Below are 810,888 nucleotides of genomic sequence, written 5' to 3'. Positions count from 1 at the left end.
AAATATCTACATGCTTTGATGTTTGCTTTTGGTTTTCTTATCATAGAAAAATCAGAGCTCCCCTTGACCTCTTCACTAACCAGGATGTGGGGATAGCTGTCTCTGCAGCCACAGCTCCTGCCAACAGGTCTCATCCTATCTGGCAGCTGGGCACACTGGGTGTGTGATGTGGGGATGTGAGGTTTGCAGGAAGGAGGTGGGAAGGAGTGTGTATGGGTGTGGCGGGGATGTGGGGTGTGTGGGTGGGTGTGGGGGGATGTGTGGCATGTAGGTGGATGTGGGTGAGTGTGGGGGGTGTGGGTAGGTATGGCGGGGATGTGGGTTTGTGGGGGCTTGAGGGGGTCCCACCACACACCTTCCCTTTGCCCCCCCCCCCGGTGCAGCACACAGCCCCTGATGCTGGCAGCAGCAGCAGCCAGCCAGGCTATCAGGGCAATCATGGTCTGCTGTAGGCACAGTCCCATGGCCACACATCACTGTCTGACCCTCATGGAGAACAGGCCAGCTTGATCCAACCTAACCCACCCTGCCCCCACTAGTGCTCGCCTTTGAACAGGAGTTGTGGGTGCTGGCAGGAGTTGTCCTGGTCCTGTCCAAAGGCGTGTTAGTGGGGTGGGCCAGGTTGGGGTGGGCCAGGTTGGGGTGGGGTGGGCCCGTTCTCCATGCACAGACCGTGGGACAATGTGAAATCTTATTGGATGCTTTTAGCAAAAATGATAAATGTTATAATATTATACATTTAATTTTATTGTTCATTTTATTATATTCATCTAGCGAAAGGTGTAAAGAAATTACTACTATCACTACTACTGGATCATGTTATGTCCTCAAATACAATATTTTTTAAAGGCAAAATCCTGGCTCCATTTATGTAAAAATTTTCCTTGACTTTGGTAAGGCCGGGATTATCCTGTCCCTAGTAGACTGGAATCCTGGTAAACAGGTTGATGTAAAAAGGCCAGACTGTACTTTAAATTTTTATGCCAAAGATTAACATCATCCAGGAATTCTGCCTAAATGCAGTAGTAATATATGGTCTAAAATAGTATATATTTACTTGTAAATGAATATTTGCACTCAAATCCTATTTCGTAACAGTTAAAGTAAAAAAAACCCCACCCAACAACAAACCCCCTTAAAACTTCCTAGGTAACAGAACAAACACTCAAACCCCAGGGCCCAACCCCAGTTTTTGTAAACCGCAACAGATCTCTGTGTCAGCATATTATAACCAAATCCAGACAATCATTTTTATTGTATAACTAGATTTTAAAAGTTTATTCCAAAATAAAAACAAAGTTCTTCTCAGCAAGATATGTTCCTCTGCAGCAGACATTATTATATTCATAACCTTGAGGAGCTCGCTCGAGGGTGGCAGGTTAACGCTACTTCAGAGACACTGGAACAGCAGCTGAACATCAAAACAGCACCGGTCAGGAAAAAAACACAAAGCAAAGTGCTGAAGGCAGCACTCTGTATATGCATTAAAGATTTCAGTTCCCTTAGCTAATCTACTGTTTTTACACAGTCATCATGTTAGATGTCTATTTACAATCCGCTATATTATTAAAGCAATGACATAGTATAGTACTTAATGAGTATGCTGAAGTGCTTCTGCCTGGGATTGCCTTCAATTTAGCAAAGTTGTCCAAGAGAATCCAAAAGTATAACTTAAAACAAATTACACTTGCAGATGTGTTCTATATGACTTACTGGATTTATACATCCCTAATGTTTTATAAAAATTGTGTTGTACAACTTTTACTTGTTTCACAACTGTTCATTACCACATGCTTTATAATTATTATTATCCATTAATTATTCTCCAGCTAATTGCATTCCAAATAGCTTTTTCTTTACCATCGTTAATCACTGGACAGTTATTGGACAGGCCTACAGGCCACTGACATTGATCCTTTAAGACATAAGGAAATCTGGTTAAGTAAAAAATTAAAGCATGTTGGCTCGATCTTCAATGACATCTCACTTGCTCATTTACGGAGCTCTCCTTTTTGAAGCTGGTGATTACGAATTTCCTTTGGGAAATATTCAACTGTAGTGTCTTCATCCTTCACTTTTATTCTTTGAGGTACTGTATTAGCAAATCACATAATAAAACAGCGACCTTTCTTACACATCAAATTCCTCAGTACTGGAGCTGCTAGAGCTTTAATCAGGACAGTAAACAGAGGCAGTTAGGAAAGTTTATAACAGCCTCTTTCTTCCCAGGAAAAAGGGATAAATAAAATAATTGACTTTGGTACAGTAAATGGGTAAGAAATCCTTCTGGAGAAGTTCTCAAAGTGCTACATCAAAACATATAGGCTTTCCTTGACTTTTAGGAGGTTTGCTATAAAACAGTCCTCCTAAAAATAGTCTTTTTTTTTCCTTTTCTTGACAGGGAGACACTCTTGCAAAATGCTATCTCTTTGCCTCCTGCTGTCCAGAGTAATGTTTCAGTGCCTAATTCAGTGCAGCAATTCGGATTCTGTCAGTGGATGATCCCTGAATACCCCAAGCAAAGAAGATAAAGCTGTATTCGTGCAAGCCAAGGAAAATTTTTTCTCCAAAAACACAACACACAGGGCTAACATCATCCCTGATGTAATTCAACTGATGTCAGTGGAGTTTTGTAAGTGACAGCAGAATCTGACTCATGATCTTCTGTCTTCAGGGACAACCATTATGTCTCCTCTGTTCAACCAAGAAGGGATACTCAGCAATAGTGCAGTCAGCATTCCTTCTTAAACATCTGTGGAAGGAAGAAAGGACTTTCCTTGGATGTAAGGGATATTAATGCCAGTAATATGTGTACAGTAGAGTAAATGTACAGTACTATTCAAATACCCAGTCAAGAACTTTTGAAAAACATTTCCTATTCTCTTGAAATCTTATCTCATCTCTTAAAACATTTTTTCAATTTCTTAGGACCTAATTTCCATTTTCTCTAATTACCTTAAGGTAGATTTCAGAAGCATTGAGATGAGAGTTTTATTAGTACTGTTATCCTTTCTGATCACGATATTATCTCATTTCAGGGTCTTGCAGGATAAATTGATGGTGGATTCAAGTGGTTTTTTTATTCAGTCTTGTTTGCTTCCAATTAATGTACAGTTCTGCTTTTCTGAACAACAGGAAGAATCAAACATCACAATTCCAAGACTCTTACAGCCAGGACTCTTCCAAAAATAATCTTCATACTTATTTTAGGGCCCTGTATTCTGATGATCACCTTGGTTTATTGCTGCTTCTCTGCCTGCTTTTCTCTCAGAGGCAGCACACCTCCACCAAAAATATCAGTAAAACTCCGCTGTTAACATGGTTGAATTCTGCAGCATGCTAGTGTAGCAGATTGGAAATAATTTTAATTGACATTTAAAACAGAGTTTTTTAATTAAATATGAACAAAGTAATATTATCATCAGAGAATCCCATTAGTTGCTCATTTTATAATGCTTCCACATATCTGTATAGTGTAGCATATAGATATTGTACTGTTTTTTTACTGAAAGTTCATAACTCCAGTATAGAAGGTATGAAGGGGAAAGCTGATGGTTTTGACAGCTGGCTGGCTAAGAGTCATTTGGGGCTTTGTAACCTGAGAAGCCATGAGAGTGGTATTATAAGGTTAAGACATTAGCTGAATGTTTCTACTCACATCATCAGTAGCTATAAGTGGTACTATTGACATTTAAACTATCATTTTTGAGCTTCACAGACAACTTGTTACAAGAAATTTGACAGTTCATATCTTTCAAGATCTTTGTTTGAGATTCATCCCAGACTCATTCTGCTCAAATTTTCAAGGCTTCCTTCATAATATGAAGGGATGGAACTATCCCTTTTAAATGAAAGATTAGTTTTGTTCCTCAGTTTTGTGACAAGGGTTAGTTTCCATGGTAAATTCTTTGTTCAGTGCCCTGAATAAAGTCACCAACAAACAATTATCATCATTTCGCTGAAGTCAAACTAGGAGAGAGATTGATTTCATCTGCCTTGACTTGACAAGCCTCAATGGTTAATTTCTAAATGGATGTTATTTATAACCTACATAAGATGGATGGATACAATGCTATTTAACATACTCCTAAGCAACCATGGTAAGCAATAGTACTGTCCTTGTGGTGCTTTTCTTTGTATGAAATTCCTAATCGAGTACATATAGCAGATTTTGGTTTACAAGAGAATCCTTTACATAGGCATACATTTTTAAACTGAACCTGCTTTTTCCCCTAATACAAGGAGCTAAAATCTAAAACAGAGGACCAGAAATAGAAATTCCTATCATACTTATTAAATAGTTTTAATAAGTTCAGAGGACAGCTTACTACTTCCTATTTGATTTCAGTTCTATCATTGTACCATGATTGCAACACTTCAAGGTTTAGCATAATCACATGTTTTGAACAGGGTCATCAATTGCCCTTGATAGCCTGTTTATGCTGGTAGGCCTACCATTTATATTATGTTATGTATTTATTTTATTCTACAATATTTTTCCCAAATCAGGTATGAAAAATGAAACCAGAATACTTTCTCAGAACTTCCCACTAGTTATACATTTATTCCAAGTCTCACAACTATGCCATGTGATAGTCCCTCATTTTAGTTTTTCAGCAGGAATATTTCTTTTTCTGCATTCTTGGCTTTCTACTAATCTCACCATTTTTACCTCCTCTCTTGTTTTTGGATTAGTTTGAGCCCAATAGGCAATTTGTAGTATAATTATAAATATAATTTCACCATAAGGGATTTGTTAATAGCCTCTAAACTCCAAAAATTTTATAAGCTGTTCTTTAATATATTACAATGGTTACAGAAGTACCAGAATGAACCCAAAAAACCCCTACTTAGCATTTACATCCAATTTTATCTCCATATATTCATAGCCCTAGTCATTTACTGAGAACTGAATGGATAGACCCTCTTCCCCACATAAAGCCTCGCTAATATCTAAAGAAGTCTGCATGAATAAAGAGATACATTTATACAGTTTTCAATACAGGAGGGCAGGGCCTACATGCTTTACAAACAGGGCTAGGAATTATCCCCAATTTTACAGACAAGGATACTGAGAAATAGGACCTGAAACAAAGCCCAACTAAATAAATGGAAAAATCTCCCATTTGTTCAGTGTCTTTCGATCAGTCCTCTGGGGCAGAAGTCAACAACCCTTTACAATCAGCAGGCCACCTTTTAAAAGCAGGCCACCATTGCAGGCTGCTGAAAAGCTGGTTCTGCTGTCAATCTCTTGCTGCTCCAATCCCCTCCCTGGTCTGCTCCCCTTCCACTGATTGCGTGCTGCCCAAAGCTATGAAGAACACTAACAGGAAATGCCAAACTTGGCAGCATAGGCACAGAGCAGGAATCTTTAAGTGGCCATTTTAATATGCCTTTTTATCACTACGTTAACATGGCTCCTTTAAATTAGCATTCCCCCACCCCCCACTCACTCAGACCAAGATGATTTGGCCTGCAGGGTGTAAGTTGCTGACACCGGCTCTAGAGGTCCAGATCCAAATCATTCTTGTAGTCACCTAAGTAAGATTTACATGGATTTTAGGGGTTAAAGTCCCAAAGAGTGATCCAGATCACCTCTGCTACAGTAGCTGCTAAATTGCTTAGATGCCTCCATTTTGGCTTGGAAAAATATCTAGGTGTTTCAGCTTTGTCTTGTGCACGTGGTCAGGAGGCATCCACATAAAGCATTGAAGCACCTAATTCCCACCTATGCAATGCTGCAATCCAGAACCATGTTGGGAAGTGCTTAAATTGTTAGGTATTTGCAAAGCATGCCCAACATCTGATTGACAGTGACAATACTGAGTTCAAGACAAAGCATAGCACTCCACATTCCCTCCGAATACAGTTAGTGCAGTGCTTGTGGGTACCCCCATCCCCGCTGTTGTAGCTGGGTCACTGGGCAGCCAAGAGTCCTGGAGTCAGAAAACGCCTGTCTCTGTAGCTCAGTGAGGAAAGTACTCAGCTGGGAGCGGGGAGAACCTGGATTCTGGTTATTCTGGCAAGATTGTTTGTTTTAATATAAAATATATAAACAGGCCTTGGAGTAGCAAACAGGACATGCCTGACCCAGGGGAATGACCTCCTCACTGAGTTGTGCTTCATATTGCTCATTTCCCTTCAGGCCTTACGACTCCGAACTGTCCGATGGTTAGGGCACCATCCTGGGAAGTGGGAGATGTGTGAGTCTGGATGGCCTTAGGACTAGCTATTCTGGAAAATGTGGGTGGTGGCAATGCTGGCACTAGCGCCATCCAAGGAAGATTTTTGTTTTAGATTCGTATCTTCAGCTTTTAAAATTACATTTTGGAATATCTCATAATCTGGTAGAGGGCTACAGGTAAAACTGCACTTAAAACACTCCATTCTACAATGTGTAGAATTCCTCTAATTCTACGATTAAACATATTATTTTGAAGAACAGACCCACCTTGCCAACAGCCCGAAGAAAAAAAAAGAAAAGTAAGTAATTTGTTTTCAGGTCACCAGCTCTGTATTTCCCTCAGGATCCGTTTTTGAATTGCCTTTCTGTTCTTTTAAACGCTCCCAGCCCCTTTCGTGAATGATGTGGGCTAGAATCTATTCCCTGCTTTGCTCCCCTCATTTCAGGTTCATTTAATTATTCTCTGCTTAGTCACACAATCTGGCTACTAATGTAATAGCTGAGCTCCTTTTAAGCTCTTTCTGTCCAGAAACACTTCTTGTAATTTCTCCTTTCTATTGATATCTTTCTCCTTGGTCTATTTCCTTTAATCACTCTTGTCTACTGCTATTATCTCATGTTATTTAACAATATAGATTAATTATCTAACTCTGTAAAGTATCTTGGGATACAGTATGTCTGGAAGACATTAAAAACAAAGTTATATAGCACTGTATTATATTAATGAGCCATTTATAATTTTATTTTAAAAAAGAACTTATCTCTTTAAACTAAAACCTCTAAAGAAACCACAGACATCTCCCAAATTGAAAATAGTTTGGAATGAGTGGGACACTCTTTGAAAGAGACAGTTAAGCCTTTTTGAGATGAATAATTATGTAGGGCAGAAATTCTGAAAGTAAGATTTTTAGAGTTTACCTTGTTGTTACACTGTGTTAATATTTATTCATACTTTTCAACTAATAATTGGGAATTTCTTAATTACCCCAAAAGACTCAGTTAAAATGTAGCAACTGTTTTCCAATGACATTTGTAGTTTAATTCTTTCATTTACTTAATATCCCAGCTGTGTGGAATGAAGCATGAGACCAAATTCATCCCCAGAGTAACTCCATTGTAATCAATTAAGTTGCACCAAGGATGTAGTTGACCCAATGAACTCAATAAATTGCCCAAGGTCATACAGTATGTGGGTAGCTCAGACAGGATTAAATTAGATCCTCCTGATTCCCATTTCAAATTAGTTTATTTTGATATCATTAAATTGCAAAAAGTAGTTTGGGGAAAGGATATACTGTATTCATCTAAATATTTACGAACAGTCTTCTTCATAATTGCCCATTTATAATACATTTTCAGACTGCAGGAAGTCACTATTTTTTCTGCCTTTTGATTTAGTAACATACTGTTTCATATGCTTAATATTATAGGGACGAGTTGTACCATTGATTTCTAAGGTAAAATTCTGACCCAATGAAGTTTATGTTAACATTTCCATTGTCTTAAGTGGAACCAAGATTTCACCCCTGTGTAGAACCTCAGTCATGTGGAGGAGCTGACAAAATGGCTCTAGGTTGTTATAATGCTTGGCCCGGGAGAAAGGACCAGTCACGATTTCTGAGGGGTTTTTTTTCTTTCTTCTTCTTCTTATTTTTTAACAATAACTAGATGTCTAAACTTGTTCATACAATAACAGTTTGCAGAAGGGAAGAGAGAGAGAGAGAGTATTGCAATTGCTTTGACACACAGGGTGTCCGCTGGGTCATGAGGTTCAGGTTAACTCCCTTGCTTTCAAAACTACTTGGTAGCAGTCTTGGGGCGGCTGAGTTAAACCCTAGTCCCAGACCTGGTCAGGGGCTCATTTTTGGGATTGGTACATACAACAGATATATAACAGATATAACGCTCTCAACGATAATTAATACAAAAATTACAAAGCTTAAACTGATTACAAACTTAATACATTACCAGACAAAACCACACAGTCGATATTTCCGATGGATTTTATGCGAAGGCCTTAAGGACATCTTCTGCAGGAGAAGGGGAGAGCGGCTGCTTGGGAGATCAGGCCGGCTGCCGTTGCTGCGCTTTGTTGCTCAGTTCCGTGTTTTTCTACCTCTCCAACACAGCTTTTCCTGCGTTGGTGTTATATACTACGCTCTGGCTAATCACATCTCGACACCGCGTTCACCCCTAATATGGTTGTCTGTGTGCTTCTCTCTATTTCCGCGCATGCCTGTGAATGCCTGCTTTTCACTCCTGGCTCCCTAGGGGCGCTAGCCGGCTCAGGACCTGCCATGTGCTCTGCACATGGTGCACGATCGGCCAGCTCTGCATAGGCATGCCGAAGCGGCCTGGCCATTCATCCGGGTTCTCGGATGCGACATCCCCCGCGTGGCCATGGCCACGAAGGTGACCTTAAAGCTCATGGCAAGGTGTAGAATCAAGGAGATGAACGTTTTCAAGATCACCATGGGGAATTTTAGCTGCCAGAGCACTGAATCGATTGCTAGAGTACTTCAGGACTCCACTAGATAAGCAGAGTAAAAGGCCAAATGCTAGGACTGTTAAACACAGAAACCAGAAGAGGTCTTTCCATGCGCCTAATTTAAACAATGAGGGCAAACCGTTCCATCTGTCATCCCAGGCTTTCCCCGCTTCTCCTGCTTCTCAAGCTGCATCGGCAATGTCGACTAATCATGAGGATAAATTGCTAGATACATGCAATAAATGAATACAACATTTTCCTGAGAACAATGGATAATGGTCCCCCAACCAAGAGCAGAACCCCCCATCTTTTACTAACAGATAGTCCAGTGCCAGGCAGTTCTGTAGGAGAAACTCAACAACGGCGTCGTGTTCTTTCCCCAGTAAATGGAGTGCTGCCTCTGTGGCATTACCGAGTTTTTTCACAGCTGTTCCGAGCTGAATGATTTGTTCTTGCATGATGCCTGTACTGATGGGGTTGAACACGATAAACCCAAGGGTGATGCGTTTTACCCAACTGCTAAACTTGTCCCAGAACCCTTGCTTGTCGCAGGTGCTGCTGGCTCGCCAAGTAGCTCCCATCTGTATTTGGGGTGCAATCTGTATCATTATAAACTTCGACAAGGTTAGGAGATAAACTAAACTTATTACACAGGTCCCCACAGGATTAGGGGGAAGTTTGGCAAATGCTTTGTTGCCACAGAGCCAAAAATGATTAGGTGCTAGATGGCTGAGTGACTTGTGGGGAGAACAAAGGGTGCCGTTAACACCACACCTTAATAGGTGTAGGTTATGTTTAACTAGTTTGGCGATGTCGGAATACTGCGTTTATGACAGTAGGGCTGTGTGGTCCTCGGCAACCCAAATTTGTCCTGCCAGAGTAAAAGGGTATGGTAAGGAAGGCAGGCTAGTGAGCTCAGCTCTACTTGCGTAGGCTTCTCTAAGGGTCTTGGAAAAATTATAAATTGTGATCAGCTCTCTACTTATCGTTTGGTTACAGAATTGGTGAGGGAAATGGCCGACAAAGTTGGCTTTTCCCGTCTGGTTTTGAGCATTAAAGCTAAAACAGACTATATTGGTTTTGAGACTGGGTTGTTTGACTGTGACAGAAAGGGTATGCAGGGAGCTTGGCCGTTCAAAAGAAAGCTTTACAAATTGTGAATAGTTTACGAACGCAAGTGGGGAAGGTAGGGTCGTTAGGTTGGGGAAAGGTATGGCAACTGCCTCGAACTGGAATTGAGCGGCACCATCAACCTGGGGAAATGATCAGCCACAGATTATACAGTTGGTGGTCTCAGTTGTTTCTGCGTAGGTGGCGAGTAGATCGAGGCACGTATTACATGTAGGTAGAGTAGTTGCTGTCACGCAGGTCGTGGCGGTCGTTAATACCTGAAAGAAAACAGAATTGTGGCTCAGGACTAATTTTGTTCCTGTCTCGTAGTTAGTGTGTGTTTGCTTAACCAATTATGGTGTGCCAACACCGGGGTAGAGTCTTCAGCAGTCGGGGCGACCCTATACGTGTTGGGATAAATAGCACTTGAGAGAATGACTGCCATGACTGGGTCTTTTTCTTTGCCGTCTTTTTTGGGGATGAGCAACCAGGCAGGTATATCATTCTGGAGCGTGGGCTTCCATGGGGAGCAGCTTTGGGGCAGCTCTGTTCTCCAGCGGGAGCAAGCAGCATTAGTATTTGTAATCGCTAGATGGAGGTGATTGTGCCACCCTTTATAATCAGGTCCGTTACCTGAGGTTCTTAACATTTCCTTTAGGGTGCCAATTTTTCGCTAGACAACACTGTTACTTTGCGGGTGGTATTGAAGATGCTTATGATGTTGGATGGCATTTTTTGCTAAGAATTTTTCAATGGCCATAGACTGAAAAGGTGGGCCGTTGTCTGTTTGGAGTTCCGCAGGGATACCCCAGGCTGTGAAAGCTTCCTGTAACGTGCTTATGAGCGCATTGGCTGTTGTGGTGTGAACTGCTTTGCACCACAGCTGGCGTGTCCCAAGGTCGACGATGACTATGCCCTTGGGGAATAGTTTTGCGCCTGTGAGGGAGTCGATTAGGTCGAGCTGCCAGCTTTGCCCAGCTTTGAAATATTTTTGATCGAAGGCACCATGTGAATAGGTAAGCTTATTGGTGCGCTTGTGTTTCTGACAGCTATAACAGCGCCGGACAGCTTGATGCCATTCCCGAGTGGGTATATCAGCTTTGGGGTTGGGGTATTGCTGCCTGTACCTGTATAGCTTACTGCCAGACAGGTGACCCCATTCGTTGTGTAACCACTGTACTAGTGGGCCGACGTTTTGTTCGGAGGTGGCAGGCTCAGCAACTAACAGTTGGGAGGTGGGGTTGTTGTTCGGGTGTATTTGTTGTAAGTGGTTGTCTAGCAATTCGTATGCCCAATATGTGTGGGGGACGTGAGACGGGATATGGACAATGAAGGGACTATTAAGGCTAGATTCAACTATATCAAAAATTTCAGCCCATAACGTGGCATGTTGGTGTGGGCTGGCGGAACCGATTGCGGTGCTCAGTACGTATCTGGAATCAACACCTATGATTAAGTTTTCGTACTTGCTGTGAACGGTGGTTGCATGGGTGACCCCTAGTTTGAATCCCTCCACCTCGGCTTGTTGAGCTGAATGAAGTGGATGCGAGTAATTTTTCGACTAGCATTTTTTGGCAAATGACAGTACATTCCTGCTTTGGGGCAATGTTTTGTCGAGCTGTCAGTCACTATCCAGGGCTCACCGTGGATGGGTGTAAACGTGGCATTTGTGTGACTGGGGTGTGTTAGGGGGACAGTAGATTGGAGCTGCCACAAGCTCCAGTCATACTGTGCCTGTAATAATAATTTTAACCAGGTGCTATTTGTGCCTTTGAAAGTTGTTGGTGGTTCTTGTTTTAGTGAGGGCAGGGCTGAGACTGCTGGACCTTCCAAAGTGCCATTATGTGAGGCCCAGGGTCTCATATCATTCAAAGCTAGTAATAAGGTTCCTAGTGGGCCGTACCTGTGTTCGCACCCCGAAAGTCAGCAGTGTGAGAAGTGAACTAGCTTGTTATCTTGGAAAACTTGGCCAAATACGTCATGGTCAGTCCAGGCGATTATGACGACTATGGGAGTGTTTGGATCGTAATGGTAAAGGGGTTGGGGTTTACACATCGAGTTGTGGAGCCAGAGAAGAGCCTGTTGCTGTTCTCCTCCCCAGATGAAAGGGCGTCCCTTTTTATTAAGTTTTTGGATCATGCTGAGGGCTGGCAAATCGGGTGGGCTAAGAAAGGCTCTTTGGTAATTAACCTGATCTAACAGGGTTTGTATGTCACGTTTGTTCCTCGGAGGTTTCTCTAACCAAGTATCAAGGTTGAGGGCTCGTTCTGAATTGGGTTTGAGTGAGTCGGGTGACCTCAATGCCCAAAAATTTAAAATGGGTTGTTGCGCTGGTGGCCAATTTGTTGTTATTGACGGTCCAGCCGTTGGTGGTCAGGGTGTGTTTTATGACACTTAAGGCGTCGGAGGTGGATCCTTTATCTTTTCCTATGTCTAGAATGTCATCAACGTAATAGAGAATAGTGCTGTTTTCAGGGAGAGTGTCTTTCATTAAACTATGCTGTAAAAGCGGTCCGGCTAGAGCTGGGGAATTTTTATAGCCTTGCGGTGTGACCTGCCAGTGGAAAATCTCGTCACCGAAGGAGAAATTTAACAGTCCACTCGTGTCACATATGGGGACCCTATAAAACATGTCCTTCAAGTCAATTGCTGCCCCCCAGGTGTATGATTTGTCTTTTAACTGGTATAGGATATCTGGCAGGGTGGCGGCTGATGTAAACTGCACTGAGTGGATTCATTCATTAGCGTGGTGATAGTCAATAACTAGCCGATAGTCACTAGGTTTTTGTGGTTTAGGGATACCCCACCCTGAGGACAGGTATCGACTATAGTCCACCTTTTCTAATTTCCATTCTTCTAAGAGCCTCGCTAACAGTTTTGTAATGACTGGGATTCCATCTCTTTTGGTGGGGTTAGGGACCACTCTCCATGGCTGAGTGCCTGCGACCAGCTCTGGGATATGTGCAGATTTAATGGGGGAGACAATACTAACGGGAAGCGCTGCGCATACATATTCTTTTAAATTGAGCGTGTGCATGGTGGGGATGCTGAGGAGATCAATGTCTCCCAGGAGAGTGGATGTTTTTAGAGTCCGCTGATCGTGTGTAATAGAGATCTTAACAATGGGTGTGGTTTTTGTTGAATGGACCTCTTAGAGGTGGACTTGGAGGTTATTTTAATGTGGGGGACAGATGGGTGGATGATATTGACCTGGGCCCCTGTGTCTCAGAGGAATTTAATGGGCGTATTGTTGACGAGTAAGGTTAGATAGGGTCGTGGTTCTGTATCATGGGCCGCCGCTAGGGCAGCCTTTAATCATTTTTTGAATGGAGATCTTCTGGGGTTCCTTGTAACCCTTTCGCTTTTGCAAAGAGGTACTGCTCTTCACTTAATAATTTTCTGGCTTCTTCTTTCGTTAGCCCCCCCTGATTAATTAGGTGTCCATCATTTGAACGGGGTTCTTTCTGGGTAATTTTTGTTTGGCACTTCTGTGCTGCATTCCCAGTGACTTGTAGCTGGGTAAGTCTCGACTACATATGCGCTCTGAGGCTTAGGGGGGTTTTTTGATCTAGGGAGTCAGGGATTTGGGAGACGATATTTAAGAGGTTTGCAATAGGCTGCGCCTCTATGGTTTTGACCCACACGGATAGGCCTGGTCTTTTTTGTGGAGGGTGTCGAGGACCCCTTTAACTGACAAGGGGTCAATAGGGAGGACCGTAGGGTCTGCAAGGAATTTTTGAGGGTATGGGGTATGTTGCTGGGCGGGAGTCAGACCCGCATTGCCTGTTGGCCCGCGTGGAGTCCATAAGGCGAAGGAGAACCCTGCTATGCCGTGAACAAGGTGCCTGAGGACACAGGCCCAATCGGAGTTAGTTAATGCGGCGGACCAATGTTTGTCGCCATCGTGGAGGTAGATGTAGCCCTCAGCAATATCTGTTGCCTGGCGTGACATTGCTCTGTGGTAATTTAGATGATGGTAAAGGTCGTCAGAATTTGTGACTGGTGGTCTATCGTCCCAGGGGCACGGGCATCCTGTTCATGACGCCATGTGGAGGAGCTGACAAAATGGCTCCTAGGTTCTTATAATGCTTGGCCTGGGACCAGTCACGATTTCTGAGGGGTTTTTTTTCTTTCTTCTTCTTATTTTTTAACAATAACTAGATGTCTAAACTTGTTCATACAATAACAGTTTGCAAAGGAGAAGAGAGAGAGAGGGACAGAGAGAGAGAGAGAGAGAGAGAGTTTTGCAATTGCTTTGACACACAGGGTGTCTGCTGGGTCACGAGGTTCAGGTTAACTCCCTTGCTTTCAAAACTACTTGGTAGCAGTCTTGGGGCGGCTGAGTTAAACCCTAGTCCCAGACCTGGTCAGGGGCTCATTTTTGGGATTGGTACATACAACATATATAACAGATATATAACAGATATAATGCTCTCAACGATAATTAATACAAAAATTACAAAGCTTAAACTGATTACAAACTTAATACATTACCAGACAAAACCACACAGTCGACATTTCCGATGGATTTTACGCAAAGGCCTTAAGGACGTCTTCTGCAGGAGAAGGGGAGAGCGGCTGCTTGGGAGATCAGGCCGGCTGCCATTGCTGCGCTTTGTTGCTCAGTTCCGTGTTTTTCTACTTCTCCAACACGGCTTTCCCGCATTGGTGTTATATACTATGCTCTGGCTAATCACATCTCGACACCGCGTTCGCCTCTAATATGGTCATCTGTGTGCTTCTCTCTGTTTCTGCGCATGCCTGCGAATGCCTGCTTTTCACTCCTGGCTCCCCAGGGGCGCTAGCCGGCTCAGGACCTGCCATGTGCTCTGCACGTGGTGCACGATCGGCCAGCTCTGCATAGGCATGCCGGAGCAGCCTGGCCATTCATCCGGGTTCTTGGATGCAACAAGTCAATCTAATAACCACACAAAAGCATATCCTAAAGTGTTTGCAGAATTGGGACATACGGTCATATCTGTAATAAATTCTGCTTTTGGCATAGTTTCCTGCATCTCTAGGCAACCCCACTGAGTTAGAGGAGCTGGGGCCTAAATAATTAATGATAAGGCAAGAATTAATGATACTGTAGATTGCAGGGTCAGAGCACCTGGTGAGGATGAAGCTCCATAGATAATGGTAAGAGTACAAAAATGGAATAGGGAGACTGAACTACCCTATCAGAAATAAAGGACGTCCCTTCAGGTTAAAGGGAAATCCTTTCTGGTGGGATGCAGTCTGTGACAAGTATTCTGTAAAGAAGGGACTTGGACTGTCTCTAGTGCTGTATCCCATTGCTTTTTCCTTCAATTATATTAATAGAAAATGTTTGTTCATTTTCAATATTCTTTTTAATTGGAAGCCACTACCATTAGGGAAAGCATTCAGGTTATTAACATCTGACCTTTCAGTTTTAAAGATGTGTTCTTTGTTTAGTCAGGTATTCTACATCGCTAGCCAAATGCCCATCAGGAAGGACGGGGGAGGGAGCATGCGGGGACAGAGTCCCATGCCCCCCACTGTCTGGACCCGCTCCCCCTTTACCTCCTGCTGCTTGGGGTGGGGGCCCGCTCCCCTCCTGCCCACTGCAGCGGCGGGGGGGAGGAGTAGGACCAAGCCCAAGGCAGGGGAGGACCGGGCCTGAGGGTGGGAAAAGGGCTGGGCATTGCTTCCCTTGTGCTGCCTCCAGATTGGTGGGTGGGCTGCACCAGTCAGACAGCAGACCCTTGAGCCTGGGACTCAACCCAAGCCCCGAAAAAGTAAGCCTGCTGCACATGCGCACACACACACCCAGAACCAGACACACATGCACACATAAACACGCACAAAACCAGACACACACATGCTGACAGGGACACACAGAACCAGACACACAGATGCACATGTACAACCACAGACACACACGCGCATGTAGCCGGGCTGCTGTGCCACAGGGGAAAGACCGACCTGATAATGCCCTGGGCCCACTTCAGCCCTTGTGCTTCCTTGGGGAGCCAGACCCTGGGTTACAGTGCAGCCCACAGAGGCCCCAGGCCAGAGCCTCCCCAGCAGCCAGGGGGCTTTGGCCTCTGATGTGTCTCATGGTCCAGCTGTGTTACAAGCATGGAGCGAATGGGGACAAGCACCAAAATGCCCCAAAGGGAAAGAATTGGAAAGCCACCAGGGAAGCAGGACCTGATCTGCTCTAGGGCCTGGCCTGGAGGGGAAGGGGAGTGAGTGCCCTGGGATGCCAGTGGTCTTTGAAATGCTGCATCCATGGCAACAGCATCAAAAGAAGAGTTCCTACCCATTCTCCCCTGACAGTCTGCTCTCATCATTTCCAAAGCAGAAATGAGGCCTCCTTTCCCACGTGGCTATGACAACCATCACTAATTGCTAGGATGCCCCCGCCCCCGCCCCTTAGCTGCCTCTCTGAACTCAGAGGAAGACAAATGTGCCAAGCCCTGAGTTAGCCTCATGACCGCAGCTCTCTCAGGTCCCCCCACTTCAGCACAATCTCCTCTCACTTGCCAAAATATCCCACCTCTTGCTTCTTCTTTGGTGGCCTTTCTCAGACCCACCCAAATTCCCCTATCCTTCTTCTTTGCCATCCCTCAGGCTTCCCCCAGTGTTCCCTATACAAGCCCAAGTCCCTCTCTCCCTCTGTAATGCAAGTCTCATCCCTACCATCACCACCCTCACTACCCTGGGAGACTTAAAAGAGAATTTGTGGCTCTTGCCTCCTTCTACCATGGCTGAGAAACCCCCAGACTCCCAGAAGTCCCTCCTGCCAAGTCTCAGAGACACCCACTTCAGACTCTTCATACTGAATTGACCCCACCAAGGGCTATGAGCCAAGTGCTCCACACTGCTGCCCCAGACACAGCCCCAGCTTCCTCTCACCTCCATCATTGCTCCTGAACAGACCCCGGAATGGTCTGTGTGTGTACACGCATGTCCATGGAGACCACAGTCCATTGTGACCTCATGGGAGGGTAGTCCCGTGGATGATGAGGTGGGGGGAGCAGTGCTTGCAGTGGAGGGAGCTGAGCACCATCTGATGGGATTAGATATTCTATGGGAAGCCAGTGTAGGGAAGGAAGGGATGGGGCCTGGTTGGAGTCTGGGCTGCCTCTTTGGGAGCCCTGCTCTGAGATGCACAGGGCTTGCAGCTTCTGGCCATGGGGAGGCAGGTGCTGGCTGCAGAGCCTCCAAGATCTCTTTGAAAATGAGGTGGCAAAGCAAAGTTCACAGTCCTGGCTCTAAGCACTGCACACACTAAAATCACTGCAGAAGACACAGTGGGGCATGACCTTGTACATTAACTTGCTCAGTGGCATGACCTCGCATCAGAGGCTATCTGACCAAGGAGGCAGTACCCTAGGCAAGCTCCTGCTAAGTTGCCTCAGTGGCACATAAGCAGTTTTATGATGTGTCCCATTCATGAAATACCATTCTACTTTGCCCTGTGTTGTAGCCTGGATCCTACTAAGATGTCGGTTCTTTGTGTCCAGTGGAGATCAACAAAAAAGATTAAAGGTTTAAAAAATGTGACTTACAAGGAAAGGATGGAAGTACTGAGGTAATTTAGTTTGGAGCAGAAAAGACTGGACAGGGATTTGAAAACTCTCCAAATAAAGAGAATTGTAATACATGGCTCTCTGTGGCTACAGGGGACAGGGTAAGAATGAATGTTCTTAAATTGCAACCAGGGATGTTTTAGTTAAGATATTAGGAAGAATTTTAAAACTTGAGAGAGGTCAAGTAATGCAACAGATAACCTGGAGAAGCTGTGGAGTCTCTATCACTAGAACTTCTTAACCGCAAGTTAGGCAAACCTGTCTCTGGGATAGTTAAAACAGAGAATATGGTCCTGCAGGTTGTTGGACTAGCTGACTTCTGGAGGTTCCTTCCATCCCCATTTTCCTGCAGCTGTGCCTCTGAGGGAAGCTTAAAAACACCCTGACACATGTAGGCATTGCTACACCTAGACCATCCCTGAGCCGTGTCCAACCTCTTCTTCAATACCTCCAGTCTTCTGTCCTTGCCCTGAGTGAGATGGTGGAGCACCTGCAGCTCACTTGGAAGTGGTGAACAAGATGGACCTTGTGGTCTTAGGAGGCCAGTGGTGCAAGCTATGCTTTGTGGCTGAGCTGGTCTGGCCTGAGGGCCTTTCCTGGCTGCAGGTTGATTTCCTGGAGAGCTCAGGGCAGGGGGCTGGCAAGCTTCTGGTGGCGGAGGACCAGGGCGTGGTAGGAAACTATCCAGCTCTGGGGTTGGGAGGGGAGGGCAGGGCAGGGCCAGATGTGGGCCAGCTTTGGTGCTGGGAGTTCAGGGCACAGGCTGGCCAGCTCACTGCTGAGCTCAGGGCTCCAAAGCTGTTGGTGCCTCAAAGCAGCCTCATGGTGAGATGGTAGCAGCTGCCACCTAGAGCAAGCCTGGAGCTAGTTGCCACGCAACGGGGCAGCTGCCAGGGTTGTGGATTGGCAGGGGCTCCACTCCAGGACCTCTTCACTTCTACACCAGACCCTCCCCATCCATCCAGCCAGAGGTACTGCTGAGTAAATCAATCACTGAAGAAGACATGCCTGGCACGGGTGCAGCCCACTGATGCTTAATGCTCAGCTGGGCTCTCAGCACAGCTCAGCAAGCAGAGCAGCAGGTGTCCCAAGGAGAAGTAATAATCAGGTGACCAGAGACAGTGCTGCTGGAGCTGCTTTGTCACACCCAACCACAACTGGAGACACCAGGCTTGGGCTGTGCCCAGCACACCAAGTAGGAGCTTTGGCCCATCTGGGGCCCAGTTGGCAGTGTGGACTGGGAGCTCAGGCAGCCCCTGCTCTCATGGCCAGCCCATCACTCTGCAGGGCTGGCAGGGGTTGAAGGACATAGCTTGATGGTGCCGTCCTGGGTGGTACGTGGCAAAGGGATGGGGCTCTGGAGCTAGGACTGTGCCCTCTGGGGCTTTTCCTTGGGGGAGCATCTTCAGCTCTCTGTACATCCAGGCGGTGATAGGGGAGAGGCCCGAAGCCGCTCCATGAAGCTCAGAATAGTGGAATTTGTGCTGCTGCCTTGGGTCTGGCCACGGGGGCCTGGCTTCCTGTGTGGGGTGAAGGGCTTCACTCATGGCTGCAGCAGGGCTCCTGTGTCTTACTGTGGGATTGGCAGGGGGACCAGCCAGCAGGCAGCTACACTGGGCACTTGGCTGTGGGACCCCTGCGGGCCCCAGTTCTGCAGGATAGGACAGGACGGCCCTGGGCAGAGATCTGCACCTGGGTCTCCTGTCCAGCAGTATCCTGTCACCCTTTGCACAGCTGCCCAAGTTAGTCTCTGTCTGTCCTACCAAGTATGGCTGTGGTCTGTCCCTCTGCCAGCCCGCACGGTGCTCATGCAGATCAATTTGAGGAGCCAGGAGGTGCTGCATCTTGCCAAGGGGAGCTGTACCAACCTGGGCTACCCCTACACCCTCAAGGCCAATGGCCCCGCTGGCCAAGGCAACAAGTGGATCCAATTTATGCCAGACCCGGCATGCCCAAACAGCATGGTGAGTGCCAGTTTACCCTTCCCATCAGCAAGCCCAGCACACACCCCAACCTGCATCCTCTCTGCAGCCAGATTTGGGTTTCTGGGTTCCTTCCCCACCTCAGCAACTGCTTCCCAGGGAGATACAGACCCAGCCTGTGCCCCTCCTCAGTGCTGACCCCTCACTGCCAGCCGGGCACAGCCCACCGAGGAGCTTGCTCAGACTCCCTGCCTGGAGGACTCTGCCCCCCACTTCTCCCTTCTTGCCCTGGCTGTGCATATCACACCCCATTCCTCCTCACACCCTGCTGGCCTCCACTGTGCCTAGTCAGCCCCTCCGCGGAGCAGGAGGACCCAAGCCAGCACAGCACCTCCATCCATCTGGCAAACATGCAAGTGTCAAACACAGCCATCTACCAGTGCCAGGTGAGGAAGAAGACGCTATCTATACGTAATGTCGCCATCACTGCACGGACTGGCACAAGGGCTCAGTCCGGCAAAGCCAGTGCCTCACCTTTGTTTGGGCACACAGCAGCTCCTCAAACCAGCCCACTAGCTGACCTGTCCCCACCACATCCCACCCCAGCCAACTCCCTGCACCCTGGGTGCAGACCCAGCCCCACATGAGCGTCAGTAGACCCTACCACCCCAATCCCTGCTGGACAACTGAGGGAAGTTTTCCCCGCAGTGCATGCTTTGCCTATCTGTCTGCAAAGCTGGGTCTGTCTGTCTCTGAGCAAAGCTGGACTCCCTTGGCTGATGTGGTCCTGTTTCTGGCCTGCGCAGAAGCCGGCTACCCAACAGTGCTGCACAGAGTGGGAGAGGGTGAGGGCAGTGGCATCATCCTGAAATGCTACTGCTGGGGGGCTCCACTCCCCTCTCCTACCAGAGCGGAGGAGGACTGTGCTGTGGTGGGGGCCTCTGGGCACAGAGCAGGGTGAGAAGTGCAGGACCCAAGAGCCGAGTGCTCCTGGCTGATCACTTGGGGAGCTGACAGCTAGAGGCCATGAGTGCTGGAGGCAGGAGTGCTCCCTGTGCTGAGCTGGGAGCCTTCCCTTGGCTGTACCAGGCACACAAGCTCCAGGCTGGGCAGAGGAGCCGGCTCTGAGTGCAGCAACATGTAAATTGGGTGTGGGGCTGGCAGTACCAGGGGCCCCTCCAGGGGCTCGCTCAGGGGTTTCCCAGGGGACAAGGAAACTGCAGCCGTAGGCATGAGAGATGCTGGGAGCCACACTCAGGCCACGTCTCTCTTGGGTAGGGCACACCTTCGCAAACCTGTACATTCAGACCAGTCACAGCAGCAAGCCAGGACCTACCGATGCCGCATGGCCAACAGGGTGCGCTATTCCCAGTGCCATGTGCCCATATCCATTGGTTCAGATAAGGGGTGTGGGTGCCGGGGTTGGGGGGCTGTGCTGGGGCTGTGAGACAGGACAGGACTACCCTGGCACCTGTGCAAAGCGTCTGGTGGGAGCCCCTTGCATGACAGCTGATTCCAGACTGGACTAGAAGCAGGAGGGCCCCGGTGCCACTGAGCCCTGAGGGTATGTGATAACCCAGTAGCACCTGAGCAAGGCACAGAGGGGCCGGACCCTGAGCTCAGAACAGCATTTCTCACTGAGGACAAGGAAGATGCTTCCACCCTGCCACCCCCACGTGGGGCCTGAGTCCCATGATCAGCTGTTACAAAGTCCACATGCCTCCAGCCGCAGACAGTCCCGGGCTCCCTGCATGCTCTGTCCTGTGCTTGAAGGCCATGACCGCAGCTAGTGCCAGGCTTACTCCAGAGGGGTTGGGTCCATGGGGTGCCCAGGAAGAACAGCTCCACCTGGGGCTCTGGGTTGGGTGATTTGAGTCCTGCCCCGTGCCAAGGTGTATATGGACTCAGCAGATGGGGCGATCCAGGGCACCTGGGGAGCAGCCACGTGCTCCCTACATGACCTGTGGGAGGAGGTGACACGTGTGCTCCTTGCCTGCAGGTGCAGCATGGGAGGGAGTCGTCATGGGCTCCATCCTGGGGGCCCTGCTCTTCCTGATCCTGCTCATTGTGTCCATCTGGGACTTGCTGCGGGGTGACTGACAGAGTCCAGCTGGTGCAGCAGGTAATGCCCATGTGGTGGGAGGGTGCAGGGATGGCAGGGGAGGGGTGGTACTGGCGCCCCACGTGGGAGCTGCCCCCAGGATGGCATGGCAGTCTGCTACCAAGCCACACCAGGAAGAAGACTTGGGACTGTGGAAAGCCTTACAGCAGGTTCAGGCTGAGACCTGTCCCCCGCTTGGTTTTTAAAGGAAATGAAATCCTGAGATAATCTCTGGATGCATTTCTCTTGGCTGGATCTTGGTGAGGCCCATACCCGCTAGATCCCAGAAAAGGGGAAATCCGTCAGCCTGCCGAAGGTCGAAAAGAGCTGGGTGGTGTCAGCAACAGGGAGAGGAGCAGCCATCCCCACTGGTGACAAGGAGCAGGGCCAGCAGCAGCCCCAGTGGAGCAGCGCCCCTGAGCTGTGGTGAGGAGTGGCAGTAGGGAGAGCTGAGCAGTGTCCTCTGTCAGACTTCCAGTTACACTAAGCAGAGAGGAGGGGGGAAAGGTTGGAGGGAGCAGCTCCCTTGTCCCCACTAGCTACCAAGAGCTTTCTGCATCAAACTAGGAGAGAAATCTGGTCCTGCCAACTGGGATACGTGTGGTCACGTCTAAAGGAGACGCTGACTGTGCATTAGCTCGTTACTACTGCACAGTAGAGTCCCATGGCAGGAAGCGTGATGTGATGCTACTGTGCAGTGATCGTGAGCTACCGCACAGTAGGAATCATGAAAAAGCCATGTGGCGATGCTCCTGAACAGTAACTCCACTGCTGATTGCTTCTGAGTTCCCCCTTTACAAGACCTCGTTCCAGTTTGCTATTGCTTGCAAGCAGGAAGTGCGTTCACATGGGAACCACCAGACAGCATTTGTTTTCCCAGGTTTCTGTGTGGGGATGTGGGCTAAGATGACAATGTGTGTTAAACATTTAAGTTCAAGCTTGGCCCGTGCTGCTGTTCAGTGCCTGGCAGAGGGTTACACTGGCAGGCCAAAGACCTCTCACTACTTAGCTGTTCTCTGAAAGGGCACTTCATTTGCAGCAGTAAACATGATGCCCTTTGGCTATGTCACCAAAGAAGCCGTACCATATCTTTCTCCATCTCAGTGGTCCAAGGCTTTTACAGGTTTTTTTATTTCTATTTCCAGAGCCACTGGCCTCCCTGAGAAATTCTGTGTACAGGTGGAACAGAAGACCTTCGCAATGCCAACTCTGAGGCTCTCCACATACTGCCCAGGCTGCCCCAAATTTCCACGGGAGGGGTGGCATGTGACCCAGCATCCCCCAGCCTAGATTGTCTGTTTTGTTAGTTCAGAGAGTTTATGAAGAGACCAATTTTTGGAGCTGGCTGGGTCCATTGCTGTTACTCATGCAAGCCTGCCTTTTCAGCCTTTTTGCTACAATAACAAACCACTACAGACTCTCCCACACACCCCAATTGGTTCTCAGTGACAAATAAGCTGCTAGCCAGCTTCACCATCCTTTAAACTCCTCATATTCTGAATCAGGTTAGCACACAACGAATCCACACTTTCTGGAGCCTCCCAGTGGATGCACCACTTTTCCCACAAGAGACAAGTCATTTCTCCCCAACCTGCTTCAGTTCCTGGGACACTGGACAGATTAGTTACCCTTCTGCCATCAAAACCCAGGGCTCATCCAGCCCTGCTCATCCACACTCTCTGGAGTTTACCACTTCCCAACATGGGGCCACCAGCCACCACCATTTCCCTATCCAGCATGCTCATGAAGGTCCCATTGACCCTCCCCAACCCACATGCATTTAGAAAAATCCCCTCGTTTAGTGCAAGGAGGCAGCTCATGTCCTGCAGGTGGATCCAACTTAGGAAAAGTGCTCAGCAAAACTGGAACTTGCTTCATGGGAGAGAGAGGAGAGGGCACTTTGTATCAACGGGATGGGGAAGCTGCTCCACCAATGGCCCTGGGTACCAAAAGGCTGCTCTGCCCTTCCCTTGCCCTGCAATCAGCTAGTGCCCCTGCCTCAGGCAGATCATTGCTGGTGCCCTCTAGAAGGGAAAGGCCCCTGCCCTATTCCCCACCCTCTGAACCAGCCACAACAGTCTTCTTATGATGTTACCAGCAAAGAAGGGGTTGGCCAGCAACAAGCTTTAACTGGCACAGAGCTCAAGAACTCTCTGACCATTGCATTCATACGTCCAGCGCCATGCCCACCCAGAATCCCAGGCCAGATCTCAGAATTGGACCCAACTCTTGCACAGGAGTCTCCAAGTACTAGGATGGGTTCCTTCCCTGCAATCCCGCTGATCAGGTCTTCCAGCTGTTGATAGAAGCTGTTCTTCTCATCACTACCCTGCCGACTGGGAGCATAGACACTGACAAGGTTGATGAATCGCTTCTGTGGTATGCTGCGAAATGTCTTGGTACATACGGACACTGAAATCGATGTATGAACACTTCACATGATAACATAAGTTCTTTTATGATACCAAGCCTACACCATGCTCTCCCCTTACTCCTTCGGGTTTGCCGTGCCACAGTGCTGCCGGGTCACGTGCCCATGTCCTCTGCTGGCTGTGCAGGCTTTTATGACAGGCTCTAAGACAGACCAGGTGAGAGGGGACAGTCACTGCACCACCTGTGCCCTGGCCTGGACACAAAGGGTCTGAGCCCGTCATGCCCCTGGACCCCGCTGGGGCAGGGAGCCAGTCCCTCAATACGGGCCACTCTAGCCCCAGGTGCATGGCCGGCTGGCAGACTTACCATTCCTTTGATGGACATATTAGGGGTTGTTCTTGGCCTTGCCCTCTTGAGGATGAAATCCTGTTGCAGGGAAGGATGAGGGGGTCAATAGTGGGGACATGGACCCACATGCCTGCACACACAGGGTAGCCATCAGAATAGGCTTGCAGGCACAGATACACATGTACATGCACTGCTGTGCCCCACACAGACATGCACAGCACGTGAGCTGCCCCGGCGCATGGGGGTACAGGCCACCAGAAGGTTGTTGGGGCTGGGGCGGCAAGTATTACTTGGGGCAGAAGGGGCTTCAGCCCAGGACGTGGCCAGTCCCTTGGTCTTCCCAGGCCTTGCTTAGGTGGGCAGGGTGCTGTGTCCCTCTGTGCCACAGCTCTCTTTGGTGGAGCCTCCACCTCGAGCCCGTTCGCTGGGCTGCTGTTGAAGCCCTAGGAGAGACGGAGAGTGGACAGTCACTATACCATCAGTGCCCCCCATAGACCCTGAGGGTCTGAGACCCTCACATGTGTCATCCTGTAAGAGAAGGAGCCCATCAGGGCATCCCCGGTCCCTGAATACAGTTCACCCCAGCCCCAGGGGCATGGCCAGCTGGCGGACCTACCATTCCCCTCACGGACATATTAGCGGTTATTCTTGGCTCTGCCCTCTCGAGGATGGGATCCTGTTGGGGGGAAGGATGAGGCAGTCAATACAGGGGACATGGGCCAACATGCCTGCATGCACTTGATAGTCCTCAGCACAGGCTCAGTGGCACATATATACATGTAGAGGCACTGCTGTCCTCCACACGAACATGCACAGCACACACACTGCCCCAGCACATGGGCACCAGAAATTTATCAGGGGCTGGGAAAGTAAGTATTACTTGGGGCTCAAAGGGCTTCAGTCCAGGACGTGGCCAGTCTCTTGATCTTCCTAGGCCTTGCTGGGGTGTGCAGCGTGCTGGCTCCCTCTGGGCCACGGCTCTTTTCCGTGGAGACTCCCCCTTGACGCCGCCCTGAGGACTTCTGTCAAGGCCCTAGGAGAGAAGGAGACGGGACAGTCACCGTCCCAGCAGTGCCCTCCCCTGGACGCTGAGGGTCTGAGCCCCTCACCTCTGTGGGACCCCTAAGGGAGGGAGCTTGGCAGGGGCCCCACCTGGCACCCAGGCCGCCGGATTCGGCCCACCCCCTGTCCTGGGGCACTGTGGGTTGGGGGACCTACCGCTCCCTGCACTGCCAGCCTGGGCAGCTTCTGCCTGTGCCGGAGGGTCTCAGAGTGGAGCGGCTGTAGAAGGGAAGAATGGGGGAGTCGGTTCAGGGAGCAGTGGGTATGTACTAGGGACACAGCCTCACACGCGTGCACACACACAGGCCATCCACCAGAATGAGCTCACACATAGATGTACACGCTCCACCCCACTAGACACACACACCCCACCTGATGGACACGTTGGCACTGCTAAAGGCCTCCCCAGGGCACGTGGGCATGCCTATGCTACTGCCTCCCACGCATACACATCTGTACAAACCTGGATCCTGTGGGCAAAGCCCTCTATAGTCCATCTATCAGTTTCCCCTTCTCTATCTGACAGATACCAGAGGTCCTAGTGCTCAGAGATGCTCAGAGGCAGGAGCCGGAGGAGTCCCAGCCTGGCGTCTCAGAGCACGTGGGGATGCAGGGCACTTTGGGGAGAAGATTTCAGACCGCTCAGCCAGAGCAGGGCACAGGGAAGGCTGGGCTGGGCCTGGAATTGGTCCCCATGGCCAGGGCAGGTGCCCATACGTGGCAGGGCACAGGGCGCTGTCCCCTCCCAGAACTTTAGGCCGAGCCTCTGGCTGGGGGGGCGTGCCGGGTCAGGGGGCAGGAGGGAACAGGCAGGGGCAGGGAGGGCCCAGCAAGATATCACTGCCCTGTGCGAGGCACAGGACATGGCTCTGCCGGCACCTCACAGCCACTCACCTGACTCTTGCCCTTGGTCCTGACGTCTTCCTCCTCTTCCTGTTGGCACAGCGGGTGCAGCAGGAGTGGGGGTCGCACCCAGACTGGTCTGTTGGCCAGCACTGGTCTGCCAGGAGGAGGCTGTGGGGCCAGCTGCATCCCAGATCCTGCCTGTATCTGCAGCTGGGGCAGCTGGAGGAGGAGAACAGCTGCTCAGCAGAAGCCCCCTTGGCACCCTTCACCTCAGCAGCCTGCACCCACGGGAAACCTTTCAGGCCCTTCCAAGTCTGTGCTGACCCAGTGCTCGGCTCCCAGAGCTCCCACCCTGCCCTTCACCAAGAGACAGCCCCAGCAGACCTGGCAAGAGCCAACAGCATCACTGCTACCAGGACAGCTCTGCTCAGCCCATGCCTGGGCACACAGAGGGCCCCAGTGAGGACTCTGGCAGCTCAAGCCGCAACCATAGACCACAACCGTGGTCGCAGAGCTCAGGAGGCCTCATGTCCCTGCTAGTTCCTGCCCAAATGGCGTCGAGGCCGCTCAGCTGGGCCAGAGGGCTTGGGCCTAAGAGCTAAGAGCGCAGGTAGGGGGGAAAGAGCGGCTCCAGCCAGCAGTACAAGCAAAGGGTACCCCCATGGCAGCAGGAGGCTGGAGCACCAGGAACTCCCTTGCTGGCCTCACACCTCCTTGCAAAACTCCCAGGTGTTGCTGGCCCCTTACCTGCACTGGGCAGTCTCTCGGCCGTCTCTCCCTGCCGCTCTTGCCAGAACAGCTGGTTGGTAACGGGAGAGAGATGGGAGCCAGCTGCCAAGTGCTGAGACCACGAGGCCCTGGGGGCCCAAGCTCTTCCTTACCTATCATCACTAAAATCTACTTATTCTATCTATCTTACTCCTCTATCTCTCCAAGGTTTATTTTCTTCCTTCTGCTTTTCTATCTACTCTCTACTCTAGTATTTCTGTCTCTAATCTATCTAATTTAATCTACCTAATCTAATTTGATCTAACCTCCTAACTCTAACTCTTTCGAACAAGGAAAACAAACTCCCTATGCCTTAGCTGAGCCTTTTGGCTTGCGCTGAGACTGACCAGCAAGGACCGGGGGCTAGGATTTATCCCCTGCCCATCCCTAGTCTCCGTGGCGATGGAGTGACACGGGAGCTACGTCACAAAGCAGCTTGTGTCAGGCCCTGTATATAGCAGCTGGGACCCTGGGCCACATCCTGCCTCCCCTCCCACCCCCACAAACACAAAAGGCCTCTCACTGGGCCTCAGGTGTCCAAGCGCAATCTGATTCTGCTCCCAAACCATCAACACCAATTGGGGCCTTCTCCTTCCCACAGCCGGAGCCTAGCTGAAGGCTTGGATGGGCACAAGGAGTCACGGGCACAGTTTCCGGGTCTGCAGCAGGCTGGGGCAGGACCCCATGCAGATTGGAGAGTCCTAGCAGAGCTGGGCTGGCAGGGCCCTCAGGAGGGCTCATCTAGTCTAGCCCCTGCTCAGGGCCGGATCAGTCCTGTCTGAACCCCCCTAGACAAGGATCTGGAGGAGCCGGTTTCAACGTGATCAGCACCCCCGGCAGATAGCAGACGGATCCCCCACAGCAAAGAACCCCCCCACGCTGATCTGACCGGGGGGGTGCGGGCTGGCCCGTTCAGCACACTCCAGAGCTCCCCATAGTTGCTGGGCTCATGAATTGTGAGGACTTGGCCAGAACAGAGATTTGTGGGACTAGGAGAGAATGGGCGTCGTGGGTTGCAAGGCCTGAAACGCAGCCATGATACAAGCCGTCTGCAGGAAGGGCAGTCTGAGCTCCTGCCCTGGACAGTGTGGCAGGGGCCAGCCTGTTGTGGGGCCTCTTAAGCCCATCCTGCCAGCTCTTCTGGGCAGAGGTAGGATTTTTAAAATGGGCTGCAGATGGTGAGGGGCATCGTCACATGTAGCATAACACATTTTTCTTCAGATAAAAACAAAAGAAGCTTTCCTAATATGGCAGGCACCTGGGGCTGTATTGTTCTGTTTAAGAGTCAGGCAAAAACAGATATAACTTGATTGTGACAAGAATTAACGTGCTATGTTGTATATTACATACGACAAACAAGACAAACTAGGCAAAAAACAATCAAAAGCAGTTGTTTCATTAGTTAGGTAGTCATTGAAACGTACACCTCTCCTTCAGGTTCATAAAACAGAATCAAGCCTTCTTGGCAGTTCATCCAATGCCTCACTTAAACTTATATCCACACCTTAGTGAATGTTCACCTGAGCTAATGTTTCCAACCCGAGATAAAGTTTTTAGTTAGAATTAAAAATGGTCTTCAGGACTGCAAAATAGGGGTTACATTATGAGGAGCAGCTAACAGCAGAATGGCAGAACAAGGCTAGCTTGATGAATAAAACACAACTAACAAGGAGAGAGGCTGGTTAACACTTGTGGAATAAAGAGTTTAGAAGGAATCAGGTAGGTTATAATGAGCTATGAAGTCAACTGAATCCTTCTCTGTTGCCAGACTAGAGATGCTGCTGTCACTGTCAGGCACTTATGACTTACCTGCCTCTGTAGCGGGGAGGGCGAGCTGCTGGCGAGCAGAGCGGTCCCCGGGCTGCGGGAGTGCGGGGGGCTGGTGCTTCTCTCTGTGGCAGTGGCCGCCCGCAGGCCCCTGGCTCGGGCGGTCCCGGGGGGCACTGCAGCTGCAGAGGGAAACACCACCTCCCGTGCAGCTCAGGCAAGCAGGCAGGCAATCTCCGGGGGTGGGGGAGGAGCCTGCTTTCCCGGGCTGCTGTCAGGCTGCCTGTAGGGCTTCCTGCAGAGCCATGGAGCTGCACAGACCCTGGTGCTTCGCTGTAGGACCAGCAAACTAAACTCTTCAAAGGAGTTTAGTGAGCAGCGTGGTCTGGGGGCCTGAGCTCTTCCTTACCTATCATCACTAAAATCTACTTATTCTATCTACTCTGTCCCACTGTCTCTAGCTATCTACGGTTTATCTTCTTCTATCTGTTCTCCTGTCTACCCTAGTATCTGTAGTATCCTTGGAGGAGTTTTAGTTTGCTGCATCCGAAGTCATTTAAGGCATATTAAGCCACCTAATTTCCTACAGCGGCTGGAACTAATGTCTAATATGTCGCTGAGGCATGCACCATTAAGGCGGTGCAAAAGCATTTAGCCTGCTTTAAAGTGTCAGGCACACACTCCTCTCATTTTGTCTACATACGGCCTGTTTGCACCAGTGGCTGGTAGACAGTGTTTAGGGATTGTTAAAACACAATTAGCCCTTAAATGGAACGTGACATATGAACACAGACAACTCAGTGTCCTAAAATTAAAGTTTAACTTTATTAGTACAACAAGTATTATTTTAGCTGTTTTTATATTCAGAGAGAGAAAAACACTTAGTACAATCATTTCACCCGATCTGAGATGTTACTTTGCTTCACAGAAAAGATGGCCGCTCAGTTCCTGAAGCAAAGGTTGCATCATTGGCTGGGATGATCTAGACAGGCGTTGGAAGCTGGCTTATGATGTAAATGATGATGATGATGACACACTTAACTGTTTTGCTTCCCCCTTTTATGCTTTTTGTTAACTTGACTCCTTGCTTTTTGGTCGTTTTTTCTGCAGTCAGCATATTGTTCATATTTTATCCTGTCAGCATTTTCCTTTGGTCAACAGCCCTATTACAAGCACACCTCTTAATCTGGCCTTTTTTGGGTGTCTTATTTTAAGTATTCTCCACTGGTCTCCTTTATTGCTTTTCATTAACATGTTCAATCATTTAATCCCTTGGATTCAGCTGGTTAGTGCTAAATTCAGTTAATTTGAGCTAGTAACAAAACTATTACTATGTTGTGTTAGAAAAACTTCTTAGAGTGATAGAAAAAGGAAAGAAACATTATGCGAGCAAACTCAAGGCTATAAGCTGCTTGCAAGAAACAAGGCCAGGTGACATTGCAAATACCAGCAAAATGAAAAGTTCAGATAACAACAAGGCTATACAGAACTTTAGGCTGAATTTAAAAGAAAACGTTAAACAATGCTATAATTCACTACTCTATAAATAGGTTCAACTTTAAAGCATAAAATATGACAAGCTACCCTAACACAGCCCACCACTTCAATTTAGGGCCTCCATTTTGTTTACACACGCCCATACATTGTAAACTAATTGTGGCGGAGCACCTTTGGGGTGCTCGCCACATGGTAGGGGCTGCAGTAGGCTGGGGCCGAGCCCAGCCGGGAAGGCAGCCAGGTGAAGCCAGATCTCATTCGAAGGTGGAAGGTGTGTGGCAGAGCACCTTTTGGGGTGCTTGCCACTTGAGAGTGTGTGGGGCGCGCGCCGGGTTGCAACTGTAGCCCCGGTGGGTTCTATCCCCTGATGTTAAGTTGCGAGAGGGAGAGGTAGACTCCTAACGGTTCCAGAAAAAAACTTTATTGGATTTCTTACTTACGCACCGCCGGTGTGGATGTGGCGGCGCAGGCGGTTACACTTGGGTTTTTCCCGGTTCAGGTGAGGGATGAACGAACAGAAAACTGAGCGCTGAGTCCAAAACCGAAAACAACGATGAACGAGTGGTTGATGCTCGAGTGCACAAACAATTGCCGAAGAGTCCGGAGGCAGGAGAAACCGTGGGAAGCTGGCCAGGCCTACCCACTGAGCAGTGAACGCTCTGGCTTCTTTTCTGGCTTCTCTCTGGGCCGAGGCTCAACCCTAGCTTTTATAGGCCAGATGACAAACATAATTTCAAGCCCCGATTGGTCACATTTCCACGCTAAAATGTTCGCGGGGATTTTCCACAGGGGACGGGGTTTTCCCGAGCATATGGCCAGGGCCATGCAGCAATTCAAATGGGGGCTTTCCGGATTGTGTGGAGAGTGCTGACGGCACCTGTTGCTGGGCAAAGCCGGCAGAGTCCAGCTGGAGCGTGACATGCCCCCTTGCCGTCAAGCACTCGACTACAACACGTCGTTGTCCTCGTCTTCGATTTCGGTAGCGTTCTGGGGTAACTGTGTATATACAAAGGCAGACGGGTTCATCACTTTCTTTTTTAACCAATTGAACAAAGCACAAAACAAACACAAACTAATGCTTATTCCAACGACAAACAATACAATCCCTATGAGCGCTTGTTTCAGCCTGCCAAGGCCTAGCCAATTCAGCCATGACATTCCCCAATCATGCCAGGACTGTTCTTTGAGCTTGGATTTTTCTATCAGAGACTTTGCATCCTTGATGCCCTGGATGATGTGATCAAGGGAAAAAGAAGACAGACTGAATTTTGAGCAGCAGTGCGTATTGTTCCCAAGGGCAGAACACAGCCCGCCCTCCCTCGCCAGGAGGTAGTCCAAGCCAAGACGATTATAATATACTGCGGCTTGGGTCTCTTTTATTGCCTTTTGGGTTTCCTCGAAACCAAGCTGGGTCACGTTAGCCAGCTTCTCTACCGCCTCCATCAAAAGGACGATGCGGCTCATGGTGTCCATGGAGCCGAAATAAGGGAAATACACTGCAACTCTGTCTCGATGCGTCATGAGGGTCCAAGCTCCGTCCTTATCAGGATCCGACATAAGGGAATGCTTAACCCGGGGGGAGCGAGTGTAATTGCTCAAGGTGAAGTCAGGGTTGTTCCATATATAGGCCGAAACCAAAACATAGGATGTGTTCGTTTCCTGAGGGGGCGAACACAACACAGTAGACTGATTTAAATTTAACCAAAGCCAGCCTGGTGGCAACAAGGATGTTGCCTCCGACTTGGGAGTCTCAGGACACACTAAGGGGGAAGTTGTTAGACCTCCATAATTTATCCCGTACCCACGGACAAGGTTGTGCACAGAGAGGGCCAGATCGATGTTAGCCGCTGGCTTATAACCCATCTGAGAAAGGCAGGCACGATTACATGTAGCTGAGCCCGCGCCATGACAACATATGGAGTTAATCCTTAACATGGGTTTAATAGCACCCATAGATATCCCGAACGTGGTGGCACATCGGTCCTGCGTCTGATTACAAAATACCCGTAGGCCCCATAAGGCCGACAGCAGGGCTCTAGTTCCCAAAGGATAAGCGTGCTGGAAAATAGGATTGGGGCTCTGTGCCCACTCCCCCCTTCCCTCCTGCGCCAAGTACTGAGCTGCTGTTATGAGGTCCCTGAGTAGATCGCTATTATTCAGAGGTTTTAGATCAAAATTAAAGGCCGTTAGCATGGCACTTAAGCTAGTGTGGCAAGTTATGTGATTGGGCGGGGCTAGCTGTGGGGAACCTGTCCAGATATATGGCCAGTCTCGTTTGGTGTCCACCGAAGTCAGGGTAGTTATTTCCTGTGGTTGTTCCAAGATGCTAGGTCTCGAGACGGCGCAAGTGCTGCGATCAAAAAGATGCTTACAGTTCTGCACGGAACAGTTGGGATGAGTGACCGAAAGCATCAAACGCAACCCATTACTGCCAACAGGTTCCAGAAAACTCAGCCGGTACTTGGTACTGTTGACCCTGGTACCGTCGCCCTCTTGCTTGAGACATTCGGCAGCCAGTAGGCTCATCACATCTAGGAAGGTATTTCCGGTTGTCAGGATCGACGGGGGTCGCACGTCAGTTGGCATGACAAAAGTGAGGCTACACATGATTAGCAGATTAACTGGAAACATCATCGTACGGATAAGTACCTATAAGAGACAAGCAAAAACCATTAACATAGAAGATTCAAATATCAAACAGTGATTAGGTAGATCTCGATCGTCTGGTCAGCCAGTTGTGGTGGGCCAGGTAGGTCTTCATGTCGGCTCGGACGTAGTACGTGTTTGGGTACTGTCCGGTGCGACACACTGTCGCCTCGAGTGGATCCGGGTGAGTCGCTCTTTCTGTCGGTAGGGTAAGCCACACGGGCTCGTTGGGGGCGAATTTCGGCGTCCACAGCAGTCGAGGAGTGGGCGCGCATTCCTGCCACAGGTCTTTATCAGCGTTCATATTGAGTAGGCATAGTTTTAGATGTCGTTCCCACCCTTTAAATTTCCCATCGTTGGCCAGCCGTAGTTTCTCCTTCAGGAGGCCAATGGTGTGTTCGACAACCCCGTTGGATTGGGGGTGGTAGGGCAGGTGCAGGTGCCAATCGATGTTGTGTTCACGCGCGAATGCTTGAAGCTTCTCACTACCAAATGGCGGACCTCCGTCTCTCTGAATGCTTGTAGGCAGCTGCCAGTAGGAACCTATTGCAAGTAGCACACTGATAATGTCTGTCGCCCGGGCGCGACTGAGCGGTTGACAGGCTACCTGGCGTGTGCCGAGATCGACGATAACAAGACCTTTCGGATGACTTTTTGCCTCGGGGAGGGGTCCCATCAAATCCAGTTGCCACATCTTTCCTGGGGCGAAGAAGGTAGGGTTGAATGCCTCCTTCTCGTGGCTGACTGGGTGAGCTTTTTCCTTTTCACAAATATGGCATTGGCGTGCAGCGTCCTCCCAATGCCACTTCCTAATGGCATCTGGCTCTCCCCTCTCCGGATGCCATCGCTCACGGGCTCTCTTTGGCCCTGGGTGTCCCCAGTGCTCATGCAGCCAGTGGGTGAATGGTGACACCTGAAGCGTGGCGTCAACGAGTATGCTTCACACGAGGGATCCGCAAGTATACGGTCGATTTTTGCATGCACAGGATCGGTGTCCGATCGGTGGGACTGAGTGTGCTTGACTAACGGACGCTCTTCGAACTCGGTGAGGAGTTCTTCTATGCCATTCCAAAGTGCTAGGTGCTCTGTAGGGGTGGTCTGTCCGATCAAGATGTCATAAATGAACTTTGAGTCGACCGCTAGCACTGGAAGTGGTTTCGATCCATTATATGCAGTGGCACTGTGTTTAAGCATCAAGGTGAATCCAAGTAGTTCACATTTCTGAGGTGAGCAGTCAGGGTCTGGATAGGCACCTTCGATTTCGTGCATTTTACAGGCATCACAAAAGACTCCAAATCGTCCTTTGTCTCATGACGATCCATCAAAGGCCATCCATGCCAGAAGGGTCATGCCATACAGGTTCAATCGCGAGTTCTCTAGTGAAGGTGGGGGACTTCCATCCCGATGGTTCCAGGAACTCCAGTGATGCCTGTAATTAAGGATGAGGCTACGCCATGTCTCAGGGTTGCCTTCGAAAGATGGGTCAGGTCGGTTTGGCTCGAGGTGTGGCGCCTGGGGCAGTGATGGTGCCTCTTCGAAGATTAAGTGTGGCTACCATCTTTAGCCCAAGTAAGACCTTTCCGCATGTGTCATAACGATGTTGGTTACATTGCAAGGAGCGGTGCAACAGGAATGCTATGTTGCTGGCTTCGGTCTTTCCCGTGGCAAAGAGATGAGTCTCCGTGAACCCAATGGTGACTGAGAGGGTCTGATCTGGAGTGAAACTAACAAGTTTCGTTTTGGCTATCTTCTCGAACAGATCATTTAAACGGGTGGAGTCCGAAGTGGTCCAGGGCGCGTGACGGCGACTCTTTTTCCATATCTGTTACTGAAGAAGGCTAACAACTCCAAGGTCGGCCGGCTCAATGCAAGTTTGGAGCCACGCAAGCTTTCCTAAGACGCTCTTGAGGTCCCGGGCCATACTTGGATGTTGTTTGCTGGGCTCGAGCTTGGGGGCCTTCCCCCAGTGTGTGTCCATGTCGAAAACAGTCCCAAGAAAGGTGAATTGTCTTTGTGGCGCGGTGGAAGATTTAGTTTCACTGGGGCTAAATCCAGCAGGGGGCTGGACTCGATGATCTCCCGAGGTCCCTTCCAGCCCTAATGTCTATGAAATCTATGAAAATCTATGACAGTCCAACCATTTGCACGGAGGTGCAGAGTCAAGCACTGTAAGGTGTCTTGTGCGTCGTCGCGCGATGATACTATGATCGCCAGTCATCGACATACGACCAGACTCGAGTGTCGCCGGTCGGCCAAAAGCTGCTTAACATGATATCATGTTCATGGCAGCGGTGGCAAGCGCGGGTCCCTTGGGGGCAGACATTCCATTTGAAGATTTGGCTGTCAACACACATATTCAGGAGTCCGCTAACATCATCAAGTGGAATGGAGAAAAACATATCCTTGAGGTCAATGGTTGTGCCCCACCACGTCTTGGTAGCTTGGGAGTGGATTATCTCACTCATGATGTCGGGCAGCGTTTTGGTGCATGATAACGCGAGTGAGAGGCACCGCTTGTTCGCCTCGCGATAGTCCACGACCAGGCGAACTGATTGACTGCTACTTGCCTTGGCTATGCCCCATCCTGCTGAGAGATATACACTATGCGAGATGGGCACAATTTTCCCCTTGCCCTGTAGGTGAGTCAAGAGATCTTTCAACAGGCTTTGTAGCTCGACTCTCGTAGGGATCGGACAATACCGCTACTTGTCGTGTCCTGGTTTTATCTCTGGTTTGTGTGCAGGTAAATGTACGGTGAGAGGCAGGGCCTCCAACACGGCTCCCTTGAGATGTAAATCACGGATGCCAGGGATTCCAAGCAGATTGACATTGCCCAAAACAGCTTGGAGGGCCGTCATGACACCCTCGGCATAGAATTTAAGGACTCGCGTAGTGGATGATGAGTGCAAGCCTTGGACATGTAACACGGTGTTGGTTCTCTCGTGTGGGCAGTCTTCGTGAATCACATTAACTTGTGTGCCGGTGTCCAATAAAAATCTTATCGACTGCCTTTTTGTTCGTGGTGGGATTTCTTACACTGATGTTAGTGTATGGGTGCATATCGCCAGGTGGACCGCCGGTTGCCCTGGCGGCCGCTACTTGTTTTTTTGCTTGTTGTAATCATCAAAGCCTAGGTTGGTAGCCAAAGTCTTCTGGCCTTCGTCCCCTAATCTGCGCAGTTGTTCTTTCGTCAACCCAGTATGACTCAAAAGGAACCCAAACGTAGCCCATTCATGAGGGGAACGATCATGTGGTGGTGGTCAAGCTTGGGGTGTACCACCATGGCCTCTCGGAGCTTTGCGAATCGCGCTTCCGAGGCAGACACATGGTGGATGATCCTTGGGTTCAACGACGATGTTGACTGCTGTTCCTTCACTCACTGAGACCTTCTGAATGCGCGACAATTGCGCTAACAATTGTGTGACTGGTGCACCAATTGTCGGTAATAACAAGAGGCGTAGCGTGACTGCCTGCTCGTTGCCATATAGCTCGGTCGCGCTCTCTATTGCCTTGGCCGTACAGGGAACTGATCCTGAGAGCCGCAAAAATCGGTGCAGCCATGGACCCTGAGCCTGGGCAGCGGTTAGGCTGAGGGCTCCTGCCCTAGGATCCCAAGAACAATAGGATGCTCCAACCGCCGCATGGATCAGTGCCAGTGGTTTCGGACGAGTCAGGTGTCCTTCGTGCCAGACGTGGGCTCAATGTGCAAGTGCATTGGCAACAAGCGCCGGCAATGGGATGAGCCATGCTTGGTTATAAGCGAGGCCTTGCAGGTCAGACACATGGCCTCTGCTCCATCCCCCGTTCTGCACCAGGAATACACCTTCTTCCCCATTGAGAAGCTCCAAAGATGCTTCCATAACTAGTCGGCTGAGCCAGCAAATGGTGCTCTCGTCAGGCCGGATTGCTGTTTCTTTCATTAGACCTTGAAGCTCAGTGCGAGTGCAGCTCTGGAAAGTCGTGGTGGTTTGACTGCTGCCTTGATGGTCGATGGTGGTTTTCTGAATAGCGATGGGTAAGGCTTCCGCAAGGGACGGGTATAGTTCCTCTTGTTCCCGCTTTTCCTCGCTGATGCTAGCAGCCGGGGGCGGAGTCGACGTGCTCACTGACGTAGGTTGCGGCTGATCATAAGGAGGCAGGGCCGACAGACTGGGCTCCGCTCCGCTCTCAGCGCCATGTTTTCCCACGGCCTGCAGCAGGCCGGGCTCTTGGTCTCTCTGTCTTCAGCACCATTTTTGGCCGCCGCTTGTCCCTTCGCGGCCTGGGCAAGGGTCTCTAGGTAGATGGTCAAATCTCGGTGTTTCCACAATTGATTGACCATCATACGAAATAAAACATTAGCCATCTTCCCTTTATCCCATTTGGGACCGGCCCATTTTGTCGGGGTTCGGCTGTCCTTTTCTAATGACTCACGGCATTGTGTCAGCATTTCATGGCCGCGGGTCCCTTCACGCAGGTGGGGACAGTTGAACTTGTCAGCTGGGGTGGGCTGTCCCCCTTCACGCACACACCGAATACACCGTGCAAATTCCTGCACTGGAGTGGGGTTAGCGGTCTTACTTGGCTTGATCCCGGCGAGAGACAGGGCGCTCTCTTCTCCCCTTGGTCGGAATATGACCATAGGGCTCCTCATCACGCTGCTGAACGCGGTGGGGGTGAGCGAAAAGGCCCATTCCTTCCCTCCGGTTGTCAGGGAAAGGTACCCTGACACTTTCGTGTCCTGCAAGCCATCCGCTTGGTGAAAGATTATGTGGGCCCAAAGATTGTCTGGGGTTGTCACTGATCGGTAGCCACCACCCCATGGGCAGTGGGCATTCAAGCCCGCTTGTATTTCGTCTCCCTCCGCTGAGGATCCCAACCTCATCACCATGTGTGGGGCGCGTGCCGGGTTGCGACTGTAGCCCCGGTGGGTTCTATCCCCTGATGTTAAGTTGTGAGAGGGAGAGGTAGCCTCCTAACGGTTCCAGAAAAAAACTTTATTGGATTTCTTACTTACGCACCACCGGTGTGGATGTGGCTGCACAGGCAGTTACACTTGGGTTTTTCCCGGTTCAGGTGAGGGATGAACGAACAGAAAACTGAGCGCTGAGTCCAAAACCGAAAACAACGATGAACGAGCGGTTGATGCTCGAGTGCACAAACGATTGCCGAAGAGTCCGGAGGCAGGAGAAACCGTGGGAAGCTGGCCAGGCCTACCCACTGAGCAGTGAACACTCTGGCTTCTTTTCTGGCTTCTCTCTGGGTGGAAGCTCAACCCTAGCTTTTATAGACCAGATGACAAACATAATTTCAAGCCCCGATTGGTCACATTTCCACACTAAAATGTTCGCGGGGATTTTCCACAGGGGACGGGGTTTCCCAAGCACGTGGCCAGGGCCATGCAGCAATTCAAATGGGGGCTTTCCGGATTGTGTGGAGAGTGCTGACGGCACCTGTTGCTGGGCAAAGCTGGTAGAGTCCAGCTGGAGCGTGACAGAGGGCTCTCACAGGCTCCAAGGAGAGCCTGCTTTGAAGCAGCAGCTGGGCAAACCTTCCCCTGGTACCATTTAAAGGGGAATATGTGGGGCAGGGCACTGTAGGTGCCTGCCACTTTAAGACCAGAGCCAAGCAGCCAGCAGGTGTTTGATTGAGGCAGCCATTTTAGATCCCTGGCTGCCTAGATAAACAGCTCAGTTCCCTGTTGGCTGGTGGCAGCATTGTGTGGCTGTGAGGATCCATAACCTCCTGGAGGTAAAGCCAGGAACTGTAGGGGATAGTTTGGAGGCTCCTGCTCCTGGTCTTGAGCATGACCTAAAACTGCCCCCTGCTGGGAGTGGGTGGTCTGGTGGGGCTCTCAGTGGTGCAGGGGCCCCAGGAAATACCAGGCCAGTTACCACCCCAGAAAGGCAGGTTGGGATGCCTTAACCCCAGCACCTACCTTTGGGTGGGTTGAGTAATACCAGAGGTAGTTGGGGGCCAGGCATAGCTGTGGGGTCCAAGACCCTAAGAGACCCTGAGGAGGGAGAGTGGGGGCAATGTACCAGTATGGCCACCTGAACCTTGTGCGGGGTGCAAGACCCTGAGAGGGAGGGTGGGGCTAGGTCTGGCTACAGCCACCTGAGCCCACTGGGCAGCAAAGCCCTGTGGCCTCAAGTGAAGGGGGTGGTGTGGAGCCCCAAGTGAGGGGGTAGAAATGAGCACCCCCAGTGAGGGGGTAGGCTTGGGTGAGGGCATGGAGATCTGGAGCCTCAGGTGATGGGGGCAGAGAGGAATAGCCCTAAATGAAGGGGGCAGAGATGGGGAGCCCCAGTGAAGTGGGGAGGAGAACCAGAGGGTCCACACAGTCTTGTGCCAGAAGGGGCCTGAGCAAGCTTAGACCCAGTCGGGTAATTGGGTGGCCACTACCCTGGTGAGGGTTGTGGAAGAGGCCCAAAAGATGGTATATCTGCCACCCAAGGGATGGACTAGCGAAGCCTCTGGCCTAAGGGGCCTGATCCAAGAGGGAGCAAGGCACAATAAGTTGTCGACGGATGAAAGAGACCCTGTTAGAGAGGGTGGAGTGAGTGAGCAAGCGTGTGTGTCCAGAGGCCTGACAGCATGGCCTAAGCTTGCCCTGGCTGTAGACTGGAAGCACTATAACATCTGGATCCTTTACATATTTAAATACGCATCTTATACACTGAAAGTAGTGTTGTTGTTGTTATTTGATATTCATATCACATTAGCAACCACCCCTATGTGCTAAGCACTTCTCAGGAAAAATAGACCTATCCTTGTTCCAAAATGCTTACAAACTAGGCCAAATAATTCCTTGGAAACGGAGGTAGTACAAATATTACCTCCTATTTCTCTGGCCCATAGCATATTGACCGCTATTTTCTGGCCGGCGCACAAGCCGGCCACCCAACAGTGCTGCACAGAGTGGGAGAGGGTGAGGGCAGTGGCATCATCCTGAAATGCTATTGCTGGGGGGCTCCACTCCCCTCTCCTACCAGAGCGGAGGAGGACTGTGCTGTGGTGGGGGCCTCTGGGCACAGAGCAGGGTGAGAAGTGCAGGACCCAAGAGCCGAGTGCTCCTGGCTGATCACTTGGGGAGCTGACAGCTAGAGGCCATGAGTGCTGGAGGCTCAAGCTTGGCCCGTGCTGCTGTTCAGTGCCTGGCAGAGGGTTACACTGGCAGGCCAAAGACCTCTCACTACTTAGCTGTTCTCTGAAAGGGCACTTCATTTGCAGCAGTAAACATGATGCCCTTTGGCTATGTCACCAAAGAAGCCGTACCATATCTTTCTCCATCTCAGTGGTCCAAGGCTTTTACAGGTTTTTTTATTTCTATTTCCAGAGCCACTGGCCTCCCTGAGAAATTCTGTGTACAGGTGGAACAGAAGACCTTCGCAATGCCAACTCTGAGGCTCTCCACATACTGCCCAGGCTGCCCCAAATTTCCACGGGAGGGGTGGCATGTGACCCAGCATCCCCCAGCCTAGATTGTCTGTTTTGTTAGTTCAGAGAGTTTATGAAGAGACCAATTTTTGGAGCTGGCTGGGTCCATTGCTGTTACTCATGCAAGCCTGCCTTTTCAGCCTTTTTGCTACAATAACAAACCACTACAGACTCTCCCACACACCCCAATTGGTTCTCAGTGACAAATAAGCTGCTAGCCAGCTTCACCATCCTTTAAACTCCTCATATTCTGAATCAGGTTAGCACACAATGAATCCACACTCTCTGGAGTTTACCACTTCCCAACATGGGGCCACCAGCCACCACCATTTCCCTATCCAGCATGCTCATGAAGGTCCCATTGACCCTCCCCAACCCACATGCATTTAGAAAAATCCCCTCGTTTAGTGCAAGGAGGCAGCTCATGTCCTGCAGGTGGATCCAACTTAGGAAAAGTGCTCAGCAAAACTGGAACTTGCTTCATGGGAGAGAGAGGAGAGGGCACTTTGTATCAACGGGATGGGGAAGCTGCTCCACCAATGGCCCTGGGTACCAAAAGGCTGCTCTGCCCTTCCCTTGCCCTGCAATCAGCTAGTGCCCCTGCCTCAGGCAGATCATTGCTGGTGCCCTCTAGAAGGGAAAGGCCCCTGCCCTATTCCCCACCCTCTGAACCAGCCACAACAGTCTTCTTATGATGTTACCAGCAAAGAAGGGGTTGGCCAGCAACAAGCTTTAACTGGCACAGAGCTCAAGAACTCTCTGACCATTGCATTCATACGTCCAGCGCCATGCCCACCCAGAATCCCAGGCCAGATCTCAGAATTGGACCCAACTCTTGCACAGGAGTCTCCAAGTACTAGGATGGGTTCCTTCCCTGCAATCCCGCTGATCAGGTCTTCCAGCTGTTGATAGAAGCTGTTCTTCTCATCACTACCCTGCCGACTGGGAGCATAGACACTGACAAGGTTGATGAATCGCTTCTGTGGTATGCTGCGAAATGTCTTGGTACATACGGACACTGAAATCGATGTATGAACACTTCACATGATAACATAAGTTCTTTTATGATACCAAGCCTACACCATGCTCTCCCCTTACTCCTTCGGGTTTGCCGTGCCACAGTGCTGCCGGGTCACGTGCCCATGTCCTCTGCTGGCTGTGCAGGCTTTTATGACAGGCTCTAAGACAGACCAGGTGAGAGGGGACAGTCACTGCACCACCTGTGCCCTGGCCTGGACACAAAGGGTCTGAGCCCGTCATGCCCCTGGACCCCGCTGGGGCAGGGAGCCAGTCCCTCAATACGGGCCACTCTAGCCCCAGGTGCATGGCCGGCTGGCAGACTTACCATTCCTTTGATGGACATATTAGGGGTTGTTCTTGGCCTTGCCCTCTTGAGGATGAAATCCTGTTGCAGGGAAGGATGAGGGGGTCAATAGTGGGGACATGGACCCACATGCCTGCACACACAGGGTAGCCATCAGAATAGGCTTGCAGGCACAGATACACATGTACATGCACTGCTGTGCCCCACACAGACATGCACAGCACGTGAGCTGCCCCGGCGCATGGGGGTACAGGCCACCAGAAGGTTGTTGGGGCTGGGGCGGCAAGTATTACTTGGGGCAGAAGGGGCTTCAGCCCAGGACGTGGCCAGTCCCTTGGTCTTCCCAGGCCTTGCTTAGGTGGGCAGGGTGCTGTGTCCCTCTGTGCCACAGCTCTCTTTGGTGGAGCCTCCACCTCGAGCCCGTTCGCTGGGCTGCTGTTGAAGCCCTAGGAGAGACGGAGAGTGGACAGTCACTATACCATCAGTGCCCCCCATAGACCCTGAGGGTCTGAGACCCTCACATGTGTCATCCTGTAAGAGAAGGAGCCCATCAGGGCATCCCCGGTCCCTGAATACAGTTCACCCCAGCCCCAGGGGCATGGCCAGCTGGCGGACCTACCATTCCCCTCACGGACATATTAGCGGTTATTCTTGGCTCTGCCCTCTCGAGGATGGGATCCTGTTGGGGGGAAGGATGAGGCAGTCAATACAGGGGACATGGGCCAACATGCCTGCATGCACTTGATAGTCCTCAGCACAGGCTCAGTGGCACATATATACATGTAGAGGCACTGCTGTCCTCCACACGAACATGCACAGCACACACACTGCCCCAGCACATGGGCACCAGAAATTTATCAGGGGCTGGGAAAGTAAGTATTACTTGGGGCTCAAAGGGCTTCAGTCCAGGACGTGGCCAGTCTCTTGATCTTCCTAGGCCTTGCTGGGGTGTGCAGCGTGCTGGCTCCCTCTGGGCCACGGCTCTTTTCCGTGGAGACTCCCCCTTGACGCCGCCCTGAGGACTTCTGTCAAGGCCCTAGGAGAGAAGGAGACGGGACAGTCACCGTCCCAGCAGTGCCCTCCCCTGGACGCTGAGGGTCTGAGCCCCTCACCTCTGTGGGACCCCTAAGGGAGGGAGCTTGGCAGGGGCCCCACCTGGCACCCAGGCCGCCGGATTCGGCCCACCCCCTGTCCTGGGGCACTGTGGGTTGGGGGACCTACCGCTCCCTGCACTGCCAGCCTGGGCAGCTTCTGCCTGTGCCGGAGGGTCTCAGAGTGGAGCGGCTGTAGAAGGGAAGAATGGGGGAGTCGGTTCAGGGAGCAGTGGGTATGTACTAGGGACACGGCCTCACACGCGTGCACACACACAGGCCATCCACCAGAATGAGCTCACACATAGATGTACACGCTCCACCCCACTAGACACACACACCCCACCTGATGGACACGTTGGCACTGCTAAAGGCCTCCCCAGGGCACGTGGGCATGCCTATGCTACTGCCTCCCACGCATACACATCTGTACAAACCTGGATCCTGTGGGCAAAGCCCTCTATAGTCCATCTATCAGTTTCCCCTTCTCTATCTGACAGATACCAGAGGTCCTAGTGCTCAGAGATGCTCAGAGGCAGGAGCTGGAGGAGTCCCAGCCTGGCGTCTCAGAGCACGTGGGGATGCAGGGCACTTTGGGGAGAAGATTTCAGACCGCTCAGCCAGAGCAGGGCACAGGGAAGGCTGGGCTGGGCCTGGAATTGGTCCCCATGGCCAGGGCAGGTGCCCATACGTGGCAGGGCACAGGGCGCTGTCCCCTCCCAGAACTTTAGGCCGAGCCTCTGGCTGGGGGGGCGTGCCGGGTCAGGGGGCAGGAGGGAACAGGCAGGGGCAGGGAGGGCCCAGCAAGATATCACTGCCCTGTGCGAGGCACAGGACATGGCTCTGCCGGCACCTCACAGCCACTCACCTGACTCTTGCCCTTGGTCCTGACGTCTTCCTCCTCTTCCTGTTGGCACAGCGGGTGCAGCAGGAGTGGGGGTCGCACCCAGACTGGTCTGTTGGCCAGCACTGGTCTGCCAGGAGGAGGCTGTGGGGCCAGCTGCATCCCAGATCCTGCCTGTATCTGCAGCTGGGGCAGCTGGAGGAGGAGAACAGCTGCTCAGCAGAAGCCCCCTTGGCACCCTTCACCTCAGCAGCCTGCACCCACGGGAAACCTTTCAGGCCCTTCCAAGTCTGTGCTGACCCAGTGCTCGGCTCCCAGAGCTCCCACCCTGCCCTTCACCAAGAGACAGCCCCAGCAGACCTGGCAAGAGCCAACAGCATCACTGCTACCAGGACAGCTCTGCTCAGCCCATGCCTGGGCACACAGAGGGCCCCAGTGAGGACTCTGGCAGCTCAAGCCGCAACCATAGACCACAACCGTGGTCGCAGAGCTCAGGAGGCCTCATGTCCCTGCTAGTTCCTGCCCAAATGGCGTCGAGGCCGCTCAGCTGGGCCAGAGGGCTTGGGCCTAAGAGCTAAGAGCGCAGGTAGGGGGGAAAGAGCGGCTCCAGCCAGCAGTACAAGCAAAGGGTACCCCCATGGCAGCAGGAGGCTGGAGCACCAGGAACTCCCTTGCTGGCCTCACACCTCCTTGCAAAACTCCCAGGTGTTGCTGGCCCCTTACCTGCACTGGGCAGTCTCTCGGCCGTCTCTCCCTGCCGCTCTTGCCAGAACAGCTGGTTGGTAACGGGAGAGAGATGGGAGCCAGCTGCCAAGTGCTGAGACCACGAGGCCCTGGGGGCCCAAGCTCTTCCTTACCTATCATCACTAAAATCTACTTATTCTATCTATCTTACTCCTCTATCTCTCCAAGGTTTATTTTCTTCCTTCTGCTTTTCTATCTACTCTCTACTCTAGTATTTCTGTCTCTAATCTATCTAATTTAATCTACCTAATCTAATTTGATCTAACCTCCTAACTCTAACTCTTTCGAACAAGGAAAACAAACTCCCTATGCCTTAGCTGAGCCTTTTGGCTTGCGCTGAGACTGACCAGCAAGGACCGGGGGCTAGGATTTATCCCCTGCCCATCCCTAGTCTCCGTGGCGATGGAGTGACACGGGAGCTACGTCACAAAGCAGCTTGTGTCAGGCCCTGTATATAGCAGCTGGGACCCTGGGCCACATCCTGCCTCCCCTCCCACCCCCACAAACACAAAAGGCCTCTCACTGGGCCTCAGGTGTCCAAGCGCAATCTGATTCTGCTCCCAAACCATCAACACCAATTGGGGCCTTCTCCTTCCCACAGCCGGAGCCTAGCTGAAGGCTTGGATGGGCACAAGGAGTCACGGGCACAGTTTCCGGGTCTGCAGCAGGCTGGGGCAGGACCCCATGCAGATTGGAGAGTCCTAGCAGAGCTGGGCTGGCAGGGCCCTCAGGAGGGCTCATCTAGTCTAGCCCCTGCTCAGGGCCGGATCAGTCCTGTCTGAACCCCCCTAGACAAGGATCTGGAGGAGCCGGTTTCAACGTGATCAGCACCCCCGGCAGATAGCAGACGGATCCCCCACAGCAAAGAACCCCCCCACGCTGATCTGACCGGGGGGGTGCGGGCTGGCCCGTTCAGCACACTCCAGAGCTCCCCATAGTTGCTGGGCTCATGAATTGTGAGGACTTGGCCAGAACAGAGATTTGTGGGACTAGGAGAGAATGGGCGTCGTGGGTTGCAAGGCCTGAAACGCAGCCATGATACAAGCCGTCTGCAGGAAGGGCAGTCTGAGCTCCTGCCCTGGACAGTGTGGCAGGGGCCAGCCTGTTGTGGGGCCTCTTAAGCCCATCCTGCCAGCTCTTCTGGGCAGAGGTAGGATTTTTAAAATGGGCTGCAGATGGTGAGGGGCATCGTCACATGTAGCATAACACATTTTTCTTCAGATAAAAACAAAAGAAGCTTTCCTAATATGGCAGGCACCTGGGGCTGTATTGTTCTGTTTAAGAGTCAGGCAAAAACAGATATAACTTGATTGTGACAAGAATTAACGTGCTATGTTGTATATTACATACGACAAACAAGACAAACTAGGCAAAAAACAATCAAAAGCAGTTGTTTCATTAGTTAGGTAGTCATTGAAACGTACACCTCTCCTTCAGGTTCATAAAACAGAATCAAGCCTTCTTGGCAGTTCATCCAATGCCTCACTTAAACTTATATCCACACCTTAGTGAATGTTCACCTGAGCTAATGTTTCCAACCCGAGATAAAGTTTTTAGTTAGAATTAAAAATGGTCTTCAGGACTGCAAAATAGGGGTTACATTATGAGGAGCAGCTAACAGCAGAATGGCAGAACAAGGCTAGCTTGATGAATAAAACACAACTAACAAGGAGAGAGGCTGGTTAACACTTGTGGAATAAAGAGTTTAGAAGGAATCAGGTAGGTTATAATGAGCTATGAAGTCAACTGAATCCTTCTCTGTTGCCAGACTAGAGATGCTGCTGTCACTGTCAGGCACTTATGACTTACCTGCCTCTGTAGCGGGGAGGGCGAGCTGCTGGCGAGCAGAGCGGTCCCCGGGCTGCGGGAGTGCGGGGGGCTGGTGCTTCTCTCTGTGGCAGTGGCCGCCCGCAGGCCCCTGGCTCGGGCGGTCCCGGGGGGCACTGCAGCTGCAGAGGGAAACACCACCTCCCGTGCAGCTCAGGCAAGCAGGCAGGCAATCTCCGGGGGTGGGGGAGGAGCCTGCTTTCCCGGGCTGCTGTCAGGCTGCCTGTAGGGCTTCCTGCAGAGCCATGGAGCTGCACAGACCCTGGTGCTTCGCTGTAGGACCAGCAAACTAAACTCTTCAAAGGAGTTTAGTGAGCAGCGTGGTCTGGGGGCCTGAGCTCTTCCTTACCTATCTTAAATATAGATAAGAAAATCTGCTTAAATTCAGACACCATCTTATCATAGAGAAGTAGGGATGGAGGGGATTTTACCAGTCATCTATTCCACCCCCATGCCTGAGGCAGAATCATCCCTATCCAAACCATAATCTCAGCTCTACATGAGACTGTCATGAACCCTGACAGAACACAAACCTAATACCCTAACCTGCAACAGGTAAAACAGGAGAACCATGGTAGCCAACATCCTGCTTCTATGAAATATTGTCAATATATACTCAAGATCTTGGGTAGAGGGCCACGCACGGGTGACATGTAGGAGGTACATGGGGTTGTGCACATGCACCCCCTGAGAGTGCCAGTACACCCCCTGCCTGGCTGTACTCCATGTGTAGCTGGGGGGCAGGCAGGAGCACCAGCGCCCCCCCTGTGAGCACTGGCCAGGGAGTGGGACCGTGAGCAAAAGTGGGTGCACCACTTACGGAAGTGGCTGCAGAGCTCCGGAAGCATTGCGGCTACTTCTATGGTGAGTGAGATTGGTGCCCCTGCAGCCAGCGGGATCGGCCACTGGGGGACCCTACCCCCCCAGACAGTGGGATTGGCTGCGGTGGGGGATCCCCCCTGGCCAACAGGATCAACCCCCCGCACTGGTTGCTGACTGGTGTTGGGGGGGCACGAGGTTTCCTAATATCCAACCTAAATGTCCATTGCCGCAACTTGAGACCATTTTTCCTTCTTCTGTCATCTGCCACTACTGAGAACAGTCTAGCTTAATTTTCTTTGTAACCACTCTTCAGGTAGTCAAAGGCTGCTATCAAATCCCTCCTCAGTCTTTTCTTCTGCAAACTAAGTAACCGTAGTTCCTTCAGCCTGTCCTCATAAATCATGTGCTAAACATTTTCATTGCTCTCTGCCTCCGCTGGATTCTTTCCAACTTGTCCACTTCCTTTCTATAGTGCAGGGGGCAGGGAGACCCCAAACTGGACACAGTACTCCAGATGTGGCCTCACTAGTGCAGAATAGAGGGGAATCGGTCTGACCCTTGTCACACGCACACCATAATGGTGGCATCGATGCGCGAGGCACCAAGATGGCAAGCCCTGCCCTTCTTCCCTGCAACCATCACAAAAGGGTAAAACAAACGCTGCCATACCATTACTTCCATTATCAGAGCATCACCAACATAGGTGAGGTCAGCTATTCTGCAATGCCAAATAAGGCCGGGACACAGAACCCTGAGAGGTGAGAGGTGAAAACAGCCAGCTCACCGTTAAGCGCGTCACCTGAGTGATATAAGGGAGCGCACAGTCGCACCCAGGCGAGGTCATTCATCACCCGCTTCCATTATCACAAGGGACGCTAGCCTGATCACCTAGCTTCCTCCTCCCGTTCATGATTAGAAACCACTAAACACCGCTTCATTGCCGGCCCCGACATGATTAGCAGTGTACTTCTCTGCATCTCGTTTCTCTCCTCAGCGCTCACTGTGAGTAAATAAACCTCTACCTTCAACTACTCTCTGTCTCCGTGACTATCACCTCACCTCCAGTCTCTTCGGGCAACATGAGCCGGACTCGCGTTAACCATCCCATAGAGAGCTAATCGGCCCTTCTAACCCCTCTGTTCTGGTCCCCTGCACTGCGATCAGACAGCAGCGTGACAACCCTAAGTGGAGGGGCAACACCCTCTACCCAATAACCTCCAGCTTTGGTCCCAGTGGAAGCATTGGCACACCCCAATCAAAGTCTCCAGCCTTAGCTGTAGCTAACACCCAAGGCCTCTGAGGAAGGCTTAAAAACACCTTGACACATATAGCAGAAAAGGGGTGGGGGCAACCAGGAAAGCCCCAAAGCATGGGGAATATCTACAGTAGAACATAAGCATAGCTACACGTAGATCAGGGCTTCCTAACCTTTTCCTCAGCATGACCCCACTTAAACATTGGAAATGATGCAGACAAGATCCACAAGTCATAAATGTGGTTTTATAATGTTTTCATCATAATCAGTTAACATCATCGAGCAGATTTGCAATCCCATACTTTATTGTTGTGACCCCAAATGGAGTCATGACCCCAGGATTGGGAGTCATTGGCCTAGATCAGCCCTGACGACTGGCTGTCCAACCTCTTCGTGAACACCTCCAGTGATGCAGAGTCCACAACTTCCTTAGGCAGGCTATTCCACTGTCTCACTATTCTAATACTGAACAAGTTTTCCCAGATACCCAATCTAAAGTAATTTGCTTCAACTTGAAGCCATTGGTTCATATCCTCCCCTCTGCAGCAAGAGACATGGTGTCTTCCCTCTTTTTATGGCAGTCCTTAAAGTATTTGAAGAGTGCTATCATGTCCCTTCTTAAGCACCTTTCCTGGAAGCTGAACACATCTTAGTCCTTCAGCTTCTCTTCACATGACCTGCTCTCCAAGCCCCTTTATCATCTTTGTTGCCCAGCTCTGGACTGTCTCTAACTTCTCTATATTCTTTTTAAAATGTGGAGCTCAGAACTGCACACAGTACTTCAGATGAAGCCTAACCAGTGCCAAGTAGAAAGGCACTATCACTTCCCATGTCTTACAACTAATGCTCCTATTGATGCATCCAAAAACAGCATTCACCTTTTGTGCGGCTGCATCACACTGCAGACTCACATCGAGTCTATGATCTACCAAGACTCTCAAGTCCTTTTCCATCGAGCCAGGTGTCACCCATTTTATATTTGTATTTTTGATTATTCCTTCCAAAGTGTAGCACCTTGCATTTGTCCACATTGAATTTCATCCTGTTGGCTGTAGCCCAACTTTCCAATCTGTTGAGATCATGGGCAACTGGTTCCTCCAGGGCCTGGGGGGGCACCAGTGGCCGATTGCTGACCCGGGAGGGGCAGGAGCCCATTGCGGCGTCAGCCGCAAAACTGGAAGTGCCACCAGCACTTCTCTCAGTGCTGCCGGCACTTCTCAGTGTTGGCTGGTGCTAATCTCAGGGGGGCATCGACTGGCATTTCACTTGGTGCCCCCACTCCCTAGCCAGCAAGGGGCTATGTCGGGGGGGCACGTGGCCCCCCATTCTTCCCCCTATGCGTTGGCTATGGTTAAGATCCTCCAATGTGTTTGCAATCCTTCCCAGTTTTGTGTCATCTACAAACTTGCTCAAGAAGCTTTCTATTTTAGTACCTACATTGTTAATAAACACATTGAACAGCACCAGGCCCAGGCTTGACCCCTATCATGAAGAAGGAGATCAAGTTTGTTTGATACAATTTGCTTTTCATAAATCCATGCTGGATGCTTGTGATCAGCCTTTCCATTTCCAGATCCTTCTTTAACAAAGCAGTAATGCCAACTCTCATAAAACAATCATGAGACTCCTGATTTCCAAATTAAATTAACTCTAACTCATGATCTCAGGAAACAACTCTCAAATCTTGGGAATTTTATTTCTGGCACAAGTAGAGAGCACCTAGCTGGTAAATCTGTGCAGGGGAAGGGGCTGGGGGGAAAGGGAAGGGGTGGGTGGGTGTGCATATCAAGGCCCCCCTGGTGCAGGAGGGAGCAGGCCAGGAGCTGGGGTTGAGTGGGGCCCTGGGGCTGAGGCAGGTTGTGTAACAGAGCCATAGGCAGCTTGTCCAGAGTATGGGGGAAGGGGGTGCAGCTCCCTGCCACAGCACCCCCCCAGAGGAGGCATGGGGGGCATGTGCCCTCCAGGTCTGTGTGTGGGGCAGAGGCAGGCTGCCCATGTTGTGGGTTGGGCTTCTGTGCCCTGCTGCCTTTGCTCCAGGAGCTGAGTGGGTCTCCTGCCACCTGCTGGGCAGGCAAAGGATGTGCCTGCCGTATGGCCAGTGTGCGGTTCCAAGGGGCAGAGGTAGGGGCTGGGGTGAATGGGGCTCTCTGTACCTTGTGGGTAGCTCATCCAGAGGTGCGGCAGGGCAAGGGCATGGCTCCCTGCCACAGCATGCACCCCCAGGGGAGGCATGGGGGACACGAGTCCCCTGGATTTGTGCACGGGGCAGAGGTGGGCTGCCCACTTCCGGCTGGGGTTCTTTGCACCCTGCTGTCTTTCCTCAGGAGCCGTGCAATGCCAGTGTGCCTCCCGCCGCCCACTGGGTGGCCCCAGGAGCCACGCACTGGCTGTGCTGCATGTCCTCTGCCTGTTCATAGGGCAGCAGGAGGCACACTAGTACTGCACAGCTCCCAGGGCAAAGGCAGCACTAAGTAGGGCACAGAGAGCCCCATCCCACAGCAGTCAGTCCCCATCCCCACCTCTTCTGTCTTCACTGCCCCTTCCCCTCCACTTACCTGCTGGATGGTGTCTGCATCTGCATCTGCGTGTGTGTGTCTGCCCTTCACTCCCAAGCCACAGACACCCCCAGCCCTGCTGCTGCCTCTCACTCCTGACCCACAGTACCCTGCATCCTGCCAGGGTGTGCAGGGACCTCCCCCTCCTTGGGCTCCAACCCCTTCCCCCTGCACTCCCCCCGCCCCACTTGAAAACTAGCATCTCATGATTTACATTCCAAAATCTCTTGATTTTTAAGAGTTTGTTTCATGATTTTTGATAGGGTGGGTTGACAATACTGAGAAAGTAACTACTTGGGTGGATGAAGGGAATGCTGTGGATTGCTTCTTGGCCTCTTGAAGGCTCAGATCAAGTGTAGTAAGCTGCACATCAGAGCCTGGCAGCTCCGCCACAATGCTGTCCAGGACCACCTGGTGAGGGCCATCCCAGCCGCGGTGGGGGAGATCTCCGTGAACCGCACCGTCCCAGGCTGCGAGAGCCAGCTGCGACCCGACATCGTCATCACCAACCAAGAGGCCAAGAAGATTGTGATTGTGGATGTCACCATCCCCTTCGAGAACTGGCACCAAGCCTTCACCGACGCCTGGGCTCACAAGCAGGAGAAGTACACCCCTCTGGCCAACACCCTGAGAGGCCACGGCTACGATGTGATGGTGAATGCGCTTATCGTGGGAAGGTTCGGAGCCCGGGACCCCAGCAACGAGAGCGTCCTCCGTGCCTGCCACGACTCCCGCCGCTACGCCAAGCTGATACCTCATGGTATCCGACACCATCCGTTGGTCCCACAACATCTACGTGGAGCACATCACGGGCCACCGCCAGTACACCGACCCCACCAGACGAGCCACCGCCAGACCGGACCCGGAGGTCACTGCCTGAACTGCCCCCGCCCGCTTTGCTTCACTTCGAGAGGATTCTTCCACCATGGATGACCCTTCTCCACCCAAAGAGGACCCCCGTGATTGGACTTTATGAACTGAGACGCTTCCTCCGAGCCACTTCCTCTGCCATTGTGGACCATTGTAACGGGTTTGTGAGCATCTATCTCCTTTCTCTCTCAGCGTCGCGAACCCCCTCCCTCCCCTTCCGCCTTCCCACATCCCCCCACCCCCGGGCTTAGTTGGCTAACATTATATCACCTGTAACCTAGTCGCGTTCCCCTCCTCTCCCCCATCCCTCCATTGTTAGTCCCTTGCTCAGGCGCTTTGTATTTCCGCATCAGCTTTGTCATCTTTTTTCTGGATTCCCAATACTAAACATCTACTAATAGAAGTCAATTTAGACTTCAGCAAGACTTTTAACAAAGTCCCACGTGACCGTCTCACAAGTAGAAACATAGGCTGGACAAAACTACTACAAGATGGATAAGTAACTGACTCAATAGCTGCATGCAAAAAGTTGTTATTAATGGGCCCATGTCAGAATGACAGGAGGTTTCAAGTGGAGTCCCACAGCGGTCTATCATAAAATTGTGAACAAGAATAGTCCATTCTCTGAAGAGAGCATTTATTGAACGTAGCAATTTGCAACTTCAGGCACACGAAAAAGAACAACAGAAAAACTTCACATATGCTAAGATGCAGCCCAGTAACACATAGTGACAGCAAACAGCTTAGTCTAACTTAAAATGGAATATAGTAAACCAAAAAATACAACAGAAAGCCTTGCATAAGTCTTACATAATCCAGAGGGCAGGGTGTCTCCTTACAGCCAGGTATTCAGAAAGTCTTTCTGCAGGAATTCACAGGGGGTCTCAGGCGCTGGAGTGGAGATCCCACAGGACTCATCTCTGCTTGGGTTTTTAGAGGTGAAGCTGAAACCTCCTTTTCCCCATCAGGTGCTTGAACATAGCATGTTTTTTCAGGTACCTCACATACAGATACCCCTCATGTATAGCACAACTCTCAGAGCTGGGGAATGAGAGTGGCCATGGTCACTAGACCATTCTCTCCTCCCTCTCCCCAGGTAAAGCATCATTTAACCCTTGCAAATCCTTCTTTGGCAAGCAAGGGATGGCAAACAAAGAGTTTTACCCCAGCAATCATTTTCAGTAGACATGCCCTCCTCGCCACCAATGCATCCTCCTTGTATTGCTACGATTCTCCATGACACTTCCAATCTAGCTTTTAATTCCCTTATCTTCTGGCATCATTGATTATGATCAGACTCAAGACTATTTTGAGAATCTTTTAAAACTGCCTGTACTGTACTTTGAGCATCCAATGCTTTCTGTTTCCACAATGCCCCTTTTTTTATTTGCTTCCTCCACTTGGTCTTGTAAATTTTCCACCTGTTTTTCTAATTTCATAATTTCTACCTTATAGATGTCCCATGTAATGCTTTTATTTGTTTCTGCCAGAGAATTGTTTTTTGCTTTGCTGTCTTTAACAGCTGCTTCTTTTGTTGTATCTCTTTAGTCAAAGCTTTGCATGTCAATAGCAACCCTTCCAGAGTGATTAGTGTCTTTGTCTTTTTATTCACCTAGGGTTTATGTCCAGAGGTGATGTGAGAAAACCGGTAGTCACAAAATTGTACAAATCCAGGCAGTCCACAGAATGCCTTTCTCCCAAAACCTGGTGCTGTTTTCCTTACTACCTATTTTTTCCAATTCCAGTAGCTCTTTTCTCACCAAGTCTGCCATATCAAGTCAATCCAAAAAGGAGGGAAAGCTCCTGAATTCCAGCTTAATCTGTTCTCCTTCATTGCAAAACCAGTTTGGCAAGTTTAAGTGACTGAGCATCCATTCCAGACCCTGGAACAGATTTCACAAACCTTGACAGCTCTATGTCCAAGCAGCCTCCAATTTCTAAGTTTGGCATTCAACAAAATTTCCAAGTGCTATGCACAATAAAATTTCTTAGTCCAAGTAAATTCAGTAGGTCCACTCGGGGACACCAGAATCTGTCACCAGATTGTTGGCAAAGACCTGGCACAATCATTACATGTGTGTGCTGGAGACAGACTTAAGGGAGCAGGAGATAGTCCAAGATTGCTTGGGTTGGTGTGACCAAAAAGAACTACATCAGAGAACTACATTTTTATATTTCAAAGCAGAACCTGTAAGAGGTAAGTGACTGGAATACCAGAGAAGAGACAAAGACACTGCATGCGTGAAAGACATGCTGTATAAGAATGGACTATTCTTGTTCAAACTTTTATGAATTCAGTGCCACTACCTAAAATCTAATATTAAGCCTGGTAAAAACTCCAGAGTGTTTGGATAGTTTTGTCACTTGCTTGAAAAGTGCCTCCTCTACCTCCTCTTCCTGACTTGGTGGCTTGTAATATATCCCCATCATTATACTGGTGATGTATTTTTCATCTTTCATCTTCACCTAGGGTTACTGTATTTCCAGGTCCAAAAAAGAGGACACCTGTAACAGGCAGGGGGAGCAGGGGGAATATGCTGGTGGGGGCGGAAATGATATGCTGGTGGCCTGCCCCTGCCCATTCTGTTGCCCCTCACTGACAAGCCACCCCTGCTCCAGCCCCGCTGCTGCCCCTCACTCCAGACCCACTGATGCCAGCACTGCCAGTGCTCCTCACTCCCAAACATCAGTACCTTGCCCAGGAATGGTGCATGCCCCTGGCAGCTGGTGGGGCACGGCTGTGCTAGCGGCGGTGGGAGCACAGCGACAGTGAGCGGGGAGCTCCCGCAGACACTGCTAGCACTGAGGGCAGGGAGGTGGTGAACATGCCACAGGCACCACCAGCAGCATCGTCAGTGGCCAGTGGGGATTGCTGACTGCCTGCAGATGCCACCAGCAGTGCTGATGGTGGGGTGGTGAGCAGCAACTGCCCACAGGTGCCTTTTTGCAGGGGGTGCACCTCCACACTTAGGGGGTACACATGCACCTGTGTGCACACCCTATGCATCTTCCCTGCCCCCACTCCTCCCTCTGGTGCCCCTCACTCCCAACCCACAGTCATCCATCCCATCTCCTGTGTCCCTTACTCCTGATCCACAGCCCCTGTCCCCCTGCCAGCACTACTGGTTCCCCTCACTCTCAACCTGCAGCCCCTTGGCACTGCCAGCGTGCCACACACCCAACCCACAGCCAGCCTTTGAATCCCCCTTGCTCCTGATCTGAAGCCTCCTGCCCCCCTCCCAGTCCTGGTGGTGCCCCTACTCCTGACCTGCAGCTCCTGCTCCCCAGCCCTGCTGGTGACTCACAGACCCCTGCCCCCTTGCCCTACTGCCCAAGCAGCTCCCGCATTGTGCACACAGACTCAGACACACGCTCTCTCTCTTTCTCTCCTCAGAGCTGGCCAGAGCCCTCATGGAATCACATGACCCCCGAAAGCCAATCACATTGCCCGCTGCTCCCAGGCCCAGGCAGTCAACTTGGGAGAGCAGAAAACCTAGACATTTGCTCTTATTTTAAAAACCTTCCTGGATGCAGCACAGTGGTCCAAAAAAGCGGACATGTCTGGGAAAACCTAAACATATGATAACTCTATCTTCACCAAAATGCATTTTCCTTTGCTGTCTTCCTCCTGAACCAGGGAACGCGTGTATGTATTTATGATGAGGAATAAATTATTCCAAGCTGATGGATTTCTTTTCTACATTATCGTTCTTAATTAAAGGCTACCAGGAGCCAAGATGTCTCTGGAAACCAATGCATGTCTTCATTTTCCTACTAAAGTTTACTAATATCCTTTCCCATGACTTCAGATATGTCTTGCAGAATTTAGTAGTATTGCATCAGGCCTGTTACATAAGGTTTGACTTGTACAGGCAAGCAGTGGGTTTAAAGCCAATCACATATATCAACTTTGTTATTCAGGATGTTTGAAGATATAATTTAAATAGAAGCAGGCTCTTCATGATAACTTTTCCATTTCTAGTTCTCTCTTTTTTTGGTTAGTTTTTACTTCTTTTTATCCCTGGGGCCTAGGAAATATTTGGTGATAATCTTCTTAAGCCTAAATTAATGGGGGCGATGACATTTCAGAGCAATCAGTTCAAACAGTAGCTGCATGATCCTTTTCATAAAACAGGCTCTCTAAAAATGTAGTTATAAAATCATAGGATCATTGAAAATTAGGGTTGGAAGGGACTTTAGGAGGCCATCTACTCCAACCTCCTGCTCAAAGCAGGACCATTCCCAACTATATCATTCCAGCCAGGGCTTTGTCAAGCCAGGCCTTAAAAACCAAGAATGGAAATTCCACCACCTCTCAGTTACTTGTTCCAGTGTTTCACCATCCTCCTAGTGAGAAGGTTTTTCTTAATATCCAACCTAAACCTCCCTTGCTGCAACTTGAGACCATTGCTACATGGCTGTCCTTTTACCATGTCAATACTTCTCTTATATTATGTGCAAATATGATCTTAACAATGCCTTTCTTCAAAATTAAAATCTGATTTAGGGGAACAGATTTTATGTGAACCTTTCTGAGTGAATACATAGGAAGATAGGACCTAATACCTTTAAACATTTGTTAGCTAAGTGTGATCAGATGTTGATTCCCTATAAAGTTAACTTCAACTGGTTAACAATGTGCAGAAGTGTATTTTCTCCTGTCTACCCTAGGTGCTAAATAACCTTTATGTACTTCTGTTTCCCCTCCCCAAAGCAGTACTTTCATGGTACTGTTCTCTCCACAGTTATTCTTGAAAGGCCAATGACAAGCTTTTTGTCTTTGTCTAAATTAGGGCCACATTTACACTAGAAACTTTTTGCCCTTATTGCAATGTTGGTTAGGAGTGTAATTTTTAAAAACTTGTTGTACTGATAAAAATGTACTGTAGATACAGTTATACTAGTATGTATTTGCCAGTGTATCTAGTTTACTCAAAGAATCAGTATAAACCACACTAATAGATTTATTTGCTGGTATAAGCTGCATCTGTGTTGAGAGAGTTTGTCAGTATGTCTATACCAACATATCTTTTTTAGTATATGCTAGCTCTAAGCTAAGTCAGTATCTGAGGTTATAACTTGACTGCCTAAAACTGAGCTACTGGTGATTAGATTTTCTACATATCCTTCTCTATATTAGTGTCAAGAAAGTTTTATTAATAAAACTCAGGTAGTTGATTGAACTAACTTGATCACAAAAAGCAGCTCTCTCCTAGAGCTTTTTGTTTTCAGTACAACCCCCTGACACAGCCTAGGCTAAACCACTCAGTTATGCAGTATAAACAAGATGTTAATGAGTTAGTATGCAGGTCTAAGCAAAAGGCTGTGTGAATTGCTGCTGTACAAACAACCGGTCCTTAATTTAGGGAAGGAGGAGGTTAAATCTGTATTCTGGTTTACTCATTGCATTCTATATTATATCTAATGGCAATATATCCACTATCACTAAGGAAGATATATCATTACACAATATGACATTATCACTGAGACACTGATTTTGCAAATATAATAGAGATACAGGTTGTTAGACGCAGGCTTGCTGAGTTAAATACTATATGGATGAGAATATAGGGCAAATTTGCCTGTAGGGAAAATTTTCCCAAACCTTTTATAGTTAATAAAATGATGAGCCAAACAATCAACTCTTTAAGAAAAAAATGGATAAATGATAGGGAACTCCAAAATATATTTTTTGAAAGAAAGGAAAATTAAGTTTAGGATGTTTTAACACTAAAATTAGAGTCCAGTGTGAGAAAAATAAAATAAATACAATGCCCTAAGAAAAACCTATGAGAAATCTGCACGAAATCTAACAGAAAACTATTGTTCCTCAGTCCTACTTTAGTGACTATCTATAGGATAAGGGAACTCCCAAATCTTTTTGTCACCTCTGGCAGGCCATTCTAGAGTCATCTCATGTAGTAACATTATCAGGAAAGTAGGTCACTGAAGCCCATTTTCTCAAAGCCAGTCAACCTTATGTCCCACTGTGATCCCTGGGTGCTTGTACATGTGATGAAAATTGCTCTTTTGTGTGGCTTAATGGCATCACACTTTACATGTATGCAAGTTTTTGGCAATTTAAATGAATTAGCATTGTCATAAACTAATCCCCATCCCAATGTAGCTTAGTTTGCAACAAACCAATGCAGCTCCTCCCAGCTCTTGATATCAGCATCCTTTTTATTGACGTATGGCTTCAATATTTCCTTGTAGCACTTCCTCTGGCCACCATGAGATCTTAGGCTGTTACTAAGCTGAGAACAGAGCACTTGATGTGGAGAATTTTCCAGATGGATCATTGGTGATACCTCACCAGGCTCTTAAGACATGGGTTACCTACCAGCATCATTTCACATCTGTAGAGAAGCGTGGGGATGATAAGTATATTGTACACCTGGATCTTGGTGTCTTTCTGGAGATCAGAATTAATAAAAACATGCTGAAGCAATTCCCAAAAGAGACACTTCTGCACTGGATCCTGTGCTAAATTTCCTCATCAGCGTTGACTCTCTGAGAGGTAGCTATTGAGGTAGGGGAACTGCTCAACCACCTCCATAGCTTTTCCCTCAATGATAATTTTGAGAGGGGAGTTATATTCATGGCCTGGAGCAGGGTGATGGAGCAGTATAGTTTTCTATATGTTGAAAAAGTGGCCCAAAGTTCAGTAGGCTTTTTCAAAAAGATCCAGCATGGTCTGGAGGCCTTCCTACACTGTACACAAGAATGGTGTAGCTGTAGGCATGTTGAGGGTTGTTTTGAGTACTTTGGTCTTCAACTAAAAACATCTCGGGTTGAAGAGCCCTCCATCTGTTTGGTATTCTATGTCAATTCCAGAAGGATGGTGGTTCTTAACGAGAATCAAGATGACTGTCAAGAACAGAATTGGGGCAATGACGCATCCTTACTTGACTCCAGTTCAGATGACAAATGGATCTGTCTCGGACCCACTAAACAGAATGGTTACAGTCATCCAGTCATGAAGAAACCTAAGGACCTTGATGTACTTTTTAGGACATCCAAATGTGGCCAATACTTTTGACAAGGCTTTGCAACTGATGGACTCAAAAGGCTTAATTAGGTCAGTGAAAGCCATATCCAAGTCCTGATGTTGTTCCTAACACTTTTCTTGGACCCGGCTGGCAACAAAGATCATGTCAGTTGTCCCATGGCATGGTGTGAGACCACACTGGACTTCCTCAGCAAGAGGCAGATGACAGACATTTCAGGAGGATATGGGTGAAAGGAGGGTGATCTTATCTCCTTTGTTGAGGATAGGCACAACTTTGGCATTCCTCAGGTCCCCAGGAACCTCTTCATTGTTCCAAATGCATGGGATAAATTTGTGGAGTCTTGGTACCAGTTGCTTGGTACCAGCCTTGTAGATTTTAGCAGGTATGCCATCCGGTCCATGAACCTTGCTGTTCTTGGTTTCCTTGATGGCATGCCAGACTTCTTCTAGGATAGGAGGATTGTAGAGGGATCCCTTTTCAGGGTGTTGGGGGATGGACTCAATGTTGTTATCCACTGCAGTCAACTCGCGGCTCAGGAGTGTGTCAAGATGCTCTTTCCATCTAGCTTGGATAGATTCATTGTCTTTGAGCATTGAACCATCCTGTATTTGCAGAAGAGTACGACTGTAGGCAGATGGGCTGTAGATGTTTTTTGTTCCCTGGAGAAAGCTTTAGCATATCATGTTTGTCAGCATAGAGCTGTGTCTCTTTGGTTGTATCTTGTCACCACTGATTTTTGATTTCCTGGATCCTCCTTTTGAACTTCAGCTTTTAGGAGCTGATACATCTCCTCCTCCTGCTGAGCTGAGGTGTCATCTTGCCAAGCAGAATGAGCCCTTCTCGTTTGGCTGAGGAGGGCTTGAATCTTGGCATTGCTGTCATCCAGCCAGTCTTGGTGTATAGCCAAAATATTCAGCACAGTCATATGAATGGTGGTTTTAAACTGCTACCAGAGTTCCTCAATGTTGCCTTCATTTGTGGACAGGGCAGAAAGCTTTCCATGGAGACACTGTTGGAAATCCTTACAGATCTTGAAGAGATTTGGCATTAAGAATCCTTTGCATTGCTTTTGGCTGCTGTTGGTATTTCAGAGTAATCGAGATTATTATAATGGATCTGACAAGATGGTGATCTGTCCAGTAGTCATTGTTTTCTATCATGCAAACCATGCAATGGACATTCTCATTTAATGACAGGCTCTAATGAGAAGTTAACATAGTTGAAAAAGTGTCAGTGCGTGGAGCGAGGGTATCTCTGTGTGTTCTTGTATTTGCACTCTGTCTGAAGATGGTGTTCACACTGACAAAATCATGCTCTGCACATTTTACTCAGGAGAACGAAGCTATTGGAGTCGCCTTTCCCTACTCCTTCCTTCCTAATGGTATCACTTCAGAGTTCCAGGTCACATCCAACTCTGGTGTTGAAGTCACTGAGGAGAGTGATCTTGTCTTCCTTGTGAGTGTTAGTCAGAATGGGGTAAAGGCTGGAGTAGAACTGGTCTTTGACATCATCATTGGCATCAAGCATTGGGGCATATGTGCTGACAATGGTGACATACTGACTGTTGCTGAGCTTAAGACAGAGTCAGAAGACATTTGTTAACATCCACAAAGAGCTCTGTAAGTTGACTGACAAGCTGGTTCTTGATAGCAAAGTCAATGCCGTGATCATGCCTACCGTGAGCTGGTTTCCCCTTCCATTAGGTGTAGCCTCAATCCCCTTCCCTAGCTGACCCTTATCCAGTAATCTTGTCTCACTCAGAGCTGCAGTATTGATGTTGTAGCTCACTAGTTCCCTGGTGACAATGGCAGTTCTTTCTGGTAGTTTGTTGTCTTGGTTATCATGAAGGTGTGAATGTTCCATGTTGTGAAAATCATTGTTTTATGTTTTTGACCTCAGAATGACTCCATTAGATGAGGTTATCCAGCCGGGAATGCATAACACAGTTCAGTTTTATGGTACCTTTTCTAGCTCCTTCCCCATGTGGGATCCTGAATAGGACTGCTCAGTCATGATAGGGGTGCAATTTGGCAGCTGCTGTCTCAACCCAGGTGAAAGGTGACCACCATGTGTTTGCAGTCTACTGCTGCCTGCATGCAGATTTGTGGCTGGAGGCTGCTGGATTTACTAGTCCCATCTCCATCACCATCAGTCCATTGCTGCAGGGCATTTTGGAGGTTGCTACAGGACAGCATGTTGTTTCCTTTGGTAGAAGCCTGTGTATGATTGTTTTCCATGGTGCACAGAAACAGCAACCACCCAATCTTGACAAGGTCCAGCAGCAAGGGAGAAAACTAGGTAACAGGAGACCTCTATCTTGCTGCACCCTTCTTCCATCTTTACAGCTGTTGAGATCCTTTTTTTACCTGATCCACCGCGGTGGACTTAGGATTGGACTGTGCTGTCTGGAACCTCCCCTCAAGTCCTGCTCTCCATGGGTGACCCTGCCAGGAGTGTGAGACTGGACAACGTGGCTCTGAGGGTCATTGGAAAGCACACGCCCTCCCCCCCACTGCAAGATCTCAGTCCATGGAGAAATGTAGATGTATTAATATGAGCATAATTTTCAAGATTAAAGCCTAGCAAAGCAGCAGAGTGGGGTTAAGATCTTATTTACTTATCTAGCCATATCTGAACATTGAAATGGAGAACTCACACCCTTCAGAAAACTTCAGTTTGTTAAAGTGCTGACTCTATTAGGGGGTTCCTGTAAACTAGAGGAGCCTCTGATGCTACAAGGGCCGAGTGCTTGGTAGATACAGGTGTTGGATCCAGATTTCTGTCAATAAATTACTCCAACCACCAAATGCCCATAATCCAAAAACCTTCTTCCTTATGTTACACCATAAGAGATGTTTTCCGTTGCAATTCTTTGGAAATTAAAAACAGCAAGCTATAGAGATGGCAGCAGTCTTTATTTATAGCTTTGAAATACTGGCATCCTTATTTTGGTATGGACTGCGAGGGTTTTGCCTTCTTCTGTAGTGGGTGGCGTAGCCTACTTCCTTGGATCTCTCCAGCACATTTTAACTTTTGCAGCACCAGGTCACTGGCTGCCAAGGTCCCCCTGCTTTACTTGTGTCAAGTTAGGATGACATGTCTTTTGATTGTGCCAGGGCTGACCCTGCAGTTTTGCTAGTAAGTTAAACCATGAATTTGTGCAGGACGGTTTGGATAGGTGTGGTCCCACTTTAGGCAGGGGGTTGGACTAAATGACCACTGGAGATCCCTTGCAGCCCTCTTATTTTATGATCTCTATGATTTTGGGGGGGGATGCTACCCTTCCACAGCAAAAGGGATAGTTCAGACCAACGGTGCTCAAACTTTTTGCTCAGCCCTCCAACCAAACGGTGCAGGCCTTGCCCACCCTGCTGCACCCTGTCGCCTGGCCCGCACATGAGGCTGGGGGGGGCACTGTGGGCAGCGTCGGTAAGTGGGAAGTGCCTGCAGGCGCCGTCGGTGGTGGGGGTAGCGAGTGCAGACCGGCAGTCGGCAACCACCTGCAGATGCCGGCAGTGTTGGCAGTAAGGGGGAGTGGTGAGCGGCCACCTTTCCACAGGGGGCGCACGTGCACCCGCGCGCACCCCCTACGTGGGCCCCCGCGCGCCGGGGTGGCCCGGGCGGTGCTACTCTCCCCCTGCTGCCCCCGAGGCCAAACGATGGGGCGTGGGGGGCTGAGCGCCCCTGGCTCGGACAGCTGGGTGCCGGCGGCAACGTGTGCTGGGCCCAGGGATCCTCCGTCATCCCGGCGCTCAGCGGTCGCGGGCCTCCTTCCTCCGGCTCGGGACGACGCTGCCGCGGGCGCGCTGCGCACGGCCCTGCGGGCGGCGCAAGCTCCGAGCCCAGCAGCCACCGCGGGGCCTCCCGGGGCGCAGGGGGCGGGCACGCTGTGGAGCCGGAGCTGCTCTAGGCAGCCCCTCGCCGGCGAGCAGCGGCGGCGGCGGCCGCATGGAGGCGGCGGGGGACGAGGCCCCGCAGGCCGGGAGGTGAGCGCGGCCGCTCGTGTCGCATCGCCCTGCAGGTGCGGAGCCCCCAGCGCCTCAGGGTCCCGACCCAGGACCCCCCTCCCGCCTCGGCCCAGTTTTTCCCAGGGCAAAATAAAGCGCCTCCACAGATGCCCGTGGCAACCGCACTGCAATCGCCTGGGAGGCCGGCGGCTGGCGCGGCGGAGGGGAGGGGAGGCGGACATTGTCCGTGTGGTAAGGAGGGAACCGGCCCCGGCACCTGCCGCCCGGGTGAGGCGGCTCCCTGCCCCTCGTGAAAGGCGCGAGCACACGCCGTACGTGCCCAGGGCAGCGCCGCCTTTGCTGCCACCTCAGTGTTTTTGCAGCGGTGCCCTGCCAGGATCCGCATTTGCCAGCCTCGCCCCTGTTCGCGGGGCTGTCGCCGGCGACATCTTCGAGGAGTAGCTGACAAAAGTCAGCGGACTGGTTTTATAGACCAGGTGAGACTTCGGTTGAAAAGTCTTGGAGCAGAAAGGAGCCCACGGCAGGGTATCGGACGCTTGAGAAATGTGCCTGGCCTTGGCTGAAATTCGAGCAACCGATATGAAAAAGATTGGTGTTGGTGTCTGGAAATGAAACGCTCCGTTCGGCTTTCCCTGAAACGTTGTCTCGGCGTGCTGAAGCCCTGGTGGTACGAAGTGATAGGGAGGTGCTGGCAAGTATGGATAAGGGATAAGAAGTGAAACTGCAGAGGGTAGTCATGATAAACTGTAGCATGGGGGAAAAGCAAGGGTTTTGTTTTGTTTTTTTTTAAATTGAAACAGACAGACAAACTTTGTAAACCCTAATACCTATTTTTGAGACTTGCATATACTTGTGGGAACAGCTGAGAAAGAAATCTGGTTCTGTCACATCTCCATCCATAATAATCTTGGTGACTGAAAAAAAAAAAGCCATTGATTTCTTTCTCCATCTCGGTATCATTTTCAAATTCTTTCTGCTTGGTTGGGAATAGGAAAGCAGCAGGTGTTGATATAACAATTAGAGCCTTTGCGCATAACAGCTGCTCTAAAGTTTGTTTTCTGTTTTCTGGTCATCTATAAAATCATTCATTGCCTTGTCTTTTGTGTTTTGTTAATGAATATGAAAGGGCAGGCTTGTAGTATGCTGGTTAGACTACCACTGGGATCCAGTTCTAATCCCCAACTCACAGTATGGTTTTAGAAAATCTCTGGGCCATCTTGCATCCAAGTGCCGCTAGAGTGGAAAGAAGGATTTGACTGTAAGCCATATGCTGCATTGTATCGGAGTTTTCTTTGTGGAAATGTTGACTCTTCATGTGTGTCTTTTTTTTTATTTACTGAATTATAGATGCACACAAAATGTGCAAGTTCTTCAAATGTATGGGAAGGTGTGGCCTTGGTTCCCAGTAGCATACCATTAAATATGTACAAAGCTACATAATAGGTGCTGACACCACTGAATGAAGCTAAAACATGTAGACAAATCAAAAGGGAATATAATGAAGGGAAAGAGTAGTAGGACAGCATACCATCATATGCAGTAGAGATTAGGCTGGTAAGGTTCAATATGTTTTAGAGTTAAATGATGTATTTTAATAATATTAGGATGTTGGCATGTCTGAGGAGATTTATGGTCATATTTTTTCATGCTGGAGATCTGCCCCAGGCTGACTTTTTTGAATGTATCAGCTAAATTTTATTATGGTTAGGGTATAGTATGCTTTTTTGGTTGGGGATTTTTAAAATATGTTTAAAAATGTAACCGCTTTATTGAGAAGCCTGAACATTAAGCATAGTTCCTTCTGAGAAGTTGAATTTTTTGGGGGTGGCATTTTGCAAAAGAATGCCTATCTGATTTAAAAAAAAAAAAACCATGGGGGAGGGAAAAATTGTTCTTTGTTTTTTGGTGTTTTTTTTTTTTTAAAGCTTATAACCACAAGATAGAGATGGCAGCTGAGCCCAGATTGCAGAACTGAAGGTCCAGGTGTCAAGCATAAATGACCTGCTGCTGATCTTGTGCTGGTGTGTAACTGTGCTTACAGATTGAGACTACAACAATATTCCCAGATACTGTTTCTACAAACATGCTGTCTCTACACATTAGCAAGAAAAAATATGATGCGATAGCAAGCAAATAGCTCATCTGAAATATTATTTTATTTAATTTAAAATATTATACATCTGGTAATAGAAACTAAAGTATCTTCAGAGCATGGTATACATTCACAATATTTTTTCTATTAATTCTGACTTTTAGTTAATGAAAGAACACTTTTGATGCCCTAAAATCAAATAATAAAAGTTCCCCTCCCAAGTAAGCAGATAATGTGCATACAACTGCAAAATAGTCCCAAATTAATATACCTTCAGAGTTTGACAATTAAAAGTAACAAAGAACCTCAGTCCTTTGTAGATGTATGTATATGCTTTAACTGTGTTCCTGTGAGTAGCCCCCCTTGGAGGCAGTGACACTGTTTGCATGTGTAAGTATTTATAGGACTCCTACCTGAGTCAGAAAATAATAAAATAAAAATGTGGGCTAGACCCTGCAGCTGGATCCATACAGGCAAAATTTCTTTTCTTATACAGAACCTTTTGACTTGACTGGAACTGTCTGTAGGAGCAGGGCCCATCAGCCTTGGACATCCAGTTGCAGGGCTGCATCTGGTCCTGAGATCCTGACAGTATAGCTAGCTTAGCTGTCCTGTGCTGTGCATAGGTGGTGTTTTCTATTCTTGTTTCTTCTGGTTACATTTTTACATTCTTTTTAAAAAACAAAACAAAACAGTTTCATCTTACTCTGTTTACACTGGAACCATAGTAGCAGACTAGGGAAAATGCAACACAAAGACAATGCCTTCAAGTTAACATAGCTACCTGAATTCTGAATTTCCTTTTTGTAACTTTAAATGTTCCCTTAGAATTCATTAATATTTAATTATTTTAATTTTCCAATTAGACTTTAATATTCCAACCTTTGAAATCCAGAATCATGTAACTTATTATTCCATGTGTGTAATAAGAAAGAGAAAGGAGTATATAAATAGTAGTTCCTGATTATTTTGTTCTTTGGTGGCCACTTATTTTGACAATATGCTCTCAACAATTTATTTTATTCATATTACTGAAATCAGCGTGGATATCAATAATATGTAGTACAGGAGACCCTCGCTATTTGTGAGGGACACGTACCGGAGATCCCTGTGAATGGTGAAATTTGTGAATACTGTCAGGGCTCCCCATCAGGCCCCACAGCCAACCCTGCTCCCCCATAGCACCTGGGAACTGACCCCTTCCCCCCAAGTGGCTGTTCCCAGCGCTGCTGCGGCTGCCTCCGGCGGCAGTGGTAGAGAAGATGCTGCTGCTGCCACTGCCTCCCTCCCCATCCCTGGGGCTCCCCCACAGTGCCTGGGGACCAACCCCTTCCCCTGAGTGCCATTGCGGCTGCCTCCAGGAGGGAGATGATGCTGCCGCCACTGCCTCCCTCCACATCCTTGGCGCTCGCTTTCTGTCCGGCTCTTGGCTCTGCCCTACCCAGCGAATTTGAATCCGCGAACCCAGAGCTCGTGAACAGCAAGGGTTTCCTGTACCTTCTTTTGCATACCCAAGAGAGATGCATATACTACTTAAATATGTTTTCTAATAAGTTAATGTGTTCTAGTATCTACTCAGTGATTTGTAACTTATTAGCAGTACATTCAGTTATTGCAAAGGTATAGGTATCGTTTCCAATCTATGCTGGATTGAGCTGTAAAATAGGTGTTTTTAATATGGCAAAAGATTGGGCTTGGATCATGCCCATCTATGATTGGGCATATAGTGACGATCCTAAAAATCCTATATTTGTACACTTTGTCCCTCCCTTTGCGGTTTTGTAATGGAAAAATACAACACTTAAAAAGAATCCTGTGAAGGCCATTAGTTCAACAGCTTTGAGGCATCCTCTGTGAAATCTGAGGCCAGAAGTGTTTAGGTATTCTGCCATTCTGATTGCTTTGAGCAGTCTTGAATGCTTTATGATAAACATATAGCTGCATTCATAAGCTTCTAGTCTCAAACTATCCATTAGCCACTAAGCAATTTCAGTGCTGGGAACAATAAAAAAAAAAATCAAACTAGCAGCAACTTTGTAGTTAAGACTGCAGGTGTTTTTTTGCGTTTGTTTTTTTTCCCCCCAAGTTCATGTTTTAAACCCCCTACTATTTGCAAATAAATTCCTTTTCTGCCTGAAACGTCATGTCCAGTTTACCATAAGCATAAGTATACCTATCTATTAAACGTATTACATTTTTGTGGGTTGCATGCACTTTATCTTTGTATACAATCTCAGCCATAATGTTACATTAACATATGATTTCACAATTAATGAAAAAAAATCTAAGACGGTGAATTCTGCTTAGGTAACTGGAAAGTATTTTTTCAGAGAAAAATGACCTATCTTAACTAGTGTGATTAGTGCTCCAGCTACTTTAAGAGAAGGCAAGGGGAGCAGAAGACTGCAGGTGCTTCACAGAGCAATTTAGAGAGTCACTTGACCAGAAGGGGGCTGGACTAGCAGGATATAAGCCCAGGGCCTGAGCTGGTCTAGCAGTCTAGCTCTGAGAGCTACAGAGAAAGGAGCTCCTGGTTAACACCTGAGCTGGGGTAAGCAATTCTGGAGGACTGAAGAAAGGACTAAGTGGAGGAAGAGGTCCCAACAGGCCTGGGAGTCAAGAGTCTGAGAATACAGAATAGAGGGCCTGGAGCGCAGAGGGAGAGAGCTTGAGTCCAGGAGGGGCTAAGTAGGCAGGGCCAGGAGTCTGTAGTCTGGCAGAGACAGAGTTGGAAGTGTTGACAGCAAAAGGGCCCAAGTCTTATGAGGGGCTGAGAATGTAGGTCTGACCTGGGGGTGCCCAGTTGCTGGGCCAGAGGCCAGAGCCCAGGAAGGGCGAAAATAAGCAGGACCAAAGAGCCTGGAGGTCTGTAGCCCAGGAGGGCTGAGTGTAAATGGGGCCAAGGAGCCTGAAGGCCTCATGGGCCCAGGAGCGGAGCCAGGGCCCAGGGATAGGAGGGCCACTACTGGAGACTGTCAGGGCCATGGGAGCCCATGAGTCTCAACTGGCCTAAAAGTGGATCCAGGGCCCAGAGAGAGGGGCCAAAGACTGGGGATCACAGCCAGAGATTGTGGGGTTCAGGCAAGGAGCCCGTAGCTCAGGAAAGGTAAGGATTGGGGTTGGGAGCTCATAGCCCAGTAGGGATATGTATCAGCAGGGCCAGAGGGCCCATATCTTGACAGAGGTGTTAGGAACATCAGAGAGAGAGAGGAAAGGAATGAGTAACGCCCGTGAGGCATGGATGTGGATATTGGGGAGGATGAAGCCCATGTAGTTAGCCCTTAAGGTGATAAGCAGCAACACCAGTGCTTGTAAGGAGATCTGACTTGGAAAACTCTGGGGCAGCTTCTGTTTTCCGAAAGTATCTTTTCATCAAGGCATGGCGGGTGAGGAGGAGAGGAGATTGCCCAAAGAGAGCCAGGTTGACAAGGGCTGAGGGGGCTCCTGGGGCATCACGGCCACCCGTGGAGCTGAACACAGAACATCCCTGATGCTGTTATACCTAACTTTGGCCCAAAGGTGTTTTCTTTTGTACTTTATGGAAAGCTTGAAGTAAGGTTCTGGAGTTGCATACGTTCTGTATAGAGCTACCGGCATTCCTTTAGTGTGGTGTTCCACTGCAATATAGCATTAAGGTAGACCAGAAGTTGGGCCTCTTCCTGGCTATTGTGCACTACATCTATATGCTGTTCTAGTTGGTTACATCACAGTTGCTAAATCTTTTCAAATCTAGGAGTTGTTTTGTTTAGAAAGGGCCAAGAGTCCTTCTGTAGGTACCTGGCCAGGTTTTGTTACGAGTCGAAGTTGAAGCATGTTGGATTTTTCAGAATGGTTCTTTTTACCTTTTCATTAAAAGGAAAAAAAATGATTTGATCTTTCTGTCTCCTATCTGCAGTATCAACAGTACTGCACAGAGAAAAATAGTCCACTTCAGAAACTCAGAAGGACAGTTTCAAGGAGTATACAGTTCACAAAATAAATACGACCATGATATTTAGTCTATCCAAATATCTGATTCATGTGCCATCTTCCCCCAAAAATGGTTCCAAGCAACTTACAGTGAAACCAAGAGAAATTATAAAAACTGATAGAATATTAAAATGAAATAGTAAATAATAAAATACCTCCCTGAGCAGCAGCCCCAATCTTAACGTATCCATGAAAAATGGTTTAAATTATTCAGTCATGTGTGAATGAAGACTTTTCTCCCTTCAAATGCTCTTAAGGGTGCTAATGAAAGTCAGGTACGTGCCTATGTAGAAAATATGTTGGCAGGTGGACATATGCAACTCCTTTGTGCTTTTGCACAACTTTTGTTTTGTTAGAATGGCCATTGATTTGTTTCTGTTTGTTTTGATCCATTATTAAAAGATAGGGCCAGATCAAATTTGCAAGCACAAACTTTAAGAAAAAGTAGAATTGACTGTTTGAAAGATGAATGTCATAGATAAGTGATCCAGGTTGTAGCCCTGTTGAGAGGCAAAAAGGAATCAGGACTCATGGTAGAGGTGATATTTTTTTATTAGACCAACTAGATTTTTTGCAAAAAAAAAAAGTTTTTAATTGCAAGCTTTTGGGCACAAAACACCCTTCTTCAGGCATAAGAGAAAGTCCTATGCCTGAAGAAAGGTGTTTTGTGCCTGAAAGTTTTCAATTAAAGAGTTGGGTTTTTTTTTTTGGTGGGGGGGTGGTCAAAATTTAATTGGTCTAATAAAAGATATCACCTCTACCACAAGTACAGATAAGTGAAACACTTAAAAATGCCTTGGCCACTTTGCTCCTTGAATGCTTTCCATAATGTAATGCCCAACCTCAGAATTGGAATTCAGTGTTCTATAGTGATTGCATATACAGATGAGTTTGCTGGAATACGTGATTTGTGGCAAATATGTAAATTGGCTGGTCTCTAAAACTACAAGGAAGCTAAATGGGGGGGAACCCCCCTTTAATACAGCAGTATTGTGGCTGAACGTTTACGTGCTGGAAAGTCAGTACCATAACCCGGCTCTGTTGAACATTGGTAGACACTTCTGTTGCTGCCTGGGGCCAGTTTTAATGCATTAATATCTTGTGTCTGTGCAGGCTGGCAGAATAATGGTCAATGTGGGAAGCAACTGCACATGTCTTCATTTCATCAGTTTTGCCATTGTGACATCACTGATAAGCCAGTCTCACTACTTAGCAAGTGGTGGTTCCTATAGCAGCAACAGAGGACTCTGTTGCAGCCCCACCAATGTACTGAATTTTTGTGGGTTACACACACTTCTGTCTTTGTATATAATCTCAGCCATAATGTTACATTAACATATGATTTCACAGTTAATTAAAAAAAATCTAAGACAGTGAATTCTGCTTAGGTAATTTGAAAGTATTTTTTTCAAAGAAAAATGACGCATCTTAACTATGTGAGGAAATTTTAAAGAGCAGCCTTTCTTTTTTTTAAGAACCTGTAAGTTAGTGACTTTATTTAAAACCATGCTTTGCAAGTGCTCCTAGGCGCACACCACTTGGGAACCACTGGATTAATGTACATTGTTTTTCTTATGGATACCTGAGTTCAAGCTTGATTAGCCTCCAAGTGAGTGGGAAAAAATATCTATTTATCTTAAAACGCAGGATGGATGAGTTTGTGATCACATTTTGGCAGCTGTGGAACTGTGAAGGGAATCTGGAATGCTGAATGGTGGTACCTCACTGGTTATTCTTCTAACTCATGCCATCAATCTTAATTTATAAACACTGAAATTTCCACTGTTTTGTTTTAAAGTATCTAATAATAACATAACTCATAGAAGAACATTTCCATAAGCAGTGGGAACCAAAAGAAATGCTGTTCCAAGCATCATATTTCTGGCATGCTTATCTGTTTAAACAGTGTGCCACTGATGCTTTAATAGTGTACCGTGTTAAATACACAGCTCTGGTCATCTGTGGCGTTTAATTTTGTGGAGTTCTCAAATGTCTATTATTCTTATGCTTTAGACAAACAAATGTTTTCTTTAACTCTAGTAGACGATTTGCAGTTTCTTTCCAAAATCAGTGTGCATGCCAAGTTTCCTGAACTGAAGCCATTAAACAGTCACTTACACCTGAGGTGTCGTCCCTGCCCTGTATCGTGGAGTCCTGTTGGGCTTGGATTGTTGCATCAAAATTCCTAAATTGTAGAAGATGCCTATACAATATGCACCCTAATGATGTAATTGAAACGTGTTAGGAGCTTGGCATCTGTATGCTAATTCAGAGTTGTCCAACAGGCAGCTTGTAGACTGCCAGCAGTGCTCTCCTACTGTTATGTGGGTATGGGGGAGAGGAGGGCTGTGACGGGTGGGGGCATGCAATAAGGGGGTGAGGGGTTGCATGCTACTGGTAGAGCCGTGGGGCAGGGGGCCACTAGTGCTTCTTGCATGGCAGGGTGTGGAGCACCATGGAGTGCCAGTGCTGCCTGTGTGGCAGGGGGTGAGAGTCATGTGCTCCTGGCACTACCTATGTGGTAGGGGAGATCGTTCAACGGGGCTGTCCCTACAGTGTGCATCTTAGGGGCCATACACCAGTGCCACATGTGACCCTTGGCCATGCTGAAGTTGGACAGTCCTGCTCTAATATGTGCTACGAAACAGCTTTGAACTGGGACCTGTGATTATATCAATTTGCTTTTCTGTTTATCTGCTTACCAAATAAATTTACTACAGTAGTGTAGAAATTTAGGTACTTCTAGTAGAACAGTTTGGAGATACAAAATATGAAATTTTATGTGTTATAGATTCCATTTGCAAACTATTCAATAAGTCTCAAAATCTGCAGCTCTCAAACTAGTCGGCTCAAGGCTACAGAAATGGGATTAAATGATCTTCAGACAAATTGACTTTATTTTAATGGAACTGGGTAGACTTAATTGCCTTTTTATCTCTTTTGGACAAAATAAGTATGCCAAATGCTTCCTGTGGTCTTTGCATCTCTATAAAATATGAAGAAATGTATTACAGTACTTATTGATATACCTTGCAAACAGAAGTATCATCATTAATGTTATGTAACACTGCATCTCTTAATTACGGAAGAAAGGTGCATATAGTCAGGTCACAAAATAATGAATGCATAGCTGAAATATCTCAAGGATAGGCTTGCAGGATCAAATTACACCAGGTAATGTCAACAGCTTCTGGGAGGAGTTTGGTACACTTCTAAAATGTGATGTTAAGGAGCTTCCTTTTGCATACTTGGTATATAATAGGGCTGGGCTCTGAAGTTATGCATACTAGAGAAAAAATTCTGTCTGAACTACAAAGGAATCTTGTACATACTTACTAAGACATGTTTTAAGCCTTTTGTGTAATAGCAGCTTTCTTTTAAAGCGTGTTCAGACAAAGTAAGTTAAATTGCAAATTGAAAAGGCATCTTTATGGTGGTAGAGAAAACTTTTGCTTTGGTGAATATTGATCTTAATCGAAGAAAAGAGATGTTAATTTAAAATAAATATATTTTAGCTCTTTACCAAAAGATATGGATGAGAAAACAGATGAAGAACAACCTTTGACTGCATGTAACCAGTACCCGAAAGAGGCAGTAAGGAAACGCCAGAATTCTAGTCGAAGCTCCAGAGGTAGCGATTCCTCCAGGACGTCCAGGAAAAGCTTCAGGCTGGATTACAGGCTAGAAGAAGATGTAACTAAATCAAAGAGAGGCAAAGATGGGAAGTTTGTCAACCCGTGGCCAACATGGAAAGCACCATCCCTGCCGAATATTTTGAAGTGGGCCCTCATGGAAAAAAATAACAGCAATATCCCATGTTCCAAACCGGTAAATTTTTGCATGTTTACTTTTCTGGGGGGTAGGACTCAATCCTGTGAAGCACTGAGAGCTTTCAACAGGCTTCTTTTAAATAGGAAATTTTCAGATGCTTGTTAGGCCCCTTCTGGAGACTTTCACCAGTGTTATTTTTTCCCCCCTGACTCTGAGTAATGCTTCTTATGCCTTTAAAAAATCAAGTTTAACCATTTCTACCTCTTAATGTGAAGTCTTTGACTCCTTGTCCATCTGTAATTTAGAATATATTAAGCTAGTCCATTCTGTGTACAACTGGACTTCTAATGGAAACTCTAAGAAGTGATGTATGTATTCAATTTGTGCTTGAATTCACATGATTATGCTATATAAAAATATAATAAAAGACATCCCGATCAAAAAGGAGTGGCTGAGTCAGAAGATAAGTCTTTTCAGCATCTCAGACAAGCATGACAGTTTATACTTCAGAGTTTGAAGTGGAAGCAGAGACTCTTATCTAATCAGTGTAGGAATTCATTATGATTTTTTTTGAAGTGTGAATGCAACTACTTGACAAGAAAATAAGCCTAAACATCGCTCTTTAGTGATGCTGGCTGAGGGAATTGTTAGATCAGTTTAAGGCAATAAGACTTGCTGCCTATTTAAGGAAATAGAAAGTTTCTGTGCAGTTGGCTTGTAACAACTTTTTGAGCTTCTTTTCCTAGGATCAAATAACCTACTTACCTGTTTGCCATTAACAGAATATCTCATGTATGTATCCAGGGTGCACTTCAGATATGCTGGTTCTGCTTTTGGATACCACGTCTGTGCCTTGCAGTAGCAGCAGCTACATCTTGTGCCTTAGATTGTTTGTTTGCAAGCCCTTTGCCTTCTGGTTACATGGTGATTTGGGTTCTTCACAGGCTGGATCCATCCTGGGCCATGAGAGCTACCACAGTGGCAGTGGCTGCACCCTGAGAAGGATCTGTAACAGGGAGCCAGGGGCTCCTGTTATTTGCAGAGAGAAGCTTCAGGAGAGATGTCCTGAGATAGGGGTAAAACAGCCAATTTTGGGCTAGCTGCAGGGAAATAGGTAGCCAGGGCCCATAGGCTACAAGTTCCCATTGAAGGGCTAGCTGCTTAGTAATAGGGCAGTGCCCTGGTTAGGCAGTGAGGCTACTGTAGCAGTGTCCAGAGGAATAGCAACAAGTTGCCTGGGAGACTGGGGGGGGGTACACCTGCAGTGGGTCAAGGGAGCACCTGATAAGGGGAGGAGCCAGGGGATATAAGCATGGGCCCCTGAGGTAGATTGGCTGTGCAGCCCCGACATCAGAAGGGAAAGGAGATCTTGCCAGCTCAGTCATGCCAGCTAGGCCCAGGACTGAGAGCCAGAGTGGGGAGGTGGCTGGGCAGCAATATGATGTCCCAGAGGGAGAGACTTTGATTTTGCAGTAGCTGCTTGTATTTTTTTTGTTCTGCTTTGTATTGGAGGACCAAATGTGGCTGATGGGGTAGATTGGAAGCCACAGGGGTACTGCAGAGGCATCCAGCATAGAGCTCTTCCATGGTCTGGGATCCAGTAGGCTATCTGGGGTAGAAGCCCAAAACACTCTAGAGGGCTGAGCCAAACTGAGGACGGCCTTGCTCTGGGTCAGGAACACCAGGGGGCCTGGGACAAAGCACAGAATAAGGCTGAGGACCCAGAGACACAGAGAGGGTTGAGGCTGAGAGCTGTGTCCAGCCAGCGGGGCAGTGCTTGAAGGCCTGCAGCCAGGGGGAGGGGGTGGGGGCTAAAGCATATTCAAGCACAAATTGAATACATACATCACTTCCTACAGTTTCTTTTAAAAGTTATACACAGAATGGACTAAGTTAATATATTCTAAATTACAGATGGACATGGAGTCAAAGACTTCACATTAGGAGGTAGAAATGGTTAACTTGATTTTTTTTGAAAGGCATAGGAAGCATTACTTAAAATCAGAGGGGAAAATGACACCTGAAAGTCTCCAGAATTAGGGCCTGAGAAAACAAATAGAGTGAGAACAAACCCCTAGGCTCGTTAACTTCCAAGGGTGGCCTCTTCATTACCTTTTGACATTAAGGCAGGATAGGCAAAGCAGCAAGGTAACTCCCTGGAAGGCTGGAGCAGGAACTGGGCAGGATCACAGCAGCCACTAGAGGGCATAGCGGCAGCCGTCTGGCACCATCCTGTTACAGGATCTCATAGTATTGCAGAGTGCTGTAGCACCCTTGCTAAAAGTCACTGGTCTACAACGTGATGAGAGAAATCTTAGTTCGTATAAAATTCAAGTTGATGATTCCATTCTTTCTTTGGTGCTGCTTAGTTCTAGCCCAGTGTGTCTCAACCTGAAGGTCCTCCAGGAGATGTGAGGAGATGCATGAGGTGTAAAGAGATAAGCATATAAGCTAAGTAGGTAAATGTAGATCAGCCTGGAGAATCCTGCACTTCCACTGTCCAGGCCTTCTACAAGGGATAAGTATATAAATTAGTTTTTGAAACTGGGTGCCACTCAATTTACAAAAGTTATGGAGGGATACTTCAAATCCAGTGAAGGGTGCCTCAAGTCCAAAAAAGTTGAGAACCACTGTTCTAGCCTGTCTTTAATATAGACTACAGCATCCTCTACTGTTCACTTTAACTCCCTAATTTAAGGACCTGCCCAGTGAATGATATTCTTAACTGGTCTGTCGTATCTATTCAGTCAGTGTTTTGCATGTGGAACTACATGACACGGACTACATTTTTTAACAATGCAGTGTATTGTTAGATCTTTTTAAGATCTAAGCAGTATTTATCCTTAACTAGGCATATAGAATGTAGGCTTTCTGCATTACTTCCTGGTGTTAATTTTTCTAAATGGCACGAAGATGATTGCCATGCTATAGTAGTAGTAACAATAATAACATGAAGAGTTTGCTCTTCTATGTTGAGCTAGCAGTTCATTTCCTCCATCTTCCAAATGCAGAATGAAAGGCAAATGGGATTTCATACTGGTTCAGCAAGATGCATATTGTCTTTCTTTAGGTGTCTAGATCCAGAGCTCATTTGCCTTTAGTTTCATATTTTGGACATCTGCCACTGCTCTTGCCTGACGGTTATGGTTATGACAAGTATGACAACATAGAACAAGTCTGATAATACTAAAGTAAGATAAGGGTACTATAAGATTATTTTATCCATCACACTGTTTACCCTATTGTGCTCTTTTGAAGGGTTTTATGCAGAATATATTACAAGCAGAAGTTGTACAATGTTTCTGAGACTTTTTCCACAGGAAGATTTATGGATCTAGAATAGAATATCTGGCCCAAAGAGAGACCGAGGATAGCTCCATCAGTGGGACACCTAGCAGTATAATGTTTCTTATAAGTATTTCAGCTTATTCCTGCTAACATGTGGGAAAGGTTTCATTTAGATCCGTAAGTTATTGCTCTAAGATTTAACCCAATGACCAAAGTCCAGTAGATGTTAGTAATAGTACCTATATTCTATTCCAAAGAAGTAGGGGCAAGGTGTGAGAATTTTTGTTAAGAATTTTGTTTTTCATGAAAGAGTACTATTCAAAATTTTCAATACAAGTCTGTATATCTTTGAATTGTTACAGGTTCCTTTTTTTCACCGATAAATCCTCAAGTCCATTTCTCTTGCTCTCTCAAACATGCCCAGGGTACCTGCTTGTGCTTCCACTCTGGTTTCCTAGAAACGTAAACTAAATGCAAGCCCTGAGTTTTGCGAGTAGCATGTTGGGGAGAGTTTTGTTCCATATCTCAGTGCACTTTGCTTTCTGACTCTGTGTTGTTCTTCTCTTAGGAACTTGATAAAGAGCTTCCAGTGTTAAAACCTTACTTTGTTCAAAACCCTGAACAAGTTGGGAAGACTGGAACAGGCATGCGAGTCACATGGTTGGGACATGCCTCAGTTATGGTGGAGATGGATGAACTTGTATTTCTTACCGACCCAATCTTCAGCCAGCGGGCTTCCCCGACGCAGTTTGTGGGTCCAAAGCGTTTCCGAGGACCTCCATGTACAGTAGATCAGCTACCCAAAATAGATGCAGTGATGATCAGCCATACCCACTATGACCATTTGGACTACAATACTGTAGTGAGCTTAAATGAGCGCTTTGGCAGTGAACTGCGATGGTTTGTGCCCCTTGGTCTTTTAGACTGGATGCAGAAATGTGGCTGTGAGAATGTGATTGAGCTGGACTGGTGGGAAGAGAACTGTGTCCCTGGTCATGATGCAGTTACCTTTGTTTTTACCCCTTCGCAACACTGGTGCAAGAGGACAGCAACAGATGACAACAAGACTCTTTGGGGCAGCTGGTCTGTCTTGGGGCCCTGGAATAGGTTTTTCTTTGCAGGAGATACTGGTTACTGTGTAGCTTTTGAACAGGTAGGAAAACGGTTCGGACCCTTTGATCTTGCTGCCATTCCCATTGGAGCCTATGAGCCAAGGTATGTGCATTTCATGTTGCTTGATTTGCATAGTCTGTATATACTGATTTTTGGAACCACTTTTGTCCTGTAAATGGTTTGTTTTTTTTAATAACTTTACAAAGTACAGAAAATTTAGATAAGTGCATCTATAGTTTATGGGATGATATAAGGAACAAGAGGACTTTAAGGATTGAGGAAGCATTGTGGGGGGGGCACAAGGCAAAAAAGATGGGGTCTTCTTAAATTTATCTTAAAGTTTCTTACATTTAGCAGATTTTACTCTTATAACTCTACAGTTGGGAGCTATTTTCTGAGATAAGAAAGTAGGGCCAGAAAAGATGACTAGCACCATCTAGGCTAAAATCCCTTTTCATACATGTACCCAGTTTTTCAGAATGGCAAGCATAATTTTACTTACCAATTTATTTTTTCCTGCTGCAGTCTCCACATGATTTTGCAATATCATTTAAAGTGAGAGATGAATCCTTGATGCTTGAAAGTTCTGTTTATCTAGGCATCATGCTTATGGCATGGTATCTAAGCTTTGGGATTGTCTTGGCAGCTCTTGAAAGAGATGTTTAAAATATCAGAAGTGAATCGCATGCAAGCTGGGGAAGCAAGAGCAGAATCAGTATGATGTGATAAAGGTTTGGTATTTCTTATGAACTAACAGATTAAGAAATTCTAGCTAAGGTTCCCACTGACACATGACATGTATATGTCTATCTTCCACTTTCTTTTTCCCTTCCTTGGGTAACTTTAATTCTCACTCACCCCTAGGCTAGTAGTAATTTTGATATGTCTCAGGAATAATAGCAGCAAATTGTAAACATCTGACTAATGTAGCTTTGCCTCCTCTGAAGGTCATATCTCACTTGAAAGATTACATCTGGAGCATGAATATGCTGAGTTAATTCAGCTTCAACTCTGAAGGAACAGTGCTGTTTACCGAAGCATGCTTCTTTTGGTGTATTTGTGTTGGCAGTGGTTGTGCTACTGTGAACTTACTTCGTAACATGGCCCACAAATGCTTATGGTCAAGATAGTGGCAAAACTTTTTTCTCCTGTATCAAGAATACTAATCAGGAGAAAAATCCCTTTCAAAAAGCCAAATGAGGGGAGTAAATATGTGTGTGTGTGTGACTTCTAGGTTGGGGATGGGCAACTATGTTGGCTGAAGGGCCACTTAAGTTTCAATGAGCTGTTGGACCACACACAGTATTTCAGAAGATATAATTTTAGCAAATGATAGATAAACAAATCCTATACTAAAAATCAAACACTTGCTAGAACATATTTTAATTGCATTTAAAAAAATATTTTTTGCCCTGATTTGTTTGAGTAGCAGATACAGGGGCTATTGCATAATAGCTCAAAACAAAGTCTTACTTTGGTATATTGGGCATGTGGGAGGAGGTGTAGAAGAGGTTGCTCAGAATGTAATATGCCGTTTTTGAGCAAGTGAGGATATCTTAAGACCTCTTACCAGTTACAAAGAAGAGATACTGCATTTAATAGGCTATGCAAAAAACTTGCTTTATTTTGCTAGGTGGTTTATGAAATATCAGCATGTGGATCCCGAAGAAGCGGTAAGGATACATATTGATGTTCAAGCAAAGAAGTCTGTAGCAATTCATTGGGGAACATTTGCTTTAGCAAATGAGGTGAGTTTGGGACAATGGAAGATGGAATGCAAATAAGTTCCAGTTTCCTGGGCACAAAAACAATAAAAGAGCTTAATGAGTAGAGGTGCACCAATAACTATTTTTTGGGCCGATACTGATGGCCACTTACTAACTACAAGTATCAGCCAATACCAGTCCGATTGCCGATATGCAGCCTGCCATCTTGGAGAGCAGCATCCAGCTGGTAAGTCTGGGGCGAAGGGGCAGGGTGGCACAGATTGAGGCCACCGCGGTGAGGGAGGGAGTGGGGTTGGGGCAGGGGCAGGTGCTACCCAGCCAGAGCAGGGCACAGGACAGAGCTGCAGCTCGTCCAGGAGGGTGGCTTCCACCAGTGAATGCACCCCCGGGGGAGGCATGGGGGACACGTTTCCCCCCTCAGATCTGTGTGCAGGGCAAGGGTAGGCTGCTGTGGTGTGCGCAGGGCTGGGGCTGCAGTGAGCCTTTTCTGGCAGGGGGGCTGGGCCAGGGCTGAGTTCGGGGGGGGGGGGGAGGGGGGGGGGGGCAGCAGCAGTGCTGGGTGGTGGGTTATGCCAAATTTTGGGATGCCTGGAGCTTCCCTCCCCACCCCGGTCCCCTAAGCACAGGCCCATTTAAGCCCCTCTGCTGGAAAGAGCCTGGCGCAGCAGCAGCCCACCCTCACTCTGCCCACAGATCTGGGAGGCATGTATCATCCATGCCTCCCCCAGGGTTGCATGCAGTGGTGGAAGCCCCTCATCACACTCCCTAGATGAGCCGTGGCTCTGTGCTGCACCCTGTCCTGCCCTGACTGTGCAGTGCCTGCTCCTACCCCGCTCCCTCCCTCACTATGGGGGGGCCTCAAACTGGCCCTATCCCACATATTTACCTAGCAGACACTGCACTCCTGGCTGTGTACATATACACTGCACTTATCAGCAACATTGTAGCCCATATCAGCCAAAAAAGGCCGATTGCCAAGAATGTCAATTTTCCTTTTATCAGTCCTGATACGATATAAACCTTTGTATCGGTACACCTCTATTTCATGGACAATAAAAAGCATATCTGTAAGTGTTTTAACTCTTAAGATTTTTTTTAACTATGAATGTGTAATATTATAGCTCAGAAGTACATCTTAGTTTGGCTTTGTCTTGTCATACATAAACTAAATGTCATGTATTTTGCTTTAACACTAAATTCTGCACTTTGGAATATCGATTCCTTTCTTCCCTCCTCCCCAGCATTTTATGACTTAGACTAAAATTATGTTCTTGAAGTTGTTTCTTTTAGCTGGTACGCTTCAGGATAAGAGGTAGTGGGAGTATGTCATTGTATTGGGAACATCTTGTTTTAAGCAACAGATTTGGAATTTCTGTTTTTATTAGCCTTGTGAAAATGGCACACACAATCCTTCTGATCAGTAGAAAATCAATGTTGCATGTTGAAAAAAAAAGTTCTTGTTACATCTATGGAGTAGTATTGGTGCCTGCTTGGCAGCCCTTTATGTAGGAACTGACTAGAGGCTGATCATATTGGTATATAAGTCTCATTAGAGCTGAGCTGCTAGAAGTAAGAGCAGAAAGAGAAAATTAGACATCTAGTCCAAGCTCTCACATTCTGCAGCCATACTTTGAATCAGTAGCCTTTTGGGCCATACCCAGCTTGACAAAGGAGAACTCCCAAAAAATTTAGAGCAGAATTGACACAGGCCAGGAATTCATAGAATCATAGAAAGTTAGGGTTGGAAGGGACCTCTGGAGGTCATCTAGTCCAACCCCCTGCTCAAAGCAGGACCAACCCCAACTATATCATCCCAGCCAAAGCTTTGTCTAGCTGGGTTTTGAAAACCTCCAAGGATGGAGCTTCCATCATCTCTCTGGGTAACCTGTTCTGGTATTTTACTACCCTCCTAGTGAGAAAATTCTTCCTAATATCTAACCTAAACTTCCCTTGCTGGAACTTGAGACCATTGCTCCTTGTTGGGTCATCTGCCACCACTGAGAATAGTCTAGCTCCATCTTCTTTCAAACCTCACTGCAGGTAGTTGAAGACTGCTATTAAGTCTCCTCTTCTGTAGACTAAATAAGCCCAGATCCCCCGGGCTTTCCTTGTAAGTTATGTCCCCCAGCCCCCTCAACATTTGTCGTCCTCCACTGGACTCTCCAAATGGTCCACATCCTTTTTTGTAGTGGGGTCCCCAAAACTGAACACAGTACTCCAAATGTGACTTAACCATTGCTGAATAGAGGGGAATTGTCACTTCCCTTGACCTACTGGCAATACTGCTACCCATGCAGCCCAGGATGCTGTTAACCTTCTTGGCAACTAGGACACACTGCTGGTTCATTCAGCTTATTGTTCACCGTAACCCCCAGGTCCTTCAGTGCAGAGCTGCTGCCCAGCCAGTCGACCCCCAGCCTGTACCAGTGCATGGGATTGTTCCATCCTAAGTGCAGGACTTTGCACTTGTCCATGTTGAACCTCATGAGATTCCTTTTGGCCCAGTCCTCCAATTTGTCTAGGTCACTCTGAATCCTAGCTGTACCCTCCAGTGTATCTACTACTCCCCCCAGCTTGGTATCATCTGCAAACTTGCTGAGGGTGCATTCTATGCCATCTTCCAGGTTGTTCATGAAGATATAGAACAAAACCGGACCTAGGGCCGACCCCTGGAGCACTCGACTTGATACCAGCTGCCAACTAGGCATTGAGCCATTGATTATTACTCTCTGAGCCCAATGATCCAGGCAGTTTTCTGTCCACCTTACAGTCCATTCATCCAGCCCATATTTCCTCAGCTTGCCTGCGAGAATATTGCGGGAGACCATATCAAATGCTAAAATCAAGGTATACCACCTTCACTGGTCTCCCTGTGTCCTAGTCACCTCATCATAAAATGCAGTCAGGTTGGTCAGGCATGACTTGGTAAATCCATGCTGACTGTTCCTAATCACCCTTTTCTTCTCCAAGTGCTTAGAAATGGATTCCTTGAGGATCTGCTCCATGATTTTTCCACAGACTGAGGTGAGGCTGACTAGCCTGTAGTTCTCTGGATCATCCTTTTTCTGTTTTTTAAATATGGGCACTATGTTTGCTTTTTTCCAGTCATCTAGGACCTCCCCCATCCTTCACTCTCAGTAAGGCTTCTTTAAAGTACAGCCAGCTCTCCTGGACTCCTCTCCCCTTCAGTCTGGCTTCCCAGAGGATCCTACCCATGAGTTCCCTGGGCAAGTCAAAGTCTGCTTTTATGAAGTCTGGGGTCCTTACTTTGCTGCTCTCCAGCCTTCCTTTCCTCAGGATCCTGAACTCAAGTATCTCGTGGTCACTGCTGCCCAAGTTGCCATCCACTACTATGTTCCTCACCAATTCTTCTGTTTGTCAGTAGCAGGTCAAGAATAGCATGGCCCCTAGTTGGCTGCTCCAACACTTGCACCAGGAGTTGTCCCTGGTAACCTCCAAAAATTTACAGCAGTGCACAGGAAATCCAGGATTGCCCTCTCAGCAGATCTCAGGGTGATTTGAAGTCCGCCATGAGAACCGGGGCCTGTGATCAGGAAACTTCTGTTAGCTGTTTCAAGAAAACTTCATTTACCACTTCCTCCTGGCCTGGTGGTCTATAGCAGGCCCCCACCATGACATTCTACATAATTCTACAAGTTTTGTTGGGTTTTTTTTTATGAGTTTCCTAAATTGGGAAGAAACCGTTTCCTTAGCACATCACTATTTGAGAAATATACTAAATATACATTTTTAGATTGAATTATCAGTGTGAGAGTGACTGTTGAAATAGCCCTCTAAACTGAAAGCTAGAGAGATCCTGTAATAGGGAGATGGTGAGAATTTAGAGTGTCTTACGTATACACAGTATTATACTAACCATGTAAAAGGTATGATTAGCTCACTTAATTCTTTATAAAGACCTTTAATAGTTGGCTAATTTTTTATACATCATTTAATCATAATTAAGTTTCATGATGCTATCCTATGTTTCTAAAGTTTTATAAACTAGTTAGTAATATATTATCTTGGCACTAACTAATGTAATAAAGAGAGAACTTGTAACAACACATAGATGTATTTTATCTTGAAACTAGTGGTCTGGTTGCTGAGTCACTGAAGATGTAACATATAGTGCAAGCAGGGCACCTTGGACACAACGCTGCCTTGAATAGGCCATGTCACTAATAGCTAAGATACTTTTTCCATTATCCTGGATTCATGATAAATATTCTCTTAAGCCACTTCTTTATATAAGCTGAGGGAGGTTTTGTTTGTGCTGAAAACTAACATTGCCTAGAAGAGTAGTGTACATAAAGCTTATATGATGCAGCAACTTCAGAGGAGACAGGACTGAGACCACATTGCTTGTTGGAACAGTTGAAATCGACAACACAAAACGTGGGCAGGGAAGAATGTTGTGTTTATAATGCCATGACAAGGAACGTATCTTACTGATGCATCTACTGAGTGCTGACATCATGTCTTGTATATCCCATCTTTGTGCCAGGCTAGGAGCAAGTAATGACCAGGTCCTGCTTTCTTCAGGGGGTGTAATGCAATAAGTTGAGGGAGCATGGATTTTACTAGATGCACATAGATTTACATAGCTAACTAGATGCACCTAGATCCCTAGTTAACTAGGGAAAGTTTTTGGTCAGACTTAACATCTGCTAGTGTAGTTTTAAGGGAGTATCTAAAAAAAAAAATACCCCAACAAAAAACACTAAACTTTATTGTTCACTTAAATTCTGACAAAACGTAGTTTGGGTATGTTGTCAGTTATATCTAATAATGTGAACTAGTTGATGTAGAGCTGGAAAGCCATCTGTGAAACTGCTATTATCTAACAATGGAATTGTATCTTTTTTTTTTTTCCCTTTACCCTACCTCTCCAGTATTATTTGGATCCGCCAGTTAAACTGAGTGAAGCCCTTGAAAGGTATGGCTTGAAAACAGAAGATTTCTTTGTCTTGAACCATGGAGAGTCACGAGACTTGAATACAAATGATGATGGATTTGAATAATAAAAAACTGGCAATTCCTTGTGGGCCTTGCTTGATTTGAACTAGGAACTCAGTTAAGATTGGTGGATTGCAAAGTGTTTGTGTTTTGTTTTGGATTTTTTTTGGGGGGGTGGGGGTGTTTAATTTGGACTGAATTTTTAGATTCCTGGTTTGTGTCAATTTCACAGGTAAAAACTTGCATACCAGCTTGATTTTATATGATTGCTAGTTAATTGTTTATGAACTGAATGGAACACTAATGAGTGATTTCAACACTAATTAATATAAAAGGTAGTTCTTGAAATGCCTTGTAATTTCAGCTCCTAGGAAATCAGTTGCAATGATGAATACATTGTTTCTATTTTAATCCTTTCATTATCAGCTTATATATACCAGCAATAACAACCTCAGTACAGGACATTTTCTTTGGAAGTTATGACTGACTTAACGATCTCCAGAGAACTGTCTCCTCCTATTCAGTCATTTAATCCTCAGGACGTGCTGTGAGCTTCATTGCTTAAATACATGGGTGTTAAGGGGTGGTGTCTTCCAACACAACTGTGTTGCTAAAGCACATATAAAGGAAAACACTGATTTACAGAATGCCTGTATGTATTTATTGTGAACCTCTGCAAATTGAGTTTTGAACTGATATAAAGAAATGTGCCTTTGTAAAGAGAGAGATTACTTAAGTTTGCATCATTAATGCATACAGCTATAACTGCTGGCCAGAATATCTGTACATTTTCATTGTTTTGTCAGTATTTTTTAAGATCTTATCATGGGCTTAAATACTTCTGTTGTTCTGAGACTTGCTTGTAAAATGCAGTACATAAAACTGTAAAAAGCCTTACATTTTGTTCCCTGTAAATATCTTGATTCATGCTTTTCTTTGCATATTTTAAGAGGTGTGAGCTCTTAAGCACAGGGGTTTAGAAACTTTTTTTTTTTTTTTTTTTACTTTTATATGGTTTTTGAAGCCTGATGTGGGATTACAAAATTGTTCAGTATTATACAACCTGGTTAACCCTGCCCATTTCAGATTGCCATGCTAATTTCCAAAATAAAGCCTGTTGTTGCCAAATAAGTTATTGTTTCCCTGTCAATTCACTATGAAGAATCCTGATACTTGGACAACTTTATTCTCATTTAACTGAAGAGTAAGTCAGACTACTGAGCACAGACTTTACATTTTTGGAGTATATCACACTTCAAATGCACATACCTTGAAGATATTTATCTAAAAGCTATAACGTAACTATCTTCTTGTCTGTAATTTGCAGCCACAGCCTTGGCAGTGCATTAAAACCAGTTGGATGTTTCATAGTAGGAACAAGCTGAAGGAGTTTCTGAACCACTGGCAGTTATCATCTTTTTTTTTTTTTTTAATTGTGATGGGTGGGGTGCTTCAAGAGAATTTGTTGAAGGAAGGACCTGCCTTTAAAAAAGGGTGGGAAGGAGGACCTGGAAATTCTAGACAAGTTAGCCTAATTATGATCCTCGGAAAGTTTTTGGAACAAATTATTAACTTATGCTGGAGGTTGAAGCTAGGATTCAGAGAGACCTCAACATATCACAGGATTGGACCAAAAGAAATTGCATGAGGTTCAGTCAGGACAATCCCATGCACTGGTACAGGCTGGGGACTGACTGGCTAAGCAGCAACTCAGCAGAAAATTACTTGGAGGTTGTAGTGGACAAGAAGCTGAATATGAGCCAACAGTGTGTCTGTGTGAAGAAGACTAACAGCACACTGGGCTGTATTAGTAGGAGTGTTGCCAGCACATTGAGGAAGTGATTATTTCCCCTCTTCAGCATGAGTGGGGCCACATCTGGAGAACTGTGTCCAGTTTTGGGCCCCCCACTACAGAAAGGATGTGGACACATTAGAGTCCAGCAGAGGGCAACTAAATGGTTTGGGGACTGGGGCACATGACTTGGGGAGAGGCTGAGGGAACTGGTTTTATTTAATCTGGAGAAGACTGAGAAGGGATTTAATAGGAACCTTCAACTACCTGAAGAGTGGTTCCAAATAGGGATGTAAATAATTATTTAAAAGATCTTTAACCTCTGATTGGTAAACAATTAACCAATAACACAGCAGCTCTGACACAGCTGCAACTGAGAGCCAGTCCCAGCTCCTGAAGCCCTTTGACTGGAGGAGGGAAGGGAGGAGCCAAGCCCACCCAGACAACACAGCCCAGATGAAACCTAGTGCTAGGGGGAAGGGAGCACCTGTGATTGAGCAGCTAGTTGCTTAATTGATGAGTAATTAGGTTGCACTTTGTTTTCCTCTTAGGCCATGAGTATTAGTCCCTTCTGCCCCTCCCTCATTCTTTTCTGGCTGGCTTCTGATTCTTGCTGGGGCACCTTGGGGCTTCCCTTCCCTTCTCCCACTTCCTTGCCAGGCTGCCCTGGTGGGAGCTAAAGGATAACTGGTAAGCTAACCAGTTCTTACTGCGCTTGTCAGTTAAATGATTAATTGTTTGACCTTTCACATTCCTGGTTTCAAAGAGGATGGAGCTAGAGTGTTTTTGTGGTGAGGGAGAAAGAGCCCAGGGAAAATCCCAGGTGGGGGAAGACTGCAAGGGAGAAGCTGCAGGAGAGCTGGCCCAGGGACTATTAGGTTAGGGACAGAAGTTACACATCAACCAGTTTAAGTCATCAGAAACTGGTTTAAACCTGTAACCAAATAGAAGTCCAGGACACACAAACCAGTTTCAAAATGGCTGAAACTGGTTTAAGATAAACCTGGTTGAATGTAGTATCAGAATAACTGATTTAGGTCAAACCAGCTTATGTCCCAGACCCCTTCCTGGCTCAAATTAAATTAGAGTTCCCCAGCATTTTGCAGCAGCCCTGGGCTGGGCTGTCTGCACCAGAGAACAGGGCTGGCCCTGCCCCTCCGCTCCCTAGCTGGAGTAGAGGGCTGGCTCACTGCCCTCCCAGGCAAATCCTGCTGGGGTCCGGGGCAAGGAAGCGGGGGTTAAACTTCCTTTCTGCCAAGTATGGAGCTGCCTTGCTCTGCTTACTTAATGTTGGCTGCAACTATGGACTACAATCCTAAAGGTGCCTGGAAGCAGGAAGAGAAAGTAATGAGCAACCCTGCAGGGGCCTGCTGTTGTGAGTCTGGACTGCAAATCCCAGAGACCTCAGGGGCAGCAGGAAGAAGTGAACACATAGCCCATGCTGGCTACATGCCACAGAACTGTGCTCTAGTGCCCCCCAGGTTCTGGCTTGAGCCACTGCAGGCATGTGGTGGCATTCCCTTATTGGTTCAATCTCTACAGTTTCGGCTAACCTGCAAAGACTGAATCAATTCAGCCTTGGGCTTTTTGACCCTCTGTATTTAGTCTGGGTGTTTACTGCAGAGTTAGGCAGACAAGGTTCTTTCGGTAAATGTGATATCTTTTATTAGATGAGCTAAATAGTTGGAAAAAGTGTTCTTTGCAAGCTTTTGGGTACAAACACCCTTCTTTAGGCACAGGGAGAGTTTGTTGTGACTGAAGAAGGGTGTTTGTACACTGGTGGTTTGGGTTGGGGAAGGCGGAGGTCCCAGTAGTACCTGGGGGCATAGGAGTGTCTTGAGCTCTGCTAGAGATGTTTCTCCAGTGGGCTGCCTCTCACCTTGCCAAGCTGCTTTCTTTGGCCTTGTTAACTAGGGAAGACATTGTCACTTGTTTCTTGCTCTGGCTTTCAGCCTTTGCAGCAGCCTTCTGCTTCACATGTGCCTTGCAGTCTAAATGATGATCCATGCTGGTTTTTCACAACACATCCAAAGTTACATTATAGGAGGTACAGAAGAGTCTGCCTCCATCTATGTGCAAGGTCCCTGCAGGACACTGTCTTATATGGTCCAGCGCTGAAATATATTTGGCTGTCTTGGAGGATTTCTTAGCATTTGTCTCTGCACTTCCTTAAGCAGGACTATGTGTGCTGCAGCAGCATGCCCGTGGGCATTTTAAAAGCTGGTACCAAAACCCACCTGCTTCCCTGGCTGGCCCCGGACTTGCTCCTGGACTAAGCCTACGTCAGGGGCTCAGCCTCTTATTTGCTTCCTCCCATGCTTCAGGATACCAGGCCTTCCTGCCCTCTTCTGTTCTTGCAGCTCATTTTTGCTTACCTCCTTCCCCCCACTTCTCCCCAGCAAACCCATGCTTTTCACAGAGCCTGCCTGAAAATGTGGTTTCTATGAATTGTGCCATCACAATTTCAGCACATCCCTAGTCATAGTAGACCACAAACTGAATATAAATCAACAGTGTGATGTTGCAAAAAAAATAATAAAAAATTGTATTTAAGACTTAGGAGGCAATTATTCCACTCCCCTCAATGCTGGTGAGGCCTTAACTGATATAATGTGTAGTTTTTGGCATGCTGGAAAATGCCAGCAAACTAAAGAGAGCAATAAGAATAAAAACATGACTGATGAGAGAAGCTTGAAGGAATTGGGCTTGTTTAGAGAAGACTGAGAGGAACATACAAATATCTTCAAATATTTAAAAGGCTGTAAATCAGCTGCTCTCAATCACTCTGGGACTGGGACAAAAAGTAATCAACTTAATTTGTGCAAAGATGATTAGTTTGCATACTAGAAAAAACTTCTGAACTGTGGTGAAATGCTAGAACAAGCTACAAAAGCATTATGAAATCTCCTTTATTGCTGGTTTTAAAATCAGATTAGACATCTGTTAAGTCCGTTTTAGCTTTACATTTCTAAGACCATATTTTAAGTGTAAAAAATACAGCTCTGTGTGTTAGGCTGAAGTTAGATAGCAGGCAGGGCAGAATGACCCCTTAAGGACCTAACTGATTCAGAGAGGCATGAGCTTTCATATGCATGTGGGGAATGTACACTATTTATAGAGAGGGGCAGGGTTGCTCTAGCGTCAAAACAGCTTGGTAGGATAGCAGCAGTTTTGCTTGAAATAATATTAACCGCTAGCTCTGCTTCAACTTTGTCATTATTAATCAGTCACACCTCTATGCTTACAGGGAAAAACAAATAACATTTTCAACCTACTGCTATTCATAAGGAGGTGGAGAGAATTTCTCAAAGTGAACTACTTACTATGAGATCCTATCTTTTCTTGCAGACTAAAGGGTGCTGTTAGCATGTTACATTACAAAAGTTAATACGTGTGCACAACAATCCTGAAAAACTAGAAGGGACTGGGGGAAGACCAGTACAGTACTTGGTTACCAGTTGATATAGATCATGTATCTAAAAGATTTATTAAAAAGATTAGGCAAAATATTTTTGTTTTGTTTTTTTAATATGAATATTGTTAGAAACCAACAAAGCCTCACTCACTTCAATCTGCTATTTTATTCTCTGTTCAGTTCACTTAAGACAATTTAGCAGCCTTGTTTCAGTGGAAGATGTTTATTTTCACTACCTCATCTATCTCAGGCCTGTCCAACTTAGCTGCAGCTGGGGCTGCAGGCAGTGCCAATATGTGGCCCTTAGGCCATGCATGGCAGGGGCAGCCCTTCCCAGGACTCCTCCCCACTGCTCCCCATACTGCCCAGGCTGCATGGCAGCATGAAGACCCCTGAACTCCACTGGCAGCATAGGCTCTGCATGTGGCATGCAGACCCTGGGTCCTCCCCTGACATGTGGCAGGAAAGGTAGCTTCCAGGGCCCATGGGCTGTGTGCAGATCATGTTCTGTACTTTAAAAGCTACTAAAAGAAGGATGGAGTTCAACCAGTCACTGAATTAATGGGTTTGCTTTGTGTTTCTAAACATTTTGTTGTTTAAATGCATCTTATTTCTTCTCAAAGTAACGCTGCATAGTTCATTAGAAAATACTGAGGAACAAATTCAATGGAAGCACTCATTCTGCCCCCCAACGCAGCACAAGTATAGACACCCTCACATAAAGTGTTTTAGCAGATTGGTCTTTATCTGTATCACACCACCTCTATAAAACTATTTTTAATGCAGTCACATCAGCATAAAAAAAAAAAAAAATCGGTGTAATGGGTTGCGTTCACATGAGCGTGGACGTTTGTTCCCCCAGGGACAAGAAGCAGTGGCAAATCCTGTGCTGCTGCTGCTACTTGTCCCCAGGGAACACCTGTGCTATTTGCCCTCTGGCACATGGCAGGTTACCCTTGGATGGGGTGGGGTAGGGGAGGCTGGGGCCAGCACTGGGCTGGCCCCAGCAGCCTTATGTGGGGATGTCCTCGGGCTGCAGCAGTGGCGATCCTGCTGCTCAGAGCCTGGCTGGCATTTGAAGTGTGGCTCCAACCTGCCAGGCTCCTGTTCTGGGTGGTGCACGCTGTCCCCACGTATACTGCTTCACCCTTTTTTAGGTTTTTTTTTTTTGACCCTGGGATATCCCAGGGTCAACCCTCCCCGCCCCCGTTACCTTGCAGCACAGAGAACAGTTGAATGTGCAGTAAGTGGTGCTGCACACACTGTACAGCTACGCTCATTTGGACATAGACACTGAGTGGAGAATCTGACCCAGTATTTTAATTCATAAGACTACATTTACCTTGCGTTGTAGCATGGATCTTCATTAATTCCAATGGCTACCTCAGACGAGGCAGACAAATACACACTCTTACGACAGAGGTAAAAGATAACAAAATACAATTTTAATTGGTTAAAAAAATAACAAAATACTATTGTTGTGGTAAAGATGTTGGCAAAAAACTTCATACACCTCTAGTTAATCTTCAGTATAAAGCCAATCAAAATAAATATCTTTTAACATTAAAAAACAAACAAACATATAAATACTTTTTCCATTTGAATTGCTGTTTTGCTTTTTATTAACCTTTAAAGCCTGTTTTCTTGTTTTGGCTGCACTGTAGTTTAATTGAAATGGGATACAGCAAAGTGCTTGTATGTGCTTTGTTTTGTATTAACTAATTTCACTCAAAAACTAAGAGGGGGAACAATGCTTATAAGCTACTTGTTTTGTTTTTGTTGTTTTAGAAATTTTCCTTAAGTTTTACATCATATGAATTGATTTTAAATTATGCTTCCATTCAAATTATAGTTTGGCCACTAATTTTACTTGGATGCTCCAAAAAAGATTCCTGCATATGTATATTGAAGTTAATATAATAACATAAAACATTAATTATTTTTTAAAGGATTAGTTTAGACATTTAAACTCCAGGCTGAGAAACTTTAATAGATTACACCTAGAATTAATTTTTAAATAATAATAATAATAGATCATAAATCTCTGTATGGGAAAGTTATGAAAAAATCTGCTTTCAACATTAGGAGATAATACTAAGTTTTCTTTAAAAATCTGAGCTTAGTGTTTCAGAACTCCAGTTTCCATTCCCCAAGAGGCCTTTCCTCCATCATATTTACATACCAATTTTTATGTGGTGCTTTGCCAGTGCTGAACAAATCATCATTTTAGAGCACTCCAATAACAAATCTAACGCATGATGTATTATTGCATTGAGATTCTTTGAGGTCAACTGCCATGCTTACAGTAATATAATAGTGCTCAGTAAAATAAGATCTGTAGGTTATACTTCATTCTTTCATGAAAGAACATTCATCTTAAAACTGAATATAAACATTAACTTTTGATCAGATTAGTCACTTTAACATTTCACTGTTGTGTTATTATTTTAACAACTTGTTCTTTCACTTCTGTATCCGGATGATGCAATAAAGAGGCCAATTTTTGAGCATACTGGGTAGAATCTCCAAAGAGCACAGAAAAAATCGAATCTTCATTGTACTGATCCTGGATAATGGCTCCCCTGGCATTTTTCATGTTCTTGTTCAAATTTGTGACAAACACCAAGGCTCGAAGCAGAACATCTTTGTTTATGCAGTTGTCAAAAAGGGAAAGCAACGATGGTGCCTAGAACATCAAGTACACAATAGTCAGGCTTATTCAATCAATTGTATACAAGTATGGGAAGGACTCCTGATATGAAAAAACAATGATTTTTAAAATAATTATTAAATGAGTTAACTGCAAGTAACCTGACTAAAGCAAAAAAACTTAATAGAAAATGTTGCAGCTGTGATGAGCTATGAAATCATGCCAGGCTACACATTTTTCTCTTTAAAAGAAGATTGGTTTGTGTGTTGCAGGCTGACAGACACTTTGTACTCTGAATCTCTGGAACGTGGTTGGGACTTTCCCCAGCATTTTCCTTGTAAGAGCTGGAGTATTTCTTCCGCCCAGCACCATGGTTTAAAACCCTCGTACTTGACAAAATATTTAAGCTGCAGGCTGAATAAAAATACTTTTATGGTATGTTGAAGATTGGAGTACTTGGCTACTCAAATCTTGTTTCAGTTAAAATTAGGCAGACCAAATAGTTTAAAAAATCTTAAACCTAAGCCAGGCATCATATATTCAATCCATGGTTCTTATTTTGGTCTGACCTTAAACAGGTGCTGGATTGAGAACGTGTGTTTGTACACCCCACCAGCCCCTTCAAACAAACAAACAGCGTAACAGTGGCAGTCCAGTCTTTCCCAATATGCTGGAAGTGTTTGCAGGATCTTGCAAAGTCCTAGAATCTCTGTGACAATGCTGCCCATTGGTGTTAATCTGTGATAACTGAGATAATTAAATTCTTTTCACATACAACATCCTTAAGTACTTGAGTCCACATTCATCTTAAAGACTATATAAAAATATTTGCCTATGCTACTAAGCATGCTTGGGATTAAGAAAACTGTTTGAAAAGTCAAGCTTGCTTTTCACTTATTTATCCTCTCATCTTGGAAAAGAATAGTCAGTTTTGCTCTAACATTCTTACCTGCTGGCCATGTGATGGACCGTTTGGGAGACAAACCCCGAATACAAATATTTGTTTGGATGGGTGGGGGTAGAAACATTGGTTAGGTAATGGAACCACTTCTACAGAAGCTATTTTTACTTATGTTCCATATTGTCTCATGTTTCACCCAAAAGTGTTCCTTGGGAAAACAAAAAACCCCAACCTACAATCAAAGAGTAAAATGATATGGAATTTATCAAGAGTATGCAACCATTTATTGTAATCTGACTTACTACTTTTTATTTTATTTTTATAATCAATTGTGGTAGGACACTTGATTAGCTTTGTTTGTGCCAGAGACTCCCATAAATGGGTTTTAAAACTGAAGCGTTGACACTACACAAAGCATGTTGGATACTCTGAATGTTTTGAGAAGCTAATTTGAGAGTAAAGGGCAGTACTGCTTAAAGCCAACTTGAAGGGATGTTGATTTCATACATTATTGTATTCATTCTAGCTTGTGGCTACAGGGTCTTGCACTTCTGCTCAGAGCCAAACCAAACACCAATTTTGAAGGCAAACAGGATTTTTCACCCCAGGTCAGACTGGCAAGGACGGGGGTTGGGGGGAGGGTTCCTCTTTCCTCAGCAGCATGGGGCCTGGTCCTTCCTAGGATTATGTTAATAAATAACTTTTCTGCCATTGCAGTGGCAGGGCATAGGCATTGTCCTCCTCTCTTGCTTTAACTCTTGATAAGTTGTAGCTGTTCAATGACTTTGTGCCTTCTACTTTCATGATTGGACTTGTGATTTTTCTTTAAAAAAAAGAAGCCTTGGGCAAGTTGCTACCAGCAAATGAAGGAACTGAAGCAGGTCAGGAAAAGAGGAGCACTAGAAAAATAACTTTCTACCAGGTTCTGTAATGCTTATTTATATTTGGGAGGTTCTTTCCAGCAGCTGGGGTTTGGGGAAAAAGTACATGTGTACATAAGCCAGGGGCGGGCAATTATTTTGGGCAGAGAGCTGCTGAGTTTTGGCAAGCCATTGAGGGCCACATGCCAGGCAGCCAGGGGCAGATAAATATTAATTTTCTAAAGTTTTTTAGGGGCCCCACAGGCTGGATAGAATGGCCTGGCAGGCCACATTTTGCCCATCCCTGACATAAGCAAATATGGTAATTATTCATTTGCTTCACAATAATTATTTACATCAAGTAATTACTATGCAGGTTGCTTTTTCATTCATTTTTTTCTTTACCTCCCTAGAATACCCTGAAATATCTATGACTTGTCTGTAGTTTCACTGCATATGAGTCTTAAATTAGACTTACTGCATTTGTCTATTACCTTAGTTTTGTGATCTAAGGTCATGTGCCCACTACTGACTTACATCAAGTCTGTATAAAACTACTACTGGCCAGCCATATTATTTCCCTAGTTGCATTGTAACAGAGCATAAGCTATTAATACTCAAATTTGAGAGTACAATACTGAGTTAAAAGCAGGATACGAGTGGGAACCTACTATATTAGTTTGTGTGTCCACTCTGTTTCACAGTAAGGGAAAACTGAAAATGGTTCTTTACTTTTCAGTGAAACAGCTCCTAAAACTACTGAGATTTAGCTGGCACAAAATAGAGAGTGGACACACAAAACGGTTACTTCAGAGCAGTGAACATTCAGCAAGTTCCCCCTCGTCTCCTGCTTTTGGACATGAACAGTTACTGTAGATAAGCTTAGTATGTAGCAGATTCTTTCCTCCCCACTACCATCTCTTTTAACACTTTCATCTGTCCGCAACCAGAGACACTAAGGACGAGTGCCAGCTCTACTCTGGTACCTAGGAGCTGCACTGGGAAGGGTAACAATGCCAGACGACAACCTTATGCAAGTATCTGTGGAGAGAGATGTACTTGCATACAAGATCCTTCTAATTTTCTCAGCTGAAGTGATTTTTTTTTTTTTTTGAGACAAGGAAAAATGAAACACTGAAGGATACATCTGAAGGAATCTGCAGCGCACCCCTTTTTTAGATGGCCATAGGTAGAAAAACCAACTAAGTACATTATCTGTCTACACAGGTTAACATATCCACTAGGAGTGTACTAATAAAGATTTTTTTGGCTGATGCCGATAGCCAATTATTCACCAGGCATATTGGCCAATACAGATCTGAAAACCAATTTACAAGAATGCAGCTGGGCAGTGGGGAGAGCAGTGCCCTGCAGGTAAGTCTGTGAAGGGGAAGGGGCAGGGCAGTGGGCAGATCGAAGCCCCCATGGTGAGGGAGGGAGTGGGGCAGGGGCAGGGTGCACTTCCCAGCCAGGGTGGGGAGTGGGACAGAGCTGCAGGCAGCTCATCTAGGGGATCAGCATCCCAGTACTTAAAAATGGCAGCGGGAGCGCTTGAACTAAAGTTTGTCAAATAAGCTTTAGTTCAAGTACTACTGTCACAATTTTTAAGCATGGGGATGCTTCTAACCAGAGCTGAGCAGGGTGGGGGCAGATGCAGGCTGCCTGCTGTGGGCTCAGGATGCTCCATCTTGCTGCCTTTGCCCTGGGAGCTGCATGCTGGCCACATGTCTCCTGCCCATCCAGCAGCAGGAGACAACTCACCGCCACCACCACTGCTGGACTGGCAGGGGATGTGCAGCCAGTACGCAGCTCCTGGGGCAAAGGCAACAGGGTGGAGAGCCCTGAGCCTGCATCCACTCTCACCCTGTGCATAAACTGGGGGGAGGGGGGAACCCTTGGCCCCCATGCCTCCCCTGGGGGTGTGTGCAGCAGTGGGGAGCTGCCCTCACTCTTCTCTCCCCCTCCCCCCACCCCAGTGCCCCCCTGGATGAGCCACCCAGGGCTTCATCCTGTTCCCCACCCCCCCCGTTCGCTGCTTTGGCAAGGCAGTGCCCCAACCTCTGCCCCACTCTCTCCCTCACAATGGGGGCCTCATTCTGCAACCCCACCTCCATGCCCCTTCCCCTTCCCCTTCAGACTTACCTGCAGGGTGCTGTTCTCCATCCTGCCTGCTACATTCCTGGCCACATGCATGCTGCAGCTGCACACACACATGCAGTGTCCAGGGCCCTGGCCAATGGGTACATTATATTTATTGGTATGTTACTGGCTACGCTGGCCATAAAAACCCAATAATGTTAATTTTCTTTTATTGGTGCCGATCTGATATGGCACAGATATATCAGTGCACCTCTAATGCACATAAAATGAGGCTACTGCTCTGTGTCATCTTACAGAAAACACTTCATTTTGGGCATCTGGCAGACATGATGCCACATACTTTATGTGATACTTCTGCTATAGAATAATCTGGAGGAGGATTAGCATATAGAGACATGCTTTATTCTGTTTTTCATTTTAGCTTCATTAGAGTAAAACTTTTATCATAAAATACTAAGCTGCCCATACTATATGATTTTTGAAGCACAGATTTAAGAGGAGTATTTCCATGAAGTTTTGTGCTAAAATATTTCAAACAAACTCCTCAAAATAGTAGAAATCTTACCTGAGAACCAAGAAGATGTCTTGTCATGGCTGGGTTTGCAGATAAGTTCACAAGTACTTTCAGGACTTGAATCTGAAATGAGGAACATAATATTTCATGTATCAAACAGAAGAACTATACTTGACACCACTTTGTTCTCTTCCTCCATTCCTGTGCCTTTCTTTACTCTAACCATGCTTTGCCAATTCACCACCCACTACCTTCTCATAACAATTTATTTCTTCAGTAGAAGAGAGACAGCTCCCCCCATTCCCAACACCTTTGTGCTTCTTGCTGTCCTGCTTTTGGCTTATCTTTAAGACTTCAAGATCTTTGAAATAGATACTTTCTATGTGCTGATGCTATACAGAAAAAAGACTATTCATCCTTATTTTCAAATAAATAATGCTAAGACAAAGCGAAGATGTTGTAGCAGTAAATTTTGCTCCTGTTGTTTATAATGTCAATCTGTGGCAACTCCAGTAGTTACTCATCCACTCTCTTTTTATAATGGTAATGTAACAAAGACCGACAGCAGCTAAGTTCTCTAAGGGTCTGGTCTCTCATCCACTGACTTAATGTCTAAAGCTACTAGGCCAACTAAATGAATCGCCCAACTGCTTACTGAACTAACCTTCTAACAAATGTTAGATACAAGACTAGGGATGTTTTAATGAATTAATGATTATTACCATATTTTCAATTCTGATAGAAGTAGGTCTGTACTCTGCCTTTCCTTTCTCAGAGCCTAATGTTCATATAATGCCACCTTGTGGCATGGACATGATACTTTAGTCAAAACCAAAGAATGGGATGAGGGAAAATGCAGATTCGACTTACATAAATCATCCTGATAAATGCACTGGAACTCGGGGAATAAGAGTGAACAGGATTTAGCTGGCATGAATGTACTGAATTTGCCCCTAATGAAAAGAGGAAGTAAGATTCCCAATATTTTTTGCTTGTAGTTTGAAAGTATATGTATTCCTTTTGAAAAACAACATTAAGAAAGAAGGTATCCTGTAGAAATACACACAGGTCACTGCAACTATGACAGATCCAGATGAGAGTAAACCACTACTAGTTAAGGTCTAATATGTACTGCAGAAGGAAAGTCAAAGGGCAAATTTCTGCTCTCACCTATACATGATAGATATTGATTGCAATCTATTCTCTAAATATACTTGGAGCTCCCAGGAGAACCAAATGTGTAAGACAGGGGTAGGCAACCCCCAGCACGTCACAGCATGCCACGTGAAGGCATTTTGCTTGGCACATGTGCCTTGGGGCGGATGGTGGGAGAGCCACAAGGGGTCTGATCTTTGTGGCACTGAAGCCCTGGCCCCTTTCCCATCGTCCGCTGAGGTGCACATGCATCTGCTGGTAACAGTGAGCTGGGCCAGGGCTCTGCAGACCCCAGTGCAGCTGCCTGCTGAAAGCAGCTTGGGCTCATGGCAGGCAGCACAGGTCTGCCCAGAGCCCGATCCGACTGTGGCAGGCAGCTAGGAGGCTGCAAACAGCTGCACTCGGGTCTGTGGAGCTCCAGTCTGGCTCTCTGCTGGCACTAGGTACAAGTGCGCCACTGGACAAACAGCAAGGAAGGAGCCGGGGCTGCACTGCCACAAGGATTGGGCCCTTCATGGCTCCCCCGCTGTCCACCCCTAGCACACCAACATCTTACAGTTGAGGTTGTGGATGTTTCTGGCACTCAGCCCAAAAATGTTGCTGACTCCTAGTATAAGATAAGAATTCCAGAGTTAAAGTTCACTTTAAATCAGAGAGAACCCTTATTCTCAGTACAGTCCCCCACAGAGACTTACAATTATTGATGTTCTGCATAGGCATCTCCCTTACCCAATGCAGAAGCATACTGATGGTAATCTAATACTGCCATAGCACTCCCCTCCTGGCTAACCTGCACAGCACTCCATGGAATTGGGTCACTGTAGGCCACATGTGGGCAGGTTAAAGTCAGACTCATTTTCACACCACAGGGGTTAGTTGGGAAGGATAGTATAGCTGTAATTGTTAGTGGTATTACTTTGTCCATACTGCACTCCATGCAGAGGAAATCCCTATACACAGGGTGAGCAAAACTTCTGGGGACAGTCAACACCACAAGAACCCCTAGTAGCATTTCATTTTTCCTAGAGGCAATGCAAAGGCAGTATTGCTGTGTAGCTAGTTCTGGTCTTTTAGAGATCATAGGATAGTGGTTCTCAACCTCCAGAGTCAGGGCACATGTCCACTATTTTTTTCTGAATGTGGCAGCACCCCAGCTAAGAACCACTGCTGTGCTCTACTTACCCTCAGTGGTTCTCAACCACATACTGCTGCCAGCAGGTAACACTGTGCAGCGTACCCAGTGCACAGCCAGACTGGGAAAGGCTGTGGCATTCTGCATTACGGTTCTTTGGCCCTAAAGCAGTTAGGAGAGTTGGTTCATGCTGCAGCCCTTCTTGGTCTGACCCTGCATGGCATCTCCTGGAAACAGAGGCATGTGGGACAAGTGGAACTGGCTGTATTCATTTCCAGGAAGAGAAGGAAGGAAAAAAGAGGGGCCTGCCTTCCAGGAAGGACTGTAGCATAAGCTGCCTTTTCTGTCTGCTCTAGGGTTTCTCCTGAATGCAGGAGGAGAGCATGTGGTCTGCAGCCCTATATGTGGGACAATTTTATCTGCCTGGCTGCTATTGCTCCACTACAGTGCCTGCCACTGCACCCCTGTTAAGAACCGCTGTTTTAGGAAATGGAGTACTGTGTCCAGTTCTGGGCACCGCACTTCAGAAGGGACGTGGACAACATGGAGAGGGTCCAGAGGAGGCCACTCACAAGATCAGGGGGCAGCAGTGCAGGCCCTATGAGGAGAGGCGACAGGACCTGAACCTGTTCAGCCTCCACAAGAAATAGCTGAGGGGGGATCTAGTGGCTATTTACAAACTAGTCAGGGGGGATCAGCAGGCACTGGGGGAGTCCCTGTTCCTGTAAGTGCCACCAGGAGTGACAAGAAATAACGGTCACAAGCTGGCAGAGGGTAGATTCAGGCTAGACATCAGGAGGCACTACTTCACGGGCCGGGTGGCTAGGATCTGGAACCAGCTTCCAAGAGAAGTGGTGCTGGCTCTGGGGGTCTTTAAAAGGAGGCTGGATGAACACCTTGCCAGTGTCATTTGACCCTAGTACTCTTTCCTGCCATGGCAGGGGGTCGGACTTGATGATCTGCTCAGGTCCCTTCCAACCATAACAACTATGAATTTAGGGCAGAAAAACCTTCTTTTACAGGGAGTTTTGCAGGGGGAAGGTGGTCAGAGGGAATACCCTGGCCTGGGAATGGTTTTGGGAAGGGATTATACAGGAAGATGCTTGCAAAGTACTCCTCCCTCTGTGAGTAATTCTATGCCAGAGGGCAATATGGACTAATAATCTTGAGCCCTTTATAATTACTGAATGTGAATATTTTTCAGTTTCTTTTTAAGAAAGACCTAAAGTAATTTAGAAACCAATGATCAAAAAATGAATTAAATCTAAAAATAGAAAAATAATTTCAGGTAAATTAAACAGCTTGGTTACTGACTTGTTACACTAATGAAAGCACAGTACCTGCGTCCTTTCATTTCCTTCTGAAAGCAAATGAAAAAAATATGGAATCAAATGCGTCAACATAGGATGGTAGCTATTGGTAACAGACATATTTGTTAACAATCTGAGTCCAGCTAGTTGCAGTTCAGAGTCCAAGGGCGATGACTCAATCTCTCTACAGACATGTACAATGTATTCCTTGAAGAAAAGAAAAAAAGGGATCAAATATACAATTTGCTGACCTGCTCAGAAAAAACATTTGCCATGTCAGTAGTCATAATTAGAACAGCCTGTCAAACCAAATTTCTATTTTGTGATTATTTTCAAGTTCATAGCAAATTATTTAACATGAATCAGAATTAAAAAAACCAAAACTCGAAGCTTTTAATGAAAATGATATCCCACATTTCATTTGGTAAACACCAAAACATAGTATTTTGAAAACAAATTTGTTCCCATCTCCACTGGCCAAGGGCCAATTGACATCAGCATGATTCTTGTCCCTTTCACTGTTGCCCAACACTACATAGCATCACCAGAAACAACAAGATTCATATCAGTTTCATCCAACTTCCGTCAGGGCAACCAAGGTCTTTGGCTCCATGGCAGGCTGCCTAACTCCTAGGGTAGGGCATCTGTCAATCTAGGCCAGTGGGTCTCCAACCTTTTTATGGTGAAGATTACTTTTTAGTAGTAAAAGGCACCCCAGGATCTACCGTCCTCCCCACACCCCTGGACCACTGAGTGTCCCAGACCCAACTGGACCAGGGCCCGATCTCAAATTCTGTGCTGCAGCTGTGCCGAGCTCTGCCCGCCTAGCGGCCAGATAAATGTGGCATTGGGCCCCGGCCCAGCCGGGTCTGGGACTCTCTGCAGTTCAAGGGTGTGTGGCGGGGGGGGGCTCCCACCTCTGGGTGCAGCCTAGCAGAGATCCCAGGGGCCTGTGCCCCTGCCCCTTTCACTTTGGGAGGACCTGCACTCCGCTGCTGCTGGCTGCCCGTTGCACCTGAAGCACAGGTGGGGGGGGCACAGGCCCACTGGGCTGCACCCAGTGGCAGGGGCCCTTCCCCCCCACACGCCCCTGAACTACAGAGATTTCCAGACCTGGCTGGGCCAGGGCCCACCGCCACGATTGTCTAGCCACTTGGGTGGGTGCAACTCAGCGCAGCCATGGCACAGAAGTCAGACTGTGCAGTCCAGGGGCCCGTTGGGGGGGGGGGGGCGGGAAACAGACACGACTCTTCCATTGCTGGGTGCAACCTGGTGAGGCCCTGGGATCCATTCCCTGCTCCCTCCTGTGCTCTGGGAGCAGCAAGCAGCCTGCAGCAGCAGCCACCTCTTCTCAAGCACAGATGGGGGGGCATGAGCCCCAGGACCTCTGCCAGGCTGTGCCCAACAGCGGGAGCACCCCCACCATGCAGCTGTGGGCTGCAGAGAGTCCCAGACCTGGCCAGGCTGGGGCCCAATTCCATGCTCGTCTGGCTGCTGGGCAGGCACAACACAGAAGTGAATCGGGCCCCAGCCAGGGCTGGGAAGATGTGGTCATCCAGGGGCATGCAAGAGAGGCTCTGGGGGCCTGTGCCCCTCCCTGTGCTCGAGATGAGGTGGCTGCTGCTGCAGGCTGCCCGCTGTGCCTGGAGCACAGGTGGGGGGCCACTCCTGGGTTGCGACCAGCGGCGGAAGCCCCCCCCCCCAATGCCCCTGGATGACCACATCTTCCCGGACCTGTCTAGGCCCCCCAGCCCAACCCAAAGAGGCTCTGGGATCTACCTGTTAATCGGGATCCCGGGTTGGTGACCAGTGATCTAGGCTATGGAAGTCAGGCAGCCAGGGAAGTCTGCTGGCCCAGGATTCTGGAAGCCATAAGGTCCCCAGGTCTGAAGCAGCCTGCCTTAACTCCACAGCTATCCTCAGATCGGCACTCCCAGAGCCACATACCCGGGACATTTGCTTGACCAGCTTTTTCAGGAAATTTCCATTCAACCTCTTATATAGTAGTATTTGGTGATAAACAGTGTTAGAAATGTTGCTGATAGGTCAAGCAGGTAGTAAAAACAGGAGTGAGCCACATAAAGAGCAAGTTATAGTCTTAACCTCAGGTCTGAATGAGATACAGGTCACTGTCGGCTGACAAGTGGCTTTGGAGCTTTTATTTTAGCAAGCTAAAAAAATGGCAGGAAAAGAGACCAAGAGAGATAGTGTTGCAAGGTCTCTAGCACTAATCAAGCAGTTTGTTAAAAAGGTTTCTCTGTGCATGCATTAACACAGATCATAGATATGAAGGAACAAGTTAGTTTTTGCTCCTAGGTATGTCCTGGTCTTACCAGGCAGGAAGTTGTGGAGTCAGTTACAGGTGCTGGCTTCAGTTGCCACCAATGTTTCTGACTCCTACTGGTGTGAGTGGGCTAAACTGTTAGAAGAAAAAAATTCATGCCCAGTTTTTATTTCCCTGTTTGTTCTGCTTGGGAGGCCACCTGACTGGAAGCAATTTACCTGAAAAATCTTTGCTAGCCAAAGGTGCAGCATTCTGGGAATGACTGGAGGCTGTCTTAGATTACTTTTCTATATGCGAAGCATGATTTCATTGTCTTCACGGCAGAGGTGACAAATCTCTGCTTTCTTCATGCCAGCAAAATATGTCTGTAAAAATGCCTTGTTTTAGAGCATCTGATAAACCGTGTCTCGAAGACCAATATTTATTGGTCTTCTGCTTTTACCTGCTCTTTTGGTTACCAACTGAATCATGATTATGGTTCACCATGAATATGGTTAAAAGAGAAATTTTCTTTTGATTAATGATGCATCTACAGCAGTCATAAGGGAAGGACTGAATTGCTTTATTAGTTCTTATATTACCTGGCCGCTTAGGTATAACATTTTGTTTTTTCAAAAGGTAGGCCATAACAATGCTTTCCTTTTGTGTTGTGAAAGGAAAACGTATTTTTTAAGGACATGGTCTAAATGGGATATAAGGAAAGTTTTTCTATGTCTTACTGCTCTACTTTGCCCAAGGATTCAGTCTAAGGGTATGGATGGTGGTGGTGGTGGTTGCGGGGGGGGTGTACACATCAGGAACTGCATTCTCATACCCACCTCACCACAAACTTGCAAAAAGGAGAATTCCTGGAGCACTTTCTGAGAGATTTTATAAATTAATTTGAAGCTAATGTTAGAACAATTATCTGGATACCATCTTAAAATAAATTTTCTTTCCAATATTGATATCAAATTGATTTTTTTCCCCTATCCCTCAGAAACACGCCTGGAACTAAAAAAATCATTAGGCCCAAATCCTAGTCTACCTTTAAGACTCCTAAATGCCTCTTAAGCAACTTTTAGGCATCTAAGGGCATGTCTACACATGCAATTAACATGGAATAATAAACTCCAGCACTTATAGTACCAGAGTTTATTGCTCCCAGGCATGCTGTTACAATGTGTGCCCAGGACCACAGCATGTTGAGCTGGGTCAGACCAGCCCTGGCTGGCAAAAGCTTCCTGGGGGTCAGCCTGGTAGCGTGGGGTTGCTCCAATCCAGCTCAATGTGCTGCAGAGGACCTGGATGGGGCATGAGGGTGCTCCAGGGCAGGGCTAGCCAGCAGCAGCTCCTGCACTGAAGCACCCTTGTGCCCTTGCCAGCCACATCAGCGTCTACCTGTGCGGTGCTGCAGAGTAAAAAACTTCCACAGCAGTTACTATTTGTAGTTACATGTAGTTTATTAGTTTACTTCAGCCTAACAGCTCTGCACATGTAGATGCAAAGACATTTACTGCAGAGCTAATTACTCAACTCCACAGTAAATGTCTCATATAGATGCACCCTAAGTCTCCAAGTTTGAGACTCAACACTTGAATCCCTCAGAAAAACCATTAAATGTGCTTTCATCTCAGCTTTAAGTACCTAGGTCACAAGAGAGACACATAGGATCAATGTCCTTTCTGCCCAGTAGCCCAGTGCTTTAGATCATTTTCAGCCTGAGTGGATTTAGAGAGACAGTGGGCCGCCATGTACCTCCCTAGGTGAAACAGGATCACTCGCCTGAGACAAGACGTTTTTGGCTGAGTACTTATGTAGATTTAGATAACTGGTAAATGGAACAGGATCTGGACTTTTAGAACTATTAGTGATTTAATACACTTGGCCATTCCTCTTGGCCTCATCATCCATCTGAATTTGCTGGTTTGTATATACCACTGGTTTCCAAACACTCCTGCATCTTCCTCTTTAATAATTATTCTCTATACCATTTTATGTTAAAAGGCAAAATATATTAACAAAATTAAGGACTTACCTTTAACTCTTCCTGATTTTTAACATTCATACTCAAGTTATTGAGTGCATTCAGTGCTTTTTCTTTAACTTTAGGGATGCTATCTGAGACCATTTTTCCAATAACAGAAAGGCCATCCAAGTTTCGAATTATATCCTAAAAGGCAAAGAGATAAATTAAATTAGATTACTCCTAATCCTAAAAAAGAAATCCTGAAATCTTCTATAAAAAAAAAAGGAAAAAATGGGGGGAAAATGCCATTTACTATAAATGGGTAAATTAAAGGGAAAAAAGGGGACTTCAGGATTTGCTTCTATTTAAGCAAAAAATATTGACACACTTTTCTACATAGTAGATTAAAATATTATTCTCTTTGAAATTTTGGTGCCGATTTATAGTAACTGGTTAGATATAATCACCTTATTTTCAGATGTAATTTTTCAATAGACAAAGTACACACACACATTTTTCTGGAATATATAGTACATAAGTCTTGCAAAATTGTCCAAATTAAGAAAGCTTGTAAAATGGTAAAAAAATCAGGGTTGAACAACTACTTTTACTTTAGCAAATTAAAATATGTAATTAATTGGACACATTTTGGCTTTACACATGCTACTTTCCATTGAAGCAACGATAGCTCTGTTTAAGCCAGAATACAGCCCCATGTATGAAAAGAGGAAAACATCTCTACTTACAAGGTAAAAAAAAACACTAGCAAATTAGCAATATTTGCTAAGCATTTCAGACAAAGGCAATAAATGTACACTTGCTTTAAAGAACAATCTATTCAATGCTGCCAGGCCTTTGCAAATGCCTCTGAATTCAATAGTATGTTATGCTATGAAAGTTTATAGAGTCAGGTTCAGTATTACTTATTTATTAGATTTATATGCCTCCTCACCCAAAAAAGGCTTAGGGTAGCTTACAATAAAAAGGCAGAACATCTTATATAAACGGATTAAATATTACAGTGGGATAGTACATAGCAAAACAAACTCCCATAACTCCAAGTGCTTCCCTCAGCAATAACTTCTCGATGGTATCTGGAAACTTGCCATTGCCACTCCTGGTTGCTATTATTATTATTATTATTATTATTAACAACAGGTCTAAAATTTAGCTTCTTTTTACCTGGGCTATGAAATGTTCCAAGTAAAAAAAAATCTGTCTCTTTCTATGCTCCAGAAAGAGCCATCACGTGTTTTAATAAGATTCAAAATAAAGTCTCATATTCTTCACATTCCCATCATCCTACTGAGATACTGAGTGTAGCTGAGACAATACTGTTACAATTATGAGAAGCATCTAAAGAAAAAAAAAGTATAGGAGTTTGCAGTTTAAGTTGTTACAGATTCCACAAAAAATATACATCTCCCAAAGAAATTTCTCAAATTCGCAACCAAATGGAATAGTAGATTCACTGGTAGGCACTGATTTGTGATTGTACATGGTGCAAATATCAGAACATTATGAAGACAAATAGAGATTAGATTGTTAAAGCAAGTTTCAGGTCCAGTTCTGGAAACTGCAGAAACTCAGCATCTCTCAGATAATGTTATAAACCCATCAGATAATGTTATATAAAATTTAGTGGTAATACACACATATGGCGCTTTGAAAATATGAAACTATACAAAAGCGTTGGATCACAATAGCCATATTAAGTACAGTAGGTTCTTGCTTATGTCAACCCCATTTATGTGACCACTCAGATTACATGACCTCCCAGCTTAGTCACCATAAATGCAGAACCAGCAACTTGTGCATCCACAGGGCTTTTTCTTGGTACAAGAATCCATAATATTGTAAAAAACCCCTCCTAGACTGCTATGTATGAGTTTTGCTTTTTATATTCCTCTTTCTTTTTGCTGCTATTTTATATTACAGATCTCCCACATACACGTAAAACACTGAAATGTATAAATGGGAAACAGTCCCACAGGGGTTAGAAAAGCAAGGCCCTACTGTGGTAAATTATACTCACTGTATGGATGGAGAACTAAGGCAAGATTAAGCAACCTGCACATGGTCACAGTTTTTAAACCAAGATTATCATGAAGCTCTAGTCCCATGCTTACACATTTACAAATGAGGGTTCTCATCTTCCACATGGGCTAGTTTTGAAATGCAATTGTTTCTTCAGAACAATACTTACTTGATTTTCAGAGAAGGCAGCACTGTTGCTCAGAGTCACCAATATTTGCTCTTGAATCAATGGATCATCTGTAGACTCTAGCAGTTGAATAAGTTTCTGTAGATGGTTTGCATCCAGGCTATCGGTTGATTTTGGAAGATCACCATCTGTTAATATTTGAAAGTTGGAAAAGTAATTATTTCAAAACTGGTTTGAGAGGTTTTACTGAGCCCCAGTACACGGTATCTTTTACAGGGCTGTTACAGCTAGGATCTACAGATAACATGTCAGTTGTAAGGTTTGCCGCACAATTCTGGGATTTATTTTATTCAGCTACCATACCATGGTAAACCTTAGTAATGCCAGAGATAAGTCTGGATTCTGTTTTGCCCTTAAAATAAGATTTCAACTTCTTGCTATATGAAAATCAAAGCATGCTTGTCCCAAATTTTCAGCACATAGCTGGACATGGAAGATAGAAACCTATTTAGACATTACAGAAGAGGACTTACTATACCGGTATTCTTCCTGGAATTCTATACTAACACAGTGCAGGAAGATTTTGCTCTTCCTGGGGCACATGAATTGCACTGAAAGGCTTTGTTGCCGGCACAAGGTGCCCGAGGGAGGCAACAATTGGGTTTGTTGTTCAGTGTGCATCGCGCCAAATAAACACACTGGGGGGAGAAGTAGACAGAGTTTATTTGAGCTCAAGTAAAAGGCGCAGGGAGACTGTATGGTCTCAAATCTTGCGCCCCTAGCCCTGCAACAGTGTATATTTATACTTTGGTCATTTCTACAGAAGTTTTTTACTAGCTGGCCCCCCCTCATCTCTCTTTTTTTCTTCTCTCTCTGAGCGATGCTTTTGCATTTTACAGATAACAGTTTTAGCTTGCTTGTTTTTCAGAAGGACAGAAGATTACAGGAGCTAAAGAAAGGGTTACAAAGGTTGGGCAAGGGGGGGGGGGCCCTGGCTCGCCTGGGCCTAGAGCAGAGGGGCTTCATCGATACTCGTGGTTTTCTATTTTTTTGAGTTACTTAGGGTTATGCTCAGTGACACTAACAACTCTCTTCTTTGAGAATACTCAACAAAGTTTTGGCTGAGTTTTCTCATATTTTGATAAAGCAACAGCCTTTGCGTGAAAGATTCTCTTTGTTGTGAAGTCACTTAGCCAGCCAAGTCACTTAGCCTGCTACCCTTGGATCACCAGAACTACTTCAGAGTACCTGGTCTCAAAAAAACCCTAACAAACAAAACCAAACCCTCTCCCAAAAACTCCCTATTCCACCCCCCTCCCCCAATACTTCAGGAGCTACTTTCATGAGGTTTTGTTAAACTAACCAGCTCCTGTAATTCCTTCTTTCACAATTCACTATTTTTTGACCCAAACCCAAAGCTAGTATCTTGATAACCAACAGCTACCATGGGCATGGGAAAGGGGGAGAGGGAACCCCACCGCTTACTCCATCCATTTCCAGGTTCATTCCAAGTACCCCCCCATTTTATTTTTTTAAACATAAATACATAAGAGAATAGGGGCCGAGCAAGATCCAAGACAAGGCACCCTGAGCACGTGACAGGGTTAGAAAGGAATCTAGTTACTTTCAAAAAGAAGTATATTAAAGTCCATTGCCAAAGGTCCTAAAAAAACCAGTGGGTTACAGGACAGATGTATGGCAGTATGCAGATGCCTCGAGGCAAACGGCACATCCGTCTCTCTGCTTGGAGACAGACAAATCGGAGCGACTCCGGATTCAGACGCTGCCCAGTTGCCTGCGCTCCGGGATCGTCCCGGCAGCGAAGAGGCGCGGAGCCTCCGTGCACCAAACGCCGCGGGCCCGGAACCGGAGCCGGGCTGCGGGCAAAGCCTGGAGCCAGCGCGGGGCTCACCCTCCCCGCCGGGCCTCACCCGAGCGCCGCTCGCACGGGCCGCCCCGGCCGCAGGCGCCCCTGGGGGCCGCGGCCGCCCCGCCGCTCCCGGCCAGCCGGGCCAGGCCATAGCAGGCGCCGGCTCCGAGCACGAGCGCCGCCAGCCCCGCACGCCAGCCCAGCGCGCCGCTCTCCCCCATGCGCGGCCGCAGGAGCCGATCGGGCCCGGCCCCGACCCCGGGCCACGTGCGGCGCCGCCGGAAACGGAGCCCGGGCGCCGCCGGAAACGGAGCCCGGGCGCCGCCTCCCCGGCCCGTGCGGGAGGGCTCTGCTGTTCCGGGGGCCTTGAGCGGCCCCGAGGAGCTGTGTTAAAGCGACCGCTGCCGAGTTAAGGATCCCGCGTGCTGGGCAGCGCCCCCTGCCGGCCGCCCTGGGATCTGACGTGCTGCCGAGAGCACCCGGGGTCTCCGCCAGAGGTAGCTGAACACCGCCGCCGCGGAGCGGGCTCGTGAAGACCAGCTGCGTCCCAGCAAGGAGCAGTGATCTCAAGTTCCTCAAGGGACGCTGAAGCTAGATATTAGGAGAGACTTTCTCGCTAGGAGGGTAGTAAGACACTGGGTAGTGAACGCTGTTAGTAAAACACTGGGACAGGTTACCCAGGCAAGTTGGCCACTCTCCTTCCTTGGCGGTTTTTAAGACCTGGGTAAACAAAGCCTTGGCTGGGATGATGTAGCTGGGGCTGCTCCTGCTTGGAGCCGGGGGCTGGAGTAGATGTGACCTCCTGAGGTCCCTTCCAACGCTCATTTTTTATGATTCTGTGATGCAAAATAATGGCTATTTTGATAAAGAGATTTTGTGAAAGTAACCAGCTCCTGTCATTCTTTATGCCAGTTCCCTGCCCCTGCTTATCCCTGACATCTGTCAGCAGAGGGAGGTCCTCGCCTGCGCTTACCTTGCATGCACCAGGCTGCAGCCCCTCCACCACCTCCTCAGGACACTCCTGAGGTTCTAGCTGCACGTCTCCCCACACCGCTCTTCATGCGCTCCCCATCCAGGGCCTGGGGCCTTCTGGCCAATCTTCTGGCTCCTTTCTGGGCTGGTAGATGGCCAAACTTGCCATCTACCAGCCCAGGAGGAGATTCTGGCCAGGAGGAATCCAAGCACTGTGGGGCCATTTTCCTGTCGCTCTGCACATGTCTCTGGGCAGAGTTGCACTGACTGGCATCCACAGTCTCCTTGGAATCGTTCAGGGGGCAATGGACACTGGCAGGAGTTCTTTGCTTGGTGTCTCCACTCAATTCCCTTCGTATGAAGCTGTGACCATCCCAGTCCCACCTGTTTTCTTTTTTGTTGTTCCAAGTACTCAAGTGTTATGTATCTAGTGGCCTCCCCAACCGAGGCATGCTCATAGCTCTTTTAGCGGGCCTAGGTCCACTGTTCTCCATGTACATAAAAATAGGCCGCTACCTCTGCTTAGCACTAATGCTTCACTATTTTCTGTAGACAAGCTTCTTTGGGCAAAGGTGATATCTTTTATTAGATGAACTAAACCATTGGAAAAATTGTTCTTTACAAGCTTTTGGGGCCAAATACTCTTCTTTAGGCATAAGGGAGAGTTTGCTGTTTGTGTGCTCTCCTGGGTGGAAAGGAAGCTTGAGCCAATATGCAGGTCTGTGAAAATGCAAATCTGTGGTAGCGGAGATCAGAGGGGATGCCAGTTCATAGGTGTGAGACAGGTTTTGTGGGGGGTGGCGGGGTGGAAAGGAGGAATGTTAACTTGGGGACAGAATGTAGCTGACAAAATGTAGAGAGGTTACCTGGGATTATTGGATGGCAAGCAGGTTATAATGTGCCATAACTCAGTGTGTGATTTTTTTGTATCCAGTAGATTTATGAAGTGAAATTCGTAGGCTCATCTACAAAAGGTGTTTTGCAAATTCCCTTTGAGGATTAGAACTGAGAGTAGTTGGAAAGCGAGTGGTTGTCTTCTGAGAAATGTGCCCCCACAGGTAATTGGGTATTTCCGTCTTTGATAGATTTTCGGTGTGCATTCATTCTGGTACACGGTTGTTGTTTGGTTTCTTGTATGTATTTTCATCAGGACAGTCAGTGCATTGGATGAGAGGTATTATTTTTCTGAACGTGCAGGGGTAAGATCCAGGAACGGTGATAGTTCTGTTGTGGAGTATAGTTTATTGTGCGAGGGGTGGAGATGCATTGGCAGGTTTTACATTTCTTGTCTAGGCATGGTCTGGATCCATTTGGTGTGCTTTGGGCCATAGGTGTTTGCTTCAGGTGATGAGGTTGATGAGGTTCGATGTCTGTTTAAAAGCTAGGATGGGTGGTTCTGGAAATATCTTTTTAAGAGTTGGGTCTTCTTCTAGTATGGGTTGCAATTGTTCAAGGATTTTTCATATCCCCATGCAGGGAAGGATGGTATGCAGAGGCAATGCGTAGGGGGTGCGTGGCGGTGCACCCCCAAGTGGTCCATGATCACCCCTGGCCACTGTCAATACTGCCAGTGGCACCTGCAGGTGGTCACCAACCCATGGTTGGTGCTTGCCACCCCCCCACCGCCGGCAGCGCTGGTGGCATCAGTGGGAGCTCCCCACTCACCACTGCTCCACTCCTGTCTCTGCCAGTGCAGCTGTGCCCCCCCAGCCGCTGGGGGCACATGCTGCTTATGATGGTATGTCAAAACTAATGGTGTGTGGCTATATGCAGCTATAACCAACACCCCTGAAACATGGAAGGTATCACTATTTTTTGACACAAAACCCATGACATCCAACAACTAACAGGGAACAAGAAGAGGGAGGAGGTAAACAACCTGTTTATTTTACCGATTTCCCCCTTTCCCCCCTTTATTTAATTTTATTTAATTTAATTACATAAATACCTAACAAAACAGTGGGCAAGAAAGATACAGGAGAAGAGACTTTTAATAAGTGAACTGGCTAGATGAATGCTTTTAAAGGAATCTAGTCCTTTTGGAAAATACGTATATAAACACACATTGTCAAGGGACTTTAAAAAATCTGTTAAGGACAGATTTACAATATGCTAAAGATACAGATAATAAATCTTTCTCTTAATTTATAGTCAAAGTGACGTATTCAAGTACTCTGATTTTTTTCAGGTGTGTTTTACTGATGACATTTTTAAAAGTGTTGGAGAAAGTGGCATGATTCACATCTGTGAACTCTTCATGTGCAGTCCAACCGTTTCCTCATTAGGTTGTAAACACTTTGGGACCATCTTTTTGTGTTGCATTTGTACACTGCCCAGCATACAGGTTCTGGTCAGTCAGCAGGACTCCTAGATAGCAAAAAAAAAAAAAAAAAATTACAATGAAATCAATATTATATTAATTTCTCAAAGTAGGGCTTATTAATAACAACATCTACTTCCATACTGTAACAGGGCAGGCAAGAGTTTGTCACAAGCATATTGCAATCAAATCAAAAAAATTCCACTAAGCAGCTGCTTGTTTGTTTGTTTTGTACTTGTCCATTTTGTAAAAAATAAGGAAAATAAATAATTTAAAAAAGTATATAGCATATGAACAAATCAGATCCTACCCCTTTGCATTATGGATGGTGCTTTGCGACTATTAGTGAAGCCTCCCTATATCCCTATTAGCTTGACAGTGCATCTCCATTTTACAGATGGGAAAACAAGAGACATTAAACTTAATGGCCAGAGCCTGAGAAGGTCAACAAATCCTTCCATGAGTAAAGGTCGCCCAAGGTCACGGGAGTCCAGGTCAGAGCCCTGAGGAGACTCCCGCTTTCTTTCCTCAGCGTTTGTGAAAGGCTGCAGCATCCACAGCCCGCGGCAGCGCTCCCCACGTCTCTGGCCGCCCACGGCCCCGCCCGCTCCTGCGGGAGGTCATCCCTTCTGCCCAGGGGCGACCAAAGATGGGAGGTTTGCCACGCGACTCTGCTGTGGCGGCGGGACAATCCCTGCCCGGCTTCTCCTCGCTCAGGGGCGCTGGATGTGAAGGGAGGCGGCGGCGGGCGGCGGGCGGTGGGCCCCGGTCCGGTGGGCTGCGGCGGCGGGGCCGTGTGCTGAGCTCCGGGGGGCGGGGCCCGAGGGGCGGGGGCTGCAGCGTGCGATTGGGGCGCGTTGCCGGGCAACGGGTGGCAGCGCTGAGGGCCCTGCCCGGCCCGGCCATGTCGTCCTTGCGCGGCGCCGACCCCGCGCTCCGCAGATACTTCCAGCGCCACGGGCTGCCCGACGTCTACGAGGTACGGCCCGACGGGAGGGCCCCGCTCCAGGGCGGGGGAGGCCCCGGCCCGGCCCCTGTCTCCGGATCAGCGAGTCCAGAGGCCTCTGCCCCGGCCGGGAGTCCTGCCCTGCTCACACACAAGCGCTGCCGTGGCCTGGGGCGGCGGAGGCCGACCCACAAGCATCCCCGCCGGGCCCGGGGTGTCACGCTCACCTGTCTGCACGGGGGGCGGGAGCAGGAGTCGCCACCTCTCGTAGAGTCGCAGCCACGTATTTAGTAGATGTCGCAGACGTTAGGGCCAGAAGGGACCTCGCGACATCGTCGGGCCCAGCTCCCCGCCTAAAGGGCGGGAAGTCAGCTGGCGTCACCCCTCTGCCAAATTTCTGGTGAGCAGGCTGACAGAACTCCACCAGCCCGCGCCGCAGACACCCCTGCACTAAGCCCCCTTGGTAGTCAAGCTGTACCCGCAGGTGAGCAGCGCTGGCCCCTATACAATCCTGAATCAAAACTCGCTATAAAGCTGCCGTCAACCCGGACAAAAGACCTTGCAACCTACCTTGCCTCAAGTAAAGCAGGGGGACCAGGCTGAGTACAGACTTCTGTGACGGTTAAATGGGGTTCAACATGGCCACCCGATTTAAACTGAGCTTGTCCTGGTGCCGACTTGGTGACTGGCAATCAGTCTGAACCTGGAACTGTACAGAAGTTTCATGCACCCAAACCAATCTAACAACTGCAGAGCCTGGTTTACGATAAGCCTGGATCTATGTAGTATCAAACTTGTTCGATTTAAGTCAAACCAGTGCATGGAACTTGTGTACGCTTTCCCTGCATGGCCCGGGCCTGCGGGCCCCCTGCCCTGGTGCTGCTCTTTTCACACCCCTCCCCCCACACTTGTGCTGGGCTATTTTTTGCCCTCCTGGCCCCTTGTTTCTCACCCCACCCACCAGCCATCCGTCTCAACCCCCATCCCACAACTGCTCCAGGTATAGCTGCTTTTACCAGTGTTTGCTGCTATCAGAGCCAAGCAAGTAAGTAAGGTGGGGGAAGGGGCTGGAGGGCTGGAGGTGTAGGTTAGCTGGGGGAATCAGGGGACTAAAAGCCCGATCCCCCTATGGACCTTGGCATACGAAACGCTTAGGGAGGGCATGGGGTGGGCAGTGAGGAGTACTGAGATCAGCTGTCGCCGGTGTCTGCAGGCAGTCGCTGCTCACCAACTGTTCCCCACTGCTGCCGGCTTCTGTGACCAGTCCTGCTCATCAGTCGCCCCCCCTCACCACCACTGCTGCCAGCAGCGTATGCAACTGGTCCCCGCTCGATGTTTGCCATCCCCCCCTCCACCGACACTGCTGCTGGCGTCTGCGGCACTCCCCGCTCGCTACTTGCTGCCGACCACAAATGGTGCCCCCCCAGTCTCAAGAGGTACCAGTCGTTCATGGACCTCCCTGATCTCTTCAGACACTTGTGGACCCCAGCAAAACCCTATGGATTGTGCCTGACCCCTCCCTACCCATGGGTCAAGCCCTGGCCTCTCACCCCTTGAGGGTTGCTCCTGCCCCTTCCACCTCACCCGCAGCTTGTGCCTGTCCCCTCCACCTCTCATGAGTTGCACCTCCCCGCCATTCCCCAGTGGATTCCTGATCCTCCTGAGTCTGTTGGAGCCCCAACCTGCTGTTGGCCTCCCATCTTGACTTACCCAATATCAGGTAGTCATTTTGAAATGATTTAACTTCCCCGAATGTCTGTACTTAGCCTAAAAGATTGTTACTGGACATTCAAAAGATTCCAGGAAGAGGCCTCACCTCCCCTGCCGCCGCCAGAGGAAGGTAAAACTTCCCACAGTTGGTACCAAGGTGTCTATGGCTTAAAATTCCTTCCTGACCCCAGTTATGGTGATTAACCTGACCCTGAGCACAAAACAGAGAAGATTGCAGCCTCCTTTGTCTTAAATGGTAGAAAAGTTGTTTTTTGAAACTTCAGGTAGAAGACTATAGCGTGCAGGGTAGCAGAGCACTGTCCTCAAGTTGCAGTACCGCATGTTGTAATTGTCACACAGCCAATAATTACATCAAATAATTATAATATTAATAATTATATCAGAGATGACTATGGCAAATTTTAATTTGCTAGGCCATATGTTGGTCAACCACAGTGTCAAAAGGGGTTTCAAGATTTGTTAAACTGCTGAGCTAGTGAGTAGAATTGCATGCCATGGTGCTAAGGAGCATAGGGGAGACATGGCTTACTTGAAGTCACAAGTGCTCCAGGGATAATAAAATAAATACACACTTTTGGCTTTTGGATTGTTATCTGATCCTCCCATCCCTTCTCTTCCCTCAGCCAGTTTTTGCCTTTTGAAGTTCAGTTGAAACTATGCAGAAGTCATATATCAGTTTCCTTAATAGTAACAAATTAGGACACTGTGTACAAATAAACTGCCAAAAATAGACCCAACTTGTAGCCAGTTATTGCATCCTGAATTTCCAACATTAATAAAGAGGTTTTAAACCAGTAAAAATAGCTGTAGAGCAGCACCTCCCCCAACAGTGGTAAAGTATCAGGGGTGCACATACATCCCCTCAGAGCACTGATGCACCCCTGACCAGCTGCGCTCCCCGCTTAGGCAATGGGCAGGGGGGTGGGTATTTATTAGACCCCTTCCTCCGGTCGCTGACTGGTCACTGGTGGGGCACGTGCCCCCCATGACTAGGGTGGCACTAATCGCCCATGTCCCCCAGTCCTTCTACGCTTTACTTGGTGATATGCTTGATTCCTTAAACTCAGAAAAAAAATAAGCTGAATCTTGATAAGATGATACTCTTGAATAAATACTTTAAAAATAGTTCAAACCACATTTAATGTTAAAACTTCCAAACAAATTTTATAAATAGTCTTAAAATAACAGTTATTACATACAATTTAATTAGCAAACTAAAAAAATAAATAGGTTTGAGTTCAGTTTCAAAGGAAATAGTTTACTGCTATTTCTTATTCTTTTTTTTGTTATATTCTATTATTGCTTATGGCATATTTACAAAGTAACAAAATTGTGCTTGGCACCCCACAAACAAGATGGTATTAATTCTACCCCAAGGAATTTACAATATAAGCCCCATGCTGCAAATACTTATGCAGGTGCTCAACTATGAGCTAACAAACTACTCACGGTTGTAAAGTAACCCGCTACATAAGCGTTTGCAAAATAAGGATTCTACAAGTCAAAACATGCTCAGAGTGATTAGGTCCAAATGATACATTTTATGTTTAAGGCACCATCCAAGATCTGATCTAGGGAGACACTGCCCTCTACTTCAAATCTCTTGAGACTCACTCTTGTGCTGTGCTCGTAAGAAAACCCTGATTATGCAACACTTACCCTCATTGAAAAGGGTAGTCCTATTTACTCATAGTATTAATATTAGGCATATGCATATTTGCTTATGGGATTGTGCCCTTTGAGTGTAAGACTTTCGTGCAAAGACTGGGCCAGAATAAAAAAAGGACTAGGTGCCTAAAACAGGATGTAGGCTCTTAAGTCCACAATTGCAATCCACAGAAGTCCCTACTTTGCAGCCACTTATTCCTAAAGGTGTTTAGACGTCCTAGACACTTCAGTGCTTGGTCTGAAAAATCTCTACCTCTCTAGATATCAGCTTCAGTACTTAGCCAGAACTGCCCTAGTCTGGATAGCTAGGTACCTAGCTTCTGAATGAAGTGGGACCTAAGTCCTATGAAATAAAATTAAAATATACAGTAGATATTTTATTTTTAGTGTATGATTTGCTTTTTATCTATAATTTGTTAAAATTATATCTGCTAAAAGATTTTGTGTGTGTTGCCCTCAACAGCTCATCAAAACTCATTAAGTGGCCCTTCAGATGAAATAATTGCCCACCCCTGCACTATAGCCTGCTGATACACTCCAAAGTCAGAAAAGTTTGGTTGTGGGGATGCTTCAGACTCACTCCCAATGCCTCTTCTCAAATACTAAGTCTCTGCTGGATCTCAAAGTAGCCTTAGGGAATGAGACCAGAGCAGCCTCACAGGCAAACTTCTGGTTCTAGAGCAGTGGTTTTCAACCTTTTTTCATTTGCTGACTCCTAAAAATTTTGGAATGGAGGTGCAGACCCCTTTGGAAATTTCAAAAGAAGGTGTAGACCCCTTTGAATTGTATGTGTGGGCATTCACTAGGGCTGTATGAAAAGCCTGCATTTCGTTTTGGTTTCAGATTCAGCATATCTTGCTGGGATCCTATGACCCCAGCTGACTTCCTGCCCGTTGGGCAGGGGGCTGGACTCGATGATCTCCCGAGGTCCCTTCCAGCCCTAATGTCTATGAAATTTAGGAGGGACAGTGTTTCGTTTCTGTGTTTCGTAGGGCTGTCCAAAATGGCTGTGTTTTGTTTTGTTTCGGATTTAGCGTTTTGGAGGGATAGTGATTCGTTTCGGTGTTTCATATCACTGTCCCATTTCATTTTGGCCCAAACTTGTTTCAGAGCTGTTTCGGAATTTCTACGGTGTTTTAGTGTTTTGGCTATAGGCTATAATGGGGAATCACAAAACTACCTAAAACTTCGTAATTTTTTGCCTGATTCAGATGAAACTTGCAGGAATGCTAGCCGCTTCTGCGGCCATGAAGCCTGCAGCCGATCAAGGAGATAGGTGCAGGGGTTTCTGGGAAACTGCACCTCAAACTGTTGAAAGCAAAACTCATGATGTGTGAGTGTGAAGGCAGAGCAGGATGAAAACTTCAGGGATAGTAGCCCCTGCTGAGGCCATGATGCGTGCCAGGTTTCAAGGAGATAGGTGCAGGGGTTTCTGGGAAACTGTACCACAAACTGTTCAAAGTAAAACTAGTATCACTTGATGGCAGTGGCAGCATGCTGTCATCCCATGCACAGATCCGGGGGCCCGTTCCCCCCGGGAGGAGTCTGGCACAACCCCGCAGACCTCCCAGTGGGTGCAGGCCCCCGGATCTGCAAGCGGGATGACAGCATGTTGCTGCTGCCAACTGGGGCCTGCGGCCAGTGCCAGCACTGGGTTCTTCCTGGTACTTGGTGCGGGCTGCTCCAGGCAGACTTGGGTGCTGGCGCTGGCCCCAGGCAGCAGCAGCAACATGCTGTCATCCACATGCTTCACAGCTGGTGACTGCAGAGCTTTAAAAAAAAAATGCCCCTCATTCATTGGCTCTTGGAACCTCTGAGGGCTCATGGCAGAGTACCTCGGTACAGCTCAGGCCAATGGGGATTGCATCCCCCCACCTGGCACCCGCACCATCATGCTGGTACAGTGTAGCTTGGCAGGGCGCTGTGCGCTGTCCCAGAGCTGGGGCTGATCCACCTGTCAGCTGGAGCTCCTGGTTTGATTCCCCAGCTCTCTGATCATTCCCCCAGCTCTTCCCAGGGGGTGTGGTCCCCAGATCTATACAGGATTTCAGCAGCTTGCTGCTGCCAGCTGGGGAAATAACTCAGAGCTGCTGCTATCACCAGCTGGCAGTGGCAGTCTGCTGCCATACTGCGTCATCTGGGGGCCCGCACCCCTCAGGAAAGAGCTGGGGAAATTGAACCAGGAACTGGGGGGAATGCTCAGGGTCCTGAATATTCCCTTAGCTCCAGGTTTGATTCCACAGCTCCCAGTTCAATTCTCCAGCACTGGGATTGGAAGGGATGTCAAGGAAAAATTGTTGTCATTGGCCAGCTACAGATGTCAATATCAGACCAGTCCTCCCCCTCCCTCTTTCCCTGCAAGCCCGCCTCTGAAACAGCTCCGAAAATTTCCAAAACGTTTCAGAGCCCTGTGTTTTGTTTTGGATTCAGTGTTTTGACCGTTGAAATGCCCCATTCCAAAACTAAATGAAACAGACGCAAACATTTTGCACAGCACTGGTATTCACATACTTTTGATTGAGTATGGTCATCTTCTTCAGACTCCTTAGACACAGTCACAAAGGCACATGGACAACAGGTTGGAAACCTCTGCTCTAGAGCAGGGGTTGTCAACTGTGGGTATGCATATGCCTGGGAGTACTTGAGAAGGCCCTCGGGGGTATGCAGGTGGGGACAGAGCACCACCAAGCACTATCCTACGCTGCCGCACAGGTGCCACCCACCCAGCTGGATGCAGGGGGTGGGAGAAGCTCGCACATAGCAGCTGCCTTCATTCCACATCTGGCTGCGTACCACACCCCTCCCCACTCGTGTCCGGCCACGAACCACTCCCCACCCCCCCCGCTTGGCGGCTGGGGGTACACTGCTCCATGTCTGGCCATTGGGGTGGAGGGTGGCACAGTGATTCTGAAGGTTGAAAACCCCTGCTCTGGAGCAATTGTTCTTAACTTTTTTTGTACCAGGACCCATTTGTAAACATCAATGGCCAGTCCTGACCCAGTGCCCCTCACTCCTAACCTGCTGCCCCCTGCCCACCAGAGTGTGGGGTGGGGAGGGCGCCCTGGAACTCTGTCAGCCTGCAAGGGAAAATGTGGTTTCCCACATTTTTCTCTTTTAACGGAGAATCTATTTCTAAAATTTGTTTGTGACCCTTTTATATATTTTTGCAACCTACTTTTGGGTCACAACCCATGGGATGAGAAACGCTGAATATGCTCAGTACCATCCTTCACAGACCCACTTCTGACCTGGTATAAATGAGCTCCAAGATGCCTGAGTCAGGATTATGGTGTATACTTCCAGGATTACTTATCCTTTTATTCAATTACATTTTTTATGTAAAATGTATAAAGCAATCTTGGGATTAGAGACTAAAGCCTCACAGATTCCTCCTTTTAGAGGAATACCCTAACCATCAGCTCACAGTCATGCTCCTTTTGTGCTTCCCTTCTAATCCAATGAATCTTGCATTCCTTTTTGAACAGTTGTATAGCCTCAACAGAAGAGCTGGAAGGTAAACCCAACTTGCCTGTAGTCTGCTGGTTAGGGTGCTGTCTTGGTAGGAAGTGTCTGTGGATTTGATTCCACTTGAGCTGAGTAGGATATTGAACTCAAATATCCTACTTCCTGTTTAAGTGCACTAACTGCTAAGATAGTATGTCAAGGTATGTGTATTGCTGCTGTTGTTTTAAAAGAAGGCAAGGTAGATATGCATCTTTATAAACTAACTAAATAATAGAGGTGCACCGACACATCGATCCATATCATATCGGCACCAATAAAAGGAAAATTGGCATTATCGACAATCAGCTTTTGTTGGTTGATGTGACCAGTAATGTCACTGATAAATGCCACGTGTATGTGTGCAGCCGCAGCATGCATGAGGCCAGCCCAGCAGCTTGGAGAACAGAGTCTGGCTGGTAAGTCTGTGTGGGGGACGGGGCAGGGAGAGGACAAGGTTACAGGGGTGAAGATTGAGGCTTCTGTGGTGAGGGAGGGAGTGGGGCTGGGGCAGACACTGCCTAGCCAGTGGGGTGGGGCAGCAGACAGAGCCGTGATTGGCTTGTCTGGGGGAGGGATGGGAAGAGGGGACAGCTCTTGCCTTTGCACGGACCCCTGGGGGAGGCATGGAGGGTGTGTGCCCCCTGGATCTGTGTGTGGCGTGAGGGCGGGCTGCTGCTGTGCACTCAGGGCCAGGGCTGGTGCCAGACTCTTCCCAGCACAGGGCGGGGCAGGGCTGGGGCTGCGCTTGGAGTGGGTGGCAGTGGTGCTGGGAGGAGAGGGCTGCATACCACTGCCACTCACTTCAAGCATAGCCCCAGCCCAGCCCCGTGCACTGGGAAAAGCCCAGCAGTTCGCCTTTGCCCCATACACAGATCTGGCGGTACATGCCCCCGAGTTTCCCCCCAGGGTTGTGTGCAGCAGCAGGAGCTGCTCCCTCTCCTCTCCTCCCCACCCCTCTGGATGAGCTGCTCATGTCTCAGTCTGGTTCCCACCCCCCCCAGGCTGGGCAGCGCCTGCCCCAGCCCACTCTCTCCCTCATCACAGGAGCCTTGATCTGCCCAAACCACATGAGAAGCCCTCAGAATGTAAACTATCTTAGAGTCCTGTTTTTCTCTCAGATACATTGGGGAAGTCTCCATCAAAGTTCTTTTTTTTTTGATTTAGTGAAACAAGTACAGATAGAAATCTTGAAGAATGAGCAATTTCGCAATACTTATTCCATTTTCACAGTTGTGGCTAAACTCCAGGGCTAAGTACAGACAGTCAAAATGCTCAAATCTGAATTGATTCAGTTTTTTTCAGGTTAGTTTAAGCTGCAAAGACTGAACCAATAAGCAAATACATGGATTCATCTTTGATTCAGAAAAGGCAGCCACATGCCTGCAGTGGCTCAAGCCAGAAGCTGGGGGGTGCTAGAGCATGGCTCTCTGGCATGTAGCCAGCATGGGGTGTGTGTTCACTTCCTCTTCCTGCTGCCCCCAGGGTCTCTGGGATTTGCAATCCAGATTGAGAGCAGCAGGATTCTGCAGGGTTGCTTATCACTTATTCCTGCTTTCAGATGCCTCTGGGATTTGTAGTCCACAGTTGCAGCCAGCACTAAGCAGGGCAATGCAGTGCAGCTTAGCTCTGTACTTGGGGGAAGGGAAGTTTAACCCCTATCCATGGCCCCAGACACCAGCAGGGGTTTCCCTGGGGGGGCCAGTGAGCTGCCCAGTGAGCCAGCCCTCACTGCTCCAGCTAGGGAGCAGAGGGGCAGGCCAACCCAGGTCTCTGGAGCGGACATCCCAGCCCAGCCCAGTGCTGCGAAATGCTGGGATGCTAGGGGACTTTGATTTAACTTGAACTAGAAATAGGTTTGGGACAGAATTTTCATAAACCAGTTTGATCTAAATCAATTAAGTCTAATACTACATTCAACCAGGTTTCTCGTAAACCAGTTTCAGCCATTTTGAAACTTGTTTATTTGCACAGAACTTCTATTCTGTTATAGGTTTAAACCAGTTTCTGATTACTTAAACCAGTTTATGTGTAACTTCTGTCCCTAGCCCAAAGGGGCAGTCTTGTAGGCTGTAGTCTGCAGGTGTGGGGAATTGCCAGCCAGCAGCATGGGGAGAGGAACCTGGCTTGGTGACCCCATAGATAATGGTTAAAATTTCAGTGATTTTCAGAGGCACAAGTGACAGTTAGGCTCTGCAACTCCTACTGAAAGTAAATAGGAATTAGGCACCTTTCATTTATGCCTTACAAAATATCCCTCAGCATCAGCAAAACAGTCACTGGTTATTTATCTTTCTGAGCTATTAACCTTCCTAAGGATCTGAAAGAATGTCATAGGTCAAGAATTTGTAAGCAACTCAATGATTGTAAGTATATAATCTTTTTTTTTATAGGTTCAGATGATGACCTGCCTAATTCATATTAACACTCTAAATGTAAAGGAACAAATAAATGTGCATACAATTTTTGATCAGTAAGTGAACATATGCTGGAGTGGGTGGTGGTGCAGGGTTACACTTGGGTGACAATATGGGCCTGGGTGGCTGCCATTGTTGTCCATGTCCATTAGGATTCAGCAACCCTGAATTCTGTGGCAGACCATGTCCTGTAACTTCCAGTAGCCTGTTAGACAACCAGTGGGTCAGATGAAATGATTCTGCAAGCCAAATAGATAATGTTTGCATAAGAATTAGCCTATTTCTGTATTAACTTGATTTTAATTTGACATTTTTGTTGTATTTATAATTTTGAATTGTTTAATATCTGATTAGCCAAGGGAATGTTAAGCTTAATAAGAGGTAATTATTTTGTTTGTGACTTTTTATTTAATTTTAGTTGTTTAGTATTATTAGGGATAATGCATTTCCCAGGTTATAACCTTATTGATCTCTAGTCAATTTCCTATAACAGGGTTCCACCATGTTGCTGAGAATCTTGAGGAGGTTACCAGAACTAATCAAGCTGTGTACCATTTAGACTGAATTGTTCTTATTTGAGTCTTGGGTTCCATCATCATCCAGGACTGTTCACCTAAGTGATGTTAAGAATTTGGCCTAACAGCCTAGTCCGTATACAGCTTTTTGTTTTTTGTTTAAATAAAGAAATTCCAAAATAAACTAAATTTATGCTAGGCTGAGTTCACTGTTTGGTTGCATATTTTGAATTTCCTCTGGTCAGTTTTTTGCACGTGTAGTACCCATTTGCTATTAAAATCCCATTGGAAAAAGGTGTGCATATTCGGGAAGTAGGAGAGTGGGAAATAGAGCATGAAACTATGAAAATTAGAATTTTTTTAGCAGAACATATGGGCTCAGTCCAACAGAGGGAGTATTTGAACAGCCTGGAAGTCCTGTTGAGGAAAGATTAATTTGAAAATTCATGTGGAGAAATTCATTATATTCTCTGCTTATTTAGCTGTTGCTTAAAAGGACATTATTTATGTTATAGTTGCGATGGATTTATTCCTTGTTTATGATGTTTAGTTTACCCAGTTATTGTCATCTGGATGAATTTTGGAGGCTGCAGTTTTTCTAGTGAGGTGAAATAGACACTAAAGTTAGAATAATTTTGTCCATTGTTTTACCATATATTATTCAAGCTGTATAAATTGGAGTAATTCATGGTTGTTTATTTTTATTGATTAAAGAGAGATTATAATGCATAGTGATTTTTTATTCAATCCTATTTGCACTGGTACAGCTTATTTCAGTTTGGACAGGTTAATAAATTGTGTACTTGTGAAATATTTAATGGCTACAAATCAATATACAACTGCCATGATTATTTCTGCTTTAAGCATTATTGTTTTATAATGATATAGACCAGGGTGCTCAACCTCTGGCCCATGGGCCAAATGTGGCCTGCAGAGCCATGGCATCTGGTCCATGGGGCTCCCACATGGTTGGATTGGGGCCAGGCCAACCACCTCTCCCCGTGCTGCTGGATCAGGGCCAGGCCAAGCCTACTTCCCTTCCTGTGGGGCCAGATCTGGTCCATGGATGCTCTGCGCTCTGTCAGTCCAACCCAAAGGAGGAAAATCTTGGACACCACTGATATAGAAAGGTCAGAATCAAAGTGCTGTTGTGTTGGGTGCGGGCAGATGAAGACACAGTTCCTGATCTACAAGGTTGAGAGTTTAGCAGACAAATTGTTTGGGAGCGGGAATGGTGATGATTATTACCTTTTGTTACTTACATAGTTTGTTTGTTTCTTTATTATTCAGGGTAGGATGCTCAACCCCTGGCCCATGGGCTACATCTGGCCCACAGAGCTGTGTCATCTGGTCTGTTGGGCTCCCCACAGGTCTGCAAATTTGGTGGTGGGGAAACAGTGGCAGAGTTAATTGCCACTCTCCTGCTGCCAAATTTCCAGATTTCAATGGCCCTGTGCACCAGATCTGGTGTATGGTCCTGGGGTGGTATGGAGCCCAATTTGGGCCCACATGGTGTTGGACCCAACCTCATGTGCTGACCCCCTGAGAGATCCAGCCTGAAGATCAGTCTCATGGCACTGTTCTGGCTTGCATAGCCAAAAGGTCGAGCACCACCAATTAGGAGAATAACAAAGAAAAATGAAAGTGAAGAGGAACTGCTCATCACCTGCCTAGTTCTGTTCAGCTGGCTGCATTTTGTGACAATAGCAAGTCTTAAGGAATGGTGAAAGAAGATAAGTAAGCATCTATCCCCCCCCCCATGAATAATTGGTAATCTAGAAGAAACATTTTAGCAGAATCTTTGATTGTGAACCTGATTACTGGGTAGGATAGACACTCCGACGAAAGGTGGTCAATGACATGGTAACTTTCTGCAGTAACTAGGTGAGATGGGCCTTGAAAATAAAAACAAGAAATGTTTTTGATATGTTGATGGTAAAGATAAAGCTAGAAAGGCATAGGAGGGGGGTTGATGCAATTAAGTAACAATCCAGGAAGATAATATCAACAGTAGCATTTTTAGTGTATTAAAACAAGGACATAAAACTCTCCTTGGACCTCAGTCTGGATCTGGACCACAGGGCCTTCTACAGGTTAGATTCATAGGGATTGCAGCAACTGTGTTGGGTCCAGGATCAGGTGGCAGCACATTTCTGGGGGTGGTAGCACAGGTCCAGGGGTTTGTGGTGGTGCGGGTCTTCTTTTGGTGGCAGTGCAGGTCCATGGGGCTGCCACCAATGGCCATGTCCATCGGGGTCTGGGGGCCCTGAATTCTGTGGTAGGCCATGCCCCACAACTTCCAGTAACCCATTGGACAGCATGGTTCTGTGAACTGAATGTTTGACATCCCTGAACTGGAAAGTATCAGGATTGCAGTAGTAAAGACAGAAGTTTGCAATAACCAGGCTGCAACTTGATGAGGGCCTCAGTGAAGTTTTTGGTGGTGTGCTCATGGAACATAGGGCAGGCCTGAGAAATGTTATGTAGGAAATAGTATCAAAGTTTAGATGAGAATAGCAGGTTTAATCAAAGGTGGCAGTCAAGTTACAACCTTGTATGATATGAAGAATAGTGGCATTACCTGCATTGGGAAAAGGGGGAAGGGATTAGAAAAAAACAATTAACCAAAGTGTTTCCTACATTTAAAATTAGATATCTCAGATACTCCTGTGTGATATTGCTGACAAATGGTATCTTCTTAATGACAAGCACTATATTTCTCACTGTGAGACAGGGGAAGTATTAACAGCAGACTACCTTAGGGTATGTGCAGAAGGGTAATCTGTCTCCAGTTTTGAGGGAGCTATTTAATGAGAACGTTTGATGTTCCTTTCTTTTATAGGGTTTTCTAGCATATTCCAGTGTGCATGCAGTGGCAAGAATTTGACCTTATTTGTGTACTACGGCTTGTTCACAAAGTTTGGTGTAATCTTTGAAAAGTTAGTCTAAACAAGCAGTTTCTTGTCATACAGATAAGCACAGGATTCCTTATGAGTCTCTCATTTGCCTGTGTTATTAAGGGAAAACTTGTTGAATATAATATTTGTTCAAGGTGAGAGGCCTAATTCCATATCAACTTTACCTCACAGGGTTATTTGTGATAATTTAATAATGCTTTTAAAAATGTGTGATATCTCTGGAAGTAAGGTCCTAAGAAATGCATATGTTTTGTTTTCTTCTATTGGTAAAGGTTTTCCATGTATAGATATGTATGAATCAATGGAAATATATTGATACATATATAATGGCATTCAAAATACAAATGGAATAAAAGTAACAAAAGCATAAAGGAACAAAGAAGGAAAGTATATGTTGTTTGTTAGTTAAAGCTATTTTTTTCTAGTATTATTAATGACTAGTTTTACACATGGAAAAGTTATTAACTTACTCTTTTTTGCAGGCTCTGCTATGTGGTATATTTATTATGTGTCCAGAAGATCCACTTAAATTTTTAGAAGAAAAGATCAGAGAAATAATGGAAAAAGGATTAGATGGTATTTTATGGTACGTATCAAATATTCTGAATATGTTATTTAGTTCAAAAGATTGAAATTAGTGTAAATGGTAATGCTCCACCTGCTGATACATAGCTTGCAAAACAAATATCTCCCATCCACAACTATAAATGGTGCACATATTATAAATAGGTTGGGATTAATACTAACATTTTATATTGAAACATACAGTATATTTTTCTTTTTGTCTCTATGAAATGTCTGCAGAATGTAATTTATACCTAATACATTTCTGTGCAGCATATATTTATTAAACTCTTAATTTTGAGATGAACAATTTGAGTCATATCCTCAGCTTCATTGAAGTCAATGAAATTATATAGTTTTACACCGGCTGAGGTACCTGTGTTGAATTATAGCCTTACTTTCAATGTCTTTCTAAATATAGACAGGACAGTAAGGAAAAACAGTCTTAGGTTTTAATTTCATTCACATCAGTATCAAAGGGTGGACTGGTCCTGACTATGTAAATATAAAAATAATTATATTTAAAACTTGTCACAATAGTGTATAAGTGCCCTGCAAGTACTTAAAAACAATAAAAATCATAATAGAGGTTTGTGTGAGTGTCTTTCCCACTTACTCTCTTACTTCTGTGCTAGTGTGTAGGAGAAATAGCTTGATTGGTTTATAGTTTGTGAGTCTGTGTGCGAGTGAAAGAAAATGTATGCATCTGAATAGCTTAATATGAGGCAGCCACAATGAGTTTTACATCCAGTTTTATATATATAATAAGGCCTTATGGCTTACCTTTTTGGTGGATTAATTCAGTCATATAAGTTCAGCGTCTGTGGTAATTCTTTCTCTTCATTCATGAGCCTTAGGTGAATATTTTCATTATTCCATTGTCATTCATATGAGATCATATTCATGAGAAAATGATTTCTGAACATCCCAAAGAGAGTCTCTATAGAGGGCTTTGAATTTCAGAGCAGAAATCTTGAGTTCAGGGGAACCAGTGCAGACAGTTGAGTAGTAAGTTGATACGCTCATAGTTACCTGTATTGTTAACTAGATGGGCTGTTGTGTTTTATAGAAGTTGGAACTTTTCCAGATCTACAGATCCATTCATGTATGTAGTAGTCAAGCCTGTGGCACAACATTGTAGGAAAACATCAAGAACCAGAATCCTTTCTCAGCCTGGTGGAGTAGAGAAAGACAGGAAGTGGGGTAAAGGGAGAAAATGGCTATTTTTATTCATCAGGATCACCATAATACAGGGGTGGGTAATTATTTTGGGCAGAGGGCCGCTTACTGAGTTTTGGCAAGTCATCGAGGGCCACATGACAGGCAGCCCAGGACAGATAAATATTAATTCTTTACATTTTTTAGGGGCCTTATGAGCCAGATAGAATGGCCTGGCAGGCCGCATCTGGCCCTCGGGCCGCATTTTGCCCACTCCTGCCATAATGCATATTTTATGTTAGGGGCAAGCAAAATATGGACTCCATGCCAGATCTGGCCTGCCAACTGATTGAAACCAGCTTGTTGGCAGACACCCACCAATTGATTAAAACCAGCCCATGGCTGCCCCCATGGTACTCTGCCTGGGACTGAGCCCCACCCACTTCTGCCTAGGACAGCCTGCCACACCATGCTCCCACCTGTGCTTGCTGGATGGTCTGCTAGGATGGCTGCATCTGCCTGAGTTCTGCTTAGCTTCCCCCACCTCCAGCTGGAGGTGGACGCGGGGATAGCTGAGCAGTACCTGGGTGACTGCAGCCACAACAGAAGCAGCCCTGCTAGGAAGCTATGTGCTCTGGCCATGGCAGGTGTGATCAGGAACATGGTGCTGTCGCGCCCCATACGCCAGTGCACCCTTGACCTGCGAGCCTGGGTCGGCATGACCGGCTTGGCGCGAGGAGGGGGATTTATGACCGGGCAGGTGGATGATAACAGTGAACAGGAGTCAGGATGATTTAAACACAGCATGATGGTTTCACAAAAGATTTATTTTACTTACGCTTTTGATGGCAAGAGCGCAGGCAGTGGAGTTGATTTATTTATTCAGTTACAGCATGCAGATATCATGTTACCCAGCATTTACAGGGTGGGTAAGACAGTTGCTTCCGAGCGATTCATATAAGCTTTTGCAGTTTGCAGATTACCGGGAACTCTTGATAAGAAAGATAACACCAGAGATAGAGAGATAAACGGGGATACGCCAAAAAGATAACGTAGGCGGAGAGAAATATTCGTACACGATCTGTTTTTCTCGAGTGTATATGCAGTTCTCCGTTCTCTGCTTTGGGCGGAAGTTCTTTCAAAGTTTTATCTGACACAGGTGACCAATTACTATACGCCAATTATAAATAATTAATGAGCTGGCACTTGTGCTTTCTTTGTTTGCTCCGTTTTCATAAAAAAGGGGGGTTATTTTTACTTGGGTGATACTGGTTCTGTTTGGTCACAGGATGGCGCGCATAGCATATTTAATTTTACAACTTCATTAAAGTAGTTTCAATTTTTATCTGGTCACCATGGGTACCGATATCTCTCGTGCTTTGTCAAGGTCAGTTTTTTTCTTTTGTATGAGAATTCAAGTAATTTGAAATGAGGCACAGATAGGGGTGTGTATATGCAGCACTGTTACAAACTAAAGAATAATAGTGTGAGACTACAATTACAGAGGTTGTTGTGTTAGTCTCTGACCTTTTGCCATTAGCATCTGAAATCAAAGACTTTAATCTTTGACATGCCCCCTTGCCGATGGCAACTTTTGGTGACATCGTTTAGAATTGGTTATCTTTCTCATCGAGCTCGTAAACAATTGGCAAGCGTGTGTATACAAAAGCAGAAAGTGTGGTTATTCGTTTCTTGATTACATGAAAAAGGCAAGAAAAAATGCATAACACGACTAAGATAACAATAAAAATACTCAAAATAGGTACAAGTATGGGGAACAACCATTTGGAGACGTCAAAGCCAAACCAATTGAAAAGGTTATCTAGCCAACTTTTCTTTTTTGTGGTCATTTCACGAAGTTGGGTGGAAAGTGTTTCTAGACTGCTTAGGACTTGAGTTAAATTACCCCCATTTTGAGGAGTAAATTTTAGGCAACTGTGTGAGTCATTGTTAAATAAGGTACATAAACCGCCTTGTTCAAGTAAAAGGTAGTCTAAGCCTAATTGATTGTAATATACCGCTGCTTGTACTTTTCTAATTGACTCGTCAATGTTTTGAAACCCTTCAGTGACTAGGTTAGTAAGGTTGGCAACAGTTTCAGTTAAAAGAACAATTTTAAGCGTATTAGCTTGTGCACCATACATAGGAAAGCGGAAGCCGATTTTGTCCCAGATATCCATCAGAGTCCAGGCATAGTCCCCTTGTTCCCTCGTAAGGGAAGCACGTTTTGCACGGGAAAGATCAGATTTTTTTTGTGTAGCGGTGTGGTTTTTTCTTCGACTTATTTGAAGTCCTTTCAAACTCCATAATGAGGTTACAGGGGTGAGAGTTTCACCTGGGGTAAGAATGGGATAGATACTGGTAGCGTTTGTTTTGAGATTGAACCAAACCCAACCAGGGGGTAAGCGTCCGTTTGGGACAGGGTTATGGCATCGAGTTGGGTTGATTTTGAACGATTTAGTAAAGTTATTGGAGTTTTCAAAGTGACTCCAAAGACAAGGAATGGCTAAATTTGTATAAAGGACTTCCGGCTTCGGATTTGGGAGGGAAAGTGAACAAGGACTTTTGCTCGTACAGGAGATTAATCGATGTCGAGGTATGGAATTAATGTTCTCATTTGGGCTGAGCAACGGAGATTCTGGTACGAACCAGAGGGGTTTAGAACCATTAACATTACGACAGTTCTGATGGTTTCTTTTATTGGGAGAGAGTGGATCATAGGTTAGGCACTGAAGCCATAAAGCATGAAGAATACTACACAATATGCGCACATTGTGTTGCATTTTTGGCTCTATAAGGGAGTAATTTCGAATGGTAGTGAGATTAACTCGGAGAACATAGATACAGTGTGTAATCTGAGAAAGAGAGTCATTGGTTGGGATTATGTTAAGTGTTTCGAACAGTGTTACGATAGGGGTAGGACAGTTAATGGTGTTGGCAGGACAAGATGGCCCGACACAAACATGGTGCAGGCTGCTGCAGGTAGGGCTCGGCTTCATGCAGTGTGCCTTGGGGGCAGCTGTGGGCCAGTTGGGTGTGTGCAGATTGCACCTGCACCACACTGCTTGGTTGAGCTCTGCTGCACATATGCCCTGTCCCCCGCCCTCCCCCACACTGCCTCCTACTTGATTCCAAGAAAAAAGGAGCTTTTTTCCCCATGTTAAATGGGGAAAACCTTGTCTTGGAATTGAATAAATATGGTACTACTTCATTGAGTCTTATAACACTGGTGCAGCCTGTTTACTATGGAACTCTTTCTGTGAATTGTTGAGCATCAGGGATACCAACCATATGTAAATTTACAGTCAGTAAAAAATCAGGCTTTTTGGCTCCTGATCCATTAAAAAAATCAGACTACTGTCCATAAAATCCCCCCCCAAAAAAATAATTAAAAAAATGGAGCCATCCATAAAAATACTAAGCAACTAAAGCTTGATTTAATTTCCATGGTCAAAAAGAAGATGGAGGCAAGCTGATAGACAGATAGAGCATAGCAACACCATCTGGTGTCTAAATGGGAGTGCTGCACCTTGCATGAATTTTTCCTGAAGGCTTTGTAGACCCCTCCCCTGTAGCCATACGCTGCTGCTGGGTCCCATAAGCTGCCTGTAATAATGCTGTGTTACAGGTAGGCTGCTTTGGGGGTCCGTGTTCAGACAGGGAGTCGGACTGGCAGGGGTAAGGTTGGGGTGAGCAGGTTGGAGAGGTACATACGATATGGGGTGCAGTTGGAGGCATCAGGGTCTAGGAACAAGTAGGGGAACCCTGGGGTGATAGCTGCACAGTGTGAAACCATTGCTGCAATCAAGCAGGGTTTCCAATATTTTTTTACTGAAGACCTTTTAATGAAAGCCAGACTTTTTTACTTCTTTGCAATGGTTGGTGTTTAGAAATTCCTAAATTTGAACCCAGCCCTTCTAACCGGGGCCTGGCAAAAGAGCTACATTTACACTATCTATGATGTATATCAGTAAAAATGTGTCAATAAAAAGCTTGCAGATTGTCAGTAAAAAGAAAAGGTGCAACAAGGAGGGAGAGACTCCTGTTACACAAAGAATGTACGCCTGCCCACATTGTGGCTGTCTGGATAAACAAATCACTAAGACAAAAGGGCTTGTAATCAGAATAAATAGAGCCCGGGGGGAGCTGTCACCTGGTGGAGAGAAAGTAGTCAATTAAGGAGCTGTGCGAAGGACTGACAGCTGGGACTGATGTGATTCCTAGTCAGGGGTAATGAGGACCCAGGGTAGAAACAGGAAGCTGCCACGGCGTTAAGCCAACAAGCTCGGTTAGGGAGAGCTGGCAGACAACCTTGGGGAAGTCACCTGACTGGAAGGGGCCAGGTTTGGGAGACATATTAAGCCAGGGATGGAAGTGGGGTAGGTGGTTGTTGGCCTTAAACGGAGCCAGGGAAGTAGCTCCAGACGGAGGAAAAGCTATACATGGAGTGAACTGGAATCCTACTGCAAGGGTGACTGTGGGTAAAGGGCTGAAGGCTTTCAAGGAACCAAGCCCCACAAGCCCCACAAGGAGGAATGTTTTGATTCAGTAGCCAGCTTGCTTAAAGTTTGTGTTATGGCTGTGGGCTTATCATTTTGTTGTGGTTTCCTGGAGGACTGGGTAGGGACTAACAAGAGGAGGTTTGGAGGTCCCAGAGTGCCAGAGCAGCACATTAGGCTGGAAGCTGTGGGGAGCAGGCGTCAGTTGCAAAGTTACCCAGAGGCGGGCAGTGCCTAGGGCTGGGGGCCCAACAAAAAGGACAGAGATAGGGTCAGGGACCCATAGCCTGGAGAGGCAGAGACCAGGGCCAGGGGCCCAGTGCCTGAAGAAAGGCAGAAATAGGGTCAGGGACCTGCAGTCCTAGAAGGGCAAAATCATAGCCCAAGGTATAGAGATAATGGGGACACTGCAGGAGTGGGCTAGGTATACTTTGAGAACAGCTACACTATTTCAATGGATGACACAGATTTACGCACTTTGTCTATATACCAGGCCACATCTTGAACTTCTTCCTGGGGCAGTGGGACTTTGCAGACTAGTAATTGCCCTGGTAGGTAATTGCTATAGTTTGTGGCATAAGAATTGTATCTGTTTTATTTAATTTGTATCATATGTAAAATTGTCCTAAAAAGTTGAACACCCTCCCCCCTTTTTCTTGGTTTTTGCCATTCTGGCAAGTACTTTTTTGAGGGTTCTTTTGTTTTTGTTTGTTTATTTCTGTGTTTCTCCTGTAAGCATTAGGCAACAGTGTTCAGCATTTTTTTTTGGTTTTGTTTTTTTAAATTTAGTTCTGGTCTTCTTTTAAAAAAATAATTTCATTCCCTGTACATGCCGACAGACTATTTATACAACAGCAGAAAACATTGCATAACGTTTTGAAAATCCCACATAAGATAAAGCTTTTAATACTTATTTCTTAAGAGTGAAAAAGAAAATGCTTATATCTTGAATATTTTCTAGCAGTTTATATAATTTTAGAAATGGATTCAATTCTGTCCCTACATAGCTCAATAATAACTGTTGCTAATTAACATTGAAATCATGGACTCTATCCTTGGAAAATTTCAGAAGTGGGTTAGACAGACACTTCATGAGGAAAGATCCTGCCTTGGGCAGGGGGCTGGACTAGATGACCATTTCCATCCCTACATTCCTATGATCCTATATTTGTTTCTCATATAATCCAACATCATTTAAAAACTGTGGTTGATTAACATAGCAGAAGAGAAAGCTGTTTAGGAGATGGGAATCCATACATTTAGTTTTGCTAATGTGATTTACTTGCTTAATGTTTTTCCCTCCCCAGGGATATGTGTATTGATCCATCCTTAAAGCTGGAATTAAAGAGGATTTCGGAAACTTATCTGCACATCATTTTTGGACTAAATGATAAACAGCTGGTAATAATACATATACATTGCAAACATTTTTTTAGTAAAAAAAGAGAAAATTCTGTCTTCAAGGTTGTGTTATGATTCTCCTATTTTTGTTTATGTGAAAGAATATAATATAATCCCTTGAATTTGTTTTTATGCACTAGTTTTATGTCCTTTCAAAATGTTCATGTTTAAAGAATAACATTTTCTCCACATGTGAAAATGATTACCAATAATTGTCATTTCTTCACAAAATGGAATCTGAGCTCAGTTTAAGCTTCATGGCTCTTCATTGTACTCTTGATTCCACTTAATAAAAGTGTAAAGATAATTGATAAAGGAAACAAAGGAGGGTTATTTAATGTTGTATGTACTGTATTTACTGAAATAGAAGATGAACCTGATCATAAGATGACCCCCCCAGTAATTAGATTCTATATATGGTAAATTTATAAATTTATTATAATTTTCCATATATAAAATCTAATTATCTAATTCTATGTATGATTTTGTTTCCCTCCCAATACTAAAGGAGGGAAAATAAATCGGGAGGGGTCAGGTAACCTCTTTGCCTTCTGATTCCCCTTAACTTTTTCCCTTAGCAGACCCTTCCCCCTCTTCTTATTGTTAGACCCTTCTTTCCCTGAGCCTATAGATGTGAGGAGCAAATCTGACAACAATAAACTTGGAATTAAACATGCCTATACCAGTTTGCTTATAGTACCCATACACTTAGTGTTGCAGAGCTCTCAGGTGTCCTGCAACTGAGAACAGAAATGGTTTGGGAGAGACCCCTACTGGCGGGAAGGGGGAAGCGCAGTTGCCAGTCACCAGGACTGCGCAGGTGCTGGTTGCCCTAGCAACCCGGGAAACCTAGAGCCAGGAAGGGGCGGAGCTTAGCCCTTCTTAAGCCCAGGCAGAAGGCCAGGAGGGCAGTTCCCCTCCGGCAGCCGATGGAGGAGGAACTCAGCCAGAACAAAGGGGAGAACTCTGACGGTCGGAACATCCCCTGGTTCTTGCTGGGGGTTGATGCGCTCTTTCTCTCTCTCTCTCTCTCTGGTAGGGAGAGATTCGTATTTTGACCAGAACGGTCTAGATTTATGTTGTAGCCTGGGGGCTTTGCGTTTTGTGTTTTCTGTTTTACCGGAGGACTGGGTGAGGCTATAAGGGGTTGGAGGAGGCCTCATAGGGGCTCCATGATAGCATGGGGTCTCCTGGCGCTGGAGCGGGCGCAGCTTTGTTTGGGGGCGCATTGGCCCAGCCCAAAGCTAAGGGGGCAGCGAGAAGCCCCAGAGCTAGGGGGCAGCGAAGAGCCCCAGAGCTAAAGGGGGCAGCGAGAAGCCCCGGAGCTAAGGGGCAGTGAGGAGCCTGAGAGTGAGGAGGGGCAGTAAGGAGCCTCTGAGCTAGGGGGCAGCAAGGAGCCCCAGAGCTAAAGGGGCCGGCGAGAAGCCCCGGAGCTAAAGGGGGTAGCGAGAAGCCCCGGAGCTAGGGGGCAGCGAGAAGCCCCGGAGCTAGGGGGCAGCGAGGAGCCCCGAGTAAGGGGGGCAGTGAGGAGCCTGAGAGTGAGGAGGGTCAGTGAGGAATCCTGAGTTAGGGGGCGACAAGGAGCCCTGAGAGTGAGGAGGGGAGACGAGGAGCCCCGAGAACAAACAAAGGGCCGAGACATAATAACATGGCCCAAGTTAGTTTATACCAGCACCATCTGCGAGGCTTGGGCTGTGGTGTAGGGGAGGAAAAGGAGCCGCAGACAGCGCCCCCTGTCATCGGGGCGCATAGAAATGGGCAGCCTCCTGCTGATTCCAATCATCTATTAATCACAAGTAAGATCAAGGCGTGGCAGGCGAGTAAGCAGGTGGTTGGCCCATTGCAGGAGGGTGGAGCCACATGTCCAGAGGGGCTCCGAAAGTAGGACTCCTGCTACACTTAGTTCATCCAGAATTGATGCATGTTGCCTTGTTTTTGAAGTGGCTGTAATGTTTTAGCACAGGTACGCTATAAACATGATTTCAAGAAGCACTTTTGTACCTACTTACACATAGTACAACCTTTTTTCCTTTAATGCAAATACATATATGTACACCTACACTTTTCCATCATGTCCCATGACCAACACACTTCACTTATGTGTAGTATAAACTTTACTTTTTATCCTTTTGAAGTTTTGTGTCTAAGGCCAAATCAGTTCCCAATTCTATTGACTGAGCAGAACACAATTGTTCAAGTCTGTGTGGCTCTACCACTGGCATGTATTCTACTTCCCAGACTCTTCAGCCTGGGGCTTCAGAAACTCTCAAATGCATGGCAGGTGTCCTTTGTGCAAACCCCAAGCCCAGAGGCCTTGGAATTCAGATGCCTCCTAGTCTCACTTGCCCCTAGCAAAAAGGCTGAAGGAGTAAGCTAGAAGGAAAGCCTGAGAGCAGTCCCGCATCGCTATAAATTGTGTAGCTGAAATCCTTGCATTTGGAGTAATTTTAGACTCTCTCAGGTGTCAGCCTGCTCAAAGTGCAAGGGACAGGCCTTCACCCAAGTCATTCAAAGCCAAGAAGAAGGGTATCTCCCCTGCCAGGTAAGCAAAACCACCTGGGCCAAAAACCACCTCAGTCTCTTTCCTGCCAAGTAAGTATAGATGATATTAGTTTAAAGTCAAAAGGCTTGTTTGGGATATACCACATAGTTCATTGGACTGGGCCCCACCAGAATCAAAAGCATTTCAAGCCATGGTGAACCCACAGTTCAGCACTGCTCAGTTTGTGTATACTCCAGATACCAGCCAGAAAGGATCCATGTGCTAATTAGCCCCCACTCGTGACTGGAACTGGATGTTCTTGCCATGAGTCCTGGGATGCCCCAAAATGTTATTTGCAGAGCAGCCAGTTACAGCAGTTGCGGGGTAGGGAGCGATGCAGTGTGGGATGCCTGCAAGACCTGTCAGACGTGTGTCTCGGAATGCTTGGAGTGTCTATGTAACATTGACTTAGTTTACAGTGAACTGGTTCAAAAGAGTACTTGATTTTCCAGGTACACTTTTGAACTATTGCAGGCAGGTTTAAACTAATTTAATAGGTGTGTACATCTGTCTGTTTTAGACTGGTCACGATCAAGCAAAATAGAGAACATCTGAACTCCAAGGCCTCTGGGCCTGGGGCTTGCACATAAGATGCCTCCCTGGCTTTGGGGAGTATCCAGAAGCCCCAGACCAATGGGTCTTGGAGTGAGGATGATTGTCTGGTGGTCATGCTACACAGACTTGGTGACTGAATTCTGCTCAGTCAAATTCTGGAACTTGACTACTGGGCTTTGTCCAATTGAATTTGGAATGGATATAGCCTTGATAAAGTAAAGGAAAAAAAAGGTTTGTGCTATATATAAGTGGCCAAAGCCCTGTGGTTAGTGGGGAAGCAGGGGGCCTGGAGAAAGCAGAAGCAGGAGGGTGCAATGGGGAGACCTTTTTGTTCTTCCTGAGAAAGTAGGGCAATTGGCTAGTTACCTTAGGTGTCTGTACACGAATGCACAGAGGCAGGGAAACAAACACGAAGAACTGGAAGTCCTCGCACAGTCATGGAACTACAATGTGATTGGAATAACAGAGACTTGGTGGGAGCTCGCATGACTGAAGCACTGTCATGGATGGGTATAAACTGTTTAGGAAAGACAAGCAGGGGAGAAGAGGAGGAGTTGCATTTTGTGTAGAAGAGCTGTATGATTGCTCAGCGCTCCAATATGAATCTGAAGGTAGACCTGTTGAAAGTCTCTGGGTCAGGGTCAGAGGGGAAAGCAACAAGTGTGATGTTGTTGTGCGTGCGTGCCTGCTATAAACCACCAGACCAGGAGGATGAGGTGGATGAGGCTTTCTTCAAACATCTAGCAGAAGTTTCCTGATCACAAGCTCTGGTTCTTATGGGGACTTCAATCACCCTGACATCTTCTGGGAGGACAATACAGCAGTGCACAGGCAATCCAGGAAGCTTTTGGAGAGTGTTGGGGACAACTTCCTAGTGCAAGTATTGGAGAGGCCAGTTAGGGGCCATGCTTTTCTTGACCTGCTGCTCACAAACAGGGAAGAATTGGTGGGGAACTCCAATCCTAAACGTGGATGGCAAGTTAGGCAGCAGCAATCATGAGATGATTGAGTTTAGGATCCTTAGGGAAGGAAGGAAGGAGAGCAGCAGAGTAAAGACCCTGAACTTCAGTAAAGTAGACTTTGACATGCTCAGGGAACTGATGCAGGATCCCCTGGGGGGCTGGAGTAAGGGGGAAAGGAGTTCAGGAGAGCTGATTGTACTTTAAAGAAACCTTACTGAGGGCGCAGGAACAAACCATTACAATGCACAGGAAAACCAGCAAGTATATCAGGCAACAAGCTTGGCTTAGGAGGCAACTCTTCAGCGAGTTAAAACATAAAAAGGAAGCTTACAAGAACTGGAAACTCGGATGAATGACTAGGGAGGAGAATAAGTATTTCTTCGGCATGCAGGGATGAAATCAGGACGGAGTTGCAGCAAGAGCTGTGAAGGGTAACAAGAAGAATTTCTACAAGGATGTCAGCAGCAAGAGAAAGATCTTGATATGGAAAAGGCTGAAGTACTCAATACCTTTTTTACCTCAGTCTTCACAGACAAGTTCAGTTCCCAGACTACTGCACTGGCTGCACAGTTTGGGGAGGAAGTAAGCGGCCCTCAGTAGTGAGAACAGGTTAGTGACTATTTATAAAAGCTGGATGCGTACAGGTCCATGGGGCTGGACACCATGTACCCAAGGGTGCTGAGGGAGTTGGCAGATGTGATTGCAGAACCATTGGCCTTTATCTTTGAAAACTTGTAGAGATCAGGAGAGATACTGGATGACTGGAAAAGGCCAAATCTATAGTTCCCATGTTTAAGAAAGGGAAGAAGGAGGATCTAGGGAACTACACATTAGCCAGCCTCACCTCAGTCCATGGAAAAATCATGGGAGTATGTCCTCAAGGAATCTATTTCTAAGCACTTGGAGGAGAAGGTGATTAGGAACAGTCAGCATTGATTCACCAAGGGCAAGTCATGCCTGACCAACCTGATTGCCTTCTATGATGAGATGACTAGCTCTGTGGAGATGGGGAGAACAGTGGACATGATATACCTTGACTTTAGCAAGGCTTTTGATATGGTCTCCCACACTACTCTTGCAAGCAAGCTAAGGAAATATGACTTGGATGCATGGACTATAAAGTGGATAAAAACTGGCTGGATTGTCAGGCTCAAAGGGTAGAATCAATGGCTTGATGTCTAGTTGGCAGCCAGTATCAAGTGGAGTGTCCCAGGGGCCGATTTTGTTCAACATTTTCATCAGTGACCTTGATGATGGGATGGAGCACATCCTTAGCAATTTTGTAGCTCACACCAAGCTGAGGGGAGTAGTAGATATGCTGGAGGGGTAGGGCTTAGGATTCAAAGAGACCTAGACAAAGTGGAGGATTGAACCAAAAGAAATGTCATGAGGTTCAATAAGGTTCAATAAGGACAAGTGCAAAGTCCTGCACTTAGGACAGAACAATCCCATTTACTGGTACAGGGTGTGCCTAAGCAGCAGCTCTGCAGAAAAGGAGCTGTGGGTCACAGTGGACAATAAGCTGAATATGGGCCAATAGTGTGCTCTTCTTGCAAAGAAGGCTAACAGCACATTGGGCTACCTGAGTAGGAGTGTTGCCAGCAGATTGAGGAAGTGATTCTTCTCTTCTGTTCAGCATTGGTGAGGCCACATCTGGAGTACTGGGTTCAGTTTTGGGCCCCCTGCTACAGAAGGCATGTGGATAAATTGGAGAGAGTCCAGTGGAGGGTGACAAAAATGGTTAGGGGGCTGAGGCACATGACTTGTGCAGAGAAGCTGAGGGAACTGGGCTTATTTAGTGTGGAGAAGGGAAGACTGAGGTGGTATTTAATAGCAGTCTTCAGCTACCTGAAGGGTAGTTCCAAAAGGAATGGAGCTAGACTGTTCTCACTGGTGGCAGATGGCAGAAGAAGGAGAAGTGGTCTCAAGTTGCAGCAAGGGAAGTTTAGGTTCTATATTAGGAAAAACTTTCTCTCTAGGAGGGTAGTAAAGTACTGGAGAAGGTTAACCTGAGTGGTTGTGGAATCTTTTGAGGTCTTTAAGACCTGGTGAGACAAAACCTTGGTTGGGTTGATCTAATTGGGGAAGGTCCTGCTTTGAGCAGGAGGTTGGACTAGATGACCTCCTGATGTCCCTTTCAACCATAATTTTCTATGATTCTATGATAGGTAGGTGCCAAAGTGATAGATAAAAGCGTGTTTATGGAGAACCTTTGATAAAACTTGCAGCAGTTTCTAAAAAGGTAAAATGCATCAGTTCTGGGTGAACTAAATCTATAGGTACTGTATGCAAATTTTTGCAGCTATGTTTTTTTCAAGGTCATTTTTTTCTAATTTGTTCCCCACTTCCATGTGCTCAGGGAGAACAGAGTCTGACAGGGCGGAGGGAAAAGGTCTGTTGGGGAAAGAAGTTGGGGACTGGGGGACAAAGGCCACCCAGATTCTTTTGCCCTGCTGTAATGGGGAAGGGGACAAATTCAAAACAGACCTCCAATAGTTAGATTCTATAGTGTAACTGCTGAGGTGGACTATGCTTAATGGGCACTACCGTATATCTTATTCAGATTGGCTGCACTAACCTATCCTTGTGGTAGGTTCCCATCATCAGGTTTGTCTAATATGGACCATACATTGTGTACTTATGCTCAGTGTTGTCTGCATTTAATCAACATCATAGCTGGTTTCCATTACTAATCACATGCAGCTTTTAGCAGCAGTTCAAGAATAGACAATGCATCTATGTAATTTAATGTGGTTTCCTTGTATGCAAATGTAAGACAAAGGGCTTTTTCCCCATGCTGACTGGGGGAGGGAGGGTGGAACACCTTGCCTTGCATTTGAGTAAATAAAGTATTTAAAGTATAAACAGGATTATATAAAAAAATATATAAATTAGTCATAAGCAAGTTGATTAAATTCTAATGCATATGAACTACAAGAGAATTTGAAATATAATAGGGCTATTTAATTGCTGGAAAGGTACTATCAGAAGAAATATTTCAGTTTTAGGAGGGATTTTATCTAAGTTAAATAGTTTAGTTCAGACATAGTATAGTTCTCTCTTTTTTCAGTGAATCTTTTTTTATCTGCAGTGTAATGACCAGATAAGGAGATGGAGAGAGATTCATATAAAATTTCATAATTGGAAAACTGAACATCCATTTCTTTAAAACATATTTTAATTTTCGGTGATCAACATGGAGAATAGAATTGTCAGGTTCTATATTTTGGTCTGATTTTAATTTTTAAATGTATGTATTAATTTCATATTTATATATTTAGATGAATGAAGAGTTATGTGGCAAGGCATGGAACTTCTACACCAGAAACTTAAAGAATATGTGCTTTCAGTAAGTGTGTATGCTATACTGAGTACATATACTATATATACAGAATAATTCAGTGAATTTTAAAGAAAAATCCTCTGTAGCTGAACTGTTTATATATTGTTAATGTAGCAAAAGAAAATTTTTACTGTAGTTTGAATGTTTAGATTATTTGGTTATGTCCTACTTCTGTAATGTTATTTTGAACTCAAATTATAGTGAATGTTAGGTGCCCACATATTCTAAATCCAATTCAAATTCTACTTTAATTCAGTAACAGTCTTCTGAATTCAGTGAGGTCTTTTGCCAGTGGATAAATAATCCCAGTAGAGAGCTGGTAATTACAGGACTGGGAATCAAAGATCTGAGTCCTCTTCACGGTGTTTACTTGATTTTTTCCCCCCTGAGTTTTAGCAATACATTAATTTTCCTTGTGATTCATTTTATCTTTAATTTGGGGAAAAGTCAAATAATAAGCAGGGATCCTGGTTTTCTATTTAAAAACTGCAAATTCTTTGATTAACCCCCTCCCCATACACACATTCTCTGATTTAAAAAACCCAAATCCGTGTTTTTCTGTGATTAAAATGAAACACTACTGTATGTAAGTATGTATCAGTATCAGTTGAACACAATGTTTTATTAATATATTTACAGTTTTAAAGTAATTTGGAAGCCAACAGTGCGTCAATCACTGTAATAAAATAAATTCTAAATAGTTACAAATTTTGGTGTTTGATTTTGGGTTTCTTACCATGGAAAATCAGAGCTCCCCCTGCCCCCTTTGCTCACCAGGACACGACTCCAGCTGCAGCTGTCCCTCCCCACAACACTGCTTTGTGGCACTGATAAGCCCTGCCCATGTTGTTGTCCCTCACTCCCCACCCACAGCCCCCCACCCCCACAGCCCTGCCAGAGAGGGCTCTCAGCTGCCAGAACTATTGGGCCAGGGACCCAGGTCTGGAACTCCCTGTTTCCCATCCTTCTCCTCAGCAGTGCCCGAGCCCTGGCTGCTGCCCTTGGGTGGGTGGGTGGGTGGGGGCAGGTGCAAGATGCCTGCTGTGGGTTTGGGCTCCCAGCCCTGCTGCCTTCCCCATGGAGCCTCTGTGGCTGAGCAGGCAGGACCTGGCTTAACAGGGCAAAATCAGGTGGGGACTGCTGGGAGCCCTGTGCTTCCATGGTGAGGTGCACGTTGCCTACCTGGCAGCAGCAAGGGTGCACAACTCTATGCTGCCATCCCTGCTGCTGCCAGGTGGGTACAGGGCACCTTGACAGGGTGGCGCAGTGATCCCAGCAGCAGCACGGGACTCCCCACCCCACCCTGCCCTGCTTCCCTCCCCTTGGGGCCTCCACAGCCCATGGGTAAAACCCAGCTCAGCAGGGCACAGCGGAGTGGGGAAGTTCATGCTGCTGTTGGGGAACTTGAGCCTTCAGTGGGCAGCCCACACTCACCCCGTGCACAAATCCAGGGGGCACATGCCCTCCATGACCCGTCTGGGAGTGTACCCAGCAGCAGGGAGCCAACCCCCTGCCACCCCCCACCCCAGACAAACCACTCACAGCTCTATCCCACTCTCTGCCCAGGCCCTACAGACACGTATGACTCCAGACGCCAAACCCCATGCACCACACTGACTGGCCAGCAGCTCCAGCTCTGCTCAGGTCCCTCCCTCCCTCAATTCCCACCCCATGGGTGTCTGGTGCCTCTTGAGCTGGGGGGCCATGTGCCCCCCTGACACCAGTCAGTGACTTGGGGGGAGGTCCCCCAGCGGCCAGTCCTGCTGACCAAGGGGAGGAGTCCCCTGGCGGCCGATCCTGCTGGCCAGGGGGACCGCTCTCAGTCACAATAAAAGTGGCTGCACTGCTTCTGGAAGCAGTGCGGTCGCTTTTACTGGCGGCCCTGCTCCCCGGCCAGCACTCACAGGGCGGGCACTGGTGCTCCTGTCTACCCCCCTGCCCACCAGCTACACAGGGTGCACCGGCGCTCTCAGGGTGTGCACGTGCACCCCTGTGTATTGCCTACACGTTGCCCTTGTCCCACCCCCCTGTGTTGTACTCACAGAGCGTACAGTGTGAATTAACAACAAGCAGGAATCTTATCAGGGGATAAGGCACAATGCATTTATTGTGGCATTAATGCCGCATTTATTGAAAACATAAGACACAAAATGAAAGAACAGCAGAGAGGTGGTGTTTCCTATTTCATACTTTCATACATACATACTTATACACTCTCACACACATACCCATTTATTCACACACATACACAAGGAGACAAACAGACAGTCCTGTAAATATCAAGATACTACCAGTCCTTAAGATACTTGGATTAGCTTGGTGGCCAGTCAAATTAACCATGAGGATTGAAGGCAGGTCTTGTTGGATGCGTACTGATATTGCTGCTCCTCTGTACAGGACAGACCCAAAGCCTCTTTGTTCTTGTCCATCTTTATAGTGATTGTTCCCCATACAAGTCTATGGGTCTTGCAGTGTCACTTCCCCTCAATGTCGAAATGATCCTCCTCTTCTGTTGTGATGTTATGATTGACAGACTCTTCTGGCGTTGTGGTCTGCAATTTCTTCCATCTGCTGTCAGCAGTTTCTTCAGCCATTGGAAGAAAACTTGGTCTTGTACTTTGTAATTCTTAACTGCTGATCTTGGACATTGTTGTAACCTTTGGCTGTTACAGTTATTTGAGCACACTAAAATGGATATTGGTTACCGACTAGAAGGATAGAAATACAATATCCTTTATTATAATTGGTTGCAAAATAATAATTGACAAATCAATGCAGGCAATATTAAGAGTATATAAAGGCAAATTAGCTTTTAGCACACCTGACTTACCTGCGGGGAGCTGCTCTCCAGGCTGCCTGAGAGCCATGTGCATGTGTACATGTACCATGCACATGGCACCCCTCTCACTCCTCCCACTCACCCCTCCCACTCCTCCCAGCCCATTGCAGGCTGGAACTCTGCCATTTCACACAAGGGGAATCTGCCATTTCACACATTTTTCTCCTTAAAAAGAGAAAACCCAGGTTTTTCTCCTTAAAAAGGGGAAAACTTGGGTTTACTATATTTTTCCATGGTGAACAGAAAACCCAGATTCCTGATAATAAGGTATTTGGACATTTGAATCATTCATAAAAATACTTAGTAATTTCTTTAGTATGGCCATGAGTTGTAAAAATCAAATACTTTTTCATTGTCATTAACTTTCATGGGAGATAAAGTTAGTTTCACAGAAGCCATCCTCTTTTGCGGGGTATACAGCAATAGCTACAGCTATAGCTGTTTGTTATTTTGGTATGCTAATCAAAGTGGTTTAAAATCTTGGTAATAAATCATAAAATTCCTCATTTAGTTTGGAATTAATTGTTCTCTTTATTTATAGTATGAGTTGGATTGAGACAATAAAAGGCCAGAAGGCCAGACTGAGACATTTTTAGTATGCAGAATATGTTCAGTTAAAATGTATTTTGTTTCCAAATAAGAAATACCTTGGCAAAGAAATGTTGTAGAGCCATTTTTATAGTTATCTTTCATACAGCTCAGACAAAGATAGATACTGTTGTGTATTAAATAAACAAGGTATGGTTCATTCAGACTATATTTCTCTCCCGGCTCTATTTCTGTCATACAAAGTAGAGCAAGAACAGTGGTTTTACTGAAGGATAAAATGATTCAGTTATACATATTGGTTTATGTTTTTTTATTTTGGTTTTGATTTATATTCCTGGAGAAACCTAAATAAATTGGTAGATCACAGTTCGGAAAGCGCTTAGGCAAGTTTTTAAATACAGTACTATTAAGGAAATCACTTGCTTAATTTTAAGCATGTCTTTTAAGTTCCATTGTTTTCAGTGGGACTTCCATACTTGATTCAACTAAGCAAATGCTCTTCTGTCTTTCTTGAATGTAAAACATTTATTGGACAAGGGCAGTAATAATACTGTATTAACTGAAATATGTAATGAATGGAACCAGTCAGGAATTTTATGAACTGTATTATTATCATATTAAGAGAAAGTATTATTAAAAAATATATGAACAGGAGGAATTATTTTTTTAAAATACCAGTTTTTGACTGTTTGGAGAAAAATAATATCAGTTTATTTTAATGAACTTGACATCTGTATCCTTCGTGTGAAGTTGCAGTTTTAGGTTTTTTATTTCATCCAGGTCAGGAACTACATTCATTATTTACTGTGTCTTAAAATTGCAGAGCATGGATGCAGTATTGTCTTTTGAAAAAAGAAGCAAGAAGAGATGCAGAGCAGAACATGGCTCTTGCAACAGTTCACTATAACTCCAGAATAATAAAAGTAATTGTACAGAAATGGAATGGTTGGGTTCGGTTTCACAGGGAACAAATGGCATGTAAGTCTTACAGGCTACTTTGCATAAACAGAAATAGGACTTGCGTACAGTAAAAACATAATATTTGGGTAACTGAGAAGCTATACAGTTTTTAGTTCTTTCATGGATGAAACTCAGTAGTATCTTAACAATACTCACTGGGTTCCATATTATTTTAAATATTCAAGTAATATTTTCAATGGACTGAATTTGGTGTTGCATATTTCACAGTAGTGAGGGTTTTTTGTGTAAAATATTTTTTCTTAGATTTCTAAGTTTAATGGAAGAGGCATGAGCTTGCTATTTCTTAGGGATATAATTCCAAGATTTAGTGGGAGCAATAGAAAAACTGCATTTAAAGAGTGACATCAAAAATCTGATTGTAAAGCTTGTTTAATTTATAATCAGCTAATTTCTATCTTTGTGACTTTTAAAAAGTCATTGAATTTTTTATAAACATTTAAAAAAAATCTTTCGGGCCTAACATCAGTTAAACAATTTTTAAGGGTCTTAAATTGTTCCATCTGTTGCTTTTAACACAGTTTTTAGTTTGTGTGTGTAAATCTGTTGATGTAAATTCAGCTGAATCATGTTTTAGAGTATACCTAAAGTACAAAAATTTACAATTGTAACCTTTTCTAGTGTGATTATGCTTTATCTATTGATTTCAGTGTGTTGACTTGACTTAACGTGACTAAGAGTATTTAGGTTTGGGAATGAAATGCCCAGTTTTGCTCCTAGCTAAAGTAAAATGTTAGTCATTAGTGATATAAACCAAAGATTAGAAGTTGGTTGTTGTATGTTTGTATGGTGCTTTCTGGAATGTAAGCGTAACAATGCTTTGAAATCCATTGCAAAATATATAGTAAATGGTGAGATAACAAGCTGTGTATAAACTAAGTGTAAGAGTTGTAAGAATCTTTGTTGAACATTAAGTGCTGTCTTTCAAGAAATACATTAATGTGTAATCATGATGAGACGCAGACAGAGTTTATCAGGGTACTGTTCCTGTAACTCATAGTTCGGTAAGTCTTTCCAAACGATTTCCATTTTAAAACTAGTTCAGGTTAATAAAACTGGCCTTTTTAAGGTAAAAGTTAAAATCAGGTATCCAGGACCAGGAACTGTGGCATGTGTATATGTATGTACACACATACATACATACTATACATATATAGGAAAAGAAAAACTCTGTTAATAGGAATTAAATTAAAGCCTACATTAAAAATATACTTTTAAGAACTGATTTCCCACCTTCCCCCCTCTCCACCAAACCTCCCCTTCTTTTGAGTCTGCATGGGAATCATTAAATTTGAGTGAGTGAGTTATGTTTTGTTCTGTTTCATGGAGCCAGGTGTTTCTTTTCTTTCACTTCAACAGTTTTTCAAACTTTCTGCTTCAAGGTTGGTAATTTACTGATTTTAGTAAACCTAATTTGCAGATTAATCAAGTCTTCTGCATAGTTATGTTAAAGAAAAGTATTTTGGTTGTGTTTTGACTGTTAACTTGGAATCTTATTGAATATTTTAAATGATCCAATACCACAGTGAGAATGATACAATTGATTTAAATTGTAAGAAATATATAGTTGAATCTGTAGAAATGAAATTCTATAGACAACCATTTGATAATGTATTTAACTGTAAGTTCTTTGCTTTCATAATTTTTATAAGCAACTATTTTTTTCTCCAGTGGCAGCCAGGAAAATACAATGGATCTTTAATGTTAAGTTGCTCAGAATTATCTTAAAGGCATGGCATGCAGAAGCGCAAAGTTCTGCAAAAACAAAAGCTTACTTTGAGGTATGTTATATAATATAATATGATATAATATAAATGTTGGATGATTAAAGAGTATCTCTATGAACTGAAGCTGCTGTGAGAAAGCAACCCTATGAATAAAATTTAAATGAGGTGTTTTATTCTGTTATTGGTTTTTAGTACTTATTTAACAGTGATTTGAAAATGCACTCTGTACCAGTGCTTACTCCTATTTAACCATGAAATCATAGTATTTAAAAACTTCCCTCTTAGACTTTCATGTCTCTAAAAATACATCCTGAGTTCCTTCCATTGTTTCAGTGATATAAACATACAATAAATGTTTCCATCAGGACTGTGCTTTTCAGTTGTAATTAGAAAGGAGAATTTAAGATTTTATTCAACTGTGTGGACTAGTTTAAGCTAACTGGAGTAGGGACATGTCAAGGGCACCTGTTTATGCCATAAAAAAATCCATTTTGCTTTACAAGCTGGCAGTGTTTCTGTTACTGCATTCTAGATGTTTGTTAGCATTACAGTACATTCCTTTAACATGATCTTTAGAAACTTTAGCCAACATGATGCTGACCAGGACTTAACAGTCATTGTAGTCTGCAAAAATCATGTTCGAGTGCTGTGTCAGCTAACAAAAATTAAATCATAACACAATGCTGACATTGGTTTGTCCCACTCTACATAGCAAACTTGTGGTCACCATCCTGTCAGCTAACATGACTCTTGACCATCTTATTTAAACATAAATAAACACTGTAATGTTGACACAGCAGGAGTCAAATGAGGACATCTTTAATTGTCCACTGAAGCCTTATTAGTGGGGAATTCATAGGGGGAATTGCTACATTAGATCAGTATTTTTTAACCTTTTTTTCATTTGTGGACCCATAAAAATTTCAAATGGAGGTGCAAACCCCTTTGGAAACTTCAGATGGAGGTGTGGTCCCCTTTGAATCGTAAGTGTGGATATTCACATACTTTTGATCATAGTAATCTTTCCTCTAGATGCCTGGGGGAAAGATTCCCCATCTTCCCCCTAGTTATCTTTCCCTAGGGGTCTGCAGACCACAGGTTGAAAACCACTACGTTAGATGATTTCCTAGGTGCCTTAGCCATAAGCCTTTTTCTGAGAGCACTTTTTAAGAGTATGGAGAATCCATGAAGCCTCTTTCTGTATTGGAGAGAGCAGTTGCCTTGAATTATATGCCCCTGACAGACATTAAAAAGAGGGTGCAGTGGGATCTAACGCACAATCCCAACAATTGTGCCTCCAAGCTGAGAGCTCCCCCTGCACTGGCAATCTTTGCTTCTGTGGCTGGGAGCCCAAGATCAAAACACTGACAGGGCTCCCAGCTGTAGGGATGTAGCATGTGTCCCCCATGACTGAGAACTCTGATCAGCTGATGGGGCTCCCAGCTAATGGGGCAAATGGTATTATGCTTATGTTTTTCATGACCTGATTTTTTTCCATTTTTTGTTGTTACAGATCACAATTGCCAGTCAGTCTTTTGCACTTTCAGTTGCACATTCTAGTCTAATGGACACAAGAAGTTCATAATGAATAACTTGCTCTTCTTTTTATTTATGACAGTCACATCCTGATCTGTTAGCATACGCTCTACCACCAGTAACAACTGAAAAATCCCATCATATTTTTATATGCATTCTCTATCCTTTTGTTTGGTCTGTAATGTCACTGCTTTTCTTGTATTTGTACTGCGCACTTGTTGCAAGGAGCCAAGTGTGCAATGCTACTACCATTGTTTTGCCATACTTTACAATTTCTGACCAACTTGGTACATGCATTTATAGGCTAAGTGCAGACAGTCAAACAGTCTGAATCAATTCAATTTTTGCCGGTTTCTCTAAACTGTGTAGATTGAACTGATAAGCAAGTGAACCGACGTTCACATTTCAAACAAGAAAGGCAGCCAGACCCCTGCAGTGGCCCATACCATTAGCTGGGGGGCAATAGAGTACACCTCCCAGCCTGCCGGCCACTGCAGTCACTGGGTGATTCTCCCAGCCTTGTCCCCTCCTCAGCCTCCAGGCCAACTGAGGCGGGGATAGAAGTCTACACAGACTTGGTTCTGCCCTGTGGAGCCAGAAGCCCCCCAGAGCCAGGAGCAGGGTTGGAGTCCCCCAGTCATGCCCCCTCAGCCTCTGGGCTGGCTGAGGGGAGGGAAGCCTGAACAGAGTCTTGGCTCCACCTCCGTCCCCCCTGCCCCCACCAGAGCTGGGAGCCAGGACTGAGGCTAGAGTCCCCCAGCCATGCCTGCCCCCCCACCCCCAGCTGGCCAACATGGCTAGGAGGACTCCAGCCTGTCTCCTGGCTTCTAGCCCCCACTGTGGGCTTCCCCCCACCAGCCAGCCTGGAGCCTGAGGAAGGGACATAGCTGGAGAACTCCAGCTTGGCTCCTGGCTCCCTGGGGTTGAGTCAAGCCCCCTTCCCCCCTCCTTGCCACACTGGGCTGCACTTGGCTGGGGGTCAATTGCCGGGCCAGAGGAGTGGGTTTACACCTCAACCCAGCTGGCCAGAAGAGTGATAGGGCTTCAGCTAGGGAGCAGAGGGATGGGTCAGACCCTGCTGTGCTGGAGCAGACGGAACAGCCCAGGGCTGCAAAGCATCCTGGGATGCTGGGGGTCTGTGAATTAACTTGAACCAGGAAGGGATCTGGGACAGAAATTCCATAGACCAGTTTGACCTTAATCAGTTAAGTCTGATACTACATCCAGCCAGGTTTATATTAAACCAGTTTCAGCCATTTTGAAAGCAGTTGAGGTGCACTGAACTTCCCTAGCCATGATCTCTTGATTTATCTGTTCTCTGATCCATCATTGTTTTAACATAGCTTGTGCTTAAAAGCTTGTCCTTCTGTGGCCCAAATTAAAGGAATAGTTTCCATTTTCAATCCTTCTTTCGAAGGAGCCAAAGGAAGATTGAATTTTCCATATTCTTTTAATGAGTATTTCTTTAAACAAAGCAACAAAACTTCTTGCAGCTCTTTTTTTCTCTACTTCTGTTTATACAGCTCTCATTTTCTGCCTAGTGACTTATAGTAAACATATTCTTTATGTACATTTAGAATGTTGTTTTTTGTCTCTCTTTTGCTACCTTACATGCTCATGTTCCATGTATCTTTCAAGGCCCTCTGCCCTTTTCTTCCGTTCTTCTTGTCAATATATAACTTTCTATATACGAATTACTTTTCATTACACTATGCAATGCTTGTTTCCTTCAAGTTTTCCTAGCCAACTTGCTTAGATCAGTCATTGTCCAATTTACTACTGCAGCTGACTACTGTACTGATAAGTTGAATAACTTACTCTTTTCTTTTATATTCCTTCCTTTTTCCATCAGAAACCTTTTCCTTTTAAAGAACTCCAAAATACTTATTACATTCAACGCTGTTGATATTTTTTAATTTCATAATGAGCTTTTATTCCCTATAACAATAGGACAGTTCCTTCTTAAGATACTCCCTCATATTTATCCTGAATCATCTTCCTATTTTTTCTTGGGCTTACCATGCCTGAATGCTCTTAGGTGCATGCATCATTCACTCTCTTCTTGCCAGCTGTGCAGCTCAAGCTTTAACCCTGTCATACCTGCTACTGAATTGGCTATTCAGCCAAAAACTTCTTCCAGTTCAGCATTGCTGTGAGTGGATTAAAACTTGAGCTGTGGAGTTTGCAAGGAGATAGTGAGTGACCTGACTTGAGTGAATGACTACCCCTCTTCCATGTGGCAGGGAAGGGAAGGCAGCACAGTGTCTACATGCCTTCATTCCAGTGCAGAAATCAGTTTCCTGGTTTAAAACATGCATCTTGATTTTGGATTGCTACTTTTGGGGAAAATGTGCATGTAGTCTGTGTTGCAGAGAACTTAGGTGCCCTGCTCCTTAGAGTGGGAACTGCTAGGGAGAGAGCCCTAGCAGTGAGTGGGGAGCCCCAGCTGCTGGTTACCAGGGCAACCAGAGGGAGCTAGTGGCCCACATCTGCCAGAGGTCAGCTAACCGGAAGGGGCAGGGCCTGGCCCACATATAAACCCCAGGGCTGAGACTATGAGGGCAGTTCCCTGCTAGCAGCCAAGGAGGAAGGAGCTTTCCCAGAGCAAGCCTGACTGCAGGTATTGCCTGTGACACCGGTGAGCGATGGAACACCCCTGGGGTGGCTTGAATGATGTTGTTATAGCCGGGTGGATTGAGTTTATGTTATAGCCCAGGGGCTTGTGTTTTGTTTGCTGTTTAAAATCGGTGGTTTGGGAGAGGCTATTCGGGGAAGGAGGAGGCCTCATAAGGGGTCCACAGCAGCGTGGGGACCCGGGCACCAGAGTGGATGCAGTATTGAGGGTGCGCCAACCTTGAATGCCAGAAAAGGCGCTGCATTGGGGGTGTGCTGACCCAAGTGCCAGGGAGGGTGCAGCATTGGGGTGCGCCGACCCCCAGCCCCAGAGAGCGGGCAGCGAGAAGCCCCAGAGAGGGCATGGAGTGAGACCAGGGCCACAGAGAGCCCGAGCACCAGAGAGGGTGCAGAGCAAGACAAGGGTTGCTGAGGGCCCAGGGAAGACAAGGGGGCCAAATTATAGCAAGGCCCAGATCGAACAACGTTGATTCCATCTGTGAGGCTTGGGGCGTGGTAAAGGGGTGGTTGGAGCCACACATAGCCCATAAGGCTAGAGTGCTCTGGAACACACATGGCAGAGTGGGACCCACAAGGGGTTCAGGAATCCACGGGGTCAGTGAGTACAGCAGAACCATGTCCAAGACAACGTAAAGGCAGCCTCCCTATTACCTTTACCATCAAAGATGTGGTGGGCAAGAATCAAGGGTGCTCCTTGGGCCAACTTGGCACGGGAAGGGGGCCTTGGGGAGATCACGCCTCTCCTGGAGGACCCTGTGCTGTGACAGTCTGCAAGTAAATATAGTAATGATCTCTGTAATCATTACATAGACTTTCCTTTTATGCCTCAGCATTGTTAACAGGGACATAATAAAGAAAGTAGGTGACCTTGGAAAGTCTCACACTGTATTCTTACTGTGTCTTATATTTTTTACCATTGTATTCCCAGTAGAATGCATATGTAAAGTATCCATTCTACCCACAGTGGATGTACTTCAGTAGTTTCAAGCACTCTGATAATTCAGTCAAGTGACACTGTATCAGATGGCTTGACATTATATATTCAACATATGCGCAGGTTTCTCAGATGCATTGGTGGTGATAATGATAAATTTGAAAAAGTCTTGTTTCAAATTAAATTAATATAAAAATACTACTAAAAATACTTTAAATTAGTATCTCAGAATTTAATAAATTTATACGACAGGTTGAAATTACAAATTGGATGAAGATAACTCTCCAGTGTAATAGATATGCCTGTCTTTTTTCCTTTTTTTATTTTTTAAAATTTTTTTGCAGCAATTGGAAAAGGAAGACCAGGAAGAATCTTTTGATTTACATCATTGTTTCTCTTCAGAACTAATCAAAGACAAAACATCAACCTCAAGAACAGTCAGCTATGAAAAGTCAATTTTACCAGAAAGAGCATTATTACAGGTTAGTAAAAAAATGTGTATAATTGGATCTTTATCTGAGGAAAAGTTGAAGAAAAAGGACTGGGTCATTGGTTTATACTAAGAAATAGACCCTCTGCTCAGTTATCCATAAGGGATCCTCTTGGGGGGAAAAATGATCTTTGCCCCTCATTTTACAAGTTCTAATCTGTCCTTGCTGTATACAATCCAAAAACATAAGTGGGTAGGAGCTTTTCCTTTACCCATTTTTGAGGTGAAAGTGACATTGCTGTACAAAGCTAAATTCTGTTCAGTTCTCTGAGCACTCCTACAGGATTGGGCTCTCTTGAGAGCTGTCTAGCTGCTCAAATTGGGCATTGTCACAGTCTAAAATGTAGATATTGAATGAAGTTAGGGGTATTGTGTGCTGGAATGGGGATATTCTGGGCACTTTTTGTGACTTGGTACACGCGTACCTCGTTTTATTGCGCTTCGCTTTATTGCGCTTCGCAGATATTGCGTTTTTTACAAATTGAAGTTTTGTGGCAACCCTGCGTCGAGCAAGTCTATTGGTGCCACTTTTCCAACAGCATTTGCTCACTTCGCATTTTTTAGCAATAAAGTATTTTTTAATTAAGGTATGTACATTGTTTTTTTAGACATAATGCTATTGCACACTTATATAGTATAGTGTAAACATAACTTTTATATGCACTGGGAAACCAAAACATTTGTGTGACTCGCTTTATTGCGATATTTGCTTTATTGCGGTGGTCTGGAACTGAACCCGCAATATCTCCGAGGTATGCCTGTAGTTAAATTCTATTTCAATCCCATTTTGGTACCTAGTTTATCAATCTAGATCGAGCCTTGTGTGGCTTTATCTGTACCTGGGAATAGTCTCACCGTAGTCAATGTGACTTCTTACCTTTTTAAGTCTTTTCTCAATCTAGGCTGTCCATCAAAAATACTTTTAGTTCTTTTGAAAAGCATTGTTCATGTGGAATCCTCTCTAGGTGCATGCTTGTAAGGCTATATCCTTTTGGCTAACAGTGTTCACTGGGGACATGTCAGCATCATTATAAATATCCATTTCTATCTTACTAAAGAAATGGGCAGCAAAATAAAACCTTCAAAGTGTCAACTTTCTTTGTACACTGTATTTGTGTAGTTGGTAGCTTTACTACTTTAGTTAGGTGGTTAAGTCTTGTAGGTTAAAAATTAAAATTAGAATTTTTGGGTTTTTTTAGATTATTTTCAGTTTAGGCTACACACTTACTCTTACACAGGGGTTCCAACAATGTCAGAAGTTAAATTACCATGATTCAAGGGCATTTTTATACGTGCCCCAACATGTTCTGATTAGAGTGCTTTGGTGTAGACTAGGGGTGTCCAACCTTTTTGAATGTGGGGCTGGATCATGAACTTTTTATCACCCAGTGGGCTGGTGAGCCATATTAAAAAAGGAGCCCGGCCAGGTCAGCACCGGCCAGCAGAAGCGGTGGCGGAGCCGGGTGCCACTCGGAACTGACTGGCACAGGTATGGGGAAAGCGCAGCTGAGCCCCGGCTGCTCCAGCGGGGCTCATCTTGTCCCGAGCGGCATGCAGCTACTCCTCTTTCCACACCACTGCATCAGCAATGTCAAGCTGACGCAGTGCATGTGGGACCCTTGTCCCTTCCCAAGCCCTTCAGCAGCCATTAGGAAGCTACTGCAGGGGTGGGAATGAAAATAAACCGTGTTTACTTTCGTTTTCTGTTGCAGCACCGTGGGCCTCAGAAAATGCCTTGGTGGGCCACATGGCGGCCCACGGGCCATATGTTGGACAAGCCTGGTGTAGACTACCGTTCTAATCAGACTGCTCTGGAGTGCTGCAGTGTCTCATGTATTTAGTGTCTCTGTGTTTCAAAATGGCAGTGGGGGCACTTTAACTAAAGCTTTCCAAACGTTAAATACATGAGATTCTGCAGCTGTTTTAATTAGAGTGGCACCTAAGACCTGCTCTAATTAAAATGCTCCTCTCCCCACCCTGGAGCACGTGTATAGGCACCCCAAGACTCGTTCCTCATGTGAAGCTTCAGTGCCAGCTGGGGGCATTTTTGGTGCTGAATCTGGCTAGGAAAGGAATGTATTTCTGAGCTGTGCCCCATACATCACACTTTCTAAGCAAACTTAAAACACTAGACAAAACTGCCTATAGTTTTTTCTTCCTGAGAACTCCATGCAAGCCACCTTAGACACCAAGTGGAAGGTCAAATTTAGGCTTCTGTCACTAGGTCTTCATTACTGCCCTGGTAAGTCAAGAACTCCAATCTGATTGTTTGGAAGAATCTCTAAACATCCACCATTATTTCAACATCAATAGCTGACTGGGGCAGAAGAGCACCACAACAGGAATAAATGAAGGTCTAAGTTACTTTATCTGGTGCCTGATTAGTCAGGACACAAGAAATATCAGACTTCTGACTTGTCTTGGGCTCAACCTCCTAAAGGCCAAAAGCCTGGTCCCATGATACCAATTAGTGTGAATATTAATAGTATCCTTCAAATTTATTAATCAAATCTTCCTTGGCATATACTCTTTGATGCCAATCTTGGCACTGGGTATAGCTTCATTAGTAAGTCACCTGGTCCCAGGCCCCCAGGTATTATGAATCATTTTGGAATCACATTCCTTGGTACCTAGTAACTCTCTAATGGTTATTTTGGTACTCAAAGCATTTATATCAATTGACTTCACTTGGGACCTGGAATTGAAGTCACCTCTTCTAGCAGGACTGAGTGGTAATATCCAAGCTACTGATTACTGAGCCATCAGTACAAGCTAAGCAAATATCTTTAGTACCAACATATCCCCCTTTGAGATGGGGCACTCTGTCACAACCCTTCTAGTGGAAAAAAATGTAAAAAACGAAGAGTGAATCTCTTACTTGTTTTAACTACTGCAGAAAAAAGAACAGTGTAGTGTGATCTTGTCATTCATCTCAGATGGGGCAACAAAGCCCCATTATGCCTACTTCTGTGAAGGGCTTGAACATATCCTGAGGCCACATTAAGACAATGGCTGTGACCCAAGATATACCATTATAAATAGTATATCACATAGGAACACCACATAAAACCCTGGACATTACACTTTTACACTTTTCTATATCCAGCAGGCTCAACATATCTGTAAATAAATAAGCATTGCAGCCTGCAGAAGACCTGCAGCATATTCCACCATTTACTCCAGCCACATCTGAATGATTTCATAGGAGATACCTGGTACCATCCAGGACTAGAATATTTTTTATTTCCTACTTATTTGCTTTTAGGGAAACAGTCTAAACAGTAGGGACCTTCAAAATTCACAACCAGAGAGAGGGTTTAGCTTCCGTAGTAATTAATACTTTGAGTAGTGTGCACTGATGCCCAGGAGAATGACCTGATATTTCAAGTATGAATACTTGAACTAGGATAAATTGTCTCAATCTATGAACAGCCTACCAAAAGAATTTGGAGGAATTGATGGTCATTGTAATAAGAGCAGGGGTTGTCAACCAGGGGTATGCATAGGCCCAGGTGTACTTGGAAAGGGGTTAGGTGCTGGGGGGTATGTATGGACAGGTGGGGACAGAGCACTGCCTCCCAGGAGCAGGGCCAGGGGGGATGAGAGCAGCAGCTCCCCTCTGCGGGCTACACAGGTGCTGCCCAGCCAGCCGGCTGTTGCGGGGAGGGGGAAAGAGCTTGCACATGGTGGCTTCTGCCACCATCTACCACACCGCACCACCACTGTGTGCAAGTCCCCCCTGCTGTGTGCCTGGGCGCCACCTCCCCCACTCTGCATCCAGGTGCTGCAACACCCCTGCTCTGCCAGAAGTGTACCCAAAAGGGGTACACTCCTTTAAAAAGGTTAAAAACCCCTGTAATAGAGGAACAAATGAAGAAGGCCTTTGGGGTCTTCAGTGAAGTCCAAACAATAATTGAGCACCTTCTCTTGGAGGACAATGATCTTTTTAATTCTAGGAAAGATGAAGCACTCTTTCCCTAGAGGATTCTATGGTAACTCTGTTCTTTGGCTCCTTGTGTTTTAACTCCAAAAAAAGGAAGCCAGGTTGTCACTGCTGCAAGCAGCATTCCTGTAATACTACTGTCTGGCTCAGAGGATCTCAGCTTTTAAGAAAAAGCAGATGTTCTACTGGAAGCAACAAAATCTTTGCCTTTTCTTTTGGAACATCCTTCAAGAGTTGATTTTCAGGGCAATATTGAAACTGCCCAAGGATTTTTTCATTTCAGCTCTGTAAGGGGAGCCATTTCTGGGAAGCCTGCTCTTGAATCTCCCCAGACCAATGAGTCCTGGAGAATGTAAACAAAGGTTATGTTGTTCAATTCCAGTCCCGTCCTGCCCGTTTCTTTTTTAGGGATTCTTCTTACAAGATAACAGTAAAGCAAGTAGAGGGTTCCCTTTTTCAATTTGGAGCAGTGGAAGAAGTTCCCTTAGAATTCAGGAGCATGAGATAATTCAAAGGTAGAATAATTCATTCCCATTATTTTCTCTTTCCAAACCAGAATAAGGTTGATGTCCCATTCTGAACTTTTGACATAACAACAAATTAATGTGTCATTTCAAATTGAGGATGGTGATTCTGGCCTCTACAATTTCATTTTTAGTTTATCAAGACTAGTGTGCAGCTGTTAACTTATAGCTGTGGATGCTTATTTCCCAAGAAAAGATCAACTTGAAGTCAACAAAGAAATTGACATTTGTTCTGGCTCAAAGCATAGAGGTCGTAGGAGCAGGTTCCATGTCAGTGAGAGTTTGCCTTCCATAAGAAATATTCTGGAAAATAGTAAACTTCATTTAACCAACTTCAGTCTTACCCTAGAACACTCAGATTTTCTGGATACAGAAATCAGATTTGTATGCCTTGGATTTCTTATATACAGAGCTTCTCGCTCATCTATGTGACAATTTGCCAGTTTACACTTTCTGTTAGGGCGGTTGAAATCAGTGTATCTGTACACCGGACACGCTGGTCCACAAGGAAGTTGTCTCATTTAAGTAGTGGAAGGCCCAGATACCCAGTGGCCTTCCACTGCTTTTCCAGATAACGTTTCTCTGCTCTTCTACCTGTTAAGATTGGTGACCCATTCCTCCACTCAGAAGTGGGCTTTTAGAAGCACATTCATTTCAAGGATTACAGTGTAATCAGGAAGCTTGTTCTTACATTAGTATTGCAGAGCTAGGAATAATCTGTTTGGCTTGCAAAGTATTCCTGGCACTGCTTTGGATGCAACAGTTCTATGGCTAATGGACAACACCACAACTGTGCATAATCCCAAGACAGAGCAAAAACTAATTTATTTTCTATCAGAAAGATATATCCACAAGTTAACTATCTCTAAAAATGCTACATTCCAAATGGAATAGTTCCAGTGGCTCTTCACCTTCCCAGTCTTTTAGGAGATCAATTCAGCAAATATATTGCTTGTGATTTGTCAGACAACCATAAAAGATTTGATCTGCAGAATATCTTTTACAACTAGGGATTTCCAGTAGACTTGTTTACCACAGACCAGTGGCTCCAGAAAGGCAACAGTCAGGCTATAGGCAAACAAGGTTCTTTGGGTAAATGTGGTATTTTTATTAGACCAACTAAATAGTTGGAAAATTGTTCTTTGCAAGCTTTTGGGCAAAACACCCTCCTTATCTTTAACTGTGAAGACTACATAAAAGAAGTCAACAGACAACTCTCTGATACCACCTACTATGAAAAACTAGAGGAAGGTTCACCTCCCCTTTTCACCTTAAAACTCAAAACCACCATCAAATCATTTGCATCTGAACTACAAAAATAACTACAGAACTTGATTTGACCCACTACCCAACCAAGGTACTTTTTACTTGGTTCCTAAAATCCACAAACAAGGGAACCCGGGCAGACCTATAATATCCAACCATGGAACCCTAACTGAGAAAATATCAGGTTTCATCGAATCTGTCCTAAAACCTTGTCACCCAAAAAACAAATTTTGTTCAAGACACAACAGACTTTTCTATGAAATCTTAAAAACACAGGCTACCTTCCCAGCAATACCCTTCTAGCCACCATGGATATTACCAGCTTATATACCAACATCCCACACCAGAATGGCATCCAAGCCTGCCTTACATAGCTACAAGAGAAAGATTACAACTCAGAGTACAGACCTAAAGATATTGCTGAACTTATATACTTCATCCTCACATGCCAATTTCAGTTTCAATAACAAACACTTCCTCTAGACCATGAGCACAGCTATGGGCACCAAAATGGCCCCATGATATGCCAGCCTTATTATGGATCACATGGAAGAAGAATTCCTCAAGAACTGCACCATCAAACTAATGCTATACTTAAGATATATAGATGACATCTTCATCATGTGGACCAAAAACCTGCAATCGCTGATTGATTTCCATCACAAATTCAATAATCATCACCCCTTCATCCGATGCTCTCTTGAATAATCCGGTGCCAATGTTTCCTTTGTAGACACTATGATCAATATACAGAATGGTAAAATACAATCCACCATATACAAGAAACCCACAGACCAATATACATATCTACACAGAACCAGCAATCACCCTAAACACACCAAGAAAGCTGTAATATACAGCTAAGCCCTCCGATATGACCAAATTTGCATTGAGAACACCCGTGATCGTCACCTCACAATTCTCAAAAGGACTTTCACTTAACAAGGACAGACCTCCAGAGAGATAGATCGTACTTTTGAAAGAGCCATCCAGATACCACATGAAAAATTGTTGCAGTACAAAAGGAAAATCCCCACAAATCACACACAGTTATGACATACCATCCTTCCCTGGAAACTATACAGAATATCCTCAAAAAATTGCAAGCCATACTAAAAGAAGCCCCAATTCTTAAAGAGATTTTTCCAGAACCACTTTTCCTAGCTTTTAAAAAAACACCGAATCTCGCCAATCTCATCACCAGAAGCAAACTTCCTATGGCCCAAAACACACTGAATGGATCCAGCCCGTGCTGGGACAAGAAATGTAGAACCTTCCAATATATCTCCAACACTCCCACAATAACTACACCCAACAAGAGAGCCATCACCATTCCTGGACCTTATACCTGCACCTCCAGAAAGGTAATACATCTCATCCAGTGCATTAAATGCCCTGATGGAAAATATGTAGGAGAACCAAACAACTGCACACCTGTTACCTGTGGGTGCAGTTCTCACAAGACAACCACTCTCTCTCCAATCTCTCCGTTCTAATCCTCAAAGAGAATTTAGAAAAACACCTTTTGTCGGCAAGCCTACAATCTTCACGTCATAAATATACTGGATACAAAAAATCATGGACTAAATATAGACATTGGATTTATGGTACATTATGTCTTGCCATTGGATAACCCCAGGTAACCTCTCTACATCTTACCAATTGCATTCTATCACCAGGTCAACATTCCCCCCTTTCTCCCCCACCTACCTGTCTCTCACCTGTTGTCTCACCCATGGCCTCTGAACCTCATTGCCACGTATTTGCATTTTCACAGACCTGAATTTTGCATATTGACTTCTATTCCATCCAGGAGAACACAAAACAACAGCAGACTCTCCCTATGCCTCAAGAAGGGTTTTGTGCCCAAAAGCTTGCAAAGAACAATTGTTCCAAGTATTTATTTGGTCTAATAAAAATATTGCATTTACCTGAAGAACCTTGTCTGCCTATGTCCTTAGGACAACACAGCTACAACCAACACCCCTGAAACTATTAGCCTGTAGAACCCTTTTCTCATCCTTTGGACACTTGAATGAATGTATGTTTTTTCTGCTGATCTAGCGATCCTGAGAGTTCAGAGGAAGCGGAGGCAAGACCCAGAATTGATCATTGTAATAGCAGTATCATGGGTCCAGCAGCTCTGGCTGTTAGATCTGCCAAACCTCTCAATGTATTCCCCTACCCTCCATTCAGTTTAAAGAATAATGATCAGGTCCTTTACATGGACCCAGCATTTTTATATCAGACAGCCTGAATGATACCTAGATAACTCAATCAAAGCAATCTCATCAGCTGATGATTAAACAGTTCTCCAAAACAGGAAAGCCTTAATTAGACTGACTTGCCCGGATCTAAAGTGAAGCCTCAGTTGTGTCTCTTGTAGACAGCTATGTGGCCAATATTGGACTGTTCACAAGTCTTGAAGTAGCTTGTGAAATAGGGGAAGCTAAACTTCATACTTGATGTAGTAATGGCACTCTTCTACACTGACAAGATAAAACCTTTCAGGAATATACGTAGATTATTTGTTTTATTTTTTGGCACAGAGAATTAGGAGTCCAGCTTACATACGCTTACATGCCCTCAGAATATATAAAATCATGGACACCTGAATGGGGTATTCCAGCTTTTCTGAAGAAAAAAAATGTTGTGACTACATGACACCTGTCCCTTGAACCAAAGTAACCCAACCTGGGGGAATTGTTTCTTCCTGGAGCACCTCTTCCTGGAATACTGCTTTATTTGCGTGCATGTGACCTAGGGCAGTTATCTCCAGGTTTCATTAGTTTAGCCCTGGGCTACATGTATCTCCAGCTGGACAGGGACTGATTTACAAATTAGCCACATTAGATCCACCTTGTCTTAGCAGTGCACATTCTACTAGAGCAGTTTATCTGAAGCCTGTCTCTGTTTTGAAAAAATTTAGGCCAGTGACAAAGAGCTTGGTCTACAACCTTATAATGCACTATTTTTAGTAGAGACTTTCAGCTAGGTTGTCTATTTTGGGAGGGCTTTGAAGTATCTATTACTAGCACCTCCAAGCAAAACAATAATTTATTCTTGGGTACCAAGACTGAACGAACAAAAGAAAGAACGAACAAACCTGGTAGAACCAGTTAGCCACATTGATTTTATGACTTGCCCTCTGCTGTTATTACAGTCTTCCTTTGCTACTGTTCTGTATTGATGAAGGAAATTAGGGTAGTTGGACCCATTCTACACTATTTTTACCCTGAGCAGATGAAGTGGGGAGGCCTTTAGGGCAAGGACATGACCTGAACAAACTCTGTTGGTCAAAAGAATCTGATCTTGCATGCACTGGGTGCTTATATGTCAAAGGCAGAATCCCTATGGACTATATAGCTGGACGAACCACGGTTACTGTAAGATAAGTGATTTAACTGTGGCTAAGAGCTCTCTGTACACGAGGCTTAAAAAGCCATTGAATATTTGCTTTTTTATTCAGTTTATGTATCAAATTATTTTTATAGCCTATTTAAATCAAAGGTAACTGCCAAGTACTACTTTAGTGGGTTAGCAGAAAACATTAATGCCTTTCATTCCTAGAGAAAGTCCAACTCTGAGGTCTGGAGTGGGGTTGTGAAGCAGTTTGCCAAATCTGAGACTGCTTATGTCACTCTCTGTCTGTGTGTGTGTGTGTGTGTGTGTGTGTGTGAAAATGTTGTTATAAAGAGCAAGGAGGATTCTACAGACTGAAGAATTTTTAAAAAATTAAAATCATAGTTATTCACACCACTTAAATGTTATTTTGCTCTAATTTAGTATATACGAATATATTTATATTTGTTATTGTCAGATACTAAAATCAGCTTTGTTTGATACTTTGAGCATAATTTTCAAACAAGATTTCTCTAAGATGTCCAAATCCCCAAAATCAGATTTAAAGGAATTTGTGTTCTAAAAGAAATTAAAAATGAGTCATTACCCACATCAAAAACAGAAGAAACTCTTAATAATAATATGGATATCTTATTAGATGTCAATAGTAGCACTGTAGTTAAGTTAAAAAATTGGATTTTTTCACTTAAGCAGTTCTTCCCAGGAAAGAATTCAACCTTGGTGTTTGATTTAGAGCACATAACCTATGAATATTTACATTTGGGTGCCTGTAGATGTGCCACAGCACTGTTGTGACATGCTGTAATAACAGCGTGTCGGAGCAGATTTGGTTAATAGAGTCTGCTGGAACGTGGTAATTACTGTGCTCCAGCCAGCCTCTGCATCTCATGTATTACCATCCCCTATTTCAAAATGGTGGCGGGGGCACCTGAACTAAAGCTTGGTGAACAAGCTTTAGTTCAGGCGCTCCTGCCGCCATTTTGAAGCATGGGGACGCTAATATATGAGATGCTGAAGCATTTTAATGAGAGTAGCTCTTGGAGCCTCTCTAATTAAAGCGCCCCTCCCATCCCCAGAGTGTATGTAAAGTGCCCCTTTTCTCCAAACTAAACATCCTCTAGAAAACTGAGATCTACTTGGTTCTCAGTAGACCACTGAGAACTGAACATCCATTCATATCTCAATGATCTACAGTATGTAACTTAAAATATAGCATCTTCTAAAGACTTGTTTTCCTGTGGCAGAGTTCTGTGGCTTTCTTTCCTTACACATGTGAAACTCATCTTGCACTCTGGGCTGGATCCAGACTGTGGGTCTCCTTGTGGGCCACATGTAGCCTAGGACACAAGGGAGCTAAGGCTCTGACCTGGGGCTTGTAGCAGTTCCAGCTTTGGTGGCAGTTTGAGATCCAGTATGGGGCATGAGGTGGGGACTGATGTCTTGGGATGTAGGGCTGGGGCACTGTGGACAGGTGAAGTGGCCAGAGGGCAACCAGGACTGTATCAGCCCTCACTCAGCTTTCTGCTGATGATCATCATGTCCCCCGTGGCCTGAGGGCCCTGGCTTCTGTGGCAGATCACTTCCCCTGGCCCTGCTGATAGTCCAGTGGGCTGAATAGGGCGGCTCTGTGGGCCATATGTTTGACATTCCTGCCGTACATTTTGCACTACAGAGGATGTTTGGCAGTGGATCCTCACAGAACCAGGGATCCATTTTAAGGCAGCATTTGTTTGAGTAAATGTGGTTAATTTATTTAGCGTTGTTTTCTAATTTGGCTTTTGTTGTTTTTTCTACTTCTATTTCCATGCACAAAAATGTGCACCAGTCTCCATTTGCTGCTGGGGTGAGATCTGCCCCTCCAGAGCACTTGCAAGTAGAACTGCTGACTAGGGTTTTCCCCTTCCTTTGTTGTGGTTCCTCTCTAAAAGGCTAAATGAAAACTTCACAATTATGGTACTGTTGGAAATGGCTGCTCTGCTTCTAGACCTCTAGATACAGAATTCTCTTCTAGGTTTAGTACTATCAGAAAAGTCTTTCCAACCATTTTGAAATTCAGAACTCAGAAGCTATTACATAACTGACTGATTTTTTTAAAAGGTATAGCGCCAATCTAAGTCCCTACCTTTGCTATTAAAGAGAACTAAAGGCCAGTCAAGGACACATTGGAATGAGCAATAACGAATGCTGCTTCTGCCTTCTCAATTTGTATTTAGTTGCCAAAGGAACTGATGCGCATCTTGAACCTACAATTTCTGAGTATGCTCAGGCACAATTTCTTTGTGACTTCTATCAAACACTTGAATGTTTAAGATAGATTGATACCTTTTAGGTATCTATCTTATATCAAACCAAAAATTTTACTTAGATCATATTTATTTAATTTTGACAAAACCCGCTTTAGATAATTCATCATGGGATGCCAATATCTGAAAATTTCAGGTCACATAAAGAATTTCTAATCCTGTGGGAATTGCACTTCCAAATTTCACAAGATCCTTATGTGCATCCTTACTCATGTAAGTAGCTTTAAACAAATTTGGCTGCAGACAACTCCATGAACCCCAGAATAGTAAAAAAAATGACTTTCTTCCTTTGTTTTTATTTCAGAGTTGATAGGCTATGTAAGGAAGCTTAAAAAGTCTACATTTTCCCTGTGATAAATCTAATTATGGATCACAGTGAAGTATACAGAATCATCCTTTCCCCTCAGATTGGTTGCACATAATGAATAGGTTGCAGAAACAATAATGTGTATCCACATTCTAGCCAGCAAAAGATCAAGACCCAGCTCCTAAATTAAATATGCCTTTATGAAGTATAACTTGCATTTAAGGAATATTTCCAGGTTTTCCTTTGTGAATATACTATGTATTAAATAGGAAATGCCAGAGAAATCAATCTGACCAACTCATTTGCTGAACATATTGATAAATTCAGAATTGCAGAAAAGCAGGTGCTGATTTAATCTTTGAATGCATTACTAGCTTCATGTTTTCAATTCTGGAATGTTTGCTTTGCAACATGTTGAGATTTATAAAATTTTGTAGTCTAATTTTTTCAAGAAAGATTATTAGAAACAGCAGTTTGGAGACAACTTGGTATCAGGCTTAACTTAATAGGAAAATACATTTAAATTGATAGTCTGTTCTCCTCCATTTTTAGATTCTTACATCAAAGTATTATTTAGGACATTCCAAGCAAAGCACTAAGAAGTTGGGCATTTTTTTAAAAAAGGATTTTAGATAAAATTGATGTAACTAAGTCCAAGACTCAGCTGCTTTGTAGCTGTGTTGATGCCTAAATTCGTAAGCTGCCTCACTGTTTTAATTTTAAGGCTTTCAAAATGCCTAGTGTCTTGCTTCTGTGTACTCCCAGTACTGCCCCCTTCTGAGCAACTTAGTGCCTAACTACCTCCTAAACATGACTGGGATCCACAACTGAATGAATGAATATCTCAGTGCCTTGGGGCTGGGGGTTGGAGTGGGGAACTAATTCAGGATGTGTCTTCAGACTACACCTAATACACATCAACAAAATTAGGCACCTCCCAGAATACAGTTGGAGCTTATTACAGTGGAGCCATATGAGGTGGTAATAGTGGTATGGCTCAGCTTTTATACAGTAACTCCCTATGGTTGGAGCACTGACTCAGCATATAGGAGGTCTGGATCCAAGTCCTCTTCAACTTGAGTTGGTACAAGTCTATCTCCCAGGACAGCGCTCTAACCACCATGTTATGGACTAGGTTTGGTTGGAATATTTTTTTCCCCGCCAGTTGAAGTTGTGCCACTGTAAAGAAAATAAATCCAATTAGGCAAGCAGGAAGGAAGATACATGACCCTGTAGTTAGAACATTTATCAAGGAGGGGGGATTCCTGGGTTGTAATCTCTGGCTGTCTATACATGTGCTTGGCGGTTTGGGTGGGGAGATACCATTTCAATTTGAGAGGTTCCCAGGCAGCTGTTCTAATTAAAATGCCTCACCATTAAGTGTATTAATCCTCTGCATGTTTCAAAATGGCTATAAAATGCTTTATCTAAACCTCATTTGATGAGATTTAGTTAAAGCACCCTGAAGCCATTTTAAAGCATCCAGGGGACTTAATACATGTAACTCTTAGATTAAGATGCTTTCAGGTCAGCAGGGTCAGATGGCACACATCCTAGAGTAGTAAAGGAATTTGTTGAGATCATCTGAGAGCTATTGGCTGTCATCTCTGAGAGCTTCTAAAGGTTGGGTGAGGTCCCAAGTGGTTGAAAAAGGGCAACTGTAAGAATAGGAAGAAGGAGGACCTGAGGAATAGAGACCAGTCAGTCTGACCTCAATACCTGGAAGGATTTTGAAGCAGGTCATCAAGGAATCTATTTTGAAGTACCTGAAAGAAAACAAGATAATCAGGAACAGGCATCATGAGCAAGAGCAAATCATGCCTGACCAAACTGATTTCCTTCTCTGATAAGGTGGCAGGCTCTGAGGATGGGGGGAGATGTAATACGTTAATTTTAGCAAGGGTTTTAGCCTATCTCCCCTGCTTTCTTGAGCACATGGATCATGCCAAGCCCCCCATACCAGTTCAGGTAGTCCAGCTCTCCCCCACTGTGTGTGTAGCACCACTCACTATTTCCTGGCTTCTGGGTCAGGAGCAACCAGGGGCAATGTGAAGGGAGTTGGGAAGGAGACCACAGGCTGTACAGTAAACTTTTGGGGACCAGATTTGGCTAGTGGGCTGCAAGTTGAACAGCTCTGAGCTAAGGAAGTACAAAATAGATTAAATTTTGCAAGGTGGATATACATATGGCATGAGGTGGTTGAGCATGATGTTCCAATGATTAATCATCAATGGTTTCATGTCTAGTTGGGGGGAAAGTATTGAGTGAGTTCCCCAGGGTTCTGTCCTATGTACAGTATTGTTTAAGAGCTTCCTTAATGATTTGGGCAATGGGATTGAACGCACATTTAGAAAATTTGCAGATGGTGCCCAGTTGGATGGAATGGCAAACATTCTGGAGGGTAGGGCTAGGATCCAGAATGACCTGGATAAACTTGAGAAATGGTCTGAAATGTATCAGATGAAATTCAGTAAGTGCAAAATCACTTGGGACAGAATAACGGCATGCACAAATTTAGACTGGGGAATGATTGGCTGGGCTGTACAGAAGGATCTGGGGATTACAGTGGACCATAAGATACATGTGAGCCAACAGCATACTCTTGTTGCAATAAAAAGCTACTGAGCAGAGGTCTGGACTGGGTGACCTCCTGAAGTCCCTTCCAGCTCTCCTTTCCTATGATTCTATAATACTCAATATGTATCTATACTTTGAAATGACACCTGGGGTGGGTACCCTGTTCGCCATCCTCTGTTCCCCACCAGTTACACTGAGTCCCTACTCATATGGGTAGTTCTCTTGAATGCAAACTGTCATTGGTTAAAATGCAGACAATCAAGTTTCCCCAGGATGGGGGGCAGGACAGAGCTGTAGGTAGCTTGTCCAGGGGGTGAGGGGGCAGCTTCCCGCTGTTGTGTGCACTCCTAGGGTGGGGGACATGGCGGGGGTGGGGGGATAATGTGGTTCTCAGCTTTCAAAGCGGGGCGGGGATGGATGTGGGCTGCTTGCTGTGGGTCGGGACTCCCTGCCCTTCTCCCCTCCCGTGGGACCTCTGCGCTAGCCACACTGCCATGATGAGTTGCCCCCTGCCCACCAGGCAGCAACAGAGGTGGTATGGAGTTGTGCCCCTGCTGCTGCCAGGTGGGCAGGGGGCATGTTGCCATGGTGGTGTGGCCAGGGTGGGACTCCCGGGGGGTGGGCAGCAGGGCAGGGAGCCCCTAGCCTGCAGTGGCCCACCCCCATCTCCCTATGGGTTCTGTTCAGCTCTGTCCCAGTTGTGCTGCTAGGGGACATCATCTTAGGCCACTCCTGTGGCAAAATTAAAAGTCAGCGCCTATTCATTGGTGGGTAAGCCCAGAAGTTACACATAACTTAGGAGTAAGGCAGCTTGGTGCCTGGGACAGTGGGATATATGGAGGCAGTGGCAACTTCTGGCTGCTGCTGTGCTGCCAGCATGATTGTGTGGCTGCAGCAGCAACAGTTATTTTATCACCCCCCAAGTTGGTGCTGGGGGCTTCTGCCCAAGTCATCCCACCATAGCTATTCTACTGGGTAAGACACTCTCATGTGAGGTGGGAGATATGGGCTTGAGTCCCCCTGACGCTCAGGAAGGCATAAAACTGGAGGCTTTTTTCTCACCTAGTGCTTTAACCAATAACCTGTTTATTAAATGGAGGCACCACCACTATTCCTGAAAATAAATTAAAATAGAAATAAAAAAGGACTTTGCTTGGTTCCCTGATAACATCTCTCTGGAGAGGATTCTAAGCTGTGACACTCCTGCTAAGACAATGTGGTGGGGACATGTCCTTCCTGCTGGCCAGCTTTAAGTATCTCCTTGCTCATTGAGTGTGGTGGTATTGTTATTTGATTTATTTGTGGGGGGAGGGGGATTGGTTGGTGGGGAGGCGGTGGTCACCCTTCTTAGGTGAACTATTCCTGCATATACAGTAAGTGCCTACCACAGTTCTGTCTTCTACTCTGGAATCCAGGTGCCCACAAAATTAGGCACTGTAGGACCTAACTTGTAGAGGCCAAAGTCTTTTACTGAATCCAGCCTAAAGCTGTTTGCAATATGTGGGATATCTGGCAGGGATCCTTAGTAACTTGAAAATATAGGTTTTGTTCCATGCAGTTTGGCAAGAAATGTAACAGAAAGAATCCTTGTATTGATGAGTTTGGCAAGCATGCTTCTTCTTATGAATAAAAATTTCAGCCCAGCTGTATTAAGAAGAAATAAAATTTAGTACCACAGAAGGTACATTGTTAGTCTTTGTCCTAATGGGACTCTACCCCTTCCTCCCTCCCCCACAAAAAAAACCCAACCCCCCCCCCCCCCAAAAAAAAAAAAAAAAGGTTAAATAATGTTAAATTTCCTGATGTGAAAAACTCTTTGGACTCATCATTAGTATTTCAGAGAATTGGGCCCAAACTCTCCCTGGGTTAATGCCAAACCTAATGAGATCATATCTTCAGCCATCTCTAGCATTGTTCTAATATAGCAGTGCCTAATAAAAAATGACACTGTAACATTTAGATGATTCATAAATATCATTGCCTTATGTTACTTCAGTATAGTTTTGTTAATGAGCCCTTCACATTTATCACTGTTAAAATTAATAAACTGTCACCCCAAAAGGCTTTGACTTTTAAATGCCTTATTTTATTCAGGAAGGAAAACATGAGAAAAGAAAAGTATTAAGCTTGTTTTTCATACATTTTTGTCAAGCTTTTGTATGTTCATGTTAAGCTTAAACTGGGAAGCACTTTGACTTGATACCACAGACGTGAGTAGCCCTTAACAGAGGTGTAGTGAGCTCCCCCAGTTCTCTGGTCAGAGTGTTGACCATTGGAGAGCTAGGGGGTGGAAAGGTACTTTACCTGCACTCTGGCAGAAGCTGCTACTGCAGTTAAGGAAGAAAATTTCCTGCACACCAGCTGCAGCAGCTGCACCACAATGCTCTTTGCCTCTGGGAGTTTTTGCTACAGCAGGCACAGCTCAGCCATAGAAGCCAGGTAGTCCTGTACCCAGTACCATATGAACAACAGGGGTTGAGCAAAATGGCACCTCTCCTTTCCCCCCCACCCATGGTATTTTTGCTTTGCTTTGCTATGCATGGTACAGTTTCTCTCCCAGTACCTTACTGGGGGAGGGGAGGGAAGCCGAGTGAACAAAGCTCCCCCCATAGCCACCCCTCCCAGCACCCCTGCTGCTGCTGCCCGCCCCACAGAGCTGATCCCACAAAGGTGCGGTACTCCTGGCAAGGGTGGTACCAGCCTCTTCCTAATGGGGAGAGGTAGGCTGGGGCTGGGCTTGGAGTGGGTGACAGTGGGGCAGGCTCAGGTGCACGGGTTGGGTGGGTGGTGACAGCTCTGGGAGGGGTGGAATCTTCTGCCTCAGCCAAGCCCAGACCTCACCAGCCCCTCCCCACCTGGAAGAGACTTGTGCTGCCCCTGCACCAGGGCCTCTATATCAGCTCTGTACCGCCAGCAGGTGCACACGTGCCTCAGAGCAGATAGCAGGGAGGGGCCTGAGGTAGCGCAACCCTGGCCCCACCCCACCATCTGCTCTGAGGTGTGCATGTACCTGCTGGCTGTATGGAGCTGATGCCAGGGCTACAGAGCCCAGTGCAGTTGTTTGCAGACTCCTGGCTACAGCTTGGCCTGTGGTAGCATGCTGAGCAAAATGGCCTTGCATGCCATGCTCTGGCACATATGCTGGGGATTGCTGACCCCTGCTGTGCACCTTTACAGCTTATCCCAAGGGTGGGTAAAGTCCAGCCTCTGGGCTGGATTGGGCCCATGACAGGCTCCATTTCCCAGCAGCCCCTGCCATGTCACTCTGGCTGGTTTCCATGGAGACCCCAGGAGCGGCGGGGCCATGACAGCATGGGGCCAGTGTCTCCATGAAGATTGGCCCAAGCAGAGGTTGCCCGGGGTGGGGATAAGTAGGAGAAGACACTAGCAGTGACAGACCACAGAGGAGCAGATGCAGGTGCTGCTGGTGTAGCAGGGTGCTGGAAAGAGAGCACTTACCTCCTCACATGGGGGAATCTCATGCCTCACTTCTGTTGCTCTCAGAGCACACTTGACACTCCTATTTGACTTCAGTAAGAACTGCCAAAGATGATGATCAGGCCCTTAGTAAGATAGGATTTGACTTCTGACATTTGATGCAGTTCTATAGATGTATATATTTAAAAATTGATACTGGCTAAATTTGAAGGCTTTTAAATTACATATATAAAAACAATCCATAAAGGTAATTTAAGATGGAAATCAAAATGTTAGCTTTAATTTTAAAGCCTGATGATCTGGCAGATTTCTTGTCTTCTCTTGAGCCCTGGACCCTAACAACAACAGTGACTTGAATAGCCATTCCCTCAATATATGAGAGGCAGTTTCTGGTACAGTGCTGTTTATGAGGCATTCCTCATTTTTCGTATTGTTTCCCACCTGGTCTACCAGAGCCTGGATTTCTGAACATTTTAGCTAAGTACGGACGGTTAAAAAGCCTGAGGCTAAATCAATTTAATCTTTGTAGGTTAGTCTAAATTGTGTAAATTGAACTGATAAGCAAGCAAACAGACATTCAGTTTTGATTCTGGAAATACAGCCACATGCCTGCAATGGCCCAGGCCAGAAGCCAGGGGGGGAGTGCTCTAGAGCATGCCTCCCTGCTTGGCTGGAGCAGACAGCTTGGGCCAAGGCTGGGCCACCTGCCCTGCAAAGGAGGATTTGCAGGGGAGATGCAAAGCATCCTGGGATGCTGGGGGACTGTGAGTTAACTGGAATCTGGAGGGGATCTGGGACAGAAGTTCAGTAAACTGATTTAACTTAAATGAGTTAAGTCTGATATTACATCTATCCAGATTTATTTTAAACCAGTTTTTGACCATTTTGAAAGTGGTTTATGTGTTCTGAACTATTGTGTTACAGATTTGGACTGGTTTCCAAGTAGGCACCATCTAGTACAAGGGAGGCTAGGGGACAGTGATCATGAAATGATCCAGTTTGCTATTCAGAGAAAGTTGGGGAGGGTAACTAGCACAGCGCAAATGCTTGACTTTAGGAAAGGGCAGTAGTTAGGGAGGCACTCGGAGCTAGTATGGGGGTCCAGGAAAGGTGGTCCTTCCTCAAGGAGGCTATCCTTGGGGAGCAGCAGGATGCAATTCCTCTGTGCAGGAAGGCGGGAAAAGGGTCCAAGAAACCTTCATGGCTGAGTGCCGATATCCAGGCTGGCCTGAGGGCAAAGAAAAAAGCATACTGGCGGTGGAAGCAGGGGGCAGAGAGAAAGGAGGACTACACCTCCCTGATCTGACCTTGCAGGGATTTGGTGAGGAAGGCTAAAGCAGCATTGGAGCTTAGATTAGCTTCTGGGATTAAGGATAACAAAAAGTCCTTCTTCAAGTATATAGGTAGCAAGAAGCCTCGGGGTAACATTGGACCCCTATAGGGCGGGGCAGGGCAGGGCAGTTGGTGACGGACGCGCGAGAGAAGGCAGAACTCTTCAACAAGTTCTTTGTCTCCATGTCCCTGTCTGCTGACAATGGGGTGCTCTCGGGTTACAGTGTAGAGAAGCCCGGGAAGGATGTGAGTCCCCCAACTATTAGTTCAGACCTAGTTAAGGATTACCTGGAGGGCTTAGATGTGTCCAGATCGGCCGGCCCGGATGACCTTCATCCGTGGGTGCTGAGCAGATTGGGTAGTGTCATTGCGGAGCCATTGGCACGGCTGTTCGAGGACTCCTGGTGCTCTGGCCAAGTCCCTGAGGACTGGAAAAGGGCCAATGTGGTCCCTATTTTCAAGAAGGGGAGGAAGGAAGAGCCTGGCAACTACAGGCCAGTCAGCCTCACTTCTATGCTGGGGAAGGTCTTTGAAAAAATTATCAAGGGCCACATATGTGAGAACCCTGCAGGGGAAGTGATGTTGAGGGGTAACCAGCATGGGTTTGTGCCAGGCCGATCCTGCCTGACTAACCTGGTCTCTTTCTATGACCAGGTAACAAAGAGCTTAGATGTGAAGGAAGAAGTCAGTGTCATCTTCTTGGACTTCCAGAAGGCCTTCGACACAGTGTCCCACCCAATTCTGGTGGGCAAGCTGAGGGACTGTGGCATTGATGAATGCACGGGCACATGGGTGGCAAACTGGCTCCAGGGGTGCACCCAGAGGGTGGTGGTGGACGGATCAATGTCGACCTGGGAGGGTGTGGGCAGCGGAGTCCCCAAGGGCTTGGGCCTTGGGCCGGTGCTGTTCAACATCTTCATTAGCCACCTGGACGAGGGTGTGGAGAGCACCCTGTTCAAGTTCGCTGATGACACCAAGCTGTGGGGTAAAGTGAATACACCGGCAGGCAGGGACCGCATCCAGGCAGACCTGGATAGGTTAGAGAAATGGGCGGATCTGAACAGGATGCGGTTCAACAAGGACAAGTGCAAAGTGCTGCAGCTGGGGAGAGGGAACCAGCATTACGGTTATAGGTTAGGGGCTGACCCTCTCAGCAGCACAGAGGCAGAGAAGGATCTTGGAGTCAGGATTGATTCCAGGATGAATATGAGTCGCCAATGCGATGAAGCAATAGGCAGAGCCAACCGCACCCTGTCCTGCATCAACAGGGGCATCACTAACAGGTCCAGAGAGGTCTTGCTCCCCCTCTATGCAGTGCTGGTCAGGCCGCAGCTGGAGTACTGTGTCCAGTTTTGGGCACCGCACTTCAAGGAGGACGTGGAGAACCTGGAGACGGTCCAGAGGAGGCCACTCATATGGTTGGGGGCCTCCGTGGCCAACCCTGAGAGGAGAGGCTGAGGGACCTGAATCTCTTCAGTCTCCACAAGAGGAGACTGAGGGGGGATCTTGTGGCTGCCTACAACTTTATCAGGGGTCACCAGCAGGGACTCGGGGAAAGTTTGTTCACCAGGGCCCCCCTTGGAGTCACCAGGAACAATGGCCACAAGCTGAGGGAGGATGGCTTAGGTTAGATATTAGGAAGAACTACTTCACTGTAAGGGCGGCCAGAGCCTGGAATAGGCTTCCCAGAGATCTTCAAGAGGATAGGCACCTGGCTGGGGTCTTAGGACCCCTGCCACCCCCAGTGCTCCTTCCTGCCCATGGCAGGGGGTTGGACTAGACGATCTGTCTAGGTCCCTTCCGACTCATTGATTCTATGATCTTTTATTTTTGCTAAGATGATGGCCCCCCTCAATGGCACAGCCAGAGCAGAGCTGAGTGGGTGGGGGGCAGGGGCAGATGCAGACCGCCCACTGGAGGCACCCTACTGCCACCCCTCTGGCAGTCATGCACCCCTGCTGTGGTGAGGCTTCCTCTGCCCTCCTGCAGTAGCGGAGGGCACAACTCTATCCCATTGCCTCCGCTGCTGCTGGGTTGGCAGGGGTTACCTCACCATGGCAGCGTGGCTAGTGTGGGGCTCCTGGGGGGAGGGCGGCAGGGTAGGGAGCCCTAGGCCTACAGTGGGCAGCCCACATCTGCCTCCACCCTGTGCATAAATCTGGGAGGCACACACCTCCCCATTCCCCCCCTCCCCAGGAGTGTGCACCATGGCAGGGAGCTGCCCCCCACCCCATGAATGAGCCTCCCATGGCTCTGTTCCACTCCACACTACCAGCCCTGGGCCCCATGCACCGACCTGGCTGGGCAGAGTCCCTACGCCCAGCCCCTGCCCCGTTACTTCCCTCACTGTGGGAGTCTCAATCTGCACCCTCTCTTAGACTTACCTGCAGGGTAAGTCTAGGGGAGCTGCTCTCCACTGCTGTTTGGGGCCGTATTCTTGGCCACATGCACATGTGCATGCACACACATGTACGTGGTACCCCCTGTGTCCCACTCCCCACAGCCCCTTGCAGTCTGTAGTTCTGCCAGCCTGCAAGGGGAAACCCACCATTTCTCACATTTTTCCATGGTGAACGGAAAACCCGGATCCCTGCACAATACTGGGAATCCAGGACAAATGCTGTCCTTGAGTCCTACAGCCCAGGACTGGGACTTGATATTTCCATTTCAAGACTTTCCTGCCCAAGTAAGGATGGGTAGTCACCCTACCCTCCTCCTGAGTGGGGCTAGGGCCCTTGGGTCCCCACATGCTCAGTGCCTATGTTTCTGATCACTTATATCAATTTATGTTTAACTTCTGGCTCTAGCCTTTAGGCAGTAGATGAACACCTGAATTTAAAAATGTTAGGAAATAACATTAAAATCCCAGTATCCATTGTTTTGAGAAATATGGTGAAAACACCTCATTGTTCATGGGTGATTTTCAAGTTCTTGGTGTTACTATACGTTATTTCATATTTTCACCAATATAGTATGAGAGGGCCAAAATTTGTAGTTTTTCTAATAACATCTCTTTTATGTTCCATCAGAATGACTAATTTCAGGCTATAATCTCTGGAAAGAGCCAATTCTGCCACTTCCAAAATTTTTATGAAGAAGCGCTTTTGGAAAGCAGTAATGCAAGAGGGATGTAGAATAGGAAATTCAGACTGGTATTTCTAGAGTATAGATTGTGACCAAAGGAAAATTACTCAGTGCCTACTAACACACTACCAGTCAAACAAATATTTTACCAATCTCTTAACAGAGATCAGTAAGATAATATCATAGCTGAACTTGCCCTTGCTGAATTAAGCTTGAGAAAGGGGCTGCAAGCTAAGACATTTTGGGTGTGTCTACACATGGCTGTACAGCACCTTTGGTACTGCATCGCCATTTAGTACTTCCTTTTGGAAGTACTAAAAGATGGTGCAGTAACAACCCATAATGCTGTATGCTGGCCATGCATGGTTATTTTTGGCTGCTACGTTGCCATAGCAATGCACCCTAGCGAGAGAGTGCATTGCTACGGTGACGTAGTGATGGCACCACGGTTTTTGCCATCGGTCACTATGGCGCTGTAGCATCTTGTGTAGGTGTGCCCTTTGTATCCTGCTTGTGTCTCCTTTAAAAATCTGCCTTATTTGACTAAATTGGGAAAATGGCATCCTTGACTGCTCTAATAAGCATTTGGTCATAATATGACTGCAGTGCCTTATAGAATTATAGGATTGGTAAGAACCTCTGGAGTCATCTAGTCCTACCCTCTGCGCAAGGCAGGACGCCCTATTTCTAGACCATTCCAGACAAAGTCTTGGAAGTCTCTAGTGAAGGAGATTCCTCAGTTTCCCTAGGCAGCTTGGTCCATTGTCCTTCTGTTCTTATAGTTAGAAAGTTTTTCTTGAGAATTTAAATCTTCTTTGTTACAATTTAAACCCATTGCATCCTATCTTACCCTGACATTATTACATGGCTCCAGAGGAGAAAATGACTCCTAGTTTGGTATACTGTATCTAGAGATGTGAAATTTGATGAGAAAAGAACTATAAGTTTACTATTTTGGACTGATGAATAAGTACTGGATGTTGATGTTTTATTGTTGGTTTGTTTGTTTGTTTGTTTTTCAGTCTAGTGGTCTTTCTTAAACAATATTTCTATTTTTTTCCCAACGTAGATTTTTCACTACACAGACTTAATTGATCTAGCAAGGTGTGCTCAGGTTAGCAGAACCTGGATGTCAATAACACAAAATAGTTCATTATGGAGTGATGTAAGTAAGCCAGTCTGAAACTGACATTGTACCAATTTTAATGTTTGATTTCAAGTTTCAGAGAGTAAGGATGAAATGATCAGGTTATGTTTAAAAATCCTAAGCACCCCAAAAACAAGCAATCGTCAGTAGTACCTTTTCTTTCTGTAAGATACTGTATAAGAATGTATAAGAATGTAGTATGTTTTAGTTTATTTCTCAGTACCAGAAACCCCAACAAGTTTTACAGGTCTCTTCTTCACATAAAAACAGTAAACAGTTCTGTAGAAATTGGAATGTTCCTGGTGATGTCACTGGAACAATTATTCCACTTTATTAAGAGACTAGTGTTTTGTGACTAAAAAGATAGCTGGACAGTAGACACCATAGCTATGACATTTTACTGGAAAAAAAGACTTTATGTTCATAATATTTCTAAGATAAAAAATTAATCGCAAAAAGCTTTAATGGTTTTACATTTTTATACATCATAAAGAAACAATGAATAAACAAGTGGTGGTGTGTGTGCCCTGGTTTGTTTCTTTTTAGGTTTTGTTTTGTTCAGATATCCTGCTCTCATATGCTCATAGTTGTGGACTAGTGAATGCCCCAGTTTGTAAATATAAGTTTTAGGCATTAGTTTCATAAATACTTTATTTATATGTGTGAATATTTTTAATGAACTCTGTGAGGCTACTCATATATGTAAAGATACAGATGTGCGTAGTGTTTGCAAGACCTGGATGTTGAGACTGCACAGCAGATTTTTAACATTTAGTTCTTTAAATAATTAAACGTATTTTGCATGTATGTCTATATTTTAGATACCTGTACGATATATAGATATCTGCATTGTTTAATTTTTTAGATTGATTTTTCTGCAGTAAAACACAAGATTCAAGACAAAACAGTAGTTAATATTTTGCAGAAGTGGCGTCCTTATGTGTTACGTTTGAATCTTCGCGGTTGTTCTTCTCTTCACTGGCCCAGCTTTAAAAGTATTGGTAAGTTTTTTCAATACTTTTTATTTCTACCTCCTATCTCACTTTCTTTACAGTGTCACTACCTTTTCTTTACTTTACAGCACATATAGTTCCCTATAATTTCAGTCACAGTGAATTAGTGAGAGTGTGGAATTAGTAGGTTAACATTACTTTAAGCAGCTTTTCCTTCCATCCACACTTCTAGGCCCCATCACAATTTTATAACTGAAAAGTAGTAAAGTCATGTAGAAAGGTTTTATGTCTGACGCACTGTGAATATAGTATAGTGCATGAGAATGCAAGCATCTGCTTAAATGTACATGCTTGAATCCAATGATACTGAGGTAATTATACCAGATTTCAGATGTACAGTACTATGATGTTGCAAGACAATTTAAAGTCAGTCACAGGGGTGTGCTGCAGGGGAGGGAAGCCCCAGACGTCTTCCCCTGCCAGTCAGGGAAGACAGCCAGCTCCAGAGCCTGAAGCTTCTCTCCGGTGCTGCGCAGCCCCAGCAGGGAAGGCACCTGGCTCCAGCATGTGGGGCTTCCCTCCCTGCTGTGTGAGTTCAGAGGCTGCGTGCGAGTGCCAGGGAGTGCTGGCAATACGGGCAGCCACGCGGAGACTGAGCCCCTCACTGTGATGCGCAGCACTGGCCGGAGCCGTGCCCCACTGGGTGCCTGTGCCCTGAGCGCCCCCGCCTACTGCTGCTGCCACTGCCTGGTGGGGCTGTGTACCACTCTCCCTTACATTCGAACGCTGCCCACCCCAGCTCCATGCTCTGTGCTTCCTCCCAGCTGCAGCCCTGCCCCGCACCACTTCCCTACCCACTGCCTGGAGTCGGCAGGAGACTGGGGAAGCAAGCAGGTCCCAGGGCCTATGGCAGAAGTAGCCATGCATGGAAGCTGCACACTAGCTGGCTGGACCCTTCAGTCCACAAGGGTGGGAGCAAAACAGTAGGGTACATTTTGGGTGCTGTGTGTACACGTGGGTGCCTCGCTCCCATCCTCATGGGTGGAAGGTCTGGGTGGGGCACAGTTTTTTGGGGGGTCCTATGGGCCAGATGAAAGTGCTTGGCAGGCTAGATCTGGCCTGTGCGGATCACTGGGGCCTGGGTACAGGTGCAGGGAGCAAAACAGCAAGGGCTGGCACTGCTCAGAGCCACAAAGCAGTGGGTGGAACAACCTGGCCCAGCCAAAGGGCATACGGCTTTCGTGTGCGGTGTTGGGGGCCCTGGGTAGCAGCAACAATGGTTCAGTCCTGCCCAAAGGCATGTGCCCTAGGCCTGGCCGAGCTGGCTTCACGTGGCACAGGTGGTCTGAGGCAGCTGGGGCTGCACCACACCACTGGAGGGGCTCTGTCAGTAGGAGGGCCTAAGTGCCCCGAGGGCCACTGCTGCTGCTGTTGGGGGAAAGGGAGACTGGTGGGGGGGGGGAGGGGGAGCAAGGGACCCACCCCTCCTGAGCAGTCCCCCCACATCCACACACACACACAATCCCACATCCCTACTTACCGGGGGGTAAGCCTTGTCCCATTCCTATTTGCTCCAACACACTGAGGCAGCATGCTGGGGCAGCAGGGGCACAGGGTGGACATAGAGACACTCTGGCCAGGTGCCAGAGCATCTCTTTGGAGGACCCAGCCTGCAGTTGCTTCAGGGCACACTCCAGTTGACTCTGGATCCAATCTGCGCAGCTTAAAGAAACCCACATAGTTTGGATTTATTCTGCCTCTGCTTTTTGAATGTGTGTACTTAGCCTAAATTTATAAGAGACATTTAAAGATTGCAAGGCTGCTCAGTTACCTGAACGCTTTGGTCCAAGGGGCTTTGTCTTGGTGCTGTTTGGGAAGAGATGTATTTGTGGATGGCTGAGAGATGACTCAAATGGCAAGAAGATGAGACAGCACATGGAAACAAAAGAGGAGGTTTCATCACACTCTGAACAGCGCTGTACCAAGTTGTAAATGGTACCTGCTCATTCTGACAGATAGATGCGTTGCTAGCTACATCACTTTAGTGTGTGTCACTGGCTACTGGAATGACGTGCCTTCGTCAGCAAGATTCAGATGGACCTTTTACTTTTGTTGTGGGTAGTACCATCTACAATTAAGTTTGCTTAACAACTTCCGTTCAAAGAAAATTTTTTTCAGTGGCATATGACTTTGGCAAACTTAAACAATTTCACTTAATTTCCATGCCAAATGTCAGCTTCAGGGTGAGTTTTTGTTTGTTTGTTTTTTTTAACATTCACCTAAAACAGTTCAGCTGTTTCAAAGAATGAAGCTAGGGGAAAGCACAGTGTTTTGCCCATGTTAACCACCACCCACCCCCAACTTTAAAACTTAATTAAGAAGCTCCAACATCAGCATGTTTTAGAGTATGTACTTGAAATTTAGCAGGGACTTTCTAACCAAGTTAACTTTATATGCCTTTGCCTTTCCCAAGGAATTTTATTCAGAGGTTAACTTCGGCTTAGTTATCATCTTTCAAAAGAAACTTCCATTCACACATGATTAGAAGATATTTGTTAGAGTTTGGTGGCTAAATTCTCTATACACATTTAATCTCTACCATGCATGCACCACCCCAGGATTTCAGGGGTTGAGTAAAATTTTTCTGCAATTGCTTTTTTTGGCCACCAGAGGTTGTGCTGGTGCAGGGTAGAGGGACTGAGAAGAGGCTTCTGCTTTTCCCCCAGCTGGAGCCTTGGATGTGATGATATGGGAGAAACTGCCTGACTAGAATGCAAAGGAGCCAGGCTGGGAGGAGGTAGAACAAGGAGAATCAGGGAAAGAATGGAAGAAGGAGGAGGCAGAACCATGGGATGGAAAGATATAGAGGAAGAGGAAGACAGGAGATAATAGTGAGAAAACATAAGGTGAGGCTGGAGCCAGGCTGGAACATAGGATATGAGTGGGTGCCATTGAATTCATTAGGAGCAGTGCATCCTGAGACCGGGCAATTTTGTAATGTTGGAAATAAACTATTTGAACAGTGTTTTCCTCACATGGGACATATGTCTTTGGCTTCACACTGATGAAATCTCAATAAGTATCTTTGATTTCTGGCTCAACTTTGCTTCAGTGTTTAGCTCTACCAACAAGAAAGCCTTCCTTTTTATCATTTGGTTTTCACAGTATCCTTTAACTAAAAAGAAATGTTTTCAAAAGAGAAGGAATAGATTCCATATTAATGAATGATATACTTTGAATTTAGCAAATAGAAAAATATATTGCAATGTTTTGGATGAGGTTAGAATGGCTTTAATATTTAATTAGATGATAAATTATTGAAATGGTCTGCTGGAACCAATAGCAACCATTCTCTTTATTTTCCTTTATGTTTAGAAACTAGTTGTTTTGTGCAATTATTGGTGAGAACAATTTGCTCTCTAGAGTGGTGATGGAAAAGAGTAATTGTCCAAGACTAATAGATGTATTTGGTGATGTTCTTGGCATTCAACCTAGAGAGAAAATAACATTCTCAATGGTAGTGGTATGCAAGCTATTTAGTAAAAAAAAAAAAATTTCATATCATATATGACTCTGGCAGACAAAACTATGGAAAGCCAAAGTGAATCATATGTGGGCATGGATGTGGTGTCTCCATTAGGTACTTAAAAGTGTAAGATCCTTTTGGGATTTTTCCATCCCTAATGTATTTGATGAAAAACATAACATATTGTATATACTGACTTATATGACCTACAGTCATATTATGGCCACTCTGATCCTTGCTTTCCAGATTTTCTGTTTTCCCAGAGATCCTTTCATTGGTCCTACATTCATTTGGATATAATGATCATGACTAAATTTGTAATTTCTGACTTGCCTTAGAAGGTGAGAAAAGTTGTTGTTGTTTTTGTTACTTGCATTAGGCCCTGGATACTAGTCCCCTATTTCATAATACAGATAATGAAGATGTAAATAGTTTGTGTATGTGGATGCACTGGATGAAATATTCTAAATAATGTTTGGATGTAATGATTTCTCCAGCTTGTATTTTACTGTATAATAAAGGCAGAGTACATAGACTTATTTTATCAAAATGCAGACTGGATACCTTTAGAAAATGTTAAATGTTAACAGTTAGTTGTTAGCTAGTAGGGCTGTGCGAAGCTTTGGTACCCGATTAGATTTGGAGGAGATTTGGCCTTATTCAGCGGATGAATCTCTGATCCTGAATTGAATCAGGAAACCCATTAAAAGCTCCAAACTGAATCAGAAACTGGGGCCAGCAGTGGCACCAGAGTGACTCTTCCTGGTGCTTGGCGCACCCGCCCTGGGCACCAGGAACAGCCTAGTGGTGCCACCAGCCTCAGCCTGCAGCAGCAGCAGCCTACTGTCATCCTGCATCCACATCTGGGGGGTGCTGGGCTGTTCCTGGCACTCAGTGCACCCGCCCTGAGCACTGGAAAGAATCAGCCTGGTGCTACCGCCAGCCCCAGCCTGCAGTGGCAGCCTGTTGTCATCCCACATCCAGATCCAGGGGCATGCACCCCCAGAAAGAGCCTGACAGCCCCCCAACCCTCCCAGGGGGTGCGGAGCAGCAAGAGGTGCACCCTACCTCCCCCCACCTCACCGACTGGCAGTTTTTGTTGCAGCTGGCACCAGTTGCTCCCAGGGCTGCTGCAGTGGGGGTTAGGGTGAGTGTGGACAAGCTGCGCCACATCCTGCACCACCCGGGGTTCTGCTTGCTGCCACTCCCTCCAACTCCTATTGCAGCGGCCCTGGGATTAGCTGACAACAGCTGCCTGCACCACAGCATTGGGAACCAATCCCTACTCGTCACATTATAAAGTGGGTTCGCTTTATATGAGGGAAACCTGTATAGCCTATTGCTGAATCTCTGAATTGGCCCTGAATCTCTCCAAATCGATTTGGACCTCTTAATGAGTCTCCAGATTTGATTCAGATTCGGAGATTCGGCTGTCAAATCAGGCCGAATATCCTCCAAATCGAATTGGCTACTAAAGCTTTGCACAGCCCTAATAAACACAGAGGACTGGCTGCTATTCTGGGGGAGCTGTGGTGTATGTGGATAGGTGGATGCAGGCAGAAACACCACAGAAGCAAATAGAAAATGCAGCAGAAAGCCATGGAAAAGCAGAAAAGGCCTTTAAGCATGACCTGGAAAGAAAAGTAAAAGACTGAGTTTTCTGATACATTAGCAACGAGAAAAAGTTATATGGAATACTGAGCATATAAAATATTCATAAATCAGATCGAGTATATAAGTTTTCTTAAGAAAAAAATTGTTTTTTGAATTGCTGAAAATACTGCACGCATGGCACTCTACAACCGTAATATGTTCTTTTAAACAGTCTAAAATTAAGATATGCCGGAATAATATGTGGTTAAGTAATTAAAGTCTGCATCAATGTATATTCACAGAGGGCTGGTATAGTTGAACAGATCTTAATTTTGGCATTTTCTAACTTTAGCGGATTTAACTTTGCAACCTTACTACCATTCTTTTTAATAGTATTTTTAGTATAATTCCCTAGCTTTAAAAAAAACAGCCCAAACAACACTACTTCTTTCCCTGCTCTCCCCCACCAAAAAATCCCCCTCTGTTGACACCCATAGGAGGAATCAGCAAGTTTGAAGCTTTAACTCATTACACAGACCTCTGCCCTTGAGCTGCTTGAAGTCACTGAAAGCAATAGTAGGTTGTCACTCATTGCCCAGCCAGTCTCAATCTCTCCATATAGTTTCTTATTCAGTGTCATGGATGTTCCCAGAACAATATGGGTGCAGAACACAGAGATTTCAACAAGCTGGGTTACAAGTAGTAATATAGTGTGGACTTCCATGCAGGCTGAGAAGCAGGGTAAATTATACTGTGTGGAATTTCCCACTACTCATCTTATTTAGTTTTAGGAGATAGCTAATATCTTTCCACTGTGTGGCAGTCTTTTCTGGCTGAGGGCCAGAATGACCTGTTGGGCCAGGTCAGAGACAGGTGAGTGGAAGGGCCCAACTACTGTCATTGTTTATTTCCAGCAGCATAGAGAGGGCACCTCTAGCCAGTGCTCACTCGCATGGTGGCATGGACGGAGTGCCTGCAACTAAAGCCCCCCGCCTCTGAATGTCACCAAAGCCCCACCTCCGGAGATTGCTGACTCCTCCTGTGCAGTATTGTGCAGTGTAGGCATACCTCCAAGTCTCTGGCCCCAGTGGCTCCCAGTTACTCTCTGTTTGTCCAGGTAGTCCCGATCTCTGCACTCAGTTTCCTGTCCCAGTTTCCTTGGCCAGTAAGTCCGTGTCTCCTTCACTAGCTTGTCCCACTATTCCCCTCAACTCCCAGTCCTTGAGTTCCTCTCCCTAGCCCTCTGGTTCCAGTCTTCTCTGAGATTCCTTCTCCCAATCTAATTCCCTTTACTTGCTTCCCAATCTGTCCCATATATATTCAGGTTGGTTGGCTTTTCCTTCAGGAAGCCCAAACCCAAAGGAATAGAAATATAATAGAAATGTTGAGAACACAGGGAAACAGTTCTCCAGCCTTTAATTTCTAATGCCTGACATCCTGTAGCAGCCCAGATCTTTAATTACAGGAAAAGTCTTGCTCTGCTCTGGGCTAGAATATGCCTCCTTTAGATGGATACAATGCTGAATTTATCTGGAGTAGGACAATGTAATTTTCACTGGTTTCATGGAAAATTTCTGTTTGAGAAGTTAAAGGTTGACAGTTATAAGCAACTGAAAATAGGATCTTATAATAAATAATGTTGGGCAACCTCAAATATAGGTGGTGCTATTAGACCCCCTATGGTTAACAGAAGAACAGTAATGACTTCTGTGTTTTGTGAGTCTTTATCTCTGCAGAACTTTTTATCCAAATTCACTAATTTTTGATAGTTTAAAAGTATTTGGTACTTAGCCATTGCTGCTTATGACATTAAAGTGCTTTATTCCAAAGCCAGCAAACTGCCCTCCTTGCTTATCCCCATCTAGTAAGATTATTTTCAACTAGTGTATATATAGTCCTTGTTTCCTCAATCAACATGACTTGTAAGTTTCAGTTTGTAAGGTTTAGATTGGATATCAGTAAAAACTTCTTCACTGTTAGAACCATGAGGCTGTGGAATAAACTGCCTAGGGAAAATGTAATCTCCATCACTGGAGGTGTTCAAGAAGAGATTGGATAAGGATTGGTCAGGGATGATTTAGGAGTAGCTGTCTGGAGTGCTTTCTAAAAAGCAACAGTTGGAAGCCTAGGAGCAACACCCTCCTTTTCCCCCACACACATGGACAGGTGGCTGGGAGATAACAGAAAGAGCGCTATAGCCTAGAACCGTGGTTCTCAACCTTTTTTGTACCAGGATCCATTTGTAAACATCAGTGGCTAGTCCTGACCCACTGCACCCCCACTCCAGGCCCCAGGCCTCCAGTATGTTTGGCGGGGATGGTGTATGGGGGGCCAAGGAACCCCTTGCAGGCTGGAGCTGTGCCAGCCTGCAAGGAAAAAGCCCCTGTTTCCCACATTTTCATTCTTTAAAAGAGAATCTATTTTTAAAGTTTGTTGATTCATTTTTAAAGTTTGTTTATGACCTTTTCATATATTCTTGTGACCCACTTCTGGGCTACAACCCACAGGTTGAGAAATGCTGCCCTAGAGCAGTGATTTTCAACCTTTTTTGTATCAGGATCCATTTGTAAACATTGATGGCCAGTCCTGACCCAGTGCCCTTCACTCCCAACCTGTTGCCCACCACCCCCAGGCCCTAACCCCTCAGTGTGTGGAGCAGGGGGGATCCCAGGCAGCTCCTTGCAGGCTGAAACTTTGACAGCCTGCAAGGGAAAAGCCACCGTTTCCCATGTTTTTTCCTTTAAAGGAGAATCCATTTTTAAAGTTTATTGATCCATTTTTAAAGTTTGTTCGTGACCCTTTGATATATTCTTGCAACCCACTTTTAGGCCATAGCCCAGAGGCTGAGAAACACTGGCCTAGAGCAGATGGATATTGAAGAGGACCATGCTCAGCAGCAGGAAAATGAATTAGAGCTCCAGAACTGGCTACGTTATGAAAGCCAATTAAAGCAGCTAGGATAAATTTATGGAGAGAATACAGAAAGGGGAGTTCTGGCTGTTCAATTAATTAGAGGGTGTGATGTGTGGAGTTATGCCTGCGGTTTAGGTTGCAGAGCAGAATGGAGTTTCTTTGGTTTTTTCTGTGCTTGTGGGCTTTGCTGGTTGTCATGTGAGGCTGTGAAGGAATTTTCCCTCTCTTGTTGCTACAGGTGCTCGGGGGTTTGTTTTTCACTTTCCTCAGAAGCATTGGGTTGTGGCTGCCTCCAAGGCTAGGGATTTTGACTAGGGTGTGCCAGTTTTCCTGCTGGGACTAAAACTCAGAGTTTCTAGGCTTGAGGGTCCTGTTTATCTGCTCAGGGTCAGACTGATCGCCCCATTTGGGATCAAGAGGGGTTTTTCCCTCATGGTCATATTGGTTTGCACTGTATGGGGTTTTGCTTTCCTTGGTAGCAGGGGTTGAGGGCATAGCTCTCTTCCTTAGATTACTTGAGTACTTTTAAACAACACTTGTAGCCCCGGTATAATGATAGTCTTTGTTCCTCTGCTTTAGATTGGCAGGTTAGAGTGCTTTTGGTGTGTTTGGGTAATATCCCTTGTAGATGTGCAACAGGGTTGATTGTGTAGTTTAAGGAATAGGTTAGAAAATGGATTTATATAGGATGGTTTGGACAGGAGTGATCTTGCCTCTGGTGGGAGGTTTGGACTGCATGGCCTCCTGAGGCTTCTTGCAGCCCTACTTTTTATGATCTGTGCTCTTCTATTTTTCTTAAACCTGTACAGCTAAGACAGTAAATTGTATCCAGCATGACTGGAACATCTATTTGCAAACTGCAAATTTTCCTGTGCTTGCCGATATTTTGTATCTTTTCCCAGCTCAAAATAAAAGATTATATCCATTTTCAACTGCTCACTTCTATTTGTTTTAAATTATTTGTGCTGGTACAGTAAGTGTGATTGTTTGCAAAGAATGTTCAAGATGTATATATCTGAAACAGTTTGTTCTAATGATTATGGATATCCAGAAATCTACTTTAAGAATGCAAAATGATTCAATCAGTGTTTTATTAATATTAAAATGAACAGCACAAATGTATTCCTTTAATATCCACAGATGTTGGGCATACAGGGTACCTGTTCCTGTCCCTTCTGAAAGCTTGATTGAGTTAGAAAGTAAAACATTTCTGTGATATGATGCTTTTATAATTGCTGTAAGCCCATTTTCCTCCCCTGCCATTTCCATATTGTTGAAAATTATACCACAGTCTACTCCTTAGCAGTTTTTCTTGCTAACAGTTTGGGCTGAATCATCTGCTCAAGTATAGCTTACAGATGTCATGAACCTTTCCACACTAACGTCCGTTATCCACAGTTCTGATCTCATCTTTTGAGATAAATCCAAAATTACACAGATTTACCATTTTATTGTTAATAGTAAAACAGCAGTGATGGCTGGCTTTAAAATCTTTCTGGCTGGCTAAATGGTTCAAAGTCACTATTGCAAATGATTCAGCAGCAAAATGATAGTTTTTAATTTTTTTGTTGTTGTGTGCATATAGCACCAGTTTGGCAAATGAGGTACATGCATTATATGTGTGTTATAGTAGTAATTGTTTCATTTCTTCCAACAAACATTTTAATACTATTCCAGTTCATACTAACTGACAAAGAGAGAGATTATTGTGCCAGTAAAATATAAAATGAGTATATTGGAGACATAAAATATAATTCAGCTGTTTGTGATATTACCTCACCCACTCAGGCATTTGGAACAGGGGAGTGATCTTAGGGAACTGCTTGGCTTCCTGGGGTTTATATTTTGCTGCTATTAGAATTCATAATGCAGGAACTAGAGGTTTGCTGTAGGACGCTAAAGATTTCTGAGTACTAATTTCTTTCCCTAGTACTGGCCACAGTATTGACAGACCTTTCCATTATTTTTTCTTACAATCCTTAGTAAAATACACTTAGAACCCACAGCAGAGAGTTAGGAGTATTGCTTCTGGGTAACATGGTAGATTGTTCCTCCTGGCATCACAAAAGCAATATAAAAAGCACACTAAACACCATACTAAGTATAAGGAACAGGAGGAAAGCTTCAGCTGTTTGTTGGAGATGGATGGAGAAAGAATGGGAAAAGAGAGAGGTAATAGGCAGAAAGAGATTGAAGAAGGGGTAGGAATTAGGTAAGTAGGCCCAGGGTTTTCTAATATGCTTTGGATGCAGAAATGTTTTTGGGGCATTTGTGATCATATGGTGCAGAATAAGAGGTTTTGAGAGGCAGTGTAGTCTGTGGTTGTGGTGTTTCAGTGGAGGACATATATGATGTATAGCAAATGACAGAAAGACTCTTAAAAAAAACAACAATCCCATTCCTTGTAATTCAAGTCATCTCTCTTTTTTAATATCTTCTTTCCATACATTTATTCTTCTCTCCTGCATTGTCTTATCCTGTTACGGCTTTGTTTTAATTCCTGTTCTTGGTTCATAGTTCTTACCCATGCAACAAACTTTCATTTCCCACATCATCCCCATAAGACTGTGACAGACACCTGGTTGCTGCCAGTTTTCCAGGAGCTAAGCCTTTTGAATTCTAGCATTTTCTGGGTTCCAAATAAACACTCATCTATTACACACTTATCTATTACATAAAGGGTCTTTAGTACCGTTGTCAAAATGAAGTAACAAAGTATCCCTAGGCATGAAGGATTACATCTGATCATAGTTAAAATTACACACATTTTAGTAACTACTTTAACCCCCAAGATGTAGTTCGGGAAAAAGAGCAAGAGTAATGATGCCATTAGAAGGTCTTCTATTGTACCATTATTTTAAGAGCAAAGAAGAGTATTTCTTTATTTTATATTTTTCTTAGATTCTCAAAAATCTTAACAGATACCACCTCCAGTTTTCTGGCTTTCTTTAGGTGTTATTGTAGGAGCCTGTCTTTATCTCCTTACATCTTAAAATGTCATTGGTTGAACCAGGTCCATGATGAAGACTTTGCCTGTAGGGCATTGTCACTCTTTGTAAGCCTTCAATTTCATGTTCTCTGTTAATAGAGATTCTTTCCTTTTCTTTAAATAATTCCTTTATAAAGGTTTTGAGCAATTGGAGACAGGTGATTGATTCAGCTGATGGTCCTTTTATGAAGTTTTGAAGCTTGAAGCTTTTGTAGAAGCAGTGTACTCTGATACGCTGATTCTGTTGCCTGCACACCATCATAACTCTTGTGGATGGCAGAGAGGAATTGTGTTTTGGAGTTTGCACTGGGAATGCCTGAGTTCTGATCATACTCCTGATCCACTTGCATAGGCTTGAGCTTCTTACCTATAAAATGGGGACTACCATGCTTGTCTTTAAAACCTGTTGTTTGTTAGTTAATCTGGAAGTTTGAAAAGAAGAAGCATTATATAAATGCCGAACGCTATCAGTCAATAAAATAATGTTTATAAAGGATGTTCTCTTTACTGAGAACATCCAACAAGAGTCGTTTCCCTGAGAGGTATTCACTACCTGTCTAGGGTACTTCTGAAGCCTCATTTCCATAGTATTGGAACACCTGATAACATTTAATATAATTGTTTTTATAACATCCTGTGAGGTAAGGAAGTACTGCCTATCTCTGTTTTGCAGATGGGGGAACTGAGACCTGGAGATACTAAGTGATTTGCCCATGGTCCGATAGGAAATGTGTACCAGAGCATATAACAGTACCCAAGTCTCTTGAGTCACAGGCTTATATCCTAATCACTAGGCATCTCTGTACCAGCACAGCATTCACTGAACCCTATTTCACTTTAGACTACAATTGGATTTTTTATGATACCACATACAAGAGAGCTGATATAAAAAAAAATTACAGAACATTGCCATGAAGTTCATGGAAGTGAAAGGTAAAGAAATGGCAATACATTCAGCAGAGAAGAGAGTTGGTCCCAATGCTGCAGTGAGTTCCATGCAGAAGCAGCATCTACTCAGGTAGATCAAATTGCAGGATCTTTGCCTTGGTTTATACAAAACAGCTCCTTTCCAACACAGATTTATAGCTATGTCTATCCATTTATTTTGTGCAGGTTCAAATTGATATCCAGACACTTGATGAGACTGATCCAAAACAAATTATCAGAAATAGTTTATAAAGGATGTTCTATGACTGATGCCATCATGTAGTTAGTAAGTGGAAAAAAGAAATCTTTGTAGGCAAATATTCCTTCATGGACAATCAACCCAATCAACAAAATGTAAACAATAGGATTTTTTTTCTGAAAATGTATCAAATACTTGTTGAATCGAGTAATAAAACAAATTCCCTAATTAACCAATTACAGTGACAATCACACCATGCTTCTTTATTGTTTGAACTGATTGTTCTTTGTGTCGTTCCCACTCCTCATCCTCTTTGTCTGTTTCTGGGTAAACTGGTAGTTTGTCTTTTGGACACTCCTCATAATAACTCCGAATGTATTTTCCAACAGACCACCCTTTGTATTCCTCAGGCATTTTGCATTCCAGGCCATTGTAGTGAACACTGTAGTGATGCCTTAACCAGTAAAAAAGGTAATGAATGTTGTAATCACATCTCCAAGGGTTCTCTCGAAGCCACAGTAATTTCAAAAAATACAGATCTTCTAATACTCCATATTCAAAATTTTGCAGGCTGTTGTTTGATAAATCTAGCTCCTCTAAATTAATGAGCCCTGAAAAGGCAGCTGATCAAGAGAAAAACAGTTATTGAAATTCATACATTAGTTAGAAAAGTATGTTTATCTGAAACAGGGAAAAAATCCCATATTTATATAAAAATAAACAATATTTTGTGTATTGTTTTTAAGTCTACAATAAAGATTTCTTTTGAACCTCAAAGAATGGATATACTGCAAATTTTTTAAAAGTTACAATCAATCTGGTCCCTATGGGTGCTGACAGATGGACAGCTTCCCACTGTAACTCATGACACTTCACAGAAGGCGCCATGAGTTACTGCACCCCCTGCCCCCGACCCAACAGATGTTGCTGTTTGGTGGAGGGTGAGGGAGTGAAGCGATCAAGTTCTACATTGAAGCCAATCCAGGGGAGAGAGGTGGGCTGCCTGTCTCTCTCTCCCCTAGCCCTACCCCCCTTCCAGCTCCGGTACTGTCTTCAGGATGGAAGAGAGGGGAGGATGCTCTGTCTGGAGTTTGCCCAACCTGTGCTGGAGGATGGGGTGGGTAGAGCCCTCCTCCTGGGGTGGAGGTTTCCAATCCACCCACCGCACCCTCCAGTGCAGGCTGGGCAAACCTCAGACGGTACTCCTTCCCCTTTTCCCCATTCCACCCTGAAGACATCCTGGGGGCAGGGCTGGGCTGATGCCCGCTCCCAGATATAGACAAACAGAAGTTAATGAAGGCTTTGCTTTGGAGCACCTTCATCTGAACCCTCACGAAATAAGGGTTAATTTATCCCGTGATTGGACACTTTTAAAGTGCTCTGCAGCCGTGCCCTTCTGTCATGGCACAGCTGTAGATTGCTTTCAAGGAGCTAACTGTGTGACAAACAACTTCTGTTTGCACCCCATGTGTATTCAGAATAACTCTTAATTTGCTGACAAATACATGTTTTCAATGCTTTTTACTTCTGTTAGCACTTCAGAGACCACATTGCAGGGCCATTGAACTGGAATCTGGTTCTTTTCTGTGAATCACCAACAGAATTTTTATCAAGTTCTTTTAATCACTTATATCTATTCCAAATCCATTGCTGCATTATGCTGTGAAGGTAAAACTAGTTTGTATGCAGATTTTGAAGTGGTAGAACTGCTTTAAGCAAGGGAATTTTTTTTGACTGAAATAACTATGGTGGTACAACCTCTCTAATTGTGGATGCATTTATATCAATATACAGGTGTCTTGTACCAGTAGAAAATATTTCTATGCCTACAGGATGAAAAATTACTGGTTTAAGGTGTTTTAATTGCATCTACCCTTAGGGGCATGTACCTCTTGTTAAAGTTATGCATGTTTTCTGTGAAGGCAAAGTCAAGGGTCTTCCCACACCTAATAACTCATTGTGCTGGTCTGATTAAGGCACACCAGTTTCTGCCAGTAGTTTACAACGGAGTAGTGTGACTAGGATCATGTCTGACTGTGTATGTCTGCAGACACATGTATATCTGGAACAGTTTCAAAGGGGGAGCTGCTAATCAGGTGTGCAGAAACTTGCATTCTAACAGCTATATCTGGCCAAGCTGTGAAGAAAATGAAAGTAGCAAAACAGCTCCATCTTTAATGCTGCTTCCATCCAAGGTTTTGCTATGTTTCTATGGTTCATAGCTTGTCCACACATAACTGTTAAAACGTAATAGCTGCTATGTGGGACACACCAAGCATCTCCCTTGTCCTTTTGAAATGGCTCCAAATGCATGTGTATTCATACACTTTGACTTCCCAGCCCAAATGACTAAGTACCTATTTATAGCTGAGTTAACTGTGGGCTGACATGGCTTGAGCTCAGAACAGGGCTTGCAGAGCCACAGTGAAAACATCTTAATCTCTCTGATACCATCCCCTATGCAGACAATACCCAAGTATAATTTGAAAATATCAAAACTGAATTGTGTCGATGAATGCCTGATTTGACCTACAGAACCTTTACTGCTGATGTTGCTGGTGAGAAGGAGAGAATATTTAACTGTTCTCAGGCTAAATAGGCAGGACTGGTAGTTTTTTTTTAACTTGTATTTTTTACTTGTGAAGTGAATACATTTGATTCAGTGGCAGTAAATTAGTGGCAGACAAAACATGCATCTTTACAAAGGCACTGCAGTGTATTTCACAGAGTAAGTCATATTTTAAATAAACCCACCCTGTGGCCCTTGCATAGTATAGGTTTTCATGTAAGGAATCTAGCAATAAATGATTTTAAACCTCTTAAATAGTATCTTATTTAGGTTACTGTTGTCCTATCTTCTTTAGGTTTCAGAATGCTATGGCAGGAAGCAGTGGGGTTTGTTTGTTTGTTTTAATCTTTGTTCTTTCAGTCTTTCTCTTTCATATTTTTGATTGCTTTCCCTGTTTAAAACCTGTTCTGAAGAAATGTCCTACAATGCATTAAATGCAGGGTAGAACTGCACCTTCATAGACTATTTAAGATACAAAGATCACAAACTTTCATGAGCCCAAGTTCACTTTATGAGATTCTGATGAACATTTTGTACAGCTGTTTTTAGCCCTAGTAAAGAAAACTATATCTCAGAACTAAAAATACCATTCTAATCCTATCAGTCTATAATGATATTAATTGTACTAATTAAATAGTATTAATTAAAAGCAGTTAGCATCATAAGCTAACTTTAGTCAGGTTTGTGATAATAGTGTTTAAAAAGGTAGTTTTTGTAGTGTTTTGACTGTTTAGTCTTATATTTGAATCTTGTACTGTTTTAAATATGAAACAAAGTATGCCAAAGTCCTTGCTTACTACATTGACTTAAGTGAACAAGATATGTCAGCCTAGAATTTGGCTTGCTGAATTCAATTAAACATATAGCAACATTTGTTAGTTTTCTGATTGTCTTGATTTTTCATGCTTAGACTATGGGGAGTGAAGACATTGCCAGAGCTAATAATCAGTAAAACAGATTACCATTGTTACAAATATGCAAATTATTCTTACCAGGATCTATATAAACTATTCCATTACCGCTGAGGTTTAGTATCTTCAATTCGCTAATATCTTCAAACTCCTTAGCTTGTAGTTGTTTGATCTTATTGTTGGACATATCAAGTTTAACAATATCTGGAGGTATGTTACCTGGAACTTTCTTTAACTCTTAAAAAAAATGAAAAAGACATATGTTAAGTCATCTTTAGTTTATCTCTACTACTTGTACTTTCAGCAACTAACTGTGATAAAAGATAATTGGTGTACTATGCCTTTAGCAATAAGGAGAGCTGTGGTTCTTGGGTTCTGAAAGTACTTGAACAATTTGGGGAAAATACAAAACTACTTCCTATATCTTGTAAAAGTTTCTTTTTTCCCGCCCTTCCTTTTGCTTATTGAACACTGGCCTATGTCTCGTGCCATCATTTCACAAGTTAGTGTGAACAGTTTTCCTTGTGTAACTCCTTTTGACTGAAACAGATTTATTTCAAGCCATGTGCAGGCATTGAATTTTTCTTTTTGCCATTCTCCTGGTAGAAATGACAAGTGTGCAAGAATTTGTTCAATTTCTTCTGAAGGAAACAAGCCTCTTCCAGGGAACATCTTCCAAGCAACAATCTGGAAGAGATCTCCTTTGTGAGAGAGCTTCTCTTACAAGAACAAATGCTTGTATTCTCCACTCTGGTCTCAGGTTTGTACTCTCCCCTCTGGTTTTATGAGCCTGGTGGAGGAGTGTATAGATATATAAGGAGACACTTTGAATAAAAACTGATATATAAATAGAGGGTTTGATAGTGGAGAGCTTAGTCACTTCATTAAATGAAACCTATGGAACTAACTGTATGAAAATGTTTCATCAGTATGAGAGAAGATTCCATAATCAGACCCTACGATGCTACCTTGTACCTTTCTGTTTCACACTATCAAAAGTAAAGTGTCCAGAGTATTAAAACAAGTGAAAATATGATGATTGTTACTATTAGAAGTAATGTTGAGTCATTTCAGCTAACCATTGGGATTGAGAAGGATTGCCCCCAAATCCTGCACACAGCCACCTCCTGCCTGATCTGTAGGATAGTGCTGGGGGCAGCTCTGAGTCTCAGTAGGATCTGAGGAACTTTATACCCTACTCCAAACATTGCATGTCCTGCTATTCACCATTATTTTAATGTCTGCCAGGGGCCTGAGAGAGTAAAACTCAGAGTCCCTCTTTGTAAGTCCTCTTAGTCATATGACTTCTGTTTTCTGTGATCCTTGGGAAAAGTAATGATCTGACCTGTCTGAGGGAAATTTATTTTTTAGAATAAAATAATATGCTGGTCCTATTAGTAGCCTAGGGAATGACATAGAATAGAGAACAATTTAGGGTTTATATTAGCATCCAGGCCTAGCTGAAAAATTTCTGGACCCTAGCCAGGTTAGTAGACAAGTAGACATCTGAAATGTATTGATATTGTGCAGGCACAGTTCTCTTGGGTACTGCTGGATAAGACATTAATCTGTTGATAAGCTACCTAAAAATGTGTCCTTTTAGTTGTCAGTAATTTGTTTATGCTGAAGACTGCAACAGGTTTGCTTTTTTTTTTGCTGGGAAGTGACCTATACTATATGCAATTTTAAAAAAAATTTTTAAAAATGTTTGAGAGTGAGGTTTCTAGACTAACAACTATTCAAAAATAAATACAAAAGCCCTAAGTTGTAGAGCAGGCAGATGAAAAAAGAATACCTTACAGTGGCTGCAGAGGTGGATGAAGGCTGCAGCAGGATAGAAAGCTCCAGTTGTCTAGGTTTTCCTTGTCTTTGGATTACAGTTTCCTTCCCACAATTACTAGAAACCTCTAGTTATGGACTTGCACAGAGGCAGTGATTGCATGATGGTTGTTTTGTACTTGGAATTGAGACAGTTGTGCAATTCAGCAGCTGCAATCATAACTGAGCAGATCTATTTAGGGTCTACTCTCTCAGTTCACCTAGCTGGAAAACCATGTCTAATGGGATCACTCTATCAGCAGTCCAAATCAAGTAATGAACTTTGCAGTCTGGCATGTCCACACTCTGATGGACAACCCTAGCAGTGACTGATAAGAGCAAAGGACAGCACTCATGGACAGAGAACTTTGCATGACTTGATATTAACATTGTTTCACTTTGCCAGGACAGACACACTGGCCAGGAGCAGTCACAGGCATGGTGGTTGCTAAACCTATATTTTTGGAAAGGAAAAGGCAGACACATCCACAGTGTTGGTTTTGCTATCAAAACCAAGATTGTTACTCAGATGCTGGAGTGTCTAGCTGGCATCAGTGAGTATCTCATCACCCTTTATCTTCCACTGACCAACAGACGACATAAAACAGTCATCAGTGCATATGCCCTGACCTTGATGCAGATGAAAAAACAAAAGAAGAATTGGATTCTAAACTTGACCCAAGTCCTGTCACTTGTTTCTAAAGAAGATAGGATAATTCTTTGCAATTTTAGTACTAGAGTAGGCAGAGACTCTGAGTTATGGAAAAAAACACCTAGAAAGGCATGGGTGGAAAAAGTCAAATTTAAATGGCATTGTTTTCTTGAACAAGTATTCAGAACATGTCTCATCATTACAAATTCCTTATTCTACCAAAGCAATAAATGGAAAACAACGTGAATGCGCCACTACTCAAAATACTGGCAACTGTTTAACTGTGTGATAGTGTGTGCTGGGACTCTCATGATGTCTGTATCACTGGAGCTATGAGCAGCGCAGACACGACTGCTGGGTGGATCATTGTTTGATACATTGTCATGTCCATTTGTATCACCCCAAAATGACATAAACAAAAGAAGCAATCAAGGAAGAGGTTCAATATCGAGTACTTAAAAGGCCTTACTAAAAGTGGCCATCTCCAGCAATGTCTCAGTGAGAAACTCTCTGACCTCCCTGATGACTATATATTGATCATGGGGAGAGCCTCAAGAAAGGTATCCATGAGGTGTGCAAAGAATCTCTTTGCTTCTCTGCAAAGAAAAATCAGGACTGTGTCAGTGAGAATGATAGGGAAAATCAAGCTCTTATTGACAGAAAATGGAGAGCCTTCAAAGCTTGGCAGAATGACATCAACTCCGGAAGACGCTTATCACCACATTAAATTTGAGACCCAGAGGAAAATTTAAGAAAAAAGTGCAAGTGTTGGGAAGACAAAGCAAGAGAGATTCAAAAGTTTAGTGACAGCCACAACATGCATAGTTTCTACAGCACAACAAGGAGTTGTCCCTTTGAGGTCCAAGGATGGAACAACCCTCTTTAAAGACAAGTCCACCATCGACGCACAGTGGAAGGAGCTCTTTGCATGAGCTTCTGAACCAAGATTCTAATGCCAGAGGCAGTACCTTCAAAGCCATTCCACAACACCCCATTAAGGACTACCTTGAAGATCCACTGACTTATCAAGATTCCTTGAAAGCTGTTAAGCAGATGAAGAACAACAAAATGTGGTCCTGATGGAATACCAACTGAAATTTATAAATTCCCAATGTTTTGAGAGATGCCAGAATTATTACCATATTAAAGAAAGGAGATTGATTGGACTGCAGGAATTCTCTGGGTATTGTATTCCTGTCCATAGTTGGGAAGATCTTTGCCCACAATCTCCTCAACAGTCTCACTATCTTTGCCAACGAGATTCTATGCAATGTGTTTTCAGACTACTCGGAGGCACAGTAGAGATTATCTTTGTTGGGAGACAGCTGCAGAATAACTGCCTCAAGTAACACTGAGATGTTTATTGACCTAACGCTTTTATTCCAGTCAACAGAGAGGCCCTATGGAAGATCCTGATGAGATCTGGATGTCCGCCAAAACTTGTTTCCATTATCAAACTTCTTTGATGGCATGACAGGACATGTCCTGAGCAATGGCTCAGAAACAGACTTCTTCACTATCAGAACTGGAATCAAGCAAGGATGTCGTTTGACTCCAGCATTCTTTCCTGCCATGGCAGGGGGTCGGACTTGATGATCTGCTGAGGTCCCTTCCGACTCTACCAATTATAAAACTGGCAACTATGTGTAGTTGTCTTAGTTCTCTTTTCTATCAGTATTGTATCTATTCTGCATCTCATTGCTGGTAGACTTCAATCTGGAGTCAGCATCCAGTATTGCATGGATGGGAATCTCTTTAACATCAACTGATCATATTCCAAATCCAAGATAACCAATGCCTCCATTACTGATCTTCTGTATGCTAATGATTGTGTTGCATGTGCCCACTAGATTGAAGCGTGCTGCAAGTCATTTTTGATTGCTTCTGTGAAGCACATGAAGTGCTTGGACTCACTGTCAACTTCATAAAAGCCAAGATACTATATCAAACTACCAGAAACCAACCAGCTGCTCTTCCACACATTGCAATTACAGGGCAATCCTTGGTAAAAGTTAAGGATTTCTCCTGCCTGGATAGCCATCTTCCTCAAAAAGCTAACATAGATGTTGATATTCAACACTAAGCAAAATCTGCCAGTGCTGCCTTTGGATATCTCCAAAACCATGTCTTCAATAATCATGATATCAGGACCCAAACCAAACTTCTTATCTACCCAGCTGTTGTTATCCCATCCATGTTATATGAATATGAAACATGGATGACATATTGGAAAACCTGAAAGCTTTGAAATAATACCATCAGCAATGTCTTCAGAAAATCCTCTGTCAGTTGGACAGACAGAAGAATGAATGCCAGCATTCTGGCTTAAGCAAGCACCCACCAGCATTGAAGCCATGTTTACATGGCACCAGCTCTGTTGGACAGAGCATATCATAAAGATGCCTGACAGCCAGCTACTGAAACAAGTCTTGTACTCCCAACTCACTGACAGTCACTACTTTAGAGGTGGACAAAAGAGATTCACCTTGAAAGCCAATCTGAAGAAATACAACATTGACATCCAATATCTGCAAGACTCAAGCACTAAATTGTCCTCAGTGGTGCCATAATGTGCATCCATTGTTTTGAGCATTTTTGCCTCACGATGGAAGCACATAGACAAGAGAGACAAAGGGAAAGAGCTATGATCCAACGTCACCAGGATCTATTCCTTCCTCATGGAACTATTTGCCACATCTGCTGTCAAACATGCAGATCTCAGATTGGCCTCCTTAGTCATGATGGACTCACCAGTGACTTTCCTATTTACTGGAAGACAGTCATCTTCATATTGAGGACTGCCAACGATGATATTAATGGGGGCAACCTAATACTTCAATAATGAACTAAAAACCTCATATTTATTTTACAGAAATTTAATACAAATCATATACTGCTATCATTGGGAAAAGGAATTTCAGTTTATCCTCTGAAGTACTGACAAATCTAGCATATCATTTATCTAGTAAGAGGTATTTGAGTAACTCCTGTTTCAAAAGGAAAAAAAAACCCTATATCTGTATGCATTTTTCATAAGGTTGTATCATAATCTTCCCCTTGCATTTCCCTATCAACACTGGTGTGAGATTTCATAGAGATTTCATAGACGTTAGGGCTGGAAGGCACCTCACAAGATCATCGGGTCTAGCCCCTGCCCAAGGGACAGGAAGTCATTTGGGGTCAAGTGATTCCAGCAAGATAGACATCCATGTGTTTCTTGAAAGTGTCCAAAGTAGGTGCTTGCACTACCAGTGGGGGAGTCTATTCCAAGCCTGAAAAAACTCAGACAGTAAAGAAGCTTTTCCTTATAAGTTTTTCCTTATATCCAGCTTAAAATGGTCTTCCAGGAGTTTGTGACCATTGTCTTCCCTTGGGGTGCTCTGGTGAACAGATGTTCTCTGAGTTCCTGATGTACACGCCTTATGTACTTATAGGTTGCCACCAAGTCACTACTGAGCATATGCTTTCCAGGCTGAAGAGTCCCATGGCTCTCAGCCTCTCCTCATAAGGCCTGCTCTTTTGTCCTCTAATCATGTGCATGGCTCTCCTCTGGACTTTTTCAAACTTCTCCACATCTTTTCTGAATTGTGAAGCCCAGGATTGGATAGACTAGTCCAGCTGTGGCCTCATCGAGGCTGAGTAATGCGGGGAGATGACTTCCTGGGTCTTGCTTGTGGTGCATTGGTAGATGCAAGCCAGAGTTTTGTTTGCTTTGCCAGCTGTGGCAAAGCATTGTATTGTTTGCTTACATTCATCTTGTGGTCAATCATGACTCCCAAGTTTCTTTCAGTCATGGTGCTGAGGACAGAGACTTGGCCACTTTCTAAATTGAACCAGTTATACCAGCAGTTTTCAACCTTTTTAAGGAGTTACCCCTTCTGGCGGAGTGGAGGGTGGAGGAGACTGGATGTGGAGCTGTGCGAGGGCTTGCACATGGCAGCAGCGGTGGCAGTGCTGGATGGTGGCGGTGGCAGCCCCATGCAAGCTCCCCCCACCCCGCAATACATCTGGCCAGCTGGGTGGTGCTGGTGTGGCCCACAGAGGGGAGCCGCTGCCCTCGCCCCCACCCCTGGCCATGCTCCTGGGAGGTAGCAGCACAGAGTGATGGATGGATGGTGGTGTTCCATCCCTGCCTGCCCGTGTGTACCCCCCCAGTGCCTTTCCAAGTACCCCCGGGGTTATGCGTATCCCCGGTTGACAACCCCTGAGTTATACCTTTGAGATGTGCATCATTTCTAACATTGTTAGTCAGATGATCAACCTGTTGTAAGGGACGCTGGCTATAGCTTCATGGCTGCCTCTTGCTGAGTATATAGAGGAGCTCTCTAGTGTATCTTTGAGGCCGCTACAATTTGGTTCTTTATTATTATTATTAATAATAGATTATTTTAAAAAGTGTGTTATTGTTTCTAAAGCCCATGAAACATTAACAAAAAGTTAATATTTATTGGTAAGCTTCTGTGAGTTTGGAAGGGAAGAAGCAGTGCCATATATTCTCTATTTTCCTCTTCCCAGAATTTTGAGTTCATTCAACTCATTTGGTTCCCTCTGTGGGAAAGATACATAGTGAATGATCTGCCCTTGGGTGTCAGTCTGTGATTTAGATTTAGGGCTGATTTCCTTAGATGTCTGTCTTTGCTCAGTGTTTGAGCTGTTGAGGGTAATGGTGGGATCCCGTTGTCTTAGATCACAGAAAGTAGAGGGATAGGTGATTTTGACATGATGTGGATTGGATACATTATGTTATCATAACCTGTAGCTTCTAATTTCTTCTAGTCAGAACCTGTTTCCTCTTACTAACTTCTCAATTTGTCTAGCCTTCCTCTGTCTGATACTGGTAGCTGGGTATAGACAGAGGCCCCCCCTGGAATTGGTTAGGGGATAGAAACACCATCAAAGTGGTTACCTACATTTGTAGTTACTCTTAAGGCAAATAGAAGAAAATATTAAGCAGTTTGACAAGCATACTACAAGATAAAAATAATTTGCAAGGGCTGGGCAAAATCCTCCCAAACTGGGCTACTCCCATGTCTTGGTACTTGTATTTATTTTTTGTTTGCATTTGCATTTTGCAAAGGGTGTTACCAGAGAACAGCCCACAGCTAAAATATCTTTGTTTTTTCTTTGGAAACATGAGACAAAATATGATAAATGTAAAACATAGACAGACTTGCACTTATGTATTCACATATCCCAGCTGGTTTACCCTTAGGGTTTAGTTATGATTCCTAAGAATCTGAGATGCATTAGGGTAGGGGCAGGAGCCCACTTCCTGTGTAGCAGCACTTGGAAGTGTTTTAACTTTAAAATGCCTCCCAGACACAGAGAAATACCCGTTGCTGTAACTTTTAAGAGAAGCAACTAGCACTACCCTCAATGGAAGTAGTCATGCACGGGGGGGCGGGAGGGGGTGTGTTTCACAACACCTTCCCATTCAGTAAGTTCATTTGTGGGGCCTCCAAGCACTGCTGGTAACTCCTATCTGGGTTCACAGCTCTCTGCTGTCAAATTCTGGCTTTGTTGTGCTTGTCACTGAAGGGAGAAAGAGCTTTCTCCAACAGTGCAGCCACTTTGGAACAACTGTGATCATATGTAGGCCTATAGAGGCAGCAGTAAAATTGCTAGAGTAAAATTGGAAAAAAACTGGGTTCTGATACTGTTATAATTTGAGCATGTGCTTAACTTTGCACCATGAGAAGTTTTGTTGATTTTAGTTGAGTTATACCTGCTTCTACACCTTAAGTACGTATTTTTACAGAGTTGGGGTTCCAGCATGGAGGTAAAATAACACGAGACTTGTTACTACGTTGTGTATAATCACAAGAATAAGAAATTGTCAGTATGAGTTAAAGCAAAAGCTTCCTCATACTATACCGATTTTTCTGTAATATAATTGATATGCAAACTCATGTAGCAGATGGGCAGGAATATTGAGCCAGTTAATTAAATATATGTGTACAAACCTTTTCTTTTGCAATCCAGTGTTTGTACAGGAAACACATAAATGTGGCAGAGAGAGGAATCAAATTCTGGTTTGGCAATTTTAGGCTTTTTTACTATACTTTTAGGGTGCAATCTTTCCTCCTCGCTGCACAGATGTTCAATTTTTATTTGCTTTAGTTTTTGATCTTTCAGTTCTGTTGGAAGTGCACACTTGGCATAATTTCCCAAATTCCTGTTTGCTGGAAGCTGCAGCATTGTAATAAGAGTTTCCAGGTCACAGGTGCAATGCCATGGATTATCATAAAGACGTAGGTAGCTTAGGAAGGGCATGTAAATAAAAACCTCCTCTGATAAAATCTTGATCTGGTTATGCTGAAGTAAAAGTGTGGTAAGTTTACTTAAGCCAAAAAAAGCCTCACTCTCAATTTTTCCTATTTCATTCTGTTGTAAATCCAGACTTTTCAATAGTTTATACTTGGAAAACATATTATTCTTCAATTTGCGAATTCTGTTTCTTGCTAGCAGCATGTGTTTTAAATCCTCAGGCCAACTAGGTGACACAAACATTAGTTTTCTTTCTTGGCAATCCAAGTATTTCTCATGAAGATAAGTATATATATCACAAGGCAGCCCTGGGGCATAGCGCTTAACTGTGCTAGATGCTTTCCTTAACCTGCTTGCCTTTCCGTTATTCGCTTTGTTTCTGAAGCTCCCATTTCTTGTCTTCCTCAAGTCAGCAGTTTTACACAGAAAAAGTAGTATTATAATAGTAACTACTCGCATCCTGACATGCAGCTGGCTCCAATTACTTTCTGTGGAACAGGCCAAGTATTCCTTTGAAATTTGAGGTTGGATAGTCTTAAAACCAGCGTTGTTTAAAATTGAGGAGGCACAGCTGGGGTATGTGGAGTCCCTGTGTTGGAAGAAAATAGAATGTAAGAAAGTTTAAGAGAGACAATTTCATAGAGACTAGCGCATAACATGAAGCATTACAAAATAGTCTAATTAGCACAGAATTTGAAACTTACTCAGGCAGAAATATTAAGGTCACATCTTACTCCTTAGTTGTTAAAGTTGTCTTTCTCACTCATTTTGATCAACATAGCAAATTGAGTCAAAATGTAGGCCTAGAGTCTGGCTAGGTTTTGATTGGCTGTTCACTTGGATTTATGAGAGGTCCTTGGTGAGTTTCTCATTGTGCCTGCCTGCAGAAGAGCCAAGCACAATCATAGGCATGGTATCAAGGGAAAGCAAGAACTGCATCTTCCCACTGCACTTGGGATGCAAACCATCCCAACAGAGCTGACCAGCAGGAGAGAGTGAACGTGTACTGCCCGTGTGTTCACCTTCAATAATATGGGGAAATCTTGACTTGCTAACTCATCTGAAAACCATAACTAAACCCCCCTTTTCTTCAATAAGATTCATTAGAATTTTATTGAACTCAACATTTTTTTAGTGAAGATATACACAAAATTACAGTATTTAAAATATAAGAATAAGCTGCCACCTAGGTATCACCAATATATTTGTAACATTTCCTTGTTTGCATCAGGAAGCCAAAGCAACCCTCATTCACTTTCACCTATATTGTGCACATGTAAAAGAAATAATATGACCTTGAGACTGGATTTTTTTTCTTAGTATTTAATTTTTTCAATGCTATATTAACATTTGTTTTTAAAGCTGTACAATCTATTTTTGTGGTAGATTTATCTGATGAAGTTAAAGTAACTTCTGGATTTCATTATAAAATAATATCAGTGTGGTACAAACAGGAGGACACGGGTAATTGTTTCTGTAAAGTTTAGTAATATAAAATGGAAAAATGTCTTTTAAAAAGTAGTGCAACTATTTCCATCTAAAATAAAAAATAAGAATGCTTCTGATTGTAATTATTTTGTTGGAAAAGCTTTTGTAAGATCACCATTTAATTTCTGTATCTACCAGCAGCAGTCTATATCAGCATTCTACTAATGCACGTAATTTTATGAAACTGCATCTTAATTAATGGTTTTGTCCATTACATATTATGAAAAATATAATTAATTTTATTTATTAATTTTTGGGAAACTGTTCAGGCAGGTTTTAATCGCATCCATCACAACTGGATTCTCTCTTATTCTGAACTGTCCTACCATTTTCATAGGTTTCTGATCCTGGGATTATGGCAGATCCCCCTGCCTAGGGGAAGTCCAAAATGAAGCAAAGAGGAACCTGGGGGAGGAAAGCTAATGTATGTGAATTATATAAGTTTATTTCCATCTCCTATAGCTGAATCTCATTGAGTTCTACCCACAAATTAAGCTTTGCTCAGTTTTGACAATAAAATTAAGAACAGAGGAACATGAGAAGTACTATACTGAGTCAGACTAGTGGTCCACCTAGTCCAATACCCTGTATCCAGCAGTGGAAGGGGTAGATGCTTTAGAGGGAGAGCATTAAACCAGATATCCCCTATCAATTACCCTTACTGGTATCCACGAATATTGGTTTAGAGATACCATTGGAAACATCTCTGACCATTCTTTTCAACAGCTCTTAATAGATCTATCATCCATGAATTTGGTTAGTCCCTTTTTAAACCTGGCTGTATTATCTGCCTCTATCACCTCCTGTGGCAGTGAATTCCATAATTTAACTATGTGTTTCATGAAAAAGTATTTTCTTTTGTTAATTTTTAACCTGTTACCTACTGATTTCAATGTGTTCCCCTTAGTTTTAGTATTCTGGGACTTGTTGGACAACAGTTAGCAATTCACTTCACGATTTACAGATTTCTATCATATCCCCCTTCAGCCTTCTCCTTTCTAAACTGACGAATCCAGGCTTTTTAGTCTCTCACAGTATGCCAACTGTTCCATGCCCCGATCATTTTGGTTGTCCTTCTCTGTACCTTTTCTAATTCTGCTACATCCGTTGGGGATATGGAGACTAGAATTGCACACCATATTCAAGACATGGGTACACTATGGATTTATTTAGTGGCATTTTGATGTTCTCTGTTTTGCTTTTAATTCCATTCTTATGATGCCTAACATTTTAGTGGATTTTTTGGTAGCCACTGCACATTGAACTGATGTTTTTAGAGAACTGTCTACAATGACTGCAAGGTTTATTTCCTGATTTATAACAGCTAGTTCAGAATGCAGAGGTAAGACTCTGAAAATACTGTGCTTATCTTCTTAATATGATTTATTTCCTTTCTTGTGGTATACACTCAAAGGTTGACATTTTAATTGTCATAGCAAGGCTTCAGCATTAGCATTCCGTTGAGATGAATGGGAGCACTTAACACTTCAGAAAGCTATTTCTTCATGCCCTCTGCAGATGCAAGATGTCAGTGCTTCTGTTTTCTTCTGATTTTCATTAAGGAGGCTGTTTTTGCATAAGGATTTTTTATGGATTTTGTTTAATATTTCTGAAGAAAGCATAGATTCTCTACCATATTAGGGTTAACGCTTATGAAGTTCTGATGCAACCTGGTCAATGTCCTGGTTTCCCCTTTGTGGAAAGACATGTTCATCTCTGTCTTGTTCAGGATTATAGAAGGGAGCATAGAGATGATATGATGTGTGGCCTATCAACAATGGAGGCAATTTTAACTGGTTAGAGTTGTCTGGGTTATCCTTCAATATTCAATAATGTTTCCCAAACTTCCTGGTTTGAAGGCAGGAGAAGATTCTTTTTTTTTTATATTTTATTTATTTATTTATTTATTTTATTTTTTAGCAAACTCCAAGAATTTCTACCATGGCTGCTTACAGACATTAAAATCCACCCCAAAATGGTGCTTTAATTAAAACTGGGCGTACTCCTGTGCCAAGACCAGCACATTCTCAGAAGGGGCATTGCGTTAATTGGACCCAGCTTGCCCAGCGTCTGTATAGATTGGGTGCTTCAGCAGGGCTTTTTGGCACTTTTATCTACAGCTGATTCTTTCAGTAAAATGTGTGGGTTTTTTTCCCCTCAACATGTGTCAGCACCCCATATTTCTAAGTAAGCATCTTTGTCCTTCTCTCCTGTTCACAGAATCTCTTAGGATAGAATATGGTGCTGGATGATTGGAAGATAGCCAACGTGGTCCCCATCTTTAAAAAAGGGAGGAGGGAGGACCCGGGCAACTATAGGTCCGTCAGTCTTACCTCAATCCTAGGGAAACTCTTCGAGAAGATCATCATGGAGCATATTTGTGATGGGCTGGCCTCAGAGATGATGCTCAAGGGCAACCAGCATGGTTTCATTAGGGGCAGGTCATGTCAGACCAACCTGATTGTCTTTTATGATCAGGTCACAAAAGCCTTGGATGAAGGTGTTGCCGTGGATATAGTCTTTCTGGACTTCAGCAAGGCCTTTGACACCGTCTCCCATCCCATCCTCATTAAAAAATTGGGCTACTGTGGCATTGATGCCTACACAGTCAGATGGATTGCAGATTGGCTGAAGGGTTGAACTCAGAGGGTGGTGGTGGATGGGTCATATTTGACCTGTGGAGGAGTGGGAAGCAGAGTCCCCAGGGCTTGGTCCTTGGGCCCGCACTGTTCTCTCTTTATCAGTGATTTGGATGACGGGGTGAAAAGCATCCTGTTTAAATTTGCTGATGATACCAAAATTTGGGGTGAGGTGAGCATGCTACTAGAGAAGGAAAGACTGCAGCAGGACTTGGATAGGTTACAGGGGTGGGCTAACAAAAACAGGATGCGCTTCAATACTGACAAGTGCAGGCTGCTGCACTTGGGCAGTAGTAACCAGTGGGACACTTATAAGATGGGAAACGCCCTTCTTAAGAGCACAGAGGCAGAAAGGGATCTTGGAGTCATTACTGACTCCAAGATGAACATGGACCGACAACGCAAGGTCACAGTTGGATGGGCTAACTGCACCTTGTCATGCATCCACAGGTGCATCTCTGGCAGGGACAAGGAGGTGATCCTCCCCCTCTCTGCAACACTGGTCAGACCACAGCTGGAGTACTGTGTCCAGTTCTGTGCGCCCCACTTTAGGAGGGATGTGGACAACATTGAGAGGGTCCAGAGGAGGGCCACCTGCATGATCTGGGGACAATAGGGCTGACCCTACAGTGAGAGACTGCGGGACCTGAACCTGTTCAGCCTTCACAAGAGAAGGCTGAGGGGGGACCTGGTGACTGTCTATGAACTCATGAGGGGGGACCAGAAGGGTTTGGGAGAGACCTTGTTTCCCCTAGCGCCCCCTGGCATAAGAAGGAATCATGGCCACAAGTTGTTGGAGAGTAGGTTTAGATTAGACATCCGCAAGAACTACTTCACAGTCAGGGCAGCTAGGAACTGGAACCAACTTCCAAGGGAAGTGGTGCTGGCTCCTACCCTGGGGGTCTTTAAGAGGAGGCTTGATGCCTACCTAGCTGGGATCACTTGAGCCCAGTTTTTTCTCCTGCCCAGGCAGGGGGTTGGACTTGAAGATCTACAAGGTCCCTTCCAACCCTACTTCTATGATTCTGTGATCAAAACTCTAGTTGAGATCATTGTTTCCATAGAGTGGGATATGCAAGTATATCATTGCATTAATGTTTGTTTACAGATAAAATCATACAGATGGCTGCCTCTTTTCCAAACTTGAAATGTTTTGAAAATCTTTTATTGTTTTTATCTGAACATTGTATATTGAATTTCTCATGTTTGGTATCTGCCTCAGTCTGATATTTTTGGGTTTTGCTTTTTAAATTTCATCTTAAGTGAATGAACTGTTTCTGAGAGTGGGGGAAGATTAAACATACTGTTTTACCCATATTAAATTCTTACTGTACTTATGATAAGAAGTTCTGACATCTCCATGCATTTGAGATTTGATAAGATTGCTTTTGTGTCAGAGACATTTGTTGTTCTAAAAAAATATCTAGGCTACTATTCCATGGCTACAGAGGCTGTACAGGGTTTTTTCTTTAAGTGCTTCTACTGGCTGCCAGGACCTGCCAAGGCCCTGGGCTAAGGAGGTGAGAAGGGAGACACTTACTCATGTGCTCTCTGTGACTGATGGAAACAATAAGGTAACCATTGACTGGTAAGGGATAGGAAACAACATTTACTGTAAAAAAAGGTATTCCATAATTTTGTTCTCTTTTGTTTCTTGCAACTTCTTCTAAGTCTAAATCATTCAATTATGGCAAGTCTCAGACAACAAGATGTTGGACTAGATGGACAAGGCAATTCCTATGTTACTTTGATTATCAGAGAATTTGCACATTTAAACTTTAACTGTAATATAAAAGTCTTTTTTTAATTTTAGGTGAATGTAAAAATTTGCAAGACATAAATCTCTCTGAATGCCGGGAATTAAACGTAAGTATTTACAGCTTTCTGTACAAAAAACTAAAATTATATGAGGATGGGGATGGGATTTTCAAAAGTGTTTATTGGGAATCTAAGTCTCATTGATTTTTTTCAGATTTTGAGAAAGTCAATGTAGAGTTGATTAGTATTCAATTTTTGTTTTATGATGTGTCAGAAAAAATGGCTTACTCAGCTTGGATTCTTTTTAACAAAATGAGCTTTGCAATTTTACCAGTTTCAGAGAAGGATCTTAGATACTATATATTTCCAAGTTAACAAGAAATTGCTAGTTTTGTTCTAACATCCACATATCTAATTATCATTATGTTTGCTCATAATCTGCCGTCTAATTAATTTGACAATATTTTGCAATTCATTTGGAAAATAATTGCAGTTAAGGGTCATGAATCTATAATATTTTGTGGTGTTTATGGGACGTCCTGCTGTTTTCCTGAATTTGTTTTACTGATATGGCATATTTAGTTTCTATGTATAGGTAGTGCTATATTTATCATTATTGTTATGTTTGCATGAATTGTGGTATTTAAGGTAAATGTAATTGCAATATATTTTTATATTTTAGCCAAGATTATTGTTCTGATAATTCCTTTCATTTGTTTATTCTTATATCTCTATCTGTATTGCAACATATGGTTACTAATCTCTTAGGTTTAGTCTTGTTTTCATAACAAGTCCTTTGGTTATCTTTTATAACATTTTACTGTCAGTGATGCATGTAATTTCACAATATTTGACCAGGCCTCTGCCAAGGAAGAGGGGGGCCTGCATGAACAGACAAGGGTGTGATACTTCTGGCTGGCAAAATCCTCTCTGCTAAGTGCTGGCAAGACCTAAGGGAGGCAGGTAAAGCTCAGGTCCCATTGCTCTGGGAGATGACCTTTAGAGCATTGGTTCTCAACCTTGTTTGTACTAGGACCCATTTGTAAACATTGATGGCCAGTCCTGACCCAGTAAATAGTTTAAGTAGAAAATGAACCCCCTGGCCCTGCTGGTGCCATTCACTCCCAACCACAGCCCCCTGGCCTTGCCAGTGCTCCTCACTCCCTCCAGCCCTGTTGCTGCCCCTCACTCCCAGTCTGTTGCCGGAGTCCCCCAGTGTGTGGGACATGGGGGACATGTGCCCCCCAGATCTGTTCACCCACATTGGGCACAGGGCTGCAGCTTGGCTGGACTGGCATGGGCAGGAGCCACCTCCATAGCCATCAAGTGGGTCCCAGCACAGGCAAGTGGAGTGGGGCAGCAAGACTTGTTGCTGCTGCTGCCACCACTGCTGCCATGAACCCCCTACCCGCTGCAGAGCCAGCAGCACGAGGAGTAATGGATGGGGGAGGGCCTATGCTACCCTCACCCCCTCCTGCTGCCAGTCACCTGTGCACTGGGCTATGGCTCTACCCTGCCGCCATGGCCTGGCTGCTACCACCACCACCACTCACCTTGAGTTGCCCATGCTGTCCACCATCCCACTTCCCCTCTATGGAGGTGTCATGGCCTGAGGGAACTACTGGCGGCAGCCAGGCCAAGGCGGTGGGGTAGAGCCATGGCTCGGCATGCAAGCAGTTGTCATTGGAAAGTGGTGAGGGAGGTGTGGGCCCTCCCCCATCCATTACTCCTTGTGTTGCTGGCGCTGCAGTTGGCATGGCGTTCATGGCTGCAGCAAAGACAGCAACAAGTCTTGCTGCCCTGCTGCACTCTCCCACACTGAGACCCACCTGCTGGGCCATGGAGGTGGCTCCTATCTATGCTGGTGCAGGCAGACTGTAGCCCTGTGCCCGTTGTGGGCTCACGAATCCGGGGAGGCACATGTTGCCCCCTACATATCACCTGTGGGCCTCCCCCACTCCCCCGATGCAATTTCTGTGTCCCCCCTCTGGCCCATAGACTTACCTGCAGGGAGCTGCAGAACTGCTCTCCACCCTGCCTGGCTGCCCCCTGCCTGATCACTCTCCTCCTGCTTCCCCCAGCCCCTTGCAGGCTGGAACTCTGCCAGCCTGTGGGGCAAAATCCATGCTTTTCTGCATTTTTCTATGATAGTCGCGACCCTTTCAAATATTCTTGCAACCCATGGGTTGAGAAACTCTGCTTTAGATCATCTCAGTTGGTCCTCAGTGATCATCTTGCAGAGAGAGTTTTGGGGCTTAAAGGGCACCCCTGAGTCACAGAATCCTTAGAAATTTCTTTCCTGTTAGGATGTTCCTCTGGCTAATGGTCCATTTCACACAGATGCCTTTGCTATTGTGCAGTTGTTTTTCCCATTACAAAGAGACAATAACTTGGGTGCCCATCCTACCAGTGGCCTTTTCTGTCTGTAATTTAGGAGTGGTGATTATCCTTGCCCTAATAACACAATGATCAGAAATAATTAGCAGTTATGCAAACTCTAGTGTTACAGTGAAGGAGCTGTGATGGTCCAGGAATTATGCAAGAGGCGAGGATTTTTTTCCATGATAATTCTTATTGAACAAACTGCATAGTTGGAATAAAGCTCAACAAGCTTTCAAATGCAAAGCACAAATAAAGAATGCTTTGCATTCCAAAAATCCTTGTCTTTAAGTAGGCATCCCTCAGTTCCTCTGATTAAACCATGACCAAAACCAGAAAACTATATAGAAACATTGTAATATAATGTATACAGTAATAAAAGCAGCATAAATGGATACAGCATAACATGGACTTTTCAGGGAGACCCCACATGCCATCAGTACAACAAATGCAAGGAAATCTGTGACATCTCATGAACCCCCCCAATATTCAGTGGGGTTCATAGTAATGAACTTCACATGAAAGTGGCATATCATTATATATAGACAAATGAAAGCAGCAGTCAGTGCTCCCAAGAAACTTCTGGGGAAAATTGGAAAGAGTCAATAAAGTTAAGAAGGGTAGCATTTCACATTACTCAGGGTGATTATTTTGTGTTACAAAAGATTCCCATATCTTTGTCAGATGCAACAAAAATGGCTTGAATCACTCAGACACTAGGCCTGTGTGAAGCGGCTAGTGTTCGCTTCTGATTGAGTCAATTCGAGGGACAGTGATTTGATTTGGTGATTCGAATCACTGTCCTGAATCTGATTTGGCTGAATCTGATTCAGACATTTGGCAGCTCGTTCAGAGCCCCCCATGCAGTATGGGGCAGTGGGGGGCAGCAGGGAGCGCCCCACTGCCTGGCAGCACCTGGTGAGCACTGGGGCTTTTTTTTTTAAACTCCGGGAGCTGGGGCGGGTGGGGCAGCCATAGGGGTGCTGGGAGGAGTGGGTGGGGGTTGGGGGGGACTGGGGGAAGGCAATGGGGACTGGCGGGGTCCCCCCATGGTCCCCTCCCCCAGCTCTCACTCCCCCGCCCCTACTTACCAGCTTGGAGTCTGCTGAAGCTCCGTGATGCAGCCACCAGAGACTGCCCAAATCATCAAAGCTTTCCGAATCTTTTCTGAAGATTTTCATGGATTTCTTAGACATTAGGGCTGGAAGGGACCTCGGAAGATCATCGAGTCCAGCCCCCCACCTGAAGGGCAGGAAGTCAGCTGGGGTCATAGGGTCCCAGCAAGATAAGCATCCAATATACTCTTGAAGGTGTTCAGTGTAGGTACTCGAACCACCTCTGATGACAGGCTGTTCCAGACCTTGGGGGCTTGGACAGTAAAGAAATTCTTCCTTATGTCCAGCCTGAAACGGTCTTGCAGGAGTTTATAACCATTCGACCTCATCATGCCTTGGGGTGCTCTGGTGAGCAAACATTCCCCCAGATCCTGGTGGTCACCCCTGATAAACTTATAGGTGGCCATCAGATCACCCCTGAGCCTGCGCTTTTCCAGGCTAAAGAGTCCCATGTCTCTCAGCCTATCATCGTAAGATCTGTTTTCCTGACCTCTGATCATGCGCGTGGCTCTCCTCTGGACTTTCTCAAGCTTCTCCACATCCTTTTTGAATTGTGGAGCCCAAAACTGGACGCAGTACTCCAGCTGCGGCCTCACCAAGGCCGAGTACAAGGGGAGAATGACGTCCCGGGATTTGCTCGAGAAGCATCTATGGATGCAAGCCAGCGTTTTGGTCACTTTACTAGCCGCAGCATCGCATTGCAGGCTCATGTTCATCTTGTGGTCAATGATGACCCCCAAGTCTCTTTCTTCTGTAGTGCTATCCAACGTAGCACTGCCGAGCCTATAAGGATGCTGCAGGTTTTTCCTCCCAAGGTGGAGAACCTTGCATTTTTCGGTGTTAAACACCATGAGATTCTCGTCCGCCCATTTGCTGAGCTTGTCCAGGTCAGCCTGGATCACCCGCCTATCTTCTGGCGTGGATGCTTTGCCCCAAAGTTTGGTGTCATCGGTGAACTTGGCCAGTCCACTCCTGACTCCAATGTCCACATCATTAATGAAGATGTTGAACAGTATGGGTCCAAGGACAGAGCCTTGGGGGACCCCACTGGTCACAGGGCACCATGATGAGTGACTGCCATCAATTACAACCCTCTGGGTCCGACCACGGAGCCAATTTCCCAGCCAGCGGATCGTGGTGGAGCCAAGGCCACAACTGGCCAGTCTGGCCAAGAGGTGATCGTGGGATACCAGATCAAAGGCTTTTTTGAAGTCAGGATATATGACATCAATCTCTTCTCCCTTGTCCAGGTGATAGGTCACCTGGTCATAGAAGGAAATGAGATTGGTCAAACAAGACCTACCCGCAACAAACCCGTGCTGGCTATCCCTTAGGATGTTGGCATCAGCCAGTCCATTAAGGATGGCCTCTTTAATAAACCCAGGATATTTATTGTCGCTTCCTTAAAGTGAAGGAAGCTTTTGCACATAACTTTGTAAAGTGAAGCACCTTTGCACATAATGGACCCCTGGCAGATGTTACAATTATTGCATGATTCATGGGTTGTAAGAGGCCATGTATTTATCACACCATAAAAATGGCTAACAAGCTACAAAGATTGTTATTTGATAAATGTACAACATTGGTGTAGCTGTTAGTGTTAGGATTCAGAGAGAACTAGACAAATTGGAGGGTTGGACCAAAAAGAAATCACATGAGGTTCAACAAGGACACATGCAAATCCTGGACTTAGGATGGAACAATCCCATGAACCGGTACAGGCTGGGGGCTGACTGGCTAAGCAGCTATACAGAAAAGGACCTGGGGGTTACAGTGAACAATAAGCAGAGCCAACAGTGTGCCCTCGTTGCCAAGAAGGCTAACGGTATCCTGGACTGCAGTGGTAGGAGTCTTGCCAGAAGTTCAAGGGAAAGCACTGGTAAGGCCACATCTGGAGTACTGTGTCTACTTTTGGGCCCCCCACTTGAGAAAGGATGTAGACAAATAGGAGAGAGGGCAGCAAAATGGTTAGGAGGATGGGGCCCATGATTTATGAGTAGAGACTGAGGGAAGTGAGCTTATTTAGTCTGGAGAAGAGAAGGCAGAGAGGAAATTAGATAGCAGCTTTCAACTAACTGAAGGGTGGCTTCAAAGAGGATGAAGCTAGACTGTTCTCAGTGGTAGCAGATGACAGAACAAGGAGAAATGGTCCCAAGTTGCAACAAGGGAAGCTTAGGTTAGATATCAAGAGAAACTTTTTCACTAGGAAGATAGTAAAGCACTGGAACATGTCACCCAAAGAGGTTGTGGAATCTCCATCCTTAGAGATTTTTAAGACCTGGGTAGACAAAGCCTTGGCTGGGATGATGTAGCTGTGGATGATCCTGCTTTGAGCAGGGCAGGGGGTTGAACTACATGACCTCCTGAGGTCCACAGAGCCAGTCACTTCATCATAGAAGGCAATCAGGTTGGTCAGGCCTGACTTGCCCCTGGTGAATCAATTCTGACTGTACCTAATCATCTTCTCCTCCAAGTGCTTAGAAATGGATTCCTTGAGGACATACTCCATGATTTTTCCAGGGACTGATGTGAGGCTGGCCAGTCTGTAGTTCCCTGGTTCCTCTTTTTTCTTTTCTTAAATATGGGCACTATATTTGCCCTTTTCCAGTCTTCCGGGATCTCTCCTGATCACCCTGATTTTCAAGGATGGTGACCAGTGACTCTGCAATGACATTGGCCACCTCTCTCAGGTGCATCCCATCCAGCCACATGAACTAGTATATGTCCAGCTTTTCTTAATAGTCCCTAACCTGTTCTTTTGCCATAGTTGGCTGCTTACCTCCTCCCCAAACTGTGCTGCCATGTTCAGTAATCTGGGAGCTGACCTTGCCTATGAAGACTGAGGTGAAAAAAGCATTGGTTACTCAGCTTTTTCTGCATTCTCTGTCACTAGGTTGCCTCCCTCGTTTACTAAGAGACCCACACTTTCCCTGATCCTCCTCTTGTTACTGACATACTTGTAGAAACTCTTCACATCCCTTGCTAGCTGCAACTCCAGTTGTGCTTTAGCCTTCCTGACTATCCTTCCATGCCCAAGCAACACTCTTAAACTCTTCCCAGTTGTTTGTCCAAGTTTCCACTTCTTATAAGCTTCCTTTTTGTGAAGTAGTTGACTGAAGAGTTTCCTACTAAGCCAAGCTGGTCTTCTGCCATACTTGGTAGTCTTCCTGAGCATCAGGATGGTTTGTACCTGCACTCTCAGTAAGGCTTCTTTAAAGTACAGCCACCTCTTCTGGACAGCTCTCCCCCTCAGTTTGGGTTCCCAGAGGATCCTGCCCATGCATTTCCTGAGTGAGTCAAAGTCTACTTTTCTGAAGTCCAGGGTCCTTACTTTGCTGCTCTATTGCTTACTCTTCCTTTGCTCAGGATCCTGAACTCAGTCATCTCGTGGTCACTGCTGCCCAGGTTGCCATCCACAGTGCCCCATGCAACATCCCTGCTGTCTTCTCCCACTACCAACAAACCCTCCTGCTGCCTTCATGCGTTGCCCCAGGGCCAAGCCAACCTGTTCCCAGGTGGCCCCCAGGGCATAAGAGTCTGCTGAAGGCAGAAGTGATGAGGGGCCTGATCTTTTTTTTTCTGTGGAGTTTTGCCTGCCTCTCCCATGGCTGGGGGGCAAGCTGACAGCTGCATTCTTGCAATTAGCAATGTAGTTCAGTTTGCAACAATGCAAACTTATTTAAAACCTCCAAAACTCTTGCACATGTACAGTGTGATGCCATTAAGCCACACAAAGTGACATTTTCATCACATGTGCATGAGAATGGAGTCATGCGTATGAATGCCCATATTGTTCTAGTTCTGTTGTTACAGTTTTAAATGTACGAAAAAGAAATTTGTATGGGATTATTTATCTCTGGCGAATCAGCATTTAGGGCCAGGTTCTATTCCACCTCTATGATGTCTAAATGGCACATGTGCAGCTTTTAGGTGTCTGCGTTATTAAAATGTAATTCTGTTCTACCCTGCACAGCAACCACAACTGCTAAGTCTCAATTCCTTATGTGCCCTTGTTTTGGTTTGGAAAGATTCCCCCAGTTTGGGGTACTGCACATGTTCAGAAACAATCCAGAATAGCCACATGGACATCTCAATGCACCTAAGCTCTGTCACAGTGCAATTCTAACTGGGAAGGTGCATAAACCAGTGATTCTCAACCAAGGTGGTGCAACACTGTGGTGTGCCTTAAGATGCCATGCAATCTTAGCACTCTTAGGTGTGCAAATATGATTTACAAAATGAACCAAACAAAGAATTATTTCTGAATTTTTGCAATAGAAACACTGGCATATTATTTTTCCAGAGTCAAACTATGACTGAAAACCAAGAGCTGACATTTTCCAAGGGGTGCCTAGAGCCTAAAAAGGTTGAGAACCACAGGCATAAACTGTGCAAGTAATGATTCTTAATGACCAGCTTCTCAATGCTGTTTATACATTTTATACAATGACTGTACAATTCAAAACAGCATTAGGAGCAGGGGCAAGAAACAGTAAGGGGGGACCCTGTTCACTGTACTGCAGAAGCAGGTGGTCTCTTTCTTGCTCTCCTTTTGGCCACATGACTCTTGCATTCATTTCCATTCAGTGGGCTAGCTTCAATGGGTGATGGAGGATGCCCTGTATAGTATATAGCCTAATGGAGAGAGAAATTTCCTGGAAAGTGGGGAATGCTGTTGAGGTGAGCTTAAAACCTAATTTTCCCATTTCTTAGGCAAGTGCTTTAACTAGTAGGATATCAGACTAAAGGACTGAAAGGACACCATCACCATCACTGTCTATGTTACTGTACACTGAAGTTAATGCTGTCAGATAGATGTCTTTCCTAAATCCCAACATGATGGAAGTTCCTTACTGAGAGACTAGGGCTAGGGACAGACATTCAAAAATGCTGAGCCTGAATTGATTCAATCTTTCAGGTTAGTCTAACTTGGCTAGGCTAAATCAGTTTGTAACCATGCAGGCATCCCCTCTGGACTGAAGAAATTCAGGCACCTGCCTGCAGTGGCTCAGACTAGAAGCCAGGGGTAGGGGGAGGCTAGAACAGCCCTCCCTTCCCTTCCACAATGCTGAGTAGAGGGGGACATGGTCAGGCCGCAGTAGGACTCTCTGATTAGGTAGGGGTTCCCCCCCATCCTTGGTAACAGAGCATTTATCAGCTTTGTTGTCAGCATTTAACTCCCCATCAGAAAACAAACTCCCTCTCATTAGTTCAAGCTCTTCTTAAACAACTTTTTTGCAAGGAAGGGAATACTCCAAGTGTTCATTAGCCATCTACCTGTTCATTAGCTCCAAAATGTTCTAAAGACACTGTCCTGTCTGCCTTACACAGACACCTCTCAGCATTAGCTAGCATAGCACATGCTGGCTAATGTCCATGCTGTGGGAGGGGGGAGGGAGGGATCCCTGCTTGAGCAGTGAGCAGCAAGGTGGGGTGGGGAGCAGGAGGAAGCCAGGCAGATGCTTTGTACCTGCAAGTCTCAGCTGGAGCTCCAGCAAGGGAGCAAAGGGGAGGGGGCAGCCCTGCTCTGGAGCAGAGAGCTCCGCCCGGACCAGAGAGCATGCCAGGATGCTGGGGGAGTCTGGTTTAACTTAAACCAGGAAGGGGTCAGGGACAGACATTGCATAAACTGATTTGATCCAAATCAAGTTAAGTCTGATATTACATTCAACCAGATTTACCTCAAACCGGTTTCAGCCATTTTCAAACTGGTTTATGTGCACTGAATGTCTGTTCTGTTACAGGTTTACACCAGTTTCTGATCACTTAAACTGGTTATGTGTAATGTCTGTCTGAAAGAAGTATGTATGTTTCTTTGGAATCAGATTTTTCTTGCATGGCAGTCACATAAGGCTTTTCATCTCCAGCGTGGGAAAGTTATGCATCTCTACAGGGTGAGAGAGGATCACTCTCCCAAGGCTAGATTCATACTTTTGGGGACCTATGATAGCCATGACTTAAGCATGATAGAGATTGAATGGGACCAGGGCCATAAAGTATAATTGTTGTTCTTAAAAAGGAAGTAGCTGATTAGTATATAAACATGTTTGTTTTGTATTCACTTGCCGATGTTTTCTCTCTAGAGATATTCTTTTACTGTGATTCCAGTAATTGTAATTGCTTGGGTCAAAAGCATCTGACAGTTCTGAACTATTATATAGTATTTGATATATGCTTATACTTTATTTAAAATCCTGATTCCCATGGAGCAACATTTCTAAAAAACTTGTGAAAGTACTCTTGAATCAAGGCATCCAAAGAATATTAGTGGTAAATCTATGAGATATTATACCTTTGTGGAACAATTACAATTTTATAGCCTCTTAGCAATTTAGAATTTAACCTTTTTTTAACTTCACATTTTTAGACAGGGGGTGCAGTGATACTTTCTTTGATCATCTAACTGTTTAATAGTGTTAAATAAAAAGAATTCTAATGAAGAATGAGTAAGTATCAGCTCCCAGATTACTGCACCTGGCAGAACAGTTTGGGGAGGAGGTGAGCAGCTGGAAGTGGTGAAAGAACAAGTTAGGGACTATTTAGAAAAGCTGGATGTGTACAAGTCCACAGGGATAAATCTGATGCACACAAGGGTGCTGAGGGAGTTGGCCACTGTGACTGCAGAGCTGCTGACTATTATCTTTGAAAACTTGAGGTGATCAGGAAAGGTCCCAGATGATTGAGAAAGTGAACTACAGACTGGTCAGCCTCATCTTAGTCCCTGGAAAAATCTTGGAGCAGGTCCTCAAGGAATCCATTTCTAAGTACTTAGAGGTGAAGAAGGTGATTAGGAACAATCAGCATGAACTCACCAAGGGTAAGTCATGCCTGACCAACCTGATTGCCTTCTATGATGAGATGACTGGCTCTGTGGATGCAGGGAAAGCAGTGAATGTGATATACCTTGACTTTAGCAAGGCTTTTGATATGATCTCCCATACCATTCTTGTAAGCAAGCTAAAGAAGTACAGGTTAGATGAATAGACGGTGAGGTAGATAGAAAACTACTCGGATCATTGGCTCAAAGGGTAGCCATGGATCAGTGGCTCTGTCTGGTTGGCAACAGGTATCAAGTGGAGTGTCTCAGGAGTTAGTCTTGGGGCCAGTTTTGTTCAATATCTTTATCAGTGGTACGGAAGATGGGATGGAGTGCACCCTCAGCAAGTTTGTGGATGACACCATGCTGGGGAGACTAGTAGATATTAGGGCTGTGCAAAGCTTTGGTCATTGATTCAATTCAGCGGAGATTTGGCCCGATTTGGCGGCTGAATCTCCAGATCTGAATTAAATCAGGAGACTGACTAGCCACAGTGCCAGTTTCCCCAGTTGCCTTTGGGCAGGCCACCCACCTGACTCACCTGTCACACCTTGTTGCTAATTAATTAGGATATTAATTAAGGTGGGAGTCTGCCCATTTTTGCCCCAATGCCAGGGGGTCCTATCTGCTGCTCCATTCCTCCCCTACACCGCAGCCCAAGCCTCACAGATGGCATCCAGATGACACAGTGCTCCTGGCCTACAGCCAGACCAAGCTTAGGCCTTGTCAGGCCTCAGACACAGTCACATTCATACCGCCCTCCTCTCACTAGGGCCTTTCACATTCCACCCTCTCTCACAGGTCTCTTTCATGCGTCAACAACTTATACTGCCTTGCTCCCTCTTGGAGCCCCTTAGGCCATAGGCTTTAGCTATCTTATACCTTGGGTGGCAGACATACCATGTTTTGGGTCTTTCCCATGACCCTCTCTGGGGTAGTGGCCAGCCAATTACCCAACCGGGTCCAAGCTTCTCCTGGCCCCTCCCAGGGCAGCTCTGTACACTCAAACATACTGGGCTCCCAGCCCTCTGGTTCTTCCCCCCCACCGGGTTCCCTCCTCTCTGCTCCCTTTCTAGGCCCGCGTCTTATCGGGCGTTCTTAACCCACACTACAAGTGGTGCTCCGGGTCTCATGGGGACTCTCACTCCCCGCTGGAACAGCAGGTCATTGTGCTCAACTATAGGTCTTACTTTTGACCCACACTCAGCCTCCCAGTGGTGGAGGGCTTACCAGGGTCAGGACTCACCCCTCTGTCTTGGACTGAGCCCTCTTACTTGGCCTCTGGCCCAAGCTACAGCCTCAGGCATCCAAAGACATACTTTGGCCTACTTCCGTCACCTGGGGCTGCCCCCTTCGCTGGAGCTCCTTATTGCCACCCCCTTCACTGGGGCCATGGGGCTTCCCTCTCCGGTGGGCTCAGGTGGCCATAGCCATGCCTGGCCCCAACTACCCTTCCTCGGGTTCCTACACCCCACAAGGCTCGGGTGGCCGAAGCCGTGCCTGGTCCCCACTCTCACTCCAACAGTGCCCTGCCACAAACCCTTTAATCTCTTGAAATCAAATCTGAACCCTCCAAATCAATTCTGAGAGATTGTCTGATTTGGACATAGTCACAGCTTTGTATGCTTTTTCTATATATCTCAAGGTACCAGGGAGCTTGTGAACTCTGAGATGGTGGGGTGGATAGAATGTCCCATGGGAGCATGGGGGGGGTCCCCAGCATGCTTGGGGGTGGACCTGGAAGTGGACCAGAAGCACTTCTGGTCCACTTCCAGGTCCACTGCAGAGCATGTGGGGGAGCACCCTCCCCTCCCCCCCGTGGCTCAGCGACCAGGGTTAGTCCCCCTGGGGCCAATTGTTGAGCCGGGGGGCGGAGGGGGCATGTTCCTGTGGGATGCTTCATCTGCCCCACCATTTCAGTGTTCATGAGCCATGCCTGGTACCTCGAGGTATGTAGAAAAAACTTTAAAAACTGTGTCTGTGGCCAAATTCCTGATTCCCTGATTCAGAATCGGATCTTCAGATTTGGATTTGGAGAAATTGAATTGGGACAGTGGTCCAAACCAGCAAATTGAATCACTGTCCCCTAAATTGGGCCAAATCCAAATCTGGCCCAAGGATTGAGGATTTAAGGATTGACTGGCTAAGTAGCAGCTCTGCAAAATGAGTTCTGGGGGTTAAAGTGAATAATAAGCTCAATATGAACCAACAATGTGCCATTGTTGTGAAGAAGAGTAAGAGCATACTGGGCTGCATTAGTAGAGTGTTGCCAGCAGATCCAGGGAAGTGATTATTCTCCTCTGTTCGGCATTGGTGAGGCCACATCTGGAGTACTGTCTGGTTTTGGGCCCCCCACTATAGAAAGGATGTGAAAAATTAGAGAGAGTCCACCGTAGGGCAATGATAATGTGGGGGTGGGAGAGGCACGGGTTATGAGGAGAGGCAGAGGGATTTGGGCGTATTTAGTCTGGAGAAGAAAAGACTGAGATGGGATTTAATAACAGCCTTCAACTACCTGATGGGTGGTTCCAAAGAGAATGGAACTAGACTGTTCTCAGTGCTGGCAGATGACAGAACTAGGAGCAATGGTTTCAAGTTAGCTTAGATATTAGGAAAAACTCTCTCACTGGAACAGGTTACCCAGACAAGTGGTGGAATCTTCATACTTGGAGGTTTTTAAGACCTCGCTAGACAAAGCCTTGGCTGGGATGACATAGTTGTAGATGCTTCTGCTTTGAGCAGGGAGTTGGATGAGTTGACCTCCTGAAGTCCCTTCCAGCCCTAATTTTCTATGATTTTATGATTCTTTAATTCTATACTCAGTACTTACGTGCTTTCTTGAATGGTTCATAACAATTGACATGTTTACAAAGAATAAAAATAATTTAATAAGCATTATAATGTAACATTTATATAAAGAATTCCAAAAGAAAATAATTTTGGTCTATATTTTTACTTCCAACGCATTAAAAAAATTCTCTTTTTTTGCCAAGGGACTTGCACTGAAACACAAAATCTTCATTTAACATACTTGTTATTTTTTTTTTATTCAGGATGAATCAATGAGACTTATCTCAGAAGGGTGTTCAGCTCTCCTATATTTAAATTTGTCATACACTGATATTACGAACGGGACACTAAGAGTTTTGTCAAGGTAAAATGTTCTTTGCCAACATTTAGATCAGTTTATAGTCGCAGTCATTTATACTGTATGCAGGTGTGAATTTTAGCTTCCCTACTGCAACAAACTTTGCATAAGACATATATAAGATATGCTCTGTTATCCAGCATCCCCTGGGAATGGGGGATGCTGGTTAATCAAATATTCTGGTTAATCAAATGTGCACCGTCTGGTACACTTCCTGGCATCAGTGTGCCAGGGGGACAGGGAGGGGGACCCCATGTAGGCTGCTTTTTCCCATGCAGGCTGCTTTGCCCTGGGCCATGGGCCATGGGCCGAAAAAGTGGCGAAGAAAAACTCAGTTCGCAGCGGCGAAATGGGAAGTCCCCCAGAATTGTATTTCCAGTTTTGCTTTTGCTGCATCGCTTGGATGGCGGTTAGCAGAGTTTTCTGACTAATAAAGTGCCGGTTAACACAGCTTTTACTGTATGTAGAAGTAGCTTGGAAGATTTTACAGGATTTCATTTGTTTTGTAAAAAATGAAAATATGCCTTGTATATTTTGCTTACCATTTTTTTGCTCTGATTCTCTTTCTAGTAAAATAAAATATTTAGACTTCATAGATCTTGTTATATTTACAGAAACTTTTGAAGGAGTTTGCTAGTCAGACAAAATTCCTTTGGCCATCCAAGTTGCTTATCATGGAACAACTGCAGATTGTCTTGCAAATTAGATATGTTTATGAAAATCACTTTTTGTAATACATTATTAGTTAAAAAGTAACAACTTCCTGGGATCTTAATCACAATAAGCATTATGTTTCTTCTGAAGGACAAAGGAAAAGAGCATACAGTGAATCTGCAACATTGATCTAAAACATTGACACCCCACCTTCTAGCCCCAAAGGCTAGATGAATGGCTCAGGGTCAGTCCAAAAGATGGATCCCACATGGGGTCAGTCCATGGATGTGACCTCACATGTTGGACCTAGCCACATGTTAGCTAAACTCCATGTGTATTGGGCTGAGTGTTGGCCTAACCCCACATGCCCACATCCAGCTGCACACTGGACCGATCCTGTGTGCCTTGATCTAGCATGCAGGGCTGTCTTCGGGCTCATCAGTTTCTCTACAGGTCTGGAAAATTGGCAACAGGGGAGTGGCAATTAATGCTGCTACCACTCCTGTGCTGCCAAATTCTAGACTCTTGTGGATTCCTGTAGGTCAGATATGGCTTGTGGGCCAGCAGGTGAGCATCTTGGTCTAAAATATGAAACTAGGCTGTGTATTTTAGGAACTGATAATATTGCAAATAGTGTATCGAAAAATAAATTGTCAGTACACATCCTAAGCCAAATATGAATGTATTAGAAGCATTCAGCTCCTGAAACCCCCCCCCACTCATATCCCTCACATATCACATCAGCAGGGATCCTGTTTTTTGTTTAAAAATTCAAAATTCTCTAATTAAACCCCCCAAAATCCATGTTTTTCCCCCAATTAAAATGAAACACCATTATATACATAGGTATCAGTTGAACACAATGTTTTATTGCTATATTTACAATTTTAAAGCAGTTTGGAAGTCTACCAGTGCCTCAGTCATTATAATAAAAATAAATTCTAAATACCTATATATTTTGGCATTTGATTTTAGTTTTTTAGCATAGAAAATCAGAGCTTTCCCTGCCTTCACTCACCAGGAAGAGGGTCCCATGCATCTGATCAGCCTCCTCCAGCTCTTCCAGCTATCCCCAGATCCAAATAGCCCCTTGCAGGCTGGATGCTGTGTTAAAGTGGGGCTCCCTGCCTAGCCATAGTGCTAGGTTCCCCACTTTCCTTTGGGCATGCCACCCACCTGACTCGCCTGCCACACCTTTTTCTTAATTAATTAATTACTTATCTTAATTAAGGTGGGAGGCTGCTCATTTTATGCCCCGAGTCCAGGGGCCACTATCTGTGGCTCCAGACCTCACCTACACTGCAAACCATGCCTCGCAGATGGCATGCAGATGTTTACAGTGCTCCCAGCCTGCAGCTGGAGCAAGCTTAGGCCACGCTGTCAGGCCTCAGTCACATGCACATTCATACCACCCACCTCTCACTCAGGTCTCTTACACTTTTTCATAGGGTTTCTTTCATCCATCACCAACTTATGCTGCCTTGCTCCCTCTTGAAGCAGGCACCTTAGGCCATAGGCTTAGCTAGTCCATCCCTTGGGTGGAAGATGTACCGTCTTTTGGGCCTCTCCCCCAAACCTCACCGGGGTAGTGGCCAGCCAATTACCTGACTGGATCTAAGCATACTCCAGCCCCTTCCAGGGTAGCACTATGCATACACACACACACACACACACAGAGCCCTCAGGCCTCTGGTTCTTCTCCTCCTTTACTGGGGCTCCCCATCTCCACCCCTCTCTGGGGTTCCACACCGCCCCATTCACTCAGGGCTACTCATCCCTACCCCCCTCACTCAGGGCCACGGGGCTTCTCTCCCTGGTGGGCTGAGGTGGGCGCAGCCATGCCTTGCCCGCATTCCCTCCTCAGCATCTTCCTTGGGGTCTTGTACCCCACAGGGCTTAGGTGGCCACAGCCATGCCTGGCTCCAGCTTTCCCTCTTGGGGCTTGCACCCTAACAGGGCTCAGGTGGCCGCAGCTGTGCCTGGCACCACACTCCCTTCTCGGGATCTTGCATCTCACAGGGCTCAGGTGGCTGTAGCCATGCCTGGCCCCAACTGCTTCCAGTGTTACCTAAACCCACCCAAGGGTGAGGGCTAGGGTTAAGGCACCCCTACCTGTCTTTCACTGGAGTGGTAACTGGCCTGGGGGTTCTTGCACCACCGAGAGCCCCACCAGCCCACCCATTCCCAGCAGGGTGAAGTTTTAGGTCATGCCCAGGACCAGGAGCCTCCAATCTATCCCCTACAGTTCCTGGCTTTACCTCCAGGATGCTATGGATCCTCACAGCCATGCAATGTTGCTATCTGCCAGCCAACAGGGAACTGAGGTGTTTATATAGGCAGCCAGGGATCTAAAATGGCTGCCTGAATCAAGCACCTGCTGGCTGCTTGGCTCTGGTCTTAAAGTGGCAGTCACCCACAGTGACCTGCCACCCATCTTCCCCCTTTAAGTGGTACCAGGGGAAGGTTTCCCCTGCTGCTTCTCCAAAACAGGCTCCCCTTTTAGCCTGTGAGAGCCCTCAAGTGGCGAGTACCTGCAAAGGTGCTCCGTCACGATACTCCCACATTTTTCTCCTTTAAAGGAGAAAAGCCATAATTTAAGTCTATATTGTGTCAGGAGCAAAGCCATGATTTTCTACTTTAGGTTAGGAACAGAAATTACACATAGACTGGTATAAGTGATCGGAAAGCAGTTCAAGTCTATAACATAACAGAAGTTCAGTCCACGTAAACTGCTTTCAAAGTGGCTGAAACTGATTTAAGATAAACTGGATATAGAATCAGATATAGTATTAGACTTAACTGATTTAAATTAAACCAGTTTATTGAACTTCTGTCCTAGATCCCTCAAGGAGAAAATCCACATTTTTCCATGGCAAATGGAAAACCCGGATCCCTGCACATTAGCGATACATTTGAATGACTTAATTGTTTTGAATGTTCTGGAGGCAGTCATGTCCACTCAGCAGTGATATAGAAACTTGACATAGTAGTTTTAGAATGGAATGATGACCTATTCTTAAAAAATGTGGCCCTTATTTCCTCAACACAGTCAATAAGGAAGGACTTCCCTTGTAGCTGTCCACTTTAAAGTTGTTAATAACATCCTTTAAAAAGTGTATTAGGAGGGGTTTTTTGACTTGTGACTTGAATCTAGCAAAAAGCTACTTAAAAAGCATGCAAAATTCCACTGATCTCTTCAACCAGTTCTGGGTCTAGTTTTTCTACAACAGTCATCTTGAGACATATGGAAATGATACTTTGAGGTGTGGCAAAATAAGAAATATGCAAATAGAAGAGTAGTGGGTAGACCTATCAACTAAGTCAAGTACTACTTGGAGGACTGCAAAAGAATGTGGCTGCCAAAGGGTTTCTTGAAAGATTAAATCACTAGAGGCAATAACTACACACTAACCAGTTAAAAAATATATTAAGGTTATAGGTAAATGGTCTTTCCTGTTGTGAATGATATGTATTCATCCACCAGGCTGGAGTTCACTTATAAAAAGAAGAAAAGAAACCAGAGATATTCTTGGAATAGGCCATCAGACATCACAGTTAACCTGTTTCTTTCCTCGGAGGCAGTTACATTCTATCTCTTTCTGGGCACTGACAGATATGCAGATTTACTGGTGTAAATCATGGCACTTTGCAGGAAGCACCATGAGTTTCAGCTGCCCCTGGGACCCAACAGACATTTGCCGTTGGGTCCCAGGGATTGGGAGTTGAGCTGGGCAGCCCCCAGAATGAGCTTGTTCCATTCCCTTCCCCACCTCTCATTCCAAAGACAGCGCAGGGAACAGCACTTGGCTGCATCAGCTGAGCCCTGCTCCCAGCCACACTGATAGACTGCCACCTGTTCAAGCATTTTTTAAGTGCCCTGCAGTTGTGCACTTCTGTCAGTGCGTAGCTGTAGAGTGCTTTCAGTGGCTGATCATGCGACAAACTGTCACGTCTGTCAACACTCTGTGCTTCTCTCTCTGCTTTGCAGTTGCTCCACAGATTCTTGGAGCCTGTTTTCCTTCATAGAATCATAGAATAGTAGGGCTAGAAATGACCTCCAGAAGCCGCCTAGCTCAACACCCTGCCTGACACAGGATCATCCCTATCCTATCCCATACAAACCATAATCTAAACTCTGTATAAGACTATTGTGAACCCTGAAACACCATGGACCTAATATCCTAACCTGCCACAGATAAAGCAGGGGAACGATGGCAGCCAATATCCTGCTTCTATGAAATGATGTCAATATATACTGAAATGATCCTGGGTAGGACCATGTCCCCCACTACAGAGGAAGGTAAAAACCCTCACAGTCCATACCAATCCAACTATGGTGTAAAATTATTTCCTGGCTCCAAATAAAGTGATCAGTCTGACTGTGAGTGGAGGGACAAGACCCTTTAACCAGAAACCTCCAGCTTTGGTTCCAGCAGGAACATTGGCACACTCCAGTCAAAGTCCCCCAGCTTTGGCTGTAGCCAACATCCAGTGCCTCTTAGGAAGGTTTTAACACCCCCTCTATCCCCCACCCCGACACACCCTTGGTGGTTTGTATCTTACCTTTTGGGCTTGTGGATTTGCTCTGCACCAGAATGATGCCCTAGTTGTACCAGTCCAGTGTCAGCTTCTCTTTTGCCAATAGAAGCTTTCCATCTGCAGATTCCCACCTTGACCTACTGCATCAGTATTCTTTCTGTGAGAGAATTCTGTGGTTTCTGCAAGTTGGCACATGTGTAGCCTTTTTTTGAGTTTTAGTTTCTTTGTGTTTAACTTTGGAATAGCTCTTTTAGAGTATCTGCCAGCCTTTATTAGTATGATTATTTTAGTTTCCTGTTGCCACTAAAAAAAATCAGAGTCAGCTGCTTCTGTTGATTTGTGGGTAGGACCTACCCAGGAGTGAGTACTCCAGTTTGGTAGATTACTCAAAGTTAAAATACCAGAGTTTCAATAATAGTTTACTCCCTATTTGCTTACAAGATTTTTTTTCATAAATGCTACCTGAATGAAACATGGCATCCAACAGTCTTTTTCCGATGATGTATGGGCACAAAAGTTACCATATTTTTTCCTGAGATTAGCAGGGAACTACCATATTGTGAGGCTTTTGATGATAAACCTAATTGGGAAGTATTTGTAGGCATATTAAAAAAGGCAGTTCACAACAGATACTATATTGTTCTCTGAGACAAAGTAATGAATACAAAAGCTGTGAGAGACAGCAGTATATGTACTTTGAAATGCTTTACATACATCTTGCTGCTCCTTATAAAGTTTCATTATTGGAATACCCATCCAAGGGAGCTGCAGTCTTGGTGAACTGAAAGCTGGTAGACCATTTCAGATGCTGGGTGGCAGGGCACTTGGGGTGCCTGCCACTTTAAGAGGTCAGGCAGCCTATGAAGCCACTGGCAGGTGGGGGCCAGGGCTAATTGGGAGTCATCTGACTCAGGAGGCAGGTTAGGCTTAACACAGGTATAAGCCCAGGCCCTGAGATAAGCCAGCAGTAACATGTTGGAGCCTGCTGCAAGAACACCACCTCAGCAGGATAGGTGCACCTCCAGAAGGTCAACATGGAGGGTTGGGAAGGAACATAAGGGGAGGAGGAGATTCCTATGGACCCAGAGAGAGGTCTGGAGCCCAGATTGAGGGGCTGAGAGTGTGGGACCAGTGAGGGTCCAGGAACCCCAGAAGAGGGACTAAGTGAAAGAGAACATCAAGGAGGATGCCATTTGTGAGGCATAGGGAATGGTGTAGGAAAAGAGTGGAGCCATGCAATAAGCCCATAAGGCAGGGACCACTGGCACCTGGTGGTCATTTGAGAGCAATTTGGGAAGCCCTGGGGTAGCCTGCCTCATATCAAAGTAAGACATCAAGGTGTAGTGAGTGGCTGAAGGGGTGATTGCTCTGAAAGAGAGGGCTGCAGGTGCCTTGCCACATGTTGTTCTTCCACTGCTTCATTACATAACAAAATTTCATTCTCTGTGGTATACAGTTAATATGAGTGAGTATGAATGAATATCCACTTGATAGTTTTTCTCCGATTAAGTTACAGTACCGTTTAGTAGCATACTTGAAGCCTGTCTATTAAGAATAACTATGAGAAGATAATTCTGTCATATTGCTTTAAAACATATATTCTTTAGGTTCTTGATGCCAAATAATGGAATATGAGTCACAAAAGCCAAGATTGTAGGATTTATGCCAGATTTAGCTATAAAAAAGAACAAGGATTTAAAGCTATCTGTCTGAAGCTTTAGATGTATGTGTGGTTTAATGTTTTCTTTTAAGAAAGCTGCTACTTTTAAAATAGCAAAAGACAATATATATAGAAACTCACAGATCATAAAAGTAGAGGTAGATGGAGAAAGTGCAGTAACTCAGGAAAGTTGGAGTACCTGCAAGAAGTGTTGATCTTGTAGTATAAGATATTGATTCACAGTCTGCATAAAAAATTGAAAAAGAAGCTTTCCCTTTGTTTTCAGAGAACTTTCAGTCCATTAAAACTGTAAGACTTCAAAAATTTCTCTTATTGCAATCTTATTTTTAGGAACTGTGCCCAGTGCATGCCCTATGAGAAATAGATAAATAGGGCTGAGCATATCTAGACTCTACTCATTATTGCAGACTACTCCAAAAAATGCAGAAAAACCTGGAACACCAAAAAGGGATTTGGCAATATCTACCTATTTCTATATTTAATATAGAAACACTTTCTTGTTTAAAAATCTCAGCATTTAATTTTCTTATATCTATTTTGGATTGCTTAATTTGCCTTCTTGTTTTAACCAAGAATTTAATTTTAGCATTAATTCAATATTTTTAAGCAATGATATTGCCCTTGTCTCTGCTACTCTTCAAACTTCCTATGTCTGTTCATTTGCTCAATTTGATTTAACACTGTGGGTCTCCAATGTAAGTTCAAATCATACAGACAATTCCCACAACATGTGCCAGTCCTTAAGTAGCCAGCTCCATAAGTGGGTGTTTCTGCCTCCCTTCAAAATGTCTAGTTTTTGCTGACTTGCAAAACTGGCCCCAAAATGTTCTTAGATCTAAATTTCTTACTGAGCAGTATGTTCTAATCCTAATTGCACGTTCTGATTTTCTGCAAGCTTTCATTTCTGGTAACTGTGGTATTGCAGTACTTTTATCTTAGTTGGAAATTTAGTTCAATAACATTAGTAGTCTTCAGTATTTCATATACCTAAATTTACATGCAAAAAAACTTAATATAAAATGTAGATTGTAACAATTTGGTTAAAATTTCCATTTAGCAGTTTGCCATTCTTCCTTTATCTAACATTGGGTGTAAATAATGAACTGTTTTCTAAATACAACTGATTTTAAACTTTATGCAAAAAAGGGTGAATGCTTTGATACATTTGCATCAATTTTGTATCTGTTTCCACTTTCAATTTGTCTAGCATGCTTTAAAACCTGTTAATGGAAACAATAACATGACCAGAGAAGGTTTAACAGTATGTTTTAATTCCTGTATGCTTCTAATAGAAGTCCTTTGATAGAAACCTGGTTTTCAGTTCCAACAGGCACAGTTTGTAAAATCAACAGCAGAGTAAGTTCAGCAAGTTTGCTTTTAAAAGTCTGTAGCTTCTAACACACACACACACATACAGTCTAAAAATGTATTCCTGTGTAATTAGGCTTCTGTAAACATATATTTATTTGCATATGATTAAAGATTATATACCTTAGTACCAGTCTCTCAATTTGCAGGGGGTTTTTTTCAGAGAAGTGCATCAGGAAACACTAGTCTCTTAAACTTCAAACAAGAAAAAAATGTCAGTTAAGACCCTGCAACACTTCTCTATGGTATTTTTATATAGATTTTAGCTATGGTATCTGCAATATAATATCTGATTGCAGTGATGTTTTATAACATGCTAATTAACAGTAGTTTTTTTCCTCCTTTTTTGTAAAGGAACTTCTCCAATTTACAGCATTTGAGTTTAGCTTACTGCAGAAAATTCACAGACAAAGGTTTACAGTACCTGGGCTCCGGGAAAGGATGTCACAAACTCATCTATTTGGACCTTTCAGGTTGCATTCAGGTTTGCATTTCATTTCTGTCTTTCATGCTGTGAGGAAGGGAATCCTTTAGATAACTGGCTGCACCCTGAAGTACTACAAGCGCTGCAGCAAACTTTCTAGAGGTTTTAAATTACATGACCACAGCTGCTTAGATTTTCCTGAGGAATAGCACTATATGCTGTTGGCTTGCTGCCAACAGCCTGTCAGATCTATAAACAACCAGTACTTATTGCATAAGGAGCCAGCATTACTTTTGTAGCCTTAAAATAGACTAATTTTTCTATTGTGTGTTTTTGTACGTAACTTCAAGTCCAGAGACTGGAAACTACGTTTTCTTCTAAGATATTAACAAATAAAAGCCTTTGTGGCAAAACTTGTATAGGATTTCCTGAAAAGGAAAACAACTCACCAGTGAACTTTCTAATACTACGTGAGAGTAGTTTCAAATGCAATCTAAAATATTGTGTAATACTACAATCTAAATTGGCCAATATTTGTATATTTTAGTTTTCCATTAAAATTCTTCTGAAAAATGAAATTTTAGCACCAAATATTGAGTATTTCAAAGACTTTCAACTATACGCTGAAGGATCTCTTTAAACGCCCCCCACCCAGCGTAAGTACTGGAATGTAGAGCATTCGTATGCTGCTAGTTGTTCGACAAAGAGCTTCCACATAAACTCCCACTTAAACTGTGATAAAAGTGCATGTGAAAAGACAAGGGGGTTGGGACTGGAGAAATCTACTGGAGTATTTTATCATGTAAACAAACCCTATCTCATGGTCAGGGATGAAGTCAACACAATTGGACAAAAGTATTAAGCTAGACTTTATTGTCAGTTTATACTTTGTCTTTGAGAATTATACTTAGTTATTGAAAGTGTACACGGACTTGATGTATAATTTGAAATTAGGGCTGCAAAGGAGGCAATGAAAACTTTACAAGAGTTGGAGAATATCCATCTCTGGACACTTATTGAAAATACCTTTCACCACGTCAGCGGTTCCCAGCCTCATTGGACTTGAAGCATCCCTCTATAACTTTTGTGAATTGAGTGGCACCTCATTTCAAAAACTAATTTATATATTACAGTGGTCAGCCCCTAGCAGAGGGGCCAGGCAATGAGGGTGGGGGATCAGGCAGGCATGGACAAGCCTGAGCCTGCACTTACCTGCTTACCTCCTCACAACTTGAGGCAACCTTCAAAATATCTGGAGGGACCTCAGGATGCTGTTTAAGAACCACTGCTAGGCATTGCAGAGTCAAGACGTTCTCATTCATTAGATGCATTGTTCCATCTCCAGAAGGCATGGTTTAATAGTATGGAGAGAAGGACAATTTCTATTCATAACAAGAAAATCACCCTATTCTTCCCTTCTAAGGTGAAAGAAGTGAGTAAATCAGAGATCTGAGATGCAGTGCTGCTCCCAGGGACACAACTTGGAACTTCATACTGACTCACCAATAGCTTGTACTTAGTTGGCATAAGTGAGCACTTAAGAAATGGTATAGAATATAAAGATGATCAAATATCAATGCTGATGTAATAAAAACCTCATTGGCCCCTCAGCTGACTCGGCAGGTGCTGCTGGCTGAGTCAAACTGCCTGACTCCTTTTCTTGAAATGGGTGGGTGCTCAGCTGACGTGGCAGGTGCTGCTGGCTGCCCACCTAGCTTAAGAAGAGGAGCTAGGCAGTTCAGCTCCCACAGTACTAATTCCTCTGATCCCCATGTTTCCTTCTTTAAAATGTGCACCCCAGTTTCCAGCAGCTGAATTTTGGGGGAAAGATGTATGTTGTATTTCTCTAAATATGGTACAGAAAAATGGTATTCAACCTTTTATTTCAGCAGGCCAAGTACTTGCAAATGAGCTGCACCTGGAGTCACCATGCCCCTCCAGTAGGGGAGGGGAGAAGGAAGAGGAGGAGGAGGGAAGTGGCTGCCAGTGATAGGTGGGAAGAAGACAGGCACTATTTACTGGAAATAAGCTGTCTAGTGTGGGGGGAAGGGGGGAAGAGAGGGAAAGAACAGAAAAGGCTGTGCAAAGGATCAGCCATATGGCACAGGACAGGAAAGGGGACACGCTAGGCTGAGCTGCTTGCTGCTGATCACTTATGTCAGGGGTTGGAGATCTGATCACTTCAGGGGCCAGATTTAGCCCATGGGACATAGGCTGAGCACCACTGATATAGAGTATTCTTTATTTCCTCTTTTTTTTCTCACTTGTCAGCATAAGGGACCTCCTGAGGGGATGTGGGCTTGCTACATGTGACATCAGCCCAAGTATTTTTTTGTTTGAGTTTGAGAAGAGAACTTTTTGAGTCAAGTTTTACATTGATACAAGTAGTATCACCTCGATAAGAACGCTTCGTATAATGGGATTTCAGAATTCTTTATGAACCCTGTTTTTGTTGAAAAAAATAAGTGTTGCAGCTGCAGAGCTCAGATATTTCAGGACTAGTGCTTCAGGAACCACCACAGATAATTTGCTGAATCTTTAGTTGCTGAATTTAGTTTGCTTGTCTGTAAGCAATATTCAAATTGTTTTATTTTATCATAAACTCATAGAATTATACAAGATTAAGGTTGGAAGGGACCTCAGGAGGTTATCTAGTCCAACCCCCTGCTTAAGGCAGGACAATCCCCAACCATATCATCCCAGCCAAGACTTGGTGTAAGTGGGTCTTAAAAACCTTCAAGGATGAAGATTTCACAACCTCTCTGGGTAACCTGTTCCAGTCATTTACTACCCTCCTACTGAGGGTTTTTCCTAATACCTAACCTAAACTTCCCTTGGTGCAACTTTGGACCACTGCTCCTTATTCTGTCATCTGTCACCACTGAGAACACTGAACCATCCTCTTTGTAATCATCTTTCAGGTAGTTGAAGGCTGTTATTAAATTCCCTCTCAGTCTTCTTCAGACTAAATAAGCCCAGTTTCTTCAGCCTCTCCTCATCAGTCATGTTCCCCATCCCCCTAACCATTTTTGTTGCCCTCTGCTGGCCTTTATTATTATTTTTCCACATACTTTCTGTAGTGAGGGGCCCAAAACTGGAGACAGTACTCCAGGTGTGGCCTCATTTGTGCCAAATAAAGGGGAATAATCACTTCCCTCAGTCATGGGAATTAACTAGTTAATTAACTAGTTAAAAAGTTAAAGAAATGGCTAACTTTTAACGTTATTTAGTTAAATTTTTCAGCTGTCAACTTTTAACTTTAGCTAGTTAAAGAAAAGGTTAACTTTAACTTTTTAAAGTATAAGTTAAAAGTTAAAAAAAATTGAAATCTGGCTTTCCTAGAGTTTTTCCTGACAGCCACTCTCTAGGACTTGCATGGAACGATATTTCTTTATTGAAACTCTAGGACTTCTTGTTTGAGAGACAGAGAGTAGTGTGCCTTCCTATGCGATATGGTCTCTTAAGAACTACAAGTCCCAGAGTTCCTTAGTTCATGCTAGCATTTTCTGTGCATTTCCAAAAGTCAACAGGGCAGCCAGTGGGCTGCGGGAGAGGGAACAAGGACAAGCAAGAGTAAGAGTGGGAGCAAGTAGTGAGAGTGAAGCAGATGATAACTTTTTAGATTTTAATGAAGATCCAAACCAGGGCCCAAGAAGTTGAGCCATGAATGGTGTGTGCTCACAGCACCTGGGGGGGGAGGAGCATGGCTGTGCCAGCATTGAGCGGGGACCTCCCAGCTGCAAGCACTGTTGGTGGTGGGGGAGGAGGGGGGGAAGGATGGCGAGCACTGACCAGGGGTCTGTGACCACCCACAAGCGCCGTTGGCAGTGCTGGCGATGGGGTGGTGATTGGTGACTGCCCACAGGTGCTGCCAGCAGTCTCAGCGGTGCCTTTTTGCAGGGGGTACACGTGCACCTGCGTGCACCCCCTACACATTGTCCCTGAGTTGAGCATTACTTCTCATCTGTGAGAAACTTATCTGAGATGTCACCTATTATGGAAAAACTATTAATCTGTTATAACACAAGCTTTCCCTCATCTGCCCGTGTAGAGCAATTGTTCAGTAGTGAGGGCTTAGTTTTGCAAGATAGAACACGACAATTGTCAGATGTAAATTTTGAAATGCAGCTTTTGCTGAAGTTCAATAAGCATGTTTAAACAGTTTCTGCTATGCAACTGAATGTTCTTTTTCTCATTTAAACTGATTTTCTCATTTCAGTCTAATTTTGATTTTCAGACACTTTTATTATTTCTAATTCAGATGTATTTCATACCCTTTTGTTACCTTTTGAGCATTTAAAATTGTAACAACAGAGGTTTTCTGTGGAAACAGCTTTCATTTGTCACCTGGCTATGAATATCTCCTTTCCGTTAGTCTGGTATACCTATATGGTGCACTGACTTTTACAAAGTACTTCACCTGGTGAGGGTGAGAAGGATCTAACATTACATAGGTATTGGTATATTGTTATTCTGAAAACTGTATGACAAGTATAGCATTGTTTATAGGTATAGCAGGGTGAGTTCCGAGCAAATGAGTGTGCTTTTGTGGGTTTATGGAAAGGAAACCTATTAATTGTATTTGAAAATGAAAAATTATGCTAAGAGGCAACCACCGTGTTTCATGTATTTCTTGCGAATCAGCTTAACTTTTAACTAGTTTTTTTCTTTTTAACTTACCTTTTAACTAGTTGAAAGTGGAAATATTTAACTTTTAACTCAAGTTAATTTTAAAGGCTGCTTACCTTTAACTTTAGCTAATTACATTTTTCTTAAACTTTTCCCATGACTGACTTCCCTCGATCTGTTGGCAATGCTCCTATCAATGCAGCCCAGTATGCTGTTAGCCTGCTTGGCAACAAGGGCACGCTGTTCACTTATATCCAATTTATTGTCTACTATAATCCCCTGGTCCTTTTCTGTAGAGCTGCTGCTTAGCCAGTCAGTCCCAGCCTGTACCAGTGCTTGGGATTGTTCCATCCTAAGTGCAGGATTTTGCACTCTCCTTATTGAACCTCATGAAATTTTTTTTTTTTCGGTCCAGTCCTTCAATTTGTTGAGGTCTCTCTGAATCCTAACCCTACCCTCCAGTGTATCTACTACTCCCCCCAGCTTGGTGTCACCTACAGAGTTGCTGAGGGCACTGTCCATCCCATCTTCCAGGAGGTTGATAAACATATTGAACAAGCAGACCCTAGAACCAACCTGCAGGGCACTCCACTTGATACCAGCTGCCACCTATTCATTGAGTCATTGATTGCTACCCTTTGAGCCAATGATCCAACCAGTTTTCCATTTACATTGCAGTTCATTCATTCAACCCTTAGTTCCTTAGCTTGCTTGCAAGAATATTGTGGGAGACCATATCAGAAGCCTTGCTAAAGTCAAGCCATCCACTGCTCTACCCATATCCACAGGGCCAGTTATCTCATCGTAGAAATCAGGTTGATCAAGCATGACTTGGCCTTGGTGGATCCATGCTGACTATTCCTAATCACCTTCTCCACACATGCTTAGAAATGGATTCCTTGAGGACCTGCTCCATGAATTTTCCAGGGACTGAAGTAAAGCTGGAAGGTCTGTAGTTCCCTGAATCCTCCTTCTTCCCTTTCTAAAAGATAGACAACTATATTGGCCCTTTTGTAATAATCTGGAACCACGAGTTTTCAAAATTAATGGCCAGTGCCTCTGCAATCACATAGGCCAACTACCTCAGCACCCACGGGTGTGTCACGTCTGTGCAGCTTTTCTAAATAGTCCCAAACTTGTTCTTCGGCCACTTCCAGCTTTTCACCTCCTCCCCAAACTGTGCTGCTACGTGATTTAGTTTGGGAGTTGACCTTGCTTGTGAAGACCGAGGTATAAAAAGGCATTGAGTATTTCAGCCTTTTCCACATCATCTGTCACTAGGTTGCCTCCCCCATTAAGTAAGGGACTTGCATCTTCCCTGATCTTCCTCTTCTAACTGACATACTTGTAGAAACTCTTCTTGTTACCTTTCACATCCCTTGCTGCAACTCAAAATGTGCTTTGGCCTTCCTGATTTCAACCTTGTATGGCTCACCAATACTCCTGTACTCCTATCTCGTCATTTATCCAAGTTTCCACTTCTTGTAAGCTTCATTTTTGTATTTTAGCTCACTGAAAAATTCCCCACCAAGCCAAGCTGGTCTTCTGCCATACTTATTAGTTTTCTTGTGCCTCAGGATGGTTCATTCCTGCACTCTTAGTAAGGTTTAATTGAAGTACAGTCAGCTCTCGTGGACTCTTTTCCCCCTCAAACTGGCCTTCCAGGGGATCCTGCCCATCAGTTTCCCTGAATGAGCTGAAGTATGCTTTCCTGAAGTCCAGGCTTCTTACTCTGCTGTTCTTCTTGCTTCCTTCCTTTCCTTAGGATCCTGAACTCAATCATCTTGTGGTTGCTGATTCTCAAGTTGCTATCCACTTCTGTATTCCCCACTAATTCTTCCCTGATTGTAAGCAGCAGGTGAAGAAGAGCACAACCCCAAGTTGGCCTCTCCAGCACTTGTACTAGGAAGTTGTCCCCAACACTCTCCAAAACTTCCTGGATTACCTGTGCACTGCTGTATTGTTTTCCCAGCAGATGAAGTGATTGAAGCCCCTGTAAGAACCAGAGCTTGTGATTGGGAAACTTTTGCTAGCTGTTTGAATAAAGCCTCATCCACCACATCTACCTGGTCAAGTGGTCTATAGCAAAGCCTCACCACAACATCACTCTTGTTGCTCTCCCCTGCGTTCAGCAGGCCTATCTCCAGGTTTATACTGGAGCTCTCAGGAATCATGTAGCTCTTTTACATAAAGAACAGCTCTTCCTCTTCTCCCATGCCCTTCCTTCCTGAACAGTTTATACCCATCCATGACAGTACTCCAGTCATGCAAGCTATCCCACCAAGTCTCTGTTATTCCAATCACATCTTAGTTCCATGACTGGGTCGATTTCCAAGTCTTTCTGTTTGTTTCCCAGGCTCCATGCATTCATTTACAGACACCTGAGGTAATGGCCAATTGCCCTACTTTCTCAGGAAGAATGAGAAAGCCTTCCCTGTTGCCTTCTCCTGCTTTTGCTTCCTTCAGGCCACCCACTTCCTCACTTACCTCTGGGCTTTGGTCTCTATCCCCCAGCAAACCCAGCTTAAAGCTTTCCTCACTAGGTTAGCAAGCCTGTCTGTGTGGTCAAAGAAGCCAAAGCTCTGCTGGTGATGCCATTTGCACAGCCATGCATTGATATGCAGGATGTGTCTATTCCTGCCAAGGCCCTTTGCCTTGACTAGAAGGATGGAGAACACCACCTGAGCTGCTGTCCCTTTTGCTCTTGCACCCAGACCTCTGTTGTCACTTTTGATTTGCTTAGGGTCCCTAAGATACCCACATGGATGAGCAGCATGGGGCAGTAGTCAAAGGAGCAGATGAGTCTCCATAATTCTTCCATGCCATCTTGGGTCCTGGCTCTGGGCAAGCAGTGGACCTCATGAGACAACAGGTCAAGCCAACAGATGGATGCCTCTGTCCCACACAGAAGGGAGTCTCCAACCACCAGCACCTGTTGCTTTCTCTTAGTGGCAGTGGTCTCAATCCTCCCAACCTTGGGGATGCCTGACCTGGCCTCCTCCACAAACAAATGTATTCCTCCTTCTCCTCTTCTGTAGCTAGGTGTCCATATCTGTTCTTCAGGCAAACCAAACCACTTTGGGTAGAAATAAATGTTTCTGCTTGCTGCCAGAGGTCACAAGCTTCCAGTTTCCACCTTCCTGGGAATGCATTTCCTCTTTTTTCTCTAGTGCTGACTCTGATAGTTCTTTCTTCACAGTCCTAGGGGTCTCCTCCAGCATTGAATCAGCACTGGCTTCATGGCAGATGATGCTTTGGAGCTTCACCACCACCTCCTGTAGCTCTTTTGCTTTTTCCCTGAGGAACACAAATAGCAAGCAGCCCCCCACCTGTTTGTCACTGGAAGGAACCTGCAAGCTGCAGTCTCCACAGCGCCAAACCAGGGCCAGGGTGGAAGCCTCGACAGTGAGCAGTCCTGCCTCAACAGACACCTCACAGATGCAAGCAGAGTAAGAGCTGGCATTAGCAGTGGCTCTGGCAGTACCACACCCTCCAAACGTTTCTCTAGGTCTCTTAATCCACCACCTACATCTTCTTGCCCCTCTCCCCAAGGAAATTCTTCTGTAAGGTGGCTACTGACTGCTCCTTGGTCCTAAAAAGCTATTTTCCCCCGATAACCTGCTTCCTCTCACCAAACTTACAGTGAAAGAAGGTGAGAGAGTTTCCAGGCAAACTCCCTAGCAAACTCCCCCTCACTCTGGACCCTAGTTAAACAAGGGGCTTAAGTATTGGTCTAATACTAGGGTCAGCAACCCCAGCATGCAATCCGGAGCACAGCATGTGAAAACATTTTGCTTGGTACATCAGCCCTTGGACCGGACGATGGGGGAGCCATGACAGGCCCAGTCTTTCTTGTGGCAGTGCAGCTCTGGCCCCTTCCCTGCTGTCTTCCCCGAGGTGCCTGTGCACCTGCCTCCAGCAATGAATCAGGCCATGGCTCCTAGTGCAGCTGCTTGAAGCCTCTGCACTGCCTTCTGGGAGCAGTCCAGGCTCCTTGGTGGGTGGTAGGGGCCTGCGCAGAGCCTAGGCCAGCTGTGGCAGGTAACCCAGAGGCTGCAAGTAGCTGCACTGAGGTTTGGAAAGTCCTAGCCCAGCTCATTGCACATATGCCTCAGGGCAGGCAGCAGGGAAGGGGCTGGGGCAGCACTGCCCCAGTAAGGATCAGGCCCCTCTTGGCTCCCCAGCCATCTGCCCCTGGCATGCCAACATCTTGTAAGTAGATGTTGTGGCGGGTTTTTAGCACTGACTGAAAATGTTGCTGACCCCTAGTCTAATTACTGAGTGTTAGCTACTTACAGTAAGTACACATAGGTTAATTACTCTTAATGAAAGAAAGAACTTACCTTAGCTGAGGTAAGAAAGAACTTGCCTTAGCTGAGGTCATTGCGGGACCCCTGGCACGGCTGTACAAGCACTCGTGGTGCTCTGGTGTGCTGCCAGAGGACTGGAAGAGGGCCAGCGTGGTTCCCATCTTCAAAAAAGGGAGGAAGGAGGACCCAAGAAACTGTAGGCCAGTTAGTCTTACCTCGATCCTGGGTAAGCTTTTTGAGAGAATTATCCTGGCATATGTCCATGAGGGGCCAAGCGGGGGAGCTTATGCTTAGGGGCAACCACCATGGGTTCATTAGAGACAGGTCCTGTCAGACCAACCTGGTGGCCTTCTAGGACCAGGTCACAAAATCCTTAGATGCAGGGGTAGCAGTGGATGTAGTCTTTCTGGAAGGCCTTCGACACTGTCTCTCACCCCATTCTCATTAAAAAACTAGGAGACTGTGATGCCAACACCTACACAGTCAAATGGGTCGCCAGCTGGCTGGAGGGCCGCACCCAGAGAGTGGTGGTGGACGGAGCATTTTCGACTTGGAGGGATGTGGGCAGTGGGGTCCCCCAGGGCTCAGTCCTCAGGCCCACACTGTTCAACATCTTCATCAGTGACTTGGATGAGGGGGTAAAAAGCACCAAAAAGTTCAAATTTGCTGATGACACTAAGATGTGGGGGGATGTGGGCATGCTAGATGGGAGGAATAGGCTGCAGTCGGACCTAGACAGGTTACAGAGGTGGGGAGATGAGAACAGGATGGGTTTCAACACTGACAAGTGCAAGGTACTGCACCTGGGGAGGAAGAACCAGCAACATACCTACAGGCTGGGGAACTCCCTTCTCGGCAGTGCAGAGGCAGAAAAGGATCTTGGAGTCATCATTGATGCCAAAATGAACATGGGCCGACAGTGTGGGGAAGCAGTCAGGAAGGCAAGCTGTACCTTGTCATGCATCCACAGATGCATCTCGAGTAGGTCCAAGGAGGTGATCCTCCCCCTCTATACGACACTGGTCAGGCCGCAGCTGGAGTACTGCATCCAGTTCTGGGCGCTCCACTTCAGGAGGGATGTGGACAACATGGAGAGGGTCCAGAGGAGGGCCACTCGCATGATCAGGGGTAGCAGGGCAGGCCCTATGAGGAGAGGCTCCAGGACCTGAACCTGTTCAGCTTCCACAAGAGAAGGCTGAGGCGGGATCTAGTGGCCTGTTACAAACTAGTCAGAGGGGACCAGCAGGCACTGTGGGAGTCCCAGTGTGTTCTCCCGAGCACTACCAGGAATGACTAGAAATAATGGTCACAAGCTGGCAGAGAGTAGATTCAGGCTAGACATCAGGAGGCACTACTTTGCTGTCAGGGCGGCTAGGATCTGGAACCAACTTCCAAGAGAAGTGGTGCTGGCTCCTACCCCGGGGGTCTTTAAAAGGGGGTTTAGACGAACACCTTGCTGGGATCGTTTGACCCCAGTACTTTTTCCTGCCAAGGCAGGGGGTCGGCTTTAATTTGCACATGTAGCAGGGTCCACTGCAGCTGGGAGCCCCCTCAGCTGATGGGGCTGGCAGCCACAGGGATGAACCATGACCAGTTGGGGCTGGGCGTCCTACAGCTGAGAGGACTCAGCCCTAGACCCAGAGTCCCACAGCTGTGGATGCTGGGTCCCTGCATCATGCCTCCTATTACCAGGACCCAGGTAGGTCCCAGCAGCTGCAGGGACCCAGCAGGTGATCTCCCAGTCCTAGGGGTGCATGGAGTCCCTGGGGCTGGGAGATGCAGCTGATGCTATCTCCTATGCTCAGGAGGTTGCTGGATGCAGATTGGTCACTCAGGGCCCCTCTACACATGTAAGTAAAGGTAAGATGGGATCTAATGTGTGAGCTACACATGTGTAATAGGAGGCATGGTCGTGGGATCGTGCATTAGATCCCACAGCGCCTTATTGCCGGTGCTACCATCTCCCAGCCTTGGGGGTCAGTGAAACCCCTAGGGCAGGGATATTGCTGGTGCTGTGATCTTCCAGCCATGAGGAGTACATGAAGTCCCCAGGGCTGGGAGATTGCCACATCAGCAATAAGGTGTGATGGGATCTAATGCGCATTCCCACCTCCTGGCATGCACATGTGGATCGCACGTTAGTTCCTATTGTGCTTTTACCTGCACATGTAGAGGGGCCCTGAGTGACCAACCTGCAATCAGTCATTTGTTGTTATAATTAAAACTTGTAATTTTGTCCCTTTTTTTGTGTTCCTTTTGAGACCACTCTCCTAATGTAAAGGTGTCTGTATATATAATTTGGAGAAATGATTTGAGAGGGGTGGGAGGGATGGGAAATAGTGCTCTATTGTTTAATGTTTAATATTGTTGTTTCTTAATAAAAAAATCCTGGAAATCAATTGGATAATGCAAAACAATAAAATATACAAACCAACTGTTCTACAGAATAAGTTTTCTTTCATTTTCAAAGTTTAAAGAGACAGGATAGAAACCAAAATACTGTCTGCAAGAAAGGCAAACAGTATTACTGATTATTACCAATAAGTGGAATGACATTCTTATAGATGTTAGGGCTGGGTGAGACCTTGCCAAATACATGTTAAAGCCATGCATGGCTCTGTTAACAGATTACCATTGCAACTTCTACAATCTTTAATTTTCTTAAATCAGGTAGTGTCCTCCAGCTAGCTGAGGGGAGTGAGCCATTTGGATTCTTTGTGTTGACTACAAGCTCTGAAGCAAGTTCTAAAGATTGGCAAGAGTCCAGCACAGAATGACAAAAATGATTAAGGACCTGAGAAGCAAGACTTATGAGGAAAGGCTAAAAGAACTAGGGTTATTTAGTCTGAAGAAGAGAAAAATGAAGGGGGATTTGACAACGAGGAGGTCTTGAGATGCCTAGAGACCAGTTATAGAGAGGATGGCCATAGGGGACAGGACTAGGAACAATGGTGATTAGGAAGAATTTTCTCACTGTGAGGGGAGTGGTCAAGCATTAGAACAGGCTACGTAGAGGAACTGTAGAATCACCATCCCTGGAAATTTTCAAAGCAACAGGTGGAACAGACACTTGGCTGAGATACTTTATTCAGGAATGATCCTGCCTGGAGTAGGGGGCTGGATTAGATGACCTTATGAGGTCCATTCTAGCCCTAGGATCCTAGGATCTTGTTTTAGAATCTATAGGAAATTATTTTGGGGGTGGAATAGCAAGTCAAATGGGTGTTGTTTTCAATAGTTATCTAAAAGTAATACAAAAGTCTTTCTTGGAAGATCTTAACACTTTCATAAACATTGTAGGGCAAATTCTTATTAAAGCAAAATACATTTCTTCTTAAATATCTCCTAATAGAGAGGTGGCAGAAAGTAACCTCAGTGGTGTCAGGCTTAGAGAAGCTATAAGAGGCTCCTTTCTCTGCTGATATGGAGAGGAAATCCATCCGTTAGCGATGCATCTCTTCTTGCAGTGTTTTGAAATGATGTTTTAGATACTGTGGATGACCAAAACTACTGTTGTTCCTCAAGCACATTTATAGATTCCACCTAGGCCAGTTGTCACAGATAGACTCATGCAAAAGATGGCAGATGATTCACTGAGTCTCAGACTAACCATTGCTAAGTTCTTTCCTGGTTGCCTGACTGATCTGTCGGGCTAGGATAACTGAGGCACAGTCACTCTGAAAACTTCCCTGTGGCTGACAGCTAAATTCTGGAATTTAGCCAAGCAAAAAAGAAGGGCTTCTTAGACTGAAGATTTCTATGCTCTGCTGCTTCCCCAAGCACAGCATAGAAATTTTTTGAGTGAAAAAGATTCTGCATGTAGCAGCGGAGAAATGAAAATTTACAAAAGATGTGAATGTCATCAATTGGCATATCTGATTATGTTACCTGGCCAACTAAAATTAAAGCAATTAAATAAGAGATAAAAAGAGTCTTAAGAAATCTGAAGTAGGTCTACTGTGCCAAAACCTACTTTGTGTGGGGGGAGGGAAGGTAGTATGTCAGGGAGGAGCAGGTTACAGCTCAGTGATTCTCAACTAAGCACAGAGCTTTCTTTAACTTACAATACTTGGCTGTGATTCTTACAGGAATGTATGCCAGCACAACCCTTTCCTCCTTCTACGTGTTTTATTCTAGGCTGCGATGAAGGCAAAATGGTTGGCATTGGAGCTGGTTCTATCATGCATGTTATCTTCACAACAGAGCTGATTAGCTTGGGCACAGTGTTGCACAAACACAGCTGTTCTGTTTCCGGTTCTTCCTTGCGCTGTATAAACATTTCTCCTGCTCCATCTTCACTGGGGGAATTCTCAGCTTTCCAACTGCAGCCAGATTCTGGTTTCTTTGCAAAACTGAGTAGCACTGACAGGCCAGAGTCTGGGGAGAAAGTCTGGCTCATGATCATTATGGAACAATGTCTTCTCATTATTTATACTCCTTTATTAGCAAATTTATGTAACTGGTAAATTCTGTTGTTGTTAGGGACATATGCAATGTATCTGTATGTTTAGAGATAGGTTTGATGGAAAAGAGCCTATGTATAAGCTTTTTAAAAATATTAAATGATGAAAGTAGTTGTTTAGGTAGAAATCAAGGTAACATGTTGAACATCTGTAAATGTGTTACAATTTGTTTTATTATTCTTGAAAAACCAGGAAAAAAGATGATGACTCCCTGTAAGTAATGAGAGTTTTTCTCACGTTTGAAAGTTGAATTTTAATTTTTTTTATATTCCAGATGTATTTTTCTACAATACTGTAATCAGAGATTAAGACTTTTAAGTTTCCTCCAGTCTTGCAAGATACTTTTTGCCATGCAAGGTGAATTCCACAAAATAAGACTGAATTTAGCAAAGAAGGAATGTTTAGAAGATAGAAGATGAGTCAGATATGCATAAATACTGTATAAATGGCCTTTTTATTAAGAAACTACCTCAATGAGATGTACTGAAAATGAATATTGACATTTTAGAATGATTTAGTGCATGGGTGTCCATGTCAAGTCTTTAGGCTCTTGGGGACATAACCTCAGCTATAGATTTGCTGAGTTTTTAACTAGATTTTTTTTCTTGACTTTTCAGTCCACTTATTGTGGCGAGGGGAGGGGAGAAACAGCCATTTATGCATTAGTTTGCAAACTCCTAGGCAAGAGAATACATCTTATATGCTTATATAGTGCTTATCAAAGAAGGTTCCGGGTAATGTGGGGCCCCTGCAGGACACGTTAGGAAATTTGGTCATCACACCAGACAACAAAGCCAACATGTTTAATGATTTCTTTGCCTCCATCTTCCTAAGCAGGGACCGGAACAGTCACCCCCCTGCTCTGCCCCCCTCAGGCCTGGGGAGGCACACCTAGGCCAAGGGTTAGTGAGGAACTAGTCAGAGAGCTTCTGGGGGGAATGGACATATTCAAGTCAGCCAGTCCAGACGATCTCCACCGTAGGTACTAAAGGAATTGGCTGAGGTCATTGCAGGGCCCCGGCACAGCTTTATGAGCACTTGTGGTGCTCTGGTGTGGTGCTGGATGACTGGAAGAGGGCCAATGTGGTTCTCATCTTCAAAAAGGGTAAGAAGGAGGACCTGGGAAACTACAGGCCAGTTAGTCTTACCTCGATCCTAGGCACGCTGTTTGAGAAAATTATTCTGGCACACATCCACAAGGGGCCAGCAGGGGATTTCATGCTTAGGGGCAACCAACACGGATTCATCAGTGGCAGGTCGTGTCAGACCAACCTGGTGGCCTTCTATGATCAGATCACCAAATCATTAGATGCAGGAGTAGCAGTGGACATAGTCTTCCTGGACTTTCAGAAGGCCTTCGACACTGTCTCTTACCCTGTTCTCATTAAGAAACTGGGGGATTGTGGTGTCGGAACCCACACAGTCAAGTGTGTCGCCAGCTGGCTGGAGGGCCACACCCAGAGAGTGGTGGTAGACGGGCCATTTTCAACCTGGAGGGATGTGGGCAGTGGGGTCCCACAGGGCTCAGTCCTCGGTCCCGCACTGTTCAACATCTTCATCAGTGACTTGGACAAGGGGATAAAAAGCACCCTGTTCAAATTTGCTGATGACACTAAGATGTGGGGGGATGTGGGCACGCTAGATGGGAGGAATAGGCTACAATTGGACCTAGACAGGTTACAAGGGTGGGTGGATGAGATTAGGATGGAATTCAACACTGACAAGTGCAAAGTGATGCACCTGGGAAGGAACAACCGGCACCATACCTACAGGCTGGTTAACTCCCTTCTTGTCAGTACAGAGGTGGAAAAGGATCTTGGAGTCATCATTCACTCCAAGATGAACATGGGCCGACAGTGTGGGGATGCAGTCAGGAAGACCGACCTTACCTTGTCACGCATCCACAGATGCATCTCGAGCAGGTCCAAGGAGGTGATCCTCCCCCTCACTGGTCAGGCTGCAGTTGGAGTACTACGTCCAGTTCTGGGCGACGCACTTCAAGAGGGATGTGGACAACATGGAGAGGGTCCAGAGGAGGGCCACTCGCATGATCAGGTGACAGGGCAGGCCCTACGAGGAGAGGCTACGGGACCTGAACCTGTTCAGCCTCCACAAGAGAAAGCTGAGGCGGGATCTAGTGGCCTGTTACAAACTAGTCAAGGGGGATCAGCAGGCACTGGGGAAGTCCCTGTTCCCCCGAGCACTGCCAAGAGTGACCAGGAATAACGGTCACAAACTGGCAAAGGATAGATTTAGGCTAGATATCAGGAGGCGCTACTCCACGGTCAAGGCAGCTAGGATCTGGAACCAGCTTCCAAGAGAAGTGGTGCTGGCTGCTACCCTGGGGGTCTTTAAGAGGAGGTTAGATGAACACCTTGCTGGGGTTGTTTGACCCCTGTAATCTTTCCTGCCATGGTAGGGAGTCGGACTAGATGATCTACTCTGGTCCCTTCCGACCCTAGAAACTATGAAACTATCAGAAAATTCTGTTCTGTAATGCATTTATAGCATCTGAGACTCAATGAATTCAGAACATCGTCAACCATAGTTGGTTTGAGGGTGGAAGATAAAACAATTAAATACGAGTTTGCATATTTGTTGTAAAGCAGGGATATCAAACATATGGCCTGTGGACTGCACCTGTCCCACAGAGCCACTGGATCCAGTGGGCCAGTGGGCCAGGGCCATTGGAAGTTGGGGGGCATGTTTGGGAAGGAGTGGTATGCCACAGAATCTGTGGCCCTTGGGCCCTGGTGGTTGTAGCAGTTGTTGCCAGGAGGGCAAGTGAGGGCTGAAAGACCAGGAGCCAGAGCTGCCTCATTGGCTTAAAATGCAGGGCAGTGGCAGCAGCTGCAACACCAACACATTGTGGGAGCAGGAGCCACCACCACCATTGGCACATGCACCAGATGGAAACTGGAGCTACTGCTGCTGGAGCCACCCCATGCACTGGGCAGGATCTGGCCCAGAAGGAGCCATGTGGTCCAGATCTGGCCTGGGGCAGGAGGTGAATTTGACACTCCTGCTACATATAAATGCAATATTTTAAGTTCCATAAAACCCCTTACATATCCTCAGGATCACTGAATGGTGAAGTTTCTGGATCTTGAGAAAACTCCAGAAGAAGAGATTTATTAAATAAATCAAAATTCCAAACAGATTGACTAGGGCAATTAGTTTGTGAATATTTGTCCAAAATTTTTTGCCAATAGGGATATGCCTCCCAAGAATGCTGACAAAATTTGAGAGTCTTCTATGATGAAGACTGGCCTTTCAATGAATAATCAGCAGATACAGTAAAAATAAAAAATAAAAGGTTTGGTGGATATATTTATTTCTGGGAATAAAGAAAAAGAAGGTATAAATGTAGGTAAAATTTCAGGAGGCCCTGAATGCTGTCTAATAGGCCTGTGAGAAGGGGCTAGTATTCACTTTGGATTCGGCCAGTTTGGGGGACAGTGATTTGATTTGGTGATTCGAATCACTCTCCTGAACCAGTTTGGCCGAATCACCCAGACCCCACCCCCCACCTGCTCTCCCAGCCTGACAGTGGCTGCCCTGGCTGCCCTAACTCCCGGCACTTGGAAAATAATCCCTGGACTCAGAGGGTGCTGGCAGGCAGGGGATGATCCCTGCTGCCTCTGACTGCCCCACACTGCATGGGGGGCTCTGCCATTAGCGCCCTGACCCCCCTCACTCCCTCAGCCCCCCCCTTTTGGCCCCAGTTCCGGCCCTTTAAGGAAAAAAAACCCTGAAAAAACCCTGGACTCACCATTTCTGCTGGTGAGGGGTGATCCCCACTGCCCCTCCAGCTTTTCTCTGTTTTTTTTCTTAAAGGGTCAGAGCTAGCCCAGGTGGGGCAGCTGTGGGGGGGGACTGGGATGGTAGGGGAGTTGGGGGGCTTGTGTAGAGCCCCCCATGCAGTGTGGGCCAGTGGGGGGAAGTGAGGATCACCCCTGGTGAGCACTGGGGCTTTTCTTTAAAATGCCAAGAGCTGGAGCAGGTAGGGCAGCCATGGGGGAGCTGGAGGAGCAGGTGGGGCTTATGGGGGCTGGGGAAGCAGACAGGGAATGGGGGCTGGCAGGTGTCCCCCCATGGTCCCCCTCCCCCACAGCACCCTCTCCCCTGCCCTACTTACCAGCTTGGAGTCGACTGCAGCTTCCTGCTGCAGCCACTGGGGACTGCCCAAATAATCAAAGCTCTCTGAATCTTTTTTGAAGATTTGGAGAGCTTTGAATTGATTTGGACCTTTTAATTGGTCCCCTGATTCGAGTTGGACTTGGAAATTCGGCCACCGAATCGGGCCAAATCTCCTCCAAATCGAATCACCACCTGAAGCTTCACACAGTCCTAGTATCTAACTCTTAGATTATTATAATGTCCTCTGAAAGGCAATTTCACAGCTGAACTTCCTTAACCTGGTGCCTTGGATTCATCATTCCAGAGTTAAAAACATACTTTCTCAGAGTCCAAACAACAAAAAATCTGGACAGTGATGTTATTGGCTTGCTCAATATAATTTTTTTTGGCTCTGCATCAAGTAATACACTGAACTGCTGCTATTTGTGGTATCAGCTTGCCCTTGTTCAGAAAATGTTGTTTTTCCAGAGAAAGAGAATTAGTAAATTAAACTGTAACTCAAAAGACTAAAATATTAATTGAACTCTGGAAACTTACATGCTTGTACACATCTGCACTGCTGGTTTTGAATGGGTTACGATGGCCTTTCCTAGTTCCTGTAGCCATTTTTGTGTCACTGCCAGCATAACTAACTGTCCTTTTCAATACAACATTTTCCACACCCCTCCATATCCTGTTCTGATTTACAATCCCTCCCAGCTGCTACCCGTAGTCCACCAGCCTACAAAGTATTGGACTTTATCTTTGAGTATAACACAAGTGATCAAATACTTCCTTGCTATAAAATAATCCTTATCAGTTTCCATTTTTTGTTTAGATTATTTGCACCCTGTAGTCATCATCAAAAACTGACAGCAAACCTCTTCTCCAACCTCTCCCTGACCCACCTCTCCCTGTACTGTGTCCCCTACTGTGTCTTCATTACCCAGCTGAATTTCCCAGCTGTCTGATGTCTTTCCCCTCCCTTTCTAATGGCAGATACCAGTCCAAGCAATCCTGGACATTGTGCCATACAAATGGAAGTTCAGCATGAAAAAGTCACTTTCACTACTTTTGAATTTGGTAGAAGAGGTATAACACCTGGAAAGGGCCTGTAAGTTAGAAGAGGGTAGGGAGGGGTGAAGAAGTTTGCACAGAAAAGCGTGTGGTGAAGATTCTTTTATCTTTTTTTGTGTTTTTTCCCTTCCATTGGCATTGTGTAAAAGTGCTGCTAAAGGGAACATTTTCTTCTTAACCTGCAGCATTGAAATGAAGCATGTATCCCAGTGTGCAGTACTTGAGTGTGACTCTTAACTTTGACAAAACTCCATTGCAAATTTCAAATGTGCATATACATTAAAGCAGTGAAAGGAGCTTTGGAACTCTTTGAATAGGAAATTCTTAAGCATTATACATATTTGCCTTCTATCTGAATTCATATTTCTCTTGACTTAAAGTTAAAAGTTAGAATATTTATACTTCATTTCATAAATTATTTATAGCTTGCCTTGCGGATAGTAGTCACATGTTTGCTAACAATTCCCTTTATTCATCAGCAAATTTATGGTAATAACACAAATAATTGTAAGGGTTATTTTTGTAGTTTGCTTTTTATAACTGTTTTAAATCATGTTATTTTAGTTGAGCTGCTTTGGGAATTTTTTCCGAGACCCTTTCAATTGTATTGATGTTTAAGAGTTCTTTTACTAACATTATACATAGTTATAGAGTAGGTTACGTCATTAAACCTGGTGAGTGTATCCTCCACCCTTCATTTCAGATAGCTACAAGAAATAAGTGCATGAAATAAAGGCATATGCAAGTCATCTCAGGAATTTGAACTCTTTAGATGGAGGGGCTTTAACAGATATTGTGTGCATGTGTGCACACACTTGAAGAAAGAGAGAACAAGGAAAAATGCACATAAGTGGACAGAGCATAAAGTCAGATGTAGATTGCATAAGCATGGCACGTGGCTGTAAGGTAAGTCCAGGGAAAGGGTAGTTTGGTCAGCATTCTGGGTGAAAGACTACTTCAGGCAGTGAACAAAGAAATTTCTTCTTGTTTTGGGTTCTTCCCATCTTCAGGGAAACAGAATTTTATACTGTCTGTACTTAAATAGGACTGCACCAAAGAGATAGCTAACTCCATCATCACTTTAGGAAAAAATAGCAAGGCCATGATTTTTTTTTTACAATTTACTCATGCCAGCAAGGATATAATAGTTTGTCTTCTTCCTTGTAATTCATGAAGTAACTTTTATATAAGGTATGTTTTAATCATAAGTTTAAGAAAATCAGGAGCTTAAAGTTAGACTCCTGGCTCCAGGTTCACCTAAAGGTCAAATTTTCAAAGTTATCTTGCCATCTGCTACCTACACAGGGGTCTGACTTTATGCTTTTACTTTGAAAATATTAGTCAGCATAAACATCTGAGTTAGTAGGCAAAGAATACAAATTATTTCAGTTTACTCCATTTGTGATTTTCTGTTCTATTTTATCATCAGTTAACACTGTGTCTGACCCAATTAAATTATTCTTTTAAAAATTGTTTGATCATGAAAGAAATGACCACTAAAGGATGTAACCTGTTTCATTAATAGTGTGTCATGAGGTGGCATGACAGTCATCAGTTACAGGCAAGCAAAGACAATACCTAATAATTTCTGTAATACTCTTTAAGGTATCATGCAGAAACATGGGATGGTTTCATGAATAATTATTGAAGTACGAATTTAAAACATCTCATTACAGAATGTTTCTCTGTCTAAACATTCATAAACATTTTTTTAAAATAACCCTCAGGGTAGGCATTTAACTGAGGGCTCTGTTCAAGTGCAAACTTCTTTCATGTGCAAGAGTCTGATAAATTCAGACTTTTACTATTTCTGTTGCAGTTGACTTGAGTCATCTGGGCTAGGGACAGAAGTTACACATAAACTGGCTGAAGTGATCAGAAACCAGTTTAAAACTGTAACAGAACTGAAGTTCAGTGCACATTAACCTGTTGTCAAAATGGCCAAAACTGATTTAAGAAACCTGGATCAAACTTAACTGATTTAGGTCATATGTGTTTATGGAACTTCTATCCCAGGCCACCTCCAGATTTCAAGTTAACTCACAGCCCCCCAGCATCCCAAGATGCTTTGCATCCCTGTGCTTTGCATCCCTGTCACAGAGCTGAGGCAGTAAAGCCTCTGCTCCCAGCCTGCTTCTTACCTGTCAGCCCAGAAGGACCGGGGGGGTGGGCAGAGGAACGGACCCCACCCAGGACTCCCCGAGTCCCACTCAGTAAAGCAAGGGGAGGAAAGGCCCTGGCCTGAGATTCCCCTCAGCCCTGCACCCTCCTCAGGTGGAGGCTGGGGGAGGGGTGAGCCTGGGAGAATCTCAACCTGGCTCCCAGCTGAGGGGGCAGGATGGAGTGAAAAGCTCTCCAGTGAGGATTTCCTCCCCATGTTGGGCAGACCCTGGTTAGAGGTTTGGTGCTGGTTCATTTTGTTATTGGTTCAGTTTATTCAACTTAGAAAAACCTGTGAAGATTGAATCAATTGTGCCTTGGGCTTTTTGAACCTTTATACTTTGTCCTAGAGAAGAACTGAGAACCTACTTTTGGATATCAGGGACTTTGTCTGAGCATGTTTAATGGTTCCTGTCCCATGGGGATGCAAGCAGTGGGCCTGAAGCCCTCTTCTGTGGTGGGACCCAAAGCAGGGCTGACTCACCTTGGGAAGAAAGAGAAAAGCCCTGAGGACAGGGCAAACTTAGGTTTTTCAGAAGAAGCAGAGCCGGATGAGTCACGCCAGAATGGAGTGCCCATGTGGTTCATCAGCCACTTTTATTTCTGGCTGGGGATGACGCGGATGGATGATGTCATCAAAAACACTGCCTGGATGATTTAAAAGCCAGTAGCAGGGAAATGGCCAGGGGAGCACCACCAGAGCCAGAAGGGAAGGCTGTTCTCTGAGCCATACATAGGGTGCATCAGCAGCCTGGAGGGAATCACAACCAGAACCTGACAGAGGAGTCCAGGGATCAGCTGACGGAGGCACCACATTGGACCATCAGGGCAACCAGGCCAGGGAGTATGGCACTGAGGGACCTTGGAACCCATGAGAGTGGGGCAGGCTGAGGCCCTGTACCCCAACCTTTCCTTTTGTGTTTTGATTTTGTTTTGAGTTATCCCGAGTCAGGGAGAGGGCTCATAAGCAACCCCACAAATCAAGAGGACCCAGGACAGCACAGCATACAGCAACACAGTGAGGGAAGACCCAACGCTTTGTCAGGGATGGTCTGACATCCTGTGGAGGAGGCCAGGAGACAAGCAAGGGGAAGAGAGGACAGGAGGAGACATCATAGGGCGAGCTGATGATCCATCATCTAGCTGTACTGAGGTCTGGCACATGGCTGGGATGTAGGGGAGGTGAAGCCCCAAAAAATGCCTACTAAGGTAGTACCTGGTCCACAAGGAGCTATGAAAAGGAGCCCCACCACTGAAAGGAAAGATCAAGTTGTAGCAGGTGAGTATCGGGGCCTTCTTTGGGGTGAACATCAAGGCCACAGGAACACACACTGCGGCTGGCATTGGGTGCACGCTCCAAAGCGGCAAGAGAGCACCTACATGAGGCCAGGCAGGTGCAGTTCCCATTTAAGCTATTTTCTATGGTAGTCAGGTGGGGGGGCGAGGGGAGGCGAGGAACTCCAGTTTAGGAAAGGAACGGTATAAAATACCTTCTTTGCCATTTACCAGTGACAGATTCTATGTGTTATTACTTAAAGATCTGTAGTTCATAATGGATGTTAGATGAACCAGTCTTCCAAAGCCAGCTTTTAAATTCAGAAGAACCTGACAGCATTTGTTTGTTATTCTGTGGTTTATATGTTTAAAACTATTTGTTTTAGTAAGGAGCTTGTATTCCGATCTGCATTCCATTTTCCCCAGGTATTAGATTTTTGGTTTGGTTTAAGTTCATTGTAGTGCTTGGAAAGGGCTCTGAAATTCAAATTCTGTAATGACCTCTCTTCTCAAGTTTATGCAGTTGTGTATTCAGAGTTTGGATTTGTTCTATATTTCTTCAGCAGAGCACACAAATGAAGGATATCTTGATTAAAGATGGATGTGTCTATACGTTGCCCTATGGCAACATAGTAATGTGCTGTGTTGTTATACAGCAAGCTACAGTGATGTAGCGATCATGTGGGTCTACACATGATCACCGGCTACGTCACTGTAGCGGCGCGCTCCAGCAGTATAGTGCACCACTATGGTGACGTAGAGGTGAAATCTAACCATGTGCTGTACACATGGTGTAGTAACCCACCCATAACTCCATGCTTTAGTACTAAAGGAAGTACTAAAGCATGGCGACATGTAGACGTGCCTGCTATGTCACCAGGGTTTTAGGCCAAAATGCTCAAATAGTGAGCATTCCTTAAATAAAGTGAACTGTTGTTTGATATGGCACTTAAAAAAATTAAACAACGTGTGTTAGTACTATTATAAGTGATACATTATGGTTTTTGTATTGTAATACTCTATATACATCCATCCCTTTGTTCTTTTAATAATTTGAAATAATAAAACGTGTATTTCAGTCAGTGTGAAGTTACAAGTTAGTTCAAAATACTAAACATACCTCTGGAAATATACTTCTGGCTGTTATTGTACTGTTCTTTGTAGTGTTTTCTATAAGGCATAAATATTTTTTATTTATTCAAACAGATCTCTTGTGATGGCTTCAGATATATCGCCAGTGGCTGCAATAAAATCCAGCACTTGATAATCAATGATATGCCAACTCTTACAGACAGATGCATTCAAGTAAGAAATTGAAAACTAATTCATATTCAGAGGAAACTCTTGGCTTTGGATTTGGGTGCTTTTCTCACGTTAATTTCAAAGACAATTTTAACATGCAGTTCAATAAGGGAAGTTTACTCTTATGTGACACTTTTTAAGGAAGCATTAATATGTAATTAAAATTGTTCTGCAACAAAATTTCAAATCCATTTAACTTTTGATTGTTCTCAGAAACTTCCAAAAATTTTTCTGTCTGTTCCTTTGTAAACACAATCTTTCAGATAGATGAGACTTACGTGGTTTTATTTTATATTAAATCACAGTTTAGTTGGCTATTAATATAGATATGAGGCTGTCCTGTCCCATTGATTTGATACACAACTTCAATAACAAGATCTTCATAAATGTCACATATAATGGCAAATGTTTTCCAGGCTTCTGCAAATGCAGTTGGTCTATTAGATCTCTACTCTTAGGATTCTGCTATACTTCTTGTCTCTATGTCACTGATTTCTGTTTGTTCAAGTGCTGATAAAAATATATACGATTTGAAATGAGCTATCTCTACCATTGTTCACAATTTAGTTTAGCTTTTTTATTTAAAATGGTACTACCGTAGTTACTTTAATCCAACGCAAGGACTTTTTCCCCATTTATGACTATGAGGCAGCGTGAGGGTAGGCAACTCTTCAGGCTCCGGGTCTGGCCACAGCCCCATCCCAGGGATGGGGCCAGAACTGTAGCTGCTGTGTGCACCCCTGCTGCTTCTGGCCAGGCCCCACAGATGTTACCAGGCTGGGCAGAGGTTGTGCTCTATGGCCCAGGCTGGAACAAGGCTAGAATTTCCTGGAGCAGAGCAAGGGTAAGCACAGGGAGGCAGAAGCAGAGACAGGAGAAGGGGGTCATGGGGCCCAAAGCTGTGAAGAGAGGATGAAGTGGGGAAGCCAAGGCTGCAAGGGGAAAAAGTGGGGTGACAGAGGTGGTGGGGAGGTAGGCATGTGGGGTCAAGTGTGAGGAGAGACAAGCAACATGGGGAAAGGAGAAGGGGCCAACCTGCTTGACCCACCCACCATCTGCCCCCCATGTCCTCTCCCACTACCTCGCCCATCACATGCTCCCCTAACTGCCTTCCCCACTGCCTGCCCATGCCTCCCCGCCCCCCCATATGCCCCCTGCTACTACTTCCTCTGCTGCAGCAGTGGAGGGGATGAATGTGTAAATTTTCCATGTATAGAATCTATTCAGTGTGGGGGAGTCATCTTAAATGCAGAGTCATCTTGGATTTAGGTAAATATGGTCCATCTTTTAAGGAAGAAATATGATGTTAATTATAACATTTTACAGATTATAATATCAGTTAACTTTTTGTTTTGTGACATCCCCTAAATGCAAATCTTTTGTTTATTTCTTTTTCTTTAAAGGCTTTGGTTGAAAAATGTCAACAGATTACATCTGTTGTCTTTCTTGACTCCCCTCATCTCTCTGACACAGCTTTTAAAGCCCTTGCTGAGTGTAAACTTGTCAAGGTCCGAATTGAAGGTCAGTAACAGTATAGTATTTCATAAAATTATTCACTTTGTACTTTTCGAGTCTGACCTGGCTCATTTTAAATTAATCAGTTGATTTCAGAGTTTGGTTGGATCAGGCCTGTATGCGTGGCTAATATGCAACTTGTACTGTTGTATATATTGACAGGGAATAATCGGATTACTGATTTAAGCTTCAAGTTGATGAGCAAATCCTGCCCGTACATCAAGCACATTTATATGGCTGATTGCCAGAAGATTACCGATGTTGGTCTTAAGACAATTTCATCATTGAAGTATATTCTTGTATTGAATTTAGCTGACTGTATAAGGTAGTAATTTACATCCATTTTTAACTACTTATTTTAATAAAATTCTGTCTATTCCTAACAAGGAAACAGATCAGTTACCAGCTTTTAAAGTTATACGTCTTTACAGTGTTAGTAATGTAAGCAAAGCAGAATATCCGTGGGACTGAACCATTGCAGTTTGACTGTCTTTAACTTCTAGAGATAATATATGTGAACTAGGAAGTACTAGGACATAAAGAAAGCTATCTTGTTTTTTGCAGTTATCAGCCCAAATGCAGTAAGTTGCATCACTGCAGAAAAACAGCTGTTATATAGAAACTGTTTTTGAATTAAAATTTTTAATGTAGAAATGAAACAAAATTATGAAGGATTCTAAAGACTTCAAATTTCCAGGTTTTGTGCATAAGGGTTAGGCTGGGGAACAAAGGAGGCAAAAAGCCCTATATTTAAAAAATATAGCTACAATTTATTAAATAATGATACAGTTAGGATTGCCACCTACCTGGAGATTTCTAGGATCATCTTCATTCTAGGGGTACTACATATGCAAATCGTTATATTACTTTTGGGATTCTTGAGCCTACCTCAGAAAATGCTAACATTTCTTGTAAATATTATTTTGCTGTGTTGAGATGCGCCAGTGTGATATCATAACAGCATGACGGTGCTTCCATTGTGATGGGGAAATAGCTGCCTTTATGCCTGATTTAACATTTAGAGGGTTGGATTTTCCAGTCTGTCTGCCAAATGGCTGCTTGGGGGGAAGAGGTGTATGTGTTTGGACCTGTGTCTTCCAACTTGGATATTAAAGGATTTCAAAATCCTTGAAGAAGTTTCGCAAAGCATGATAAAATGTATAAAATTCTGTAAGGTCATTTGTTATTTTTACATACATGTGCAAGTGGTCCCAGCAATAGCAATGTTAAGAATCATAACACGTTCTTTTTAAGCAATTTTGTCAATAAATGAAGCTAATATAGAGAGATTAGAAAAACAAAATTGACATTTATCTGATTTGGTTGGTAGTTCTTAAATACAAAAATCAGATTGTGCCTTAGATGTACGTAAGTAGCTCCCACTGAAATCAATGGAAGTTTTATACTGGACAGAATCTCCCCAGAAAAGTTCATTTTTTATTTTCTCTTAATATTGTTCATGCTTTGTAGACCTACTTTTGTCTGTTTTCTTGAAAATAACTGTAGTCCAAGAGCAAACAATGCTTAGGGACATGCAGAGAATTTTTAAAGACAAAGGATAAAACAAATGTAAACTGGTCAGTCATGCTGGGGAGGGCATGGCTCAGTTCCAACCCACTGCATGGGGCTTGGGATTTTGGCAGTGGGGAGGAGTGGCAATATTAACTGCCACGACTCCCTTGCTGCCAACTTTCCCAACCATTGAGGAGCCCCATGGGCCAGATTCCAAGGCTCTATGGACCACATTTGGCCTGTGGGCCAGAAGTTGAGCCCCCCTGCTCTTAAAGAACTTTTGCAGAAAGTTTTAGTTCTCCAGAGGCTTACAAGAAGCAATATCTTTCTTTGCCAATCCAAACATTCTTCCTATGCTAGTTATTCAATTTCCATTAAAAATAGTGATGAAAAACAGCTCATCTCTGTTTGTTTAATGTAGGTCACCAGATACAAATTGTCTATTGGATTATGAAAATGTGCAGAATTGACTGTTTGTTTTTATATTTTAGAATCAGTGATGCTGGTGTAAAACCATTTTTAGAAGGCTCCTCGGGCGCAAAGCTAAGAGAGTTGAACTTGACTAATTGCTTCCAAGTCACTGATGTCTCTGTTGTGAAAATAGCCCAAAGGTACAATACAGTGTTTGGCGGTTGCAATCAGCAATTAGGATTTTGAAATGGTGTATCTTGAAAATTAAATTTGGAAAGCTATAGCACTTAATACATGGGTAACTGGCTTGTATTAAGCTAGAGGTTATACAAGACAAGCAATTGCATGGTCCCTTCTAATCTTGTAGATCTATGAAAATTGTCACTCTATTTAACTGGGATTTTAAAGGAGTGGGATAGGTAGCAAGTTAGGTGTTAAGATCCTGTTGATATTGAATGGGAACTGGATGCCTAATGTCTTGGGAAACCTTGACAAGTCAAAGACATAATAAACATTTCTGGTTTTTTAATGTTTTCAATTTAGGTGCCATAATCTGAACTACCTGAATCTGCGATATTGTGAAAATGTGACTGATGTTGGCATTGAGGCTTTAGGAAATATGTTGTCATTGATATCCATTGATATTTCTGGAACCAACATCTCAGATATGGTAAAAATGTAATGAAAGAATAATTGATATGTTTATTATTAATATGTTTATTATCTATCATTAGAGAAAAAATCTTCCACGTTTTAAGAAGTACTGCACAGGTATTAAGTAATAAAGTATGCTATATTTAAAGTGTTTTGTAGAACAGTCTATAATATGAATTCAATAAATTAAAAAAATATAGTTGTAAAATTACAGTAATAGTTACATCAAATAGAAATTGGTCTTTGCAAAGGAGAGTGAGGAATTCAAAATCCTGATTTACAGGTAAGCTGTGAAGCTGCAATGTGGTTCCTCCAAAATTCATTATTCCATGCCCTGCCTCTGTAGTGATTATACAGGATTTCTAGGCTACTGGATCAATGCATAATTAACATTTGGAAAGTCACTGCCATAGGATGTGGCAGCCAGTGAAACTGCATCTCCCATGGTTCACCATAGTCCACCATAGTGATTGATGCACCGTGGTAGTTCGACCAGAGATACCCTGGTATAGCGGAATTTGGATTCTTTTCAAGGTTAGCTTCTGTAGCCCCCTGCAAAGATGAGACTTTGTGATCTTGTCAGGAGTATATATAGCCACAGCAAACAACTGCATGGGACTGCTGAGGTATAGCTTTTTGTTGTGGCTTTTATTTCAAAGGGTGCTGAACCTGTAAATTAGGAAGGTTGCAGGCCACACCAATATAAAAAATCTGGGTTCTACTCTACACTTAGGTAAAGTAATTGTGATAAGCAAGCGCAATCCAAACAGGAAAATGTGAGCCTGAGGCACTGAAACACCTTGAGACATGAAGCAATTCCAGCAGACAGATTAATTTCAAACTGACCCAAAATAAAACATTTTGATTTGGTTCAACAAACAAATGTTTTAAGTCAAGTCAATTAGACTTGATGGAAAATTGAAAAATTGTGGCATTTAAAATTTTATATTTATGAGGACTGTGTTTTCTTTACAAAACGATTTTCATGCAAAATTCCTGGCCAGTGTGCTCACATGAAAGGGCACTAGTTTACACTGGGTTCCAGGGCAAAATAGCTTGAAAGGTGTCAAGTTGCCAAGAAGCTGGAAACAGCTATTGCAGGGAGGAGGGGAGGGGAGGTTAAATACAGCAAGCCTCCATATAGATGTTTATGGCCCTTAGTAGATCTTCTAAGACTTGCAGGGCTTCTCGCTATTTCAAATGCTGCTCCTCTGCTGGAGAAGTCTGGAAGCAACTTTGTTAAGAAAACTCTGTGATATTTTCTGTACCCTGTCCCCCGCCCCGACTGACTATTGTGTGTTTTCATTGACTCATGGGGAGGGATGGGACCTCAAAGATCATCTGATCCAACTCCATGCCATGTGTTAGCATTGGTTTACATGATCTTCAGTGTTTTTTCAGTTCTTGTTCATGTGTAATGATGGCAAGAACTTAAGTATTTGGCTCCAAAGCAGAAAAACCAAGCATTTTTAATTCAGTGAAGTTATTTTAAAATATCGTAAAGTCACTGTCTGTATTTTTCAGTGTACTTATTTTGATGGCACTTCTGATTCTTGGAACTGTTACCCACACTATTTTATAATTCAAGAATTTTCTTTTGATTGTTCCCTTTCTGCTGGCCCCAGCCACCCCTTAAATATTGTATAGTGCTGCTTTTCTGTTTGCATACAGCAGAACTTTATGCTGTCGGCAATCATCCAGACTCTTTTGCTTACACTACATTTTTCAAACAGAGTTTTCCATTCTCTGATAGGGTGGAAGAATTAACCCTGAAACTGACCGTTTATCATCATTGTAATTTCTAAACTGACTTCTAGCACTGGCCATAAACCTGTCATTATTTTGCCATTTATTGTGTCTAGAGTATGTACCACTCACTTTTATGTAAATATATATTTAAATCTTAAGTCAGAATATGAAGAAAAGTGTTTAACAATTTGCTGTTTAATTTTTATATACTTTGAGTCTATCCACCTTATATTATTTCTTAAGTGTAGCTGGAATAAAATAGATATTTACACTTTTCAGTTTAAATATTGTAAATACTGTGCTAAAATTACTTTTGGACACTGCTGTAGTGGACATCAAGTTTCAAATCCAGCAAATCCAGCACCATTAAATTTGTATTACACAAGAGTAAGGAATTTTTTTGTGTGGATATCTGTTGCTTGTTCTGCCAGTGTGAGTTCAGTGGGTTTAAAACAGCAAGCCATACAACAAAATATTGATTTTGCTTTCATGAGGAAGATCGGAATTTGCCATATAGGTTTCCTTTGCCAACTGTGGGGGTTAGGTTCTGGAAAGTTCCTGTGGTTGGCAAAACTGTGGTTGGTAAAATGAAAGGCTTATGGGAAAAATGCGGTTAGGGCAAGGGTGGGCAAAATTATTTCAACAATGACAGGTTTATGGCCACTGCAAAGAATTATGACGTCATTGGGATAATGGAGACCTGGTGGGACTCCACCCATGACTGGACCATGGGTATAGAGGGCTATACCCTGTACAGGAGGGATCGTGTGGACAAAAGGGGCAGGGGTGTAGCTCTCTATGTGAAGGAAAGCTACATGTCCCTGCAAGCTGATGTTGGTGACCAGCATGGACAGCTAGAGACCCTCTGGGTAAAATTCGTGGGGAATATGGCACAGGGGACACAACGGTGAGAGTCTACTACAGACCTCCCACTCAAAGTCCTGAGCTTGACCAGGAGTTCTCCCGGGAACTGACTGAGGCCGCTTGCTCCAGGACCTTGGTTGTCATGGGTGACTTCAATTACCCGGACATCTCGTGGGAAGATCACTCAGCAAAACCCGAGCGGTCACAAAGCTTTAGATGATCTCTACCTGACTCAAGAAGTCTATGGGCCAACGAGAGGCAAAGTGCTGCTCGACCTGGTACTGGCTACGGGGGACGACCTAATCAGTGACCTAGTGATTGATGGGAAGTTGGGTGACAGCGACCACGAGCTGATCACCTTCACCATCCGCCGTAAAGCTGGCAAGTCAGTCAGCAACACAGAAGTCCTTGACTACAAAAAAGCCGACTTTGACAAGCTCAAGAGGCTTGTTGGTCAGGCCCTCAGGGACCATGACCCCAGGGAGAGGGGAGTTCAAGAAGAGTGGTTGCTTCTCAAGGAAGCGATCCTCAGTGCACAAGTTAAATCTATTCCAACACGGAGGAAAGGCAGCAAGAAGGCACAGCAGCCCTCCTGGCTCCCTAGGGACCTAGCGGACCTCCTGCAGCTAAAAAGGAAAGCCTACAAAGGATGGAGGACGGGATTCACCTCCAAGGAGAATTATTCTGCACTGGTCCGGTCCTGGAGGGAGTAAACCAGGAAAGCCAAGGCTGCAACTGAACTCCAACTAGCTTCAAGCATCAAGGACAACAAAAAGTCCTTTTTCAGATATGTGGGGAGCCAGAGGAAAAGCAAGGGCAATGTTGGACCCCTGCTAAACCAGATGGGACAACTGACAACTGACGCCCAGGAAAAAGCCAACCTATAAAATAGGTACTTTGCATCAGTCTTTCATCAGTCCCATGGGACGCCCGTGCCTGCTATGGGACAGGGAAATCTGGGTGATGGGGATCCCCTACCCTCCATAAATGCTGACCTCATGAAGGAACACCTTGAGAAGCTGGATACCTTCAAGTCAGCCGGCCCTGACAATCTGCACCCCAGGGTACTCAAGGAGCTGGCAAGCGTCATAGCCCAGCCCCTGGCACAGATCTTTGAAAACTCCTGGCGCTCTAGTGTAGTGCCTGAAGACTGGAAGAAGGCCAATGTGGTGCCGATCTTCAAGAAAGGGAGGAGAGTGGATCCGGCTAACTACAGGCCCATTAGCCTGACTTCTATCCTGGGGAAGATCTTAGAAAAGTTTATTAAGGAGGCCATCCTTGAGGGACTGGCCCAGGCTAACATTCTAAGGGATAGCCAGCACGGGTTTGTTGCGGGTAGGTCTTGTTTGACCAATCTCATTTCCTTCTATGACCAGGTGACCTATCACCTGGACAAGGGAGAAGAGATTGATGTCATATATCTTGACTTCAAAAAAGCCTTTGATCTGGTATCCCATGATCACCTCTTGGCCAGACTGGCCAGTTGTGGCCTTGGTCCACCACGATCCGCTGGCTGGGAAACTGGCTCCGCGGTCGGACCCAGAAGGTCAACAGCTGCACACCACCCCCCGCTGATTGCTGCACTGGGCAGTGTTTGCTGCTGCTGCCCACCCGGATCTCGTGCGCTGGGCAACCCAGAGGTGGTGGTGGTAGCCTCACCACAGCCTACTGTGGCACGAGCTCCGGGCAGGCAGCAGCAGCAAATACTGACTGGTGCAGCAAGTGGGGCTGCAGCTGCTGCTGTTGTGGCACAGCCCTGACAGGCGAGCCCAGAGCCGGCACAGGGCCCAGGCTGGCAGTGGGGGCAGGTTACAAGCTGGTGCTAAGTGCAGGAGAAAAGCGGACCCTCCCCTGCCCCGTGGCCAGTGCCCCACACTGCAGCTGCTTGCAGCCTGCATGGGGCTGCCTGTGCCTGCTCAGGACAGCCCCACATGGACTGTGAGTGACTGCAGCAATGAGTTCTGGCCATGGGGTGGGCAAGGGGCCCCTTTTCCCTGGTCTCCACACCAGCTCCTTCCCTGCCGGGGAGTAGGGGGTCGGGGCTGTGTGCTGCCCTCTGCCTGTACTGCGAGCCTCGGGGGCACTGGGAGTGAGCAGGCACAGGAGCATAGGGCCCGCACTGGTGTCCCAGGGCCAGTGCCAGCAGGGCGTAGAGCAGGGTGGCAGGAGTACAGGGTCCCAGCTGGCAGGGACTCTATGGAGCTGGGCCAGCTCCCCTCTTACCCTGCTGGTGCAGCCCTGCCCAACTCCACAGACCCTTGCCAGCATGCGCCCTGCTCTGGGCCCCACTGGTGTTGGCTCTGGGACATTGGTCCTAAGATATTGACCAGGAGGTGGGGGACCTGTCAAGGGGCAGGACTACCCGTTCGGTCTTTGACAGCTTGCCAAAACTGGGTAAGCGGCCTTCCATCCAAAATAATTGCCCGCCTTTGGGTTAGGGACTTGAATACTGTACACTATAGTGTATAAATTCATTTTCACTTACCTTTAATGCACGGGTGGTCATCCAGGCATAGGCATACCCCTTGGGGTACTTATTGATTTCATAGATTTCATAGACATTAGGGCTGGAAGGGACCTCGGGAGATCATCGAGTCCAGCCCCCTGCCCAAAGGGCAGGAAGTCAGCTGGGGTCATAGGATCCCAGCAAGATAAGCATCCAATATACTCTTGAAGGTGTTCAATGTAGGTGCTTGAACCACCTCCGCTGGCAGACTGTTCCAGACCTTGGGGGTTCGGACAGTAAAGAAATTCTTCCTTATGTCCAGCCTGAAACGGTCTTGCAGGAGTTTGTGACCGTTCAACCTCGTCATCCCTTGGGGTGCTCTGGTGAACAAACGTTCCCCCAGATCCTGGTGGTCACCCCTGATAAACTTATAGGTGGCCATCAGATCACCCCTGAGCCTACGCTTTTCCAGGCTAAAGAGTCCCATGGCTCTCAGCCTGTCATCGTAAGATCTGTTTTCCTGACCTCTGATCATGCGCGTGGCTCTCCTCTGGACTCTCTCAAGCTTCTCCACATCCTTTTTGAATTGTGGAGCCCAAAACTGGACTCAGTAGTCCAGCTGCGGCCTTACCAAGGCCGAGTACAAGGGGAGAATGACGTCCCGGGATTTGCTCGAGAAGCATCTATGGATGCAAGCCAGCGTTTTGGTCGCTTTACTAGCCGCAGCATCGCATTGCAGGCTCATGTTCATCTTGTGGTCAATGATGACCCCCAAGTCTCTTTCTTCTGTAGTGCTATCCAACGTAGCACCGCCGAGCCTGTAAGGATGCTGCAGGTTTTTCCTCCCAAGGTGGAGAACCTTGCATTTTTCGGTGTTAAACACCATCAGGTTCTCGTCCGCCCATTTGCTGAGCTTGTCCAGGTCAGCCTGGATCACCCGCCTATCTTCTGGCGTGGATGCTTTGCCCCAAAGTTTGGTGTCATCGGCGAACTTGGCCAGTCCACTCCTGACTCCAATGTCCACATCGTTAATGAAGATGTTGAACAGGATGGGTCCCAGGACAGAGCCTTGAGGGACCCCACTGGTCACAGGGCACCACGATGAGTGACTGCCATCGATTACAATCCTCTGGGTCCGACCATGGAGCCAGTTTCCCAGCCAGCAGATCGTGGTGGACCAAGGCCACAACTGGCCAGTCTGGCCAAGAGGTGATCATGGGATACCAGATCAAAGGCTTTTTTGAAGTCAAGATATATGACATCAATCTCTTCTCCCTTGTCCAGGTGATAGGTCACCTGGTCATAGAAGGAAATGAGATTGGTCAAACAAGACCTACCCGCAACAAACCTGCGCTGGCTATCCCTTAGAATGTTAGCCTGGGCCAGTCCCTCAAGGATGGCCTCCTTAATAAACTTTTCTAAGATCTTCCCCAGGATAGAAGTCAGGCTAATGGGCCTGTAGTTAGCCGGATCCACTCTCCTCCCTTTCTTGATGATTGGCACCACACTGGCCTTCTTCCAGTCTTCAGGCACTACACCAGAGCGCCAGGAGTTTTCAAAGATCCGTGCCAGGGGCTGGGCTATGACGCTCGCCAGCTCCTTGAGTACCCTGGGTTGCAGATTGTCAGGACCGGCTGACTTGAAGGTATCCAGCTTCTCAAGGTGTTCCTTCATGAGGTCAGCATTTATGGAGGGTAGGGGATCCCCATCACCCGGATCTCCCTGTCCCATAGCAGGCACGGGCGTCCCATGGGACTGATGAAAGACTGACGCAAAGTACCTATTTAATAGGTTGGCTTTTTCCTGGGCGTCAGTTGTCAGTTGCCCCATCTGGTTTAGCAGGGGTCCAACATTGCCCTTGCTTTTCCTCCGGCTCCCCACCTATCTGAAAAAGGAGTTTTTGTTGTCCTTGATGCTTGAAGCTTAGGTTATACGGGTTATGCACTGGTGGGTGGCGATGAAGCGTGCCCAGGTTGAGGTGGCAGCATCTCTTCCGGTGCATTGGCTTCTTACCCAGAGGACAGAGAGGGGGAAGGAAAGGGGAGAAGAGGGATGCACCAGCTGGCCCCACACAGCACACTGAACTGATCTCTGTCTCCACCCATCTGAATGGCAGGGTGGGGATGTTTTGTGCCTGCCTTTTGTGGTGTATGATTGGCTGGTGTCACAGGCCAGATGGGCACTGTAAGTGTATCAATTCTATTACAGGCCAACTGGGCACTGCAAGGGTATCTGCCACTGGGCTGTTTGGTTCAGTTTTGGATTGAGAAGGCAAAGTTGGGAGTGAAGTAAAGGCAAATTTATTATAGCTTACACACACAACAGTTAACAGAAAGATAAATGTGATAAGCAGATAATGCAGTATTAAAGAGCTAATAGTAAGTAATAAGAGATAATAACAACATATAGATGGATCAATTCTGTAGCAGGCCAACTGAGCACTGCGAGGGTATCAGACACTGGGCTATTCAAAACAACAGACAGACATGGGGTGGCAACTTACAGAGAGTCCCTCGATACCAGGTACACGTCAAGTGATTCCAGCAAAATCAGGCGTCCCTGATCAATGCTGTCGGAGGCTTACCGGGGAAGGTCCCTTGATCAGGATCCAATCCTCACTCACACGGGGGTCTGGAGTCCAGGTTTAGAACAGAAAATAACCGTTCTGTTCCCTCCTTCCTGCTGGTCACCTGATGCACGTGCTTTTTTATTTTAGTCTTATGCTAATCTGTTGGCTTTAGAGCCACTCACAATCTTGCCCTATAGCTGTTACCCTATGGGATTGAAAGGTGTTAAAAATTATCAGAAAAAGGTAAGACCCAGCTTTATCCAGTAAGCAAATTACAATGCAGCACCTTTAGGTTTGAAATTGACATTGCTCCGCCTAACCCTTTTAGGTTTTGCTGAATATGCTTTCTTGGGATGTGCTTTTCTGGAATGTGTCGGGTGTGCCAGGCAGTTAGATCCAGTTTTTATTGTCAAGGCTGAACCCTGAGCAAAAAAACCATTATGTCAGCTAATCTTGCAGCTACAGCTTTGCCTATGGGGCCCAGTCAGTTCCACGAACAGTTAATTTATCATTTTGTTTAAACTTATAACAGACAAGTTTCATTTGCGGGTTACAAACTTACAAGCTTTATATTAGCTAATATTACCTGTTTAGGCAAAATACCAAAAGCCTCTAAGAATTTATTGCTTATTAATCCCTCTGGTTCTGGCCGTCATAGCCGGTCAGCAGCCTGCAAATGGGGCCCTGGCTGGACTGAGCTGTGGGACAATCTGAGTCTGGCGGTAGCAGGAACCTCTCATCCGCACCCCGGACAAGTCGCCAGGCTCAGATTGTCCCATGACTTGGCCTGGCCAGGGCTCTATTCACCATGAATGGAGGTCTGCACACCACTGTGCAGGGCAGCAGGGCACAGTGGCAAGCGGGCCTGCTGTTCCTTGCTGCCCTGCTTTCGTCCCCCATGACCTGATGTGGCAGGGAGCAGAGAAGTCACATGGGGATCTCCTTACCCACCGCTGCTTGCCCTGTATTGCCCTGGCGATGTGCTTCCTGCATGCAGGGCTGCACTGAGGGCTGTGCCCCTCAAACCAGGAGCAGGCACAGGAGGCACCTCACCAGGATGAGTGGCGGCAGACAAAGAGATCCCTACCTGACTTCCTGCCGTGCCTGGTTGTGGGGGAGAGAAGCAGGGCAACAAGAAACAGTGGCAAGTGGACCTGCTGTTCCCTGCCACCTCAGGTAGGGCAGCTCCCTGCCACTGTGTTCACATCTGGCAGGGTTGGGGGCCACCTCCAGCTGGGGGAGCAGGGGCTGTGGGTGGGGGAGGAGAGACATGAACAGGGTTAGGGGGTTGGGGGGTTGGTGGGCTGATGCGCAGCCATGGAAAACTGTGGTTACTCAAAACTGTATACCATGGTAGCCAAAATAACATACAGAATATTAACTGTGGATACTCCAAACCGTGGTTGGCAAAACTGTAGTTGGTGAGGGAAATCTGTACTAGCAGTGCATCATGCTTACCTGAATTAGGATGCAAAGAAGACACAATGGAGGCATACACTCTTAGATAGTTGAGGTATAACTAGACCTGGTCAAAAAGTGGGTGAACTCTCTTTAATATTTTGATAGGACTACTAGGCCATTATTTCATTATGAATGAAATCTGAATGTCAGATTCCTAAGTCCATATTTAAGTACCTTCATGGCTTTCAAAATTGTTGGAAACCTAACAGTTTCTGTTGCCTTCTGTATCGTTTTAGCAGTTTAATTTTTAGGCTCCTGTTTCTGAAGAACATTAGTATCATATTAAGAAATAATACTGCATTTATTGCCCTTATGAAGAAACTTACAGGCATCTTAGAAGTATACCTAACAAGGCCCAGTTTACATAGAAACCCAGGTTGACAGCTAATGAAAAATGTAATGAAAAATCCTACTCTGTCTCTGCACAAGGTAAAAATTCTTACCTTGTGACATTGGAAGGGACTAAGAGGAAAATACAGATGAGTAAAACTAGGGGCACTTTAACATGTGCTTCTGGGATATGGCGGCAGTGCTTTAATTAGACTGGCTCTGAGACCCACTTTAATTAAAGTGCCACCATGTCTTGTATCAGAGTCCCCACGCTTAAAAATAGCAGTGAGGGAACTTGAACTAAAGCTCATTGAATGAGCTTTAGTTCAAGTTCCCACCACCGCTATTTTTAAGTGCAGGGATGCTGATACAAGAGATGTAGGAGGCTGCTGGAGTGCAGTAATTGCCATGCTCCAGCAGACTGTATTGGAATTCCAGTGCATCGGAGCAGCCCCTGCGCTCATGTATAGGTGCCCTAGGTGCCTAAACAGGACTTGGGTAGAATTCAGGTGCCTAAGTAGCAAAAAGCAAATGGCCACAAAGTCCATTAGACCCCTGAATCCATTCAGTGCCCACATTTTGGACTTGTGGGCTAAGTACAGAGAGTCAAAAAGCCCAAGGCTAAATTGATTCAATCTTTGCAGATTTCCCTAAGCTGCATAAGTTGAACCAATAATTAAGTGAACTGACATGCACTTTTGTATCCGGAAAGGCAGCCTACAGTCACCTAGACCAGAAGCTGGGGGGCACTAGAGCACGCCTCTCAGTCTGCCTGCCTGCCACTGCTGAGAGCACCTGAATGCAGCAAGTGGGGCCCATTTCTGATTGGCTGCCCAGCACATGCCCTGCCTCCAGTCCCCCGCTGTCTGCCCCCTGCGGGGAGGGAGGGGGCAGTCACTCCAGCCTTAGGCCCATGTGAGGGAGATACCTGCAACTCAGCAGGGGTTCCTTTCACCCTGGAGAGGTCCCCTGAGTGCTGGTTCAGAGGGGGGATTACACCCTTCCACCCGTTAGCGTGGTCCGGCACCAGCTTAGCCTCACCCCCACAGGTGTAGGGGGACCAGAGGTGCAATAAACCAGTTTAACCTAAATCAGTTAAGTTTGATGCTATGTTCATCCAGGCTAAAGGAGGCCTAGTATATAAATCTAAAATCAGATCTATCTGAAACCAGTGTAGGCTATTTTTAAACTGGCGCATGTGCACCAAACTTCTATTCTGTTACAGATTTAAAATGGTTTCTGATCACTTAACCCTGTTTGTGTGTGACATCTGCCCCTATAGGGCTTGTCTTTAATAGTGCAGTAGTGAGACCTAGTGAAAATGAGGATGAGCATGCTCCACCCGTGTCTGGCCTACTTGAGACATGTATGCTTGGGGGTTTGGGTAACCTCTGTGGAAGTGCAGCACTGTGGGGAATTCAACTCAGGTTCTCCATTGTCTACCATGGGTGCCCTGGGCAGCAAGCTATTGAATAAAAAGAACGTCACCCTCCCCACACATGTTTTTGTAAAGCCCAGTCTGTTTCATGTTCTTTGACATTGTCTCACAAAGGAATGTCTAATTTTGGATCCTGACAGAGGTAGGCACTGAACTACACAATACATTCAAGGCTAAATTGCTTGGTAGCAGAATTCTAGGCATTGGTGGAACTTTAATATTGTATAAATGTGATGCTTATGGACCTCCAGAGTTAGGCAGCATTTCAGTGGGATATTTTTTACTCTGAAGTATAAATTTAGTCACCAAACATGTCTATTAGCCTTCTTAAAACCCTTTGTGAATCTACCTCATAGTTTCTATTCATTTGAATAGAACCATAGACTTTAGGGAGAGGGTAAGTGCAGAAATAAAGGTTTGCAGAATTGATTTTCAAATTGGTAAGGAAAAAAAACTAAGTCGGTAGCAAAGGAAAGCCTTGAATGTATTCACCAGGAAGTTTAATACTATTTAAAGCTATTTCTATTTATCTATATCAATTTTCATATATTTTAAAAATATTTTTCTTTTATATTATTTAATTTTACTATGCCAGTAACAATAACATACCCGATCCACATATTTTTCTGTCATTTTTAATGTCCATTTCCTTTCTCCAGTATTTCTAAACCATGTCTGCTTTATTTAAAAAATGTAAATCCCTGCTTTCTTTCTCCTTCCCTTTCTTTCTTCTGTGGGAGGTGAAATCCAGTGGGATGTTTTCTACCCACACATAATTGAAACATAAGCTATATAGTATAATATTTTTGTTTTTAGGTTTCTCATTAAAAAGGATATAAGGTTGTTAGACCTGTCTAGCAACAAGCATGTTTCAGACATCTCAGCCATAGGATATTTAGGGCATAGTGTGCTGTAGATAGGATATGAACAAACATATAGCATATATACCGACTGTTTTTGTGAGGATTCTTTTCCCTTTCAACTTACATTTCAGAAAGTATTTCCATATTTATTGAAAATCAAAATGATTTTGATAAATAACACATGTAGTGCAAAGTTTCAAGCATGTTTTTATAACAAAGTTTTTTTTTCCTATCCTCCTTTCATATTCAGAAATGCTTTGGGGCAGCCACAAATCCAGAAAAAAAAAATCAACCTAAATTTTGGAAATTTAGAAAGATATAAAATTAAACAACAGAATACAGGAATTTAGGAGGTAAATAGTCATTCAACCTTAACTAAAGCAGTTGCCATTTCTTCTTTTAAAATTTAGATAAACACAATCATATTGCGAAGTATGTAGTTCTTGAAAAAGATGAACTTCATATCCTTCCTGAGGATCTTTTGAAGCTTTACACCACCAATTTTTCAGAAATGCCTTTGGGCTGGGGCCTTGTTTGTTAACATGTTTGCAGAGTATTGACAGCTCTGGTACCTTCGTCCCACACTACAAAAATGATCCAAAATAAGCCCACTCAAGCAACTGTAGAACATTGTTTGGTGCCTAAATGTATCCCAATCCATTTTGATCTGAAAGGTTCTCCAGGTGTTTATACCTAGGCTTCTTAGCATGCACAGAAGCCCCTCATCAGAGAAGCCAGATACCTAACCCCATTGTTTTCTAGGTGGCATGGTTTGCCTAAGTCCTTGGGAGTGGATCTGTTTTGAGTGCACACAGTAGCTCAAATCAGCAGCACTGAGTTCAGCATGAAGCATGGCATCCATGGCTAGTGTCACTCAAAAATGTGGTTGGAGGAGGAGGACATATTGTTGGCTGTAGTGCTGATGGTGCCTATTTTTTTTCATAATATTTTGGTGGTTAAACCACACGTATAGGAAGTGGAAGATTTATAACTAGCCGGAGGGAATTCAGTCCCATATTTTCCACTGCTGAGGGCAGGGGCCTGGTCACCGGCCATAGAATTGTCTAGGTAGGCAGGAGGGATTCATGTGGCCAGAACAAGGCAGATGGAGCCTGATTCTGAAGCCTAGGTTCTGATCCTTTCCCAGGATTGTTTCTGCTTGTTATCCAATTACTGACTAATGGGCAATCCATAAACAGTTCTGGGAGTAAAAACCAAGACCCAGAAATCTTCCCTCTCAGCAGGCTGCTGTGATCAGTGGCTTGCAAATCATGGTTTCTCTTGCTTGGTCTCCTTCTGGCCTGTGCATTCCTTTCTTCCAGCTTCAACAGGAGATGAGACACCTATGCGCTTTTGGAGGTGGGAGACGTGAGTATGTATCACCTCAGGTTGAGTGGGGCCTAGAATCCAGTCTAGCACTTCCTGCTTTAATAAGCTCTTATACAAGAAATGGGTGGTGACATCACCAGTGAATACATTGCCGAGAAAGATTGGAGTTCAAACATGCTCTTCTGTGTAGTGTTTCCTGTTGGCTGTCTCTAAATCCCTTCCTGCTTCCCTTCAGATACGTTAATGTGAATGATCTAGTACATGTAGTTTAGTGATGTAATGCAAAAACAGGTAAAGTATATGCAAAATTGGACCAAAAGGTTCTTAGTCAATTTTTAAAAATCAAAGATAAAAACAACAGAAAATAAGACTGTGTTTTCCCCATGGCAGTTTCAATATTTCCTTCCACGCCCAGCCTTAGGCATGGAACACTTCTGAACTAATTGATAAAAACCTCTCTGTTTACCTCCTTCACATCTTTACTCAAGAATCACCATTGGTTCAGCATTCAGGACTCATCCAGTCAGTAAAAAGTTATTTGCATGCCATTCAAGGATGTCCAATTTCAAAATACACAGAAATCATCAGGAACTGTGCTGCAGTTTACCCATGTTCTCTTACTATGTGTTTGAACATAGTAGCTTTGATAGGAGTAGGTCCTCACTGTTCTACTACAACATAAATATTTAATAATATTGTAACAGTAAGTTGCTAAACAGGTTCCAGTAAAAAGTACAGGCTAGATTCTGGTTAGACTTTCATAGGCATATATCCAGAGAAATTCCCTGGGCTTCAGGTGGTACTATTCCAGATTTACAAGGATTTGAAATCATCATCTGGCTCAATATTTTTAGTCTGTTAGAAAATTGATGAGAGAGAGGCTTGTAAGAGACAAGAGAGAATTTATTAACAAACCCCTGTAGATGTTACTAGCAACAGCTGGTTAATGAATTATATGCCTTGTGTTCTCAGAGGAAAGTGGGTGACAAATTATGCACCAACCACATTTCTAGTGAGGAGGAAGAAGAAATGTTAAAAGAAATTTAATGAACTCCAGATCCAGACGGTTTTACCTCAGAATGCTGAAGGAAACAGAGGTAGTGCAACTTGAGTACAAAGATCCAAAATATTTTAAGAAATAGGGAGTGAAATTAGCAAGTTTTCAATGTGCTGAATACCCACACTTTGAGCTAGAGTCATGGGGAGTTGCAGGGCCTCAGAAGTTTGAAAATCTGGCTGTTTTGTGCTTTGTTTTTTACACAATAAAAGTTGTGTTTGATTAGAAATTGTGCTACTTGAACTAGATATCAAATGTAAATATATTTTTCAAAAAGTCCTCAGGTCTATCCACAAACAATTGAGTATGGTATAGGTATTACTACATGAAATTCTATGGCATGTCTTGTGTGACAGGAAGGATATGTCTACACTGCAGTCAAAGTTATCACATCAGTTCACATAGACACATCCAAGTCAATTTTAACTAGCAACTCTGGGGCAGAGCTGTATTGCTACCCAGTGCGTCCACAGGTGGTGGATACTGGAATGACCTTCAGGGAATGTTTTCTGTGAAATAAGCAGGAGTAACTGATGAATAAGCAGTCGTGGACCAAGCAGCAGCGGCACCACCAGGATGTGGGGAGGACAGCAGTTGGCAGTGCTTTCCCTCCTGAAAAGCCAGGACATATATCCTTTGATGGTGTTGTGACATGGCGAGTACAGGTTGCCTCTATAATAAGCCTACCCAGCCTCCAGCCATGGTCTACAGGTCCTCAATGGCCGAGCAGGTGGAAGAAGATGTTAGAATCTCAACAGCTGCGAAGGCAGATGAAGGTTGCAGCAGAATGAGACCCCCAGTTGTCTTGGTCTCTTTGCCATTGGATCAAGGTCCTGTTCTGTCAAGAACAGTGTGGAAGCTGTTGTGCAACAGCTTCTCCACAATAAAAGAAGTCACACAGGCATCTTCCATGCCAGCACATTCCTCAAACCCCCTGGGGAACTGTTAATGGCAATAGGAACAGGATTGTGAGGTCTGGAAGCTCATAGTCATGAACCAGCATGAAGGCAGCAGATACAAGAAGGTCATCTAGCACTTGGATGAGACAGGAGTGTGACTGTGTGACTGAGCGGCCCTCTCCAGGATTTATTCTGCTCACCTAACATGGGGAGGGAACTAGAAAGGTGCCTGTCTAATACAGTGTTCTGTATTTCTTCCTGACTGGATAACTGCATCCAGTGGAATCACCTTTACTTTTTTTTTTAAAATACCAGTGAAGATGCGCCATTATTTTTGGGATCTGGAACATCAGGGCCCTCATGGACAACCCTAATAGTGAACACCCAGAGCAGCACACTGCAATCATGGCCTGAGAACTTAGGCATCACAACATCAGTAAAGCTGCACTGAGCAAGACCTGGCAAGTGGGAGATGGGCAGTTCAAAGAACATGGAGGTGGAGAACATGGAGCCATTAACCTTTGAGGTTAAAATAGGAGTTAAGCAAGTCTGTGCCATTGCCCCAACACTCTTCTCAATATTCTTTGTGACAATGTTACATCTGACTACCAACAAGCTTCCAGCCAGAGTGAATGTAAACTGAATGGATGGTAAGCTGTTTAGTTTCAGTCAACTCCAAGCCAAAACCAAGACCACCCCTACCGCAGTCATTGAGCTCCAGTATGCTGATGTTGCTGTAGTGTGCACTCCCTCAGAAGCAGACCTTCAGGCAATCGTCAACATCTTTACCAAGGCATACAAGAAAATGGGACTGATACTTAATATTCAGAAGACTAAAGTCTCCACTAACAAGCTCCTGATGAACAGTCCCCATCTCCAGTAATCCAGATTCATGGTGAGACTCTGGAGGACATTGAGTATTTCCTGTAACTCGGAAGCCATCTGTCACAGAAAGCTGACATTGACAAATCCAACATTGCCTCTAAAGTGCAAGTGCAGCCTTTGGATATCTGAAGAAATGGTTGTTCGAAGATCACAACATCAGTTCTGAAACCAAGCTCATGGTTTATCAAGCAGTCTTGATCCCCACCTTGCTGTATGGAGCTGAGAAATGGACAATGTACAGGAGACATTTGAAGTTGTTGGAGAAATATCATCAACACTGCCTGTGGAAGATCTGTCAAATGTAGTGGGAAGAGAGATGCACCCCTGTTAGCATCCTCCTGCAAGCAAACACTATGAGAATTGAGGGAATGATAATCTGAGATCAACTTTGTTGGGCCAGCCATGTCATTCAGATGCCTGACTCCAAACTCCCAAAGCAAGTTCTGTTCTCCCAGCTCAGCCGAGGCCTATGCTCAAGAGGAGGGCAGAGAGAGTGCTTCAGGGACATCCTCAAGGCCACTTAAAAAAATGCAACATTAATGGGAGACTGTCAACTAATGGGAGACTGTCACCCAGGACCACCCTAAATGGAGGAAGAGTCTGTTGCAGGGATGTCAGTACTTTGAAACCTCACAAGAACAACAGGAGATGGAAAAGCAGGAGCAACAGAAACAGCATTTTGTGACCCAAATCAAGAATCCAGCACCACCCGCCCCACGCAGAAACATGTGTCCAAGCTGCAATAGAGTTTGTCAATCCCAGATAGGCCTCATCACCCATCTCTGGACATGAAGATAAGACTATCATGGAAGCCAATTATCCTCAACTGCAAGAGATTCCTGAAGAAGAAGAGAAAACCAGCAAGTTAAGGTACTGTTAACAGTGTTTATTCAGTTTCTCAGGTGGGCTTTGCAGCCTGATGTAAGTTTTGGGCTGCCACAGCTACATTGTTCAAAGTGACCTGTGAGAGCTAAAACTTGTTTATGTGAGGTGTAGTGCTGGCATACCCTAAATGAGAACAACCCAGCTCCAGTCCAGTGCAGGCTGGGTGGCTTCAGTGTCATGTTAGTGGCAGGGGCACTTCCCCACACCCATGATGGGGCCAGGCAGCTGCAAGATGCACTTGTGCCACTGATACTGCTCCCAGTCCCCCCACTCAATGGCTGCAGTGTGAACACAGATGCCAGCTGGTGGGGAGTTGGGCCATAACCAGGTATTTGCAAACTGTCTGTACTGTCACCACTTCTCTCTACCCCCGCCCTTTCTTTCTCCCCCTACCTAAAGCTGTGGCATGGGCACAGCTGGAATCTGGGGGCAGGGAGAGGCAGCTGTATCACAGACACAGCTTGCAGATACCTGGGCTGCACCCACACTGTGGCTGGGAGAAGCAGCTGTCATGTGGGCACAGCTCCCAGCTGGCTGGTCCCAGTGTAGGTGCAGGCAAAGCCCGCTACTGCTGATACACCACTGAAATCACCTGGCTCCTGTCAAACCCACGTTTAGATAATTGATGAGATAAATAATAATGACTATTCAAATTCAAGATATGCTAATAAACTTATTTTCTGGAATATTATACAGATAGCAAAATAGAGACCATTTCTACACAGATTAATATTATTAATAGTGATTCTCTAATAGTGCTATTATCAGTAAGGTTAAGCAATGTAATTTATAGTATAAAACTTGCCTAATAATTGAAGACAAAATATTATAACTTTCTTCAGATTTCTTAAAGGCAAAACATCAAGCTGAAATTTTAAATTTAATTGTAATTAGTAGCCTGATTTTTAGAAATTTCTATTGATTTTGGCACTTCTTTCAAGTTTTGCCAGCTGTTGAAGACTCTGTTGTGCTGCAGGAGCTTGGACTGACAAACAGCTGGGCCAAACAGTTGTTTGTAAGTCCCACCCCACTATAACAGGGGTCAAGGAACCATGGTATTTGAAAAAGAAAAGTGCAGCAGGCAAGGTTTGCAGCCTGGTACAAGTAGCTAACCAAGGGCCAGCTGCAGAGAAGCAAGCAACCTGCGGGTAGATAAAGAAGAGTTATAGAGCTTCTGGCAGCTGTCTGTGGTAAGGTGCTCCTGCAATAATCTATAGGGTAGTACTCTAAGCAGGCAGGTAGCTAAAGGTGAGCTGGGCAAACCACAGCAGATCAGAATAGGCTGGGTAATGAGCTAAGCAGAAACTCCTGGATCAATTACAGACAGGGCAGGCTGGCCCCGACCTCTGCAAAGAGAGGACCTCCAGGGATATAAGGCTGTTGGAAATCAGCCCACAGGCATCCAAGGTACCCTAGAAAGCTAGAAGGAGATGGCTAAGAGGGGAAGCGGGGGTGGTTATGGGATAGGGACTCTGAGTGGGCTTTAAGTATTTCAGTGTGAAGTAGTTGGCTTGTGTTTCTGTTTCTGACCAGAAGTTTGAGTTTGCCTACAGGGGAGGTCAGAAGCCACATGAGGACCGTGCCTGGGAGGCACTCTATGACATTAGGGCTGAAGCCAGGATAGAGCCCTGCAAGAGACTTGGACTTGATCTTTACATTTTGGGACTGTCCCATCCAATTAAGGATGGATGGTCACACTATGGCAAGGTATTAGCAGAACTTGTACATAGAGTTCCCTAGGCCAATACAGTGTAGACCTACACTTCTTTTTGAATGGAGATGCAGGCAAATAGGAACTATTGCTTCTACTCTCTAGCAATAGTCTGGAGTGGCAAGTGTCACTTTTATTACATCTTTTATGTGAAACAATCAATGTAATTTTGGTTTTATGAAGTTCAAGATGGCTTTTTGCATGTGCTTAAGCCCTTGATTTTTCAATTGAACACTTAAAACATGCCTTAATTCTAAGCATAGATCTCACTTGGGACCTACGTATATGTTTATCTGCTTGTCTGAACTAAATGAAAATGGGAAACCTGAATCTCTTGCAAGTTTCTTGTAAGAGATGCCAATATATGTGTATCCACTGGAGAAAATTCCATTTTATATTTTCCAGAAGAAATTGGGATTTAGGATTTGATATTTTTTTTATTGGTACTTATATTCAGCTGCCTATATTTCCAAAACTGGCACATACATGTTATCCTCTTTCTCCCAACATTATCATTATACTGTCTACATCTGGCGTCCAGAGCATATTTACACATTGTTATTTCTGTCTCATGTTTCCCATTTGTTCAGCATGACTGTTGTGAAAGACAATGGATACTTTGCCAACCAAACTATTAACACAACATTCCTATGGAAGAAGATGACCAATTTGTTTTCAGGAGGCTTACTTTGTAGTTTGGTTAAGTTTTAGTGATGTGTAGATGCTGGTATTGGCAGCAGTGTAAATTAAAAAACAAAAATCTAATTATTTTGAGGGCTTGAAAGTTAGAGCTAGGTTGTGGCTGGTCCAGTTATCCACAATAAAAACAATAGAAAGCCCAAGGAATCTTCCAGGCTTCTTGTGCTCTTAACCAAAGGAATTGCCAAAGTTGCAGTCTTGTTATTATCTTTAACACAGGCTGTTTCCAGCTAGCATAATCCCTCCACTCCTTCCAGGATAGTGTGACTCGACACCACTTCCAACATGAGCTTGTGCCTAACAGCAGCTGTTTGGCTCTTAATTTTTGGCCTAATTAAAACAAGAACTTGAATGCAGATTTGTTTGTAAGTTGCTTTTTTAATTGGAATTTTGAATATGGATTCTTGAAGGAAATCTGTAGAACATTCTACTGGATGGAAATGCTGATTTGCTTGCTGGCAGAGAATATATTCATACAGCTCTGCTTCTTCCACTTTCTTTTCTCTCTTGTATGAATACGTTCATTGTTTACTTGTGTTAAACAAATTATTTCTACAAAGACCTCACAGCAGTTTTTATATAACTTGGCTGGAATGAAGAGATCTGTACAAAAAGTACACATTTTTTACTTTCCAAATCTGGCTGGTAGAGATAAGAAATATAGATCACATGAAGAAGGCTCCATAATGAACACTTGGAAATTTTAATGTAAAAAGTTGATGTATAATGAAAATTAGTTTGAGCTGTGTTGAAGACGAGAATACCAGCAATGTAATATTTACTTTATGCATGTGTGAGGATGGCTTTGTAAAGCAAATCATTTTCGTGAGGAGAGGAGAGACCAAAGGAAAGAGACTCGGGCTATGTTCTTCATCCTGTTATAAATTTTCTGTGCGACTTTGGGCAACTAATTTAGCTCAACCCCCCATATAACATTTTCTTTTGTAAAATGTAGGTAATAGTTCATAGAGTCTTATTTAAGTAAATTATTTAATGACTTCACAAGGAGTGGCAGTCCTCAGATGGGAGATATCATTTGCAATAAGGCCAGGATTCAGATTAGTTCAGCAGATGCATAAAGGGTATGTAGGTACATTAGTTGCCTGAGTAGCAAAGAGTGATATATGCCAACAGCTCCAAAACTTGTTAGATGCCTAAACATATTATGCACCTCCATTTTGGACTGCACGTGTCTGTAAGCAGTTAGATTCAGCCTTGTGTGCCTGCTCAGAACTGACCTGTAGTGTAGGCACTTTCAAGTCTCACTCCTGCCCCAGTTTCCTGATTATTCAAAGTTTGAGCATGGGAGGCACCCAAACTCTACTCAAGTGTCTAGACAGGCCCCAGCCATTTGGCAAGAAAACATACCTAATGCTTCGGAGCAGCCTCTGCAGTTCACCCAAGCTACCAACAGATAGAAAGGGATGCAAACAACCACCATAAAAGGCACGTGGAGCATCAGCTTAGTGTAAGGCAAATGTCAAGTGTTCTATGTGTAAGACACAGAGAAAGAGGCAACTGCAGGTGGAGGGGTGTCTTAGGAAGATTAGAAACTGTAGGGTGGACAAATAAGCTGCATAGCGATTGGGAGTAGATTAGTGGACCAGGATTTAAGAGGGGACTTTACAGAGCTGGAGGGTCAGGCTTAGGACCCAGGGGTTAGAGTGGGGAGGGAACTAGATAGCTTTTGAAGAGGCTTTTTGGAGTGTGTGTGGGTGGGGTGCCACAGGGCTAGGGATTGGGGAGGGAAATCATGGGTAAAAAGGGAAAAGGAAAGTCAGAGAGCAAGGTCCATGTCCAGTTTGCAACAAAGCCTTTGTGTTTCAACAACTACTGACCAAGGAGAACAAATATGAGTGATTAAGGAGCATGCATGGTGCTCACATCCTTATGGTGATTCATCCTGTGGAGCAGCATTTCTCAATCTGCGGGTCATGACTCAAAACTGGGTCACAAGAATATATGAAAGGGTTATGAACAAACTTTAAAAATGGATTCTCCTTCAAAGGAGAAAAAACATGGGTTTTCCCTTGCAGGCTGGTAGTTCCAGCCTGCGAGGGGCTGCTTGGGCCCCTGCCCGCCCCACACACTGGAGGGCTAGGGGCAATAAGTCAGGAGTGAGAGGCACCAGCAGGGCCAGGGGGCCATTTTCTACTTAAACTATTTACTGGGCTGGGACTGGCCATCGATGCTCATGAATGGGTCCTGGTACAAAAAAGGTTGAGAGCCACTGCTGTGGAAAATTATATGAGAATTCTTAGCTGAGATAATCTAGTTGGGGGATGGTCCTGCTTTGAGCAGGGGGTTGGACTAAATGACCTCCTGAGGTCCCTTTCAACCCTAATATTCTATGAATTCCATCATGTGGTACTGTTCCTGGAGGTTCGTTGGCTTAGTGGATAGCACCCTTGTGTATATAAAGAAGCCTAGAAGATAAGGCCCTGTGTACATTAGCCAACAGTAAACATTATGGTGTGTGCAGTGCACACAGAGATTACAGATGTTGTCACAACACAGGGTTGTGCCATTGTGCCTATTCATAGGCGATGCTTAAGGAGGGCATGGGGGGGCACATGCCCCCCCTGAGACTGGCCACCACTGAAGCTGCTGCCAGCTTCTGCGGGCGGTCGCCACTTGCCACCCAACCCCCTCCACCCTCGCTGCTGCTGTGGCCATTGTCCCCACTTGCTGCTTGCTGTCCTCCCCACCCTGCACTGGCAACGCCAGCATTTGTGGGCAGTCCCAACTGCCGCCTACAAATGGTGCCCCCCCAGTCTTGGGAGGCACCAGTCGTTCATGTGCCTACTTCTGCTCCCAGTCTGGTCTTTGCAGCCAGTTCTGCTATGTCAAGTGTTCTAATAGCAGGCTACTTGGTAAACTTCCTCTGACCTTCACCTCTCTCCACGCAGCATATGCCCACCCCAAAATGGCACAGTTGCCATATGCAGACCAGACCCCACATAAGTCTCTACAAGGTAGTTCTGACCCCAGAGCCCTCTGGTTCTGAATGAGTATCTTGCAGGAGTGACCTGTGGTCTGTGCAGCTAGCAGACACAGTGATGGGTAGAGCTTCTCCCGCCCCCCCCAGTTGCTCAGTGTTCTTTGCCTGTTATCTTTGTGTCTGTGGTGACCACAGCATACAGAGACTGATCTATGTCACATTGCTTCATTCTTTTGCTGGAGAGGCAATATGCTGAGGGCAAGGTGAGGTAAGGAGGATTTGTTTGGAGGAAGGAACAGGAGTGGGAGGTGATGTGAATTCCAGGTCTTAGCTGCTGGTTGGAGCCTGAGGGTGTGTGTAGACAAAACAGGAGTCCTAAATTGAATTTAATTTAGGGCCAAGTAAACCCCACCCCATGTTGTGTGCACATCCATGCATTTACCTGCCTCTGGTGGCGGGGAGGGGAGGACAAGCTGCCAGCAGGTGGAGTGGTCCCTGGGCGGGGGGGGCTGGTGCTCCCCTCTGAGGCAATAGCGCCCCCCCAGGCAGCACCCTCCCACAGGCACCCAGCTCAGGCAGTCCCAGGAGGTACTGTAGCTGCGGAGGGAAGCACTAGGCCCCTGCACAGCTCAGGCAGCAAGGCAGGTTCAAGGGGGAAAAAAAGCTGGCTCACCACTTTTTTCTTTTCTTGGACAGAGCCTGCCTTCCCGGGCTGCTGCCAGGCTGCCTGCACGGGCTTTCTGCAGAGCCCCTGAGCTGCACGGACCCTGGTGCTTCACTCCGTGGCTGTAGGGCAGCAAACTAAAACTCCTCAGAGGAGTTTTAGTTTGCTGTGCCCTAAGTCATTTAAGGCACATTATGCCACCAAATTTGCTACAGCAGCTGGAATTACGGTGCAATTTGCTGCCAATGTGTGCAAACACCAACACCATTAAAGTGATACAAAAGCATTTCACCTGCTTTACAGTGTCATGCACACATGCCCCTCATTTCATCTACACGTGGCCTGAGCAGAATTTCAGTAGATAGAGCAAACGTGCGTTTACATAGGACCCCTGAATAGAACTTCTTCAGACAGAGGACACTGCTTCATGTAGCTCCAGTATGTTTGGGGGTCTCGTGTGTTTGAGATTCACGGATGCTGTTCTTGGGCACTCTCCCATTTCCTGCTTGCCTGTTATGAGCTACTTGCTCAGTGAGCTCTGTGGATTGCCCTTGGGAGGTGCAGTATCCCCTATGTCTATAAAGAGAGACTTGGCATGTAAATATGAATCACAGACCTGACTTGTGTTAGTATCTCCACTGACCCTATGGTGATCCTAAATTCCTAACAAGTTCAATTTGAATTTACTTCCTTGGCCAGGTGCACAAGGGTTAGGTGGGATGCTGCCTAGGTGGAAGCATATGCTGAATCACTTTTAATTCTAATCTAAGCATATTCATCTAGTCCAAGTGTGTTATCGTCACTGTCATAGCTTTAAAGACTACAGTATTATAGAAATGTGTGTATGAATTTAAGCTGAAATTTATATGGAATATTTTTAGGGCTTGGGAGCCCTTGGCAACAGTGGAAGAACGAAGGAACTTTCTGTGTCAGAATGTAAGAAGATCACCGATATCGGGATTCAGGTAAATTAAGACTTTTATAGGGATGTCCTCTTGGAAGTCCCTCTGTTTGTTCAACTTAACCATGTCAAAAGTTGAGCTACTTATTTTCCTTTTAACCCATCATATTTCCTTCCATCACCCAATCTGAATGTCAGTATTATCGTTTTTCTTCTGGCCATTAGTAACTCTTTAAGATTCCTTTGTGCTGTCTTTAATATCCTCCGCTTCCAAAATGTCAACTACTTTAGTCTCTTTTTCAGCCTTCCTTCTCATATTTTTCTTTTCCAGTCAATCTAAAATTTGGCAGCCAAATACTTTTCTTTCCTGGTGCATTATCCATGATTCTGCTTCACTTTCAAAGAGCTGCACAGCTCTGCCTTGCCTTATATCTTGCACTTACTCTATGTCCATCCTTCTGATTTGGTCACTTCTCTCACCTTATCCTTTTCTGTTTCCTTCATTTTATCATTTCCTTTTCCATGTGGTCACAACCCTAACTTTGCCTAATTATAAATCTAAAATAAAACCAGAAGTTAAATAGTTAATAGCATTGTTAAATCAGAGACAAATATCGTTGATATGAAAGAAATCACTTTACATTTCTCTTATTGTTTGAGACTGTCTGCAGCCTCAGGCAGATATTGCTGCATAGGCAACATTTAGTTCACTGTCTGAACATCATTTAGAAGCTTTGAAATCATATAAAGCTTAGGAATACATTTTTTAATGAAAACTTATTTTCTAAGGAAGCACAAGATAGCAGACACAAGGGAAAAGTCCTCGCTTACTCAGCTACACTGCAACAGTCCACCCTGATCCTTTCTTACTAGTCACAAAGCTTTTTCACTATATCTGATTTATTCTTTAAGCTCTTGGGGGATGCTTGCTTTCTGCTGACTTGCACAGTGCCATGCAAAGGAATATGACAACTGCTGGTCCCTGATTCCACTCACCCAAACATTCCTTGGCTGCTTTCACAATTTGTCCCCACTTATTTCTGTCCAGGACATATTTCTCTCATTGCTTGTAATTCATGTGAAGAGCACTTTGCTTCTGTCTCAAGTATTAGGAAATTGTTTGCATATATTATGCTTGGTTATTCATGATCTCCTGCAGGTCATCATTATAACTTCATCTCATATCATTCTGCCTTACTGGCCCAAACTTTGATTCAGTATTTTTTTCAATGGTCATCTTTTTTAATAAGTGATATAAACTGTCATTAATATTTCATAATGGAACAAAGAATAAATGTATGCCATTTTGACTAGGAACAGATTTCTTAGCTGTTGTAGAAAGGAAAATGTCATGAGCTCTGCAGTAGTTTGAAAAAACATTAAAAAAAATGGGGGACAGCGGGGCAGGCCCTATGAGGAGAGGCTACGGGACCTGAACCTGTTCAGCCTCCACAAGAAAAGGCTGAGGGTGGATCTAGTGGCCTGTTATAAACTAGTCAGAGGGGATCAGCAGGCACTGGGGGAGTCCCTGTTCCCCCAAGCATTGCCAGGAGTGACCAGGAATAACGGTCACAAGCTGGCGGAGGATAGATTTAGGCTGGATATCAAGAGGCGCTACTTCACAGTCAGGGTGGCTAGGATCTGGAACCAACTTCCAAGAGAAGTGGTGCAGGCTCCTACCCTGGGGGGTTTTAAGAGGAGGGTAGATGTACACTTTGCTGGGGTTGTTTGACCCCAGTACTCTTTCCTGCCATGGCAGGGGGTCGGACTAGATGATCTACTCAGGTCCCTTCCGACCCTAGAAACTATGAAACTATGAAATGTTAAAACTTCAAATGCAAACTTTATTCAAAGGTTATGATGAAGCTAATTAATATCTGGCAACTGGCTGTAGTGCATATGCTTTAAACTGTGCATTTAGCTGGTTAATTTATTATCCAATATATAATAAACATCTTCCTACTCAGTTAGCTGACCAGCTTAAGCAAGTTTCATCATACAAAATGTTATTTTAGTAATGTTTCTATTTTGAAATAACTGTTTTATTGTATCATTTTGATATTGACTATGTACAACATTCAGGTAAAATCGTGACCAAGAGATATTTTCTCTTGTGATATGAAAGATTAGGCTAACAATGTTTTCATGTGTACTAGAAGTTTAGAAATGCCCTTGCATCTTTGTGTAGCAGTTGCTTATGGCTAGCAACCACTCTACGAGCAGTTACAGTTTCATAATGTAAGTAGAATGGAAGAGTAGTTAAATGATATAGAGACAAACTTTGTTTTGAAGCTGCCCAGAGTTTGAAGTTATTAACTATTTACATTTATTGAAAGCTAAGATCTATGGAAGAGGTAATTAAAATAGATCATTAATTTTTTTTTTACCTCACAACATCTAGATGAAAACAATGATGCTAATATATCATTTCAGTTTCATTTCACAGGTACAACACATCTTGATTAGTTGTTTAAAGCTCTTCATTAATTTGAGTCATACAGCATCTGTTTACAGTTTCTAACAGGGATGATATTTCCCATCTGAATATTTGTCATTTATACTATGCTCTGAAAGGTTACATGCATACTTAAATTTTGATTTAGTAGCACTAATCAGTTAATTCTGGTAATAAAAAAAAATGTTCTTTTTCTTCTTTGGGAAACAGCAGCTGAGGCCCATACATTAAGAGTGTGTTGGCACTTTTCAGCAAGTTGTGGATGTTGAATAGCTATAGGTTTGTACAAACAGAAGATGTGCACACATTTATACATTTATCTATGAATCCACACAAGCTAATGTTCTGCACATGCAACATATCACAGTTGATACAAGATAAACAGTTTTATATGATTCCTCCTTGTAGGCTCCAAGCACTTTTACATGTGCTCCGGGAAGGGGTGAGAGCCATGCTAATTAAAGCACTGCTGCAGGGGCACTCAAACTAAAACTCAAACGAGCTTTAGTTCAAGCATCCCCGCCACCATTTTTAAGCACAGAGATGCTGATACACGAGACACAGGAGGCTGCTGGAACGTGGCAGTTGCCATGCTCCAGCAGGAGCAATTAAATCAAGCCTGCTCCAACATGCAGGAATTCCAGCACATCGGAGCAGTCTCCACGCTCATGTATAGGCGCCCTAAAGGGCCACCTGCACTGTTCCCATATGGCATTAGTTAGTGCTCTATTCAGATGTGCCATAGACGCTGGCTGTTCAACTTCTCAGAACTCAAGTAGGAAAGTCCACTTAAGTGTGGTTTGGAGAGTAACCCAAGACTTTCTTCTCAGAGACCAAGCCAGCACCACACTAAGTTCCAGCTCAGGAGACGGTGTGCACAGTGTGGGTGCAACAAGTCTCCATACAACACTACCCAAGCCCTGTACTGGCGTAATGACATGTACATGTTCTAATACACTCATTTCATAAAGTATTTAAGTGCAGGCATACATTCCACTGACTTCAAGCACAGGCTAACTGCTTTACTGAATAACAGTTGAACTGCCATATTTAAGGTTAAGCACATGCTGAGCAAAGTCTTAAATCAGTAGTGCTCAATCTTTTGGTCTCCCAGGCTGGATGAGTAGCTTGGAGCTGGTTCTCAGGCTGGATTGGGCCCTGTGCCACCTAAATTGGGCCCTGCACTGCCTCTGCTGGACCCCACGCTACCAGATTGGGCCCTGCACCACTTCATGCAGCCCAGCATGGCTGATGTAGTGCATAAGGCCACATTAGCCAACCTGCAGGGCTCCCCATGGGTCCAGAACACTGGTAGCAGAGGAGCAGCGACTAATGTTTTTGGACCAGTGAGGAACCCTCCAGGCTGGATATAGTGATTACACAGGCCAGGCGCTGAGCGCCTCTGGTCTAAAGTTAAAAAAGAGAAACAGAGGAAAATAATAAGAAACAGAGGAAGATAATAAGTGCACTAAATACTTCAGATTTAATTAATTGCATGTAATTGTATGTTTGTTTATTGATATGGCTATGAAAAAACTATAATATGTTATTCATTGAATAAAAGCATTTCAGAAAGAATAAAAGTGACATAGCATGTCAGAAACTGTCAGATAGGCAGTGCCAGTCATGAAAGAATACACCCAATAGAACTAGTTGAAAAATACTATATATTTTCAGTGAATATTTCCATATACATTTTTCATTAAGATTTTTCTTTTCCAGTAAAAAAATGAAATGAAAATATATGGTTCAATGTTAAGTTTTTAGTTTGCTTAGAAAAGTTGCATCAAAATACAAAAAAATATATAATTAAACTTTGTGAAGTATTTCAATATAAATAACGTATTTTTCTACAGAACTGAATTTCAGTCAATTTGTTTACAGGCTTTAATATCCATGTGAGTATGGGAGGAGAAGACAGAGGGATTAGTCATATGAGCACTAAGCAAAACAGAAGCATCGGAAATGAAAAGTTACAAGGGCAGAAAGTTGTTAAGGCTTATGGAAATTCTTGAAGGTTAGAACAAGGAGCTTGAATTATGCAGAGAATCAAGTAGGGTTTGAATGTTGCAACTGTGATGGTTCAGGAGATGTATAAAAGTAAAGGGTTTTTTGTGATATCTTTTATTGGACTAACTGTATAGTTGGGAGAACTATTGGACAGGCTTCTAGGAGGAGGGAGAAAGTGATGAGGCTTGTTATCAGCGTTTTGGAGAGAGCAGATGTTTGGATGACAGGACTATCAGGAAGCTACAAGAGAAAATGCAGCCATTGAAATCTAATGCGACCAAGACCTCGACCATGGTTTTTGCGCTGTAAACAGAGATGAATGTATATATTAGGAGAATTTTAGTGATCTGGGTTAGAGAGGAGGGGAACAGTGCAAGAGGACTACAGTAATGCTGTGAGCCTGAGGCCAAAGGAAGACGATACAATTGCCAACAACATTAGAAAGTGGGAAGGAGAGGGGGGATCTTGGAATAAAGATGAGATGGTAAGTTTGTGACATGTTGATTTTGATTTGGTTGCAGAAGTCTAAAAGAACATTTCAGAGGGCTCAGAAATAAGTCTGATCAAAGGAGAGAGTTGAGGATGGAATTGTATATCTGGGAACCATCTGTGTTGATATAATAATTAGAGTTAAATAAACAGATTTATATGATCCCTCCTTGTAGGCTCCAAGCACTTTTACATGTGCTTTACAGGCTGGCTGACCTGCTCCACCAGGCTTTAAACTAAGCCCGCTGGGGGATGCGGGGACTACTGCCACCGCTGGCCTGCTGAGTGACCCTTGCAAAGCCAGCAGACCAAGGCACTTAAGGGAGCCCACCCCTGCCCCAGCCCTGGCACAATCTGTGGGCAAAGCAAGAGCCCCTAAGGGCACACTTGCCTGCCTGTACACTAATGCCAGGAGCCTGGGTAACAAGCAGGAGGAGCTTGTCCTCCTGCTCAGTGCAAAGAATTATGACGTCATTGGGATAATGGAGACCTGGTGGGACTCCACCCATGACTGGACCACGGGTATAGAGGGCTATACCCTGTACAGGAGGGATCGTGTGGACAAAAGGGGCGGGGGTGTAGCTCTCAATGTGAAGGAAAGCTACGTGTCCCTGCAAGCTGATGTTGGCGACCGGCATGGACAGCTAGAGACCCTCTGGGTAAAAATTCGTGGGAAAAATGGCACAGGGGACACAACGGTGGGAGTCTTCTACAGACCTCCCACTCAAAGTCCTGAGCTTGACCAGGAGTTCACCCGGGAACTGACTGAGGCTGCTTGCTCCAGGACCTTGGTTGTCATGGGTGACTTCAATTACCCGGACATCTCGTGGGAAGATCACTCAGCAAAATCTGAGCGGTCACAAAGCTTTCTCTCGTGCGTGGATGACCTCTACCTGACTCAAGAAGTCTATGGGCCAACGAGAGGCAAAGCGCTGCTTGACCTGGTACTGGCTACGGGGGACGACCTAATCGGCGACCTAGTGATCGATGGGAAGCTGGGTGACAGCGACCATGAGCTGATCACCTTCACCATCTGCCATAAAGCTGGCAAGTCAGTCAGCAACACAGAAGTCCTTGACTTCAGAAAAGCCGACTTTGACAAGTTCAAGAGGCTTGTTGGTCAGGCCCTCAGGGACCATGACCCCAGGGAGAGGGGAGTTCAAGAAGAGTGGTTGCTTCTCAAGGAAGCGATCCTCAGTGCACAAGCTAAATCTATTCCAACACGGAGGAAAGGCAGCAAGAAGGCACAGCAGCCCTCCTGGCTCCCTAGGGACCTAGCGGACCTCCTGCAGCTAAAAAGGAAAGCCTACAAAGGATGGAGGACGGGATTCACCTCCAAGGAGAATTGTTCTGCACTGGTCTGGTCCTGCAGGGAGCAAACCAGGAAAGCCAAGGCTGCAACTGAACTCCAACTAGCTTCAAGCATCAAGGACAACAAAAAGTCCTTTTTCAGATATGTGGGGAGCCGGAGGAAAAGCAAGGGCAACGTTGGACCCTTGCTAAACCAGATGGGGCAACTGACAACTGACGCCCAGGAAAAAGCCAACCTATTAAATAGGTACTTTGCGTCAGTCTTTCATCAGTCCCATGGGACGCCCGTGCCTGCTATGGGACAGGGAGATCCGGGTGATGGGGATCCCCTACCCTCCATAAATGCTGACCTCGTGAAGGAACACCTTGAGAAGCTGGATACCTTCAAGTCAGCCGGCCCTGACAATCTGCACCCAGGGTACTCAAGGAGCTGGCGAGCGTCATAGCCGAGCCCCTGGCACGGATCTTTGAAAACTCCTGGCGCTCTGGTGTAGTGCCTGAAGACTGGAAGAAGGCCAATGTGGTGCCGATCTTCAAGAAAGGGAGGAGAGTGGATCCGGCTAACTACAGGCCCATTAGCCTGACTTCTATCCTGGGGAAGATCTTAGAAAAGTTTATTAAGGAGGCCATCCTTGATGGACTGGCCCAGGCTAACATTCTAAGGGATAGCCAGCACGGGTTTGTTGCGGGTAGGTCTTGTTTGACCAATCTCATTTCCTTCTATGACCAGGTGACCTATCACCTGGACAAGGGAGAAGAGATTGATGTCATATATCTTGACTTCAAAAAAGCCTTTGATCTGGTATCCCATGATCACCTCTTGGCCAGACTGGCCAGTTGTGGCCTTGGCTCCACCACGATCCGCTGGCTGGGAAACTGGCTCCGTGGTCGGACCCGGAGGGTTGTAATCGATGGCAGTCACTCATCGTGGTGCCCTGTGACCAGTGGGGTCCCTCAAGGCGAGGGACCTATCCTGTTCAACATCTTCATTAACGATGTGGACATTGGAGTCAGGAGTGGACTGGCCAAGTTCGCCGATGACACCAAACTTTGGGGCAAAGCATCCACGCCAGAAGATAGGTGGGGGATCCAGGCTGACCTGGACAAGCTCAGCAAATGGGCGGACGAGAACCTGATGGTGTTTAACACCGAAAAATGCAAGGTTCTCCACCTTGGGAGGAAAAACCTGCAGTATCCTTATAGGCTCGGCAGTGCTACGTTGGATAGCACTACAGAAGAAAGAGACTTGGGGGTCATCATTGACCACAAGATGAACATGAGCCTGCAATGCGATGCTGCGGCTAGTAAAGCGACCAAAACGCTGGCGTGCATCCATAGATGCTTCTCGAGCAAATCCCGGGACGTCATTCTCCCCTTGTACTCGGCCTTGGTGAGGCCGCAGCTGGACTACTGAGTCCAGTTTTGGGCTCCACAATTCAAAAAGGATGTGGAGAAGCTTGAGAGAGTCCAGAGGAGAGCCACGCGCATGATCAGAGGTCAGGAAAACAGATCTTACGATGACAGGCTGAGAGCCATGGGACTCTTTAGCCTGGAAAAGCGTAGGCTCAGGGGTGATCTGATGGCCACCTATAAGTTTATCAGGGGTGACCACCAGGATCTGGGGGAACGTTTGTTCACCAGAGCACCCCAAGGGATGACGAGGTTGAACGGTCACAAACTCCTGCAAGACCGTTTCAGGCTGGACATAAGGAAGAATTTCTTTACTGTCCGAACCCCCAAGGTCTGGAACAGTCTGCCAGCGGAGGTGGTTCAAGCACCTACATTGAACGCCTTCAAGAGTAAATTGGATGCTTATCTTGCTGGGATCCTATGACCCCAGCGGACTTCCTGCCCTTTGGGCAGGGGGCTGGACTTGATGATCTCCCGAGGTCCCTTCCAGCCCTGATGTCTATGAAATCTATGAAATGAATAGTTTGCACACAGATAGACCATTGAAGGAGAATGATGGAGCTCAGGAAGGGCACCAAGAGAGAGCAGGAGCGGGAGGCTGAGACACTGAACAAGGGACTTAACAAGCTTTTTTTATAGGAGATAGGGAGAATACTAGAAAGCCATTGTCTCTGCTGCAACCAAGAAAGGACTGTAAGGAAGGAGTGATAGAGTGTGTCAGTGGCAGACCTTTTTCCAGTCCTAATTAACCTGTAAACACCATCTTGGGAAAGAAAATGACCACTGTTTAATTAATTAATTAAACAAGTGGATGATGCAGTAGTTATAATATTTTACTTTATTTCTCAGTTGTATAAAAGCTGTCATGTTACTTACCTTCTGCACATTTTTTAAGAATTAGTAAAGGTCTATACATCTCCTGCGTTGCATATCATGGTAACATAACAAATCAACATTAATCAGGAATTTCACAGTAAGAAATGAGCTACGATTTATAGCCTATTCCAACTAAAACAGTGGCCTGTTGTATTTTCCAGCTGATAAACACTCGAAGCCATTCATGACAGAAATGGTGAAATAGCCTATTCACAAACAGTGGTGGGTCCTAAGGCTGCAGGTGTTGGCAATGCCATCATGTAATCCCAGTCTTGGCATTATTATCTTTTTTCCAGCATAAAGCTCCAAAATCCATCACTCAAAAGCCATATATTATAGGAATGAGTCAGTTTCTACTGGACCACAAGGGCTGCATCTGGATTGAGTTTTATTACCCAGTGTACATATGACTGTCTACAGACAAGCCACTGACATAAGAACTGATGCAGTTCTGACTGGGCTGGTTTTTTTGTATGTTTTGTGGAAAGTACCAAGTAACTTTTTAAAAATGTCAGACTACGGGTATCTAATTTATAGCAAGTCAATGTACAGGCATCTGTTTTTTTGGAGAGGGATCATGACAAGTTGTTTGTCTTCAGTGAAGATTTTGCAGTTTCTTTTTGTGCTGTGGCTCATGGCTGGCTTTAGACCAGTGGTTCTCAACCTCTCCTTTGTAAATTCTCTGAATTTAGCAACACACCTTTAAAAAAAGTAATGCATTTCTTACTGTGCTTCTTCTACCCCATGGCACCCTTAAAAGGATTCATGGGGAGGCTGGGAAGACAGCAGTGGGCTAGGGCTTCTGAAAGCATGGCAGAGAGTGGTGCATAGTGCTCTGAACTGACAGGGCTGCTTGGTGGAGCAGACTGGGAAACTTGGGGATGTGTCCTTAGACCCCTGAGGGAGGTGGCTGTCCCTGTAGGAGGTTGATGGGGGTGACAGTGGCCTCTGGAGGTACTAAGGCTGGTGCCAAGTGAGTGCAGTGGGGCAGGACCATACTGTGTCCTAATCTTTCTGTCATCTGACCTCTCCCTGCTCTTGTCCTGTACGTGAGGGGTGAGTACAGCTCCCACAGAAGTGGCTGCTCCTCCAGGGACTTGCATGCTAACAACTGGACCAAGTGCCACCGCCACGGTCCCTTCTACAAGCTCTGGGAGTATGTGAGGAGTAGAGAAAGGATCCAGGCTGAAAAGTGCAACTCCATGGCCACATGCTCTCTGAGCTGTCCAGGGCACAGTGTGCCACTTGAAGCACTGGCCCAGGGGCTGGGAGGGAGTGGGCTGGCAGGGAGCAGCTGCGGTACTGCTTGTCTGTGGGATGCTGGGGCAGGGCTGGGTGCTGCAACACTCAGTTGAGAATCACTGCTCTAGACCTAGGATTTTATTCATAGTTTCATAGTTATGAAACAGTTGTATTCAGTTATCCTATATTACCTCTCAAACAACTGCCCCACTCATCCTCTGGCTAAACTAAATATATAATTACACACAGCAAAAAGCCTTCTGTTAAAGGAACATTAACTTTGCCAAGTCAAGCATTGAAAGATTAGGGACTGCCAGAATTCAGGATGCCCATGAAAATTTAATTGAGTGCCCTGTGTATATGAAATATGATGACGTCTTTAATTATTTGGCCACATATTATTTTTTCCTTTGGATCCTTACCTCATTCATTGCACAGGATGGAGGATGCTAGTAGTGTTTTCCCCTTTTTTGTTTGATATGTAGTTCTGGGCCTTATTTTCTATTCACAAGGTTTCTCCTGAAGACAGCATTATTAACCAACTCACTGGCCTTTCTCTGGCGCTTCTCACTAGGTGGTATTTGAGCATTCCACAAACATTTATTTTATTCCCACAATGCCCCCCAGTAAAGTAAGGTTTGTAATTCCTATTCTCCGGATGAGGAACAGAGGTACAAAAAGATTAAGGCTATAGGGAGCCCTGCTGACTTCAAATGCAGCCAGGAGTGTTCAACTACAAATCTCAGTTTCAAGGCAGCAGAGATGTAACTAGCCATTTTGGCACCCTGATAGGACCAGAGGGGTGCTCCTGGGCTGGGTGTTGGGTGGTTGGGAGGGTGGGAGGCACAGGCTTCCCGCAGTCTGGCAGGTACAGGTTCAAGTTTCCTCCCTGTTTTGGTGCCTTTCTTGCCTACTTCTATTTACACTACTATAAGCCAGGCAGCCAGAAAGTCAGTCTAACCTCCATCCTTGGCAAAGTCTTTGAAAAGATTGTTAAGGCTCATATATGTGAGAGTCCAGCAGGAAAAATTATGCTGAGGGGAAACCAGCACGGGTTCGTAGCAGATAGATCATGCCTGACTAGTCTTGTCTCTTTTTATGACCAGATTACAAAACACCTGGACGCAGGAGTAGAGGTAGATATCATTTACTTAGACTTCAGGAAAGGCCTTTGATATGGTATCCCACCCCATACTAGTGAACAAATTAAGAGGCTGTGACTTGGATGATTACCCAGTCCAGTGGGTGGCAAATTGGCTAGAGGGTCGTGCCCAGAGAGTGATAATGGATGGGGCGATATTGACTGGAAGGGAGTGGGTAGTGGGGGTCCCGCAGGGCTTGGTCCTTGGACCAGTACTCTTCAATGTCTTCATCAGTGACTTGGACAAGGGAGTGAAGCGTACTCTGTCCAAGTTTGTGGATGATACAAAACTGTGGGGAGAAGTGGACACACTGGAGGGCAGGGAACAACTACAGGCAGACCTGGACAGGTTGGACAAATGGGCGGAAAACAATAGAATGTGATTTAACAAGGAGAAATGCAAAGTGCTGCACCTAGGGAGGAAAAATGTCCAGCACACCTACTGCCTAGGAAATGACCTGCTCGGCAGCACGGAAGCGGAAAGGGATCTCGGAGTCCTAGTGGACTCCAAGATGAACATGAGTCGTCAGTGTGACAAAGTCATCAGCAAAGCTAACTGCACTTTATCGTGCATCAGCAGATGCATGACAAACAGAACCAAGGAGGTGATACTTCCCCTCCATCGGGCGCTGGTCAGACCTCAGTTGGAATACTGCATCCAGTTTTGGGCACCACACTTTAAGAGGGATGTGGATAACCTGGAGAGGGTCCAGAGAAGGTCCATTCGTATGGTTAAGGGCTTGCAGGCCAAGCCCTACGAAGAGAAACTAGGGTGCCTGGACCTCTGCAGCCTCCGCAAGAGAAGGTTAAGGGGTGACCCTGTGGCTGCGTATAAATTCATCATGGGGGTGCAGAAGGGGATTGGTGAGGCTCTACTCACCAAGGCGCCCCTGGAGATCACAAGAAATAATGGCCATAAGCAAGCAGAGAGCAGATTTAGACTGGACATTAAGAGGAACTTCTTCACAGTTAGAGTGGCCAAGGCCTGGAATGGGCTCCCAAGGGAGGTGGTGCTCTCCCCTACCCTGGGGGTCTTCAAGAGGAGGTTGGATGGGCATCTGGCTGGGGTCATCTGAACCCAGCACACTTTCCTGCCTATGCAGGGGGTCGGGCTCGATGATCTATTGAGGTCTCTTCCAACCCTAACATCCTATGAAATCTATGAATCTATGAAAGCTGAGCCCCTGTGAAAAGTGGAAGTGTCTTGACTGGAATTCAGAGAGATAAGCAGGTACAGAAGGCAGTACTGCAAGCATGGTGTTCATCATTTCATAGTTTATAGGGGCTGGAAAGGACCTTACAGATCATCAGGTTCAACTGCCCTGTACTTGGGCAGGAAAGACTGCTGGGGTAAGATGACCCAGGAAGATGGGCATCAAGATGTTCAGTTGCCTTAAGCATAAGTCTGTTTTTTTTTTTCCCTGGAATCCTTCACCTTGTGCAATGCACCCACTCTAACTTCTAGCACAAATAAGACAGGGGCTTAATAGACAACAGCCTCCACTGCTACATAATTCTGACCTCCCCCATCCTTCCCTACCCAGCGCAGGTCCATCTTGCGCACTGAATAAGTTGTTGCCCTCCAATCACTTCCTTCCCCCTCCACAAAGTAGTGTCTAATTCCACTCTCTATGTCGAGGCAGTCCTGGTTTTCCTTCATTCCTCTAGCTTCTTATCCAACCCAAGTGTTCTTCTCCACCCACCATGCAAATACTTCTCAGTCCTACACTGATTATGTAGATTGTTGTGGGCCAAACTTTTTTGGCAGGTGTGCCACAAATAAGTCCCACGTCCTCTTTGTGCCACTCCCATCTCCTTCCTCTGCTCTTTTTGCTTCCTATTCTGTACATCCTGCCTGATCTATCCGTCACTGTGCTGCTGCCCCCTCCAAGATCTCCCAAGTGCTACAGACAGAGCCTGCGTCTGCCACTTGCGGCACAAGTTGGCCACCCCGATGTAGATGTTTAGCAGTTACATGCTGGCATAATTGCATTACCTGGTTTTTGACTTTGGATGGGTGGCAGCCCATTAAAACAAAATATAACTTACAAAAAGAATACAGTTACACAGGATAGGTATTCTGCATCTGTTTTACATGTTATATTCTAGTTTTTAAGGCTTCCAGGAATTACTTTCATTACTGAAAATCATTTTTGGCAGTAAGGAGCTCAGCACAATCGGTAGATTATGAAAATGTTTTGCAATGTGTTTTCTCTGGAGTTAGGCTGCAACTTGTAAAGCGTTGTATTTGAGCTAATGCTGGTATTCACAAGTAACCTACACAGAGACTTTTTAAAGTTAGAAGTAGGTTCAGTATCTGGCTTTTTTGGATATTTTAAATGTGTACATTGAAATACTATACCAGCTTGACAGATCCAATATAAATGATATAAGGTATCACACATGCATAAAAATCTTGGCTGCAGCCCTGTGCTACGTATCCTAGCTAGGAATGCTGTGATTAAGTCAAGACATATGGAGAACTAAGGCTGAAGATAATTGGGTTTCTCTTACATGAGAAGAAAGAAATTTAGCCACTAGGGGTTTGAAAGTTTTCTGTACTACAGTTAACACCCTGAAAAACTGGAATTAAAGTTAGAGAATTAGAGTGGCCAGTATTCCCATATCTTCAACTCCTATCCATTGTTAAATTAAAGTATCTATGACCTGACATTTGTTGAAAAAATGACTTACCATAACTATGATGATGTAAACAAGCAAATTGCAGCTCTGGTCAACAGTTCACATGTATATCCAGTGGTCTTCAGAAAGATCATATTTCCCAGCAAATACCACCACTAGCATGCCATAGTTCATTGCTATTCTAAATTAAGGGAATACTACTGCATTTCAGAGACGATAGTCTAATAACTACTGGTAACAATTATTTTTTTCAGGATAACAGCTTATATGTATATGTGATACCACATCAGGTGTGGTTGGTGCCTTCTGAGTCTGGAGGCAGGCCCAGGAGAGGCCAAAAGCCTCATATCTACTCCTATACTTGTGTGCCATGGCTTAGTGTGCCCTCCCCACCCTCCCCCCTCCACTGCCAGCCTGTGCAGCAAAAAAACTGCCCAGTCCTGAGCTGTGCCGAATTGAGGGTCAATCTCGGGGGTGGGAGGGTGGGAGGGATGTGCCCCCTGCCATATCTCCCCTAGCAGTCACTTGTGCCACATGTTAAGTATTATCTATGTGATTAATGGCATTTGTCGTGCACCTTTTCCCACTCATTTTCTCAGTCAAATCTTTGAGCAGCTTCAAGGAGCCAGCATTTTTACTTCAATCTGCCACATAAATGTTTCCTTTTTCCTCCACAGAGGTGGACTTTCCAACCCAACAACTACTAAATTACACTGGCCTCCAGCCAAGTTAGCAGTTCTGGAGGGCTGGACTAGTGACAAGTTTAAGATTGGATATCTAACCAGCTTTCTGGGTTAGAAATCATTGAAAAGGGGAGATTCTCAGTGGGATCAACACTTTGTTTTAGCCAGGAAGGGTCCTGAGATAGTGAATTGGACACTAGAGTTATGATATCTTTATATATAGAATATTATTTTATATTCTTTACATATGAATCAGCAGCATTTTGATCCTGGCCAAGAGATACTGTTTCCACAAGGAGTTCTTCTACAAAACAGGAGAAGGATGGGAGACAGGAGAAGATACTAAAAATGTCCATTTGGCCACTTGTGTGGACAGTTGTGGTGGGACATCTGTCTTTTGAGAGAAAGGGAGGTCCTGAGAGAGATTCCAGACAATGGGAGGGTGATGATTCGGAGTGGGAAGGAAGAAACAGTATCTTTTGTGTTTCTTAAACCGTTTGTCCATTGTTACCAGCTTCATTGCAAAGAAATAAATGTTACAGGAACAACTTTCCTTGCTTTCATGATAAACAAGTTTTATATGAGTGTGGCTGCTGTTAAACTATTTTAAATACATCTTTTAACATGTAGGTTCCCAGGTATCCCAGTGCATGTGAATAGCCTGAGAGATTCTAGTTCATATATGTCAGAGGCAGAGAGATTAATGTGAAGTGTAAGATCCATGACCACATTAAGCTGCTTAGGTTTGTCTTACATATATTCAAATTACATTTTCAAAGGAGGAACAGGGTGCCTACAGAATACCCATTTCTGGCAAGACCTGAGTGCAAATTGGAGTGTGTCTGAGTAATAATAATGTTTTGTGCTTTCATATCGCTTCCCATCAGGGAGTCTCCAAAGCACTTTACAAACATTAAAAGATGCATTGAGTTTGCTCCATCTCAATTTTACAAGAATGGAAACTAGGTCATAAGGGAGGTTAGGGTCTACATTTTCAAAATGTAGTAACTTTCACTGTTTCAGTTTTGGGTTTTCTAACCTTAAGCAGCTAGCACCTGAATTTCAGATGCTGAAACTGATGGTGGGGCTCTACAAGTAGTCAGCAGTTCTAGAAATCAGACCTTACACTGCTAAAGCACCCATCATCAGAGGACAGCATGGAAAATATGCATTTACTCAATTTATGGAAGACCCCACCGCAAATCAGTCACAGGAGTGGGAGTTAGGGGAGCTGTAACCTTGAATTCTGGAGTTGCGGCCCTGGAATCTAACACCAAAAATGCTCCAAGTAACCTGGGAATTTGCCCAGGCATAACTGCCTTGCCAAATACCTGTTGATATATACTGAATGGGTATTTGCAGATATGCAGAGTGCTCAGTGTTTTTGTGGACCAAGTCTAAGTGGCATCTTTGATGTTTGGATATGCTCCTTTTAAAAAGGCAAAAATTTAGCATTTTTCCTGCATCAGTGCATACAGGGAAGTGGAGTGAAAGATCCTACTTGCGATTCAAGGAACACACTTTGTGCTCTATGAGCATCAAACATGAAAAATAGCCACCTTGCACATCTCCTTTGCTATTAGGTGCTATTGAATATAACTGAATACTTTCACTGATAACTTGTATTTTAGTCCATGTTTAACATGACAAAAAAGAACAAACCTTGTCCCAGTGCAAGTGTTGGAACAGATCAGAAAGTCATTTGTAAACCTGTCGGCTTTGAATAAGGTAGAGTAAGTATGTGACATGGGACTGATTTGCATGTTTGTGACTTTCAGAAGTTCTGCCAAGGTGTGACAGATCTACAATACTTCAATGTCTCTTACTGCCTTCAACTGACAAATGAAACTGCTAAAGCTCTGGCATTGTACTGCCACAACCTTACATCTCTCAACTTAGCTGGCTGTCCCAAGGTATGTACAAGAGCTGGGAAAGAGTGCCAGGAATGCTGTTACATAAATTAACATAGCGTATCATTCTGAAGTTTGACCTGCTAATGTCTCTATTTTGCAATAGTGTTACAGTTCATATTTCTCAATTAATAATTTTTTACTTGTTTTTTGTAACCATCACCCAAATCAATAACTGTCACTGAGTTTCTGGAAGTTAATCACGTCAAAACTTATCAAAAGTTTTAAAGTGACTGAAGCAGCTGAACCTCATAAGGCGTGAGCTCCCATTGCCCAGATTCTTAAACGTGCTTAGTTGTAGCCAAACTCTGAGTTGCAGTGTCTGACCCCTGGGTGGCCAAGCCCAGTGTCCAGGCTCCTCAGAAAATGCAGGTAAAAAGTTAGGTACCTAAGGAATGGATGTTCAGAAGCTGGCAAGGTGGACCTGGGGCAGCCTAAGCCAGCTAAAAGTAAAGTACCAAGGAGCAAAGCTGGGGGAAGGAGAGGGTCCTGCAGAGCCTAAAGAGTTGAGCTGGTGCACCTGCCTGATGGGCTTCTCTTTTCTTAGGATCCTTAGCTGTGAACCCTCCCTTGGAGTTAGGTAAACAGCTGAATTGGCTGACATTTTGTACCTCTTGCTCTGTTCTGCTGCCCCTCAACATGTTGGTGGCTTGCTTCTGGGCCTCCAGATACGGAGGTAGCTGGTACCAGATATTCTGCGAGTATGACTACAGGATCAAGCTCTGAGCATATCCACCTAGTCTGAAAATCTGTCCATGGAGTATATGGGGCTTCAGCTTAATCTAGGGTTGCCAGCAGCTTGTTTGTTGTGGGATGGCATCAGCTTTGTAAATACCAACCAGTGGGCACTTAATTCTGTGCCAGAGGAAGTTGGGGCCTGTAGGATTGGGTGACAGCAGCAGTTTTGTGGTACTTAAATGAATACATATTAGGTGTCTAAAGAGGCATATGGGTGCCCAGGCACTTCTAAGAAGAGGGAGCCCAGATTCCAGAAGAGATTTATATCTACATATTGCTTTTTATTTTGAATGTATGTGCCTTTCCTCAGAAGTGCGATTCATCCAAATCCCACCTACATGTTTATGCACATAAGACGTCCTAGGCATTTCAGTGCAGACCTATGAATTCTAGCACTTAGATGAGAACAGACTTAGTTGCTGGAAAACACCCACTACACATGCTCATCGTATCAACATTTTGAATAAGATGGTTGCGTTGGCATCTGAATCTAGCCTAAGGTTGTTCACCATTCACAAGCCAATTATCCCTGCCTCTACTCAGAGTATGCCTAATGGAAGAGGAAGAGGTGTCAAGTTTTCTCAATTGGTTATAGGACTGGCCCAGGAAGCGACAGACTTAGGTTCAACACGACTCAGCTAAAGGTTGTCTGAATCCATATCTCCCATTTCCCATGGAAATGCCACCAAGCTAATGGGCTGAGCTAAGCCGAGAGTGCCTTTGTCATTCCATTGAAGCTGGTCCACTTAGCAGACAAGAGTGCAAGATTCGCTGGGTCAGAAGGACAGCAAGCAACAGGAAGCCTGATTCTACACCATAGGGAAAAGTTACTCCCCCAGGAAGGAAAGAGCCAGGGAGCCATGGGTTCAGGACTTGCTCCCAGTATAACTCCAGTAATCATCACCATTAATACCTTATATTATACTTTCTTGTATCTGTTATACACTGCTCCTTTTAAAAGAGCTGGTTACTACTGGGTATGAATACTATTAATAGGAATACTTAAGTTATTTCCATAAATTTTGTTACATTCTTATACAGTACATTTGCTCCTATGTTGATACAATTATATCTGCTTGCTTTTATAGCGAAACAAGTATTTACTGCATTTTTTCAATAGCCATTCCAATGTAAATTAAAAAGGGAATGATACTAAGAAGTTCCATAATGACATAATTTTGCTTCTGCTGAAGTCAGGCAGGGGAAAATAAAGGCTAGTACAGAGGAATTTTGAAAAACAAAACAACTCATCCTAGACTATCAGCAATTAAATGCAGCAGCCCGAATTGCAACTCCTCTGTTCCACTTTTCTCAGCTGCTTTTAGCCATTTGATTAACCTTTCAATAATAACATTATAAATGGAAGTCTATGGGCAGAAAGATCAGCTTGCACTAGATGAACAGATCTTGTTTCCAATCATGCCTCCCCCACTTCTCTCTTTACCTTGTATTCATGACACAAGAACATATGGACATAAGCTAGCCATAAAAAAAACCCTGGGAATTAGAAGATCTCAAACTATCAGAGCAGTGATATTCTGGAATAGTCTTTGGAGAGAAGAAGGAACAAAAGCCTGCCCAGTTATTTCTTCCCTTTAAAAAGATTACCCAGCAAATCTGGTCTTTTCACAGCTGAAAGGCCTGGACAAAATGAACAAATTACAGCAACTTAAAAGGGGCCAACATGGATTTACTGTGCACCAGTTGTTCTGCAGTCACTGTCGTCGTGTGTGATCTCACCCTGCAGTAAGCAAAAAGGAAGCCACAGTAACTTAGCCTTGTTTCACTTGGGTCAAGCTCCCACAATTTAGCTTTTACTTACTACAGGCTGAGAGTGGGCACATGAGCAATTACTCTGTGTCAGCTGCCCCATGTTAAATCCTCACCTCCTTTAGCTTGCCATAACGTTGTTATTTATACCTTTGGTCACTATCATCAAGACTGTTACAGAAAAATCCATGCTGGATCTTAATAAGCCCTCAGTTGGGTGCAAGCCAGTTTGAAATTCCATAGAGTACTATTGGATGGATACACCTGAGGCTATTGCCACTAATGGGTCTCTCAAATTCTTTGGCAATTGCCAACATAGATACAGAGCTGCCGAGTAAGGAAATTTTCCACTCAGAGATGGTTTAAAAATGGACAAGAGGAGCAAGATCTAATCTGTTCCAAGAGAGATGTTTGGCAGAATCTTGGCCTGCAACATCAGGCGTGTGAAAAAACCTGAACAAACACAAATATAATAACAAGACAACTTGGGAAATTCACTTTCCATTTAGTGTACCGTGGAAACCTGGACATTTCCATGAAGTTTGAAAAAATGATCAGTGTAATTATACTGACTGAACCCTGTTCTTTTCCTTTGAAAAAAATTGTTATCTTTAGTTCAGCACGGTTGGGTTCCCTGACATGATATTTCCCTGGCAAATATCTGAACTGATCTGTTATACTTTTAAACAGATTATGAAAATCTTTCTTCTAACATTGCTCATTCCATCTAAAAATTTAATAATGGTGCTTGCTTATAAGCACAGTTGAGTCTCCTGTGTAATTTGTAAGGCTGTAAAGCTTCACTCAGGGAATACTCATTGAATTGTTCTGTGGAAAGAATTTAATTGTTGTTGGCAACAAACCACACAAGGGAGAAAATGCGCTGAGAGCTGAAAATGAATCCCTGGATAAATGAATAAGCCAGCTAAATAATATACTTCAAAAGATACAAGCCAGTGGAAAGATGACCTGTGCACAGAGTAGGGTTAGCGTTTGTGATCAAACATATTTCCTGGAATTGGGTCTGATCCTCCATAATTGAGTCCAGCAGGCAAAGTTCTGCTTACTCCCCTCAGAGTGGGAGGAAGTATTTTGTGAACCAAGTGCAGGGCTTGATTGTGGGCATTTACCAAAACCCATGAGTAAAACTGGCATCTCCCTGGGTGGAGGACTGGGAGGGTAGAGGTAAGGTATAGTGGACTTGTGTCCAGCTCTATAAGCCCCTCTGGAGACCAGAAGGAAACAGGATCATAGATAGCTCCATCTCCTCTTTTGGTCCTTTTTAAGCTTCCATGATCCTAGGAACTGTGAAAGAGATTTACAAAAGCTGCTTGAGAGAAGCCTACTTCTTGTTTCCCTCCATGCCATCCTCCATGCCATTAATTGAATGAAACAGCTGTGTTTCAATTCGGTTTTGGATTTGGCTGTCTTGAATGCCAGTGATTCATTTCAGTGTTTCAGATCCCTCCTGTTTTCTTTCGTCTGAATCTCCTTCGAATCTGTCTTGAACGGGCTGCAAGCTTTGCACGGCCCTACCGCCCAGCCAAGCAGGGCCTGGAGTTTGGGGTTGCAGGGCCCCAGCAGGGAGCAGGATGGGGCCGTGGGTGGCTCGTCCAGGGGAAGGCAGCTGCTCTCTGTGCAGGTAAGGAGACTCCTGCACAGATCTCTGATCCCCGTCGTGCCAAGTTGCGGGGCAGGGAAGCAGCGCAGAGCAGCAAGCAAGCCTGCTGTTTGTTCCCTGCCACATGACCTGGCTCCGCAGGAAACAGAGATCCACGCTGGGGTCTCCTCACCACCGCTGCCTGCCCTGCACAGCTCCACGTCGCTGGGGCAGTGTGGGGCAGGCGGTGGCAGCGAAGGGACCCCAGACATGGATCTCTGCTCCCTGTGGAGCCGAGTTGCATGTCAGGGCAGCAGCGTACAGCTGTTTCCCTGCAAGCCTGGCTCTGAAACTGAAATTTTCCAAAACGTTTCAGATGCCTTGTTTTGTTTCGGAGATGTTTTGGAGCCTTCCATTTTTATTCAGATTCAGTGTTTCAGGTGCCAAAATGGCCCAAAACACCTCTGAAACAAAACAGCTGCCAAAATTTCACACAGCCCTATTGAACGTCCGAGCAAGGTTTTTTTTTTACATTTGTTAAGTCTCCCAGACTTTGGACACTTTAGACATTCAGACTGAAGTCAGTGAGACTACTCACGTGCTTAAATTTGCACATATACTTAGCTCACAGAATCTGGGCATTATATAGTGCCCGAAGAAAATGCCAGTGTGTGATCGATACCAGTTTAGCCACTGGAACTGTGGAGTGAAGCCAAGTTCCGTTGTGGACAAAAGGCACGGCGTACCGTCAACAAAATCCGTCATAGGAGAATACGCGCACATTTGGGATAAAGCCTTGAAATGCAAAAGTGGGTTATGTTAAATCTAAGTTTCTCTTTCCCTTGCACCCCTGTAGTTAGTTCTCTCTAAAATGAATCAGTCAAACAGTTAACATGCAATAATTTGAGAACAGGGAAGCCCACAGCCTGTGGACTGTACATACACAATTATAGGGTTGAGACTACCAGGCTATTGCAGTCTTCTCATTAGCTGAAATGTCCCTGGATGCTTTAGAAGACACTGGAATTATATTTAACTGACACCAACTGTTCTCCCAACATTTAAGGATTACTTTTATGTATGTTTTCTTTAGTCTCCTTTTTCTGATAGTAAGAATTCAACTGTTCCATTAACTTCATTTCCTCTGTGGTACTTTAGTATATAATTTTCTGAAATGATACACTGTAAAAAATTGTGTTGTGGTTTTCTCTGGCATCTCCAGTAATCCTCTAACTTCTGTATTTATTTCTTTTGCTTTATTTCCAGATGACCGACTTGGGTATTCAGTATTTGTCTAAAGTCTGCCATTACCTCCACTTCTTGGACATCTCAGGCTGTATATGTCTTACTGACAAAGTACTGAATTATCTTTGGAAAGGGTGTAAACAGCTCCGGATTTTGAAGATGCTGTACTGCCGAAATATTACCAAGTAAGATGTGCTCTGAGGCAAATTTCAGAAGCTGGTGTAAAATTGGAAAGAGTACAACTAAATATTATTGACAGGAGACAAAATATGGTTTTTAATGCATCTAGTGTTCAAGTGACATATGTCACAGCCTGGCCTTATCCTCCTCCTATAGCAAATAGGATTGCAACTGGGTCTCACATACTTTGAGCTGGTCGGGCTACTGTTTCTACCAACAGTTCACTGTTTCTAGCTCTGGGTCTGTTCAGATTTGGATCTATATTCCCTATGTCTACCAACCTTTATTTGGAAAGGGAGCTGCTTAGTGCCTTAAACCATAAAACCAGTTCTTTAGGCTTCCTGATCCAACAGGTGCTTTTAAAATTTCCTCAGAGCATTGTTACAGCTAGGAATGGGAAGTGGGGTGGGTCCTAATGTTAGGTGGCTGGGTAAGGACCCACAGTCTGACATCACAGCAATGCATTTGTATTGCTGTGGCCTACTCAGACCCACTCTTGCCACGATCCTGGCATAGAGACCCAGCTGTGGGCACTCAACCTCTTGAAAATCAGTGTGGAAGGCAAGCAAAACATTCAGGCTTATTCAAGGAATTTTTAAATCTTGGTCAATTTAAATGTTGAAAAACTGTTTCTGGATAAAATGAGAATTTTCAGAACCAAACTTGCTGTTTCTGTACACTGTCAAAACATGACATAAAAACCAGAAGAAATATGTTTTAATTTCATGCTTGCCCCCAAAACACCAAAAGATCATGCACACTTCATGTTCCTAAAGGAGTTCCTCTTTTATGTATCAACCAGTGACTTTTGGACCAGGGGTGGCCAACCTATTGCATGAGTGCCACAGACAATCTCTGCACATGGTACCTGGCACATCGGGGTGGGCACAGGTAGCACAGCAGCCAATAGGACAGGAAGCAGAAAGCAGAGCAGGAGATCAGGCTGAGAAAACAGGGCCGGAGGCAGAAAGCAGCAGAGGAGATCAGGAAAGAAGTACAGAGTAGGGAGCAAAAAGCAGAGCAGCATATTGGGCAGAGAAAGGGGGTCAGAGTGGCACTTGAGGAAGGCACAGGGCTAATTTGTGGCATGCCTGCCAAAAACGTTGGCCCCCACTATTCTAGACTTTGCTTAACGGTCAAGGCCAGCCCTATACGCAGCCAAGCATGTGTCATGTCACTGTGTCACATTCCATTTGTCTTGTAAGATTAAAATAAAAACAAAATGGAGTCACAACAACTTGTAGCTCAATTTAACTCCACCAAAAATAGAAGCAAATGAGGAATCCATTCTTTCCAGTACTAGACACTGTTAAAGAATAACACGTGATAGCAGGCTACAGACTTAGTTAAATAGTAATATAAAACAAAAGCAGCGTATGAAGCAGGCATCTCCTGATGCATATGTCCATATTTAGAGATTAATGAAATGGTAACTAATCCTATCTCTAAACTCCATAAAATACAGCACATAACCTCACGTGGGAGTAAGTGAGGCTGGTATAGAGTGCATTTTCTGCTGGAAGGGAAAATAGGTTGGTCCCTTGAGTAGTTTCTTTCAAAAGCAGGAAGGTATCAGTTGCAATTCATTTTGGACAGTCCCTGCGATAAACTAAAAAACTGCAGCTACAGAAAGTTACGGATGGAAAGGAGTCTTGCAGAAGTCACAGTAACACTGGAGGACATTTACAATAAAGTGTAGGACTCCTACTGCATCAAGTTAGCTGAAACACTAGGAATATTGAATACATTTTCTCTCCATACGGTTATTTTCTTGGGGGTGGAAGAGAAAGGAATGTTTCTGCCTCCATTCAAAGACCCCCACTAAACTGCCTGGTGCTTCCAACCAAAACATTGCTCGATTATGCTCAGTACTATGCTGGTTCACTCGGCAGCATTTTTAAGAGCAACAGGAGATGTTTCCTCCTTTTGTAGCTGTTACTTGTCTCAAACACTTAAGCTCAGCATCTCAGCTCATTAATCCCTGACTAATAAGGAATAAAAGCTTTGGCATTGGGAGATGATTGCTTTTAACTTTAATAGTTTGATATTGGTTATAAAAGGCTATTGCAGTAACACTTTCATAAAAGGAAACATTTTATAAATGTTTTCTGTGTGCTTAGTACATGTGAATGACAGAAAGGGAAGGCACTGGGACCTGAACAGTGTGGGCTCAGAAATGAAGGCAGCCAAAAGAGACCATACAAAGGATTAAGAACTAATCTCTCAGACATTCGCATTTTAGGAAACAAATAAAATATATAACAGCAAGCAGTTCTCTTCCTGACCACTGTACACTGATCTTTGTCAAATTTGACATGTGAAAACTTATTGAAGCACCTGGAGTGTCAAGTTTCAGTTCACAGGGAATGTCTACTTGAGCTGGAAACCATAATGATACAACTATTGCTGCTGGCGTGGCCTCAGAAGAGCTGGGATCTTATGTCACTTAAGTACTCCTACATAACCTGCCAGAGGTTTGGTGTATGCTTCCCACCTTTGCTGTTAGCTACCAGCTTTCCCCTTCCCTCCTTCTTTCATCTTTTCTAATCTTCTTGCTACAAACAATTCTCCTATCACCATTTTTAAGCTTTTTGCCTGTTTTGCTTTTGTTTTATTAATTAATCCAACTTATCAAATAGCAACTTTAACATTTAAAAATACATTCAGTGCCCTAATATACATGAAGACATATAACAAAAGTGCTCCCTTAACTCAGGACAGTGTTCACAGAGGAGTCTTGTGTTCCTATCTTTTCTTTCCTTCAGTCTCTGACAGGTGCTTTGTTTTAGTTGATGTTAAGCTTTTCTGTTTCTTCCTGTCTATATTCAACATAGTTAATCATTCACCACCTCTGTTTTTCTCAGAGCTTTGCATAATACAGAGTTCATCATCTTCTACTCAACTCTGCTTTTAAATTTTGTATTCCCAAATTCTTCTTAATTGTTGGCTTACAGAACTAGTATTCTCTTTCAATATACAACAACATTTCTCATTATTTTTGGTCTAAAGACAGAAGATTCTTCTTAGCAGATTACAGGAATGCCTACCAAATTTCGCAAATGAGCATCCTTTTCCTTCTTCCCTGTAGAACATGGGCTTGCCAGGACAGCTTTTCTGCTGCTGAAACTTTCCAAACTTTTTGAAACCAGTCAGTGATTTTAACAGGGGTGGGGGGTGATCTTTCTTTTCCAGGTTTTTCAGTTGTAATTCTTGCAGCCAGCAGGAGGTAAGCAAGTAAATTCTTAAGACACTTACATGTTGCAGAGGTCTCAGGAAGAGAAGACTAAAGGTGCATCCAGATGAGCATGGTTGTGTGGTACATGGCGCCACATATTGCACACGCTGGTGTTCTCTACGCTGCAAGGGCACACTGGCCGAGCATGTGCAGTGCCAGGTTTTTCTACAGGCTTTTTTGACTGCTGGATATTCAGGGATTAAAAAAAAAACTCTGGGGAAAAAAAAACCCAGAGCAACGCATGCTCAGCCAGCACGTGCTGCTGAAAAGCAGAGTTGGGCCGGCTGTAGCCACACTCCACTGCCAGCCAGGCTTTGCTCACCAGAGTTGCCACAGCTGCAGCCCTGGGAGGCCCCTGGGACCCCAGGTAAAGGCTGCTGGGGCCAGCACTGTGCTGACCCCAACCTCTCCTGCCCCACCTGGGGCAACTTGCCATGTGCCAAAGCATGCATGGCATGGGCATTCCCCAGGGACAAGTAGCAGCGGCACAAGGTACACTGCCACTACCTGTCCCCAGGGAACCAAATGTCCACACACATCTGGACGCGCCCTAAGGGGTTGTCTGGTAGATAGCATCCTGTTATTTCCCTCACATCTCTAACCTGATCCTGGGACATGCCTACCAGATGTGACAGAAGCTGCCGAATCCAGCAATAGCCTGTTCCTGGACCATGAATACATTTACTTTTAAAGGGGGAGAGAGAACATCGACACAAGATTTTAAAATTATTTTCTTTTATTATTGTGTAGATGGATGTATGAGGACCATTGTTTCAGACAGTTTCCCATTCTTCAGCACTCATTTCTGATTTAGTAGCTAATTTTGTCATCAATAATGCTTATTCTTCTCTGCTGAGCTTTACATTTCTTTGGGCATATGTTAAAAAGTGTCTCAGTTGCAGATATTGGAAAAATGGGATTTTAACGACTCCTATGGTACACTGTATTTCTTCCAAAGATCCAACTACCCGTTCTTTGAATATTCCAGAATTTGTGACACTGATATATGTTCCCAGGTACTGAAGCTTCCTCATATGTTACTAAGACTATATTCTTCTTCTTATATATAGGTACTAAAGGTGACAGGAATGAGCTTAATTTCTTATACATGATATCTCAAATTTTCATTTTTCCTGTCTTAAGGGGTGGTTGTATACTGAATTTGGCCTGGATGATTTTTTCAACCATGTTAAGTTAGAAATTTAGTTTGCGAATACCACCACCTCACAGTAAGCACCGGGTAAAGACAGAGCAGACATTGTCCAGCAGTCAGCGTTGGCTGGCTTGGTAAAAATGCTCAACTGTTTGGAAGCTTCGTTTCCTTTTCATTCGCTGGCAGTCTCCTCCTCAAAACTTCCCTTATTTTTAATAGTAAGAAGTACCATGTATTTGCCGCCTTAGATTATGCGCACTTTGGGACAAGGATTGTGTCTCTGTATATGTTTAGGAAGTGGTTGGCTCAAATTATTAATGTTGTGGAGGCTCTCAAAGTCTTGTCTTGTTCAGGGCCTCCTCTTGAGACTTCCTTTGTCCTGGGAACATTCACAGTGGCCAGGGGCAGCTAGGAGAGAGCTGTGCCTGGAACTGTCCTTGCCACCCTGAACATCAGCTTGAGATGCTATCAAGAGCAATGCAAGCAATCTTTCCTCCCCACTAGGAGCTAAGAACTAGGGGGCCCATGAACTAGATCCAAGAAAAGACTTAACGTGCATAAAGCAGGACTTAGGTATGTAAGTCTGAAATCGTGATCCAAAACCTCACCTCAGCAGGTGAAGAATAGGTTAAATTGATCTGTAAAGTGGAATGTGTGTCTGTACCCTTTAGTGTTAGGTCTCCAGGAGCCTGAAGGTCTGCTTTTGGGCAGAAGTGCCTCCAGCCTGCTGGGCTCTTTGGCACTAAAATCTATCACATATACAAACCCTATTGGGATAAACACACTAGATCTAATTCCTCTGTCTCTTTTCTGATGTGCCCAATCCACATGCATCTAGACTACATGTAGTACTTCCAGGGTGAGATGGCAGCTGAGCAGTGGTTTTGAGGAGCTCAGTTTTGGATGAAGGCACCTAACATGGCAGTTAGATGTTTGCATCCTTCCTCAGTCTTTCTGTGGCTTTCAATTTGGGACCTCACACTCACACTTAACTCATCTAGGCATGCCCAACTGAGTGACTGGGCCACTGCATTTTATGTTTAATGCTGAAGGCAATAGTTTCTTTGATTTGAGATTATGTTCTGGATTAAGGCAATTATTGTAACAATTGTTGCTTTTCAAAAGATGCTACATATAAAATAAGGTTTTATATTAGTGGGTTTATAACAATTGAAGATCTGACCTTGAGGGTTTTACACTGTTACAAGATTGGGTAGAAACTGTTTATGCAATGTGGTTATTTTTAATGTTTTGTTTCAGACAAGCTGTTCTAAAATACTCAGCCAAGATAGAGAAGCAAGAATACAGCAATGCTGAACCTCCTTCATGGTTTGGGTATAATCAGCCTAGTACTGTGGTCAAGCCCCAGAAAAAACACACAACAGGAACTGAAAAAGCAAAATTGTGGATTCCGAATGAAAATGAAGAAGCTGCATAATATCTTTTATATTTTAACCATACTTTTTTTTTTTTTTTTTTTTAAGGGAATAGTCATTTAATAAAAGGAGTTCTTTCTAGTTGAACTGGTAAGGGTTAGTGCAAGTCAAGTCTTTGTAGCAGGATAATTGAGGCCTACATTTTAGGGCTGTCAACTAATCACCATTAACAAGCATAATTAATGCATTAGTTTTTTTAATTCATTTTTTTAACATGCATTAATTGCTACTGCTGGGTCCTGTGTATTGGGGGAAAACTGCCCCCCCCCCACCCCCCGGCCAGCAAGCAGCCAGGCAGGGTCCTAGAAGCAGACTTAGCAGCTCAATGCAGGTAAGTGTATGGGGGGGCAGGGGTTGGACAGCCAGGTCTTGGGGACTGTTTAGGGTGGGGCAGGGAGGGGAGGGGGGCAGGTGCCTGCTGCCCCTAGAGGAAGCTCTCAGGGCACTGGGTCTGTGTTAGGGCAGGGTGAGGTGCCTTTTGAAGGTGGTGGGGAGCTCCGGCATGGAGCTGGTGCCCCATGCTTGCAGGGGCTAGGCAGCCCCAGGTGATGCTGTTGGGGGGAGTAGGGGGCTGTAGGGGTCAGGAGTGCAGGGCACCAGCAGTGCCAAGGGGTGAGGGTTGGGAATGAGGTGTGCCCCCAACATGTGTCCTCTTTTTTGTAATTGAAAAAATGCTAACCCTGGTTTTGACCCTTTTCACATACTGTATTTAATCACTAGGCAGAAATTAGCACAGTTCTGCTCTGTTCTTCTGGTAGTGAGTAAATAAATAGCAGAAAGATATAATGGAACAAAGCAAGCTGTGGGCGTTTTGAATGGGAAGATTATTTATAAAAAAACTTGCGGATGGTTCTGTGGATAAAAAGACTTATCTGTAGCTGTTGCAAGGCTGAGCTGCAATATAATCAAAGCACCTCAAGTCTGCAGTACTACCTATGTGCTAAACATGCTTTTGGTGCCATTCCTCTTGCTACAGATAACCCAATGACAGCAAATGAATCTGGTGAGCTGAGACACAGTACACTTACTGAGTTTCAGAATTGCTGCAAGCTCATGGATAAAATGAAGTACAACAGCTTAACCAATGCTACTGCAAAATGAACAGCTATGGACTGCACACCACTCAACATTGTAAATGACAGAGGGCTGACAGAGGTTATTCAAATTGCATCTTTTAATCAGTCAAACCTTGCCCTTCCAAGGAACCATTGCATCACAAATACATGACCTATATCACAACAAGGAGGCTACTAATTTGGAGCTGTTGAAAAATGCACAAGATGTTGCTTTGACTGGTGATCACTGGACATCCTTGAGCAATCACAGCTATCTTAGAGTCATGATACACCTGACTGATGCTGCATGGACACTGCAGTCATTTGCTTCAACAGAGAGACATTATGCTGAAACGTGCAGAGAGTTTCTTGGACGTTCCAACAGAACAGAATATTCAAGAAAAGGTAACAGCAATTAGCACTAACAGTGCATGTAATCTGACAGCAGCAGCCAGTCACTTGCCTTTTGAACACATGATGAGCATCACTCACAGTCTGCAGTGATCCATCACAGTCCTGCTCAGTGCTGGGGGTTTTGAAAATGTGCTAGCAAAATGTAGAAAAATTGTGGACCATTTCAAACACAGCCCAGGTTAACAGTACAGAGCTAAAACCACAACAAGCTGCAAATGGACAGAAACAAGAACCTCTTGTACAAGGTATTTCTACCAGACAGAATTCCACATTGGGTACGGTTCGGCGCCTGCTAAGAAATAAAGCCGCTATCACAGCCATGTTAGCTCTTCAAAAGCACAATCTATCAGTGCTCCCAAGTAGTGATTTTGGAAAACTGCAAAAGCTAGAAACAGTACTTAAGTCCTGCAGGTTTATGACTGAACTCCTTCGAGAACTGTACGTCTCCTTCTCCACGATTTTACCTGCACTCTACTATGTATTTCATCTTATGGCTGTCTCGGGTGACGACCCAGCATATGTTGCTCAATTTAAGAACACTTTCACTGCAGATTTAACAAACTACAAAGTAGCAATATGAGATTTCTAAAAATAGCTATAGCGCTTAACCCAAGGTTTAAGAATCTGAAGTGCCTTCCAAAATCTGAGAGGGACGAGGTGTGGAGCGTGCTGGCAGAAGTCTTAAAAGAGCGGCACTCCGATGTGGAAACTACAGAAACTGAACCACCACAAAAGAAAATTGGCCTTCTGTTGGTGGCATTTGACTTGGATGATGAAAATGAAGGTGTCTTGGTCCGCACTGCCTTGGATCATTATAAAGCAGAGCCCATCATCACCATGGAGGCATGTCCTCTGCAATGGTGCTTGAAGCATGAAGGGGCTTACGAAAGTTTAGCACATCTAGCACATACGTACCTTGCAACGTGGGCTACAACAGTGCCGTTCAAATGACTGTTTTCGCTTTCAGGTGACATTGTAAATAAGAAACATGCAGCATTATCTCCCGAGAACAGAAACCACCTTATTTGTCTAAGTGACTGGCTGAAATGCAGCAAGGTTCATTGAAAAATACTATTTCTTTTGTTTACCATTTTTACAGCGCAATTATTTCTAATAAAAATAATAATATAAAGTGAGGACTGTACAGTTTGTATTCTGTATTGTCATTGAAATCAATTTATTTGACAATATAGAAAAACATCCAAAAATGTTTATAACAAATTGGGATTCTATTATTGTTTAACTATGCAATTAATATTGTGATTAATCACAAATGGGTTTTTTATCTCACGATTTGTTGCAATTAATTTTTTTTTAATTGTTTGACAGCGCTACTTCATTTACAATTACTGCAGAGAAACAGAATTATTAACTTTCACGTCAGGTTAAATTTCAGATGATGATTCAAGCTGCCTTCATTTTTCAGTAGCGAGGAGCATGCATGAAGACAGCACTGGATACTGCTCTGGAATGTAAATGGGTCTGGCGTCACTGTGATGCTAAATGGGGCCTCAGCCAGCCCCAATGAAGGGACAAACATCTTGAATTTGCACAGACCTCAGCACCTTCCAGGATTAGCTCTCATCAAGGACAGTGTTTTGTGACCAGATATACTCTTTGTGCCATCAGATAGCCACATGCACACCCACTGCAGCAATTAAAGCTCAGGCTCACAAGATGAAAATCTCTCTCCCAGTAATGTTAACTGTCTGTGTGATACATAACAGAATCACAGAGTTGGAATGTACCTCAGGATCATCTCTTCCAACCCCTGCACAAATGCAAGACATGTTATTGCTCAGCCAGCACAGACAACTTACAGTGGAGCCAGAAATGGACAGAATTAGAAGAGTTGTAGCTCTGTGTCCACCTTCAGAAAAAAACAAGTATTAGAAAGCTAAGAGAAAAGTGGTCTGAAAGAGGACAGAGCAAAAGAAGTGCTCGTAGCATGGCTCCAAGAGAGTGCAAAGACAGTATTTTGTGTGAAGCTCTGTTTGATCCTACTGTGTTCAGAGAAACAGGACTTGTGAGCATATATTGTAATTAAAAGGATCACAACAAAGTAGTACTTGATTCTCCCATCAATTACTAGTATAAGCAACTCGCAAAGCTGCTAACTTTGGGAACTAACTGCTCAGGACAAAAGGTGTCACAGTTATTTTGTGTCTTCCAATAAACAGCCACCCTTATGAGAACAAAGAGCAGTGGTCCGGGGAGAGGAGGGAGAGAATGACTCTGGACAACCTCAGAACCAAATCCATGGTCTTCAATGATCGCCTTTTCAAAGAGGGAGAAGAAGAAAGTTTAAATGAACTTGCTGCTCTCAGCTGGAGCAACAAACTCTTCCCGTTGCTTAGTAAGGATTGTGCAGCCACGACATCCAGTAAATTCCCAGTGTCACAACTGATTTTTTTTTCTTTCAAAGCAAGACGAAGACCAATAGCACGAGACTCAGAAATAGCTGTTTTGGCTTTGGTCTTTATTTTCAAGTGTCAATGCAGAACACTTCTGAGAAAAATTCAGGAACACAAACCTTTAAAAAAAATAATATCAGGAAATTCAAACTTCTTGTAATGAGCTTTATTTAACTTGAAATGACAAATATAAAAAATAATCAAAGTCCTTCACAACAATAAAAAAGCACAAATATATATCAGTGGGGGCATGCAGTGACTGTTGTGGTTTTTAATCTGACTGAACTAAGGTTTCATAGTTGGTAGGATCAGAGGGACCTGAGCAGATCATCACGTCCGACCCCCTGCCACGGCAGGAAAGAGTACTGGGGTCAAACAACTCCAGCAAGGTGTACATCTAGCCTCCTCTTAAAGACCCCCAGGGTAGAAGTCTGCACCACTTCTCTTGGAAGTTGGTTCCAGACCCTAGCCGCCCTGACCGTGAAGTAGCGCCTCCTGATATCTAACCTAAACCTACCCTCTGCCAGCTTGTGACCGTTATTCCTGGTCACTCCTGGTAGTGCTCAGGGGAACAGGGACTTCCCCAGTGCCTGCTGATCCCCTCTGACTAGTTTGTAACAGGCCACTAGATCCCCCCTCAGCCTTCTCTTGTGGAGGCTGAACAGGTTCAGGTCCCGTAGCCTCTCCTCATAGGGCCTGCCCTGCTGCCCCCAATCATGCAAGTGGCCCTCCTCTGGACCCTCTCCATGTTGTCCACATCCCTCTTGAAGTGCGGTGCCCAGAACTGGACGCAGTACTCCAGCTGCGGCCTGACCAATGCCGCATAGAGGGGGAGGATCACCTCCCTGGACCTGCCTGAGATGCATCTGTGGATGCATGACAAGGTACAGTAGGCCTTCCTGACTGCTTCCCCACACTGTTGGCCCATGTTCATCTTGGAATCAATGACGACTCCACGATCCTTTTCTGCATCTGCAGTAACAAGAAAGGAGTTCCCCAGCCTGTAGGTATGGTGCTGGTTCTTCCTCCCCAGGTGCAGCACCTTGCATTTGTCAGTGTTGAAACCCATCCTATTCACGTCCGCCCACCCTTGTAACCTGTCTTAGTCCAACTGTAGCCTATTTCTCCCATCTAGCGTGCCCACATCCCCCCACATCTTAGTGTCATCTGCAAATTTGAAGGTGCTTTTTATCCCCTCATCCAAGTCACTGATGAAGATGTTGAACAGTGCAGGCCCAAGGACCGAGCCCTAGGGAACCCCACTGCCCTCATCCCTCCAGGTCAAAAATGACCCGTCCACCACCACTCTCTGGGCGTGGCCCTCCAGCCAGTTAGTGACCCATTTGAGTGTGTAGGTTAGGTGTCAACGCCACAGTCTCCTAGTTTTTTAATGAGAACGGGGTGAGACAGTGTCGAAAGCCTTCCTAAAGTCTAGAAAGACTACGTCCACTGCTACCCCTGCATCTAATGATTTTGTGACCTGGTCCTAGAAGGCCACCAGGTTGGTCTGATAGGACCTGCTTCTAATGAATGGTTGCCCCTAAGCATAAGCTCCCCTGCTGGCCCCTCGTGGACATGTGCCAGGATAATTCTCTCAAAAAGCTTCCCCATGATTGAGGTAAGACTAACTGGCCTACAGTTTCCTGGATCCTCCTTCCTCCCTTTTTTGAAGATGGGAACCATGCTGGCCCTCTTCCAGTCCTCTGGCACCACACCAGAGCACCACGAGTGCTCGTAAAGCTGTGTCAGGGGTCCCACAATGACCTCTGCTAATTCCCTCAGTACTTTGGGGTGGAGATCATCTGGACCAGTTGATTTAAATTTGTCCTCTCTCTTATCTACTGTATATGGACCACTGAACAAATATAACTGAGGGTAGCGCAGCAGTATATAAAAAGTACCTCTGGGCCAACAAACAGGCCAATTACAAACAAAGCTGGAGCTGGGAACTCTTCTTTTCCTTGCTTCCCCCATAATCACCATTAGGTCACAAAATTTTTAAAATGTACTACCACAAGTATTTATAGCTCTGTGACTAACACCACCTTATAGCATGCAGACAGAGAGGCTTTTCGAAGTAGAGACCACAAGCAAAATCAGACCCACTGGAACACGCACAAAGCCAGAGACAGCTTCCCTGAACTGCTCTCCTTCTCGATGGGCAAGGCAGGAAAGAACTCATTTACTTCCTGCTGTTTGGGGGTTTGTTACTTGTTCTGCTTCTGCAAAACTGAAAATGAAAACAGACTTTGGTTCTCAAGCAGCAGTGCCTGGGAAGCTTATGCTGTAGGGAATGGTTCCTTGTCAAAAGGCCAGATGAGATGCATTTTAAACTGGTTTCTGAAAGTCCAGTTTTAGGAGGCTGCCCTTTTAATCAGCCAGACCACTAGTGCTTTTTATATTGATTTCAAAATATTCTTTTCAAATTCTTTTGCTTGCAATTGTGCAAGTCACTTAAGTAAGGGAGTGCCCAAGCACCCAGGAGAGCATGGAGAGTCTTCCAAGTCTCTCTCACATGCCTGTGCCAGCCCCTCTGACAACAGGTTACTCTGCTGCTGCTTCATTCCTGCTCCTCATAGGAAAGAGCAGATCTTACAGCCCCCCCCCAAGTACATGGATGGAGTCAAAGAGAATCATCATTGCCTCCTGCTAGGCACAGTCACTATATTTCTTGTAATCAACAACAAAAAAACAGACAGTGCAGTACTGGGGGGTGATTAGTACCCTGACAAGTAATGAGGCCTTTTCACTCAAATATTTACATGCAAGTGGGTTTTTTTATTCCATATCTTGTCTCATTATAACCAAGTACAAGACTTCAGACAGACTGAATCAGTACTTCGGGTATGACTAATGCCTTCCAGTGTACAAGTCAATTCACCCCTGAAAAGATTTTTCCAAAGGAGGAGTATTATTTGCAGGATTTCCCTAAACAAGTCATTCAGAAATTGCCAACATACCACCATGCTAATTAGAAGGAAACTGAGAAATGGTATATGGTCAAAATGGCACAGGGAGTCATGCTTGTTAATGCTAATGATACCTCGGACACATTTTTTGCTAAGAACACAGTCATGTCTGTAGAGAGAAAGGACACTGAGCTTAGAGCAAAGGAGAGCCAGGACAAGACAAGGAAGAGATGGGAGTCATCAATATTTGCTGTTCACTGGATGCCATCAGTGACAGCTGTGCGCTATGCATGGAGAGCAGCAACATGAACACACACAAGTCAGGTCCAGAATTCCCCGTCCTTAAGGAAATAAGTCTCATAAGTTCATAGCCCACACTTAAATACTCTTCTGAGTTAGCATGCATTTTTTATCCTCCACTCTCAGCTGACACTTTGCTTAAATGCAGCTGTAACTTGGAGTTGCCTGTTAATTTGGTGCTGGGAGCATCCTGGAAGATGAAAGAATTTCAACCCCTAAGGCAAAAGAAGAAGAGATGGAGAGAACTAGCCATAAGATACCTAATGTTAAATAAAGAAGGGGCTCTATTCACTAAAGTACCAGTGGTAACAGAGTATCATTATAACATCAAGTAAGGTTTAAAACCTCGAAGATGTCTGGTGTGAATCCACAGGACAAAAGGGATAGGGCTTTGCCACACATCAGCTGCTCTGCAATAACTGCACAGGTGTTGGCTCTTATTTAGTAGGTGGGGAAGCTAAACCGTGGCAGTGAAAGACGGGTAAATTCAGTTTTACCCGCCCATAGAGAAAGACCACGCACACGGGCAGTTACCACAGAGCAACTGACACAGCAAAGCTTTTTATGTTCAGGAAATTTTTGATGCGTCTATACCCCCACACAGGGGCAGGCAGTTATTTCAGGCAGAGGACCGCTTAATGAGGTTTGGTGAGCTGTCAAGGGCCGCATGCGTAGCCCCGCCCCTTGACAGGTGCCCCGCCCCCTGAACAGTCTTGGGAATGGAAGTCCCACCCCTAACTCCTGACCAAGGCCATCAGAAGTTCCTCCCCTTGGCCCCTGGAAATACTCCTTTGTGGACCAGAAAAAAACAAATCATACACTAGAAAGTCAAAACCTACTATAACACATTTTAATTTGATTACAAAAAATATTTTTGTCATGATTTGTGTTTGTGTGCTGTATGTAGAGGCGATCGCATAATAATTCAAAAATAAATTCTCAGTCTTTTATGGTGTGGGGGTGGTTTGGGGTGTGTGTTTGCATGTGTGTGTATATGGTGGGGGAGGTGGGTATGGTGGGGTGTGAGGGGGTTTGTGAAGAGGTGCGGCTGAGAGGGGGCATAGGCCATGTTGGGGGGTTGTGTGGCATTTGTGGGGTGTGGGTGTGTGGCTCTGGAACACACTGTCCTCTCCTGCAGTCAATGCAAGCAGCACTGGGGGGTGGGTGTCGGTGTGTGTAGTTTGTGGGGTGTGAGGACTCCCCCCCCCCCCCCCCCCACGGCACAGCAGCAGGTGGGGGCACTGGTGCATGGCTCTGGCCAGCGCTGCATGTTGCAGCGAGAAGTCCAGCCCCTGCCAGGCCATTTGTTCCCCTGGCACTCCCTGCACTCATGGGGCACAGGAGGGAAGCCCTGCGGGCAGTGCTGGGGAAACAAGTGACCAAGCAGGGGTTGCACTCCTGGCAGCACTGGCTGGAGCCAGAAGCCAGGCACCAGCGCCAAGCAGACAGCCCCCTGCTGCTGCTGACCCCGCTGCCTGCCAGGGCTGTGCCGTGGGGGGGAGGGGGGTTGGGGGAGTGTAGAAGGTTTCCCATCCTCCTCCCCCCTCACACACACACCCTGCCCACCCGTGCTCCATTCTGCTGCCCACCCCCTCCAGGCATGGGCTCTGTGCTGCAGCCAGCCCCAGCCCCATGCCCCAGCTCAGCTGCAGCCCTGCCCCCACCCCCTTCTTCCCGACCTGCTGCCCAGAGGGAGCCGGACGCCAGGGAAGCCTGCAGCAGCAGCCCTGTCCGTGCTAGCAGGGCTGGCCCTTCTGCCCACAAGGGTGGGAGAGAGGCATAATAGGATATGTTGGGGGGCGGGTGGAGGCACCTCCTTCCCACCTTTCTGGGCAGAAGGGGTGGCCAGGCACAATTCATTGGGGAGCTCTGTGGGGTGGATGAAAGTGCCTGGTAGGCCAGATCCAGTTGGCGGGCTATATTTTGCCCACCCCTGCCCTAATACCTACCATACTATGACAAGTCGTGCATCTCTTAGAGCTAAGATGCCTATCCGCAACCAAATGTGAACTGCAGCTCTGAAAGTGGTTTTTTTCCTATACATGATGCAAACAACTCAACAAAAGGAAAATCTCAGTATTGTATATAAAACAAGCCTTTCATGTAAGGAGACAGTATTTTATTTACATTTTTGAAACACTGTGGTGAACAGGCCAACACCACAAAGTTCGAATCACAGTTCTTTGCATTTTTAATAGGTATTTAAAAAGTTTGCAGCAGTGGCTTTACAATTTCCATTTGAACATTACTGCCTTTCTAAACATACAGGACTAAGAGTAAGCCTGTTTCATACAGCAGCTAAACAGCAACAGCCGTTTAATAAAAGAAAATGTTGGGCAAAAAAGGCCTCATATTTTATGTACGTTTTACACTAAATACAGTGCAAGAGTAGTACTGACATAATGTTACAGTCTTTACAGTTCCTTGTCTTAAATACCTTTGCCCTGTTCTTCAAGGAACTTGCAACTTGATGGACTGGAACCAGCTTTGGCTTTTAAGATGTACGGTGCCATTTTGTGTGGTAGCCTTAATCCGTTGGTCTGTGTCATTCGGTTGATTCATGTGACCTGAAAAACAGAACTGCATTCAGTTTGCTAATCTGACAAAATTAACAATTTATTTCTTTACTGAGAACTCTACAGTGAAATTTTATTGGCAGAAATTGAGACAGACTTTTAAAATGTGGGGCTCCTTCATAATTTCTCTCTTGATCCCATACAACTGCTCTCTGCCATTTCCATGGAGAGGCTAGAGTTTGGCCAGTGCTCCCCCAAAGTAGGTGGGCATGCTAATGTCCAAACCTGTGCAGGTCACAAGACCTTTGGAGATTTCTGCACAATGTCCCAGTACATCTCCACTGTTGCTCAGTCTCCCTGACAAAATGGAGCTCACAGAAACTGCTCGTTTTGCTTCCTTTCCTGTGCGTGGACAAAGCTTGTGATCCCCCCTCCTTCACCATGTCAACGACATGGAATCACTGACTTTGAGATGAACGGGATTAAAAAAAAATAAAATAAGATGACATTCACGATGAAGCAGAACAAATGGTGCCTATGATATTCGCAGTGTTGAAGTTCTAGTTATAGATTTCATACACATTAGGGCTTGAAGGGACCTTGTGAGATCATCAGGTCCAGCCCCATGCCCAAGGGGCAGGAACTCAGCTGGGGGCAGATGACCCCAGCAAGATAGGCATTTAAGTAGTTCTTAAAAAGGTATCCAGAGTAGGTGCTTGCATTGGGTATGGTTCAAGCTTCTCCACATCCTTTTTAAAGTGTGGAGCCCAAAATTGGATGCAGTATTCCAGTTGCAGCCTCACCAAGGTCGAGTACAGTGGGAGGATGACTTCTTGGGTCTTGCTTGAGATGCATTGGTAGATGCAAGCCAGAGTATTGTTTGCTTAGCCAGCTGCGGCTTCATATTGGTGGCTCATGTTCATCTTGTGGTCAGTCATCACCCCCAAGTCTCTTTCAGTCGTGGTGCTAGTGAGTGTAGCACTGCCGAGCCTGTTAAGTATGATGTGGGGTTTTTGTCCTGCAGTGGAGCACCTTGCATTTCTCAGTGTTGAATGTCATCAGGTTTTGATCCGCCCACCTTACAAGCCTGGTCCAGGTCATCTTGAATTGCCAGCCTATCCTCTAGAGTGATCACACTTCCCCATAATTTGGTGTCATCCATGAACTTAGCCAGTCCACTTCTGACACTTGAATCCAGTTCATTTATGAATATATTAAAGAGTACTGGTCTGAGTACTGAGCGCTGAGGGATGCCACTGGTCACCATGCTGACTCAGTTATACCAACTATCAGTCTCTGAAAGCTCTGAATCCCTAGAAGTTTTCATTTGCAGTGTCTCTGTAGAAGAATGAGGATAGAAATCAGAAGGAAATCTGGCTTCTAAGCAGACAGCCCTTAAAACAGGAGGTTGGGCTGAACATTAAACAGGAAATAGCTTCCAGGTGTCAAAAAAATGAGGTGACAATAAAGGCATATGAAGAAAGAAAATAATTTTCAGCTACTCCCCTACCAATGTTCTGCACTGCCTAAAATGAGGCCACTTTAAGTTGTAAGAGGGGACAGAAAAAATGCAGGTCATAGATATGTTTGCTAGTAGATGCAAGTGGGAGTTGAAGCTGCTTGGCCCCAGCAAGGTTTCCAGGCCAAGAATCAAATCTCTCTGGTGTATTTCTGTAGACATCAGCAAACACCACAGCATGAAAGCAGCTGCACTGAACAGAGATTTCCATGCACCATTTACATCCTGCTAAAAATCTCACTACAGAGCCAGAGAAAATCACAACCAAAAAAGCCAGAGTTGTTTAAAAGCTCAATAGTTGCCTGTCTCTGATTTTCTATTTGCTGCATTAATTCATCTAGAAAAAATTATTTGTTCCTTGTGCTTTATTTGCCCATAAGGGAAATGAAAGATTGAGCTTCCTTCAAACAGAGTACACTGTCAAAAGTTCTGCTCCCTGGGAAACGGCATCAAGGGATCCTGGGGGCTGAATTCCTATCATGTTTAAGACTCTCAAGGTGCTCTGATGCTTTTGCCATTTTCCAACTAATTCACAAAGTTGGAAGTTAGGAGATCCGAGAGGCAGTTCTTCTTGCACTGATCCTATTTCTCTTACCACCGTTCATTACTTGTGTTCTGATAAGGATGTTCGAAGCAAACTTTGAGAATGGTTTTCCTAATGGGTAAAAACTACAATAGTAAAAGTTAGAGGTGCGCCGCTACATTGGTCTAATATTGGACCGGCACCAATATAAAGAAAATTGACCGTATTGGAAACTAGCTTTTTTCCCCCTAATGTGGCTGATAATGTGGCTGATGAATGCCCCATGCATGAGCGCAGCTGCAGCACAGCACATAGGTGGCGAGGAGCACAGCCCGGCAGCTTGGAGAGCTGTGTCCAGCTAGTAAGTCTGCTGTGAGGGAAGTAGAAGGGAAAGGGAAGGAATTTTGGGGGGGGGGAGGTCGATCTGCACCCCCCACACCTCCCTTCCCTTCCCCCTCGCCTTCCACCACAACAGACTTACCAGCCGGACACTACTCTTCAAACTGCCAGGCTGTGTATTGGGAATCAGATTGCTATCAGCCAATATGCCTCCTTAAAAAAAAATCAGCCATCAGTACCAGCCCCAAAAATCTCTATTGGTGCACCTGTAGTAAAAGTCATTTGCATTTGCCAGTGTGGACAATGATTTAATTTCAAGGCATATTGTTCTGGGGAAAGCAGGGACAGCGGATATACCAAACACACAGCACATTACCATTATTTCTCCCTTCTGATTTAACACCTTTTAAAAAAGGAACTTTTCATGTGTTTTACAGACAGCACGGCTTTCAGAGTTCTTTACAAGAAGGCAAATGTTCTTCTCTAGGCAAAAGCAGGTATTACTTATTAACTCACTTGCCTTCCTGGGGGATGGAGCAGTTAGAGATCTCTTTCCAAGTCTTTAAAATAATAGCAAGCTTCTGTGTTTAAAGAATGAATAGCAGAATAATCAATTTAAATCTTAAAACTCTACACAAACACACAAGTGGGCCCTAAACATCAAGACAGAGAGAGAAAGGGGGGGGGGGTTAAGAAATCCAACAGAAAACAAAATTTTCCATAAGATGACGTGCAAAATTAAGATATCAGTCTCTGCAATGAGGCCAAACCTTGGACCTCTATTTTAAGAAAGAATGACTGCTGGATAGATGGAGCCAGTTTCATGTAACACTGTAGCTCTCTCTCAAGTAGTTAGTGGCACTTGACTGAAAGTTGTCTGCCAATGCTGCCAAGACTCCAGTTTAATAAGCCTTTAAGTAGTGTTTGACCAGCTTGCATTAAATGCAAGGTGAAACAAATCAAAAATCAATCTACAAGACACAAGCTGATCTAATGTGTTTTTAAAAAGTTGGATGAACTTTCTTTTTGTCTTCAAGGAATTTAATCTTTTCCAGATAAAACCTGACTTTTAAAAAAAAATCCTGCTTAAAGGATCAAGGTTTTACCAAGATGTTAAAAGGGACACTGTGAAACTTTAAAAAAAAGACTCCCACTCAATTTTGGTGGCACAGGTTCAATAGTATTCACTTTGGAAAGAAGGAAATTCTTGGAGAAGTGCCTGGAAAATACAGAATTGACTGGGGTTACCACGATGATTCATGCTACCCCACAGCAAAAGCATCTCAGTCAGCTCCAAGGTGTGCATCTCACCTTCACAGCTGTCATGGTAGGTCAGGTGGGGGGCACTTTCAAAAAACTGAAAGGCTCAGCTTAAGGACAAGAATCACAACTTGGTGTGAATCTGTAACTTGGCTAAGTAACTTGACTGAGGCAGTGATGGCTGCTGAATCTAATCTAAGCTATCTGCTCTGTCCCGTTTCGAAGGCAAGTTGTATCACAGATCATCTACACTTGCAGTTACCTCCCCCCTCAGTCCCAGATGGACTGCACTGCTGGAGGTGACCAACGTACGAGTCATTTGAAGAAGGAAAAGGGCCAAGGTTCCTGGCCTGCCAAAGGTTATAAAGTTGACTATGGCTTTTACTAGAAGATTATCCAGGCAGTACAACAAATCTCACAGAAGCTGGTGTCTATGTAGCAATTTGTCCTTTGGAGAATAGGTACCCTCAGTAGGGGAGACGCTCACAGATTCTGCTATGTCCTTGCAACATTTTCCTCACCCACAGGGGTGGGCAAAATGCGGCCCAGGGACCAAATGGAGCCCAGCAGGCTGTTCTATCCAGCCCACGTGGCCCCTAAAAAATTTAGAAAATTAATATTCATCTGCCCTGGGCTGCCTGTCATGTGGCCCTTGATGGCCCTGGTCTAGCATAATTTCCTCTATTCCCTCCACCACCAGAGAGGAATTAGATCCACCAGGTTGCTTTCTAATACCCTTCACAAGTCAGATGAAGGTCAAAGGCAACATCATTCCCTCTGGATGTGCCTGACTTTGAGAACTGCTTTGCTGGCATACAGATGGCACAGAGTTTAGGGGATGCCGAAAGTGAGGGCCTTCTGGAGGAAGCCTAGATCATCTGGGACCACAGGGGAGCAGTAAGCTGAGCAAGCCAAAGGTTTCACCTTTTTCTCAAAACTCCTTATAGTGAGGCTGCAGCCTCATGCTTTGCTGTGGCAGTACTGCTAACAGGTGAAGACTGCCAGCAGGATCAGGTCACACCTCCCCGTGGCCAGGCTATCAGTACAGAGATGGCATTGGCAGCTAAAAGCAGGCCTAGAAAAACTCTAGTATAGTACAGAATTTCAGATGCTGCCGTCCCACATTCTCAGTGATTCTGCCTAAGGACAGGTGGGAGGTTGGCAGTTGATACATTCATAAGCAATAGTTTCAGCATGGACAGGTAAAATGCCACTTGACAAGAGGCAGACAAGGTCCTTTGGGTGAACCGGATATCTTTTATTAGACCAACTTAAATAGTTGAAGAACAATTTTTAAGTAAGCTTCCTGGTTCAAAAACCCTTCATCAGGCTGAGGAAGTTTCAGCAGTTGGTGTGTGCTCTTCCTGGATGGAATGGAAAGTAAAGAAGTCAGAGACTGGGCTGGTGTGCATACAAGACAGGCAATCAGGAAGAGCACACACTAAACTGCCCTCCCCATCCAACTTCCTACTGGGGACTAGCAATGATGTTGGCCGGTTAGCAGGGAAAGGAATTCCCCAAACACCATCTCTTACCCATTTTGGCTCACAGGTGTAGGTTATATGACCTATTATACAGTTACTGAAGAAACAGAAGTGCAATATTAATAGTACCTGACACACACCAGTCAAAGCCCAGCACAATATGAGCTGGTGAGTTAAGTGATCACCAGCAGTTTTATAAAAGGCTGCCTGGTTTTCATGCAACTCTCTTGGAACTCAGAAATAACTTTGAACTTCCAGGAGATTGAATGCTTAGGCTGAGCCTTCCTTGCCTTCTAGGATGGATAGCCAGGCTTTGCAGAAATAAATAAGAGTTAGTTTTTTTCATATGAGATGACATCCAAGGGCGTGCATAGATGAAATGGAGGCCCTAAATTGAAGCGGTGGGTTTTAAAAAACGCCACTTCAGTTTAGGGCTGATTAACACCCCACCACCACCCCGTCATGTACACCCCCGCTGACTTACCTGCCTCTCTGGTGGGGAGGCGAGAGTGAACCGTCGGCAGTCAGAGCAGTTCCTGGGCTGGGGGACAGGAGATCAGGCTCGCTGCTTTTCTTGGGCAGACCTGCTGCCAGGCTGCCTGCAGAGCCATGGAGCTGCGTGGAGCCCAGTGCTTTGCTCCGTGGCTGTAGAAGCAGCTGTGCCGCAAGTCATTTAAGGCACATTATGCCACCGAATTTCCTACAGTGGCTGGAATTAATACACAATACACCACCAACGCGTGCAAACACCAACACCATTAAAGCGGTGCAAAAGCATTTAGCCCTCTTTAAAGTGTCATGCACACACACCTCTTGTTTGGTCTACACATGGCCCAAGGCACTAGGACTGAAGAAAGTGCTTCAAAATTGCTTTCTCTGCCCATCCCAAACTTCTGCCAAGTATGCAACATAATCAGCTTATTCCTGTATTCATAGTAAGTATCTTCGCACTAGATCAGCGACAGGTAAAATATAGTGTGCCTGGTTAGTTTCTTGTGTCTCAGAAGTTGCAGTCACTACCTCTTCCCTAGCAGCAGGTTCACTGTCTAATTAGCTACTTCAATTTTCCAAACACATTTCATAGCTGCTTCTCTTTACTGATGTGTAAGAAACGGACTCTTCTCATTCTCCTTGAAGAACTGCTGGCACATGCAGACAAGTGAACAAAGGACATGATGCTAGCTCTTCAGAGGTGCATTCCTTTAAAAGAACTTGAACAAGTCAAGGTCCTTTACCAAGTATCACTTAGATCTTACAGCGACAGGCCCCTTAGAAATTCCATGGATTGGTCATCTTGAGATATTTTATATCCCAACGTCCTTCCGTTACAGTGAAGTTCCAAAATGGAAATGATGTGAAAAGTCCACAGGGTCAAACAGCTGTCCAGGGTGCAGAAGAAAATACACAGTGTGGAGTTGGGGACAGGAAACAAGGAGTTCCCCAGGACCAATGCAGTCCCCCTTTGTACAGTGCTTCACAACAGCAAGTCCCCGCTCCTCAATCTGCTCCGTGGCACAAGAGCAGGGAATGCAACAGAGGGGAAGACTGCCCTTTCCTGCACTGTTTTGTTTCCCAAGTTGTGACGTTGCCCCCAGTAACTAGGTCTGATGAGGGCAGATGGCCAGGTTGGCCCTTAGCCAGTCAGGCAGCCCCCAGATACTTGCAAGCATCATCCTCTGTAATTACCTGGCTTTGGGTATTTCCCCTCTGCTCTTCCTGTTACCTTAGCCTAGCAAATGCTTAAAGGCAGATGGGCCTTGGTGTTTAAAATAGTTTGACAATTTTTTTTTGATTTTCTCTACAGCTCTCAGAGGGTAGCTATGGACACCTTACAGAAATGAAGGCTCATCCTTGTGAATCGCTCTGATGAGCTCAGAATAAGCCCTCCTGTGACATTTCCTATTACCCTCCCTCCTGCAGGAAATGTCCCAAGTCCATGGAGCAGACAGAGAACTCCCCACCTCTCTGACACCCGTCACTGCTCCCCCAAAGAGCTCCGACTCTGCCCACACCAGGCAGATTCCCTCGTTTTCCTGCCATGACCAAATGCAACTCCACTTTTTGGCTGCCTCCCTTCAGATATGTACTTCCAGTGGGATCCCAGCCCTGTTATTTCCTCGACCAATACTGAAGTTGGAAGCTTGCAACGAAGAGATGACTAATGCCACAACTGGCACCACAGGCATCAGCCAGGCAGGGGCCGGACTGGACTGGAACTCATCTGACCCAAAAAATCCAATCCATCTCCCCACCACTCCCGCTGACCTTTCACACTAGCACTCCCAGGAGATGCAGAGGGACAGCCAGTTCCCTCCAGGATCCATGTGGGAACTAAGCTGTTCTGCTGGACTGATTATTTTTGCAATAACCTCTTAGCTTAGAAGTTTAAAAAACTAATTTGCTGTCCCTTTGTGATAGGAGTTTTTTCCACTTTAAACACAGTTCCACAGTAAACACAGTTTTTTCCGGTTTTATATTTTCTGCAGCTGAAACACAATTAAAATGGTGCATCTGCTTTGTCCTGAAGGGTCTTGTGGAAAGGGGCATTTTTGTCACATATATAAATCTATTAACTGTATTAAATGATTTTTAATTATTGGCCTAATCTGCTTGTAGCAGCAACAATCCCACTGGAAAAGACTTGCTGAACAAGCAGTCTTGGCTATCAATATAAGAAGCTATTAAACTAGCGTGAAAGCAGGCTGGGAAAAGAATCCAAACCAGTTTTAGGAAAATGAACAAGAGCTCCATGAAAAATATGTTCACCAATAATTTAAACCCTCTCCCATGTTGCTCAAGCCTCTTGCCTTTTCAGCTGCCCTGTAGCTCCTCCCATCCCTGCCCCGGCTCTGCTTTGTAGCTGTCCATAATGAGCTTGCTTCCAGGATCCTGTGGCCTCGTCCACCAACTTTTCTTTGGGATCAGAAAAGATTTTTCCAACTGGGCCAAACTGGCTACTCTCCGTTGGTTTTTTGCCTTCCCCGTAGCAATGCGGAGGCACAACTGTGGTTAGGCAGGCTAAGATTTAGAAACTCAATATTAAAAGAAAATACAGGAATGCGTAGGGATGAATTAGTTTGGAGAATCTGGAATACTGCTTCCCAGAAATGCTCGGTGGCAGGATCAGGGTGAGATTACACGTCAGAATTAGCAGGTGCTGGTTCTAAGAATGTTAGTATGTGTTAAGCTTACCAAGTGTAAGTGACCAGTCACATGTCTGGTGCCAATACCCTCTCCAATGTGCACTGCTCACACCTGCTGTTAGAGGGCTGTTGAGCAGGGGCATGGCAGGGACTGCAAGTCTATCCTGCCCGTCAGCTCTCTAGCAAGAGTATAGGCTGGGAAGGAGGTGGGGAAGGGCCCTTCTGTGGCGTTTCAGCTGTGCTCTCTGCTCCCAATCAACCCCTGGATCCCCCTACATTTCCCCAACCCACTCCTCCACCCCTGAATCACCCTCCCACACCTGATCGCTGCCCTGCCCAGCCTGAGAACAATGAAGACAGTGGCAGTGGGTTCCCCTTCTCTGCCTGTTCCTGGGCTCCTTGCAGCCTGCAATACTCCTGTGCACCCAGATCCAGCTCCCACTGGGCCCAGCAGCCACCTGGCAGATCCTTGTCCCCCTTCAGCTAGCCCCCCCAGCGGGGGCTGGATCTGGACATGCAGGAGCAGCATGGTCTGCAGGGACCTCAGGAGCAGGCAGGGAGGGGGAATCGCCCCCCACACCAGCTCTCGAGCTGCTCAAGGCAGCACAGCAGTGATCTGGGGGTAGAGGGGCTGCTGGAAGGTAAAGAGCACAATTGGGGTGGCAGGGGAACAATCTAGGGGACAGGTGGACAATTTGGGGGGCAGAGATAGCAGCAGCTCAGCAGCTCCCCACACATCTGCTCTTCTCCTCCCCTCTACCTGCCCCCTTTTCCACCCTCCACTCCTGTCCCCCCTCACCCCTTCCCCATGCTCCCCTAAGCCCCTTCATACCTTTTCCCTCCCTTCCATTACTAACTATCCCAACATCTCAGCTTCAGACCATTCTTCTCTGTTCCTACTGATCCTTCCTCATACAGCCCCTGTACCCTTTGTACCCTCCCACTCTGCTATCACATCTCCTCTGTCCCCTGGCCCTCCCCATCCCTACTGTCTTCTCTCAGACCTCTGGGCTCCTGCACTGTGCTCCTATGCAATTCCTTTGGCTTCTAAAACCCATTCTCCAATGCATATCCATCCCCCTACTCATGTATGGCTCCACCACCTCCCAAACCCTGGTTCTGCACTGCCTATGGTTTATGCAATTCATTCTTTAAAAAGCACTTATATCCCTTGTGCTGGTATATGATGCACTCTGAGCACATCAGATGGTTTTTTCTTTATATTCTTAACATATATATACACACCAATCACCTATTAGATTAACAATTATACTCAATAATATTACAGTCTAAATTTTCTCTAAGTATAGCTAGGAAAAAAAAAATCAATGAGTCAAATTCTTGCCTGGTGTACCTCCATGGAAGTCAGTGAAGAGATACTGGAGATGAATTTGGTCCTACAAGTCTTACAAGAGAAACATCTGAGTATTTGTAAGTCATATACTAAACATACAAAGGAGTTTAGTGCAGATGCAGAGTTCACCAGCACAAGCATATGAAGTTGAAACAGACAAAACAGGAAGAAGCCAAAAGCAATAAAACCTTATTATAATGTAGATAGGTTTGACAAAGGCCAGACAGATTTATTAAAAAAAAACCCCAAAAAACCAAAAAAACCCAGCCTTACCAGTAATAGTTATGTGACCATCTTTGGGGGCACTTTGGATTTCCTTTAACTCAATCTCTGAGCTCACGTCCACCTTACTTCCAGATAGCTGTAAATAAGCTTTAAGAGAGGCAGGCACCTTGATTGTAATAGAGCCTGTAATAAATTAAGTGAAAGACATTTATGTTACTACTGTCCAAATCAAAGCAGGCAAAACACACACTAGTTACTCAGCTAACAATGAAACCCCACTATTTGACTCTGTTCAGCTGACTTGAGAGAAATGGTATATTTTTGTCTTAAACTCTCCAGCCATTCTGGCTTCTCTCCCAGCCCAGAGGATAAATAGCACTCTTGTGGACAGAGATGCCCTCATTTATCACAACAGAAGACTATTAGCAACAGTCAGTACCAACAGCTATCTTTCCTTTATAGCACAGGGCTAGCTCTCCCTTTTCCCTGAGATATGGCAGCCTTACAACTGACTGTCTATTCTAGAGTTGCTGTCACTGCACTTTATAGATGGGTTGTTAGCAAAATCAAAGCGGCTTCAGTGACCTGCCCCATCTCTGAGATTATAAATTGAAATTCTGGTCTCTGCTTTCATTAAATGTGGGCTTCTTTATGTCTCAGGCCAACAACTGGGGTATCTAGTTGCCAGGCTGGGGCACATCTAGAATGGTTTATTCGATGATGCTCAGTCTCTGTGCTTGTATGTTACAACAAACAACTGCAAAGCCTGAATTCACTCTCTAGATAAAGCTTTCTTACGTTTAGCCTCATTCCAGCCCTGGTAAAAACTTTCTTCTCTGTAGGTATGTTAAGAAGTCTCCTCCCACAACTAAATTAGCACGTGGAAATTAAATGACACCATCCGTGAAAAAAAATGCACACAATACAGATACGCAGGACCTGACCTGACCTTTCCTCCTCGGGAGGCAGTGCAAAACAGCCAGAAAGCTGAGGATTCCTCTGGCATATGGCATGCCTAGTGTGGCAAAAAGCCAACAGACAGTTCTATGTCACCTATTCTTGGCCCCCCTTTGGGAACTGTAACTACCAGTATAATTTAGGCTGCCTTAATATAACCTGGGTGCAGACCAACTCCAGGAATAGAAGAATGGAGAGGTGGCTGTGAGCCACTTTTTTTCTAATGTCAGGTCCTGCCTAAAGACCAGCTTGGCCAAACACAGTGATCCACTTGCTTATTTTGACATACCAGGCCAGAGATGACTGCACTGCTCTCAGTAGTTATCCTGGGTTTAAACTAGTGTAAAAGAGTACAGTTTGGCTTGCTCCATCTTTGTCTTCAGTAAGAAGTGTGGCTGGAACAGATGCCAAGCTCTGCTTTAAAAATCACTTTCAGACATTCTCTTTCACTGTTCTTTATGAAACAGTTTCCCTCCCTCACTGGTTAAACATCAATCTGAGTACTGTAATTCCACAACTGGCTTGATGGTATTGTGAAAATATATTTCTTTCCACCACAAGAGTTGGAGAGGCTTGTACATTAGAGCACACATGGGAATGAATTCAATACATTTCTTTCATCACATTCACTCTTGCTGAATACTACAATCTTCATTTCAGAGCTACCCATGGAAGGTTAGACAATAAAACAGTGACCACCTATTAACACCTGGAGTGCAAAGGAATGTCAGAAGTAAGATTGAAGAGGAAAAGTTTTATAATGGCTTCTGCAAATTTATTACTCTCTTAACAACACAACATTCTTGCAGGGCTTGAGTGTCTTTTTAAAATAAGACCTTCAGTCCTGTGCTTTTTTGAATGCCAAAGGAGATAAATCCAGCTATTCAAGAGTTATGTTCCAGTGAGTACTGTTGTACTGACCATGTAATTAGAAGGAGGGAAAGGATGGAAAATTGGCTTATTCACAAATATATCAGAGATTGGACATGTCTCATCTTTCTGGGTCTACCTTCCTTTCTTTTGCTGCTTTACTAATTTTAATGTAAGGGTCTCCATACACAATAATTCTTTCCTTGGACAGGGAGAAACAACAAACCTGTGACCCCTGTCAGGTCTGCATGTGTGCCAATGCTATGGACTGAGCTGGAATGACAAAGCAAGAGAGGACTGCAATCCTCATCAGCTCTACAAAATATTTTATGGGGCAGATTGTGGGACAAATCTTATTGGGAGAGGGGCTAGATTATGCCTTGGGTCCCCTTGGTTTGGCTGAGTAAGGGAGACCACTATTTTTGCTTCAGACTGAGGGAAGCACCCCAAATTCTTGCAGTGGGTCAAGCACTGTCAAGGGCTAATAGGCCTGTGTTTCCCAGACGGCACAGGTCCAGGATCAGTTCAGACTCTGGGTGGTAGCAGCATTACCCTCAGGCTAGCGGGTGTGCTCCAGGAAGCGGGTCAGCTGGGTGTGCCCCAGGGAGGCACTCGGAGCCTGGAAGGTGGTTGGGCACAGGGGGTGCGTGGCTCAGCACAGGAGCACTCCCCACCACAACATACCCCAGAATAAGATGCACATCTTGGTTTCGAAAGGCAGAAGGAAGATCTTTCCTTGCAGTAAGTGAGTGAATAGCAGCAGCTAAGAAGCCAAGCTGGCTCACTGGATTGCTTCCCATGGATCCCATGCAGACTTTTACTTTGGTTTGGTAAGAATCAGAAACTGATCTTACCGTATTTCCTCACACATAATGCAAAATCCAATTTCCAAGAACTGGTTTCTGGGAAAAGGTGTGTTGTACATGAGAAAATATATCACACATATGCATGCACCCTGTGTACACATACACACACACACGCATAAATTAGCAGTTTTACTGTTTCCAGACAAATATATAGCATTTTTTAACTTCACAGATTGCCAAAAAAATATTCTAACCTTTTTGGGATTTCAGATCTATGTTTTTTCCTTGACTGACATAAACATCTATCATCCCCTGATGTGTAGAAGCTTTTAGACATCCATCTGCTGAATCTGAAAAAGATTCAGAATGAGAAGATTAAACTCTGATCTGTGTTTGTTCTTCTGAAACAATAGTATTAATGATTCCTCTTCTAGAATTAACAGGTTTTATGCAGGGCCTCTTCTCTTTAGTCTGGAGTAGCTGCCATGGCCCACTCAAGTAAACATTGCTTTAGTTTTGCCTACATTTTCAGCATAGGCTTTTTTGCATGGGAGAGAATTTCACTCAGAGAAAGCCACCACAAGCATGCAGCATGGGTGGAAAGCTGCATGCCATACCTCTCCTCAAGTGCAGTAAGGCTGTGATGGTTTCGCCGATTTTTAGATTTTACAATATCCTGGGTAGGGACCAGACATTAAATCTGAATCTTATATCTGAGTTTGGAGGAATAGGTAGGGAGATAATTACTGAATTTATTTATAGCAACTGGCACACACTTATAGTAAATAGCACAATTTTATTATTAACTGCTTATACTGGAAGTAGTCTTTGTTTTCTTCCACATTTATTAGCTTTTGTCTCTGATCATGTAAGACCATCTAAGGAAACTGTCTACTTACACAGTCAGTTTAGAAAGACAAACAAAAAAAGAACCAGCCAGATCTGGAAATATTTTCCAGTTGTCTCCATTTCATATCACTGTATTTGCAACCCATTCAGAGTTTAAAAAAACAAACAAGTTTCAACAATATTACAACAAAAGACCCAAAGAATCAACTTTTAATGAAATACATGGTATTTTTTACTGTATATAAGAAACATAAATCCCACCCTTAGTCTAAGAAATGTGTAGCAGTGTGTAGCAATCCAGAGACTTATACAAGTCTGAAACAAGGATCTACAGTCCTTGAGAATGATGAATAGGAAGTGGTTGAGATGACAGTATTTCTCCACTGTAAATTTTTGTTTATCCAAAAGTTTACTGGCAATGGCAAACACTGCAAAAGATTGGCAGAGACCATTCAGTTTTTCTGATGGGTGTCTGTAAGAAAAAAATGTATTGTGACAGAATATTTCAAGAACTGCCTAAAAATCACAAGATTTAATCCAAATGAAGCTAATTACAGATGACTTGGCAATTTGACATGGCCAAGGTATTTGAAAGAGGATATAATTAGTAGTGAGGGAGAAAGGTGAGGATCCTAGCACAGACACTAAGGGCTCCTATAGACGTGCGGGGAGCCTGCTCTGGAGCATGGGAATTGATGCGCTCTGGCAGCCTTCCACGTGTCCCCGCACTGAACAATGGTAGCGGGGCGCTTTGAAATAAAACACGTTCAATGGGCTTTAGTTCTAAGTGCCCCACTGCCATTTTTTCAGCACAGGGATGTGGAGATGCTGATATGTGTGATGCATGGGCACTTTCAATTAGCGCAGCTTGCTAATTAAGGTGCCCAGGGTTGTGTCCCAGAGTATGTGCAAAAATGCTCTAAGCTTCCCAGAGCTAAGCTTTTTAGTGGCAATGTGTGCTCACTGAACTGATGTGCATTTTTTCCTAAACTAAACTAATTTCTCAAACTAGAAGTAACAAATCAACTTGCCACATATAAGGGAAACAAACTGGGAAGGGACTGTTATTCTATAGCCAGGACAGCTTTCTTAAAGGGGAAAGTATTAGAAAAAAAAGTAAGTGTGCCCAATCTAATTTTACACAGCTTGGAAACTGACAGCATTTTTTGGCTAAAAAAAATAATGATAACAACCAGTGCTAGATGGGAAACTGTTTTCTCATACCACATATATTTGGAGACATCTAAGCATTTTTCCCATCCAAAAATCAGAATGAGTAGTCAAAAATCTTAACACTTTTCATGAAGTGAAAATCCAAATTGGTTCAGATAGACTGAAATGTTTTGATCATTTAGATCTTAACTTATTTTTCCTATAATTAAAGTAAAAATAAAGAAAAGATCTTCCAAAGTAGAAAAGATTTTGTTTAAACAAATGTCAAAATGAAATGTTTTGATAAATTCATTTTTCCTAATTGAATAAACTGCTCTGTATCAACACTTTTCCACAAAAAATGTGTTTAAGTCAGCATATGTCAACAAAAAATTGGCATAAAAAATTCTAAGCAGCTCTAGTGACCACGAGTAATAGGATAACTTTCACACAACTGTAACACCATGCAGAGCAGAGGCTGGGATGCCACCCCTGCTAGACCCCGGTGGGAGTGGCAGTGCCTGTGCCAGTGGGAAACTCACCCGATGAGGTCTGGGTGAACCACACTTCCCCAGCACACTGGAGAAGAGCTCTGGGGAAAAACTCACCCAGCAGAGTCTGGGCAGGCCACACTTTCCTGGCGTGTCAGAGAAGAGCTCCAGGGAAAAACCTGGAGCAGCGTGCTGGCGCCAGGATTGGGGGAAACACATGCCCCCAGGAACTGGCACTGATTGGCCCAGGAGGAAGCCTGGGCTATTTAAAGGGAGACATCAAGAGAGCCATGGCATTCAGTGTCCCCAGGAACAAAGGTGGTGCAGCAGGACTGGGGAGGAGACCCACAGTGCTGGAGACCCAGCCAGGACACCATGATCCAAGTACCATGAGTGGAATGACCAACACGACCCATCCAGTGAGATATGTGATGCCAGATGGTGGGGTAGTGGAGGGTGGCCCCACAAGCTGGAGGTCCGGGGACACAGAGGGAGTTCCCCAGGAAAAGGGTTGCCAAGCCCATCAGGGAAGAAGGCATGAACAGATCATAGAGCCAAGGTTAGCCCCAAGGGACCCCCTAAATAACACACATAAAGCAGGGATTTGCCTGTACTGACCGAGTAAATAGTCACCAGATTTGAACCAGCTGCAGGGAGCTGAGCTGCACCTTTGAACCTGGGGCTCAGTGTTTTTCTTTACAGCCTTCCAGACTATGTACTAGGCAAAGGAGTGAGAGCCTGTTCTTTTCTTTTTTATTTAGTACTCCCAGGCCAGGGAGGGACAGTAGGAGAAAGTAGGATCCACCGTGAATCTTAATCCATACACCTGAACCCTATAAAGCTGTTTAGGTAAGTCTTGGGGACTGGCAGGGAGAGATCCCACTGCACAAGACCCGCCAATCCAGGGAGAACCACCAAACATAGAGCCTCACAACAGAAGAGTCAGAGGCCACAATGAAGGGAGTGAGAGGGGACAAGAAAGGTGACAGCAGACTAGACCAGAACACCTAAACCTGAAGAGAGAGACCTATTTAGAGGAGATGGACACCAACCACTTGTGGAGTACGTAACCAAAACAAGTCAGGAAGAAATCGAGGTTCAGTGACTCCCACTTACCTTCAACAGAGAGTTATGACTTGTTACCTGAAAAGAAGAGGGCAAAGTGTAGGGATGTTGGAGCTGTGCTGAAAATTGGCCCTTGCCAGGCTCACCAACACTTGAGATACCGTCCATCCTCCCAAAGATTATCATAATATTAAGATGTGGCAGACGAGAGGGAGGGCAGATGAGGCAAAGGTCCCAGTGATCATAATCTGACAAAGGGAGGTGAGGGACCCACACGCCTGCACAGGGGTTTTGCTGATAAGACATCCTGACCATAAACTAGCCTCTACTTTTGTTTTAACTGGTGACATAATTGACTCAATACAAGTCAAGTTATATTTATCACTATAGGGAAGAAGCCATGCTTGATAGAAGAATGACCCACTAGCTAGAACTACTGTGGATGGGGTGGACCATAACTGACCAAACAGCCAATGCAATTTGGAAATTATTTCATCTGCCTCTGTGTATCACCAGTCTTCAAATGAAGAGTGCTTCCCTCTCAAATGCTAAAGAGAAACTCTCCTAAAAAAAAGCTCTCTTGAGATTCTCCAACAGAACTGCCTGCTCCTAACCTTAAAACAACATTAAGAGGATAAAAGAGAAAACTTTAATTTCATGTCTGGAAGAGATTCAATTTAAACAAAAATATTTCTACCTTCAGGGCAAAGTCCTGCTCTGCATAGTACAAGTACACTCAGAGGCAGGAAACAGGAAAGAGGATATAGGTGTAAGACAGAGTTCACTCTTCAAGTTTTCTTGACTTGTATGATGCTGACAATGCTCCATGGACCTTATAAACAGAGTCCATGCTTCTGGCCCCTTCCATGGGTGTTGGGATTACACAAGTGCCCTTCTGGAGAATACTTTTGCGGAAGAGTAGCTTCTAAGCACCTGCTTGGCCACAGCCGGCCACCGCCTCCCCGTGCTTTCATACTCACTTAAACCATAACTGAGTTAGGACAGGAGTTAAAAGCTCTTTAGAAGAGGCACAGGTTACAGCTACATTTGGCAAATGCTGAGTATTTTGTTGGAAAAACCTAGACCTCTTTGACACTAAACAAACAGAAATACAACGCTACAAGCCATGCTTAGCCCTAAAACTGGGCTTCTGGAAACAATTCTGCAATTATATATTGACAAAGAAATTAAAATACCTAGATGGTAGATTAGATAGAGTATCAACATTTAATAAAAGCTAGCCTCCTTTAAAAAGGCTGTCGAAGGTACTGCTCATGACTTTAATTTCCTCTTGCTGCTGTCTCTCAAATTAATTACAGACAGGACTAAAAATTAAGAAACAGGGCCTGGAGAACCTTGGATAATAAAATGGGCTGAATATGCAGGTTAGCAGGACAAAATGCACAGCTGAAGTGTAAATGGAAAAAACAAACTCTACAGAAAAAGAAGATAAAATAAAGATACTATTTTACATGGAGAGATATACAACAGTAGATGATTTTATTATGAATGAACTATTGAGAATAAGGAGAACTAGAAGATGCTCTAAATACAGAATCTATTACAGACTGAGAAGTCAAGGGGGAACACAAGGATGAATCACTCTAAAGGAAATGGAACAGCTGGTTAGAACAAATGACTTGCTACTCCTAAATAATTTCAGCTATCCCAGCATTGGCTAGTACAAAAGCGTGGTGAAGCAAAATGTCCTTGATAATGTTTGTGTTCAGCTTAATGTCTAGCAAACTGTTCTGCACAAAGCCAATCAGTCCAGAGACAGCTTAGTTAGCCTTTATACCTCACCAGAAAGAAAACTGGAAACAGACTCAAGGTAGGAAACTTGGAAATCGATGATCCAACTGAGACTGGGGTGTAGTATACTAAGGTGTGAAGCTACCAGGGCATTAAGGGTGAAATTATATTTTGTATGTCTAAATGGCAGCTTTCCAGCTGCATACCTGCTTGTCTGGCACTTCCTTATAGTGTGCAATTCTATTACCACTGCAGTGTGGACACACGAGTGTATGTGCATATACAAACATGCAACAGGCTATGCACTGGCCAGGCAGGTATGTGGCTATGTACATAATTCGGGGAACTCCTCCACTTATTAGTCCCAATTGCTCAGTAATTAGGACACTCACCCGGCAGTGGGAGACTCAGGTTCTAAGTTCCCCTTGCCTAGAGGGGGCTTAAACCATCATTTGACTTCCACCTAACCATCAGTTCCCCTCACTCATGCTTCTTCTGAAGCGGAGCCACTGCAAGGTTGCCAACCCGAGACAATATTTTACTGAAAAATCCACAAACTTCTGACAAACTTTTTTACTGACATATGTTTTACATAATGTAAATAAAACCCTTCTGCCAGACCCTAGACAAGGGCTAGGTTGAAACACAGTAAAACAGTTTTGCTTGTCAGTAAAATGTTTGCATATTATCAGTAAACAAATGTTCTTGGGTTGACAACCGTACTTGATTGCAGCATGGTTTTACACCATGCTTCCCCCACCCCAGGGTTCCCCACACACCCCCACATCCTGGTATCCAACTGTTTGCTCCACCATGTTGCACCCCTCATCCCATTCCCTACCCATCAGCCCCACTCCCCCCATCCCAACATGGACCTCGAAAGACAAACCACTGTCTGCCTACCTGCCACCCAGCAGCATTATAGGCAATGGGAGGCAGTGTAGTATGAATTTCTGCATATTAGTTATTATGCTTAAATTATAATAGTACTGAACTGATAAACCTCTTTGATTGTATTAGTTTTATTTTTGTCTTTTATGAAAAACTAAAACTCCATTTTGTGCTTGTTCCCTGCTTGACATGAGTAAATGAACTTTGTATGCCTTGTGTACGTGAGTGCCTGTGTGAGAGGGTGAATGGTAAAAGAATGGTCACCATTTGCATGAAAACAGAAAAAGATTTAACTGGTTGTGTAAGCAACAAGGTGCCAATGTATGAATTAACAGACCATAAACTAATTAATGGCTGGCTGAACAACTTGTCTGTGATCAGGTGCAAAGAAGATAGCGAGAAGGAATTTTGCATAGCCTGCCATTTGAACTACACGATGCTTCAAGGCAAAGACACCAACTACACAATGCTTCACGACTGAAATACCAACTCTGAGATACCAACTTTACTGGAATGACCTCAAGTTGCGATAACCATTAGATGGATAAGAAACAACCTCTAATTAAAAACTAAGCATGGAAAAACATCAATGCTGAACAAAACTTGAAATCCCTATAAAAGTGAGATGCAAACAAGCCATGATGGGGAATCCATTCTCTGAAACCTCCTGGAGCACAGGCATGTCTGTTCACCCCTGCTCATCACCCTCAATAAGCCTAGATTGGTCATCCAGTGCTAACAGTCAGAGTTTCATAGCTTGTAGGGTCGGAAGGGACCTGAGCAGATCTTCAAGTCCGACTCCATGCCATGGCAGGAAAGAGTACTGGGGTCAAATGACCCCAGCAAGGTGTTTGTCTAGCCTCCTCTTAAAGGCCCCCAGGGTAGGGGCCAGCACCACTTCTCTTGGAAGTTGGTTCCAGATCCTAGCTGCCCTGTGAAGTCGCGCCTCCTGATGTCTAGTCTGAATCTACTCTCTGCCAGCTTGTGACTCTTATTTCTAGTCACTCCTGGCAGTGCTCAGAGGAACAGGGACTCCCCCAGTGCCTGCTGGTCCCCTCTGACTACTTCGTAACAGGCCACTACATCCCCCCTCAGCCTTCTCTTGTGGAGTAACATTGAGTAACTTTGGCTAGTAACTATAACATCTTACTGGAGTGGTTTTGTCTGTATGTCTGCTTGCATGTATGCTTGTGTATGTATGTCTGTTTGTATGACTGGTGTATCCAAGCTTGTGCAACTGCTTCACGTAATCAATAAATGAGGCATTTTGCCTTATCCCCCTGTATAAGGTCTTACTCTTGATACGAGTAATTGGCAATTTAAAGTAACAGCAGCACCAGGAGTAGCAGCAGCATGTAGCTAGAGGTTGGGAAGCAGCCACAAAGCCCTGACAAGAGCTCCCTTCAGGGTGCTGTGCTCCTGCTTAGACACCAAGTAGAGGCTCCTGCGCTCCGTCTGTGCTTCAGTGCTGCCTCCAGGTTCTTGTTCATGTTTTTTTGGAGCTGATTTTGCAGAGCTGTTTCTGCTTCATGTTTTTATAGATGACAAGTTGTTTAGGCAAGTTTACTCTAGTTATTTACAGTGTCAATAAGATTTGAGTCACTGTCCTTTGTGTTTCATAGTCATTGGCTAAAATGGACAGAGAGCAGTGCAATGGGGAAGTTTCTGTCCCATGGGGATCAGGGGTGTAGGCTAGAACCCAGCGCCCTCAGAAGCAGCAGTCATTTCACTAAACCACACACCCTCTAAGCTCAGGGGTCACAACCTATGACCTGTCAGCTGGATCCAGCCCACAGACCCTTTGGATCTGGCCTGGGGCTGTGCGCCTTCAGTGGCAGGGGAATTTCCCTCAGCCACGCTGCTGTTGGGCGCCTGGGGCTCTGGTGGAGGGGGAGCACTGCCTGTATGGTGTCACACTCCGGTACCCTGGGCTCCAGTGGAGGGGGTCTTTTGCCATGCTGTGGCTAATCAGCCAGGAGAAGCAGTGGTGGCATCAGGGTCCTATGCCTATCTACCTCTGACCTGAGCTGGGCCACTCTGGCCCTTTCCCCCAGCCAGAAAACATATTTAACCTGTGCTATAACTTGCTCCTTTCCTTTTGACCCCATGCATCTTCTTCTCTTAGCTGCCCAGCAGGCCACTTTCAAAAGGAGTACTAGAGAAGGGACTGGATAATGCATAAACGGTAGCACGGTGTTTGAAGCACTGTACTGGGATTTCAGAGATCCAGATTTAGCCATCAGGACTAGAACCTGGGAGTGCCATCCTCCTCCTCCTCTCCCCCCACCCACGATTAGTCATTGATTTTTGTCTGGCTACATTTTTATGACTTCTACATTCCTAGACATATGAAACCACACGCCTGCTTGGTTAGTGTATAGCTTACTGAGTACGCTCATTACATACATGCATACTTAACATGTACAAACAACAGAAGTAACAGTATGGTAAACTGTGTAAGTGCCCAAAAAACCACTTGTCCAGCTGGAGAACTGACATTTAGGCATACAAAGGGCAACACAATTCCACTTCAAATGTCAGGAATAAGGAAAGGCAAAAACAAAATGTGACCATGAAAGTTTAAACAGGATTGGTAACATGAATAAAGTGAACCCTAGTTACTTCATTAATGGGTACACTAGAGATGCCCAAGTTTAAATTCATAGAGAGAGGATGAGTCTTAAAAGGTGCTCTTAAGGATCATCAGGAAACACGGTCAAGAGGGCGGGGAGGGAATCACAAATGGCAGTTTCTCTTCTAGTGTATTTGAATGACCTTACCCTCCCCCTTTTGAACTAGGTAAGAAACAGACGGTGTCACAGAAAACTAAAAACCATAAAATTAACAAGCTACACTGAACATTTATCTTAACATGACTAACAGGCTGGAAAGGATGAGATAATTTCTGTACAATCAGTGGCTCAAAGATCTAGCAACAAGGTTTTTTCCTTCCCAAAAACAATTCACTTTTCACATTTCTTCCCCACTTGTAAGTACTGTATAAAGTAGTGAAATATATATATCACACAAGAATTAAGTCACCAAAACCTGTAATTTGATATATGCTACTAAGACATTTAGTATCCCAGCCTGCAGTAAGATCATTTCATACTTTGACAATCAATTATTGCCTTTCACATAAGTATTTTTCAATTTTATAAAATGTTAAAGGCAGAAGTTGACAAAAAATATCCATGGGTCAAATTGGAATATTTACAGTAAAATTCTAGCTTTCCCAGGAGCACTGATCTTGCTTCCAGTGGCAAAACTCCCACTGATTTCCAGAAAAGACAAGCCCCAAGTATGGCTCAATTAGGTGAAACAACAGTGACAGAAGGAAATATATCAAATATCACAGCTGTTTAAACCCTGCCTTCACTGGCCAGTAAAAAAATCCCTCCTAATGCAGGGGAAAATGCCAAGGATCCAAAAAAGCATTGTGTGGGTTGTCCCATCTGAATATCAGCTATCCACATGGCTCATTTGGCTTTTCCCTGATATTGCTAGGAATCCAGATATATGTATCTTTTTCACAGACTACAAAAAGCTTTAACTTCAGTCAATCATCTGACCCAATCCCTTTAACACACTGGAGACAGAGAGTAAGATTAATGGGAAACAGAGACTTCTGTATCCTATCTCCCCCACTGCCCCCTCTCAATGATACAGCTCCCTTTGAAGCAAGTTGTCATCTCACCTGGAGTCCCCACACTTCAAGAAAGACATGGACAACAGGAAAGAGTCCAGCAGAGTAACAAACACGCTAAGAGGCAAGGACTAAGATTATTTAGTCTGGAGAAAAGAAGTCTCAGTGGGGATTGTAAGGAGGATGGAGAAAGACTATTCTCTGTAGCCATAGGGAATAGGGCTAGGAGCAGTAGAGGAAATTTAGGAGGGAAATTAGGAAGAACTTCCTCTCTGTGAAGGTGAGGAACAGGTTACATAGAGCCCTGGAAATTTTCAAGAGCAGGTTAGAAAGACACTTGACTGGGATGGTTTAGTCAGCACTGATCCTGCCTTAAGCAGGGGGCTACAAGATGATCTCAAAGTCAGACCTACTGTCCTATGAACCTATCACGGACGCTCCCGTCAGTAGTGTAAACTCATATATGGGGTTTTTGAAGAATTCCTGGTACAGTTATGTCGGTGAGTTTGTCCACGTAGTCTGGACATTCCCATTATGTATTGTGTATTATGATATATTACTTAATAATAGGAAAGTTTTAAAGGTAAACCGATGAAGCATAAAAAAGCCAATGTACCACAGCTGCCTTTGGCGATTCCTTTTTAACTTTTGAACATTCAGGACTTAATTTCCTCTTCCCAACTACAATCTCTGTTCAGAACTTTTCTTGCATGTTTTTAAAGACAGCTGCAATCCTTTTATCATCACTGGAAAGAACACTGGCCTTCAACTAAACACCATGTTCCAGAAAACTTATTCACAGAGAGCATTTAATTCCAACCCTGGTAAAAAAAAAAAAAAATTCAGTTTCATATTACAGATAAGGACTGAAAGTTAATGTTTTACGGGGCCTAAAGGTATGCCTGTGTTTCATCATGCCCAACAAATAAGTGCAGCTCTCTTACTTCACAGCATCTTTCCACAAATACAATTAATTAATGTAGGTATATTCTCCAAATCAGGCTCCACATTAAGTGTAAATCCAGAATATTCAATTCTCATCACAAAGGAATTATTCTGGATTCACACTTGCAAAGTTAAAGCAGACTATGTTAAAAATGAAATGGAAAGGCCTACTATTTATAGTATATTACTTTACGAGCGATCATGTATATTAAATGGTAGTTTATATGTTTATACTTAACAAACCATAAGCAAATTGAACTGAATCTTTTATCATGTGTCAATGCATCCAAGGCAATATGCTACTCATGGAAACTACAATACACATTGTTTCCATTTCAGCATATATAATAAAACATTTTCAGACACCATATCTGCAGGGAGGTATTGCTTCCTGGAGATTTCTTGGATAGGATTACATTTGGGTTTCTAGTTAGATATCCACTGTCTGGAATTTTTATCATATGGGAGTCATTTATAAGCTTTTGGATCCAAAGTCCTGCAGGGTCTGTCTGCATTAAACATTTATCTATATACCTTCATTGCTTTCTCATTATAAAATGGCCAACTGCAGTTTTAACAAGTTCTTTACTTCTACAGGAAAAAAAGGTAAACATATAAACTTCCAGGAGTAAGCTTTTAAGTGATAGTAATAGTCATTACTATTATCCAGTGCACCAATTGCCCTGATGGAAAATACATAGGAGAGACCAAACAACAACTGCGCACCAGAATGAATGCACGCCAGAAATCAATCAAAAACAGGAATACCCAATTACCTGTGGGGGCACATTTCTCACAAGAAAACCACTCTCTCTCCAATCTCTCAGTTGTAAGTTTCCTTTGGGGATTAGAAACCATTTCTCAGTGAACTCTACTTCATCAACCTCCTGGATACTAAAAATCATGGACTAAATAGAGACATTGGACTTATGACACATTATAACCTGCCTGACATCTGACTCCCCAGGTACTTCTCCACTATTCATCCCCCTTCTCTCCCCCAGACCCAGCCCATCTCTCACTCCTCAATCTACATCTTCACTGACTGCCAAAGAATGTTGTCTGCCTATGTCCTTAGACCAACACACTACAACCTACACCCCTACTATCATTACTTAATATTTGTACTGCAGTAGTGCTCAGATGCCTGAGTCAAGACAAGGCTTCTATTATCCTAGGAACTATACAATAAGATCAAAAGAGCACGCTGGCTGTATTTTGTATTAAAGCAACAAATATGTTTTACCCTTTTAAGGTGCAAGAAAACTTGTGCTGTAGTTGGACTTCTTCCAGTCTCACTTTTCAACAGTGAAATAACAGAGGTGAGTTTTTAAGGGAGCATACAATGTGGTAAAGTTGCTAGCCTAGAAAACAGGCATGATGATCCTAGGCATAGGACACAGTGCAGAAGAGAGCTCAGAGACATATGACAGAAATATGGAGATGTCATTGGCAGAGCATAAAAGAGACCTAGTTCTGACATGTAGGCCAAGGCTGAAAGGTGAAGATCCATGAAAAGGAGGACAAGGAACCTAAAAAGTCTGAAGTAACTGGGGTGCAAAGAATATTTTGATACAAGCAATTTTGATGACATGTAAAGAAGGGCAAGCAACACTTTTATATCAAAGGCTTAAATGCAGTAGTTGCTAGAGACTTCTATTAGCTTTAGTAAGAAGAAAACAACAACATTTAAAACCTGGGGAGTATTTTGAAATCCAAACTCTCCAAATTAGGATTTAGTTTCACATCTGGGTGCTTAAATCAATCATTTTACAGGAACCCCCAGAAATAAAACATGCATTCTGACTTTCAGAAAGCAGGCCCTGTAAAATGCAGCTTACCATACATCGAGGAAGGGTGGAGTTAAAAACCCAGATTATCACGCTGAACTTAGGTTTGGTGAAAAATAAATAATAATATGATGCATGACATTTCCTCATTCAGTTATGCTGCAGATACTGTGAGTCTCTTTTTTGTTCTTCACAAGTAGTAAAACCTGGAAAGACTGAATCTGTATAAATTCTTGGTCTTGTATTTCAGTTCTGGGAAACTGGCAAGCAATGGTCAAATAAACAAACATGTTAACAGCAACAGACAGCTCAGATCACTTTCAAGTTTTCACCCAAATGTCACATTATCCCGTGTGTTTCTGATACAAGTTTATACCTAATGAAAATTAAAGGTTCAAGTACAGGTTTTGAGACAGTGAGGGACTCCTATTACTACATGCACAGCATGTTAACAGATGTGAGGAAGCGAAGTAAAAATCACTCCATGTCTTTCAAGATTTAAGGGTTAGGTTTTTTAAAAATGGCAACAAAGCTTCTAAGGAAATGGAGCCTAAAATGTTATTGCTTCAGGGTACTAGGGTTAAAGAGGTCTAAAGTCTTGCTTTCAAAGCCAGCCCTGCACTTCCTATTGGAAATAAGCTTCTTATACTCCACTCCAATCAGGATGGGAGTCATTCCCATCCAATTGAACCAACATGGCTGTCACAATATTCTATTTTTCTTCTGTTTTCAATTGTCCAAAAGTTCTTCTCTCTCAGAACATGTTCTAGCTAAAAAGTAAAAGTGTGTGTTTCTATAATGGGAGGCAAGTGTAGTGGGATGGGAGAAGGAAACTTGTCCTGGCAGCTGACTAAAAAAAAATCTAATGGTCTAATGGGAACAAGACATAACAACAAGGAATGAGTGAGTTTCTAGCAAGAGTGCCAAGTATAAATTGAAAAGATAGCATGGTATTAAATACCATGCACACTAGTCCTTTTAGTAAAACTGTAAGGAATTCTGACAAGTATCCTACTGACTATTTCAAGCAGTGATTTAAATCAGATAAGAGAGGAAAAAAGGTTAGGCTGATCTAAATTAACAAATAACTTACAAGCTACGTATTATTTTGTCATAGTAGAAAGTTTCCAGCATAGCTGTTCAGCAATGCAAAACTACAACTCACTCTGAGTTGTACCAAACTAAACCTTTTAGCATGGCTTGTTACTTTTTTATGGTTGCTATTTTCTGCAACACCTTCTGGGCCTCACTTTGTTCAAAAGATGGAAGCATGCTGCTTCACTGAAGCTTGGCTCCTGTTTCAATATACTTATTTTCGAGGGTCCAGTTCTGTGAGGCACTTAGACACCTGTAATTCACAGTGAAAAAATTTGATCAGCAAGGAGAAAAATACATTTCAGACATGTCTCAGAACAGAGTACAGATATTAATTCCAAACAAAATGGAAAGAATGGAAGAAAGCTAGAAAAACAGGTAAGGAAGATTCAAAAGTACCACCATTAGAATAATAAAAATGTCGCTCAATTCCTAGTGAGTATAAATGTGAAATTCTGCAGGGGCAAAAAACTGCTGATCAGCATCATTTCTACTTGCTGCCTTGTGTCAGATTTATATCTTAAAGTTAAGTGTTATGCCCCTAAACTTCTGATAGTTCTCTTTTGTTGCTACCATTGGTGCCAGCCCTGCACTACAGGTGGGGACCAGTGTGCGCAGCCCTGACCTTGTGCACTCTGCGCCGGATCTGGGCTTAGTAACCGCAGCAATGGGACAAACTGCTGGTTAGTGTGGGACAAAACTGGACCCTCCCCCTCGCCAGCGCTTCCCAGTGCAGCCACCTGGAGCCTGCGTGGGGCTGCCCCGTGTCTCCACGGCTTCACCGCCACCTCTGGGCTGCCCAGCACAGCAGCAGTGACAATGTGGAGCAGTCGCAGTGCAGCCTAGAGGCGGCGGTGATGGAGCCATACTGACGCCTGGTATGGCGCAGGCTCTGGACAGTGGCACCAAAACTACCCGGAGGTGGCGAGCTGAAGGGGCCATTACCCCCATGCCAAGGAACACTTTCTGTCTGGTACTGCTGCTCAGCCTGGCTTAGTGAGCCTGGAGCTGGTGCCAGGTGCACAGAGGTGGGGCAGTGTGTGCTGGGGCCAGCAGTGGCAGCCAGAAGGAACTGCCTCAGCTCCGCTGCATGCCCGGGGCAGCAGGACATGCCACAGCTGGGTGGTGCAGAGCGGGCACAAAGCATGGGGTGCGCTGGGGCTGTGTGCTGTTGGGAGTGGCAGGGAGGCACTGCAGGGTATGTCGACAAGTCCTGACCTGCTCAGGGGGGCATAAGTCATACCCTCAAACCTTCCCCTGCAAACCCCACAAGCACACCATCCCCCCACATATCATATACCCCACAAAGACCATACCCACACACACACACACACACACCTGCACACCTCTGGGGGGAGCCCCGCTCACTGCTACATGCCCACTTCCTACCACACACATGCACCCCCACAGCCCCCCACAAACCCCATACCTACCCAGCCACCCATAACCCCCTCACAGGTCTCCACATCCCACTCAATATAGAAGAGTAAGATTTCATCTTGAGCTATTATGCAGTCACTTCTATATGTACAGCACAAGCACACAAATCAGGATAATTTTTTTTTTAATTAAATTAAAATATATTATTATCAATGTTTAATTTTTAGTATACAATTTGGGATTTTTTTCCAGTTCTAAGATGGCAAACCCTCTTGCCAAAAGGTGTGCTTCCAGCCCAGGGGGAAAGACTTCCAGTGGTAAAGGTCAGAGGTTAGGGGCAAGACTTCCAATCCCAAAATGGCGACCAGGGGGCGTGGCTACCCTTGTGACCCTCAACAGCTCACCAAAACTCATTAAGCGGTCTTCCAGCCGAAATAATTGCCCACCTCTGGGATAGGCAGACAAGCTTTCAGGTAACTGAATACCCTTTTTCATGTCTCACCTCAGGAAGACCTCTCAGGGAGACTTGTCTATCTCAACCATACCATTGAGCCAATAAAAGATACCACCCACAAGAATTCTTCTCTCTTTCATATTTCTTGGACAATTATGGCAACAACATCACTTCAACACTACCAAGAATCTAGATTCAGTGATAGAAAAAATGTGTACATTACTTACTTACTTACTTAATTAATTAATGCCATCCCTGTTAAGACAAAATCTTTTTTTTCTTCTTAAACACTGCTACTAACTTTGTATACATAGGAAAAAATGTCCATTGTGAAAATTTGAAAATGTACTTATCATCATGGTAGTAACATAGTATGATGATCTGAATAAGAGGTGAGGCAGGACATTTGAACTTACTTCCTGACTTTGTCACTATGTCACCTTAACAATCCTTAACAACACACTAACCAGTCTGTGCCTCAGTCTCATGTGTATAACAGAAAAATTAATACTGACTTATTTCCATAGAACATTTTAAGAGTTTGAGGTCAAAAGTATTAAGTAAATAAAAAATAATCATCCTAACTGACCCATTATCCCCCAGCTACAAACCACTCCTAAAAGGCATTTGTACCTTTAAAAATGTCCAAAAAGAGGCTGAAAATCAGAATAACCAGCTTTACAGTCTTAGAGAAAGTGAAGTGTAAATAATCATTTAGGCATGTAAATCTGCAACATAAAATGGCTCTCAACTCTCAGGCACTTCTTAATGTTTAGACCTGGGGTGAGCTAATTAAGGAAACTTTGTCATCTGTTGGTAGACAGAAAGAGATAAGTTTAGGCACCGTAGTCATATTAACATGCCTTCTAATCCACCAGCGTGCTTATCAGAAATAAAAACGAAGATTTTCTTTGAGTGGCAATGCGTAGGAGATGCATGGAGGGTGCTCATGTACCCCCTGAGAGCGCCAGTACAGCCTGTCAGGCTGCTCTCCCTGTTTAGCCAGTGAGCAGAGGCGCAGGCAGGACCACTAATGTCCCCTCCATGAGCTCCAGCTGGGGGGTGTGGCTGCCAGCAGAAGAGGCTGTGCCGCTTCCAAAAGTGCAACTGCTTTTAGGTGACTGAGATAGGCTGCCAGGGACCACCCCCGGTTGCTGACTGGTGTCAGGGGGGACACGTGCCCCACCCCCCAACTCAAGAGGCACCAGTCACCCATGGTTTTTTTTTTAAGTGTGTATGTGTGCGCATGTGTGTTCCCATTCCCACTGTAAAAAACCCTGTTTTAGTTTAACATTGTTTGTGACTGGGGAAGTATATTCATTTTACAATACCTAGTTAAAATTTGTTTTCCTACATTTCTGGGAGGGGGCTTGAGCCAGATTTGGAAAGTAGGTGTTAAACCTCTAAATTTGAACCTGGTCCTTGTTACTGCCATCCAGGGCTGGGCAGAAGGGTTACACGGACAATAAAAATCATTGCTGAAATAGTAACAGTTAACTGTCATTTTTTAATAGTCAAAAGCATATTGTTCAGAAAAGAACTTACATCATAAGCACTTTGTCTCCTCACATCTTTGCGGATGACATAAAATAAATGATGATTTCATAGTACTTGTAATTAAATCCCTCCCGTTAATTTTTCATCAAATATAAAATTTATTAGATTAAAAAGCAAGTTGATCATAGTTGAATTATTCTTGATCTTGCCTCAGTGCAGAGTTTGGATAGATGATCTCCTGAGGTTCCTTCTAGCCCTACATTTTGATGATTGAATGTTTTGTAGGACAAATTCAAACCAGCAAGGAACCATAAATTTTTCAGTGACAGTAATTAAATACTGAAACAGAATACAAAGTGCCGAGGTAAGTTCTCTGCTCTTAGTATTTAAATCAAGATTGTATACTTTTCTAAAATGCCCTTGAAGATTTCTGTAAAGTTTTTCCTAATATCAAAAATTTTTCTTGCACTTTCAAAGCTGAAATGAAATAAAAAAAAAATTTTAAAATGATTCTGCATTTAAAATCACAGACAACACTTAAAAAAAATACTAACAATATTAGTAATCCATGTATTTTGCCCAAATTCTGTACCACAGGTGGATAAAAAATTAAATCTATATTTAAAGAGAAAGTAGAACACACCTACTGTGATGTTTCCTGTTTTGGTTTCAATGGTGATATCACCTATAAAAGAAAAACAGTTTGTGCTTTAATGATAAAGGAAAGTTATTGTATAATTTTTTCAGTCCATTCAAGAATATCAGAGATTAGCAGCATGGTAAGGTTCCACTCTTTGACCCTATTCTACATACTTTTGCTGAAGTTGCATATACAAAGCAATAAAATGTCATCAATGCAAATTATGCTGCTTAATATTCGGAGTTGCTTTATAAATTAGAATTCCAGACATGGAAAATGATCTTAATCCTGTAGGAACATACAGACAAACAAAAAAGCCAAGGGCACTCTGTGTGTAAAAATCAGTAATTTTTAATTGTACTTTGGGACAGCTTTTACTTCTTGTGCAATGATTACAGCAGCAATATAACTAATAAATTAACTGAATATGTTGTGAAATAAAATGGCCTACAGACAGCTAACTACAAAAAGATTCCATTTTCCAGCAGATATTTTCCAGGGTGCACATGGTGATTGCAATGACTTTTTTCCAGGATGGGATTTTCTCTTTTATCCTGCAGGGCTGCTTCCTGGACAACTGCCCAAGGAGTCATTACACATTCCCATACTATTCTCTTCAAACCTCTGAAATGTCATGCTGTGCAAGTAATCAGGTTAACACATGTGCCCTGTTCTGAAGGAATCCAGTAAAATGAAGTCATAAACCTTCTAATGGCACCACTTTATTGTAATAAAATCATTTATTTACTTCTTGTTCAAAAACATAGTTATGTATCACCACTGAGTACAGTAGTATAACTGGTAAGTGCTTTGAACTTAATTTAGCAAAATGTGAGCTTGCCCTAAGTTTTGCTTATTTCCTCCTTATACTAAGAAGGTATTTGCTAAAGAAAGGCCTGTTTTTGCTGGGTGCACAGCATTCCTTTGAGGTGGTTAAGCATCTTCAGTCAATCCTTAGCACTGACATCAGCATGATTTGAGCGTACAACCCTTCACAGGGATCTGGCCCTGAGATATTAAGGAGATTAAATTCTGAAAGTTGACCACTGATAGGAAGTAAGTATGTAGAACAGTATGCTGAAGTAGAGATGTAACAAGCATATTAGTATTAACTGATACAGATTATTTTTTATTAAAAATCAAAATCTCCCCCCCACATTAAAAAGAAAACAGTTTACATCACTTTAGATATCTCTTCCCTAAACCAAGATAAAATCTCATTTATATCCTTTAACATCTGTCTTAACAAATGGTATTACCTGTCATATTTTCATCAGTTTCCCAATCCATTTTTGGTTATTCCCCCTGCTCCTCCCCTCCCACTTAGAATTTTCCCAGAACACCATTTCCCAGTCTTTTCATTCCTACTTGTCCATCGCGCTCGATGCTCCCAGCTCTTCTTCATCCCTTTCAATATACCATAGCAGTTCATGCAAGGCTAGCTGCATGCATTCTCATGGTGTGAAGAAGTCCCTTGCACTCCAGCAGGTTCCACGTCTTACAGATGGCCACTCTTATGCACATTATCAATAGTGTCAGTTCCCAGCTCATTTGTCCTCTTTGGTTCAGTCCATATATCACCATCTCATATGTCAATACAGTATACCACTTGGTCTTCTTTGCAAACCTCCCCACCCTCTTCCACACCTTCTCTGCATATTTGCACTCCCAGAACATGTGGTAAATTGACTCTTATGTTCTCAGTTTTCCCTTGGGCACTTTTCCAATCTGCATAATCCCCATGTGCGTAACCTCTCACATACAAGTAATACATTTTGTGTGCTATCCACGCAATTTCTACAAGTTCTGTCTTTGCCTGTGCTTCCACAACCCCCTTCGACACTTGGGCTGACTGACTCTCGGTCAGGTTCCCCACTTCTGTTATTCTGTCACTTATATTCCTTTCAAGGCTTTTACTGTTTTCCCATTTCTTCATGATCTCTTCTAACAGTGCAAAGTGTACCATGAGCTTCTCCATTCTTGCACAGCGGTCTAGGGGTGTCTAGGCCCAAGGCACTTTCTATCCCTCAGTGTGTCCCTTATTAGCCATAACGCATCCCCAATTCTTCTCCATAATATGGCACATGTCTGGTCCTCATGAATCAGCTCTGATAAACTGTCTCATTTTTTGGCCCAAAACTTTTGATAAGATTTTATAAATCGGCATTTAGCAGCGTAATTAAAATCAATTTTCTGGTTTTTCTCTCTCTCCTTTTTAAAGATGAGGACTACAATGCTTTCCACAAACCTTTAAACTGTTTCACCCTGCTCCCACATTCTATTAAATAGTTTTACTGGGCCTTTCCCTATACATCCCCAAAATTTCTCATAAAATTCACATGCTAATCCATCTCAACCTGGATTACCCTCTTCAGTTTTTCCATTGCTTCATGCACCTCCTTCTGGGTGATTTCTCTCTCCATCTCCACTCTTTCTTCTTCATCTATTCTTTGCACAATTTCCTCTGCAAATGACTGGGCTTTTGTTTCACCTGTACCTTTATATAATTCTTTGTAGTAGGATCGTGCCACTTCCAGCATTTTTCTGACTCATTGCTCATTTTCCTTCTACTTTCATCAATATCAGCAATTCCTTTCTTGCTTCTTTGAGTTTGATTGAGAAGGATTTACTCCATGTTTCTCCTTCTTCTGTCCCCGGTGCTCGAGTTAAGATCCCTTTTGCTCTCTTCCTAGACCATCTGTTGACTCTTCTCTTGTGCTCTGCAATCTCTTATTTCTCGTCTTCCCCTCGTACTGCTTGTTTTTGCCACTTCTCTAATTCTCCCTGTAGGGGTCTCAGTTCTTGTCTCTTCCTTTGCACTTCCTTTTGTCCTACTTTGCGGAAGGACTCTCCTGTTGCCTTCTTTATCATTCTCTACCAATTCCAGGGATTCTTAAAATATCTCTACATGGTTTTCCAGGTTTTATATAGCACTACGTATTCCTTGGACAGTTGTTCGTTTTCTAATAGTCTCATGTTTAGCTTCCACACTCCTTTTCCTCTCTGACTATTCTGGTTTGTTTTTAGTTTGATGTCTAGTACTCGATGGTCACTCACTGCAACCTGTTACATTCTTGCATATCACCTCCAGTCCTTCTGATAACAGGACTAGTCTATTCTTGAGGAACTCCTTCCCCCGGAGTCAAATCTTGTTGCTATTCTGGAGTTCTCCCATACATCTATCAATCCTGCATTTTTAACCATTTCCTTCAGGGTTCATGCCAATGTATCCATCGCCTTTACAGTGCTACATCCTTCAGTGACTTTTTCTATTACACCAGGGGTTGTCAACTGGGGGTACACGTACCCCCAGGGGTACTTGAGAAGGCCCTAGGGCGTACGTGCAGGCAAGCAGGGATGGAGCATCACCACACATCTTGCGCAGACACCACCCGGCCGGCCGAACACAGGGGGCAGGGAAGGTTGCACACGGCAGCTACTGACGCTCTGCATCCAGCCACATGCCACCCCCCGCTGGCATCTGGCCATGTGCCATTCCCCTCCTGTCTGGCTGCTGGAGGTACACTGCTCTGCATCCGGCTGCCAGGAGTACACTAACCCAAAACCGCTGAAATCATTTACGATAATTCCCCAACACGTATAATTCTAGTTTCTGGAACAGTTTTGTTCTTTGAGCACTTTTTGTGGGTGTATAGACATTAGAAATTTCTCTCTCATCTTCTCTCATTGTTATCATCAGCCTCAATAACTGCCCATACACTATCACCTAGAATTGTTTTACCTGCACTCTTGGATTCTTTATCAGAAACACTTCTCACGTGACAGATGCTAGTTATATCACTTCAAGCACAACAGTATAGTATAAAATTGTTTTAAATCAGATCCACATTTCCTTCTGCACTGTGGTTTGCAATTTCCATAAAAGTAAATTTATACATACCAAGTCATACAGTTGTTCCATAATAACCATGTTTAATTGAACCTTTTTAAAAAAACAAAAAAAACAAAAAAACCTTAACCAGCCCTTCTTCAGTCTCAATGTGCAATACATGGACAGGGGGATATTTAACTACACTTAAATACTGGTTTCCTTATTCTGTCCCATTGGATAAATACTGTGGTGGATTATTGCAAATATCACATTCTGGCAAACTAAACATATCACTGATGGCAGTGGCTTACTGTTTCAATGTTTTTTATAATTTCTGAACAATTAGAATACTTTCCTGCATACATAACCTTGTTCCTCTATTAAAATTCAAGCCCGATGTCAAGGTCAATTTGAGGCCAACCTCAAGATGTGGGTGCTGGATGTGAAAAAGTACCATTTCTTTTTTGTACTGTACTGCTTCTGACGTCCTGATTCCTTTAGGACTATAAGGGCTAAGGCATGTTGGGGAGCATGAGAAGGGACTGAATTCATATCTCAGCCCTTCATGGCTTTGATTTTGTACTGTAAAGTTCACTGGTTCTCAACATCATTAGACTTGCATCATCCCACGGAAAATACCAGCTCTTAGTTTTCATTCATTTTTTGATTACAGAAAAATAACAGAGCAATCTCTTGTTGCAAAGTACTCAGAAAGACCACATCAGATAACTTTTTAATACTAAGGATTCTAATTTGAAATCCATGGGCATGTCAAAATGAGCATGGGCTTTGGTTCCTCAGGGACACGCAGCAGTGGCACATCTTGAGAATGCCCATGGCAGTATGATCTAGCACATGGCAGGTTACCCCAGATGGGGAGGCTGGGTCCAGCAACTGTGCTGGCCCGAGCAGCCTTACCTGGGGTCCTGGGGGCCTCCTGGGGCTGCAGCAGCTGCAGCAGGAAGCCTGGCCAGCAGCCAGTGTATGGCTCTGGTCAGCCAGGCTCTGGTTTTGGGTGGCATGAGCTGCTGTCAGTGTACCGCCCTTCTTCTTGGATACTGCCCCCCCCCCCGCAAGTTTATTTTGTGAATCGTGCTAACACACCTAACAGTGTTAACATTGTGCGGCATCCCATAACACCCCTGAAAGGATATCAAGGCACCCCGGCCACAGCGCTCTAGTTGGGAATCACTGGTATAGGCACTTGTCTAAACAGTTTCTACTTGGAGGCATTAAAAACAGACTACTGAAAATACTTAGAATATTTAAATGGTCATTTAACATACATTAGTACCATAAGCTGCAGTAAAAATTTATAAAACTTATCTTTGTATTTCAGGTATTTGTGCCAAGTTCAATTATTATAAGGCTGCATCTAGCCATCTAGCCTTTCCACATGTTGCTGCACTAGGGGTGGGTCAATCAGTCCATCAGGTAAAGCAAAACATTTCAGACAAGATAACATGTTTTGACTTATTTATATCAGGCTGAATCTTAAAGGACTATGGGGAAGCTGAATGTATATCCCTTCACTGAAGCCCTACAAGGCTTTGATATCTTCACTACTCTCTAGGTGCAATTGTACAGTCCTGTGCAGCCAAGATGGGATCTCTGACCTGTAGCCTTCCTGTTAACTGAGAATTAGCCTGGAAGGTCCAACTGTGCTCAGTCCCTGTAAGCCTCTTTCCTCCAGGAATCTGTTTCTAGTAAAAAAATAAAAATAATATTGAGGCCCTGATTGTGCAATCAGTGTGTGTGTGTGTGTGTGTGTGTGTGTGTGTGTGTGTGTGTATATATATATATATATATATATATATATATATATAAAAATAAATATAACTTTACTCACATGAATAGTTCCACTGACGTCAGAGGGGCTACCCAATGTGTTTTAAATAAAAGACATACACAGATGTTTGCTGGGACTAAAATTGCATTTTCAATAAAGGTTTCTCTAAGTTTCAAAACAAAATTGTTTCACTGTTAGCAACACTTAGTTTTTTTAAAATTGGAAACATTTTCATATTCATGAAGGCCAAATTTTTCAAAAATAGGAGCCTCAAATTACATTAGGTTTTAGCTTTTCTAGATGTATTTAAACACCTAAGTAAGGTTAATTTTTAAAGCAATTAGAGGTCTTGTAAGCACAAGTTCCAGCTCCTAAATCAAGAGCATACCTTGACTGGACCATTTCTTCTCCCTTGATTTCCTGTTAGAAAGTGGTATTGGGTATAGAGTACAGGCTATGTGCTCATCCATTTAGTGTTTAAGATTGTGTCATTCTTATGGAAAGGATGTCAGTAAGCCATGTCTCACTAAGATAAGTATTTAAGATGTGAAACTTCTTAAAGAGCTAAAAATCTCTATAACATCTGAAATTCTACTGACAATTAAGACACTAAAAACAGGTACAAAATGTTAGTGACTAGAAAATGAAAATAAAATAGAAATGGAAATAAAATAAAGAACAAGCAAACAAAAGTCAAGATTTAAAATTTAAAAACTGAACTAGAAAAAATCATTTTTTAAAAATAAGTCTTTGTATCTACCTTCATTAAGGAAGCATGTCTGCTCTGGCTTTCATGAAAAGTCCAATGTTCATAGCAATACAAAGACTTAGTGAAGAATTATAAGATGAATTTTCACTCCATTTTGACTAAAAAGTAACAGGCTGCTTTCTAAGCGTCACGAAATTCAATATGTTATGTACAGTGGCAGAGATGTACCAGGGCAGATCTGCATCCTAGGCAGCTGCCAATGTGTGAGGTAGTACCAGATTCCTATGATGCCAACTGCAGTGATACAGTCGGCTGCTGATGTGGCAGCAGCTGTGTTTGCACCTCCCACAAGTATGTCCCCTCAGTCATACTACTACACAGTAGCTCCTTAGAACAGTAACATTCAGAACAAAGCAAAACTTTGTTGAAGTCTTTACTCTGCCTCTTATCACATGACCAGGACTTTAAATCATAAAATGGAGGAAGTGCTTTAACTTTAAAATATGGAGAATTTTCTCTTTACTGCATTTTGAAGCACCAAGCTCTTACCTAACTTTGTCACACACTTTATTTACAAGGAATCAATAGATTTAATTAACAATTAAATGCTCTGAATTATTTGCAACACAAACACTGCAACTATGCTCTGACTGTAGAGATCCAGAATATGAAATTCATTACAAGTGAAAATGATCTGTCCCTAAAGCTTTAAATAAAGTATTTATCTAATTTTGCCATGAACTTTAAGGTACATCTGTCCTGCAAGCATAAATGTGATAGGAGCATGTTGAAACATACATGAGCTAGACATAATCTAATTTACTTTGGTACTGGTAGCACTGATGCTGAGTAGTATCGGCTTCAGCTGCCAAGTATCTACCCAGGATCCCTGACAGGCTTGCTGCACAGCTCTGTGCTAATGTGTGTGCTGCCTTAGCTATTGGTACTTGAGCTAATTAGATTAAAGTTAGCTTGGCTTTATGTGTATGTGTAGCAATCAAACCTTCTCATGGCAGTGTAGACATAACCTTCATTATGAATTTTTTTAAAAAGCAGTTAATTAACAAATATTTCCACATTCCTTTAAAATGTTCGTAACACTGCAGCTTTGGATTAAGTCAGGAAGTCTAGAAAACGCAAGTGAAAGTGATTGATGTAAGACATTTTTCAAGCCAAGGAAAACAGAAACAGAAACAAGTGGCAAAGAATAAATTTAAAAGTTGAACTGCTATTTTTAACAACCTGCAAGATTACTACTAAAAAAAATGTAATTTTAATTTGCCTTAAAGTCTCACCATCAGATTAAACACCACTTATTATAACATACTGTGTATAAATATGAAGACTCTTATACAGCTCTGCACAGATACAGGGAATTATTTTTTTCACTGAAGGCACACACAGTACTGAATATCTGAATACAGTTTTACTTTTGTTTTTTAAAGAAACATTTGTGAAAGGAACCGTTGTTAATCTAGTGAGTGTTAAGTGTTCCAGAAATAGTTTCTGAAGTGCTATATGAAAATAAGCATGAAGTAAGATAAGAAATATTTGTTTCATTTGGATACAGTTCTAATCACGCTGTTCCTCATTGAAATTACAACAGCTTTTGGCACTTGGACCACGATGATGATTTACTTTTAACTATACAGATGTTACTGTTCCACTTTGTCATTGCAACATCCTAAATAAGTTTTTTGAACATGTATGCAAGCATGCATGCATGCACTGCGTGTGCGCGCGTGCACACTCACACTCACACTCTGAACATTCCATAACAGGAACCATTTTGTTACAATCTGCTTTGGTAGAAATTAATATATTGGTTCAAAATACTGGACATTAAACTTTTAAAAAACTAAACAAACTAATTATTAAATACATTTTAAAAATACCCGGATGCCCGTATCTACTGGAGAGCCTGGTTTAATTCCAAAAGCTGAGATTTACTTCGGAAGTTTAGAATAAAAGCAGTTTTCCATTTATTCTACTGGACAAGGGAGTTTCTTTTACAGGAATCTGTGGGAGAATGAGTATTTTCAGTGCGAAGTAAAGACAGGCAGTTTCCCTAGAAGTCCAACAAGTTGGTGGTACAGTAAAATCTCTGTTATCTGGCATCCCCAGGGTAAGGGGATTGCCAGTTATTGTAAAAATTCCAGTTATCTGAAATAACCTGGCAGGGGTTTTCAGATCATGTGGAGTCGGGGGGGTGGGATGGCAGCAGCTGCACACCAAGCAGCAGTGGCGCAGGGTAGTGGGTGGTGGCAGCATTGGGGGGGGGGGGGGCAGGGCGGCCACATGTGAAGCAGTGGCAGCGCAGGGTACCACGGTGGTGGCAGCCATGTGTGAGCTTCCCCGCCCCCTCACCCCAGCATCTGGCCGGTCGACTGGAAATTCTGGTCAGTAGAGTGTGCCAGTTAGTAAAATTCTGGATAACAGGGATTTTACTGTATATAGCTAAAGTGATAGAACCTGTACCTACAGTGAAAACTTGAACATGGGCCAATGTGAGAAATTTATTTTATCTCTGTTCAAAATGCCATAAACATCAAGCACAGAGAGGAGGTGCTCACTCAGTGGGAATTCTGGCAAGTCCCTAGCACCCTGAGGATCCCTAGCACCACTATCAGGAAAAGAAGCCAAGGCTAGCCACCCTCACTCCTGAAGGAAAAACATGACATTTGACCAGGAAAAGAAGAACTGGAAGTGTATTGGTGGTAGACAGAGCCAACACAAACACAGAGAAAACATTTCTAATAAAAATAGTAACATTTTAAGTCATCATAACTAAATTCTACTTAGACATCTTGTTAAGCAGGTTAACTCTTTTGAATTCTCCACAACAAATTAAAGCAGCTGTTTAAAAACAGACTGCAGTTTTACTAATGATGTTTTCTTTATTCATTACAATTTCCACGGTTTAATTATACAGTAAATTGTAAAGTTACTGGTCCTATGTATGACTGTAAACTGCATCTGACTGGAGGGCTAGTTGGCAATGTGGTGGGATTACTTGTGGTGGGGTAGTTCCTATAAAATACCACAATATTGCAACCTCTAGAGCAGTGGTTGTGAACCAGGGGTACATGTACCCCCAGGGGGCACATGAAGCCTCATCAGGGGGTACATGAGATATTTTTCATACATTGTCTAACAGGTCAAAGGGCCTAAAATATTAATTTCCCATTGAAAGGGGGTACGTGAAGTCTCACTCTGAGACCAAGGGGTATGTTGACTGAAAACTGTTCAGAACCACTGCTCTAGAGTAAAGCAACTACAGACCACCTCAAAACCCTAGCTTTCACCGTCCTGTGGAGACTCCTTGGTTGGAGAAAGGCTAAGTGACACCACCCTGACAGAAACACATTAGTCAGCAGCAGCTCTAATCTGTTGCTTTCTGGGAGAAGTTACAACCATCAAGGCACTGAAGTCTGGACCTGGCCTGGCTTTTGGAACTCTCTCAACTGTCTAAAGTGATGAAAGTAAGTCTAAGGCAGTCTCCACTCCTCCATACTTTTGTCTAGGTATACACACTGAAGGTCTTAGTGTGATGGTCACAGACTTCTTGAGCATACAACATGATCCAGAGTATCAATAGTTGCCAAGTATTGTAGTTATATTCCTAGAAAATGCGGTACATGTTTCTTCCATATGATGTATGTTTTTCCCTTTTCATAGGAAAAATCATTTACAGCAGAGGCAGAAGGACAGGGCAGCAACTTAGACTAACTGGTTTAGAGAGGCACAGGCATAGGCAGCAACCTGATTCGTCAGACGCTGTGAGTGGACTGGCAGAAAGAGGGCCAGTGGAGGGGATACTGCTAAGAGAACTTATTATCAGATTGGCTCTAAGGTGCTACCCTCCTCTACCTTCTACCTGACTTCAAGCTCACACAGCTAACAACATCTGTTAGAGCAAAAGAAGCAAAAACTAGTTGACAATCTTATTTTAGTATTTGCTAGCATTGAACAGTTTTGTTCAGATGCTGCGCCTGTAGTTCATTTAGGGACACAGCATAATGACAGCAGTCCTTTCATTGTTATAATTAATACTCTGGATACCTGCAGAGCTGTTGCATTTCAGACTATGTAATTCATATGTCAGTCTATTTTCCTGTCTTACCATGAACACTTCCCAGTAGAATATCACCAGCTGCTGAAGACAGAAATGAAGACTCTGCATAAAGATACTTGGTTTTTAACAAACCGTCCTCAGTAGATATGTTGATAGATGTTCCCTGCAACTTCTCTATATTCACACTCTGCAAGAAAAATAAAACTGAAATATACTTCCTTGAAATAGGCTAATACATTTGGAAACAAAACTGAGAAGTAGCAGAATTAAAAGGAGCTATGTAACACATATTTGCCCACGTACAAGACAAATGGCAAGTTAGATACCAGCTAAAAGTTATACATAACACAAAATAAATAATTGTACTTTGCACTTTCACCCAACATCTTTAAAACAACTTCTGCATAATAAGTTAAACTTGTCAATACTTCTGCTCAGTAGGGAATGATTGTTGTACTCATTTTCCAGAGCACATATCAGAGACAGAGAGGTAAAAACAATTTTTCACAGTAGCACAGGGAGTCTGGCACAACCAGGAACAAAACAAAGGATTCCAATACCATGCTACTAGATCAGCCACTGGCTAACTTTGAGAATGACTTAAATGAAAATGTGTGATAAAACACAAAGCTGAGTGTGACTACTGTTTGACAGCACCCACAAACCCAAGTCATCAGCCAGGACCTAAAGCTAAGTAGAACTTTGAAGGTGAGCATGAGGGAACTGAATCTAAGAGGGATGGAAAGAAAGGAGTTTGAGGACAGCATTTTGGATACAGGGGCTGGATGCAGGGCAGGGGCCAATAAAGCAGGGCTTTTGGGCAAACAGCCAAAGTTATGATTGAACTGGATCCATACAAAATGAGCACGTTACCATAAGAACCGAGTTCTGGTCTTTTTCTGTTCAGCTTGATTTGAATTGTGTAATCATACAATAATTCAGGTTCAAGTCTTATTCAAAATGTGTTTAATCTGCCAGCTCTGCCTTTTTCTTAATGAAACATATTTCAAAGTCCTTATCTACTGTATGAAAAGATTTACAGCCCTGCAGTGTAAATTGTGTCTTACATCAGCTCATCTTAAAATCCATTTTGGCATTTTAATTTTATTGCCACCTTATAAAATAAACAAATTCATAAGGAAAAAAAACAGACTGCTGCCAATTCCTGTGCCAATGACCTCTGTAGCATCTGATGCAAAAAAGTTCTTATAAATATGAAGATCTACCAATGATAAATAAAAAGCATATGCAAGTAAAAAGAAAAGAAGCTTTCACCCTTATCTTCTGGTGTGTGAAATTTGGGCAGCTAACAGTTTGTGAATGAGAGTCTTACTCCTGTGCTGGCCCTTTTATACTATGGGAAAAAGGCGATAATAGCACAAAAAGAATATTAAAAAGCCAGATCCCTGGCTGGTGAAGGAAGATATTCCCTAGCACAGGCATAGTAGAACACCGTTGTAAAACTATCCCGAGTGTATCATTGCCCTAGGCCCACAGGGCATGCTGACAACGGCAGTAATCTTGGTGGCAGTGGCAAAACAAAGCACTGCAGATTTCTGACAATTCCACGATCCCAAAGAATGAGCTGAGAGGTGCCTTAGCATAACTCAGCCCCAAAGGCCATCTAATTTGAGGTCCTCTCTAGGCCGCAGAACAATCCACAATCAGGAGGGCACAATTTAAACTTAAGCTTTAGAGGTGCAGCCCAGAATTCTGCACTATAGTTTTATACACAAGGTAGGCCTCAGATAACAATAAGAACCACCACCATATTAAAGAATATTTACATGACTGAAGTCAGCAACCTCTTTCAAGCACTCTGCAGTGGAACAGCTGAGGAAAAGGCAGAGCAAAGGACATCAAGAGGCATGATGCAGAAGACTCAGCAGTCTAGACAGCAGGATATGCAGGGCCCCAGGGATGGGGATCTAGGACCACTGTACCAAGAAGAAAGAGAAAAGTGGTGGTGGTTGTGGTGAGTGACTTTCTGCAGGAAACAGAGGCCCAAATGTATCATCCAGATTTGGGGTCCCAGGAGGTGTGCTATCTGCATGGAACCTAAATTCAGGATGTCACAGACAGCCTGCCAATGCTCATCCATTCCTCAGACCACTACTCTTCCCTGTTTTTCCATGTAGACACCAATGATACTGCCACAAACAACACAGAGGAGAAAAGAGGTGACTTACAAGTCTCTTGGCAAGGGGGTTAAGGGGCTTTGAGCACAAGTGGTGTTCTCATCAATCCTCCCTATGGGAGGCAAAGGCCCAGGCAAGGACCACTGCATCATGGAAGTAACCATGTGGCTGGGACACTAGGGTTGGCATGAAGGCTTTAGATTCTCTGACAATGAGCAGATGTTCTGGGGAGGAGAACTGATATCAAGAGATGAGATCCATCTGACCAGAACTAAAAGGAACATCTTTGGGCATAACCTGGCCAACCTAGTAAGGAGGGTTTTAAGCTAGATTCCATGAGAGTTGGTGAACAAAACCCTCCAGCAACAGAGGAAACAAACGAAAGGGGGAAAGACTGGAAGAAGCAGCTCAACTCTGGGAAAGGGCCAGAAAGCCGCAGAACACCAACAAGTGGCAGAAAAAGGGAAGTGCATAGGTTGAAATGCAAAATATGTCCAGTGAATGTATACAAATACAAAAAGTAAGAGGAATAAACGAGATGAGCAGGAATGTTGCAGCCTGTGGAAAAAAAACTATGATCTAATTGGTATCGCAGAGACCTGGTGGGACAGTTCTCATAAGAGTGTCAACAGTGAGGGTTACACTTTGTTGTGGAAGGGCAGGGTTGGGAGAAAAGGTGGTTTGCCAAAAATACATACACCTGTTCCCTGGTTCAGGAGGAAGAAGATAGAAGAGCAGAATGCATTTTGGTGAAGACAGAAGGTGAAAGATGCAACAATGTAATGGTAGGAATTTATTACAGGTCACCAAGTCAGGAAAAGGAGGTAAGGCATTCTTTGAGGTGGTGAAGAAATTATCCAAAAGGTATGAGATAGTACTCACGGGAGACTTGAAATTTTCCAGACATCTGCTGGAAGAACAATACAGCCAAATGTAAAATGTTGACCTGGTACCTAAATTGTGCGGAGGACAAATTTCTGTTCCAGAAGGTTGAGGATACAACTAGGGGATGATCTATTAGGAATCTTATCCTGACCTGATCAGGGAAAAATTACTGGAAGATATGAAAACAATGGGTAACTCAGCAGGAAGGGATCATGATATAGAATTCCAGATCCCAAGATAAGGAAGGCATGAAGCCAACAAAACTAGAATGCTAGATTTCAGAAAGGTGGATTTCATTCAACTCAAATAGTTAATAGGTACAGTGTCATGGGAAGACGGACTGAAGGATAAACATGCCCATGATCTGGGAGCTTCTAAAAGGTACAGCAGTAGAAGCCCAACAAGAAACTATTCAGACACAGTGGAAGCACAGGAAGAACAGGCAAGAGACTGTGGTGGCACAAGGAGCTTCTAGGATGCCTCAAATGCAAAAGGAAAGCATGCAGGCTATGGTAAAATAGGCAGGTCACTAAGAAAGCCTACCAGGAAATAGCAAGAATGGGCAGCAACAAAAATCAGGATGGCAAAGAAAGAGCTGTACCTGGTCCTGCAGGTTAAAGACAACAAGAAGAGGTTCTGTAAGTATAGTAGCTAAAATGAAAAACAAAGAAACCTGTGGGTCCACTGTTCAACAGCCAGAGGGAACTTTTAACAGAAGATGCAAAGAAAGCAGAACTATTCAATAGCTACTTTAAGTTCTTTCTGAAGACTGATGCAAATTGCAACCAGATGCTTGACAAATATTATTTGGATAAGGAAGGGGACAAGCTGAGGGAGGAAATAACAAGAGAAACAATCAGTGAGCTTCTGACGGGTCCTGTTGTGATTGCTCATCATACCCTTTCCTGTACTTACTGCTATTTTATGAGTTGGCGGTATGTCCTGACTTTCTCACCTGCCACATCTTTGATGTTATTATTAATAATATTAAATTTTAGATGTTATTAGTCAGGAGGAGTTATTTATTCCTTTAGTTTTCTTCTACCGCAATCTTTTAGTGGGGCTCACATATGGGTTGTATAGCTCATTCAATACACTTACTCTTGTAGCCAAAAGTTAGATAGTCAACCACAGTTTGGTTAACACCAATTATTTTTCTTTATTTTCCTTTTACATTTGTTCAAATCCTACACACAGTTGGACAGAAGAAGGTATCTGCATGTCTTTCTAGTCTCTCTTAACGTCTTAACGTTATAATTCTTCACTTAGACTACGTTACTTTTTTTAACAAAAACATAAATTAACTGAACTTAGTATTAATGAATTGTCTCACTCTTAGAATTCTCCTTCTTTTATTTTATGCAATGTCTCTTAACTTTGAGATCTTCTTTCTTCAGATCTCTCTACATAAATCCATTTATTAACGCTGATGGAGGAGTCATCAACCAAACCCATCTTCTACTTCTAATCTTGGACCTTCTCAATGATAAAAACTTTTAATATATACAAAGAGTTAAGATATAAATCCTTTTCTTTGGTTTTTTTTGTTCACAGTATTAGAATTGGATAAGTTCCTTTTTTCTTTTTCTTTTTTTCCCTCTCCCCGCTGCAGCCCTGCTGCTCTGTCTTTCTGTGAATCCTCCCCTCGTTCCCTCAGAAATCAAACAAAATTTACCTAGCCTCCTCACAGTCCTGTTGAAGGGTCCCTTGATATTCCTTTTTTCTTTCATAGGCTCTTCTCTTCTCTCTCTCAGCTTTCTCAAGCCTCATGACCCCGCCGCTCCCCTGCTCTCAGAGCTTCTATCTTTAAACAGCAGCAGCTCTGAAAGTGGCATTCTCCATTCTGTTGCGTCTCACCTACACTCACTTCTTCGCAGGTCCCTATGAATTCACATCAGCAGGGCCAGATGAACTTCATCCCAGGGTACTGAAGGAACTCACACAGGAGATCTTGGAGTCCTTGACAATGATATTCATGAAGTTGTGCAAGATGGGCAAGGTACCAGAGGACTGAAAAAGGACCAACACAGTGCCCTTCTTTAAAACATTTGTAAACATCTGGAGGAGGAAAGACTGATCACAAGCAGCCAGCATGGGTATACGCAAAACAGACTGTCAAAACAAATCTGATCTCCTTCTTTGACAAAGTAACTACCTGGGTGAATAGGGAATGCCTCAGACAACATGCATCTGGACTTGAGAAAGGCTTTTAACAAGGTCCTACATGACCTTCTTATAAACAATTTAAAGAAATGTGGGCTGAATAAAAGTACTATAAGGTAGATGGACAACTGACTAAATTGCCACAAGCACAGGGTTATTATAAATGGATCCATATCACGATGGCACAAGGTTTTGAGTGGATTTTCACAGGGGTCTGCCCTGGTGCTGTTTAATGTATTTATTAATTAGTTATATACTGGAGGATGGGACCGGTATTCAGAAGGATCTTAAGAGATTGGAAAGCTGGGCTGGTGCTAACAGGATGAAGTTCAGTACTGAGAAATGCAATGCATTACAATTCAGGAAAAAAAATCATAAACTACAAATACAAAATCAGTGACACCTGGCTGGATGGCAGCACTATGGAGAAGGAAGTGGGAGTCTTAGTAGATCACAGACTCAGTATGAGTCTACAGTGTGATACAGCTACACAGAATGAATATGGTTTTGGGATGCATCAACAGAAGCATTAGGTACAAGACATGGGAGGTGACAGTGCTTCTTGGCACTGCTTAAGCCTCATCTAGAGTATTGTGTGCAGTTTTGGGTTTCATGTTTTGAAAAAGAGAAGGTCCAGAAGCAGGTGACAACAATGATAAAGAACTTGGAAAGCAAGTCATAGGAGAGGTTGAAAAGCTAGGCACTTAAAAGGAGACATGACAGCAGTCTTCAAATACCTGAAGGGTTGCAATAAAAATAGGGAAAACACATTTTCTCTTGTGCTGCAGAGAGGACATGGATCGAAGGCTTGAAATTACAGCAAAGTAGGTTTGTACTGGATATCAGGAAAAGCTTCTTCAGTGTTAGAACAGTGAAGCAGAGGAGCAGACAGCCACGGGGAGCAGTAGAACCTCCATCATTGGAGGTGTCTGAGAAGAGGATGGAGAGCCACTGGTCAGAGACAGGCATAGGCCTATGTTCTTCTATGGCTATTTCTTTGCCAGCTCCCCTGCCTCCCCACTCCCCCTACTGCGCCATGTCTCAGTTATTTATTTTGGTTTTGGTTTTTTTGGTGTTTTTTTAAATCTTCCTCAGAACCATTGGGTATTGGTTGCAGCCAAGCTTGGGGATTTCGACTGAGCTGGGTCTATGTTTCTGCTGGAACTAAAACCCAGAGGCTCCTGGCTAGAAGGTCTTACCCTCCACTCAGAGTCAGACTGATTGCCATATTTCAAGTTAGAAAAGATTTTTACCCCACAGGCAGACTGGTATGGACTGTGGGGGGTTTCCCTTCCTTTATAGTGGCCCTCTTCCTGGAACCTCTGGAGCTTATATTATCTACCTTTGCAGCAGCAGGATGCTGGCTGTCCCTCTGTGGCAGGTTAGGTTGTTATGTCTTGGGTTTTGTGTTAGGGTTGACTGTACAGTTTTGCTAAGAGATTAGACAATGGATCTCTATAGCATGGTGCGGATAGAGAGAATCCCGTCTCAGCCAGTGGGCTGGCCTAAACTTCTGGAGTTCCCCTCCCACTGTATTTCTCTATGCCTCTATATGTTTTCATTTCAAGTCAGCCTACTCTGTCACAGTCAGGGTGACAGGCATTCAGCAATTCCACAGCTGTAGAAGTTGTACATAGTCAAACATTCCCCTCAGAACTGTGCTCCAGAGTCCACATGTTTTTTTAAGTTAAGGGGTTTCCAAAAAGCCCAACTCCCAGTTAGATCTTCAGTTCCCACTGAAAGCAGAGAGGCTGACTATCTAACTGCTTTGAAAAGCTTCATCACATTGCTCGAGAGAGTCCAGAGAAGAGCCACACGCATGATCAGAGGTCAGGAAAACAGGCCTTATGACGGCAGGCTGAGAGCCACGGGGCTCTCTAGCCTGGAAAAGCGCAGGCTCAGGGGTGATCTGGTGGCCACCGATAGGTTTATCAGGGGTGACCATCAGTATCTAGGGGAACGTTTGTTCACCAGAGTGCCCCAAGAGATGATGAGGTCGAATGGTCACAAACTCCTGCAAGACCGTTTCAGGCTGGACTTAAGGAAGAATTTCTTTACTGTCCGAGCCCCCAAGGTCTGGAACAGTCTGCCAGCGGAGGTGGTTCAAGCGCCTACATTGAACACCTTCAAGAGTAAATTGGATGCTTATCTTGCTGGGATCCTATGACCCCAGCTGACTTCCTGCCCTTTGGGCAGGGGGCTGGACTTGATGATCTTCCGAGGTCCCTTCCAGCCCTAATGTCTATGAAATTACACGTATAGCCCTTCTGCTACCATCAGTGGAGCTGAAAATAGAGGCAGCAACATGTTAAGAATGTAACACGAAGAGCGGATGCAGCCCAAATATACACTGCTGCAGAGCTGCTTTCCTGAATGCACAGAGAGGCCAGAAGAACAGCATTGAGAGATGTGACTTGCCCTAAGTTTAGGACATGGCCTAAATAACAGGAGAAAAAGGGCAAAATAAGAGGGCTTTTCACTGAGTGGATACATCTTTCTCTGGTTTTTTTTTTTAGCATTTATGGCTGTTTGGGAGAATATGAGATGTTTGGTTAGTGAAGTAAGTATTATACAAGACCTTAGCAGGGCAGATCAGCTAATGAGTTCCCCCATGGTATAGTTTGGACGCTTTTGCCAGTCAATCTGTGTATATATATGTCTCAGGAATTCCTTTTCTCCCATAAGTGTGCATTACTTCAACTCTAAAACTGTCCGTGTGTCCAGGATCATTTCTGTTCTTTACAGGGCAAGTAGAATATTATTAATTTGTAATCATCATGCTAAATAGAAACTAATAGATTTTGTGCTTGGATACGTTTTCATGACAGTTGGTAAGGTAAATTGCAGTTAAAAAATGAAAAAGAACAAAGCATTCTAATTTTGCTTTCTCTCATTTAACCCTTCACTATTATTTTTCTTTAATTTTTTTTTAGAAAGCAGTTCCCTCTCTGGTTGAAATCTTGGACATCCCATTTCAGTCCCTAAGAAATTACAGAGCACTTCTATAATTCCTTGACAATGGAAATGCTGACAGACCCTTAAATACATAATAAAGATTGTAACTAATGGAACAAAGGTCTCATACTAGCACACATGGTAGATGTAATGCACCCTAATTACTAACACAAGCTGCAATTGACAAAAGGTAAGTATCACACTCTAAAAACTGGCTGTCTAACTAACTATTGCAATAAGAAATTTAGCTTGGAAGATAGACATTACAAGCCAAATTCTATTCTCAGTGCTAATGCAAATCCACAGCACCACGACTGACCTCAGTCGAATTATTATGGATTTACACAGCTATGAAAGCATACACTGACCCAGTAATCTTTCTTAACACCATAAAGTTAATGTACATTTGGAAAAATATGTTGCCAAATATTAAAAGTTGTATTAAGTTTATTTGTATGTTTTATTGTTTTAGGTACACATTTTAAGCACACATATGCTAACATTTTAAAACATCTTTCCAACATTAATATGCTTTCATAGTTTCATAATTTGTAGGGTCAGAAGGGACCTGAGCAGATCATCAAGTCTGACCCCCTGCCTTGGCAGAAAAAAAGTACTGGGGTTAAACGACCTCAGCAAGGTGTTTGTCTAGCCTCTTCTTAAAGACCCCCAGGGTAGGAGCCAGCACCACTTCTCTTGGAAGCTGGTTCCAGATCCTAGCCGCCCTGACAGTGAAGTAGTGCCTCCTGATGTCTAAACTGAATCTACCCTCTGCCAGCTTGTGACTGCTGTTCCTAGTCACTCCTGGTAGTGCTTGGGGGAACAGGAACTCCCCCAGTGCAGGCTGGTCCCCTCTGACTAGTTTGTAACAGGCCACTAGATCCCCCCTCAGCCTTCTTTTGTGGAGGCTGAACAGGTCCAGGTCCCTTAGCCTCTCCTCATAGGGCCTGCCCCACTGCCCCCTGATCACGCAAGTGGCCCTCCTCTGGACCCTCTCCATGCTGTCCATATCCCTCCTGAAGTGCAGCGCCCAGAACTGGACGCAGTACTCCAGCTGTGGTCTGACCAGTGTCACATAGAGGGGGAGTATCACCTCCTTGGACCTGCTTGAGATGCATCTGTGGATGCATGGCAAGGTATGGTTGGCCTTCCTGACTGTGTCCCCACACTGATGTTCATCTTGGCATCAATAACAACTCCGAGATCCTTTTCTGCTTCTACTGATGAGAAGGGATCTTCCCAGCCTGTAGGTATGTTGCTGATTTTTCCTCCCCAGGTGCAGCACCTTGCACTTGTCAGTGTTGAAATCCATCCTGTTCTCATCCATCCACCCCTCTAACCTGTCTAGGTCCGATTGTAGCCTATTCCTCATATCTAGTGTACCCACATCCCCCCACATTTTAGTGTCGTCAGCAAATTTGAACAGGGTGCTTTTTACCCCCTCGTCCAAGTCACTGAAGATGTTGAACAGCGCAGACCCAAGAACTAAGCCCTGCGGAACCCCACTGCCCACCTCCCCCCAGGTTGAAAATGACCCATCCACCACCACTCTCTGGGTGCAGCCTTCCAGCCAGTTAGCGACCCATTTGACTGTGTAGGTGTAGATGCCACAGTCCCCCAGTTTTTTTAATAAGAACGGGGTGAGAGACAGTATTGAAGGCTTTCCAAAAGTCCAGAAAGACTACGTCCACTGCTACCCCTGCATCTAAGGATTTTGTGACCTGGTCCTAGAAGGCCACCAGGTTGCTCTGACAGGACCTGCCTCTAACGAACCCACGTTGGTTGTCCCTAAGCATAAGCTCCCCCGCTGGCCCCTTGTGGACATATGCCAGGATAATTCTCTCAAAAAGCTTCCCCATAATCAAGGTAAAACTAACTGGCCTACAGTTTCCTGGGTCCTCCTTCCTCCCTTTTTTGAAGATGGGAACCACACTGGCCCTTTTCCAGTCCTCTGGTACCACACCAGAACACCACGAGTGCTCGTAAAGCTGTGCCAGGGGTCCTGCAATGACCTCAGCTAATTCCCTCAGCACTCTGGGGTGGAGATTGTCCAGACCAGCTTATTTAAATACATCCAGTCCCTCCAGAAATTCCCTGACTGGATCCTCACTGACCACTGGCCTGGGCGCGCCTCCTCTGGGGCTTTAATTATGTCAGGGTATTTTTAGGCAGCCTCTCATGCTAATTTTACAAGTGTCGAATAAAACAGCAGTGGACCTGATTTTTCTAGGGCAATACAGAGTCAGAATCATAACTCCATACACAAGTCTGCTCAGAGTAAAACCAATGCAAATCTGGTTGACTAATCTCATTACTGTAAGGGAGTAAATCATAACAAATGCCTTAGTTGTATTAAACTTAAATTTATGCCAATGTAAATGAGAAGAGCTAACCCGGTAAATTGCAGAACAAGACAGTCTGCTTTGATATAGATTCCCTATACCAAGATCAATCTTATTAAAAAAGAACAAATAAACAGACCAATTCCTGGATCTAAGAAAGGTGAGTTCTAGAGAGGAACATGCAGGAGTGAGGGGGCACACCAAGATGACATGCTCCTCCAGGCCGAGTCTGCCAGGAGCCTTAGAACTAACTAATAATTAGCCCCAAAGGAACCACTACACCAGCCAAGGAAGCACCAGGGCAGATCTGCTCATACCCTTTCCTCCGCAGACTCCGTGCTGAAAAGCCAGGCTGGGGATCCACAGCGTTAACAGAACCAAAGGAAATCTCAGCTGCTTAGTTAGGGAAGTTACAGTCTCTTTGCACTGCTGAAGCATGGGCCAGCATCTGGACCAAGGAATGGATAAATATCTCCTTATCATAAAAGAAAGCAAACAAGGCACCATTGCATGAAGCCTGCCTTTTGGTGCCATCTGGTGGGAAAAAAAATGAACTATTTCTACTTTAAACCAGGTTTGCATTAACCTTACTCTTCTCACACTTTTTGACTAGAATTATACAGCCATGTGAGACTCCTCATTCAACACTGTATTGAACTGCCCAGAAATATATAAACACTTTTGTGTGTGCATGTGTAATTTCTCTCTCCCCTAGGTTATGCACAACAATTATTATACCTAATAATTTCACAGTTACATTGTTACATTGTACTGCCCACTGGCAGGGGGTCAGACTAGATGATTCATTGAGGTCCCTTCCGACCCTAGCATCTATGAATCTATATATACACATAGGGCAGAGACTCCCTATGCCTGAAGAAGGGTGACTGCACCCGAAAGCTTGCTAAGAACTTTTTTCCAACTACTCAGTTCATCTAATAAAAGATATCATATCTACTCAAAGAACCTTACCTACCTATAACCTAGGATATGCTTTTTGTTAAAACTCGGTTGCATAGCATTAGGTACATAATTTCATGGGTGGATGTAGGATACAGACTAACTGGCAAAAGGATCCAAACTATATCATGGGGGGGACTCATTAGCTAACCTGTTCTGCTAGGATCTTGTATAACACTTACTTAGCTAACCAAACATTTCATATTCTGCCAAGTACCATAAAAGCTTTAAAAATAAATCCAATATAAAAATATACTCACAATGAAGAGTCGTCATCTTAGATTCAAGTAAATAAGGTATTCATATTGGAGTAGAGCTCAGAGCAGTGATTCTCAACCAGGGGGTTGTAGCAATCTGGGGTGCCTTGAGAGCCTTTCAGGTACCACAGGATGCCACATAATGCTAACACCAGAGGTGCACCAACATATTGGTGGTATATCAGATCACCACCGATAAAAGGAAAATTAACATCATTGGCAATGAGCTTTTTTTTGGCTGGTGTAGCCACTGTCATCAGTAAACGCTGCATACATGCATGCACACAGCCACAGCCACAGCATGCATGCAGCCAGGAATGCAGCCCAGCAGCCTGGAGAGCAGTGTCTGGCCATTAAGTCTGTGGGAAGGAAGGGACAGGGGAAGGGAAGGGGCATGGGGGGGCAGATCAAAGCCCCCAGTGTTGGAGGGAGCGGGGCAGGGGCAGGTGCTGCTCACCCAGGGTGGTGAATATGACCCCAGGAGCAAGGTGGAGCTGTGGGCAGCTTGTCTGGTGACACAGGAGGGGCTGCTGGCTCCCAGCCGCTGTGCATACCCCCAGGGGAGGCATGGGGGTCATGTGCCCTCCCAGATTTTCATGTGGGCTTAGGGGGGCTGCATGCTGTGGACTCAGGGCCAGGGACTGCGCTGGCCTCTTCATAGTGGGGGGGACTGGACCGGGACTATGGTCAGGGTGGGTGGTGGCAGTGCTGGGAGAGGCAGCCACGGGGCCACCCCAAAATTCCCCCTAGCTCTTCCTCCCAGCACCACCACCACCTGCCTGCCCCCACCCACCCCAAGCCCAGCCCTGGCCCAGTCCCCTCACTGGGAGGAGGCCAGTGTAGCCCCTAGCCCCAAGCCTGCAGTAGGCGACCTACCCTCACCCCACGCACAAATCCAGGGGGCACATGCCCTCCATGCCTCCTCGGGGGGTGTAGGGGGGAGCACACAGTGGTAGAGAAATGCCTGCTCCTCTCCGCTTCCTGAAGATGAGGCGCCCATGGCTCCACCTCGAGCTCCACCCCAGGGTGGCATCCACAGCCCTGGCTGAGCACCTCCCTGACTGTGGGAGCCTCCATCTGCACCTCCACGCTCCTTCCTCCCCACAGACTTACCGGCTGGATGCTGCTCTCCTAGCTGCCGGGCTACATTCTTGTAAATTGACTATCGGAGGATCTGTATCAGTCAATATGGCTGGTTAATAATCAACCATCAGTATCAGCCAATAAAATCTTTATCAGTGCACCCCTAGTTAACACTGTTAGGCATGCAAACATGATTCATAAGGTAAACCCAGAGATTTCACATAAGAATCCAGAGTGCTAGAAAAACATTCTGACTTGTGGTCTTTGAGTTCTTTGTTATAGAAAAATTGCTGCATTACTTCTCCATTATCAAAAAGGCGGGGCAGGAGGGAAGACTAAGACCTGGTATTTTCCAAGGGGTGCCTTGAGCCTAAAAAGGTTGACAACCACTGACCTGGAGACTACACACACACACACAAGACAAGTTCTGCTCTCAAGCCTGTTTCAAGAGACAAGCTAAAAATAAGTAAATAGGTGACCAGTTATATTGCACAGATGGGGAGAACACAAGGTAACAGTGATGCATTCCCATTAGCTGCCTGGGATCAAGTTGCTGTTCATAAGCATTCCTCTGCATTTACCTACTTTGTACCAGACAGCTTGAAATAGAATTCTAACAAACTTTTGAAGAGAAAACCTCCTTTACTTACACTCTCCTCCATCGCATGAATATCTGTATTTCCCTGAAGACTTCCCAGACCAATTATTTTGCCTCCATTAGTTTGTACATGGATTGTATGACTCTGGGGGAAAAATGTAGAAAATATACATTAAAATAATTAAGTATCGGGTTCTGATTATTTTGTTGGTTCAAATTCCATTGTTCAAGTCGATTCTGACCTGCAAATCTCAGCAATTACACATTTGGGGCTTTTCTGAGAAGACTGCTAAGTGTGTTAATTAGTATCAAAGGGGACACCCTTCCATGGCCAGATCCAGAGGGGGTGCAGTGCTCTCCTTTGGCTGGAGCGCGCATGAATTCCCAGCATTAGGTCTTTCTAGAGCCCCTACTTTTGTATAGCTTTGGAGCTCAGAGAGTCCACTCCCTTCCCCTGCTGCTGAATTCAGCAGGAAGGGGGAGGGAAGGGAAGGATGAACAGTAGCAGCATACGTGCCCTGGGCTCCGGAGCCATGCAAAAGCAGAGGCTCTGGACAGCCCCTGCCTAATCAACTGGTGAGCTCAGAGTTCCCTACTCACATAGAGCCCCAGCTGGAGCCTGTGCTGGCAAGACAGTGAGCCCAGAGCAAGCACAGCACAGCCAAAGTAGGGGGAAAAGCCCCATCCACTGCCCCATGCCTGGATCTGCTACTGCACCTTTATCTTATTACCGGGCCCAAACACTCATTTTTCCTTCTGATTCAAAATGCATAAAGATCAATTATTCTAACCCAACCCTCTTGTCAAAGCAAGTTTTGGAGCCAATGGTAGTGCTATGCCTTGTTATTCTGCATCCTAAAACCAGGAATATATATCTACATTACAGTGTAAAGCAAAGCTACCCAAGCTAGCACTTCAAGAGCTAGCTTGCATACTGGGAGCAGTCTAGGCATGAAACACAAAGTTCCAAGCAGGCATATTTATCCTAATGCAAACATGCACCTAGATTAAGTAGGACTTCAACTGGATTTGTAGATTATTGAATAGGGATTAGTCCTTGGAGTGCTTACCACATGCAAAGTCTCATGCATACAAAACAATTTCTAGCACTGCCAATGCTTTGAAATTAAACTAAACAATTTATTTCATTTTTTTTTTAAGGACATCGAATAATAAAAGCAAATTTTCACCCCTAGAGCAGGGGCTCTAGAAAGACAGAGGAATGACACTGACTTCTAGTGCTCGCCCTCTTTGTTCCAAAGAACTAGAGCTATTTGGCTGTGGCACAGAACTAAGATGAAACATAGCAAAGAGACTACAGGAAAAATGCACAGAAAGATGAGAAAGATGAAAAACAAACCTAAATTAAATTCAGACGGACAGGAAGTCTACTGCAGAAATGGGGGACCTAGTTAGAGTTTAAAGATGAATGGGCCTTGAGAGACTGAAAGGAAGGATGTTTACAAAGAACATCACAGTTAGGAACTATAGAAAAATCTTCTACTGTTCTGAAGGCATGTTAATGTGATTTGCACCAAATACAGATATTAAAAAGAATGATCTATGCCAGAACTGTTTCAAAGACTAATCATGCTGAACTCCTACAACAATTCTAAGATTCAAAAAAAACCTGTCATCTATGGGACCCATCTAACAACAGTGTAAACTTTTGCTTAATTTTGCTTCTGTATTTTGCTGGAGTGAGGCATATACTTGTTTTTCATTAAAACAGAGCTCTGGGGAAACAAAAACTTCACCATCACCATCTAAGACAGGGAGAGGCAATTATTTTGGCTGGAGGGCCTCTTAATGAGTTTTGGTGAGCTGTCAAGGGCTGCAAGGTTGGCCCTACCCCTTGACAGGTGCTGCGCCCCATGGTCACCATCTTGGGACCAGAAGTCCTGACTCTAATCCCTGACGTTAGCCACCAAAAGTACTCCTTTTGGGAGGGGAGGGTTGCCATCTTAGAACCAGAAAAAAAACCAAATCACATACTAAAAGTCAAACACCTACTATAACATATTGTAAATTACAAAAAAATATTTGTCAGGATTTATGTTTGTGTACTGTATATACAGCTGATTGCATAATAGCTCAAAATGAAGTCTTACTCTTGTATATTGCATGTGTGCGCATGTGTGTGTTGGGTATAGAGTATATGTGGGGGGGGGGGGGTTGTGGGGACCTGCCACACACTCCCCATCATGGTACACAGCCCCTGCTGCTGCTAGCAGAAGCAGGCCCTCTGAGCGCTTGTGACCCACTGCAGGCTGGGGCTCTGCACCCCACTGCCCTTGCCTCAAGACCTGTGTGTTGGCTGTGCCCTGCCTGTCCAGTGACAGCAGGTACAACATGGCATCACACAGCTCACAAGGCAACAGCAGTAGAGTGCAGAGCCCCAGCAGCCCATCTCCACCCCATGCACAAATCCAGAGGTTACATACTCCCCCCATACCTCCCCTAGGGTGCATGCAGCAGTGGGACCCTCTCCACACCCCAGGACGAGCAGTCTGCACCTCCATGCCATGACCCCTCCTGGCCACGGGACTCCATTCACCGCAGCCCCTGTGCCACTCACCGCTCCCTCCCTTACCATGGGGGCCACGATCTGCCCCACCAGACCCCTTCCCCTTCACAGACTTGCTGCGCATCTGTGTATGCCGCCCCCCCCCCACCCCACTGCAGCCACCTGGAGCCTACACCTGGGCTGCTCCGTCGCCCTCTGAGCTGCCACCACTGTCCTGTAGGGCAACCCAGAAGTGGCAGGGACAGCGGTGGAGCAGAGCCTGAGCACAGGCTCCAAAACCACATGACCGAATAATGAGTTAAAAAAATTAACTTGAACAATGATTAACATGTTAATAGCACTTGTTAACTGAGATTGACAGCCCTAGTAAAAAGTGCTTTTATAAACTCAAATCAAATGTATTCAATTTTAAGTGATTTTTTTTGACCAGATGACAGTGCTTAGTTTAAGACAGAAAAGTGTTTTAGGGGAGGGAACCTATTTTCCAACATGCAGCATACTTTAATGCTGCATCTAAAGGCTTCTAACAGTACACCCAGAATAACTTAATTAAAAACAGGAGAGAGATAAATTGTATCATCATAATTTAAATTACAATAATATAAATATTATTAAATTGTAATAATGGCAATAATGTAATAATAATGACAATTTAATAATATCAAATCATTACAATTTAATAATATCATCATAATTCATCAGAAACACTGAATGCTAAGGGATGTCTAACATCTAAATCCAGGACAGTAAACAAAGTTTTTTAAAGCCCCAGCCTTCTGTGAACTCAAGCAACCTGATCTATCTGTGCGTGTAGCTCCTACGAGCACAAGCATTCAAGACAAAAAGCTGCTGCAGCTGAAGGAAGGAGACAATTTGCAGTAGTCAGTGAGAAGTTAACAATATTTAGGAAACTGACGATAAGGCGTCATACATATTACTACACTTACCCTCAAACAGGCAAATTCTAGTTTGGAATTTTTCATGTTGATGTAATCTGGCCTCAAAGCTCAGAAAAGTAAAAATAATACGAAGCATGGCTGTGAACCTGATGGCCAAAGAATAAGCAACCTTCCAACAACCTCACAGTCTCTGAGGAACGCACAGCATAGAGCTTTGCTGTTGAAGCAAAAAAGGAATTATAAACAAAAAAACCCTTTACTTTTCCTTCATTTGAGCCCTACTGATGATTAAATAAGAACTGAGAAAAATGTTGAAACAGCTTATTTCGTGCTGAATTTAGAATGAGCTATAAAACTCATTTATATTTCAGGAAAAAACCCAGCATTCTTCTGAAAAAAGAAAAAGTAATATCTGCCGAGGGCTATAACTCAGAATCTGAGGACTAATTCTTGTGAAAAAATCTGTTGATGGTGCTCAAAAGTAATTCCAAACATATTTCCTTTAAAAGACCATCAATGTTATTGGTAGGACTACCTGATATTTTGTTCCCAGTTGCTGTGAATGGACTTCCTTCTATGAACATCATGATGTTTTATGAATAGCTTGTGACAACTAAAGTGAGGCATGCAAGCAGTTCTTTATTGCATCCAATTAATGAAGTGGTACAAAGCTCACCTCAGTCAATGAAACACTATCTAAGAATAAGGATCTGTTTTTTGCAGCTCTTACTCCAGGTCTGGTTCTTAGAACATGAAATTACTCAGCAACTTCTATTCTGTTCCTTTATAGCTGTCCAAAGAGACTGTTTCCGCATTCTTTCATTCATCTAGCCTCCCACTACTAATGCAGGAAAAGACCAATACAATAAATTGAGTAGATGCAAGTAAAGTTTTAGTAGCCATAATGATTTTTTAAAATCTTTTTAAAACTATCAAATGGCTTGACCAAGAAATGAGATTGTTGCATTATTGATAAGCCCTGCTCCTGAAAATATTTAGCTGTATAAGCAATACATATGAGTAACTTTACTCTGTAGGCACTTTCTCAGAAGTCAGCCTGGCTGAGAGTGATGGCATCACTCTGCCCATAATTTTGTACTCCTTTCTGCCATTGTAATCAGGTCCTTACTTACCAGTACTATGCCCTGGGCAAAAGCAGCAACCAGGAGTTTACTGCTGCTGAGGAGGGGAGGGTGTCGCTTCCTATTTTGCCACCAACACATGTGCTGACAGGGCATCTAAACACCAATTTTTTAATGGCAAAAAAGGAGCTGGCATCTCCCAGCAACAGAAACCTCCTGCCACTGCCCTGTGTACCACCTCTACTGCTCTGTCCTCTTCACTGCCAGAACCAGAGCTGGAACTGCTGAAGGGAAGGTGAAGGATGTGGGGATAGCAGAAATGCAAGATGGGAGTGCGCCAAGGAACCCTCCCTCCCCCAGCTCCGTTCCAGTGCCCCTCCTTTAGGCAGCACCTAGGGCTTGTGTCTTGCTTATCCACTCATCATTATACTGCTGATCACAGTTACTGCCACTAAAATGAAAACTAAAAAGGTCTCAGATTAAAGAAAAAAAAAGCTTCTAGTTAATAGGGGTTTTAGTGTACCAAAAAATGTTCAAGTTACATTTTAGCACATGTTTGAATCCAGCTCTGAAAGCATTTCCTTGTTTTTTCTCTCTTCTTTACGAAGCGTTTAATTAATAAGAGGAGAAAAACCTCATTCAGGGCTAAATTCTTGGCACTACCTTGTATTATTCTGGTGGGAAAAACTGCTGAACTTTCCATTGGGGGTGATCTTTCCTGTGTCATTGGAGACCGGCTAAGGCAGGTTTAAGAGGGGAAGGATCATGTGCGGTCTTCTGATGTTCTGAGGAGACAGAAAGGGGGGTAGAGGTAAAGAGTGTCTCAGTCAGCTGGAAGAGATTACAGTAGACTTGGGCGCTACACAGTTGTAATTCATAATGGGGCAGGGGTGGAATTAGCTAAAAGATCAGGAATGTTCAACTTCATACCTTACAGGCCTGTCTTCATTGGGTTTGGCAAAGGTTTTAGCCGTTTATTACTTGTCAATAAAAGGACAATAAATATACTTTTTTTTTTTTTTTAAAGTTCTAGGTTTATGGAAACAAATATATAGTCTGTGATTTATAGCCTCTTCTTGTAAGCCTCTGAACAGCCAACTTAATATCCTACTTCAAAACTTTCCTTTTCCATCGTGCCTCCAGTGACCTGACACAAGCCATGCTGCCATTGTCACTACCATACTGAGTAAAACTACCCAATTGTTTCTTCATACCTCCTCCCATATTTTTTTACATTAAGACTGTAAACTCACTGGGGCAGGTCATCTTTTACTCTCTTTCTATACTATCTAGCCCAACAGAGTCTAACCCACAGCCAGATTTGCTCAGCTCTCTGGTAATAAAAGCTATAAATAATTACATTTATTATGTAGAGTTTACCATAGAGATCACTTTTAGAAAGCTTTTACTAAAACTACATACTGGGAAGATAAAAATCTGCAAAAATATAAATAGTCCCTGGCTCATAAGAGGTTCATTCAGTCTACAGCAGAGGTTCTCAACCAGGATGCTGCAGGGTCCCATCAGGGATGCTGCAGCAGCAGTGGCCAGGTAAAACTGCCTATGTGCTCCTGCTGCATTAGGGGTCTATTCAGCCTAATACAGGCAGCAAAGCTGCCTCATGCTGTGCAGCTCTTTCTGATCTGTTCCCCGATGCTCCTCCCAGAAACAGGTGCAGGTAGAATTATCCCATCTGCCTGTTCCCTGAAGGAGCATTAGGGATGCCAGACCACAAAGAGCTGCACAGCATGAACCAGCTCCACTGCTTGCTTTCGACTCACCAGAGCCCTAACACAGGAGGAGCATGGCACAGCCCTTCCTGGGCTGGCTTTGCAGCCTGAGGAAGTTTCACTGCAGTTGTACAACCCTTCCCCAGCAACAAATCCTGCATAAGAAGCATTCAGGTAAACGGAGGTAGCACCAAGAGTGGTTCTCACCCACGGGTGCCACTCCATTAAAAAAAAATAAAGGGTGCTTTGACCCTGAAAAATTCGAGAAACACTGGTTTAGAGGCTGTTCCTATTCAAGCTGACAAGTATCCCTTTAAGTGCATGCCCACGAACCATAAGGTTAGAGTACCTTTCTCTTCTGTTGCATTTTATCTACCAAAAGTAATTGGACCTTTAAGTAAGTGCATCTGAGCACATATCTGGGCATGTTTTTTCTTGCTATATATTTTTCCTCTGAAATACAAACTGTACACTGGTGTAACTCCATTAACTTAACTATAGTTAATGCTGACTGATACCAGCTTTGGACTCACTTTGAATATTCTTAAAGCAGCATGATGTGGTGATGTCTGAAATTTTCAATATAAAAAGGATCATGTCGATGCAGCATGTGGTATTTAACAGTAAGTCAGATAACTCACCTGACAGTGAACATATAAATCTGTGCATCATAAAATGCAGGATTGTATGAAGGCTAGTGTCACAAACCCACCCCAAGTAGGAAAGATCTCGCAGTTCAGATCTCGTGAAGAGATATTTGTCCTGGGTTTAACTAACCTTGTGCTTCCTCTTTCAAAAGCTGTAAGCTGTATTTGTCAGCATCATTCGTATTGCTGTATGGAACATGACATTGTATGCATCTAGCAATTTTGTATACATCTAGCATGATTTAATCAACAGGTTATAACCAGATTCCCAGTTAATGGTTACCGATATATCAAAAGAACTATGGTATCAAACCTAATGAACAGGGGGAAGGCAAAACTATTAGCTAATTACAGGGACAAGAGCAATTGCTAGTCTCAGACACATGGCAGAAGGGGCGATTATTGGAAAGGGCACACAAAATACTGAGGGTATCAATCTGCCTGTAAAGAGAAATATTAACTTCACAGTAAGTATATTCCAGGGAAATGGGCCATTACCTGGAAGACACCCCAGGTAGGAAAGCAGTTTCTGAAGAATTTGGACAGTCACCAGAAAATGGATAGTACAGCAGAGACAAGGAAGCTGGTTTGAAGGTATTTAGGAGATGTCTGTAAGGCAAAGGTGTTTTGAGATGTTCTCATGCCTTGTGGGAAATGCTGGTTCCCAGCTAGTCACCTGGTCTCTGAAATTCTACCAGGACTTTGAAGAACTGTGCTATAGTCAGGAAAGAGGACAAGAAATTCTGTTTGTTTTTGGTTCTGTACTCTGCCTCCAAACTGGTTCACTTTTCCTTGTACATTTTTTTCTTCTAGGTACTACAGCATTTTGTTGCCTAACTGCCTGCCTGCAGTAAAGTGTGATTTCAGAGCAAGCAGTATTCCAGACATGCCTCTTCTACAGAGTGGGGGACTCATAAATTTTGAATGACCTTGGAGAAGACGCTTCGGAGCTGGCAAAGATTGCCCTGTTGTAGCTGTGGAGTAGGGCAAGTTCAACTGAGGTTTGTGGGGATGAGGAGTCACCCTGGGGGAAACATTAATCTATTCTTTAAGGCAAGCAGCAGTATACCAGGAAAAAACTTGGGGCTACAGGGAGACCCCACAGCAGGGTCTGTGACAACCAGAATACTGAAAATTCTTCCAGAGTCCTTATTGATATCATCAATGTATCAAATTAAATTTCAAAGTCCAACGAGAAATATGATCCCAGAAAGAAAAAAAAAATCCAAAAGAAAACTTTGTTATTACATTAAATTAGAGCATAGGCTGATCCTGGGAGGTACTGAACTCCTTTGGATGACTGCTGTCAGCAGTCCTTCCGTATGAGGATGACAGTCTTCCAGTAGGTAGGAAAGTCAGAGATCCAGAGATGGCTGAAGAGACCAAACTGAGATCTGCATGTTCAACTGCAGAAATAGCATACAGTTCCAGAAGGAATTAATGAATCCTGGTGATGTCAGGAGACATCTTTCCCTCTCTCTCTCTTACCTATTCCCTCCGCAGGAAGGCAAGTTTGCTCAAAATGGTTGATACCTTGATGTACTTCACAGCACCACTGGGGATGATTCAGCACTCAGGTCTCTCAGTATTGCTTTCAATATCACATTTCTTCAGATTGGCCTTCAGGGTGTCCTAAAATCTCTTATTTTGCCCAGCTCTAAAACAATGATCACTGACTAGTTGGAAGTATAGGATCTGTTTCAGCATCCAGTTATCAGGCATTCTGATGACATGCCCCGTCCAATACAGCTGGTGCTGTATAAACACGCCTTCAGTGTCAGTGGTGCTTGCTTGAGCCAGAACACAGGCAATCATTCTTGTCCTTCCAATTGATATGGATGATTTTCTAAAGACATTGCTGTGGTACATTCCAAGGCTTTCAAGTATTTCTGATATATTGTCCAGGTTTCACATGCATACAACAGGGTGGGGATGACAACTTGGTAGACAAAAAAATTGATTTACATCCTGATATCATAATCAAAGACACAGTTCTGGAGATGTCCAAAGGCAACACTGGCAGATTTTATTCAGTGTGGAATATCATCATCTATGTTTACTTTTTGGGAAAAGTGACGCACCAGGTATGGGAAATACTCAACCTTCTTCAAGGACTCATTCTTCAAGGACTACCTTCTAATTGTAGTATGTGGGAGAGCAGCTACATGGTTTGGGGTAGACTGATAAAGTCTTTTAGTTTTTGTGAAGTTGACAGCGAGTCCAAGCATTTCATATGCTTCACAGAAGCAGTCAAAAGTGACCTGGAGCTCTTCAACTGAGTGGGCACACATGAAACAACCATCAGCATACTGAAAATCAGTAACTGAGATGCTGACTTGAGATGGAGGTCTACCAGCAATGAGATGCAGAATAGCTACGATATGGATGAGAAAAAAAACGATGTAATCACACATCTTGCTCGATTCCAGTTCTAATGGTGAAAGGGTCAGTTTCCAAAACGTCGCTTAGGACAGCTACTGTAACATTGTCTTGGAAAAGTCTTATGATGGTAACAAGTTTTGGAGGATATTTTGCAGCATTGCCTCATGATGATGAACTTATATTTTACACTTGCTGAAAAATCAACAGACTGAGTTTTTCTATTACTTCTAAGATGGATTTCACAGCTTCCTAGCTTCAACAGAGGTCAGTATTTCTCTGGATCAAGTGATTTATTAACTTGACTATTACAATCTATGTACTAAAAATAATAAAATTAACTATCACACATCACATTCTGCTTCTATGAGCATATTCTGACCTTTACAGAACCCTGTGTTGCACAATAAACAGTTGCTTTAAAAATAGTGAAGGTGGGGAAAACAGACTTCTTTTACCTTTATGGAATGTAAGATGCTAGTTCCCTTCTCAGTTTCTATTCTGCAGTTCTCACACTCCATATTCTGAACCTTTACACAGCCAGTCCCCCATGTCTTGATATCCAAATCTAGAATTTAAAAAAAAATTAAAAATGAGCCTTTGTGATCAAATACTACAGTGAGGAAGATTATTTTGCCTTGAAGCCTAGGAAACAAACTTTACAAAATAAATGAGAAAAAAAAGTCACTGCACTAGAGAATACTTTATTATGTCATGCTCAGTCACAGCTTTGTCTAGTTCTATTCCTTATCTGACCAGTGACTCTCTTTGACAAAGTGATGATCTTGCAAGCCACAACAGCATCCAGCAGCATGCTACTGAAGGTCTTTTACTACAGTTTCAGAGGTGTACTTGGACATTCAGGCTGAGGTATGAAAGGTAACTGGGCATGATGCTAATTCCATCACTCTAGAAATGGAAGTGCCCTAACTATGTTAGCCTAATGGTCTATTCGGCTCAGTCACACCTTTGTCTTGAAATAGCATCCAAGTTCTGAGAGAAGACCACACAATCAGGGCAGGTTACCTTACCTGGTTACTAATCAGCAAAACCAATGGCCTTGGTACCTATTATAGCAGACAGTAATGGCATGAAGTAACACAGAAGCAACTTCTTCAAAACAGAATACGATCTGTATTATAGGCAATGCATAGAGATATGAATTTAAAATGACAAAGAGGCCTATACACACACCATCTGACCTATGATTGGCATTCCCCTCACTCTTAAGGAAACCCGATAGCTTGTATGCATCTCCATTCTTTTCAGATACAAACTTACACCATTTTTGCGACAGACTCCTCATTTGTATTACTGTTTATCATTATTGTTCACAGGCTCCCAAAAAGAGAATGCTCATAGGTGCAAAGTCCTTTGGAAGTGCTGGGTACCAGTTAATAACTGGGTAAGTGTAACTTGAGGAAATAATCAGAGACAGTTTAGATTCTGGGCTTCCATCTCAAGCAAACTAAAGGTGCAGGCCTGTCTTTAAGGTTTCAGCAGTGACAGCCTATCCCAAAGAATGGGGCAAATGGCAGTAGGCATGAGAGGCTGATCATAGCAGCGCTCCTTTAGAACGTGGCAGCTGCTAAAAGATAAAGCTAGAAAAGTGGATTATGTTCTTTACAGCATGAGAGAGAGAGCGTGCGAGGAAGGAGATAAGGAAAATGAATTATGAGCAACTTAAATCTACCAGCTGACTTTGTTACATGGGGGTGCATCTACACATGCACTTTACTGAAGATGACTAATTAGCTCTGCAGTAAAGTATCACCATCTACATGTGTGCCAGCATTAGGGTGCAGTAAATAAACTAACTCCACTGTAAATAGTACTGTTGGGGATGCTACTATGTTACATCAGAGTACTTATTTTTTGAAAGCCAACTAACCTGGAACAAGCAGTATTGTGCAACAAAAAGGATCTCTTCTTAAACTTCGTGCAATTTAGGCCATATCTTGATTCTTAAGTTTGATATAGTTACTCTTGGTATCATGAAGCAAATGAATCTCTTCATTTTTTCTGTATTTAATACAGCTAAGTTTGTGATGCTTTCACATAGCACATCAGGCACGTATAGTTCCTCAGAGGCCCTGGTTTCACTTACCTGAACAAATCTGTCACTCCACACGCCTTTTTTGCAGGAGCTTTCCAAAAGGGGTGCAGGTATCTGAGGCTGTAGCCTGGTCAGCTGCTACGACCAGGCTACAACAAAACCTACCTGACCTCAGAGCATGCAGAAACCACTCTGCAACCTGGGAACGGGTCCAGCGCATCCCCTAGCAAACCCGCTCTTCCTGGTTTTGTAAGGACTACTGGTGGGTCCTCAGTGGAACGAACCACAAGCGCAGTCTGCATCCCCAGCCCCCAGGGAAGACAAGGAGGACAGCAACCTAGTAGCGAAGTGCAGATTGGCGCCCTCTCCTTACGGCAGCGGCTCCCAACGTCCGACAGCTTGCGCACAGTGGTGCGACCTTAAGTACCACCAGCACGTTTTTGTCATGAAAAATTAAATAATTATAATAAATGTGTTCGCACGCGTACGACAGACTGGGAACCGCTGCCTTGAGGGAAGTGTGCTCCCTGACTGAGCCCTGCCACGGACCCCCTCTTCCCCACACACCTCGCGAGCACGGGGCTCGCGCTGCCCGCCCGGGTCCCGTACGCACCGAAGCAGGCGGGCGCTGTCACGTCCACGGCGCCACCGCCCCCGGCGGCGATGGCCACCTCCTGCTGCGCCTCGTCGTAGCGCACGCGGAGGCCGCCGCCCCGCGCCCTCACCAGCACGCGCTCCGCGCCCAGCGGCCGCAGCGGGTCGAGCGGCCGCACACGGACGGGGCCGGGCAGCCGCACCGCCAGGCGCCCGCGCGGGGCCACTGCCAAGGCCCACGTCCGCACCGCGGCCCCCAGACGCCCCCAGCCCGCGCGCACAACCCTCATGTCGCTCAGGCCCCGGCCGCCAGGCCGCCGCGGGGCCTTCTGGGAACGGTAGTTCTCCAACGGCCGCCTCTACGGCAGTGGTTGGGGGGAGGGGACGTTTCTCACGTTCGTTCCTATTGGGTGGATGAGGCAGGCTGGGTCCAATCAAAGGCGAGCAGGGCTAGCTCGGTCTCCATGGGAACCGGGGACGCTGCGCGGCTGGTAAACGTGCGGCTGCAGGCGCCGCGCCGCGGGGACCTGGCGGCGGCAGGTGAGGGCGGCCGGGCCGGGCGGGGCGAGGCGGGGCGAGCTGCGGTTGCCGAGGCAACGCCCCGCTGTGGGCCCTGTGGTCATGCATCCCGTCCCAGGCCCCGCGCACCGCCCAGCTGGGCGGCAGCCCCAACCCTGCCCAACTCCCTCTCTCCCTCCCTCCCTAAAGAGGTCCCCCTTCACCCCCCGCAACTTATCTGCTCTCCAGGCTGCCTGGTGACCACGTGCATATACATGCACATGGCACCCCTGATTACCCTGCTCCTGCTCCCCCCAAAATCCATATGTTTCTCTGTTTAAAAAGAGAAATCTGCTTTTTTCTCGGGTAAAAGGGGACACGTGCGTTTTTCTCTGTTTCTCCGGTGGGAAACAGGGAAACCCGGATCCCTGCTGGTAGGGCCGGAGGGATCATGCCCGTGACGTATGAACGAGATTGTGCGGTATCTGAAATCGGTTACATTCTGCAGAAATACGTCACAAAACGCTTCGCGTGTGGGGAGGGCTCTGCTTGTGACGGAGATGAAAACAGGCGCGTTTTCCCAATTGACTTCTGGAACAAGAAAGCTCTGCTGCGTGTCTGAATGCAAACGCTTCGGTATTCAATTTGATTACGAAAAAGTTGCAGGTCGGGAGGCGGAGGTAAGAGGTGCTGTAGCAGTGTACTAGATTTCCACTAGATGGCAATAAATACTTATTAAAACAAGTTGCTATCGGTCTTCTACAGTTTTAGTGGTGGATCCATTTTTTAAGGTGTCTTTTTTCCTCTTTCCACAAAATGCCTGTTAACCTATTTTCTTAACCTAGAATTAAAATACAAAACAAAAAATAAATACAGAAGGTAAGTCAGAGGTACATCTGTAGGGAGGAAACTATGTCCTCATTCTCCACACATATGAAACCCATTGACTTTTAAGATCTTATTCTGGCCCTTTTTCTTGTATGTGTAGTATTAATAGAGTCTCCATTCTGTGCTCTTGCCACATCTCATACTAATTAAATGTTGGGGGTTTTTAATCACGAGGTGTATACCAATAGCTACAGTATATTGCAAACAATATTAAAGTCAAAGTTCCAGGAGGAATTTTTTTGGGAATAAAACTAGCATTTCAGTTGATCTGGAATGTATTTTACTACTATGCTGTATGCCACATCCTACTTTAATTTCAACCTTAAATATTGTGGCTTTGACTTGCAATGGAAGAAAGGATGAAATCAAACTGAGAAGTAAGTTCTGTTCTGAGGTTGCAATATTATATGGCTGCAGTTTTGAGGTGACTACACCTTTGGGGAAGGGTCCTAACAGTATCGTCTGGGGGTCAAGTACTCCTCATGCCTTTTGTCAATACGTACATGTCTGAATGTTGTAGCAAGACAAGATACTTATTGTCATATACTGTATTGTGCAGAGACTCTCCCCTCCAAAAAAAAAAAGAGAAAGAAAAGAAAATTGTTGGTTCCAGAAATACTCTACTAGGGGTTCCAAAGAGTGATCCAGATGAATTTTAGCCCTTTTCCAGCAACTGAAAAACATATCTGTGCCTCTGTTTTGGATAAAGTTCCTAAATCAGGGATGGGCAAAGTCCAGCCCATGGGCCAGATGCATTTGGCCGTGGACTCCATTTCCCAGCTGCCCCTGCCTGCATGGCTTGGGCTGGTCTCCATGAGACCCCCAGCAGCACCTCCACGGAAAAGCTCGGGGTGAGGTTGCCATGGAGACCAGTTGCAGCTGTGCTGGCAGTGTGTGCAGCAGAACAGGGCATCGGGGGGACTTCTCCAGAGCTGGTGGGAACTTGCGATGGGGGCAGCTTGCTCAGGAGTCAGGGCAGAACTGCGATCTGTAGCCTGCACTCTGTGGGTAGGGGCACGCAAGCAGAGGATCATAGCTCTGCCCCTGCTCCAGATCAGGCTGTCATTTCTGCAAGGAGCCAAGGCAGAGCCACAGCCCCTGTTTGCTCACCCCTGCCCAGAGCATGCAGGCTACAGATTGCAGCTCTGCCCCATCTCCGGAGCAAACTGCCCCCATCGCAAGTTCCCAGCAGCTCTGGAGCAGCCCCCTGCCTTGCTCTGCCAGTGTGGCTGCCGCTGGTCTCCTTGGCAACCCCAACCTGAGCTTTCCATGCAGCTGTGTTTGGGGTCTCCATGGAAACCAGCTCAAGCCAGGCAGGGGCTACTGGGAAATGGAGTCCGGCTCCTAGCCAGATTGCCCATTTTGCCCACCCCTGTCCTAAATGGCTATACTTGGAAGTCTGAGCATGCCTAGAAGCAGTCAAGTTTGAGCCCCTGGGCACCTAACTCCTGTGAGCCAGATGGGTGATGGGTAAGTGTCTAAGATTCACCAAGTCGAGGTCCGTTTCAACCCTTAATTTCTATTTCTATGATTTCCAAGTCCTCAGAGGGACTTTATCCTTTAGGCAGCTCAGAGTATGCCTAAGCCCTGCCAGCAGCATTGAGTTCAGGGCAAAATCAAGCATCAACAGTCACTTTCACTTGGTCCAAATTCAAGCAAGATAGAAACCAGCTATAGAGTTGTTACTCATTTTCAAACAGTAACTTTGTAGTTGATTGTCTCTGTTCATAACTGAATAGTCATTTTTATTGTGATAACTACTTTGCATGTGTGGCTACTCTAAATTGCATGATTAACCAGTTAATTGCTTAATATATGTAATGTGTAGCAGGGGCCTAAGAATATACTGGGAGAGGTGGGTGCCCACTTCCTGAATAACAGACTGCTGACTAAACTAAGGTATTCACTCAGGAAGTTGGAGAATTTCATCTGCCCCCTCACAGGAAGGAGCCTGAACTAGCAGGTTGTAGCATCTTGAAAAAGCTACGTAGGCATTCCTGCCCTCCTTCCCCCACATCCACATTTATATAAAGTTAGTTTTGAGACAGCTGAAGATAGTTAGAGCCCCTCAGGATGGGGAGGGGCTCCAATACAACCCTCCACCATCCGGGGGGGCTGAAAACCCCGCAGAGTGAACTCTCTCCGCTCCCTTTCCCCCTCCCATTCTGAAAACTGTGACAGACTGGGAGCTCTACAGACACAAGTTACAAAAGACACTACATTTTAAAATGTCTTTATCTGATACCTCATGCAATGAGGGGTCAGATTTTCACTTGATCAGCCATTTTTTAAGATGCCTGTGGCCATGCACTTGTGTTTGGTCACTGCTATAAACTGCTTTGTGTGGCCAGAATGGGCAAAAATTGTCACTTCCATCTGCACCAGTTTAATTCGATCAGTGCAGGTTTGTGTGGTGACATAAAAACTTATCTGTCAAGGTGATTTATTCAAATGCTGATAATTTCTATCAAAAATTGATGTAGTGTGTTGTACACAGGTATAATATAAAGGTATTTGCTGTTCTTCCAGTTATAAATAGTTACTCAGGTCAGTAAATAGTTTCTTTTTTGCCTGAGGGGGTGCTCAGTGTTGTGAATAAATAACTTCATAATCTGGCTCTCAGTTGATGTCATAAGATAAGTCTCATGTATGATTGTAACACAAACTTAATTTATTGACCCTGAGATAGTGCAGAGTCACTTGGAAGAACTGGATGTGTTTAAGTCAGCAGGCCCGGATGAGCTCCATCCAAGGGTACTGAAGGCACTGACTGATGTCATTGCACAGCCACTGGCAAGAATAGTTGAGCACTTGTTGTGCACGGGCCAGGTCCCGGAGGACTGGAAAAGGGCCAGTGTGATCCCTATTTTCAAGAAGGGGAGGAAGAAGGATCCAAGCAACTACAGGCCAGTCAGTCTCACCTGCATCCTTGGTAAAGTCTTTGAAAAGATTATTGAGGCTCATATAGTGAGAGCCCAGCAGGAAAAACTATGCTGAGGAGAAACCAGCACGGGTTCGTAGCAGGTATATCATGCCTGACTAATCCAGTCTCTTTTTATGACCAGGTTACCAAACACCTGGACACAGGAGTAGAGGTAGATATCATTTACTTAGACTTCAGGAAGGCCTTTGATACAGTATCCCACCCCATACTGGTGAACAAATTAAGAGGCTGTGACTTGGATGATTACACAGTCCAGTGGGTGGCAAATTGGCTAGAGCGTCGTGCCCAGAGAGTGGTGGTGGACAGGTCGGTATCAACCTGGAAAGACATGGGCAGTGGGGTCCCGCAGGGCTTGGTCCTTGGACCGATACTCTTCAATGTCTTCATCAGTGACTTGGACGAGGGAGTGAAGCATACTCTGTCCAAGTTTGTGGATGATACAAAACTGTGGGGAGAAGTGGACACACCGGAGGGCAGGGAACAACTACAGGCAGACCTGGACAGGTTGGACAAATGGGCAGAAAACAATAGAATGTGATTTAACAAGGAGAAATGCAAAGTGCTGCACCTAGGGAGGAAAAATGTCCAGCACACCTACTGCCTAGGAAATGACCTGCTGGGTGGCACGGAAGTGGAAAGGGATCTTGGAGTCCTAGTGGACTCCAAGATGAACATGAGTCGTCAGTGTGACAAAGTCATCAGCAAAGCTAACTGCACTTTATCGTGCATCAGCAGATGCATGACAAACAGAACCAAGGAGGTGATACTTCCCCTCCATCGGGTGCTGGACAGACCTCAGTTGGAATACTGCGTCCAGTTTTGGGCACCACACTTTAAGAGGGATGTGGATAACTTGGAAGAGGTCCAGAGAAGGGCCACTCGTATGGTTAAGGGCTTGCAGGCCAAGCCCTACGAGGAAAAACTAGGGCGCCTGGACCTCTTCAGCCTCCACAAGAGAAGGTTGAGAGGTGACCTTGTGGCTGCCTACAAATTCATCATGGGGGCGCAGAAGGGAATTGGTGAGGCTCTACTCACCAAGGCACCCCTGGGGTTACAAAAAATAATGGCCATAAGCAAGCAGAGAGCAGATTTAGACTGGACATTAGGAGGAACTTCTTCACAGTTAGAGTGGCCAAGATCTGGAATGGGCTCCCAAGGGAGGTGGTGCTCTCCTCTACCCTGGAGGTCTTCAGGAGGAGGTTAGATAGGAATCTGGCTGGGGTCCTCTGAACCCAGCACACTTTCCTGCCTATGCAGGGGGTTGGACTTAATGATCTGTTGAAGTCCCTTCCAACCCTAACATCTATGAATCTATTCAAGATCGAACAGGTTGGAGTGTTGTTATAGCTGTGATGGTCCAGGAAATATATGATAAGCAAGGATTTTTGTTATTTTTTTGTTTGTTTACTGGACCAGCTTTATAGTTGGAGAGATGTTGGACTAGCTTTCAGGTTTCCTCAGGAATTTTCCTCAGAAAGGGCAGCTAGTGCCTAAAAACTTGTCTAACAATGATCCCAACTATATAGCTGGCTCAGTAGAAGATCTGTAACAAAAAATCCTTGCCTCTTACTAAATAGCACACTAGTTTAATATGTAACTGCCTTCAACATTTTTGCTTTCACTAATAGCCTTTTAAATGTTTAATGCAGTATTACTCTGGAAAAAAATCTGTACTCTTAACTCTGACAACTGCCAAGAAGAAAAATAGTGTAGTCTTTTCTAGATCTTTCACTATTCAAAAGTTTTTAAAAAATCATGTCCAAATTGATTTTTAACTTGGAGAGATTTTGAATGATAAAACCAAGTGATTAGCAGCTTATTAGCAGTTCGGATAAAATGGGCTTCTCAACCAGCATCTTTGTATCCACTAGCTCCTTTAAAGAGTTTCATGAGGTGCAAGGAGATTAACACAGGCTCAAACTAGTCCCTGCCTGGCCACTCCTCTATCCCCACTGCCTGGGACCCCTGCAAAGAGGCAAGCACTACAATAAATCAATTCATTTTTTAAATGTAGTGCTATTCAACTCACAAAAGTTGAGTTTGTGCCTTGAATTTATAAAGTTTGAGAGACAATGAGTTGTTTGTGTGGTTTTTTTTTAACTACTCCTGTTTAAGACAGGATTTAAAGCAGGACCAGGTTTAAAGCAGGGAGCAATATGGCTAGGATGGACTGGATTCTTTTCTTTTAAAGAGGGGCACAAGATAATCCCTTTGGTTAAGGCACAAGGTGGACTTGGATTTGGGAGATCTGGGTTCAGTTCTTGACTGCTGCAGACCTTCCTTGTTGGCCCTGGCTAATGCACTGAGACCATGTCTGTTCTCACTCTCTCACTAGCAGCCTCAAATGACTAGTACTTTTCCTGATCCCAGGCTGCTCCCAAGTCCTTTACATGGCCTAACTGCAGGTGTTAGGTGTGCCCTAAGCAAGTAGGCCAAATTTATTTCCTCCTCAGGAAGAAAGTATTGCAATTAGCAATACTAAGACCAATGGCCATATGAATGGACCTCTGTGCATGAGTTCAGGAGGGCTGCATACAGGCTCCGAAGGCTGTCTGCCGGCCTGCTTTTCTCAGTGTATAGTTAAGACCTTCTGTGATTTATGCTATAGTTTGGATTGCGTTCAGAATATAGTTGCAGAACTTGAAGAACTGTGATAGAAGTTCATAATTCATTTTGAGTTTCATCTCTTTTTAAATTAGATTTTTAATTTTATAGTTAGCAGAATACAATATAATCACTTTGCTCCACATTAAATGCCTAATATCCCACAAAAGTAGTCTTTAATTTCTGTATAAGGTAGGCAACTAAAGAATGCATTGTAACCTTGGTATGTGGTCTTAAAATAAGTTGTGTGCCTCAACACAGCTTAACTGTTATGTTCTATTTACACCCTCTTTCCTAAACACAGATAAAGATGAGGTCACTGGTAAGTCTATCACGCTGACTTTACTGTCTCATTGCTTTTCTTGTTTTCCATCTATTTATATCTATTCATCCAGCCTGTCTTCTAAGTTCTTTTTTGTTCTGCCTTTTTTTACAGTGTTTAGCAAAAAGGGATTCTAGTCCTTGACTAGGGTTCTTAGTTGCTATTGCAGTATTCCTTATTTACCTGATTCCAAACTGAGCTTTTTTCCCCCTTTAACATGGGGGGAAGAGGGGGAAATACTTGTCTTGCAAGTCAAGTACAAGGTGGTGTGGAGTAGGCAGCTGCTTCAGCTCCAGCCCCAACTGCAGATTAGGGCCTGCTTCTTCTCTACCACTTCAGCACCCACTGCCTCTCCTTGCTTTCCTCCATCCCTTTCCTGCACTGCTTCTGCCCTCCCACTCCATGGCCTCAGAACCCAGCCCCTTCCCTCTGCCCATCCCCCTTCTTTCCCTCCCCACCTTAGCCTTGCTGGCAGGCTCCATTTCTAGTGCCACCTCCGGCACAAAGCACAGCCCCAGCCCAGCTCTGGAGCAGTGTTGCTGGCTTTGCACTGGTGTTACAGGGCCAAGCAGGGGCTGTGTTCCATGTCCCAGGCTGGAGTGGAGATGAAACCTACTAGTGTGGAGCAAGGGTAATAGGTGGGGGGGGGGATGGCAGGCACAAGGCAGAAGCTCTGGGGGGGAGATGGGAAGCAGGCACAATGCAGGGTATGTGACAGGTACAGGTAGCAGGGGACAAACTGCCTGTCCCCCTCCATCATCCCTCCATCACTTCTTCCTGCCTCCCTACCACCTCCACACTACCGGCTTCCTGCCACTAACCCTGCCTGTGCCCCATTGCTCCCCCTATCACTTGTCTCTGGGGCCGTCCTGGGGGGGCACAAATTGGGGTGACCACCTAGGCCCCACGCTCTGGGGGGACCCATGGACAGTGCTGTATAGGGTCCGCTGTGGCCACCACGTGCCGCCAGCTCTGCACTGGCTGCTCGCCACGCCTCCCTACCCCCCGCTCCAACGGCCCACCACCCCTGGCCCCACACAGGCTGATATGGCCCGGGCCCTGCACACCCTAGGAATGGCTGTCTGCCCCTTAATGCCTCCCTCACTGCCTGCCCTGTTACTACTGCTTACACCACGTGTAAGTTCTGCATAGCAGCACAGACTCCTATATACACCTTTTTCCATCCTGTTTTGTTTCCAGATCTGTTCAGAATATCTTCCATTCTGTCTTTGTTTCTTTTTCTGATAACTCCTTCAGCATTGTTTAAGTAGAAAAACCCAGCAGCAGCAATGAACACGAAATGCATATCTAAAAATTTTCTGTTAAAATCTTTTAAACTATTACAATTACTTTTATTTATCGGTGTGTACAGTTTATGTATGTTATTTCATAGTTTCATTCTTGGCCTCTGCCTTGTTTATAATTGGTTTCACAATGTTTTGACTCCTCCAGAAGGCATTACAAAATTGTTTTCTTCATAAGCAACTGCTGAAATCTCTCTGGTAAAAGTCAAAATGTCCTTGAAGGAATTCCAGGCAGCACTATAGGCGATTACAAACTTACCATTCAGAGGTGTTACTGTCCTAGGAGACCATGGTACCTTTAAAAAATATATATATAACGTTTTTATATATATAAAAAACTAGTTTTGTATCTGTTTCCCCTTCCTTCCCCCACCCTCTAGTTATAAAAAGTACTTTTTTCCCTTAAGTATATGTTTCCAGGTTTTGACTACCAAGTTACTACAGTTTTTCATTCTGCAAGTATTATTTGGGGTTCATTCAGACGAGTGCTTTTAGTAAGCTGACCCCAAATTAATACTTGTTTTTTTCAAAAGAGTGCTTTTATTTTCATCTCCATTTTTAATTCCATTTTCCATCACTTTGTTAAAAAAAAATCTCTTATCATGTACAACGGTCTGTTTTATTAACCAGAACTTCAAAAGAATAACTTCTCTGTAGCTTCTGCCATTTATAATATATAAAAACCTAGATCTATACTTGAATATGCTCCTGTTATATGAAATTAAAATTTGGAGGAGACTGATCTGTAAGCAAAAATGTTTAGAGTTAACATACTGTAGAAATCATTGTCAGCTGTTGTGATTCTACTCTCAGTGGGTCAGGAGCCTGTGAGAAAGCTGAGTCAATGAGAATGTAGACAGCTGGCTTAGGGTAGCTACATCCAAAAGCCACACTGTATAGCTATTTGCAAATCCACTTGAAATTGTTATAATAACTAAGACTGCTTATTGCAAAATATAAAAGGCAGTGCAAGAATGATGTTGTAGCCATGATGGTCCAGAAATTGTGCAAGAAGCAAGGATTTATTAGGGTGATACCTTTTTTGTTTTTGTTTTTTGAACCAACTACGTAGTTGGGCTACATTGTTGATCCAATAAAAGATATCACCCTAATAAATCCTTGGTTCTTACAAAGGGCACAGACTCTGTAAGAGCCCTGGAAGTCTCTGAACCTTTGCCTCATAACCTTCAATTTAAGCTTTCTTTTATGCCTCACACAGGGAACAGATTTAATTCAAGAAATATAAGACTTGATAATTTTCAAGCTTGTTAATGAAATAGTGATCTTTGCTATTCAATATGTCATATTTAAGATTGTCGCAGTGCACTCAGGTGCCCTGCACCTGAGAGTGGAGACTGCTCTGGGGAGACCCCTAGTGGCAGAAAGGGGGAGGCTCAGCTGCCAGTCACCGAGGCTGCACAGGTGCTGGTTGCCAGGGCAACTGATAAAACCAGCTGACAGGAAGGGGCAGGGCTTATCCCTTCTTAAGCCCAGGTAGGAGGCTAGGAGGGCAGTCCCTCTCCAGCAGCCGTGGGAGTAGGGACTCAGCTCGGACAGACAGAGGGGAAGACTCTGGCAGTGAGAGCATCCCCCGGTCACTGCTGGGGTTGGGGAGCCCTCCTTCCCCCCTGCTCCCTCACTTTCTAGTAGGGAATAGATTTTGTTTGACTGGACAGTCTAGTTTTTATGTTGTAGCCCAGGGGCTTTATGTTTACTGTTCTGACCAGAGGACCGGGTGAAGCTGTTGGGGTTGGAGGAGGCCTCATAGGGACTCCCCAGTAATGTGGGGGTTCCTGGCGTCTGAGAGGGTGCAGCATTTGTAGGGTGCAGTGGCCCTAACCCCAGGGTGAGAGAGAGGGGGCAGTGAGGAGCCCCAGGGTGAGAGAGAGGAGGGCCAGAACATAACAGGGCCCAAGTCAAACCACATCAACTCCATCTGCGAGGCTTGGGCTACAGTGTAGGGGAGGAAAAGGAGCCACAGGTAGTGCCCCCTGTCACTGGGGCGCGGAAGAATGGGCAGCCTCCCGCTGATTACAACCATCTTCTAATCAAGTAAGATCAAGGCATGGCAGGCGAGTAAGCAGGCGGTTGGCCCATTACAGGAGGGTGGAGCCACCCCGGAAAGGCTCCGATAGTGATACTCCTGTCACAAAGATATATATTAAATTCTCATCCTGCAGGTGTTTGGGCAGTAGTTAAACACTAACAGTACTTTTCTGTGACTCAAGTCACCCATGCGTTCAGTGAAAGGCTTATCAGCTAGTGTATTACAGGATAAGTAGAATTGTCCCAAATAAAAGGATGAATTTCAACACCATTAATGTTCATAGTGGAGACTGTAGGATGTAATCCACCTCTTCCTTGTGAAAGAATAGGATGTGAGTTCCTAAAGATCCAAGCAGCATGAACATTCCTAGCAACATTCCTCACTAAATATTGGTAAACTTGATGCAAAGGTCACTAGGCCTTGTAGCAATATGGAAAAATATTGTTTTCTATTTAGGAGCTCTGAAGCCTGTATGAGACAAGAGCAAAGAAAAAGAGTGTATGTTCCACTGACTGTCACCTAGCAATTAGTGAAAGCTGTATATGGGGGATCAGCTGTTTTTATACCAGGAGCAGCGTGTGCCCCCAGCTGACACCAAGGGTCAGCAACCACCCACAACCACCATCCAGAGGGAATCATGGACCATCCACAGATGCAGCTGGCTGTGTTGGCAGCAGGGTGGCAAATGGTGACCACCTGCCAGCACTGCCGACAGTGTCAGCAGCACCTTTTTGTAGGGGGTGCACTACCATGCTCAGGGGGTGCATGTGCACTCATGTGCACCCTCTATGCGTCGCCCCTGTTTTATACCATGTGTAGCAGGCCAAGGTCCCAGGGATAGCTGTGATGCCCCTGATGGCCTGGTGGTTCCTGCCTCTCTGACTCTTAGGTCTTTCCTTTCTTTTCCTGCCACACCTTTGATGTTGTTTTGAATTAAAACAGTTGGGAGGATGCCCAAAAGTCCCAGGAAAACACGGGCCTACCCCTTCTAGATCTATCAGTGTCTTTGGTAACCAAGTGCCTGGAGGCCACAGATGGCACTTAAACCACCCCTGAGGCATGCCTGGCAGGTGTTACCAGTACACCATGTAATGATAGTCCCTTCTTAATAGTGCTACATGTACCCAGCTCAACAGTTACTGTCCTTTATATCCCCACCAAAATGGTCTTGCTGATGGCCACAAGAGAATTACCACATTGGAGAGAAGCTGTTACAGAGCTCAGCCAAAATCTGCACAAATTTCCAAAGGAAAGGGAGTTGACATGCTGAAATTCTGCAGCTGTTCTTGGTCATCCCAGGCCTACAGCACAGTCCTTTTCCATCAATCAACCCTTGTTTCAGAAGCCAAGAAATAGCACAACACTTGGTGAAATTGATCCAAAAATGTTGCCCCAAAAGTATTTGGTCTGTATTTTTCCTCAATGGATATCTAGTACATTTGAATTACTGCCTAGTGTTGCCAAAGTTGAAAATGGGAGTATCTGAACCTCAAAATTATTATATTGAAGAATATGTAAAGATAACTTGATTTTTGTCATCTTTAATACATGATCATATTGTCTTAAATAGCAAATATTTTATTATGTAACCCATCAGCTCTCAAGATTTAAATGGACAACACCTGCATCACTAGTCCCTTTAGAAACAGAGTTGTATGTAGATACCTGAGTGGAACCACATGCAGCAAGGGTGACAAAGACAATGCCACCTGAAGATGGAAAAAATAATAAAATAGGAAGTTATTTTTTCAAATGCAAGCATTCTTTGGGTCTTCATGAATTTTCATACAGCTTGGCTTCTTTTCCAATTATTTAATTATACATCATCTAGGGATCAGATATGAAAATTCTTATACCTCTGGTAACACTGTTACTGCCAAAGCCACTAGAAAATCTGCTTAATAACCTGGTTGCCAGCTGAAGCCCTTCAACAACAGGATGTAAAAAAAGAAAGCATCTTAACAAGCTGATGTGTATTTGTGAAGATCAACCTGATAGTGCAGAGTGCTCTCCCGTTCATTATTTTTAGTAACAGTTTGAAAATTAAACCTGCTGGTAATAAAAAGAAAAATGCTAGGGTGGAAGGAGAGTAATCATGGGAATTTCTCTGCTTCAACCCAAGGGCTAGGATTTTAGTTGCCTCTGTACTCCACAATGGAGGTGGTCAAGTAATAGAACAAAGCAGCATGCGATATGCATTCCCCACCCCCCACCCACAATCTGAGCATTTTATATGGAGAAAAACCCTGACAAAGCAAAGCAAACCATGGAAGCAAAGATCTCTTCTGGAATAAGAGCCCACTGCCTGTGTGGATGTGGCTACAGAATATCATTTAACACTGAGAAGGTAGTATGACCCACTTTGATGCAAATTAGACCCAAATACCCCCATAGACAAAAAATGAGAGCCTTCTATATAATTTGTTGTAATCCTTTCACTACAGAAAATTATAATATAATTATTATTGAAGATAATAATTATTATATAATTATTATTGAACGTGCCTCTAAACCATTGGTACTCAACCTCTCACCAGTGGGCCAGATCTGGTCCACAGAGCTGTGTCATCTGACCCATGGGGTTCCCCACAGGTCCAGAAATATGACAGCAGGAGAGCCTTGGCAATTCATGCTGCTGCTGCTCACTCAGCCCTGTGGCAAGATGACTGGCCCTATACCCCAGATCAGGCCAGTGCATGGGGCTAAAGTAGCAGGCCTGATCTAGCATGCATAGGCTGTGGCTCAATCCCGGGCAAGTGGGTCAGGACTGGGGCAGCAAATCCAATGCAGGGCATGCAGAGTGGTTACTACAGTTGAAGCAGTAGAACCAATCTAGGCAGGGGCTGGCAAATCACACCAGAGTGCACCTACATGTTGACCCAGTGGTAGACAGGGCCCGTGGAACAATCCCATGTACAGGATCCAGTCCACAGACTAACCCCACACTACTAATCCATCTGGTCCATAGACTAACTCCACACTACTAATCCAGTCAGCAACCTAGAAGTAAGTGTTGGGCACCACTGATCTAAAGTAACATTAGAACTGAGCTCCAAGTAATGCAACAGGGACTAGCCAGACTGCTTTATGATTCAAACCAACAAAGTCTTTCTATGGCAAGCAAACAGGGCGGTTTGCAAACAATTCGCAGAACTGCTTGCCAACCCCCTCTCTTTGAAGGGGAGCCTTTAAGGTAAGTTCTTTCTTTAATTAAGAGTTGCTAACCTACATATAAGAAGCTAAACTCAGGAGTTAGACCAATACTTAAGCCCCTTGCTTAAATAGAGTCCTGAATGAGGGGGAGTTCACTAGGGAGTTTGCTTATAGTTTTCTTCATTATAAGCTTGGTGAAAAGAAACAGGGAAAGGGAACCTTTTGGGATCAAAGAGCAGACAACAGACCACCTTACATGGGAGTTTGCTGGGGAAAGCGGGTGGGGGAGCAGAGCAGGAAGAGAGACCTGGAGAAGTGGCGGGAGCACATCACAATGCCAGAGCCACTATCACTGCCAACTCTTCCTCTGCTTGCACCTGTGAGGTGTCCATCCAGGCAGGGCCACTCACCATCAAGGCTTCCTCCCAGGACCTGGTTTGGCATTGTGGAGACTACGGCTTGCAGGCTCCTTCCAGTGACAGCCAGATGGCGGAGTGCCTGAAATATGAGTGGTGTCTCCTGGTCATGTCCCACAGGGAGCAGGCAAGACTGCTACAGGAGGAGGTGGCGAGACTCTGAAGCATTCTCTTCCCTGAGGACTTCATTGATTTGATGCTGAAAGAGACCTGTAGGACTGCCAGAGGCAGCACTAGAAAAGGAAGAGAACATAGAAAGTGGAAGCTGGAAGCTTATGATATCCATCAGCAAGCAGAAGCCTTCATTTCCACCTGCAGTAGTTTGCCTGAAGAACAGATATGAAGCCCTAGTAACAGAGGAGGAGGAGCATATTCCATTGGTGGAACAGGCCACATCAGGCCAGGCTTCCCCAAGGTTGGGAGGATCCAGACCACTGCCACCAACAGGAAGTGATGAGTGGTGATGGTTGGAGACTCCCTTCTCTGGGGGATGGAGGCATCCATCTGTCGGCCTAACCCATTGTCTTGGGAGGTCTGCTGATTGCCCCTGACATCCTTCCATGTCATTGGAGCCTGGACCGAAGATGTCATGGAGGGATTACTGAGACTCATCTGGCCCTCTGACTACTACCCCACGCAGCTCCAATGATACTGCTGGGGGGGACTGGGCAGGAGTGGATGCATTCTGCAAATCAATGTATGGCTGCTCAGATGGTGTCACTAGCAGGGCTTTGGCTTCTTCAAGCATGGGTTGTTATTTCAAGAAGGATTGCAAGGAAGAGTTGGGATCCATCTGATAAAGAGAGGGAAGAGTATCTTTGCAGACAGGTTCGCTAATCTAGTGAGGAGTACTTTAAACTGTGTTCACTGGGAGATGGAGAACAAAGTCCTGAGGTAAGTGGGGAAGTGGATGATCTGGAGGTAGCACAAGCAGGAGGGGGCAACAGGGGAGGCATTCTCATTCTTCCTGAGGAAGTAGGGCAACTGGCTAGTTACCTTAGGTGTCTGTACACAAATACACAGAGCCTGAGAAACAAGCAACAGGAACTGGAAATCCTCGCAGTCATGGAGCTGTGTTGTGATTGGAATAACAAAGACATTGTGAGATAGCTTGCATGATTTGAATGCTGTCATGCATGGGTATAAACTGTTAAGGAAGGACAGGCAGGGAAGAAGGGGAGGAGGAGTTGCACTTTATGTAAAAGAGCCGTATGATTGCTCAGAACTCCAGTATGAAACTGGAAGGAGGCCTGTTGAAAGTCTCTGGGTTAGGTAAAGAGGGGAGAGCAACAATGGTGATGTTGTGGTGGGTGCAGGCATAGACCACCAGAGCAGGAGAATGATGTGGATAAAGCTTTCTTCCAACAGCTTGTGGAAGTTTCCCGATCACAGGCTCTGGTTCTTATGGAGGGACTTCAATCACCCTGACATCTGCTGAGAGGGCAGTACAGCAGTGCACAAGCAATTAAGATTTTGGAGAGTGTTGTGGACAACTTCGTGGTACAAGTGTGATGGGCTAGCTGGCAGTGACCTGGCGCAGGGGTTTGGAAAGGGCAGAAGATGATTGGAGGACTTTGGGATTCCCTTTCCTCACCACTCTGGTAATGATTTGGCCAAGGGGCTTTGAAGGGGTAAAAGATGATTGGAGGACTTGGGATTCCTTTTCCGCACCAATCAGGCCCCAGAGACTCACCCCCCCCCGTGTCCCAATTGCCCCCTTGGTCACCTGGAGGGGGATAAAAGGGGCAGTGTGGGCTGACTCAGGGGAGAGACCAGTGAGGGACAACAAGGAAGGAGCTTCACAGAGCTGAGCCAGCAGCAGTGCCCCAGAAGAGCCTGAAAGAGCAGGACCTGCAGGCAGCAGTGGGACCCTCAATAGTGCGGCGTGTGGCTGGCAGGAGAGGCTCCCTAGCTCCAGGAAGGATCTGAGCAGCGACCTGAGGGGTTCTCAGCCCTGCTTCCAGCTCCTCCAATCAGAGGTCAGGCAGCTTGATGTGAGGCTGGGGCTCCAGGAAGGTCAAGACCACTAGCAGGCTAGACTAGTGCCACCAGTGGTGGCTGTGTGGCAGTGTTCCTGCCTATCATGTGGGAGACCTGCTTCTTGTTATCTCAAGTCACCTCTGCTGGGACTTGAACCCAGATCTCCCACATGGTATGCAGGACCTGGGTTCAAGTCCTAGATGAGGTGACTTGGGGTTAGTTGATACAACAACAAGTAAATATTCTTGCAGTGGAAAGGGGCCATTGTGTTTTCCCCCTTTCTCCCCCTCCAGGTACCAAGGCCCTATATTTCCTTGTCATTTGACATTTTGCATTTTGTGCCCTTTGTATATTTCACCAACCCGTATTGTTTGTTCTGCTGTTTGAGTTTTATATTTTGTTAACCCTGTTTTGTCAATGATTGTGTCTAACCTTTGTTGAATCCTGCCCCCTTGGGGCATTGTAGTGTCCACTATACCCTCTGATTTATGCCTGTTATGTTCCCAGTATTAAAGGGTATATGGTTAAGTCCCCATTGGTGGTCTGGCTCTGCTCTAGAGGGCAAGAAAGTCCCTACACCTCCCACAGTGCTCCTGCTTTGATCCCTTCAGTTGGAGAGGGGGTACCTCTTGGAGTATTGCCCGGGTTATACAAGTGCTACAGAGACCAACTAGGTGTCATACTATTCTTGACCTGCTACTCACAAACAGAGAAGAATTGGTGGAGAATGCAGAAGTGGATGGCAACTTGGGATGATTGTCATGCAGTGGATGTGATATACCTTGACTTTAGCAAAGCTTCTGATATGGTTTCCCACAACATTCTTGCAAACAAGCTGAGGAAGCATGGGTTGGATGAATGGCCTGTAAGGTGTATAGAAAACTGCCTGGATCATTGGGCTCAGAGGGTAGTAGTCAATAGCTCAATGTCTAGTCAGCAGCCGGTATCAAATACAGTGCATCAGTCCTGGGGCTTGTTTTGTTCAATATGTTCATCAATGTCCCTCAGCAAGTTTGCAAATAACATGAGGTTGGGAAGAATAGTAGTTACACAGGGGGTAGGGCTAGGATTTAGAGAGACCGTGACAAATTGGAGGATTGGACAAAAAAAAATCTCATGAGGTTCCAGAAGGACAAATGCAAAGTCCTACATTTAGGATGGAATAATCGCTTATACTAATACAGGCTGGGGGCTGATTCTCTAGGCAGCAGCTCTGTAGAAAATGGCCTGGACAATAAACTGAATATGAACGAACAGTGTACCCTTGTTGCAAAGAAGGGTAATGGCAAACTGGGCTGCATTAGTAGGAGTGTTGTCAGCAGACTGAGGGAAATCATCATTCCCCTCTATTTGGCACTGATGAGGACACATCTAGAGTACTGTGTCCAGTTATGGCCCCCCCACTACAGAAGAAACATAGACAAATTGGAGAGAGTACAGCAGGGAGCCACAAAAGTGCTTAGGGGATTGGGGCACATAAGTTACTCAGAGAGACTTAGGAAACTGGGCTTATTGGGCACTTTTACACATGCTCTCAGAGTCAGAGAGGGGCATGGCATTTGAATTAGAGCAGCTCTGAGAGCCACTCTAATTAAAGCACCACCGTGTCTTATGTACCAGCATCCTCCCACTTAAAAGTGGTGGCGGGAGTGCTTGAACTAAAGCTTGTTCAACAAACTTTAGTTCCAGTGCCCTCCCCCTGCCATCATTAAGCATGGGGACACTGGTACACGAGGTGCAGAAGTCTGCTCTGATATGCTGGAATTCCAGCACATCAGAGAAGCCTCTGCACTTGTGTATAGGTACCCATTTAGTCTGAAGAAGCGGAGACTGAGAGGGGATTTAATAGCAACCTTCAACTACCTGAAAGGTGGTTCCAAAGAGGATGGAGCTAGACTGTTCTCAGTGGTGGCAGATGACAGAACAAGGAGCAATGGTCTCAAGTTGCTGCAAGGGAAGTTTAGGTTAGATATTAGGAAAAACTCTCTCACTGGGAGGGTAGTAAAACACTAGAAGAGGTTACCCAGAGAGGTTGTGGAATCTCCTTCCTTGGAGGTTTTTAAGACCCAGCTAGACAAAGCCTTGTTTGGGATGATATAGTTGGGGATGGTCCCGCTTTCAGCAGGGGGTTGGACTTTATTACCCTGTGAGGTCCCTTCCAACCCTAAATTTCTATGATTCTATGAAACAAACTACTGAAGAAACTTATTGAGCTATGCCAATTTGAATCTGTATTTTTGGTGCATCTTCTTTCCCAACTCAGTTGATATTGAGGGCTTTTAAAGCTTTCAGGCAATGATAAAAACACTTATCTCACTCTATACCTCTCTCATGAAAGCAGAACTCTGACTTGCTTACTGTGTAGCCTTCCTTATTTTAATGCAGAACACATGCCATATCACTTTATCCTTTTCCCCTTCATCCCTTATTTTGAATAATGTACATGTTTCTAAGGATCACCATCAATACTGAATGTTGATGTTTTTTATTTGCAGAATTTTGAAAAAAAATGAGTACTGATGAAGAGAATACCAGTTCCAGTGACTCAGAACCAGAGACAGAAAGGGAAGAACCTATCTATGCCATAGCTCCATCAATCAATATCCAAGATGAGGGATCAGTTGATGTAACTGCAAGTCCTGCATTTCAATTCCTAAATGAGGTACTGTGAGCCTAGCATTCTAGTATTTATACTATACCATATGTGAGCAGGATGCCTGGATCCATCAGAGGGGCATGTTAGGACCTGTTTCTCATGCCTGAGCTCATTCTCGCCTGCTATGACTTGATGGGAATAAAAAAACCAGTAAAGAGCTCTCAGGTGGGAAACTTCTGATTTAATAAAGGCTATAACATGCCACACCCCATCCTGCCACCATCTCCAGTTGCTGATGTGGGGTCGGGCTCCCGCTAGCACAATACGAATGTAAACTTGGGCAGCAGCCTCTCTATTCAGGGAACACAAAGGACAGCTCTTCTTGTGCTCCCACTCTCACAAACAAATGGCGCTTGCCATGCCAATACTACTTACAGTGGCTTGCAGGCCCGTCACCCCTACCTGGGATAAGCAGGGCTCTTTAATAAGACACAATCACTGGGACCTCCGCATCCGCATCTGGTCCCCGCCTCACTTATTCACAGTCTCTCAGAATATTGGGGGTAACTGTGCTGGCTTCCCTCAGTCACAGTCTCTCATTAACACGGAGTACCTATCCCAGAGACTGCCATGCCAGCATCGTTTGCAACTCTCTGCAGGTTCCACCGTCTGCTGCCCACAGGAGAAAGCTTCCCCACTTCCTCCCTTGTGCCTGTGCCTCCACATAGGAAAAACTGTTCCATCACTCTGGCTGGTTCCTAGCCACTGCTTTGGTTCCCCTTCCAGGGGAAGTCTCTAATCAGTCTCAGGTCTTATTATACCAAGTCTCTAGGTGGTAATTAACACCTCCCAGCTGGCCTGGTCACTGGTCTGTGAAATCTTAATTGACAATTAACAAGTCTTGGCTCAGCTCCCCAGCTGGTCTAGGCATGCCTCACTGACAATTAACGCTTCTCTTGGGCAGCTCCGTAACAGGGTCACTGGCTCCCTGTTATATTATACTATACTATATTATACTATACTATACTATAGTAATTGTGTGCATTAGGCCATCATTTAGTCTAAAACCCAGCACTGGTTGAAAAGTATTACCGTATGTTGTCTGCTTGATAGCCTGTGTGAAATAAGTGGCTGGACTGAGTAATTTTTAAGTGGGTAGGAATCCCTGTTATAGAATTGTCAGCAGAGATGTTGAAGATTAATAGAGGATGGAGACAAATTTCTGCTTCATTAGAAATATTAGGTTTGTTTGGATCTTTTGGAAAGTTTCTGCTGCTGTTGTCTAGGTTGCACGTCTCCATGGGGTAAAGGAAGATTTAATTCTCCAGCGAAATCTAGTGTTCCAAATCCAGAATCATTCACAGATGTTAAATTTGCTTACAGGAGGAAAAGTTTAAAATTGGAATATTTTAATGTAAAATCAGATACCATAATAATAGATCATAAAGCACTACTATTACCCCTACTGTATCTGATAGTTCCATGTATAGCTTTCCTTCTTTTATCTTTCACTTTGTAGAATAGGACTGTGCATGACAGGTAGATCTCTTGCAAAGTAGAGTGTACATAATATTTTTCTACACAGTCATAATTCTGAGGGATTTAACAAAAAAGGATAAGTGGCTGAGTTCTAGTGGGGAATGCTGAGGGGCTCAGTCTGAGCAGGCTTTGCTGTAATTAATCCTGTAAATATGGTAGTTCCATAAACAGGACACCTGTATGCCCTCTTCACTTGAGGTGAGTCTGGGCCTGGCAGCAGGCTCCAGGGACTGCTCCCTGATTGTTTCCCTGTAACATTTTAGTTGGGTAACTGTTAGTCCCTGCATTAAAAGATGTAGAGAATCTTGAAAGGATCCAGAGAAGGGCCACAAGAATGATTAAGGGCGTGGAGGACAAACTTTATGAGGAAAGACTGAGGGATCTGGGGAAAAGAAGACTGATGGGGGACTTGGTGGCCATCTATAAGTATGTAAGGAGTTAATATCTGGAGGTGGGAGAAAACTGTTCACTAGGGTGCCCTGGGGGAAGACAAGGAGCAATGGCTATAAACTGTTAGAGGAAGGATGTAAGGAAGAACTTCTTTATGATAAGGGTGACCAGAATCTGGAATAGACTTCCCCAGGAGGTGCTGCAGTCCCCAACCTTAGAAGTCTTCAAGAATAGACTGGACAGACACCTTGCTGGGGTTATTTGATCTCAGCAGTTTTCCTGCCCAGAGCAGGGGGGTTGGACTCAATTATCTTTTGCAGTCCCTTCCAACCCTTAACTTCCATGATTTTTATGATTAATACTATCATTTTGCAACTGTTCTGTTGCAAGGGTGGCAGACTGTTCCTGAGAAAAAGAGTGAAGCTCTGAGGGGAGAAAAGGTAATCCCAGGGAGGACAGAAAGCTGGAGAGAAAAGGATAGTTCTAGGGTGGATAGATTAGAGAGGAAGGAATAGTCCCAGGGAGGACAGAGTGGAGTTTGAGGAAGGACAGAGGGAGCTGCACTGGCACAATAAAGACTGTTTGTTTTGTACACCAGACTGCTCAGCTCTGTTTAGCATGTCAGCACTTCAACCACCCCATTTGATGAAGAAAACACCCCCTTCCTGGGAGCTGCCCAAAAAAGAACAAGCTGTCTGAGGTGGTGACAGTATAGATCACTGGGAAGCCAGAGACTAAGAAAAAACAGTCACAAAACCAGAGGTCTGCCCTTTGTGAAGCCATGTGGGGGCTGGCTTCAGGGAATCATTCAGGAGAGGAAGCCAAATAAGGTTGCTTCTAGGGGAGTCTGTCATGGGGTAGGGTCCCTAGGGATGGCCATGATGCCCCTATGGCCCTGTGACCTTGCTAGCTTCACCCCACGGGTGCCTTCTATTCTTGCCTGCCACATCTTGATGGTTAAGATAATAGATGGTAGATAGGGAGGCTGCCCTCAAGGTGCTATGTGGTTGACCTCCTCACTATGCCGTGTGGGTTCTTAGACCCCTTGCTGGGTCCCTCTCTAAGGACATACCTCATGGGACACCCCAAGCCTTAAAGGCTAGATGCGTAACTCCAAAAATGCCCCTTTATCACACCCCATGCCTCGCAGATGGTATTCAAATGTTGTCCCTCTGGGGCCTTGATATAGCTCAGCCTTCCTTCTTTACTGGGACCTTGGCTCTTCTGCTCCCTCACTGCGCCCTCACTGGCGCTGGGCTCTCTGCAGCCCTGTCTCTGTGCGCTCACTGGCCCTGGGCTTTCCACACTGTAGTGTGTCCCAATGAGGCCTCCTCCCCACCAATAGCCTCATCCCAGTCCGCTGGTCTAAATAACAATGGAAAACACAAGCCCGTGGGGTATAACTTAATATAAACAGTGCAGGGTTCACTCTGTCCCTTTAAAAGAGGCAAACTTCTCCCCAAGCATTAAGTACCTTGCAGCCCAGGGTACCTAGTGAGCTCTGGGAGCCCCATTAATCCTGTAAACAGCATACTAGGTGGCCACAACATCTCTGGGTAGTTCTTTTCTGCAGGCTCCTTCCCCTGGCTGCTGCCAAAGAACTAACCTGCACAGGCCTCAGCCCTGTGGTTTGTATGTGCCCATGGCCCTGCCTTCTTCCAGTCAGCTGACTGGGTGCAGGTGCAGGCTATTTCTCTTGTTAGCCTGCTGCCATAGTAACCTGCACCTGTGTGGGGTTGCTGCCTGGCTCCTAGGGCCCTCTCTGTAGGCAGATTCTGTCCTTAAAGTAGTAGACACTTTAGTGCCCTGTGACAGAGTCCCAAAGCAGAACTTCCCCTCAAGAGTGGTGCAATTCTGTGGCAAGGGGCACCTGTACACACCACGAGTTTTAATCCTCAATAAATTTAAATTAATTTATAAAACTTAAACTTATTTATTTTGGAGCATTGCATCTATGTTTACACCTACTGTGTTCTCAAATGAATTAAGCTGGGTCCCTGGTGCTGCAGGAAAGCGGGATGGCCCAGTGCTGCCTTGCCCTCCCCGCCCCCGGCTCTGCCACGCAGCTGTGGAAGCAGAGAGCTGGCAAACCTCACAGGGAAAAAAAATGGATGCAATTTGAAAGTGAAAGCAATTCAAAGGGGTGAATTACAAAAAAGTTGCAGCACCATCTGGTGGACAAAGGGGCTCTTTACGGGTCTTTGAGTGCCTTTGTGTTTGCACACAACGAATCCATGGGCGCGATGCTTTAATTCCTGGTGAGCCAAACTAAACTACTGTCAAGGAGTTTTAGTTTAATGCACAAGAAAGACTTTTAAAGCGTTGGGAAATCCTGCTCATGCAAACAGACACGTAGTTGCAGCATATAAAACGGCAAAAATCATGGGGTGTGCATGAGCCCAATGGGTATATTAAAGGACAAAAAAAAGAATAAACCACATTTTAGTTGCAGAAATAAATGCATAGCTTTCATAAAGATTGCAAAGACTACAGAAAGTCACATAATTAAAGAGCTTCCCAGGCACTGTGTATGATAAGCAGTAGAAGAACCCTTTTGGAGTAAAAAAGCTCTGCAGGGCTGCCTGGGTTTTTTTTTTAGTAGTAGTAGTAGCTTTTTTTTAGGTAGTTTTAGACAATATTCATTAAGACTTTTTAAATAAAACTGAAACTTAGACATGCTTTCTTTTAATTTGGCAATAATTATACCCAAGGCTAATAATCTGGTGTTTGACTTTAGCACTTGTTTAGTATGAATAGAAATAGAATATGCTCTGAGTTCACTGAACTCACAATAAAGTTGTTATATTGGGTGCAGGGAACACCTTCTCAGTAGAATAAAAAAAAAAAAGCCTCACAAGGTAGTATACTATAGGACACTCTCCCAGATGCTCAGTTCAGTTCAAAGGGATCAGTTAATCCCAAGCATTTAATTAAACAGGCATTGTGAAATAATAAAAATGAAAAATTCTAAAATGAGTTTCATAAATTCTTTCTCTAAGCTTTCACTAGTTTCACTGTATAATGGATAGATCCACATTTAAATTTTATCTTAATCAAACTGTGCCTAGCTCTTTTTTTTTGGTAAGAGGGGATACAAGGAGATAAAGAGACTGGAGCCATGTACAAACATTACAAGTAAAACAGTATAAATGTTCGGAAACTAGAACATAATGTTTATGCTTCTTTGAATAAGGTCATCATAAAATGTTTGGCAAGACACAAAATCAGAAAAGAATCTCATAATTTAGCCTTTCCATATCACTAAGCCAAAATAGAGTTTAACATTTAAAGGCTATCTTTGCCATAGACTTTTATATGCTGATAAATATAGGGAAATGATTATTCTGTACATTCTTAGAATAATTTATGTCAGATCCATTGATCTAATCCATTCTTCTTAAAGGTTGATTGATCTAGTATGAAAAGGAATGGGGGAGAAGAGCTTTGTCTGTTGGGTGGAGGGCATGCACCTGTTTATGCCAGAACAAGAGGTGTGTGGCTTGAAATCATGCAGCCCTGACTCAGACCCCTGTCTGCCATGACACGTAGGTACATTGAGCATTCACCCCTCGGGGGGCGGAATGGTCTCCCTCTGCTTGGTGTTAAAGGAAGAAAAATAAGGGAGGCTCCAAGTATGTTACAGACCATCCTTGGGGATGCTCTGTTCTTAGATGTTTCTAGGGGCTCCTCCTCCACTTTACCCCATCCACTCACGAACCAAGGCTCATTAGCTTTATGGTGCTCCTGGCTCTAGGTGTATACAGTCAGCCATGAATGGCGCATGCCTCTGGTGATTGGGGGGCACAGCTGTGCCAGTGGCGGCAGGAGCATGGTAGTGGCAGCAGGAGCAAGGCAGCGGTGAGCAGGGAGCTCAGCAGACGCTACTGGCACGGGTCGGTGACTATCTGCAGGTCATGGACTGCCCACAGACGCCACTGGTAGTGCCGGCGGTGGGGTAGCAAGTGGCAACTGCCTGCAGGCGCCACCAAGAGTGTTGGCAGCACCTTTTTGTAGGGGGTTCACCGCCACATGCAGGGGGTGCACATGCACCCGCATGCACCTCCTACATGTCGTCTCTGCAGTCAGCTGTATTTAGTATTCCTCTTTTCTAGAAGTTCCTGATCCAGATAATGCCCCCAGGTTGCTTAAAAATCTATGCCTAAGATACTCTCAAGTCTTCACTGTCAAACTGGCAGCAGCGATCAGTCAGGCTGTGGACCTTTACAAATCAATGTCAGCTGTAATTAATTCATTAACTAAGAAGATCTTAAAATTAATTCACAAATCACCAAAGTCCATATTCAAGTTCATAAATCAAGAAGATCCATAATTAATTCTAAAAACAATAAAGTCCATAATGAACCCACAGGCTCTTTTGCCTCAGTATGGCCTCTAATTAATTAGCCCACTTTGTTCACCAGCTCACCCTTAATCACCTCAGGGTGTGCAGCTGTTAGGCACTTCCAGCCACTGGCAATTTTCCAGTTCAAGCCAGAGGCTCCATTTGGATACAACACACACACACGCACACAAAGCAAGAAAAACAAAAAAGGAAAGCAGTGTCCTTCATGTCTGGGTGCTGGGGTCCTGGAAGAATCCTCTTTGGGGCAGTCCTGGATCACAGGAGGGTGGGATGCCCCCTGTGGGTATCCTGGCTGGGGAACCAGCTTGGTGCCTTACTGGCCTCAGTCTCTCAGAGCTTGATGCAATCTTGGTGTTTTCTACTCTCTTGCCATTTGGCTCCACTTGGCCTTTTGTAGTTGGGCATGAGCATCAGATGTCACTCTCCATGCACCCCTCAACTCTCAGGGAGCAAGTATTTATAAATCAGGTGTTTGCTCACTGCTCTGTGACCTCTGTCTCTGCACCTGTATCAAGTAAGTAGTTAGCGGTTCCAGCCCTTACTGGGCATTTTATCAGGGTAGTCCAGGGTCTTTCTGTGCTACCCAAGCCCTTCCCATGGGGCACCTGCTCACTTGACAGGTTGTGCTGTGACAGGGGCGCTGAGAGCCTGCCTGGACTGGCCCTGACCAGCAGGCAGGGGTGTTCCAGCAGCCTCCAAGGAAGCTGCCAAACCAGTCCCTCTCCCCAGCCTCCCCTCCCGTCAACTGGCAACTGTCAGCAGTGGCTTAGGGGCAGAGTGAAACAGAGCCCCGTGCCATGCAGCCCCCCCGTCCCGCTACCATTCCTGGGGTCTTGGAGGGAGCCGGGCTGAGCCTGTGCAGCAAGGGAGGGGCTCTCTTCCCTTCTACCCCCTGCATGAGTCACTTGACAGTGGCAGCCATGGCTGCCATGCCTGAAGCTGGGGTTGGAAAAGGGAATGGAGCCCCACCCACCGCATCGGCCCAGTCCAGCTCCCTCCAGAGCACTTTTGGCAGCCTCATAGCAGAAAAAGTGTAACTTCTGTACACACCTTAAGTGACAGAGTCATTCTTCCTGGAAACAGTGTCAAGGATGTGTGTTATTTCAGAAGACAGTCTGGGTAAGCAGCCAGAACTTCCTCGTACAGCAGAACAGCAACAAAGCTAAACCCCAGCCCCATGCAAAAGTAGTAGCAACACTGTTACTTCTTTACTGTAAGAAGTTCTATATATCAAATTCTTGTTATTATTTAATAAAGTGTCATTTCCACACCACAATCCTCATTGAGATACTACAGCTTGCAGGCAGCAACTCGCTGGCTCTTTAGCCAAAAGCTACTGCCTCACCAGCAGGTGTGACAGAGTTAGCACCAGGCTCTGCCCATGCTGCTTTCTCAGGGAGAAGTTTTTTCTTTAAAAACCTCCAATAAAGGAGATTCAGCTATTCTTCTGAGTACAATTGAACCCAGTCCTCTTAACAGAAACCTTTTATATATGAAAAATTGTTAAATATTGTCTTCCCACCCCTAGCTTTCAATTTTCTTTTCTCTAGGCTAAACAAATCCAGTTCTTGCAATCTTTCTTTCTAGGGCACAATTTCTAAATCTCATTTAATTCTTTTTTGCTCCTTTCCGGATACTTTCCAATTTGTCTACATGTTCGTGAAACTGTAGTACCCAAAACTGAGCAGACTCTTCCAGCTGAGGCCTCTCTTTGTCCCATTTCTTGCCCTGTTGGTCCCAATTCTTCCGCTCCTCACTCCAGCTCCTCATAAAAAAATTTTCACCTTTTTCTCTCATCCCATTAATTCTCAGTCCCTATTTCCTTATCTAGTCAGTCCATGTTTACCCATTCCCACTGGGCCTTCAGTTTCAAACTTCACTTTCTAAGCCCCGTGTCACAAATTGCTTTCCCATAAATTTGTTTCCTGTTAAATTGGGAAACTTCTTTCACAATGCCAGCTGAGCCCAGGAAATAGGATCTCATTGAAGGTACAGAAGAAACAGTTTCTCTTCCATCACTTTAGGTGCGTAGATGGCCCACACTCATTGCTGAAATTTCAGCAAAATGTCAGCTCCAGCCTGGAGCACATCCAGTGTCTGTAGAAACGTAGGAATTCAGGAATCTAAGAAATCTCAACTTACGATGTGCAACCTGCAAGTTTTTTCAAATACTTCTAACTTGGCCAAATTCGGGTGGGATTTTCATAGTCAGCAAAAGATGTGTCCCTGCAACAAAAGCCCAAATCTTTGCAATTTCTATGTCCCCATTGCAAAGCATTGGGACAGAGGTGCAACACCCAAGGTACATGCCCTGGGCAGCAGCAGCAATGACAGGGGCCAGACTGGTTGTAGTAGCTGATGCAGCTGAGCTGACAGCAGTGGTAGCTACCATTCATGTGCCCCCTCTAAATAGCTGTCCAGGACTAGTGCCCCAATTGCCCATTGCTCATTACGCTGCTGCATAGGACATATCAAAGAACTTACCAAAGAAAAGGTCAACATAAATTTAACGTCATCAAAACATACTTTTACCTCAGCTTCCAAAAGAAATCTAAGGAGCATACCAAGCATGGCAAAAGTCAGCCCAAATTGTTAATGTGTGGTAACATAAGCAATTGAAAACAAAGTCTTTATAATGAGAAATGTTGCACCACCTTAATAATAGATGGTACTACCACTCTGGCCTGTTACCTTAAGATTTACTTTTTACTGCAAATTTGAGTAGATAAAGTGCAAACACCTTTAATATAATCATAGAAATATAGAAAATTAGGGTTGGAAGGGACCTCAGAAAGTCATATACTTCAACTCCCTGCTCAAAGGAGGACTATGCCCAATTATATCATTTCAGCTAGGGCTTTGTCTAGCCTGGTCTTAAAAGCCTCCAAGGATGGAGATTCCACCACCTCTTTGAGTAACTTGTTCCAGTGTTTTGCTGCCCTCCTAGTGAGAGACTTTTTTCCTAATATCTAACCTAAACTTCCCTTGCAGCAGAGACCATTCATCCTTGTTCTGCCATCTGTCATCACTGAGAACAGTCCAGCTCCATCCTCTTTGGAACCATGCACCAGGCAACTGAAGGTTGCTATTAAATCCCCTCTCAGTCTTCTCTTCTACAGGCTAAATATGCCCAGTTCCCTCAGCCTCTCCTGAGAAGTCATGTGCCCCAGCCCCCTAACCATTTAGTTGCCCCCTGCTGGACTGTCTGCAATTTGTCCACATCCTTTCTGGGGAGCCTAAAACTGGACAGACTACGCCAGATGTGATCTCACCAGTGCCAAATAGAGGGGGAGAATCACTTCCCTTGATCTGCTGGCAACACTATGACTAATGCAGCCCAGTATGCTGTTAACTTTCTTTGCAAGAACGGCACACTGTTGGCTTATATTCAGCTTATTGTCCACTGTAACCCCCAGGTCTTTTCGGCAGAGCTGCTGCTTAGCAAGTTGGCCCCCTGCCTGTAGCAATGAATGAGATTGTTCTGTCCTAAGTGCAGGACTTTGCACTTGTCCTTATTGAACCTCATGAGATTTCTTTTGGTCCAGTCCTCCAATTTGTCAAGGTTTCTCTGAATCCTAGCCCTACCTCCAGTGTGTACTACTACTACTCCCTCCAGTTTGGCAACATCTGCAAACTTGCTGAAAGTGCACTCCATTTGATCTTCTGGGTCATTGATGAATACACTGAACAAAATTTGCCCAAGGACCAACCCCTAGGGCACTCCACTTGGTACTGGCTGCTGATTAGACATCAAACCATTGACTACTGTCCCCTGAGCCCAATGATCCAGTCAGTTTTCTATCCACCTAACTGTTCATCCAACCCATACTTCCTTAGCTTGCTTGAGAATTTTGTGGGAGACCATATCAAAAGCCTTGCTAAAGTCAAGGTATATCACATTTACTGTTCTTCCCCCACTCACAGAGCCAGTCATCTCATCATAAAAAGTAATCAGGTTGGTCAGGCATGAGTTGCCCTAGGTAAATCCATGCTGATTCTTCCTAATCACTTTCTCCTCCTCCAAGTGCTTAGAAATGGTGAGGACCGGCTCCATGATTTTTCCGAGGTGAGGCTGACTAGTCTATAGTTCCCCAGATCCTCCTCCTTCCCTTTCTTAAAGATGGGCGCTATATTCGCCCTTTTCCAATTGCCAAGGACCTATCCCAATCACCAGGAGTTTTCAAAGATAATGGTGTGTGGCTCTGCAGTCACATTGGGCAACTCCTTTAGGACCTTCAGGTGCATCCCTTATGACCCCATGGACTTGTACACATCCAGATTTTCTGATTTTCTAAATAGTCCCTAACCTGTTCTTTCACCACTTTTGGCTGCTCACCTGCTCCCCAAACTGTGCTGCTAGGTGCAGTAGTCTGGATGCTGACCTTTGTCTGTGAAGACTGAGATGAAAAAGGCATTGAGTACTTCAGCCTTTTTTCCACATCATCTGTCACTAGGTTGCTTCCCCCATTCAGTAAGGGACCCACACTTTCCCTAATCTTCCTCTTGTTGCTGTCATACTTGTAGAAACTCTTGCTGTCCCTTGCTACCTGCAACTCCAATTGCACTTTGGCCCACCTGGTTTCATCCCTGCATGCCTGAGTAATGCTCTTATACTCCTCCCTAGAATACAGTGTTGTTGCTTTGACATTTTTTTGTAGAAGTAATAGACAAAATTGTTCTCTCTACAGTTTTCAGCAGCAAGTACTTGTGCTTTCTGTCAGTCGGGCTTTTCATTTCTAAGTCACATTTCATTCCTTTCAGTGACACACACAGTTGGTTTTCTTCATTGAACTTTATACAGAAATCAGAGATAAATGCTTGATTTGACCAAAAAGGTCTATGCATTGATAGTAGACTCAGTTTCTAAGAATAGCTTTCAAAGTTTTTGCATTTGAACAGAATCCTATTGTCTCCGGTTGCTGATTAGTCATTTATGCTTGTATACTAGCAAAGCCTGTATCAGAAAAGATACCTTTTAGAGATTTAACATTTATTTTTAGAACAGAAAGTCCTTTTGGCAGTGAACCTCTCATTCAACTCTAGTCTTGCTTTTCATATGTAAATAACAGACTGTAGCAAAAAAGTCAAAAATGCACAAAGTATCTCCTCTTCTGATTTTTCAATGCATTGTGGCATTATTTAGTCTGACTGGAACTGGTAATTACATTAAAAGCGGGTTGAACAAAAGTCACTTAGTTTTTCAAGTTTTTCCTTTTCAGCAAGTTATTTATTACCACAGTGACATCAAACTAACTAAATCATTCCATTAACTTTTCCATCAGCATTGATGGGGCATTGTTTGATGCAGTTTATGTTGATATAGCCTTAACATGAACTTCCTATTGGTGTTCTGTTTTGTTTTCTTTTCTTTTCTTTCTTTCAACTTCTATTAGTGTCATGTTAAAAAAATGACCTATGCTCTGTTTCAGGTACTTATTGAAATCCTTTAATAGTGAATCATTATCCTGTGAACATTTCCCTGACATATTTCCACAACGTCAGCTCTTAGAAATACCAGTAAATCCTGCAATTAGTTTTCACTGGAGTGTCAATTCATTTTAATGGGAATTGATATACCATATAATAGATTATTGTTGAAATAGGTACCTTTAATTTTCCCTTGTAATCTATCATATGCAATCAACTTTTTTAATGCTATTTTGAATTTGGTGTGTTTTTAGATCAGATTAATAGAATTTGACCCTAGAAAAATCATTTAATATAACTTGATTTACATGAGTACATAGGCATTGTCTAATCTGCAAGATATATAGAATATAGGAATAAAGAACTGTAGTCTGCAGGGTTATTGAGTCCAGTCCCCAGTTATCATCAGTACATCATGTAATCCCTTTCATTAAGGGATTACATGCAGTAGCTTTTTTTTTCTTTTGCCCCCACTTCTCATAGGAAGGCTGTTCTAGAACCTGATTTCTGTAATATAGAGAACCTTTTCCACATTAAATTTATACATGAGCAGTTTATTCCTATTTTTTATTGTGCCTTTAGTTTAAATAGTTGTTTCTCCATCCCTGTTTACACCCTATGTGCATTAATAGCAATCATATCACTTACCTGCCTTCATATTGCTCTACTAAATAATCCAAGTTCTTTTAGTCACCTCCAGTAATATAAATTTACTGTTCACCTTCTTATCATAGTAGCCCTTTTCTGCACCTAGTTTAGTGTCAATTCATTTCTAGTTTCAATGCCTTGCAGCTGCAACAAAATAGGTTTAGATTGGATATTAGGGAAAACTTCATTGTAAGAAGAGTGAGGCCATGGAATAAATTACCTAAGAAAGCTGTGGACCTCCATCGCTAAAGGTGTTCAAGAAGAGTTGGATAAGTATAGGTCAGGGATGATCTAGAAGTAGTTAAGCCTGTGTTCTACTATGGGTATTTCCCATGCTTCTGGGCTTCGCTGGCAGTCACATGGGGCCAGAAAGAAAAGTTTTTCTCCTCCTGCTGCTACATGCATCAGGATTTTTTTTCTTACCTTCCTCAGACACGTTGGCCATGACGAGACGAGCACCAATGTTTGATTCCCCAGGGACAAGAGGCAATGGCGCATCTTGCCCCACGGCTACTTGTCCCTGAGAAACGCCCATGCCACCTGCGCTTTGGCACATGGCAAGTTACCCTGGGGGTGGTAGGGGAGGATGGGGCCAGCACTGTGCTGGCTCCAGCAGCTTTACCTGGCATCCTGGGGGCCTCCCAGGGCTGCAGCAGTGGTGATCCTGCTGGGTAGAGCCTGGCTGACTGCCACAGTGCAGCTCTGGGTGGCCCAGCTCTGCTTTTTAGTGGTGCATGATGCCTGTGTATGTGCTGCTTCAGCCTTTTTTTCTGCTGGTGTTTTTGACCCCTGGATATCTAGGGCTCAAAAAAGCCCACAGAAGAAAAAGATCGAGCAGTGCATGCACCAGCAGCACACCCTTGCAGCATGGTAAACACCTGACTCTGTGGTATGTGGTGCTGCAGACGTGTTTATGGCACCACATACTGCATGCATGGCTGTGTTCATTTGGACACACCCATTGGGTGTTGGCTGCAGCCAAGGCTGGGGATTTTGACTGGGATGTGCCACTGCTCCTCCTGGGGCTTAAACCCAGAGGTTCCTGGCTAGAGGGTGTTGACCTTCCACTCAGGGTCAGACTGGTCACCATCTTTGGGGTTAGGAAGGACTTTTACCCCAGGGTCAGTTTGGCATTGACTGGGGGTTTTTGCCTTCCTCCTTAGTGGGGAGCATGGGGCTCATCCTTGAATCTCTTGAGCATATTTTAACACCCTTTGCAGCACCAGGATGTTTGTCACCATGTTGCCTCTGCTTTACCTGTGGCAGGTTAGGGTGTTATGTCTTGTGGTTGTGTTGGGATTGACTGGTGGTTTTGCTAATAAGTTAGACAATGGATTTGTATAGGATGGTTTGGATCTGGATGATCCTGCCTCAGGAAGGGGGTTGGACTAGATGACCTCTGGAGGTCCCTTCCAACCTTACTTTTTTTAAATCCTAGAAATCATTTTTGCACATGGATTAATTAATTGTACACAGCATTCCCAATGAATTCTCTTTTCAGGGCCTTATACAGTGCAACTATATACTTCCCTGTCTTTGTTAGATACAGCGTAAGATGGCATTTGCCTTAAACATGTTTACATCAGATTGGCAAGTTCATAGTCATTTTGTGATCAACTAGTCCAGTCAGGTCTTTCTCCAGATTCCTAAACAGTGGGCTTTCAGCCAGAAATTGTTGTTTGTAGTCCTTGATTACATGCCTGTTTTGCACTATCGAATTTCATCCCATTTATCTCCAGTCAACAATGTTATCTAGTTCTCTCTGTATAACATCCTGATCTTCTTCTATATTTATAATTTCTCAATGACTAAACATTTTTTTCAGTCAGCTATTGACCTCCCCCCCAACTGAATTTAAACTTTTTCTATGCTATAATAAAAAAAGGGGGGGAAATTACACATAGTCTGAACTATTATCTGACCAATATTAAAAACAGAATGGCCAGCACAGGTAATTTGCCTGAGGCAAATGTTTGGAAAAAAACAACCCCCTCCCCCCCCACACACCTCCCCTCTATCCTCTGGGAACCAGGTGACTCACCAACTTGGGTGGGGGGCTGTCTTGGCTCAGGAACTCCCGCACTTGCTGCTGCTGCTGCTGGCATTGGAGCTCTGGAAACAGCTGCTGTTGTTGCTGGTGCAGCCCCTCCAGCCATTTTAGCAGGGCACCTGTTTCCATTGCTGTTACAATCCACCTACCAGGGGAAAAATAGATTCTGCAGTGTTCCTTAAAGCCTGTACATAGGGGCAATTTTACATTACACATGGGAGGAAATCGTGGTGTCCTAGGGCAGTCAGGCACCGTGACATGCAGCTGTCTCCTCTCTGATATCAAGGGCTACCAAGAATCAGCATTTAAGCTGATTGTCAAGGGGAAAGGAATAGTCTTTTGGGTAACATGGTGTCAGACCATTTAAAGTTCCACAGATCAAAACAAGCATTGTGTCATGTGCTCTCTCTATTAAACAGCCTGCTTAAGAAATGGAGCTACTAGCTCTGTTTTGCTCCATTTCTAGTTTCCCAATCTAAGGAACAGCCTTGTGTTGAGCATGTTGCAAGAGTGTATTCTTTAAGTGATAAAGGCATAGATCACAGTAGCAAGACCTTCATCTAAAAGCACGGTCACATCTAAAGACATCTTCTGGCCCAATACAGATATAGGCATCTATATCTTAATCTGCTTCCCAATGTTCTACATATAATTGTTGTAGCCAAACCCATATACATCTTGGTAGCTAATAGTAGTTGAAACTGCTTTATCTTAGGACAGATATAAATCTCCATCATCTTTCCTTGTTGCTCCTCTCATCTCAGTAACATTTGGCTCTAATTTTACTTTAATTTGAATCTAAAATGAAATAGAAGGTCATCTGAGAATCCCGAACTGATCTTAGACTCTGGTTTTTAAGGAATGTGTTAGGAAAAAAACATAAATAGTTACAATGGCTTTTCTATTTTCAGGTGTTTGTTATCAGTTTATGCTACTTTGGATTGAAACTTGTAAGTCATTAACTAATATTAATGTTTAAAATAGTTTAGCTTTTAAATTTGTTGTGCAGTTACTAAGCACACTGTCATGGGGCAGGACCCAGGAGTGGCTGTGATCTCTCCTGGCACCTCCTACCGTGCCAAGTGGGTGCCCTTCCACCCTCTTTCTCGCCCGCCACGTCTTTTTTGACAAAAGTATTAAGGAAGGCTGCCTTTTACCCCCTTGGACATGGTACCCCATCTACCGCTGATTCTGTGCACTCCCACCACAGGGCTCGCGTGGCTCCTACCACCCCTAATACCACACCCCAAGCCTCTCAGATGTCCTGGACATTGTTGCATCTATTGTCTTCTCTTAGCAGCCCCTCCGGGGCCTCTACCCGTACACTCACCCTCTCTGGGCTTCCGCCCATACGCTCGCCCTCTCTTGGGCTCACCATGTTACTCTTGCCCTCCCTGGGGCTTCTTACTCCTATATGCCCTCCCTGGGGCTTCTTATTCCTGATCACCCCCTCTCTGGGGGCTTTCTTGTGTGATTCCCGCCCGCACTGGGGCTTATCCCGACACGATCGCCCTCCCTGGGGCTTATCCCGACACGATCGCCCTCCCTGGGGCTTCTACTCAGTCTGCTACTCCTGTGTGCCCTCCCTGGGGCTCACCGCGATACTCTCACCCATGCCCACACTGGGGCCCTACTCATGCCCACACCCACGCTGGGGCCTTGCTCGCAACTCCCATGATTGGGACTCAGGTGGCCCTACCCATGCCTGGCCCCCAGACCCGCCTTCTCAGGTCACTCACCCACACTGGGCTCCTCGCCTCACATGACACTGCCCCACTGGGGCCGGGGTCTATGCAACCCCCAAAACATGGCACCCACTCCGGTGCCAGGAACCCCACGCTACTGGGGAGCTCCCATGAGGCCTCCTCCAACCCCTACAGCCTTGCCCAGTCCTCCGGTGTAACAACAAACAAAACCATCAGCCATTCGGTCCCAACTCAAACTCAGGCCTCCTGGCCAAACATAAACCCTAAACCCTCATGCTCTTTATCTTCCCCAAATCCCTACCAGGGGCTCCTCTGCTTGGTATCCTCACTCATAAGGTGCTCAGGCCCTCAGGCTCCTCAACTCGGCCTGCTCCCAAAGAGCTCCATCTTTTGCAACTGCCAAAGGAGACCTGCCTGCTTGGCCTCAGCCTAGGCTGTTTATATAGGCCAGGCCCTGCCCCCTTCTGGTCAGCTGACCGACTGAGGTTGCCCTGGCAACCCACACCTGTCCTTTAGGAGCAGGCACTTCAGTGCCCTGCGACACACACCTACTTTCCTTCATTTATTTTCTTTAACTTACTGTACATTTCTGTGTCCCTTAGACATATTGGCATTTTGACAAGTAGTTTTGCAAGAAGTTAGTTTTCCAGCTGTTAAAAAGCTGTAAATAGGCCTTTTGTTTATGAAAAATACAATTAGTCATATTTTTCTATAAATATTTTGTTGCATATGATTAATGGTACAGATTTAATGGCTAATGGAGAAAGGAGCTAATGAGTGCATTAATTTAGATCTTGAAAGAGAAACAGGATAAAGTAAGTGTAACAGTAAAACTACACTTGAGTTAATCAGTTGGATGTTTTAAAATCTGAGAAACCTGAGCTAGATGCATTGGAATTTTAAAAAGGTTAATTAATTTTAGAGACAAAGTTACACAAATTCTTTCTGATCTGAGTATTAGGCAAATATGGGGCCAAAATATGGTTGTTTTGGTTAGGAGAAGAAACTTAGGATGGAGCCAGGTACCTTTGGTCATGGATATGTTATATGCTTAGCTCTACAAGTGCCACTACCTTTTGAAATGCTACAGAAATGTAGTGCCACAGGTGCAAAAAGATATACTCCCCTGCTGAAACCCCAGACTGGAGCACTACAAAATTGCTGTGAAGTCATGCACAGCAAGGGAGTGGGCTGTCTGTCAGGGGTTGAGTGTTGGGCTGACCTGCTGCCTACTTCCCCACTCCCCTCCACGGGAATTGGGAGACTGGAGTATTCAGTGACTAGCCATCTTGCTCTCTCTTCCTTCCCTTTGGAGGGGGAGAAGTGGAGCACAATTGGATGCTGAGGCACCAAGAGAGACCTGTAGCACTATGGTGTGCTCTACAGACATTATATGTGGTGCTCCATGATGGTATGCAAATAGTGATTCTTAGTAATGGATTTGTCATAGATCCCTTTGAGGTTAAAATGGGAGTTAATAAGCAAGGCTGCATCATTGCTTCAATACTCTTCTCAATATTCCTTGCTTCAATGCTACATCTGACCATCAACAAGCTTCTAGCTGGAGTGGAGCTAAACTACCAAATGGACAGTAAAGTGTTTAACCTCAGCTGACTCTGAGCCGAAACCGAGACCACCCTGATCTCAATCACTTAACTCCAGTATGCTGATGATGCTGTAGTGTATGTTTACTCAGAAGCAGACTTTCAGGCAGTTATTGATGCCTTTACCGAGGCATACAAGAAAATGGGACCAATCCCTTCAGAACACTAATGTCCTCCACCAACAAGCTCCTAATGAACAGTCCCCAGCTGCAGTAATCCATATCCGTGGTGAGACTCTGGAGAATGTTGAGTATTTCCCATACCTCAGAAGCCATATTTCACAGAAGGCTGACATCGATGAAGAAATCCGACATCACCTCAAATGTGCAAGTGCAGCTTTTAGATGCTGAAGAAACAGGTGTTTGAAGATTGTGACGAATCATGAGCTTGGTTTTGGATCTTATCAAGCAGTCATGATCCCCACCTTGCTGTATGGAGCTGAGATGTGGAAAATGTAAAAGAAACATCTAAAGTTGTTGGAGAACTGCAGATCAATGTTGCCCGCAGAAGATCCTCTGAATCCTGTGGGAAGTCAGACACACCAACATTCCTGCAAGCAAACACCATGAGTATTGAAGTATGATCACTTGACATCAACTTCATTGGAGTGGCCATGTCATCCAGATGTCTGACTCCAGAATCCCAAAGCAAGTTTTATTATCTCTGCTCAGGCAAAGTGAATGCTTAAGAGGAGGACAGAGAAGACGCTTCAGGGATGTCCTCAAGGCTAACTTAAAAAAATACAACATCAATGTCGACTCATGGGAAATTTTCACCCAGGACTGCCCCAAATGGAGGAAGAGTTTGCTGCAGGGATCTCAGTACTTTGAAACCTCATGACAACAACAGAAGATGGAAAAGTGGGAGGGCCAGACACAGCATATCACAAACCAAATCAAGAATCCAGTGCTACCCACCGCACGTGGAAACACATATCCAAATTGCAGTAGTCTGTTGATCCTGGATAGGCCTCAACAGCCCTCTTCAGACACACAAATAAGACTGTCATGGAAGACAAACACCTTCAACTGCAAGGGATTGCCAAAGAGGGGCCATGCACATATAGATTTCATAGACATTAGGGCTGGAAGGGACCTTGGAAGATCATTGAGTCCCGCCCCCTGCCTGAGGGGCAGGATGTCAGCTGGGGTCATAGGATCCCAGCAAGATAAGCATCCAATTTACTCTTGAAGGTGTTCAATGTAGGTGCTTGAACCACCTCCGATGGCAGACTGTTCCAGACCTTAGGGGCTCGGACAGTAAAGAAATTCTTCCTTATGTCCAGCCTGAAATGGTTTTGCAATAGTTTATAACCATCAACGTTGTCATCCCTTGGGGTGCTCTGGTGAACAAACGTTCCCCCAGGTACTGGTGGTCGCCCCAGATAAACTTATAGGTGGCCATCAGATCACCCCTGAGCCTGCGCTTTTCCAGGCTAGAGAGACCCATGGCTCTCAGCCTGTTGTCGTAAGGTCTGTTTTCCTGACCTCTGATCATGCATGTGGTTCTTCTCTGGACTCTCTCTAGCTTCTCTACATCCTTTTTGAATTGTGGAGCCCAAAACTGGACGCAGTACTCCAGCTGCGGCCTCACCAAGGCCGAGTACAAGGGGAGAACGATGTCCTGGGATTTGCTTGAGAAGCATCTATGGATGCAAGCCAGCGTTTTGGTTGCTTTACTAGCCACAGCATCACATTGCACTTGACTTTTGTAAAAATACACAGGTGTTTGTAGTGCTACAAAAGTAACACCAGTCCATGGTCTTTGACATAATCCTTCTTGTTTACAAATCATTTATAAAGACTTATTTATTTTAAAAAGGAAGAATCAAATACTGGAAGTTTGTTTGCTCCGTTCCAAGTCCCTTTCAGCTGCAATGCCAGCCAAAGATCTCTCTGTAGGCTTTTCTGAGGATCATATTCTCCTTGCTGTGTCCAAGCTTTCAGCTTCCTCTATGGATTTATTTCTGTTAGATTTACTGTTTTCTTTGTTCATCCACACACATTCTCTTATAATAATGATATCTAGCAAAACCCTTTGACTCACATGTAACTTACATACATCTTTGTTTTATGTGAAGGCTGCAATTTTTTTCTACCATTCTGTTTCCCCCCAAAATTAATTCCTTCTGACATTCCCCCCAAATGCCACACCTGCCAATTTCAGTGAGGTTTTGCCCAGCCTTTAAGAGTTGTGGTACCCTTTTGTGGTACTGGCTACATAAATCTTCCTCCCAAACACAGAAATTGTGGAAATCTACATGCCATCTGATCTTCCGTGCAGCTGAACTGCTGCAGCTATTTCCTGGCTGACTTCCTGTCTTTGAAGGAGGAGTTCTGACTGCTGTGCATATGGTCTGTTTCACTGGTTCTCAACCTTTCAGCCTCAGGGGCTGGGTGAGTGGTGCAGGGCTAGTCTGTGGGCCAGATCCTGCACAGGGTTGGCCCTGCACACCACCTGAATTAGGGACCATGTACTACCTAGATCGTGTCCTGTGCCACTCTGGCCCCACATGCCTGATCTGGCATATGGGGCTACACAACTGACCCACAGGCCTCCTTGTGGGTCCAGCAACTTGGCAGCTGGGGAGCTTCAATTAATGCTACCAGTGCTCCCCCAGTACCAATTTTTTAAACCTGTGGGGAGCCTATGGGCCAGGTGACTCCATGGCCCAGACCTGGCCCACAGACTTGGGTTGAGTGTCTCTTGTCTAGTTAGTTGCTAACTCTGAATCTACAGAAGAAGGAAATTCCCAGGCAGAATTCTCTCACCAGGATACCACAGGCTGAAGGCCCCTCACCTTTCAAGATAAAAACTAGAACCAGTGGTGATGCATAGGGAGTGCACGGGGGTGCACATGCACCCCCTGAGAGCACTGGTGTACCCCCTGTCGGGCCACACTCCCTATTTAGCAATGCTGCCCCTGCAAGCACTGGCCAGGAAGCGGGGCCACCAGCAAAAGTGGCTGTGCCGCTTCTGGGAGTGGCCATGGGACTGGTGAGTGGGATTGGCTACAGGGACTCCCCACCCTGGTCAGTGACTGGTGTTGGTGGGGGGGGCACCAAGAAGCACCAGTCACCCATGACTAGAACCACCCCCCTCCAGCTTTGTAAAACTCCCACCTTGGAAGTTCCTCCTGCCTGCATCCCTTTCCACCTTGTTTATCACTCGTCTTTCCATCCTATCCCACTTCTCTCTCAGCAATACTTTTCCTCAAGATTTTGAATCTCAATTGTTCCATCTCCAAGATCAATGGGCCTATGGCAAAAGGTTCTTCTCCTAGACGAATTTCTATTCTAAAGTAGCCCAAAGGAAATGGTAATCTGCAAAAAGGGTCTAGCTGCCACTATCCCTTTTCTCTTCTCCAGGGGAAAAATAATGTGAAACCCATGCTGTTTTAAGGGGAGATGTATCCCTTTCAGGGGCACCTCAGGGCCAAAATATGAGATGGGGCATGGTCTTATTAATTAAGAGCAGTATTTGGGCACTGAGAATGTTCAAATGAGTCCCATTTTTATTATAAAGTTCTGGGATGTTTAACCCTCAAAAGCCCTTCTGCTGGAAGAGCTGTTCTATTAAAAGCAAATAATTATTCACAGGATAAAGATGAATGTATTTTTCTCTTTTGAATTTTTATCTTTTTTTAACCACTCAGTGCTGGGACAATAAGGCAAGTAATCCAGGAGTTAGTTACATCTTTCAAATCCCTTGAGTAAAGGCATAAGTCAAAATGTGTTTATTACTACCAAGGAAGAAAAAATGGAATAAAACATTTTTTTATTTTTTTCTAGTTGTTGACACATTACTGGACCACATTTTGTATTCTGAAGAATGTGCTTATTAATATATTTTTGCATGGTAACTATGGAAGGGACAGTGTTTATTTTAATACAGTGTAAAATCTGTTCTTGTTCTCCTGAAGTAGAATTTTTTTGACTCAGTTGCAGGATGACAACATTTTCAAACTTCAGTTTATTTTGGTGCACACTACATATATGCTTGGAAGACTTTTGGAACAACAGAAAAAAAGCCATATAAATGTGTTGGCAATAATAGGAAAGACAGATGTTGCTTTCACCTCCACCCACAGGAATCCAACTGCTAATAAAAATGAATGTTTTTGTCTTATTAAAATAATCTCTCAGACAATCAGACCAATGGCAATAAATGTGGTTATAAGCTACAAGCTGATATTTATTGTAAAACCTTTGACCAGGTGCCCAGAATTTTAAGTAGTGAAGGCTTTTATTTAGCCTTGCTTGCAGTAGAAAGCTGGTCATTCTGACAGATCAGTGGCTTACGCATTAAAAACCCTAATGGTGTAGAACAGGGGTCAGCAAAAACCTCAAAATGTCTGCTTGTAAGATTTTGGCTTGCCAAGGGCAGATGGCTGGGGAGCCACAAGGGGCCCAATCTTTGTTGTGACAATGCAGCTCCAACCCCTTCCCCACTGTCCAGGCTCCGCAGACCTGAGTACAGCTGCTTGCAGCCTCCTGATTGCCTGCCACACCCAACCTGGTCTCTGGATAGGCCCCTGCCAGCCATCATGGAGCTCATGCTGCTCCCAGCAGGTGGCGGGGAGGATATAGTTTCATAGTTTCATAGTAGCTAGAGTCGGAAGGGACCTAGGTAGATCATCTAGTCCGACCCCCTGCCTTAGCAGGAAAGAGCACCGGGGTCAGATGACCCCGGCAAGGTGCTCATCTAACTTCCTTTTAAAAATCCCCAGGCTAGGAGCCTGCACCACTTCCCCTGGAAGCTGGTTCCAGGCCCTAGCCGCCCTGACTGTGAAGTAGCGCCTCCTAATATCTAATCTAAACTTACCCTCCGCCAGTTTGTGACCGTTATTCCTGGTCACTCCTGGCAGCGCACGGGGGAACAGGGACTCCCCCAATACCTGCTGATCCCCCCTGACCAGTTTGTAGCAGGCCACAAGGTCCCCCCTTAACCTTCTCTTGTGGAGGCTAAACAGGTTCAGGTCCCGTAGCCTATCCTCATAAGGCCTGCCCTGCTGACCCCTGATCATACGAGTGGCCCTCCTCTGAACTCTTTCCATATTGTCCACGTCCCTCTTGAAGTGTGGCGCCCAGAACTGGACGCAGTACTCCAGCTGCGGCCTGACCAGTGCCGCATAGAGGGGGAGGATCACCTCCCTGGACCTGCTCGAGATGCATCTGTGGATGCATGACAGGGTACGATTGGCCTTCTTGACTGCCTCCCCACACTGCCGGCCCATGTTCATCGTGGAGTCAATGACGACTCCAAGATCCTTTTCCGTCTCCGTGCTGGCAAGAGGGGAGTTCCCCAACCTGTAAGTGTGGTGCTGGTTCTTCCTCCCCATGTGCAACACCTTGCACTTATCAGTGTTAAACCCCATCCTATTCTCATCCGCCCACCGTTGCAACCTGTCAAGGTCAGCTTGTAGCCTATTGCACCCTTCTAGTGCACCCACATCCCCCCACATCTTAGTGTCATCAGCAAACTTGAACAGGGTGCTTTCTACCCCCTCATCCAAGTCACTGATGAAGATGTTGAACAGTGCGGGCCCGAGGACCGAGCCCTGCGGAACCCCACTGCCCACGTCCTTCCAGGTCGAGAAGAACCCATCCACTACCACCCTCTGGGTGCGGCCCTCCAACCAGTTGGCGACCCATTTGACCGTGTGGGCATCGACACCACAGTCTCCCAGCTTTTTGATGAGGACAGGGTGAGAGACAGTGTCGAAAGCCTTCCGGAAGTCCAAAAAGACTACATCCACAGCAACCCCTGCGTCTAATGATTTGGTGACCTGATCGTAAAAGGCCACCAGGTTGGTCTGACAAGACCTGCCACTGATAAACCCATGTTGGTTGCCCCTGAGCATGCATTCCCCCGCAAGGCCCTCCTGGATGTGTGCCAGGATAATTTTTTCAAAGAGCTTACCCGGGATTGAGGTCAGACTAACTGGCCTGTAATTTCCCGGGTCCTCTTTTTTTCCCTTTTTGAAGATAGGGACCACATTGGCCCTCTTCCAGTCCTCCGGCACCTCGCCAGAGCACCACGAGTGCTCATAGAGCCGTGCCAGGGGTCCCGCAATGACCTCAGCCAGTTCCTGTAGAACCCTAGGGTGAAGATCGTCCGGACCAGCGGACTTGAACACGTCCAGCCTCTCCAGAAGTACCCTAACTAACTCCTCGCTAACCCTTGGCCCAGGCGTGTCTCTCTCGGGGCCCGAGGGGGGCCCAGCAGGGAGGTGGCTGAACTGGTCCCTACTTAGGAAGACAGAGGCAAAGAAATCGTTAAATATGTTAGCTTTGTCATCTGGCGTGATGACTAAGTTGCCCATCGTGTCCTGCAGGGGCCCCACATTACCCGGGACCCTCTTTTTACCCCCTATGTATTTGAAGAAGGACTTCTTATTGTCCTTAATCCGGGAAGCTAGTCCTATCTCCAACTCTGCCTTGGCCCTCCTGACTGCCCCCCTACATCCACGGGCGACTATAACATAGTCCTTCTTGGCGATGACCCCATCTCTCCATTGGGTATATGCCTCCCTTTTAGCAAGGAGACATTCCCGGATGCTCTTAGTGAGCCATGGGGGTTTATGTGCCCTCCTGCTCCCTTTGACCCTTGTTGGGATTACCTCCCTTTGGGCATGGAGGATCGTCTCCTTAAGGAGCAACCACTCACCTTCGACATCTGATTCCCTTCCCCTCTGGGTCCTCAGCGCTTCCCCAACTATCCTCCTTAGCTTGTTGAAGTCAGCCCTCCTAAAGTCTAGGGCTGTTGCCTTGCTGCAGCCCTTTGCCACCTTACGCTGGATGGTGAATTCCAGCAAGCGATGATCACTGTCTCCCAGGTGGCCCATCACCCGCAGCCCCCTCACCAGGTCATCACCCGTGGCCAGCACTAGGTCCAACAAGGCGTCTCCCCTGGTGGGACTGTGCACCTCCTGGGTTAGATGGAGGTCCTGCACTCTGGCTAAGAACCGACGTGAGCGATCAGACTTGGCTGACTGCTCCTCCCAGCAGATGTCTGGGAAGTTCAGGTCCCCCATGATGACCACATCCTTAGCCCTCACTGCCTCTGTAAGCTGACCTAAGAATTCCAGGTCGAGCTCTTCTCCCTGGTTGGGAGGTCTATAGTAGACTCCCACCGTTAAGTCTCTCTCCCCTGGACTGCCTTTTACTCTAACCCAGAGCACCTCAGAGTGCCCCCCCTCTACCCCCATGCTAATTAACGAGGAAGTATATTCCTCCTTGATGTAGAGTGCTACTCCTCCACCTTTCCTTCCTATCCTGTCCTTCCTGTATAGCCTATAGCCCTTGACACTCACCGCCCAGTCATGCGATGAGTCCCACCACGTTTCTGTGATCCCTACTATGTCAGGGCTGGTGACAGCTAGGAGGAGGGCGAGTTCCTCCTGCTTCTTCCCCATACTTCGAGCATTCGTGTAGAGGCATTTGAGGCCTTCAGCGGTTGTGCCCACTGACCCCCTAGTCTCAGCAATGCCCCGTCCCCCATCGCTTACCTGTTTCTCCCTTTTGACCATTGGTCTGGGCACGCTGGCTGTTGCTGGGCCTGGTATCTCATATCTCATATAAGCGGCTGCACTCTGGTCCAGCCCAGCTCATTGCCAGCAGTGGGTGCACCCACGCCTTGGCTGCACTGTCTCAACAAAGATTGGACCCCTCATAGCACCCCTGCCTTCTGCCCCCAATGCTGGCACGCCAAACAAAATGTTGTTATGTGCCACACTCTGGCACACATGCCAGGGGTTGCCGACCTCTGGTGTAGAGAGATTTATATGGGTATAGGAAGGCCTCTGGACCTGTAGAAAAGGAGACTGGAATCGGCATGCTTCCTCTACAGAAAAACTACGGAAGTAATTTCATCACTCTGTGGTTGGGATTCTGGGTTTGTATGTGACAGACAAGGGGTGCTAGAAGCAGCTGCTGTATGTAGTGTGATCCTTGCAAAACAGGGTTTTCAGAAAGATAATAGAGGCAACCTTAATGAGTGGTCTGTTCCATCCCCTCTACACAGACATAAAACTGGATATAAGTTTGGAGGCAACTTTCAAAGCACAACTCTTAGAGCAGCCAAGAGGGGTAGTAGCCTGGTGGTGCAGCATAGGGGAGGATCCAGACATTTTTGTGGGGTGGCCTGAAATAGGTTCCTGAGGCACATGTACAGCATGTGACCACCTAGACTGGAGGTAGATTAGAAAGAACTTAGAAGCAGATGCAGCCTTAGCATTGAGAGTGGGCTAATTAGTTCCACTGAAAGGAAAACTACTAAAGGTAATTATTCTGTGCATGCTGCCTCACAACAGAAAGCAGCTCAGGCAACTGCCCAGCGCAAAGCAGCTCTGTGCACAGTTACCTGAGTTAATACCAATTGTGTCATCTCCGCTTTGTGAAGTGGCTCCTAGCTGTCCAGTTTAGTGTTTTGAGTGGTCAAAAAGCTGGTTATGAATAAACATATATGATCTTATTACCTATTTTTTGCTGTCTGCCTTATTTTAAGTAACTTCATTAATGATTTGGAAGATGGGACTGAGTTCACATTTAACACATTTGCAGATAACACCAGGCTTGGTGGAGTTGCAGACAACCAGAGGAGCCGAGTATGTGGGGCCCTGAGGGCACTGGCTCTCCTTGGGAAGAGGGCCATCACCTGAAATGTGTTAAACTTTCCACATATCCATTATCTTAGGTCCCCCTGGCAAAAATAAAAGTCTGTGCCTATAGCAGACATTTTGGAGGATATGAACTGAAACCAATCAAATGAAATTCAGTAAGGAGGGATGTTAAATCTCACACTTGGGACAAATTGCACATGCAGATATAGACTGGGGAGGACTGGCTACACATGTCAATATTGCAGAAAAGGACCTGTGGGTTACAATGGATCATCAGTTTGCTCTTGTTGCAAAAAAGTTGAATAGCATACTGAGCTGTACTGAAAGGATCATCATTTGTAAGGAAAGCAATTCTCCTGCTCTGCAATTCAACACTGGTGAGGCCTCAGTTTTTGGCACAATACTTCAAAGAGGATGTGGACAGATTTAAAAGAGTCCAGTGGACAGCAGCAAAAATGACTAGAGGTTTGGAAAACTATTTACAAGGAAAGTCTAAGTGAACTGGGATTATTTTGTCTGGAAAAGAGAAGACAGAGGTGTGGGGAGATGTGATGACAGTCTTCAATGACACCTATAAACATGACAAAGCTCTGATGTGATGTGTGCTAATTAGCATGCATCAGAGGAGACTCAATTAATTGAGTCTGCTATGAGTATGCTGGAACATGCTAATTAGTGCGCTCCAGCAGCCCCTGTGTTACATATTCAGTGTCCCTGCATTTCAGAATGACAATGGGGGCGCTTTAACTAAAGCTCTTTCAACAACTTCATTAAACGAGCTTTAGTTAAAGTGCCCCCATGGCCATTTTGAAGTGTGGGACACTGAATACACATGACACTGTGGGCACTTCAATCAGAGCCGCTCTCAGAGCTGCTCTAATTAAAGCACCCTCCCCTCCACCCTGGAGTACATGTATAGATGCCACAAATGTCTGAAGGGTGGTTACAAAGAAGATGAGGATAAACTGTGGCTGCCGCAGGCAGGACAAGGAGTAATGACCTTAAATTACAGCAAGGAAAATGTAGGTTGCATATTAGGAAGAATATTCTGACTACAGGGGTGTTTAAGCAATAGAACAGGCTACCCAGACCATCTGTCAGAATTTTTAAGAGCAGGTTAGACAAACGTTTCTGTAGTCAAGGCTGATTGTGTCTTGAGCAGGGATTTGAACTAGAAGACCTCCTGAGGTCCCTTCCAGGCCTACTTTTCTATGATTAGCTAATGTAAAATTCTAAGTATTCAAATACTAAATTAGATAGTTCTTATAGATGGTTATAGCTATGAATTATATTGGCATATCTGAAAATATTTAGGAAACAGTTTACCAGCAAGAATTTTTCTAGTTATTAATCATTCTCCAAATGCAGTGTGATCAGAACATAACTGGATGAACTAGAACTTTTTAAAATATATGGGGCCAAATCCTATTCCCATTATTTATGTGAAGTCTTGAATAAAGCAATTTGGATCTGGCTCATTCTTTTAAAACACTGTTTTCTGTTTGTGTTAACATTGATGACTGTGGCCAAAATCACTTCTGGCAGGAGTAGATGCAATTCCACTCATTCCAAAAGGATGTGTCACCAGTTACATGATTGGTAAACTTAGCCTTGTATTGCTACTTGAATGAAAGACATCAGTGCAGCAAGCGAAATTCATTGCCTGTTCCAAGAAATGTATACTGTACTACTTAGCTGTGCTTCCTTGAAATCTTTCTTAGTTTGATCAATCTCAAAAGAATGTTCAATCCCATAAGAGAGAAAGCAAAATACAGTTGTGGATTTATATTTCAGAACTTATTATTTGGCAAGTCAATACTTGGTCTAATCTCGTCTCAAACTTTTAAAATATATTTTCTTTCATTTTTTAAAAACTTTTTTTAGTCACTTAAATGTTACATAAATTTGGTAGGATACAAGCTTAAAAATGTGTTGCAACAATTAATTATAATGTTCTAAGTATGGCTTTACTAAGAATCATCTTATTTGAAAGTTCTTGGAAAATGTCAGATAAATTCAAACATGGTTGTTTTCCATGGACATGCGAAAAATAATATTTTCAAATCCGTATCTTAAGTAGGTCTTTTTTGAACTGTCCATTATATCTGATCAAAGAAAATGGTTGAACAAAGTCTTTTTGTTGAGATGAATAGGATCCCTACTACTACTTGCACAAAAAATATCAGATAAATGCTATCCAGTGGGCATGTCTACACAAGACGTTTACTGCTCAGTTGACTACTTAACTGCACAATAAACATCTTGGTATCTACGCATTCACCCTTGTTAGGGATCACAAAACTAAATACAAGTACTACTGCGGAGTTTTTCATGCATAGCATGTGTAGATACTGCCTTGGCTGGCTGGGGCACAGGGTGCTTCAGTGCAGGGCTAGCTGGCAGGCAGCCCCTATGCTGAAGCACCCTTGTGCCCCAGCCAGCTGCTCCACAGCATGTAGAGCCCATTGGAGCCATGGGCTGACCCCCCAAAACCCCTGCCAGCCCAGGTGTCTCTGACTAGTCTCCATGTGCTGCACATGAGTAAACTCTGGGGCAATATGCTCTGGAGTGTTTTGCTCCTGGATGCACCATTTGAACATGTGTCTGGGAGCAAAAAACTCCAGAGCAATAAACTCCAAAGTATATTCATGAGCATTAAGCACACGTGTAGATGTGCCCAGTATAAAATAAATGGCATAGAGTGTGATAGTCCTTTCATATACAAAGACTTTTCTTCTCTGCAATTTTCTTTATTTAAACAACTCATAGAAAGCCAAAAAAGCATGTTTGGCTGTTCACTTTGAACTGTTTCTGTCTTTTATTCTGTAGAAGTGTCCCATCGGAACTTTGCTAAAAAATCTGCCATCAGTAATCCTTCATACTGAAAATTCAACATTTAACTAAATCTAGATTAAAGAGACAAAAGCATTTGTTAGATAACACTTGTTTATTACATATACATTTCTATAAATTGAAAGACATACTTTACAGTATTAAGCCAATATACAGAAGGAGAGTGCTTAGATTTGTGTACAATATTTTTAAATTTTTTTTAAATCAGGGATTATAAACTGTGCTTAGTCAAGGGCCATATATTGATACTTGTATAGAAAACCAAAGGTCGTACATCATTTATAAAACAGATCAGTTCACAGCTGCCTTATCTTTTTACTAAGATGCAGTCTCTGTTAACTGCAGACCGTTCTACTCCAGAAGAAAAGTAACCTCACATTGATTCTGCTATATGACGACTTGAAATATCACAAGTTGAACTTCTGTAGATAAATATACTCATTGCTGACCGTGTAAGATACCATAGCCCATTTGTCATATTAGCAACAGTTTTGTTACCTGATGTTAGCTTATTGTTCAGTAATGATCAAATTGTTACAGAAACTTAAAGAAGACATTTATGTGGTAATAATTTTGAGGGTTCAGATCAGGAAAGTTTAGAGAATTATCCTAAGAATAGCATGGGCATAACAGCGTGACTTAACCTTTATTCACACCAAGGAAAGTCAAGAATAATTCCACTAGAACCAGTGGAGATAGGCACATGTGTGATGGCTGAGTGGCGCAATAGTTCTAGATAGCATTCAGCTTTGAGAATTTCAACATGATTGTTTTTCCCTCTCTTATAAGAAGTCTGTCAAGGAGCCTGTAAATAAATGTATATACATTTATTTATTTGATTAACATTTCTGTGATTTGAAAAGTTTCCTGTAGAAGAAGCAGGGGCAGGTTCTCTTGTAAGAAATTAGTTGAGAAATAAGTTTTCAAATAATAGCTTATAGAAATTATCCTTTCTGTTAATACTTGGTAATGAATAGAAACAGCCCACTTCAAACTAAATGATTAAATGTAATCATGTACAATTCAAAACATCACTCTGTAAGCTGACATATCGTAAGTTATATTTTGCTTAAAACAATTATTTTTCTATCCTGAAATAAATACTGCGTAACTTCAAAACATGCTTTCAAACAAAGAGTACACATCTCTCAGTATTATAATCTTCCATTAGTATGTTAAAATGAAAACACAATAAACCAAATGACATATCACATAGAAATATCCTTCAAAGTATTTATACTTCCTTTAAAAATATATTACTAATTTTATAATATGGTCATATGGTTCAATCTGACATTTTAAAAACAGTAAAAACCATAAAAAATAGCCTGACCTACACTTAATAATTTTTCTGACATAGGTACACTTGTTAGGAATGTGGAAAAATAACTCCCCTAACTAATGTACCATATTTACCCGAACACAAGATGATCCTGAAGTTGATGACCACCCCCCCAATAATTAGATTCTATACGGAGAAAATGGATATGTTTATTATGTTCCATGCATGGAATCTAAGTATTGGAGAATCATTTTAAATTCTTCCTCCCGCACTATTGCAGGTGGGGGGGGAAGTAGTAGGGAGGAGGCAGAAGGGGGGCAGATGGTATGTCAGGCAGTGGGGGCCAGTAAAGGGGCAGGCAGTGGAGGGAGTAGTGGGGAACAGGAAGCAGGAAAACAGGTGAAGGGGATAGGCAGTGTGGAGACAGTGGGGCAGGCAAAGAGGCAGGCAGTCAGATAGCCTATCCCCTGCAGCCTCAGGCCCCCAATCACCTGCCCCCCCCCCTTCTCCCTCCATGCCACCTCTGCCACCTGCAGCCTTGGGTCCCCACCCCACCTTCTTCCTGTCTCTCTCCCTATATCTCTACCCCCCTTCTTGCCCCTCCACCCCTGCTCCGTTTGCTCCAGGCCAGCAGGCTCCATGTCCGCTGCAGCCTGGGGCACTGAGCATGGCTCCAGCCAGGCCCCATAACAAAGATGTGGAGCCAGCACTGCTGCTACAGGGCCAGACTGGAGAACGTGTTCTGTTCTCTGTACTCCAGGCTTCAGCAAGGACAGAGGCTGAGGGCCAGGCTGGAACAAAGGTAAGATGGAGTCTGGTGGGGGGAGAAAGGGGGAGAAGTGGTGGGGGAGAAACTGGGGGCAGCAGAGGCTTGAGGCTGTAGGGGAGGAGTGGTGGGGGGTCTAGAGGCAGTAAGGAGCCAGAGTTGCAGCAGCTGTCTGCCCCACTCTTCCCCACCCCACCTCATACTTGTTTGTAAGGCCAGGAGTTTTTTCCCCCAGCATTAAATGGGGGAATAAACCTTGTCTTCTAATTATGTAAATATGATAGCTATGCTGGCAAGAGCCATTGTGTAGATGCAGTTTTACCGACAAGAAAATACTTTTGCTAGTTTAACTTGTTTCTGGAACTGGCATACGCTACAACAGCTAAAAACTTATGAATGTTTAAAGTGCATCTCCACTCAGAGGATTCATTGGTGTAGATATTGTAGCAAATACTTTTTAATTTAAACAAGGTCTTTTCTAATCATATTTATGTTAACTATATACAGTATTCAGTATGACCTGGCAAAAATACAAATCTTTAGTTTATCATTCAGGAAATATTAAACATTTGATTACCTTTTATTTTTTACATTCTAGAACCAAAAGGCTCTTAGTTTACTTCCCTTTTATTCACTGTGTAAAAATGGATATTTTCCTTTTGATTTTAAAAGGAAATTATCAACTTGCCAAAGTGACAATTAAAAAAAAGTTTTAAAAGAATCACCTTGTAATGTTTACTTCTTTCCTTTCCATCCTATATACGACCTTGGAAGCTCATTTGAGTTGGGCTTTGAAGAAAGAAAACTCCATCTTCATAGATCTGGAGGTGGCAGCAGAAGGGCTTAGACTCTTTTTTGGTGCTCCATACTCCAACCCTTCCATCACAGTTCCCTGCCAAGCTTTGTAGCCATTAGCTTTTCCAGCAAAGATGGGCTCAGAGCAGAGAGATGAAAGGGAACATAATCTGATTCACTCTGAACTCCATAAATGAATTCCATGTGGTTTTATTAAACTCTGTTGTCCTATAACAATATTTTTGGTTAAGGTAGCAGATCCTACATAGGATATTTTTTTGGTTAAGGTAGCAAATTGGGATTCAGGGGTATCAGTCTTCAATTCCTGTCTCTTCTCAAATCTTCTTTTGCACGCTTGAGTAAATCATGTGGTGCCTCTGTACCTCAGTCCCTTTAAAATGAGGACACTATTTTTGTAGATGAAGGTGGTGTTATCATGATATATTAATAATGTTTATGAAGATGCAGCCGATATCAAGACCTCTCAAGTTAAACCTAAAAGTTTTTATCAGCTGTATGAAATCAAGCATGGTGATAGATATTTTGGGTAAAAATATGAATGGCAGAGTTTGTAGAAGAGTGTTTAAAATCTCTAGGCTCTCTAGACTAAAAAATAGGAAAAATAAAACTAATCTACTAAAAGTGCTGTTTTGCTCTGCAGTATAAAGATCACAATTAAAATATCTAAATCACAGTCTTCAAATTCAGAAATTTTAGCAACACCTATTCTGAAGCAGTGAACTTCACTTTTTAAGAACTGTGTGTGAGATATCTACAACTATTATGTGGGAACACTTTGTTTTGTCTTGAAAATATCATTTTATGCTGCAATATGAATGAATATGTGAACCATGAGTACAATACTGAGTAAGAATTATGTTTCCCTGTAACCAATACAAACTGGTTACAGGGATGGGTAATGGTTTATGGCACAAAATTATTGGGTCTGATCATCATTTTTACCTTTTTAAAAGCTTGTCTGTACCCATCTGGAATATTATCAGAAACATCATGCCAAGTACCCCAAAAAATCCCGTTGCGAACGCCTTTGTACTTTTTGTGATAGTACTTGCCATTTAGGTTGGCTGAAAAACATGCATCAAACCACCAGCCAGAGCTGTAGTATGCACCACAGTTTCCAGATGGATACTTATCATTGTCTTTGTCTGGCGTAGTAAAGAATTTTTGATCATGGTTATAATGCTTGTTGTAGTGCAGGGCATCTCCAGCTGTGCCACTGTAGCTAGTAACACTTAGACGGTAGTTGAGATATTCGTTGGCTACATAGAACTGTTCATATTTAGCATACTCTCTGATACCATTGAAATCTTCAAGCTCAACTCTCAGCTGCATGTCCTGGCTTTTGGTCAGGAGATGAATTTTATCGTTCCCTAGCCAAAACTCTCTGCTGAGATTCCCAAAGCCATTTTTGTAGTCTTTCCATGTTCTGTTGAAGCTAGTGCTGCCATCTTGACGCCTCTGCAGCACTGTCCAACCACCTCCCATTGATTCCATATCACAGAAAACTTCAAAACTGCTGTTTTTTGGATCAGGGATAACTCTGTAGATTCCACTCTTCCTTCTACCTGCCATGTAATAATCAGCACAGTCTCTCTGCATTATTTGGATAGCTGGGGGAAACAATAAACAGCATTAGTATGGATAGTGTTTAAAACAAAATAAAATAAAAACACAAAAACACTTTTTAATAGTATTCTGGAATACGATAATGTAAAGTACATTTTGAATCCACCGTGTAAACTTCTCTACCTAGAGGTTTTCACCTACCATTTGCTCTGGTCCTGTACTTGTTACTAAATAAGAATAAGAGGAATGTTAATCTAAATAGACTGCTACGTTGTATCAGCATATTGGTTTGATGTTGTCCATTTCTACCAATAAAAAGGTTCAGTTCAGCAAAGCTGATTGAGGGAGATGTAAAATGTATAGGAGGGGCAGTTTTTATTTCCACTAGAACATTTTCATAGCAGATAAATACCTAAAGGTTCTGAAATGAATGTCAGCATCAGTTGGCTTCCCAGTCAACCTGATGATATTTATCATTTTAACCAGTCTTGCTCATTTTTTGACTGGTCTGGTCTCCTTTCTTCTTTTCACCCCCAGGAAATTGTTTGGTTTTTTCAGCCAAAACCTGGCTCCCCCAGTACATTTTCTATTGCCACAATCCTTCTCTGTAGGCTGGCATATTACAGTGGTGAATTTGGCCCACTGCTTCCACAGTAACGTTTAAAAGGCTTGTTAATGCTTGTATAATAACTATAATTAGTGCTTCCTTACATATTGAAAAATTGCTCCTTTTTTGGAGTAGATGCAGTGTGCTCTATCATATTCATGTCTGTAATTCAGTACCTTTCATAGGATTGTATGTCACAGGAAAAGTTTCAATCATAACGATGTTGTTGAAATGTTCGTATGTTGATGTTCAAATGTTTACAATATTTCAGGAAAGATGGGAAAAGTAATATTGTCGTATCAACTAGAATTACACTGCGATTCCTAGAAAGATGGAGCTAGAAGAGTGGCAGTGCTTTCCTGTTCATGTTCTTCATGTGAAAGTGCTGGCTTTATAACAAGGAATGTTCAGTACTTTGTCATTAACATAACTCTTCTTCCTATGAGTAATTTATTTTACACAAATAGTACTTCACAGGTGTTTCCTGAAGATTATAAATCCGTCCCATTGTTTAATTGTTTCAAAGTTTTCAGAAAACATGCTATGAATTATAGTCTTAGAACCTTATTTTCCACAATTACTGATATAACAGAATATTAAACTACTTGCTCTACAAGATATAGTAAGAGCCAAAACAGATTTTTGATCATATTATCTTCTAGTGTAAAATTTAAATGCGTGAGTATGCTTGGATTAATTATTTAATGCAAATGTTATTAGGATCATAGAAAAGTAGGGATGGAATGAAATTTCACAAGGTCATCTAGTCCAGCCCCCTCCTTAAGGCAGGATCACCCCATACTAAAGCATCCCAGACAAGTGTCTGTCCAACCTGTTCTTGAAAACTTCCAAGGATGGAGATTCCACAGTTTCTTTAGGTAACTTGTTCCATTGCTTGACCACCCTCATAGTCCTCCTGTATCCAACCTAAATTTCCCCTTCTGAAGCTTGAGGCCATTGCTGTAGTCCTGTCCCCTGCAATCATGGAGAAAATCCCATCTCTATCTCTCTCTCTGTAATCACTCTTCGTGCATGTGAAGACTGTTACCAAATCCCCTCTCAGGCTTCTCTTCTCCAGATTAAATAACACTTGTTCTTTCAGCCTGCCTCATAAATCTTGCCTCCCAGGCCACTAATCTTTGTTGCTCTACACTCAGCTCTTTCCAAATTGTCCACATTGTTCTTGAAATGTGGGGCCCCAAACTGGACACAGTACTTCAAGTGAGGCCTCACCAGTGCTGAACAGAGCAGAAGAATCAATTCCCTTCAGTTGCAAATGGCACTCTTTTTAATATAACCCAGTTGGCTTTTTTTGCAACAAGAGCACACTGTAGGTACATATTCAGCTTATGGTCTACTGTAACCCCCAGGTCTCTGCACTACTGCAGCCTAGCTAGTTATGCCCTGGTCCGTATTTGTTAATACAGTTATTCTTTCTGACATGCAGGACTTTGCACTTGTCCCCGTTGAATCTCATTTGATTTATTGCAGACCATTTCTGCAGTTTGTAATTTTGAACAATTATAACTGCTTGTTGAGAAATAGGGCTGTTATCAGAGTACAGCAAGAGAGAGGGTGTCAGAACTTTTCAATTACTGGCTCAGATGTCACCCAATTCTTAATTAAAAGAATTGAAAGAAATGTAAAGATAAACAAGGCAAAATTTAAAAAAGGAATAATTTTAAGATTGTTTTCTCTGCAAAAGTTAGTAAATACACACACACACACACACACACACACACACACACACACATAAAATTAGGTAGCCCTATGAAGTTATTTTGACAATCTGGGAGTCTAAATTCAGTGATTAAAGTGTGAAAGGGCAATTTAATTCCTCTTTTACTTAAACATGTCAATATAACTTAACTTTGGACCTGCTACAGATACTTCTATACGATGCACGTAATATTATGAGAGAGAAAGAGAGAGAGAATATATTCTGAGAAGCAGTAATTTGAAATGGGGATTCAGGGGCAAGTAGTTCAAGGATATTTATGACTTGTTCTCCAGTTCTGAGTTGTGGTCAACTTTATCTCACATGATAAAAGAGTTAATAATGACTTTGTCTTAATTCTATTTCTATGTTGATTGGACTGGTAGAAGACTGGTAGAAACTATGCAGCAGTGTGTAACATTTTCAAACTTGCAAATGTAAAGTGAGATCTATAAATCCATGTTTAGGCCTGTAATTAGAGACCTATTCCAAATCCTAGTCAAGTCAAAAGAACAACTCCTATTTATTTTAGTGGGCTTTGATGAGAGTCTAGGTAGTCTAAGTTAGAGAATATAAAAAGGAATGTCTACCTCAGCTAAAAACCTTCTCTAGCATTTAAGAAAATAATAGTTTTGTCACTGACTTCACTGAAGTCAGAAAAGAGCTCTCTGTAAGGAAATTCTTCTCTGTCATCCTTGCTACTTTCACAATATTGTTTGTGTATTATTGTATTGTATATTGTAATGTATTACCAGTATACACACCTGCACACATACACCCATCCCCTCCCTTGCTGTTGGATTGCTTAGTGCTTATAAATTTTATGTATTTATATTTGTTTTACTTTATGGCTAAATTCACTGAGTTTACATCTTGTTTAAACATGACTGAGCACCAGCAATTATAAGTCTTGGAGAAAAGGTGCAAGGGCAAAGATCTATCAAGAACTACTTTACTTGTGCATCCAACATCACCTGATACTTTAGGGAAAATCTATTATGAACCTTGTTAATTGTGCAGCGCTGTATGTGAAGGATCAGAAAACTTCCTTCCTGACTGCAGGGTTCTCTCTTACTCTTTAAATAGATTAGTGTTGTTGATGGGAGTGGGAAGGGCAGCATGTTCCACTTTTCATAGACAAAAGGCTTGTTTTATCTCTCTCTTTTTTTTTAGCTTGGAGGATCAACAGTGTGGTGGCTCAAAACATTTAGTATCCTAATCACTAGAGAAGCCTTATATTCAAACGTATGGTGCTGAGATAGTGAAATACAATGACAAATTCTTGAGAATGCTTCTTGCTTTTGACTTTATGCAGCCATTATAGAAGACTAAATGTTGATCATGCTAGTTTAGCTGAACTGGCTAGAAATTTATACAAGATTACCAGTTCTCCCTCTTTTTTCATTTAGGATGACAGAATTTTAACAAGTCCTTCACAGAACTAAAACCCTAAGCTCTCATGTTTATTTTTTTATTTTTAAATGATCATTTATTACATTCTGGCCAAGAAATCATTAATATACTGCTGCATATGCCACCCATTTCAGAAACATGAATGCTAATTTGTTTTTTACCCAAGCCTCATATATACACATTCAGCCACGGTAGATAATTATGTTATTATCCATCTTTAAAATCTACATATTTCAGTAGATTCCACTATTGCTAGTTTTGAACTCATTTAAAAATTATTCAGTGATATTTTGTGAGTTTTCTTCTGACTCCTTTATTACCAAACTGAGACAAAAATCTGTTGGAATCATTTAGAGAGGAACGCCTGACACGATTTCCTCTCATCCCTCAAAAGGTTTTAAAAGATTCATTAGTTAAAACTAACTGTACATGTCTCAGTCCAATGCACACCTAATGGGGACATTTACCCTTTAAATAGACTAGAAAATTAAAATGTATAAAGAAAAAAAATACTCAAAATGTTTAGAGTCAGCCAGCCATGTGTGAATGAAGTCATACACTTTACATATCTAATAATTACATGCCAAATAAATGTGTCCTTCACAGGATTACATGTTAAGTAACATGTTACAGCCCACTTCCGGGAGGTCCTGAGTACTGGTAGCTCCCAGTAATTTCAGTGGAAGTTGAAGGTGCTCACCATCTTACACAGCATGCACTTCCTGATTTTAAAGAGCAAACAATCTTTATTTTTTTTTTCTTTTTTTAAGATGATCATAAATAATTTGCTTTAAAGTATGTTAAAACTGATCTATTAACTGGTTCTACACTATACAGAAAGTTTATAAAAACGGTAAGAAAGAATTGCTCACATACCTGAGCTTGCTTCTGTGGCTGGACATTTAGAAGAACATTTGTCATCCAAAGTGTTCAGAACATAAGTGAGATTTGCTACTTTGCCGTCAACATAATTTTCCACATTGTTCATGTTTATGAGACTCATCTTTTCCAGGCGACCTTGCAGCAGTTGGATCTGATTCTTGGCATTCTTCAAACTTGTTGATAGTTTATTAACTTTGGTTTGCAATTCATTTACCGTGTTATCTTGTTTATTACCATTGTCTCTTTGAACTTCTGTACCAGGTTCCAGGATATCATCTCTAGGGTCTCTTTCTTGGTTGTCATCTGCCTGCAGCTTGCAATCTTGACAAGATTTCTTCAACTGGTTTACTATTTCTTTAAGGTTTTGTACTTCTTTGAGCGTCTTCTCAAGCAGTCTAAACTGCTTAGGTAACTGGATTGTCATTGGAGGCAAGTTTATCTGATACGGACAGTCTTCTCCGTCACATTCCCCACTAGTTTTAAGCTTTATGGGACAAGCCTCAGTAACTTTTCCTTCCTTTTTATCCACACTACTGTTATCAGCAGCTGCAGCAACATCTGTAAAAACAAACAGCACTGTCCCAAATGAGACTAAGTAAATGAACTGCTTCATCTTTGCAGAGAATCTAGCTGTATGAGGAAGTATGCAAAGCTGGAACAACTTTTATAAAGCCAGCTAGCAGACTGACTTATCAGACTGCCTTCAGTTTTCTCAGAAATGGGTGGGAGTTCTTGCATCACACAAGTTGCAGAGCAAAGCAGAGTGAAGTAGGTAGTTCTTGGCAGAACTAGCTTGTCAGTCATTATTCCTGACTCAGAACCTGGATGCAGAAGCAAAATGATAAAATGCGTGTATGAAGATAGTGTATACAGTTTACTTTCATCTTCTTTCTCTTTGCTTTTTTTTTAAAATATCAAAGTTCTCTAGCTTAGATATTTAATATGCTAAAAAAGTTCTGATTATTAAAACTGAGTTTCATAAGGTTTGTGTTTAATTATTGCAAGCAATATCATTTTCTCTACCTTTGCCAGGTGGAGAAGATGAAAATTTGGCTGATACATAATGCAGTGTGTGTGGTAGAGAATTCAGGTGGTCTCAGTAACAGTGTCTCTTCCTTATTGGAACGGATCTAAAGTCTTCCACTGGAATTTCCAAAGATTACTGTGCCATAGTACTTTGGGGAATCAGCCACTTTCAAGAGCATCTTTCACAGTACCACTTCCTGTATAATCCCAACAAATTGTTGTTACAAAACGAGCTAATTTAATAGGGTGAAAATAATATTTTTTAATTGTACCAACTACAATAGTTAGAGCAGTGATTCTCAGCAAGGACAAAATGCAGTACCTGGAGATCTGTTCAAGGGTGATGTGAGGTGCCATGCAATGTGTGCAAGGTTTAAGGTGTGCAAACATGATTCGCAAGATGAACCCAGAGCTTTCAAATAGGAATCTGTAGTATTAAAAACATTCTGATCTGCTGTAATCTTTCTGATTTCTTTGCAGCAGAATGACTCATATTTCTGTAGTCAAAAAATAAGTGAAAACTAAGAGCTGATATTTTACAAGGGGTGCTTTGAGTCCCATGAGGGGTGACTTGAGTCTAAAAAGATTGAGAACCACTGATTTAAAGAAGACATGCTTTTGGACTATGATAGCTTATTTTGCAAAGCTGCTGAAGGGGACTTGAAGTCCAAGAGCTAACTCCTATCTCTTCTAGCTATAAAAGTTGGTCCAATAAAAGGCGTTATATTACCTTACAGATCCTGCTTCCATCATATTCCTGGGTCTTCATAACAGTAGCAGCAGCAATAGCATTAAAGTTTTGTCTAGAAAAAAATGAAGGCTAGATGCACACAACTGCAGAAAAGAAACAGCTCCTCATTTATCCACTAGCCTAGTATTTAGAGTACTTATCTGGTATATGGGAAAACTGGATTTTAATCCCCTGTCTGCCTGATTCAGGGCAGGAATCTTAATCACAGTCTCTGACCCCTGAGGAGAATGCCTAACCCCAGGCTATCATATATGTTAGGTTTACCATATTTCTAGGTCCAAAATAGAGGACACCTGTCATTCAGTTGTGGGGAAGAAGGGGAAGGCAGGGGGCATATAATGGTGGCGGGCAGTAACATATTGGTGTCCCACCCCTGACCATTCTGTTGCCCCTCCCTGCCAAGCCACTTTCCCACCAGCCATGCTGCTGCTTTTCACTCCCAAGCCACTGACCCCAGCCCTGCTGGTGTCCCTCACTCCCAAACTGCGGTACCTGTGTCCCGTCCCACCCCACCCCACCCTTCCATGCTGGTGCCCCACAGCCCCCTGGTGCTGCCAGTGCCCTGCATGCCCAACCCATAGTCCCCCCCACCCTTGCCCCTCACTCCTGATATGCAGCCCTTGCCCCACTAGCCCTGCCAGTGCCCCTCACTTCTGACCCACAGGCACCTCTCCTCCTCCTCCCCCCCAACCCTGCCCTGCCAGAGGGATCCCAGCTGTCCCTGTCCTGACTGGGCAAGAGTGCGGTGGCTCTGATTTACGCAGGTGGTGGTGGAGTGTGTCTAGCCCTGGCATGGGCTGGAAGGGGGGGGGGGCTTGTGGGACCCCTTGCCCTGGGATGGGGCTGCTGCATGGGCCACGGCCCCCTTCCACTTCCCCCCAAGTGTCTCCTGGCCACTCTGCTCCTATGAGCACAGGCAGCAGCCTAGCCACAGTTTCCTGCTGCCCTCGGAGGCCCCCTTTTGCCTGCTAGAGGGCAGGCAATCCCCCTTCCCCCACCTGCCCAGTCACAGCCGCAGCCCCAGCCCCTCCCCGACCAAATGTCCAGGATTTCACTTCGCTACACTGGTGGGAGTGGGGGAGGAGTGGCAATTGAAGGCAGCAGGGAGTACCACATGGGCCTACACATGCCTCTGCAGCTGCAGGCAGGTACATCTGTGCTCTCTGCTGCTTGTAATCGCCCTCCCCCTGCTCCTACCAGCAGAGCAAAGTGAAATCTTGGACATCTGGTCAGATTTTAAAAACCCTCCTGGACGGGGATCAAAGGGCTCAAAAAGAGGACATGTTCAAGAAAAGTCGGATGTATGGTAACCCTATTATAATATGCTGAAATGGGACACTCTTAGCCTGTCCAGTCAATACTATTCCTGTTTGTATGGAATACTTAAATATCATTTGGGGCAAATAGAGAAACTTAAAACAACTGGGTGAGTAACTTAATCAGCAGTGTGTAATCATTCTGTTTCCTGGGTCTGGCTTAATGAACTTTCAAGCATTTGTAGCTGTCAGTTTGGTGGTCATGTTACTTTAATGGAAGGCAGGCTGCAGGTGAGGCAGAGGCCAATCAAGGTGACTTAAAAGGAGCTGGGCTTTTAAGATATAAGCCCAGAGCCTGAGTCGAGTGCTTCAGGCAGTCTGACCTGGAAGCCATAGTGAGGGAAGCTCCTAAGCTCAAGGGCTGCATCAGGGATCCTGACTAAAACCTGAACTGGGATAGACAAGACTGGTGGGCTTGTCTATCCCATCTGTGAGGTTTGTATATGGCTAAAATGGGAGATGACAAGGCCACGTAATTAGCTCTTAAGGTGATGAGCATGACTCCTGTGCTCAGGAGTATGAGATCTGGCTTATGGGGACCTAGAGCAGCCTCCCTTTTTCTAGAAATGCAATTAAGTCAAGGCGTGGCAAAGAGTTCAAGGGGAGATAACTTCCTTCAGGCAAAAGTTACAAAGGCTATGTGGAGCTTCAGAGGGGCATCCCCAGGATGGGACCATGTTACACATTCCCTATTTCATGTAAGGGTACTGCTTGCTCTTTCCTGGGCACCCAGGGCTGCCCCCTTCCACCTTCTGGCAACCCTTGTGCTGGCTGCTCTGAACAGTTCCCTGTTCCTTTTTTAAAAATTCTCTTTCCACAATTACACATTTGTTAGCAATGAATGAGCCTGAATGCTGTCCAACCTGAAGCTTGGTTTGAGTGACATGATACCAACTGACAGCTCTCCAGACCTGTGTGCTATGTGCATTGCATTGGATAAAGAGCATCCTACCCAAGCTTCTCTAGGAAAGTGCCCTGATCAGAGATGTGTTGTTTGGGGTGACTCGAGGCAGATTTTGCCCCAAATCCCAACCCAGATCAGCTTCTTATTCAGCACAGTGTACACAGCAGACAGGCTAGGGGAGCTGTCAGTTGGAATCATGTCAATTGATAACTGAGTTTCAGGTTGGGCAGTGCCCTGCCCAGACTTCTTCATCAGTGTCCCCTGTGACAGGCTAATGGCCACAGGGGTAACCATGACTCCCCCTGGTGGCCTTGCAGCTCCTGCCTGGCTCAGACTCTAATGTCACTGCCTAGATTGCTCACCTGCCACACCTTATTCTTAATATTAAAGGTCGATTAAGAGAGGCTGCCCACAGGTCTTAGAGTGAGCCTTATTCCTAATAATTTCCCACTGAGTCTCTCCCTAGCCTCCACTAGCCTCAATCCAGCCCTCAGGCCTGATAGGTCCCTCTCGGCTGACTATGGCCCTGTAGGACACTTGTAGCCTTAAGGGCAAATTGTAGGGCTCCAGTGATGTTCAACTAAATCCAGGTCCCTGCAGGAGCCCCGCAGCCAGGAGCTGCTCACTTCATGGTTGACCTAACTGACCAGTGAAGGGCTCCAGCCTCTCTTCCAGTTAGGTGAGTCCCTCATTAGCTCCCCTCTGCCATCTGCAAGCGGCCTCTTGGGCTGCTTGCTCTCTTAAAGGAGCAGGCACATCCCAGTGCCCTGCTGCATCCCCCAGTGGTAAAGATATGATCCTAGATTGATTTTGCTCCATCATCCCAGTATACCTCAGCTCCTTATTCAGTGCAGTGTTCTTGATATGTGATATAATATAATATTTTTATTAGAAAATACACATATTTGATGAAAGATGGAACTCTTTACCATGTCTCATTGATTGCTAGCCCATTTGTAATTGTGGAAAGAGAAACTGAAAAATGGAACTGGGAACTGGGAGTAAGGAACTGGGAACCAGGAACCAACTTCAGATTCATATCTGGGGAGTGGAGCGGCTCCTGCAAGTCAAGGCAGTTGTAGCTCCTAAGGAAAGTCCCATCCTTGCTTTCCCCTTCTCCTCTTCCCCCTTCCCTCCATGTGGCCAGTGTTTCTGCTGCCACTACTGCTGCAGCAATGAGGAAGCAAACTGCCCACTGTGAAGCCAGCAGGGAATGGGTTAAGCAGCACAGAGTCCTGAGTCCTGCTTTTCAGAGTGCAGCTCTTCCATGTGCATGACCAACTGAGCTTCACACCCTAACCCCCTGTAGCTACACAAAGAACAGCAGAAGTGAAAGCCCTGGCTTGCCTTTGAAGGCAGCACTTTAAGGCTAGGGACAGAAGTTATACATAAGCTGGTTTAAGTTGCTAGAAACTGGTTTAAACCTGTAACAGAATAGAAGTTCAGTGCACATAAACCAGTTTCAAAATGGCTGAAACTGTTTTAAGAGAAACTTGGTTCAACTTCTGTCCCAGACCCATCCCTGATTCAAGTTAAATCAGAGTCCCCAGCATGCTTTGCAGCCCTGGGCTGGGCTGGGCAGGCTGGGCTGTGCTGTCTGCTCCAGCAGAGCAGGGTTGGCCCTGCCCCTCTGCTCCCTAGCCACAGCAGTGAGGGCTGGCTGACGTGGGGGTGGGAAACCCAGCTGGCACTCCCCAGTCTGCCTGGTGGGGGTGGAGCAGTCCCTGCCAGACTTTTCCCTACTGGAGTAGAGGGGGTGGGGGATGTGGGCCAGCAGGCTCAGGGTGAGGGTGAGGGTAAGTGGTAAACCCCCTGTCTCTCCTCTCTCCCACAAGCCTGGGGACCCGAGCTGGAGTTTGCCGAAATGGCCGCTTGCACCGCAGGGCATGTGGTCAGAGCAGGCCTCAGGCAGTACCTAATGGCAAAGGGAGCCAGGGAAGGAGATTAAACTCCCCTGTCTCCCCTCTTTCCCACCGGCATGGGGACCCCAGCCAGGGTCTTCCCAGCTTTCCCCCCAGCTAGCCACTCGTGCCATGAAGGGCAAGGCCAGAGATGGCCCAGGAAGTACCTGAGGCTGCTTCCCAGACCAGCTCTGGTCATGCCCTGTGCTGTGCAAGCGGCCAGTGGGCGGAAAAGCTGGGCAGACCCCGGCCATGGTGGTGGGAGTGATGGAAGATGTTAATTTCCCTCCCTGTCCCCTCTTTACCTGAGGTGCTGCCCTGGTTGGTTTCTGGCCATATTGTCCCATCTCCCGCCTTGGGGACAAGTCTGGCTAGGGCTGCTTCCCCATTCCCCATCCAGACCAGGATAGGGGTTTAAACCCCTCCCCAATCATACTCAGTGGTCTGCCAGGGCCTGGCCATGCCACCCCAGTTCAGCTTCCCTGCAGCCTTGTGGCTGCTGTCAAAGGGAAGGGAGGTGCTAGCATCCCCTGGCTTCTAGCCTGAGGCACTGCAGGAATCAAAAGTGAATGTCTGTTCACTTGCAAATTGGTTCAATCTATGCAGGTTATACTAGCCTGCAAAGATTAAATCAGTTCAGGCTTGGACTTTTTGATTGTCTGCACTTAGCCTAAGGAGTCCCAAAGCCATGTCTCATTGCATTTTGAAATGCTAATGAATTCCTCAGCAGAATAGTACTTATAAATACAAGCACTACTTAGCTGCATAGTTTTTTCATGCACAGCAGTGCATGTGTAAACACTGACTGACTGGCTAGGGCAACAGGGTGCTATAGTGCTGGGGCTGCCCGCTGGCCAGCCCTATGCTAAAGCACTCTCATGCCCTAGCCAGCCCCTCTGCAGCACATTGAGCCCAATCAGAGCAGCCCTGAACTGGCACGCTGACCCCCTGGGCCCTGCCAGCCTGGGCTGCTGCAACCTGACTGCTGCGGTCAGTGTGCTGCAGTCTAGGCATAATAAACTGCGGAGTAATAAACTCCACAGTATATTGCTGCCCCCTAATGGCATGTGTAGATGTGCCCTGTGCTGCCTGTCCTCAAGAGTGAAAAATATCTACCATACTACTGGTTTTTTTTAATTACATACTTCTTCAGCATTCCCAGGACAATGAAGCAAACTAATTGCTATGGAAGATTTAGGTGTTCACAGGAAGTGTACACATTTAGGCAGGTCACTGAAGCCTCTATTATTGCAGGGCTCTGGAAAACCCGGTAGTAAGGCATATTCACTGGTAACAGCAGTCAGCTCAGCTCACAAAAGTAAAAGGGCCAGTTACAGATGTTTTCAAATTCAAACTGTGAATTCTCCCAAAATTCTCCCTGAAGTCTAGTTCTCCTTTCCAAATGCATTCCTTCTTTCCAAAAAGACTTTTAAAGAATTCTAGGGTACTGTGTACAGTTGTGAAAAAGGAAAGAAATTCTCAGTTCATCTTTCTCCAGGGGAAGGATGTAGGTTTGATCATTAACAACCAGAAGTGGGAGTAGTCCAGCAAGGCCCCTCGTTATTTTTGTTTATGGGTCAAGATATTCTCAAACTGTTTCCTTACAATTTGTATATTCTTTTTTTAGGTAAAGCTAAAAAAAGATCTTCATTGTCAAGACATAGATTTATTAGCTAATTCCATCATAAAGAAGATAAGTTAGAGTTCATTAATTTTTTTTAATTGTATAGAGGATTTGTCATTCTGGCCTCAGAATTACTCCAAAATAGAGCAAAAGTTAAACGCAGAAACTGCAATAATCTTGTGGTACGAAACTGTGGATCAGTAATGCTTGAATAATGCTATCCACATAAAACTTTAGCAACAGAGATATGAACCATATCCTATTATTTGCTTCATAGACTTCATATACATTTGGGCTGGAAGGGACCCCAGAGGATCATCAAGTCTAGCCCCCTGCCTCCAGGGCAGGAAGTCAGCAGGGATCATAGGATCCCAGCAACATAAGCATCCAAACGTGTCTTGAAGGCATTCAAAGTGGGTGCTTGAACCGCCTCTGGCGGAAGTCTGTTCCAAAACTTGGGGGCTCGCACAGTGAAAAAGTTCTTTCTTATGTCCAGCCTGAATCGGTCACAATGGAGTTTGTGACCGTTTGATCTTGTCATCCCTTGGGGGGCTCTGGTGAACAGATGTTCCCCCAGATCCTGATGAGCACCCCTGATAAACTTATAGGTGGCCACCAGATAACCCCTGAGCCTGTGCTTTTCCAGGCTGAATAGCCCCATTGCTCTCAGCCTCTCATCATAAGGTCTGTTTTCCTGATGTCTGATCATGCCCGCGGCTCTTCTCTGCACCCTCTCAAACTTCTCCCCATCCTTTTTGAATTGTGGAGCCCAAAACTGGACGCAGTACTCCAGCTGCAGCCTCATCAAGGCTGAGTACAGCGGGAGAATGATGTCCCAGGAGCTGCTTGAGAAGCATCTATGGATGCAAGCCAGCGTTTTGCTTGCTTTACTAGCCACAACATCACACTGAAGGCTCATGTTCATCTTGTGGTCAACCATGACCCCCATGTCCCTTTCATCTGTAGTGCTAACCAGCGTAGCACTACCAAGCCTATAAGCATGGTGCAGGTTTTTCCTCCCAAGGTTGAGAACCTTGCATTTTTTGGTGTTGAACACCATCAGATTCTCATCCACCCATTTCATGAGTCCGTCCAGATCTGCCTGGATCACCCTCCTATCCACAGGTGTGGATGCTTTACCCCAGAGTTTGGTGTCGTCAGTGAACTTGGCCAGTCTGCTTCTGGCACCAATGTCCACATCATTGATGAAGATGTTAAACAGTATAGGCCCTAGGACAGAGCCATGAGGGACTCCACTGGTCACAGCACACCAAGACAATTGGCTCCTGTCATGCTTGAGAATATGGATTGTGTCTAGTAGACTTTCAGAGTTCAGGTGAAATAGAAAATTAGAAATTAGGTTGGCTTGCTTGTGACAAATCAGTGGCACTTTGCCACCAGGATATATTTTGGTTGAGGAAGAGGTTGAGGCACAATTAAACACACTTATGTCTGCTCCCTCAGTGTAGAATATTGTACACAGTAAGAGGCATCTAAATGAGATGCTACTGCGCAGTCATTACTGCACATATATTTAGTACTTGTATTAGCAAGCACTGTAAATGCTCAGTAACTGGAGTTACTGCATCAGCAATGGTGGTGGTCCCTCAAAGTCGAGGATGACATCCATCAGGCTTGGTGGGTCCTCAGGTGGCTGAGAAGCCTGATTCTGGATGCACACATTCTTTGGCAATGGAAGCATGTTGTTGCACAGAGGAGTGGGATTCGCAGCTCCGGGTTGGTCTTCTTGTCTTTCCTCTGCCGCCGCCATTCTGCGGTCAAACCGTGGGCCGCAGAGGGACCCCAGATAGTCAGCCCCCCCACTGGGAACATTCAAAGTCGTGGCTGGCGAGACAGGGGAAGATGACTCCTGGAGTAAACAGCTGCTCGGCCAATCACAGGAGTCTGTAAGATGTACATCACCTATCACTCAGACCAAGGCTGCACATGACAGGGTTTAGAAACTCGGCAGTCACAGCAAGAAATAAAATTATAGTGAGTTTAGCAAAAGTCATCCCAATGGCAGAATATGTTTCCTAAAACACTGGGCACGTCTACAAAAGATGAGGGGCTCCATCACCCCTACACCCTGTCCTCATGCCACCTTGATGGATCCCTCTATGTTCTCGGCCATGTCCCCTCACTCCTATGGCTATGGTGCCTCTTGGGTTTCTTCTTATCCGGCATACTAGTTCTGGAGCCTGCTCCGCTTACCCCTTCCTGGGTCTTCTGTGATCGGGGGTCCTGATCGTGGAACCTACACTTGTCCAGAGCAAACTCCTGCCCTCAGGCTCAAATCACCACCTGACGCCCTACGGGATATGCTTCCTAGTCCTATCTCTCAACCCTTTAACCCGGGGAAACAAAAGAAAGAATACAAAAGAAAACACAAGACACTTCGTTTGCCACTTCGCTGGGAATTAGTATGGTCACCTTCCCTCATTACTCACAGCAGGGGTATTGGGAGCCTTGTTCCCCTATAGTATAGCCAGGGGATACCCCACCCCTGCTTGAATAATACTAGTATCCTCCTGTTTGGGTCATCTGCTTCACCTTTTTAGCTTCTTTCACAAGCCCTGGGCCACCCCACTTCTCTCCCTCCTGAAGCGTCCCCCTCCATGTGTTCCATAGTTCCTTTACATAGGGTTGGTCACTCTTTATAGTCAGTGTAAGTGCCCTATTTGTCCAAAGCCCTCCCTGGGCTCTTGCTGGGACTTTTCTGACGGGGCCACCTCTTCCTCCTCCTCCCAACCGTTTCCCAATACTCCCACCTGCTGTACTGTGGGTCCTTGCAAGCCTTTCTCTGCTGCTCCTGCTGCTGCTGTCATTGCAGATTGCAGGGGCTGATTCTGGCCCGCTTCCCGCACCGGTGGCCTGTCCCCTGCTGCTGCTGCTGAGCTTAGGACCAGGAGCCTCTTCTGACTCCACATCCGATACTCCTCCCATCTTGAGGGGTTCCTGGAGTGGGTCCTGAGGCCACACGTTCCTCTGGTCTATTCTCCTCTCCCTGCTTCTTCTGTTGTCTGCCATTTTTATTTTCGCCAGCCGATGATTGCTGGTGACATCACTGGCCAGCCTCAGCTGAATGAAGGTGCGGCTAATGAGCCACACGGGTTTCTCTTCCTGTTCCTGCTGTAAGTGATTTTTTCTTATCTTAATTTTTTCGTTTGTCCCCTCTCTCTCCCATTCTCTCCTGGGACACTTGCATTAGTAACTTTTACATTAAAAACTGCCTCACTATTGTTAAGGCATGATTTAAAATCTTGTAGCTCAGTTAATATTCAGAGATGGGTATTCTCTACTTTTAAGATCTCAACATTTCAGAGAACTAAAATGAAGACAGCCCTTTTCCACATAAGCTTTTCTTCAGGTATGATTATGCTTCACCTAAATCCACCAGCTTGAATCCTCTATCTAGTTAACTGTAAATCAGTCAAAATTTTACTTATAAGATTAACAAGGGCTGAGAGCTGAATTAGAACTTTGCCTACAAACACTGCCAAATCAGAGATTCTAGAGATAAATGAACATTGATGGGGGCAATTAGCAGGTATCCTGCATAATGAGGAGACATTAACGAATGGTACTTTTCTGTATAGGTTTTCAACACTGTGTTAAATTTGACATTGATGGTTGCCTTTAAGCTCCCACCTGAAAACCAAAAATTCTAATTAATTACGTTTGCTTGGCTATATTACTTGAGTAAAGGAATATTTAATTTCAGGAATCTTCACAAAACTGTTTTCCATCTCATTACATGATAATGGTAACTGATTTTTTTTATAATCTCAAAATAGTAAATTTGTTTTCTCATGAGTTGGGACATGAAGTTACTATTATTAAAAATTCTAATATTCTCCTTTGAGATAGCATTCTACATGTAATTTTCATTGTTGATTACATGTTTGTTTCATAAGGCTTCTTAGTAGTTTACTTTTAATTAAAAATGCCTTGCTGATTCATCCAAAATTAAAAGAAGATTTATATGTTATTTTTTGCAAAACTGAATAATGCAATAACGTGCAATCTCTGTCATAAGTCAATATGACATAAATCACCAAGGTGCGTATCTAGCCAGCTTTCTGCATAAATTGCTATGATCCGTGTTTTTTAATGTTTGAGCCTTAACGTATTCCTCTTGCTCATCTTTGTTTGTTTTCATTGAACATTACATTATATGCATTCTGCATTTATAGTTGACTGTGAATCATTTTGTGAAACTGTGCTGGTATGAAAGATTCTGAAGCAAATAAAAAAGGATTTTTGTTCACTTCTCAGGCATGTATTATTTATAGCGTCTCGCTTTTATTTCCCTACTGTCCAGGTTTCCATATTTATGACTAACTAACTTCAGTACAAGTCTTTCTTACCTAGATAGCAAAGCTGATAATGCCATAAAGTTCTTCTGAAATTTTCATAAGCATGGAAAAAAGAGAATACTCTGCAAGTAGAATGTGAACTGTTCTTAATTAAATATAACAGTACCTCAAGATGTGTGTCACATTTTGTTGGCCCATTTTCCAAAAAAGATGCCATAATAATGTGATTTTCTTTCTGTAAAGATAACATTTATCCTAATTTCACACAGTGCAAAAATTGTGAAAAGAGAATTATTTGGAATAAATGGGGAAAAAATCATGCTAAATCCTAGAAAATTAAAAATTGAGCTTGTTTCTTTTTAAAGGCTCTGGTCAGCTGTTGACTTTATTTTGAGTTATGGGGGCCCAACATTTTATACAGCTACAATTTCTATTTTCTTTTGACATCTTTTGATTTCCTTTACTTGTTTATTTTATGAATGTCTGAGTTGTTGAATTTGTGAGGGAAACTGGAAAACTTTATGGCACTACTAGCTTTGTTATCTTCGTTAAAGTATCATTTAACTATGCCAACAAGCCATCTAACTTCAGACTTAAAAGTGTTCTCCCTCTTTCCAAGATAATCCTTCAGGCTTTTGGAAAGCAAAATATGATGTCTTCAGAAAATCTTGTAAGGAGATTCCAGAAGTGCTTTTAAAAGATGTAAACAGCATATAGTCTTTATCTCCCTAACCATTACAGAGCCAGTAACCAGTAACTTATGCTTCCAGATATGATTTTTTACTCCTTAATGTTACATTAGATGCTGAGAGCATTTTGTGTAAAATCCTCCTCCATTTAGCAATGCTGAGTACACAGGCTTTGTACCAATGACTTCTGTATGGTGTTCAGAAGACTTAATTCCCATTTAAGGCTTTAAGGAACAAACCTGTTCTACAGTTGGTATTCCCTTATTTCTCACCCAGTGGGAGAGACTGCGGATCCATGTAATCAAAAATCCATTGGTCACATTCCTATTCAATTCCACTTTTAGTTTATCCCCTAAATTGCCCCCCATACCAACACAAATGGAGTTCAGATCCATGATGAACAGGAAAAGCAGATACATAGCATACACTGCCCAAGATCTTCCTTTTTCCTGTGCAGCAGAAACATATCAGTTCAACTGCCAGAATATAATGTAATTACATATGAGGATCGGTTTGCCCTTCATTTGTTAATTCAGCTGAAAGTCCTTGTTTATCAAGTCATTTGTTTCTAATCTTACCTACTTTAAGGGTAGATTTCCCTAACAGTAGTAATTTCCATTTGTCTCTCTGGAGGGATTACTGTTCAGTCGTAGAATCATAGGAAAATAGGGCTGGAAGGAATCTCTGGAGGTCATATAATTCAACCCCTCGCTTAAGGCTGGGTCATCCATTTGAGACATGTTTGTCTAACCTGTTCTTAAACTCCAGAGATGGAGGAGATTCCACAGCCTCACTAAGTAATCTGTTTCAATGCTTATAGCTCATAGCTACAGGGTTATTATTAATATCCAACTTAAATTACCTTTGCTGCAATTTAAGACTGTTATTTCCTGTCTTTTCCCCTGCCACTGTCGAAAATAGCTTATCACCATCGTCTTTATAACCACGCTATGTATTTGGAGACTGTTATAAATCCGTCATCCCTGTTTTCTCTTCTCCAGTAAATAACCCCAATTCTTCTAACCTTTTCTCAGAAATCATGTTTTCTAGCCAAGAGGAAGCAAAGTAGACCTCAACTATCTATATGAGGCATTTGCTAAATAACAGATCTGCCATCCCTATCCAGCTTTTGTACCTGGATTTATCTTACCTGATTTTTCTCTAACAGTTTTCAGTCTAGACTTTGGATTCTAAAATGAATGTTCCCTTCAGTAGAATAATTATACAAAATATACATTCTTACATCAATATCCAGCACTCATCCCAAATCTGTTTCTTGGGGAATCCTAAGAAAAATGGTGAAAACCTGCAAGTAATTGCAATTCTCCAAGGGCTCTAAATGGTCACAAACTCACATTAGCAATTGCTTTCAGTTTATTATATTTTACAATTATTTAAAAATTCCCATACATAACTTACCTTATTCATAGCTTATTTAACTATGGAAAGTAAGAAGGAGAGTATTACTATAGTAGCAGATTTTAGGGATTTGTCTCATATGAAAACTTCTATGAACACCTTGGACACCTTTTTTTTTTGCAGTGGTAACTATTGTATCCTATATCCAACTATTGCATCCCTGTTTTTTTAGATTATTATTCTGTCTGTTACATACTGTAATAGTTGTGTTACATGTATAGTCTAATATACATATAATAGACAATAAAAGCATTGTGTAATTTGCCAAGGCTCCCCATAGATCAGAAGTATAAACGAAGTCTTCATAATAAGATTGAAATAATTCCTTTCATTCCATACATCTTAAACTTTTCTAATGATTTAGAATAGGATGGGGGTATACTTTAAATGACAAAACAGATTAATACATTAGCATATCACCTGGAAAGCTATTATTTAATATTGATTTGATTGAAAGAATGTTTGGTCTTGGCGTAGTTTCAACAGAATACTTCATGTGAAATTCTAGTTCTGATGGAAAGCTTTCACGATGTCTGTCCATGCTCTAGGCCAGGTTTTTTGGTATACAGGGGTCCATTTACATAAATAAATTTGGGATTAGTTGTACCAGCAGTTTATTTAAACTCATTTCTTTAGTCCAGTGATTTTTACCCAGGGTGCCACAGCACCCTAGGATGCCTTGAGATCATTTCAAGGGTGCCATGGGATTCCATGCAATGTTAGCACTGTACTTGTGCAAACACGATTCACATCATAAAACCAAAGGTTTAAAATAGGAATCCTTATAATATTAAAAAGATTTTGCCCTGTTGTGGTCCTTCTGAGTTCTTTGCAACAGAAGAATTGCTCTGTTACTTTTCTGTAGTCAAAAATAAGTGAAAACTAAGAGCTGAGGGTAATGGCAGAGCTGGCCAGGAGGCGGTACACCACCATTGCCGGGCTGGGTTGCCTGGCTCTGTGTCAGTCTTAGGATAACACTAGGTGATATGAAAGAGTCTTGTGACTTTATAGGAAGCTTCAAGTCCACTATCCTAGGTGATCAGGGCCCATTTCTCTTCCAGCTGAAGCTGTGAACTTTGTCACTTATTTCAACAGTGAGCCTTTTGTCCTGAGAGGCGTGGTCTTGTCTTGTCAAAGGAGCCTGATTCAAATGCTAGAGCAGAAATGAAAGAAATAAATAAAATTATTGTGTGTGTATGTGTAATGCAGGAGTTCAGACTAGCTGTCTGCAGAAATAGAATTAGATTCTTTCAGAGCAGTTATTAGATAATATACTATATAAATATATTGTCTTTTTGTGACAAAAGCTATAGCCAGAATTTTCAAAACTGACCATATTTCAAGTTAGATCCCTTTTTTCAGATGTCCTACTTCAGAGAGTTAGAGTCTGACTTTTCAGACATTTATGCTGCGCAGAGGGTATGTCATTTGCGATACCCATGTCAACTGAATTCTTAGGTTCTGGGAAGCAAGTTATGAGTGAAGGTTTGCTCTTTAGTTAAAATTTAATGTCAGGGTTTTGATATGTTTCCTTTCTGCTCCAAAAAGGAGAATCCCATTAATGCTTTTATCTTAAGCATAAACAAAAAGGTTTGTAGTCAGGTGAACTTTTTTAATGATAAAACATTATTTGTTTATATGACTAAAATCCTAAATACTGTCCAGAATAAATTTGTGTCAAAAACACAAATAATAATTGTCGAAACAAATGTTTTATGATGCTATTGTGTGAAAAAATGGTTACCTCAGACTTGCTTAGACTTTTTTCAGCACAGAGGAGCAATAGACACATACCACATACAAAAACCCCTTATTTAGCCAGTTAGAAGCAAATTTGTATTTTGATCCATTTTCTATATTTTAAATTAAAAATAAAAATTGTTAAACTGGTTTTAATAATTTGTTATTCACTAGAAAACAACATCAAATACTTAGGAATCCTATATTTACCAAGATTCATGATTTTAACCTATGCATTTAAAAAATTAATTTTTAATTCATGACTAAGACTAAGAGGCATTTCTGAGAAGAGTTCAAATGCTTCCTCCTTTGTTGTTCCTTCTCACGCAAGAAGAGGAAAATGTTTCTCTAAATATGTGTACAAGTAAAATCTAAAAATGTTCTAAGTTTACTGTTAACCACCTCAGCATTGCAAAACATTGTGATTTTATCTCAAGTGTCATGAATTGATCGTGTCTTGAAGTATCCAGTGTGCTTTTTAAAACTCCAGAATCTAAATGCATGTGATTAGTAGAGAATTTCAACTTCAGAAAGCATCAAAGTTGTGGAGAAAAGCTTAAAAATGTGACTCAAGTACACCGTAAAAGTTCAGAAATATACAGGCAAAAAGGTAACCCAAAACTTATGATTTATAAAATCATGATTTTTTTTTAACCATTCTCATGATATGCTGGAGACTTGCACACTAATGCCAGTGCATGGGTTTTTTTGCAACTGTTATTGTGCAGTAGCCTAATAACACTGTGCAGTAGCTTATTAGCACAGTTTTTGACCAGCACACTACTGCACAGTGTTACTAGGCTAATGTGCAGTAAGCATCTCATGTAGATGCACCCAGTTAGTGGCATATTGAAATCCCAGGCATACGCAGATTGTAAAACATCTTTTGGAGTTTTATTCACAGATTCTATACTAAGAAAGAGAACTGTATTTTGAGATGACATTTTAGGTATTGGAAGGAGAATCATACAAAGTTAGGGTTGGAAGGGACCTCAGAAGGTCATCCAGCCCCCTGCTGAAAGCAGGACCAGCCCCAACTAGTTCATCCCAGGTCTTAAAAACTTCCAAGGATGGAGATTCCACCACCTCTGTGGGTAACCTGGTTCCAGCACTTTATTACCCTCCTAGTGAAAAAAAATCTTCCTAATATCTAGCCTAAACTTCCCTTCCTGCAACTTGAGACCATTGCTCCTTGTTCTGTTATCTGCCACTACTGAAAATGGTCTAGCTCCATCCTCTTTCAAACCCTACTTCAGGTAGTTGAAGGTTGCTATTAAGTCCCCTATTGGTCTCCTCTTCTCTAAACTAAATAAGCCCAGTTTCCTCAGTCTTTCTTCATAAGTCATGTGTCCCAGCCCGCTCACCATTTTTGTTGCCCTCCGCTGGACTCTCTCCAATCCTTTCTGTAGTGGGGGCCCAAAACTGAACACAGCATTCCAGATGTGGCCTCACCAGTGCTGAATAGTAGGGAAGAATCACTTCCCTTGATCTATTGGCAACAGACCTACCAATACAGCCCAATATACTGTTAGCCTTCTTGGCAACAAGGGCACACTGCTGGCTCATATTCAGCTTATCGTCCACCATAACCCCCCAGGTCCTTTTCTGTAGAGCTGCTGCCCAGCCAGCCCCCAGCCTGTAATGGTGCATAGGCTCGTTCCATCCTAAGTGCAGAACTTTGCACTTGTCCTTGTTGAACCTCTTGAGATTCCTTTTGACCCAATACTCCAATTTGTCTAGGTTACTCTGAATCCTAGCCCCCATCCAGCGTATCTACTATTCCACAGATCCACAGAGGGTCCAAAGAAGGGCCACTCGTATGATCAGGGGGCAGCAGGGCAGCTCCTATAAGGAGAGGCTATGGGACCTGAACCTGTTCAGCCTCCACAAGAGAAGGCTGAGGGGGGATCTAGTGGCCTGTTACAAACTAGTCAGGGGGGACCAGCAGGCACTGGGGAAGTCCCTGTTCCCCCGAGCACTGCCAGGAGTGACCAGGAATAATGGTCACAAGCTGGCAGAGGGTAGATTTAGGCTAGATATCAGGAGGCACTACTTCACGGTCAGGGCGGCTAGGATCTGGAACCAACTTCCAAGAGAAGTGGTGCTGGCCCCTACCCTGGGGGTCTTTAAGAGGAGGTTAGAGGAACACCTTGCTGGGGTCGTTTGACCCCAGTACTCTTTCCTGTCATGGCAGGGGGTCGGACTAGATGATCTACTCAGGTCCCTTCTGACCCTACTAACTATGAAACTACTCCCCCAGCTTGGTGTCATCTGCAAACTTGCTGAGGGTGCACTCAATTCCATCTTCCAGGTTGTTGATGCAGACATTAGACATGGTTAAGAAGGAAGAATAAACATGGTTAATTTGAATTTAAAATTCTGACTTATTTTGTGTGCTAAAATTACAGGAGTGGCCATACTATATATGTTAGCTATTAATGTAAACAATTATAGGAAATAGAATAGAACTGAAAGAGATCACGATTAATTCTGGTCAAATTGCAGAATACATTTCAACTATTTTGTAATAGTTGCACAAGTAAGTAGAAATGTGCTAGTCACATTAACATTTTTCTAGCTGCATTATCTTTTATAGAACAGTGAAATTTTGTAATGTTGAACTTAAGCCTAGCCTAGGAAGTCCTCAGATATTTCACATTAATACTGTTTATGAGTAATTGTCAGTTAGCACTGTTCTTTTTGGATGCTATTTAACTTCAGTCTTTTCTTTCACACACATGCTAGATGCTGACACCTATGTTAAAGGATGACTAGACATTTTATATCCAAGTTGATCTTCCTGGAAAGTTCAACTGATACCTATACATATAATGGTATTTCATTTTAATCATGGAAAAACGTGAACTGGGGGGGCTTTTAATCAGAGAATTTGCCATTTTTTATCAGTGAAAACCAGGATCCCTGCTACTAATTTTAACTTTTCCAGATGCATTGTTTTGAAGATCCGCACAACATCTATGGTGCTAGGCTTTGACCTGGCTGCTTAAATGGGACTCAATTTCATTATTCAGTAATGTAAAGAATGTAAAATACTATATGAAACATGCAGGAGTTGTTAGAGACGTGGGAACTTCAGAATACAGCACCAGATGCTGTCACTTCTGATTCTGTAAGCAAATCCTATTTGGCAGGTTCATCATCCTTCAAGATCTAGACACAGCAGTTACCATCCTGTGGTCAGCCAGCTTTGTCATCATCAGGGATCCTGGTTTTCCCTGATAAAAAAGTTGCAGATTCTCTAATAAAACTCCCAAGATGCATGATTAAAAAGGAAGACCCCTCTCTTCCCCCCTTCCACCTCCCAGAGCCCGCCTGGCCCTGCTGGTGCCCCTTACCGCTCCCCCACCCACATGCCCCTGGCCCTACTGGTACCTCTCACTCCCCCCACAACCCTCAGCCACCCCTAGCCCTGCTGGAGGGGGCCCCCAGCTGCCAGAGCTGTTGGCCAGGGACCTGAGTCCACAGCCCCCTGCTCCTGGCAGGAGGCTGCAGCTGCTGCAGTGAAGCAGTGCTCAGCTCCCCCTGCCTGCTGCAGGCTTGGGTGGGGGTAGGGCTGGCTTGCTGCCACTGCACGCATTCATGGGAGGTAGGGGGGGACCCGTACCCCGCAGATCTGTGTGTGGGGTGGAAGCGGATGTGGGCTGCCCGCTGCAGGCATGGGCTCCTGCCCTACTGCCCTTCCCCAGGGCCTCCACAACCCAGTGGGTGCAACCCAGCACTGCAGGGCACAGTGAGGCTGTACAGGAAAGCTATTTGCCACTGCAAGCTCCACATTGCCCTGGCAACATGTCCCCGGTGGTGCGGGGTTGTGCCACTCACTGCAGCTGTGTGTGTCAGGGACACATTGCCAGGGCAGCACAAAGCTTGCAGTGGCAAGCAGCTTTCCTGCACAGCCTTGCTGTGCCAGGTCGCACCTGCCTGGCTGCAGAGGCCCCAGGAGAGGGCAGCAGGGCAGGACCCCAAGCCCACAGCCAGCAGCTCATGCCCATCCCCACCCCACACACAGATCTGGAGGCACAGGTTCCCACCGGCCTCCCTGGGAGCCATCCCTTGGATGAACTGCTTGTGGCCTCATCCCATTCCCTGCTGGGGCCCTACCACCACCCATTGCAACCCTGGGCCCCGCGCCCCATGCACTGCTCCGGTGGGCAGGAGCCCCAGCCCTGCCTAACTCCCTCCTTCTCCCCCCAACCCCCCATTTACCTGTAGGAGCTGCTCTCCAGGCTGCCTGGTGGCCATGTGCATATACATGCACATGGTGCCCCCTGCCCGACTGCCCTCCCGCTCCCTCCCAGCCCCCTGCAGGCTGGAACTCTGCCAGTCTGCACAGAGCTATTTGCAAAACTGCAAAATCCATGGGTTTCTCTGGTAAAATGAGAACCCCATGTTTTCTTCCAGTAAAGAGTAAAATCTTCAGTTTGCTGTTTTTCCATGGGAAATGGAAAACCTGGATCCCTGGTCATCGTCCCCATACACATCCATGCCTCAAGAAAGAAACTGCATGGGCGTCAGGTCCACATTATAGGAGTGTGCAGATTTGGCTAAGCCTAAAGGCAGTGCCTGACAAGCTATGAGGATGCATATCATCTTCCTCAGACACTGTGGAGCTTATCTGGAAAAGATAATGCAATGTAGGTTTGTATTCTGTTTTTTCCTTGAATTGTCTCCCAGTACCTTGGGGACAGCAGTCGTTATTGATAACAGGACGGGGAAGATGGCTTAATGGTTTCAAGAGCAGCTAGGGAGACAAAAGTTTTGACTTCATTGTATTCCAAATTTCAACCCTGATGTCATTGCCTCCCAATATAATTAAGTGACCTTAATCAATTCCAGAGATTCTCTCTAAATATAATAAGGAAATTAGAACTGAAAGGGACCTCTTGGTTCATCGAGTCCAGTCCCTTGCCGTTGTGTACAACCGCATCACATGATTCCTTTCATAAATTGATCAACCTCCATCCGGAAACCAGTTAGGTTTCTGCCTCCCATAACTCCTATATGTAAATTGTTCTAGAATCTAACTCTCCTTATGGTAAGAAACTGGTTTACAAAGTCTAAACTAAGTTTATTCCTGGCCAGTTTATACTCTGTTGTTCTAGTTATTGTATTTCTCCTTATTTACTTTTCTTTATCAACTTCTCTATTTTTATCTTCCTCATGTTTTATTCCTTCCACCATTGTGTTCTGTAACTTCTGCTTCCTTCATCTTGTGGGCCATCTAGAAATATTAGCTCTGCACCATGCTCAATTTATTGATTGCCTTATACTTGCCTGATACAAAAATAAGCTGGTTCTTCTAATTTTTTCCCCAACTATAATTAAAATGTAGCTTGAACAGATCCTTTAGAAATTCTCCAAACTTTCAGTTCTGTGTTTTATATATCATAAAATACCAGTTATTTTTAGTTTTGCATTTAACCTCAGAGAACTCCGTAACTAATTCCTTTAAAGCTCTTTGGCATAAGTTATCCAGGCCTTTTTATTTGAAAATGTTAAATATTAGCCTCATCCTTTGTTATGGATAGTAAATTGTCTATACTAGCAATAACAACATATAAATTGGAAATCACCTCCTGCTTTGTTCCAAATACTGAACAGGAATAGCTATTGAAAATTTCTGTTTTAACTACATCCTTATATTTCATTATCTACATTTAGTAATGCACCTGCATCTGACCTAGGGTGCTTCTTGTTCCTAGTGCTTAAGAAAGTCTTCTGATTAACAAAATTAACTATTGATGTTTCACTGATTTCTTTATCTTCCCGTATCAGTTGCACAGCATTACTTCTTGTCCATCACCACTTTTTGTCCATCATCACTAATTGAGACATGCTTGAATATTAACACTTCTTCATTAAAATGTTTCTTCCTGGTTGGTTATGCCAAAATTGCTTTACACTTCGGAAAACTGACTTAAAATTCAAAATCTAAAAGTTACTAGTCAGAGTTAACTTCTGATAAGGTATAACTAGGACATGATTACTGATGTCTAAACCAGAGTTTCTCAACTGGTGGGTCGCGACCCAAAAGTGGGTTGCAAGAATATTTGAAAGGGTCACAAGCAGGTCCCCAGAAAAACCCGTGAAAGCACGGGTTTCCCCTTGCAGGCTGGGATGATTGGAGGCAGCAGGCACATGTGTATCTGCGCACACAGATGTACATGGCCAGCATAGAGCAAAGGGGGGTCGTGGGAACAGCCCCAGCCACTGGATGCAGGTAAGAATAGGGAGCAGGGGATGGAAGTCCAGGGGACTGTCTGGGAGGTGGGGCAGGGTGGGATGTGTGTGTGTGCACGTATACACGCCTGCCTGCTGGCACTGGTAACAGTGGCCGGGCGCAAAGCTGTGGCAGGGCATGCGGTACAGGGGAAGAATCAGTGGGGAAAGGAGGCAGGGGTGGTCCTTCGCAGCAGGTAGCTGATGTACTTGGCCTGACGGCACAGGGTAGTGCCCATACATGCAGGGGCCCATGCTTGCTGCTCACGCTCTGGCCCAAGCAGGATGGAGGCAGCTGGGGACCCCCTCCAACAGGGCTGGGTGGGGCAGGGGACTGCGGATCAGGAGTGAGGGGCACCAGCATGGATCAGGGGGGCAAGGGGCTATGGCTTGGGGGTGAGGGGCACTGGCAGGACCAGGGGGTATGGGTCAGGACAAGCCATCAATCTTGGCAAATGGGTCCCGTATGTAAAAGGTTGAGAACCACTGGTCTAGACAACCATCGTTTTTCAGATTAGTGACAAACTCTTTTTTGTCAGTCAGAATGAGATGCAATACATTTTCCTATGTTGTAAGTGGGTCACTTTGCCTGTGGGCTTCTCTGAGTGAGCTTCTGCTCTCTGCGTTGCTCCTCGGCCAGTCCACACCAATAAAACAGAGTTTTTAAACAAACAAAATCTTAATGTGCTGTTTCAGACACTGGGAAAGGTCCCCTGTAGCTCTGGCTTCACACAACCGTCTGGCCCCTCCACACAGCCAGCAGTTTAGCTCAACACCCGCCTCTAGCTGGCAACTGTTCCCTCCCAGGTTGCTACCCTGCTGTTCTCCTCTCTGGCATTGGTAAGCTACCAGTGAGGTCCCTTATCAGCAGCTTCACCACAGCTACAGCAAGTCAGCAGGGCGGGCTGCCCTCTCTGAAGGGGAGACACCACCTTGTTACACACCTCTTACACCCTGTACAGCAATTAGCACAGCAATACTCTCACCCTTATCTGTCCTTAGGTACTACACAATAAAAAAACTGTGTTTACTTGCATACATCACACACCTTTTCCCCAAAAATCAGCCCCCTCAAAATTGGGGTGTACGTATTAAGTGGGGATAGAAGCATCCTCCTTTGATTCCTTCTTCACAGTTCAGCAGCATTTCTATTCAGAGAGCTGAGGGAATCAAGTGACATAATGATCCATTGTTTCTTACTCCACAAGTGTTAACTGTCAATCATCTCTCATTTTCAATGGTCTTGATATTCCACCAGATAAACTAAATTTCCTTAGGGCAATTTTGCTGTCTCCTGCTGCTCCTATAAGCCTAGGCAGGTAAAGCAGGTGAGTCAGTTGAAGATTAGGCATTGTCCCTGCTCTGTGCAGCCATAACTCTGCATCATTCTGTGCAGCCTCTTTTTACTCTGCACTGGTTTGACCTCATCTAGAGTACTGCATTGCCTTTCAACAATAGGATGCAGTATTATATTCCAGGGTGTGTTTTATGTGAGCAAATGGAGTAATCAACTAATACTGAACTTTGTTTAACATAGGATCATAGGAAAATAGGGCTGGCATGAGGTGCCTCCAATGAATCCATATCAGAATGGCAGAATGTTTCAAGTGGAGAACCAAAGGGGACTGCCCTGAACCTAGTGCTGTTTAATTTGGATGATGAAATAGAGAGCTTTTTGAGCAAATTTGCAGACAACACTAAACTAGGTAGAATTGCAAATACATTGTAGGATAGGTGTGCAATTCAGAAGAATCTTAACAGATTGGAAAGCTGGGCTGGAGCTAACAGGATGATGCTGGTCCAATGCTGGTAAACTGCAAGGTGCTACAACTTGGGAAGATAATCAAAAACACAAATACAAGATGGGTGACACGTAGCTGGACAGCAGCCCCGTGGAAAAGATCTAGGAGTCTTGAGTGAACTGCAAGCTCAACATGAGCTGCGGTGTGATGTAGCTAGACAAAAGGCAAATGCAGTTTTGGGCTGCATCAATAGAAGCATTAGGTGCAAGACATGCGATGTGATAGTGCCTCTTTACTCTGCACTGGTTTGGCCTCATCTAGAGTACTGCATGTAGTTTTAGGCTCCTCATTTTAAAGCATTTGGATGCTTATCTTGTTGGGATCCTTTGATCCTAGCTAACTTCCTGCCCTTGGGGCAGGAGGCTGGACTCAATGATCTCCCGAGGTCCCTTCAACCCTATGGAATGTCTATGAAATCTATGAAGTTAGAGAAGGCCCAGAGGCAGGCAACAAAAATATAAAGGGCTTGATATACAAGTCATAATGAGGAGAGGCTGAAGGAAATAATAATGTTCAGCTTGTAGAAGAGGTGCTTAAGGGTATGTGTAGATGAAACAAGGGGCATGTGTGCACAACACTTTAAAGTGCTATAAATGCTTTTGCACCACTTTAATGGTGTTGGTGTTTGCACGTGTTGGTGGGATATTGTGCAGTAATTTCAGGCGCTGTAGTGTAATGTGCCTTAAGTGACTTGGGGTGCAGAAAACTAAAACACCTCCGAGGACTTTTAGTTTGAGGCCCTACAGCCACGGAGTGAAGCACCGGGCTCCCTGCAGCTCAGGGGCTGTGCAGGCAGCCTGGCAGCAGGCTAGGAAGGCAGGCTCCACTGAAGGAATAAAAAAGGGTTGAGCCTGATCTTTTTTTTTCCCCTTCCCCTGGAGCCTCTCTGTCTGCATGAGTTGTGCAGGGACCTGGTCCTTCCCTCCACAGATGCAATGCCCTGGGCCTGAGCTGGGTGCCTGCAGGCAGGTACCTCTTGGGGGGGGGGGGCGCTGCTGCTGTGGAGGGGAGCACCAGCCCTAGCCCCCCAACCTAGGGACCACTCTGCCCACTGGCAGCTTGCCTTGCCTCCCCTCCCTCCCCTCCCCACCACCAGAGAGGCAGGTAAGACACAGGTGTACACGACACAGGAGTTTACTTTGCCCTAAACTGAAGTGGTGTTTTTAAAAAGCCACCACTTCAATTTAGGGCCCCTGTTTTGTCTACACATGTCCTAAGAGAGGACCTGATAGCAGTCTTTAAGTATCTGAAGAGCTGCAATAAAGCAAAGGAAAAAAACCTGTTCTATCTCTCTATCTCTTGGGAGCCACTGTAATTAAAATGCCCACAGCATCTCATGTATTCAGCATCCCATGCTTTAAAATGGTGGTGAGGAGTGTTTTAACTGAAGCTCAATCAATGAGCTTTAGTTAAAGCACCCCTCACCACCATTTTGAAACATAGGGGTGCTGAATATATGTGATGCCAAGGCTCCCGGAGCATCCTAATTCCGGATGAATCGAGGTTGCTGTGACGGGTTCCAATTAGAGCCTGTGTATAGGTGCCCATTAACTCTTAGTAAGAGGTAGCTAAGGAGGATCAGTACTAGTCTCTGCTTGCAATTCATAGTGTCTAGCTTTCTTGCAATAACTCTATAGTACCTTGTCACCACTGGGATTTAACAGCAGATAGAAAACTTGTGTTAGTTTTCCCAAGGTAAAAACACACTTTTTTTTACAATGAAACTGAAGCTGAAGCTAGTCAAAATAGTAGCTCATCCCAAAGGAAAGTATGACTTTTGTTGTGACTCATCTATTGCACATTTCTAGAAATAGAGGTAAAATGCAAATATTTATAACTATAAATGCCTATTTAGCTTGAAGAATTTAAAAAAGAAACAACATTATTCTTCAGGAATAATGCTTTATAAATATTTGATAGGATGCTTATATATCTGTCAGCTAAATCAGATTTTGAAATACACAGTTTTCAATTTAAGGATATTTCAATTTAAGGCATCTGGAGGGATCAAGAAACCCAATAAACGGGTTTAACCTGTCTGACACTGATCTCATACCAGCTTTATGCCATTGATTTCAAAAGAAGTATTACTCTTCTACATTATATGCATTGAAAGGGCATGTTGCTAATATTACTCATTTTACTGACTTCAGAATAAAATGAGTTTGCCAGCCCAATGGAATGGAATGAAAATTATTTATACAAAATAAGAAAGGGGATTACAGCACTGTAAGATGTAGGCACAGAGAAGGGCACACAAAAACATTTTTGGCTGAACTTTACAAAACCTGGGTAGACTGTGACATGTTTTAAGTTCATTCAAAATGGCATGCTATGAAGTACTGCAACACCTGGTGCATAGTGCTGTAATTCCTAACATTCTGATATCTTAAACTGCTGAGGCCATTCTACAGTCTTGACTCTGCTGAGGCCATTCTACAGTCATCGCTCAAGCAAAATTCACAGTGACATATATATGTGTGATAAATTTTCTGCTGTCTTGTACCTTGCGCAGTCATTTATACCTGTGTATAGTCGGTAAAGTTCTGTTAAGTCAGAATGGTAACATTTTACAGTCACCCTGCACAAGTGTAAATAGCTACACATATAGCAAGTTAGTGGAGTGAATGTACTGATACCTGTAAAAGGCTGAGTGTTTGGCTGAAGTGGAGAACTGACAACTGTTTCCTAAGCTGAATAGATACCCACACAGAAAATCAAGAGTGAAATAAAGAATAGGTTTTAATATGCACGCTGCCTGGAGAGATTGACTGATTGTGTTTCCATGAAGGAATGAATTGATCCTTTAAGTCCTTAATGCTGCCCCTGCAAATCATTTCTATCAAATGAGTAAACCTTACTGATGCAAATAAGTCCTATTAAAGTCAGTTTATGTGAATAAAGGATTACTCACACAAGTGGAGGATATAGTTTCGCATTTCCTAAATGAGGTTGGGATAACTGCAGGGTGTTTGGTAATAAGTATTGTTCTTAACCTCAAAAAGTGTTTGTTTGCTTGTTTGCCAGGTTTTGGTTAATAAGATTTCTGAGGTGGTGTGCTGGAGTGTTGGAGGCTGAAGATATTTTCAGCATCTTCCTAGGAGATGCAGGAGCTGTACCCTCCAAACAATGGAGCAGCTCTCACAGGAGCATGCTCTGGTGTCTTGTCTGTACAGGGAAATTAGTCAGAATAGCTGTTTCACTTTCCTTTCACAACCTTCCTTAATCTGAGGTTATTTGCAACTGGAGAAAATTTTATATAGTCTAGCTGGCTGACTGAGCAAAACCATTCTTAGGCAAGAGGAAGGTTCAGTCTGCGCCTTCTGGTCAAAGGTAGTAATATATATGATTAATAGACCCAGGTTCACACAGGCCAGGTGCAGACATTACACTATTTCCAGTTTAAGTTGTCAGATACTGATCTATATTCATAACAGAACAGAAGTTCCAGGTATGTAGACTGCTTTAAGAATGGTGGATCCGGATCTAGATCTGGATCAATGCAATATCAGATTTACTTGATCTAGATGAGACCAGTCTATCAAACTTCAGTACCAGATCCTCTCCCGACTCAAATTAGGTTGCAATCCCGCAGCATACCAGGTGCCTTTGTGGCTCCCCTGTTAACTTCCCTCACAGGACAGCTTGCTAGCCTTGAGCACATTTGGCTGCTCCAAGCTGTCAGCCACAGGGGGAAGGGGGTGTCTGTAACGCAAGGAATTTTCTATATGCAGTGTCCCAAGGCAGGGGAGGGATGCACTGCTTAGAAGGAAGGATTGGGCCCCTCAGAGCTCTAGGGAATGGCAGGCACCCTGTGTGATTCCTGCAATTGTGCCAGGCTATCCACTGGAGCTCCAAGAGATGGGAGATCACAGCTGCCATGGTCTCCCAGCCTCAGGAGCTACAATCTCTCTACCCTGGAGGTTTCATAAAGCCCCAAGGCTGGGAGATCATAGGAGCTGCAATCTCCCAGCCCTTGGAGCTCCAGCAAACAGCCTCGTGTGATTGCAGGAATCACACCAGGTGTCTGTCATTTTTCAGAGATCCAGGGGGCCCAATCCTTCCTTTTAAGGAGCATACCCCTCTCCTGACACTCCCTTCCCTCTCCCTCTCCCCAACTTGCAACTGGTACCAAAGAGACTCTCAGCCCCAGCAGCTTCCAAATCTCCATCCCGGCAGCACCTTGCAGCTGCCAGGACCCAGAGTCCCACAGCTGTGGATGCTGGGTCCCCACATCGTGTTTCCTGGTGCCTGGCAGCTGCAGGGCATGGTTATGATCATCCAAATCTGGGGATGCATGAAACCCCAGGGGCTAGGAGATTGCAGCTACTGCCGTCTCCCAGCTCTGGGGGTTTCACACAGTCCTAAGACTGGGAGACTGTGGCAGCTGTGCTCTCCAGCAAATAGCCTGCTGTGACTGCAAGAACTGCACTAGGTGCCTGCTTCTGCTGCCTCCCCCTCACCTCCCTGTGCTGCTGGCCAGGCTGCCAGGCATGCCATGGTGACCCACTCTGGAAGACTAGGGATGGGTGGGGGAGGGTCCACAGTGACAGCAGGGAGCTGGGGACATGTGCCTAACAGCCAATCAGGGATGGCCTCTGCTCAGCTGTGATTGGCTGCCCTCGAGAATCTCCAGCACACTGGGAGGCATGAGGGAGCACCCCCTGCCTTCCGGCTTTGGCCAGTGCATCTGCATCCTCCCTCTCCCCTCTGCCCCTAACAAAGAGCGAACATGAGTTACATTCACTCCTAATGTAATCTATGCAGTTTAGAGAAACTTGTATAGATTGGATCGATTCTGCCGTGAGCTTTTTGAATATCTGCACTCAGCCACAAGGAACATAGGGCTTTGGGAAAAAAGAGTGTCCCTGAAAAGGCAGAAACTGTCTTTGATAAATAATATCTATAATTAAATATACATTCTCTGGAAGGTAAACTGAGACTAGGCAAAAGCTCCTGGGCTTAGCAGAAGAAGGTAAATTGGGTCTGTTCTCTTCTATAGCTCAGGAGGAATCCCCATCTACTTGAGTTTGTAGTGAAATACAAGCTTAAATGAGTGAAAGCTCTCTGTTTCTATACATTTCTAGTGCTTTGTTCCAATTACTAAGGACATTTATTTATTTAAAGAAGGCCATTTGTCATTGTATAACACAAGTCTTTGAAGAGGAGAAACACAGCTGTCCAGTTGTACCTGCATGTAATAATAGGTGGTTGGCATAGATGGGATGTACAAGAAAGGGGACAGAGGTGCAGTCAACTCCATAACAATGCAAATAATATTCTTGTCTTCTTTTTTATTTATGCTATGGTAAACAAGCACTTTTCATGTGTATATTTTGATTTGATAGGTTACCAAGAACCAGATCAATTAAAGATTGCCAAAATAGTTAAAACAGTCTTATTATAAATACAAATGTTAATGTTTAATGGATTTCATAATTGCCTATTTCCATTCTCTAGTTATTTTCTGCTGGAAAAATTCCAGGCACCAGAGTAGCTGAACTCAAAGCAAAGTACACCTCTCTGCATGAGACAGTGATAAGGTATGATATTTAAAGATTTTCAGTATATTTCAGCATGAATACTTGACTCTAGAGTTTAGCCAAGGTTATAATCACTTCCTGGAATTGTGTCATTAGCTAAAGCATTACATGCTTAAATTAACATTCCTCTAGTGCAGAGGCCCTATACAAGGTCTTATTTATCCTCTACTGGGTACATCCACAAGTGTCCCTATGGCATCTTCTTTTTGGATGTACTAAATGATAGTGCAGTAACAGCCCATACTGTGCCGTGCACACTGCGTGTGCTTATTTTCAGCTGGGACATCGCCATAGCAATGTGCTATCATGAGGGAACATGTTGTTATGGCGACATAGCTGCAGCACCACAGTTTGTGACCACCAAAACTTTGTTGCCGCAGCGTGCTGCTACGGCAATGTAGCATCACGCATAGACATGCCTACTTTGATTCTATTTAAACCATATTTTGTTTCCCTCACCTCCTTACCTTCCTGTCTCCTCTTTAATAACAAGATTCAAGTAGTTATCTGACTTTTAACAGGTATCAAAAGTAGTAATGGCAATGAAAGAGAGCACATACTAAAGCAAATAAAATGTAAGGTGAAAATTAAGGGGACTAAGAAAATTTGAAGAAACAAAATAAATTTGTTTGGAATATTAGAAACAGGAAACCTGTGAGAAAATATTAAGTCTATTGAGCTAATATGGTGCAAAGGGAGCAATTAAGGGAGATAATAGCGTTGCTGAAAGCTAGATAATTTTTCCATCAGTTCTTACTTATTTCTATCTTTAGTGTGAGGCCTCAAGCAGGATTTAAAGAATGAGCAAGCCCTTGTGCCAGTCCTTCGTAGGGGTGAATTGCACTCTGTGAGAACATTCAGTTACAATAGAAAGGATTAGGAACAAATGGCGAAGGAATGTAAACCTCTGAGCTTCAAAGCATGAGTCAAACAACGCTAACTCTGCTGCAGACTGAGCCTACGTTTGTGCCAGTCCCTTTCCATACATATGAATAATCCTTATGCCAATGATGATTGTACCTATAGCAGAAGCAGGGGAGAGGGCTTGAAGCTGAGGGAGAGAGGAGGATAAATATGCACGGATGATAAGGAAGAGAAGGATTGTGGGGACCCTTGTGAGCAGGGCCTGACACAGGCATGGGTGAACTGGGCAGCTGCCCGGGGCCCAGACAGAAAGGGGACCCAAAAATGGTAATTTTAAAATTATTATTATCATTATCTCTTCCAAAGGGGGGCCCAATACTAAAAGTTTGCCTGGGGCTGCCAGGAGTCTAGGTACGGTACTGCTTATGAGAGGTAGGGATTCAGGGGTGGGGCATTAGGAGGTGTGGCAAATTAAGAAGGGATTAAGAGGAACATTTTTCAGTTCCTCCTACCTATGTGTGTTGGAAATTGGCAAGTCCCAAACCCCTTTAATTAGATTTGAGTTTCTCTCTTTCTTTTGAGTTTCTCTCCTTCTTTGTGCATGAACCAGCAACTTTGATGTCCCTGCCCATCTGTGACTGTCTCAGCCCCTCACTGGTCTTCTTTGTGAGCCAGCATTTGAGGAAACAGCTCCTTGGATGTAGGCAAAGTCAAAAACAGGCATACAAGAACAGTACTGTAAGGAGACAGTGAGAGTTGAGACTGGGGTAGGATACAAGAAGGGTCATGCTTCATTCGTACTACCAGAGCTGTGTTTGGCTCTGCAGCATGGCAAGTCATAGGTGTGGTTGGTAAGCACAAGTTTGCATGCTTAAGAGCCCAGATGTAATGTATTTGATAATGCAGATCTATTGTAACTGTTACATTATTTCGTAACAGCCAGGATGCATCACGACTTCTGAAATACTGAGCACAGGCTACTATCAAGGACTGTAGACTGGATTAGGTGGATTTTGGAGCTGGCATATAAATCCCGTGTCACTATTTTTTTTTAAGTAAATCCGCCAACTTCAGAGATTTCCTGTGCATGAAATGAGCAAGACTGCTGTAAGCAATATTTGATTCAAAACAGAATAAATGTCATAAAAGAACTGAAATAGTACTTGGTTAATACATAAAATCCTGTTTAGACCCTCTGTACTGCCATGAACATCATTCTTGAGAAGAAAAAAAAAAGATGTAACACATCAGCACACTGGGTTATTAGTTCCTGTTGTATATATAGTACATTCTTATTTCCTGTTGAAGTATGTGGTTTTCTTATTTTTGAGCTCAGAAAGGAAGTGATTATCTACCTTGTAGAACAACATATAAAGCGTCCTTCTCCTACTATTCCATTCTAGGTATATTTGTGCAAATTGACTTGTTTTGATTTTTAGCAATTTGAATTTTTATATTCTAGTTGTTTTGACTTTTTTACTCTGTAACTGGTTTGTTGGTAGGCTTATATTGTGGAAGAATAATAGTTTTTGAAGTAGAATTTTAGTGTTCTAGCTCGTTTTACTTGGTTCATTTATTTTAATTAGTGAAGGGCAAATGCTACTGTTTGGATCATTTCTCTTTGACTGCATAGCTTTTCTTTCGGAGCTTTGTGAACCTCAAAATCTACTTTAACTTGAATTTTTATTTAAATTATACTAAAAGCAAGTGAAAGTAAATAAAGTAATTCATATTCCAAAGGCATACACATAACTCCATAACAGAAATTGTTAGTAGGTTGTGTATCGCATAATATCAAGGTCTCACAGTATTTTACCATTTTGGCTATTCCATGATAAATGTGGCCTATTAAAACTAGTCTTACTCTTAAACATCAACTATTCAAGTACCACAAAATACACACTTACAGCATGTAGTAAGAGTAACAGAGGCCTGGTTAATTAAGGATATTATCACAAGGCATTGTGTCAATACAAATAGCCAGATTTTGGAGATGCCGAAGATAATTGACAATTCAACCACGATGAGGTCTTTGCAATATAAAGTCACAGTTGCAGCTCATGTAGAGTTAGCTGAGCTAGCTTTAAACCAGGTAACTCAGGTACTAGTTCAACAGAATAAATTGCAGAATAGTATTTAGTATTGCCCTTGATCTCTGAAAAAAGATTAAGTTAGGAGAGACCTTAAACCATGGAGCCAGGAATTACCATAGATCAAGGATAGACAATATTTTCTGTCTGCAGGCTGGAATGACCCACTCCGAGTCAGGGGCAGGTGGATGGGTGGGCAGTAGGACCCAGTGACTTCTAGTGCTTCTACTGGCAGTGGCACAAGGAGAGTGCCCACAGCCAAGGCCCTCTGTCACCAAATTCCACTAAAGCAGGCTGGATCCAGTGGTTCCACAAGCCAGCTCTGACCTGCAGGCCATAGGCTGATGACACCAGGTCTAGATGATTGGGGGGTTTGCTGTGGTTTTACTCCTAATACCTAGACTTCACCTTCATGTTGCTCTTCTTCTACTGCTGCCTCTCCAACAACAAGGAAACAAGTAAAGGAACAAACCTCTCTCCAACATGCCAAACCCTCTTCCTGGTTTGCAAAATCTTCAGTTACATGAGCTGTCCCTTCACCTTACTGTAGGTTGCAAAGGAACCTGAACCTGGGGCCTTAAGTAACAAACCAAAAAGGTGAAACATCCCAAATGCTCCCAGACAATTAAAAACCATTTCCACTCCCACTCCTATTCCAGTGCTCCATGACCACAGAACAGAGTATCCCTAAACACATTTTTCCAAGATCAGCTTATAACACTTGTCTCATTCACACAAAGTGACCTTTTTACCTAATGTATTTTCCATATGACTAAAGCATAAATCTTTATCCAGCAGTGTCAGTGAGGCTACGCAAAATATACTCTCATGGCATCCCATTTAATGTTAAACTATAAGATAAAACAACATAATTATGTTTAATATTTCCAGTACTCTTTTGACGCCTGATTTTAAGTTGTTTTATTTAAAACAGTTTACAGGAATCAGAGATCCAGTTGTTACAAGATGCCAAACGTTTCACTGTAGAGATAGAAAAACAGCAACAAGTACTGGAAAAAGCAGATGAGTTCCCTGAAGGATTTACCAGTGAAGTCTCCAGAATGAGGCAGCAACTACTTAAATATCAAAATGAATATAATGCTATTAAAGAAAGAGAGTATGAAATTCAGTATAAGTTGAACTGGTAGGTGACAATGTTAATTTCTGTGAATATTTTTGTAAGTTAATGAAACAGGTAATTATATTGTATATGCCTATTCCTGTCAACACCTTAAAAACATTTGTTACTGTGCATGTTTTTTCCTAGAGGTAGCTATATTTCAGTGCTGAATAAAGTGCCTCCTGCGTATCATTTGTATATCATTTTCAATGTATAAGGTGCTTTGTGATCCTATGAGGTTTTGTATGAATATATTATTGATGTTTTAATTTCCTTCTTGTGTTATACAGACTTGGATAAAGATCGGGCATATATCAATGGAGTATATATTGTTATTCTGTTATTTTATCCAACTATCACAATTTAATGTTTTAGAAAAAAAATTAAGCAGAAAACTTCTACTTCGGGACTTCTTTGAATACAAATGAAATTAATTATTGCTGAAATATAGTGATTATGGTTATAATGAAACACTTTTTAAAGACCAAAGGGTACTATGTAGTTAGCTTTCTTTATTAGAGTAATCAAATAAAATTAAATTTTCTGTAGTCCCATCTGTGCAAAACAAGAAGTTAAAAACCATCATTTCTTTTGGCAGAAGAAAATGTTTGACATTTCCATGAAAGGTTAAAAGACTAGTAGGTAACTTGATATTTTAAATATTTTATGTCTCTGGGCTTAATGCCCTGGTGTACTTCAAGCTTTTTTTAAAACTTAAAAATAAAACAGGATACTATAAATGTACTAATGGAAAAGTGCTCATGGCTCATGGGAGTCTGGCAAGTTGGTTTCTGAGGTTTCCTCAGAGATGCTTGATATTCTCTCTGACAACGCCTTGCTTTTGCCATTGTTCTCTTTCTTGTTTTTGATTTCCACCCAACCTTCTCCTTTGATTTATGTCCCTGCAGTCAGGTAGGATAACAGTGATCATCTGAACTGAGGTACCTATGATGTTTTTTTAACTTAACATTTCTGCATCTCCACAGAAAGTAATAAGGAGGTCTCTTTTTTTATGGCTGTCAGACTTAACCCAAAAATAACTTTTCCAGAAAGAAAGATGGTGTAATTCTGTCATCTTTCAATGCCACGTTGAAGGGAAAAGCTGGTCCACAGAACAATCTAAGTGGGCAAATCGTAATAGTGCATGGAACCTCTGTTACTGGACAGTTAAATGGAATAACTGGATGTACATAAATCTTCTATTTGACAAAACCTTCTGATGCAACATATCAAAGCAATCACCTGATAGATTAAATAATCGTATCAGCAGTTTAGGGTGTCTTTTTACTTGATATTTTATAATTATTTCAAAGAATTTTCAATGCTTTATTTTAGGGCTTAATTTATATTCCTTATGGTAATGTATTTAATGTCTGCATGTTTTCAACAGTTGATATATTTATCTTAAAGCTGTCAAATCTAATGGAGGCTACAGAATGTGGCAAAGGGATTTTTTTGTCTGTCTCAAGATACCAGTGAAATTAATGTCCACATGTAAAAAAAACTGACATAATGAAAAGCTACTCAGGAGACAGCAATGAATTAAAAGGAAGGAACTAATGACCCACCTTCAGTTCTGGCACAACTCCATTCAAGTCAGTGGATTTTCTGCTTGTGAACAAAGCTGATTGGGACCCAATGGTCAAGGGCCTGGAGTGAGATGGAGGGGAGGGATACCAGAAGAATAAAGTAATATAAACGAGGAAACATTCAGCAGGGATCATCTCTAACCAGAATTTCTCTGTCTTTTATGGATACGAGGCCTCAATTCTGGGGCGTAAATAAGAAAGTCTCTCTTCTTTACAAGGCTATCGTAGCAACAAAAATGGAACTTTAGCTGTAAAATTATAGTTTAAAAAGTAGTCAATTGAATTGAAGATGGGAATTATACATATCAAGGATTTTGAATGCCTCTCCGTGCATAGACAAAATGAGAAGTGGCATGTGTGCACGACACTTTAAAGTGGGCTAAATGCTTTTGCACTGCTTTAATTGTGTCGGTGTTTGCACATGTCCGTGGCATAGTGCACATTAATTACAGCTGCTGTAGCAAATTCAGTGATGTAATGTGCCTTAAATGACTTGGGACACAGCAAACTTAAAGCAGGAATTTAGGTTTTCTGCCCCTACAGCCTCAGAGCAAAGCACCAGGCTCTGTGCAGCTCAGGGGCTCTACAGAAAGCCTTGCAGGCAGCCTGGCAGCAACCCAGGAAGGCAAGCTCCATCCAAGAAAAGTGGCGAGCCTGATTTTTTTTCCCCACCTCCCTGGAGCCTGCCTGCCTGAGCTGCGCAGGGGCCCAGTGCTGCTCTCTGCGGCTGCGGTGCCCCCCAGGACTGCCCGAGCTGGGTGCCTGCAGGCAGGTGCCTGGGGGGGGCCACTGCTGCCATGGAGGGAAGTGCCAGCACCCCCACAGCCCAGAGACTGCTTCGCCCACTGGCAGCTCACCCTCCCCTCCCCGCCGCTGGAGAGGCAGGTAAGTGTGTGCGGGTGTGTGCAAGACACAGGAGTTTAAAGGGCCCTGAAATGAAGTGGTGTTTTTAAAAACCCACCACTTCAATTTAGGGCCCTTGTTTCGTCTACACATACCCTATTATATTTTCTATTGGAAACATTTTTCATTTAAAGCATAGGGCTTATTTCTGAACTCTTACTTGCAATAGTAGGGTTGAAAGGGACCTCGGGATTATCCAGTCCACCCTCTCTGCTCAAGCAGAATCATCCTTTTCTGGACCATCCTAAGCAAATATCTGTATAACTTGTTCTTAAAAACTCTAGGTACAGCCTCACACACCACTACCTGGCATAACTGTCTGAAACGTTAAAAACACCTTTTAAATTGCCTTATGTAAAGCAGAGAAACAAGGGCACTGACAATGTCTTGTGCCTAAAAGGACAGGAAGTAGTTCTAAAATATGCTCAGGAGATCCCAAGAAGGGAACCACACCTTCTGCAGCAGAGGGAGGTAATATACCCCATAGTCTAGGCCAATCTGACCATGAGGTAAAATTCCTTCCTGATCCCAAACATGACAAATGCTCTGACCCTGAGCAAATGAGAAAAACCCTCTAGCCAGAAACTTCTGGGTTTTTTAAGTCCCAGCAGTAGACTCAACACACACCAGTCAAAATCCCCAGCCTTGGCTGTGACCAATGGCCAGTGCTTCCGAGGAAGGCAAAAACCCCTCTGACACCTGTAGCAACAGGAAGGAAAAAAATTCCCTCATGGCCCCAGCAAACCCAGAAGCATGAGATAACAAGATACGGTCCACTCTGCATGGCAACCTGAGGACAGCAAATGCAACCCCATGCATCGACACCCTGCCTAGAGATCTCAAACTCCCTTTATTACCCTATCACTTCCATAAACTCATCTCAGCTTCTAATCTTCTTTCCTAGCAGAAAAAGTTGTGGAGCTTCATTCTTCTATTGCTGAACATGGTCCTGTCTGCTTTTCACCTGCTCTGGGTTGCAAAGTTCTTCTCCATCTCTGTGCAGTGCTCTGGGACATCTCTTGGGTATGTGTGTAGGGGTATCTCGTTGGCTTCCAACTGGTGCTCTTCATAGCACAATCCAGGATTGCTACTCCTAAATCATACCTAACCAAACACTTATCCAACCTGTTCTTGAAAACCTCCAGTGAAGGAGATTTTGCAGCATCCCTAGGCAGTCTATTCCACTGTCTCACTCTTCTAACAGTAAAGAAGTTTTTCTTGATATCAAATCTAAACCTACTTTGCTGTAGGATCTCCCATTATCAAAAAAAATCCACCGTGCTGCAAATTAGCAATACAGTGTACAGGTTCATGTGCATCACATGTAGTTTGACATCGCAAACCTCACATGCATGCTCATCAGGACATGCCTATTGAGTTCAAGATGAAGCTGTTAAAGAAAGCAAGCCTGATCAACTATTTTGTTACTATATTCATCAGTATATGCAAGCTAAGCATACTTTGATAATCATCCCAGAAATATCATGCGGGCATCTTGGTATCTCCAATAATGCATTCCAGCTATACACATAAGTGTGCAGCACCTTCTGGGAATTGTTAAATTGTCCCAGCCAAAGTCAAAGGAAGTTGAAGGCTCTCAGTGTGTTGCAACATTGGACCTAAAATGATTTTAAAATGTTCTCTATTGGATATTATGCTGAGTGCTGAACTAACAGACCTCTCTTGATGACTATCATTTATATTTCCAAATGTCTCTTGCTTAATTTTTATATTTTTTGTGGCAGTTTGCAGCTGCAGTCATCCCTTGGGAAAAAGTTATGAATTTACTTGGCTTAATGATCTGAAGTTTTTTTTAATACATTACAGTCACACTATTTTCGCATTCATTTTGATGTATTAACATGAAGACTATTAGAAATCTACAATAATAGTACATCTCCGTATTCCCAAACAGAAATGATTAAGCTTAATGTTTATATTCTATTATTCTTGACTTATTCTTATTGTCAGTAATGATGCTGATAACAGTTGTGAACATGTGAAGATGAAGAAAACACCCATCCCACAGGATATAAAACAGAACAAAACAAAATAGAATGAGTGTCAGGTGCCTGACGCCTATTGTTATACAACCAGCAATTTGCTAGACTTTCACTTCTCTGCCTAGAAACCTTCTAATTTTGAGTATAAATTATTCATTTAATTTATTTATTGTTATGACCAATTTTCCTGTAGCTTAAATTCCTCCTCTCCTTTTGGTAGTCACCCCAAAAATAAATTTATAAAGAATAATTGTATATCATCCTCAACCTTTGCTCCCATAAGGTGAACAAGCCAAGCTTTTTAATATCCTTTGATAAGGGAGGTTTATTATTGCCCTAATCAATCTTATAGTCTTCTTCTGCATCTGTTCCAGTTTGAATGAATCTCTTTTTTTTTTAGCATAGATGCCCAGAGCTGTACATAATGTACATAATATTTTAAACACAATCTCAACTATGCCTGGGACAGTAGTCTGACATCTTCCCTAGCTGTCCTAAAATAATGAATGCATGCCATGCATAAAATTAATTTTGTTAAGAGAAAAATTGTGTTTCTATCTGTGTTTCATGTTTAGGCTTTATTTTAACTTAAACATGAATGTTCCTTCTTTTGCCTTTTCATTTCCTTCAGGTAAAAGGAAACGGCCCTCTTGAGGGAGCTTAATTTTGGTTTTTCAACCTTCAGTTGCCTTTTGTATGTGTCACAGAACATGAGGCATAATATCTTTTTACCTTCCTCAGATGACAACGCTTTTGTTGTGAACTAGTAAAGGCAGCACAGGAATCTGTTCTGATGGGACGGTGTTGGTCAGAAAGGGCAACAGAAACGACTGAATTAATCTCTGCAGCCTTAAGCTTGTACTTGTGATGCTCTACGTTACATAGGTCATTGTCAAGCACTGCTGTTACGATTTATGTTTTGGTGACAGTTTTTATTTGATTTAATCAGGGTTTTTTTAAAAACTGGGATTGTGTTACCATTGTTGTGATTATATCAGTGCCAAACCAGAAAGCCAACAGAAGTGCTTTAGTGGTTTGCTTAGGTATTTAGACAACCACAGTATGCCACCATCTTGTAAGTAAATCATTTATTTCCTTATGTTTGACTCTATCTGTGATTATTTTTTGTAGCTTACAAGAAGAAAAAAAAATCCTTCAGCGGGAGTATGAGAGAATCCCCAAGCAAGGTGTAAGTATAAAATGCATGTCACTGGAGAAAGTCATGTTTTGTGCCCTCAGCCTATAAAACTAAGATGAAAATGCTATTATAAATCTAGAACACGAATGGGAGCACCAAGCATGCAGATGTGTATCAGTCATCACTCAGTCAGGAGAGGAGCAGGATTTCAGACATACCTGTTTCCTGCTGTCCAACTGTGTACAGTGCCCAGGCAATTTAAGCTATTCTTCAGAGTTTCCTAATTCTCTCCATTAAGTGTAGGCTATTCCAGATTCCTGATCCTGTCTATTTGGATTGTGCTTTCAGAGTAAGACACCTATTTCATAGGTGTCACAAAACTGAAGTGGGGGTATCTGCAAGGATGATCTGAATCTGATCCATGGAAACTAAACTTCTCAGCTTGCCAATGCTAGAGTCTCGTCTGTTGGAGAACAGACATATTGGCAGAGCTTTGTGGAGTAGGTGGAACTTCTGCTATTTGTTTGTACCTATTTTATGGATAAATAAAGGTCTATAAATAAAGGTCTTCAGGGCTATCAGGCCAAATCTCATAACAATGTTCTTAATAATAGGGAGAACCAAACCAATATTAGTGCATGAAAAATATTGTGTAGAATTATGTTGATTTTAAATTTCAGATTTAAAATAAAAATGTGAAAGAAAATGTAATGAAAATGTAATGCAATCAGAGGATTTCAGAGGTTTTGATAAAAGTGGCACAATAAAAAGAAAAATGCATTTGACTGCAAAAAATACCAAAATAGTACACAATTCATTCAGGCTCTTTAATCTTCTTTTTTAAAGTAACTGTTCTCTAAAGAAAGATCAATTAATTCCTGAACAAACAATACAACAGTATTCTGGTGCACGCTTATTTATGCAAGGAATACACTTCTCCTTTCCTAAAACATACAAATATGAGGTGTATATAATTTTGGATTGTATTTTTAAAGGAAACAGAAAAGAGAATTAAAATGTTGAAAGAAAATTGTGAAGAGCTTCGTAAAGAAACAACCCAAAGGAGAGCAGAGATCAAAGCACTGAAGGAGGATGTGGCATTCAAGCAAAAACTGATGTTAAAAGAACAGAAAGAAGTGGAGGAACTTCTAGAGCAGGAGGATAACCTAAAGGTAACATATAAATGTGTATATAGGTGTTTGTGTGTCTGCAAACTCACCCAAAAAATAACACATTAAATATTTGTGCTGTCATTCCAGTATGTACTACCACAGATTACAGTGTTAGTCAATATGTGTGTATTATGCTGGTGGGTCATTTCTATAAACAGTTTTTGGAAACTAATAGGCATAGTACTGACAAACAAGGAACTTCCAGAATGATCAGAACTCATGAGCTAATTTCAGCTCTGTGTGTGCGTGCGCGCATGTGTGTGAACAGGTCTCAGTTAACCAAAGAAAAAAGAACATAATAACATTTCTGTGAATTATAATTACAGAAGACTGGGAGTTTTTAGTCAATTGTTTCTTTAATTGAAAATGTAACATCTAAGACCCTAAATTTTCTGTGTGATTATTTTTGCTGATTTTTTTATTTTTACATCAAGAACACTGAAAATTAAATAACAGCTTTAAATAGTTATAATTTAGAAATATCACTGATGGGCCCACATCTGGTTAGTTTTGGTGCCTCGTGCCTTCATTATCAGGTCTAGACTGGTCTTTACACAAACTTCGTTTTTTGTGGAACCCGACAGACGCCCTCTGGATAAAGCAATATATCAGACATCACTTGACTGTAGTAAGTAACAGTTCTGCTGAAGTAACAGGCATATCAAGAAAAATAGGAACATGAGACACTTGAATTAAAACTTGTAAGAGGCTCTATGGAAGCTCAGAGCGGGGACACAGATTAGTGTTTAAATGGAATGTTTCGACTTAGTTCCAAACACCAAAATTAAATGAATTTAATGCTGGAATCTTTTGTTTTAATAAAACATTTAAAGTTTTATATACACATATACATGATACACTCCTCCCCCGCTCACAAACACACATATAAGCTTCCTGTCTATGAAGAGTTCTGCTATTTCTACTACTTGCCCTGTTATGGATGAAAACAAATTTCAAAATATCAGAATAACTTGGGATGGTCATCATTATAGGCTAAGTATAGATGTTGAAAAAGCCCCTGACAGAAGGGCTCTAACTATTGAACTTTACTTAAAGTGCTATAATTTAGAGAGGGAATAAGCCAAACAGACATTCACCATTTGGTTGGGGGTGGAGGGGAGAGGGCGGGACTCAGTGCCTGCCTGCACTGGCCAAGTCCACCAGGTGGGGGGTGCTCCTGCATGCCAGCCCCAGAACCAGCTGGGGGAAAGAGGTGAGGAATGGAGCTGCCGGCCACTGTGCTGGGAACTGGGGCAAGGTGGGGAAGGGGAGCCCCCCCACCACATTGACTTGGCCCAGCCCCCTCCTGATGCCCCAGCCAACAAGCTGCTGGGGGGGGGGGGGGGGCTCGTGACACTGGGCTTCCTTCTCCCCTTGCTCCAGTTCCCAGTGTGGTGAAAAGCTAGCTGGGTAGTCTGCAGTGCAGCTTCTGCCTGCCATTGGGCTGGTGGAGGACACTCCCTCCGAGACCACAGCCAGCAAGCTGTGGGGGGACCCCTAATAGTGGGGGACTTCCCCCCCTCAGACTCTCGATAGATGCAGGCAGAAGCTGCAGCCCTGGCCTAGCAGGCTGACCCCTCATCTGCCCTGCCAGGCAGGGCTGTGCCACCCTGGCTCAATGTGCCATGGCCCCAGGTAAACACTGCTCAGGAACAATAAAATCCGGCACAAAATGTGCCAGTGTTTATTCAGCCATACTCATTACACATGTAGGTGCACCTCCAGTGTTTTGGCAGGATGCCTAGGTTTTGCTTTTAGGCCTGGTAGACAGTAAGAAGCTAAAGATGAGGCCCCTGGAACACATGACACTTAAGGTGTGATTAACCAGATAATCACATTCCAAATAATTCCCTATCCACGTGTTAATACAATTAATGCTAAGATATAACAAGGAATAAGCCACAAAGTTATTATAGAAAAGGTGTATAATAATTTTTGGCTAGTTCCTATCACTCCATTAATTGAATGTGTGGCCAAGCTGATTGGGGTTTCCAGCCTTCAGAGAGCATAGGGTCCCTTGACTTCTGTGAGCTTTTAAGACTGAGAGTTGTGATCAGCTGCAGCTCATAGCTGCAGAAACACATTGGAGCTCTTGATTCCAATATGCCCCTTTTGCTAGTAACTTGGCAAATCAGGCTCCCAACCTTCAGGGTGCAGCTGGAGTCAAGAGCTCTACCACATCTCTGCAGCTGGGAGCTCTAACCAGACGATCTGGGCTCCCAGTCCTGGGGTACACCAGGCAATCCTACAACTAGGAGTCCTGCCAGCTGATCCAGGGGCAAGGCAGGAAGCATGATTGTAGGGATTATGTATCAGATACCATTGCATCTTTAATTGCACATCTACCAGAGACCTAGGAAATTTATATGTAAAGGCTATTTTTGGTCATTTTACTGTGTTTTGTGGCTCTCTAAGCTCATTACATATTGCCTTCTAGTAATTTATGGTACCTGCAAATGTTACACTTGGTTTGACCTAACTAGGGTTAGGCAAATCTTAGTGCCAATCTGTACGGATATTTGGGGAGGTTGGATCAGGCAAAAAACAGCTGGCCTGCTCTAACTTAGTTCACCTGAGGAAACTTAGATTAGGAATGGGATAGCTTGATTTAATGAACATCTGTACATATTTAATGAATGTCTGTACATAACTCAGCTGTTTGCCTCAGCCCCAGAGCTGCACTCCCTGCTTCTCCCCCAACTAGTCTGTTTTTAGCCTTCCAGTCCTCCCTGCCCTGGGTGAACAACCTCCTTGCCACAGATCTATCAACTCCCCCACCACAGACCCACCAGCCCCCAAAACTGGTAGACCCCCCTCCCACCCAACTTACTTAGATTCCTGGCACAGCTTCCAGTACTAGTGAATGTGCACTAGCTAGACCTGATTGTAAGGAAAACTTACCAGGAGAAGGAGAGAGGCAGCGGGATGCTGCACCGGCAGCTGGAGTTGCCATGGTCAAAGATCAAAGAAAAAACCCACAGCGGAGCTGGGAGGAGCCGGGAACAGCTCCCGCGTCCACCTGGGCATGCTTTATAAAAGCGTGCCAAGGGCAATTGGCTGGGCAGGCAGCCAAAGCTGGCAGAAAAGGCTCACCCAGAAGGGAGCCAGGGGGACTGGAAGGAGCATCCCTGGCTGGCCCAGAAGGGTCAGAGCAGCTGGACAGCAAGGAGCAGGAGGAGGCTTGGTGGCTTCCTCGGGAAGGGAGCGTGGAGGGAATACCGGGCCAGCATGGGCCCAAGGAGCTGCCGGCGGACCCGTTGTGGGCCAGAGCTGGTAGCCCCAGTGACTGGTATGGCGACAGACGCAGCGAGGATGGGACCCTGAACCGAACAACCAGCAGGAGGTACCAAACTCAGGGAATCAGCGATGCATCAAGGGAGGCGGCAGTCTGGGTAAAACCCGGCTTTGCATAGACCAGAGAGGGGCCACAGAGAGTGCTTGGCACTAGCTACACCAGTGGTCAACAACCACAGCCCCAAGGGACCAAGTCCTGAGGAGGGCCCAAACATCGGCCCTGACAAGCAACATCACGGTTGGCATTTGGCGAGGTGTAGGGGAGATGGAGCCCGAAGAAGAGGTGGTCACAAGGAAGGCTAAGGGAAAGAACCAGGGGGACAGGACCATAAATCTTCCTCCCGATTTAAAACCCCTTATTAAAGACGTGGCAGGAGAGACCCCTGGGGATCCGACCTGAGGGTACTCCCACTAGCCTGGCCGTACAGCCCAAGAAGCCACAGTGAGATTCTTAAAGAGTCCACACATGCGACACTCGGGAGAAAGGCATGGGAAGTTACAATGATCTACAATCACACGGCTTAAAGCAAGCCATGTGGTCATAGATCAAGCACCACAAACATATGCATGTACCCTCAGGGTATGCCTAACTGGCACAATGCAGTGCTATATAGATAACCAAAATAGCTCTGCATGAGCTATCTTAGGAGCTTGAAGAAGAATTTCCATCTTCAGTACAGCACTTCACCTAGACTAGTTAGCCCCATTGAGAAGCCCAAGTATGTTTGCAAGTGTTGTGTATTAGCAATAATGTGGTCCACTTATTTCTGCAATTTGAGCTAGTTTCTTCAAAGATAGTTTGAGTATCTCTACATGGCATCATGTAATGCCACATTGGAAGACCCTTCCGTTTACAGCAGAGAGGTACAAACAGAATTTTCAACAGACATGTTAAACTCTAAAACAGTTGTAATTCCTTTACAAAATATGTCATATGCATATAAACACACTGTGATTATTTTATGTTTTTTTATTGGAACCTGCTAAGAATAACTTGCTGTATTAATCTGTAAATTTATCATACTTCAGACATCTCAAATATATCCTGATTATCAGTGCAGGAACAGTCAGTTCTGAAACTAACCTTAAGCCATTTTTTGCCTTAATTGCAATAACCAGAATTAATGACTTCAGATTATCTTAGTTTTTCTGGCCTGTAAGCATTCATTTTGCTCTAGTATAGATTTTTTTGGAAGGAGGAGGCTTTGTTGTTAGAGGGATTTTTTGCATATAATAATAGGCTATGTGTAAATTAAGTAAGTAGACTGAGTTATCTGTTTGATGCAGAAATAATAGTGGCAGACCCTCCCTGAAAAGAAAGACCCATTAACAAACATTGTATACTGTTATGTCAAAGTTAATTTTATAACATTTTTATCATGGCTTATTTTAATTGCTAAGCTTAAGTTTTGTTTGGTTTTTATATTGTATTACTTTAGGCTGCACTAATGTATGCTGTTACTGTAAAATACACATTTCTGTTCTGTCATTACATAATTCAAAGCAAATATTAGTTTATGTGAAAATGCATAAAATTAGACCCTGCTTCTTTAACAATTTTGTTTTAATACCAGGAAGAGTTAGTTCAACTCCATGTTATACCTGTCCAACTTGGAAAAGAAATGGACAAGATTAACCGCAAAAAAACGTATGTTTTTAAATACATTAAACATTGTTTTATTGAATATTAATTCTTTGTATTATTAATAATAATAGAAACCTTTTATAGAGACAACTAAGAAAGCTTAAGTTCTTGATACAAAATTCTGATCAGTGCAGAGACAGAGGTAAGGTAAGGTGTCTGCAATCTGTTTAAAGAATCAAAGCCATGTTACAAAGATAGAGTTTGAGTAGGAAAACATATTTTAGACTTGAAGACACTAATAAAAGCACTTTGGAATAAAATGTGTTTATAATCCATAAAAATATCTGTGAATATCCACTATCACAGTGTAGTATCAAATACAGCTTTGCACAGATTACCAAATCACTATGTAGCAAGGGTGCAAGACATTGCTTTACTCCTCAGATCTTTTAATTTTTATATTCATTGAACAGCAATGAATGAGAGGTCTAATAAAGAATTAGGGTGGGCCCTTGTGGGCTGCATGCAGCACATGACCATCAGTTGGGCAGCCCTGCTTTACACCTTAGACCATGGTATTACATTAAGGTTACTGAAGTCTCCCCAGTGCACTTTCCTTTGGTCATCAATTTACCGCTGTTATGTATTCTTAAAGAATTTCTACCTGAGAGCAATCATTTCATATTAAATACTGTACCCATTTTCTGTTTCTTTCTAAACTAATCTTTCTAGGTATGAAAAATACCATATTCACCTGAATACAAGAGGGTTTTTTCCCTAGTTCAGCATAGGGAAAAAACCCCTCTCATCTTAGAGAATATAGGCCAGGCAAGCAGCTGCTGCAGCTCCTGAGGGGGCGGGGGAGGTTAATGTGGCAGGTGGGGGAGGGGAGAGAGGATGGGGAAGGGGTGCATAATGTGGGGGGAGCATGTGTGTAAGATTAGCAGGAAGATTGCAGAGAAAGGGATATGCAGAGTGAGGAGGGGTATGGGGAAAGGGACATGTTGCGTGCAGGGAAACAGCGTGGGGCAAGGGACATGTGGAGTGGGAGGAGTGTGGGGGAAAGGGTGTGCAGTGATGGGGGAAAATGGAGGAGGGGTATATGGTGCACAAGAAAGGAATGCATGGAACAAGTGGGGGGGAGAAGGGAAAGGACATTGGGAAGGGAGTGCTGGGGGGAAAATGGGGAAGGGGCGCACACTGTGGGGGAAGCATGGGGGAATGGGTGGCAGAGGGAGCATGGGCAAAGGGACACATGGAGCAAGGAAAGTTCAGGGAAAGGGACACAGAGTGGGAACAGCCTAAGGGAAGGGGAGTGTGGAGTGAGGGGAGTTCAGGGAAAGGGCATGAGGGAGAGGGCATGCAGTACAGGAGGGAACGTGGGGGAAAGGTTGCATGGTGCAAAAGGGAGATTCAGAGAAGGGTGCATGGTGCCGAGGGGACATGCAGAGTGAGAGGAGTGTGGGGAAAAGGTGTAAGGGAAGAGGTGCAAGGAAAGGGACATATAAGGTTCAGGGGAAGTGGAGCATTCTGTGAGATGAGCTCAAGGAAAGGGACACGGAGCATGGGGAGTGCAGGGTAGGGGTGCATGGAGTGGCAGGGGAGCTTCTGTGGCTCTGGTCCTGACCCTTGGTGGGGCTGGAGCCTGAAGCCAGAGCTGCCACTACTGCCCAGCCCGGTTGAGTACTCTATGCCCCCAGTGGAGACAGAGTAAGAACAGCCACAGAGGTAAAGGGGGCAAGTGGTAGGAAAGGAAAGGCACTGAGGGGGACTGGTAGTAGGTGGGCGGGGGGGCAAGTGAAAGGGGAGGGAAAAAGGACTGTGGGGAGGCTGCCTGCCCCCGCAGTCACCACTTCCCCTGCCACTACTGTCCCTGTGGCAGTGGTGGGAAGGCTAAATTTAAGAGGAACCTCCAATAACTAGATTGTAGATGTGGAAAATTGAGCCAAATATGTAATTTTCCAATCTAATAGTTGGGGGTCATCTTAGATTCAATTAAATACAGTAAGTTTATTTTAGAATCTTTTTTATCTAGCAAGTCCCAAAAATCCAATACAAAACCCCACAATCCAGTCCAATCATCTCTATGGATAGTAAATAAATCATTTCTATGGATAGTAATGAAATACAGCATTTAAATGAGTAATTTCTACCTGGTGACTCTGAAAATGTCAGAGCATCAGGAAAGCAGAAAGTCTGGTTGTTGAGACATTATTCTTATAATAACCACAGATGTTTCAAGAGATATTTGAAACATGCCAAACATATGACTGAATAGTCATCTGTAAGAAATATATTTATTTTATCAGCATTCTTCCAAAGAGCCTCATACATGAGATTAATCGTTTTTTTAAAAGTCTGCCCTTATATCAATGTGCCAGCACCAAGAGGCTATATTTTTCTGCTAAATTCTATTTGTATATAAGGGCTTAATTGAGGCGTACACTTCCTTAGTGTCCCAGAACAATCCTATATACTAGTACAGGCTGGGGGGACGAGATGTTTACTGTGGAGCTGCCCAATTAGCTCTGCAGTAAAGTCTCATCTCTATGCATATTTTAGCCCACAAACAACTAATTACCTCTGCTGTAGGTTAGTACTTGGAAATACAAGTACCATCATGCAGCAGAGTTCTTTACCACGCAGCAGCACACATGTAGATGTTGATGGGGCTGGCTGGGGCATAAGGGTGCTTCAGTGCAGGGGTCGTCTGCTTGCTAGCCACACACTGAAGAACCCTCATGCCCCAGCCAGCCCCTCCACGTTGAGCTGGGTCAGAGCCTCCCCCATCTGGCAGGCAAATTCCCTGGCCCCTGACAGCCAGGGCTGCTCCAACCTAGTTTAATGTGCTGTGGTCCTGGGTGCACATGTAAAGGCAGTGCTTGGGAGCAGAACTGTCTCTAGGGGTGCACAGGGCCCGAGGCATATCAGCCTGTATGGGGCCGGGGGTTAGGGGTGGTGACGCCCCGCAGAAGCCAGCAGCAGCATCAGCAGCACGTGGGGGGGTGATGAGTGGCTGGAGCCAGTGGCGGTGCCACATGGCAGCAACTGTGGTGGGGCCTGTACAGCACTGCCAATGGAGATCCCCAAAGCCCAGGGCCTGGGGGAGTTGCCATGATTTATGACCCCCAGGGACAGCCCTGCTTCGGAGCAATAAACTCTGGTGCAATATGCACTGAAGTTTATTGCTTTGCATTAATTTCACATATAGACATAGCCAGTTTCTACTCGCTACAAGACCAGGTTTGGATTTTGGTCTATACTCACTGTAACAGGGGGCTTCCTTGTGGCCTTTCTACCAATGGCCCACCCACCTGTTTTTGGGCCAAATGCCTGCCTTCTCTCCTGCCATGCCTTGATGATATATAATTATGATATTAATTAAGTGGGAGGCTGCCCATTTCTTGCCCTGATGCCAGGGGTGCTATTTGCAGCTCCGTTCCTCCCCTACACCACAGACCAAACCTCACAGATGGCATCCACAGATCTTATCATCACTCACACTGGGCCCCAGAATCCTCCAGTCTGGACCCTTACCAGATCCCTCCCATCAGATGGCTTATTTCACCCTCATTCTGGGCTGCCTAGCTCCCTGAAGTGTTCCCCCTTTCAGGCGTGGTTCCCCCAGGACCTTTGGCCACACAGGCTCTGGCCTCACCTCCAAGGCCAGTCAGAAACCCCAGGCCCTTAGCTCTGGGCATCCCTTGCAGTGGGCCCCTGGCCCTTTTGACCTGTCTGGTCCTGGCCCCAGCATGGCCCCGGTGGGGGTTTTCAAGTCAGGTCTTTGAGCCTCTAGCCCAATCACTCTAACTTGGGTCCACCTTCTTGACCCTTCTATGGGGTAACCCACCTGGTTGTGGGAGCTGGGCTTATTAAGGCACCCTGATCCACCTTTCACCAGGGTAGTAACTGGCCTGATATTTCTTGAAGGTCCCCGCACCACTGGGAGCCCCACCAGACCACTCACTCCTGGCAGGGTGTAGTTTTAAGTCATGCCCAGGACCAGGAGCCTCCAAAAATCCCCTACAGCTCCTGCCCTTACCTCCAGGATGTTGCATTCTGCCTTGCAGCCAGGCAGTGGCTCTGTCTGGCCTGCCAGCAGTGAACTGTTCTGATTATATAGGCAGCCAGAGATCTAAAATGGCCACTGCAGTCAAGCACCTGCTGGCTGCTTGGCTTAGCCCTTAAATTGGCTGACACCAACAGTGCCCTGCCACATGCATGGAGTTGTTTTGAAATAATAGTTGTTTTGAAATATGTCCACAGGGTTGTAGAGAAGAAGAAAAAAGCCCTCGATGACCAAATAGAAGAATTAAATGATACCTTGAAAAAAATAGAAAAAAAGAATGAAGAACTTTCAGAAGAAAAGGAAGATGTAATGAAGGAATTAGATGGAAAACGAGCATTGATTGAAAGCAAGGAGCGAGAATTCAACCATTTGACAAAGTTACTAGAAATGGGTAAAGAGAATGAAGCGACAGCCCTAGCAGACAGGTCAGCATTGTAGGCATATGAGCCACATTCTGTTATAAAGATATAAGCAAGCACTCATCTCTTCCAAACAATCCATTCTTTTCTAAATTATTTATAGCTTTTGAAAAAGCTTGTGTTTTGACCATCTGATTTGATAGACTCCCATCATCTAAAATGAGCCTTGTTTCCAACAGGGATGAATAATATTTGTTTGTTGAATTCTATGGGTATTTAAAACTTGATATTACACAAAGAGAAAGATGTTGTAAGGGCCTTGTCCAAATTCCATTGAATTCAGTGATGACTCATTGATTCAATAGAAAATTATCAGAAAACTCAAATGAGTATTCCCAGAACTTAACTCAAGAGCTCAGTTTCCACCCCTTTCCTGAACAAAGACTGATAAGAGGTTGTGAAAAGGGGCCCAGTTCTGGCTCCATAATTTTTCTTTGTCCAACTCCAGTTAGAAGGGGGCAGCAGGCTTCACTGCTAGTAGAAACCATCCATCACAAAGACATGGTCAGAGCAGAGCCTTGCTCTGCTACATCAATGTCTCCCTGAGGAGGGAGCAGCTGCAGGTGGAAGAGTTGGCCCGAGAAACTGTAGAGCCACTTCCACCAGTTTTTCACAAGTTGCATGTTCCCACTATCATCAAACACCAGCTTTCCAGGATCATAAGCCATGCCCTTCAAGATCTTGATTTTTTTTTATATAATGCATTTCAAATTTGTGTCATCCAAGTTTTTGATTTCTAGGCCTTTAGGTGCATTCTGGTTGTATTTACAAGCTTTTCTCTCCAGCCATGAGAGCTAGAAACAATCCTGCTTAATTTTAAGTGAATAATGAAATTCTCCTATAATTCACAGGACTCCAAGAGTTTCAAGAACACCACAGATCATGAGAATAATGAGAACAGGGAACACCAAATTTATATCCACAAGTTAAAAAGATGCAGGGAATTTCTTTGGCTGAGTTAAATATACTTTCTGCTGTGTAAGCAATACACAGTGAACTAAGTAGACCAAAGAATCCAGTCCTAGATTTTTCAGAGGAGCATAAGGGAGTTAAGCACTCATATGGCACTGAATTCCAGTGCCTCTAGATTTCCTTGTAAATCCTATCCTTCTCACTTTTGGCAAATCAATATAAACAACAATAAGCCTTGAAATATCAGAATGTTATTCCTGGTTCCAAAAAACTTGAAGTTCCTCCCTTTGTGTGCAAAGATGGAAAATTGTAATCTTGACCAGTCTTTCAGCAACAACATTTCTATCCCTACGGGTGGCATTTCCTATTAAAAAAAAGAATGAATGAAGAGTTAAGTAGTACTCTAAACTGAAATCTAGAAGTAAAAAGACTATTTAAAAACTTCTTTCACTATTAAAATAAGGTTTTGTAATTCTTACTTTAAGAAACAGAAATATTTTTCTTTTACATTTTGAATAAATTTTTAGTATTGTAAAACCCTGGGCCCACTGAATTTACTGAAGGTGTTGGCAGTTTACCCTTTCTGTTCTCAGAGAATGGCCACAGATTTGTGACGGTTTTATTTTTTTTATTTTGCAAATTGAGTGTAATTTGTGTATTTTTTAATTTTAATTTAGAATTGTATTTCAACCTCTGTCTTTTTGGTTTTGATACATCTCTTGGTTGGGTTTTTCCCTTTCTGAAGTTCTCTATGCCTCTGTACAGGACTGTTCTAGAAATCACTTTACATAACTGTCTCCTGGAGAAGCAAAAAAACCATGATATTCTAGTGAATAAGCAAAAAGAAAAAGATAAAAATTTGAGAAGTTTAAAAAAGATGGAACTGCAATTGAAAATTGCTCAAGATTCCTTGGAACAAGTTAAATCACTTCATGGAAGACTCAAATTAGAGGTCTGTATCCAGTGCATTGATTACAAGGATTAAAATCATGATGTAGGAAATCACATTAACAATATTTTGCAAATAGTACAATGGAAACTAAATTTAAAAACTTCTGTCTACAGAACTGTGTTAGATTGCTTCTGACATGTCTATTGAGAGCTCGTCCTTGTACCATAAAAAGTAGGGTTGTAAGGGACTTCAGTTGGTCATCTCTAAGCAGGAACACCCGAAACTAGATCATCCCAGTCAAGGCTTTGTCTAGCTGGGTCTTAAAAACCTCCAAGGATGGAGATTCCAGCACCTCTCAGGGGAACCTGTTCTAGTGTTTTACCACCCTCCTAGTTGTCGGGGAACAGGGCCCCAAGGTCACGGTGATCGGGGTGGCAATCAGATACGAACAGGTGGGATTACTGGTGTGGAGTCAGAGGAAGGAACACGTAGCGGATTTGAACAAAGATGAATTTATTTAACTTACGCTTTAGGCGTAGGCAGCGATGTCTTCAGTTACAGTATTAACAACAGTGAACAACGAAGGGGTCTGTTGGCCCACGAGGTTCAGTCCGAAGACCTAGTCCCAGGGCTGGTCAACAGCTCATTAATGGGGAACACAAACAACGGAACGTAAACTGTAACACGCTGTACATGGTAAGTCGCGTGACGCCAGTCCCATAGGACAACGATGAAAAGCGATGATGTCGGAAGCCAAAGTCAAAACCAGGTGAGTCAAGCCGAGGTTGCAAACAAAGTTCAATGGATGATCCGGAACCGTAGTCAGTAGTCAGTGCCAAGGTAAGTCGGAAGCCAGGTGAGCAGAGTCAAAACCGTAACACGGCAAGTAATACGAAATACCAAATGACGGAGGTGAAGGAGGAGATCGATAGGCCCTAAAGCCTGACTGAGAGACAGTCCCTGCAGCAGCAGCCTCTGTCCTCAGCTAACGCGATCTCCCCCCGAGGGAGGGGCTCACTGAACTTTTATCTGAATTTAGTGGCCAATCAGAATGCTCTCCGCAGGGAAATTTCTAGTCAGATTACCTCATGTCAGGCTCTGACTGAGCATGCTCTCAGTCAGAAGCTGACACAATCTGAGCATGCCTCTGTGGGGAAAGTAGGTCAACAGTGATTGACAGGTCCGCAGGTCACCCAGGGGGCAAGGGGCTGGGTGAGCCTTGGAAATTTCCACTCACAGAGTCCAATATGCATGTCAGTCTCAATCTTCTGTGTTGGCAGCATCTAATCAAAATTTTGCTCTGACACTAGTGACAAAGCTTTTCCGAATATCTACTTAAATTTCCCTTGCTGCAACTTGAGACCATTGCTCCTTGTTCTGTCATCTGCCACCACTGGGAACAGTCTAGCTCCATCCTCTTTGGAACCACCCATTTGGTAGTTGAAGGCTACTATTAAATTCCCCCAAAGTCTTCTCTTCTCCAGCCTAAACAAGCCCAGTTCCCTCAGCCTCTCCCCATTGTCGCGCCCCTAATGCTGGTACACCCTTGACCTGCGATCCTGGGTCGGCACGACCGGCTTGGCGCGAGGAGGGGGATTTATGACCGGGCAGGTGGGTGATAACAGTGAGCAGGAGTCAGTATGATTTAAACACAGCGTGATGGTTTCACAAAAGATTTATTTTACTTACGCTTCTGACGGCTTGCAGCGTAGGCAGAGGAGCTGATTGATTTAGTTACAGCATGCAGATATCATGTTACCCAGCATTTACAGGGTGGGTAAGACAGTTGCTTCCGAGCGATTCATATAAGCCGTTGCAGTCTGCAGATTACTAAGAGCTCTTGATAAGAAAGATAACGTCAAAGATAAAGAGATAAATGGACTGGTAAGACGAGATGGGGTATGCCAAAAAAAAAATACGTAGGCGGAAGAGATAACATTCGTTGTGCACAATCTGTTTTCCTTGAGTGTATACACAGTTCTCCTCTCTGCTCTCTGTTCTCTGCTTTGGGTGGAAGTTCTTTCAAAGTTTTATTTGACACAGGTGAACAATTACTATATGCCAATTATAAATAATTAATGAGTTGGCACTTGTGTTTTTTTTGTTTGCTCAGGTTTCATAAAAAAGGGGAGTTATTTTTACTTGGGTGGTACTGGTTCTGTTTGGTCACAGGATGGCGCGCATAGCATATTTAATTTTACAACTTTACTAAAGTCAGCTAATTTCGTTACTATACGTACTTTATCTTTTGTGCTTCATAGTTTCATAGTTTCATAGTAGCTAGAGTCGGAAGGGACCTAGGTAGATCATCTAGTCCGACCCCCTGCCTTAGCAGGAAAGAGCCCCGGGGTCAGATGACCCCGGCAAGGTGCTCATCTAACTTCCTTTTAAAAATCCCCAGGCTAGGAGCCTGCACCACTTCCCCTGGAAGCTGGTTCCAGGCCCTAGCCACCCTGACTGTGAAGTAGCGCCTCCTAATATCTAATCTAAACTTACCCTCCGCCAGTTTGTGACCGTTATTCCTGGTCACTCCTGGCAGCGCACGGGGGAACAGGGACTCCCCCAATACCTGCTGATCCCCCCTGACCAGTTTGTAGCAGGCCACAAGGTCCCCCCTTAACCTTCTCTTGTGGAGGCTAAACAGGTTCAGGTCCCGTAACCTATCCTCATAAGGCCTGCCCTGCTGACCCCTGATCATACGAGTGGCCCTCCTCTGAACTCTTTCCATATCGTCCACGTCCCTCTTGAAGTGTGGCGCCCAGAACTGGACGCAGTACTCCAGCTGCGGCCTGACCAGTGCCGCATAGAGGGGGAGGATCACCTCCCTGGACCTGCTCGAGATGCATCTGTGGATGCATGACAGGGTACGATTGGCCTTCTTGACTGCCTCCCCACACTGCCGGCCCATGTTCATCGTGGAGTCAATGACGACTCCAAGATCCTTTTCTGTCTCCGTGCTGGCAAGAGGGGAGTTCCCCAACCTGTAAGTGTGGTGCCGGTTCTTCCTCCCCATGTGCAACACCTTGCACTTATCAGTGTTAAACCCCATCCTATTCTCATCCGCCCACCGTTGCAACCTGTCAAGGTCAGCTTGTAGCCTATTGCACCCTTCTAGTGCACCCACATCCCCCCACATCTTAGTATCATCAGCAAACTTGAACAGGGTGCTTTCTACCCCCTCATCCAAGTCACTGATGAAGATGTTGAACAGTGCGGGCCCGAGGACCGAGCCCTGCGGAACCCCACTGCCCACTGCTGGGCCGTCAAGGCCAGTTTCTCTCTTAAGTATGAGAACTCAAGTAATTTGAAATGAGACACAGATAGGGGTGTGTATATGCAGCACTGTTAATACAGAGGCATAAATTACAACCACAGAGTTTGTTGTGTTAGCCCCTGACCTTTTGTCATCTGACCTTTTGCCATTGGCATCTGAAACCAAAAGACTTTGATCTTTGACACCCATAAGCAGGGATACTGATTTTCCCTGATAAAAAATTCCAAATTCTCTGATAAAAATCACAAATTCTCTGATTATACCCCCAAATCTGTGATTAAAATGAAAGGCCCCCCACAGAACCCTTCATTCTCCCTCCACCACATCCCCCTAGGCAGGCTCATGCCCCTCACTCCCCTCCAACAACCCCCCCCAGCCCTGCTGGTGCCCCTGACCCCCCACCCACAGCTCCTGGTCCCCCAGCCCTGCCGGAGGGGGCCCCCAGGTGCCAGGGCTATGGGACCAGGGACCCAGGTCTGCAGCCCCCTGCCCCTGGCAGGAGTCAGTAGCTGCTGCAGTGGAGCAGGTCCCAGCTTCCCGCCCCCCCAGCTGCCTGCTGCTTGCCTGCTATGGGCTCAGGCAGGGGGGACAGTTCCCCACTGCAGCACACGCTCCCAGGGCGCAGGGAGGACCCATGCTTCCCAGATCTGAGCACGCAGCAGGAGCTGAGCACTGCCCTCTGTGCACTGCCACCCTGCTGCCTACCCCCAGGGCCTCCACAGCCTGCGTGACCCAGCACTGCAGGTCAGAGCACAGCCATGCAGGAAAGCTGTTTGTCACTGCAAGCTGTGCGCTGCCCTGGTGACTTGCCCCTTGCACTCTTGGCTGCAGCAGGGCAGGTTGCGCTCAGGGGATTCGATGCCAGGGCAGCATGGAATATGCAGTGGCAAGTAGCTTTCCTGTGTGGCCATGCTCTGCCCTGCAGCACTGGGTTGCACCTGCTGGGCTGCAGAGGCCCCAGGGGAGAGCAGCAGGGTGGGAGTCTGGAGTGGGCAGCATGTGCTTGTGTCCATTCTCTGCACACAGATCTGGGGGACGTGGAACTTCTCCCCCAATCCCCAGGAGCGTGCAGTGTGGTGGGGATCATCCCCCCACCTGAGCCCGCAGTGGGCAGTGCACCCCTGCCCTGCCCTGCGCACAGATCTGGGGGGCAGGGGTCTGCCCTGCTCCCTGGGAGTGTGTGAAGCAGCTGGGAGCTGGCCCCATCCCCCACCTTCTGGATAAACCTCCTGTGGTCCTGTCTTGCTCCCTGCTGGGGCCCTGTAGCCATCCATTGCAGCCCTGGCACCAACCCCAAGCCACTGCCTGGCTGGGCAGCAGCCCCAGCCCCAGCCCCAGCCTCAGCCTCAGCCTCAGCCCCTGCCCTGTTCTCCCTATGAAGGCCTCAATTCCCCCCTCCCACACACACACACTTATCTGCCGGCACTGCTCTTCGGGTGCCCCTGTGTGACTGCCATCCCCCCGCTCCCTCCCAGCCCCCTGCAGGCTGGAACTGTGTCAGCCTGCACAGAGCTCATTGCAAAACTGCAAAATCCATGGGTTTCTCTGGTGAAATGAGAAATCTGTGTTTTCCTCTGGTAATAGGTAAAATCCACAGTTTTCTCTGTTTTTTCATGGGATATGGAAAACCCGGATCCCATGGGGTATGGAAAACCCATCCCATCCTCATAAATCATGTTCTTTAGTCCCCTAATTATTTTTGCTGCCATCAGCTGGACTTTCTCCAACTTGTTCACATCCGTTCTGTAGTGGGAGGCCCAAAACTGGACACGGTACTCAAGATGTGGCCTCATCATAATCACTTCCCTCAATCTACTGGCAGTGCTCCTACTAATGCAGCCCAGTATGTCGTTAACCTTCTTCACAACAAAGGCACACGGTTGGTTCATATTCAGCTTATTGTCCACTGTAAGCTCTTCCCAGCTCCACGTCAAGTGATATATAGAATGTTTTGTTTCCTTGTGTGTTCCTTTATTGAGTTCATGTGCGTAATGTAGCGTGAGTAGCTTGTTCATACAATAAGGAAATTACACAAATGCTTCCTTTATATTTATTTTTCTTCTGATGTTGCGAAAGATCAGTTATTGCTACATACTGATAGTCTATGTAAAAGAGAACTAGCTTCACTGACTGTAACCAGCTGTAAGTCATGCTTACTCCTTTCACTGTGCAATCTTTATTCCCTCTCTGTCTGCCTTTTTCAGGGACAGATTTATATACAAATATGTGTGTACAGTTTTATGTGAGTAAGAAGAAGGGAATAGATTTACATGCATTTGTATATGAACTTCCTCTATGTAAGCTTAACAAGAAAGTGTTAAAAGTGTTTAGTTTAATTGCCTAAATTCTATTTATTCTATCACAATGACACTAGGGATATGTCTACACAAGATGTATTACTGTGCATTAGCCTGATTTACTGCTCATCTACCCGTGTATGCCCTTAGTGCACAGTAAAAATGACTAATCGTGACTAAATTTGATACCAGCAAAATGTTTTAGCTTCTCTGCCCATAAAGTAGGGCACTGATACCCAATTTGGAACATGGTTTCAGAACCACAATGAACAGTCTATATAAGTGCAAGGTATTATTTTATGTTATCTATATTAGTGTATAGAACTTAAACATCTAATTGTACTCTAGAAATAGTTCTAGGGCAGGGGTTGTCAAGCAGGTGTACTTGAGATGGTCCTATGGCAGGGGCGGGCAATTATTTTGAGTGGAGGGCTGCTTACCCAGTTTTGGTAGGCAGTCGAGGGCTGCATGGGTAGGCCCACCCCTTGGCAGGTGCCCCACCCCTTGACAGGTGCCCCGCCCCCTGGTCACCATCTTGGGACCAATGTCCCAATGTCTTGGGACCAATGTCCCAGGGCCAGCACTGGTGGGCCCAAAGCAGAGCACAGGCTGGCAGAGGTCCGTGGAGATGGGCTGGGCTGCACCAGCAGGGAGAGGGGAGCTGGCCTGGCTCCATAGACCCCGTGCTGCTGCCACCCTGCTCTGGGCCCCACCGGCACTGGCCCCAGGACACTAGTGCGGGCCCTGTACTCCCACTGGCTCTCTGCCTGCTCACACCCAGTGCCCCCGCCCCCGCAGTACAGGCAGGGAGCAGCACATAGCCCCAACCCCCTGCTCACCAGTAGGGAAGAAGCTGGTGCTGAGCATGGGGAAAAGTGGCCCCTCACCTGCCCCATGGCTGGCGCCCCATGTTCCAGGCACTTGCAGCCTGTGTGGGGCTGTCCGAAGCAGGCACAGGCAGCCCCAGGCAGGCTGTGAACAGCTGCAGCATGGAGCGCTGGCCATGGGGCAGGCAAGGGGCCACTGTTCCCTATGCTCAGTACCACCTTGTAACCTGCCAGCCTGGCAGTGGGGTTGGGTTACAAGGTGGTGCTGAGTGCAGGGGAGGGAGAAAGCAGCCCCTCCCTGCCCCATGCCTGGCACCCCATGCTGCAGCCACTAGCAGCCTGCCTGGGGCTACCTGTGCCTGCTCCGGACAGCCCCTCATGGGCTGCGAGCACCTGCAATGCGGGGTGCTGGCCATGGGGTAGGTGAGGGGCTGCTTTTCTCCACACAGGAAAGGAGCCCAGGGAAAGCTGAGAGCAGGTGGGAAGCGGCCCCTCCTCCACCCCACGCCCAGTGCCCTGTGCTGCAGGCGCTCGCAGCTGGCATGGGGCTGTCTGGGGTGGGCACAGGCAGCCCCACGCGGGCTGCAAGCAGCTGCAGCATGGGGCACCGGGTGTGGGCCGGGGAGTGGCCATTTCCCCCCCACCACACTCCTTCCCTGCCCAGGGCCCCCCACGCTTCCCACGCCAGGGGAGCCACATGCTCCCATCCCAGAAGCCCCAGCTGAGGCTTCTGGCTGGGGGGCGGGGCCAGGTGGGCCCACTGTTGTTGGAGCCCGCTGGGCTTCCCCTGGGTCCTACTGCCCTTGGTTCCTGTCATTTTTGACAGGAGCCAAGGGCAGAGAAATAAGTTTACAAATTTTTTAAGGGGCCCCGCAGGCTGGATAGAATGACCTTGCGGGCTGCATCCAGCTCGCGGGCCATATTTTGCCCACCCCTGCCCTAGGGGGTACACATGGGTGGGCAAGAATGGTGTGCCACCACGCATCATCCTGCACTGCCATGCTGGCATTACCCACCTGGCCATGTGAGAGGACTAGAGGAAGCTCACACATAACAGCTGCTGCAGCTCCGTGTCTGGCCACATGCCACCTCACCCACCATGCTTAGTGGGCAGGGGTACAATGATCTAAAAAGGTTGAAAACCCCCGCTCTAAGGTTTATGGGTCATGTGACTTCCAGATCTCATTTTCTCACTTTGTAGGAAAAAAAGATGTTTTTTCTCCCCTTGCCCACATTAAAAATTCAATATATGATGTGAAAATCAAGATGGGTTCTTTTCCTCTCATATATCACTACTAATAAAGTCTTTCAAGACAAAGCAGCCCTTCTGTGACACCTTTGCAATGCCACTGTCTTCCAGTTATACTCCTGTGAAGCTTTGTGTTACAAACACTTTCAGTGGAATTGAACCATATAATTTAAAATGATATTAGTTTCTAATCTGTCAGCGTTTTTGCACCAGACCCACCATTGTAATATCCTTCTCATGAAACACAAAAAGGAATCAGTCACAGCTCATTTTGTTCCCCGTTTCAGCTCATTAAACATGCAATAAAAACTTATCTATTATACCTCACTGAATAACACTAAATATACTCCACTAAAGTCAATAGTCAATAGATCTAGAAATTCAATCCAGAAGTTGATTTATAAAGTTAAAGGTGACATCTTTATCCAGTCACTTTGGTGACAAACTGTTTCATGCTGTAGTGAAACCCTGACTTTCAGGAATGCTTGAACTCACCAGGCAGGTTGTTTTAGGGTATAGAGTTATTTTTTTATATTGAAAATTTGGGAAAATTACTTATTTTTATTATTCATGTGGTGTCCTAAGAGCACCAAAGGTCCTTGGTCAAGGCCAGGATCTCATTCTTTTGGTTACTGTAGAAAGGTACAATAAAATGACGGTTCCTGTCCCAAAACGTTTACAATCTATCTTTTTTCTTATCTATCTCTCATTGTGTCAGTGTGTTTCATTTATTTTTGTAGACAGAAGCTATTCCTAAAAATGATGGGCCATTACTACAAAGAAGAAAAGAACTCAAGAAAGAAGTTGAAATGAATAAGCGAAATCTAGCCCAGGAGGTAAACATCTACTTTTCCATACAGTTACAATTTTTTTAAACTAAAACTGAAAAGGGCTATTTGTAGAAAATTTGCTCTATGCTTCAAGTTGTAGGAACACAGTGTGATAATTCTACATTCCATCTACACTCCAGTGGAAACTGGTGAAAATGATTTGTTTTGGGTATAATTGAAGTAAAGTTTGCATTATAGTATTTCTCTTCCACTATACCAACTGTATGTGCTTTTCTATACCTTCCACATTGTTAATTATATCAGTGCATTCAGGGAAACTCTAGTAAGCTCAGTTGGTGGATTCTGAGAGTTGCATTGCACTGACAGCATGATGAGGATGGTGGTTTTTCAAGATAAGGATCATGCTGTGCTTCCCTTTTATGGCTATCCCAGGATTCATTAGTATCACTGTATTATTTTAATTATAAACTTGGTAAAAAAGTTATGTATAGAATGTCAGACCAGAAGGGACTGTGGTAATCATCTTTTCAGACCTCTATAACATAGGCCACAGGGCTTTCCTTAACTAATTCTTGCTTGAACCATAGCATACAGCTTAGTAAAAAATCCATCTTCATTTTAAAATGATGGACAGTCTACTACAAGTCTCAGTAAGTTCTTCCACTTATGAATCACCTTAAGTAGTAAAAAAAACTCAGCCTTTTTTGAAGTCTGAGTTTGTCTTGTTTCTGCTTCTAGCCATTGTATCTTGTTTTATCTTTGTCTACTAGACTGAGAAGCCCATTAATAGAGTTTTGTTCTTCACATACATATTTATAGGCTGTGATAAAATAACTCCTTAAAATTCTCTTTGGTAAGTTTAACAAATTGAGCTCTTTGAGTTCTGCACTCAAGGACTTGTTTTCCAAGTCTTGCTGGTTCAAGCCACTGTATCTTCTGGCTTATTTTCATGCTCACTATAAAAGGCAAACAATCTGGGTTACACAACAGAAATGTATCTAGGTAACAGGACATTCTGGTGTATTATTGAAGGGATAACTATTATTTCCAATAGTATGGCTTATTTTCTATAAGACCATTGACACTTTTGTCAACAAAAGCTAAGCAGACAGAAATCTACTTGGACTTTGCAAATACAAAAAGGTGCTACAAACTTTGTACTTTTCAACAATGACATTTAAATGCCTGGATAACTAATATGAAATTAATTTGGGTTTTAATTTAGCAAGTCATGACAGATGCTGAGGCCCAGACCTTAGAAGAGTGTATTGCTCAAGAAAACCAACTTTTCAAGGAGCAGGAACGCTGCAGAGATGAGTTAGTCAATCTTGCACGTCTGACTCAAGTCAAGTCTGATGAAAGAGAGCAGAAAGCTAGGGACTTCCTAAAAGCCCAGGTAAAAAATGATGGTTCATCTAAAGTGAATACTGTTCTTGAGTATATTAGAAAACATTACTGTTCTGTTCTCATATCCCTTGGGTATACTCTCACAACATACAAAGCATATATTATGATATTACGTTGTTCTACTGGTACCTTAATAATACTTCATTACAATCACATCAGAATGTCATCCAGCCACAATGCAAAGTGATAGCATTTCACAGGCAACAGTTTGAAATTTCAAGATTCACAAAGGGCCAGAGGATAAGAATAATATCTATAATACTGGAACAGAAATATAGATACTTCAGTCTGCAAACTTTAAAGCATGAATTCTGCACATTATATTCCATGAACACTTTGGCATCCAAAGGCAACCAAAGTTGTCTTTCATTCAAAAAAAACAACCAACAACCAGGGGTCAGCCCTTATTTTCCTGACATATTGCAGGATGGAAATTTCTGGTGTAAATTATGGTTAAAAAAAAGAAGGAGGAAATTAATTGAGTAGACATTTCCTCCTTACATTGGGTCCCTGCCTGAAGTTTACTGGCATTATGACATTACATACATGCCATTAATACATACCAATTTATGTCTAATGCCAGTTCTCTTTCTAGGTACAAATTACACTCACATAACTATTGATTTAGAGTCTTACAAATGGGTGTCTATATTCCAAGCATCCTTGACTATCATAACTAAACAAGGCATCAGTATCCCCAGGTCAAAGAAAAAAAAACAAGTGAAAACAAATTATTTGACAAATATGCAATTCTCAGTCCAGCATTGGGAAGGGTATAAGCAGTTCTTTGCTCAGGCGGAAAGAGGTAAAAGATGGAGAAAGTCAGGACATTGAGTACTGAATAGTAAGGCTGTGCGAAATTTTGGCGGCTGTTTTATTTTGTTTTGGATTTGGATGTTTTGACGGTCAAAACACCAAATCTGAAATGAAACACAGGGCTCTGAAACAGCTCTGAAATAAAACGGGCCATCCAAAATATTTCAGAAATGATTCAGATGTTTTGGAGCTGTTTCAGAGGTGGGCTTGCAGGGAAAGAGGGAAGGGGAGAATGGGGAGGAGAAGAACTGCTCTGATATTGACACCTGTAGCTGGCCAGTGACAATGATCTGTCCCTGAGGTCCCTTCCAACCCCGGTGCTGGGGAATCGAATGGGGGGCTGGGGTATCCCTGAATATTCCCCTAGTTCCTGGTTCAATTCCCCAGCTCCCTGATTGCTTCCCCTGGCTCTTCCCAGGGGGTGCAGGCCCTCAGATGATGCAGAATGACAGCAGGCTGCTACAGCCTGCTATTTCCCCAGCCAGCAGTGGCAGCCTGTTGAAACCCTGTGCAGATCCAGGGGCCCTCACCCCCTGGGAAGAGCTGGGGGAATGATCAGGGAGCTGGGGATTGAACCATGAGCTTCAGCTCCCAGGCACCACACAGCACCCTGCTGAGCAGCACTGCACCTGCACAAAGGTGCAGCTGCCATGTGGGTGCCAGGCAGGGGCCGTGATCCCTGCTGCCCTGTGTTATGTAGGTGGGACTCTGCCACGAGCCCTCAGAGGCTCCAGTCGCTGCTGTCAGAGCTGGTGGTTGTGGGGCTTTTTTTTTTTAAACTCTGCACTCACCAGCTGCGGAGCATGCGGATGACAGCACACTACCGTTGCTGGCTGGGGCCAGCACCAGCACCTGAATCTGCCCGGCACAGCCCATGCTGAGCATCGGGAAGAACCCAGTACTAGCACTGGCCCCAGCTGGCAGTGGCAGCCTGCTGTCATCCCACACACAGATCCGGGGGCCTGCACCACCCGGGAGGGCTGCAGGGTTGTGCCACATTCATACTTAATACAGATCCACAGGCCCCATAATTCTTAGATTCAACCAAAATATTTTACTTTTCATGAAAGAAGCTTTGTGCCCCCAGTTCTCACTGAAGTCAGTGGGAATAGAGGACATTCAGCAATTCTCAGTAGTTAGCACCTGACATTGGTTTTCAAGTGACTGTTAGTTCTTAAGGTGTATCATCAAATTATTATCTTAGCTATAATAATACAGTTAATGCTGTTGGATAAATGCATGTAAGTAGATTGTTCTCTAAACTTGCTAGTAAAATTTGAAAGGACTCTTATTTACCTTAAGATTTTATTTTTTCCTTTATATTTGTTCTTCCCTTGATGATCAAAGAGTATAAAGCGTGTTGTGTTAAATGAAATAAATAAGTATCTTCATCTGTATCAGTGTCTGAAATGTCATTACAAAGTGTTGAAATATCTAAAATGTTCAATGCTGTTTATATTTCAGATCAGGCTCCAAAACATTATTAAAGAAATTAAAAAAAAAGATCTGGAAATAGGGGAATATAAGAAGAGGAAAAGAGATATACAAAGGCAGTAAGAACTGTAAAATACTTTAGATGGAATAGCCTTTTTCTAAGGTAGTATCTCATATAATATATCTGTATCTAAGAATTATATTTATCTCCTTAAAATATTCATTTTTCCAGACTCACAGGATTTGCAAAAATATATGACATTATTCGAAATGAGAGAAATAAATGTGTAAATTTGGTGTATGCTGCTCGCCAGAAAACAACTGAAATTAAAGAGAGGGTTAAAATGCTAGATAATGAGATGGAAATTTTGAGGAACAGTGCTATAATTAAAGACAGGTGAGTGTAACAAAGAGGTCTTTAGAGATTATCAAATCCAGCCATATAGTGAGGCAAGATTAAGTATACCTAGATCATGCCCAAGGAATATTGGTCTGCAAACTTACTCTGCAAACCCCTAGTGAAGGAGATTCCACAATATCTCTAGGCAGCTTTTCCAGCATCTCCCTATCATATAAGTCCTAAATGGGTTTATATCAAATTCAGCTGACTTCTTCTTGTCTTTCCTTCAGTAACTATAAAGAAAAAATAATGTCCATCTTCTTTATATTAAACTTTTAGAATTGAAGAACTGTTATGTTCTTCTCAGTCTTCTTTCCTAAATTAAGCAAATCCAGTTTCTTTAACTTTCCCTTACAAATCGTGTTTCCTAAACCTCTTATCATCCTTGTTGCTTCATCAATATAGAGTACAGCAGAATAATTAATTATGGTGTCTAACCTACAACACCTCTATTAATAACTTGAAAAATGTGAAGTGTTTTTTGCAACATGACATCATTGTCATTTGTCCTGTTCTTGCACATTTGTATTTATGTACCTGATTGCTCTTTGAAAGTGTAGCAGTTTAAACATCCTTTATAAACCTGAATTTCATCTTATCAATTTCCAGTAATTTCTCCACTTTCTAACAATCGTTCTGAAATCTGATCCTGTCCTCCAGAGTGCTTGCATCCCTTCCCAACTTGATGTCATTAGCAAATTTTACTGTTATATTTTCTGTTCTCTCATCCCAGGTATTAACTAAAGTATTGAATAGACTCAGGTCCAAGACAAACCTCTGCAGGACCCCACTTGAAATGCCCTCAGTTTGACAGTAAACAAGATAACTACTGTCTGGGCATGTCTACTCAAGATGCTTAATGCACAGTATTATAACACTATGAAGTAGCATGCCAGGAAAAACCATGCAAATATACTTCTGCACAGTAGTATTAGGCTACTGCACAGTAAAAGTCACTAAAAAACTATGCAGCTTTAAGTGCATACTGTGCTTTAAGTCTAGTTACTGAGCATTTAGTTAGTACTTCATTAAGCAAGTACTAAACTAAATGCACAGTAACTATTATGTGTTAATGATGCGCCCTCTGAGACTAATTTTTCAAACAGTTGTATGCCCACTTTATGGCAGTTACCATATTGTTCCAGTTTTAAACTGACCTTTTCCCTCAAAATGAACCATAAAAATAACAGTTAACTTATATGCTTCTTTCACAGCATCTGATGAAGTGAGCTCAGGCTCACAAAAGCTTATGCTATATATACAGCTCTGATTTACTCTGTGTGTGTGTGTGTGTGTGTGTGTGTGTGTGTGTGTGCGCGTACACACATAAGGGCTTAGTCCACCTGTCTGTTTGTCTATCTGTCCGTAATGCTCTTCTTTGGGTGTGTGGCTCCTGGTGGGGCATGGCTCCAGCTGGTGCTGTCAAGAATGCTCTAACTTACTCTTTATTTTCTATTGCCCAGGCTAGCAACCAGGAAGCAGAGAATTCCCATAGAATAGTGAACTCTGTTTACTTCTCTATGCCTCATACACCTCCTTTTCTGAGGCACTGGGAATAAGGTCACTAGAGAGCCTTTAGTATGTTCTAGACAAGCTAAAGAGACATTAACAGAACATATTACACAGGATGTAACCTCTGGAGAATGGTTTTGTCTCCCTTCAATACTCCTCTGCAATGGCACAGAGTAAAACAGATGATTAGGCTGAGTGTCTACTCTACTATATTTACTAAATGGAGATTGCAATACTTTTTCCCCTCTTCTCTGTTCCTTTTTTAAAAGAAAACTGCAGAAACGCAGTCTAAAGCATAAACATAATATTGCAATCAAAGATAGCCTCCAAGGTGATGTTTGCAAAGTTATTGCTATTCTGCATGAGATGAAAGAAAAGAAGGAGCAACATTTACTGGATGTTGACAGACTCACCAATATGTTGACCCACACTGAGGAAGAAATGTTACAACTACAGAAGCAATATGAAAGAGCTGTCCAGCATCGAAATGAGAGGTAAGACAAAGGATAAACTGGGTGCATCTACATTTCATGTAGCTGAATAATACTGTGCAGTAGTGTGTCACAGCACCAACAGTGCTAATACCCTACTGCACAGTATTATTAGGCTTCTGCATAGCAGAATCATTTAAAAGGCATTTGCTGGTGCTACTGCACAGTGATTATACAAGTACTAAATAAATGCGCAGTAACCACTGTACAGTAGCATCTCGTATAGACCTTTGCTGTTTCCATGATGTTTCATGTATTTGAAAGACTAATTAGCAAATGCTGAAAGCTTTCATTTCCTGAGTCCACCTGCAACCTTTTGCTGTAATTACTGATGTTATATTTTTGTTTGTAGATACCAAGTTGATTAATTTAAATTTAAATTCTGACATGACTGTATTTGTCCTGGAACACGCTTACCCTAAGCCACCTTCATTTTAGTTTGGTTCTAAGCATCAATGATACTTTTTTTTTTAAAGGGTACCTTTCACTCAAGAAAACTAGAATATGTTATGGAAATAGCAATATTTTCTATTTTCACAAACTATCACTGGCTCTTATCTAGCAATGTAAATTGCCCTAATCTAATAAAAAAACCTGCTAGCTACATTCTTGAAGGGAAATAATAGGGAATATGAACAAAGATTTTAAAATCTACATTTAAGCTTCCATTTTGGATTTCTTGCAGTGGTGTTCTCCTCATAGAGCGAGAGGAAGAAGTATGCGTTTTTTATGAGAAAATAAACATTCAGCAGATCACAAGTAGAAGTGGAAATATTGAGATTCAAAGCATGGATGAAAAGATCAGATTGCTAAAGCTGAAGATAGCTGAGAAAAAGAGGCAGATTGAGACGTGTCTGAAAATTCTACCAATGAAGAATGCCCTCGATGCAGATATGGTGGCACTTCAGATTCAGGTTGTTGGAAACCGCTGACAATTTTAATTTGTATAATTTAAATATAGAATCATAGAAAATTAGCATGGAAAGGGACCTCAGGAGGTCATCTAGTCCAACCCCCAGGTCAACACAGGACCATCCCCAACTAGATCATTCCAGCCAAGGCTTTGTCAAGTCAGACCTTAAAAACCTCCAAGGATGGAGAGGCCACCACCTTTCTAGATAACCCATTTCAGTGCTTCACCACACTACTAGTGAGAAAGGTTTTCCTAACATACAACCTAAACCCCCCTTGCTGCAACTTGAGACCATTGCTCCTAGTTCTGTCGTCTGCCACCACTGGGAACAGTCCAACTCCATCCTCTTTTGAACCCCACTTCAGGTAGCTGAAGGCTGTATCAAATCCCCTCTCATACTTCTCTTCTCCAAACAAAATAAACCCAGTTCCCTCAGCCTCTCCTCATAATTCATGTGAACCATTTTCATTGCTGTCTGCTGTACTCTTTCTAACTTTACCACATCCTTTCTATATTGGGGGCAAAAACTGGACACGGTACTCCAGATGTTGCCTCACCGATGCAGAATAGAGTGGAATAATTACTTCCCCCAATCTGCTGTCAATGCTCCTACTAATGCAGCCCAGGATGCTGTTAGCCTTCTTGGCAACAAGGCCACACTGCTGGCTCATATCCAGATAACTGTCCACTGTAACCCCTGGTCCTTTTCTGCAGAGCTGCTGCTTAACCAAACAGTCCCCAGGCTGTAGCAGTGCATGTGACTCTTGTCCCAAGTCCAGGCCTTTGCACTTGTCCTTATTGAACCTCATGAGATTTATTTATTTTTGGTCCAATCCTCCATTGTGTTGAGGTCTCTCTGAATCCTAGCCCTACGCTCCAGCATATCTACTACTCCCCCCAGCTTGAGGGTACATTGCAACCCATGGTCCAGGTTGTTGATGAAGACATTACATAAAAGTGGCTCCAAGACTGATCCTGTGGGGCACTCCACTTGACACTGGCTTCCAGCTAGACATTGTGCCATTGATTACTACCCGCTGAGCCAGACAATCCAGCCAGCTTTCTACCCACCTTACAGTCCATTTATCCAACCCATACTTCCTCAGCTTGCTTGCACCAATGCTGTGGGAGACAGTATCAAAACCCTTGCTAAAGTCAAGCTATATTATGTGCACTGTTTTCCTCGCATCCAGACAGCCAGCCATCTCATCATAGAAGTCAATCAGATTGGTCAGGCATGACTTGCCCTTGGTGAATCCATGCTGACTGTTCCTAATCACCTTCTCCTCCAAGTGCTTAGAAATGGATTCCTTGAGGATCCGCTCCATGATTTTTCCAGGTACTCAGGGGAGGCTGACTGGTCTGTAATTCCTTGGATCCTTTCTAAAAAATGGGCACTATTAGTTGCCCTTTTCCAATTGTCCAGGACCTCTCCCGATCGCCACAAGTTTTCAAAGATAATGGCCAGCAGCTCTGCAATCACATCAGCCAACTCTCTCAGCTCCTTCAGGTTCACTGCATCTGACCCCATGGATTTGTACACATCCAGCTCTTCTAAACAGTCCCTAACCTGTTCTTTCACCACTGGGGGCTGCTCACCTCCTCCCCAAACTGTGCTGCCCGCTGCAGTAGTCTGGGAGCTGACTTTGCCTGTGAAGACTTTGGTGAAAAGGGCATTGAGTACTTCAGTCTTTTCCTCATCATTTGTCACTAGGTTGCCTCTCCCATTCAGTAAGGGACCCAGATTTTCCATGACCTTCCTCTTGTTGCTGACATACTTGTAGAAACCCTTCATGTCCCTTGCTACCTGCAACTCCAATTGTGCTTTTGCTTTCCTGACTTTATCCCTGCATGCCTGAGCAATAGTCTTATACTCCTCCCTAGTTGTTTGTCCAAGCTGCCACTTCTTATAAGCATCCTTTTGGTATTTAAGCTCATTGAAGAGTTCTCTGCTAAGCTAAACCAGTCAGCTACCATATTTGTTATTCTTAGGTTTACGTAGACTAACTGAATTATGCTTCTGATTGCTCCCTCTCCAAGTTAAAAGGGAACGAACAAGGTTGTGGTCACAGTATGATCTATAAAGCCACAAATTGGTTTCCCTGTTCTTTTTAGGAACAGCTACATGCACTCGATTCTATTCCAAGAAATACAGAGCAGGGTGATCCATGACTCAAACTTCTGGCAAGAACCCAGCAGCCTAGCACAGGGTACATATATTGAGCATGCTGCTGCACAATCATTTCTCACATCAGTATGCACTACTTCCTAGTGCTTAGCATTTTGACAACATAGTTTAAAGAACAGGGGTAGACTTATTATTATACTTTCAAAAGTCATCCCAGTGGATGCAACACAGCATATTTCAATTAAACAACAACCTTACAACAGTAAGGATGGAGATTCCACCACTTCTATAGGTAATTTGTTCCAGTGTTTCCCCACCCTCCTAGTGAGAGAGTTTCTTTCTTATATCCAACTTAAACCTCCCTTGCTGTAAATTAAGACCATTGCTTTGGCTTGTATTATTCTGTGTTCTTATAAAAGAAATTAAATAATGTAATGGACATTTAAATTCATTGTAAAACAAAACCTACAGTATGAACAATAAGGTTGACACAAACCAGTAAAAGATTAAAGCAGCAATCCAAGAAAGCACTTAAGCAGGTGCATACTGTTAAGTACTTGAGCATTTTAAATACTGCATGATCTTAAAGTTACTCACCTGTTTGAATGCTTTCTTTGAAGGAAGCCTGACATAAAAAGTCATAATGCACTACATATCAGTGTGTCTAAACTTTGAGATGTTTAGGAATTATGAAATAATATAGAAATGCATAGGGAATTAGTCAAAACTTCATTAAATAGTCATTCCGCTTTTCTAAATAGTAGCTCAATTCACTGAGAATACTTGACCCTAAACCTACTCTGGAGACTATGCTGCCTACTGTGATATAATCCATGTACACTTTCAAACAAGAAACAGTAGAAGTTTTAGTTTTAGTTACAAAAAGACATTAAGCAACTACCAAATTTTAGAGTTCAGCATTGTAATGGACATTCTTCCCTTGCTTTTTAAAATGGCTCATTGATTTTTGACCTTCTCTCCAGCTGCTCATTTTTTCCATACATTTTATTTTTGTTGATACGCTGAATTTAAATTTATGGTGTGCATCAGTACTGCTAGTAATTTCATAAACTAAAATTATGATTCACTGTCAGATAGCACATATTTATTACATTACTTCTGCTCTTTCAAGGAAAGTATGCATCCAGTTAAGGGAATAAACTTGTGTATGATGGTTTGCATAGAATTGTACAAGAGTGCTGTAATTAATGAATGCGTTTTAGATTCAATGAGGCAAATACCATGACAAAACACATGGGTGATTTTCCTGAAGTAAAACAGACAGTTACAAAACCCTGAATACCACTGCAGATGCTAGAGACATCCTGCTGCTTTCTCCTTTGTGACTGATTCTTTGAAGCACAAAGGCTGTGTTAAAGGGAGTCTGCTGGCATGGATATTTTTTCAACATTTTTTTTTTAAGATTAGCATAAAATAAAAACAGAGGCATAACTAGAAAGTGTTATGCTCTGGATGGACGCAGTGGTGGAAGCCAGGCTAGTGACAGTAGCCTGGCAACTGACAATAGCTGCCATTCTTGCCTCCCCTCTTGGTTGGCACCCAGAGCTGGTGACCTGCTCACCCAACCCTACTTACACTATTGAAAAAACAAAGGAAACTAGCATATATACTACACTATTAAAGACTGGTTACTCTTTAAAATTTTTCTTAAACAGGCAATTGTTCCAGCAACCAATGGTAAATTAGGTTTCAGCATTTTGAAAGCAAAGAGTTACTTACTGCAGGTCAGTTGGCCCAACTCTTTTGCTCCTGTCTCTTTTTGCTATCTGAGTTAGACCTTCTAAATTAAACCAATCTAATTATTGACTGGGGTGATCAGTGTTTTTGCTGCTGTTGTCCTTGTCAGGTGTTGTTGATGTTCTGTCAGTGCTGAAGTCTCAAAAACTGCATTGCCAGCAAAGTCACAGCCAGGAGATCCCAACATTAGTCTTGCTTTAAGAATGACCACAGACTCCCTCTGGTTGCAAAGATTTGGCCAGGTTTATTGTCTATAAGCACAACCCTAACATGTTTTGGTCTAACAAGTACATCAGACCAGGAGCCAAGACATCTGTACCTGTGACAGCTTAGTTGGTGGAATACCATGGAGGTTCTTCCAGGCCACTACAAAGTTTCCCTACTTTGCAATTCTCCTTTCATTCAGTGATTAAAATAAATTATGTGTTGGATCCATCTGTATCTTGAATGTCTCACACCATCTTGTACTGTGGGCTTGTTTCACATTCTGACTAGGTGTTCCTGTTCCAGCCTTATCATCCTGCTACTGGACTATCCTACCATCTGCCATGATCTCTCCCTCTCATCTCTTGGCATGTGAGCCTGCTAAGTTTTAGTTATGCGAGGAGTTCATGCGTTGGTCAGGTTTGCTGGTGAGACCTACTCCGGCCAATGCTTTAGCAAAGTCTTTGTGTGATCAGAATATATTGATCAGTACTCCAGTGAGGCCTACACTAACCTTTGGGGAGACATCTTCTCAATTTATTTTGTTTCAGATGCTAAATATGATCCACATTCTTGGAAGAGGGCAGCTGCTGATTTTGAATGATTGAATGTGGACTTAGACCTGCTCTTACAGCTTTGGTTCAAACTCATAAACATTCTATTACCTGGTAGATGTACGAAGCACCTTGCAAACGCTGTTATTCACCCTTGATTTCAGTTCACCAAACCTAGGCTACCCTCAGCCTTGAAGCCAATCCCCATTACCAAATTCCGTTCCGAACCTATCCCTACTCTCTTGGAAGAATGGTCTTATGGCTAAGGTGTTGCACTACAGCTTAGGAGAGGTAGGTTCAGTTCCTTGTTCTGACACACAATTCTTGGACACAATCAGAAAACTGTAGCCTTGCCCCTGTCATGTAAACCTGAGTCTTCAAATATGTCTCAGTGTTGAACTCCCACTGAATTCATCACTAAACCCTAAGTTCTCCATCCTTTATCTGTGAAATGGACATTTCCTTCCTTCCACCTTATCATGTCTATTTAGATTATCTGGCTTTTCAGGACAGATTTCTCTCTTACAAACACCATAAAATCCTGATTTCTGCTGAAGGCTCTAGATCAGAAGTGGGCAAAATATGGCTTGCGGGACGAATTTGGCCCTCTGAGAGATCTTGTCTGGCTTGCAGCAGGTCCCTTGGTCCTACTGCCCTGGCACCCCAGCCAATCACACCCACCACTGGGGGGTGGGACCCATGCAGGCAGGGTGCTTGGCCAGGTGGCTGGAATGGGGCCACGGGCCAGTGAGGAGCAGCATCCAGGAGTGAGATGGGCGGGTGAGTGGACGGGGCTGGGGAGACTCCAGGATCTTGGGGTGATGACAGCATGAGACAGGGACTGGGCCCAGGGCAGAGCCACAATCTACTGCCAGTACACCCTTGTGACAGGTGTGGGTTTCATGGGCAGGGGCATGCAAGAAGCAGACACAGCTCAGCCCTGACCCCAGCCCCACAGTCACTGCCCCAAGGTCCTGGACATAGGTCCCGGCCTCCCTGCATCCCCAGCATGTCTGCCTGCCTGCATGGCTCCCGGTTAGTGTCCAAGGAGACCCTGGGATCTTGGGGTGGTGCCAGTGCAGGGCCAGGACTGGGACAGACTCCTAGTTCTGTGAGCAGGGATGTGTGCTGAGCACATCACAGCTCTTCCCTGGCCCTGGCCCTGGCCCTGGCCCTGCACAGTCACTGTCTCAAGATCCTGGGGATTCCAGGGAGACTGGCTACAAACTTCATGGGCAGGTGGACATGCTGGGGTCGTGGGAGGGCAGGGAGTTGTGTCCAGGGCTGGGGCCAGGATTTTGGGATGGTGACATTGTGGGGCCAGGCTGGGGAAGAGCCACAGTCTGCACCCTGCATGCCCTGCCCATGGATCCAGCACCCACCACTGGGGCATGCAGGCATTGGATTGTGGCTCTGTCCCAGCCCTGACCCCATGCTGTGATCACACCATGACCCCACACTATGATCCCAGCCTTGCCTGTCCATCCTGTTCCTGAACACCACTTCCCATCCCCACAGCTCCATGCCACATGGGGAGTTTTGGTGAGTTGTTGGTGTGGGGGGGGGGGGTGCAGACCCAGCCTGCAACAGCTCACCAAGACTCCCTATGTGGCCTCCAGGCCTAAATAATTGCCCAACCTTGCTCCAGATGTTTCGGTAATACAAATAAGCAGTTCTCTTTTGTGTTCTCTTCTCCCTTTTTTTAGTCCCTTGTGGAAATTCCATCCCAGACAAAAGGAACATTTTCATCAAAACTTAAATATTTCCAAAAAATAATTTAATTTTGATTAACTGGTATTTTCCAGTAAAATAGTATTGGAGAAAATCTCCTGGCAGCTAACAATCAATCCAATGCTTTGGCTACTGTCACTATAAAACATATAATGCTAGGAATCTTTGGATATACTTCTTATCACACACATATTCCGTACTAGTGACATTCCAAGTTAGGGGTATTACCATCATACAACGTCTGAGGCACATCAGGGGCTTAGTCTTGCAGACTGAAATGAGCCATGAAAACTAATCTCCCTTCATGCATCAATGAGAAATATGTTTACTGGTATTAAATGTTAATTGGTCCAAGGTACAGAACTGCTGAGCCACTGAATGCTCAAAATGACATCTTCATACCTTATTCTCAAGCCAACACAGAGGGACTGAACAGTTAGAGAGGCATTTGGTAGCTGATTCAATTTGGAGGAGATTCAACTCAATTTGGCAATCCAAATCGAATCGGGAGACCCATTAAAAGGTCCGAATCGATTTTGAAGGCTTGCAGCAAACAGACACTGAGAAGAGGGAGGGGGAGGGGGTGATCTTCCATGTATGGAAAAGGCTGAGAGAGGGGGAAGACTGCTCTGATATTGATATCTGTAGCTGGCCAGTGACTGTGATCTTTCTCCGAGTTCCCTTCCAATCACAGTGCTCTGGGGGAGGGATGTAGAAACAACATATAAAGCTGCACCTGAAGTGATCTGTGCCTTTTGTGAGCTGTGTCTCCCTTCGAGCAGCAGCATCTGAAGGGCTCTGGCTTGCTATCTAGTCTCGTGCTAGCTAGTCTCTCTTTTTGTAAGTTGTATCCAATCCTTTCCTACTTACCTTTGCCTGCAATCCCTATTGTTATTCCTATCCATTCTTTTCAACTTACTCTTCCCCCCCAAATCCTCTTACTTGTTCTTGTTAATCTGGCTTGATTCTTTCCCCCCACAAAAAGAAATCTGTGTTTTCCCTGACGGTGTGTCATCACTGCGCAGGAAAGCACAACATATATTACACACACGCACATTTTGCAGCACACCAAACATTATGAAGAGTGCTGGAAAGGCAGGTGCCAGGTCTGACAGGGGAGGGAGAGGGGGCAGAGGGAGAGCTGCAAGTGCCCCCTGCCCCAAACATAGACACATCCTCTTTCCTGGGAGCAATGAGTCTTCTGCTGCTAGCGGGAGCAAGGAGGTGGTAGCAGTGCCTGCACCTGCACCACCACCACTAACACCACTAACCAGCAGCAGCATGACATTCTCCACCTCAGATTTAGTGCCTGTGTGAGCCTCCCAGTGCCAGAGGGGGAGCTGGATCTGGAAGCAGTGGAGCTGAGGGCCGTAGCAAAGGAAATTGTGAGGAAGGAGGGGGAATCTGAGTTTGTGTTCCACGTCTCTCAAAGTTCCCCTAGAGGCAGATCTCTTCTGGAAGGCACTTCAGAGGAGGCTGTGGGAGCAGGTGGCTCAGCTCCTCCTGTTATTGTGCCTCTGCCTGGTGAGGAGGAGGATAGGGCAGGATCCCCACCCTCAACCCAGAAGCAGGTGGGTAGTGGAGTGTGGGATCATTTTGAGTTGACAGATGATCCCAGATTTGCTATCTGCCAGCACTGCTAAAAGCAGATCAGCTGGGGCAAGGAGGTGAAACACTTTACCACCACGGCAATGCTGCTGCATCTCAGGAGGCAGCACCCCCTTGCCCTTGTTTCTCCTCAGCCTGGCACCAGTGGGAGCATGCCCAAAAAGAAATCCCCCTCTTGCTCCAAAGCCCCCATCCCCCAGAAGTAGTGGCAGGCCACCTTGGACTTGTTGAGCATCCAGGGTCTAGGCGGCTCATGGTGCTCATGGCTCCATTGTACCAAGTGCCTGCACACACCAACTTTAGTAAGACAGTGGTGCCCTCCCTGTATGAGGCATGCAGGGAGTACTTGAGGGAGGAACTGCAGAAGGCAGATCCATAAGTAACCTTGCACTGCACCTCGGACATATGGAGCAGCCGGGGTGGAGATCATGCCTACCTCTCCCCCACAGGCCACTGGTGCAATCAGTTGGTGGGCTCTTCTTCAAGCAGAGGTGATGGATTAGTCCTGGACAGCAAGGGAGATCATGGTAGTCATGAACCGCATGGTGTAAGGGTGGCTCATTGGGGAGCGCGAGCTCACCCACAGGGTCATGGTTACCAACAACAGGGCTAATATGGTCAAGACACTGCATGATGCCAACTTTGTTGGCATCCACTGTGTGGCACACACATTCCACCTCATAGTCAGGAACGCGTTGGATGGGGACATGGCTCCCAGTGACGGCGCCCTCACTACCAGCCAGCTCATTTCAAAATACAGGACAATGGCAGGCTACTTCCACCGGAGCATCAAAGGGGGCAAGATGCTGTGGGACAAACAAGCAGAGGTGAGCATCCCACAGTACACAATCACGCAGAATGTGGAGACTTGGTTGAACTCCATGTTCCTGATGCTGGAAAGGCTGGTGGAGCAACAGAAAGCCGTCCATGAGATGGACTTGTTTGGAGAGATTGGGATCAGCAGTCCCCTAACAAAACATAGTGGGATACCATTTCCCAGATCTTGGTAGTCCTCAAGCCGTTCCTTGAGGCCCAAGAGTCTCAGCGCTGGTGATACCCCCCTTAGCCGGGTGATCCCATAGTGAAGGAGCTTGGGAATAAAATGGAGAAATTTCAGGAGGCTGATGCTCCTGGCTGGGGCAATCCACTTTCACCAGAGGTGCAGGCACTGGTGAAGCAGCTGAAGGAGGGCATCAAAAAAGAGCTGGATCTGCTACAGTCCAGTGCTGTCCATGTGCTGGCAGGCATGTGCGACCCAAGGGTGAAGGGGAACGTCTGCAGCAGCAAAACACTTGATCACTGAACAAGGTGCTGGTGAACAGAGTCAGGGAGGCAGAAGGGCACAGGCAGGGGGATGTGGAAGAGGGGGATCCACTTTCCTATGCCAGCACTCCAACCACAAAACAATCTCCTTCACCACAGCTGCTGCCAATTGGGCCAAGGGCGTGGCTTCAATGTTGGGGTCCAGAAGCACCAGACCCCACCATCAGGCAGGTAGCGTGGAGGCGTTGGTGGCTACCTATCCCACTGAGGATGTGGAGCTGCTGCACTGTGACCCCTTGGCCTACTGGGCAACCCGCAGCCAGGTGTGGCAGGATCTGGCCACGGTAGCCTGGGAACACGTGTCCTGTCCACCGGCCAGTGTTCCAAGCAAGAGGGTGTTCAGCATTGCTGGGGATATTGTGACACCCCACTGCACCTCCTTGGATCCAGGTTTGGTGCAGCAGCTGCTGTTGATGAACCTCCTGCTCCTGGGGTTCCCCAAGCTCCACATGCAGACGGAGTGAATGCCACTCTCCTCACTCCGCACCTATTTGCTTTCTTTATTTTCTTGCAGAACCTTGAGGTGCACTTTCACAGAAACCCCTGCACCACTTTGCCTGAAACCTGGTAGGCCTCATGCCCGCATGAGAGGCTACCACCCCTGCTGCATTCATCCCACTCTGCCATAACACGTGCAAGTGATTTGAGTTTTGCTTTCAACAGTTTGAGGTGCATGTTCATGGAAACCCCTGTATCTTTTTCCTTGAAACTTGGCAGGCTTCATGTCCTCAGAAGAGGCTACCATCCCTGCTGTTTTCACCCCAATCTGCAAAAAAATGACAAAGTTATAGGTACTTTAGTGATACTCCATTATAGTCTATGGCCGAATCTCCAAATCGAATCAGGACGGTGATTCAGATCACCAAATTGAATCACTGGCCCTCTGAATTAGCCAAATCCAAATCTGGAGCGAATACTTACTGCTCTGCACAGGCCTATTATGCAGGAGGGCAGATTAAATTATCATAATGCCTCCTTCTGGCCTTAAAATGTGAAAACTATAGAATGAGACAGTTTTACCAAGAAGAGATGCAAACAAAGCAAGAAAACAAAGGACTTCATATTCAAGACATCTATTTACTTAAATGCCGTTTATTTTCCATCTCTTTGGTTTGGGTAGCTGTCATCCATAATCTAAAAATTCTCTATCATGCATATAAATCTTGAATTGATACTCTTTAACCTGTTTATTACATGTTTTTAAATAGTACATTAGAAATCCAAAGAATCTGGGATGCTTGTACTGCAGGGGAGGAAACATTCAGTTGATGTTTTAGTTTACCATGAAACCTTTTAGTTTAGTCCCTTCATATTTAATTGGTGTGTACTCCAATATTAATATTAGTATGCAAAGTTTTACTTGAGAGAGCAGTTCCTGCTAACATGAGTAGTACTGTTGGTTTCAATAGGAATGTCTCAGGTGACTAAATGTTTGCAGAACCGAGCTCCAGATGTGAAACACGAACGGAACTTGAGCTGCATCCTGTTATTTGTCATGGAACGTGTTCTTAAATATTTTCTTTTGCAGCATGCAGCATATCATTTCTGATGTTTATCACCAAAATTATTTTACAATTTCCCTAAAATATACAGTTCATCCAAAGGGACCTTTCGGTTAAACCGAAACATGATTTGACAAGAGAAGTGACAGCAATCTAACTTTTTGGCTCGTTTCTCTAATGACTAGTTCCCTTTTAAAAAAGGCTTGAAAACTTTAAAAGTTTCACATTCCCTGTGATGCTATTTCTTAGAACTAGAAGAACTGGATATTGCCTTTGGGAGGAAAAAATAAGCTTAAAATACATGTTCTGGTGACCTTCTATAATTATAGCAACAGAGCTTTCATTTTTAATATGATTGAGTTTTTAGACTTAAAAATACATGGTCAGCAGTCATGTTCCTGTAAACTCTATTCCTATATCCTGTTAGGCCAGATCTAACATGCCTTATGCTTTTATATAAACCGTTTGGCTAAGAATTTGAACATTTCATTTTTTCTGTGATTGGCATCAGTCTTTGCTTCCTTGTCAGATATATTTTGTTTAGGTTTAAAAACCAAATAACTGCGCATTGTATTTTCTGGTTTGCTAGTATTTTCAGTGCAAGGACAGAATTAAAAATCTGGACAAAATTTTTGCTGACCCTGAGGAGGAGAACAGAAAGCGAGAGCTGGGAGGGAAGGATCCGTCTGTACCTGAACTGTTTAAAAAGATTGAGGAGGTAATGCACCATTTCTACAACAGGATCTATCAGGAGAAGCTTACCCTAGAAAATGCAATCAGGCCTTTATTTCTTTTTTTAAGACAACTTGTATAAGAGTTAATGAATCTATGGGCTGGGCTAAATGGACCTACAGCCCAGCCCCTTGTTAATCATACAAATTAGATTTGGGATGTTATGCTGCTGGATGTTAGTTGCAAAGGACATAATGTGGAGATGTGATTTGTTTGTCCCTTTTTAACTGATGAGCTGCCTGCCCTTGAGACATTCCTGAAGATCTGCCTGCTTTTCCAGACAGACAATAAGCACAACAAGTTACAAGGATACTAGAGGGAAAACAGATTTAAATTAACAGGTTGTAAAATGAATAATTCTTCAGTGAATTGGTCTTTGCCAAAATTAGCATATAGGTTATGAGTTGGTTGCATCCCCGCTCTGCGCCAAATAACAGCTACACACACTGCGTAAGATCAAACCACCTTCTCCCAGGGTGTATCATTAATGGCAATTCAAATAGGAACAGAACACAGACCTCAGCCTACCCTTTTTTCCACTGCACTCAGCACTTCCAAGGGACCCCAACCTTCTTCTCTTACATCACAGCAGCATTACAGCTGTTTGTCACAGTGAGTCAGCAGCAGTTACTTAGCCATGTCATGCAGGATACTACCTCCAACAGTAAGCAGTCAGTAAACTAGGCCCTATAGCCCTGTTAAACATACCTACTACCTCCAGCATTGCAGCTTGTTCAAAGACCATGCTTCAGAATTACTTATGTTATTATTTATATTACTATGTTATTGAATGAGGCCAGAAGGTTAAAAAAAGAAAAGGGGGGGGGATATGATGCTGCAGCCAGTGAGGAGGGCACTCTGCTGGGAGGTGTGAACCATGGGTTCTGACTGCTGCTCTTTGCTCCTGGGACTGCTTGTACATATTGCATTAAACAAGTTCTTGGAGAGAATTTGGATTAGGGCCCAGGATGGAGGACACTTTCCATCCCCAAGGAGTAGCCTCCCCACTAGGTTACCAAGTCGTACTCCCTCTTGTGTGCTCTCCTGGCTCCATGGCTGTGGCATGCCCTGTGTTTAGTGGACCAAGTTTAACAGGAGGGATAGAGAATGCCGTTGGCCTATCCCTGCCCAGCCTGTCACCTTGAAGTTACAGGTGGGAAGCGGGAGATGTGAGTTTAAACCCTCTCGGGATGGAGAAGGAATCCAAGTCTCCTGCATTCTGAATGAGTGCCTTAACCACCAGATTCTTAGGCAAAAGGTATAGATGGGGCTTTGGCTTCTTGCAGACATAAAAAAACCAAAAACGTGTTTTACTGGAAGCAGAAGCACATTAATTCAGCTCAGCTCTGCAGTATCTGTATAGATCGTGCACTTCAGCGGGGTTTTTGGCACTTCTATGAGAAGCAGATTCAATCAGCTACTAGATTAAAGTGCCCAAAAAGCCCCATTAAAGTGCCTGATCTATACAAACATTGGGTGAGCCAGGTCCAGCTAACGTGATGCCTCTTCTGGGCAGGTGCTGGGCTAAGCGCAGGAGTGCATTGAGTTTTAAGTGCTGTTTTTGGGGGGGGTTTCTTTAATGTCTGCAAGCAGCCTTTGTTTCACATGCACAAATAGACGAGGCAAAGTCCAGATGTTAGCATGCACAACCCATTCAAAACAGTGAGCACATGTCATAATAGTGTTTTCTAACACCCAAGTCTGTTTCCACCCAGTGCTAGAATGAATAGGGCTTTGCATATGTGTAAGCGTTTAGGTCGGCACCATGCTGAGTCCAGATGAATTAAAGTGCCAGATAAATTTCAGCTCAGAGAGTATCTACAACACTGACCTCTTTTTCTGAACCTGGGACCCATTAGTATCAACATCTGCTACCCCCACCATCATCTTTCAAAGATTTACCTCTTTAGACATCTTCCTATGCCAGAATAATGTGCAATAGGAGGGCTCTACAGAAGGGCACAGGCAGTTAGAACACAATGGACGTATGTACACATGACACTACGTTGTCGTAGCAACGCATTACAGTGATGTAGTGGCTACGGGTGTCTACACATGACCAGCACCTACTTCACTGTAGTGATGCGCTCCCTTGGGATAGCGCACTGCTGTGGTGAAGTAGCTGTTAAAAATAACTGTGCACCGTGTGTATGTCACAGCACAGGCTGTTAATGCACCATGATTTAGAACTTCCTTTTGGCCAAAAGGAAGTACTAAATCCAAAAGGAAGTACTAAATCACTGTGCAGTAACGATGTCACCATAGCGACACATGTAGATGCGCCCAATGGCATTGATATAAGCACAGATGTTCAAAAATCGTAGGGCAGGCCTCAGAAATCATGGCCTGTAACCATGAGACTTGAAACGACAGAGCTTGGGTTGTGTATATTTGCATTCTGCTTGTTAAGGCTTGACATCTATGAAATGCTTACATTTTTAAAAGTTTTAATCTAGCCTGAAGGGCTAGAAAGTTACTTTAAGAAGAAAAAAAGAAAAGCATGTAAATGTTCTGATTGCCATGACTCCAGGGGCTGAGGAGTTCAAAAAACACTAAATGTCACAAGGCATAATAGAGAATCACAAGATTTGGCAAGAATGTATTGAATAGGGCTGTTAATTGGCCCATTATTTTTACCTCAGGGCTCAGGTCCTGCATGGCACTAAATGAATACAATTATAAAGTAACTAAGTCATGTACTGCAGCCTGCTGTTTAGAGAAAACAAATTTTTGAGTAGTGATTTTTGCAGCATGTGTCTATGAACACTATTTAGAAAGCTGGAAAAAACAATCACAGGCTGGCCTCATTCCCACTCATTTAGCCATGTTTGTGTGGACATTTTTCTCACTACAGTTAGAATTAAAGCTGGTGGAGAAAGAGGAGAAATTGTTGGAGAAAGACTTCATTTATGAACAAGTTTCCCGGCTAACAGACAGAACCCGAATCAAGACAGAGCATGGGAAGCAGGACACACTGGTATTAGCAAAAAAGGTAAGAATAGGATTAAGCTGCTTGGTGCCTGGCATCTACTAGGACAACAGGTCTGAAGTAATTTTATTTGAGGAAAAAGAGGTTAAGATGGCCTTCATTCAGGCTTGTGAGGTAGTTAATTCATAATAAATTACAGGCAACTATGCACTGTTGGTGCATATAGCTGGTCTGCAGGGGACAGTTACGGCAGTAAACAGGATCACAGGAAGGTAGGACTGCAAGGAACCTCAGGATGTCGTCTAGTCCAATCCCTGCTCAAGGCAGAAATCATCCCTGCCTAAACCATTCTGTACAAGTGTTTGTCTAACTTATTCTTAAAACTGCATGGATGGCCTTCTCGTACAACTACTAGGAACAATGTCTGAGAATGTCAGAACATCCCAGCTTGCTGCCGGTGAAGCAAGCTGATGGGGGCATTGTCAACACCCTGCCATTGCAAGGACAAGTAGTAGCTTGTTAAAATACACTCACAAAATCCAAGAAAGAGAACTGTATGCAAAAACTTAATGTATACCCTCCATACATTGAAAACTTTGCTGTAAATTACTTTTATGGAGTTATACAATTTCTCAGAATAGGTCCTTAAATACTGCCCAGATGTTGAAGATATCTTCCTTTTGCACAGCCATTACATCTTCCCTGCTCCAATTACCTGCAACCGCCTGGGGAAATTGCTGAATAGGAGGAAAAAATACAGGCAGGTTCATCCTCTTATAATATGAAAGGTGATGGTGCACTGAACCAAATGCCAGGTTTTTCTTGTAAATTTAAACTGAGAGAACCACATACCTATGCATGAAACAATTCTCAACTCAATCTTCCTTCGTATTTATTTCTGTGTGACTGAAAGAATTAAGGTTTTGGGGAGAAAAGAAGCAGCACTTAGGAAGAAGCTCCAAAATAAATAGTTCATTTAAAAACAGCATCAGACAGGGAAAAAACCCACTGCAAACAGCTGAAATGAAGAAACCTCAAATCCCAAGTGAATAAAAATGAAGCCCAGCCTTATTTTTCATGCTCAGTGTTACAATCAGTGCTGGAAAAGACCTGGATACATAACAGCACATGTTATAGCAAATGTTTCTTTTTTAAGTTGTTTGCTATGAAAAATACACCATAACTGCTGCTACCTGCAGTTTTTTGCAATGTTTTTTTTAAAGCACAGGTGGTAAAAGTGGCTGTGGATAACAATGTGTCAGTGTTTATTATCTCAGTAATTCTGTTACACAAATTTACTTGAGTGAACAGATGCTTTTTTTCAAAGTATCATCCATGCTGACAGTTAAGATCTCTCTTTGTCTCTCATACATCATCACCAGGAAGAACATCTATTTGTTCTGCAGAACTTCCTGTACCTTCTTACCACTCCTTGTACTACTTGGTCATTCACACCCTAATGAAGATAACGGATTGCAGTTTAATACTAATTTTGTCAATTCTGCATGAAATGGAAGGGAATCCAGGATTCATTTCAGTGGGACCAGGGCTTGCTTGCCTATATGCTGGATTCGAGCTGTAGTCTGAACTTGAGTAAAACCGTAACTACTTTTAACAGTTGGTGAGCCAGCATGGTTTTAAGTGTACACAAGGAAAAGACTGGCTAAATTAGAAACATGCCATTTTACCAAGATATTTCTACACGTAGAACCACATTTAAAAGGAAAGACCATAGAGGGGGACTTTTCTTAAATAGCTACTACCAGGCTACATATTATGTTCCTTTCTGGTTACAGTTTTACTACAATGATACGGATTGTTTCATGTGGATATGCAGCACCAAATCCTTTTTCATCTAAGACATCTATGTGCCACTTAGATATGTAAAAGATTCAACCTACTTTTCAGACATGGGAGTGGCAATTTGTGCCACATACCAGATTTTCAGTCTGTTCCAACTTGTGCGACCAGATGTCCTAGTCTGTGCGCTCAGAAGCACGAATCAACGTGCTCAAACCAACACAGCTGCCAGCTCTAACTGCACTTGGGCTTTATTGGAATCCAGTTCTACCTAGCAAAGCATGTAAACTATGGATCAAGTTTCTGGGATCTTAGACAAAACTTAAGAGAAAAAGAACATGGCTAGGAACTGCTTGATAAAAGAGGAGCATCCATCTTTTAGACCAGTAGCCATCCAGTGAAAGACCCAGGTTCTAGACCAGGGTAGGCAACTCCCGGCACATGTGCCAGAGTGTGGCACGCAAAGGCATTTTGCTTAGCATGTGTGCCTCAGGGCAGATGGCAGGGGAGCTGAGAGGGGCCCAATTCTTGTTGTGCCATGCAGCCCCGGCTCCTTCCTTGCTCTCTGCCTCAAGGGGCACACGCATCTGCTGCCAGCAACAAGCTGGGCCCAGGTTCTCAACAGGGGTGTGTGAAACAGGGCCTATTCAATTTGGATTTGGCCTGAATCGGGGACAGTGATTCAATTAGTTGATTCAGATCTGAATCTGAAGATTTGATGCTGATTCAGAGAATCAGTGATTCAGCCATAGACACAGCTTTAAATGTTTTTTCTACATACCTCAAGGTACCAGGCGTAGGTCATGAACGCTGTGATGGTGGGACAGATGGAGCATCCCACAGGAGTGCAGGGGGGGCCCCCACATGCTCAGTGGCGAACCCGGAAGTGGACTAGAAGTACTTCTGGTCCACTTCCAGTCTGCCACGGGAGGACCCCAGGTGACCCCCAGACCCAGGAGGCACCAGTTGCTAAGCCTGCTACTTAGAGGTATGTAGACAAAACATTTGAAGCTGTGTATGTGTCTGAATCGCTGAATCTTTCCAAATCTCTCCAAATCGATTTGGAGGGCTCTGATTTGATATGGAGAGATTAACGTGTCCTCTGATTCAATTCAGATTCGGAGATTTGGCAACCAAATCGGGCCGAATCAAATCAGGAACCAAAGGTTCATGCAGCCCTAGTTCTCAACCTTTTTATACTCCAGGCACCCCTTGATAGATTCAAGGTACACTTTGGAAAATCCAAACTTTGTTTTAATTCTTTTGACTACAGAAAAATGATATAGTTCTGCTACAGAGAACTCAGAAAGACCGCAATACGCCAGAATGTTTTTACCATTATAGATTCCCATTTGAAATCTCTGGGTTCATCTCGTGAATCATGTTTGCACACCTAACAGTGTTAACATTGTGTGGCACCCTTCAACACCCTTGAATGGATCTCAAGGCATCCCAGGGTGAGAATCACTGAACCAGGCAAAGCTGAGCCCATCCCCCACCCACCGTCACTCCTGTTGAAGCTGGCCCACTGGGCTGCTAAGAAGAAAAGATGTGCGAGGCTAGCAGGATAGCAAGCGATAGGAAGTCTGACTCCTTGGCTCAGTGCGGTAGACATGGCCCTGGGAAGGATGGAGCCTCTGTGCTCTGGCCACAGCTCAAGTGCTCATGCTTTGCCTGCATTTCATCCAGGCTGCCTCTTCAAATCTGTGCAAGAGGTATTTACATCTCTGGAAGGCAGAACAGTATTTGAGTGTTAGATGTCAAAGTACTGTTTAGACATCTAATAGGCAAAATCAAACCTGGCCCCTAGAGTATTTTTTAGACTTCACATAAAGCAACCATGAATGAGAGACACATTATTCTCCAAGCTCTTTTCTCCCCCACCTACCTCCATATACTATATTGGTAAGTATATAAGAATAACAAAAATGGATGTGTTTCAACACTTAATATGCCCAATTTGAAAAAGAAAAGCTTTTTACATGGACATACAACTGCTAATGTAACATATTTAATTTACCTATCCTTGAAGGAATTACTACTAATTTAGGCATGGAATTGTGGCGAATTTCTATACAAATATGAACACCTCCACATTTTTATATCAGGCCAAAATCACAATTATGTTATGCACAAGCAATACATAATTAAAAGGAACAGCTAAGTGTATAGATAGGATGTCCCTTCCAACACAGCAGAAAAAGAAACAAAAGATAAGATGATATGTTTGTGGATTGTGTATGTTTGTATTAGTTTGTGTGTATATAAGAGCATTACCAAAAATTATTACGATTCTGTATTTCCAAGCACAAGCAAATTTGAGAGGAAAAAAGTATCTTGTGTTATTTTAATGTTCTGAAAAAAATCAGTCATATATCCAGAAATGGTATAAGGTGCACATGTGAAGAGAAAAACTGGTTAAAATGTAACGAATGCTGTCGATTCCAGATGAACGAAATACAGCAGAAGATAAAAGATAAAACACGGAAAATGATGGCCCTTGTTGCCGAGTTATCTATGAAGCAAGCAATAGCTATTAAACTCCAGCAGGAAATGAGGGACAAAGACGAATTTTTGACTGCTATTGTATCCAGGCTAGAGAACGGTCTCCCTCTTCCCAGAGAAATAGAGGTCGAGTGGATGAAAGTACTTCACAGGGAGGAGATGCAGAAAGCTGAAGCAGAAGCTAAAGCGAATGTAAGTTTTTTATCCTGTGATGCAACGTGAGGTCTGACTCACTAATTTGCATTGTTCCAGCTTAATGTTTTGAATATGTTGCCACTGAATGGTCTGGAAACTAGCTAGTAACTTCAGAGCTCCCATGACTTAGGAGGGAAAGTCATATAGAAGGCAAAACGACAGCTGGAGAGTACACTGCCAAGCTGTTGTTGGAGAATAACAACTGCAGTCATGTGGACAGGATTTAATGGAAAATTACCAATTGAAAATCTCATATTCAGGAAGGAAGTGTTTCATGCTAAATGGAGGCCATCCAAGTCCCCTTACTCCTTCTGGCTGAAAGGTGTTTGTTTGCTTTGATGGTGGGCAGGCTGGAACAGAGGGAAGCGCTGATCTCTGATTTCATTTCAAAGGGATTTGCAAAGGAAGAAACCAAGGCAACCTTTGTGCCTTCAGCTAGATGGCAGAGGTGGCAGAAAATGAAATTGGTATAGGGGGCTGGGAGAGCAAACAGAAAAGTGCTGCATCTTCCTTATTAGGTACCACACCTTCTTAAAAATTAATTAACACTGTACAGTAGGTGCATTGATAATATTTCTGATGCACTAACCTTGCCAAAAGACAGATGGGGTAGTCTGAAGGCAGGCCCTGGTCCTGTGTCACTTTGGAGCGGCACACACAATGCACACATTTAAGGAACACGCTGCCTGGAGGAGGGGGCTTTGGAAGGAAAGGTCTCACTGGAGCTCACAGCCCCCCGCACGTTGCCTCAGCTTCTTTTGAGAGCTGTATAAACACTTTCTGCCCAGTGACACTAGTCAGCTTCATGACAAAACCACTGCCAATGTAAATGCTTCCAGGCTTTGAAGTGTCAGTCTCAGCTTCACTTAACATACTGACGCCAGGGACTTGCTGCGAACATTTGTTACAGCTTTCTAAAGTTATTCTAAATTGTTTTCTTCACCACTGACTGGGAGAATATCCTGTTTAGGAGGACAGGTTCACGTCAACCTGGAAACTGTGTGAAACACCTTTTAGTAAAGGGCTGCCTCAGTTTCCCTATTTAGTCCAGCTCCTTGCTTTTCACACCTCTAAGCAGTAATATGTGAGTTTTAAGTGCAAACCCTGTGAATTGTTTAATGGACTGGCATTATTTAAATAGAGCAAAAATGTTTCTTCTATAGCGTGCTGCGCAAGAAGAAGAGGATGCATTACAAGGGAGGCTCCAGAAAAAGAGTGACCGCCCCAATGCATACATCCCAGATGAAGATGACGTTCTCCCTTTGCCACGACCTTATGGTGCTCTTGCTCCTTTCAAACCAAGTGTACTTGGTTCAAACATGAGGCACATCAGAAAACCTATTATAAAACCAATTGAAATCTGAAAAAGTTAAGCCTGTTTCATCTAAGCCAGGAGAGTCTGTTAGTGACTGTCCAAAGCCAACAATTTTTATATCGTGTTTTTAAATATGTGTTAACACTTTGCCAAATTTTATATTGCTAACAAGTAATTTTCAAGCAAAACCATAATTAAATATGCAGTAAAATACAGCACTATCTCCTTGCTAAATGAAATTATATATCCAAAACATGCAATACAGTGTTTTGAAATATCAAGTAAAGCAAACAATAGGATTGTTTTAAACTGAAGTTTATTGTACTATTTTCTAACATACAGTTCTTTTAAAAACTGTTATTGTTCTTAACAATTTTCTGATGTGCTTATGTTCTGTATCAGTGAATCCAAATGAATAAAACTGAAAATGTCAGCAAGTTTACGAAATGCCCCTTCCTTGGTTTTGCTTCCTTATAATCACTGCTGCTACTCATCACCAGGCGTGTTTTTGTACAGAGAAGTGAAAGTGTGAGGAAAAGGCTTTATGGGAACTGAATTTCTCCTCTCACCAGTATGAAACAAGAATGCCGGTTTAGAAATATACTGCCCTGGTTACAAATATGCTGAGCCAGTGAAAAGGGGGCCAATGAGGAGCTCAGAGAACATCTTTAAGAGTCAATTTCATTCTTGTTCAGTGCAACCTGAGAGAATGGATGGACGTAACATTTGCAGCTTGTCAAAGTGCCTTTAAAAGCACTCCAAGAAGTAAGGATACAGGTGACATGTGGCATTAAAGCATAACAAATAGACCTGAACTCGCTCAAAAATGACCATGGATTAAAAAAAAAAAAAAATCAGCTCTGAAGCATTTCATGTTACATCTGTACTCTCCAGCAGAATGACAAGAAATTTGGTCAGTCTACCACCATCCCACAGTGCTCTGCTTCCCATTCCGCTCCCCCCCCCCCACATCACCAGCCTGAAGTGACCCCTCTGTGATTGCCAACTTAACTGTTAGAGACCCTAACCCCATGTGAACACCTTTTTAAACATAGGGGTCCAGGGATGCTGGGCAGTTATGTTTCATAGTTAGCAGGGTCGGAAGGGACCTGAGCAGATCATCAAGTCCGACCCCCTGCCATGGCAGGAAAGAGTACTGGGGTCAAATGACCCCAGCAAGGTGTACAGCTAACCTCCTCTTAAACACCCCCAGGGTAGGAGCCTGCACCACTTGGTTCCAGATCCTAGCCGCCCTGACAGTGAAGTAGCGCCTCCTGATGTCTAATCTGAATTTACCCTCTGCCAGCTTGTGACCGTTATTTCTAGTCACTCCTGGCAATGCTTGGGGGAACAGGGACTCCCCCAGTGCAGGCTGGTCCCCTCCGACTAGTTTGTAAATGGCCACTAGATCCTCCCTCAGCCTTCTCTTGTGGAGGCTGAACAGGTTCAGGTCCCATAGCCTGTCCTCGTAGGGCCTGCCCTGCTGCCCCCTGATCACGTGACTGGCCCTCCTCTGGACCTTCTCCATGTTGTCCACAGTACTCCAGCTGCGGCCTGACCAGTGCCACATAGAGGGGGAGCATCACCTTCCTGGACCTGCTTGAGACGCATCTGTGGATGCATGACAAGGTACAGTTGGCCTTCCTGACCGCATCCCTGCACTGCTGGCCCATGTTCATCTCGGCATCAGTGATGATTCCAAGATCCTTTTCTATCTCTGCACTAACGAGAAGGGAGTTCCCCAGCCTGTAGGTATGCTGCTGGTTCTTCCTCCCCAGGTGTTCTTGACCACCAACCTTGACACCCAACTTTGTGGAGTGCAACAAACTCAAGTACCTTGTGATCCACCACACCACCTGCACCCAAAATGTCTGCAACCATAAAGTCCTCCACAGCCAGAGGGGAAGGGACGGGGCTGCCAACCTGAGAAATTTTTTAACTGATAATCTGGAAACTTTTTACTTACAAAACTATTTTTTTTTTAATGACAGTAAAAAAATATAAATAAATAAAATTCTTCAGTTGACAACTCTACATGATGACCAGCAATATTTTTAGACCCTGCTGCCCCCACCACAGGGGTCTCCTACTCACCTGACTGCACTCCCACACCATAACTCTTCCCACACCATATTACCGCCATCTTACCTTACCCACACTGGCCCTGCTCCCCCCACATCCCAGCATGGACCCCCAACTGTCACCTCCTCCCCTTCCATCCCCACAGATTCATCACAGCTGCAAGGAGCTACAGGGGCTCTAATGAAGCAAAGCTCCCCAACACCAGCCACAGGGCGCCAAGCAGCACTCACTCAGACACCAGGTGGTGCTGCTCTGCTCTCTGTCCTGCACCAACGCTTGAACATAGCTTCATTCAGATGGTGAATCTTGAAACAAGCTCAGAAATTCTTATTTTTAGAGACTCAGATAAGCAACTTTAGTCTGGGTTTGTTTTTGTTTTTTAAATGAACCGCCCATAAATTTACACAGTTGGCAACTCTGGGAGAGGCGCAGAGGTCATGACCCATCTCTCCCCCTGTGCTGAGAACACCCAAAGGTCCTTACAGAAGAGCCACTGTAACTAGGCCATGTATGGATTGTGGTAGAGACTACAACCTACAGGCATAAGCAGGACTGCCATCAGCACCAGACTATGGCAAAGGTCCTGAAAGTGCAGCACAACAGAGCCTGTGATCCAACCATAGTTTGGATGCCAAGCCGGTGACATGCTTTTATAGCAAGGGGTTGTCATTCTGACTGGTGATGATTGCACAGAGCTGTGCTTCATCACCCTGTTACCTTGAGTGGACCTGGAGTTGTTCAACAACAGTGATGACGCACATGGAAGGCTGAGAAGATCCACCCAGAGCCACAATGCAGCCTCAGGATGGCACCAACGGTTTCCCCAGCATCTCTCCTAACCACCCTGCTTTCATCCGCTCAGCCCCCAGGGCCCTGCTGCCTGAAAGAAATTCCTGTATGGCAGGACACCAAACCCATGGGTGAGTAAAACATCACTCATGTTACAGTAGCATCACTAACTTTCTTCAAAACAGAAGTCACCCAAGCCTTGCTTTGAGCAAGGCCCAGGGCATTACTAGTACAGAGTCCACTGAAAGATCTCTGGCAGAGCCAAGCATTGCCAGTAGAGTGCAGGGATTTTTGTGGGCAGTTTGATGGAAACCCCCCCAAAGTACCTTGGGGATGGGCTCCTCCCATCTCTGGGGCTGTTAGGGCTATAGAGTACAAGCAGAGACTACTGTTGTCCATGAGCTGCTGGGGTGGGGAAGATGATGATTTGGGTTTCAAAGCAGATTATGTGGTTAGCATTTCTCCTATCTAGCCCATTTATGTGCTGCAGGACCAAAAGTAAAGGGGTGCTCTCCAGTCATAAGTGAACAAACATTGGCCATGAAAAGGCAGAATGAACTCCATGGCAACCCCAGCCTTGTGCTATCACAGCACAGCTGCAGCTGGGCTCTCCACGGAGACCAGCCCCAGCCATGCTACCAGCCGGATCTGGCGTGTGGGCTGGACTTTCTACTGTGGGGTGGGCAGTGTCAGTGCCCTCCATCCTCCAACATGGCACCCCCAATTGTGCACTACAAAGGTATCGTGCAGCTCCTGAAAAGCTCCTCCATGGAATCGAAGAGTCCATTGTACAGGCAAACACTCTCCACATCATCAGACACCTAGTTAGAGTTCCTGAGGAGACTGATGTCATCAACCTTATGTCACTACCGTGATCACATGGGTGAACTATCCCTAATGGTTTGTGATCCCCTTCAACATGGTGAACAAGTAGCCATCACAGGTAATACACTCTGACCCACAATACACTGGTGCCCATAATGGCCCCCGTGCAGTGTGGAAAGCCTACCCAGGCAGATTTGGCTATGACCTCTGGCAAGTTGGAGAGCAGGAACCATGGTGCCAGCACACTCTGGGCAGCCTAGCACAGAGGTTCTCAAACTGGTTGCGAGTTGCCTTCAGGTGGCCTGCAGAAAGGTTGCAGAACAATCGAGAATATCTGTATTTGGCCCTGCACTTGATTTATTTTTTCTGATGATGGAGATTAAGTGGTCTGCTGAGACCCTCAGCAATTTTCAAGTGGTCCATGAAAAGACAGTTTGCATGACCAGACAAGGTGAATACTCATTTGAGCAGAACGGAGCTGGTATCTTCTGGCGCTGCTCTGTGAGAGCCTGGAAGCCAAGGAAAGAGTTGAAGTCCATTCTTCTCACCAAGAGTGCACTGCATGCAAAACTGACTGCCGTGCATCAGCATGAAGCACCGAGCAGAAGTGTGGGGATCAAAGAGTTTGCTGTTATAATTCCTTGAAAGCCTCTGGGGGATTGTGGTAGAGAGCTGTAATCCCTGCTACCCAGCCTCTGACCTGGGAGCAATGCAACACCACCACTTTGGCACATTATGAAATACTTCATCTGGGAGAGGCCTGCACATTTGTATGGTACTAAAACACTCCAGATTAACACTTCAAATTAGGGTGTGATATAAAGCACATCTGTATGTACCCTGAAACAAGGTCTGACCTAGTGGATGAAATTAGCTCAGCTTTATCTCAGCAGGTTGAAAGTTTACACATTCCCTCTGTTGGGTGCCAATGTACTATTTTTTGTTGCTGTTACCCATCACAGCTAAAAAATTATACAGCTTAGCTCAGTTTTGTATAAACATAGCTGGAAAATGGAGGCAAGGGCTGCAGCATTTTTTTCTCAAAACTGATACATGATCTATAAAGGACAGAATTAAGTAAAAGACCCACTTAAACTGTGACGTTACTTGGAAAGACTCCTTCTCTGCTTTACTGTACAATGTCTATAAACAGCAGGAAAAGCTGTTTTGGAAACTTCAGAGAATACATTTCACTAATTACAAAACAAATATATTAGGATTCTACTCCAAAGGCATGACAGTACCATAAAAAGATATGGTCTGTATGAAGAATACATACATCATCACTGATACATTTCATAATTGATACATTATATACAAAGACTAATTTCTCATTTTTTCCACTTGTCTACATTACACAACCTCACCAAAAACTCCTTTATATGTCAGTGCAATTAGTTGCCAGTTTCTCATGATTTCACAATGTTTACCATTTTCCCGTTTGCCCTGTTGGGCACTGGAATATAAATTAAAATTATGAACACTATCAATTTATTTTGATACTTGTTATAGTTACTTGTTTGGCTTCTCCACAGTATAAGAGCAAATAGTAAAAATGTGTTTAGCCAGAGAACTGCACCTACAGCAAATATATTTCTTCCCCCAGCTCTGATGATTCAACCTTAACAAGTCAGCATTCAGCCTAATCATTTTGCAACATATGTATAAGCAAAGTGGAGCAACTATTTTGGGCAGGCTTTGACGTACTAATGCTGACTGCTGTTGAAAACTTGAAACCTTTTGTTTTTTTAAAAAGAAAATAGAGCCTGAAAATATTGCTTGCACTCTTGTTGATGAATATTGATACAGGTAGCAAGGCTGATGACCCACTGAAGTAAGCATGTCCTCATTCGCAAGTTTAGAGGTCCAAAAGCATTTCTGTGTGTTTCAGTGCCATTTCTTCTACAAATTTTGCATTCACGTGGTCTTGTTCCTTAAATGGATTCAGACCTGGAAAAAGACATTGAGAAGAGCAGCTTTCATAAAGTGAATGTTCTCCTGTGCTTGAAACCTGTTAAAGTAAGTGTCAATCTCAAATACTCAAAGTTAGGCATGAAAAGCTTTAAAAGTTTTGGCTTCGAGCTTTCCATAACATGCTAACAATATTTCTCATAGGCTGCTAAGGCCTGATTCTGGGTCCACTGAAGCTACAGCGGCTTCTGAAACACACTCACAGAACGTTTCCTAATGTCAGAGCATGAGCTTGAGTCTAATGCCAGGCAGAACTGTATTCAAGAATTCTGGAGACGATGCGGGAAAAAAAATAATTAAAAAAACAAAAAAACAATGGAAGCTTTTGTAGAGTATAAACTGCGAAATGACTTTTGGATCTGTCCCATTCTTGCTATCGGTTTGAGAATACTATTATATGAAACCTAGAGGTCTACCAATATAAAAAAAAAAAAAAAAAAAAAAAAAAAAAAATCAGTCCATATTGTATTGGCACCAATAAAAGGAAAATTGATATTATTGGCAATTGGCTTTTTTTGGGACGGTGTAGCCAATAACGTCCCCAAAAAATGCTGTGTACATGTGTGCAGCCACAGTATGCATTCAGCCAGGAGTGCAGCCAGACAGCTTAAAGAGCAGTGTCTGGCCAGTAAGTCTGTGATGGGAGGAAGGGGCATGGGAGAGGGCCATTTGAGACCCCCATGGTGACGGATGAAGTGGGGCTGGGCCAGAGGCAGGGGACGCAGCCACGGGTGGCTCATTCTGGAAGCGCCGGGGGGGGGGGGGGAGCCGCAGGGTAAAGATCTGCATGGGGGCACATATGTCCCCCAGATCTGCGCACGGGGCAAAGGCAGGCTGGGCTGCCTGCTGTGGACTGGGACCGGAGGCTGCATTGGCCTCTTCCTGGTGGGGGGACTGGGCCAGGGCTGCACTTGATGCAGGTGGCAGGAGCACTGGGAATGGAGGCTACAGGGAATTTTGGGGCCACAGCCCACCCTGGAGCCCCTCCCAGTGCTGCTCCCACCCACCCCAAGCACAGCCCCGGCCCTGCACCCCCCACCAGGAAGAGGCCGGTGCAGCCCTCAGCCTGCAGCAAGCAGCCCACCCTCACCCTGCACACAGATCCAGGGGGGCACATTGCCCCATGCCCCACCGGGGGTGTGCACAGTGGCTCCCCACCCCCTCAGATGAGCTGCCCACAGCACTGTCCCACATCCCACCCAACCCAGGCAGTCCCTGCCTCTGCTCCAGACTCACTCCCTCCCCCACACAGGGGCCTTGAACAGCAGCCCCCCCATGCTCCTTCCCTCCCCTACACAGACTTGCTGGCCAGACGCTGCTCTCCAAGCTGCCAGGCTGCATACTGGCAATCAGACTGGTATCGGCCGATATGGCTGGCTAATAACTGGCCATTGGTATCAGCCAAAAAAATCTTTATCAGTGCACCCCTAATGAAACACCAAGCAAAGTTGTCTAGGAAGAAATCTGACTGTCTTGGTAGTTGTGGATTCAAACAGCCTTTGAGCACTGGCTGCTTTCTCTTTTGCAGCAGAGCATGCTGGTCCATTTGAAAACATGCATCACCACTCTACCTGTTTCTTCCTAGAACATCAGGCACACTCGGAAGGTGGTGAACCAACCTCCATGAAGTCCACCAAGTCCCTACTGCTACTGATTAAATGGTGAAATAACTCTGACCCAGATCCAGACTTAACACACTCAGCACTGTGGGGCCCAACACCTAACTTTACAGTAGTTAGCCCCAGAAGTAGAATCCAGCACCCTAACCTGTGTGCCTGGGTTCACCACACAGTGCATGAGACAGCACCTCAGAATAGAAGCCACAAAAACCAGCACACTAAGGACAGTGGTGGATCTTGAATTCTGCCACTCATTGGGTGGGGAGTACTCTGCTGTGCTATACCTGGTAAAGATCTGCTGCTCTGCCAAGAAGAATTTAAGATTATTTGAGCCAGACTGAGCACCAACATACATGAGGAAACATGGCTTCCTATCCTACTGGTTAGAGCAGGGGTCAGCAACACCTGCCATACATCCTAGAGTGTGGCTTGTGAAGGCATGTTGCTTGGCACATGCACCTCAGGGTGGATGGCAGGGAAGGGGCTGGGGTTGCACCACCACTGCAAGGATCAAGCTCCTTGCAGCTCCCCTGCTGTATGCCCCTGGCATGCCAACACCTCGCAAATCAAGGTTGTGAGTACTTCTTGGTACTTTGTCCAGAAAACTGACCCCTAAAGTTTAGGGCCTTTATATGGGCAAGGGTGAGATTAGGGGTCCTGTCCCTGTATTTTACATTAAGACAGTGATTAGATAAAATGCATAAGATAGTCCTTGAAGCAGGACTGGGACCCAGGGCACTCCCATCCTTCCCCAGCTATATCCCTTTTAAAACCCAAGTCCCATACCTTAGTTTTCATGATGGTAATCCATCTGCAGCCGCACTTGCCACTTCACTTTTATTTACAGCTTATAGATTTAAGCCTTAGTTTGTTTTTAATCAAGGAAATAAATAAATTTATAGGAAATAGGAACAGCCAGGTCCTGTCTAAAGAGAACCCAAAGAGGACAGCAGGAACAGCCATTTCCTCATCCTGGCTTTCCAACCTATTTTTTCAAGCCTTTTTGAGAAAGATCTGCCTAAGCAGACTGAGGAGCTTATAGTGCTCACAGCCCCCACAACATCTCCAGTGCAGATGCGTGTAAGCTTGTTCCACATAAAGCCAGAAACTCAGGCAGGACCAAGATGAAGCCCTATATGCACAGCCAGGCCAAAACAGATCAGCCTTTAAAGGAAGCAAAATACAAAGAACCATTACCTTGATCCTCTATTTCTGCCAGCATACTGGCCAAGTAGTTAAGAGGAAGAAACTCTATGTGAATGGACATTCTGTCAGGTATAGGTCGGCCACGCTGTAAAAGAGAAAGTTAACGTTAGATCACAACTATAGTAGTCTACCTTACACATTCAGTTACAAGTGGCTAATAGTCCACGTAAGAATTTTCATGGATGTCAAAACTATTCAAGCTGAAAGGTTTAAAACAAACAAACAAACAAAAACCAAAAAAAAACCCCTATCTCCACCACATTCTTACCTGTCTGGTCCCAAGTTTCTCAAGCAAAAGTTTAACATAGTTCCTTGCAATAAAGTTAGAAGTGACAGGGTGATTCCACAACTTACAGATCTTTTGGCCAATTGCCTATTAAGCAAAAACAAACAACAAAACAAGGCAGATTCAAGGCTGTGCAGAAAGTTTTGTTGGGTAGCAAAAGCAAAAAAAGAAGCTCGTTAACTTGAGTTTTACATTTTCTCCCTTGCCAAAACAAAAATAAATAATTTCCATTTGGACTAAACAAGATGTTCAAGTGGAACAGTATTTTCAGACATTTATAATAAAATCTGAGGAGTCAGGACTATAGCAGTGGTCTCATCCCTTTCTATCCAACAGCTAAATGGTTGGGGCAGTTACTAGAAGTGGCAAGTATGAGTGGAAAAATTTGAAATCAGGGCATCTGCTTCCTAGCAGGATAAGATGGGTTTCTATCTCTCTTTCTGTTTGCATAAATTATTTCAATATTCATTGAACCAGAAAGAATCACACCTCTTTCTGGCTCAACATGCAGCACATGAACGCGAAAGACTTAAGAGAAACCCACACTAGCATCCCCTGTAACAGAGCACTTAGTCCTGGGAGAAGTTTGAATCTTCAAGCAAAAAAGGAGAACCTTCCCCTTTACTACTGCTGTCTTGCAAGTCTGGCCTTTTGTTTCTTTACTTATTGTAAGTGCTCAAGAATGCAATACAGGAATGTTAAAACACTGCAACATTTTCTGACTGTTTTATGACATCATTTTTGCTTCAGCTGAAATTTGACAAATTCAGCCTAAATTAAAAGCCTTGGCTCCGCATAATTGCATTTTTCAATAAAAGGCATTCTAAAAAAAAAAAAAAATTCATCTAGGTCGAAACAGATAGGATGCAGTACCAACTCTGCTGTGCTCAAGTGGCAGCGGCAGCGCCTTTTACAACAGAGGCCTTGTGAACCAGCTCCTCAGCACCAGAGCACACTTGAACCAGTGTGTTCTCTGGGTCCGTGCTGCCCAAGGGCTACCAGCTCACTGCAGAGTCCACAGCCAGCTTCCACTGACTAAAGGCTTCCCAAAACAAGATACAGAAGACAATGACTGTTTTGTAGGGGGGTTTCTGTTGTGTTTTTTTTTAAACCACTGCCAAATAAAGAAACCCTTTTTATAGGAACATTCAGCTGGTACTTCTAGTAGTTTAAAATACGTAATGAATGAAAAGCACATATCTAGGATCAAGCTGGGAAAAGCCTGTAATACCCTAAGACACTAGCACATGAGCATCCATGCACTACAGAGTGCTTTATTACACACTGGAAGTGCTGCAATAGATTTATTTGTATCCTTGTGGTGTTCACAATGTGCCAGACATCCTGAAAAAACAATGACAGTGATCCTCAGTTCAGGATATAGGCATCTCCTAAAGGATACAAGCAATAGATGGAGGAGTAGGGCAAACAGTATATATCTCACATAAATCTCTAAACAGAAACTCATGGCCTGCAGTTGAAGGTCACCATGCTACAAGAGTCACATGGAGCTAGTGGAGCTCTTAGCAAGAAAATTCTGTATAACCACATGGGAAACTTAAATTCAAATGTCTCTTCTTGTTTCTCATTCAGCTGGAAGGGACAAAAGCGTATTGCTCACTTCCCAGCAGGTACTCCTCCAGATCTTCTAGGAAAAAACTTGAACGGGCTCTTGAGACCACCTCCCTTTCTCTGCCAGATAGAGCCCTTCACTCCTTTCTACATCAGGAAGAACATACCATGGTAGGAATCCTCATCCCTTCATAAACAAGGTCTATGGACTTCAAACTGAAGTTGAGTTTTGCATTTCAAAATAAAAAGGAACAACTCACACTGCCAAAGACAACATGCATTTAACATGTTTAATGCAAATGGGGAATTGCATGAATTAAAAGGGAGCTGCACTCTCCATAGGGATTTATATTTCAAATTAAATAAAGCTAAACCTTATCCTTCTTCTCTCAATGTAATATTTTCTCACCTTTTCATAGATACTCAGATTTAAAGAAAATGTAAACGTAGCTACTACCTTGAGGATACAAGAGAAATTAGTTTTCTGAGTCTCAAACTGGCCTTTCCACATGGATGAATTTCATAAGTAGACCCAAAAACCTCACACAAGAAACATCATGCAAAGTTACCTCTGGAAGCCTTGTGACAATACTAAATTTTAGCTTTTCGTTCTTCTCAGTGTTGTCCAGATCTGAAGGAAAAAAGAGGAAAAGTATCAATGATAAACTACCAGACTACAATTTTTACTTACATGCAAGCATTCTGTCTAAAGGTTAACTCACTAACAATATATATATATATTATTTATATATCACCCTCCCAAACAAAGGCCCAGGAGGCTTACAGTAAGAGGAAAAAATAATTTATGAAAATAGAAAGCAACAAGAGAATAAAATAACTTAAAAGGGAATTTTAAAAAGTACTCCTGGTGACTGACTTCAACTATAAACTTGCACCTTGTACTGATAGACACCCCCATCCTTGAGATACTAACTGGAAACAACAGGATGTGATACCTGGACCTATTTTTTTTTCTAACTACTAGATAAATAGCATGTTGTGAGGGAGTGTGGTTGTGAGTTTAGGTACAGATATATATTTGGCCTGGTAAGTAACGTGGCGGTCTTGCTGCATTTAAAAAATACTACTCCTCCATCTATTGCTTGTATCTTTTAGGAAACGCCTATATCCTGAACTGAGGATAGTTGTAATTGTTTTCTCAGGATATCTGGCACATTGTGAGCGCCACAAGAATACAAATAAATCTCATTGCCACAGAACTGCAGCACTTCCAGTGTGTAATAAAGCAGATTGTAACACTCCTGGTGCTCTGGTATAGTGCCTGAAGACTGGAAGAAGGCCAATGTGGGGCCCATCTTCAAGAAAGGGAGGAAAGTGGATCCAGCTAACTATAGGCCCATCAGCCTGACTTCTATCCCAGGGAAGATCTTAGAAAAGTTTATTAAAGAGGCCATCCTTAATGGACTGGCCGACACCAACACCCTAAGGGATAGCCAGCTGGGGTTTGTTGCAGGTAGGTCTTGCTTGACCAATCTCATTTCCTTCTACGATCAGGTGACCTATCACCTGGACAAGGGAGAAGAGATTGATGTCATATGTTGGGTTCAAAAAAGCCTTCAATCCGGTTTCCCATGATCACCTCTTGACAAAACTGGTCAATTGCGGCCTCGGGTCCACCATGATCCGCTGGCTGGGGAATAGGCTCCGTGGTCGGACCCAGAGGGTAGTAATTGATGGAAGTCACTCATCATGGTGTCCTGTGACCAGTGGGGCCCCCCAAGGCTCTGTCCTTGGACCCATATTGTTCAAAATCTTCATTAATGATGTGGACATGGGAGTCAGGAGCGGACTGGCCAAGTTTGCTGATGACACCAAAACTTTGGGGCAAAGCATCCACGTTAGAAGACAGGCGGGTGATCCAGGCTGACCTGGACAGGCTCAGCAAATGGGCAGACGAGAACCTGATGGTGTTCAACACTGAAAAATGCAAGGTTCTCCACCTTGGGAGAAAAAACCTGCAGCATCCTTATAGGCTCAGCAGTGCTACGCTGGCTAGCACTATGGAAGAAAGAGACTTGGGGGTCGTCATTGACCACAAGATGAAGATGAGCCTGCAATGTGATGCTGCGGTTACTAAAGCGACCAAAATGCTGGCTTGCATCCATAGATGCTTCTCAAGCAAATCCCGGGACATCGTTCTCCCATTGTACTTGGCCTTGTGAGGCCGCAGCTGGAGTACTGCGTCCAGTTTTGGGCTCCACAATTCAAAAGGGATGTGGAGAAGCTAGAGAGAGTCCAGAGAAGAGCCATGTGCGTGATCAGAGGTGAGGAAAACAGACCTTACGACGACAGGCTGAGAGCCATGGGGCTCTTTAGCCTGGAAAAATGCAGGCTCAGGGTGATCTGATGGCCACCTGTAAGTTTATCCGGGGTGACCACCAGTATCTGGGGGAACATTTGTTCACTGGAACACCCCAAAAGGATGATGAGGTCAAATGATCATAAAACTACTGCGAGACTGTGTCAGGCTGGACATAAGAAAGCATTTCTTTACTGTCCGAGCTCCCAAGGTCTGGAAAAGCCTGCCATTGGTGGTGGTTCGAGCACCTACACTGAACACCTTCAAGACTAAATTGGATGCTTATCTTGCTGGGATCCTATGACCCCAGCTGACTTCCTGTCCTTTGGGCATGGGGCTGGACTCGATGATCTTCCGAGGTCCTTTGTCAAGCCAGACCTTAAAAACCTCCAAGGATGGAGATGCCACCACTTCTCTAGGTAACCCATTTCAGTGTTTCACCACACGGCCAGTGAGAAAGCTTTTCCTAATATACAACCTAAACCTCCCTTGCTGCAACTTGAGACCATTGCTCCTAGTTCTGTCATCTGCCACCACTGGGAACAGTCCAACTCCATCCTCTTTTGAACCCCACTTCAGGTAGCTGAAGGCTGTATCAAATCCCCTCTCACACTTCTCTTCTACAAACAAAATAAACCCAGTTCCCTCAGCCTCTCCCTCATAATTCATGTGAACCATTTTCATTGCTGTCTGCTGTACTCTTTCTAACTTTACCACAACCTCATGAGATTTATTTATTTTTGGTCCAATCCTCCATTGTGTTGAGGTCTCTCTGAATCCTAGCCCTACGCTCCAGCATATCTACTACTTCCCCCAGCTTGAGGGTACATTGCAACCCATAGTCCAGGTTGTTGATGAAGACATTACATAAAAGTGGCTCCAAGACTGATCCTGTGGGGCACTCCACTTGACACTGGCTTCCAGCTAGACATTGTGCCATTGATTACTACCCGCTGAGCCAGACAATCCAGCCAGCTTTCTACCCACCTTACAGTCCATTTATCCAACCCATACTTCCTCAGCTTGCTTGCACCAATGCTGTGGGAGACAGTATCAAAACCCTTGCTAAAGTCAAGCTATATTATGTGCACTGTTTTCCTCGCATCCAGACAGCCAGCCATCTCATCATAGAAGTCAATCAGATTGGTCAGGCATGACTTGCCCTTGGTGAATCCATGCTGACTGTTCCTAATCACCTTCTCCTCCAAGTGCTTAGAAATGGATTCCTTGAGGATCCGCTCCATGATTTTTCCAGGTACTCAGGGGAGGCTGACTGGTCTGTAATTCCTTGGATCCTTTCTAAAAAATGGGCACTATTAGTTGCCCTTTTCCAATTGTCCAGGACCTCTCCCGATCGCCACAAGTTTTCAAAGATAATGGCCAGCAGCTCTGCAATCACATCAGCCAACTCTCTCAGCTCCTTCAGGTTCACTGCATCTGACCCCATGGATTTGTACACATCCAGCTCTTCTAAACAGTCCCTAACCTGTTCTTTCACCACTGGGGGCTGCTCACCTCCTCCCCAAACTGTGCTGCCCGCTGCAGTAGTCTGGGAGCTGACTTTGCCTGTGAAGACTTTGGTGAAAAGGGCATTGAGTACTTCAGTCTTTTCCTCATCATTTGTCACTAGGTTGCCTCTCCCATTCAGTAAGGGACCCAGATTTTCCATGACCTTCCTCTTGTTGCTGACATACTTGTAGAAACCCTTCATGTCCCTTGCTACCTGCAACTCCAATTGTGCTTTTGCTTTCCTGACTTTATCCCTGCATGCCTGAGCAATAGTCTTATACTCCTCCCTAGTTGTTTGTCCAAGCTGCCACTTCTTATAAGCATCCTTTTGGTATTTAAGCTCATTGAAGAGTTCTCTGCTAAGCTAAACCAGTCAGCTACCATATTTGTTATTCTTAGGTTTAGGCAAACTAACTGAATTATGCCTCTGATTGCTCCCTCTCCAAGCTAAAAAGACAACGAACAAGGTTGTGGTCACAGTATGATCTATAAAGCCACAAATTGGTTTCCCTGTTCTTTTTAGGAACAGCTACATGCACTCGATTCTATTCCAAGAAATACAGAGCAGGGTGATCCATGACTCAAACTTCTGGCAAGAACCCAGCAGCCTAGCACAGGGTACATATATTGAGCATGCTGCTGCACAACCATTTCTCACATCAGTATGCACTACTTCCTAGTGTTTAGCATTTTGACAACATAGTTCAAAGAACAGGGGTAAACTTATTAGCATACTTTCAAAAGTCATCCCAGTGGACGCAACACAGCATATTTCAATTAAACAAAAACCCTTACAACAACAACAACAAGCACAAGTGTTTTAGACTGATGGGTGCCAGGTTTTGTTTTTTTAAAAACAGCTCTTTACAGCCCTCTGCAGAACGTCAGCTATTCCACTAACTACAGCATCAGAACCTTTCTGTGTCTTATCTGAATCAAAACAATACTGCTGAGGGCTGTTGAGCAGGCTAATTCAGTTGCTTTATAGGGAAATCTTTTTTTTTTTTTTAATATTTTTAATTTAACCATTACTATTAATCATTCAATTAGCACCTCTGATCACCCACCTGCACATCCGTGCTCTTGTTTCCAAAGGTTTTTCCCCAGACAACTGGGCTACACAACTATGGGAAGAACGATGGGCCTCTAAGACTCAAAACATTCATCCCAAGCCCACTATGAGACCTCCCGGCCTTGATTTGGACAGACTTTCCTGGATCTGCCTCAACAGACTCTGAACCAGCTATGGCTGTTTCCACCATAAACATGCATCAAATGGGTCTGACACCAAGTGCCACTTGCAAATGCAGCACTCCTCACAGACTGCAAACCACGTAGTTACAGCATGCTCCATCTTCTATTGCCCTGGAAACCTCAATGCCCTCAATACCACATCTTGATCCTGGCTCAGCTCTGTCCAATGTGAAATGCGACTCTGGCACGATTTTTGTCATGTGAAAAAAAATCGTTCTATGTATTTCAAAATGGATAAGCCAGAAAGTTCAAGGTAGATATTTCATCGTCTTTTGTAGTTACAGACAGTTTTATGTAAACTCATGCCCATTTTTTGTCCTGTGCAACCCCTAATGGTTTTGAGGAAGTTCAAAGAAATAACTCTTTAACTTTCAGTTCTGAGGGTGGAATTGAGCCCTGCAGATTTGCATTTTTGTCTCATTATATATTGCAAGAAATAAAAGGGCAAGTTTAAAAAGTAGTTAGCTCTTGAGAAAGTCACAACTGTTCATTTGAAATGCCTTGGGTAACATTCTTTTTAGCAAGCTTGTTTTGGAAAGGGATACACTCATCAGGATTACTAGCAGCTGGTTAGCACCTCATCTATTAAATCTAGGGTACCTTTGAAAAGTTTTCTGACACATGTTTCTGTGAGGTGCAGGACTCCATTATCTATGTAATGCAGCAGAGTGTGCAAAGGAAGACATCGAACGCCAAGTCCCAAGTGTAGACTATGAAAACCTAAAAAGACAGAGAAAGTCATGTGTACAACAGAAGTACAATATTTCTAAGCAAAATGTCCTTATTACTGCTGTGCCCTTCACAGCACTGAAGCTCAGTAAAAGGCAATACCTCTATTATTACCAAGTTCATTCCAATTCATTTTTGGAGGTGGAAGTGGGGGAGTGAGGAGGAAAGAGAATGAGAGAGTTAAAATCACCATGCCATCACAGTGATGTCTAAATCCTGACATTATTGATGCCCTATGACTCCAACTTTTATTTAGTATAATTGATTTAGACTAATTTAAAACCCTCCCTCTTAATATGGAAGTGCTCACTTTGTGATCTTCCCATACCTTGCAAGAAATAGGAAAGAAAAAGGAGAAGACTGGAAGCAGCCCATACAGCAGTTCTCTTATTGCAAAATCTACTGCAAATCCAGCATAATCAACCTGTTTGCAAAATATTTTGTATTTCTTATGCCTGTCCCCCCAATTCATCTAAACACCAACATTTTCCCAAGCACTGTATGAAACTGCCACCCGTTCTCCTGCACAATAGAGACTAGATGTATGAGCTACCATCACCCAGCACAGAACAGCATTAGTAATGAGGGACTTTTGAGACTGATCAGAAGCATGAAATACATTCAACCCTATTTTCCTTCTACCTGGTTAGAAGCACACTGCTGCCATAACTCATGCTGGTAGTGATAAGCCAAGTCCTTCAGCAAGAACATTCTTAATGGGATTAAAATCCAGTTCAAATCTACCAGATCTGCCTGTAAACCCCTGACTGCTTTGGCAAAGTAAGCAGCAACACAATTTTATACAATGTGATACACCAGAACCGAATTCTTCCTAATTATTTCCTTTTTAAAGAACAGAACAAAAGGTATCTGGTATAGTGGTTATCAGAAGCTCTCGGTATTGGAATTTTAGCACAATCTGTACCATGATTTCGTGAGCCAAATTTCTAAAAAAAACTAGGTTCCTATGGGTCCTTCTGCATAGTCACTGCATTCTTCCAGATTGGACATCAGCTTTAAGGTGCTTTGTAGCACTTTCATCTTTTTGCTTTTAGATCAGATCATCATTTTCCACCTTTACTCCCCGTGTTCCCAACTGAAACATCCGTTTGTCTGGGACTGGAGAGATGGGGGCAGGGGAAGGTCATGATCTCCCTCCTCTATAAATCACAATCATGTATTTAGTGTGTAATTGTACTCTAAAGGCCTAAGAAGCTGAAGTCTTGAGAATATTCCCAGACTAAAGTCCCTGACAGGGTCTCATAAGAGGTATTCTGTTGAAGTAAAGTACTTCCAGAGGACAAATTGATTGCTGCTCCCAATACAGTCCCAGAGATGGACACGAAGCATCTGATGGACACAGAAGGATTGAAAAACTAAGATCCACAAGGATAGGTCACAAATCTGGCAATGAGTGAACCTTTCACCTGTAATTCATACTTCAAAGCTAGAGCTAGTTTTCAAAAGTGGTTTCTATGTTACCTGGTGGGGGACCCTTGTGAAAGGCCACAAGTTGCACTAACTGATATCTCCTGGTGTCTCTGCAGCATTGCAGGACAATCTGGATTAGGAAGCGTAGGCCTCAATTATGCAAGCTGCTCTGTAGGAACCGACTCTTTGGTTACAGTCAGTGGAGACATGCATGGATGCAGGAGCCACGTATGTGAAGCAGCATGGCCATGACCCTGTCCCCAAGCAAGCCTTTTCTACTAGGAGTGAAGAACATGAGCAGGGCACCATAAAACTGTTTGCTTTACTACTGGACATGATTTACCTTTGTTGCCCTTGAAACCAAAGGCCAACTTTGTGGGCAACTACTGAATTTTTTTTTAAAAAAAGGGAAAAAGTCTAAAAACATAGTTTTGGTGCATTTTGTCCCAGAGCTGAAATGGTGTTGGCATACTCAGGACTCAAGCTTTTCTAAAAACTCTGGTGTGTTGTCTTAGTTTGCAATAGCTACTTAACTTCCTCTAAACACCTGTAGTGAAACAAGAAAGCCTTATCTCGATGCAGCTGCACTGCATGCATTTCAGGACAGCTGCAAGTAACTTGGCTGCATGTACCATGACTGTTATTTCCTTTGAAGAAGTTCAAATCAAAACTTGCTCCCAAACAAGGAATAAAACAGTGACCTGTCCACCTCTGCAGGACTTACCGGGAGGAAGGGGCATGCACAGCCCATTGGCAGCTTCAAGGATCCGACTCATGATGTGGAATACTGCAAACTCTGCTGCATTTCCTTGCTTGTCACTGTATTTAATAATAAAGTAACAGTGTATAGGTGACCAACGGACATACACACTCCACACTCACCTCAAAACCTAGCAGAAGTAATGCTCAGTTAAATTAATGCAATGTGGGTACCAAGGAGAAGTGATAGGACATCTTGTTTATTCAGAGATGTAGATGTAGAAAATCTATCCAGCACCTCCCTTTCCACAGCATATAGGATACTAAAAACAATGAGATGAAACTTTCTAAACTGAGTGTCTAAAGTTAGACCTACTCTGCATCTATAAACAGCTACCTAGATAAGTGGCCAATTAGCCAAGCTGAAATCAATGTGAGCTCAGTGATGCTGAATGCCAGCCCCCTTCTCTACAAAGGTATCTACATGATCGCTGTCCAAGCCTGGTTAGACACCGAGAGTTGGGAGGGTCATGGGAGAGGCAGAATGAATGAACCCAGCAACCTGGGGCTGGGTTCTGGAACAAGCATTTCCAGAGACCACTTCTCTGCAAGAATTCTGCCACAATCTAACTCACTGGGGGCTAAATGCAAAAACAAACAAACTTACAAGGAGAAGATGCAGGGGTAAAGGTTGTATTTCCTCCAAACTGCTTCCATCATCCGACACATTAGATCCAGCTAAAAGAAAAAACAAAACAAAATCCTGGCATGTGTAAGAGCTCATGTTCAGAGGGCCATTAGTCTTTCAGCGAGCATTTTGGACTATAACCACGTGTCAATGTTAAGGCTCTGCTAACTAGGAGTTCTGTCCTGTCATTTTTCCAGAAAGTCCTAAAACAACACACTCTCTGATCCACCAGCGTTCCTCCAGTGTGCACCAGCAAGTAGCCCAGGCTTAGGGGCTGCTTAGGTCTCAGCTGAAAACATGCTCTCTGACCACAAACAGATGCGAGTGCACTCCAGGATCACGAGACAAGTAAAACCTTAATCTCCTAATGGCTGTGCATTTTGGCAACAAGAGAACTCAAGGGCCCCAATCCAACTGGCAAATGTAAAAGGCAGAGGCATATTCAGCTTGCTGCATGAGGGAAGCTACACGGAGAACGCAGGCTGGGTATCAGCCAGTTGCAGACCTACCAAGGAGAAGGAAAGTTCAGGCAGGAATGTGTCTCATGAATTCCCAGTTCAGTTTCTCTTCTCTAACTTCCAACCCCCTCTCCACCCCCTTCCTATTGCAATAAAAATCTCTGACCTGCACGATATCTCTTATGCCTCCTGCCTGACCTACAGGACAGAACTGCTGGCCAGCAGAAACTTCTAGCCCCATTCACCTCTGGGTCCTTCTAGCCTTGCAGCCAAAAAGAGAACCTGGCCTGCCCACTTGGAGAGTGCCGAAGGAATCCTCTGGGCATGCTCAGCGTAGCCTGTGCTGCCATCTCCCTCGTTCTTCCCCAGAGCCTGACTGCCAGGTGAGGCTGTTTGGAATAACAATTAAATCAGAAGCCTTCAGAGCACAACACTGCCATATACCTTTAGCACTTCCCATATGCCTTTTGTCTGAGGAGGAAGGTTCAAACCATGTCTTTAAGTAATCCCTTCAAGCACTCCTAAACTAAGCAATAACCCCATTTTACAGAGGGGCACCATGAAGCACAGAGAGGTCAACTACTCTTCCACACATAGAAAATGACTAAATCCTGTCTCCCAGTCTCTCTGCTACGCAAAGACACTATGTCCTCAATCTTCCTGATGCATTACAAACATGGAAGCCAACAGGAACAGAATTCATGCACTGGTCTCACATAGCACTTCCCACAGGGGTCTCCATGTATCTCTCATTATGAGCCCAACCCAGGGCGGTTGGAAGCACAGAACCAAGTTAGCTTTTTCCTCTCTATCACGCAGCCTTGCCGTGCTGGCGGTACTTCTGCCACTTGTGCTTTTAACTTCAGTGCACAGCAGCTACACAGGTTGGAAATGTACCAGAAGTTATTCAAAAGTTCAAAACTGTTTTGGACTTGATTAAAAATTCCTGTTTAAGCACTCCAGAAGAGCAGTTTTTCTCCATTAATTACCCAGGAAATGCATGGCTTCCAGCTGTCAGGCAAGGGCCAGAACACCTGCCTAGACAGCCATTTGTTTCTGGTCCAGCAAGCATCAGAGGCTAACTCCTGTGTGACTCCATCAGGAGCTAGTGTTACCTCTGAAAATGAGAGACTAGACCAGTGATTCTCAACCAGGGTGCCTTGAGATTCTTTCAAGGGTGTCGTGCAATGTTAGCAGTGTTAGATGTGCAAACATGATTAATGAGATAAACCCAGAAATTTTAAATAGGAATCCACAGTGTTAAAAACATTTTGTTTTTTGACTGGTTGTGGTCTTTTCAAGTTCTTTGCAAGACTGCTCTACTATTATTCTGTAGTCAAAAAATTAGTGAAAACAAAGAGCTTGCATTTTTTGAGAGGTTCCTAGAGTCTAAAAAGGTTGAGGATCATCGGCCTAGACTTGTAATGCAGGTGTTACTGGCCTTTACACCAGTGTAAACAAGTAGTAGACAAATTATGTGAACACATCCTGATGGGCAGGATCCCCTGGGAGACCACTCTGAGGGGGGAATGGAGTCCAGGACAGTTGGTTGTATTTTAAGGAAACCTTACTGAGGGTGCAGAAACAAACCATCACAATGCACAGGAAGACTAGTAAGTACAGCACAAAACCAGCTTGACTTAACAGCAAAAGCTTCAGTGACTGACAACATAAAAAGAAAGCTTAGAAGTGGAAATTTGAACAAATGACTAGGGAGGAGTATAAAAGTATTGCTTGGGCACACAGAGATGAAATCATAAAAGCCAAAGCACAATTGGAGTTGCAGCTAGCAAGGGACACAAAAGGTAACAAGAAAGGTTTCTACAGGTCAGCAACAAGAAGGTGGTCAGGGAAACTGTGGGTCCCTTACTAAATGGCAGGGGCAACCTAGTGACAGATAATGTAGAAAAAGCTGAAGTACTCTATGGCTTTTTTCACCTCAGTCTTCACAGGCAAGGTCAGCTCCCAGACTACTGCACTTGTCAGCATAGTCTGGGGAGAAGGTAAGCAGCCGGAATAGGTTAGAGACTATTTAGAAAAGCTGGACATGTACAAGCCCGTGGGGCTGGACATGATGCGCCCAAGTGTGCTGAAGGAGTTGGCCAATGTGACTGAAGAGCCGATAGTGATTATTTCTGGAAACTTGTGGAGATTGGGAGAGGTCCTGGATAACTGAAAAAGGGCAAATAAAATGCCCATCTTTAAGAACAGAAAGAACAGAAAGACGGAGGATCTGGGGAACTAGCGACCGGTCAGCTTCACCTCAGTCCCTGGAAAAATCGTAAAGCAGGTCCTCAAGGAATCCATTTCAAAGCACATGGAGGAGAAGGTGATTAGGAACAGTCAGCATGGATTCACCAAGGGCAAGTCATACCTGACCAACCTGATTGCATTTTATGATGAGAGGACCGGCTCTGTGGATGTAGGGAGAGCAGTAGATGTGATATGCCTTAGCTTCCACAACAGTCTTGCAAGCAAGCTAAGATAGTATGGGTTGGATGAATGGACTGTAAGGTGGACGGAAAACTGGATAGACTGTCAGGCTCAAAGGGTAGTAAATCAATGGCTTGATATCTAGTTGGCAGCTGGTATCAAATGGAGTGCTCCAGGGGAATCGGTCTTGGAGCCATTTTTATTTAATATCTTCATCATCGACCTGGAAGATGGGTTGGAGTAGTAGTAGATACGTTGGAGGGTAGGGCTAGGATTCAGAGAGACTTCAACAAATTGGAGCACTGGACCAAAAATAAATCTCAGGAGGTTCAATAAGGACAAAGTGCAAAGGCCTGAGCTTAGTACAGAACAATCCCATGCACTGGTACTGGCTGGGGACCAACTGGCTAAGCTCTGCAGAAAAGGACCTGTGGGTTAGAGTGGACAATAAGTTGAATAGGAGACAACAGTGTGCCTTTGTTGTGTAGAAGGCTAACACCACACTGGGCTGCATTAGTAGGAACACTGCCAGCAGACTGAGGGAAGTGATTCCTCCCGTCTTTTCAGCACTGGTGAAGCCACAACTGGAGTCCTCTGTCCAGTTTTTGGTCCTCCACTACAGAAATGATGTAAACAAATTGGAGAAGTCCAGTGGAGGGCAACAAAAATGGTTAGGGAGCTGGGGCACAATACTTCTGACGAGAGGCTGAGGGAATTGTGCTTGTTTAGTTTGAAGAAGATAAGACTAAAGGGGGATTTAGCCTTCAGCTACCTGAAGAGTGGTTCCAGACAGGATGTAGCCAAGCTGTCCCCAGTGGTGGCAGATGACAGAACAAAGAGCAATGGTCTCAAGTCGCAGCAAGGGGGGTTTAGGTTAGATAGTAGAAAAGCTCTCTCACAAGGAGGGGAGTAAAGCCCTGGTTACCCAGAGAGGTTGTGGAATCTCCATCCTTGGAGGCTTTAGGGACGGTCCTGCTTTGAGCAGGGGGTTGGACTAGATGCGACCTCCTGAGGTCCCTTTCAACTCATTTTCTATGGTTCTAGGATTACACAGGAATAATTTAATTCAGTCTGGTGTAGAACTGTCCCTGAAGAAAATCAGGGGCAGAACTACATTGGGTGTAAAATTATACTGGTGTAGGTGTTCCACACTTGCACCTTATACCAGGATAATCATTTCCTCAAATGAAAAATACTGTCACCAGCTGCCCTGCCACCTAGTAGAGAAGTCCTGAAAAAGCCGCCTACTGTTTAATACACTGGAATAAGCTCTTTGGTCCATCTGCTCTGGACCCTCTGGAAATGACACCAGCGTAAATATCCTGCATGTCCAAGCCCCATGTAAGGATGAGAAACTTGAATGGCTACCAGAGAAACATGCCAAACTGGAACAAGAACACGGATTTGAAAAAGGGAAGGAAAAAGACAGAACTTGAGAGAGAGTTTGACAAGCAAAAGACACACTTAAGGTAGCTTCCTCAAGCGTATGTAAAAATCCTTCATCTTCTTAACACTGGGACCAAGGTCATTTATAATGTAACCATCATCATTTTGAGAGTATCCAAGCTAAATTTGCTGCTTGTTCAATAGCACTTTGAAGCCCTGCTAGGATAGGTCATAAAAATATTCAACAAGAGACACTCCCTCCCCCAGTGGAGATTGCTTAGTCTCCTGCAGGGGTGAAAGGAAGCATTATCTTAGCCTTCTGGATGGGGAACATAGCAGCTTGCTCAGTCACAAAGCGAGCCTGCGGTGGAAGTGAGAAGTGAACTCTTGACACCAGGCTTTAGCCACAAAGCCAGTTCTCCCCTCAGTAACAAGCAGCTAGAACAGGGATGAGAGATTGGCAAAGTAGAGCACAGCTGCCCAACTGGCGGCCTGCAGGATGCATGTGACCTGCAAGGCTTTAATGTGCAGACCCTGGGCTCTTGCCCAGCTGCTGCTCCCTTATCTCTCTGGCTGCTCATGCAGCCAGGGGCTCTAGGCACCCCCTCCGTCTCTCAGCTTTCATTTCTTGTGCCTGTCCCCAGAGAGCAGGATGATTCACCAAGGAAGCCTGCTGCCAATGCAGCAAAGGAGCTGAGGTGGGAGCTACCTGCATGGTGCAGCAGCGTGTGCAGGTAGGCATGGTTGCCTGCAAGGGGGTGCGGGCTGGGGGCCTGTGGCTCACATTAGTGAAGCCTCCAAGCTATGCAGCCCCTGCTGGTGCAGCCTCTGGATGCTCAGAAGTTGAATAGCCTTGAGGAAGCCTCTTCTCTTGCAACTCTTAAAACAGAGCTGGAGAAATACCGATTTGAGTAAATAGCAACAATATTGAAATAGGTTTGGCCAGTGCAGGCTCCAGGGACCTGGGCTAATGTTTTCAAATGTCTAGGTCTCTTGAATATTTAGCCCTGCTTCTCAGCACTGAGGATCCTCAGATTCTACTGAAGTCACCAGAAGTTATGGACGATCTTCTAAATTATTTTTGCAGAATCACCAGCTGAAGCAGCCAAAGCAGGGACTGCCACAGAGGGAGAAAAGGGATAAAATGAGGTCCAGCTGGGTCCTCCCCAGTTGGTGCCTTCAATGCCCATAAAGGGCAAAACGAGCTCCCAGCCACAGCAGGGACTTTCAAAGAAGTTCCTAGTTTCACTGAACCTTCCTTGCCCTGCACCAGTTGGCTTCATGTCCCAACCCTCTCTCTCATGGTCTCCTCACCAGAGCTTTCCTCCTCCACAATCTCCTTCACTCTTCCTTACACTTAGCCAACCCCTTCCCAACCAAACCCACTCCCCCAGAATTGTGGAAGTAGTGTGATGCTTGCTGTTGACTAGGCTCACCTGTTAGGTCTTTCCCCTTCTGGTCTCTCTCTCTTATTTACACTTAGGGCTTTGTTACACTTAGTATGATCTAAACATAAAACATTTTAAGCATTGATGTGTCTTAGAAAGCTTTCTGCACAGTTGCAAGGCAATGCTTAATATGCTCGTAGGATCCCACCAGACTTTTAAACTGGGAGTGAGACCCAAAAATTACCTGTGACTGCTCCCTTGTGATCCCAGGGCTGAGATCCAAAAATTCTTGCCCAAAGAGGCATAACTTTCAGCCAATCAGAGAGCCCTTGGCATGAGTTTAGCCCCCACATGCAAACATTTTAAGTGTTTAACTGGTGCCAAGGGTAACACCCAACAAGATCCTTAATCTCTTCAATGCTGGAACTGTCTGCTACTCTGAGTCTGTGCAGCCCCAATATAAAGAAGTTCTCAGTCCTATTCTTGATGGGCCATTTGCCACTACTGTAGAAAACAAAAATAATACTATTAAGACAGTCCAGGAAAGACAAGTCCTTTCCTTTTCACTAGGGAGAAAACAGGGGCACCTTTGAGAGTAACGAGCTGTTGTAGGTTACTGTCTGACAAAAGGGTCATTTACAAAAGCTCATGCCTCAAGCTCTGCATCTAAGATGCCAGCAGGCCCTCCTTTCTGCCTGACTTCATACTATAGTGGCCAACTACCTCTTGCTCTTTTAGTTGAGATGCAGGAGCAGAGTGATTCAGGTGTTTCCTCATAAACCTAGAGATAAGAGTTCAAGTCTTACTCCAGACTCACGCCAAAGACCACCTATATGAAACCAATTGTTAAAGGCAATCTGCCTGTTTGAGCTGGGAACTCAAAAGGTGGCTGGATGCAATTCATCACTCCCTTGTGTACTGCTGGCTACATAACTTGGTGTGCCTTAACCACAATAGGACTGGACAGCTGGATGTGGTGCACCTCTGGGGCTGTTTTGTTTTTTGGATCCATTTCACTAGTTCTCAAAACACTAGTAAATTTACATTAATGCAATCTGTTAAGAGTGCCAAGTACTACCTGTTCCAGGCAACTTCACCAACCTGTAGGATAAAGCAGTAGTTCTCAAACTGATTTGTAGACCACTGGTATGTCACAAGCCTATGACAGATCAAGCCCACCACAGACTCACCCATACTTTTCAATTCGAAGTATGATGGTCAGGGTGCGTGGACATTATGAAGAACTTTCTAAATATGAAGCTTAAGCACTGGAACAGATTACCAACACCGACATTTTAGCACAGGGTAGACAAACACTCAGGAAGGATAATTTATACAGGGGCATTTCTACCTTGAGCAAGGGGTTGAACTAGAAGCTTTCCAGCCTTATTTTTCTATGATTCTGTGCTGTCCATGAGCAATACTGAGGGTTGATCATGGTCTCTTGGTTGAAAAAGGGGAAGGTCATGAGTGACTAGTGCCTCCTGAATCTGGGGGTACACCCGCAGAAGCTGCTGATGGGCCGTCGGGGGGACACCAGCCCTACTGACAGCATCAGTGTCAGCCACCATATGCCCCCTACCAACTGCCTATGGCGAAAGTTTAAAATGTTATGAATTTAGAGAGACAAGGGGCTCCCCAAGCCAAGCTATAAAAAGAATCTAGTTAGATGTGTAAGCCACAAGCAGTTTGTATGGTCTGTTTAAAACAGCCCTAAGGCACCTATAGGAATGGAAGTCTATAAGTTGCACATGAAGACAATTCCTGCTTTTGGTGAAGTTAGGCAGAACTAGTCAGGTTTTTTTAATTAAGTGTGGGGAGGAGGAAGGTTTTCTATTTTTTTTTAAAGGCATATTCTAAAATTATCCATTTTGCCAGGAAATGCTGGTGGAATAGGGCCAAATAAGCTTTCTTATACCGACAGATTCTTATCTTGATTTATACTAAAGAGAAAACAAACGAGGAAAAAAATTAGAAAAAAACTTGGCAACCTTCTGCCTCTTTTAAGCATTGGTTTTAAATAGTAAGCCTTTATACAGCAGCAAGTCTCACTGTTCTTGTTTTATCAGTCACTAGTTTTAGTCTCATCCTGGTAACATGAATATAAAAACAGGTACTGCTTACTAAACAACAAGCCATGATTAAACAACTGGGTAGGTTTATTTAGTGGAGAAATTCTGAGTGATGTGGACCACTGAATTCAGGTAGCCTGAGGAAGTATGAGACTTCCTACCTGAGCTGGGATTGAATAGCTCAGATGCCTTCTGGAAGCAGATGTCTTCCACAAAACACGAAGCCTGGGACCAGAAGCTACACGGGCTAAATTTGTCCGACTCAAATCCTATCATTGTTGTAGTCAACATTCGTAACAAATAGGGACCTATATAAATTGCAGTGAAACTAAACGATTTTCATGGGTTGGCTGCAGCATAAACAGCAAATTTCACAGATAATTCCCAATTCTGCTCCACCAGCCCCACCCCCGGTGTTAACTGGTGGAGAGGCCCCAGCGGGGGAGGAGGGATGGCGGCAGCAGCCACCACCTTGTTTGCTGACTGCTCTTCATATGAGCCCACCCTCACTGCTGATTGTCAGAGAGGCCCTGATGGGAGGAGGAGAGATGGACAAGGGGCGGCTGCTATCTCATCTTCTGCCTTTTGTGCCACCCCACCAACTGGCACCTTCCCCAATGGGCAGGTTGTAAGGCCAGGATGTGGCAGTGAGAGTTTTTATTTTTATTAAGGTTTTTAAGTTGATTTTGTGGACAATCCTGGATTTCATAGTTTCTGTGAAGCCACGGATTGAAGAGACTCCTAATAATAAAGCTAGTACAGACTGATTCTGCAAGTCTTCCACCTATGGTGCTACCGACTCCTCTAAAACTCCTAACTTCAGATAACATACAGAACTGAGCCCCAAAGCAAAAAAGTACATGCTTTTCTGTGCATTTGAAACAGATACAGGTTAAGTTTAAGTTTCTCTCACATTACAGCATACTGAAAAAAACTGAAATTTAGAAAATACATTCTTATACAAGTATCTAAGGGCATGTGTAGATGAAACAGGGGCCCTAAATTGAAGTGGTGGGTTTTTTTAAAATACCACTTCAATTTAGGGCGAAGTAAACCCCAATGTTGTGTACACCCATGTCTTACCTGCCTCTCCGGTGGCAGGGAGGGGAGGGTGAGCTGCTGGCGGGTAGAGAGGTCCCCGGGTTGCAGGGGGCGAAGGGGGGCTGGTGCTTCCCTCCGTGGCAGCAGCACCCCACCCCCATGTGGCACCCGGCTTGGGCAGTCCCAGGGGGCACTACAGCCACAGAGAGAAGGACCAGGTCCCCATGCAGCTCATGCAGGCAGGCAGGCTCCTGTCTTCCCAAGCTGCTGCCAAGCTGCCTGCACAGTCCCTGAGCCCCACGGAGCTCAGTGCTTTACTCCGCAGCTGCAGGGCAGCAAACAAACTTCTCAGAGATGTTTTAGTTTGCTGTGCCCCAAAGTAACTTAAGGTGCATTACACCACCGAAATAATTAATTAATGCTCAATACGCCGCCGACGTTCAAACACCAACACCATTAAAGCGGTGCAAAAGCATTTACCCCGCTTTCAAGTGTCGTGCACACATGCCCCACGTTTCCTCTACACATGCCCTAAGGAGGTGTATTCATTAGTTGTGATGGGAAAATTCTGTTACATCTGTGAAACTCCCATTAAAAATCAATACATTTAGCATCAGCAAGAGAGCAGAATTCAGCTCCAGTGTATGAAAATGAAATAAATAATTTTATTTCTCTTCTATGTTTTCCCTGCAGAGATAATCAGCACTCAGCTACTGACTTATATAGTAACAATAGTTCACAGGAAATTAAATTAATACATTTTACTAGTTTTGAGATGACTTGATACTCTCACACCACAAAAGCTGGTAAGTGCAATGTGAGCAGTTGTCTTTCAGTATGGAATGAAGCTTACTAACAAAAGTAAATAACAGGTGCTTATTATTTAAGCAAAGTGTGTTCAGCTTTGTGAATGACTCAGAGAAGACCATCTTCAAAAAAACACCTGGCACATGCATACATATGCATGTGCACACATTTACCCACCCCCACAATTAACAGTGGTAATTCAGGTTTGGCAAAATTAAGAAAAAACAGCCACTAACCAGGTTTGAAACATAATCCACAACAATCTGATCAATCTTCTTTTTTCCTACATACTGTAGATGCCTCATGAGGTGATCTTTCAATTGAGCAACCATCTAGAAAAGGAAGCCAATCTTTAAGTCTTTCTGCTTTCTCAAACAAAATTTGTTAAAGCAGGTGCAAGGCTTGATTTACATTAATTAGCACAACAATATTCTGTCCACAGGAAGTGCAGTTCACTTTGAGGTTGTAAGCTACTACATATTCTCACTGATGTAAATAGCAAGTTCAGACATTTAAAAATTATGACTTAGTGTGGGTCCAGCTAAATGAAACAATGAGCGTTTCCATGCCTTTCACTGTTCATGACCTGAAAAAACACCTTTTAATCTGAATTTCTGTAAAGGAAATAAGTTACACTACTAACCCCTTCCCCATGCTCCTGACATCCTGACAAGTTACACTGTTACATATTATAATTTGTGGCTAGAGTCCTAGGCAATACATTTGGAAGAAGAGAAGATTCTGAAAGAGACCAATTCTCAGCATTCAACTTTAGTAGTATTATACTGAAATGAGTCCTGGGAAATTTTACTGTGAAGAAATGATAAAACCCATAGTAATGGCAGAGAAAACTATTACCTTTGAGTAAAAAAGTTTCGCTTTAGTGAAACTTGAGAGAAAACTTAATGTAAGGGGAGATATGAACAAGTTAGTTTACTATGTAGCTTGTATCTCCCGATTATGCTGTTTGGAAAGACCTCCTAACATACTCCTGACATCATGCAGCTTCTGTTGCCTATACCAATTCCTTCCTGAACCATAACATAAACCTCCTGGGATTATTTCCAATGTTTCCCAGAGATGCACTGAGTACCCAACAAATTCCTGACACAAGCAGCTTACAAACTAATGAAAATGCAATGCAATAGTGGAACAGGAAGTGCAATAAAGATACAGAAGGAACAGGAGGAAGATGATGGGAGTCTACATTGGTCTTGGCTGTATGGACAGGTAAGTGGATGGATCTTGGAAGAAGTTGTGCAAAAAACAGTGGCAAGAAAGAGGGGAGGGGAACATGCAGAAAAGCAAAATATAAGCCTTAGACCACATACTGGCATTCAGTTTTTCCTAGGAAAGTTGCTGCTCTCCCAGTTGAAACCACAAGTATGCAGACATTCATGATATTTCTCCTACAGCAAATATGGCTGCTCCAGGAAAAAATAATCCAGGCACAACCAGAGTTAAATAGCTCCTGGGAAAGTGAACTTCTGTACATGCACTTTCTAAGAGAAGTTGCACAGTCCTCCAGCACTCCAGCATGCTTTGCACCTAGCTCCTTGTCTCCCCCTTTCACACAGCTCAGGGAAAGAGTGTGGCACTTGGCCTGGATTCTTCTGCTCCAGCCAACACGGGAGCCCCCTTCACAACCCCCTCATTGTGCTGCAGGGAGACACAGACTGCAAGGCAGCCTGGGTCAGCCAATCACAACTGCCCTGTGCATTGCTGTCATCATGAAGACTCGGGAGCCTGCAGGGCAGACTGATGTGTGCACAAGGTCCCCATGGCTGCGCAACAGCTTGATAATTCAAAAGTCTGTTCAGGGGTCTCTGGGTAAGTTTTCCTGCCAGAAAGAGAGATCTGGGAGAATTCTCCCAGGTCATTTGAACATGTGCATGCAGACAAATTCCACAGGGGAGGTGGTGATAAAAAAAAAAAATGCAAAAAGAGGAGATTTCAAATGCAAGATGAAAAATTAGTTATTAGCCTTGCTGACTTTAAGGTGACAGCAATATATCCAGTCCTAGGTATCCAAGATGTGCGAAAAGAAGAGAGATCGCACAGGACTGTGGCTGTAAGCAAAGAGAAAGAAGATGAAAATGCTGTAAAAAGAGAGGGCAGCTCTACAATAGATTTGGAGAGATTATGGATGAGGTATAGAGCATGAGAGCAAGCACTCAGAGTTAAGTTGAGGGAAAATAGGGAGGATTAAAGGAGATCATAGGGAATCTTACCAATTCTTTCTTTGAAAAATCAGCTAACCATGGGGAGGCAGGAGGGTATGGAGAAATGTTTAAAAGGAAGTTAAATACTGAAAATAAATTAGGCAGTTGTTTAGAATATAGGATAGAGCCACATGAGAATGGAAAAAAACTGCATTTAGGCATGAATATAGCAGAAAAGAAAAGGTAGAGTGGAGGGAGTAACTGTCTCCCCTCCCTTTTCCTGTCCATCTGTGGCTTTTATAACCTGACCTGGAAGACAGAAATCAAAAAATCTCTCTATGGCTCCATGTCCTGCCCATTTATATTCTTCCCACCAGTAAACTTAAATAAACTGCCAGAGAAGCATAGAATACAATGGCTTAGGAAGAAAGAATATAAAAATAAAATGTAAAGTTATGCTTCATGCTTATTAAAGTTGTGCATCTCCTGGCACACAAAATGCAATACGTACCAGTCCCATTAGCAATTGTTGCTGGCAGTCTTCCTCTTGGAAGAAAGGAACGAGCCTTTCCTCTGAAACAGATAAAGTGTCATTCAAATGCATGTTTCTTTAGTTAGAAAGATCTTCAAGCAACTCCAAGAAAGCTCAGAAACAAGAGAAAACAAGCAGAGGCTGCAGTGCTTTCATGCTAAAGAATTATAAAAAAAGGAACAGAACTAGAGAGCGTTACTGCTATAGCAACATGGAGGCACCTGAGAGGAGCTGGGCCACCTTTTCCCATTCCCCCTTACAATTGCCACACAATAAGTAAATGTCTGTCTTCAGCTTCTTTCCCCTCAGTCACCAAGAAAAAAAAAAAACCTCTCACCATAAGCCCTTTAGAGCCAGCAAGCCCAAAGAACCCAGTGGTAACAAGAATACAAAACACACACTATTTACAACTTGACATTTTCAGCTCACAAGGACTGAAAGGATTTGGGAGGGTTTTCTAGGCAACTGCCTAAAAGCAAAGCAGCTATGCAGCGAATCCACCCCTCCCACAGTTGTACAGGATTCCTTGGCCTGGCTATTTCAGTTACTTCAGTAAGCAGTTTGCAAATCTAAATATTTTAGAGCATTCCTTTTAAAAGTATGGAAGAGATGATGAAACAGAAAAAGACAGATACAGCCCTGAGTAGAAACATAACCGAATTTGGTGTATTATCTCCTTACAGGTTCCTCCCGTCTTTTGAGACGAAAGAAAGTGCCTCCCCTGAAAAAAATTCCTGTCTCCTTTCTAATTGACTGAAGGCACTTGATGTCTCCCAGAAATGAGCCAACAGTTTTCAAGAGGCTTTTTCCTATAATCTATATATATCTATACACACATAGATATATCTATATACACACACACCTCTCTCTCCATGTATCCACACACACACACACAGATGTATATGTACACACACAGATTTTTTATTTTTTTATATATATATAATTCTATTATTATAAAAGCCTTAATCTGTCTGTCTTTCTGTCCAAAACACTTTATGCACACGCTGACCAGCCGACTGAAACAGCCAAATCAGAGTGCAAATACAGCATTCGGACAGGAGGAAGCAGCACAGCAGAGCACCGCCATGATGGCAGACACACAGGGGATGGAGCGGCGGGGTTAGCTGTGCTGGCCTCGCCCCCACCCTGCTCCCTGGAGGCAGCAGCAACAGAGTGGATGGAAGGGGAGGGGCAAGGCCAGTGCCACTCACATTGCCCCCCCCCCCCCGCTCTGCTCCCTGCAGGTGGTGACAATGGACCTCAAGCAACAGGAGGGAAGGGGGGAGCAGGCCTGGATTGGGGGAGGGGGGGCAAGGCCCGCAGACCTGGGACTCCATCACTGTCCACTCCCTGCCCCTGCCATCAATCTTGATAGGTAATTGGCTAGTACACACACACACACACACACACACAAATATATGTATATATTTTAATAGATACAAACATTTCAGCATCCTAGCCAGCTAAAAGTTATGCCAATGCCTATTTTCCTTACCCACGTTCCAGGTATCCAGGTTGGACAGCACCCTAGACAAAGGAAAAAAAGGCCACTTTAAAAACTGTTTCTTAGAAACACACGTTAAAAAGTTGCACTATTCCTTGATTTCTCACATTAAACTAAGATTTAAAATGCAGAAAGTGTCATTACATCTATGGAGTATATCATCTCATTGTAGTTAAGAAAAGTGGCATGAAATTAATTACATTTTTAATTAAAAAAGGAAATCAAAACTCTTTTTTTGTAACATTCATTCCTTAGGCCCAAAGACTAGACTCCCCAGTGGCCCCAGTGTCATTACTGACATCATCCTATGACAGACACATAAATGATCTCTAATAAACTGCTTTAAATAAACTAACTACCTGATAGCAACAAGATGCAGCCAAGTTTGACATGATATTTAAATCCAGCAATTATTCTCAGCAAAATAAAGAAGGGTAACGTTAACAAAAAGTTTGCTTACTTTCTTGCATTTTCAAAAATATTTTTCAAATATACAGGGGCTCCTCTTCCCTCCTTCTGTGAATTGAAAAGAAAGTTTGCAGAGCAATTACAAGTCTGCCAAATCAAAGACTGATGAGAAGTAGAGCTGACTTTTCTTTCTAATGGTATAAAGTAGAACTGGGGTGTTAAGCACTTTTCAACGTAAAACCCACAATGGGTAAAATTCAAGAAGCTGCACAGCATTTACAGTAGTAGAAATCCAAGTTCCTGGGCAGGGGCAGGCTGTGGAACATAGCTTCTTATATAAGCCCACCAAAACTGCAATGATTTACTTTTCATTTCAATGCTGGGGGCTCCCCTTCAAGAAATACCCCATTTCCATCAGTGGTTGAACCCATCTTACTAAAAACTCAATTCTTCTGGGTTCATATTACTCACCACAGAATGTAAGCCTATTAGATGGACAGTCTATCAGATAGTTTTTTAGACTTTTTTATTTTACCTCTTCTGAAAGCAGCTTATACCATTCCCTCCGGAGCACATTATTGTTGTAATGCAATTGCGGCTCAGCATACTTCACATTCTCCAGGTACAAATTTAATTTTTCCCAGAAGCCTTTACAGTTTTGCACCTACAATTACATATATGAAATGGTGAATACAAGCTGCACCATCACTGAAATAAGCATCTAACCTACCATTTAAATGACATGGGAGAACAATGACAAAGACAATAACAATGTTAGTACTGTTGGTCTTTTCTTTCTAATATGTCCTAATTTTAATCTATGTTCTTTATGTGGCAATTATTCCAGAGTAGAACAAGCACCCAAACCCTTCTCAAAATACAGTAATAGACTTGCTTGTTTGTGAAGTCTGTGTAACAAAATGTGTAACCCAGAACAAGCTTTACCATAATGATTTTCAAATCTTTAGTATTTACAGTGACCTAAAAATCAAAGTTAAAAGGAGGAAAATGTACTGGTTTTCCCAAGCTGTCTTTTTACGCTGTGTCTAGTTTTCTTAAATAGAAATTTGAGGCTATTATTTTATTAGGGCTCATCAGCATGTTCAGTACTGGAAAGGACACACAAGGTTAAAGGTGCTCATTTCTGGTATGAAACACCCTGCCCCGCCCCCAAAAACAGAACTCCCCCCTCCAAAACTTAACTTTACTACTCATCTTTAGGATACCCATCTCCATCCATTTTTCTAGCCACCAACTTGGCAACAGTTCGCAGGATGTAGACAGGTTTTTGGCCTATACGTTGCTCAGGCAGATTTTTTTTTTTGTCCAGTCCTCCCTCTAACCAGTTTTGTTTTGTATTTTTTTTTCATTTCATTCAGTAGGCCACAGTGAAGTTGCCAACAAACTCAAGCAGTTCCACAGTGTGGATTACCCCTTACCTACCCATCCGCATTTCAGTTCAATATCATATAGACCAGAGGTGTCATACATAGCCTATGGGCTGGATCCAGCCCATGGAACTTCTTGGAGGTGCAGGGAATTTGGGGGCAAAATGAATTAAGGATATGGTGCCCTCCTAGGGACATATTTTAGCAGCAGCAGGACAAGTGACAGGTGTGTTAACTCCCACCACTCCCCAATGCCCCTCACTCTACCATCACTTGCTCCAATGCTGGAAAGTGGTCCAGTCCAGGCCACAAGTAGCCCTGTGGTCTGCATTTAGCCCTGGGGGTCAAACTATTTGACACCTCTGACACAAACCACTTCCCTCCCTGTGTCAACACATGGGGTAGCTATAGTAGTGGGAAAAAAGTAATGGCAAAAAAATACAGTTTTAAGCCTAGTTTAGATCAATGAAAAGCTGGAAACAAAAAGGACTGAACACCTGTTGCCAGCCTTGGCCATTTTCAAGGGAACTAGGCTAAGCTGCAGATGTGTTGCTCAGTGGAAGGCTCAAGACATGTTTCTGAGTAACTGCAGTGTTAACCTTGGCAAATATGACAACTAACTTGGTGAGGAAGTCAAGAAAACCATGAAACATAATTAAACAAAGCACAAGGTCTAAAAGGAGATAAGGGAAGACCATACATTAAATAATCTATACATGCCATATCATAACTTTATCTTAAAAGTAGTAGTAGTAGTAGTAGTAGTAGTAGTAGTAGTAGTAGTGATTGATGTAACCAAATTATTAGATGTTATTTTGATATACTAGATATATTTTGTTAAAATGCTTAGATAATTTGTAAAAACAAAAACAGCTTCGTCAGAGAAGATCATACAGTGAGGTAAAGAAGAAACAGGAACAGCATTCTACAATGGAGAACGAAAGGAGATGAGAAATCCTCCCTCTTTCCCAAGGATATAAATCCCAAATAACTGACATCCTCCCAGACCACAAGAGATCTGGTAAAATCCTGAATTCTGAGCAGAGGATCATTGGAAGAGCCAGTCGCATAAAATCAAGCCATCACTTTCATCCTTGGGTTTGCACTAGACCAACAGGTAGCTTCTTCCTTCCAGCATGACAACATCTAAAGAGATCTACCTGAATCAAACATGCCAGTCTCAGAGTCACTTTCTTACCTCCCCAAGTACCAGGCCCTTATTTCCCTAAGCAGCTTTCCTTCAAAGTGTGACTGTAATTTCAATTTAACATGTGAACAAACTGAATTGACAGATTAAGGAAACTATAGATCTAGGATGAAGTTATGCACTTAAAAGGTGAAAAAAAGTGTAGGACCAGGGTGACATCTAGTGGTCAGTTTAAATTGTTACACCTGCAGAAGGTCTGTAGGATCATGAAAGATCCTTTTGGAGGTCCCTTCAGGCCACAGAAAAAGGCTGTTTGAGATAGGGCAAAGATGCGTGTGGAAAGGGTTTGTCACAACAGAAAACATACTGTTTTAGAACTGCAAGTAAACGTCATTGAAAACAAAACCCTGCATTTAAGAAATCAGCTTGTTAAAGTAAAAGACAATCATGAACTAAATCCAATTTTCTATGGCCTGGAGATCACAAAAAGTAAGCAGGTTGAGAGCCTGGAGGAGAGGTCACCAAGTGCATCAGGGAGCAGTGTTTATTATGCAGGTGGCCTTATATGGTCAGGCAGTAAGAAATTAATTTCCCAGCACTGCATTAAGAGATAATACTACTGGAGAATCAGATGAGAATTTAAACCAAAGGACTCATCACCACTTAAAGATATCATTGAGCTTTTTACAAAAGTAGTGGCATTAGGTAGTACTTATCCATTGTTCCTCTTCATTTCCCATCCTAAATGGGGATAATGCAGCTATGTGCTACTGAAGAGATGCCGAGTGCACTTGATGCACTATGCAGATATATAATCAAAGCTCAACACTTAACCCCTTGGCAGCTCATGCAGTGTCACCTATCATACTATACAAGAGGCTGCCTTTCTCGTGCCAGCTTCCATGACAAGTCTTCCTTCTCTTCTTCACTATTCTTCAGACCCTTCCTCCAGTTAAGCTCCCAATCCTGAACATAATTCTACTCTTTTTGACAAAGTGAAACTCAAGTGACCAAAAGGAGATTCATTTTTTTAGAATAATGGATCAAATCAGGTCTCTGCTGACCACAAAGCCGACTCCATAATTACTTAGAGTTGTGACACTGGCCCTTCTAATGATCCTCTGCCCAAAGCCTGTGTTTGTTATCTCCTCCTTAGCTGTTTTATTTCAGGACAATTCCTACTGTGTGCAGCAACTGTGAGTGAATTACCTTGAAGCTGAAGGGATACAGGTTGTAGCCATATTGGTCTACAGGCAAAAGGAATCAGAACTCATGGCAGAGGTGTTATCTTTTATTAGACCAACTAGATATTTGCAACAACAACAACAAAAATCTTTAATTGCAAGCTTTCAGGCACACTTAACTTTCTTCAGGCACAGGAGAATGCAAATATGAATTTTAAATTTCCACCTAGGAGAAATTTTACAATCTTTTCATTCTTCTATGCCTGAGGAAGAGCGACTGTGCCCAAAAGCTTGTAAATAAATACATTTTCTTGCAAATATCTAGTTGGTCTAATAAAAGACATCACTTCTGCCATTAAGTCCCGATTCCTTGAAGCTGAAAGCACTCAGCCTCTCACAAAGGCATTCAGCATTTTGTTGGCCTGGGTCTTTTTCCTGTAAACCTATCAGGGCACCAACTTATCTCTGTGAAGACCCCACACAGATTCTCTGGAAACATTTGGCTGCTTTGTGAAGGTGACAGTGCAAGCCAGATGAAACCCCATTAACTGGCCTAGTTAACTGGGCTTATGGAACTTTTGCATCATAGAGCAGTAGAAAGCAGCCAGACCATAGCACTGAGCCTGGCCTGTAGCATTTATACCTCAGACTCTCACTCAAAACTAAGGCACTTTCCAGACCAAAGCAACAGGAAATAGGTGTCTTTCATTTAACTTTGACCTTCTCAATCTGTTTCAGACAGAAATAGGAAATGAGTTCTGCCATCAGGAACTGTATTGCTAAAGGCCCTTGCTCCCAGAGCCTTCAAGTTTAATTTCAGACAAATTAAAACAGCTTTCTAAATCTGACCTCAGTGCATTACATGAATCATATGGAGATAAAAGTTCTCTTTTAAGTCCTGATCTTAAGATGTGCCCTCATCTCCTAGTGAAAACAAATGTCAAGCAGTTGAAGCCAGACTCTCCAGTCATCCTGGCATAAATCAGGAGAAAACCCCCCCAGCAATGATATGATAGCACAGAATTAAATCTGGAGGCAGGGAGGGGAAAACAGAACCTAAAAGTCAATTGAGACTAAAGTGTTACAAACTAGTTCTGAGTACTTAGGGAACGGAAGAGGCAAAGGGGTTTCTGTCTCCTTAAAATCATTCCATCAGAAAATATTCTCAAATACGCAGAATGTAGCCCCGACAGGATGCCACCTCACTCGTATTCTGAGTCATCGGCTGTTTAAACCTGGTTCCTCTGTTATTCTTCAACCTGGTACTCCATAACGTTCTGTATACATCTTACTATTTACTTGAAAGGCCCTTTGGGTCTTGTTCTTCCCACCTGTCACATGCTCTCCACTCAATAAAATACTTCAGCTGGGGTAATTTTTGGGACAGAAGACAGAGGAACTATCAATCTAAGTTTCCATGGCAAGTAGAGGGACTCCTATCAGAGTGAGGGATCCCTTCACCCCTAAAAAACATATTCTGTTCACCAACAGGTATGTTTCTTTCTGCATCTCTGTATGAACATATTTAATTGGTTTAAACCTAAAACAGCCACTCCTTCTGAAGAGCACAGCCAGAACCATCACACTGGTATATGCACAGGATGCCATGGTCAAAAGACTGCTCAAACTGTTGCAGTCCTGGGCGCACATATAGCTGCTACACCTGCAAGTAGCTGACTCTCTGGTGCCAACTGCATCAGAGTTTATCACAGTGCTTTAATGGCACATGTAGATACACCCAGTGTGTCAAAGTCAACGTCACTGTTCAGTCCTTGGTTCTCAGTGTTGAAGGTGTTTGAATGTTTTCCCTTAAGAATGAAAACAGAAAGCGAATTGTTTTCTGTGAAAAAATGTGCTCCTACTGATGTCTGCATACATCTGTCCTTTTTCTCCTGTAAGATTTCATCCTCTCTCTCCTATAAGAGTTCATTCAGATGTGTAGTTTCTGTTTAGTTTCACCCACTTCATAACCATGAGGGCATATGGTCCATTGGATCAGCTATATCACATTTTCAGAATGGCATGTGTAGGATCTGTAGATTCTAACGGGTTTGTTGTGGGGGGTGCTGAGCACTGGAGATGTGTTGGCAGGCTAAGCATCTGTTATTAAGACAAGGCTATGTCCCATCTGATATTTGCTGAACACTGGAGAGTCTGCCTCCGATGAGCTAGGCTAGACAGCTAATGCTCATTACAATTCTGAACAGTTTAAACCTTGAGGAGATAAGCTATATCTCTAAGATAATAAATGCACAAGTCTCTTGGACTAAACAATTCTTCATCATCCTTATGTTCAGGTAACACATGCACCAAGTACAAAAGAAAACAAAAATGAACTACTCCCCTATTTACTAATAGAAACACCTTTTCCATGGAGACTTACCTTTAATATGGGCAGAGAAATAAGATCTGTTGTGCATGCTATTCCAGGAACAACCTGTAAATAAAGATGACGGTTAATGACTAGAAACTGCTTGTTTGACATAACAAATGCAAGTGAATTGGCCATCATTTTAAAGGATTATAAAGCAAAGCCCAAAGCCTTTCCTTTGGGCAATAAACCAGCTAAATAAGTAGTGATGATATTTTCTCTTTCTGCTGGGATGAAAAGCAGACTTCTGGGTCAGAACCGTGGTATTCTGGTACCCTAAAGTAAACTCAATAACTGGACTTTGGCCCACACAGCATATGATTTTGTTTCGTTTTGTTTTGGGGGGGCGGGGTTGTTTGTTTTTAAAGAAAACCACCTTCTGAATAAATTACCAGCTCACTAAAATAATGATTATTGTTGCTAAAAATAAGATTTTAGGCCTCATTTTAAAAATGGTTGGGGAAAAAAAAAAATAAAACTTTGACACGTTTGCTGTGTTATGCATTCAAGGGTCTGTCTAATTTAGTTTTATTTAGAAAGTTATTCACAATAGCAGTATTCTTCAGATGTGTGCTTTTGGAAATAACTGCATAATTATACTAGCTAAAAGTTATTCTGCATCTGTTACGAAAACCATATGATGCATAGTACTCTGCATCCTGTTTTATAAAAATCACCAATTAAATCATTCATAAATGTTTAGTAATGCAAACACAGCTGTTACTATTGTGATTTCAGAAATGCAGTTATTTACCCAAACTAAGTATGTCTGATAAGATAAAATGGGAATATATAATGTTTGTTTAATTCTAATATAAAATACACAGCTATGTTCATTCTTGGATAATTACTGAAAAGGATTCTCTACGTGAACAGATTCTACGACAGACTTTATAGGGAAAAAATAAAATCTCTCCCCAAAATTATTAGTGTTAATAGCATCTGATATCTTACCCCATTCCAGTAAAGTAGTGATGTATATGGCAAAAGTTTATCCAGTTGGCTACTCTCTGGACACATTCTCCAGTACAGGGAAGCTGAATATATAAAGACTTACATGAAGCAAGGCTGGATACAGTTAATGTTACCAGGAAAAAGCTTTACAGTCTGCTTCTGTTTGTTTACCTGTCCTACTTCAGCTTCCTTTCCCTCACTCTTCTACCAATGTGTGAGTTTAGGGACAAATCCCACCACAATCTCCAAAGCAGCTTCCTCAGCAGTGGAACTAGCCTGGTTCTACTGCACAAAGGGAAAAAAGAAATCTAGCTGGCTTGGTACAGGTATGTCAGCTCCTGGCCTCGGTTCTGAGAGCTCCTCTGCACAGGAACACACAAGAGGCAGGGAACGGTCTGGCAAGCCACAGGATCTGATGGTAAGTAGGAATTGCAGAAGATCCGCAGCTTGTTGAAGCAACTTTCACAATATGGCTCAAAGGCCTGGGCAGGACTCAAAGTGAAATACTGCTCCAGTTTCTATCCAACATACATCCAGCTATTCAAGCCAGGTGTTGGGCATTTGTGAATCAAAACGGTATTTGCTCCCCCTAACTGAACTACCAAGTAGATATTCACACGTGTAACATTCAGGTATTAAAAACAGCATTGCAACATACTCATCCTCTTAATTAGCAATAGAAACAACTGGGTCATTTAACTGAGAGTATAATAAAAAGATGAGAAGGCATGGAGGTTAACGTACAGAACTGTGGATTTAACTCTTGGTGTCCCCACCACTAATCCACTAAATTGTTCTGCTTAAAACAGTGCAATAAATACGTACCAATGATAAATTCTTGAATAGGATCAAAAGCATGACACGGTGACAAATTCTCCAAAATCCACTGAATAATCTGTGAGTTAGATAACAGAACATTCCTTGCAGTTCTTTATGTAAGGTGGTGTTCAAATGAAAGCCTACTAAAAACTAACTGGATCAACAGAAGCCTCTCACCTACAGTACAGTGTCTAAAACAGTGCCATGTTGTCAGGTATGACTTCAGAACAACCTTTACATATAAATTAAGCTACAGACATGAGAACAATTTACTGCAAGGCTTTGTTGCATGTCAGCTCTTCCACAGTAAGTGTCTGTGAATATTCTTACACAACGTAAGTGGAAGCTAAGCTGTGGTAGTTTAAGCCTCAAAGAAAGAGAGGTACAGTTACTGTGGACCACCTGACATGAGGTAAATCTCCACCTGCTTCTACCTAGCAATAAATTGTTTGCATATTCATACCATTAGGCAAGAAGCATCTTGAAAGCCCAACTTGGTAAGTTTCTAGATGCTATTATGACAAGTTTGATGTACATAGGGACCATGATTCTGCATTTGTTCTACAAGGCATGCAGCAGGCCCTTGTTAAAAATGAGGACGCTGACAGACGTTCATTTAATGGCATAATAGGATCTGATTCCCAATACTAACAATCACACCTCATGCCATATCACATACACCCAGTAGGATGCGGAATTTGGGGATCAGGAATCAGCTCTCAAATGCACCCTAGGAGAAAGCTGGGGGCCCAATAAAGCTGTGCAATCCTGCATCTGAGACCACAAATCAGCTGATTGGCAGCCCCAGCCCCTTAAGCACACTATAGTCCTGAAGTGGTCTGGTACAGCCCATGGCTGAGACCACCAATCAGCTGATCTCAGCCCTGGGATTGCACTACAGCTGGCAGAAGACTGGCATAGCCCTGGGGCTGGGCCTGCCCATCAGCCAATAGGCCAATTTGTATCTGGCTGTATATGCAATTTGAGGTGTGATGCAAATGAGCCACAAAATTATTATTACACACACATTTGTGTATCTATTTATATACACATTTTGTGTAATAATGTGGTGTATTCTCCCTTTTACTGCACCATGAATTGCTTGAATGGGTGGCCAGATTGCTATTTAAGACATGATTAACTAATTAATTATGTCTTAAGTGCAACTTCTGCCAAGGGCCTGAATGAACCAGGCAAAAAACTTGGAGTGAGTTACATGCCCACCTGATCTTCCAAGTCTGCTGCACTTCCAAGATGGACAAGAGCACAATGCAGAGCTGCCAGTCTATCTCTGTCCAGCTTACTGTTCCACATGAAGCGCATTAAGGAGTCCTCATTTATTTTCACTGTAAACAGTCTTCCTGAGCAGCAATCCAAGAGTGTCAACTTACAGATAGACTGGATAGAGGTGTCATGCAGTAACTTGATACTTGCATCCTCCCCTGAGGAGAAGAGTTTTAAAGGAAGATTTCATGACCCTCAACAGCAAATTCTTCCCCAAATTTTAATCTACCTACTACCCTTACACGCTTTATCCTCTCCCTTCATGCTCCAACTGATTGGCAGTCCCAGCATGCTATTCAGAAATGCTAAGCACAGCAGCTCCCTGACCAAAAGCAGAAGCAAGTGATCAACACCTGGATAATCAAATTCTCCCCGTCTTTAGTTTCCTTCCCACTACTATGCTAATCACTATTTTATTAAAGTACTGGATTTAACCTGTTTCCTGACCATCTTTTTTCAAGCTGAAAATAGGTGAACACAGTTCATCTAACTATGTTCCTTAATTGTCTTCCATAGATTTCATAGACATTAGGGGTGGAAGGTACCTCGAAGATCATCAAGTCCGGCCCCCTGCCCCAGGGGCAGGAAGTGAGCTAGGGTCAATTTGGAACAACCGTTCAGTAATTCAAGCAACTACCTCCTTCCCTGTTGCCCACTGCCACTGTAGCACAGAATAGTTACCATTGTAGAGTTGGAGAGACAGAGGATCTAACTTTTGCCTCAGTTTAAATTATTACTGAAGGACTGGCTGGCTACCTACCTACGGTAAAGGATTAGTGTGTGTCAGTTTGTACTAATTATATTTAAACCAAGTGAATATCCAATACCCAGAGTAGCATTGCCACTCTATTGGGATATCTGAACAGCAGCCAATTCCAAACTACTACCATGTGGCCATTCTCCTTTGAGGCTGCTGCTTTAAATATTTTCAAACCAAAACTACTTTGCATGTATTAGTGTGCAGTTGTGTTCCAGGGTAACTCCACACCCACTGCATTGAAAAACTCGGGCTCACAGTGCATAATGTGAACCACTGACATTCACTATTTCTTTAGCAAAATATTTATGTATATTAAAAGCCCCAGCTACCTATTCACTCGTCTTATGCCTTGCTGCATATCTGAGCTGTGCCAGTCCCAACAACATACTTTTCTTTCACCCAATCAAAAAAATAGGCTTCTGTTTTCAAACAAAGACCTTCTGTTTCCAAAAATAACCCATTTCCTATAAAGTAATGTTATTTGAATGAAATAATGTGCTTTTCAGTGAAGATTTTCAAACAAATTACATTAGCCTGATCAGGTGAAGGAAATCCAGACTTCCTCTTCCTGAAACTCCCCTCCACACATACATTTAAAGCAACTCAATTGGAGGAAGGAAATGTACAATCCAATTTACATCTTCATATGAAACTGGAAAAAAGACTGGTGCTCCAATAAATGAGAGAGAGGGGAGTGGAAAGCTGCCACAGGAACAAAGACTGCAAAATCATACAGAATTCAAATCTTCTTCCATTTCAGAATAAGCTGCATTATTAACTTTTGTAAAAGAGAAAAGTGCTCAAATAGTGAAGTTCTTTTTCTTCAAGGTCCCTTTCTTCTGGACTTTTCAAAGAACAATGCACAATAATGCAGAGGCAAGGCCAACAGAGTACACTGAACTTTTCCACAAAGGGACCTAAATATTTTCAGAGTCCCTACCATGATAATGAGATTATTTAAAAAACCCCCATAGATGCCCATGACAGAATAATATTCTTACTGTACCTGTCAGAAACAAACTGTAGCACATCAGATCAGGATGATGAATATTTAGGAGATGCAGGAAGTGGCCAGGCAAATAAGCAGCCACATAATACTCTGTTCAAAGAAACAAAAAGTTGTCAATATGAGCATCTGCTATTTACTTTGAAGGCTGAGACCCATGAATTCTCAGCCAGTTGTCTTTGATGGAACGGGTTATGCCTAGGAGATCTAACAGGAGTTAATTAAGAGAAGTTGCTGTAACACAGGAAATACAAGCAGCACAATCAGGTTTCCAAGGGGAGGATACAAAAGGCTTACACCTAAGAGAACTCTGGTTAGTTGATTTCCAGAGGAGTTCAGTAAGCATTAGAGGAAGTTACTCACTGATAAAGAAGTACTGCAATGAAGTGCTAAAAATTCAAGTTGAAAAAAAAAAAAATTAAACATAGCAAACAAGTAATTACATAAGGAGTGTAGAGGAGGAATGAGGTTTTTCATCCCAGTGATGCAGCAGATGGCCATCACCAGAAGGCTGCGATCAACAACTCTCCCCAGTCAAGAAAGAGAGAGTAAAAGGGTGAAATTGTATCGGTAACTTACCAAGGTTCAGAAAAGCTACTTCCTTCACTTGCAAGGAATTTGTTTTTTCTAGAGCAACTGTGAAGGTTTTGCTGTAACCTGGAAAAACAAAAACACATGAAACACCATCACTTTTATGCAAAGTATAACCACAGACAGAATATTGGGCAATTCTACCTAAACAATAGAATTTCTCAGTCTAACTCGATACTACCAGCTTGTCTATGCAGCAAGGGGTTATTTCAGGCTCAACAACATTGCTTGTTCCCACGCTCTGCTTTTCCCCAGGTTCCTTCCTAGCACAGAAGAAAGCACTCCCTCCCCCACCCCATGGCTGGTACCCTGTGCTGCAGCCACTCGCAGCCTGCATGGGGCTGTCCAGAGCAGGCAAAGGCAGTCCCATGCAGGCTATGAGCCAGGCATGGGGAAGGCAAGGGGCCACTTTTGCCCCCCCATGGTCAGCCCCAGCTTGCGACCCAGCCCCACTGCCAGCCTGGGCACTCTGTGGATGAAGAGGGACCTGAAAGCAAGGGCCTCTTTCATATGAGACACAAAGAGGAATTCGAGACAGATGTGGACACCCAATCTTTTACCCCCCAAAAATACACAGGCTGCCAACAACACTGAAGAGACAGCTGGTAAACACCATTACATCTGCCCTTATTCTAAGTAACTGGTATTATATGCTATCATACCACTTGAAATAAAGGATGCCAGGTGTGTAGATGCTGTCATACCTGATCGATGCAAACTTGTAGACCTTACTAGCTCTAGCCTCCATTTCCATGTTCGTAGAATGGCAAATACCTCATGGCCTTTGAGAGTGTACCAGCCTGCTTTGCAATGGCCAGCCTGCCAGCTACATACCTTACCAAGCGACACACGTGCCATATTTTAAATACAACAAAAACAGCTTACGTGAAATGTTTGAGGGCAAAACAGAGTTGATATGCACTTTAGCTGTATACTGAAGTACATGATTCACAATGTGCTTTGATAAAAGCAAAAAATTATTGTTCAGTACCATATCTTTCATATTATACAATGTATTAAGGATTTTTCAGAGGCAGAAGACTGTACTGAAGTAGTAACAAAACTCCATTTAGCAAATAATTACAGCACTCAAAGACAGTAAACAGACACTAACATGGTAACCTCTAGTGTCAAACAATCCTTGCAAAACCTCTTTTATTTCACAGTAAGCTTTGAACATATGCTCAGGGGATATAATTTTCTCTCACATACAGAAAGTACTTTATCATGAGCATAACACTGCAAGGAAAGGACTCTCTTGTTCTTGAAGCAATGCCTTCCAGGCATGGAGAAGAACATCAGGAGGATCATTCTGGTGAATAACAACAATGCACATCTTGCTAGTTTCCCCTTAGGCTTAGTACCATATTTGCCTGAATCCAAGATGACTTCAAACTTAAAATGACTCCCCAATAATTAGATTCTATGGATGGAAAATGGAAGATTATAATAAATTTATACATGTATAGAATCCAATTATTGGAGGGCTGTCTTAAATTCACCCCCCACCCCTAACGCGCAACACTACAGTGAGGAAAAGCAGAGCAGGAAGACAGATGGTGCAGGCTGCAAATGGCAGGAGAGTCAAGTGGCCTGATCCCTGCCCCCCATACCTGGGCCTTGATGAGTGCTGCCTCCTAACACCTGCTCTCCCCCACCCCCCCAGCATCTGCACCACTCCTGCACCTTGCCCCCCGGTGCCTACCCCCACCTGGCCAAATTACCCCTGCAATGCCCATTCCCCATGTGCCTGTACCCCCAGGAACCTAACTCCTGCTATTTCCTCCCCTGCTGCCAGCTCCCCCCCCACCCCAGTGGCTCCAAACCTGGCACCTGCCCCCTTCCCTGCAGTGCCTGGCCCCCCAGGCTGGGCCCAGGGTCACAACAGTCACCTCACCCACTGGCCTTGTACTCGAACCCAGTACAAGGAACTTTCCCACCTTCCATGTTGGATGGTGGAAACAAACCAAAAAAACAATGCATCTTGGTACTTTTTTGGTCATACCAATTAAAAGACACAAATCGTCAATGTTAGATCTACCTGTAGAGGTGTAAAACATTTATTAACCTGGCCCTCCCATACTGCCAATCTCCCTTCCCTATGCCATTTCTGGAAAACATTGTCCCCTGCCCTGTAGCCAGCTATCTTCATATTCTTCAAGAGATGCAAACATGATTACTAACCTGACTCAATGCCCACTGAAAGCCCTTGCTACAAAGCCTAGAAATGTGACACCGCAATCCACCAAAACACTAATCTAATATGCCCTGAACTACAGCCAGCCACCTATAACTAACACGCCGAGTTGAGGGTCCTTTCATCAGGACTCCAAGGTTAAAGGAAAGAAAGAAAGGCAGAAAGCTCCTTGCCATCTCTAAAATCTTCCCAAACTAGGAAGGGCTCTAAAGAGGGCATCTCAAACTCTAGAGTAAATACTCACACACTTATCTTCCTTGCTGCCATGAAAACTGAACAAAAAAAAAGAAGTCACTGTAACTACATTGTACAAGGTCCGTATCTGAGCAAACCAAGCCCTAAAAGGACAACCCTTTTAGAAGAAACGAGGAGAACAAAAGAGAAAATGCATGTTGGGCAATGCTGTAGAAGTCTCCAAGAAGGAAGGGTGCATCAGGAAGAGAGGGGTTGCTCAAGGATGGAAGCAGAAAAAAAGATGGGGGGGGGGGGCTAAAGAGGTATGAGCCCACCACAACCAGGAAACCAGTCCTTTCCTTACAATGGCAGAGAAGAACCCTGCTGTGACCTGGGAGACCAATGAAATGGATGCAAAAGTGTCATTCTTGCCAGGAAGCATGCTTCAAAGCTCCCCCTCCTCCCCCTGCTTTTCCAACCCCCCATGAAAGACACTGTTCAAAGCTTCACCGGCCTCACCTTAGAAAACTACTCTTATTGGGAGCAGCAGTTTATCCCATCAACCCCCAACAGCACCTTGGCACAGGACACTGAAACCACACTGCCTGGGAGCTGGCTACTTGTGATCCTTCCGACACAAATGTGGAGCTGCTGCCCCACCACTGCAGCTCCCACAAGAAAACTCCTCATATCCTAGAGTCTCACTTCATGTACTCTCATGAAAAGTTGTTCCTAGTATAAGGCGAAGCAGAAATTCAAAGGCTAGGCCCTTTTTAAAGACAGGTTCACAAAACATCCCCAATAACATGTCCCTGATAACTGTCATTTAAGGAAAGTCATTTTGGTGGGGTTAAAAGCCCCCTGAAAGGCTCTGACCATCTTCCACCCAACCTATGGTGAGATGTTCTCCTTCCTCTCCCAGACGTTGGGTATACTTACAGGAAACCTCATTAGCCTTCCCATTAGGGTGGCCATCATAGAGGACAGTCCAGTTGTCCTGTGTCCTCTATTGATACGAAACCGAACACATTTATGTCCTCTATTTTTCCCCTGAAGAGAAAAATAGAAGACATAAAGGCATTGGGTTTTGTATCAATAGAGGACAGAGGACAATGGGACCATCCTCTATGAGGGCCACCCTTTCTCCCATCAATGATCAACATCTACCCTTCAATCTTCCAGTCACAGGCAGTCCACTCAGGTGGTAACAATTTGTCTTTACAATCAAAGGCACAAATCCTATTCTGCACCCAAGTCACCTTAAGACTTAGCTGCTTTCACCTCAAACTTACATTCCAAGGCTCAAGAGACTCTTATTCCACCTCTAAAGCACCAGTTTCCTACTCTCTCAACCAGCAGCCTACAGTCACTGATCCTATTCTGCCCTAAGGAGGCACAAAACTCCCCCATCCTGTTGAAGTGCAGTCTTATGTACCTACAGAGCACATATGCACCGAGCAGGGAGTTGCCAACAGGAAACATCAGGCAAAATAGCATATGCCCGACTTAATGGAGGTGCATAATGATTTGCCATTATGTCACAATATAGCTGCTCCAGTTGTAGGGGAGAGAAGGGATGATTTAGCCATATTTTGCCCAAAAGTCTAATAGTTAAGGTACTTGCTCAAGACTGGAAGACTTGGTTCCACGTCCATCTCACCCCAAGATGATTTAAAACCACATCTCTCACTTCCCGGAAGAGTGCCTAACCACAGGGCTAGACAGGTCTGAAAGCATCTTCCACTTCTCTTGCGAAACTGGACCACTGAGCTGCCTAGACTGCAAGAAGTCAGGGCCAGAAAGAAAGCAAGACAGAGGGAGCCTGACTCTGTAGCCAAGTGAGGCGAAAACTGGAAGCTCTGGCTTCTGGCCCTTGCTTCCAATACCATTTGTGTATTTCATATTAAAACAGCCACTTGATAAAATGAAAGTCTCTCAACCATCCAGTGGTGTTGTATTAAATACACCTGAATGAGCCATCGTTACTTATGATCACCAGCCTCACAAAGCATTATTTCACCCATAATGATCTGTCAACAGTTTGAAGATGGCACTGGCTATTTAAAGAAAGAAAGGAAAATACAGAAACAGAGAAATCACCAGATAGCAAGAAAGGAATCATGGGATTTTTGGAGTTTGATTGCCCCACCACTCCACACATGCATGTACAATATGCTAGTAAAACTCCCTCCCTTATGGAGACAAGCCCTATATTCTCATTGACAGAAATCAGACCTCCCTCTGGCTAGAATGAAATGCTAGTCTTTGTTCTTACCAGGAGGTGAAAAATTTAAGACTCAAAACAAATGACCCTATTTTGTCTTCACTAAGACTTCTTAGTGAAGTTCACAGGAGTGGCACCTCTGCCTGTGAAAAAAAGAAAGCATCGAACTCGACCCTAAGACACTCAAGCAAAGAGCTTGTGGTTTAGTTTTCCAAGGCTAGAGCATCTATAGTTCCCACACACCTGAAACAAGTGCTCAACACTTCTGAAAATGTGGCTAGATATCTCAAATTGGGCACCCAAGAACGAGGGAAACAAAACCATCTTTTCCCAGCTGACCAATAGTGAAGTTATTTGCCCGGCAACACACAGGAAGTCTCCGGTGGGAATACAGATTTAGCTGTCTCAGTGTAGACGCACGTTTAAAATATTGGCATCAGTATTATCCACTTGGCGTGCTGATGTGTGCTGATTATTTTTCAAGGCATATGACACCTGGCATAAAAATGATACTTTCCAAAATAAAGCAAAATGTAACAGAAGCAATTAATTGTACCTTTATGTAAGAAAGATATTGAGTATGTGACTTCTTCAGGAATATCCGGAGCCTGACTATAACACACACACAAACTACCTGAAAAAGAGAAATGAAAGAAATGTTTGTTGTGCTATCATATTTGTTCGCTGGTAAAATACAGCTGGTCCTTTATATTTCTCAGGAGGAGGTGATAAACAGAGCCCAATCATAAAAATGCTTCAGACTAGAGATAACTAACAGAATCACTCAAAATAATTTTCCGAATTACAGAAATATGTACAGAAGATAACAGCTAAACACAACACTTATTGAGAGAGGGGAAGAGGACAAAAAGTGGATTCTGCAAGGAAAAAGCTGAGGGACCAAAGGCTGCAAAGAACAAACGGTGATGTGATTTTGGGTTCTGAGGACTTGGCCTAGCCGTCTCTTTCAGGGCACTGCATTGCTCCCGTTTCCTTGTAGAGGAGCTTTAGAGCAGCTTTGTGGATTAGACCTCAGTACCCACCGTCTGCAATTTCTAGAGATTTTTAAGGGCTGCCAAGACTAGAAGTATCATTTAAATGTTCAAAACAGAACAGTAGAAGATGAAAATGTATTAGAAATATACTGCCATTCTGCCAAGGTATAACTGCCCTGTACGGTGCATTTGCTAATAGCGCATTCTTGCACTATGGAGAGATTCTCCCTCCCCCTCTTTACAAAGCATGTTGTTTCCCTTCCAGGACAGAAATGTGTCTTTAAATCACAAGCATGTTTCAGTCATAGAACTTTGCAGGGGATTAGTCAGGTAAAACACACTTTGATAACTTTATTCCCTCTTCCCAATCTCAAGTGAGACTGATTTGATCACATCTGATACTTCACTTTCTCCTGACCTCCAATTCAAAAACACCCACAACTTAGTCCTTACTCAATCACACTGGCCGGCTGCTTTTGGAATCCATGCTAGAAGCAGCCCAAAATCCATCCTAACCCATTTAAACCTGGGAAGATGGGCAAGTATCAATATGATCATAAGCACAGATCCTGGTTTCCTCTGTTTAAAAACCACAAACGATGATTACAACCTCCAAAATCCACGTTTTACAACAATTAAAATGAAATGTTACTATATGTATAGGTACCAGTTGAACACAATATTTTATTGATATATTTACAATTTTATAGAAATTTGGAAGACTACCAGTGCCTCAATCATTACAATAAAATAAATTCTAAATACCTATAAATTTTGGTGTTTGATTTTGATTTTTTTATCATAGAAAAATCAGAGCTTCCCCTGCCCCCTTTGCTCACCAGGATGTGGGTTCAGCTGCAGCTTTGCCCCCCACACTGCTTCACGGAGGTGAGCAGCCCTGTAATGCCAGTGCTCTGCCCCTGCCATTGCACCTCATTCCCAAGCCACAACCCTCACAACCCTGCTGGTGCCCCTCACTCCCCACCCACAACCCCCCCCAGGACAGGAAGGATGTGGACAAGTCAGACTAGAAGACCTCCTGAGGTCCCTTCCAACCCTTGTTTTAGAATTACAGAATAGAATCATAGAAAAATAAGGGTTGGGAGGGACCTCAGGAGGTCATCTAGTCCAACCCCTGCTCAGGGCAGGGCCACCCCCAACTAGATCATCCCAGACAAAGGTTTATCCAGCTGGGTCTTAGAAACCTCCAAGGATGGAGATTCCACAGCCTCTGGGTAACCTGTTCCAGTGCTTTATACCCTTCTTAGTAAGAAAATTCTTCCTAATATGCAACGTAAAACTTCCCCTGCTGCAACCTGAGACTGGTGCTCCTTGTTCTCCATGATATTTAGACACATGAACACCAAGCTAGAGGTCCCGAAGAGACTTAGGTGAGAAGATGCTCACCCCTACCAAGATGAATGCAGTTAGGCACCTGAAGTTGTGCTACCGCACAACTTGGATTCCTAATTCTGCTCAAGTTCTCTTGTGAACCTGGACTTCAGTAGCTAAAACATATATTAGTTTATCAGGGGTGACCACCAGGATCTGGGGGAACATTTGTTCACCAGAATGCCTCAAGGGATGACGAGATTGAACAGTCAAAACTACTACAAGACCATTTCAGGCTAGACAAAAGGAAGAATTTCTTTACTGTTCCAGACCTTGGGGGCTCGGACAACCTGCCACTGGAGGTGGTTCAAGCACCTACATTGAACACCTTCAAAAGTAAACTGGATGCTTATCTTGCTGGGATCCTATTAGCCCAGTTGACTTCCTGCCCTTTGGGCAGGGGACTGGACTTGATGATCTTCCGAGGTCCCTTCCAGCCCTAATGTCTATGAAATCTATTGTTAATAGACAGATACTGCTGTCTAAAGTGCACATACATATATCCAATCTATTGTAGAATGCAAATAGATGCACAGTGCACTTATCTAAAGCACAAGTACCAAAAAACCAAGAGAATGCACTTTGTTAAATGCTTAGTATCTCAGACTACAAAGCTACACCACAGTTTTGCACTAGTAATGCTCCTGATTTGGCCAATGCATTTTTTCCTTTCAAGGGAAAAAAACATTTCCTCTGTGCTGAAGTTCTTTATGTTTGTTACCAAAACGCTACATATTCTAGGAAAGAATGACAGAATTATGCTTGGGTACTTGGGTTTCTGAAACAGACAGACAGGTTATCTAGCCCATAGCATTTAGTCCCTTACATACAGAGCATGTAGAAAATCTGAAGTGGCAGCATCAGGGCTCAGCAGGAAAGCAACAACTCTAGGATGCTGCTTTTATTGCAGGGGAGACCCCCCATACTACCCATTTCATTTTCATATGGTGCAGGGCACTAAGTACCCTAGGATACTTTGTCCTACAAAATTCACAATTTGCATTTAATATACAAACTACTAATCTCCTATTCAGGCTGATCCAATGTAAACACAGCAAACAGGATGCCCCTGGTCACTATCAGAGGACTAGATGTGCTTTCCTCTCTCAGTTACTGGTCCAGCCCAGCTCAGCAGCAAACCCAAGGATGCCATCAAACAGCCTAGGTAAAGAAATTTGGCAGCCTCAGTCCAGTTCTTTGTGAACAGGTATGCGTATAACAGAGTAACAACTGTGACAACTCATGTGAGCAGGCCCAGCAGAGCAGACAAAGATTGAAGTTATGAAATTAACTTGCTCTCTTCATTGAAGGGGTGATCCCCGTACACCGGCAAGTGGCATAGTGTCCAGCTACTGCCCAAGTTATAACTGTACCAGCACACTGGCAGGAAAAGTGTTGCAGCAACACAGTTGGTCTAATAAAAGAGTTCTAGTTTTTTTGTATGCATTTGTCTCAGACCAAGTACACCCCTGAAACATGGAAGATGCTGAATTTTAGCTGATTTGGGATTTTAAGCTTCACTGCAGAACAACAAGAAAGATTTTTACCTCCTGCCTGCCATCTGACACCTCTACCTGATCAACAGATCACAATTTTCTTGTGATTTCCCAGTTGGTCTGATAAAAAGTATCATTTTGGAACCAAGAGTTCCAGTTTTTTGTACAAAAGAAAAGGAAGCATTTAAAAATAAAGTTCTGTCTATGCAATATTACAATCACATTTTGCACTCAAAACAATGCAGGAAACAGTAACTATAACTCTCGGACTTGGCAAATATATATTAAGACACTGAAAATGCAATACGGAGAGTAATGGAATACCATATATGCATAAAGAGTTTAAGTTACATTTCCTAGGAAGCTGTAATTTTGCATTTCCATGGCAGCAATGAAGAGAAGCACTGTCTGGAGGTACCTGGGATGGAGGCAAACCGTGCGTGCTAGCCCCTGACACAGCTAGGAAAGATGAGGGATAGGAGCTGATTAAGATCCAGTCATTTTGTTATAGCCAGGAGGGCTTTTATTTGATGTTTTGGATTCAGTTTGGTTCAGTGCCTGGGGGGGCCCAGGAGGGACTAGATACTGAGAGAAGACCTGGCAGTTTGGGGGAGTCTCGAGGGGTGGCTTGGAGGTCTCAAAGCACCTGCAGCAGGCATACCCAATACACCCAGGGGAGTGATCTTATAGAGTCCATGAGAGGTGATCCCAGAGCACCTGCTGGGGGGGTGCACCTAGCACGCCCCAAGGGGCGACCTCACAGAGTTCGTAAGGGACAATCATCATGCCTGAGAGAGGCGAGGCAGAACTTGAAACAGATAGGCCTCAGAACTGGGATCAGGAGGGGCAAGATTTAGACTCGGGGCATCAGACAGCACAAAGCAGGACAGTGACGGGGCCTGGAGCCCAGCTACCGAGAGATGCAGAGAGAGAGCACGAGAGAGCCCAGGGAGGCTCAACAGCTCAAGAGAGGGCACAGACAAAAGACCTTGGAAGGCCAGACAAGAAAACCCTGAAACTCGATTCGGTCAGTGGACTAGATAGAGCTAGAGGGCTCAGTGAGACAGAAAGGGCAGAGGCCAGGAAGACTGAAGCCCAACACAGGAAAAACACCAGGCTTGCTCAAGGTCTACCAGGCAGCCTCCTTCCTTTCCAAATAATAACATCAAAGGCATGCCAGACAAGTCAAGGAAGTGAGGGCCTCCAGAGTTAGAACTGGGGCAGGAACTGTGCAGCCACCAGGGGGCATTACAGCCACTCCAGGAACATGAACCTGTCACAATTTTGTACCTGCACAAAAGTTGATTAGCATCCTTTATACAATATCATAGTATCTCAAAATTCTAATATATTATTTCATTGTAGAGAAATACTTTGCATATGTCTTTGCTCAGACTGATAATGCACAACACAGCCAAAGCAGATTTGTTTAGATTATTTAAAAGAAGAGATTAAGATTATAGTTCAATTTTATGGTCTACTTTTCTGGGGAAAAAAAAAAAAATCAGCCTAAATTGAAAACAAAAAACTGCAAGCTAGAGAATCCTAACCACACACAGCCACAACATATTAAAAAAAGATACCAAGACCACAGCGATGGTTAAATAACCACAAACTGCATTTTGGATGGAAAATAAGAAGTTAAGTCTGAAACTAGGCTTGTTTGATCTCAGCTAATTTATGAGCTGCACGTTGGTTTTGTGGGTCTGGTGACATTCTGTCTTGTTAGTGCTGGCTAAGAGGAACAGGGCTATTTTTCTTCTACTACGGAAGTTTGAAAGGAGAAAGAGCAGCTTCATTCAGAGGTCAGATGGGCTGCAGTCAATAAGAGTTTTATTAAATTGGAAATTGCATGGAATATTCCATTGGAAATTGAGCCAATTATTCTTTACTGGAAAAAGTTTAAAATGAAATAAATAAATTTAACAAGCCCTGAAGCAAGCTAGGCAACTCACAGAAGAAAGTCTCTTAAACTGCTTACAGGCTAGATTTTAAGATGAGTTGTCATGAACAAGATGCACACACCACAGATGAGAGAATGATAAAGAATGAGACTACAGTGGTGATTTTTTCAAGTTCTCAATTTATGTATTTGTACCTCTTTTCAGACATGCAGTCTTCTTAAATCCTGATCTGACCCTGCATGCCCAGATGCCACTTATAGTAAAGAGTATTTTTCCTTCCATATATGATGAACACCACTACATCTTTTCTTTCTGGTGCTTGTCCTTGTCATCTTTAACAAACTGCTGGGAGACCAGACTCTGGGACCACTGAGGAACCAAAGCTAGCAAAGAATTCTGTAAAGTCTCCTTATTCTGGGTTTCATCACGGGAGAGTGTTATATTAACGTTTTGGGATGTGTGTGGGTTGCTAGTACTTTTTTAGGTGCATTCTGAAGGTTAGTGTTAACGGTAGAGCCCTAAATGGGTTGGATCTTAGTTACTTAAGGGAGAACCTGCCTTTCTGGGTAGCATCTGAGACCAGCAAAGATGCTCAAGCCGGCACCCCCTTGAAACTAATAGCAGCAAGCTTGACTTGGAGCATCTAGCTTTGCCCCACACTGGTCCAGAATCTGGATTAGTTAACCTCTCAGGCTGGTTGCAATACCTGACATTTTAGGCTGCGGGAATTGATGGGTAGCACTAAAAACTGGAGGGGCTTAATGAATATTTACATAACTAAATTAGCATAATTTAGTCCTCCTAATTTAGGGGATGAGTATCAGGAGAACAGAATGGGCAGCAAGAGTTAATTATTTCTGAGCTTTATAGAGACACGCTTATTTTTCACACTTGGAAGCTAGATTTCAACATGTGACTAAAAGCATAAATGAACATTTGTACAAGGGCCTCACCTCCCAGTCCTAACCCCTGCAAACTACAAGATCACACAGTTAGTAATCCATTACAGGGATCCTGATAAACAGACAACCTTAACATAGATAATCCAGCTTTTATTACACACTTCATTCAAAACCAGCTGCAGTCAATGGGAGTGTCTCGATTTTTATGGCCTTTGAACTGGGCTCCATAGGCTCAGCTCAAGACAGTTTAGTTACTCAACTTCCATGTCATTAGAGTGAAAAAGCACTACAGCAATAAAAAATGGAAGCTCCCAACACTTCCCCTTGAAAAATTTTCCCCAGGATCCATTAAGAGCACTCTACATGAAATAAAAAAGCTAAGACCATTATATAACAATCTCCTACAAAGGAAATGTTTATAATTTCCTTTATAAAGAAATAAAAGTTACAACCACAATTCAGTGCAACAATCTGCAATTCATGACCATCACAAGATTGTTTATTCATTACCTGTTTTACTGGTAAAAACTTGTAGATTCACAGTTTTAGGTGCCATCTCTGTGTCTTGATAGTAATCATATCCAAAATTCACAAGTCTACAAGCAAAGAGAGAACATTAAATAAATGCATTTCTTCATCCACGATTATTTTTAAGAGCTAATGAAACCTCTGAAAGATCACAAGGGAAACATAAGAATTAAATTATAATCCAATATTCCCTAAAAGAATTTAAACCAGACTCAGATTGATCAATCTATTTTGCTTAGCTTACACTGCAAAAAAATGCAGCAATATTGATCTCAACCATATTTTAAAAAAAAGGAGCAATGCACATGGCAACATGATACTTCTTCCTACAGTATACATCACATGCATCTACATGAAAATAAATTGCATAGGAGTGTCTGAAATGTATAACTTACCTCTCATGCCTAAGAGCTTAAAAGGCATGGTGTCACCCTTATTCATGCAGTTCCATTACACTCTGCAAGTGGTCTTGGGAAAGGTGTGGAGAAGGTCTCAAGCTTAGACTTGATGACCCTTTTAGCTACATATGAATCTGGCTCTAAGAAATTACATATTTGTGTATTTTATGGTCCTAAATCCCAATAAGTAACTCCAAATGAAGTTATTAGCATATTAAGAGACTCAATTTTAGACATATTTATAGACAAGTGAGAAAATACACTTTGGGTGTGTTGACACATGTCCCTAAGGTGCTGTCATTACTATGCCATCATTTACTATTTCCTTTTGGTAGTAAATGATGGCACAGTAACAGCCCATACTATGCCATGCCAGCAGCATACGGTTATTTTTAGCCCCTACATTGCCATAACAATGCACCGTAATGAGGGAGCACATTGCTACAGCAATGTAGCTGCAGCATCACAGTTTGTGCCCACCGATGCTACATCACCATTGTGTGTTGCTATGGCGAGGTAGCATCACATGTAGTACCACTTACTTGGCCCTTTGAGTACCACTTACTTTAATCCCATGTCACTTAGTGAAATATCCAGAGGTGCCTCCAACTGTTAAGCCAAAAAAAAAAAGAAGACATACATTTAGTGAAAATTACAGTATTTTAAGGGTGGCCTTACAATCAGTCCACAGAGTGTGTACTCCCTCACATTCCACTTGACTTATTTTGCCATGGGAAAATCATAACTTCATTTACCATCACTTAAACTTTTAGTCATTCAAAAAAGTCAGAAAACTCTACCCCCAAGGTGTTAAATACAAGTATGAACTGGGACAACTTCAAACCTCCAACAACACCATTTTAGCAAACTTGAATATGGCATCCAACATTAGGGTTAAGTTTGCCAATCCAAATAAAATGCTCTGTAATCAATGATACAGACTCAGTCGTGTTTCCATTGAAACTATTAAGCTTTTATCTTTCTAATACATTTGCAAATTCTGCTGTCAGGTGTGCTTGTATAAAGCTGGATTAACTGCATGAACTTGAAAATAACTGCAAAGATGTTAATCCAAATCTGTGAAGCAATGCCAATGTAACAGGCCAAATTCAAATCTTATCACATTTTTAAACATGTCAAAGGGGTTATTTTGTTTGTTTTTAAAATATAAACCTGTTATTAAAAATAAAACTGCTATGACAAAGTATCAGTATCATTCCCTGAAATAAATTACATTCTCTCCAAGACTACTTATATGAGATCATATTAACAACTTACTATTAATTTAAAGTTTTCATCAGGATAAAACTGGACACATTTTAATGTATTCCTCGATTCCTAAAATTAAGAGGAATTTTTTTATTAAGACTAATAAAAAAGATTATTACAAACAATGAGAAGGTTGAATTTGAAACAGTCCTACTTGCTAGCACGTAAAAGTTAACCAGGAGGGAGACAAAAAAAGAAAAGACCACAAACAAGCCTCCACAATAGCACTCCCTATTACACCACTATGACATGTTTCCTTCCTGTCCCAAATTAGATAACTACCTTCTGTCTATAACTGCACAACACAGAACTGCGTTCCTCTTTCATTCATAAGAATCCACTAGAAGATTTTTTCCCTAATGTTTTGCCCATACAGCTAAAACCATTAGGAACATTATCTTATTTTGGACAACTTGAAAGGCCTCTTGCAAGGGAAGAATAAGGGAATAAGAATGAGAACACGTTCTTCACTATAATATACACATGCCTTCCTTTCTGCACAAGGTCCAACTGATTCCACAGGGTCAAAAAAGTTAGCACTGAAAGTCTATTGTTTTCATGCAAGTGTGTTTATTCCCACAAGTCAAAATGAAAAGCAGTTCGCAAATGCCTAACCTGAGGACCTGTTCTCCCCTGGTACCCACAAGCTTTTCTCTCTTACTCATGGCTGCCCCAATGTGCAGAAAACACCCTCTCATAAATTGGCAAGTTCACTGCCCTAGGTCAAACATGCCATAAGTTCAAATCACTGCATATAACAGTAGTAGCTTTAAAATTGAACAGGAAAGTCTTATTTTGACCACTAACTTTGATTTTACACCTCAAAATAATCCAACTGATACAATTTTTGCTGCTTTATGAACTCAAACCTTTCTGTCAGAAAAACAAAAGAGATGGAACAAACACAGAGATCATTTTTTCCACCTTTGGAACAATGTAGAAGAGTCTTTGTTCTGTCATATCCCATTGTGCCCAAATGAGATCATCTGCAACTCTCTCTCTTGGAAGCTGGCCTGTGTTTTGAATCACCTGAATGGAATTTAAAAAAAAAATAAAGGAATGGGGGAGGGAAAAAAGACAAGGAAAGGAGAAGCACTACAAGCATATTTGACTTTAATGAAGACTTTTGCACAACTTAGGATTTTAATAGTTAACGTAATATGCAACAGTATAATATTTTAATTAACATTTCAAAGTCCCTTAATATATTATCTGTCCTCCACATTCAATTCTCCCCTTGTAAACTGGAGCACCTGTTATACCAGAGGTACAATGTTTAGCTCCTCTCAATGGAGTCAAGTCTAAAACTGTAGTTATATGATCAAGTCCAAGTTTGCCCTTGACACACACAAAAAAAACACCATTTCAAGTCACATTTGTCTATTAAGATTGGGGACTGGTATAAATCCACCAAGTCCATATTTTAGTTATACTAAAATTATATGTCTGCACTCCTTCCACTGTGATCCCAAGAAACATGCTGAGAAACATGCCCTGCTCACTTGCTTCTGCTGTGTGTGTACAATTCTGCTGGGAAATAAAAAGAAAAAAAGTAATACAATTGTCATTAGAGTGGTACCAGGCACACCCAGCACAGCTCTCAGGATCATGCTCAAAACTGAGATCCTGACAAGCATCCCTGGGCATATACCAAAAAGCAACTAACTACATGGCACTTTTCAACAAACAGCATGTTCAGAGTGGAGCACATAGGCAAGGCTCATTTCTCAGCAGCAGTCTAGAGAGCTCCAAAGAAACAGCGAAGACTTATCCTACAGCCCTTTACTCCACTCCTGCAGTTAAAAAATCCCATATTTTTAAACCATCTTTAAACTGTCAGAGCAATATAAAGACTTTAGAACAGGGGGTTGGCAACCTACACCTTGCAAAGCCATTGGAGCCAGCATGCGTAGCTACTGGCAGTGTTTGGGGTGGGGGGAGGAAGGGTTGCCTGCACTGTAATGCACACTGCTGCAGCTGGGCCGCAGGAAGCTTTTTGTACTGTGCCGGATCTGGGATGCAGACTGAAACAGCTCCAGGGAGGTGCAGCAGCAGCCACGAGCTGCTAACACCAGCCTGCCCCCAACCTGTATCTGTCATCTTTAAACAAATATTTAGTTTCCATCATATATTGAATACATAAATGCAGTAGAGACAGTCCAATTACTGAATTTCATTTTAAGCAGAATGTACGCATGTTAGTGGCTTTGCATGGTCTTTTAATAGTGTTACTGCTGACAGACATCAACTGTAGAAACTAAGGCTACAAACAGATGCTGTCTTTGTGATGGGATCAGCTGTGCCAGGATAGAGACAGAAGTCACCCAGGGCCACTGTCCTGTTAGATCAGGCCCCCACATTTCCCAAAACTTCAGGGGCCCAATCCGACGAGATACCAGCCTCACGGCACACATCCACTGGTACAGAGCAAAGAGGCTGTATCCCCACTCTGCACCTGCAGGCATGGGGCTTCAGAGCTCCCAGGGCTCTGCAGGATAACACCCCTGGGGGCAGCCTTGATCCAGGGCAGGCACCTGCAAGCACAGAGTGGGGAAGCCTATCGGTTCCTTGGATCATTCCCAGGATAAGGGTAAGCACTCAGGGCCACTGTCCCAAAGGATCAGAACCCTCAAGTCCCAGGAGTGCCTGCCCCAGACAGCCCATGCACCATAAGCAAATCAAAATCCACTATGAAAAGAGCACAAACTATTACTAAGACTCACTGCATCACTATTTTGGGGCAGTTAGGGCATGACGAGGGCCAGGGACATCTGTTCGCTAGGTTTTTCTGATGTCACAAAAACGTTTATGGTGTCAGAAGGGCTGCAAACAGATGTTGCCCTACACAGGACAGGATTCATTTCTGGTGTTGCAAACAGAACACAAAATGGAGGGGAAGAGAAATACAAGAACATTCATACCACAAGTTTCAGAATGAATTGTAGATGCATATTAGTGTTTTGTGGCTTTTTTGTGCCTCTTATACAAGCAGCTTTTGTTAACTTTCCTCTAAGCATCCCTTTTAAGGATCTAATATATTTAGGCCTTGACGAAAACAAAAACCTTTAAATAACCTTTGATCAGGCCACATTCAAAGGCATAAGGAGAAAACAACGAGAAATTTAATTTCCTTCTATATTATACAATATATACTTTAAAATCTTCTTCAGGGCTGGCTGAATAATTTAATCTTTCAAAGCTATCATAATTGTTACCACACATTAAAGTATTACTCAAACAGCTATTTAAAAAGGACAGGAAAAGTTACAGAAAGAACACTGATTGCCAGAATACTTATCTTCCATTAAGTTGTCAATTAAGAAATAAATAGCAAAAAATTGATTTCTTACCACTTTGTGCTCTTCTGTGACAACGTGAATGTGAAATTGTTCAATATCTTTAAAATTAAAAATATTTGCATTCGTTTTAAAATACAAGGTAATAACACCAAAACTCAAATCAGAACTGTAGTTCTAGTCCACAGCACTCCAAAGTACCAGAAAGTACTAGATGATATTCAGTATGTGTTCAAAATATTAGTTCATACTTACATCTATCTTCTGAAATTAGTAAGAGATGGCTTTCTGGAAAGGGATTTCCACTTTCAACTGGGTAGAGAAACTATAAGAAGGAAATTTTGCAAGGGTTAATCAAGATTGTTAGTGAAGCTAAATTCGGTATTTATAATCTTAAATGGCATACTTGATAACTTATAAATACTGACAGGCACACCGAGTAAATTCAGCAAAGAACATCTGCATTATTACAGACTATGAATCATATCCAAAAAAAGGATTTAAAGGCAAGATTCACAAAAGGACTTAGGTCCTAGGATGCTAAGTGCTCCCAAACTTAAAATTTAGGGAGCCAGCTCCAGGAGTTGAATTTACAAAGCTGAGTTAAGGACATAGATTTCACATACATTAAATGACAAAAGTTAGACACCTAAGCTGCTTGCAGACATTAAAACAAAAAAAAAAACTACGCGTGGAAGCAGCAGCACGTTACTTCAACTGGCTCTGCAGCATCTGTATGGATTGGGTGCTTCAGCAGGGCTTTTTGGCAGTTTTATGTAAAGCTGAGTCAATCAGCTATTAGATGAAAGCACCAAAAAAGGCCCCATTGAAATGCCTGATCTATACAGGCATCAGGCAAGCCGGGTCCAACCAATATGCTGCCTCTTCTGGGCATGTGCTGGGCTCAGCACAGGAGACATCCCCAAATAGGGGATGTCTAAGCCACTCATTAAGAAGGCCAGAAGAAAGAGGAACCTCTAAACACCCTACTGCACTCCCAAACCCATGCAGCAGTTAGGTACTTAACTCAGGACTGCAGGAGCTGCCTAAGGGCATAGACCCATGTAAAACTGAAATGCTCCCAAATGTCACTGATTGGGAATTGGTTCACAGTTATCACAGATCAGGTGTCCACATATAAAGTGCCCTAGCAATCCAGGTAGAACAGTCACCTTTTAGGCCAGGGATGTCACATACATCTGGCTGGCAGGCCAGTGCCATGTCAATCCCTGCTGACAATGAAGAGACACCAATTTTAAGAATGACAATGAGAGTTACCCAAGAGCATCCTCAACAGCTCACCTCCAGATCTGGAGCATGTCGAACAGATGTGGGTGGGTAGCCAGAGCTTATTTTTCCATAGCACCTTTGAGAGGGGTGCATGACCAGAGTAGACATGCCCCAAGAATATTGGTCTGTAGGGCTGTACAAAGCTTCGGTCGCCAATTCAAATCAGAAGAGATGCGTTCTGATTCAGGGACCGAATCTTGGAATCTGAATCAAATCAGGAGACCAATTAAAAGCTCTATTTGAAGCATCCAAATCAATTTGGAAAATGATTCGGTGATTCAGCCATAGACTAAACAGGCAGCTGACACAGCTGCCTCCAGCTGGTAAATCTGTTGGGGTTGGGGAAGGGAGGGGGTGTGACGGAGGGAGGGATTTGGGCTGGGACAAGCTGCCCAGCCATGGCAGGGGGCGCAGAACTTGGGGAGGGGGGCATGGGATCTGGGCATAGCAGCGCTCGGAACTGCTGCCTGCCCAGCCGAGGGGGTGGGAGGGGTGGAGAGGACATGCAGGCTCAGCTCACTCTGGGCAGAAGGGGGCAAGCAGCAGCAGGGCAGAGCCCCTGCTCCCAGCGCCCCTGCACCCACACCCTCACACTAGCTGGCAAGCAGCAACAGTACCCGCTGGCAAGCAGCAACAGCACCTGCCCTTCCATGCCAGCTGGCAAGTGGTGGTAGCACAGAGTCCCTGATCTCAGCACTGCCATGCCCGCATGCCAAACCCCCCTGCTCCCCTCCCTGAGTAACATGGCCTCTTGTCCCACTGGGTAGTTTGTCCCAGCCCCAATCCCTCCCTCCCCCAGGCCCCTTCCCTTCCCCAACCCCAACAGATTTACCAGCTGGAGGCAGCCATGTCAGCTGCCTGTTTAATCTATGGCCAAATCTCCAAAGCAGTGCCAAATATTTCAGATCCGATTTGGCCGAAACAAATCAGGACAGTGATTTGAATCTCCAAATCGAATCGCCGTCCTCCAAACCAGCCAAATCTGAATCCAAAGCAAATACTTGCTGCTTCGCACAGGCCTACTGGTCTGTGCCCACCCCTCAGGCTCTGAATCTTGAGCAGATGGAGGTGCCTTCTTTGAAGCTCTGGCTCAGGTGCCTGCTACGGAGAGGCAGGAATTGAAACACATTCCTATGTTTAGTGTTTTCTATTGAATAGTTGTTGACAGCTCCCCACTCTGCATGCAGGTTTTTTATTTTGTTTTGTAATCACTTTTTGAATTGCCTTTCTTGCCCTATGGTTTGTGCGGGAAGTCTAGCCACATCATTACTCTGGGGATGAGGTACCTGAAATTTAGCATTGCTGCCCACAGGCATTTGTAGACACATACATTAGATACATGCTTAGAAAAATAGGAGATAAAACATAAAATAAGTATCTTTAGAGTCAATAGCATGATACACTATCTGCACTGTACTCAGCAATGCCATGGAAAACTATTTGGTTGTAAAGAAGTACCTTTACACTCCCCTGATTTTTCACTTCCAAGTGAAAGAAAGGAAAAATGAAATGCAAGTAGGTTGAAGCATTACCTGCACTCTGATACAGCTATCCACAGCCTTCAGGACTTTCACATAATTAACAGGATGAATTTCAATAAGCAAAGTCAAACACTTTGATACTGCAAGAAGAACACAAGTTCAGATAACATCAACCTATTTTTACGAAGTCTTTGTTATAAACAGAAAAGAGAGGATAAAAGCAAAAATGGAATCATAGAAAATTGGGGTTGGAAAGGACCTCAGAAGGTCATCTAGTTCCAATGCCATGCTCAAAGCATAACCATCCCCAACTAGATCATTCCAAACAGGGCTTTGTCAAGCTAAGTCTTAAAAAACCTCCAAGGATGGAAAGTTCACCCCCTCACTAGGTAACCCGTTCCAGTGCTTCACCACCCTCCAACTGAGAAAGTTTTTTCTACTATCCAACCTAAAGCTCCCCTGCTGCAACTTGAATTTCAAGCAGTGCTGTAACATCCATCCAGTGATGCCAGTTTAATTACTACATCCATTGAACATTGGTACTTTAGAATTATCATGATTAAAAATAAACACCTCGCAGTACCTGGCTGGAGTAGTTGATTTACTTTATCTTCTTTTGTCATCTGAAGAAAACTGACAGCTAATCAACAAAACCACAAAAAAGGTGTATTCAGTATTTCGTATCACTAAACATTTCCAGATACTAGATGACATTAGAAATGTTACGGAAGAAAAGTCATAAATTGTTCCAACTTTAAAAGCAAGAAATGGCAGGTACCATAGGTATAGTAGGCAAGACAAAACTTAAGAAGAATCCATTTCTTTTATTAAAAAAGCAGTAACAGTGATTACATGCTCTCACTTACAGGTTTTAGTGGCAGAAGTATTTAAAATGCATGAAGACAGATCACTATAAGCTAGCTACTTATGGGTCAATATTGCTCTCATTATTTCTACAATTAAATGTATATAGACTGGCAAATTTTAAAAAGCTTTTACCCAGTAATGTCCTTTCATTGTTGACTGAACAGCTGATTATGTGTAGATCTCTCTCGAAGGTATACAGGTGCTATTAAGAAATATATTTTGAGTTAAAGTTTATTTCCATTCCACGCCAACCACATAATGTGAACTATTCCTTACTGAAAAGGAGAAACCTACATATTAATTGTTGTCAAACAAATTCTCCTAAAGCCACAAAAATCATACTTTAGGCCTCAGTTTCAATCTCCACCACCATATGTGCACTGCTTATTTCCTCAAGCCTCCAAACTTGTCACTAGTTTGGTTCAGAAAGACCCTTACATAGCTATGAACCCTCAACTTCCAGAGAGCAAAATCTGGGGACAGTCACATATCCTCTACAGTCCTTTGGAATATAAAATAGTCTCTACTATTTCCAGTTTCAGTTAGCACAGACTACTTAGTGCAGAACACAAATGTGGTTAACACGGCTTCCTGTTTGGGGTGGGGGGGGAAGCCTACCTCCCAACAGAACTAATTAAACCAGGTGATAAAATGGCAGAACTAATTAAATATGAATATGGGTATATTGCTGGGGTGGGCAGTTTTGGGGAACTGTTGTAGGCTGGTCAGCACCCCTTCTCCCCCACCTGCAACAGCTCACCACACCCAGAGCCCACAGGCTCTGTGGTTCCTTGCCACTGCCACTCTCATCAAGGCCCAATAGCAGATGAGCACAAAGCCGCAGCCCTGGCCCACCCCATGCCTGCTAACATGACCACACTCCTTCCAGTTGAAGCATTAAAGCTGCACTTGTATGTCATCAGGTAGCATCAGGCTATATCCTCACAGATGTACCAGGATGCTGCCTGGTGCTTCAGGATGTTTGGAGGGGATGTGATGAAAAAAGGGCTCAGCCAATCCAGAATCAGCTTTTCAAATCTGGAACATGAAACCCCATTTTTCAAGACCTTTTCAGAGACACCAAGACATAACCCTGAAATTTGGGACTGTTCTAGATAATTCTGGATGGTTTGTTGCTTTAATGAAACCCCAATGATTTCAGTACAGCTCTGGACAGGCATTAGGAACTGTCCACATAGATTTAACTGCAGAACTGAGCTGTGTCTTCATATTCCTGTAGCATCACCAAATCTGAGTACATGCAGGACAAGAGAAGAATTAAATAATTTATCTTTTAGCAAACATACACAGTTAAAGGTTTTTAGCTTGTTTTAAACACTGGAGTGGACTCAGCAGTGTTCAAATGTTGACAATATCAAATAGTGTCAAACATTATGACACATTGCTACATTACATGATCTTTGAATGATTTACACTTTGACACTGGAATGTCACACATGTAATTTATATTGAAAAGGAGATGGTCCTAGAGATACAAGTAAATCACTTTGTAGTTTAGAAAGCTGGTCCTTACCTCATTTTGCCTTGTTTGAGAATCATACAATCCAATGCAAGTGTTTCTCAGATGACCCTGTAAATTAAAATGAAAAAAAATCTAAGGTTTTCTCAAGGTTCTCACCATTTGCTGAATGTTTTCATTTCTTTTCTCCCTTCCCCACCCCACCCTCCTAACACAAACATCACCAGTCCTTTCCATTTATTTCATCTTTACCCTTTTTCTGTCCTTTATTTTGTCACACCTACTCCAATTCAGAGCAGATGTGTAACAGAAGGTCTGCCCAGAGACTAGATAAGTAATATGGGGCTTGTCCACAGGCCAGATCTGGGAGTACAGAGCCATGACATCTGGCCCACAGGGCTGGAAATCTGCTGGTGGAACAAACAGGAGCAGCATTAATTGCTAGATCTTCTAGTGCCATAACAACCACTGCTTATCCCACCACCAAATTTCCAGCCCCACAGAGCAGCCCTGTGGGCCAGATGACACAGCCCCATGCTTCAGCTCTGACCAACAGATTGGAAATTTGGCAACAAGACAAAAAGCTACTGCCAGCTCCCAGGAGCCACAGCAATTACTGTATGTACTCAAATAGAAGACAAGATTCCACCCTAACCTCCCCAATCAGCCTGTTAGGAAAAGCCACTCTTCTTACATTCACATACAAGGAAACCTCATTAAATTACACTGTCCATCTTTGAATTGGTGCTAAAAGCAGCATGCCTTCAGTAATGGAAACCAACTAAATGTAGTAAACACTGATCATAACTATACAACAGACAGGTGGTCCCCCCATATGGAATTGGCACTGGGCCTGCAGGTGCTGCAATATCACACCAGCACTAGGAGGGCCAGAGCCAGCCCTTCCACACTCCGCTTGGTACCAAAAATGCTTTATCTTAGACAAAAAGCTGAGTTTGTTGGGGTTGATTTGTTTGGGTTGGGGGGAAGTTGGAAAAATTTTTGTGTTCCAGGTCAAATTATACAGATAAGTTCCAAATCCTTTTGATTGAGCAAAACTCAATTGTTTAAACACCATATGTGGGGGCTGCAACCAGCAAGTATCCTCCACCCCAGACTTTTCAGCCTGGGGCTTCAGATGCCTGCCGATGGATTACGAAGTATCCTACATACAGGCCCCTTGGGGTACAGACATCCCCTCTCCCCGCCCCCATGTCTCACTTGCCCTCAGCCAATGGTTGTAGGAGCAAGCTAGGGAGGAGTCCCCCATTTCCATAAAGTAGGCATGTAGCTGAGATCCTCCCATTGGAAGCTAGTTAGTGGGAAACTGACTGTGAGGCTCTCGTAGGGAGTCCTGTCTGCATTTGGACAGGGGTGCAACCTCCACTACACACTGTCAGACTAGCACAGTGACTACACTTGATCTTAGCTCAGAAGAGGCTGAGGTGCTGATGGAAACATACCAGAAGGATAAATTAGTGCAAACCATATGAATAAGATGCGGTACTACCCACTGTATGCAGTCCTGCTCAGCACCAACACTTGTTCAAGTCATGGTGAGCTACTACACTGCATATATTTAAATGTCCTCTTGACTCTCGCATCTGAGCTGCACCTTTCTTTCCCATTTACAGCCATTCCTGTTTTTCCACCAACCTTAGAGGTCTGGATATCATCAAACAGGTCCCCAAACAGTTTGCCCAAAGCCCCTCTGTTAGCTTGTCACATATGATTAGAGTGACCCCACACTTCAGGAAGTAAAGCTAGACCAGACTCCCCTATGCCTCATCTGCATATACATTTTGGAGGATCCCAGGACTCATGACAAGAACTTGTCATGAGTGTGGGCTAAATAGCACATGGATCCTTGGCAGGGGGTGGGGGGGAAGCAGTATCTGGAGCATACACATATGCCAAGTTCTGAGCAATGCTGTGCTATAGAGTCACCAAGGCTTTAAATGCTTTCAACTTTACTGGGGCCCAGCCCAATGAACTATATGGTAAATCATGAATCTTCTGGCTTTGAACTAATATCACATATATGGTATTATATATAAATACATTAAAAGTGTTTATAGATTATCTGTGCTAAAGCTTGCAGATAGATACTTATTTCAAAGTCAGTTTTTTCAAAATTGGCCCTCACTTCCATGTGCTCAGTCTAACAGTAAGGAGTGCGTAAAGGGGCTGCAAGAGGGAGAAGTTGGGGGGGAGGGGCAAAGGGGCTACCTGACCGCACAGATTTATTTTACCTGCTGTAGCAGTAGGAAGGGGAAAAACTCAAAATAAACCTCCAATAATTGCATTCTATACCTGGAAAATTGTATCATATTTATATATTTTCCATATATAATTACTAAGGGGATATCTTATAATCAGGTTGTCTTATATTTGAGCAACTACCGTAAAGCTATTGCTGCTTGCCCCTCTGCCGATTTCCAGTCCCAGTGTCTGCCCCAAAGGTGAGAAGACACTGATAAAGTTCCATGGGCCATATCCAGTCTGTGGGCCACATCATTTACACCCTTGCTCCAATTCTAATGATAGGAAAGAGACTGAGAGGGGATACATTTTAAAAAGAACAATATAGGACAATGATTGAACCACCAGCATCTGCACTGCTGGTGAATGAAAGTGAAGTCCATTCAAACTTAAATCTGAATTTATCCCCTCCATTGTATTTGGGCCATATATTAGAGCAGTTGAATGACAAGGAAGAGAAACTATTGCACATGATAAAAGGGGGATTCCACACTGGTCCTAGATAGGCTATTTTGGGTTGAAACACCCACACTTGGGGATCCACACTTGTACAAACTGGATAGTATACGGACCCTGTAAAGAAGCTGCTGTACCACCCAGTGATCTGTTAGTTGGAGAACAGATTGAAACTCTACCCTAGAAAATTACCTATATGAAGACTAAATAGATTTCACAGGCTATTTAAAAAAAAAGCCCTTAAGCATGATCATCATTACTAACAGTCTACTGCCTCTAAAAGCAAGAAATACCACCTGCTGATAAATAATTAAATAATGTAAAATCACAACTATTTATGGGAATTTTGAATAAACAGAAATTAACTTTTATTTTTTAGAATAGAAAAGAATAGTTTTTACCATGCTTTCTATTTACAAAAATCTATTTTCATTATTGGAATTTATAACATTTCAATTTTGAACTGGAAATTAGTCATGCTGCAGAAGTCTGTGTACCACAAATAGTAATCTTAATGGAAACTATATAACCTTGTAGTCTTCAAACCATAATCTCTCACTGCTCAATATCACGACCATTACTTTTAAACAGGGCTTAAGAAAGAGGTCTTGTGGTTAATTACAGAAATGCTATATCTTGTTTTATGCAGTTAAAACTGAAGACCTTGAGCTTCCTCTCTTTCAGGTTTTTACACTTATCATCATGGTAAGTGAGCACTCAATTGCTCATGAATTTAAGTCCTGCCAATTTAAAATTAAACATTTCTAAATAAGGACATTTTCCAAATTGAAACCCAGATGATTCTGATAGTAGAAATGTGTTCTTGCAATCTAACATCATCTGCGCTTTGCTACTGAAAGCATATTTGATTAATACTGAAATTACCTCTGCAATGATTAATCTGCCCGCAAATCTGTGTGCTCACATATTTGTTTTCACATTCACTTGCAGAATTCCTATACTGCCTTGCAGGGTATAAGTACTTATCCTGTGACTGACAGCCATTATAGAGACTTTTTTTTTTAAATAGTCAACACAATTCTCTAATACCTTGCAACATGAAAATAAGAAGTTTACCTTCCTCCTAGCTCTGATTCCACATATAATATGCTTGGTTCTTTTCCATTTGATAGAGAGGTTGTTTTCCATTTTTGTCTATTGGGACAAATGCCAGAATAGCTCTATCCTTATCTGTGCACCGACCTCACTGATACTGTCAGTACAAACATGAATTCTTCTGCCAAGAGCATGGGACTTCACTGCTACAAAGGCAGCAAAGGCTCACTTGTGCACGCAGGTTTCCAAAAAATGGTCTTGTTGATTACAGACAATTCACTGTGGTGATACTAAAAAAGTTAAATTGTTTTAGACAACTCTGTAAGACCTATAGTTAACTTTATTATAGTAGATATTAGCGTTAACTATTTCCTCACAGTAAATACAGGTAGATAAAAGAGAAAGCTACAGAATACCGGAGGTAATTTATCTATCTTCACTAAATGCAGCTTTTCAGTGCCACTTCTGCATATTTACGCTGGAGTAGCACTGTGAAAGTATAACCATTATTCAGAAGAGATTTATCTTAAAATTTGTTGCAAACTGAGGGGAAGTCAAAAATGCAACTTAAAGCCATCAGGCTTTACACAAAGTAAAGTTTCAACAAAAGGTTACACCAGTTATTCTCAAACTGGGTGCCACAGCACCCTGGGGTACAGTGAGATCCTTCAAGAGGTGCAGCAGGAAGTGTGAGGAGAAACAGATACGGACAGGCTCAGGCTCTGCCTGGCCACAACTTTGCCCCCACTACCCAGCCCCGCTGCCAAGAGATAAGCACTATAATAAATAAATGGTGTGCCACTCAATTCACAAGAGTTATAGAGGGGTGCCTCAAGTCTAAAAAACTTGAAAACCATTTAGAGTAGCAGATCCCAAACTGTGGTATGCATATCACCATTGGTACACACACAACCTGCGAATGGTATGCAGAAGGCCAGAGGGATGGGCCACAACCCCCCAAAGCCCAGCAGCAGCCTGCTGCACATCGCCAGGAACACAGCATTGTGTGTGGAACAGCACCCAGCAGGTAAGTGTGTTGGGGGGGGAGGAGGAGAGGGGGCAAAGACTGAGGGCCCCATGGTGAGGGAGGGCGTGGGGCAGAGGCAGGGGAAGGGGCTGGGGTGAATGGGGCCCCAGGATGAGTGGTGGGATGCTCAAAGCCCACTAATACACAGTCTGTTGCCCATGTGTACAAACATTTTGCTGGTGGTACTTAAGGCTGTATCATTTTAAATTGGTGGTACGCAATCTGTCCGAGTTTGGGAACCCCTGAGTTAAAGCATAAAGGAATTAGCAAGTGAATTTGCCCTCTTGTAAAAATATTCTATGGAGTACTCACAACTCGGCCCCTCATAGACTTAAAATCTTAGAGCAGTGGTGCCCAACCCTTTTGCCCCATGGGCCAGATTGCCAGTACCCATCCCAACTGTGGGCTGGATCAAGCCAGTGCTCCCAATCCAGCATTTGGGCAGGCAAGGCAGGCACTACCTGGCAGCACAAGGTGCAGGCTGGCCCCAATGCAGCCCTGCAGGGGAAAGGAGCTTGACTTGGCCCTGTGGCAAGGGAAGGGGGCAAGGCCAGTCCCCAAACTGGCCCTGCAAAGACGGAAGGGGGTGTGGCCTGGCCCTGCAGGGGAGGGGGGAGTAGCCAGGACCCAACCCAACTCCTTGAGGACAGGAAGGGAGCATGACCAGGCCCTAAACCCAACTCCATGGGGAGGGAAGGGGGTGAAGCTGTCCCGATTCAGAAAGGGGGGGGAGGGGGGAGCGGGGAGCATGGCCCAGCCCTGCGGGGGAAGTAGGTATAGCTTGGCTCCAATCAGTCATGCAGGGAATGGGGCTTGGGGATTTGGCACAGGGGAGAGTAGTCATATTAATGGCCACCACACCCCCACTACCAAATTTCCAGACCCATGGGGAGCTCCATATGCCCTGTGCAATGACTCCATAGCCACATCTGGCCCGTGGTTTGGAGGCTGAGCACCCCTGCCTTAGAGCAAAAGCAAACAAAACATATCCGTGTCCTCTACAATGAAGGAAGTCTCTGTAGGTCACTTTTGCAGGAGAGTAAGCAATCATGGGGAAAAAAAGTTCTTATCTTGTCGAGACAGCAGCACAGGGAAATAATTCAGGCTGATTCAAAGACATTAGAAAGAAGGAATCACCCCTTCATAAATAACATGTTGCCTCCATAGATCTAGTGTGCCCATAGGAGTACTGCAAGGTGCTGTACAGAGGCCAACACTTTCTGTACCTTCTTATACAAAGGGAAATCTGCATCCATAAGAACAAGGGATTAAGTCTGCTGCAGCCTTACCCTTACTCAAGCCCTATGTGATGCTCTGAAGAGTTTCAGCTCTGCTGCCTTGGAATACAAAGAGGCATCTCTGACAGTGCACTACAATTTGAGACATGATCCTCTAGTCTGTGCATCAGGCAGGTAGATCTTCCACAGTCTGGGTTTTATGTGTGCTTTTAAAGAAATGAAACTCAGTTACTTCTGCAGAGGAGAAACATCCCCAAACCAATGAGAAAATTCCTTGGAACTCCACTAGATTCATCTCAGGGAGTCTCTCCTTCCCTAATGCATTTGGGGGCAAAACAGGGCACTGAAGGCTTATTTTTAAGTTAAAATTACATGGCCCTAAACAGTGCAGGATACTAATAAGTTAAGGATTTTTTAAAGCCCATGACAACTATAATTAAGCACTACTGATAAGTGTTTAAAACACCACCAAGTAAGGCAGAAAAAAGAGCTCTTTTACCCTTCTTTAAGCATAAATGAATCAAGTTTATTGGAAATAGCTGCACATGAATCCAACAGATTTTTCTTTTCTGAAGCAACTCTACTCCCAGGGTTGAAGAATGTGCTGCTTATGAAAAGCTTGTATGTTAAAGTGATACATGTTCATTAAGGGTTAAATTCTGGTCCCACAGAAGTCAATGGCGAAAGTCCCATGGACTTATTTAATGAATCCAGTACTTCACCTCAATCCAAACACCCCCTCAACCTATAAAAAAGCCAATTCTGCAAATGAACGAAGGACAACTGCTCTCTTATTGTAAAAGAAATGAAAGAAATTAACTAATCAAATTTCAGGTTTTAAAATGTCACTTACATTAAATTTAAGGTGGGAGTATTAGATGAAAAGAAGGGTTTACCACACTGTTACTTTCTAGTATAGCTGCAGAGAGTTGCCGTAGACTTACCTTCCAGGTGTATATAATTTTTCCATTTCTTTCAACATTTAGTACATACAGTGTTGATGAAGTCTCCTCAAAGGTATCTAAAATGATAGGTGTAAGGCATAAGATTCTGAGTTGGGCTAATTCACTGTAAAACTTATGATACTTTAAGACAAACGAGCATTAATTTTAAATCTGCAAAGGCACATTTGTACATGAAAAAAAAAACTTCTGTTCTTGAACAAAGAACAGTAGACTTCCATTTAATTCCCAAATAGCTTAATATGAGATGTGTATAGAGTTTCAAAGCATAAAGAGAAGGAGCTTGATTTGTAATCTTCATTGCTCAACCACATTATATAAATCATGTCTGTGAGCAGTCTGTTCTGTCAATGTAATGCACTAACATTTTAACTATCTACCTACAGTGTAATCTCAGGACCATCTCCCCTAATTGTATTTAGTATTCTACCTTAATATTTATTCTTAGTAAAGATGAAGAATATTTAATGAGAGGCATGGATTCATCTTATACTGTTTGTAGCAGACAAACATGATCAGCTTTTATATATTATATGCCATGCAGGACTTTATAAAGTAAAGTCTCTGCACTGCAGCCCTTGGAGCACTTTCCGGGGGGTTTGCAGAGAACAAACAAGCTCTATGAAAACTGACAACTTATTTCCAGCTGCCTGGATGTGGAAATGAAGTGGTGCCAGCTTAGCTGTTTCCTCTGGAGGCCGTTCCCATATACAAGCAAGATCAGAAACAGAAACTGTTTTCAGGGATCAAAGCCATGAGGGAGCCAGGGAGCTAGGCAGCATGCGCTGGGTATTAAGGAACTAAGCAGTGTTGAGGAAGCACATCTAAAGATCCTAGGTGTCATGGAAACACAGATAAGACAACGGGGGTGGAAGAGGGATCAGACAAGAGAGGTATTCAGAGGGTTGAGAAGGACCAGTCAGCAGGGAAGCACTAGATATAAAATGGAAGCAACATAAGAGCACAATTAATTTCTTTTAATAAGACAAGTCTTATACCACATTAAGTGCTTTTCTGACACTACTTCTTCATGCTTTCTAAATACTTTGGTTGCCAAAGGATTGTTGCATGATCACAAATGTGACTGTGATTAAGAAACAGTCTGTAACTGGGAAGTTTGACATCTGCATGTTCATTTGCAATAGGAATGTGGTTCAGCAAGTGGGACTGGGAAAATTCTTCAAAAGTCTTGTCAGGTGTTTTGTTCTGTTTGACTATTTACCCTGGTTATCACATAAGATTGGTAGGAAGTTTCTTTCCTCCCTGGGGTGCAAGCAGTTTAATATTTTAAGCCGCTTAGGCTGGCTAATAATGGAAAGAAAACCTCCACTGTTTTATTTCATTTTTTGGATCAAAAAAATTCAGAACTGCTTTTTTGTTAGAGGTGGAGAGAGAAAAAGGTTCCTGGCATTACTCTTCTCTGCCCTCCCCCACCCTCATTACCCAGTTTTCAGGTCACAACAGCATTACAACAGAGATTATTAACCAATAATAACCAAGAAAATTTGCTGTTCTCTTTTGGAGGACAGCACGTACTACACTGCCTCTAATAGAAGCTTCATAGAATTTAGTCACTTCTCTGAGCCTTCGGGATAAGTACAGTCGCCTCCAAACTAGTTATTTCTTTTCCAGGTAAAACTCTCGCAGGGCAAATTACTTCACAAGGACTGCCATTTTTTCTTTGTGAGCAGCCATTTTTTACTCTGTGCAGAACTTGTATGAGGGTGTGTCGAAGCAAGGTAGTTACTGAACATTTGTAAAATAGAGAAAAATGAAATAGGAGTAGCAATCATTGGAGATCCTTTAAACCTAAAAGGAAATCCAAGGGCATCCATGGTGGTAACACTGGAAACAATAGCCTTTCATATGCCACAATAAAAAAAAAAAAAATCCCAAAAAAAAGGCAGCTGAATTTAACAAGTGCATTAATATGGACAGGGACTGTACTGAATAATAAATGCAGCTGAATGCAAAGAGTTGCTTTTCTTGTCGGGTCAGAATGCGAATGTGCCTGCACGCCCAGTATGTGCATCAATGGAAACTCCAAGATAGTCTGCAAAGGGCTTTCAAATCCTTCAGAGAGAGAATTAATTAGCTTTTAGTATTATAGTTAGCAATTGTAAGCATTACTACAAAAATTCAAACTACCTCAAAGGGGAAAAAAAGTTCAATTTCTGCACGTTAGACAAGCTTTCAAACACTTCTGTCACTGGTTTACAATCTCCCGCTTCAGTAGGACACTTGACCATCACCAACAATAGACTCAAAAGAGCCAGATTAACATGAAAGCTTTTTTCAAATACAGCTCAGTTTCAATTCACAGCAACAAGCTCTCCCTGATATTTTTAAAGCACAAAAAAAGAAAAGAAAGTCACAACTGGAGTATTTATTTTTAAAAGCTAATTTTGTCAATCAATGGCTGATCAGTTTTTTGGGTTGGGGGCAGGGTTTGTTTTGGGTTAGTTTTTTTGTTTGTGAATTTGTTCGGGGGGGAGGGGGGCGGTTATAGATCACCATGTTCTTGGAAATCCAGTTATATGTCCTGCTCACAAACATGCTATGTGGGATCTTCAAGTTCAGTATCATATAAAATATTTTTTGTCTGTTCATTTGGGCTCCAATACTGAAAATGTGTATGTACAAACTCAATTTGACTGCTGTGTAATTCAGGCATGCCTATATGTTTAAAAAATAGCTTACAAATGCAGGGAACTGGACCTGATAGGATAGGAAGGAGCTTCCTATGCTATGTTTGTAAGACCAGGCCTTCAGTACATAGAACCAGTTTTCAAACGTGTCCCTATTTACAATACGTATCATTTTTTATTTTCATGGCAATACACCAGAAAGTCAGTGCATAGTAAAATTTTAAATGGTATGCAGCAGCCCTACTAATATCAGACAGGCTTATTGAAAAGATTCCTGCTTTTCTGAAGGCCCTGCCATGACTTCACCTTTCTAGAACATGATGGTCACTACTACCTCAAATATCTTTAAAACAGCTCCATACCATTACCTAGAACTAACTGTGTTTTTAACTGCAAATCTGGGAGTAGATTGAAAGATAACGAATGGTCTTTAAAGGGCAGAAACTTTATACTTACCTACAGTTTCATATAAATGTTTGAGACTGAATGAATCAAAATTACTATTTGATACAGCAGCAATACATAGGTGGCAAGCTGATTATAGAAGAGAATTGAACACCCTGCCAAAAGTTTTCCAGTTATGCAAGTACTAAGTTCTTGGTTCCTAAGTAGATATCGAGACAATGATTTTTACAGTATTTGCTTTTACTTTTCTAAGCTGATCTCATCCACAGTCTTTACAAAAACAGAAATGAAATGGTCTTTACAAATGAAAGCAGTAAAAAGAAGTGCCAAAAAATACACTGGGGTCCTATTTTTAACCCCTATGCCAACTGACAAGCTAGAAACCACAAACTGTTGGGGCATCTACCAGCTCATATAACTGTAATTGGTATCCGCTTACTATGAGAATGGGAGATTTTTTTGTTTCTTTGTTATTAAAAGGAGAGGGTAGGTGTCCTGTCCAATTTGTTTGGAGTGGTGGACAGGTTCTGTGAAAGGCAGCAACACCTGATACATGGTAAGAAAACCTATTCGTATGAGGTAAAATCCAAATATTTTCAGCCATCACGTAGAACTGCCTCCCTGCAAACCGTCTTCGTCACACTCGTCTCTGCTGTGTGTCAATTGTCATGGAGAACAGACCAGTGGTGCAAAGTGTCATCCAGGATGAACCTGACCCCCATTTCAAGGGAGCTGCCATTAAAGACGCCCATCTTTGACGAAACGGCTTAATGCGACTGTTGGCTTTTGAACCCAGAACAGGAGGAGACTCGCGGCTCGCAGATCAGCCCCCTAACTGCCCCGCACCTTGCGCCTCGTCCTGCCAATGAATGAAACTGTTCCCACTTCGTTACCAGACGCCTCGCTTCCTTCTTCAAAGAAATACGGCAATAACACAGCGGATTTACCGTACTGAATAAATACGGAATTCCCCCAGAATCGCAGGGGGTTCCCCACATACCCGCCCTCCACCTGCCGCACGTCTCACCTGGGCAGTTTGACAAAATATAAATGAAAAGAAAGGGCCCTGCTACACATCCCAATTAACGCTGGATACAAACCAGCTGCAGCAGGGGTCGGCACCGTTTCTACTTGGAGTAACCCTGCTACCAGCTCTCGTGGCTTTTGGCATTGCTCTTAAAGTCTGTGCTGCACGAATGGGGAAAACTTAGCCCTTCGCTAACAACTGATTTGCAAGCGAGGCGGGGCTGCAACACGGCGCTGTTTTGATGTGTCACATGCAGCAGGGGCCGCAACGCCCAGGGGACGGGGTCAGTCACGAGCAGGAAGCGCAGCCACTCCCTCCCTCCTTCCCGCCCGCGGCGATTCCCGCGTTACCTTGCGCCGCGAGCCACGGGCCCACGTCCCGCCGCAGATCAAACGCGGCGCCCAGCTGCAGCAGCATCGCGCCCGCCGGCACCCTGCGCCGCTGCTGCCCGCCAGTTGGGCGCGGCCCACGCTTGCAGCCTATTGGGCGCCGCCGGTGTCATTCTGCAAGGAGCCGGCTGGGAACATCTGCGCCGCCGGGAGGCGGGGCTTGCCGCCGGCACTCTAGGGCATGATGGCGCCCCTAGTCGAGCGCAGCGGGAGGAGTCGGCCCTAATTCTATCTTCCTCCTGGGTCCCAGCCGGCTCCCGGGTTGCTACCTCTCCTGGGCTTCTCGTAAGCTTCGTAATATTCAGCATTTCGTAAAGCCCCAAAGGTGGGTGAAAGCTTGAAAACGTGACCAGAGAGTAACTGCAATGCTCAGAAATGAGAAAGTAATGAGAAGAGCCTCAAATGAACAAGGTTTCGCTTGTTTGTTTGTTAGTATTTTAGTCTTGCATTTTTAAGCCAGTTTTGAATGTTTGGAGATAAGATGCCGCAGACCCACAAAGGGGGTAGAGACAGTAAATGCCCCCGTGCCATGCGGAGGGCTTATCACTTCTGTGCAGGAGGGGTACATGGAGGAGACTCCCTGTGTCCTACAGAATGGACTTGGTTGGCAAAGCTCTAACATTCAGCACCTACAAAAATGTATGTAAAAAGGGAGAACAGAGGGAATTCTTTTAAAACTATTTAGGAATAACTTCCAGTAAGAGTATTTGAGGAACATGATTTTCTGAGGGGTGATATCTTTCATTGGACCACAAGGGATAAAGTTAGATAAGCTTTACAGTGCAGAGCATTCTTCTTCAGGGTTTTCTTTGGCTTTGCATTCAAAAGCTTGTCTGAGTTTATCTGAACAATACAGTCAGTCCAAAAAAAGATATCACCTCTGAAAGTCCATGCCTCTTATGCAATCCCTGGGCTATCACAGCTACATCAGTCTGACACTTCCAGGAAGATTAGTCATTTATAAATATTTTTTAAAAACTTAAAATGGAAGTTTAAAATGACTGCCCAGTTGATAGGTCCAGCACAGCAAAAAGCGGCTGAAAGCTTCAGAATCAGCTGTAGTAGTTATAATGAGAGAGCATAAAAAAAGAAATCGGGAATGGCGAGTATAGTATTCTCTCATATATAAAATACATTCATAAGTTACTGCTAGATTCTGATAAGATCAAAATCTTATATGGGAAAGAGATTTCAGGTTTTACACAGCAAGAACTCAAACAATACAGCTGTGTATCAGAACCAAAACGATAAGAGGAAGTGACGAGCACAATTACATAGAGGCTGCTGGAGAAGAAATGTTAAAACGCTGAAATGAGGGTGGCAGAGAGAGATTCGGTCAGAGTGCAGCCTTTTCTCAGGCAAAACTCTCCTTTGGCATTTTTTTCTATATAAAGATTTCAGGATCAGGACAGGGCCTGTAGCAGAAGCCTTGCTTCAAGGGGAAGTAACTGACACTTCTATTCTCCAAAGGTTGCATACTCTGTGCAGATGCATCAACCCCACGCAGATCCTACGTGCCAAACAGCTTCCACATGTACCATCCCCCGAAAGCAACTAAGCATACTCCAGCTGGAGCTGGGCAGACTTTTCCCTGCACTTCTGCCCTACTTAGGGCTGCTGTATTGTCAGCAAGTAGAAGTTAGGCCAGAGGGACTGTCTCTGCAACGTTCCCCCTGCAGAAACACAGGCTGCAAGGAGGAGTTAGAAGTAGTAACTCAACCTGAATGTAGAGACTTGAGGAGAGGTTAAGGAACGAGGCATGTGGTAATAGAAGGAAAGAGGATGGAAACATCATGGGCAGGACCCAGAGCCAAGGTGAAAGGGGACTAGGAGAAGAATCTTTGTGGGAGTAGGGGGGAGCAAAGGGACGAGGATAAAAGATGTGGACAAGTAGAAGAGAGTCCATAGGAGAGACAGAAGAAATAGTAGATCTCTAGAAAGCATGACCTGTGAGGAGAAGCTGAAAGTACCGGACTTAATGTAGTCGGAAGAGAAGATTGATGCGTGATGGATAGCAATCATCAAGTACAAAAAGGGTTGTTTTAAAGATGATGATGATCAATTGTTCTTTGTGGCTGCAAGTGACAGGGCAAGAAGTAATTGACTTAAGTTGCAACAGTATCTTCCTAAATATTAGGAAGAACTTTCTTACTATGAGAGTGGTTAAGCACTAGGACAGATTACTTAGGTTATGTCAGATGCCTGACTGAATGGCTCTGTTCCCTGGGCACCGATAGGGCACAGTGTAGGAACATTAGCTAAAAGTTTGCTGTTGTGGGAGATGTCACTCTCTCTTTTTTTTTTTTTTGCTGCCAACATGTGTTGAACAGCCATTTAAACACCGGTTGGTGGCAAAAAAAGGAAGGTGGCATCATCCATGCCAACAGCAAACCTCTGGTCGCCACCCCTTGCTGCCGCTGTTGTTCTGCCTATAGCCAGAGCTGCTGCAGGGAAGATGAAGGGTGCAGAGGAGGGGAACAGGTTCCAGTAGGCAATGCACAGGGCTTGTGCCCCACTTGCCAACCTGTCATTATGCCACTGCATTGTAGAATCTCCATCTTTAGAAGTGCAAATTAGGCAAACATTTGACTGGGATGGTTTAGAAAGGAATGCCCCTGCCTTGAGCGGAGGGTTGGATTAAATGACCCTCTCGTTTTTCTGTGATTCTATAATAACAGAAGCTAAAAGTGTCGATCAGAGCAAGGATGTGGAGGAAATAGAAGTCAAGGAAAATAGAAGCAGAAGGGATTTAGCAGGAACTGGGAGGAGCAAAGGATTTATAACCCACAGAAAATACTTGAAGAACCTAGCACTGAAACCAGGATTTCTGAGTCTCAGTATCTCTGTGTTACGTAACAAATAGCTATAAAACCTACTGACAAAGCGTGTTGTCTGTCTCTAGTACAGTGTATCTTTAGTAATCCAAACTCTTCTGGAAAGTACTCACTGAATAGCCATTGGGATGACTGAAATTGTTCAGATAAGTGAAACCACAGCATCTTGTGAGGAATTATACATGCCGCCACATGATGCACAATGTAAAACCATACCAAACTGAACAGTACAGACATTAACAGTAAAACTTGAGAGAACCTTTGTTACATAATACCAACAAGTACAAGTTACTGTTTCAAACTTAAAATGGAGAAACAGTACTGTATTAAAGGTTAAAAAGAAAATAGCCTGTTTTGCAATGCAACAGTTATTAGTTAGTAAAATAAAGTTGCTTTTTGGATTATTAGGATACCCAAGGTTAAAGTAACTGAGGATATACTGTTGTAGGTAACAGACTGTTACTTCTGCCAGCTATTTTATTAGTTCAAGTGCTGTGAATCTAGAGGTCCCAGCCCTGCTGATAACCCTGGTGGGGGAGAGCAGGGGTCACTAGGGTTCTAGACAATGATTTTTTTTAGTAGGTTTTTTTAGAAAACATAGCAAAAAACATACAAAACATTCAATTAAAAGTACTAAGGTTTGGAGTGGGACTGTGAAAGGTTAAACAATTAATTGTTTACCCGATAAGCCCGGTATAATCAGTTAGGTTATTGGTTATTGTTTAGTGGGGGAGGGGTAGAGTCGGGCAGGAAAGGCAGGCTGGAAGGGGAGCTGGGCCATGCCCCAGCAGGGACCAGAAGGTGTCAGGACAGGCAGGAGGGAGGGAGGAACAAGGAGGGACTAGTATGCCCCAGGTCTGAGCTGCTGTGTTATTGGTTAACCGTTTAACTGATAAAATTAGGGAAGGTTAAATGGATCATTAAAAAAAATAGATCTTCATCCCTAGTTTGGAGAACATCCTCCTTTGCTCCATAACTGGTTTCAAAGCAGAACTTCGTCCACCCTGAGTGCTGAATGAAAGAGCATTTGACCATGTTTAAAGACTGAACCATAAGACAAGAAGTCTGAATTTAGTTTGCTTAAATCTGGCATTTTCTAACATTTGCTTGGCTTTGCAGCCTTCATGTTCCTTTAACATTTCTGTGTAAGTGTATATGTTTTTGCACACATATGTATGTTCATAGGATTTATTGGAGAGAAGGTTAATAGATATTTGTCTGTCTATTCAGTACAATATTTTTTTCTGATCCAATAAAGAATATAACAGTAAATATAAGTGCAGAAAGTAATAGAGTTGTATGAATGACTTAATGTTTGTGGCAGGCTTTTTCCTAATCATTATAGGTATAGAATATATTATGAAATAAGAGGATTTAAAATTAAACTGAATGCTTACCTACCAGCACAGGCAACCTCAGAAACTGCTTGTGGCCCTATCATTTGAGGAATACCATTTGAGAGCTACCACTTGCAGCTTATGGGAAACAGTCTTTTCTATGACTTTCAGTCAGTGGAAATAATAAAGGCATCTCTCTTCTATCAGGTCCTCCAAGCAGGTGGAGCAGGACTTCTGAGAGAAGCTACGTACAGCCCAATTTTCCATTACGATAGCATAAATATCTAGATTTTTTGAGGCATTGTAAGTCAGAAGTCTGTCCTATTCCAGTCTGAGTTGTGTGTGTTGTCAGGAACAAGATTTAGACCATTCCTACTCATCAAACCATTGATGTCTTTAGGAGAAAGTCTACTGCTGCAGCTATCTGCTAAATAATGACTAACATAGCCTGGATGGGTTGCTGCCCTTGCTTCCTGCTCTGCCATTGTTTTGCCCTGTTTTTATTTTCTCACTTCCCCTTTAAATGTTGAATGCTGACATCCATTTCCTCTAAGACTGGAGCAAATGCCTTTGTATACATTTGGAGATTACTGCAAAAACCTTACATTCAATCATGTTTGGTGATTACATCATCAAAATAGTATTATAGTGTTAGTGGTCATGTGGCAACTACAAGTGGAATTCCCCATCACAGATTGTAGGTTCTTAAGCAAATGGGACTTCTAGTTGTCTCCTTAAAAACAACTCATAGAGCTGTCCCACAAAATTACCTGAGATTTTAATTTCACAAGAAATATCTGGAACATATACATCCATAAATTTGCCCTGTATTTTTAATAAGAAAACTATATTTATGACTTCCTATCATAGTGGAAGCCACCAGAAAGTGTCTCAAATCATTCATTAAACTCTCAGAAGCCTGAAAACAACTCATAGGTTTTTTTGAAAATAGCACTTCTTGGGCACCTCCAAATGAGTGGGAACTTGTTTTTCCCCAGGGACAAGTAGCAATGGCACACCTTGTGCTGCTACTGTTTGTCCTCAGGGAATGCCAGTGCCACATGCGCTCTGGCACATGGCAGGTTACCCTGGGTGGGGTAGTGGAGGCTGGGGCCAGCAACTGTGCTGCCTCCAGCAACCTTACCCGGGAACCTGGGGGCCTCCAGGAGATGCAGCCACGGCACTGCTGCAGCAGAAAGCCTGGCCGGCAGCTGGAGCATGGCTTCGGCTGGCCAAGCTCTGGTTTTGGGTGGCATGCGCATGCTGCTATGTACACCACCCCACAGGTCCGCAGTGCCACATACCACACATCTGTGCTCATCTGGATGTGCCCCTTGAGGCCAAGCTCTCTTCCAGCTACTCTGTCAACAGGGGATTTATTGTGACCTTTTCTGGATAGGTGATTCACTGAAGCATGTTGTCAGCCAACCCAGGTTCTTGAATAACCAAAAAATATGTATATATATTACCTTCCTGGAAAATACTTGTCAATGTATTCTAGTGAATGCCTCTGGAAAACACAAACGAGATGCAATTAAAATATATATTTAAATGGGGAAAAATTAAGACTTAATTCAAGGCTGATTTAGCAAGGTAATATTTTTCAAAGGTATGGAAATACCAAAATCTCTTTAATCACAGATCATCTTTTACTCTTCCAGTAAATCGAACTACATTTGCAGATGTAATGAAAGCAGTTTGCCAGGTCCTTACTTAATGTAAGTCAAAATAGCTTCATTTAAATCAACCAAAGATACCAGCTGAACACTGAACCCATAAGACATCAGTGTTCTGGTACTGATTTCAGAGCCTCATGGTTATGATTTTCATGTGTTCATCATGAATGCTAGGAAATACTCTGTTATTTACTTATGAAGGATCTTTTGCTGTTCTTACTAACGTTGAGTAGTTCTTTACTTTCCAAATCATTCCACTGAAATTGGTAACACAGGGGAGAGCCAAAGCTCGCTGACATCAGTAGGACTACTGAAGGAATGAGGTACTGCTCAATGTGAGGGAGGGAAGTAGAATGAGGCCTAAAGAGATCTGTGACTGGAATCCAAGTGGCCCTTTTATTCCCTCCAGTTCTCTCTCCATGGCCCAATCTCTTAGACTCCTTTGTTCTCTTCACAGAATAACCCCTGCTAGCATTGATCAAAGGTCTTTGAATGCACACTGACTCAACTGCTGTTTAAGGAACTGCTTATTCATCCACAGGCAGCCTCTTTGAGACCAGTCAGTATAATTTAGAACTAAGGGGCTTGTTCTTGTGTTAGTGCTCTTTTTATTTAGCTTGGTTTTTTTCATTTTGATGTGAGAGGATGCTGTCGATACTTGGCAGTGGAGTTGCTCAATGTTAATAACTGATGGGTTGATTATAACACTGCATTTGATTAGCACATTGATTTCAGTTTACTCTGTCTCTTTACTTTGTATGTATTAATGTAATTTTTGTTATAATTTTGCATTTTATTTTATAATAAGTTTTAAAATTAAAAATAATTTAGTTCTAGGGTCGCTATCAGAAATTTAAGGCTTCAGCATGGAATATAGCAAACAACAGGCAGGGATCAAATTTATGTCTACTACAGCCCAGTTTAGTGCCAAGATGAGATGTGTAAACTAGTTCTAAATGAGCTAGCATGGGAACTGGGAGCCGTACAATCAAGTTAGCGTAGCACCATACCTAAGCTAACACAGTCTGCTAATGCGGCTATATTGCTTCCAGTATATATGCTAGCTCCTTAGGGCACTGACAAATGTGTAGCTCCCTGGTCTAACTCATGGCGCTTTAAAGAAAGCGCCATGAGTTACATAAATTTGACTGACACCCCCTCTCCCTCCCTGCAACCACCACCACCCAGCAGATGTTTGCTGTTGGGTTAGGGAGGGGTGTGATCAAGCTCCACTTCAAAGCCAATCCAGCCAAGGAGTTGCTTGCCTTCCTTAGTCCCTGCCCCTTGCAGTTCCAGTGCTGTTTGCAGGATGGGAAAGGGAGGGAGCTGCAGGCTGGGGTTTGCCTAACTTGAGCTGGAGCCAGGGAGGTGGATTGAAGTCCCCATGCGGGCTGTAAGGTGGAGGAGCTCCAATCCACCCACTCCTGCTGCAGCTCAAGCTGGGCAAACCCTAGCCTGCAGTTCCCTCCCCCTTCCTGCCCCCTCTCATCCTGCAGACAGCACCAAGGGCAGCCCAGCCCTGCTCATGTGTAGGGACTTACAGAAGTTAATGAAGGCACTCTACAGTGCCTTCATCTGAATCCTCATGTAATGAGGGTTAATTTGCCATGTGCTCACGTACTTTTAAAGCACTCTGCAGCCATGCACTTCTGTCAGGGCATGGCTATAGAGCACTTTCAAGAGCTGATCACACAACAAATGCCACAGTGCAAAGTGATGCACCTGGGGAGGAACAACTAGCACCATACCTACAGGTTGGGGAACTCCCTTCTCATCAGTACAGAGGCAGAAAAGGATCTTGGAGTCGTCATTGACTCCAAGATGAACATGGGCCAGGAGTGTGGGGATGCAGTCAGGAAGGCCAACCGTAACTTGTCATGCATCCACAGATGCATCTCAAGCAGATCCAAGGAGGTGATCCTCCCCCTCTATGCAGCACTGGTCAGGCTGCAGCTGGAGTACTGCATCCAGTTCTGGGCACCACACTTCAAGAGGGATGTGGACAACATGGAGAGGGTCCAGAGGAGGGCCACTTGTATGATCAGGGGGCAGCAGGGCAGGCTCTGTGAGAAGAGGCTACGGGACCTGAACCTGTTCAGCCTCCAGAAGAGAAAGCTGAGGGGGGATCTAGTGGCCTGTTACAAACTAGTCAGAGGGGGCCAGAAGTCCCTGTTCCCCCGAGCACTGCCAGGAGTGATCAGGAATAATGGTCACAAGCAGAGGGTAGATTTAGGCTAGATATCAGAAGGTGCTACTTCATTGTCAGGGTGGCTAGGATCTGGAACCTACTTCCAAGAGAAGTGGTGCTGGCTCCTACCCTGGGGGTTTTTAAGAGGAGGCTAGATGTACACCTTGCTGGGGTTGTTTGACCCCAGTACTCTTTCCTGCCATGGCAGGGGGTCGGACTAGATGATCTACTCAGGTCCCTTCCGACACTAGAAACTATGAAACTTCTGTCAGCATCCTTAGATCAAACTCTACTGACTCTACATAACACTGCCTTGGGCCTTGCAGACAGCGCTGGAGCAGGGGTGTCAAACATATGGTCCACAGGCCAGATCTGGACTGCAGAGCTCTGTCATCTAGCCCATGGGATTCCCAGAAGGGTTTGGAATTCAAGGGTAGGTTGAGTAGGGCAGGGTTTGAGTAATGGCTTGGTTAACATCACTTGTCCCACAAGTGCTGCCACATCTGGGCTTAGGCTGCGAGAAACCCCATGATCTCGAGCTGGCCTGGGGAGTCAGGTGAGCTTGACACGTTAGCCCTAGAGTCCTGAACCTGCTTTGGAGTAAGATCACATACTCACAGAAATATATATATATTTTTTTAAATCAACCCATCAGTTTGTAATAATACTTCATCTGTCTGTTTCACCATCTGTCCTTTTGATAAACAGTAACACTTTAAATAAATTCAAATCCTTCTTACAAAGCTTTGAATATGTTTCCCTAACAGGTGCTAAGATACCTTTTGTTTATCATATTCACTACATTCAAACAAATGACATATCAATAAACAGAGATAATTCTGTAGGTGTGTTTGTTTTATCACGCAATCCAAACATCCTTGCAAAATACAGTCTGACTGCTTTAAACAAAGACCTGTTTATAGGTTTCAACAAGGGTTTGTCCTTCAGGCCTCACGCAGGAAAAATTTGCAGGTTAATGGGGGCTTTGATCCTGCAAATCCTTATACAGGCAGGGGTAATCTGCAAATGAAACTACTGACATGAGTATAACGTAGTAGTATTGGGCCTCAAGTCATTGCACACTTGTATGCCCTAAAAATGTAGGTATTTTTATGCAGAGCTATAAATGGACAAAGAAAAGACAAAACAAAATTTTGCTTTTCATTCCACAGCGATATATTGGATGTAAAGGGTTAAAATGGAATATGAACTACAGTTTTTAATTTACAGAAGGGCTTTATATCTTCAGGAGAAAGATTATAAAAGTTTCTGAAATATTAATAAATATGTTTGAATATGTTTTAAGAAGTCATAATTCGATTTTAATAGTACACTGTTGTAATGATATAATAATATTTTTGCGTGCTAACTAATGGAATCATCTCAATTTATTAGCAGTGTAACCCAAGAAATCTTATAGAAAAAAAGAAAAAAAATCATTGCTCATAGGCAGACTGAAATAAAAATAGATGGTATTTAATACTGATTAATGAGTAATTAATCAATAATTGTAGCACACCCTCAGGTAAATAAGCACTACTATAGGTATATAAGGATTGCCATATTGGATCAGACTTACTGTCCATATAACCTGATATTGACTGTGAATATACTAGGTGCTACAGAGAAAGATGCAAGACACCTGCAGTAAAATAACCTGCCCATAAAAAATGGCTTCCTAACCTCCATCTATTAGTCAGATTGATGTCTCAATTTTTTTTATCCTCTCTAGTTATAGCTGACCTTATTTTTTCCTTGTAATCTGCAAATGTTGCCAATTCATTGTTCTTTTTTTTTTTCCAGATATCTTGTAAATGTATTATGCACTACCAGTCTTACTGCAGATCTCAGGATATTTATCATTACCAGGCAGGAAATTGCCTATGTTGTAAATTGTCTTGTTTTCTGTTTTATAGTCAGTTTCTAATCTAAAACGTAGCTTTATCTCCCATCCAATTACTAATTAGTTTCCTTAAAAGCCTCTTACAATGACAGGAGTAAAAGAACTGTAATACTATATTAAACCTGAATTACATCTAGTCCAGCATCATGTCTCCCAGAAATGTCACAGAAAAGTGTAAGAACCTGCAGTAAAATAGATATGAGAGATTCTGCCTAATCCTGCTCTCCAGTGGATAGGGATTAAATTGAATTATGAAACATCCATATGAAACAACAAATAAAAGTCAAAGGTCTGCTAGAGCCAAACGACCCCTTAGCCTAATCCTGTTAGCCAGTTTCAAAAGCCAGTTATTCACAAAGGCATAATGTGGCTAGTGTCATATCTAGATGGTCTTGTTATCCATTATGCAAAAAGGTATTTCCTTTTATCAGTTTAGAATTTGCTACCTCTTAATTTCTTTGACTGTTCCATTGTCCTTATGTTATGAGGCAGGAAGGAACATAGATTACTAATTTATCTTGTCTGGAACATTCATACGTTACGTACTTTTATAATGTCTCCTCTTATTCATCTTGTTTTTATGGTAAACAATCCAAAAAACGTAAACCTTGCCTCATAGACAAGGATTTCCATGCCCCTAATCATTTTCATTCTTTGAACTTACTCCAAGGATGGACTTTGACACTTTTTGAAAGACTAAACAAACATTAGTGGATCCATTCTCTTTTATTTACCCTTGCTGACACACTAACCAAATGCAGTAGATTGATGAGGAAGAAAGCTTTTCTTTTGCATAGCTTGATCTACTTCTCCTTATATCAGGTTCATTTGGGGGGTGCGCGCATGTGTGTGTATATATACATACATACATACATATATATATACACACACACATATAATAGTGCTGTCAAACAATTTAAAAAATTGATTGTGATTAGCAGGGATCCTGGTTTTCCCTGATTAAAAAATCACAAATTCTCTGCTAACCACCCCCCCATATATGTGTGTGTGTATGTGTGTATACACACTACTAATTTCTATATACTCCTACTTACTACACATGCACGCACCCACACACACATATATATACATATATATATATACACACACACACACTGCTACTACATACTAACTAATTTTAATAAAAGATCAGCTACTTTATTCTTAAGATCCTGTTGGAAATATGCCATGTACTTCTGGTGACTTGTTGCTGTTTAAATCTGTTTGTTCCAGCATTTGTTCTTCTGACTAGGTCTCTATGAATAGGAAAGTATTTGATACAGATTCAGGTTTGGCCAATTTGGAGGACATGGATTCTATTCGGAGATTCAGATTGCTGTCCTGAATCTATTTGGCTGAATCAGCTTTGGAAGATTCAGCAATGATTTGGAGAGATTTGGTGATTTGGATCAGCCGGGGAGAGGCAGGCACAGCCAGGCAGCTGCAGGTTCTCCTGCGGTTCCTCCAGCTGAGCCTGCCTCTGCCTGAACAGGCAGACCCAGGGGAGAAGCCCCCATGGCTGCCCTGCCCAGCCCAGCCCAGCCCCATTCCCCACCTGGCCCCAGCCTCCCAGCACTTAAAAAAAAAAAAAAGCCCCACTCTCACTGGCTGCAGGAGTGGCAAATGGGGCCTCTGGGCAGTGGGAGACAGCAGGGATTGCCCCCCCCCACTTGGCACCCATGTGGTAGCTGCCCCATGGTGCAGGTGCAGCATGGCTTGGCAGGGCACTGCATGCAGTCTGGGAGATGGGGCCACTGGGGCTGAGCACTGCAGGGCTGCATCTGACACATGGAGCAGCCCCAGCTCCCAGGAGAATCAAACTTGGGGGCTGGGGAATTGAGCCAGGGGCTGGGGAAATGTTCAGGTCCCTGAACTTTCCCCTAATTCCTGGTTTGATTCCCCAGCTCCCCAATCTTTCCCCCAGCTCTCTGATTGTGCCCCCTGGGAAGAGCTGGAGAAAGCAGGCCCCCAGATGATGCAGGATGACACCAGGCTGCCACTGCCAGCTGGTGATGGTGGTGGCTCTGGGCTATTTCCCCAGCCAGCAGCAGCAGCCTGCTGAAACCCTGCACACAGATCTGGGGGCCACACCACTTGGGAAGAGCTGGGGGAATGATCAGAGAACTGGGGAATCGAACTAGGAGCTCTGGCTGACATGTAGAGCTGCCCGAGCTCCAGGACAGTACACAGCACCCTGCCGAGCTATGTTGCACCCATGCCATGGGGCAGGTGCCAGGTGGGTGAGAGCAATCCCTGCTGCCCCCCACTATCCTGTGCTGCATGACAGGGGCTCTGCCATGAGCTCCCAGAGGCCCCAGTCACCGCTCCTGCAGCCAGTGAGTTCAGGGCTCTTTTTTCTTTTTTTTTTTTCTTTTTAAAGTGCCAGGAGGCTGGGGCCGGGTAGGGGCTAGGGCTGGGCAGGACAGCCATGGAGGCTTCTCCCACAATTCCTCCAGCTGTACCTGCCTCTGTCCCAGTGGAGAGAGCTGTGGGGCCTATGCCCTGCTGCCACTTGCCCAGCTGGCATGGCAGAGCGCAATGCAGGCACAGCTCGCTCTGGGTGGCAGCAGGGCATACCCCCTGCTCCCAGTGCTGTGCCTGCATCGGCACTGGGAGCGGGGACTGTGTCCTGCTGCTGCTTGCCAGCCAGCGTGGGAAGCACAGGATGCAGAAGCAACAGTGCTGGGAGCGGGGGCTATCCCCTGCTGCCACTTGCCCCCTTCTGCCTGGAGTGAGCCGCACACACATCCTGCCCCCCGCCCCCTCCCTGGCTAGGCAGAGCCCCCGATCCCAATGCTGCCATGCCCACATCCCGCCCCAGGTAACACCCACCACCCTGGCTGGGCAGTTTTTTCCCGGCCCCAATCCCTCCCTCCCCCACACCCTTTCCTTCCCTCCTCCCCCAACAGACTTACTAGCTGGAGGCAGATGTCATCTGCCTGTTCAGTCTATGGCTGAACCTCCAAATCAGCTTAATCTTTTTCCAAAGCTTTTCCTAATCAATATGGATGCTTTGGAGCTTTTACTTGATCTCCCAATTTGATTTGAATTCGGAGATTCAGTCCCTGAACCAGGCTGAATCTCCTCCGAATCAAATCAGCTCCTGAAGCTTCACACAGCCCTACTTCTGACTCTGTAATTTCTGGAAGTGCCTCGTTTTTGCTACCTGAAATAAGTGGGTGTTTAATGAACATCCTATGTGGCGAGTACCCATCTGAACATCCTATATGGTGAGAACATCCTATGTGGTGGAGGTGGAAAGCTAAATGATTTTTTTTATATCTCTGTTCTTTATAATTATTTCCCTTACTTGGTAGTCCAGTGGAGGGGATGCACCAATTCTCTTATAGGCTTTGTACTCTGATATTGTGAAATAATTTCTTGCAATTTTCTCTAGGCCTCTTCATTCTCCTGATTTCTGCTCCAACAGTGGGGGCCCAGCAGAAGCAACAGCATTGGTGGTGGCAGCAACAGTGCGATTTCTGCGCTGGTCACAGGGTGTGGGGAATACAGCCCAGTCAGAGTCAGTGCCTGGCAGTAGCAGGGGCAGTGGTGGTGTAGAGCTGTGCATCATCATTGCAACTCCCCCTTTACCTCCTATAGTGTATGTACCTTTCTGTTAAGGCAGTTAGATCAATTGCCCAATTTTCACAGATGCTGGACACTCACAAATCCAGGTGAAGATGATCACAGCAGATTTCATATACTGGATTTTTGTATATGTTTTATTGTTTAGCTTGTATGTTTTATTGTTTAGGTCAGTGATTCTCAACCAAGGTGGCATAGCACAAACACAAGATGCACCCATGGCAGGGGCGGGCAATTATTTTGAGTGGAGACCACTTACTGAGTTTTGGCAAGCTGTCAAGGACTGCATTGGTAGCTCTGCCCCTTGACAGCTGCCCTGATCCTGGTCACCACATTGTAAGCAGAAGTCCAACCCCCTAACCCCTTACCTTTGCCACTGGAAGTCCCTCCCCTTGCACCAGAAGTGCTTCTTTCAGCAAGAGGTTTTGCCAACTTGGAACCAGAAAAATACCAAATTATGTTCTAAAAAGTGAATATCTACAGCATTAATTAATTTGGTTTCAAAAAATGGTTTTGTCCTGATATACATGTGTTTGTGTAGTGTACAAAGAGGTGATTGCACAATAGCTTAAAATGAAGTCTTCCTTCTGTATATTGTGGGGGGGTGGGTATAGGTTTGTGGGGTGAGAGAGCATGTGTGTGGATATGTGGGGTTTGGGTGGGTATGGGGTTTGTGGGGGGATGGGTGCCTGGGATTTGTGAGGGGATGTGGGGGGTCTGCATGTATGGCAGTGCGAGTGGGTGTGGGTGCATGTTTTTGGTGAGGTGTGCATGTGGGACTCAGCCTATGAACACACACACACACACACACACACACACACACCCTCTGCCCCTGTCTAAACACACACACACACACACACACACACACACACACACGCTATCCCTGCCTGCATACAGACACACACACACATGCACGTATGCATGCACACACACCCCCGAGAGCGAAAAGGCTGGGGGTGGGTGGGGCTGAGCTGTTCGGTTCTGCTGTGGCTCCCCCTGGGTCCTACTGCCCCTGGCTCTTGTCAGCTTTGGCAGGCTGCCGGAGCAGATAAATAATAATTTTCTGAATTTTTTAGGGGCCCCGTGGGCCAGATAGAGTGGCCTGGTGAGTTGGATCTGGCCCACAGGCCATATTTTGCTCACCCCTGATCCATGGTGTCAAAAACATTCTTACCGATTGTGATTTTTCTGAGTTGTTTGCATAGAAGAATCGCAGAAGAATTGATCTGTTATTTTCTGTAGTCAAAAAACTGAGTGAAAACTAAGAGTTGGTGGTGATTTTTGGTGGGCATAAATATTTCAGAAGGGTCCTTCACAGTGTTTCTTAGTTGACAGAGTTGAAGGCTTTTGTGAGGTCAAAGAAGGTCATGTAGAGATGTTTAATATTGTTCCCAGTGTTTTTTCTGCAGCTAGCAATCTGTATATCATGTCAGTTGTGCCTCTTGATGCCCTAAACCCTCACTCCAGGAGGAGCTTTTCAGCAAGTGGAAGGAGATGGTTCAGGAGGGTTTCAGGAGGGTTCTTGCAATGCTTTCCTGTAGTGGACAGTAAGGCAATCCCTCTGTAATTTCTACAGTTGGACTTGTCTCCTTTCCTGAAGATTGTCACAATCATGGTGTCCCTGAGGTCATCTGGGATTCCTCATTGTTCAGTGGCAACACGTAGGGGGGTGCAAGGGGGTGCATGTGCACTCCCTCAGAGTGCTGGTGTGCCCCTTGGAAGCAGCGTTCCCTGCTTAGGCAATGGGCAAGTCAGGGCAGGAGAGGGGTGGTGCCCCCCCCCGAGAGTGCCAGCCCTGAGAGCGCCGGCCGGGAGTAGGGACACCAGGAGAAGCGATCCCCACAGCCCCCCATGGCTGATCATACTGACCAGGGTGGGAAGTGCCAGCAGCCTGGAAGGGCCAGTGGCACAACTGGCCACAGGGAACACTCCCCCCCCCTCTCCCCCCGGGTCACTGGCTGGCTGCTGGGCAGTGCAAGTGCTTCCCCTAACTCAAGAGACACCAGTCACCCATGTACATTGTTCCAAATCCTTAAGATGAGGGTATAGAGTTGTGCTGTGAGGTTCTCTCCCCCCTGCTTGAATATTTTGGCAGGGATTCCATCTGCTCCAGATGCCTTCAAACCACTTAGGTATCAGAGACATTGGATACATCTAAGCTTTCACCACTACAGTTCTACTTCCACCTAAAATTCTACTACTATGTAGTATGCAGCTCAACATTGGCCTCCCACATAAGGCTGTTTGGGATTCACAAATGAGGCATCCATGTGCCTAAATCCCCAGAGTTCCCTTTCTATAAGATGTGCTGAAAATTAAGCTAAAATGCAGAGACAGCATTGAATTCAGCACAAAGCACAGCCAGTGGAAGTGGATTCAGACTTTTAAATAATAGTCTAGTTAAAACACTCACCTACAAAGTGGGAGACCTAGGTTTAGTGTCCTCCTCAGCTTGAGGGAGTCCAAACCCACATCTCCCAGGAAAGTGACTTGACCAAAGAGGCTGTATATAGTGTCATGAGGGGGCATTTTCCACCAAGGTAATGTTGTGCTGCAGCTGAGCCACTATGAAGAAAGGTGTGCAAGATTCATAGGTCCAGAGACAAAATAAGCAAGAGGGAGCATGACTGTAGCCCAGCGATGAGGGCACTCTCCTTGGAAATGGAATCCTAGAGTGTCTGTACACGTGTGGGCATGCTGCTCCAACATGTTGCAATTACAGCACACCAAAGCAGAGTCAATTAATCAAGTCTGCTGGAGTGTTCTAATTGGTGTGCTCCAGCAGTCTCGATATCTCATGTATTCAGCGTCCCCATGCTTCAAAATAGTGGCAGGTCCCCTTTAACTAAAGCACCCTTGCTGCCATTTTGAAGCACAGGATGCTTCAGTACACAAGTTGAATGCATGCGACACTGTGGGCACTCTAATTAGAGTGACTCTAAGAGCCTGTAGCAAGTCCATGGCCATGGGGGTAGCCACGACATTCCCTGGTGAGCCAGGCAAGCGCCACATGGCCAGGCTTGGCTGCAGACCTTCCCTTGAATCTTACCCACCACACCTTGCTCTTAATGAGGGTTATAAAAGGGAGGCTGCTTGTGGACTCTGTGTAAGCCTGGGCCTGTGTCAATACCCACTGGCATGAACGACGCATGTCCCTGGAAGCTGGGGGGTATGGTGGTGTCGGGAGTGCGGTGGCATTAAGCAAGAGCTCCCACAGGTGCCACCAGCGCTGTTGGCAGTGGGGGGGCGGGGGGTGGTGAGCGGCAGCCAGGGGTCAGCAACCACCCACAGGTGCCGCCGGCAGCATCTGTGGTGGCCAACAGGGATCACTGACTGCCCACAGACGCCACCGGCAGTGTTGGCAACGGGGGATGGGGAGGGGAGGTGGTGAGCGGCAACCGTCCACAGCCACCACTGACAGTGTCAGTGACAGTGTCGTTGGCACCTTTTTGTAGTGGGTGCACCACCATGCTCAGGAGGCATATGTAGAACCACATGCACCCCCTACACATTGTCCCTGCCCACTGGGCCTCTTCTGGATCCCCTTGGTCACAGTCTTGTGCCCCCAAGCCAATAGCCCCACCCTCTCAGCCTGTCTGTACCTTGGCTAGGCACCCGTTGCCTTAAGGGCTCCCCTACAGTATGACCTACAGCTGTTTTCTCTCTGTGATTTTGCCTCGTTATGCACTCATCCCCTTGGGCCTTCAGACTTCCCTGGTCCCTTACACCACTCCTTCTCAGGGGTCCTGCACACCTCCCCGTCTCTGGGCTCCCAGATCCCTGGTCCTGCATGATGCCCCTTTTCTGGGCTCTCGGACCCTCTGGTTCGGCTTAGCTCTTCCCTGGGTACCAGGATCCTCTAAGGGCTCAAAATAAAACAAAGGCCGCTTGCCTGTAAAACTCAGTCCTCCTCTACCCAGGTGGCTTGCCTCTGCTCTCAGGCCTGCAGATTTGTCTATGTACGTTCCAGCCCCTTTACGAGCCCTGCTGCCCAGAGCACCTCACCCTGTGGAGAGACTGCCTGGCCGGCTCAGGCTCTGGGCTTTCATAGCTTCAGTCTGAGCCCTCTTCTGGTCAGGTGAGTCTCTGACTGGTCCCCTGCACCAGTTTGGGTGCAAAGACTTGTAGTCCGGAGTACCCACTCCCTTGAAAGTGCCCTCATCAATGGGCTACAGGGTCAGCCTCTTTCTTAGTGTCTCTGGCCCTATGAATCTTATGTTTATTTTTCCACAGTACAGCCACTTCAAAAGGAGGATTGGAAGTGCCCCCCCGCCTGCCTAACTGTTGGTGGGAGAGGTGGGTTTGAACACCTTGAGGCTGCAGAGGACATTGGGTTTCCCCACTTCCTGGGTGAGTCCTATGACATCTAAGCTATTCCATATTACAAATGATGAAAAGCAGCTGTATTTTAGAAGAAAAGAGAGCTCTAGTTATCCATAACCAGAAAAACAAGTTACCAGTAAGTCTAGTAAGTGGTTTTGGGCTGTGAACCCCAGTCATATATAATTGGGTTATGTGATATAAGTCAGAGGCAGGACTTTAGACACACCCCTCTCTTCAGCATATTTTATTGTCTGGTTTAGGCATCCACCCTGCTCAGGAAGTTGAGTACTGCATGTTCTACTCTGGAGCACCTAACTCTCCCCATTCACTTTCAGAGAGCTACGGTACCTAACTTGAATATATTAATTTCACTGCCAGAACCAAGCATCTGTATGTGAAACGCCACTGAGATCATCATCTGTAAATCCTTTTGTGTATTTTAGTTCTTAATACAAAAGTGCACTGAGGTCAGCATACACCATTTTAAATGGAGACATATCTTAAGGTGTCTGAAATGAAGTCAGGGGAAAGGTAAAAGCCACTATAACCTACAGCTGGCTTACTCTTAGTCAGTTTGGAAAAGATCTTGGAATTCTTCAACAAATGGACATTTTTCAGAGCAGCAACATTTCCTAAAATGCAGCTGAATCCAGAAACATTGTACTTACCTCCACAATACAGTTTGCTGAGGTGATAAGCAGAGTTACCATATTCCAAAAAAAGGCTAGCAGCAGCCTGCAGAGTCACATTTACAACCTACTAATCATACTTTGTTCATACAGTTGAGACATGGTCTGAGGAGTGTAGTGCATGTGGTGAATACCTGCTATTGCAGCTCTCAAAATGATTTCAGGCAGTAGCCTTTGGGACTCTCAGATGCTGTTTCAGCTACACTTCTTATTTTTCAGCTTTTGTTCACTAAGTCCTTCTTATCCAAAGTTTGGATCCACAAAGAGCGTCAGAGCAGTTAGCTCAGAAGATTTTCAGAAAGATAAGACTATAATTCTGCACAGAAGTTTCGATATGCAATTACTATTGCGTACACTAAGGATGGACTTCCACTTCCTTGTTTGTGTCTAAATGGCATGTTTCTACCCATATAAGTGGTATTTTTGACACTTCCATACAGATAGCAGTTCTACTTCCTTTAAAGTGTGGATTACACAGACTGAGTGTGCACAATAGGCTACAAGCTGGCTGGGCAGGTATGGAGCTACATACACAAATACTTGCCATTCTCAACATCAAAACTTAGCCAGAAACCTAGGATTAACCAGTGTTAGACTCTGGAGGAGGAGGTGGGCCATCCTCTACTTTAGCCCCAATAACTGAAGGCTTAGGCCCAGGGTATTTACCATAGGAAACTGAGGACCCTTTTACCCAGAGGAGATTTGAATTTTCTTCTCTCTAATTCCTGCAGTGCTCTAACTACCACCCCACAGATTAGGCATTATCTTGTCCCATTCTTTTTGAAGCTGTGTTGCAAAAAGCGGTTCGTTTCTTTGGAGGCCCACAAAAATCACAGACACACAAACATCAGCCGGTACAAAAGGATGTATTTGTTTGCAAACAAGGTCAGAGTGGGGCATTGATGCCCAAATCAGCTTCTGACAAACTAATTGTGTTTGCAAGCAGAATTTATCTTCTCTCTCTCCCAGAGGGTTGTGATTGATGGCAGTCACTCATCATGGTGCCCTGTAACCAGTGGGGTCCCTCAAGGCTCTGTCCTGGGACCCATACTGTTCAACATCTTCATTAACGATGTGGACATTGGAGTCAGGAGTGGACTGGCCAAGTTCGCCGATGACACCAAACTTTGGGGCAAAGCATCCACGCCAGAAGATAGGCAGGTGATCCAGGCTGACCTGGACAAGCTCAGCAAATGGGCAGATGAGAACCTCATGGTGTTTAACACCGAAAAATGCAAGGTTCTCCACCTTGGGAGGAAAAACCTGCAGCACCCTTATAGGCTCGGCAGTGCTACGTTGGTTAGCACTACAGAAGAAAAAGACTTGGGGGTCATCATTGACCACAAGATGAACATGAGCCTGCAATGCGATGCTGCGGCTAGTAAAGCGACCAAAACGCTGGCGTGCATCCATAGATGCTTCTTGAGCAAATCCCGGGACATCATTCTCCCCTTGTACTCGGCCTTGGTGAGGCCGCAGCTGGAGTACTGCGTCCAGTTTTGGGCTTCACAATTCAAAAAGGATGTGGAGAAGCTTGAGAGAGTCCAGAGGAGAGCCACGCGCATGATCAGAGGGCAGGAAAACAGATCTTACGATGACAGGCTGAGAGCCATGGGACTCTTTAGCCTGGACAAGCGCAGGCTCAGGGGTGATCTGATGGCCACCTATAAGTTTATCAGGGGTGACCACCAGGATCTGGGGGAACGTCTGTTCACCAGAGCGCCCCAAGGGATGACGAGGTCGAACGGTTATAAACTACTGCAAGACCATTTCAGGCTGGACATAAGGAAGAATTTCTTTACTGTCCGAGCCCCCAAGGTCTGGAACAGTCTGCCAGCGGAGGTGGTTCAAGCACCTACATTGAACACCTTCAGGAGTAAATTGGATGCTTATCTTGCTGGGATCCTATGACCCCAGCTGACTTCCTGCTCTTTGGGCGGGGGGCTGGACTCGATGATCTCCCGAGGTCCCTTCCAGCCCTAATGTCTATGAAATCTCTCCTGAGCACGTGTGCAGACACCGGAACTCTTACAGCTACTTCCGTTTCATACAAGCATACACGTAGTTACATCATTACATACATCGCATGTATAGTATAATTAGCTACTTAAGTATGCAGGGCGGAGAGGTAAATATGCATCAGCTCATTAAGCATGCCCAGAAACTACAACAGTTCGCCAAAAGTTCATACCCCAAGGCCACAGTCAATTGAATTCCAGCTTCTGCGATCAGCATGAGAAAGGCTAAGGCAGGTGAGGGGGAGAAAGGAGCCTTGGGCAGTATTTCTTTCTTATCAGGTACAAGATGCAAGCTGCGCATTTCTAACAATATTCCATTTCTAACAACTGGACCCTGGGCAGCCAAAAGAAGGATCCATGTAGGGCCATAAGGAAGAGAGTGAGAGGGTGTGTCTCAGTGAGTCTGGATGATATGGCGCCTCAGGCCAGATCTAGCCCAGGGCTGGAGGTTGAACACCCCGATGTAAGGCACCCTGTGGCTCAGTCAAGTGAAGTTAGAGAGCCCTGGAAGCTTATCTGTAGTGAAGGATGTCTGTATGCATTTGATCCATAACACAAAACAAAAACAGTCCCTGGTGCAAGGACTGGAATATAAGAACATCTTTACATGTCCTGCAAGGCTGCTTGCAGGTGGTGCAGGGGGCCAGTGAGAGACTCACCTGACCAGAAGAGGGCTCAGACTGGAGCTATGAAAGCCCAGAGCCTGAGCCGGCCAGGCAGTCTCTCCACAGAGTGAGGCGCTCTGGGCAGCAGAAGGGGCTGGAACTTATATAGACAAATCTGCAGGCTTGAGAGCAGAGGCAAGCCGCCTGGGTAGAGAAGGACTGAGTTTTACAGACTCTATGGGCTCAAAACTTTGTTTTATTCCGAGCCTAGAGAGGGTCCTGGTACCCAGGGAAGGGTTAAGCTGAACCAGAGGGTCCAAGAGCCCAGTCAACTGGAGTTAGAGGGCCCTGGAAGCTTCTCTGTAGTGAAGGATGACTGTGAAGGATGTTCATAAAGCAAACAAAGGTTTGGGAAAACAGTGTTTCTCAGCAGTATGGCCTGAAAAGCCAACCCTATAAAGGGACAAGAATTAAGCCTAAAGAAGAAAAAGAACTGGTTCTGCCTTGGTGCTCTTGTATGTTAGTTTCTAAATACAGAATCAGGATGCCAGTATGTAATTATAAGAATTAACTGACCTTGCAACGTGGCTACAACAAATAGACGGGTATGTTTGTTGTACTGAACTGGTTATGGGAGTCTGCCAGGATAGAACTGTCTCTGGCCATTATAAAGGAGGGAAATGGAGATCTTATTCTTGAAGGAGAAACTCTGATGGGATTAGGCTTGATGAAAAGAAAAATATCAGCAAAGCAGAAGAGCCACAGGGACTGCTGCAGGGAATGAAAGGTAAGACTATAGCTGTTAGTATAAATGTACAAATAGAGAAGCATGTATGAAGTGTGTACATCTTTTCCTTCTTAAAATAGGATTTCTTTGAAGAGTAAGTAAGAATGTAGACACAAAAGTACACTAGACCCTGTAGGGTACCACGTGATGATAGACAATGTATTTATACTTGTCCGACACCGATGCAGTCGTGACATAAACCACATGTGTCTTAGTAACAGAATTGGCTTAGAGCTGACTTATAGTCCCATATACTAAATGCATATTTAAATTGCTGCCATCCCACATGAAGATGGTCAAAGCTACTGTAAGCTGAATTCTGTGGTGCACATTTCAAACACTGTAATCAGATCTTTGGGTAGGTTTCTCTCTCTCCCACCCATGCTAGAACTATAGGAAAAGTCAAAAAATAAAACTCAGAGATAGAAAACATGCAAAAATTTACTTTTCACAAGCTTCAAAAAATGAACAAATACAGCATAATGGATTTGCATTTTCTTTTATTTTGAAAACAATTTGAGAATCGTATTAAAGCCTTGATTCCAGGCAAGGCTGACTGAAAAAATGTTCAGATGCAATAAATGACTGTTTAGTTTAGTCTAAAACTGGTAAGGTGAAAAACTCCTGCAAAGTCTCACTTAAATATAGTAACATCCAATTTCAGTGATGTAATAAATATAAATAAGATGTCCATCAATTTAGTTGGTAATTTTGAAAGATTTCCACAAATACTCTGCAATCCCCTGAAGCATCTGAAAACCACAAATACTGTGCAGTTATTTTGTCTGCTATTTAGATAATAAATGTAGCTTGTTTTCTGCTGTTATTCTGTTAGTGTTTTTATTATTGTTCTGCTTTGACTAGTGCATCATAGCCTTTGTTGTCAAATTAATTAATTGGCCTCTACATTTTAATGTTCTAATTCTGTGCTTGAAGCTTTCAGTGGGCAAGATTTTATGCAGCTTAGATCTTATTTGGATTTTCAAGCAAATATAATTTGTGCTTTCTACCTGGGTATTTAAATATCTGTTCAAACTAAAGAAAACAAAACCCTTAGGTATACAGGTTTAAGCACATAAAGGCAATTACACTAACAAAAATTTGGCCCAACAGCTAATCTGAGACTATTTTAAAGCAATGGATCTGCAGTATGAATTTTATTTAGCAGTTCATTTAAACTTGTTTCTCCACATTCCTGACATCAGCTGCTTCTACAAGCAGCTACTCAAGGGAGTGGGCAGCAAAAAAAACTGTTCTAGTTGCATCATATTAATGTAAATTACTTTTGATATATACTTAAACAAGTCTTCTGCACAATTTCCTCAATTATTTTAAAGTCCTGCCAATACAAGATAGCATAAAATGAGCTTCATTTACAATCCAGTGTATGTAGGTACAGAGTAATCTGAAGACAAGTAGTTCTGAAAATCATATAGCACTACCAGATGCACAGGTCCCTGCTCTAACTCATAGTGCTTCACAGAAAGTGCTGTGAGTTAGAGTGACACCCTCCCACCTCCCACTGACCCAACAGCTGCTTTGGAGCCAATCCACCTAAGGAGCCTGCCTGCAGCCTCTCTCCCCTAGCCCTGTTCCCCCTCCCAGCTCTGGTGCTATCTGCAAGAAAGGAGGGGAAGGAGCTGAGGGGTACGGTTTGCTGTAGATGAGGAGGGGGGAGGGGGGCATCAGGTGGGAGGTAGTTCCAGTCCACCTGCCCCCACTCCAGCTCAGGCTGGGCAAACCCCAGCCTGCAGCTCACTCCCCCTCCCTTTGCCCTTTCCCTTCCTGTAGACAGCACCAGGGGTGGGACTGGGCTGCATCAGGCCAGCCCCAACTGTATGGAGTATTAACAGAAGTTCCCAAAGGCACTCCATTTTGGAGTGCCTTCATCTGATCTCTCATTAGATGGGGGTTAATTTGTCACATGATTGGCCACTATTAAAGGACTCTGGAGTTAATTTGTCACATGATTGGCCACTATTAAAGGACTCTGGAGTCGTGCACTTCTGTCAAGGCATGGCTGTAGAACAGTTTCAGGGGGCTGATCGCATGAAAATGTCACTTCTGTCAGTGCTCATAATGACTACAGTGACTGCTTGTTGTAACAACTGCAATTGTAACCTATTCTTCCTCAGATCTGTAATCAAGAAAGGGAAAAAGAAATTATGATGTGGGTAACAGACCAGGCTGGATTGCATCAGATTATGGAATCTGCTTTTTCTGCTTGTCATATATAATGTGTTACATTTGGGGAGACTATAATAAAGACTGTGAGGACATTTCTTTTCACTTAAATATATTCAAATGCATTCAATTGTATCAAGTTAGGCATTAACTTTAGGAATTTTACTATATTTGGTAACTGTCATAGTGAAATACTTCCCGCTGACCCTTACTGCAGTTCCAAAGTGTCTAGGGGTATCCCCACCTCTTCTGGGGTGTGGGGGAAGGAGGAACAAAAACTCCCCAGGAGCAGTAACCTACTGGAAGAAGCATGGGAGGTGCGGTCTAGGGAATTCCTGGTGCCACGGCTGCTGCTCATGCTGGCTCTGTCTGGGTTTGTGCGCAGAGGACCATGTCATAAAGATGTACAACATCACAGCTGGGAATGGAGAGTCAGAGAGAAAGGAGCACAACTGCTGAAGAGCTGGATCTGACCTGAGCCTGCCCTGACAGTGGTGAAGTGAGAGGAGCAACAACTGCTTTTCTAATCAGACTCAGAGGAGTCTTAACACCTATCTGCATTCAGCAAGTTTGTAATGGTGGTCTGACGGCCAGCGCCAAGAGGTCCCCCCTGCCCTGCTGGTGGAGAAAAGACAGTGAACCATGAGTTAATCATGCCAGAAAGGGAATATTCCCCCCAGGGACCCTTAGATAAGGGTGCCCCTTTGGACTTTTCTTAAGTGAAGTGATACAAAAGGAATTAGAAGGCTGAGCCCAGTTGGGTGTAGCATATCTAAGCCCCAAGGAATAAGTTAAAAGTGGGCTATGGACTGTTTTATAATATGAACCAATTGTGAGGACAAGAATACTCTGTGTTCCAATGACAGATGACCTGGGAAAGATCCATGAGATTGGGTTGGTGGAAGGACAGTGTTAAAGGTGAGGCAGAGCCTCAAGAAACAACACAGAACCAAGAGTTGCCAGTGAATCAGATCAAGGAGCCTCCCATTTTCATATATACATCAAGACGTGGCAGGTGAGATGGAGGGTGTACAGCTTTTACAATTACCTACCGGGTCAAACTGTCAGGCCCTAAAAACTGGCTCACCGAGGATCACTTCTCAAAGTGTAAGCAGCTGGTCCTGACAAATCACAGTCACTTACAGGTCTCTGGCAAGTGAAGCTTACCTTGTACTTGCAGAATAATAGAATTGTGAGGTTGGAAAGAACATCAGGACCAGGTACAGACATTACGTTTTTGACCGATATAAGTGATCAGAAACCAGTCTATATCCATAGCAGAACAGAAAAAATGGTGGAACCCAGTCTAATATTTGTTCCACCCCCCTGCAAAGGGCAAATGTGTGTTCTGTTTACTATCAGTCTAAACTACACCACTTACAGAAATCCATGTAATTTAGGTTGGATCTGCCTCGGGCTTTTTGAATGTCTGTGCCTAGCCCAAGAACTCATTTAGTCCATCCCTTAGCTCTGAGAAAGCATGGAACATGTTAAAGCTATCCCTGACAGATACTTGTCTAATTTGTTTTGAAATCATCCTGCGTTGAGGATTCCACACCCTTGGGTAACCTGCCCAAGGGCTTAACTACCGTTATAATTAATATACTTCTCCTAATAGCTAACCTACTGTCCCTAGTTGACAGTTAAACCAGTTGCTTTGAATCTTGTCCTCGGCAGACAAGATCAACTGAGAACAATTGATCACTGTGAAAAATCATTGTTTTATAATGAGTTCTTCACTTAAGAAGAGATCATGTCACAAAATTCTAAAGATCTAAGAAATACTTAAAATTATGAGCTTTTTATTTGGTTCAGCAGTTACAGTTGGACAAAATCCAGTGGAGTTTGAAATTTCTATGTGATAACACATTGCTATTCAGTATTACTTTAAAGAACAAACTTAACTAAATTAAAACCACTAAGATATTTTTCTTGCTGCTTTTAAATTGCTATATTTAAAACAAATTATGTGAAACAAATATAATGATACCCTACTGTTTTTTGGTACCTGGTACCTAAACATTGTTGCTTCAACCAAAGCCAGTAAACCTACTTCTGGATGAAGATGCCTATATTTTACATATATATGTTGACTTATATTCAACTTATATCCAAATTTAATGCCCTATGATAATACTGTGCTTGATAAATTTTATGCCATGTAAATTCTGCTTTCTGAGATCCACGGCTGATTAGTTAGTGGAGAATTCATCCCTATGTGGTTTTTAAATGGTCTTAAATAATAGGATGGTTAAATGTTGTAAAAAGTTGTGGTTTTTCCCCCTCACTGTCATGTGCTCAGGGAGATCAAGTCTGACAATAAGAAGGGGGGAAGGGGCTGCAGGAGAAAAAAGCTAGGGAGACAAAGAGACTACCTGACCCCCCAGATTTATTTTCTCTGCTGTAGCAGTGGGAGGGGAAACAAATTCAAAACTAACTTCCAACAAGTATATTTATAATTTTATAATTTTCCATATAAATAATCTAATTACTGCAGGGATCATTTTATATTCAAGGTCATCTTATATTTGAGTAACTATTAGATAAAATGAATGGAGAGAAGTAGGTTACTTTGTGCTCCCTTGGGAACAAAGGCCCAGGATAGAACCCAGTCTCTCCAATCCAGAACAACAGCCATCTCACAGGGCACATCTACACGAGATGCTATTGTGCAGTGGTTACTGCACATATATTTAGTACTTGTATAAGCTCACACTCAACCGCCGCTAATCCCACCTGTTCGTATTCTAGTTGCCACCCCGGCCCACCGTGACCTTGGGGCCTGATTCACTCGGTGTTCGGTTACCCCAACATGACTCTGTAAGGTAACTCGTACAGCATTTAATACTGACCTCAGTACAGCTATTCATGATAGTAAATACTATGCCTGTGTTAGTAAGGATAACTCGTAAGAAATAAAGAAAGGAAGGACATTTCATCCCTGTGTGCACGTCTGATATCCTCCTGCAATATCATAGATGTTAACTGTAAAAAGGAGTTCGCTTACTTGAAGTGGATGTAATTAATTGTCCAGGAGTTCAGTATACAGAAAGTCTTACAGAATTTGCTAACAGCTTAAATGGTCTGAGAAGTGCAAACACTTTTGTCTTTTATCAGGCTCAGAGGAATGTAAGTGTTAACTATTTAGCTATTAACTATTTGACCACTGATCATTTTAAGAGTGGAATGGAAAAGTGGGTAAGCAAGCATGAAGAGAAATGAGAAGTGGGATTTGAGAATTGCTGCAGGAAAGGTAATGCAGATGTAGGAATAGAGAAGATACGTAAAGAGAGGTAAGAGGGAGAGAAAAAGAGGAGATAATAACAGTGAAAGAAAAACAAACCCAAAAAATAGCTATGGCCTAAAGCTAAGGATATTTTCAAACTGAAATACTGACTATGATAATCATATTGACCATATAATAATTACATTAATAATCAAAAGTCTAGTTACTACATAAAATGTCAGATTCTTCCCTCATCTTAATGCAAATCTAGCTAGAGTTCTGATGTGGATTGAAGATTATCATATTGTCCTAAAATTTACCCTTTCCCACTGGCCATTATGAAAAAATTATTTCAGCTTTTTTTCCAAAGAATGAGTTTGAAACCCCTTCCTTCACACAAGCCATGCACAGCTCCAGGCCTCCTAATGATATGTAGCATGCAGCCTCATCTATAAGTTGGGAATCCCTGCCTCATAAGAATACTCTCCCTGCTATAGAATTCAATAGATTGTTTTAAAATATGAAATTTTGCTTCAAGAGTAAATTAAAAGTAAATGTATTTTTTTGAATGGGTGAAAAAGGAAAAAAAATGCACACTGTTTGTGTGTGTATGCATATCATAATTTTTATGGTGGCACAAAAGCCAAGCAAACAGACATCCACACCCTTTGTCACACCACAGATGTCTAAAATGTGTGGCCATAGGTGGTATCAATTTGTGCCGCTTTTTTGCAATGGATATCTATTTGCTTTATAGCCGGAAAACACAGGCAGCAAAGAGCTGCCTGCATAATCCCACTGCCCCAGGGAGGCATTCCATGGGGTGGCCAATGATGCAGAATCCAGCAGGACAGCACAGCTCAGTGGCATGGCAGTGTGGGATGGCATGGGACCTGATACAACCATAGCCTCTGCCTCCTGAAGCCTCTGCCCTTACAGCTTGTTTTCCACCTTCCCTCTGCAGCTTCTGTCCCCCACAGCCTCTGCCCACCCTACAACCTCTGTCCCCCAGACAACCACTACAGCTTCTGCCTCAGCTCCACCTGCCCCTAGAGCCTCTGTCCCCTACTGCTTACCATAAGCCGCAACTCTGGAGCCATTGCAGCCTGGAGCACAGAGCAGCTCTGGCTCCAACCTGGCCAGGCTGTGCCTGATGGTAAGCGCACGGTGGGGCAGAGGATGCAGGGGATAGGCAGGGACAGCAACTGCAAGTAGGGCAGAGGCTGTGAAGGGCCAGGTGGCTACTGCAGCTCCAATTCTAACCCTAAGCCCAGGTCGGGGCTGGAGTCAGAGCTACAGCCATAGCAGCAGCAGACACCTGCCCCACCAACCCACTACCTTGTTCTTGAATCGAAGGTGAGAGTATTTTTCCCCTCATGATAAGTGGGGGAAAAAACCTTGTCTTGGATCCAAGTACATATGGTATTTAAATCTTTTGAAGAATTACAGCATACTTCAGGTGACATTAAAATCCCATTTTTCCAATACCTGCAACTGAGGCACACTTGCAAAAAAGGTGAACATCAGTAAATATCAGAAAATGAGAAAATATTAGTCACACCTATGAAAACACAGACCTATTGTTTATTTAAAGCAATTTTAAATAGCCATATTAAAAAAACCCCCATTGTTTATGATAAGGTAAGCTAATAACATTGGATCAGAAATTAGAGCTTAAAAATGGGTGACCATCCGGAACAATAGTTCTCACACATCCATCTGCATCATAATAAAAGAAACTTATTATCAAATCCTGTATCAGTGGTCACTCAGCCCACTTAAAATCTACTCCATTTATGGTATAGAAGGAGGCAAATGTTGGAGGGAGTCTGGTCTGTTGGGAGGATCCTACCACATGGACATGCCCCAGAATTAAATTGTTTTGGAAGAAATGTGGAGACATGGTAAGGGAAATAACAAGATGACAACTCTCAGATAACTATTTAGTGTTCCTACTGAACCTTCCTGAGAACTCTGCAATATAAACGTCATAGGGAATTGCTCACTCATCCTCTAGTGGCTGCAAGAATTACAATTGCAAAAGCCTGGAAGAGAAGTAACACCCCCTTGAATCATTGTCTGGTTTCAAAAAGTTTGGAAGTTGTAGTAATGGAAAAATTTATTCTATCTAGTCAGTGTTCTACAAGAAAGAAGTAAAAAGATGCTTACTTGGAAATCTGGTGGAAATTTTTTTAATTGCTAAAAAATAATCTGCCTCCAAGCTGGAAAATTTCAGAAACTTTTTTTGAATACCAAGGGGCAGGTTCTATAAGCTAACATTTAAGAATAAATTTAGAATAAATGTAAAATTGAAAAGCATGCATGAGTAGAAGATGATAGGATTTCTGTTGTGCAGAGTTCTGGATAAAAGGAGGGGTGAATTATTATATAGAGATGAAAAAACATAAAAGGTTAACATTGAAAGAAATATAAAGGAACTGTCAGATACTGAAAGGAAAAGAATAATAGAACCCAAACTTCTGTGGACATTCATTTGTATTATAGCAGCACTCTTGATAGAAGATAAATATCTTTTTTTACATATATTTTAGGGGATTGGATCTATCTTTAAATGTTAAATCCCTTATTTGATAAGTTGGATTCTTTTATAATTTTTTACAGCTGAAAATACTGTGGCACAAAGACATTGGGCCTTGAGCAAGTGCACAAAACAAGCCAATAATAGAACATGAGAAGAAACATGAGAAGCAAAACCTTTTGGATTGCTGTATGGATTGCTGCTTAAGTGTTTAAGAGTACTACGTGACAGATTCAGCTGTCTGTTCCTCTGAAACACTCTACTTGACTGAATTTCCCTGGAAGCCTAAAAGGTATAGGATCTGGCTCCTAAAGAGTACCATATACAGAAGTTATCATACAAACTGATTCCAAGGTTTTGTGTGTGTGTGTGCGCGTGCATCAAAGTTTGTAAAACTGGTCTGTCTGGTCATGATGGCAGAGCAGGTCCACAGGAATGACCTTCAGGAGTAACTCTGACCAATAAGCAATCACAGACTGTGACATGGCAAAGACAGCCCTGTTCCTTTGATGTTACAAAGTTGTAGGTACCAGGGAGAGTCAGGTCATGGACAGGGCAAAGTTAATTACTTAGTAAACACAGTTGGGGAGGGGATCACACCCAGGGTGAATGTTAACTGATTAGGAGGCCAGCAGCTTCTTAAGTCCATAGCAGGGGGGTTTCCTTTAACCCCTGGGGCACAGCGGAGAGATTCAGTGGGAACACCAGGAGTGGCAGACCCAGAGTGGGAACAGGTTGCTGATAAGACCTGATGACTGGGTGGAGAAAACCATGGCGACTGGCAAAGCAAGGAGGTGAGGAAGAAAGGAGAAACTTAACTGACTAAGAGATGGTCCCACAGGGAAAGGATCCTTTGGTACTGTTGGGAAAGAGAAAAGAGTAGACTGGAGTAGAGCTGACTGGCTTGGGGGAGTGGTCTGCACAGTGGTAGAGAGTGAAAGGAAGACCACGAGCTGTGAGAACAGCTGGGGTTCTCCACAACCTGTGGGGAATTTACTAATAAACCAATTTTCTTTTATCCTGCTTCTGGGGTGATTTACTACACCCTTTCTCATCAGGGAATTAACTTCTTATTCTTCCTTCATTCTAAAGCTCCTGAGCCGCACGAACAGAGCGCGCCAGCGTTTGCGCCGGAGGGGGAGCAGGAGGGGCCCAGAGGCTGACTCTTAGCATGGACCAGAGGACCCGATCTCAATTAGAAACTCAGCAACTCCTACGATGGTGTCGACGTGGAGTGCTGCCAGGGCCCCTGCCCGGGGGGCGCGGCCTTCCTGGGGCTTGTCTGAGGCCTCCACCCAGACGGAGCCCACCAGGGGGCTGGCGTCCCCCAACCCCCTGGCCTGCGGGAGCTGCCCAGCAAGGCCTGGGGGGGCAGGGACTGGAGACCCCCACACCTGTCCTGCAGGCGCCCGCCTTAGGGCCCTAGAGGCGCGGGTAAGGGAGCTCCTGGAGGACGTTAGCAGGCTGAGGGGAATCAGGGAGGCAGAGGAGGAAATTGACAGCTATTTTCTTTCCCTGCAGGGTCGTACGACCAAGGAGGATGCACCTCAAGATGAGCCCTCCACTGCTAAGTGGCTGACGGTCACCTCCCGTGCCAGGGGTGCTCGAGACACAGCAGCACCAGTTCCTCCAGTCCGGCTGGAGAACAGGTACGAAGCCCTGGCAGCCCAGGAGGAGGAAGACGGAGAGGACGAAACCGGGGAGGAGGCAACTCCATGCTCACCACGTCCCGTGCAAGCTGAAGGAGGCAAGAAGGCCAGGAGGAAGAAGCGTCGCATGATCATCATTGGTGACTCCATCCTGAGAGGTACGGAGGGCCCCATCTGTCGCCGGGACCCCTCGGCACGCGAGGTATACTGCCTACCTGGAGCAAGGATTCAGGACATGAAAGGGATGCTCCAGACCGTAATCCAGCCCACCGATTATTACCCCATGGTCCTAGTCCATGTGGGCACTAACGATGCAGCCAGGAGGAGCCCTGATCGCCTGATGGAGGACTACCACGCTCTGGGCTGCGTGCTGAAGGAGATGGGCGCACAGGTGGTTTTCTCTTCTATCCTGCCAGTGAGTGGACAAGGTAGACGGCACGAAACATGCATTGTGGAGACCAACTGGCGGCTGCAGGAATGGTGCTTCGAGGAGGGCTTTGGCTTCCTCAGCCACGACCGGCACATCACAACGAGAGACATGCTGGGATGGGATGGGCTCCACCTTTCCCCTAAAGGTAAGTGTGTGTTTTCTTCTAGGTTGGCGGACCTCCTCTGGCGGGCTTTAAACTAGGCTCGTCGGGGGAAGGGGAAGATGAGGGCGGAGAAAACATCAGACTGCCAGACCAAACAGCACCCACAACTACAGCCCAGCCCAGACCAACAAGCAAAGCGAACAAACAGGTAAGTGATAGGGGCCAGGGTAACGCTGGGACTAGGGGGTCAGTACACACACCCACAGGAGGCCTCAAATGCCTCTACACAAACGCTCGTAGTATGGGCAACAAGCAGGAGGAACTCACCCTCCTGCTGGCTGACACCAGCCCGGACATAGTGGGGATTACGGAAAAGTGGTGGGATTCAATGCATGATTGGGCGGTGAATGTCAAGGACTATAGGCTGTAGAGGAGGGACAGGATAGAAAAGAGAGGTGGGGGCGTGGCGCTCTATATTAAGGAGGAATACACATCCTCGTTAATTAGCAAGGAGTCAGGGGAGGGGCACTCTGAAGTGCTTTGGGTTAGAGTACAAGGCAGTCGAGGGGAAAGAGACTTAACGGTGGGAGTCTACTACAGACCTCCCAACCAGGGAGAAGAGCTTGACCAGGAATTCTTGGGTCAGCTCACAGAGGTAGTGAAGGCTAAGGATGTGGTAGTCATGGGGGACCTGAATTTCCTGGACATCTGCTGGGAAGAACAGTCAGCCAGGTCTGAACGCTCATGTAGGTTCTTGACCAGAGTGCAGGACCTCCATCTAACACAGGAGGTGCACAGCCCCACCAGGGGAGACGCCTTGTTGGACCTAGTGCTGGCCACTGGTGATGACCTGGTGAGGGGGCTGCGGGTGCTCGACCACCTGGGCGACAGCGATCATCGCCTGCTGGAATTCACCATCAAGCGCAAGGTGGCAAAGGCATGCAGTAAGGCAGCAGCCCTAGATTTCAGGAGGGCAAACTTCAATGAGCTAAGGAGGATAGTTGGAGAAGCGCTGAGGTCCCGGAGGGGAGGGGAGCCAGGTGTCCAAGGAGAGTGGTCGCTCCTTAAGGAGACGATCCTCCAAGCCCAAAGGAAGGTAATCCCAACGAGCATCAAAGGGAGCAGGAGAGCACACAAGCCTCCATGGCTCATCAAAAGCATCCAGGAATGTCTCCTTGCTAAAAAGAAGGCTTACACCCAATGGAAAGTAGGGGTCATCACCAGGGAGGACTATTCTGTAGTTGCCTGGGGATGTAAGGGGGTAGTTAGGAAGGCCAAGGCAGAGATGGAACTGGGTCTAGCTTCCCAGATTAAGGACAATAAGAAGTCCTTTTTTTAAATACATAGGGGGTAAAAAGAAGGTCCCAGGTAATGTGGGGCCCTTGCAGGATGCAATGGGAAACTTGGTCGTCACACCAGATGGCAAAGCTAACATGTTTAACAATTTCTTTGCCTCAATCTTCCTAAGTAGGGACCAGAACAGCCTCCTCCCTGCTGGGCCCCCCTCGGGCCCCAGGGGAGGCACACCTGGGCCACGGGTTAGCGAGGATTTAGTTAGGGAGCTTCTGGAGGGGTTGGACGTATTCAAGTCAGCCGGTCCGGATGATCTGCACCATAGAGTTCTAAAGGAACTGGCCGAGGTCATTGCAAGTCCCCTGGCATGACTTTATGAGCACTCATGGTGCTCTGGTGAGGTACTGGAGGACTGGAAGAGGGCCAACGTGGTCCCCATCTTCAAAAAAGGCAGGAAGGAGGACCCGGGAAACTATAGGCTGGTTAGTCTTACCTCAATCCTAGGCAAGCTGTTCGAGAAAATTATGCTGGCACATATCCAGGAGGGGCCAGCAGGGGACTGCTTGCTTAGGGGCAACCAACATGGGTTCATCAGTGGCAGGTCCTGTCAGACCAACCTGGTGGCCTTTTACAATCAGATCACCAGATCATTAGATGCAGGGGTAGCAGTGGATATAGTCTTCCTGGACTTCCGGAAGGCATTCGACACTGTCTCTCACCCTGTTCTCATTAAGAACCTGGGGGGCTGTGGTGTAGACACCCACACAGTCAAATGGGTCGCCAAGTGGCTGGAGGGCCGCACCCAGAGGGTGGTAGTGGATGGGTCCTTCTCAACCTGGAAGGACGTGGGCAGTGGGGTTCCGCAGGGCTCGGTCCTCGGGCCCGCACTGTTCAACATCTTCATCAGCGATTTGGATGAGGGGGTAAAAAGCACCCTGTTCAAATTTGCTGATGACACTAAGATGTGGGGGGATGTGGGCACACTGGAAGGATGCAACAGGCTACAATCAGACCTAGACAGGTTACAAGGGTGGGCGGATGAGAATAGGACGGGTTTCAACACAGACAAGTGCAAGGTGATGCACCTCAGGAGGAACAACCGGCACCATACCTACAGGTTAGGGAACTCCCCTCTTGTCAGTACGGAGGCGGAAAGGATCTGGGGGTCATCATTGATTCCAAGATGAACATGGGTCGGCAGCGTGGAGAGGCAGTTAGGAAGGCCAACCGCACCTTGTCATGCATCCACAGATGCATCTTGAGCAGGTCCAAAGAGGTGATCCTCCCCCTCTATGCAGCACTGGTCAGGCTTCATCTGGAGTATTGCATCCAGTTCTGGGCACCACACTTCAAGAGGGATGTCGACAGCATGGAGAGGGTCCAAAGGAGGGCCACTCGTATGATCAGGGGACAACAGGGCAGGCCCTGTGAGGAGAGGCTACGGGACCTGAACCTGTTCAGCCTCCAAAAGAGAAGGCTGAGGGGGGATCTTGTGGCCTGTTATAAACTAGTCAGGGGGAATCAGCAGGCATTGGGGGAGTCACTGTTCCCCCAAGCACTGCCAGGAGTGACCAGGAATAACAGTCACAAGCTGGCAGAGGGTAGATTTAGGTTAGATATCAGGAGGTGCTACTTCACGGTCAGGGTTGCTAGGGTCTGGAACCAGCTTCCAAGAGAAGTGGTGCAGGCTTCTACCCTGGGGGTGTTTAAGAGGAGGTTAGATGCACATCTTGCTGGGGTCGTTTGACCCCAGTATTCTTTCCTGCCATGGCAGGGGGTCGGACTAGATGATCTGCTCAGGTCCCTTCCGACCCTAGAAACTATGAAACTATGAAACTATAAAGCATGGCAGGCAAGCCCCAGGAAGAGAGATTTCGTTATTCACCCCCACCCAGCCACAGGGACCAAGCAGTGGCAGCACCACCAGGATGTGGTTAAGACAGCAGATAGCAATGGTTTTGCTTCTGAAAGGAGACCCCTGGCTTCATGGAGTGGGTTTTGCTGTTAAGAATGAACACATCAACTAACTCAACAAATTTCCTATCAGAATTAATGAGCACCTCATGACATTCCATCTTAAACTGGCAGGGAGCCAATATGCCACTCTCATCGTCAGCATGTAAGCCCTGATTCTTGATGCCACTAAAGAAAGTGAGGAATTCTACGCTAACCTTGCCCAAGTCCTTTCTGATGCTCCAGAAGGTGACAGACTTATATTCTTCTCAGTTATTTTAACACCAGAGTTGGAAGGAACTCAGATCTCTTGAATGGAACCATGGGCAAGGGAGGAACAGGAAAGGTCAACTCCAGTGTCATCCTCCTCTTGACCAAATGCACGGAACATGGTCTTGCCATCACCACAACACCCTGTTCCTCCAGAAAAACAGGCACAAGACATCATGGCAACACCCACGATTTAAGCATTGGCACCTGATTGACTATGTCATTGTTCATGCCTGGGATAGCAAAGGTATCCACATCACCTGAGCTATGCTAGGAGCTGAGGATTGCTGGACTGATCACTGACTCATCCATTTAGCTATGTCACTCAAACTGATTCCCAAACAAGGGCTACAGCAGAAGCAATGCTGATGGAAGATCAGTGTTGAAGGAATCAAGGACTCAGTCAAGCAAGACCTCTCCCACCAGTCCCTCAATGAAAAACTGACAATTTCCAATGGAAAAGTGTCAGCACTGTTTGGGGTTACCTCCACCCAGTCATCAGCACTGTCATCAGCTACTGTAATGAGACACTTGGATTCTGTACCAGGAAACATCAAGACTGGTTTAATGAGAATGACCAGGAGATCCAGGAGTTGATCTACCACAAGCACAAGGCCTTTTGTACTTGGCAGAACAACATCAACTCAAAGCAAAAGAAACTGAATCAACAACAAGCCAAGGCAGAGGTCCAAAGGAGGACCCATGATATGAAGGAGATGGTGGGAAGACAAGGCAAAAGAGATTTAACAGCTTGCTGACATCCATGATATGCACTGTTTTTACAATGCCACCAAAGCCATCTATGGTCCAACACCCTTGAGACAGAAGGATTGAGGAGACCTGATGAAGGAAAGGGGATCCATCAATGCCTGTTGGAAGGAGCATTTTGAAGGACTTTTCATTCAAGACTCTGTTGTTGACAAGAGTGCTCTCAGCTCCATCACACAACACTCAGTCAGAGATAATCTCAGAATCCCTCCAATACTTGATGAATTGAGAAAAACTATAAAGCAGATGAAGACTGACAAGGCATCTGGAGTGTATGGAGTCCCCACCAAAATATTCAAGCAGGGGGGAGAGGAGGTCACTGCACAGCTCCATGCCCTACCTTAAGGATCTGGAATGATGAGAAAATCCCAGATGACCTCAGGGACATCATGATGATGACAATTTTTAAGAAAGGAGACAAGTCCAACTACGGGCATTACAGAGGGATCACCTTGCTGTCCAGTACAGGAAGGAGCATTGCAAGAACCCTCCTGGATATCTCCTTCCTCTTGCTGAAAACCTCTTCCTGGAGTCTCAGTGTGGGTTCAGGGTATCAAGAGGCACACCTAAAATTATCTTTACAGCTTGCCAGCTTCAGGAGAAATGCTGGGAACCAAGCTTATGGTTTATTAAGCAGTTATGATCCCCACCTTACTGTACAGAGCTGAAACATGGACAACATACAGGAAACACCTCAAGTCATTGGAGAAGTACCATCAGTGCTGCCTACAGAAGATCCTTTGAATCCAGTGGGAAAATAGACACACCTACATTAGCATCTTCTTGCAAGCAAACACCATGAGCATTGAGGCAATGATCTTATGACATTAACTTCATTGGGCTGGCCACATCATGCAGATGTCCAATTCCAGACTCCTGAAGCAAGTTTAATTATCCCAGCTCAGTCAAGGTATATGCTCAAGAGGAGGGTAGAGAAAGCACTTCAAGGACATCCTCAAGGCCAACTTGAAAAAATGCAACATCAGCATCAACTTGTGGGAGACTATTGCCCAGGACCAACCCAAATGGATGAAGAGTCTGCTGCAAGGATCTCAGTACTTTGAAACCTTATGATGACAACAGGAGATGGGGAGAGGCAGAGACAGCATGTCATGGACTAAATCAGGAATCCAGAGTTACCCACCCCACACTGAAACATGTGTCTAGGTTGCAACATAGTCTGTTGACTCAGCCTCATCAGACATTTTTGGACCAACAGTTAAGACATTCATGGATTATAATCATACTCAACTGTGAGGAATTGACAAAGATTTCTGTTCCTGCATAAATATGCCAAATTTTATTATAATCAATTAACCATAGCATATCAATATAGGGTGTTCAAAATATACAGTCCATGCTGAACACATTCCAAGCAGTAATCAACATCCGTAAAATGATATTATAATATCTTCTTTGTCATTTTCATAAATGAGCTCATCAATTTAATTTTTTGAAGGAAAAAGTGCAAAAGAATCTAATTTATATACCCTTATTTATCACTATGGAGCTGAATTTCATTTAAAAACAAAGTTAAAGGAATTCAAATTATTTGTTTGAAATCAGTCCAAATTCTATTTTTGGCCATTGCTAGCTCAAAAAATAACCCAGTTGTTTCATACCATAATAATGGAAATGCTTAAATAATGGTTACTACCATTCAGTAACATTGACATTATAGCCAAGTTATTCCACTTTTTCGTAAAAAAGTGAGATCGCTTTTTAATTTTAAAAGTATACTAAAAATGGATACTTTATGCAAAACTATTATTTATTTATTTTTAATAAAAGGCTGCTATATAAAACAGTTCGTAGCAGTTAATATCCAGAGAGCACTTTCACTGAAATATAATCATACAGCTTTCCAGTCTGTGTTTAAGAAAAGCCTGTAACCATGGTATAACTAGGGTGGGGTGAATGGAACAACTGTCCCAGGCACTGATTTGGTGGTGGGCAAAAAGAAAGGGCTGCTGCTGGTAGTCATGCAATCACAATCCTGGCAGCTACTGGAAGTCTCTACTGCCCCTGTGCCCTGGGTGCATGGCTGCATCCCTATGCTGCTGGCCTGAAAAGCCCATAAATATATGTGGTTGATGAACTATGTGCTATATTGTGACTCTCACAGGGCAATGAACTATTGCGTGGTTATGCAGTAGTCTGAGATGAGGTAATTAAATAAAAGGAAAATTGAGTTTCTTTATTACAGCTTTTAACAAACAGAGATTTCAGGGAGGACGAGATTTTGAGTTACTGCTCATTCAGGAAGAATGGGCAGAGAGCCAGGAGTTTTATAAAGACCAAACCGAAGCAATAGAGAAAGAAACTCACAAGAATAGTTGTCTCCTTTTCATTTGTTCGAGCTTTAAAAGGAGAAAAGAACTTAAAGGCAATAGAGCTCATTTGTGTCGAGGGTCTTTAGATACCACTGACTTTACCTGGAGTTTCGTGTACTTAGCACTTCTGAAAATCAGGCACTTGGTATTCCAGCAAAGATGTACAAATTTACTATATATTCCTTTCAGTTAACCTCTTTAAGGCTGAGGCACACATAGTGTATCTGACTAAAATTAATACTGTAATTCAAATTTCCATAAACACAGTTACATTTTAGGCGCAAACATATCTCATTATAACAATACATGGTAAAATTATAGCTGTGGCCCAACAACTATAGGACTATTTCTGAGCTGCATTCTTATGTAACCTGCAGCTTCCCATGTTAATGAAGGAGCAAACCTTTGTTGGCTCTTTATTTACTGCTGCTTTCAGGGGTCCTCTATAGAATTCACTGCTGGTAGAAGTAGGTAGTCATGGGACCACTATACAAGATAGAAAATAAAGATATTTGTAACTTGTACTCACTTGGCTTCAACAGAGAAGAAAGGGAATCGGGGGCAAATCCAGAGAGGGTGCAGGGGTGCAGCTGCAATTCTTTTTCTGGCCATGTGGCAGAAGCAGCAGCTGGGGACCCCTTTACGTGCCTGAAGAAAGTAAGAATTCTCTCCTTTCCCTTCCTCTTTCCTCCTCTTCCTATCCCCTTCCCTCCCTGCCACTGCTGCAGGGACAGCAATATGTGGGCAGGTTCCCCTCCTTGCCTGGTACCCAGAGTGTTTTCTGACATCCTGGGAGCAGGTACAGGGCAGGTGAACCTGTCCACCACCATCACTGACCTGGACTGAGCCAGCCCCGCATAGCCCAGCTGAGATGGGACAGGAACTCCCCTTGCTCCGAAGGCAGCAGAGACAGTGGCAGGTGGTGGAGAGAACATATCTCTGATCAGGTAGAGGGAGGGAAGGGAATTCTTACCTGCTTTGAGGGCTTTAAAAGTCCCTGGCTGCTGCTCCCGTGGAGTGGTCTTCCCACCCTCATGGTCAGGGTGGGGAGGAGGCTAGGAGTGGGAGATGCAACCACTACTGGTTGCTGCTTCTGCACTCTGCTTTGCAAAATTCTGGATCCACTTATAAAGGGAATTGAACATCATACAGAGAGTTGTATCAAGCTCTGCAGCTGCCACAACTCTATTATATAGCTATAGTTAATGAATGCTGCATTATGGATGTGGTAGCAATGTGGTTAAGACCTCTGCTATAGTTCAAGCCCTGTTCTGGACTCGTACCAAAGGTCACCTCCTGTTGACCTTTCTGTAACCAACATCGTGCCATTTGGACTAGTAAATCAAAGGCAGCAAGCTGTGATGCTCCTTTGCATACTGCTAGCTGTAGAAACTGGTGTGCCTTAACTGTGCTAGTTCATAGGCTTGTGTAGACCTTTTATTTTGATTTGACTGAACACTGCAGGTCCAGGTAATGGTGCAGTCCCAGGAAAATATGGATTGATTAGGTTATGTCCAGTAACACTTTGGGATGCTTTAATTTTCATCACAAACAATAATTAACTAAAGCAAAAACAGAAGCAGACCTTTAACTATCTCATGCCACCTTTGCAAAAAGCATGCGTAGACACTTTAAGAACCTCAGTTGCCGCTTTCCAAAAACACTTTCAGCTTCTGCACCCAAGGCTGAGTCCCTCCGGAGAAAAGAACTGAAGAAATTCTTATTAAACTGAATATTGCATCTACCACCAAAATCAGGAGTGCAGAAACCAAGTAACTCTGAAAATCTTCATTTTTTTCTCTTTTAAAAAATGTTCCTTCCTTAAGCTGCAAAAGGAGACTTTCAGAAGAAAAAGAATATTTAGCAATTCTGCTACCATCCATGTCTAGAGAAAAAGAGTTTTCCTATTGATTGAAATCTGAACAGGTACTAAGGAATTACTAGAAATTGCATTAAAAATAAATTGTAGCTTTCTATAATTTATTTGTGTATGTTAATGTATATACTACTGATCTTGCTATTACTAAAATCCCCTTGGACTGAACAGAATAGTAATACTATGGCTAATTATCTCTCAGCATGATCAATTAATAGTCTCTACTAATGTCTCCCAGTTTTATGTTCTTATAATAGTTGGGATTTTTACAGTTTTTTTCTTCTAAAATCAGTGAGCTGAAAATTGGCTTTCTTTTTAATATTTCAGTGAATGGGGAAACAAACATCAGGGTCTATTTTGTTATGCTGCCCCTCTTGCTTTTAAATGTCAACTTCAGAAGCTTTCATTTTCTGATCTTCTGTCAATCTGTCTTCTGGGCATGTTTAGTTAATTTATTGTAACATCTTATTTTGTATTTCAGGCATGGCAACACTGTAACAGTCAAACGAGCACACTTCGTTTATACAACTCATTTTCATAGAATGCAAAAAGCATTTGTTAAATGTTGACATGGACTTAAACACCATTAAGACTAATCCAAGGCCATTGGTATCTTTACCCAAATTTCAGTGAGACATTTAAATCAGGCATTTAACGCATTCCAGATTGTTCAGAACATATATAGAATCCTAGAAACATAGAAAATTAGGGTTGGAAGGGACCTCAGGAGATCATCTAGTCCAAACCCCTGCTCAAAGCAGGACCAGCCCCAACTAAATCATCTCAGCCAAGGCTTTATCTAGTTGGGTCTTAAAAACCTCCAAGGATGGAGCTCCCACAACCTCTCTGGGTAACTTGTTCTAGTGCTTTACTACCCTCCTAGTAAGAAAGTTTTTCCTAGTACCTAACATAAACTTCCCTTGCTGAAATTTGAGACCATTGCTTCTTGTTCTGTCATCTGCTAGCTAGAAGATGGCTAGCTACATCCCCTTTGTAACCATCCTTCAGGTAGTTGAAGGCTGCTATCAAATCCCCTCTCAGTCTTCTCTTCTCTAAACTAAATAAGTCCAGTTCCCTCAGCCTCTCCTCAGAAGTCATGTGCCCCAGTCCCCTAACCATTTTTGTTGCCCGCTGCTGGACTCTCTCCAAGTTGTCAACATCCTGTCTGTAGTAAGGGACCCAAAACTGGACATAGTACTCCAGATGTGGCCTCACCACTGCTGCATAGAGGAGAATAATCACTTCCCTTGACCTACTGGCAACACTCCTAACAATGCAGCCCAGTATGCCATCAACAAGGGCATGCTGCCGGCTCATATTCAGCTTATTGTCCACTGTAACCCCCAAGTCCTTTTCTGCAGAGCTGCTGCCTATCCAATCAGCCCCCAGCCTGTACCAGTGCATGGAATTGTTCTGTCCTAAGTGCAGGACTTTGTACTTGTCCTTATTGACCCTCTGAGATTTCTTTTGGCCCAATCCTCCAATTTGTCTAGGTTACTCTGAATCCTAGCCCTACCCTGCAGTGTATCTACAATTCCCCCTCAGCTTGGCGTCATCTGCAAAGTTGCTGAGGGTGCACTCTATGCCATCTTCCAGGTTGTTGATGAAGACATTGAACAAAACTGAACTTCACTTCATCAACCACCTAGATACAAAAACCCATGGACTCAATTTAGACATTGGATTTATGACACTGTAACCTGACTGACATCTGGCTTCCCAGGTACCGCTCCACTTTTACACTACTACATACCCCTCCTTCCTCCCCCCCAGCCTCTCTCTTGCCCCCTGACACCTCAATTTACATTTTCATTGATTGGCTTTCTTGCATGCATACCAGCCTCTGGCTTCTTTACTATTAATTCCATCCAGGAAGAGCACACACATCAACAGCAGCTGGTTCTTTAGCCTGACGAAGGGTTTTTAAACCCAAAAGCTTGCTAAGGTATATTTCTCCAAGTATTAAGTTGGTCTAATAAAATATATCAGATTGACCCAAAGAACCTTGTCTGCCTTGTGTGTGTTAAGGCAGAGCGGGATGAATGCAGCAGGGATGGTAGCCTGTAACGGGGCCTTCCTGGTTCCAGTCAGATCTTGGCCCACCCATCTGTTTCTGGGCCAACCGTACACCCCTCTTTCACCTGCCATGCCTTGAAGGAAAACTGATTCAGATGTTACCCAGGTGGGAAGCTGCCTATTCAGGCCCCTGATGTCTGGGGCTGACATCCATTCCACAGCTCCATACCTTCCCTACACTGTGGCCCATGCCTCGCAGATTGCATCCTTCACCCCCTCCAGCTGTGGTCCCCTCTCTGGTTAGCTCCCCCTTAGGCCTTGGCCCCACCTTCAGGCCAGTCAGAATCCTGATCCTCTTGCTCTGGGCATTCCTCACAGTGGGCCTCTGGCCCTTCGACCCGCCTTTGGGTCCTGGCCCCAGCACAGACCACTCAAGGGTACCTCAAATCAGATCTGATCCACCTGCCTGTTCACACCTTCACAACTCCACTGCAACCAGTAAACCTCAGGCCTCTCAAATATCTTACAGGTCTGGGCTTTCCCTAGCCAGGACTCCAAGCTGGGGTTTCAAACCAGAAACTGGGGAATCAAACCAGGAGCTGAGGGGAAGCCCCTGTTCAGTCTACCAACTCCCAGTTCAATTCCCCAGCTCCTGCTTCGATCCCTCAGCTCTCAATCATTTTCCCAGCTGCCCAATCATTCCTCCCAGCCCCTGCAGCTTTTCCTGGGGCTTCCAGCACTGCCTGCCTCACCCCAGTTGGGGGACAGCCAGGGGATCAGCCAGACAAGACATGGCTTCTCCCAGGGCTACTGGCTCAAGCCGCAGCTCGTCTGGCTGCTCCCCCAGTTGCTCCCACTGGCACTGCCTCCCTGTTTAGTCTATGGCCAAATAAGATTCCATGCCAAATATCTTCGGATTCAGTTTTGGCAGAATTGAATTGGGACAGTGACTTGAATCACTGAATCGAATCACTGTCCCTCCGAATCGCTGAATCCAAAGCAAATACTTTCCACTTCACACAGGCCTAGTAGGCATGATCATCACTCTGACTGCTCCAGGTGTCCAAGGTGAAGTGCAAAACTGCCTGCAGCCCTGCCTTCCAAGCTCCTTTTTCAAATATTCCCTGCATGCCTCATACAGGGAGGGCACCACTGGTCTGCTAACAGTGGTGCATGCAGGCACTTCCTAGGATGGGGCCACAAGTGCCATGAGCTACCTGAACCTTGGATGTTCAACAAAGGAGAAAGGCTGTCCATCTAGAGCAAGCATCTCCCCAGTGCTCTGGGTGACCTCTCTTGCCTTCAGAACGTGCCCCCCTTTGTCTCTTGTCTTTCCCCCACTGGTCCAAGGTGGCCTGCCTCTGCTTCTTGGGGACAGGGGCTTTGGAGTGAGAGGGGGACTTCTTTTTAGGCACACTCCCACTGGTGCCAAGCTGAGGAGGAACAAGGGCAAAGTTGTGCTGCCTCCTGAGATGCAGCAGCATCCCCATGGTGGTAAAGTGTTTCACCTCATTGCCCCAGATGATCTGCTTTCAGCAACGCTGGCAGGTAGCAAACCTGGGATCATTTGCCACCTCAAAATGTTCCCTCACTACACTACCCACCTGCTTCTGGGTTGAGGGTGGGGATCCTGCTTTATCCCCCACCCCCACTAGGCAGAGGCACAACAACAGGAGGAGCTGAGCCACCTGCCCCCACAACCTATGTATTATTACTGTGAATTGGCATGATCAGATGCCCCAAATTTCTAAGTTGGCTGGCTTGGTAGCAACTTTTAATGTTTGGAAGCATCAGTCTCCCCTTTTGCTGAGGTCTTTGCAGGGTAGAATTTTTAAATCCTGATTTCTCCAAATTTATTTATCTTTGTCTTCCATTCATCTAAGATATGTATTGGCCCTATAATGGACAAAGTTTGAAACAGAAGTTGAATTTGAGCTAAAATATTTATTTTAACTGCTTTCGTTTATTAATATTCAACCCTCTTCACTTCCTTTCAAAGATACAGCTTGACCACTTTAGTTTACCCTATCTGGTGTGGAAGTATAGGTGGATGGTAAGGTGGATAGAAAACTGGACTGATCATTGGGCTCAAGGATAGTAATCAATATCTCAATGCCTGGTTGGCAGCCAGTATCAAACAGAGTGCCCCAGGGGTTGGTCCTGGGACCTGTTTTGTTCTATGTCTTTATCAATGACCTAGAAGATGGCATAGAATGCACCCTCAGCAAGTTTGCGGATAACACTAAGCTGGGTAGAGTAGCAGGTATGTTGGAATGTCGGGCTAGGATTCAGAGAGATCTAGACAGAATGGAGGACCGGACCAATAGAAATCTCATGAAATTCAATAAAGACGAGTGCAAAGTCCTGCATTTAGGATGAAACATTCCCATGCACCAGTACAGACTGGGGACCAACTGTCTAAGCAGCAGCTCTGCAGAAAAGGACCTGGGGGTTACAGTGGACAATAAGCTGAATATGAGGCAACAGTGTGCTGTTGTTGCCAGGAAGGCTAACAGCATACTGGGCTGCATTGGTAGGAGTGTTGCCAGCAGATTGAGAGAAGTGATTCTTCCCCTCTATTTGGCACTGATGAGGCCACATCTGGAGTACTGTGTCTAGTTTTGGTCTGCTCACTACAGAAAAGATACAAACAAATTGGAGTGAATCCAGCAGAGGGCAACAAAAATGGTTCAGGGGCTGGGGCACATGACTTCTGAGGAGAGCCTGAGGGAACTTGGCTTATTTAGTTTGGAGCAGAGAAGATGGGGGGATTTAATAGCAGCTTTCAGCTACCTGAAGGGTGGTTATGAAGAGGATAGAGCTAGACTGTTCTTAGTATTGGTGGATAACAGAACAAGGAGTATGGTCTCAAGTTGCAGAAAGGGAAGTTTAGATTAGATATCAGGAAGAACTTTCTCATTAGGAGGTGTAACAGAGAGCTTAGGGCTTCTGTTACTTTAAGTGAGAAACTGCATCCAATAGAGCCCAGGCGGCCGAGTAGGGTTAGCTGCGGGAGAAAAGGCAGGCTGCTTTTCAAGCTCAGAATGGGAATTCCTGTGGGTAGCTGGGGAAGTCACCTGAGTGAAAGGGGGCAGAGTTTTGGGAACATATAAGCCCAGGGTCTGAGCTAGGGCAGGCAGTCTGGTCCTGGAAGGGGAAGAGGTCCTGAGCAGGAAGGCTTCAGAAGAGTTCCTGGTAGACTGGAATGGAACTGTTGGGGTGGAAGAGGTCCCAGCAGTATCCAAGCAGGGTGGAGACAGAGCCAGGGGGCCTGGGGCCTGAGCAGGGGACCAGGCAGGGCCAAACAAGGCTGAGATACTGGGATGTAGGGCCCTGAGCCAAAGCAGGTGGGACAAGGGCCCAGAAGCCAGGTCCAGCATAGAGGGCCTATGTTAGAAGGCACAATGAGAGAAAAGGGACAGAGGACATGAAGCCTGAAGCTCGCCGTTAAGGCAATTAGTGCCCTGAGGTACAGACAGGTCAGGAGGGGCTACCTAGCATAAGGGCAGGATTGAGACCAGAAGAGGCTGATGAGAGGGACATGCTGGCTAGGAGATGGACGAGGGTTTGCTCTAGGACCCTTGGGCAGCTTCCTTTTTCACAGTCTAATGATTCCAACAAAGGTGCGACAGGTGAGGGAAGAGCACCTAGAGCTGAAGCAGGACAGACGCTGTGTGACCACCAGGGGGCACTGGAACAGGTGACCCAGAGAGGCTGTGGAATCTCCATCCTTAGAGGTTTTTAAAACCTGGGTAGACAAAGCCTTGGCTGGGATGATATATTAGGGGATGGCTCTGCTTTGAGCAGGGGGTTGAACTAGATAACCTCCCGAGGTCCCTTGCAACCCTGATTTTCTATGATTTCTGTGATTCCATGGCAATCTAAAAAGCAAGACATTATACAGTGTCAGAAGGAAAAAAAAGTAAGCAGTGGTTTTCAACATTGTTAGACTCAAGGCTCCTTTCTCTAGACTCAAGACGCCCCTTGGAAAATGCCAGCTCTTAGATTTCACTCATTTTTTGACTGTGGAAAAATAATAGAACAATTCATCTGTTGCAAAGAGTTCAGAAAGACCACAACAGGTCAGAGTGTTTTTGACATTATAGTTTCCTATTTGAAATCCCCGGGGTTATCTTGTGTATTATGCGTGGGTGGTTGCATACCTAACACTCTAAATCAGTGATTCTTAACCAGGGTGCCAGAGTGCTGCAAGACGATTTGAAAGGTGCCACAGGAAGTGTTAGGAGATAAGCAAATACAGGCAGGCTGCAGGTGGAGGAAGATCAGCAGATAAGGGCAGGCTCAGGCACTCCCTGTCTGGCTGCTTCCCCATGCCCCCTGCTTTCCCGCTCTGCAAGGAGGTAAGCATAGTAATGACTAAATTAGCTTTTGAAATGGGGTGCTGATCAATTCACAAAAGTTATGGAGAAGTGCTTCAAGTTTGATAACAGGTGTCTTGAGACTGAGAAGGCTGAGAACCACTGCTCTAAATATTAAATAGCACCTTACAGCATCCTTGGTTCAGAATCACTGATCTACAGCTTTTATGATGAACAATGCAAGAAATGTACCACTTTTGGACTCTGAAACTGGAAGTGTTGCAGAGAACTAGAAAAACTAGAAAAAGTTAGTAAAACTGATCATTCAGAATCGGAGACAGGTGAGTGGTCTGCAGCTCAGAAAGCTACTCACTTTCTAATATGCATTGGGAGAAAAGGCTGGGTTATTTGCAGAATATGCGGCTCTCTAGAGGCTGTCTCTAGAGCCCATTTCTAGAGCAAAGCTCATTGAAGCAAATAGGAAAAATCGAGCTGGCTGCTAAAACTCTTGAGACCATAGTTTTTTAAAGTAAAAACCTCCAAACAAAGAAAAAATATCTATGAGACAAATTAGGGACCTACTGAAAAAGTGGCTACCCAACTTTGGTTGATATTGGAAGACTGCTTTTGCAGCTGGGGATGACATAATAAAGACTAGGACTTCAATGGATTCAAATTCAAACAGAATGCTAATGGAAGACAAGTTAGCATTAGAATATCCAAAGCATATGAGACCTCCACAGAGCACTTGAAAGTGCTCAAAGCACCCATTGTGACCTGTATGTGATAAAACAGAGAAGTACAATCAGCAATCAAACATGCACAAATAAAGGCATAACATCAGGGCATTGAACACATACGGCATTAACAGATAAATATGTAGCAGAGGCATAGATGCAATATGAATTGCATCATGCAAAGCAAGAAGAATGCCCAACAGTAGGGAAAATGTGCACAAAGTGCAACAAATCAAACCATTTTGTATGACTGTGGTTTATAGGAAACCAGGAAAGTGCAGTACACTCAGTACATGCAACTGGAAATGTCCTCTACAGTAAACAGTTCAGTGTCAGTAACATAATTATCTTAGGCTACATTAGAAAATAAGAAAAAGTAAAACAATGAAGCATTTGTACCTAAATAGATCCAGAAGAAATACCCACAACACACACAATTGTTGTCATACCATAAATTTATTGCTTCCCTTTTTGTAGGAAAAGACCACAGTATAATGCTAACATTACTTGCATCAGCAAAACTAGCAGGATATGGAAAGATCCACTCTGCATCAGAGGGAGCTTCAATATTAAAAGCAGGTTTGAGAAAAAATATAAAAAACTAGGTAATTAATATGTCAGCAAAACTAATACTGGAACTGAAAGCCTTATGATCATTATACTTGATAAAAATCTAAATGGCAGTGGAAGCTATAAAATGATATCTCACAGCAGAGGAAATGAAGAAATTACTTCCTGCTGTGCTTGAAGACATGAGATGTTTACTGGGACATTGCAAAATCAAACTATCCACAAATGCAAGGCCAGTAGCGGATGTATTGCAATGACTTCCATTAACAATGAGGCCCAAACTGGAGAAGCAATTCTTGGATACAAATTACTATAACTGAAAAGTCAGAGGAGCCAATTAGTGTTAGTTCAATGGTTGTAGTAGAAAAGGAAATTATTGATTTGATCCAGAATCATAGAATCATAAAAAGTAGGACTGGAAGGAACTCAGGAGGTCATCTAGTCCAACCCCCATCATCCCCCTGCCTAAGGCAGGATCATACCTTTGGATACGGATAGACTCTTTAGGCACATCCAGATGAGCCCGGCCGTGTGGCACTGCAGCTGCCTGCCAGGGTCCTCTTGGCAGGATCACCACAGCTGCAGCCCTGGGAGGCCTCCAGGAGCCCAGGTAAGGCTGCTGCCAGCCTCCCCTACTGCCTTTGGGGTAACTGGCCATACACCAAAGCACACATGCATGGGCATTACCCAGGGACAAATAGCAGCAGTACACTTCCACTGCTGTTACTTGTCCCTGGGGAACCAAATGCCCATGCTTGTCTGTTAATTCATCTGTGTAAACCAAGAAATAGCATGGGAACATTACATCTTAGATAATATCCTTTATAAGCTCTCTGCAGGAGGCATAATCAAGGTATTGGACACTTACCTACAGTTAGGCAGATCAGATCACTATATGGCCCTGCTAGAGAGGAGCATGACAAAAAAGCTGTTAGCACTACTTTAACATGAAGGGAGGGCAACGTAAAACTGAGTCATAACAAAAAGCAAATCAACACAGAGTGAACTACTTTGACTCATCTTAGAAAATGGAGGCATCACACTTGATTCAAATAAAGAGAAAATAATAAAGCAATTAAAGTACCTGTCTCCCCAAAATTGCTAAAAACCATACTGGGTCTTCCTATCTACCTGAGTAGAAGAAGTCCCAGTGCTTCTATGATAGCTAGAGGAAAAAGCAAAGCAATTGGAACCAGGAGAACAGTCTGAACAAGAGCTTCTTAAGTATAATGGACACCTTCCTCTTCAAAACAAGGAAATAACACTACAAATAGACACTTCACAACTGGTACCTGGAGCAGTTTTGTCAGCAAGAAGCTTCAGAAGAATGCAGATCAAGAGTACTGATGTCAATGCAGTAAAATATGCTCAAACAGGAAAGGACTTATTTGTTGGTCACCAGAAATGTTATCAGTACATTCATGGCCATGCTAAGGTAGAACAGTTCACAAACCTTTAGAGGACATTCTTCACAAATCTCTAGCACCACCCTGACTTTAGATGCATGATCTTAAAGCTACAAAGGTCTGACTTGAAAATTAATACAATTTTAGGAGAGAAGTTCCTGAAAATCTGTCAGGCTATTTCATAAAAGGATAAGACACAAAAGATGAATAAAACTTAAAGGAACAGGTACCATAGCAGCTCTTAACCAGCATCTACAAATTAGCCGTCAAAAAGAGTGAGAGAAACAGAATGATGGCACAACAAATCATAAAAGAGACAATTAAGTCAGGGTAGCCAGAATAAAAATTGCAGGTTTCCTTGACTATTAGACACTTTTGGAATGGAAAAAACAGTTGACTGGAGAATTGACTAATGTTGACAGGGGATACAATAGCATTTCCAAAGAAAACATATCCAAATAATTTGGGATGGACAGTCTGGTGTGGTTGTAGGAAAAAGATGGACAAGAGAGAGACTGTATTGCCCCAACATAAAGGCACACATAGAAGAAATGATCAGGGATTGTTACTTTGTGTGGAGCATTGTAGACAGAATTCCAACAAACCTATGCTAACTCCTGGCAGAGCCGGACAGTAATAAGTAACCGATCTATTTGAACATAGAGGAAATAATTACCTGCAGATAGCTGATCATTTCAGATGTTTTTTCCAAGTGAGTTGGCTAAGCACTTTGTTAGTCAGCACCGCAGTAAATCACACCCTAGCAGTACCTGCTAGACATGGTATATGAAACAAGCTCACTTCAGATAATGGACCACAATTAATTAATAAGGAATTTTAAAGACTTCTGAAGTCTGGGGTTTCACACATATGAATAGCACCATTATTAACCACAATCCAATGACCTAGTAGAAAAATATGTACAAGTAGCCAAGCAAATATTAACCAAAGCAAATTAAGATGGTCAGGGCTTTACTGAATTACTGACAACCTACCTGTATAATCAAAGACTTCTCCCACACACATATTAATGAATAGAAGGCTCTAGATCAGTAATATTTATGAAAGAGTCTCAGTCTCTTAACGTTTCCAGAGATATCAATCAGATGACAAAATTAAACAGAGCTAGATGGATGTGAGAATAAGACAGGTACTCTTATCACAATAAAAATGTAACCCTGGCACATGGTGCTGCCCGTGTGCCACGTCCAAGTGTTGGAATCCTGCTCTCCCCAGTAGTGTAAGCCTCACCTGTCTCTCCTAGAAGCCAAAATGGGGCTTTCCAGCAGGGAGGGCCCCTGTTATACTTACAAACCCTTTTCAACAACCAATATAATTATTTACAAATATTTAATTATATACAATACAATTCAAGAGACAGTTTAATGACAACCAACAACACACATGATAACCAGCTATTCCTTCAAGTACAAAAAGCCATAGTCACTCCAGAAAAAGAAGAAGATTAAAACCAAAAGAGTGGAAGGATTATGACATCTCCTTATGCTGCTTTTAGGCAGTTGTATTACGAAAAGTATCTCTAAGTGTCTTTGTTTACTCAGTGTGTATTGTATTCAATGAGTTATGTAACTGTGCACTGTCCCTTTAAGGCAGGCACAAGAAGCGATTGAGATACTGCACAGGTTTTTGGTCACTATATCTGCTAGGTTCAATTGCTAAAGCAGAGTGTATTAGAAAAGACTGTTTAAAACCTGTGTTTAGTTTACAGTGTTGTGCATGGATCTCCATTTCAGTGGGCAGCCGAAACCAAGAAAGACTATACATACTTCAGATTCTTTCATTCAAAATGGGCCAGAGCCACAATGTTAAGTTACCAGCCAGAATGAAGCTGTCCCATAGTTCAAGGAACTGGGATTTTGGCTGAGTTCCTTAAAGAAACAGAGAGCCTGATTCTTTATGCTGTCATACCAGTTTTACATTGGTGTGACTTTATTGACCTTATTGGACACCCTTTGTGGATGTATCTTGGATAACTTCCAGGGCTTCCTTCTGTTCCCATTGGAGTCTATAACAAAATCAGGAGCATGATCAAAACAAAAGTCAAGACAGTTAGCTCCTTGTAATGTTCTGTTTTAGTAGCCTTCTATGTGCATCTGGATGTGGTCAGGTTTTCCATATTTTTGCTAGCAATTGCATGGAATATTTCTTGGTAAAAACACCTGTTCGCAATGTACTGACTGCCAAATATGATTCTTTCCAAAACTGATCCTGATGATTTGCTGATTCTTTCCAAACTTAGTTACCCAGTGCATCTACTGTATTTTTCTTTTGCTTCCTGCAATCTTGGTTCCTCAATAAATTCAATAAAATCCAGGAGAAAGATTCAACAGATTATGCTGGCCTTTCCACTCAGATAGCCTATACATCTAGCCATATATGGGTTTCAGTTTATGGAATATTTTTTACTGTGTATCATATTCTGGGAGGCTTCCTAGCTATGTGCAACAGGGTTGGTCCCCATTACCATGGGGAGGAGTATGTCTAAACCACTTCCAACCCAGAATGGCTCCTCCCCTGCACCGCTCCAAAATGGATGCAGCTGTGTCACAGCTGCACCAGCTGGCCAGAAGTCAGTGCAGCAGGTACAGTCCTGGCAGGAGGAGTGTCCCTAGCTGCAGGCAATGGGAAGCCTGGCCACCCAGGCAGGGTGGAAGGGTCCACCCCCCGTAATAAAGAGAGATAAGAGCAGCCAGAAGAGATCTCCTGGAGGCAAGGGGCCAGCAGCCAAAACAGCTGCCAAAGAGGTCTCCCAGGGGTGAGGGGCTAGCAATGTTACCAGGGTGCATGGTCCCTGGACAGGGCTTCCCTCACCCTGCCAAGGCTCTGGGGCTAGCCCGTGGCCAGGTAAGAGTGGCCAAGGCACCTGGACTGCATCATGGAGGACACACTACAGAGACCCCAGAGGACCAGCATAAGGATAAGTTCAGCAATTTTTATTTTGTTATTCTTACTATTGCATTTTCCAGTTATTTGAGTGAATGTCTGCCTGGAAAGAAACCTGTAGCTTGGGAGGCAAGTCTCAGGCTAGCTGCTCTTGGAGGCCAGGGTCGTGGTCCGTGGATCCTCGGCCAACCTACCTCAGCTAGAGTGAAAAGGGGCAGTGGGGGGAGGTCAGTACACCTGATCCGACACGTCCAGCAGCACCCATTCAGAGTCACGGCTGTCTGCCAGACTCACAAGTGGTGTCAGGAATGGAACCTGAACCCACTTGTCTGGGGAGACTGTGAGTGATGGGAGTTAGGCTCTGGCTGGTGCCATGGAGCAGGTACTGCAGTTTGTTGCAGCAAGGGGCAGTGATGGCCATGCAGACCAAACAGCAAGGGGCCCACATGGCTGGCTTGGTACAACTGCAGGTAGCCAGCAAGCAGCTAAAGGGGGCCATTGAGGAGAGTAGGAGCTCCATGGTACAGATCCTGGAGCAGAGAGCAGGAGCCTCAGTGGCTGGCCTAGGGCCCACAGGGATGCCCTGGATGACCAAGGACGATGATCTGGAACTCTTTTTGGAGGCCTTTGAGTGAATGTCTGCCCAGGATCAGTGGCCCTGAATCACTTGGGTACCCTGGCTAGGACTGCTGCTTACTGGGGAGGCCCAGAGGGCTTATGGAGGGATACCACTGACCAATGCTGCCAGTAATGCCTGGGTGAAGGATGCTATTCTCCAGTGGTTGGAGGTAGCTGAGAAATTGCATTGTCAAAGATTTCAGGGTAAAAAAGCCCCTGGGGCATTAAGCTCCTGCCAGTTAGTTCTTTTGCTTTGGGATTAGGCATGCTGGTGGTTGTAGCCTCAAGGCTTGGAGCAGGTGATGGAGATTATAGTTTTAGAAGAGTTTTTTGGGGGATTTAGAAGGGGGAGTCAAATCATGGGTGCAGCAGCACCAGCCTAAATCAGTGTCAGAAGCCCTGAAGCTGGGGGAGGATTTTTTGGCAGCAGGGCTTGAACACATCCTGGAGTGGGGGGAACATACCTGGGACCTAAGAAGATTGGGGTTCCCTCCCTTTGGGGCAAGGCTGTGCCCCAGCCAGTTCTGGTGGGGTCAGGTGGTCTCTGCTTCCAGTGCAGACAACCTGGGCACTACACCTGTAGTTGCCCCCAGAAAAGCACAGGAGTCTGGGAAGCAAGCCAGGGAAAGAAACCTTCCCATGGATAAAAGCCCACCTCATAGAGGAGTTGGAGTGTAGGTTTTTTGATGGGCTCCATCCAGGGAAAACTAGGCTGTGCTGCAGGTGGACCCCACATCACGATCAAGGCCTGGCTCAAAGGCCAATAAGTGACTGCCTTAGTAGATACCAGCTCCATGTGGATGGTGGTGCAGCAGGGACTGGTGCAGGAAATGGATTGCTGGAAGCACAGCAAACCCCAGACCTATAAGAGAGCCTGGATGTAGCTGACGGTTGAGGGGCATACCCACCAAGTGTTGGCACGCCTAGCTAAACACTTGGCTTACCCAGTATTGTTGGGTTGTGATTGGCCCTACCTGTAGGAGTTGTCGGGTACCCTCAGACAGCAAAAGACATCTTGGCTGGGGACCAAGGTAGAAGGGCTCTTGGGCAAATCTGCTGAGCATGAGCATTGGAGGACCGCCCTGAAGGATGGAGACTGACATGGTTTGGGATCTAGAGATGGGGCAGTTTACGATGGAGCAATCCCAGGAGGACAGCTTCTGGAGGGTATATGAAGGAGGCAACACCACCGTAGAAGTAGAAGTGGTATGGCTTGACCTGATTTAGATGGTGCCCTGGTTCAAGGTAAAAGTGGGGATATTGTACTGAGTAAACCATGGGCGAGGGCTGGGGAAGGAAGTCACCCAACTCCTAGTGCCAAAAAGGTACCAGAGGGCCCTGCTAAGAGTTGCCCATGAATTCCCCACAGAAGGCCAATGAGGAGTGGATAAAACTCAAGAGCTCCTCTTAGGTTTTTTGGCTGGGGATCTGGCAGGAGCTAGGGCAGTTTTGCTGATCCTACCCTGAATGCCAGCTGGCACAACTGGGATATCCATCAAGGGTCCTGTTGGCTGCCATTCCACTCATGGAAGAGCCTTTTGAATGGGTGGTGGTAGATATTGTAGGGCCATTGCTCCAATGTATTGCAGGGTTCCAATATATTTTGGTCCTGGTGGACTATGCCATCTGCTATCCAGAGGCGGTACCCTTGAGAACAGTATGTGTAGGAAAGGGGGTGGAAGAACTGCTGAAAATCTTCTCCCATGTGGGGCTGCCTAGAGAGATATTGATGGATCAGGGTAGCAACTTTATGGCCTGGGTATTCAAGGAAGACTGTGGCTAGCTACCTCTATATGGCTACAATATGCTAATTTAATAATAGTTTTTGATAAATTAACTAAGTATCATGCCATAAGGTATATACTGTAACTACAAGAAATACAAATTAAACAGATCCACCTCTTATACCTTTAGGACTGTTGTTGTCACAAAGTACAAGTAGTCCAGCACTGCTGTATACTTCAAGACTTTCAAGTTAGGTCTTCAGCATTTTTGACATGTAGCATAATCATCGTAGGTGCAAAGCCTGTTTTGAAATCTGTATGTACTATACTTGTAGCTTCCCTTCAAATACATACCTTACATAACTATGCTACAGTGCAGTCTCTGTCTGTAATTTCCATTCCACTGTTGTCTGTCACACATACTGTTCTGAAGGAGTTTATAAACATGGATGTACGACCATACTCCTCTTTACTTACATATTATATTAAATATGCATATTTTATCAGTTACAGGTAGACAAACTACATTTATGGATAAGTGTAATTAATTCTTCAGTTACAGGCACAAAGTCTCCAAGACAGTATCAGCTATCCAGGTGGCACTAAGTGTTGGATTTTTCATGTTATTAATGTGATTGACAGCTGTATTAAAAAAATCATATGTAGAAAAAGAACTCTTTAAGAAACATGGATCTGGCAGTGCATCGTGCACACTATCTAGCAAGTACACAATTGTTATGCAAGTGCATAACAAATTGCCTTCATGTAATGGACTTAGATATAACAGTTTATGGCTGCTAATTTGCCCTCTTTTGTGCTGGCCTAAAATAAAAAGTGGTGATTATTTAGCTTACTCCATCTATGGGGAGTGTAATTTGATGTAAATACCAATAAGGAAAAAAATGGAGATAGTCAACAAGCTCTTTTCTTCCAAGTTTAGTAATATGCTTATGTCAATAGAAAGCAAGCAAAAAACACCCCACCTTGAAATTCCACTGAGTCCTCAGACCCATCCCAAAGATAGCCTTTAGCTCTTCCCATGAGGACTTGTGTAGGAAAAGGAAAAAAATCATGCTGGAGTTAATCCTGCCTACTGTCTCTTACCAGAATGCATGAATGGAGATGGTAGAAGGCGGCTTGGATGTTCACCTTCTGGCCACTTGATTAATGTAGCCCTATGACACAGAATGCAAGCTTTAATCTAAATAAGAAGTAAGTTTAATAGCTAGCCTGTATGATTACAAAGCAATATGAACTAATATGGTACTATTTGAAACAGCAGCGTAGTGATGTTAACTCTGAAGTTGTGATGACAGTTGGAAGAATATTTTTTCCAAAAATGTAAACAGGAAACTGCATGTACAAAACATGGACAAAATTTCATGGCAAATTTGTTTATGCATTGTTCATATCTTTATTAATAAATTGCTAAATAAAAAGAGGAAGCAGGTGATTATCTTTGAAAAAAAATGGTGTTTTTATCATTGAAGAAATCCATAGTATAATTCTGGCCCATAGACCATAATTGGCATTTTATATCCTCACAGTATAACTAAATCCTCCAAGTTATAGTCATATCATCCTCCTTTTCAGTTTTTCAATTACAAGTATACAGAACACACTTCTTTGTCATTTTTACATATTAGGAGGACAGCAGTATCCTGGAACTGAAGAGATAAGGTAGTACCCTTTTCTTTCTATTAACATTACAAAAACCCTCAGATATGAGTGGTACTAAAAACAAAAATATCAGGATAACTGTATCAGATATAATGGTTTAAATAATATGAATGGAAACTTGTAGGCTGTTGTAGGCAACCATGTTGTATAGTTATTTAAAAAAACTGAACATTCCCTTGACTCTTTATACCCACAACTCCTGTTGCGAGGCAGTTCCAAAATATTAAGGGTGCACCAATAGAGATTTTTTGGGCAGAGACCAATAGCCAATTTTTAAGGAGCCATATCAGCCAATATCAACCCGATTCCAATTCTGATATATGTTCAGGCAGTGTGGAGAGAGGCAACCGGCTGGTAAGTCTGCTGTAGGGAAAGGGCCAGGGGGAGAGAAAGAGTGGGGAGGGCATATTGAGGCCCCTGCAGTAAGAGTGGGACTGCAGTGGGGTGTGGGACAGAGCTGTGAACAGCTCCTCTGAGGGTGCAGGGTGGGAGGTGGCTCCTGCCACTGCAGGCATCCAGGGAGGGCATAGGGGGGTGCCCCCAGATCTGCAGAGGGGCAGGGCAGGCTACTGCTATGCACTGGTGCTGGAATGGCACCAGGCTCATCCTGGTGGGGGCTGGCCTGGGCTGAGCTCAGGGCAGGCAGCAGGAACACTGGGACAGGGCTACAGGGGGGTACGGCAAATTTTGGTGTGGCTGTAGCCCCCCCCCCCACAGCCCTCTCACGGTGCTGCCACCACCTGCCCCTAGTGCAGCCCTAGTGCACCCCAGCCCCCCTGCTGGGAAAAGCCTGACACCACCCTAGCCCCAGCCCACAGTGGCAACCTGCCCTGCCCCATGCAGATCCAGGGGCATACACCCTCCATGCTCTCTTGAGGCGCACAACCCCCAGGGATATACATCCCCCATGTCCCTCAGATGAGCCACTTGCAACTCTGTCCTGCACCCTGCCCCACCCTGGCTGAGCAGCGCCTGCCCCAGGCCCCTTCCTCCCTCACTGCAGGGACTTGATCTGCCCCAACCATGTCCTTTCCCTCCCCCCGCCCCTTCCCCCACAACAGCTTTACCAGCCAATGCTGCTCTCCAAGCTGCCGGGCTATGCTCCTGGCCACGTGCAAGCTGCAGCTGTGCTTATGCATGAGGCATTTATTGGCCACATTATTGGCCACATCTGGCAAAAAAAGCTGACTGCCAATACTCTCAATTTTCCCTACTTTGGTGCCGATCCAACATGAGACTGATGTATCAGTGCACCTCTACAAAATATCATTCTGAGATGGCTAGAAACCTTCTTATCATAAGCTCATAGTCCCCTGCAATCAGCTAGTACACACAGATCTTTCTAATTTTCCATAATTTCTAGTTGAAGAGCCTCCAGCTTCTAGCAGAAAATGATGTTATGCCTTAACAATTTTACATTTTGTACTTGTTGAATTTCATCCCATTTCTATTACTCCAGTCCTCAAGGTAATTTAGTTCTTCCTGCAAAATATATTGATTTCTCTCTTCATTGACAACGCCTTTTAATTTTGTGTCACCAGCAAATTTAATTAGCACAGTTATACTTTTTGTGCCAGGATCATTAATTAAAATATTAAAAAATTGGTCCCAAAACAATTCCATGGAGAAACCCTCTAGTAAATTTTCTCAAGCCCAGTGCCTCCTCTTTCAATATTATCCATTGTTATTATATATTTCAATATTATCCTTCAATGTTATTCATTGTTATATCTCTATTTGCTAGTTTCTTAATCATTTTACAATCCTTGTACTAATCTCCATCTTAACTAATGATTTCCCAAATGGTATTATATTAAATACCTTAGTGAAAGCCAGAGATATGACATCCTTTGTCCAAAAAATCAGTTATCTTGTCAAAGAAAAATGGATATACTGTTGTATTATAATCTTCTGCACATTGTGTGTTTATTCCATCAGGTTCTTAGCTAGGAAACAGTCCACTATTTAGAACAATGATCTATTTATATGCAAGCTCCACTCTTGCAACAAGAGTGCCCAGTCAGTTGTTATGACCTTAGGTACCAAGTCTGCCCAAAATCACAATTCCATTGGGCAACTTTTTCATATTCAGTGGGCGTGTCTACATGTGCCCTGACTGCACATTTGGTAGTTAGTACTGCTAAAACAAGTACTAAATGACTCAGTAGTACCTACCGGTACTGCCCAGTCCTGGTGGCACACGGTTATTTTTAGATACTGCATCACCATAGCAACAAGCTACAGCGATATAGCTCATCTCTATGGAGACACACCATTGCATCACTACCTGTGCCCACCGACACTGCGTTGCTGTAATGATGTAATATCTTGTGTAGACGCGCCCAATATGTCTGAAAAAATGTTTGCCTTTTCTTTAATGATAACTCCTATCTCTCAAGGTAGTAGTTGATTTTAACCTTTTACAGATGCAGCTCACCCTGTGGCTAGAGGTGTAGCAAAGCAGCTGGGAGTCTGGGACAGCAGCATGACAGCAGCAGCAACTTCAGGCTACTGCTATGCTGCTGGTGGGATTGTGCAGCTGCAGTAATAGCTGATTATTTTTCCATGTCCAGAGTGGCTGCTCCAGTCGCTCCACCCTAGTTACGCTACTGCACTATGACAGGTTGAATTTAAGTGATGCTTCAGAGCATAGAGCATAGTTTAAGATATTGTCACAGTTAAATGTGTAGTTTCACCTCCTGGTTCTCTGACACCATATTACCACACCATTAAATTCTCTATTCAATATCTTCCTCAAAACATCAGTAAAGGTAGAAAAGTAATCTAAACTGGACTATTTGCCAGTGATTAAATGTTACTTTTGCACCCTAGATTCTAAACACGGACAGCCAAAAATTGAGACATGTAAGTTAAAAAACATGCTCAAGTGACCTTCCAGGTCAAAAATAGTGTTAGGATAGAACTGAGTTTAAAATTAATTTATCCCTGGCTCCCACTTCTGTACTCAGTAAAATCTCAGTTTTTTAAGCAGATTCACTATTTAAATTTGTATTAATTTTTAATTCCTGAAGAAAGCTATATTTTAATGATTTTTCCCTAAAGATTCTTTTCAACATTCATACTGATTAATATTTAAAAATTTGGGACTTTATCTGAATTCCCTCTATTTCCGTGCTCCCCTGGAGTTTTCTAGTAACTCTGATGTCACATAATGAAACATTCTGGAGTATCATTATAGAATGGAGACTGGACACACAGTCTCCATTCTATAATGGAGATATAATGTTGGGGTTATTTGACCCCCGCAGTCTTTCCTGCCCAGAGCAGCAGGGCTGGACCTGACAATCTCACGAGGTCCCTTCCAGCCTTAAACTTCTGTGAATCTGGTTTTCAGAATTAAGATTTCAGAAGACTTAAATGAAGAGGCTAGATTTCAGTTATTCATGTGCTTGTTATAGCTTGAAGCATGATTGGTGAGGGCTTAAATTGTATATGTTTATGTTTGCAGTTTATCTTACCATGAGGTTTTTGTTCTTAAAATCTACATCGTAATATTGCATTGAAGAGATCTTGACTCATGTACTTCAGAACCTTATTTATTTGAATGTTTTAACCTCTTTTTATAATTTATTTATACCTAATAAGGCCTTCAAAACTTAAATCTGGAAAGTAGCTTCAAAGAGAGCCTTCCTACATTTATTCCACAGATTTATTTTTAGCTGATATTACTGAACATGGAGGCAGTCCAGTTTACATCCTGGTTCTATTTCCTGTTTACAGGAACTGGTCTGGTGTCACCATCGTATTCCTGGACCCCTCTGTAAGCCAGTTTGCAGCCTTCCTTCCACCTCTGAAATGAGCTGCAGTACACAATAGAACTATTGTTGGATTTTTAGATAAAGATATATGAATATTATTTAATCTATTCTGTGTTATTGTTATGTCATGTTGCTACATGTGCTGGAGTGTTAATGCCAGATATGAGGTAAAATCCTGCCCCATTGAAGTCAATGGCAAAACTCCTATTGGCTTCATCAGATCCAGGATTTTATCTGTGGAATATCTGAAGTTACTGAATTAATAAAGAGTCGATCCAATATACAGTCACTCTCTACAGTACATTTTCTAGAGTTTTTCTTTGCTTGTTTTTTTTCCCCTAGTGAGAGGATACCGACCACTTCCCTCAAGAGACCATTGCAATCAAAGCAATTGCACCAGATGATACAGACGCTGCATTTGTCCTGTAAAGTGGCTTTGACTAATAAGTGCCACTAAAAAGTTAAAAGTTTGCAGATCAAAAGCTCATGGGGAACTTAATATAGTGTATAGCTCAAGTTTTGTGACTCTCATCAGCATATCTGTATTAATGGTAATAGCTTCTGTCTCTCTTGCCATGGTTTTAGTTTGTTTTTTTTTTAAATAAATACATGTATCAATTAAATAAGCAGCATCAAATCACACAGGCCCAAAATTAAGCTTTTTTTTAGTAGAAAATGGTTTTAGAGAAGCTGACATGAACTGAAATATTTATATTAATTTAAAAACAGAGGCAAACACAGCTCTTAGGTTTATTTAAACATAATACAAGCAAAATAAAATAAAAAGTGACCATGAAAAGAGTATAATGATCTCACTCTTTAATCACTCTCACAAACAAGTGATTCATTCTTATTATCAATTATACAGTGCAAATTAGACTTATGCAATGCCTACAGGTTTAATAAGATACTAGCAATAAGGGTTTTTCCAAGGGACGCTAATTTTTTTGATGAAAAAAAAACAAAATAAATTTTCTGAGATTTTTCTGCCTTTTAGTAATATAGCCACATTCTGTAATAAGGATGTTTATGCTCTTTCACTGTGTTATTAAGAAAGGTTATTTTGGGCAAGTTTGAAAGCCCCAATACCTAACTAACATGCCTAGAGCCATCCACGTGCCTGTTTGCTGCTATTTCCATATGTATTTCAGGCTTACTGAAGCTGTTACTGGTAAACACCCTATTTTAAGGCTCTGCAAAGAGCATGCACATGAGGTTCCCCCAAAACAGTCTTCAAGTGTTCTACATTTGGCCATCAAATAACAGTGAAAAAGATTATGCATAAAGTGTTTCCAAAGGCACATAACAAAAAAATGACACAAACATATTTTCTGTTCTACTGATCTTAGGAGTATTAATAATAATAACAGCCATGAAGCGTGCAGGTAGCAAAGAGAGGCATAATTTTTCTCTCATATTACATGTTGTAGATTGGGGTAATTCCATTCAATCCTATGGAGCGATACAAAGGTAGAGTGAGCACAATAAAATCTAGGCCTATGATTTCCAAGGAGATTATCATCCTTTGACCCCAGATGACTTCCTGTCCCTGAGGCAGGGGGCTGGACTCGATGACCTTCCAAAGTCCCTTCCAACCCCAATGTCTATGAAATCTATGAAACAAGGCTTAGAAAGTCCTCTTTCTCCAGCATAGTGCAAATTCCTGACAAGTTACTTATGTTTTTGTTCTGGGTGCTGACACATGCCTGTGCTTTGGTTTGAGGCCCCTTGTTTTTCCATACAATCAGGGGCAAACTTAGGGAGGGTTCAGTGGTGCCGCTGCCCCCCCCCCCCCCCCAATTCATGCTCTACCCAAATTTTAAAATAATTTTCTGGATGGGGCAGTAACATTTTTATTCAGGCAGCACAGAGGGAGTCCACTGACTCCATGGCTCATAATCTACATGATTCCCGCTAATGTTTCTTTATTCCATAAGCGTTAACGACCATCTCTCCTTCCTAATGATTTTGATGTTCCGCTGTTCAAACTATTATTTCTTCTCCAGTGTTGCTATCTGTTAGGTATTTCTGGTAACATCTCTCTTTAATTTCAGAGCCCTGCAGACTGTTTTTAGCTTTCACTAAAAATGTTAACTTGTGTGTGGTAATATTGACTCAGGTGTAGAAATGACTGACAGTGAAGCATTGGACATACTGTCAACACACTCAAGAAGACTATATTTTGTTTGATTCATTTGGAGCAGAGATCTACTTTAACTATGATGACCACAAGACTAATGGCACATCTTTTGACTATTTTGTCCATTTTTGCCTAGTTTCTTGTGGTTTTTAAACTTATATATAATCTAGCAAAATAGTGTACATTCCAATAGGATTGTATTTGTTTTTGCTTTGACCTTAAATGAAATAATATAGCCCCCAGCATATTAGTAAAGCTTCTAGTTTCTCTTTCACCAGAGTCAAACATGTGTTGTGCTATATGGGATGATTCACTACATCTGTACCCATTTTCAAAATCCTAGATGCACCCATGCATACAAGTAATCCAAACAAAAAGGTGGTTATGAGACTTGCACACCAATTTCAAACAGATGTAATATGTTTTGTAATCAAAGAATCATAGAAAATTAGGGTTGGAAGGGACCTCAGGAGGTCATCTAGTCCAACCCCCTGCTCCAAGAAGAACCATCCCCAACTAGATCATTCTAGCCAAAGCTTTGTCTAAAACTTTGGTCTTAAAAACTTCCAAGGATGGAGCTTCCACCACCTCTCTGGGTAACCTGTTCCAGTATTTTATTACCCTTCTAGTGAGAACATTCTTCCTAATATCTAACCTAAACTTCCTTTGCTTCAACATGAGATTGTTCCTTGTCCTGTCATATGCCACCACTGAGACCAGTCTAACTCTATCCTTGTTTGAACCCCACTTCAGGTGGTTGAAGGCTGGTTTAAATCACCTTTCAGTCTTCTCTTCTCTAGACTAAATATGCCCAGTTCCCTCAACTTGTCCTCATTAGTCATGTATCCCAGCCCCCTCGTGATTTCTCTTGACCTCTACTGCACCCTCTCCAATGTATCCACATCCTTTCTGTAGTGGGGAGCCCCAATCTGAATGCAGTACTCCAGATGTGGAGTGCTGAATACAGGGGAATAATCACTTCCCTTGACCTACTGGCAACACACCTACTAATGCAGCCCCGGATGCTGTTAGCCTTCTTGGCAACAAGGGCACACTGCTTGCTCCTATTTAGCTTATTGTCTACTGTAACCCCCTGGTCCTTTTCTGCAGAGCTGCTGCCCAGCCAGTTGGTTCCCAGCCTGTACTGGTGCATGGGATTGTTTCATCCTAAGTGCAGGACTTTGCACTCGTCCTTGTTGAACTTCATGAGATTTCTTTTGGCTCAATCCTCGAATTTGTCTAGGTCAATCTGAATCCTAGCCCTACCCTCCAGTATATCTATTATTCCCCGCAGATTGGTGTCATTTGTAAACTTGCTGAGGGTACACTCTATGCAATCTTCCAGGTTGTTGATGAAGACATTGGACAAAAGTGGCCCCGGGACTGACCCCTGGGGCACTGTACTTGATGTGACTGCCAGCTAGACATTGAACCATTGATTGCTACCCTCTGAATTGATGCTACTTTTCTATCCATCTCACAGTCCATCCAACCCATACTTCCTTAGCTTGCCTGCAAGAATGTTGTGGGAGAACTTATCAAAAGCCTTGCTAAAATCAAGGTATACCACATCCACCAGTCTCCCCACATCCACAGAGGCAGTCATCGTATCATAGAAGGCAAATCCAAGTTGGTCAGGTATGACTTGCCCTTGGTGAATCAATGCTGACTGTTCCTAATCACCTTCACCTCAAGTGCTTAGAAATGGATTCCTTGAGGATCTGCTCCATGATTTTTCCAGGGACTGAGGTGAAGCTGACAGCTCTCTAGTTCCCTGGATCCTCTTTTTTCCCTTTCTTAAATATGGGCACTATGTTTGCCCCTTTCTAATCATCTGGGACCTCTCCTGATCGCCAGTAGCTCTGCAATCACATTAGCCAACTCCCTTGGCACCCTCAGGTGCATCCCATCCAGCCCCATGGACTTGTATATGTCCAGCTGGTCTAAATCGTCTCTAACCTGTTATTTTGCCACTGTTGGCTGGCTGCTCACCTCCTCCCCAAACTGTGCTGCCTGGTGCAGCAGTCTGGGAGCTAAACTTGCCTGTGCAGACTGAGGCAAAAAAGGCACAGAGCCTTTGGCCTTTTCTGCATCCTCTGCCATAAGGTTGCCTCTTGCATTTAGTAAGGGTCCCACACTTTTCTTGATCCTCCTTTTGCTACCAACATACTTGTAGAAACCCTTGTTTACCCATCACATCCCTTGCTAGCTGCAGCTCCAGTTGTGCTGTGGTGTTCCTGATTTAATCCCTGCATGCCTGAGCAATGCTCTTATATTCCTCCCTAGTTATTTGTCCAAGTTTCTGCTTCTTATAAACAGTCTTTTTGTAATTTAGTTTACTGAAGAGTTCCCTGCTAAGCCAAGCTGGTCTTCTGTCATACTTGCTAGTCTTCCTGTGCATTGGGATGGTTTATTCCTGCACTCTCAGTAAGGCCTCTTTAAAGTAATAACAGATTATAAACAAGTCCAGATCAATATCTGTAACTTTTAATGACATCATAATGACATCTAATGCAACAAATCATGACTTTTCTTCCCCTGCTAATGTGCACAAGGCAAGCCAATTTGTTCATTTTATCTCTGTTGTCTGACATACATTGGTGGAGTGCAGAAAATTGTCCATATTTCCAGAGTATCATTTGGTGGGTTGTTTGGCCAGAGCTATTATGGCTTCAGATGCTCTCTCCTATCATTAGGTTTCATGGGGCAAGATTTCTCCTGGGCAAAGTAAGTATTTCACCAGAAGCAGATGTAATCAATTGTAGGTGACAAAAAAGAGGGACATGGATCTCTCCTACCTTGCCCATTGCTTCTTATCTCTGTTGTTCCTCCCACATTCCTGTTTTCTCCTTCTACACTTGTCACCTCCCCACTGGGCCTTCCATTCTCGGCCCTTCCCTCTTGTTCATTCTTCATGGCCTTAGCACAAATGCTCATTTCTCCCTGTGCTTTGGCTCCTGATAGTATGAGATTTGTGGTACTGGGAAGTGAGGCAGGGTCAGGACATGAGGGACAGGGGTAAGAAAGGCAAGTTTGTGTTGGGGACAAGGTGGACAGCTGTATTATGGAGTCAAGGCAGGGATCCTCAGTGGATACCAGACTCTGAGAGCTGATAAGCTTGCTCTGCCCAGTACAGCCAAGGCTCCAGTGCTGTGGGGAATTTTCCAAGCATCAATACTTGAGTACAGACAGAACTGGGTTCCTTCTCCCAGATCCTGTGCATCTAGGACAGTGGTTCCCAGCCTTTTCTTGCCGCAAGCCTAAATCAGGACCCCCAACCCAGAGCTAACCCTAGGGAGGGTGTGGGGCCCTTAACACTGTGCGGGGCCCTGCAGCTGGAATAAATGTAAAGCAACCTTTACCTTGTGGGCTGGGAGGGTGGGCCAAACCACAGCTGCCCTGTGGGAGGGTCTGTGGGTTCTCTGTGGGACCAATGCTACCCTATCGTGGACCCCCTGCGACCCTAATTTGGGTTGCACCCTGAAGTCGGGAACTGCTGATTTAAGGGATGCTCCTCTGTACGTAATTCTTTATCTTGGCAAGTCCCATGAAAATCCATTGATGGAAAACAAGCCTTGCAGTGAGAGACTTAGACTTGTCCTACACTTAAAAAGTTTTCCTGGAATATCTATATCAGGAAGGTCAGAGTAATTTTTTTACAAGATAAGTATGGCAGTAAATACCCTAGCACAGATGTAGTTTTAGAGCTAGAAGCCTTTTTTTTGGTAAAACTTACTTTGCTTTGTTGAGGCAGAATAAGTTATACCCATAATTAAGGTAGCAAAACTTAAACATGTAGACAATGTCTTGGTGAGTTTAATCAAGGTAGTTTATCAAAGGGGAAAACATTCACAGATAACTTGATCGCAACCTACTGAGACCTCTGACACATGGCAGAGTATAAGCACGTCGCTGCTACAGAATTAACCCAAGCTCTTACCCAGGTTGTGCCCTGAATTATTCACACACAAACTCTGACACAGGTGAGTGGGTTTTTCAAACCCCGAGTAGCTGCCCTATGTGCCACAGTGGTGAGTCTGGATTCATCTTCCCAGCAGGCTACGAGCTTTGCCGTGCACCGGCAAAGATAAAGTCTGTGTCTGTAAAGAAAAAAAAATAAGCCGTGCCATTTCTAACAGGGAACCAGAGGGACATTTGCAGCAGGATAAATAACCAGTATTAGTATTTATCCAGAACAATATCGCCCGCCCTCTAAATGCGGTCCGTTTTCTGGCACTAAATGTTAAATCAGGATTTGCTGCGTCCCGGACCGGACAGGACCGACAGCGCCATGACCCGGGCGCGGCCGCCCGCCCGCCGGTGCAATTCCTGTTCCGCGGGAAGCTGGGAGCGGAGGTTTCGGGGCAACGAGAACAAAGAGCCGAGTCCAGCTCATCCCCACGAGACAAAGCTCCGGGGAGCAGCGGCGTTTTCTCCCCCGCTCTCACTTATCCCGAATCAGGTCGGACAGAAGGACGCCGGGGCGGCTCCCCCTGCGGAGCAGCTCCCCCGGGCCGGGGGCAGGGGCGGACTCCCGGAGCCCAGCCCCGCCCCACCCCGCCTGTCGCCGGGGGACTACATCTCCCAGCAAGCCCCGGGCCATGACGTCCCGCGGTGTGCGAACCACACCTCAGCCCTGGGCTGCCCCTTCCCCCCTCGCCGCCAAGTGGTTCCCTCCTAGGGAACAGCAGGAAGGTGTCATGCCCGGGACACTGGGGGGAGAGGCGGGGGTCTTGTCTGAAGGAAGGGCCGGGCGGTGATTGGCGGGCTATGTAGCCAATGGCGGAGGCGCGGTGAGGCTCGCAGCCAATGGCGCGCGGCGGGGTGGGGCTGGGCGGCGGGCACTGCGCCTGCGCGCGGGGAGCGCTGGGGAGTTCGTCGTGTCCCTGAGGCGGCGGCAGCGCTCGGCCGGGCGGCGGGGATGGGGCGGCGCTGAGGGGTGGCCAGGCGGCGGGCGCGGGCCGGCGGCAGGATGAGCCAGGAGGAGATCCTGCGGCGGTTCGTGCAGCGCGTGCGGGCCATGAAGGACACGGACCACAATGGGGAGGACAACTTCGCCAGCGACTTCATGGTGAGCGGGGCGGCGGGAGCATCCCCGCGGGTCGGGGCCTGAGGTCCTCTGCGGAGCCCCCGTCCCCCGGCCCCGTATCCTTCTCCCGCGACGGGGCGGGCGCGCCCCGGGCTCCGCTTCTCCCTTGCCTGGACCCCGGCGGCGGAACAATAGTGGCGGCGGGCGGAGGGGGCGGGGGAGGGTGGGATGCGGCCCCGGGCCGGGGACACGCATGAAATCCGGTGGAAATGTCACGTTGGGATGGCGGGGAGGAGGCTGCGGATGTTGCGCAAGACTCAGGGGCGCCGGGAGCTGCTCAGGTCGGAGCCGGGAAGAGGAAGTAGACTTTGGGAAGTGGCTGCTTCACCTCGGTGGGTGGGAGATGGGAAAATGCCGGGTCCTGAGTGAGCCCGGCCCTGGGAATGGGCAAGGGGGGAAGGAAGGAAGAAAGAAAAGCGAGTCTGGTTTGAAGTGCTGTGTCTGAGCTGGTTTCATTGGAAATCGCAGCGTGCGTGGTGCTGTCATAAGGGAGCTGGCGTGGGTGAGGAGCTGCTTTTGGTTTGGCTTTTCTTTTCTTTCTTTCTTTTTTTTTCTGTGAAACATAAGGCCATTTTTCATGTGGGGGCTGACTGCTTGTCCCGCTTGGCCCTGTCGTTGTCCTTCTGCACTGAGTATAGAAAGTCTTGTTTTCTGGGGCGGTTGACATGCTTTCCGTTTCCAGAGCGATATAAGGCAGAGTTTAGTCTCTTTGTAGAGTGTGCGTGCGGCTGAACAATGTTATATTTTAAACATTTGTTAAAAGTGTTGCTTACAATGATGGTCTGAAAGGTTAGAATTTTTTTTATGCTTTTCAGCACCTTTTTCGCTGTCTGGTCTGTTAGCCACTGACACTGTTAATACTGAGCTTGCGAGCAGCAGCAGGGCTGAGAACACTTCTGAAATCAGGGGAAAGTGTTTGCGTTTCCTTTTTTGTAGTTCTGCAAGGGCAGATGTATTGCCCAAAACGATGTGTGCGCGCGTGCGCTCTCTCTCTTTCTCCTTTATTAAAAAACAAACAAAAAAACTGTTCAAAGTTTCTGCTGTCTTTTTAGTGTATACTTTGTGGCGCTCTTTCGCACACTTCCAGTTCTGAATAATGAGCCAAAGGAAAGCTGCAGGGCCCAGAATGCCATAGTTATTTTACTCTAGCACTCTACTAGAAAAGAGTCTTTTTCTTTGAGTGTTTATTGTAGAAGCAGACACAGAGCAGTTTTAGACATGGCTTGCCACTATAAAGTAACTGTATTTTTATGATGTGTACTTTACGCAGCCACTCAAGCTCTGATACTGGGAATGGAAGAAGGGTGAAGACAAGGTGGTGAGAGAAATAGTCTTGGTCTCTTGGATCATTCTCTTTAAAACCTTGTAAGGGTGTCTTGTCTTTTTTGGGAGTAATATCTTCTCATTTATGTATTGGGCGTGCTGCTACTGCTAAGCAGTGGCAAGTTTGTGAAAAAGGGATTGCTGTTACTCATCACTCTACTTCCAAGCCAAAGTGAAATCTAAAATTAGAAATAGAGCGGTGGCTGAATGCAACAGAAAACAATCCTTTATTTTTTCATCTTGTATCTTGCCATATAGTGTGTGGGGGGGATGGTGGCTTAAAAATACTTAGTGCTCTTATAGATGTCCTGGTGCTTTGTAGCATTTGTTGGGAAGAGGAATTAAAGAAGCAGTTGTAGCTGCATGGATTTAACTCAAAGCTAAAGAAGTGTTAATACATTTGACATCTAAGTAGTAATGTTATTGATTTGATTTTTTTTTTTTTTTGGTTGATCTTTCCCAGTGGGTTGGGTTTTCAATCTCATTTATTGCAGGGTAGGTAGCATACTAAAGATGGCTGGTTTACCCAGGGTGAAAAGGGTATCAGACCTCAAGGCAGACCAAGGCAATGTTGGGAAGATGATGTAAAAGTGGATCTGGAGGGGATAGCTGGAAGGGGATTGCACGAAAAGATGATATGGAAGACTGCAGTTGTAGGCCTCCTGAGGCCCAAGACCTGGTGAGGGGGAGATACAAGGAATGCATGCAAGGTAAGGTATATAATCCAGCTACTATTACCATTGGCTAGTTTTTCACAAAGTAGGTGGCATGGCCAGATGGTGGTCCTGGGCCAGTGCTCTGAGACAAAGGGTGGGAGGGAGGAGGGATTAAATCCCCCTTCCCTGCCTTACTCTGTCGTCCTGGCTGAGGTATGGCCACTCCCCTGCTCTCCACTCCAGTGGGCGAGAGGGGAAAACCCTGGTAGGGGCTGTGCTCTTTCTTCCCTGCTCAAGCAAGGAGCCAGGTGGGATGGGGGGCAGAAGTGTGACAGTCATGTGTCCCTGTCCCCCATCCCCTGTTTCCCCCCCGCCAACGCAGACCCAGACTGGGGTCCCATGGACCATGGAGGGGGGTTAAACTCCCCTCCCTCCCTTGAGCCTACTGGCCTATGCTCCCATCCCTTCCCTTCAGCAGGGGTAAGTCTGGCAGGGACTCCATCTCAGCTGGGTTTCGTGCCCCCACCCCCTTGTCAGCCAGTCTTACTGCTGCAGTTAGAGAGCGGAGGGGTGGAGCCAACCCTGCTCTGCTGGAGCAGACAGCACAGCCCAGCCTACAGCTGTAAAGCCTCCTGGGATAGTGTGGTACTGTGATTTAACTTGAACCAGAAAGGGGTCTGGGACAGAAGTTCCACAAAATGGTTTGACCTAAATCAGTTAAGTCTGATACTGCATTCAACCAGGTTTATCTTAAACCAGTTTCAGCTATTTTGAAACTGTTTTTTGTGTACTGAACTTCGGTTTTGTTACAGGTTTAAACCAGTTTCTGATGACTTAAACTGGTTTGTGTGTAATGTCTGTCCGTAGCCATATACCCTAAGAGTTTGGGGGTAGTGCTACTTCATGACTTCATGGCACTATAGCTTATACCAGCAAAAGAGATCTTTGGCCAGTATTTCTAGTATTAAACCAGTTCCTTGAACAGAATTATTCATAATGTTAAGGATTTTCTTTCATGGTATAAACTGCATCTATGTTAGGCTTAATGCTTGTTTTTTGGACTGACCAAGATTTATGAGACTAGATGAATTCTCAGTGGGCTGCTGCTGGTCTGGCCCCCATCCTGAATTTTATAAGCTTTAAACTAGTGCAGCTTATATGTAGGCTGAAGGTCAGACTTCGCATAGCAGTGGGTTATCATGGAAAGACCTTAAACATAGGAATTCTGTTCTAGTATTTTCATTTCTATGCAAATACATAATTTAGAGATTTTCCGTTGATTTACCAAGTGCACTGCACTTGGTAAAGAGTGTGTTTATTTGGAGTACTTTTCATGCTATTAGCTTATGTTACCATAGTTGATGGATCATATAACAATTACAAATAACTATTGAAATATGAATAGAGTAAACGGATTTTATTCTTAGTATGGCAGTTATTATATTAAACACTTTCAGTGTGTGGCAGTTTGTCTCTTAAGCATTGGATTACATATCTTGCCAAGTTACTGTTACAATGCTAATAGAATTTTTAAAGTAAATACTATAAAAGTAAAAAGTTATTTACTGAAACATCTGTAAGTAAAATATCACGAGTTCTGTGTAGGTGAGTGCTATGCCTACACAAAGCTTCTTGAAGGTTTGAGGTTCTTTATGGGAGATGAAAGATAATAAAATGACCCTGACTCTAATGTTGCATGTTGATGAAAATAAGTTGTTCAAATCAAATATGTAATTTTTATTAGTTGCTGTTACTTACAAGATAAGATATTCCATGAGGTGGGATTAATAATCATTATTCTTGTCTACAAGTTCAAAGAGCTTATCTTCAGCATAGGACCAGATTCTGCCCTGTCTTATATTTTATGCACTAAATTGTTTGAGATTTCTTAGGCTGTAAATCAGGGCTTGGCAACATTTTTAGGCAGTGTCAAAAACACCTGCAGCCTTGACTTGTAAGATGTTGGCATGCCCAGAGTGGGTGGTGGGAAAACTGTGAGGGGCTTGATCCTTGTTTTATGGCGGCTCAGCCCCAGCCATTTCACTGCTGTCTGCCCTGAGGCATGTGCACTAAGCAAAATGCCTTTGTGTGCCACACTCTGGCATGTGTGCCAGGGGGTTGCCTACCCCTGCTGTAAAGTATTGAAGAGTTTGGCATGACATATTCTCAGTTTAAAAAAGAGTTAAGTGGGTGTTTGATTTGAAATTAAGTTCATATTTTAAACCTGTTAAAATTAGATCCTAGTGCTACACCTGCCCCCTAGTTTCATTATTCTTGTCTTTAAGTTTCTTCTTCCTTATTGCTTTTGTTAAAGGCCTACAATTTTGCCCCTTTTGTTTAAGGGTAACAGTGAAACATGCAGTATATGGTCCTCTACCTACAGTGTTTTTAAAGTCATTACTGTATGTGGAAAATTAGAAAGAAATCATGGATATTTTGGGAAAAGTATAGTCAGATAAAAATATAAAGTTTTCTGAGCAAGTTGCTATGAAGAATACGAGAATGAATTAGGGTTGTATATTTAGCAGTATTATACGAATTAATTATTTCTTAAATACTTGGACCTTCTTAATTGTGGTAAAAAAAAAAAAATACTGCAAATGATGTTTCCAGGCCAGTATATTCATAGCTGAATACACAGACACCTAAGAAGGTTGTAGTTATACATCTTTATAAATGGTGGATTTTTCTGTGATGAGTAAAATTGATGTTGTATGTGTGTCAGGTGGCATTTTTTTTCCCTCTCCTTCCAGAGTTACAAAACTGTTTTGATTCTAACAAGAATTTGACTTTTTTTAAATATGTTCTTTTAGGAACTTTTTTTTAAGGGATGACAATTTCAAAGATTAATTCTTTCTGAGAAAATTTCAGACCTATAGCATTTCAGAAGAAATATGAGTGCCCACATCTAATTCTCTGTTTCTTCTCACATAAGATGGTATAAAATAAGATATTGTATTTTCAGTGTGTTAAGGCTAGTTGGATATAGCAGGGGAAGACTTTGACAGAAGAAGGGAACCAAAAAATAGATTGACTCTTTCTTCCATGGCACTTCAAGAATGGTTGTTAGTACCTGTAAGCATAACAGAATATGTGGTAATTTTTGTATTTTAAACTAATCGGTTAGGACAACCTCTTTAGTATCAAGGAAGTCGTGAACAAATAGGCTAAATCTGTTGAGGGATTAAGAACTTGCACGGAGGGTCTTGATTATCTTGCAGAGCTAATTGTATTCCTGATAATTTCTGTAAAATGTCTACAGTTGTAATAATAAGCTATATGTAGTTATTCAAAATATTGTATAGTTACAGTCTAAATTAGGAAGGCTGAAATAAACCTAACTTGACAGTTGAGTCATACTAAAGAACCTGTCTTCAATCATAGAATCAGTGAGTCAGAAGGGACCTAGACAGATCATCTAGTCTGACCCCCTGCCATGGGCAGGAAGGAGCACTGGGGGTGGCAGGGGTCATAAGACCCCAGCCAGGTGCCTAGCCAGTCTCCTCTTGAAGATCTCCAGGGAAGGTGAGAGCACCACCTCTCTGGGAAGCCTAGTCCAGGCTCTGGCCGCCCTTACAGTGAAGTAGTTTTTCCTAATGTCTAACCTAAACCATCCTCCCTCAGCTTGTGGCCATTGTTCCTGGTGACTCCAAGGGGGCCCTGGTGAACAGACTTTCCCCGAGTCCCTGCTGGTGACCCCTGATAAGGTTGTAGGCAGCCACAAGATCCCCCCCTCAGTCTCCTCTTGCGGAGACTGAAGAGATTCGGGTCCCTCAGCCTCTCCTCATAGGGTTGGCCACGGAGGCCCCCAACCATATGAGTGGTCTCCTCTGGACCGTCTCCAGGTTCTCCATGTCCTCCTTGAAGTGCGGCGCCCAGAACTGGACACAGTACTCCAGCTGTGGCCTGACCAGCGCCGCGTAGAGGGGGAGCAAGACCTCTCTGGACCTGTTAGTGATGCCCCTGTTGATGTATGACAGGGTGTGGTTGGCTCTGCCTATTGCTTTGTCGCTTTGGCAACTCGTATTCATCCTGGAGTCAATCCTTACTCCAAGATCCCTCTCTGCCTCTGTGCTGCTGAGAGAGTCAGCCCCTAACCTGTAACCATAAAGCTGGTTCCCTCTCCCCAGGTGCAGTACCCTGCACTTGTCCTTGTTGAACTGCATCCTGTTCAGAGCCGCCCACTTCTCTAACCTATCCAGGTCTGCCTGGATGCGGTCCCTGCCTGCCGAAGTTACTACCTTCAAGAGTTTCTCCAAACTACAGCTCTTGAGGCGGTTTAAAACCATATAACTACATTGAACCCTGTAATCTCGCTGATTAATATAGGCTTTCAAAAGGCAGGAAAGTCTGCTTCTGTAATAAAATTCAGTTGGCTTGATATTTTTAGTTTTTAAGCATGATTGCTACTAACTTCTTTGAAAAAACAAGCAAACAAAAAAAGAAGAAAAATGGTAAACGTTCCTGTCAAGGCTCTTTATATCTTGACAATGTTAAATTATAATTAATAGGTAAGGTTTAGCTAAAGGTCCATTATGAACAATTTTAATAATACAGGCCAGTCATGATGTGACAGTCATAAAAACTTAATTTACCATGCTGGTATGATGACTCTATTTCTGGCTGGAATGGCGTGACTGAATAATAGTTTTGATGCATCTTATGTTAGATGCCTCTGAAACTTGGTGAAATGCTGTTTACTTAATATTGTCTGTATATTTATGTAAGTCTCAGCAGACAACCATTTCATTTAAATATTTTGCCTCTTTTATCCAATTAGAAAGCAATCAATGCTGTTGCTGTTTTTCAAAGATGGATATAATTTTTATAGGGGCTGACTGAATGTGGAAAGGAAGATCTTTTTCCATTGCTACCCCCCACCTTTTCTCCTTACAGAAAAACAGTGCATGAACTGAATTAAGTTGATGATGATTTTATGTTCTTGGGTCAAAAGGGAGAAAAATTTTAGATCTCTTGGATAATACTTTGTCACATACCTGAAACAGGAATATATTATTTGGATTTTGTATGCAGTAAGATTTGGTGCTCTGAACAAGTCTTATGATAGTACTGAGTTTGCTGGATAAATGACAGATTTGTGGACTGACTTGGCATGAAGTGTATACCAAAGTGCTTGGATAATTTTAGCTTATGTGTGAGATAAATATACCATGTTTGTATGGCAGCAACATCTTATTTAGGTACGTAGTAGTACAAAAGAATTTAAAAGAATCATTAATTTGTCATAAACTATAGCCCTTGTTGAACAACTGCTCTTGGTCATCTTTTTCTTCCAGGATTGGGGATGCTGAGTGTGGGGTAGTTTACCTGTTGTGTAGATGGGGAGTTTTGGTTTAGAGGCTATAGCAGTAATGCCTGATTTGATGCTGTCATGTTCTGCTTTTGTTAAGATGCATTAATTAGGGGAAAAGCCAAATTACAGCAGTAGCTTGAGTGCAGGTTTGCTGAGCTCCCCTGTCATTCAGCTTTCAACTTGTTTTTGTTGTTGTAGAACGAACGGAATGCTGAATACTTGCTTAATAATAAAGTAATTTAGCCATTCTGAAACTTCTGTGGGACAATTGCCACTCTGATCTCAGAGTAGGTTTTTGAGCTGGAAACTTTCTGTAACTACTTTGTGAGGGAGATGCAACCAAAAATACAAACTGAAACACCAAGCCTTCCAGGGGCAACGTATAAGGGTAAGCAAAGGTATGAGTGGACTGTGTGGCTTTTGGGAGACTTTCTCCGTATCTGTCCTTTTTGTGCTACAAATTAATTTAACTTTTCTAATATAATCTTATTGGTATTAATAAATTGGTAGAAATGTTTACAGTCTGAATTACTGTTGTAGAAAACTCCCTTTTGAAAGAGAAGTCCAAAGGAGTTGTTATCAGCAAGTTGTAAACTGAAGGGATCCAGTGTGGTCTACAGCTTTTAATAAGGAAAAACACCTGATTACATAGGATGGCTGTTATGCTGGAGAAAAACATGAAATGGCATATTGTTGAATTAAGAGTGCTGTTATAGAAAATGACAACCTAGATACAGGTTGTCTTATCCAGGAAGACATGTATGGATGTTTGGCATCTTCAAAGAATGGTTTAAAAACAAATTAATAATTGTATGGTCAAATTTTTGTTTCCTCAGTAATCTGAATTCTCGTCCTTTTTTGTGGGGAGTGATGTTGGGTTATATCTTTGAGTGTTTAACTGATACTTTAAAGTAGGCTTGAAGGATGGAAAGTGATAGTTCCTCTTGCAAAATTTTTTCACTATAATTTCCCTGAAGTGATGACTGCACAGTTTGGGCAAAGAAAAAGTGAAATCTGAAGTTTGCTGGAATAAATACAATAGCAGGTACATGGGTTAGATGCTTCTGCTTTAAGAGTGGGGTAGGCTGGCATAGGACAGTGTAGTAAGCTTGCATAACCATGATTTATGCTGCTTTTGTGATTCAGGAGGATCTTGGTTTCTGGATATCAGCATGGCATTTTACATGGTTGAACTTTAAGTATCTTTTTTAATGGTAAATAGCTAAGTTTATGGATGAGCTAATATGAATAGAATAGAGAATTCATGGTTCAGCAGTTAGCAGGCATGGTATCTAGAACAAGGTATATGTAACCTGTGTGTGGGTGTAGAGTTCTCTGCAGTCTGTCATTCCCTTGCTTCACAGCTTTTGCTAGTTGTCTGTAGAGGCCAGGAAAGATCTCTCCCATCTCCTACATAACAACCCCTTGATGAATGCTCCTGGCTTCTGCAAGGCTTAACAAACAAACAAACAAAACAACTTTTCTACATAAAGGTTACCAGTTCCTTCCTGTGCTTTCTGCCTGGGAGACGAATCACTAAATAGCCTAGTTGGGTGGAGTGCCTCGTTTTGCATCCAGTCTTGTTCAATAGCTGCTGGAGGCAGAGCTTTCCTCTGCCTTGGAAGTCTCTTTCTCTCTCCTGTAGTGATGTCCCTGGGTGTAACTGGTTCTCATTTTGTTTTGGTTAGCCTAAGTAAGAACAGAGTATGGATTGCCTTTTATAAGAGCCTCTGAAGCTAGGGGACTCTGAGATGCCGTTGCTCTGACCAAGTGCTCTCCATTCTTTGACTCTAGAGAAGCTGTTTTTTTACCTTCTTTTTTTGATGCTGTCTTCGTTAGGGTTGGGCCAGCCTGTTTCACTTCTTTGGCTTAGCTTTGTGGGTTGGAGTTGACTGACAGCTATTTAGACAGGGCCTTGACTTTTGTAGGTTTTTGGGTCAACCTCAAGTCCTCTGGAAGATCTCTTTCAGGATACCATGCAATATCTGTAGGATACTTTCTTGTAGGCTGTCATTGAAGAGGCAGATCCTTTCCCCTGAATCTATCCATGCCCTACCTTTTATGGGAATGATTGTATGTATTTGAGTAGGTGGCCATCTTGAAAGGGCTTAGTAAACAGACCTTTCCAACCATGAGTTAAAAACCACCCTGTGGTGTTCAGTTGTCTCTCCTTACGTGGGTGTGATTTGCATGCAGCTAGGCAGGTGGTTGTCTTGGAGGGGTATAGTAGACTGTCCTTTCCAACCACGAGTAAGAAGCTGCTTTGGTGTTGGTGCAAATATGTGGTGTTAACCTTCCATGGCACATGTCTTTAATGCTTTTTGTTGGACACATCTGTCCTTGGGTAATTGTGTTCCTGGCTGCAGGTTATTATACAAATTTCCTGTCCCTAGTGCTCGAAGAACTTGCTGTGTTGGAGTTGTGTGACCCGGTGGTGACTAATTTATTCCTGAGTTGTCTGAGCAGTACTTACTTCTGTCTTATTCTGGCCTGCGTGTGTTTCACTTGTCCTGTAATTATTCAACATGCTGGAATTTTTTTCTTTCCCGGGTACAAATGGATGTGGCCTACGTGAGACATGTGAACGTGTTGAGTCTGCATGTGTGAATGCAAAGTTACTTTCTATTGAGTTTGCTAATGGCAATGCATATAGAGAGTAAAACTATTTACTTTCAATGCATTCATTGCTTGCCAGTCTGGGAGCATTCTTTCCCACACTTGTACCTGGAGTCATTTATTTATGACTGTTTTGGGACAAACTGGCAATGCTAATGGGATCCCATGAGCGGGGTATGCATTATTAAATTAATCTTAAGAATTTGTTTTGATTGCAAGCACATGAAATCTCTTGGAACCTAAAATGGCTGCTTATAATGGAACCAGTGGGCCTTACGATAGCACCCTGAAGACTGTCCTATGTATATAGTAGCTGGTGCAGTTTTTGAAGTAAATGAAATTCCCCCACAGAAACATGTAGCTGCATTACTCAGTTTAATGAAAGGAAAAACATATAGTTTACTGTGTTGTTTGCTTGCCCTATAAAAGCCAGCAAGCAAAACTGAAAATTGTTGAAAGGCATCTAGCACCTAAGATACTGGTTATTGCAGAAAAATTCAGGTTTCATAAAAGAAATCAACTTGAAGGTGAATCTACTTCCTCTTTTTTGACAGATTTACACAAATTGTGAGAACATTGCAGTTTTGAGGATGGAATTAATGAGGCCCTCGGAAACTGATTTGTTTATGGGCTACTTACTGAAGTCGTACAGAAGAAGCATGTAGCAGAGGAAGACCTCACTTTTAAACATGGTGTTGAGATTGGAATAGCTATGGAAACTTCAGCAAAGGATGCCTTAGTACTGCATGGAGGAGTGCATGGAGGAAATAGAAATGAATGAGTTATTAATTATACAATGGGCAGGCAGCAGCTTTATGTGCTATAGGCGTGTAGAAAAAAAGTCCATCTGCAAAATCGTGAAATGAGTAGGGTATTGGTTTAAGGAACTCTACTGCTGAAGCTGCAGTTAAAAAGGACATGTCCAGGCAGTATGCCATGCTAAGAGATATAAAGAAGAGAGTTCAGTAAGGTATAGAAAAGGGAATAAAAAGGTATACATAATTCAGAGGGACAGTGGTAACCGGATAGTGAGAGTGAAGTGGCTAGTTCTGGGTCTATATCCCGTGAACAAGAGTAATGAATCAGCATTCTGGCTGAACTCTGAGTTGCTGGGAAATGCATAAAATGGAGCTGGATACCATGCATGTTCTCTCATATTTAGAATATGAACAAAACTAAAAAATATGCGATTAAAGGAGATCCTGGGGTTGTTAAAAACATACACGAGAGAGAAGATCATGCTAAACAGGGTGATGTCAGTACTGTAGAACAGTGCTTCTCAAACTATCTGATGTGGCAGACCGGCATTTTTTTTTTCCAGTGGACCAGGGGCTGGTGCCCGGTTCAGCCAGTGGCAGCAACTGCGTGTAACAGCGCTACACAAATGTGTGACCTGCTGTTTCTTTCTCTTTCCTCACCTTGCACGATGTGATGTCACCTGGAGAGTTGGAATGTACAAATTGTGACGCTATAACATATCAATGTTATGCTTCTGAAAATATATTTCTTTTTTTCCTGGCAACTTGCTGTGAACCGGCACCGTCTGCGGACCACCACTTCGACAAGCACTGCTGTAGAATATTCCTAAGTGCTGTCACATTGACCAGTTATGAGACACAGGGAGTTACTGCCGAGCAGAGTACAGAAGCAAAAGTTGGGGCTCCACTGGTTGTTCAGCCATCAGCTTTGTCACCTACAGTGATATCTAGTAATGTTGCACCAGAAAGAAGCAATGCTGACTAGTCAGGATCTAATAGTACTGAGTAACCTACATCTAATGAGGAAGTGTCTGAATCTGACATAGTTGAAGGAAGGCCATGTCCTCAGGACTGTGTTCAAGGGAGTGGTAGCCATTATTCAGAAAGGAAACTTAAACATGAACCTGACGTAGTAGTTGGTACAGCACACTTTCAGGAAACAGTCAAGAAGGTGATTGCGCACTGCACTTCCTTTCTGGATAAGGCCAAACTGTAAGTTTCTCGGGTGCCTTATGTCACTGTCGTATCAGAAGCAGTCTGAGACTCGATGTGAGAAATGTGAATGTGTTGAATCTGCATGTATGAATCTAAAGTTAATTTCTGTTGAATCTGCTAGTGGCAATAAATGTAGACTTTTTTACTTCACATTCACAATGTATTCTGTGCTTGCAAGTTTGGCTGCAGTCTTTTCCATTCTTGTGTTCAGAGTCATTTTGTCCCAGAGCCCTGGGGCAAATGCAGCGGTCTGTTTCCCTGTTTAATACTGAATCAGTCCAAATTGGCAGTTATGAAATTCAGGAGAGAAATTGATGTTTTGATTGACTTGTGTGTTTTGAGTGAAACTGATAACAGATACCTTAGTGTAATACTTCAGGAGTATATCAGTGGTGCATTTATACCTTTTATGGGCCTTTTTACATGTGCTCTGGGGGTGGGGAGGGGTGCTTTAATTAGAACAGCTCTGACAGTCACTCTAATTAAAGTGCCTGCTGTGTCTTGTGCATCAGTGCCCCTGTGCTTCAAAATACCAGTGGGGGTGCTTTAAAGCTCATCAAACGAACTTTAGTTAAAACACCCCCACCGCCATTTTGAAGTGCAGGCTGACTGGAGCATGCTAATTGGCATGGTCAAGCAGACTTGATTAATAGTCAGCTCCGACACACTGTAATTACAGTGCATCAGAGCAGCTTCCCCACATATGTACAGGTACTTTATATGTGTATGGTTTCAATATATAGTCCTATATTGCTGTTTGGCATGTTATACAAAGCATAAGTTAAAGGCTTTTTCATGTTGTCCCACTTTCTGCTTCAGCCTGTCTCTAAATTTTCTCCTTAAGCGGCCCATTAATATTTCTGTCACCTTCTCATGTATAAGTCTTAAAGTTTACTAGGCAACTGATAGTCAGAAGTCAAGTAAACTGAAAAGAGTTCAAGTATCCAGCGAGGACATTTAAATTGGAACTCTCTGCCCTGAAAAAAGGAAGACGCTGGAATTTGTACTAGAGTGTTGTCCCAAACCCTGCTCTGAAATGATATCTTGTATGACCTCAAGCAGGCATATTCTGAATGTGAAGCCTTCTAACCCTGTGGTCGTTGGAAGAGAGAATATTTCTCTTTATTGCTCTCCTTATACCCAGAGACTCACGTTTTATTCAAAAGACGTACTGTGAAGCAACTTGAAAACTCAAATTTCAATGTAGTGCCAATGTCTTGAAGTCCAGATTCCTTTTTTTATTTGAAAACATAACACATTTTTTCCAGGTATGGTGCATTTAGCCTTTTCTGCTAATTAGAAACCAAACTTGTCAGTTTTTCAGATGTAGGACATCCTATTCCTAAACCATTGCAGCCCAGATGCCTTCCCATTCTTTTTCATACTTCCTTCAGTGAAGGAAAGTCTTCGACCTTTTTCTGTTTTCAGTCTTCTGGTCATTAGGAAGAGTTAGTTTGTTTGTTTTCTTTTTTGAGATTTGATCAAAATTTTGCTTTTGCTGCAGTTGAACCCCATTGCTTCGTGTCTTGGCCAAAGTAGCCAGAGAGAGCACTTTCTCCCTCTTGGTTTCATGGTGGCCGTTCAGATGTTTGAAAGCTTCTATCTTATCCATCCCAGTCCTAGTCTCCACTCCCCCAGTCTCCTTTCATCCAAACTTAAAACACAAATGGTTTGTTCTACCTTTTCTTGTATGGCTTTACATTCCAACCCATTTGTCTTTGTCGCTTGCCTTTGGATCCTCTCCACTTTCTCAGAACTCAGATCTGCATGCAGTGTTAGAGCTGAGGCCTCATCATTTCCAAGTAGAGTGGTACAAGACACTTCCCGTGAATTGCCTACAATATCCCTGTTAAATCAGTCCCAAATTACATTTTCTCTTTTTGTGACAGCAGCATGTTGCAGACTTAGGTTAGTTATGACCCAATAACCCCCATATTCTCCTTGACAGTGCAGCTGGCTGTCCAGTTATTTCACACTTCTGTTTGTATGCATTTAGTTTTATTTCCATACATGTAGCATCTTGTGCCTGTAGGCAGCAATGTAATGTAACAAAGCTGGGTTATTTAATTTATTGAGATCCTTTTTGGTTTCTAATTCTACCTTCCAAAGTGTTGGCAAGTCTTTCTGGTTTTGTTCCCTGCTGAGATGCTTGATGGGCTTCCTGCATCCCAGTCACTTAAAGCTGTTAAATAATACTTGAACTGATGAGAATTGTCAGGTGAACAAAATAAAGATGGCATAGAAACTTTGTACCTTATTGTAACAAGCTGAACATTGGATATATATTTTTAAAGCAACTAATGACTCTTTACGTACAGCCCTGTGCTGTAGCTGCTTGTGGCCGGCGTGGGGCTTGTTTGCTCTAGACAGCCCTGCGTGGGCTGTGAGCGCCTGCAGCAGGGAGTGCCAGCCATGGGGTGGGCAAGGGGCTGCTTTTCCCCGTGCTCATCACCAGCTTCTTCCTTGTGGGCGAGCAGGGGGTTGGGGCGGTGTACTCCATCCCCATCTGTACTGCGGGGCTGGGGGGTGCTGGGAGGAAGTGGGCGGGGAGCCAGTGGGAGCACGGGGCCTGCACTGGTGTCCTGGGGCCAGTGCGGGGCCCAGAGCAGGGGGGCAGGAGCACGGGGTCCTGGCTGGCAGGGGCTCTGTGGAGCTGGGCCAGCTCACCCCTCTCCCTGCTGGTGCAGCCCAGCCCAGCTCCACAGACCCTTGTCAGCCTGTGTCCTACTTTGGGCCCCTCTGGTGCTGGACCTGGGACATGGGTCCCAGGGTGGTGACTGGGGGTGGGACACCTGTCAAGGGGCAGGTCTACCCATGTGGCCCTCAACAGCCTGCCAAACTGGGCAAGTGGCCCTCTGCCAAAATAATTGCCCACCCCTGAACTAGGGTCCCTTACAAAGCCTCTTGGTGTTCTGCAATTAAGTTGGCCCCTATTCCAGGTATTGTCTTTCAGATCAAGTGAGACCTAATGTACTTCTGAGCCTTTATTTTTGCTGTGCTCCAGCAACAGAAATTTGTTGGATCGTCATATTGTAGCATCACTTCTACATGGAAACTGGGCAGTCTTTGAACTACAATTCCCTATTTTTTGTTGCATTGGGAAGATTGAAACCTACTGTAAAAGAATGAGGTTAGTGGGCTTTACTGAAAAGTTGTGTAATAATTCTTATAATTTACAATAAATATGATTTATTAAAGGTGACAATAATAACTCAAACTTGGAATGATTGTATCTGGAAAGCTTATGTTGCTCCAACTTTTTTTATTTACCCTCTTCATAGAACATAAAAATATTTACCACAGAACTGATTTGCTGGCTAGTTTCATAGTTGGTAGGGTCGGAAGGGACCTAAGCAGATCATTGAGTCTGACCCCCTGCCATGGGCAGGAAAGAAAGCTAGGGTCAAACGACTCCGGCTAGGTGAATACCTAGCCATTTTTGAGGACCCCCAGGATAGGAGCGAGCACCACTTCACTTGGAAATTGGTTCCAGATCCTAGCTGCCCTGACAGTGAAGTAGCACCTCCTGATGTCTAGCCTGAATCTAGTCTCAATCAACTCGTGGCTGTTATTCCTTGTTACTCCCGGTAGTGCTCGGGGGAACAGGGTCTCTCCCATTGCCTGCTGGTCCCCCTTGGCCAGTTTGTAGACAGCCACAGGATTCCCTCTCAGCCTTCTTGTGGAAGGTGAACAGATTCAGTTTCCATAGCCTCCACTTGTAGGGCCTGCCTTGCTGCCCTTTGACCATGCGAGTGGCCCTCCTCTCTGGACCCTCCTGATGCTGGCCGCATCCTTCCTGAAGCGCGGCGGCCAGAACTGGACACAGTACTCCAACTGCGTTCTGACCAGTGCCGCATAGAGGGGGAGGATCGCCTCCTTGGACCTGCTCGTGATGCATCTGTGGATGCATGACAAGGTGCGGTTAGCCTTCCTGACCGCGTCCCCACATTGGTGGCCCATGTTCATTTTGGAATCAATAATGACTCCAAGATCCTTTTCTTCCTCTGTGTTGACAAGAAGGGAGTTCCCCTTGTAGGTGTGCTGCTGGTTCTTCCTCCCCAGGTGCAGTACCCTGCACTTGTCGGTATTGAAACCCATCCTGTTCTTATCTGCCCACCCCTGTAACCTGTCCAGATCTAGTTGCAGCTTGTCCCTCCCTTCTAGTTTGCCCACTTCTCCCCACATCTTAGTGTCATCCACGAATTTGAACAAGGCGCTTTTCACCCCCTTGTCCAAGTCACTGATGAAGACGTTGAATAGTGCAGACCCAAGGACTGAGCCCTGAGGAACTCCACTGCCCACATCCCTCCAGGTCAAAAATGACCCACCCACCACCACTCTCTGGGTGCGGCCCTCCAGCCAATTGGCGACCCATCTGACTGTGTAGGCATCGACGCCACAGTCTCCTAATTTTTTAATGAGAATGGGATGAGAGACCATGCCAAAGGCCTTCCTAAAGTCCAGAAAGAACTACGTTCACCGCGACACCTGCGTCCAAGGATTTTGTGACCTGGTCCTAGAAGGCTACCAGGTTGGTCTGACAGGACCTGCCTTGAATGAACCTGTGTTGGTTGCCCCTAAGCATGATCTCCCCTGTTGGTCCCTCACAGATGTGCACCTGGACAATTTTCTGAAAGAGCTTCCCCAGGATCGAGGTAAGACTAATGGGCCTATAGTTTCCTGGGTCCTCCTTCCTCCCTCTTTTGAAAATGGGGACCACATTGGCCCTTTTCCAGTCCACTGCAAATGCACCCCACCAGAGCACTGTATAATTCTCCCTACTGCTAAGTAAAGAGCCAGGGGACCTGGACAAAAATCTAGTTCTCCTGGGGGACTTTAATTACTGTGACATCTGTTGGGAGAGAAACAGAGCAGTGCACAGGCTGTCCAGCAAATTCTTGGAGTGTTTTGTGAAAAGGTTTTTTGGTACAGGTGGTGGAGAGACCAATAAAGGGGAAGCCATTTTTGGAATAAGTAGCAGGACAGCAGGGAGAAACTTGGGGCTCTGGGAGTGTCCTGCAGATGGGTTTGTGACATCCATCTTACAGTACGTCTGTGTAATTTGTATTTCCTTAGCTGTTAATTGTGTCAAAAGCCTAGCTGAAGTCAAGAAATATTACAGATAATTTTTGGAGTGTTTTGTGAGAAGCTTTATGGTACAGGTGGTGGAGAGACCAGTTAAGGGGAAGCTTTTCTTGGCTGGCTGGTCAGAAACAGGAGGAACTGATTGAGAATGTGAAGGTGGAAGGTAACTTGGATAACAGTGGCAACAAAATGTTGTAGTTGAAGTTCCTAGGGAAGAAGTGAGGAGAGCAGCACAATAAATATGTTGGACTTCAAAAAAACCAAACAAACCAGAACAGACTTTAACAAGCTTGGGAAACTGATGGGCAGGATCCCCAGGGTGGCAAGTCTGAGAGGGAAAAGGGGTCCAGGAGAACTGACTGTACTTCAGGGAGACTGTATTAAGGGTGCAGGAACAAGCTATCTGGGCGGAGTGACAGAGTTGGAAGTGCAACAGTACACCAATCTGGCTCTCTCTCTAATGAGTTGAAGTTCAGCAAAGAATCCCAAATAAAGTAGAAACTTGGTCATGTTACTAGTGAAGAGTATAAGAGTATCACACTGGCATGCCTTTTCTTACTCTAGTTTCTTACTCCAATGCCGTATCTTTGAGCATGGTTTGTAGCAAAGATGGGGAAGGGACAAGCAAGCAACCAAGAATGACAGAAGAACAGGTTAGAGATTGTTTAAAGAAGCTAGATGCTTCCATTTTGGTAAGACAAGAAGGGATACGCCTAAGGTGTGGATGGAATTGGCCGAGATAATTTCAGAGACTTTGGGGAGACTTTGGATTTTCAGAGTCTTTGAGACGTTGTGCAGGTTTGGTGAGATCCTGGATGATTGGAAAAGGGTGAATATAGTCCCATCTTTAAGATAAAAGTGGAGGGGGATCTGAGGAATTACAGACCAGTCAGCTTGACCATGATACCTGGAAGGATCGTGGAGCAAGCACCCTCTAGGGATGTGTTGTGAAGCACCTAGAGAATAACAAGCAGATCAGAACAGCCAGCATGGGTGATGCACTGACAGCATGTCTGAACAACTTGATTTAATTCTATGATAAGGCTTTTTGATAAGGTGACAGGCAGCGGCTGTAATATTTCTTGACTTCTGCTAGGTTTTTGAGGCGGCTGTTAATGAGAATAACATATTGTTCAACATCTTCGTTAATGATGTGGACGCTGGAGTCAGAAGCGCACTGGCCAAGTTCGTCGATGACATCAAACTTTGGGGCAAAGCATCCACACCAGAAAACAGGCGGGGTGATCCAGGCTGACCTGGACAGGCTCAGCAAGTGGTCAGACGACAACCTGATGGTGTTTAACACCAAAAAATGCAAGGTTCTCCACCTTGGGAGGAAAAACCTGCAGCATCTTTATAGGCTCGGCAGTGCTACGCTGGCTAGCACTAGGGAAGAAAGAGACTTGGGGATGAACATGAGGCTGCAATGTGATGCTGCGTCTAGTAAAGCAAGCAGAATGCTAGCTTGCATCCATAGACGCTTAAGCAAATCCCGGGACGTCATTCTCCCCTTGTACTCGGCCTTGGTGAGGCTGCAGCTGGAGTACTGCGTCCAGTTTTGGGCTCCACAATTCAAAAAGGATGTGGAGAAGCTAGAGAGAGTCCAGAGAAGAGCCAACATGCATGATCAGAGGTCAGGAAAACAGACCTTATGATGACAGGCTGAGAGCCATGGGACTCTCTAGCCTGGAAAAGCGCAGGCTCAGGGGTGATCTGATGGCCACCTATAAGTTTATCAGGGTGACCACCTGTATTTGGGGGAACGATTGTTCACCAGAGCGCCCCCAGGGATGACGAGGTCACATGGTTATAAACTACTGCAAGACCATTTCAGGCTGGACATAAGGAAGAATTTCTTTACTGTCCGAGCCCCCAGGGTCTGGAACAGCCTGCCATCGGAGGTGGTTCAAGCACCTACATTGAACACCTTCAAGAGTAAATTGGATGCTTATCTTGCTGGGATCCTATGACCCCAGCTGACTTCCTGCCCTTTGGGTGAGGGGCTGGACTTGATGATCTTCTGAGGTGCTTTCCAGCCCTAATGTCTATGAAATCTATGAAACATGAACATTTAAGGAAATACAAATTTTACAAAAGTACTGTAAGGTAGATGTCACAAACCCATCTGCAGGGCATTGCCAGAACCCCAAGTTTCTACTTGCTGTCCTGCTGCTTGTTCCAGTGAACAAACCAAGGTTTGCCTTTGGTAACTTCTTATTCCCCTGAGCCTTAGCTCCACTGTCCTCATACCAGACCTCAGAACTGCAGCAGGGGGAGTTGGGGACAGACAGACTGTGAACTCCAGGTGGCTTCCCCTTGGGTTTTAAAAGGACTTTTAGGTTCCCTTTGTGTAGAATGAATGGGTTAGCCTGATGTATTGCTTGCCCTGAGATCACTTTTTACCACGGGCAATTTGTAAGGAGACACAAAACAAAGTTTTCTATATATAGAAGGAAGAAAGTATAAAAGAAAACTGACCATATAGTTTGAATAAAAAGACAAGTTAAGCTATTTACCCTTTCATCTAGCTACCATTCCAGCTCCTCTAGAAACATTGCCAGGACTCAAGAGCTGAGGATAATCCAAAAACCTCCCTGTTTACTAGATAGCCCCTAAATACTTCCAAGTCAGCCTCCCCTTCCCCCTACCCCATCAGCATTGTCATGTATTATTTATCATCTTAATTATTTGGACAATTAAATCCATGACTAGCAAATCCATGGATGGCAGCACATTGGGTGGAGCTGCAGACACTCTGGAGGGTAGGGCTAGGATCCAGAATGACCTGATAAACTGTAGAAATGGTCTGAAATGAGTCAGATGAAATTGTACAAGACCAAGTGCAAAGTCCTGCATTTGCAGTGGAATAATTACATGCACAAATACAACTTGGGAGTGATTGGCTGAGCTGCAGTACTGAAAAGGATCAGGGGGTTACAGTGGACCATAAGATGAATTAATTGACAGTATGTTCTTGTTATCAAAAAAGCCCACAGTATATTGGGTTGTATTAACAGAAGTGTCTCTTGTAAATCAAAGAAAGTGATTCTGTGTTCAGCACTGGTGAGGCCTTACCTGGAGTAATATGTCTGGTTTTGAGCTCCACACGTCAAGAAGGATGTAGACAGATTGGAAAGAGTTCAGCAGAGAGCAACAAAAATGCTTTAGGGGCCTGGGACAAGCATGACTTATGAGGAAAGGTGGAAAAATCTAGAATTATATAGTCCGGAGAAGAGAAGACTGGTGGTGTGTGTGGGTGGGGTGGGGGGTATCACAGTTTTTAAATATCTGAAGGGTGATTACAAAGAGGTTAGGAAGCATTTTTTGGTTACTGGATGGTTAAGCATTGGAACAGGCTACTTAGAGAAGTTGTGGTATCTCCCTCCTTGGAAATTTTCAAGAGTAGGTTATGCAGACACTTATCTGGGATGATTTAACTGGGGTGGGGGGTGGACTACATCTTATGAGGTCCCTTTTAGCCCTACCTTTCTACAGTCAAATGACAGCTATCTTTGCTGTCTATATTGAACATGATGATGTTTTTCCAAAGCAGTGTAGTGTCCGGCAAAATGTTTTGGTAGATTAATGTAATATGTAGTGCTACATTGTGTTAATAAAATGCTTACACATGGCTTCATGTATATGCAGCTTTGCAGTATCCACAATATTAATGGTATTTACAGAAGTTTTCCACACCTGGTAAAATGAATACTAGACTGGACATCTAAGGCTGCAGGAAATGGCAGTTTTTCTTAATGTCTTCTGGCAGTTTGAAGTTACTTTGCATATTTGAAGATTGTTTAAATCAGTGCAGTGCTAGATTTAGGGTATGTTCAGAATGTTAGAGGAGAAGTGATAGTTGTGAGAGGTGGAGAGGTTTGAAGTTTTTTTTTTTTGTTTTTTTGTTTTTTTTTAATGAACTTAATGTGGGGAAGAGAGGTCAAAATTGCTTATTGACTTAGTTATTATTTCAGCCTGTTTATTAGATTTTCTCAGGCTGGATTGCTGTTAAAAGGTATTTGTTGGACAAGGCTAAAACAGTGACTGTTTCTAAAGCCCTTACCTTTTTGTTTTTCATATTTAAAAGAGATTGTAATGCTTTTTCCATAACGTAGTTTGGACTTGTAGTCGAAGTTTAATTTTAATGAATTATTAATTGATGGATTTTTAGATTGGATTTAACCATCAAAGCACACTTTACAAAATCTCTGTAAATTGATCAAAATAAGTGGTACTATTATTGATGCATGTTAGTTATTTTTCATGGGCTTATTGTGACCTTCCTTGTGGTCTGTTGGATCCCAACTCTGCATTGGGTTTTAAATGTAGCTCTCTTTCCCCCCTTCATTGTTAGCAACAATATTGATGGTTCTTTCAGTTTTGCTGATAGAAATGTATTTAACTTTAGTTTCATCTTTCTTTGTGTGTATGTGGGGATTTGTTGGAACAGAGACAGACCTGAATGGATGCATTTCACTAGTCTTTTTGTAGAATCTTTCTTGTTGCTGATTTTATGACCTCATTTGGAAAATGAAATCCTTCAGGTTTTCTGAATTTGCATACCAGATTTTTCTTTTAAAGCTGCTCTAAAAGAAACAGAACTTGTGGAATACTCTTTCTTTAGGAAAATTTCAAACCAACCTACTTGTAAATGAGAAATGGTTTTGGAAAAGGAGAACTAGAAGAAAATACTCTCATACCCTTCCCTCACGATTCAGCCATTGCTCTTTCTGATTTGCCTGAGTTTGTTGAATCTGTCTTCTGAACATTGTAGAAACAAGATACTTTTTAGGAACTTTGCATTCCTGTCAGCTGGTAGTTGAATCATCCCTGCAAAGTGTGTACTTTTCCACTTGGCATAGCTCTGATGTCAAAGCTTATGCAAATTGCAGTATATATTTTAGTCCTGCACAGCTCAGTCCTGATCTGCATCTTTTATCTTTTGTTTCACCTTTGTTCTTCAATGCTGCCTTCTTTCTTCATTCCTATCTCGGTGCCTTCCCACTGTGCCCTCTGTAGGGAATGATGTCTTAATCCTAAATCACAGGTCCCAACATTTCTAGAAGAATTTGAGGCACACGTGTCAACTTTAATGTATTCCTTTGGACTGTCTTCATTATCTTGTCTCTGTTTCTAGTTTGAGAACTCTTGAAAGCAAGGATTAGCTTCATCTGTGTTGTATAGGAGATTTTACCATATTTACTTGAACATAAGATGATACCCCCTCCCCCAATCAACATGATGAGGAGTAGGGGGAAGCCCCTTGTTTTACATTCACATACAAGGAAACTGCATTAAAACATTGTCTATCTTTGAACTGCTGCTAAAAGACGTAAGTACTCAGTAGTGGAAACAATCTGTGAAGTTGATTAAATAGAACCACCACTGTGTATGACTAAAATACACGGTTCTTTTGGGGCAAACATGCTGATGGGAACCGACCATAAAGATTGGTTAGTGCAGCCCTTCTGAATAAGGCATAGGGTGGTGCCCATTGAGCACAGTCCCTCTCAGTGCCAACTCTTTCAAGTCATGGTGAGCTATTTTTGCATACATGTCAACTTCTTCTTCACTTCCACAGCTGAGCTGCACCTTTCTTTCCCATTTCCAAGTATTCCTGTTTTTTCACCAGCCTTAAATGTCTGGCAAACATCACCAAACAGTTCAGCTAGAATCCCTCTGTTGCTCCCTTTTTCAGCCTGTTGCATATGATTAATGTGGCTCTGCCCTCCATACAGTGAAGCTGGACCAGGTTGCCATATGCCTTCTCTGCATATAAACTTTTGGAGGATCCCAGGACTCATGGCAAGAACACCTGGTTCCAGTCATGGGTGGTGGGGGTAATTAACAGCAGGATCCTTTGTAGGGGGCTATTAGGTGTATGCATGTATATTGAGCAGTGCTGAGCTGTGGAGTCACCATAGCTTGGAGATGCTGTTGACTTTGCTAGGCTGCAGCCTGATGTACTGTGTGGTAAATCATGAGTCTTTGGGCTTTGGATTAATATCATGCATAGTTTATACTCTGAGTAGGTGCTAATGTGCTACAGAAGTGCATTTATATATGCATATTGTTATAGCTATGTTTATTTAAACGTCAGATTTTTCAAATTTGTTCCTTCCATGTGCTCAGGGAGAACAGGGGTTGTGATGGTAAGGGAGGTGGGGGGCAAGGTACTGCATGGGGAAGAAGTTGTGTGGGCAAAGGACAAAGGCTGTATCTCATGCTCTTTGCCCCCTTTCCCCCCACATTTTATTTTCCCTGCTGTGTAGTGGTGGGAAGGGGATACATTTGAGGCAGACATCCAATAATTGGGTTCTATACCAGGAATTATATCAAATTTATAAATTCTAATCTAATTATTGGGGGGTGTCTTATAATCAGCGTCACTTTATATTTGAGTAAGTACAGTGTTTTGGTCTTTTAACAAATAATGAACTGAAAGCAAATAAGTGGTTATTCCACAATTCTTCTGTTCACCGGACTACTAAGCTGGTGCCTATTTATCCTGTTCAGTTTCTTAAGGCACAATGCACGAGAGAGAGTAACTTCTTGTTTCACTGGCAATAAATGCTCTGTTTAAGAATCAGTATGTTTTTTAATAACTGGCTTTAGCTTCTACCCTGAAAATCTGACTGCATGGGCCTTTGGCTTTATCATCAGATTTAATAGAAAAGTATTTTTAGTGACATATCTCTGTGCTGTAGTGGTATAAGGAATTGTTATGATTCTTAACGTGTTGGAAATGCTGAATAGTCACTTAGCTTCAACATTTTTTCGTACGGTTGACTCTGAAAATAACTTTGTTTAATGTATGCCTTTGAAAATCAGCAAAAGGTAAAGCTACTGGTAGATGTTACATTGATTGTGCAGTGAATGTGTTAATTGCACGGTAAACAGTAACATTCTACGTGGTCAAGCAATTTTATCACACAGTAAAAATGGCACACCAGCCACAAAGATGTTCAGATTTAAGCATCTAAATGTGGAACATGTGGTGTGGAGCTCCCTGATCCCCAGCTCCCCATCTGCAGGCAGCTGCAAATGCACTGTTTAAAGATGCACGGCACGGGCAGCTAGGGATTGGGGGAGCACAATGATTCCCTAGTTGTTTTGTGATGTCAAAAGTTCCAGATTCCAACAGTTACATGTCCTGAATGTCTAGCGTATCAGAACAAGTAACTTTTTTGCTGTGTGGGGATCTGGAATAAAGTTTCTCAGGTCCCATATTGTAATATATTTAACATCTGCAAGGAGCCTATGTTTCCAATATTTTTATTTTACAGTTATGAGGTGGCCCAGGCATATGCTTCTGAAATAAGTATTTTGTTAGCACTCCTGTATTTTCACTGTAAGCTTTCTGGGTTTATCTATGAGCTGGTAAGGAATAATCACAGAGATTAGGGTAGTTTAAGATGTGTTTACAGTGATTGCCATAAACAGGCATTTTGTCAGTGACTATCAGTTATTAAACACCTACAACCAGAAACTTAAATGGCGCAAGTTATGATGGGTGGAACTAAACCATATTCTCATTTAAAATGGGGAATCTCCATCTTGAAATCCTAGGCCATTCAACACCTATAGATATTTAAATGAGGATTTCTTTGTTTGTATAATCTAACAGTTGTTGTTGAAGAAAGACCATGAATGAAAGTGGAGTTGCCCTATTATTTCTTCAGTTTCTATTGACATTTCTATTTGTTTTTTTGGTGTGGGGGGGAGGAGGAGGGATGGCGTGATTTGCCTTGTTTCACATTAATTGTAGATTTCATTCTATGTTGCTTGACTGTCCATGTTTCCTTCATCTTATTAGAATTTGTCGCTTTGGATTTCTCTGAAAACTGTCTTTACTTGTATTTCTTACTGAGGTTTTTGATTCCTTTTAAACATTCACTTTGAATGTTAGCTTCTTTTAAAGCAAGCTTTCATTAGAGAGATGTCTAGAAATAGTAGATGAGTCAGTTGGTCTTCATAATCTATTTTGGTAAGTCAGTACTAAAGCTCTTGGGCTCCCAAAGGAAAACTTTTTCCTACATTACTTATGACTTTAGTAGGTAGCTGTTAAGGTGGCTTTTGACTTTAGTTGTTAGCTGTTAAGCTTTTGGCAAATATGTTTAACCGTTTAACTTCCTAGGGCAGTGCTCAGTAGTAAAATACTGGGGAAGAGGGGGGAAGATGTGTGTGTATGATTTTAAATTCCATTGAATAGTTTATATTAGATTTGTGCTAATCCGTTATTAAAATTCTAGGACGCTCAAGATTTAGTATACTCCTTTTAAAATGGGAATGCATATGTGCATTTAAGAGGCAAGGATTTTTTTCGGAGGTGATATCTTTTATTCGATCAACTGCATGGTTGAAATAAAATTAGACAAGTTTTTCAGTGCAAGATTCTTCATCAGGTCACATTTGTGAATTTTAAGTCAATTTCTATATTTAATATTTATATCAAGTCAGTAACTGCTTATTTGATTATAGAGCTATCAAAATTATTCTAGACTTTTGTAGTGGACAAATGAAAAAAGGATTGTAAGTTTGCTTTTCCTCAAACATTTTCAAACTGAACATAAAGCTGATTTAAATGTTTTTTTTCAAAAGCAAACGTATGCAATGCCGTGTGGTTTTAATAAAGTATTTCAACTTGTAGGGTTTTTAAATGGTAAAGAGCATATTATTAAGTAAGTTAACTTTCACATTCTGTTAACTTGTGTCATATACACCTAGTTCAGGATGATATTGATAACATTACTTGACTCCTAATGTATACTACTGATGTGTATGTAGAAAATAAATTTAATGAGACTCAAAATTATACAATTATGTATATTATACTTTGATTTCTACAAAGTAGGTTAGTTTAATGCTTATCCAGGATTGTGGGTACCCTGTAGGATATTGTGGTTGATTTCTCCCCCTGCCCCTACTTCTGACCTCTCCCTACCCCCCGATCCATATCCTGACTGTTTTTAAACCAGTAGAAAAAAAATCAGACAGCTCCTGATGAAACCCTTCCTGCAATTCTAATCACTCTTCTCCATTGCCTAAATCCAGGACTTCCTGTGTCCCTGAATCAGAATTAGGGTAGTTGGAGTTAGCTTGTGTGTATGTGTGTTAGGCTGGATTGACAATATTTGCATGTATTCTTTAAAAGTAATAACACACTTTATATGGGATAACTTAACTGGTAACTTTTAGGCATATACTTTTAATGGTAAAGACCATATGATGTAGTTATATTCAGCAGTCTTAACTACATTAAGATATAATTTTATAAACATGAAAATCAGCTTTAACATGGGGAGAGTCAAGTTCTATTTATTTAAAAGATTTCAATGCTGTGATGCTGAGTGTTGATTTGAATATTTTCAAAGTGTAGCCATGCTTCTTCCTGCAGAACTTTGCATTGAATTTATTTTCCAGCACTGTCATATGCATCAAGGAAACGTATTTAAATGGTGATCTAGTGCAGAGGCAGATCAAGATTCATTGGGGCCCTGGGCCCAGGGCCTCCAGACCCATATCCTACTCTGCAGCCATAGGCTCCATCCCTGGCCAGCACAGTGGGAGCAGCAGCTGGAGCAGGATGTGCTGTCTTCCAGGCCCAGGGCTGGTCCTGCAGGATCCTGCACATTGCCCTGTGGCTGGATGGCACCAGGGATGTGAAGCCACTGCCTACCAGGTGTGTGCGGAGTGGACCAAGCTGTATGGGTGGCCCCTCGGCCCACCATGGCTCGATCCAGTTGCAGTGGCGCCTGGTAAATGCCCAGGATTGTGGCTGGGCTCAGCTGGGCCCTGGTTGCACTGGGGCCACTGTGCTGCCGGTAGGTCCCAGCCATACACTGAGCCCAGCTGTGCTCCCTGCCCCTATTGGCTTCAGCTGTTCCCAGGGGCTATGACGACTGGATGCCAGAGCCATTATATTGTGCATGCCTGGTCCAGCCATCAGTTTTGTCTGTGCCTAGCTTTCCCTCCTCCCTACTCTGCCTGCTCTCTAGGCGTTCAGGGGCCCCTGTTTGGCTGCGGCTCCTAGGCCCAGGCCTGACAGCTGGCCCATGCATTAGTTTCCTTATGATCTAGTATATATTTTTATATATCCCCTAACACCATCTTAGGCTTCAGCCAGTTTCAGATTAGTTGTTATTATAAAACAGACCTTAATTCTTACCCTAGAACTTGAAGTGCCTGTTCTACCTGACGGAACATGAAATTCATGAGTTTTCTAAAGTCGCCAGTGGGCAATTCTTATTTTGCATTTCAAAGGGGTGCACAGCAGAGAGCAAGAGTGACACGATCATAAGGCGCACACTGCTTAATGTTCTAGGCTTGAAATCCTGTTTTTACAGAGATTGATGCTGGAGGGTCTCCCGCTTTCCAGTTATTAAGAAATGTAATGTTTGAGGTGCATAGGTTTTCAGAGTTGGAAAAAAAAGTCTTAAATTATTTATCTCAGTTGCTGCACCTAGGCCATTGACAATGCTTTTTCCCTTTTCTGTGCTTGGAAACATAACTGGCAGTATGCAGAAAGAAAAATAACACCCTTTGTAAAACTTGGGTGGCATGCTTTTGGGTGAGGTGTCTGAAATTCGTAAATTCAGTTATCAGAACAGAAAACTTGATTCTGTAGAGCTTGGTACTCACTAACTAAGCATCTGGGGAGATGCTGGGTTGCCACCTGCTCCCTTTCCTAGTCTGATTCCCTCAGTGCACCACTGGATCTGCTCCAGATGTGAGTGTAGAATCACACTTGCGTGGAATTCTTTAAGGTTTGTGCTGCTGTTTTCAATATGTCCTAGCATTCTGTTAAGCAAAACTTGCTGTCCTCCTATATGAACTTAGGTTTCCATATCTGGTTTTGTATGAAAATTCCTGTATTCTAGGAATAGTTACTTCATATAATATCTGATACCAACATTTTGATGCCAACATTTCTATATCGAGTACAAACCTGGCTTAACAAGTATGGCCTCCTAGGCTACCCAACCAGGCTGGAAGAGATTGGCTCTCTAAGGTGGGGAGGGATAAATTTTAGGGGAGTTGTTTGGATGTCATCCTGCTATCCTAGTAATGTCTGAGATGTGAGATCTTTCTGTTTAGTAAGATGGCAAGCCTGTAGGTAAAAGTATGCATATTGACAATATTTAAAAATATATTTTGTTATACTTTGTTTCTATTGTTACAATGAAATAATAGTTTTGGTTTAAGATGGCTGTAATGCCACTGCATTTACTAATGATCAGTATCACAAATGGGAGAATTGTAGGTGCTGAATCCATTTGGACCTATTGGATAAATGCAGTAATTAAACAGCTTACTGAAGCCCAGGGTCCAGTTCAAGAGTGGGTAGACTGTATGATCTCACCTCAGGAAAGGTAAATGCATAAGCCTGTGCACTCAGATCAGTAGTGCAGCTAATCCTTTAACAATGCAATTTTCAAATAACTGAGCAGCTTTCTAGTGTTGTTAAAGTATGTTTGGTGTTGCACAACTGTTTGATGCAACAGTGTTGTACTGTGATCGCTCCTATGAATAGATTGGCTTTGTTTGGTGGTAGACTGACTTGGAATACAAAGTTCAGAAATGCATGCATCATGGTATTGCACCTCATCCTGTGTTGTCATACAGTTTATCTGTAGGACAGGATATATGTGTTCATCTTGGTTCATTAATATTTTCATTGGATGCTAGAATGCCGACCAACCGCGAATACTAAGTGTTGGAAGCAAAAAGAAAGCAGTTACAGGAGGAGAAGAAAAAGGTGGAGAGGTAACGCCAAGGGTCAAAGCAGGAATTAGACCAGAGAGTCTTATTTCTGCCTAAAGAAAAGTTGAGTCAGATGTCAGCATGATGAAGGAGGACTGAATCACTTAAAGTATGGGAGTAGAATTAAGTTATTTCTAAAAATGTTGATCTTCTGTTGGCATACTGTACTGTTCCTGGAAAAAAGGAGAAACTAAGGCTGAGAATTTTCACCCTATTTACTGTAGGTAGTAAGTAGCTTGCTCACTATTGAAATACGTTTTACATATTTTGAAATACTGACAGCTTCTTAAGGCTTATTCCATAAATATAGGTGGTTCTCATAATTCCTCATATGCTGGAAATAGGAGGCTTTTGTTGTTTAGTTGATTCTAAAGACTAGGGATGCACCGATAGATAATCAGCCATATAGGCGGACCCCATTCTGATAACAGATATTTAGTAATAGTGCAAGGCACTTTAAACTGCATAATAAACCTTTTTTGTTTGTTTTGCATTTTTCTCACACTTGCACTCACCTTTTGCCTGTTTCCCCCCTTGATGAGGAAGGTGGTGACTGTCTTATTCCTATGCATGTCTGTCCCTTCCTTGCCTACAGCTGCTGCCTGCTCACTGTGCAGCCTGTGCTGTCATCCTGGGTGTGGCAGACGCTCGTGCAGACAATGGCCTGGTGTGTTTGGACCCCAGAGCATGCTGCTGCCTCAGCACTAGCAGGCCCTGTGCAGCCAAGCTCCCATAGCCACTGGGGAGAAGCTGCTTTTGCAAAGGCAGTCAGTGCCTAGTGGAGGCAGTTCCTTACCCTACCTGCATGCAGCCCAGCGTATGGTGCTGTCACGGCAGTGGTAGCAGCAGCAGTAGGTGGTAATGGTCCCTTTGTTGCTGAGTGGGTCCTGTGACCACTCCCCTGCGCCCCTTCCCCTGCTCACCAGGACCTGTAGCCACAGGCTTGGGCCGGCGACAGGGTGCAGGGACTGGACTATGCTTGCCAGGGTGCTTTGGGCACACAGCCGTAATTATCAGCTACAATGACCAAAAAAAGCTGATAAACGTCACTTCTTTTATTGGTGCCAGTCTAATAGCCAACCAATATATCATGCACCTCTACCAGAGACACCTGCTTGCAGAATGAAAACTAATTCATATGGTTCTTATGGATCTAAGGTCACTAATTCAAACCATTTTATTTCAATGGTTTGTCCATGGAAATGACTTCAGTTTCCTTTTTTGATCTCCCTTTTATTTTGTAAAAATAGTTGTGTTTGGCTTTTCCTACCTAGATTTCTCCTTTTTGTCTTCCCTGGCTTACAGTGATTCGCATTCCTGTTCTGATCAGCTATTTTTTTTATAAGTTGATCTTCTTTATGTCTCTTATAGTTCAACTATTAACATTGCTGTTTGGAAGAGCTATGATTAGTAATTAATTCTCCCATTCATTTGTGACGTCCTTAACTGATTTTTAATTTAACTAACTATTTTAAAGATCTTCTTCAAGACAACTTATTTGATTTAAAAAAAATGGCTGAAAGCTCATCACTAAGCTTAAACAGAATCTTTTCCTGCTTCCAAACTAGAAAATTTGAAGAACTTTTTTGAATCTTGAAGCATCATGCAAATTCTTTTGGCTAACATAAGAACAAATTTGGGATAAATTTAAAAATGTAAAAGAAGAGATGAGTAGAAAACGAGAGAGAGAGAATGCAGAATTCTAGGGAAGATTTCTAGGGGGTGAATTATGTAGAGATGAAGAAACAAAAGGTTAGCATGGATGGAAATGCAGGTACTTGGGCTGAAAGAAAGAAGAAAAGAACACAAAATCCTAACGGATATTGACTTAGGTTAAGGGAGCAGTGTTGGTGGAAGATTAAATGTCTGTCCCTATGTTTATTTTAAGGCATTAGATGCATTTAAAAATGTTAAATCTGTTATTTGATAAGTTGCATTCATTAATAAAAAATAAGAAAAAATTAAGTCCGTGTGTGGTGATGGAGGATGGGAGTGCAATTTGTGAAAGAAGTAGATATCAGTTTTAAGCTTTTGTGGGGTGGTTAAACAATAAGGGGATTAGGAAAGACATTTTCACAACGATAAGGAGTATGAGATTTTTAAAGTGCGTTTTAGCATCAGTAGAGCAGAAAGATACTTGTAGGCATTGTTGGTGAGCACTCATGGTCAAGGGTGATCACTCCCACAGGTAAAGGTTTACAGATAAGTCCATGGATGGCTAAGAAGGCCAGTCCTAGAGCTGCAGATTCTGTTGGCAAATGCCACAGGTGATGGTTAAAGCAGGGTCGAACGGTGGATTTCTCCATCTTGTTTCCTTTCCTTCTGTTTCGGTCATTTTTCTGCCTTTAGGGCAGTGTTTCTCAACCTTTTAAGTAGCAAGTACACCCTAACTGCTGAGAATTGTAATAAGTAGCCCAACACTCAATTTTCCAGGGGATTTTATATTTACAAACTAATTTGTGCCATATGTTGGAGTAAGGGCTGTGTATATAAGGCTGTGATGTGACAGATGTCTGATCTGGTGTGGGTAGGGTTGCCACCTTTTACAGCAGGGGTGCACAACTCGCGTATGTACCTGGGCTAGAGGTGATGTTGGCCAAAGCTAGGAGGGCTCTGAAGCCAGTGCCATGCAAAGTGTGGCACACCAAATTATTACTGGGGAATTTAAAATGCCGTGCAGTGCACGGCGTAGCAGTTTTTTTGCCATAGTTTTGGGAGGAGGAAGGGGTGACAGAGAAGAAAAAAAGGTGAGAGTGTGTGTTGGGGTACCCTGTGTACCCCCTGTCTGTCTCGCATACCACAGGTTGAGAAACTATGCTCTAGGGCAAGATAGTTTTCCTCAAGGTAAGGTGTACCTTCTCTCATAAGGCACTGCCATCAAGCCCCGTCCCTGGCTAGTTTTTCCCAATTTGTGATGCTAATGCCTTACTTCTTAATGTTTACCTTGAGGGAGTCCTTGAAGTGTTTTCTGTGGGCCCTGCGTATCCTTTGTCTTTGGCTGAGTTGGGAGTACAGCAGTAGTCTTGGTAAAAATACATCAAGCATGCACACACTATACCTTGTTCATTGCAGCCGATATTAAATAATCAACACTTCTTTGTTGATGGTGTTGGCATCAGTAAGGATATTGGCATTTGTGTGAAGATCCTCCCTCTTTATGCCAAGGATCTTCCAGAGGTGGCACTGGTGAAGCTGTTCCAGGCTTTTCAGGTGATCCCTGTAGGTCACCTGAGCTTCACAGCCATAGAGAAGAGTTGTGATTACCACAGCCTTATATAATGGGAACTTTGAGTCCTGATGTGATCACTGAACACATGATGATTCAGTCTTCTGAAGGCAGAACTGACACACCAGATCCTAAAATGGATCTTCTATTTGTAGGAATAATTGTATACAGACTTGAAAGCTACTGATCTTTCTGTAATTCGTTTCTGCATTTTTCTGGCTAATATGTATTTTATGCAAAAGCATGGAAAGGTATTTCTGTTTCTTAATGTAGATTAGTTGTGGAAATTCTTAGCATAAACACCGGGACTAATTTCAAATTCCACAGGGTGAGCCTTGAAGCCTCCCTGTTTTTGTTGACATAATTTCATTTCTTACTTGGCCTACCTTGTTGAGATGTTACTAAAGCATAGTTTTGTTAATTCAGGGTTCCTTGTGTCCCATAATTCTGTGATGATGAAATTGGATACAACTACAATACTTCTGCAAAAACCTCCATGTTATGTATTTTATAGATATGGGAGGAAGCACAGTATTTCCAAATATTGAGGTAGCATGTTGAAATCAAGGATTTCCTATGCAGAGCGTTCCCAATTAGTTAACTGGGAGTTAACATCACGAATGAAATGATTTAGTCTTTCCTCTCTCTCCCCTATATCCCTTTCTTCCCCGTCCCAACCTTGCAGCTTCCAGGAGCTATGATGGTAGGGTGGGACAGATAGTATGGAGGTCCACAGCCAGGCTTCATCCTTTGTGAGCAGGGGCTGGATGAACCATGCTGGGGCCCCGGCGGTTCCTGAGTAGAAGTAGCCTTGCATGCCCAGCACAGTGTGGTGGCTCAAGTTGCCAGGGTCTGAGTGTAGATCACACGGGGCCTGTCATGTGGTGCTGGGCAGGCAGGGCTGCTTCCTCCCAGTGTTCCACATGACACCTGCTGTACTTCTTTGGATAGGTGTCTCATCCTCTTTGATATATATTGATTGTTCATCAACTGTTATAGGTATATTAAAATCTATCTACTATTTCATAGATATTATGGCTGCAAGAGACCTTGGAAGATCGAGTCCAGCCCCCTGCCCCAGGGGCAGAAAGTCGGCAGGGGTCATAGAATCAGTGAGTCGGAAGGGACCTAGACATCATCTAGTCCGACCCCCTGCCACGGGCAGGAAGGAGCACTGAGGTTGGCAGGGGTCATAAGACCCCAGCCAGGTGCCTAGCCAGTCTCCTCTTGAAGATCTCCAGGGAAGGTGAGAGCACCACCTCTCTGGGAAGCCTAGTCCAGGCTCTGGCCACCCTTCCAGTGAAGTAGTTCTTTCTAATATCTAACCTAAACCATCCTCCCTCAGCTTGTGGCCATTGTTCCTGGTGACTCCAAGGGGGGCCCTGGTGAACAGACTTTCCCCGAGTCCCTGCTGGTGACCCCTGATAAGGTTGTAGGCAGCCACAAGATCCCCCCTCAGTCTCCTCTTGCGGAGACTGAAGAGATTCAGGTCCCTCAGCCTCTCCTCATAGGGCTGGCCACGGAGGCCCCCAACCATACGAGTGGCCTCCTCTGGACCGTCTCCAGGTTCTCCACGTCCTCCTTGAAGTGCGGCGCCCAGAACTGGACACAGTACTCCAGCTGCGGCCTGACGAGCACCGCATAGAGGGGGAGCAAGACCTCTCTGGACCTGTTAGTGATGCCCCTGTTGATGTATGACAGGGTGAGGTTGGCTCTGCCTATTGCTTTGTCACATTGACGACTCATATTCATCCTGGAGTCAATCCTTACTCCAAGATCCCTCTCTGCGTCTGTGCTGCTGAGAGAGTCAGCCCCTAACCTATAACCATAATGCTGGTTCCCTCTCCCCAGGTGCAGTACCCTGCACTTGTCCTTGTTGAACTGCATCCTGTTCAGATCCGCCCACTTCTCTAACCTATCCAGGTCTGCCTGGATGGGGTCCCTGCCTGTCAGTGTATTCACTTTACCCCACAGCTTGGTGTCATCAGTGAACTTGAACAGGGTGCTCTCCACACCCTTGTCCAGGTTGCTAATGAAGATATTGAACAGAACCGGCCCAAGGACCGAGCCCTGGGGGACTCTGCTCCCAGGTCAACATCAACCCGTCCACCACCACCCTCTGGGTGTGCCCCTGGAGCTAGTTTGCCACCCACGTGACCGTGCATTCGTCAATGCCGCAGTCCCTTAGCTTGCCCACCAGAATTGTGTGGGGACACTGTGTCGAAGGCCTTCTGGAAGTCCAAGAGGACGACATCGACTTCCTCCTTCCCATCTAAGTTCTTTGTTACCTGGTCATAGAAAGAGACCAGGTTAGTCATGCAGGATCGGCCTTGCATAAACCCGTGCTGGTTACCCCTCAACGTCACTTCCCCTGCAGGGCTCTCACAAATGTGGCCCTTGATAATTTTTTCAAAGACCTTCCCCAGCATAGAAGTGAGGCTGACTGGCCTGTAGTTGCCAGGCTCTTCCTTCCTCCCCTTCTTGAAAATGGGGACCACACTGGCCCTTTTCCAGTCCTCAGGGACTTGGCCCGAGCACCAGGAGTCCTCGAACAGCCGTGCCAATGGCTCCGCAATGACACCAGCCAATTCCCTCAGCACCCGCAGATGAAGGTCATCCGGGTGCGCCGACTTGGACACATCTAAGCCCTCCAGGTAATCCTTAACTAGGTCTGAACTAACAGTCGGGGGACTTGCATCCTTCCCAGGCCTGTCTACGCTGTCACCCGAGAGCACCCCATTGTCAGCAGACAGGAACATGGAGGCAGAGAACTTGTTGAAGAGTTCTGCCTTCTCTCGCGCGTCCATCACCAACTGCTCCGCTCTGCCCTGCCCTGCCCCGCCCTGTAGGGGTCCAGTGTTACCCTGAGACTACTTCTTGCTTCCTATATACTTGAAGAAGGACTTTTTGTTATCCTTAATCCCAGAAGCTAATCTAAGCTCCAGTGCTGCTTTAGCCTTCCTCACCAAATCCCTACAAGCTCGGGTCAGGGAGGTGTACTCCTCCTTTCTCCCTGCCCCCTGCTTCCACCACCAGTATGCTTTTTTCTTTGCCCTCAGGCCAGCCTGGATATCTGCCCTCGGCCATGAAGGTTTCTTGGACCCTTTTCCCGCCTTCCTGCACAGAGGAATTGCATCTTGCTGCACCCCAGGGATAGCCTCCTTGAGGAAGGACCACCTTTCCTGGACCCCCATACTAGCTACCCCCTGGGCTCCGAGTGCCTCCCTGACTACTGCCCTGAGCACATTGAAGTTGGCTTTCCTAAAGTCAAGCATTTGTGCTGTGTTAGTTACCCTCCCCACCTTTCTCTGAATAGCAAACTGGATCATTTCATGATCACTGTCCCCTAGCTTCCGTTGTACAAGCACCTTCCCAACCAGGTTGTCCCCAGAGGCTAATACCAGATCCAATATGACGTTTTCTGTAGTGGGGACGTGTACCTCCTGCACGAGGTGTAGGTCCTGTATGCACGTCAGGAACCACTCCATGAGTGGCTAGACCTGGCCAACTGCTCCTACCAGTTGATGTCAGGGTAATTAATATCCCCCATGACCACAACATCCTTTGCACACACGGCCTCCCCCAGCTGCCTGGAGAATTCCAGATCCAGCTCTTCCTCCTGATGTGGTGGCCTGTAGTAAACCCCTACCGCTAGATCCCTCTCCCCTCGCCCTCCTTGAAGTTTGACCCACATAGTCTCAGTTAAGCCTTCCTCTGGTCCTATTTGGAAGGTAGAACTGGTATACTGGTCCCTAACATAGAGCATAACCACCCCACACACCTTTTTTCCCCTTCCTATCTCTTCTAAACAACCTAAAACCCTCTGTGTCGAATGCCCAGTCAAAAGTTTCATCCCACCATGTCTCCACTAGGTCAACCAGGTCGATTTTACTACTTGCAAGCAGGAGAGCAAGCTCCTCCTGCTTGTTCCCCAAGCTTCTTGCATTAGTGAAGAGACACCTTAATCCCTCTGAGGGAGCCCTGGGCACCCCCCTTCCTGAGAGACGACTAGTCCCTTGGTATATACCTGAGCTCTTACCTGGGCAGGTCCTGCACCTGGTTGAGTTTTCTCTTGCTCCTGTGGATCCCCATCCCCCGATGAACTTAGTTTAAAGCCCGCTGGAGGAGGTCAACTACCGTGTAAGAAAACAAACTCTTAATTTTGGGGGAGAGATGGAGACCATCATGCCGCAGGATGCCCTCTGCTCTGAAGTGTGGGTTGTGGGTTGGGAAGCCAAATCCAGCATGACAACACCAACTCCGGAGGTGAAGGATCCCAGCAAGATAAACATCCAAATGTCTCTTGAAGGCGTTCAGGGTAGGAGCTTGAACCACCTCCATCAGCAGTCTGTTCCAAACCTTGGGATAAACTGTTGCACAACTCGTTTATTTGACACCAGTCTGAAAAGTCTGGATGACGGTCAGTCTCCTTTGTTTTCTCAGCCCAAGGTCTGTACTAAAAAGAATTCCAGCAACTGCTGGAGGAGCAGGTCTAGTTTTAAATGTAAAAAAAAAAATCTTAAAATCTTAATCAAATCTGAATGTTAAAGTAAGCAAAACTGTATAAAATGTTGTAGTTAAGGATGAGAAGATTTTTCACTTACTATGCAGTGAGGGGAACAGCGTAAATTATTGTACCATTGCATTAATTATTGCATATTATTCTGTTCAGCATAGGTTATCAGTAATTATTTCTGCATTTCTGTGCATAAAACAACTCATTTTATGATCTGTTAATTGCTTAGTAACTTAACAATTAAGGTTGATAATACTGGTACTTTAAAATTGTCATTCACAGTCAAGGGAAACTTTTAGGCAAATCACAATATTTACTGCTTGGTTAAGGCATAAAAGATGAGGGCAGGCTGCCCGTGCTAGTATCCATGATGTAAACTAAAATTTTTAATGACTGAAAAACGAATGCTTTCCAATTATCTTGTGCAAAATTCATTAGTGTGCTCCTTTTTTCTTTGCCCAGGTTATAAATGAAAATTATATTCCATCCTAAAATAGTTCTTTGAACTCCTTTAGAAAAATTCTCTGTAACAATAATTCTTAATATGAGGAAGAAATGTGTTAATGTAAAACAGAATAAACAAACAAAATCCTTCTACAGTCATAGTTCTCTATTTGAATATTAAAGTGACTTGATATGAAGGGAGATTCTAGCACGATATATGGAATCTCATGTAACTGAAAACATTACCATATAAATGGATTGACATTTTCATGAAATATTAGAAAACAATATTATCTAGACTGCAAGGTATTTATATTATGACTTGCCTGTTTAAGTTTTACTAACAAAGCCTTATGCATGCTCTTATGCATGGAATAAAATACCTGAAGATAAACAGAAATTGCTCTAAATTTTAAAGTGATCTTATGCTAATTGTTTGTTTTTGTTGGGGGTTTTTTAATCCAACCAAGCTGGATTTTAAACAAGGCAGGGTGGTGCTGTGACGGCTGGCATCTCTGGGACAGGCCAGCGTGGTAAGAGCAGCCCTGGAGATCCTGCTGTCCATGTGGTGGTGAAGTGGGGGGGAACAGGGGAAAAGCTCCGGAATTGGACATCCCTGACTTAAACTTTTAGGCCTCATTGCCAAGATGTGGGATTTTGAGAGGGTCACTTATACAAGTCCGGCAGCTCTTAAAACTGGGGTCTTAAAAAAAAATAAACTCAAAGAGACTTTGTATTTCTCTTTAGAAAAAGGGCTTTCAATTCACATGCCCAGAATACCAAACACTTTGGATAGAAACAGTGAAAATTCAGATCTCTCTCTATGCCAGGTCTGGCTGCTTAGTCTCAATTCCACCTGGGTTTCTGGAGTTTTATTATTCATGTCTACTACACAGCCTACCTTTAATGGGAAAGATGCGAATGAACACTGCCTATTGATTTATCATGTCTTGGGAATATGTGATTTTTTTTTTTTTTAATGGTTTGGCCACGCTTGATATGGGATAGTAAATGCCCATAGCACAGCAACATGATTGTGGATTTAGCCACCTCAAAATTTATCCTAGTAGCCACTATTCATCTTAGATAGCCATCTGTAGAAATGATTGCATTTCTATGACTCTTTCCAGAATCCCTTTTTAAGCTTCCAGCTGCCTGGATCAACAGATTATAGTTCTGGAACTGGTATTGGTACCAGAGGGTAATATGCCTGCAACATTTGATTAGAGCACTGTACAGGTACAGGACACAATGCTGATTGAATCTGGATGGATACACAATTGTACTGCTTTTATTTTATTGGTGCAGTTAACATTGTAGTCTTCCTCAAGGGTGCAGAGTAACTTTAAGCTGTAAATTTTCATGCTGTCCACACTTTGAGTAAACTGTCAGTGCTTGTTCGGTAATGAAAACTAGTAAATTTACTGCTTCTGTTCGCATGAATTACATTTTCTGGGTGTCATTCTTGATTCATCTTAACTTCTGGTTGTAGCAAAGGCAGCAGTGGCTAATCAACATGTCTCTGTTTGCAGCCTCCTACCTAGATGCAACCTTTTGTATGCATCTAGCTATATTTTACATGAATCTAAACAATCTATTTCTGTGTTTTTAATTTTGACAGCTCACATCAGTCAGAGCAAAATGTGGTTGGTGCATTGCTTGACCTAGCTTCCTCTGTGGAACTTGTTACAAGTGTAATTCAGGGTGCTGATTTTTCTCTCTAAAGCCTTAACTTAAGCTTTTAGCATGCCAGACCATTTTATAAGCTGCTTGGGCAGCTCAGATCTGTTATAACATTTGTTAACGGTACCTGCACGTGTGTTCTGGTAACTGGAGGTAAGAGAATGTTTTCTGTGAGTTTGTCTATAGTACTGGTGTCTTTTTTTTTATTTCTTTCTTTTTTGGTATCGGTATAGATTTTTTTTACTGATAGTAATTGCTGGGGTTGTCTCACTTCCCTGGTGTAGCTTATTTCTTTTTGTAGTTGAGGCAAGGCACACCCGTTGAAACCACTTTTTTTTTTCCCCAGCAGTGCTATCCAATGGCAAACAAACCTAGAGTAGAAAGCTGTGAATTTGTTCGTGTTAACACTCCAGACACTAGTCCCATTACCCAGACGTTGCTAGGATTTTATTCACTAGGGCAGCATGACTAGAAATGGGCATTCAGTAGATTGCGGAAGCATGACCACTTCTCTCAAGAGCCCTTTAACTATTCCACAGTTTACTGGCCCAGGCAATTGTTAATAGACTTCTGTTGATATGCAGTATGCCTCCAATTGTTGACTTGAGCACTGTGTGGATATAGGGTTCAGTTCTGGTTGAGAGAGAGGACTTTATAGTATCAATGCTTGTCTATACTGACTATTTTTTGAGGAAGGAGGCAGAGGGAGTATTTTGTCACTTACTAGAAAACTAAACTAAAGTAAGAATGTTCTGAATTGGAGAATAAGAATCTAATCTTTTCAGAATATTCCTCGGCGCTGTTTTTTTTTTTTTTTTTAAATAATTAGAGTTAATGTAATTGGGCTTTTGTTTTAACCCTCTGTCTCCTTGTCTTTTTAAGTTTTATCATTTTGGAGACCTGAAGCTTTTGCTTCCCCTCCATAAAGCAGATGCAGGCAAAATATGTGGTAGTTTTTTAACGGAGAAAACATTCTTTTTTTTTTTTCCCAGAATTTTACCTTCTTTATCAAATCTCTGATGACTTTCAATTTTGAAATGTTACTCTTAAATAGGGACTGGTGCTTTTCTAGTCTTTGAATAACTGTGCTCAAGTAAGTGCTGGCTTGTTGGCAGTAAGTTAGACTGCCTGTTCCAGCAACAGCAGTGCAAGTGCTAACTATTTGTGGATTATAGCTGTAGCATGAATAATTGCAGTAGATAAAGGTGTGTATGTAAGATCTTTCTTTTTTTAAAGTTTGGATAAAAATAGTTGGGTTGGAAACTTTCCTTTTCTTAATATAATAAGCTTACCCACCAGTCTGGTTGATGGAAATGTTGACATTTGGTACAGAGTTTGTTTCAGGTAAGTGCTGGGATGTGTTCTGGTGAAAATTTGTCAACACTCTCTTTTTAAATTGTATTTTACATGGTACATATTCAGTATTTTTAAAGTAGTGTCTGAAAGGCTTTGTGTGGCAATTTTTCCATGTAACGTGTATGGGTCCTTCAAGGCAAACAGTGACTCAAGTAGGTCTCTGGAGACAAGATTACAGTTGTTGGCTAGGAATTGACAGATATTCCAAATACAAACAATTACAACACAGAATTCCTTTGCCTGTCACTAAATATTATGCTGGTTATTAGTTAGGGTTATTATATAGTAGAAGCCTCAGTACAAGTTTCTCTTTAATGCAGCTACTTCTCTCTAGCTCTAAAACTCAATTGAACTCTGTTATAAATGGCCCTTTTATAACTAGTACATTCCTTGGCTTCCAAGCACAGCCTCAAAGAAGGGTTGAAAATAATATTAAAGATGTTTTGTCCAGTTAAGAGCAAGCTGAATTTTCTAGTTGAGATCTTCTCTTCCCTTTCATTGCTCCTTGGACTATATTTCCTACTATTTCATGGTTAGGTTTGATGTCTGTACAACCCTTGGGTGTGGTTGCTCAAAAGTACTTGTGCTGATTCAACTGACAAGGACAGCCCAGCCTGAAGAAAGAGAGCTTTGGGAACGTGAAAGACAGGGGGTGGACAGCAATACGGCACAGGTAAGGAATGGGAAGGTTAGAGACAAAAAGCCCTTTAGGACTTGGAGCGAGGGGGTAGCAAAAGCACCAGTCACAGGGCTCAAGTGCCTATATACTAATGCTAGGAGCATGGGGAACAAGCAGGATGAACTAGTGCTCCTGGTTGCACTAAATGACTACGACTTAGTGGGACTGACGGAAACCTGGTGGGATCCATCCCACGACTGGGCGGTACATATTGAGGGCTATAGATTGTACAGAAAGGACAGAGTGGGGAAAAGGGGGGGAGGGGTTGCGCTCTATGTTAAGGAGCAATATACATCAACCCTCATCAAGACAGAATCAAAGGATGAGGAAGTAGAAGGACTGTGGGTTAGGCTACATGGGGGGCAAGGAGAAAAGGATTTGGTGGTAGGGGTCTGCTACAGACCCCCACATCAAGGGGAAGAAATAGATTTGGGGCTCCTGAGGCAACTCTCAGAGACCATAAAAGCTAAAGAGGCGGTGGTCATGGGGGACCTAAACTACCCGGACATCTGCACCCAGAGGGTTGTGGTGGATGGGTCGGTTTCGACCTGGAAGAGTGTGGGCAGTGGGGTCCCGCAGGGCTCGGTGCTTGGACCGATACTCTTTAATGTCTTCATCAGCGACTTGGACAAGGGGGTGAAATGTACTCTGTCCAAGTTTGCAGATGACACTGAGCTATGGGGCGAAGTGGACACGCCGGAGGGCAGGGAACAGCTGCAAGCAGACCTGGACAGGTTAGACAAGTGGGCAGAAAACAACAGAATGCAGTTCAACAAGGAGAAATGCAAAGTGCTGCATCTAGGGAGGAAAAATGTCCAGCACACCTACAGCCTAGGAAATGACCTGCTGGGTGGCACGGAAGTGGAAAGGGATCTTGGAGTCCTAGTGGACTCCAAGATGAACATGAGTCGGCAGTGTGATGAAACCATCAGAAAAGCCAATGGCACTTGTCATGCATCTGCTGATGCACGATAAAATAGGTCCAAGGAGGTGATACTTCCCCTCTATCGGGCGCTGGTCAGACCGCAGCTGGAGTACTGCGTGCAATTCTGGGCGCCGCACTTCAAGAAGGATGCGGATAACCTGGAGAGGGTCCAGAGAAGGGCCACTCGTATGGTTAAGGGCCTGCAGGCCAAGCCCTACGAGGAGAGATTAGAGAAACTGGACCTTTTCAGCCTCCGCAAGAGAAGGTTGAGAGGCGACCTGGTGGCTGCCTATAAGTTCATCGGGGGGCACAGAAGGGAATTGGTGAGTATTTATTCACCAAGGCGCCCCCGGGGGTTACAAGAAATAATGGCCACAAGCTAGAGGAGAGCAGATTTAGATTGGATATTAGGAGGAACTTCTTCACAGTTCGAGTGGCCAAGGTCCCCCTTGGGGGAGGTGGGGTGCAAATCCTAGACCAGGTTCCACCATTTTTATACAAGTCCATGTGCCCAACTTCTGTTATTGGTATAGACTGGCGCTGAACTTTTGTTCTATTATGGGTATAGGCTGGTTTCTGATGACTTAAAAGTGTAATGCCTGTACCTGGCCCAGGTGTTTGTCGCAGTCTTTGTTACGTAGCATCCCCTCCAAGAGTCTTTGTTCCTCCACCCCTGCCCGTGGACTCAGGGTAGAAGCTGTTATGTCCTTTTTCTTTTTTTTCCCCCTTTATATATATATATTGTACTCCCATAAACACACACACACACACACACACACACACACACACACACAAAATAAAATCACCATAGGACTTCAGTCTGCTGGCTGATGTCAGGGATGAGTCCCAACTGGAGGTCTACACGCACGCATCCTCGCCTGCCACGACTCGATGTTTTATGGGAGTACAATTCTGTACCTGTGCATGTAGTTCCAGTCAGTCGTCATCCACCATCCTATGTTTGTGAGGGCTCCACTATCCACCTTACACCCTCACCCGTTCCACCAGGTATTGAATCATCTTCTCGTCACTGTTCCGGCCGGCGGGTCCCCCCCCCCCCCGACCTCTGTCTTTACGTAAAGAAAAACAAGTGCTCCTGGCCTGCGTTAGTGTTCCCCTGGCTTTTTAACAAATGAGAACAAAAATACTCTGTGAGGTCACTTCCTCCTTCATCTTGTTCCAGTCTTTACGGTACCTCTTCATGAGCCTCCTATTGGGGACATTATGGTACCCTCACCCCACTGGGTTTATCCTTGATAATTTGTCCTTCCCTCCTTATAGGGTCTTTACGCTACCTTGTCTCTGATGTGCCCTTCTTTTAGGGTTTTTATGGTATTTTCTCCAGCTGTGCTCTTTCGGCTGCCTGCAAGATCACAGTAAGTTTCTGGTGCTGCTACTTCACTAATCCTTGGTCCAGTTCCTCTGGGGGGCTCCCTCTCTGCAGGAGCCTCCTGCCAGTCTTCCAAGCTGCTCTCAGGCTTTCCTGCAGCTTTGCTCGGCCCAACTCAGCTCCTTCCGGTTCTGATATAATTTATATCACCATAGGACTCCTCTTCATACTGGGGTTTGAATTCCTGGCCCCTCCCTTCCAGAAACATCTGGGTAAGGAGGATTTCTGCTGGGTTCTTTGGGGCTTTGGTGGTGGTGATAGAATCTGCTGGGGCCGCTGATTCTATCTTTGGCCGGTGCTCCTTTGCCCCCTGTGGCTCTTTCTCTTCCTCACGGTGTTCTGCAAAGAATTTAAAGTTAATGGATGAGCAGGATGGGCTGGGTTTCCTGGCTTCACATCTGCTCCCATGTAAGGGTGGTGGTTCTATGGCAGAAATGATATAAAAGGGTTGTATGACTTTAGGAAGTTTGAAAACCACTGCTCTATTGTATGTTTGTGGTAGATACAGCTGCTAGTACCCTGGTACTTAGTATTCTGCCCTTTTAGAACCTGTGGAGCTGGGCCAGTAAGGGCCTTTTTTTAAAACTCTGAAATTTGAGTGTAAAATGGTCCTAGAAGGGGTTAAAGTAGCATCTTTTAACAGGGCCAAGAAGGACGATTGAGTGTCCAGGCATCTTGTCCAGAATGAAATTAACAGAACCATTAGAGCTGGAAGGAAAGAGAAAGTAAAATGGGCAGTATGATTAACTTTTTTTTTTTTTAGTAAGATCAATATTTGTCACTAAAAATACTTGAAAGCCAGTAAACTAGCACTGTATATATGTAACCGCCTCAATGTTACATGGCTTTTGACTGAAGTTTCTCTTGAATTCAGTTCCTCTTAAAACTAATACACAGATGCTGTCCTGCATGTTGCACCCAGGGCGAAAAGAATATTTTAAATAAAATGCTGTCATTCACACTGTAGCAGTGCTATATTTTACTCATCTCTAATCATCTGGTGTAATGCCATGTATTTGCACACTTTTGGCTTGGAGAAGGTGTTCAAGGTTGGAAGCCACCAGGTAACAAGTTCTAATATTCTACTTTTCTACTGAGTACTGTCATAATTTAGGCACTCTAAAATTCTAATTTAGGCACTCTAAAATTCTTATTAAATGATCACTTATCAAATGGTGAGTACCACTGAAGAACCTGAATAGAATACAGTCCATTTGGAAAAGGAACTGCATATATCCTCTGAAAATATTTGAGATGGCAAGTTGCTTATCTAGTCAGCAGTTGAGTGAATTACTACTTGTGCTTGTTCTTTGGACAAGCTAGAGACAGAATGCTTTTTAAACTGCTAAGTACTGAATGTGCAGAGTGGTAAATACTAGCTAACTTAAATAAGCATTCTGTTCTTAATTTAAAAGAAAGTGAATTCTTAATACGTTGCTGACCAATTTAACAGGATTGCAAAACAATTTCCGAGCAAATGTTAGCAGGGTCAAATACATAAATTTAGCAGAAGTGCCCAGCATCCCGTTACACTCAGCTTCTCTAGACTAGACAAAGAGGTCAAATTTAGCTGGCAGTTTTTCTCTAACCCTAAGTTAAACTTGATCTTTGCCTTTAGATACATGAAAGCTTTTTACTTGCTTAATGCGTGTCCTCTTCCAGACCTGGACCTATTAAAAAAACACTAACCCATATCTTACCCAGAAGAAAATGTGGTTTGCTAAAACCTTGGCTGCTTTTGTCTTGTCTAACCAAACCTTCACAGGTATCAGTGCTGAAATCTAATTGGTTCTGTTAAAATATATGAGGTGCAGATATTCTGTTGTCTTTCACCAAACAAGAAATAGTCACAGGAACACAGATTACGTTCTCACACAACAGCATGGCTTGACACATGTCTGTAAACAGCACACTGCTGCAGTCTTATACTGTCTGGTTTTGCTGCTGGACCTGAGGCTTTTCTGGCACTTTTCAAATGTTTTGGGGTGTATATTAATGTAATTATGGTGTAGGCACTTGCATCTTCCTGTCAGCATTTGGGAGAAACTGCCTTGTTTGTTGTGAACCAAGAAGTAGGTCCTAGGTGCAGCTGTAAAACTGGAAGCTGCTTGGAGACGTACTTGACAGCACTTCCAAGCTTGCTGCACTCTTAAGTATTTGTCAGAATGCCTTTTCATCTCATCTGAATAGGGCTAAAAGCAAATACTTATGTGGAACACAGAAACTCTGGAGACAGTTTTTTCAAGGCAAAGGAAACAGGAAGTGCATGAGATTCTGTTGGGAGGGAGAGGCATTTCAAATGAGATTTTTTTTTCAGCTCCTCACATAGTATAGGTACCCAAGCAGATACTAATTACACAGGATAGATAAAAATCAAAATTTTTATTTAAATTTTTTAAAAATTTAAATCAGATTTTTAAATGTAATCATATTTTTAAATTTTCTTAATATGCTTTTTAAAATAAACTTATATAAAGATGATTTTAATTTAAAATATGTTAAAGCTCAAAGATATAATCTAATAGGGACTATATACTATTTGAGATGATATATTCACGTATTGTTTTTTAGAAAAAAATTTATAAGTCCCAACAGGCCATGGACTATATTAGAGGCCCAATCTTATGGGGTTCCCGCAGGATCCTCTATAGATTTAAAAGATTTAAAGAAAACCACTCACCCAGTGGGACTCAGTGCTCAGTCTAGAATAGGGGTGTCCAACCTTTTTGAATGTGGGGCCGGATCACGAACTTTTTATCACCCAGTGGGCTGGCAAGGCATATTCAAAGACATCACAGGAAGCGGTATCACATCACCCCCCTGAAATGAAAGTACAGTGTTTACTTTCATTTCCGGTCACAGCACCATGGGCCGCATGTTGGACAAGCCTGGTCTAGAAGATCCTATGAAGCATCTTTGTGATGCTGTTTTAGTTTTCAAACTGGATTTGTGTCTCCAGAGGTAACATCCTTGTTAACAGCAGTATATGGAGATGAGGGATAACAGACTTGATTACCCACCTATCAGCCCTGTTGTCTCCGCAAGTTTTTGTGTACACAGAGTCAAGCCCTTACTACCTCTGCCTAAAAGTGCAGTTTCAAGAAGTTAAATGATTAGAGGGTTGTTGGCGGTGGAATAGATGTGGGCAAGGAGGAGTTGTCTAGAGAAAAATGCAAGGAGGGAGGGGCAATAGAAACAAGAGAGAAACATTTTGAGCTGACTATTCCAGAAGTCTTGAGAGAGAAGTTTCTGAGTCTAGCCTCTCCACTGATTTGAGATCTAGTGAGGGAATGATATGGTAGAAGGGAAAACCTCTAGACAAAAATGTACTTTTTGTAGAAAACAGTGATTAAATTGAGGCTTCCTGGACCAGTGACTTTAAATCAAATCTGCTTTGGTATCTACTCCATTTAAGAACTTTCCATCTAATTCCATGTATGATGAAATGAAGGCAAAAGAACGCTGCAGATTGGAAAGAGGAATGGCTGTTGTCACAATAATAAAGCACGCAATTAATCGCTAAAGATCAATTAATCAAGTGAACCTAATATTTAGGGAGGGATGCTGATGTGAAATCCTTGGAGCATGAAGGCATCTTTGTTTGAACTGTAACCTGTGTCCCAATGCTGTGTTGCCAGTGTGCACCAGCCATTTTCTATGGGAATTTTTATGGGTTATTCAGTTTTCAAGGCTGTTTCTGTGAGGAGACTGCCGACAAGGGGTAGCTAGGTACGTACTCTTGATACCGAATCTTCTAGTCAAAACTGCATTTAGTCCACCAGCTCCTTTTGTAGGCTGTTCACGGCTATCATGTGATTAAAATCTTAACTGAACTTAAATCATGAGTATTGCTGTGATTTTTAAGGCAGTTAGAAGTAAGACTCCAGACAGGTCTGTCAACCCCATATTTAACTCCCAGATTCTTAAATGCTTACACAAATATATGCTTAGGTGGGGAAAATGTCTTACATTTTTCTAAAGTATCTGGTTGCTTGTATTATGTGACAAAATGGGCATAGAAGTTGTATGTAAAGAGAATGGAATAAATTACCAATAGCTGACAAAAATATAAAAACTGACCTTCCATCCTTTTCCCTATGCAATCTCACTTGTTACTGGAATGGATGTGCAGAAAAAAAAATCTAGATTGTTTAAGCAGATGTTTTAATACGTTTTTGTGTAACATCTGAGACCCAGCATTTATTTGCCTGAAATGTGTTTTGTGCTTAGTGCTTTATAGTTACTGGTGGTTCAAGCTGAGTGTAGAAGATGAGATTAAATATTTCCTTAAAATGGTGCGCAGAATTTGTAATAAGTTTTGTGGGGAAGGTCAGGAAAAGACACCTCAGGGAGGCCTTTGGTATAATTACGTCAGAAAAGTATATGAATTCATAGTTGGTTCAGTTAGCTGGTTTTTGTTCTTTAAAAAGCTGGGGGTTTTTTGGTTTGCTTTTTTTTGGCTTGGTTTTTTTTTTGGTAAAGTATTATGTGAGTAAAAAATTGAGGCCATTAATAGGTTTGGGTGACAGCTGCTCACTAGATTTTAGGTATTGTCCAATTTTTGGTTACTTCACCGTTGAAGTGAAGCTGTGGATAATGCAGGCTATTCCTTCACAACACAAGTTGCAGAAGAAAGTAAATTTAAAATGGCTAAACATTTAGTATTTTAAAATATTAAACGAGTCTCTAAAATTAACTCTTTTTTTGCTGATCTAGTTCATGGTAGGAGAGAGAGAGAACAAATTAAATAAATAGAATTAAATGAACTAAATGATTGCAAGCTAGCAACCTCCAAGTTAAAGCTTGCCTTATTCTTGTGCTTTGTTATGCTGATGTATTGTAATGATCTGCAGCAGTCCATATAAGATCACATTTGGAGAACAAATGTTCTGAGGTTTATTCCTGTATTTGAATATTAAAGAATTGTTCACCAATTACCAAAGCAGTTTTTTTTTTTCAGGAGCCTGTAATTTTGTGATATTTGGGAATTTTAAAACAAATTCTGCTGTTGCTTGGAGACATACTTTGCCAGTCTTCATCATGAAGCAAGTCTACTGAAGCCATTTGAGAATAGTTATATAAATGCTGTAGCTTGTAATGCTGCCACTACTTTCCTTGCACAAATTCAGTTGATTTAATATAGTGAAGTATGGCATAATGTGTAATAAACTGCTATTGCTCAGATGATCATGTGGTCTGTGGGCAGGTAGCTGAAACCATATTGTTTTAGCATGACTTTTTTCTATTACTTTATATAATAGTTTTATTATAATGAAGTCTCGTTTACTGAGATTTTTATGAATTACTAGTTCATTATAAGATATCAGAATGAGAACTAAACTAAATTTGATTAATTGCATAGTTCATTACCTTACTTATAGAACCTACGTGCTTGCCAGTTCACAGAAGTGATCTTTTCTGTACGAGTAAAATTACTATTACTGTCAATATCTGAGTGGATTTGAGTTAGTACTTGAACATATGTTAACTGGAGTTGTAGCAAGGTCATTCAGCAGTGCTTCAGAAATTTATGATAATATTGCTAGTTGTGAATGTGAATACATCATATTGTCACAAATACAAGCTAGTTAGGCTCAGTATTAGAGTAGAATTTAATTGGTTGACCATATTGAGTTTTTTAACAGTTTTTGCTTGCAAGGTTTTGTCAGTTACACGATGCTACTGTTATCCCAGTAGTAGAAAGAAATAGTGGTAGGAAAGGAGACAGAACCACATAATGAAGGGGATTCTTAAAATATTTGCTAGGACTTCCTTATTTAAAACCATCGCTGGGTATGACAGAAACCTATTAGAGATGCAGAACCTCTAAGCTCTAGTTGGCTAGTGCAGTCCAGTCTTTTGAAAAGAACTGTCATGTTATGAATAATGGGAAACAGTTGCTCTTCAGTGTGTGCATGTCTGTTTTTTAATTTAATGCTTCATCTTTTGTGTTGGCAAAGATTTGCCTTGCTTTGTTTCTAGAAGAATGAACTTGGTGCTCAAGAAGAGAAGGACTTGCTCTTAACTGCCTCTCTTCAGTGCCACCTATTGCAGCACCAGAAAGAAAAGTGCTAACTTGGTTAAAAGATGCAAACAAAACACACGTACCTGTACTTTAGTTGCCAATACATTTTAAAAGATAAAATACCATGTTTTCACAAAGTAGTAGTGCTGGGCAACAGCAGTTTCCAAACCCGTAGAAGCACAAACAGTTATTTAGTTAGTCCAAAAACAGCCACACAATACTATCTGATATGCCCACTCAGTTTCATTCTGGGTCTTTTTACTTTCTGCATCATTTCACAAAGTTGCCCAAAGACTAAGCTGATGTGATGAGCCTAATTTAACTTCATGTGAATTTCTGTCTGCCTGCTCCCCCACCCCCCAGTCTGATTTGCGTGCTGGATTATTACTAAATTTTGGTCTAGTGCTGCTTGAGTTTGATGTTCTCCCCCCCCCCCCCAAAAAAAAAAAAAATTCCAAACCAACCCAAGTTAATGTCCGTAGTGCATTCAGAATTGACTGCTACTGACATCTCAGTGAAACAGTGTTGCTTCTAATCTATTGACAAGCCGTTTTCAAAAATCTCTTTATGCTCATCTGTAGTGTGATGCACTGGGAATAGTAGTGGGGACTACAATTTCATGTCTCTGGGATTGGATTCTAGCCTGCTCGCAAAGAACCTGAGAGCTAAGAAATGTGATGGCTGGGCCACATGAAGATCACTTCAGCAGAGGACTCTTGTATGTTGATAAAGTCCTCTTTCCAGCTGAATCCACAGCAGCTGCAGCCCCCATCCCTCCTGATACTTTTCTGGGTAGGACTTCAACATGTGTTAAGTCTTCAGGGTATGTGTGAATCCCTCAGCATGTTCTTTATTTTAGCACGGCAATGGTAGTTGACAATCCTGAACAACTTCCTCCTGATACCAAAACCATCCCTGACTGTCCAGACAGTACTTTATTGGTTATGCTTGTTTTGTTTTCAGGTGGCTTTTTCCTGTACCGGTGAGGGCAAGAAGCTGTTTTAAAGGAAAGCTTAGGTGGAAGTTCATGGTATTAGCTGTTTGCGCTAGGAAGGTGTGGACTATTAAGCACAGCTGAGGACTAGTGTTTATAGGGGCATTTCCCACTTAAAATTCGAGTTCTGTCCAAAAGCTCTTTACCTGTGTCTGAAGTACTACTGTGTGCATTAGAATTAAACTTGCATTTATTTAAGTTTTCTTTGGACAACTTTCTGAATGGGTGTTTTTATTCCTTCACCATGTGGATTTTATCTGTTGCAATAATTAAGTAGTTTCAGAAAAGGATTGTAATACCATAAAAATAGGAAGAAGATTCAGGTGCAAGCATGCTAATTTGAAACTACTCTGAATTTTGTTTTAATTAACAAAAATGTCCAGCAAAAAACTAGTTAAGTGTTTCCTCTTACTGCATAGAAGTAATAAGCATGTTGTATAAGGTTAGACTAAGACTTCGTTCCTAAACGCTGACAAGGGCTGTGACTAAATCTCTCTCTTGGCCTACTTGAAATACCGGCGTAGGGTGAAATTTGGCAGAAATTTGTCCGTAGGGAAAATTATGATGGGGGGGAGGGGACTGATTGTCCTAGTTTTTCAATGTGTGCACTCGTATTTTTGGATAACTTGTAAAGAAAGAATTGTCTTGGAAAAAGTAGGGCACTTAGCTTAGCATGGGATTCTTAGTGAACAACATTACAGGTAGAAGCAGTGTTTGATTACATAATTTTTGTTTCTTTGGAAAATATAGGGAGAATTATATTGGCATACAAAACTCTCCTCTGGCATCACAAACTTTAAAATCTTGTACTATCACAGTACAGCCAGAGTGGAGTGAGGTACTTCAGAATGGTGGAAGCCCCACTGTAGACTAGTGGATAATAATAATCGCCATGTCATCTCTTGTTATTCTAGGCCAGGGGTATCAGACTCACTTGGCCTTATGGGCTGGATCTCAACCATGGAGCTTTTCATGGGCTGGATGAACACTTCTGTGCTGGTTCTAGTAATGCAGCAGCTCTGGTAGCCATGGGGGTTACCAGTCCACTGCCGCAGAATTTCATCCCCAGTGGGGATCTCAACCCAGGTATTTGGCAACAGAGTAGGTGATAGTGGTGTTAACCCCTAATGACCCCGTGGCTGTGGTGTTTGGGCCAGAACCCAGGGGGGTCATAACACTACTGCCACTTGGCCTACTGTTGCAGAACTGCATTCTCAATATGGTTCCCAAGCCAGGATTTGTGTGGTAGGATGAGTAACAGCGTTGTTATCCCCTGAGTGCAGGCTGGATCTGAACATGGGTCGTCATGAACTGTAAGATGTCTCCATGGGCTATATGTTTGACACTCCTGCTCTAAGCAGAACAGCTTGAATCCAGTCTGCCTCTAGAAATGGTCGGTAAGCCATAGGGCAAAACTAATTGAGAAGTTAGGGTAGGCAGGCCCTAGTGGCATATTAGGTGTGTAAAGAAATGTTAAATATTTGTATAGCTGTGAGGATCAGGAAGGAGGCAAAATAGGGGGAAAAGACTCAAAGGATTTTTGTTTCAGACAAATGCTTTGTGCTTTTAAATATCTTTAAATTCGTGTGTAGTCTATGGAAAAAGTTGGATAGCTTCTAATATATGTAGACAATTTCTGATATACAGTAGTTGTGTGTGTGTTATTGAGCAGTGTGCCTCTACTACAGGTCTTGCCAAAGTATAAATTAATAACTAGCAAAATAGGCTGACTGCAGAAGGGTTACACAGTCTCTCAGACAGATTGTAATGAGCTGTTTTTATTCATTGCGAAATTCTGTGTAGTAGTGGTCTAAGACTAAAAAAAAATTAGGCTTTTTTGAAGCAACCTTGAAGGATGCCGTTGCAGAGAATTTTAAACAATTCACAATACTGTCTTTCAACAACTATGAAAGCCGGAAATGTGTTTCTGACACTCAAATTGTTCCAGTCAAAAGATCAACCCCCACTGCCATATGTGGTAAGGGTTTGTCACTATCCCACAAACCACTTCTGTAATACAGTGAATAAGCAGAATTAGACTGTGCAGTACTTCTAACTAGAATGGAACTTAGTTTTTTAGAAACTTCTGAATGGTTCAACATAATTTGAAGAGCTACATACAAACTTCCAATTGCTAGTTAAAAATGTGCATGTAAATGAAGGCTCTCTAAACACTAGAACAACTATTAGAGTGCATGTAAGTGCTGTGCAAGCTTCCATGCTATCTATGAAGGCACCAGGCTTTTGATCTTTAACATCCCTGCTGTTCATCTGAAATTCTTCTGGGAAGCAATTTGGCAGTCTTGCTGATTTGTTCCAAATGAGTGCTGCTTTGTGTTGTGGACAGTTGTTTATTATGGAGCAATATAAAGCCGGTCCCTCTGACAGCTCTTCCTGGATCTCTTTCCAGCTGCATAGTTGAAACTGAATTCTTTCTTCTTAAATCCTCTCACTACCCTCATTCTGTTACTGACTGTTCTCCCTGACCCTCTGGTCTGTACCTGGAAATCCTCCCAGGTCTGCATAATTATCTATGCCTTCAAGTTGCATCTAAATTTTGATGCAGCTTCCTCCGTAGCATTTCTAAGGTTGCATAGATCTTTGTCTTTTATTAAGTGTGCTGTAATTCCTTCTGGTCCAATGGAGTCATCCTCCCCTCTGTCCCATCTAAAACTAAGCTGTTATGACTGTCCCTTTTCCCTTGCTTTTTTGACTGTTCTATTTGTGGGCTTTTTTCTTTTTCTTTCCTTTTTTTAATCCTTTCACTAAGCATATAATGCAAGTTACTTCACCTTGCTCCTAAGGCCCTTCGGAAATCTGCCCCTTTTTATTTATCAGCTGTTGGCTCTTCTCTCAAATGGAGAATTATACAAGTCCACCTGGGATCTTTCCTTAGTTCATTTATTTCCTGTCCTTTGTCCTCTTTTGTGCTATTCTATACAATATCATCAAATATCTTCTCAGACCCCATTCTGCAATGATTAAGTTAGCTAATGATGGAGAGACTGAAACTAGGTGAGACTAGATAAAATATAACAAATAATCCTTGAACTTCCCCTACCCCTCATGTGTGAGATTGAGTTCTTCACATCAGGGACAGTTTTCAGACGTGTGGACAGTACTTCACATACTGTTGACATTAATAGGCAAACTAATTCCAGTTTGTGTCAGTTAAATCTTATCAGTGAATTCAAGCCCTTCTGAAGGGAATACACTTAACTACTGTGCAATCCTAAACCTTTAGGTTAATTACCCAAACATTTTCTGTATCTTGTATTTAAGGACAAATGTTCCAGCACATTTGAATTGTACCATCACCAAAAGATAGCAGCTGAAAAATTATTAAGGAATGTAGTTCAGGATAGAGCTATGATGTTGAAATTTCAGTGGTTCATTCATTTTCGTTTCTGCTTCTGGCTTTTCTTCTGATCCTAAGGAAACCTTATTCCTCCTAGTTCTCCCCCTGCCCTTCCAACTTTCCTGTTGATTGTGCAAAAATTATATTATGAGATTTTTTTTTTTTCCTAACATATCAGTTCCTAGATGATGCAACTAGATCATCCTGTCTGTGTCTTTTAACCAATTTTTGTTGTAAATGGAGAGAAATCTGGCTAATTGTAATAATAATTTGTCACAGTGGCCTTGTTACTTGTTTCCCTGCTGGTCCTACTGAATGTGTATACTTTGTGTACAAATTAGCATTTGTTGTCTGTTAAAATGTTGTTAGTCATTTGCAAATGTACCTGTACAGTGATAATGGGCCTGAAAGGTACTGATCAATGTCTTCTACAGCACCTGTCAAGCCAGATGAGGTTTGTAAAGCAGTGGATACTCTTCAGGTTTTTTGGCATAGGGGATTAACTGTAACATTTTACAAATTTTCCTCCTTTTGGGGCAATGAATGCATGTAAGAGTGCAGAGCAAGGAACTAATAGATTATTTTACTCCTTCACAATTGTGCAATTCTTACAGGGAGCTTCTGTATTTTTGTAGTAAGGAATTGTATATTAAGCACTTAACTGTATAGTCATATAGTTATAAGGAAGCAAAAAAAGGGCAGATTTTTTTGGTAAAAAAACAAGTTTTATCAACACACTTCCTACTTTTTGTATTTGTTTTAAGTAGCAGGAATGTCAAGTATGGTTTTTTTTCCCTGCCTGTTGCTAGCAGGCTTGGAGGTTTCAGATTATAAACCACATTTTTCTTACTTTTGAATGGGACAGACAACTAGAAGAGATTTCCTGGATTGCAGGCACCACTTCATGGAATCCCTTTCATAAATTAATTAAGTTCCATCTTAATAGCAACTAGACTTTTTTTTCTTTTTGCCCCCACTTATTCCATTGCAAGGCTGTTCCAGAATGTGATTGCTTACTTCAGGGGTGTCAAGGATGCACAGGTCAGATATGGACCCTAGACCTCCTGGAGGAGCTGGGGATTTGGTGTGGGGCGAGCAGGGGAGAGGCCTGTTCCCAAATTCCATTGGCAGCTGATAATCCCCTTGGCTAAGAAACCAGTAGAGCTTAAGTTTGCTGCCATTTGCCCTGGGGTTAGTCTGTGCCAAGCCCTGGAAGTTTGATGTCTCTGCTTTAATGGATAGGAACCTGTATAATTTCCAGGCCAAATTTCATTTGTGGTCAGTTTATACCCATTTATTCTTATATCAGCATTGCCTTTTTAGCTCATAGCTTTTCTTTCTTCCTTCTTTATTTTCCTGGTCTATTTATAGGCAGAAATCATATACCCTTGTTTTTACTAAGTTAAATGAGCCCAACTCTTTGCCTCCTCATAAAGTAGGCTATCCATTCCCTCAATTACCTTCAGTGGCTCGATGCACCTATTTTCTGGTGACCAAAACTATGTGCAGTGGGCAGATCTCTGTGCAAACTTATCATGCCAGATAGCAGTGTCCTCAGATATATTTTGTTCCACATGGCTTCCCTGTCAGAAAGTAGCATGCCTCTTTTTAGCTGCATGACACTGTAGGTCTAATTAACACTGACTCTTAGCAGTGCCAGTTAGCCTTCCTGCAGTCCTGTGAGAACATGGCTGCAATGCTGGTGGTTGACACACTAGGGCTCCTGACATGTTACATTTTAAAACATGATTAACATCTAAAATAGTAACCTGGCCATATGTTTAAGTAGATTTAAGGTGTGATAATACGGTGGATAATACTCTGTGGTTCATTTGTATAACGCCTTAAATTGCATGTGTGGCCAATTTGGGATCTGTCATTGGGCCAGCCCCAATGCTCAGCTGAGTGTCAGGATCTAGTGTGGGACAGCCCTAGGGCCTGGCATACAGCTGTCCCAGCAGCCTGATCCTGGGGTCTTCAAGCACTGGCAAGTTGCAAACTCGGCATGCTGCCCAGCTGAGTGGTACATGGGGTTTAACTCAGCCCCAGCTCATGGGGACCATGGGATTGGGCTGCCATAGCCCAATGCTGGGTTCTTGTGTGCTAGGTCCTTTAAAATCCTGTGTACCACCAGGCTGAGCAGCATATGGGGTTTAACTCAGTTCTGGCCTTGGGGACCCTGAGATTGGGCTGTTATAGCCTGATCTCAGATCTCTGTGCCCTGGGAACTTTAAAATCCCGTGTGGTGGTCAGCAGGGCAGTGTACCTGGTCTCTGTGCTCAGGGCAGAGTTGAAACCTCTGATGATTGTCAGCTGGGGTAGAGGACATGACTGGATTTCAGATCTCAGTTCGGTACCCTGCCGCAACTGACAGTTGTTGGCACCTGGGTTTAAATTTGCTGGTCCAGAGGGAACCCAGGGATCATGATCCTGGACTGTCCCTACACTGATAAATAAGGTATGAGGGGGATCTAATCTCTGATCTCAAAATCACACATCCTGCTATACACATGAGCTTAGACCCCATGGGACCTTAAACTGGATGTCTTTCAGAGGCCTAGTTTGCACAAGGCGGCATGGCATGTCTGAGTGCTGTGCTGGGTAGAATGGTAAATTTAGGATGTAGGTATGCCTGGTATTGTACTAATGCTTGTCTTTATTGGATAGATGCCTTTGGATGCATCTCAGCCTGTACACACTTTTTTCACGGTTTCATCACTGGTAGTGTTGATGCTCAGTGTTTCTCGGCAGCTGCTTTATCAGGTGTTCAAAATATTATTTTAAAATGTGAATTAAAAATTACTTCTTGTATGGGAAAATTCTATTTATGATGTTGTTATAGATGAAGCTAGTAGACAAAAATACTTGAATTAAAAAAACAAACCAAAAATACCTCCCCCTCCCTTCTCCCTGCCCAGTTTTCATTAGTTTATAACAGAACTCTTAACTAACTTGTTTGGCTTTACCATTTTTCACTCAAAATTTCATGGGGTTTCTTTTAACTTCAATCTCCCTCAGAGATGAGGTAGTACAGGTTTCACTCGCTTTATGCTGTACATGCGTTCCTGAAAAATGGCACATAACTCAGATTCACATAAGGGGAACCCACTTTACAATGTAACAAATAGGGATACTGTACTGTACTAACCTGTAGACCTATTTCTACCACTTTTACAAGACAGTTTTGGTACTCGCCAACAGCAGATGGTATGCACAAGCACAGGTTGGTGGTGAATTTTACCATAATGGGGATGGCAACTACAGAAATGTGTCTCAGACAACGAGTGAGGAGCACAGATCCACAGAAGAGATTATCTTTTGGTGTGTGTCACTCCCATAATGCACCGTACAAAGCAGCTGACTGTGGGCTTCTACCACACCACTCGCATAAGAGTGAATTTACCTCACTTATAATGAAGTTTTGGTATAAAAAGGGTCATCACACCTACAGAACCCACATAAAGCGAGGGAAACCTGTATGTCTCCTTTGTACTATACATTTAAGAGGAGTTGTATATTGCCTTTCCTTCCTAACTTCAGTTAGCTCAACCTAAAAGTTTGTCACCAAAGTCTTACTTTTGGAGTGATGCAAAAAAGCCATATAATTATTTCTTTAAGTGTAATTGTCACTTAATTATAGGAAATCGGGGGGGTGGGGGAAAGGGTGACTACTAAATAGTTCTGTCTTCACAGTTTAGCATGATGCTTGTACAATAGGGATGACCTTTATTTGCTTAATGTTTATGTTCAGACCTTAAAACATTGCTTAAATTTAACATCTTTATTTCAGAGGTTAAGAAGATTATCAACCAAATATAGAACAGAAAAGATCTATCCAACGGCCACTGGTGAAAAAGAAGAAAATGTTAAAAAGAACAGATATAAGGACATACTGCCATGTAAGTTTGACTTTTATTATACAGATCAAAGAAATGTTAATTATCCTTTCCAAATATACCTTGAGTCTTACTATTCACATCCTGTTGAACAGCTAAATTATATGGAAATTATCCTCTGCTGTAAGATTTACTGCAACATCTTAATTTTATCACCAAGTTGAGAGGTGCTGCCCAGGCTCTTCCTTCCCCCCCGCCCTTCCTAATCTTAGTTATTTTCATATATAAGGCTACTGGATTAAAAAGGAATATATGAATACCTGGACCTTTTGTTTCCAGATCTGGCAAGCTGGCACTTTCCATAAGCAGCAGATTAATTCAGAATTTAATTCTATGTCGTCACTGATTTTTATTTTATTTTCAGTAATCAGCTGTTCAGCAGAGCTGGGCAGCAGTAGCTTTGTAACAGTGAGCTGTCAGTCCTACCAGCACCCTGCTGCTCCACTACAGTGGGAATGCCGGCAAGACTGATGATACTGCTGTACTGTCATTGATGGTGGGAAGACCTGTCACTACCCAGGGTTGTGGGCTAGGGAGGAGAGGACTCTCAGGTAGGGCAGTAACAGTTCATTGGGTAGGCAGGACTGCTGGATCAGCTGTTGCCACCTTGGGCTACAGGTGGCAGCCCCAGCTAATTGAGCAAGGGATACTATCTAATTAGTTGTTGCCACTGCTGGTAGTTTTCAGATTGCCGTGATAGCAAGAACTAGTTGAGTGAGCCTTTGTATCAGCTTTGTAGCACCCCAGGCAGTGCATGCCTCCTCGTACTTTATTTATTTATTTATTTGTGCTAAAAATGAATGTACGTCCAAGGCTTAAGATGCCCAAGTCCACTTAGGTCTCTAATTGAGGGCCAGATTATGTTTCATCTAAGTTAAGATGCATCATGTCCACTGTGGAGGAGGCACAAAAAACATTTAAGGACCTCTGCCTTCTGTGGTCCCAGACACAAATTAATTTTTCCAGTTTGTCATTGGAAGGTAGAGTGCTCTCTGAGCTTTCTACCTTGATCTAATGTGCTCCAAATTTGGGGCCTTTCCAGACAGACTGCAAAAGATATGCCTGACATGGCTTTTGGAGAAGGATGAAGGCATGCTTCTTGAAATAATAAAAGGGCAAAAATGAAATTTTTGTAGGTATCTGGTTGACATGATTCATAAATCTGAAGTTGCTGAAATGCTGTTGTATTTTTAATAGTAAAATAAGCACTTGGTACCTTGGCAAAAACATTTTTTCTTAGGGTTTTTTGTCTCTTTTTCCTTTCAACATTGAAAAGCACAAAACTAGTTCAGGAGAAAAAATTGAATGTGGGGCAGTTGGGAGCTAAATCAACTGTTCGATAGTAATATGAAAAATGGGGTAAACATTGGCTGAATTCATTGTTATTCAGGTCAATTGGAAGTTCAGATGTATGATTTCCTTTGGGTAAGGCATGAATTTTCTCAGATATTCAAGAGATCTGGTATGGTAATTGTGATTTTTTTTTTTTGTAAGAAAAATCCAGAAAACTTTTCCAGGGAAAATACTTTCTTCTGACTATCTCATAACAAAGCAAATAGATTAAAAAATTATAAGTACATTTTCTTACAATTTAAAAATAAAAAATTTGAAAAACAAAGATAACCTAGAAATGCTTTTATATTTGGGAGAATTTCTTCTTTTTGCCAAAGAAAGATGTAGGGTTGGGGTGCCCATCATGAGTTCAGACAATCCTAGTTTTAGCCTGAATTGGCATGTTCTTAACCTGCACATGCTGTGTTTAATAAACTATCCTAAATGCTATTTTAGCTTAAAATATTGAGTATTCATTATTTAAACGGAACAATTTTAAACTCTAAGCTAAACAATAAAGGTGCATATATGTTCAATATCATAGAGTCCTTGGGATCTCAGGGTTTGCAATGTAATTCAGCTTTGCTGAGCGTTTTATAGTGCAGAATGAACTTTCATTTAAAAAATGTACAGCCCTTAAACCTGCAGAGATTTTTGAAAACAAACTAAATATAAACTGGAGTAGCTATATTAGTTGGAGTCTGCACCTAAATAATAGTTAAAAGAGGTGAACTGCCCTGATAGTTTCAGGTGAGTCTTAGTGACCTAACAGCTCTTCAGCCTGGTGCCATGATGTATCAGCATTTTCTATATGAAGAAGGGCTTGTCTGACATCTTTCAGCTGTATGCCTGGTCCCAAAAAAAAAAAAAACCCCACCAAAAAACTTTTGCTTTTCACTCATTTTCTGGACCATCACAACTGTATTGCAGCTCCTAACTCATCTGTGGCGTTGGTAATTTAAAGTGTTCTTAGTCTCCTGGAACTTTTCCCTTGAATGTTTGGTAGGCTGAAGGAAATGGAAAAATTGAGCCTTTATCCTAAAAATTACTTGGAAAAAAGTTTCTGCCTTTAGAATTTCTCTTGGGTAGAGGTGAAACTTTCTAAGAAACTGACTTAAGTAAATCCTGCTCAATCAACTACTTCCAGTTGCATATCTCCCAGGCCATATTTAGAACCTCTGTGCTATAGTTGACATGCTTAAGTTTACCTCCTCAGCCAACTGAATTCTTGTCAGCAAACTCTATTGGGAATTTTTCTGTCTCTTTTTTTCCTGTGATTACCTGTTCCTGTAAAGGAATTCAGCTTTTTGTTCCTTCCATTTCTAGACAAACCGTCACTGTGGCCATTAATATTGTGCAAATAAATTTTGCTTAACTTTAACTTGCGTTTGTTGTGCTGAACCTCACTTTTTTTTGGGGGAGTCCCAATAATTAGCCATCTGAGCTAGAGATCCTCTGAAAAGGACAAGGTGGTGGCTGTTACCCTGCCCTTCTACTTGCATTAGTTTGTTCAGAAATTGCTAATTTTATTGACTGGCTTGTCTCTGCTCCCAACTACTATTCCTCATGATGATGGGGAAACGTTCTGTTAATGTCTAATTTACCCCATCAAGCATTGTTTTATTTATGCATCAGGTATATCTTAACACTTGCTGTAATTCTTCACTAAAAACTATCTTCTTTTAGTTGATCACAGCCGGGTTAAACTGACTTTAAAAACTCCCCCGCAAGATTCAGACTACATCAATGCAAATTTTATTAAGGTATGTATTAATATCTAACTACATTAAAATACTTTCTGAGCTTTGGTTTTTATAATAGTGCCTTTTTAATCTCTTTAATATTCTATGTACTATATGAAATAAAATAATCTTTTAGATAAGGTTTTCAGTTGGCACAATTTTACTTCGTTTACAAGCATACTGCCCCAGATTTAAGTTTTAGGATTTAATATTATTTATACCACAAGGTACATACACTTTTTATTAAGACATATTCCAATTAAGCAAAAGAAGATGCAAGCTTATCTCATTAAAAGTTTGTATTTGTAATTATGTTGAAATGTGCTGTTCCAAATAACAGATTTAAAAGGCAATCCTAGGCTGTTTTTAGAGATGATTAATAAGGTGGGTATACACAATCTATGGATACATGTGCATTCATGTGCAGCTGAATACAAAATCACTTACTGCATTGAGGTATTACAGATGCAACATTTGTGTAGGATATCAAATTTATAATTTGCAGGCTAATACAATAAATATATTAATCATTTAGAAAAAAAATACAGTTACAGTTTTGATAGAATATTGTTATAGTTTGCCCTTTGGCTGTACATCCTTAAGGGACAGTTATTAAGCTTTCCTTGCATTTTCCTTTAGGTTTCTGTCAGGTGATGCTTTTAATCACAACCTTTTGCTAAAAAAGAGGTGTTTTTCTTTTAAATAAACGTTATTTTTATATAAATTTGATTAAAAAAAGCATGAACCAATGTGTAGAATCAGTGGAGATTGAATGCTTGTATTTGATTTATAGTAAATTTTTCTGATTGCACAAATTTTACAAGCCTGTTTTAACCTTGGAAAAATGAACAATGAAATGTAACGTTATTTAAAAGGAGTTGCATTTCTTGTCTGACTTTAAAAAAAAAGATTGAACATTTTTCTTGAGACTTTCCATAATGGGCAAATTTGATAGGATGCATGTTTTCCAATTTTATCTTAAATCATTTAACAGTGGAGGAGAAAAGCTTTTATAAGTCAGGGGAATTGACAGAATTAAAGATTCTTTATAAAATGTCCACTTAATTTACAAGCTGCTCAGTTTTAGAAAATGGCCCCAAAATGTTCTCACATACCACATGTCCCCAAATAGGACGTGATGCACCTTGTTTTGGGTGTGGAAGAATGAAGAAAGTTTTTATTTTTTTCCCCCCAAAGTTATGATGGAATAGATTAGGGAAAGAACCTAATCTTTAGCTCACTCTCACTCTCCCTTTCGTGCTTAACCAAAAGCTGAAACTAGTTGCTACTGAAGTGGATCCATGAGTGGATCTAGGGTTTTGAAAAGAGCTAAAAAGTGTCTGTAGGTCTGTGAAATAATTGGGGAGAGAGCAGGAGAACAAACAGCAAAATTGTCAAGAAAGGATAGCTCTATTAATGGAACATCAAGACTATTTAAAAGAGAGAGGGGGTTGTGAAATGGAGAGCCATTACTGGGAATCAGATGGGTGATAATGAACCTTTAAGGTAATTCTGTCAGCTGCCTAAATAGAAATGCCACTGATGGCAGCTGGCATTAAACTTTGGGTAGATCAGGAATCAAAGTGGCTGTGACCATACCACTGTACTTGCAGGATCTACCCCTGCTGGACTCTGCCCCTCTATCCGTGCAGCTGCTGGAGGAAAGACCTGGGAAAATGAGCAACAGCCAACTTACAGCATCTCCACACTTATATTCTGCTTCCCTGCTTAAGACAATTATGGAAAGCTAATTTTTGAGAAAAGGGTATATGTGCTTGTGAAAAAATACAGTAGTAAGAAAAAAATTACGAACAGATGAAATCTTGACTTCTTTTGGAGCCATATTTGAAATTAGTTCCAATGGAGCCAGGATTTTGTGCACACTTTCCCACTGTATTTGGAGTGTGGTAGTGGCTAGTCCTTATCTTTTGTAAGTAGAAAAAAGAAGAGTAGCTCACAGAAGAGGGATACATTGCAAAGAGATTCTACAGTTGCGTTTAATTTATGAAATTGGGAACCTTTTAAACCAGATTTTCTTTGTGAACATTAGCTATTTCTTTGTGCAATTTTAGGGAGTATATGGGCCAAAAGCATATGTTGCTACCCAGGGACCATTAGCAAATACAGTAATAGATTTCTGGAGGATGATATGGGAGTACAATGTTGCAGTAAGTAACCTACTTTTTTCTTAACTTGTTACCTTATCCCTTGTTATGGTGAAGAATGTTAAGCAGTTAAGAATGCATGTTCATTTTACTGAAAATTCTGGAATAAGGAATGTTTACAGAAATTGAGCAATTTGGACTTTTGCCAGTCATTCCAGAGACTCAAAAATATGACAGACCAGTAATATTTAACTAGAGCTTCTTCTATTATGAATAACTTTTAAATATTCAATTTATGTACTGCCTATAAAACCATTTCATTTTGTATGTTTAGAAATATGTGCGTTTTACAAACAGCTCAACACTTCATTAATCACCTTTGTGCTACCTCTGTGGTCCATTATATTCAGGCAAAATTGGTTGTAATAAAGTTCAGACTCCAAAACGTAGGATTTTCTTACGTATGCGCTTACTCATGAATCTAGCATATATGCCTATGATGTTTGTAACTTGTTGACTTGAGTTAATATACAAGTTCTGTGAAATCTTAACATTTTCAACTGATTCATGGACATTCAAAAATGTACCCCTTCGGTTTTAATAATACAGTTTTAATATTTGAAAAAAAACAGATCACTCTGTTTCAATAAACATATGTTTAAGGATATGTACCAATGATCAGTTTCTGCCAGGAGAATTACTATTCTCCTAGTAGAAACCACAAGTGTGCAGATGTTCAAACTTCCCCCCCTTAAGCAAAAATGGCTGCTCTGAGAAAAATGACCCAGGACCAACCAGGGTTAAATCATTTCTGGGAGAGTTTCTCCCAGGAGACTGAATTTCTGCACACTTGCCCTTGACTTAACTCTTTCCGGGGATAGCCTTTCTGAGCCCAGGGTCACTAGTCAGGAGAAGAATTGAGAGAGACCTGCTCCCACCTGTTCTGTAGACTGGAAGGGGGGGAAGGAGCAGCTGCCAGATGCTCCCTGCCTGCTTCTCACTCCAGAGTTCCTGGTGTGAGAAGCAGGCAAGGGCTTCACTGTGTCACTTTCTCCACTGAGTTGCTGGGCATGGAGAGCTGAACACAGGGAGCAGCAGCTGCTCACACTGGAGTTCCCAATGTGAGAAGGAGGCAGAGAAGGACCCTGTTGGTTTCTCTTCTTAGCTCCTGGGCACTGGGAGCCAAGCTCAGAGAGTGGCACTGTCCCCTGGCTGCTTCCCTTTGGCTCCCTCCTTTTGAGTACTGAAAGTGGTGAATTAAAAGCTGGTGTAGCTAGGAGCCTGGGCTTGGAGAGGCTTTCTGCAGCTTGGTGTCCAGCCTGATTGGCCTCCTCTTTACTCTCCTTGCTGTGCAGCCAGAAGCTAGCCAGCAGGGGAACAGGCTCAGGGAGGGTCTCCCTGGAGTAATGGGGCAAAACCCCTTCCCTCCATTCACACTGGAGGCCCTGGTGTGAGAAGCAGGCATGGGGCTTTGTCCCACTGTCCAGTGTTCCTGGAAACAGGTGGAGTGGAGAAGCCAACGCTTTTTTCAGACTGTGGGATCATCCTGGCTTTGGAAAGCACAAGGAGCAGGTCAGAGGGGGCAGTTGCAGGTATTTTTGTATTTAATGTTAATGCATGAAGCTTTATGAAAAATAGCAGTCACTTTCTATTTACAAATTTTTAATCCGTTTCCTTCAATTGGTTAACGCAGAAATCTAACTCACTGTCCCGAACTGAATTCAGGGAGCAGCACAGCCTGCTGCTCATGCTGGAGTTCCCAACATGAGAAGGAGGCAGAGGATTTGCCCTGCTGCTCTCTGCTTAGCTCTTAGGCACTGGGAGCCAAGCTCAGGGAGTGGCACTGTGCAGGATGTAATTCAGACTGTTTAAAAAGTATAAAGGTACATGCTGCATCTAAGTTTGCAGTTTTTCCTATGTGTATCTTGTGCTTTAATGCAAATGGCCATTATGGATTCTCAGCACTCATTTGAGTGGAAAAGTTTCATAGCATACTTTCTTAAATGGTGTTGAATATTTTATAATTTATATTTAATTTTCCCTTTTCAGATAATAGTAATGGCTTGTCGAGAGTTTGAAATGGGAAGGGTATGTATACTATAACTAGATGGATACTAAAATCTCACTTAGGATAGTGTGTAAATAACAATGAGGCTTCATATGAAAAATCAGTCATTATTATAAATGCAGGTAAACCGCATTCAATGAAAACCATTTAGTTTTGTCATTCAGAATGAATGATAGGAGTTCCTAAATTTATATTCAGGAGCAAAATTGCATCAATATACAGCAGAACTCAGTGAGTGGGAACTGCTTTTTCATTCCATAAAGTGGGTGTACTTTGCAAACGGGGAGTACTATAGGCACCTGAATAGAAAATGAACTATTCAGTTGGGCAAATGTTCGTATACATTTAAAATGAACTAGTTCTTAGTTCTACCTCTGATTTTATCATGGAGATTTTTATGGTCCTATTGGGCATAAGTTCATTTACAGTTCATTACAGGCAAAGAATCTTGACTGTTGAGTGTATTAGGACCTCTTATCAATTGAGGGGGAATGGAAAGGCGTACTGCCTATATTTAAATCCACATATATATTTACTCAATTTTTATATACGTTTTCATCAGGGAAAGGTTACCTTCACTACTGGAGATGCATCATGGACACACACATGCCCACATGCTACTTTGAAGCAGGCCCCCCAGAATCATGAGTCTTAAGTCTTACTTTTGCAAATCTTTTGGTTATGTTTTTGGTCTTCTAAGTTTTTGGCTTTTGCTGTTTGTCTCCCATAACTTCTCTTGGTCACAAAGATTATATATTTTTTATTTTTAAATGACAGCTGAGATTCTTTCACAGGAACAGTAGCTATAAGAAAAAACACCAAATAGGATGAAGCTTGGGTATAAAATAGCAAGGATTGACAACATTTTTAATATACTTCTGCTATTGTGGTTTTCTTAAAATATGGATCCTGGATTAAATTAGGATAATGTTTTGTGTTTTAACAGAAAAAATGTGAGCGTTACTGGCCTTCACATGGAGAGGAAGCTGTAACTTTTGGACCATTTCGTGTATCTTGTGTAAGTTTAAAGTTTTGTAAATTAATTGAATGCAATGCAGCTTGGACTCTCTCCTTGTATTACTTGACTTTTTAATTTAATTTGTATATTTGGAAAGCAGTAGGTTGATATTAAGATCTAAACCTATTTTCTCAAACTAGTTTTTAGTAAAAGCTCTTAGGCAGTCCTATAAAATTGAAGACATAAACTATATTAGTCTTCAGTACCTTTTCATACTTTACAGAAAAATTGTAAATAATTGAAAGTATTAAAACATATTTTTCATGTATTAGGGCTCTTGCACGCTTGAACTAAGGCGTTTCAGAAGTGCATGAGAGCAAGAGTAAAACTAGAATAAAAAGGAAGTAAGAGGAATTAATGGTAAAAAACTGCACTTAAGCTGCAATAATATTAGAATCTGACTTTAACAGAAATATGAAAGATTCATAGATGTTTGGGTCAAAAGGGACCTCAGTAGATCATAGAGTCCAACCCCCTGCCAGGAGCAGGAAAGAGTGCTGGGGTTAGATGACCCCAGCCAGGTGCATGTCTCGACTCCTCTTAAAGACCCCCAAGGTAGAGGAGAGCACCATCTCCCTTGGAAGCCCATTCCAGATTCTGGCAACCCTGACCATAAAGAAGTTCTTCCTGATGTCCAGCCTAAATCTGCTCTCTATCAGTTTGTGGCTGGTGTTTCTAGTTACTCCAACGGGTGCCCTGGTAAACAGAATATCTCCTGTTCCTTGCTGCCTCACCCCCACTGAATTTGTAGGCGGCCACAAGATCATCTCTCAGCCTTCTCTTGCAGAGGCTGAAGAGATCCAGGTCCCTCAGTCTCTCCTTGTAGGGCCCCTAATCATATGAGTGGCCTTCCTCTGAACCCTCTCAAATCTGCCTGGATTCGTTCCCTACCCTCTAGTGTTTTAACCTTTACCCCATAATTTGGTAATGTCTGTGAATTTGGACAAAGTGCTCTCCATGCCCTCATCTGAGTCACTGATGAAGACATTGAACAGTACAGGTCCAAGGTTCAAGCCTTCTGGGACTCCACTGCCCACATCTTTCCAGGTTGATATGGATCAGTCTACCACTAGTCTGGGTGTGACCCCTAAGCCAATTTGCCATTCACCTGACTGTGTAATCATCTACATCACAGCCACTTGGTTTACTTACGTGAATAAGATGAGATACTGTATTGAAGGCCTTCTTAAGATCCCAGTAAATGACATCTACCTCAACTCCTGTGTCTAAGCGTTTTGTGACCTGGTCATAAAAAGAAACAAGGTTAGTTGGGCAGATCTACCTGCTATGAATCCATGCTGGCTGCCCTTCAGCATAATTTTCCCACTGGAGTCCCACAAATGTGATCCTTACAATTTTTTCAAAGGTTTTCCCAAGGATAGATGTGAGGCTATTTGGCGTATAGTTACCCAGATCCTCCTTCCTCCCCTTCTTGAAAATAGGGACCACCTTGGCCCTTTTCCAGTCCTCTGGGACCTGACCCTGAGCACCATGAGTACTCAAACAGCCATGCCAGTGGTTCTGCTATGACACTGGCCAATTCCTTCAGCACTGTTGGATGAAGATCCTTCCAAGTGGCCAATTCCTTCACCAAGTTGGCGGGCTGGTGTCTCTTTTGTGCCTGTCTATGATCCAGTTGGGAGATTTGTCTTGATCCATGTTCAGGAATACAAAAGCAAAAAACCCATTGATAAGAGCTCAGCCTTGTCCTCCTTATCTGTCACTAATTGCCCTAGTTTGTCCTGTAGGGGTCCTATGCTACCCTGCACCTTCTTTTTACTCCCAATATACTTGAAGACAGACTTTTTATTGTCTTTATTTTTTGTTGCCAGCCTAAATTCCATTTCTGCTTTGGGCTTTCTAACCACTTCCCTGTTAGTGCAGGCCAAGTAGGTATAGTCTGCTTTGGTAGCTACCCTCTGCTTCCACAGTCTTGAGTTCTTAAATGACTTAGTTTGTGTTTCTTTTTAAAGCAATAGTCAACAATACTTTACAGGTAATGGGCCAAGGCAGCCCAGCTTGGTTCTGAGGTGAGCTGGTATTTCTAACCTAGTTGCTACCATCACCATTCCTCCTTATTCCCTGGCTGCAATGTGGGCAAAGCATTTTTCCAATTACTTTCAGCAGTCCCTTGTGTTCAGGATTGTTGTCTTATTTCTGGGTTCAAAGATGGTTGATGAGGCCAGGACAGGATCAACAGGCTCTGTTGCAACTGGGGCATGTGTTTCCATGCAGGGTGGGTGGCTCTGGTTTCTTGATTAGGTCCATGACATGCTGTTTTTGTTGCTCCCGCTTTTCTGTCTCATGCTATCATCGTAAGGTTTCAGAGTACCAAGATCCTTGCAGCAGACTCTTCCTCCATTTTTGGGATGGTCCTGAATGATAGTCTCCCATGAGTTGATGCTGGTGTTGCATTTCTTCAAGTTCTTCAGGACATCCTTGAAGCACTTTCTCTATCCTCCTCTTGAGCATATACCTTGACTGAACCGTGAGAATAAAACTTGCTTTGGGAATCTGGAGCTGGACTTCCAGATGACATGGCTAGCTCAGCAAAATTGATGTCAGATGATCATTGCCTTGATGGTTGTGGTATTTGCTTGCTAAAGGACACTAATGTTGGTGAGTCTGTCTGTCTTTCCACTTGATTCAAAGGATCTTCTGTAGGCATCATTGATGGTACATCTACGATGACGTGTGTCTCCTGTATGTTGCCCATGTCTCAGTTTTGTACAGTAAGATGGGGATCACAACTGCTTGATAAACCATGAGCTTGGTTTGATTTTTGGGATCTTTGAACACCCATTTCCTCAGGTGTCTGAAGAATGCACTTGCAATTTGAGACGGTGTTAGATTTCTTTATAGATGTCAACCGTCTGCAAGAGATGGTATCTGAGGTGAATGAAACAACCGTTATTCTCTAGAGTCTTGCTTTGAATCTGAACTACTGGAGCTGGGGACTGTTCCTTAAGAGCTGCTTGTTGGAAGACCTTAGTCTTCTCAATGTTATGCATCAGTCCCATTTTCTTGTATGCCTTGGTAGGGACATTGACAATTCCCTGAAGGTCTGCTTCCAAGTGATCACAGACTACAGCATCATTGGTGTACTGGAGCTCAGTGATTGAGGTGGGGTGGTCTTAGTTTTGGCTTGGAGTCAGCTGAGATTAAGCAGCTTACCATTTGGTAGTTTAGCTCTATTCCAGCTGGAAGCTTGTTGGTCAAATGTAGCATTGTGGTAAAGAATATCGAAAAGAGAGTTGGAGGGATGATGCAGCTTTGCTTAACTCCTGTCTTAACCTCGAAGGGATCTGAGATAGATTCATTATTGAGAACCACCACTTGCATACTGTCATGGAGCAGGCAAAGAATGGTGGTGATTTTCAGTGGGCATCTGGACTTCAGAAGGATCTTCTACAGTGCTTCTTGGTTGACAGAGTTGAAGGCTTTTGTGAGGTCAGAGAAATCAGGGTAGAGAGTTATGTTGTTCCTGGCATTTTTCCTGGAGCTGGCAAGTTGTGAAGATCATGTCAGTTTTGCCTTTTGCTGCCCTAAACCCACACTGAGACTCCAGGAGGAGTTCTTCAGCAAGTGGAAGGAGATGGTCCAGGAGGGTTCCCATAATGCTTTCCTGTGGTAGACAGCAAAGTGATCCTTCTATAGTTTCCACAGTCGAACTTATCTCTTTTCTTGAAGATTGTCACGGTTATGGTGTCCCTGAGGCCATCTGGGATTTCCTCATCATGCTGAATCCTTAAGATGAGGGGATGGAGCTGCACTGTGAGCTTCTCCCTTCCCCTCCATGCCCCTCACCTCCCAACTTGAAGATTTTGGTGGGGATTTTATCAGTTCCAAATGCCTTGTCATTTTTCATCTGCTTGATGGCTTTCCTCACCTTATAAACGGCTGGAGGAATTCTGAGATCATCTCTCACTTGGTGTTGCGGGATGGAGTTGAGAACACTCTTGTCAACAACAGTCTCGATTTGAGAAAATCTTCAAGATGCTCCTGCCGATGGGCATTGATGGCTCCACTTTGCTTGATCAGTTCTCCTCTGTCGTTGAGTTTCTAGGGGGCTGGTCCAAGAGTACTTGGATCATAGGTGGATTTGGTGGCACTGAAAAACTCCCACACATCGTGGATGTCAGTGAGATGTTGAATCTCTTTCACCTTCTCACCATCTGTTCTTTTAATGTGTGTCCTCCTTTGGACCTCTGGCTTGGCTTGTTGATATTCAGTTTCTTTTGCTTGGTGGTGGTGTTCTGCCAAGCACACGAGGCCTTGAATTTGAGGTCATTCAAATCCTGGATCTCCTGGACATTCTCATCAAACCATTTTTGATGTTTTCTAGTAAAGAAACATCAAGTGTCTTTTCATAAGTGCCAAGATTGGTGGATTTGAAGGTACCCCAAGCACTATTGACATTGTTGATGAGAATTCACCAGTTTTTGTAGTGGCACTGGTAGAAGAGGGCTTGCTTGATTGGATTCTTGAGTCCTTTGGTGTTTATCTTCCGTCGGGGTTGCTTCTGTTGTAGCTGTCATTTGAGATCCAGTTTTGAGTGAGAAAACCAAGCGGATGAGTTGGTAATCAGTTCAGCAGTCATCATAGAATCACAGAAAATTAGAGTTGGAAGGGACCTCCGGAGGTCATGTAGTCCAACCTCCTACTCAAAGAAGAAGCATCACCAGCAAGGTCATCCCAGCCCAAGCTTTGTCGAGCTGGGGCTTAAAAACCTCCAAGGATAGAGATTCTACCACCTCTCTGGGTAACCTTTTCCAGTGTTTTCCTGTCTGCCTAGTGAGAACATTCTTCCTAATATCTAACCTAAACTTTCCTTGCTGCAGCTTGAGACCATTGCTCCTTATTCTGTCATCTGCCACCACTGAGAAAACAGTCCAGCTCCATCCTCTTTGGAACCCCGCCCCCCTTCAGGTAGTTCAAGGCTGTTATTAAATCCCCTCTGTTTCTTCTCTAAACTAAATAAATCCGTGTGATAGGGGGCGTGCCCAGGGCTGCATTTTGAGTCAGCCTGGCCACCTGTCTCTGTGGGGCTGTCTGCCCAGCCTCACCTACCATGACTTAACTCTCCCCATAATTGGTGGAAAGTGTGGGAGATTACCCATTACATGTCCCAATGTCAGGGGGTTCCATTCACCACTCTGAACCTCCCCTACACAGTGACATATGCCTCGCAGATGGCATCGCAGTTCTTAACATCTCTTGCCCCCACTGGGCCCTGTAATGCTCTAGTCTGGACCCCAACTAGATCCCTTCCCATCAGGCAGCCTGCTCTGCCATAATTCTGGGATGCCAAGTTCCCTGCACTCTTCTCGCTTTCAGGCGTGCCTCGTCCCCCCTGGGCTTTTGGCCACACAGGCTCTGGCTTCGCCTCCAAGGCCAGTTAGAACCCCAGGCCCTCTGGCTCTGGGCGTTCCTCGCGGTGGGCCCCTGGCCCTTTTGACCTTTCTGGTCCTGGCCCAAGCATTGACCAGTCGAGGGTGCCTCAAGTCAGGCTTTTGAGCAACTAGCCCACACTCTCTAACATGGGTCCGCCTTCTCGGGCCCTACTATGGGGTTACCCACCCTGGTTGTGGGGGCTGGGGTTTTAAGGTGCCCCGACCCACCTTTCACTAGGGTGGTTCACAGTCCTGGGATTTGAGTGGGGCTTCCATGCTACCAGCAGCCCCACCAGGCCTCCCTGCCCTGGCAGTGTGCAGTTTTTAGGTCATGCCCAGCACCAAGTGCCCCCTCCCCTTACCTGCCAGATGTTTCATACAGCAGTTGAACCAAGTTGAGTCTGCTTGGTTGCCAGCAGCAAACTGTTGTGTTTATATAGGTGGCCTGTGTTTTAAAATGGTTGCTGCAATCAGGCACCTGTTGGCTGCCTGACTCAGCCCTTAAAGTGGCAGGCACTACAAGTGCACTGCCACAGCCCAGTTCCCTCAGTCTTTCCTCATAAGTCATGTTCCCCAGCCCCCTCACCATTTTTGTTGCCCTTGACTTGACTCTCTCCAATTTGTCCACATCCTTTTTGTAGTGGGGGGTCTGAAACTGAATGTGGTACTCCAGGTGTGGCCTCACCAGTGCTGAATAGACGGGAATAATCACTTTCCTTGACCTACTGGCAACACTCCTACCAATGTAGCCCAGTATGCCGGTAGCTTTCTTGGCAACAAGGGCACATTGCTGGCTCATTCAGCTTATTGTCCACTGTAACCCACAGGTCCTCTTCTGCAGAGCTGCTGCCCAGATGGTCAGCCCTCAGTCTGTACTGGTACATGGGATTGTTTCATCCTAAGTGCAGGACTTTGCACTTGTCCTTACTGAATCTCATGAGATTTCTTTTGGGCCAGTCCTCCAATTTGTCTAGGTCACTCTGAATCCTAGCCCTACCCTCCAGCATATGTACTACTCCCTGCAGCTTGGTGTCATCTGCAGACTTGCTGAGAGTGCACTCTATGCCATCTTCCAGATTGTTGATGAAGACACTGAACAAAACTGGCCCCAGGACTGACCCCTGGGGCACTCCACTTAATACTGGCTGCCAGCTAGACATCGAGCCGTTGATTACTACTTTCTGTGCCTGATGCTTCAGCCAGTTTTCTATCCACCTTACAGTCCGTTCATCCAGCCTGTACTTCCTTAGCTTTCCTGCGAGAATGTTGTGGGAGACCATATCAAAAGCCTTGCTAAAATCAAGGTATATCACATCTACTGGTCTTCCCACATCCACAGAGCCAGTTACCTTGTCATAGAAGGCAATCAGATGAAGGTTGGTCAGGCATGGCTTGCCCTTGGTCAGTCCATGCTGACTGTTCCTAATCACCTGCTCCAGTGTAGGAGTAATGGATTCCATGAAGATCTGCTCCATAATTTCTCTAGGGACTGGTCTGTAGTTCCCTGGATTCTCCTTTTTCCCTTTCTTAAATATGGGCACAAAGTTTGCCCTTTTCCAGTCATCTGGGACCTCTTCTGATTGCCATGAGTCTTCAAAGATGATGGCCTTTGGCTTTGCAATGTCATCAGCCAAGTCCTTCAGTACCCTTGGGTGCACCCCATCTGGCCCCATGGACTTGTATATGTCCAGGTTTTTTTTAATAGTCCTTAACTTATTCTTTCACCACTGTTGGCTGCTTACCTTCTCCCCAAACTGTGCTGCCCGGTGCAGTAGTTTGGGAGCTGACCTTGCCTGTGAAGACTGAGGCAAAAAAGGCATCTGCATTCTCCGTCACAAAGGTTGCCTCCCCCATTCAGTAAGGGACCCACACTTTCCCGAATACTCCTCTTGCTACCAACATACTTGTAGAAACTGTTCTTGTTACCCTTCACGTCCCTTGCTAGCTGCAAAACCTGTTGCACTTTGGCCTTCCTGACTTCATCTGTACATGCTCAAGCAATATTCTTATACTTCTCTTATGCTCCTCCCTATTCATTTGTCCAAGTTTCCACTTTTTATAAGCTTCCTTTTTGTGACTTGTCAAAGTCTGCTTTTATGAAGTCCAGGGTCCTTACTCTTGTTGCTCTCCATCCTTCCTTCCCTTAGGATCCTGAACTCAATCATCTCACGGTCACTGCTGCCCAAGTTGCCATCCACTACTCCATTTCCACCAATTCTTCCCTGTTTGTGAGAAGCACGTCAAGAGTGTGGCCCCTAGTTGGCCACTCCAGAATTTGCACTAGGAAGTTGTTCCCAACATTGTCCAAAAACTTCCTGGATTGCTGGCGCACTGCTGTATTGTCCTCCCAGCAGATGTTATGGTGACTGAAGTCCCTCATGAGAATCAGGGATTCTGATTGGGAAACTTCTGCTAGCTGTTTTAAAGAAAGCCTCATTTGCTTCATTGTCCTAGCTTCGTGGTTTATAGCAGACATCTACCATGACATCACCCTTATTTCTCTCCCCTGTAACCTTAACCCAGAGACTCAACAGCCTATCTCCGTCTTCATACTGGAGTTCTGAATAATCATACTGCTCTTTTACATAAAATGCAGCTCCTTCTCTTCTTCCCTGCCTGTGCATCCTGAACAGTTTGTATCCATCCATGACTGTGCTCCAGTCATGTGAGCTCCCACCAAGTTTCTGTTATTCCTGTCACATCATAATTTTGTGGCTGTGCAAGGACTTCCAATTCTTCCTACTTGTATCCATGCATTTGTGTACAGGCACCTGAGGTAGGTAGTCGATTGCCCTGATTTCTCAGGAATAAGAGCACCTCTCCTACTGCCCCCTCCTGCTTGCTTTTCCTCCAGGTCTCTTCCCCACTTACCTCAGGGTTTTGTTCTCCATCCCCTGGCAAACCAAGTGTAAAGCCCTCCTCACTAGGTTAGTGAGCTGGTCTGCAAAGATGCTCTTCCCTCTTCATCAGATGAATCCCATCTCCTTCCCATCAATCCTTTCTGTCCTGTCTCCTATAAAATAGTCGAGACCTTCAATTGGTACACTTCTACAGGAGTTAATGGAGCTATGCTATTTATACCAACTAAAAACGTCTCCTGTAAAATAGCTTAGCTCCTAGCATAGGTGATGTGAGCCTTTTAGTGACTCTGGACACAAACAATGACATAGTCTGTCAGGTGCTAATGCTTAGGTCACAGGTGTTGCCATGATGCTTTGTGCCTGTTTTTCTGATGGAACAGAGAACAGGTGATGGTGAGTCTGTTTTGTGCATTTGGTCAGGAAGTGGGTGTGGGTGCTGTTGGAGTTGCTGTCTGGCTGGTGCTCTTTCTGGAGTTCCTAGGCATACTGACTGATCTTCCAAGAAGGGCAGGTACAGCAGCACAAGAGTCTGAAGTGTCATAGAATCATAGAGAAGTAGGGCTGGAAGGGACTTCCAGAAGTCTTCTAGTTCATCCCCCTGCATGAGGTAGGATCATCCCTCTTTAAACTATCCTGTACAAACTGTAATCTTAAACTCTACATAAGACTACTGTTAACTCTGACACAACACAGGCCTAACACCCTAACCTGCTACGGGTAAAGACAATGTCTTGGCAACCATGGCAACCAATGTCTTGCTTCTGTGAAATGTCAATATATGCTGAAAAAATCCTGGGTAGAGGGTTATGCCTTCTGCTAAATAGGAAAGCAAAACCCCACACAGTTCATACCAATCTGACCATGGTGTAAAATTCCTTCCTTACCCCAAATATGACAGTCAGTTTGACCCTCAGTGCAAGACCAAGATCCTCTAGCAGTGAGCCTTCAGCTTTGGTCCCATCAGGAGCAATGGCACACCCCAATCAAAGTCCCCAGTTTGGGCTGGAGCCAACACCCAGTGCCTCTCAGGAAGGCTTAAAAACACCCTGACACATGTAGCAGAAAGAGGAGTGGCCGGATGGCGACAGTAAGCAAAGCCCAGAAGCATGGGAAATACCCATAGTAGAACACAGGAATAGTTACGCCTACATCATCCCCAACCAGTGGCTGTCCAACCTCTTCCTGAATACTTTCAGTGATGGAGAGTCCACAGTTTCCTTAGGCAATCAATTCCACAGCCACACGTGTTTTAATAGTAAAGAAGTTTTTTTTCTGAATATCCAATCTAAACCTACTTTGCGGCAACCTCAGTTCATTGGTCTGCTGTGTCCTCTGCAGTGAGAGGGGGGAAAAATGCTTTCCTTTTTCTTTATGGCAGCCCTTCAGGTATTTGAAGATTACTATCATGTTCTCTCTTAAGCGTCTTTTCTGCAAGGTGATCATACCTAGCTCCTTCAGCCTCCCATATGACTTGCTTTCCAAGCCCTTTATCATCTTTATTGGTTGCCTCTGGACCTTCTCTAACTTCTCCACATCCTTTTTAAAATGTGGAGCCTAGAACTGCACATAGTACTCCAGATGAAGCATAATCAGTACGGAGTAAAGGCAACATCACCTCTTGTGTCTTGCACATAATGCTTCTATTGATGCAGCTCAAAAATGCATTTACCTTTTGCAGTAGATATTTATAGGGAACCGTCTCTGCTTCAGACACTTAAGTGAACCCATGGTGCCTTGGAGACCTTTGAAATGCTACAATTGAAGAAATGGTGGGATTAATGACAGCTTAGTTTTATGGGGAATGTTTCCTGTAAAATAGCCTACATGGAAAGATGCTAGTTTTATATTTTTAATCTCTTAAAATATTAAAACAAGTTTATTAACATGTCCTGTTTTATATTACATATATGTATCAGTGCTTTGTTTTTTTAAAGAAAAAATCTTAAAGTTACCAAAACCTGAATTTCTATTCTCATGACACTAGAGAATAAATCTGGAATTTTGCTTATTTTTAATTTGCTGTTCATTTAAGTTCCTATCCATTTACAGATGTTTCCTCTTATTTAGGAATCTGAACAAGCAAGAACAGACTACTTCATTAGAACGCTATTACTTGAATTTCAAAATGTAAGTATTTAAAAAAGTAGGCTTCCATTCCCAGAAAAGTTAATCATATAGATTACTTCTGTTAGGTATGGTCTTCGACGGTAAATCATAGAAAAATCTTATGAAAAAATTAAGTCATATTAAAAGTCTACATATGTTACCAAATGTGACAAAATTGGAACTAGTTTACTGTATAAGAGAGAAACAAAGAAATGAAATAAGCCCCTTTTAACTATTTGGTTCATCTTTGAGGTGATGGCCTTTATTAACTCAATCCACGAGAGTTTTCAGTTGCACGTTAACAATATGTAGGACCAGACTTTTAATTGGTACACTTCTACAAGAGTTAATGGAGCTATGCTATTTATACCAACTCAAAATCTGATCGGCAAAATTGAGACTGGTAAAATAAACTTTTAAGTCCACTCAGTCTTCTAAATTCCTTTCTAAACTTGTGTTTGACTGTGCCTTTGACTTTTTGATTTGCCTGGGACTTACCTGACATCCCACCTCACTGATTTGTTTATTATCATGAGGAATTGGGTACTGATACTTGAATTTTTTTATGCCCAGCTATAATTGGTGTGTGTTTAATGTAGAAATGATCGCGTCCTTCTGTATTCTTCAGTTTAGCGTCATAGATATAACTTCTATACAGGCTTCAGTAATTCACTGACAAGAACTATCTTTTGTCACAGTTGTTAGATACTGATAGATACCTATTTTTGTTCTTGTTTTTTGTCACTTGAAGCCTGTGAGGGTTTGATATATGTAAAGAATAAGACAAAAGTATTCTGTGCTTAAAGGAATCATTTTCTGCTTTCAGAATTACTAATAGTCTTATTAGTAAAATCTGTTCCTTTAAACTGTTTCAGTGGTTAGAATATGAACTTTACAAGTGGTCTGGTGTTTAAGATATTTAGGATGGATGTTCTTAGATAGTGATTTGTCATTTGCTTTGGAAATCATTAATATCACTTAATTATAATCACTTTCAGAAGCAAAATTGTTGAGCAAAATCACATGACACTAATTTCTGTAAAATATTAGTCACAGAGCTAGTCTGAGGATTCTGTAGTTAAGCTCTCAAGTAATTCTTTGACAAAGGGTTAAAAGCTCTCTATTTCTTCAATGGAATAAAAGCATTCTATATTTTGAAATAACTGTCACAAATGCATGATGTGATATCTTCCTGCAGATGTATACTTAGCTCTTAATGACCCCTGGTATATGGCATGAGTTTCTTAATCATGCCATAAATTACATGTCCTGTGTTGGCCAAAAGATGGTGCCATAAAATGGTAAACTAGCCACAAGTAGGTTATAATGTGGAACCTTGGGATTGGGTAAGGGTAGCTCTGAGTCCCAAGCAGACTCACACTGCCCATGCCTTATTCCAACACTCATTTGAGCCTTGGGATCAGGGCTGGGGCAGTCCTGGAGTCTAGGGCAAAGCTACCCCATGCCGAGTCTATAGGATCAGGCTGGGGTTATCCCTGCAGTGGTGCATTTGGAATCTGTGGAATTTTATGCCTCATCCTAAACATTGAGTTCTTTCATTCACATGTGACAAGGCAGTATGTGTAACGTTTGGGATGGGATATAAAATTCACCAGTTCCTTGTTGCAGATTAATGTCTGCCAGAGGCTAAACAGAGCGAACAGTATCTCAAAATAAATTGAAGAGGGCAAGTAACTCTTGTGCAAGTGACCTACTCATAATTTGTATATCATAAATATTAAGCATTAGCCATTAACAATATTGGTAGGGTTCCTGTAAAACAGGTGAGCATTTGGCTTTATGTCTAGTGTTTATCTATGATTGTTAAAAGCTACAGTCTCAGTTGTTAAATGCTGCAGATTTAATGTTCCATAAATATCAGACCCCCAAAGTTTATACTAATTGTAATTCAGGAAACAACTTGCACAGAACAGAAGTGTATAGATTTGGATTAGTTTATTTGCTGTATTTTACTATGCCTTCTAATTTGACTTAATGATATAAACAGATTACATTTCCTCAAACATTAATGATAAGCCTTGACTTGGGTAAGGCTTTTGATGCCATCTCCCACAGCATTCTTGCAAGCAAGCTAAGGAAGTATGGGCTGGATGAATAAACTGTAAGGTGGATAGAAAGCTAGCTGGATTGTCAGGCTCAATGGGTAGTAATCAATGGCTCAATGTCTAGCTGGCAGCATGAAGCAGAGTGCCCCAGGGGTCAGTCCTGGGGCTGGTTTTGTTCAATGTCTTCATTAACAATCTGATACTTGATACTTCCCTCCTAGTTTGACATTGAGCTGTTGAATTTTTAAACCTGCCTTGCTTAGCTTGCTTACCTGAATATTGTGGGAGACAACATCAAAAGTCATGCTTAAGTCAAAGTATATTGCATCAATTGCTTTGCCCCCATACACCTTATCATAGAAGAAAATCGTGACTTGCTTTTGACAAATCCATGTTGGTTGTTGCACAGCTTTTGTTATTATGTAGCTGCTTAAAATTGTTTGATATGCTGTAGTATTTTTCCAAACATTCAAGTTAGGAAATTACAAATAGTCTAAGTCCTCCTGGCTTCCCCTCCCTTCCTCTTTATTTATTTTTAAGGTGGGCACTGTATTGGCCCTTTTCTTCTCTCCTAAGACCACATCTGCCCTCCATGAGTTTTAAAGATAAAACTTGCGTCTCTGTAATCAATTCTAGCTAATTCTTTGACTCTTATTGGGCTCTTCTGATCTGAAAATATCTAGCTTAGTTAATAACTCCCAACCTGTTCTTTCCCTACTTTTGCCTCAGTATCTAGCCCCTCCCCCAAATTCTTATTGCTAATACTGCCTGTTTGATGGTAAACCGTAAAATTAAAATAGAAAGGAAAAATACATTAAACATGTCAGCCTTCTATGCACTATTCATTATTAGCTGCGTCTCTACATTCAGCAAGGCACTTATTCTCCTTGGTTTTCTTCTTTATGCTAATATATTTATAGAGTTATTTGTTGCCTTGTTCTTTGTGAGCTGTATCCCAGTTAGTACCTGGCTAATTTTATATTTTTTTTATTCTTAGTCATATGGCCAAGTTCCCTTTTATTTTATAAGAATCCTTTTTTTCCCCAGTTTCAATAACTGGAGAGCTTCTGGTTGGCAAATCAGGTATCTGCATATACTTTCTAGCCTTTCTTTGTATTGGAATAATATGATCCGATGTCCTAATATAGCTTCTTTATAAGGAACAACCGATTTTCTTAGATTCCTTTTTCCCCTTAGATCCCCTCATGGGATCCTGCCCACCAGTTCTTTGCACTTGTTAGTCTTTTTCTAAAGGTCAGTATGCATTATTTTGCTTCCCTCCTTTCTTGTTTTAGGATTCTGAACTGTTAATTTAACTGAACTGTTTCAGTTAGTATCCTATAGGAAACTTGTCTGTATAAAAGACAAACCTACTAACAGATAAGCCTTCTGCACTGCGTTTATCTTGGCAAAAAAACCAAATATTAAGTATTTATAGTTTGAACTTGCCTTCCACAGAAGGAGTTGGTCTATCTAGATTGAAATATTGAGGTACTAGCCAGGTGCCTTGAGTACCTTGAAACTTGTACTTGATCTGTAATTCCCAACACTTACTATTTTGACAAGCTTTAAAATACTTTTCTGTTAAAGGGGGGGACAGCAAAACACTAAACTTCAATATTGGAGAAACATCCATAATCCCAAGAAGCATTGCTGGAGCATTCCTTTACATATCTATAATTGCAGCACATGTAGATGCAAGCAATGTAGCTTTAATCCAGCTATTTTAGATAATAATAGAGAAGAAATACTTTGATATTTTGAGGTTAGGGAGATTTATATATGTTTAATAGACTGAAACTTTGGAGACCATGCTTTGTTATATGAAATATTGAAGAACTTGATTTATCTTAAAAGCACCAGTGCTAAGTCACTCACTCATCCACTGCTACTCTTGGCTGCACATCAGCAACCCTCCAAAATATTTCCATGAATTTCCATTCTGACTCCTCCCAAATTGGAGCAGTGCCTGTTGTCTTCACAGTGGAATTCTTTGATCTGGAAATTTAATCATGCTGAAAATGAAGACTTAAAAAAATATTAGACATTATACAAAATACCCAGATGTGGATTTTGCTTTTTTTTCCTCCCATTAGGAAACTCGTAGTGTATATCAGTTTCACTATGTGAACTGGCCTGACCATGATGTTCCTTCATCTTTTGATTCTATCCTGGACATGATCAGCTTAATGAGAGAGTACCAGGAGCATGAAGATGTACCCATCTGTATACACTGCAGGTACCAGTATATTTACTTAAACTATTAAAAGCTGTGTATTTGGTTTAAAAAAGTAATATTTTGACTAAATTCTAAAAACCTAATTTTTAAAAAGAATCTATAGGATCTATGTTATCAGGTAAGGCATATACTTCAAAGTATGGCCAGGGCCACTGATATCCTCATAGTCTTAAAATGACAGTCCATGCCTTTCTTTTCTCTGCTTCAAGTGAAGAATAACGTAGCGAGGAAGCAATTTTTAAGCAGAGTTTAGTTGGGGGAAACAATTTTCCTGTTTTGCTAGAATCTCCACGATTTCGAAATTAAAGATTTTAAAAAACCCCACTATTGCATATTGGGTTGAAACAGACCTTTTGAAGTCACTAATGAAAAAAACAGGCACAATAGCCAACCTGGTGGCTTTGGCTCTCACTTTGCATGTGGTGGAATAGGTACATGGTTCAAATACTTGTATTTCATTTTAAGGGCCTATCCTGTAATTTCTCCCACTTCCCTGGTAAGTGCTTTACCAGCCAGCCTGTTCACTGTTTGGATTGTGTAAACATTTAGGGCGCTGGGCTGGCAGAAGTGGCATTTATGGCATGATTGCTGTGTTAAGCACTCTAATAACTGTAACATGCTACATGTTCAGCCAGTTTAGGGCATGATAAAATAGCAAACTAGCCACAACGTTCAGTGTTCCACATATGACGCGGACATTTTTGTCTTTGATTTGTATTGCACTTTATACTGAACGTGTGCCATGCGTCCCAGACTGGGGGTTGCTCTGTGTCCCATCCTGCTGCTTATTTGAGTGCTAGGATGTGGCAGATTACCAGGATGGGTCAAAGGCAGCCCATGCCTCCTGGATCTGGCTGACTCCTACTCATTCTTTGGAGGCAGCCCCACGTCCCTGTTATTTTAAATAGGCATTTGATGCATGCAGCTGGGAATGTGGTGTGGGGGCCTGCATATGCATCTTGAAGGTGTCAGCCTGTGCAGCTGGGAATTGATGGTCCAGTCCTCATGTGATGTGTGGCATGGCAGGACACAGTTGTTGGGATTAGGCATACATTTTTTCATTATCTCAGTCACGCACCTATATTAACTTGACGGTGGGCTTAGTTTTGACCAAAAAATCCATTTCAACCTGTGGAGCCTCCCTGTTGAGTTTTGCTGCAAATATTACATTCCCAGAATAAGTTTTGATAAATCAGTGTTTTCTGACTTGAAAAATCCTGGGTGCTTTTGTTTGATAAAATAGACTTCCCTAGGGACAGGAGGCTTGGAGGCTCAGTAAGCTCTATCATATCTAACTCCAGAGAAAAGGGAGTTGGTCTTAGTTTTGTTTCTGGTATGCTCAACAAGACAAAATCTATTTTTATATGAAAGAAGATACAAGTGTTAAAATGTATTATGTGCTAGTTTGCTATATCAATCAGTGTTTCCATGCAAATAAGGTATGACTGGCAGACTGTCATTGCAGTTATCCGTATTACAAGCTTGTGGTTCCAAAGCAAAAATAAACTAATTTTATTAGATAAAGAGTGATGCACAGCTTTAATTTGACATGGATTCTGTCAAGAGCATCAAACTTTGTTTTTACTGAAATGAGTGTTAAAATTACTATGTTTTCTTGCATACATCTCTTCCCCACAAAAAAAAAAGCTGTTGGAAATTAGAATACGCATTATATGCAACAAATATGGCATGAGCAGGTTCTTCTGCTTAGTGACTGAAACCAAGTAAAATCTTCATGGGCTCAGCGAACAAAAAAATTAGGAGTCTTGACTCCCTGGAAGTTATTTACTACAAAGAAAGATCATGCTGTATGCAAGAAAGTATGGTATATTAGTTTGTGTGTGTGTGTGTGTGGGGGGGGCATTCTTTTAACACCCAGTTTTAATCTTTTCATCTTTTTTAGCCTCCACCAATTTTTTTCATGCAGATTAACTATTTTGGTTTTAAATGTTAAAAAAAAAATCTGAAGAAGTCTGCACAGTTATGGAAAAATGACAAAGTATAATGTGGTTATATTAAGCATTCATGGGTTATGAATATATAAAAGCATTACAAGACAGCAATTTGCATTGTTAAGCTACTAACTCCTGAATTATATATTCATGTAGATAGTGCATAAAAAGATACACAATGTAAATGTCCCTTTGGCTTATATATTAAACAAGACACTTTCCATTATCAGACTCTAATAAGGTGTATTTCTTTGTCAGTGGGAAAACTAGGATACTTCAGAGAGAGGGCAGTTTTTTCTAGATTGCTTTGCTTGGTCTTGGAACAATTACTTTTGAATCTGGGCATAACATTGAAGTGAAACTTTATAATGTAGTTGTCATCTTTTTTTTTTTCCTTGAAGACAAATCCTGATGCAGCACTGACTGTTTTGGTGGGGAGGAGAAAGGTGGCATAGTTTTGGTCCTAACACGACTTCCCAACTGTGTATGGAAGTTCCTCCCCACCCCCCTCATTCCCCCCAACAAATGGAAGCTCTCCATTAGAGCAGAGCAGCGCTTTAGGTGCTGTTGCAGAGGCTATAAAAGGAGCATAGGAACTCTGTACTGTAGACTCACACAAGTTAATAGATTTTGAGAACTCTAAAGGGTGCATTAAATATGTACCAGGTTATGATGCTGTTGTAATTAGATCGTTATATCTGGGTGGCTGTTTAACTCTTATATTAGCAAAGAGGCTATTAAAACCTGCAGTAACTGAATCATGTATCAGGATTGAATGCCTAATTCCAGCACACTGGACTAGGCAGGGGCAGCATCAGGCCCACAGGGCCCAATTTTGGTGGGGGGCTGGAAGGGGGTGGCTCTGGGCTCCCAGGGCCCAATCCCAGCACACAGGCCAGGCTGGGGGGAGGGCAGTGCTGGGTTTCATGCTTCTAGAAGCATGTTTCTTGCTCTTGTTTTCTCTCAGATATAAATTTTAATCAGGTTTTTATAAGGTGAAAGTGCAAACTATGGATATAATTTAGATCATTTAAATGGAAATTGTCATTTTATAAAATCTACAGTTTTAACAGGTAAATAAATGCTTGAAATAACTTCTAGATATAATCAGCATTAATACAAATATTTGAAATATTACACAGAATAAACTGACATTTTCAAACCTCTAATCTTTGTGAATGTGTACTGACACTAGGGTGATTCCACTTTGAAGAAGTGATGATTGAAAGAATAAATGGATCTTAGCGTATTTAGTCCTAACCACTGATGTTAATGGCAAAGTTCTTACTGCTTTTCAATCTTAAGAGCTTTCTATATCTGTATGAACTCAGAAAATAGGGAGATGTACAGGCACTAGGGACTGATTTACCCTACAGAAACTTTTATTAGTTTTGAAAAGTGTGCAGGAGTCCATATCCCCAGCACTGTGTTTTCAGCTAGCAGTTCAACAGTATCTTTATTTAGAAAAATGAATTTTCTACAGATATATGCCAGTAAACATGGAAGTTTATAATGTCATTTCTGGTAATTTATTCAGAGTAGAGCTACATAGTAAAGCAGTGGTGCTCAGCCTGTTGTCCCCATGGGCCAGATGAGTGGTACTAGGACAGTCCTGGGGTTGGGTTCAGCACCATGCAACAGTCGGGCCCTGAAACCCAGCATTGCCCTCCCCCCCAGCCCAGCCTGTGTGCTGGGATTGGGCCCTGGGAGCCCAGAGCCACCCCCTTCCAGCCCCCCACCAAAATTGGGCCCTGTGGGCCTGATGCTGCCCCTGCCTAGTCCAGTGTGCTGGAATAAGGCATTCAATCCAGTGCACAGGGCCTGGGAGTCCCATTGCTCTGGAAATTTGGCAGTAGAGGAGCAGCAGCACTGCTCCTTTGTCATCACATTTCCAGACCCAGGGGGGAGCCCCATGGGCTGGATGACACTGTGCCACAGGTCAGGTATGAGTACCCCATGGTCCAGATGAGTGGCATACTGCCAGTCTGTGTGTCAGATTGGACCCTGCACCTGCCAGGATCCAGCCCCATGTGGCTTTGGCTCGCCCCCCATGTACTATGTTTGGGGCCTCGCACCACTTCTGTCTGGCTTGTGTGCTGCCCCTGCTCAATCCTGCAAGCTGGGATTGGGTTCTGGTGTTCTGCGATTCCTCTGTCTGGTCCCATGTGTCCAGATCAGGGCCCTACACTGCCTTTGCTTGGCTTCAAATGCTGGGATTGGTCCCACACTGCTTCTGCTCAGTCCCATAATGACGCACACTAAGGTCTGGATCTGACCTATGGGCCAGGGGTTGAGCACCCATGTCCTATAGTGTTGTTTAAACAATCGCACTAAGACTGCATTTTTTTTCATTACATAGATTATTTTATAATGTTTGAATTTCTGACCAATTTCATATCAGTCTTTGTAGTTTATAGAATATGTAAACCTTTCTTGTCAGGCATTATAAAAAAAACATTTCCTCTTAATCGTTAGAATTTCATTTACGGAATCTTTAAAATACTTGCCTTAAAATAATTTTGTTCTTGACCTTGCAAATCAGTTGGATTATGTTGTTGTTAAATGTTGGTTTGGAAGTTGGGGTGGAAGAGGTATTTCAGAATTCCACCCTCTGAAAATAGGTGAAAATGTCACTTCTTAATTCTGTAAATGTGAAATTTAGAACTGACAAATTGTGGAAAAGACTAACTTGCACAACTGTTTATGTCCATAGTGCTGGGTGTGGAAGAACAGGAGCCATCTGTGCCATAGATTATACGTGGAATTTGCTAAAAGCTGGGGTAAGGAGGACCTATGGGAATATGACATATTATAGAACTGGGTTGTTTTATATCAGTGCATTAAACTTTCAAAATACATAGGAAAAACTGGCGTCAAACGTTCAACTTGCAAAAGCATTGCAAAATTAGGCTATAGGTTACATAATAGATGTACTTCAACATGCAAACAAAGATGAAACCCATCTCTGTTTTTGGTAATATATATTTGTGAATACTGTTTTGAAGTACTGATTAATTAAAAACTGATCAGTTAGGATTTTTTTTGTAATGAATATACTTGCTCATTCTTTAGCAGTTCCTTAGAATTTTCTTGGACCCCATACTTGAAATTTCAAAGTTCTGGTCTCCAACTCTGTTTGGAGAGTTCTAAGAAATAAACATGCAGATGTTATCACACTTTTGAAAGTGTGGCAGACATTAAGTCTAAAAGTAAGATGGACATGGTAAAAGCAATAATCTCAAATATTTTTGTCTGGTGAACAGAGATGTTTTCAATATCTGTTCAGGAGGAACTGTTACTCTGAACAATGTTAAATAGATCTATTTACATGGAGGAAGCATGAAGGCCCATTGTAGTGAGAACTTTATATTTGGTTCATATCTCTTACATTTCTTTGCCAAGGAGTACCTAAATTGAGTTCTTATTTAGAAAAAAAATGTTAACTTGCATCTGTATTTCAGAAAATACCTGAAGAATTCAATGTATTTAATTTAATACAAGAAATGAGGACGCAAAGGCATTCTGCAGTGCAGACTAAGGTATACTCTTCTGTAGTATGGAATGTACTGTATGATTATGAAGGTTTTGTGGTAGTTTTAAAAGTCTTTGAAAATTAACCTCAGTCTTGTATATACTATAGGAGCAGTATGAACTTGTTCATCGAGCTATAGCACAACTGTTTGAAAAGCAACTGCAAAAATATGAAAGTCATGCAGATTGGAAGATTGTTGATGGAGTGGTAAGAGCTTTTTTTCCCCTTCCGACATGCTGTTTTCAACACATTAATAGTATTTGCCTACACAATTAAGCCTGTGGCACATTCAGTCCTTGATCTTGTTTGTCTCCAATATTTTTGGGTAACAAGGAAGAAACAAAACTTGTTTGTGAGTTTACATAGCCACCTGGGCTTTGTATGTTCATCTCAGTGGAATCAATTAGCCTGTAGTTTGCTCACTCTGGGGAGTTGATTTGTGGAAATGGGGAGCCACCTATCTATGCTTGACATTTGAAGAAATACTAATACTTATCAACTGACATAACTCCAATGGTAGGAACTCTACATATAAGGGATGCAAGGACCATTGTAAAAGCACTAGCCAATTACCCGTCAAGAATGATTGGGGTGGGGTGGGGGGGAAGGAGCGGGGGCAGGGATGGAATGCCACCACTTAATGCCCCCTGCTGCCACTGTTCTGCCTCTTGCAGGGGGTGGGGTGGGAGAGCCGAGGCCAGCACTGCTCCCCCACCCTCTGTCCAATCCTCAGCACAGCTTCAGAATCATGGCAGCCCCCCCGCCCCACGCTTGGAGCACTCTGATTGGCTGTTTATAATATTAGAATGTTTAAAATGCTGAGAGATCTGCTGTTAGCATGGTTAAATGATGCAGTGGATAAAATACTAACTGCTGGTCTGCTACTGGCAGTGGTGGAATGACAATTCTGATACCTGGCAGTAAGTGGCCAAAGCCCAGTCTACTAAAAATATGCTGTGAAATAGTGTGGCAAATAAAATATAGAGGGCAATTACACAATGCAAAATTTAAATCTCCAAATCTTTAAAGTATATAACAATTTCTCACTAGCTTAATCGTTGCAAGCAGAGGCAAAGCGAAATAATACTTCACTAATTCAGAAAACTCTTGAACTGGTAAACTTTCTTAATTCTTCATTCTGTATTCTTCTTTTACTATTATTACCTCTTTAAAATGTGGTTATGTTTAAAATGAGCTTATTTCAAACCAGAGAGATTTAATTTCCCTGAGGAACAACTGCACAGACTGGGTGTTTTCTTAACTCTGAGAAGAGAGATCTGTTTAGAAGAGATGTTTATGTACTTCCTCAGATTATGGTGCTACTAAAAATCAAGGGAATTATCTGAAGTGAAGATAAAAATGGCCTAGATTAGTGGTGCTCAGCCTCTTGCTTCAGATTCCATTCTTGGGGACCAGCAGCACCTCTCTCCCTGGTCTGTGTGCTGGGATTAGATCATGGTAACTCAAAAGGATTGCCTTCTGCCAGGATTGGGCCTGGAGGCCCAGCACTCCCCTATCCCATTGGGATGGGATTCTGGGTGCCCAGCACTGCCCTTTCCCACCCCCACACACTGGGATTGGGCCCTGGGGCCCAGCATGCTGCCCCCAGCTGGCCCTATGCCCAGCACATAAGGCCACCAAATGTCTGGAATACATATTGCTCCCTACTTTCTCATTTCTTGTCCAACAAACAACATCTTTGCTATCAAGTAGTAAACATGAGGATGGATTTGACAATCTCACTTCTAAATTTTTCTCCCACAACTCTTGCAGATACAGCTTCAATATATAGTAGAAAAGAGGAAGAACTAGAGCAAAATGTTTCCAGGATGGAGTTAGAGATATCTGTTCATTTCACATTATTGCAGGAAAACTCCATGATGTAAGAAGTGTGGTATGGCATGGGCACAGTTCCCCTTCTTCTGGAGCCTCAGGCAGAGGCCTTAGCGAGAGCTGAATGTGCTTGAATGGTATACTTGTGCTTAAAAAAATTCAGAACATGCAAGTCACAAAAGACTTAGTCTGAACACTAAAGTCTGGGGATGGAAATCTGATGGATTTGAGTCCTGAAAGAAATGTTTCTAATATTAGACCAAAATCCCCCTTGAATATCAGTACATTCATTCTTACTTAGGCTCTGCATAGCACCTGGCATGTTTTCTCTGCTCTTTTATTTTTATTTGGTTCTTTTGCTTGGAATCTAGAAACTAGTTTAGGGTTGGGCAAAATACAGCCCACAGGCTGGATCTGGGTCGCAGAGGCTTTGTCTGGTCTGGAAGTCCCTTAGACCCACCTGGCTGAAGCACTGCCCAGCTGTGGTGAGTCCTGCTACCTCCTGGGCATACAGCAGGGCTGTCTTTCTAGGCAGCCTGAGCTGCAGCAGCTCCTCTGCTGCTGTCACTGGCCCCAGCCCTGTGGTACAGGCATGGACTAGTGCACAGCCCTGACCCTGCACCAACTCCGGGCTCGCCCATGCGGGCTGAGCAGCAGCCGCATGGAACAAACTGCTGCTCAGCATGGGGGAAAAATGACTCCTTCCCCTTGCCGGCACTTCCTGGTGCATCCACCCAGAGCCTGCGCAGGGCTGCCCTGTATCTCTGTTGTGTCATCACCACCTCTGGAATACCCCACGGGACAGTGCTGGCAACGCAGAGCAGGTGCAGGGCAACCCCACGCATCTCTGGGGAGCTACGCCAGGAAGCACCAGTGGGGGGGAGGGGCAGGGGCCACTTTTGTCCTGTGCTGAGCAGTAGTTTCTCTCCCAGGGCCCCAGTACTGGCTCTGGGCTCACTCCTCTAGGCTGAGCAGCAGCAGCAGTGGCAGAACTGGGCAGAAATTGTTGCTCAGTGTTGGGAAAGTGGTCCCTCTTCCTCACTGCCACCTAGCAGTTTTCAGTATGGCTACCTGGAGCCTGCGCCACTGCCTCTGTACTGCCTTGCGGCAGCTCTGCACTGTCACCACTGCTGTGCTGGGCAGCCCAGAGGTGGTGGTGACAGAGCTGCAGTGCAGCCCAACACATTGCAGGCTCCAGGCAGCCACACCAGAAACTGGCTGGACAAGGGGAGTGGCACTTCCCCATGCCAAGAAACAGTTTCTGCCCGGCACCACTGTCCCTGCTCAGCCTGGAGGAGTGAACCCGGAGCCAGCAAGGGGTGTGCAGGGTCAGAGCTGCATGTGCTGGTCCCTGCCACTATTGCTGGAAGGAGCTGCCCCAGGCCCACTGCATGCCCAGGTGTCACAGGATGCGCCACGTCTGGGCAGTGCAGAGTGGATGTGGAGTGTGCTGGGGGCACTGTTGGCAGTACTGCAGGGTGTGCAGGCTCTGGGCTGTTGTGGGGGGGTGGGTGCTGATTGGCTTGGGGAGGGTGCGTGTGGGGAGCCTTGCATGCACACCCCGCATCCCCTGCAAACCCTACAACCACACCCTTCCCCACACATGCATACCGTACCCGACAAACACCACACTCACACATACACCTGCCTTCCTTTCAGGGGGAGCCCTGCTCACTGCTACAAGGTCTTACCCCATCAAACATGCATCCCCCCCATACCCACCCTGCCACAAAACACACACACACACACACACACACACACACCTACCTGTACCCCCTACACTCCTCCACACCCCACACAATATAGAAGAATGAGACTTTATTTTGAGCTATTATGCCATCACTTCTATATATACAGCACAAAGAAACAAATTGGGGCAAAAATATTTTTAAAATTAAATTAAAAAATATTTTTATGGATGCTTGATTTTCTTTTAGTATATAATTTGTTTTTTTCCTGGTTCTATGATGGCAAACCCTCTTCCCGAAAGAAGTACTTCTGGTGGCAAAGGTTAGGGGCGGAACTTCCAGTCACAAAATGGCAACTAGGGGGCAAGGTGCTTGCCAAGGGGTGGGGCTACCCTTGCAACCTTCGACACTTCACCAAAACTTGTTAAGTGGCTCTCCAGCCCAAATAGTTGCCTGTCCCCAAACTAACTAGTGAGAACTTAGAGTAGCAAATTTGAAAAAGGAGAAAATACTCCCCTCCTCCACCCCCTAATACCTTTGGGGAAAGCAAGTACCGTTTTAAGCACTTAGTCAAAACTATAGATGTTGAGCATCCATATTTAGTGGCCTTGCTTGGAAAAAAGGCTACCCTAAATGAGCAGTAAGATCAGACTTAGGAGACTGGACACTATCCATGCAGAACTTACAGCAATGAAGGTATCTTGACTAAGGTCTTCAGAAGCTGCAACAATACAAATGTGAACTGTTCAGGAGAGGCAAGGAAAAATCAAAACTCATTTTGAAATGTCTGGGACTCCAAGTGAATAAAGTTGAAATTCACTTTAGCTGCTTTTTAGCCTCTGTTATGTTAAAAAGACATTTTTAATCTGCAGAACAGATATGGTAAAGTTGAACTACAGCAGGTGTTTGTAAATTACCCACTTGGAGAAAGTCATTCCTGTTTTAAAGGGGCCACCTTCAAGGTAGGGGAAGGTAACTTATTTATTATTATACCCTTGACCTTTCTATAGAGACTTCAGTCAAAGGATACCACTGTTAAGGTTTTGTTTGAGATTCTGTCCATAGAAAATTGGGCTATAACTGGTTTCATAAATTAGTCACTGGTTATTAAATTCCTTGAATCCAAAGGCCCTTTCCAAATCCCCTGTCCTTGCTGTCAACCATTTATTAATTGAAACTAATCTTACTGGTATAGTGTGAGAGTTTGTTTTAATTGAACTGTCTTTTGGAAGCTTCCAACAAAAACTAAATGACACAAAGTAGCAAATATTGACCAATCTGTAAACTGTCCACAAAGCTGGTAGCACAAAGAAGTAGTAAGCCCATCAAAAAGCAAAAAAGAGTAGAAGACAGATATTCTTTAAAAGAAAATATCTAAACATATAGTGATTATATTACTGTGAGGTAGATGCATTCCTGGGTGAAGCAGGGTCTTCCCCTGGGAATTTCACGGTTTGATGTGCAAGGATTCCCAAACCTTTTAAAGAGATAAAGTTGCTCCCTAGAAAGTAAAGGAATCAATTACTGGATGTTTCTCCTCAACCTGAAGTGGCAGTGCCCATAGATGAGGAAATAATGGACCCTACCTAGTTGTTCTGGGAGATTCTGAGAATGGCAGCCACTAGCTCATGTGAGGCAGAAAAAAGTGGCAAATCTTTTCTTTGGTGAAGGAGGAACAAGAGGTGAGTTTGTTTTGTTTTGTTTTTTACACCTCACCAATGACATTTGTCTCTGGGAGTGGACAAGACATTTCCCTCCTCACTCTTCTCTGAAACAGAGTGACAGCAAGAAAAATAGCCAGCCAAAAAGGCTGAGTTTGGCTAGAAGATGTCCTTTTTGATAATCTTCAAATGCAGGCTCAAATGATCAGGTCCTGCTGTTGAGAGAGGACTTCCAGGCCTGTGAGACTCGATTTCTTTTTAGTGATACTAGGTGGCTCAGGGGAGAAGTTCTGCCTTGCTAGTGATGGAAGCTGAACTTTCTGCAGGTTGCCTTAGGGGCAGCTGACACAGCTGCTTGTCCTTTTGGATGTGTGATGTAGTGGTTGTTCCACTTCAGTTTTATTTTTTGTGTAGTTCTGATTACTTAGAGGACATGCTTGGAAGACCATGCTTCACCCAGTTGTGCTCTGCCTTACAGTAATATAATCACTGTGTCCTTAGATAGTTTCTCTTAAATATCTGTTTTCTGTGATAAGTAGGGGACTTATTATTTGAGGGTACAGAGTAGTATAGCATTGTGAGATGATATTCTTTATATCAATAAAGAACCAAGGATGTTGCTGTGTTCTGTAGTCTTTTTCTGGCTGAAGCCAGGAAGCTTTCACTGTTTGAAGCACATGCTGATGGCTGTTGGCTATGCTGGAGGCAAAGGTAGTTTGCATTGACAAAGAGTTGGCTGCCTGCAGAGCTGGGAGACTTTGGCAGCATTCTGATGGCTTCATCTGTGGCCAGGCGGTGGGGACTCCCTCCTGTATTGTAGCTGAGAAAAGTGGTGGCAATGGCTGGTCCTAGCACTGACCTGTCTTAGACCTGAGGTGAGTCATTCTGGCCCACTGGAAAAACATTGCTGGAACACTGGAGAGGACAAGTACTTAATCATAGTTAGGAAGCATTTACAGAAAGGAATTGGAATTAGTGGAAATCATAAAAGAGGCTTGGTAGCTGATAATCACTGGGGGCAATCACCGATGTCACTGGCTGCAAAATGACTGCATGGACTTGGCTCCAGTTTCTGTGGGGAGAAAAGATTGCATGTTTTGGAGAGCTGCTTTTCAATAGAAAGAGATCCCGTCTTTTAATAAATGCTGTGGCTAAAAGGAGAGGGTGAAACGTGGAAACAAAACTTGTCTATCATAAGTTTAAGCTTCTGAAAGCAGAATTCATTCAGGCACTAAGGGTAACAAAGAAAAGAGAGTCTTTTATTTTCTGTGTACCAGTATGAAGGAGGTGGGTTATAAACTAGAGCAGCGGTTCTGATCCAGGGGTACATGTACCCCCAAAGGGTACGTGAAGTCTCATCGGGGGGGTACATGAGAGATATTTCATACACTGTCTAACACAGGTCGAAAAATTAATTTCCCATTGAAAGGGGGTACCTGAAGCCTCACTCTGAGACCAAGGGATATGTCGACTGAAAACGGTTCAGAACCACTGAACTAGAGGAATTGGAAATGACTATTTATGAGCATAAATTTTGACCTAGGTGGTGGTGTAGACTGTTAAATAAGTTAAAACCATTAATTTTTAGGAATAAGTACTCTGGTAAAGGGGAAGGCTGATCAGAAACGGTAACTACTAAAGAGTGCTACTAAAATCTGAATTTTTGAAAAGCAGGTCCAGACAATTTGCATCAGGAAACTTTTTAAACGGACAGGCCAGGAATTTGTCTGGATCCTTAATGTTTTCCAGTGGGTTTTAGAATGCTGGGGAAGTTATGGACTGGAAGAAAACTAATGTGCCAGTATTTAAAAAAAAGTAAACGGAACCACCTGGGCAGCTATTGGCTTTCACTACTCTGGCAAGGATCCTGCAATGCTAGATATGGGAGTGTAAAGAATAATCTGAATTTGAAGGCAGTTATGGATTTATAGAAAATGGATCTTGCCAGACTAGCTTGATTATAATACTTTGAGTCTGGCTGATAATAATAGTAATAATAATAATAACATAGCTGTAATAAGTTTGATTTATGATTGTAGGAAAGCAGGGCTGGAAGGGACTTCATAAAATCACCCAGTTCAGTTCCGTGTACCAGGCAGGATCACCCTCGACTAAACTGTCCTAGCCAAGTGTCTGTCTAACCCAGGGGTGCTCAACATCAGCTTGCAGGCCAGATCCCCTGCTGCCAAATTTCCAGACCTATGGGAAGCCTTGCAGAATAAACAGTGTGGCCCTGCACAGGGTGGCACAGGGCCTGATTTGGGCACTGTGACCCCATGGGGGATCTCACCCATGGACTAGTTCTGTACCACTGATCTAGTCTGTGGGACTTAAAGGTTGAGAGCACCACTGGTCTAACCTAAAATGATAGAATCACTACTGATGGTTTTCAAATGGCAAAGATTAAATGACAAAGGCAAAAAAATAAATAATAACATCACAGATGCAATTGGTCACAAGCAAAAAAAAAAATGCATTTTAATATGGCCAGTTGTAAAATTGCACTTCAAAGAACAAAGAATTTAGAACATACTTGTGGTAAGGGGGACCCTGTCCTTGGAAGCAAGGACAGTGAAAGACCAGGATTGTGGTGGCTGCATCTGAACTGGTGTGATACTTTAGGGCAGTCATACTCTCTCTATATGAACCACTGCTGTGACTGTTATTGGAATGCTTTTTTTGGTTTGGATGTCTTCAATTCAAGCGCGATATGGATAAATTGGGGATTCAGAGAAGTGTCACAAGAATGATTAAATGATTGGAAAACATGAAGGAGTTGCGCTCATTTTGTTTATCTTGTCAGAGGAGGTTTGATTAATCAGTTTAAAAATTACCCAGGGAATGGAAATCTTGATAAGAGAGGAATTGTCAATTTAATAGACAGATACACGACAAAAATCATTTGTACATGTCTGGAAGTGGAAGCTAAACAAATCTAGAGTAGAAATAAAGTTCAGATTTTTACATAAGGGCAATCAGCAGGGATCCAGGTTTTCTGTTTGCTGCAGAAAAACACAGATTTTCCCGTTTAATGGAGAAAAACATGGGAAATGGCGGGTTTCCCTTTGCAGGCTGGGTGAGTTGCTACAGCTCTGTCCAGGTAAGTCTGTTGCGGGGGAGGTGTCCAGGTCATGTGTTGTGGGGGAGAAAAGGGTGTAGGTCACATGGCGGGCAGGGGCACAGGTCACATGTTGGATGGGGAGGACAGAGGCAATGCAGGCTGGGGGGAAGGACACAAGCTATGCAGGGGGCAGGGGGCACAGCCCATGGGTTAGGGGGGTAGGGGGACATGTGCTTCCTAAGATTTCTGCGCCCACAGTGGGGTGTGGAGCTACTGCTGAGCTGGACCAGCTCTGGGCAGAAGCCACCTCTGTCGCCCAGCTCAAGGGAACTGGCACGGGAGGGAGCTCTGTGCCACCAAAGTGAGGTGCCCCTGTCTGCTTGGCAACAGTGGGGACACAATTCCATGCCACTGCCACACCTCACCATGACAGCAGAGTGCTCCCTCCAGCACCAGTCCTGCCTGCATACACCCATTCCCTTCCCCACATACTGGGGGACTGAGGGTGTGGGGCTGTGGGTCGAGAGTGAGGGGCCCTGGCAGGGCCAGGGGTCTGCGTGTTGGGAGTGAGGGGCAAGGGCAGGGCACCAACATATCAGGGCTGCTCAGCCCCATAAAGCAGCCAGGGGCACAGCTGCAGCTGGACCCACATCCTGGTGAGCATAGGGGGCAGGGGGAGCTCTGATTTTTCCATGATAAACCCAAAATCAAATGCCACAATGTATAGGTATTTAGAATGTATCTTATTATAGTGGTTGAGGCACTAGTAGGCTTCCAAATTGCTTTAAAATTGTAAATATAACAAAACGTGTTCAACTGGTATGTGTGTGTGTGTGTGTAGTGGCATTCATTTTAATCACAGAAAAACTTGGATTTGGGTTTTTTTAATCAGAGAATTAAGGTTTTCTCTTTTTTTTAATTGGATAACTTGTGATTTTTAGACAGAAGACTAAGATCTCTGGTTATTGGCTATTTGGGGTAACTCAGCTGGAAGGTATTGCTGAAGAAGAATTCATTTTATTACTAGTAGCCTAGAATCTTAGTGGTACCAGTAGTAATATAAACTTAAAAAGGTGTTTAGCACCCCAAAAAGTGAGAATCACTGCTGTAGATCAAACACACATGTACTGAAGTTTAAGCAGGAATTAATACAGTGAAGTTGATATTATGCTGGCGGTCAGAATAGGTTATCACAGTAGTCCCTTCTGGCTTCAGAATCCATGAATTGTTCCAAAGTAATTAGAAGGCAGTAGCTGGTCATGATTGCCGTGGATCATAGTCTGAACTGGTGAGCTAGAACATAGTAAACTATGCCACTTAACACTGGTATTACATCTTGTTTCTAAGATGATGGCATTTCTTCTTCCAAAACTTTTAGAAGAAAACTTGCAACAAGTGTCATTTTTAGGAATATTGTGCATGTGGTCCTTGGTGTGCCAACTTCTGAGTTGCTCTTAGAATTGTTGGGCACTTGGTTAAGAAAGTTGCATTTACAAGAACCTGTATCAGCTTTGTGTGTGCATGCTGCAGTTTTACTGAACTTAAATGTTACATTTTTTTTGTCTGAAAGGAAAAAAAATTCTTTTGGAGTAGCTTATTAGATAAGGCAACAGAACATGGCTATTTTTTGTTCAGTTTTCTAAAAGAGCTGTTTCAAATAGTCTCCCTTTTTATGAAAGAATTAGAAATAATTACATTTCATTGTCTAAATTGTATGTATTTATAATTTAATATTTCTGTTGCCATGCAAGACTCAAACGGGAAGGAATGAACTGATTGTGTAAGGGAAACAGTGAAATTTTACTTCGTATACTTGGCAGAATTAGGGAGATTAGCCAGTCTGCCAAACACTTTATTTTCAGGACCAAACTAATTTCTCAGTAATGCTTACTTGGTATTTCTTATATAAGCTCCCCCATGAATTCAGATAAGAATCTTTATATATAAACTTTGAAAGCTTGATGCGGGTGTAAGTGGTGACTTGGTGCTGTTAGTTCGTACCTTTTATAGGGATTGTTTGGCACTTTGTTCTGTTTTAGGAACAGGTAGGAATTTAAGTATCCTGTTTTATGATTTTTTTCAGCTCTAATAAAATGTATTTAATGTTTTTTCAGAATGATATTAATACAGAGAATGCCATCAGTTCCTCAGACCTTGAGAAACCAGATTCTCCTCCACCAAAACCTCCACGGACTCGCAGGTACTATTTTATTTTATTTTTATTTTTTTAAATTTTTTTAGCTTCAGCCGTAAAAGAAGGATTTGGGTTTCTAAAGTTAAATAGCTTTCCTGGTTGTTAAATGAGCAATCCTTCCTGCTTTGAGATACTGCAACTTGGACATTTTGTGTGACTAAATATATTTTGTGGAAGTGTTACAAGTGTGAATTTGCTGCTGCTGCTGCTGTAGTAGCAATATGGAACTGCTGCTGCTGGCATAGATGCCTTGGGTGGGGTGGGGAAGCAGGCTTGCCATTCTGTCACCCCTTCTCAATGCCTGATAATGGCCCCCCTCCCTGGCCACCCGTGGTTAACTACTCTTGGCTTCCTTTGGCTGGGGATAAACAGCTTCAGGTATTATGCTGAGAGGGTTCAATCCTTCCTGTTTTGGCTACATGTACCTTGTGTAATAATGAATCGCTTCTAGGCTTACCTAAGTGTAGAGTATGTATGCCATCTCAAGTCTCTATCTCTGGTGTCCACATATTGAGGATATTAGAATACAAGAGAAAAAGGATGGTAAGAAAATATTATCAGTATTGGAGACTAAGAGGGAATCCTGAGTGGGCTGTTCTGGAATTTTTCAAGTGAAGATTGATTTGTCTAAAACTCTTTTTTGCCCTTGGAAATCAAAACTTTGTTTTGAGTTGCACCAGTTTTGATAGTATTTGTATTGGGAGAGATTCCTTAGATCCAAAGTAACCGTTCTGTTGAAAACAAGAGACAGCCTCCAACTCCTCCTAGAATATTTAATAATCACAAGGGGAAAGGCTGTCACTAGATATAGGAAAACTATTTTCAAGGTCTGTTGTCTAAATTAGGACTTATGAATCTGGATCTTTCATATCCTGCATGGGTGTTGGAGTTGTTCAGTGTTTTGGAGTTGATAGGTTGATTTTTTCTTTTACTTTTTTTTTCATAAGTCATGTATTGTCTTAGTGCAAAATGAGATAATTAAATTTCAAAGATGGTTATAATTCAGCTTAATCTGTGCAGTCTTTTCTAGCCCTCTCTGTACCTTTGCATCTGTTCTGTTGGGACTAACTTTATATCACTTCTAAACTTCATGATAAAAATAACTATTGTAATTGCATTAGTGCCCCCAGTATGCTATATGCTTCTCACAAATAGACAAAAAATGGGGATGGACATGTTAAATATGACCAGAGTTATCAATGGAGTAGTCACATGTTTAACAGAAAGAAAAATTTAATGAAATGCTATATAATCCTTTCCCGTCTTTCCTCCACTATTTTATTTTTCTTTAATACCTGCTCCTAACTAACATCAGTTCCAAGGTCCTTCCACATGCAGTGAGATTTGTTAGAACACAAATAACTAGATCACTGGCTGCATCTTCTGTGTTTTAAAGCACTTGCTATATCATGAGCTCTGACAGACCAGGAATTGGGGTACAAGCCCATGCCATTCAGTGTGCTCTTAATTGCTCTAAAAGAAGTGTAGTGGGTACATGACACAATTTTCCCTGGAAGAAGTCCTGCTTGGTGCAAAGATGTTCCTGGGAAGGTCAGAGAAAGTTACTCCATTGCCAGTGCAGTGCATCTTCTCCCATTGTCAATATTATTTTGTGTTAGCCATTTGCTCAGTGCAAACTGGCTCCTTTGCCATCTAGAGACCAGGTGTTGTACTTGCTTTGGGCAGAGAGCTTGGGAGAGCTAGATGTGTGCCTGCTCTTTGCTATCGAGTTAAGTTACTCTGGAGTAAAACCCAGGGTAAATTATTTTCATAGAAGACATGCTTTATGTTTGCAGTTGTAAGTAAAATATGCCCCAGTGATCCTAGGAAGTACATATTCCTTATGCTTTTGACAATTCTTTGTCAAGCTTCACTTGCACTTCAGAATAGTGGGTCTCAATTTTTTAGACTCGAGATACCCTTCACTGGACTTGAGGAACTGCTGCCTAACTTTTGTGATTTGAGTGGCTCCAATTTAAAAAAACTAATTTATGTATTACAGTGTTTACCTCCTTGCAGAGGAACCAGGCAGTGGAGGTGGGAGATCAGCCAGGCAGGGACAGTTCTCAGCCTGGACTTAGCTACTTGCACCTCATGGTACCCTTCAAAGGATATGGATGCACCCTAGTTGAGCATTTCTCATCCATTATTCCCAGAAATCTGTGGATTTTTTTTTGCCCAGAGTTTGGGGAATTTTTTTATTTTATTTTTTTTTTTCACCTGTGGCATTCCAGCAGCAAGTTCTTTTTGTGATCCATTGGTTCACAGCCCCATATGATCTCTCTCAAACCATTTGTACACGTACATTTTTGTGCTGTGACATCTGAACAGACTCAGTTGTGTGCTGCTCCACATACAAACTGACACGCACTGCACTGTGTTGCATGTAGTTGTATAAGCGGCAAAATGCATGTCAGGGCACAGAAAATAACAGCGATGCACTTTTGAACTAAAACACTTTTGATGTTTTCCACTGCCACTTTCTCAGCACTGATGCACATTTTGCAATTCATATATATGCATGCTTCGCAGTGCCAGGCACTTTTAAAAGCGCCCAACACTGTAGCGCAACCATGTGTACAAATGCCTTCACTTCCCACTTCTGACTGATCAAACGTTACTGATACAATCTCTTTTTTGCCCCACTCTGTTTATTTAAGGGATGTGCCTGGCTATAGTCTTAAGGCATCTTTAAACGGGTTGGGTAGCCGGGGTGCACTTTAATTAGAGCAGCTCTGAGAGATGCTTTATTTTAAAGTGCCTGCAGCATCTTGGGTATTCAGCACTGTATGTTTCAAAATGGCAGCAGAGGCACTTTACCTAAAGCTTGTTCAAACTTTAGTTAAAGCGCCCCACCACTATTTTGAAGTGCAGGGACACTGAATACACTTTAAGTGGAGGCTGCTGGAGTGTGCTAATTAGCATGCTGCAGCAGACTCAGTTAATCAAGTCTGCTCTGATGGATGTGTGTCAGAGCAGATGTCCAGCTAGTGTATAGGTGGCCTTAGGTTCTCAACTGACTTATTCTACTTGCTCTTTTCTGTTCTCAGCATCCGACTCTTCTAGATCTTGATTTTTCTCTCGTGTACCATTAATTCTCTTATTGCTACTGATAACATTAATAATTTTGAAAAAAGTTGGAAATTTTTTAATAGGTCCACTTTATCCTAGCTTGTTTTTGACAGCTTGCGTAAAGTAATTTGACTGCTTTTGAGTGCTTTTATAGTGCAGCTTGTCAAAAAATTTGACAGCATTATTGATGGTATAAACTTGGTCTAAGAAAGTTCTGTTTGAGTGGGTGCATTGAAATGCTTTTCCCATATTTTAGCTTATTACCTATTGGTATATAATTTGATTCATTTATAATTATTTCTAATACACATTTTAAGTAAGGGCATGATTCTGATAAGATTATTTTATGAAAGAGGAAGAGGCTTCCTGGATAAAAAGATATCCAGAAAAAGACAGATTTAAGAGGGGGCATAATAGCAGTCTTCAAATACTTGAAAGGCTACCATAAAAAATAGGGAAAGCACTTTTTCTCCTTGGCAGCCAACGTCCTGCTTCTATGAAATGTTGTGAAGATGCTCAAGAGATCCTGGTTAGAGGCCATGCCCCACACTACAAAGGAACGCAACCCCACCCCCCTTCCCCCACCCCCTGCCATAGTCTGTACCATTCTGACCATGAGAGAAAATTCCTTCCCAACCCCAAATATGGCAATTTGTCTGACCCTTGTGGCTTTGGTTCCAGCAGGAGTATTGATACACCCCAGCTGAAGTCACCAACTTTGATTGCAGGCAACACCCAGTGCCTCTGAGGGAGGCTTAAGAACAGCTTGACACATGTGGCAGAAAGGGAGGGAGGGGCAACCAGCAAAGCCCAGAACAGTTGTGTTCTGGAATTGCAGTGGCTTACGTTAAAACACTAAATATTTTAAAAACATCACATTTGTTGTTAAAACACATAAAACATCCTTATTGAACACAGTTACCTTTCTATGTAGCTTATATCTGAATGTTGTTTGTCTTAAATTATTAAAAATAAATAAATTACTCACCCCCTTGGTTACTGCCATAACATCTGAGCAAGAACAATTCCAGCTGTTATCCCATCAATTAACACGAGTTTATTTTAGGCACCACTGAGTCTGTAAGATCCGTGATTGGTGCTTATTCAGAGTGTTTCAGGAAATGTTAGGTCTACTACAATAGTATTAATATCCTCTTGATAAATTTGGCTTTGTCAGTTGTGGCAATTGTGTCTGAATAGTTGTAGACTAAGAAATGAAAAAAGGAGGGGGCAAACTTCCTGTTAGATGCAAGATCATCATAACCAGCTTTGAATAATTTGCAAATGCAGACTGGCTGTGGTACAGTATAATACTGCTACACTCCTTGGGGGAAGGTCTTGGAGCTCTGCAATGTGGAGGGAGTATCTTAATGAGACTGGTTTCATATCCGGGAGCAGATTCCTTCAAGGACTGCTTGATGATTACTTGACAGTCTTCTGTTAGCAAATAAGTACAGAGGAAGAAAAAAGGAAGAGACTAAAGGGAAACACAAAGGAAAAGAGGGATTGGAGTTTTTATTCATTAAAAGTGGTAATCTTTTCCAAAGTAAAGAGATCTTTTGGAGCTGATGATTGAACAGTCAACCTAGAAAGTACAGCAATATTGAAAGAAAATAGGGAATGAGAAAATGAATCTTATGGAAAAGAAGAAAGATGAGAACACATTTTAAGCATAATTCTACAATTTGTTCTGTTTCTGCAGAAAACCTGACAGCTGGGACAGAAGACATTTAATGTTACTGATAAGTCAAATGAGTACCTATAGGGTTTGTGACTGGATTAATTGGATAGTTATACAAAAATGAAACTCTGACATACAGGCACACCTTTTAATACATTTTTGGTTAGTCTGAAATCACAAATATTAATATATCAACTGGCTGCTAGTAGTTATACTGTCAGAAGGCAGGGCAGAGTTACCCCTTGTAGATTACCTAAGAGATGAACAAGCTTCACAAGCAATATCTTGCTTTCTCGCGTACTAAGCAGAAGCAAGCTGTTGCTTACAAAAAAATTATGCATCTGTCAATTAGTTAATCTATAAGGGGCAACTGTGTCCTGGCTTCAGACTAACCCAGCTAACTACCTCTTAGTAGCTGTATTAGCGGCCATTGCTTTATTTGTTAGTGGTGGTTTTAAAAACACTTTTCATACAACTGAATTTTTAGTAGAGAAACACAAATGGACTATTTTTGATCATTCTGCACACTTGGGTGTATGTTACACCCTATAATTCAGTTTCTGACAACTTCAGCAAATTATAGCTTTTCTCCCACATGGCTGCATAAGATCAAATGTTTAAGCACAGTAGAATAATGTGGGTGTCTAGCTTCAGCCCTCTTATGTAGGGTTTAACGTTCCTATTTTAATTATCTGGAAGAACGTAGAGCTCTGTATCTATTTTTAGTTGATCATAGCAGCTGCATTCCATGACCTTGGCATCACTCTCTTTTATTTGATAATAAAACCCTACAGTGTGGCACACAGAAAAACCATGGATTGCTTGGGGGCTTTTCATTTGGACACCAGCCAATCTTCATTTAAATCTGAACTACATTTAGTCGTTCTTTAATGCTAAAACACTTTCTCGTTAAGCACCAGAGTAGTTCAGCATTTAAATGGTGTGCTGTTTTATTAATTTCCTAGTACATACTGTATTTACTTGAATAAAAGACATTCCCCCCCCCCATCATCAGCCTGGAGGGAAGAACGCTCCTGTCTTTATATTTGCATGTGAAGTAGAGTGGGGAGCAGGCAGCTACTGTGGCTCTGCCTCTGGCCCTGAGCCCTGGTGGAGTCTAGAGTCAGACCCACAGCAGCCTCCTGGCCCACTCCCATCCCCACTTCCCCTCTGTAGCTTCTGCCCACACATTGACCCCCCTTCCCTCCCCTTTACTGTTGGGTGCAGCTCAGCTCTGGGGGGGTCTCTCCAGGTCTGTAGCACTTGAAAGCTCTTTCCCCTGCTCCTTCCCCTGCATGGCCAGGCAAGGGCTGAGCTTCCATGGGTTGTGCTTCTGGAGAGAGCAGCCCAAGCAGCATTTGACAGTTAGCTGGGGTTTGGATGGGGCAGAGACTGGGGGGACTTTGAGGGGAGGGGTAGAGGCTGGGGGATGCAGGGGCAGGTAGACTGCAGGGGGAAAAAGTGGGAAGGGTAGAGGGCAAGGGGGGGGCACTTGACTTCCCATCCCCATCCCCTCTCAGCCACTGCTTTCCCTGCTGTAGCTGTGCAAGGGGGTAGATTACAGACAACCCTCCAATACTTAGATTCTGTACCTGGAAAATTATAACAAATGTATACATTTTCTATGTATAGAATCTAATTATTAGGGGGTCATCTTGTATTTGAGTAAATACAGTACTACAGCTGCAGTTGGAGTACTGTGTCCAGTTTTGGGCGCTGCACTTCAAGAAGGACATGGAGGATCTGGAGAGGGTTCAGAGGAGGGCCACTCGCATGATTAGTGGCCTCCCTGAAAGACCCTGCGAAAGGAAGTTGGGAGATCTGGATCTCTTCAGCCTTCACGAGACGGCTGAGGGGCCATCTTGTAGCTGCCTGTAAGTTTATCCAGGGAGGAGAACAGGGAGTTGGTGATACACTATTTACCAGAGTGCCCCAGGGAGTAACTAGGAGTAATGGGTGCAAACTAGTGGAGAGTAGATTTAGGTTAGACATTAGGAAGAAATTTTTTACAGTAAGGGTGGCCAGAATCTGGAATGGGCTTCCAAGAGAGGTGGTACTATCACCTAACTTGGAGGTCTTCAAGAGGAGGCTTGATAGTCACCTGGCTAGGGTCGTCTGACCTCGGTCCTCTTTCCTGCCAAGGGTAGGGGGTCAGATATGATGATCCATTGTGGTCCCTTCCAACTCTACAATCTATGAATCTATGACAAATGGATGTACTATACAAATGCGTTTCCCTTTTGAGATATTGCCTACTGCTCACTTGTTTTTTATACATATACTATACATGATATGCTTGTTTAGACAGATTTTCTTTATTCTCTGAAGTGCTCAATGTACTTGGACACTTGAAAATTGGCTTTAGTTCCATGGTTACAAATAATTTAAATAGTCAACTTCAAACTCGCATGTTGTTAAAGCTGTGTAATGTTTATGAAAGAATACCTTTACTTTGTATTTCGCTTGTATTCCATGAAGAATATGGTTGAGTTGAAGTATTGTGGGTCTCCCCACTGCTGCTGCCACCTGCCTGCCATAATCTAGTGTGGCACATTTTTATGAAACACATTGAAAAACACAGGCTTTTGCTCTTAATTCATACACAAGTTGAGGGTGGATTAGGTTTTACTAACCTCTGGAAAGCAGCATATCTGAGCCAAAAAGCATCTGTTCTGTGCTTATTTTTTTCACTTCTTTTTAAAATCTATTTCTAATGTATTTAGAAATATTTTCTGTATCATCCGGGGATGTAGACACACCATCCAGAGCAGGAAATAGTACCTTAGATTATAATTTGAAAATCTAATTCTTTAATTACATGAACATTCCACAAATGTATACAAAACCTTAAAGGGTGCAGCTATCTCTGAAACTGAACAGCTACATGGATAGTTGAGCAAAAATCTTCCTTAAAAGATATTGAAAAATTGTGTTCCAGATCAATTGAATACCCTCACTCACATTAACAGATGCTGCAGGTGTTAAGCTTATTCCTGGTTTGCTTTCTAAAAACTGAACACATGTTGTGTAGGGCAGTGGCAGCCAGCTTTTTTGGCAGGCATGCCAGAAAGTAAGACCCGCTACCTCCCCAAATGTCACTCCAGTTGTATTCCTCTGCCCCATCTTCTCTTCTGTATTCTGCTTCCTGCCGATCTGCTACTTTGCTTTTTGCCTTATTTGCTCCTGTGTTCCCTGCTGCCTCCCTAATCTGCCATGTGCCACTCAGTCATGGCATCTGTGCTACAGGTTGGCCACTCCTGGTCTGGTCTAGGAAATGACTTCTGTAAGCACTTCCTTTTAATCTGTAAGCACTTCCTTTTAATCACTGTTAATATAAGGCCGTATAATATGACAGGGCTTGGTAATCTTTCTCAGTGGCAGGCTGGAATGGCTCGGCTTGGATATGAGGCAGGTTGGCACTAGAACCCAGCTATTGCACCTGCTTCTGCCTACCACCCAGCTGTGGCATGGTGGAGTCAAAGCCCTTGTCGCTGAGACTCCTGGCTTCTGAAGCCTCAGCCTCACAGATTGCTGACCCAGCTCTCGGGTTACCAACCCATGTTGTACGATGACAAATACAAACTTGATTTCATTCTTGCAGTGAGACTACATTTAGCCTCAATAAATCCTCAGTCATACCAACATTTTACTTTTAAACTTGTACTATACAAAAAATTTCTATATACTGCTTTTTAACAAGACATAAGGGATAGTAGAGTAACGTTAACGTATACTGAATCCAATTTAGGATCACTTGTCATACCAATTAATTTTCAGATATTTCCATTCTTTTTTTTCAAAATAATATATTTCAAAGTCTGTTGAAACTCTAGTTCTGGCATCATCATTTACTCACGTTTTCTCTGTAGAACTTTGGTATGAAATATTGATAATACAGATAGGATTATGAGATCATAGGAAAGTAGGGCTGGAAGGGACCTCACAAAATCATATGGTCCAGCCCCCTGCACAAGGTAGGATTGTTTCTGACTGAACCATTCCAGTCAAGTGTGGTCCAACATGCTTTTGAGAACTCCTAAGGATGGATATTTAACAACTTCTTTAGGTAGCCTGTTCCAATGCCTGACCACACTTATAATCAGAAAGTTCCTCCTAATCCCCAATATAAATTTCCTCTGCTGCATCTTGAGGCCAGTGCTCCTAGTCCTGTTCCCTGTGGCCACAGATAAAAGCCCATCTCCATCCTCTCTGTAATTTATCCTTGAGGTATTTGAAGACTTATCAGATCCCCTATTAGTCATCTTCAAGGGCTATCTCCAGATTAATAAGCCTAGTTCTTTCAGTCTTTCTTTGTAAGTCTTGCTTCTGCTTATCATTTTTGCTGCTCTGTGCTGGGCTCTTTCTGGTCAGTCCACATCCTTCTTGAAGTGTGGGGCTCAAAACTGAACATAATAAGTACTTCAGGTAAGATCTCACCGGTGCTGAAGAGGGTGGAAGAATCACTTACCTTTGATTTTCAAGGGGCACTCCTGTTAATAAAATGCCATAAGCTGTTGCTGTTGGGGAGGGTGGGGGTTGTTTTTGTTTTTGGGGGGGGGTTTTGCAGCAGGAGTACACTGTTGGCTCATTCAGTTCATGGTCCACTGTAAGTGCACAACTTTGCACTTGTCCTTGTTGAATCTCATCTGATTGGATGCAGACTGTTTTTCCAGTCTCTCCAGGTCATGTTGCCCTCCAGTGTGTCTTCAATTCCACCCAACTTGGTATCATCAACAAATTTGCTAAGCACGCACTTTATCCCTTCATCCAAATAAGTAATGGGGATGTTTGACAGTACCGAACTCCTGGGGAACCCCACTTGATACTTCTTCCCTACTAGGCATTGAGCCATTGATGGCCACCCATTGAGCACAATGATCCAACCAGTTGTGTATCCAGGTTATAGTACTTTGGTCTAGTCTGCATTTCCTTAGCTTGATAATGAGAATATTGTGGGAGACCAATGTCAAAAGCCTCACAGAAGTTGAGATTGTATTATGTTTGCTGCTCTTCTCCCCCCCCCCCCAAATCCACAGAGCCTGTCCCCTTATAGAAGGACATCAGGTTCATTGGGCATGACATGCTCTTGGTGAATCCATGCTGGCTGTTTGTGATCACCCTTTTCTCCCCAGGTGCCTCATAGTAGATTTCTTGAGGACCTCTTCCATGATCTTGCCAGGTAGGTCAGGCTGACTGGTCTGTCATTCCCCAGATCCTCCTCCGTTCCTTTCCTAAAGATGGGCACTATATTTGCCCCTTTCCTAATCATCTGGAATCTTGCTCAACCTCTGTAAGGTCTCAGTACCCTAGGGTGCATCCTGTCTGGCTCTGCCAATGTGAAAGCATCTAGCTTCTCTTGGCTGTTCTGTCATTACTCTGGGCTGCTTTGTCTCCTTCCCTATCTTTGCTGCCAACTGCACTCTCATCTGATAGCGGCCCTTATTTGTGAAGACAAGTTTAAAAAAAAAAAAAAAGCCTTCCCTGTATAATCTCTGTAAAACCTGCCTTATGCATTCCATAAGGGACCTATGGTTTTGTTGGTCTTCTTTTTAATCTTGACATATTTGTAGAAATCCCTGTTTTATTTTCTTTTGTGTGTCTTGCTGTACTTTGACAAAAGACAAAAAAAAGTTTTATCTACTCCTTTTGAGCTTCATCTGACTCTTCATTCCTCCTGGGTTTTTACCCATTCTTTTCATGAAGCTACAGTATAAGAGAACTTAATTGTATAAACTATGTGGTTGGTATTTCATACGATCATGAGCCTGATTCTGGTCTTTGTAAAATATCTTCCCAAATTTCATTAACTATACCAATGTTATATTTATTATTGTTATATTTTGCATCCTACTATAGAAATGTTTGTTTTTTTAATCTAAAGATACTTCTCCAATCTTATGCTACTGTATAACAATATTTCCAACATTTTTGTTTTGTATCCCAAGAGTCGCTAGATTTTATGCTTGTATAGGGAAAAGAAAAAAAATATTCTATTACATCTGAATGAAAAGGACTTCCTATTTGTTTTTAGACTTTTTAAACAAGTATTCATTCAGTTAGATTAAACATGCAGATGACCTTTTATTCTAATTCCATGTGGCAGTAAATTTCTTATTGGGGAACTATTTTTCGCAAGTATAAAACCATAAGACTAAAAATACATCTTTTTATCCCAGAAACAACAGCTTCATTTTTTTTTAATGATCCTTAATAGAAATTGTAAGCTATTTGTCAGATCGTGCTCCACTAAATTATCTATGAACCTGACTTATCTATAACCCTATACTTGTCACCTTTCCTTCTCCTAAAGAAAGTGTTATAATTTCTTTCTAAACATGAGCCACATGTGATCTCCTAATCTGTTTTTATATCATTGAGCACATAACTTACTGCAGCTGTGTCATTGGATAATAATAGTTGTTACTGCTGGCTTATATGCAAATTTTGTAACTATAACCACCCTCATTAAAACTTTAGAAAAAGCTTGTATCTAAGTGTTTGTAAAAGTCAGACTTGGGCCCTGAGAGGGGTTAGAAGGGGCTGAATATCAAACATTGTGTATCTGTCTTTTGTAGTTGTCTTTTATTTAATGCAGGTTTTCACAGCCTTACTGAAAGCTATGTACTTTTTATGTAAATCTTATACTATGAACTGGCTTTTTCTTAGAAAATATTTCTCCAGTATTGCCACAAGGGGGCCCAACCACTCTGTAAAAGTCAGCTGTAGGAACAAAAATGAGAAATCCTGAGTATATGCATGTGGGCTAAGGTTTGCATGCTCTAGTTCTTAAGGGATATTTATGGTATTATTGTTATATCATTAGTTTGTAAGATGCATCACTTGTTTCTTTGCCTGTTTGTGGCTTAGTTCAAACCTGCTATGTCAGTGTTTCTCATCCAGGGTTGCATGAACCCCCTGTGGGTTGTGTACACAGCAGCCAGGTAAAACTGTCCTATGTGCACTTCTGCTGCAGTTCCACCTGCTTGCTTCTGTTTTTGGAAGAAGCATAAGGGGCACAACATGAGGCAGCTCATGCTCTAGAGCATGCATGTGCCACAGCCCTTCCTAGGTTGGCTGTGCAGCCGGCATGGGGTGGTTTTACCTGGAATCAGGAACACCGGGTTGAGAGGCACTGAAATAAGCTGAGGCAGCACCTGTTGCGGTTCTCGGCTGAGGACACTGTCACAAAAAAAAAAAGAAGTGGTGGAGGGGTGCTGTGGCTCTGAAAAGGTTGAGCACCACTGTGCTATGTTATCTTTATTTTATAACTGTCTGCAGGCATTAGAAATGTTGCTTAGAGTTTAATATTGGTCTCTGAGTATCTTTGTGAATTGGGGGGGTGGTTATTATGAGCTTTCTTGTGCAACTACAGACTCTCTCTTCACTTTTTTGCAGTTGCCTTGTAGAAGGAGATGCTAAGGAAGAAATCTTGCAACCGCCAGAGCCTCAGCCTGTACCACCCATCTTAACACCATCTCCTCCTTCAGCCTATCCAACAGTCACTACTGTATGGCAGGACAATGACAGATACCATCCAAAGCCAGTTTTGCACATGGTTTCATCAGAACATTCAACAGACCTCAATGAAAACTATAACAAATCAATTGAACATTCAGGGAAGAATGAACCTAATGAACGTGCAGAGAAAAAGCTTGAGCGGAACCTAAGTTTTGAAATCAAGAAAGTACCTCTTCAGGAGGGACCACGAAGCTTTGAGGGGAACACTCTCTTAAACAGAGGACATGCAATTAAAATTAAGCCTGTTACAGCCTCTGTAATGGATAAAACCTGTAAGCCACAGGATCAGAGTTCAGGGGGTTCACTTGTTGATGTTTCTCAAAACTCCGGTCTGGAATCTAACACAGCCGTAGTACCTTCACCAGAAGAGCTGCAGAGTCAGAAGGGTTCTGACACTCCACCAAGACCAGATCGTTTGTGTCTCAAAGAGAAGGAACATGCTTTGTGGTCACTACATGGGTCTGAAAATGCACTAACTGCATCTGTGTCCGAGGATCTCTCTCCAAACGTCTTGTGTCGTGGTATAAAAACTGCAACTCTCGTATCAAACACCACATCTCAAGTGGAACCCCCTTCCAGTGATACAGCTGAGGATCATAGCAGTACATTTCCAGTTCGAGCACCCCTCTGTTTTACTAATCCTCTTCATTCAGATGATTCTGACACAGATGAGAGGAACTTTGATGGAGTCCTGACCAGCAGTACATCTAATATTTCAACCGCAAGTGCCACAGTTTCTGCTGCCACTAGTTCTGAAAACATTTCTGCTAGAAAAGTATTGCCAATGTCCATCGCTAGGCAAGATGTACCAATAGTAACACATTCCGAAGATGAAAAAGGTGGGTTCTATGGCATTTCAGCTGCATTTGGCACTTTTCTAATATGATTAAACCTGTAGAGTGGAAAAACATTTATTTTTTTTAAAATAGCATTGGAAAGCAACTTCTAGTTAAAATTTATACTTTAAATAAAAAATATCTGCCTTGTAGTTGCTCAGCAAGACCCAAATCTTCTTTCTTTCTTCTATTTTTCCCTAAAGTTATATAAAATATTCTTATGTTACTGCAGACCTTGATAAATTATCTTATGTTCTATATTTAGAGGGCTTAACAACTTGTTAATAGCCTATTTTTACTCTGATGTGGCCACATTCCTCTTACCTGGAGTAGTTCATTTTTCCTCTACCACTTTGGTTTCATGAACTACTCATATTAACTTTGTGTACATACCACAAATGTAACTTCTGCTTGTTATCTGGAGTTTGAACAATCATGTCTGAAAGTAGTAAGCATGAAACATCAGCATCCTGCAATTTACACTGTTTATTAATTATTTGTATGGAGGTATTTATTTACTTAAAGCAGCGAGAATTGCTTATCTGTCTTTTTTGTTGAACATGAAATTCTGCTACTACTCTTGGACCCTTTGGCTTTTGCAGTTCCCAGCACCAGATTTTGATGATAAATAGGTTTATAACTTAGACAATTACATTTGGTATCTTTTTTTTGAGTAAAGCTATTTGGATTGGACTGCCTCAGCTGCTTCATGATGTAGATTGATAGCCTAGTGAGCAGTGCTTTAATGGGCACTTGAACACTGAAGCCTCTTTTAAAGCCACCTCCCTTTTTTGTAATCAGTATGTTTTTTGTCATCAATATGAATGGTTCAGTATGAAGCAAAACTGTTGGGTGACTTGAGGTACTGACATTTAGTTCTTTTCAGTGCAGTGTTCTGGAAGTTGGGCCCCTAGAAGATATTATTATCTGATCCCCACTCCCAGCAATCACTCTTCCTGCCTTGTCATACATGTATGGCAAGAACTGTGATTTTTTTTTTGGGGGGGGTGGAATTGCGGATCAGATCCCAATTGTGCCATACTTTCACAATTGTAGTGTAGGTGGAACTCAGGATCACAGGGCATCTCTACAAACCAGATCCCATTTAAGATGCTGTTGAATAGAAGTACTACTTGTACTCTGAACAGGTGTCACCAAGTTGCTCCTAAAATTTGGAGAAGGATATTTCTACCATTGATTTTTAAATTGGGAAAGATTTAAGCTATGCTGGCTGCTTTCTGAAATTCCTACTCAGGTCCTGGGCTCCCCGTGTACTGGCAGGTTACAAGCTGGGTGCCCATGGATCTGGGGTTGGCACTGACCCCAGTGCAGTTCCAGGACCAGACTGATCGTCAGCCAGGCCACATGTTCAGTTTCAGGCACCATGCAAGCCAACCAGAAATTGACATGTTAATTGTGGTATTAATGTAACACATAGAGGGGACCTTGGTGTCATGAACCCCACTATAATTTCGGATGTTTGCTAAGTGCCATTCAGGTTTTTTTTGTTTTATTGATAGGGCATGTATTGTCTTGTTGAATAGCCAATGTTATGCTGTAACTATGTCACTTATCACAGTATGGCTTATGTTATAGTTTATGGATTATGCCAGCGGTTCCCAATCTGTGGTACGGGTACCAGTGGTATGCAGACAACCTGTCAGTGATGAATGTTAACATATTTATTATAATTACTTTATATGACAAAAATTTGCTGGTGTTATGTAAGGTTGAACAGAAAAAATTGATGGTGGTACTGAAGGTTGTATCATTTTAAATTGGTGGTGCGCAGTCTGTCCAAGTTTGGGAACTGCTGGATTATCCTAATGGTTCTCAACCATTTTACACTTGAGGCACCCCTTGTTGGCCTCGATGCCTCTTGTTAGATTCAAGTCACCCTTTGGAAAAAAATTTCACTCTTGTTGACTATAGAATAATAATACAGCAGTTCTGTTGTTGCAAAGAACTCGGAGCACAACAGGTCAGAATGGTTTTAACACTATGAATTCTTATTTGAAATCTTAGGGTTTATTTTATGAATCATGTTTGCATGCCTAATAGTGCTAACAGTGCCTGGCATCCCATGGCACGCTTGAAAGGGTCTTAGGGCACCGCGGAGTGCTGTAGCTTGTTGAGAATCACTGTCTTATACTGGCTAATAATCTATCTTTGTGATTTTGAATATGGTTTAGTCAAAGGAACTGAGGGATGGATATTTAAGGAAAAAGGAGTAAGTGAAATCACAGAGTATCTCTTGTCACTCTGTCACAGAGGCAAGAACAATTTCCACTCCCAAACACGGGCAGAAGGGGCTACTGTTGGGAGTGGAACCCAGTTTATGGGAAAAAACATACCCCCCCTGCCTCCCAGTTGCAAAGATATCTCAGCAAGATGGGGCATTAACTAGAGTAATTTTAGATGCCCCAGGAAGGAGAAAAAATTCTAAAGGATTTTGAGACAGGTTGGGGAACTCCCCTCTTGTCAGCTCGGAGGCGGAAAAGGATCTTGGAGTCATAATTGACTCCAAGATGAACATGGGCCGGCAGTGTGGGGAGGCAGTCAGGAAGGCCAACCGCACCTTGTCATGCATCCACAGATGCATCTTGAGCAGGTCCAAAGAGGTGATCCTCCCCCTCTATGCGGCACTCACTGATCAGGCCACAGCTGGAATACTGTGTCCAGTTCTGGGCACCGCACTTCAAGAGGGATGTGGACAGCATGGAGAGGGTCCAGAGGAGGGCCACTCGCATGATCAGGGGGCAGCAGGGCAGGCCCTACGAGGAGAGGAACTGAACCTGTTCAGCCTCCACAAGAGAAGGCTGAGGGGGGATCTTGTGGCCTGTTATAAACTAGTCACGGGGGATCAGCAGGCATTGGGGAAGTCACTGTTCCCCTGAGCACCGCCAGGAGTGACCAGGAATAAGTCACAAGCTGGCAGAGGGTAAGTTTAGGTTAGATATCAGGAGGCACTACTTCACAGTCAGGGCGGCTAGGATCTGGAACCAACTTCCAAGAGAAGTGGTGCAGGCTCCTACCCTGGGGGGTTTTAAGAGGAGGTTAGATGAACACCTTGCTGGGGTCATTTGACCCCAGTACTCTTTCCTGCCATGGCAGGGGGTCAGACTAGATGATCTCCTCAGGTCCCTTCCAACCCTAGAAACTATGAACTATGAAACTATGAGACTCATGAACAATTAGACAATGCTGATGGCAGGGAAGGACTGGTTTGGAGGCGTTTAGGAGCTGCCTGTGAGTCCTGTTCTTTGGAGTATCCCAGGTCTTGGGAGACTCCCAGATCTGCAGTAGTTACGACTGGTAGGATCAGCAGGAAGGCTGATTTCTGGCAGGACTCTGAGAAGGTGAGAAACTTTACTTGTCTTTTCTTCTGTCTTCAAATGATATGTCCATTTTTTCCTGTATAATTCTTCTCTCCTATAAGATTAAATTATTTCGTTGTTTTGTTATCTTGCTTATTGCCTGTGGTAGAATGTGATCGCAGGGTTAATGGTATTCCAGGACCCAGTCTATGGAAAGGGGACCTAAAATTCTTTGACAACCCAAGGCGAAGTTGCTTGAAGCTGTCAGAGATTCTCCTGATGCCATTGTGAGCTCTGGTATAAGAACAGTGGCATGGAGGTTTGTGGGGAGAAGGAGCTATCACACAGCAAACCTTGGTCTGTTCCTTGGGGCAGGATAGTGAGGATCCTGGTTTTCTCTGATTTAAAAAAAAACCAAACAAACCAAAAAACCCTCAGATTCTCTGATACCACCCCCCAGTCCATGATTAAAATGAAACGCACGTATATGTGTGTGTGTGTGTGTGTATAAAAAACCACAATGTTTTATTAGTATATTTACAATTTTAAAGCAATTTGGAAGCCTATTGGTATAATAAAATACATTCTAAATACCAGGCATGCAGGGGGCATTTTGCCATGGTGGTATGTGGCTTGCAGTGGCAAGGAGCTTCCCTGCCCAGCCCCACTCTGCCCTGCTGAGTCCTGTCTGCTGAACAGCAGAGGCCCTGGGGGGAAGGCAGCAGGGTGGGGAGCCCAAGCTCAAACCCACAGCAGGCAGCCTGAACCTGCCCCAGTGCTGTGTGGAGATCTGGGGGGCACATGCCTTCCATGGGCCCCCACCTCCGGGAGTGTGCGCAGCAGTGGGGAGCCAGCCCCGTCCCACTCCCTGCTGGGACCCTGCAGTTGCATATAGTAGCCCCAGGCCCTAAGCCCCATGCGCTGCCCAGCTGGGCAGCAGCCCCAGCCCTACCCAACTCATCCCTCTCTCCCTGTGGGGGCCTTAATCCCCCCTTGCCCCTCCCCACTAGTCTTACCTGCAAGAGCTGCTCTCCAGGCTTCCTGGCACCCACCTGCATATGTATGCGCATGGTACCCTCTGCCTGACTGTCCTCCTCCTGCTCCCCCAGCCCCTTGCAGGCTGGAAATCTGCCAGCCTGCAGAGGGGTCTCTGCAAAAGTGCAAAATCTGTGCGTTTCTCCATTAAAATGGAAAATCCGCATTGTTCTCTGGTAGAAGTGAAAATCCACCTTTTTTCAGTTTTTCCATGGGAAATAAAAAGCCAGATCCCTAGTGAGGAGAAATTCAGAGCTCTGGGGGCATCCATCAGATTGTGACAGTCTGTGTCTTTTTTCTGATACTAATCTTCTGTCAGAAATTATGTCTATTCAGAAACCTAAAACCATTATGTCTTTCATGGTTTCAAGGATTAAATGTCTCTTGCAAGCAGAGGCGTAGTTTACACATAATCTAAAGGTTAAGTCACTACTTCATGCTTAATTTTTTTTTTAATCCAGTCAAAGCAAAGACCTTTGTGTTCCATTCCAATGCGTCTGTCAAAATGGGCTTTATTGAACATAGTAAAGAGAACTGTATTTGTACTTGCAGAAATTTTTCCTGTTCTTACCCAGGGCAATCAATATCTGTCTTCCTACAATTCCTACAGTGAAAGTTCAAATCTCTAAGCTCCTGGTTTGGACACTGTGAGGACATATGAATACCAGTGGAGTTCAAGAGCTACTGTGTATATGGTGACAGGAACTAGGAGAAATATGGCACTCAAGGGCTTGCTCAATGGAATTGCAGTATTGAAATATGTATTCCTTAAAATAAATAAATAAAGGCTAAATTGCCTTTGACAAGGCTGTAAACAGCATTAGAAAAGACTCTCCTCTTTAAACATACAATGATTTCTGATGGGCTCTGTTCTCTGCCATATATCTTGCTCCTTGCCTTGCCCCATCCAGTTCCTTGTCTTGTTCCTTTCTCCTTCCTGGTACACTTTTAATCATGTTTTATGGTCACATTCAGTTTTTCCTTGTGACCAGCCTTGTTGTGGTGGAACACATGGTGCACAATAATCTAGCAGATGATCCTTTAAAATGAGGACTATAAATTGTAACTTTATTTCTTTATGGGCTACTTCAGCCATAAAATCAAGGCTTTAGGCCAAGATTATCACTACTGCATTCGCTGCTGAGCATCCTAAGGTATATAATACATTTATTCAGATAGGATGGACCCAGGGGTACTACTATTTCCAACTTAATGGGGTTATTTAATGGGGATTTCCAGTCACTATAAAACATAAACCACAGTACAAGCTTATAGTGAAGCTTGATTGTTTTGTAAAATGATAGTGATTAATAAAAAGGCCTAACGAAGTGGCAGCACAGGCTTGTGTGACCTTTTTTTGCACTACAGAACTTTGCCCTGTTACATGCTGGTGTGCCACTGTTAAAAATGCCTTATTGTGAGACTTGAGATTAAATAAGGCTAGTCACAGGGCAGTCTTCTATTTCCACCATTGTGTTTCCAGCATAGAGAATGGTACTAGCATAATTATCAATCATTAGTTTGTACTGATCCCTATGTAGATGCTTTTATAGTAGAGTTCCTGTACTTAAACATCTGATGGTCAATTTAGCCAAAGAGTCAGCACATAGGATCTCAGGACAAACGCTTTGTCCTTGCAGCCCTTTTGAATGAGTGGCTACTCTTGAATTTTATAAGAGAAGCCATTTTACAGATATGCTGACAGCTAGTGAGAGAGTTGTCAGGTGTTTGTGAAAAACTGAAGCAACCAGAGAATAGTTCTAGCTAAACTGATACAAATTAGCATGTTTTATGACATGAGCATCTGAGTAATATATTGGCTCTAGCAGAAAGAAAGGTATTCTACTGGTCCAGCACATAACATCTTCAAAGTCAAACAGCAGCTCTAACTTGATTTAATATTTTTTGAGCTTAGTACGTTTTCTAGCAAAACCAGATGTGAGATGGTATTTTTGACCTTTCAAAAGCAACAGGAATAAGAAGTTAACCATATCCCTGGAAATGGAAAGTAATAGTTGGAGTTGGAAGCCAAGAAAAAAGTGTGAGGAAGATGGAGTTTAAGTTTATGAAAGGGATTTTGAGATGTTGACTCTAACCACAGGCAAATGACATTTTTTGTATTGAGGCAAAATCAGGGAAGGGGGCAAAAGTCATGACACATTATTATATATGTGCCATGATAAATGATGGTGTAGAATAAAACAAAATCCCACACGGAATTTGCAAGAATAAGTGCAGAACGGAAGACAGACTGGGAGCCTGGATGTGTGTGCTGCACTCTGAACTTTTCCAAGCAAAGATGTGGTACAGGAGCAGACACAATGGACTATCACACTTTTACTTGCATTTTCTTTGTCATTCCTATGTGACTCCACTCTTAGACAGGACAAACAAAAACAGGAATTCCCAAAGATTAAATTTTTGTGCCTACTGTTTTCGTCATTAAAATGGGATTCTGGAGCAGCCTTCCAATTGAATGGGAGAATCTGACTACATTTAAGATGGAGCTTGTGAAGTTCAGTACATGATTTTCTACATAGCTGTTTGCATTTGTCTTTGCACATCAGCAGTCACCTTTGCCTAATTTTAAGACTCAAATATGTTGTTCAACCCTTTTATGCCTGCCTACTCTATAGTAGTATTATTGTTAATGCGACTTGTATGTGCTTGATAGCGTACTCTGGAAAAGCCAAGTTTTTAAAAGTTCTGGCATTGTGCATTACTGTTATTAACTTTAGATAGTAGTTGGAGCTAATAGGTAAAGTGGACCAGAAATATCATCATGTCTTATTAAAACATTGGCAATTTAAGGGAAATTGCAAAATGTTATAACAGTTTTAAGCCACTCAAGACATAGTCTTGAAGTGCTGGCTTTAATTGATACTGTTGTCATTATCTTCTGTCTGCAGGATGGTTTGAAAATTCTAAAAATTCAATCACCTTGCACATTTTGCCACTTTGTTCAGCTGTCCTTGTAGTACTTAGCATATTTATTTAATTTATATGCTGCCCTTCCCCTGCAAGAAGGACTCAGGTTGGCTTGCAAGTAAAAGACAAAATAACTTATACAATCAGATAAATTATTAAACAAGATATTAAATCTTACTTTTAAACATAGAGCCATGAGTCCCTCTGGTACAACAGCAGTGATATCTTTGGACCTTTCAACATTAAACTTTCTGTCCCACTAACAGGTGGTAATCTGAGTAACCAGATTTTCTTTTAAGTATAATTACAGCTTTTTACTCTGGTGAGCAGGGCTGTCACCTTTGTGGATTGTCACTGCAGTGCTAAGACCAGCACACTATAGGTCAAACAAAGTTTTTTGTTTAGAAATGTTGTCGACTCTTCCCCTTGCTCCATATCCTGAATTATGCTCTTTCCTCAGTCCATTGATATAGTCCTGAACTGAGATGCAGCCAATCTGGTAAATGACTACTTCCAGTAGTTCAGATGCAGTTAGTCCACACTCCTCACTTCTGACCTATGTCACCTCCATGGAGAAATATCTTTCTTGTTAGAGAGTAAACTCTGCACCAGTTTGCAAACAGGCCATGACAAATGGCTGTCACTCTTTGAGCTACAAGGAGTCCCCTCCCAATCTTCTTGGGCCTGTAGAAACACTTCCTACCTCTGTAACAAGACATTGTTTCAGGATGTCTGAAATAGTGGACTAAATGTAAATAGTGGGCCTGCAAAGCCCACTGTTTTTTTGCTGTGTATCGACACAGGGCAAAATTGCAGCTAAAACACTATAACTATTGTGAATATATGACACTTCTGTTACTAAAAGTTTAAGAATGAGTAGCAGAATTCTCTGTAATGAAGGGCACCCTAATTTTGTCTATATCCAGAATAGGTAGTAATGCATTATTTGCTCCACTGCTGATTTCATGAACAAAATATTTTTTAGTATTACTGTGGTGCTGTTATTTATTACTGAATATTTATTCTTGTCTTCCATCAAACATGTGCTGGAGGACAGTCAGAGGTTCTAAATAGGAAGTCATTTTCATCTGATATTTAAGCATACATAGTGAGCTTATCACTAAATGAGAAGACTGTCTTTTTTCCCCAAGGAGTTGGCATGCTAAAATAGTAATGATAAAATTATGTACCAGTATTGCATTTTTTTCCATTTTGCTTTAAGCTTTACTTTTTTACGAAGGCATATGCTGTGGGCTTACTCTTCCAAGAAATTGACTTATAATGCGATATTAGAAAACAGGTTAAATCATGTGCACGCTCTCGCACGCTCTCTCATCTAAAAACCCTTTACTTGATTTTGATGCAGATGGCAGTGAAGATTCCACGCCCCCACTACCAGAAAGAACACCAGAGTCATTTGTCCTAGCAAATGAACAGAGTAAGTTTCTTCTTTTACACTTCGTGATTTTTAACCAGAATAAACCCATTCCATGTCTAATGCTGCTGCTTTTTATTTACACTGTAAAACAACTAAAAAGCAAATTTTAAGCTATAGTACTAAATGAAATCTAAAGTTTAGTCCTCAACGGTGTTTAGTGTTAGATATATTGAGAAGCTCTGTTTTAATTTGACTATTTTGGTAATGCTTTGGTATTTGTGCAAGACCCTGGGACACTTAAAAACATTGAGAATTAAGTTTATGACCTGTTCAACAGTTCCTTCCTGAGAAGGAATGAAAAAAGATGCAAGGTATCTGAAATGTGTAGACATGAATTGCTCTATTCTCTGTTATACAGTGGTGGATGTATTTTGGATGTGTAAAGCAGTGAACAATGTAAGTTATGCTGCTTGCTTTCTAAGGCAGTTTGTCTCTGTATTCCTGATGACTGAAGGGTTTGATTTTTCTTAAGACACAGATACTGACTTTTTAATGTGTTTAATATAGAACGGAGTAGATCTTCCACCTAGCACAGGGTGTGGAGACTGGCTACATTACTCTCCTGGTTACGTGATGTTTATCTGGCTGCTTCAATAGGTTCTCTTTAGTCCCCAGGGCAGTAAGTAAAAATGAGTGAAAGTATTTCTCAGCCCCTACTAAAGAGTATTGACCTCTGTGAAAGGCCTTCTTTCAAGATGATTATCAGCTACCACTCTCCCTGGATTTAGAGCAGCAACTGTTGGTAGTCATCTCGAGAAGACTGTCTCCTATTGTTCTCGGTGTTAAGTGATAGTCTTTCCCTCTTGACAGCACAGGACAGTATCATCTTGATAGTTCAAAACTAGGCCCAGTGCATTGAGTGAAGCTTCAAACCCATGCTTAAGAGTGGAAAAATTACCACCCTTGACTTGCATGTGACACTCTTGTTAATACAGTGTAGTTTACTTTGGCTTATTTTCCAACAAGAGTGCACTGTTGGTTTATATTTAGCTTATAGTCCACAGTAAACCCCAGGTCCTTTTCTGCAGTACTTGGAGCCTAGCCAGTCATTCCCCAGTTGTAACTGTGCATGCAGTTGTTTCATCCTGTGTGTGTGGCTTTACACTTGCCCCTTTTGAATTTTGTTTGATTTCAGACCATTTCTTCAGTTTTACCAGGGACATTCTGAAACCTAATCCTACCTCCCAAATAACTTGGTGTTATTTACAAATTTGTTCAGTATACACTCATTCCCATCCTTCAAATTGTTAATGAAGATATTAAACAATATTGGATCCAGGACAGACCTACAAGATTCCCACTTGATACCTCCTTCCAACTGATCCTCTTGATTTCCTCATTTGAGAACAGTTGGAGATGGAGGCAAAATAACAATTCTTTTTTCTAAAAATATTTTCTAAAGATGCAGCGGCCTCAGACAAGCTTTGTTAGGGGAAAAATGGCCATTCATTTTAATTTTTTTCTTAAGGAGTTAGCTGCTTCAGCAGTTTTGTTCAAGAGAACAAAGAGAAGCATATGCTAGGAAATGCATAGGAAAATAAGGTAACTGTGCAAACAGGAAGAAAATGTGCACTCCTGGATGCTTGGAGCGGTCTCAGAGAGGGTTAGGGCAGACAGAGCATACTGATTAATTTGATATTAAAAAGTTAGCAAACAAAATCAAAGTTTATTCTTCTTTTGATTATTAGAAACACTGCATGCAAATATTGTTGGAATGTATTTAATGCCAATATATAAAACATTTAAAATGGAAGCTTCCAGACAAAATAGGCACTTTACCTTAAGAAACCAATATATTTAAGGTAAAACATTACAGGGCTATTGTCATTATGGCATCATCATACATTATATAAATCGCATGGATATAAACTTATGCAAGAAATTGAAGTTAGTGTATTACATTTTTGAATATTCATCTGAAAATGAACATCCTCACACAGCAATTAGAATCATAGAGTTGGAACGGACCCGAGAAGTTGCCTGATGAAAAGAAATTCGTAACTACCAACATTCATCTCCTGTTAAAGTTGCCATTTTGATGAAGTTCACAAGTTGTAGTTCTAAGTTCTTCAAAAACTTGAACAAAATATTGACTAAAAATATATCGAGGGCTGTCTGTTATAAAGCTGTGTTGGAAGAAAAAATTTGTATCTCTAGAACATCATCATACCCATGAACGATGCTGGAAAAAAACTCATGAAACTGCCAGTTATCTGAAGTACATTTTGAGTTTTTCTGTTTTTCTTAGACACGTCTTTGCCCATGCCAGTTACACTTGCACAATCTGCTGATTGGAATATACTGCATGATCCACATCTCTCTGAACAAACAGTATCTTCAGTAAGTATTGTAACAAACCCATGCTAATTTTTGTTCTAAACCTAGTCTTTTGAACCTGCAACCAAAAAGTAAAATGTAATAGCGATCTGTAATTATTGATTAGTTGCAGCTGACCACATAACTTACCCATTTGCTTAACTTTGCTTAACCTTCTACATTTGAATCTGAACAACTTTTATCCCATTGTGCTGAATTGTTCATTCCAGTGTTCAGTATTTTTGCCACTCATGCTTCAAAAGATGAAAGAAAGCTGGAGTGGCTAATCTCCAGGGAGGGGAACGGGGAGTAGAAAGCAGAGGAGAAGACTGGGCAGGGAGTGCAGGGTAGGAAGCAGAAAGCAGAGTTGTACATCTGGCTGGGGATCATGGGGCAGGAAGCAAAAAACATCAGATCAGGTTGGGGAAGGGGAAGGGGAAGAGTTTCACTTGGGCAGGGTACACCGCTAATGTCTGGCACACCTGGCAAAAAAGTTGGTCCCGACTGGACTGGAGCCTTTCCAGATGCATAGTCTGGAGTGCAAATGAAAGTGAAAGGAATGGAACAGTTTATGCAAATAATTAAATGCTGGGCATAGATGAACTATTTTTCTCTTGCCTTTCATGCTGCAGTGCTAGAAACAACGACATTTTCCATTGGTTAAAAGTAGTTTGCAATCTTTTTTCCTATAGGAAAATACATATTAAAGGCAAACTACAACAGAGAAAAAACTTAGGAGTGGGGACTGTGCTGTGTATAAGGAAGAAAAATATTAAACTATGATGGTTTTACCGTTATATTATTCAAAGTGTAGGGTGGGAGCATTCTTGGCCCTTCTTAGAATTCAGTCAAATGATTTTAGCTGAAAAGGAATTAACAAACACTTACCTGCTTTTTCTGGTCCTCAGACTTGCTGGTTTCAACATGAATCTTACAATGATGTACATAAGAAGTAATTTTTTGTTCAAGTTCTTATTAGAGCTTTCCAAAAGTATTGTTTTTTTTCTTGAACATCTCAAATATACTTTCTATACTTGGTTACAGGGGTGTAGGTTGTAGCCATGCTGGTTTAAGGACATAAGCAGACAAGGTTCTTTGGGTGAATCTGGTATCTTTTATTAGACCAACTTTAATAGTTGGAAAACAATTATTAAGCAAGCTTTCGGATTCAAAAACCCTTCGTCAGGCTAAGGAAGTTTCAGCAGTTGGTGTGTGCTCTTCCTGGATGGAATGAAAAGTAAAGAAGTCAGAGACTGGGCTGGTATACATACAATGCATACAGTCAGGAAGAGGACACACTAAACTGCTGAAACTTCCTTAGCCTGATGAAGGGTTTTTGAACCTGAAAGCTTGCTTAATAATTGTTTTCCTACTATTTAAGTTGATCTCATAAAAGATACCAGATTCACCCAAAGAACCTTGTCTTTCTATACTTTGTAGCATTCTAACAACATATTAAAATACAATATTTTATCTTAACAGGGCTTGAGAACAACTGGGCATGCAAAACTTGGTAAGTGATAAATTTCAAAACATAAAGCTTTCAACTGAAAACTTGTTAATTTAGTGTGTGCACGTGCACGCATTTCAGGAGCTCTGAGGGGCCAAATATTAGGCCTTATCCATTCAGTAGTTAGTAGAAAGGTAGAACTCTTGGAATATTTGTTTATTAAACTTTCCTAAAAAACAAAGATGAGCAACTAATAAAGCATTTTGTAGTTAGTTAGCTATTTTTCAGCTAATTGGGCAGTTAGTTTGAAATTGGTTACCTAACCATAAGGAAACCAACCAGTAGAAAACCGGTTAAAGCTTTCTCTCTCTCTTTTGTCTAAAAAAATCCTTTATTTAGATCTGTAATTGGTTGCTTGATTTCCTTTTTTGACACAAGATGTTTTAATTTTGTTGGCAAACCTTTTAAATTGTTACAACCTCAAAAGAAGGTGGTCTGTGGAACTTCAGGTGGTGTCTTTTCTGTAGACCAAAACTGATGTTATGTCAAAACAATATTTAACAGAGGTATGACCTAGGAATTTTAGTGCTCAGGTCAGGAGGAGGGAGTACTGAGTATTGGGTGGGGGGTAAGGAGAGAAGATGTTGAGCACTTCAGTGGCTGTTGCAGAAGAGTAGGCTGTTGTTGCCATGGCACAAGCTCCCTAAACATGGGGTGCTGTTGTCACAGCACAGGCACCGGTGGAAATAGTGTGGTTGTCCTGGGTGCTACCATTGTGGCAACCCTCTCAGTTGGTGCCTGGGGCTGATACCCAACTACAGAACATGTACAGGTTTTCAAAATAGTGATGTATCTGCAAAGATTAGTTTTGAGCTTAATTTTCTAGCATTCTGTGTGATGTCATTAAAGTTTCAGACACTGAATCTGGTCTAGAAATGTCTAATTTTGTCTTAAAAAATGTCTAAAAATGGGTGATAGATCTATTAATAGCTGTTGAACAGAATAACCAGGGATGTACCCTAATGACATCTCTAAACTAATAATGGCAGATGCTAGGGAGAGTAGGAGGGGACAGACGGTTCTGAGTATACCCTATTAATATAGTTGTCCTCTAAGTTATCTACTCCTGCCACTGTTGGAGACAGGATACTGGGTTTAGATGGACCAGTGGTCTGACCTAGTATAATATTTCTTATGTTCTCAGTTTTAGAAGTAATATAATTTTTTTTGCCTTTCTATCTATTGTGGGCATGATAAAATGATTAAGGCTGCTGTAGCTCTTGAATTGTAACCAAAATTTTGATATAAAATGGAAGGTGTCAACCAGTTAATTTGATATCTTTCATATTATTGTCAGTTTAATCCCTGTAATACAAGTTATAAAAGTGGAGTGATTCCTTTTTTGTTAACTTCATGACAGTTGTCTCACTAATATCATCAGCAGTTTGACAGAATATATAATGTGTACTTTTTATCACATGTACATCTCATTCTTAGTTCTTTTGGAGTCTACCATAATTTGTAGTGTCTTCAGCCTGTGCAGTAATACTTTGCAAAAACTCAGTTGTAGCTTTATATAGTGTACAAGTAAGATTGGAGGGATTTTTTAACCCTATATAGTAAAAATGTGAGAACTTTAATATTTAGATTTCTATTTCTCTTAGTTGGACAATGAAAACAAGCGCTGCTAACTTCACTTTGTTCCCAGTGCTGCAGCATTTGGATTGCGAGTGCTTCTCCAAGTGTGTTTAAAAAAAAAATCTAATAGGATGGTGTTTTTGTTAGTCTTGGGGGTTTACAAAAGCTCTGTTTTCTGCAAATGTAAAATTTCTGCCAGGTTTGACTTAGAAACAACGAACCACAAAATTAGTATAATAAATGAAAAAAATTGTTTTCCAGATCATCCAGAAACGGGCAACAAAACACCAACAGATATTATACCTCAGATTTCTCTTTCCAGTTCTACTGATATGAGAGGTCAAATTTCAGAAATTCCTGCAGAGATGACAGATATTGGTAATTGTGCAATTCATGCAAAATTGACCACTTTTTGGTACTTGTTTATTTAATGCAGTTGTATGCCAACTACTTACTTTCTTCTTCAGTATATGCACATTCTATTTAGTACCTTAACTGGGAACATGACTTTCCAAACTTGCACGTTAAATGTCTTTTGGAAAATACAGGCTAGTTTATTTGAGTATAAAAATGTTAATATAAACTGTAGCAACATTGGCAGGGGGTTTTTTGGTATTGGTAGGGACCTGCTGAATTCAAGGCGGCTGCCTCACAATTTCATGGGCAGAACATGTGGCCCAGCAGCCATTTCTCTACCAGTGTGTGGCAGGCCCTTCATACCTCTGGCCAAGGGGCCCCGGTGGCCCCACCCCTCACTGCTGATTGGTTGCAAGGGCTGTCTGTCATATAGCCCTGACCTGTGCTGCTGATTGCTGGAGAGGCAGGGCCACATGACAGGTAGCCCTTGCAGCCAATTACTGCCATCAGCCCTTTGAGTGGGCAGCCCCCCTCCCCCAGTCTCTGCCCTGATGGGCTGCTGCAACACCCTGAAGACTGTTGGCTCCCTCTGGGAAGCTGGCACTTATTTTCTATAAGTATTCTTCTTTTTTTCCCCTCGCGCATTTAGCTGGCAATGCCAGATTTTGTGAAATCCACGAAATCACAATTTCAGTAGGTCCCTAGGTATTGCCTGAGCCAGTGAACTACTAGTATGGATCTGACAGAAGTATTTTGTCAATTAGTGCTGGAAGCTGTAATTGAGTAGCTGAAGTCCAGTTGGAAATGTGAATATTATGTTAATTTCAGAAAATGGGTATACTTTAATGCATTTTTATTTCATTTTTATCATTATTTTGACACTACTTGCACAAAGGCTTGGATTTTCTCTGTTGGGTTATCTTGTGAATCTTTCATGTAGTAGAAATTACACAAAGTGTATATTTAATGATTGCATTATATTTTCATGGTTCAGTTATGAAAACTTGAGTAAGAATACTTAAAGTATTAAGGCTTGTGCAGAAGAAAACTAAGCAAATGATAAAAGGCTATAAGTCTGCATTATAGAGTTAGTACCTTTCAAATTTGGGTTTAAATAATGTGGCTAGTAACTGTGATTTAGCACAGTTCCAAGAGGTGAAAACAAAATAATTGCAGTATTGAGACTATATACCATTTTACAGGCCTCCTAAGGATATCTTAATAGTAAGGATTCTATAATAGCATGAACGGTGGTTTTTTTGCCCACCTCCTCCCCAAAGTGCTTACTAGTGTCTTTAGTTGACAGAAATATTGCATGTTTTATCTTTAGGCTTTGGGAACCGTTGCAGAAAACCAAGAGGACCAAGAGAGCCACCTTCAGAATGGACATGATGCAAGAACTATAATCCACATCCTTTAAATTATACTGGAATATTAAAGTGCCACTGAGAACTAGATAAATAGTATTCTACTTCTTATTCTGGGGGACTAACACACAGCAGTGTAGATTTAAATGCAGAATGGTACACTTTTTACTGTACATCCCACGTGAAACCTTAAGCATTTCGCAAAACAGTGGATTCCAGTATTACAGCCCAACCTTGCTGGGGTCATCTACCTGCCTTATTACACTTAGGAAAAAGTATTACATAGGGTTTATTTTGTAACTTCAAGTATTATTGCCTTAATGTCTCTTAACCCTGTTACACGCTGCTTGTAGACATATGTTAATATAGTGATACTCTTGACAAACTGAGTTTATGGACTACTTTTTGCTAACATTTAATTACCGTGTATGCATTATTTTGTATATGTATAGGGCAAGTAGGTAAATAATTTGATAAAGTTGCAATCATAAAATATTAACAGAAGATGTAAGAAATCTCTGCATGATCTAAATTTTTGTGTACCTTATTTGTAAATTATTTACCCTGAAGCTTTAGAAAATAGCTTCTGATTTAAAAAAAAAAAAAAAAAAATTCTGGACATGTAGCCAGAATTGCAGGTTAGCAGAGATAAAGATTGTAATACATTTTGTAAATTGTAAGCAAAAGGTTATTTTTATATTATATACTGTTTAATTGTCAAACCTAATTTGTTCTGGTTTTCATCTAGTCATGGAGATTCAGTAAGTGCCTTGGAACAATATTGAATTCTCTTAGCCTGTGTATGTTACCTTCAGTGTTTGAGTTCATCGGGGATTAGAAGACTATCAAAGTATCTGTATGTTTTTAGCATATTTGACCTACAAGTAAAAGAGAACTCGTTATAAGTAACCAACACTCTTTAGTTTTCATTTTACTGTTTCATCACTTGCAGTCTTTAGACATGAATTTCCTACAAACTTTCTATCTGATGGTTGGTTTATTGTTACAATATAATATGGTGTGTATTTCTACTTTTGCAGACCTTTCAAGACGCACTGGAAAAGGGACTACTTGAGAGCCTCTGTCTTCTGTTGTACTCGTGAAAATAGTATTTTGATCATTCAGCAAGTGTGTATATATGAAAGAAACTTATTGTATGATGATTCTTACAGAGCCCCTGCAGCTACACTGTATCTTGGCAATACACCATGCCAAGGATGAATCCTTTTAAGGATGCTCCCATTATGAACTTTGCCTCTGTAATAGTGATAGAATCTTTAAATTAAAGCAACTCAAAAGTTTATTATGGGTTTAAGGAAACTGTATATTCATAAACAGAATAAACAGACTAGAATATGGGATTAGGGTCATGTTCAGGTTCTTTGTTTGGTAGATCTTCAGTGAACCTTACTCCAGATTAAAATAACCCTTGTGGATACAGATTTTTGTTCCTATTAACAACATTGTACGTTCTACCTAGTTATAATGCAAAAAGTAAAGTTCAGCATAGTGTTAAGGTAACAGAAGAAAACAGTTTTTTACAGTTTATTTGAAAGTTGGTAACAGTACTTTTTGTTCCTGGACATGTGTGCGTTTAGACTTGAGATGGAAGGATCAGGTATAATCCACAGTGAAGGCACTATGGGGCTTGTCTACAAAGAGAAGCTGATGCACCTACTATTAACTAAGTGTCTTTGTGCAGGATGACTTACTCCACTTGAAACTGCCTTGCACTGGGTGTGCCTACATGAGACGTTTACTACGAAGATGACTAATAGCTCTGCAGTAAATGTCTCAGCATCTACATATGCCTGTTAGGGCACAGGAAACTAATAAGCTCTGCTGCAGGGTTTTTTCATGTGTATATGCTGACCTGGCTGTCTGGGACACAAGGGTGCTTCTTTACTGGCAGGCAGCCCTGGCACTGCACCCCTGTGTCCCAGCCAGCCTCCGCAGCACACTGAGCCCCGTCGGAGCAGCCCTGTGTTCTCTGGCAGCTGGGGCTGCTGCAACCTAGCTCAACATGCTTTGGTCCAAGCACACATGTAAATGGTGTGCCTGGGAGCTTCCTGGAGCAAAAAAACCCTCTGGAGCAATAAGCTCCAACATTTATTGCTGAGCATTAATGGCACATATAGATGTGCCCACTTAGTACTTACGAATAGTCACCTTCAGTTTCTTCCTGATAGTCTAAGTCATGGTTTGGCAACCTATGGCCCAGAGCCATTTGATCTGGCCTGGGGCTTCAGCAGTAGTCACTCTACAAATGCTTGGAGGAAAAGTGCTGACTACAGCCACTCTCCTGATGTTGCCATGTGGGGGAAAGCGCTGATGGTGTCTGGGTCCTTTTGCCCACCAATCTGCTTCTGCTGCAAACTGGGTCAGTCCAGCCCACAGCCTTCATAGGTTGCTGATCACTGATCTGTGCGTGGTTTTGGTCATGCGTGTAGAATTTTTGGCATTTACAGGTAGGGATTTTGTTCCTGGTTGCATTCTGTTTTTGCGTGTACTTGACTGTGACCACGTGGTGGTGGAGGGCCTTTCTGTCTTTCGCCTGGGAAGCTGGAGACCTGGATTCTAGGCTCACCTTGCCAAGAGGTGTTTGAACTTGGGTCTCCCTGACTTCCCAGCACAGCACTGTCATGTTACAGGTCAGGTAATATCCAGCCCCTTCTCAGGCACTTTCTCTTGAAGCTGAGTCTGTCTCTTGTATTTCATAGGCACTGGAAAAAATGAGTGGAGTGCACTGAGGTTTCCACTTCATTAAGAATAAGGCTCAAGGCTAGAACCTAGTCCCCCACTCTTGGAGTTCAATGGCCACCTTACTGAGCTTCATACTCGGTGGCTTGCTTTCTTTATCCTCTCTTGTGTCTCCCTCTTGTGGCTTTCCAGCTTCAAAAGGAGTGCCGTAAGAAGGCATTCCTCCTCACCTCCACACTCACTAGTCATGCATTTCAGCCTACATTTTGGGGCTTTAAATGCCATTACGTGTCCATAAAGGGCAGGTGTGTGCACGTAGACATACATACGTGGCCAGTGCATAGTCTGTCGCACATGCCCATAGTCATCAACTCACACAGGTGTACACAACCAGGAATAGAATTCCTACCCACACATAAGTGCCAAAAATGTCATGTAAGTGAGGACATGGTAACCCAGTTGGGTTTGCAGGTGGTGTCTGACTGCCTGGCCAGCAACTCATTCTGGAATCTGCAGGAAAAAGTGAGCCTGCCCCTACGTGTGCACCAGTGCAGATTGACTTAGGCTGTCTCCATTTTAGACCTGTTTATGGCTTACTTTGGACACACACAACAGCAGAGTGGTTTAGCAGCCTGCCTATTACCAATAGACAGTCCAGTTGGTGGCACTTGTTAGAAACTGTTGCTAAAGACATGAGGCATTCCCAATGAGTAACTTAATTGCATCTTACAATTAAGCATCAGTAACCCCTTTTCAGTTAAAGTACTTTGCAATGTATAGGTTGTAAATCTTCAAGGGTTTTTTATAGTCTCTAGAGCAACATTTAATTTCACTTAGTACTGGATGGCACCATTTTTATCTACCGTCTTCCAAAGTGTCTGATAGTTTAAGTTGTAATACATTCAAGATGCTTCATAATTCTAAAAGAATCAGTGTCTTTTTTTTCTAGATTGGCGTTGGCCATAGGAAAGCCGAGAGCTTTCTACATTTTAGTAGTAAGTTGAGATGTTACTAAGATGCTGAACTGTGAAATTGAAAAAGTCTTGTTTGTATTTACCTTTGCACTCTTATTGTCAAAAATTCTATAATTTGCACTCACAATTGTCTGCTGTATTTATTGGAGTTTTTGTACTGTTTCATTTTCTGTAATCACTCAAGTAAACTGTCAGTTAAATGCAAGGCAAAACCTGCTAGTGGCATTACTTTCTGTGACCTTGGTCCTCTGTGGTGCAAGACGCCTATGCAGGATTGAGCCCTGCATCCTGTAATAGAAGTTCTGTATTTGTGATATTTTTGAAATATTGTTCTTATGCTGTTTAACAAACCTAAGAACTTTTTCCTATTACAGCACCAGTAATACTGGTATTGTTGCTTGTTTAGAAAAATGTTATCACTCTAATGAAAAGGAAAAGAAGAGTGAGTAGAGGAATACTATTCCTACACAATCTAAAAATAAAAAAGTTTAGATCCCTTGAACTTGCTGACACAGAGGGATTTGTTGCGTTTTTCTTAGATTTGGAAATTCTCTAAGTCACTACAGTCCTGTTCAACTTGATTTAATTCCATTATGGCATATGACATTAGTAGCAATTGACACTTTGTCTCCAAAGTAAAATCAATAGTCTTTTCTTATACCATAGCTTTTGTTTTGGACAAACCCAACTTAGTTGTTAATTGCCTTCCATAACACTTTGGTCAAGCTTTTTATTTCAGTTAGGTTTTTATCTTTTGTGTGATGCACTTTAGCTTCTAAATTTCTCATCTGCACTACACGTGGTTCCTTCTATTGATTGTCAAGTCAGAGAATTTACTGAAGCCTGACAAAAATACTTCATGTACCAAAAAAAAAAGAAAAAAAAATCAGCTATGCAGTGAGACGGATTATTCCCCCTACCCCCCCAATTTTACATATTCTTACTTTGTTTTTAAATCTTCCTCCCCTCCTTGAGAGCAGTAACTGAAAAAAAAATTGCAGCACAATTTCAGTTTCTGAAGTCCAATTTCCCTTGCTCATAGTTTTTGGCCTGAATTGAAATTCCTCTAATTTTGTTGGTTTATGATCTAATAATGGTATATTGCTATAGATACTCTGAAAATAATCAACAATATTATACTTTCTTACTGTTGGTGTTTGGTTCTTTTGACATGCATGGAAGCTAGTAGACTCTGCTACTGTATTTTTTGGTATATCTTTGGGCCATAGATTTTTCTGCCTTGATGGTGTTTCCATGCAGGGTATTATAGGGCTTTTATTTTTTCACATTTCCTACTTGGGCCACTGTTTTAATCATTACAACAAAATTTGGTTTTATCCTTGTTTCTACTTGTATTGAACAAAGTTTGGTTTCTGTATAGCTAAGCAGATCGCTACCAGTTGTTATCAATAATAATTCTGTTTGTTGGAATGGATAAAGCTGAAGAGACTGTAGTTCCCCATCCAGTAACAGCAGTGTCTGATTTGGACATGCCCATTCTCTTTTTAAATGGCAGAGGGTTGCCTGGAAGGTGAATTTTACATCCACTTTTTGGTTCCGTCATTCCTCAGTGCAGGGTCTCTAGTTTCTCCTGAGTCAGGGATGTCAAACAAGGCCTGCAGGCCAGATCCTGGTGGCTAGTCAGACTACCAATGGGTGAGTGGAAGTTGGTGTGGCCAGTGGGCTGGCTGCAGAATATGGGACCCTTGGGATTTGGCAGACATGGTAGTCAGTGGCAGGAGGGTGAGTGAGGGTTGAGAGCGCCAGTTGCCCTCTGGCCATTTCACCCATTACTACCAAGCACCTTTACTTCTGGCCCCTCTGCTAAGTGTCTCAGGCTGGACCTGCATGCTCTGTGCCAGAGGCAAAGTTGTCACCCTGGCATGAAACATGTCACTGGAAGCAGCTGTGGTGTGGGACATGCCGCAGAAGTTGCTGCTGCGGCATGCACTGTTGGGGGGAGGCGGAGCTGTTGCTGCTGACAAGCATTTCATTCTGGGTGGCAGCTCCAGCTGTTGAACGAAGCATGCAGGGGCAAGAGCTCTGGCTCTAGGTCCAGCCCAGACCTGGAAGTGAGTTTGACACCCCTGTCCTAAATGGATGAAAAAAATCAGACTTTTCTCACTTAGACTTTTAAACTAATCTTGACCTGGAGGTCCTGAATGGGCTGTAGTAGGTCTGGTTTTAATTGTTTTGAAGATTCCAGGCAGATGAAATTTTAGGGGGGTTTTTACTCATAGAGCAGTGGCAGGGGCACTTAATCTACTCAGTCTTCATATTTGCCTTTAGCAATCTATGTTTAAACTGTTTGATGCACCTATACAGTTGTGAGCCTTCAGGCGCATCTGTTTAATATGACCTTCGTTTAATATGAATTTGTTTCACAGATCTCTTGAGTTAGGCTTCTACTTCATTAACTTCAGTCAATCAGCTTTTTTTAGAGCTGGTGCTCCTATGTTGCACTAAATTGTTCCTTACTGTGACAAAGAATGTCCTTCTAGGAAACAATGCGACAGTGGCGTACTTGGCTCTTAAGATTTATTCATCATCCATAGATTCCTGTGAACTTTGGAAATGAAGGGCAGTATTGTTGTTTCAATTTTACAGATGAGGAAATGGAATTCTAAATAGCTGTTGGTGCATTGTAGCAGTCTGCTTTGCGCCTGAATCTCTAAACTCCAAGCATTGAAGCAGCAGACTGTGATGGCAGAACACCTTATTGGCTGGGGGCTGTCCAGCTTAAGGCAGGCAGTAGTCTTCCAATGAGGTGTGATGACCTCTCCCACCGTTTGAGGCACCCCCTCCATTTGAGGCACCCCCTCGTGCCTGGATCTATGCCAATCGATCTGTGGCTTATAAGTGGTAACTGTTGACTCTGTTTGTGTCAACATGTTGGTTCCAAAGCCTGGGCTAGGTGATCAAGACTTACCCAAGCATTGGAATCACCCTTTCCACTTTGCCGACTTATTCACTGGAAAAGTAAAACCAATTCAATACAATGCGGGGCTGGGAAAGTTCTAGGAGCTGCCAGGAAAAAGTTTGAATAATTGCCTAACCTTCTTAGGGGCTCCATTTCAGATTTTCTTTCAGGGTTTACTCCCTTAGGCTTCACATTTTCTGAGGCAGTCCACAAGGCAGTGGTTGTGGTTATTGTCATCTTCTACTGCCAGCTTTGTCATTGGGAAATATCCTCTTCTGCTGCAGCGGCCATTATGACAACCAGAGGACCATATGCCTAATCTTAATGATAAGAACTGTTCCCCCACCATTACTAAATAAAGTAGAACCTATAAAAGGGCACATGGTTGATCAATGGGATAGTTGCAAACAGATCTCGGGTCTCCTCACTCTACACTGTATAGAAGGTACAGGTTTTCTCTTAATTTCTTAATGTCGGATGTCTAAATTCCTATTTTTACATTAGTGCATTTTTAGGAATGCAAGATATCATCTGGGTTTAAGGCTGTAGGTTTGTTCAGTGCTAGGTCTGTTTAATTCCACTGTTCCCACATCTGATTGTTTTATCTTCTAATGTTTGCTTTTGACTTTTATTTTAAATAATTGTTTTAATTGATTTGCCTACTTTAACATTCGGTAGTATATTGTCTTCGCTATTGTGGTGATATAAATGTTGTGTAGAAATCTGTGATTAAAATGTGGCCTTTTCTCCGAAATTTAGCAATATATAAAACCTAAATTTCTAAGCTACACCTGGCAATATTCCTTGTATCAATTTGTCAGTCTTTCACTGAATTTGATACTAACAAAACTTAACAGTATTCTATATTACAGAAATGAGGAAAAAATGTAGTTCTGCTTAGTCAGCCCCAGAAATACATCTTGACTGGTCCTTATTAGATGTGATTTTGGGCCTACTCTGTATAACAGTGTTGTGAAAAAGTGCTTAACAAGTTCCCTCGTACCCTGTACATCTGTATAATTCTGTCCTCTCTTTTTACTGATGTGTTGGAAGGCATCACTGTTGCCATGTGTTTTCTGATCACAAAGAAAGCATATAATTGCTAAATTGGGAGGAAGGGAGTAGTTTGATACAGTTATTGGAAGTGGGGGAATATGATATGTACAATGCATTATTTTTTATTAAGATTTGAATGAAGTCTTCCAGGTGCACGTGTTCATGTGAATGTAAAAAAGCACCGATAGCATACAGCCTTTCTTGAAGACATTTACTCCTATGGCAAGTGGTAAGAGTGTAATTTCAACCCATCGAAATAGATTTTAGAGGCCTCTGTCACAACCAAGCATCACTTTGTTTCTGCAGTGTGGTGCGTTGGACTGCCTCCAGAAGGTTACAGTGGAATTCTGAAATGTTTTGTCATTGCTTATAGCTGGCTCAAATACTGCCAAACTTGCATACATGGAGGAGGGGGCCAACAGAGCTGGTGGCTTGAATAGTAGGTATGGTAGTGATATCAATATTGGGGTAACTAGGTTAGCTACTAAACCTGTATGTCCAGTGCAAGTGAGAGATTCTGAAAATCCAAGCAGGCTCAGTCTAGGGTGTGACCATGCTGTTAATTTTTTTTCACCCCCAACTTGGTTCCTTGAGTGTTCACTAATCTGACTCTAGAAACTTTAAAACATAATTTTAAAGTTTCCATGCTCTGGAGTACTTGCTGCTGTTAGGACACAGCTCCAGGATGTGCTGACTTTTTAAACTGAATGTACAGTCATTTAATCATCATGGGATTCAATGCATACGTGTATCTACATGCATATTCAAAGTTGTAATTCCCACAGCAAACTAGACCTCACAACAGTGCCCTTACACAGGAAAGTGCAGATGTCAATGCTGTGTTTAGTAACTCAAATTACATATCTTGTAAGAGGTAAAGTTAGTTGCTGTGGAAACAGTTTATCTAAAGGTTACTTAACATTTTAAGCGCATGTATCTGCAAAACATTTGTGGTTTTGACGTGCTTATTAATATTATTGGATACTTTAAAGAGTGATGAATGACTGCTATCACATCAGTTAGGACAAGTAGAAGGAGAGTTGGAAACACCAGGTAAAATCAGTATCCTCAAAACCTACTCTGGATTTTGGAGAGTAGAAGGGGGACTGTGGTGTCGACACCTACACAATCAAATGGGTCGCCAGCCGGCTGGAGGGCTGCACCCAGAGACTGGTGGTGGACGGGTCATTTTCCACCTGGAGGGATGAGGGCAGTGGGGTCCCCCAGGGCTCAGTCCTTGGGCCTGTACTGTTCAACATCTTTATCAGTGACTTGGACGAGGGGGTAAAAAGCACCGTGTTCAAATTTGCTGATGACACTAAGATGTTAGGGGATGTGGGCACACTAGATGAGAGGAGTAGGTTGCAATCGGACCAAGACAGGTTACAGGGGTGGGCGGATGAGAACAGGATGGGTTTCAACACTGGCAGGTGCAAGGTGGTGTACCTGGGGAGGAAGAATCAGCACCATACCTACAGGCTGGGGAAATCCCTTCTCGTCAGTACAGAGGCAGAAAAGGATCATGGAGTCATTATTGACTCCAAGATGAACATGGGCCGGCAGTGTGGGGATGCGGTCAGGAAGGCCAACCGCACCTTGTCATGCATCCACAGATGCATCTCAAGCAGGTCCAGGGAGGTGATCTTCCCCCTCTGTGGCGCTGGTCAGGCTGCAGTTGGAGTACTGCGTCCAGTTCTGGGCGCTGCACTTCAGGAGGGATGTGAACAACATGGAGAGGGTCCAGAGGAGGGCCACTTGCATGATCGGGGGACAGCAGGGCAGGCCCTATGAGGAGAGGCTGCAGGACCTGAACCTGTTCAGCCTCCACAAGAGAAGGCTGAGGGGGGATGTAGTGGCCTGTTACAAACTAGTCAGAGGGGACCAGCAGGCACTGGGGGAATCCCTGTTTCCCCGAGCACTACCAGGAGTGACTAGAAATAACGGTCACAAGCTGGCAGAGGGTAGATTTAGAGTAGACATCAGGAGGCGCGACTTTGCTGTCAGGGCGGCTAGGATCTGGAACCAACTTCCAAGGGAAGTGGTGCTGGCTCCTACCCTGGGGGTCTTTAAGTTGAGTCTAGACGAACACCTTGCTGGGGTTGTTTGACCCCAGTACTCTTTCCTGCCATGGCAGGGGGTCGGACTTGATGATCTGCTCTGGTCCCTTCTGACCCTAGAAACTATGAAATTATAAAGGAAGAGCATCCATCTCAGCATCTGGTTAGGGTGGCTGCTGCTTGGAAATACCGGGAGATGGAGATCCTTGCTCTCTTTATTCTACTTTTCAGGCATTTTATACAGGATGAAAAACAATAAAAATGTGGGTTTTTAACATTCAGCTAACTAGTTACAGGTGCTAAATGTCACTAATGTGGCTGGGATATGAGGGTTGAGGGGGCTGCATCGTAGAGTTTGTTAGGTGGTCAAAGAGAATAGTTCAGCTGAGGGGGAGGCTGAAAGTGGTTTAAGGGAGATAAAGAAAAAGTCAGGTCCCTAGCAAATCTAGGTGTCAGAGAAGGAAAGTAGATGAAATATTTCTGCTTTTGGGGCAGTTGTAGGAGGAAAGGTAAGATAAGCTGTAGGAACAGAGGGACTGAGGTCACTTTTTTGCAATTTTCTCTTGGAAGATATTGGCTAGATCTGTATAATGTGTGTGTGGGGGGGTGGGATTGAAGCTGAGGAGAGTTAGAGAGGTGAGTCAGCAGTGTCAAAAAGAGGGTAGGGATTGTGGATGTGGGATCCTGGTATGACTTCAGTACCCGAGCCAACTGTTCACTCCTGCCATCTTTCCCTCAATGCTGTGAATGTGAGGTTTTAGTTTACAATACTTGAGACTTTCTATTTCAGGTTTCTACAACTAACTATACTAAGTAACACACACATGTGGTTCACCTGAGATGCATAAGTGTTAAGTATTTTTCAGTCTATAACACGGTGCTGAGATGTCATGATCAGTAATCTGTTACAGATGGGAGTGTTCAATGAGATGTACACCCAAATCTCTTCTTCAAGATTTATTGTAATCTTTAGTGTAGTCAAGATACTAAAAGTATGCAGTTTTGCATATCTGTCTTTATTCAGCGCCATACCATCTAACTCAGTACATACAAACTGGAGCATAAATAATGAATTTGCCTGGCTTCAGCAGTAAAGACTGTTAAAATAATGGAAATTAAAATAATTAAATACTAGGTGGAGCTGATGAACCAGTTAGATGATTCACTATCTGAGGATTTTGGCCACTAGTAGGAAATGCAAAATGTAGAGAAGTTTTACAGTCATGCAGCATGAGCTACAGCACTTCCTGGTTCCAAACTGGAGTTGCATCCAGTCGGACTGTTTACGTTGTAGGACTTTCTGCCGCTATATCAGTAGCCAAAACCCCATTATGGACAGGTATGAAATACGGGCAGTAAGTTTATTGGAACTCAACCAGATTCAGGACCTAGCTTTTGGATCCTCTGATTTGCTGGGCCTTTTCAGGCCTATTCAACTGCTTTGCTGTCTCATTTAGTGTCTCAGAGTCCTAACCATACAGACATACTCTTACAGGAATATTCCAGCTGTAGAGCCCTTACTTGTATAACTTGATGCAGCCCAAGAGTTATGACCAGAATAGAATGGGGCAGAGGGATGCTAGTTATAGTATGCCTAATTTTTGGCACTCAGCTTATTGGGAGACTGTGTTTTGGGGTAGGGGAAAAGAGCAAGAGAGTGACAGTGGAGAATGTAGTGGGATTTAAACTGAAGACACCACTGGAGAGAAGAAAATGTGACTGGATGAGTAACAGCGAAGGAAGTAGAACTTGAAGGGGAACCAGTTTAGGAACAGAAGTACTTACAGATATCCTTAAAGAAGGAAAGGGGTGATGTCAAGGAAAGAGATGGGAGCTGTAATGGATGAAAACCTGAAAAGGAAAGGTGGAGGAAAAAATTAGCATAAAAATAAGGAGCCAAAGATATGAATGTAGGAGTTCATGTAAATGAGCTGTCCCTTGTACAAACTCTGTACACTTGCATACAGCTCCAGTTTGGGGGACTCCCAACTTTAACATATATTTGAGGGGAAAAGGAAGCCTGCAAAAGCATCACACAGCTACCCTCCCAGTTAAAATTAGCAAAGCTCTTCCCTTCACTACTTTCAGGTAGGTTGTATAGAAACCTCTCCCCCAAATATTCTCCAAAGATTTGGAATGAAAGAACTCCATAGAAGCTAAATTTGTATAAGGAGTAGGTCAAAACAGAATACACTACAATTGTGGGATATAATATACCTGAAATGGGATAGAGAACAACACCAATACTGAACTTTGGTAAACTCAGCATATTTTAAGCCTGTACAACATCTATGTGCGTGGGTACATTGCATACCAGTGGTTCTGAGATTTGTTGGACTCGGGGCATCCCCTGTTAGACTTGAAGAACCCTGAAAATGTTTAGTATTCAAGCGTTTCTTTGACTACAGAAAAATAACAGAGGAATACTTCTCTTACAGGGCGTGTAAAAAGACCACAACAAGTCAGAACGTTTTCAACCTGCCCAACCTGCAGGGGCTGGACCTGATGATCTGTAAGGTCCCTTCCAGCCCCTAACAACTATAAAACCGTACGGGTTTATCTTGTGAATCATGCTTATGCACCTAACAGTGCTAACACTGTGTGGCACCCTTGAAAGTGGTTGACCATCATTGCTTTAGATGCATGATTTATGATGGAGGCTGGGTTATTGTCTCATGGTTTTTCTCCAGCCACCTCGTAATTGGGGACCTACCCAAATTGCGGTGAGATGAAAGGATTTTTTGCGGCCCACTCATGGTGTGCAGACCTGATTTTTTTTTTTTTTTTCAGGTGTTTTACAGTGGCTGAGCCCCTCAGTGCCGATTGGCAACCAGGCCTTGGCACGGGGGAGAAGAGATGAGGGCCAGCTGCCACCTTCCTAGCTGGCTGCCCTTCAGCACTGATTGGCAGAGAGGCCCTGGCAGAGTGGGGAGGGACGAGGGGACAGCCACCATTTTTTCCCTGCCCTTTGTGCTGCCCCTTCCCAGCAGTGATGACTGCTGGCTCCCACTGGGGAGCCAACATTTTATTTCTATTAAGGTTTTTTTGTTGTTGATTTTTTGTGGACAATCCCAGATTTGACTGCTTCCGTGAAGTCCCTGAAACCTCAAATTAAGTGGGTCCGTAATCAAAGCGAGACTCGCTTAACTGCCCATTCTGCCTTTGCAGAGCTCCCAACTAAGACTTGTCACTTCCCCAAGTTAGAAAACATTGCTTCAGGAACAGTGTTTTCATTTTCTACTTTGTCTCCATGATGTTGCCAATTGTTTCCTCTGACCTTCATAAAATGCCAAAGTGTCAACTCTGAGGGTAATATTTTATGTACACTTACATTTATTATTCTTGCAAAATTAAACTTTTAAAGCCTTGAATAAAACTTATTTTTCCTGTTTGAATTTTCAGACCTTAACAACAACAATAATATTTTGGAGGGGAGGCATCCAAAAAGTGTTCCAGCTCAGTTGTCCTCATTGTGGTAGAGTACTTCCCAAAAGTTAAAGGGAAATAACAGTATCTTTCCTTCCCAGATTGCAGCCAAAAAAACAAAAACAAAACTTTGATCAGTTCTAGTAAATCCACTTGAAAAAGTCACTGTGGTGGAGCTAAGTCAGAGACCTTGTCAGGAGGATTGAGGCCAAAATGCAAAATAGTTATATAACCTTATGCATAAGAGGATTCATAGAGCTTTCAATGGGACTATTCATGTACAGAGCTAAAGTGTGCGTTTTTAAATGTGTTGTGGTGTTGGGACTTCAGTTATGGAAGTGGTTGGATCTCCTGTGGGGCTGATTTCCAAAGTCTAGATCCAGCTTCTGTGAAACTTCAGTCTGTATTCACAAGCCTTTTTTGTTGGTCAGAGGCGTCATGGTTTCAATGGAGATGGGATGCTGTGGGAGGTCAGTTATGATGGGAAAACACATTTTTTTAGATAGGTAAGGCCTATTCTGTAGAGGCCTTTTGGTTATCAAGTCTGGTCTTGAACAAGACTAAAGAGGAGCTCACTTTAGGGTACAGAGCACAAAGGGGTGAGTTTATTTGATTTTTGTTGATAAGCAGAACAACTACACTTTTCAATGATGGAAAATCTTTTGTGTGTGTTCCTTAAGAGCAAAGAAAAGTATCACAACAATTTTAACCATTTTGTTCTACTTAAATCCTTAGCAGTTCTAAATCTCTCTTCTTACTCATGCTTTTTTATCAATAGAAGCTAAATGGAAATGAGAATAATACTTTTTCAAAAGATGCAGTATGGTCCCTGCTCTGAAGTTTGGTGTTGTACAGACAATATAATAAAGGATAAAAAGCACAGGCAAGTCAATCTGGAGAGATCAATAGTGAGGACAGGGGAAAGGAAAAACATGAGAAGAATGCAGGAGCTACAGTGTTTATTGGCAACCACTGAGTGACTGCTACAGTCATGCTCTTGAAAAGCTGAGAACTTAAACACATTCATTCTTGTGTGTGCTGTTTGCACTATATGAGCGCAGCTTTGCTAAACCTAATCTGCTATGTTGAGTGGTTGTCATGAGAACAACACTACATCCCTGTCCTTTCTAGGCTTGTTTGTCCAGTCCTCAATTTCTGTTTTTCTTTTCACTTATAAGTAGAAGGAGATGGGATCCTTTTATGTTACATGTAGGTATGATTACCACCTGTTAGTGTAGTACATATGAGTACATATGAATTTCTTCACTTTCATAAGGGTCTGTTAAAGGTTAGTAGTGTGTGTTTTGATT

At 43.8% G+C, this 810,888-nt stretch overlaps 12 protein-coding genes, 1 long non-coding RNA gene and 1 pseudogene across 44 annotated transcripts; 6 read left to right on the top strand and 8 right to left on the bottom strand.

Moving 5' to 3' along the window:
• Positions 1–21,640: 21,640 nt before the first annotated feature.
• On the bottom strand, positions 21,641–26,881 carry LOC149865549 (uncharacterized). Its single transcript, XM_090041027.1, has 7 exons — positions 26,741–26,881; positions 26,042–26,212; positions 25,304–25,366; positions 24,966–25,118; positions 24,702–24,761; positions 24,104–24,528; positions 21,641–21,671 (listed from the first exon to the last, which is right to left on the bottom strand). The coding sequence occupies exons 1-7, from the start codon at positions 26,879–26,881 to the stop codon at positions 21,641–21,643; spliced, it is 1,044 nt and encodes a 347-aa protein (XP_089897153.1).
• Positions 26,882–36,773: 9,892 nt separating this feature from the next.
• On the bottom strand, positions 36,774–44,213 carry LOC149865548 (uncharacterized). The gene is made up of 7 exons (XM_090041025.1): positions 44,073–44,213; positions 43,374–43,544; positions 42,636–42,698; positions 42,298–42,450; positions 42,034–42,093; positions 41,436–41,860; positions 36,774–37,311 (listed from the first exon to the last, which is right to left on the bottom strand). Exons 1-7 carry the CDS (start codon positions 44,211–44,213, stop codon positions 36,774–36,776), a joined length of 1,551 nt encoding a protein of 516 aa, XP_089897151.1.
• Positions 44,214–61,920: 17,707 nt separating this feature from the next.
• NAPEPLD (N-acyl phosphatidylethanolamine phospholipase D) lies at positions 61,921–84,453 on the top strand. 8 transcript variants are annotated; one of them, XM_090041959.1, is made up of 5 exons: positions 61,932–62,456; positions 71,980–72,292; positions 76,092–76,738; positions 78,270–78,384; positions 83,259–84,453. In XM_090041959.1, exons 1-5 carry the CDS (start codon positions 61,942–61,944, stop codon positions 83,385–83,387), a joined length of 1,719 nt encoding a protein of 572 aa, XP_089898085.1. In that variant the 5' UTR covers positions 61,932–61,941; the 3' UTR covers positions 83,388–84,453. The 8 variants fall into 8 exon arrangements, with proteins under 8 accessions (XP_089898086.1, XP_089898085.1, XP_089898089.1 ...); XM_090041963.1 differs by having other exon boundaries at positions 62,237–62,421; XM_090041966.1 differs by lacking the exon at positions 61,932–62,456 and adding an exon at positions 62,479–62,879.
• Positions 84,454–89,952: 5,499 nt separating this feature from the next.
• Positions 89,953–108,082, bottom strand: ARMC10 (armadillo repeat containing 10). 2 transcript variants are annotated; one of them, XM_090041969.1, is made up of 6 exons: positions 107,479–107,725; positions 105,590–105,735; positions 103,453–103,587; positions 99,182–99,358; positions 95,606–95,677; positions 89,953–91,215 (listed from the first exon to the last, which is right to left on the bottom strand). In XM_090041969.1, exons 1-6 carry the CDS (start codon positions 107,636–107,638, stop codon positions 90,958–90,960), a joined length of 948 nt encoding a protein of 315 aa, XP_089898095.1. In that variant the 5' UTR covers positions 107,639–107,725; the 3' UTR covers positions 89,953–90,957. The 2 variants fall into 2 exon arrangements, with proteins under 2 accessions (XP_089898095.1, XP_089898094.1); XM_090041968.1 differs by lacking the exon at positions 89,953–91,215 and adding an exon at positions 95,017–95,169 and having other exon boundaries at positions 107,479–108,082.
• Positions 108,083–110,622: 2,540 nt separating this feature from the next.
• On the bottom strand, positions 110,623–128,037 carry LOC149865545 (uncharacterized). Of its 2 annotated transcripts, none has more exons than XR_016441726.1 (4): positions 126,966–128,037; positions 125,753–126,142; positions 124,876–124,929; positions 110,623–110,756 (listed from the first exon to the last, which is right to left on the bottom strand). It is a non-coding gene; the product is annotated as an uncharacterized LOC149865545 (long non-coding RNA). The 2 variants fall into 2 exon arrangements; XR_016441727.1 differs by lacking the exon at positions 110,623–110,756 and adding an exon at positions 116,899–124,068.
• Positions 110,750–306,740, top strand: FBXL13 (F-box and leucine rich repeat protein 13). 3 transcript variants are annotated; one of them, XM_090041956.1, is made up of 21 exons: positions 110,750–111,688; positions 124,888–124,991; positions 131,934–132,027; positions 139,368–139,435; positions 143,641–143,795; positions 145,467–145,576; positions 150,971–151,108; positions 174,323–174,418; positions 175,266–175,401; positions 205,658–205,710; positions 218,967–219,067; positions 227,658–227,787; positions 250,967–251,065; positions 252,466–252,583; positions 252,740–252,902; positions 254,581–254,700; positions 255,044–255,170; positions 278,826–278,909; positions 294,884–295,018; positions 300,390–300,553; positions 306,197–306,740. In XM_090041956.1, exons 1-21 carry the CDS (start codon positions 111,359–111,361, stop codon positions 306,372–306,374), a joined length of 2,703 nt encoding a protein of 900 aa, XP_089898082.1. In that variant the 5' UTR covers positions 110,750–111,358; the 3' UTR covers positions 306,375–306,740. The 3 variants fall into 3 exon arrangements, with proteins under 3 accessions (XP_089898082.1, XP_089898081.1, XP_089898080.1); XM_090041955.1 differs by lacking the exons at positions 218,967–219,067; positions 227,658–227,787 and having other exon boundaries at positions 175,326–175,401; XM_090041954.1 differs by lacking the exons at positions 218,967–219,067; positions 227,658–227,787.
• LRRC17 (leucine rich repeat containing 17) lies at positions 184,558–227,885 on the bottom strand. 2 transcript variants are annotated; one of them, XM_090041957.1, is made up of 5 exons: positions 227,728–227,771; positions 227,427–227,498; positions 199,414–200,306; positions 191,062–191,217; positions 184,558–188,123 (listed from the first exon to the last, which is right to left on the bottom strand). In XM_090041957.1, the coding sequence occupies exons 2-5, from the start codon at positions 227,474–227,476 to the stop codon at positions 187,729–187,731; spliced, it is 1,494 nt and encodes a 497-aa protein (XP_089898083.1). In that variant the 5' UTR covers positions 227,477–227,498; positions 227,728–227,771; the 3' UTR covers positions 184,558–187,728. The 2 variants fall into 2 exon arrangements, with proteins under 2 accessions (XP_089898083.1, XP_089898084.1); XM_090041958.1 differs by lacking the exon at positions 227,427–227,498 and having other exon boundaries at positions 227,728–227,885.
• On the top strand, positions 306,698–310,497 carry LOC149865542 (E3 SUMO-protein ligase ZBED1-like; annotated as a pseudogene).
• Positions 310,400–382,143, bottom strand: FAM185A (family with sequence similarity 185 member A). Of its 5 annotated transcripts, XR_016441724.1 has the most exons (10): positions 381,827–382,143; positions 379,616–379,725; positions 369,946–370,038; positions 356,561–356,699; positions 346,111–346,152; positions 328,715–328,810; positions 325,876–326,010; positions 323,913–324,123; positions 315,902–316,031; positions 310,400–313,679 (listed from the first exon to the last, which is right to left on the bottom strand). XR_016441724.1 is itself a non-coding variant. In XM_090041952.1 (9 exons), exons 1-8 carry the CDS (start codon positions 382,095–382,097, stop codon positions 315,916–315,918), a joined length of 1,002 nt encoding a protein of 333 aa, XP_089898078.1. In that variant the 5' UTR covers positions 382,098–382,143; the 3' UTR covers positions 310,400–313,679; positions 315,902–315,915. The 5 variants fall into 5 exon arrangements, 3 of the variants coding, with proteins under 3 accessions (XP_089898078.1, XP_089898076.1, XP_089898077.1); XR_016441725.1 differs by lacking the exon at positions 369,946–370,038; XM_090041952.1 differs by lacking the exon at positions 323,913–324,123.
• Positions 382,144–382,292: 149 nt separating this feature from the next.
• Positions 382,293–526,742, top strand: CCDC146 (coiled-coil domain containing 146). Of its 3 annotated transcripts, XM_090041929.1 has the most exons (19): positions 382,293–382,347; positions 400,459–400,625; positions 468,000–468,082; positions 471,971–472,180; positions 477,783–477,840; positions 478,785–478,961; positions 483,830–483,903; positions 488,107–488,334; positions 490,006–490,192; positions 498,520–498,615; positions 499,796–499,966; positions 502,258–502,346; positions 502,460–502,624; positions 504,409–504,633; positions 505,316–505,544; positions 516,941–517,069; positions 519,938–520,075; positions 524,261–524,509; positions 525,676–526,742. In XM_090041929.1, exons 2-19 carry the CDS (start codon positions 400,473–400,475, stop codon positions 525,874–525,876), a joined length of 2,862 nt encoding a protein of 953 aa, XP_089898055.1. In that variant the 5' UTR covers positions 382,293–382,347; positions 400,459–400,472; the 3' UTR covers positions 525,877–526,742. The 3 variants fall into 3 exon arrangements, with proteins under 3 accessions (XP_089898055.1, XP_089898056.1, XP_089898057.1); XM_090041930.1 differs by lacking the exon at positions 502,460–502,624; XM_090041931.1 differs by lacking the exons at positions 382,293–382,347; positions 468,000–468,082 and having other exon boundaries at positions 400,561–400,625.
• Positions 432,108–439,482, bottom strand: FGL2 (fibrinogen like 2). The gene is made up of 2 exons (XM_090041938.1): positions 438,806–439,482; positions 432,108–434,236 (listed from the first exon to the last, which is right to left on the bottom strand). The coding sequence occupies exons 1-2, from the start codon at positions 439,422–439,424 to the stop codon at positions 433,530–433,532; spliced, it is 1,326 nt and encodes a 441-aa protein (XP_089898064.1). The 5' UTR covers positions 439,425–439,482; the 3' UTR covers positions 432,108–433,529.
• Positions 526,743–530,600: 3,858 nt separating the features above from the next.
• Positions 530,601–603,985, bottom strand: GSAP (gamma-secretase activating protein). Of its 3 annotated transcripts, XM_090041932.1 has the most exons (31): positions 603,827–603,985; positions 599,379–599,455; positions 592,450–592,506; positions 591,048–591,117; positions 590,632–590,688; positions 590,100–590,188; positions 587,533–587,602; positions 587,332–587,378; positions 584,906–585,010; positions 583,991–584,050; positions 583,278–583,321; positions 582,297–582,382; positions 575,654–575,731; positions 570,491–570,568; positions 569,912–570,004; positions 568,086–568,303; positions 566,868–566,937; positions 566,043–566,125; positions 565,101–565,154; positions 559,534–559,662; positions 559,051–559,106; positions 558,582–558,613; positions 557,066–557,127; positions 554,629–554,724; positions 544,787–544,857; positions 544,145–544,239; positions 541,861–541,980; positions 536,747–536,808; positions 534,588–534,692; positions 534,311–534,404; positions 530,601–531,473 (listed from the first exon to the last, which is right to left on the bottom strand). In XM_090041932.1, exons 1-31 carry the CDS (start codon positions 603,891–603,893, stop codon positions 531,382–531,384), a joined length of 2,517 nt encoding a protein of 838 aa, XP_089898058.1. In that variant the 5' UTR covers positions 603,894–603,985; the 3' UTR covers positions 530,601–531,381. The 3 variants fall into 3 exon arrangements, with proteins under 3 accessions (XP_089898058.1, XP_089898059.1, XP_089898060.1); XM_090041933.1 differs by lacking the exons at positions 599,379–599,455; positions 603,827–603,985 and adding an exon at positions 598,486–598,616 and having other exon boundaries at positions 530,613–531,473; XM_090041934.1 differs by lacking the exons at positions 587,332–587,378; positions 587,533–587,602; positions 590,100–590,188; ... (3 more) ...; positions 599,379–599,455; positions 603,827–603,985 and adding an exon at positions 585,484–587,217 and having other exon boundaries at positions 530,613–531,473.
• Positions 603,986–604,042: 57 nt separating this feature from the next.
• On the top strand, positions 604,043–644,540 carry LOC149865537 (uncharacterized). Of its 11 annotated transcripts, XM_090041949.1 has the most exons (8): positions 604,046–604,190; positions 628,383–629,012; positions 630,749–630,822; positions 633,846–634,054; positions 634,855–635,196; positions 635,284–635,569; positions 635,828–636,152; positions 639,285–644,540. In XM_090041949.1, the coding sequence occupies exons 5-7, from the start codon at positions 634,981–634,983 to the stop codon at positions 636,040–636,042; spliced, it is 717 nt and encodes a 238-aa protein (XP_089898075.1). In that variant the 5' UTR covers positions 604,046–604,190; positions 628,383–629,012; positions 630,749–630,822; positions 633,846–634,054; positions 634,855–634,980; the 3' UTR covers positions 636,043–636,152; positions 639,285–644,540. The 11 variants fall into 11 exon arrangements, 10 of the variants coding, with proteins under 10 accessions (XP_089898069.1, XP_089898075.1, XP_089898074.1 ...); XM_090041948.1 differs by having other exon boundaries at positions 604,048–604,190; positions 635,284–636,152; positions 639,464–644,540; XM_090041947.1 differs by having other exon boundaries at positions 604,048–604,190; positions 635,284–636,152; positions 639,326–644,540.
• A 26,641-nt stretch (positions 644,541–671,181) lies between these two features.
• PTPN12 (protein tyrosine phosphatase non-receptor type 12) lies at positions 671,182–797,354 on the top strand. Of its 2 annotated transcripts, none has more exons than XM_090041936.1 (18): positions 671,182–671,401; positions 728,536–728,644; positions 731,660–731,736; positions 733,788–733,883; positions 735,870–735,908; positions 736,835–736,906; positions 747,228–747,287; positions 751,429–751,571; positions 756,237–756,303; positions 756,985–757,062; positions 757,164–757,262; positions 767,413–767,498; positions 779,641–780,602; positions 789,246–789,317; positions 791,566–791,657; positions 793,116–793,146; positions 794,983–795,099; positions 796,409–797,354. In XM_090041936.1, the coding sequence occupies exons 1-18, from the start codon at positions 671,303–671,305 to the stop codon at positions 796,468–796,470; spliced, it is 2,361 nt and encodes a 786-aa protein (XP_089898062.1). In that variant the 5' UTR covers positions 671,182–671,302; the 3' UTR covers positions 796,471–797,354. The 2 variants fall into 2 exon arrangements, with proteins under 2 accessions (XP_089898062.1, XP_089898063.1); XM_090041937.1 differs by lacking the exon at positions 671,182–671,401 and adding an exon at positions 727,276–727,508.
• Positions 797,355–810,888: the final 13,534 nt, after the last annotated feature.

Source organism: Crocodylus siamensis, chromosome 4, assembly GCF_052110815.1.
Source record: "Crocodylus siamensis isolate JL-2025a chromosome 4, ASM5211081v1, whole genome shotgun sequence".
In the NCBI taxonomy this organism is placed as follows: domain Eukaryota; kingdom Metazoa; phylum Chordata; order Crocodylia; family Crocodylidae; genus Crocodylus; species Crocodylus siamensis.
Note: the sequence above shows the minus strand (reverse complement) of the source record. Positions and strands in the feature narration are given on the sequence as shown.

Bases quoted from the DNA above. Each gene is read 5' to 3' on its own strand.
- PTPN12 (XM_090041936.1), top strand. From the start codon at position 671,303: ATGAGCCAGGAGGAGATCCTGCGGCGGTTCGTGCAGCGCGTGCGGGCC. The intron at 751,572-756,236 runs GTACCAGTATAT...TTATGTCCATAG, and splicing joins CCCATCTGTATACACTGCAG to TGCTGGGTGTGGAAGAACAG. The intron at 795,100-796,408 runs GTAATTGTGCAA...TTTTATCTTTAG, and splicing joins TGCAGAGATGACAGATATTG to GCTTTGGGAACCGTTGCAGA.
- GSAP (XM_090041932.1), bottom strand. From the start codon at position 603,893: ATGCTGCTGCAGCTGGGCGCCGCGTTTGATCTGCGGCGGGACGTGGGC. The intron at 570,005-570,490 runs GTAAGTTACCGA...TTCTTTGAACAG, and splicing joins AGTAGCTTTTCTGAACCTTG to AGTATTATGTGGCTGCTTAT. The intron at 534,405-534,587 runs GTAAGAATGTGG...TCTCTTTTACAG, and splicing joins AGAAACTTGGGACCAGACAG to CGTGGCCGACCTATACCTGA.
- LOC149865537 (XM_090041943.1), top strand. From the start codon at position 634,981: ATGGTGTCGACGTGGAGTGCTGCCAGGGCCCCTGCCCGGGGGGCGCGG. The intron at 635,197-635,283 runs GTAAGGGAGCTC...CTTTCCCTGCAG, and splicing joins TTAGGGCCCTAGAGGCGCGG to GGTCGTACGACCAAGGAGGA.
- LOC149865548 (XM_090041025.1), bottom strand. From the start codon at position 44,213: ATGATAGGTAAGGAAGAGCTTGGGCCCCCAGGGCCTCGTGGTCTCAGC. The intron at 42,699-43,373 runs GTGAGTGGCTGT...TCCCTTCTACAG, and splicing joins GGACCAAGGGCAAGAGTCAG to CCGCTCCACTCTGAGACCCT. The intron at 37,312-41,435 runs GTAAGTCTGCCA...CACCGCGTTCAG, and splicing joins ATATGTCCATCAAAGGAATG to CAGCGTGATGAGGAGCCCTA.
- CCDC146 (XM_090041929.1), top strand. From the start codon at position 400,473: ATGAGTACTGATGAAGAGAATACCAGTTCCAGTGACTCAGAACCAGAG. The intron at 490,193-498,519 runs GTCTGTATCCAG...TTATTTTTGTAG, and splicing joins ATGGAAGACTCAAATTAGAG to ACAGAAGCTATTCCTAAAAA. The intron at 505,545-516,940 runs GTTGTTGGAAAC...CTGGTTTGCTAG, and splicing joins TGGTGGCACTTCAGATTCAG to TATTTTCAGTGCAAGGACAG.
- FAM185A (XM_090041950.1), bottom strand. From the start codon at position 382,097: ATGAGGGTTGTGCGCGCGGGCTGGGGGCGTCTGGGGGCCGCGGTGCGG. The intron at 328,811-346,110 runs GTGTGTTCTACT...AATCTTTTTCAG, and splicing joins AACAGGAAACATCACAGTAG to ATTCAGCAGATGGATGTCTA. The intron at 316,032-323,912 runs GCAAGAGGCTTG...TCTGTTTTTCAG, and splicing joins GCTACAGGGCAGCTGAAAAG to GTCACATGAATCAACCGAAT.
- FBXL13 (XM_090041956.1), top strand. From the start codon at position 111,359: ATGGGAGGTTTGCCACGCGACTCTGCTGTGGCGGCGGGACAATCCCTG. The intron at 124,992-131,933 runs GTACGTATCAAA...TTCCCTCCCCAG, and splicing joins GGATTAGATGGTATTTTATG to GGATATGTGTATTGATCCAT. The intron at 174,419-175,265 runs GTAAGTAAGCCA...TTAATTTTTTAG, and splicing joins ATAGTTCATTATGGAGTGAT to ATTGATTTTTCTGCAGTAAA.
- FGL2 (XM_090041938.1), bottom strand. From the start codon at position 439,424: ATGAAGCAGTTCATTTACTTAGTCTCATTTGGGACAGTGCTGTTTGTT. The intron at 434,237-438,805 runs GTATGTGAGCAA...TGTTTCCCCCAG, and splicing joins AGCCACAGAAGCAAGCTCAG to CTATCCAAATAATGCAGAGA.
- ARMC10 (XM_090041969.1), bottom strand. From the start codon at position 107,638: ATGGGGGAGAGCGGCGCGCTGGGCTGGCGTGCGGGGCTGGCGGCGCTC. The intron at 99,359-103,452 runs GTAAGTCCTTAA...CTTTTCTTCAAG, and splicing joins AAAATCAGGAAGAGTTAAAG to GAATACATTGTACATGTCTG. The intron at 91,216-95,605 runs GTAAGATTTCTA...TTGATGTTCTAG, and splicing joins GACATCTTCTTGGTTCTCAG to GCACCATCGTTGCTTTCCCT.
- NAPEPLD (XM_090041959.1), top strand. From the start codon at position 61,942: ATGCCGGCAGTGTTGGCAGTAAGGGGGAGTGGTGAGCGGCCACCTTTC. The intron at 72,293-76,091 runs GTAAATTTTTGC...TTCTTCTCTTAG, and splicing joins ATATCCCATGTTCCAAACCG to GAACTTGATAAAGAGCTTCC. The intron at 76,739-78,269 runs GTATGTGCATTT...TTATTTTGCTAG, and splicing joins ATTGGAGCCTATGAGCCAAG to GTGGTTTATGAAATATCAGC.
- LRRC17 (XM_090041957.1), bottom strand. From the start codon at position 227,476: ATGCACTTCTCTGAAAAAAACCCCCTGCAAATTGAGAGACTGGTACTA. The intron at 200,307-227,426 runs GTATATAATCTT...CTTCCAACACAG, and splicing joins ATTGAGAGACTGGTACTAAG to GGACTCCACATACCCCAGCT. The intron at 191,218-199,413 runs GTTTGTACACAT...ATTTTTTTTAAG, and splicing joins ACTGGATTGCAAAAGAAAAG to AGTTAAAGAAAGTTCCAGGT.
- LOC149865549 (XM_090041027.1), bottom strand. From the start codon at position 26,881: ATGATAGGTAAGGAAGAGCTTGGGCCCCCAGGGCCTCGTGGTCTCAGC. The intron at 26,213-26,740 runs GTAAGGGGCCAG...CTCCTCCTCCAG, and splicing joins CGAGAGACTGCCCAGTGCAG to CTGCCCCAGCTGCAGATACA. The intron at 24,529-24,701 runs GTAGGTCCGCCA...CGTCTCTCCTAG, and splicing joins ATATGTCCGTGAGGGGAATG to GGCTTCAACAGCAGCCCAGC.